The sequence below is a fragment of the Carettochelys insculpta genome, chromosome 12 (assembly GCF_033958435.1).
Source record: "Carettochelys insculpta isolate YL-2023 chromosome 12, ASM3395843v1, whole genome shotgun sequence".
NCBI classification, from domain to species: domain Eukaryota; kingdom Metazoa; phylum Chordata; order Testudines; family Carettochelyidae; genus Carettochelys; species Carettochelys insculpta.
In genome coordinates this window covers 27,463,870-28,617,302 of record NC_134148.1, presented here as the reverse complement: position 1 = coordinate 28,617,302, position 1,153,433 = coordinate 27,463,870, and the positions used below count along the sequence as shown (strand labels likewise).

Sequence of the window (1,153,433 nt, the reverse complement as noted above, 5' to 3'; positions counted from 1 at the left end):
CCAATAGGTACCATGTTCAGAACTGTTTTCAAAAACCATGCTCTGGCTGCCTTTTTTCACAGTGAGGTGAAATGATGAAACCGACATAAAGAGAAAAGAAACGTAGTTAAATATTTGTTCAATATATAACATGGGTTGCGTTGCTCAAGTCTCTTTAATCTAATTACAGCATTAATGAACGGAGCAGACACCATACATGTAATGTAGGTTTTAATAAAACATTTGCTGAAGATGGGAGTCTGTAAAAATCTCCCTCCAAGAAACAATTGAGAATATTGTAGGTAAAGGTGTGAAAAAAAATTAAAATAGCTTAAAAATGGATGAAGGAGTGTAGTAAACAAATATTAATGAAGTATTCAGCTACAGTAAACTCTTTCATTGCCAGCATTATATCATCCAGAACTCTCAAATAACTGGCATTTTAACCATAAGTAAATTTTAGTTATGTTTTCCATAAGTACAGTATAGTGAAAGTAAATACAAATAAATACAGCAAATACAGTATGTTTACAGTGTACAGTACTACTGTTGTTGGTAAATAACGTAGTTTGCACACATTTGTTTGTTTCTTAATATCTAATCTTGTTTTGTTTTAGTGTTATGCATTGCTAGGCATACCTCTCTATTAAGCAGAATATTTGAACATCCAGTAACTTCCTGGTCCCAGTGCTGCCAGATATGAAAGAGTTTACTGTATAATGATATACACAAGGGGAAACATCACATTGTATCACCAAACATTGTGATGTTGGGATATACTGTACATACCAGCCAAGGACAAAAAAAGTCCCCCAAAAGGACCTAGAAAGATAAAAAATATATGTAGAAAACTAAACAGATTCAGCCTGGAAAAAACACACTCCAGGGAAAAGTAATCCAAAACAATCCAAAGCAACCTATCATTAATACTGCAGCCACAGCAACTAAGGAATTCTCCGAGCACTTTCACATACACAGTGAACCACAACAGAACTGACCTTGTATAAGAACTTCTATGACAGGGCCCCGTGTTCTGAAAAATATAATGACCCATCACGACTAACTAGACTCTACCTCAAAAGAACAAGTATTCTCAAGTATTTTCATCTAAACCAGCTAGCTTATGAAGTCAGACCTGCTGAGACTTTTTTATTTAAATGACAGGCACCCATTGTAAATTGTTGAATTTTGCAAGTTAGAAAAAAACGGGGGGCTGGATCAATTCCCCTTAGAGTGAATGGAAGTCAACGGGGCCTGGTTCAGCTCCTAAATGAAGAGTAAGGATGTGAAGACAATGCATCACAAAATGAGCCCTTTGTGTTTTAATAATGGTAGGTCAGTCCTAATAATACTGAAAATTCACATAGTTGTAAGTGCATTGTAGTACACTTTGCAGCAGAAATGGAGCCCTAGTAACAGGAGACCTCACTAGAGCATTTGTCATTCAATTATTGCTCAGATGAATAGAGAAACCTCATTTTTTTAAAATTACTGAAATGCAAAGTAGCAAGGTTCTACTGTACTTAGCTTATATACATTTAAATCCAGTTTTATTAATTCTAAATTAAATGTGTATTAGGAGCATTAGTCTGAAGAGTTCTCCTAATCCCTTCATTCATTTTCTCATATTTTTTTCTCTGGACCTCCCTCTATTTCCAATTGTCTCTTTTCTTTGCATTTTGAAACTCTGTTGTCTTTTCTATTTCTACTTAGCCTACGTATGTGGCTTGCTCTCCTGCACCCTCTGTAAATTCTTTGAAAACATGAATTTATCCTTACAGCCTTCCTGCTAGGTAAGTATTATTTTTAAATATGGGGAAACTACAGCAAAATTTAAATGATTTGTGTCATTATCCAGTGAAAAAAACAACGTTAGATATACAAGAAAAATCATACAACCTTTCACAGCAACACAATCTCTTCTTTACAGATTAGTCTGGAAGGTCATGCAGCCTAATTTTTTAATACAGTACCTTTGACAAGACTAGCTTTGAAGCAGGGCAAACTGTAGCAATAATTTATTTGCTAAATTCTGTTCTTCCTTCTGTTCCACACATGGATTTTTATAATCTATGTGTTATTCAGAATTGTTTGCAAAATGCATACATAGACATATTTCAACCTATTGCCTGTTTCCTTACTATTTGTTTGAATGATCTCATCAACTATTTGTACAATGTACAATTGTCAGTCGTATGATATTGTCTGCTGTCCCTGGACAGATGAATTAAACTTTTATGAAGGAGAAAAAAAATGATTTTCAGTATGACAACATGAACTCTTCCTGGTATATATCTTCAGGCTAATAAATATTTGTTCAAGACTTCATAAGACTTTTGCTTTCTATGGACAATCTTGGAATTAAAAATATCACTCAGATGTTCTCGGAAAAGGACTAAGAACAGCCATCAAAGTGATCTGGGGGTTTATGAGTATTTTTGAAAGATTCATCTACCTCTCCTCTAAACTATTTTGTTCCTTTCTACCAGGGAACACATGTACAGTACAAAGGAAATTAAAATTTAATTCTGAGGATCTGGCATGTAAACCATTTACAAGCAAAAATAAAACAAAGGGAAGAGAAGTGGGAAAACTACAATCTGCGTCTGGTTCGCAGAAGCCTCTGTTCAAGTCATTTACTGAACACTGCATCTTCTCCATTACGGTATTAATGAGAAAGGAGGCAAAGCTTTTAAATGTAAACAAAGAACAGGTTGCTACTTTAGGGCTGTGTCTACACTAGCTCCCAACTTTGAGGGGAGCATGGTAAGTAGGGTGTCAGGAGATTAGTAATGAAGTGCTGCAGTGCATATGCAGCATTTCATTAAACTAATTCTCCCCCGCGGCAACTCTGAAGCGGCAAACTTCGAAGTGCTGGCTTGCACGTAGCCATGGCTAATCTGCCGGCACTTCGAAGTCCCTGGGCTACGTCGAAGTCCCTTTACTCCTCAAAATTTTTAGGAGTAAAGGGACTTTGAAGCAGCCTGGGCACTTTGGAGTACCGGAGGGTTAGCCACAGCTACACGCAAGCCAGCACTTCGAAGTTGCCACAGGGGAGTATTAGCTTAATGATCTCCTTCCACCTTACCTACCATGCTGCCTTTGAAGTTGGGAGCTAGTGTAGACACAGCCTAGGGTATTTTCAAGCATATTGCAGAGATTAATATATTAATGAAGCAGACATTAGGAATAAGAATACTAGCATACAGTACTTACATCTGGCTCAGCATGTCCACAAGCAGCAGCTTCTCTGTTACAGTTAGTTCCCAAATTACTTCAAAATATTATTTCAAAGCAGTTTTAGATTGGAATTCCCCAAATCAATTGTCAGGTTTTACACAAAACCAGTTTTTTGTACGAAAAGTAAAGTAAATTTGGCTTTACTTTCATTTATTAAAAATAAATGGTAATAAATATTATTAACTATAAGGCAATAACACTTTTGAAAAGCTATCTATTGAAGGGATTAGAAAGCAGTCCAATTAACTGTAAAATGGGGATACATACTTGGGGAAGAATATGAACAATTCCATTGTTAAGGTTATTTACTCTGTATGAAGTAATACATACCAGAAGTTAAAATAACTAATACATTCAGAACCATTAAACAACCATGAGAAACTCTCTCTACGTCAAAAACAGACTTGCCAGAAAGAAGGGGAAAATTGAAGAAATTACACAACTAGAATATGCATAAATATTAAATACATGACTAATGAATATTTTATATGCAGCAGGTAGGATAAAGCACACCTGGGCAACATTTTGCTTGGGTCCACAAACTTAACTCTAACAGCAACGAAGGGTCCTGTGGCACCTTATAGACTAACAGAAAAGTTTTGAGCATGAGCTTTCATGAGCACAGACTCACTTCTTCAGATGCTGAGACAGAAGTGAGTCTGTGCTCACGAAAGCTCATGCTCAAAACTTTTCTCTTAGTCTACAAGGTGCCACAGGACCCTTCGTTGCTATTACAGATCCAGACTAACACAGCTACCCCTCCGAAACTTAACTCTGATTCCTAACTTTACAGGAACTGGAAGAAGGTTGGATATGGAGTCCATTTCAGCCCATCCCATTCTAGACTGAGAAATATCCACAGCTGCTTTTATGTGGGCATAGGTTCTAGATATTTTGAATTTACATGGGCAAAGGAGATGTTTGCAGACAGCACGAATGAGTAAAAATAAAATTTAGTTCTGTATTATTGAACACTATCTTTAGCACAAGGTTCATCACCATGGGATGCTACTAATACCAATGCAGCATATGTTTATAAGAAACTTAATCTGCATTTATATGGACCAAATGCAGGACTTTCAATTCCATCCACAAGAACACAACACTTCAGTCAAAGTAATAACACTATTAGCTTTAAGTAGCGAGTTCTTTTCACAAGCTGCAGACATTCATAAACAGATGCTTGAGATACATCATTCATGTCAAAGGGAAAGACTTTGTCACGAATGAGGAGCTCTGGAACAGAGCAGGACAAGAACCACTTGATGTTCAAATGAAGAAAAGAAAGTGGGGTGGCTAGGGCACACTCTCGGAAAACCATCATTCAGCATAGTCCGTCAAGCTCTCAAATGCAATCTGCAAAGAAAATGCAAAAGAGGAAGACTTCAGACATCTTGGAGAAGATCTACTGAGATTGAAAAACAACAACTGGGGTACTCCTGGAGTCAGCTTGAAGTTTTGTCCTGAGACAGAATGAAGTAGAGGAGACTTGTAGATGACCTGTGCTCCACTTGGAGTACAAAGGTTTAAGAAGAAGAAGAAATGAATTTCTTATCTCAATGGGGTGAGCGACTTGAAAAAAACCACGGTCACTTAAATTCAGATTACAATCTAGACGTCATTTAGTGTTTTACCTTTGAGTAAACTTGGCTATCCGTTAGAACTGGTCCAAACATTTTCAATGGAAAATTAAACTGAAAATTTCATAGACACATTAACTTCTGGGATGTTTTTAAGCAAAAATTCCTAAGGTCCCAAGATGATTATTTGGTCAATTTAAGAGTGAAAGAGAGACTTTTGCTCCAAACAACAGATATTTAAATGAAAATTCACTTAAACACTTTCAAAAGGTTTGTTTTTCATTCTGCATCAGACAGAAAGCAAAATTTTGAAATCCTGGAAGATGTCAGTCTCCAGCTAGCTCTACTATCCATACTGTTGCCTAGAGTTCATTTCTTCACCTTCAACAATTTACTTGGCTAAAATCAGATAAATAGAACTGGGGACCTCAGAGTCCCTTAAGTACTTCTAAACATAGATATCCAATCCAATATGTAAGAAATTAACATTTGTAACTCATTGGAAGATTGACCTTCTGGAGACCTCATAGAGTGGTCTGCATTCCACTATGGATTTTTCTGTATACGTAATCCATAACACAGATTTTAGCTCAATGAGAATTTGGAAATTAGTAATCTCTATACAGTTATGGAAACTGAATTCTTGTATTTATTCTGCTTGTCCCTCCACCCCTCAGAATCACATGATATGGATTCCCTCCCTTGTGTTGGCTTGTCTCCCTAAACCCCCAGTCTCTTCTTCCTCACTATCGAATGGTAATATTCTTCTCTTTCTGCCCACTGGTATCCTAGATCCAATCTCCAGTAAGAACAGCAGAAATCTCCGCTCACTCAAAGAAAAGAAATCAGAACTGAGTTGATAAATGTCCTCTCTCTAACTGGACAAAACTAAGAATGGACTATTGCTCTTAGCCATTTCTAAGAAGTAGCCAACTTCTGCTGTCTTATTTCCTCTTTGTGCTCTGCTATCCTCATTTCTTTGCTGTTCTGTATGTGCTTTTATCTCCCAGGTTATTTTAATCATTCCAATATAAACTACTAAAACTTTTCTGGTTGCCTTTGTCAGGTCTTGCAGTCATTCCCCTTGGCTCTGTCTGATGCCCCTCTAGGCCACATTCATTGGTTATTTTGTGCGGTTAGTCTCTCTTCTATTTGTAACACCAGGAGTGTATGGGGTGTCCAGGGAGGGGTAGTACCTCTGGTGTGGGGACTTGTCATGTCTCTTTGGGGGCAGTTCATGCACCTTTGGTCCCCACCCGGCACCCAGCTCTCTCACCTGTGGCTCCAAGAAGCTGTAGAGTGCAGTGACCACACCCTGATAAACTGCTTTGACAGGCAGGCTAAACCAGGTGAGGGTAGCCGGCAGGTATGAAACCTGCAGTGAGATAGGGAATTGCCTATCCCAGCATGCAAAGGTCAGCCCCAGTGGATTGGATGGATGAGATCACCAGCAAGATCCAACAACCAGGAAGGCGGTTCTGCAACACTCTGTGGAGAGCGAAGGGCATGACAAGGCACCAAAGATGGCACGGCCATCCACTGCAGCCTAGGAAGTCCCAGCCATGACAACTTTTCCTACCACTGGAATCAGGCTTCTGAGGTTGAGAGAGTGGAACGGTCCCTGTGCTACAGCTTTTCCACTTTAAACATTCTCCAACACAGGTTCTTTGCACATTCTGACGTCATCCTTAGACACGACGGACTACCTACATTGCATACATACATTTGTAATACCTCCTATCACACAGCACCCTTAGCTGTGTTCTCACAAACTAAGGGTATGTCTACACAGCAGCCTTATTTTGTAATAAGTGCTCTTCCAAAAGTGCTTTTCCAAAATAGGTTATTTTGAAATAACACAGCATTTCGAAGTAGCACTCACCTATTTTGAAATACGGCATCTATGCCTACAGCCTATTTTGAAATAGAGCCATTGGATGCACTATGGCTCATTTTTAAATAGGCATTATTCCCTGTCTTACCAGCACCTATTTCAAAACAGCTGTTTCAAAATAGTGACAGAGATAGCCTTGTTAGTCTGTGTTCTATCAGAACAGAAGAGCAGTCATGTAGCACTTTAAAGACTAACAAAATAATTTATTAGGTGATGAGCTTTCGTGCGACAGACCCACGTCTTCAGATCATAGCCATACCAGAACAGACTCAATATATAAAGCACAGAGGTCCAAAAATTGTTATTAGAGTTGACAAATCAGAAAAATTGTTATCAAAGTTGGCAAATCAGAAAAGCAGTGGGCCGGGGGTGGGGTTGTGAGTATGTCTGAGTGTGTGTGTGAGGGGAGTTAAGAAATAGATAAAGCATCAAAGTCTGGAAGAGAGTCCTTATAACAGGTGAGGTAATTGCTGTCCCTGTTCCAACCACGTGTTAATGTTTGTCGAATTTGAATGTGAATGTTAGTCCTGAGCATTCTCTCTGCAGAAGGTTGTTAAAGTCCCTTTTCAGTAGACCACAAACTCTCAGGTCTTTAACAGAATAGCCCATTCCATTGAAGTGCTGGCTGACAGGTTTGTGTATTTGGAGATTTTTGATGTCTGTGCTATGTCCATACATTCTTGCCAAAGAGTGTTTGCAGTCTTTGATTTAGATGGTGTGTGGGCATTGTTAGCACATGATGGCATATATGACGTTAGTTGAGGAACAGGAGAATGTGCCCATGATTCTGTAATGATAAGGACTTTTTTACACACTTTGATGTTTTGTTTAACTCTCAACTCCCCCCACCCAACACACATACTGTTCCTCTGCTTTTCTGATTTGCCAACCTTGATAACAATTTTTCTGATTTGTCAACCCTGATAACAATTTTTGGCCCTCTGTGCTTTATATATTGAGTCTGTTCTGGTATGGCTATGATCTGAAGAAGTGGGTCTGTTCCACAAAAGCTCATCACCTAATAAATTATTTTGTTAGTCTTTAAAGTGCTACATGACTGCTTTTTGGTTTTGTTTGAAAATAGGTTCTATGAAGAAATAGCTATTTCAAAACAGGTACTATTCCTTGTAGAATGAGGTTGACCAATTTTGAAATAAGCCAACCACTATTTTGAAATTATTTTGAAATAGCGAGTGTTGTATAGACATTAGGATAGTTATTTCAAAATAAGGGCTCTTATTTCAAAACAACTTAGGTGTATAGATATACCTCACTGGAATAGTACTTCACTGTACTCAGATGGAAGATCTCTAGAGAAACTCTAGTGGTCCAGGAACTGACATTAGTCACCTATGGAAGCAACCCCTTCCTTTCAATTTGCTGAAAAATAAGACATTAGATGACACTAGACTATAAGTCACACAATTGTTTAGATTACATTTTAAATGGAAACCCTGACTTTTCATGGTTGCTTTAAAATTGACAGGTACTCTGGCTTTTAGTAAGTTTCTTGGCCTTTTACCCAGCTGCAGAATTGCCACAGAATTCAGCAGCAAAATGCTGCAGACAAGGTCTAAAAGTCTCCAACTAAACTAGGATTTAACACAAATGAAAAATGGTTCTGCAGGAGCCAAAATGGGTCCCAACAGTCCATTGCGGTGATGATAAAACCGTTTAAAGAGTCTCTGAATAATTGTAGAATAATCATGTTTAAACAATAGAACAGCACTCCCAAAGAGTTAGCAAGGCTTTTACCAACAGTGGGGACTCCTGTGCTTCTCCACTGAGTGTGTGGAGGGCTCCAAATTCCCTTTTAGATTAAAATACTGTTATTTTAATACTATTGGCTAAGGCAAACCCCTCCTACTGCAATCAGTGGTGATCCACCTGAGCAGAGGGTTCTGTGACAGCAGATCCCAATGCAAGTTCGGAGCAGTAGTAGCCTGTACTGATCTTCATGCAGAAGCAGACTCACCCAGCAAAAATGGACATGATCCTTAGTCTAGCATCTACAGTAAATAAGACCAAAAATAAGAAGCAAACCTAAATACAATGCCTTACATCTGTGAAATGGAGGTGATGAGTCTTACAAAGCTACAGTGTATAGCACTTGGTCCCTATTTACTTCAGCAGCTAGAGAGATACAGCATGCAGCCAGCTGGGACTTCTGCCACCTTAGGGGAAATCCCAGGATGGAATGGAGTAGATGTGTTTTGTTCTCTTATTCCCAGCCGATAAGATAGGAGGCATGTCTGGAATGCTGATCTCCAGTAATGCCAAATAGGCAGAATATATCCATGTGGGTCTTTTGCAGCCATTTGCCATTTAAAGCAGCCCTGAGGTTGCCCTAAGCTTTTCTGAAGCTTGAAATGAACCAGTGACACGGAGAATTTGGGGGTGTGGAAAATTGGCTGTGCGCTCTCCCCCAGGCTGGGACAAGCACCAATATTATTGTAGTTCTACCCCTATCATCTCCATCTAGACAGGTCTATTTAATTCAGATTCTCTTTGGAGGTTTGCCAATCCTTTAACATTTCTTCAGTGTGGGGTTTTAAGTCAATTAATCCGTTAGAACTTTTCATCTCTACCAGATTTGGAGGATTCACATTATTTCTCTTTTCCATTAGATCATCCAGCTGAAAATAAACAGCAGTGTATTGTGCTTTATTACAGACTCAGAGGTGTCTTGTGCCCAACACTATTTAAGGAAGTTAACTGAAATTTGAGAGCCTATGCATGTAATTTGGCCTTCACTCCCTTTGCCTCTCTCTCCCCTTTTAAAATACAATACAGGAATACTTTTGTGGTTCTATCTGATGAAAACTGATATAAAACAGCTTTGGTCCAATTCAGACATTTTTCTGTCAAGAGAGTTAGTGCTATGGAAAACACTGGTCAGTGGGATTGAATGTTTATGCAGGACGTCATGCAGTTTCAGTGTGCCAACTCTGCATGAGTCTACAAGGAAGTGAGCCAGACAAGTTCTAAAGCCTGCACCCTGACCCCAGTGACCTTTCAATTTTTCAAAGCATATCTAGCACCATCCTAGACACATTTGCATAGAAATTTATCCCCCTGCTCCTGGATTTTGGCAGAAGGGAACTTCACATGGAAAAGTGTTTAGTACCAATTTAATGGCCTGTCTAGTCACTGTATGCCCCCAAGCTCCTCCTTAACTCACCCACTTACAAGAAGCACTGAAATAATACTCTCCAGAATAGCCCTAATTCTTCTCAGTGTTAGTTGCTTTTGTAACAAGGGGTTTGTTTGTTGGCTTGTTTTACAAAATTAAAAAAAAAATCCTATCATAAAAACTGTAGTTGCTATAAACCAAAAGTGTCTAATCAGTCAGCATTTTCTTTTCCCAATCTTTTGTCCTCATTACATCAAGTATGCATTTGTGGTTCAGGAATCCAAACTTGTGCCATGTGTAGTCTTCACAGCACAATACCAAAAGAACAATTCAAAATTGGGTGAAGAGAGTCAGATTAACAATTTAACATTTGATTGTAGAAACAGATGACACAGAATCATAGCATACTGCAGCTGGAACAGACCTCAAGAGGTCATTAAGAACAGTTCCCTGTCCTCACAGCAGGACCAAGCACCATCTATATTATCCCTACTAGATATTTACCTAACCTGTTTTTAAATATCTCCAGTGATGGAGATTCTACAACCACCCCAGCCAATTTATTTCAGTAATTAGCCACCCTGCAGTTACAAATTTTTTCCTAATGTCCAGTCTAAACCTTTCTTGCCACAATTTAAGTCCATTGCTTCTTGTCCTATCGTCAGAGGTTAACAAGAATAATTTTTCTCCCTCCTCCTTGTAACACCCTTTCAGGTACTTAAAACTTCTATCATATCCCCTCTCAGCCTTCTCTCTTCCAAACTAAAAAAACCCAGATCCTTTAACCTTCTTTTATAAACCATATTTTCTAGACCTTTAATCATTCTAGTTGCTCTTCTTTGGACCTTCTACTACTTCTCCACACCTCTCCTAAAATGTGGGGGCCAGAAATGGACACAATATTCCCATTGAAGCCTAATCATTGCAACACAGAACTGAAGAATTACTTCTCAACCATTGCTCACAACACCACACTGTTGACTCATACACTACTTCTGGTCCACTATGTACCCTAGAACCCTTTCTGCAGTACTCCTTCCCAGGGAGTTCCTTCCCATTTGGTATGTGTGACGCTGATTTTTCCTCCCTAAGTGGAGGAACTCGCTGGTGCAAATAAACAAGTAAACAGAAAACCGACTGCTGCAGCCAGACCTCACCTACAGCAGTAGTTTTGCATGTTGTCACAGGAATGCTCCATATTCAAGCTAACTGTCACAGGAATGCTTCATATTCAAAGCTAACTGCTGCTCTCTCCTGAAACGAGCAGAATGTGTGCATATTGCACCAGAAATCCTTTCAGTCTCAGCAGTTTCATGCATCCCTTAGTGGCAGGATATGCAGAACTACACAAGGAATGGAACATGATGAACAAATAGAATGACAGGCCAGAATAAAGCGATAGGTGAAATCCACACAAGTTGGCTCAGCATGTTGGAAGTCACTAAGTGAGAGTAAGAGCTGGCAGATGCTTGTGATCAAAACATAGCCCAAGGGAGACAACTTTTACGTGCTCTGCTACAGACACCAAAAAAGGAATTACCTTTAGTTATAAATAATGCTCGATTTGCTTTTCATTTTTAACAGTTTCAGGAGCCAAATTCAAGACTCTCTCCAATTGTGAGACAAAGCCTGTGAAAGCTGTACACTTTTCAGTATCTAAGAAAAGTCTGCCAGAGGATACAATATATATTACAGACTGGAGCTATTTAAATGAACACATCTCCATCTGGACTCAACCCAGTTAATTTTCTAGGGAGAGAGAAGCATGTTTAGATAGGACCAGTGAACAAAAAACTTCAACTTAATGACAACAAGATGTACTACGTCATGCTCAAATCTCACACAGTAACATTTTGCATAGACCCAAGAGAGGCTCACCCTCTTTCACAAGTTTGATAGGCAGTCACCTATTCCTCCACAGAAGGGAAGAGGAAAAGGAGTGAGAACATTCATATGCATTCTGTTGAAAGCAGTCTATGCACTTAAACTGAAAATATTTTCTAAGTAAATCAGGAAAAATCTGTGAAGTCAAATCCCGAGAATCTTTCTAGAATTTCTTCTAGATGGTATGACAGCACTTTTACTAATCTAGAAAGTGAGACTAGTACTGCTTAGATGGCAGTGAGGGGGGCATGTTTCTACATCCTAGGCAGAATTTTCCAACTACAATTTATTTGTGACACTACAACACGTCCAGGAGCAACATACTAATGTCTTTAGGCGTGGACAAAAATCCATTAAGCTGAGGTGACCAAATTCTTTTTGTTCGTGAATGATGCTAATCCCATTCAGCCCCAAAGTAGATTTACATTTAATCCTACAGTAATACAGAATCTATTATACAGCCAGGCCTTTCTTTTGGCTAGGTGGATTACATTACTTGTCTGCAGTTACATGGAAACGTGTTACATTTGTAAGTAATATTTTCACGCTTTGCAAAATCACTTGCATGTGTGGTATTGACTGACTGACTGATCTAGAAGCATACACACAAATAAATAGGCACTGCAATTTACTAAGCAGGCCGTGGGGCATATAACTGCCTAAACTGCATGTGCAGAATAAGCAACACCTGCTTTTATGAGTACACATGCACATGTGGGAGTATATGTCAGAGGCTGAGAACTCAAGCGAGTTAAATCTCTTTGGGGTAGAAGTGGCTGTCATGTGTCTTATTTAAAAATAAATAAAACCATCAACCACACTTTTGGTGCATCAAATTTGCATGAGAGGTGCAAATTGTGCATGAAGGAGATCTCAGCACTTTGGAGATGGCTCTGGAATTCTAGTCCTAGACTAGCTGACAGCATCATTTCACATTGCTCTGTATATTGTAAAGGAATACTCCTCTGTGCAACAGATCTCTGTTGCATTTTCTTGTGCTCACTCTGCACACTGAACTCGGCAATGGCAATGAAAGCTCCATTCATATAGGACAGCCCACATAGCTACACAGTATAGAGCACTTGTGCCAGGTGCAGTGCTCCCGAGTCCCAATGATTTTGAGATGTGAAGTTAATTGCAGGAGTAGTTCAGCACCTGGGAGGATTCAGCCTGAGTGAGTCAGATGATGTTTAGTCCTACCTCCTGGAGGCAGCCTGCAAACTGAACCCCTATCCCAGCCTGGAGCAAGGAAAGGTTCCAGGACTGGTATTCCTGGCCAAGAACAGACCACCACTGGTCATTGCCTACAGCCCCCAACTCAAACCACTGCAACGAATTATTAAAGACCGACAACCTATCCTTAATCAGGATGCCACACTCCAGAAGGCCCTAGGTGACAGGCCTGTTTTTTCCTACAGACCACCTCCCAACCTTATGAGGATCCTCACCAACAGCCACTGTCTATACCCCAGGAATACCTGTCCTGGAACTTTTCCTTGCAACAAAGCCCGCTGCCTGCTTTGTTCACATACTTCTCTGGAAATAACATCACTGGACCTAACCAGGTTATTCACAGAATCACAGGCACATTCTCATGCTCCTCAACTAACATCATATATGCCATCATGTGCCAACAATGCCCAGATGCTTTGTATATTGGACAGACTTCTAATTCCCTTAGACAAAGGGTTGATGGGCACAAAACAGACATCAAATCACTCCAGATCCACAAACCAGTTACTCAACATTTTAATGGAGTGGAGCATTCTGTTAATGACTTAAGAGTATGCATGCTACTGAAAAAAAATTTTCACACCACTATTCAAAGGGAAACAGCTGAGCTGTCTTTTGTCTTTTATATTCAAATTCGGCACATTAACACGTGGTTTGAACCGGGATGGGAATTTTCTGAGTCACTATAGGGGCTCGTTTGCATACTTGGCTTAATCTAATTCTTGACCTTCCCACCACCCCTCCACTCTCTGATTTGCTCACTTTGATTATTTTTTTCTGATTTGTCCTCCTTGATTACTGTTTTTGGTTCTCTGTGCCTTAAATATTGAGTCTGTTCTGGTATGGCTATGGTCTGAAGAAGTAGGTCTGTCCCACGAATGCTTACCTAATAAATTATTTTGCTAGTCTTTAAAGTGCTACTTGACTGCTTTTTGTTTTGATAGTATATAGACTAGCACGGCTCCCTCTCTGTTACTTTTCTAGGGTATGTGGATTAGTAGGAGGAAAGTGAGTAGTCTTCCAGAAAATGCATTCTTTACCCTAAAGTAAATTGGAAGGAATTATATACTTGAGTCTGAATGCAATGAGATCTGGGACTTTTGGCTGTCCTTTTACTAGAAAAGTCCTGAACATCCCCTAGTTTGGAGCTGTGTGCTTGAGTCCAGGTTGTTGGCTCAAGACCACATATCAGTTTGAGACAGTGATCCTAACTTTCACCTCACCATATAAAATTCCATACAAGAGTCCTTCCACCTCATCATACAAAATATGTCCATGTATTTTGAGCCATCCATTTACAGGTGTTTGTAATCATTTCCTTTAACTAGCTCTCATAGACCTCTTCTACTATCTGCACATTCTGAGTTTCTATAGCAACAGTTAAATACAAGTTATACAGCACCTATTGCTAAGGTGAAGTGAAAATGTGATGAGTTTTCCTCTGTTCAGGGAATCAGTGAACAGGTTGAAGTGATTCTCAAAAGCACTCAGCATTAGTGGCTGAACCAGTTCACAAATAACCCTTGATTTGTATCTCCTTTGCAGTCAGTTTACTGCAAGTATTCCATACCCAAAATCTGAGCTACTCTTACCGGACTCATAGGTCATATGATGTTTCTGGTCCCTGCATGGATGAGCATAACTTTAGCTTTCCACTGTGAATACTTAACACTGACCATTACACATTTGAAATTCACTTTCAATGAACATTCTCCAAAGTGTATTTATAACTTAACGTTTCCATGAACATTCTTATCAATATATTGTTTCATCGCAATATTCCTGGAAAATGAACTCCAAAAGGAACAAACACTTTTTTAAAACCCCCTTTTCTCCAGATAATCTTTAAGCACATCTTTGTGGCAAATATTGCAAAATTGTACTGCAAATAAAGATGAGGAACAAAACGTCTTACTAGCATGCATCGAAATGATAAATGTTGCCAGTTGGGCACTCAAGTAGAGTAGTCCCTTGAGTTATGCGAGGGTTAGGTTCCCACGCACCCTTGCATAACACAAATTTTGCTTAAGTCCGGGGTGGCTTTTATTTCCCCAGCAGAATGCATGTTCTGCAGCCAGGGAAGTTGCAGGAGCACCTGGAGCTCCTTTTGACAGGTAAGTCCTTGGGTGTTGGGGGGCAGTTAGGGAGCGTTGAGCCTGACGGTGGGTTGGGGCTGTGGGAAGGGGCAGGGGGTTAAGCCTAGGGTGGTTAAGGGCTACAGAGGGGACAGGGAGGTGGAGTTGAGCCAGGGCCACCTGGCCCTGTGGGGGTTGAGCTGGAGCCACATGGGGGGGATGAGCCACAGTTGCACGTAGGGGAGGAGTGAGCCGGAGCCATGCAGGGGAGGTGAGCTGGAGCCATGTGCGAGGGGTGAGCTGGGCTGCAGGGGTTTGAAACGGGGCCAGGGGGCAGTTGATCAGGGCTGGGGGAGGGGCAGGATTTTGAGTTGCGCTCAACTCACGTTAATGTGCGTTTTGAGGGATTACTGTATACAAATTCCCATACTCGATACATAATCCCATGTACATAGCTGATGTATAGGGATAGATTGGAACCATCAATATTCTCAAGTAAAGTTCCCAATAATTCCCCAGTCGGTAGCCTCTATTGTTCATTCTAAAACATGTCCAGTCACATGTTTTAACCTGTGAGAAATGGTTTGCTGTACTTGTATGGTGCTAACTATCATATTCACCCTAACTTTATCCTTCCGTAGCAGAATACATTTGGTTACATGCACTGAGGCATGTACGAGTGTTCACCAGCAGAAACATGCTTCCCGCTGTGGGTGCTCTGCTAATCAGTTGGGCTGCCCCTGAATCTTTCCTGGGCAGCTGCCCAATCACTTAGAGGGAACCCTGCTAAAAACATACACAGTGCAAGTGCTCCATCAAAATGATATTTTGGTGGACAATGGGCCTGGACATGAGAGCTACAAAATTCTTGAATAAGAAAAAGCAAAAACACCATCAAGGAAAAGTAATTTTAGAAAGATGATGGCAAATTATTTTCTTCTTTGTTTTCCAAAATGCACATCTGTTATTAACACAAGCAACAAAAATAAACACATAACCTTATACTTCCAAAACATCTGCCTTCCCCCACTGCTGAGTAAACACCTACTATCCCTAGAAAACCACTTTAAAATCCACAGCAACTAGTAGGCTGGGATGGAGCTATTTCGCTGAACACAGTGCAGCTCTTTACAGCTCCAGCCATTTGGCATGGAGCAAGCAAAGCCACAAAGGAAGGGAATTAGCTATGTCAGCATCTTCACTGGTTGCATAGAGTAATGCGGTCCCTCACCCTGCCAGAAATCAGTTGTAAAAGCCTGCATGACAGCTTGGAGATAGGTAATCCTCACCTGCTGTTTCTGTCTGAAGCCAACTATACCAGTAGCTTTGCGAGCACTAACATGCAGCATCTGAGAAGCTACCTGAGAAGCTGCGAAGATGAATTCTGATTCTAAGGTTTGCGCAGTGCCTACAGGAGACCAATATGGTTTAGTTAATTGTGGCAAACTGAGTCAAAAGTGATTGTGCAACATGCTGTTCCCAGACAACATGGTAGTGACTCGTTGCAGGCCGAAATATCTGGAAGAGTCAACCACACAGGGAATGATGCTCATTTCAGTGTCTGAAGTTTAATCAATGAAATACTTCTTGGGATGAAATTAAAATCTGGATTTTTCTGATAAAACACTGTCCGTTGCACTGCAGAGTAATTCAAAAATATTTCAAAACAATCAATAGCCTGAGGTGGCGGCTAACTAAAAGCAAGGAAGATATTATTTCTAACTCTTAATCTTACCTCACACGGATTCTACCTCCTTCCACTCAGTTAGTGGCACATTGTAGAAATGGATGCTGAGGCCAGTTACTCACATCTGATATGGTTAAATTTCAAAAGAGAAAAAAAAAGACCTTTTTTCTAAGCACCTTTTGCTCATAAAAACTTAAAGATTTGTTCTTACTTGTTCATCCTAACGTCTGCCTTTATACACACTAAAACAACAAAAGATTTCTGTAACATATTATGAATAGAAATGATGAATGCCTACAGATGTCAGCCAAAATGTTTTTATTGAATCTAAAATTAACTATTTCTAAGAGTTTGGCTTTACTACAAAGATGGTGAGACAAAACCTGGGAATATCAAATTTCCTCTGTTAAAAAGCACCATTTTTTGTTCGAACTATACAAAAATGAACCTTTGATTTACTCTCTCTTTTAGTGACTGTTTTACTTGGGGGGAAGGGAAAGAGGTTTTTTATGCTATACTGCTTTGCACAGGATAGATAAAACTATGCATGCTAACTACACCATTTTGCTAAGCCACTCAGATAATTGAGTTTAATTAAATTAATGTTGTGGTTTAGTATGGCATGAAGATTTACTTTTTAGTTTGTTAGAAACATTTATTTCACAGCAAAAAAAGCAGTCCAGTAGCACTTTAAAGACTAACAAAATAATTTATTAGGTAGTGAGCTTTCATGGGACAGTCCCACTTTTTTCAGATCAGGTCTATCCCATGAAAGCTCACCACCGAATAAATTATTTTGTTAAAGTGCTACTGGACTGTCTTTTTTGTTCTGATAGTACATAGACTAACACGGCTATCTCTCTGTTATTTCACAGCAGGGGAGATGAATTTTAAAATTAGAGACATAGTTTATATTGAGTGTTTTTCAGAGATGCAGCAAAATCAGTGCAGCACAATTTAGGTGGCATAGAAAGAAAAAAATGTTAAATGATTATTTAGACAATTAAACCATTAAGGCCAAAGTCCGACTGCTGTAAGCTACAGTATTATCTCACCTCATAACTATTGACAGCCAAAATTGCTGGGAGAGATTTTTACTTTACTTGCTTTCATCTGACTCTATACACCCATTTGAATTTTTTTTTATCAGTCTTCTAGATACAGAAAACTCTTTCATATCCAGCAGCCCTGAGTCCGGGAGATTGCCAGTTATTCAAATATTCTGGATAATACAGGGGTGTATTTAGTAATGCTTAACACTAAAGAAAAAGAAGATTAGATATTAACGAACAAAACAAAAAGAAATAAACAGTAACATAGTGCACTGTAAACTCATACAGTATTTGCTGTATTTTTTATTTACTCTCACTATACTGTATTTATGGAAAACATAACTAAACCTAACTTAGTTATGGTTAAAATGCCGGTTATTTGAGAGTTCTTGATGATAGAATGGCAGTTAAGACAGAGTTTACTGTGTGTATTCAAGCCAGAACTTTCTAACAACTGCCATCTTGGACTTTTTGATTAAAATACAGTTTGCATCCTGGCCATCTCTAGATTTTATTTTCCACATAAATGAAGCCAGTTCTCCTCAATGTTAATGTTTTCCTTGTAACTTAGATTACAACACAAGTAAGAGGTAGACTTTCATATGAGTTAGCCCCAATCCAAACATTTTGAGATAACCTCCATCAATTCACCTTTGTTTCTTTTTGCTAGTTGGGGTTTCATAAAGTAGCATCTCCCAGACAGATAATGAACTGAAATTTCCCTACACTTGTCTCCCTACACCAATAAAGTAACAGAGAGGTAGCCATCTTAGTCTGTATTGCAACAAAACAAAGCAGCAGTTTTTGCCCAAGATTTGATGTATATAAACTTCAACTAGTTGTAACATGGAGTAAAATGTCTTCCAGATAACGTCTCTTCAAAATTCCTTTCACTTCCAGGCTATTTATGTGAGACTTCAGCTATGTTGTCTTTTGCTGCTGCTGCGTTAATAAAAGCATCCCCTGACCCACTAATGAACTCTGTCCCCCAAGCCATATCTACATTGGAGAGTTTTGTTGACAAAACCTGTGGATCATCCAGATTCCCAAGGTGTTCTGTAGACAGTAAATCAACAGACCACGGCACTTTTGTCAACAGCGTTCTGTCGACAAAAATATCTGTTGACAGAAAGACCGTCTCAACATTCCAGGGGTCCTTCTGTTGACAGACAGAGCTTACATGATACCATACAGCCCTGTCTGCTGTGATTCTGGCTGGCCATTTTGTCAAGAGAGCAGCTGGGCAGTCCAGTTGCCGTCTATCACCAGAGCGGATCACTCTTTCGATCCGCTTTGCAATCTGGACACAATCTGTCGACAGATTGTGGATTGTTGACGGATTGCTCTAGCATAGACATAGCTCCAGAGGAGACCTCCAAAACATATTCATGGATCAAAAATGAGCCATGAGTTTACATACCACATATATATGAAATGTGTGTTTGAGCAGTAAGTAACTAAATGCTTGCTAAGTGGAAGAGGCAAAATTAATAGAGAAAGAATTCTGTTTTCTATGTTCAGGAGTGTTTAAAATCACAAAGGCTACCAAAAATCCCTACTTTGAAACCATGCTTTTCTACTGCCATCTGATGTTTGAAGGAGAGATAAATCATCACTGTCTGCCTCTATATGTGCTCGTTTTTATTTCTGGGAAATATCTTTCTGTTTCTCAAATGCTAACTTAATAAAGAAAGGTGATGAAGCATGAAAAGAGTTTTTGCAAGCAAAATATTGCTAAATCAAACTGCAAGATCCTATTTTCTAATGTTACTCCAACTAGGCTTTTATTCTGAAGTAAAAATGGAAAAAAAACCCCCAGCCCCCAAAACTACCCCTTTGCTGCCAAAACCAAAGCCTGATGCACTTAATCACATGGCAAAAAATCCTTCCACCAAAGCCAAAAGGAAGATGTTCTGCAAATTAACATTTTACTGCACCTTATCTGTAAGCAAAACTTACTCTCTGACATTAATTGAAAGGTACTGTCAACAGTCAGACTGCTTAGGGGTTCTGCAGCGATTGCTTTTTTTATACCGTGTCCGACTGATGCCAGTGTAACAAAACAACCTGGGGTACAATTAAAAAGATATGGAGCATCTGGAAGATGCATGCATGGCTCAGAGTTGACCTACTTTACACCTAAACATTAAGCCTTGTAACTTTATGTCCTCTCTTATGACCATTACCTAAATTACTAAACACAGACAGAGGAAACATGCCTTCAACCAACATGCCTCGTCAAATGTGATTAAAAGGAAAACCTGTTAAGATTTTACAACCAAGAGCATGATTTACTTAGTGAATAGTTACAATTGTTATCTGCAATTGAACATACATGTTATATGTAACAGCCATTACCTTCAGCTATGAAAAGTGCTTTTGAGTGCCTTGATTATTGGTTGCCAAACTTGAAGGAGCTCAATTTGTAGAAGATGAATGCTCAATATTTTCTGAAATCAGGCTCTTTTAAGGCATCTCAAGCTGTGCATCCACAGGCACCAGTTTTTGAAAAATGTTGCTCCAGTTTTAGAATCTCATTGCTGTTCTGTATTGTAAATCATGTCCAAAAATTTGTAAACAAAATATGTTCTCTATTAAGTGCCTAAAATATGTTCTGCTTAGGCCAAAATAGCCAAAATCCATCTCTGGTGATGAATTTGTGTCAGTTTCAAACATAATTGTGGCGTTATAATTTGTGACCCATCAGAAGAAGCCTGGACCAGTTTACAATTTTGCATCGATCACATAAAATGTTGTGACTTTGAGTAAAGACCAACTATCAATTTTCAATGGTGGAATTTGTTTGAATCCAATGCTCAAAGCAAAACTTGAAGGGGTGTGAATCCACAAACATCACAACCACATGAATCAATCCATACATGCTTTTGAAAAGCAAAAAGTTTAACTTAGGGCCATGTGGTTTAGATTCATGCACTTTTCAATTTAGTGTAATGAATCACTTCCCCATTGAAGGCAAGGCAAGGTATTGGATGAATCATTAAATGTAACTTCAACCCAAATTCAATAAACATCCTCCACTGCTGACACTGTTGTTGAAGATGAAGGCTGTCTGATGTATAGTTATATTCATCATGCAGTCTCTCCTGAGCTTACTCTGGGATACAGTAAAACCACTATTTATGTGATTTTGATTTGTAAATTACTTGGATTAAAGTGAGTCAAAATCTTGAGTGGTGGTGAGCTGGGAACCAGACAGCAGCCTGGCTCTTGGCTCCCCTCCTCTTGCAGGAGCTGGGAGAGTGACCAGGCTCCCAGTTCCCCCCAAGTCTGGGACCTAGGAAACTGAACAGTTTCCTGTCTCCTGAAAGGAGGGGTGACAGAAGGCAGGCTACTGACTCTTTCGCAGCTCCCTGCAAGTCCTGGGTGCTGGAAAACTGACCAGCACTGCAGCACTGGTCAGTTTCCCAGCTCTCCCAACTTGCACGAAATTTGACTTATATGTGGTTGCCCAGGAATGCAACTTACCACATAAGCTCAAGTTTACTGTACAGGCTCTGAGTGGATTATGCTCATCTCACAATCAAGAATATCTAAGGGTACCTAAACACGTATCTGGAAAATTTCCAGCATGTCCTTTGTGACAATGTATATAGTCCACAAAAACAGATGAGCTCAAACCAAAATCTTTGTTGTAAACACTTTCAATTCTTGGGGGATGCAGAAAATTCAAACCCAGAAGTGCATCTGATTTTCACAGTGACTCTCTCTCTCTCTAACTGAATGAAAATCCATAATGGAACATTCCTTACTCCAGATCTAAATTTTTCACCTTGAGCCTCTTATCTAGCCTCAGTTTTATTTATCTATGAACTGAACCATACAGGTTGAACCTCTCTAATCGGGAACTCTCTCATCTGTCAACATCCATAATCAGGCATAATTTTAGTTAGCCGGACAACCACTTATCATGGCTGTGGCCACTTTTTCCATGTAAACTTTGTTTACAGCCATTAGTCCTGGCTCTCAGTGTGCTGTGCTGTTATTTAGCTATAATTTACACCTAAATGTCTTCTAAGAGCCCAGGAAGCAGTGGTAGTGTTGGTAATGTTCTTGTCAATATTGACCTCCCGTGGACTGGCAAATTCCCTCATTCGGCACTGCACAGGTCCCAAGGGTGCGTCAGCCTGCACAAAATTTTTTCAAGGGTTAACACCACATTGAACAGCCTTAACTTGTTAAATACCGATAGGATAACATGCTAAATCCAGTAATAGTTAAGCAGATCCATTGAATCAAATGAGTTGAGTTTCACTCACTTCTGTTAGGGCTGGATATAGCCTTTAAGTAATCTGAGGCGCTGCCTTTGCTCAGACAGTTATTATTCTTGTTGTGTTTGAGGTTGGGCAACATGTCAGTATATAAATAACAGGCCTGAATTATTATGGCCTTTTCTAGACTGAAGGTAAAGCAACAAAAATGCTAAGTAGCGAGTATCATCTACTGCAGTGATTTTCAACCAGTGTGCCATGGCACACTGGTGTGCCATGAGAGCTGTCCAAGTGTGTGAGGCTGCATGAGTCCTAGCTGGAGCAGGGTTCCCCACAAGCTCCTTTCAGGTGCCTCTGCAAATCCACCATGAGGGGAAATGTTGAACCTACAGGATCCCATTTGTGCCTGGAGGCAGCTAAAATGCTGCTTCCTGGCCTGAACGAGCTGGCGGGGAGCCCACCCTGGTCCCTACTGTGGCAAGAGGCAGGGTGGGAGTTGGTTGGTGTTGGGACATGGTTTAAATGCTACGTCCAGGCTCCAATGGGCTGGTGGGAAGGGGACCTGCTTTCAGTGGTTACTCGTTTATTCAACATCCCTAGCATGGCGTTGAGCACATTTTGAAAACGTGTCTGTGCTCCCTGTCTAAGATGGCCTATTCTGTGGTGGATTTGAAACTTTAACTCATTTGATCTTTGTTTAGCTTGTTGTATGCACTGCTATACTGCAAACCTCTCTAACAAGACTAACCATAGTAAATGTGACATTTATGAGCAGTTGATTCAGCTCAAAAAAAGTGGGTGTGCTGTGGAACTGTTTGCCTCATTGAAGTCTGCTGTGGTACTGAAAAGGTTGGGAACCACTGCTCTACTGTAACACTGACCTGATTTTAGCAGATGCTATGATTTTCTATCCTCTGCTTAACATCATAATCTGCAGCAAATATTGTACATAGAGGTAACATTCATCAGACATTAAATGTTACTGACAGAAAATTGATGTTCCTCAAAGGCACAACAAATATTTTTCAGCTGTAAGCTGTTTAATTAGAATAGGTTCTCCCAAGAGAAAGTACAATCATGGATTTTTCGCCTGAAGGCAAATTCCAGGATCCTGCACAGCAAAGCTCATCAAGACCAAATGAGGCACATCCTCTTAACTTTTCTGCTCACTTAGATGATTAACAGTCACACAAAGTTACTTCACTATGTTTTGGCTATTTTTCGCGTGTGTGTGTGTGTCTTTACAAAAGATATCTGTGGTCATATTAATAAAACCCAAAAATTTGCAATTTAGCTTCCTGTGTCTTTCAAATAAACCATCTTGTGAATTTCCTGGCAAGTGGATTCTTTTTTTGTTCAAAAGAAGTTTGGAGACAAAAGACTGAATCAAGAGCTTAAAAGAACATGCTTGATGTGGTTATGACAGTCCCTTCCTAGACACTTAAGGATAATGAATGCATTTTTAGGAGCAATAACTCAAGCTTTGGTTTTTAAAAGGACCGGTCATATCTTTGACAACATATTTGTACATGAATCTAGCAAAGCTCAAAATAGATTGCAACATTCAATCCTCTTTTCCCTAATTTTGCAGCTACATTGATTCTGATACAAGGTCTTACACAGAACCCAGCAAGTTAATTGCTTCTTATCCCGCTTTTCCCAATCAACGGAAGATGCAGTCTTATTTTGTCTGGGCATGACCTTCCCAGTCCACACATGTACTCTTTCTGAGCCTAATGTTGGATTACATTACCCAGTCCACTTGCCCCATTCAATGACAAGCAAAACATCTATAAACAGAGGAAATCTAACCAGAGATGTTCAATTCTGATCCAGGTTATAGCATCCCAGATTCTGAGGGTGCTTTTACCTAGGCTTTGATTCAGGCTCATCTCTACTTCTAACTAACTTCAGAGATCCCTCCCTATCATCTTGGGGCAGCTGGATGAAACATGTAGAACTGCAGAACCAAGTGTGTTCATTGTTTTGCTTTTGTCTGAAAAATATTAAACATGATGCTGGAATTGGTGCCCCTCATTCACCAGTGCAGATATATGCCATTACATAAAAACCAGATAAAACTTTGGGGTATGTGCTGTCTGCACACAGATCAAAGGAGACAGTGATGTGTAATGCTGTGTTGCTATTCTTGGGGGAATTCTGTGCCACTGCATACAGGAAGAATTCATGTTCCCTGCACCTTTCTTTGTTGCCCCACAGAAAAATAAATTCTGACAGGGAAGCAAAGAGAAGCCATAAGAACAGCCACACTCCCCTCCCCAGCAACTTTGGCACATCATTTTGGGTACCCAGAGCAGGCAGCAGAGAGGCAAACCACCCTAGGGCTGAGACACCCCCTCCGCCGAGGCCATGGCTCCACTTCTGACAGGCTCAGCTGCTAGTCCCATCTAGGCTGGTGAGGACGGGACTTCATCTTCCCTGGAAAAAAGTGTCTATGGCCAAGTCAGACTCATCCCAGGAATTTCCCCACCTGGCTTCCTCAGTTGCAGTGGGAAAGGTCACTGTGTGTGAACCTGCTCCCCAGCCACCCAACCTCCATGCACCTGGAACCTCCATTCACAAACCTCCACGTTGAGCATCATCCCTACTGCACCTAGAACACCGCCCCACCCCGCTGCTCAACTCCTTGCATCCAACCCCCAACCTGCCAAGCCTGATCCCTTGTGTCTGGAGGCCTCTCCAAACCAAGTCCCCCCATTGAGCCCCACCTCCCAGGCATCCAGACCCCAGCACTCAGTCCACCTACCACGGAGACCTATGGACTCAAATCCCTACACTGACAAGCCCTGACCCTCTGCACCTGGACCACACTGATGACCTTCCCACACTCAGACTCCCACCCCACTGAGCATCAATCAGCTGTACCCAGATCCCACACTGAACCCTCCCACCACCAAGACAACCCCTCTCCAGAGCTCCATTCACTCACACCCAGACCCCTTCTGAGAGGCCCACCCCTCATAGCTGGAATCTCTGCCCCCTCCCAAGTCCTTGGGTATCCAGATTCTTCTCCCACACACACACTTAAGGTAGGGTTGCCGACTTTGTTTGGATGCACTTCAGGAGATTTCATCACCTGACAATCTTTAATAAAAGATTAATCTTCAATTTCTAGAAACTCCAGCCCAATCCTGAGGGGCTGGTAACCCTACCCTCAAGACCCTGTGCATTCAGGACCTTCTGCATCTGGAATCCCCCATGCACACAGACTACCCCACTGCACCCAGCTTGCCCCATACATAACCTTCTCACCTCACACCTGGATCCCCCCACTCCAAGCCAATCCACACATGGATTCTGCCTGGCTGGAGCCTGCATGCCCCCACCTGAATCGGGGGCCACAGCTGGAAGTGGAACCGAGAAAATGTCCCTCTCACTTGATGTCACAAAAGGCCTCACATGGAGAAGCAGGCACGGCCCTTGGGTCAAGGCTGGCTGCAGTGTTGCCAGAGTCCATCTTTGGTGGAGAGGGCTGCAGAGTGATCTCCCACCTCCATGAAGCTGCTGTTGTGCTCTCCCCATTGCAATATTAGAGCCTTCACATTTATTAATTGACAAAAATATGCAACATTTTAAAATATTTCATGCATAATTGTTAATTTTTTTGGTCCAGAATTCCCTTCAGAGTATGATATGAACAGGAGGCTTCATAAAATCCTGAATAAATCCACTCTTTATCTCTGACTACATTAATTTCTCTCAATGTTGAATTAAGGGATGTTTTATTTTCTCTTCCCATCAGATTTTGTTTTCCTGAGTCCCACACCACCACCATTGGAATTGCACTGTCAGATATTTTTCTTTTAAGGTTATACCATCTCCCTATGTACTGAATTTTTGTTGTTAGTATGTCAAATAGCATCACCAACACTTCCACTGCTTACTGGGCTCTTAGAAGACATTTAGGGTTAAATCACAGCTAAGTAACAGCACAGAATGCTGAGAGCCAGGACTGAGGGCTGTAAATAAACTTTATGGGACCATGGGAAACTTGGCCACACCCCTGATAAGTGGACATCTGGCTAGCTAAAATCATGCTGGACCGTGGATGCCGCCAAGTCAGAGAGTGCTGGATTAGAGAAGTTCAACCTGTATTTGTATTCATCCTGGTTCATTCAAGGGGAGTTGTCAGAAGAAACACTTTCATTAATTTGAGCTTTTATTAGATCAGTGGAGATGCCCATCAAACAGCATTTCCACTTGTAACCACCAGAATGGTATTTTAAAATCTACCAGCAATCACGAGTCAACGCTACAATAGCAAATGCAAAGATTAACTGCTATAAATTAAACATTGCAATTTTCTTCAGAAACTTATCATGAGCTATCCCAATCAAAAAGCTCAATTAGTGAGAGTCAGGGTGCAACCGTGGGATCAGATTTATTCCACAGGTTGTTCTCAGTTGCAGAAAAACAGTAGAGAAAATATCCAGGATTTGAAGACTGGTGGGCCAGAGAGGTCAGGAATGCAGGCTGGGCACCACTGAAATGTGCAGTTCTGATATTCTCTGCAGATACAAGTGGCACTTGGCACAGTTTTTTGGATCTGGAAGTTTATAGCACGCTTCAATGTGCTTCTGTTGGCCAAAGTGCAGTGTGCATCAGCAGGTTCCACGCAGCAAGCTAGTGCATTGTAAATTTACACCCTGGCTTCCTATGCACTAACCGATTACCAAACCATTCATTTCATTAGCAGCGAAATAAGACAGGCTTTCCTCTTACAGGAGCAGTACTCAATAGAGGGAAAGCCGAGATCCTCCCATGACCCACCTTGGTCCGAGCTGGCAGTATGCCCTACTGTTCTTTTAGCCCATTGCCTTTCTTCGGTGAGTTTATGTCTGAGTTTCCATAAGCAGAAGAAGAAGAAGACATCCATTATGGCTTTTTGCTAGGATTTGCCAGAACATCCATAAGGCCTGTTCAAAAGAAAGCTCCCAGGATGGAGGATTCATATTTGGGGGCTTGGACCTAATGAATCTCACTGGAACTGAAATCATTGGATGGATGGCTGTCTCCCCTCCATAAATCAGTGCGTTGACTCTCCCGCATCAACATCCAACACACCTTTGAAATCAAGCACATACAGCGCACTGGGAAAACTGGCAATTAATACAGCTGTATTTATGGTTAATGTTCCCTCTACGGTTTTCCTTCCATGTGCAGATTTATTTCCATCCATGTGAGGAATAAAATTTTCTATGTGCATGCCCAGTTGCTGCAAAACCTAGCTGGGGTGCTCTTCTGACCATGGCATATATTATTATGGTCATATATTATTACAGCATCCATTGAAATATATAGATGGATGACATCAAAGGTACATAAAGATTTGCAAGAGCTGTGGGAGAACCAAATGAGCTACAGCATTAGAACCCCAGTACATGGTGGTCATCTCTAGATATCTATTACAGCTGGGGTAAGCAAACTTTTTACGTGAGGCACCAGTTTTCATCCATGCAATTATCTGGGCCACCCCCACAAACTGTTTATTATAATCCAAACTGATGGAAATTTCAGTTATGTTCATAAAAAATACCTTTTGTCCTGTGTATGAAAATAAGCACGCAGAATGTAAAAACTTCATTAACTGGTATATAAATGTGTATATGCTGACATAAAAACAGTAACATATTCCAACATTTTTAATGAGATGGATAAGCCTGAGACCCAGCAGCTGACTGTTCTGCACCCAATTAATATTTTCATGCCCCTGCTGGGAGGGCCAAACCCCCATTTTGCTCACCCCTGCATTATAGAGCTAAATATTTATGAAGCAATTATGGTTAAGCATGTCTTAATCCCTTGAAACAAGCTAGTACAGCACCGACTCCCAAAACGTGACAAAAGACCAAGTCCTCTGACACTGAAATCCCAGTCAAAGCAGTGCAAACAAACAGACTAGACACCTTTCTTCCTCCAATTAACACACTCGGTTCAAGCTAACTTTGTTGAGAGAAGACACTGTAGAGACAGAATGTGTGGTTTACTTTCAGAGCATGATGGGGATCTGCCATTACTGAAAGCTGTCCCATGACAGGAATCTTTCCATGCCAACACCACACTGAAGTGAGCGGAGTGGAGTCTTTATATACCCAATGTTACGGGGGAAGCAATTTTTCTGGGACATTCCTTATTTTGCTCATGATTTATATTGCCACCCTTCTTCTCTGGTCACTCTAAGTAGATACTAAATATCCTCTGTGGCAGGGTATCCCTGGGTCTTGCCTGGGTCCCATGCCTCTCTCTTCTTGCAGGAGGAGTTAGGCTGCACCCACCTCTGCCAGTCTAGGCCAGCTGGTCAGTCCTTTTCCCCTTTGCCATGGTCAGGGCTTCAGACCTCCTGGGAGTGGGGAGCCTGGGCACTCTCCCATTGAGCTACTCCCTGTCCCCTCTGCTGTCTTTTGTAAATATTGCTTGTTCTCCTTATCTATCTTCTCTCCTCTTAAGTCCACCTCCTCCACTTCTCCGTCTTGATCACCTCCTCCTGTACTCTCACCCCTCTGCCCTGACTGGGCTGTTCTTTATGCCCCGTCAGCACTCTGATAGTGAGATCAGCTGGCCTTAACTGATTAAGTGCCACCACTCCCCATTGCCTTCACATGGAAGCTTTACTAGCTCCTTCTGTTCTTCCCCTAGCCCAGGCTGTGTCCTGAGCTGCCTTTCACCCCTCCAGCTGGCCTGATCCTGTTACACCTCCTACAGGCTGAGCATCTCTAGTCTGCCACTCTCTGAACTGGCAACACCTGTGGTCCAGCATGATAGTAGTTATCCAGATATCCACTTATTGGGGGTGTGGCCAAGTTTCCCATGGTCCCATAAAGTTTGTCTGCAGCCAGCAGTCCTGTCTCTCAGCATTCTGTGCTGTTATTTAGCTGTAATTTACCCCTAAATGTCTTCTAAGAGCCCAGGAAGCAGTGGAAGTGGTGGTAATGCTAATAGACAATATTGACCTCCCAGGGTTCAGCAAATTCTCTGGTTTGGCACTGGTCAGGTCACCAGGGTGCTGGACTAGAGAGGTTCAACCTGTATTACAAAGAAAAATGTTGGATATGTAATACCAATATTTATCCTGAAATAGTTAAACATACAAAGCAGTTATTAAAATAATGCCATGAACAATAAAGAGAATAATATTTATAAAGCAAAACAGTTCTGATAACCGCATTTCATACAATTCTAGAACAAGTACCAAAACAAATGTTTCAAAAGGTGCGTTGAGAATATCCAACAATCTATTCTGGACATCACAAGACTATGTTTGCCCCTGAAATAAATTACAATACACTGAAGTTACAGTGTTGGGAATTAATTTGCCACTTCACATGTGGAAGATATATCTTAACGCCCAGTGAAAAAGTGAAGCCAGCTGGTACGGTAATCAGTTCAGTCATCATTTTGAGCAGTACACTTTGCCATTTCTAATGTATTTTATATCTGTACAGACCAATTACAAAGAGAGCAAGCACAACATTTTCTCCACTAAGCAGTTAAATTAATTCTCAATGTCTGAAAAAACCCTATCAGTTTCACTCCTCCTCTTTCCCACCAAAATCATGCAACAGCAGTCTGACAAATGGACATATCCACCGGGACAGTTTCCTTAGTCGCTTTATAAATTATTTCCATAACAGCATTTCAGGGTAGGTTAATGTTTGGCCAGCTCCTCTAGTTTTGAGTCAAATCTTTGAGTCAAAGCTTCTACATTCTCTCCAACAGGTTTATGATAGGCAACTATTACATCTGCATCTTATGTCAAAATATTGTAGAATAAGTCTTATGTCAAGTTTTTATACAGAGTCTACATATGTTAGGTTTTGGAATCAACTCTCAGGGGCTTCCCAATTAGAAGTTGAGCTAAAACAAGTTTGGAGTTCATTTTCAGGGTGGCTACAGAGATCCTTACATCAGCACTTACAGGGAGCCAGATACAGACTTCATAACAATCCTCCCCTACCTTCCATTTTCTATTGATGACGCTAATTCATTCTGGCCACCGCACTGCAGACATGAATATCAACAGTATTCTATGGGCTAAATGAATCCCTAGGGTAATTAAACTGAAGATTCACAATTATATCAATTTAGTTTTTTAAATAAGAACTGAAAATTAAAATCAGAGGTCCCAGGCCCTCCAATAAACTCCATGCACTCATACCTTCACAGCCACCCTTTTTTCAATGAGGTTGTGCATCACTGCTGGAACCAGCTTATTCAGAGCTTACTGCAGGATTGGGAGCCTAAGACAAGCTCTTGGAAATACCAATTTCTTCTGTAGAATCCTAGATCTGGAAGGGACCTTGAGAAGCCATCAAGTCTAGTTGCCTGCACCATTTAGATCATCCCCAACAGGTATTTATGTAACCTGCTTTTAATATCTCCAGTGATGGAAATTCCACAACCTTCCTAGGCAATTTATTCTATTGTTAACCACCCTGACAGTTCGGAAGTTTAAGCCATCTACCTGGACAGAAGCTTGAGCCTTAGACCTTCAGACAGAGTCTAAAGTTCTGCCAACCAAGCTAGCCGGGCTCTGAAAAGCTAGTAGTCCTCTGTCATTTGCTCAGGCTTGCAATGCTTTCAGATTTCCCTTTTTTAAAATTGCAAAATACAACCATTACAAATCTTTCTGTGTATAAATTTTGAGGATTAATTTATCAGCATAAATATGACAATCTATGAGCCGCGATAGGAGCCAGGCGTAGCACCGGAAGACACTGAGCAAACTTCTACTACATACAGCTCTGCCAGCGTATTTGGCCTGAGATACCCTTGCTGTTACAGTCTTGGCTATCTCTTGAGCAGAGACTGCCAAATGCACTCTGCTATGCCAAGTTTTTACTGGATTGATTGTGTGAATAAATGACTTCTTGGATGGGTCGAAATTCATTGTCACTCGTGACTTAAGCCTGGGTTTCAATTCTGGGGTCTGAAGGTGAAATGTTTGAGCACTGCCAGCTGGCCTCTAGTACAGCTTCATGCCTTGGGTTTTGAAATAAAAGGTTTGAAAATTTAAAGTTATCTAGCAATGGCTGATGTTCTTGCTCATATTAATTCCTGCAGAAAGACATGCCAGTGTTTTGGAGAGGGGCTCTTCAGCAGGTGGAGAGTTCACTAAGAGTTAAGTAGACACACAGGACACCCTGAAAAGAATACTGAAAGGCATTGTTATTTTTCATAACATCTTTAATGCCAACATTGTAGGAACTGTAAAGTCTTAATGAAGACTGATAAAAGAGCTGGAACTTAGCTGAAACATTCTGGAACAGATTCCCAACACCCTAAGTTCATAACTGCACAGTCCCAGGGTCTTGGTTCAGTAAAATGGTCTTATCTCTGGATAATCATCATTACTTTACACTTATACACTAGACTCTTACCTCCTAAATCATTTCCTCAAACCTTTTTCTTCTGCTTGTCTGTTAATGATATATTACATATCTGCCTAATTTCACTCTTTGGCAACAGGCAGCTTCTACATTCTGTATTTCCTTTAATTCAAGTTTTTAAAAAAAGAATGAGAAGTCCTGGAGCAACTTAGAGATTAATGATTTATTAGAGCATAAGCTTTTGTGTGTAAAAACCATTTCATCAGATGAACTGGCGTGGAAATACAAAGGCAGGTATATATGTAAGAAAATTACTGCAAAAGAAAGAAAGTCCATATTCTCTTGTTGATGCTAATTCACTCCTGACATCAGACCACTGACTTGAAAACTTCTTTGTTTTGCAGTAATTTTCTTACATATATACCTAACCTTTGTATTTCCACTCCAATGCATCTGACGAATTTTAGACACAAAAGCTTAAGCCCTAATAAATTCATTAGTCTCATAGGTGCTACAGGACTCCTCGCTATTTTTACAGATACTGACTAACACAGTTATCCCTGTGTGTCAATTTTTCCCCATCTAAATTAGATAATAGAACTCCTCAGTGCAGGGATCATGTCAGAATGTGTATTTCCAAAGATCCAAGCACACCTGTGCCACTACATATAAAAATCAATATGCCACCATTCATCTCAGAACCCTCACAGTGCTCATTGAACATTAACTAACTTCCAACTTCTCTATCAGGTAGCAATCTGAAAGATTGGCAACAGAGGGAGTAAAATGCCAGCCAGCTTGTCACTTTACACTTCCAGGCGCTTTGACATGTGCAATGGATGTGGGAATGAATATCATCTGTGCGACTATCATTCTGCAAGCGTAATTGATTTAAAATTGGAAGTGCTGGCTTTTAAATGGATCTGAATATTTCCTGAAGAATTTGTTCCTCCAGAACTTGCTGCATGATTTAAAAAAAATGCAACATAAGCATGAAAGTAAGCATTGACAAAGTCAGCAGTCAAATGAAAGGGGAACAATCTCATGGTTTGATCATAAGACTTTGAGCCAGAAATTCCAGATTTCTTATCCTGCTTTGATATCAAAACCCCTTATAAATTGGAGCTACTCATAACCAATCTTGCAGTGCCTGCCCTTTGGGCTGGAGCTTTACACTCTTACCTCAAGTATCAGAGGGGCAGCTGTGTTAGTCTGGATCTGCAACAGCAATGAAGGGTCCTGTGGCACCTTATAGACTAACAGAAAAGTTTTGAGCATGAGCTTTCGTGAGCACAGACTCACTGATGAAGTGAAGCATCTGATGAAGAGAGTCTGTGCTCACGAAAGCACATGCTCAAAACTTTTCTGTTAGTCTATAAGGTGCCACAGGACCCTTCGTTACTCTTACCTCAGGGAGACTTCCCCACACTACGGCCTCAAATGGGATTGCTCTTGGGGCAGCTAGCCCTTTCCACTGCTCCTGCCTGCTCGGGCAGGTATATCTTTGGGGGCTGGGAATCACACCTGCAGCTTGAAGAAAGAACAGCCATCCTGGGTCAGACCAATGGGCCATCCAGCCCAGTATCTCTTCTTCCAACAGGGGCCAGTGCTTTACAGGGAATGAACAAAACAGAGCAATTGTCAATTGTCCATTCCTTCATCCTGTCCCAGCTTCCCAGTCAATGGATTAGATGCTTCCCAGAGCACATGCAGACACACTTTTAGTTTTGGCATCTGTAATGAGATGATAATGAAATACTTTTACCTACTTTACAGGCCTTCAGTAAGGATTAATTAGTTATCTCTACAAAGTGATTTGGATTTAACAGCTACGGATTACTGTTAAAATCTTTAGAAATCAGAAATAAGCAGTATTACTCAGCAGATGTCTCTCTGCATTCTTGTTTATCCATCTTCGGAAGCACAGGTGCTTAATGTCAATATTAACTCTCAGAAAAGAGAAAAGAAACCGTCCTTCAATACAGATCTTAATCCTACCTCTGGTCCTTTCTCCATTTGGGTTGAGACGGTACAAAAGAGGCAATACACTTCTTCTGTCCATAAAGGTCTCTAGGTAATTAACAACTTCCCCCTCAAAACAAATACAGGTTGAACCTCTCCAAACCATAACTCTCTTGTCCGGCAACATCTGTAATCTGTCATGATTTTAGTTAGTTGGAAGACCACTTATCATGGGTGTGTTTCCCATGGTCCCATAAAGTTTATTTCCAGCCACCAGTCCTGGCTCTGTGTTCCACGCTCTTATTTTGCTTTAAATTCCTCCTAAATGTATTCTAAGAACCCTGCAAGTAGTGGAAGTGTTGGTAATGTGCCTGGCAATATTGACCTCCCATGGTCCAGCAAATTCTCTCATCCAGCAACAGTCAGGTCCTGAGGGTGCTGGATGAATAAGGTGCAACCTGTACCTGCATTTCTTGGGGAATTGTCCAGGATCATTATAGCACTAGGAAGACAGCCTATTTTAAAGTGCAAGGAGCCATGTGGATAGAGTGTAAAGATATATTTATTCTTCTCTGTCTATGTTCATATAGGCTACGTCTACACGTGAAGCCTACATCGAAGTAGCTTATTTCGATGTAGCAACATCGAAATAGGCTATTTCGATGAATAACGTCTACACGTCCTCCAGGGCTGGCAACGTCGACGTTCAACATCAACGTTGCGCAGCACCACATCGAAATAGGCGCTGCGAGGGAACGTCTACACGCCAAAGTAGCACACATCGAAATAATGGTGCCAGGAACAGCTGCAGACAGGGTCACAGGGCGGACTCAACAGCAAGCCGCTCCCTTAAAGGGCCCCTCCCAGCCACAGTTGCACTAGACAACACAAGATCCACAGAGCCGACAACTGGTTGCAGACCCTGTGCATGCAGCATGGATCCCCAGCTGCAGCAGCAGCAGCCAGAAGCCCTGGGCTAAGGGCTGCTGCACACGGTGACCATAGAGCCCCACAGGGGCTGGAGAGAGAGTGTCTCTCAACCCCTCAACTGATGGCCGCCATGGCGGACCCCGCTATTTCGATGTTGCAGGATGCGGATCGGCTACACGTGCCCTACTTCGATGTTCAACTTCGAAGTAGGGCGCTATTCCCATCCCCTCATGGGGTTAGCGGCTTCGACGTCTCGCCGCCTAACGTCGATGTTAACATCGAAATAGCGCCCAACATGTGTAGCCGTGACGGGCGCTATTTCGAACTTAGTGCCGCTACTTTGAAGTAGCATGCATGTGTAGACACGGCTATAGATATATATCAGAAAACCTCAATGATAAACAGATAGATAGATGCCCTACCCTCTCCCCAAAGCCAGACACCCCCAACACGCTGCTTCCACCAAATCCCTCTCCTCTCTTCCAAAACCAGGCACCTCCAGCTCCCTGCTATACCCAAACCCTGCTCCCTACCCGCCCACCCAGAGCCAGGCACCCCCACCCCTATGCTGCAACCCAACCCCCCTTGCTCCCCCAGAGCCAGACACCTTGTCCACCCTGCTCTAACTCAATGCCGGTGACTCACCAGAGCCACTGTTGCCATTCACTTCTCCCACCAAGCGGGGGGCGCATGTGCAGAGGGGCAGACGGCACTCTTGGTGCATGGCTCTGAGGAAGAGCCGCATATGATGGCTCAAAGAGTGCGCGCAGCTCAAGAGCCATGGGTTGGCCATGCCTGGCCTAATTAATTTGGGTGCCAATGACCACACCAGAGATTTTACATCACCACCAGTGTACCAATGCAGCCTCACCACTGTAAGATTTCTCATGTAGCTGCTTTGTGCCAATGGAAGAGAGTTCTCCCATCAGCATAACTATACCATCCCAATGAACGACAAGAGCTTCATGACAGAGAGAAGCTGTCTCAACAACACAGCACTGGGCACGCTACCACTTCATGCGAGTGTAAATTGTGTCACTCAGGGGTGTGGTTTTTTATGCTCCAGAGTAACACAAGTTAGCACAGAAATGGCCTTACTTCTCCTGAACCCCACCTAGCATAATACTGTGCATTGTCCAAGTGCCACCTACCAAGCCAGGCCAATTTAAAGTATAAGAATAAAAAAAGTCAGAAATAGAAATACTGTCCTCAAAACACAATTGTCTCAATGCAGTTCTAGAGAAATCCTGTCAGTTTCCATAGAATCTCACACTTCTGGATAATAATTTCATACAGTTTAACCAATATTGATTAGGAGTACAATTTTCAAAGAAGCCTATGTGACTTCGGAACCCCATGTTCAACAAGGACCTAGGAACCATGGAACTTATGCTTCTATAAAACAGTGATTCTTTGAATTTAAGACAAAAAAGCAGTAAAGTAGCACTTTAAAGACTAATAAAATAATGTATTAGGTGAACTTTTGTGGGACAGACCCACTTCTTCAGACCACAGACATACCAGAACAAACATTCATTCAAAGACTTAATATGATTTTATTTACATATGCCGTCTCACAAGGCATTTAGTAGGCAGTCCACACAGCATCTATATGTGCACGATCAAGGCATTAAGAAGCTGTTGTCAAATTCTAGAGAGACAGAGCATGCATGTATACACTCCCCTTTTAAAATTTCACCAAACAATAAATCTGATAAATTTTCCTGGTCATTTAAATAAGAATATAGACAGTTGGCACACACACTGGTAAAGTTATAAGTAAATTCTACTGGATCTAGCAGAAATGTGTACCAAACAGATTTTTATAATGATTTTGCAACTAGAGAGCTCACCTGCTCACTGCATCAGAGGGTAGCTATAGATAATTCAAAAATTAACATACTGGAGGCCTGATACTTCTGTACTTGTACCTATTACAAAGAACCAGGTTATTTTGTCAGCATGGGAACTGAATGTGTCACAGAGGTAGCAAAGTAAGGAAAAAAAAAGGCTATGAAATTTACAGATTTATTTCCTCTTCAGCACCAATAAATATGGTGATCCTCAAGGGCATTTACTTTGAAATAGAACACAGCAAAACACTTTTCTGAGGTTCCATTGCAACTTTGCTTGCAAATAACATTGAAATGGTAAGTATAAGTCAATTGATTTTTGTAAAATATTATTCATACAGTAAGTAGCACATGTCAATCTAGTTAGCTTGCCTGTATACACAAGAAACCTTAAATCAGGTCACAAGACATTTCTGTGCTCCCCCCATAGATGTGGGAGAGGAGCAGGAAAAGGAGGGGTAGAATGACAATGAGTCTGGCAGAATACTGACCATAAGGAAACTGAAATTAAAACACAAGGCAGACAGAAGTGGGAGATCTAGACCAAGAAGAAGAAGTGGGACCTGAAGAGACCTTGTAAGATAAGTGGTCTCTGAAATAGTTTAAGATATCAATGGGGAAGATATGTTTACATACGGTAGAGCTTTTGGCCCCCAGTCAGACACACTGCAAAGCCATTCACAACTTAGCATCTTCACTGATGCTGCACTCACCCATGTGCATCATTAGGACTTCTGGAAGAGCGTCCAGTGATTCTTTCCACTGCAATGTATTGAGCCTCTCTATGGCTACAGTTACACTACAGCAATCTGTTGGCAGAAGCCACTGTCGGAAAAAGTTTCCGGACAGAACTTGTGTCGACAGAGCACAGCCACACACAAAAGCCAATCGGAGGAGCACTCCGCTATGTTGACAGAGCATCCAGGCAGTCCGGCTGCTCTCTCAACAAAACAGGCACCCGGAAACACAGCAGACAGGGCTGCCCACTGTTCTGGATGTTCTGTCGAGAGAAGCCCCTCTCCCCACTCCCTGCAAGTGTCCACACAGCCTTGCTGTCAACAGACTCTGTCCACATCAGTGTTGCGCCTCGTGGCTGAGAGGCAGAACGCTGACAGCAAAAGTGCTGAATTTTGTCGACAAACTGTCAACAAAACACACTGTGTGTGGATGTGTTCCACCAGTTTTGTTGACAAAATGACCAACTGGCATAGGTTGAAAGTACCCTTAAAGTTGAATTTTGGGTGGACGCGTGGGTGGAGGAAAGAGGGTTGTTGGGTCAATGTCCAAGTAATAGACCAGGATAGCTCTGCAGACTAGCTTGAGTGCCACTTGCGAACAGACATTATAGCCATAATTTGGTTGTATTTTTAATGATTTACAGTTACATCTATTTGACAAAGGCCTGTATTTTCCTCAATATGCCAGCACAAAAACTCAGTTTATTACCTTTCACTCCATAAATATCAGCCTGTACCTGTTGCATTAGAAGAGAACCTTCACTAGTTTGACCAGGAGAAGGATCATACATGATTCAAACTTGGCCGAAGCTTTTAGCAAATTAGGATTGTCCAAAAAGCCTAATGAGAAGGTAGGTATTTCTCAATCACTTTGCTTAAATATACTCCCACTCCCACTGCACAGGAGTCAGCCACCACCATTCTCCCCAATTTCCTTTTTGTGAAATACTATCCTGCATTTGTTGCCACTATAAATAATGGTAACGACAAAAATAATTCAGTCTGATGTGGTCCAATCTCAGCTAAGTACAGTGCCCCCAGTTTTAAAAAAAAACCACCCACACTAAAATTCTGACACAATGAATAGGAGAATAGCAGCACAGACATCAAATAGCCAAAGACTAAAATATGTATATCCTTGAAAAACTAATTGCTTTTTTTTTGTGGCTCTGTGACCTAGACAAGTCAGGACGTGCTCTGTAGTCCTGATGAGCGTGTTGACAGCGGGAAGAGTGATGACTCAGAAAGTCTCCCACTTGCTCTGGTTGAGCAGGTTCTACTGTCCCATCCATCCATCAATGTGACAGCTAAAGAAATTCCTTACACATTTATCTACAGGGCACTAAGCGGGCAGAAGTCAAGGCATGTATATCCCACAAGCTGAAAGGGAAGATAACTGCAGAAGAACATTGGGTTGTTTACTTTTCTGGAGGTAAATCAGTAAAATCCCATTTGGTTCAATTGGCTATGTAAGTGAGAAAATATTCTGAAAATAAAAGCAATTTAATTACAAACGTGAAAATGAGTGTACTTTAATCATGTTCCCAGAAAAAGTCTGTCTTTATTGTATTTTGGAGAGGAAACATAAGGCCAGGAACAAGAAAAGAATGTTTAGTTTGTTTAAAAAGTGTCTCAGCATTGTGTGTTTATAAAGAAGAACACGATAAAAGGTCTTAATACAACTTGGTTTGAGAATACTGAAGGCTGAAGCTTTTAAATGAGCTTAACTGACAATAAGATTTAACTGTCTCCTCCAATTTTTCAACCCCATAAATAAAAAGATATGCCTCATTTATTTTATTGAGAGTTATGACACAAGCCTCTTTAGATACGTTTTTCTCTGAGTGGACACAGAGAGCACATGTCCCTCTCACTGGTCAGACTGCAATCTTGTTAATGTAACTGAATGTAAATATCTTTGCCCAGTTTACTAATAAAGCATCTTTATATTTAACATTTGAATATCAAATAAAGGTGACTTTTCCTTTTTGTTTATATCAGGGAAAAATACCTCTGTTATAACAAACAGGGAGGATGAATTTTAAATTTCAGCTGAAGTCAAGACTCTGAACTGGGGAGAAAGAGTTTAAGACCACAACAATAACATTTCTGCTACTTCCTTCTTTTACTTTTCCTGTTGGGGATGTATAGGATTAACCCCTTCAGTGGTATACAACAGTAAATGTTATAACAACATTTTTTTAAAAAATATACCACTGTGTATTTAATTTGCAAATTTCCTGCACCACACGAAGAATCAAAAGTGTAGGACTGGAAGAGATTCCAATAGATCTAGTCCATTCTCCGGCACTCATGGAGAACTAATAACTAGACCATCCCTAATAACAGTGTTCCCTGCAAGCTGGGCAATTGGGCAGCCAGCCAGGAGAGATTCACGTGCTGCCCAGCTGATTAGCAGAGCACCCAAAGACACCCACAGTTGGCAGCTTGTGTTTCTACTGGTGCACATATGGATGGAATAAATTAGTGGAAACACTGCCCAGTAAGTGTTTTTCTAACCTGTTCTTAAAACCAGCCAATGATGGACATTCCAAAATCTCCCTACGCATTTGTTCAGGTGCTTAACTACCTTTATAGTAAGAAAGATGTTTCCTAAAATCCAACCTAAACCACCCTTGCATCAATTAAAGCCCATTGTCCTATCAGCAGAGGTTAATGAGAACAATTTTCCTCCTCCTCCTCCTGCTAATAAACTTGTATGCAACTGAAAACTTACATCCACCCTTCAGTCTTCTCTTCTCCTGACTAAACAAACCCATTTTTTCCATCTTTCCTCACAGATCATGTCTTCTTTAAGACCAAGTGAATATGTACACAACTAAGCAGCCATGAGTCTCACAGCTCAGACAACAGACCTTAGGCTACCATGCTGATAACAGTCATGTAGACATTGTGGCATGGGCTGGAGCTCTGGCTCTTAGTCCACCCACTCCCTAGTTTTTATAGCATGTCCTCCTACTTTAAATGCAATCTTCTACAGGTCATAAATTTTAAGGACAGATGGGATCATTTCAACTCCAAAAATCTTAGGTTGGGCAAACGGGAGTCAGCTTGATATTTTGGTTCCCCCACATTTTCAAGGGTTTTCTTGCTTAAAAACAGAGGAAGAATGCAATTGCTAGAACTGCTTCTTTTTTTTTTTTAACTGAACATCTTGCTTTCCTTAATCAACATAGTTTTTTAATTAATAGAATTCTAATCCTAACAAAATCTCTCTTATTTTAATAACTTATTCATAGGGTTTGGAACTATGTTCATGTGCTTTCTTATGGAAATAGCATAAGAACATCACCAGAAATGTCAGCTCAATAGTGATTTTCTGAATTAACCTCTCTGGAATTATTACAATACATTTTAAGTATATTGCTTCCAATTTAACTCATCACAAAATACCTCATGTTCTATTTTCTGTTTTCCTCTCTAGTTTTACATCACAGAAACCAGGTATCTGAAAACAGTTTTTCCTTTGCCCTTTTGTCCAAGTAAGAATGCAGACCAAGATATCCATCATTCCCACAGGTAATGAATCATGCCTATAGCTGCAAAAGTGACATTGACTTCAATGGTAGCAGTACCAGGCCCTGTGAAAATGGTACTCCATCATTTTCCATCTCTACAATAGCTGTAATGACTTTATGAATCAAGGGACAAATGTCACATGGTAGGCCTGGATAAAGAAAAGAACCATGAATAACCCACGAACTTTAGAAGAAAAAAATCACAGTGTCAAATTTGAATCCTAGTAGCTGGTTTACAGTTCCCTAGAAATCTTTGTAAAGGAATTTTTTAAATAAGCGAGGGCATAGTTTCCACCGACACAGATGACGAAGTATAGGTGGACAGAATATAAGCTCTTCTTCAAAAAGGCAATTACTGCACCCCCTGTCCAAATTCCTCTAAAACCTAAGCCCTGCCAACCTTATTTACTGTTGTAATTTGCCCTGACAAAGGGAAATAGTAAATCAGAATAGGGTAAAGGTAACCTATTAAAATGTGCTAAGCTCTTCTGGGTGAAGCTGCAGAGAATTAAACTGATTGCTGTCCTTAAACTGAGCATTATTTTTGAAAATAAGGGTTATTATGAATTATGAATTGATAAAATATTTAAGATTAAGAACTCAGGTGATGTAAAAACATTTAGGTTAAGGAAAGGGTTTGACCAGGAAGAAGTACAATCAGAAAGTGCAGTGGCATTTGATAGACAATGTAAAGAATAGCCATCTCTGTAATAGCGCTGAAACTGTCTACTCCAGGGCACAATGCCAGCCTTGTTCTTGCTTGGCTGACCATATGGAAATTAAGCTTTCCCCTGGCCCCTGCACTTTGCTGCTGTTTTCCTAATGTTGCCTTCTGAGCCATTTAATTACATTCTGTCATAAAACTTGGGGCTCAGCCTGACAGAACAATGATCACCTAACTGCTATTGTGATCACCACTGCACTTGTATAGGCAATGGAGGTGAAAACCTTTAGACTTCAGAAGTAGGAGAAGAAATGCATTTCATCTGTCACATTACAGTGCCTCTTCTAAGCCCAAACAATTACAAATGTACAGGCCCTCTGATGCACCCATATTCACAAGACGACCCATTCATGCAAACTTTGCTGAGGCAAGTTAGGGCAAAAGGGTCAGAGGGCTATGAACTTTGATCTATGGTTTCAAATTTGGCAGGCCTTAAAAAACCTCCTGCTTCAGTAAGTTTCTTGATTAACCTAATAAGAATTACACAAGAAGCACTGTGATCTTAGCACTGCATCGGATTAGCTGCCTAGACGGTGTTCTGTGAAGCCTAAAAATCTCATCAAGAACTATAATGAGAAATAGACAATGGAAGTGTTGAAGAAAAAGGTCTCAAGTTTGTGTTTTAATTATGCAGGAAAGGATTTGAAATTAAAGTTACCTGGGAAGTTGCCTCTTTTGAACAGTCAGACTATTGTATATGTGGAAACATTTATAACATTAAGGAAAGGAAATGAAAAACTCAAAAAAGTATTTTATTATTATTCTGCAGTAGTTGAGAAAGAATTCCCCCTTCAGCCTTCTCCCAGCCAAAGCACATACAACTGATATTTACATTCATCACAAATGACACCAAGTTTCTGCTCAACATGAAATGCCTCCACAAGATTGGCTGGGCATGAAAAAATAGGTAAAACTACATTGTTAAAAGTGGTTAATTGTATCTGCATGTATATGTGAAAGAGAGAATTATCTGAATGTTTTAAATGCAAAGATTCAGCCTATTAGTTGCCATTTGGGGCCAGCTTATCAAGAATACTGTTTTGTTAAAAGGTTAGTGTGTTACAGCATTAGAATATCACATCAAATGATAGGGTTCATTTACAAGACTAATCAAATATATTTATTTGGATTATCAGGATTATCCTTTTAAAAGGGATATGTTTTGAGGGCTTCACTATGTATATAACTGGAGAACTGAGGAGCCACAGCAAAATCATTCTTTGAAAAGGTTTATTACAACAGGCATTCAATTCCATCAACTGAACATTACTCTAAAGAAAGGATTCACACACAAACAAGTGGAGCACTTTAAAGACTAACAAGATGATTTATTCAGTAATGTGCTTCAGTTCGTTCCAAAGAACTGGGTCTGTCCCATGAAAGCTCATCATGGAATAAATCATTTTGTTAGTCTTTAAAGTGCTACATTTCTGCTGCTTTGTTTTGTTGGAGTACAGACTAACATGGCTACCTCTCTGTTACTATTAAACAACAAGTGTGCGGGTTTTTTTTCCCTTTTCAGTAGGAGAGTTTCAGGCCAAGAATGAAACAATCAGTTTGGACCTCTTGCACAGTGATCTGGACAATTCATCTGACTAACCATGCTGATGAAAGGCAAAAGAGTCTCATGCAACTTACCACTTACAATGTGGAGCTTGGAGTGAGGGAAGGCGGTGGCTCTAAATGCAAGTACACTCAAAACAGTGTGAATTCTCCTGCCCACTAAGAGCCCAATAAAGCAGTAATGAAGTTAACAGGCATGATGCCAAAGAAGGCAATGGGAACAGATGCCCACCTCACGAAAAGTTTAGGGTCTGTCTATATTTAAAACACTACAGCTGATCAGCTGTACTGCTGAAGCACTTCAGCGTAGACACCACCGACACCAATGGAGGGGTTTTCCCATCAACATAAGTAACCCACCTCCTTGAGAGGTAGTATATGTCCTCTATTGATCTAGCACTATGTACATTGGGGGATTAAGTCATTATAGATATATTCTTGGAAGACATAATACCAATGAAAGTTCCTACCATAGTCCACACCTTAGTGGAGGGAATATACCTATGAATGTGAACATTTACAACAATAAAGTCTATGGCCCCAAAACTGCAAGGCAATGTGCTCTTCCAATGGGAAGCATGGATACACATCATCTTCCAGGAGGCATGCCTCAGTTTACAGGATCAGGCCCACTGAGTGCATACAGTCTAGTGCTAGTAAAAGACAGTGCACGGGCAAAGTCTTAGAATTTTTTTCAAAGGGACAGAGGATGTATACGTGAAGTCTGCACAGCACAGCCCTTACACAAACCATAGAACAGCCAGGACTACACAGCCATATTAATTATTATGCTAATCTCCAGCTATACGTGAAGACAGATCTTTACTATATTGTGTTCAGTTTTCATGCATCAGTAGCAAAATACTTCCTAGGATACAGTCCAAATTTTTTGTTCAAAATGCAGAGGTCATTCTTGGGTGACCAGAGTAGCTATGGGCTCGTTCTACTCCCACCAGACAGAGCGCTTAACTCCAGCAACACTGAGAATTACACATTTTATCTCCAAGCCTTCCTATGAAGCTGTAGTTACCAAATATTCCTATGCTACATGAAAGGACGCCTGGACTTGTTATTAACAACAGAAATTCAGTATTATTTCAAGGCTTCACACTGAAAGGTATAATATCCCCTGTAAGAAAAAGGGAATGTTACAGCTCCAGCACTGTAGTACTTGCTATCTTTTGTTCTTTGTGTTACCAAAGTAAAGAGGAGCCCTAGTCATGGACCAAAACCCCACTGGGGTAGGTGAGGTACAAACTGAATTAAAAAACAGTCCTTACTTGAGTTTACAATCTAGATAGAAGAAAAGAAATGGATGCAGATAGCCAGGATCATGATATTTTGAGGTATCTGATGAGCTCTAGTTGATATTATAGAGATGGTGTTAATGAAAACTGCAGTGTTATAAACATCACTTTGTGCATTTGGATTTCACTTTTACTGGTGGGGCCATGTCACATCTTCCCCAGACTGAGGATAATAAGAAGCACTTAACGACCATTTTGACTGTACAATAATAATCCTAAGGAGGGTCGGGAAAACACTTTGACCACACTAGTCTAACAGGGAATGGATCTGAAAAGTAGGAAGATCCTCAAAATGCAGAACCAAGGTGTCTGTGCTAATCTTCCAAAAACACAAAGGTTGGATGGGTCAAGGAATAGTCAGGAAATTTTGGGCAGGAGACGGACTGGACAAGACCAGAAGAAGCAACCTAACTTAGGGAGGTGCCATGATTTGGAAGAGGAGTCATGCAGCAGTAGGGGCAGAATTCTGGCCCCCCAGAGGATCCTAACTCCATCCCAAAGGGTTTTCTGGAGTGGTGAGGAAACAGGGAGGGAAATGTGCAAAGTAGATTATTATTTTGTACAGAGCTTTGTATTCATGATGAAGTAAAGAGAAATGAGGTGTGAAAATTCTTTTGGAAGAGTCTGTGTGATATATCCTACCCCTGCCACATGGTTCCTTAAAAGGCTAATCACCTCTGGGTATGGGAGGCGTGTGTCAAGCTCCAAGGGCATCCTGGTGATGGGGGAGGAGGTGTCGGTACTGGTTCCAGGGGATCAAGGCAAATGCGCTGTGGCTCTCCATTTCCATGAACAGGCTTAGGGTCAGTACCCAGGAACTGTGCCAGGGAAGCCAAGGAGGAGACAGTGCTAGAGCCTGCTGAGATCCAAGAGAAGCTTAAAATACTCAGTGGGGTCACCACCAGGATCTCCCTTGAGCCACAGGTATGGAGAACCCATCAGTGACAGAGGAGCATGAGTCACATTTAGCAGCAGGGTGGGTAACAGCCCTAACACAACAGCAACCTCACGATTGTCAAGATTTTTGTAGACCTCGTGGAAATGAGTGTTTTGTGGGAGGATAATGAGGTCACTTTCCAGATGTTCACAGGGAGGCTCATCCCCAAAGCCGGGGCATCAGCATGGGAGAAAGCACAAAAGTGCTTGTTCAAAAATTTAACAAGCGAGTGATGGAAACTGGCACCACAGGGTCAAAGCAGAGATGGGAAATGACCTCTCAGCAGTCAATGAAAGATGATAGATAGAGTGGGGATAGGCTGTGAAAGTGAAGACAAGTAGGTTATGCTAAATGTGATACAAAAATGGGAAGCAGTGAAGGGAAGCAGAGCCGGTGACATGGCCAAAGTGGCAGGAAAGGAAAAATCATCTTTTCAACAGCAGTCCAAACGGACCTGAAAGGATATTTAAAAAGACCAGAGAGGAAGATGATACCATGACTGAGACAAGAGTAGGAGAATCTGGATGAGAGTTTTAGCTAACTACATTGAAAGCCAAGGCTGCCTCTTCTGCAAAAGAAATATGCAAGATTTAGGCTAATATTTTGAAGTGTATTAACAGGAGTGTCATATGCAAGATGCTGAAGGTCATTTCCCTCACTCCTGATTCACAAACCTGTCAGCCAGCACTTTAAATGGAGTGAGCCATTCTGTTAACAACCTGAAAGTCTGTGTTTTACTGCAAAGAAGTTTTCACAGCTGTTTGGAAAAAGAGGCTGCTGAACTCTCTTTTATATTCAAATTTGACACATTAACACGTGGTTTCAACCAGGATGACAATTTTCTAGCTCATTATAGGGGCTCTTTTACTTACTTTGTTTTATCTAATTCTTGACTTCCCCCTGCCCTTCTGCTCTCTGATTTGCTTATCTTGATGATAATTTTTCTGATTTGTCAACTTTGATTACTAGTTTTGGTTCTCTGTGCCTTAAATAGTGAGTCTGTTCTGGTGTGGCTATGATCTGAAGAAGTGGGTCTGTCCCATGAAAGCTCATCTCCTAATAAATTATTTTGTTAGTCTTTAGAGTGCTACTGGACTGCTTTTTTGTTTTCACAGTATATAGGCTAGCACAGCTATCTCTCTGTTTCTGTGATTCTCTAACATTAGTTCTTCACTTCCAGCCACAGGGAAACCCAAGTTGGACATGTGTGGTGGTGTTTAGGGGTCCCCAAGCACTGCACCCTGTCCACAGGCAGGAGTGACTCTCACTCAGCAGGTAGAACAGGAAGTTTATTAGGTGACAGAGGCACAGTTTCTCACACAAGAGTCAGTGCAGCAATCAGAGACAGTCATTCCAACACATCCTGGGGAGAGGAGCCTGAGGGGTGCCCCTCTGGGGTGTAGCTTCCCCCCTTGCCAGGCTGGCTGCCTTCCAGCTCCCTCTCCCCCCAGCTTCTAACTGCTGCTTCCGATTCAAACCCCGCTTGGCTCCTCCCTCCTCTTTGTTCAGGGCAGAGGTTCAGGCCTCTCACATACATCCAGCCTGAGTCTCACACATGCACTCGCCCCACTCCATCACAACATGACAACCAGATGTACGCAGAAGGTGTGTGTTGTCCAAAGCAATTGATCAAAACAGGCATCAGGGCGGCCCTGGGGTGGAGGAGGATGGGGGAGAGACCAGGAGCTTGGTTTAACTATATTGAGCTGGTGGCTAGACATCCACAAGGAGATATCAGACTGGCCACGACTTCAGTTTGGACAGGAGACAGGTCTGGAGCAGACAGCTATGAGGTATCAGCACAGAGAATTAAATGTCGGTTGGCAGATGAGACTACCTCGAGGTAAGGTGTAAAAGGGGGAAGAAAAGGGGACAGGGTCAGAGCCCTGTGGAAGCCTGTCAAGGCAGGAGTCCCACCCCTTTGTGTTCTCACTAATGCATTGCCAGTTAGCACCCCCATCAATCAATCACCAGACTTGGTTTGGATTAGAAACCTGTGCTCCATTTGTGGGATCTGATTAGTGAGCGGTTCTCCAAAGTGTGCTTTACTTTGCTAGTTTCCCCAGGTCTGCATGCTCTGGGTCCCTGCAAAAATTCTGGTCAACTTTATCTGGGTTCAGGAGACTCCTCAGCCCCCTTTCTAGAGCTGGAATTATGCTTCAAATGGTCACTCCCTCAGAGCAGGGGTCACCATCAGTTCTCCTCTTTGAAACCAGATAGTGAGATAACCAGCCTTGCTGCTGAAGATGGGTATATATCAATGAAACAGACACTCTGTCTCTTTTTATGGCAGGAACTCCCATCTGCCTTCCTTGGGGCTAGGTTATAATTTAGCCAGTTGTAAATTCTTAGCCCCGTCTCTATCAAGTAGCCCATTTACCCACAATTAATCCTCGGGTTAGGTGGACCCAACAGGCAACTTTTTGCTGTTGGGGTCTGTATGAGGGTCGGAGCAGCATTTATGCTGGTCTCCTTCTCTCAGCTCAGTTGACTGGGGCAAGGGAGAGCTTTGCCTGCTCTCTCTGAAATGTTCCTGGCTCTGGGGCTTAAAGATACTTTGTCAGGACCTTCTCCCAAGCACCACTTATTCAGAGGACTACCTCACCCTCTCAATAATGTTTAATGTATATTACACATCTGTTTAAATCTTAAAAGGGCTACACCCCAAGATAGAGTGGCTGACCACAAAGCACCATTACCCTTCACAGGGAAAACTACCCTATCACAAACCCCACCAACAAAGTTGGAGGAAAGATGACAAGGATCCTCTGAAAGGCATAGTGAAGTGTGATTAGAGAAGTAAGAAGTGAAACAGGAGATGACGACGTCATGGAAGCCAAAGGAGGAAAAGATTTCAGAAAGAGAAGAAATAGCAACAGTATCAAAGGCAACCAACTTATCACAAAGGATGAGGATTGAGAACTTTGGCCAGGAAAAGATCATTAGATACTCTGGCAAGAGAGTCATTTCACAGAGGCCAAGGAGTGGAAGCTGAACTGGAAAGGGTCTTGGTTGGATCTGAAACAGAAAAACGTCAGAAAATTTCTTTAACTGTGTTCACCAAGCTAAGCCATGAAAGGAAGAAGTGATATTAAATGGTGATTGGATAAGAAAGTGGGGTCAAGAGAGGGTAATGGCAGAGACTAAAATCTGCTTATATTGTGTGAAGGAAAGAGTCAGAGAAGATTCAGAGGGGTTCAGAGTTGGCACGAGGGAAATCTGGGACAACTGGAAGAGTGAGAAGAGGACAGCAGATGACCTACGTCTGCATCTGCAACAGGAAACAAAGAAACAGTTGCAGGAGGGGAAAGGGAAGTCAAGAGGGATGCAGAAGACCACATCAAATTCCATCAGTTTCTCTGGGAAGAAACTGGTGATACACTATATGTAGACCAAAATTTTCAGACTTCAGTACTCAAAGTTCAGCAGCCAAGGTAAATGACTTACTTAAATTTTCAGAGGCATAGTCACTTGAACAGCAGGTACAGTACTCTGCACCTTTGAAAATTAGGTCATATATTAAGGTGATTATAGATTTAGATATAATTTTGAATACCAATATTTGAAAATTCTGCCCATATGTTTTTCTCTGTTAATCTGTATATTCCTTGATGATTTAAAGCCGGGGAGGAGGTGGGAAGGGAACAGCACCTCCAAGAGATATTTAGTTCACAGTAAATTGTCATTTTTAATGTGAGACAAGACATGAGACATTTAGGGAGGTGCACACAGAACAGCCGACAGCCTCGCTGGTCCCCTGGGCAAGGGGGGAACCTCTCCACACCCCTATAAGTGGTGTGACTGGGGTGCTCCCCCAACCCAGCCCCCAGTGCTTCCCAGAGCATGCCAAAATGTTACCAAAGATGGGATCTGAACATGTATCAACTCCAGACACATGGGACATATTTGTCTAATGTGGTAGCGTATAATAAACTGACTTACTGTGTTTGATCATGACTCCCTCTAGTGGTGGGCGCTATACAGCCTATTTCCTCTGAGCTAAGGGACTAGGCATGGACATCTACTTCTAGCATTCATGATCCAGAGTTTGAGCCTCACTGGTGACCACAGTGTCTGTGCTATCTGTGGCTAGTGTGTGTTACATCTGAGTTTAGTATGCTGCCAGTCTGAGGAATTCGACTGATAGCATTTACGGAGAGTTTAGCAGCTTCATGATGTTCTACCCACTACACATGTATTCTACACAGGCTGCGGCACAGACACAATCTGCTGCTTTTCCTTATAGTAAGGGAAGGTCAGCGGCTACAGCTCTCAGATTGTTGTGGGAACAATTAATGTGAGGGAAATTGTTTCAATATGATATTTACACACCCAGCAGAGTCATCCGTCACCAAACCCCCCAGTGCAGACTTGATCCCAGAGAGAAGAGGAAAATTATGAGTGCAATAAAACTGCACTGAGTCATCTCTTTACTGCAGTTTTGCAAAATCCTTCAATAATTTGCAAAATTGATTATCCCAATCTTTTAAAACAATTAAATTCTTTCTCCAAAGCAAAGACAGAGGCACAGTGTGAACTGACAGACAAACAGGAAGAGAAGAAAATGTGTCAACTTAACCCATAGCCTAACTCAGAACATTTCAGTGCTGGCAATTATGTACAGCACTTTTTTACAAAAATATATTTTTTTACATAAAACAAGTCCTTAAAAAAAACGAAGGTCCCGATTCCCACATCAGTTTCACTGAAGGGTTGGATACTACGACAATTTGATTTTAAGGCAGCATAGAGTTGTGCACAACTTTTAATAAAACTAGAAAGACAGGGAAGAAGGTGAGTGAGCCCTGCAGGTTGAAAATTTGGCAACAGTTGCGAATGAGAGAGACAGAGAGGCACTTTGCCTTTTCAAAAACCTACTTTCCAGGCCTGGCTTGCTTCTTGTAGATTGACATTTTTGCAGTAATTAAATAATCATCTGGTTTGTGATGACTCCTTTGCATGACCACTACATGATACATACATTTTACATTTTATACCTGGCCCTGCAGATTTCCAAGACCAGCATCTGATGAAGTGAGTCTGTGCTCACGAAAGCTCACGCTCAAAACTTTTTGGTTAGTCTATAAGGTGCCACAGGACCCTTCGTTGCTGTTACATTTTACAGGGGATTTTTTAAAGAATTTTTTCTAAGAAAAGGCTATGCTCAGGCAGTGGGTGACAGCTGGGGGGAGACACAATCAGGGCACTGGCCATGTGACTGTCCCCCACACGTGACCCCTCCCCACATGCCCCACCCACTCTTACCACACCTACTCCAACCTTTCTCCCAAGCTGCCTCCTACAAAATACATGCCCGGGAACTAGTGGGGGGCTGGTGCTGACAAGAGGGGTGTCCCTCCCATGCACCCACCAGCATAAGCAGATAGAAGCAGAGCAACCCCACCCCAGCCCACTCTGCTCCCTCCGCTCCCAGATGCGCTGCTCTGCTTCCTGCTGCCAGTGAGTGTGGGGCTGGGGAGGCTAGAGTGGAACGTCTCCCCACCACCACCTGCACTCACTTGCAACGGGAAGCGGAGCAATGTGGCTGGGAGCCAGCAGATGGGGGCCAGGCTGCTGAGCTTCCCACTGCTGTTGGTGAATACAGGAGGAGGGTGCAATCCCTGCTGCTGGTGCCAGGGCCCCTACTAATCCCCCAGGCTTCCCTGGGCCATGCAGATAATCCCCAAAGTATAGTACCTAGGACCGGTCTGCCCACTGGCTGCTGGCCCTTCGCCCCTTCCCTCCACACTGTTGGGGAGGAATGTGACCCTTTGTGCCCCCTGCCCTGACAGCGGTGTTATGCAATATGCAACTTCCACAAGGCAGAATATACATCTAATGAGACTGAGTGCTTGACAGATCATATTTCTCTTTAGGAAAAGATTTTTTTTCCTCTATCATTTGCATAAACAACTGATTTGAACCATGTCAAAATTTTATTGTGTCCACCATTATTTATTTGTATTCCCATAGCACTGATGAGCCTTAAATCGTGGACCAGAACCCCAGTGTACCATGTCTGTGCAGTGCATAGCACAAAGAGATGATTACTGCCCCAGAGAGATTACAGTTAAGGCATAAGAAAAGAAACAGATGGATGGGCAGACAGAAGGTGGGAGTCCAAGGAAACAATATTGGTTAGTATGAGAGACACATGGTCTCAACACAACAGCAGGCTAACCATCAAGGTTTTTGTATGCAGTAGGGAGACCATATCTCCCTGTCTCAAATACAGGGCAGGGAGATACATGTGGGAGGGGTGACTCCTCCAACCCCTGGGGAGCTGGGAAGGAGGCAGCAGCGACCAGCCCTCCCCTGGAGCCCCAGGGAAGCCACAGTTGCCAGTCTCCTTGGGAGCCACAGGGAAGTGGCTGCCCCCCCGGCACTCCCTGAACCCTGGGGAAGTGGCAGCTGCCCACACTCCCCCTGCTTCCCAGAGGCTCAGGGAAGTGACTCCTGCCATCAGCTGTTCCTGTGCAGCTGCTGGCAGAAAAGGTAGCTGGGAGCGGGGATGGCCCAAATACCACACAAGCTCCTTTTAAAAAATAAGTACGGATGCCTTTTTGGCATCCCAAATACAGGACCATCCCACCCAATACGGGACAGATGGTCACCCCGAGGCAGCATTGAAAAAGGAGTTTTTCGTGTGAAGCTGGCAAAAAAAAAAAGGCACATATAGTTTATTTGTCAGGAATGTATTTTGTAGCTAGATTTCAAAGGGGCCTTAAGCACCATTCAAAAATGGAGAAAATGGTAGAGATGGCCTTGTTCCTGATTCACATCCTACAGCCCAGTGGTTGGAGCAATCACCTGTACTGTAGAAGACCCAGGATCAAATTCTCACTCTGGAGCAGAAACTTGAATCCAGGACTTCCCCCTCTTATTGAGGGATTTACTATTGGACTGTTAACTGCGTTGTTTGATTTTGCTAAAAGCTGGGCGCTGGGAGATGTAACTCAAAGATTTTAACTGCTTAACTCTGGAGGAAGATCAACATACAAGGAATTGGGGCATGTGTTTAAAGTAAATGTGCCAACAACTTAGTTGGATTTATAATTATAAAACAACAATTATTGAGCTCAAACTGACAGCTTCCATGGCAACTACTAAAACACAGAGCAAGCTGTTAGAGAGAAATAACAGGACAGACAGACATAGGCAGGGAAATGATTTGCTGGAGAATGTGTGTGTTCTCTGACTTGTCATGCTGCACTACACCATTCTGAGAAGACCCTTAGGGAAGAACAGCAATAGGCCTGGACCTGAGTGGTTAGGCAATTTGGGGGATCTAGTCAGTTGTTTCCATTAGAATGAGAAATTGGTGATGGTATCAGGATATTTCTTTAATGCAGTTCTGTTTACTAAGAATGTACAAAACCCAATATCCCTTCACACTGGGAAGTAGTTTCTTTGCTCACAGTTTCAAGCCTCTTTCAGACAGCACTTTACCCCAAAATACTCCCCTTGTCAGCTATTTTATCAGAGACGTGCTACTACAGCTTCACTGGACCTGTCTGCACATAATTGCTCTTTCTGTGGGTTTTCCAGCACACAGGGAATGCACCACCATTCAATGCCCCCTAAGCCCTATGTTTGATATACGTCTCCAGGAAAATCCCTTTGGGATACATGATTCAGCTTCTAAGTAAAGCCTTGCCACATGGCTGTGTTCTGGATGACTCCTATTGTTTCAATTATCATATTCCATAACAAAGCTTGCTTGTCCCTTTCATTTTATGCCCCACCCCAGCTTCAGAGAGCTTTCTCCCAAGCACACCCCATAATGGGCCATTTCTTTATTACACCCATGAAATTTGCAGACACAACCATGTGCATATGAAAAATCACACAGACGAAGCTTGTATGAAGAGTCACACCAGAAGGAAGGAGGAAACAAAGAGAGAACAACAGAACAGGAGGAACCTACAGAGATTACTGGAGGAACAGCACTGTTTCAGCAAATCCCTTAATAAAAGTATCAGATTATGTTTGGTTCAAAGAAAGAGGCTCAAGTCCAAGTTAGTTATCTTTAAACAAGTAGTTGCTCCATCTCAAGCAGTAACATCTTATAATACAAATTTATTGTGGTTGAGAGCGTTTGTCATGTAGAATATCAACAGGGTCAGCCATCACTGGGGTCTATTACTGCCCAGGTTTTTAGTTCTCAGACATTTTGGCTTTCCAGATGACACACATGCATGATGCATCTACAATCATGGAAGTATCTACGTCATGCCAAGAGTCCTAGACCACTTTGATAATCAGAAATAACCCCATAACCCTCTCCACCATTCCCGGTTATAAACAAGTCTGCATAAAAAGTCTTTTCATATCTGCACAATCACATTTCAACTCCAAACACAGCTTTTCTCCCCTCTCCTTTCTCCTTTCCTTTCCCTCCTTTTATGTCAGTTGGTTAGATTGCTGGGTTCATGAGCCATAGCTGAATCTGAGCCCCCAGCCACCCAGCTCATCCCTCTGATTTCCTACTCCTTGGTCCTGTTATGGCAGCTATATGTAACTGAAGCAAGTAATATCCCTCTTCATGGGAAGTCACAGAGAAATCTCTCCCAGAAAAGTCACTGTTTCAAAACAACATGGGAATTTTGGAAAAGGAAGCCTTTCTATCACCCCCATAATTAGATAGCAAACAATGGAGTAATACACAGTAATGGCCACCCAGGGACTTGCTAGACTTCTATCCACCATAATAGGATCGATACATCATATTGTGGTCACTTGGGAGAAACTCTTTCAAGGAATGATTTCACAGTCTGTTAACAGGTGACTGGTAATTGGCACTGTACATTTCATTAATTAAGAAGATTGCTAATTCACTGACAATCACTGAATGGAATGCTATTGGCTGTTACTCAGGTTTAAATGTGCCCTTATCATGACCCAACATAGGCAGCTGTAAATTGTTGCTTGTTTGTGATGTTACAGCATACAGCCTGCAAATGTTCAACCTTGGGATATGACACGTAAGTCACCAGGTCACAAACTTACATTTCACATCATTTTCAATACGGAAGGAATTGGGAGAATGGAGTGGGAAGAAATCAGAAAAGAGGGCGTAGTGTCAGTGCTTAGCATCACTGGACATCTTTTGTCTCAAAAAACTTTTCCCATTAGTTTGCAGGTATGAGATTTGGGTGCTCAAGACCCAGTCAGTTCATTGGATAATTAAACTGCTGTCAGTGTTGACTTCTCCAAAGCCTTCAGTGTTTCTACACAACTATTTATTAATTCACATTTTCTTAACAAAAATTAAAAGTTTCCACCCAAAATTAGAACCCTTGATATATCAATCTTAAGTTAACCTTACCATATCCTGTGACCATGGGAGCAGCTACTTGGAGGAGGAACTAAGTATGTAAGAAGCAGCTCTAAGTTCTAGCTAGGGCATCATATGAGCCCCACCAGCAGGGGATGGGCCAAATCCGTACGTATTCTGAGTACCTTGGCCCAGCTCTCTCCTTCGCTTTGCCTTCCCACTTCCTGCTCTGCCTCATCCACCTTCAAGTCTCACCCAGGGAGAAGGGTCTTTGGGTGGTTTGCACTACCTAACCCAGGCACATAAGCTGCTAGGGGCCAAGAGTCTGTATTACACCAATGGTGTAAAGTCCATCATAGTTAGTCTATATTTATTTTATGTCACAAGTAATGTTTAAATGGACAATGGAAGAAAAGAATAAACCAAAGGAGAGAACCCTCGTTTGAAGTCTGTCTTTTAAGGAGTTTGTTCTTCTTGCTTAAGTAAAATTAGACCATATTTTAAAATTATTTTCTATTTTCTTTTACTGTCTTTATGTATTTCCCCCAATATGTCATATTACACAAAACCACTCATTCTTCCCAAATTTTAACCTCAAGTTTTCCCAGACTTGGCTAAGCTGAAATCCATAAATCATAAGAGTTTCCCTGGCTAAATTTGTAACAGAAATACCATTTATAATATAGTATACAGGAAACAGTAACTTGTCACAAGCTCTTCAACACTGAGTGACTCCAATGGTTAAGTTCCTTGAGCGGGAGTCAGGGATCTGGGTTTTCTGCTACTAATTTGCTGTGTGAATCTGTGCTTCAATTTCATAGAAGGGAAACAATTGCTATTTACCTATCTCAGAGGGTATTATGAAGCTTAATTCATTAGCGTATGAAAGGCACTCCGAGATACTTAAATGAAAGGTATTTATATATAAACACAAACTTCAGTATCTCCTGCTGCATGGAAGCTAGCTAGATAAATTTTGGAGTGAATAAAATGCAGCAGAGCTCACCCAACTCCTTCTACAGGATAGCTGAGGATGTGTATCAAATAAACTAGAATATCATGCTGTTAACGTTGCTTTACTTGATCATTGTTTGACTGTCAAAACAAAACTTTTTGTTATTGCAATTATAAAAAGAAAATATCATGCTAAAAAAAATAAAAGTGGTACAACTAGGACATGGTGTGTGTTCAAGAACAGGAAAGTCAAAGAAGCAGCAAAGCCTGGGATCTGACTTTCTCCAATAAGAAGCATGTTTAATATCATGGGCCTTCTAAATGTGTGAGTTTGCATAGGAAGTAAGATATGTTTTCAAAACCACTTGGGACTTTCCTACCTGATGGACTTTGTTTCAGAATCTATTGTTTTAAAACCAGTTTGCTCCTTCGGATTCTGAAATAGATTCTGAAACAAAGCCCACCAGCTAGGAAAGTCCCAAGTCCCACATCTTACTTCCTATGCAAACTCACACATTTAATAGGCCCATGATATTAAACGTGTATATTGCAGTATTAAGTAGTATAGTATATAATAGTGTAGTATATTATAGATATTAAACGTGTACTATTGTAATATCGATATTTGCCTCCAGGAAACGAATCCAGAACATAACTGTCTCCCACGTGAACCATGTGAAAACCATTTCTGAGGCTCCGTTCTTACATCCTTCTCATAAGGATTGTTTTGAGTAGGAGCACACATAGTGAGAACTAGGATGAAACCAAAGTCATCAGACTCAAGTACCAAGGCTTGAGTATTGGCCCATCATCTAGGAAATAAACTTGTAATATTTGGTGATTACCCCCACACACCACAAATAGGACATTTTGCACTTTAAATTTGATTCTTGTACATAAACATGAATGAGATTTTGAAATTTGCTTCCCATTAACATTCATTTCAGTGCCACTAAATTGCACAAATGTTTACAGAATGCAAAAGGGGTACTAGCATGGCCCAAGTTTAATTTTAAAATGTAAACATATGATCAGCCCATTTTAAAAAGTATTCTCCCACCTCTACTTTACAGCCAATAAAAGTATACGGTTTAAGTAGTATCAGAGTACACAGGTATGAAAGTTTTACTGGCTCCACTGGTTTTACCTTTTCAGTTAAGAAATAAAGACAAAGGTGCAATAACAAAACCTTCAGTGTATTTAGGTATAGCTTGGAAAGTACCATAAAATACATTCTATAGCATGCCCTCAGAGTTATGAGCACCAGTCATATGAACTGGCCAGTCAACCAGACACCATTTGGAACCCGAAGTACCGAAGCAGGAAAAAAAAAATACAGTACAGTAGGGTTAAATGTTAACTACTAAAAAAAAATGGAGAAGTTTAAAAAGTACTGATATAGTGAGGAAACTATTTCTGTGCTTGTTTCGTTTAAATTAAGGTAGTTAAAAGCAGCATTCTTCTAGGCTACATGCACACTTACATTCCTCTTTCAAAAGAGGAATGCAAATGAGGGAAATCAAAAATGCAAATGTGCACTAATTTACATATCGCATGTTTCATTTGCATAATCTCTTTTCAGAAGAGATTCTTTCAAAAGAAAAAAAGCAGTGTAGACAGGGTTGTTTCAAAAATAAACCCCATCTTTGAAAGAACCCTTCTTCCTATTTTGTTTCAGGAAGAAGGGTTCTTTTGAAAACAGGGTTTATTTTTGAAAGAGCCCCATCTACACTGATTTCTTTCTTTTGAAAGACTCTCTTCTGACAAGATTATGCAAATGAAGCATGAGATATGTAAATCAGTGCCTTATTTGCATTTTCAATTTCCCTCATTTGCATTCCTCTTTCAAAAGAAGAATACAAGTATAGACACAGCCCTTCTGTTTAGAAAAGTTTCAAAGTTGTATTAAGTCAATGTTCAGTTGTAACTTTTGAAAGAACGAGCACAATGATTTGCTTAGAGTTACGAACATTTTAGATTTAAGGAAAACATCCATTCTCAAATGATAAGTCCTACAGCACTTTAGAGACTAAGACATGTATTAGGTCATGAGCTTTCATGGGTAAAATAAGGCTACCAGGATACTAGCTAGGATTTCATGTAGCCTCTTATTTTTACAGTCTATTCTTACCCTCTCCAAACTCTAGTGGCACAATACATTTCTGTCACACCTACTCTCAATGACTGTCTGTCTTAGACCTTTTATGGAGTGGACAAATGTAAAGAGCATAAATATGTCTGTTCTAAGCAGTATGCATTGTATTGTAAACTTTGGAATCTATAGTCCTGAAGAGTCTTTTGAACCAACCTTTCTAAGCCCTGATAAAGCACCTTCAAGAGGAAAGCTTGTCTGGGAATGAGTTTGACATAGTAGATTAGTCAGCAATTAGTGTAACAAAGAGCTCTTGAAAAAACAATCCTCTAAGAGCCATATACAACAAATGCTATTGTCTGTCAGCAGTTTGATTTAAACAAAAGCCTGTTTTACGCCACTTTTTCCTTCCCCTTGAAGCAAGGAATGTTCACAGCCAACTTAATTCTTAAAAATCTAGAACACAGGAGTCACGTTCAGGATCAAAGTAGCTCTTAAAAATGCAGCCTCTGTGGCTGTGTCTACACCAGTGCATAGAAACTGTCTCTTTCATTCTTAGGAGGCCAGTTATAAATCCTGCCTGCTTACTGATGTCACCTCATGGTGAGGTCCTTGCTCTGGTTATCACCTCCACATATATTCGGTGACTTCACCAGAAGGAACTGAGGTGTGACAGAGTCCTTCCAGAGAAACAATTGGTCCACGTTGGCTAAGAAAGGACATCTGCACCCCACTTTTCCTGATATTTGCCTGCCCAGTAGCTATGCAACCTGTGAAGAAAGGCCGTTGGCCTAGTGTTGTGGAAAGGAAAGTTATAACCCCACACAGCTTCCTGACTTCACTTCTTGGGGCTCATGCCAGGTCCCGCACTGGCCTTTACATAGTGAAAGTGTAACTTCCCCTTTTCTCCTTTGCTTACTTGGGAGCAAGCAACACTTATGTTTACCTGGACTTCTGATATTGTTCATATTAAAGGAGACCCTGAGAATTCCAGAGGTGATCTCAAAGAGGTGGGAATCCTCTATCCACTAAAGGAATTCACAAATAGCAGTGCCTCCACCTGGCTGGCCCTGTATGCACTTCAAGACACACCTGGAAACCTCCAGGAATAAGCCCATTCTAATAATAATCTGTGGCTCCAACTCAAAAACCCCACTAATTGTAAATAATATACATCTAATGTACTTGAATACGGCTTAACACATTTACTAAACATAAAGAAACATGGTTTAACAGAGTAATACAAAATATCACACCTAATTTAAATCCATGCCGGGCAGTTGAATGAAAATCAATTAACAAATAAAGTACACGTTAACAAATGAAACTTATCTAGCTGGCATTTCTTGGCCACCATTTACTGTGCCTCTGAGCACACACTGCTCTGGATTCCAGAGTGCCAGACACTTGTGTGGGCGCACGTAAAGATGTGTAGCTGCAGTGGGGACAGATTTCTACGTATCAGTCCAGCCAAGGCAACAAGTTGTACAACCCCTCTGAAGACTGAATCTGGTCCAACTAATGCCGGCAGCTCTGGGTCCTGTTCACTGGGAAGACCACTTGATTCCTCCCCAGATTCACATTCAGTCTCCCTGCTCCTGCATTATTGTGGTGTTTGCGCTCCTTCCCATGCAAGAACTTTCCCAAACAGCTACTCACTGTTACATCCCTGCATGCCCCTTCATCAGCTCCAAGCACAGCAACAGAATCTCCCCTTCAGGGAAAGCTGCCATCAGCATCTGAAGCTCCCTACTTGATCAAAGCCTCAGCAGACTCGAGCTTCAAGCAGCAGCTCCTGGTACAGGAAACTCTGACCCCCCCAGCCCCCTGCAGAATAGAACCCATACCTGCTCTCTCTCCACTGAACACTTCTGGAAGAGAACAGTTTCACCCCTTTTCCCTGAGGCATCATGTGAGTTGTCTTAAGCTAGATTGGCAGCACATAGGAACTTCCTAACAAAGGTCTGAGGCTCCTGAAGTAAAGAAGGCCTATAGGAGCAAACCTAACAACAGCACAATTTATGGAATGGGGAGGGAAGGGAGAGTATACGAAGAAAAATATTAAGACTACAATTTGTAGAGAGTGGAAAAAGAGGCAGAGAAAGATGAAGTGACTGGGCCAAGGTTACACTGCAGACCCGTGGCAGCGCTGAGAATAGAGGAGACTGTGGGTGAAATCTTGGCCTGGCTAAAATCAATGGAAGTTTTGACATTGACTTCATTGGACCCAGCATTTACAGAGTGCCAAAATTTGACCTTTTGACCTCTACATGCAGTCCATATTCCGGTGATACTTTTTAAAGTCACTAATAGTCCTACTTACAACAGCTTAATTACATAGAATCATAGAATAGTAGGACTGCAAGGGACATCAAGAGGCCATCGAGTCCAGCCCCCTGCCCCAATGGCAGGACCAAGTACTTTCTAAACCATCCCTGACAGACATCTATCTAACCTGTTCTTAAATATCTCCAGAGATGGAGATTCCACAACCTCCCTTGGCAATTTATTCCACTGTTTGACCACCCTGACATTTAGGAACTTTTTCCTAATTAACCTGTTCAACCTAAACCTCCCTTGCTGCAGTTTAAGCCCATTGCCTCTTGTTCTATCCTCAGAGGCCAAGAAGAACAAGTTTTCTCCCTCCTCCTTATGACACCCTTTAAGATACCTGAAAACCACAATCATGTCTCCCCTCAATCTTCTCTTTTCCAAACTGAACAAGCCTAATTCTTTCAGCCTTTCTTCATAGGTCACATTCTCTAGACCTTCAATCATTCTTGTTGCTCTTTTCTGGACCCTCTCTAGTTTCTCCACATCTTTCTTGAACTGAGGTGCCCAGAACTGGACACAATACTCTAGCTGAGGCCTAACTAGCGCAGAGTAAAGTGGAAGAATGACTTCTCGTGTCTTGCTCACAACACACCTGTTAATGCATCCCAGAATCATGTTTGCTTTTTTTGCAACAGCATCACACTGTTGACTCATATTTAGCTTGTGGTCCACTATAACCCCCAGATCCCTTTCTGCTGTAGTCATTCCTGGACAGTCTCTCCCCATTCTGTATGTGTGAAACTGATTGTTCCTTCCCAAGTGGAGCACTTTGCATTTGTCCTTATTACATTTCATCCTGTTTACCTCAGACCATTTCTCCAATTTATCCAGATCATTTTGAATTATGACCCTAACCTCCAAAGCAGTTGCAACCCCTCACAGCTTGGTATCATCTGCAAACTTAATAAGCATACTTTCTATGCCAATATCTAAATCGTTGATGAAGATATTGAACAGAACCAGTCCTAACACAGACCCCTGCGGAACCCCACTTGTTACACTTTTCCAGCAGGATTAAGAACCATTAAAAACTACTCTCTGGGTACGGTTATCTAGCCAGTTATGCACCCACCTTATAGTCGCCTCATCTAAATTGTATTTGCCTAGGTTTTTTATAAGAATATCATGAGAGACCGTATCAAATGCTTTCCAAAAGTCTAGGTATACCACATCTACCGCTTCTCCCCTATCCATAAAGCTTGTTATCCTATCAAAGAAAGCTATCAGATTAGTTTGACATGATTTGTTCTTTACAAATCCATGCTGGCTGTTCCCTGTCACCTTACCACTTTCCAAGTGCTTGCAGATGATTTCTTTAATTACCTGCTCCATTACCTTTCCTAGCACTGAAGTTAAACTGACTGGCCTGTAGTTTCCTGGGTTATTCTTATTCCCCATTTTATAGATGGGCATTTTATATTTGCCCTTTTCCAGTCTTCTGGAATCTCTCCTGTCTCCCATGATTTTCCAAAGATGATAGATAAAGGCTCAGATATCTCCTCTATCAGCTCCTTGAGTATTCTAGGATGCATTTCACCAGGCCCTGGTGACTTGCAGACATCTAATTTTCCTAAGTGATTTTAACTTGTTCTTTTTTATTTCAACTTCTAACCCTACCCCTTTCCCACTAGCATTCACTATGTTGGGCATTCCTTCATCAGACTTCTCAGTGAAGACTGAAACAAAGAATTCATTAAGCATCTCTGCCATTTCCAAGTTCCCTGTTACTGTTTCTCCCTCCTCATTGAGCAATGGCCCTACCCTGTCCCTGGTCTTCCTCTTGTTTCTAATATATTTATAAAAAGCCTTCTTGTTTCCCTTTATGCCTGCAGCTAGTTTGAGCTCATTTTGTGCCTTAGCCCTTCTAATCTTGCTCCTGCATTCTTGTATTTGCCTATATTCATCCTTGGTAATTTGTTCTTGTTTCCATTTTTCATACGATTCCTTTTTTATTTTGAGATCATGCAAGATCTCCTGGTTAAGCCAAGGTGGTCTTTTGCCATATTTTCTACCTTTCCTATGCAGCTTGCTTTTGGGATAGCTTGCTTTTGGGCCCTTAATAATGTCCCTTTGAAAAACTGCCAACTCTCCTCAGCTGTTTGTCCCCTCAGTTTTGCTTCCCATGGGACCTCACCTATCAGCTCTCTGAGTTTACCAAAATCTGCCCTCCTGAAATCCATTATCTCTATTTTGCTCTTTTCCCTTCTACCCCTCCTTAGAATTGTGAATTCTATGATTTCATGATCACTTTCACCCAAGCTGCCTTCCACTTTCAAGTTCTCTACCAATTCCTCCCTATTTGTTAAAATTAAATCTAGAACAGCTTCCCCCCGGTAGCTTTTTCAACCTTTTGGAATAAAAAATTGTTTCCAATACAATCCAAGAACTTACTGGATAGTCTGTGCCCTGCTGTATTAGTTTCCTAACAAATATCTGGATAGTTAAAGTCCCCCACCACCACCAAATCCTGGGCCTTGCATGACTTGGGTAGTTGTTCAAAAAATCCACCTCTTCCACCTGGATAGGTGGCCTGTAGCAGACTCCTAGCAAGACATCACACTTTTACTCCTCCTTGTCTAACCCAGAGACTCTCAACACATCCATCTCCACCTCAGCCCAAGTGTGCACATTTTTAATGAATAAGACAACACCTTCCCCCTTTCTTCCCCGTCTATCCTTCCTAAGCATGCTGTACCCTTCAATACCAACATTCCAATCATGTGTATTATCCCACCAAGTTTCCGTGATGCCAACGATGTCATAGTTGTACTTATTTATTAGCACTTCCAGTTCTTCCTGCTTATTACTCATACTTCTTGCATTTGTAAAAAGGCATCTAAGATATTGATTTGATCGTCTCCCTTTTTTGCCCTGACCCTCTTTTTACTCTGACATTGTTGCCCATGCTGCCTCCCATTTCTGACCCATCTCCCAGATTTCCATGTTCTTCACTTACCTGTGGGCTTTTCTCCCCTGCCCCTGTCGAACTAGTTTAAAGCCCTCCTCACAAGGTTAGCCAGTCTGTGTCCAAATACGGTCTTTCCCCTCCTCAAAAGGTGAACACCATCTCTGCCTAGCAGTCCTTCCTGGAATATCATCCCGTGGTCAAGGAAGCCAAAGCCTTCCTGGCGACACCATCTTCAAAGCCAGGCATTCACCTCTGGGATGCACCTGTCTCTGCCTGGGCCCCTACCACTGACATAACAAATTAAGATGCAGAGCTTTACCATTCAGGTGGTGGTTGGTAGCATTAGCTGGTATTTTGTTAATCCACCGGTAACATGGCTTTGAGCAAGCTCTCAGCTGCATGGGGGAGAAGGGGTGGGATGAGCTCCTGCCTTGTGTGCCGATGAATATCAGCTCATGTGCCACTCCTGACACCTGTGCCATGGGTTGCTGATCCTTGCACTGGATCATGGTCCTTCTTGAGGTGTTTTTGTGGGAGATGGAGACTGGGCCACTGTAAAAGTTTCCACATACTCAATCCCACCCCCCAGGTTTTTGTTTTGTTTTGTTTCAATTCTGGTTTGCATTCAGATTTCAATTTGTGTCTAGATCCAGCAAATGACACAAGCAAGTAGAGAACTTTGTATGGTAAGGATTTCATTACCAAAATATTTCTGTTCTCAAACACACAACTATATCAAAAACCCAGAACAAACACATCAAAGCCTTGCTCAGAATTCTAGCTGATACAAAGCATAAACCAGGTTCACCTGAAATATTCAATAAGGTTGGTGAACCTTTTGACTTTCTCCGAGTTTTGAAATTCTAATGAAAGCCAAACCCAGGTGGACTTTTGTATGGTAAGAGATTTTCAACTGAGCTCCTCAAAACAAACAGCACACCACAGATCACCTTCAGTAAGTTCCCTCCCACTTCTCCCCACTCTACCCCATACTCCTGCATCCCATCCAAAAGGCCTGGGTTGAATGAGGCGACAAAAGTCAGAATATGTAGATAAGAAAATAAAAGACAAAACCTGAGATGGGAAAAGCTGGTTTGGAAATTTTCACACCTAGCACATAAAAATAGACTCACTGCACATGAAAATTAGGGAAGAGATTTGTTTATTTGATCTTAGAGACTCCTTTAGCTGATACATGAAACTTTGATCAAAAGATACCCAGGTGTCAGAAATATTCTTGAAGTCTGATCTTTGCATTTAGAAAAAAGAGAGAGCTAGTGGATAACCACATGCCACTACCCTAATAATTATTTTATTTGTCTTTATTCAGACTGTACTTCCCTAGCTTAATGACAAAGATATTAATGTCAACTAGCATCACTTTCTCACCATAGGCACACTTCTGCTCCTTCTGAAGCCTATGTGAATTTTTGAACTGACAAATGGGCTTAGCACCAAAGAGTTGGGAGATAGTCAAAGTTGTAAAATAAATGGCTCATATAGAAGGCTATTTTAATGCTTTAAACCAAAATTGTAACTGCTTCACCCGACCCCTTGTATCATGAACCTTCATAAACCTGAATTTCTCTCTTCTAATTATTACATTCATCTCAGGCTCCTGTTTTCATACCACTATCAGTATTTCTACAATTTCACATTTGAGTTCCTTCAGATCTCTTGGGTGAGATCTATCTAGTGCTTGTGGTTTACTACTGCTGAATGTACCATTGTGTTCCAAATGCAGTAATGAGACACTTCCTCAGATGCATCAGTTAAAAAGAATAGCTTAGGTGTGGGACTGTCTCTTCAGGTCCACTGAGAGGGGTGGGGAAAAATGGCAATTGCTCTGGGGCCCAGTGGTTCAAAGGGGCCAAGAACTCCTGGCCACTGCTCCTACTTCAGCAGCAGTGGTGGTGGCTGGAGCCCAGGTTCCTTTGAATGGCTGCCGAAGAGCCACTCTGTGCAGCTCTGAGGGCTGAAGGGGCATGCTGCAGACTGGGCAGTGCTAAGGGCTAATTGTCCTTGGTCTTGCTCCTTCCACACTTGGTCACACCCCTGTTTCACTCAGCTCCACCCTTTCCTGAGGTGTGAATCCAAACCCCTTGGCTCCCCCACCTGACCTTACCCTGGGTCATGTGGTGGCCCTAGGTCCCACTGTCTCTCTCATCCTCTGCAGGGAACACTAATGCAAAGAATTCATTTATACGCTCCACAACAGCCTTGTCTTCTATGAGTGCTCCTTTAGCACCTTTACTGTCCATAAGCCCCAATGATTCTAGTTTACTGAAATTTTTGCTGCTCGTTTGTGTCTTTTGCTAGCTGCTCTTCATTTCCTTTTTTGGCCTGCCCAGTTCTACTTCTACGCTTCACTTGCCAGATTTTATGATCCTTTCTATTGTCCTCAGCAGGATTTGACTTCCAATTTTTAAAGGATCTCTCTTATCTGCCTGTAACTGCCCCTTTTACTCAGTTGTTTAGTCTTGGTGGCCCTTTCTCGGTCATCTATGTTTTTAAATTTGGAGATATACATTTAATTCAAGTCTCTATTATGGTGTTTTTTAAAAGCTGCCATGCAGCTTGCAGGCATTTCACTCTTATGACTGTACCTTTTCATTTCCATTCAGCTAGCTCTCTCATTTTTGTATCATTCCATTTTCTGGAGTTAAATGCTACTGTGTTAGCTTCACTGGTACTTTCCGCACCCACAAAGATGTTAAATGGTCATTATTACCCAGCAGTTTAGCTGTAACTACCTCTTGGACCAGCCCCAGTGCTTCACTGACGACTGAATCAAGAACTGTCTACTCGCCTTCTGGGTTCCAGGACTACATGCTCCAAGAAGCAGTCATTAATGGTGTCTAAAAAATTAATTTCAGCATCTCATCCTGAAGTGATGTGTGCTCAGTCAATAGGGGAACACAGTAAACCCTCAATTTAATGGACTAATAAGGGAAGGGGTGTCTGTTAATGCTGGAAGTCTGTTAAATCCGAAGGGTTTACTGTATTTGCCATAGTCCCGCCCTCCAGCCAGGCTCCCCCATCCCCACCCCCACAAATAAATGCTGTGAACTCACCAGAGCTGCCACTGAAGGAGCTGCCGTGACTGGGGCCACTACGCCACTGGAGGAGTCCCTGGGGCTGCCGCTGCAGGACCTGCCACATGCTCCTCTCAGCAATGATGGGGCATGTAGTCAAGTACCTCTGGACTATATACATGCCCCACCCTTGGTGGGAGGAGCAGGTGGCAGCTCCAGTGGCTCCTTCAGCCTCTCTGGAGGTTCCAGTGGTGGCAGCAGCCCCAGTCGTGGCAACACCTCCAGCAGCTCTGATGAGTTGCAGGCATTTACTTTCTTTGGGGGCGGGGGAAGGGCGGGTGGCAGTCCACTAAATTGGGGTCCAGTGAACTGAGGGTTTATAGTACAGCAAACTCCTTCCTATCCAGCATTCTATCATCCAGAACTCTCAAATAAGCAGCATTTTAACCATAAGTAAATTTTAGTTACGTTTTCCATAAGTACAGTACAGTGAAAGTAAATACAAATAAATAGAGCAAATACAGTATAAGTTTACAGTGTACACCACTACTGTTGGTAAATAAAGTACTTGGCATACATTTTTGTTTATTTCTCAATAACTACTCTTCTTTTTCTTCAGTGTTATGCATTGCTAGGCATACCTCTCTATTATCCAGAGTATTTGAATATTCAGCAACTTCCTGGTCCCGAGGCTGCCAGTTATGAAAGAGTTTACTGTAGTTGAAATTTCCCATTATTACTGAGTTTTCTATTCTTTAACCTCTCTAATCTCCTGGAGCATTTCACAAACATTATCTTGCTCAGGTAGTCGTTAGTATATTGTACTATTATATCATTACTACTCAAGCACGGAATTTCTGTTCATAGAGATTCTATAGTACCATTTGATTTAAGACTTTTCCTATATTTGACTATGTTTCCTTTCACATACAGTATCACTCCCTCCACTATTTATTTATTTTTGCACATTATTTGCACATATCCACAGTTTTTAGCTTACGGACAACACTCCCTGCTTCTACCATTGGCAAGGGTAGGGCATTAAACTTCATAAAGCTTGGCAGCAGCAGCAGAGCCGGCGTGGGATTGAAAAACATCGGGGGTACTAGGCAGATGGGAAAACACTGGCGCATATGTGGATGGTGCTAGGTGTCTGGAGTGTGGACTGTTAAGAGAGTAACTACCCCCACCCCTTCACTTTCTAACCCTGCTTTCTCAGCTTGCTGCTGTCACCACTTGCTTTCCTTCTACCCCACTTTGATCCAGAAGGTGCAGCAAGACAGCAGGCAGAGGGGCCACCAACATCTTGCCTGATCAGCTGACTCCAGAGTAGCCCCTGGTGGCCGGCAGCTACAACTGCAGGCAATTCCTACCTCCCTGCTGGATCCGTGATTTCTCATATGGGTTGCTGGAATGCACGTCATACAAGATGTTTGACATTTCACAAGCCTGAGCTTATCTCCGGCTTATGTGTACTAAGAGACAGTGGTTTCCTCATGCCTCTGCTTCCTTCAGGGAACCCATATAGACTTGTTATAATTTGACTCAAGGAGGTCACATTGCACTTGGGTCAGACAAAAAAACTGGCAAATTGCCTTTGATTTCAGTTACAATTCTGGGAACCATCAGAAAATCCAAAAAAATACATTTCTTACAGTATCCCATGAATCGTCCTATAGAATAATGACCTCCATATTGTTGTCTATATTACTCTGCAGTCTTCTTCTCTCTTTCTCTTTTTTGGTAAATCAGTTTGAAAACATAAGAAATAAATGCCTGAGCCTTCTAGAAGAGGCATGAAGTAGAAAAGTGCATTTAGTTGGAGCACTTTCACAAGAAGCGTATGACAAATCAGTCATATCTCAGTATCAAGGAAAACGACTGATTTAAAGTAGTTTTCCCTTTGATATCAAGCGGGAATTGGAAAATGGTTATATAGGAAAGAGACTGACTCGCTTAAATCTTGTGTGACAATTCACACAATTGTCACAAAATGACTATGGTACTCTCAAAAAGTTATACGGACAAGGTTAGCAAATGGAAAACTTGAATCTGCCACACATACTCCAGAATTAAATGACGTCAGACCACTCTTGTTTGGGTTACACAGCTTCATGGATTCCAGAAGGGACCACTGTATCAGGTAGACTGATGACCATAGAACTACCCCCCAAAGTTCCTAAAGCAGAGTTTATGGGAAAAAACAAACATACAACCTTGATCTAAAACTTATCTGTGATGGAGAACCCATCATGATCCTTGGTAAATTATGTTAATCATTATTTAGAACAAACAAATTTTTTTCACTATATTTTCAGTCAATTTGCCAATCTTCAACTTCCAGATATTGGATCTATCTTCTTATATGGCATGTAGGAAAATTCTAGTCTATTTACTGATAAATTGCTGCCCACTAATATGGACAGTTCACACAAGTAATTTATAGGCATTTAAAATTAATTTCACTAAGGCTGTATCTAAAACCACAAAAACCACTTCAAAGTTGCTTACTTCGAAGCACAACTTCAAAGTAAGCAACTTCAAAGTAGAGCGTCTACACATACCTTACTTCAAAGTTAAACTTCAAAGCTGGGCACTACTCCATTCCCATCAGAAAATCCTGGGAATGGAGTAAGGACTTCAAAGTTGGGCTCCCCATTTACTTCGAAGCAAGGGAAAATGTGTGTAGACTCTGCTGGCTACTTTGATGTAGTGCCTAACTTCAAAGTTAAGTTCGAAGTTAGTTCTTAGTGTAGACCCACCCTGGCCGTGTCTACACGTGCCCCAAACTTCGAAATGGCCACGCAAATGGCCACGTCGAAGTTTACTAATGAAGTGCTGAAATGCATATCCAGCGCTTCATTAGCATGCGAGCGGCCGCGGCACTTTGAAATTGACGCGCCTCGCCGCCGCGCGTCTCATCCAGATGGGGCTCCTTTTCGAAAGGACGCCGCCTACTTCGAAGTCCCCTTATTTCAAAAAGGAGCCCCATCTGGACGAGACGCGCGGCGGCGAGGCGCGTCAATTTCGAAGTGCTGCGGCCGCCCGCATGCTAATGAAGCGCTGAATATGCATTTCAGCGCTTCATTAGTAAACTTCGACATGGCCATTTGCGTGGCCATTTCGAAGTTTGGGGCACGTGTAGACATAGCCCCTGAGTCTTTCAAGAAAAGTGGAAGGTAGTGGGTTTCCCATAACAGCATGTAACAGTCAAAATATTTTTAAATGCTCATCCAGTGAACAAGCTGAGGATATACGTGAGCTAACATAGGGGATACTCCAGTAGTGCAGGAGTAGAATTCTGAATCCCATACCTGCAATTATATCAGAACTGTAGAATACTAGAACTGGAAGGGACCTTGAGAGGTCATCGAGTCCAGTCCGCTGCCCTAATGGCAGGACCAAGCACTATCCAGATCACCCCTGATAGATGTGCATCTAACCCACTCTGAAATATCGCCAATGATGGAGATTTCACAACCCCCCTAAGCAATTTATTCCAGTGTTCAGCATAGGAGTTCATTCTCGTAAGATGAAACATTGCAGTATCATTGTCCAGTTTATCAGTAGCCTCCTGAGCTATTTCAGCCTACAGTAGGTCTCATTTCTTAATGCTTGATGGTGCATCCCATAGGTCCCCATAACCCACATTTTCAAATAACTCAAATAGGTTTCAAGACATCTATCACTGGGATTCCTGGAATAAGCCTGCAAAGGAGTGATAAATAGCCTTAAATTCCTCCATGATCTTATGAGATCTGAAAGTTGGCCTTGTATGGTCGATGCTTGTTTCCCAAGTGCTTTTTTTTTCAGTCAGTAAAGCTTTAGGATCCCTCTGTGACAGAGCTTAGCCATTGGAAAGGCAGAGAGCAGAGCCTAGACAGTAGCATAGCTAGATTCCTGTGTCACCACCTGTCATTAGTTATGGATATTCTCCTTGGAGCTGATGCATCTACACTGTATTCCAGAAAACTCAAACCGGAAGATGAACTTAGAAAAGATTTCTATGCTTACCAAAAATCCCTAAGCTTTTGAAGAGATGTTCAGCCATGAATGCCTTTCTGGTTGTGTGGCAATAGGATGTTTAAGTAAAAGAGTTCTTACTCCCTTACTTACCTCAGGCAATGAACAGCAGGTCCCAAGAACAGGGTAGGGGCCCAAACCTGAGGTAGGGAGAAAGCTTTACCATCTCCAGGAATACTCAGCCCAGCCTAACTCATATTATCCTGCAAAGCATTTAACTTGTTGTAACAGAAGAGATTCGTGCACCCTTTGCAGAAGGCAATGTCCTATCCCTAAGCAGGGATTTGGTGAGGGTCTCTCAGTTATATTCATTTTGTTCAAGCTTTAAGCATTTCAGCAAGACCAGAAGGCTTATTGTGGTGCCAGCCATCTTTCACTGGAGTCCTTTGCACTCCTAAGCACCTCATCACTTTCTGTCACCTCTCTCACCACTAAATACAGGACAAATGTCTTTGCTGAGGTGAGTGTATCACTGCATGACAAATTTAGGGTTCTAACTGCATTGACCTCTCACTTCCACCACCCATTTCCTATGATGCTCAAGCAAAAGATTCTACAGGTTGAACCTCTCTAATCCACCACCCTTGGGACCTGACTGGTGCCAGACGAGCAAATTTGCCAGACCATGGAAGGTTAATATTGTTTAGCAGGACTACCAACACTTCCACAGTTTACTGGGTTCTTAGATGACATTTAGGGTTAAATTACAGCTAAATAAGAGCACAGCACACTGAGGGCCAGGACTGATGGCTGTAAACAAACTTTATGGGACCACAGGAAACTTGGTTTCACCAAGGATAAGTGGTTATCCAGCTAACTAAAACCATGTCAGATTACAGATGTTGCTTGACAAGAGAGGGGCAGACTAGAGAGATTCAATCTGTAGTCAAAACCTGAAACATGGTTTCTGGGCTCCTCGCCATTATGTGGGAATGGCATGTCTTTGGACAACAGAGAAGGAGGGTCATCATCAAAAGGGGTAAATGCCAAAAGCTAGACTTGTAAAGTAGGCTCAGAAATACTGCAATTGTTACCATCTCACAGGGGGAGCTGAAAACAGAGTAATTGGTTATAGGTTACTCATGACAAGTAACATACAAGGCTTTAAGTAAAGATGCTTCTCAAATAATGATCAAAAGCATGAGACTCTGGAATCCAAACCACCACTCAATTGTTTTTTTTTCCAGTTTGAGTTTCCAGATCCAGCATACAGGTACAATATCGTAGACTGATTTCCTCCTTCATTCCAATTAATTCACTACTATTTTCCTGTGCTGCTTTGTCACCTGTGTTCATCAGATACTGCCTCTCTCTCTTTAATTCAATACCCACTTCCTCCATAAGGGCCAAGATGTGAGTTTAAAAATTAATACAGGCGTGCGCTCCCCTTCTGGATTTCCCAGTACATCTTGTTTTCCATGTGTTTATCTTTTGGGCCAGAATCCCTCAGTCTGCTTTGTATAGGCAGAGCCATGCAACTGTGTGGTGCCAAATCAAGATGTCACATAATAAAATCAGGATGGTCCAGCCTTATTTGTGTACCACACAGCATTAACTACATTGCCAGTGATAAATGAAGGAATCAAAATTCATATGACTAATAATAACCACATAAGAGTTACAAGAATGGAATGAAGTATTGGAAACAGAGGATGTCTAAAGTCAAAAAACCAACACTTCAGTCTTCTTAAGTGTCATATTAAACTAATAAACATGTTTCTTTAAGTTCAGCTCTAAAGTCACAATAACTCCTTGTTATATAATGCCCAGGGGAAAACCCAGCCAGTACAGGAACAAGAATGTTTACAAAGTACTCTTAAATAAAAAAGATTTTCAAAAGTAAACATCTGCAAAGCTATTGAATTATGCATGTCACAAACAGACTCTGTGATTCCAAAAGAACCCCTGGTCTAAGTTAGAACTTGGCTGGAAAAGGAATAGCTAGGTAACGCAGGTCATGTTCATAATTCTGGGTCCAAATCTGCAAACCTCAACAGTGTTTACTGCTCACGTAACTGAGCATTACTGAACATAAGTGATGTAGAATCAAGTACTTGCTAGATGTTGCTCTTACATTTCATGCAGTTAAGATCTTATACCTAAAGAGGGTGTTATGGGGCGATATTTGGACTTAAAACAAAAGATAAAATGGCACCTGATGGCAATCCTTGGGTACCAGTTCACTACTGATTCATAGACAAGAGGGTCATTTGCCTGATTCCTAACTGCCCTTTGGAAATGTCATTTACCACTTCCTGTCCTAAGCTGTTCTGTATCATTACTGAGTTCTGCATTTCACCACAAACGTTCAGTTTCAGGGGTGGGTGAAATGATCCCTCTTATTTGGAAGCTTAGCATATTGCAAGATCTTTGCTTTATAACAAAGCACTATTACTACTTTGAATTGTCCCTTGCAGTAGAGTAGAATAAGAATCATAAGAACAAATATAGTCAAAAAGATGACATTGTTAACCTTTATCAACAGAAGTTTTGTTGGAACATCTCTTCCAACAGTACCATCTGTAGACAGATGCTTCTAATGTAGATGTAGCCTCTCAGTTTACAGAACCACTTTGGTAAAGCATTCCCACGAGTGTCTTATCTAACCTGCTCTTTAATAACTGAACAGGTAATACCTCAGTCATCTCTCTTAATAAGCTCTTCAATTCCTTGCAGATGACAAGGACTCTCTAATGAGGAACAGAGTTCTTCATATGCTCCAGTTGCTGATCCCCAGCTATGTATGTTTAAAGCTACCTTGACATTTTCAAGATAAATTGCAACCGAAGACAGAACTTTGGTTGTGTGTCAATTGTCTCAGGACTGATGAAAAGGTAACTCAGTTACATTATGTTGTATTTTCTCTTTCAACATAATTAAATATAAACTGCCCATATATTTATATTATGAGATGAAGTAGGTCTACGCATCTGTCTCCAGGTCAATTATTGATTGGGAAATGGGAGCGGCAGACACAGCACCTTTGAAATGAAAGACAAGATGGAGGACTGAAAGCTGCTATGCATAATTCATTTCAGGTTACTGAGCAATCCAGAAGCCCCTTTCGCTTTAAAAAGCATTAATTCCTTGTTCAGCGCCATTAAGTCACGCTGAAAAGTATGTCAAAAGTTAAAAATATGCAGAAAACAAAAGGTAGCTCTTTGCTTTGACTATGACTTTTACACAGGAAAGAAAAATGCCTTGAGCAAAAGAAAAAAAGATTGCCCTCAATTCAGTTGATGCACGTGCATAGAATTAAATATAAAAGTGATTTGTCCCAAACTAATGCCTTGAACTCCACTGAACTGAAATCTAAAGTATGTGATGGGTTTTTGTTATGTTTTGCTAACAATTAGGACAATCTATTGATGCCCACAACTTCAAAGCCACTTATTTTAAGACACAATAGCAATCTTAAAAAATGTATACCACGTATAAACTGCATCGGGAAACATTACAACAAATCTTAAGTTTATGTTTCAAAATAATAAACTTGACAGTAGGGTTTTTTTTTCCCTGATAAATTTACTGCACTACAACTTTCAGTGATAGAAGCCTGACGTGCTTCCTAGAAATAGAGCATTAATGTTTTGGAAGTAATTAAATATTTATAGATACTGAAAAAGCGATGCCTCTAGTGTTTATATTAAGATTGCAAAATACCTGTACATAAAATTGTGCAGACTCTCAGTTTTCATATTATTTTATTTGTCCCCTTGCTCCTCACTGGTAGATATATCTGATCTCCATTTTCTAAGCTGCTATTTACCAATACAATGCTTACGTCCAATAATAGCATCAAGTAATAAAAGTAATTTGCAAAGAGGGGAAAACTTGAGGTTGTGCTTTTTGTCTTTTTAAACACAAAAAGTCAGAACTTGTCTGTCGTGGAGCACTATGTCAACTGATGAACTACAAAAATACAAACATCACAAAAATCAAAAGGTTGAACAGCATACAACTGAAAGAAGAGCAGAATTGTACTCAGAGGCTGAGTCTACACAGGAGTCCACCATCGAAAGAACAAAATCGAAAGCCAGAAATCGATATACTGGCTTTCGAAAGAACATGACCATACGGCAAAGGTGGATCGCAGTTCCAATCCACTCTTTCAAAGACCTGGTCCTGTTATTTCGAAAGAGAGCGTCCACACGCGTACGAGTGCTCTTTTGAAAGAAGGGAGGCAGAGAATCCACAGACAGGGTCGCAAGGACACCAAACCCTTCCGGGGCCTGCAGCCAGCCGCCGCCCTAAAGGCCCCCCTCCCAGTTCCCCCGCCCTGCACTAGCTGAGGCCTGTCAAGCTGCCAGGAGCAACGCGGAACCCAGCGGAGCAGCACCACGGCCGACAACACCCTGCTCCTCACAGTGCACGCAGACATTGTGGGCTCTGTTGCCCATATTGTCTGCACGGTCAACGCAGCTGCCCCCTTCCTCCTTGGGAGACAGAACAGCCCCCCTGAGAACGCGAATCCCACCCAGCCTGCACCCCTTCCCGACACCCTGGTGCCTGTGGAGCCACCCCAGCAGCACGGACTGGTGGGAGCGACTGGTTCTGGGGCAATGGGATGATGCCACTTGGCTCCAGAACTTTCACATGAGCCAGGAAACGTTCCAGGACCTGTGTCACTGGTTGGCACCTGCATTGAGGCATCAGGACACCACCATGTGGCCTGCACTCCCCCTCGAGAAGCGAGTAGCAATTGCAGTATGGAAACTGGCCACCCCGGACTCCTATTGCTCAGTGGGCCAGCAGTTTGCGGGGGAAAGACCAGCGTCTGAGCGGTGCTCATGGAGGTAAGCCAAGCCCAGGGCACATTCCCACCATGGGAAGGGGGTCCATGGGCACAGGGACCCTCGGGGGTTGCCAGCTGGTGGGGGCAGAAGGGGGTTGCCAGCTGTCAAATAAGCCCAAATCCCTCAGCCTCTCCTCCTAAGTCATGTGCTCCAGCCTCTTAATCATTTTTGTTGCCCTCTGTTGGACTTGCTCCAATTTGTCCATAGTCATTCTGTAGTGGTGGTTTGGGGTGGGGATAACTGGACTCAATACTCCCAATGTTACCGCACCAGTGCTGAACAGGGGGAAATTATCACTTCCCTTGATCTGGTGGCAGTTCTCCTATTAATGCAGCCCAATATGCTGTTAGCCTTCTTGGCAACTAAGGTACACTGACTCATATCCAGCTTCTCATTTACTGTAATCCCCGGGTACTTTTCAGCACAACTGCTGCCTAGCCAAATGGTACCCAGCCTGTAGCAGTGCTTGGGATTCTTCCATCCTAACTGTAGGATTCTGTGCTTGTCCTTGTTGAATATCCTCAGATTTCTTTTGGCCCAATGCTCCAATTTGTCTAGGTCACTCTGGACCCTATCCCTATCCTCCAGAGTATTTACCTTGTCCCTCAGTTTAGTGTCATCCATGAACGAGCTGAGGGTGCAAACCAATCCATCATCCAGATCATTAATGAACATATTGAACAAAACTGACCCCAGGTCTGATCTCTGAGGTACTCCACTCAATACCAGCTGCTAACTAGACACCGATCACTACTCACTTAACTGGACAATCTAGCCAGCTTTATATCCACCTTATAATCCATTCATCCAGGCCATACTTCTAACTTGCCAGCAAGAATACTGTAGGTGACAAACAAAAGCTTTGCTAAAGTCAAGGTACATCACAGACACTGCTTTTCCCATATTCATGGAGCCAGTTACCTCATCATAGAAGTTAATCAGATTGGTCAGGCATGACTTACCTTTTTGTGCACTTACGTTGACTGTTCCCATCACCACCTTCTCTTGCAAGTGTTCAAAGCTGATTTCTTGAGGACTTGTGTCATGATTTTTCCAGGGACTGAGCTGAGGCCTTCTGGTCTGTAGTTCCCCAGATCCTCCTCCTTCCACATTTTTAAGATGAGCACCACATTTGCCATTTTCTGATTATCTGGGACCTCCCCCCTAACTGCCAAGAGTTTTCAAAGATAATGGGCAGTGGCTCTGCAATAACATCAATCAACTCTCTCAGCACCCTCGGATGCATTACATCTGGCCCCAGGGACCTGTGCATGGCCAGCTTTTCTAAATAGTTCTCGACTGATTCCTTTGCTGCTGAAGGCTCCTCACCTCCTGCCTATACTGTGCTGCCAGTGCAGCAGTCACGGAGCTGACTTTGTCTGTGACAGCACTGACTACTTCAGCTTTTCACATCATCTCTCACTAGGTTGCCTTCGTCCTTTGGTAAGGCTCCCACACTTTCCCTGACCTTCTCCTTATTGCTAACATTCCTTTCGAACCCCTTCTTGTTATCCTTAACATCCTTTGCTAGCTGGAATTCCATTTGCACTTTGGCCTTCCTAATTATACCTCTGCATGTTTGTACAATTTTTTCTATTCCTGTCATCTGTTCAAGTGTCCACTTCTTGTAAGCTTCCTTTTTGTGTTTAGACTGACCAAAGATTTCTCTGATAAGCCAAGCTGGTCACCTGCTGTATTTGCTATTCTTTCTGTCCATTGGGATGGTTTGTTCTTGCACCCTCAACAGGGCATCCTTAAAATAGTCAATTCTCCTGTAATCCTTTCGCCCCTCATATTAGTCTCCCAAAGGATTCTACCCATCATCATTTCCCCGAGGAAGTCAAAGTCTGTTTTCTGAAGTTCACTCTCTGTATTCTGCTAATCTCCTCCCTTTTCCTGGGATCCTAACCTCAGCCATCTCATGACCACAGCTGCCACCTACTCCTAACTTCTCCTACTAATTCATCCCTCTTTGTGAGTAGCAGGTCAATGGGAGCATGACCCCTAGTTGGTTCCTCCAGCACTTGCACCATGAAATTGCCCTCAGCTTTCTTCAAAAACTACCTGGATTGTCCATTTACTGCTGCACAGTATTGCTTTCCTAGCAGTTGTCAGGGAGATTGAAGTTCCCCATGAGAACTAGGGCCTAGGATATGGAAACTTCTGTCAGATGTCCAAAAAAAGCCTCAGCTACCTCCCTCTCCTGGTTTGGTAGTCCACAGCAGATGACATTATGCATCACCCTTGTTGCTCTCACCTCCCAGCTAAACCCTAAGTTTCTCAACAGGCTTTTCTCCAGTTTCATACTAGATTGCTGAGCAATCATATATCCTATCCAACTCCTCCACTTTTTCTCCACCATCTGCCCTTCCCGAACAGTTTATACCCTTTCATGACCGTGCTCCAGTCCTGTGAGTTATCCCAGCAAGGCATGTGAGTACCTTGAATGGGCAAGGTGTGCCAATTGCACTATGGCAGTGCTGTGATTGGATGCAGAGGGAGTGCATGGCTCCCACAGTCAATGTTGTGTACAATCTGCTTGTGCCTCACTTCCTCCGCCCTTGCTTTACATGTGTGTTACTTCAGTAATACTGGCAGGAAAAAAATTACATTAATGGAAACCAGCGGAATCTGCAGCACTGTGCAGAGGCAACAGTCTCATGTACCATACATAGAACCCCAAGGAGCTGCAGGCTGCCCCCTACTGGTGCATGTCATCTTTCAGAAAAATTAAACACCCTGTAGTCCTGACGTAACTGCAATCTACATTTGTGTTCTCTGACAACGTTTCCGAAGGCAGCGCCCAGCTTAGCAGAGATAATTTTAATTGGCCCTAAGGTATCTCTCAAAAGTACTGAAATTGCTGAGGAAATGATCGTAGGGAAGAAGGTTGTTACCTCAGAAGAGTTGAGCAGTCAATGGATTGTAATAATGCTCTGTGTTTCTGACTGGTAGATGTGTTTTGTAGCTGAAAGTGACTGCATTGAGCCTGAAAATAGACCGTGTCAATGGAAGCTTTTATCAGCTGGGTAGCATAATTACCACAACTGTCTGCACTGTGTTTGCATGTGTTGGTTGAGTCTAGAAAGGGGCTGAATGCAAAGAAATAGGCTGGTTTATTGACAGTTCATATAGATTCTTTTTCATATGCTGGAAAACAAAACCATAAGGGTTGCTATTCTACAATTTATTAAAAATCAGTTATAAATGGTGAATTGATATAAACTAAATAATACAGAAAAGTAGAATGACTAAGGAGGAGTATAAACATACGGCTGGAGAATGCCAGGCAGTAATCAGTAAAGCGAAAGCACAATTGGAACTACAGCTGGCAAGGGATGTGAAGAGTAACAATAAGGGTTTCTACAGGCATGTGAACAATAAAAGGGTTATCAGAGAAGGTGTGGGGACATTACTGGATGAGGGAGGTAACCTAGTGACAGATAATGCAGGAAAAGCTGAAGTACTCAATGCTTTTTTTGCCTCAGTCTTCACAGACAAAGTCAACTTCCCAATGATGGTCCTAGATGATGCAGTATGGGAAGGTGGAGGGCAGCCGTCTGTGGGGAAGGAACAAGTTCTGAGCTATCTAGAAAAACTAGATGTGCACAAGTCCATGGGTCTGGATTTAATGCACCCCAGGGTACTGAGGGAATTGGCAGAGGTAATTGCTGAACCTTTGGCCATTATCCTTGAAGACTCTTGGAAATCGGGGGGAGATACCGGATGACTGGAAGAAGGCAAATGTAGTGCCCATCTTTAAAAAAGGAAAGAAGGACAATCCAGGGAACTATAGACCTGTCAGCCTTACCTCAATCCGTGGGAAAATAATGGAGGGAATCCTCAAGGAATCCATTTTGAAGGACTTGGAAGAGGGGAAAGTGATCAAAAGTAGCCAACATGGATTCACCAGGGGCAAGTCCTGCCTCACCAATCTGATCAGCTTCTATGACGACGTAACAAGCTCTGTGGACATGAGGAAGTCAGTGGATGTGATATACCTTGACTTCAGCAAGGCTTTTGATACGATCTCCCACAACATTCTTGTCCATAAGTTAAGGAAATATGGATTGGATCCTTGGACTATAAGATGGATAGAAAGCTGGCTTGATGGTCGGGCCCAACGGGTAGTGGTCAATGGCTCAATATCTGGATGGCGGTCTGTTTCAAGTGGAGTGCTGCAAGGCTTGGTTCTGGGGCCGGTGTTATTCAACATCTTTATTAATGACCTGGATGAGGGACTGGGTTGCACCCTCAGCAAGTTTGCAGATAACACAAAACTAGGGGGAGAGGTAGATACGTTGGAGTGTAGAGAGAGAGTCCAGAGGGACCTGGATAAATTGGAGGACTGGGCCAAAAGAAATCTGATGCGGTTCAATAAGGAGAAGTGTTGAGTCCTGCACCTGGGGCGGAAGAATCCCAAACATTGTTACAGGCTGGGGACCGACTGGTTCAGCAGCAGTACGATGGAAAGGGACCTAGGGGTTATGGTGGATGAAAGGCTGGATATGAGTAAACAGTGTGCCCTTGTAGCCAAGAAAGCTAACGGCATACTGGGGTGCATTAGGAGGTGCATTTCGAGCAGATCTAGGGAAGTAGTTATTCCTCTTTATTCAGCACTGGTGAGGCCACATCTGGAATATTGTGTCCAGTTTTGGGCCCCCCAGTATAAAAAGGATGTGGATTTGCTAGAGCAGGTTCAGAGGAGAGCGACAAAAATGATTAAGGGTCTGGAGCACAAGACCTATGAGGATAGGCTGAGGGATTTGGGCTTGTTTAGTTTACAGAAGAGAAGACTTAGAGGTGAGCAGCCTTCAACTTCCTGAAGGGGAGCTCTAAAGAGGAGGGTGAGAAATTGTTCTCAGTGGTGTCTCATGGCAGAACAAGGAGTAATGGTCAGAAGTTGAAGAGGAACAGGTGTAGGTCAGATATTAGGAAAAACTTCTTCACCAGGCACGTGGTGAAGCATTGGAATGCGTTGCCTAGAGAGGTGGTGGATTCTCCATCCCTTGAGGTTTTTAAGTCTCGGCTGGACAAGGTCCCGGCTGGGATGACTTAGTAGGGGTTGATCCTGCTTGAAGCAGGGGGCTGGACTAGATGACCTCCTGAGGTCCCTTCCAGCCCTATGATTCTGTGATTCTGTGAATGAACTATTTCCATCACAGGAACACTTAGAAATTTGTGGACTGCCTGCAAGCACAAGGCTTTTAGGATCTGACTCCTTAAGTCTTACATGTTTATGTATCAAAACGTGGAATATTTGCATTCACTCTTTATGGCATATGTGGTTTTCTCTTGTTCATATCTTTCTCTTTTAAATCTTTGGGTATGGAATATATTTCAGTACCTCCTCTTTTCAACTCAGCTGCAAAAAGGCTATGCAAGATGACTACTATGCAAGCCAATTCTCACGGATATCTGACTGGCATCAGATGTTCCAAAGAAAATAAAGCAAATCTCTTCTTTACAAAAGGGTTGTGGCAATGCCTCATAGAAGGAGACCTCCTGCAAGTGAAATATCTAATTCCCATGCAGTTTGAGTTTCCTTGTAATTGTATGTACACTCTCATAAGAACTGGGAGTTACTAGAATCATGGTGCTGAGGATCAATCCTATTTGTATAACACCAACAGCATCCTGCACACTTACTAATTCCATGATAGGACTACAAATTTAGGAAATAATTTGCCCTGAAACTGGCCTATAGAAAGTTGCTTGGAATTCAGGACACTTCACATTACGTTTTACTTTAAAGCTTTCCCTTTCCATCACTCCAGACTCTTGAGAGCAGGTGGGAGTGTGTGATCACTCTCTCCTCCTCTTGCTTATAAAGTAGTGTGGCAGGGCCAGGGCAGAGGGCCCCTTCAGAAGGAGAGAAAGGCAGCCCAAACAGGCAGAAGGATCAGCAGTGTACAAGCAGGCAATCACAAGCAGCTGGGTGGGAGTTGGCTCAGCCAAACTGGGGCCAGCTGACTCCATTACTGGCTTAATAAGAGTCCTTTAAAAACCCTCTGGAGTTGGACGGGTGGGGAGAGAGAGCAGAGGAGAAAGTTAAAGGAGATACAGAAAGCAAGAGGAGCAAAAGAGCAGAGGCCTGAGAGGGAGGCAGACCAGCCCCCACTCAGGAACAGCAGCTTGAGGGAGTCCCAGGAGGAGAGTCTGGGCTTCCGACCACAGAGACCCTTGGCAAGCCCTAACCCCTGAGAGTAAGGGGTGAAAGAGACTGAACCTGTCTGTGGTGTAGATAAGAGGGACCCTTGCCACAGTAGTCTCTTTTTTTTCAGATCTTCAAGCTGCTAACTTCCTTCTTCTTCCTCTGGCCTAACTCTTGCATAGTTCTGCCAGATGAGGAACAGCTCAATATCTATAGGTTGTGGTGCCTTTAACATCCTCTCTGGTCTGACTGATATTCACAGCACTGCTGAAGAATCTGCCCCTACATTCATCTGCCTTCTCTCCACGCTGCAAAGCATTGCCAAGAGCATGACTGATGCCCATTGGGTTGGGTGGAGCGATTTGGCAGGGAGTAGCGATACGAGAGTTTTAACATTCCAAAGCTTGTAGCAAGGGGACAACACTGCCCAAAGAGGGAGTTGTCTATGTATCAGCAGAGTCCCAATGGGCCAGGGAATTAACATAAATCATTGGCCAAAAGTTCATTTTTGTTGGATTGGGACCTTGCCTTTTCGACTGCTAACTACTGTTTTTATTCTTATACTTCAAAAACAGCATGGCATTTTTAGGTGAATCTATTCCCAGGGAAAGGCAAAATTTCCCCCTCACCACTCTGTCACTGTGTCCCTGCAGCTGGAGCTCTGTGGTCCATTCAGTTGTTGGCCTCTTGAGATTGCTATCAAAGTGGCTAGAAGGGCATTCCCATCGCATGTTTCTCAGTGTCACATTTTGGGGGTGGGGGTCATTATGCACCCAGTTGGGAGGGTGGTACTGGGGGCAGCTGCACCTGAATTTTGGGGGAAGCCCTCAAGTGTCTTTCTGTGGCAGAGAGTACTGCCCATTTAAAGGTACCCTTCAATGCACACACCAGCAGTCACAAGAGATGTCCAACCTGGTTAGGGACCTGTCTTACAGAGATGTCTCTCTTCTCATATGATTCTGACTCAATTACAATCAGTAAAGATGCTCAAGCTGACAAGCGCCTGTTCTTAAAAAGGAAAGGACAACTTATAAAGCATCAGTGAGGTAGCCAAGTTAGCCTGTATCTTCAAAAACAACAAGACGTCTTGTGGTATCTTACAGACTAACAGATATTTTGGAGCATAAGCTTTCATGGGCAAAGACGAAGCGGGTCTTTGCCCATGAAAGCCTATGCTCCAAAACATCTGTTAGTCTATAAGGTGCCACAGGACTTCTTATAATTTATAAAGCATTTCCCAAAAGCAGTTCTGAAACTCATTCACACATGGTGCAAAATAACCAGATCAGTTGACCTTTAGGGCATGCTGCATTGCTCCTCTATGCTGACTTTGGGATGATCTGAAGGAATTAGGTGTTTGCACTCCAGATGATTCTTAGATTTATGTCGTGTGGGCTGGGTTAGTTTGGACAGCTCAGCAATGATCATTTCAATATTTCCATTGAGGGTCCCAAAAAGGTGGATTTTTGCCTTAAATGTAAAGGAATACCAAAGGTTCCTAATTCCTGAGTTATCCAGTCCTTCCAATATTTTAGTCTAATTTGAAATATCATTAAGGCCTCAGTTTTGAACACACACATATGCTGAAACATGTAAATAAAACTAACCACACAAGAAAGTGTTTGCAGGCTGGGGACATAAATTTGTATTGGAACTGTAGTCTGTCTGAATTATAGATCAAAAGGTTTTCATCAAGCATTTGTCTAATCAAAATTTCCCTTACTGTTTCATCTTCCAAATAAATAAATGCTGTTAAAGCTCTGAATTTCTATTTTCATATGCTGCCAGCCTTTATGGAATCACAAATTCCTGAAAAAAAAAAAAAAAGGCCTTAGCTTTATGCTGACAATTTCTGAAGATTTGAACGTATTAGAAGTGCTTGGGATAACTTGCTGAAGCAGTACACTGGCTCATAATTTAAGGCCACAATCCTGTAAAATGTATACACAACTTCACGTGTGAGTAATTCAATCAACCTCACACACATTAAATTTAGTTGTGTGTAAAAGTGTTTGGAAAACATTTTCATCTAAGGAAAACACTGGCTCCCATCTCTGTTGATGGACAGATAGAACAGGCTAAATAGTAAAACTTTGAGTTACGCTGGGGGTTGCCTTCCTGCAACCCCCATGTAACTCAAATTTTCATGCAAGTTAGGGTGGGGTGCTGGGAACGAGGCTGCCACTTGGTTCCCAGCTCCCTGCTGCTTGCGGGACCCAGGAAACAGACCAGACTGGTGGGCTGGTCAGTTTCCTGTCTGCTTCTCCCTGCCTTCCCCCAGGCGCAGGGCTGTCAGCCTGACAATGGTGCCACTGGGGGAAAGCAGGGAGAAGGGGCTCTTAGCCTGTAGGGAGCTAGTCAGGCTAAAAGCCTTCTCACAGAGGCACCACTGTCTGGCTGACAGCTGCGCAGCTGAAGAAAGGCAGGGAGAAGAGGCCTTTAGCCTGCTTAGCTGCAAGCCGTACAGGAGCTTCTAGTTGTGCTTAACCTGCATTAAAGTGAGTTATGAGCAAATTGAAGCATCGTATTTCAAGAGTTTACTGTACAAGTGAATATTCTTTATCACCTAACATGCCTAAACTAGATAACTTTTTATCTTATTCTAGTTCACAATGGGGTATATTTCAACCAATTTACTCCAGTGTACACTTGCTCAGAATCAGGCCTTCCTTTACCTCATGGTTTACACTTCCAAAATATATTTCTCAAGTTCTACAAAAAAGTAGTGTTTGAAAGACATGAAAAATGGGAGTCAGATGTGTCAAGCTTTCAAAAACATAAAAAAGTGGGGCGGGGGAGAAAGATAACTTTTAAAATCTATTTTACATAAGTGGATCTATGATATAGAATCTACTTAACTTGATTATATAATAGGTCTCTACGAGAATTAATAAAAAAACTCAGTTTCATTTACTAAAGAATTTAAAATATATAATCTTTCAAGAATACTGAGATGGATTTCTGAATTCCCAGAGTGAACTTTTGATTGATGTACTAATGGAGCTGCAAGTTACATTTCACACCAAGTTAAACAGGTGACGTCTGCTTTTCTGCCTAATGTTCTTCAAAGCTTTTACTTGTGTGAAAATAAATCTTCACTTGGAAGGGAGGGGGGAACCCATCTGTGATCAAATAAAGTCTTCTCTCCCTAATCCTACAAATACAGCCTCCACCATTTGTAGAAGCAACCTTAGAATGAACCGTTTGGAGTTGTGAAGAATCCACACAAGAGCCCCTTCTCCCTGCTTTCCCCAATTTTCACCTCCAGTTTCCGTCTAGGACCAAGAGCCAAAAACTATAGACATACCCCATCAAAAGTCTGTTCTAACATTTCTAACCCAATTTTGCAAACCTAACATGTTTGGATAACTCAGATTTCCACTGAACCTTCTACGGTTTGCTCAGCCATCATTCTCACTGCAAAAGCGCTCTTGGGCTCAAATTCTGAGCCAGTGTCTGAACCAACAATTTAGGCTGGTTGCTCAACTAATGAGCAAGGGTGAGAATCCCACTGCTTATTCCTCCAAACAGCTGTTCCTCTTCCATGAGTCTCCACAGACTCTTCCCTGGATTCCTCCGTCTGCATAGGAGAGTGCAAAGAATCTACATAGCAGCAAGTTCTCGAGCCCCCGCCCTTCCTGCACAGATTAGGACAGGGGTCAGCAACCTGCGGCTCTGGAACCACATGTAGCTCTTTAAAGAGCCATTTGCAGCTCCGAGCACCGCTGCTGCTGACTCCTCTGACAGCTCCAGAGACTGCCACTGCTTAACAAAAGAACTAAAGACATGACTGAAATGCCTTGTGTTCATTAACTTCACATATAACATTGCTACACCCATTTCATCATGATATTATTGTCACATAGTAGTTTTCAACTGCTAACTCACAAGGTATATTTTGTACAAAGTTAATTACAGGGAGTGTGAGTACATGGGTGCATTCGGTCACAACATATTGCCTAAGAGCTTGGAACCAGGTTAGCAAAGAACCATAATTTTGGCTCTGCATCACTCACAGAGGCTCCTAGAACATGGTGTATCCTCAGGAGACCATTTACAGTAAACTCTTTCATATTCAGCAGCCCTGGGACTGGGAGGCTGATGGATATTCAAATATTCTGGATAATAGAGAGGTATACCTAGCAATGCAAAACATGATTATATATTAAGAAACTAACAAAAATGTATGCAGAGTATTTTATTTACCAACAACAACAGTATTGTACACTTGTAAACTTATATTGTATTCATTTGCGTTTACTTTGACTATACTGTACCTATGGAAAATGTAACTAAATATTTACTTATGGTTAAAATGCCAGTTACTTGTGAGTTCCAGATAATAGAATGCTGGTTAAGAGAGAGTTTACAATATGTCCCATCTATGCCGCCTGACAGTTCATAGAGCCCTTACTATAACTGAGAACCAAGCCCAATACACATTGTCCAATTTTAAAGCTCACCTCGGGCAATGAAAAACAAACAAAAAGAAAACTAAAGCAAAAATACCAAGACTCTGATTACACTGAGATGGGAATGTTTTTCTTTGTCATTTTATGAAATTTTCCTCAATTTGTGGCAACTCAGGGCACTCATAAAACGGTTGTAAATCAAGAATATGTTAAAAGCTCCGAGGAATGCTAAAATCAACATTATGAAAAACTAAATGCCCAGCAGTCACTTGTAAACTGGAAAGAGTCGCGGTCATTTAATGCATCTAATGTGAAATTGAGAGAGTGCCAAACAAGGAAGACCCCCTGCAGTCAATGAGATTTGGCAGGCTTACTGTATTAACTGTATTGTTTAAGATTCAACCATCTTTTATAGCAGCACCACCAGGTTATTATACTTTAGGTAATGTTAGCATTTCCACTCTATACCCATATTTTCCAGACTTTATAACTACCATAAAAAAATTCAGGTTGAAACTTGGCTCAATGTTTTTATGCTTTTTATTTTTAAACACTTTTTTAATGCTGGTTTGGCAAGTCTTATGTTGTACTAGTGGAAAATGAACCCATTTCAACTTTGGTTTTTCATTTCTTTTAACATTCAAATACAGCATTGATTTCAGAAGTGACATTTGAAAAGTGGCTGGCTCATATTAGATTTCAGTCTGTTTTTCCATTTAAACAAATAAGAGTCACCATAACTAAATTGTATCAAATGCTTTTGGCTTTTTACACAACTCATCTGATGTTCTCCAAAAAAGCAGACCCTCTTGATCTCATCTCATGTTTATAGACTTAAACTTTCTAAATTTCCTTCCTCCTCCCAGTTTCTTAGACTCCACAAACCAGGCCATTTTTACTGAAATACTTAAATATAGTTTTAGTGACCTAATTTTAGGTCTCTAAGGCTATGTCTACACTTGCATTCTTCTTTCCAAAGAGGTATGCAAATGAAGGAAATTGAAAATGCAAATGAGGCGCAGATTTGCCTATCTGGCACCTCATTTGCATATTCTTATTTTGAAATAGCTTCTTTCGAAAGAAGAAAATCATTGTAGACACTGCTCTTTAGAAAGTAAACCCCATCTTAGAAAGAATGTTTTTTCCCATAAAAAAAGGGAAGAAGGATTCTTTCGAAGATGAGTTTACTTTCGAAAGAGCAGTGTCTACACTGGTTTTCTTCTTTTGAAAGAAGCTATTTTGAAATAAGAATATGCAAGTGAGGTGCCAGATAGGCAAATCAGCACCTCATTTGCATTTTCAATTTCCCTCATTTGCATACTTATTTCAAAAGAAGAACGCAAGTGTAGACACAGCCTAAGTGAGACCGGAATAAAATATGTCCAACAACAAAAATTCAACAGGTGGTTAAAACTATGCTCAGCTCCCCCCAATAAAATACAGCATTTTATTATATTTCACACATTGTAGTTGTGTTTCCACAACTTGAGCAGATTACCCTGCATTAGGTTATTGTACGTCCTTTCCATTGACTGTCCAGCGATCAAGGCATATCTTCCCACCGACCCTTCAATTTATTCCTCATCTCAGCAAGACAAAAGATACTGCACTATGATTTGGAAGTTGAGTGGCAAAACAGCTGGAGATTCATGACTGTAGAGTTTACAGAACCACTAAAGAAAACTACAGCCATTCCATTTTCTTCACATCTTCCCTCCCTCTCACGCTCCATCCATGACCCCATCCACTTATAGCATGATCCCACAGAAGGGTGACTACCTGCAAATTCAGTAGGTACAGCGAGCAGTTCAAAAGGCCCATAGAGTCACCTTTAAAATGGCACACAGAGCATGAGAGAAAATATGCATTTTCCCCCTTTATTTTGGGCTTAGATGTGGTTAGCCTGAAAGACTCCACAAAGTTTTCCTGACTTTACTCTGCAGTTATGTGCTTGTATGAATAGTTTTTATCTTGCAGATCTTGAGCCATACATTTTGGTCATGTCTGTGGAATGTGTGATGTAATTGCATTAGATACACGTAATTGCAGATCTATAATCAAAAACCATAACCAAGAAGAGTCTCCTTTTTTCCCCCCAGACTTTTAGCTTCATAAGGAAATGCTCAATATAGCTTTGTAATATGATCTCTCTACAGACCACTGAAATGCACAATTCATCCTCTGAAGGGACCACTGACTACATGTTTGCTGGTGACAAATAGTGAGACTTCTATAGCACCACACTGTAGAGAATAATTATTCATGAACAGCTCCTTCAGGTTGCTGTTTCTCTTCAGCATCTCCAGGACTCATAGGAAAGGGCTTTCACAGCTGCTACTAAAGTCCAAAATGTTCAAATCCACTTAGTTTTATCTTATTGAGTTCCACAGGAAAAGCAAGCACAAAAGTACTTCCTTACCTTAGTAATGACATGGAAAAAGGTCACTAAAATGTGAAGCCACCTAAGTGCTCTAACCAATATTAAAGAGATCTGTGGTACTCACCTTCAGAGCACTGAGGGCTGCACTGGCATATTGTCAGGAGCTGTAACTAGTGTGACGAAAGCTCTATGGTCCATGCAGTGATAAGTGTGCAGAGCTTTCTATTCAGAAGGTTTCCAGAACACACAGAAACTCAAAGTATGACTTAAGAACTAAAAGGGAAGGCTCATCAATAGGAAGACTAGTAGAATTTCTCTGAAAGAAGCATCTTACGGTCTAGCTTTATCTATGAGGACACAGAGAAGATGTAGGTTGGAATATTAGGTGAATTCAGCGTTAATTCAAATTAATATTTATTAATAAATTAATCAAATTAAATCTAAGGAGGCATGAACAAACAGTAGCCGTATGTAAGTCTTAGGTGGGTCCTATGATTCGATCTCTACTTCTTCAAATTTTTATTTAACTTTTTTAAAAGGTGAACAACAAGCTTTTTTCCAAATGAACATTTTCATGGAAACTATTTGATTTCTTCCATATTTTCTGCTTCAGCAAAAATATCTAAACAAATATTTTCAGCTTTTGGAAACTGAATATGAAAATAATTAAAATATTTCACTTCTTTGAAAACTTTTCATGGAAAATACTTTCCATTTCTGACAACCTCTGCTGGAAACTAAAAAACAACCCTGACTGCCTACCTGAAGAACAAGATGCACCTACAAGATGCAAAGATGACAGATATTTCAAGTGACTGTACAAGTCTCAGACATGGACACTGAAGAGCTTTGCTTAGCAGTACCCACAGGAGCAGTCCTCAAGCCCTATGACCACAGACCCTAAACAACCCAAACACCTCACCCTCTTCCTGCACCCTTTCTACCTTCCAGACCCTCACCCTATCTCCCTTCTCCCAGACCCCACACCCCAAACCCTCCACCACCTCCCACCCAGACCCCCTCCTGTATCCTCTTCCGCCCAGACTCCCCACCCACACTCTGCTTCTGGCCCCTCCCTCCCACCCAAATCCCATCACCTCCACCTCTGACCCCTCCCTCTCAGACCCCAAATCCCCCTTCACCCATCTAGACACACCACCCCCAGCTTGCTCCTGCACCTCTGCTCCCCCAGACCACCATTCCTTTCCTATGCCCCCTCCCACCCAGAGCCCCCAATCCAGCCCAGATCACCTAGCAATCCTGCACCCTCCCACCCAACCCCTCCCCGCCACAATTCCCAGCCTGTTCCTATACTGTCCCTCCTACCCACACCCCCACAGGCCTGGCCCCCATCCAGTTGGGGACCAAATCTGTGAGATGTGGGTTTTTCTGCTTCTCACTTCTGTGGCCTCCAACTGATTTGTCTATGGGTCAGTGGTTCCTGACCCAAAAGAATTTCCTTGCCCCTGCTCTACATGGATGACTTGCAAGCAATACTCACAGGAGATGGGATTTGGAGGTTTGCTTTCTTGAAATTTGCATCCAATCCAAATGCAATGTAATGGCATAGTGGTTTGCAAAGGTATGCACAGTGGACTTAGTGGAAGCCCTTCAAATGTTCAATATAAGAATGTCATTTAGAAATGCCACTGATGTCTCATGAGCTATCAAAGAATGTACCTCCTTCAGGAAGCATAGGCTGAGCTACTTTGTATGCTATCGTGATAAAGGATGTCATCCATGGAAAACACTTGACCCTTCTTTTTGGGTCATACATGAAAAACAGACGAGAGGAATACAAAGCTCTTTCTAGACAAACAGCTAGACATCACCTGACATGCCATGTGAGAAGATGTTGCTCCCCTTTGGGAATGAATGTGGCTGAGGGACAAAACACCGATACATACACAATTTGATTCAACTGAAGCTGAGAGCCTACTTTAGATAAGAATTTAGGGTACAACCTCTGGGCCACTTTCTCTTTGGAAATTTGCATGAAAAGAGGCTCTGCCACCAAAGCCTAAGCCTTGCACGTTCTTCTTGCAGATGCTGTCACTAGAAGGCAGGAAAATGTCTAACACGGAAGAAATGGCCAAAGGCTTGAATGGAGGTCTCAGAAGAGCTGCTAAAACATGAAGAAATGAACTTTTTTTACTGGCAGGTGGAAATGAGTGACACCTTTGAAAAGCCTCGTTGCCATGAAGTTTAAAAACACAAACCTCCTGTGGATAGGTGGATGAAATGCCAAAATTGCTGCCAAGTGGACTCTCAGTGAATTAAGTGAAAGACCAGACAACTGATGGTGTAGCACAATTATAGAGTTGTGGGTTTTTTGTTTTGCACTGGGGCCATTAAGGCACCAAAAGAAAAAAAAATATAATGTGCCACATACATTCAACTCACCTGCCAGGGATGGGCATGGAAGCTCAGAGCTTCCCCCCAGAGTGCAGCGAGATAAGCATCAGCTCCTCCCTCCCCACAAGGCTGGGACACCCAAAGTCAGTAAAGACTCAACTTACCTGAGGTGCTGGAACTAGGAGTGTGGAGGATCTGCAGCACCTCTGGACTTCAAGTGATTTCCATTATACACAGGGTTTACAGTTTGCTTCAAAGGCACTCAGCATCCCCCACTATACAAATTGTTCCAGTGCCCCTGGAACTTGTTCAAGCACTGTGTCTCGAGAGAGAGGTCCCTCAAAAGGGATGAGGTGAGTGCATTGGTGCCTTGGCTGTTACCAAACTTGATGGTGGATCTGCCACTAAGATAATGGCGGTAGCAAGGGATGCAGCTGTGTCAAGGGGGCCATCAGTGCTGGGCATAGCCGTGATGACATAATCTGCAGCACAGGTAGCACAATCTCACCCACATTAACCAACTGCTCTAGTAACACTGAACTAGCCCTGAGGTACTACTCCTAGATAACGGAAAAGTTCTCAGAAAACAGGGTAGAAGTGTGAGGTGAAGGCACGCTACAGAGTTCTCACTCTAGTCATGGGTGGTGAGAAGGAACAGAGATAATGGAGTGGTGGTGCTTTTGTGCATCACGGGAGTGGGGGCTGTGGCCTCAGGACACATATGCCACCCAATTAGTACTGCTAAGCAAAGTTCTCCAGAATAAGGAATATACACACTTATGTGGAAAATGCTGCTGCAGCTTCTAAAAGGAAGCAAATTAGGATAATCTCTATATGAATTAACTTTCTACATCATAGTCTGAACATAAACAAACCTTACTCAGAGCTTCACAAAAGGCTTGCATTTAATTCATGTAGATGCACAGCCAAATCCTCTGATGATACAAACTGATGTAGCTTCAATGATTGCAATGGAGTTATGCCAATTTCCAGAAGCTGTAGGCCCAGCCCACAGCAGCTTCTGAAATGTGTTTTGAGTATTTCTACCAGTTCTTTTGCAATCCAGCACTATCACAAAAACAAGCTGCACTTTCAGCTGTGCGCCACATTGTACCAAATCTTGTCATCAGTTGTTAAGCAGTGACAAATACACACACCCTACATGACAAGGAAAAAGGCAAATTCCTTTTGAGATCTTTTCAAAGTCTACTACTACTACTATGCACACACACCACAACCACAAATACGATTATTTATTTTACTATACTTGAAGGAGAAAAGTGCAGATACATTTTCTAATGAATTGACAAACTTCATTTTGACAGCAGTTGATGGTATACAGCAAAGCCTGCCATAGTCACAAAAGCAAGAGATAAACTTTTTATGATTGACATAGTTACCTATTGTAAATGTCAACAACAATGCTTCATAGTGCATTACCCTCCGTCTTGCTATTAAATTCTCATCAGATTCTCAAATTGGATTTACCTGAACACCATATTCAGCAATATCAACGCTGATAAAGATACTATTGGATGTAATGCATCTAATCATCAGTGATCTCAATGGGAGAAGAGGGACAACTGAAAAAAGTCACTGCACTGTTCATATTTTTGCACTATATAAATACCAAAAGCAACAGCCATTAAAATTAAAAGTAGAGGATTCAAATTTGCTAATATCTGACAGGAGTAATTGCACTGAAAGAGTTTTACAATGAGCAGCCACCTTGTAGCCCATTTCTTATTGTTCCTACATTGTTAAATATTTCCAGTTACATGTATATTTTTAAGTTCACTGATACTACACAGATTCCAGAGAATCCTGTCCTCTGAGACATTCACACCTGGGCACTGGAGTGCAAAGCAGGAACTCTGGAGTTCTGCTACCAGCTCTTACACCAACTTCCCACTAGACATCAGGCCAATTACTACTTCTGCATCACAATTTCCCCATTGATGCTACGCGTATAAAACCTAGACTCTATGGCAGAGGGCATTTAATATGACAAGATTTTTTAGAAAAACAAAATTATTGTGCATAATAATTCACAACTGAGTCAAAAGAAGAAGCCATTCAGTTAAATTAGACCTTTGTTTTAAGATTCTGTTCCTTTCAATTCCAAAACAGGCTCTTATTCTACCCCTGTAACACAAGAGAGTTTGTTTCTCGGTTTCCTGTATGCTGCCTCCAAGCTACTTTCTATATACTCTGTCACTTGTTTCTCCCCTGATTGGTGTTATATTTGAAAAGGCATAGAAGACTGTTTTCTACGTCAGTGATTCTTTCCGCCCCGCAACAGCGCATATAAGTTTCTTTAGTTGTATATGTGGACTTGTTTTCACTACATTTTCCTGTGGCTAGAGTACATTTGTGATCTCAAACTAGATTATGAGTGAATCATCATGGCTACTAATTCTCTTTTCTAAATAAGATGTTCCTTTTTTCTTCCCAGGCTCTGGCTTCCTCCTCAGCTCATGACCCATTTTAGGTTGTGTCATCTCACTTTCATGTGATGTTCAATTCCAATGTTCCTGTTTAATAAATGATCCCCCTACCTTGTGAGGTTTTTTTTTCTTCCCTGATGCCTATGTTATTTTTGATTAGCTTAGCATCTTCTCATGAAGCAAGTCCTTTCACAGTACACATCAAGATAATGACTCAGCCATATGTGTATTAAAGTCTTTACCCTCAGTGACCCAATCATTCCAAACACAGAAGACTGTTCCCAGGAAGCCAGTGGTAATAACATATTTCTTCTTTTTTATTCATCTTCCTGAAAAGGGTATTGAAAGGTTTCTGAACTCTGTACAAGGTCAGTTACATTAACAGACAAGGAATTCTTCCTTTGGCCTCATTAATACGTTTCCTTCCTTTTCACCAGTTCTAACATTCTCAATTCTGTAGCTAATTAAGAGTGGAGACGTTTTCCCCAGAATATTTTCTGCAGTTTCTTTATAAATCTACTTTTCCAAGCTGCCACTTATAAAGAATGTGTCTGGAAACACTCCATTATCCTCCACTATATTTCACACCTTGATTCTTGATTATGCAAACAGTTCCCTAGTTCATCCCACTTTTCTCCCTCAGCCCTCACACATACCCCATCACAGCACTGGGTGCAAAATTCACACAGTGTTGCATGGTCAAGTCAATTACACTACATTAAATTTGGCACCAGGCCCAACAACACAGCAGGTATGGTGTGATGCAGGTGGAGATGGACCAAGGTGGCAATTGTACTGGGGCCTGGAAATACAAAAGGGTCCAGAGCTTGCAGTAGGGGCAGCAGCTGGAACCTCAGACCCTTCAAATTGCTGCTGGAGTGCCATGCAGTGCATTCAGGGCACCACTGAGGGCTGCAGGGCAAGGGAGCCATTTCTGGAGGGCGGGGCAGCTCTGTGTACTGGGATGCCATTTGCTCTTCTCCAAGTTCCCCTGATTAGCAGGGAGCAAGGGGAAAGTACACAGATTGTGAAGTACTCCTCTGCCTTCTTCCCTCACCAGCCAGGACTGAGAGGCAGGCATATAAGCTATGCACTTTCCCCTCACTCTCTGACAGTCAAGGGAATAGGAAAAAGCCGTGTCCTGGTCTGCACAGCTGCTGTCTTCCCTCCACCCCCCACCCCAAAATGGCTCCCTTGCTGCGTGGGTTGGGGGGAGCACATGCTGAGGGATGGCTGTCCCAGCCCCAGCCCTTCCACCCAAGGCCCTACTCCTTCTAGTGGTGCAGAGCAGGCCTTCTCCCACCTTGCCCCAGGGCCCTGCAAGGCTGTCAGCCCCACTGTTTGGCACTAACAGTACCAGCTAGAACTTCCCCATTGTCTGTCTTGTTCATTCAGCATGACCTCATCTAGTGTTTTCATAGGGAGTATCTATTCATTGATGTACCATGTTAAAAAGAAAATATCAACATATAAGCTTTTAAAATGAGTTTTTATGCACTGTTTATAAGTCTTCCTTAGAAATTTGAATCTGAGTTTTCCTATATGGTACATACATACTTGTCGGTGTGTTATTGTAAGGCTTTTCCAAAGAGCTTGGGGTGCAGTGTATAAGATGGAGTGTTGTCAGGGGGAACTTGCTCTTCCTCCAATCCCACACCTCTAAGCATAACGTAAAACAATAATGGGCACACATGTCTACACTCACTTTTCTTAAATGACTGGTGATTTTAGGTGCCCACCTTAACACATCTTAAAAGAACCTGGTTTTCAGGGGACATACAGATAACACATCCTGAATAATTGGACCCTTTTAGCCACCTCAGAAGTAGACACCCAAAGTACCTTGGTCACCTCTGAAAATCTATATTATTTAAGAATTCAGGTCAATGACCCTGAGGAGTAAGATTTTTTTTTTCAGACAATGCAATAACCATGAAATCGCCCATTAAATCAGAATTAATGTTTGTTTGAAAAGGTTGGGGGAGTATTGAGTATGACAAAAAGTCATCTCAACCTCAGCCATTTCACACTAGTAGGAGGGTGAAATTCTGAGATACAAATTAAGGTCATGCTGGAGGGCCTTTACCATCTATTTCAACTCTCCAAAAATGTAACAACAAGGCACAAAAAGCCTTTTGTGAAGCAAGTGAGAGCAACCATACCATCTGAGAGCGTATTCACACCTTTCCAACAGTACCAGAGATTAATGACAACTTAAGTCAGGGATGAGATCCTCACCCCTCTGCGCTGGCCCATCTTTGGCAGGTTAAAAGGGCCCCAGCCACAAAAAGGTGCTCTACAAGTTCTTGTTCTAACCACAAGGCTACGGGACAAATTGCTGCAGAGATCCCAGGCAGCATAGCTGTCCACAGAGCAGCCCAGACAGACTGCCATAACTTGGACACATTCCCAGAGCTGTCTATACGACAAAAGGAGTGACGGAGCAGCCCAGGATGAGGAAGGGACAAAGAGGAGATAAGCCACTTTAGGTCTGGGCCTTAGGCATTGCCAGTCCAGAGGAAATTGACCGGCATAGCTGTTCCAGAATAGTGACTTTGATGCAACTGCGAGTGGACTCACTGTTCTGGAATAAAATCACTTTTATTCAGGAATACGATGTGTACCTGGGGAGCTAGTCCATAACAGCAGTGTCCCTGTGTCAACAGGGCCTCTGAAGTGCAGCACAGAAACTCATCTAACAAGTAATCCAACTCTCTGCACAACTGTAGTCCAAGGAAGAACTCAGCAATTGACCTAGCAAGCTGCAGATACACATGGGGTTTGGTTGGCATAGCTGCAGTGCCTTGGGTGTGAATTTTTCACATGCCCTCAGCACTACCTGATTTAAGTGTAGACGAGGCCTGATGTTTCCAGGCCACTGTACAAGACAAATCTTAAGAAATAATCTGCGCTGCCAAATTGAGATTTTGTTGTTTATTCCATTAAACATTTGCGGTGTGATTGTCCCTGCTTCACTTCTTATGCAATTATTTTTGACATGTACAAAGTGGGTATAAAAGGGTCCCCTAGCAGATCAGTAGCACTTCCTCAACTTTGTGCCCGTAGAAGGGACAACACGAGCTTCAGAAATATTGAAATAAATCAATCAGGCTTTCTGTTTGCTAGAACCAGGCATTTACCAGTATCTCTTACCCTATGGCTGACACCAGTGATGACAACTCTATTTTGTATGAATTAACTAATAATGAATTATTTGTCATAAAAGGCTATTGACATATTGTTGGGGGCACATATAATCAAAAAATGTTTCATTTTGTATCTAAACCAAGCTTCTTTAAAAAAAAAAAAGCATCATAAGAGGTAGTTATTTAGAATTCTTCCTGGTACAGTTTAACATATTCAAACTACAAGAGAAGAAAGGATGTGAACATCAACAATTTTTCTGGAGAAAAGGCCTTGCTTAATTAAATTTATTCACAAAAAAAGATGTCAACATTTTTGTTCCTTCTGCAATTACCTCTGTTTTGGAGAAAAAAAATTAGTCAAAATTGATCTAGGATATAGTCAAGGGACAACTATTTTTTATGATTCTCCACCCCTGCCTGAAATTTCAGAAACCCACTGTAGTCAGGGGCCGTGGATCCCCAGTGTTGCCCTCCCTGAACAGTTTTTCATAGAGTGAATGCCAGAAATGAAAACGAAAGGAGGGTATTGGTGTTTGTTCTTGTCACAGCCTCCCAATTAATGTGTGACAATGTTGGAGTATCAAACAGTGCAAAAATGGGACTGGGAAAGGATTGGTAGGATGAAGCTGTACGGAGAGAATGCTGGGTGGGGTTTAAGAATGGAAGGGGTGAAGGGAGAGTACTGAGGCCTTGTCTACTTCTACCAGCACCACTGATGTATTTCAGCTTCAAAAATAGCGTAACTGAAGTTGTTGTATCCCACCATAGTATCTTGCATGTGGTAAGATCAACACAGGCTGCTCTCCCATCCACACTGCCTACTCTTCGTATCTTGGTGGAATACCAGCATTGATGGGAGCAAGCCCAGAGATCAATTTATCACGTCTGGAGTAAATGCGATCAATCAACGGCTGATGGATCAATAGCTGCAGGGTCGATCCACCATATAGTGTAGACAAGGTCTGAGAATGAAAATTAAACTATACTCACAAATAGACAAAGTCACGCCTTCTACTGAAAGGAAGAGGAGAAATGGAGACAAGGAGCTCCAAAATATGAAATATTCATTCATTTCTTTTTAAACCAGCAGACGACCAAACTTCACCAGTCACATAACATCTAAAATGATCTGCTCCATTTAAGTGATGGGTAAGGTGAAGATTTTGTCTCAGATATTTTTAGTAAAACTCACAGACAGGTCACACACAGTAAAGAAAAATTCAGACACACCTATATGATCTGTCTGTGGCTTTACTGAAATATGCATGACCAAATGGGGAGGTAGGAGGTCCCAGCTGCTGGGGCTCTGTGGATCATTCATGGACTGATGTCACCTAGGTATGTGCAAGACATGGATTCTGTGAAGTCCATGATCACCATGACAAAAATCATAGGCTGAGCTATGGGCATTTTGGATTTCCATGCCAGCTACGTAGGTGGGGTAGTTCAATGATGGATCTGAAACACTTAAAACTGGTGGGACCTTACTTGTAAAATTGAAGTTTCTGTTTTGAGGGTTTTTTTGTTTTTGTTTTTTAACTTCAGCCAAAAAGACAAAATACTTGAATATATAATGGCCAGGGCCGGATTAACCCTTCCGGGGCCTGGAGCTATTAGATTTTGTGGTGCCCCCTAGGCTCCAGGGGGGTCCAAAATGAGGGATTCAGGGTGGAGGCGGGGGGTTGTGGGGAGGTGAGGCAGGCAGTGCGGTGTGGGAGAAGGTGAGGGCTCCAACTGCGGATATGGGCTCTGAGGCAGGGCTGGGGATGAGTTGTTTGGGGTGCCAGAGGGGCCTCCAGGCTGGGACTGAGGCTTTTAGAGTGTGGAATAGGGGCTCAGGGCTGGAGGTTAAGGTGGGAGTGTGGGGGTCTGGGTGCTATAGTCGGCTCAGGCCTGGGTGTGGGGTCTAGGAAGGAGTAAGGGACTTAGGGTGTGTGTGGGGATTCAGGGCTCGGGCAGAGGGTTGGGGTGGGGGCATTCACCTGGGGCAGCTCCCTTTTTCAGGGCAAGCTGATGTCTCAGCATGAGGTGCCCTGCCCTGCACTTGCCTGCAGGCACTGCTCTCTGCAGAAACTATTTGCCACTATTCCCAGCCAATGGAAGCTGCAGAGGTGAAGCCTGTAGGCAGAGGCAGTGCAGGTAGGCAGTTGCCCTTAGCACTCATGGTGAAATGGTTCCAGCCCAGAAAGGAAGCAGCAGCACATGGAGTCACAGGGCTGGATAAGGTGGAGAGGTTTGAGCAGCTGCAGCCAAGGGCCCCAGGCTAAGGGGCCTGGCAATGAAATCTGAACTTTTGGCAGCTCAGAGACCAGCTTAACTATGTCCCAGAGGTTTGGATTTTTTACACTCCTGAGAATTTTAGCTATAACAAGGTAACTTCTCAGTGTAGATTAGCCCCCATTTCCTAGCTCTTCCCCCCAGGTATCTCTGGTATAAATTAATCCAGTCCCAGGCTTGATTCACACTTCTTCCAAAAAATCATGGCCAGGATGAAGTGTGAGGAGATACTCTCTCTGAATCCAGCACATCTATTACTGCATTTCCACAGGTGCAGGAATTTCCTGCTGCTTCCAACGAACACTCAGCCTTGCACTGTCAAACAATGTGACCAGGCCGATAATTCTCAGCCCCTATGCTCAGAGATCACTGAAGTCTAACAAACCTTTTCTGAACAAACGCTTCACTGCAGTAGACACGCGATTATCTGGCTTCCAGTGCACAGCTGGCAGCTGGCCCCACTCTACCCACCTTGGCTGGACAGTCAGCGTCTGATCCCACGGCAGCTGGCCCCTCTCCACTGATCCAGGCCAAGAGTGCCAGTTAACTGAGCAGGCTGGTTATCCGAGGGCTGGATAACACAGCTTTTACTGCATGCACTCAATAATGCCCAATATGTTACAAAAGTTTGTCTCCAACAGCTCAGCTTTGCTACATATCTGATGTTGTCATTAGTTCCATTACGTGTGTGTCCCCTATAGAAACCTCTATTACGAAGAGGGAGTGAATCATTCTCTAGACTATTCAGGAGTTGTCCCTTTTAAAGTGATATCTAATCTCTCCAACTACCAATAAAAACCCACAAATTATGCCCAAGTAATGAATTATTTCTCAGTCTGCCTCATAGCACAGGCCCCTACTACTAAATTAAATTTCCAGCATCCCTCAAATTAAAAGAGAACTAGGAACGTCAGTTTACATTTCATAATCCTTTGAGACGTTCATAATAACGAGCCATTGAGAGCCAGCCATGTAGAAATGTGTTGAGTCTTGTTTTGGCACTGTATATGATCCTGGGTATCACGAGGGGATTTTCTAAAACATCAGATAAAGCAACGTGTTCTTCTGTGCCAACTGCCCCCTTTTTAAAGTGTGTTTCTAAATTCAAACCTCTCCTTTGTCAACTGACACAAAACCCAGAAGCCCACTTCCTTGCACAGCTGTGGCCCATCATCTATCCTTCTTTGCAATTCAGCTGTTTGAGTGTAGTGTTATTAGAGACAAAAGGATGAAGACTGAGGAGTGGAGGGGGATATGGTGAGGCACTTCTCCCTCAAAAACAGGGGCAATACGGGGGTGGGTTGAGGCACCCATTATCACAGGAAGTGACCTCATGCTAAATGGGAGGCAGAAGTCAGGGGAGGCACACGTTCCCCCTTCGTCATGTTGGAGAAGGGCCACGTGCCACTCCCACATTTCCTCTGGGGGTACATGACCCACGTCACCTCACTCTGCCCCCCAAATACAGACATAGTTTGATGTCTATAGTCAGACCTCATGACCCAACAGCATCTGCAGAATACTCTAGTATCCTATGGTAAGCTCATAGCCAAACTGTTTTAAAGCTAAGGTGGGAAATGAGACAAAAGGAGTCAGGAAACATGGAGGAATGAGGGTACAGGAACCAAAATGCACTTATAAACATTCTGTATATTTTACATATAACGTGAAAAGAATCTAGACAGTTCCCCTACCACACCGCACACACCTAGCACCTCTAACATACTAACACAAATGCAAAAATACCATCACCCTCTCAGCCACCTCTGCACTCTTTAGAACAGATAGTATCCCTGTATAGTGCAGGTTGAACCTCTCTAGTCTGGCACAATGTCGTCTGGCTATATCCATAATCCAGCATGATTTTAGTTAGCTGGATGACAGCTTGTCATGGGTGTGACCAAGTTTCCTGCAGTCCTATAAAGTTTGTTTACAGCCACCAGTCCTGGCTCTCTGTGTTCTCTGCTGTTATTTAGCTGTAATTTACGTCTAAATGTCTTCTAGGAACCTATTAAGCAATGGAAGTGTTGATGACGCTGTTGGACAATATTGATCTCTGGTGGTCCAGCAAATTCTCTCATTCGGCACCAGGAAGGTCCCAAGAGTGCCAAACTAGAGAGGTTCAACCTGTATTCATAAATGACTCATGCACAGGGCTGTTAGTAAAATGAACTCATAGTAAATGAATGAGAACAAAATTCTGAATTAAGATGTTGAGAATATAAATTATATTTCATAAAACCACTAAATACATAACTATAGATATGTGCAGCTCCCATGAAATATTAGACAACACTTTAAAAGCTGCAGTCTAGGGTACATCACAAATGGCTCCAAAACTGTTAGGAAAATATATTGCAGGGGAAGAATGTTTCCTCAGCAGTAGGGAGTAGAGTCAATAGTCTCTAATAATGCTCTGGGTTTTCAATTGCTACATACATTTTGCGGCTCTGGACAGGATTGCCTAAAGCCTGTAGACAGACCACGTAAGTGGCCACTTTTATTGGCTGGTTAGCATAATTAGTGCAACTCTCTGCTCTGTGGTTTCTTCTGCTGGAAGTTGGGTAAGGTTTTTGTCGAGTTACATAATGGGAGGACAATTGCTTTTACAATGAGCTGCTTTTCAAGAGCAATTCAGATTATACACTAAATTTCACTTTCTAAAAATATGACAGTATGAAAATGACAATGAGGCATGCAACATCTTTAACATGTAAACAGGAACCAAGAGTAATTGTAAATCATTTATGCAACAAGACTTGAACAACACTGGTACAGTATTCCAGGACAACTCCAAGACCAGGGTCTGAGATTCTAGTTAAATACCAAAAGTAAAGTTTTAACATATATTTTCCCTCTGCAACTTATGGACTACTTGGTTTTCCTTTGTTATATTTAGGCCAAGATTTTCAAAGACCGATGTGATTTCATGTATGTCACTTGTAGGTATTCACCACTTCTGACTTCAAGATGTCTCAAGTTTTGACCCCAAAATTGGAAGCACACAAAAATCACTAGGCACTTTTCAAAAGGTTGTTTTAAAATGTTAATCAATTAGCCTTTTGCTTTGCTTGTTTTGGCCTTCATAGGAATCTCTTTTTTTACATTTCCTATTAATTTTTATTGGCAGAAAAGGAACTTTTTTCAAATATTTCTTTACACATAATTTTAACTTATACTATCTGAGCATTGCGTACCTTTGATCTATTGCTATGCTACTCTATATTTCCCAGTTATTGGGTAGAAAGGCTCTGGATCCCTAAGATTCTGTGGCTCAATCATTTTGGCTGACCATGATGGATGGGACCAGGGAACACTTTAAAGGGTATGTCAGAGGATGGTCCTTCAGAAAATTAGTTGTTTTGTTGGAGTAGATCCCACTGCAGAAAACAGAACCAAGACGGACAGAGGTTTTGCAGCAGAAGTCTTGGTCCTAGTGATCCGAATTAAGACCAGGACTGATCAAAAGTCTTCTCTTATGAACGACCCTCCAGACTTCTGCAACTCTTGTTAAGAAAAATGTTAACAACAAGTGAATGATAGTAAAAGCATAGGGAGAGAAAAGCCCTGAGCTGTGGAATGCAGGTGGGAGGAAGAACGAAAGGGACCATGAACTAACAGGGAGCCAAACTTGCCCATAAAGTCCAGCAGCAGAAGTGGGTGGGCAGCAGGGCGAAGCAATCAGAGGGAGCTGGAATCTGCTCTCCAGCCCAGCTCACCAGCCCTCCCTTCCAAAGGGTCTGACCCTGTCTTTGTCTCCCCTGTCTATTCTCCCTTCGTGCCCTCCCTGCTCAGGAAATGTGGTCTTGTGGTTAAGGGTCTTGATTATTATCCAGGATGTATGACTTCTGTTCCCAGTTCTACCACAGACTTCCTGTCACCGGTGCCATTTCAGGGGCCAGTAGCCACACGTACCAGGATGCTGCCTGATCTTCTTCCCATTCCCCTGACCCTCAGGGAGCGTGGAAAATGTATGCCGCTTGTGCGCATGCCTTTCACTCCTGTCCAGTGACAGGAGGGGGCAGAGGAGTAATTCATGCAATCTATGTACCTTCCCCTCGCTCCCTGACAGTCAGGGGAATGGGAAGAAGAACAAGCACCATCCCAGTATTCACTGCTGCTGCACTCCCTCCCACCCCCTTCTGAAATGGTGCCCTTGCTTCCTATGTAACCTTGGACAAGTCAGTTTCCCTCTGCGCTTCATCATCAGTAATAAACACTTCCCTGCCTACTGCAGTGTTGTGACATCAACTTCCCAGATGCTTGGGAAGCATATAAATACTGTGATGATGGAGAATCTTACATGTTCCTGCATAAACAGAAGATTTGACTCACTGAGGCTTTGTTTGGCTGCTGTAGTCTCAGTCCAACCAAGTAGGATACTCTTCTGGTGTGCTGCAAGTGGTCTGCCAAAGGAACAAGCTACCTCCCAATCAGAGTTCCTTGTTCTACTCCCAAGGCAGCTTCAGCTGTAACTATGCCCCTCCCACTATCTCTGAGCTCCAGGGGTGGGAGACCTGAAGCCCAAGATGTTAGAAACCTGGATTCTGCATCTCAGCTGTGGAGAAATCTGCTCCTTGCAGAGCAAGACAAGGAAAGTTGCAGAAGGATCTGCCAGTAAATTGGAAGTATTATGGAAATAAATTTTGTATTTACTTGTAAAATTGGAGGTATGCCCACCCCTGAGGTGGTAGGTAAACATATCTGTATATGAACTGTGGGGCTTGGCTCCATTTTGTTATTTAGAGAGAGACAAAAGTATGTGAGTATAACCCTTCTGTCAGGTAGAGACAGCAGCAGTCAGGCCCAGGCTCAGTATCTAGGGGTTTTCCGTCCATCCTTCCACCAGGGCTGTAACCTAAGAAATTCACATACCACTCGTGGGCCCCTCTGAGGTGCAATGCTTCCCCACTCTCAAGCACAGAGTCTGAGTGTAGAAAAGTAAGTTTTAATAAAAAAGGGAGGGAAGTAACTGGAGAATAACTGATAACCAGACCCGAAGAAGTAGGTCTGTCCCATGAAAGCTCGCAATCTAATAAATAATATTGTTCGTCTTTACAGTGCTACAGAACTGCATTTTTTGATTTGTGAAGAAACAGACCAACATGGCTTCCTCTCCAAGATTGCCATTTGAGATCTGTTAAGCACAGTCTTTTTTGTATTCCCACAACAATTAGAGATGTACCAATTAGCATTAACACAGTTTGTGACCCAACACCACCCAAGATGATTACAAGGAGCAAAATAACAGTCCATCAGCTGACTAACAAAGTTAGCAAAGCAGGAGCAAACTGTATTTACACAGTGATGCCCCAGGTTTCTCTCCCATCCCAGCTAGCTGTAGCGGAAGTATTGCTTCCGCTCTTGCTTACATGAGACATGTCAGGGACAAATTTTATTTAAAAAAAGGACCTCTGGGGAAAAACACTCAAGTGCACCTGGGACCACGTTGAGATTTTTAACTCTTCCTCTGAAGAGAGAAATGTGCCACCCACTATCAACCTGAAATAGGGTTTAAAAATACTCTGGTCAATGAAGCTAATTTCCTTCCTGTGTTTCTCTTCAGTCTGAACTTGAAAGCTCCTGATGAACAATCGCTTCTCTGCTCCCAGCCCCTCATGGGGACTGGGGAGAGTTCCATGAGGCTCCAGACTTTCCAACGCTTACATGAAGCCACTAGAGATTATGAGACAATAGCTAGACTCCGCAAAGCCACAGCAACAGCACCATCTTTCAGTTACCTCAGTGCTCAGCAATATCAGCATTTGATTGAAGCTAGCTGAAGTTGGCTGAAGCTGAATGCAGGAAAATTTGAAATGATGCTGGCATGATGCACCACCATCTTTCCTCTTTGATTCTCAAGATACCTCAGGGTTCTTAGCGATTCCTTATGGTAATTAGATAACCACATAGTTGTAACTCCCAGCATGCCTTCTTCCAACTATGACAGGTCAGGAAACAAAGCTCCATCCTATAAGTTTTGGACCTTACCAGAGTGACCATGCATGTGCAGCTTCTAGGCTTGATTATTGCGAGTAACTCTCCAACTCTAACAAAACTCTAGCTTGTTCTGAATGGTGTGGCCTGCCTATTTAGCAAACAGGTAACCAAGGGCTCCATGCCCTATGTTGAAAGCTTTCCACTGAAGATTAGAACTGAAACTTGAATTCAATTCAATCCTCAAAGCCTTCAATAGGCTTGTCTTAAACCACCTGCAAGACGGCCCCTCCTCCCAAAACAATAGTGACCCTTGATAGCTACATTCTTCAGGAACAATCAAGCTGTCAGCCACAAGGCTGATATCCCAAGCATGGGAAACAGCACTTTCTCAGCAGTTAGTCTACATCTGTGGCTTTTATTTTTGCAAGGGATTAGAATGGACCATGAATTTCGTTGCCTTCTGAACAAAAAACTAAAACTAATTTCTTAATTTTAGCTTTCCTTTTTTGAAAAATATCCTATAAACAAGGGGTAGGAGAGAGAGAACAAGAAACTCCAATTTTTACAACTGAGAAATAAAAAAGCAGTCAAGTAGCACTTTAAAGACTAACAAAATAATTTATTAGGTGAGCTTTTGTGGGACAGACCCGCTTCTTCACACCATAGCCAGACCAGAACAGACTCAATATTTAAGACATAGAGAACCAAAAATATTGAGTCTGTTCTGGTCTGGCTATGGTGTGAAGAAGTGGGTCTGTCCCATGAAAGCTCACCTAATAAATTATTTTGTTAGTCTTTAAAGTGCTACTTTACTGCTTTTTTGTTTTGCTAGTATATAGACTAGCACGATTGTCTCTCTGTTACTTCACAACTGAGAATGTGAGAGGTACATACATACCACAGAGATGCGTGCTAAAGGGAGATCAATCTCAGCATATACAATACTTTCCTGTTAGAAGATGTACATTGGAGCCCAGCCTGCTAATTATGTGTCTGCCAAACAAAGTGAAAGTAAGTAGTTATTACAAACAGACCCTAATCAGACTTCATTCACAGTTGAGACCCTTACTATCCTTAAGAGGCAGCTTTACCATTTGAGCCAAATTGGACGTTCCTTTTAAGCAAGCCAGCGCTGGAACAGGAACTAAGCTAAAGTTATTTGAGACTACATATCCAATTCACTTCTATCACACTATGCAAGCAAATATTTTTTAGATCAACCATTCCACCACTGCTGTAGCTAATGATTTCATCTGTCTGGAAATAATAAATCTATCACAAGCCAGAATGTAGCAATTCCACAATCGCCTTAGGGGACACACATACTCCTTGTACAACAGCACGTGACTCCAGTTGTGAGTCTGATTAAATTAGTATGGAAAAATCTTCTCAACTGAAACTAATATTCCCATAACATTGAAGATTTGGACACATCAACCACAAGTGTATTAGAACCAATGAAATGCCATCTTCTTTGGTACATCACGATGAATCAGACCTTTCTGGTAGGGTGAATGAAAAAGAGTTTTTAAAATGACTTTTTTTTTTAATTTAAATTGGATTTTGACACAAATTCAATATATTTTTCTCTTATAAAAAGAATCTAATTAAAACTGCACTAAATTATGACAATGTATGTTAGGCCTAATCTCACTAGAATCTAATACTAAATTTAAAAAAATAATTTTAAACAATACCTTTGCTTCCAAAGTTTCAAGGGAAGTCAAACCACATCCCAGCCACTGGCACTACCTGGGCTTAGCCAAGGGGTGGAGAAGGCCATGCAGGCGGCACTATCTGAGGCCAGCCTGGGTGCAGGAGAGCTGCACAGGCAGTGCTTCCTGGGGCTAGTCTGGAAAGGCAAGGCTGACAGCTGCTCTCCAGGACCAGGCTGGAGTGGCAGGGGTCATACAGTGGTCAGCAGCTGTTCCCTAGGGGTCCCAGTAGCAGCTCACTGTGGCACTTGCTGCCTCCTTGTGGTCATGGGTGACTACAACTGTCACAACTATTGCACCTCTCCGTTTTCCGTTTGATATAAAACAATCTTATTCCACACACATCCCATAGAATCAGAGAATAGTAGGACTGGAAGGGACCTCGAGAGGCCATCGAGTCCAGCACAGTCCAGTCCTGGCACAACCAAACCCTGACCTTGCTTTAAAGTTATGGTACAAGGAAACTTGGTACCAAACTTGGTAGTCCTAGCTCTCATAGTACAGGAGGAGTTCTTGAACAAATGGACTTACAAATGGATGGATGGATGGACAGACAGATGTGCATTTCTAAAACATAGATAGGTTTCTCATTTGAAATGAAGACTTCGGAGGTGAAGTAAAAACCCCACATTGTAACTAGACCTGGAAATATAATATTTCGATTAGACATGGACTGCTGTTCACAGCCATAGTAGAGCAATTTCCCTAAATGCCAGACACAAAGGATGTGATTTTGAAAAACTCCAAATGGTTTAGGAGCCTGACAATTAGTTCTGTCTAAGCCTTGATCATAGGGCACTGCACCAAGCAAGCTATGAAGAGGCACACTGCAGTTAAAGAGTTATTAGGATTCACATGCAGAGTGAATAATAAAACATGAAGTTCAAACTCTTCTTCCATCACTATAGTATTTCCAAATCTTTATTCAGGCCACCAGTAGCAAAAGGGCAATTCAGTCCAAATCCATTGCTAGTAGCTTCCTCAGCCTTGGATATTCTATTATAATTAAATACATCTCTGAATTGATTTCAAGATCAGTTTCACAAAGTATAACAAGTTTCAACTCCTGTATCTTAGTAAATCTGTCAACCTGAGTATACTATACTTTTCCCTGTAGATGCAACTTCATAATGATGGCTGCCATAAATTAATTGTTCCTCTAATAAAGACCAAGTTAGTGCAATAAAACACGAAAAAGGTCGCAAATGATTTTTTTCATTTCTTATCAACCTGGACTATAATCCCTGTCACTTGGTAAAAGTGTAGACTCTTCAAAAATAATTGTTCCAGGACCAATTTAAAAGCTCTGCACGACCCTAATTTGATCTTCTTTCTCCCAATTAGGTGAAACATACTAAACCAAATGACTATTTCAAGACAACTTTGACAGCAGTGACTTAAAAACATCTTTCTAAAGCTATAAAGAAGGTCTTGGATACCCGAAGCAACATTTTAAAATCAAAGAACAAAATGTTTGAATTTCACAGGTTTTATCCAGAAAACAGCCCTGTGAACAATTGTTCAAATAAATGCGTATTGTCCTGCACTGCTCTGCATAATTACAAGTTATAATTTATTTCATACACTGGAAGCATTTACCATAAAGTAATCACCTTTATGGGAACAAATCTATAATATCTAATTATTTCCCTTTTGTAATTTCGTTAGATTAAATCTCCAAGACTGCTTCATTATTTGTAATTTTGGAGGCTGAATCTTCAGGGTCATTACAGACCTGCAACAATATTAACCTCACAGATGAGCTCACACAGGACCTACAAATAGAGATGTATTTGATGATATTCTAACAATTAGTCCAAGGTCTGAATGGCATAGAGCCTCATTGTTAAATAGTATCCTGTGCCCCTTTTTCTCTTTTGGTTTAAAATAAAGCTTTGTGGTATAGGAATTGTTCATGAAAAAAGTTAAGCAACTGATGATAAAAATCAATATTTCATTTATGATGCATGTAATTCTTCAGTAGCTAATGCCTTAATGGAAGGAAATGAATCACACCAGGGAAGTCTAAAGTCAAATGATGTAATACACAGATTTTTTTTTTAAAGTAAGGTAATCATAGAATGCATTTGGGTGAATATGCCATATTGTGAATATACACATTGAAGACAAAGTTGTGCCCAGTCACTCCATGGCTATGTCTACACGTGCACCCAACTTCGAAATAGCTTATTTCGATGTTGCGACATCGAAATAGGCTATTTCGATGAATAACGTCTACACGTCCTCCAGGGCTGGCAACGTCGATGTTCAACTTCGACGTTGCTCAGCCCAACATCGAAATAGGCACAGCGAGGGAACGTCTACACGCCAAAGTAGCACACATCGAAATAAGGGAGCCAGGCACAGCTGCAGACGGTCACGGGGCGGACTCAACAGCAAGTCGCTCCCTTAAAGGGCCCCTCCCAGACACACTTTCATTAAACAGTGCAAGATACACAGAGCCAACAACTAGTTGCAGACCCTGTATATGCAGCACGGACCCCCAGCTGCAGCAGCAGCAGCCAGAAGCCCTGGGCTAAGGGCTGCTGCCCACGGTGACCACAGAGCCCCGCAAGGGCTGGAGAGAGAGTCTCTCTCAACCCCCCAGCTGATGGCCGCCATGGAGGACCCCGCTATTTCGATGTTGCGGGACGCGGATCGTCTACACGTCCCTACTTCGATGTTGAACGTCGAAGTAGGGCGCTATTTTCATCCGCTCATGGGGTTAGCGACTTCGACGTCTCGCCGCCTAACGTCGATTTCAACTTCGAAATAGCGCCCAACACGTGTAGACGTGACGGGCGCTATTTCGAAGTTACTGCCGCTACTTCGAAGTAGCGTGCACGTGTAGACGCAGCCCATGGGAGTACAGAATAGTGAAGATTCACCTTTGGGAGCAGCCCTTGCAGCCAAGAGCCACTATGGAATTTTATATATAAAAATGTGATATTTGTGTAAAATTCTGTAGACAAGACTTTGGGGTGCAAGGAAGAGTAGAGATTAATCTTGCAGTAGGTGCTAACTTCTGGGTGGGATGCCTCGCATACTCTACCTCTTCAAACTGCATCCAGCAGCCAGCCAAGTACAATAGGGTTTTACACACTGTACCACTGGGAAAAGAGACATCAGCTACATTCATCCTAGACTCCCCAAGGCTCACAGAAGCAACCTGCCTCCACACAATGCTCCCTGATGGGGCTGTGCTATGCAATAGCTTGCACCTGAGGGCACATTCAAGCTCTCATATTTCTGAAATATATTCCTTCAAAAGTGCTTGTTCATATTGTTAACTAAGTGCCAGTTTATCAAAATGGTGGGAGTGGGCAGCAGAAGCAGCACACACTATGCTGAGATTGCCGTACGTTACATCTACAGGCGTGGCTTTTGCCTCTGCTCCTCGCTTCTAAAAAGAGGTTGTTTGGAAGTTACTACTTCTTTTTTACCGTAAGTTGACACACTTTCAGTTACCTACTCACTTTGCATAGTTTTGATCCAGCTACCGTTTACTGAGAACATTTTCTATGTCCAAGTTTGTTTATTTTCCACTAGGGTTTTTAAAACTTTTGAGTACAAACTAGCACCCACAGAAATCAACAGAGAGGGAGCCGTGCTAGTCTATATACTATCAAAACAAAAAGCAGTCAAGTAGCACTTTAAAGACTAGCAAAATAATTTATTAGGTGAGCTTTCGTGGGTCTGTCCCATGAAAGCTCACCTAAGAAATTATTTTGCTAGTCTTTAAAGTGCTACTTGACTGCTTTTTGTTTTGATAGAAATCAACAGAAAGAATTGAATGGTTAGTGAGTGACAGCAGTAATGGGGATGGCCTGGGTGGATTCACCAACACTTGTAATAGTCAGTAAGGATATCTGCTGATGCAGAAAAAATTCTGGCCAATTTGCAAGTTTCACAGTTGACGACAGGGAGGGACAGCAGTCCCACTGATTAAGGTGCCAAGAAGCAGGTTCCTTGGTTTCCAAAACAGATTGCCAGGTCAGGAATGCAACCTCTATTTGCATTTGTTAAGGATCACTAATGATTTATTTGGCTACATGGAGCTCTTAGTGTGCTAAAGCTCTATCTGAATTTTGTTACTGTATCATGCAGTTTGTGGGGTACATTGAACAAAAACAATAGAAAAAAAAATCAGTACCATTTTCCAAACCGTGTCTCTTTACAAATCTAGAAGATCAATTTCAAACACATTAGCTATTAGCACTTAATGACAAAACTTATAATCAAATCCTTGGTTTATTTTCATAGTTTTCTGTTCTTGCTTTTATTACTTAAGGCACTAACAAATATTTCCTCTTTCTTTGTGTGTGTGTGCATTTTTGTTTCTAGTCTTTCATGCTGTTGTCAGTATGGTTGTAGCATAGCTTGCAACTTTTTAAGTGAAGATTTATAGCAATTCCTTTTGGCTTCAATCAAAGTACTTAAAATTGCCCAGGGGTTAAAAGGGCCTGTCAGACAAAACGGCCCTGACATGTTTATACTACAACCCACTGTGGCATATTGGTTTTTGACATTAGAATGATATACAGGATTATCTGCCAGCTGATGTTCTTGCAGTGGTATCAATCTTACCATGGAAAATATACGTCAAAGAACTTGGACAATAGACTGACTCAGCTCTTTTGAAATTGGCCAGCTAAAAAAAGAGTTTGGCAGGTGATGACTACTATTCTTTCACATTACATCAATAAGATACCTTGAACGTTCCAACCACTGTAAAGGTTCTTTTTCGTATGTTTAATTACACTATTTTTATATTTGAACAAATCTTCAGAAAACTCCAAGCAGTGTTAATTAGAATTAAAAAAAAAAAAGGCAAGTGATTTGCTTTATATTAGCCATACTAAATTAGCTAGAAATTTAGAAAGTGCATTTATCATATGGGGATGTCATTATTCCTCATAAACAAAACCATACACGTTGTGCTTATTACATACCATTTGGACTTTGGAAACATTATAAAGGATCACAGTTGGAACCACTGGATAATGCAAAGCTGACCTTTCTGGACAGTGCAATTGAATTGGGAAACTAAACTACAGTATACATTGCCTAAATATTATTAAAAGGAATTAAAAGCCATTTTCATTACAGATTTTTCCAAAGAAAAGTTTAGCTAGGAATTCAATATACCCACACTGACACAGGAGATAGCAAAAGGAAATCTGCATGCTCACAAAACCTTCACCTTGACTGCCTTTTTTTCTACCAGTAAAGTCCAGGGACACAATTCAGAGTTTTCAGCCATAAATTTGTGATTTCATAGCATGTTGGAGGGGTTTGTGGAGATAGTACCTGATGGCTACTACTTCTCTAAACAAACTTTAACACAGTATCAGAAACAAACAAACTTCTCTCTCCCTCCCCGGCACTCTGGCAATGTACTACTATGATCTGCAGAAATGCTCTAGTTAAGTTCAGACATGGAATATTTTCATAAACACATTTCCATTATCTTCAGATCACGGCAACTAAAGGGGAAGGAAAAATCGAAACCTAAAAAGCCAGCTAGATGATGCAATCGGCAATGCTTTAGAATGTTGTCTGAAAGCAGTTATAAAAATAACAGTCCTCAAAGCAGAGATATTTGTCAGTTTTCACTTCATTATTATGATTTCAAAAAGGAAACTACTTTACAAATCATCATTGTGGTAGGGCAGTAGCTTCTCACAGAAACTCTTTAACCTATGTTAATTGCAGACTACCTAGTTGAAGTGTTTGAAACGCTCTGCTTCCAACTTGCCTCCAGAAATGTACATTCAGCTCTAGCTTAGGTCAAAAGTGGGAGGTTTGGTGGGTTCAATGCTGTGCTCAAATGTCTTTTGGACACTATTTTTCATTCTAGTCCAACTTAGCTGCCTTTTCTCAAGAAAGGATCTTGATTGGAATAATGTTGCCTGCAGCTAATGACAGTTTAATTTGCATGAGATTAGTTTAGAAGTCATTGATTTCAAACTGAGTTGGGGTTCTTTTTGTTGTATGTTGCTTTTTGGGAGGGTGGGCTTTTGAACACTAAGTGTGCATCTACACTACAAGATAAATTCAGATTTATTTATATCAATTTTCTAATTCTAGAATTTATAACTTCGATTTTGACCATCCTCACTTCCCACGTGCTCCTCACAAATTCGAGTCACTGCTGCCACACGCAAATTGGCTAACATCGACTGTTGCAGTAGTGCATTGTGGGAAGCTATCCCACAGTTCCCTCATCCCCATAGCATTCTGGGTATCCTCACTAGTCTTGATGTCATCGTCTTCCATTGCATTTTCCTCATTCCCCTCCTGATCCCTGAAAATACGCCAATCCCTGGAAATAATGCAGGGACCCTCAAAGTTAGAAGAAAGAGGATAGAAAAGTCTAGGAAAAGAGAATTTTTGGTTTTTTTCCCCACATTACATTGCCAACATGGGTGCAACAACTATATTCAACTGGCCATCCACTTGTCCCACTTCCTATCATTGCATGCATGTGATCTCTGAAAATAACACAAAGGCCTGAACTGTTTTTGACAGTGAGAAGAAAGAGGATAGAACAGTGTAAGAAACAAAAATTTTGGTTTCCCGACACATTATACAGATATTGCCAACATGAGTCCACTGAGTGTCCCACCTCCCATCACTGCATGGATGTGATCCCTGAAAGTAATATAGGGGCCAGGACTATATTTGAAAGTGAGAAGAAAGAAGATACAAAAAGTGTAGGAAGAAAGAAGTTTTGGTTTCCCCCTTCACTATATTGGTGTTGGGGAAAGTCTTTGGCTTCCCGGTGCACTATAAAGCTTCCATGCAATGACTGTGTTCTCAGTTGGCCATCCACTGAGTGTCCCACCTCCCACCATTGCATTGATGTAATCCCTGAAAATAATACAGGGGCCCAGACTGTATTCGTGAGAAGAAAGAGGATACAAAAGCTGGATGAAAAAGAAGAAATAAGTCAAGCTAAGGGCCCAACTGATATGGTCCTTTCATGGGCAATCAGCCCCCCACCATCTCATGAGGACTTCCCGCCGGCAGCAGCAAGTCCCGTTTTGGTCTTTTCACAAGCGGGCAGCAAAGGTGCATGTGTTTCTTAGCCACCATGGTAGACTTTTCTCTGGAAGCAGCAAGGCCCAGTATGGGCAAAGGAGGGGATCAGTGTGTTGGGGGCCAGTTGAAGTGGTTCTCCCTCACACCAGCAGCAAAACCTCGAATTTCTTAGCCGCCTGGGGAGACTTTTCCTGGCAGCAGCAAGCCCCTTCGCTGCCTGGGTAAACTTGTCCTTGGCATCAGCAAGCCCCTTGGCTGCCAGGAGAGACTTTTCCCCAGTGGCAGCAATGTCCTGTGTGGGCAAAGGGGGGGGATGTTCAGTGGGGGGCCAGTTGAGGTGGTCCTTCCCCACAGCAGCAACAAAGCCCCCAGTACCTTAACCACTGGTGGAGACTTCCCCACAGCAGCAGCAAGTCTCCCTACAGTGGTTAAGACACTGGGGGCTTTGCTGCCACTGTAGGGAGACAGCAAAACCCAGAATACCTAAGCTGCTGGGGGAGACTTCCCCACGATATCTTTCCCACCCTTGGAGCCCTAAACGTGCAACTGGCAGCATGGTCAGCACTGAGCGGCAGGCACATCCTTTTATTGGGTTGGGTTGGGGGGCTACCCATCAATGTGGCTGAGTGCGGGAAAGACCCAGACTGTGTGGCACCTGTGGGGGAGGGATGGGGGTTTGCACACAAATGTAAACTGTGGAGAAGTTTCTTGGCATGTTATGCAAGCACAACCCCCAGCAGAGCCTTGTTGACATGTGGTACAGTGGGACATGGGCTGGTGCCAGCCAGCACAGAGGAAAATAAGTATACTGATAGAGCTGTGAACTCCCTGCAAGGCTATTTGAATGGACAGATGTGCTCACAGGACTAAGACAGACAGACAGACATTTCTCAGGCTCTCATACAAATAGGAGCCCATAGCTAGAGGCTCGTTGCTCCTACTTGGAAATTCACAGTCTTCCTGTTACTGGACAGCAGTGGCCACAGCAGAGCAATGAGAAGGACATTATGGGTTACACATGGGACACCTCTGGAGGCTAATAAATTTGCTTCTAAGACGTGACGCTTCCACACTTGTCTTTAATCAAACTTCTGAATTTGAGCTTGATGCTATACCCATCAGGTGACTGCGATTTTGTAATCTCAAGATTAACGCACCCTAAATCAAGCTAATGGTATTTGCAGTGAAGACAGTCATGTGGTAAAATCAAGCTAACAGAATTAATCTCATGGTGTAGACACAGCCTAAGTGTTCACATTTTCAGCTACTTCCTTACAACAGTGTCTCCCAATTTTATTTGGCTCCAGAACCTTTTAAACTTGAAATAATTTTGTGGGACCTCTAACAGTCTTATATCTGGCTTAGCTCCACTCAGCCCCAAATCTGCCCCCCCACCCACATCCAAAGGATTAACTTGCCTCAGCCCCAAACTGGGCCCTGGAATTAACCCATTCTCGCAAACAGGCCCCCGGCCTAACCCCACATGAACAAACTCTGACCAAGTTAGCTCCTCCCGTTACCTCACCCACCATGGCGGACAAACCTACCTTAGCCACCACTGCTGTTCCAACTCTAGTACTGAAGGCCCAATTTCATTGGCTGCCCTATGACAACGTGAGAAACCAGTCGCAGGCAATGAAAGGTGAGTGAGGACAACACTGGAACTGCAGGACCTGTCTGGCTCCCCTTTTGGAGAGCCATTGGCTCCCCTTGCTCCGCCCCTATTGCATGCATGCCAGCTACTTTGCGAGTGAGGGAGACTCTGCGCTCCCTGCCACCATTGAAATAATGGAACTAAATTCAGTTGGTTTAACGTCCAGATCCCTCTCACCACCCCATCAGCCATTAAACCAATTAAATCTAGTTTTACTCTTTTATTGGCAGCAGGGCAGTGAGCCTCAGAGGAGTCAGTGGCAGCAGCGTCCCAAGATGCAAAAGACTCATTGGAGCCGCATGCAGTTCCGGAGCTGTAGGTTGCTGCTCCTGATCATTTTCCCTCAGAACCCTTATTTTCATTTCTTGGAACCCTGGGGTTCCACAGAACTCTATTTGGGAAACACTACCTCAGACGCATGACGACTAAAAACTTACTTTTGACAAAACAAAAACCCAGTTTCTGACATAATCTTATGTCCCCAGGATCTGGATCATAAAAGAAGACATCAAGTCTCATGATACAATACAACAGCAAGATTCAGCAGCACTGAAGAAGACATATAACTAAAATCTCCATGAAAGAGATGGTATGTTTCCTTAGTTTTCTGTAATGTAAAATTAAGTAACTTTAGCATTTTTGCTCTTTGTGATGGGAAAATGTACAATGCCTCTTTCAAAAACCATTTCCTCTTGGAACTCAGTTTAAACTAGAATTCAGACCAAAATCCATTCATACCAAAGCGGTGACAAGTTAGAAAATTTTTCTTTTAGGATAGCCAGCTCTCCAAGATCACTCATCAACTTAGAGACCATATTGCTGAAAGCATTTGCAAAAGAATATAACTCAGAAATTGTGAAACTGACTCCAAGACACACTAATATTGCATTTCTTTAAGCTTTACACCTCATAAAGTATAGTGAGTAGTTTAAAGATTGTTATTACAACTTATAGCAAAGTTTCCCAAACTTAATAGTGTGCATTGCAACTTTATATTAAAATGGTCTCAGACTCTGACTCACACACATTTTTGTGATTCCACAATATTCCTGACATAACCACAGCGCTTGCCTACATGGAAAACACTTTATTATGGAAATAACTTCATATGTTTCTAAATGGTTTTTAAAGCCATGTACCTTCTGAACATAAACACTGAAGAGACAGAATCATTTGGGCAAGCAAGCAAGTCTCCACCAATATGCACTCCATGGATGTCTAAATAATCCATGCAACTCTTTGTCACAAACCTTTCTTGAAAGTGAATGAGGATAGGGTTTGTTCTGCTAACATCATAGAGTACAGGTTGGACCTCTCTTGTCCAGCACCCACAGGACTGGACCAGTGCTGAATGAGAGAATTTGCTGGCCCATGGGGAGGTCAATATTGTCTAGCAGTTTACCAATGCTTCCACTGTTCACTGAGCTATTAGAAGACATTTAGAAGTAAATTACAGCTAAATAGCGGTACAGAACTGAGATCCAGGACTGGTGGCTGGAAACAAAGTTTATGGGACCGGGGGAAATTTGACCACACCCGTGATAAGTGGTCATCCACCTAACTAAACTCATGCCAGATTACAGATTTTGCTGGACAAGAGTGTGTGCCAAGACTAGAGAGGTTCAACCTGTAATATCCTCTGCACACAGCCCTCTACTGTATGTTGAATAAGGGGTCAAATATTGTAATCCAGTGTGTTCCCAAGCTTTTCCAGGGCTGTGTCTGCACTACAAAAATAAATTCAAAAGGTGCTTACTTCAAAGTACAACTTTGAAGTAAACAACTTTGAAGTTGAGCAGCTACGCACACCCTATTTCAAAGTTAAACTTCAAAGTAGGGCACTACTCCGTTCCTGAGAATGAAGTAAGGACTTCAAAGTTGGGCTCTCTACTTTAAAGTTAATTTTGAAGGGAAAATGTGTGTAGACCCTCTTTTGAAGTTAACTTCAAAGTTAGTTCCTAGTGTAGACTCACCTCAGGTGAACCAAACACTGATGGCTGAGGGCTTGTCAAGAGCTTGGTTTCCTAATAAAAAAACTCCACAGTTCTAAGTAAAACAAGATTTAGAAGCAGCAGCAAGTGAATGAAGTAAGTTGAAAGGAAGGCAAAAGAAGGATCAGATTTGTGCAGTTTCACAGTTGTCTTATTATCAGAGAGGTAGCCGTGTTAGTCTGTAGCTTCAAGAACAACAAGAAGTCTTGTGGCACTTTATAGACTAACAGGTATTTTGGAGCATAAGCTTTCATGGCCAAAAACCCGCTTGCATCTGAAGTGAGTCTTTGCCCACGAAAGCTTATGCACCAAAATATCTGTTAGTTTAAGAGGTGCCACAAGACTTCGAGATGTCTTATTGCTGCCCAAGCAAAGAGTTTGAGAAGATCTAAAGAAGGTCAAAATCTCCCAAGTCACCACAGACTTCATTTTGTTCCTGTTTAGTGGGTAATCTATCGCAAATGATACAAAAGTGAAAGTGAAGGAAAAAGGAAAGAAATTTAGTTTAAACAGCATCCTATTTACAAGGCGTAATACACTTTCTTTAAAAAAAATGGGGGAAGGGGCATTAGAGGAACCTCTACACACAACAGCTTTTAAGCAAAGAGCTCTCAATACTTGACCATAAAACAAATTCTGGGGAGCAAAACAGCACAGCAGCAAATGAGGTTTCCCAGTGTGCCTGAAAAACTTCTCCATCACCTGACATCTCAAATCTCACTCATTGGGTGTGAACTCATAGATTAGCAAGCTTCCTCATCCTCAGACATTCCTAAGGGTACGTCTACACTACAGGGAAAATTGAGCCTGTCATGGTCGATGTTCCAGAGTACAATTTAGTGCACCATGTTGGGACACACTAAATTGAACTTATAGGGTGCTTCCATCAACTGTGGTACTCCTGTTCCCTGTTAGGAGTAAGGGAGGTTGATGGGAGTACAGGCTCCCATCAACCTCCTTTACTGAAGTCAGTGCTGAAGCCTGAATTAAAGTATGTTTATTCTCCCTACGTAATTAATATAGCTGGTATTGTGCATCTTAACTCGACCTTCCACTGTAGCGTAGATCTGCCCTTAGTTTATCTCATTCATTCTGAGTAAATCTAACAAGGTTGTAAAATGTTTTTACTCAGCCACTGGAAGAGACAAATAATATTTGTAGGTTTGGTCAAAAAATGCGTTGTACAGACACCAGAAGAGCAAGGAGATATTGGTCCTTTTGCAAAAGGGAAGTTCCTTTGTACTGCCAGAACATTCCAGACTAGCGTGGCTACATATGTATGTGAGAAGCAACTTCTGAATGATGAAATGTTAAAGATGGCAGTTCTCGGATGTTGTGGAAAATCTCACTTTTGAGCAGGTTGAGCACTTTGCTGGAAGATACACGTTCAGTCTCTCTCTACCCGATATTGAAGCTGCAAAAAAACTTGATTACCAGTTGCAGCATAAATCAGACATCCCACAGTGTGTACAGGATGAGACAGGTTTTTGGTACGGACACCAATAACTTGGCTGGGCAATAAAAGGTAAACTATGTGTGGGCATATTTTAGTATCTTAGTAGTCTTAACTTCCACCAGGATTGTCTTAGCTTCCCTCTCAGAAGCAGGAGAAGAGAGCATTCAGTCTTCTTTAAAAGACTAAGGGAAGGTTTGCACTATAGCAGAAGGTCCAAGTAAGGTACTCATTCTAGCTACATTAATTATGTAGCTGTAGTTGCTTTCCTTTTATGCACAAGGCTTGTTATGGTATTAACAAAAGCTATCAGTTTGGTTTGACATAATTTTTTCTCAACAAATCTATGCTCTTACCTATCACCTTGTTATCTTCCAGATGTTTGCTGATGGATTTCTTAATTATTTGTTCCATCACCCTTCTTGGCACTGTAATTAAGCTGAGGGCTCTGTAACTTCCTGGGTTGTCCTTATTTCCCTTTTTACACATTGACAATATATTTACCCTTTTCCAGTCTCCTGGAATCTCTCCTGACTTCTGTGACTTTTCTGAATGGGGTGCTCTGATACATACTGATACATGGTGTAGGAAGCTGTGTTCACGTTGCCCCACTGCACCATGCATGGCTACAGTCCATGCAATTAAGGGTCTCAGATGCATAAACAAACAAGCTGAATCTCTTCCTGATTATTCCAAGGTTCGTTGCTCATTGCAATGTGTGCAATGCAAATGAAAGGAATGGCTGGCTGAGATTCAGAACCCTGGAGTCTAAGTTTTCAACGGAACTGTTAAACCGAGATTGCCATTCAAATGGTTTATCATAACATATTTAAGTCGGTTTGAAATCCCCACAGAAAGCAAGAACTGGAGAGGAGAGACATTTTAGGCCAACAATATGACAAACCACCTTAAGTACCTGCTATGGGGGGTTTAAAAGTAACTTAGGCATTTGGCATGCACCCCTCTCCTCCCTGCTCCAGTCTTGTTTCCAGCTTATTAAAACGTCCGGGAAAAAACCTAAGTCTGGGTGCCAGGAGCTACTAACTGCCTCCAGAAATACTTAGCCCTGCTGGTATAGGAAAGGAAAGGACAAAAGAAAGGGCCAGGGTTTCATTAAATTAGCAATTGAGAATTTAGGCCCCAAATACACTTACATAATAAGCTACACAGCAGAAATGTAGCACTTTAAAGATGAACAAAATTATTATTTACAGTGCTACATTTCTGCTGTTTTGTTTTGTTGGCGTACAGATGAACACAGCTACCGCTTTGTTACTATTACATAATAAGCTGTATTTTCACTAGATGGCTGTTTATGAAGCATCTCATAATAGCAATATCATTTTAAAGTTGTATTACATGATAAGGTTGTCAGGGATAGCAGAAGACTGGACTCAGTAACCTGGGAGGGCTCTTCCAAAGCTAGGTTCCTAAGCAATTAAAAAAACCCACCATGCTATAAGCAAAAGTTAGAAAAAGAACTCTTCCCTCAAACAATCCCCTGATTATTTGTAACACTGAATGAGGAAAGGAAGGGGAGAGTTTTGTTAAAGAGTTTACAGTGATATAATTTTAAATAAATAAGGCAGTTAAATGATATACATTGTTGGGTTAGTATTGTCTGTCCCACCCACCCATCTCTCCCACCTCCCAAAAATTCCCATAGCTTTGGCCCCTCCGTTTTTGTAAACTCCTCATTTCAGGCACAAGACAAGCTACTCAACATAGTTCGCTTAGGATTAATGTGGGAAATTTACAGCTCACCTAGCCAGAAAGATAAGAACTTTACAGGCTGCTTTGTGTTAGGGCTGTGTGGACAAAGATTCATTTTCTGCTCTTGGATTCACTCACCCTCAGTGCATGGAAATCTGCCTTGTCTTTCAAAATCTGAAACCCCCTGGGAATGCCATTCAGTGTGAAACAAGAAGAGGCTGCAGCGAAGAAGTGCTCTAGCTGTTTGATAAGAATCATAAGCGACGTAATATTTTGATGGTTTGGTGGGGCCTTGATATTTGGGAAAAAGACAAGCAACATTATTTGCAGAGAGTCCATCTGTTCTTTAAAATGCCATACGGCTCCCTTCCTAATAAATACCATGAATAGAAGCATAAGACATTATGTTCTCTCTCTAACTAGCCTCATGCTGGATGTTCAATCCAAGGGAACATTAAGTGCTACAGTCGCCTTGTTCCATTGCTGTACTTCCCTCATAAAGATGCAGTATGCTCTATGATGTGAGGATTGTATTAGCAGCATTGAGTTCTAAACCTGTGACTTGAACGAGTCACTGAACTAATGTGTCAGCAGTCTCCAAGCTATCACAGACTTGATTGGGAAATGTGGGTGGAATTGCACATGCAGGGCTGCTGAGGGGGCAATGGACCCAGTGATTTAAAAGGGCCCAGGGCAGCAGCCAGAGCCCCAGCACCACCCCTTCCATCTGAGGCCCTACTTTTCCAGGGGGGTCTGGAGCTAAGCTGTCCCCTCATTTCCCAGAGCCCAGCACAGTCTGTCTCCAGACATGTGGGTGTGTTATTGGCTAGTCACCTCTTCCAGAGCTGGGATACTATTTTTGTGCAAAGATTTGAGATGGGGTTTTGTCTGCCCAACACAGCAGCACGTGCCTACTGTTTTTCAGGATGTGCCACATCAGCCACAACAGCAACTCAGAGGCTTCAGGAGGGCAGCAAGAAAAGAACCAGAAATGGTGTGAAGATGCATCAGAAGCCAACGCTAAAGCACGCTCTGGAAATTCATAATTCGTTCAGTTCTGAAAGCATGTGGTTGTAGCATTTAGTTTGGATGACCTGCTTTATGGAAAAGCAAAGCAAGCAGCTATTGAGCCCAACTCTTCTGGGGGCTTTGTATTTCATACAAGCTTTGCAATTCAGAAATCAGACCTCTCCTCTCCAGCAGAGGGAACAGAGATGAGGAAAACAATTCCTCTCCAGGATTACTCCACTAAATGCAGTAATGGCAGATGAAGCAACCTACCCTGATCATAGGAAGGGAGTAAAATAAGCAAGCGAACGCATTGCCTTCCCAAAACCACCCACGCTCTAACCGGCCAGACCTGTGATGATGCTGCTTGGCTCCCCAGCCACCGGGGATGGCTAGGGCCATGGTGCAGCTTCCTGGTAACCTGGGGTGAGGCTAATGAACTTCAGCTTTTTCTGCGGCTTAGGGGTGGCCACTGCTATAGGAGCTTGGCTTAGCTCAGTTCCATGGGGGAAAAGGGTGAGGTTGCAAAAGAGGCAGAGCCAGTGTTCCCTATACACTGAGGTTTGGGCAGCCACCCAGGAGAGATTCACGTGCTGGCCAGCTGATTTGCAGACCACCTGCAGCTGGCAATGTGTTTCTATTGGTGGTGCACATCTGAACATGCCTCAGTGCACATAACATTTATTCCACATATGTAGAGAACAAATTAAAGGGAACACTTGATGGGACCTCAGGCAGAAGGGGCGGGGCAGGGCTGGCTCTTGCCCTCCTCAGCTGGGCATACACCCATGACCCTGGTGACCTCCTCAAGAGATTGGAATACTGAAAATTTGTAAAACCATTTCTAAATAGTATTGCAGCATATGAACTCAAGCACTTGCATATGAAATTAGAGTCCTCTGGAATACCTGAAGCTCCTATTTGCTTGACATGCATAGACTACATGCTTTGTGCAATGATTTTCTCACATAGCACAGAATGCTTATCTTTGCCTTCATTCATGAGTCCACCCTTTGGAAATTCTTCTCTCTGTTCTCTTTAGGTTCTTATTCCACATCCACCACTGTGGTACTGGAGTACAAATTTTTCCAAATGGATGCAAGTTTTCAATACACTATGAGCACAAATGTGTTACCAGAATGTCTTTCACCATTAACAATCATAATTTATAGACAAGTTTCCCTTTGTTTTATTGCTCCCATACCAGTGACCCAAATCAACAGTGATTGGGTTCAAAGCTGAAGAAATTGATTAAAAACCCTCAAACAATGTTCCCTAGACTTAAGTTAGAATCATTTTTATTCAGTTAAAATGTATATACAAGCAGCTCAGGTATTTCCTTATAGTTCTCCTTGATAAGGCAATATGTGTTATTCCAGAGTTCTGGATTTGGATCCAATGGAATTGGTTTGGCATGCCACAAACCCTGGAATACCAATGCAGCACAGCCCCTCCTTCGTCAGATTTTGGAGCTGTGTCACCACACACACTCAGCACACTCTTTAACTGGTCACACTTTGCATAAAAGTCAATGGCTCTTCAAGTGGCATTTTTTTTGAGTTTGAATTACAGAGAAGCCGGGAAATATTTTAATAAGTAATCCACTTCTCACTCCACCCAAAAACAGATGGTATAAAATTCCATTGACAAGCTGTGTGAAGGAAAAGCTTCAGAAAAAGTGGTATTTGAAAGCAATAAGAGTCCTAACAGAGTCATAAACAAAGGCCAAACCGTGAGCTCACCAGAAGTGCAAAAATCCCACTGATTTCAGTGGGACCAGGATTTGGCTCAAAGTCATGAAAGCAGAGTCAAATTTAAGACCTGTAGTTTGATTATGCCACAGCTGGGGTAGTGGTTCACATGTGGGTGTTGACTTTTTTTTAGTGCATGATTCAAGAAGCTTTAATACTAAGAAACTGGTAATAAAGAATTAATACCTTAAGTTATTTTTTCACGAGAAGCTGAAAATATGCATTAAGTGTAGAAATACATTAAAATACATTTTTTACAATTCTAATAAAAATAGAATTATGATAAAACTTACAGGTTGTATGAAAATCTCATACGGGGCAGTTATATGTAATCCAGCTATATGTAATCCATCTAAGTGCTGTAGGCTGTAAAATGGAAGCTGTGTAATTACCCACAATTCTCCCCAGGGCCTAGTTTAGTCGACACAATAGCAAAAAATTAATAATTTTCATTTATCCATCACCATTCTTCTGAGGAGCTTTAAGCACATTAGTAACAATCATTAATTTAGCCATGAGAGGCAGGAAAATCTCATCTCACTTTTACCGGGTATGATTTTCAGAGATTGTGCCAGGGTGCAGTCACAGAAGACTTCTGGGGGTGTTCCCCAGTGGGCTGATAATGCCACTGACATCCACCTCCTAGCTCTCTGGGGCACTCTACCACCCTGTCCTGCTGAGCCAGACCTTCTGGTCTCCCCTAGATAAGGCACAGAGTTGAGGTTACCATCCCCTTGCAGACGAGTGCAAACACTGATTAACCACAGCTCTTGGAGGATGAAGCTCTATGGCACAGCACCTGGCAAATCAATATCCAAAAGGGATCAAAACACCAAATTAATCCATCTCCCTCTGTGCAAAAGATTTGCACAGAAGAGCTCATCAGGTAAGCCCCTCTCTATCAATGAAAAGGAGATACGCACCGCAGCAGTCCACCCCAGGTAATCACTATTTACACTGGGCTTGATTATAGACAAAAGATTTTTATGAAGCAAAACAGTAGGATTTAAGTGATTATAAGTAAAAAAGGCAGATCAAAGTGAGTTGAATTAGAATAAAGGAAAAACACATAGTTCGTTCTATTCCACTAAGAATATAGTTAAATGTGAGTTCTTACCCTAAAAAACCATTCAGGTGAAAGCTTATATCAGGGAGCCTCAGAGGGTGAGAAGGTGGGTGTCAGTGCCCTGATCAGCACACTGGGAATCATTTCAAGGGGCCTTCTGTGGATGCACCATGTCACAATGGTGCAGTGAGCAGGTTGATGTGCACAGCTGGTTGCTTAGGATGCCATTAGCAATTTTAAGTGCCTTCTAAGTGTGGTGACTGGAGAACAAAGTGCTTACTTTTTTTGCCATTTGCTTACTCTAGGTAAAGGAAATAGAAGTGGGGGCGGGGAACAGCAAAATGAATGAGCGTGAGGTCCAAAAGAAACTGGAACTTTACAGGAACCAAGCAGCTGAAAAAGAGGAAGAACATGAACAGACTTCAAACTCTCTCAGACAAAGAGTTAATGGGCACAAAACAGACATCAAAACATTCCTGATCCACAAACCAGTTAGTCTACATTTTAATGGAGTGGGCCATTCTGTTAATGACTTAAGAGTTTGTGTCTTATCGAAGAAGAATTTTCAGTCTGCTTTAGAAAGAGAAGCTGCTGAACGCACTTTTATATTCAAATTCGACACATTAACAGGTGGTTTGAACTGGGATGCAAATTTTCTGGGACATTATAGGGGCTCTTTGGCATACTTGGCTTAATCTAATTCTTGACTCCCCTCCCCCCCACTCTCGGATTTGCTCACCTTGATAATTTTTCTGATTTGTCAACTTTGATTACTGTTTTTGGTTCTCTGTGCCTTAAATATTGAGTCTGTTCTGGTATGGCTATGGTGTGAAGAAGTGGGTCTGTCTCACGAAGGCTCACCTAATAAATTATTTTGTTAGTCTTTAAAGTGCTACTTGACTGCTTTTTTGTTATAAAAGACAAATGGAATTAAAACAGCTTGTGATGGAAGCTCAGAGACTTGCAAGAGGCATTTTGTCCAAAGCATCTCTGAATTATTCATATTTATATTCATAACTCATTTTCCATAAAGCATGAGGGGGTCTGTCACAGAGATGTTAAGCATTTGTAATTTCTATTGATTTTTGTGGGACTATTCAGTGCTCAACACTTCTGAGAGTCTTGTCATCAGTTTGTCTGCCAAGCTTAAAGGTACCTGTGTCAAGGCTCAAGCACAACACTGAAAGATTCAGGCACCTAAAAACTACTCAACAGTTTGGAAAATTTGGGGCTAGAAGACTGGTACAAGGTATTACAGGAAGGCAGTGGCAGAGTCTAGAATCTCAGAAACTCATTCTCAGTACTATGCTTCAGCCACGAGATCATCCTTCCCCCTTCCACTCCCAATTGTCATGCAGACATTTAAAAAGTGCTGATTTTGTACTATAATGCACTTCGTGGCAAAGCTGATCAAAAACATCTGAACTATTAAAATGTCATGCTGTGGTTACTGACATATCCACAATAGAACTGCAATTTTAAGAGGACACTTTTTATTCACTAACTATTATTTTATTCACTTCCAATGATGCTAGAGTTCTCAAGTGGACTAGTCATGTTCCTTAGGGAGCTGTATCATATCACTGACATGAACACATTAAAAAGATTATTAAAGTCAAATGCACAAAACAGGGATGAAATGCCAGAACTAAAATAGTCCGTGTAATCTTAATTTGGCCTCCTTGTGCACACACATTATGAAAGAAATGTGATCATAGAAGCATGGACTGGAAAGGACCCTGAGAGGTCATCTAGTTCTGTTGCCCACACTCAGTGGCAGGACTACATATTATCTGGACCACAAACTATTCTTCCTCCTTCCTCCACACAGGAGACTTGTCTCATCCAGTGCACAAGCGGGATGCAGCTCACTCAATGAACAGCTATTTAACCATGTTTTCGCTCCTCTTTGTTCAGCAGGTGATGTCTGTCTTATTTAGCATAGAAATCAGCTGCTAAAATCAAAGATATCCACTGAGCATGTGCAAAGGCTTACAATAGCTTGGCCAAATCTGGGCAGATTTTCACAGGGTCAACAAAAGGCACATTCTTGCCACAAAGGCCACCCGTCTTGCCAAATTTCAAGTCCCAGCTCCAAAGCATGGGATTGTGAAAGCTTGTGAAAGAAAACATCGCCAGAATGTTTTAACATGGGCCAAACAATATATTTTCTCTATCCTCTTTCTTAGAAACAGTTGCACTGTTTTAGATGAAATTTTCCAAAATCATTCACTGATCACAGGAGGGCATGACATGTCCATGAAGGTGGCACTAATACACTGGGGCTACACAAAGAGACACTCTTTCCCAGGGTCAGGGTCAGAGGTAGGTCAGCTGTATTATAAATTTACAAAGGGCCTTTTGCCAAATGCCTTTAGTTTCTGTTAAGCTGTTTTCAAGAGATTTGAGGTTTCAGGCCAAGTTTTATTTATCTTGTATTCAGTAATTATGGTATTAAAATTAACTACTATATGTAGCATTGAAAGACCGCAACTTTACCAGTATTACTTTGTTGCCAACCAGGCATACATTTATCACTGGGGGTCTTCCAGAGGTACATCAACTAATTTTTATATGTGTGTGTCTGCCTACTGTTAGAACAGACTAAATGAAATGCACTATTTAAGGCTGTACAAACTAAAATTTCAGAGACTTGTTTATACCGCTCTGTATACTATACACTGAAACGTCAGTACAATATTTATATTCCAGTCAATGTATTTTATAACTATATGGTGTAAATGAGAAAGTACACAATTATTCAGTGATAGCATGCTGTGTCAGTTTTATTTCTCTGATATTGTAAGTAAGGAGTTTTTAAGTGAGGTGCAATTTGTGATACACAAGACAAATCAGACTTTTGACAGGGGCACAACAGTCTGGAAAAGTAGAAAGCCACTGGTCTAGTTCATGCAGTTGTAATATCCCACTACTCAAAAGGCATGCTGTGTGTGACAGACATCTTCTGCTTTGACCCTGAACTTGCAAATCATGTCATGTGGGTGGGGTCCTGCACCTGTATGATGTGATTGGAAGGTTAGCTACAGGCAGAATTAATTCTCTTTGTGCACATGGATGAATTTTATGTCCATAAGATGAGTGTTATGGATGAAAAAGAATAATGCCAATGTGCTACAAAAATACAGATCTGGATTTTTAAATCAGACCTGCATAATCCAGGCAAATAGACAAGCCAGGTCTGCACTACAGAACAAATTCAAATTAAGCTATGCAATTCCAGCTACGTTAATTGCAAAAGCTGGAGCAGATGTACCTTGATTTGAACTTTGATGCTGTCCCCACAGCAGGAGGTTGATGGGAGAAACACTTCTTTTGACTTCCCCTACTTGTGACTCTGAGAACCTGAGTTGATGGGAGTGGCCCTCAATGTTTGATGTAGTGTGTCCCTAGTAGATGTGCTAAATAGAACCCTTGGAAGATCAACCTCCGTAGAGTTGATCTTTGGGTAAGTGAAAACGTGCCCACAGAATGAGGTTGTTCACCCTACTGACAGCAGCGCAGTGAAAGAAACTAGACCTCCTGGTGCCCTAGGGCAGTCGAATGAAGCCAGAACAGATGAGTACTCTCTTCATGGAAGAGTCATTAGGAACTGCAGGCCATCATTGGAGAAAATAGCCTCGCCCCTGCCTTTTGGCATTCAAGTTGTAGACACACAAATTGATGCACTCAAAGTTACTTTTCAAAAGTCAAGCCAATAAGGTCCCAGTTGTCAAAGACTCTAAGCAACCAAAACTCCAGGTGAAATCAGTGGGAGCAGCACACGCTCCATACCTCTGAGAAGCTGATCATTGGTTGATTTTCACCTTCAGAGCATGACAGAAGCATTAATTAATCCATACAACAGCCCCTTGAAAGTCATACAAAATTTGCACATAAGGGGAAATAGAATTGGATTTGAATTTTTGATGAATTCCCCCATTACGATCACTCCGTATGTGATATAACAAGCAGTTTCTCTTGGATTTGAACTTCAACCTGACGCCTGATACTAATTATCTTTAGAGAAGTAATGTGCTAGTAAACACAACTACACCTATTTTGCAAAGATAGAGTATTCATTTATAGGGGCACATTCATTAAAAAAAGCCATTAATTTTTGACATTTCACAACACCATTGACAGAACTGACTACATGGCTAGCTAAAAACTAGTAGTATTTCAGTGTTTTATCTAAATCCCTATTTTTCAACTCTTGGGGGAACTTGTTTTCCTGTGCTAATAATAGCCTCTGCAGCAAGAGTGCTTCTCTACAGAGAAGGTTGAGTGTATGTTAAGAAAAGAAAAGGAAAGGCAGAACTGAAGGTTGCCTGTTTCAATATGTGACCCTTCACATTCTGAAACTCCTTTAAATACAACTTCCAGCATGTATTTGTAGTCATTTTAGTAGAAAAATCCATTATTTAATGCACAGAGCATTGTTTCCAAATCACAACTATGGTATGTAATCACTTCTCTCTTTTTATAAGCAGTTGCTCAGCAGGTGATTATTAGAAACAAAGTCAGAAACAGAAAATTACATTGGAAAGTACAGTTAAAACATGGCTTTATTATCCAAAAGCCAGATGAGAGGGATGCAGATATAACAGAGGTACCTGCAAAAACACTTTGCAAGTGTATAAAAAAACTAATTATATTTCTCATTTTATTTTCCTAAGTCTTTTTTCTCTTTTCTATTTAAAGTGCTCCTATTAAAGTCAACCCCAAATCCATCGATGTCTTGGGGAGCGTGGTTAGTCCCTCCTCCCATGTTTTTCTTTTAAATCCACAGACTAAAACCCAGCTGGGCTCACTGTTTGCTGATTGCCACAGAGGAGATCAACAGCATTTATTTCTGTCACAGCTGTAGGTAATGATAGGTGCTAGGGCCCACTGCTGCTACCTGAGAAACCGAACTGGACTGAATATAGGCCTGTACATGGGGCAGGAGGAACAAGGGGTTCGAACATCTCCCAATGGGCTGCTCCGCCCCTTCCCCACCTCACCTTGACCCCTGGCTGGGGATTACCAGGGCAGAGAGCAGCAGCAGTGGATCCCAATGACCTTCGTTCCCCACACCTCCCCATTCACCACACTGCAGTCCACTGCTGCCTCCTGGCCCACTGATCCCCACCAGGAGGCCAAGGCAGAGAGCCGCATGGTGAGTGCTGGGGTGGGTGGAGGAGGCGATTCCCTGCACATGCTGCCCACTGCCTGGCCTCTGCCCCAGGTAGTTCTCCTGGGGCCGAGCTGGGTCGGGAGGGCAGGATCTTTGGAATGAGCTGGGGTAGATTCTTTAGGCAAGTGGGATGGAGGGGGCACAAAGCCATCCCATCCATAGGATGAGGTACGGCAACTGTCCCACACTTTTGGGGGCCCCACACGTCAGGGGCATGCAAGGGAATTGCGGGGGGGTGGGGAGTGCATCTGCAGAAGCATGAGCCCTGCACAAGCCCTTCCCCTGCATTCTTCTGTCTTCTCCCCACCCCAGAAATTCCTGTGTACAGGCCTGGGACAGAAACACACCCCAACACCCAAGCACCAGTCCCTAGCTGTAAGAATGTACGAGGGACTTAAAAGCCCTCAAGACGAATGGCCTCACAAGCTGGTAAGAGTCACCATGGATATTTTACCCTTGCCCTGAGAGGAAATCAGACTTCTATCATCAGTGCATTCTCAGTTCTAAACCCGAGGACTGACAAGGATCAAAGAAACCTGTAGGATCTAAGTGTAGCTACAAACAGGCTATGTGCCCTTTAAATAACCTTTCCCAAAACAAAAAAGAGGCTTGAGGTAGAAGTAATTGTACACTGTGAATACCCACAAGTGGTCTCTTGTGTCTAATCACTACACCTTTATCTGTGGTATATATATTGCCTTTCTAAAAAGCAGGTTTAAAAATATTTCTCAACCAATATATTTTTGTTGGTCTAGTGAGCTGTGAGGGACATTGCTTTCTCCCTGGCCAGTTTATCTGTGTGTGCACATGGCCTAGTATCACAGTTTGGTGACTCAGTTAATTTAATCCAATCAGATTACTGTACGTAAATAATGTAAAGAGGTCAACAGGGCATGTAGGGGAAAGAAAAGCAGAAGGTGAGAGGTTATGACTGATTTACTAGCCCTGCTCCTCCAATGTGACATTTTCACTGGGAGTAGCACAGAGATGGAGGTGGGCAGCAGGACCACAGAAGGGGAAAAGTCTCATGATATGGGTAATGGAGAGTGGAAGAGGTATAGAGTGCCCTGGGGATAACAAGTTGACCAGGGTATATTTCACGGGCAGAACTATTATTAACAGAAATGGATATTATAACAACATTTGAATGAAAGTCTTGCTTAAGGTACTGGTTCCAATGGTTTTCAGCTTAAATTCAGTCCACTGGAAGAGGGCAAGCGCAGTTTAGCTATGTTCAATTACGGAGACTCTCAGTCTCCCTCAGTTCCGAACCCTCTCCACAAAGCTCATCTTTCCATGGCCTATCCTAACTGAATCAGTATCCCTTCCTTAGCAGCTAGTACCTCTATCTGCCATCCAGGATTGCCTCTCAGTCCCTCTTTCTCAGCCTCTGTTTTAGAATACAGGTCAGACATCCCCCACAATTAAATATCCTTTCCATTCTTAACATCTGCTCCATGCTCCCTTTTTGGCTTTGGATTCTTCCTCACCCCCGACTCCCGTCTGTCATTTTCTTCTCCCGCTCCTGTCACTCTAACAGCTGTCTTCTCTGTCTTCTGATGCTCTATGACTGATGCTACCCTCACTTGCCCGTTACACTCACTCTTCTTTTGGCATGGTTCAGCTCATTTGATTGCTTAGTTTGGGTACAACTACCATTCCCGCACCCTAGATCCTTCCCTCTCCCCCCTCAGAAAAAGATAAAGTCAGCCATTAAAAACAGCTCTAAAAACAATAAAAGGGTTTGGTAGGTCCTGTCCCCAAACATTTCAAGATAGTTCAATATTACAAGGTTTAAAATGTCTGGAAACCTATTGCTAGCATAGTGAATCACATTGCACAGGAGTTACTCAATATTCTACTAGCTTCTTACTCTCTACTAATTTCTAATTTTAGTGCATGAACAGGGTGCATGTGTTTAATAAATCATTAGTTCATACTTAAGATAATGTACAGTTTTAGTTATTAAATAATTAAGTACATCTATGCAGCCTGAGCTGCATAATGTGAATGTGAGGGAGAATTCCTCCCAGTACAGTCTTAAAATCATTATTTCCAGAAGGATGTGCTACACGCTATGTGCACTGAATGGTGCATTTGAATAAAGCAGCCTTTAATAAGCCATGCAGGAGACTCATTTATTGCAAGTATGGCTGTTATCAGGATCACTGTGTGCTTCAGAGTGGGCAGACATCTGTTACATCTGTATTTCAGTGAAAACCCCCAAGGGAATGTACTGCAGTTTGGCGCTGCATCTGAGTGTTATAATGTCAAATAGGGAGAACGTAACATAGCAGGATGTCCAGGGACATGGAAAGACAATCTAAAGGACTGCCCTAGTTTCTGTTAAAAATGGGTCAAAAGAGCCAGTGTAATCAAAGTCTGGCAAGGCATACTAATTAATGACAGAATGTCTTACACATGCTTTGACTGGAAGAAATGCATATACTACCTGATTAATGCTATCCACAAGGACTGTTTTTAGATATTTAATACTGAAAATGAAAATGCAGACCTCTTGTCATTGAAAATGATCTGTCTCATTTTTACTAAGCTACCAGGTGAATTTCTAGTTAAATCAATAATTAATGGAGACATACATTCCAAGAAATGATTTAACATTCATTACTGCATGGCGTCTGCTGAATTAATATACAAATATATTACCTTATGAATCTAAAGGCTTTTACGTGCAGTTGATTACAGGTCACAACATATTTTCTTATGGTACCAAACCAACAACGATATTCCAGATAAGGACAAATTTTAAAATGGATTGAAGATCACAGCAGGATAACTTTTATTTCTACAAGCAAAATTCTCCTATATAAAGTGTGGGTTCCTGCTACATACAATATGAATGCATGGCCTTGACATCAGCTTTCTCGAGAAATTGAGAAAGGTTATAGAGTAGTATAAAAGCAGAAAACTACTGTTATATCACCAAGATAAAACTAGTTCAGCTTTATCACACAATACCTTTGTGGTTTTAAATTGAGAAAGTTATCAGAAAAGGCAAACATGTGGGAAGAACTGAATACAAGCTGTGAAAGGAAAATACTAAAAAAAAAATTACCTGTTAAATGCATTCTGCAGACACAGTCAAATCAAGGAGTCATGCAAATTCCTTTTAAACAAATACAAGTAGCAAGTGAATATATATTTTGCATCCTAAATGGTCTAATGTATATAGACTGTTTAATCTTTAAATTAATAATTTCTGTCAATCAGTAAGGGTACAGACTGAATGGTATGACCTCTCCCTCCATTAACAAATGCTCACCCATGAGTTGCAAATTATGCATTTACTATGCAGAAAGGCTATGAGTTTACTAGGCCCCTCTTGCACTGGTAAGGATTGCAGAGAAAATGATTGTGTTAATTTATTTTCTGTATGGATTCATCCCTCATTTTCTAGTGCAAGCAGTTCCCATTAATGGAAATTTACTACAATGTTGCTAATAACAGTTTTGTAACATACAATTCAGCAAATTTAAAAGCTAGGAAGTGAGTTGTTCTACAAATTGCTTTCCCAATTATGACTAAATTGCACACAGCAATACAAACAGAAGACATCTATTGTCCATTTTTAAAAAGGGGAGGTGAAAAAAACATTTTTGTATAACCTTTTCCCAACTGGATAACTTTATCACGTAAGGAATAATCTCCTGTCTCAGCAAAATTCCTGTGGTCAACACAACTGTTGATCGTGTTTTATGAATAGAAGTGAAGAGATGGTGCTCTATGCAGTATCAGGGGAGCTGACAGACTTGCCCTTCTCCTGGGTAAAGTGGAAGAAGGCAGCCCACCATGCTGCTCCACCTCTCCCCTCAGTCAGCCTCAGCAAGCCCTTAGACCTTTCTGGAGTGCCGTGCAGAAATTCAAAAAGCAATTTAAAGCTCCTGCCACAACAGCAATGACGAATTTTGAATTGCTGGGCCCCTGCGCTGTTGTCCCCTTCGATACCTTCCTACCGTCCTTTCAGCAGGCCTGTGTACTATGTGTGTATTTTAAAGTGCTTGCTGAAAGGTATATGTCTTGACATTACTGTCAGAAAATGACATACCGTTAGATTTGCTAATGTTGGTGCCGTTAATTCATATTCCACTAACATTAAAGCACATTGTTTTTCAAAGTATTATTCTTATAATAATAAATGTTTGCTAGTTGAATATTAAAATATTCTGTAGTTTCCACAATTTACAATGACATCCAACAAGAAATTTTGTAAACTTATCGGTTTAGTAAACGAACCCACATGAAAATTCTTTGGCTAAATCAAAGGTACCTAGAGATTTGATAAACCCAGTTTAGATTTGCATTTACTTTTATATCTTTCAACTAAAACACAGTGTCCACAACTTTCTAGTAGACTTTTAGCTTGCGTTGATTTTGGTCCAATGCGTGTGTACATACACACACACACACACACACACACACACACACACTCTCTCTCTCTCTCTCTCTCTCTCTCTCTCTCTCTCACTGAACTGCATAATAAGACATACATTAGTTGTACAGGTTACCAAAAGGAGGGTTGAATTATGGTATTATTTGATGAGAAAATTCTACATTTGAGGAGGGAACAGGGAAACGTTTTAAGCCAGTGGATTTTGCTGAATTAGTGGTAGCTTTTTAAAATTCCCTTAACACATTGAATAAATCCTGGGACAGCAGGATATGTAAGACAGAATGCCACTTAAGTGTGATAAATATGCATTTCACATGGCTTTTAATTGGTCACAGAGACACACATTATGGGTTATACATACATCAATATCTACCTATTGATATTTACATTAAGATATGAATTAACAACGTGCAGTCCTTATTGAAATTCATACACTTCTTTAACACATATTCTCAAATTTTATTTAAAACAGGTAGAATATATGCACATTTTTGGCAGCAGCATTAAGACTGGAGTATTTTGTTCTCTGAGGTATCACAACAGGACAGAAAATATTGAGGTCACAAGCACAATGGAGAGATATAGTTAAATGTGCACGTAATTCATTGTAGTGCTCTCTTTCATTTAATAGTGGCTAAGGCCCCCCAAAGAGGTCAAACAACCTAGTACAGCCATGAACTAGAGACCTAGGTCTTAACTGAGGAAATAAAGTCTCCAGTGTTCAGATCCAGAAGTCCAACATTCAGTGCCTTCCCCTGACAATTTATCCAGGGGCATTGTGCTGCACACAAATCTATTTAGCAATAAAATATCTTGGCTGATGTTACTGGGATTTTTTCAAAATAAACCCATTAGGCTGCACTACGTCCTACTTGCACCTCAGCACAACCACGTCTCTCCAGTGCAATACAGAAAAGTAGCAAATCCACAATTCTTTGTGTGCATTTCCCATTTGCACACCTTGGCCATTCCAAAAGCTAGATGCAGAAACTGTTCCCTGACCCCAGATTACAAAAGAAAAGTTTCTGCTCTGACAAACACATGTAACACATGTTAATATTAATGGCAACTTCACACGTGCATTCAAGAAATATATTTAACCCTGTAAGAAAGGCTTCCATCCAGAGCAGATTGCATTCAAAACCTAAACTAAAACAGGACATGACACAAAACACAAATGCCTACAAATAGTGCCCTCATAACAAACCCTGGTGAGCTTGAAACAAGTAAAGGTAAACAGTGTAATAAACATTCACTGATACAGACCCAAGCCAGTTAATTAGAGACTAAAAGATATTGTTTTAGCATGGCTGTTCAGCAACTTGTGTACCATAGGGAGTGAGGGAAAGGGGCTACATTCAACATGGCTTCACACACCTGCAAAATCTGCAGTGGCAAGTGACCCTCACCTGAAGGTTAGAGATATGGCTTCTCTGGAGCTGGCAGCAGGCTGAGAGGAAGTGCAAGTAACAGGAAGAGACAGAGCACAGCAGTTCAAGCACCATTAGGAGACATGGAAAGTTAAAGAGCAAAGGGCTCAGCCATAGCCAATTTTCCCATGAGAAATAGAGCAGATTGGCTGGAACTGCTGCTGTTATCACAGGAGCAAAATGGGGAGTTGTACAGAACAGGGCTCAGATATAGGAGCAGCACAAGCAGAAGGGAGCGGGTGAAAGAGTCCTGCCTTGCAAAGAGCTGAAGGTGAGGATATATTATTAATACTAATTGTTTAGAGGACAGGTTTCTTTCAGGGGCAGAAATGATTGGGGGATGGGTCAGGCATAAGAGATTTTCCTTGGTGGCAGAGACCTGATGTATATGGAAAAACAGAGTTGGTTTATTGGCGAGTAGTTGTGCCAATGTAAATTAATTACACATGAATTTAAGGCATCATGTTTCCTCTTGGGTGACTAAGGTGCTGGTGAAAATATTCAAGCCCTGCTCATAATTCTGCCTTCAAACCATCTGAAGAGAAAGCGAGCGAACTGTGCCACATGAAAAGAAGGGAACCTACCCCCACAGACCTGTATCTCATTCCCTGTCCTGGTAGCGATATTTCTCAGTTGCTGAGACATAAAGGAAGGGGAGGTAGAGATATCTGACGCTAAGACTGGGTTCTAGGACCTGAAACCTTGATGCACCGAACAAACACACACAACCTGCCATGCTGAATAATACAATGTAAAATCTTTTTTAAAATAGAAGTTTAAAAAGTAATCTACAGATATTGAATCCTCTCAAAAGTTTGTGTGTATTCAAATCAGGGAGCAGGAGCAAACATCCGGAACTGAGTTTACCTTGATATTTTTAATGTATTTTCACCACTCAAATACATTTTTATATTTCCTGTGCTTCAATATACTGGCTTATTTTGCTCCCTGTTGTAGTAATATTTGGATTCTGTTTGGACTTTGCTACATTTGCTCTGGGTTGTGCAGTTGGTCTTGTTTGAATATGTTTCCTTTGAATAATAGATGCTAAGTGATGCTTCAGTACAATGTTTGTGAAATTTCAAACCTGCTCTTCAAGGAGAAATGGATTAAATAAAAATAATGTATAAAATAAAAAGCAGCGAGGGCACAGCCTTAAGAAAATGTCGAAATTTCCACATAAAATATTGAAATTGCGAGAACTCAAGTTCTAAAATAAAATCCTGTGTCTTATGATTAAATCATGACATCTCATCATCTTGCTACTACAATAGTCTAGATGCCTTTCCCTAAAAGCCAGCCAGCCTCAGGGGAGCTGTTTTGCTAATATGTCTCAATAGAATGGAGTCTATTCACAATTGCCGTTAATTTTACTTACCTCATTTTCTTGGTATCTCAAGGAGTTTTATAATGGCTGGAATTTTGGTGATTTTTAACACAGGTTTTAAAAGACATCGGCCTGGATGGAGAGAAGAAAAATGCTGCTGTTTCTCTGCATGTCTGAAACCTATTTTTGAGCACCCTGCCATTTTGCTGGTGCAGCTACAACTGCTTCTCCCATAGGCTAAATTTCTCAAGCCTCATATGGCAATTGGGTATAAAACATTAATCTGCTACAGTAATGCAAGATTTATATGGGATGGTGTCAAAGAACAATAAAGGCAATCAGCTGGCGCTTTATCTGTTGGAAGTGACATCGGACAAGACAGACCTGGGTGTTCTGGCTGATCTCAGGGTGACTATGAGTTGCCAGGGTGATGAGGCAGTGAAAAAGGATTATATAATTTTAGGATCAGGCAAGACATTTCCAGTTGAGATAGGGAAGTGTCAGTACCTTTATGCAAGGCACTAATGGAACCTCATCTAGAATACTGTGTGCACGTCTGGTCCCCCCAGATTAAGAAAGATCAATTCAAATTGGAACCGGTGCAGAGAAGGGGGACTAGGATGACCAGAACAATGGAAAACCTGCCTTATGAGAGGCTGCTCAAAAAAATTGGCTTGCTTAGTAACAGAGAGAGAGCCGTGCTAGTCCATACACTACCAAAACAAAAAAGCAGTCCAGTAGCACTTTAAAGGCTAACTAAATAATTTATTAGGTGATGAGCTTTTGTGGGACAGACCCACTTCTTCAGACAAGATACTACATGTAATCTGAAGAAGTGGGTCTGTCCCACGAAAGCTCATCACCTAATAAATCATGTTGTTAGTCTTTAAAGTGCTACTGGACTGCTTTTTTGTTTAGGCTTGCTTAGCCTAACCAAATTAAACCCCCACCCCCACAACACATGCACCAGGGAGAGAAAGGAATTATTTATATTAAGCATCAATGTAAATGGAAGAACAAATGGATATAAAGTGGCCATCAACAGGCTGAGACTTGATGTTAGATGAAGATTTCTAACCATGAGAGGAGTGAAGTTCTGGAACAATCTTCCAAAGGGAGGGAAAAAAACCACACTCTAAGACCGAGGTTGAAAAGTTTAGGGATGGGATGCAGGGCCAGTGACAGACTTTGCCAGGCCCCAGGCAGTGGGGGTGGGAGCATTAGCCCCAGGCAATGGGGGTGGGAGCATTAGCCCCAGAAGGGGAAGAACCTCAGGCAGAAGGGACAGAGTTAGCCTCCCACAACCAGGGTTAGGGGTTAGCCCCTTCCTAACTATCCCCAGTGCTGCCTGGATCATGCCACATGAGGCTCCAGTGGCAATTTAAAGAATGGGAGTTCCAGCCTCTTCTGTAACCTGGGTAGTAGCAGTGGAGACCTGGAGCCCAGGCCCTGTTAATTGCTTGCCCCGGGGCAGCTGCCTCCTTGCCCCCCTGCCACCTTCGGCAGCCCAGAGGGTATGAAGATACTGTCTACAATGGCTTGTAGCTGATCTGCAAGTATTAGCAGCAACTATCTGGGGATGGGACACTACCTGGGAAAGTATCGGAGGGGGAGCCGTGTTAGTCTGGATCTGTAACAGCAACGAAGGGTCCTGTGGCACCTTATAGACTAACAGAAAAGTTTTGAGCATGAGCTTTCGTGAGCACAGACTCACTTCATCAGATGCTGGTCTTGGAAATCTGCAGGGCTAGGTATAAATAAGCCAGAGCAAGGGTGGGGATAACAAGGTTAGCTCAGTCAGCAAGGGTGAGGCTTACTACCAGCAGTTGATCTGGAGGTGTGAACACCAAGGGAGGGGAAGCTGCTTCTGTATTTAGCCAGCCATTCGCAGTCTTTGTTTAAGCCTGAGCTGAGGGCGTCGAATTTGCAGATGAATTGTAGCTCAGAAATTTCTCTTTGGAGTCTGGTCCTGAAATTTCTTTGCTGTAGGATAGCTACTTTTAAATCTGCTACTGTGTGGCCTGGGAGATTGAAGTGCTCTCCTGCAGGTTTTTGTATATTGCCATTTCTGATATCTGATTTGTGTGTATTTATTCTTTTACGTAGAGACTGTCCAGTTTGTCCGATGTATACAGCAGAGGGGCATTGCTGGCACATTATGGCATAGATTATATTTGTAGATGTGCAGCTGAATGAACCCACGATGGTGTGGCTGATCTGGTTAGGTCCTGTAATGGTGTTGCTGGTGTAGATATGTGGGCAGAGCTGGCAACGAGGTTTGTTGCATGGATTGGTCCCTGAGTTAGAGTGACTGTGGTCCGGTGTATAGTTGCTGGTTAGGATTTGCTTCAGGTTGGCAGGCTGTCTGTGGGCAAGGACTGGTCTGCCTCCCAAGGCCTGTGAAAGTGGGGGGATCATTGTCCAGGATGGGTTGTAAAGGCTCAGATACTACAGAGAATTCCCCCTCAGGTGTCTCACTGGTGGCACGCCCTGAGGGAGGTAATACCCTAAAACTGACATAGCTACAGCTACACTGTTTCAATGGCTTGAAAGTTAGAAATGGGAAGCAGAAAAGTGGTTTTAGTTTTAGACTCATTGCCTACACCAGAGTCCTGTATTTCACACTTTCCAAGTTCACCTTGTTTAACCATAGTTCCAACCCTGAATACTCTCCTTTTCCTTTGCAAATATTTATTTATTTACTTCTAGGGCTATAAGGACAATTTTAAAAAATGCAAACCTCAGCAACCCCAAAGCAATACTATATATTGCAAATACTGTAAATCCAAGTCAACCCATGTTTAAAAACCAAACACAAAACCCATAGTCTTAACAGTGCAAAAGAACAGAGCACAGAAAAACACACAAAACTAGCAAACAACTCTTACATCTCAGAGCTCACTTTAAACAAGCATTCAGAACCCTAAGACTGTGTCTACACATGCCACTTTCTCTGAAAGTGGCATGCTAATCAACAGCCCAAAATATGCTAATGAGGCATGAATGCAAATCCCCTGCGCCTCATTAGCATAAGGCACGTGATTTGGAGTCCGGAAGACGCTCTTCCGGACTCCAAAATGCCGTGTAGAAGCGCAGCCCCCAGAGGGTCTTCCAGAAGGAAGTCCTCCTTCTGGAAGCCCTTTCTTCCCAAAAATTTTCTCCTCTGCTCTCCCACCCACTGAGAGTACTCTCTATTATCCGGAATATTTGACTATCCATCAACCTCCCAGTCCTGTGGATGCTGGATAGCGAAGAGTTTACTGTATACCTAGAGTTTTGTTGCAAATTCTCATTCAAACAGCATCCATGGAGCCTGACAAAACATGCAGCCTTCTTGCCTTCACTATATGTCTACATTACAGTGATCTGTGGACAGAAGTTACTGTCGGAAGAGATCTTCTGACAAAACTGCTGTGGACAGATCACGTCCACACACAGACAGGGTCTCATGGATGGCAAGCCCTTCTGGGAGACCCAGCCAGGCGCGCCTTTAAAGAGACATGCTCCCACGCACGTTCCCCACACATGCTGAGGCTTGCCGACTTCCTCGAGGGACAGCATAACTGGTGCAGGGCTCACATGCTTTCTGTGACAGTTTGCTCTTTCCAGTTAGCATGGAGCCAGAGCAGCCCCCAGGTTTGCGCTGAACCCACTCCCTGTTGCTTGATCTGCTGACCACCCTGATTGCATCCATCCTCCACCTTCTCTGGGGGGATGCACCTGCCACCAGGATGAAGAAGCATGCCCTTGGTGCCCCAGGGTCCCACCTGACACCCCCCCTCCCAGGTGATCAGATGGGTCTGGAGGCACACCACCAATTCCAACTGGTTGGATCACCTGGTCGTGAGCAGTGAGATGACCTGCAGTGACTCCAGAACTTCCGCGTGAGGAAGGACACCTTCCTGGAGATCTGCAGCACCTGGCTCGCCCCTTCTCCCCCGCAGACAGGACACCTGGACGTGGCCTGCCATCCTCCTGGAGAAGTGGGTCGCCATTGCCCCTGGAAGCTCACCACCCCGGACAGCTACTGCTCCATCAGGAACTAGTTCAGCGTGAGGAGCTCCATCATCGGGGCTGTCCTCATGCTGGTAAGGCATGCTCAGTTTTCAGGCCCTGCACATGGCGGGGAGGGGGTTACACCCAAGGGGGACCCTTGGGGAGCAGGAGTTGGGGGTGTGAGGAGTCAGGCTGGGAAGGGAGGAAGCCCCGTCCCCAGGGGACCATGCTGTCCCAGCCTCACATAGATCTGCTGCTGGGGGGGGCAGCTTCTTGAGGGGGGTCACCCGGAGTGCTTGGGTGGGAGGAGGGGGTTAGGAGGGGGCAGGGAAGCCCTCATGTGTGTGTTTGGTCTCCGCCTTGTGCAAGTAGTGATGGCCAACAGCACCATCCTGCTCCAGAGGTTCATCTGCATCACAGACCTGGATGTGACTGTGACCAACTTCACCAGTCTGGGGTTCCCAAACTGCTTTGGCCCAATCAATGGGACCCACATCCCCATCCATGCTCCAGATCACAGCATGGTCCAGTACATAAACAGCAACAGGGTTTACTCCATCGTGCTGCAGGCCCTGGTTGACTACTGGGGATGGTTCCTTGATGTTTATGTCGGGTGGTCGGGCTGGCCATTTGCACGTGAAAAGCTCATGTGTTCCGCAACTCCAGCCTGTGCTGGAGCATGAGGCAGGCACCTATGTCCCCTGTTGGGAGCTGGCAGTGGGGGACATGCAGATGCCACCCTCCATCATGGGGGACACCACCTACTCCCCCATGCCCTGGCTCATGAGGCCTATACTGGCCACCTGGATCCCACTTGGGACCTCTTAACACTCACTTCAACCGGGCATGGAACCAGGCAGAGTGTGCCTTCGGCCATCTGAAGGCACAGTTTAGGTGCCTCCTCACCCAAACAAATGCACAGAGTTCTGTCGACATTTTTAGTGAGGATGCTCCAAGAGATTTGTTAACAGAACCTTCTAGTGCAGAAGTGGCCTATGTGTGCAAAGATAAGCCATTTACTGGAGAATGAAGTCCTTAGTATGTATGTAATTAAGAAAATGTCTATTTTACAGCAGGACTGCTGCCCTGCAGGCTGCGTATTAAAGATGCCTGTATTGCCCAGCTGGTGGCTCAGTAGGCTTCTTTTTATGAACTCTAAGTTAGACTTTAGCCTTTCTGTAAATGTAGTATTTACCTTATGCTAACCACCTCCCAGCAATGATAAATGCACTGCATACAAAAACAAATACAATTGTGTATCCCTGAGAATAAAACAGCTACAGTCCTCTTTGCTGCAGCATCTGCCAAACCTGATAGCAATTGCAAGAAGGTAGTCACTATTTGTTTTTGTAATGTGAAAATAATGATCCTGGTAAATTTAAGAGACAATTCAAGTGTGCCTGGACAAAAGCCTGAATGAGGAAATGTTCTGGAATTAAATCCTTGGATACTATTTATTTATCTGTCTTGCAGTAGGCATGGTATCACTCCGAATGCTACGTCTTTGGCTCTTTGAAAAAAAAAAATAGAAACACACAAAATGTTTCCTAAATCTAAAGCTGTGAACAGCCTTCCAGTCTGAGAAAATAAGTTGCCATTTATCAGCCACACATTTGCATGTAAATATTTTCCATACAAGAGATAGTCACATACTATGGCTTGCTATAACCTTTTAGAAATCTACAGCTTATAATCAGTCACATCATTAGAATGGCAGTAAGAGTTCCATTGTGGACAATTTTTTTAAAAATCTCTGATTAAATCCTCCAAACTGGATTACATAAAGGGTCCTTCTCATTAAGAAAGACATATATGCCAGTGAACCAGACTTGCCATCATCACAAGAGCAGTTGTTTAGACAGGAATATGAAAACTTTTGCACACACAGAAAAAAAAATGTATTCTTCCCCCTTTTCCAAGTGGCAGCAAGTTTTGGGTTTCTGAACGTTATTTTCACATTGGAGGGAACATTGGCAACATAGTCAGATATTTACCTAGTACAACAAACACCAGTTCTGTTTTCTTGAACAGAAGTGACTACAAGTTGCACATCCACGTGCATTCTTGCAGAGGTCTCGGTTGAGGCTTTGCTACCCTGGTACCCAAAAGTGGCTGTTTTGGACCTGTATCACTTTGATATCTCCTAGAGACTCACTGCTTCAAATACATTGTTTCTTGTTCCAGTTCAGTCCCAGGGTTTTCACAGCTGAACACTGTTCACTCTAGGAACATACGGCCTTGAAAAGTGAGCATAGGAAGGAGCCCTCCTTTGTTGCTGCTTTGTAATACAAAGGCACCTAAGAAAAGGCCTGAGCGCTTAGACAAAAGGTGCTTTACCCCCAAAATATCCTGCCACCAGCTATCTGGGTGCAGGGAATTTCATCTTCAGTCTTTACACATCAGCTCATAGCCTGTATAGCATTACCACCTTAACCATATTAGCACAGGGCTCAACCTGAATACACTCACTGCTCTGAGTTCTAGAACACTCACTGCAGTGAATGTTTCACCCAGCTGTGACTGCAGCAATGTTTTGTGGGGGAGAGGTCCCACCTAAGAGTCTCATGAATTTTTCATTTCTGCATTCCCACTCAGGTTTGCCCTTATCCAAAATGGCCACCATGCATAGCAAAATGGCTATTACATCCCATTGGCCTTTGCAGGTGAAAAGCAGGCTGCCCCAGCAAAGATAGATGCCATTTCCCATTGTTTTTGGTAGTGCCGATACCATGCTCCCCTGGGACAAGACAGTAGCTGCTCAATAGGCTGCAGGGCCAGGCCTGGGATAGGACAACATGGAGGTACAGTGACTGCAACTGTGAGTCAGGAGAGAGAGATGATGTTTTAGGGAACTATAGTGGAAGCTGAGGTGCCAAGGGAAAAGGAGGAACAAGCAGTTGACTGGGGGCAGTATAATGTGTAACAGGCAGAGAGGAGAATGTGATCCACAGGAAGCTGGAGGGAAATGGAAGGAGTGACTCTGAGAATGTAGGTGGGCCAATTATCTATTTTGTCATGGGGGTGGGGGGGGCAACCTGGCAGGTCCACACACCAGAGCATAAGAGGGGGTAAGTAGAGTCCTGAGCAGGAATGCTACATTTAAGTTTGAATTTGGGCCAAAGATGGCAACACACAAATGCACATTGAAGGTCTGCAGCTTCCCACTGAAGGCCAAAAACAGGGTGAAAAAATGTGGCGTTTTAATCTCAAGATGTAAGCCAATTTCTTGATTTTGGGGAGTCAGCTATGAACATCTGGGATTAGCAGTACAGCCATCTCTGCATCTAGTATCCGATTATGAGATCAGTCTTGCCTTCTGCAACTTAATTTCACTGTGATTATAAAGTGTTGGTATTATACCACTTTCCTTACAACTGAATATTGTAAAATAAACAATGGGGACGAGTATTTCAAAGTGTGAAGAACAAAGGCTCTTAACAGTAGGGTCTCAACATTCGCCAACGTTCCGTGTTTAGAAATGTTCATTTTTTTGCCAATACGGGGGCCCCCAGGCCAGTGGCAGCTGCCGGCGCTCCTGCCCAGGGCCCTGGGGGGAGAAGCGGCTGTCTGCGCTCCTGCCCAGGGCCCTGGGGGAAAAGGCCACTTGGCCGTTCGCAAATAATTGAATTCGCAAACATTAAGTTCACGAATCGTGAGACCCTACTGTACTTTGTGCATTCCTAAATGATAAGCATAAGCATCCAATGTATGCATAGCACATTAATTGCTTATGCAGGCAAACAGCCAGCTAGGCACCTAGTTGCCTATGTGAGACCTGATTTGCAAACATTCATAGGTTATTTGCACACAAATTTGGGAAACAGTAGCATGCATGCATTTGCACATGCCCAATTCTGAATATCTTATCATTACTTATAGACCCATTTCACAGAGGTTTAAAATGTACCACCAGTTACGATTTGGGGGATATATTTTTGAAATTGTACTGAAAAGATCTTAAAATACTGTAAATATGCAATGAAGTTCGTATATCTGTCTAACTGGTAGCGAGCAAGGCTACTAGTTTTATATTTTTAAAAAACATGAATTGTCACAAACAGTTCTTCTATGCTGTGTAGGAGTCAATTATTGTCAAACCACCTGTTCTACACAAACATCAAAACCAGCAGGACTGAAATTTAAACTAAACCAAAACATTCAAGTGAATGATGAATTTTGGTGATGACCTTGCTACTCCTTACGGTACTACCTTTCAAAGGCCTGTAAGTGCTTTCGACTTGTTCATCTTTTGCAGTCCATGTTCGAGACTTTCAGAAGTTCCTGTTTTAATGTTTAGGATATGAGCACAAGAGGCTCCAGATAAGCTAGTAATTTTCAGCGTTTTCTTTTCGCACCTTCCTTGCATCTCACAGGTAACACAGTGACTGCTTCGTTTGCCACCTCATCATTAGATGGCAGTGTGGCAGCACATATCATTGATGAATGATTGCTGTACAGTCCCATATCATTGTGCCCGTTCAATTCAGTGCCCATCAGATGATGGTATTTGTAGGCACTCAGAGTTTAAAAAAATTTATCTGTCTGTGAAATCCCATTCATATTGATTTGGTTTTGCGTTCTTAAGATCTTAAGAATTCCAGTTGACTGGAATTCCCAATCTGGGCAATCACCGATATAGAATTATTCCTTCTAAGGGCACTCTACCAAAAGACATTTTAAATGTTTGGGGTTTTTTTTTTTTTTTTGAAGAAAAACTTCTGATGTTTTCTTTGCAGTATTGCACAGCAAATAAGTGTAGCCCGTCAGTACCATGCAACTGCTCCACTCACCCCGGAAATTTGATCTTCCTAGGCTTAGATTCAGGTAAATAGATTTCAAGGCTGAAATTTAAATTATCAGTGAGTTACAACACATTGACAAGTGGGGAAATGGTAATTCACAAACCTTAGACCTGAGGGGCCTCATTCTCTTTCCATCTACCCTGGTGTAATTCACTCAATCAGAGGAGTTGCTGCTGTATAAATTAATAATAATAATCAAACCTGTTGTTTCTCTTCACAGTCTACAACAAAGTCCTGCAACATACACGTGAAAAGGGTTTTCTGAAACTAAGTAGAATAACTAAAGTATTCCAGTGCCTCAGCTGATGTGGGTTGGCCTAGCTCCGTTGCTGAAGAAACTGATGGTGCCATCATATAAAGCTCAGTCCAGTGCACCACCAATTGCTCGCTAGACAGGAGCAGCAGCTCAGGCTGGTAGTTCTGTTCACTTAAAATAAATTGAAAAATTAGTTTAATATTTCTGCACAAACACTCCCTCCTCACAATACCCATTTTTTAAGCTTTAGAAACAAAAGTTGCAAGTACTGTGGTCGAGAGAAGCATAGTGTGAGGGGAGTGTCTTCAGCCTCCTAATTTGTCAGGCTGAGTTCAGAAGCCTTCATCTCAATTCCTGTGGAAAGTGTTCTGATGTATCAGCACCGAAGCATTTATAAAAAAACTTGTTGGAAAAAAGATTGTACTTCAGTTTGCAGATTTATGAATCTCTCTCTAGGGTGCTTGGTCCTACCAAGCGGGCAGGGGACTGGACTCGATGACCTCCCGAGGTCCCTTCCAGTTCTATGAGATGTGTATCTCCATATTATTTTTTAACTGCAATAGATTTGGTGATTTTTTTGTTTCGACTTACGTATTTCTCATATTTTTTTTCCTTTAAACAAGTGTTTTCAGTACCAGAAAAGTAGGTTTCAACTAAGCAACAGCTGGATTGAAACTCTGGGAAATCTTTATGTTTTTGTCTCTGTTTGGTCTGATTGCTAGCCAGATCATTTCCTGCAGAGGAAAGTCTTATGTCACAAGGTCACCAACTATGATATCTATTTATTTTACAGAAGTGTTAGAAACTACAAAAGTGAAATAAAAGGTTCTCTCATCTTAGACTAATTGAATAAATCTTTAAATTTCTTGCGTACAGATTATGTGGCCAAGTTCTTTAACTACAGACATACTCCTTCAAATTCAAATTGTGTTTTAAAACTTCCCTAGCTTGGCATATGTGAAGCGTCCCCCTCACGTGAGGGGGACCCCAAAGAGACAGCGAAGCAAATGGATCTATAGATAGCAAAAAGGTTCCCTCCCCTCTTTTCAGTAACTTTACTCAGAAAGAAGGGAATAAAAACTACCTAAAGTAGCAGAAACTGAAAACACGGGCCCTTTGGGTAAATCAGCTTTTAATGAAAGCATGTGGAAAAGCTAGGATTTCCAGCTCCTATGCTCTAGACTATAAGAAAAATATCCAACAACTTGTCTTTGTAAAGAATTCATGGCTCCATACATACAGACAGCCATTTATCAGCCACATGATATTGGAAAATACAGTCTATAACTGTTAGCGCCTAAAACACAGGCTTTTAAGTTTTCAGTCCCGGCCCCTGTTGGCCTCTGGCCAACAGAATGTCCTGGAGCTCAGTATTATCAAATCCCAGGCCCTATTTCAATTATGACATGTTCGAAAACTAGGACAAAGAATGGTTTGATTCACCCTCATCCCACTGACCCTGATGGAAACTGTAATTTGCATTCACACTCACCAGCAAGGGCTGCAGCAGGTGCACTCAGCGGGGCATTCATCTTGGAGAAGGCTTGGTGATATTTGTGCTTCTTTATCCTTGGGTATTCTGAAAGGGGGAGAAAAAAATCAAAACACTGATAACTTACAGCTAGTTCTCCACTGGAACCTCCATTTTCGTTATCCGCTTTTTCGTGCTTGGATGTGCCCTTTTGAAGAAAAGTTTTTTGGAAGAGATCTTCCAGAAGAACTTCTTTCAAAGGAGTGCTGTAGTGTAGAGATAGCCTCCGTGTCCAACTAGTGTGAAGTCAGAAGACAGAAGAACAGATATTATGGGCAATCCCACCTGAGACACTCCTACATGTCATGTAATGTTAACACACCCTAACCCAGGATGCTCAAACTAGGGGCATTGCGGGTGTGGAAGTGGCTTGAAGTGGTTTCCATCACTTTCAGCATTTGCAGCTCTTTTCAGTGGGCTGTTAGCCCTGCTACATAATTTGCTCAAATGCCACTGCCTAAACCAGCAAAGTATGGCAGAACTCAACAACAATATTGGGGAAAGCAAAGTTAAATGTGACACAAGACAGTTATTAATTGTTTGCATAAGGAACAAAGCATTCAACATGAAGCTGAAAATTAGAAAATAATACCTTCTGCAGGAGTCTTCAGTTGTACTCTAACCACCAAATTTTACAGGCATTATTTTTAAAAGTAATTGCTGAAGGTAATGTCATAAGTTAGTTCTTTTTGTGTTAGCTTTCTTTTACTTAGCACAGGTTTGTCTGTTCTTAATATATTTTTATCCTTCCTCCTCTGAGTTTTAACAACTAAGAAGTTATGTACCTTAAATCTCTGCTTCCTTTCTACAGGTTTACACCATTGTAACTCACTTTAAGTCAATAGAGACCACCAACATAAAACCAGTGTGCAGGACAGAAAATAAAGCCATACAAACTTACATACAACTCTGGCTGACTAGGTTTATATGGCTGCTACATAAGAAGGACTAGACACAGAGGCTGTGTCTGCACTAGCTCCCAACTTCGAAGGGAGCATGGTAAGTAGGGTGTTGGGAGATTACTAATCGAGTGCTGCGGTGCATATGCAGCACTTCATTAATCTAATTCTCTCCCATGGCAACTTCAAAGCAGCAAACTTCAGAGCGCTGGCTTGCATGTAGCTGCAGCTAACCCGCCGGTACTTCGAAGTCCCTTCCCTTTACTCCTCAAAATTTTGAGGAGTAAAGGGATTTTGAAGTAGCCTGGGCACTTCGAAGTACCGGCGGGTTAGCTGCAGCTACATGCAAGCCAGCGCTTCAAAGTTTGCTGCTTCAAAGTTGCCATGGGCGAGAATTAGATTAATGAAGTGCTGCATATGCACCGCAGTGCTTCATTAGTAATCTCCCAACACCCTACTTACCATGCTCCCTTGAAGTTGGGAGCTCGTGTAGACACAGATAGAGCGTTCTATAATGCACTGTACATGTGTGTTTTTTCCTCTCTCTTCTCTCTGCATAACTATACATCAACAAGCACTGTGTTTCTACAAGTCTGGCAGTGGCATCCTGCAATGCTCCCATTACAGCCAACAGGATAGGTATTTTGGAGGGCGTTTCACCCTAAGTAGAATACTGAAAGGAAAATATGAGTATTAAAGAAAAGTATAAATATATGAGTTTGAATACAGAGTGCAATTAATTCTCATTGGTTACTTTTACACTACAGCAATTTGTCGACAGAAGTTACTGTTGGAAGAGATCTTCTGGCAAAATGTCTGTTGACGGATCACATCCACACACGAAAGTGGATTGAAAAAGCAATCCACTCTGTCATCAGAGTGACCAGACTACCTGGCCACGCTCTCAACAGAACGACTGACTGGAAGCTCAGCAAACAGGACTGCCCAGTGAACCGGAAGCCCTCCCTACAAGAAGGCCCCTGGAGAGTATATGCAGCTGTTTTGTAGGCAGAAAACTGTCAACAAAGGCATTATACCTGAACGCAGAGGGCACAACACTGCCAGCTAAAGTGCCGAGTTTTATCCACAGACTGTTGACACAATGTATTTTTTTTTTGCTTTTCTGACAAAAGCCCGGTTTTGTCAGAAACACCCTTTCATGTAGATGTAGCTATTATGTTTAAATTATATATCAGTTAAAAGATTTAAGAAGCAATATGAATCATTTGAAAACTAACTGATGCCAAATTTTAGGTTGCTTGTGCAACTGTACTTCTGCCAAGCTCATCTGCCCTCCTCCCCACTTTCCTTTTACTCAAGACAAGGATCCTGTAGAATAACCTAAACGTGGTCATCTAATCATGATGCATACATAAGGGAGCTAAGATTACAATTTAGCAGCTAGCATTTCCTAACTGTCCAGTGCTTGACTTTGCAACAGAAACAGTCCTATGTTGGAGGGGTGGGTTGTATTTAATACCCTATTTAAAAAGAAAAAGTAATCCTATGCAACTGTTCCAGACCTTACATCATATACCATCATCAACCCTGAGCCTTCAGCACTCCAAAACAGACCTCTGCCATTTGAGCTACAAGACTAACTGCATAGTAAAACATGAGAGCTACCAGCTGACCAGTCAACCACACCACTCATTTGGAACCAGAAACACACAGCCAACGGTAGAAACAAAATAGCAAATAAACTATTGAAAATAAAGGAAAAGCAGCATTTTCTTCTTCAATAATAAAGTTTCAAAGCTGCATCAAATCAATGCTCTACTGTAGACTTTTGAAAGAACAACCACAATGTTTTGTTCTCAGTTATGAACAACCTCCATTCCCAAGGTGTTCATAGCAGAGGTCTCTTCTATATTAGTAGGAGCAGAAGCAAGCTGTTATGCCGGAGCTAGGGATAAGCCATTCGGATCAGGTTGTGGGTCTGGGGAACGATTGAGTAGATGCTCAAAGTGGGTGTTTGGGGGTACTACTGCTTTCGCCTCAACCAGCTGACTACTGCTACCAGTTCCCAGGCATTGCCAGTGAAGCATGCTGCTGTTGCTGATTTGACCTTGCCAGGTGCCTGACCTTTTAACAACTGGTTCATTTATTTTGGCATGCTGCCAGTATCTTCTTGTGGAACAGAAATGACAAAAGGGAAATTGTGGCTTTCAACTGCTTACATTTCAGAAAAAAACAAAACAAAACAAAACAACCAAAAACTTGTGCAGAATTTCAATGGCCAAAGAAAAAGGCACTTCCCTAGTCTAAGGACTTTGCCCATGCTAATTTAAAAGGCCAGCTGCACACAATGAAGGTGGAATGGAAAGTGCCAGGCAGCTTAAATACAGGGGGTCACCATCCGCTCCTGCTGTAACTGAGTTACCCCTTAAAAAATCCAGTGTTACCTCATCCTCCTGTGTAAAAAGGGCAGGTGCCAAAACAGCAGTTGTTAAGAGAGGGAACACCAGTTTCTTTGTTCAAGCCTGATCTTTATCATTAAAAGATGGACAGATAAGATATCCCATGGGAAGTATAACAATGGCAGTCTTATTTCTCGCTAGACTTGTGGGCCCAGCATCTCATTCTTTTATGCAGCACACCAATTTTTAGGCAACTGGGCAACCCTCTGACATGTGACCCTGTTATCACAAAGCGAATGCTCATGCTCAAAAACCAAAAAGCAAATCAACTAACCGCAGACATATGATATCAATCCCTCACCACATATATAAAAACATCTCATTTCCCAAACAGTTGGTCCCAATTACGTCGGTTAATCGGAGCTTTACTGTACATGCACCAAAATAGGATATACAGATCCAGCAGACTGCAACATTAAAATTGGTTGGTTGGTTGGTTACATGAGGTATTTTGTCCAAAGTATCTCAGAGATGTGCATATTTATATACACAAGCAATTTACATAAACAGTGGGGGGGACTATCATAATATGTGCATCTGGGGGTGCTACACAAGTCTCTGCTCTTCCACCCATTGTATGGAAGATACAAGGAAACGTTTGACCTTGAACTCTCTTTCCCAGGCTCCCCCTACAGCCATCCATAGCAGGGCCAGGCACTAGCTGGCCCATACCTCTCTCAAGATAGATATATTCTTTTATCCTCCTCATGGATTGTTTGCAAATGCAGTTTTCAACTTCAGCTTAAAAAGCTGACCTGCAAGGTCAGCCTTGCACCTCAGATCAGGTCAGGGTCCACAAAACAAGGGACTCAAATGTAGTGGGCACCTTTTTTTAAATTTACTTCTCGAGAGGGTTCTTTTATCAAGGCTAACACACTGACCAGCAAATGAACTGTAAAGACCATAGTGATAGCTCAGGCAGCAAAGAGTCATCATCATCATAGCTCAGCTCTGACAAGTGTACAGGGGCTTCCCATGAGATTCTGAATAGGCGTCGGATATTGTATGCTGCCCACCACCAGGCCTGGCAATGGAGCGGGGTGGGAGGGATAACAAAGGCAGTAGGTGCCCCAGGGCCAAGCGATAAATGTGTTAGAAAAGATATGACACAGTTACCAGGCTTCTTCAATGTTTCTTTAAAGAAAGGTCACTTGTCTATTCATGAAGAATCTGGGCACTTCGAATAAGGTAAATTGGAAATGCTACCAGGTATGAACAAAACCAATACACATCTCTGAACTGCTGATGACTAGAAATCCTTATACAGCTTTGGGCTAGCTTGTCCTATTTGGTGGTAAAGCAGGTGCTTTTAGGTGTCTACTCTTCTTCACAGTAAATCGCACATACCCATCAACCCTCAGGTAACCTCAACTAGTATAGAATCCTGCAGCACGCCTCTTCAGCCACACAGACTGCTGCAAACACATCAAAGATGTCCTTTACAGCCTACATGGTTTTCTGATAGAATATCAAGTCAAGCTCCAGGGCTCAGTTGCCTGGACTCAGCATATCTAAAAGACCACCTAAAGCTCTGGGATAAAAATAGTGGTCAACTCTACCCTGCTACAGTGGAACACAGCCCCCACCAAGGTAATGCCCCTCTGTGCAGGAGACAGCTCCTCCTCTCATTGGCTCAGGGGATGTGCAATGTGACCCACGGGCCAGATGCAGTTCCAGGGTTAGCCCCTGGTGAGCCACTAGATCCTTAATTTCACTGTGTGTCTACAGGTACCACCTCTTGCAGCTCTTACTGGGCATGGTGTGCTGTTTCTTGCCAGTGGGAGCTGTAGGATGCAGTGCTCTGGCCCATGCCACTTCCTGCAGCTCCTATTGGCCGGGTGTGACAAACCACAGGCAACAAGAGTTATGAGCAGAGCTATTTGTCAATGCACAGGTAAATAAAGCATCTGGCAGCCTGTCAGGGACCAACCCTGGTGAACCACAGCCAGCTTGTGGGCTGCTTATTGCCCACCCGGTCCCAGAGCACAAAACAAACTCCCACAGAGCATGAGAACCTCACCACATCCTGCTCAAATTGTGAAGCACATTTATTTGACTCACGTTCTCTAACACATGCACATCACAATATGAACATTTAAAAAAAAAACTGACCAGAACACACCTGCTTCTCTCCTGGTCTAAAAACTACTCAGACCCTTACGTGGGTCCACCACCTCATGCAGTTTATTGTTACCAAGGGAGTTCCACCCCCTACATCACAAACTGCTCCTGCAACAAGCAGGAAAGAGCAACTTCTCTCTCCCCTCTGCTTACTTCTTGCTGTTCCACTTCCTTCCTGTGCCTATTTGTGGGCTCTGCCTGATGGCTTAATTAGCCTTTCTGCCCTGCCCCACCCCATCCATAAATTAGGCACAGCTCTTCTTAGTCATTTCCATTCTGCCTTGCATGACAGGCACTGCTGTGAATAGCGTGCTGACTCAGCTTTTCCTGCCTAGCAGTGTTACAACAAACAAAACAAAGTATGACATTTCACAGGCATCCCCCCAAGAAGACGATGAGCAAAAAAATAAGCACTGACCACACACAACGTTAGTCATTTCACTTAATTGTAGGGAAGTCTCTCAAAAACTACAGCAGTAAGGAAGCATTGAAGACTTGAATAGAATAAATCCTGGGTGAACAAGACTCAGAGTTTTGGTCTGAACAAATGTGTTTACCAGAATCTCAAAACCAGTTGTGGCTCTTCCTACTCACCAGAGCTATTCACAGAAGCTCACCCCTCTTTTCAGTCCTAGGTCTGCATCACCTTTCCCATCCCTGCGAAGCTATTAGTTGGTGCACTATCCCTGGACCCCAAATGGGGCTCCTTCATGCCCTGGATCCTCCACCCCATTCTCTTACTATGGCCCTATGAGTTCCATATCTCATTCAGTAGTCAAGGCACACGCTACCTCCGGTCTCCCATTTTCAATCACTTCAATGCGTCGTGTTATCTGAAGTGCAGCAAATACCAGAGCACACCAGATTTCAAAGCTTGGACCCCATGCTCTAACAGCATCAGCTTGGTCCATCATCTCTTCTTTAAAGATGAAAGACCTAAGCATAGGTGAAGATAGGCAGGGCAGTTGTGGAAACACTAGTGGGAGCTCAGAAGAGGGTGGCACCAGAAGTGGAAAAATGGTTCATTTCACTATATTTTTGAAAGAGAAAACAAGCGAGCATAATAATTTGCACCTAAGTTTTATGAGAACAAAACAGTATTTGTGGTCAAGCTTCTTGGTTTATATTGTAATAGCAAACAGTGACACCCCAACCCCCGTCAGACTCTAAGGTGATCGATTCTGCAGAGACAAACCTCCAGACTTTATTGGCCAGCTCTACCAAGTGAAAACTCAGTGCAGATTTTTTGCAGCTGTTTTAAATCCTCAAAACCAAGGCTCATGTTGCAAATGAACAAACATTTAAGTGCATGGTGGTGTAAAGAGCTAAGACCAATGTATATTTATAACAAACAATAGCCCTTTTGGCAATAGAAATCTTCCATGTAATGTTTTGCCTTTATTATTCAACAGTGTGGGCTCCAGTTTCCCTGCTAGTAGACGGATTCTTCATTTCACCTACATTTCCTCAACTACAGTGAATTCCTTCACATCTGGCATGCTATCCCAGAACCCTCAAATAACTGGCATTTTAACCATATGTAAATTTTAGTCACATTTTCATAAGTACAGTATAGTGAAAGTAAATAAAAGGTACAGTAAATGCAATAATTGTTGGTAAATAAAGTAATCTGCATGCATTTTTGTTTGTTTCTTAATACCTAATCTTATTTTTCTTTAATCTTATACATTGATAGGTATACCTCTCTATAATCCAGAATATTTGAACATTCAGCGACCTCCTAGTCCCGGGGCTGACAGATATGAAAGAGTTTACTGTACTTGCTAAAGCAGTGAACCAGACTGAACTGATTTACACTGTTACTGAGAGGCTGCATATATTAACCACCCAAACAGATGAGTGCTTTAACACTTACAAATCACCATAAGAGAAAAATAGAGGTAGAGGAGTTCATTCATGTGTTCCTCATTTAGATATGCTGATACCTTATCAGCTCAATACAGACTACACAGATGTACAGAGGAGCAGAATTTAAGCACAAACTATCTACATTTGAGCAGTATTTTGTGGCCGCAGCTGTAGCATTAAACAGAGATTTCAGAAGCACTTAAGTAGAGTACACCAAAAATTCCAAATGACACAAACCTACCACACATGAAAACACAAGTCTCAATGCCTCAATTAAAAAAAAATACACACATGCCAGGAAAAAGGATCAAAACAAGCAGGTCCCGCTCAATCCAGTGTAGGAAGAGAGAGATTGATTTAGGGTATATTATATGCATTATTTAATAGGAAAGTATCTGTGGAAAGATGACATGAGAAATACTGCTCAATCCACATTTTGCTGCATGTCACACATTACGTGGACAAGGTGGATGAGGTACTGTCTTTTACTGGACCAACTTCATTGCGAGACAATCTTTCAGGCTTACACAGAGCTCTACTTCTGCATAAAACATAATACAGTTCAGTTCATATGAGCAAATGCCATTTGTTTTGCATTTCAAGAGACTTTTGTCTTGCTTTCTTGAATAAAGCAGGGTGAAGATTTTTTTTCCAGAAGCCCAAGTAAACAAAAAATTTGGCTCCTTTCAAGATAACACTCTAGGAAACAGGAGGTTGAGGTCTGACTACTGCATGGCATGCAGTTTGCTTGTGCAGGCACAGAGGATCTTGGCAAACTCATTCATCTTTACCTATAAACAGAAGTATGAATTAAGAACAAGATGCTTATCTACAATATATACTCTTATCTGACTGGTTGAGGGCAAACATATTTTCATCTCAGCATCAGACTTACCGCACCTTTCATGCTCAAACATTTCCCTTTTACTGTTAGCAGACTTCAGAAATTGTGTGAGTGAACAGGCCACTGGTTGAAATTGGAGTGCATGCACGCTGCAGATCCAGTGCAGAGGAGCTCGGTCCACTCTCCTATATTCCCAAATCAGCCCTTCTCTATCTGTTTTTTTTCCTTCAGCAAGGCATGAGTTTATGATAAGGACCTCACATCTCTGCATATTCTCAGAACAGAGAAAACCCCATTGACAGCTAACAGGATGCAATGATTGGTAGTTTGCTAGTAGCAGGGTAACCATGCACCGGGGCACGAGCTCATTCTCATTGAACAAGTCATCCTTGATTTTGAGGCACAGTGTTTCTTTGTTTGGGGCCAGAGTCTGATACCTTTGCTCACAATGAATGGTACATTAATCCACTCGTTCGTCTCACTGAAGCCAGTCTACTTGTGGAACAACCCACCAATAAGCCACGGCAGGGCTATATATGAAGGAAACTCACCTCCGGAATCACTGAATGCCTCTAGCAAATGGGTGTGGTACTGAATCCTTTGCCCATTCCAGGTGTCCCCTATTATCTTGCTGACCTCACTTGGAGGGCTCAGCCCTCCAGCCAAGTCCCTAAGTCAAAAATGGATCCCTTACAGGGTAATCAAGTCTAAAACAGAAAAAAACAAGTCTCCCAGTTTCAAACTGGACCTGGCCCCTCCTTCCTGAAGGTGCCTTCTCTCTTCAGCTCCTGTAGACTGCCCTGTAGCTCTTCCTGCTCAAGGTGTCTGCCCTCATTAAGGTCTTCAGCCACATCTCTGAGCCCTATAAAGCCCTATACACTTTTAACACCAACAGACACAGGTTGCCAACACCAGGGATTGAACCTGAGATAATAGGGGCTAAAGTCCTCTGCACTACCACATGAGCTAAAAGCCACCTCACTCTTGACCAAGGCTGCAGAGCAGAGACTTCACTCACTCTAGCATGTGGTCTCTAGCAATCATGCACTATAGGCTTCTAAAGGAAGATTGAGCCCTTCTCAAAACTTAGGCCACGGTGCCAGTGGAGGCACAAAGGCCAAACCCATTATTCTAGATGCCAACCAAGAGATCCTACAAAGCAAAGACAACAGCCACATACTGGTTCCTTTAACTACGATTGCAGTCCCTGGGCTTCTTGCTACCTGATCCCATTATCTCAGAGTTAAAATTCTTAGTTCCTCTTGCTCCCAGGCCCATTAAATGCAGCCAGTCAAGTATGTACTCCTTTCCTCACCTCTTTAGTCCCAGCGAGCAAGTGAACTGCTGTGACTCTGCAGATCCTATTGTAAGTGCCTGCTGGGCTCCCACTGACTGCTTCCATGAGGCCTATCTAGGCAGGTTGGGCGGGGCGGGGGGGGGGGCCTGTCCTCTGCTCTTTCCTGCAGTGGGTGCAGTAGGACCATGGGGTCTCCAACAGGAGGACACAGGCTGCAGAGTGCAAGGGGCAGCAAGTTGTGCATTTTGCTCTCGCTCCCTCACAGGGATAGGAAGAGGAACAACAAATGGTTGGGAGTGAGGAAGGGATATGGGCGGGGATTCAAGTGTGTGTACAGGGGAGCAAGAGCAGGGTACAGGACACCATCATGGGGTGTCAGGATCTGACCCTTAAAGAGAGAAGAATATTCACGGCTTGCCCCCAAGTGTATCAGAGAAAGTAAGTAAAGACATCAGAGAGTGTTTGACTTGCATCAGTAAAGCTTGTTCCATAAGGATAGCAACCATTTTATAAAAGGCAGCTTTTTAGTTTAAATAGACCAGAACTCTAGGGGATGTGACCAGAGGTCACTTCTCTACCCCTTTGCCTTAGGGCTAGTCTGCCCAAATGGTGTGTATACTGTAGCTATATCTGCTAAACTAGTAACTAAACTGGTACAAAAAATAATTTGTACAACCAGCCCTTTACGACTTACGGAGTGGTATTAAGAAATTCCAGAGGAAATGTGGAGAACAACAGAGATCTAGAATTGAAAGCTCTAAACAAGAAGGAAAGCAAGTAGTTTCATGTTTCCTAATACAATTTGGAGTATTTTTAAGTATTTCAAACAGCATTTAGTGACGTTTGTAGGACCTAGTTAAACGGGAAAGCATTTATTTTACACTGGCCAGATACATTGTGTGCAATGCTCAATGTGTACCAGTGGGATAGTCTTTCATTTAAAATGGAGATTTCTTCAGCGTTCACAATTTCCCCACCCTGTATTTCCATGCCTGTGCTTTCTCAAAGGGGAAAGATGGGTAGGAAATGGTCCCTATAAAAATCAAAACATGGGGTGTGTACTTGATATAAGACAACTAGTCGGTGCCTACTGGGATAGTTTTTGGGAGTTACTTCTGGTTGAACCTCTCTAGTCAGGCACTCTCTCATCTGGTAACACCTGTGGTTCGGCATGATTTTAGTTGTCTGGATGTCCACTCAAGGCAATCAGCTAATGCTGAACTTAAGACAGGGGTCACTATACCTGTCTGGATATGTCTGTCCGACCTACTGCATTTGTTCTGGTGAGTACACACACACAGAATCAGCGCGGGCTTCTTCTTGGGTTTATTTTGGGGGCTTTTAGTTCCATTGTCTATGTGCTTGTGATTTTTGGTAGATGACATTTCCATTTTAATAAATATATAATCCAGAGCAAACTATTGTCCTATGATAATGTACTCATATTCTTCACAATGATATTATTACGATACAGGCCCATACACAGAAATTTTTTGGGGGGTGCTTTATTTTGTAAATGTCAACCACCACCACCCCATCACCACAGCGGGCCCTGCCCTTCTCCCCCAACCCCCAGCTCTTTAGCTGGGCCTGCCTCTGCCCAGAGCCCCTCCAGCCAGCCTGGCCCTGCCCCTCTCCCCCAGCATGCAGGCTGTCGGCAGCCACACCCATACTTAAAAAGGACACTTTTGTTTATTATTAAAGCCAATGTAAATAATTTTCACTAGGGGAGGGAAGACCAACTGCTGTGCCTCTTTCTCTTTCATTGCTAAAGGCAGCAAACATCTTCATGAACTTGCTCAGTGTAAAACTATTACAAGAGTAAAATGGATTTATTTGAGTGGTGGTCCACTTTGAGGGTGGGGCTCTTGGGTGCTATCAGTTCCCAAGAGCTGAGTTGGTTTAGCATCTGTGATACTCTGCTGGGGAGCTGTGACCCCAATTCCGTGCCTTTGCTGGGGGAAACCAGAGCTTCTGACCCAGCAGAACCAGGTGGTAGGGTGCCCCAGAGGGCACATGGGCAAGCTCAGGGGTATTATCAGCCCACCAGGTGACAACCTCAAGGAGATCTCTCTGATCCAATCCATCACATGCCTCTTGTGCAATCTAGAGAAAAACATCCAGGGCCTTTTGGAGAAACATGGGGTCCTCAATCTCAGTTGTCTTGCCTAGAGAAAGGGGAGATTTCGCAAAATGATTGCTAGTTGTAAAACAATAGTATATGTGCCAAGTTGTTGTTTTGTCTTGATTTAACTGGTCAGTGTCAACCTGCTGAAAACAGAGCAGGGTGACAGTGCAGGGCTTGCTTTGTATATGCAAGTTTTTTACAATATGTGCATTATCACATCACCAAACTCCACTTTTCACCTGATGTAGACATAACTCTGGAGGGTGCTGAGCTCCAAGGCAGGTAAATGGAATGAGGCTGCTCAGAGGGCCTTATTCCTCACCCCCAATGAGCACATTTTCCATACACTAAAAGCAATCTTTTAGCGGGATGGATGCCAATGGGCTGGTAGCAAGGGATGCACTCAATAGGAACAGGATGTCAGGGACTCCTGCTTTTCCTTCTGACTCCTCACAGTGACCCTCAGGGTTAAAAACTACCTGCCCTTAGCATGAATGAATCTTGTCTGTGCTTGTGGTGGATCAGCTCCCTGAAATCAGAGCCTCTGGCAGCAGAAGCTGTGCCTTCCCACAGTCTGAGGACTTTGCCTTCTCGGTACAAGAAGCAACAGGTACCCACTAACGCCCACACGCTAACCACATTTCCTGCAGTGTCTTTCCCCTTATCCACTGAGTACTCACAAAATTAACAGGTGTGCTAGTCTTTGAGGAACAGAACATCAGCTAGTCATACCCAGCCTTTCGCTGAACGCTGCTGCACTAAGATATTTACAGCGAAAACAGAAATATTGAATGTTCCAGGGCAGGAGCTCCCCCCACAAGTGTTGGCAGGATCTCAGCAACCATCAACGACTGGATCCCCTCTTCCTCTCTCCCCAGCTCCTCCTGCCCACTGGTGCCCCCTTCGTCCCAAAATCTCCTGCCTGCCATGAGCAGCAGTTCCATTCTGCACAGGAGGTGCTGAAGAGGAGGGGGACAGATCTGGGTTGGGGCCTCAGGAGAGAGGCAGGGGGATGGAGTCTGAGGCTGAACACCCCAAGGGAAAGGAGGAAGCTGACACCAGTGAACGAAGGTTATAAAAAAAAATACCTGAGAATCAGGAGCTCATGAGTGAGGATACTGGAAACAAACGGTTAGGCATTAAAACAGTTGTACATTTAGTCTGAAAAGTTGAGCAAGTTAACCTACTGTCTATGTGTGTGTGTGTCACCCAAAGTCCTCATCTGATTTTCGACCAACCTGGGTTGATATTTCACTTTTGTGAGTTCAAATGCACAATCTCTGCTTCCGCCCTCAGTGCGGAATGACAGAGCATCGTCTTTGCCTTCTAGAAATACCACCAAAATTCATTGGTTTTACTTATAATTCCTTGAGGGTTTTTTTTGTCCTACAGCATGTGCCTTTCCTTTTAAGTTCACCATCTTTGCATTGGCATTTGATTTAGTATATAAGCGGACACCAACTGCTTTAGCTTACAATGCTTAGTTTACATCCCAATAGAGAGATGCTTGTTTTTTACCTTCTGTCTGGGGGAAACAATCTAAGACCAGTCATGACTTACTTTCCACTTACATGCTAAAGAACATAATTTGCTGCCACAGCTACACAACTCCTTGACCAATACAAGTACATATATTTCACATTAATACTGATGACCAGTATAACACTGGTTTTCATTTGGGCCCTCACATGATGTTCTTTGGTGAACCAAGATGCACACACCAGAATCAGGTGACTCCTATAGTCCCACACCCTGCCTTGTGAGACGGCATTAAGAGGTTCTCGGGTCCGATACCTTCATAATTCCTGGCTGCCAATGATGTCAGCAGATTGTTTTTTGCAGTTTCAATCCCTGACATTTTTTTCCTCTCTCTGCTAATTGGTAATTTGTTCCAGGGTTCTCTCTTACACCAGCCTCACTCTTCTTCCCCCCTTCTCTTGCCTTTCCTGCTCCCTTGCTACATCCCACCTCCTACCATTCCTACATACTCAACTCTTCCTCCTAAAAATAAAGAGATGCATAAAAGAAGTCAAACCAACACAATATGCCCATCACTACCCTGTTTACTTATCATACCTGTTAGTGGTGCCTTTTCCTCCATACTTTGATTCTTGGAGGGGGGCAGTATCTTTTTAAATGGCATGTGGCAAAGAGCTATATCTTGTATGTACACAACACCTAACGTAATGATACCCCAATCCTGATCAGGGTTTTTAGTGTTAGAGCAACATTAGTTAATACCATTATGAAGTTGAACTAGAAACCTGGTAGATAATGCAATTGCAGTGAGCTGAAGTTCTATAAGGGATCAAAATCAAGGAAAAGTTTTGCCAGGTAAATTTAGTCTTCTCCTGCTTCACTGAATAACTAATTTTCTTTTCAGGGAGATTCAACCATACAGATGTAGGCTTGGTTTTCATTTAGACATGGTTCATTAGCAGCTCCCAAGATGTAGCACTATTACAGGTGTCAAGCTCTGTCAATGAGATCTTCTTATGCAATCCTTCACAATTATTAATGCAAAACCTCCCAACACGCTGGGAAATAATTGGCATTGATCGCTGACACGACCAACAGCCAAACACATTATAAGAGTGTAGAGAGAACTTTGTGCTTTTCATTTCATTCACCCATCTTCTGAATAACGTTTTACTTCTTTAACAATAAATAGCAGGACTGCATGAACAATCTGCGTGGTGGGGATGCTGAGCACCATTGAACCAAACTGTCATCGCTGTGTATAATGGAAACCCCTTTAAGACAGCATGTGCCCCAGCACCCCAGCACTACTAGTTCCAACAGCTCTGATGAACAGTAATATCGGCAATTAAACATATGAAATCATATTTCTCTACAAGCAGAACTGCACCTCCCACTGTTACACAGGCAACAAGTATCTGTGTAGTGAACTGTGCTACTCAACATTGCAATTATTGAAACCCAGGTTAAGTTATAGATAGGGATACGAACAATCCAGGTAAATACTTGAGTTACAGGGGTTTATCACTATATCAAAGTTATTTTCTCCCTCTGCCTGAGTATGTACCATGGTTTAGTATTCAGGTGGCAGCTCAGTCGCATCCCATGCTGATTTAAAACCTTCATTATAATTGCTAATGATTACTCATGAAAGAGAGACTATTATACGTAAAAACTGCAATCAGGGCTAATCTATTCACCTATCCATTTTCTACTGATACATTTTCTAAACAAAGCTCTGCCTGAATTACTCATAATTAGCTTCTATTCTTATATTTTAATTATTATCGTCCCCCACCACTACTGTCCTCAAACAGAGTATTCTAGATATACTCAGACTTTTTTTTTCCCAGAGGCTTGGATTGCATTTTTATGCTATGAGTGAGTGAAAACTTGACACTGTACAATTCAGTTTTTAAAATAAAACATACGTATTGTCAAATACTAATTGCCAAAGCACAGACTCAAAAAGTGAATAGCTTAAAACAAGACATAGTCCTCCAAATACAGAAGTGGTCTACATCAGTTTTTTTCCACTTTTTTTTTTTTTATAAAGTTACCTCTTTTTCCAAACAAAAATTACAAATACCCCCAGATTTCTCTTACTTACCCCAAAGGTACACATACCACTGGCTGAGGTTTTGAAACACATGCAATTCAACCTTTCCAGATTACCATATCCTTTTCAGATTTGTTTTGCATACCACCAAGTTACACCTCAATTAAAAACTAGTTACTTACAAAAACATGCAAAAATATCACAGAAGGTTACTGATGAAAACTTGCTGACTTTCTGCCATTAAATAAGTGAACTGGAATAGAAATAGTGCACTTACTTTTCAGCATAATGCATATGAAGCAGTAGAAACAAGTCGTTGTCTGAATGACCTTCTAGATTATACTGGCTTTACTAGTGGTTTTTAATGTAGCTTGTTGTAAAACTGGGCAAATATCTAAATGAGTTGATGTGCCCCCTGGAAGACCTTGGTGTAAACTGAAGGGTAGATGTACCCCTGGTTGTGAAACACTGGTCTATATGCAGAACACATGGAAGTCCTACAGTACTAAACAGGAGATTGCTTTAAAAAAATAAGTAAAATTAAAGCAGGCTACCTACATACCCAAGCAGCAGAGGGCTCGGTAACGGTGATCCTTAGAGATTCTAGTGCCTATTAGCACACTGCTGTCATTTACTCTAAAAGGTGGAATGTAATATCTCATTGGGCAACTAATGACTCAAAGATTATGAATATTCTTGTGTGATGTATGTTTAGTAAACACACAAAGGACTTCATGGGTATATGCTGGAGAGTTAGGAATAAAATGTTTTAAAACCAGGAATATCAGAAGGAATTTGTAAATAGGATTCCTCCAGTCAAAGAGAAGAGGACTCCATCTCAAACGAGGCGTGGCCAAATTCAGTGGGCTATTATTCCGTATTGGAGGTTGCAGGACGAAATCATCTGCATCATAAAAATCACCAGTAGGTGATGCAGCATGGAGTCTGTGACTGTGTCTACATTGCATGTTTTTTCAACTATACTTATTTCAACCTTGGGAGGTTGGAAAGCATAAAGCTGAAAAATTGCATTCACACAATCAGAGCATTGTAAAAAGGAGCACTCTCATTTACGGCCACCATTCACAGCCACCGCATTGCAAAAGGAACATTCACACAAATAGCAGTGCTTTGTTCACATACGCTCATCATTTTCAACCTTAAGGGGTTGACGAAAGCTATTTGCAAAGCTAAAGTTATTATTTCAAGGGAAAAGACCTCCTATCTTGGCTTTTGTGCATGGCAGTGTGAATGCTCCATTTTTTTTTTTTCAGAAAAATGCCCCCCCCCCGCAAAAAAAAAAGGCACATGTAAACAAGCCCTATGCCAGACAGCATGTCATCTCTGCCCAGCAGGGACAATGAAATTAATCTAAGACACATTTCAGAAGAATACCTTTCAAAGGTTGACTGGACTGTAAAGAGGGAGCAAACCCCTAAGTTTATCCCCGCCTAAGGAGTTAAGAAAGCCCTGTGCTTCAAGCTTCAAGTATTGGGCTCTGGCCTGGTCAGTCATGCTGGAAAAGAGACAAAGTGAGAAACACTTCTTTGGACAAGACACTAATTTGTTAAAGCAGGTTTTAGCCTTAGAAAGGTATTATTGCTTTGGTTGGCTTATAACTTAATCTGTACTCCTTACCCTTGGTATCACTTATACCTATGCCTTGTTTAATAAACTTGTTTTTCTTTTACTGGAAACATTTCAGTACAATGGTCGAAATAAGAAAGTGTGTCAAACCCCAGTTTAATTAATGAGCTGCAGCCTATCGTCTCTTTAAAGGAGCAGTGAATTTGACAACTATAGGTATTGAGTTGTAGGGCTGGACACTACAGAGATACAATTTTGGGGAGGGTGTTGGGGTCACTTTGCAAAACAACAGGCAATCAACCAATCCTCCCGCCCCCAACACACTGGGTGAAGGTAGCCCAGGTTACCTGTATGCTTGTATGCTGTGTATTGGAGTCAGTGTTGTGTGCCCCAGCAGGACAGCATTTAGGACACCTCGAGTTGGGCAGGGCAAGCAGTGACAACCCCTTACTTGCCTGAAGTGAACCTCAAAGCATCAGAGTAATTGAAAAGCATTTGCACTTATTTGTAGAAACCATCACATTTAAGAATCTCTTCAAAACCTGTTGGGTTGCTGTAGATAATACACCCACCTCTCTTGAATGGGACAAGCTCTGCGCATTCTTGTGTTCTTTAGGTACCTGACTGGACACGCCAGGTTACCTATTTTAAAAAAAGCATGCATAAAAGACCTCCAAAATCTCATCTCAGAATACAAAACCAACCACACCATTTTACTTTCAAACACCCCTCACCCCCAACAAATCCTTCCCATTTGGTGGGTACTTTAACCTCCCATAGATATTTGGTTATGTGTATTGCTTAGAAATAACCCTCTAGAAAAATTCACATTTTTGTAAAGTGCAATTCAGGTAGGAATTAGCTAAGAGGAAAGAGTTGGAGATTAATCCTAACCATTCTATGCCCAACTTCCTACATAAGACATTAAGGCTATGTCTACACGTGAAGCCTACATCGAAGTAGCTTATTTAGATGTAGTGACATCGAAATAGGCTATTTCGATGAATAATATCTACACGTCCTCCAGGGCTGGCAACGTCGACGTTCAACATCGACGTTGCGCAGCACCACATCGAAATAGGCACAGCGAGGGAACGTCGACACGCCAAAGTAGCACACATCGAAATAAGGGTGCCAGGCACAGCTGCAGACAGGGTTACAGGGCGGACTCAACAGCAAGCCACTCCCTTAAAGGACCCCTCCCAGACACAGTTGCACTAAGCAACACAAGATCCACAGAGCCGACAACTGGTTGCAGACCCTGTGCATGCAGCATGGATCCCCAGCTGCCACAGCAGCAGCCAGAAGCCCTGGGCTAAGGGCTGCTGCACACGATGACCATAGAGCCCCGCAGGGGCTGGAGAGAGAGCGTCTCTCAACCCCTCAGCTGATGGCCGCCATGGTGGACCCCGCTATTTCGATGTTGCGGGACGCGGATCGGCTACACGTGCCCTACTTCGATGTTCAACTTCGAAGTAGGGCGCTATTCCCATCCCCTCATGGGGTTAGCGGCTTCGACGTCTCGCCGCCTAACGTCGATGTTAACATCGAAATAGCGCCCAACACATGTAGCCGTGACGGGTGCTATTTCGAAGTTAGTGCCGCTACTTCGAAGTAGCGTGCACGTGTAGACATGGCTTAAGTGAAGTCTGACAACAATGGTTCTCCTGTTATCTGACGTTGGATTTACGGACAAGCTAGACCTTAATGAGCCACTGCCTAAAATCATAGAGCTTATAGATGGCACCAGCAAATTGGTAGAGCCAATGCAATTCTCTCCAGTGCATTCAGTAGACTTCAGATCAGGGCCATGGTCACCAGGAGTCCTTCACAGCAGGGCTTACAGCATTTACACATTCCTTCAGTCATCAGTAAATCTCTAATCACCCTCGGAGTAATCCAAAGCAAGCACACACAGAAGGGCTGGACAGTGCAGACACTCACACCACAATCGTTCATTCATTTCAAAAGCTCTGAATGTTCATCCTGGGCAGACAAGAGAGCAGAGTTCCTGAATCACAGGAGTCTGATACTTGAAGGACAGAACTGGAAGCAGCTATAGTTCATTGGGGTGACCACATCCACAGCTAATGTGGGACTTGACTTACATGCTTTTACATCACAAGTACCTCTGGCTTCCCAGCAAGTTTTGTAAATTGTGAGCCCAGAAAGGAAAGCTGCTTAAAGATGATTAAAAGCTGCTGTGTGGTATAGTTGTAGCCCTGCTGGTAAGCACTGTGAACCACTTCCCTCTCTTGCTCTAAAACTTGCAAGCTCTCACAGATTAGGCCACAGGTGTTTCTAGGTATCATCAATCCTTGGCTATTTCTTTCCCAGGACACAAGTGTACATTTTTTTTCAAAACAATGGCTCACATATCCCTCATTTTGACCACAGTGTGCCATCAAAGTACCTAAACTGAGCTCTAGATCCTCAGGCTTCGCCAGCCTTGTGCATTGTACAACCGAGGGGAGGCAGGAGTGGCATCAGGGCTAGCCTTTACAGCTGCCTGATCCCAGAGTCAGACAGGTTAAATCCAAGGTGCAACTTCAGCAGCCTCAATGCTGATCTAATTTGTGCCCCCCCCGCAACAGACCTCAAGCATTTAGCTGAAGATTAAGGGTATGCTGGTTTCTCACTCTGCCTACAACCATGAGGAAGATGACATACGAGGAGAATCCACAGGGAGCAGGTAACACTAGTTATGTTACATGTCTCCAGTGATCCTTGATCAGGCAAAGAACTGTGTAATTTCACATCTGTAAGCGTTTATATTTTACTTTTGAATTCAGGCAGCCTTGCATTCCAGATGAAATTAACTCTCAGATATATAAGTTTAAGGTAACATGTTTAATCATAGTACGCTATTGCATTCAGAATCCAGAAGTTCAGCACATGATACGAGTCTTTATTTTTAATCTTATGATCCAGGTATTTAGAACGTTGCCAGTAATTCATTTAAGTCTGAACATGACCACACCATATATTTGGTGAAGTACAAAACCCTCAACACTATCCCCTCTAAGAAGTGAGATCCCCTTGTAAAGATAACCCAGAAACTGGTGAACAAATCTGTATTTCCAGCCATCTGGGCAGTAACCTTCTCCAGTTCGAGCCAGTCCCTCCCCATATCCTACACAGGTGTTCTCCTCAGCTTCTGGAAGGGAAGAAGTTGGTAACTGCTTCATATCCCTTGGGGTATTGCAAGCAAAGAAATTCCACGCTGTTGTCTTTTATCCCTGCTCCAAAAACATGACCTGACTTGTACAAGACTTAAGTATGATTGACATCTCTGGTCAAAACATAGCTGTCTTATAATTGAATTAATGCTCGTACGAGCCTCTTTTGAGAGCTCTCGTGAAATCAAATTAAAAATCATCAGTAATAGTAATACAGATTCTTGGTGGGCTCAGAGGGGGCCAACCTTCACAGCAAATACATAGGATAGAAGCTTTCCTTACATACACAGCCCGAATGGTAAAAATATAACAATGTCACCTTGGAAATTAAGAACGTAAAAGTTGTTCTTGATACCGTGATATTGCCTTGATGTCTGATGCATCTCCAGTACTAGGGACGAGCACACCCCCAAATGTTTTGATGTTTGGAAAAGTCTCTATACAACCCTTCAGAAATCTCCAAATCTACTCCTTCTCCCTTCCAAGCTAAAATGAGGAAATGAGGTTAATTTATCCTGTACCTACAGAAGGGGAGGGATGGGGATCCTCTTCTGTGCATAGATATCACATGGGTTGGGAGGGGCAGGATGGGGAGCATCAGACATGCACAAGAAACTGGGCTATGCGCCTGTGGGGAGGGCCAGAGAGACATACCTTATCCCCAGTAGATCCAGTAGGAACTCAGCAAAGGGTAACAGACTCTTGCTGTGGTGCCTCTTCAGGGATCCCCTAAGCACCATGCCACCCCCATATCTATGGGTCCTTGAAGCAGCAAGTGCAAGGCACCTATGGAGCTATACGCGCAAGGGACAGCACAAAGGCACAAGGCATCAGTGTGGATAGCCCTAGCTTCATACAGTCCCTAAATACTCAGGAGGTTCGGAGCCACAGTCACTGTTTCTTACTTGGGAGGAAGAAAAGACCTTCCAAATTCACAGGGAGCTCCAGAAGGTTCACCTATCTATGAAAAGTATCCTCCTTCCACAAGCTTCAACACATTCTCCCCCCACCTCACTCTTCACCATCCCAAATCCCACAAACTAATCCTCAACTTCCTCCAGGAATAATCCCACTTTAGACCAAGGGACTTTCACCTCACTTTCATTCATTTTTTTTCTCCTGAGCCCCGCAGCACCCCCTGTTTCATCTTCAGAAGGGCCTTTTTCTCTGCCTTTGTTGATAGCACAAAGGGAGCATTGCAGAATCGCAGCAGGGCTGGCAGTTTCTGCCAGGCCAAGGCCAGCTACTATTTTTTACACACAAGTTCCAATGTTTCTCTGGCTCTAGTAGCAGAAAAGCTCTTGCATCTAAAGGACCTGAAGGCAGCAATCAGCAAGTGAAACTCCACCAGATCTGCTGAGACTTTGCAATGGATTTTACAAACAGTCTCAGATACTCAGCTACATGTTTGTATGGGGCAGTTTACCTGAAAATGATACCAGATCAGTATAGCCATGTGACTCCCTAGCTGCGTCTACACGTGCACGCTACTTCGAAGGAGCAGCACCAACTTCGAAATAGCGCCCGTCGCGTCTACACGCGTCGGGCACTATTTCGAAGTTAACTTCGACGTTAGGCGGCGAGACGTCGAAGTCGCTAACCTCATGAGGAGATAGGAATAGTGCCCTACTTCGACGTTCAACGTCGAAGTAGGAACCGTGTAGACGATCCGCGTCCCGCAACGTCGAAATTGCTGGGTCCTCCATGGCGGCCATCAGCTGGGGGGTTGAGAGATGCTCTCTCTCCAGCCCCTGCGGGGCTCTATGGTCACCGTGGGCAGCAGCCCTTAGCCCAGGGCTTCTGGCTGCTGCTGCGGCAGCTGGGGATCTATGCTGCAGGCACAGGGTCTGCAACCAGTTGTCAGCTCTGTGTATCTTGTGTTGTTTAGTGCAACTGTGTCTGGGAGGGGCCCTTTAAGGGAGCGGCTGGCTGTTGAGTCCGCCCTGTGACCCTGTCTGCAGCTGTGCCTGGCATCCCTATTTCGATGTGTGCTACTTTGACGTGTAGACGTTCCCTCGCTGCACCTATTTCGATGTTGGGCTGAGCAACGTCGAAGTTGAACATCGATGTTGCTGGCCCTGGAGGACGTGTAGACGTTATTCATCGAAATAGTCTATTTCGATGTCGCAACATCGAAATAAGCTATTCCGATGTTGGCTGCACGTGTAGACGTAGCCCCTGTGTAGATAGAAGAGGCATAGCCAAGGGTGGGCTGTGCCCCACCCACTTAATAAGGTCCACACACACACACCCACTTCCAGTCCTGGCTCTTTACTTTCACCCAAACACAGGGTTTGCCCCTTCGGCCCAGTGCTCCAGACAGGGCTGGGGAGAGGAGTTGGAGGCATGTAAGCCCCGATGCCCTGAGCCTAGTTCCCAGCATGAGTGCCAGATGGGCAGGGGAACCCCCTGATTCTGCTTTGCAGTTGGACACCAGAGCTGGGGCAAGCCTGGTGCCCTGACCTCACTACCCCCCGGGAGGCAGAGAGGGCCATCCCAGACTACACTCCCCACTAGGAGCACTAGGCCAGGCAGACAGAGCAGGGCAAGCACCAGCCGGGAACGGGGCAGGCCCCACTTCCTGGATCCAACGCCACTCAGAGCACCAAGAGCGGGGAATAGAGCAGGACAAGCCCCCACACACTGATGTTGCTCCATGCTGGGAGCACCAAGCAGGCAGAGCAGGGCAAGCTCCCAATCTCCCTCCCTAGCAGCAGTGCCCCGTGCAGAAAAACGGGGCAAGCCCCAAGTGCCGGGTTTGGAGTGCAAGACAAATATTTATTGGCCCCTCAGGCCAGTGTATCTTTCCCTCCCTTCCCCATGGCCTGCTTGTGGGAGAGGTAAGGGGAAGGAGTGGCCTCATCCTTGCCCACCCATAGAAATTCAGGGTGTACTCATTTGTCCCATCCTGGCTAGGTCACAGGTAAGACACGCTTATTTGGAATTGCAGAACTCTTTATTCAGTTTAATCTACGTCTGTTTGAACTTACAAGTTAGTATTTAGGCTTTGTGCAATAAGGAGTCTTTTCCTGCCAAATAATTGACCCTTATTAACAGGATTAGGTACAAAATTATTTGTTAGTTGCTGATATTTTCATCAATAATCAATGTGAAGCTCTAATGCCAGCATTGACTGCCTCACAGAGGTGTAAAACATAAGCATGCTGTGCTTCTTTCTATTACTTCCCATTGGCATTTTCATTTTGGGTTCAGCAAGACAAGCAAATGACCCATTTATGCTGCAGTTGGAGCATCAGTGTAGAGCAAGACAATCCTAAAGAGAATGAGAATTTGAACGAGAAGATACTGTTAATTGGCATTGATGGGTCCATTGATAACCCACCAACATTAACAAACACTATCCAAACTTGCCAGTTGTGCCATTCAGTTGGCCTTGCCAGAATATTGTGTGATACCCATTTTTAATAATTGGCTTGGATGTTTCCCTAAAGTATTTTAAAGCTATTGATGAGCCAGTTATTTCTATAAGCTAACAATAAAAGCAGCACATGTTTTGCCTTGCAGAACTTTTACATATGACTGCTGTGAAAACTAAGGCTGTTATAGTCGCACAAAATACCTGCAACAAAATTCTACATATGAATAAATTTAGCCTATAGTACATCTGACAAGTACTGATTATGACATGATCTTCAGTGTACTGACACTTCTGGGTGGAAAGATAAGTTGGCACAAATACAGGGTTCTCTGCAGTTGGTGCCCGTGTATGCCAAAACATGCTTCAAAAATCAAGCAGTGAGTTGGAAATCTTAATAAGAGATTCCAAGGTTCCTACTTCTCTTACACTACAGGGGATAGTTGTAAAGTTTCATTGCAAACAAAAATTTTGTCTTGCAAACACAGGGCTATATAACAAGAAATGGATTATCTTATTTGCTACCTTTGGTCAAGCGATTTGTCAGATTTAAAAGGCTCTTCTTCCCATCAGAGGGTAAAGCAGATTTGTTAACCAAAGCCTATTCATCTGTGGGAAAAATAAGATAGCTCTGGGCTGCATTTGTTACCATTACATCAGAGGGTTTTTTTTTTTGTTTTGCGTTTGTTTGATTGGTCAGGGTTATTGGTTTGTTTGTGTTTTAAGTATTCTCAATCACTACTTTTCCTATGAATATGAAAAAGGTGGTTTAATTTTTGTGAATTTCTTTTAATTCTTTATTGAGTAAAAGTGTAGTTAGTAGGATAAATGTAATGCATATGCAAATGCTCAAGTTGCAAGCTTATCTGCAGCTTTATTTTTATTTTTTCACATGGTGACTGTAGCATAAACATTATATATTCAGTGCACCAGCAACACGATCAAAAAACCAAAAGTAAACTGAATTGTGAGAGATGTAAAATAGTTCTTACCTAAATTTGTATAACCACATGCCCTTTGCATCTTCAGCTTTTATCCATTATAAAGCTGGTTAGTGATAATATAAACTAAATCATACAAATAGCTCCATTGTATCTTGTACCCAGCTCTTATTTACAGAGGCTGCCAACAATTCACAATTTTTAGATGACTCACTCGAGTACCTATTTGATATGCATAATGTAAACTACACAGTACTTTTAAAGCACAGTTGATAAACTAATTGCCATAATCTCAGTGATGGGCCACGCACATACTAAAGTATACGTGAGTCAAAGTATACATGCCAATCAACATAATAAACTGTTTAACTGAAAGAAAAAGAGTAAACCCCACATAGTAAGCATAGATGAAGAAATAAGTTTTCATCCTTCAAACCTCTGCAAGCAAAATTGCAGCCATGCTACAAACACCTGATAATGACCTGGGTAGTTGTACGTGTGCCACTCCCTCAACTAGATAGAATTAGAATTGCATGAATGTGTGTCATAGGCCTTATGCTGTGAATGACTATGAATTTGGAGCAGGAAAAGATTAATTCTGTTTCCATCCATTGCTCCGTAGCACTTAATGGCAGTGGCATGGGGTATATAGGCAAAACTGCTATTTCTGATGAAAATGTATCAGCTTTTGGTGGAAGATTTTTTTAAATACTTTTTAAATGTATTTTTAATATTTTTTTAAATGCTTAAACTACTTCGACTTGATAGGAAGTTCGATGGAAAGTTTAACCCAATTCCTGCTAGGAATTCTTATAGTGATTTTATCACGGCTGACTTACACACCTTTTTTCTGTCTTCCAGCCCTTGTTCAATTTTATGTTGAATGCTGTATATCTCATAATCCTGCTGTTATCACAGCTGTTGTATGCTTTATTTTTGATGACTTAGACAGATGTCCCAAAATTGCCCTAGCTCCCCTCCAGCCTTTTCAATTGCATTATACAATCAATTAAACTTCCCTGACCCTATTTCTCTCTAGATAAAATTCAGACGTTGACACTTCAAGAAGCAAATCATGTGTGTGAATTGGTTCTAATGACAGCTATAGTCATATGCAAATGGCATATTACCAGGCATTAAAACATCCAGGAGCACTCGCTTGATGGATGCAGTCAAGAAAAATTAACTTGAAAACGCATACTCCAGATATGTCCCACATTATGTAATGCAATTAAAAGGAGGCAAAGGGAAACTCACACGAGAAACTCTCTCCTGCCGTGCCTATTTATTTCCCATCATCTGTTATTATTGTTGAGAATCTTCATGTTGTATCCCAATTAAGCAAATCTTTCAGAATTAATAAGGGTTTGCCTTCTTTATCCTCACATCTTTAATGTTCGGGACTGAAAACACTGGCACCTCATGCTGTACACGAATGTGTGTCATTAGCATAATAATAGTAAAATGTGCTTGCCAACAAATGATTACAAGTGAAAGCTTTATTGCAAGGGTGTCTTGTTTGGAGAATGTAGTCCAGTTCGACGGAATGACAATAGTTGTAAGCCACTGATACCGAACATATCTATTAAAATGACAATGTATTGCATTTTCAGAGCACGAAACCATTGTTTAGAATACAGATTATTTTGCCACTGTTTGGTGGCCTCAAATAATGGACATTTTAAAATGCTCATTTTCTTCAACTTTCTTGACCAAGTAATCTGCATCAATTTCCAGGCCACTGGAAACAGGGCTAAGGTTCAAATTTTCAGAAGTCTCTGTGACCAAATTACCAAAATTCCAAGTCCTTCTTGAGACTAACTCGGTGGTGGACAACCTGCAGAGCATGAGCTACATGCAATCGATCGGGGTTCTATGTATGGCCCACAAGACATTTTGTTTACCATTGTCCGCATGCAGGGTTGCTGGATTCTGAGGGTTCTCATCCCCATATTTTTTTTCCCCTACAAGAAGTATGAAAGTGGCATGCACATAAAGCAAAGGCATGTAAAGTGAGATGCATGCTGACTGAAACTGTAAGTCACGTGATCCTTCTGCATCAAATCAAAGTGCTGGTACAGTTCAATTGGTATCCCACCCACATCCCCAATTCTAGGTACACAAGTGCAGTTAGGAAAACTAGTGTATCACAGCAGACCATGGTTATGGCAACTTTGCAGCCCACTGAGATGAAGGAGGGACACTCAAATGGCCCACTCACTGTCCTAGGTTGCCCATTGTTGCCCTAACTTTTAAGTCGCTTGTGGAGAAACTCAAATTTATGCACTATGTTCTAATTCCTGAAGTCTTCACAAAAGTTCAGAACTAAAATCGCATTTTCTGCATCTCAAATAACCATATGCTCTTCTGCTTCATAAGCCAGAGAAACTGGAATTTACCTGTGAAAAAAGTCTCCATTTTATTCCTACCTTAGACGCCCACTGAACGACGAACCAGGTGACCTGACCTAGCAATCATAGACTGAAAGTCTAAAGCAAAAGACTACTGCATACTGCCAGAATATCAGATTAAATCTGGGGATCCCCTCTGCCCGCATCAGCCACCCACCAAAAATATACACGTGTGATGCTTTCAGAGAGGATCATCAAGCATGCTGGAGAAGCTGTTAGTTTTGCAGCCATTATTGATATCACACGTTAGTTTTCTCTTTTCTGTATTGTATCAGCCAAATATTAACTTGTGTCCAGTGTTTTCTCTATTTTTTCATCCATAGGTGGAATAAATTTTGTTGTGTGCACCAAGGCATGTGTGGACGTGCACCACCTGCAAAAACACATGCTGCCGGCTGGGGGCGGCCATGGGTACTCCACTAATCAGCTGGGTGGCACCTGAAATTCTTCTGGGAGGCACCCACGCGCTTAACCTACAAGGAATATTGCTTGCATCTTAGTTAAGTGAAGTATAGTAAAGCCATTTGGCTTGTAAACCTCTCAGGAAACCCTACTATTGTGTTATTTATATTATAGCTGGCCTGTTGGTAATACAGCAATTGAACTGGAAGTTCCACAGATATTTCTTCAGGTTTTCCCTGCTTTTTGGGAAATGTATCTTGTATAATATAGACAGAGGCTATTTTAAATTCAAGCCCATTCTTTGTGTTTAGTCAAGTAGAAGTGCCACTGACTGGACCTAATACAAAGTTATGCCTGAAGTCTAAGTAACCTCTTGAAGTTGAATGATTATTCAGTCAGAAAATAAAGCTTCAGTCACATGTAGAGGACAAATTGGAAGGCAATGGCAGACATGAACTATAAGATAGTTTAAGTGAATGCTGTGCGCTCTTTGGTTGACTGTACTGTATCTTTTTGAGGGGGGTAAGGTGCAGTGTGTGATTATTTGACAGAAATGGTTTCTGCAGGCTTGCTGACACTGAAATGGTGGTTAATTTAAAAAAAGACCATGACCAGTAACATCCATCTGTATCGGAGGGGTAGCCGTGTTAGTCTGGATCTGTAACAGCAACAAAGGGTCCTGTGGCACCTTATAGACGAACAGAAAAGTTTTGAGCATGAGCTTTTGTGAGCACAGATTCACTTCATCAGATGCTGGTCATGGAAATCATGCTGGAAATTTCCATGACCAGCATCTGAAGAAGTGAGTTAACTCACGAAAGCTCATGCTCAAAACTTTTCTGTTAGTCTATAAGGTGCCACAGGACCCTTCGTTGCTGTTATCCATCTGTATAAAATTCAGCATTGTTAAATGACCCAAGATTCCCTGTACCACGGGCAGGATTATTACAATAAAGAATACAACCAAATAGAATAAGATGTTTGGGAAAAATCTTGCCTAGTACACCTGTATCAAACAGCATATCCACAACATGGGCAAATGATGGCATTAGTTTAGGTCACGGAGAGGTAGTTATGATAGTCTGTATCTTCACAAAGCCAAAAAGCAGTCTTGTAGCCCTTTAAAGACTAACAAAATAATTTATTAGGGGAGGAGCTTTTGTGTGACAGACCCACTTCTTCAAAAAGTTTCCTTCAGGCAAGGTGCATGAGATGCATGGAAACAAATATTTAAATGAAATACAAAACAGCATCCCTTTCCCATCAAGTGACAGCCGTTTAGATGTGCATTCAGTCCAAATTTTATCCTACTCCTGTTTGCTGTTTATTGTTCGTGGCAAGAACATGGAGTCCTAGATGAAGACAGACATAACCAAACAGGCACTGACAAATTACACTTGCTTTCTTTTCTTATATGAGTAAAATTTGTTTAGGAAGGTCAGCAATAATACCAAAATGATTCCGGTTAGGGTTTGTCTTCACTATTGGCTAAAATTGGCGCCAGAGAGATTCATGCAGCAGTATTGTTTTAGTGGGTCCATAAGTCAATGTTGACATATTGTGGAGTAGATCCTCTGCAAATTGACATTACAGTGATTTAAGTTACATAACTTAATTAGCATAACTTAGATCAACTCACACCAGGCTTTAGATTCCCTGGTGCTCACTTCAACCCTAATGCACCCTAGCGCTTGAGCACATATGTGTAACATCTTAGTCCCCTCACACTCAGACAGGTCTAAGTCTATTTAAGAAGCTCTTTCTACAGTAGCCTGAGTAGGCTATGTCTCGATTGTAGAGAACTGTTGGCAAAAGATCACAAATGAGTTGTGATGGGAGGGGCTTTTCTGACACTTGGCCCATCCACACCAGGTGTCCCTGAATGAGGTGTGCAGGGATGCTAACAGAACACTCCCGACCAGCAGATCTTTGCTGACAGATCTTCAGTCCGGACGCATGCTCTGTCGACAAAACTTCTGCAAAGTTTTGTAGACAGAAGCCTGAAGTCTAGACATAGCCATAGAGTCCAACTTAATCTGCCTTAGGCATTGCTCCTGATTTTGGTCATTAATGTTTATATAATTAATTCTAAATGTAAACTAGGAACAGAAATCCCATTTGTTTATTCCATTGAAATATTTGCAGTTTTTAAGACTTTTTTAATTTTTATTTCAGTAAGCTTCCAAAGGCTCACTTTGGGCCAAAATGTCCTCCTGTGCTCTCTGAGAGCAAGGAATAGCTGAAAAAACCCTTTGTGCTTGCAAATAGCGGAGACTAAAATAGAGCTACTTTGGGGCTGCTCTAAACTTATGATAGGTTTGAACATTTCATGTTACATGAATAAAGAATGAGTAAAGGTCATTCATTATGAACATTAGAATGGCTTATTACAGATTATAACTTCAACCCTTAGTATCACCCTGTTATCGCAATTCCCTTGAATTTGCATCGATAAAAACTCAAGAAGAAAAAAACCAAAAACATCACAAGAAACTAAGAGAGGTTGAGTCTTCATTTGATAAGCATATTAAAATCTCAGCCAGATTCAGAAATTGAAGTAAATAATTCCTTTAACTTTAGAAGTGGAGAAAACAGCCCACAACTCTCTGGCTATGTCTACACTAGAGAGTTTTGTCAACATAACCCGCAAAATGTCCACATTCCCAAGGCATTCTGTCAATAGTTAATCAACAGAACACAGCACTTCTGTTGACAGCCTTCTGCTGCTCCCCCGTGAGGCAAAATGCCTCTGTTGATAGGTTCTGTCAGCAGAAAGCTGGTATGACTGTTCCAGGGGGGCCCCCTCTGTCAAGAGACAGGGCTTCCAAGACACCAGTCAGCCCTATCTGCTGTGCTTGCAGTTGGCCATTTTGCTGATAGAGCAGCCAGGCAGTCTGGCCACTCTGTCGACAGAATGGATCGCTCACGCCATCCGCTTGGCAGTCTGGCCACGATCTGTCAACAGAAGTTTTGTCAGAAGATACCCTCCAACAGAAAGTTCTGTTGACAGATTGCTCTAGTGTAGACTTCCTTGTACGAGCACAGCTTACAATCTACGTAGTATATTGTAAAAACTCAAGTGAAAGAGTTCATATAACATTAAACGCAGAAATAGTTAAATTTATCACGTGTTTATTTTATCATTCACTCAAATACCTTAGCTGCTGGGGGACACTTCCCCCCAGCAGCAGCCAGCCCCTCCACAATCTTTCCCACCCTTGGAGCCCTAACCATGCACGAGCCAGGACACAGTGCTGCCTGGCAGCATGGTCAGCTCCGAATGGCAGGCATGTCCTTTTTGGGTCGGGGCTACCCACATAATGTGCTGAGTGTGGGGGAAAAACTCCGCCTGTGGTGGGGGTGGTTCGCACACAAATGTAAACTGCTGAGAAGTTTCTTGCCCTCTTATGCAAGCACCATCTCCACAACAACCTTACTGCCGCATGCTGCGGTGAGGCAGCAGCTGACACCAGACAGCACAGAAAACAATTCCAAGTGTAGAGGCAGAACCACGAACTCCCTGCTGGGGCTATTTGTAATGGAGAGATGCACTCACAGCGCTAACAGCAAGTAAAGAAAGACATTTCTTAGGCTCTCGTACAAACATGATCCCACAGCCACAGGCTTCCTGGTCCTGATTTGACATTCATGGCCTTCCTGTTACCTAATTCCTGGACAAGTGAAGAGCAGCAGCCAGAGTGGAGCATTGAAGAGGATTGTAGATGACATACGGGCAACCTCTGGAGGCTAAGAAATTTGTTTTTAAGAAGTGAAGCTTCCACACTGGCCTTTGATGGAACTTTTGAATTCGAGCTTGACGCTATACCCATCAGGTACCAATCATATTTTGATATCAACATTAGTGCTCCCTAAATCAAGCTAATGGTATTTACAGCGAAGACAGTCACGTGATAATATTGAACTAACTACCTTACATTTGAACTTATTTTGTAGTGTAGATGCAGCCTGAGTGTCCAATTCTATTCTTATGCCACAAACAGGTATTCTGAGTGTTTGGAAAAAATTAAGAATGGGCATCTTCTCTGGTGTTAACATTTTATTTCTAGCCATATGCTTTTTTATATTATTGCTTTCCACCTTTACGAGAATTGGCTGAACTTAAACTTGTGCATGTCAAACAAATGGTGTAGTTGCTACTATCTTTTTCGCTATCCTGTGCAGGGAGGTGGGATAGTACAAAAACATAAGGCAAGAACATTTAACACATTTTCAGGTTGCTAGAGATAATGATGCCTCAGTAAACTTCATACTCTATGCAGCTTTACTTTGTCAGTAAGCAAAATCAGGATGAATGGATGATTGAGCAAATGGAAATTTAACTCCATCTTCCGTCTTTGTTCTTCTACCTTAATTTCCATAATTTAAGTATTCTTCAGCACTCGGTCAAATGATAGTTGAAGTGCCCCGTAATAAGAGAAAGACTCCTGTCTCTCAGGTTTCTCTGAAATTGCTGCCTATTTAGTTATTACCAAAGAAGGGATAACACTAAAAATATTTTTTTTTTCAAAAGCACTCAGCATTGTCTAATCTCTGCTAATTGAAATCAATGGAAATGTAAATGAGAACAGTGCAGAGCCAGGCAAAATATGGCCCATGGGTTGGACCCAGCCTGCCAAGCTGCTGGATCTGGCCTGCAGGTACAGCAGGAGCCTTATTCTGTCTCCCTGCCTGCGTCACGTCCTCACGCAGCTCCAAAAAGCAGCAGTGGGGCCACGTTTGCCTGAACAGCTATAAGCTGGGGGAGTGGGGAGGGTGGATGGAGAGAAGAGAGACTTTGTGCACAACTCCACCCCCAGCACATTCTTGCAACTTATATTGGCCAGTTTCCAGCCAATGGGAGCTGCCTGTTTAAAGAATGCATGGCAAGCAAAGTAATGCTTTCCCCTCCTGCTCTCGAACTCACAGCTGTTCAGATGCTTATGGCCCCATACCCAGTTGTTCTGAGTGGCAGGCCAGGGTGCAACAGGCAGGGAGCCTGGCTGAGGAAGCTGCTGGGCTGCTGCCCAGAAGTCACCCAAGCAACTATCTCCTGGCTGGAGCCTGCCTCTGGCCCCTGTCGCCCCTCTACTCCAAGTCACAGCCCCTTCCTTTACCCAAACTCCCTCCCAGATGATCCCACGTCCCCTCTTGCACTCCAGCCCCTTAACCCAAGCTCCCTTCTACACCCAGCTTCCATCCCAGACCCTGGACCTCCTCCATCAATGCCATGGAAGAGTGCGGCCCTTGACCACTTACCAAATTCTTGGAGTGGCCTCTCCTCAGAAATGATTACCCACCCCTGCTCTAGAGGCATGCAATTTTGGGTGGGGTCTAAAGTACAGTTATATAACATAGTATCAACAAAATTTATCTTCAGCCACAGATCCTGACTGAGGTAGATTTTCATTTTTTCAGGATAAACATTTGCCCTCAGTCCCCATCCATCCCTTGCTTGACTTTAGTCATTGACTTCCTTACTGACTGCACCTTAGGGTACATCTAGACTACTCAGAGAGCACCTAGATCAGGTTCAGCCTTCTGGGGTTTGATTTCATGTGCCTAGTGCTGCTGCATGAAATCTAACTATCAGAGTCAACTCCTCCTTCTCGCAATGAGAAGAGAGATAAATGGGAGAGTTTCTCCCATCAACCTCCCTTGGTGAGGATGGCCAGATAAGTCGATTGTAGCTGGAATTGCCTATCTGCGACTGACTTAAAGGTAGAGTGTAGACCTGCCCTTGAAGTTTAGGCTGCTATGGTTCTCTTCTATGTCCTATTTCTTCTAAACCAGAGAAAGTAGACCTAAGAATCACAGCTCAGCTACAAGAATAACACAGCTAAAGTCAATGTAGTTTAGGTTGAATTTCTGAGGCATTACAACTGCAAGAGGCTGACAGAAGAAACCCTCCCATCAACTTCCCTTACGCCTCACAACCTGGTGGAATACTGGGAGTTGACAGAGATGCCATCAGCAGTCAATTTATCGGGTCCTTACTAGACCTTTTAAATCAAACCCTGGGAGATCAATCTCCAGGTAAGTGAAGCAAGCCCTAAGAGAAATACCACTTATGAGGCAATACTGCATTTTTCATTCCCCCCGCCCCCGCCCACAGTCCTACTGGGTATGTTCCAGCTGGAGGCCAGCTATAAAGTCTTGTGGAGCAGCTCAGTCCAGACTGACTGCCAGTGGAGAAAGAGGTGCTGGAGGAACTCCTGAAAAAGAAACTGAGGTCAGCCTGAATTGTGGATGTCAGCCATTGAGGTACAGCTGGAGAAGCCCCGCCACCTGTTCGTTTCCAGGATTTGTTGCTTCTCCTTCAGTTGATAAAAGGGTCTCCCATTTTTCTGGTAGACTCTACCCACCAATCCCAGTCACCAAATAAGCTGAAACCTGTTTTATTACTACTACTTTTATAACTTTCATAAATAAAGTTAATTTTTAAAATTAGAATTACTGCTATGAAGCTGACTGGCCTAAGATTCAACTTACTTATTCTGTGCCTTGAATCCCATAAAGCCTGACTTATGTCTACTAAACTTTACTCTCCTGCGTCAAAAAACATCTCCTGTCCAATCCAATTTTACACCCAAGAATGACAGCCCAAAACAAAACAAACCCCCCAGTCCTCCTGCTACTTTCATTCTACTGAGTGGTAGGTGTTTGACAGAAACTAGAAAAAAAATTCAGGACCCTTCATTTGATTCAGGCAATTTCATGATGAAAGTGTAACATGAGACTTTAAAACTGTTAACCATCTCTATTTATGTAGACATAAGTAGTATGAAACTCCATATATCTTCTAGTTGACATCAAATTTGATGATGTGAAGAATTACCTTTGTGGGATATCAGAAGAGTTACACCCAGAGCACAAGTAAGAGACTACTCTCATTTCCTGGCCTCTATCAGATGGCATAGTTCAAGGTTAACAAAAGGTTAATACCAATCACATGATGAGGTCAGTATCCAGCAGATCTAGTAGCTAATATTACAGGGGCCTCAACAATTGTAAGACTCAGATGTAATGTAATAGTTAGATTATTCAGACAACTTCACATGGCTGGGTGTTTTTAAAAGATTCCATGAGGATTCCAAATGTAACATCTTAAAGAAAGCTGAAATGACACAAATGCCTCAAAGATGTATTGTCATTTTGTGTTCAGCACAGTAAGCACAAGTTAGAACAAGTCCATTCCATTATTGTTCCATGTTTTCACACCCTTGTGGAAATGAGTGTACTGCTATGGGATGTGTTTTGCTTTTGTTTCTGGAAAGTGCTAGGATAATTCTGTGATTTGTGCATTTGAAAGAGATACTTAAGATACTTTCAAGTTCTGATCATGGCTATCACCATGTCTTAACCTCTGTCATACACAAATATTGGCTCTGGGGGCTTAATTCACAAGAACTAACCATACAGTATTTATGTAAACTATAACACCAATCCCTATACAGTAGGGTCCTCACATTTGCAAATTTTTCGTGAGGGGCCACCGCTTCCCTGTGGCTCTGGGCAGGAGCGCTGGCAGCTGCCACCTGGCTGGGGCTCTGGGCAGGAACCCCAGCAGCCTGGCTCCAGGCGGGGAGCGCCAGTGGCTGCCATATTCACGAAATTCAATGTTCGCGAGGGTTCTCAACATGGAACCCTCGCAAATGTTGAGACCCGACTGTACTCAGATGAGTTAATAATTGGTTTTATTCATAAGCAGCACATTTATATTAGTACTATAGGATTATTTGCAAATATCCCTTCTCTGTCACTAAACAAAGAATTTTCTGGTTGCTCAGAGCCTTTCAAAATCTAATCTCAGCATATTCCTGCCTTCAGCCCAAGCAGGAAAATACCCCAAAACACAAATGACTGGGACTTTGAAACTGACAAAGAGAATTGTGAAGAACGCCTCCACCCCAAACACTGAAACCCTTTGACTCATTTCCCTCCATCCCACACATTCCTTCTCCTGTTTCCTCCATCCTTGTCTTTCCCTCCCTTCAAGCCAGCACGGCTCTTGTCCACAGAAGAAAATGTGTTGTAACTGTTTTATGACCAGCTTTACAATCAATTCTCTATGGCCAACTGTACAGTTCCAAAGCATCCATTCCATCTATTGCAGCATTCTCCCAAGAGTTTTCTTTACACTGCACTGTGCTCTGCTGACCTTTCCGAAATTCTCAAGACCTGTCTTCAGGCTCAAGTTGCCCAGCTAAAGCTGTTATATGGATGTGCTGGGTTTTTGCAGCATAACAACAGCAGTACATTTCAGGTGCCCTAATCCCTTGGAATGCCTTTATTACTCAGACGAATCAGAGCAAAAATAAGTCAGGCCAAATATTTTAGATTTGTGTGCCTAAGGTTAGATGCTTAAATCTTGTTTAGCTATCTAAGATAGTGGTCTGTTTTACCAAAGGCACTGAACACCTGCATCCTATGTTTACTTTTTGGGTATTTTGCATGCTTAGCAGCTCTCAAATAAGAGCCTGTTATTTAAGGTACAAAAGTGGATATAAGCTCTTAACTTTAGGAACCCTACTATGATTTTTAGCTCTTAAGACTTAGCTGTACAGTTTTCATACAGTTTTAACTCTATTGGTTTGAAACCAAAATTGATAAAAGAAACATAATTCCCTAGCATGCCACTTGGTTTAGAAGTGCTTGTACCTATACCTCTTATTCTCAGAAATTTGCATTATTGTGGTGTGATGACCCCTTAATTAGATTGCATAGCTTTAACTTTGATATGAAAAAATGCTAACTGAAATAGTTAAATTGACACAAATACTGTGTGTGGAACAGACCTGTATGTAGAAAAGCTCAGTAAAAACCTTTTGTTACCCAAATCAAGGCTCCAATCTTCAAATAAGCTCTATGAAGGGAGGCACATGGACTGAGATTTCCACGAACACTTGAAACCTAAATGCTTTCTATTCTCATCATTGTAACAAACATAGCTAACCATTCACTATAAAGGGAAGTTCAGGATTGTTTTATGTGATGGGCATGTTAGTTCAGCTCTTAGCTAACTAAAAGTCCTCCCTGGAGGGCAAACACCACCAGTTTTTAGTGTAGAAATTGAATCACAGTAGCACTGTAACAGTATAATAAAGTTTGGCACATGAAAGCACAAGATGTCTGGTAGTTTGGAGCATGTGCCATAAACTCACTTTAGAAATCACTTCTTAGTGCAACATATATTATACCCACTTTAATCATATTAGTGCACCATAATTAGCACTACCAAGAAAAAATAACCCAGATCTGCAAACCTTATTCAAGAGAAGCAGAATTTCCATTGCACAGTATCAGAACCAAGCAGCCTGACAGCTCACACAAAAGCCTAAAGGATATGCCTTTATTTCTGACCCTAATTTAATGAAAACTGACTGTAGTTCAAAGTATTTGGGAATAATATTTCAGCCATTTCCCAGCTGAACCTCTACCTTGATTATTTTTGTTTCACATTCTTCAATAAACCAGGTGCTTTTCTTCACCCCACACTTCCAATACCAGTGGAATCATCATTTGACAAATATTTTTCACACACACAATATTATACATAGCAGGGATCAGCAACCCCCAGCATGGTTGCCAAGAGTGGCACGTGAGCCTATCTTCATTGGCATGCGAGGGAGCCTGGCCCCTCCTCCCCCATGCAGGCGGGAGCTTGCTCAAAGCCAGGCCACCTGTGGATTAACAAAAGACCAGCTAATGTTACCAATCACCACATAAATGGTAAAGCTCTGCATCTTTATTTATTTATTAATGAAGCTGTTGTAGGTGGGACTATTAGTGACTTTAAAAAATATCACCGGCACTCGGACTGTACATAGAGGTCAAAAGGTCAAATTTTGGATCTCCGCCTCAGAAAGGTTGCTGACCCTGATATATAGTATACCTACGGATCCACTTTGCATCTAGGTGACCTGTGCACCTGCATTTCCACAGCTTGAATGTCAATTGGTACGTGAACACAATGGAATGTGTCCATTCTTACCAAATGCTTGCAAGTCTAATGATTAATTCCATCATCTCTAATGGAAGTGATTGTATTTGTGGAGCGTACCTACAGTTCAACAGGAGGGCAGACATGAAAGTGTGCATTGAGATATAACAGAGTTCTTATGTTACTGAAGTGTTTATAATGTCAGAACAGAGAAAATACAAAGGTGTGCTCTCAAGGTTTTGTTGCATAAATTGCAGCTAAGGTCACTTTTTTCAGGGATAAGAGAACGTTTCTTTCCACTTCCTGTGCATTCAATTTTCCCACTATAAACAACTTTTGACAACACTACATTTATGTGCAGCTATGAATAGGACCAGATCTTCACATTCTTTTTGCTTCATGCACAAACACACAGGCAAAACAACCCTCATGTATTGTGTCTGAAAACTCTGAATAAACTTGGCTCTCAATTCTTCTGTTTAAGTGTAGGTCAATCTCAGAAATCACTTAAAGCTATAATTCTATTATGGAATTAAGTGATTTGAGTTTTGTCTTCTAAATATTACCTATAGGAGGGCAGAAAATAAATGTTTCAAATTGGAACTAAAATAACCTATCAATTAATACTCTGAGGTCTCAAAAACAAAATAATTTCCCAATCACCTAGTTTAATTTTGTACCTTGATTATGTGGTCCACTCTCATGGAGAAGCATAGGGCAGCTCTTCTGAGCTTCAGCGATACTTATTAAACATCAGACACTGGCTGTATGTAATTCTTATTTATGGTTGTGGCATGTATTTTATTTGCTAGAAGAAAGGCTAAGTTTTATTTAATGAATTTTCTACCTCAGAATGATAACAGAATGATAATTTTTTACCTCACAATGAGTTTGACAATCTCTTGCTGAAGTTCACATAATACGCAATTAATTATAAACATGTGAAGGTAGGGGAGAGAATTAGCGTAGAAAGAGAAATATCAAAATAGCTTGAAGGTTCAATTCAACTAAGCAAAATTTTGACACTTACCTGAACATTATGAAAACTATGTGAAATGGAAGATCTGGAGTGGAAGGATCAAAAGAGCATGCTTTCTTGCAAGATCACTCGCATATCTTGTGTCTATTCAAGTGGAAATACCAGGAGAAAAAAAAAGTTACTCTTCAGAATTTGACATTTCTGCTCTCAGTCAGTGCCAAATTAAAAGTGCAGAGTAATGCACAAATGGAAAATAATATTTTGGAAGGTCAAAAAAATTCTGGGGCACATTCTCTAGTAAGTCAGGTTAGGCCACTGGGTAATTTTTGTCCATCTGAGACCTATATATTTTTCCTTGTCTTCATGCATGTGTAGACTTATACATGCCCCATCTTGATATGAATCAGAGATCCATCATGGAACAAAAGCCTTGTATGGCCCAATATAGTAGAATATTCCTAATTTGGTAACTATTTTCAAATTAAAAAAGCAATGAACTGCATGTTCTAGAATTTCTACATGTTTGTAGCAATTCATACCAGTAAAGCTGAAGAAAAAAATAACAGCTGAGACAACAAAAAAAACATTTTTTCACAGGTTTATGAAAAGACATGGTAACTTTTCATCTTGAATTTTGCATGACTAAAGGTACTCATTTTTGCATAAGGAAAACAAGTTTGCCATGAAAAACTGCTTTTCTTCTGAAAATGCCAAAAATTCCTAACATGGCAATTTAATAAAAAAATATAAAGATTTTTCCTGAAAGGCACAATTCTTTCATTGTCATGACAATCTTTGTCTTTTAGGGTAATGAAAGGCTACATCTATAAGGATCATTTTCCTGTAGATGGGACCTGGAAAAGTGTTCAGATGTATACACATGTACATACGTTTCAACTGTGAACAGTGGCAACATGAAAACTAGTAACTTTGCACAGCTCTCTAACCATTAGTTTATGCAGAGATTTTTTTGTGCTGGTACCTGCCAGCACTGACTACTGGCACCTCAGCAGCCCCAGTCCTAGGATTGGCTGAGAGGAGAGGTGGGGAAGGGAGCTGTCTGAGTACTCGCACCTCTAATTTTACAGAAAAGGCATTGACTTCATGCATTTATATTGTTTAATAAATTTAAATACCATTCCACCTAAAATGCAAACTATTGTGAATGATGCATTGCAGCAGTCAGGTTTTGAACAATGTTTGCCATGAACACTCAAAGTTTTCATGGTGCGGACACTAATTTAATGAAACAAAGGCCGTGTCTACACTAGCCCCAAACTTCGAAATGGCCATGTAAATGGGCATTTCGAAGTTTACTAATGAAGCGCTGAAATACATATTCAGCGCCTCATTAGCATGCGGGCGGCCGTGACACGTCAAAATTGACGCAGCTTGCCACCGCGCAGCTCTTCCCGACGGGGCTCCTTTTTGGAAGGACCCCACCTACTTTGAAGTCCCCTTACTCCCATGAGCAGATGGGAATAAGGGGACTTCAAAGTAGGCGGGGTCCTTTCGAAAAGGAGCCCCGTCGGGACGAGTCGCGCGGCAGCGAGCTGCGTCAATTTTGAAGTGGCGCAGCCGCCCGCATGCTAATGAGGTGCTGAATATGTATTTCAGCGCTTCATTAGTAAACTTCGAAATGCCCATTTACATGGCCATTTCGAAGCTTGGGGCTAGTGTAGACATAGCCAAACTCTGCAGAAGCAAAGAGAAAACATAGCCTTAAGCATTATATTATGCGATTCTATATGCTGCTCTTTGTTAAGCAAGCATGATGCCCATCTCCTAGAGCTCCCATTTCCTGCAACAGTTCAGCAGTGTCTCCCTAAACAGCACACAGAAAGGCATATAAGGGTTTCAGTGAAGCTGTACACAATTAAACTGGTAAATATTTCGCATGCTATTCTAGTGCCTGCAGGAGACCAAGCTTTCTGTGGCACTAACTTACTCTCCATAACCAAGGGAAATTATGCAGTTTCAGTCTTCAGATGGCATATTTAATATGGGCTCCCAAAACATTTCAAGTGTTTTTTAAAAAAAGTCAAAGTTAGGAAAGGAACAGTTCAGCCTTGCAATAAAAGTAACATTTATGGCCCAAATGCAACATTGATTTTTCAGCAGAACTCCTCATTGCTTTCTACAGGGACTTCTGCTTAAAACTTGATGAAACAATATGACCTTACAACAGCCACATTATGAAGTGATACCTGTTGAGGGGCTTAATCCTGCTTCCACTGATTTCAGTGACAAAATTCCCATTGATATCAACAGCACAAGATGATGCCTCAGGGCTTCCATGCAGCAGAACTTTTAGGCAGGTACTTGACTTCAAGCATGAAAATAAATGACACTATTTGTGGTTGAAGTTTAACATGGACTTAAGCATTTTGATAGATAGGTACCTGAATTAACTGGTGTTAATTTAGAATAGCGATCCATGGGTTTATTGAATCAAAGAGGAGAGAAGATTAATCAATGATGTGCTAACTTTGTTTCTGAATGTGTTATGCTTTGGATTAAATAACAATTTTACACAGAAAATGGCAAGTGCTTTTTTCTACCTACCTTAATGGATAATAGTTGAAATTTTAAAATATTTAATTAAAAAATAGAATTGGAATGCCAAATTTTGAAAAATCCTACAGAGATTTGGCCTACTAAAGACAAATACATACCTCTGTGGGAATGTGCAGGTGTAAATTACCCATCAGAGGGCTCCACAATTTTCCCCGAATGAGAACACACACACACACAAAACTGAAAACAAAGTCCCACAAAACCAACCAAACACAAGTGCAGCCTCTGTAGTAGGTTTGATTTTTTTTAAATGTATATTTCCATTACATAAGGATGAAGGAGTTCAAAGAGTCATACGTAGTTAATCCTGAGAACGTCAAGCCCTAAGTGTAATGTTTTGCTCAATAGCAAAAAAGAGAAACAAGATGAACACTAATTTCTTATAATTGTCCTATAAAAGTCTCCAAAAATAGGAGTCATTAAAATTTTATACATGATGTGAGAGATTTTGTCTGTTCAGCACAAAGACTTATATTAGTACAAGCAAGTGGATTTTGTACAGTTATTAGAATAACTATGTGATATGACATTCCATATTCTTTTTGAAAACATGCTTATTATATAAATGTTGTAACTGAGGCATGTTTTGTGTTAGATGTGGGATATCATTGGAAAGGTTGGGATTCATGTAGACTGTAGATTTATATTATCCATGTGTTCATGCTGGGTTGCAGGCACCATGGCTAACCTGGTGAAAGCACCTGCCTTGGAAACAGCAGATCCTGGGTTCAACTCCCAGGAGTGCTTCTCTTCACTCTTGTGTGGGCCTTCACAGTCGATGCTGCAAATGGTGATCCCAAACGGAACTACAAAGGCTGTGATCCATAGTCTATGTAGACTGATGGATGCCTACTACATGCTGGGTAAAGCCTACCACTGTCCCTTCAAGCACAACAAGGAAAACACCCAAACAGTCCTGATGGCCTGTTAGCAATAGACTGTAGAAGAGCTTAGTTCTCCTGTGAACCTCTGCATCAGCCTGTGAAGAATGGCTTCAGGAGTCCTAAAGAGATATGTAACCATATCACGTGACACTGGAATTCTGGACTTCCTCATGGAGAGGTGAGGAATCAAAGAAAGATTTCTTGCCTTATAGGATTTCTATTTAACACGTGAAAGAAATCATCATCTTCAGCTAGCTTTACCTCTTCTCCCCAAAGTGATAGCTGAGAACACCTGGAAACCAAAGAACTAACTGAAGGGTTAGGAGGAACAGAACTGTTAGACCCATGCTAAGGCTGACCTGTGAAGGACTTTACCTGAAATGATATCTAGGGTAAGAAATTATTTGTAACCAGTTTTTAATGGTTGTAACTTAGATTGTATGTTTTGTATTATTTTCTTAGTACTTTGCTTTGTTCTGTTTGCCATCTCCGACAGCTCAGAATGCATCTTTTCAGAGTTAATGAACATAACTCAGTTTACATAATTGCTAACTGGGAGGGGTGAGAGGCTGTGTGTACCGCCCTTCACAGCGTGGAAAGAGGTAAACTTAATTTAACTTCCAGTTTGTACCTCACAGTGTGTGTATGACGCAAGAGGGAGGGAGGGCGGGAGGGCGTATATCTGGGTACTAGAATCCTTAAGCTGAATCCTCCCAGCACTGATCTCCATGTCTGTACCTGTACCCAAGTGAGGCCTTACCTGTGGGTTTTAGTGGAGGAGGCTGGAAAATTTGGCTCAGAAAGACCAGGCAAAAGGAGACCCAGGCTGACAGAGAAGGAGGCAGCTCCATAGCATCTAAGCACCTCTGGTGACATCTCAGGGGTCCCGACCCATTGAAATCTACTTGTATTAAAGTAGCACCTGAAGTCCCCAGTCAAACAATGAATCCCATGGTATGTCTACACTGGAGCCAAGAGTGAGCCTTCCAGCACAGGTAGACAGACTCAGACTAGTGTCAGCAGAGCCAGAATGCAAAAACTAGCAGTGTGGACATGGAAATTTTCATCCCCAAAGGTGAAACTTTGTGAACATTTGAGTAACTTAAAAAAGGTGTTATTACAGAAGTGGTCTGCAACCTGAAGTACAGATAAATTATTATGGTGCTAGTTACAATAGTGATTTCTGGTGACTGTGGTTCAGACAGTTAGGTCTGCTGGTTTCTGCAAGGCTGGCAGTGATTGCAGGACTTCAGTTAAAGAGCAGGAGAACTTCAAATTGCCCCCATCACCTTCAAAATGCGGGAAAGGTTAGTGTTCAACTCTGAAAGACCTTTAGAATGTTACCTGACAGTGTGTCTTAATTAGATGATCTCTGTAAAGTGCTTTAAATATCAACTGCTTGCTTCTACCTGACAATATGATGCTCCTCAGGAAACTCAGGTGTTATACTGACAATACAGACCTGGTGTCTTTTAAAGCCATAACTAAATTCTTCTGTGTAGATCACTTGCATAGCTTTTGTTTGAAGGAAAGGAATAGGGTAGGTCTAAACAGCATTAGATTACCACACATATTGCATTATTCTGTTTTCTTTTTTCCATAAAGGAATATATTTATGTTCAAACATCTAATCTGTGGAGACAGATTGTGGAATGAATCTACTATTCATTCGGCACAGTAAAACAGTGCAATTCCTAATCCTATGTAGCTGAGCAATTAACCAATACAATGTTGCAGGGGGAGACCACAAAACAATGCTTGATTATTAAAATCACTGCCACTAACAGATACTTCAGTTTTATAACATTTTATATAGAAATACTGATAACCCCCCAGTGTTCCCAGGGGAGTAGTGGATTTTGTGGTTTAAAATACTGTTTAACCCACTGTTTAGAGGATTCTTTTTTCTACAAAAGCCAAAAGCAGTAGAGAGAGGCACCCTTTTACTGCTCCATTGTTGTTTAGATAACTGCACTGCAGCAATGGAGTCCTCAGACTTCAATTAACTCTTGATAAAGGAACTTTCACTTGATGGGGTGAGAGGAGAAGGACATAACATTTCACTGACTGCACAGGCAGCAACAATGAAAATGAAGGGTAGAAATCCATTGTGTAGAAAATGAATGAATGTTCTTCCTCATCAAAAAAAAAAAAAAATCAGACAGTACTGACTTCAGCTTCCATAATTCCGCTAGCTGGATTTCCAAGAGAACATGGGCATAAGAAAAGCAGGATGAATGCAAGTGCAATTAAGCCAAATTCAGAGAGAAAAAAACACAGCAGCTAATATTAACAGAAGATATATGTCCTTGCTTAATAGTCTGAGGTGCAGAAGAGGTGCCTATACTTGTAAGGTCTGTCTGCACTCCATATTCTGCTGAGAAATCAGTCCACATTTGGAAGCTAGGGAAAGCTTCTACCAAAACCCAATTTACAGTCTATTCTTAATCCTTGTTTTATTAGGCGTTCATCAGATTAAGTACTACAATCCTGGATAAGTATATATTTGAGGATGCTTTGATAGTTATTTGTTAGTCTTTTATATCCATTTATCTCCATCTGAACTTGTTAGAATCATAAAGCATCTGGGAAAGACACATGAATTGCTCTGTAAAAATGCAACATACTTAATGAACTTGCCAGAAAGCTCCTTTAATAACCTAAAAGGTCTTCAAAATTAACTGGATTACAGGTAACCAAATACAATACTATTGTCCAGCCACCAGGCTTTTCTTTCAATATCCGCTGGACTGAAATGCCCTTTAAAAATACAGTCCAGCCAGGTTAAAAATATGAGTTTTAAACCTCCCGCCCTCATAAACCTGTGAAACCTCAAAACCCCCAGTACTCACAAATATGGGGTAAAATTTGTACTTGTCTCCTCTGACCATATACAGCTTGGCAACTTTACTACTTGTCTACAGTATTACACAGGACATACGATTGCGAACAGATGGCTTAGGGTCCAATAACATACATCATAATAGTGAACAACCTAACACTTCATTTTTAACTCTATCCTGAGAAATCTCAGGCAAAATATGAGGCAAATGGATCTGAGGATGATTTAAGTTAATATTTTTTGAAGATGCCCTGGTCAGCCCTTTCAGATTTTACCAGAATTAAATTACTTTTGTGACAATCCCACAAGATGAGCCAGAGATTGCTTGTTGAAGTCTCATACAACTTCTCTTTTCTTTTCTCTTTTGTTTCATGCACATTTAATTTGAGGGAACATGTGAGCAATTCCACCATCCCTTCCAGAAGGCAGAGTTTCCTTAAATTCCACTTCATCTGAGACCAGGAAGGTCTGCACACGGCCAGCCTCAAAAATATACTGACAGATTAAGTTTTTGAATATCAGAAAATCCCAGAGCAAAATTATTCTGATTGGCAATGGTGGGGCCCATTTCACAATTCAGAAGAGCTGATCACTGAATGTTAGTGGTTTGGTGGTTTTATTTTATTTATTTATTTTTTTGAGACGTTAGCTATTTGCAGTGCCATGCCACCAGTGTTTGTAATCTCTGTATTCTTGAAGATGCTAACAGATTTGTGTAAACACCCTCTATCCCATAAGTACAGAAAACCTTCGATTTACTAGACAAATGGGGGAGAAGAGGTGTCCATTAATGTCTAAAGTCCATTATATCCAAATGGCTCTACTGTATGACAATGCACTGAGCTTCCCTGCCCACCACTTGCTCCTGTTCTCTGCCCCATTCTTCCTCTCACACCACCAAATCCTCCTTCCAATTACCAGGAGAAGAGCTGAATGCCAGCCTGGCTCCTTCCACCTCCCGCAGCTCTCAGTGCTGCGGCTTCTCCAGCCCCTGGTTCTGAGCCACCCGCGTGAAGGTAGAGCATGGTCACCCCCAGCCTGCCAGCAGGCAGCAACCTCCGACACCATGGCTGCTGCTTGGCGCCATTCCAGGCAGCATCAGCCCAGCACCAACATGCTCCATGCACACAGAACTGGGGGAGGAGAGCTCCTCTGCCCCACCACAGCCTCGCCCACCCCCAGCTCCTCTGGGCCCAGTGGCCCCAGTCACTGCAGTGGTCCCTCCAGCCCCAGCCACTCCGACAGCTCCTCCAGCGGCTCTGTTGAGTCCCTGGCATTTATTTGATGGGGGCGGGGGTTGGGGGAGCTGGTAGACAATGTCTGTTATTTCCAAAGTCCATTATATCAGGGTCTGTTAAATTGAGGGTTTATTGTAAAGCAAACAAAACCACAGCTTGAAATGTACTGTGAACTGCAGAGAGAAAAACCTAAAGGAGAGAAGATAAAATAGAACATCTAAAGGCATAACCGGATACAAAGACAGCGTAGCTCAGCAACCTCAACCTTCCCAGGAAGTTCTAGTGTGCACCTACCTGTACTGCTGAAAACAATCATAGTCGGTGTGGGAGGCAGTTGCAGTTCTCTTACAACTTGCTTGTTCGACACAATAGTGTAACAGCTGTTGGTTATACAATTTCTGCATATCAGTTTTGCTGGAGGAATCCACTAAATGATCCCCTCACACCCCACCCCATCTCTATTTTCAATGAAAAAGCTGAGCTGGTTCTTTGCTTTCCTAATCTGCGTTTATACTCCAATTGAATGTCATGCCAGCAGCAGTGGTGCTGGGAGTGTATGAAGATGCTCCATAATTGCAGGTGTATTTTGGAAATTGCCCCCTCACTCGTGGTTAAATTGAAATTGCAAGGTGAATACTGACGATCTAATGGCAGCAAAGCAAATGGCAAAAAGATTGATTTTGCATCGTAGAACTATTGAACCTATTAGTATTATTAGAGTTGCATTTGTGAGCAGGGCTCTGCTTTGAGTCCACAAGTGTTGCTAAGCAATGGAAAGAGGGGGAGGGGGAGAAAGTGCAACAGAGAGTCTGACTTTAGGAGTGTAAGAATAAGTGGAAGAGAATACTAATGCTCCTACACGGTCTCATTTGCACTGAATGTTAAAAAGCATGAAATATTTCCCATCTACCTTCCAAACTGCGCACAGCCTGTGCAAAGACTGCTAAATTGTGCTGCTATGTCTAAATCAATGCACATCCTGCAAGGACGAAGCAGTGCTGCATCCTGGAGCACTGGCAAAAGCAATGAGGCATCAGGACTGTTCACATCAGACTCTGGACTAGAAAGGTAAGGGCTAGAGAAACTATTTTAACTCTCTCACTATATAGTCTATACGGATGTAGAAAACAGGCACTTTTAGGTTGGTTATTTTGCGCTGTAAAAAACAAAAAATCTCAGATGCCTGTCATAGCAACCTTTTTAAAATTCTAATTTTATCCTGGCATTTATAATATTTTCGTTAGTATAGCAGACAAGGTACATAAATACAGTACCTTTAATTGGCTTAACATGTCTCATCTGTCTGCTTCTCATCAACAGAATTTTTTTGTTCTGGTGTTATTAGAATCACCACCTGTCATGAACGTCCTTACACATTTTTATGGCTATAAACAAATAAATTGCTTTTACAGGTATAATGTCAAGGCTTACACAAAATATTTGTTGCCTTGTTCAGTTAGACGTCTCAGGCAATTCTAGTATGCTTATTTGAAAAGCATACATTGCTAGGACTGTAAAATGAATTCCGTGTTTCTTTTTTTCCTCATGGAGTTTGGATTTTTTTTTATAACTGCTATTCTGCTGGGCTTATATTTTTAGCACTCTGAATTATAAGCCGTACGTTGGGGCATTTGGAGCCTCCCAGGTCATTTCAGAGCAACCACTCTGACTTTTTAAACATTTGCTAATAGCTCATCTGGAAAGAGAATGACATTATCTCAAAGCAGAAGATGTGTTTAAAGTGTGAACTACTAGCATTCCCTAGCCTAGGGATGAACCAGCTTTTCACAATTACAAATAGGTGAAATTTTGAAGGCCCTCCCCATACAAGACTATATATATACACACATATAGTGGTATATAAAAATCACTTCTTCAGCATCATAATATTGTTTTCTGCCAACATGTCATTCATTTCCCGACTCTGACAGATAAATGACATATGATAGTGCGTAAGTCTCATCTGTTTCCGTGTAAAATTGTCCTATATGCTTTTTTGTATTTCAATCCTTATTTAGAAATAATTCTCTCAAAAAAATAACCCACACATATTATGCCACTCTAAGCCACATATCAAAGAGAATATGCTACAAGCTAGTCACTAAAGCTTGACAAAATGAAGTGCTGAGAGCTAAAAGTTCCACTAGCCTATTACATGAAGCAGGTCAACTGGCAAACTCTGTATCTCAGTATCCCACCACTTGGCACTTTCTTTTTGCCACTGAACGGACACACGGTCAAACCATTCAAGAAATTATGCAGGAGTGGCAATACAAATAGGTAGGAAAAGTAGCACTGAAAAACCTCCCATAAGATAACCCTATTATCGGTTTTGCATAACAAATTTATTGAAATGGAAAGCAAATGTGTGTTGTCAAAAGTATATGTTGTTACACTTTTCATTACTTAATTGACCTATTTGTTCATTTCTTTTGTATTAATAAAAGGAAAAAATTCTTTCCTATCGGCAATAGCAGCAGTTAGTGTAGGACGATGATAATTTCCTCTTTTTTCCTATGCCGAGAGCCAACATAACTAGACAGGAAGAGCATAGCAGAAGCTGCTGTATTTTAAATCACAGAATTGAAAAGCATGGCTTGCTGAAGCTTCATCTCACCTAGGAATGACTTACATCACCACCAGGTGAACTCACCTATTTTGGAATTATGTTATTTCATACCGATAATTTGGAGAAAACCCACCATAATTTATAGCTTGCTTTTTTATTAGGACTTGGGTGTTCGTACGAACAATTTCAAAGAGCTGTGGGGATGCAATAGTTACAAGATATCTAAATACATAGTAATTCACGTATGCCACTGCTTCTCAAATGGCGTTCCACAGAACCCAAGTGTTTCGTGAAGTGAAAATAAGGGTTCTGCAAGAAGATTCCATTACAATAACTAACTATGGCTCCCTGCCCCACTGCCACTGAAACAGTAGAACTAAATGTAATTGGTTTAATGTCCAGCAGGGCAGGACAGTGGGAGGGATCTGGCTGTTAAACCAACTGAATTTAGTTCCATTTTTTCAGAAACAGCAGGGCAGGGAGCCACACAGAGCCCCTCGCTAACTCTACTAGCCAAGTGGCCACACCTCTCTGGTGGGTGTGGCTCAGCTCACACCCACCAGTTGAACAACTCCATGCCAGCCTTCCTTCTGCTGCGTGCATGTGGCCATGTAGGCTCCCCAGCCAGCACTAGACTTGGGTTAGTCCTGAGGGCCAGTTTAGGGCTGAGGAGGGTTAATCCCGGGGGATGGGGAGGCAGGTTTGAGCTGGGAGAGGTTAAGCCTGGAGACAGAAGGGCAGGTTTGGGGCTGAGAGGGGTTAAGCCTGGGGATGGAGGGGCGGGTTTGCAGGATGCGGGGGGTAAAACTTGGTGAGAGGGGGCAGAGGTGGGTAAAGCCTGGAAATGCGAGGTGGGCTTGGGGGCCGAGGGGGATAGAGCCTGGGAATGGGTTTCCACAGAATTCTTTCACATTTAAAAGGGTTCTGTTGCCAATAAAATGGGGAAACACTGACACAGTCTATTTGAATTTTAAGTTGTCTGCAGACACTTTCAAATATTGTTAATTAACCCTGATTTGCTGTAGCTATTTTTGTCTAATTGGATCCAATCTTAAATTTGCCACAATCCACTGAAGTCAATGGAAAGACCCTCATTGATGCCAATGGGTGTTGGGGTCAGGACTCTCCATCACCTTAGAGTTACAATATAACATACCCTAGAACAGTGTTACTTAAACTATATTCCATGGAACAGTGGTGTTCCAAGAACAACTCCCACATGTGCCACGAGCGTCTGACACTTTGATGTCATACATTGACAGTCTATGTTTTCTGTTATTAAAACCAGATACAATATTACTTCTTCATTGTTATGATACCCGATTATTTTGGTTTTGCTGTATATGTTGCTGTTTGGTGGGGGTTTTTTTTTTTGGTCTAACAACAATTGAAGAAAATTATCATAGATGTTCCACATTAAAAAATATTATTGTTTGGCCTTCTGTGATCTCAAAAAGTTTAAGAAACACTTCCGTAGAGCAGACACAAAATGACATCTGGCAGGGGACTGGACTCTGTGACCTCATAGGGTCCTTTCCAGTTTTAATATTCCATGAGCCTATATATGCTCCTCCTCTCCCTCCTGCCAGAAAATAACAAGCTGAGTACACACTGCTTCATAGGCAGCAACTTTGGGCATGTGGCACATCATCTGTCGCAGAAACACCAGAAAGCAGACTTAAGGCAAGTTGGGCCAGTGCCAACTCAGTCAAGAGTTTTTTCTCCCTGACAAGACTGTCAATAAATGGACAGATGGCATCTGATGTGCTGGCAGGCTAGTTCGATTAACAGTCAAATATGTGAAATGATTTCAGATGCATAGTATTCTACGTTGGATCTTATCCTGCAGTTCCCTAAGAGAAATAAAACCTGGCATTCAGTAGATACTGTATTTTACAAGAGAGGTAGATGGAACAATTTGCTTGGGAATATTAAGCCTGCCTTCATGAATACAATCTGACTCTGTTAAATTTACCAGACTGACTTGTTCATAATTTAAATTTCATGCCGTTTGGGGTAGAGGAGTAGAAATGATACAGGTTGCACCTCTGTTAACCAAGACACTTTCATCTGGCCAGAGAGCCCTGGTAGCTGGGACTCAATGAGCAGGAGGGCTGGCAGTGCGTGCCTGCTGGGGTGGCCCCAGTTCCCACCTCTGCTGCAGTGGTCCAGCTCTGAGACCCACCATGGCCCCATCTCTGAGCACCACTACAAATGACACTGTGGCCCCAGCTCCTAGCTCCACCATGGCCCCATCTTTGAGCGCCACTACAAATGCCACTGTGGCCCCAGTTCCCAGACACACCACAGCTCTGGCTCCTAGCTCTGCCATGGGTGTCACTGCAACCCCAACTACCTGTCACAGTGGCCGCTGCGGTGGTGCTGGGAACAAGGATTGTGGCAGCGCTGGGAGCTGGGGCTATAGTGGAAGTTGCGGTGGGGCTGGGAGCTGGCCCTGGGATAGCCTGGCTGGGGCCAGCAGAAGGGTGGCGGACTGGGCCAGAAGTAGGGCCTGCAGCACTGGTGAAGTGCCACCCCTGGTCTGATAAAGTCCCTCATTAAGGGCTGGTCTGGTCCCAAGGGTGCCGAACCAGAGTTCCAGCCTGTACTAAAATGTAGGTCAGTTGACAGTACATGCTGCTCCTCCACATGCCATCAACCTCAAGAATATATTTAAAGGTGAGCTACAAGGATGGACTATTATGGGAGCTGATCAGCCCAGGCATTCACATTTACATACCTGGTTTTACACCACAGTGATCGCCTCTGAAGATGTCCCCCCATACCATTTTGCTCACGCAAGCAACCATTTGGGTGACCAGTGGCTCAGAGTACAGGGGTGGGTTGTGTCTGAGAAATGAGTGTAGATTTTATACACAGATACAAGTTCACTGCATATGTAAAAATTGAGACCAACTTAAGGCTAGCTGAAAATATGGCCCAAGAGCAAATACTAAACTTGAATACTGATTCTCCTTACTCCTTTTACTCTGGCACCACACCAGAATCAAGAGGAACACAATCAGCAGTTGATTTGGCATGTCTTTACTGGACCTACTAACTCGACTCCCAGTGAATCGCTCCCCACAGCACTAATCTTTTGGTAAGTGTAGACAAGGCCATAGTGAAATTACTTCCCTGCCTTGTGCGCATAGTGAATGCACACCAGATCCTCAGCTGCTCTACCGCAATAGAGCAACTGGCTCTTTAGGTCAAGATTGCTATGCATGACTGGGAACCACTTGTCAAGCCCCAAAAGGGACCCATCAAAAAAGTGAAATTGGTGCCAAACATGCATAGAAGAGAGATATTCAACCTTTTACAGTCCAAGAATCAAAGAAAGATCAAAAAGGAAGACAGACATGCAACAAAGCAATTACAAGGTCAGAAGGCAAATCAGCAGAACACGGGAGGTGTTATCATGAACACAGATTTGGCTCCCATTTCTCATACAGTTAACCCCATTTGTCTTAGTTACTACTAATGATCAGCAGTTGTAAAATATGTTTTCTAGTGGGGGTGCTGTGAGCCTTTGAATCCAGCCACAAACTCTTGCAGAAAAGAGATGAAACAGAAATTTGGAGTCATGCTCTGTTTTGGCATAGCTAAATCAATGTTTAAGGTTTGAAAACTAGAAGAAAATGTTATTAGAAACTGCCTTAGCCCTTTTATGTTAAAACATAATGAATGAGAAGAGTTCATAGGAATGAAGAAAAATACACTTCATGGAATTCTCATTTTAAAAAATTACTTTAAAAAAACTGTAACAATCCCCTTTTTAAGAAATCCAGAATAAAAAGTAACTTAATAAAAACACTTTTTGAGAAATACAATAATTTATATAAAGTACTTTTACTGCCAAAAAATTAATTAAGGACTCAAACACCAGGTAAATCTGCTACTATCTCTTGAAAATATAGGTTTTTATTATTTATGAACAAGAGCCCTTATTTCTCTGAATCTTGCAATACTCTGACAACCAGCAAATCTTATGTAGTTTGCAGCTTTCCCAATGAAGGCAATGGATCAAAATACAGCCTATTTTGAAAAAGCAAAGGGACTAAAAATGTGTTCAGGCAGCGAAACCCATAGATAGGGAATAACTGCATGCTTTTCTATGGTCATCTGACCTACATTTCCAGACCAATTCCTCCTTTGCTACACACAGTTCAGGTCAATGTGAAAAACTATTTAGCAAACAAAATAAAGACAACACTTTTTGGCTATAGTTCTAATAGTGTAGGTATTTTTTTTAATAACTGCATATGGCTTTCAGAGGATTTTAAATAACCTCAATTACACGATTAAAAATAACAATATATGCTCTTGATTTAATTTTGAGGCATACCTTTTTTCCATATTCTTTAACAGTCATAGAATAAAGATGCCATTGTAATGCACAGTGTGTAGAACTAAGTTTCTGATAATCAACCATAATCGGACTTTTCAGATTTCTTTGTCATTAAGGACTTGGCAGTAATTTTGCATTAACATGGTATTTTACATAACATCTGCCATTTTGCACACATGTGTATAAATATACATGTATATCTACATATCGACATGTACTAAGCAAACGATAGTTGGAATTGATATGATAGCTTGAACTTCTCTTGCATACATGTGTGATTAAATTTAATCTGTTTCTGTCTAGACAGGTAAGGTGGTGTCCTATTCAATAGTATTTAATAGCAGGGAGATGTGTTTCTTGTGCATGATGTCATGTCTAGTAACGCAGATTAATTAACTGATGTCAGCATTCATTAGGCAGTGTCTCTGTCCTTAGGCTCTGGTTGTACGCTAACTTATCTCTTAGTGGTAAATTGCCACAGGATTGAAGAATCTGTGTAAAGAAGGATGATGTATTTCAATTTTATCAAGTATTGCACCATTGACAAGCTTTGCTCTGTTTTCATTTCCTGAAAACCAGATAGCTATATGTGGCTAAAAGAGGAATAATAAACCATGAAGAGATTTTATTTTGTGGGACCATGAGCTGGGACTTGCACGGAAACATTCCCCCTAAGATGCCACCTTGACCCAGACATATATAAGTGGGACTTTCTCCTGCAGTTATTTTAGGCATCTATAACGACAATGTCCCCCGATGGACTGCAGCTTCTGCCAGGTCTGAAAAGGAGAGTCCAAGGCCTACAAGAAGTTCACTCCAAAGCTGATGATGCTTATGGGGATGGGTCTGAAAGGCTATGCTAGACACAGGGTTTGTGCAGGCACTCACCAGCCTGAGAGTGATAGAAGGGGAGATCTGACTACAATGTATCCATTAGAGAATTCCTAATAATAAGTGGTGAGGGAGTAAATGAGAGAGGGGTTGGCCCCCAATCTCATCTACACTGTCATCCTCAGCTGAGACTCGCCAGGCTTTCGAGACTTACTGCATGGAGCCAACCTCTGGATACCTTCTACCTGGACAGCCCTACAGTGCAATCCCGTCAGAGACAGTGACAGAGGTCAAAGAAGGAGAACCCCTTGGAAATGAGGAGAGGACTCCGATGAGTGTGGTGCCTAAACTCTGCCTCTAAACCCCTTGGTAGCCCCCATCTGACTTCCCATGAGACCAGTGGCATGACCCACCACTAAGGCTGTGTCTACACTATACACAAATCTCGAAAGGAGGAACGTCAAAAATCTAAATCAAGACAAGAGATTTCGAAATAACGGGGCCACACACATAAAGCGGATCACCGTACCAGTCTGCTGCTTCAAAAGAGCCCCCTGGTCATTCGAAAGGGAGTGTCCACACAGCAACAGGAGCCCTTTCGAAAGAGTGGGCCAGGAAACACCACACACAGGGGTCACATGGCCGACACGCCCTTCCAGGTTCCACAGCAAGCGGCTCCCTTAAAGGGCCCCTCCCAAAAACACACCCACCCTGCGCACACAGAGCACTGCAGAGCAGCAGACAGCACTGCGGGAACCGTGCTCTGGGAAAGTCACTGAGCATAGAGCACCAGCAGCTGCCCAAGGCCGCCGCCTCCACTGACACTGGGGCCCAGATGGCCATGGTCATCCTGGACATGGTGGAAGCCCTGTGGTCCACAAACCCCACCAACAGAGTCCTGCAGGCCCTGCCCCCAGGGCAACCACTGCACCCCATTCCCTGTCCCCTACAGTGCCTTTGGAGCCACGCCAGCAGCCCAGTCCGGTGGGAGAGGCTGGTACTGGGCCAGTGGTATGATGAGCAGTGGCTCCAGAACTTCCAAATGTCAAGGCAGACATTCATGGAGCTGTGCCAGGGGCTCACACCCGCCCTGCAGCATGTCGACACCCACACGCAGCCTGCACTCCTGGTTGACAAATGCGTGGGGACTGTACTGTGGAAGCTGGCCACCCCAGACAGCCACTGTTCGGCGGGACACCAATTTGGGGTGGAGCCATCCTCCTGAAGATAAGCCAGGCTGGGGCCCTGCATCCACCCCAGAAAGGGGAGAAGAGGCCCCTGAGCAGGGGGGCCTTGCAGGGGAGGAGGCTGGGGTGGCCTTGCAGGGGAGGGGCATGGAAGGCCATGGGGCTCCCTGACACACAGGCCCACTTGTCAATGCCCCCTCCACAGGTGGTCCAGGTGATCAACTGCTTGATCCTGCAAAGGGCTGTCCACCTCGGGGATCTGGATGATGCCATGGTGGGATTCACGGCCATCAGGTTTCCCAACTGCTTCAGTGCCCTCGTTGGCACCCATATAGCAATCCACACCCCAGACCACAGTGTGGGCCACGACATGAACTGCAAAACAGGTACCACTCGGTGGTGCTGCAAGCCCTCGTTGATGCTCGGCGCCAGTTCAGCAACATCTGCGTGGGCTGGTCTGGGCAAATTATTTTGTTAGTCTTTGAAGTGCTACTGGACTGCCCTTTCGTTTTGATAGAATGTAGACTAACACAGCTATCTCTCTGTTATTGGGCAAGCCCATGGCACCAGGGGAGTCTGGAACTCCTGGCTGGGGTGCTGCATGGAGGACGGTATGTGCATCCATACCTGGAAGCTCCCCATGGGGGACACCATGATGCCATCATGCATAGTGGCGTACCCACTGCAGTCATGGCCAATGCACCCCTCCATAGGGCACACCACCGCCAGTCAAGATGCTTTTAATCACCGCCTCAATCACACCCACAATACTGTGGAGCAGGCCTTCAGGCACCTAAAGGGGCAGTTCCAATGTCTCAGTGCATGGCTGGACATCAGCCTGCCCAACGTCCCCTGGGTGGTCGCAGCCTGTTGTGCTCTGCACAATATAGTGGAGGGCAACTACGAGCGTTTTGTGCAGGGGTGGGCTGTGGATGGTGGCCCTGGGTATGAGCAGCTGCCTGTGGCTCTGTGCCACCAGGAACACAAGGGTGGGGTTAGGGTCCAGAAGGCCCTCTGGGAGGCCTTCGACCAGGAGCCTCACTGACCCTCCTGCTGGCACTCCCTGGCCCACACCCACCCTGCATCACAGCCCCCCATGCACCCACCCTGCATCATGGCCCACATACACAAGGGACACCAGAGTGCGCAACACACCGGCTTACTGAACATCACTCTACCAACACATAAATATACCGCATATGAACAAAAAGTAGTGTGGGGTCATCATAAGTGGGAGATAGATACAGGGGCGAATCGGGGAGAACTATGTACAAAGGGGTGGGGGCATGCCCCTGTGGATAGGGCCATGGGCACAGATGGGCCTAGTCCTCCATGTGGATGGAGGGGCGGGACCCTTGGCAGGTGTGGGGGCCCCGTCACCCCAGGTGCAGGGGCCTCATGGAGGCTGGGATGGGGTTGGGACTACGGGGACGTAGGTGTGGGCAGGGGTTGGGGGCACGACCCTGGCAGAGGGGCTGGGTGGGGCAGCGGGTGGCAGGGTGTTGCGGGGGCTGGGGGAGCAGGCTCCCCCTGGCCTGCTCTGGCAATGAGCCAGCGGCCCAGTGAGACCTGAGCAGCCAGGCAGAGTGTGGCTGGGATAAGGGCGGTGAGTTTGGGGCAGCAGGGGTAGGGACGGGAGTGGCAGCAGGAGAAGGGGGTGGGGCAGGAAGGGGGCAAGATGCCAGAGAGCCATGCCCACCTCCTCCCAGACCGCCCTCTGCCAGGCCCTGTCCTCCTGCTCCATCTGGAGCCAATCCTGGAAGACAGCCATCGAGAGGTTCAGACCCAGCTGGTCATCCCCCAGTGTGCTAGGACCGTTATCATGAGCGAGGCGCAAGACATCCCTACAGCCCACCACATGGGCCAAGAGAAGACCCTGGCTTAAGTCCTGTCCTAAAATCATAGAACAATAGAGCTGGAAGAGACCTAAAAAAGCCATTGAGTCCATCCCCCTGCTCTAAGCAGCCCAAACCCATCAGATCAGCCCAGCCAGGGCTTTGTCGAGGTGAGACTTAAACACCTCCAGGGATGGAGACTCCACTAATTCCCTGGGTAGACCATTCCAATGCTTCACCATCCTCCTAGTGAAAAAGTTTTTCCTAATGTTCAACCTAATGTTCCCAACCGCAACTTGAGACCATTGTTCCAAGTTCTGCCATCCGTGACCACTGTGAACATTTGAAAAAAAGTCAGGAATCTCAAGTTGGGTTCGGAAAAAAAATCAATAGCCATTCCTGAAGTACTGGTTCCATTTCCCTAACAAAAATTCCAAAAAGGATAAATATTTATTTAAAAAAAAAGTGGGGAGGGGAGCTGCCAGTAGGAGATGGATACTTCCGACTTGAGACATTCCATGTGACAGTTGCTTATTCAAAAAGATCTTGTAATAATATTGCCATCTACTTCTTATGCTAGATAAAATTATCACAATATGTTATTTGTGGAGGAGATACTGTATACTTTACAAAACTATTATCGGAGATTATGCATGGGTAAACGTACGGTCTCTGTGCATGTGTGGCCATATGTACTTACAGGATTTAGTTGCAGACAATAGAGGCACTTCTGTACTGGTACAATATTGAAGCCGAGAGATGTGTTCTGGACCAAAGTTTTCCCTGACAAAGCTGTTTTAATGCAAAATTAAAACATTTAGTAGACTCCTGTTTCTGTTCATGCGCTTTGCATCTCTTCCTATGATCTCTACAATATTTTCATTTTCTAAAGCCATCTAATTCAAAGTCCCGCTGCAGGCAGTGGAAAGGATTCCAGCACTTTTTGGGGAATAGGGCTAGGACATTAAGTCACCTTGGGCAATCTGGTTAGGGGCAGCCCTGTGTTTTCACTTCAACCACCAGAGAAGATGCAGCCACTTCTACAGCAGATTGTGGAGCACCTTTGCACAGGACAGCAACATTACATAAACTGTGCATGACCAACAGTGAAATGTGTGTGTCATCTTGTTATCTTTCAAAATGTGTAAAGAGATTTATTAAAAGATCCTCTTGAAAATTAGTATCTGAAAACCACAAAAGATATAAGCACGATTGTTGGATGTGTGACTGACTGTCATACTCTTGTGGATTTGAAGCTAGCTGATAGAGTCAACAAGTCTGACATCGTGCTGTGTTCCATCAATGTGTACAGCTTCTTGCAAGTCTGGTTGTATTGGAATGTAGCAGTGGACCTGGGAACAATGGATACCAGAAAAGAGCTTGAAGGAGAGAGAAGCGAGAGCTTGGAGATGCAGACAGTTCAGGAAGCCTAAATACAGAGGATAGCATTTTTAAAATTATGATCTCATAAATGCCTCATCCGACTTGCCTTTGAGGGAAAAACAAATCTATTCTGGAATAAGAGCATGTGTAAATGCTGAAAGCATTTAGTTTGGTCAAAACTGGGGAGGGCACTGAATTGGCTTTACTGACAAACTTCAAAGAAAGCAAAACTTCCCCTTTACACCAGTGAAAGTGATCAGACTCAACAAAAATCTAATCTCACTCTACCAAGTCCTGTAAAATAAATCAGGAAATTCACAAAGCCATGGTATCAGTGTTTCATATTAGCTCCTACTATGAAGTGAGCCCAAGCTCCTTGGATGGTGTCAACTTACCATGTTTTGTTTGAGCTTTTTTTTAAAATGTGAAGCCACTTGTGGAGTCACAAGATTACATGCTTTACACTATTTTGCTGAAATAATACGTGAATGAAGCTTCAAGGTTCTGTGGTACTTGAATTATGTTAATCTTATCATCCTGTATTTTAAGGATCATGTTAGCCACATTGTACAATTAAGCTTCAAGAGAATTAGACTTTAAGCTCCCACTGTTGTAAAGAATTGTAATTATTGAAGTATTTAAAAAAAAACAACAAAACAGCTCCTAAAAGCATTAAGAAAAAATATGCCATTGTTGTTTTACATTAGGATATTCTTAAATTGCAAATTCATGTGGTTCTTGAGCTAGAGTTGAAACAAGACATGAACAGCTTCTGAACCAAAGAGCAGTTTTGTCCTGGATTCAATTTTAAACTAAACCTTTCTACCCACCTCCCAGTCTTAGTGTACCAGGAGAGGCAGGCATGTGTTATATAGAGCTACAAAATCCACTTTTGAATAATGAAAGTTTTGGAAAGTATTGCCAAGTTAACAAAAGTTAACCTCGTTTTTTACCCTCCCAGTTACCCACCACACATGTCCACAAAGAGATTTCACCATACAGTGTGTATTGAAATGGAAAGCATGGTGCTAGGTATAAACTCTAGATGGGAGGGAATATAGAGATATGGAGTGTTCTAATCCTGATTTGTATTAAGTATTTTGGACAATCTGTGCAGCTACCCCATGTTGCAGGGGACAAAATCCTGCGAATATGCACACAGAGAACAGCACCAGAACCACCTGGGGCAATGCGCTATCACCTAGAGAACTGGCTAGAGTTGACACAGTAACTGCAGCTACCTCCATTGCTGAGTTTTAGCCATATTGTGTAGCACAAACCATGTTTACATTTGATTATACAGGTTGAACCTCACAAAACCAGCATTCTCTGGTCTGGCATATTATTAGACCAGAGACACTAAGTTGGGAGGCTAGAAGGAGCAGGGCCAGCCACCCTGGGCAGGGGAACCTGGTGGGGCTGTCCCCACCCATCCAGAGGTAATACCCATCCAGGGCCAGAGCTGGGTCCAGGGACATGGATCACATCCAGCACCCTGGCTGGGGCTGGAGTCAGCCTCCATGTCTGCAGCTAGCACGCAAGTGTGACCGGGCTGATATCAGCCCAGTAGGGACTTTGATTTGGACGAGAAGAAAGGGGGGCCCAGAGCAGCGGGGGGGGGGGGCAAAAGTGGAGCCAGCAGCATGGACAGGGAGCAGACTGGGTGGCGGGGGGCTGAGGATGTCCCTTAGTCTGGCAAATTTCCTCATTCAGGACCAGTCAGGTTTCAAGAGTGCCGCACATGGGAGGTGAAACCTGCACCACTAACACCATTAAAAATTGTAGTTTGAATAGCAATTTGGTGTAGCAGTTCCCATATCTGTAAATTAATAAAAGTGCCTCCGCAACATATCAGAACCACACCCTGCTCTGAATCCATTTTTACCCAAATAAGTTACAACTCCTATTCCATTCAGATGAGCAGAATAATTAAGACGTTTGTATTAAAACTAGCAAGAACACAATACGTGATATGCAGTTTCATTAAAAACTCAGATCATGTTTATTGCTTGAGATTTAAAAGTCAGATGAAAAGCATAGTTTTGACATTTCAATGTGGAAAAAAATGTAGGTTTAGCTGTGTATTTCAGTTTCAATTTTGGAACTTAACTTAAAACGCAGGTGTGAAATTCCACAGTGCAATATCCACCCAGCTAGAAACATAAAAAAGAAACTGCATGAACACCCAGGGAAAGAAAACAGTTTAGCAAAGTTTTGTGGATTAACTGGGTTCTACTATGTTGGACTGCCCATGACTACCCCTACAGCGTGTTTTATTTAGTCTCAAACTGTTGCTCACTAACTCATCAAGTTGACTATTTTCTCAGCCAAGTATTTCGGGTTTGTGTGTACATGAAAGTTATTCCAAAATGAGGGCTGCATGTGAATTCCAGAAAAGTCCTCCATGAGGGCTAGTTCATACTCTCCTGAACATTGATACAAATATTTCTGGAGAGAATTTCTTCAAGCATTTTTTGGGGGAGGGGGAGGTTGTGGGATCCCTTTGCTCTGCAGAGAACTCCATCTTGTGAGGTCTTTGTTTCAAAAGAAATTATAGATGTTGAGGCTAAACTAGATGTTGACCAATACAGTCACTATAGACATGACCTTCCTGAATGGAGGACAATATACACCTTAAAACAAGACCTATTAATTAGAGTATATTTTTCCTCTTAGCCATTTGACCATGCTAGCTCAAAGGACAGTAAAAAAAGCTCTGGGGTTTAAAGGAGGAAAAAGCAACAAACTAGAGCGCACAGCTCAAAGGAAAACAGTATTTGTTCAGGTATGAATGTATTCATAACTAACCTTTGAACTTGAATGTGAGAGCCAAATTTTCAACTGTGCTTCTCAGGTGGTGCAGCCTGGGGTAGCTGTAAGTCATTTCTGCATGTCTGAAATTCTGAGCTGTGCTGAGGAGTCTGCCAAACCTCTGGCATAAATTAGAGCAGCCTCATGGACTGCTCCAACTTATGATGTGAGTTGGTAGGTCCTCTGAACAGAGGCAGCTTTGACTTCTAGTAGCTTTCCACAATTACATATGGGCCTGTCTATACTGTGCCTAGTCCTTTCAAGAAACTAAACTCATCATCCTGGCCAACAATGGCTCTAAACATATTCATAAGCTATAATTTTCTTGATAACAGTTATTCTTTTCAAGGTGGCCAAAGCAGGAATCACTAATGTCTACTGTATTTTTCTTATTGCACAGACTCCCAAATCAGAGAACTCACGTAGAGACTGTGCTTTTTACGTGTTTTTCTTTCAGCAGCTTCCCACCCTATTAAAAGTACTCTGCAGACACCCAGTATCTGAACAAGAGGAAGCATCGCATCATGAATTTTTATACCACTCAGCCCTGCATCAATGTTGGTTAATTATAAATCATAGGCCTTGTCTACACTAGCCCCAAACTTCGAAATGGCCACATGGCCATTTCGAGGTCTACTAATGAAGCTCTGAAAAACATATTCAGCGCCTCATTAGCATGCGGGCGGCCACGGCACTTCGAAATTGACGCAGCTCACCGCCACGTGGCTCTTCCCGACAGGGCTCCTTTTCGAAAGGACCCCGCCTACTTCGAAGTGCCGCAGCCACCCGCATGCTAATGAGGTGCTGAATATGTATTTCAGTGCTTCATTAGTAAACTTCGAAATGGCCATTTATATGGCCATTTCGAAGTTTGGGGCTAGTGTAGACATAGCCATAGTGTGAAAATCCCTTGTATGGCTGCCTGTGCCTAAGAGTAAAGATATTAAAACATATATCCAGTATAATCTTTAGAAATATATCCAGCTATGACAGCTATTACACTGCAGGAAAAAAAATTCTGTTTTCACTTTCAATGGAGATTGGATGAGGGTGATTCAAAAATGTTTATTATCTCAAAAGATACAGAAAACACACTGGGGGAAGTGAAATCTAACAAAACAAACTCATGTCACGGAGGACAGCTGTGCAAAATAAAATTAGCAACGCTTTCATTGGTCAGTGCACATGCTGAAATAGCTAAAGAACCTGGACAGGAATAATTATACTTTTGGTGCAAGACCTCAGACTTTGCTTAGCTGTAGAGAACTCTACAGTTCAGTCCTTCACTCAGTTCCTACAACCAAGTGTCACTTAGTACCATTTATCCCTTCAAACCTGGGGATACGCTACACTGCTGCATCTACACTACAGTCCCCTTTCCGAGGAGGAATGCAAATGAGGGAGAACAAAAATGTAAATGAAGTGCTGATTTACAAATCTCACACTTCATTTGCATGATCTTGTGCAATCGCTTTTCTGGAACAGACTTTTCCGAAAGCGAAAACAGCAGTGTAGATGGGGCTCCTTCAGGGAAAACCCGGTTTTTTGAAAGACCCCTTCTTCCTATTTTCTTTCAGAAAGCAGGGTTCTTTCAAAAACGAGATTTTTCTCCAAAGGAACCCCATCTACACTGCTGCTTTTGCTTTTGGGAAAGTCTCTTCCGGAAACACAATCCTGCAAGATTATGTAAATAAAGTGTGATATTTGTAAATCAGCACTTCATCTGCATTTTTGATCTCCCTCATCTGCACTCCTCCTCTGAAAGGGGACTGTAGCATGGACATGCACAGTATGTAAAAAGGTTTCATTGCTTGTAGGACTTTTCTCTAGGGGGTGTGGGGTATTAAGTGTATACTTAAATCTATACAGTAACTAAGGCATCCTGGGCCTGATTATGGCCTTCAGATGCCCTAACCCAGGGGCCCTAACCCTGCAGCCAAAACAGTATAAAGAGACATGTTTTTCAAATTCGGTTACAAAAATCAATATGTCAAGAGCCACAAGGCATGTGAATACAAGACAGTCCTTAATAAATCACAGCAAACCATGCGTTTGGTAACCCCTATTTTCAGAACAGTGCACACACAATGGTTTGTATAAATTAGAAACCTAAATTTATTTTCACCCCCCATTCACAGGCTCAACCCCTCTATGCCCCCAAACCCAGGATTAACCTGCCTCAGTAATGAGTTCCTCTAGCTGTACGCACCCTGCCACTGCTCCTCCCCAGCCCACCTCCTTCACAGTGGGGCAACACAGCTCCAGCCAGGGCAGATTTGGCCACCCCCTCCTTCGTAGCACAGCTGTGCGGCTCCGGCAGGGGTAGACTCAGCAGCCCCTTCCTGCAGCTCTTCTGCTCACTCCCTCCACCTGCAGCACAGGTGGCTTCCTGCCCTGCCATGCTTAAATAATGGAACTAAATGTGATGGGTTTAACAGCTAGATCCCTCCCACCACCCTGCTGGCCATTAAGCCAATTAAATTTACTTGCATTATTTCAGCACAGTGGGGCAGGGAGCCACAAGAGAAATCAATGGTGGAAGCTCCTGGAGCCACAAATGACTCATTAAAGAGCCGCAGGTTGCAAGACCCCAGGCCTAATCTATGTCAAGCGTAAGAGGCCCTGTGCCATTTAAAAAAAAATTATTTTCACAGAAAAGACATTGAATATGTCAACAGGAAAGCTTGATGTTCTCAAAGGAGAATGATAAGATATCATTTTTTACATCATGAATAAATGAAAGAAGTTTGATTAATTTTGTTAGGGAAATACTAAGTTTATCTAGACACTATATATTTGCAAATGTTGATGCAGATTTAGTTTGCGGTATGATTTTGATAACTTTTGAAATGAAGTCCGTTTTTCTTTTTAGAGGCTCCTCGTATGGCAAGTCCCTGAACTTGCTTATGTTTTAATCTGGAATTGAAGGCATCTACCGAGTCATTCATTTATCAACCAGAGACATTGTTTAGAAATGATAATGAAGTCACTAAAAATATATACATATAAAATGGCAAATAGGCTAAAATTAAATTTCTAGCCTATTTTATCTTGCTTGTGTAGCGGAAATGTATCCCTTACTGGGTTTGGTCTTTCTATGCAGTATTGATTTAAAAATGTGTTTCGCTTCAGTCAACACAAACGGCATTTCAAGCAAGCTTGTTCCTTTAACAGATTGTCTGAAGTAGAGTCTAGGGTGTAGCGTTATTACTTTTCTTTTTTTTTTTTAATCATTCACAGCCAATAGATTTCCTCTGTTCTCACAGGAGATAGAACAGCAATCTCTTAAGTCCAGCAGAATTGATTACCTACCTATTTAGTTTACTCAGGCTCCATGCAGAATGACTCCCTTAACCACCTAGTCTTTACAACAAGGTTTTCTTTTGAAAAGGTGCAGAGAGTTTGTTTCCATATGCTCATGATTCTGCAATACTGCTGCTCTTACAAACTAGCAAATGAATGCCTCCAGCTAGCAGTAACATTTCTATCAATGTAACAGCCCAGCCCACAGGGAGCTAATTTACTGAAACTGGTTAAGTGCTAAACAAACATCATCTAGAGAGATTAATTGGCTGTTAAAGTTTGATTGCTTTGCAATCCCTTGGTGATGGTTTGAAAATGAAAAAGTGATCTTTTGTCATTACGTAAATACCTTAAGGTACAGCCTACGCATGGGCTTTGTGTACTTTTTCTAAAAAAACACAGCAAGTCTTTTCTTGACCTATTTATTTAGACTGAAATGTAGTGATATTCATTATGGACTACATTTTCCTGCAGTTTATTTAGGAGTAAAGTCTTCCCAGCCTGCAATTAATCCAAATTCAAATACATTTATGCCAATCATACAAACAATTTGCTGTAGACAGGTTTCCATTTGACCACTTCCCAAAGTCTGAAGTAAAGATCCCAGTTACCCTCCTTATAAATACTTTGAAACAGGCACACCAACTCATGGAAGCTTTTCTCTCCATGCAAGTTCCTTGACATAGCTGTGATAATTAAAGTACTAGAGAGAATTTGTAGCTGCTTAGTGACCTATTCAGCTCACCCTTTCCACACCAAACACCATCTCCATTCTAGATGCAGGTAGCATGTTCTGATCCCAGCCATCCTGCAGCATGCCAGGAGACCTGGTGTAGAAGCTCTGAAGGACTATTCCCTTCCTAATGTGGGAAGACCTGGAAAGCTTCTCATACAACACTATTATCTCCCTCTTGAACAGAAAGCTTAAAATTTGACCTCTTAAGGCTGCACCAGAGTTTGTTTACACCATGCTAGAAATGAACTGAGTGGAATTGATCCACTGGGCATCTATTTCTTGCATCACTGAAGACTCAATAAAATCAATCTCCAAACATGCTCCCGTTGAGGCTAGTACTCCAGCAAAATGAGAAGAGTGGGTGGTATTGATGGGAGAGCAGCCCTCCCCGAATCTGGAAGACACCACAGTGTGTATGTCAACTTCATTTACTCAGTTGGTACAGCTGAAGTAGACAGACAGTAAAGGTAAGTGTGGATGATGCCTACCCAGCTCTACCATCCCCCACCCCACCACGAACAAATTAACTGAAGGAAATATAAGCATCAAGCAGTCTCCTGTTTTTTACTGAATATATCTTAGTACCATTGGAGTGATAGGTACGAAACAACTTTCACTTTTTTATTTTCTTTTTCAAAGAGTGACAAAGAACAGCAAATGAGAATGCTACAATACATAAGCAGTCCTGTACACCTGTGACAATAACCAGGGTCACTAATAGGCCACGCTTTAGAATCTTGTGATCCATGGGTTTAAGGAGTGGAACATACTGGAAGAAAAGTAATATAGAGCACCAAGAGATCAATTTAGAAGGACATTTCCACAGGTTTTAATGATGCACTTTTAAAAAAAAGAAAATCTCTCCTTCAAGAGATTAGATTACACTCGTTCCGCATGATAATAGGGGAAATCCAGTTTGATCCATTCAGCTAGCACCAATACAAAAAATGATTTCAATGAATTGAGAAACTAAAGGAAATCCTCTATCTGGCTGACCACTAGTGTTCACTGTAAGCTGAGCTCTTGCGCAGCTACCCAGGAGAGAATCAGACGTTGCCAAGCTGATTAGCAGAGTGCCTACACAGTGACAACAGCCAGCAGCAGGTGTTTCTACTGGTGGTGCACATCATAAAAATTATTCCATACCATTGAGTTTAAATCCTAAAGTGAAAGATGCCCTCTCTCGTGCTAGGGCAGATCCCCAATATACTCAGCAAAGGCATTAACCCCTCTCTTGGTGCCATCAACCTCAATCCACTGCACCTGCATGGCTTGTCAAACTGGAAAGTGGGCAGGACCTTAAAAAGGAAGATCTCTGCTCAGAGCAGGGTGGCAGAACAGAACTATAACTTAGAGCTCACTGGCCTCTATGAGCTGGGGTTGTTGACTGGGGCATCACTTCAGAGCTCGGTGTCCCAATTCCTCAAGAAAATGGAAAGCTGGTACTTTTCCTCCTCTTTGGCTTCCCAAGGTCTAGGACACTGCTTGTTGTGCTTTATAGGAGCATCTTGACTTTTTGTTGGACTACTTCAAGTTGGTCTTCCTTGGGAAGTTAAACAGCATAGTTGGAGAGCCATGTTCAAGGCAGACTCAGGCAGGAATAGCACCCTCCCACTTTCCAAAGAGGCACAAAAAAGCTATAGCCTACTATGCCTCCTTCTAATTGACATTAGTACTTGACACTTTGATGGGGTGCCAGGAACTGAGAAACAAGAATAAGAGACACAGTTTCTTGTCTAAAAATGTGCAGATACAGCAACTATATATTAAAGGTGGGAATTCTTTTCAGTGATCCAATCAATTTTCCACAAAAGCAAATGAAGAATTCCCATATAATGAATAGCTATGAAAATAGAGCCAGTATAACACAGCACCCAGTCTTACGAGAAGAAATTAGGATAAGGCCTTTTTGAAGCTTCAATCACACTTCTAATATATATATATATACACATACATACACTCACACACGCAGTTTAAGAGATTCCTGAGGTCTAGGATGTGACTAACATATAATGTCTTCATTTACATGTGTCAAGTAACATGCTGGAAAACTTTGGATTATGCTGTTTGATGTGATTTCTCTGGAAAGTCTTAGAGTGTTTTCAAATGTTTAAGTGAATTTTAATAAACCGAATGAGAAAATATTTTTAAAAAATAGTTTGATTAACTCTTTCGTTGGTGCCGTGTCAGTAAATCCCATTGGCAGGCTTCAAAGAAAAAACCAGCATGGATCCCCCAGTTTATTGAAACTTAAAGATTAAAAACTTTTGAAAGGAGATTTTACAAAGTACTATATAGGGAGTTTTGCAGGATAAGTCCCATGGCTCTTAGTAGAAGCCAAACAAGCTAAATTTGTAAGTACTCCCTTGAAAATGCTTACAATTTTGTAAAGCAGTTAACCAAATGTTATATTACTTTCATTCTGAAAGTGCAAACTGTCATGAAAAAAACAGCACACAGGGTCAGATTCAGGAAACAAATCAGAACCCTAAATGAGCCTTACAAGCTGGAAAGAGGCATTAGTGTGAGCTCCTGGGATCAGTGTTAGAACCTGAGCATTTATTTATGTCCTGTAATTGTCTCTGACAATGCTGTAGAACACAAGAGTTTCAAGGCTAGAGATCAATGAAAAACGCACAGCAAATAATGAGGCCTTCTCCATTGCAATTAGATACAGGAGATGCAGTTCATTTAAATTCCTGCTTGTAAATTGCAAGATGCAATTCACATAAGCTACTATAAATAGGAAGAAAGGCTTAACAGCAGACAATCAGACAACACACATAAAGGGAAAGAGCCTAGAACATGCTGTCCAGGAAAGACACATTTTCAAATGAACATAAATGTTTGCAAAAAAAGCTGAACTTCTCACACATAGTTGCAATAAGGAAGGCAGAGAGCTACATTTCCTGAGACCCATTGTGTATATTAAAAAAGTGTTGGCTTCTCATTATCTGCTGGTTACATTTCAGAGCACAGTGTGACCCTACTCAGCATATCTGACAGGAAATGGCCACTGTTAAAGAGATACAGGGGAGATCCATGCGACTGATACCCAATACTTAAGAGGAAGGAAACACTTCTATTGTTTCCCCTTAATTTTTTTAAAATTAAGCAATGGCATTTAGGCACAGGAGAGACGAAAGGAATAGAACCTTAATGGGAGAGAATTTGGCCATGGTGAGAAAAGCAAGCAAGCGTAGCTATACTTGTTTTTAAAATGATCCACCTGTATTCACCAATGGTTGTACTTTACAACTATTGTCTACTTAACGCTCAATTTCCAAAAATTCTTAAGCTCCATATATATAGCTGTGTAGTCAGTGGCTTCAATACCATCTGGCCACCAAATTAATTCTTTAGATGAATGGGATAAATGTTACCAATTTTTTTTTTATCCTCATGATAGCCAAACTTCTACCTGCGGGGACCCCAAAATACAATGCTTTTCTTGTAAGACCATAGTCCAAGAATCCTTTATTGTATTCCTACAGTGGCAGCTTGCTGAGCTGACCTGCTGCTGTGTTGAGGCCTGCCATTGGACATCAAAGCAGGGGGGTGGGGGAGGGTGGAAGCTCATTTGGACCACTGTAAGGTAAGGTTTTATATCTGTTTTGGGCATTTGAGTCCTCTTTTGCAAATTATATATGCCAAAAAAATGAGGAGCCAAATTCATACTGAGTTCATGGCATGCAGCTCTGCAAATCTGGGCAGGGAGCCACTGTGAGATGTCCTTCCATTTCCAGCTTCGCATTAAACTCCACACTGTGATTCAGGGCTGCAGTGGGGAGCGAGCTCTCTCCCCAAGCCCTAAAGCTGCTGGAGCTGGCAGATAGGAGACCTTCCCCTCCAGCCCCAGCACTGAGCTGCTAGGGCTGAGGGAAAGAGAACATTGCCAGAGGAAAGGGGGCCTTCTTTGCTCTCCCCAGCAGGGAGCCATCCAGGTAAGACCAAGCCCCTCCCCAGCCCAGAGCATCCTCCTGCAATCCACGCCCTCATCCCTGGCACCATCCCAAAGTCCACGTCCCCAACCCAGAGCCCCTCCTACTCCTGCACTCAACCCTTTGCCCTAGCCTGAGCCCCTGTCCACACTCAGAACCGCTTGGCCCCACTACTGCCACAAGAATTTTGCTATCGGTATAAACATAAGGGTGATGTGTTACACATTGGTGCATATAATAAGATATATTCAGCTCAGGAGTGAAAATAAATGAGAAGAAACACAGGCCATCACCTATTTTCATGTATCAGCTGTGCACCTTATTACCAAAGTGGAGGCGGGGAGTTTTCTTCCACAGGTGTGTAAACTACATGATGAATAGACTAGCGGCAGCGTTATGTGCAAAGTTATTGTTCTTGCATGTTGGAAAATGAATTCAATCGCTTTCCATAAAGTAGCCACATCTTTTAGTGCTGCACTACTGGGCCAGCTATGGAAGCCTGTTATACAGTGGATTTGTATACAAAGTTTGCAGCTTGTATGGTGTCCCAGACCTTTGCATGGAACACAAATGCTGACCTATGCTGCCAAAATATCCACAAATCAGCCTGTACAGAGATTTGGTAGTGAGAGCACGACTATAATAAAAACAAACGAGATCTACGCATCTGACAAAGTGGGTCTTTGGCCACAAAAGCTTATGCTCCAATGAATCTGGTAGTCTGTAAGGTGCTGTTTTTGCAAATAAACACTAATGCAGCTACCCCTTTGACTGTAATATTGCATTGAGCATTTCTGATAACTGATCAAGACTCACTGAAAAATCTTCTCCATCGTTAAGTAAAAATGTTTTTAAGTGCCAGTGCTACAAACTCTCCTTGAACCTAAACACAAAAGCAGTCATGTTGCACTTTAAAGACTAACAAAATAATTTATTAGGTGATGAGCTTTCATGGGACAGAATCAAACTGCTTGTGTGTGTGTGTGTGTGTGTGTGTATGCGCGCGCATGCGTGAGACTACAGACTAACATGGATACCCTTCTGAGATTCTCTTCTCCAGCTTCATCAGCAATCAAGTTTTTGTAAAGCCTACCTAATGTGATCACTCCATCAGCACTTCAGATGTTACCAATCCTGACTGGGGCATTTAAATGCTACAATACAAATTATGTCACCCCTCCATGCCCCGAACTTATGCATCCCTATTGTGGTAATTGGAGGCATGGTATATATAAATGTGTCAGTGAGTTGGCATATTTGATATTAAAGACTGAAACTGTATTTTCTTGACCATCTACCCCATATCTATGTGACTGCAGTTGTATAAAATCATTGCTTTGTATTTTCTCATGCATTACGAAAGGTCCATATTGACAACTGACTGGTGGAATCTCCGATGCTAATTTTAGATATAGTCTTTCAGACCCCAATCATGCAATTATGTGTTACGTTCTGAGCTCTTCTATAAGAAAGTCCCACCTCCAAGGTTTGACTTCAAGAGGAAATTAAGTTCATAAAACATAAGGCAACATTTGAAAAGTTCCTCTGGATAAACACTGCAGGATCCGGAGGAGCTTGAGTTTGTACTGTGTTACCAAACACCATAGAAAATAAGAAGCAGCATTCATCATTTATCAAAAAACTGTCCTGGGCAGTATTTTGCAAGACACATAATACAGTCTTCAGGAATTAATAAAGGAAAAGGAATGAGTTTTTCCAAATTAAACTTAAAAAAAGGGAAAGTATGTCCATTCAGTTCTCATCTATTACATCAGCAGCCCCAACTCTCACCAGATTTTCAATATAAGAGCATTGATCTTGTTCACACTCATGGGGACAAGCACAGAAAGTTTTAAAAGCACCAGTTTCATTCATTCAAACACTGTCAATAACATACCCCTTGAAGGAATGAGCTCCTCTCCCTCTGTGCCAACTACAAGTCTAGGCAATGCTTATTTTATCTGAATCACCTCACCTATCCTGAAGAGAGCATTCAAGGAACCTGACATTTGTAATTAAAATGTATTCAAGCATTTCCATCAACATTTCAGAAGCTTTCCAGAAATAACCTTGATAGTGTCTGTTATGTTTCTGTTGAACGCTCTTAGATGTAAGAGATTGGCCCTTAGAGCACCAACAGAGCAGGAATCGCTAATCAAATATTTCATGCCAGACAGAAGGTATTCATCTCTTACCACATCCTAAGCACTATAGCATTTATTGTAGTTACTCCAGAAACAGCTGTAGTACATTTGACACTATATTTATGAAGCATGTTGGAAGCACAGAAAGCAATAATGCTGGCGTCTGGGTAATTGATCTTTGCTTTTATTATCTTGTTTTCACTAGACAGCTGTAAATGACTGACTCTGATATTGTACTTAGCATAATGTCTAATTTATTCACATTGATTCTACTGAATATTGCAACACTTCTAGTGTGTCACTCTGAAGCATTCAAGAGCCTGTATTCTTTGTCCTGGGTACATTTCGGCTGCCTACAAACATTTTCATGGGTTAAAAAAAAAAAAAAGCACAAACACCACACCCCTATCCAACTCTCCAGCCGTTGATTAATGAGATTGTAAGGTCTACAACTGCTGTTGAATTTAATATGAGCACCTGAAGTGATTGCTGTGATTTCTTCAAGGAGATGAGTAGCATTTAAATGTACTCAACATTAAATACATCTTATCAGACTGTTTGATGAAAACCAGGGCCTTGCCAGGCCATTTCCCCTAACTACTTTACTAAGTTCAAAATTCGGTTCCTTTTTAAAGAACAATACAGGACTTTCACTCAAATGATTCAGTTTATGGAAAAAAAAATATTCTGTGGCTCTTAGACCACCATTGTATTACTGAAGGATGTATATAGTGTTCCTATAAAAAATCCAGATCGTCAAATACAATTTGGTACAAAACCAACATGAATATGAGCTGGATCTTTTTAAAAAAAATTGAAAACATTGCAAAACTGTTGTTTCTCTAGTTGCCATCCACCAAAATCTAAGACAGTCAAGGTTTTAAAAGGCCATTTGCCTAAAAAAGTAATTAACCTTTTGATAGACAAGATAGATGAGGTAAAAAAAATATTTTATTGGACCAGCTTCTGTCAGAGACAAGCTTTCAAGCTTAGAGAGCTTTTTTTCCAGGTGTGGGAAACTTAACATTTTGGTGCAATATAAAATGCACTTTGTGAATATCATTATTGTACAATCTCTTGTCTTGACTACAGTGACTGTGTAGCTCTGAAATGTGTCTCTCAGCAGAAGTTGATCCAATAATAAAAAATATATTACCTCATATACCCTTTTTTTCCTCCTAAAAAGTACTCTATCCCAAGCACAATAGCCTTGATTCATCACTGCAATAGTCCAGTTTTATATCAGATGTAATGCTCAGAGTGTAATTCTTACCACCTATTTTTGGCTGATCTCTTGAAGGGTTCAAGAAGATACAACTATGTTAACCTGCTGTAAACAGAACTCATTCATTTCCCATATTTGACACACTGAATGTTAAAAATCTCAAACAAGGTTTGTGCTGTATATTTGATTAAAGTTCCAAAGTGCTTTTGATTTTTCATACTGTTTCATGGATACATTCAAGGGCTTCCCCTCAACCCAAATATGAACTTTACTGGAGTATAAACAGATGTAAAAATCTGTGATGAAAGATTCCCCCCCCCCACAGTAATGCCAGCATCTTACCAACAACAATCAACTTTTAATATTTAAGCTGAGATTTTCCCCTTCAGCGCCAAGCACAAGGACACAGATGTTGATATAGTCAATGAAACAGGCATCTGGCACAAAAGTAAGCCATTAGAGAACACTGGCAATTTACACCCGCCTCCCTTTTGCATTCCCCTTCACTTCTCCCATCCTATCTTCACCCAAACAGTTTCACTCTCCTGGTGTAGATCTGGATTCTTATGCTCTCAGGAGATTCAAAAAATGCATATTCAAGGACATAAAAAAGAAAATATACACCTGGGACCTCACCCAAAACCTGTTGAAGTCAATGGGGTTCTTTCAGTGGGCTCTGATCACATCTATGGTGATATTAAATTTGGAGGACGGCAACCAGAAGGCACTCCCTGAAGTTAGACTGCCCAGGGATATTCATTGCTAAAGGAGAACATGTTGAAGAGGGCAGAACGCAGATCAGAAAATACTAAGTATGGATATGCTGAGGGCAGATCACAGATGAAGTTACTTTCACCCTGTTCAAGGCTAAGCACCATTTGAAGCATTATTCTAGCCCCAATCCAACAGTGAAAAAGAATAAAGCTGTTTTAAAAATAGATTTGTCATGACAAAATGGAACCCAGTTAGTGAGCGTTTTTCCAGCTTGAAGAAATGTTATTCATTAAAATGGGTCAAGTCACCCAATAGGTGACATATGTCTGAAAGTGTGTGATATACTGTCACAAATAGCCCTGTGTGCAATTTAAGGGAAAATTAAATAAAGCCTGGCAGGTCTCCCAAGTGTAGCCAGTTTTAAAACCAAGTAACATTTAGTCTGCTTAGTTTTAACAAGGGATATGAATGGTTTTAAAATCAGTGTTTGTCTTGCTGGGTTTGGGAATTGGGCTTAGAAGCAAATTTTTTCTCTGCTTCTGAATAATAATGGTGCATGATTGCTCAGCTCCTCCCTGGGAAATAATGCATCCAAATGGCCTATTTGTTCAATTATGTCTGATCATCATTTTTAAATTTTTAATATTGGCAAAAAACAAAAAAACATTCTTCTTGGGAGTTTGCATGATGCTATTGCTCCACTGCCATCTAAACACCATCACTTTCCAGAGCAGTTTGCTCTGATATTGCAAAGAGGATTGGTGGCAGCACAGAATGTGCAGAAGAGAGAGCAGTGAAAGGGTTAATGTTTACATCTTAAGCACCTTCAATCAGCATAAGTCACAGAACTTCAGAGGTCTACTTTTGTTTGCATTAGTACTTGCATTTTTAACATGTGGCAGAAGTGCCTAAAGGCCCAGAGTGGTTGCTTATATATGCTTTGTGTAATTGAAAAACAAAAAAAGCAGAGTGAACAAAATGAGGAAGAGTTACTTTTGTTGGCTGGGACTAAATGAAAGGATACATTACTGATTTTAAAAATAAGAAAAATCTCTAAGCTGTGGTTTTTGTAGCAACAGGAGGCTTCAAAAGCAAGATTTGGTTCAGGAGAAGAATCCAGAACATCAGCTGATAATTCAGTCATCTGCAAAACAGGGCTGGAATCCTGTGAGAAGAAGCTTCAACAAGATTTCTCATATTTCACATTATAAAAAGTCTCTTTGCTTTTCAGGGAACTAGACACAGACCCCATAAAATGAGGAAAAGAGAAGAGTTAGCCAAACTCAAAGGTAAAAAGAGTTGAATGCAAGCATTTGTGAAAATCTAGCTTTAGAACCAAAAGAACATCTTTCCATTAATATTTGCTTCAATAAAAGAGTAATTCACTTAACTTGTTGTCAAACCCTGTGTGTTCCCATTCCAAGGCTACTCTAGGGAATGAGTTTATTGGCAGGCATATTAGCAGGAACAGTGAATTTTAATAAAAAATTAGAAGACATATGACCTTCATGTTTAATCAGACTTAAATAAATGTTCTGTTCAGATACAACCAATGGGCTGCTTGCAAAAGATACACACTCAAGATTTACCTGCAAACAATTGGAAAATTTCAAACAAATAAGTTGAAAGAAAATAGTTTACAACCAACTTACAATCTGTGATTCCAGAAAGAGGCTAAGCAATAAATAAATTCTTGAGTCATTATTTCCTCTGGTCTTGTAATTTTATCCATTTTCTTCTTTCATTTGTCTGAGGCATTAATTTTTCACAACCACAAAGAAAAAGCAATTTGTACAATTATGAGAGCAATATTCTTTCTTCAAGATTCCAGCTTCTGTGGCTCTGTCATAGAACCACAGAGCTGGAAGGGTCATCGAGTCCAGCCACGTGCTTCAAGCAGGATCAAACCCAACTAAGTCATCCCAGACATGACTATGTCAAGCCAGGACTTAAAAACCTCTAGGGATGAAGATTCCACCACCTCTCTAGGCAATGCATTCCAGCGCTTCACCACCCTCCTGGTAAAGTAGTTTTTCCTGATATCCAGCCTACTCCTCTCCTTCTGTAACTTCAGACAATTAATCCTTGTTCTGCTGTCTGTCACCACGGAGAACAGTTTCTCCCCATCCTTTTTAGAGCTCCCCTCCAGGAAGTTGAAGGCTGCTATTAAATCACCTCTCAGTCTTCCGCAAACTAAATAACCCCAAATCCCTCAGCCTCGCCTCATACATCATGGGCTCCAGCCCCTTAATCATTTTTGTTGCCCTCCACTGCACCTGCTCCAACACATCCACATCCTTTCTATACGGGGAGGGGGAGGGGGCCAAAACTGGACGCAATACTCCAGATATGGCCTCACCAGTGTTGAACAGAGGGGAACAATCACTTGTCTAGATCTGCTCATAATGTTCCTTTAGTGCACCGCAATATGACAGTTGCCTTCTTGGCTACAAGGGCACACTGTTTTCCCATATCCAGACTTTCATCCACAATAAATCCCTAGGTCCCTTTCTGCTGTACTGCTGCTTTGCCAGTTGGTCCCCAGCCTATAACAATACTTGGGATTCTTCCATCCCGTGTGCAGGAATCTGCACTTTTTCACAGAATCACAGAATCATTGGGCTGGCAGGGACCTCAGCAGGTCATCTAGTCCAGACCCCTGCTTCAAGCAGGATCAACCCCACTAAGTCATCACAGCCATCTAATGTGGCTCTTGTTGAACCACATTAGATTTCTTCTGGCCCAATCCTCCAATTTATCCAGGTCACTCTGGATCCAGTCTCTACCCTCCAATGTATCTATCTGTCCCCCTACTTTGGTGTCATCTGCAAACTTGCTGAGGGTGCAATCCAGTCCCTCATCCAGGTCATTAATAAAGATGTTGAACAACACCAACCCCAGAACTGAGCCCTGGAACACTGCACTTGAAACCAACTGCCATCCAGATACTGAGCCATTGATCGCTACCCGTTGAGCCTGACTGACAAGCCAGCTTTCTGTCTATCTTATAGTCCATGTATCCAATCCATACTTCCTTAACTTTACAGGCAAGAAATGTTGTGGGAGACTGGATCAAAAGCTTTACTAAACTCAAGCTATATTACATCCACTGACTTCCCCATGTCCACAGAGCCTGTTACCTCATCAGTTGGGCCTGACTTGCCCTTGACGAATCCATGTTGACTACCTTTGATCTCTTTCCCCTCTTCCAAGTGCTCCAAAATGGATTCCTTGAGGATCCCTTCCATTATTTTCCCAGGTACTGAAGTAAGGCTGACCAGGCTATAGTTCCCTGAATTGTCCTTCTTTCCTCTCTTTTTTTTTTTTTTTTTTTAAAGATGGGCACTACCTTTGACTTTTTCCAATCATCCTGAATCAATCCTGATCTCCAAGAGCCTTCAAAGATAATGGCCAAAGGCTCGGCAATGGTGTCTGCCAATTCCCTTAGTACCCTTGGGTGCATTAAATCCAGACCCATGGATCAGTGTACATCTAGTTTTTCTAAGCAGCTCTTAACTTGCTCCTTCCCTACCAAAGGCTGCTCTCCACCTTCCCATATTGTATTGTCTAGCTCTGGAGTGTGGGAGCTGTCCTGGTCCATGAAGATTGAGGCAGAAAAAGCACTGAGTACTTCAGCTTTTCTTACATCATCCATCACTAGGTTACCTCTCTCATCCAGTAACAGCCCCACACCTTCCCTGATAACCCTCTTATTGTTAGCATGCCTGTAGAAACCCTTCTTGTTACCCTTCACATCCCTTGCCAGCTGCGGTTCCAATTGTGCCTTTGCTGTCCTGATTACTGCCCAGCATTTTCCAGCTGTATATTTATATTCCTCCTTAGTCATCTGTCCAAGTTTCCACTTCTTATATGCATCCTTGCTGAGTTTAAGCGGATCAAGGATTTCGCTGTTAACCCAAGCTGGTTGCCTACCATATTTGCATTTCTTTCTACGTAGCAGTATGGTTTGGTCCTGTGCCTTCAGTAGGAATTCTTTAAAATTTTGCCAATTTTCCTGAACTCTTTTCCCCTTCATCTTCATTTCCCAAGGGATCCTGCCCATCAGTTCTCTCAGGGAGTTGAAGTCTGCTCTTTGGAATCAAGGGTCGGTATTGCACAGCTCACTTTTCTTCCTTTTGTAAGGATCCTGAAATCTACCATCTTCTGATCACTGCAGCCCAGGTTGCCACCCACTTCTATTTCTCCCACTAGTTCTTCCCTGTTTGTGAGCAGCAAGTCAAGCTGTGCACTGCCCCGGTCAGTTCTATCAGCACTTGTACCAGGAAGTTATCCCCAACATTCAAAAACTTCCTGAATTGTCTGTGTGCTGCTGTATTGGTCTCCCAACAAAAGTCTGGATGATTAAAGTTTCCCATGAGAACCAGGGCCTGTGATTTGGAAGCTTCTCTCATCTGTCTGAAGAAATCCTTATCTACCTCATCTCCTTGATCTGGCGGTCTATAGCAGACACCAACTACAGCATCATCTCCGTTGCTTCCACCCCTAAGCTTAACCCAAAGACACTCAGACTGGCTTTTCTCCCTTCTTATACTGGAGCTCTGAGCAATCATAATGCTCCCTTACATAGCGCACAACTCCTTCTCCTTTTCTCTCCTGCCTGTCCTTCCTAAACAGTTTATACCCTTCCGTGACCGTGCTCCAGTTATGCGAGTCATCCTACCAAGTCTCCATTATTCCAATTACTTCATACTATTTAGACTGTGCCAGGGCCTCTAGTTCCTCTTGTTTGTTTCCCAGGCTTCTTGCATTTGTGTACAATCAAAGCAAGTCAAATCAGCATGCCATTATGAATGTTCCTCCCCAGCTATCTGCTGAGCAGACAGTAGGAATGTCTTTGCAGAGTAAACTAATGCTAGAGATAAAAAGAAAAGAAAAGAAAAGAAACGTTCTCATGTTGCAGTAACAAAAGAATCCTAGTCTTCAAAATGATAAATCTCTCATGCTAGAGACCAGTGTGCATGCCTTCTAAGTCTCCAGCCAGTAATTCTATTGAAGTCAATGGAATGACAGGAGGTTCATAAACACGTGTACATGTGCAGGTCTGGGCCTAACTCTTGGGCACATTGTGTGTGGTTGCAGAGAGGAGCTCTTAAGTCTCTTCCTTTCCCACCTCAACCACTGGCCCAGGTAGTACTGGAGTCCCTGAGTGATGTGGCTAGACTCCCCGCTCCCTGAGCAGCTACCCTGTGGATCAAGAGTTGTGGCCTTACATCCGCTAGAGTTCCCCAAAGAACAAGTTATTCCATACTTTTCCCCATCCAAAAACCAAAGTAAAATCAACCACCAGTTTACAACAGTGTCCTCAGCATACAACACACCCTTCATAGTCTGCTTGCTGTGCTGTTGGCGGATAATTGAGATGGGATGGATCATGGTTTTTAAGTTGCATTGGACAAAATATAGCTATTGTATCTAGGGGATCTGAGTTCTCATGGCCAGGCATGCAGTTTTCAGCCAAAACGCCAGGTTGAAAAGGGACCCTGGTGGCTCCAATTGGCACAACCACCTAGGCCATTACAAGTCTGGTTGGCAATGCAGCAGTGGGAGAGGGGGCAGGGCTAAGACAGTCTCCTTACCTGCCTGGCTCTGCACAGCTCCCAGAAACCTCCACCAGCCTCTTCAGCCCCCACGCACATGTGCTGCCTCCACCCCAAGCACCAGCTCTGCAGCTCCCACTGGCTGGGAATCATGACCAATGGATGCTGCTGTGGTGGCATCTGAAAGCGCAAGGCCAACACAGGGCCTCCCTGACCACCCATGCATCTACGGGCCACAGGGATTCGGCAGCCACTTCCTGGGAGCCACAGTAAGTGCCACTGGACCTGTATCCCCACACATACTCCCTTCTCAGACTAGAGCTCCTCACCCCAAGCCCCTCATCTCCCCTAATCCCACACTACCAGCCCCAGACTAGGGCAAGTAGTCAGGAGGGCAGGAGGATGATCAATGGAGGGGCGGTTATAGCAGTTTTATGTAATTAGAAAGATGGCAACCAAAATTATGTAGGCAACCCCAAGCAGCCTTACAGTGACACAACTCAAAAAAGCATTCTCTTGTAAAAATTAAAAATGCTTTACTTGCATGTACCAATAGGACATTTTCTCATCCAGACAAGACCAGGCTGGGCTATACCTGAACTTGATTAAGCTTTCTCTGATCAGATTTCTTCTGTGTAGCACATATGATGCCCGTAAATCAAGTGTCAGCTGTGGCCAGGGCCATACGTGTTGGTAACAACTGAAACACAGAGCTGGAAACCCAACCAGCTCACCTTTACATCCCTTTTGTTTAAAATAGGTATGGGTCATATCAGACTGTATTTAGTTAATTTAGGCTATGAGATACTTCTAAGCTGGTCTATGCATTATTCACTTGTAATGCCTCTATTCTGTGCTACAGTAAACTCTCTCATATCTGGCAGCCCTGAGACTGGGAGGTTGCTTCTTTTTTAAATTGGAGATATGCCTCTCCTAGAACTGGAAGAGACCCTGGGAGGTCAGCTAGTCCAGTCCCCTGCTCTCTTGGCAGGACAAAGCACCATTTGTGACATCTATTTGCCCCAGTCCCTAAATGGGCTCCTTATGGATGGAACTCACAACCCTGGGTTTAGCAATGCTCAAACCACTGAGCTATCCCTCCCCACCAAAAAAAAAAAAGGCCCCTTCAAGGACTGAGATCACAGCCCTGGGTTTAGCAGGCCCATGTGCAAACCACTGACCTATCCCTCCCTCCAAAAAATAAATATGGGGATATGCATCTCATAGAACTGGAAGGGATGTCAGGAGGTCATTGAGTACAGTCCCTACCCCTCTTAGCAGGACCAAGCACCTTCCCTTTTCTTTTTTTTTTTTTTTTCTTCCTCCAATCTATTTGCCCCAGATCCTAAATGGCCCCCTCAAGGATTGAGCTCATAACCCTGGGTTTAGGCAAGCCAATGCTCAAACCACTGAGCTATACCTCCCCAAAAAAGGGTCTTTCAGGAACTGAACTCACAGCCCTGGGTTTAGCAGACCACTGCTCAAACTACTGAGTTATTCTTCTCCTTTTTTTGCATATTGCTGGATATTCATTTATTCTGGATAATAGAGAGGCATACCTAGCAACGCAGAACACTAAAAAAAAAAAAAAAGATTAGATATGAAGAAACTGTGTGCAGAGTATTTTATTTACCAACAACAGTAGCATTATACAATGTAAACTTGTACTATATTTGCTATATTTGTTTGTATTTACTTTCACTATACTGTACTCATGGAAAACCTAACTAAAATTTACTTATGGTTAAAATGCCAGTTATTTGAGAGCTGTGGATGATAGAATGCCAGAGGTGAAAGAGTTTGCTGTATAAAGGAATCTGGGAGTTTTGCTAGATAACTGAAAATATTTGTTCTGAAATTTTTAACTTAGGCACGGGAACCAACCCACTCCCCAGTCCATTCAGGAGGGCTATCAAGATTACATGAGCCACAGAGGACTATCACAACACAAAGGACTGTTGGCTGGCCCTATGGCACATTGGAAATGCTACATGCAATGGATTCATGGACTCGGAGGCAAAAATGTAGAAGATAGAAAAAGAGGGTCCCAAGCAAATCCTTCATCTCTGTTATTTGAACTCTTAGGCTACATCTACACTGCCATGGAAGATTGACCCACTCAGGGTCCATCCTCTGGGATTCAATTTTGCTCATCTAGTTTGGACGCACAAACTCAAGCTCTCAGGGATTGCAGTGGACCTTCCACTGTAAAGGCAGACAAGTTAGACAAGCGCAGATACATCAGTTTTAGCTACACAATTGGCAGAGCTAAAACTGCATATCCATGGTTGACTTTCTATGTCTAGTTCAGACATAGCCTTAGGGACAGAGGCACTACACTAAAGAAAAGATTCAGGGCAGATCGAAGGGAAAGAGATTTTGAACAGAGAGATTACCATGTCAGTGATTACCATGTCACCTTTAGGAACCACTAATGGTAACATTTGTGTGTATAGTGTTTTCTTTAATCTGTAAATAATTCATATATATTTCCTAGTTAATAAATATTTAGTTTATTACAGGATTGGCTCTTGGTATTGTCCTTGGTGTACACTCTAGAATACTAATTGATCTGAAGTAAGAGACCTGCGTCTTGGAACTGGAATCAACATGAATATGTTAAAAATTTTGGTACCGTTTGTCACTAAATCCAGCTTTCCTGGGTAGCAAGATAGACTGGAGAGCCTAACACAGACGTGAGCAAAATAGAGCTACTACCACAACCACTGCAGCAACAGCCAGAGCCCCAAACCCATTAAATCACCACCAAAACCCCAGGTGGCACTGCATTGCAGAAGGCCTGGCTTTGGGAGGCTAACCCCCAGCCCAGTCCCTTCCACCCAAGGCCCCTGCATTCCAGGTCCCAGAGATGGGCACGCCCCCCTCTTTTGCCCAGGGGCCTGCAATTGGCAGCTCTGTTAATACTTAAAATGATTATTTAAACACAACTGAAGGAGCTACCATATATTTGAGGGAGTTTGTCTGTGATTGAGCCTGTCTGTCTGTTCCTCCATTCACAAACTTTTCCTAAATTGTAAGAATTGGGACTGCCAAATTTGATATGCAGCTTCCTCTTATTACAAGTTAAAGCAAGGTAACAGTTTGGTTGTGCCACGACAATGGGAGGTGTATGGAATGAGACTGTTTTTCATAACTCCGAAAGGGAGGGGGCTGGGAGCAGGGACTGTTAGACAGCGTAACGACCATCGGTGACAGCAAAGGGACAGAAATGAGGACCAGGGGAGTTAAAACCCTTTGGGTCAGCAGGGGTAGGGGTGGAGGTAATCTTACCACCTGCCAACCAGGTAGCATGGCACCTGCTGCAGCCAGCCCCAGGGAGCCACTGTCAGGGGCATGCAGAACTCGACTCCAGCATCCCCCAGCCCCTTGTCCTGAGCCCCTCTCCAGCCCCCAACCTTGAGTCCTTCTCTGCTCCCCCACCCACAACCCCTTACTCTGAGCCTTCCACATCCCTAAGGCCCAGCTCCCCACCCTCATACACACACTCCCAGCCCTGTGCCCGGAAGGACCTGAGCAACACCAGGTAAGTTTTCTAGTGGTAATACACATCGGTCAATGAGAACTGTACACAGGATAAAATTCAATGTCTACATGCAGGGTATCATTCCTGGCCTGCAATTGGTTGGTTATTCATTGCTATGTTGAAGATTAAGGAACAAAGAGGGAAAACGGAAGAGCCCTCAATTTTTGTGAAGGTTATTACATGGCACTGCATTGCAGTGGAAAAGCAAAGTTTAAAAATGAGTCAAAAGATGAGAAAAGCAGACGAATATTTAGCAAAGAGTGGATTTCAAAACATTTTACTCATGGGATAGGGACCCTGTAGGGTCCAGGGCAGCCCAGGGTTGTTGGTGGGGCACCCAGCCTGCTCTGCTCTCCCACCCCCTAGCCATGTCACTTGGGACAGGAGGTTTGGGGAGGAGGTGGGACTACCTCCGTCCCCGCAACCCTGCACTCACTGGCAGCGGTAGGAAGTGGAGCGATGTGTCTGAGAGCCAACAGAATGGGCAGGTTGAGCCAGGTCATTCTGCATACCCCCACTGCTGGTGAGTGCATGGCAGCCTGACCCCCGCTGCAGGCCCCCTGCTCGTCTCCCAGGCCACATTGCTCAGGGGCAGGGCCTAGAGCAGATGTGGAGGATGTCCTGCCCCTCCTCCCAGCTTTCCCCCTTACCCCAGGATGGGTCTATGTGTGCTTACATTTCGAAGGAAGTATGGCAGTATTCAAAGAATCCAACCAAACTGGCATTCTGAGAGCACAAATGCATCCACATATAACAGCGTGTCTGCTGAAGTCAGAAAACTGCCTGAGATGATTGCTCAAATGCAAAAAAACCAAAGTTTCCTCCACAAAATTATCCACAGCCCAAAATGCAATTACAAGAACTAGCCATATTACTGCACAAAAAATCACCACAAACAGCAAAGAGTTCTCTGAGGGAGACTTTCTTGAGGACTGTTCGGTTGACTCTACTGTGATATTCTGCTCAGCCAAAAAAATGCAGCTTGAAAACATTTTGTCGTCTGGTGAAAGGTTTAGAAGAAATCTTGGAGAACCTGGACCAACCATTGAATAGCAATGTAAATGATTTCTCATACTTCGCACTCGCAATCTGAAGTTGTGATGTTAAAGATCAAGTCCAATTTTTGTTTTTCATTCAAGAATTACCACATATTTGAGATCACAAAAGAATTGGCATCAATGCAGACAATGAAGCATCTGACTGCTGGAGAAGGCCTACCTGAGGCAGTAAATAAGTCTCAAAGTTGGGATTGGAGTGGAAGAAATTGTTGAGTGTGGCCATTTACAGCCCTAATTGGTCAGGCAAAAATGTTAGATTGTTGAAGAGAAAACAAAAGCCAAGTGACAGAAAGAAACCCAAAGCAGAAATTTTTTTCTACACTTTATTATTCACCAAGAGATCCTCTCTGAAGCATTCTGGAATTTAGCAATGTAGAGGATACAGTCACAAAACTGATTAAAAAACAAAAGCGGTAAACCACAGACAATTTGTCTCTCTGCTGGAGAAGCCTTAGTCAGGAGCTCAGGGATGTTCAGTAGAATATAAGTGTTAGATGGATTAGTTTGTGGAAAGCTCTGAAAAGCACGTGGGATCTGAGAGCAGACTGATTTGGTTTTGCAAAATGAAAGGAAAAGATGCGTCACAGACCCCTCTATTATTTATGAATATTGGCTTATGAATATGCCTACCTCAAAGACGCTTTTCCCAGGTGATAACTACCTTGTAGCATTGCTGCCTGTTGCAGCCAGAAGGACACCTTGTTAATGCCCATCAGAGACTTTTCTTCTTCACGCTGAGTGACTTTCATTTCTTTTATACTTAATTTAGTAATGAATGTAAGTTGTAAATAAAAGTTCAGTGTTAGTGTTATTACTACAACTTGTAGAGGTGTTCACAAACCAGTTTTCAGTATAAACTGCCTTCTAAGATAAGCTTTGGATAATTATGTATTCAGTTCATTGTTAAGTGCAATTACTTTGTTGTGTACAGAACACAATGGAGTCTTTTTACAATAGTGGGTGAAATGATTTCATTAACATAGTAGAAATAGATTCCCTGTGATGACTTACCAAAATTTGTGGAGTGGCTTCCCCCAACCCCAACCCCAACAAAAACTATGGCCCACCCCTGACCTAAGGGGACTGTCTAGGAATTCATAGTAAGACTCTTACAGGGATCCAGAAATTCACATTTGTGACTGACTGGATGAAATCTAATTGTAGAACACTGCCAGTTGGGGGTGTCGGCCCTGTTTGTGACAGTCTGCTCAGGGTCCTGAGCGACTCCAGATAGCATGACACCCTGTGTTATAATCAGCACCATAACAAGGGTGAGGTGAGTGAGCAGGGCTGAGGGGGCTCAGGGTGCCATTTGGGGAGCCCAAGGAGTTCCTGCCGCCTGAGTCCATGCCCGCCATGGCTGCCTCCTCCAGGACTCCAACGACAAGGCTGCTCCGAGTCATGAGGCTGCGTGGCAGATCCCAGGGAGGAGAGGGGAGCAGGGCCTAGCGGGGGGCAGGCAGCAGACGCAGTGTAGCCCAAGCCCCACACTTGCTCACAGCCTGTGCCAGGCAGCCACACGTTGCCCAGCTGTGTGCTGGCCCTCACCCGCCACCCCCCCAGCACAGTGTGCAGGAATGGCCCAGCCTCCCAAATGGCTGCCAGAAATCCCTTGTGGGGGCAAGATGCCACCCAGCACGGCTGCAGCTGGCAGCCTCCGTGCACCTCACAGGTAACCACATTCAAGTGGCCGCTAACGGCCTGTTCCCCCCAGGACAGGGGTTGGCAATCTGCAGCTCTGGGCTGCATGAGGCTCCTTAAGGAGCCACTTGCGGCTCTGAGTACTGCTGATGATGATTCCACTTGCAGCTCTGGAGGCTACCACTGCATAAACAAAGCCCACAGGTGAAACAGGCTTTAGGGTTTGTTTTGTTTAAACAGCAGCAGCCTCCAGAGCTGCAAGTGGAGTCAGCGGAGGCAAGGAGCCCTGGAAGAGGAAGCCGGCAGGACAGGGAGATGCCCGTGCTGCACATGGTGGAACTCCAAGGCTGCAGGAGACCTGTGGGGAGGGGTGACTGAGCCTGCCTGCCAGAGCCACACCGAGATGGAGGCAGCAGGAGGGAGCTGTGGGGGCAAAGGAGCAGGGTGCAGAGTTTCTCATCTCAGGCGGTAAATCCTGGGGATACAGGGGTCAGTCTGGGGCTGATCAGGGTTAAACCTGGGGTTGGGGGCAGGTTTGGGGGATGGGTGGGGGGTAAACCTTGGGGATAGGAGGGCAGATTTGGGGAGTGCAGCAGGTAAAGCCTGGAGCTGGGGGAAATAACCTTCTAGCTGATCACTGTGCGTACACTGTTCTTAAAATAGGGGTGACAAAAAAGTCCGGTTTGACATTATTTATTTTGGCCTGTCTCATATTCACATGCACTGCGGCTCTTGAAGTATTGATTTTTGTAACTGAATTGGAAAAAATGGCTCTTTGGCTATTTTGGTTGCAGACCCCTGCCCCAGGGAGTGTGGGGCAGCAGTAAATGCACCCAGCCTGGCTGCCAGTGGGTCAGGAGCCCTACAGGTCTTCTCCCTTGCACCCACACTGGACATGGAAGGTGTGGGGAGGGAAGCCCAGGCAGGGCAGCACCACAGCAGTGGAAAGCTGGTGGGTGTAGAAAGTGAAGGCCAGAAGGGACAGGAGGCCATTACCTTCCCCCACTTGGCCCACCAGAGGCCAGACCCTGCGGTGCAAACGTGCAAAATCCTCCCAGCACCCCGGCCTTCCCTGTCAGCTGAGCACTTGGGCATCTCCTGGGAGAGATTCAGGTACCACCCAACTGCACCTCTGCACATGCCTCTGTGCACAGCACCCACACCCTGTCCTTGTGCACAGCACCACCCATGCTCCCTGTCCCTGCCCCTGCACACAGCGCCACCTCCACGCACCCTGCCCTGAACACAGAGCTACAACATGCACCAGGCCCCTGCAAACAGCACCACCCACCCTCCCTTCCCATGCGCACAGCACCACTTACACTCCCTGATCATACACACGGCACTACCAGAAATACCCTGCCCAGAGCAACACTCCCAAACACTCTTCCCTGTGCACAGCGTCACACGCCCACTGCCCCAGGCACAGTACCACACGCACCCCCGTCCCTGCACAGAGCCACTGCCACCAGCACACCTTGTACATAGCATTAGCAGTGCTTGCACACACACACACACAGACACACACAGACACACACACACCCCTGTCCAGATACACAGCACCACCTGCACACCCTGCTCCTGCACACTGCCCCACCTTCACATACCCTCTACCTGCACACACAAGGCCACCAGCACTTACACACACTTAAGTCTTGGTACAGCACCTCTGCCATTTACACCCTGCCTGTACACACTTCACTATCTCCACACACCCTCTTCTGACACACAACAGCATCAGCTACACACACGTGCATACTGCCCATCATACACACCCTTTTTTTACCTGCACACTGACACTGCTTACACACAGCACTACCAGCACCTCCTCACACACCCTTGGCCCCACACACCACACCACCTGCCACATTACTATTTTGGCTCTGCACCCAATGCCATCAGCAGACCCACCCACCCACCCCCTGCCATCTCATGCTTCCTGCACAGCCCTGCCGCAACCCACTGCAAGCAGACGGTAGGGGCGCAGGCCCCGCTGAGGTAGGAGAGGAGGGGGCATGGCAGGCCCACTACACATCCCTCCCCTCTCCCTGCCAGCAAGCCTAGGGGGAGCCAGATACAGCCACCACTAGGCAGTGTATTATTACGTCCCCTTCTTGTACAAAAAACTACTATGCATATATGAGGGGGTGCAATTATGTATTCTTGCCTCAGGTGCAAAATTAAGTAGTTATGGCTCAGCTTACAATTACAACTGAACAGAGTCAAACTCTTTAATAATATATACACCGGACTTCTGATTTTAGCTGTTGACTAATAAACACCAAAAAATAGCAGTTTTTCAGCTAACTCTCTGCAAAACACAGCATGTGGTTATTTGCTTCTGAGTTTCTCTCTACGTGGAGCAGTTAATGCAGGCAAGTGCTCGGGGGGCGTGATTTCTAAATTTCATTGATGTTGCACATTAAATGGTCTGTACAGTATAGACCCTGCTGGTGTGCTCTGAAGTTTCCCTAACGCGCTTTAACACAGGCCTGTTTACTACATCATTACAGCTAAAAGCACACTGAGAAACATTAAAATCGATCACTCGTTACAGTACATGCAAAGAGGAAGCCCAACGCTCTCTAGATTGCACCACAAGTGTTAGCAGTAAAACTCAAAAATTGCTAAAAATAAACCACAAAAGAACAAAAATGAGCAACAGAAATCCTGTTTACATACCACCTTTCATCCTGAAGGGATCTAGGTGGGGATGTGTTGATTTGTGCAAGTGGACACATTGTGGCAGTTGGACCAAGTGATGCGCACAATCTCTGCCATCTCATACAGCCAATGAAACCATTACACTCTAGTGAATCTGCATGCCCAAGTGGTGAATTGCCTGAATAACCCCTAATTTTACAGTGGTCTAGAGTGCTCGGCATGTCACAGGGATATTCCATATTGTTGTGGTATACAAAGGTATAATTTATAATATCAACATGGCTGTTAACTTGAGATGTGGCCAATAAACCTCAAAGTCCTGTGGTGATGCTCTGAACCACCGCTCTTTCTGCTGCTTGACACTGACTCAGACAGATATTCTAGAAGATTCCAGGACTACCAAAGGGTTTTGACAAACTTACTTTGCCACTTCTAACCAGTAGCATACGCTATTCATAGCCTTTCCAGAAGAAAGCGAAGTGCAAGACTTCAATCAGACATGCTTCGATAATCTCAGGGAACTGCAAGTGTGCAGCCTCTAGTCAGGAGACAAAGGGATGTAAGTCCTTGTCCAGCTTAGGACCTAAGAGGGAATTCCATGAGCAGACCACAGAAGGAGTCAGACGTGCAGTTACCTTGAAAGCTGACTCATTATCCTCATTTAAACCCTGCCTTAGCAACTAATTTTGGCTTGTCTGTGTGTGTATCTCCATTATAATTTGTCTACACAGAGCTCTAGTCCACACCAGATGGGTATCAGTTTTAGCATTCCCTCCGTGGCTGTCTGACCTGTCTTTGGAAACAACATTGTATGCAGGTTCATGCAAACCAATACAGGGCTGTGACCCTGACAGCATCACATGGCAAAAAGGTCAGGAGTTCAATGGCACCTGGTAGTAGGGGTCAGCTAGCCTGAGCAGTTCAGTGCATTCCCAACTGCCTAATGTGTACCTAAAAGGTGTCATTTAAAGTTTTGACAGACTACTAATTTGCTGGTCGTGAATAGTGTGCTGCACATACAATGCACAAAGTCAAAATTACAGACATAGAATCATACCATGCTAGGACTGGGAGGGACCTTGAGAGTCATCGAGTCCAGGCCCCTGCCCTCATGGCAGGCCCAAGTACTGTCAAGACCATGCCTGATAGACATCTATCTAACCTGTTCTTAAATGTCTCCAAAAGGTGGAGATTCCACAACCTCCCTAGGCAATTTATCCCAGTATTTCACCACCCTGACAGTTAGGAACCTTTTCCTAATGTCCAACCTAAACCTCCCTTGCTGCAAAACAAAAAAGCAGCCCCGGAGCATTTTAAAGACTAACAAAATAATTTATTAGGTGATGAGCTTTCATGGGACAGACCCACTTCTTCAGACCAGAGCCAGACCAGAACACAATATTTAAGGCACAGAGAACCAAAAAATAGTAATCACGGTTGACAAATCAGAAAAATATTTCCAAGGTGAGCAAATCAGAGAGCAGATGGGCGGAAGAGGGCGGGGGAGTCAAGAATTAGGTTAAGTCAAGTATGCATAAGAGCCCCTATAATGACCTAGAAAATTTCCATCCCAGTTCAAAACACGTGTTAATGTGTTGAATTGAATATAAAAGAGTTCAGCAGCCTCTCTTTCCCAACTGTTGTGAAAATTCCTCTTCAGAAAGACACAGACTTTCAGGTCATTAACAGAACGGCCCACTCCATTAAAGTGCTGACTGACAGCTTTGTGAATCAGGAGTATTTGTGTGTCTGTTTTATGCCCATTAATTTTTTGTTGAACAGAGTTTGAAGTCTGTTCAATATACAAAGCACCTGGGCATTGTTGGCACATAACGGCATATATGCTGTTAGCCGAGGAACGTCAGAATGTGCCCATAATTCTGTGAATAACCTGGTTAGGTCCAGTGATGGTATCTCCAGAATAGATACATGCACTAAGTTGGCAACAGGTCTTGTTGCAAGGAAAAGTTCCAGGACCAGTGTTCCTATGGTATAGACCTTGGTTGTCGGTGAGAATCCTCATAAGGTCATAAAGGCTCACATCCCTCTGTCTGATCTGCCTTGTTTTTAACTCTTTTGATAGGTCCTGTTGACACTGGGCCATTTCCACCTTGCTGAATACACTTTCTCAGCTCTGGCCCTCCCTTTTGCTGGGACCCCACTCTTTAAATACCCCTCTGAAACCACCCCCCCACCCCCACACTCATGCGTCTGATGAAGCGGGTCTTTGCCCATGAAAGCTTATGCTCCAAAATATCTGTTAATCTAGAAGGTGCCACAAGACTTCTTGTTCTCGAAGCTACAGACTAACATGGCTATCTCTCCGATACTCATAAGGTTGGGAGGTTGTCTATAGGAGAGAACAGGCCTGTCACTGAGGGCCTTCTGGAGTGTGGCACCCTGATTAAAGATGGGTTGTAGGTCTTTAATAATGCGTTGCAGTGGTTTGAGTTGGAAGCTGTAGGTAATGACCAGTAGTGTTCTGTTCTTGGCTTTTTTGCGGCCTATCTTGGAGTAGCTGGTCTCCGGGTATTTGTCTGGCCCTGTCGATTTGATGTTTTTTTAATCCTGGTGGGTAATTCAGGTTTATGAATATTTAGTACAGATCTTGTAGTTTTTGGTCTCTGTCAATCAGATCAGAGCAAATGCAATTGTACGAAAGGGTTTGACTGTAAACAATGGATCTAGTTGTGTGTGCAAGATGGAAGCTAGAAGGGTGTAGGTAAGTACAGTGATCAGTGGGTTTTAAGCCCATTGCTTCCTGTTCCATCCTCAGAGGCCAACCAGAACAAATTTTCTCTCTCCTCCTCATGACATCCTTTCAGATATCTGAAAACTGCAATCATGTCCCCCCTCAGTCTTCTCTTTTCCAAACTAAACAAGCCCAATTCTTTCAGCTTTTCTTCATAGGTCATATTTTCTAGACCTTTGATCATACTTGTGGAGAAATTGGAAAGGGTCCAGAAAAGAGCAACATCTTTCTTGAAATGCGGTGTCCAGAGCTGGACACAATACTCCAACTGAGGCCTAAGTAGCGCAGAGAAGAGCGCAAGAATGACTTCTCGTGTCTTGCTCAAAACGCACCTGTTAATGCATCCCAGAATCATGTTTGCTTTTTTTTCCCCAACAGCACCACACTGTTGACTCATACTCAGCTTGTGGTCCACTATAACCCCTAGATCCCTTTTTGCCATACTCCTTCCTAGACATATTGGAAATTGCTGTCAATGTATGTTTGCCAGGCAGGGCTAGAGTTACAGCATATTAAGGAGAAAAACAAGCAAACCACCACTACTTATAGCGTTAATAAATGAGCAAAGCTTTTTTGAACCAGTGTGGCCAGCAGTGCAGGACTCATTTCTGCAGAGATAGATTCTGAATTAATTTCCTATGACAGCCTCAGCATCTAGAGCAGCAGTCTCGAACTCCTGGCCCAGGACTGTGCAATCTAGCCAGGGTCTCCTGGCAGGACACAGTGGGGCCTATTATCAGCCCCCAAGTTCCCATTCCTACCATTGGCCTGCCCTCTCCACCCCCCCAGGGCACCCCATCCCCAAGCAAATGGCTTTCGGGATCACCGGGGGTGGAGGTTGCAGGGGATGGTGACACTGTGTGGCAATGGCAGTCATGCATATGCCCCATGGCTGCAGGACTGGCTCACAGGCTGGGAGCTTGATACCTCTGGTCTGGAGCAAATAACATTGTGCTCTATCCTACCGGCATTTTTCATCCCACAGGACACTGCATGTAAAACTTGAAAAGTCTGATCTTTTTAACCCTCTAGTCTCCTGTCTCTGCAAATATCCTGCGACACATTTCAGCACTACTGTATTTCATGCAGTACATTGTCAGAGGATCAGGCCAGATAACATGGATATGGGGGGTCCCACTGCAGAAAACGCTTTACATCTGTCAACATTCGAGCCATTTAAGTACGTGTCATTATGCCTAATTTATTTAGCCAAGGAGAAAAGTTGCATATACCACTGTAGGGAGAATATTCCAAGCCACATACAAGCATTTTACTTGTGGAAGCTTGTCAGGCTTGCAAAGTGTGCGCAGAGTTTAATTACACAAACATGCAAACAGAAGTTTTTTACATTATATCTTAAGGCCTAGAACTGTAACTCTGCTCATTTGATTTTTCCAGTTGTTCTGTGTTCAAGTCCCAAGCAGCATAGCCTTTCACAAATTCTGCTGTGTGTTCAAACGAAAGCAGAGGAGAAGAGTCTACCCACAAAGAGTGCTGCCGGATTTGCCTTTCTTGAACTGTTGTATTTATGACTGAATTTTAATATCAGCCAAACTGGAAGTTGAGACTCAAGGAAGGGAGCAGGAAGCTGAAGGTCAAAGTTCAAATATGGCTGCTGAGTCATTTGGTTGCTTTCTGATTAATATAATACTTGGCTCTTTTCATCATAGACAGCCCCCCCGAAGCACTTTGCTACTAGTCGGTAAAGTTTAATTCCTCTGTGGCTAAAAATCAACCATCTCTGGGATGGAATAGGGCAGCAGCACTTTATACCAACACTTCATAATGCAGAGCAAGATGTGAATACTATATGCAGCTGAACTCCCAGGGGAATTTTAGTAGAAAGAATATAGCTACTCAAATATGGTTGAGACTCTTGGGCTAATTTAATGCCTTCACTCTAGACGAGAATGTCATGAGATTTTAAATGAACAGACTTATTAAGACTCTGGTTTCATCTGTAAAATGCCAGCAAAAACAATCCCCATTACATAAGCTGATATATGAGCTAGGTCTACACAGCAAAGTTATTTCGAAATAACAGCTGTTCTTTCAAAATAACTATCCCAGCATCTATACAATGCAACTGCTATTTCAAAATCATTTTGAATAATAAATTAATAAATGCATTCAAAAATAATTTAATATTTAATAAATAATTTTGAAATAGTGGTAGCCTTATTTTGAAATTGGTAAACCTCATTCTACGAGGAATAGTGCCTATTTTGAAGTAACTATTTCGAAACAGGTGCTGTTAAGACAGGGAATAGAGCCTATTTCAAAATAAACCACAGTACATGCAATGGCTCTCTTTCAAAATAGAGCGTCTACACACAGAACCTATTTTGAAATAGCTAAGTACTATTTCGAAATGCATTTTTGTGTGTAGCAGCATTATTTCAAGATAAGCTGTATCCTCATTAGCCTCCGTTGAATTGCCTCATTACCATGCCACCCCCGACAGGAGGTGATATGTGTAGAAGCAGCTTATGTCTCCACAGTCTCCAAACTCTCCTTCCGGCAAGGGCTACAGCCTATCCCTGCAGCCCCACATCCTAGTGCCCATTTCCTGTCTTCACCAACCCAACTCAGCTCACTCCACCCCAGCTGGGCTCCCTCACCCTGCCTCCCCAACATGTAGGGTTCTCATCTGAGCTTGGCTTGCTTAATACGTGGGACTGCATTTCTCCTCACCCAACCCCTGCTGCCCCACAGACTTGGGGCCGGCATCACCACTCACCCAAACATGCCTGCTCTGCAATGTGGCTGGCTGTTGCTGCTTCCCTGAACCCTTCCTCTCCACCACGTGGCTGGCATTGCCATCCCAGTTTCCCCCTCCCCATCACAGGGCTGGCTTTGCTGCTCACCCCTTCCTCACCAACCCCACACCACATATTCCTCTGTGCTCTGTTAGGGATGCAGATGACACTTTTTTGGCAAAAATGGGCTTTTTTCCCCATTTACAGTTGGGGAGACCAAGTGAGACAAGCACCCATGTGTGCCAAAAAAATCCAGGACTGAGCTCAAAAGGGACTGTTCCAGCCAAAGCAGGATGTAGGGTCACCCTATCCAAATACAAAGGGAGTTTAAAACACATGACTGTTTGTGCAGATGAATGCTGAAACAAGAGAAGGGCTAAGCGCCGTCCTGGACATTTTTATTAATTTTGCTTTGCACTTAGTTCAGCCGAGAGTTGTGGTTTGATTTGTTCCACAGGATGAAACATCAAAATGTGACTCTACAGGTAATAAATATGCATCAAGTCTGAGGAAAGAAGTTTGGGGCATTTTGCTTGTGTTTTCTTTCTTCCTTGTCCCAGTCATACATCTTCCTCAAGTTTAAACAAAAGACTAAGTGTTACAGCAAGAGCAGGAGAAAGGTAGAGGAGGGAAACATTACAATATACGTAAACATCTGAAATTTTAGCTTCCTGTGTTAAAGGTATGAGTGGTCCCAGAAGAAGAATTTCTCCTTTCCAAACTTTTTGCAGTAGTGACAAAGCAGATAAACAGAGATTGCTAGCGACAAGCATATTTCCTCCACAGCCTCTTGAGACCTCAAACCTCACTTCTTAATTACCAACCAATTAGTGAAACTAGAAAAGAGTCAGAGAGAGGAATTAGACCCCTGATGTAGATTTGAGAGCACCCTACCTAAATAAATGTTTCTTCACTTAGGAAACAATTAGGCAGTCCTGCCAATCAACCTGGTCTATTCCCACTGCAAAGATTACTTCCAGCAACAATTGTTTTAAAACTTTAGAGCAGGCACTCTTCTTCACAGACGTCTCAAATTCACCAGATACAAGGGATTTTCTTTTTCCTGCCCACCACTGTATTCCCTAACTTCCTTAAATGGTCTCTCCAAGCTGACTCTCCTGTCCTCACCTACAGTAAAGAGAGTTGCCAAAACTTTACAGGAAGTGACACATTCCCTCCATTGTCCCATATATTTAAGCATCTATATATTACAATGGACAGATAATATTTGATGTCAAGTGGAAGAAGACAGCTCAGGGTGTGCAGGCACAGGGACAGGGCGAAGGGGGCAATTGCCCCAGGCCCAGCAATTCAAAAGGGTCTGGGCCTTTCATCCTTGTAGTGGCTGGCCACAGAAGAACCCTAGGCCCTTTAAATTGCCACCAGAGCACCACACAGAATGCCCTGGGTAGCTCTGAGTGCTGCTGGGAGGGGGGTAGGCAAGGAACGCTGCAGGCAGTGCTGCGGGCTGGCTGCCCAAGCTCCACCCCTTCTGCCTAAGGCCCTGCCCCTTCCAGGAGAATGGAGATGGCCCCACCCTCACCTTGCCCAGGGAGCCAGCAATTCTATCAGCTTCCCTGGGGCAGAGGGTGGAAAATGCTTCAAGAATCCCCCTGCAGAAGAGTCTCCTCGTGTCAGTTTGTCAGGGGTGGAGGGATGTGACCCATGCCAAAAATAGGAGTGCATGAGCTCCCCACAAATCCTAGGGGGATCAGCAGGAAGCCATCTAAAAATGGACACCATGCCACAGCACTGCAGAGACCTGATGAGAGGGGATCATCACCACTGATTTCAGGATGGGATCCTGTTTACCCAGGGAAGTGGAGAAGACCACAATTGGAAAAACATTGTTCCAAATATTAAAAAAAAACAACAAAAAAACAGGGGAAAACAGTACATTTACTTTGCTTCATCATAAATTGAAATAAATGCTTTTCTGGATCATTTTCCTGAGGATGCCATCAAGGTCCCCTTCTGGGGTAATTCTATATTACATGTGAGCACAGTTTAGACAACCACTAACTCAGGGTTTGCACCTAGAGCTCAGCTGGGCAGACTATCATAAGAATGCTGCCAGAATTATGAGAGACCTCAGGGGGGTGTCTAGTACAACATCCTTCCCAAAGCATGACCAATCCCAGTGAAATCATTCCACCCAAAGCTTTAATGAAGCCTCACCTTAAAAACCCCTAAGGATGGAGATTCCACCAGCACCTTACGCAACCCATTCCAGTGCCTCACCATCTCTCTAGTGAAACAGTTTTTCCTAATATCCAACCTAAACCCCCCGCCACTGCAACTTGAGACCACTGTTCCTTGTTCTGTCATCTGCCACCACTGAGAATAACCTAGCTCCATCCTCTTGGGATCCCCCCCAGCTTTCAGGTAGTTGAAGGCTGCTATCAAATCACCACTCTCATACGTCCTGTTCTCTCAACCTCACTTCATAAGTCATGTGCTCCAGCCCCCTAATCATTTTTGTTGTCATCTCTCCAGTTTGTCCACTCCTTTTCTGTAGTGTGTGGTTGGGGACAGGATTCAATACTCAGGATGTGGCCTCAGTGCCACATAGAGGGGAATAATGACTTCCCTCGATCTGCTGGCAATGCTCCTACCAATGCAGCTAAGCAAGCATTAGCTTTCTTGGCAACAAAGACACATTGACTCATATCCAGCTTCTCGTCTCCTGTAATCCCCAGGTCCTTTTCTGCAGGGCTGCTGCTTAGCCAGTCAGTCACAGACTGTAGCAGAGCGTGGAATTCTTCCATCCTAAAAGTAGGAGTCAGCACTTGTCCTTGTTGAACTTCATTGGATTTCTTTTGGCCCAATCCTCCAATTTGCCTAGATCACTCTGAACCCCATCCTTACACCTTCCAGCCTACCTACCTCTCCCCTCAGCCTACTGTCATTTGCAAACTTGCTGAGGGTGCAATCAATCCTATCATCCAAATCATCAATGATGACTTGGAACAAAACCAGACTCAGGACCAACCCCTGGGGCACTCCACTTGATATTAGGTGCCAACAAGACATTGGGCCATTGACCCCCAACAATCTACCCAGCTTTCTATACACCTTATAATCCATTCATCCAAGCCATACAACTTTAACTTACTGGCAAGAATATTGTGAGAGACTATCAAAAAAAACTTTGCTAAACTCAAGCAATACTACTTCCATTGCTTTCCCCACATCCACAGAGCCACTTATCTCATCATAGAAGGCAATGTACAGAAAGTACAAGCGCTCATCAACATTGTTTGATCTTAAGTGGATACTGCCACTACGCTTCCAGACAAGTGATTTATGACTTTCAGACATGGAATTTGCAACTCCTTACAAGTTCCCATCTGCAAGAGCATATATGTCACTTTTGAAAAAGGCCACAGAACAGGTTCCTGATAAACTGTGATAGAATTAAAGGCCTTCAGTCACCTCATAGTCTATAGAGTATCTGCTTCACTATTTCAATGCCTTCTTTGCACTGAAATACTCAGTTACAGTCTCCAATACAAACACACTGTGGTGTGGACTGATTTCCAGAGCACCTACATCTCCCATTGACATGCCTCTGAAAACCAGGTTTCTTTTTTTTTCTTTCTTTCTTTCTTTCTTTCTTTCTCTTTCTTTCTTTTTTTTTGAGCAATTCTTGTTACCTGAAACATGTATTTCAATTCAAGTTAAATTTCTGCATCCCCCACAATTCAACTGTGTTTCACAATATGGTCACCTACTTTCAGATATCTGCCCTTCTAGACCTAGTCTACCCTCTTGGGTTTAACATGAGGATTCTAGCTAGGGAGGAAGATCATGGCGAGCCAATGCCTCACTGCAGATCCATGATATTTCTTAAGCATCCTCAACAGACCCACTGACGGGGTGGGGGGCAGGGCGCGAGAAAAGGGGGTAGTTTCCCTATGGGCCAGTGATTCAAAAGCACCTGGGGCTCCTAGCTGCCACTACCGCAGGAGTGGCAGAGGCCAGAGCCCCAGGCCCTTTAAATCACTGCTAGAGTGCTGCAGGTTCTCAGGGCTGGCCAGAGGCAGTGGGAAGAGGACTGTTGGCAAGAATGCAGAGACACCCCTTCCAGGACCTTGCCTTTGAGCCTGGCAAGTCTGTCAGTACCTCTAGCCCCAGATAAGGCCTCAATTTTTTAATCTAGATTGCTTTGCATCCTTCTTTCCCCACAATTTTTAAATTATGATATCCTGCCTGTAGTACATCTCTACTTTCCCCTGCAAAAAAAGTTGATAAAGTAAAGTCTCGGTTGGGCTGGCTGTTCGGTATGCACAAAAACAGTTGTGAACTCTAAAAGCTTCATACAATTCAGCACTTCACAAAATGCAGCATTGAGCCAACATTTGCACCTGAAATGCTTTATCACCTCTTTGCTTAGTAGCTTAGAATTTGCTATTGCCATGTTTTAGAAGGGTTTGGCATCCATCCACAGAAGAGAATGGATGCTGTGTGAACAGAGACAAAGATTTAAGAGTATTTGGGGATTGTGTTGCTCAGACTTACAAAGCATATCCCTTTTCAAAAGGGATTTAGGAGCCAAAATCCAATTGACGTGCAATAGGATTTAGGTGCTTAAGTGCTTTATATTCTTTTTGAACATATTTGGCCTTGCAATGCCAACTGCTACAATACTTGGATAATTTTAAAAACTTGGCCTAAGTGACTAGCCATAAATTGGAAATAATAAATAGTTGAAATGGAGGCTGTTGACAGAATTGCCAAATCCCTGGCCCCAGACAAGTTATGGGAATACTTATCAGCCCTAGAAGGGGCGGTGCTTCTGGCAGAATGGAAAGGACTGGGGTTAGCCTCCTATAGCAAGCATTTCAGCTCTGCATGACCTGCTCTATCCACTGTAGCAGCATCAATGCCCAAGAGCCCTGGCCCTCTTAAAAGTGCAAAGCCCTGGGGCAGTTGCTGTTTCTCCCCTTTTTGTCCCCCCCTCACCCCTATCAGTGGCACTGGCTGAAATGAACAGTTTACAAGACACCTTCTGGTAAAAATCTGGATTAAAATATGTTTGCAGGAACTAGTCAGGAAATGTAAGGTATATTAATAGAATTCAAGCTCTGTTTGCAGAGACACCTCAATTTGCAGTGAACTATTCACCAAGCTCTAGCCCTGGGCATCATATTATCTTTGATTGGAAGCTGACCGAAGTGTAAGCCAAGTCTCCTTGAATCACAGAGGACCCGCACACCATCTATAATAAAACAGCATCCCAACAGTCACAAGTTCCCAGTCACAGCCCACTTCAAAGCCAAGAATTTTTATTTTAAAGAACTACAATTGGCACGATATTTTCCTGCTAGGCATAAACTTTAACAGCAAAGCTCAAATACTCTTTTAGTTTGTATATGCTCAAGGCCAATGCTGCTCCCAAGTTATGCCAGGACAGAAGCTTCTAATAACCTCAGTGTTTAACTAGATTTAGGCTATTTCCTGAATATCCATCTAAGCCCAAGCCGGCAGGCCTGTGTCTGAATGTAATAGAGCCATCACCTTGGCAAGTCCTATATTGAATCAGCAGTGGAAGCCCATCATCCCAAGTCAATCTCAGAATTTTTTGACATTGATTAATACCACCTCCTCATCCACAGACACAGTTCCCCCTCCTCCCCGCCCACCAAGATATTGTCCAATCTCTCTTTCCAAGATCACTTGAGTTTTTCTAGTCACCATATTTCATTCCACATTAAGACCTGGAGCTTCAAGCCATGCCCTTCTGATTGACAAACTAGGCAAGACGATATTGTAGGCATAAAAATCAAGAGGTCAAAATTACTAAGTATCATCTTAAAAGCAGAACTGCAACAGATCAATTATATCTCCCAGATTTTGTCAACAAGGGATTGAAAAGAACAGAGGCATCAAACAGTTCATTGGGTGCCTGGTTAACTCCTGGTTAACACATCAACTGGGCACACTAGCAAAGTAGAATCAGACAAAAACCAAAAGTAAGTTAAACTTTATTTTTACTATAAATTACCCCCCCCCGCCTCCTTAATTATATTAATCAAGATCACATAAAAAAGTGGTTCCCTTTTTCCAACAGCACCAAAACGACAAGCCGTACTCCCTAAGGCTTTCTACATGCTACATGGTGGATAGATGCTGCAGCGATCAAGCCACCAGATGATTTATTGTCTCTGTTGCAGAAGCGATAAATCGATCTCCAAGTGCACTCCTGTCCATGCCTCTACTCAGTCTTGCTCATTCTCCAACTGTAACATTTTCATTTAAGCCTAACTGATACAAAGAAGAAAACAAACAGAGTGCTAGTTCAGAACATAAATCTGTGCTTCTTGACTTCAGACAGTAAATATAACAGCCTGGCTATTTGCTCCAGTCTGTTCCTATATCAGATTATCATTATTAACCACCACCATTCTGCTCTTACTTAAGACTTATCTGAAGAGCTCAGCATTGTTTGAAAACAATTCTAAAAGGTACACAGTACCCCTGGGATGTACAGTATGTGAATGTTACCTCTACTTAGGGTGATCAGATCAGGGCTACCAAAAGAATTGCCAGGTGAGAGGGGGGGCAGGTACAGGCTCCCAGAAAATGTAGGGCCTCATGTAGAAGGGGCAGGGTTGGGCTGGCAGCTAGCCTCCCTCAGGTAACCCTTCAGAGCAACCCAGCTTGTACCACCCGGGGTTGCAATAGTGATTTAAAGGACCCAGAGCCCCAGGGAAGCTACCCTTCTCATGCCCCACCCCTACCCGACCCCTACCAGCAGCTCAGGACCAGAGTGCAAGTGTGATAAACCTCGACAGTGTGTTTGGGGGGGAGGGGGTAGTAAATAGGAGCCTAAATAAGACAACGTCCCAAATATCAGGACTGGCCCTATAAAATTTGGAACATCTGGTCATTCCTTCTCTAGTTTACAGAGGATCAATTAAGCCAGAAATATGTTAAAGTGAAACTCACTCCTGTGCAGATGGCCAGCCCAAGTGACTCAGTGGAATTCAAATGGGGCATTGGCTCAGAACTGGTCTTCTGTACTGGGTTGAAATGCCCATAATTCAGCCAACTATGCTTTAACACAGGCATTGAAGTACTGTCTTCATGGTTTATACTATTATGGATAAAGTATACATTACATAGGTACAGAAGTATTGGCAGCTTCTATTGAATGCAACAAAATCTGCTGTATATAAAAAAACACAGATCTGGAAAGGATATTTTATATTGATGTAGCAAATTTCAGCCCATAGAAACCCAAAGCACCTCATAAATTATGGGTCCCTTCCTGTGACATGCTGAGTCCCTTCCATCCTCCACTGAGCTCGTCAAATGAGTCTCAGGGAAAAACAAAAAGCAAAATAGTACTCTGAAGACTGCACCTGAGCCACACAAACAGAAAGCACAAAAATGTAGCCACCTCCCAGGTAGTAAGAACTATAGCAAATAACATAGTAGGAAGGAATATAACTTGAATTTGGGTCACTTTTGGCAAATTGTTTCAGTGGGAAAAAAAACTGGAAGCTTCAAGACAGTTTGACTTTTCCAAAATGGAAGGTGTCAACATATTATTTTGGAAATTCTTATCTTCATGGAATTTCCTTCAATTTTGCAGTAGAAACTTACGTTAAGAAGCTAAAAATGCCAAAATGAAATTTTAAAATAAATTATTTCACGCTAAATGAAGTGTTTTGGGAAACACAAGATAAACTTGATATTGGCTTTCACCAAAAAAATCTGATACATTTTTGTTTCTAATCAAACCAAAAGTATTTTTCCCCTAGTGCAGCCACCGAATGACAAAACAAAAGAGAAGATAGAAAATCAAGCAGTCCTGACCACTATTACAGATCACACTGCATTAACAGTGGGAGGCAACTGGTACATTTGGTTAAAGACCCTTACAAAAAGTTTGAGATGTAGCCATGTTAGTCTGTTGCAGCAAAACGAGTCTGGTGGTACCTTAAAGACTAAGGTATAAGTTTCTTTAAGATGGCACTGGACTCTTTGTTCTTACAAAAAAGTCATCAAGGGATCTTTAAATCTACAGAAAACGTTCATTATTCACTCTGCTAACAAGCGTTAGGCTGGTTTAACTCCAGACAGCTTCAATCAGTGAGGGCAAAAAAAAAAAAAGGTCCTCTCTTTTCAGAGAACTTATATTGACCAGACACCAAGGCCTGGTTAAATGTCAGGAAAAAATCTCAAACGCAATTGGTAGCCCAGTTGGTGGAACACAGTGTATTCAATCATACTTCATATAATGTCAGTGCAATTGCTTCATGAAAATAGCAATAACAAAAATAGTGAAAAGCATAAAAATGCTTTAAAATAAATGAATGTGTCCTAAATCTTCCGTAAAAGTATTAAAGGTCAAAACCAACCTTTAGAAGGTTGAATTTTGCTATAGTTCTCAGTCACATAGAAGAATACCACTCAAGTCAGTTGCAGAATTATTATTAAGCAGGAAAAAAACAGGTTTGTCTCATTTGCTACAAATCCAAAATCTTGATAGAAAGGCGGAAAACTCACCCTGGGTAAAGCATTAGATCATGTATTCAGAGTGCAAATCATCTGCTTAGGACATAAATTTTATGTTCACTGCAACCACATTGTACTATCCGCCAAAGCTAAACTGAAGCTCGAATTTCAGAAGGAAAATGCCTAGTAGAGAACACATTTATTTAAACCTGAAAGATGAAAATGTGTTTTAATACTAGCTATTGAATTTTATGTGATAAAACACAGGGCTTCCTGAACAGCCAAAAAGTAAATACAGAAAATCAACTGACTGTAGATGGTTGATGAAGTGTGGCACAGTCCATTTGTGTCATGTCATACTGATACTCTTCATAACTGATCGGATATCAAGTTAGCACACTCTGCCACACTCATGTGCATAACCCACTACTGCAATTTGTCTCTATTAGATCAAACAGGTAACTTGATGCTCAACAGCTATACAAAGCGACGTGTCAAAAATGATATCTAACGATATGAAAGGTAAGTAAATATTTGTTTTTTGAAGCATCTAGAAACCTTACTTATGGTCCAGGACCCTATTGTGCTAAGTGGAGCTACAGCCAACATTTAGGTACCAGACTTGTTATTCCCTGAACAGAAGAGTGTGCTATCGTGTAATTGCAGCACTAAAGGCAAGAGTATTTTAGACAGTGAAAAATGTGCAAGTTTTTATGCTTCTTTTATTGTTATTAAAAGAAGCACAGTTACCTTGGCAACTGCTAAATCACATGAGATTTGTTAAAGAAACCCAAATGTTACTTATACTTGCACATTTGCAATCAATTTAAGTAAACCCATTGTGTGGGGTTTTTTTTCAATCTGACTTTTTCGCCCAAGAGCCTACAACTTTCAACCATTTCTCTAAATGGTCATTGGGGCTGTATTTTTCAATGCAGGAGGCACCTGGATTTATGCCCATAAAATCTGCACATTCAGCTACTGTGCATCCAGATCTGGTGTTTAAATGTACGATTAAGGTAGCTGCCTTAGAAAACTTTGGCATTACTCATTTCTCCTTTTTTCAAAAAAAGCTGTAAATTTTTAAGGGAAAGAATTGTATATGGAGGTGTAAGGGAAGAGCCAGCAAATGAGCCAATGGGAAGCAGACTGTGCGTATGTTTGTTTTGTTTCTATTTTTCAAGCAATATTTTGCCTCTGCTCATGGACTGATGCTGGCAGCATCCACTAACCAAAGTACACAACCAACAAATCTCTGTATTTGTGTTGAGAAATCCTCGTGAAACTCATAGGCATTATGAAAAAAAAAGAGAGATATTGTCAATGCATTCAATTTTCAAAGTTCAGAAGCAGACCCTGATTAAGAGCTATAAGCATTTCCCTCCTAGGCCCCTTCTGTTCAACTTGAGCTCAACTCATGGCCTGATGAAAAAACAAAGCAGTCCTGTAGCTCCTTAAAGACTAACAAATTTATTTATTAGGTAATGAGCTTTCATGGGTAAACCCACATATTTATTTCAAGACTGCCATCTATGTGCTAGAATGGACAGGTAAAAAGCTTGATAGACAGATATTTTAGATATTCAATCTAAAATATTTCATCCTGATTTCATTAGATAAATTAATGGATGATATGTCCATCAATGGCTATCAGTCAATAAGCCAAGATATTCAGGGATGCAACCCTATACTCTGGCAGTCCCTAACCTCCAAATGCCAGAACCTGAGACTGGACTACAGGTGACAGAGCTCTCAAAAATCACTCTTGTCTTTTCATTGCCTTTGAAGCATCTGGCACAAGTAACTGCTGGAATACAGGATACTAGGCTAGATGGACCATCGGTCTGACCTTGTATGAATGTTTTTATCCTTAAATTGTTACTGCCTGTTTACAAGTGCACAGGTGAATGACTATGAGGCTATGTCTAAACTGCTGGCTTCTGTCAGGAGCCTGGAGGTCACCCAACAGAAGTCTGACACATCAGGAGTGTTCTGCCAACATCCTGCTCATCCTCATTCCACAAGGAAGAAGGGATGTCTTGACAGAGGGGGTTTTTCTAGCATTTGGCCCCATGGGAATGGGCAAAATGTCCGGAAAGCCTCTCCTGACAGAACTGTTGACAGAAGATATGCAAATTGCACAACACATTTGCATATTTTTGCCAACAGTTCTCAGGAATCTAGACATAGCCTGAGTCAGCTGAGACTTGCACCTTTAACTATGAATTTGTTTCCTTTTATATTTTTAGCTGAAACCCTTAAGGATGCTTTAAACTTTAACATAGATGTTATGGGGCTGTATTTTACACATTGACATTCAATTTTAACTATAGCAGTTGAAGGCCTTTTCACTGCATTTGTTTCTTTAGGGCTTTTTGTGATCCTGCAACATATCACTTGTAACAAGTGAAGGAAATTCCAGGGCAGGATTCATCTCCTAGATCAGAAACGGCCAGTCATCCTAGACAATACTGACCTCCCGTGATTTGGCAAATTCTCTTATTCGGCACAATTCAGGTCCTGAGGGTGCCAGACTAGAGAGGTTCAGCCTGTAGTAACAAACTCTTGCTCTTGTCTAAGAGTACTGAACTGGTTTGCTCCAGACAGTCTCATAAGGAAGGAGACGATTTGATAAGGCTAAAGCATGTCATTGCCTACCGAGCAGCATCCGCACCACTGTCTACTCGGAGGCTTAGGACATACAGTGAGAATAGCTTGTCACTCGTTATTTGAACAAATCTGGCTTATTAAAATGTCTGCTGGAGGAAATCATATTCCAGCTATAGCATCAGAGTAACTCCAATTATGCTGATGTTTTGGGGTCAAGACTGTGTGGCTAGATGGCTGTCATTTCACCTTCACAATGCACTGTACAGTGAAAGAGTGTAAGTTACAAACACAAAGGCTATGCCTACACTAGCCCCCTTCTTTGAAGCGGGCATGGTAATCAGCCTGATCGGAGAATACTAATGAAGTGCTGTGATGAATATGCAGCACTTCATTGGGCTAATTCTCCTCACAGCAAATTCAGCGTCAAACTTCGAAGTGCCAGCTTGCTGTGTAGCCATGGGTACTTCAAAGTGCCTCTACTCCCCCACAGTTTTGGGAGTAATGGCACTTCAAAGTAGCACGGGCATTTCAAAGTGCCCACGGCTACACAGGTTGCCAGCACTTCGAAGTCTGACACTTCCAATTTGCTGCAGGGAGAATTAGCCTAACAATGTGCTGCATATTCATCACAGCACTTCATTAGTATTCTCCCATCAGGCTGATTACCATGCCCCCTTCAAAGAATGGGGCTAGTGTTGGCATAACCAAAATGACTCATTTACACCATCCCAAAAGGCTACCTGTTACAAGACAGCACTAATTGGAAAAGACTGAGCCCAGGTATTACAAATCTGACATGCTTTTTTTGAGGGGGGGGAGAGGGGGCCTCTGTGTTAATTTTTCATGTCAACCTCAAGTTCTATTAAGCTAGTTATGTTTATACTCATTGCACAGGATACCAAAAATAACCCCGGGCAATCATATTTGTTTACAGGAACTAATAAATAGGTTCAATGTCTGTTCTACTTGACCTCCAAGCTTCCGTGCACTTGACCACCACCTCCAGCATGTGCCAAGTTGCACTTTGGTTTACATTACATGAGGATGAATCTATTGTCTCCATCTTATGGGATAAAAGAGTTTTATCTTAACCCCCACAGAAAAAAGTATTTTATTCTTTGTCTATTAGTGTTGCCTCTCCAAAGAAAGGGAGTAGGTTAAAGAGAAGTTCCCTCCCACGCAATCTGACTTCACAGAAGTACTGTGCAATGCGTAACGTACTGCATTTCCACTTCTAAAATTGCGTTTATATCAAAATCTCTTTTCTCTGTGCCCTATCAACGGGCTACACATCAGCATCTCAATTTCCTTCAAGTGCTGTGACTTCTTTTGATTTGGAGGACATCACTAGATGCTGTCATTCACCACAGCTGTCCCATCCATAGGACGGCTTGGGAGAAGGCCCAACCCCTGCTGCCAGTGCAAGGCCCCCCATTAGTCCTGCAGGCAGCATTATTTTCAGGAGGGGGCTTTGAGAGAAAGGTAGCATGGGGATGAGGAGGAAGTGGAACAGAAGTAGAGGTTTGAGGGGTAGGGCTGGAGCGGGGGTTGTCCTGAGCTCCACATCTCCCCTAGGGATGGCCCTGGTTTTCCTGTGTAAGCACCTCATAGTAAAACTGGCCAGCCAGCACTCTCAGCAGGGTACCCCAAAAACAGCAAAATCCATTTAACACACACCGTTCTACATTTAATATATAATTTCTATTGGTTTACAAAGGAACTTATCAACCTTAACTCACAAGATGAGAGTAGAATTTGTCTGGCAGAACAGAAGATTCTTCATCAGGAAGCAGAATAAAATTTCACCTTGTGCTTTGAACACATGCAAAGACTGTAAAACATTTTGCCTATTCTGGCTATTTTACAATACTGAACTGAGATGGTCTGTTGTCTAATTACCTCTCTAGTTCTACTTCAGATGACACTAGAATCAGAGGTGGAAAAAGTACCTTGAAATTACTTGAGTAAAAGTGCAGATGCTTTCACTTCTGGGTACTGGAGTACAATCAAGACATGGTGTGTGTGTGTGTGTGTGTTTACTCAAGTAGTTTTCCAGGAACTGTGGTGACTTGTACATAAGTATGCCCTCTACCAAGCAGCTGTACTTTTACTCAAGTAACTTTTTGGGTACTTTTTCCACCTCTGAGAAGAGCGACAGGGTAATATTACCAACCAGGAACAAAACAATTGCAAATTGAGAGAACATTTTAGGGTTTTCTAAATAGTTTCTGCAGCCAATAACCACAAAGCATTTTCTGAATAGTTTTGGTAAACTCTGGACATCATGAGATGAATGATTCATCATAGCAAGAGTCCTTTCATGTCTCTTTGTAGAGAAGATCTACTAGACAGTACATATAAATAGATCTTCTAGGATCAGTGGAGAAGAGACTGTAAGTTCACCCTTCCCCTCCATGCAACATGCTGAGCCTCTCATGAACCATGACTTTTGCATCCTTCACACAAAAAGCCAGTAGTTATTTGGCAACATGTGCATTTAGAAGAGGGAAGTTTTAAGTACAAAGAGGCAGATCATAAGAACTGGATGGACCAGGAGACTGGCAATCAGATGCAAACATTTTCACATTTAGCTAATTTATATGAAACTCGCTCTCATCAGAAGCGATCCCAAGTCAATATCGGACTGGGACTGAATGGAGACTGGGAGTGGCTAGCTCACTGCAAAAGGTACGTTTTCCTTCCTTTGGTATTCACACTTTCCCATCAACCATTTGGAATGGGTCACATTCACCCTGACTGAATTGACCTCATGAGCACTGGTATGGTACATAGTAATACAAACACACCCACTTCTGCATCTCTCTCTCTTGCCATCCGCATCTGCCAAACAGAAGCTTCCACTCCATGTATCTGACAAAGCCTATGCCCAAATAAATGTGTTAGTCTCTAAGGTGACACAGGACTCCTTTTCACAGCTGACTGATATTCAGTAACTTACGTGAAATGCATTGGTACTGTCAGTCCAGTTTCCCAATTCACAGGTATCCATATCACACATGCTAATCTCAGTTGTCACCCTTGCTGGCTGTCTCAGCAATGAAGTCAAGGGCAGAAAGGATACGGAGACTGAACTAACTTCTCAGACATAGAATGTATTTGTCCCAGATGAAAGCTGAGATGCAACATGGAACTTTTCATGAGCACTGAAATATATTTAAGGAAAAAAAAAAGAGGACCAGAAAGAAACTGGGACTTTTGCTCCCAGATACAGAATATTAATACAGATTTCACGCAGGCACTTACTTTGAACTCTACTAAGCATGTAAAATGTGCGTCTCACATACAGTTACTCTATTTCAATCCTCTTTGAAAATTTGCCAGACATAGAGCCTGTTCCCTGCAGCGTATGCAGTCATTGGGTTATTAACTGCTGCTTGGAATCTAGAAATAGGCAGAGAGGTTACCTGGTGACAAGTGGTGTGATTGTTTAGAGCCAATTGTCTGGTTCTTTGCAAATGTACTCAGCCAAACAGAGTTGAGAGCTTCAAAGTCTGTGAGACTGTAGATGAATTGAAGTGGTAGGACAGGATGCTTCTACCCAACATTCAGAGAGCTGGAGTATTTATATGAATTCACAATCTGCATGTAAACCTTGAAAATGAGCTTTGCCACTTTCTAAATTCAAGTATTTGCTAAACTTGCTATAGGAGTCCAATGTCTTCCAGCTATCTCAGCATTCTCCCAGAGCACTGTTTCTAAGGCACTTGTTCAGTCATTTTACTATTTTGTTTAGTCCATTTGTATTATCAACAGGGTTTTCTTGAAAAAGATTTAATACCTTTGGATTCTATCAAATTACAGGGTGTGTAGGAGTCAAGTTGATTCACACTAGTCTAGATTGGGAATAGGAAGATAAGCACTCTGTTTAAAATATGGAACCCCAGAGGCACTGAAGCCATGTACTAGGGAGAGTGAAATCTCTGTTCTTCAGCTTTGTTCTGAGAGCAAGCTGGTCTTTAGCTCAGGGGATAGAGCACAGGGCTTTACTCCCTACAGTCACAGGTTTACTCCCTTCTGCTACCAACCCCAGGTCAGTTGGTGTTGCAGATACATCAGAAGTAATTGAGAAACTATGCAGAATAATCAGATCTCAGTGTGACTTATGTTCTAGCTTTCTAAATGAGGAACTCTGTCTGAGGCTCCCAGAAACTGAGGTTAGGCAATCACTATTACATAGGATTTGTAATAATAATCCCACCAAGCAACAGGTTATATGAACCCTTCCTCCTCGGACATATCTAACCTTTAACTCAGTGGTTCCCTGCTGTTTCATTTTGGGGATCCATTGTAAGAGAAATATAATCATGAATCACCTTCCAGGCTCCCTGCTTTCCTCGGGCTCAGAGACCAATAAAAGCAAGTGCTCTGCAAACTGGAACGTAGACTGTCTGTCTAAACAATAGGGCTATGGTTACACTACAGCGATCTGTCAACAGAAGTCACTGTTGGAAGAGATTTCCCGACAAGACTTTGGTCAAAAGAGTGCAGCCACACAAAAAAGCCAATTGTAAGTGTGCTCCACTCTGTTGACAGAGTGGCCACACTGCCAGGCCAGTCTCCCCACAAAACAGGCGCCTTGGAACGCAGCAGGCAGGGCTGTCCATTGTTCTGGATGTCGCATCTGCCGAGAGAAGTCCCCCCAGAGCATCCACACAGCTTTTTTGTCGACAGAATCTGCTGACGGCACCACTATGCCTTATGGCTGAAAGGCAGAATGCTACTGGAGAAACTACTGAGTTTTATCAACAAACTGTCGACTGTTGTGTGTTGATGTTCCACTGGCTTTGTCAGCAAAACTCACTAGTGTAACCGTAGCCTAGTAGTAAATGTTTTCGGCTACAATGGTAACTCACCCACAGTTTGGTCGTAGGGTGACCCTGTTTCCCTATGTGAAATATGGGACACACGGTAAAATTGCTTGGAGTTAAGCGAGTTCAATGGCAATCCATTAGAACTATGGAATACAAACATTCAATATAACATTAAGCTGACTGAGCACCTTTTAAACAATATACCTCATTATAACAAAAATAGGTAAAAATTAAAAAAAATACCTACAATTATGCCTCGATTACTCCACACAAGAGATACCTTTCCTGGACACTACACAAATCAAGGATGGCCTGATCAGTACCACACTGTACTACAAACCCACTGATCACTGTACTTACCTACACCCTTCTAGCTTCCATCCTGCACACGTAACTAGATCCATTGTTTACAGTCAAGCCCTTACGTACAATCACATTTGCTCTGATCCAACTGACAGAGACCAAAAACTACAAGATCTCTACCAAAGATTCATAAACTTGAATTACGCACCAGGAAAAATAAAAAAACAAATCAACAGGGCCAGACGAATACCCAGAGACCAGCTACTCCAAGAAAGGCCCAAAAAAGCCAAGAACAGAACACCACTGGTCATCACCTATAGCCCTCAACTCAAACCACTGCAACAAATTATTAAAGACCTACAACCTATCCTTAATCAGGATGCCACACTCCAGAAGGCCCTAGGTGATATGCCTGTTCTCTCCTACAGACAACCTCCCAACCATATGAGGATTCTCACCAATAGCCACAGTCTATACTGCAGGAACACCAGTCCTGGGACCTTTCCTTGCAACAAAGCCTGCTGCCAAGTTTGTCCATAAATCTATTCTGGCAATACCATCTCTGGACCTAACCAGGTTACTCGCAGAATCACAGGCACGTTCTCATGTTCCTCAACTAACATCATATATGTCATCATGTGCCAGCAATGCCCAGATGCTTTGTATATTGGACAGACTTCAAACTCTCTCAGACAGAGTTAATGGGCACAAAACAGACATCAAAACATTCCTGATCCACAAACCAGTTAGTCTACATTTTAATGGAGTGGGCCATTCTGTTAATGACTTCAGAGTTTGCGACTTATTGAAGAAGAATTTTCAGTCTGCTTTGGAAAGAGAAACTGCTGAACTCTCTTTCATATTCAAATTTGACACATTAACATGTGGTTTGAACCAGGATGCAAATTTTCTGGGACATTATAGGGGCTCTTTGGCATACTTGGCTTAATTTAATTCTTGACTCCCTCCCCCCATCCCCTCCGTTCTCTGATTTGGTCACCTTGATAATTTTTTCCTAATTTGTCAACCTTGATTACTGTTTTTGGTTCTCTGTGCCTTAAATATTGAGTCTGTTCTGGTCTGGCTATAGTCTGAAGAAGTGGGTCTGTCCCACGAAAGCTCACCTAATAAATTATTTTGTTAGTCTTTAAAGTGCTACTTGACTGCTTTTTTGTTTTGATACCTACAGTTAGGTGATTATTGCTCTACAGAAGTGCCTGCCTTGTCCTCATCTTGCTGGACTCCAGAGTGTGGGCTGCTAGTGTCTGGGCTGGTAGTGAGACAGAGAGGTGCAGGAACCAGATCAAGGGGCTGAAGGAATGTGGGGAAAGACTGGGGTATGTGAGTGAGCAGCTGGAAAAACAGGGCTGGGTGTGTGAGCAGCAGGGCAGGAGTCTGGAGAGGATGCTGGGAGAAGGGAAGAGCCCTGGGGCTGGGTTCAGGAACAATGTAAGCCATTTGATATTTTTGTAGCAGTATAAAAACACAATGAAACCTACAAGGCTAATTTTACACCACCACCACCATCCCCCATTGAAATTTAACTGGTGTCAATGGATTTACAACAGATAAATTATTATGGTCCTTCTCCACCACACCCCCGCAGTCCTGGCCTAGCTAGCACCCCCATTCCCCAGGGCAGAGCCAGATTGAAGGGCTGCAGCCTACTGATTCAAATACCACTTCCCATACCAATGTTAAAACTGGATGGAAATCATGTATCTGGAAATCCAATTCTAACGAACTGTTTAAAGAACCTGCCCACCTCCTCCAGCCTTTTCAGCCAGCTCTTTAAACACACAGCATCATCATCATCATCATCATCATCCACCATGGGTTCAGCACCATTGGAGTATGATGCCTCTCTCACTATTTCCTTCCATCTTTCCCTTTCCAGTGCAGAGTGGCTTAGTTTCTGTACACTAGCTCCACATCATAAACAGAGAGACCCTGCTGTTTAAAGACCTGTCTGTTTAAAATTCAGGTCCCTGCTTTGCAACATAGAGGACAATTAATCTGTTTTTTACAAAAAGCTAGGACGCTCTACAGGGAGCCTAAAAAGTGATAGTTCTGGCTAAAATGAGAAGGATGGTCACCTTATTTAGTATGCAATAATATTAGAATGTAATCTGTGGTGTGCTAGGGAAAACTATCAGACTAGGAGAAACATTTCTGGTCAAACACTGCCTTGCATCATGGTGAAATGAAGTGTCTGATTTTTTTAATCTCATATATTTTTCTAACCTACTGCCGGAATGGTCATTTTTTCCATTACAAAACTTCAGACATTCCAGTTTTACCATCCAGACCTTGATTTCTTAAGATTAGGGTGGATATTTGATTTAACTATTCCTTGGCACACAGTGGTACACTGCTTCCATATAGCACAACAGACTACATCTCTCTGAAGTCTCTGCAATTGTCAGTTCATCTCCAACATATGGTGTGATGCTTTTAATTAGATTGGTCACCATTTTTACCTAACCATAAAAAGCACAGGATTTGACGGGAACCTGAAGAGGTCTTCTTATGTAATCCCCTGCTCTCCAGACTAACTATCCCACCAGTAATATTTATTTCCAACCACAAAATATTACGGTGCAATGAGTCCACATTTGCCCTTCCTCAATGACCCAATTCAACCCATCTGACAGAATCTTAATTCGCACATTAATTATATTATTCCACTGGGCTGAGGGTACAAATTATGGGACCACAGGTCTCAGAAGAAAAAGTCAATTGATAGAGTTCAAACCTTGCTAATCTCTTGTGCTCTTCTTTCCTATTCTCTCTCCTCTCCACAACATCCTCAAAACTGAAAAGATAATCAGAAAAACTGTCTTATAACTACTTTTCTACCCATTTTTTCAATTAAAGTTCTTGACACCTTTTTTACCAACTTCACTTTAAAGGCCCCAATCCCTCACCACCAAGTAAATAAGGAGCACTTTGCAAACAAAGCATTCTGATCAACTCTAACATGAAGACATAAAGTCAATGCCCAATGTCTATTATTTTTTAAAACCTTTAGTATACATTATGAAGACAAGAAGTGAGAGTGAAAAACTGTCACAGAAAACTGCTCTGGTCAATACTACAACAGAAACAGAACAATAGATAGCGCAGGGAGAGAATTTTCAGAGTTTTGGTTCTAGAGTGAAAATAGGTCATATATGTTTAGGCAGATATAAAAACAAACAAAATTATATACAGAAAAACACCTATCGAGTAAAATAACAAACACAATAGCTATACAAATGTAAATTAATCAAATCTAGAAAAAAATCACTTAGCAACACTTAAAAAAACTGTTGGACACAGAGGCTACGTCTACACGTGCACCCAACTTCGAAATAGCTTATTTCGATGTTGCGACATCGAAATAGGCTATTTCGATGAATAACGTCTACACGTCCTCCAGGGCTGGCAACGTCGATGTTCAACTTCGAAATAGCGCCCAACACGTGTAGACGTGATGGGCACTATTTCGAAGTTACTGCCGCTACTTCGAAGTAGCGTGCACGTGTAGACGCAGCTAGAGTGAGAAATAAAGCCCATTTTTCTTTTACTTTTTTCCAAAATTTCAGATATATAATGTGGTGTAATGGATAATAAACATAAGAAATATATAAACCCAAAACATTTACGTGGCTATCAAAAATAATTTTCTGCAAGATTTTTACTAAAGTTAGGAGGAATATAAGACTGCAGTTCTCCTACAAGAATACCAAGTGAAAAATATTCAGTCCTTCTAAAGTTTCCTAATAATATCCCCTCTCAGATTTTAGGCTCAACAATGTTACAAAATTTAACCTGAACTTTCACAAACTGTCATCAATCATAGGCCTAATTTAAAATATATATATATATATAGTGCAATTGAGAAGTGTGCTTTTTGGCCAAATGCATCTTGTCATTTATCATAGCTCCTTGTTCTTAATAGGTTCTGGGTACATAGACCTATTTCACATGGGCCCCTTAGAAAATTTTATAACTATTTTCAGTCATTTTCACTGAACCATCATTGCACTGGTTTGTGATACAGCTTTAAGAGCAGGATTACAAAAAGCACTTTCCCAGAATCTCTATACTAAAACCTACAGAATAACTTAAATGGGCCTCTTATGAGGTGAATTCTCCCATGCAGTCTATTGAAATATTCTGGCTGGCTGAGTCAGGGCCTCCACATACAATGAGCTATTAACTGCAGCTTATCCCCTGAATTCTCCCACCAACCCATCACAGCAGTGATTAGGCAAAACCTTACTGATTGTCCTAGTATTAGCAATAGATGTACTAGCAGGGATTCCACTTTTGTTCAAAACAAGTGGAAAAAGTTTTTACTTTCTAAAGTACTTCACTGCATATAGGCTTCTGAACATGTAATTTTGCTCTTTTAAAGACAGAAACAAAGTGTTTTCTTTAGCTATTAAGATTTTATAGTTTGCCATTTTCTTTCAATTTCTGCTTTGATGGTTTTGTTGTTTTCATTCTTATTCATCAGCAACATGTTTTACATGCACATGAAGCAATGCGCTGTTAGAGGTGTTCATGAGACAGACACACAAGACAGAGTGGTGCAGATAGACACCTGCCATATGTACTATTCCAGCTTTGGTCACTATTTGCTATTTTGTTAATCCATGTGATTTCAAAATTACTAACTTTAACAAGTGTTTCAGAAGGAACAGAAAGATTTTGCAATCTAGGTAATCAAAGAGAACTTCTAATCTGGCCAACGCTTCATTCTGACAACTCTTTCCACTCCCTCATCCCAATCATTTTCTCGTCCTTGACAGCCCTTATTTTATGATAGGGTTGCTATTTAATCCTTGGATGAATTTCATGCCAAATCTATATCCAAGTACCTGTATTTAAGTACTCTAGGCACCAATCCATACCACAAATAATGCCTCCACCCTGATTTTGCTCTCATTTGCAGTGGTATAAATGAGGAATAAGTCCAAGAAGGTCAGTGGAATTAACCTAGTTAAGATACAGGGATGTGGGCTTACTACATGGAAATTCAAGGTATGCTACAATTCACCCCAAACCTCTGGCATAGTACTCCAGAATAAAAGGTTTGAATATTACACCGCATGTGAAAAGTAGAGCTGGGAAATGCAAGCGGATGAAGAAATGCCAAGGGAAACAGTGGAATTTGCTATAAATTTTGAAGTGCAAATGTGAAGGGAAATCCTCCTCTGCAATATACATTCAAATGCAAGGCATCTGAAAGCCAAAAGAAATCTGACACCTTTTCTTCTCTTTTCACTTTGTCTCTCATTCCCCTCCCCGCCCCCAACCACCACCACCACCACCACCACTGGGAGGTGAGCTTGTTTGATTCCCCTGGGGCCTAGAATCTGCTCTGAGAAGAGTGGGTTTCTTTCTCCCTCTTGGTCTTACTGCAGCTCGTCCTCAGTTTTGTGTTGGTCTATCAATTGTGTTTTTGTAAAGGCTGCAACCTTTTCTTGGTGAATTAGGAAGGTGTGAAAAGTTGGTTTCACCATCTTAAGCTACATACAGGGCTCAAGTTTTCCATTAAAACGGGAGGGAGATGGAGGATTATTCTGGTCAGCAAGGGCAGTTCTGTCTCTACGTTGGGCTCTCAAGGCTAACAAATGGTTCCATAGTAACAGAGAAGTAGCTGTGTTAGTCTGTACTCCGACAAACCAAAGCAGCAGCAATGTAGCACTTCAGTGTTCCCTCTAATTGCTCTCTCCCCGGGGAGCACAAAATGCAGGGTAGGTGGCTGAAATTTCAGAAGTGGGGGCACAGCACGATCAGTTGCTGGGTCACAGACTTTTTCCCATGTATACATGACACTGCCATCAAATTGTTACTCCCTACCAGTGCTGTTGTTGTTGTCTAAGAAAAGTGGGGTGCTGGTACTCAGCTGGCTTCCTGCCCTTCACCTTCAGCCAATCCCGTGGCTGGGGCTGCTGAGGTCCCAGTACTCAGTACCGCCAAGAACCAGAACAAAAAAGCACTGCTGCCTACTTCCCAATTCCAAACCAGTGACCTAGACATCTAATCCTGTTTCTTTCTTAGCTCTGCACTGAGCAGGCCTTTTTAAAGAAGACATTTTAAATTGTAATCTGTTATATCCATCTATTCAGACAGAACAGTTACAAGAAAACGTCATTCCTACATCAAAAGGAATTGTGGCATTCCTATTCTCGGCCATGAGCTGTACAGAAAGGCTCTTGGGAATTACGGCTATTATAGGATATCCAGCTCTCAGGCCACTGACACAGGCTACCAGATCGTGGACTAATCTTGCTATAGGCTGACTAATTAACCAAGTGAACCAGGAAGGGGAGTATAAGCACCTCCTTTCCTCAGTTTGTTCCCATAAAGGATTGACCCCAAGGAAATAGTAAGCTAGGATCTTGAAAAACAATGACTAAGTCAAATCCTGCACTCACTGAGGTCAATTCAAATTGAATTGAAGGATCAATGATACAATTTAAAATCAAAATCCAATAAATAAGCATTGCATATGAGCATTGAACTAAGGAGTCATGGTTATCTTGGCATGGAATAACTCAAGATTTTCAATGGGGTTAGGAAAGGAATGATTGTGTTGCTTTATTTTCCATCTTCTGGCCAGAAACAGGACTAATAGCAGCACAGCAGCCCAAGCATTTGGCGAACTCATTTAATTACAACATTTATATCATTCTCAAATTAGATTATGTTCAAGCACTCACTCTTCATCTGGTAACTTAAATTAAAAATAGTTAAACAAATTTGCACTGCTGAATGAACAACATTGGATTGAGCATACACACACTTGTCAAGTCACTGGAGAATTAGTACTCTGAATTTTAGTATCTGACTGTTCTGGAAGGACAAAGATTTCTGTACCTACAGCAGAGCATAAGAAAGAAACTAGAGTCCTTTTCTACATGATGGTGGAATTAAAGGCAGAAAACCTCCAGTTTTAACTTGAGAATCAGATAGAGGCCTGAAAGTTGATGATCTTTCTAGCATGACACTGATATAGAGATAAATTCTGGGCTGGATCTCTAGTTATTGTCTGGGTTTCTGACAGGAGGGACTAGACCAGAGTCCTTCTAATTTAGTAGTGCAGAGGAAGATCATATATGACTTACATTAGAGTTTTCTCCCTTCTTCCCATCAAATATAGTGCACAATTTTTACTTGTTAAAAGGAGTGGAAGGATCAAACCAATTATAGTTCTGCTCATCCAGGCTTCACATCAGCTGAGCTCTCTATATTATTCATTTTTAAATGCACTATTTGAGCAGGGAAACTTTGTGTGTGTCAAGTAGTAACCCAGGCGTGGACTGTGATACTTCCTTCATTTCGATTGGGTTCTTCAGCTCCAGCTGACTAAGTGGGCTACAACTGGCTTAGTGGAGCATCTTTTCTTTTGATTTGCTTTCATTTCCCAAGCAATCAGAAATTGATTTATTTTTGTGGTTAATGATTCTTACAATCCAACAAACAGCCTGGCTCTTTCAACTCAGACCTTTAAATCTACATTTCTTCATTCAGTCAGACATGCTGGAAGTAATAATGGAATTTAAGGAAGTTTTTCATAGCAATTGAGTTTGAAGTGTTTTCCTTTGCATGTTGTATCTCCCTGTGGTCCCTGGAGTAACAAAGGACAGAAAAAACCCAAACTATTACAGTAATATGTGTTGAGTATCTTTCACAGCAAGAAATGCAGTTAATTCTTTTGAAAAAATGTTAAAAAGCCATTCAGGAACATTTAACATTTTCCTCAAACCCTTGTGTTTGCATGCATGGTTTTGTCTCTGAATTTGAGGTTTTTAAATAATTAAAAGAAAAAGTAACAATGAATATTCATGTCTTTTAGTACAATCAATAATACCTATTTAATATGAGATCTCATCTAGCCACCTTTACCAACTGTAAACAAAAATCCCAGTCTAGGGATAGATTCAGATACAACATAATTATTTTGTTTCCAACAGGGTTGCCAACCCACAAAAATTTCATTTATGGACAAAATGGGAAAAAATTTACAGACAGGTAAATTTTTTTACGGACATAATTCATCCAGTCATAGGACTCATTATTTTCTTCATCACAATCCATTCTTCTCATAGATTTTGACATTGTAAACTTTAACAGTAAACAATATTAAATTACACAAATTGCCAATGTGCTGATGCTAACTTGGTAGGATAATGTAGATAACATCACGTGAATCATGTTATTCAAGTTATGGCTCCTCAAGCATTGAGTTAAACAAACAATTAAAATGTCCAATTTCCGGTGCTCTGCAGTAAAATGGCTGAAGCAGCACAGAAGAACTTTAATTGCTATAAAATAATTCAATAATTGCTTTTTTAAATTTTCTTTTATTGCACTTTTACAAAATTTATGGACACCTAATTTTTTTTTTTACACAGACTTTATGGACATGTCCATTTTCAGCTAATTTACTGATAGTTGGTGATCCTGGTCTTCAATCTGTTCCCCACTAGAAAAGCATAAAAATTACTGTGAGTTTACATTAATATCTTTCACAATAACTTTGGAACCTCAGATTCTCTACCTCTAAAGAGTTCTGTTACCCCATATTTTTAAAACACTAAGGTCCTGAGATATGCGTATACAAGTGTAGAAATATACTGCACATACTGCAGTCATCTCTAGGAGGCTGTATAATGGTAGCAGTAATTAATACACTACATAAAGGACAGGAAATTAATACTGTATCCAATTCAAATTACAAATGTCCTTGTTCATTTTGTTTTGTGGGGGGGGATTTATTTAGGCACACAGTCATTATCTATTCTAGAATATATGCCAAGATAAAAAGAGTTAGCACCACTACTTCTGGGGGGGAAAATCTGATGCAATCTTTAATCACCACTATCCCAATATTTCACCTCCTATAAAAGCAACTTTTGCAGCAGCATTGTCCCTTAACATGATGTTTCAGGACTGAAAAAGAGGCAAGCACCATTTAAGTTATTGCCACTACTTCCTGCTGGATTTATCACTGGAAATTTCCTATCCAAGAATTGAGTTAGATCTAACATATGGCTAGACTGTTGTAAGTGGCTTTTCAGTCCATTAAATATAAACAAGTGGGTTTTTATCCATTTTCACAAAATCACCTCTTTTCCTTTTCTGTCCTACTGAGCTGCAATTATCATAAGTATCAAAACAAAAAAGCAGTGCAGTAGCACTGTAAAGACTAACAAAATAATTTATTAGGTGATGAGCTTTCGTGGGACAGACCCACTTCTTCAGATCTCTGTTACTATTTATCATAAGTATTCACTTAAGACTCTGTTCATTTCTTCCTTCATAGCCTTTCACCCATCTTATGTGTATGTATAGATATTTGGTAGCATGCAGTGCCTCATTCTCATACAGTATGAAGGTGCACATGATCAGTGGGAGGAAACAATATGTCTAATCTTCCTGTTGCTGAGCCTTGCCTTCACAGTTTGTCTCTTGTGGGGGGTGTCTCTCATTTTCCCTCCGTGTGGATGCCTGGTACTTTTTCATACTGAACACCATACAGTTGGGCAACTGGATTCTGGGTTCTGTGTTGCTGCCTTTCATTTTATTCTTGCACCTCAGTGCTGTGCTAGAGGTAGGAAGCCCAGATTTCAGCCACTCCCGATCTTAGAGAGTCTTTGTATATCTGCTTCATATCCTTTTCAAAATGTCTACATTGGAGAAGAAGCACTTACCTCTCACCCTTGATTATGAACCTCAAATGACAGCCTTTAACCTTGGCACTAACCGCTCCTCCTCCTCTCTCATTTCACCTCCCTGCTGCCTACACTGCAGTGAATAATGCTTCCCCCCCACCCCCCACCTTTTTTTTTTTTTTTAATTTCAGTGAATTAATGCAAGCCAGTTCACATTCTGGAAATTCCCACAGAATTCTACTGGGAGGAGCAGTTAGTTTTCTGTAGCAGTTTCCAGATTAACTGCAACAATTAAGGGAAAAGAAAGTTGTCATATTTACACAGCAGCATGTACCGTTAGGAGCAGAATTCGTTCCAGCTCAAACAGAGAGCACAAATTATACTTTCTTCCTTTTTAGAAGGCCCAAACTTGGTTTCATGCCAACTGACAGTGTTGGTAATTAATATAAAGGTTCCCTGGGGTCTTTTAACATCCTTTCTTAGCTCTTGATGGCTTGGACAGACACAACCTGTGTTCTCTTTAACTATCAACATAACTAAAGGGGAGGGGGGAGAATTTAAACACAGCACTGGGTTTTCTTTAAACTCTCTAATGAGCTGTAGATAAAGTAGAGAAGCTTTTACAGAGGGTTTTAAGAAACACTCACCTCCACCAATTGTTCTCCCAAGAGCAAAGCACTTCTGTCTCTTCATAGACATATGAATTCTAAGAACAGCTTTTACAAAGTCCAAGAGCACTGTTTATGTCAAAATGGCATCACATCAGAGATGTATGGTATATGACCACTTTTACCCCATCATCAGCTTGGTGCAGTTTGCTCTGTTTCTATTCATATGTAAATTTAGAGAAAAGATCTTTTATCTGTTTAATTTTTGTTTTAAATCAGATGACATCTCAGCTGCTCATTGATAATTCAGAATTAGTAGCCCATGCAAATAGCATGCCCATTTGCCATTTCACGTGGACCAAGTCACTCCTAACAGGGGGAGGGGTGAGAGGAAAGAATTGAGCTATTGATTACAGCATGGGACTGGAAAATATTTTTGGCACTGATTTGCTTTGTGATATTGGGCAAGTCACTTAATCTCTCTGTGGTTCAGTTTCCACTTGCTCTAAATGGGAAAATAATCACACACTTTGGCTAAGAGTTTAGGACTCCCTGATGAATGGTGCTATGTAAATATACCATGTTATTAAAGAATGTGGCTAAATTTATTTGCAGCTTCAATTTGATAGGATCGTATACAATCATCAAACATCCAGTGTGGAAACAAGAGCTCTTTGGAGTTTTTGATCACATTTTAAACCCTATGTTTAAAGGAAAGTTAAGCACACAAAAGTTAGGAAATGGGTCGATTAAGATTGCCTGCATGTTCTCAACGTGACCTTGTGTGTGTGCATTGTGATATACTCTGATAGCACAGTCACATATGATTTTTTCCCATACAAAACCTTCCCTGACTCTTCAATTAACTTCACATAGTTGAACATACCTCGATTTGGGCCTAAAAGTTTAGCTACCAAGACTGAGAGTACGTAATGAGAGTTTGCACAAAGGCCATAGTTACAAGTTACATAGTTACAAGTGCAGGATCCAGCTGGTGCATTGAGGGTGATCATGTCCTTACCTGGTCCATAGAGTGCAATCGAAAAAACAAACATAACTTTGCCTTCCCTGCAAGAGATGGACAGCCTACACCTTGTGAATTAACACTGTGCTACATTATGTTTGACTGTGCCATTCTGTATAAAATGTAATGGAGTACAACAGTTTACATTCCAAGCCATATTTTTTATCAGAATCTGAATGCTCAGTTTAGAACAGTTTTTCAAAAGATAAAGGAAAATAAGTACACTAGATCATCTCATTTTCAGGAGGGGTGAGTGAACTGGCTCAGGTATGGCAAGAACTGACTCCACACTTGAACCGTAGCTTCGAGGTTTGAATTTTCAGTTATTTTTTCTCCCTACTGTGTTCTCGATCTGAACGTCTTGGTTTGGGCTGGGATCAAAAGCAGAGCATCAAAACATGAAAATATAGTACAGTATATAAACCAATTTCTGTTCTTATAACTACAGGTGTAAGTGAAGCTAGTCCTTGGAATTTCTTCACATTATACATTTACGTAGTTCCATAGGCATGCTAGGTGCCGCACAGAAAAATTAAAGGCAGGCTCTCCCATCAGAAAAGGCCAGTCATGCAACCAATTAAGCAGGTGAGTAACTTCACTTCCTTGAATTCTCTCACTGATGATAGCAGGACTATTCATGCATTTAAAGTTATTGTTCTGTTTGATGGTTGCAGGATCAGGGTCTATAATTCAGACACTATGGCTTACACTTTAATAATAAATTACTTATGATTTTGGTGCCTAACTTAAGACATCATTTTAAAAGCTCTGATTTTCAGAAATGATGAGTTCTCTGAAAATCAGGCCACTTTAAGACATCTTAAGATGGGTACCCTAACATCCAGGCACCCAATAGCAGTAGCCACTTTTGAAAACAGAAGCCAATGAAACACATGAGAGCATCTAATGGGAATTAAGGGAAAGCAAGGATGAAGATTAAGTGCAAGATCATGAGGTTCTTTAGATTATGTTGTCCTCATGGGCTACAGTTACACGACAGCACTCTGTCAACAGAAATCACTGTTGGAAGAGATTTCCTGAGAAAACTTCTGTTGACAGAGTACGGCTACACACAAAAGCCATTCGGAAGAGCACTCCACTCTGTCGACAGAGAGGCTGGACTGCCTGACTGCTCCCTCCACAAAACAGGCACCCAGAAGCACAACACACAAGACTGCCCATTGTTCTGGATGCCCTGTCTGTCGAGAGAAGCCCCCGCCCAGAACGTCCACACAGCTTTTTTGTCGACAGCAGCGTTATGCCTCACGGCTGAGAGGCAGAAGGTTCTTGGTGAAAGTGCCAGGTTTTGTTGACCAACTGTTGACAAAATGCATTTTGTGTGGGAACGCTTCACTAGTTTTGTCGACAAAACCAGGGTTTTGCCAGCAAAGCTTGCTAATGTAACGGTAGCCCTGGTGCTTTTCTTAGAGTTTAGGTGTTGAATCTAAAGAGAAGAATTTGGAGTCGGTGACGCAGACACACATGCAGAACCAAACACACTTCAAAAACACTCTGTTCAGACTGATTTTCCAGTTTTCACAGAAAAATAAAATAAGCACTAACTTCAGCTAGAGCTTTGCTTGCTTAGATAGTGCAAGATCAAATACTACAATTGCAGCCAGCATTTCTATGGTAAAACACGAAAGTATGTTCTAATTAATTTTCCATATATCCTATACTATAAAACGCTAACTGTGAATTCAGCTTAATATTTTTAATATGACTTCACATAGGGGGTTGGCTTGGAAAAGATTTGACATCATACCTAAACTATTCATCCTACATCTGCTAATTGAAAGAAGTTGCCAAAAATCAGAGCCATATTATAGCAGTATAAGTATTTCTCTAACCAATTAAGGATAAAGGTGAAAAGAAGCTGCCATTTTCAACAGAGTTTAATTATACAAATGAACTTTAATATAAAAAAGCCTCCCTGAGACACTAATGAAGACAGAAACACTGGCTGATAATGTACGCAGAGTTGTTGTAGTCACATTGGTCTCAGCATGAGAGCAACCAGGAGGATGAGGTAATATCTTTTATTGCACTACCTTCTGCTGGCGAGAGGGAAACTTTCAAGCTTACAAAGAGACTTGAGGAAGATCTCTGGAAGTGTGAACTTTTATCTCCTCACCAACAGAAGTTCGGCCTATAACAGATGTTATGTAATAATGTGGTAACTTAGCAGGGAGATCAAATGAAGTAAGTGATAACCACAGATGTCTGTTGCATCCAAAATTTGGATTTAGATGGGAAAAAGGCACACCAGAGCAGATTGCACTGGGATCTGCCAGTACAGACTGCTGCACCTCCATGGACCCCATTGACTTCAAAGGGATTTTGCAGAGGCACAGCCGTCAGTCCACGAGGAGCACTCATTGTCACATTCACCCAAGATGCATGATTAGAGTACACAGTGCAAACCATAAGGAACCTGATGCTGATAAAATGTATTTCTAAAATGGAGATGTTTATGCAACAACTAAAAACTCATAATGAAGAAAGCACAGAATTATAATACGACAGTGTCTTCTTTTGTAACTATTTCATTTACTGGGAAAAGGAAACAAATTAAAACCATATTGCAATGGAAGGTCTGTAGAAATTAATCACTTTTGCTGTGAATATTTGGTGGTGGTCATAGCCAGAATTTTCAGCAGAACATCGGTTCTGCTACAGATTGCCTCAGTATGGCGTTTGCAGGATTAAACCAGGAGTGTTTCCTTCACACAACCCAACGTCTCTGTATTTGTCTTAATAAGAAGTAAAAGTCAGATATTGCCGAGCTACTGCTGGAGTCCCACTGACCAAACAGCATCCCCTTTGGCATTCGTTTCCATTTCTAAACGTGCGTGGCTTTGCTCTAAACACAAGACACTCAGATGACTGTAGCTGTGCCAGAACATCAACTTTTTTTCCTAATTAAGAATTTAGATGGAATTAGTTAAAGTGTTACAATTTTGCAGATCTTCTCAGTGAAACCTTAATTTCTTTTCTATTTTCAAAGTTAGGAAGCTAAGGAATATTGCCATATAGTGTGATCAAATGCAAAAAGGAATGATCTAAGTGGAAATGTTGGGTAGGGAAGAAACAAGCACTGATGCAGTAGGGTTGAATTCACCTAATGCAGAGGACAATATAAGGCCTGGGCACCACTTATATCCAATTTGAGGTCTTCAGTGCTGGTCTTCTGCACAGAATTAAATCTTCCCCAGAACCTTCAGGCTCTTGCAGACTCCAAATCATAGCACAGATTAGGTTTTGGGGGTTTACGTGAAAAATATTTACCATTCCTTTTGTCTGCTTTTGTTCACTACGGGGCAGTTAGGCCTATTGTGAAAATGGCATAATGAGAGTTGCAGCTGATGCAGAAAAAAATACTGTTGATGCATGTCAGCCAGATGTTGTCCTCAAGGGATGATGTTTATTATAAAGTAAAATATATCAACGTAAGCAGAAAAGGTAACGGAAACCTCCCCAGCTCAGAGTTCCATTCAGTCCTGAGTGTGAAGCCCAAGCTTCCTACACACACACTTAAAAGCAGCCAATTAATAGCCCTTCCCTAGAGCAAATCCATCTTAACCCCTTCTTCTCTGGAGCCACAAAAGCACCCCCTGACCCAGCAACGCAGGCCTGTGCCAACCACATACCGTGATCAAATCCTATCATGTATACTCAATTTTTATTGTTTCTTTCTGCTGTTTTAAGTAGTAACAGTATTTCTTCCTAACATGCCTTATAAAACATGAAAAAAAAAATCAACTCTCTCGATCCAGCCAAATAAGTCTACAGGAATATTTTTAAAAATAGTAAATGAAACCAGATATTCTAGCAGGAATAAGAAAAAGGTAACTCTAATGACTTTTACAGTCCTGAGATTGCAGGGCCAGAATATTTGATGGTTTTCTGGGGAGTGTCATGTCACATTCCATAATCCCATAATTCTTTCAGTGCACACTGGATGAAATTTTTTCCCTGGTCCAGCCAGGAATTAATATTTTACTTATAGCTTATACTAGTTCGGAAATGGCCCAAGTTTCTGGTAAGGTTTTTACGACAACACAAGCAAGTGTTGAAGACTCTTCCAAGCTCCAGTTTATTTATTTTGCGGGTTAGAATCAAATGTACAGAGACTAGAGTTTGCATGATTTGGGTGAGGAGATAGCCTTTATAAAATACATCAGCTTTTTAAAGCTCCCAGATCAAATTAGTGCTGAATCCAAAACAAGCCACTCTAGACTCCAAAGAATAGAATTTGTTGGATCTCTACGTATCAAATCGCCAGTTCAACTCCCTCATCTGAAACCACATAATTGGTTAATAACAACCTATGAAGTTTTGGATTATAATAAGTAGGCTTCTTTCTTGACAAGGTACAGGTTGAACCTCTCTAATCCAGAACTTGGTTATGTGGTAACATCCATAATCCAGCATGATTTAGTTATCCAGGTGACCACTTATCATGGGTATGGCCAATTTTCTCATCACCACTCTTGGTTCTATGCTGTTATTTAGCTGTAATTTACCATGGAAATTAGTTGTGGAAGCGTTGGTAATGTTACTGGACAATATTGACCTCACGTGGTTTGGTAAATTCTCTTGTTCAGCTCTCGTGAGATCCCAAGGGTGCTGGACTAGAGAGGTTCAACCTATGTAATGGATTATCCAAGGATTATACACTTTTCCTAATTAAAAATGTAGTAAATAGCTGCAATTTCCTGGCTTAGTCCCATATATGTATATCAAGGAGCAAACAAAATTTTGAGGCTGAATAATATGGACAGGAGAAACCTGAGTAGTCAGTTATATCTGTTCTGGGTACTCCTTCTTGTAGGCATCTGGCACTTTACATGTTATGGGACACTACGAATAGCCTTGGGGGAAGAGGGAGCAAGAGGGCAACTGTTCCAGGCCCTGTTGATTCCAAAGAGCCTGGGATGCCTGGCTGCTGCCACTGCAGCAGCAGCAGTGGCTGGAACCCCAGACCCTTTAAAGTGCCACTGGAGCCCTGCATGATGCGGCAGCACTGAGGGCTGCCTGCAGAAGACATGGTGTACGTGGGCAGCTTGGAGGGCTGCCTGGGTGAGGTTAAACCTCAGCTCTGCCCCTTCTGACCAAGCCTCCCCTCCCCCCATCCAGGGCACAGCCACTGCCCCCCCACCTTGGCCAGGGTCCATAGTCTGTCAGCCCCACTAGATGTAGCTGTGAAGTGACTAGTGGGTAAGAACCTCTGTCCAGGAAGACCTTGATGACTTAATGCAAAGTTAAAAAGAGAGAGAGAGATGATAAACCCTCCAAAAACTTGAACACCATCCTTTCACAGTTAGGCTGACAGCAAGACATAGCCTGAGAGTGCTTCTCACAGGCTGGACACGGGCATATGTATCACTTGAGATATTTCTGTTGCTGTTCATTAGCAGCACTTATAGTTTTAATTAACAGCAGCAAGCTCAGCACAGAGAAGCCTGATAAATTTAAATAATTGAATTTTGAACCAGCTACGTGGGTTGGTTATGTGGTGTCTGCCTGTGGGGGAAAAAAAAGAGGCAGATTTATTGCAGAAGTCTACTAGAAAAGTTTTGTGCTTTACTAACGAGCTAGAGAGATAAGATCCTGATCTTAAGGCCAAAAATTCTGAGCTTTTCAGATCAAGTGCAACTGACGAGAGTCTTCTCTTATGGTAATTCATGGCCAGAACATTAACACCAGAGCAGGGATCTTACTCAGATTTTGGAACAAGTGTGCTATAAGACAGAACTGAGAAGGACATAAGATTTGATTAACTTATTTGACGGAGTCACAGCTCTGGAAACTGAACTGTTGTATATATCATTAAGTACAGCAATGGCAAGGGAAGTTTTAGTCAGGCTGCTCTCTTAGCCGGTCTCTGTTCTCCCCTCAAGGAACCACCTGTAGCAGTAAGCAAGTAACAGATGAGAGGCTGATTGTCAGAGATACTGAGCACATTCAACTTCCATTAGCTTTATCTGGACTTAAGAGTTGCCATCATTCTGAAAGACAGCACTCGGGCTGCCTAACCTCTCATGTTTGATTTATAGATTTTAAATTGTTTTAAGACTGTATAAAGGACAAGGAATAAGAAAAAACAAAACTTCTACTGTAGATATCAAACATGTACAAACTATGGGAAAAATATACCCTTTTACTGTAACAGGATGACTTTCTTACAAGTTTGGAAAAATACAAATTTCACACAAGGCATCAGTCACGTTAAGAAAGCGCTTTGTGTTTCAGAGGTAGCATGAATAAATTATTACATGCAGTTGCTATGGTAGCTACTAATTTGTTATTGAATAATAGAGTTACTTGTGTTTAAATAGCTATAAAACTTGCCCTCAGAGCAATGTTAGAAAGATAGCCTATTGTCATTCCCCTTTTTAAAATTAATATGTATTTCAGCTAAAAATAGCGCATTCAATCTTGTGTCCATCTTTCTTGAGGTTACATGTCCTCCGGCGGTCATCAAGCAAAGCATCGCAAAAAAAGAAGAGGCTTATTTAAAAAAAAAAAAAAAAGAGAGAGAGAGAGATACACACCATGCTGTCCCTGAACAGAAGGCTACCACAAATGCTTTAATCTTGCACATGTTCATTTTGATTATCATCATTCTACCACAAGAGATTTTAAAACAAAATTTAACTGGTCTATATGAATCATGAGAACAAAACAACAAAATAGCAGTCAAATATGGGAACTCCTGCCAAACTATCGCAGTTCTAATTAAGCCCAAACAATACAACATATGAAAGAAAGGCACACAATTATAATTCACTGACCTTTCTAATTTTTGGAACTTTTGCTTCATGGTTGAACAAGACAGTCATAGATTAAACTTATTTCAACCACACACACAAATCCTGTAAAGTTGTTTCATTCAGTACTTGAACAGAAAAACCACAAAACTGAAAAAAGTTTTCATCAAATTTAATGAATTCAAAAGAACCTAATTCTAAACCAATGACAATCTTAGAGTCAAACAATGAAGTAAAGCATCTAGAATTCTCTTTAACCTGGTTTGATGTGAAGGCTTTATTTTGTGATCATTTTATTGCATAAACCGGGATGAATAATGGAATTTAGAAAGAGAACTCCTACTGAGGCAGGCTTCATTGACATCTGACTGGTAGTCGAAAAGCCTGCAGAGAGGGTCCAAAGCAAAGCATCACAGCCTCCCAGCAGGTCATTAAGGCATTAGCCAATTAGCAAGCAGGGCTACTGAGTGACATTGTTCACAGCAGAGCAAACATAATTGATTTTTATTTCAACAGGCAAGAGAACCTCCTTACTAAAGAGCTTTAGCATAATTTCTTATTTAGGAGAGGTTTAAAGAGATTTGTGTTGGAGTATTTAATTCCAAACCCTGGGACAGTCTCTGGCAATGTGTATAAATTAAGGGACAGTTGACTTCACTCATTGATATTCAAAATAGAAACTCACTGTTGCTCAAAAGTAGCATGAAGTTTTCTGAGTGATGGCATCCAACACCAGCTGTGCGGGGGCACAGATCTTGTACTCTCACAACTTTTATATAGTTTACATAGCTATTAGCAAGCTGGATTCCAGTTTTAGGGCTACTTTCCTATGCATTTTAACATACTATACACTGTATAAACAACTACTCCTTAAAAGCATCAGGCAGATGGTATTACTCCCTAAAGGCTTTAGCACAATTAATCTCCCTCTTTCTGATTTCACTGTCTATCAATTGGTTATTTTCAGTCTTACTGTATATTAGCACCACTTGGTGGGAATGCTTCTCAGTGACAGCAAGCCTGCAGCAATGAACTCCGAGAATGAATAATAGCATCAGCCATCCCAATTCTCAGTATGTTAAGAGCATCTGCCACCACGTCATTAGACTATCCTTTTTAAGGAAGCCTCATTTCCCTTTACATAAGATGTGAACGCTTTTTCCACTGCAGCTTGGAAAAAGGCTAAAGGAACATGGAGAGATGCGACAACTACTAGTGTCTTTACAAGCACAACATCCAAGTTAAACATGCCATTAAAAATAAGTGTTAATAAAATTTACAAAACAGGATACTATTTTGTACAAGGCCTTTTCTGTACTGTTTGTATGCATGGCGCACAGGAGAACGAATACAGGGGAAATTCTATAAAATTGTAACTTCTCATGACCCAAAGCAATGCAACAAAATTTTTCATTGGAAGTACTTGCATGTTATTCTTCATGTAGTACATATACTGTAGACTTGGCAAATATATGTATTGCACACAGCTCAGGCAGGCAACTGAATCAATCCTTTTAAAAAAAATTCTCAGCTGCAGAGGCTGCTATCCAAGGATTGAACATTATGTAGCAGGATGATATCTAAGGCATCTGTTTCTAATATCCAGACTTTTCCCATCATGTTTGAGACATAGTTTCATTATTTTCACCTTGCTTTCGTTCTTCACCAAAACCTCAGGGCATTTTTGCAATAGAACGTGTTACGTTGATGTACAACCACAATAATTACTGCAGTAGCCAGGGGCAGTGGGTTTTCAGAAATATTAGTGGTGTCCAGAAGGTCAAGAGACTGCACCGCACCCCTACTCAAACATCCACTTCACAGCTACCCACGTAAAGACTCCGAAAGGCAGTTTGGGTGGGGGAGGGGTGCAGGGTCTGGGAGGGAGTTGCGTGCAGTTTTCAGGCTGTGGGCTGAAGCAGGGGATTGAGGTGCAGTGAGGGGAATGTGCAGGTTCTGCGAGGGATCTCGGGTGCAGGACGGAGCCTGAGATGCAAGCTTTGCAATGCAGTCTGGGCACGGACTCTGGCCTGGGCTAAGGAGGCTGGGTGCAAGCTCTGGGAAGAAGTTTGAGGGCAGGATGGGAAAGTGAGGGGAGAGGCTGCAGGCTCTGGCAGGAGTGGGGTGCAAAGGGGAAATGGGAAGAGTGGATGAGGATACCATGCTTACCCAGGGACATATCTCTCTGGCACTGATTCAGGGGATGGCGGGGTAATGGTCTCTAGATGTGGCCATCCCACGCACTCTCGTGTGACCATCACTCTCCCCCTCCCCCACATCCCACCGCTGTTCCTGCTTCCCCCAGGCAGCTGCTGCTACTACCACCAGCAGAGCAGCAGGGGTCAAGCAGCTTCCAGCTGCTTGCTCCCCACAGCTGCTGACGTGTGCCTGGTTGTGGATGGCAGGAGGGGAAGGCAAGGCATCCACGCACCGCTCCAGCTGCTGGACCAACACATGGCACAGAGACACTGTGGAAATTAAGACCCTGTTGCTAAGAAATGGACCCCTACGTATTTTCAGGTCTGGTCTTGTCTTTTTGTAATTGAAAGTGCTTTAGGTTTATACAGTTTAATCAATGGTTAGAAAATTTTGATCCGTATTACTACTAAGACCAGAGGACTACATGAGAGAGGGTTTCCCTTCCCCACCAGTATTCATCCGTTCCAGACCAGTATTTCCTCAAAGTATATTTGGCAGAACAATGGTGTTCCCTGAACAACTTGCAGATGTGCCGTGAACATTTGGAAAAATAATTCAAAGTTTTACAATAAAATAACCATTTTTCAATGACAGAGGTAATGGAAAATACTGAAAATTTTATTTCTACATCTCACGGGAGAGGTAGTAGTCTGGCAACCCCGCAAGGTATACATGGCTCTTCCTTTTTTTTTTTTAATCTGACAACAATTTTTTGAAGAACATTTTCGTAGTTGTTCCATATAAAAACAAAATTATTGTTATTCCTAGGTCTCAAGAAGTTTAAGAAACATTGTTCTAGGCCAGGGGTGGCCAACCAGTAAGAGACTAAGAACCAAAATAGCTCTGGATAGAGTGCAAAGACCCTGTATTATATAGTTTTATTTATTTATATATTATAGAGATAGATTAAAATATATATATATATAATGCACGGCTCAATGCCCTCCCCCAGAGCCAGATACTACCAGGCACCCATGCTCTAACCCAGTGCCCTTCCCCAGCACCGCACTCTAATCCAATCTCCCTCACCCAGAGCAGGTGTCCCCAGCCTTCCCTCTTGTAACCCATTGCCCTCCCCTTCCCACAGAGCCAGGCACTCCCAGACCCCCTGGTCTAACCCAATGTACTCACCCCATGAACCAGGCACTCACCTCAGCCCTAACCCAGAGCCAGGGACCCCCACACCCCTCCCCAATCTAACCCAATGCCTGGTTCTTGCATGGCTGTAGTGGCAGCTCCAGTACTTCTGCCTCCAGGCACTGGGGCACATGCACAGAGTGGCATTGAGCAGTCCAGCTGCACAGCTCTGAGGAGGAGCTGCATTTCATTGAGCAAAGAGCCGCATGCAGCTTGAGAGCCACAGGCCGGCCACCCCTGTTCTAGACGGTTTGTGCCCCTTGTGCTTCCTCTCCCACATATAGCCTCACCAACAACTGGCAAGAATGTCGTACAGAAGCAATGAGATTTAAGCAAACCAAGAAGAATTTTTTGGACCACATGTATTCACATAATTATCTTCATAAATTGTTTGCACTACCATGGCAACTTGGAGTCATCTTGGACCATCACTCCACTGTACTACGGGCTGTACCAAGAGAACAGAAAGAGAAAGTCCCTGCCCAAAGTGCTTACAATCAGCTGCCTGATTCTAAGGGTTGTTCTCATCCAATCAGAATTTTACCTGGTAACTAGCACATCCATTAGTTTCCAGACCAAGAATTGTTTGGCACATACTGAATACATTCATGAAAATTCCTACTGGCTCCCAGACAGTTTGTGAACAGAAAAGAGGTACAAGTCTGATGAATTATTCATTATGATATATTTTACCATCTCTAATTATCACACATGAATTACTGATAATTGCCAGTGACATCTGACAGCTGAAAAACATATATCTGTCCTCCCCTGCTTATACATCTTAATTTTTCCTCCTTCAGCAACTGTTTCTCAAATTAACTCTGCCAGGTGGTTTAGGATTGGGCCTGTGTGAAAAATGCTATTCAAAATAAAGTTGTGCTGTGTCATGTAGTACCTGAAGAGCTCACCTTTATGAATTATATAAAAGATAGTCCCCCACACCGAGAACTAAATCAGTAAGAATACTAGTTCTAGCTATAGCACCACAAGACTCTATCTTCTGAAATTAATGTCTCTTTTCAGCTAGGAGTTCTCTAATGAAAACCACATTTCTATATAAGCATCTAACAAGAACATCTGAAGGCCTTACTTAACATTGGAAGAGAACAGCATAACCCTGTATGGCTTTTAAAACTAACTACTTTCAGGTGCAAAGAGAATGGAACTTTAGTGCTGGACAGCACTGCTTCCAACATAAAGTTTGGATGCCTTTGTTCCTGAGAGTGTAAGGTTTCGCTCAGTTTTACAACTGCAGATTTGTGTTGCATCACACCCTATAACAGATCACCAATGGGCTTAGTTTTACTGTTTTATTTTATTGACTGAATGTTTTATTCAAGCTAATATACACCATGGTGGTAGGCAATAACATCTCAATTACACCAGCAGTACTCTTCCTTTCTTGTAAATGGCCAGCTCTGATCTTCCCTTTATTATATCCACATGCTAATGTGGCAAAGGAAGAGGAGAGAAGGGGGGAAAAAAGCCAAACCTGAAACAGTTCTTTTAAAGTGCTAAAATAGGAAAATTCCTCTTCTAAGTAATTTGGAAAGTTAAATAAAAGCTTTCCAGAACACCATATTTATTTATAGTGTGGGCAAACAACCAAATCACAAGATAATTGTGTAGAAATGGGTGCGGGCCATAAAATTCAAATCTAGACATAAACTTCAAAGTTTGACAAGAGTTGGATCTGGTAATTTGCTTCTGACCCATTTTATGTTGCATCCCCCTGTTGAAAAGTAAGTTTAGGTCAGTAATATGATCACTATGCAAACAAATAACTGGCAACCATTGCTGATCCATTGCTGATTCTGCTATGAGTCGTTAAGTTCCTTGGACACTACAGCTTATTTTACTGAGAAAGAATGCTGGACATGACAGAGTTGGGATTTTTTGGCATTTCCTTAAAAAAAAAGAGCTATTTCATCTTTAGTTTTCACCAGGACAGCCATGACAAAATGAGAAGACGGGTTGTTGTTTCTCATCTCATCTGAAGGATGCCAGCTCTAATGATATAGCACTACAGCATCAATACTGGGTGTGAGCTCAAGTTCTGCCAAAGCACTTGATGGTAAAATAGGACTTTTTGGCCCAGTAAAAAGAATGCCACAGACTCAGACCTATAGATGCTGCATGCACCGAGTCTCTCCAACTAGCAGACACACTCAGTTATCGTAAATCAAATCCTTCCAAGACACGTTAATTTGCAAGGGTTTTTTTTTATAGCAGTCACCAGCAGAATATTCAGGATCCTGCAGTACATTTATAGTTTGATCGTCAAAACCACCATGTGAAGTATAATAGTATTATTATTCCACCTACACAGATGGGCTGTGTCTACACTTGCATTCCTCTTTCCAAAGAGGCATGAAAATGAGGGAAATTGGATACGCAAATAAAGTGCATATTTACATATTTGGCACCTCATTCGCATATTGTCTTTTAAAAGAAGAAAAGCTGCATAGATGCCGCTCTTTTGAAAGTAAACCCCATCTTCAAAAGAACCCTTCTTCCCTTTTTTATGGGAAGAAGGGTCCTTTCGAAGATGAGGTTTACTTTAGAAAAAGCCACATCTACACTGCTTTCTTCTTTTGAAAGAATATGCAAATGAAAGCATTCGATTTGTAAATCTGCACCTCATTTGCATTTTCCCTCATTTGCATGCCTCTTTCAAAAGAGGAATGCAAGTGTAGACATTGCCACGGGGAGCTAAGGCATAATTCTGGTAACACTTCATAGTGAAATTTATGAATTCTTTAATATGGCCAAATCATATATACTCTATAGCACAGCTTTCTAACATGTACTTTGGTCATAGAGTAGGAAATTCAATCACATAATTATTCTGTTACTTATAACTAAGAACTCAAATAGCCATTACTTTAATCACTGAAGAATGAATTTGTGAAGAGTCATGAGGTATTCACACTGCCATCTGAATGTGACAATAGAAAGAAAGCAGAACTACAGGTTGAACCTCTCTTGTCTGGCACCCTTGGGACCTCACTGGAGCCAAACAAGAGAATTTGCTGGACCACGGGATGTCAATATTGTCCAGGAGCATTATGAACACTTCCACTGCTTCCTGGACTCTTAGAAGACATTTAGGGATAAATTACAGGTGAATAACAGCACAGAACACTGAGAGCCAGGACTGGTGACTATAAACAAACTTTATGGGACCACAGGAAACTTGGCTACACCTATGAGAAGTGGTCATCCAGCTAACTTAAATCTTCCTGGATGAGAGAGTGCCAGACTAGAGAGTCTCAACCTGTACCTTTTTATAATGATATAAAGGACAAACATATTAACAGGACTATCCCAGATCTTCAAAGGGCAAAAACTATAAACAGATCTCAAACTTCTCAGTGTTGCCACCACTGTAGGTCATTCCCATCCACAGTTGGATATGCTTCTTGGCATTTGTTAGACAACTGAAAGTGTATCTGGGTTTCTCATGACCACAGTTATACAGAAGGCAGTTATTTGAAACAAACAAACAAAAAACCCCACAAAAAACAAAACAAAACAAAAACAAAACCACCCTGGCACATGCATCAGAAGCCATTTTATCTGGAACTTGTGAAACATGTTTTCCAATTATAAGATACGTAGGGCATGATGTCCCTTTTATACACTCCAGTCAATAGAGTTATATTGATGCAAGAGGATAAATCGAACTTAAAGCCCAATTCTGCAATATACAGGAGTCTTCTGTAAGGAGCTAAATGGCTTCAGCTTCCATTGCTAGTTACAGGAATCAGCAGGACTGCTTCCATCTTGCTGAATAAGTGTATTGCATGATCTTTCAGCTTGGCATTTTGAGGGTTGATGTTTAAGCAGAGCAGGAAAATTCTGAAATTTGGTGGTAGTTCAGTTTTGAGATGCTCTGCAATGCCCCAAAGGGATTCATCTTTGACATACCATTAGAACTAGACTGGAAACAAAGCTTTGCAAGATTTTTGAATTGCAAATGAACACCAAAGAGAAACTGGTGATGTATCGGTATCTTCATTAACATATACTACGGGGAAGCAAGCAGAACACATCTTTAAATCCTTTGACTTTACTGAAGGGCCTTGTCTATTCCTAAGGGGATTTTGACATTGGCAGGGTCCTTTCAAAAAGGACCCCTGTGTAGATGAGCCACCAGCCGAACCGTGGCACTCTCAAAGTGCCGCAGCCGGCAGCATGCTAATGAGGTGCTGAATAGTCATTTCAGAGCCTCATTAGTATTCTTCGATTTGGCCACTAGCATGGCCATTTCGAAGTTTTTTGTAAGTGTAGACACAGACAAGAATTAAAGAACTAGGGGGAAATACTGAGGCTATGTCTAAACTAGAGCAATTTGTCAGCGGAAGTTTATGTTGGGAGAAATCTTGCAACAAAATTTCTGTTGACAGATCGCATTCAGACCTCAGGGAGGAGTGAAAGGGCCATCCACTCTGTCGACAGAGAGGAGCCAGATGGCCCTGACACTCTATCAGCAAAACACCCACCAGGAACCACAGCAGTCAGGGTTGCACAGTGTCCTGGAGGCCTTTTCCACCAACAGAAGGCCCCCCAGAACATCCAGACTAGCGTTTTGTTGACAGACATCCATCAACAATGGCATTCTTCCTTGTGGTGAGCAGGGTATGGCAGTCGACAAAAGTGCTGCATTCTGTTGACAGAACACACTTGGCAATCTGGATGCTCTGTGGATTTTATCGACAAAACGGCTGTTTTGATAACAAAACCCTTAAATCAAGATAGAGCCTGAATGTCTTGTAAGAGTGCTGCACATACAGTCTTGAAAATTTTTGGAAATACACAGCTTGAACATATTGGAGGCAGGCTGCTTACTGAGTTAGATTAAAAACCTTGCACAGCAGCTATAAATTGATAAATCATTTAAACTTAGCCACAACTTTTGAAATAGCAAAACACTCTGAATTACTCAAATAACAGCTAAATAAACTTGGAAAACCTGAAAGTAGTTTAAAAAGTGGAAATTGAAACTTGAATGTTAAAAATCATAACCTCTGAGGCAAGGGGAGAAAGCCCTCAGGTGAAGAAAGCCAAATTTCAAACTACATACACAATGTATGGAAAATATCATACCCTAAGAGATGATGAATGTTCAGTCTGAGATGCACAGTGCCATAAATGCATGAAATATGAGCACTTTACCATTGTTTGCACTAAAGCAGTCAGGCAGTTGACTCTCATTACAGGCAATCACAAGTCATTGTTTCTGGGATGTGTCATCTGTGATGACAGACCTTACATAGCATAATAAATTGAACAGTCATGGCAAGATTATGCACTTCAAAATTACTGCAGGCGCTGACTGATGTCATTCATCTCAGAAGGAATTTACAATTATCTTCAACCCCTCCCAGAAAGAAAGTCACTTGACGTGGAAGTACTCTGAGCTGCATGGGCCCGATCACCTTAGAAAAGCTTACAAAGATAAAAGCCAGGCATTCAGAGTTCATGTAATCAAAAGGACCATAGACCGACGATCTTCTCAGCTGCATTGTGGCAGCTATAATGGACCTAATGGGAATTGTGGAAGAACTGGTGGTGAGAATTTTTAAAAAAGACAATGAAACAGTCCTTGGGGGAAAGAAAAAAAAGAAAAGAAACCACCTTGTCAACGGGATTTTCTGCCCAAAGATCAAAAAAGGAACAGTATTCCCCAAGCTGGCTGCCTCAAGTGGATTCTGGCAAATTTTAAGCCAAAGAAAGGGCTAAACTGATTATATTTATTACACCCTTTGAGAGATTTTGCTTTTGAAGATTACAAAACATTCAGCTGCATAGGTAAAGAAACAAAAATGACATTGGGTCTTTGATGGGTGATATCCTGATACATTTATTAGATCTATGTATCTTCAACAGAAGATCAGAGCAAACTCTACTCATCATCATCATCATCATCATCAACAGCCCTGGGCTCAGCACCCATTGGTGTCTGATACTTCTCTCGCTATTTCCTTCCATCTTTCCCGTCCAATGTGAAGTGGCTTTGTTTGTGTAAATTAGCTCCACACCAATCTACTATATCACCTACTCATTCCCTGTGGGGTCTGCCTCCTCTATTCAAACCATCCATCTACAAATGGCAGAAGGGCGGGGGGGAAGAGATGATTTGCCAAGGATTCCAAACCAACCACAGCCCATCTCTCCAACTAATGGACAGCCATATCACCAAACTGTGACATGTTTAGGTTGCATATTAGAAATCGAGTATGTTCCAGAGTTACTTAACAGACTGATACATGTTGAACTTCAAAGATAGCACGGTACTGTAAATACTGTAGGAATGTGAACCTAAAAGGGGGAGATGTAATAGAATGCTAAATAATTATACTCTTCAGCCAGTAGGTGGCAGAATGTGTAAAACATCTTAATTACACGAAATTCAGACACACCTGGCAGATCATTAAAGGGTGGTGCAATGAATACCTCTGGTGTATAAGCAAGCTCTGTAGTCAATCCACATCTGGTAAGAAAAACACGACATATAGTAGAAGGGAAAAGTGGTTTTGACATCTTTCCAAGGAAGACTTAATAGGAAATTTTAAGATTAGAGACTGGAATTTAAGAAGGTGTTTGAATTAAATTGTCAGAGAAATTAGGGAAGATTAAAGCTTTATTGAAGAGAAACTTTAAACATTTTAGTGCAGAGAGAGAAAACTGAATTCACACTGAGCTAATAGAATAAAATCATTTCATCCCCACTTGAAATTTTACTAGATTCAATAATCAAACAACTGTTTCTGATTCAGTAAAAATCCAGATTTAGCAAGACCACCACATATTGTAATCAGAAGATATAATTTACTACCTTTCTGCATATCAAAGAACTTCTGTTTTAAAGAAAATTGAATCCTCCCAAGAAAAATTAGCTGAAGTCATCTGATGCAGTGGATCTTACCCACAAAAGCTCATCACCTAATAAAATCGTTAGCCTTTACGGTGCTACAGAACTGCTTTTTTTTTTTTTTTTTTGTAAATTTAAGCATTTAAAAATGCTTCCATTAAAATATGAATAAAAAACCTACAAGGAGTCCTGTAGCACTTTAAAGTCTCATGGTTTTATTAGGGCACAAGACTAACACAGACTTTGAATAGTGTAATACCACAACATGTACAACTCCTCGCTTGGGCCATACAAAGATGTTTTCTTAGCAAGATACGTGCCAAATCTTCTAAGATGTTCTGGACAGAAGTCTCTCCACTCATGCCAATGAATTATATAAGCTGAAGGTAGAGGTTTATATATAGACACACCTTTCTGAGTCATGAACAAAAGTCACAAATTTGATATCCATCAGATTTATTGCTCATTGATAGAAAGAAAAAAAGCTATAATTCTTAAGGGCTCCTAGTACATATTAAATTGTTTTTAAATTGTTGTTAAACCCCATAGTTTTATTTCTGAACTATGGAAATTATTGTACAGTGCTGCTATGACTTACATCATAACCACAATATTAAACTAGTTTTAGTTGTCTTCCCATGACACATGGCAAATATAAAATATTAACAACTGAAAAGTGCCCCATGCCAAATTTTGGTGTCTGAACATTTTTCCCAACTGTTTGACTCTGTCTGTAAAAATACCACTGATCTTTTATTTCTCAGTCCAGCACACTCAAATATACTTCAGCACTATCCTACCTGAAAAAATCTTTACTGTACACTGCCTTTTGTAAATAACAAATTATAAGAAATTCCTTGGAAAGCTTCAGTACACATTTTAAAGTAATCTTCTACAAACGGTATGATTTGTGCACAAAAAAGCCTTTGTTAATATTCCTCGTTAGAAGGTGACTGCTGCGTGTGAGCTTCATGACACAAATCTACTATTAAACAATAAAGGCAACAGTACAAGTTCACTGATTCCTGTCTTTTGCCAAAAGGACTCTATTGGCATAGATTCTTTGTTTGTCCAACCTCCACAAAAGAGACACTTCAAGATTCCACACACCCCATTGAAGTATACCCAGGGTGGAGGAGTACAAAACCTATATTTCTCTAACCATTTTCTCTCAAGAAGTCAATGTAAAAGCTCTTGTTGACTTCATTTTACGGGATTAGTCCTTATATGCACAGTGGACCTGACTCTTCTCTGCAAATGGTATATCAACTTATTTTGATGAGACTTCAGATTTATGCTGGTGTGAGATGAGAATTAGGTCCACTGTTTCCAGGCTACAGGGTCAAATTCTGCCTTTGTGTAAATGGGATGCTGTTGATTACAAATCAATGGAGATGGATCCATTTACATGAAGGCTAAATTTGGCCATTTAAATTGTCAAGGAAAGTGGTGTTACCGAAAGGAATTTCAAGGTTACAACGTTAAACTGAAACAGCAAAGGGGAGGGGGACATACAGTGGGAAGAACTTCCAAAAGAAAACAAAAGCTAGAGCATCACCTGTTAAAGATTGTTATGTAAAACCCCCTTTGCTAGGAGAACATTGGTTAAAATGTACATAGGTCAGCAGTGAACAGATAAGCCAAACCCTCTGCAGCTGGATGTGTGTATTTGGCTACATCCCACAGAAGCTGCCTTCTCTTCTGTTAGAACTGAAGCGCTACTGACTGCGATTGTGAGAGCAATATAGAGCTACATAAATACATTAATAAACAAACCAGATGCGAGAGATGCATACGTAATGCCCTTTGAGAGAAATCTGGGTATGCATCTTCAGTACATTTAATAGCTTTCTAGTAGCTGAGATGGTGCAAGAGTAAGGGTATTTTTTTACATTTGTTATGGATGAAGATGATGGGGGGCACCATCTTCTTGCTTTGGGATGGTGTTATCGTTCCTCTTCAATGCCACATTGCTAACACGGTCTTGCACCAGAGAATGACCAGCCAAACCCCTATTCATTCCAGAGTTTTGGGACCATTTAGCTCACCTGCTCCTTCCATGTGACTATTTTCATAGCTGGGGAACAGATATGTTCTCAGAAATCCTGATGAAGGCTTACTGCCATAGTCCTGAGGCCCCTCCCAACAGATCTACAAACAGCAGCAAACAGGGTGGAAGGGAAGTAATGGGAAGGGGAAGGACCAGGTTTTGCAGCCTCTTTCAGCTCCAGGGGCAGATCAGAACAAAGTTTAAGCAAGCTTTCAGCCCCTCAGCAGCACTTTGTTTCACATTCCAGATTAGCCAAACTGATCACTTCTTCCTCCCGTCTTCTTTCCCTGCCTTTTCTGAGGGAGGCAGTTAATTCTTGTGCTTGGTTCTCCGCTCTTGAGGATGATTGTCCCTTTTGGAATGGTTTGCCTAAAACCTTGGCAAAAATGGGGAGAAAAGCCCCTTGTTTGAATAAACTGATAAGATAACAATTAGAAGGCTAGGAAGGATATAATGGGGTCCAGTATTTAGAGTTCTGGACAGGGAGTCATGAGACACAGGGTGTAGTCCCAGCTCTGCCACTGGCCTACCATTTGGCCTTGGTCAAGTCACTTCGTCTCTGTGCCTCAGGTTCTACACTTACCTTCCTTTGGGCAATGTTCATGATTTCTCCCCCTCACACATACACCAAGCCTGGAGCGGGCATCTAGGAGAACAATTACACTAGACCTAAACCTGCCACGTGGACCCCACAAGGAGCTATAAAGAGAAAAGACTCCCAGCTCTGCCCTTGCTTCCCTCTGCAACAGGAAATGCACTTCCCCCACCACAGAGATATGCAAGGTTCATTTTGGATTGAACACAAGCTATTTGAAAAAAAAATTCTAATAAGCACCAAGCCAGTACTGCTGTTATTAATATTATTCACACGTCAGATGAAGTAGGCAGAAAAACACCAGTGTAGATAAGAGAGCTTAGAAATAGACCATATGAATAGCAAGAGCAGTGAGTTTCATAAAAGCTCTTTGCTCCCCCAAAGCAAGGCTTGTCATGCTACATTCAAAATATTTCTCCATGCACATCTTGGGAGCAATCCTGGGCCCAGTGAAGTCAGTGGGAGTTATGCCAGTGATTCAACAGGGCCCAGATTTCACCTTTTACTTTTAACTACCAGCTGCTAGTAAAAGGGGAATTACATTATTGCCATTCTTGGATTTAACAATCAGGTACAAAATTTCGAAAAATATATCACTGGGAGAGCCCATTCTATTCCGCTGATATCCAAGTAGTTCACAACTTTCTAGAATTAGTTATTTTAAACTGTAGATTTTCTGTATTCTAGGAAAGATTTTACTAAGTTTGGGTCCTACTAGTGACAAGAAGATAACAAAAGCCTACTGGGAAATATTTGAGTGAAAGGCCCCAGAGCTCTGAAAGAAAATGACCATCCAGCTGGAGGACCCTATGCCATTTGTTCAGCTCACCCAAGTCTTCTTACCCTGAAGCAAGAGCTTTACCCCTTGAGGCCCTGATTTTCCTCCAAGTGTAATCAGTGGGCTTATTTCCATAGTGCAGGATAACTTTTTTAAAAAGAGACCGATTACTTGCAATGGTTAAAAACAAGGCTTTTTTTCTGGTGGTATGAACTAGAATAGAGTCCTGGCACCCTTTTTTCCATTAGAACACCAGAAAAATTTCACCACCAGTCCCGCAGCAGCATGGGGATCAGGGAAGGAGCCCCCAGCCGGTCCCGCAGCAGTGCAAGAAGTGGGGCAAGAGCCCCCCCACAGCAGCACGGGGACCAGGGCATTAAATTTAAACATCCTAACCCCTGTGAGGAATATTAGGCTTGAGTTCTGGCACCTTCTTTTCCTAGAAGAAAAGCACTGGTTAAGAAGATAAAACTGGCATGTAATATATATTACATCTTCCTGCATGATCCCACCTCAAAGTTAAATTCTTCTGTTAACAGGGTGCTTTTAAATATCTGTTTTATCTAGAGAATCCGTCTATGTATCTATGAGATAAAGAGATGAGAGTGTATTAAGAAACAACTCGCACACTTCACTACTTAAGCCAACACGTTAAAAAATCCATCTGCTACTGGTATAAGTTATGAACAGTATTACTTAAGTCATGTGTCTGTTAACACATTCTTTAGCAGAAGTATAATTGGCTGAATTATTCTACAGATACCTAGCTGACTTGACTGGGATATTTCTATTTCTATCTCCGATTAGCTTCCATTGGCGTTCTTAGTGTCTTTATCAACTCTGTACATTAAAGGGGTCCAGATATATGTTAGGATTCTGCCATAGCATCATGTGAGATTTTGAGGAGCTTCATTTTGTCATTGGTTTATAGCACGAAAAATATTTCATTTCCATGTCAAGATGTTATGAATCCTAGCAGAGCTGCTGTAACAGTCAACAATGCCAAACCTTCTCTTACAAATGCCCCACCAGGGAAGAAACACTCATGTAGCACTGCTATAAGCGCTCCCTAGAATGGATAGTTAGGAAATCCCTGCTCCTAATGAATAATAGAAGCATAGAATACTAGGACTGGAAGGGACCTCAAGACGCCATCGAGTCCAGCCCCCTGCCCCAATGGCAGGACCAAGGACTGTCTAAACCATCCCTGATAGACATCTATCTAACCTGTTCTTAAATATCTCCAGCGAGGGAGATTCCACAACCTCCCTTGGCAATTTATTCCACTGTTTGACCACCCTGACAGTTAGGAACTTTTTCCTAATGTCCAACCTAAACCTCCCTTGCTGCAGTTTAAGTCCATTGCCTCTTGTTCTATCCTCAGAGGCCAAAAAGAACAAGTTTTCTCCCTCCTCATGACACCCTTTTAGATACCTAAACCACAAACCATGCATGCAAGATGACTTGAGAAGTCTAGTTTCCCAGAACCCACAGGTAACTATCTATCGGCGAGAGCAACTACACAACCTGCAAGGCAGAAGTCTAGATACAGTGTACCTCTCATGCCAGCAGTTAAGACTGGTTTTCAGAGCAGTCATTTGACACACTACTGAGAAGTAACTCCTTCATTAATTAAGCTTGTGCACTAGCCCTATTCACAGAGCAGAAGACTGAAAAAGGTACCCCTGGGGGCTACCCAAGGAATCAGAATGAGGAAACTCAACTCAACTTTAGGTTTAGCTTCAAGGTGCAATCTGCTCAGCGTTTTAGTGCCAGCAGCTCCCCACATGACCCTGCACTAATGGAAAAGCTCACAGCTGTCTACACATGACGGCATGCAGTTTTCAGCCATAGTTGATCCTTTCTGACTCTAACGTTGGTGGCTGCTTCCTTTCTGAATGTGACAATTGGTGTCAGCTATGGGTAAGCTCAGGTTTATCTTCTCCTCCTGGCTATGAGTTTTAGCCTTCCCCTACCCTCATGCTTGTTCTCCATTCTCACTTGCCCCCAGCTCCGGTTTCCATCACAAGCCTCCTATTTTTAACCCCAGCATGCCACCCACGCTCTTTGCCCAGCCAGCCCTAGTCTCCCATTTCTTTTTGGTTGTTTGAACTCCAACAGGGCCAGAGGCTGTCTACGGAAGCCAAAGATGCCCAGGGACTGTCTTCTAGACTTTTCCTGAAAGACACCAAATTGACAGGTTGCAACAACTCTGCCACTCTTAAGCTTCAGATGGCAACTCATTTGTGTCTAAAAGGTTAGCTTGCTTTAACCTGTATAAACTTCTATACCTTTTCCCCAGTTAATACACTTTTGGATGGCTTATGACAGGACTGGCCACAGGCATTGTTTCTGGCATAGGACCTAGAGCACAATTGACCTGCAGTAAGTGACTGGTCTTTTAGGATTGGAAGCAACCCTGAATGTAGTGCAATTGGTTCAAATTACCATTTATTATTAAGTCCAATTTGTCTGGGTGGCAAGAGAGATTGGAGGGTGTAAGGAGACTGACTCCCTGGGAAGACTGTTCTAGTGATCCAGGAGTTCACATGTGTTACTGAGCTGGGGAAATCGAGTTCTAGAACACAAACCTATGTGGGGTGTTAGCCCAGTTTTCCCCTTCTGCCCCAAGGTAGATATTCCTGGCCCTGAGCCACTTTAGACAGCGCGACAACCTGAATCACATTAGCTGAAGTTTTTGAAACAAAAAACATCAGCCAAAGGAAGACATGGGGAATGGATATTTTCCTTCAAAACAGTTAGACTTTGAAAATACAACTGAAGACAGTCTGACGATAAGAAGTGCTGAGTAACAATATTAGGCAGTGCTGTCAACAACATATTTGTTGCCGGTCTTTCCCCACAGAGCCTAAGAAAGAAGAACTGATGGCTCTTCCACTGTGGTGCACCAGATGGGCTTTTCTGAGTAACTGCCCTATTCTTGTTTACTCAAGAGAGATTTCCCTACTAGTGAGATTTCATTTCATGCCAGTGCTTCAGAAGTGTAAATGGCTACTTAAGAGTCAAGTAACCTGACCCACAGGAAATTGGGGAAGGTAGGTTATTACAAGCAGCTTCCTCCGTGTAATCTCTAGGTAGATGGATGCTCCCAGAAATTGAGGTAGAAATTGCAAGTGTATTAGTCCCATGGCTAAATACGAATCACGATAAAGCATTTATTTATCTGGCCAAGTCATAGCATAAGTGCAAATTCAAATGCAAGACAGTCACTTTGACTTTGACAAAGAGTGATATGGAGAAACGCCAAAGTAATAAGAGGTACAGGGAGAACACAAGTCTTTTGCCAAAGAGAGAAGATTAGAAGAGTCTGTATACTTTTGTCGACAAAAATCAGGGAGTGTCTACATACAAAATTCATTTTGTCAACAGTCTCAACAAAACAGAGCACTTTCCCCTACAGTGTTACCCCTCTCTGCATTGAAGAATAATGCTTCTGTCGACAGAGAACTGTTGACAAAAGTGCACTGTAGACACTCCAGGGCCCTTCTGTCAACAGGTAGGGCTTCCAGTTCACTGGGCAGCCCTTTTTGCAGAGCTTCTTGTCAGCCATTCTGTCAAGAGATATCCTGGTAGTTGGCTGCTCTCTGTCGACAGGGACAATGAGAAGTCTTGTGGCACCTTATAGGCTAGCAGATATTTTGGAGCATAAGCTTTCACGGGCAAAGACTTTGTAGACAGAATGGATTGCTCTTTTCATCTGCTTTTATGCGCAGATGCAATCTGTCGACAGAAGTTTTGCCGGCAGATCTTTTCCGGCAGTGACTTCTGTCAACAGATTGCTGTAGTGTAGACTCAGCCTTAGTGACCTCTTCCAAAAGAACAATTCAAGATTCCTTTTGTTAGTGTTCATTCACTGCACTGCTTCATTGTCTTACCTCCCATTTATCATAGAATCATAGGGCTGGAAGGGACCTCAGGAGGTCATCTAGTCCAGCTCCCTACTTCAAGCAGGATCAACCCCAACTAAGTCATCCCAGCCAGGACCTTATCAAGCCGGGACTTAAAAACCTCAAGGGATGGAGAATCCACCACCTAGATTAAATATATATTTTTTTTTACATATTTTTCTTCATGGACCAGAACAATACAATGCATTCCCCACACCCAGAGCCTGCTGTGCCTGAAGATCAAAGCAGTTGTTTCCAACAAGCAGCGGAATTTTGGCCTAATCATATAGTTACAGCCAACTGTTGCTCTGCAGATTGCCTCAGTTCAAAATTTTGAAATAAATAATGAATATATATTACAGCATCTTTGCAACTCTTACTTCCAGTGGTTTCAATTTGAACATGAAGATTCAGAGCAGCTCAGTCTGTTGTAGTTCTGCATCCTGCAGAGATAAGCAAGGCTGAAGCACTAATATTGTGATATTTCCCTAATAAGGGGAGAGACATTTCCATTCAATGAGGTGTTATGATAACATTCTTACATCCTGTTGACCCTTAAAAAATGCTTCTCCTACAAATCTGGTTTCTATGTCCTTTACATTGGTGATAGCCCATGAGATACAGATTTCAAAAGTGGCTTTGGATTTTAAAATTTATCAACTGGCATACCTGTGGATCTTAAGTCAGGAAGGCAGTTTTTGTTCATTCAGTTTCCCTGAGCAACTTCTGCTTTAGTGAACCATGTATGGTAGCAAGAGATATTTTTGGTCAATCCCTTCTTTCCATTTTCTTCTTTTGATGGTAGAAGACAGAAGTCTACTTTATTGCAGTTACTATGAGATGAGTATAACTCTTACATTGGTGTTGACCAAGTAGGAATGGTACAAGAATAATCATATAAATAGTATGTCTATAATAACTTGCATGTGGTGTATTGCTCAGACCCCATCATATGGTACACCCCCACCTAATAGAGAGGTATTTCTAAAGTTGCTTTAAAAATTTCTTGTTTATATATTTAGCAAGCAATTATCATTATTTCATTTTTTCCTTCAAGAACAAACTAAGCCATACCTCAAAACAACCCTTTTCAAACAAAAAGCAGATGGAGAGAATAGTGGTAACATTGATAAAGTGATATTATGGATGCTACAAACCTGGAAGTCCTGGACACAGCAGGAACCACGAGCATTGAAGCCATGATTCTGGAAGCCCAGCTTTGCTGGACAGGGCACGTCATACGAATGGAGGAGTCAAGAATCCCTAAGCAACTCCTCTATGGTGAACTCTCCCAGGGCAAAAGGAATCAAGGTGGGCCTTGCAAGAGATATAAATACTATGTGAAGGCCAATATTGCTCATGCTGGTTTAAAACCAGATCAGCTAGAGCAGCATGCAAAAGACTGAACAGGCTGGAATGCTCTCATACGACACACGTATGACAACTTTGAAGAGCAGCAACACATATGTCTCATTGATGCTCATAACAGGAAGAAAGCAACAGCAGCAGCCACACCCACAGAGCCAGCACAATTCCTTTGCCCCTACTGGGAACACCCAGGCCATTCAAAGCTTGGACTCCCCAGCCACATGCAAGTCCACAACCAATGAGCCTGTGCCAGCTCAAGACATCATTGCCGGACATGACGGACTACCTATATTATGGATGCTACTGACATACAGAATAGGAAAAATGCTACAGAAAAGGAAGAAAAAGACAACTTCAGGTGAGTATAGTGGAATGGAAAAGGTAGACGAAAACATAATAGCCATACTGGGTCACACCAAAGATCCTTCCAGACCAATATCCTATTTTCCAACAGTGGCCAATGCCAGATGCCCCAGTGGAAGTGAACAGAACAAGTAGTCATTAAGGGATGCCTCTCCTGTCATCCATTTCCAGCCTCTGACAAACAGAGGGAAGGGACACCATTCCTAGCCATCCTAGCTAATAAGTATTGATGGGCGTAACCTCCATGAATTTATCTAGTTCTTTTTTAACCCTTTTTGAAGTCCTGGTCTTCACAACATCCTCTGGCAAGGAGTTCCACAGGCCTGCAATGCACTGTGTGAAGAAACACTTCCTTTTGTTAGTTTTAAACTTGCTACCTATTAATTTCATTTGTTGACCCACCTAGTTCTTAAGGGAACAAATGAATAGCTTTTCCTTATTCACTTTTTCCCATTCCTGTCATGATTTTATAAACCTCTATCACATCCCACCTTAGTCTCCTCTTATCTCAACGGAAAAGCCCCAGTCTTTCTAATCTTTCTTAATCGTTTTATTGCTCTTTTCTGAACCTTTTCCAATGCCAAGATATCTTTTTTGAGATGAGGCGACCACATCTGTACTCGGTGTTCAAGATGTGGGCATGCCATGGATTTCTACAGAGGCAAAATAATCCGTCTTATTCTCTATTTCCTTTTTAATGGTTGCTAACAATCCACTGCTTACTCCCATCTGGACTTGTCAGTGTTTCCTAACCTAACCACAATTAGCCCAAATTTTCAGACGTAGACACCTAAATAGTCTGATTTTCAGGAGGTGCTGAGCAGTGGTCCACCTATTTTTCCAAGCCATGCACAGAATAAATTTTGTTATGTGCACCAATGTATGTGTGTATGTGCACCACCTTTAGAAACAGGCAACCAGCTGTGGGTGTGCTGCTAATCAGCTGGGTAGCATTTGAATCTCTCCTGTGCAGCTGCCCAAGAGCTCAGCTGAGAGGGAACACTGGTGTTGAGCATTGTCAATACAATAGGTGCTCCCAGATCAAGGGAACTGCGGGTACTTAGTGTAGCTTTAAGGTTTTTCATGTTTTCTTTACCAAGTAGCCATTAACAAGAATAATTCTCCTGATTTTAAAAAAAAAATAAAATAGACTACACTGATTTGCATGTGTCCAAAATACCTCCAATACCATTGTAAACTGTGGTTTTTCTGGACCACTGCTGCAGAACGATATATACGTGTCATTGGACAGCAAGCCCACAGACTCTTCAGAACTACTGTATTACAAAACAGACAGAAGTGTGTACATATGTCAGAGTGAGGTGCCCCGATTAAAGTGCAGTGCCTGTGACATGAACTTATGCAGCCTGTATATTAGCCACACAAGGAACAAAAGGCACTGGAAACACAACCTGAGGTGACAAAGGGATTTCATAGCAGCAGCAGCAGCAAATACAGTATGTTGAGAGATACTGCCACAATCCAAAGCACAGAAATCTACTTCAAAGCCCCATCATTTCACATGAATTAACAGACTGATGGAGTTTCCTGACCTATTTCATGCTCGTACTGTACAATAAGATCTCAGATTTCATGTCAGGTTGGACTTTTATATTCACCTGAACTGATGAAATGGATTGAAAATCCATGGCTCATTGGCTACGTCTACACATGAAGCCTACATCGAAGTAGCCTATTTTGATGTCGCCACATCGAAATAGGCTATTTCGATGAATAACGTCTACACATCCTCCAGGGCTGGCAACGTCGATGTTCAACATCGACGTTGCGCAGCACCACATCGAAATAGGCGCTGCGAGGGAACGTCTACACGCCAAAGTAGCACACATCGAAATAAGGGTGCCAGGCACAGCTGCAGACAGGGTCACAGGGCGGACTCAACAGCAAGCCGCTCCCTTAAAGGGCCCCTCCCAGAAACAGTTGCACTAAACAACACAAGATCCACAGAGCCGACAACTGGTTGCAGACCCTGTGCATGCAGCATGGATCCCCAGCTGCAGCAGCAGCAGCCAGAAGCCCTGGGCTAAGGGCTGCTGCCCACGGTGACCATAGAGCCCCGCAGGGGCTGGAGAGAGAGCGTCTCTCAACCCCTCAGCTGATGGCCGCCATGGCGGACCCCACTATTTCGATGTTGCGGGACGCACAACGACTACACGGTCCCTACTTCGACGTTGAACGTCGAAGTAGGGCACTATTCTCATCCCCTCATGGGGTTAGCGGCTTCGACGTCTCGCCGCCTAACATCGATGTTAACATCGAAATAGCGCCCAACACGTGTAGCCGTGACGGGCGCTATTTCGAAGTTAGTGCCGCTACTTTGAAGTAGCATGCACGTGTAGACACGGCTATTGTGACACTCAGAGAATGTTTAAGAGGTGTGGCCCTCCCCTCTGACCCACCGGTAGCTTATAAGTAATGAAACTACACTGCATTTATAATTTAATTTTGAGCTTTATTTTTCAGCCATAGATTTGAAAAAATGTTCTTCTGTTTTACTGGTGAAAGAATGCTCCTGTAGCCCGCTGGCACAATTATAAAAGTTACCTTTATGTTTCATTACTAATAGCTATTGAATTAACTCTAATTCTGTAAGAATGCTTGCAAGATTTATTCAGGCTGGTAGGTTACCCAGTAGTTTTAACATGAAACTACAAAGGCGTGAGAGAATACATATATGTTGGATGTGCATCAAAAAGGAAAACCTGAGGGATCGATACACTTTCCTCCTATTGAGCATTCAGATCCATAGCCAAAGACACGTGTGTCTACATGTAATTCATTTCCTATGTAAATCTGCTTTTAGAGCTAGGCCTATACTGTTACAGTGATAATAGCCACAAATGATCCACAACCCACACTGACGCACAACTATGGACACTGGAGCCTCCCATGCTGCTTTCTTGGTACCCATTTCTGGGGAAAAGGCAGCCTAATTTTTTTTGTCAATTGCCAACATAGAATTCTACACCCCAAATGTTAATCAGTGTACCGTGGGCATCCATCACAATTGTTCACACACTAATAAGCTCTTTTTACCTCAGTAGTAGCTTGGAGCTAGAAACCAAGTGGACTTTAGTGATCTGATTGGCTGGACAGTAGTACAAGAAAACAGGAAAAATCTGGGACATTCAGAAGTCCTTTCCAATGGTTGGATTGGTGTTGAATCTTGAGAGTAAAATAGTGGTCCCTGAGAAAGGCTCCTTTACTCCTTTACTTCCGGCTACATCCAGGAATTAGCTCTACCAATCTTCTGAGATTTCACTCCATCAGTCAGTCTTGTTCCCCAGGACTAAAGCTCTCTGCTTTGTAGCCTGGCCCTCTGTCCAGATCACGATGGTTTTCCCCTTTAGAGGCGAGGGTTGCACACCCCAGAAAGTCGTTTGGGACCCACAGTTTCCGGCAGTCTTCCCTTTCCATGCCCCTTGACAGCAGTGCTGCTCAGTGGCTGGTTGGGGAACCCAAGTCTGCCCTCTACACTTGGTTCCAACCCAGTGTCCCTACAGTCATGATCTGCACAGTCCCAAATCTTGCTGGAGTTTCCCTTTCTATTTCCTGCCTTGCTTGCGCTCACCCTGAAAGTGACTGCTGTTTCCCTGCCAGCAGCCCCTCCCCTCAGTTTTATACAAGCCCCTCCTTCTCCTGTCCTGATGAACCTCATCTCTAATTAGGCCTTGCTCCCTGGCTCCTCCTGCAGGTGCAGCCTAGAAGGCTAAATGGCTAGGGTGAGCAGATGTCCTTTGCTGAAAAGGGACTCTCACATTTAACCTTTTGCTCTTAAAAATGGCCACATTGTCCCTTATTTTCTGTCTCCCCAGTGTGGCCTGCTGCCAGCCAAATTCCTGCCTGCCAGTTGGCTGCCTGTCAGCAATGAGTGGCAGGGACCGGTGGCCAACAAAGTGGCTGGGTATGCAAGGCTGGAGGCAGGGCAAAGCTGCAGCCTGCAGGGCTGGGCACTTCCCCTGCTAGTTCATCAGCCCCCACTAAAGACGCTGGCTGTGCTCTGCCGCAGCGGGTGAGAATGGGCAGGTACCTGGGAGTGGCCAGTTGTGTTGCCTCTGCTGCCCACCCAGTGGGCCTCCCTCACTTTCTTCTCCCAACTTTGCCCCTTCACTCCTCCTGCCTGCCCCCGCCCACTGCCCCTCCAGAGCTCCTCTGGGGGGCACTGTCCAGCTCCCAGCGCTGTGCAGAGACCCAGCCCCTGGTCAGAGAGCTCAGCTCTCCAACGCCCAGGAAGGCAGGTTCTTTCCTTTTCCCTCTGCTTCTTGCTGGGCAGCACCCTGGGAAAGGTCAAGACCATCTGGCCTGGTGCATTGGCCTGGAGGAGTAGAGCCCTGCATGTGCCAAAGCCCCACATAGTGCTGGCACAGGCAAGCCTCTGCCCTTCCGCTAAGCTCTGGAGTGGCGAGGGGAAGTGATTTCCAGCCTGTTTGCACTCTAACTCCATAGCATCCACAGCAGCCCTCTTCCCCTCCAGGTCCTGTGCCCAGAGAACATGGGACTGCTCTGACCCCCGGCACCATCCCCTGCTCTTTTGCTGGGTGTGCTGAAGCCCCTGCAGCCAGGTACTCTGGTGCACAATGCATTCTTGTGGCTTACCCCTTTCTTGCCCCTGCTGTAGTTGGGGAACCAGAAGTGGCCTGGCTGTGACAGTGGCCAGTAGCATCCTGGAGGCGTCAGCTGCCTTTCAACACCATGGGAAGGCAGGGACCACTGCTTCTGATCCCAGGAGCTGAGGGAGAAGGGCTGGCAGAGGGGCTGGAAAAGCTTAGCAAAAGTGTGGGCCAGGTCACCATTCCTTCCCCTTCTCCTGCTCCCCTGTGGCTGGATGCAGCTCCCATCCCTCCCATTTCACAGACGGCCAAAAGGCTGCTGCTGGCCACATGCTGGTATAAACCCTGGCAGAAATCCAGAGAATGAAGCATGTGACTCTACTGATCCCCATCCATGCATTGCTTCAGGCATGGTGCCAGCTACCAGGAGATGCAGTTCCATCCCAGGGGTCCAGCTAGTCATGGAGGGTGGAGCACTCCTGGCAGGGAGGATTGGGTTGGACACCCCACCACGTGCAGGAATTGTAGATCACCTCTCCCCGGGTGACCTCTAAGCCTTTAAGAGAAGACGGTAAATTTAAAAAAAAAAAAAAATCCAACAATGGAGTATTTCTCTCAAACAGGGAAACAGGCAACTTGAAATGAATTTGCACATTTGTACTGCATATTCTGATTGAGTGACATTGAACTTGCTTGAACAGGAGTAATTATAGTACATGTCCAGTAGGAAAATAGGACATAGGAAATTATGGTCACCAGAGCACCTTAACCCCTTTACAGCTTCTGTGGAATGAACATCTTTTACAGCCCCTGTAAAGGCAAAGGCAAAAGTCCTTTTGACCTCAGTGGATCCTTCATTTCAGGCTTAGCATTTGGACAGGTACATAAAGAATGCACCCAGGGTTATTTAATTCTCTCTGAAAAGGTAGGGGTTGGACAATCTTATAAAAATGACTCATGATGAAGGCCAAGGAGACCTTAGAGACTGCATTTGTTTAAGTATTTTTCATCTTTTTGTTAAAAAGGATGAATTTTATGAAATATGTTATTCAGTGAGTGGCTATTTGAACATACTTCTCTCTAAGGAAAGCCCACAGATTCTCTCCATTACTATCACTTCAATTTGCCACTAATCATTTGTTCACTATTGATTAGTGTTACCATATAAAAAAAGGACACTATTGAGAGGGAGTGTATCTACCAAGTCAAGTATTAATGTTTTATAGTATATATAGTACATTAATACGTTAGTTGGTATTTACTGATACACTCCCTTTCTGCGATGTCCTCTTTTTTAAAGGTCATATATGGCAATCCTACCATTCATAAGCTTTCATTGGTCCCCTGGCATTCTTATTTTTCTCAAGTGACTGATTCTCAGCTACACAGAGATCTTTGACAATAGACATTTAAACATGCTGGTGGATCTAGAGGAGAGGTGGAGTAAGTGTTCTGTGCTGCGGGGAACTGCAAAGAGATTGGCCAGCTGAGGGCAGGGCTCTGGATGTTTCTGGCCGCCATTCATATGTAAGGTTCCCAGGCCAATGCTGGGCATGTGTGGCCCTCCCCTCCTGCTTTGGCTTCCATCCCTCACAGCTAGAGACAAAATCATTCCATCCCCCGTGGCCCTCAGCCCCCATGTCAGACAGCTGGGGGCCATGAGGCAAGAACCCATCCCTGGTGGGCCCAAGCCAACACCCACAGCACCAGAGCAGCAAGGTCACAGCATATCCAGGAGCCAGGCCCAAAGCTTGGGCAGCAGAGCAGCATGGCCCTACAGATCCAGCAGCTGGGCAGCACTGTCCCCGCTGCCCCCGCCAGCCCCTGGAATCCAGCAGCTGGGCAGCATTGTGGCCACTCCTGGGCCTGAGACATTCCCCCCCCAACACTCAGCCTCTGACATCCATCACACCTGTATACCCTGCCCTGAGCTCTCCTACAGCTCCCAAAAACTTACTCATTCCTGCACCCCTGCACCTTGTGCTCGGAGTCCTCCCGGCTCCCAACCTCCTGAACCCCTCCTATCCCCACCCCCTGCCTTGAGCCCCTCAGACCCCAGTCCCACTCCCCTGCCCTAAGCTCCCCCAAACACTGCAACCCCCTGCCGTGATCCCCCATACCTGCACAGCCTGCCCTGAGCTGCCCCGCACCTCCCAAAAATGTGCCCACTCCTGCATCCCGCCCACTGACTCCCACAGCCCTCACCTCCTCAGACCTCAATCCCAGTCTCCCGCCCTGAGCTCCCCACACCCTGCCGTAAGGCCCCAGCAGTGCAGAATGTGTGGTTTGGACAAGTACTGTTGTATCATAACCCTTTCCAACCCTATGCCCTGCTCCATCCCCCACCTTCCCCCTCCCCATCCATGCAGATTTCACTACAACAGTAACAGTAAGAAATTTAAGTTACTCTCACCCCTGTATACAAGTACTGTGCAAAACCATTCTTTCACAAATATTCATAGCTGCCCTTCCTGCCGAGATCCTTGCAAGCAGAGTTTGATCAAAATCTAGCCCTTCGAGAGGTTCATAGAAATCTATGGCCATAGAATTTCAACCTGAAAAGCAAATCAGGATTGGAAACACATTCCAGACAGATCCATATTAAAGGCATGACTGATAATGCTAGTTTCCAGTATTTACTCAGATTGCCCCCAGAAGATTTTTAACCTGTTATTTTTTCCCCTCATTTGGAGTCTGTGGTTTATGGCAATTAAGAACCATTGAGAAATAATTAAGGAAAGAGGGGAGTCAACAAATGTGATTGTCCTTCAAGTGCTGGGAAAGGATCTGTGACAAACCCTTAGCTAACCCGCCTGCATGCAAACAAAAACAGATTTTGAGGACATACAAATACACATGCAGAAGCCAGCGGAGAGAGGCCTCTGGATAACTGAACACTACTATTGGTTTCTGTAGCTCTGAATATGACCTAGCATTCTTTTATTGGCCTGTGGTGTTGCAGCCCAGCCACAAAGCTTTACGAGTTATGTTGACTGAGCAATTTTCAGGATACTGTTGGCTGCCAACAGCGGTGCTCAGCCTGCCAGCGGTTGGCCAGACAAAGCAGTTTCAGAGTCCCCCATCTGGTAGTTGAACTCTACATGCAATATGCGTATTTCCATGGCCAAGGCTCAAAGTGGGACCTTTGTGATGCAGTGGCGATGTTGCTACCAGCTAAGTCAAAAGTGAGCCAAGCCAGGCAGCACAGTGCCAAGCCTTTCTCCCCAGAAAGCGACTCTGCACGTGAGGGTAACACTGACAGTGGTAAGAATAACAGCTCTAAAAGAAGTAGCTATCCATGGCCTCTTTAAAATGTAGCCCTGAAAATTTACCCAGACAGAGGAAACCCACACCACAGACTTGGCAATGCTGCTGGTGCTTTTTTTGCCCTTAAGAGTGAGTGTGAGTACTAAAATCTTGTTGCTCAAATTCGATACATTAACATTTGGTCTCAATAGAGGCAGCAATTATTGCACACATTACAAGCACTGTTTCCCTTTCTTTGGCATACGTAATGATCTCAGGCAAGACTATTCGTATCCCCCCCCCGACCCTCCCCTTCATTTCCATGTATCTGATTTGCCAGTTTTTATTTAATTTTTTTTGGACCTTTGTGCTATATACCTGTCAGTCTTTACTGGAAATGCTATTGATCTGAAGAAGTGGGTCTGTCCCATGAAAGTTCATCACCTAAAATTATGTTGTTAGTCTTTAAAGTGCTGCATGACTGTTGGTTTGTTTTGAAAAAACAAGGTTCATAGAATCATAGAGCTGGAAGGGACCTCAGGAGACCCTTGAGTCCAGCCCCCTGCTGTAAGCAGGATCAACCCCAACTAAGTCATGCCAGCCAGGACTTTGTCAAGCTGGGACTTAAAAACCTCTAGGGATGGAGATTCCACCACCTCTCTTGGTAACGCCATCACTTCTCTCGGTAACACATTCCAGTGCTTCACCACCTTCCTGATGAAGTAGTTCTTCCTAATATCCAACCTGCTTCTCTCCTTCAGACCATTGCTCCTTGTTCTGCCATCTGTCACCACTCAGAACAGTTTCTCCCCATACTCTTTAGAGCTCCCCTTCAGGAAGTTGGAGGCTGCTATTAAATCACCTGTCAGTCTTCTCTTCTGCAAACTAAGCAAGACTAAATCCCTCAGCCTCTCCTTATAGATCATGTGCCCCAGCCCCTTAATCATTTTTGTTGCCCTCTGCTGAACCTGCTCCAGCACATCCACATCCTTTCTGTACTGGGGGAGAGGGGGGCAAAACTGGATGCAATACTCCACATATGGCCTCAACACTGCCGAATAGAGGGGAATGACAACTTCTCTAGATCTGCTCAAAATCCTCCTCCTAATGCACCCTAATATGCCATTAGCCTTCTTGGCTACAAGGGCACACTCTTTACTCAGATCCAGCCTTTCATCAACTATAATCCCTAGGTCCTTTTCCACTGTACTACTGCTTAGCCAGTCGGTCCCTAGCCTCTAACAATGCTTGGGATTCTTCCATCCCAAGTGCAGGACTCTACACTTCTCCTTGTTGAACCACATCAGATTTCTTTTGGCCCAGTCCTCCAGTTTATCCAGGTCACTCTGGATCCTATCTCTACCCCTCAATGTATCTATCTGTCCCCCTAGTTTGGCATCATCTGCAAACTTGCTGAGGGTGCAATCCAGTCCCTCATCCAGGTCATCAATTAAGATGTTGAAAAACACCAGCCCCAGAACCAAGCCTTGGGGTACTCCATTGAAACCGACCACCATCCAGATATTGAGCCACTGACAACTACCCGTTGGGCCTGACTGTCAAGCCAGCTTACTATCCATCATACAGTCCATGTATCCAATCCATACTTCCTTAACTTATGGGCAAGAATGTTGTGGGAAACTGAATCAAAAGCTTTGCTGAAGTCAAGGTATGTCACATCTGCTGACTTCCCCATGTCCACAGAAGTTAATCAGATTGGTCAGGCCCAATTTGCCTTTGATGAATCCATGTTGACTACTTTTGATCTCTTTCCCCTCTTCCAAGTGCTCCAAAATGGATTCCTTGAGGATCCCCTCCATTATTTTCCCAAGGATTGAGGTAAGGCTGACAGGTCTATAGTTCCCTGGATAGTCCTTCTTTCCTTTTTTAAAGATTGGCACTACATTTGACTTTTTCCAATCATCTGGGATCTCTTCCAATCTCTATGAGTCTTCAAAATAATGGCCAAAGGCTCAGCAATGACATCTGCCAATTCCCTCAGTAACCTTGGGCACATTAAATCCAGACCCGTGGATTTGTGTGCATCTAGTATTTCTAAGCAGCTCTGAACTCCTTCCTTCCCCACCAAGGGCTGCCCTTCACCTTCCAATACTGCCTCGTCTAGCACTGTAGTGTGGGGACTGTCCTAGTCCGCGAAGACTGAGGCAAAAAACACATTGAGTTTTTCTTACATCATCTGTCATTAGGTTACCTCTCTCATCCAGTAATGGCCCCCACACCTTCCCTGATAACCCTCTTATTTTTAACATGCCTGTAGAAACCCTTCTTGTTACCCTTCACATCCCTTGCCAGCTACAGTTCCAATTGTGCTTTTGCTTTCCTGATTACTGCCTGGCATTCTCCAGCTGTATATTTATACTCCTCAGTCAACTGTCCACATTTCCACTTCTTATATGCATCCTTTTTGAGTTTAAGCTGACCAAGGATTTTCCTGTTAACCCAAGCTAGTTGCCTACCATATTTGCATTTCATACTATGCAGCAGGATGGTTTGGTCCTGTGCCTTCAGTAGGAATTCTTTAAAATATTGCCAGTTTTCCTGAACTCTTTTCCCCTTCATCTTCATTTCCCAAGGGATTCTGCCCATCAGTACTTTCAGGGAGTCAAAGTCTGCTCTTTTGGAATCAAGGGTCAGTATTTCACAGCTCACCTTTCTTCCTGTTGTCAGGATCCTGAAATCTACCATCTCATGTTTGCTGCAGCCCAGGTTGCCACCCACTTCTATTTCTCCTACTAGTTCTTCCCTGTTTGTGAGCCGCAGGTCAAGTTGCACATGGCCCCTGGTTGGTTTCATCAGCACTTGTACCAAGAAGTTATCCCCAACATTCTCCAAAAACTTCCTGGATTGTCAGTGTACTGCTGTATTGGTCTCCCAACAAATGTCTGGATGACTAAAATCTCCCGTGAGAACCAGGGCCTGTCATTTGGAAGCTTCTCTTAATTGTCTGATGAAATCCTCATCTATTTCATCTCCCTGATCTCACCTGTCCCTATAGCAGACACCATCTACAACATCACCTATGTTGCTTCGGCCTCTAAGCTAACCCAGAGACACTCAACTGGCTTTTCTCCCTCTTTATACTGGAGCTCTGGGCAAACATACAGCTCCCTCACATAGAGCAAAACTCCTCCTCCTTTTCTCCCCTGCCTGTCCATCCAAAGCAGTTTTTTGTCATAACAACAACCCTTTGCTATATTGAAATGACTGGTTATTACCAAAGTTTTGTGTTTAAATCGTCCACTAAGCCTAAGAATAGCAAGAGACTTCCATATGTCTGCTGCTGGTTTGAATCCAGCCCAAGTCCACAACAGCACAAGGGAGGCTGTTCAAGGACTTACATGGAACCAGTTCCTGTTAAACAGCTTACCACATGACAAATGTGAGTGTCTCCTGCCTTACAGGCTGTCATCCCAACAACTGCACCAGTCCTTGCACTGGCCCAAACTTGCATCTGTTGCACACTTGTTATTGTGATGTTACTTTTATTAGGGTAAACAGGAGCCTGAAATTGTAGCTCAGGAAGCTGGAGTTGCATATGCTTTTATGCTAACAAAATGGATTCAGCATTTTTAAAAACTTTATATTATGTTTATTATTTTCCATTTCTCCTTTTTTACAACCTAGTTTCACATGCATTCAGGACAATGCAGGCTGAGAGGTATTTACAGTAGGTACCAGAACTTAATTCAAACAAAAATGCTTCATGGCTTTCCAGTATTCTGGAGGCTGATTTCCACATATTCCTTATGGACTGGACTAGATGCTTCTCTGGTAGGAAACTGAAATTGCTTTTAAATCCAAATTCAGACTATTACCACCACCAAAATGATCACAAGAACCACAATGCAGTGCCTGCTTTATATCCGAAAACCCTACTCCTGCTCTTCCCCCCCGACCCAGAAAAAAAATTCTCATTCCCTTCGTTTTGTATCAGTTCTTGCATTCTAGTTTTGGTCTTTACAACAAACTGAAAGTCCATATAATTCTTTCAGAGGTTAACATTGAAATGGGGACCTTTCCTAGTCATTGTCAGGTGGCTCAAGCATCTATGGATACACTTTGCCCCTAGCATGTATTTTAGCCTTAGCTGCAGTGTCTAATAATTGGTACTGCTTCTCTGTCAGACAGCATGCTCAAGCAAGATGCACAGATTTCTTATCTGGGCTAGATCTCTTCCCAAGAGCTTATTATCCTTACATTCAGAACACGTTAGAAATTATATGTAAATTGCACACATGCACCCACACACACACCGGCCTGATTTAGAAGAAAAGAATTATAGATCTTCTGATTTCTCTCTTGAATTCCATATCTTTCAAGTCAATGACTGCATTATTTCCTTTAGACAACTCATTATGGACACATTCCACCTGGATACAAAAATCAGATGGCAACAGCACAGGTATAATTATACAGAAACTTTGTCCTCACTAATCAGGATAATGATGTGTACAGACGTGGTCACATACTATTGGAAGACAATGTTGAAGGCTTCAGCTGCATACAATAGCAGTCTTTGACACTACTGTATGCTGAAACCCTCTTTGATCTTCAGGGTCTCCTTCAAAGAGGATGACAGCCTGAGGTCTAAACACATCCACAGAGGCAAGTCATTAGCAGCTTCAGCGTCTGAAGGACTAGATTATCACCATCCAGCAGCTCAGTTACAGATCAAAATTTAACTCTTTCCCACCCTGACTTCTTTGCACAAGTTATTCTTTAACAGATAACTTATTTGCTGAATAAAATAAAATTTCACAGGTGCTGTTTACTCCAGCACAGAGAATCCATTTCCTTACTGAATAAAAGACAGGTTTATCAGGCCAATATTTGCACAATCGTTAACTTCAAGGGAGGCTCTCTTACCGTGAGACAGTAGACCTGCAGTACCTTTTTACTCTCCCATTCTCAGCACTCTAGGAGCACTTTGTCCTTAGTGCAGCCAGCAGCTGTCATACCAGGTACAAAAGCGACGATGGGCAACCTTGGTCAGTGCATGGGCTGAAGGAGTGTCTCTCCTTCATCTCAGTGGGAAGCAAGACTGTCATAACCAAGACAGTATCCTGGGTAAGGGTATTGTTGCAAATTATGCTTGTGTACCTAGAATTTGTGGTGTGTGCCAGCTGAACCATAGCAGCGCTTTGATTGGCTCTATGGGGAGCATATGGCTTTCACAGCCCGTGTTGCATGCAATCAGCATGCACCTCACTTCACATGCCCTTTGGCGTGTGAGTGTGACAGAGAGAAAGAGACTTGAGTAATACCAGTAGAGGAAAAACCCTGCACAGACAGAAACCAGCAGAATCCTGCAGGGAGGCAGCAGGAAACAAAATGTATGGCAGACCTCTCACAGAACCTTGATGGGCTGCATGCAGCCTGAAGGCCACAGGTTGCCCACCACTGGAAACTTTGTACAATTTTATTCTATCTGCTAGAGCTGTGTAAGGAATCAATCTCACCAAACTAGCAAAATGAGGAGTGGTATCACTAAAATTTATATTTATTCTAATCCCTAATGAGTCACAGGATGGTGAGTATCCAACTTCTAATGCTTCTCCTCATTAATAGCTGCAGGTCTAAGAAGACCTGCCAAGCCCAAATAGTTTCAGATGGAACAACAAATTCCAAGTATCAGAAAAACAACAAGAAGTCCTATGGCACCTTATAGACTAACGGATATTTTGGATAATAAGCTTTTGTGGGCAAAGACCCGCTTCAGCAGATGTGAGCATGAAAGCTTATGCTCCAAAATATGTCAGTCTATAAGGTGACACAGGACTTGTTTTTGAAGATACAGACTAACACGGCTACCTCTCTGATAAGTATCAGAAAGATTGTACAGATTTCTTAATCATAAGAAAAGTGAAAAATAAAGTGGCTAGTATACTACTGACAGAGGCAGCACTTGTTTCTTCATCTTAAATGATCAAATGATTTAAATATGCATGCACGGTCTGTGTATACACTCATCCCTCGCTATACGAGCACAGTGGGTTCCCAACTTTCTGCTTGGAGGTGAAAATTCATAAGAGGGACACCAAATTGCCATTTAAATACATGTAAAAGTCTCTGATTGGTTCCAAGTGCTCCTAATTCGGCAAAGGAGTGGCAGCACGTGGCGCTGCTTTTGAAAGGTAAGTGAACCTTGGCTTGGTGGGGGGCTGTGGAGGGTTAAAGTCTGGGGGCAGTTTGGGGCCATGAGCAGGAGGGAGGGTTAAAACCTGCCTTACAGGCTGTCATTCCAACAACTGCGCCAGTCCTTGCACTGGCCCAAACTTGCATCTGTTGCACACTTGGCAGCTCCGGTGGAGGAGGTGAAGGTTTGTTCCTCCAGGCTGCAGGAGTGGTACCTGTAGGGGGTGCAGCAGACTGGGGGGGGTTCGGAACCTGGCTGGGGGGGGTGCTGGGAGTGGCTGGCTGGGTCGGTGGGGGGGTGCACAGGGAGCTGTAGGCAGGGGAGTTGTTGGGAGTGGGCGTGGGGAGTTGCCACAGGGGGAGTGTTGGGAGTGGGCCGGGCCGGGACTTCAAGCGTCCCCGCAGCTGGCTCATATAAGTGGGGAAAGTTCACTCATTTTGTGAATTAAGTGTGTGAGTCCCTCATTTTAGCAAGTACTCGTAAGTAAAGTACTCATTAAAGGAGGGATGAGTGTATATGCACATATTATTTAGATTACCTGAATTCTCAGGATCCACACATACTCTTGAATTATTCCATCGTTACTAGCTGACTTATCCAGCATTGCCTAGTTCAGGTCTAGGTCTGGGGGCAGAGTCTGGGTCTAGGGACAGGGAGGGTGCACTCCGCCCGATGGCCTTTCCCTGGGACCAGGCTGAGAGTGGGAGTGGGGGGTGAAGCACTACATACCTTGCCTGCTGCCTTCTCCTGGAGCTGAAGCCTCCCCTGCCAGCTGCTCCCCAGAGTTGCAGGGGCCACCCACCATGACTGTTGGCTTCTCCTGGGGCCAGCCTGGGACAGGGCCATGATGGCCACCCACTGGCACTCCCTGGAGCCATCTCAGGACAGTGAGTCCGCGTGGTGGCTGGTAGCTGCCCCCTGTAGTCATGCATGAGTATAACTGTCTCTGCTCCCACAACCCCTCTCTTTCCATTGGATAGGAAACAATCATATTTCATGCACATTCCACTATCCTGGCACAACCAAACCTGACTTGGCTTTAAGTTGTGATAAGAGGAAGCTGCGTACCAAATTTAGTGGTCATAGCTCTTATTGTTTAGGAAGAGTTCTTGAACAAATGAACTCACAGACAGATGGGCGTTTCTAAAATATATATATTCACATTTTCTATTTGATACTATGCCTCCACCACAAGATTTAATTAAAAATTTCATCATCATCTTAATGGGACAAACAGATTGATGAAAAAATGGTTCTCTTCATTCACCTCTGATGTGACCCTGAACGTGTGTTTTTGCACAGAGCTAGGGTTTCAGCTATGAAATACCTACTGTACCTAAACTCACACAATTGCTTAGTTGTGGCTACCATACAGGAGTGGTTCTTTTGTTAACATGGCTATGTATGCGTTGCATCATATGCAGCGTTGCATAGTATGGTGGAAGTGGGCTGTGAAGCTACAGGCTTCCTAGCACTGTGAATATTGAAACCACCAGTGGATTTGTGTCACTTTCTTTCTAGGTCAGAGGTGCTACATTCTGCCTTAAGAGACTAGCAAAAAGGGGGGGGAAATCAAGACGTAAAAGAGAACAAGAAAAGTTGCCCAAAAACTTTAAAAAAAAGAAGAAAGATACATAAAAATCTGCCTCTTTTACATTAGAAATTCAAGTTTCATGGGAAATTGTGATGACTGGACAACTACAGAAATTATGACACCACAAAGTGAAAATGGAGCAGTTGTGAGGGGGAATCTCTTTGTTTCACTTTTTTTAAAATTTGATTTCCTTTGTTAACACCTGTTTGGTTCCAGTGCCCAACAAACTAAGGAGAAGAGGCCAGGGTATAACCTACCAGACATGTTTTGTTTTGACATCTCTGAAATCCCCAAGGTGTAATTCCCCAGCATAAACAGGGAAGACCAAAGCAAACAGAGAAACATTGCTAAAAACAGCTTTCAGCCAGCTGTACATTATCTTAAAAGAGTAGAGAACAGAAGCCAAATTTTAAGTTTCCTTTGCGGGGCACATTCTAGCTATTTTTGCTGCAACTCAGTTAAGGATTTCCTCCATATAATAAGACCTGGAAACATGCTGCTATGATAATGTTTATTAGTTCTGAATTAAAATAGCAATAGGGAGATTTCAACTACATTGCTCTAGTCCTCAGCCTGAGTGTGTTGAAGAACTAAGTCTGAAATCTTATTTTCTTGTAAAAAAATACATATTAGCTATAACTAGAATAAAGACCTCTATATTGGCTAATAATACAGCTAGCAGGTTTCCATGCTAGCATATCAGTAAAACTTTGAATTTATGCATTACTGAATCCATCCACTTAGAAACCCTACTGAACAGTGCAGGTTTAATTCTACCTAGGTTTCTACCTCTAATCCTATTTCAGTGACCATAAATTCCTGTCACAATCTGGATCCGTACTCTGGTAAATAATCCAATGTATTCTGTGTTCCAGGATCGATATAGGCAAATGACCTTGCATGTCTAATGCAAATCGGCATGGGTTTATGGAAAATAGACCCGGCCAAACTAACCTGATTTTTAATGAGGTTACTAGTGTGGTTAATAGGGCAATTGTGTGATACAATGAATATTTACAACCACAATATATTTTACTTCAAAAACAGAATATTGAGTTCACATGGAGAACATTAAACCAGTGGTCTCCAACCTTTTTAAGCCCAAGATCACTTTCTGAATTTGAGTTTAATTCAGGATCTGCCTCAAATGCCGATACCCTTGGCCCTTTCTCCATTCCTGGCCCTACCCCCATCCCTTCTGAGGCCGTGATCTGCTCACTCCATCCCCTCCCCCTCTCCCACCCTCATTCACTTTCACCAACCTGGGTCAGAGAGTGAGGTGCAGGCTCTGGTCTTGGGCTAAGGGGATCGGAGTGTGGGAAGGGCTCCAGGGTGAACCTGAGGCAGGAAGCTGGAAGGCAGGAGGGGGTTCAGGATGCAGGCTCTAGGAGGGAGTTTGGGTGCAGAAGGGGCTCAGGGTTGGGGCAGGGATTCAGGATGCAGTTCTGGGTGCGCTCTGCTACCCTCAGGTGGCTACTGGGCAGTGGCACAATGGGGCTAAGACAGATTAACCCCCACCCTGGCCCCACACCACTCCCAAAAACAGCAGGCATGTCTACTAATGGTTCCTGGGGTGGGGGGCATATGCAGGTGGCTCCAGGCACTGTCCCTGTGCATAGGCACCGCCCCCACACCTCCCATTGGATCTGGTTCCCTGTGCCTAGCCAATGGGAGCTGTGGGGTGGTGCTTCCAGAGAAGGGTCCTACAGGGATTGCTTCTTGGTCCTAATTAGCTGTTCATGACATTCAAGCTCTGGGAGAGGAGCGGGGGACGCGGGGGCAGAGCACAAATCAGTGAATTTGTGGCACTCCAAAAGTGCTGGGAGTGAAGGGGAAGAGTAGGAATTGCAGGGCTGCAGTGCCTCAGTGTGTGAACCAGAGGAAAAGGGGGGCAGAGACGAGATGCCTGGGCCTCAGGTGGATCCACAGTGGATGGCGGGGTGCTCACCATTGGAATCAGATGGCCCACTGAGACAAAAGAAGGGCCACTCAGGTGGCCCACTCACTAGTCTTGGTTGCCCATTGCTGCCAGGCACAATTTAGAGCTGCTGTTGTCCCTCTCCTTTCGCTCCTCAGGTCCTTTACTGAACCCAGCACAGCCAGACCCTCTGGAGAGTATCTTCAGGTACATCTGTGCCTTCCCAGATGTGCATTTGTGTAGCCAGCAATCTAACTGTGTTTTTGCACATGCTAACATGGATTTTACTGACAAACTGGTAATTAAGCCCACTTTTGAGTACTTCTGCAGTATTTGGCCCCGCTATGGAGCCATTGCAACAGAGTGCTGAACATTCTCAAGTGCCAACAAAAATCAGTGACAGCTGAGCATGCTTGGCAACTTGTTGAATCAGGACCCACTTCTGTCTAGGGGGATGGATCAGAGAGCTCAAACCTGTACTTTGTGTTCAGAGGATTTGGAACCTGAAATAAAGAATTTGGAGGGTCATCCTCTATCAGAAATACCATAGGATGAAGAAAATCAGGCAGATTGAACTTGTTTATTATATCCTGGGAAGCAGTCTATCTCCATTTCCTCTCTGAAGGTTTTTATATCTGTCCCCTATTTTTCCTTAGAAAATGCCCTGGCTGAATGCACCAGCCTGATTGGGTGAAGACCATTCTGATTCCCAACAAGGACACACTGACTATTCAAGCACATATTCCCAACAATATTCCTCAATGGATTATATTCTTCAGCCCTTCTTATGTCAGATATGGAGTTGTGTCAGGGAAAAGAACCGGGAAGTCCCTTTCAAAACAAGATTGACAGTCTGCACAAGATCTTTTTTATTTGTAGTGTGCTATTCCCCAGGACCGGCAAGGTTGCCCCATTGATCACATAAGATCTCTGTAAATCTCCATCTTGACCTACTGCTGCTTTGATGGAGGGGGCTCTCTGCGTTAATTCCACAGGCTTCTCTGAGCCTAGCATTCCCTTCTGATGTCCTTTCTGCTTCCTAACACCTTCCTCGTTGTTGAAACCCAGCCTGCCTCTCCCACATGAGCTGCAATTTTCAGAACACCGTCCCTATTGCTATGGCTGCTGGTTTCTCTGTGGAGGACAAGAATCCCAGAAATTGATGCAACTTCACTGCACAGTCAGAGCAAACAACATTTAAACAGAAAAAAAAAATCACAGCTCTCCTCTGCAGGAAAGATTGCTAGATTATGTACAATTAAATAAAGGAGAGCTTTCTGCTTTGTGGTGTTCATCTTGACTTTGCAATGGAGCTGGGTCAAAGGCTGCTGCAACCTGCTCAGAAATTAATGTCTGTAGCAATGCAACATTGCTATGAAGAGGTAATTCCACAAGGTAAGCAGCAAAAACAGTTTCTGTCCATCCTGACAGTGTTTGGGGGAACAAAAGTTGCTCAGGGGATGGGTGAGGGAGACCTGATTCAGATTCAGCCAACCCTCCTCCACAAATTATTGAGCAGAAGCAATGGAGCCAGATGTTCAGAGGTCAGGTGGGATGAAAAGACCAGGGAAGTTGAGGCCATTCATCATCAACTCAGCCGTTTGCAGTGACCATCTCTTAAACTTTTTCTAGCGTCTATACTGAAGAAATCTGGCATTTTAAGAACCAGTCCTGGAGGGCAACCAGCATGGCATGCACAAAAGCACACAATTCTTAAGCTGATTCAATCACAAAGGGTTTCATTCTCTAGCATGGACACTCACTTAAAGTACAGCTCTCCATCTCGAATATGTTAAAAGAAAAATTGTGGTTTCATACAGACAGTAACATCCCAGTCAATATACACCCTCAGTCAAGATGTGCCCACCTTGGCAGGTAAAGCTTTGAGTCTGTCTGGTCAGTGCTATTAACGATATCATTTCAGAGCCTCCTCCTCTACCACCACTGGCCCTCTTTCCTCTGGGGAGGGTAGGAGGTGGAAAGGAGGCGTAGGAAACCCAAGCATTTTCATGCAATGGCTAATTGCCAGCATTTCCAGACTTCTCTCAGCCAGACTCCACTGGATGATTACACAACATTCATAACATGCAAGAGCAGGAGTTGAAAAAGTTCAGTTTAGCAGAATTTCACACCATGTCAGAGCCCTATTTGCAGCTTAGAGGATGAATTTACCAAAGCTTTGCTGCTATAACTCGGAGTGTCAGTGAACAGATTCTCTGACACCTGCTGCTCTTTGAATCTTATGCCATATTGCAGCATAATGTGTTCTAAAAATAAACTTCATACAACCAGGCAGGTTTCCACTTTGCAGAAGATAATGCAGTTTAGCACCCTTTTTTCCCCAGCACTGTTTTGGGACACCTGTCCTCCCTGATCTGCCCCTCCTGGATTAACACCTAGAATTTTTAAAGGAGGTTTCCGAACAGTAATAAAAAAAAGAAGTTGAAATAGTTCCATGACATCAGCTTCATTGCATATCATGCCATCAACAGCTATATATGCCAATGTATACAATTGCTTCCAAACTGCACCCCCACACATAAAATATATAAGAAGTTGGGAATATTTTCAGATTTGGATGCAAGGAATCTTTGTCTAAGGAGGGAAATATATCCAAAGTCTGAATTACACCAGTATGTTTGAATGTCTATTTGAAGACCGAGAACCAGCTAGAGGAAGCTGATGACAGCCCCACAAGCTAATTCAATTTTTCTTTATACATGTCACTCATTACCCAAGAAAAGAAATTAGCCTGCTGTTTCCCTCTCTAATCAAGACCCATTTTTGTATTATGCATTTAAATGTAATTAAGTGATGCCCTATTCTTTTTATAGGCAACCAGCCACAATTAATGTTACAGGTTTATTCTAAATAGTAATTAGATTTTTTTATAAAGAGACATAGCCTTTAAAAGCTAACTTGCACTTCAAGCCCTGCTCTCTGTCTCCAACTCAGCTGAGCTTACGCTGTAAGAATACTGCAGGGTTTCAGTCATAAGACAAAAATCTGTCAAATCTCTGTCAGTCATGCACAAATCCTTTCAGAAAATATAAGACTATGGTACACAGCCAGTGAACATTTTCTGGTTTTAGGGAACCCAGCAGTTGTTACATTCTGACATCCACGATCAATGTCTTTACAAGATCTATTGATGTAATTTCAAAAATAACTAACGGTGTAGGTGCATCCAACTCCTGCCGCAAAGAAAGTAGCACCCCCAATAAAAACATAATTCTAGTGTAGCCAGTAAAATTATTATTATTAATCATGCCCCTTCTTGGAAATTAAAGTAAAAAATCAAAGATTTTCCACACTGAACAACATCCTGCTCCTGCTTGCAAATGAGCTAGCATGTCTAAATAAACATCCAGAATACTAAACTGTAAAAATGTAAACCTCATGCAAATTGAAAGAAATAAGAGGACTGGTAAAAAAATAAAACAAACACTCTCCCCCGACTATAACCAAATGCTCTTCCATAATGTCTTTGTTATGATGTTCAAGATACAACAAGCAGCAGTAAAAAAAAACAGCATTGGAGTGGCTGACTGAGTCAATTCATAAAGCACTGAGTTTCAGAGTATATGGAGGCTGCTGAATATCTTCCCCTTATCACAAAATGGGGAAGTTAACAAGAGGGTGTACAGCAACATAACTTGCTGGGAGGAATAAAAGGACTCCTGAAGTTGCACATGCAAATTCTGATTTTGGACTCAACTTGCATGGGTAGCATCACAGGATGGTTTGTATATGTAAACTATTGCATAGAAGATGGTAATATTTAGTCCAAAGGTTTCAAGATTTACAAATACTTAATATTTGGGGTATCAATTGCCAGTTTTCTTCTTCACCCAATGGTAGGTGGTTTCAGCTCAAACCATCAAAAACCTCACACTTTACTTTTATCAAAACAAAAAGCAGTCAAGTAGCACTTTAAAGACTAGCAAAATAGTTTATTAGGTGAGCTTTCGTGGGACAGACCCACTTCTTCAGACCCTGGTCTGGCTGTGGTCTGAAGAAGTGGGTCTGTCCCACGAAAGCTCACCTAATAAACTATTTTGCTAGTCTTTAAAGTGCTACTTGACTGCTTTTTGTTTTGATAGTGTATAGACTAGCACAGCTTCCTCCCTGTTACTTTACTTTTATATTGACCAACATACAACATTTTCCATGAACCTAGACTGAAATAGTTTTCAGTATCATATTACGTATGTTACACACACACACACACACACACACACACACACACACACATTCCTATTATCAACAATCTTCATGAAAATTAGAGAGGCCTGAAGAGAAGCTGAAGAGAAAGGGAAACAAAGCAAACCACAAAAGTTTCCCTACATCTGAGTTTCCTTAAACTGCCTTCAAGTTTTGTAGAAAATGCAGTCTACATATGGAAACATCTTAATGGGTACATTACAACAACACGCGCCAATCAATCTTCATTTACACCCTTGCCTATAACAAAGATACATGGCAATCTGAACAAACAGGAAGCAGTTCCTTCAAGAATTCCCCTACTGTGCTCACAGTATTCATCACATCAATTTTACATCTAAGAACATTCTCATGTCCCATTTTAGAGAGACTACGAATTAAATTCAAAGGTCAATTTCACTTGTACCTAAAATTTATGAGTGCATGTTTATATCTGAATTAAACATTTTTATCCAAGTACTCTAAATTCAATAAAAGAGCAACAATGACCAATCTCCGACAATCTAGAACTTCTGAACGTGCTGTAGCCAAAAATCTACATATTACCAAGCCATCTTTCCATTGAAGCAGAAGTCTATGAATTTTATAACTTAAGATCTGACCATGCTATTGATTCATATTACAGCACTGAACAAGCCACTTTTCTCTATGCCTCAATATACCTGTGTATAAAATAGGGATAATATTGTCCTATCTCACAGGAGAGGCTTAAATAGTTAAAACTAATCTTTGCACGGCCCTGTGAGGTCCAGATGAAAGGAGCTGTATAAAGTATTCTAAAATATATATAGACAACAAAAAACAGGCTAAAAGTGTGAAAATTCTTCTGTGAGCCTCACATACAGAGTATGCTGCAAGCTGAAACACGTTTAGAGCTGATGTCATTATGGCTTAGGAAATATCCTCCTTCAGTTAAATGATACACATTGGGGTAGCCTGGATGCATGGATTTTGAAAGCAAATATGTATACTCAGGGTGCTTCTTTTCATACCGTATGATATTGTAGCACTTGGTTTTTATACAGTCCTCTTACCAAGGGCATTGTGACAGTTGTAGAATGGCAAAACAAAGTAAAAATACAGAGGTGTAGCAATTTTACGAACACTGTAAGTGACCTGGTCAGTGAGGTAAAGTTATTGCACGTAAGGGGGTTAAAAGACCTCCCTGTATGAATATTAGCTTATTAGGTGGTCTGTTGCCAGGAAGACGACACTGGTCCCTGAAAAGGGCACGTCAGAGCTCACCTGCAAGACGATGAGTAAAACTATCTGCTTTGAACATCTTCCACCTTGTCTCCAACAAGTTGCAAGCCTTGCTCTGCCAAGGCTGTGAACTTTATGTACCGCAGGGCTATTCACAGTTAAATAGTGGTTTGGCCTTAAGAAAGGAAAAGTGGTCAAAAGGACTAAGCAGCCCCTGAGAAAGAATGGTTTACGGTCTAGGAACGGGCTATGCCAGACCAATTACAGAGGTCTCAGGAGGGTCTATACCTACCTAAAAGGGAGAGTCACAAGACCCAAAGTTTTTTTCCCTTTTAAAAATCATCTGAAAATGTATATTCTAAATTCAGTTGCTGTCTACAATTTCCTAGACAACTACACTAAGCACAGAATTAGCCATTTTTTATTATATCTTCAGTCTACTGGATACAACTATACCTGGAAAAAAGCAGGCATAAGAGGCTGCTGACAAAGTGGGGGGTTTTGCCAGCAGAACCACATTTACATAGTCTTTTTTGTGCTGGCGGCAGCATCTGCCGGTGAGCAAATGAGTGACCATTTGCATTTTTGAGCCCACCTATTTTCATATTCCTGCTGGCGGGTCAGGTCAGTGTAACCTTACCCTGTGGATACGGTTACACTAGAGAGTTTTGCCTACGAAACCACGGTTTTGTTGACAAAACTGGCAGAACGTCCACATGCAAAATGTATTTTGTCAACAGTTTATTGACAAAACTCAGCACTTTTGCTGGCAGTATTCTGCCTCTCAGCCATGAGGCATAATGCTACTGTTGACAGATTCCATCAACAGAGAAGCTCTGTGGATGCTCTGAGGATCCTTTTCTCAACAGACAGGGCATCCAGAACAATGGGCAGCCCTGTCTGCTGTGCTGCCGGGTGCCTGTTTTGTCAAGAGACCAGCCAGGCAGTCTGACCGCTCTGTCGACAGAGACGAACACGCTTCCAATTGGCATTTGTGTGGCTGCACTCTATCAACAGAAGTTTTGTTGGGAAATCTCTTCCAACAGTGACTTCTGTCTACAAAGAGCTGTAGTCTATGAGAAGTTGTTACAAATCATTGTTTCTCATTCCAGTTCTCTTTTCGGGTGAAGTCTTCTCAGCCCATAACTTTTCTTTTTGACTTGGGTCCAACAGCTCATCTCTATCTCTTTTGTAAAGGTTTTTTGTTTCAAGGTACTTTCCCTAGTCTTTTTCCACAGGGGTAGGGGGCATGAGACAAATACCAAACTCAGGATGGATTCCAGCACTAGATGGTATGGTTACCTCTGTTTGTAGGCCCAGTGATAGTTTATGCTTACAGAAAAAACACAAGACTGTTCACAGATTGCTGTCTTGAGCACTGAGCTATTAAATTCCTCAAGCATCGCTAACTGAATTTATGAGAAGACCAAGATTAACAAACAGGTTTACATTCTACATTTCTAATTTCACATACAATAGAATATATATGTTCAGGGGTCACAAGATTTTGAATGATAGGTTACTTGCCCTGTTTTGCATAAAGTATATTTGAGATATGCATATTCAAAAACATATTTCCATAAAAATGAGATGCAGTGTTACAAGAGGACTAAAGCTTGAGCCCTGTTACCATAGTAAAGGGGGCACAAAACCAAATCTTGAGCCCCCACCATCTTGGGTAGGGACGATCACCTTGGGCAGTGGGGCTCAGACTTTGTCTTTGGTCCCAGGACTTTGGTTTCAGTGCTGGGTGGTGGGGCTCAGGCTTTGGCTTCAGGACCAGTAAATCTAATGCGAGCCTGGTGAGCCCCATTAAAATGTGGTTGCAACCCATTCTGGAGGTCCCAACCCACAGTTTTAGAATCAGTGTTCCTTATGTCTCACTAGCCAGAACATGAAGAGGCAACTCTAGTGTGTGGCGCACACAGGACTATAGGTACATGTGGCCATCAAAAAATCTCAGCAGGGAAGGACAGAATAAGCTATTTGTTTTTACAAAATAGGGATGACTAACTCCTGAGTGGTGAAGCAGAGCCAACCCTAAGTTATGCAAGATCCTCCTCAAGGAGTGAAGAGAAATGTTTTATTCAGTGCCTTGTACTGTGTGCTATATTTAAACCAAAAGCATCTCTGTGCATTTTAAAAAATGTTATCTCTTGGTTCTGTGTTGCAGCTGCAATAGCCTCTATTTACACTGATTCAGAAATTCGGATCTACAAAGGCCGATAGGTACTATTGTACACCACCCATCTAACAAGTAACTCATTCAGGAGACCGCAAAAGGCAGAAGAGCAGCACATCCTTCTAACTGAGTACGCCTGAAATGCTGCTCTTTACTCAGTTCAGATTGTTGCTTAAGATAAGAACCACAGGATTACCAGAAGCAAGTGTGCCATTGCATTCTCCAGTTTCAGACAGTGTTAAATGATCAAAGATTTCGCAGTACGTTCTCTCACCAGAAAAAAAAAAATCCAGATTGGTCACTTGGTTTACTTTACTGATAGCTAACAGCAAGGCTGCTTAAAAGAGCTACTTTACTATAATACCTCTTGCAAAGAAGATGGAATTCTCTACTGTGAGCCTTTGGTTTTTCCATGGGTCCCACAGCCAAATAAAGTTGTTTAATTTGCATAGAAATACCAATTGCACAGTTAAGTTTAAATTTCATTTTCAAAATACATTTCAAATCTATTGTACTGGGGCTTGCATCTTTCCTTATGTAACAGGCTGACTAAGAACATATTGCCATTTTGGATGTATTGTTTTTTTGTTGTTTGGTATCTTTCAGGAGGACTTAAATGGAAAAGAAAAAATATCACACAACATTATTCTGGTGTGTCGGAACTTGCATCTATTATGATATCTGGACACTTGGGGTTAGAAATACAGTATTGGAGTATTGTGAAGGAAGCAAGGAAGTTAAAAAGAGAGAGAACAAGAAAATTTGCTTCACTGCTGCAGAAACAGCTGCCATTTTGTGTGCAGGTGCAGGCTGCAACACAGAGGAGAGACCACCATCTCTCTCTCTCTCTATGAGAATTTACCATGGATTAAGAGATTAAACCAAAACAAAGGTCACTCTCACAGAAAGTCGACGATTGCTCTTATATAGCGAAACAGAATACTTGGAATCAAATTTACTGATAAGCTTTCAAAGCGAGAGCTTATGGGCCAGACAGTGAGGTGAGGTAAATCATCATAGCGCCATTCACATTAATGGAATTACAGTGCTGTACATCAGCTGAGGATCTTGTCCACAGTATTTCTAGAACAGGCTTGATAAATTTTTACCCTTTCCCATGCAAAAAAAATTACAGAAGTGAACTGTCTAAATGGGTCTATGTCTCATTTGGCTTACATCTCAGGATATTTAAATCTATTCAGCAGCGTATTCTAGGTTATCCAAACCTGTTCAGTGGTGTAATCATTATTACAAAATTAATAAACCATAAAAACCATAGGAAAAATTCTGGGTGTACCTCTTGACCAGTGGTCAGCAGCCTGCAGGCCATATGTGGTTCATCGGATTTCTATGAGTGGCCACCAAACATTTTGTTTACTGTTGCCTATGGGCAGGGTTGCCAGACTCCATGTGTGTCTGTAGAAGTAGTCTTCCTCGCCCAGTTATCAGTATTACTTAAGAGACATGCACGTAAAGCAAGGTACACAAAGAGAGGTACATGCTCATTTCATGCAACATGAAATGCGAGAGCCATGTGCTCCCTCTGCATTCAGTCAAAGCCCTGCTACATTTCTATCACCACACCCTACAAAGTCTAGGTACGCAAACACAGTTACGAAAAGTACGCTATTGAAGGAGACTATATTGGTTATAACAACGCACTGAGATGAAGGAGGAACACTCATGTGGCCCACTCACCAGCCTAGATTGCCCATCACTGCTCTTGACCCTTCATTAAGTCCTCACCTTCCCAAACAAAAGCTTTGCAGCTCTGAATTCCTGGTTGTCTCATGTAGTAAGCATGTGTGTCAAATGAGGATTGGTAGCATGATGTAAGTCTTAAAGTGCCACATTTTTATTATTTTTAAACAAGCTAGTACTAAATTGCAGCTTTTTTAATAAGTTCCCCTTCTAACAAAAAGCAAACAAAAAAAACCCCAAAGCCACACCCAAACAAACCACCATACACGAATATATCACAGGCAACAGTAACAATAAGCCCACTCAAGTGCTCCTTTTGATTCAAAAAAAATCCATGTCTTACAAACAGGCTCAGTTTGAGTTTCCACAGGAAATATTAACCTTCAGCAATGGGAGCAAAGGCTCATGTCACCTGTCCCCCACCCCCAAACAAGCTTGTTACTTATTGAAGATCTTGAGGTGATCAAGTATTGGAAAACTGATTGGTTTTCCACAAACCAGAGTTCAGTGCTGGACTGGCTGCAAATACCACCATCATGAGGAAAATAACCTCCATCCCTGAGCAATAAAGAAACTGGGAACTGAATTGCTCTCCAGTTGTAGCACCCACAATGACCATTACACATAACTTTGGATGTGGGAAGAATGAGGACCTATACAGCAGATATCCCCTATTTCCCTCGTCATCCCCCGGCCACCCCTGCTACACTAAACTCTGCATGACACAGGGTGCAAAATATTTACATAGCCCTCCCACCTCTATCCTGCTGTCCTTTCTAATGCAATGGGCCTGCTGAGAGGGGAGCCTGTACAGCTATGGAGACAGCCACAGGATTGATGACAACTGTAACCAGATTATCCAATGCCAGTGATTACTTGGAAAAGGTCAAGTATTCTGTACTTGATATTACTACCCTAAGAAAAAGTCTGCCCGGTGTCGGACAAATATCACATCATCCTTACTCGGCACCAAGGAACCAGAAATAACCAAACACAAAAGCAGAGAAACAGAAAGAGAGGAGGAGGAAACAGCCATGAAGGAAAATGTCCTGTGGCTTTGATCTTGGGTGGAAGAGACAGAATAGCATTGCCCCCAGCTTTCTGTACTCTTCCTCTAATCCACCACTAGCCTGGCACGATTTACAAGGCAACTGTTTCATTCTAGAGCTTCTGGGACCATCATAAACCAAAGTGCTGTCTCTGTACTCAGGATATGCACTTCATAGATGATGCATGAATCAATCAAGATGATGGAAGGCTGGGTAGCTCAGGTGGCTGCTAACAGAGTAAGAAACCTCTCAGCTGCGGGTGGCTCATTCCAATCTGGCCCATCTTGGTAGCCACTGATGAAGAGCATTTTGTGCCTCAAAAGCAGGTCTCTGTCACCAAAAGAAGAAGGTCTAATAAAAGATCTCACCCCGTCCACATGGTCTGCCTGCGGAACTAACATGTCTTTTACAAGCCATCATGTTCACACCATCTTTGTTATTCAGGGGGCAAACTATGACCTACAGGCCACATCTGGCCCTTCAGCCATTTTAGTCTGGCCCTCAAGATCCCTCTGGGGAGCATGGTTTGGGGCTTGCCTTGCTCAGCACATGCCATGGCTCTGCGCAGCTCCTGGAAGCAGCAGAATGCCCCCTTCTGGTCAGTTCCTATACATCAGGGCAGCCAGAGGGCTCCATATGCTGCCCCCATCCCAAGCACTACTCATGCCGCTCCCATTGGCTAGGAACCAAAGCCAATGGGAGCTGCAGGGTTAGTGCCTGCAGACTGGGGGAGTGGGGCAGTGCACAGTGCTGCCTGGCCACACCTCCTTAAAATGAGACGGGGACATGCTGTAGAGTCTGGAAGCCACTTGAAGAGGTAAATGCAGCCCAGAGCTTGTACTCCTGAGGACCCCCATGCCCCAGCTCTGATGCACCTCCTGCCTTTTGAACACCTCAGTCCCAACCAGAGGCCTTTCCTGTTACCCAGCCTGTTCATTCCCGGCCCCATTCCAGACTCCCCTCCCTGATGCTCCAACCCACTGCCCCAGGCCAGAGCCCCTTCCCATATGCCGAATTCCTCATTCTTGGCTCCACCCCCAATCTCTCACACCCAGCCAGAGCCTTCATCCCCTTTCACTTCCCATCCCCATTTTTGTGAGAATTTGTGGCCCTCCTTACAGTTTCTATACCCTGATGTGACCCTCAGCCCAAAACATTTGCCCACCCCTTGTTTAGATGGTAAGCTCTTGAAGATGTGAAAAATCCACACCCCTCAGCAACATAGTTATACTGACCCACTCCCTTGTGTAGACAGCACTATGCTGGCATCAAAGCTTCTTTCATTAACATAATTACCGCCTTGTGGGGAGATGGATTAAATTACAGCACAGGGAAGCCGTGTCTACACGTGCACGCTACTTCGAAGTAGCGGCACTAACTTCGAAATAGCGCCCGTCGCGGCTACACGCGTCGGGCGCTATTTCGAAGTTAACTTCGATGTTAAGCGGCGAGACGTCGAACTCGCTAACCCCATGAGGGGATAGGAATAGCGCCCTACTTCGAGGTTCAACGTAGAAGTAGGGACCGTGTAGTCGTTGCGCGTCCCGCAACGTCGAAATTGCCAGGTCCTCCATGGCAGCCATCAGCTGAGGGGTTGAGAGACGCTCTCTCCAGCCCCTCAGCTCCATGGTGGCCGCATGGAGCGGCCCCTTAAAGGTCCCCTCCCCCTCCCTTCCTGCGCAGGAAGCTGAGGGATCGTGCAGGCGGCAGCCCACACACGCGGCCAGCTTGCACCTCCCTCAGCCACCCACCCAGCTGCGATGGCTGCCCAGCAGCCCCCCCAGTGCCCCCAGGGGACCCCCCCCCAAGGGGAGCCAGGGCAGCCAGCCCAGCCAGAAGGGCAGCCAGGCTGGCAAGCGGCAGCGGGGCCCCTCCTGGACGGACGCCGAGCTGCGGGACCTGCTGGGGCTCTGGAGTGAGGAGGAGGTGCTCCAGGTAATGGGGAGCAAGAGGCAGAACGCAGATGCGTTCGCTCGGCTGGCCGACGGCCTGGCTGCCCGGGGTCACCCTGCCCGCACTCCTGATCACGTCAGGAGTAAGGTGAAGGAGCTGCGGCAGGGTTGCTCCCGGGCCAGGGATGCGGCCAGCCGATCTGGGGCCGCCCCCGTCACTTGCCCCTTTTACAGGGAGCTCAGGGAGATCCTGGGCCCCCAGCACACCTCCTCCCCTCCGGCCACCCTTGACACCTCGGCCGACGAGCCCCAGCAGGCCCTGCAGCCGGAGTCCGCCCCGGAGGTAAGCCCCGCACCCCGGGGGCCCCCCCTGGAGCCCACCCCCAGGACATCGCGGCAGGAGGAGGAGGAGGAGGAGGGGGGCTCCTCCTCTGCAGAATCTGGGCTGCAGATCCTCCTCCTGCCATCCCGGAGCAGCAGCAGGGCCTCCGCCCCCCAGGGATCTCCGGACCGTGGGAGCGGACCGACAGGTAGGTAACCCCCTCTGGTGTACACCCCTGGGCTTGAGGGGCGGGGGTAAGAGATATGTGTCCAGGGCCCCCCACATGCTCACATGGCCATGGCCCCAAGGACAGCAGGGCCATGGCCCTCACACCACTGCATCAGCCCCTGCCCCCCCGCACCCCGCACGACAGTGTCATGCCCCATCCCCGGGCCAGGGGGGAGCGGAACCTCGAGGGGCCCCCGGGAGGAGGGGGTGGGACACCCCGCAGCAGCAGCATGTGATGGAGTGGGGGGAATGCAAAAGGGAGACTCAGGCTACATATGAGCAACAAGAGCCGAATAGCTCCCAGGGGCAAAGGAGGATCCTGGGGCTACAGCTGGCAGGTGACACCTCTGCCCTGAACAAAGAGGAGGGAGGAGCCGAGCTGGCTTGGAACTGGGGGGGAGGGCGGGGGCCACAGGTAGAGGCTAGGGGAAGGGAGAGCTGGAAGGCAGCCAGCCTGAGGAGGGGGAAAGCTGCATCCCAGAGGGGCCCCCCCTTGGGGTCTTCTCCCCACGATGGGTTGGAAGGACTGTCTCTTCCAACAGCTGGTGCTGTCACTCCTGGGAGAAACTGGGCATCTGTGGCCTAAGAAACCTCTCCTGCTGTCAGACCCTGCGGAGTGAAGTGAGAGTCGCTCCCACCAGGGGACGGGGTGCAGGGCAGGGGGACCCCTGAACCCCATCCATCACAGCAGCATCTCCCGGGGACGGGGATGGGGAACCTGCAGCACAGGGCTGGGGGGACAAAGGCCACGGCTCGGGGCCCACACTAACGCCTCTCTCCATTCTTCTTCCCCCGCTCCTCTCCTGTGTCCCGCACCTGCACTATCAGAAGGACCAGAAGAGAGCGCCGGCGAGGCCTCAGTCGTCCCGGAGAGCGCTCCGGGACCATCGCTCCAGGCCAGCCCCTCGGCCGAGGACCGACCGGCCCCACGGCGGGCTAGACGGCGGACCCCGCACCACCACCACCCGATGGCGACGGACCCCCAGCTGCTGGCCATCCACCGACAGCAGCTGGAGGTCGCGGAGCAGCAGCTGAAGCTGCAGGAGCGGGCGCTGGCCTGGCGCCAGGAGGCATGGGGGGCCTACATGGAGACTTTCAACCGCCTGGTGGAACTACCTGGCCCCCCATGCCGCGCCGGCCGCCGCAGCGTCCACCCTGCCTGCTCCACCAGCCCCACCACTAGCTGCTCTGCCCGTCGCCGTCCCGTCCGCCGTCGCCCCGCCACCCACCGCCGAGGGCCGGAGCGCCGAGGGACCCCTGGAGCCACCTGAGACTCGCTGGGCATCCTATCTTCCAGTCCAGCCCGCCCCCAGCCAGCCCCGGACAGGGCTGGGACCGCGGCGGGGCTCCCGGCCGGCCACGCCCAGTGCCGGGCTATAGGGGCGAGGGGCCCGGGATGTGGCCCCCCCCTTGTATATAGTTTAAAGTTCTTATTTGGTGTCCCCCGTTTGCCCCGTCCCCCCCATGTAAATAGTTCTCCCCTTTATCCTCCCTGGTTTCTTTTTATTATTGAGGACACTTGTTTGTTAGTATTGTTTTATTTTTGTACATATTAGTTTGTTTCCACGTTTGTATACAGTTTGTTCTTGTTTCATATATTTACAGTTAAAAAAAAAGTTCTGAAAGAAAAAGAAGTTTAAGTTCAGCCACAAGTGCGTGCTGTCATTTGTCCAGGAAAAGTGGGAGGGGGGTGCGGTGGGGTGCTCCATGGTGTGGGCGTTGGGGCAGGAGTGTGGTGGAGGAAGGGGCGGGCAGTGGGGGGCCTGGGCAGAGTTCACCCCGCGGCCTCATTATTGAAGTGGGCCCGCAGGGGCTCCCGGACCCGGGTCCCTTTGGGGTCCTCCTGCCGACTGGGGGCAGCAGGTGGCTGGACGTCTGCCCTGCCGGCCTCCACAGCCCAGCCCTGGAAAAAGGTGTCCCCCTTGCTCTCCACCAAATTGTGCAGGGCACAGCAGGCACCCACAATCTGGGGGATGTTGTGGGGGCCCGCATCCAGGCGGGTCAGGAGACATCTCCAGCGTCCTTTCAGGCGGCCAAATGAGCGCTCCACCACCTGGCGCGCATGGTTCAGGCGCTCGTTGAAGCGCTCCTGGCTAGCGGAGAGATGGCCCGTGTACGGGTGCATGAGCCACAGCCGGAGGGGGTATGCCGCATCTGCGATGACGCAGAAGGGCATGGTGGTGTCCCCCAGAGGGATCTCCCGCTGGGGAATGTAGGTCCCCGCCTCCAGCCGGTGGCACAGGCCCGAGTTCCGGAAAACCCGGGCGTCGTGGGTGCTGCCAGGCCAGCCCACATAAATGTCCTGGAAACGTCCCCGGCTGTCCACCAAGGCCTGGAGGACGACAGAATGGTAGCCCCTGTGATTCAGGTATCGTCCTCCACTGTGATGCGGGGCACAGATGGGGATGTGAGTCCCATCCAGAGCCCCGAAGCAGTTGGGGAAGCCCAGGGTGGCAAAGGCCGCGATGGTGGCATCTGGGTCCCCCAGCCTCACAAGCCTGTGCAGGAGCATGGCGTTGATGGCACGCACAACCTGCAGAGAAAGCACATGGGACAGCACCAATGAGGGGTGAGCAGGGTGTGCGTGGCCCTGCCCTGCCCTGCCCTCCTCTGCCCTCCCCTGCCCTGGCCTCCCCTCCCCTCCCCTCCCCTGCCCTCCTGTGCCCGGGCCCCCCTCCCCTGCCCTGCCCTCCCCCCGTGGGTTCTCTTACCTCCATGAGGACAGCCCCGACGGTGGCCTTGCCGACACCAAACTGCTGTCCCACGGATCGGTAGCTGTCGGGAGTAGCCAGCTTCCAGACAGCGATGACGACCCGTTTCTGCACTGTGAGGGCACGCCGCATGGCCGTGTCCTGGTGCCTGAGTGCGGGGGTGAGCCACTGGCACAGCTCCATAAATGTGTGCCGGCTCATCCTGAAGTTCCTGAGCCAGCGGTCGTCGTCCCACTCCCCAAGCACCAGCCGCTCCCACCAGTCGGTGCTGGTGGGGTAGCTCCACAGCCGCCGGCGTGTGAGGCGGGGGGGGGCGGGCGGGGTGCTTCAGGGTTAGGGGTTGAGCCCTGCTGCCCTGGGGGCAGCTCCTCCTCCAGTGTAGCAAGGAGGTCCTCAGCTGCCTCCCGCATGGCATGGAGCAGGGTAAGCCCTGCTCCTGCCGGGAGGGCTGGGTGGATCTCTGGCTGCTGCTGCTGCTGCTGCTGCTGGGGGTCCATGACTGCAGCGCCCGGGGTCTGTGTGCCTATGGCTCCTCAAACCGCGTGCTGTGCAGGCTGAGTGTGTCTGGGAGGGGCCCTTTAAGGGAGCGGCTAGCTGTTGCCCCGGAAGCGCTAGTCCGCCCTGTGACCCTGTCTGCACCTGTGCCTGGCATCCCTATTTCGATGTGTGCTACTTTGGCGTGTAGACGTTCCCTTGCTGCGCCAAAGTCGATGTTGGGCTGCGCAACGTTAAAGTTGAACATCGACGTTGCCGGCCCTGGAGGACGTGTAGACGCTATTCATCGAAATAGGCTACTTCGAAATTAGCTACTTCGATGTAGCGTGCACGTGTAGACATAGCTGGAGAAACTCTTCTGTCCATGGAGTGTGTGTTAAAAGAAATAATACCAACAGCAGACATGAGTGTTGTCCAGAAGGATGTTGGTGAATTTGAATTCAGGATCTCAGAGGAAAGTTCCTGTTTTTAGGCGCTTAAATTTGTGCCAGAAGACAACCAATAGTCATAATATTTGGGCATTTGACCCCACAGTCTTTTGAACCTCCATCGTATTTTGGCTGCCTGAGCTTCTCTGCCTTAAAGGAAGAATCAATAAGAATCTTCAGCCCGGAATGGAGCACTTACAAATCCATCACATCAGGATTTCTTGAGCTTTCTCTTTCTTCCCTCACTCATGCCATAACCTTCACTAGAAAAGCATAGAAGCTAAAAGCCTACTCTGCTTTTAACCTCACAGATTCTATAGATGTGGTACAATTAATTGTATGGCACTTCAAAGAAGCAGACTGCTATGTTAGAGCTTATTATGATGACCTGCCTCTAGCACAGAAATAAGCACATGGATATCTTTAAAAAAATGTTTTTAGTGTTCATGTTCTGAGTTCTCTAAGATTAACAGTGAACCTTGGCTATAGGATGGTTCAAAGCATTTAGAAAAATGGATGTCATTTTCTATTGACTTCAGTAGACTTTTAGTGCTACAGAACCTTATTGATTTCCCCTTTGCTACTTTCTATGGGGTATTTTCATAAGGGTCTCCCCTACAAACTCCATTTTTACCTTGAATTACTGCCTCAGGCTTGAGGACATAACTATTCTCAACCTCATCTAACCCCCTCCCTTACATAAAAAAGATAAGAGTAAAAAAACTTTCATAATTAGATGCAACAATCAAAATGTATTTATGCTCAAGAAGTTTCCTTTGCTGACATGCCTGCCTGTAGGGAGTACAGTTAGTTACATCTCTAGTTTGGGGGGGGAAAAAAACCTTGACGATGTCCTTGGAATGAATGCTTTCATTCTTTTCAATGAGAATATATTCTAACTATTACCTGAATGTCAGTATCTCTCTCACCTACAAAGAGCTGTGCTGTACCTGAGGGAAGTGGGGGTGAAGTTTACAAGGCTATTTCCAGTCTAGGGCTCCCTATAGTCTGGTGTCACAGTGGTCTATCACCATACAAAACCTGGCCCACTATCCAGGTCACTGTTCAGTCCATTCCCCACATGTGGGCTACCAGACGAGTCTATAAAATAGAAGACTCAAGATCTAATGGCTTTCAAGTCTGTCGCCTAGTCTCTATCTGGCACTCTTCATTCTTAAATTCTTTTTCTCTTGACATCTATGCTTCCCTTCTTGGTCTCAGAGACAGGCAGGGGATCTTTCCACCCCATCCGTTAAGACCCAGCCCCAAGACCCTCCTTGGGCAGCTAAGGACTGTTCTTTCAATCTCTCCACATTTTTCTTAAGCTTGCTCCTATCATTTTCAAGAAAGATGTGGAAAAATTGGAGAAGGTCCAGAGAAGAGCAACAAGAATAATTAAAGGACTAGAGAACATGAGCTAGGAGGGAAGACAAAGAATTGGGCTTGATTAGTTCAGAAAAGAGAAGACATGATAGCGGTTTGCAAATACGTAAAGAGTGTTATAAGGAGGAGGGAGAAAAATGGTTCTCCTTGACTTCTGAGGATAGGACAAGAAGAAATGGACTTAAATTGCAGCAAGGGAGGTTTAGCTTGGGCATTAGGAACATGTTTCTGTCAGGGTGGTTAAACATGTGATTAATTGCCTAAGGATGTTGTGCAATCTCCATCACTGGAGATATATAACAGCACGTTAGATAAACACCTATTGGATGGTCTAGAGACTCTGGACTGTGCTTGGTCCTGCCATGAGGGCAGGGGCCTCGACTTGATGACCTCTTGAGGTCATTTCCACTTCTACTGTCCTACAATTACCATGGTCAATGTGTGTTCACAAGATCTGTAGGCTCTGCTCCCCTCCCCTTCACACTGGTGTTATTCACAACTTCTCCTGGGGCATTTCCTAAAAGGGCAGCCTCAGCTCTTCCCTTCAGCAGGGGGACTGTACAGGTCGCAGTTTTCTTTGCCCCGTGCCTAAGACAGTGAGTATCTCTTTCCTTTGAATAAGAGCTCACCTCTTAGCCACTCTTGCCTCAGAGGAGTCAATACTACCCTATCAGAAGTTCCTCCTTAGCTTTTTCCCTGGAGATGGGGCTCAAGTCTCAGGGCTAGTGCCTGCAGCTTAGTCAGTTGCAAAGGCTCTTGCCAGCTCCAATCTAGAAAGTTCTGAGCAGACCAGCCTTCTCCCGTCAGGGTCTGGCTGTAGTAGGGAGGAAGCAGCCTTTATGTTGAGCCCTTCCTCCCAGCTCATCCCTGGGTGGCTGGAAGAGAAAGAGGAGCTTTGCTCTGCCTTGTCTGCAAGGTTTCAGGCCCTTTAAAAGGTAAAGTCTACAGATTCCTTACTAATCATCATCCATTCCAGGGTACTTACATCTTTAAGGGTAGGTCTACAAAGCAAGATTATTCCAGGGTTATTATTCCAAAATAATGTGTCTGCACTATAGGGAAGCCCCAGAATAAGTAAAATTTATTCTGAAATAGTGTGTCTATACACTATAGAGCCTCTTTTGGATTATAGCCCCTGGAAGCACTGCTCTCAGGGGCTCTAATCCAAAACACCCTGTCCACACAGCAGAATTGTTTCACAATAAACTATTCCAGAAGAGTTCATTTCGAAAGCACCCCTATCTCCTGTCTATATATCCCCTATTCCAAAGTATCTATTTCGGAATAGGCACTATTCTTTGAACAATGAGGTTCACCAAGTTCAAAATAAGCTGTCTGCTATTTTGAAATAGCAGTTGTGTCACGTAGACACTCGCAAAGTTATTTCAAAACAACAGCCATTATTTTGAAATAATTTTGCTGCATAGACATACCTAAGCGTTTGGAAGGGTTCAATCAGTGAATGTAAAGGATAGCCTGATCAATGGATGCTGCCGTCCTTGATGGCAAACTACCCTCTTGCACTGACTCAAACGTTTTTAACCACAGAATCCACAGGGCAAGAAAGAAAGACACTTGGGCTATGGCTACACTATAGTTGCTAGACAAATACAACCCGAACGAGCAACCCCATGGCTAAACACCCTGCTCAAAATAGCAGCACTACTTCGAGCACATTATTCTGGTTCCAGTACCCTTCATCATACTAGAGGTAGTGGAAACTTCAAAATGGACACTTATTTCGAACTTCAGTGCCATATGGACTGCTACAAATTTGAAATAAGTTACAACATCTTTGCAGTGCAAATTGCAAAAATTATTTTGAGTTGCAGCTACAGGGCTTCCTAATACATTAAAGTGACTTTTCAAATGTTTTTAATTCAATGATTCAGAAAAGAATATTTCCCTACTACCATTTGGAAACAGCATTCAAATTTCTTTGGAATGATTCAGTGCTTCTGTGCCCTTTCAGATTTTTATTAACAATTAAAAAGAGGATTCATTTAAGGAGAGAAAGCGAAATGAATAGATACTCTACAAATTTTTAAAAGAAAAAAAAAAAACTCTTTCGAAAGGAACAGCACAAGAGACAACTGGAATCTATAGGAGTCTTTCTGCTGAATTCAATGGGCCTTAGATCAGCTCCAAACAGCAATATTTTCCTCGATGCTCACTCTATCCTTAAAGGGGCTAATGGATACACAATGGCATTGCATGACTAAGGCTCTCTCTAGAGAAAAAATTCATTTTCTTAACATCTCCCACCACTGCTGCTATTGGCGTCTCTCTACTAGGTGGTGCAATTAGCAAACCCGCTACCAATGCTTTTACAGATGTGCTATGTAAGCCAGGCAATCTATGCTACTTACTCTTACCAGTAGCAGCTTCTGTACAAGTTTTAAGGAACAAAGCCAAATGCCTGCAAAGCCAGAGATGACCACGGAAGGATATTTTCCACTTTATGAAATAACAGCATAAATGAAAGTGGTCCTTAGTTGTACTCCCCCTTCTTTATTGTGCATGCTTGAGCCATTTGGACAGAACAATTAAGGGTTCCACCTGTATATTCATTCACAGAATATCCACAAATAACTGTCAAGTCCACACATGGTAAAAACAGCTGAATCTGATCTAAACTGTAGCTTCTAACATGGCTAGCATCAGTAGGACTGCCCCTACTAAGGTGAATCCCAATTAAAATGTTGTCTAGTTTAGATGCAGCCCACTCCAGCAACCGGGGGGAATGATGCATCTGAACTGCTGCCGTAGACTGATCACAGACATTTTATCACCCTTTAGCCATGTCTACACGTGCATGCTACTTCGAAGGCTCTATGGTCACTGTGTGCTGCAGCCCTTAGCCCAAGGCTTCTGGCTGCTGCTGCTGCAGCTGGGGATCCATGCTGCATGCATAGGGTCTGCAACCAGTTGTCGGCTCTGTGAATCTTGTGTTGTTTAGTGCAAGTGTGTCTGGGAGGGGCCCTTTAAGGGAGCGGCTTGCTGTTGAGTCCGCCCTGTGACCCTGTCTGCAGCTGTGCCTGGCACCCTTATTTCAATGTGTGCTACTTTGGCGTGTAGACGTTCCCTTGCAGCGCCTATTTCGATGTGGTGCTGTGCAACGTCGATGTTGAACGTCGACGTTGCCAGCCCTGGAGGACGTGTAGACGTTATTCATCAAAATAGCCTATTTCGATGTCGCTACATCGAAATAAGCTACTTCGATGTAGGCTTCACGTGTAGACGTAGCTTTTCAGAACAAGTTTTCATGATGTGATAAAAGTGCCTGAGCCCTCTCTACACTTAGCAGCAGTGAAGCTGCACTATTGATGGCAATTGCTGAAATAGAGGTGTTAAGTTTTCCAGTGTAGACAACATTTAGGACCTGCAGGTCTCAAGGGACTAAATGTGTCCATGAAATAACAGAAGATGGCCAAAGTCAGTATTCTTTAGCCTGTACTCTGTTGAGCTAGTCCAGAGACAAGGCATGTATTGGGCACCGCCCAACTGCCAGAAAGACATGGAGTGTTCAACAGCTCCCAGTAGCACACAGCACCTTTCAGGGCTGAGTCCATAGGAAGAAAGCTACCATAAAGCAGCAGAGTCATACTAAAAAAACCCCAACCTCTATCTCCTCGGAAAATTCACATTTGCCTTCCAGGAAGTTCAAATTTAGCAACACTGCTGTACGTACAACCTAAAGAAGAGTAAGGAAAAAAGGCCAGGGGAGGATGCAGGGAGAATGAGAAAGAAAACCATGGGGGAAGATGGGTTACAGAACAAGAGAAGATAAACTGAAGGAAATAGAAATAGAAAGATGATTAGGGGAAAAAGAAAATTCTGAAATGTTTAGAAAACTTTGGCCACTCTCTCTCCCACTTCAAAGATATTAAACAAATATCTGGCACCTTCCAACGGTCTGTGTTCCCACGAGCAAGTTTTTGGTAGGCTTCATCTGAACACTGTGCTCCAGGGAAAAGTAAAACTTCACTCCTACAAGCACATAGAAGAATCATTCTTTGTTTCTTTCTCAAACCCTCCTCCAACAGCCAGAATTGTTCAGGGAACATAGCCCCTCAGACTATCACGGTTCTTCTTGAATCCCTCCATACTCTAAGCAGATGTATTTGCAATCTCTCCGAAGATAGAAGTAATCGCTCGTGTATTTTCTCTCTTACATGTAAATATTGTAATTTGCTTTTATGGTTCTCAGTCTCTGTAACTGATGAGTATACCTTATAGATTAACTAAATAATGTTCTAACTGTTTTCATGGAGCAAGGCAATTATTTTTAAGCCCTGCTAGGAGGAATAATAGCTCACTGCACTGAGCCAGCTGTAAAAGGTCTGGCAATGCTCGGGGAAAGCCCAGGCTGAAGTATTCTAAAGCTTAATGATATGTTATGCAGAAAAAAAATGTATTTGTAAGGAAATATCATTAAAATAAGTAAGAGTTTTCTTTTAAACACAAGTCCCAAAAGGGGGAAGAAAAAAAAACACTACATAGTAAAATGCTTGTAAAGGAAAAAACATCAAACTTTACCAGTTTTCAAAAGGATTTCAGAGCTTGTATATCTTGTAAAGAACAAGCCAAGTTCTGGAGAGAAATACCAGCTGGCCTTACAAGACCTTTTTGTTCTGGAAGACACAGTGAAAAAGGTTTAACAGATGCCATTGTTTAAATAAATAAATAAATAAATAAATAAATAAAAGGACATTCAGCTTCAGTATGATTATGATTCTTCAGACTGTAAAATACAGTTGGGAAAATCTCCTCATTTGAAACCTGTAGGGTAGTGACTTCTATTAATAGTACAGAAGCATGTTCTGCCATTGGAATACTAATTTCATATGCCTTCCAATTCCAGCTCTTTAATTTAAAAAAGAAATGCCATTTCAATTTTCAATGTTTTTGATCATTTTTATTTTGTGGACAACCCTTCCTGGAAATATATCCCAGTGAGAATTGTTAAGAATCCTATTTTGCATTTAGCAACCACCTGCCCTGAAGTGACATCTCTTTCCCACCAGCAAGGTATTGGCACGCAATTTATAACGTTAAGTTACCTGCATTAATTGGCCCTCTCCAGTGTCATGAGCAAAAGAAATGAACACCTCCAATAAATGGCCTCAGAGAGAACATCATCTTCTTTTCAGAAGCAAGCTGAAATGTTGTGGATTACATTGCTCATAAGGCATGCACTGTATATTCTACAGACAACAGCCGTGTCTACACATACACGCTACTTCAAAGTAGCGGCACTAACTTCGAAATAGCGCCCGTCACGGCTACACGCGTCGGGCGCTATTTCGAAGTTAACTTCGACGTTAGGCGGCGAGACGTCGAAGTCGCTAACCCCATGAGGGGATAGGAATAGCGCCTTACTTCGAGGTTCAACGTCGAAGTAAGAACCGTGTAGTTGTTGCGCGTCCCGCAACGTCGAAATTGCCGGGTCCTCCATGGCGGCCATCGGCTGAGGGGTTGAGAGACGCTCTCTCCAGCCCCTCAGCTCAATGGTGGCCTCATGGAGCGGCCCCTTAAAGGTCCCCTCCCCCTCCCTTCCTGTGCAGGAAGCTGAGGGAACATGCAGGCGGCAGCCCACACACGCGGCCAGCCTGCACGTCCCTCAGCCAGCACAGCCACCCACCCAGCTGCGATGGCTGCCCGGCAGCCCACGCAGCGCCCCCAGGGGACCCCCCCCAAGGGGAGCCAGGGCAGCCAGCCCAGCCAGGCGGGCAGCCAGGCTGGCAAGCGGCAGCGGGGCCCCTCCTGGATGGAGGCCGAGCTGCGGGACCTGCTGGGGCTCTGGAGCAAGGAGGAGGTGCTCCAGGTAATGGGGAGCAAGAGGCGGAACGCGGATGAGTTCGCTCAGCTGGCCAATGGCCTGGCTGCCCGGGGTCACCCTGCCCGCACTCCTGATCACGTCAGGAGTAAGGTGAAGGAGCTGCGGCAGGGTTACTCCTGGACCCGGGATGCGGCCAGCCGATCTGGGGCCGCCCCCATCACTTGCCCCTTTTACAGGGAGCTCAGGGAGATCCTGGGCCACCAGCACACCTCCTCCCCTCTGGCCACCCTTGATACTTCGGCCGACGAGCCCCAGCAGGCCCTGCAGCCGGAGTCCACCCCGGAGGTAAGCCCCGCACCCCGGGGGCCCCCCCTGGAGCCCACCCCCGGGACATCGTGGCAGGAGGAGGAGGAGGAGGAGGAGGGGGGCTCCTCCTCTGCAGAATCCGGGCTGCAGATCCTCCTCCTGCCATCCCGGAGCAGCAGCCGGGCCTCCGCCCCCTGGGGATCTCCATACCGTGGGAGTGGACCGACAGGTATGTACCCCCCTCTCGTGTACACCCCTGGGCTTGAGGGGTGGGGGGTAATAGATATGTGTCCAGGGCCCCCCACATGCTCACATGGCCATGGCCCCAAGGACAGCAGGGCCATGGCCCTCACATCACTGCATCAGCCCCTGCCCCCCTCCACCCCGCACGACAGTGCCATGCCCCATCCCCAGGGCAGGGGGGAGCAGAACCTCAAGGGGCCCCCGGGAGGAGAGGGTGGGACACCCCGCAGCAGCAGCAGCAGCAGCAGCAGCAGCAGCATGTGATGGAGTCGGGGGAGTGCAAAAGGGAGACTCAGGCTACATATGAGCAACAAAAGCCGAATAGCTCCCAGGGGCAAAGGAGGATCCTGGGGCTACAGCTGGCAGGTGACACCTCTGCCCTGAACAAAGAGGAGGGAGGAGCTGAGCTGGCTTGGAATTGGGGGGCGAGGGCGGGGGGCACAGGTAGAGGCTAGGGGAAGGGAGAGCTGGAAGGCAGCCAGCCTGAGGAGGGGGAAAGCTGCATCCCAGAGGGGCACCCCTTGGGGTCTTCTCCCCATGACGGGTTGGAAGGACTGTCTCTTCCGACAGCTGGTGCTGTCACTCCTGGGAGAAACTGGGCATCTGTGGCCTAAGAAACCTCTCCTGCTGTCAGACCCTGCGGAGTGAAGTGAGAGTCGCTCCCACCAGGGGACAGGGTGCAGGGCAGGGGGACCCCTGAACCCCATCCATCACAGCAGCATCTCCCGGGGACGGGGATGGGGAACCTGCAGCACAGGGCTGGGGGGACAAAGGCCACGGCTCGGGGCCCACACTAACACCTCTCTCCATTCTTCTTCCCCCCGTCCTCTCCTGTGTCCTGCACCTGCACCATCAGAAGGACCGGAAGAGAGCGCCGGCGAGGCATCAGTGGTCCCGGAGAGCCCTCCGGGACCATCGCTCCAGGCCAGCCCCTCGGCCGAGGACCGCCAGCCCCACGGCGGGCTAGACGGCGGACCCCGCACCACCAACAGCCGACGGCGACAGACCCCCAGCTGTTGGCCATCCACCGACGGCAGTTGGAGGTCGCGGAGCAGCAGCTGCAGGAGCGGGCGCTGGCCTGGCGCCAAGAGGCATGGGGGGCCTACATGGAGACTTTCAACCGCCTGGTGCACTACCTGGCCCCACATGCCGCGCCGGCCACCGCAGCGCCCGCCGTGCCTGCTCCACCAGCCGCACCACCAGCTGCTCTGCCCGTCGCCGTCCCGTCCGCCATCGCCCCGCCACCCACCGCCGAGGGCCGGAGCGCCGAGGGACCCCTGGAGCCAGCTGAGACTCGCCGGGCATATCTTCCGGTCCGGCCCGCCCCCAGCCAGCCCCGGACAGGGCTGCGGCCACGGCGGGGCTCCCAGCAGCCCAAGCCCAGTGCCGGACTGTAGGGGCGAGGGGCCCGGGATGTGGCCCCCCCCTTGTATATAGTTTCCACTTATTATTTTGTGCCCCCCGTTTGCCCCATCCCCCCCCATGTAAATAGTTCTCCCCTTTATCCTCCCTGGTTTTCTTTTTATTAATGAGGACACTTTTTTATTACTATTGCTTTATTTGTACATATTACTTTGGTTCCACATGTTGTATATAGTTTGTTCTTGTTTTATATATTTATAGTTAAAAAAAAAATTCTCAAAGAAAAAGCAGTTTAAGTTCAGCCACAAGTGCGTGCTGTCATTTGTCCAGGAAAAGCGGGAGGGGGGTGCGGTGGGGTGCTATATGGTGTGGGCGTTGGGGCAGGAGTGTGGTGGAGGAAGGGGCGGGCAGTGGGGGGCCTGGCAGAGTTCACCCCACGGCCTCATCATCGAAGTGGGCCCACAGGGCCTCCCAGACCCGGGTCCCTTCGGCGTCCACCTGCCAACTGGGGGCAGCGGGTGGCTACACGTCGGCCCTGCTGGCCTCCACAGCCCAGGCCTGGAAAAAGGCCTCCCCCTTGCTCTCCACCAAACTGTGCAGGGCGCAGCAGGCACCGACAATCAGGGGGATGTTGTTGGGGCCTGCATCCAGGCGGGTCAGGAGACATCTCCAGCGTCCTTTCAGGCGGCCAAATGAGCGCTCCACCACCTGGCACGCGTGGTTCAGGCGCTCGTTGAAGCGCTCCTGGCTAGCGGAGAGATGGTCCGTGTACGGGTGCATGAGCAGAGGGGCATGGTGGTGTCCCCCAGAGGGATCTCCCACTGGGGGATGTAGGTCCCCGCCTCCAGCCGGCGGCACAGGCCCAAGTTCCGGAAAACCCGGGCGTCATGGGTGCTGCCAGGCCAGCCCACATAAATGTCCTGCAAACGTCCCCGGCTGTTCACCAAGGCCTGGAAGACGACAGAATGGTAGCCCTTGCGATTCAGGTATCGTCCTCCACTGTGATGCGGGGTGCAGATGGGGATGAGAGTCCCATCCAGAGCCCCGAAGCAATTGGGGAAGCCCAGGGTGGCAAAGGCCACGATGGTGGCATCTGGGTCCCCCAGCCTGACGAGCCTGTGCAGGAGCATGGCGTTGATGGCATGCACAACCTGCAGAGAAAGCACATGGGACAGCACCAATGAGGGGTGAGCAGGGTGTGCGTGGCCCTGCCCTCCCCTGCCCTGCCCTGCCCTCCCCCTCCCTCCCCTCCCCTGCCCTCCTCTGCCTGGGCCCCCCTCCCCTGCCCTGCCCTCCCCCCGTGGGTTCTCTTACCTCCATGAGGAGAGCCCCGATGGTGGCCTTGCCGACACCAAACTGCTGTCCCACGGATCGGTAGCTGTCGGGAGTGGCCAGCTTCCAGGCAGCGATGCCGACCCGTTTCTGCACTGTGAGGGCACACCGCATGGCGGTGTCCTGGTGCCTGAATGTGGGGGTGAGCCACTGGCACAGCTCCATAAATGTCTGCCAGCTCATTCTGAAGTTCCTGAGCCAGCGGTCGTCGTCCCACTCCCCAAGCACCAGCCGCTCCCACCAGTCGGTGCTGGTGGGGTAGCTCCACAGCCGCCGGCGTGTGAGGCGGGGGGGAGGGGTGCGGGGTCCTGCAGGGTTGGGGGTTGAGCCCTGCTGCCCTGGGGGCAGCTCCTCCTCCGGTGTAGCAAGGAGGTGCTCAGCTTCCTCCCGCATGGCATGGAGCAGGGCAAGCCCTGCTCCTGCCGGGAGGGCTGGGTGGATCTCTGGCTGCTGCTGCTGCTGCTGCTGCTGCTGCTGCTGCTGCTGGGGGTCCATGACTGCGTCGCCCGGGGTCTGTGTGCCTATGGCTCCTCAGACCGCGTGCTGTGCAGGCTGAGTGTGTCTGGGAGGGGCCCTTTAAGGGAGCGGCTAGCTGTTGCCCCGGAAGCGCTAGTCCGCCCTGTGACCCTGTCTGCACCTGTGCCTGGCATCCCTATTTCGATGTGTGCTACTTTGGCGTGTAGACGTTCCCTCGCTGCGCCTATTTCGATGTTGGGCTGCGCAACGTCAAAGTTGAACATCGACGTTGCCAGCCCTGGAGGACGTGTAGACGTTATTCATCGAAATAGCCTATTTCGATGTCGCTACATCGAAATAAGCTATTTCAATGTAGGCTTCACGTGTAGACGTAGCCAATGTGTGTACAGGAACTCTGTAGTTTGTATAGCTCTGGCATTTTCAGAAGAGTCTGGGGGTACTAGGTGCCTCAATATTCACCTAAGACTCAATAAGAGTTATGTGGATATTCCCAAGCCCGGCTTTTTAAAAATCACAGCCTTACATTTTTATAGGAAACCATCAGGCAGCAATTGCATAGAGCTTCTTTTGTATTTCACATGTGATTCGGGTCACATAAGCAATGTTTCAGCTCTAAGTGACCTTTCATAAAATGAAAATCAATTCTGACTAGGGATTTGTATTTCAAGTATCTTATTTTTAAATGGTCAATTAAATAAATTAGTCTTTGTACTGTTATATCTCAATAGTGCTTTGATGCCTCAGCCAGTGATTGAAGGCCATGTTGTACTAGGCAACATACAAATGAATGAAACAAAAACAGTAGCAGCTTTAAAAGGTTCAGTCTAGATTATGACAAAATGCACCAGATATTACTTAGATTGTAAATCTTTTGGGGGCAGGGACCATCTTTTTGATCTGTGTTTGTACAGCACCTTGCACAATAAGGGTGTAGTTTAGGACTGGAACATCCAGGCACCACCATAATACATATAGTACACAGATTGAACAGACAAATGGGAATGAAGTGGAACTAGGGAGAAGTTACCAGTAAAGCTGGATAGGTTTGCATAAGTAAATAATTCCATTGATCAGAGTACTGGGTATCTGTTACTTGGGATTTAGTCAAATAAGTAAGAATTAACTGTTAGTGGGATTTTCTTCAGCTTCTTTCCCCCTCAGACAAACACTTGTCAAATCAGCACAACACCAGGAAAGAGCCACTCAGTGGGTGGTGATTCTCCTCCAATCCTACCATCAAAGAATGAAGCAAAGCATGGGCGGACACAACTTTTCTCTATCAGTCTACCAGAAGATTTCCCTGGCATTGCTCAGGTCCTTAACTCAGTTAAGTTTTTGGGTTTTTTTTTTGTTTTTTTTAAAATAAAAGGAAAATATACCTGCTTTATTTAAATGACTGTATTTTTCAAAATTAATGTTATGTTTATTAAATTAATTTTTAGTTTGTGTTAAAAAAGGATTGCTAAAATGCATCCATTTAATGTTTTTAGTACATTTTAATGGCAATTCCATCAAATGTATTTTTTCTTCAGCCCTACAAACTCTTATCATTGACTATGTTTTAACAAACAAGGGCTATAGTCAATTTGGTTTCCAATAACATTTTCTTTTAGTTTTCAAACCTTAAGCATTGATTTAGCTGTGCCAAAATAGAGCATTACTCCAATTTCTCTTTTTGATTTCTTTTCTGTAAGGGTTATTAAGAAGCAGTCTTCCAGGTTCATCTATTCTTTTGGCTCCTCTCATGTCACTCTCATCAGTCACTCAGTTACAACAATTTTGAAGACAGAACTTGATTTGGTGATTCTAGTGTAGACATAGCCCATCAGAAAAGAGACAGTTTTGTTGACTTGGTCAGGCACCAGGAGGAAGGTGCCCACAGAAGGGCTGTAGCTCCAGAAGTGGAAGAAAACCCCTGTTGCCACTGCCATCAGGGTCCCCTGGCAGGAACCCATAGTAGAAGTTGGGCCAGGGTTCCCCGCAACCCTCCCCGTACCACTACAAAGGCAACTCCCAAGAGGAGAAGCTGAGACCAAGGAGGGGTTTCACTCACCTATCATAAAGGTGGCTCAGTAAGCTGTGACCCTTGCCTCCAGAAAGGAAGAGAGGCTATGCTGAGGGTCACAGTGAGTCTCTGAGGCAAGTCCTAACCACCTAGAACCCTGGGACCCCCGAGGTAAAGCTGGCACTCTGAGATGGTAAGTAAAAGTATCGTCAACATGTACATATGATACATTTTTAACCTATATTCAATGGAAGGGATGACACTGTCATCTTCTGTTCATTTTCCATTTTTTTCCTGTTTGTGGAATTGTATTCCATCTTATGTTTCATGCTACTTCACGATCAGTATTAACATACATTTGCACAAGAACGACAACACATTTTCAGCATAACATTTCTGTCCCCTGTTGAAACAAAAATCAGTTTTTAACTTCCAAAGCAGTAATATTTCTTTAAAATGGATTCAGATGGAAGTGCAGTATCTTACAAATTAATAAGCCAAAGAAATTTAAGATCAGCACTGACCAGGTCTGCAAGTCATGCACTGAAACTTTTTTGAATGCAACTTGGCTTCAACCTAGCTTTGAATAACATCTGTGGAAAGTCTAACATAGATGTCAGTGGGAACTGCAGAGATCAAGAGGGTGAAATTTCACAAAATAAAGGGTTCAAAATTCAATAATAATTTTAACCCTATAGTATATTTAACAGAGAAACCAATGTGGTATAAATAGTACTTTGCTCCACACTATCTTGCAGCTGTGAAGACACAATGGAAAGCAGTTCAGAATATTATCAATCAGTTCTGGGCCATTTAATTACAATATATACCATACACTAGAAAAAAGTGTCTATCAAGTTGACATTCTGAATTTAGGAGTCTCATTCATGATACACAGGGACTACGCTATCTCAGAGCATGTTAGTGGTAGAGTGCAAGAATTTATTGATTACACAGTCAGTATCTATAGACATATTCCAAATGACAAACTACATGCGATATAGCACTGATGCCTCCAAATTACTTATTGTAATTCTCTGATATTGGGTACTTAAGAAAATGTGTGCTACTGATCTAGTGAAGCAAGTGCATAGACCATGACCAGTTAGTTACACCAGCGTCACAGAGATCAGAATCCATCCAACTGTATTTAAATTGTAAGAAACTAAAGAGAAGGATATAATACCAATCCAACACAATTCACTCACAGGCAAGAGTCTGACAGCCCTATAATTACTTTCATCAAACACAAATGACAGTGTCTCTTTGTTCCATTTTTTGTCATTTCAGAATCTTGCCTACCATTTGCATTCTCCGTTCTTTTTTACAGAATGGAGTTCTGTGACATGAGTTCAGTGAACTGAAGTACCTCTGATTATAGGTACATCCCCATTTCCAAGGGCAGCCTGAGCACTTTGCCTACCTGGTCTGCCTCTAAAAAGAGTTGCCATTTGAATGCTGTTAGCTACAAAACCAGTCTCCAGAAAACTATATCTAAAGGCCAGAAGCTTGTGCCCCTGTGCATGTGGTGTGCCACCCATTCTGCCAGTCGTCCCATTGATTTCTGGGCCTAATGTGTTATTGCCTTAAGCACTGTCTCTGAGAACCCTGTTTTTGTGATTCACAGTTTCCAGGTGATTTCAGTATGAATACTGGTGGAGCAAGCGGCGATTCAGCATGGAGCCAGGTTATCAGAATCTGGCCATTAGTATTTACATATACTTAGTTCAAGACAGTGGGACGTCATTCCCAATAGTGTTAGAAGTACTCTGATGAATCTCTTGAAAATTTAGTCCTTCACTTCCTTCTTCCAATTTCCAGCCTGTCAGCAGGCAGAGATGTTTCATACTTATAGATACCCAGGTGGTCAAATGGTTTGCCAGGCCCACCTACATTTAGACCTCAATAGGATTTTTTTAAAATATGTAGAAAGGTGCTAGATTGCAGAAAGATTTTGTATATTTCCCTTACTTCTTATTTAAAAAAAATCATGCCCAACTTACATGGGACAATGCAGCAGTGCATTCTGAGTAACCTACCCTCACCCCGTAGCCTGTAGCCTTCTTACCACCCACCTATTGGTACATAAATTGCTGTCACTTACACACAGTGTGAGTTCAGAGAAATAGGATTTGTCTTTCCATCAAATAGCATGTTAGGGTGGCAACCCAAAGCCTATTAAAATCTATTGGAGTCCTTCTATCAATTCTAATGAGCTTTTGATCAGGACCTAGTTCATCCAGAATCTGATAATCCAAGAAAATAAACAGCTTGAGGATAAATATTTACTTATGTCCTGGCCCATAACTTCCTAATACAGTAGTCCCTCAAGTTATGCGAGGGTTGGGTTCCCATGAACCCTCACATAACTTGAATTTCGTGTAAGTTGCGGGGGCGGCTTTTTTCCCCAGCAGAGTGCACATTCTGCAGCCAGGGAAGCAGCTGGAGTACCTGGAGCTCCTTATGAAAGGTAAGTCCTGGAGGTTAGGGACAGTTGGGGAGGGTTAAGACTGGCAGTGGGTGGGGCCATGAGAGTGGGGTGTGGGGGGTAAGCCTGGCATGGGTTAGGGCTTCAGGGGGGCAGTGGGGTGGACTTGAGCTGGAGCCGTGCACGGGTGGTGGTGAGCCGGGGTGAGTGGGATTTTGAGTTGCACTTAACTTGTGTTAATGCGAGTTGAGTGCAACTTGAAATTGCACATTTCACAGGATTACTGTAGTTCCAGTGGATGGTGAGGCCTTACATAAAATATCAACTCTACATGTGAACTTAGAAAATTTATACAATAGAAATCAAGTGCAGGTTGAACATCTCTAGTCCAGCACTCTCTCATCTGGCAACATCCATTTAGTTGGCTGGATAGTTATTTATCATGGATTTGACCAAGTTTCCCGTGGTCCCATAAAGTTTGTTTACAGCCACCAGTCTTGGCTCTCGGTGTTCTGTGCTGTTATTTAGCTGTAAGCTACCCCTAAATGTCTTCAAAGGGCCCTGTAAACTGTGGAAGCATTGGTAATGTTTCTAGACAATATTCACCTCCCATGGTCCAGCATATTCTCTCATTCAGCACTGGTCAGGTCCCAAGGGTGCCAAACTAGAGAGGTTCAACCTGCACATTAATGCAGACTTAAGAACATTTTCAATCAGTCTTTCACCTGTAGTGTATGTCTGAACCCCCATGCTACTGCTGGCATCATGTTCCCGCAAGCTGTTATATCAAGGTACATACCAACAACTAAAATGCCACCACACATAAAACTAGGGGTGCGCGTGCACGCACGCACACACGCACACACACAAAGACATAAATTAAACATATATGCTGGCACTTCAAGTCCCCTGATCCTTCTTTAGAACATAAAAGCCAACAGTCAACTGGGAGAGGTGAAGATAACTATTAAGGACCAATTCTAATTTATCTTACACTGACTTTATGCAAATATAATTCCATTAGTGTCAATGGAGTTACTCCTAGTATGCATATGCTGTCATACATTAAACCAGAATCAGGCCCTAAAATCTGTAAATTTAGACCTGACAGTGATGATGGTGGCATTCTTAACCTTTAGGTAAACATCAGTTCCTGCATGACAGTTGGGCAGGCATTTTTCCCTTCTGTTACATATTACCAGCCTGAGTAACTAGTGATATAGCAATACTCAACTGACCCAATGATTCCTAACACTTAATTTCAATGGTCGCCTAAGGAGGTAAGCTGTTTCCTTTCCAGCATGAATGCACACATAATCATACTAGCTAGATAGTTCTGTGTATGCTTAACATACATGTGCCAGCTAATAGTGTAATTAGTAGTTACTCTGTGTTTATCATAGTAATGGTGTGTCAATACTATAGAACTGTCAAAATAAGGTTTCTACATGTCCTACTGAAAACTTAATATTTTCATCAAATTTTAATACGATGAATGCCATATCTCTATTGCACCAAAATAAGCAATTTATGCTGCATTTGGGTCTTCTGTATCATATTAGCCTCTTAGATTATTTATTCACCTATAAAAGCTATTACCAATGACAGCTTCAAGTTCAAAACTGAATTGAACAGAATAAATTAATTTTCTTTATGTTCAGCCCTGAAATAAACTGTGAGAGGTTTATTCACCCATTAGAAAGGTTTACAAAAGGGAGGGGAAATCTGCTGTATCAAATTAGTTATACTAGACATTCTTTCTTCAAGGAAACGGAAGGGATCATTGCATCGGTTCAATTTTTGGATGTGATCTTGTTAATATGAAGGAGTAATAAACAAAATTAACAGAAATGAGTGAAGTAGAAATCTATAAAAATACCCAGTTTATTTACACTGTGCATTAAATTCATCATTTCATGTGAAAGGGCAGTTATTGCCACTGTAAGGTTTCCCTAGTTCACTTTCAGATAAAAATAAAGAGGGCTGCATTTAGCAGCTTTGTAGACTTTTTTCCCCTTCTGACAGCTTTCAAGTGGCAGCATATTATTTGGTTGCTGCTACATACAAAGTGTCTTAATTAAAGGTTGTCTAAAAAAACAGAACATTTTCACAACCACATCTGCCATTAACTCTTCTGACATTCCAGTGGCATTAAGCACCAGAAAATTCTTTGCCGATTCAATAGAATTCCACTCTTCATGCACACTGTATTTAGAGCAATGGTTACAAATTTAAACAGCATGTTTGCAATTGGAAAGCATAATTATTATTGGAGGTACTGCAGCCTGTTCTACTAAAGCAGCAAAATGGCTATGCTGCTCCTTAGAGACCCACAGTGTGTTCCTATCACAGACTGTAATTTACTCCATTCCTTTACGATTCATTATTTTCGACTAAATTCTGGCTCTGCCATGAAAGCTGAACAAAGAACAGCATGTTGTGCTGCAGCAGGCACTACAGTTGACCTCTCTCTTACTCCCTTGCTTCGTATACTACACTAGAGGCAAAAGCTTGGCCCCATTTTAGTCAATGGCATAACTCTCACTGATTTCAGTAAGGTCAGAATTTCATCACAATTCTATACGCAGTGGAAGGTAGGTAATATCCCCTGGAATGAGGGTTCAGAAATGCTGCTCAGTACATTGTGCAACACAGGCTCTTCCTAGTCAATAATTCTTCCCACCAATTTGCCCCTTTTGCAAAGGAAGAGTATGTAGAAGCTTCACTAAATGACCACTGTAAACAACAAGCAGTGTAAAAAGAGGGACTCATGCCGATGACCAAAGGTGAAAGCATGCAGGTGCGCCCTGCTGTGCAGCTCCAGCAAGAGCCGACTGAGCTCCAGCAAAAGCCGGCTGAGCTCCAGCAAAAGCCAGCAGGGAGCCATTTAAACAGCTGGCAGGGTCCCAGGTTGCAATAGGACAGTGCCTGTAAGAAATTTTAATTTACTTTCACCCCAGCCCTGACTCACCTGCACAAACAGGCAAGCTGAGCTACAATTTTGCCCCATATTAGCAGTTGGCTGGAGTCACTACCTGTAATTCTGTACTTCTATTGCTTTGAAACACCATTGAATTGAAAATAACCACACTAGAAAAGTGGTATCCTATATAATGAGCCATTCATTTTTAAATGGACAGTCTGCTTAAAATGATGCCACACCGTAATGTCTAAAAATACCAGAAAGGCGTGCTAGCGTATGAACTTGCTGGTAAGAGTGTTACATGAGCAGATCAGATATGGACAAAAGCAATGAAGCTGAGCAGATCTGAGGCACAACAAAAACGAGAGATTGCTCTTCTCTCCTGGTGCTCTCACATAAAGAGGCAGCTGACACGGAAAACGATTAAGATGATTGAAAAAGTGGTGGCATGACTTATGGTGGCATTATGAAAGGTGGGGTAAAAGGAGAAACATTAATGTGAAATTTATTGAAACTGTTCAGACTAGAAAGAGTTAAAATGCTGACCAGTATCTCCTTTTTATGCTGTCCTGTGATTTTAAGAAAGGAATAACTCAACTAAATTAATAGCAGGCACATTTAAAACTACAAAGGAAACACTGCTTCATGCTGCCTGCAGAATTTACTGCTACCAAGTCAAGTACCATGGCTTACTAATTACGATCAGCCGCATTTGCAGTTGTGCAGACTAAAATGAAGGTAATTATATTTCATGTTTTAAGAGAAAGAGTTGACTCCTCCATAAAGCCAGAAATGGAATATTCCTGTTTACAGAGCTGCACAGGTTTCTAGATACATTATGAGGATTCACCTTTCTTTGAAGCATCAGGTATAGGTCAGTGCCAGATACTTAATGCAGTAGGTCAATTATCTGAGATACTGTTGTAAATGTTACATCCATAAGATGCTTGTATGGCAATAAGTTAATATAAATACAACATTTAAAGCATTTTATTGTTTTGTGTTATTTAGGAGTATTCTTTAGATTGCAGACCTGACAGTGCAGGCCGTGTCCCTCCGCGCTGCACACCCCCCACCCCCAAGCATCCAGCGCAACATGGTCGGTTGCTGCTGTAATGCACATATACCATAACAACAGTTCCTGATGATGAATATCGTACTGTTACTTCACGTGCAGTCCTTTCAACGTCACCCAGACTGCTAGGGTCATACCAACATTCTAACAAGAATAGCAGAATCAGCTTACTGGTTTATTTCAGTGTATTTGTGCTTCCAAAAGTTGGAGGATTCTGAAAGTTTGTTGACTAATGAGGAATTAAAATTTGATGTTAAAGCCTTATCAAAGCTTTAATTCACAGAAGGTCAAACTAACTCCTGGGAGAAGTTCCCTCTAATTTCTACATTCATATGCAGAATAAATTTTGTTATGTGTATCAAGGCATGTGCAGATTTACATCACCCGTAGAAACACATGCTGCCAGCTGTGGACACGCTGCTAATCAGTTAGGTGGTATTTGAATCTTGCCTGGGTGGGCTCTCAAGTACTCAGTTTACAGCGAATACTGCCCCTGGGAAAAAGCCAGTTTCCTGAGTAAAATGCATTATGGTATGATTTTGATCTCAAAATTTAGCTTAAGTGGCTCAAAGTCCCCTTACTTGCCCTCTACTCAGGACTTCGTGTCAAGAACAGGGGTAAAATGTAAAGGAAACCAAGGCAAGAAGTGAATGGGCCAGAAAAGAAGGTATGAAGACAATTAAGGCAAAAAAACTGTAAAATTGCACCTGTGTGTTTCTATTTAAGAATTATGTATTCCAAATGCCTTATTAACATAATTTAGGGCAATAGCTTATGCAAACCATTTGACCTGATCCTCTTGGTTGAAAGTTATTACATTAACAGAGCATATGGGTGAAACCCTGCCCCTTCAAAATCAACAACAGTTCTTCAGTTGACTTCAGTGAAGTCAGGATTTCACCCTCTTTTGTAAAAGATGGATCAGTGGGAGGGGGAGGGCATTACAACTGAATGCATTGCTTTTGAAAAAGATGGGGCGGCTGGAGAAATACCTGTACCTCTGAGTTTCCTTGCTCTGTTATTAATGTTTTTCAGTTGTTTTCAATTAAGATAAATGTCTGAAACACAATGGCATTATGTTTGAACTCCTTTCTGTCCAATATAAGTGGATTTTAAACAGGAAGCTGACAGTCCTTTTGAATGTGGAACTTTGTATTAGAACCAAATGCAGCTCTTAATCTCATTTGGTACATATACTGAAGTAATTATTGCTTTATGAAGCCTTTTAAAAGATTTATATACTCCATCAAATTATACTTATATGGCTACTGCTCTCTTGTAGAATTCATAATAAAACAGAAAAAAGCTTCAACTTCTTACAACTGTTTTATTTCTTTTTATCATAAAAAAAGCTGTTAAGTGAAGTCATTTTCTCCATTGTGGTTTAAGGCTGCAGCAGTTCTAATAGGTCTATCAAAATACACTTTCCTTGCCAAAGAAAACCTTACAAACTGTTTCACTACAATTGAATTTCACCTAATTTTTCTGACCTGTTCCCTAGTCATACAGTGACCACCCCTGAACTTTGAAAGAAAAAACAACAATTTCATACTAGTACAGGTTGCACTTCTCTCCAGCACTTTCTCATCCATCATCATCTGCAATCCGACATAATTTCAGTTAGCCAGAACCACTTATCATGGTGTGGTCAAGTTTCCCCTGGTCCCATAAAGTTTGTTTACAGCCACCAGTCCTGGCCCTCAGTGTTGTGTGCTGTTATTTAGCTGTAATTTAGCTCTAGATGTCTTCTAGGAGCCTAGTAAGCAGTGAAATTGCTAAGGCAGCTAAACAATATTGCCTTTCAGTGGTCTGCCAAAGTCTCTTGTTCCGCACGGGTCAAATCCCAAGGGTGGTGGATTAGAGAGGTGCACCCTGTACTCAGAACTGTGGATCAGATTGTGGTACTGTAACTTATGCTGAGAAACATGTTTACTTCAGGGGAACCAGTCATGGAATAATATGATTTTCAACGTGAGTGAGAATAACCAAATCTGGCCTTCTAAGGATAAACATTTTGTGTGATTAGAAGGAAGAGTTCTCTCAAAGGAATTCCGATATACTTATTTTTGCTTAGGCATAAAATATATCTGTGTTGCAGATTATTACCACAGATGCAGTCACAACAAAGACGTTCAGTATGAATAGTTAGTCAAATGCTGAATATCTAGCTAACTAAATGTATTTAATAATAAACTATGGTGTCTTCAGAAAAATAAAGTGAATCATGAGTATTAAAGAGGAAAAAGGCATAATAATAGGATCTGCTGAAGAGATAAAACTGATGGTACATTGTTTGAATTACTGATTTCTGTCCAACTAATTTATGATAGGGCTATACTATTACAGTAGCTCAACTAAGATCGTAACCCTGCTGTGCAAAATGATGTGCAAACATATGGAGAGGCTCCCACACACACACATACAAAAATACAAAATAAAACATACAAGCTAGAAGGTCAGAGAAAAGATGTATTAAACACCATCATTTGACAGACAGGAAGCTGAGGCCCTGAGAAATTAAGAGACTTGTCTGAGGCCACAGAAGTTATCTGTGGCACAGCTGATAACTGAAACCAGATTTTTTTTTTTTAAGTCACAAAACCGTCTTATGTTAGTTCTTCCCCTGGGTGTTTAGCATGCGTATGCCTGGCTTAAATTTAGCTGTAGACAGACGGGGCTCTAAAACAGTTAAGTCAGGATGGGAAGGGATAAACAGTGATAGAGCAATGGCTGACCAACCACATTAGAGACCTTTTTTGCCAACAAAGTTTGAAACTGTCCAGGTTGAACCTACCTATTCCAGTACCCTCGGGACCTGACTGGTGCCAAATGAGAGAATCTGCCAGACCAAGGGAGATCAACATTGTCTAGCAGCATTAGTAACACTTCCTCTGAAATGAATGTGGAAGAAGGGTTCTTTTGAAAATGGGGTTTTCCCCCCCCAAAGGAACCCCATCTTCACAGCTGTTTTTACTTCCAGAAAAGCCTCTTCCAGAAGCGCAATCATGTGACAATATGCAAATGAGTCATGAGATATATAAATCTGCACTTCATTTGCATTTTTATTTCACTCATTTGCATTCCCCTTCTGAAAGGGGAGTGCTGGGTAGATGTGGCCTAAGAGAAGGAATATGAAAGGAAGCTATTTCCGAGAAAATAACTCAGGTTGCAGGGTGTTAATTTGGTAGTGTAACAAAAAAGGCTGAGACAGCAAATATTTTTTACTTTCCTCAGTTTAGTAGAAACTCTCCTGGGACCACGAGGACAAAGTTTCCAACAGACAAAAGAGAAGAAATTCCCCTTTCTTTTCCTGGTGTTTTTTGTTTGAGACCCTTGGTAAGGTTTCTGGAAAGAAGGGAGTTACCAACTTCTTTGTCTCATTTCCTATCTGTCATTACCATTTGTTACCCAACAAACCTTCTCACTTCCACTCTTACATTTTAATTCATACTCCTCACTTGTGCCTCAAGGAGCAGGGCTCAGTGAAAGGAAATAACAGCAGCACCAAAGATCCAACTAGCAGCACGAGGTGTAATGGAAGAGAAATGTCAATGCTGACAAATTCTGAACTGGGGAAGGATAAGAGACCCTCAGGAAGGTTGTAAGGAAAATGGTGTATTTGTAAGAGACCATTTCTGCTGCTATATTTGTGTCACTGTATAGGCCTTCTGTGGAATTATTCCGAGGGTACATCTTTTTGAGAGTCATTCACTCTCTCCCCAGTAGGTACCTCTCCCCCATGAAACACTTTTCAGATATGGACCAGACAGATTCTGTTTTGACAGACTGTGCAGGGATGTGTTCAAATCTACCCTTCTGGGTCCCCACAGGAAGGGACTAATACAAAAACATAACAAAGCTCACTGTGACGTAGCCAGTACAGAAGCTCCCATTTGCCTTGCACAGGAAATGTTTGAATGTCCCACATGGGAGGTTTGGCAAAGGACCTTCTTTTGGACCCAAGGAAGGTCACATTCACAGATATCCAGTGTTCCTAAGAGGAAGAGTGTAGGAGACACACCCTTTCCATTTTGGGGTTGGGGGGGAACAAATTATCTGGGCACAGCCTCTAGGAAGGGAGCCTAGAGAGTGCAGAACACCAACAGAGGAGACCTTCAACAAAACAAAAGCACTCCTGTTCTTCCTGTTAAATTCTCATTGTGCCAGTTCACTTTCATCAGAATTTACAGCTCTGGAGAAGTGGGTCTGTCCCACAAAAGCTCATCCATCACCTAATAAATTATTTTGTTAGTCTTTAAAGTCTCTTGTTTTGTGATAATACAGACTAACACAGCTGCCTCTCTGTGACTATTCAGATGAGACCTTTTACACCTTGGATAAACGGATACTTCCTGGGAGCAGTAGAGCTTTCACTCAGACCTAAATTCTGCCACCCTTATACATACTGATTACTGCCGTACTCCTCCAATAGTCCCATTGAGATTGGAGGAATAACTCAAGGCACAAGGTGCTACTTAGTGCAATGATGGTGGAATCTGATCTCTGTGTAGTTCAATGCGGTAACTGATGAGCAAAGCATTCTTCTGGGAAAAAGGGCACTCTGTCTTATATACTATTTTTTCTCGGTAATGAACAGGAATTAAGCTTGCTTCTTTTGGCATCACAGCACGCTCTTACATTGGTGAGTGAACTTATCATCTAGGGGGGATGTCCTACTGAAGTTCAGCCCAGGCCCGTCCATGGAGGGAGACAAGGAAAACTGCATCGTGGCCCAGTGAGCTCAGCTGCAGGTGGGAGTTCCAGGCACCTTTTAAACACTGTGGGAGCATCACTATACTGCTCCACACAGCTTTTGAAGGTGCGGTGGTGGGGAGTCAGCACCATGCCCTGGGCGGTGCCAAGGACTGACAGTCCTGGGCCCTGCCTTTTTTTTTTTTTTTTTTGCAGCCTCCTTGCCCCACATGTCACTTGATAGGTAGGAAACCAGCTAAGATCCTTACATACTGAGACAAAAGGATTTTCTTGCCTTCTTATCACACACTCATTTAAAAAAAATCTTTCATTAAATAATCCACATATGGAATAGTTTGACTAAAGCTAAAGCAACACAAGGTCCTCAAGTTCACTAAAGCACCTGTTCAGAATTATCCCTCTCAGTAATGAAGTGTGAACATAGAAACGACATTAAACTGGTCTCTGCATGTAAATGACAAATCTGTTTTGTGGTATTATTTTTTGATCTCCAATACTCAGTTCAATGTTTAAGTGACTGAGGGTATTGACAGATAAATCTTGTTTATTCTAAAATGGTCTTTTACTCAGAGAAGGGTGAGGAGGATGCCCAACTATCTGCAAACTATATATCAGGGATGCTTGTTCACTTCCAGGAGGTATATATCAGCCTTCACCTAGTACAGGTTAGAAGGACACCTTTATTACAGGAATAGTAGCTTCCCACAATCCTTTATCATTCCACCCCTCAAGGCACAATGATATTTTTTCCTTTATGAATGTTGCAGGGTGAGCGTGCGTTAGGCTTCTGGGGCCTCTCAAAGGGTGCTCCACCCAGCTAGCGTATAGTGTGTGTTCCAAAGGCCCTGGGCCAATAACCTCACCTGGTCTCTGTGAGGCAGTCCAGCTTAGCAACCATAGTCAATAAAATCATCGGGGAGGGAGGCCTAGCAGACCGAGGCTCTGTCTACACTATGAGATAATATTGATTTTAACTCATTTCACCCAATTTTACCAAGTGCCTGTCTTCACTGTAAATTCCATTAGCTCAATGTATGGGGCTCTAAAATTGACATAATATCGATCTCATAATATCACAGTAACCTGATGGGGGGTAGCAGTCAGTTTGAATTTAAAATTCCGAATGAAGGGTAGTGATAAAGCGCCATGTCTTTAAATCGAATACATTAGCCTCCATAGATGTCCCATATGTCCCACAGTTCTCTGCTCTGGCATCTTCCATCTCCACTGCTCTCAGGTGCAGCAGAATTGAGCAACAGAAATACCATTTCAATTTGGCACCTGGAAGCCTGGGGCTCATAAGAGGCTGAAAAAATCTTCTTTTTCTTTGCTATTAGCACCACTGTGGTTCTGTGTATACTTCTGCTAGCTGCCTTTTTTTTTTTTTTTTTTTTTGCGCTGCCTGGCACCAGCTTTTGCCCGCCACCCTGCCCCCACACCATGTGGCAGCTAGGCTGTGAGTGGGGGTCATGCTTGTATGATAGGATGAGAAACTTCTTTTCAGCCATTGACATGTTGTCTTGCCTCCCCGCCATATTCCTTCCCTTCCCTTCCCTCCCCGAGAGGCGCCACACATTCTGGAATTTTCCCTTGCACATATCACGTGACAGCTAGTCTTTGGGTGGGGGGTGCGTGCTTGGACAAGACATTTGTTTTCAGCCACTTACATTTTGTCTTAAGCGCCACATCCTCTCCCTTCCCTCCCCCCTTCGGCACCACGTGGTCTGGAACTTTCCGGAACCCAGCCACATCACATGGCTTGACCCCAAACCAACGAAAGGACATGCTGAGCAAGGCGTCAGGTGGCTTGCGCATGGTGAGGGTCCTGTCACTAGCCAGGGAAAGTCTCACTGGGCGGTCACGATTTTCGGGCAACACAAGAAAATACTTTGCCACTCGAGTGGCTGTCCTTGCAGAGGAAATTCTCGTATAGGCTTTATCCAAAGGCCAATGGCTTATCTATATTCAGAGGTCCTTAAGCCGCCCAGGGGAAGTCTCCCTTGGCAGACACAATTTTGGGGGCCGGCTACAGCTGGGGGTCTTTTAGCCACCCTGAGCTGTGACTGTTTCAATGACTCATTGCAGTTTCAGTGTCGCACCTGTGTCTACTTAAAAAATTTCTTATTCTAAGGGTCTTCTTTTCCAGTAGGTCTATATCTTTGCCAGGTCCAAACCTAGATCCAAGCCTGGACATGCTGTTAATAGGGGCAGGTGGTGGGTCTCCTTGGGCCATCACAATTTTTGGGTGCTGGCTGTAGTCTGGGGTCTTTTAGATGTCTGGAGGAAGTCTCCATTGGTGGCCATGATATTCAGGGGCTGGCAGCTGCCCAAGGAAAGTTTCTGGTGGCTGATATAGTGGGGGGGGGTGGCAGGGACAGTGGAGCATCAAACATTCAGAGGCAGGGGCTAGAACCAGACTTGCCCCCCAATGGATCATCGTTAAAAGATTTAAACTGTGCTCATTCCAATGTGGCAGCTGTCTCTCAGGCTCCCACTCCATAATTAACCCCTCATTCCCCCTTGCCCGTAGGCATAGCAAGTGAAGTTGATCGGGCTAACATTCATCAGCGTAACATCCAGGGGTATTAGTGGTACCTTTCTAGATTATAGATTGGGTGCAAGGGTTCTGCGATGGTTGCAAGGATGAAAATCCTTGTTCTGAGGGTCAGGCCCCACCTGGAAAAAGGGATGTTTGTTTAACGCAGCAGGGGAGTGAGGGAAATGAAATGTAGGAAGATGTTGTCAGATACCCACATCCACTTGCAGGTCATTTTTCCCCCCCATGCTGCACCAATGAAAACAGCCAGAACGCTACGGGGCTCAGGGAACTGTGGGATAGGTTCCCATAATACACTGCTGCAGCAGTCAATTTAAGCTACTTGTGTGTGGGCACCAGGGCAAGGCAGTGGGAGGGGATTCTGGGTCCATGTCCTAGAAAGGCATGGCCAAGGGCAGAAGATGTGGGGCCAAGGGCAGGAAGTCCTTAGTGCTGCCCAGACCACAGCACTGGGCGTCCTTCCAGCCACATGCAGTGGCACTGCAGCAGCACATCAAAGGGGCCCACAGTTCCAGGGGAAAGAGTCCTGAAGCTGAGTTACAAGAAAGCAACACACTGTAAAGGGTTGGCTGTGACAGGTGCTGTAATGTTCCATCTTGATATATCCATGCTAATTATTTTATCATTTAGTTCAACTGCTGCTACCTATTACTGAAAACTACAAGCAGATAACTACATTTTACGTCAGTCACCTGAGCAAAAGAGTGCAATACAATCATATTCCTTAGCTTCACAGGGCAGGTTAGCTGACTCTAATTTGAAATAATCAGTGCACTTGTTTTGAAATATGCCCTTGGACTCAAGAGATAAAAGCACAAAAGGATTCCTGGCAACAGTTAATAAGATAAGTATTTATTTAGCTATAACATTAAAGTCTAATTTGTTTTAAACCACAGATTCTCTGAAAGCTCTCTCCCTCTTTTTAACTAATCCAATTGAAGTTTTCTATATGTAATTAAGAATATAGCAGGGGAGGAGCAGGTTCTCCTTTTAAAATTAAATGTGGAGGTTAACTAAGCACTGGCTCACTTTCAGGTCTATGTTCCTCATTGTACTTACCTCCCAAGTACTCTCAGTAATCTGCACAAAATGTATGTCTAACACAAAACATTCACTTGCTATCATGTATTGTTCATCAATTCATAATGAAGGAGAAATTGCCCAATACTAACTCAGCCGATACCATAGTAACCATCAATCTAACTTTATTTCATAGGTTCTGGTTTCCAAAACTGCAAGATAACTGTGTTCAGGGTGAAGTTGGAAGAACATAGGCCTGGTCTCACAGGGGGAATAAACTCCAATTACAACTCACAGCGCAACACCTCAATCTAATCAAAACAAAAAAGCAGCCCAGTAGCACTTTAAAGACTAACAGAATAATTTATTAGGTGATGGGCTTTCATGGGACAGACCCAATAAATTATTCTGTTAGTCTTTAAAGTGCTACTGGACAGCTTTTTTGTTTTGATAGTATATAGACTAGCACAGCATTCCCTCTGTTATTAATCTAGTCAGCAGAACTGCTATTTACTTTGAAGGAAGAGGCACAGCTTGAAAGTGGGGCAGGGGTAAACTGCACAGCTGGGATGACCAGCATCTTCTTGTTCCTTCATACACTAGAGCAGGGATTCTCAAAGTTCACTGTCCTGCAACCAGGCAGGAAGCAGGCAACTGAACTGCAGCCCAATGATTCTCAAGGGGCCAGGACTCCTGGATACGACTACTGTGGTGGCCGCAGCACGAAGAGCCCCAGCCCTTCAAATCATTGCCAGAGCTCCAAGCAACTCTAAGGGCTGGGGGACTCTTGGAGGTGCTGAGGCCTGACTGCTTATGGCCCCACCCCTTTTGGGAGCATCAAGCCAGGCTTCACACACACGCATCCTGCCCAGGCATGGCTGTGTGCTCCCCTGCCTGCAATCCTATTCTCACAACAAAAATTACAATATGTTCCCCACCCCAGGGGAGGGGATGGAAGCCTAACCCTGACGCCTCAGGCGGGGAGATGGGGCAAAGCCTAAGGGCTTCAACCCACCATGGAGGGCCTGTAACCCAAGTCTTGCCACCAAAAGCTGAAGCCAAATCCAGCCCCCTTACTGTGCAGGCCTGAAGCAAGCTGAATGGCAGCTCTGGTGACCACATTAAAAGGGGGTTGCAACCCACAGTTTGAAAACTGAGTGTTAAAGCTGCAGGGGAGTAGATCTAACATATGCTGCACCAGCAGAGGAAGGGATTGATAAGAGATCCAATCCACCATGCCCCTCACTTGCTCCTCAAATGCCACAGCATGCCGCCTTGTGGCAGTGATGGGAAGGATTCGATTGGTGCATAAGGAGCTCAGTGGGACTGATGGCCTCACCGAGTCCCTGAGCAAGGCAGGGTGAGGAGTCCTGCTTCTTGCCCCCAGAAGAGGTGAGTCTGGGACTAGACCATGTGCGCCCACTCCATAGCCCCTCAGGGCTGACCGGGCCATACCACGTGTCCCTCTGGCAGCAATTTAAAGGGCCTCTGCTCTGGCCACTGCCATTGCTGCAGTAATGGCAGCCAGTAACCCGGGCACTTTTGTAGCACCAGGCCCCGGGCAATTGCTTCCTTTGCCCAGCCCACCCCACCCCACCCCATCAGTGGGCCCAGAGGAGCCAAAACTACCTTAGTCAGATGTCTGCCAGTGCGGAGCTCCCCTGGCATATTAAATCCACTTTGTATCAGTTACTTGGCACAAAATGGATTTAGCAGCTTAGAAATTTGCCCCTGGAGTAGGCTGCATTAAAGCAGCCAAACTGGTTGGTGAAGTCAGGACAAATCCCTCTGTATAGATGAGACCTAGAAAGACTTCATTCAACTGAGGACAAACTACTTTTTAAAACCCCACGGAGATTCAGATTCTGACCTCCATATACAGAACAGGGTCATTCTCTCATCAGATTTATGTTCACAAAAATCTGATGCATGCTTGCCTGTGAAGATTACGTTTCCCACACAGATTTTTTTTTATAAACCAGCTATTTTGTTTTTATACACATTCTATATGGCCAAGTATAAAATATACAGCTGCAACGAGACATAAAACTTTCCCTTTGCCTCTCTGCTTCTACCTCATTTCTCTTTTGCATAATTAACATGTTAGGTAAATCAAATATTTTCTCCCAGCAGAGAGAGAGAGAGAGAGAGTGAGAGTATGTGTGTACACACACAGATTTAGGTGATACTGTGAATTCACAACCATATTGTACCCAAAGATTTCAACTGCATTCACAGTACATTACTAAAGGGAGTAGTTTTTCAGAGGTGCTGAGCTTCCTCAGACCTCGAACAGTGTAGTTGGGGGCTCTATTCTTCTCAAAAATCAGGCCCAAAATAGCAAAAGCATTTTCTCTTCCTCTCTAATTTCTAGAGTCTATTCTCCCCACCCCCCATCCCCACACCCTTGAATCACAATTCTCTGTCTGGAAAATGAATGAAAAACCAAACAAAGTTTAAAATCTGTACAGTTTTTATTCCTGTTTACTTCCCTTGCAGGTTTTTCTCATACAAGCTGCAATGTAGTTGCTGATCCTTTAAGTGAACTGGTTTTATTTCCCCTTAGCTCTAGTAAACCAAGAAGCTTTTACCTAAGGCTGTATTGATCAATACTTTTGAGTAACTTCCCATGTTGTAATTCCTTTTACTAGCCCTATGCTGACAGACATTTCCTTTATTATCGTATGGTATTGTCTCAGATGCTTACCTAGGACTTTTGTTGCTATGCTAAATATCTCCCCTTTTTGGTTTCTAAACAAAATCTCCTTGTTTCCTGCTTGGGACACATAGCTACTTCTCCAAAATGTTTTTCATGAACAGAGTCTTTCCCCTACATCAAACACCCTGTTTCTCACTACTTAAAGTATTATTTCAGAAGTAATTTTCTGAACTGCTGTTACCAGGTCACCCAGGTGATTTTAAGCATGTGGCTTTCTTAAGCACCAGATCTTAATGGTCTACAACTTCCTTCCCCATAGTTATGGAGATACACATCTCATAGAGCTAGAAGGGACCTCAGGAGGTCATGTCATTTTCTCTGTCTCTTCTCTTTTTCTCCCTGGTGTTATGTGCTGCTTTCGATTCCAATTTCTAGTGTTTTTCTGTGTTGTTCATATAATACAGCAAAACAAGAGGAAACCTCCACCTCATGAGTGCTCACATTTCAGTCTTATCTCAAAAGTTTGTCTGTGTATATGAATTACATTTCCAGCTTCTAGCAGAACATTTAAAAGGACTACATAGCAATCTGTGACTCAGACAGCTTCTCACACCTTCCCCTTAAATTACCTCCACCTTGTTCTGCCCAGACAGGCAACAAAACCTCTCAAATAGACAGCTTGAAATAAAATCTTTACAATCAGGCATACCTGGTAAGGGGAGGGTTTTCCCAGTGCTCCTCCACAGGTTGGAGAGAGAAACAAACACTTCCATCTCATGTACCCCAACTTGGGAAAAGCCTGCAGGCAACTAATCCTCTTCCTGCCAGGGTCTACCTTGTTATGGTGGAAGAGGAAGGTCAAATGTTTCATTCCTTCCCAGAAGTTACCCTGGGAAATGGAAGCCCTGCTGCCCTACACTACAGGACTCCTAGGCCCTGAAGAAAACAGTAGCAGAGGAATTTCCAGATACCAGCTGTTATGCCACAGATGCACAGAGTTTAAGGCCAGAATGGGCTCTTGATAACCCAATATTACCTCCTGCATATCACAAGCCATTAATTTGCATCCAGTTATCCCAATCTTGAGTCCAATAACTTGCATTTGGCTAACATGTCTTCCAGGAAGGCATCTGGTCTGGATTTTAAGCCATCAAGAGATGGAGAACCCACCACTGCCAATGGTATTTTATTCTCATGGCTAATTGTCTTCACCAGTGGCAATTGGTGAGGGGGATGGAACCAGCCATGTGCCCCTGTCCTGCCCCGCTCTGTCCTCTCCCTTCACTTCTGGTGAGTGCAGTGGCAGCTCTAGGACCACAGTTCTCCATGGGAGGGGTGGGTCTGCCCCTGCACTCAACAGAAGCAGAATCACACGGTGCTGATGTTGAGTCCGGGGGTGGGGGCAGACAATGGGGGGTGCCTGTGACCCCCTGTGCACCCCTCACACATCGCCTCTGATCCTCACTGTTAAAAATTTGTCCCCTAAAGTTTCCAGCCATTAGTTCTTGATATGTGTCCCTGACAGATTAAAAAGCCCTTTAATAACCCATATTTTCTCCTGCAAGGTTCTTCATACAGTAATCCAGTCACTGCTCACATCTTTTTGATGAGCTAAAGAGATAGAGCTCTTTAAGTCTCTCACTAGAAGGCATTTTCTCCAGTTTTTGCATCATTTGTATGTGTGGCTTTTCTCCGCCCTGTCTCCAGTTTTTCAACATCCATTTAAAAATCTGGACACCACAACTGAATGCAGTATTCCAGTAGCAGTCTCACCACTGCCATTTACAGAAATGCAATAATCTCCCTGTTCCTACTAACTACCCTCCCGTTTAGATATCCAAGGTGCTCATTAGCTCCTTTTACCATGGCAAGGCACGAAGCTCTCAAGTGGAGTTGCTTATGCAGTATGACCTTTAAATCATTTTCAGATTCACCGCCTTCCAGGAAACAGATCCCCATTTTATAGGTATGGCTCATGTCAAGGTTCTTCCCTGCTCTGTAACTTAGAGCGCAGAAAGTGGAGGCCTGCAAAAGACTTTAAAATACCCTGCTACTAAAGGTGTCTGTTTAAAAATACCCCAAGGTCACAGATTCCCTAACGTTGCATGGTACATTGCTATCACCCAAATGCAAAAACTCCTTTGAGCACCCAGGATGATGCATTTGGAAATTTCCTCTTTTGGGGTACCAGCAAGCTCTTTAAACTGCCCTCTGGAGAGAGCTTGGGGGAAAAAAAAAACACACCCTATAAAATCTTTAATGCTGACCTTGCAGTCTTTGGCTACGTCTATACTAGAGAGTGTTGTCAACAAAACTGCCGTAGCATCCACATTTCAAAGACATTCCATCAACAGTAATCGAAAGAACACAGCCCTTCCATCAACAGCATTCTGCCATTCTCAACAGAATCTGTTGACAGAAAGCAAATGTGGATACTCTGGGGAGACCTTTTGTCAACAGACAAGTTCTCCACAGCATCAGCCAGTTGGCCCAGGAAGATGCCCTGTCCACAGCAATCACAGCTACATACGCTCTGTCTCTAGCCAGTCTTAAAGCCACAGGGAGCCCTGAAAACCCTGGGGCAGGAAGTGGAGAGCAGGGAAGCAGCCCAGCATCATGCTTCTGAGCACTGTGCTCAAAAGCCGCTCCCTCCTGCTCTTCCAAGCTATGGCGAGCCAGCCTGCATGCCAGGCACCAAGCCAGCCACCACACAACCCTATAGGGCCCTCTAGGGAGCCACCACAGGGTTCTCAGGAGTCCCACAGCCACTCCCTGGGCACAAAATACCAGGCCCTGTGTCAAGGGTGTCCTCAACCTGTGAGGATTCTACACTGATAACTACTGATTGAGATGCCAGTTAGCCAGTTCTTAATCCATTGCATGCATACTATGATATTGTACAGAGTTAATTTTTTTTTAAATCAGAATGTCATGCAGTACTAAATCTTACAAAAGTTTAAATGTATTATACCTATGCAGCTAAGCTTTTTCAAACAAGTTTGCAACCTCAAAGAACGAATTCTGGTTTAACAAAACCTAATTTTGCATAAAGCAATGTGGACTGGAATTAATTATATTCCTATCCTTTAATTCTTTAACAGTTGAAACCAGTATTTTAACCACATTCTATCGTTCTGTTCAGGACTGATGACAGGCTTAATGATTCATAGTTACCTGCATGCTCTTGAATATCAGTACAACGATATCATTCTTTCCAGTCTTCTGGAATTTCCCTGGTAATCCAAGACTTACTAAAAATTAACAGCAGGTAGGCTAGAGATCTCCTCATTCAGGATCCTTGGGTACAAATTATCTACTTCTGCTGATTTAAATATGTTTTTTCCCTAGCAGATGTCATCCCAAACTCTTCTCTTCCCTAATAGACTAGAAAGTACTTTATCATTTCCAATGACATGAGTCCATCATCCTGCTTCTTCCTAATACAGCACAGAAATATTTATTGACCACTTCTGTGGGTTCTGCATCGTTACACAAGAACCACTTCCTCCGTCTCTCTCAGCATCTGCCTCTTTGATTCCCTCAAAGTTCTGTGTTGGCCACAGAACTCCTGGAATAGGGTTGCATGGTCCCCTATGACTTCCCCTCTGGCCTTAAAAGGCCAGTATGTTCCAGGATAGAATTATTTTAAAGAAATTTTAAAATTAACTTTAATGTCATTAGTAGAAAAGAAGAAAAATCAACCGTATAGTTATGTGAATTCAACAACTGAATATTATTTAGCTATTGTAAACAATCCTATAACAATGGAAAAACTATTCCAGGCATGTATAAAAATAGAAAATTGTTAATATACCAAAATGGGTCAATAAGGAATGAGAACTACAAAGTAGCTGGCTTGACCATATGATTGTACAAATTGGCATATCAGACTTACCATGAAATGGCCTGTACTCCTCAACCCTGGGTAATTTTCATGTAGGAATGCAGAAAGGTTAATCCACAGCAAGAACATATATGGACGAATGATTGGGAGGCATGAGGTAAGCATGTACACACTGTTTTCCTCATGTGAATCCTGCCTGCATACACATCGTTGTTCAGACCAGAAACAGAAAGAGGAAGATGAAACTCCAGGGCAAAGAACAAGAACATAATTTCCACATCTGTGCCAGGGACTAAAGACAGTGAAAGGAACTGAACAGATAAATAATCTTAAAGTGTGTAAGTGGGAGAGAGAGCTGAGCGATGCTGCAGAAGTTGCAAGTCATAGATGTTTCTTCTATAACAATTGAAAAATCCATTATAATGTGGCAAAATCAAAATTTAAGATATTTTAGCAAGACCAAAACACTATTTTAACTACTTGGGCAAGAAGGGGTAAGCAAGTAAAGAGGGACTGACAAAACAGTAGTTACCATAGTGAAAAATAAAGTGAAAGTCTTGGGTTAGATCTGCTTCTCCACAAGGTCCAGATAAGCAGTCTTCACCAGTCCAGATTGCTGTGTTTCACTGCATGTGAACAGAGAAGTAGATAAAAGCAGAAAGAGGACGACCATGAATACAGCACATATGGTAAAATTACTCGTATTCAAGCAAGTTCAATGGCAATCAAAATATGCAGCGTAAATGTTCAAATTCACATCAAGTTGACTGATGCTCTGTTAAAAGAGGATGCAGTAAGGTCTCCGAATATGTGATCCTGCTCTTATGCGGCTGACCCCCATTCCTACAGTAAACCCAGGAAATGCACGATTTCCAGTTGCATTTAACGCACTCCCCACCTGGCCCTGGCTCAAACCCCCTAGCTCTACACAGCCCCAGCTCAACCCTCACTTCAGCTCCGCCCACCACCCATGCTTAGCTCCTGCTCACCCCCATCCCTGCTTCTGGTTCTAGCTCACCACCCTTCACATGTGGCTCCAGCTCAAACCCCCTGTGGCCCAGCTCTTCTTCCTAGTGACACACATACCCATACACCTCTCTCATAGGGATAGAGTGAGTGACCAATACAACCCTCCTTGCCAAGAGCTTGCCATCCTCCATGCTTAGCTGGGCCCCTGCAACAGACCTAAATCTCCAGGTACCTGGCAATACATGGGTCACATGCTCCCCTCCCCCCCCCCTTTTTTTTTTGTGCCAGTGTTCCCACCATCATGTGGCCAGTGGCAGCCTTTTGGCACTGAGGGGTATGCAAAGGATAGGAGCTGCTTCCAGTCACACGGAAGGATGAGGAGGTTGGGAGGGGACAAATTGGCACCTGTCTTTGCTGACTCTAGCTGACTGGAAACAGCACAGATTCACCAAATTGTCAACCCCTTGGAACAGAGCTGCACTGTTAGTTTACTTTATTAGAGTTATGGCCAACACTCAGAGGACATGGGGTAAAATTGTGGCTCTTTTGAGGTCAATGACAACTTTCTCACTGACTTCAGTGAAGCCAGGATTTCACCTTTTATACTGTGGGATCACAGCCAACTGCTCTGGCATTCTAGCCATCTGGCCTTGCACGTTACCCACTACAAGCCAGCTGTGGCCTATGATGGACTGTGGGATCAAAGGCTGTGGAAAGGGCTTACAGTTTTACTACTACAGTTTTAGTAGTAGGAGACAAAAAGAGTTCTGTATGACTTACTACCTAAATAAAAGACATGAGTCTATGAATGCCAAGATAATGCATTTTTTTTATCCAGCGTTTGTGATTTTAATGCTGTCCCATCTGACATCTTAATTTCTATGCCACAAAACCACCAAAACAAATGTTCTACAGGCAAATTAAAAAATAGCACAAATCCACTTACTCAACCTGCAAATAACACAACAGAAAAAACATTGCTCATATTGGGTGACATTACTTATGATTCTTCAGAAATATAAATAACTGGCCTTGGTAAATTTCAGGTGTTACTACGAAGTGTGTCTAAAGCAATCCTGCAGTGACTGGTATTTCTTCTAATACCACGTAACTGCTTTGCTACTGGAATTCAGTGGTATGCAATTCAATCTGCTGCTAACAAGGAGAAATAGTAACACAGGAAGCAAGTTCCCAGAGACATACAACTCAAAATACTATGTGTTATTGCCTCTGTTGTCAGCCCAGCTGCTACATATTCATTAGTGTACCTATTTCACTACCTTCAGGATACCTTCAGGGAGGTTATTGCTAGATAGTACAGCCTAATAATACTTGCAAGTTCTAGTGCTTCACATAACAGCATAATGCTCTGCACTTCTATGATACACTCCAAACTAGGATTTCAAGTTCTTTTAAACTATGACTTAATTTTGCCTCACAATCTCTTTAGTATTGCCAATTTACTAGTAGGGACACTGAGGCAAAAACTGAGTTATTCAAAGTTACACAGGGCTCCTGCCCCAGGCTGCAAGCAGAAAGTTCTCCTCATACTTTACCCTGTATATGAACAACAAGACCATTTACGTTTTTTTTTCTCTATAATATGAGGTTCTCAGAAATATTTCAAGATACCTTGAGTTACTATCCTTTGGACCCTTTGCACCAATGATTCAAAAGTGCAGTGTGGTTCTTGCGGTGCAAGGCTTACTCCAGGACTGGCTAGTATCCCAGGAGTACAGGCAGGAGGGATCCTCATTGCACTTCAGAAATACCACACTAGTTAATATATATGTTAGTTTTGTTTTATTGCAACAAAAAACAAGAATTTGCATTGGCTTATTCACTGGAAGCAGCTGTCTCAGTGCCTGACTGTTAAGGAACAGGTTCTGTTTTCAGTTACATCAGTGTAGAGCTAAAACAAGTCAAGTAATTTTTTTAATGGATTGATGCTGGCTTTACACCTGTGTAATTGAGCTCCACTACGACCCAATGGGCCTGATTCTTCTGTTATTTCAACTAGTTATCAATCCACATTACTACACTGACGTCAGTGGAGTTCCTCCTGATGTACATCAGCCTGAGAGCAAAATCAGCCCAGTTTGTCTACAGGGAAAACCAAAGCACATACCTGTAAAACACAAAAGGTCAATTGCTTTCCAACTTCCATGTAAATTGGGAATGACACTATCCAAGAGTGAAAAACTAGTGTAAGTGAGAGGAGATGCAGAGCTCTAGAGTCATATAATGACTTGTTTATACAGCAGAGACTGAATCAAATTAATCCCTGGTGTTACTCCATTAGCTTCAGGGGGATTGCACCAGGAATATATTGGTCTTACTATGTGCTTCTTTTTAAAATGTTAGTTCTGACAGTTGTCACATTTGTTTGTTGACATCAACTAAATGTTTCAGCTTTTTTCCAATCGTATAATTTCAATTACATCAGTTCTATCAGCCTGAGACATTGCAAGTATCAAGTCTTCCTGAGGCTCCTGCCTAGCCTCATGAAATGGATAATAAATAATTCTTTGATTAGGCAGTCTTCATTAAACAAATCAGCATTCCAACTTGTCAGTTAACTACCTTGCAAGTCTGCGAGTGTTCATGAGTTAGGTATTTATGGAAAATTGGCACTTAAGTATTAAATTGATATTAACTACAGATTTGTGCATAGTAATACAGTAATCATAACTTGAAGTATTCACTTTAGAGCTGAAGCTCATCAGGGCCTGAATCAGTGCTCCCTCTATTTTTTTTTTCCATCAAGGGGTGGAATAAATATTGTTGTGTGCAGCAAGGCATGTGCAGATGTGTACCAGCAATAGAAACACATGCTGCCAGCCATGGGTGGCTGTGAGTGCTCTGCTAGTCAGCTGAGCAGCACCTGAATCTCTCCTGGGTGGTCACCCAAACACTCAGCTTACAGAGAACACTGGCCTGAATCCCAGACTGTCAGTGAGGAGCCCACATTGCAGCCCAGGTTGGGTGCAGAGCCAAAGGGACTTCCAAGCCACTGGCCTTGTCCCCCAACTACAGTAAGTTACAGTAACAGTGAATAACTTATATGGTACCATTTACAGTCGTACTCGATGTGATGGAGTGGGGGGGGGTGCATGTGTGAGTCAGGCTGGATGTCCGAGGCAAACAGCAGCTCCCAGTGGCTAAGGATGACCCTGGGGCTACAACTGGCAGATAACACCTCTGCCTAAACAAAGAGCAGGGAGGAGCTGAGCTGGGGTTTTTGAATCGGGGGCGGCAGTTAGAGGCGAGGAGAAGGGAGAGCTGGAAGGCAGCCAGCCTGAGGAGGGGAAAGCTACACCCCAGAGGGGCACCCCTCGGGGTCTTCTCCCCAGGACAGGTTGGAAGGACTGTCTCTGGCTGCTATGCTGTTGCTTCTGTGAGAAACTGGACATCTGTTGCCTAATAAACCTGCTGTTGTACCTGGTGAGTGAGAGTCACTCCTGCCAGCGGGCGGGGTGCAGTGCAGGGGGACCCCTGAACCCCATCACACTGGTGTCAGAAGTGGGATGCACTGCACCCACGGATGAGCTCCCAGCAGTGGCTGACTGAGCACCAGAGAAGGAAGGAGTCTCACAAGAGCCAGAGGGGGAACAGAGCCATTCCTGCAGCTGCTGCTGGTGAGTGGATACCCCGGGAAATAGCGGGGAGATGGATTATACCCGACTCCTGAAGGCAGAGCTAGCAGGGCTGTGCAGAGAGAGGGGCCTGACCGTGGGGAAGGCGACCAAGGCCCAGCTGATTGCACAGCTGGAAGAGAATGACCGATCCGGGGGGGCAGAGCCTGTCCCGGCAGAAAGTGGCCGGTCAGCCTCGGGAAGCATTTCGGATTCTCCGACAGGAGCAGGGGCTCGACGCCGTCCGACAGACGCGGTGCCCACCAGGTCGCGCTCAGCTAGCGGTGGTCCATCGCGGGCAGAGTCCCCCGCCGCAGAGCTGAGACGGCTGGAACTCGAGGTGAAATTAAAGGAACTGGAGCACCAGGAACGGGAAAGAGAGCGTGAGCGCCAGGAACGAGAAAGAGAGCGTGAGCTTGAGCGCCAGGAACGAGAAAGAGAGCGTGAGCACGAGTGCCAGCTACAAGAGAGACAGCGGGAGGAGAGAGAGCGAGAGCGGGAGCATGAGCGAACCATGGCAGAGGCGAGACGCCAAGAGGCCCCAGCTGCGGTAAGCGGGGAGAGGGCCAGACGGCTCGGGGTGGCCAGTCACTTGGAGACGCGTGTGCTGGCCCAGTGTCAGGACACAGGGGACATGGACGAGTTCCTTACCGCCTTCGAGCGAGCCTGTGAGTTGCATGAGGTTCCCCCAGATGAGTGGCTCCGGCACCTCACCCCCTTGCTAGGCCGGAAGGGCGCAGCAGTGCTCAGCCAGCTGGTGGGGCTGCAGCCTGGGGACTATGAACGGTTCAAACAGGCCCTGCTGCATAAGTTCGGGCTGACTCCGGAGATGTACAAGAAGAAGTTCCAGGAGGCGCAGAAGAGGCCAGAGGAAACCCACGTAGATACAACCGCCCGCCTGAAGCAATACTACCAGAAGTGGGCATTCGGAATGGGAGTCCAGTCCGTAGAGGACCTGATCGAGCTGGCGGTTGTGGAGCGATTCTACGAGATGTGCGCACCTGACCTGAGGGTGTGGCTCGTGGACCGGAAGCCAGGGGACTCACATGATGCAGGGAAACTGGCAGATGACTTCACAAACAGCCGGGCCAGGTTTGAAAGTGAGCCCCACAAGGAGAGGGAGTCTCGGAGAGAGAGGGAGTCCCGGAGGGAGAGGGAGTCCTGGAGAAACCGAGAATCTCAGAGAGACCGGTCCCTAACTGTACGACAGAGGGGACCACCTCTTGGGCAAGCCCAGGAAAGAGGGGCCAGCCACCCACCCCCCAGAGAGCCAAACAGAGCCCGGACAGAGCAGCCGGCCCGAGGGACACAACCAGACCCAGGCTGTTACCGCTGTGGGCGAAAGGGGCATAGAGCAGCCCAGTGCCCCAGGCTCCCAGACAGGTTGAGCAGGCCGGGGGGTCATGGAGTCAACTGGGTGGGGTCCCAGAAGTCAGAGGGGCTGGCGGCCAAGGCGGGTGGTGCTGACAAGGGGCACTCAGATTGGGCCGAATCCGCCCCACAGACCAGCTCCTCAGGGGGACCAAAGGCTCAGAGGCCAGTTTACAGAGTGGGGGCAGCGCTACCTCTGTGGAGCAAGTGTCTCAAACACCTCGAGGTAGATGGGAAAAAGGTCACGGGGTTCTGGGACACAGGCGCTGACGTGACGCTGGCCCGACCCGGGGTGGTGGCACCGGGCTGCATGATACCCGATTCCCACCTGACGATAACAGGAATTGATGGGACCCCTTTCAAGGTGCCCATGGCCAGGGTGCACCTGAAATGGGGGAAGAAGGAAGGCCCCAAGGAAGTGGGCGTGCACAGCCATTTGCCGGCAGATGTACTGATGGGGGCTGACCTGGAGAACTGGCAAGGTGAACGCCCTCGTGCCCTGGTCCTGACCCGTAGCCAAAGAAAACGAGGGGTGCGCTCCCCAGATTCAGGGGTACAGGCCCAGCCAAAGCCACAGGGGCCAACCCTGAGAGAAAGGGGGCTCCCAAAAACCAGATCTCACAGGCCAGGGATGCTGGAGCCAGGCAGGGATGGGGAAGTAGCCTCCGCTCCTGCCCGAGCGGAAGAATTCCAGGCAGAGCAGCAGAGAGACCCCTCCTTGCAGAAGCTGAGGGAACTGGCCAGTCTCAGCCCAGCTCCGCAGCTGGGGGAGGGCTGCAGGGAGAGATTCCTGTGGGAAAAGGGATTCCTGTACCGGGAATGGGCTCCCAGACGCAAAGCGGAGCCATGGAAGGTCCAGAGGCAACTGGTGGTTCCCCAAAAGTACCGGCGCAGGCTGCTGTACCTAGCTCATGATGTCCCGCTCGCAGGACACCAGGGGATCCACCGCACCAGGAGAAGGTTGTTACAGAACTTTTTCTGGCCAGGGATCTTTGCAGCTGTCCGTCTGTATTGCCTGTCCTGCGATCCCTGCCAGAGGGTGGGGAAGAGCCGGGACAAGGGGAAAGCTGCCCTGCGGCCACTGCCCATCATAGAGGAGCCTTTCCAGAAAGTGGCTATAGACATAGTGGGCCCCTTCAGCAAGGCAACGCGTTCGGGGAAGAAATATATTTTGGTAGTGGTAGATTTTGCCACGCGATACCCAGAAGCAGTGGCCTTGACCTCTATCGACGCTGACACCGTGGCAGATGCACTGCTGTCCATTTTCAGCAGAGTGGGGTTCCCCAAGGAGGTCCTCACAGATCAGGGGTCCAACTTCATGTCGGCCCTACTGCAAAGCTTGTGGGACAAGTGTGGGGTCCGGCACACCTGGGCCACAGCCTACCACCCGCAGACCAATGGGCTGGTGGAGAGGTTCAATGGGACTCTGAAGCAGATGCTGAGAACCTTCATGAATCAATACCCCCATGACTGGGACAAGTACTTACCCCACCTGCTGTTTGCATACAGGGAGGTGCCCCAGGAATCCACGGGGTTCTCCCCGTTTGAGCTGCTGTATGGAAGGAGGGTACGGGGACCCTTGGACTTGCTCAGAGAAGAGTGGGAGGGGACGGCCTCCCCTGAAGGGGAGTCAGTGGTACAGTATGTACTGACCTTCCGGGAAAAACTCACCGAGCTCATGGGCCTGGCCAGGGAGAACCTCTCCATGGCCCAAAGGAAGCAAAAGGTCTGGTATGACCGTAACGCCAGGGCCCGAGCCTATGCCACCGGGGATCAAGTGATGGTCCTTATACCTGTGCGGCGGAACAAGCTGCAAGCGGCCTGGGATGGGCCCTTCAAGGTCGTCAAACAGCTAAATGACGTGAATTATGTGGTGGAACTGTCGAACCGGGCCCACCGCCACCGGGTCTATCATGTGAACATGATGAAACCTTACTGGGACAGGCAGAACTTGGTGCTGGCCGTGTGCAGACACTGGGAGGGGCAGGGGGAAGATCCCTTGGTGGATTTACTCACAAGGACTGGAGCCGGCTCCTTGCTGGAGTCTATTCCCCTCTCAGACCAGCTGACCCCTGCCCAGCAGACGGAGATCAAGGAGGTGCTGCATTCGCATCAACAGCTGTTCTCGGACAGACCCGGACGCACTGACCTGGCTGTCCACCGAATAGAGACAGGCACCCACGCCCCTATCAAGTGTGTGCCATTCAGAGCCACAGGGAGGACGGCTCAGGACATAGAGCGGGAGGTTGAAGACATGCTGGCTCTGGGGGTGATCCAACCCTCGTCCAGCCCCTGGGCCTCTCCCGTGGTGTTAGTCCCTAAAAAAGATGGGTCTGTTCGGTTTTGTGTGGACTATCGCAAGCTTAACGCCATCACTGTCTCGGACGCCTACCCCATGCCCAGGCCTGATGACCTTTTAGACAAGCTGGGGGGAGCCCGTTACCTCACCACCATAGACCTCACCAAGGGGTACTGGCAAGTGCCATTAGACCAAGATGCCCGGCTGAAGTCGGCTTTCATCACTCCTGTGGGGCTCTACGAGTTCTTGGTCCTGCCCTTCGGCCTCAAGGGGGCACCCGCTACCTTCCAGCGTCTGGTGGACCAGCTACTGAAGGGAATGGAGAGCTTTGCCCTGGCTTACATGGACGACATTTGCATCTTCAGCCAGACGTGGGAGGACCATGTGTCCCAGGTCAAGCAGGTGCTGGACCGACTCCAGAAGGCTGGTCTGACTATCAAGGCAGGGAAGTGCAAGGTGGGAATGGCTGAGGTGACCTACCTGGGCCACAAGGTGGGCAGCGGCTGCTTAAAGCCAGAGCCAGCTAAAGTGGAGGCTGTCAGAGATTGGCCAACACCCCAGACTAAGAAGCAGGTCCAGGCCTTCATTGGGATGGCGGGGTACTACCGGAGGTTTGTGCCCCACTTTAGCTCCATCGCAGCCCCCCTCACGGAGCTGTGTAAAAAGGGAAAGCCTGACAAGGTGGTTTGGACCGAGCAGTGCCAAGAGGCCCTCTGCGCGCTGAAGGAGGCTCTGGTCAGGGCCCCAGTGCTGGCAAATCCAGACTTCAACAAGCCCTTCCTGGTGTTCACCGATGCCTCGGACGTGGGGCTGGGGGCGGTGCTAATGCAGGTGACTGACAAAGGGGAGAAACACCCCATCGTGTACCTGAGTAAGAAGCTGCTGCCCCAGGAGCAGAACTACGCGGCCATAGAGAAGGAATGTCTGGCCATGGTGTGGGCGCTGGGGAAGCTGCAGCCGTACCTGTTTGGACGGCGTTTCACCGTGTACACCGATCACTCACCCCTGACCTGGCTGCATCACATGAAAGGGGCCAACGCCAAGCTCCTGCGGTGGAGTCTGCTCCTGCAGGACTACGACATGGAGGTGGTCCACGTCAAGGGGAACAACAACACCATAGCCGATGCCCTGTCACGCAGGGAGGGCCCCGAACTTCCCCAGGTCACTGGCTAAGTGACCCCGCTCAGTGCGGTCTGGAAGGGGGGAGAGATGTGATGGAGTGGGGGGGGTGCATGTGTGAGTCAGGCTGGATGTCCGAGGCAAACAGCAGCTCCCAGTGGCTAAGGATGACCCTGGGGCTACAACTGGCAGGTAACACCTCTGCCTAAACAAAGAGCAGGGAGGAGCTGAGCTGGGGTTTTTGAATCGGGGGCGGCAGTTAGAGGCGAGGAGAAGGGAGAGCTGGAAGGCAGCCAGCCTGAGGAGGGGAAAGCTACACCCCAGAGGGGCACCCCTCGGGGTCTTCCCCCCAGGACAGGTTGGAAGGACTGTCTCTGGCTGCTATGCTGTTGCTTCTGTGAGAAACTGGACATCTGTTGCCTAATAAACCTGCTGTTGTACCTGGTGAGTGAGAGTCACTCCTGCCAGCGGACGGGGTGCAGTGCAGGGGGACCCCTGAACCCCATCACACTCCCATTAAACTCAGGGTGCCTTGTCATTGACTTCAAAAGATTTGACACAAAGTTGTGTCTCTTTAATAGAATGTAGATGAGCAATACCAGGCAAATCCAGAGCCACTGTCTGTGTCAGAGGAAGGAGTTGCTGGATATGGAGGGGTTAAGCATGAGTACACTGTGTGGTGCAGAGCCCAAATCAACAGCTCAGACATACTTTCTAGACCTACATTCAGAAGACACAATGGGTGTGTGGTTGGCATGGCTGAGGGACTTTGGGCTGGGACTCCACAGAGTCATTCTGTAACCAGGAACATGCGTCTCTCCTGAATCTGTCTAATATCGCACCTGGAAATTAAAATACAAATAATAGTGAGAAATAGTCATAAAATTTAGGTTTCTAATGACCTAAATTGTGTCCTGGCAGGAGAGGGTATAAATTCTATAGAAATCAGTGGAAACTGTGCCAATTATGACTCTTGGTTTTGTTTTTGTTTTTTTGTTACGTATTTCATATAGATTATTTTTTCCCACACAAACCATATACAGGATATGCTGCACTACTTCTATGCTACCTTAAGAGAAAACAAGTAAAATCAATATGAACCATATAATCTAAACATGTATTTGTGTCCTGGCTTTGTAATTAACAGCTTGTCTTCTTCAAATAAAAACTTCCAGTACTTCAACATTAAGAACCAGCATGGAAAAGAAAAAAATGAGTTTGGCTAGTTTCATGTCTTTTTGCTCTCTATTTAGACAAGTAATAGCTGGCATTTAAAAAAAAAATGATTTTACCAACACTTACTTTTTAACATATACTAGCACCTGTTTATACTTTGGGCAAGGTCGGGGAGACTTTTGAAAAGGCAAAAATACATGAATACAGATGCACATTAAGAAAGAAGATCTCAAACAATACTAACACTAAATGTAACTTTAAAAGACTCTTTAAAAAAAGCTGTTGATGACAGAGATTTAATTAAAATGTAATTAGTTATACATCCTCCTTTGAAATGAACAGGCATATTACAGCCTCCAACTACAGTGAATTTCCTTTAACATTCTTACTCGCCTCTGCCAGTGAAAAGACGTCTTTACAATAAGGCTATGTCTACACTAGAAAGTTTTGTTGACAACACAAAACCCGCATAGCATCCACCTTACCCAGGCATTTTGTCAATCGTAAATCGACAGAACGTAGCATTTCTGTCGACCATGTTCTGCCATTCCACTATTAGGCAGAACGCCCTCTGTTGATAGACCTCTGTTGACAGAAAACCAATCTGGACTTTCCGTGGGGCCTTCTGGCGACAGAAAAGGCCTCCAGGGCACCAGGCAGCTGCCCCAGAGGATGCCCTGGCCACAGCAATCCTTGCTCTATGGTCCCTGCCTCTGGCCATTCTTAAAACTACAGGGAGCCCTGGAAACCCTGTGGCAGGAAGCTGGCTGCGTGGGAGCAGCAGGGCTACAGACTGCAGTCCCCCAGACCATCGCAGCCATGCCTTTTCATTGAGTGCACACAGACAGCAGACCACTAGACAACCTGCAACTCCCCGGGGCCCTCTGAGGACAGCTGGAGGAGTCCCAGGAGCCACCCCGGGCAACAAAACGTCAGTCCTGCCTCCTGGACTGGGCCTGACGGCCACGACCTGCTGGACACATGGGGTGAGGAACAGCCTCTCCTCGACCCCAAAGTCAAAAGGATGGACACCCCTGTGTATGCCCGGCTGGCCACCACGCTGGCAGCATGGGGCCAGCTCATGGGGCAGGTGCAGGCCAAAGTCAAAGAGCTTCAGCAGGGCTACACCCAGACCCGCAACGCCAGGTGGAGTTCAAGGACTGGACCTGTCACTACCCTTACCACAAGGAGCTACACAATCTCCTGGAGGTGAATGACACTGCCCCACCAACCTCCCCCACCCGGCTCCCCACAGCTGGTGGAGGAAGACCAGGATCATCCCGGGACCCAACCCCTGCTGCAGCCAGAGGCAGACACGAGGTCTGAGGCCAACAGCAGCATCCTGGACTCTGGGCCCTCCAGCCAGACCACCTCCAGGGCACCCCTGGAGCTGTTCGAGGGCCCCCTCTGGTAAAGATCCCATACCTCACACACCCCAGGGCATGGGAGGTGGGCACAGATGGGAGCGTGCTGTGAGGGTCACCAGGCTGGCTCAGGTGGGACCTTGCACTGTGATCCCAGCACATGGAACCGTGTGCAAGGCAGTGTGTCCCACCCAGACACAGCAGGGCCTGGTCGTCAATCCACTGCCAGCCCCACAGGAGCCCAGATGAGCCCTAGGCCCAGGGGAGAGGGAGCCCACCAGCCCCTGCCATGCGTGGAAGTAGGCTAGCCACACTGGTGCCTACCTGACCCCGGACACACAGAGGAGCGTGGCTCCCGGCACACAGAAATGCCCGCAGAGAGTCAGCACCTGCTCACACAGATGGTGCCATGAGCCACATGTGTTTGTGAGAGCCCCGGGGAGGGCCTCACCCACCACCCATGTGGGGACCACTCGACGGCTGAACCACCCCCCCTTTGGCTGCTGGCCCATTGAGTGGGGAGGGAAGGGCTGCAACAGTCAGCCCAGTTCCAGAGGCATCATGGAGTCCCTGTGCAGCAGGGCCCACTGTGCACACATGACTGTGCTCCCAGGACAGCCCTATCCTGTGGCCCTGGCGGGTGTTGGTTGTTGCACAAGGTGAGGGGCAGGGCCTTCGCGGCTGTGTTGCATGACTAAGTCACCGTCTCCTCCCCTTGTCTTCCTTACAGCTGGATCCTCACCAAGCGAGGGCCGAGCCAGCCCCACCCCGGCACTGGAGCATGCCAATCCCAAGGCAGCACCAGGGTGAACCAGCACCCCACCACCGAGAGGATGAGGGCCCATGGCCAGAGGGACCATCTCCGGGCAAAGGACAACATCTAGAAGGCCCACACTGCTGTCCTCTGGAGGCTGCCTGACCTCCTCAAGCAGTAGCTGTGGGACAACTGGAAGGGGCAGTTGCGATACCAGGAATGGTGGTTGCAGGCCTGGGACTAATTGATGTCCCACTGTGATGATGCCACTGGCATCTGGAGGAACCTGTTGGCCCAGCCACCTGCAGCTGCTACCCTGCTTCCCTACCACCACCATTCCCCCTGCCCTTGTCGCTGCCGGCCATCCTCTAAGCCGTCCTCGAGTTTTGGCAGTGGATGAGGGCCATGCCTGGCCCCTGCCATGCCCATCTCTCCTCTGTTCCCCAGGCCTCCCTGCTGACCCTGCCAACCCAGACCCCGCTGCAGCTCCACTGCCTCTCTACCTCCCCATGTTCCTGGCCCCAGCCCAGCTCCAACGGGAGCCACGAACCTGCAGCAGGAGGGGATCCCAAGGACAATGATGCTTGGGGTTCCACTCCCGGGCAGGGCTGTGCCTCCCCCGACATCCTCCATGGATTGCTACCTCCACCACCTGTCCCAAGCCCTTCCACTGTATATAGTTCACTGTTTTAGCATTTCATACAAATTTTTTTTACAATGTTTATTTTCAAATAGTTTTTCCTGGGTCAATTAAAAAAGTTGTTTGCTTTCCACCCCCACATCCCTGTTTATTGGGTGAGGGAGCAAACAGAAGCATTGTGGAGGAGACAGGGTAAGGCTGTGGGCATGAGGCCCCCACTGGGGCTGCCCTGGAGAGGGCCATTGGGGGCCGTTGGAGAAACTTCCCCTCAGGGCCTCACAGATCCACAGCCCATCTCAATAGCCCTGGTGGATCAGAGCTGCACCCTGTTGCTCATAGCTATGGCCGGTGTCCACCCCCGCCACCCTGGGAGGAAGGCCTCCCCCTTGAAACCTTCCCCTCCTCTTCCACAATGTTGTGGAGGGCACAACATGCCACCACAATTCGGGGGATGTTGTGCTCCCCCACATCCAGGCGCATGAGGAGGCACATGAACCATGCCTTCAGGCAACCGAAGGTGCACACAGCCTGCATCCAGGCACAGGTCAGGTGGGCACTGAAGAGTCCTTGGTTCAGGTCCAGCTGCCCAAAGCAGGTCTTCACAAGCCAGGGCAGGAGAGGATCAATGCACAGTGGCACGTGCATGTACCTGACCGCCAACTCCCAGTGAGGGATGAAGGGGCCCACCTCTATCCTCCGACACAGTCCGGAGTTGCACACCACCTCGCCTAGCCCAACCCCCCAACACAAACAGAGAGGAACTGTCCCTAGTGGCCGATGATGGAGAAATATCCTTTTTGGTTAATGAACTTAGCCATGCTGTGGTCTGGTGCATGGATGGGGATGTGGGTCCCATCGATATCCCCAAAGTAGCTGGGGAACCCCAGGGAGGCGATTCCACGATTCCAGCCACAACCATGTCCATGTCTGCCAGATGGATGGCCCTCCACAGCAGGATGGTGTTGATAGCCATCACAACCTGCAAGGGGAGAGGACCGAACACACACATCAGGGACTGTGGGAGGGAAATCCTGCCCCGGGAGACTCCCCTACCCTATCTTGCTCCCTCCCCACAGAGCTCTCTGGGAGCCCCCCACCATGAAGGTGCCCTCTGGGAGCAGAGCTGTGGGATGGCACTGCCCCCTGGGGACAGAGCTTCCACCCCACCCCAACCTCTGCACCTCTGACCCTGCCTCCCAAGTGTCCCCCCTTTGGCTGAATGGTCCCCTCCCTCTGTGCAGGGCCTGCAGGTCGAGAGTGCCTTATCTTCACGAGGAGGGACCCAACAGTGGACTTCCCACACCAAACTGGTTTCCTACTGTGTGGTAGCTGTCGGGGGTGGCAAGCTTCCAGAGGGTGGTGGCAACCTGATTCTCCACAGGGATGGCCGGCCGCAGCCTGGTGTCCTGTCTCCAGAGGCAGTGGCAATACAGGCACAGAGCTCCAGGAACATGGCCGTCTGCAGGTGGAAGTTCTGGAGTCACTGCTGGTCATCCCACTGACCCATGATGAGCTGGACCCACCAGTCAGAACCAGGGCTGTGCTTCCAGACCCACCTGAGCACCTGGGGGTGGTGAGCACAGGGTGAGCCTGTGCAGCAGCAAAGACATGCTCCGGGGTCACCATCCCTGGGAAGGAGGCGGAGGATGGCCATGATGAGGTTCAGCAGAAGCTGGAGCACCCCTGGGTGCAACCAGTGGAAGCCCAGGAGCTGCTCTGGCCCCATGGCTATTTGCAAAGTGCTATCTCCATCAGAAAGCATGTGAGCCCTGCTGCAGCAGCTGTGCTCTTCCTCATGGAGGTAGGCATGCCTCAGCACGGGCAGGAAACGGGTGTTGGGAGGGTGGGTCTTTAAGGGTGAATCTTGCCAGGGCTCCCAGAAGGGCTTGCCGGACATGTGACCCTGTCTGCAGCATTCTGGGGGAAGTTCTGTCAAGAGGGCAGCCGGGGACTCTGGTCACTCTCTGTCGACAGAGCAGATTAAAAGAGTGATCCACTTTCATGTCCAGATGCAAATGTCAACAAAAGTTTTGTCAGAAGATATCTTCCAACAGCAACTTCTGTCAACAGAGCACGCTAGTGTAGAAAAAGGCTCAGGGCTTGTCTACACTTGCCCCCAACTTCGAAGGGGGCTTGTTAATCAGGGTGATTACGCAGCACTTCATTAGACTAATTCTCCCATGCGGCAACTTCAAAGTGTCAAACTTTGAAGCCCTGGCATGTATGTAGCCACAGCCACGTCAAAGTGCTGTGCTACTTTGAAGTGCTTTTACTCCCCAAAATTTGGGGGCAAGTGTAGACCCAGCCTAAGCGTCCTAAAGGTAAGATAATTCTATGTAAAATTTTACCATCGAAGTGAACATAAAACAAATTCTTGACACAATAGTACAAAACCCTACCATTATATTTAGGATGTTTTAAGCTACATAGGTGGTTGTGTCTGTATACAAGGAAATAATTAATAAAAATAAATGACTGCATCTATTACAGATAAATACTGCATACAGCAGAATTCATCAACTTGCTGTTTTTAATATCAGAACTCTAACATAGGTTACTGACTTACAACTCAACTGCCCTTCTTTAATTTTCATTTACATGGTTCTGAATTTGACATACAGGTACTCATGTTACGTGTGGTTATGCATATGTGCACAAACTGCTGGCCCTGTCCACTAGATAGCTGTCTTCATGCCTGATGACCTATGGATGCTCCACTGGCAGGCTTTTGCAGGGAACTTGGAAAGATTATTCCAATTCCACATGAAACTATTGCCTAAGTGGAAGCCACAGAAATCCCTGTTAGATATCTAAGCAGAATTGGGCATTCCATGGCTGTCGAGGTCCATCAAGGGAAGGAGTGCCCAATCCAATGGTCATATAAGGCTCCTAGGAAAAACATAAGGTGATGTTGCACTGAACATATATTTAATGGTGGGCAGGCCATTCTTTGTATGACTGAATGATGGATATCTGGGGAAAATAAAAACCTGAACCAGTCTCTTCTGTTGCTCAACCAGGGGGAAGATGAAATGTGTCGTTAGGCCGGAAGATCAAGAATGGTCAAAAATGTGGTTCAACAATACAATGGAAATATACCCTGAGATATTAAACAAAAGACCTCACTTTGAGGTATCTTTATACTTGTACTGATTTTGTCCTGTGGCAGCTGTTTCCTCATCTGACGTCAAGTTCTATCGGTAGAGCAGCCACACGGCAGCTGTTGGGTACCTAGCATAGGTGGGCAGAACAGGCATAGACAGTAGAGTGGCATGGAAAACGAGGCTCCTGCTGCGTGTAGCAGTGTGCCTCCCTTTTGAAGAGAGCTGTTCGCTTCCGGATTCCAGTGTAAACCTCCTTTTCTTTTTAACAGGTTGTCAGGCTGCAGAGAGCTGTCCTAGAACAGCAGCACTCATAAAGTTGAAGAAACATTCTGCTGGATTGGGCTGTTAATTCAGTTTACCCACTTTTAGTGTGGAAAATTGCACTTTTGTGTCTTTAAAACAGGGGGAGAGATAGCTCAGTGGTTTGAGCACTGGCCTGCCAAACCCAGGGTTGTGAGCTCAGTCCTTGAGGAGAATATTTAAGGATTGGGGCAAATAGGTGCTAAATATGGTGCTTGGCCCTGCCACCAGGGCAGGGGACTGGACAAGCTAACCTCCCAAGGTCCCTTCCAGTTCTAGGAGATGTGTGTTTCCAATTACCTACATAAAATGTTAAAATTTCTCAACTAAAAAGTGGTTTAACAATTTTACATGACTGATCTTACAATAAATGACACAGCTGGGATAAGAAACACAAGATGTTTGTTAGGTTTCAAATATACCATCTCTACTAGTGAAGAGATTAATTTTCCAAATAGTTTTAAATATTTCTTGTGCCCTCAATTTTCCAACAAGCATGACCAATTGAACAAATCTGACGTGATTCAGCATGAGCATTCACCAGTTTCACTCACAATCCTTGTAATCAAGCATGCAAAGTTACAAAAATTGGGGTTTATGGCACGCACACTGTAAGACGTTAATTACAGCAGTGGCCCATGCGAAAGCCCCGCTGTCTGCCAGAAAGCTTTTCATATTAAAAGATGCAGCATGAGACAATCATCAGAGCCACAGCAATGTCACCTCTTCCCAAACCAAACCACAGATTTGAGAACCAAAGGCATGCCACACTGTCCCTATAAACAACAGATGGTAATTATACGGCCGATGCTTCTACCCTAACAACTTCACTTCTAATGTCAGGCCTCAAATCTGAAATCCTTATTCATGTAAGTTGTCCCATTGAATTCAATAGCACCCGCCATTAGAGGAAAGATTATTAGATCAGATTCTAATATTCTTCTCAATGTACTTAGACATTAACACTACCATGATAAAACAAATCAGAAAAAATTAAATCAAAAAGCATTGCAGTGGAGTTATCTCTACGATCGCAAAAATTCTGAGCTCAGCATGCCTTGCTATGTGCTTCATGCAACTCCTCGGCCTACACATATGTACATTCTTATGAGATATTTCTGAGATCTACCAGTGTGTGTGTCTGATACTGCTTTGCTTTCACACCCAGAAGTCCCCTGGAAGCCAGTGGGAGTCTCAAGTGTGTAAAGAATGCATGTCCAGGCAGAACTGATAGTCTGTTGTACCCCAGAATCCAGGAGGGCTGAAATTCTATTTGGAGATGAGTATTTGAAAAAAACATTGACTGTTAGCAGTGGGCAATGATATGTTTATTTTTACTACAGTGGTAAACTTAATGCATATTAATAATAGATAGCTGATTAATTAAATATATTAGTAAAATATTTTAAGCTTACACTTCATCACTTCCATCTCAGGATATGAGAGCACTACAAACATCAAGCCTTTAAGCGGTACTACATCCCTGTGAAAGACTGGGCCATTAGTCCTATTTTACCAACAGCAATACTGAAGCGTAAGTTAAATGAATTACCCAAAAGCTCACAGTGAATCAGTGGCCCAGGCACTAGTAACTACAAGTCCTGCATTTCAGGCTATGTCTACACTAGACGTAGCAGTCAACAGCCAATACGTGAGTTTTAGCTACACCAGTTGCATAGCTAAAAACAACTTTTCATCCACTGAGTTCCATGGCTGTCTTCACAGAAAAAGGTCAATGGGAGCACTCCTCCCCTCAACCTTACTTAATCCTCGCAGCTCGTGAGGAGTTACGGAGTCAATATTGACCACGGAAAGTGCCACTTCATGCATGCATGAAACGGTGTCCTGGAAGATCAAACCTGAGCAGGACGATCTTCCACAGTAATGTAGATGTAACCTCAGACCCTTGTTCAACCTCCTAAAGTGATAATGATTTATTTGCCCTTTTCAAATAGTGGAAATATTATCAAAATGTAATGGAAATTTTCATGACTCACTCATAAAAAGATCATATTTTAGCTGATTTTTTTTTGAGACAAATGTAGCTTCTGTGGCTTGGATTAGCTGTCAAAATACAAAGACCCCTAACAACTAAATATAAACTCCATGTAGGCACAAATTAAATCTAGCATTTCTACCATCAGCTCAGACTCAAAATCACCACCCTTAGTATGGGTAAAAATGAAAGAAGTAAAAAGACAAAGGGAAAAACTAAAGGACAAGAGGGTCTATTTACTCATTTGTGGCCCATAGATTTATACAGGCAATTGCTATTTATGCTAATCTAAGTGGGCCATGTTATTCCCACCCCCCTTGGCTGGCAAAAGAGGCCTTTTTACAGTAAAGTGCTTTTGCCTCTTTGCCATATTGTAATTTTATCAGAGACTGTAAGGCAGTGATGGTAAATATAAAAATCTCTATTTTTTCTCAATTTAAATCTAACCAAGCCACTTTTCCTGGTACAGTACATTATTACAGAGCACTATAAAACTCCTCAGACAGCAGATCAATCAGACCTGCAGCAGTAAAGTTACAGGATACATTAAGTAAGACTTGTATTGAGCTGATTTGTTTTCTCACCAGTAATTACACCATTTCCTCGGTAGCAGCAACATGTAACAGTAACTCACAAAAACATTCTGGAAACAAATATGATCATAGAATCGTGGGCTCTTGAGAGGTCAGGGAATCCAGTCCTCTGCACCCACAGCAGGACCAGGCACCATCTAGACAAAGGGTGGGCAATAATTTTGATGGGGGTGAGAATTTAGTAAGTGGTCAAGGGCCACGCTCCTCTGTGGTATTAATGGAGGATGTGTAGGGTCTGGGATGGGGGCTGGGTGCAGGAGGAAGCTCAGGCTAGAGGACTGGGGGACCAGAGGGAATGTGGGGTCTGGGAGAGAGCTTGGATGAAGGAGGGGGTTGTGACCTAGGGCAGGGGTTTGGGATACAGGAGGGAGATGCAGAGTCTGGGAGGGAATTGTGACCTAGGAGGGGGTTCAGAGGTTTGGGTTGTGATCTAGGGGAGGAAGGAGTTGTGACCTCGGGCAGAGGTACTGGGGGAGCAGAGCGTTAGCTGGGAAGGGAGAAGGTGGTGTTCCAGGTGTAGGCTCTGGCTGGGAGATGCTTACCTTAGGTGGTTCCCAGCCACCAGTGCAATGAGACCCTCCGGCTGGCTCCCTGCCTGCTGATACCACTCTAAGTGGGGGTGTGGGCAGCACAGAAAGCCCACCCCCACCCGCCAGGGGTATGCGGCAAGTAGAAAGAGCATGGCCCAGGCAGCCAACCACTTTGAGTGGTGTGGCAGGACACAGCAAGCAAGGAGCCTGCCCAAGGCTCCTGCCAGGCAGTGGGACAGTGGTGGGTGAGATCCATCTGCTGACCATATTTTGTCTGATCTAGACCATCCATGACAGGTGTTTGTCTGACCTGCTCTTAAAAATCTGCAGTGATAGAGATTGTTATCTGCACACACACTGGATCAGGGTTAATATGCAAACACCATTTTATATGCCATAGTGCAATTTATTAAAAAGCTCAAATTCTGATCCAATAAGAATAATGCCATTGAATTCAGGGCACCAAAATTCAAAGGTTACAAGTAGCTTCCAAGGTCCTGATCCCGTACTGTGATCCAGATTGCCCACGAAGTTAGTTCCAATCCACTGGACTCCAATCAAAATAATTACACAATACAGGGTGGAGTGTACATTGTTCTCACAAAACTGCAGACACAAACCCCATATTTGCATGTACAAATCTTGTCTGAAACATGTAATATATATATATATATAGCACATTCTATATACTACACTGATTAAAATGTGAACTTTTGTGCAGAACAAAAGAATATAGCTTGTTTCACAAAAATTATGTGCCCCTAACCTTTGTACTTTTAAATTAAATTTAATAATTAGATTCTGATTATCCTATATATAGACAACTTTGAATACCTCATAGAAATAATGGATATTAAGCAATAAAAGACAATAAATCCCTTTATAGGTTTCAAAGGGATTTTATTAACATAAATTTCCAAAAATCACTCTACTATCCATATTTTACTGTACTCATATGAGATTTTCAAGCAGTCATCCGTCTATGATGACACACATGGATGTACATGTATATAGATAACGGCATGCTTGGGCATGTATTATTGTAGACTTTAGAGGTAATAAAGCGATCTACCTGCACTGAAGAGCGGCTTTTGGGTCATCGCTCCTGGAATGGGGGGGACCTCTGTCTTGACTTCAAAGTGATTTGAGGGCACCCAGCACCTTCAAGAAAGTACTTCACAGCTTGAAGGTTTGGGCCTTTTGTCAGATGCCAGCTGGAATACAATAAACTTGTGAATCAGCAGTTCAAAACATTTGATCTTCTGAAGCATCACAAGGAACTTTAACTGCTTTGGAGTTAAATTTCTCTTTGTTGCCTAATTAGAGCCTCTCTGTTAGAAGGACAATGAGCACAGGAAACACTGATAGGCAGAAGTAGTGTGAATAATCACTTTTTTTCTATTTCAAAGTGACCACAGAAATACAATGCAGGAGTGTAGGCAACTGGAAGATGAGTGGTGGGGGATTACCCTCCACTCCCCACTGCCCCAAATAGGAATTGCATTAATAAATAAATAAAAGTGAGTTTGGAACCAAGACTCCTTTAACTCTCTTTATTCTAAGTGGACAGATTTAAGAGATACAAAATTACTCATTAAAGTAATACTCAACCCCTATTGATGTATAGTTCATGCTAGTATGTCCCCCCCGTGCCCTCCGCATAATACTAGGGCATGGACCACTTCCCAATTAATTAAACAGCAAAGCACTCATAGATTTCAGTGTGAGCAGCAACAACCTTGGTTAGCATTTCACATCCCAAAACAGAGTTTATTGAAGAAATAACCAGGGAAAAATAAAATAAAAGGAATTCCAACTTACAATTCAATGTATATACATTTTATACAGGTTTTTTGCTGTTATCTTTAGACTTTGCTGATAAGTTTCATTTCAAGTTATTGGAAAAAATTATAGAGTAAATTCAGATTAAAATTATCACTATCTGGGAACAAAAGAATATAGTAGAAAGATTTATTTCCTAATAAGCCTGCTCTAGCTTTGAGGTGTGATTTATGAATTCTAGGGGGCAAAAGCTCTGGATAGAGGAAAGAGTAGGATTTCATGTAAGCACATTTTTCCTGTTTTCAAACTAATTCTGTGTGTTCACTCCATGTACATTACTAAAAACACAGAAAGGAATATGCACAGAATCCTTAATTTCTCTCTGGTTTCAACCAACAAACTGAAACTGACAAAATACATTTCATTTTCCCTAGACATCCAAGATTCAGCCCTGCAACCTACCTAGGCACATAGCCCTTACTTTCACAGCTACCTCTTGACAACCTCAGCAGAACCACTTGTCTGAGCAAGGCCTTGAAACCTGGCACACAAGGCTGAGCACCAATCACTTGCTCTGCAAGACAAATATTGACATCTATTTCCAAGTACTCGATTAAAAAATGAGCTTGGGTTGCTTTATGAATTGATAGATCTGTGTACCAAACATAGGGTCACAGTCTAATTTATTATGTGTGGGCGCTATTTCACCCCACAGGACAAATTCCTCTGGCAAATTGTCTCTCTTGGGACAAATTCTGTTTTGATTTATATATAGCTCCTGAAATATCATTGAATTAACTCAGTCATAAATCAGTACAGAATTTGGCCTATTGTGTCTGGTAGTCCACAGGTCATCTGCATGTCATTCTCTGCCTAATCTTTGCTAACATACAGTGGGGTTACAAAAAGCAGTGGATGTGTTTTTGGGCACATAAACTAACAAGGATCAGCATATAATAGGGTGACCAAGTTACATGTGTTACCACTCCAAGAGCCAGCCTCCACTTGTGGGTGATGCTCATAACCTGTACACAGTCATGGGGAAGGGATTGTAGAACTGCTTCAGATGCAGTCTGCAGAGGATTCCAATGCAGGAAGCAGAAAAGCTGCTGCCTCTGCCTCTCCTGCTGCTGTCAACACCCACATTTGGGAGACAGCTCAAAAATGGCACTCCAGATCCTTCTTTGGCTAAATGAGGATAATCCAGACCAGTCACTCCAAAATACACTGAATGGGGAAGAGAAATCAACACACGCTGTCACTGTAGATGCTGTGGGCCTTGCAAAGGAGCATGATCCCTGTTCAAAATCACAGACAGAACGTGATCATGTACTTCTCCAGACCCTTGAAATATCACAAGGAAGCCAAAAAGGGGACCTCAGCCATAGACATGTGAGTTCACTTGTTTTATCCTCAATACATTGGATGAAGAAAATTACAAAATAAATCCTGCAAGACAGAATATTATGTGGAGTTTTGTTTCATAATTACTTATTTCATTAAGGTTGGAAAATTACTGAGACTGGTCAGGCATTTTCACACTTTCTGGCTCCCATTCAGTACCACACACAGGGCTGAAACATGGTGGAAAAGATTTTTAAATCCAAACAGCAAACTGACTGTTTTAAATGTTTCTATTACACTTTCTGAAACCTGTCACTGAGAAATCCTGCTCTGTTGGCCTAAATGTTCTCACAGCAATCCTTTCAAGTCTGCACTTTAAAAAAGATTTAGAGTATTTGAGGAAATATATTGGGCAGGAGGTGACTGAAATAATCTACATCCCCAAATCCTTCTCCCTGGTCATTGATTTTCACCTTAGCATAATTATCCCACAGAAAAAAATAAAATAGTGTTAAAAAAAACCCCACAACGTAACAATCAAACACTTCACAGACAATATAGGCTGCATACATCAGGAGAGTTTTGGAATAAAGAGATACTTATGTAAAATAGTAATTCAAGCATATAGTATGTTACAGGTTTTTCGCTATCCTGCTACACAGATGCTCTCGCCTAGTTTAAAACAAACATTTAAAATGTAGCCATGTCTGCTATATAAATAAAACAGGCTCAAACATGGTACATATGCACCAAGTTCAGTCAAACAGTTTGGATTTAATGAATACAAAACTACTGCAACCTTTGGAGGTCTGGCTTGCATGTTTTTTTTCACAAGTTTGCATTGTTAAAAGTCAGTAAACTTTACAAAGCAATAAACTGTTTATCCAAACAAGCATGTCAACACCAAATAGCCTGCACCACAGTCAGAAAATACCAAGAAGCAATTTCAGGAGGTTAGGCAAAAAATATTGATTGAAAATCCTTGTTCTACTCAAGAAAATATTTAGGGTCTGATCCTGCAAATATTGAAACTACTCTCAGGAGTAACAGATGGCAGGACATAGCCTGTTATCAATGCATCACAACAAAGGAGTCTCTCACGTTAGATTAGCAAATAAAAGTAAACTTTACCATGTAAATAATTTGCATTTCCATGATTTTTTCTAAATACAGCAGTTATTCTGAAATTATAAATATTTTTATTAATTTAAAAATTTATATTTGAAGGGACACTTTTTTCCTACTTTGGTGGATAATCTACTGTCTAAAAAGATCAATCAGCTTTCTTCTTAAATTCCTCATGCTGCCTATTTTTCAATGGAAAGATTATTCTGGAAGCCTTCACAAAGTAAAGATTTCCAGTAACATTAATATGACATGATAAAAACTTTTGTTTGATTACAAATGGGGGGAAGGAATCCAAGTCCAATCTCTATTCATGCCCAATCAAATCACCACACAAGCTATTTTTGTCTGTAATATTTTATTTTATTTATATAGAAATACTTAAAAAAACATGAAGTAGCACCATTACTTAAGTTTTACCTTTATTATGTAGAACTTTAAATGTCAGAAAAATAAAACTCTTGATACAATTTCAAATCTTGTCTCAGCAAATATAATATTAGTATTTGACCATGAGGTTAAAGGCCCTTTATCATAAAATAAAATATACTTTTTTTTTAAACTTTGCTCAGTAAAGTACATTTAAGCTCAAGTAACGTCACCTACATATACATAAACAAGTGGTAAACAAATGTATTAAAATAGAAATACTAAAACTATAGTGGTGCAACAGAATTTTTTGTAATTTCCACTGAATTCTATTTATACAAATGTTAGAAAGCTTCAACAGTTCCTTTTGACATGTTTATACATTTCCATTTTTGTAATAATATAGAATAAAATATGCTTTATATCACTGAATAGAAAATATGCTGGGTGAAGCAGATTTAAAAGACATTTTTCTGAACCTATAAAATCTCCATCCCAACAGAATACTGTTCAAAGCATTACACATTTTATGGTTTGTAATTCCGTCCACAATTGTGTGATATTAAAATAATACAGTGTTCTTTGCCATAAGGCCATACTAAAATAAAAAAGATTTAACCCAGCTACAAAAAGTTCACTGAACTTAAATTAAAATACTTGTAAACATCTTTGCAATATGAAATATAATTTTTCAAGTCAAAAAAGAATAAAATACTTCAATCTGTATTAATGCAATTTATCTTTAAAACCTTTAAACGTTTTTTAATATATATAAGAGATATGTTACAGTTTCTTTTTTTACTTTGATAAAGCTGCAGTATCATGGTTTTCACAGGAACTTCTTGCCCTTTCAAGAACATTCAAAAAAGTATCCACTCATAGATTTAATTAGTTTCTTATAAGCGTTCTAGGAACTACCAGCACGTTTTACTAACAGTCCACACACCATCATGATCATCATCATAAGCATTTCCTACCTTAAAATAAAAATAAAAAAAAAAAAGTCTTGGAAGCTTCGTAATAAAGTACAGTGTAAAAACTAGTCTAGCACTAGAATGCAGTCGTTCGTTATTATTTATAGCATGCATCAGATGTTACAAATATCCCCCTAACCCACCCTAGGCTACAGTACGCTCAATGCAAAATTCATCCTGCAAGGGAGGTCCCCCTTCAAATGTGCGGATACTGCAGCTTTAAATGCTCCCGGGGCACCAGGCAGGCCAGAAGGGGGCTCTGCCTCTGGGACTTGTTGTGTTTTATGAAAATATACGGATGGCCTGAGTAACTGCGCTGTGGCAGACGGGACACTGGGGCTCCGTCTTCTCGCAGATGCGGTTGGCGCACTCCATGCAGAAGAGGTTGTGGCCGCAGGGGACCAGGGCCGCGATCACTTCGCTCTCGAAGCAGACGGAGCAGTCGCGGCTGCCTTTCCGCCGCATGCCGGAGGAAGAGCAGGAGGAGCTGGAGGAAGAGCTGGACGAGGAGGAGGAGGAGGCCGAGGAGTCGGAGGGCAGCCCCGGCAGGTGCGAGCCCAGCCCGTTGCCGTAGAGCGGGTAGGAGGCGGAAGAGATCAAGCGCCCCCCACCGCCGCCGCCAGGGTCGCTGCGCACACGCCGGGCCAGGGGATGCTCCGCTCCGCCCCCGCTGCCGGGCAGGGGCGGGGAGAGGCGGGCCGGGGGCGGGGCGGTGCAGCCCCGCCTCTGCGTGCTCCCCAGCGGCAGCGCCAGGCCGGCGGTGGAGGCAGCGGCCGGGCCGCGCTCGAAGTGGGACCAGAGCAGGGGGGCGCCGGGCGGCGGGGCGGGGGCCAGCTCGAAGGCGGGCGGGGGGGAGTCGAAGGGCAGCTCGGCGCAGCAGTCCGGGGAGGACAGCGCCTCGCCGCCGTAGGCGCTGCTGCTGCTGGTGGTGGCGGCCGTGTGGCTGAAGCTGAGGGCCGGGCTGGGCGGGCTGTAGTCGGCCAGGCGGCTTCCCCCGAAGTAGGAGTCGGTGGAGGCGCTGCCCAGCGAGCTGGAGCTGTCGTTGCGGTAGCTGCAGAAGGGCTTGCGGGCCGGGCTGGGGGTGATGCTGGGCGGGGTGGGCTTGCTCCACAGGCTGCCCGGGCCCTGCAGCTCGAAGCCCACGTCCGTGCCGTTGGCGTGGAAGTCGTTCTCGTCCGTGAGCTCCACGATGCCCCCCGTGCGCATGGCGATGTGCGCCTCGATCTCCTCCCGGGCGCGGTCCACGTTCTCCGGCATGCCCGTCACCTCGAACACCGGCTCCTTGTCTCGGCTCGGGGTGACGATGTACGTGTGCGTCTGCTGCTGGATGCGCTTGATCGTGGCCCCCTTGGGCCCCACCACCAGCCCCACCACCCGGTAAGGCACCCGCACTTGGATGGTGGTCTGGCCGGGCAGGTTCGGGGGCCCCGGCACGGTGCCGTTGAGCGCCGTGTTCTTGTTCCGGGAGGCTCGGATCATGGAGAAGTGCTCCGCCGCCGAGATGATCTCCCGGCGAGCCATGGCCACGTCTTCCTTTCTGCCCGTCACAACAAAGAGCGGCTCCTCCCCGCGGACCGGGGTCTTGATGTAGGTGTTGGTCTTCGCCCGCAGCGCTTTGATCTTGCACCCTGGGAAGGAGGGGGAGGCAGCGGGGAAAGAGAGAAAAGTAGGTGCCAGGCCCGTCTGGGGGAGGACAAACCGCCCCATGCGCCTGGCGAGGCAGGGCATTGTCTCGGCAAGCCCGGCCCCGGCACCACCCCCCACCCCCTCGCTAACACTGCAGCTGGCCCACATGTTTGCAGCGCCGCCGGCCACAGCGCTACAACGTGCCATTCGCGGGAACAAAAACAACTCACGCGCCAGCAGAAATCAGCAGCCCCTCCCCCCGAGAAAAAATCACGCTCCTGGGGGACTGGGGGGGCGGGTTATGATGCGCCCCGGAAGGTAGGAAGTAGCAGCTGCACCGAAGGAGCCACCGTCCCCAATGCGGATGCTTCTTTGCAATCCGACTGTGCAGCTTCCCCCCGCCTCCAGCTGTTCCTTTTCCACAGTCCGTGATTTCTAAAGGGGGGGGGGGAGGGAGGGCGCCAAGGCGCCGCTGTTTTTTCCGATTTTTTTCTGTCCGCGAGGTTTCTCGGTGGCGCCGGGAGAGCGGGCCGCTTTCGTGTGGCTGGGAGGCGAAAGTGCCCCTGGAAATGGATGCGATACTGGTCCCTGGAAGCACCACGTCTCCTGCACTTTCTTTGTCTGGGGGTGGGAACCTAGTCCTGGCCCTAGCGCGAGGCAGCTTTCCCGGGGAGGGCCAGTGTCGCACCTCAGCCCCAGAGCGGCCAGCGATGGGGAGCCGGGGGAGGGGGGGGTAGCTCTGTCACACACACCCCCAGCCCGTTACCCACCTTGCCTGCCCACGATCTCGGCGACGTGCTCGGAGCTGGGCACGGGGACGCATTCGGTCATGTTCACGCTCTTCTTCCGAGGCTCGTTGTCGTAGATGGAGCTCGTCTCGTCGGTATCCAGCCCCAGCAAGGAGAGCTGATCCAGGGCTATCTGAAGGGCTCTTTGGTCATCCAGGGTCTCTCCCCCTCCACCGCCTCCTCCGCCGCCGCCGCTCCCGTTCCTCTCCATGTCTGCAAAAAGCGAGCTGGGCATCGTCCCCGTGTGTGTTCCACCCTCCTCCTCCTCCGGCGCTCGGTTCAGTAGTAAGAGATCAGACACAAAGGAAAGCCCAAGGCAGATGGCCAGCAGGAGCGGAGGGAAGGCGAGTGCTGGAGACCGGGGCTGTTGCCTTTTGCTTGTATATTTTGTATCTTTCTTTTTTCCCAGTGCAAATCCGGTTTATAAGATGTTTTCGGCACCCCCCCACGGCTCCCCCCAGGGGTTTTTTTGGGGGGTGGGGTGGGGGGGGAAGAACAGCGAGCGGAGCTCCGATGATTCCCCCCCTTGAGTTCCTGGCTGGCCACAATGCCAAGCGATGGCAGCGTTTCTTTAAGGAGCCCCTCCCAGCCTCCACTCCACTCACTCAGCGTTTTTCTTCTTCTCCCCTCCTCGGTCTGACCTAGTGCTGCAGCCAGACAGCACTGGAGGGGAGGGGGGAATGAGGGAGCCGCCGCGTAAGCGGCAGGAGCTGACAGCACAATGCTACTGACACTATCGCTGTGTGAGGCGATTGGACAGGCACAGTGCAGAGGGGCCGGCATTAGGCAGGCTGACCCACTCCCTTTTCTTCCCCCTCCCCGCCAGGCAAACTCCTCTCTTTGTTGTCTAATGCAGAACAATAAAGCCTCTAGACACTGGCTTGTAGGTATCAACCTCGCATGCATCACTTTCCCCCCGTTTCCTTTTCCCGTGTGTTAACTGCTTTTATTAAGGAGCCCGACTCGATTTTTAATCGATTGGACAAAAGGCTGGAGGTCAATTAACCTAATGGACTATCTCCCCCCACCGACCCTCCGGAGGGGAGCCCGCCTTTTTTCTTGGCTTCGGGTCATAAATCACTAAGTTCGAGGGGCTCCCTGGCGGGGGTGGGTTCCTGTCCAGCAGCCGGTTGCGTGCATTGCACGGGGTGAGTTCACGGGGCCTGGAGCAGAAAGCACCGTCTTTCACACTCAGCAGTGCCGGGGGGACTCGGGGCCAGAGGGGTGTGACAGCAAACTGTGAAAGCCAGCGCATAAGGGGAACAATGCAATGATCCCGCTCACGGCGCGCTGGCGGCTAACCACCCAGCAGAATCCTACCGTAATGCAACCAGAGGAAAGACAAAAGGGCGATTTTGCACCGCGTAGGATATACATTGCATCGCTCACCAAGGCTTAGCGGCACAGCCCCAGTGCACCGGCACCGCCCGGCAGAAATCTCCCATTGCCACCGAGCTGCAGCCCAGATTCCCAGGTAGGGCTGATTTGCCGGCCCTTCCCGCACAAAGCACGGCCGGTAGCGTGCGCCGCAGACAGGACCAGCTCCTCCTTGCAAGGGCTGGCTTTGCGCCTGCGCCCCCGAGCTTGCCTGGCGCTGCTCCGCCATGCGCACTGGCCAGCCACGCTGGGGTTAGGGTCGAGCCGACTCCTCTGCTCCCTGCAGAGCGCGCGAGCCGGCGCCACGGGAAGAGCTGTGCGCGCGGGGCGGCTTGTCCCGCTCTGCTGCTGGTACGCGGCGCCGCTCACCGCGATCCCCAGGCTGGGAGCTAGGCACCTCCCGCGAGATTCCCCCGAACGCGGGCGCAGCTCCAGCCGTGAGAGCCCCGCCTTCAGGGAGGGATCCCAGCGGCTTAGGGAGGCTCGATGTTGGAGGCAGAGCACCCACTGCTTCCCCCCGAAAAGAGCTGGAGCACCCACCAGCCGGACTCCCCAGGGCGTGGGCGAGGCACCCCATTGCATGGGGTAAATAGTGCTTATAGGGCAGCCCCTCTGCTGAGATGAGCCCCCGTGGAGAAGCACACATCCTCATCACCCAGCCCAAGCCCCTGGGGATCCCTCCTCCAGTCACAATCCTAAGGAGGGAGTTCCCCATCGCACACCGCCTTCCTAGGACACCTGCTGCAGCAAGAGCCCCCCCACCGGGCCTGTGGGGTGGGGCTGATTTTGGGAGGGCAAAGAGCTGGCCACCATGACCCTGCCTGAGCTGCAAAGCTGGCTGCTTTGCACATTAGTGAGGTTCTATCAGACACTTGTTCCAAGTAGGATTTTTAAAAGCATTTACTGGTAGCGACTGACAGGTGACAGAGGGAAGGAATTCACCACCGTCAGTAACAGTTTCCTGAGGAGGAGGGTATTACTGCCCAAAGCCACGTGCCTTATGGAAGGGAAAGGGCTGCAACATTTGCAGTAAGATAGCTCCTACGAGGAGGCATGTGGCGCGCACAGATCTCACCCAGGAATTTGCTGCAGTGCTTGTCAAGGACATCGTCCCTGGCCCAATGATTTGGATCATACCCTTTGGAACAGAGCAACACAAACCCAAAAGCCCTGCTTGTACAGCAGTTCAAAGAAATAGCTGCTTCTCTAAGACCTCATCCCTGCCTGTTCTAACAAACTCATGGAGCTTGTGCATCTCACACACTATGGAGACTATTGTTATATAAATGTCAGGGGGTATTGTATGAGACACAAATAAAGCCAGGCCTTCCTCATCAATCATCCTTCTATTTGTTCTCTATCAGGCAGGAACGAAGCCAAATATTTAGGGTCTACAATGTTACTAGTAAATATTTATGAAGCGTGTTGGCCTTGTAACTTTAACACATTTATTTAATAGAATGAAATTGGAAGGAAAACATCAAACATGGCAAAATGCAAATAGGTATAATAATGCTGGAAAGGCAAATTGTGTCTGACTGCCCCTTGGACAATGCTCATTTGGCATTCCTATGCACATTCACATTCTCTCTTTCATTGTCTTCGTGTTTGGTTTGATGCTTTGTGTCAAGTCCTGCCCTGTGGCCCAACCATGACTAGTCATCAAAGCACCATATCCTCCTCATGCCTGTACCTTGATGAAGGTATCTGATGAAGTGGGTCTTACCCACAATGTCTTATTACCTAATAAATAAAAGTTGGTCTTTAAGTTGCTACAGGACTGATTGCTTAGTTCCTGTACCTTGTTAGGCTGCAAGATTTGGTGGTAGATGATCAGAAAATGTATTGCTGGTCTCAAAAAAATGCCACCATTCACTTATTTATTTTTATCCTTCACTTTTTTCAAAATATATCTATAGGCACCCACATTTGCTCACTCAGTTTCCTTGCCAGCTGTCATGCACCACAAGACTGGCTTTTTTCTTTAGGGAAATTGACTAGTAATTGTTTTCCAGTGTCGAGTTTGATAGGGACAGATGTGTGAGCAGAGTGTCTGTTTAGCCAGCTGCCTGTACAAATAAGTGTAACAAGTCACAGGTAATTGTTTACACCTAGTGTTTATTGCAAATTGCTGTCATTTCCTCAGGATGTTTGCATGTTTTATAGCAAAGCTCCAATGGGCTGTTTTCTAGCAAGAACATACTTTCAAGAGGAACCTTCTTCACTGCCTGTCCCTTTTCCATGGCCTGATTGATTAACAATCCATTTTATTGACAACAATAGCATATAGTGATCAGGATCCAGGACCTTTCATTGGGTTTCATGGCATGCTAGAAACATTCCGATTTAAGAGATTGCTTATTTTACACATTTGCTATTCACTTTCTATAGAAACCACGATGGGTTCTATAGGGAAAAATACATAAAGACATTTCTTACGAATTTGCCTCCAGGTTCCATAAACTTCTTAGCTCTTTCAGAATTGGACATCTTTTTCAATATTGTGAAATAAATCAGATGATCCAGATATTTGATAGTAATGGCAAATTCAAACAATACTTCACTCTTCTGTAGGGATCTTTACCCAAGGAGCTCAAAGAGCCTTACACAGATGGTAGATCAATATCTCTGTGAGGTGGGGAAGTATTATCTCTATTTTATTGATAGCAAAACTGAAACACAGAGACAAAATGATACTTCACTAGGGGGAATAGTGGTATATGTAAGGGAATGGGACAGCAGACAGTTCAAAAGACTGACTTGGTATTAGTAGTGAAATCTTGCAGTTCTGTTCCTTTTCCTTTACTTTTAAGGTTTCACTTAGTAGCTTAAGTGTAAGGCTCACTCACGAAAAAAATACTCCATTCATGCCCAGGATAAAGCTCATTCTTTGTATTGTTGTCTGATTTCTTTCATCATTCTCATTTAATTCTAGCATTTCTTCAAGGATGGGCTCAGCCTGCTCTCTGACAAGGCTTCTGCCCAAAGGTGAGAGAGACATGCTTTGTTACGGTTCTTCCCTGTCCAATGTAACAGGGAAAAGAGAAACACATTATTTGCTCAAGGCTTATCTGCCCCCTCTAAGGGTCAAACTAGTGTTTGAAATGGCTTTAGTTATGTATTTATTTATTTTAATCCTTAACACACAAACTCTAATTCAGGTGTAGTTCAGCCTTTTCTGCAGAATGAGCTTGATACATCTAGTGCAGGGCCTTTTCTGGGGACTATGGCTACGTCTACACGTGCCCCAAACTTCGAAATGGCCATGCAAATGGCCATTTCGAAGTTTACTAATGAAGCGCTGAAATGCATATTCAGCACTTCATTAGCATACGGGCGGCAGCCGCGCTTCGAAATTGACGCTCCTTGCCGCCGCGCGGCGCGTCCAGACAGGGCTCCTTTTCGAAAGGATGCTGCCTACTTCGAAGTCCCCTTATTCCCATGGGAATATGCATTTCAGCGCTTCATTAGTAAACTTCGAAATGGCCATTTGGATGGCCATTTCGAAGTTTGGGGCACGTGTAGACGTAGCCATAGTCCCCAGAAAATCAGATGATCCAGATATCATGGATCCCATGGGAATAAGGGGACTTCGAAGTAGGCAGCATCCTTTCGAAAAGGAGCCCCATCTGGACGCGCCACGCGGCGGCAAGGAGCGTCAATTTTGAAGCGCGGCTGCTGCCTGCATGCTAATGAAGCGCTGAATATGCATTTCAGCGCTTCATTAGTAAACTTCGAAATGGCCATTTGCATGGCCATTTCGAAGTTTGGGGCACGTGTAGACACAGCCTATATGAGCTGGTATTTCTCACCTGCTATGAATCTCAGGGAAGGATCAGGGATCTTGGTCACTATTCCATTTATACTGTTCTGGGAGACATCTGAGAGTAAACTAGGAGAGGAAAAAAATTGCACTGATGTGAACTAGAACAGGGCATACACAGAGGCTGTGTCTCTCGAAAGACTTTGTTGAAAGAAGGGGGCTCTTTTGAAAGATTCAGCAGAGGGTCCACACACAAAAAGCATTCATTCGAAAGCAAATTGAAAGAATGTGGCACTCCTTTCAAAAGTGCTCTTCCTTTCTGCTTTCAGGAAGAACACCTTCTTTCAAAAGGTTCTTTCAAAAGAAAATGTGTCCAGATGCTCCATGAGCCCTTTTCTCAAAAGGGCAGCTCTCATGGCACCTGATTTTTCTATGCCTGGCCTGTTCTTTTGAAAGAGCCGGGGGCTGTGCGGATGCTCACTCTTTTGATCCACTTTTTTGTGCGCGGATGCACTCTTTTGAAAAAAAGTTCTTTTGGAAGATCTCTGTAGTGTAGATGTAGCCAGAGAAAGTGGAGAGACTGGACATTGTTCTGTGGAATCTGGAATTCACATGGCCATGTGCTTGTATGGCAGTGACCACAACACGTAAGATTAATGAGAATCCTCATTCTTCAATGAATGCAAGAAACAGTGCAGGGTTAACTCTGTCACTTAAAATAATCCAAGATGCTAAATTAAAATATTTTCATGTGCATAGCTTGTTTTAGTCCATAACATTCTAAAGCACTTTAAAAGTCTATTCATGCAGAATTACTGGAAAATATCTACCCTTGGGTAAACACAGCAATCAACCAGTTTACAGGAGAAGCTGCTGTTTGGTTACACACACTGCTGAGCAAAGAGTAGGAAGGGTGGGTACCAGAATGTCATTCTCTGTGCTTTTAGTTAGCTTCACTTTGATTCCATTTCCCATTTGTAAGCTGAATTAGTACTTGATTTCTCCAACTGTTTAGCTTGTCTAGGGAGATGGTAAACTCTTTGAAGCAGCAGTTTTCTCTTGCTATGTATATGTATGTCAGGGATTTTTTTATCCCTTGGGCATTATCATCCCCGTGGGTCAAGGGAAACAAGCCTTTGGCCATTAAACATCAATGCAGGTACAGGTAGAATCTAAAGATACATAGGCTGCCATTTAGCAGCCCCCTGCAACGGTCACTCTGTGTCAGTTTGTTTCCCCAGCAACTTGAACTCATGAATAATTCATAATCATGGATTTGAATTCCGGGCCCCTGATTGGACACAGGTGGGCAGTTTCTGGAAACTTCCCAGCCCGGAGGACCTGTTTGAAAACAGGTGTTCAGAACTTTCAGTGTAGTAATCAGGTTATGAATATTTATGAATCTGTTCTATAAATTCAGGTGCCACCCACCATTCGGTGGCCCTGGGAGTTAGCTATCATAATAGCTGCTGCCGCATAGGGGAGCACTGGTTGCTATGGCAACGTCCGCTGACCCTTAGGCCAGCTCAAAACAGAGCAAAGAGCTAAAATCACAGCCGCGTCTGCCCTTTAGGGGGCACCACCCAAAGCTGAAAAATCACTGCGGCACCTGCCCTCAGGCGCCGCCCAGAGCTGAAAAATCACTGCGGCACCTGCCCTCAGGCGGTGCCACAGCTGAAATCACTACAGCGCGCCTGCCCTTTAGGTGGTGCTAACTGGGAGCTGAGGGACACTGGAGCCCCAGGTCACCTCAGGAGCCTATCGTGGCAGAAGCGGTGCCAACGCCCCAGCGCACCCGAGCTGCGCATTGTGTCGGGGAGTGGTAAGCGGGCCCCTTAGCCAAGTCACTGGGTGGCAAACTGGCCCCCACTTTGGTGGGGGTACTGCATACCCGGTGACGCAACTAGGGGCCCGCCACCACTACACACCGGACGTGACTACTACCGGACTGGACCTCAACTCACCTGATTGGATTCACATACCGGACAAGACACGTAATCTTATCTTAACACACACAAACATCTTAATATACTTCCACCTGGGACATCGGGACCCCCAGTGTGGGAGTAGGGGTCGCACCCCTACTGTGGGCTTCCCCGGCGGGGGAGGCACAGCACCCGAGGGCTTGACCCCTAGGGCCGGGCCTGAAAGCCCAGGCTGGTTTTTCCACTTGTACAAACGAAAGCACATTTAATTAATAATTAGTGTTCATTGGTTAAGTATAGTGGATTTTAGTGTTCTAATTGTTGTTTATAATAGTCTTAGCAATAAGGTGAAGGTTCAACCTCCCTTACCCTCTTGCCCATCCTTTTATATATATATTGCAGGTGCAGGTGCAGCCTCCCTGCCTCCCCATTGTTGCTTACCTCACGTGGCCTGTGGTAGAGCAAGCTGCCTCCCAGGACCCTATTTAGTTGAGCCTATTGGGAGTAGCAGGGGGCCTCCCAAAAGAGGAACAGCCTCAACCGCCTCCTAGGCTCCAACCCTTTTGGGGCAGGTTAGCACCCTGCCCCCGGTAGGAGGTGAGGCCTAGCAACCTCACCCCTCCTCTTAAAGGAAGCAATGGGGATTTAAATACCCATTCCTAAATACACTCACCTATATTTATTAACCTAACCCATTTTGCCTTCTGGAATAATAAAATCTTAAAACACCAGCCAAGGAACAACATGGAAACAATGTTAATTGTAAGTTAAAGTTACTGATAGAACTGTTGAAGTTACTAATAGAACTTTAGTAATAGTTAGCTTTTAAGTATTAATATTGTTACAATCTAATTTGTGTTACCCAATAAAGATACTAGTTACTTTGTTTTTGTTTTAGTGGGTTTGTCCCACGAAAGCTTACCTAATAAACCATTTTGCTAGTCTTTAAAGTGCTACTTGACTGCTTTTTGTTTTGATAGTGTATAGACTAGCAGGGCTTCCTCTTTGTTACTGTTTTTTAAACGTAACCCTTGTCCTGGTCTCGGTGTCTCTGCTAGCCACTTCTTTCCAGGAGGCCATAGTGGGGACCGGAACGTATCGGGGTGGCACCCTCCTATCTTGGGGCTGCAGCAGGGTTCTGGTTCGGGTCCTGGGATCCGCATACAGGGGGTTCACGCACCTCCTTGTTCAGGGACTCATTTAAATATTTAAATACCTGTCCATCAAGAGAGTCCCATCAATGTACAGCACAATGGATCCTTGATTTTATCTGAGTACTCCTATAAATACAAATAATTCATAGCATTAGGATCTATGGACCATTCAAAATAGGCAGGACCTAGGTTTTAAAAAGTCTTATCTTAAAGAGAACAATACTGTATCTCAATGCAGGCATGCTAACCACTAAGTGCTTCAAGTGTGAGATATACACCTCTGAACCATGCTCTCAGGCTACATGTATGTTAAGACAACACTACATGTATATTGTATTTTTTGCTAAGGCAATTACTATAAGAGTCTTTTTGCAATAATCTTATAAATTAATATCCTTGGCACCTTGGGTTAGATTGTCAGTCAATTTAGGAGTTCAGTTTTGTTCATAATTGGTTTATGCAGTTCTGTAACACACACAAAGGATCTTCTAACACTTAGCAATCTGTTGTCAAACAAGTTGTACCATTTCTTAAAATATGTAATGGTATACATAGCAGGATTATTACTCAACACCATATTAACCTATATTTTGTGACAGTGACATCACAGAGTATTATTGGGTCAGAATGAATTTTAGTGATGTTTAACTTCACACTATGATAGTTCTAGATATTTACAAACAGCTCATCCCAGAATCTAACCAACTGCAACTGTAAACTTTATCAAGTAATTTATCCACAAGTTATTCTTAGTGTTCCAAACACTTTGCATTGTGGTTTGTGTAATGATTTTTCCAACTATATTGTTGTGGAAATGAATGATAAGAAAGCACCTAGAAGAGTAGCAACTGTTTCAGTTTTGTGAATTACCTATTGAAATAATTAATTTTCCTTTAATTTTCAGAACTCTTTGTCCAAATTAAAACAAACCTCTAGGACAATTTCTGAAAAAAAATCCATAAATTGTAGCATGATGGTGGGCTGATAATGGTTACACTACTCCTATATTATCAGTTTGAAATCAAATTTTACAAAATAGAGCTATGTCCATCACTTTCCTATTGCTGTAGATATGTTACTTATAAATGTTACAGGTTAACAGTTTTCCTGCATGGATTTGGTTTCAGAAGATTGAAACTGAGACACACGCTTTAAAAAACAATCATGGACTATATTTTCCTATATACAGTAAACTCTTTCATAGTCAGTGTTCTATTATCCAGAACTCTCAAGTAACTGGCATTTTAACCATAAGAAAATTTTAGTTATGTTCTCTGTAAGTACAGTACCGTGAAAGTAAATACAAATAAATACAGCAAATATGGTATAAATTTACAGTGTATAATACTACTGTTGTTGGTAAATAAAGTACTCTGCATACATTGCTATTTGTTTCTTAATATCTAATCTTGTTTTTCTTTAGTGTTATGCATTGCTAGGTATACCTCTGTATTATCCAGGATATTAAATGTCTGGCAACGTCCCAGTCCCAGGGCTGCTGGACATGAAAGAGTTTACTGTATGAATTTTTCCATTATATGGCTGAGAGCAATGACCAGGGTTTTGTAATTCCCTTGTAAACTTAGTTTTGGTAAATATGATTATACATGAAAATAAATGAAAGCCAGCTCTCAAAGTTTTAATACACTTTTATTAGAGCACATGAGAAAGCAACCCAGGTTGTCAGCTTACTTTAAACTCTCTCCAAGTTTTAAAAGGCCTCCATCATTTAGCATTTTCCTCGTTTTTCACTTTGTTCATTGTAGTTTAAGCAGAAGAACATAATAAATTAACGCATAGTAAATTTAAGTACAGGAAACTGCAACAATAATATTGGCAAGCGGCTAAAAATTAGAGGAAAAATCCCCTCTGCCGCTCTTTGTATATTGCCTGTTTTGGGGCCCATTACTGCAGACCCTTAGCTCTGTGTGTGATCCCATTGAAATCAATGGCAAAGCTCACGTATATCAGGCCTGCAGGATCAGGCACTTAGCTTCCAAGTTCCTTGGGTCAAAAATCTACTTCATTCTTGGGACTCAAAAACCTCTGAATGACAGTTGGCGAAGGGGTTCAGAGAGGTTAGAGAAATCTCACGAGTCTTGTGTGCATTCCAGTGCTCCAAAAAATGTTATGCAAGGTCTCAAAGCTGGTGTTACACTGATCATTAATATTGTTTTGAAAGGTATATACAGCTGCTGTGTAAGGAAGTATGCATACAGAGAGCTTGGAAATATGATTTTAGTCTTTTGCTAATTATTAGTCACCAGCAAAGGTGGAAAAAAAAGTTTTTCTCCAAACAGGGAAAGCAAAGCAGACTCCTTGGAATTCTGTACTTCAAAGGCAAAAATGGGATTTCAAAGAGCCTGGATTTAAAATGCTGAAATGAACTCTGAAGCTGTGTCTACACAACAGCCTAACCTTGAAATAGGCTATTTCAGCATGTGGCACTGTCTAAACAGTACCACATGCCAAAATAAAGCGCTATTTTGAGGTATCCCTGTACTCCAATGCCAGAATAGCACACCCATTATCTCAAGCTGTTTTGAAACAACAGGCACATTTCTTCGATGTGGGTAGCTTTTCAGGATACTACTGTATCCCAAGATAGTGCCCTCTGTGTAGACATAGCCTAAGTGGCATAAACATCTTTAGATTGAAGGGTTAATCCATTAGTTACATTTAGCCCCTAGAAAGCATGTTATGAATTTGTTTTATATATGAGCTTCAGTTTGCAACATCCTTTCTAGCTCCTAAATATGGAATTTGATAAACTTATTCTTGTTTTCACTTTAAACATACCTCATTGCCATTAAGCAAAGTGCTGGTCCTAAGCTGACTCTTACCAGCTGGTATAAATAGTGTTCCTTTGGGAACTGCTGTTGTGTGATTAAGGGGATGGGCAAGGAATGCTCAGAGTAGGTTTTGGAGTTGGCAGGTGCCTTTCAGTAATTGCACAGGGGGAGCGAGGCTTGTGTGTGTTGCCAGAGGTTGTTGGTTTTAGGACGCTGAACAGCAAGCACAGACAAGGTTCCGTAATAGTAAGGGAAGCTAGTGGTGAGGCACATAACAACCCTGGATACCTTCCTCCCCTGGAGAATGTCACAATTCTAAGACCCTGCTCTTCTATTGGGTGCTCCCAGTGAGGGTCCCTGTGCCCTTAGGAAGTCCTGGGGCTCTCCAAAAACATGCAACTGTCTACACTAGCCTCTCCCAATGTAGGATGTGGGTCCAAATCTGTAGAGCACCTAGTATACTGTCAGGCACACTACAGTAAGGGAAGACAGATTTTGCTTTAATCGGGGAAAAATAGTCTTTGCGTTTTTATGCAGAGCTTGGTCTTCTTCCTCAATTTTAATCTCTGGAATTGTAAGGCACAATTATGGTGATACCACATACAAAAGCCTTTGCTTTCTTTCCTCCCCACCACTGAATTTCTGCTTAGAGTGTAAGCTCATGCTAGCAAAAAACATCTCTTTCTTAAAATCTTTGTACAACGCCCAGTACTTCAGACATACTACACTACTACAAATAGTAACAGGATGCTGTGATAGGGAACCCAGATTCAGTAGTGTCCTTATAGCACCTAGTTCTTGCTATAGTAGTGCTCTTTTGGTAGAAGTTCAGTCATATATAAATGGGCAGGGATTATGTTATTAGTAAATCCTGGACATCATCAATTTTGGTGTCCACACACAAAAAATGTTTATAAAAGCCTAAGTAATGCAGTGCCATTCTTTCTTATGTTAGCATAACATCCCTCAATTATGCATTGAGCTTCCCTTTACTGGGACTCATCCATCCTGACACTTCTCCAGGTCTGAAGTATATCTGGGCCTGACCTCACATATCTGTGCAGCTCTGAGTTTAAGAGTGCTTAAAATCTCGATCTAGGTCAGACTACTAGGTATAGGCACATGTTCGTTCTGAAGAAATATACACTTCTTTTGCAAAACAAAATGCCCCAAAGCATTGATAGCAGCAAGAATATCACTGGAGTTAAGCAGGCTGCTCGGGGGAATGAAGCCATTAATAATTTATCCTTGGCTAGTAGAAAACTGAACATTCTAGCTGGGTAATTGAAAAGCAATGTTTTGCCTGTGTAAAGAGCCCCCTGTATCAGTAACTCTTCCTGCACTGGATGATTTGCTTTAATTTTGCTTAAATAACTGAAAAAAGAAACTGGCATGACAGAAGGTTTGCACATCTAAAATGGGGCATGTACAATACATCTCTCTCTCTCTCTCTGATGCAGCATGCGTTTACATAACACTGACATTACTGTCCCAGCAGATGCTGGAAAGTTTGGCATGACACAGATGCTACTGTCTTCACAAATCTGTATTTTTGGTAAAATTTTCGTACCACAGACACTACTGTCCCTACAGTTCTGCATCTGCTGGAGAATTATTGTTCTGCACAATCTTTTACCCTAGCAGATGTTGAAAGACTGCAATTTCTGTCACCACATATCCACATCTTCAAGGAATTAAATTGCCATGAACACTACCATTCCTGCTGATAACAAAAGCCATGCACTAGTTATCGGGATGAAATAAAATGAGCCAATGAAACAACAATGCAGAGAACCAAGAAATCCAATATCAAATCAGCTGGATCATTGAAATCAATGGCTCTATCCTTCCCAGTATTTCAGGGGAAAATAAATAATGATTTTAACTGAATGTCTGAAAGTTTTTAAAAGTGAACATTTATTCTGAAAAACATGAAAGGAACAAATGTCTGAAGCCTTTTTATGTACCAGATACTGGTACCTTAATTTACACTAATGAAAATTAGGGTAACAGATACAACAAAGCAGTAGAAATATAAGCTGTCCATCACTATTATGTTAACTTTAACCCTGCAGGTACACATCACCTGTGGTAAAACAACAAGAAGTCCTGTGGCACCTTATAGACTAACAGATACAGATAAGGTGCCACGGGACTTCTTGTTGATTTTGAAGATACAAACTAACTCTACCTCTCTGATCCTTATCCCCTGTGCTAGTTCATTTCCACCTTTCCTTTGACTAGATGCTTTCAATTGTTTAGGGAGATGCAGAGATTTAGTCAGGGACGTAATATTTAGATCCAGACTCACAAGCATGCTTGTGTCTTTCACACATATCCATTTTGAGGGGATAAATACAAACTGTGCTTCCTTTCAGGATTTTACACGCTTAAGGTGGTCTGATACTTTCCCACACATCTCAATAGAGATTAAAGCACAGCAAAAATAACATAGCTAAAGGAAAGGAAAAGAAGGAAATAAAAAAACATTAAATAATTAAAGATTATTTTGAGGAAATGATATTGACCTGTGGGCCCCGGTTATATTTTCTGTTATGTTTTAAAGCATTTTAAAGCTTGTTGGAATTGTCAGATGATTTGAGTAGATCTGTTATAATTTTTAATTCCAACAACAAGGAACAGCTGCCATCGAGATTTGTGCAATATGGCAAATCCAAAACAACTAAAGGCAGCCACTAAGGCCTTGTCTACACTTACTGACAACGTCAATCTACTTCAGCTACGTAAATACCTACTTACCACAGGATCTTGTGTGCGGTTAGGTCAAGGGGGGCTGTTCTCCCATCAACACTAGTTAGTCTTCTGACCTTGGTGGAGTACTGACATTGACAGAGGAGCACACTCAGAGATCAATTTGTCATGTCTACGGCAGACACGATAAATTGACAGCTTGTGGCTTGATTGCTGCAGCCTCAGTGTAGGCCTGGTGTAGGCCTGACAGGTGACTCTGAAAATGGCATTGAAGGCAAAATCACAATTAATCTGCATCCCAAGGGACTATGTTGATAACCATAGGACATACAAGAATTCCACTGGGGAAGGATGCAACGGGCTTTGGCTATATCTGACTTATACCTTAGATTTGTTGTTGGTTGTCCTTAGAAACCCAAACCACAAATACATAACGGGTAGCCTTCAGAGGCAGGCCACAGACCCACATGCTCAGATATGATATCTTCACCCTAGTTTATCTACTGTTAAATTTTACTGCAGTAACTGAGGGCAAAATAACCACTGTACCAAAAGCCAAGCCAATCACAACCACAACCCCCATTCAATCTGCAGAACCATGAAATCAGAAACAACCCCTTAAGCAGGCAACAGAGCACTGACCAACACCCCCTTGAAAGCATGATATTTCAGGAACAACATGCTGTTCTCAGTGGCTGGTCTTGTCTCTACATAAGGTTTCCCGCTATGGTTACAGACAGGCCAGGACAGGACAGAACTCATCCTCGCTAAAGATTTTAAACTTCCCTTCCCCTCCTCCCCAGGTTAGGTTACTTAATATCCCTGAAGTTTTCACTTGCACAGGAATGGCAGATACATGAGCAGCTGCCTTAAGCTGAACCAGAGAGAGCTCAAAGAAGAGCCACAAGAATGACTGAAAGATTAGAAAACATGCTTGATAGTCTCTAGTTTAACAACAAGGCAGTTAAGGGGTGACTTGATTACAGTATATAACTATCTTCACATGGGGAACAAATATCTAAAAATGTGGTTTTCAATCAAACAGTGAAAAGTATACTACAATCCTATGGCTGGAAGCTGAACATAGACAGATTTAGACTGGAAATAAGATGTACATTTTTAATGGTGAGAGTTATTAGTTATTGGATTACTTTATCCAGATTGGTGGATTCTCTATCACTGAGTACTTTTAAATCAAGACTGGGTATTTTTTTACAAGACCTCTTCTGGGAATTATTTGGGGGTGGGAGGTCAATGGGCTGTGTTATACAAGAGATCAGATTAGATAATCATGATCCTTTCTGGCCTCAGAATATGAGAATCTATGAAGAAGAGACAAATCCCTCCTTCAGAGCTCTTCAGAGTTATGTTAATTCTATTTCTTGGGAGGCCGCAGAGCTCATCCCTCCCATTCCCTACTTTCACTACAGTCTGTGCCACTGAGGCTTGAAGTCAATGCAGGCACAACCACAAGTGTTCCAAGAGTAGTCTATTCCACTGAAGAAACTAGAGCTGTGCTGGTACTGTGATTCACAGTTGAGAGACACACCTTCCCCCCATCCATCTACCTCTCTGCTACCTTGCCGCCTTTGCTCACACATATATTAAAAGGGAAAACAATTGGAGAGAAACCGGGAAGAGACTGATTAAAAGCAGAAGCATCAGACAGCCTGACTCCTCAGTCATTCATGGTGGGCAACATTTACATAAACAGCCCATTTGGATTCAATGAGATTGTCTGTGAGAGTGAAAGTACTACTCAGCACAAGTAACAACTGCAGAATCAGGCCCTGAATAAACAAGCAGGAATGATAAAACAACCCAAAACAAAACAGGGACAACCGCAAATGAATCAGAGTGAACACAAGCCCTGGATCAGGGAGCCCCAAATGAGAGACTGCTCCCATGCGCCCCAATTAAAACACTAGTCAAACCTGTCTTCTTGCTTCAGGGAACACATAATATACCAATAAAAGAATCCCCCACACCCAAAAAGAATTCCACACCCAAAAAATAAAAAACATCTAGCAACAACCAAGAGAGACACAAGTAGGGCAGTAATGCAGACTAAATGAACTGGAACAGTGGTTTTGATGTTAGTCAGGCAAGGGTAGGGGTCCAATAAGAGAGAAAGAGAAACATGTTCATAGGAGACCCTGTAACCTCTCAGAGAGGAGAGAAAATGTTATGTCTGTTTCTGTCTGATGAGAGGGGGAAACACCAACAACTTTATAGATGTTGCTGTAGGTAAGTAACAGTACTAGGGGTGAGAAAGTGATGGATTTGACCACAAGGGCCTGCTTTACAACAGATGCTCTTTTCTTTTCTTTCATTATAAAGCACAGTCTCTGTCTCTCTCTGTTTCTCGCTCTCCCTTACAAGTGTGCGCATGCACACACACACACAAAATCAGATTTCCAGTATCTGTATGTTCCCATTTCCTGAAAGCTGTTGCTGCAATTCTCAACACTGCTTCTGCAAGACAGAACAATTCTAAGTTTATATATCATTAAAACAATGTATTTATTTATGAAAAGTTGGCCTCCCCAAAATAAAGCTACTGTCTGGTTAAAAAGCAAATCCAATCATTCTATTAATGTATAAATTTGAACTCTGAGGGCTCACACCGGTTGAAATGGTTTAAAATATTTCCAGTTAGGTTTGTCCACAAGCTTCAAAAGGAAAAATCAAAATATGCCTCTCGAAGTGATGTGATGTTAACTTGCATGAGATCAGGGACTGAATTCAAAGCTAAGATGTTTTTGAGATCAGACACTAAAAAAAAAAAAATCACAGAATCTTTATAAATCACCTCAAACTTTAAACATTTGGCATTACTGACTTACAAGTATCCTTGAAAAAGCACCTGCTGGCAATTATTAATATAAATTATTTCTGTATATGGATGCACAGAAACACACATGTAGGTGAAATAAAATTGATATTACCTTAAGAGCAGGCTTTATGTTTACATTTTTGTACAATACTTGAATCAGAATTTATTCCTGTGTATGTGGCTTCCATACATTATAACAAAATACATATATCTTAATGGAAACAATTTTAAATGGAAACTTACAGAAAAAATAATAGGGACCAGGCAGGAAAAGTAATACCTGTTATTGGGCCAATTTCTATTGGCAAGAGAAACTGAGCTCTTAAAACTCTAAGAAAGTTCAAAAGCTTGTCTCACACAGAAATTGATTCAACGAGATATTACTTCACCCACCTTGTCTCTAATATCATGGGACCAACATGGCTTCAATAACAATGCATAGAATGATAGTAGTTTATTCCAAAGCTATTTCTCAAGTAAGGCAGTCTTCTTTTTCATTAGTGGATCAGTGGACCACATAATTTAGAGTTTAAAATCCTTTTTTAGTTGTGGTGAATTAATGTGCTTAACAACAGAAAGTTGGCCACAGGGCTCAGCGCTTAGTGGAGGAAAAAAAATGTGCCTACAAGTGTGCTGGGAACAGCAGGGAGTATAAAGCCCACTAAGACTATGCAATAATGTATGGAATAGGAAATGGCAGGCGGGAGGGGGCCAGCACATGGAAACAATTATTCTCATGGCACATTCTACTCTACATGTGGTGGATGGAACACTGTTATTTGCTGCTCAATTTATTGCTGTTCCAAGGAGCACTGCATCTATGTCTTTGTCCTCTGACCCTTAAAAGGCGAGATCATGTGGGCATTTCTGCTGCTAAAGAACCCCTAGCAGAAAAGCAGCCAAGCAGGCTGTCTTGCTGATAGCCAGGAGGTGCTGGTGGATAGGGAGGATAAATATGGATGCCAAAGCCCTTTGACACAATTTTCACCATCTCCACCCTCAAATTTTGACTTTGCATTGCCAGGCCATCTCCTCTGGCCTCTGGGCAGCTGCAGTGGCTCACAGATTTGCAGGGCATATTGTGACACAATAGTGGCCCCTTGAAAGCCTATCAGTATTGGAGATGAGAGTTTCTTTTCCAGACTGAAATCCTCTCCCTTCATCTAAATGGTCTCAGGGGGTAGATGTGTTAGTTTGCAGCTTCACAAACAAGCAATCCTGAAGCACCTTAGTGACTAAAACATTTATCAGGTCATGAGCTTTTGTGGGTAAGACCCACTTCCACAGATGATTGAAGTAGGAAAAAATAGAATCCAGAGTTTATATAACAGGGAGGGAAGTGGTGGGTGTGGGGAAGGGTTACCTGTCGCTAGTAGGACCAGTTGAGGAAGCAAATTAGGTAGGATGTGGCCCAATCCCACCTTTGATATTCACAGGAATGGAACACATCCTAGTTAATTTGCTTCATCAACTGATCCTACCAGTGACAGGTAACCCTCCCCCACCCCATACTCTCCACTGACCCATTACTGAGCAGAGACTGCGGATCAAACTGCCTCGTGATAGTTTTAAAGTTGCAAGCTAGGGATTAAATCAGATCTCAATGTGACAATTCACAGCACCAACTCATCATCTAAAATGTATATATGAAGAACTTGTACAAAAATATATACAGTGTATCCCTGTGCTCACACACAAATAAACAAGGATTAACAAAATGTAATAAGACAGTATTAAAAATCAACTCAGCACTTTGCAAAAGTTGATTTCCAGTTATGAAATTCTGATGCAAAAACACCCATATATTTTAACTGTTATTATTCTACTAGCGCTATGCAAACTATCCAGAGCATTTAGTATTTTAATTTAATCTTACCATTATTATTATTCACCCAATTTTCAGACCTTAGTGAGTAACTCCCAATGGTATATTAATGTCTGATTTTTTTAAAAATTAAATATCTGCAAAATAATTTCTTTCATTATCCACACAGCTCTTACATGATACAAAGGTATTCCTTCTGGCAAATACCAGACTAACTAGGCTGCGGTCTTCAGATGTGTTTTGCCAATGGCTGACACCCAGAAGCAGACGCTCTGCTCTCTCTTCAATATGTGCACTACAAATAGTATTTTAGTTGGGTTTCCAAATCATGAAAGCCAGAATGGGCTTATGAGTCAGTTCAGAAGTTGATGTACAAAGCAATCCATTCACAAGCTGAAAAGCTGAAGAATTTGGTGGGAAAAGGATGCAGTGTGTGATTGTGAAAAATTGCTATTAGTGGGGGGAGATGGGGGAAGAGAATGAGCATTTATTTCTTGTGCCTAGCTGTGTCAGTATACAGTTGTATTAAGGAGTTATTCAGATGAGACATCTTGCAACTATAACATTACCTGGAATAGGGCATGGTTCCATTCAAAAACTCCACCAAGAGAGGATGCTCTTCTTGGAAAGCTTTCTTCAGTGGAGGATAGTTTACAGCATCTTTAAATTATTGTGAACCTTAGCTGAGTTCTCTTTCTGTGAAAGGGAAAAGAAAAGCTTCTTGTTTATTGTGTTGCAGGGATTCTATTTCAAGTGTGCTCATGTATACAGTAAAATATTTGTTTGTTTGTTTTTTTCCATTGCCAACCCTACAAATGGAGGCTGGGATCCAAATGACCAATAACATTATTTCCTCCTTGTGAATCACACCAATTAAATGTTTTGTCAGCCCTAAGATACTGGTGTGCAACTCACGCTCAGTGTAACCTGCACAACCTCATTGCACAGCAACTGGAATTCAGTAAACTTTCTGATGCACAAGGAATCTCTCTCTCTCTCTCTGCTACATCAGCTGTAAACAGCAGTAAAACATTTTACTCACTAAAGCAAGCCAGTACTACTCCGACCACACAGGAATAGCAGGTCTGCTGAGTAAGAAAGTACGATTTTTACACAGTCACTTTTCCAAGAAGAACCCCATTTGAACATTTTTGTCTCTCTTCTCTCTCTGAGAAGTCTGTAAAATACACAAATGAAAGACTGATTCAGAAAGGCCAGGGTGTTTTTCACTGTCCAAAGGCCAAGTGCCAAGGCCCTTCTGGGGCATGCAGAAAGTCTAGTCATTGTATCTTATTCAAGAAAAAAGCCATCTGTCAACAAACTAATCACTGGATGGATTCAGCAACAACTGGCAATAAAAAGCCAATACGAATGGGCAGATGAGCCTTCAGTCAGATGCCAATGGCAGAAAACACCAATCCCCCTGCACAGCATGGCATTTGGATCCAGCCATTTGTGTCTAAAGGGGGAAGGAGAGCAGTGACAATGCAAAATGATCTTGTAACAATGACCTTTTAAATCAATCAATATGATCATGGAGAGAAGAGCCCAAGCCAAAGTCCTACAGCCAAACATCTCCTGCATCCTTCATAAACGGCAGAGGAAAGCATGAGCGCATGTTCTACCAAATGCTATTTAGGAGTGGAGGAAGCTCTGCCCTTTTTTAATTTAAACCCTGGCGGATACAGACAATTTGACATTTATCCCTTGCTGACAGCAGCCTTAATTAGACTCCTGTTGTTTGGGGGATTTCTCTTCTGAGTGGCTAATTAACGACAGCGTCCAGTGCCCGTCAGAAGGGCAGCACCAGTTTCATTACTTTCTTCCCTTATTCCCATCTGCCCTCAATGGGAGCTCTCTCTCTCTCTCTCTCTCTCTCTCACACACACACACACACACACACACACACTTATCAACTTCCTTGACTGAAAAGAAAAATTAACTTTATTGCCACTACTCCAAATCCCTAGTACTCTGACCATGGCAATGAAGGATATACCCCATGGATGATTACATGTTTTGCATGTGTGTAGTTTCATCACAACCCCTGGGCAGTACTCCAGCCTCTGCTTGATAAATATAATTGTAAGATGTAGAAACAGGATTAGCAGGGACCTCAAGAGGTCATCAGTGCAGGGGGCTGGGCTAGAAGCAGGACTAAGGTTATGTTTATGTCAGAGTAGGGATTTGAGAGCAATACCCTGACATCAGTCTGCTGGTGGTCAATTTAGCAGATCTAATGAAGACTCACCAAATCAAGCACAGATCACTCTGCAGTTGACTCTGGTACTTTACCCCGACAAGAAGAGTAAGGTAAGCCAACCAGAAAGTTTCTCCTGTTGATTCTCCACAACATAGACCCTGAAGCAAGTAGACCTAAAGTACGTTCATTCCACCTACCTTATTCACATAGTTGGAGTTGCATTCCTTAGGTTGACTTTCTGCAGTAGTGTAGACATAGGCTCAGTATTTGTCAACCCTGTTCTTAAAAACTTCTAGTGATAGAGACTCCACATACTCCCTAGGTAATTTGTTCCAATATTTTACTATCCTTATAGTTGGGAAGTGTTTCCTAATGTCCAACTCAAGTCTCCCTTGTTGCAATTTAAGCTCCTGTTGATTATTACTTGTATTACAGTAGCACCTAAGGCTTCAACCAAGATTAGGGCTCGATGGTGCTGGCATGGAACAAATAAACCATAAGAAACCCTCCCTGCCTCAAAAATTTTACAATCAAAACAGATAAAACAAACGGTTAGAGAAAGGAAATAGCATTACTAGATTTTACCAATGGGAAACTGAAGCAGGGAATGATTAAGGCCCTGATCCAGCAAAGCCCTGAAGCACAGGCTTGAAGTTAAAATGGAGCTTACAAGCATGCTTAAGAGCTTTATTGAATCAGAACTAAGATCACACAGGAAGACTGTAGCAGAGCTGGGAATTGAACCCAGCTCCTTTGCCCTAGTCCAGCGCTCTAATCACAAGACCATCCTCTCTGCTGAAAGAGAATGTTTTATAAAAGCCTCCAAAGTGCACTTTCACCAAGCTATTCTCCCCACAGACACATAAGACAGATAGTACTTTGTTAAGTAAATCCCTCAGTAAGAGAGAAAATGTGTGTGCAGTCATTTCATTTCCTGATCTTGGCTTTATATTTGCAGGTGCAAGATGACTTCAGTCATTTGAATTCTGCACCGACTCTGCTTTCCTAGCGGTAGAAATATTGAACACTGCTGAGCGAATCAGGGTTATTCAGAATGCCGGAGCATGCCATGTTAAATATACAATACACCCCAATTTCAGCCTCATTTAAAGAAGAGAAGATTCAGCCTTGCACTAATTGAAATCAACCTGAAGTTGTCAGAGCTTTTTGGAGAGCTAAAATCATAATTGCATTCCTAAAGGCAGCACCTTGTGTAAAAATAAATGTACTTGAGCATTCTGAAGGCTTCATTAATGCAGCAACTGATTGGTCCTTGAAGAGTGCTGTAGATATTTGTCATTCAGCATGGAATCAGGTCAGCAGCTAAAATTAACCACCCACCTCTCCCCTGTACAGCATGCGGAATCACTGCTTGTGGTACTGCTCAGCTTGGGGCCTCCCCAGAATGGGTTTGTTCTTACTGTGAGCCTAAATTATGGATTATCAATTACTCTTGACTCAACACCAATTGTTCCTATTGTGTTAGGATTGAGACTCACAGTCCCTTTGACTCCAGTCTGCATTGATTGGTTCTTGGGCAGCCTGCCATTGCTGTTTGCTGCCTCCTACCCCAACCCTTGTTAATCTGCCTAAGCAAGGCCTGAAAGCCCTACAAAAAGGATAATTTCTCTTCATTAGTGTGATTATGCCTGCATGAATTTGATAACATATGGAATATTATCATAAAGCAGCCCATTTCTCCAATTCATTTTCTTCTTTATGAAGATGATGAAATGTACTGCAAGTATATTGGGCACAACAAAACAGGAGATTCTACTGTATCGTTAATTTTGTATTTAGTTGATCAAATGCAAATAGCTTCTCTGTCCACGTTCGCATGTCCCAATAGTACTGTGCTAATACATTAAAAAACTGCTGACACTCACTCTCCTTCATTTCCTTCAGTCTATTATGGATCTGATTTGTAATGCAAGCCACTTGCCTCGGATGAGATTTTAATGATCAACAGAACTAGCAGATACAGTGTGAGGGAAAAAACCAAGAAGGGCAATAACTGTCTAGTCAACCTAATCAGTGCCACCATCTGACTAAGCCTGAACATGAAAGATAATCGTTTTGACTATGGATTACATACTTCCAAAAATGTGCTTTATATCTCCCTGACTTCCTGCCTATTATAAAAAAGCAGATAACATGAGTCTGCTGGTGTGAGCTGTTTCCGTGCTACCCCTGAAAGACCATGTTGCTTGGGAATGTTGTGGACTGATGTGTAGTTCCAGCTACCCTGGAGATATATTAATTAGTGGGCATGTGTTTCCATTTAATAAGCTGTGCATGCCCTCTACTGGTGCATGAGTGAATTTTTAAAACAGAATTCTCATTGTACACATCTCAATTATTTTATAACTCACTAAAACAGGTAAGAAACAACTCTTTAGTGCATGGTGTCTATTGCTTTCTCTGACTGCAGCACATAATCACTAGTAAATTATTTTACTGACTCCACTTTGGTCCAAGTGAGTTGTTTTGTCATTATTTGCTATTAGTAGTATGTTTTTAAGCTTGGTCACATATGCCATTATTGCTTAGGTTTTATTTAGAGATTTTATATTTAAAACAGTAACAGAGAGGTAGCCTAACCTCTCTAACAAAACAAAACAAAACAGCAGTCATGTCGGACTTTAAAGACTAATAAAATAATGTATTAGGTGATGAGCTATCATGGGACAGACCCACAAAAGAAATATAGATCTGAAGAAGTGAGTCTGTCCTACGAAAGCTCATTAGCTAATACATTTTTTTTTAGTCTTTAAAGTGCTTTAGGATTGCTGTTTTGTTTCATTTAAAACAGGTCATGGTGATTACAAGTTGCATGCATCCTCAAGAGATTTTCTGTATGCACTGTTCCTTTAAGAGGTGCATGGCATGGAGGAGCAGAGAAGAGCCACAAACAAGCCTTGTGCTATAGACTCACAGGCTGAACCGCTCCCAAGTCTTCAGCTATTGCAGGACTTCAAGAAAAGGCCTCGGCTTTCATGGGTTAATCTGTTATAAGAAGTTTCATTAGCTACTGGCAAATCTGCCTGAATTACCAGTAACAACAATGCAGCAAACCACTTTTATCAACAGTTTGCTCCTTAACTTGCTTCCACCACTGATCCCAGCAAAGATGATTAGGAAGCATAAATACCGTCCTATAATCATAAATATGACAATATAACCTTGGACCCATTTCTCAGACCTCTACAAACATTTTCATCTACTTAGATTGTTAAAAAAAATAAAAGCCTATAACTTAATAGGAAATATTTAATTTTAAACAGGAAACCTAGATGAGAACATAGTGAATCCCACCGGCCTACCTCTTTGAAAAAATAGTTTCATGCCTCATCAGGAGAAATAAACACAGAGGGGGTGGTTGAGTCCAGGCCTGGAGAATTGGGCTGGTGTCAACTGAGTGGTTCATAGAAGGTGCACAAAATCATTGGTCCAATTGCCACCTGCAAAAATGGAGAGAATGGGTTAACCATAGCCTATCAAAGGGAACCTCCAAACTGAGAGTAAGGGAAGGCTGGTCAGCCCAAGGCAAATTAGATGTTGCATGAATTTTAAAAATTTTCTCCTGCAGCATTAGAGCAGCAGAGCACAGAGGACTGATGCATTGAGCTGCTCCAGTGAGGCCTGGGTTATATGAGGAAATGTTTATTTAGCTTTGCATAAAGAAGTCCCATATTGTGTATTACTATTCTAAAACATAGTTACTTCCTGCCCCTGCAGAAGCTACTGCATCAGTGTCTGCCTACAGGCTAGAATACAACTCGCCCACAGAGGAAACTGTCAAAAAGTCATTCAGTAATAAAAAAGTACCATCTTTAGGCTTCCTTTCCATGGTGGCCTTGGCTAGACAAGGAGAATAGGTCACGTCCAAAAATGTATCAGTGAGAGCAATTTTAAACATGACTGCACCTACTGTAAAAGAGTTCCCGTTATTTTTTCCATCCATGGGCAGAACACATTTTATTAGGTGTACCAAGGCATGTGCAGCACAAGTAGAAACACTTGCTGCTGGCTGCAGGTGCGCTGCCAATCAGCTGGGCAGCACCTGAATCTCTCCTGGGTGGCCACCCAAGTGCTCAGCTTACAGGGAACACTGAGGCAGCTGCATTGTGATGCCACTCAGAAAGCACTGGTTGGTCACGATCAGCCCTGGAGCAGAGAGAAAGGAGGATAGGAGCAGCTGTGACAAGCTGACTCATTCTGAGAAGTGCTGAAATGTATCAATACTAGGGACAAAGGCACACTTCAAATGGCATTCACTAACTCATATTAACTAGCACGTTTTCAAACATGACCTCCTAGAATAGACAAGGCCTGGGTATAGCCAGGGCAAAGTGTAATTTAACCACTATGTCCATGGAGCATTTTTTTTTTTTTTTGCACATACCCATTCTCTTTTCAGCTACTTGCTGCTGATGGAGGCATGTAACTGGAGGGATAGCATAAGGGACCTACTAGCATTAAACCAAAAGCGATTCCTCTACCTGCCTATTTTGACTCCTTTGCAGCAATGATTGAAGTAGAAGGACTGTTTACAAACCACATCTTGTTAGGCTTCTCCATTCTGGCAGTGCGCCCTGCTGACAGTGCCTTCTCTATCTCCCCAGTGTGGGTATTTGACTTGGGTGTGAGGGCAGGGCACAACTTCTGGCACCAATGCCTGCCCCTAAGCTTCCTGACTGGCGTGCAAATGAGGATCAGACATAGGCAAGGGCTGAGCTCCAACTCCCCCACTCACCCATTGACCAAATCAGGGGAATGAGGGAGCTGATTAATTACAGCAAACCACCAGGCCCTCTTTGCATTCCTGGGCACACAGCAATGGTTTTTGCTACTGAAAGCTGCCTTGTCCGATGGGCCCTGTGTCAAGGTTTGCAAGTCTGCTGGGAAGGTAACCCTAAGATCTTATGGGGGCAGGAAGGAATTTTTCCTTCCAGGGAAGATTATCAAGATGTCGTGTTTCCCAGAGCATCCCAGAGGCCCAAGAGCAGAGGACAGTAAAGATAAGAGAGACCACCTTAAAAACTGTCACGGGGATAATACATGTCAAGTATTGTTGCAACTTGTGGCTGGTTTCCACTGTTGGCAAGATGCTTCCTGGTCAGCTCCTGAGGTAAACCTGAGCAGCAGGCCCAGGCACGCCTGTAGGGAAGAGGAGGCCTTCAGTCTCCACTGAATCCCCTGCCCTTCTTTGCAAGGAGTGAGAATGGGAGTGAGGATGGGGAGCTGAGTCCAGAGGTGCTGGAACTCAGGATGCTGGAAGCACTGCAGCACCCCGGGACTTGAAGTGGTTTCAGTTATATCCGAGGTTTACAGTTTGGTTCAATGCATCTCAGCATCGCCCCCCCATCCCCCCGTAGAAATTGTTTGAGCACCCCAGCGGAGTCTGCAGTGTGCAGAATTGTGAATTGTGACCTTTCAGGAAAAGAGACAACCTTCACTCCTCCCCTTCTCTCCACCCAACTGACGGCCAGCAGTCTGGAGAGTGGGGGTTACTCTCCCACGCTCATGAAACCAGTTTCTAAAGCAGGCTCTTGGTGTGTGTCTGTGCTGTCTTGTCCTGCTCAAACACTGTTTTTTATTCTCTTAGTCTAAACAGGAGGAGAACTTCACATCCTGTGAACAGCTCTGGCTCAGCGAGTAGTTTCAAGTCTGAACGCCTGAGCCTGAGCTCAGTATGAACCTAGCACTCAAGAGAACCGAGGTAACCCTCTCTACACAAGTCAACAGCAAATCGGAACACATATTGCAGGCATAAAGCTTGACGTGTAAAAATAACGCTCCTACTATTTAAAGATCAGACTGCATAAAGCGACTGTATGGTACTTATTAATGGTGACAGATGGAGAACCACGGAGAAAAAAAAATCTTTATATCCACCTAGCAGCTGTGAGCTGAGCAGTAGGAGTTGCCTGTTTATCTCCTCACTCTTGTTCTGGTATCGCATCTAGGAGAGTGAAAGTAGTTTGGAATCCATGCCCATTCACTTATATTAGTATTGGTATTATACTAATAACCTGGTCCAACCAGTTTTGAGGCCTCATTGTGATAAGCATTGTATGTGCACATAGTATGAACAGGCCTGCCAATGGGGCAGGAGTGGGGGCAAAAGGGGCAGTTGCCCTGGGGCTCCCAGCCATCACTATTTTTACTGTAGCAGTAGCACCAGACCCTTTTAATTGCTGCTGGAGCACTGTGCCAGGCACTCAGCACAACTCTGAGGGCTGAGAAGGGGGGCACCTATGGGGCAGAGCAGCACTGAGGGCTGGCTGCCCTGGCCTCCCCCTTCTGCCCAATGCCCACTCCTTCCGGGGGTATGGAGCTGAGGCCCCCACACAACTTGCTTCTGGGCTGTCAGGCCCGCTGAGTACAAGACAGTCCCTTCCCTGGTGCATTTACAATGTAAATAGACCAGAGCACCCTCCAAGTCTTGGGCTTCCGTATGCTACTATCCACTAGCATGCCAATTAATGCCCAGGTAGGTGCAAACTTGTGACATGAAAACTCGTCTGTTGGGAGCCAGAGTTTACAGCTAGTGAGCAGCCCTCAGCCAGGGGCTCTTTTAGGCCACGTCTGGCTATTTGCAGAGCATGAAATAGTTAAAAAGATGAATAATGAAGAACGCTTTGAATAGTCTGAGGAAAATAAGTCCAGTTCATCTTGCATAATGCTTCTCGTAGCATGTTTAGGTATCTCTAGCCTCTGGGAGTCAAATTTTCCACTTCAATATTAGGATGATCGTTGGCCTGACTATTGAGCAATAGGGAAATAGTTTTCCCGTTTGTGCCAGCTGTTTGTTCATCAAGAGAGCACAGACTTGTTGACAACACTGATGAGTCTGTTATAGTGGGATGCAGCCCTAAGCCTTGTGGGGACACCTGCTGGGTGGGACTGGGATCAGGCTAGTGAGGCAACAGAGTATAAAAAGAAAGTGAGAGGAATACGGCAGGGGGGACTGATGTGGTCTTCTGTGCTGGGCTCAGTGAAAGAGGCATTTAGGAAACTTCAGCAAGAAGACTTGCAGGATGCGCAGGCTTCTAACGTAGGACTAGCTGGGAGAGAGACTGACGTCTACACTGCAGGTTTTTTCAGAAATTACCTAGCCACTCTAACGCCTAAATAAGTTATTTCTGAAAAGAACATTGAGACTGCAAAAGCATTTGGAAATTGCATGTTCACACGAGAGAGCCCAATTTCGAAATAAGAGCATTATGGCATGCCTCCCTGGAGGCCGATTAAGTCATAGTTACCTCTGCTTAGTCCACACTGAGTAAATTTCAGAATTGAAAGGGGGAGGGGGTTTGTCAAAAGTCAGTCTTTTTGGTGGAGTTACTACAGTCTTCCCCTGCCCTATGAGGGTAATTCGTTCCTGAAAAACTCCTCTTAGGGCCAATTCTTGTAAGTAAAAAATGTAATTACCATTAATTTCAATGGGAAAAAATTTTATGCGTTCCTGAGCCCCAAAATTTACACCCATTTACACTAAAACAACAACAAGTCTCATTAAAATGAACACAGTTACTTCAATAGTTAACATTAGTTATCATAACACAACCTAACAAGGCATTTTCCCTTCATTAATTACTCTACAATATGTCTGTTTACCTGCAGAGACGGGAACAGAAATCGAAGAGTGCCTGGGAGTGGGGTATAAAGCTGGGTAGCTGCCTGCGGCTGCAGAAGCAGGGCTGGTGCAAGGGGGCAGGTAGGGCAGAGGAGGGCACGGGGAGGCAGCGCGGCCTGAGCACAGTTAAGTGCTCCCCACAGTTAAGTGGGGAGGGGGCAGTGTCAGGGGATGGCCGCGCAGGGAGCTAGGCAGGCACAGGAGGCCCCCAATTGGCAAGGGGCGATGCCTCACTCGTGCAGGGCTGCATGGCGAAGAGGCCCTGCCAGCAGCAGCCAAGGCGCTAAATGCAAAGGAACACCGCAGGCGGCAAGTGGCACCCGAGACACAACTGTGCAGGGCGGGCAGTGGCGGCCCCCTAGCCACCAGGGGAGCGAGCAGCAGGGGCGGGGCTGGGATGGGCTGTGCGGCCAGCAGCCACGTCTCACGGGAGCACCAGGGAGCCCGTGGCCACTGGCTGAGCCAGGGCACGCCACTGCTGCAGAGCCGAGGCGGAGATCCAGACCAGCCACAGGTAAAGGCTGGGCCAGGGGCTTTGGGAAACCACCGCTGGGCGCTGCGGAGAGACGCGCCGGGTGGGACGCAGCTGCGGGCAGCCGTTGCTTGGAGCCACAGCCTTTCTCCCGCTGCAGTGCATCCGTGTCCCACTGAGGCGCATGAAATTGAAATCGGTCCTCATAAATTTGAGGAAATGCCTTGTAAGACGAGATAGGGGTTTTAAATCAAACTCCTTGTAAACTTGAATTCTCATAACCCGAATGGCTGTATCTCGGGGTATGACTACATTTCAAGTTAAATGTCCTGTTCTTTCAGAATAACAAGCTTTGCAGTGTGAATGCAAGGGGATATTTTTTCCCCAGAAAAAAGGGGTTTTCCTGCAAAGAAAAAAAATAACCCAATGTAGACAAGCCTCATGTGTGGTAAGTAGGAAAGGAATAGGAGGAGAGCCACCAGTTGAGCAAGTTTGTTATTCAGAACTCCAGAAGAGGGAAGTCTGCTGCTCTTTGCAGATTACATTCTCTGCCCTTCATGCAATATTTGCATGAAAGCAGGTTGACTTACGTGCTCTTGTGCTCCTGCTGCCTGAGGGCCATATGCAACATGGTCACAATCAAAGCAACCAGCTGAGAGTGACAGACAGATGGTAATTATGGATAGCCAGACTTGTTCCAAAAGCTCAAGTTTGGCTCAGTGTGGATGCTCATTCAATCTTGGAGAGAAGCCTGTGGAATTTCTCTCTCTTATCCAGCGGCATGGTACCTCCAGCTTTCAGTGTAAGTTTCCAGTTCCTTCCCGCTCATCTCTGTGTACACCAGGATCCTGCTCTGTCTCCTCTGAGCTGCAGTGCTGCCACACTATGTTATGGTTCATAATGCATATTGGGATAGCGCTAGTGAGGGCACAGTGCCTTATGTGTACCAATAATACCAAGCTCCAGATTACATTGGAAATATCTGGATATGGAAACATCATGGACCCAACACTGTATCTTTCCAAGCTGGTGAATGAGAGACCAATTGGTAGACCAGCCTGTCCTCGAACTCAGGATACATTTACACTACCACAGAAAACAGACATAAGATATGCAACTCCAGATACGTGAACAGTTTAGCTGGAGTCTCCGTAGCTTAGAGCATTACCGTAGGGTCTACACTGTGAGGGGTCAATGAGAGAAAGTCTCCCATTGATTTCCCATACTATTCTCATCCAGAGTAGAGTAATAGGGTGAACCAGAGAGTGATCTGCAGTTGATTTAGCAGGTCTTCACTAGACCTGCCAAATTGACTGCTGGCAGATCAGTCTCAGAACATTGATCCCCAGCGTAGAGTAGATGTAGCCTCAAAAGGAGCTAAGCTTGGGCGGGGGAAGATCAACTACTTGAAGAACAGGTGAGCAGGTAAATGACAGCTGGTAGCAGAGAGCTGGGTGGACTGTAGGGAGGATGGCTGAAGCCTAGTGAGGAAAAAAAAATTGAACCAATCCTGAGCCTGATCCATCAGAGTCCTCTCCAAAAGTCAGAGAGAGACTATGGTCAAGCTGGTTATTCTATGATGGTATTTTCAGACCTACATATCAGCTTTACAAATGAAGAATGCAAACAGCAGGGTCAGATGAGGTAAAAAACAAAGATCCTGTTTTCAGTAAGTATCCCTAATAATAAAGCTCAGGGCAGAAAATGACACCAAAGCAGAAAGGAATGTTTTGCTGAGTTTTCCATGGGCTGTCAGCAGCTCTCTAAATAGTTCAGCAAAGCCATAAAACCACAGTCCAAGATGAATACAAGCAAGAAAGGTTCAGCACAAAAGTCCAAAAAGGGCATCCCTGAGTGGCGATGGCTCTCTAAGTCGTCAAGTGTCTGAAGGATTCATATCTGATTTTAAGTATCCAGTAGTTGGGGATGCAGAGATCAAGGGGGCAGACATGGGGAGGAAGCAAAGTCTGGGCTTTGTGTCAACCAGGCAAGATGCACATAGGGACAGGAAAAGGAAACCACAAGGCTCTGCAATAACTCTGGAATTATTAGTGGGGAAGATGAGCCAGCTTAGATGAAGTAAGTGACCCTAAACTTTGTTGTGTTTTTTATTTGGTTTTTTTTATTTATTTATTTACTTTTGAAAAAAATCAGACGTGGTTGAGTTTCAGAAAGATTCCAGCTCTTCCTTCCCCACACTCCTCTTCCTGTACTTTTGGCACATTCTGGTTTTGGCTGGATCTGGATGAAAAACTGCCAACATCTCTGTCCTCACAGAACTTCAGGACCTAACAAGAGGAGGAGGAATCAGGACTCTCAGGACAGCGTGTTTCCAGCTTTGTTTTACAGACTCCAGGGTGCTGCTGAAAACCCTGAGATATTGGAAATTTGCTCATTGATTGCTAAGAGGAGACAAATTGTAAGCACAAAGGGAAGAGGATGTAAGAAAACAATGGTCTAACTGGTGTTGCTAGAGAGGATACTGGCTTCCTGTTGGCAATGGTCAGGGTTAGTTCCTGAGGGAAAGCAAGCCTGGCTGGTGCTGGTAGGAATGGCTGAAAACTGAAAATAGGGAAGTCACAGCTTGCTTGCACAGGACAGAGATGATAATATGGCTTCTGAGGAAACTGGTCACCGGGCTGTAGTTCCGGGCAGCTCCATCCAGAGGAAGCTTGGAAGTGCATGCTGAGACAGAAAGAGAAGAGATAAGGAATTTGGGACATGACTGATGAGTGAGAATGGCTGCAATGCCCAATATTGGCTCAAGCAACTTTCAAGTGCCACCAGTTTTTGATCTGGATGCTATGAAATCACACAGTGAAAGGACCACCGTGTTATATTTGCTCCCTCACCCTACCTACCCAAACTAGGGGGAAAACCCAGAGGACATTGCTGGGTTTTATCTAGTTCATTTTAAGATGCACATTTTCTCCCCTAAATTTCCATGACAAGAGCAGCACCAGAACAGGTTCATGGCGAGACAGAATTTCAACAAGTGATGGTGACCACGGCATGAGCAGGGATAAGCCATCCAAGCATGAGCTAGGTGTCACAGAAGTGCAGTTCTTTGCTTCGGACAATGGCAGTGGAGTGATAAGGGACGTATAACCAAGACACCAGATACAAAGGCACTTATAAAGGAGAAGCCACACTAAATTTAAGACAGCAGCAAAACGTCATTTAGTTTTGTCCACACCCTTCCCCATCATCATCAAAGGAAAACTGTATGTCTACAGGAAAAAGTCAACTTCAGACATACTGTGCCTGACCTAAACGTCATCGAGTCAATAGAATGACAGGAACCCATTTCCGAAAGTGTTGGATTATGCCCATTATCGAGGAGTTCGATAAAATCAGTGCAGCAAGAAGGAGCATTGAAACAGCAGCCAAGACAGGATTTAAGAGAGTCAGAAACATCTGAAAGGCAACCCAGAAACACCACAATTCCACCAAGAAAAAATTTATATTACAACTGTAGGTCCGACTGTTACTGGGAAGATCTTGTGTGCAATCTGGCTCTAGAGACTACAATTCCTGTGAAGCTTTGGGAAGAAAAGAGAAGGAAAGTGGGGCTTTTTGGCAAGGCTGGGGGAGGAAGATGGTGGGCTCCCTGTTTTTGGAGAGTTAAGGCTGATCCAACAGCCTTAACTACTTCTGGGCAGATGTGGCGTTTTCTCTCAGCCAGCAACTGCTCTGGGGAGCTACAGCCTGCTAATGACAGACCCTGCAGGGAAGGAACTTTATCTGTGTCTGTTGAAGTGCTGCAGAGGCCAGCTCCAGCTCAGAGGGGCTGGTCAGCTTGTTGCCCTGCCTTGCCTGGACTGATACACAGAACCCTCGCCAGACTTTCTACAATCCAGTGGAACTACAGCTGCGCGCCAACACAAGGAAGTAACTGTAACTTTGATAACTAAAGTGTGCACACTCTGGGGTTAGAGAACTGAAGGCAGCACACACACTAGTTATCTGTTTCATTTATTTTTATGTACACTGTTAATTGATTTTATTCATGTTTAGTCTGTAACCCTGTTTCCTTACATTGTTAAGTAAAGTTGTGTGTTAATTCTAATTCGGTCTATTGGGTATATACTATTTATAATTGCTGTTTGGCAGTAAACTCAGATTCCAACTGCAATAAGTTTCCTGGAGGTTTCCAAAGGCACACTATTAAGAGTGTACAGGTGCCCATCAGGCAGAGGCACCACCATTTAACAGACCTTTAGAAATCAGGGGTGGAAAGGGAATTGCCAACTATCCAACATGACCACTGCGTCACTTGGGATCTCCTTTAATATTAAGCCCATTAGGCGCGAAGGTGCACAAGTGAATGCTGCCTGCTCCCGAGTAACCAAGGGAGGAAAGAAAAGGAGTTACACGATCCTGCTGCAAAAAGCTTTAACATCCACAAGACCAGTTGTGTCAGTGAGTATTTTCAGGGAGCCTTTAGCTGACAGGCAAACTGGCTGTTCTGATTGTGAGTATATATGCAACTGTGGCACAACCTGTGAGGGGAATGTGGAAGCTCAATGGGCCTCACTTTATTTAACCTCCTTGCTCCGCTCCTTCCTCCTCCACCCCAAAGACAAAAATATCCAGCTGTTTCTTTGACAAAGACAGAACCCCACGAGCAGAACCATGGAATGTTCACTGAAAGGCAAACTCCCCTCCCTGATTTCACCCTTTTCCAAACCCCATGCCACTTCCTTTCTCTTGCCCAGGTCTCTGATTCACAACAGTGGTTCATTGGGCAACTTTTGCACCTGGTGGTCAGTAAGTGCCCTTCACTGTGGTGTAAAACCCAGACCATGTCACTAAGAATAATTTCAGCCACTACATTCTTGCAGTCTCTCCAGAATCCAAGGGTCAGCTCTACTGTTTAAGACAATGACATTGGGGTTATATGGCTTGTGTGGAGCTGAGCAAGTTTAGTTTATGTTGCAGTAAACATTCCAGGAGATGCTGGATGCTTGTCCAGAGTAGATGTCTGCCACCTGTGCAGATATAAGTGCACCTACATCAGTGGTAACCAGTGTTCCCTGTAAGCTGAGTGCTTGGGCTGCTGCCTGAGAGAGAGTCAGGTGATGCCCAGTGGATTAGCAAAGTGCCCACCGACACTCATAGCATGCAGCATGTGTTTCTACTGGTGGTGCACGTCCACACATGCCTTGCTCCACATAACAAAATTTATTCTGCCCATGGGTGTTAAAAATTAGAGGGAAGAGTGGTGGTAAGGCCGATAGAAACAATTTTCTGAAGTTTCCCAGGACAGACAGGAGACACAGGGAGAGGCACATGAGGGAATCAGGGAGTAAGGATGGGTGTGGTCTCATTACTTGGAAGATAAGAAAATTCTCAGGGCAATTAGACAAGGAGCAGATGCAGAGACTCCTGGGCTGTTTTGGGTATGTGCAGCTTCTTCGTCTTTGCTTTCTTTTTCCCATGGTAGCGCAGCTCACATATCAGTGTCATTCTGACATCCAAATTTTGTCCTGATATTATTTTGTTATTGTATCTCAGCTCCAGACTCGCCCTGACAAGCTCTTAAAACTTTATGACAATTCTAAGTGCTCATAAAGCAATTGGTGAAACAAAGCGGAACCTACCACACAGAGCGATCTGAAGAGTAGCTACAAGGCTTTCTGGAACTATGTTTTCCTCCACAGTTAAAAATCTTGGCCCTTTAGAATGGATTTCTTTTGTTCCCATAAGCATCCATTTAAAATATTTGCTTAGAAAAACCCTCCAAGTCACATTTTTTGCCACTGGATTGGGGGGTGCGGGGGAGAGAGGGACAAGAAACTTCCCAAATTGTAGTTATTTAAAGCACTGATAGACTTCATAGACTTACAGAATTTGCTGACCTAGCTCCTGCACATCTCAGTCCACAGAGCCTTACTCTCTTCCTTAGTAGGCTCATAGCTTCTGGCTGAGTTACTGAAGTTCTCAAATCCTCATCTAAAGACCTTAGGTTACAGCAAATCCAGCTAAATAAGCAATTGACCCATGTTGACACTGCACAGGAAGGTGAATTTCCCCTCCTTCGTCACAGCATCTGTGCCAATCTGACCTGGAGGAAAATTCTTTGCCAACCTCAGAAACAGTGATGGGTTGGATGCTGAGCCTGAGGGCAAGTCCCACTAGGCAGGCACATGGGAAATGATTCTCTGTAGTAACTCAGAGCCCTCCCCATCTGGTGTCCCGTCACTGGCTGTTGGAGATATTTGCTAATAGCAGTCACAGAGGGGTTACATGCTGTTGTAGGCAGTCTGATCCTACCATCCCCCATAAACGTCTCAGTCTCATTCTTAAAACAAGTTAGGTGGTTCACCTGAAGGGCTTTCCTTGGAAGGTTGTTCTAGAACTTCACTCCTCTGATGGTAAGAAGCCTCTCATTTTGAGCCAACAAATTCCATAGCCATTTGTTCTTGTGCCATCGCAAGCCCTTAACTTAAATAACTCCTCTCCCTCCCTGGTGTTCATTCTGATGATGTATTTATAAAGAGCAAGGATAGTATCACCTCATGCTTTTTTTTCAATGCTATTCAAACTTAGCTCCTTAAGCTCCCTCTTATCTGTTAGACTGGTCAGAGGAATGGAGAATGTAGTAGATCTTCAATGCACCTATTCTAGTTTAAATTCATTTTCCATAAACATGGAGACCAGAACTGGACACAGTGATTGAAAAGCTCTGGGACTGTCAGTGTTTTAATAAAATATGTTTACAATGGAAATGTCAGCTCAGTTCCCACTACTTACTAATGCCACTTTCATCAAATCTCTAGGAGCATGGAACTCTTCTTATTTCTTCTTTGGTTTTACAAAAATCTCTTCATAACACCAGGCATGCAGCTAGCAAGAGACTGTAAAAAGGGAACACAGAAATATCCAGATTAAGCTACACTTACGGTGAGCTATGGCAATACATGGTTCATAATAAATGAATGTGAACAAGCCCCTCAGAGTGCAATGTGAAAGCATCTGAATATGCCAAAGTACTACCTAAGTAGAAATAAATCCAGAATGAGTAGAACTAAAAGAGAGCTCATGGAGAGCTATTGAGTGGTACAGGAAGGGTGGGATTCTTCTTTCAAAATATCCAATATTCAGCACGTGAAAAAATTAATAACCAATCGTCAGGCTCCAGCAGAGAAACAAGCTGACATCTCATCAGAAAACAAGAAGATGGCAATGACTACAATACAATTCTAGGATATACAACTCAAATCTAGAACTCAAAACCTGGAAGATATTTGGCATGATTTGGGGGATAAAAACCAGCTAAAGACTATATGGTAACAGGGAACAATTTTGGAACACCACTGTGCATTTCTCACACTTGGGATTTTTAAAAAGGTGTGGATGTTTTGTAAAGGAAGTGTGATATTTTGATAAATTATACAGGAGGTATTGTGTTCATTATGTTAGATGCCATCTAACAACTCAGTTACATCTCAATGGAGATATAAAAACACTCTCTAGAACAGCAGTCAACAACTCCCAACATGGGTGCCAGGAGTGGCACATGAGCCAATTTTCACTGGCACGTGAGGTGGCAGCTCAGCTCTTCCTCTCCTCCCCCATGCAGCCAGGAGCTTGCTCACAGTCAGGCCGCCTGTGGGTTAACAAAAGACCGGGTAATGCTACCAACCACCACCTGAACAATAAAGCTCTGCATCTTCACTTATTAATTAATGATGATGATGTAAGTAGGACTATTAGTGACCTTAAAAAGTATCACTGGCACTTGGACAGTACAGAGAGGTCAAAAGGTCAAATTTCAGCACCCCACCTCAAACTGTTGATGACCCCTGACCTGGATGATGGGATTGATTGCGCTCTCAGCAAGTTCATGGGTGACACTAGACTGAGGGGAGAGGTATATAGACTGGATGGTAAGGATAGGGTCCAGAGCAACCTAGACAATTTGAAGGATTGGGCCAAAGAAATCTGATGGGGTTCAACACAGACAAGTACAGAGTCCTGCACTCAGGATGGAAGAACCCCACAGACTGCTACATGCTGGGGACAAACTGCGTAAGCAGCAGTGCTGCAGAAAAGGACCTGGAGATTACAGTGGACAAAAAGCTAGATATGAGACAAAAGTGTGTCCTTGTTGCCAAGAAGGCTAGTGGCATATTGCTCTGAATTCACAGGAGCATTGCCAACAGGCTGAAGAAAGTGATTATTTCCTTCTATTTGGCACTGGTGAGGCCACATCTGGAGTATTGGGGCACCCACTACAGAAGGGATGTGGACAAATTGGAGAGTCCAGCAGAGGACAACAAAAATGATTCAGGGGCCGGGGCACACAGCTTATGAGGAGAGGCTGAAAGAAATGGGTTTATTTAGTCTGCAGAAGAGAAGACTGAGGGTATATTTGACAGCAGTCTTCCACTACATGCAGGAGGTTTCCAAAGAAGGTGGAGCTGGGCTGTTCTTAGTGGTAACAGATAACAGAACAAGAACAAACGGTCTCAAGTTACCGTGGGGGAGATCTAAGTTAGATATTGGGAAAAACTGTTTCACTAGGAGAGTGGGGAAGTGCAGGAATGTGTTGCTTAGTGAGGTGTTGGAAGATCCTTCTATAGAGATTTTTAAGACCAGGCTTGACAAAGCTCTGTCTGGAATGATTTAATTGGGGTTGGTCCTGCTTCAAGCAGAGGGTTGGACTGAATAGCCTCATGAGGTCTCTTCCAACCCTAATCTTCTTTGGTTCTATGAATCTTCACCTTCAGGTCACTCCAGAGGGTGCAGCTGCACAGGCTGGAGTCAGTAGAAGGGCAAAGCATGTTTATAAACACATTTTCAGCATTCCTGTGTATACATGTTAAAATAATTTTCTATGCCCCAGTCTTAACTCCAGGTAACAGGAAAAAGAGGAAAAGTAAGAAGAAGGGGGGGAAAAAAAACCCTGAAATCTAGTACTGCATCCTGCCAACAGAAGAAAAGTAATGAATAACCACCACACAGGGCATTTCTCCACCCTGGTTAAACAGAATCAGAACCACAGGTCTTCACAAGGTGGTTCAAGAAAAGAGCTAAAGAGTAAACAAAGGATGCTTTGTTCAGACCAGGAGAAACAAATATTCATCAGTTCACAGAGTTTTAAGCAGTACCTGCCTTCACTTTCCCTTCTCCTCCTTACTTACTGCAGACTGGGCAAATTCAAGCCCAAGCACCTCCTCTTCTTTTTGTCTAGCTTTCCTTTGCCTTCTCTTTATATCTCTGCTCTAACAGGCATCTAAGTTAATTCCCTTCCCTGTCTACAGTAGTTTATGGAGTAGGTACACCAATCACAAGTGTATATATTATGGCCCTTTGTACTTCTCCCTCTGCCCAAGAACATTAAAAAGGCACTGCTCCTAAGGAGCATGTGCAATTTACAGTCCAAACCATCTGGGAGCTTGGTGAGCCAAGTCATCACCCGGAAAACTTTGAAAAATTAATGTCAGGACTGTATTTTAAGCAGCATATCTTTTAATCCTGTTGGCTGATATTTTTCTGAGCATCCCTGAAAAATTCTATTAAAGAGTGAGCTGTGACATGGCCCATTTAGGAGGACTGGCTACCTTTTGAAGAAGTTGTGGAAGAGAGATTTGAAAACCAGGTTTCTGTTGGGAAGCTAGTTTCAGCCTTCACCAGGGCGTATATATCACTACTCCATAAATGTTAATTTTTGGTCACAAATGATGCAGAATAAGTCACTGCTAATACGTAAGTTTTTTTAATGGTAAAGAGCATACAACTTTGAAGACTTAACCCATAAACAGATGTTAGATTATTTTTCCCCATGAAGAGCATAATGAATACATAGAATGGCTTTCCAGACATGCTTGTTAAGGGAAAGTCATTGCATTCATGTCTGCTAAAATAAGGGCCAGGATGGGGAGACAGACCAAAGATAAATATACTGAGGTGCCATGTTCATTATGTAAGAAGTCATCTAGCAACTTGATAGCCTTTAAAACGTAGAGCACTCTCCCCAAAGTGGTATCTAATGTATTTTTGAAGGTGGATTCCTGAATCTCAAATAATGCTCAGAGTAAGGTGAGCTCACGTTTCAAAAATATGTCTTGTCTTTCTCCCAAACATTGGGAAGACAGTGACCATACAATATAAGCTATAAATGAGGGCTCTCCTAAATGGTACTGATTTTCAGGTATTTATTAGAATTTTATAGACATACTACAGTGGAATTGTTTATGGCATTTAAGCACCCTGAGTTTTAATAAAGGATACATCAAAGCATCCACAGCAGCCGTTGGACACTTGTTGTTATAAATCAAACGCAGTAATAATTAATTAATATGCGGAGTGCCTTGCAGTCACTCCACAAATTCTTTGTTGCTGTAATGATTTCTGCTAGTGCATTTAAGCCGTGACCTAACAATTACGCTCTAGTGGTCTGAGAGCATAGTTTATATCTATGCAGATTGAATTTTAAGGACTCCTTGAACACAGGCCATAATAAGACAAATATGTAATGCAACTAACAACCCACCAGGGAGCTGAATTCAGGCCACTAACATGTCGGCCAACTATGTAGATGAAGCAAGACTTCAGAAGATACACGACTAATTCCCTAAGTGCTAAACCTCTCTGTCATCCTAATGTATTTCAGTAAGAAATTGAATAAACTTTTGGGCCACTGGCTTAATGACATATACATCTAGGAAAGAAATAGTTAATTGACATAACAGATAATGGAGAATATTTCAGCAACCTTCCTCGAATACAACGGCTGGTAGGCCTTTGACAGCAGCAGCTGCAGGCTGGCTCGCAGTCTGATCCCTCGCTCAGCTGTCACATTACATACTGGGAGACAAGGAACCTCTGCTAGCCTAACAGCTGTCTCATTTAATGGATTGCCCAGTTCACTGCTTCCAGACATCATCCATTTTTTCCTACTTAAATCCTCGTTGCACACTTCAGTGTGGTTTCTCATTAAAACCACCCTTGGGTGTATAAAGAAACCGTCAAATTCCGGAGTATCTCAGCGCCGGCTCAAAAGAACATCATTTTGTTCTGCACCTCAGATTTGAAATGAGATAACCTTATTGGTGATCTTCACAGATCACAATTCCGTGAAAGCTGCTATGATTTGATAACAAGCTTCACGTTCATTTCTAAATGGTAAATGTGCACAAGGAAAAGAGCCCTGACGGACGGACACTGCAGATAGCAATCTTCCTGCCCCTAATTTTGCTTTCTTCAGTGGAAACACAAAAACCTGTGGATGAGTGATGAAACACAAAACTAAGTAAACGCCTATGCATAAGAATGAAGCTCTTATCTTCATAATCTTCTAACCGTGCTAGGAGCTGGGTAAACAAAGCCAAGGTTAGAATTCTGCTCTGGCTAACAATAGAAGCATGTGGTGCTTTTCATAGGATGAATGCCAGTTTCTTGCTGCAGGTGCACTTGTGGTGTGGCCACAGGAGGAAAGCAATAACTGACATCCTTTTCTATTCCATTCACAGTCAAAAGAGTGTTTGTAATTTAGTAGTTGTCTCGCTGAAGCTCAGCACATATGGTAGCTGTTGTCGGGCAAAGAGAAAAACAGTACAGCACTTAAGCACGAAAGATGTTGCAGCCTGCAAATTAACTCTGCACTTTAAGTGGGCTCCAGCCCAGTTTCATTCTTATTTAAATTGCTGCATTCACACTTGGGATGTGAACACAAACCCACATTTCCTTAATATCACAATTTCCTGTTTTCTTTCACCTTTTGTTCCCTCCTTATTATTGGAGAAATCTGACATACAAACTTCCACATCAACCGCCTAACAAATGAAAAAGATTAAAAGTAAAACTAGCTAGAGAATATGTAGGGAGCCAAACACAAACTACAGTTTGGTTATTTTTCCAGAGCTGTCTTCCTTTCTCCTCCAAATGCGGCATTCCAAAAAGCTTTCATTTTTACCCTTACCCTTTGTTGCACAAGTGGAACAAACAAAAATGGCAGAAATCCTGTCATATGGTAGGGAAGGTGAAAGGGGAGTATAATATTGAATGGAAATGTCTGCATTCATTAGGAAAAATCTCACTCAGTTTGCTTTATACTAATTTTAGAGGGGACAATTACAAAAATTTCCTTAAGAATATGAAAAGAATGTTTAATACATCAAAGACCAGATAAAGGCATTCTGAGCAAGGGGGTAGGCTGTGAAAATGATGCTGACATGAATAGTGAACATCAAAGATTGCTAATCCAGATGAAGTTCTGGTTTTGGGGAACAGCTAGAGTTACCATATTTGACCTTTCAATAAAGAGGACACCCCGAGAGGGAGCGTATCTGTATCAGTAGCTACGAACTCATGTAATATTAATGTACTATATATACTATCAAACATTAATACAACAGGAGCTGGTAGTTACCGATACAGATACACTTCCTCTCAGGAGTGTCCTTTTTTATGCACGATAACCCTAGATACAGCAGAACAAATTATCAGATCAATTTAGTGCACACAGGCTCAGAAAAAAAAAACAATTGAACCTACTGTTCTTTGATTTATCCTCTCCCCCTGTTCTTGAGATCCTCAGGTGGTATGATTGAGCAGTGGCTGAAATGAGGTAAGTGGAGGAAAAAAAGAAACAGAAAGGGGAAAAAGGACAAGATGAAATGTTTGGCTTTGGGTTTCATTACATCCTCATGCTCAGAGCCGGTTTATGAAAAGGTTAATGAAATCACACTCCTCGATAGTGATTTATGGCTTGAGACTGAAAGCCAGGCAGAACTGGGCAACTGCGTTTCACCTTTAAGGAAAACTCTGGTGTTATGAGTTTATGCGTACCCAGCCTTACTAGCTCACAGGCCCAAGTTAATCAATGTGCACTCAATGCACTTACACAGAATCCCCCATCTTAGGGAATCCTGCTCAGATTTGGGTGGATGGCATCACAAATTGGTACATGTGACTGCAATGCTTCTCAGATTTGGCCTGGCTGTCCCCCGCAACCTGCCCACAACACAGGGTGACCAGACTAAATTGGAGTGAATGCATTATGACCCTGGTGTACAGGTTCACAGTGCTACTCAGGTTTGGCCTGACAGCTGTCCATCAGAAGATACCAGTGTGGGGATTCAGAGGAGGGTGTAGGTGCACCAGCTGTATGACCCTCCCCTGCCCCTCCCTGCCCAAGCCTTACTCATGCCCCTCCCCCTCCCGCCCCTTCTGGTGGAAGCCCCGCACTGCTTTCAGTAGGTGCAGGACAGTCCCCTGCTGTCCCCTGGAGCAGTGCTAGGCAGAAAGCTTGTGCTGCTCTCAGGTTGCACTGCTCTAGGGGAGGGGTGGGATTGCCCCCACACTCATCGGCAGCAGTGTGAGTGCAAGGGGTGGTGCCAATGCTGGGGGTGCATGTGACCCCCTGTGCCCTCCGCTGCATCACCTGTGTCCATCATAATGGCAAGAGTGGGCACATTAGGCAGTTTCACCATTACACCGTTGGCATACATACAGGCATCCGCTTACAACATTTATTCAATTTTTGCCCATTTTCACTTGGAACAGGAACTAGCTCAGGGGTGCACAAAGTGGGGGAGGCAACATTTTGCAAGGGGGACACACCTCAATTGGCTCCTCCATCCCCAACCCCGCGGCTTCCGCTGCCTCAACAGCCTTCTGCTTTCTCACCTGCAACCTCCGCCACTGCCATAACCAAGGAGACACCCCTTCTCCCCGTCGCTGGGCCAATCAGAATGTTCAGAGGCCCTGAGTCAAGTGGCGGGCAGGGCCAAGCTGGCAAGTTTCTGGATTGGGTAAAGTGGCCGATTGGTCCCTGCAGCCCTCATCAGGTGGGCCCCCGGGAGTCTCCCAAGATTCCAGTGTGGCGTGAGTGCCGCCTTTACACAGAAATATAGAAAAATAATTGCAACCTTCACCTAATCTTTACACCTTAGATTATGAATAATCTAACTACAGTGTTGCAAGAGGTATTTTTCAAGTCCACAGAGGTAAAAATTAATAATTCAGTTAGCACCAAATCATCTGCTATTAAAATGCTGGGAGTGCCAGGCTGCCTTCAGGCTGGTACCACGGCCACTCATCAACATGATGCAGCCGCGAGTCCCCCACATGTTCAGAGGCCCTGAGTCAAGTGGCGGGCAGGGCCAAGCTGGCAAGTTTCTGGATTGGGTAAAGTGGCCGATTGGTCCCCGCAGCCCTCATCAGGTGGGCCCCCGGGAGTCTCCCAAGATTCCGGTGTGGCGTGAGTGCCGCCTTTACACAGAAATATAGAAAAATAATTGCAACCTTCACCTAATCTTTACACCTTAGATTATGAATAATCTAACTACAGTGTTGCAAGAGGTATTTTTCAAGTCCACAGAGGTAAAAATTAATAATTCAGTTAGCACCAAATCATCTGCTATTAAAATGCTGGGAGTGCCAGGCTGCCTTCAGGCTGGTACCACGGCCACTCATCAACATGATGCAGCCGCGAGTCCCCCACATACCTTTCTGGGGTCCTCCCCTCAAGCATCTCTCCCTCTTTGGACAGCCCCCTACCTGAGCATCCCATCCCCTTCCTGAGCACCTCCCCACCAGCATCATTTCCTGTGGTCCTCCCACAGGTTTGGGGGGAGCCAAAAAGGTGGGGCCGAGGACCAAAAATTTGTTTACCCCTGAACTAGATCATGTTAATCAACTTAAAGGGATAGGTGAAATCTAGTTAAAAGCAGTAAAAGTAGTTATAAACCCTACACCTGCTGACGTCTCTTTCTGCCAAGTGGTAGTGTCTTACGATCACGTTTTCCTATTTTTGAAAATTTTTTCTCTTCCTGGTTGCATGTGAAAAGCCTCTACAAACAACACAGGAAACTGAATATTCAGGGGAAACAGTGAAACTGACTATACATAAACTGCTGTCAAATGCACAAAGTGCCCTGAAAACGGAAGAGGAAAAAAAAATGTTTTTTTCCTCTAATCTTTCAGTTATAGGTATTCTCAGTTGTTGTAACAATGGGAGGAAAAACATTTTCAGGCATCGGAGGGGTAGCCGTGTTAGTCTGGATCTGTAACAGCAACAAAGGGTCCTGTGGCACCTTATAGACTAACAGAAAAGTTTTGAGCATGAGCTTGCGTGAGCACAGACTGATGAAGTGAGTCTGTGCTCACGAAAGCTCATGCTCAAAACTTTTCTGTTAGTCTATAAGGTGCCACAGGACCCTTCGTTGCTGTTACATTTTCAGACAGGAGCATAAGATGCTCTGATACTTATGCTAATCAGACCCCTAAAGGCAGGTCAGAAAATAGACAACTATGCAGACATTTCTAAATTGATGTTGCCCCTTTAAGCATTTGTTGATATAATCCCAGTACAAGCGAGAGACAGTTTGGGGAATCGATCTATGTATAATTTATGACTTCTAGTTGAAGCTGTTTTTATGAAATTTTTACCCTGGGGAATGCCTCTACTATGGGGAATCCTCCATTGGGTAACAGAGACTGCACCAGGTGTCTACCACCAGAGAAGGGACCAGGCAATAGGGAGTTCTTAACCTGAACGACTGTGCTCTGACTGAATAATGAGTATACTAAAAAGATTGCCTAAACAAGGAAACCAGCTCAACCAAATTTCTTTGGATGGGCCTGCTGAAGTGCACCATGAAAAATCCCCAGCAGCAGAACAAACAAACTAGGTGTTGCTAGGGGGACATATAAATTGGAGGGATTCACAAAGCAAGATAGAAAGCTTTGGGCAGGAGAGAGGTAGAGGCAGGCATACTTTGTCGTAGGGGGTCTTGTTTAACTGTGGCACCAGCCCAGGTGACAGAAAGCTAGTTGGCCCTAGAAAGGCTCCATGGTTCTGAGTAACTACCATGAGCTGTGAGGGAAGAATCCAGAACATCCCAGAGGACTCTACACAAGCCCAAGGAACTCTCCAGAATGGTGAGAAACCTGTGGTGGGAAACACATAGAAGCACGTCTTTTATTGTGTGGATCTGTGTATTCCTCATGCTATCTCAGTAAAGTGTTTAGAATCGTGTGCAAAGGCTTTCACTATCACAGCACCCTTGAAGAGTTCAACTAAACTGAGTGCACATGGTTGGTGTTCTGAGAGAGGATGTATTTAAGCTGTAGAGAGCCTGCAGGGCAGTCCTTGGGACTAGATGAGAGTGGGACTGTGTTGTCCCAGCTCTCAGGAGGAGGTTGTAGACAGAGGTTCTGGAGCCTGGGAGCATGCCTACAGAACCCAAGCTTGAAGCAGTGCCTGGGCTTTGTTCAGATGCAAGAGTTGCATAGGCTCAAAGGAGGGCAGCTCAAAACACAAATGCCTAGGAAATGTCCAGTCAGAAAGGAAGCTCTACTGGGGCTTTGAATGTGCAAAGAATGATTTCAGCTAATATTCCAGAGGCCAATTCCATCTCAAGTGTAACTCTGTTAACTTAGCTGACAAAGTTACACAAGGATTAATATGGGCCCTCAAGCATAAGGCATCTGCAAGGATATGACAGGGCCATATCCAAAGGGTAAAATATAAGCACAATTTAAAATAAGCAAAGAGAAGGAGCCAGAGGGGAAGCATTTTTTTTGTTGCAACCCAGTAATTGGCTGTGCACAAAACTCAATTCTTAAGGCTCTCAAAAATCATTCATCCCCTCAACTGCTCACTTGGGGTTTACAGATGTCTGAGCCACATTAAATGTTCTGGAGTGCAATGTGGAGGTGTGTGGGAAGGAAGTGAATACACATCATTATAGAGATCTGAAATGAACCATTTTCAAGAGACAAAAATGGAAGATAAGTTATTTTAAATGAGAAAATTGTGTTGTGTTTTGTTGTAAATCCATTTTTCAGTTAACATGGAAATCTGCTTTAGCTATGAACGCAGGGCACTTAAAGATGCAGAAGGTAAATGGATATGTTTTGAGTACTTTGCTAGGATAGAGATTTAAAAGGTGAATCCAAATGGAAAATATTTTTCCCATGATGTTTCAGACCCTGCTGATGAATCTATTTAGATCATAGAATTAAAAAAAAACATGTTAGAAGGCAGCAAGAATAAGTAAACCATATGGGTTAAGCACATGGTGCACAAGTTAGACTGTTAAATGAGACTGCACACCTCTCTCATTACTAAAGTCTTAAAATGTTGCCTCAAGTAGTTAAAAATAAATAAATTGCATGGCTGTCTAACAATTTCAAACAAGCATGTTGTAGCTGCATGCTGTATCTCTGTAGGTTTTATTAGTATAGCAAGGAGTCTACTGTTGTGATTTACAGTCTGTAGAAAAGATGATGTCATTGTAATGTGAACAAGGTCAGAGTCCCCAAAGACATATTACCCTGACAATAGGATGAGATCATACCATATACTTGTCTGCTCCAAGGGAAAATAGTCAAGCAGCCCTAAATGTAAAAACTGTGCTGAGTATTAGTCAGAATCCATAGAGGCAGCATTTAGTCTAATGTAATACAGTAGAGTGCTGTAGATTTCTTTCTGCGCTTCACCCATCAAATAGCTTGTTCAGCAAGGGCCCAATCCAACTACCACTGTCAACGAGAAAAGTCTTACCAAGGGAGACTTACCAAGGAGCTAGTTCAGAGCCTGAGGATCTGTCACAGGACACACTTAAAAACAGCAAGAAGTCCTCTGACACACTCAGCACACCACAGTATGGGGCCCCTGATGCAGAGAAACACATTTTTAATATATGCAATTTAAAGATGTGAACTCAAAATTATACAACCTTTACAAATGCACCACATCTCTTAAATGCTGTAAAGAAGGAAGGTTTTCTCTGGCGAGTCTTTTAAGTTATGAGAGTTTTGTTTTCCCAGCAGTTCACATGTAGTTAAATTATGTTTACTTTTCTTAAAGCATCCCGAAGACAACGTTTAGTAGATCTAATGTTTACAGTGAATGTTGTGATGTGTATGGAACAGTATTACAGAGTTTAATGAAGAATAATAACCTCTCTACACACTATTTAAACCTTACTGCAGAATTTTATAGAAATGTATGTCATTGCAATAAAATTATATAGGCTAGTTAAAAAAAAAATCAAACCTACAGAAAGTATAAAATGATTTACAAAATTCAGGTCAAGTCCTCAGCTGACACAATTTAGCATAACTCCATTAATTTAAATGGTGCTACAGTGTTAACTATATATTAACTGTAGAGACTTCAACAAAGCTATGTGGTATTTACACCAGCTAATGAAATAAGGTCATAGGGATTTTTAATGTTGCTGAAGGGTTTCTTTAAAAAGTAATTTCTATTTGTTTAATTCCCATAAATTCTACAGTTCTCTTCTATAAAGGGGAATAAGATGGATTTTTTGTTGTTGAAAAGGAAAAACTGTCAGTACACAGCAGGAGATGTACTAATCACCGTAATCAAGAGTGAGCCAGCAAGTTTATTAATGAACTCATTCACAGATTAAAACTGAGTGCTTAAAAACAAAGCTTATAACATTTGCATGTACTATCCAAAAGATTTTCTATATTCCTTGGAAATGGTATACGTGAAATTATGTGAGACCAAGACAAAAAAGCTAAACAAACAAATTTCCAAAGTGAAAGCAAAGACCTACATAGTGTGCCTAAGAAAGAATTACAATTGTGTTTCCGCATAAGACGAGTAGCTTCCTGGATGTGGGTGTTTCATTTAAACTTTGAAGAGGACATCAAAACACATTTACATGAATATAGATCATTGCTTCCGCTGGGAGATTGAAATGTATCCTACAGCTGTGGGAAAGGATTTTCTCACTTCTCTAAACATCCGTCCTTCAGAAAAATAATTAGTAACTTATATTATCATCTTGTTTACATACCATGACCCTAATGCATCCCAATCTAAGAGGGAAACAGTCTCACTGGTACATGGCAGTTAGTTTCAGCTGGCTGGACCAGGTCAAGGCTTCCCAAATCATATGTTATAAAGTGCATTGAATATACATCACGTAAGGTATCACTGGAAAACTGTTAACACATGGATCATTAATATTCTTGCATGGTATATGCATTTCAAATGCTCACAGAACATCCCAAGTATGAAAGAAATATGGTATTAGAATGTGTTTACCAGACAAGTCTGGGAAGTGAATAAGCAGAATTCTCTCAGGCAAAGGATAGGCCAATGCCTTCAGCCAAAGCGCAGAGCCAATTAGCTATCACGTATCAAGTGGTCATTCATTTGCACCAGGGAGACTGGATCCCTTGGTAGCTAGGTAGTCTAGTGGCTAGATCAGAATAGGTGGGCAGAAGTGGGGGGCACTGGCTCTCCATTCCTTGTGCTCCTGGCCTCTGAACTCTAAACCATGCCCTACCTATTATTTAAGTTTGGGGAATGGCTCAAAAATAGTCCAGATTCCCGTTAGTTGGGGTCTCTCAGTAAGCTGTCCCTTTTTCCCCACAGGAGTAGGGTGGGGGCTGACATAATCCTGTGGCTGATGAGCAGACAGACTGAGGTTCCTCCACTGAACCTCCTCCTGTCTCCCTGCTTGTCAGCCCCAAACTGAGCCAGGCACCTTGCTTTTCTCCTCCCTCCAGGCGTGGCACTGGTTGCAGGTAAAGCTGGCTTGGGGCTACATGGGCCAAGAGATTTTCTGTAAGACCTGAAATACTGGGCCCTCCTTCCTTCACCCCCTCACAAGGAGGCACTGGGGTTATCTAGCAAGGTGTAACCAAAAGGCTGGAGGATGCCAGAGTGTGGCTGGAGTATGACAAGCAGGTTGCTGGAATCAGAGTTACTAATCCAGGGTTGCTTACCATACAGACATTCAGTGCATGCTTATATGCTGGCTGGGATATCTTGACAAGGGAGATACAGAATCAGAGCAGTTTAAAGGACCTGGGGTTACAATGGAGGCAGTGACACAATCCTCACAGGTTTGGCTTGCTCCCGAGAACCTGCCATTGGTCTATCTGAACCAGGATTTGCACAAAGACTTACACTGTAAGCTTTGGTGAAACCATTTGAAATCATTTTCAAGTGTGGAGGCTTTGAGGGAACCTCAAAAGAAAGGTAACTATCTTATTAGTCACTGTTTATTTCAGATGTGGCAGATAGGCCAAAGGAAGTTTAAAGTGAATGAAAGTGAAGCAATCACTAAGCTGGGGCTGGCTAGGTTAGAGAATGACAGGCTGAAAGATTAGCATGAACATCAGAAGTGGTTAGCTGAGCACAAAGGGGAAGCAGCCTTCTGATGGACCTTGGTTCTACAAGAGAAGGCAACCACAGAAAGAAGAGAGGCAATATACCCTGCACCATGTCCAAACTTTTATTGCGACGAGATCAAAAGCTGCTAAACAGGACTGCATCACTGACAAGCCATTATACAGAGTCATGCAATCTTTTGAACACTTGGTTGACCAGCCTCTGTAAAAATGACTCCTGCATTAACTAACCCAAAAAGTGTAACATTTTTAATTCATCCATATCTGCAATAAAAGCAGAATTTTTCTGTGCAGCAAAATCCAAAGGAATCCAACAACAACCTTCCACAAGGTCAAACATGCCAAGATATTTAGCCTTGCTGAAGGTATCAGTCATATGATCAGTTCTGGACATAGTATAAACATCTGGCACACTGATAGCATTGAGTTATACTCCACATAAAATCGTATTGTTATCTTTCTTAGGGACTAATACAATGAGTGATGTCCCAGAGCTGCTGGAATCTTTAATTACCTTCAAGTTCAGCATGTTCAGTATTTTGGTACAGATTTGCTCTTGCACTGTGCTCATGGTACAATAAGCTTAGATGGGTACAGGCTGAAGACCCGCAGTGTCAGTTTTATGAGTGATCACATAGGCCTTCCCTGTGTTGCTGGAGAAGACGGGTCTACAGCTCTTCAGTATACACCGAATCCCTGTCTTTCCAGTCTGTTCTGTGTTAATAGTTGGCATACCTTAATGCCTTCAAGGGTAAGTCATCTTGGCATACAGCCATCAAATCTATGAGGGGGGGATGAATTCATTTCCCCTTCAGCACAATGAATCATGTTTATCATTGCGTCTCTGTGATGAGCTTAAAGTTTGTTGGTACATACAAGCTGTGGAGTGGCATAACTGTGAGGCCTTTGGAACTCTTGGTACAGTCGGCTCTTCTATCATTTCAAAGGTTACCTCCCATGAGCTTTGTTTTTTTTTCCCACAGAGATGTGTACCAATTCCCCTACTTCCAAAGAGCGTTCATGAGTTTGTTGGTCATATCATGCCTTTATTTGGAATGGCTGTTCTCAAGATCAATTGGAGCCACCATCATCTTCTCCTTTGCCTCTTGCATGAACCTTTCTACATATTCCAGTTCTGCCTCAGTGGCCCTTTTTCAGGCGTCTCTGATTAGATTCAGGGGTCCCCTCATTTTCCTGTTGTACAAAAACATCAAACAGCAAATGCAGTAGATTCTTGGGGGCACTTCCTTACATGCCAATAGCTGGGTAACATTTCACCCCAAGCTGAGTCTTGCCTGCTGACAGACATCACCGGCATTGATTTTAGTGGCCTATTAAACCTCTCTGCCAGACCATTTGTCTCTGTGTAATGCAAGTCAGCTTTTAGTTGCTCAGGTCACACAAATTTCCGTAACTCACTCGATAGGTAAGAGAAGAAGTTTGACCCACAATCAGGTAAAATCTTGTTAAAGAAATCAACTCTGCTAGAAATACTGAAAAGGGTACAGAATCAACTTCTATGATATACCAACCAGTTGCTCAAAGTATCTAGTGGCAAAATCCCCTACCACTAATATATATTTTTCCTGTTTGGATAGCACAAGGCGTATGGCCCACAGTGCCCATTGTTATCCTATAAAATACCTCTCATCTCACAGGCAAGAAGGGTAGAAGGATTTTAGCGGGGTGGGTTCTGCAGGTCTTTTCCTCTTCTGACACATGCCACAAGAGGTGCAAGATTCTCACATTATTCTGTCTCCTTGGCTAGAGCAAATTCTTCTTGAACTTGTCAGGGGATCCCTGTGCTTCCCAAGTGACCAACAAAAGGGCTGGTGTGGGGTAGCAACATTTTAACTCCCCATAATGCTGAACAGGCACAACTAGCTGTTTTTGTGTTGCCCAGGGCTTTGGTATTTCCCTGGTTGCCAATCTAAGCAACTTTCCTGCCTGTTCAAAAAAACAAACAAACAAACAAACATTTCCCTATTTCCCTTTCTAGAGTTCTCTAAAGAAAAATCCCAAGGTTACTTTCGAGCATGGGGAAACTTACTGTCTGTTCATTTGGAAAACGCTATCACCAAACAACCTGAGCAGCCTCTCCAGTCACAAAGGAAAATTCTATTCCCTTTGGTTTGGTAAACTTGCTACCTTCCTCTGCTAGGAAAGAGTTAACTTTGCCCCTCCAACACCTGAAAGTTCTTTGCTTTCTCTTGCAGAGCTGGGGTTGGGTTGGAAGTTGGGAAACCCTCCCCACAACACACACTATGGCATTTTGTCTGTTTAGTTCTCTCCCGTAAGATCACACAACATTCTCTATCAACAATCATTCTGCACCAGAGTGGCCATAGGAATATTTTCAAGCATACTGACTTTCAAAATTCCCTCCAGACCCTCCCATTCCATATATATATTAGCCAAAGCTACAGTGATTTCATATAGTCCCAGTGCTAGGAGTTCTGCTTTCTCACCAGAAATCACGCCCGACTGCTAAACCATACTTCCCCATTGCTTCGTCAGCTTCGACAAATTAATTTGTCCACACCCACCTCATAGGTCAGACCTCATGAAATTCAGCTGCAGGTGTCTTTGGGACCTAGGATAAGGAGAGCTGTGTGAATTTGGGCTGGAGGGGTGTGGGCTTAGCTTCTTTGATCTAGAAGTAATTAATTATTCTTCAGATGTTCAGGGAACTGCAGATGAAAGGCTTTCTTGGATTGTTCTCCTGCAAGGGATGCTATTCCCCAGCAAAGATCAATTCTAGGCAGGAGACTGTGGGGATTTCCAATTGTTATCTTCCTTCCTAAGGGAAAAAAATGGGACTCTCCTGTAACACTGGGCTTCTGCCCTCTCCTCTGTAGCTTTCAGTCACCGGATGCTTTAGGTTCATCCCACAATGGCATAGCTTATCCAATTTTTTTTTCCAGAACAGCTGCTACAGAAATGCTCCTGTGCAAAAAAGGCAAACAACTGATCATAATTCTCTGACATCTTTGCCTGGACCCATTTTGTCTTTGTGCAGCCTATATACATACTCTCTCTGACTCATTCTCTCATGCATATTGAGATCTCTACATTTCATTCTATATACTCCAGTGGTAATTTGAAACCTTTGCATTAAAGCCCTTTTAAACTCAGCACATTGCAAAGACTGATCAACTGGCTTTTCATTAAAATACATTCAGTGCTTTACCAGACAGCTTTCCAATCAGTGAGGGGACTTTCTTGTCATGTGGAATTTTATGCAACTTGCACAGCCTTCCATAAGAAGTGAAATATTCTTTGCTAGAGCCTGTCTCTGGTGTGGAGGGGATAGTTTCTCCCAGTTGCATATTCCTTTTGGGAGGGAATAGCTGGTGTCTATGGAATTTGTCAATGTTGCTCCATCTTGGTTCGTTTATATCACCTTTCCTTTGATTTTTCTGACTTCCTTTTCTTCCAGTGCCAAGACTCATCAGTGGGCTCCCTCATCAGGGCTTACTGCATAAGCCTCAGTTGAACTACCAAGCTGTATGGAAATGCTGGTTCAATTTATTAGACCATTGTCATGTTCTGAGATGCAAGGCAGACTTTTTAAGATTCTGTCACTGTCCGCCCTATGACTCTGAGTGCCTTAAATTGCTCTGTTGCTGTATCTGCCTTGTCTAGATGTCCTCGACAACATACAAGCAGGAACTGAGTGTCCAAGTGGTAATAAACAACCCTGGACTAGCAGCTCTGATTCCAGCAGCCTGCTTGTTATACTCTAGCCACTCTTGGGTATCTACCAGCTTTTTGGTTACACTGGGCAAGAGGATCCCAGTTCTTGAATTTCCCTGAACCACATGGTCTGTAACTGGGATGCTGAAATTTAGGGAGCTGGGCAGTGTTCCCTCTATTTTTTTTCTCCATCCATGGCCTAAATAAATTTTGTTATGTGCAACAAGGCATGTGTGGATGTGCACCACTTGTAGAAATACATGCTGCTGGTTGTGGGTGCTCTCTGCTAATCAGATGGGTGGCACCTGAATCTCTCCTGAGTGGCTGCCCAAGTGCTCAGCTTACAGGGAACACAGGTGCTGAGGATTAACAGCACTCCCTGCAATGAAGTAGTAATAACAAACACATACCTGGTTTCCTCTTTCAGTACCCACAGCATCCCTGCTCTGAAATGTCCAGTTCTTTCCTGGACTAGTCAAAGGAACAATAAGGTTCATTTGCTTCCCTTAAAAAAATCACTGATCATCATTTTAACTTGAGTTGTTGTTTCAATTCAAACCACAACATTAGGTTGGCTTAGATTACAAAAAGGATTCTGATAAAGTGTAGGTATAAAGGATAGAGTCAAAAATGACTAGAAGCAAATCAAAGTGAAAAATGTGTTCTCGAGGTTAAGACGTAACAAAACCACAGTTTTGGTCCAAGGTAAGATTTTTACCAAAATGGCTGACCACCTTGCTGGGCTTTTTTCTTGGACAGATGGTAAGTTAAAGCAGCCCTTACAAGGAGGTCAAAGCCTCCTTAGCACAGATCCCAGGATCCGATCAGTTCCCTGCTACAAACCCAGGCAGGAGAGCCCCACCCCAGTGTGCACTAGACCCCGCCCAAGCCTCCTAGCGGGGAGTGGCTGGCAAGGAAGGGCGAGACCAAGGACAAGGTACAAGTGAGTGAAACAAAGTAATTATTTTATTAAACTAACTATCAAAACAACAAGCTAACCTTACTTAAAACCCTTAATAATAACTATAAACTTTCTAGATATATTGTTGAAGTGATGATTCCTGAATGCAGTTATAAGATTTTTATTGAACCTGAAGGCAAAAATTAATTTGTTATTGAGGAGGGAAAGGTATAAAGGGTTAGAAGTTTAAGATCCCTGCTGCCAACTTATACAGGCAGAGTGAGGGGTGCTATCCACCGCTCCTGACCGGGGGCAGGGCGCTACACCTGCCCCAAAATATAAACCCGGGAGCGGTCAAGGTTGTCTCCCCTATTTGTGGGAGGCCTTCTGTTTCCCCCTGTGGGCTTTATTTATGAGTTGCTCCTGGGAGGCCTTAGCTCTCCTCCAGGAAGCACTGTGTTGGCAGCCTGTGGGAGGTGAGGAGGGTGAGCCTTCACTCAGAATTATATATAAATGGAGGAATATATAGGTAAAACAGGGTGAGGGTTAATACGTTCCTAAATATTAATAAATACTTCAATATGTACTATAACGACAACACTAATAATATAAATAATTAACAATTAACAATTAAATGTGCTGTATTTGAATACCCTGGGCTCTCAGGCCCGGCCCTGAGGGTCAGGCCCTCGGGTACTGCGCTGACCCCATCAGGCTGGCACACTGTAGGGGCGCGACCCCTACTCCCCCTTTGGGGGCCCCGATGTCCTAGGTGTGTGTGTGGAGTGTCAGTCCAGGTAAGTTTACGTGTCTCGATGTTTGTGGTCCAATCCAGTAGAATGAGTCGTGTCCAGGTAGAGTGGAAAAGCCGGTAGTCGAGATGGCAGCACCGGTGAGGTGGGCGCGGAGGTGTTAAAGATGGCGGCCTGTGGGTTTGGCAGCCAGGAGCGCAGTACCCGCCTGACGGCGGGCGAGTTTGACACCTAGCTGCCACCCCGCAGAGACCGCTTGCTGCAGCTTGGGAGAGGGGCTGCTGCTTGAGGTCACAGGCGTCGCTCAAGTCCAGTCAGCGCCGCAGGTGTAGTGGCAGCACTGAAGTGATTTAGCTCAAAGATGGTGATTTCAGCTGATCTTTGCCGCTCTGGGCTGGCCTAAGGGCTCGGCAGATGCCGCAGATGCAGCCACGCCTCCCTATGTGGAGTAGCAGAAGCGAGTCTGTGTCCTCCAGGGCCACAGAATGGCCTGAGGCACCTGCTTTTATGCAGGGAGTCCATGCATAATTAAATGAATATTCATGATTGTACCTGCAGTTCTCAATTAGGTCCTCTGGGGCTTGGAAGGTGCTAGAAGTTCTCACCTCCACCCAATCAGAGGCCTAGAATTCAAACACCTAATCATGAATAATTCATGAGTTCATGATACCAGGGGAGCTAACTGATAAAAAGTGACCGTTGGTAATGCTGCCAAACGGCAGCCTATGAGACTTTGGATTTTTCATGTGCCTGCACTGATTTTTCATAGCCAAAGGCGTGTATTCCCTGGCCCACGGGGACGATAATGTCCTTAGATGTTATAAAATCATAACACACCTCTTGGGTTAAGATCACCTGTGGGTTATGTCTACATTAAAGTGTTTTGTTGACAAAACCTGCAGAGCATCCAGATTAGCAAGCACGTTCTGTTGATAGTAAGTTGACAGAACACAATGCTTTTGTCAACAGCCACACCTTGCTCACCATGAGGAAGAACACCACTGTTGACAGAGATATGTTGACAAAATGCCAGTCTGGACATTCCAGGGGGCCTTCTGGCAACAGAAAAGGCCTCCAGAGCACTGTGCAACCACCTGCTGTGGTTCAAGGTGGCCATTTTGCCGATAGAGCAGCTGGGCAGTCTGACTGCTCTCTGTCAACAGAGCAGATCGCTCTTTCAATTTGCCCTCTGGTCTGGATGGGATCTGTCAACAGAAGTTTTGTAACAAGATATCTTCCAACACAAACTTCTGCCACCAGATCCCTGTAATCTAGACATAGCCACAAAGTCCAAAATGCTCAGTTTCTTTGTCAACTTAGGTAAACAATAACCTAGGCAGGGGAGAATTGTCTCTCTTTTATAGTCCAATGAACCTTTGAAATGGATGCTTCTGAAGACGCCCTCTCAACCTCACATTCATTGAAGCTGTGTGGAAGGAGACGTGGAGTCTCATGTTGAAGGAAGTTCTATGCTGGTTATTTCCCCACTGTTGTTTGATAAAATGCAAATTGATCCATCCTTGCCTTCTCTGATGCAAATGAATGCCACTTGACATGTGATTGCTAATTGACTCTGATGACACTTGGCTGGAGGCTTTGGCCTGTCCTCTGTCTGGGAGAGGCTTGTTTACCTATTTCTCAGGCTTGTCTAGTAATCACATTGCAGTGTCATATGTTCTTCAAATCTGTACAACCCTGTGAGTGTTTGCTACAGATACACCTTCAAGATTAGTAACAACCAGTGTGTTAATAGTTTTCCGATGGTACTTTACATAAGTCTGAGACATATCTGATGCAGTTAATGACTTATGGTGCTCTGATATGGTCCAGTCAGCTGAAACCAGCTACCAGATACCATCAAAACAAAAAAGCAGTCAAGTAGCACTTTAAAGACTAACAAAATAATTTATTAGGTGAGCTTTTGTGGGACAGACCCACTTCTTCAGACCATAGCCAGACCAGAACAGACTCAATATTTAAGGCACAGAGAACCAAAAATAGTAATCAAGGTTGACAAATCAGAAAAAAATATGATCAAGGTGAGCAAATCAGAGAGTAGAGGGGAGGGGGGGCTCTTTTGCATACTTGGCTTAATCTAATTCTTGGCTCCCTCCCCCGCCCCTCTACTCTCTGATTTGCTCACCTTGATAAGTTTTTTTCTGATTTGTCAACCTTGATTACTATTTTTGGTTCTCTGTGCCTTAAATATTGAGTCTGTTCTGGTCTGGCTATGGTCTGAAGAAGTGGGTCTGTCCCACAAAAGCTCACCTAATAAATTGTTTTGTTAGTCTTTAAAGTGTTACTTTACCGCTTTTTTGTTTTGATAGTATATAGACTAGCATGGCTTTCTCTCTGTTACTATTACCAGATACCAGTGAGCCCTGATTCTCTTGCACTGAGAGGCTGTCAAGAGTCAAATATACATTATTAAAATCATAGCTAAGCCAACCCATCTGTTATCTATTTCTAACTCCTCCCACCTCTCCTAATGCCCAATCTTTAGAATCAAGACCAAGAGTTATGATACTTATTGCGAAATCTTTGACTGTATAAAGAATGTATATAGCCAAATCATTGTAATGACACATTCGGATCATAAAGTCATTTTAAATTGAGGTTTCAGCCCTTTTTTCTGCCTTGTGCCCAGTCTCCTCATTTATTTCATTCCCACACAACAGCACAGCCAACACAGGTTCCAAAGCCAGGTCATTCCAATTCAGATTACTATATCATTGCACTAATAAAGTTCATGTAGTGAGGTGAGAGACTTTTCCCTCAAATATGCCACCTCTGAATATCTCTTCATTTATCCACCAGGAGGTTGTAATCTTGCCTACAGAAGTCATTCTTTTAGAGGAAGCAAAAAGCATCATGAATGGAAACTCACAGTTTTCGATTCGTTTTGTTTGTGAACAAAACAGGACATTTACCTTCCTTGGAGAAAAGGGGGATGGGCACAATGCTACCAAATCCACAGACCTCAGAAGAGTCACTTAGACAATGTGGTATGCTGAAGAGCTATGCTGCTTAAAGCATCTGTAACTCCTGACAGGATGTTGCAATATAACTTTGAGTAGTTGGCATACAAAAATCCTCCCAGCTCTTGGAATTGGTATTGTAAAATCCACAAGTCATTCATTTCACTTCCCACAAATATGCATTTTGCTCTTTAATAATAATACACACTCACAAAACTTCAATGTTCAAAGAGAAATTTGCAAAGGACAGGGAGAAGGATATAGACATTTTGGCAGCAAAGGGCATTTCTGGGGCATCCTCCTTTATTCTGTGCATTCTGGTAAATTGGAAAAGGAAAAAAGCATGCTCTTGAGAATTATTATGAGCCAAGGATAAAAGTTACCACAGGGAGAGATGGTTTGGCAGCATCTAAAGAGTAGGAGGAAATATATAAGTAGCTGGGAAATCCCCACCACCTTTGACCTGAAACACTAAGAATATATGAGATATCCAATACATTTTTTTTAAAACAGATCAAGAGACAGATGATTTCTTCCACCCACAAAACATATCATCCCCCTCCCTGCCCACTCGCCTGCTAACTCCAAGTAATAGTTAATAATGGACAATAATACAAAAGTCCCTTAATGTAGCTCAGAATTCATGGAAGAATGTTCTCCCTTTTGGGACATAATCAAAAGCTAAAGGGATCACCTCTGTTATGACCAAGAATAGAAATCATTATTCCACAAATCCTTTTCAGCATACTCCCATCAGACACTCCAAAATGCCATTTGTGATTGCCAAGGGACCTTTGAGCTTAGATCAAGACCAATTTTTTCTTCCTGCTTTGATGCAAGCCATAATGTCTTCCAATACACTTACATTTAGTTGTAAAACTTTCTACACTAAAGTTTCACAAAAAACGAGCAGTCCAAGAGCACCTTAAAGACTAACAATTTTATTTATTAGGTAATGAGCTTTTATCAGTAAGACCCTCTTCATCAGAAGTGCATCTGCTGAAGTGGTCTTACCCATGAAAGCTCATTACCTAATAAATGAAATTGTTAATCTTTAAGGTGCTACAGGGCTGCTTGTTATTTGTGACACTGCAGATTAACAAAGCTACCTACCCCTCTGAAACAAAAGTTGTCTGTCTATACAACTCTTTGGCTATGTCTACACTAGCCCAAAACTTTGAAATGGCCATGCAAATGGCCATTTCGAAGTTTACTAATGAAGCGCTGAAATACATATTCAGCGCCTCATTAGAATGCCAGCAGCTGCGGCACTTCAAAATTGACTCGGCTCGCTGCCATGCGGCTTGTCCAGATGGGGCTCCTTTTCTAAAGGACCCCAGCAACTTCAAAATCCTCTTATTCCTAACAGCATATAGGAATAAGGAGATTTCGAAGTTGCCAGGGTCCTTTCGAAAAGGAGCCCCATCTGGACAAGCCGCGTACCAGCGAGCCACGTCAATCTTGAAGTGCCGCGGCTGCTGGCATTCTAATGAGGCGCTGAATATGTATTTCAGCGCTTCATCAGTAAACTTCAAAATGGCCATTTGCATGGCCATTTCAAAGTTTTGGGCTAGTGTAGACATGGCCTTTTAGTTGCAATTAATGCTGCATCCATAGAGCTTTTTTTCTAAAAGAAGGTGAAATTAAAAGAAAAAAATGAAATTTTGTCCTCTTATTGCTCATTTATGATGAAAAACAATGCACTGAAATATTTTTTAAACATTTTGATTTGTTGTTAATGTTTGAAATACCAAACATACCAGTCATCACTTCCTTCTCCTTTGTAGTAAGACTTTGCCTCCTGGATGTCATCACGCAGGGCTATACTCTCAAACATCTATCTCTCTGAGGCCTGGTCTATGTTACCCTCTCCGTAGACCTAAGTTATGTAACTTCAGCCATGTGAACAACTAGGTCTACTTAGAACGGTGTCTTCATCTGACAAAGCGGGTCTTCGCCCATGAAAGCTTACGCTCCAAAATATCTGTTAGTCTATAAGGTGCCACAGGACTTCTTGTTGTCTTCACCACAGTAAGTTGACAGCTGACACTTTCCCATTAACTCCAGATACTCTCCTCCTTTTGGTGGAGTACCTCAGTTGATGGTTGAGGGCTCCGTGGTCGACTTATCGCATCTATACTATATGCATTAAATCAACCCCCTCTGGACTGATCACTGACTGTTGATTCAGCAGTGAAGACATACCTTGAGTGACAAAGGAACGCTGACTCATGCAAATCAGCAAAAGGTAGGAGAGCTGCATTTCACTTGCTAATATAATGAAATGTCCCTTTTTATGTCTCCCAAATACCTTGTCAAAGTCCTCCAGCAAAGTCAAGATCTTTTCACATAAAACCACAGGCACTACACAGTGGTTTTGGGTTTTTTCATTTTTTTTTGGAGAGGTGCTGGAAAAAAAAATTAAAAAGTCTTTATCCATCATAAAACACTACTGGAGAACAAAACCAATACTTCTGAGCCCACCATCACTTGCAGTGGTGTAACTCAGGATAAATCCAATGCAAAACCAGTGTGAAAGACCAATATTTTCTTCTCTGTTGTCCACTGTCAATATTTTAGCTCAAGATTTATTACTAGCCTCCAGCCCTTTAGTTTCAGATCATCCAAATATAAAGACACATCTGTAGAGTAGAAAATAAGAGACTCGTTTTGTACTTGTTAAAGAAAGATATGAGGGCTATAAACAGCGTTTCCTAATAATTCCACAAGCTTCTTATTTTAAATGTCAGGTAAGGATTTTGCAGCATGTATTTCAGATTTGTCAAACATACAGTGGCTATCCTACAGAGTGTAAATTTAAAAAAAAAAAGATTAATTGTAATAAAGTTGCAATAAGACACTATACCATAAACTCCAGTACTGTCAACCACAAGCGTTTAAAAAATAAGAGTCAGGCCCCCAAAATAAGGAGACAAATACGGTGATCCTTTTACATGCCCTCTGGGTATTACCCTTTTGGAATACACTCGGGTCTTTTCCTCAAGCTTCTCTTTGCAATCCTGAGGGCTGAAAATATCCTTTAAAAACATGAAATCATCTGACTCCAGCAGCTGGACCATCAAGAAAAACACCAAATACCGTGAGTTGTCTGACAAAATTAAGAAAATTGGCAGCTTTGAAATTTGCTTCCCTCTTTCATAACTGATTTGCTGTTTACAGGAGTTACCAAACTATGAGAAATGTTTCTACTCTCCGAAAGGATAGGTTTTAGCTATAGCAAGACATAGCATAGTGAGCTACATCACAGGTTACCTGTGTACTCATAAACTGAGCACAAAAAGAGTTTAACATATTAGAGGCCAGATCCTCATTTGGTATAAAGCAGAATGCTCCACTGAAGTCTCATCACACCAGTTTGTTAGCTGAGGGCCTGACCCTAGAATTCATGCTGTAGATATTAAAATTACTGGCAAGAACGGTGAGTTGTGATGCAAAAAAAAGTTGTCTTCCACAAGGGAAGGAACACATGGGCACTTGTGTCATGCTAATCTCATGCTCAATCATATGGCTAAATGCAAATAAGAGCTACTATTAACATAGGGATTATGTCTACACTAACATTCCTCTTTTGAAAGAGGCATGCAAATGAGGGAACTTGAAAATGCAAATGAGGTGCAGATTTACATATCTGGTACCTCATTTCCTTATCCTTTCAAAAGAAGAAAAGCAGTGTCGATGCAGCTCTGTCAAAAGTAATCCCCATCTTTGAAAGAACCCTTTTTCCTATTTTCTGTAATTTTTTTTAAAGGAAGAAAGGTTCTTTCAAAGATGGGTTTTACTTTTGAAAGAGCTGCATCTACACTGCTTTTCTTCATTCAAAAGAATATGCAAATGAGGTACCAGATATGTAAATCTGTGCCTCATTTGTATTTTCGATTTCCTTCATTTGCATGCCTCTTTCAAAAGAGGAATGCTAGTGCAGACACAGCCCGGCTAGGGAGGTAACCCTGAGTTTCTGCTAACAATTTCAGTGCAGTCTGTTGATATTTTGTTATCTTTCTCGCCTGCCCCTACCCCAGTGCAAAAAAACCCAGTAGATCTGTTAATAGATCAATAGTAAGTGAACCTACCACAAAACACGATCTTTACACCGTGTTGAGAGATAAAACTGTTTCCAAGTTCTTCAATCAAGTTATGACTGGATACATCATGTTTTACTTTGGCCAGCTTAGTCTGTCACCTACAGGCTTTAGAGGAAAGGCTAAATCCACTCCATCATTTTGGCAGCTGACAATTCTTTCATCTCTGTAGTTCCTCAGCTCTCCTCTGCCAATTGCAAGTGGAGCACTTTCTCTCTGGCTTGGATTGTGGTATACAGTATAGATCTCAAGCACAACTGACTGCTAGCCGGGAATGTTCATGCAGCTCTGAAGTTGCTGCAGTTCCCCTGTTCTACAGGCCTGGTCTTCACTGGCCCAGAAGCCTCATGGCCTTCTTGGAATACAGCAAAACTCTATTATGAATTTGTTCGGGGGCCCAGACTGTTTTGCTGAGAAACCTACAACAAGCACCAGAAGGACAGGATAGTTACCAAGCTCCCTTCATGGAGTTCCCTACCCATCATTCCCTCTAGAAAGAGGGTTCTGGAGTCAGGGTTCTGCAGGTGAAAACTCCCAACCTCACAGAACCCATGGACCCACGCGGAGGGACCCATTTCACAGATCCATGTAGCTACTAGGAGTCTTTTACAATGGACAGCTCCTGTTCTTTAGGCCCCTCTGTCCCCCAGTCTCCAGCAGCACAGTCCAACAGGAGCCCTGGTCTCACTGTCTGGGTTTTTGCAGAGGGGCTTGCCCTCTGCGTAATTTTGATGTAGCTCAGCTGTATCAAACATCCCTGCAGAGAGAGCTGAGTGCCTCCTGATTCCTGGTCTGCCCCTTCCCATTGTGTTATAGGAGCCATAATCCCAAAGAATTCCAGTGGAGGGGCTTCTGTGAAATCTAAAGGAGTGGGAAGAAGACTTGCAGAGGTGAAGGGCAGGTAGTTTCCTTTCACACCAGTGTGAAAATATCAAACCATAGAAGAGATGCTCTGAGCCCAGAGAATTATATTCTGCCTCCTAAATTCCACCACACAGTTTCAATAGAGTACCATAACCTTCTCTATTTCAAACACGTGCTGCATTATTTTGCACCCTCTGTACATTTCACTCAAGAGTGGCTGCATTTGCACTCGGTAATCCCTATTATGTAATTTACCTACAGAGACCCCTTGGAATAAAAGCACCAAACAAGTGCAATATATAGTATTTTTCCATTGCATTTTTACAGACAAATATTTCAGAGCTACCCATTTTTCAGCAGCCAGTCACATTATTCCCCGTTCCTAACACCTGAGTACAATAGGAAGGAACTGGATGTGAGTTTAATCTGTAAAGATTAATTACAAGTAACCTAAGATATCCATATTGAATGAGTGCAGTATTACCAGTGAGAAGACTTGGGTTCAGAACAAGATTAGCTTTCAATCCCCAAACAGTGATGGCTGCCCTTGTCATGAACATGCTGTGCTTAGACTCCAGGGAACATGCAGCTTCATCTGTCATGTACGTACTCCTTCTGTCAGCCAGTCCATGAAGCAATGCCAACTTTTCCTTCTGAAGAGTCAGCCACCTGACTTCCTAAAGGTAAGTGCTGCTGAGACAAGACACACGGAGAATTAGGTGAACAACGTGCTGAGTAATATGCCCATAGCTGGTTACATGATTGGTTCTGGAGATATCTATCTATATCAATGAACCAAAAATTAGCCCGTGGAGTTAGATGGCTAAATCACTTCACTTTAAGGATCATGCAAAAGAAAAATCAAGCAAACACTGTAGAGACAGCCAGAACACATTAATCTGTGATAACTTTATTCATGTCAGGCAAATTATCATTGTTTCTGATCAGATATCACAATCCCTGTCCCTCAGTGACTGATTTTATCTTTTCATCTTGAATCATTCAGACTATTTCACTAAATTTTGAAGTTCTGACTTCCTGCTAATTGTCCTGTCCTTCTGGTCCTTGTAGGTGTCTCAGGAGAAAGTCTAATTAGTATCCATTCATTAAGGATACTGCAACCCAGAGACCCGTTTCAAGTGGCACATTTTTACCTCTGTTTTCAAATGATTTTATGTCCACTTGGGCAAAGAGGGACTAATATCTGAGAAGAACAAAGTTGCAATTTGACCAAACAGTACTGTGTCAATAGATCCAACGTTTACAAGAATAGTTTTTTTTAAAATCTCAGAAATTCCCAAGCACGTGTGGGACCATACAGAGTACTCCTTAAGCTTTATTCATGGAATAGTAAAATCATAGGAGTGGAAGGAACCTCATAAGCTCATCTAGTCCAGTGGTTCTGAGCCAGGGGTAAGTCAACTCCTCTAGATATTTGCCTGGTTTTAGAACAACCTATATACAAACACTGGTGAAGTCAGTACAAACTAAAATTTCACAAGAACAAAGACTTGTTTATACCACTCTATATACAATATAATGAAATGTAAGTACAACGGTTATATTCCAATTGATGTATTTTATAATTATATGGTAAAAATGAGAAAGGAAGCAATTTTTCAGTACTGAGTGTGCTGAGACACATTTATGCTTTGATGTTTGATTTGGTAAGCAAGTAGTTTTAAGTGAGGTGAAACTTAGAAACAAAGAACGCTAGAACTGAAAGGGGCCCCGAGACACCAAGTCCAGTCCCCTATACTCACAGCAGGACCAACCACTGTCTTGACCAGGGATGTCCAATGGGTGGCCTCCGGGCCAGAATCCAGCCCACAGAGCCTTTTTCTCCAGCCTGCAGAGCTGGCAGTGGCGCCGTTTTTAAAAGGCTGGCTGCCACATGGCCGGCTGCCACAGGACCTGGCAGCTGGAGTGTGGGGCCCAGGGCAGAGCCTTAGTGGCCAGAGAGCAAAGCTGCCACCAGCCCCGGGGGCAGAGCCCTGTTTGAGGCACAGGGTCCACAGCAGAGCTCCGGCAGCAGAGCGTGGAGCCGGCCTCGCACACGGATCTCCTGGGTAAATTAATCCTGGATTTGGAGGGGACTGCGAGGGGGTTAAGCCTGGGAACAGGTGAGAGACAGTTTGGGGCTGCAGGGGGGGTCTAAGGCTAGGGGCAGTTTGGGGCTGTGGGGGTGTTTAAGGCTGTGGACAATTTGGGGCTGTTTGAAGCTGTGGTGGGGGGAAGGGTCTAAGCCTTGGGGTGGGGGTTGGTTTGGTGCTGTGAGGGGTTTAAGCCTGGGGAGGACATGGTTTGGGGCTATTTTGTGTTCAGTCCCCAGAACATGTAAAAAATTGCTATGTGGCCCCCAGTGAAAAAAAGGTTGGACACCTCTGGTCTAGACTATCCCTGATAGGTATCTGTCTAACCTGCTCTTAAGTATCTCCAGTGATGGAGAATCCACAACCTCCCTAGGCCAATTATACAAGTGTTTAACCACCCTGACAGGAAGTTTTTCCTAATGTCCAGCTTAAACCTCCCTTGGGGTATGCAAGACATATCAGACTCTTGAAAGTGTGCCATAGGTTAGAAGGGTTGAGAGCTACTAATCTAATTCCCTGTACTCTGGCAGGACTAAGTATTACCTAGTATTCGTTCTCTCTATGCCACTGCCAGCCTCCCTTTAGTAGGAACAGTGCTTATGCTGGCCTCTGACAGCAGCCCATTCCATTAGGTACACCTCCCTTAATGCCAATGGTGCATTATTTTCTTTCAAGAACACCCAGAAATGCTTCTCTGTAGGGAGTCTAACCCACACAATTCCCCAGACACCTTGGCACAAGATTAAAAATAAAGAGAAAAATCATAGGCAAAGGCAGCAGAATGAAGCTTAGCTAGAGTAAATCTATGGCAAACAGAGATAGTAGCTGAGGCCTGACTGCAAATGCAATCCAACAGTTAAAGGAGCTGGAAAAAATAAAACCCAGCCCATACATCTGAGACAGTTTCTCTTGTTTGTCAGCAGCATTATGCTGTCACCTTCTGGTCAGGTTCTGCATTTCAGCCACATCAGGTGCTTCGCCAGCCATAATTAATGCCTCATTGAGTAACCAGAGACCTGCCTATACCGTTCTCCAGGACAATGTGTACAAAACTCTTTCACTGGTATGTTGTGTATCCCCTCACCTAGTCATTCTGACCTCAGGACACAATTACAGTTGTAGTTCCAAGTGAAAACATATTGATCAGGTTCATTAACCATTGTTGATTTCCTCACACACACACACACACCCCCACACACCCCTCTCTCTCTCATAGAACTGGAAGAGACCTCAGGAGGTCATTGAGTCCAGTCCCCTGCCCCCTTGGCAGAATCAAGTACCATCCTTGAACTTGCGTATATGGTCACTCTACAGAATATATACAACTTACAGTGGAATTTCACATCGGAACATATGCTAAGTGCTGCTATAATAGGCCACTGGCTTTCAAGCTAGTAATAATTTTGTCATATCTTTTTCTAAAATACTGTAAATTGCTTCCTGCATGGACATCTTATTAAAATGAAGGCGCTGAAATTCTCTTTTCAGAGACTTACAAAGGTGTTTGTTTTGTTTTTTTTGAAGTTCAAGGTAAATTTCAGAATCAAAAATCCATGTCCAATAGCATGACAGAGGAGAGATTAGTACACACAAACATTACACAAGCAAAACAGGAAGCAACGCACTCAGTAAGTCCTGTCTGATTCTGAGGTTTTCTATTACAGCAACAGAATTACAGAACATTCCAGGGTAGTTTACATAGGTCTAAGTCATTTGGAGAGGCAGTGAAACATGAGTGATTCACTACATGATTTAATTTGTTATTACAGTACAAAGGGCCATATGAAAAATTCTGGAAGAGCTCTCCACAGATGGGGAAAATGGGCACTGAATTGGGGATGATGACCAATTTGCTTTCCATTTTTAGTTCCACTTAAGGATCTGCATATTTCAGATATACTTTGTGCCCATCTCACAAAAAGCAGCATAATGTTACTGACAAAGGAGAATTTGGCCATTGCAGATTTAGGAAACACGAGGTTTTTGTTTTTTTTTTTTAAAAAAAAAGGGTCTATAGATTCTTTTGACAAAACTCCATTTTTGCTTTTTGTTAAGATTGTTATTTGTTGTTTACCCTTTAATATGATGAGCTTTTCTGGAGAAATCTACCTAGAAATATCACTGGAGATAACGAGACATCCCAATGTCATAAGGGTGAAGGACAATATGGTTATTAGAAATGCCAACAGAAAACACTACTGATTTTTCTTTTCTTCTATTCAGTATCTGTAACTCTTACAAAGATATGCCGTTCCTATATAAATATCTCTGTAAAGAGTAATACAAAGGTTAAGGGGTCAGCTCCCTGAAGAAATGAGGCGGGAGAAGGCTAAAGAGTGGTGGAGGGGGGAAGCTTCTGTAGAAAAACAGCATCTGTTGAAGCAGTGAGCTTCTTGCCAAACAGCCCAAACCACACCATTTCATGGCGTCTGTTTTTCTCTCCTCTTGTTCGTCAGGGTTTGAGAGATTTTTATAATCGTGAAGTGATACAGCTGTAACAGCGCAATAATCCCAGCTTGGCTCTCTCAATAGCAGGAGCATGCCAATCAATACTAACTACAGAAATTGTTTTCACCAAGCTGGATTTTTCTCCCATTCTCTTCAGTAAACACAAACCAGCCCCAAACACAAATAAAAGCAAGTGTTCACAATATTGTAGACACTGAAAAACAGCCTAGTAGAACTGAGCTACTTTATAGGGAATTGGGCCACCAGTCAAGGAAACAATCTAAGCAGAACAGCACTCAAGCATGTGTTTAAATATGCACTTAAGTGCAACTGAAATCAAATGGGTTTAAAAGCACAAACTTAAACACATACTTCCACTGGTTCCTGAATCAGAGCCATAATGGCTAAATAAGTCAGATGAACTTTTGAATTTGCTGACGACAATAACAAGCTCCCTCATAATGCAGTTATGGAACAAATTACATAAACTAGTAAAGACAGAAACTAACAACAAACAGTTGTATACATTATTATTATCTATGCACATTCACGCAGGCTTTAAAATAAATAAAATTTGGATGTGCATTCTCTTTCCTCCCCAAACTCCTTTGAAGTCAGTTCTGCAGAAAACTCCCATTAAGTGAGCCTTAGGGCTGAATAACTGGCATCAACTCTTCATTAAAACATCGTTCTGCCTAGTGATAGTGTAAAATATGAACAGATATTTTGACAGGCATCAGTCATAAAGCTGGTGTGCAACCAGCAAATGCCAAGATGCCTGCTGAATCAAATTACAAGCAAAATAAAATCAGTTCAAACAAGAACAAATGCTCTTTATTTCCCCCTCATTTTAACATAATTAAAAACTGATAGAGAGGGGGAGGGAGGAAAACACGACGGAAAAATACACCAGTATAAAAATAAAAATGTTGGCTCAATCATACTTTACTATAATGCTTCTGTGGCACAGGGACCATGTTTGTTTTGAAGTAATTTTTTTAACTACGAAAACCAAGTATGCTGCCAGTGAAAAGCCCTGTTATGTATGAAGGTACATATATATATCTCCAGGTCAAATAACTTTTTGATTCATACTCAAAGTTTCGGTTACACTAAGGTTAAGTTTACAGTGGAGTAGAACATTCCATTGTCAGCTCTGGCCCTCCCTCTTACTGGGACACCACTCTTTAAACACCTCTCTGAAACCACACAGCCCCCACCCTACTTATGCATCTGATGAAGCGGGTCTTTGCCCATGAAAGCTTATGCTCCAAAATATCTACTAGTCTGTAAGGTGCCACAAGACTTCTTGTTGTTCTCGAAGCTACAGACTAACATGGCTACCTCTCTGATAACATTCCATTGGTAGCTCAACAAGGATAGACCATTACCACCTTGAAAGTTTATGCAGATATTTGACCTCCAGAATCATATATTTCAGAGAGATTTCCATTCCCCTGTGTAACGGGGTTCAAGGGTCCTCAAGCTCTGCCTCAGGCGCATCCTTGGACTATCATGAAAGGACAGAGTGACCAACACTGCCATCCTCAAGCAAGCTGGAATCCCAACCATGCACACCCTCCTCAGGCAGCGTCGGCTCCGCTGGCTTGGGCACGTCCACAGGATGAATGATGGAAGGATTCCAAAAGACATCCTGTGTGGTGAGCTAGCCTCTGGCAAAAGACCTCCCGGACGCCCCCAGTTGCGCTACAAAGATGTCTGCAACAGAGACCTCAGAGAGGTAGACATCGAGCTGGACAACTGGGAAGAACTAGCAGACAACCACAGCAGGTGGAGGCAGGGGTTACACAAGGGCCTTCAGAAGGGCGAGATGAAGATCAGACAGCTAGCAGAAGAGAAGCGAGCGCACAGAAAGCACAATAAGGACTTGCCAGACACCCACTACATCTGCAAGAGATGCAACAAGGACTGTCACTCTCGTGTGGGTCTTCATAGTCACAATAGACGCTGTAAATGAAGTCCTCAATTGAAACTTTAAAGGGCGCGATCCATAGTCTATGCAGACTGAAGGATGCCTACTACTACTACTACTACTAAGCTCTGCACTCCATCCACAGCCAGAAGTGACTTTCACTCAGCAGGTGGAAGAGAAGGCTTATTAGGCAATGGAAATTCAGCATGGTCAGCCCAGCAACCAGAAGTTTTCTGTCTGATCCATGTTGCGGGGAGGAGACCCCCCAGAGGGAACCTCAGGCCTGGAGTCCTTGGCTTGGGCCCAGCCTGCCTTTGTTCCTCTCCAGCCTACCCCCCTCCCCCCAAACACTAACTGCCCATTTCTAATTCAAAACCAGCTGGGCTCCTCCCCGCTCTTTGTTCAGGGACAGAGGCGTTACCTGACGGCTTAGGTTACAGCCAGTAGGCTGTTATCTACAGCCTATGTGAGTTGCTTAGCCTCTCTCTCTCTCTCTCTCACACACACACACCCTCCCCACTACATCACACCCTGGATTTTACATATCAAAGGGGATGATAATTGATTGAGTGCTCTTGTAAGTATGCTGTGAATGCATGTTCAATAGTAGGTAATGAATAAATACTAATGATATTTTGCATCAGAGGGGTAGCCAACTTAGTCTGCATCTTCAAAAGCAACAAGAAGTCCTGGGACATCTTACAGACTAACAGATATTTTGGAGCATATGCTTTTGTGGGCAAAGACCCACTTGGTCAGATGCATGAGTTGGGGTGTTCCAGAGGTGGGTTTAAATACATGGGCTTATGAAAAGGAGGGAATCCCAGTCAAGAGGAGGGCCAGAGTTAAAGAGGTCTGTTCAGTCACAGAGAATGTGGCCCATTATCAGCAGTTCGTGTGGAGTTGTGAACATCAAGAGAAGAGAAATTAAGTCAATTCAGTCAGGGAGGATGTGGTCCATTATCAGTGGCTAATGTGGAGGTGTGAACAACAAGAATGGAGAAACTGCTTTTGTAATTGCCCAGCCACTCCCAGTCACTGTTCAGTCACTGGTTGACAGTGCCAAATTTGCTCTGCAGTTCCTCTTTGGAGTCTATTCTTCAAGTTTTTTTTTGTTGTAGGATGGCTACTTTTAAATCTGTTACTGAAGCTGCGTCTACACTTGCACGCTACTTCGAAGTAGCGGCACCAACTTCGAAATAGCGCCCGTCGCGTCTACACGTGTCGGGCGCTATTTCGAAGTTAACTTCGACGTTAGGCGGCGAGACGTCGAAGTCGCTAACCTCATGAGGAGATAGGAATAGCGCCCTACTTCGACGTTCAACGTCGAAGTAGGGACCGTGTAGACGATCCACGTCCCGCAACGTCGAAATTGCTGGGTCCTCCATGGCGGCCATCAGCTGGGGGGTTGAGAGATGCTCTCTCTCCAGCCCCTGCGGGACTCTATGGTCACCGTGGACAGCAGCCCTTAGCCCAGGGCTTCTGGCTGCTTCTGCGGCAGCTGGGGATCTATGCTGCAGACACAGGGTCTGCAACCAGTTGTCAGCTCTGTGTATCTTGTGTTGTTTAGTGCAACTGTGTCTGGGAGGGCCCTTTAAAGGAGCGGCTTGCTGTTGAGTCCGCCCTGTGACCCTGTCTGCAGCTGTGCCTGGCATCCCTATTTCGATGTGTGCTAGTTTGACGTGTAGACGTTCCCTCGCTGCGCCTATTTCGATGTTGGGCTGAGCAACGTTGAAGTTCAACATCGACGTTGCTGGCCTGGAGGACGTGTAGACGTTATTCATCGAAATAGACTATTTCGATGTCGCAACATCGAAATAAGCTATTTCGATGTTGGCTGCACGTGTAGACGTAGCCTGAGTGTCCAGGGAGACAAGTGTTCTCCTCCAGGTTTTTGTATGTTACCATTGCTGATGTCAGATTTGCATCCATTCATTCTTTTATGTAGAGACTGCCCAGTTTCGCCAATGTATATTGCAGTGGGGTATTGCTCGCACATGATAGCCTATATTATATTAGTAGGTGTGCAGGTGAAAAAGCCCCTGATGGTGTGGTTGAATTAGCTAGATCCTGTAATATCGCTGGTGTAGATATGTGAGCAGAGTTGGCACCAAGGTTTGTTGCAGAGATTGGTTCTGAATTTAGAGTTACTGTGGTGTGGTCTATACTTGCTGGTGAAAATTCATTTAAGGTTGGCGGGCTCTCTGTAGGCAAGGACTGGCCTGCCTCCCAATATTTTGCACTTCTATTGTATTGTACTTTCCATGAAAGACTCGCAAAACACTTTGCAAATACTGATGAATTATGGCTCAACACTCATCTCAGGTTCAGTGACTGAATGGTTTTGAGGGGGGGGGGGGGCGCCTTTGGTTTTTAATCATTATTTAACAGAAGGGGAAACAAAGGCCCAGAGAGATTAAGCTATTTTCCAGGGTCACACAATGAGGCGAGAGCCTGGAATCCAAATCTCAATTCCCTAGCCTAACTACTAGATCAGGAGTCGGCAACCACAATAACAAGAAAAGGCTTTTTTTTTTTTTTCCTTTCATTTGGTAAAAAAAACTCAATAATTCAAGAGACGCAATGCATGTGAATATGAGCTGGTCCTTAATAAATAACATCAAACCATACTTTCTGTAACCCATATTTTAAGGGCAGCACAAACCCAATTATTTGTGATGTGATACGTGTTTACTGTAGGACATTCACCATTTATTGAAAACAGGACGGCGGTGTTTTTGACTTTGCAATTATAGCGTAGGGAGCCACAAAGAACTCCTTAAAGAGCCTCACACGGCTCTGGAGCCGCACGTTGGAAACCTCTGCACTAGAGTGTGCTTTTTCTCATTCCAACTAGGCCCATGTTTCTTAACAGTAAGGATGGTTTCATAACTTATTTGAGTAATGTCTGAACCCACTTGCGGCTAAGCCTGACCCCAAACCAAGCCCGGAACATTTGATGGTAGGAAATTAAATCAGCTCATTCCCACCTTCCCCGCACTTCCACTTTGGCCTCTAAAGCAAACAAGAGAATGACACAAGACAGACTCACAGTATTTTTAACCAGGTCACAGTGAGAAATTGGTGGGCATCTCATGAAAATGCGTAATCTCGATGTTTCATGTTCCTAGTATTTTGCCTGAAAATGGCTTTGGTTCTGTTCCCAGCTCTGGCACCCAATCATTCTGAGAGAGACTGTGGGCAGTTACCCAATTGTGCCTCCATTTTCTTTTCTGCCAGATGATACTTTCCTGCCACGAAGCATAATTCATTAAGGTTTCTATAGCACTTTGATGAAAGCAGCTGCTTGCATATACACAAGTGCCAATCTACAGGTCAGATTTTCCTTCTGCACAAAAACGTGCAAGAGGAACAAATTAATGCTTGAATTCCATGGCTCCGGTGGGGATGTGGAAGCCATGTAACCTACTCAGCCCAATTCTCACCAGCCTGGGACTGAGGAACATACGGGAGTGTGGCTCACAAAGACAGCAAAGGTTGAAGCCCTGCAGAGAACAGCAGCCTCCATTTTAATGATCTCAGGCAGATGCTGGCTTCTTGCTTCCATGCCACTCACCCTTTTCACATGATAGGACAGCATGGTAGGTCCAGGAGCAGCCAAGCACTTAACTCGCTGCTCCCTTTAAATTTGATTAGGGCTGACAGAACACCACCAGTAACATTAACCTTCCCTCCAGCATTAACTCTGCGCTTTTTTCAACAGACCAAGCTTTCACGGGAGATGGGGGAAATCCTACTGCTTAGTGTGCATCACCTACTCCAATCCCCATCCTCATCCACTTTTTCTACATGCCCCAGGAGACAGCTCAGACGTTTTGACAAAATGGGAAGGTGCCTGAAGGTGCTCAACTTCATCCTCCAGCCTGTGCACCTGCTGCGCCTTGCTCTGTATATTGGTTACTTTCCGTCATGCATTATCAGGGAGGAGCACATGCTTTTATACACATTGCAGCACATTCAGAAGACATCTGAACTTTTGGATGCTTAGCTAAACCCAACCTGCACATCTGAGGCTCGCCCCACACCAGCCAATGTTTGGAGTCCACACACTCTGAAAACCTATCTGTGCTATCAAAGTAAAAACTTGATTAAGAAGAGAGTCCCAAATCAACTATATTCAATGTGGGTATTCAAGCCGCAAATTTGTTTTGTTCGGTATACGGCCCAATGTTTCTTTCTTCTTATTGGGTTCCACTATAGACCTTCTGGATGAGTGAGGTGCTCAATTTCTCGCTGCATGCTTACAAACATAATATACCATCCTCTAGTCTGAAAAAAGGGGAGTTAGTCCCCAAGAATGAGGGAATTTGATAGTTTTTTAACCAGGGCTATTTTTAAAATTCCACATTTTGGTGAAATAGTCTGCTTCTTGCCCACATCTCACTTCCCTGCCTACCCTGCTGTAAAGCACGGTCAAATTCCTAATGCAGAAAAACAAGGTGCAGGAAAGAGACCATACTGCCCAACATGTCTGCCATCCTTGGCGTACTCTTAACCTACTGTTCTTGTCTGTAACTGGCAGTGAAGTTTGCCACAGGTGGGAGTTTCTCTGTGGAGAGAGACATTAATCTACTATATCATTAGTGCTTGAGAAAGGGAAAATTTTCCTAAACTAGGAAGATAAAAAGAGGACCCTACAGATAACCATGATAAAGGATTTAATTACCACTGAATGTGATTTGTTTTCTCCAAGTAAATCTAACTCTTATTCCTGCTTGTTTCACATCTAGATGAAAAATAATTTGAGGTATCAGGTTTGCTAGTCAGTGAATGGTTATCGCTCTGCGAAAGGTTATAACTACACAGCTATATGCATGCTTGACGTATTTTTCGCACACTGAGAGGCAGATCCTCCGCTGGTTCAAGCTGTCATGGCTTCACAGATGCCTATGGAGCCGTGCCAATTTCCATCAGCTGAGGATCTGCCACTAAAAATAAAAATGCATGGAAAAGCAAAGACTGGGAAATACAATTTAAAAGCTGCTGGTGTTTATTTTAATCAAACACTACATTTAGCAATAAAGCTGGGAATGGAGGATCAGAAGATTTAATGGCTGAGGTCTCCCAATTAAATTTCACCATGGTTTGCTTCATCAGCAAGTTATTTGTCATGCTTAGCAGAGAGTTTCCAAAACTCTGTCATATTGTCATGTGCATGTACCAAGCAGGGAAAAACTGCTCCATGAAGTTGCTTTTGGAATAAAACAAAGAAGTGTGGTTTGCAAGTCATGCTTCATAGGCATTCAGATTCTCCTCCTGCCAAGGTCTGTTACTAGGGAAAGCAGATCCTATGTAAAGTTGCAAAAGTGTTTCCAGCTTACATATTCTTCATTCAGTTACTGATTTCAACAAGTTTTATTTCAAAATGTTTAGATTGAGCAGGTGTCCAAGAAAGCAACTCCATCTCATTCATTTACAAACAGGCTATATGGAAGCCTTTTGCACCCTCCTCATGCTAAGTATATTTTAGATGTAATTTGAAGCCAGACCATGGCAAATATATGAAAATTACAGCAAAATAGAATATTTATTTTTAAAGTCTCAACCTGTTTTTTCAAACTTAGTAGCTCAGATGTATTTAAATAGTCCAGATTTCCCACCTGAAGAGCTGCTGAACGTGGGCAAAAGGAGAGTTTTCCCCAGGCCTCTTTCATATAGGCAGTGCTCAAAAGACAAGTAATTTATGGTTCAGCTTTCTAGAGAGGCAGTGCTGTGGCACCTTAGGCTATGTCTACAAAATAGCATTATTTCGGAATTAGCTATTCCAGAAGAGAATTTGTGGAATAGCTTATTCTGAAGCAGCCCAGCTATACACAAAATGCATTTTGAAATAGAACTCAGCAATTTCAAAATAGAGCACCCAGACACAATAGAGCCTATTTTGAAACAGAGCCATTGGACACACTATATCTTATTTCGAAATAGCCCCTGCTCCTTATCTATACACCCCCTAGTTCGAAATATGTATTTCAAAATAACCACTATTCCTCGTAGAATGAGGTTTACTGTGGGTGCTTTTGTCAACTAGAAGAGGTACCACTCTGTGGTGCTCCAGACCCTCAGACACCAAAGCGCAGTTCATGGACATCTGCATGGCCTGGTTGGGCTGGGCCCGTAATGGCAGGGTGTTTGGCCTGAGCGCAGGATGCAGTTAGGAACCTACATCCTCCCATGGGAGCTCCTGATCAGGGACATGACCATGCCCCACAGCTTTGTGGCCAATGCTGACTACCCCCTGCAGCTGTGGCTCATACAGCCCTGTAGAGGACAAACGGATCTGAACCAGGACCTTTTTAACACCCACCTGAATCAGGCCCAGAACACAGTGGAGCAGGCATTTGGGTGAGTGAAGGGGTGCTTTCAGTGCCTCCTGACAAGGCTGGAGGTTGGCTTTCACAATGCTCCAGTTATGGTGAGGCATGCTGCACTCTCCACAATATTGTGGAGAGACAGGATGAGGTCCTTGTGCAGGGGTGGGCTGCTGAGGCCAGCTGTGGCTATGAGCAGCCAGCTGCTACTCCCTGCCACCAGGTTCACCAGAATGGGGTGTGGGTCAGGGAGGCCCTCTAGGAGGCCATTGACCCTCTCCCAGGCACCCTCCACAATGACCCCCCACACCCACTCCTGACTGCTCCCCCTCCAAGCACAAGGAACATGGGGGTAGTTGGAAATAAACTGTTTAACTGCATCTTGAAACTTATTTAAACTACAAACTATACAAGGGGGTATATACAAGGGAGAATAGAGGGGAACTATGTACAACGTGGTGGGTGGAACGGGGCAATGAACTTGGAGGGGGGGGGTCCTCGGGAGGGGGGTGGGGGGTCTTCATCTTCCATGGGGGTGGAGGGCCGTGAGCCGCACCAGGCACAGGAGTCCCTACCACCCCGGGTCCAGGGTCTGCGTCAGGGCTGGGCCTTAGGCTTGGGGCGGGGGGGTGGTGGTGAAGAAAGGGCAGGGGGGCATGGGCAGCTGCTTCTGCATGGCCCACTCTGGCCATAATCAACTGAGCTAGTTCCACCAGGGCAGCTGGCAGGAGGTCATCCAGGATCAGGGCAGCAAGGTCAGAGGCTGTGGGGGTGCTTTGCATGGGAGCAGGAAGCTGGGACAGGCGGGTGGTCATGGCCCAGGTGAGGTTGTCTAGGGTGCCTGCCACCTGATTCCAGGCTGCCTACTCCAATGCCAGTCACTCCTGCATGATGCTGGTCTGCTCCTGCCAAGCAGCCATGCGGGTGATGGCTTCCTCCTCATAGTGGTACTGGCACGCATCCTGCTGGGACCATGTAACCAGACAGAGTCCCCCCTTTTTGCTCTACTCCACTTGTCTCGCCTAGGTTCTTCAGAGCACCACAGGGTTAAAAGAAACAGCTCAGCCCTGGAATGCCCAGGAGTGTAGATGTGCTTATTTCAGACACAGTCTTTTGATGCTCTGGAGCAAAACTGCGACACAACAACCTTGAATGGGCCGAAACCAGACAACAAAAGACAAATGGGCTAACAGACAGTCGGGGCCTCCGGCTGCCCTTGGCTAGTACCATCAGTTGATCTGCCTACACAAATGTCCCAGACGAGGAAAACTCTGACCCATAAAGAAAGAATGCCCTTAAATTATCTTCCCCTCACAGGCGTGAACTAGATCCTTGAACTCCCTGTGAAAACTAGTGTCACGAGACCATCTTATTCAATTGGCATCTTTTGAGATAAGGAAGAGCATACGTGACCCAATGGGTATAAAGTAGGGCCTGGCAGCCCCCTCTAACTGAGCTCCAATTACCTCTACCTGCCGGTCAGGAGGGTCTTTGCCTCCCGAGGTCCCAGGGGATGCCCTTTCCTCATATCGTTTCTTCCCGAGGGATTGAGTGAAAACGCTGGTCACACCACATTGGGTAATGCAGGGGTGAGAATAAGACCTGTTAAGTGCATTGCTTTTGCTTCTGTGCACGTTCAGTTATAGATCTATGAATTGTTCTATGCTAGCTATTGGTAACCAAAGAAGGGAAGTATAAACCTTGTAATCTTGTAACCATAAGAGTTAAGTTCCTTAGTCAATAAATAAGTAACTGGTTAAGTTTTTAATCTGACTCTTCCTGTTATTGTGCAAACTGAACACAAAACAAAGAACTCAGCTGCTTTTCAGCTGTTTTAGCCTGGTCACTGGTGAGGTGTACTGAGAGCTGAGCGCTGAGTCGTGCTGCCTCCACGGAGCAGACTCTTGGGGCACCCATCAGCCTCCCTGGCTGCCCACTGTGAAGGGACTTTGTCCTAGCAGTTGAAGACTCGGGTGTTAAAACCTTGGGGCATCTGTCAGCCACCACTGGCTGCCCGCTGCGAAGGGACTGTCTGTCCTAGCAGTTAAAGACTCGGATGAAGTGAGGGCACACATGGTATCTCACCCCAACAATCGGCTAACAGACCCGGCATAGGTGCAACTGGTGGGGGTGCCCCAGCACCCTCGCCAGCTGCAATGGGCTGCCCTGGCCTGTGGCCGGCCCCCAGATGGTGGAGCTCTGGAGACAGAAGGGGACAACGGACGACCCATCAGTACTGCAACCCGGCATGCATTTTCTTTCAAAAGAGTTTTTTGAAAGGGGTGCTCTTCCTGAAACAGGAATGGAAGAGCAATTTCAAAAGGTGGGCTGTGTTCTTTCAAAACTCCTTTTGAAAGAACACATTTTGTGTGTAGATGCTCAGCTGGGTATTTCAAAAGGGCCACTTCTTTCTAAATTTATGTTGAAAGAACTTGTTAATATAGATGCAGCCTTAGAAACTAATGAATTTATTAGGTCATGAACATTTGTGTTACTTCCACACATCTAAAGAAGTGGGGTTCACCCACAAAAGCTAATGATATAATAGATTTGTTAGTTTCAAAGGAGCCACAGGACTGCTTGTTCTTTTCGAAATTACAGACTAACATGGCTACGTCTCTGAGACATCTAGAGAAGATAAGGTTTCATCTGCTTGAATGAAGTTTCAGTAAAATCTGAAGGTGAAACAAGATACTTCTTTGATGAAAGCAAAGAGATAGTAAAGAAAAAGGGTAACTATTTCAGTATAAGATAAAGAGTAAGTATGCACTTGTGAAACAAGTAACAAATTTGCCTGTACCCAAGGGAGCAGTATAAATAACTTCTGACTTCTCTAATTGCCACTCAGCATATTTGCATGGAAATTCCAGGTGAGTGCTAAGGGACTAGTGCTCAGTAGTAGTGTACTAAAAACATGGGGACAGTCTGCGAAGAAAAAAACCTTGACAACTATGTATTTATGGTTGTTTGAAGCGGAACACATCCTGCCCCCTTCTTCACTACGGGTGCGTCTACACTAGCTGGCTTCTTCAAAGTAGCTGGCACAATGTCGAAATAGCATGCATCGCGCCTACACACGCCGTGCACTATTTTGACGTTGAAATCGACATTAGGCGAAATTGCTGTTATTATCCAAAGATGGGATAGCGCCCTACTTCGATGTTCAACATCGAAGTAGGGTGTGTGTAGACGATCCACGTCCCACTACTTCGAAATAGTGGGGTCCGCCATGGTGGCAATCAGCTGAGGGGTTGAGACGTGCTGTCCAGACCCTGTGGGGCTCTACAGTCGCTGCGTGCAGCAGTCCTTAAAGCACCACGTACCCAGATTTCCTGTGGCAGGAAGCTGAAAGCGTGCAGGCAGCAGCACACACACGTGCTAGCCCTGCATGCTTTCCAGAGGCCCCGATCCGCACATCCACCAGCCGAGGCATCGAACCAGCACCCAGAGCGCCCCCAGGGCTCCCCCCCCAAGGGGACCCAGGCACCCCCAGCAGCCAAACAGGTCCAAAAAGCAGCAGGGCCCCTCCTGGTCGGAGGCCGAGCTCCGAGACCTGGTGGGGCTCTGGGGTGAGGAGGAGGTGCTCCATGTGATGGGGAGCAAGCAGCGGAACGCAGAAACATTTGCCCGACTGGCTGAGAGCCTCGCTGCCCGGGGTCACCCTGCCCGCACTCCGGATCATGTCTGGAGCAAGGTGAAGGAGTTGCAGCAGGGTTATGCCCTGGCCTGGGACTTGGCCAGCCAGTCTGGGGCCACGCTGCCACTTGCCCCTATTACAGGGAGCTCAGGGCCATCCTGGGCCCCCAGGACACCTCCTCCCCCCAGGCCACATTGGACACCGCAGCTGAGGAGTCCCAGCAGGCCTTGGAGCTGGAGTCTGGCCTGGAGGCCAGCCCCCAAACCCGGGATCCACCCCTTGGGATGGCAGAGGAGGGATCCAGCAGTGAGGAGGGGGGCTCCTCATAGACCTCCCCTCCCAGAGCAGCAGCTGGGCGTCCATCCAGCAGGGTTCCCCTGACCGTGGCAGTGGACAGTCAGGTACATACCCCACAGAGCACACACCCCTGGGCCACAGGCACCAGACACGACTGGGAGCCCCACACACTCCCAGCGGACCCCAACCTACAACTGCCCAGCCATAGCACGGTCCCAAGACGGCAGCATGGCCATCAGTGCCCATCGGCACCCACACCCATGGACAGCACTGTGCCCTAACCCTGGGGGCAGGGGAACCACGCAATGGGAACACCCAACAGGGACACCACACCCACCGATGGGGACGGAGACCCAGCACCCAAGGGGGGATGGGGGAATGGGACACAGGCCAGGGCACAGTACTAACAGCTTTCCCCTCCCTCTCCGCAGCTGCACCATCCGAGGCCCCAGGCAGCCAGGCACCCTCCGTGGTCCCTGAGAGCCCGCCGGAGGTCAGGCACTGCCAGAGCCTAGGGGCACCTCCAAGGCCAGCAGGACGGGCACACCACCCCCAGACCCAGGAGATGGCTCCTGTGGACCCCCAGCTCCTGGTGGCGTGCGGAGGTGGCCGAGGAGAGGCTCTGCTTCGACCGGGAGGTGTCCACCCAGTGCTGGGTGGCATGGCAGGAATTCATGGGTGTCTTCTGGGACATAGCTGGGTCAATCCAGGAGGCTGTCACCCGGCTCCCGCCCCCTGCTGCCCCACTTGCCACCCTCCCCTCCACTCCACCCGATGCCACCCCCGCTGCCCCACCTTCTGTGCCGCCTGCCAGCCCCTCAGCACCAGAGCCCACTGGGGCTGAAGACCGACTGGAGGAGGCATCCTGGCCGTACCTGACCATTCTCCCAGCCCCCAGCTGGCCATGCTAGGCACCGCGGACAAGGGGAGGGGACCGGGACCCCTAGCCACACCGGGGGTCGCGCCCCTCTACACTCACCCCCGATTGAGGGGCTAATGGCCAAGCCATCCGCTGGTCCCCCATTTGTATATAGTTGCCCCCCTTGTATATAGTTGTCCTTCTTTGTATATAGGTTCCAGTTTTTGTTGTGCACATAGGAGAGTTTACCAGTTTTCAATAATCCACAGTTTTATTTTCCAAAGAACCTGAGACATGTTGGGGGGATGGTGTGCGGGCAGTGGGTGCGGTGTGCAAGCGGTGGGGGCGGTGTGTGGGAGGCCCTCCAGGGAAGGCCAGGGAGGTGCTCAGGGGTCTCCCTGATCAAAAGGGGCCTGCAGGGCCTCACGGACCCGTACCCACTCGTGGTGGGCCTGGCGACTGGGTGCAGCGGCCGGCTGGGGGAAGCCCGTGCCAGCGTCGACTGCCCACCCCTGGACGAAGGCCTCCCCCTTGCTCTCAACAATGTTGGGGAACGTGCAGCATGCGCCCACAACCTGGGGGATGTTCCAGAGGCCGATGTCCAGGCGGGCAAGGAGGCACCGCCAGCAGCTGTTCAGGCAGTCGAAGGTCCTCTCCACCACCTGGCGGGTGTGGTTCAGTTGGGTGTTGAACTGCTCCTGGCTGGTGGTGAGGTGGCTGGTGTAGGGGTGCATGAGCCAGGGCTGGAGGGGGTAGGCCGTGTCTGCCAAAGGGCAGAGGGGCACGGTGGTGTCCCCCAGAGAGATCTCCTTCTGGGGGATGCAGGTCCCTGCCTCCAGCCAGCAGCACAGGCCCGGGTTCCTAAAAATGCGGGTGTCATGTACAGCCGGGCCAGCCCATGTAGACATCCTGGAAGTGACCCCGACTGTCCACCATGGCCTGCAGAACCACAGAGCGGTAGAGCCCCTCCAGTTGATGTATCTTCCCTCGCTGTGGTCCAGAGTGCGAATGGGGATGGGGGTCTCATCCAGGGCCCTGAAGCAGTTCGGGAACCCCATGGCAGCAAATCCAGTGACAGCTGTGTCCAGGTCCCTGACTCGGACGACCCTTTGGAGCAGCATGGCGTTGAGCGCACGGACCACCTGTAGGGAGGAAACACAAGGGCCCATGAGGGTATGCAGCATGCCCCAGGCCCCCGTCCCAGGCACCTCCCCAGGCACCCCCCCGCCCAGCCCCTCCCTCCCCAGCCACACACCCAGGCCCCCCTCTGGCCCCCCAGTAGGTGCGTGCCCAGGCCTCCTTACCTCCATGACAACCGCCCCGACCGTGGCCTTTCCCACTCCCAACTGGTGTCCCACGGAGCGGTAGCTGTCTGGAGTGGCCAGCTTCCAGACAGCTATTGCGACCCTCTTCTCGATGGGGAGGGCGTGCCGCATCCGTGTGTCCTGGTGCCTCAGTGTGGGAGTGAGCCACTGGCAGAGCTCCAGGAAGGTCTGCCGCCACATGCGGAAGTTCCACAGCCACATATCGTCGTTCTACTCCCCCATAACCAGCTGCTTCCACCACTTGGAGCTGGTGGGGTAGCTCCAGAGTCGGCGGAGCACCTGGCAGGGGAGGAACAGGGGAGCCCAGTGGTCGGGGCATCTCCATCTGCCCCGTGGGAGGGCCCCCCTGCCAGGAGCTGCTGGGTGGCCTCCCGTGCAGCACCTAGCAGGGCGCTTGCTCCCTGGGTGACTACCTGGAAGGCTTCCAGGTGCTGCTGCTGCTGCTGGGTGTCCATATCTGCTGTGACTTGGTCTGCGAGAGTGTGGCTAGCGCTCTGCAGACCTCGTGCTGTGCAGGCTGGGTGTGTCTGGGAGGGGCCCTTTAAAGGAGCGGTTTGCTGTTGCCCCATAAGGGCTAGTCCAGCCTGTGACCTGGTCCGTGGGCTTTCCTGGCTCCTTATTTCAAGGGGGAGCACTTGTGTGTGTGGACACTCCGCATTTCCTTCTGGGGTGGCTCCTTTCCATGTCCCCCATTGCTACTTCAATGTTGAATGTCGACGGCAGCAGCCCCAGAGGATGTGTGGATGATATGCATCGAAGTAGCCTATTTCAATGTTTTTACTTTGAAATAAGCTACTTCAATGTAGTGTCCTAGTGTAGACGTAGCCTGTGTGTAGTAAAGTTCTAAAAATAGTTGGCAGTAGACTCTAATGGACTTAGCCCTCTTCAGCTTTATTAAATATCAACAGCCGACCAAGGATACTTATCTGGATCATTCAGCCCTAATTCCTCCTGAATACACACCACTTACCTCCTCTTTGTTGCACAGTACTGAGCACTTGAGAACCAAAGGAGCGGATAGTTTATGTGGTATGTTTTTCCTCCTTTTTTCCATTGCATGCAACTGGAAGTTATTATGTCCACTGAAAAAATTCTTTTCACATCACTTTAGTTCTGGCCCACATTACAGCCTTTTGACAGCCATACAAACGCAAGAATCAAAGAGCACAACATCTTGCATACTTTCTGAAGGGGATTCACCTTCAGTTGATTCAAAAGCAACAGGTTCAGTGCGTTTGAAATATTTTCTACTCAAAGGCTAAGAGGGCAGAAATTCTTTATCTGTGCGTGTACATATGTGAGTGAGAGTATTCACATTCAAGCTAGCGCAGGTTGAGCCTCTCTAATCCGGAACACACTCATCTGACAACATCTGTAAACCAGAATGATTTTAGTTAGCCAGATGACCACTTTATGGACCCGTGGTCATCAGCTGTCAGTGCCCCCTGCCTCTCGTCCCCAGGTTTAAACCCCTCTCAACCCCCTGCTCCCCGACCTCACACAGGAGTTCTGTGCTGCTGCTGCTGATCCCCACTGCTCCTTTGCTAGGCTGCTGCCGCCTCCTTCTCTGCCTGACTCCCCCCTGCATTCCTACTCGCTTCCCCCACCTGCAGAGGGGCAGTTCCCTGCCCCGCTGCACTGAAATGGGACTCCATTTAATTGGTTTAAGGGCGGGATCCCTCCTGCCGGCCTTTAAACCAATTAAATTGAGTTCCGTTTCAGCACCGCAGGGCAGGGACTGGAAGCCAGGGGAGGAGTCAGGCACCAGCGTTAGGAGACACAAATGGCTCAGAGCCGCCCAGCTGGCAACCTTTATCAAATCTAATTGTGACCCATGTTCCGGCTGCAACCCATAGGCTGGGAATCCCTGTGTAGACAATATTGACCTCCTGTGGTCTGGCAAAATCTCTCATCTGGCAATGGTGAGGTCCTGAGGGTTCCAGGTTCAAGAGGTTGAATCTGTTGTTAGTTCACAGACCCCTCACCTGCCTAAACTTAATGACTTGAGATTCTTGATGGATATATGCTGGGGGGTAGCAGAAAATAAGACAAAGCAGAGTTTTGTCTGGCCACTGTCAGACAATATTAGGCTTCTGAACAGCGATGGGAATATTTTGCTTGGGAACTGAAGTAGTTTGTAAATCCAACAGAGCTGAAAGTTCAGATTAATAGAATATTTATCATGTTCGACTCTAGGCAATTTGGTACATTGGTGCACCAGCCTGATACCTCCAGAAAGCAGAATCTAAAGCCAAATTAAATCACCAATTAAAATGATCTTGGTGATCAGCATAAACAGCAGTTATTTAAGACAGGTTGAATCTTTTTTGATGTTTACACAGTGCTTAGCACAACAGAGTCCTGATCCAGGACAGGCTGCTACTTGTTCTCTTAATACAAATAAAGGTTAACAATTACAGTTGAGATTCTTATCATAGTAAGGGTAACAGGTACAGCTGGATGTATTTGAGCATAGCTGTGAGGACGTTCACACAATAATACCAACCCAGTGGTATTAGTTCCACACTTTCACATTAGTTCAAAATGTGTTTGTAATTTTTGGAGAGAGGAACAGGTGACATTGACAAGTCTGTCACACTGTACTGATCACAACTGGTAATGTTACATTAATTAAACCGAGAAATCTGATTTTGACTCTTTAAAAAACCCAATTTTTAAAAATTAAATCCTACTTTATGATTGTTTCCCTGTCAGAGGCCGTATCTACACTACAAGAACAACTCTGAAGTTGCTTACTTCTAAGTAACAGACTTCGAAGTTGAGCGTCGGCACACACTACTTCAAAGTTACACTTCAAAGTAGAGCACTACTCCATTCCAAGGAATGGAGTAAGGACTTCAAAGTAAGGGAGCCCAGCTTTGAAGTTAACTTCGAAGTAAGGGGAAATGTGTGTAAACTCTCTTGCTGGCTACTTTGAAATAGCGCCTAACTTCGAAGTTAACTTTCATATTAGTTCCTGGTGTAGATGCACCCAGAGTGGGTTAGCCTGAACCTATAATTTAAGAATTTTTATTAACTTATCTGCAACACAGGCTTATGAACTGTGCAACTTTACTACAAAAAAAAAGTGCTGGTGAACTATGACTATTTGCAAACGTATATGAATGAGTTTCTGTTCACATAAATATTTGGTGAGTAGCTGTTCTTTGTACAAACAGTAATTCACATGACTAACTGGGGTATCCATACACAAAAGGAGTATTCACTTTTTCCTACTTGCTATACCTCTCTCCTCTTTTTGAAGAGTTTAAATAATCCAGGCTAGGAACAGGACGAGTACCATATGATTTAGCCAACAACTTACACACCGTGAACCACACAGAGTGAACAGTTCATGAACATTGCATACACTGAAATTTGTAGTTATGGCAAATACTTGGACAATAAATACGGGGACAGAAATTAGAATCAGTTTGTAACAGAGTAAGGAAGAGAAGAAAACTGCTAAATTCATTGCCTAATTTATTTCCTGTAGATAATTGGACTTAATCTAGTTGTGATTACATTAGGTAAATAAGAAAGAAAAGTTTAAGCAATAACTTGCAATTTTAGGATGGCAGCTGGAGGACAGTATTTAAAATTGAGAGAGCAATCCATTGAATTTCTTGATACGCCTCATTCAACTAAATTATACAAACTGAAGTCTCTATATAAAGGTTGGAAAGGCTCAAGTTTATTAAACCAAAGCCATGGACAAATTACAGCACATAAGAAACCCTGTGTAAAACTGCAAGTCGAAAATGACATTTTGAATCTGCTGTACAGAAAATAATCCACCAGCACTTAGCTGAGTTAGCGTAAAACCGACAGTAGAGGAAGTTACTTATTTCTACTGAGAGTTCGTTGCTTCTCAGCATGCTCCACAATTTTTTCTTCTACATAAAGTCCTTTTCGTTTTCTCACTGCATTCATGTACTTGCGGGCCTGGTTCTCAGAGTCTGCCTTCTCCCCGAAGTGCAAATATTCCTCCTCAGTAGTTGGTACCCAGAATGGGTCACTTGGAATTACCTGAAAACAGAAAATCGTCGTAAGATATAAATTCATTTTTAAAATAGTAGGTTAGTGGCTTTCAAGTAACTTTTTGCATTCTAAATGGCCACATTTTCAGAAGCAAATATCTGGGGGTGGGGGTAGGCATGGCTTCCTAGTGGCCTTCCTATTTGAGATAACTGGGATTAAGTTGATTTAATATGTTCAATGAGTGAAGTACATGCTTCTTGTAATTTTTATTATTTTTATATTTATATCTATATCTATATATGCACACATGCATGCATGCAGAGTTTTGGCAAAACTATCATAGATGCATTAAAATCTACATAAAAAACCCATCCTAAGTCCCAAAAGCTACTTCAGATTTTGAATTTTGTTGGATTTGCCCCATCTTCGATTTTCCCGGTGTTCAGCGTCACTGAAGGTAACACTCATTTACATGTCTCAAATTCCTCAGTCCCTGCACAAAACCTCAGTCAAATCGGCAAGAGTTCATGGCAAGGCCTGGGGAGAGATGAAATCCTCATTCCTGGAGCTAAAGCTTGCCATTGGAGCTGACCTTGTACCAGAAGTGGGTCATAATGTCTGTGGGCTTTGTGAAGCCTCCTCTACAGGACGCTTTAGATGGTGGATCCACAGAGTCACAGATTAAACTGATACCTTTATCTCTGCCTCTGACCAGAACCACAACAATTTCTGCATCATCATGGAAAGAGTGGCAGGGGTTTAGAGTCTCCTTGCATACTCTCCTTGAAACCTTCCCCACTTAACCCTGGGAGACACTTTTGCTCATATAACGATACATAGTATGCATAATTAACAATCTGGTCAATGGTCGATAGCTAAACTTAACTATATACTTTGTTATAAAGATTCTCTGTACTCTTGGATAGCACTACACCAGACTGAAAATGTTCCAGTGTGTTTCCTTACACAGTATAAAAAAAGACATCCACAACCCACAGATAGTAACATTAAGCACTGTTAATATTATGAATTTAAAAGCTTAATAGGCAAATTTTCACTTCTATTAGGTCATAACAAATGGAATGTTTCATATGTGATGAAATAAGTAATATTAGTTCTTACAATATGAATTCATATTTAAAAAAATTACAGATAAAAATTGAATGGATAAGTTAACCCGCTATGACTATGTCTACACAGCAACATTATTTCAAAATAATGCTGGTACACACAAAATTCTTTTCCAAATACCACTCAGCCATCTTGAAATAGAGTGTCTACAAACAATAGAACCTATTTTGAAATACAGCCACTGAAGGCTTTATAGCTTATTTCAAAAAAGGCTTTACACAGCCCCACAGCTATTCCAAAAAAGGCACTATTCTTCATGGAATGAGATTTACCGTTTCGAAATAAAATGACTGCTAATCCGAAATTATTTCAAAATAGCAGTGCACTCTGTAGATGTTCACAAAGTTATTTCGAATAACATATGTTATTTTGAAATAAGTTTGCTGGGTAGACATTTCCAACCCACCCAATCCCCCCAAAAAAGCCAACCACAGCCTGGGTCTGTAGGGATTAGATTCACAAGGGGAACTCATGGACCAACACCCAACTTTTAGGCACTGCTGTCATTCACAAAACCATGGCTCAGCTGCTGTATAATGCTGCAGGACTGTAAAATCTCTGCATGTCCAACTTGCCACTGCTGAAGTTCCTAAGGTGCTACAAATTTGGTTGCTGGGCATAGGCATAGACACTTAAAGGCTTGACACTGCCCAGCAGCTTGGCATCTAAATCACACCTAAGCCCCAGGAGGAGTCACAACCTATGTTTCCCTTGCCTATGTTACCTTTGGGTCCTGATCTGGGATGAACGTTCTGAGCTAAACCCACCTTCTGCCAAAGTAGTTAGGGAATCCTCCTGGGGAGAGGCAGAACAAGTTCAAGTCCCTGTGGCAAGTCTGGGAGAGTGGGGATTCAAACCAAGCTTCTCATCTCCTGGGTGAATGATTTAACCACTAGGATAAATGTTATGGTCATCACTTTTTGATTTTCAAGGACTGATCCAGATTAGGTATCTAACTCCAGGAGAGGTATCAGTGATGAATCCTCAGTGAAGCTAGGTGTCTCCCTCCCTGAAGCTAGGCAAGGCCTCAATTTGAGATGCAGGGCTGTGGCAGACCACATCTTTGTCCTTCCCTTGTCTTACTGGCTCGCTCAAACAACTTCCTGTTCAATGTGCTGGCTTTTGTGACTCCTTTTTGGATGCCTAACTCTCCACATATTATAGAGGATGTGGAACTTGGGGCTGTATATTCCATCAGACTGGCAGAGTGCCTAAAAGTGAGGTGTTGCTAAACTGAGTGTTGTAGTGTCTAAGTCCTCCTTGTGAGTCACTCTGCAGGGCTCCACTAGCCGAAAGCAAGTACAAACTTTTTGATACGCCCTTAGGTTCCAGAAAGAGAGAGAGAGAAATAGCCATGATAAACAGTTGACAGCAGAGTGTGTGTTCCAGTTATAGAGACACAGAGAGCTGTCAAGGTTCCAAATGATTTATCCTGATGAAAAGAAAATGTTGACTTGTAGGCTATGTCTACACTTGCAATCGATTGTTCAGGAGTGTTTAACACCCCCAACCCCTCACTGCCAATGACAAAGTCTTGCCATGGCAAGTTCAAGTGTGACTGCTGCTTTGTTGGCAGCAGTGCTCTCCAGCAGATAAAGTGAAAGCTTCTCACGGGATGGGGGTGGAGGGAAGAAGTATTTTATCGGCAAAAGTGCCAACCAACAGCATTCACGCATGTTCTTTAGTGGCAAGGCTGTGTTGACAGCTTCTTTGCTAAAAGCTGCATAGCATATACATAACCTTATACTTGATGGTCAGATCCAGTATTGTTGAGTTTTTGGAGGTCCAAAAAGCAAAGCAAAAAACACCTGATAAAATGGTGGTCTGGTCGCCTGTGGGTGTTTTGCTGTTGGACTCTTGGTATTCTTAAAAATGCCTTCTACACAGAGTCATTAAAGATCTTTTCTTGGCATAGACATACAAAGGGGGGTGCCACCCTCAAAGCAAAATAGGGATGCTGGTTCCAACTGCTTCTTTAAACATAAAGAACATGTTTGGACAGGAAATTGAAGAAAGCTGGACTCCCCTAGACTGAAGTCATGAAGAAATCTTTATTGGGGGAAAAAAATCACATGATTTATCTTAAATACAGCTACCTGTAATATGTATTTATTTCTAGTCTATAAATGTTTTACTTTATAGGGTTGTATGTACATGTAAAACATTAAATTGAAGATTACAATTATCTCCTTCATTTATGTTTATAATAGAACTTTTGACTGGGAACTGTGCAACTCTAAAGGTGGACAAGTAAGCAATATCTTGTAATAGGTAACAGTTCTTTTCCACTCTATGACTATGCAATTTTACATAAATCATGACCTGAATATGAATACTTAAATCAGCAACATTGTGCTTCTATGTGTGAATCAGAGAGCGAGATCCAGGTACATTCAAGACTGAATACCGGCAAGTACTACTCAGATTACTGGGTTTGAAAAGACAGAGACCTGTTTTGTAATAGGTATTTTTTGAGATGTTTTTCTCATGTCCATTCCACATTAGGTATACATGCTTGCCACAGGCATCGGTACCAGAAGTTTTTCTCTCAGCAGTTCTCACATAGGAGAGTGGCTCTGGCACCCTCTGGAGTAGCGCCTGCATGTCATAGTTTATGGAGTACTGCCAGCTCCCTCTCCCCTGAGTTCCTTCTTGCCAAAACCTCCAACTGTGGGAAAAGGAGGGTGAATTGTGTAATGGACATGAGCAATACATCTCTAAGCATACCAGTTACAGAACAAGTAATTGTCTTTTCCTCTTTTAGTGCTTGCTCATGTCCATTCCACGTTAGGTGACTCCAAGCAGTATTAGTGGAGATGGGTGCCAGTTTTCCGTCATGTAGATTGCAACATAGCTCTGCTGAACCCACCATTGTCTCTGGCCACCTGAGTGATGGCAATAACCACACATGATGGAACCATGTTGCAGCTTTACACATGTCCTAGACTGCGGTATGTGCCAGGAAGGCCTCCGAAGATGACTGACTCTAGTCAAATGGGCTTGGACAATGAATGGCCATAGGACCTTTGCCAGTTTGTATCAAGTCCTTATGCAACAGGTGACCCAAATGGAAGTAATCTGTGAGGAAACCGGGAGGCCCTTCCTCCCATCTGATAAAGCATTAAAAATGATTTGTGGAAGGGCTTGGTATGCTCCAAGTAAAAAAAAAAAACAACGCCCTCTAGACATCAAGCAAATGCAAACAACTCTCCTCTGCCGTCTGGTGTGGTTTGGGACAGAACACAGACAGGAATACAAGGAAGGAAGATGGACTGAGGTCACAGCTGGACATTGTCCTTATAAAGACTATGTAAGGAAGTTCAAAGGTCAAGGCCTTTATCTCTGAGACTTGTCTTGACAATGTCCCTGCTACTAGGAAAGTGACCTTCCAGGACAAATGGGATAGGGAGCAGGATCAGAGCAAGGGTGGGCCCATGAAAATGGAGAGGATCAGGTTAAGATTCCACAGTGGAATATGGAAGGGGAAATCATATATGTTGGTAAAACCTCCTTAGGTCCCTCAGGAATCTGTCATATCATAAGAAAACATTGTATGATTCTGGACCAGCTGGTGGAATGTGGAGATGGCCGCAAAGTGCATTCTGATGGAAAAATGAGCTAGACCCTGGTTCCTAAGCTGCAGTACACAGTCTAAGACAGACTGCACAAAAGAATACCAGAGAGATGCTGGGATCTGATTGTCCATTTGGTCAGGTAGATCAGTCTTGTGGATGGCTTTTCTCTTTCTAGGAGAACTTGCTGGACTTCCTTTGAGCAGCTGTGCTCCTCAAGGTCCAACCATGGTGCATCCACACTGAGATCCAGAGACTGAAGGTTGGTGTGTAGAAGCCTGTAGCAATATGGTCCTGTAACAGCAGGTCTGTATGGTTGGGAATGGGCTAGGCACATGACAGCATGCAATTACCACCATGTTCACGAGAGTGCTGAGCCAGTGATGAAGCCAAATGAGGGTGATCACGATAACCCATGCTTTGTCTCTCTTGATCTTCACTAGGACCCATCTGATGAGACGAATCAATGGGACCATGTACATCAGACCCTTGGCCCATGAGAGGTGGAAAGTATCAGAGTGCAAGCCTTTGCCTAGGCCCTACCTTGTGGCAAACAGTTCTACTGGGGAGTTCCAACCCTCTGGATGATGATGCAAGTTCTCTCTGGGTGGAATGGTCACTTGCGGTGAGAGAAGTCCCCTTGAGGTAATCTGTCAGAGGATTCCTGACACCAGGGAGCTACCAACTTCCAAAGTGTGCTCCCCCTTGCCTGTTGATGTAGAACATCCAAAATGTGCTGTCCAACAGGACTCTCACCACCTTGCCAGCAAGAAGACCCAACAGGCCATGTGAACTGCTTTGAGTTCCTTGACATTTATGTATAATATCTCCTCCTTTGGGGGGGCCCACCCAAATAATCCAGATCTTTCTGAGGTGTGTGCCCCAGCCAAGGTCTGAACTATCTGACAGCAGCTTGAGGGAGAGAGCAGGATTGTCAAATGGGACTGCTTCCAGGACCTTCTCTGGATTGGTCCACCACTGCAATGATGTGAGTACTGCTGAAGGAATGGTTACAATCTTTACCAGGTGGTCTCTGTCATGGCTGGAGAGGTCACATGTGAAGCCTGGCACAACAGACCATGTAAGTACATGCTGCCATGTGCTCCAGCATACGCATACATATTCCTGTGGTCTCCAAAGAAAACCTGGAAATCTCCACAATGAGGTCCATCAGGACCTGGAAACTGTCTAGCATCAGGAATGGTGTTGTGTGGTCAAGTTGTGTGCCTCCCTGATGAATTCTATCCTTTGAACTGTGAAAAGATGCACTTTTTATCTTTGACCAATGGCCCCAAGGAGTGCCACATGGCTTGCAGGACCTTGAAAATGCACTGGACCTATTATTTGGAACTGCCCTTGACCAGCTAGTTGTCAAGGTTTGGGTAAATATGTATAAACCAGTGCCTGAGATAAGCCATGAGTACTGCCATATCCTGGGTAAACATTCTTGGTTCTGTAGCCAAGCCAAAGGGAAGGACTGTAAATTGATAATGGGCCAAACCTCATTATAAAACTAAGAAAGTCTGTTCCCCAGGAAGATGCATGTTTCAGGCTGAGGGTGGCATACCAATGTCTGAGATCCAGGGAGGGAATAATGGAGGAAAAAAAAAGACACCATGTAAACCTTTAGTTCTTCATCAGTAACTACACTAACTGTACAAGGATGAAAGTTTCTATGAAGCAATGCTTCTAAAAGCAGTGACTGTTTCGTGAACTGTTAGTGCCAACAAACAGGAACTGAGGAGGCAAGGGTGGCACCCTTTATTCTGTGCCAGACTGTTGCCAATTGGACTGGTCCTATAGCTGTAGCCTTATGGACATGGCTAAGGGAAAAAACTTCTGGCGCTCATGCATGTGGTGAACACACACATCTAATGTGGAATGGACATGAGCTATCAGAAAATTTGAGTTAGTATGATGCCATCATCAGCTGAGATTCTGGAACTTTGTACACTGAATTAGTTCGCAATAATAAATACTGATTTGATTTTACTACTGTCAGTGACTATCGTAATGAATTAAGAAGTTATAGATGTAAACGTGACTGTTTTAAGGATCCACTTTAGGATTATTCTTACTTAGTAAACTTTATCAGAGTTATAAGGAATAGTTCTAACTCACAGAGTGTTCATCAAATCCTAAGCTTACACAACTGCACGTGTAATCAAATCTGGGAAATGGACCTTGGTGAATTGATGTTTGGGTAATTAACCAAACTTCTATGGGGCCTTAGTCCTGAAATTCAACTTTTCTTTTCCATTAGTGGACTATTACCTATAAAGGAACCTAAAAGCAACTGGAATTAATAAGGCATTGAGGAACTTATAGTTACAATTAACAAGGTGGCCTTGCCACAGTGTTAGATATGAATACTGAATGCTAAATTTGACTACTAAGTGTCAATTTAGAGTGGTAAATTTCTAATAATCAATGCTCTTCATTAATTTCTATTAGGAGTAATAAAATGCATTATATAAAAGACAAAGGTAATCCGAAATATGTTTCTATAATTAAATGCCAAGAATTAATGAGACCAATAGCATAGGTAAATATCAATTGTGTTTTACGTATTATTGTCCTCACAATAGTCAAGGATAATATTTTAATTATTTTTGAAGTAGAGGCTAGAGCTGGCTGTCTTAGCACTCTCTGGCTATGTCTGCACAGCAAAATAATACATTCTGGATTAGCTATTCTGAAATAGTTTATTTCCAAACAACACAGCTACACACAACAATGCATTTTGAAATAGCACCCAGCTATTTTCAAATGGCATGTCCTGACACATAGTGCCTATTTCGAAATATTACCACTGAAAGCCATTACAGCTTAATTCGAAATACCGCTATTCCATGTTTTAACAGTGCCTATTTCAAAATAGCTGTTTCAAAATAGGCTTTATTCCTCCTGCAATGAGATTTACTAAACTTGAAATAACGCACCTGCTAATTTGAACTTATTTCGAAATACCATGTGTGTAGTGTAGTTGCTTGCAAAGAGTTTTTCGAAATAACATCTGTTATTTCAGAATAACTTTGCTGTGTAGACGTACCCAAAGATTTCCAGTTTTAATTATCTTTACCCTTAAATCTGGAATTTTGAAGAGTATGCGTTTTGCAAGGAGTCCTACTGGGTATATTGCACTAGACCCTGTTTTCAACTGCTGTATGATAATTTTAAGACAAGGAGGGCCATTTAGAACTATTTCGACAGAACAAAAATACAGTTAGGAGATACTGACTTTAAACTGGCAAAACAGAAAGAAAAATTCCCCCAAACTACATAGCCTTTTATAAACTATTACTTTAAAACCCTGCATTTGAGACAGCATAGTTTTTTGCTGTCATATTTGCAAATTATGAAATTGTGTAATTTTAAAGAAATTATACTGCACTGTAAATTATGCAGTATGTGTTTCATAATGATGTTACAGTGATTAAAGCTGGAGATGCTTAAGTGAAGACCAAGTGCACTGTAGGTTCAATCTTGCAAAGTGCTAAACGCTTGGATCCTGAGTCATCAAAGTGCTGAAGCACGTGCTTAAAATTAGCCATGTGCGTAACCCCAGTGAAATAAATGGGGCTACTCGTACACAAAGTTAAGCCCAAGAACTCCTAATTCTGTTGATGGAAATGGAACATGTTTATTGTAGGGTGGCAGAGGACCAAGGAAGAAATCGGTGCACTATAACATATTAATATAAAAATTAGCTTCCCAAATGGGACTAGAAAATTTAATACGAAAATTTGTGATTGACCACAGGGACATATGTGAAAATAACCTACATCTGCACATTTCTATTGTCTCTGGTACGTCTGATTAACCAAGGATCACGAGCTCATGATGCATAACAATTCTGACATTTTCAACAAGGACTCAGGCCCTCATAACCTATAAAGCACAAAGATGTTCTCTTGCTTATTTTACAAGTATGGGAATTAGGTTGAACCAAGAACTTCCAAAAAAATTTAGAATAATGTAGAGTCTGGCCACTTTCAGAGCACATTGCTAATTGCTCCAATTCTCTGAAGCTTCCCCATCACACCAGGAAGACGAACACTGGCACACATACACAGGAAGTATGCCTCAAGACAAGCCTGTGATAACCAAGGAAGGGCTATGTCAGAACACTCTACAGAGTCTATTAGAAACCTCATTATATAGAGCTAACTTAATTGGGAAATGTTTAGATACTGCCTTAATGGGTGCTTAAGAAAAAACTAAGACGGACAAATTTTCCCATTAGTGTAGGAAGAAGTTTTTCCACTAATGTTAACAAAAATTTTATGCCTGGATGCCTCTTCTGTTGAAAGAATGGATGATATGGACTTCACCAACATTTCTAGCTCTCAGCTAAGTAGGCTGTCTGGAAACATGCTCAAGGAAAACTAACTACATTGTGGAAGCAGCTAACAATAGGTTACAAAGAGGCCTGGCTAGCCTGGGCATGTTAGATAATATCATAGTAAACTCCAGCAAAGAGGAAGATACAATTAGAAAGAATCTGCTGGGGTTCAGAAAACAAATTGTAAATGTGCTTTGGGAATCCATCAAACCAGCCACAGCAATATAACCTTAACATTGTGTGCAGAGCTATTGTGTGAGGCATAAGAGAAAACTCACATTGCCCATCTGTGAAATATTCTTGAATCAGGGGGGTGAAGACAAGAGCCGAGGAGGGAGATCACAGAGCTACAGACAGCTAGAAATAAAAGGGACCTCAGGAGGTCATCAAGTCCATTCTGCTGCAGTCACGGCACCAAGTGCCATCAAGATCATCCCTGACAGATGTTTGTGTAACCTGCTCTTAAATATCTTCAATAATGGAGATTCCACAACCTTCCTAGGCAATTTATTCCAGTGCTTAACTACTCTGACACTTAGGCTACATCTACACTTGCCCCCTTCCTTGAAGGGGCCATGGTAAGCAGGGTGATGGGAAATTACTAATGAAGTGCTGTGATGCATGTGAAGCACTTCATTGGGCAAATTCTCCCCCATGGCAACTTCAAAGTGTCAAACTTCAAAGTGCTGGCATCCCAAGCAGTAAGGACACTTGGAAGTGCCTGCGACTACATGGCTGCCCGCACTTCAAAGTTTGACACTTTGAAGTTGCTGCAGGGGAGAATTTGCCTAATGAAGTGCTGCACGTGCATCACAGCACTTCATTAGTAATCTCCCACCACCTTGATTATCATGCCCCCTTTGAAGAAGGGGGCAAGCGTAGACATAGCCTTTGGAAGTTTTTTCCTAATGTCCCACATAAACACCCCATGGTGCAATTTAAGCCCATTGCTTCTTGCCTTAGAATTAGAGGCTCAGGAGAATTATTTTTCACCTTCCTCTTTGTAACACCTTTTCAGATAATTAAAAGCTGTTATGTCCCTCCCAGTCTTCTATTTTCCAAACTAAACAAACCCAGTTCTTTCACTATTCCTGTATAGATTATGTTTTTCACACATCTAATTATCTGTCTTGCTCTCCTCTGAACCATTTCCAATTTCTCCACATCTTTCCTGAAATGTGGTGCTCAGAGCTGAATACAGTACTCCAGCTGCAGACTAAATCAGCAGAGTAGAGCGGAAGAATTACTTCTCATGACTTGCTTACAACAATCTTGTTAATACATCCCAGAACGAGGTTTGCTTCCCCCCTCCCACCAAAAGTGTCATACTGTTGGCTCATAGTTAGGACCCCTAGACCAATTTCGGCAGTACTCCTTCTTAGACAGTCCATTTCCTATTTTGTATGTGTGAAACTGATTGTTCTTTCCTAAGTTGGGTACTTTGCATTTGTCCTTATTGAATTTCATCCTATTTACCTCAGACCATTTCTCCAGTTTGTCCAGATAATTTTGAATTATCACAGAATCATAGGGCTGGAAGGGACCTCAGTAGGTCATCTAGTCCAGCCCCCTGCTTCAAGCAGGATCAACCCCCACTAAGTCATCACAGCCAGGACCTTGTCCAGCCGGGACTTAAAAACCTCAAGGGATGGAGAATCCTATAATCTTATACTTGGAAGTACTGGCAACCCCTCCCAAGTTAGTATCATCTGCAAACTTTATAAGCATGCTCTCTATGCCAGTATTTAAATTGTTGATGAAGATATTGAATAGAACTGGCCCCAAAACTGATCCCTGCAGAACCACACTTTTTACGTCCTTCTAGAATGACTGTGAACCATTGATAACCATTCTCCGAGGATGGTTATCTAACCAGTTATTCACCCACCTTATAGTAGCCCCACTTATGTTGCACTTCCCTAGTTTACAGATAAGAAGGTAATGCAAGACTGTATCAAATGCTTTAGTAAGTCTATATATTGTATCTACCATTTTCCCCTTATTAACTAGGCTTGTTATCCTATCAAAGAAAGCTATCAGGTTGGTTTGACACAATACGTTCTTTACAAACCATGCTGTTACTTATCACTCTTTTATCTTCCAGATGTTTGCAGATGGATTCTTTTATTATTTATTCCATTACATTTCCTAGCAAACAAGTTATGGTGACTGGTCTGTAGTTTCCTGGATTGTCCTTATATCCTTTTTTATAAATAGGTACTATGCTTGCCCTTTTCCAGTTTTCTGGAATCTCTCCCATGTTCCATGACTTTTCAAAGATTATAGCTAATGGCTGAGATACCATCTCAAACAGCTCCTTGAGTATTCTAGGATGCATTTCATCAGGCTCTGGTGATCAAGACATCTAACTCTTCTAAGTAAGTTTTAACTTGCTCTTTTCCTAGTTTAACTTCAGACCCTACCTCATTTTCTCCAGCATATTCACTACTGCAGGCGTGTATCAGAGGGTTAGTCTGTAACTGCAAAAGCACTGAGAAGACTTGTGGCACATTATAGACTAACAGATTTATTGGAGCATGAGCATAAGCATTAACTCCAATAAACCTGTTAGTCTATAAGGTGCCACAGGACTTCTCATTGTTTTTACTGTAGGCCTCCAATCACCAACAACTTTCTTGGTGAAAGCCAAAACGAAGTCATTAAGTACTTCTGCCATTTCTACATTTTCTGTCATTGTTTTTTCTTCTTCATTGAGCAGTGGATCTATCCTCTCCTTGGTCTTCCTCCTGCTTCTAATGTATTTGTAGAATGTTTTGTTACCCTTTATGTCTCTAGCTAGATTGAGCTTGTTTTGTAGTTTCACCTTACTAATTTTTCTCCTATTTGTATATATTCATCCTTTGTACTTTCACATATTTTCCACTTTTTGGAGGGCTCCTTTTTGATTTTTAGATCATTCAAGATCTCCTGGTTAAGTCAGGGTAGTCTCTTGCCATACTTCCTATCTTTTTTCACACAACTGAAGAGTGTGTTCTTGCTTCCTTAATAATGTCTCTCTGAAAAACTGTCAACTGTTTTTCTTCTTAGTCTTGCTTCCCATGGGACCTTACCTACCAGCTCCCGGAGTTCGCTAAACTCTGCCTTCTTGAGATCCATTGTCTTCACTTTGAGGTTCTTGCTTCTACCATTCCTTAGAATCATCAACTCTTTCATTTCATAATCACTTTCCCCCAAGCTGCCTTCCACTCTCAAATTCTCAACACATTTCTCCCTATTTGTTAAAATCAAATCTAGACTAGCATCTGCCCAGAAGCTTTTTCCACCTTCTGAAATAAAAAAAAAAAAGCTTCCAATACATTCCAAGAACTCGTTGGATAATCTGTGCTTTGTTTTGTTATTTTCCCAACAGATGTTTGGATAGCCCAAGTCCCCCGACACCACCAAGTCCTGAATCAAGATACAATATCTGTTTCTTAGTCACAGTCAGCCAATGGATTGAAGGAAATGAATATACCAGCTGGTGACCATCATGATCCATACCCTGTTTACAGAGTGCAGGCAGACACAAGGATGAAATATTTCCCTATGATACTATAAAGGAGTTGTCATCAGTTTCCTTTCATTGAGGAGCTGTCAGAACACTGGGCTTAGGTGCCATGGGAGCAGTGCTGAGCAAATTTTTGGTTTTTGAAATATTATTTGTATACTTGGGGGCCACATAGGAAAAACCCATTGGTGTCTATGTGACTGAAATAGAATATTTGTCTAAATAAAACCCTAAATGATTCATTACATTCTCGATAGAACAATCCTTTTGGGATAATCTTAGCTGCTTAACAGAAAGCAGTTAATGTTGATTTTGGAGGAAAAGAAGACATCCACATGTTATTTATTCAATGCTCCTAGTGATTTTCACTAAAAATTCCCTTTTAAAGTTTCCCAATACTTTTGCTTCACTGCAAAACTTCAAAATATAAGATAAAATTGTAACTTATAATAAATGTGAGAACTGAAATGCCAAACTATACTGCACATATATATTAAATATGACAGTTTAACACTTGCTTTTTGCAACAGAAAACTATATTGTATTCTCAGACCAACTCCCTGACGAAACAGAATTAGGAATACACTGCCTTAAAACAATAAAATGTTATGGTTAAAAAATATTAACCTAACAACCTTTATTGTGCCCCATTTTCTACGTCCATCTCCACTCAGGGATTGAAAATGCATATCAGAGGCTATGTGAAACTTGTCTAAGACAAGTTATTCATGCAGTAGTTCTAATACTGTCTATAGGACATTGCTGCAAGGCACTATAACATAAAATCTGGAAAGAAATACACATTGTAATTGCAAATGTAAACTTTGATTTTTTTTTAACCTCTTTGATTAAGGTTTTCTGGCCACTATGGAATAAATGTTTTTGAAATAAAAGCAAGAAATACAGAAATATAATTTAAAATGCCACTGAAGAGGATGCAATTTGACAGAATTACAAACACAAACATTTTCATTTATTTATGCAACTAAGAGTTCTCATTAGTGTATATGAGCTGGTTTTTAGTGCAGCACGACCCAACCACTAGATAACAATCTGCTTGATGTTCAAAGCAAGTAGTAAGGAGGACAATGCCAATCCACAGCTATGCAAATATCATCTCAGAGAGGAAAATGGCTAAGCCTCTAAAGGGCACAAGCTATAACTGGAAGATATTTTTAAATAGATTTGCAAAGCTAATTAAAAATTGTAGCTTTTAAAAGTATATTTTGATACAATATTTGGGCGAAAGATCATTAAAACATAATCTACTTCATTATAGGTGAAGTATTTTTTCTAAATGCATCAATAGAAAACATGATAAAATGAACAGCACACTTTTGCTGAAACACATTTTGAGAAAGGTATCCATTATGTGCAAAGCAATCTGTTTACAAGGGAAGGATGTTTATTCTGCATTTAATAATTATTTCACTGATCTACTATATATATAGCCTTTGGAATTTATATTTTCTTTCTGTTTAAGGTTAGAATTCAATCAAGTCACTACTAAAATTCCATTATGAATAACATCAATGAAAACAGACTGAAAATTGAGACAGAATAATGGCTCACCTCTTGTGTTCATCAACTCACTTGTAAAAGTACAAACCAGTTGAAGGTTCACGTTGGACCTCTAAAACCAGCACTTTCTGGTCCAGCAACATCCCTGATCTGAAAAGGGATGTTGCTGGACTAGACAGCTGGGCAGGAGGGTACAGCCTGAGTCCTCTAGCAGCTCTGGGGGCACTGCAGCCAGCATCCTTTATAGCCCCATGGGGAGGGCAACTGCAGTGGAGCCCTCCTCCCATCAACAATGCCATGAGTGGGGCAGCCATGCGGGACTGGGGCCAGTGTCCCCCTTCTCTGTCAGGCTGCATTCCTGGTGCTCCATGGCTGGGCGGCTGTCACTCCCACAGCCAGGGAGGAGCCCCCACAGGCCTGCAGTCTACAGCTTTCATCCCTGGGGTCCCCTGCCTCTGCTGGGAAGTTGCAGCCCCCAGGCACTGGGCCACCACTGCAGGGCAGGAGCCCCCCCCGTCCAGTTCCCTGCTGTGGGGCACCAGCCAGAAGTAGCAAGGCTTAATCCTGCATTCCCCATGTGCTTCCTGTGGAGGAGAAGCCTCTGGATCCCATGGGGCAGAGTCAGGGCCAGATTAACCTGTGGGCCTGGGGCCCAAACAGTTATGTGGGCCTTTTGGGGGGCAGTGGAGCATGGCACAGGACCGAGAGGCAGGCCCTTCTAAAGAGCAGAACCATTTACTTGTAACTATATATATATAATTTTTTAAACATATTATTAGTTATAAAAATATAGTCTGGCTTTTTTCATGGGTGCTCAGTAAACAATGCTATTTTGAATGTTTGGGCATAGGTCTGATTACCACTGAACTCACTGAAGTCTGAGCAATTTTACCATGTGTCCAGTACCTGGCATATGGAAATATGGTCACCCTATTCATCCTGTCTGACAATGGCAGAACTCTGAATTTTCTTGACCAGGTACACTGGTACTTTATGCAGCTGACTTTACTGTCAGAGTACCAGCAGCAAGAGCACTAATGGGCAGTGAGCTGTATTGGCCCACGGTTGTCAGGCGTCAGAAATAACCCAGGCCTAGCTGCACCAGTCTGGGGCTAGGTCTCTTCCCGGTGCCCTACTGCACATATCCCGAGCTTCCCACAGCCTCCATGTGCACCGCTCTCAAGCATCTCTGCCTGTTCTGGGAAGCAGGCGACTACCCCCTGCAGCACTGCACAGTGCTCTCTTGCTGGCTACTGTTGGCTACAAGGGAGTGGCACTGGGGGTGCAGGGAGATCCAGGATCAAGCAACTGCTGCATCTGAGGAGGGAGATGACTGGTCCCCCCACCCCCAGGAGGCAACTCCAAGTTGCAGGGGGTTGGCAGCCTTATCCTGGATGGACCTGCTGAGCAGAAGCCTGGGGAAGACCTGAGCTCACTGCTGCTGGTAGAGAGAAGACTGGGGGGAATCCTCTCTGGACCCCGGCTCCAGCTCTTTGAGATCCTGCCTGATATAGCCCAAATTTCTCATCTCCAGGCCAGCCCCAAGCCCCACACCTCATCCTGCACCCCACCCAGAGCCACACCCCAACCTCCTGGACCCAAACTTCTCTCAGAGCCTGTAACTCACCACCCCTTCTGCAACCCAGCCCTCTACCTCAGCACAGAGTCTGCGCTCCGAACTCCCTCCCATGCTCATATTCCCTTCCAGAGCCTTACATATTTGTGTCAGGGGACAGGATTTGAACTCACTCTGGGCACCAACAAAAATTATACAAACCTCATCCTCCTGGGCTTTAAAAATCTATGACACTCTTAATGCCCCCATGATTCCACACAGATTTCAAGACCAAAAAGAAACATTATAACCATCCAGTCTGAACTGCTGAATAACAAAGGCCATAGAATTAATCCCAGTGAAACCTTTATCCAGCTCAGTTACTCACGAGAGAACTAGAATGAGTGTAATCCTGGTTCCCGAGAAATCTGGCTACTGATTTCAATGGTGCCAGGATTTCATCTGATGTTTTTTAGAAAGGGATCCAATCTGGAGCTAAAGAACCCAAATCACAGACTATTTTCCATGTTTTTGGTAAGCTGTTTCAACAACTAATTACTTTGTTAAAATTTTGAACCTTATTTTCAGTTTGAATTTTTTAAATTCAGCCTCAGACACTGGATCTTTTATAGTACTCATCAGGCATCTTGTTCCCGTGTATGTATTACCGGACAATGGTAGTTTCAATACAAAATTGAAGAATGCCTTCTTCCCTGCCCTATTATACCTTATTTATCCCCACAGTGCTGTTGGGGCTCTGTGACTCAATGTTTTGCAACTCTAACAGTACATAGTGGGAAACAGATGTCAATTCCTTTTCTGCTTGGAAAAGCCGACTGCTGGTGAGTGGCTGATCCCTACATGACTAGCAAAGCCAGTCCTGTTTCTCTGATACCCATAGTGATATTCCTAGTGATGACTGTGTAGGAGGAACCCAGGTGTAATCAAATCCCTCATGGACTGCAAACTGGTCCCTCACAGACGGCAAACTGGAAATAAAGACTGAATTCTCAACAAGTGGGTGGACTGGGCACTGCCCTAGAAAATGTACTATTAGGAGAAACTCTACATTTGCATGGACATTGACTGCAAGAGCGCATGGATCTTTTCCTATCTCTACATTTCTGGAAATGAGTCCCGAATTACCAAAATTCCCTTCACACGGCAATGAAGATCACTGGGATGTCGAATGCATACTGCTATTTTTGAAACTTTAAGAATATCATTTCTGCTGGAAAGGACTAATCTGAGTATTAGCTAAAAATAGGGCTGTGTCTACACTAGCTCCCTATTTCGAAGGGAGCATGGTAAGTAGGGTGTTGGGAGTTTATTAATGAAATGCTGCAGTGCATATGCAGCATTAAGCAAATTGCCCCCTTCCCCCCTTTACTTTGAAGTCCTTTTACTTCGTTTACTCCTGAGGAGTAAAGGGACTTCAAAGTACCCCAGACACTTCGAAGTACCAGCAGGTGAGCTGCGGCTAGATGCAAGCCGGCACTTTGAAGTTTAACACTTCGAAGTTGCTGCCGGGGGGTGGGGGTAGGGGAAGGGAATTTGCTTAATGAAATGCTGCATATGCATTTCAGCGCTTCATTAATAAACTCCCAACACCCTACTTACCACTCTCCCTTTGAAGTAGGGAGCTGGTGTAGACACACCCTAGCACTAATAAAAGATATATCCAATGGCCAGTGATGGGACACTGATGGGGAGAACTCTGAGTTACTACACAGAATGCTGGCTGGTGGCTCATGTCCACATGCTCAGAATCCAAATGATTACCGTATTCCCGCCTGGAAAGGAATTTTCCCCCAGGTCAGACTGGCAGAGGCCCAGGGTTTCTTTGCGCCTTCTTTTACACTACAGGTGTCACAGAGTGTAGGGGTCACCAGGCCCTGCACCCATCTGCAGGCAGGAGTGACTCTCAGCAAGTAGAACAGAAGTTTGTTAGTCAATAGGGACACAGTGTAGTACAGACTTGTCAGTACAGCAACCAGAAACAGTCAATACAATGGGGGCCCTGAGTTGGGGGTCTTACCCCCTACTCCCTCATCTCTTTCCCCCAGTCCAGGCTAACTGTCTTCCAACTGCCTAGTGCCCATTCAAACCAGCCACGCCCCACTCCCTTCTTTGTTCTATTTCCTGGGAAACAAAGATGTCCCTGATAGCTCACTTTACCACTGTGAACTGATGCCACCTAGTGAAACTTTGGGAAATTGCAATGAACTACAGGGTATCAGGAAACACGTGCAACCTAATCAGAGGAATAACATCCCCATACACCCCTACTTTGTCATAACAGGTCAAATGCAAATTTAAACTGGGGTAGCATGAGGATTATCTGGAACTGGAAGTATTTAAACTATGATCTGAAGACTTCAGTAACTCAGCCATGGGTTAGGGGTCTATTACAGGAGTGGGTTGGTGAGGTTCTGTTGCCTGCAACTTGCAGGAAGTCAGACTAGATGATTACGACGGTCTTTTCTGACCTTAAAGTCTATGAGTCTATAGCAATAGGTTTTAAATGGGGACTAAGGGAAAAGATAAATCCTATTAAAATCTCAACATTAGGATACAGAGCACATTTTATCCTTATAAAGCCTAGAACTTAACATGCTGAAGCATATTACTCTTTGAAAGTAATGCAAGAAAAAGGTGAATAAGTATTTGGTCACAGTCATTAAAGATCTTGCACTCTGTGGTGTTACACAAAGACCCCTGGTTGGGGATGAGCAAAAGTGGCAAAGAGGTAAAATCAGGATGTAAAAGATCCTCCACATTCCTAGGCACCAGTTGACTCAGAATATATTGCAGTTCTTTATTCTTGTTTCGTCACTGTGAACATAGAGTAAATTTGGAGAGTAGTCACTTATCGGGCTCTCCCCACCCCATTTTTCTTTTAAAGAGGACTCTAATATTAGTGAAGAGATTTCTTTGTTCTCAGTGGCATACAATGCAACTTCTATTTTGTTCTAGTTAAAGTTCCACTCCTCACTATGGCATTTGATGAATGGGCCTAAAACACAAGTTTATACACTAGGGCATGGGACAGTTACTATTTGGCAAGTGGTTACCCAATTTTATTCCCAGCCAAAAATAGTATGAATTAACGTTACAGTAAACTTTAACCTTTCAATTTTTCTATACTTTGTGTCCTACATTTTTCATCCTTTAAATTGCACTAACACTAGCTTTTTGGATCAGATATTTCTGTTTGGATTTCTTTCACTTTTGGAAGGAGGAAATAATGTAAGAAGACCAAGAAACTTAGTTCACCTGTAACTAAGAGGATCCTTCACAGCCAAAACAGAAACGATTTAATGGGAACATGAAAAAATGCTCAGGTTAAATATGTAGCACTTTAAAGCTGCTGAACCCAATTTTCTTCAAATGTGGATTCTTCTTTGCTGTTTTAATCTTGATGAAGACTACAGAAGAAGTCAGGGTTGAAGTTTTTGTTGTCTTTGCATATCTTTTAACAATGGCAGACAAACATCAGAGCATATTCAGAAAGTATTTCCTCTTCACTTACAACTCAAAAATAGAATGGACTTTGCTCAAGTTTTCCAAAAATAACTTTGGACCAGCTCAAAGCTTGGAAAATAATTTCAAAGGAGTTTGCTTGAGAAATTATGGGGAACCAAGATGGAATGTACTGACATGGAGTCAGGCCAGATGGCTACAAGGAAGTAACAGAAAGTAGGCATCTTAGCCCCCAATTAAACAAGTCACCATTTCTGTGGTAACCAAGCAAAGTCTACCTCAGGTTAATTAAGACACCTGGAAGCAATCAAGAACCTGCTCGGCCGGTTTAGACAGCTAGGACTGATTGGGACACTGACTGGGAGGTTAAAACTCTCTCCTTTCCTCAATTTAATGGTGTGCCAGAGTGGTGATACGAGGATGTCCTGCTGCAGAGCAGGAGCTATAGAGATGCTGTCAGGAACCCTGAAGTCACAGAAGCCGGGGCAGGGAGAACAGCTCCTACAGCCCCCAGAAGTCCCAGGAATACAGGCAATATGCGGGGGTTGCACAGGGAACTACATGCACCACCGTTTCACCTCCTCCACACCCCCCATGAGCATCGCACTGCTTTCGATAAGTACAGAGGCAATCTCAGCCCTCTCCTGCAGTGGCATAGCCTGAAAGCACTACTCCTAGGTTGCACCCCACCAAGGGTGGGGGGTGGGGACTGCCCCCGCACCCATTGGAAGTGGCGCAGCACTTCTGCGGGAAGAGGCAGGCATGGGCGGAGCAGAGGCTGGTGGGTGGGGCATGGGTGGAGCAGGGTCACTTGGCCAGTGCCCCCTTGCATTCCCAGCACTGGTCACATCTGCTGAGGAAGGAAAACCCCTGCTAACAGGGAGAGACTGAATTAAAAATCTAGTCTGTTGCCTCCATATCTTGCAAGGCCACAACAGACTAAGATTTCCACCCCCAATGCCAAAGATGAGAGTGGCTAAATCAGACTATGCTTTGCCCCTGAAGTAAAGGGGCTAGACTGACAGCTGTAGTGAGCCACTGAGGTGAGCAATTGAGTGGGAGTTACTGGTTTCCCCCGACAGGGAGAGAGCATGCTTAAACCTACTGCTACCCAAGTGCAGGACCCACTATGTGAAATTAGGAGCTTCATCACAGTATGTACGAGAAATAGTGTGCGTGTTTGTTAGGTACAAATTGTAAATTAACTGCATCTGTATAAAATGTGAAGATGGGCAAAGCATAGCTTATATATGACAGTTATAAATTCTTAAATGAATGTATAGGTTAAACCTCCCAAAACTGGAATTCTCTTGTCTGGCAACATCCATCATCTGGAAGCACCACAAATGTTACTGGACCAGAGACACTTCAGGTTGGGAGGTCAGTAAGGGGAGCCAGGTCACCTCAGGCAGGGGAGCCCAGTGGGGCTTGCATCTCTGGTCAGTGGTGACAGCTGGCTTCTCTGGGGCCAGGGCTGCAGCTGGTGCCCACGGAGTCAGGATCATGCAGGCAGCCTGGCCAGGGCTACACAGGCACCCATAGTGCCGGGACCATTCTAGCAGCCTGGCCAGGTCTGCACCAAACTCCCATGAACTGGGGGCTGCGCCAGCAACCTGGCCGGTCCAGATCCAGCCTCTGAACTGGGGCCAGGCTGTGTCTGGCACCCTGGCCAGAGCTAGAGCTGGCCTCTGCATGGCCCAGGGCATGCTGGTGGCTCTGGGGCTATGCTGGCAGATCAGTCAAGGTGGAGCTGGCACCCACGTGGCCAGAGCTGTGGCCAGGGTTGGGGCCGCAGCCAGAGTAGGGGCCATATCCTGCATGAGGCTGGAACCAGCCTTTGCAGCTGGCAGCCAAACGTGGCCAGGCTGGTGTAGACCCAGGAGGGGCCAAGGTCCAGCAGGAGGTAAGGGGTTACCAGGGCTGAAGGTGAGGGGGAGGAGGAGAAGAGGAACAGGCAGCAGATTGCATGGCTGGAGCAGGGCACCTCCCTCGCCTGGTAAATTCCCTTCCCCTAGTCAGGTCCTGAGGGTGCCAGATGAAGGGGGTGCAACATGTACTCTGCTTTTGTATTTATATATTTGTTTATTTATTGGCTCTATGAAGAGCTGCAAAAACATCAAATGGAGTGCAAAGGCCAAAGGAAGAAAAAAAAGATTGACATTATACAGACTGATGAAAAAGCTCAAAAGGAAAAAAAAAGAACATCATAACAACTTTCACATGCAGCACGTAACAAGTATCCTCATTCAGATCTTATATTCCCTGCCTAACTGTCCCTCATTTTATTGCTTCAGGATTTGTCAAGAGCGCTTTCCTGTGATACATGGAGAACGTCTATAAATTGCTGACACAGTGAAGGACTATGACTCTCTAATTCAGACGTATGGTTTCACAATAGCAGCAGTGCTGATCCAGTCTTGGATTGATACAGTGGAGGCTTCAGATGTGGATAAGTCAGAAACAATATCTATCACTGAGACACTGTAGGATATGCCCCCATTAGATGCCAGAAAGTGATCTTCCAATTCAGGAGACTAAGGAGGCGAGAGCTATCTTTGTTTTTTTACACAGAACTATAACAAATAAATGCTGCCTTCTTAATGCACTCAGAAACTTGAGGTGTCTGGTCAGCAGATCAGAAACAGGGCTTCCTGGCAGAGGATCAAAAACAAACAGCAAGGACTGAGAGCTGTAAGAAAGTATTACATAGAAAGATGGAGTCCCCTTAAGGCCTGGCTGAAAAGTTTGCACACAGCTGTGGAGAGTAGGACAGGAAACTCTGAGATAGAAGCTTAGGACCTGTTCCAAGAGAAATATAGAGTTTGGGACCCTGAAAAACATTCCAGAGCCTCACTGTAGAAACTGGAAAGCTACTGGAAAATTTCATTTCCTGAGAAGCTCTTCTCTGGTGGTAACTGAACCTGAAAGGGGAGGGCAAACAGTCTAGGTCAAACAGCCTGCAAATGAATACTGGCAAATGTTTGCTTCTCCACCCAAGAGACATGAAGCCAAGAGATGTCTGTGTGTCAGACGGTGCCCTCCTGGTATCTGTAGTGGGCCACACCAGAGTGGCAAAGACCATTGTTAAGGAGACAGAGCTTCATTCTGTACAAAAAGGAGAAAGCTGTGGAACTCTCCTATAAGTATCACAAGCAACTGAATCTTGGAGATTTTGTTAGACGATAGTGACACACTGATGTCCAACTGGAAATCTCAGCCATAGATGGGGAACCATTTAAAGGAATGTGAAAAATCATCAAGTAGAATAACCAGGGGCAAGAACCTATTTCTGATCTTCTTTCTTAACTCTCTCCAGATCTTCTCCCTGACTAAAGTCACAAGGCAGTAATTCATGGATTCATAAATAACAGTTTTAGGAACTCAATTCTTTCTGTGAACTCCAACTAGTAAGAATGAAAAGGACAAGAGCTAGAAAAGAGAGCAGCACCTATGATACACTAAATTGTGCATACCATAGAAATACCTATAAATAAAAGTTCCAAAAAAGATAGACTGACCTCTCCAGTTACTTAAAACAATCAAAAAACCTCCAAAACCTCCACATTCCATAAGATGCTTCCTGTATGTTTTCATCTGCTTGCTAAGGTTTTAAATAACTAAATCTGTGACACATTTTGAATGGTATCAGTCAAATATCAGTTCCCATTTGTTCCAATTATTTGGAAAAAGTAAAGGTTTTGGTTCAACATTGTTTTGTTTAAAATTGCCTCACTTTGTATTGCTGCAGATATGGAATGGGTTAACATAAAACTATAACAAGTTCTGAACCAAAGAATTATATATAGTACAACATTTGCTTATCAAGTCTATTACATGTACTTTCATACAAGTATCTGAAGAGAGAGACTGTACAAATAGTTTGCTGACTTCAATAACTTAGTTGGAAAATGTATGTAATTTTATTTCTGCCAGTGCCATCTACTCAAACTGGGTCACAAAGATAATTTATTTCAATTCTAAAACCAACTTTCAAAAGTCTCTACCAACCAAAGTAGTACTTTGATCCATGATATTTAATTCTCTTTCAATGGCTGGAAACATTTTACTTTTTTATGATAGTTTTTCCTCACCAAGCCAAAGACCAAAAGTGACACTTTGTAGTATTCTGTAGCTGGAGGATTTTCATTTTAACATCTTCAGAGGGGACAGACTTTTTTTTAATTTCTAAAATTCTCCTAGAAGTCAACCAGGATTAATATCTGCATAGATCCTGCAGCACCTTCTGGTTATGACAGGCACTTGAGGTAACTGATCACTAGCACTCTGAAAAAGTGGTTAGAAACCTAGAACAGGACCTAGCAGTCTATGGGATTTGTACCTAAAAGGCACAAATCAGTACCTTCAGCCTCAAAACTTACATCAACACAATGATATTTTTATATGATCTCTTACTACGGCTACAAGTGATGCATGCTTTTGGTGGTAGCAACAGTGGGAAATATTTTTCTGCTCCTTTGATTTCTCTTCACAACTTTTATTTTATGCAACATGCTGACATATTCCCAAAGCAAGGGGGCGGGGGGAGATACCATAAAATCTTGGCAGGTTACAGGGTGTCAGAAAATGATTAGACTGTTTGGCAATTCACCAGGATATGTTTAAAAGCCAACTTGGCAAGATATTTAAAATTTAAAATGTGTTCTTCAGTTCCAGAATTGCCCTATCATAAAACTGCAGTAACTGAAGTAGGGCATACAATTGCTTGTGTTTAAAGTACCAGATTAAGAACAGCCCCAGTTTCTTAATTCTGTGTTACTCATAATATTAAAGTCTTTGCAGGTAGTATTGAATTCTGATTCTGCACTTTGACACAGGAGTCAGTGACATCATCGTGTGTGCAAAATAAAGCATATGCCTAAGTATGCATTCGTGATGGGTTTCTGTTACTTTCATGCAAAAGTGGAATTGGGATATATTTGGCTGACTATTGTTACTCATGAACCTGTTTTTAGTTCCTTTGATGGGTCTTTTGTGCATTTTTAATATTCACTATTGGTCCCTTGGAACAAAAAACTGAAAATGAAAGCCCTCCCTGTCTTCCGTATATCAATATCAACTACCTGAATGACAGGAACAGAGTGGCACGTCTCTGAACTGATTTCATTTTTTAAAAAGTTTCACCACTCCCATTTCTCCCTACTCAGAGGCATCATTTTCATCTCCCTATTTTTAGGTTTTTTTTAAGTACCAAAGACAGACACCATTTCCTTTCCATGGGAAAGAGCCTTGAAAACATCCCCACCAATCCTGGCTTGGAATTATCCAAATCTATTTCTTCTGCTTTCTAGTATCTAAATATATGTTGATTACTGCCTTGTAACCACTGACACAGCAATAATGTCTACAAAAGCTTGCTGATCAAGAACGTTGACCAATAATATAATTGTCCTATGAGAAGTAATCTTTTAATTGCCACATTTTGTCATAATTGCAACTCATATTTGAAGCAAGTTACCAAAGAACCCACATGAAAACAGTGGCAGATCAACTCCAGGGAAAACAGGTTGTGAAAGAGTTATTTTGTTATCCCAAACACTTCTTTTACTTTTCAAAACAAACCAACTATCCAAACAGGATAGAAATATTTATTTCTAAAGAGCATAAAAGCTACTTTTTTCTCTTTATTTTGAATAGAATGAATCAGACTAAAACGTAATCTTTCCCCCCTATTTTTTCTGCTACATCGACAGGAAATAGACCACCAAAACAGATGGAATGAACAGATCTCTTACCTCCCAGTGGCTGAACACCAGCTGCGGACTGGCCAGGCCACTTGTTCTCTTCCTGATTTCATCTGCAAACCCAAAGCTTTCTGCTACTGGCAGCACTGCCTTAATAATAAACACATCAGTCCCCTCTTTCATCTCCTCTTGTAATACTCGGCCTTCTCTTTTGGATAAAACAGCATATACACGACCTGAAAAGACATAAGCCTTATTAGCTTAGTGAGCATTTCACATTCTTTGCTTTAAGGCAAATATGTAATTATTTATTTAGGAAAGCTAAGTACTATAGATGGGATATACTTTCTATGACTCAGTCTCTTTCCTGTAAGACTGTGGACAAATTAATTAAAATCACACAAAACATACAGTAAGCAGAAGTTGCAAATCCGTAGAAAAGGTTGAACCTCTCTCATCCAGCACCCTTGGGGACCTTATTGGTGCCAGATGAGATAACTTGCTGGATGACAGGAGGTCAATATGGTCCAGCAGCATTACCAACACTTTCACTGCTTACTGGACTCTTAGACAACATTTAGGGGTAAATTAGAGCTAAACAATACCACAGAACACGGAGCCACGACTGGCGGTGTGAAACTTTATGGGACCATGGGAAACTTGGCCACACCCATAATAAGTGGATATCTGGCTAACTAAAATCAGGCCGGTTCACAAATGTTGCTGTATTAGAGAGGTTCATCATGTATGTACATGTTTAATAAATTACTACTACCACTTAGTTTTTAAACTGTGTACATTTTATGACAACACTACATATATTTCTCAAAGACACACTGTAGTAAAGTAAGAATTTGCATAAATATACATTAAACTTGAATGTTTTAAATCATATAAACTGAAAAGAACATGTCAATGTGCCATCAGACCTATTTTTAAAGTAGAAGATTTACCCAGCGTTGCTCAGGTCCTTAGATCAATTATTTATTTTTTTTAGAAAACGTACATGCTTCATTTAAATAATTGTTCTGGGGTGGGCTGGTGAGGAGGGATTCAGTATGCAGGCAGCCCTGGGAGAGAGGACAATCCCAGCCCTCTCTCACTGCAACACCTTGAAGCCAGGTGGGAAGCACTTCTCTATGGTCACTTCAGCCCCAGTGGGCACAGGCAGGGGGAGGGATGCATATCCCCTGGCTGGGCAGATCCAGGTTTGTCTGCCCTCTGAGCGCAACAGCCAGAATGAGGAATGCAGCAAACTGTGCACTTCTCTCTCACGTCCTGATGAAGGGAAACAGCCAGCAATGTCCCCATACAAAAGTGAGGGTATGGGGGGGAGGGGGAGGGAGAAGCTTCATATCCCTGCCCTACATAAATGACACCTGGGGAGCCTGGGAGGCTCAGGGCTCGAACACACTCGGAGGGCCAGTCAGTCAGCCGTTCTCACTTGCCAGATGATTCTGTCGCTTTTCTATGGTTTTATGAGAAGCACTCTCATTCCAGGCACAACCCTTTTTTTTTGGCACAACTAAACCTTTACCATGCTTTAAACGATGGTAAGAGAAAGCTGGACACTGAATTTGGTGGGCCTAGATCTTACCCTTTAGGAATTCTTCAACAAACAGACAAACAAAGACAAACTCCTCCAGATATATAGTAGGTATCCCCATAGTCAGTCTCATCTATTCTCACAGGCTGTTCAAACATTCTGCATACACACAAATGTGGGCATGTAAGAAGCAATGCTTATAAAGTGAAATTAAGTCCTCTAAGGCCAATGAATGGGGCCTTCTGTGGAGAACTTTGCAGAGACTGTGAAGTGGTGGAATCTAACCCAGAGAAAGGCCATACAACTTCAGTGGATGGGAACAATGGCTGGGAACTCTGGATGGGAACAATGGCTAGTGCATATTTCCATCCTCACTGCTAGCAGCTCTTCTCTACCACCTCCAGTGAATATTCTGCTCTTGCCAGGACATCACTGAGCCCCTCATGTAGCCCTTCGCATGTGGAAGAATGTCACCATTGCTGTGTATGTCATCGTCTTGTTGTTTACAAAATTTGAAATAACGTGTTTAGATCCAAAATTATGAAGTCAGACACACAGGTCACAGTATTTTCAAAGACAAACATATGGGGTATGTCCTGCATGTATAAGATTTGTTGATATAAGCTAAACAATTTCAAGCCTAAGGAAACCCTGAGAGAGCCTAGGGAATTGTGAAACACCAAAGGTTGTATTTTTATAAAGTTCACAACTGCTGATTTAGTGTATCCATGTGCATTACTTTAAAACACACACACACACACACACACACACACAGTATAAGAGCATTATCAAGGGCACTGGAAATATCATAGTAATGTACAGAATTTATTAAAACCAATTGATAAAGCAAGTAAATTTCAAATTAGATTATAAGATATTAATATTATATTTTAAAATATTTGTTTTATTCCTTACGTTTCCAAGAGAGCCCTCAAACCTTGCATATACATACACAAGATATTATCATCACCACTTTTTAAAAAGGAAGTAGTGCGTCAAACCTACCGGAGAGGAACATGTTGAGCTATATTATAGGCCAAGTGCTACTGAAGTCTGTTTTCCCCAAACATACAAACTAGAAGAAATTTATTTTTTCAGCTCACTAAACTTTTTTCAATTATATGTATTTCATTCAAGTAGTTTGGATTGTTGTTCCTGCAGAAATATTATGAGGATCTAATTCTAAAAAGTATAACTGTTCTTTAGGATAAATTCTGAAATCCTCCCCTCCTTCTCCTTTTGGACTATACTGGATGGAGAATTTCGGTGGATGAGGGAGTTGGGATCTTGCAAACCATCAGGGCTTGTCTGTACATACTCTGAATGCTGCAGGACCTTGCTCTTGAAGGGAGCAGGGGTAAACTGAATTGGCAGAAGAGGTGCTGAGAGTAGGCTAGACTAGTACTGTGCAAGGTTTTATCCAACAGATTAAAGTACTGGCCATAGACAGTCCTGTCACAGCTCCATGCCTACCTGCCGGCTGATTTCTAACTTGTGCTAACACTGGTTGTGCATGTGCTTTTACATGTGCTGGAGGCACTTTTTAAAATCTCAATACCTGAAAAGGAAATTTATTTTGAACTCATAACAATACCTCAAAAGTAGAGCAATATTGTGATGCTACAACATACAAAAGGCTTGAATAAGGTGTTTATGCATCTGCTCTTAATGAAGTTCAACTCTTTAAAAATAAAGATACAAGAAAGTTCTAATATTTTTTTCATAGTTGTATGTACATTAAAGATGAAATTAACAGGAAATTGACTATTCAGACTCTAGGAAGTAAATAGATTTGCATCCCATATACCTATATTTATATGTGAGCTAGAGCTGTAAAGAATGGTACCACTTATTAAAAGGAACTGGTCTGTCAGACCTACTGGAGAGGAACATGTTTATGTTATCAGTAGAACAGTGCTATGGTAAAAGGGACTTGATCAAAATTTTACTCACATCAGCAAAATCTGAGATAAAAACTTACCAGAAGAGAAAGATCAACAACCTACATGAGAAATTCCTTACCTGATCATTTTCTTGCAGTTAGCAGCTTCTCTCTGAATTCATGAATAATGGGCTAATGCCCCCTCTCCCACCTGTGGAATTCAGAAGTGGTCCAATGTTGTAGCTGGAGGCTCGGAGACTAAGCTCTGCCCTTCAGCACAGGCCACCAGAAGAGTTTTTCCACAGCTGTAGAAATACTTCAGCAGCCAATTACCATTAAGACAACTTGATATAAAGTATTAAATTAACCTCTCCCTTTTGATGAAAACTTCAATTTATATTCTGGTCACCGAATTTGGAGAGCAGCTGCTAAAAAGAAAATGATCAGGTAAGAAATTCTCATTTTGTTGCACATCATCTCTCCTAATTCATTCCTGATAGGAAGTAGTGAGAAGTGGATCCCAGAAGTAAGGAGGGGAAGGATAAGCAGAGTTTAATGCTTATAGTAGAAAAACAGACAGGAATGGAAGTTCGCCCCATATAAGCAAGTGCTTTAGAAACTAAGGAGTTATTTGGGAACCAATCCAGTAGCAGCTTCCTGCCAAAGGATGCCTCTAGAGAGGAATGGAAACACTGTGCAAATCTTTCTCAGACGAGGCTCACACACTTTTCCCCTCACTCTCTCTCTCTGGACTTCTGTGAATGTTTTTCCAGATGCAGAGCACACCAACTGCTGCAGGATTTTGACATCTTGCCTGGAGCAAACTTGAGACCCAAAGGCATTGGCAATTTGGATGCAATGAAAGGTAGAGGGTACAACTGGCATATGTAATCCATATGCTTGAGATATCTTTAGAATTCTAGGAACACAACTTTCCAAAGGTCAGAACAAAATAAGAGAAGTTTTCCCCAGCAAACTTGAATTGAAATTATATAAATAACCATTTCCTCATGAGAGAAACAGGGTGATTCTTGCATAGCTATGGCAGCTAACTGCAAAATTGGCCTTTTGGAGATGAAGGTGACTGGAAAGGACAGCCATAGGCTTGCCTAATTTGTCACTGTGATTAAATTTGGCAACTGATACTCAAAAGAAGGATCCAATGCACTTGTCTACCAATTGTTGGTATGGCTGATATCCATGTTTCTAAGGTGCTTCGCTGTAGGAGTCAAGCAGATTGTCTGCAGAAACTCTACTGTAGCTGAAATCACTACAGAACTTTGGGATTATAATAATATCTGCATCACAACAGCATTCAGAGGTCAGTGACCCACTGTGGGCATAACTCACTCACCGTAATGCTTCCTCACATAAGAAATATGGTTTTTTTAGATTTAAGACAGGTATTTGCAGGACAACTATGCCATGCCTGAATGGGAACAGAGAAGTCGTCCAGCAGATCCAGGTGGCTAAAATCATCACACCTACTTACCCTCTCCAAGGGAAGAGGGAGATTCCAAGTTGCAACTGTGTGAAAATGAATAAAAATACATCTTACAGCAAAATGGTGAAGAGAAACTGAGCTACAAACTTGACTGCCTGAGGCAGAAAATCTGATGGTCTGAGCAGAAAGGCAAAGCTTAGTCCTGATCTGGGGTCACCAGCAAAACACTGGATGGCCTCTGAATTCTCCACAGGTGGGGAGCATTAGTCCATTAGTAATGAATGAGGAAAGAAGCCGTACAACTGAAAGGGAGCAATGTCAACAGGAAGCACCAGTTACATAAACACTGAGCATACGATGCTCAGAAGGTTCATAATGTATTTGCAGTTTTTCAAAGAAAGAACTGTTAAAAAGAAAAAAACACCACCAAAAAAAAAAACAAAAATAAAGGAGGGGGTGAATATAGAAGGAGTTTTGTAGTGAACGACCCAGCAGAATCAGATATTGAATATACACTACAAGGTACCAGAAAGGAGCAGGTGCTTGCAGAAAAGCTTGAAGGTGTTTGTGGGATCCAGGTATCCAATTCAAAATGAAGTGCCATTCAATAAGGTATGTAAACTTACAACATATTTTTTGCCCCTTCTCCCCATTTTTATAATGGCTTCCCTGTCAAAAACAGCAGGCTTTTACAGCAAAATAGCTAATGGGTGTAAAATCCTTGTGGAAACATGGTGTAACTAGCTTTAACCACACTGTGCCTCAGCTAGGTCAATGCAATATTACCCATTCGGGTTTGACCTAGCCTAGACACATTATGTAAAATCTGGCTACACCTTGTCTGCAGTTGGATTTTAGAGTGAAATAGCTAATGTATATGAGTTATCACACTGTAAAAAACCCAGCTTTTTGGCAGTGAAAACAAAGCTTGAAGTAGTAATAAATAACATTGAATTTATAATTTCAGAATTGGTGTATTTACTTAAAATCTAAAGTAGTCAGAGAAAAAGTAGGTTTTGAAAGGTTGCAGAAGCAGTAATCAGTAATATACACAAAACATCCAGGACTACACAAAAAATATAAAATTGCTCTTACATATGTCAGGAATAGTTTTATCTCAATTTTAAAACTCACCCACTCTTTTCTCCAACTTTCCCATTTTTCTTAATCGCATTATTAGCCATTTCAGCTCATTTTGGCCAATTTCCATAATCTAGCACTCAGCTAACATAGATAAAATGGACACTGAGGAGAAACACTAGCAGAAGGTGGTCAGGAACGAAGTGGAGGATGCCATAGAGTGAATGACAGGAAGATCTAAATCACCAGCAGTCACCAATTCCCCACTCTCACCACATGCTGCCTTCAAATGCAGAAGGAGCTTGCACAGAGCAGGGTGCACTACTGGGCAGGTGGATGCATCTCAGCATCCAACAGGCCTATACTGGTTCTGTTGTACAGGGTACTTTAGCAGAGGAAGATGGATGCTAAAGTTACCTGTTTATGTTGGTAAGTATCCCTTGATTTGATGTAAGGTCTGTTAAATTACTTTATTAGAAATGAAAGTGATATTTCATATACTTTCTTATAGAGAGAAACACTTTTATGTCAAGCTTGTTGTGTGCATGAGACCTATTCCAGGCTTCTGGATCTCATACAGCCTCTTGCACCACACAAAAGGATGAAACATTTACAAAGTACTACCTAAATCCAAAACATCTCTCTTCAGTAACTACTCAATCTCACGCTTTGTTGAGGAAATGAGTTTCTTGTTTTTTGTAACTGCTACCAACCTATATCTATTTACAACTGTAGCTCTATTATAAAGTGCCATGTGTGGGATAAAGTTGTGAGCAGTAGTTTGTACTAAGTCAAAATAAATACATTCGTGGCTTTGGGGGCAACGGAAAGTTAGTTTAAATATAGCCTTAATTTACTGGGCCAAATTCATTGCATAAGTAAGCGTACGCTACGTCCACGGAAATCTCTGGCTCAAAATCAGAAGTGACAAATAGTGGTGAAAGTAGACTATAAATGAGTTGAAGTATAAGTAGTAAGGTAATATATATTACACAGGTTTGGCAACGTGGTTTTACAAAATGAAAAACAGAGGCTAGGGGGAAAAATGAAGGTTAATTTAAGTAGAGAAAACTACAGATTGAACCTCTCTAAACCCAAACACTCTCATCCAGCAAACTTGGTAATCTGGCATGATTTTAGTTAGCTGGATGACCACTTATGGGTGTGGCTAAGTTTTCTGTAGTCCTGTGAAGTTTGTTTTCAGACACCAGTCCTGGCTCTCAGTGTTCCAGACTGTCATTGAGCTGTAATTTGCCCTTAAATGTCTTCTAAGAGCCCAGTAAGCAGTGGAAGAGTTGGTAATGTGCTAGAAAATATTGACCTCTCATTGTCCAGCAAATTCTCTCATCTGGCACTGGTCATGTCCTGAGGGTGCCAGATAAGAGAGGTTCAACCCGTACTGCCTGGATGTTAAGAAAGGCTTAGGATTCCCCTTTTATCCTATTTTCCTGTTATCATACCTGAATATACCACAGACTGTTTTAACTTCTTAAATCAATGGGGACCTGGGACATACAACCAAGAGTTTGCTCCTGCTTTAACAACGAGGACAGATTTCCTTTCAAATCCTCTGAAGTATGATTTTGGCTTTACATACAGGGCTCAATGCCTCTTGGATACCACAAAATCATAAATGTTTAAGCTGTGAAACAGTATTTTAATACCTGTGTGTCTATTAAAGGTGCAATTTAATTCTTGTCAGATAATGAATGCTTTTACTTCTTGTCTCCAGAAGCATATTATAGCCCTATTTCTATTTGATGCAAATGCATAAAGATCCTTTGTTATTTTTCAGTATGATATCACTATTAGAGAATCAGAGATTCATGGTAGCCATCAACTGGGCAATTATAAAATATTATTGGTAAAACATTTAATAAGCTAAACTTTCTGATGAAGACTAATGCATAACACTAAGCGATTTAACATTTAGCAATGAAATTATTTATACAGATTACACAGTCTTTCTTACCTAGAACTTCTGAAGTGGCCATTATTTCACATGTGTACATGGCTGCCATAAGTCTCTGCGGTTTCACTTGTAATGCATAACGACAAGCTTCCTTCATTGTGGCAATCAGTTGTCCAGAGAAAGGGCCATAACAATCTGCAAGCAAAGCTTCTCCCCTACGTTTACTTGATTTCTCAGATGAAGTTGGACTACCTTGACCACCACCTTCAAGGTCTTTATTTTCGCTGGATGATTCAGTGGTATAATTACTTGATAGAGAACTGATTTTGTCTTCATTTTTTGTCTGTTCTGTACCATCCAGTTCCTCTGAATCCTGCCTGTGAACTGACATGTGTTCTTCTGCTTTACTCATGTCCCATTTTTCCATTATAAAGCAGACACCCATGAGAGGTTCTTCACACATCGGACCTGAAAGTGTAGCCAACTGAAATCCACTTATTATGCTGTTGTCAAAATCTCGATGTTTGTTCATGTCTCTAATAGTCTTATCAAGGCACTGCCATACAGATTTTTTGTAGCCTTCAAATTTATTTAACAAAATATTAGGCCCACATTTTCTTGGGCCAAATGACCATATCTGATCAACTGCATTTCTCCACTTTCTTCCTTGAAGATTTTGCTCTAATTTTTGTTTAAACTCCAGGATCTTATCAAGAGTCTTCTGATTAATTTCATGTGTTTTTTTATCCTCATTCAAAGATGAATTGAACTGCTCCATAGTACGAATTAAATCACTGTTTTGTTCAAGGAGTTGAGTGACTTCTTCTGGAAGTGGCATGGCTCTTACACTGAGAATGGCATATTTATTTGGTGTAGACATTGTTATGAGGCCATCACAATCAACCTGAACTCCTTCAGGGATTTTATTCTGGTCTTCTTTAGCCTGGTGTATGACCGCAACCTTCTGCTGTTTTCCTATTTCCTCATTCACCATGTCAACTTTTGGGGGTCTTGTTATTGTCTCCCTGAATGGGATAATTGGTTCTGATACACTAATTTGTATCTTTGCAAACCTATAAAATTGTAAAAATATTAGTAAACAAGCTTCTTAAAATAATGCTTGACACTGTAAAGCATGTATCCATTAATAAACTAAAGGGTGGGGGAAAAGATTGCCTCTGGCTACAGCAGAGTTAGTGTAAAAGCACATCCTCAATGGGAGTGTCTGTAGGCACTGTGCTGCAGAAAGAAAGCATGGCCACCGTGATACCTTTTGAAAGAGCACAGTATCGGGAAAGCTTAATTAGCTCTTTTGGAGAGGTGGGAGGCTATGTCCCTGTGCCATTTTGGGAGGTGATTACCATTGTACTAATTAGCTTTGCTGCCTGCATGTAAGGACTACGATTAGGAAATATAAGGCTTCTTAGCCATGCACCCTTCTCACAGACCCATAAACGAGATCATAATCTAGTCCAAAGCATATTGCCTAAAGCACTGTTCTGATGCTGAAAGTCAGTAATCTCTTCTATGCTTATTTGTTTGGTATCCAAAAATCCCTGAACTAATAATACATCTCAAGTGAAAAAAAACATATTATACAGTAGTTCTACATGGAAAACATCAGAAAGCAAATAAATTATTTTAAGAGTCCTTCCTGGATAAGATGACACTATACACAATTGTCAGACAAAACACAAAATGTAACAATATGAAATAATTAAAATAAAACTGACAAACCACAGAAAAAATACGAAACCATAACACAGCCAGAATGCCAATCACCTATTCCCATGTGTCATAAAATAGGAATCTAAACGTTTAAAAAGTGAAAGGTTGTTAAAGAGGATTCTAAGAATCAAAATACAATAAAAATACCACCAAGGTGTTGGTGAAACCCTTTATCAGACTACCTGAAAAAAAGGCAAGCTTTTGATCATGGCCTTCATCAGGACATAGAAAAACAGACTACCAAGGGCAGGGATATAGTGGATCAGGGTGTTGATTCATACTTCATAATTAAAATCTATCGATAATATTAATTGACTTTTTTCAAACAGGTATCAAAACAAAGAAAGAAATCATCTGAATGCAACAGCTCAGCTTCCATCTGCCCATTACACTGTTTCTGTTCTCTGCTACTCAGCATCTGAGCAATCTTTATACAAGTAATTATTTTAGGGAAAGAGATTGAAGGTATGGTCTGAAAAGGACTTATGAATTGATGAGATGTGCTACATACAGCTCAAAAATGCTTTTGGAAACAAAAGATAAACAGAACATAGAATGGCACAGCAGGACACAACTAGTTTGAGGTAAAGAAATTACAGCAATATCAAACATGTCCATAAGGCATTTATAAGCATGATTACTGAAGTGCCACTATATTGCTCACCACCAAAACAATAAGGCATTTCTTTTAGATGTAGCCACCCTTATTTAATTTTCTTGAAGTGAATATTCTGTCGGAAGACCTTCACCTCTTTTCAATCTTGGATGTTTGTAGCACTTTTAGAAGGTACAAACAAAAAATGCCCATCATGTCAGAAGCATCCTGTGACTCAAACTGACACTTGCAATTTTCTTAGACATGAAATTACAATTCAATTATTACAATTTTATGAAACTATTAAGAAATACTATGTACTTAATATTAAACAAGATAACAAAAGAATAACGTATTAGATGATATGCAAGATTTAAAAGGAGCAATGGGTCACAATTTGCCTGGGCATAAATGCACTTTGGTGGGATTAGTATTAATGCTTTCAGGACCAGTAAAAACTTTTCTAAGCCTTGATTCTAGTTCACTGACCAGGAAAAAACAAACAAACAAACAAAAAAAAAATTCTACACCAAACTCCCAGATCCACCAAATCTCTGCATCCAGTCATAATCCCCTAATGACCAGTACCCAATAATCATATTGAAAGTTAAGGTGAAGCTCTGACCTATAGAAGTCATACCAAGAGAGAAGCATTGAAGTTATATTATCATTTTGACCACCTTGAGTGACAGCTGACTCCTCCATTTTATTATCTGTGGATTATATGAATTTGGGGACTCTGATACAGCTTAAGCATTGTGATGGAGTGGGGGGAGTGCATGTGTGAGTCAGGCTGGATGTCTGAGGCAAGCAGCAGCTCCCAGTGGCTAAGGATGACCCTGGGGCTACAACTGGCAGGTAACACCTCTGCCTGAACAAAGAGCAGGGAGGAGCTGAGAGGGGTTTGAATCGGGGGTGGCAGTTAGAGGCTAGGAAAAGGGAGAGCTGGAAGGCAGCCAGCCTGAGGAGGGGGAAGCTACACCCCAGAGGGGCACCCCTCGGGGTCTTCTCCCCAGGACAGGTTGGAAGGACTGTCTCTGGCTGCTATGCTGTTGCTTCTGTGAGAAACTGGACATCTGTTGCCTAATAAACCTGCTGTTGTACCTGCTGAGTGAGAGTCTCTCCTGCCAGCGGACGGGGTGCAGTGCAGGGGGACCCCTGAACCCCATCACAAGCATATCCAAGCTTAAACATATCCAGGCTTTGAGGACAGAGAGAATTATCGTTAATGAATATTGGCTCTGTTTCCATTTAACCAGCAATGGTGGTTTGTTAATATTTTTTAAATTAGGTCTTGTTCTGAGCTTTTATGTATGGTGCAGCTCTTCACACTGGAATGTACTTCGAAACAGATTGTTGCCAAAACTAAGAACTCCACACAGTGAGGATCTCTTAGGGAAAAAAAACTCTGATGAGGATTGTGTTTGAGTTTGCTTCGCATCTGAGCATGAATAGAAAGTGGCAGAATGGCTGCTCCAGTTGACCCTGAAATGCAGCATAGCATCACTGAGACAATCACAACTAAATTCAGTATTTTTAGCTGCAGTCTAAGGACTGCACCCCTATTGCCCCTACAAGGTGATAATGCCTTTGGTTAAGTCACTTGAACATATTCCAAGCCTAGAAAACACTGGATGCGGTGGCATGAGGCAAATGCTATCACAGGAGAGGGGACAATTTTTATATTCCCCTAGTAAGGATTGAGAGCACACAGCTAAACATCACCCTCAAATATGTAGGAGGTTTATATAGGTTCATTAGAAGGGTAGAAAGAATTCCTGATTTAGGTTTAATGAAAAACAAGTTGCAGAGAGTTAGCGTGCAGTAGCAGAGCAGAGGGTCCCAAGTCTCCCTCACCTGACGCTCTTACTGTGCCCTCCCCTCAAGCTCCCCATTTATCTTTCTATCCTCACCCTATCCCAAATCCCACTCCCCTGGAGTCCTCTCCTCCATCATCTAAGACTATGTCTACACTATGACATGAATTCAATTTTATCAAATTCAATCTTCATTCCTCTCCCAGAAAGAATTCAAAAGTTTAATTATTTTTCCTCAGTCTCTGGCTTTGTCTACACTCCTAAAATTAGAGCAGAGCCACAGCAGTGCTTTAAAGTGAAAATGTGGCAGCACAGGAGTGCAGAGAGAAAGCTCTCCCAGTACTCTATATAAACTGCCTCCAACAGGGAAATGGCCAACAGTGCTCAGAATCCACTTACACTGGTGCTTTACAGGTACATCAAATTTCAAAGCCATCAGAGTAACCATTTAAATTCAGCTAAACAGGAAAGAAAATAAAAGTGTATAATAAAAAGAAAAAAAGGGAACAATAGAAAAAGAAAAAACCTTGGATTTCAAAAAATTAGGCTCCTGAATATATATTTTAGCACTTTTACGTAAGTGGCTTGGTTTTCAAACATGCAGACCTCTTACGGGTCTCCATGAGAGCTCAGCATCTCTGAAAATTAGTACTCTTTTTATCTGGGTTCCTAATTTTGTTTTCCAGATTTGAAAAAACTGACTAATACTGTTGAATTACAGCATCCTTGAAGAAGATTCTGTTTTATTAGACTCAGTCATTCAGAACTTCCTTCAATGTCCAAACCTCCTACCCTCTTTTCTGTGTGTTCCAATACACATAGGTCAATTTCCTTTTAGATCCACAGTTTTTGCAATCGATACCTAGACTAAGGTTTTAAAAGTGACTAAATGATTTAGGACCCTAACACCCATTTTCAAAACATACACAAGTACTCAGGAGTATCACTTAAGATTAATGGGACTTATCCTAAATTCTCCTAGTTGTACAGTAGCGATTTTCTTGAGGAAATTGTTTCCAGAGCTAGAATAACATAGATTAAAAACAGACAAGATATCCTAGAAAAGGAAGATACAGGGCACACCTCCCTTATCTGGCATGCTCAGGACCTGACTGGTCCCAAACAAAAGAATTTGCTTGGTAAGGCAAAGTGCAGGGTTCTGGCCCCAGTCCACACTCCCAGGGGCTGTCAAAGGTCTTCAGCCAGCCCCTATCCCCACCATTCCCCTGGGCAGGTGGGGGATCCAGCTCCCAGTGCTGCAGGGCATGCGGCAGCTTCAGCTCCCAGACTTGCACTGCTGGAGGGCTCCAATTTCCGGCCCCATAGCAGCATCCCATCCCTGCTACTGCAGTATAAGCAGGTGCTCAGGCTCCCCTAGCTGCAGCGGGGCAAGGAGGATCTCCAGCTCAGGCCCACAGCAGCTTTTCAGCCCCCACTGCCATTGGGCAGGTGGGGCCTCCAACTCCTGTCCCTGAAGCAGTCTCCTGACCCCCACTGCTGTGGGGCAGTTGGGGACTCAACTCTAGCCTAAGGGCTCTGGTTCCCAGACCTGTGGCAGCATCCCTGCCCCCACTGCTGCTCAGGAACTCTGGTTCCCAGACCTGCAGCAGCCTCCCATCCCACAGTTGCAAGGGAGGCAGAGGCTCTGGCTACCAGCCCTACTGGGTCTCTTGCACCTGTTGGCTAGTCTCTTGTCTGGCTATATCTGTGGTCATGGCGGACGACAGATATTGCCAGACGAGAGCGTACCGGATTTGAGAGGTATAACCTTTACTGCAAAACTGTAGCAGAAACCAGTCAAGATAATTTTTGCTCCTTTCAACATACCTGCGTGATGCGGTAGAAAGGGAAAGTACTGTAACTCTTATATTTTACAACTTTATAATTTAAATCTTTAAACTTCACATCAGCACCTTGAGGTTGGAAAAATCTCTGTTTTACAAATTAAATATGCTGTGAAATAGAAAATCAGTTTGGAAATATTAACTTAAGTCTACCAAATCGTGTATAAAAAAGTAAAACACTTGCACGTAACTGACTGCTAGACTAAGGGCTTATAGCTATAAGGCTCCGAAATATTAGAAAGAATAAAATGAGTGGAAAGAGTTAAAGGTATTAAATTGTTTTGATGCTGAAACTTTCACCCTAAAGCTTATTTTCCATCTGCTCTGCATATTAATTTTGATTATGTAATAAGAAAGAGAAATTAACACAAAGAAAATCCAAAACAAAGAGGGATTATTTTTCTTTAGTGTTACTGTCTATACGTTTTTTATTAGCACCGTAGCCATTAATAATAATGGGAATTACCTTCCTGCTACATTGAAGGTTGCATGAATGTTTCTATGCTGACTTTTTTTAGTCAATCATTCATAAAAATTTTATATATTTCTAGTTAAAGTTCTTCCAGGCTTTCTTTCTTCTCAAAAGTTTATTTTCTTCTTCTTCATACTCCACATATCCTTCAGTAGAAGAGTCATGTTTAACACAGGAATAAGTAAAACCTTTCCCCATCATAAAAAAATGCATACAACTTTTCTATCCCTAGCTATTTTGGCTGTTCAGAATGTTGAAATCTAGACCATTAACAGTCCTCATTGAAGGCCCCTTTGGGTGATGTGAAAAGTGCATATTGAATCATACTTACATTTAACATACAATTCAAGCTATATAATAGAGAGTAACAGTAAAAATTTGTATCTATTACCTAATTTTACAACTATGGGCCATCCAACTTCTATAAAAGTTGAATGGAAATGGGCTTTAATAGGAATCAGAATAGAGTAACACAGACTCACTTCATGAGCTGCATCCTAAGGCAGATCGTGTGGCTGGTTTAAAAGAAAAGGAAGAGTAAGTATGTGGGTGCTGACACATTATCAACAAAACACACCTTAGGCCTTGTATGCACTGGCAGTGGCATATAGCGATGTGTAGATACATGTCCCAATGGAAAAAAAGGCTGTGTCCACACTGCAGTACGCAGCCACTGGCAGCAGTGAAAACGCAGGAGGAGAGAGTGGGAAACAGTTCTGGCTGCAGGAAACTGCTGGAGACTTTTCCTGCTGCCTTCTCTCAGCTCATCCCATCTCTCCATGGCCTGAGTCTTTTACTGCAGCAGGCAAAGGCCCTATCATGTTGCTGCTGGAACTTTTCCCTGCGGTGGGAAAAGACTCAGACAACGGGATGCTACGCTGCTGTAACTAGCAGCACAGATGTGGAAGCAGGGAGTGGGCATGCAGAGAGCCATGTAGGGCTTATATCCTAAAGTTCTGGCATGCCTTTACTCTATTTCCCTGAGCAGCCTTCTACACTGGTTTTATACCCATGGTAGGGGATCTGTGCTATGTATGTACACTACACATATCATAAGAGTAGACACAGATCTCATGTAACACACCAGCCTTAAAGAGCAGCCTGCAGGCCTCAGACAGCAAGAGTGGAAACTTCCATTCCTGTAGTACAGGAAAGTTCCCATCCCTGCGTTACAGCCCATTACAGGCTTAAACTGTGCAAACAAACACCAGATAGATATATCAGTGCTGACACCTGCATCTGAGTTGGGAATCAGCACACAGGGCAGTCTTGGCTTCAGCCTCATGAGAACGCTAAAAGTGGCATTGAGCCAGAGTGCACACACCCAGTAAACAGCAAACCAATAAAAACTTGGGAAACTCCACCCCTGGCTGAGTTCCACTGGGGACTTCCAGCCTCAGAGGTGCCCCGGACTCCTGGAGACACATCTGCCATGGCCCTGATGTGAGGCACTTTGGGACTGGGACTCCGCATGGCAGAAAGGGACATAAACATTCCAAAGCGCCTCTTATCCGGTTGAATACGTTGTCCTGTTCTGCTCTTTGCTTGCTAATGTGTACTTTGTGAACATGTAGTAATTTGACATAGTGAAGCTTAATAAAGTACATTATCCCTAACTGTTTCTGTGTTGAAGTGAATCCAACAATCCTGTCCATCCTTGTCCCTCTGAGTTGACAACAGAGAGAACAGAACTTACAATAGAAAAAGTCAATTAATGTAAAACAGGCAAGAATAGAGAATTAGAGTAAAGAAGCAGATGAAGAAATAAGAAAATATTATAAGATTCTAAAGATACATATCTAAGACTGGAGAAAGTTCTGTGAAATACTGTATATGAGAAACGGCCCAAGTTACAATAATTTAAAACGCACTCATGAACAAGGGAGCAGAGTTAAGGGTATATTTGCATCCCCAGCTTTGTTTTGTCTTGACTTTAGGGAACTGAACTGTGAAACCTCACCATTTTCCTAACAATTTGTTTTTCAGTAGAGAATGTATGCTACAATTCTAAATAAAACTAAGAAACTATTGCAATTTATGACTTCTATAGCGAGATAACCTGCCAAAAAGGTGTTTAAGCCATGCATGAGCAGGAAGTCAGTGGCATTTTCAGCAGCAAACAATTTTATAGCTATTAAAATTTATAGTTATGATCCAACAGTAGTGCAAAAGGCTTGACTGAGAAGGCTACAACCTCCCCAGAAAAATAAATCACAGTTAACTGGCTGAGAAATACCATACTAAGGCCCTGAACTCGAAATATTTCTTTTTTCCCCTTCTAACCTTTCTTTCAAGTCATCCAAGCAACGCTGGAGATGGACTTCTCCTGCTGTAACTAACACATGCTCTCCTGTCTCTTGGATTAAAACTTGGACACATGGATCAGCTTGGTTTAAAAGCTTCATTCCTCTGACCAGCTGAGGCATTTCACCTGGGAAGATAGAAATAAAACACTATTAATAAATTACTACTGCAGAAAAAGCATTTGTATCAGATACAGGATACTTTTTAAGATTGTGCCAGCACACTACATACATAATCAGGATTATGAGAAGATTAGATTTTTTTAAATCAGTAAATGCTGGGAGCTTGATTTCTTTGTATGCATTCAAATCAAATGAAAAATTTACAAATAGAAAAAATAAGAAAAACACTGCTTGAAAACTTTTAGTTTAAGGATATTTACTTTGTATATGTTGACAGTGTGTTTTAATTATTTTAAAGCTTTAACATTTAAACTCAACATTTGCTGTCATTAAAAGATTATAGTCTGACCCACCTATAAATTCATGCGCCTGTGAAAATTTACATAAAAATAGAAAAACCCTTAAAAATAAAAACCAATATCTGTTAAAATAAAAAAAATTGATTACTACAAAGCCATGAGTAGCAACACTTCAATACTCTGAACTCAGTCCTGAGGGCCTAACATATCACTGTCTCTGAATTAAATGAAAACTGATCAAGAATCTCAGGCTCTGGCCCCTTAGTTGTACTGAATGTCAACAGAATATACAATGCTAAATAGGCAAATTTTTACTTTTCAAAATAAAGTAACCACCACTACAGTAAACTCTCAATATGCACGAGTTAAGCGCAAGTTGCAACCCTTCCCCAGCTCCCCGCTTCAGCCCCCAGCTCCTCCAACTGGGCAGACAGACAGCAGCAGCTGCACAGCTTCTCCTCAGCTTTCCCCAGCTCCACTCTGGGAGCAAGGAAACTGGCCAGGGCTGGTGCACTGGTCAGTTTCCTGACTCCTGCAAGCCCAGGGGAGCCAGGAACGCAGAGGCAGCCTGGTTCCTGGCTTGCCCCAACTTGCGTGAAATTTAATTTATACGAGGGCATGCAGGAGCACAACTCTCACACAATTCGGAGGTCTGTGGTATTTGTTTAAATTAGCTTTTAGTAAACCATTTTTACACCTACTGCACATATACTCAAAAATGATTTGCAAAGGGCCACTTGCAAACCTGTATGATGAGATGAAAAGTACTCAACAGGTATAAATAAAATTCTACAATCATCAGCTTCAAGTTAGAAGTTCTAGCTGCAAAGAACTCAGCTGACTCAAAGTCAGCTAGAAGTTTTGTCCCAAGACAAGAGTGAAGTGGAAGAGACTTATAGATGACTTCTGCTCTACTTGGAGTCCAAGGGTGTAGTAGTAGTAGTAGGAGTATCATCATCACTAATATCCAAACAGAAATATTTCCAAAGTACTACTGAAAGGGTACTGAATGAAGCACAGAATAGATTTAAATAAATAAATGGGAAAACTGAGAGCTACCATGCAGTGATAATCAAAAAAGGGAAAACTCCCTAAACTATGAGCTTTTCTTTATTGCGTATGAAATACATAACATATTTACAAAGAGGAAGATGCTTCAAGAACAGAACAGTCTTAAAATTAATGGAAAAATTAGGGAGCAACTCTCCAGGGCGATGTCTACACTAGAGAGAGTTTTGACAACAGACGGGGCCTTCTGTAGACATATCTCCGGGAGTGTCTACACACATAAAGTGTTCTGTTGACAGACTCAAGAGAACTCTGCATTTGTCTCGACAGTGTTATCCTTCGAAAATTTGAAGAACAACACTCTGTTGACAGAAGTGTCTACACCACACTTTTGTCAACAGAGCGGGCTTCTGGTTCACTGGGAAGCCCTGTTTGCAGAGCTTCCAGTCAGCCATTCTGTTGACAGAGAGCATGGTAGTCTGGCTGCTCTCTGTTGACAGAGCGGATTGCTCTGCTGGTCTGTTTTTGCGTGTAGAGGCACCCTGTTGACACAACTCTTTCGACAGACATCACTGTTGACAGATGCTTCTAGTGTAGACGTAGCCCAGATGAGTGAGATATGGTAGGTTTATGTTGCAGTTGTGTGGAGAACTTTTTAAAATCAGTATTTCATGTGTGTCAGATTTTCATAATGTAAATAATATAATTTGAAAGCTTTAATTCCTTTTCTCACTTGACACACAAGGCAGAGAATACACATTGACTTTCTAGGATCAAATGCTCATATTCCAAGGAAGAGTTTTACACAGTTTGTTGTTTGCTCCCAGAGACTATTAAAATAAATATATGACTTTGCTCATTTATGCTAAACTCACAAATGTACAAGACAATAAGCAAAAATGGGAAAAATGGAGGGGGAGTTTCTTCAGACCATATGGCTTATGAGTGCATGTTTTTGTTCAACTGTCGTCTTCTGCAGCAAGTCCTCAGGAACAGCTTTGCAGGTGGGCTTGTTTTGAGAGTTGATGGAAATTGTACTTGAAGATTCTGACAATGTGCAGGACATGCACCCAGTGCAAACATTTACAGGGACTGCTACCAATACTTATATTTCTTATTAACATTAATTTTCTACAAATTAAAAACAGATGCTTTTTCAGAGCAGATTGAAAGGAAACTTCTTTCTAAAGGCATCTGAGTGGTAACTACTAGATTGCGTTACTGAAATTAATCCAAACGTCTTCCTATCAAAACCACTTTACAGTGCCACAATCACATTTACTTAATGTTTTCAATTAGGTAAGAGCTTTAAACAAGATAAAGTCTTAATGTGTTAGTGTATATGGATTAACTACTCTAGACCTATCCCTAAATTCAGTGGATCTAAAGTTTCAATCCAGAACATTTCCAAAAATATTTGAACAACTGCAGGAGGCATGAGATCTGCCAGGAAGGCCAAGACAATTGCTGGGGCCATGGGCAAGTTGAGGGGAAGGTTAGCTTCGTGCACGTAAAAGGGGTGGGGCCTTGGGCAGAAGGGGTCGGGGCTGGGAGGAGTCAGCCCTTAGCACCCCCTGAAGCATGCATGCCCCCCATCTCAGAGCTACCAGGAGTGCTCTGCATGGTGCGCTGACAGCAATTTAAAGGGCCCCAGGCTTTGGCCTCCACTGCTGCTGAGATAGCAGCACTAGCCAGGAGCCTAGGACCCTTCTGAATAGCCAGATCCTAGGGCAACTGCCCTCTTTGCTCCCTTCCCTCTCCCATCAGAGGGCCTGAGATATGCGGATCAATCACCACTAATGCCCTTTTTTCCGATGACTGCAGAGGCATTAACTGGCTGTTTCACAGTGTATGGGCCCTTAGAATATGTGCTAACCATATATACTGAACTATTTGTTCAATCTTGTATTTAACTCTGATCCTTCTCAGTTTTGTTGAGGAAAATAATGTTGACATACAAAAGTCACCCAAGACTGTTTACACGCGTTCCTTTTGTTGACAGTTTGTCTCTATATCTCTAGCTCCCCCATCAACACCGGGACATCATCTGTTGCTAGGCACTGTGGGAACATGGACAGAGCATGGGGCAGCTCGAGACTGTGAAAATGTTCCATTAGAAACTGCTTTGTATAGGAGCTTCCAGCATCCTTTCACTCTGTTTTACCACCTGACAGTCTCTGCTGTGCATTCATGAGGTCGTGAGGACCTCACACAACTATAATGCACTCATCAAAATTAATGGAATGTGGAGAACTTTCGAATTTGTTTCTATTCATTTTGTTAATGTGGGGTGGGACACATTTCTTACTGCAGTGGAGAAAAGTTTTGCAGAAAAGTGCTCTGCTAAAAAGATTAACGCTATATCGACACTTGCATTCCTCTTTCGGAAGAGGAAGGCAAATGAGGCACTGATTTACATACCTTGCACTTCATTTGCATAATCTCTGTTCAGAAGACATTCTTTCCATAGGAAAAAAGCAATGTAGACATGGCTCTTTTTTGTTCCTAACTGAATGAAGCACAAGATATGTAAATCAGTGCCTCATTTGCATTTTTGATTTCCCTTATTTGCATTCCTCTTTTGAAAGAGGAATGTAAGTGTAGACATAGCCTTAATCTTTTTGGCACAGCACTTCTCTGCAAAACTTTTCTCCCCTGCAGTAAGAAACATGTCTCATCCCACATTAATAAAATAAATAACAAATTCTTCTTAAGTTCTAAAGTTCTCCACAGTCCATTAATTTTGATGAGTGCATGAAGCTATAGAAGTAAAGTACATTTGTCTTGTTCTGTGCACTGTATTTTCAATATGTAAACACAGGTTGAAGCTCATGAACTGTAAGGGTTTTAGTTGGATTTTAATTCTTTAGGTATCATTCTCCACGCCCCACCACCCCGCCTTTTATCCCTTCATTTATTTTGGGGTACATTTGTTTGAAGTCTTTTAGCTTAACTTTAGCTTGATAATCAAAATTTTTAATGCATTAGTAGTTACATTTATCCTATTATCAAAGTGCTTGATTTGGATTTCCAGTAACAAGTGTAAATTTAATTTAAAAGGCATACAACAGACTTCTGAAAAGATTTTTGTTCTAATTCCATAGAAACTAGAGGAATTTGATGAATATTCCTTTTTGTCTACATCTACACTAAAGGGTTTTGGTTGACAAAACTCAGAGTGTCTACATACAAAATGTGTTTTGTTGACAGCCTGTTGACAAAACTCGGCACTTCCACCAACAGCTTTCTGCCTCTCCACAATGAGGAATAATACCTTTGTCAACAATTTCTGTAGATAAAAAAGCCATGCAGGTGCCCTGGGAGGCCCTCTGTTGATAGCCAAGGCTTCCAGTTCACCAGGCAGCCCTGTTTGCTGAGCTTCTGGTTGTCTGTTCTGACAAGAGAGCAGCTAGACAGTCTGGCAACTCTGTTGACAGGGTGGATTGCTCTTTTGATCCACATTTGTGTATGGATATGATCTGTCAACTGAAGTTTTTCTGGAAGATCTCTTCCAACAGTAACTTCTATCGACAGATCACTGTAGTGTTGATAAAGCTTTTTGAATATACTATAATTGTGACTAAAAGGGATATTTTAAAAAGACAAGCCCAGTGTCTCACAGTTTTAATGCTGTTTTAAAAAAACTGTTAGTCATAACATGTCATGATTATGAGCAATCCTCTAAAAACTTACACAGATGACAACAAGAAGTCCTGTAGCACCTTACAGACTAACAGATTTATTGGAACATAAGCTTTTGTGGGCAAAGGCCCACATCATCAGATGCATTAGAGTGGAGATTCCAGAGACAGGTCTAATTATACAGGCTCATGAAAAGAAGGGAGTACCCATCAAGAAGAAGGCCAAAGTTGATGAGACCTATTCAGTCAGGGAGGATGTGGCCCTCTTCCAGCAGCTGATGTGGAGGTGTGAACACCAAAAGAGGAGAAACTGCTTTTGTAGTTGGCCAGCCATTCCCTGTCTTTGTTCAATCTTTGATTGATGGTGTCAAATTTGCAAATAAACTGTAGCTCTGCGCCTTCTCTTTGGAGTTTGTTTTTGAAGTTTTTTTTGTTGCAGGATGGCTACTTTTAAATCTGCTTTTCTTGACCAAAATGACTTTGTCAGCTCTGGCCTTCCTCTTGATTAATACTCCTTTCTTTTCATGAGCCTGTATAATTACACCTGCCTCTGGAATCTCCACTCCAATGCATCTGATGAAGTGGGCTTTTACCCATGAAAGCTTATGCTCGAAAAATTTTGTTAGTCTGTAAGATGCCGCAGAACTTCTTGTTGTTTTTACAGATAAAGACTATCACGGCTAACCCTCTGATATTTATGTAGATGAGTAGTTAATGGAATGAAAAGCCTTGTAAAAAGTTATTTTCTCCTCAAATGTACAATAATTGCAGTTTGATAGAGACTCTACTGTTCAGAAGTACCTTAGAGATAGAGAGAAGGTCTTCCCTTCCAAGAAAGCTTCTGGCAATATGTATGCACAGGTAATACAAGCATATGATTGCTTTTTTTAATCATTTATTACAGCCATTTCCAGAAATGTATCTCAATATCAATGCCTCTTCTAGGATTCGGCCTCAAAGTCCACCATTGCAAAACTTTACTTACAAAGCAATCCTTTAAAATAAATTTCACTTATGACGCAGAACAACTGAACTCTTACTTGGATGCTTTGGTTCAACAGCAACTCGCACAATAGGGGTGGCTTCAAAGTTCAGAGGTGTAAATGGTGGGCAGGCTGGTGAAGTTGATAAAGTTGCTGACTTCAGTATGAACTCTTGCAAACCTCCTATTCCTATAAGTACAAAACCAGAAGCTTGCATAAATAAAAAGGAAAAAGTTAACATAATAAATATTAGATACAGAGTAAGAAAGGTAGGTTTTTAAACATAGTGATACTTGCTAGAAAAAGGATGAGAACTTTTCCCTCTAATACGCCATTTTTATCCTTCAATATAAAGTTATTCTGTGATGGTTTGGTTTTGCAGAATGAAATATTTAAAGTAACTTGAAACTGTGTCACAACATCTCAGGCTAAAACACCGAAGCCTGTTGGAGAGGATGTATGGAATTTGCGCAACATTTAGGCCATGTCTACACTTGGCCAAAACTTTGAAATGGCCATGCTAATGGCCGAATTGGAGAATACTAATGAGGTGCTCAAATGAATATTCAGCGCCTCATTAGCATGCTGCTGACCACAGTACTTCAAAAGAGCCGAGTTTTGCTCACACGTGGTTCGGCTACATGGGGGGTCCTTTTTGAAATGACCCTGCAAGGCTACGTCTACACGTGAAGCCTACATCAAAGTAGCCTATTTTGATGTGGCGACATCGAAATAGGCTATTTCTATGAATAGCGTCTATACGTCCTCCAGGGCCGGCAACGTCGATGTTCAACTTCGACGTTGCACAGCCCAACATCGAAATAGGCGCAGCAAGGGAACGTCTACACGCCCAAGTAGCACACATCGAAATAGGGATGCCAGGCACAGCTGCAGACAGGGTCACCGGGCGGACTAGCGCTTCCGGGGCAACAGCAAGCCGCTCCCTTAAAGGGTCCCTCCCAGACACGCTCAGCCTGCACAGCACGCGGTCTGAGGAGCCATAGGCACACAGACCCTGGGCGACACAGTCATGGACCCCCAGCAGCAGCAGCAGCAGCAGCAGCTAGAGGTCCACCCAGCCCTCCCGGCAGGAGCAGGGCTTGCCCTGCTCCGTGCCATGCGGGAGGCAGCTGAGCACCTCCTTGCCCCAGAGGAGGAGATGTCCCCAGGGCAGCAGGGCTCAACCCCTACCCCTGCAGCAGCCCGCCCCCCCCCCCCACCCCGCCTCACACGCCGGCGGCTGTGAAGCTACCCCACCAGCACCGACCGGTGGGAGCGGCTGGTGCTTGGGGAGTGGGACAACGACCGCTGGCTCAGGAACTTCAGGATGAGCCGGCAGACATTTCTGGAGCTGTGCCAGTGGCTCACCCCCGCACTCAGGCACCAGGACACGGCCATGCGGCGTGCCCTCACAGTGCAGAAACGGGTCGGCATTGCTGTCTGGAAGCTGGCCACTCCAGACAGCTACCGATCCGTGGCCCAGCAGTTTGGTGTCGGCAAGGCCACCGTCAGGGCTGTCTTCATGGAGGTAAGCGAACCCACGGGGGGAGGGCAGGGCAGGGGGCCAGGGCAGGGCCATGCACACCCTGCTCACCCCTCATTGGTGCTGTCCCATGTGCTTTCTCTGCAGGTTGTGCGTGCCATCAACGCCATGCTCCTGCACAGGCTCGTGAGGCTGGGGGACCCAGATGCCACCATCGCGGCCTTTGCCACCCTGGGCTTCCCCAACTGCTTCGGGGCTCTGGATGGGACTCACATCCCCATCCGCACCCCGCATCACAGTGGAGGACGATACCTGAATCGAAAGGGCTACCATTCTGTCGTCCTCCAGGCCTTGGTGGACAGCCGGGGACGTTTCCAGGACATTTATGTGGGCTGGCCTGGCAGCACCCACGACGCCCGGGTTTTCCGGAACTTGGGCCTGTGCCGCCGGCTGGAGGCGGGGACCTACATCCCCCAGCGGGAGATCCCTCTGGGGGACACCACCATGCCCTTCTGCGTCATCGCAAATGCGGCCTACCCCCTCCGGCCGTGGCTCATGCACCCCTACACGGGCCATCTCTCTGCTAGCCAGGAGCGCTTCAACGAGCGCCTGAACCACGCGCGCCAGGTGGTGGAGCGCTCATTTGGCCGCCTGAAGGGACGCTGGAGATGTCTCCTGACCCGCCTGAATGCAGGCCCCAACAACATCCCCCAGATTGTGGGTGCCTGCTGCGCCCTGCACAATTTGGTCAAGAGCAAGGGGGAGACCTTTTTCCAGGGCTGGGCTGCGGAGGCCGGCAGGGCACATGTCCAGCCACCTGCTGCCCCCAGTCGGCAGGTGGACCCCGAGGGGACCCAGGTCCGGGAGGCCCTGCGGGCCCACTTTGATGAACAGGCCGCGGGGTGAACTCTGCCCAGGCCCCCTACTGCCCGCCCCTTCCTCCCCCACACTCCTGCCCCAACGCCTACACCATGGAGCACCCCACCGCACCCGCCTCCCACTTGTCCTGGACAAATGACAGCACGCACTTGTGGCTGAACGTAAACTTTTTTTTTTTCTTTCCGAACCTTTTTTTTTTAACTGTAAATAAATATTTGAACCACAAACCAAAAACTATGTACAAACATTGAACAAAAGCAATATGCACAAAAATAAAACAATACAAAGAAACAACTGTCCGCAATAATAAAAAGAAAACCAGGGAGGATAAAGGGGAGAACTATTTACATGGGGGAGACGGGGCAAACTGGGGGCCGAAAACAACAGGGTCCAACTATATACAAGGGGGGGGTGCCACGTCCCGGGCCCCTCACCCCTATAGCCCGGCACCGGGCGTTGGCGGCCGGGAGCCCTGCCACGGTCGCAGCTTGGTCCGTGGCTGGGTGGGAGCGGGCTGGACTGGAAGGTACGGTGGCCGGCGAGTGTCAGGTGGCTCCAGGGGTCCCTCGGCGCTCCGGCCCTCGCCGGTGGGTGGCGGGGCGACGGCGGACGGGACGGCAACGGGCGGACCAGCTGGTGGTGGGGCTGCAGGAGCAGGCAGGGCGGGCAATGTTGCGGCCGGCGCGGCATGGGGGCCAGGTAGTCCACCAAGCGGTTAAATGTCTCCATGTAGGCCCCCCATGCCTCCTGGCGCCAGGCCAGCGCCCGCTCCTGCAGCTGGAGGTGCTGCTCCGCGACCTCCACCTGCCAACGGTGGATGGCCAGCAGCTGGGGGTCCATCGCCGTCGGCGGTTGGTGGCGCGGGGTCCGCCGTCTAGCCCGCCATGGGGCCGGTCGGTCCTCGGCCAAGGGGCTGCCCTGGAGCGATGGTCCCGCAGGGTTCTCCGGGATGACTGACGCCTCGCCGGTGCTCTCTTCCGGTCCTTCTGATGGTGCAGGTGCAGGACACAGGAGAGGAGGGGAGGAAGAAGAATGGAGAGAGGCGTTAGTGTGGGCCCTGAGCCGTGGCCTTTGTCCCCCCAGCCCTGTGCTGCAGGTTCCCCATCCCCGTCCCCGGGAGATGCTGCTGTGATGGATGGGGTTCAGGGGTCCCCCTGCCCTGCACCCCGTCCCCTGGTGGGAGCGACTCTCACTTCACCCCGCAGGGTCTGACAGCAGGAGAGGTTTCTTAGGCCACAGATGCCCAGTTTCTGCCAGGAGTGACAGCACCAGCTGTCGGAAGAGACAGTCCTTCCAACCCATCCTGGGAAGAAGACCCCAAGGGGTGCCCCTCGGGGATGCAGCTTTCCCCCTCCTCAAGCTGGCCGCCTTCCAGCTCTCCCTTCCCCTAGCCTCTACTTGTGGGCCCCGCCCTCGCCCCCCAATTCCAAGCCAGCTCGGCTCCTCCCTCCTGTTTGTTCAGGGCAGAGGTGTCACCTGCCAGCTGTAGCCCCAGGATCCTCCTTTGCCCCTGGGAGCTATTCGGCTCTTGTTGCTCATATGTAGCCTGAGTCTCCCTTTGGCACTCCCCCCACTCCATCACATGCTGCTGCTGCAGGGTGTCCCACCCCCTCCTCCCAGGGGCCCCTCGAGTTTCCGCTCCCCCCTGGCCCGGAGATGGGGCATGGCACTGTCATGCGGGGTGGGGGCGGGCAGGGGCTGATGGATGCAGTGCTGTGAGGGCCATGGCCCTGGTGTCCTTGGGGCCATGGCCATGTGAGCATGTGGGGGGCCCTGGACACATATCTCTTACCCCCACCCCTCAAGCCCAGGGGTGTCCACCAGAGGGGGGTACCTACCTGTCGGTCCGCTCCCACGGTCTGGAGATCCCTGGGGGGCGGAGGCCCTGCTGCTGCTCCGGGATGGCAGGAGGAGGATCTGCAGCCCAGATTCTGCGGAGGAGGAGCCCCCCTCCTCCTCCTCCTCCTCCTCCTCCTGCCGCGATGTCCCAGGGGTGGCCTCCGGGGGGGGGCCCCCGGGGTGCGGGGCTTGCCTCCGGGGCGGACTCCGTCTGCAGGGCCTGCTGCGGCTCGTTGGCCGAGGTGTCAAGGGTGGCCGGAGGGGAGGAGGTGTGCCGGGAGCCCAGGATGTCCCTGAGCTCCCTGTAAAAGGGGCAAGTGACGGGTGCGGCCCCAGATCGGCTGGCCGCTTCCCGGGCCCGGGAGTAACCCTGCCGCAGCTCCTTGACCTTACTTCTGACGTGGTCAGGAGTGTGGGCAGGGTTACCCCGGGCAGCCAGGCCGTCAGCCAGCCAAGCGAACGCATCCGCGTTCCGCCTCTTGCTCCCCATTACCTGGAGCACCTCCTCCTCGCTCCAGAGCCCCAGCAGGTCCCGCAGCTCGGCCTCCGTCCAGAAGGGGCCCCGCTGCTGCTTGCCAGCCTGGCTGCCCTGGCTCCCCTTGGGGGGGTCCCCTGGGGGCACTGGGGGGGCTGCCGGCCAGCCATCGCAGCTGTGTGGGGCTGAGGGTGGTGCAGGCTGGCCGCGTGTGCAGGCTGCAGCCTGCACGTTCCCTCAGCTTCCTGCAGAGGAATATTCATTTCAGTGCCTTATTAGTATTCTCCGATTTGGCCATTAGCATGGCTATTTTGAAGTTTTCTCCTAGTGTAGACATAGCCATTGTGATAAAAGAAAAGAAACAGTAAAACTACAGAAGATGCAAATGAATAACATAGCACTGGTATAACAACCATTTTACATATTTAGTCTTGATTGCCAGGAGCACAAATTAACAAGCAGTCCAGGTACAGTATAACTGCTTCATGCCTACTGCCTTCAAATTATCAAGCAAAACCCTTGGCATATTGAGATATTGTCTACAACTCACTGGTTATAGCTGTAACAGTGACAATTTGACTTAAGTTTAAAAGCAGAAAAGACAAATAAAGGTTATATAGCTAAATAAAAATGGTTTTATGTGTTTTCTCTCAATGACAACAAATGCTCATGTTTTTAAATTAGAAACATCTCTGAAGGAAGCACAGTGTACATTAATCATGCACCTACCCGTAATAACTAAGGATTTCAGAGCAAATCTCTTGAAGTTCTAAATTTTAAGCAAGTATAAGCATACTGAATTTGATTGAGTAGGATGAGCACATGCTTCTCTTTAGAGCAGACCAGCAATGAAGCATGATCCCAGCAATACTTTTCTTGAGTCACAACACACGTACAGACATATATGTTTAATTGGTCTGATAGACATGAGGACAAGCCCAGAACAGGTTGGTTTTCACCCACACATTACCTCAAAGGCCTGCACAAGGGGGCTACTGCATCCATTAAAAAACAACCTTTCACAGAGTCAACATTTACACCATTAAGCTATTGCTACAGCTCAGAAGATTTCATTTTTTGCTCAACTGGATACACTAACTAGAAAGGTCACTATGTGGGGACAACCTGTCTCCGATTAACTGGTAGTAATAAAATATCCAAAACTTTAAAAATAGAACAGCAGATGCGATAAAGGAAAAATTTCTTCATAAACACACCCTGCATCTGATTATCTAATATTCCCTCTACTCTTTTCCATCCATGTGCATTTATTTTCCATCCACGTGTGGAATACATTTTTTTATGTGCACTGAGGCATGTGTGAATGTGCACTACCAGGAGAAGAAAAAACTAGCTGTGGGCTATCAGCTAATGAGGGAGCATGGCTATGACCTGCATACACTTCATCTCTTTGTTCAAGTATCATGATATCTGAAAAAAAAAACAAATATTGCATCTTCATCATCACCAGATACTGAGTCAACAGATGGTCAGTTTATTCTGAGCCTCTTTGGTTGATAAAGAAATTCAGTAACCCCTCGATTTTGCAGACCCTGGGAACAATGGATGTCTGCAAGCCCCCCGTTGTTCCCAAAGTCTGCTGAGGTCTGTAAAACCCTAAATCCCACCTCCCACCCACCAAAAAAGTAAGGCAACTTACCTGAGCTGCTGGAGCTGCTGCTGCGGCTGGAGGGTCCTCGCTTTCAGCCATCGTAGTCCACCATGGCTGAACCTTCCACCACATCCTGAACTGCCGCCACCACCACCAGAGCCCACCATGCACTCCTCTAACCAGGGTTGGGATGTGTCAGCACTCATGTATGTGCCCCACCCCTGGACAGAGAAGTACATGGTGGCTCCAGCAGCAGTGGCGGCTCCTCAAGGCTGCAACAGAGTCTCCAGCTGCTGCTGCGGCAGAATACCTTCAGCCACAGCGGTGCTCCAACCTGCGATGGGCTGCCTTCAATCGTGGCAGCAGGGTACCTCCAGCTGCGGCAGCACTCCAAGCCACAGCAGTATTTCAACTGTCGTCATTGTCTCCAGCTGCAGCAGGGCTCCAAGCAGTGGCAGCTCTGGCTCCAGCAGCAGTGGCTCCAGTGAATTGCTGGCGTGGTTTTTTTGCGTGGTGTTTTTTTTTTTTGTGGCGCGTGGGGGGACTGGGGATGGGAGAGCCTGGCAGGGTTGGGTGGGTGCTACAGTGAAAGTAAACCCTCGGATTTAACAGACTTTCAGGTTTCGCAGGTACCTTCCCGCTCTGTTAGCCTGTTAAATCAAGGGTTTGCTTAATGACGCACAGGGAAGTGAGCTGGTTTTTTTCCCCACAGCATGATGTAAACCAGAGGAATCAAGTTACCAAATCTGTTGTTCCATATCAAATCTATCCTCTTTGTTGATTCACAAGGGTATATAAAAAAAAATCAGGTATAAAACTCACGAGGCACAGAGTGTAAGTGTATTCTATTGACATCTGGCAACGCAGTCAAAACCTGTCAGTGTTTACATCAAAATCCCAGTCTGAAAGAGGTTTATAGCTTTGCATGCTACATTACATCATGAAGCAATTACAAGAGCCAACTCCCAACCTAGATGTGAGTTTCAATTTATGCAGTGTGGTCAATTTTAATGTAAATCTGTGCAACACCTATAAAGATAGAAGGGCTTCAGTTGTTCTGAATATCCATCAGATTTCAATAATATTTTGCTGATTTCCATATTACATTTATGTGCACCAATAAAGTGATAATGAAAACATTATTTTCTGTGCATAATATTTTACTACATCAAAATTTTGTGAAGTATATTAGTAATCCCAATTTACCACGATAGAATGCAAATAAAAGGATGATAGTAGTTACCATTTAAACAACTGCAAAGTCTATAAAGACATCTTTTCATTTCAGATATTCTAAACAATACTCAATATATTAACCACTTTCTTCTTGGACTACTATTCATATTACGGATACATTGCAACTACTTCAGAGTTATGTTGGTAGCTGGCTTTCTATTGTACAACTATTTTTGTTCAGCACGTAACATTAAAAAAGGCCCTTTTCTCCTCATAATTGTTTTCTGTGATGTGCTCATCTTGCAGAGGAACATTATAGGGCACCAAAGGGAAGACAATTTGACATGAAAAGGATAAATTGAGAGATAAGAATTTGAAAAACTATTGGTATTTCCCTTTAAAAATGTTCGCTAAATTATTTTAAATAGTCAGCTCATCATAATGAGGAATTATGCCTTTAAGAAGTTTTCTGGTAAATTTTTAAATTATTTTGTATGTTTCTCTAACCACTCTAGCCAGCAAGGTCAGGACTCTGCAGGACAAGTATGTGTCACTTGGATCATTGGCCTTACAGGTTCCACAGAAACAGAGAAAAGCTCCAATTCCATCACTTTTGGACATCATATAAACTTCGCAAAAAAAATCTGCAGATGGATTTTCCATATATTCATATATATTGTCTAACAGCACTCTACATTTTGATAGGTCCTTAAGAATAAAAGTTTAACTTTGTGAAGTTATATATTCTTGAAACCACATAACATTTTTCAATTAGATTATTGTGACACTTCTTGACTTTATTTCCTAGCGGAAAGCAAGGGCTCAAATTCCAGTTTTGATGGTAAAGAGTCCTATTCAGCAAATAGTTCTCACCATCCCATCTTTTCTCCTGTACATAGGCCCAGCGATGTTAAAAGAGCTGCAGCAGGGAGTAAGGATATACATGGCAACATTTCTATCATCTGGTCCCAGAGTTGGAGAAGTGTACTCACAGATCGGGCAGGAAGTGTTCAAATAGAAGGTTATGTGAGGGCACCAAGGCTATGTCTACATTAGAGCGATCTGTTTGCAGAAGTTACTATTGGAAGATCTCTTCTGACAAAGCTTCCGTTGACAGAAGTGCCAAGCGGAATGAAAGAGCGATCTGCTCTGTTGACAGAACAGCCAGACTGCCCAGCCACTCTCTCAACAGAACAGCCAACCAGAAGCACAGCAGATAGGGCTGCCTGGTGTCCCAGAAGCCCTGTCTGTCAACAGAGGGCCCCCTGGAATGTCCAGATTGGCTCTCTGTCTACAGAGTCATTCTGCCTTATGGGGAAATGGCAGAACGATGTCAACAGAACTGCAGGGTTCTGTCTATTTACTGTTAACAGAATGTCTGGGGAATGTGGACACTCCGCATGGGCTTTGTCGATGGTAAGTGACATCAGTGTAAATTGTGACCTATCCTGGCCTTTTTACTAGAGATTTGCACTAGTGGCACTAAACTGGTGGCTACCACTAGCTGCTGCAATTGGGAAAAGGCTACTGAGTAAGTCTCAGAACATAAAAAAAGGGTAGACAACAGTGCAAACGGAATATCATTATATTTACCACACACAACACTCTTAAGAATGCACCTGCACAAAAATGAGAAAAAATGTGTAAATAACCCAATTTCTTATGCAAAATAAGACATAATGGTGTCTTTTGAAATATACTGTACCTTAGATGTCATCTCTGATATTACAGAGAAATGTTGATTCTAATTTATGAATACTATATGTCAAAACGGTTATTGAGATATTTTATTAATATAGTGTTTTAGTTTAATTTAGGTAGCTAGGGAAATATAAACAGGAAACGAACAAATGGCTTAAGACAAGCCACTTCTGAGGAAACACTTCAGAGTTAAGACTCTTGGAAATACAAGTTATGAAAAGAATGATGGCATACAGGTTTGACCTCCTGGTCTGGCACCCTCAGAACTTGACCTGTCTCGAACAAAGGAATTTACTGGACCAGGGGAGGTCGTCAGCCAGCCCACCTCACCCCAGCAGGCCACCTCTCCCTGTCACCAGCTCTGCTTCTGTCCTGGCTGGACGCCCGGCCTCCATCCCCCACTACCTCCAGCCCCAGCCAGTCCCCCTACCACCAGGTCAGTGTGGCTTTCACCAGCCCCATGTCGAGCACTGTCCCCTGCCAAGCTGCCACCAGCCTGCAGAGGTCGCCTCTGGGGCCAGACCACAGAGATTGCTGGACAATAGAGTCCCAGTTTTGGGAGATGCAACCTGTATTTAAAAAGGAAAATAGCATTATCATCATTGCATGAGTTGGGGGTGGAACTAGACTGACACACATGAAACCCTGCTGTGGGAATCTAAAGAAATTAGGTCTACCTAGGTTACCATCCAAGAACAGTAAGCATGTAGGTAAAATACACAGGCATGTTAAAATCTCTTCTAAAATCCTTCTTTAAACGCTTTGTTCCACCTGAATGGCGAACAACTCTGTGTTGAAAAGACTATCACCACTGTATACCACTGATCCCAAATGAACAAAGAACTGCAAATGTACAAATCCAGTTGGACCTGCAGAGCAAGAATTGTTTATACATGGGGTATTTTAGCACAAGATCTAAGAGTTATTATACGTTGTTTGTATTACGGCAGTGTTAGGAGCCTCAGTTATGGACAAAGCATTCCCACTCAGTGTGTAAGAATCACAGAATCCTCAGAAACTGGAAGGCCTCGAGAACTCATCAAGTTCAGTCCCCTGCGCCCATAGCAAGACCAAGCACCATCTAGATCATCCCTCAGAGATTTTTATTTAACTTTCTCTTAAATATCACCAATTATGCAGATTCCACAACCTGCCAAGACAATTTATTACAACACTTAACCACCCTGAGAGTTAGAAAGCTTTTCCTAATATCCAACCTAAATCTCTCTCACTGTAAATTAAACCCATTGATTGTTGTCCTATCATTAGAGGTTAAGAATAATTCCTCTACCTCTTCAGAATAATAATGCCTCCTAATTCTTAAAAATAATTCTTCTACCTCTTCCTTGTAACACAATTTTATGGTACTTCAAAGCAGTTATCATGTACGCTCTCAGGCTTCTCTTTTCCAAACTAAACAAAGCCAGTTCTTTCAGATCCCCCTCACAGCAGAGGCAGGATTGTAGGGACTGTGTGGGGGAGTATCCCCCCTGGCAAAAAACAAACAAAACAAAAACAAAATCCTGTTTTCTTCAAAAATCATCAGTGGAAAACTAAACAGGTTTTTCAACCAACTGAACTCAGAAGGCAGACAATGCTATAAAGTGAACTGTCCAGAAAATAGGAAAGAGAGAGTGTTACAAGAGAGGATACAAACTAAGCTTGCTTTCTTTTTGGATTGAGTTATCTTGATTTTCAAGCAGATACGCTTTTATGTGGATTAAAACAAAAAAGCAGTCAAGAAGCACTTTAAAGACTAACAAAATAACTTATTAGGTGAGCTTTCATGGGACAGACCCACTTCTTCAGACCACAGCCAGACCAGAACAGACTCAATATTTAAGGCATAGAGAACTAAAAACAGTAATCAAGGTTGACAAATTAGAAAAAATTATCAAGGTGAGCAAATCAGAGAGCGGGAGGGCGGGGGTCAAGAATTAGATGAAGCCAAGTATGCAAAAGAGTCCCTATAGTGTCCCAGAAAATTTGCATCCCGGTTCAAACTACGTGTTAATATGTCAAATTTGAATATGAAAGAGAGTTCAGCAGTTTCTCTTTCCAAAGCAGACTGAAAATTCTTCTTCAATAAGACGCAAACTCTTAAGTCATTAACAGAGTGGCCCACTCCATTAAAATGTAGACTAACTGGTTTGTGGATCAGGAGTGTTTTGATGACTCTTTTGTGCCATTAACTCTTTGTCTGAGAGGGTTTGAAGTCTGTCCAATATACAAAGCATCTGGGCATTGTTGGCACATGATGGCATATATGATGTTAGTTGAGGAACATGAGAACGTGCCCATGATTCTGTGAATAACCTGGTTAGGTCCAGTGATAGTATTACCAGAATGGATATGTGGACAAAGCTGGCAGCGGGCTTTGTTGCAAGGAAAAGTTCCAGGACTAGTGTTCCTACAAAACAGACTGTGGTTGTCGGTGAGAATACTCATAAGGTTGGGAGGTTGTCTGTAGGAGAGAGCAGGCCTGTCATCTAGGGCCTTCTGAAGTGTGGCATCCTGATTAAGGATAGGTTGTAGGTCTTTAATAATGCGTTGCAGTGGTTTGAGTTGGGGGCTGTAGGTAATGACCAGTGGTGTTCTGTTCTTGGCTTCTTTGGGCCTATCTTGGAGTAGCTGGTCTCTGGGTATTCATCTGGCCCTGTCAATTTGTTTTGTCATTTCTCCTGGTGGGTAATTCAGGTTTATGAATATTTGGTAAAGATCTTGTAGTTTTTGGTCTCTGTCAGTAGGATCAGAGCAAATGCGATTGTACCTAAGGGCTTGGCTGTAGACAATGGATCTAGTTATGTGTGCAGGATGGAAGCTAGAAGCGTGTAGCTAAGTATAGCGATCATTGGGTTTTCGGTAGAGTGTGGTACCGATTAGGCCATCCTTGATTTGTACTGTAGTGTCCAGGAAATGCATCTCTTGCATGGAGTAATCGAGGCATAAGTTGATGGTGGGGTGCAGATTGTTAAAGTCTCTGCAGAATTCTTCTAGAGACTCTATACCATGGGTACAAACCATAAAGATGTCATCAATGTATCTTAAGCAGAGGAGGGGTAATAGGGCATTAGAGCTGAGGAATCGTTGTTCCAGGTCAGCCATAAATATATTAGCATATTGTGGGGCCATGTGGGTGCCCATAAAGTTCCACTAATCTGGAGGTATAAATTGTCCCCAAATCAGAAATAATTGTGGGTGACAACAAAGTTACAGAGGTCAGACACCAGATTGGCTGTGGTGACATCAGGGATGGTATTCCTGCTTGCTTGTAACCCATCTTCGTGTGGAATATTAGTGTACAGAGCCTCTACATCCATGGTGGCAAGGATGGTGTTGTCAGGAACTTTTCCGATGTTTTGTAATTTCCTCAGGAAGTCAGTGGTATCTCAGAGATAGCTGGAAGTATTGGTGGCATAAGGTTTGAGGAGGGAGTCCATGTAACTGGATAGTCCGGTGGTAAGGGTGCCAATAACCTGAAATGATAGGTCGTCCAGGGTTCTCAGGTTTGTGGATTTTGGGAAGTAAATAGAATAATCCAGGATGGGGCTCAGATGGTGTGTCTGAGTTAATAAGGTCCAGAGTCGAACCAGGGAGTTCCTTAAGTAGCAGCTGTAATTTCTTTTGGAATCCCAAAGTGGGATCAGAGAAGAGAGGTTTCTAAAATTTCGTGTTGGAGAGTGGTCTGGCAGCCTCCAGTTCATAGTCTGACTTATTCGTGATGACAACAGCACCCCCTTTGTAAGATGGTTTGATTGTAATGTCTGGGTTATTTTTGAGACTCTGGACAGCGTAGCGTTCAGCATAGTTGAGATTGTGTCTCATTTGGCATTGTTTGTGTATAATGTCAGTCTGAGCACAGTTGCGGAAGCATTCTACATAGAAATCCAGACTTTCACTATGGCCATCGGGGGAGTCCACATAGAGTTCTTCTTCTTTTGGTGTTGGTCGGGGGGAGGGGGGTCGAGAGAGTCGGACTGGTGTTCATAGTATGTGGATTGTATTCTTCATATGTAATATGTAAATACAACGTCATTTTTACATAAGCTACGTTCACATTATTTTGGCAAACTGTTCACATGGTCCTGAGGAAAACATGAATTAGAGATATTAATTTCTCTCTAGTGGTTATCAGCCTGAGAATCCAAAAGAAAAACTGGATTAACATAACTGCCTCAGTACACAGGTCACCTAAAGGTTAAGGAAAATGCAGCAAGCCCAATCACTTGTTCATTGAAAACAAGTCTAAACAAATCACTAGCAAATGTGCAATAGCAAGCAAACCTGCACCGATCAGAATAGATTAGATTAATTAAGGTCCTCCCTATTGCTAGCACATTGTAACTATTTGTATTAGTAACTATGAGCAACAAAGCAATGGCATGAGTAGCTGCATCTCTGGTGTTTTGGGCAAAGTCTGAAAAAAAATCATTAAGTCACATGGTTACCAATAAATACAAAAATACCAAGATATGATGGGTGAAATTTTCAAGTAGTCTAGGAGGCTTAGGACATATCTTCATTTGCTTGTTGATTCTGAATTTAGCTGTCACCCATCACATTTTACACAAAATAATTGTGACCTTTAAAGGTAAAGTACACCTTTTCAACAGAAATCTACTATAAAGATCTGGACATATGACAGATCTATTACAGGATACAGTTAATTAGTTCCTCTTGAGGAACAAAGAATAAGTATGCTCCTAGATGCAAAGAAAAAATGCAGCAAAGCAGAACACTATTAGAAAAATATTTCAATCAGATAAGGAAGACATTTACTTTGCTGTGTGAAAACCAAACAAAACATAATGAGGGCTGTTTAAATTTTAACCTCTATCACACTGTTATTAGTCTCTGCACATCAGTTCTGAGGATCTGTATCTACTCTCAGGGATGATATCACCACTTAAGGATCCTTGACTGCTTTGGAATGGAAACCTGTCATGTTTTGGGCTAACACTTTAGGTGAACTGAGTAAAACAAAGAGCTGATGGAATAAGCTTCAAAATGAAATGCTGTCTTCAGTCAAATCTATCACTTCTTATCAATGCTGTTTGTTTAGAAAGATTAAGGCCCTGTGACACACAAAGCCTTGAGACTGAAATGCTCCAGGCATGCCACTCTGATCAGTGAAGGAAGACTAATACTTGGTTCATCTAAATGGAGACAGGATAAGATTTTCTGTAAATGCACAAAATCTTAAAACCTTAAAAGTAGTATTTTATACCTCATTTTGACGGTTTAAAAATAAAGGCTTTTACAACTCTAAGTACAGTGAACAAAGACCAAAGTATTATTTTCTAAACTAAACTCTAAGCGATCCACTTGTAAAGAAACATTTTATAAAAAGTTATTATTAGACACATCCATGATTACAACTGTCAGCAGGAGATTTACAATGCAAGCAAATCAAAGTTGCAAAACTCCAGGAAGTTCCTAACATCTTTTCAAAGCAGACATTATATTCACCAGTAAGTAAATACATGTAGTACTAGTTAGCCAGTAGTGCTAATATCAGCTATTATTCACATTTTTGATGTAATATCTTTATGAGTCTTCCCCTGTAAATACCCTCGACTCTACCTCATTATTTTCCGTTAAATCGCTTCTTAAAAAGTCTCCTTTGTTTAATATATAAAATAAATTTGCCAATCTCATAGATAGCAAGCTCTTTGCAGCAGAGGTCCAGATCATGACTCCATGATCACACCATTAATATATAATAAATAGTCAGATGATTACTGATGATATAATGTGGTATTCTGAAAATGCGATTCACAAAAAGCAGTAGATCCTGGCCTACAAAGCAGAAGAGAAGATTGTTTCTTTTACTCTGGCCAAGGTCTTGCCTCCTATCGTTTTGAAGAACAGGATATCCTCCAAAGTCCCACTGCTCAAGGATTACAGTGCAAGACCAGTATTGCCACTATTTTCTAGACATAAAGCAACAACTACATCAACACAGGCCACTTCAATACATTTAATTTACAACCATTTTACAGTAAACTCTCAATTTTACAGACCCTGATTTAACAGACTTCAGGAACAATGGACAATGTAAAACTTCAGGCCCTGTAAAAGCCCAAATCCCCCTCAACCCACACCCACAAAAGTAAGGGACTTACCCATATGCCACAGCTGAACACTCCATGGACGCCTGGACTGCCACTGAAGCCACCATGTGTTCCTCCCACTGGGGCAGGGAGTGTGCGTGGGCAGATGGCACTCGCATACAAACCCCACCTGATGGAAGGAGCGTGTGGCAGCAGCTCTTCCAGCCGCATGCAGCAGGAAAGCTCCAGCCACATGCTGGCAGGGTCCAAGCACCAGCAGGGAAGTTCCAGCTGCAGCGGTGGGGTTGGCACTTCCAGCCACGGGAGGCTCCTCCCCTGGTGGCAGTGGCTCCTTTGGTGAGTCCCGGGCATTTGGGGGGATAGGTGCGACAGGGGCTGAGGGAGCCTGGCCGTGGCGGAGTAAACCCTCAATTTAACAGACTTCCAGCTGTAACGGGCACCCTTCTCCCATTAGTGTGTTAAATCAAGTGTTTAAGGTACCTATTTTCTTTAACTTCCATGATGATGATCATAGGGGAGGAACTCCACTGTCATTTTAAGAAGAGACATTTTTCTAGGCAGAAGAATGCTTTTTGTAAGAGAAAAGAATTTGGTTTAAGAAACTGTCTCTCATATTCCAGGTATCTCAAAGTAGTTTACACAGCAGGGAGTTAAATAATGTTAAGTGAAGAGACTTTACGCAGGTCAAATAGTTATTACTACAGCATGTCCTCAGATTCAGCGTGGACTCCAGAGAAGCCAATAAATCCAATAATTGGACATCTGAGGAGAGAATTTATCCCTTTTACATTAGAATCTGTTTTACTAAGATGGCTGTGAGAAGCTGGGAATATATGCTAGTCAAGACACAATGGCAATCTTGTAAAGATTTCATTAATCTTTTCCCCAGCATGCACAACTCCACACCTATTTGTGATTGTCTGGGGCATCTGTCTTATTCATCATGATCATATGACCCCTGCAGCAACTTCAGCAATTGCTAAAGTTGAAAAGTAATACTAGGAAATTATTTGTGTATCCATAGCTGTTTTCAGCGTAACTGCTTTGTTATTTCGGGGGGAAGGGTGCGGCGCCATGGAAGGTAACCACATTACCTTTTTCTCATTAATTTTATTTATCACAGCAGGAAAAATGTAGAGCCCACATTATGTATACAAAACCAGTTCTCTTAAAATCGCCACATATCACAGCTTCAGAAACCTTCGCCTTAAAGTCTTTCAAGGAAAGATCTACAGAGGCTGGCAAGCAGAAACTGGATTTCAGTCTCTCACTCTGGAGAAGCTTAAAGTCAGCAATTCCCTATTGGTAGACCATACCGTACCAGCAGGTCATAGAAAGGTAGGGTTACCATATTTGATCTTTCTAAAAAGAGGACACCCCTGAGATGGAGTGTATCTGTATCAGTATCTACCAACTCATGTTGTATTAATGCACTATATAGAACATTTTAATGCAATGTGAGTTGGTACATACCGATACAGATGTACTCCCTCTCAGAAGTGTTCCTTTTTTAAAATGATAAGCCTAAGAAAGGTTGTAGGGGTGTTGCAACATGGGTCATCTTACTAAAAAGTTTAGAAACCACTGTTCTAAGCCATGCAAAGGACACCCAGGATTGAACTATATTTGAGACATTGACCATATTTCCTTCTGGGAAGGAAGAAGAGAACTATCAACTAAGACATGAAGGATGTGATACTATGATGGTGCATTACATGCAGAAACCAAATGCAGTTGCATGAAATACTTTGATTTGTATTGAAATAATGAAAAATAAGGCATAAAATGTACGAAGACAGACACAAGTTTTTAGGAAAAATTTGACAGTTGAAAATAAAGATGTACATATCCTTTTTAAAGAGCTGTGTAGGTTATCGATAAAAATAAGAGCTTTTAAGATGGATTATAGGCAGAGCTAGTGTCACCAGAAATTAAGATTCACTAATAATTTACATAAGACCTTTTATCAGTTGTTCGTAACTTTGACAAACTAACACTCCAGCTCAAGTTTTTCATTTTGGGTGTCTGCTTCAGCCTGAATTTTTTGCTGGAAATTTCAACACATTTTGGTGGCGTCTACATACTACACATTACAAAAAAAAACAGTTATGTGGCATTTTTAAAGACTAACAAAATAATGTATTAGGTGGTAAGTTTTTGTGGAACAGAACAACTTCTTCAGATCTGGAATCACTTAATCACCTGGTAGCTCATCCCCTAATAAATTATTTTGTTAGTCTTTAAAGTGCTACATGACTGCTTTTTGTTTGTGAAGACACAGACTAACATAGCTACCTCTTTGTGACTATATTACACATCATCATTCTGATAACTAGTGTAACCTGCTTTAAGTGCAATTCAGGAGATGAAGCAGTTAAAACTACTGCAGCTGCATATATATGGCAATAAATAGTAAGCCCACTGCAGTGATGTTTTTTTGTAATGTGACCGCACACTCACTATAAAATAGGTTGAGGGCCTAACAAATCACTTAGTATGAAAGTTTAATTCTTACTAGGAAAGCTGTCCATCAAACTAATATTTCTAGCAATATATATGGAATGTGTTTAACACCATCTGAAGCATTTTAATACTAACAGCTCTTTGAAACATAAACCAAATTTAGGTATGATTACTGAGTAAATCATTTAAATATGACATGACAGGAACACAGCTGAACTTGAACAAAAATGTCTATCAGAATTTCAGAGACAGTTTAGTGTGCTTGCTACTACAAACAACTGAGATGTAGCAAAATTAGTTTCAATTCAATAATCCTGAAATCACTTTGAAATCTTGAACTGTTATCTGTCATTTCACAGTGCTTGAGGGAAACCACGGAACTAACCACACAGATGTTCCATTTGAATTGATAAAATACAAATAAAGGAAATAACTCTGCCTAAAAGACACCTAAGATACAAATGAAGAAATCTTGCCATAAAACTGTGTAGCTGTTCAACATTCTGACTGACAAGATAATCATTTTTTGATTTCAGCATGGTAGCAGTATTTTTCTAAGGGTGTCACACTGACAGCACTGGAAATTGCTGAGAAGCTTCCTTAAACTTCTGCGCTATTGGTTCAGGGCTCATACACAGAACTCTTAGGGCTGATGCAAGAGTAATTCAATCAAAAAGGTTCCTTTTCGTGACCCATATTTTGAGACCATCAAAGATTACAGTTACAATGCAGACACCTACCCACTACTATTTGAACAGAGAACATTAACTGGCTGTTGACACTTCACAAGACTGCTCTACAGAAATTGTCAGATGTAAACATTAATACTCTTCAAACTGCAGTTATGAAAATTTAAGTTTATCCAACCCACAAAAATAAACAGCGAATGAACTAATTTTCCAACACAGGACTGGTGATAACCACAAAAAGAGATGAATATGATGCAAGCCCAGAGATATTTCCACAAAACCATGATTATACTTGGCCTACACACAAGTTATATAAAGAACAATTTTTCTGTGTATATTTGGCTGATGTTTGTCCTTTTCAGCTGTAGCTCTGGGTAATTTCTTCCAAACTGGCAAAACAATCTAGTTCTGCAGCCTTGAACCTGTGTATTTATGATTTCTTAAAGCTAGAAGTTTTTAACATGTTTTATCCTGATCTTTTATTTACATGAGTAAGCCTGATAACAAGAAATCAAGAACGAAAAAAAAATGGTAAAAACATTGCCTACCACTAATCTGAAATTAATCCTTAGCCTGCAATTACTGAAATTATCGAAGATGGAAAATAAGGCAAAAAGAAGCCCTAGAAATGTGAGGCTGTGTCCCCTCAAAGTTAGTCTTTTAAATACTAAAAACTCAAACTGTCTGTCATTAATATATTTATTTGCCTGATACAAATATTGTTGTTTTTCAACTATCCCACAGTCATATGGTAATGAGCACAAAGGTTCCTTCTGTATATAGTCAATAATTGCATCTAATGTTGAGAAATTAAATACTTCAAGTATGCATTCTCAGTCTCCAGATTTAGCCACAAATTTTGAGGCTCCTACAAAATTACAGTAGAAATGCTACAGAGCAAAAGCACTGTGTAGGGAACCTACTCCATCCACTCATTATATCTTAAAGAACTACACAACATGACAGCATTTTCTGCCAGCCCATGTTGGGAAGGCTATTGCAGGTGCGTGTGGAGAGTAGAAAACCTTTTACAAGTGCACTCTAACTCCGTAATTCTCTAAACACTAAAATGCATGTATGACATAATACAAGGAGCAGGCTGTGGCTGCAATTCTAATCCATGTAGTACAGTAATTCCTCAATTTACACGGAGGTTGCATCCACGTAAATCAAATTTTATGTAAATTGTGGGGAGGGGTGGGGTGGTGAGGTTGGGGAGATCCCTGGAACTCCCCTGGCTGGGGGGGAGCAGGCAGCTAGGGGAAGTGGAGGGGAACAGACACATGGCCTCTGGCTTCTCCCAGCTGGGGGGCACACAGCTGCTTGCAAGGTGGTTTTTCCCAGCTGGGAGAAACTGCACTGCAAGCAGCCGTGTGCTCACCAGTCTCTTCCAGCTGGGGCAAGTGTTTCGATTTGCACTTAACTCACGTTAACGCGAGTTAAGTGCAAATTGAAATTGCGCTTCTTGAGGGTTTACTGTAATCATTGTGGAAATACAGTGTGCTACACCCATTGGTGAGGAAGAAAGATTCAGTTCCTGACATACTTGTGCCAAACAAAATCATTTCATTTGGTTTCTGGTACATGAGACAAGAATTTCAATGTAAAAAGCACACATTTACAACTCTATGATGTGTTTATTCCCAGTCTGTCAAGTTTGATTTTCAATACCATATCTGTACCCACAGATTTTGCTTATAACCTCTAATCATGGAGCATCAACCTTTCACAGCTAAGTTACTGAACCATCTGTATCATATGGATCATTGTCTGTTCTGTAGAAAACTCTGCTATGCATTATTTTTCCAAGTAAAAGTTCTCTGATAAAGCGGAAATTGAATCAACTTTTTAGCTCCCCCCCGACCCCGGCCATTAGATACAGTGACAGAAAAGGTGTTAAGATGTTTCCACTACAATTGTGCTTTCTGTGCTAACAGGAGCATGCACATGTTTCTAAAAATGACTTCCAAAGAAATTTTATGACATTATAGTGGCCTGAAATATTTTTCTTGTTATTGCTGCTGCTTTGAAGAATGATTACTATTTTTCTGCATTAGAAATTCAAGTCCCATCTAGACTAGAAGAATCTAAGATGTCTGGAGAGCTTGTGAGAATCGCCACACAAAGTAAACAAGTGAAAGCTGAGCTAGTTGGTGGGAAGACATTTTTAGTCATATTACAACTCTTTTTGGGGGTTGTTCACATCTATTTCATTCCAAAAGCTAATGAACCCTATGTATAAACAAAGCTTCCATTAAAGATCCAACTTCATCAATCTTCAGTTAAAAAGCTGGGAGCTCAAAAACAAAACAAAAAAAACACCCAACAACAAAAACCTCTCTCCTACTTGCCAAAGGTTGTCTAAGAAAACTAGGCAAGACCAGATTGTATATTCATTACTTTTTAAGGTGAAAAAGGAAGGAGAAAAAAAAATCAGACATTTTTAAATAAACTTTTCATAGCCATTTCATACAGCATATGAAACAAAACAAAACGAACAGAAAAACAAAGAAATTACTTTAATATTACAAATTTTTTGCTCACCACCTTCAACATCTCCCACTGCCATAGGGAAAGCCAAGTGGCAATAAAGACACAGATTTCTTTAGATCTGGAAATAACAGATAAATTCAGATCTTACATGAATTTGACAAATAGAGACGGACCGCTGGTTTTTTAATGAACCTGAAAGGGGTAGGAGAGAGAGGAAGGAAGGAAGTTTCTGGTCCAAAATTTGTGAATTAGAGAAAAAAAAAAAGGCATCGGCATTATCTGCCTTGTTTGTTTATGTACAGACAAAAACATGTAAAGGCCAAGAACAAAAGTGTTAGCTAAAAAATGGCTTATTAGAAAAATGATCTCTTTCAATATTAAATATTTATGCAAACAGCGCTGCCATAATATCCACGTCTGTCAAACTAAATGGCTGCAAGACAGAGAGACTAACTGAAAACCCAAACATTGCAAAATCATACGAGTTAGATCAGGGTGCACCAAGTGGGGGGATGTGCCTCCTTGAGGAGGGGGTGAAATTTGTAAGGGGGGGGGCACAGTGTGGTCAGGTCACTCCCCTCCCCCTACGTTGCAGCATCTGTTGCCTTCCCCACAGCCACTCTGCTCCTGTTACACTGTGGAGAGCTGTTTCCTTTCCCCCCCCGCACCCTCAAAGCAGCTGCTCACATTTAGGTCTCTCCCCCAAGAGGAGGGTGTGGCCTTGATGCAGGACAGTAGCTTGATTAATGACCCTCGTGAAGGGAAGTGAGGCAGGGCAGGGGAGGCTGAGTGTTTAGGTCAGGAGTCAGCCACCTGCAGCTCTTTAAGGAATCACTTATGGCTCTGGGCTCTACCATCGCTGACTCTTCCTGCAGCTTCTTACCCTGCCATGCTGAAATAATGAAACTAAATTTAATTGGTTGAACAGCCGGCAGGGTGGCAGGAAGGATCCGGCCATGAAACCAATTAAATTTAGTTCAATTATTTCAGCGTGCCAGGGCAGGAAACCGCCTGTGTTGCAGGTGGGGAAGTGAGTAGGAGGGCTGAGGGGAGGGGCAGCCAAGTCTTCCCCTGCTGGAGCTGCACAGCCCCACTGAGAAGGGGGCAGCAGAGGAGCAGTGGCAGGGAGATCGCAGCCGAGTCTGCCCCTGGTAGTGCCACGCAGGCCTGCTGAGAAAGAGGTGGGGGAAGGGGAGCAGCAGCAGAGCACACATGTGCAGCTGGAGGAACTCATCAGTTGAGGCAAGTTAATCTTGGGTTTGGGGCTGAGAGGGGTTAAGCATTGGGATGGGAGGATGCAGTTTTGAGGAGGAGAGGGGTTAAGCATTGGGATGGGGGGTGAAACAAACGAACAGTCTAACTGCTACAGATCATTATGAGCACCCCGTTCTTAAAACAGGGCTTACAAAAAGTATGGTTTGCCATCACTTATTAAGGACTGTCTCGTGTTCACATGTTTTGCAGCTCTTTGAATGTGAAAAATGGCTCTTCTCACTATTTTGGTTGCAGACCCCTGGTTTAGGCAAACTCTGGCAGAGTTTCACACAACTTGCCCCATGCCTTACAAAAGGCTCTGCTTGCAGCTACCAGCAGGAGAAGCTGCGGGACAGTGAGGTTAGAGAAGCAGGATGGCCTCACACACTAAACAGGAAGGCCTGCTGCTCTCTCCCTGCTCTCACCAGGCAGGGCCAACAGAAAAAGTGAGTCTCCATTCAGCGGTGTGCTGAGATTTCCCAAGTGCTGGTTTTGGGCTCAAGCTCCACTGGGAGCTTTGCTTTACAAATGCTAATTCTATTTTATGACATAACCAAAAACAACAAGAAGTCCTGTGGCACCATATAGTCTTTGCCCACAAAAGCTGATGCTCCAAAATATCTGTTGGTCTATAAGGTGCCACAGGACTTCTTGTTGTTTTTGAACATACAGACTAACACGGCTACCTCTCTGATACTTTTCTATTTTATGGGTCACGTTCAGATTTAATTCCTTGAGGCACTCTGGGCTGGGCTTGCTTCAAAGCTTCTGAGAGTTTAACATAAAGAACGGAACATATTTTGTTTAAAGTTTTACTGCTGCTGAGAATCCCTTACAGCAAGAAGCACTGTAAGTTACAAAACTAGCACATACTATCAACCTCCTTCTGTTTAGTGCTAGGGTCAGAGAAATGTTCCTGGGGGCCCAATTGATAAAAAAGTAAATTTATAAAATTTTTCGCTGGTCTCTTTTCCTTGAATGAACTAAAAATAAAATCCAAGCTTTTCAAAAGAGCAAGTGGCATTCAGAAAGCTAATTTATCCACTGCCCCCTTCCTTGCCTCTCCCTACTGGCACTGTTGCTTAGGCGGAGCAACATGTTGCTTCCAGGAGTCCGTCACTCAATTCCATGCTGTCCAGCGGGTGAGGGAGCCCTACTAATTTTAGGGACAAAAAGTGGGGCCTGATGTAAAAAGTTTGCTTACCCCTGAGTTAGACAAATAACTACTGAGTGGGAATAGTAACAGAGAGAAAGCCGTGCTAGTCTATATACCATCAAAACAAAAAAGCAGCAAAGTAGCACTTTAAAGACTAACAAAATAATTTATTAGGTGAGCTTTTGTGGGACAGATCCGCTTCTTCGCTATGGTCTGTAGAAGTGGGTCTGTCCCATGAAAGCTCACCTAATGAATTATTTTGTTGAAGTGCCACTTTACTGGGTGAAATTCAACCCTGATATAAACTCACTGGCTTCACTAAAGATGTGCCACAATGCATTTTTTCTAGAACTCCTTTCAGTTTAGATTTTTTTAAAGAGAACTTATCCCTGGGTCTTTTGTGAACTATCAATTCCTCCAGCTCTTCCCTTTGATGTTCCTGAAATTTATTAATATCTTTCTATTAATATAGTGATCATACTGAAGTTTGCTTTTTGGCTTTAAAGATATTAAAAAGGAAATTGGTTAACAGGAACCCAAAAGACCTGTTTATCTATTCAAGCTTTTCTTACCAGCAGAGACCAGAAGTTAAGTCCCTTTCCGTCCCTTACCCTCACTTCTGTTATTTTAAACACCAAAGTCTCATAGTAAATGATACTGGAGTCAGAAGGATTTGCTAGGGCCACTGAGAAAATAAAGTTCAATAATTGTTTTTCTGCAAATATTGTGAAGGAATGGAAAATTATTACTACCTAACACTCATGCCCTATTTTCATTTCTATATGGACTCATGCAATTTTTTTAAAAAGCCACAGTGCTGCAGGCATGCTGTAGGCAAGTAATAAGTGTAAGAATACAGTAACATACTGAAGAGATCCTAGATACTACAGTGCACTAAACTTTCAATTTTTAATCAAAATAGTTCCTACAAGTGAAAAATCTCACTAATTTCAGTTCAAATATTAATAATCTGAAAGGACTTCTCTTACAGTTAGACAAGAGTAAATACAGCTTAGCTATCCGCAGAGCACTGGGAAGGATTGCCATTTTCCTCGTTTTTACCTTGAGCACTATGCGAATTTCGATACTCTTTTCTTAATTTGTAGATTATAAAAGACAAGTAGCATCTGTTACTTGCCAGATGTTGATTATAAATGCTGTTAAAATTAATGAGGCCTTCAGGCAGTGAGCAAAGAAATTCTGGTAATCTACAGGAGTCTTGGAGGTTTTGTCTTGTTTGCTTAAAAAGGAATAGAGGAACATATTGCTACAAATTCTGCCATTAGGGAAACAGGGAATCTTTGAGACTTAAAATTAGCTAACTCCTACTTAAAATATAGCTGGAAAGGTAGGAAAGGTAGGAAGACAAAATAAACAAGGTAATTCAAAAACTTGTTAGTCTCTGTTCCAACATGGTAGATTTCAAGATTGTCTAGATTATGGGTCCAAATTCAGCTGAGTCACATCAATTGTTAAACATTCTTTGTAGATTGTAAGTCACATTCCCTTCAAAAAAATGAGATGACTGCAAAAACAGAATAGTCAGCTTCTTATACATTTTGAACATTATAAAGATGCATATACATTATCATATCTGTCTAATATCCCATGGAAAATGCCTTATTGACCATTTATTCTGTTATCTTTCAAGACATGAAAGGACAGCATAGACATCTCAGGAATGGAGGTTGTTCTCATCTCTGAACCATTCTCTAACTGAACAAGAGGTTACAGACTTCAGCCATGGAGTTGGGGGTAAAAGCAATGCCAGGGGAAGAAGGGAAGGAGGATGTCAGGGTTCTGAGTAGGGGAGGAATCAGGGCTGGTTGTGCCCAATTGACCAGTAAACCTGAATGCTGAGGGGCTCCAGCAGCAGGGCTCAGGGTTCCAGCCCCACATCCTCACTCAAAGTGTTACTGTCAGGGGAGGGGTGGTACAGCTCTGGTCCCAGCTCCTGTCCCAGTGTGCAGCTTCATTATCTGCTTCAGTCCTGCAAGTAGTGATCAGGCGCCCCATGGCTGCATTCCCAGCTTCAGGGGAGGACAGGGTAGTGCTGGGACTCTTGGCTTTTGTTAGAGGTGGCGAAAACATAGGCTGAAAGCAGAAATGCTCCTCTCTTAGCTAAAACCCCAAGCCCTGGCGGTCCCCTGTAGGGATGAAGCTGACACCAGAGCCATAGGGCTGACACTGGGAGCAGAGCTGTGGTGCTAAAGCCCCAAGCCCCAGTGATCCCCACATTCTAAAGCACTGAGACTCAGTGCTCCTGAGGGACAGAAGCCACAAGCCTCTGCCTCCATCCAGAACCCCAGTGCCCACCCCAATCTCCTGTGGCTGAATCTTAGAGATGTGGCATCCCCATGGGGCTGAAACCCAGAGCCCCAGCATTCTCCCCTGCGTCCCAGTGCTCTAGAAGGTCAGAAGTACTGAGACTCCCTCCCCCACCCGCTCTGCGCAGAGTCCTGCCCTCCTTCCTATGGAGGCAGCCCCAATCTGCTTCCCCCACCTCCCCATGTCTGAAGCCCTGAGCCCCCAAGGTAAAGCCCATAGGTAATAAAGTATTTGCTGGGCTTTTAATTTCTTTTCTTTGATCTGCACTGCTGCCTGGTTAATTACTTCCGGTTGCATCCAGTTGACCAGTAAATCTGGAACACTTGTGTTCATATCTTCAAAGCTTATCATTATTCCCGCTGCCTAACATTTTCTTTTACAGGCCAACTTCCTCCAAGTTACAGTTGTTTACAAATGATTTCAGAGTGCTTACTTTGTTGCACTAGGAACTGTGTCTGAATATGTTCAAAAGTACCATTAGTAATGGATAGCACCAACGTACATCCTACAGAAATTAGTGTTTGTTTATGATCAAAATAATGAAAGCAAGATGAAAATCAAACAGATAAAAAGATTAAAAAGGTTTTAAAATAAGTCATTTGTACCCTCTGTCAATATCATGAAGAATCAGCAATGAGGAGAAATATTCTAACAAATAATATTCCACCATTCTAACTTCTTTGGTACAGACAGAGCTTTTGACATCATGTCAACAGAGGTCTTAAAATGGGATATGAATAATGCCTTAAATATACAAGATAGGTGAGGTAACCTTAATTTCCTAACGTCACATTTCAAAAAGTATCTTCTGTGTTTCAGAAGCACTTTGTGATAGCATGTGAATCCATTTAAATGGAATATCTAAAAACTTAATTTATATTCCTATTTCCAGGGGCTGAGGAAAAATTGTCTAGAATGCACCTGTCCCATGATTCTTAACGTCCTTCTGAATGTCTAATGTGTTGAGGAAGACAGCTAGAGCGCGCTAGGTATCCCCTCTTTAATTTCCCTCATAACACTGAATAAGCCATCGTTAATAAAGCTTTCTTACGCTCACTGCTTGTCTTGTCTCCATCCACCACTCACCCAGCAAACACGTTTTACTCCCGGAACACACTTTTCGAGGGGCTTGGCAGTTTTAAAGTCTGATAGCTCACAGTTAATGGTATTCCAGAATCCAATGCTATTAAACAGTATCTCTATTTCCCAGCTTCTCAGATAAAGAATGGTAAAATCACATGAAATAATAGCTGCAAAAGCAATTGGTCAGTGGGCCAGTTAATATCTTATCCAGAACAATAAGATGGTCTACTTATAATTTTTCAGGGACCAGAAAGATTTGATCCTCAGTATCACCCGGTCCGTGAATATTGTTCCACACTTGAAAGACTTACATACTTGCAGACACTGAATAAAGAAGATGTGGGACGAGAAAAGAGTAACTGTAGCTGAGTGCAGCTGAGAAACAAAGACAGATATGATGTCTATAGCCAACATAGATGTACTTGTAAAGAGTAATAAGAAAAGGAAATTACAATTATTACAAAAGAAAACCTAGAGGGCAAGAAAGCCAACAGGAAGAAGCAACAGCAACACCTTTAACAATCAGTCCACTGTATAACTATTTAGGAGACTGCCTTTCCTTTTATTCCAGCAGCATGTGGAGTAAACTCATGATAATGGAAAAAAACTAATTTCTCTCAGTGTCTCCCTGACACCAACGGCCCTTCAGAAACTAGGCTAGTCTAGCTAATATTCTGCTGACTAAACAAATTGCTTCACAAGCACAGGATCACATATCAGCCACAAGCAACAACAGTGGCTGGGCTGCCTCTTCCAGACAAAGTAAAACCCTAACACTCAGAACGTCAGCTGCTTTTCTGAACAACAGAAATCTGATCATTTACTAATGCTAGATATGAGCTTAATATATTGTGCAGGAGTAAAACTCACGCACCTTACATGTCCACAAAAATGGTTCACGTGGTATTCGATTACTTTAAAGTCTATCAGTTGTGAAGAACGGTCTGTAACATAATACCACATCTCCCCTTTGGGATATAACAAGTTCCCTTTTAAAAAAGGCTTCAAAAAGAAGGAGGAATCACCAAACAATTAGTTTCTTGTAGAAAATCTTGGAAAAGTTTCTTAGACTTCAGGGATATTTAACTATCAATTCAAATGCATCTTTGGGGTCTGGTTTTGAATGGGTCTGTTAACTGAAGGTACAATGTTCTCAGAATTATGTCCAGGAATATAAGTTACCTGATTTTTGGACGCAGTAATTTGTCATCAGACCACATCATTTGTCCTTATAATTGGTTGTACCCACTAACTGGTTAAAAAGGAGAAGACAATTTTTAACACTCTATCCTTGGATTTTATGTCAATATTATTTCCTTAGTAAGAATCAGACTTAGATTTATATTAATCTTTTGAAGGATTTGAAATTATTTATCCAACAAAAGTCAACTCAAAAATTTAACATCACAATTTATTAATAAAAATCTCAAAATATTGCACTTCCATAGCACTTTTCAAGTGAGTATCTCAAACAGCAGTGCTCACTAAATTAGTACTTAGAAGTATCAGAATAGTAAATAATACTGTAGCTCACCTTTTATTTACACCAGAAATGGCCAAGTTTCACCTGACTTCATTTCTAATAGTAAAGAAAAGATTACTAATAAAAGCTTTGCTTAGGCACCAATACATTAATAACATTGGAGAGTTTGAAAATATTACCCAAGTTTGGAGTGCAGGATTTTTTTAAAAGTACACAGGGGTGGCTCAATTTTGCTCCCACAGAAGTCATCAGGGAACAGAATTAGAACACCAAGTGCTTTTGAGAAACTCACTTTTCAAATCTATCATTAGGAAGACAGGAATCTCACTAACCCTGAAGGAAAGCTTTCTCTTTAAAAAAAATCTCTAGCCTGTTCCTTTATAGCATTACAGGATTATTCCTGAGTTCCCATTATCTCTCAACTTCTGATTCAGGCTAGAATCGAAAGCTGACAGTACACAAAATTCACAGTTAAATTGCTTGAACAATTTACACTAACAATAAATCCAAGCACCATAACACAGAAAAACCAAAGAAGTGCCCCACAAGTTATAGTCCTTAACTCCTATAGCAGAACTACAGCCTTAATGAGACTTGAAGCCCTTCATTTTGAAGTCACTTGTTTGAATTACATCCAGATCCATAGCACATCACAACAGAGAGAAGTAGACTGAGTGAGAAAGGACTGCATGTATTTAAATTTATATTATACAGAGAGAGAAAAGCTCGTATGGTTGGTGCCAGATACCTTTGCCAAAAATGTAAAATAAAATCAAATTAAAAGTAAAGCCAGCAGCTGTTCCTCCTCTTAGGCCAAAAAGCCAAAAATACAATCTTCCTACCAAACCTTAGACTTTATGTCCTTTCTTGCCTAAAAGCTTGTGTAAAGAGAGAGGTCTTCATTAAAAAAAGAAATTCCTTTACCTTTAACAAACATAAATAAATAAAACATTATTTGTCAAGTATATTAATGTAATTTGCTGTTTCCAGTTTCATTTCCATGGAACCAAAATAGTTAATTTCAACTTTGTTTACACTTGGCTGTTAGTTATATTATTTGGGCTCTGGCTTCTACAGCAAAATGTTTCAACTAAAACCATTTTTGTTTGGATTTCGTTTTCATTTCATGAAAACATTTCTATTAGCTTTTGTAATTTCTTCTTCTTTAATAGCACACCCACACAAAGTCTAAATCTGGGGTCTAAGCTGTCTGATGGTGTCCCTTTAACATTGCCGATTTTTGCAGTGTTCCACAGAGTTTGACATCACTTGATATTCCTAAATATAGCTCTGCCTTAACTCCCCCCACAGTTCACAAACCAGACAAAGCCAACTTTATGACTCACACACTTCTTCAGGCCAAAACAACCCTCAAAAACACTTTTGCAATTTACCATGCCGCATGAAACAAAATGGAAATCTCAGCAAAATACTTCAAAAATATATAATTAAATGTAGCCTTTTATCTAAACCTTTTGACTTATACCTTACACTTCTAACAAACAGGATTCTCAATCATCTCACCTCTGTGCTCGCAAACATCAGGATTAGCTGCAGAAAGGAACCCAAAATGAGTAGCAAATATATTATTTTGTTTTCTGTTGCAGCTCCTTCAGCAAATGTTAGAAATGGTGGTAAGAGAGGATAATGAAAATTATGAAGAAGTAAGCAAAGCAATAAATGGCTTTTGTGGTTAGTTAAAATGCTGAAGTAGACAGAGGCATTATGCAACCACATTACAACAATGTCCCACATATGAATGCTAAACCTATTACCCAAGATAAACATTTAAAAAAAAACACATTTTTTCACATGAGGGTCTGAAAGCATGTATGATGCTTCTCTATCAGTTACAATGGCTAAGGTAGGAACTCTTACAGAAGAATTTAAAAGGATTCAAGGGAATGACCCTTATCAATTAGTAGTTTAAAATACATAAATATTTTAAGTGGAGAAAGTATTCAAATTTGCTAAGGTGTAATTGGCTCAAAATGATTTCATACTATATCTCATTAACATGCAGTAACTTGAGGGCAGAAGAGAGGCCAATATGTGAAGGGGAGGAGAGGAGGAGTCTAAAGACGAAGATTTGGTTACATCTTAGAGAGATGTAGAGACCACAGGCTATTTGAATTGATCAATTCCAGGGTCTAATCAAAGGAATTCTTCACTCTGAATTCTGTCTTTTCATTCCCATGTCTTACTAAACATCTCTGCTGACAAGCATTAAATAAGTATGCGGTTTCTCTCTCTGGGTTATTCAGTGTAGCAGGGAAATAAACCTAAAAAATAATGAACTAAGCCAGGATTTCTAATATAGTAGATATTTACATGTTACAGCCACTTATTATATATCACCTGATGATTTTTTCAATGAAAGTTAAGGCTATACTTCCTCTTATAGAAATTGAGCCATATGTGCTAAGGAACAAATGCAGCAGCAGTAGCTGATTACAAAGGTAATCTGCAGTCTAAAGATGTCACCATCTGATTAAAATAAAAAGAACTTCTAAAATATGTCTAGAAAAAGTTGCATTTTTTATAATCTGCTAAATGTAGAGCGGAAGAGGAATTCTAGTTTTCAAGAATTTTCTTTCTGCAACATTAACATATTTATGATAAATAAAGTAGATTTATGGTGTCCTATTTCGATGACATAAAGGACAACAAGAAAACATTCTACAATCATATTATATGCAAGAGGAAGACTAAGGACAGGGTAGGTCCACTCCCTCAAAGAAGGAGGGAAAAACAATAACAACAAATGTGCAAATGGCAGAAGTTCTTAATGCCTTCTTTGTTTTGGTTTTTACCAGGAAGGTTGGTGGCAACTGAATACCTAGCAAAATGAAAGCGATTTCCCATTTCCTATTTAACTTTTGAAACTATATCATTTTCTCCACGGTGAAAGCTGAAGAAAATGAGATAGGTTTAGAAGTTAAAATAGGAAATGAACAAGTTAAAATTACTTAGAAAAGTTAGATGTTGTCAAGTCACTAGGGCTAGATGAAATGCATCCAAGAGTACTCAAGGAGCTGACTGAGGTGGTATCTGAGCCATTACCTATTATCTTGGAAAAGTCATGGAAGACTGGAGAGATTCCAGAAGACTGCAAAAGGGCAAACACAGTACCCCTCTATAAAAAGAGAAGTAAGGACAACCCAGGAAACCACACTCAGCTTAACATCTGTGCCAGGAAAGATAATGGGGCAAATAATTAAGGGATCTATTTAAAAACAACTGGAAGACAGGAGCTGGTAAGTAACAGCATGGATCTGTAAAGAACAAATCATGTCAAACCAATCTGATAGCTTTCTGCATAGAACCTCCATCTTTGGATATATTTAAAGAGCAGGTTAGACAAATATCTGTCAGGGATGGTGGTCTAGATGGTGTTTGGTCCTGCCATGGATGCTTGAGACTGGACTTGACAACATCTCAAGGTTCCTGCCATTTCAGGCATTCTATGATTCAGTTTCATGTCTCTCGAAGCTATCTTTTTAAGATGCATAGGTCCAAATTCATTCCATTGTTTGGATCCACTGAGTTCAACCACAGTACACCAGAGCTGAGTTTCGTCATTAATTTAAAATTCAGAAATGTGCCTTTATTCCATGTACCGCTTTCATATCGTAGCTCCAACCTAATCATCCGTCAGTAAGGGTTTGGAATAACCATCACTATTATATAACAAGCTGAATTTAGATGGCTAGTTTAAAATTAAAATAAAAAGGAAAACATATGTACTCGTACAATTTTTTATTCAATTAAATTTTAAAAAGCCATTATTAAACACTCACATATTGGTATTAAAGCACAATTTAACCTGCTGCATATGAAATGGATACAATAACTTTATCATTTTAACTGGTTTGTTCTATTTTATTCAAAAAACACTGGAACTCTCGATGCGTGTGTTTTTTTCTCCAAATGTGCCACTCTCACTGAAAAAAATGAAGGTTAATGACTCAAGTGCAGTAGGGTTGAGTTAAAATCATTATGTTCACCTGGATGTCAGATACACATGAATCTACTATGGGAGGATGCACATGTATGTAAAGGGGAGGTGGGTACAACAGAGAGTGGTTACTGTGGAATATGGTTGGGCAAATACTTCAAATATTCTGCAAATATTTTTCATTTGAAAAACTAGATTTCCTGTGGTCATACTTCTTGTGTGTTCATTTTCCAGGCTACTTCTGCCAAATGGGTTTGTAAGCAGAAATATTCACAGAAACAGCAAACACACAAAAATATTCACTGAAAAAAGATTTTACACCTATCCAGGCAAGCAGCTAAACTGAAAACATGCATAAGATTGAAAATCAGCTCTTCTGGAAAGAAACAATACTATTTGTCCAATTAAAACTAAAACAGCATAGCTTGAATCTCACAAATTGGATACTGCATTTAACCCTGTTTGCTAACAACCTATTAAGAATAATTTATAGAAAATACTGAGCAAATAGGTCCTGATTCAGCAACGTACTTGTGATAACCTAATTTTAAGACATAAATAATTGCATCAAGGCTTCAAATATCCCATTACACACTCCACATATCCCTTGCTCTTCAAAACTTCCCTGCAAAGACCTTCAACTTATACTGAAGCAGGAACAAAACCATGATCATTACTACTACAACAGCTTCCTCCTCCCCTGTCTAGCATGGTCGGGACCTGACTGGCCCCAGACAAGAGAATTTGCCAGACAAGGGAAGGTTCCCTGCTATGGCCCCCATGCTACCCCCACCCCACCTCCCACCACTGGGCTGGCTCCCTTACCTCTGCCCTGGGGCTGCCAGGAGAAGCTGGCTCATTCCCACGCTGGGACTGCTCCATGGGGCTGCAGGGAAAGACAGCTCCGGCCCCAGCCTGACAGTGGAAAGCCAGCTCCAGGCCCATGGGGCTGCTGGTGGACTGAAGCTCCAGACCTGAGTGCCTGCCCTCCCACAGGGGTTGTTGGGGTTACGTGGGCACCGCTGCAGCCCCTCTGCCCAGGGCTGCCAGAGGATGCAGGCTGCACCCTCTTGCCCAGCTCTCTGGTCCAGTAACATCCTTCATCCTACTGGACAAGGAATGTTGCAGGACCAGAGAACTCAGGATTTAGGAGTTTCAACCTGTACTACTACTGTTTAAACACCTGGATCTTATTTTGTATCTATATCTGGCATATCTATAGACTGTTTAGATTTTGAATAAGAGTAGACATTTAGTCCTAAGTAACAAAGGAAAAGTCCAGAAATACTTCTTCAGACAGCTCTAAGGAAGTTTTTTAAGGCAAATATTCACAGCAAAATACCTCTGCAAAGGAAACTGTCCAGCTTCGTAGGTTATTTTAAAAGAAGGAAAACAATCCTAATGCCTCTCTCCCAGGAAGACCCAGCTATCTAACTTAGAGGGGAATCCTTATTAAATCAGTTATATGCATCTGTGCTCAAAACTGAACATTGTACACTAGTTCCTCAGATTACACATGCTTAACCTGCTTACTCTAGGGCCTGAAAATCCAAGTTCCTCACCAAATTGAGGTCTCCCAATTCATCATGCAATATTTCTCAGCTGTACCAGCAGGCAGGACATAGTTACATATGAGCTTCTAGCTGATGCCCTTGAATCCAGAGCTGAAATAAGTGAGGTTCATTAATCACAGATAAATGCACTGCAGCTATATAGTCCTGCAAGTTTCAAATTTCTAAGATAAGTCAGATGGAAACCTTCAGAACTACATCACAAGCATGTTGTAAACACATGGCTATATAGCAAACTATCATTTATTGGACAGACGTACTAACATTTCACTCCAAGAAAAACCAAGTGATATTATTGAATCCAGAATACTAATAATATTTCACATGCATATTTAGGATACAATTTTCATACGCTCTAAGGAGTATGCCTTTAAATGACTCTTTGGCATGGAACAGTTTGAAATAGCAAAGTAGTTTAAATCCAGTCAAGACTGCATTGTATTGAGCCTCTTCTCTACATGCAGGATGGCTTCAATTAGCATTTTTTTGCTTTAACAGGAGTTACAGTCATTTCTAGGCAGACAACTCTGTAAACTACTCTATTTTCACTGTCAAAATTATTGAAATCAGTGACAATGACTTCTATAATACATGTGAGCATTTAGAATACATAATCAGCATAAAATTAGTTGCCTAGGCTCAGAAGAAATTTTAAATACAAGGCAACAAGCACTGTTTACTTCTGCTCAAATATTAATGATGATTTCCTTCAATTACTAAAAACCATGAGTCATCATGGGAATTTCAATGTTTAAGAGATCCGCTGCTAACTATATGGACTTTTGAGAGCCACTACAAAAAACCATCTAAATTTACATCCTGTATTTGTAACTGACTGGCCAAGTAATCTGAACATTCTCAGGATAGCTTTGGTAAGGTTTTGTTTAAACTCACTTTCTTACACTATTCTCCCATCTTTACTGTATGGTGTTTGTCAAAACCAATTTTCCCTGGGGATTCTTCCAAAAGCTGCATTTGAGCTTGTAAACAAAAAAAACCTTATGTAGTAATTTATTTTGTTTTTCAGTAGTGACCCATCGTCTTTAAAATAAGTACTTCTGAACCCGACTTTAATTTAATTAAACTAGCCAATGACTAAAGGTACATATTAAATGATTAAAATAGTTAATTATAATGAGGTTTCCACGGGCATGTCTTCACTCTGAGGAAGATCAGTGCTCCCTTGGTCAATCTTCCAGAGTTCAATTTAGTGCACCAGATATGGATGCACTAAATCAAACTCACATGACACCCCAGTTGGTGCTGATATTCCTGCCCCTCACAAGGAATAAGGGAAGTTGACAGGAGAGAACTCAGAGTAGAAACAGTGTAGGCACCCAAATTAAGTTACGCCAACTTCGTCTACATAACTAATGTAGCAGGAGTTGCATACCTTAATTCAACTTTCTCCTTTAATGTAGGCCTGCCCGATGTGTATTTTAGGGAAAGTATATGAAGAAGCTAAACCAAGGACTACACAAGCATACATCTGAAAAAAAAAAACAAAATTAGCCAGTTTCTGTTCCTTTGTTTTTGTAGTCTGTAGCTTGCTTCTGTATTTTCTCACTATTAACTACGTCTATTAAGTCATGATGGAAAAATATGCCACATAATACCTTCCTGCTTTTGGTCAAGTACAAAGATATGGAATTTCTGTTTACTTTTTAATGCTCTTCTTCGTAACTAGGATTAACCCAGGATTCAAAATAAAGTTTTAAGACTGCACAGGCTCACATTGTTTTAACGCTGTTCACCAAGTAACTACCAGATATATTTTTTTCTTAAATACACCCACCACTGCTACCATTGGATGCAGCTTTCCCACTGACAACAAGGGAAGAAGCAGAAATGGAAACAGAGATGCACACATTGTCCGTGTTCATTCAAGTGTGTTTGTGCTTGCCCAGGTAATTTAGTGCTGGTCAGAGCAGGCCTAGACAATACAATGACGCCAACAGCTAGAATCATTCTGTATACATGCCCTAAGGTCTTGGTGTGGACCAGACACAGCAAATTATGATAGTCAAAGATAGGAATGACCTGCTAGATTACCTACCTCATCTTTTGCAACACAGATTAATGCCTAAATCAACTGCCACCATTTGGCAGATACCCTTCCAGCCTTGAAGTTTCAGTAGAAAATTATTCAGCTAGTCATCCTAATTTTTTCTTGCATGTAAAATATATTGAACAGGAATCAGATATAACTTATATCATAATGCAACGGAATGAAGGAAGTGCTTTAAAGAAAACTATAATAATTCATGCCATTCTAAACAAATTCAAAAATGAAATAATCTGTACGTCTCAAGGAAGAATTTTACATACCGCTTTAGAAACTAAGGGTGGGATTTTCAAAACACTGAGCACTGGCCCAACTATGCTTTCACCAAAGTCAATTATAATACTCCCATTTGATTTCAATGGAAACAGAGTTAGGCAAATGCTGAATACTTTTGAAAAAAAATCTTATCATAAGTTTCTTGTACTATTTTCACTTTATGCTAGTGATAGTCATACTCCTCATGCTCTTGTGCTATAGGATATGCACTAGTTTTAGAATTCAGTGCTGTGGAAAAATAAGATGCATATTATATACACTTCGTGTACAGATGATCTCCCGTTTTGTATTTGAGGATACTTGTTATTTAATTTTCAGACTGAGAAGTAAAGTCAACAATAGTATGCTTAGCATTAGCCAAAGGAAATTACTATCATATAAAGGAAAAGACCACAAATATATAAAACATATAAAAACCACTCACTCTCACCCAATCAGGCAGTAAATAGCAAAAGGCTTTGATATATTTTGTAACAGTTAGAACCAAAGAACTAGACCTATAATCAACACAGGTATTGAAATTTCAAGGGCTTTTTTGACTATCAGGAGTCTGAGAAATATAAAGGCCCAAATCTCTAAACCTCCTCTTGCTGCTGCAAGGAAGGCAGAGGGAGCATCTGCTACTCTAACCTCTCCTAAGTCTAATTTTTGGGTCCTCCTCTCCACTGTAATAGCTACAGTGTCGGTCTCTGCTGCCAGCTTTCTTAAGCAGCAATAGTATGAAATTGAGCTGACTCTTGTTAGTTTCAGTGCTGCCCAGATGCACATAAATAACGACAGTGAACAGTGGCAAGCCCAGACAGTTTTCACTATGCTGCTGTTAGGAAAAGCTCAGAGCTGTGGAGCACTGGAGCTGTCTGCACACAGATTCCACCTGGCTCATGTATGAAAGGTTACCTATATCTATATATCTCTGTGTGTGTGTGTGTGTGTGTGTGTGTGTGTGTGTGTGTGTGTTAAAATGAAAGCTCAAGTTCCTCTCTGATGTTTTATATTCAAGTATTATGTCAACATTAGGTACAACCTCAAGGCTAAAAAAGCACTTGTTTCTTCATTTTGCTGTCGAGACGATAAAATAAAACCCTTTGAAATTAGGTTATCAATACAATAACATGTGGCACTGGCGGAAGCAAATGGATAATTGCTTGGAAGTATACATTTAATAAGTGATAAGCATAATTGTATTTCTAATTGCACTGGATACCAGTTTATTAGCAATGCACTATGCTACAATGCCCAATAGGCAACAAGTACTTGTTGAAACTATCAGCAACCAAAGAACAATAATAATTGAAAAATGACCAAGGACTCTGCACTTGAAATATACAACTGAGACAAATAATGACATTAATATAAAGTACTGGGAAGACGCCAATCTGGATTAAAAAATGTGTTTATAATTATGCCTTTGGTTCAAAATAGTGATGCAAACACATTGCGATTTGACAACTTAGTGTTTCATGACATTTATAAAACACTCATGTAGGAGGCTAACAGACACAGAAAGATACTAGATACCCCTAATAACTAACAGGGATACAGCCCATTCAAAACCAAATTTTACTCAGTTATGTATCTTTAACCTAGTAATATTGTTAATGTTATACACTACTTCAAAATACTGTGCTTCTTGTTTTTGTAATCAGCACGAACCTACTAGCAAAATCGCCAACATTATAGAAATAAAGACAAAGGTTCCAGTTTTCTTTGTTTCATTTACTGTTTTCGCCTCCCTTCAATAACTTTCTTGAGAAAGAGTGCCCTCATGTGTTCATTAATCTAGCCTGAGTCAAGATACTCCATTCAGCCAGAATCACTTCAAGCTGGCTACTTTTTACAATCACATTACCAATTCAGAGTGCAAAATTCGCCTACCAAATGTTTGCACCGAAATAAAAGGATAGTGTAACAGCAAGGCTGTTCCTAGGGCTTTCAGAGAAGGTAGTAATGCTTGCTTATTGGCACTGATCCTGGAAAGCCTTTCTGGACCTTTAAAATGGCATCACTGCTTGCAGATGCTCTTTGCTCTAAGCAGAAGCTACTAATGAAAAGCTCCCAAATCATTAGAAAAAATCCAAAAGGGATAAAATGCTCATTAGACACCCTGCGGCGAACACAGCCATATTACTCTATCTCACTCCGAGTACCGCCTATAACATCATGTACAATAAAACCAACCATCCAGTAAAGTAAATCTATAATTACTGAAACTCCAGATTTCTTAGTAATTCACAATTCTAAATGGCTTTTAATTCCAGAGTTTAAAATGCTTTACAAAACAACTATGTCTTGCAACAGTCACCTGAGAGAAGCAAGGATGAGTATGCTTTACATGTGGAAACTGAGGCACAGAAAGATCAAATGACTTGCCACGGAAAGTCTGTGGCAGAACTGGAAATAGAAGTGACTTCTAACGCTCTGCTTTTAATAGGATTCCCTGCCCCCACCCCGTAATACCAATTTAAAGAATAAACTGTTAGGTTTTCAGAACATTTCGAAAAAAAATCACACACCCATATGAAAGAATCAGAAAATCACCTGGCCTGTTATGAGTGTCCAAAACACAACTTTGTTCAGTAACAAGTCACACTATTGTAGCAGCAAGCAATAGTTTCTCTCTTAAACTCACCCAGCAACATATCATCCTATATTAATAAACAACAACAGGCAGGGCCAGAAATCATCCAGTGGTGAAAAAAATCAGGCAAGATACTCAAAAGTGGTGGGATATTCTCAAAGATGAAGTAGAGAACTCAACATACGTAGATAACCATCCTCTGTTTTTGTTGAGATGGTGACCACAGCTCTAGGCAAGATGGCCACCATCTCTTTGGCTATGGTTACATGACCCAAACTGCCAGCAGCAGTATGCAAATAGGCAGTCTTGAAAATGCCAATAGCCACTGATTTACAAAGTCACTTGCTGGCAGAGGTTGCTGCCAGCAGAAAAAAAAAGCAGTGTAAATGTGGTTCTGCCAGCAAAACCCCCACTTTGTCGGCTGCCTCTTACACACCTGGAAAAAATCAGACATAAGAGGTGGCGACAAAGGGCGAGGTTCGCTGGCAGAACCACGTTTACACTGTTTTTTCTCTAATGGTGTGCATCTATGCAAACGAATGCCCATTTGCCATTTTGAGACCACCCATTTGCATACTGCTGCTGGCAATTCGGGTCAGTGTAACCATAGCCGTTGCAAATAATGCTGGATGTGACCACAGACATCAGTTAGTTGCCTCGGGAGCTCCATAGCATTTCTGAAGGCTTTGATTCCTAAAACTAATGTTTGTATCATCTTCCCCAATAAGAGGCAAAACAACAAAGGAGTGCAAAAGTTATGTAATTATGCTCTGGGACTCCAACTGGACTACTGGGTACATGAAAAGGCACAAAAGGACAATCTACAATTCCTGTAAATTAGCAAATTCGGTAATGGCATTTTCCTAAAGGTGTGTTTTGTTTCTACCCTAATGTATAATCCAACTGGAATATAGTCCAGGGACCATGGATCTCCTTTATTACTCTGAGGAAAGAGTTGACAATATATTGCTTTCCGAAGGTGTGAGTTAGATACCAATACACTACTATGCACAAAGTGCCAACCATAAACAGCTTGAAAAAAATTAACTGATACCTACTAGCCCAACTCTAACAATCAGGATGAAAAAAAATCAAAAGTATGAGCAGCCTCATCTAAGTCCCAGTTTGATTCCTCCTGTAATTTAAAAGACATATTCTGTATTGTTTCCTGTGTTCTGTATTTACAGTAATATTATCATTATATTATCATAATGTACAGAGTCTCAAGCTGCATTAACTTTTCAGCAAACATGCTGCTTCTTGCAGCTGGAATGAAAAAATAGCATAGCTATCCTCTCCACATGCTGTCTCTCAAAAAGAGAGGGACCTCTTTTGTATACTGATTACCACACCCAAGCCCACCAACACAAGGAAGTGGCAGTGGCCAGAGTCCCAGGCCCTTTTAATCTGAGTATGACACAGGGCTCTCTGGGGCTGGCAGGACCAGAACAGTGCATTCTGGGTGCACTAAGGGCTGGCTGCACCCACCACTGGCTCCTTCTGCCCAAGGCCCCGTACACTGCAGGAGTGTGGAGCCAGCTCCCTCACCCCACCATGCTCAGGGGCCAGTCAAGTCTGTTGGCCCTCTGACCAGACCACAGGACCACCATAAAATGGTCAAGTATGGTGCGGAGTCAGATGATACTTCCATATAAGATGTGGTAATAGGTGTATGAGTTCTCAGAGTGCGAGAAGGGCACAGCAAAACCCTCTTGTGTTTGCAAATGCCCCAAATGCCACAAGACGATTAAATAAAAATACACTTTCTAGAATAGTTAGCTTCATAGCCATTCTATGACAACACATGGTAAAATAACTGTTAATATTCAAGACACCACACTGAATCAGGATGTTTCCTGGGTAATTGTTTTTCTTTTTTAAAAATCATTATTCTCCAGTCTAATTTATTCCACACTTATCTCAAGTAAAAGATGTCTTGGCATCATATTTTAAAAAGAGAGTTACTGTTTACACAGTTACTATCCAGTTGACATTAGCTCATGATTCTCAAATTAAACTTTTTGCATTTCTAAAGGCTTAGTTTTCTAGTAAGATTTCTGGTGTGTTGTTTTTTTCTTTTTGGTGTTTTGGGGGTCGGGGGGTGGGGAGAGATATTTCAAAATCTGCTTTCATTTTACATCGGAACAAAAACGAGACCTGTCAAAATGTTTCAGAAACACATGAAAGCCTTCCACCTCAGAAAGGTAGCATTATGGCTGTGGTACTCACCTAGGACATGAGAAACCCCAGGTTCAAGTCTCTGCTTTGACTCAAATGTGCCAAGGCCTTCTCTCTCTGCCTATTGTTGGGGTAGGGGTGCGATGAGGGTGGTGAACAGACTGATGATGTGATGTAAAACACTCTTCCCATTCCACTAATATCTCAGGAGAATGTTAAAGTTAAACCTTTTCATATCTATATAATTTGAATTCATGAATTTTAAAAGAGCTGACTGAGGCACTGTAGGACTGTTTTCATTGATCTTCAACAGTGGGCAAGCTCCAGAAGACTGGAAGAAAACTAGTGTTGTGAAAATATTTAAAAAGGATAAACAGAATGACCCAGGTAATTGCAGACCTATGAGTCTGACATCAGTTCTGGATAAGAAAATGGAGCAGCTGTTAGGGGACTAGATTCATGAAGAACTAAAGGAGGGTAATGCAATTAATGTCAATCAACGAGGCCTTATGGAATATAGATCCTGCTAAACTAAGCAGGTTTTTTTTAAATGAGCCTACAAGTTTGGCTGATAAAACTTTTTTGTAACGCTGTTGTAATATACTGAGCCAATTCAGAAACTGTGTGATTTGATATTGCAGAACATTTTGATTAAAAAAATAAAACCATAGAAAATGAATAAGGATCAGTTCTTGGTGTTGCAATATTTAAGATTTAAATCAATGACCTGGAAGAAAATATAAAATTCTCAGCAATACAATTAGCAGATGATACAAGAATTAAGGGAGAGAGAAAAAGTGAAGATAGATCAATAAAACAGCACAATCTAGATCTCTTGGCAAACTAGGCACAAGCAAATAATATGTTTTAGTATGGCTAAATGTAAATGTATACATTCATAACAAATGCATACATCCAGAACAAATGATGCAGGCCATATTTATAAGATAGGGAACTCTATCCTAGAAAGCAGTGGCTTGGATGTAGATAACCAGTTGAATGTGAACTCCCAGTGTGACTCTGTAGCCTAAAGGGCTAATGCTATCCTTTGATGAATAAACAGCAATATTTCAAGTGGTAGTAGAGAAGTTATTTCACCTCTGTATTTGGCATTGATGTGGCTGCTGTTAGGACCCTGTTTCTAGAGTCTACAATTCAAGTGGTATATTGACAAACTGCAGAGGAATCAGAGAAGAGTCATGTGAATGATTAAAGAATTAGAAAATATACATAATAGTTACAGACTCAAGCTCATTCTATCCATTTTAACAAAGAGCAGGCTATGGGCTAACCTCATTATAGTCTACACATACTTACCTAGGGAACAGAGAAAAATATAACACGATACAATGGCTGGAAGCTGACACTAGACAAATTGGCTAAGCTTACACTAGCAAGTTTTGCCAACAAAACTCATGGAGTGTACACATACAAAAGTTTTGTTGACAGTTTGTCAACAAAACTCAGCACTTTTGCTGGCAACATTCTGCCTCTCAGCCATGACACGGCTGTCAACAGTTTCTGTTGACAAAAAGCTGTGTGGATGTGCTGAGGGGCATTCTCGACCAACAGGGCATACAGAACAATGGGCAGCCCTGATCTGCTCCCAGGTGCCTGTTTGGTTGAGAGAGCAGCTGGGCAGTCCGGCTGCTCTGTTGAAAGAACGGAACACTCTTTTGATCCGCTTTTAGTGTATGGCTGCACTCTGTCGACAGAAGCTTTGTCAGGAAGTCTCTTCTGCTGACAGAGCACTGTAGTGTAACTGTACCCATTTGGACCAGAATAAGGTGTCATATTTTTTTTTAAAGTAAACTTTTTAATCATGGAAAAAAATTATCAAGAGGTATGGCTGATTCTCCATTCTAAGCAAATTTTAAAATCAAACTGAGTAAAAGATATGCTCTAAGACTTATTTTTGGGGAAGTCCCCTGACCTGTGTTATACAGAAAAATCAAACAAATTGTTCCTTCTTGCATGGGAATCTAGGAACTTCCCTCTGTATTCCATGTTGGACCAGAGAAACCTTCCTGACATAAATTTAGTTGAGACCAAGTTTCTTCAAAGAGTTCTAATGTCAACAAACTGACATTTTTGGATAAAAATGTTTTATCAAAAATTCCTGACCATCTTTAACTGCAAAGACCCCTATGCAGAATGACAGCACTGAATCCGTCCCCAAACATGCATTTGGGTGTTTGAAAATTGTTTCTCTTGTCCAAAAAAACAAAAAAAAACATTGTTTTTTTAAACAAGAAGTCACTTTTCTGAATGGAATTCATCCTTCATAGATGAAAGCCCCTACGGGACAGGAGGAATTTTAATGAACTCACTAAATTCATGCAAACAAATGATGCCAGTGTAAATGACAGAACTGTGATAGTAAACAACATTAAGAGCCCTGTGTAGACACAAAATTTGTATCTGCATCAGGCTGGCTGACGGGCAAGGGGGCGTAAGGGGGAAGACAGCTGTGGCTGAATATGCCTTAGTTACCTAAACCCTCTCTAATTATTTTGCAAGACAGGTAGGCACCACCACTGGAAGAATGGGAAAGTGTTAATAAATATCAATTTTAAAATAAAACAAATTATTTAAGCTAAATATGAAAAAAATGTTAAGTTTTATAGGATGACAAGAGATGCAGTCAACTTTTAGGGCCAAAGGAGATAGATAAAGTTAAAACCAAAAGTGGCCTCAATCTGCCTCCAACTGGGTGAATGAGCATGTCAGCTTTCTATACAAAACTCAGTATCAGGTGCAAGACATAGGGAATTGTTAAATAATTTCTAATTCCACAACCCATAAAATTTCAGCATTTTTCAAAGGTTCACCTTATTCAAGCCTCAAACATGTTTAAATGGCATTAAAAAGAAGTCTGCTAAGATGATGCAGAAATGGACTTTTCAGAACAACTATGCATAAACAGAGGCCACCCCTTCTAGATGTAATACTGCAAGGTCAAAGACCCAGAAAGGAGCTTTGCTTACAAGTAATTGTTTGTCACATACCTCTTTTCTCCCATTTTACAAGAGACAGAGATGATTAACAATGGTAATTACTCAACCTACCAGAAAGGAAAATATCAATCAAAGATAAGTACCAGATATCACCTTCCTGTCTGAGAACTTCCAAAGTAAGAAGTAAGTCCATTAAATCTCTCTCAATAAGCAGCATGTCTTAAAGGGAAAGGTAAGAATGTAACATAAGGAAAACAACTTTAATTAACAGTTATCAGTAAAAAATTGTCCTTTGTTTTACAGCTCTCCCATTCTATCAGAGACAGTTGTGACTGACAAGCAACGTAGCAAGCACTGCACCAAAGAAGGTAGACAAACTATAATGTGCCACGTAAAACATTTTCCAGCTAAATGAAGTTCTTGGAAGTGACAGATTGCACTGGTAAAGCTGGATAAATCCAAATCCAGAAGACAAAGTAGCCACCTTGTCAATTTGAATGACTCATGCCCCAAATAAAGAAGTTATTCTCCTGCCAACTTGACATTTTACAAATTTAGAATGGGGCTGTTTGACCAAGTCACATGTCTACATATACTTAAAATAATCTTAGAGGTGCCTGTAGCTGCAACAATCAAAATATAATGTTTTAACTCCCTGACATTGTGGGTGAGATAAAACTTAAGGGAGTGCTTTAAGTACAAGTGATATGAACAGCTTTTTCCTGAGAAAAAGGTTTAGAGCACTAAGAAAGCAAGTCAAAAATTTTGCTAAGTGGAAATAAGAATTAACCTTTAGAAGAAATTTCCGGGAAGTGGAAAACACATACTACAATGATAACCAGAAGGCATATGGGCAGTCAAATAAAAACTTCCCTGCCCTATAAAAATTAGGGGTAAGGAAGAGAGGTAATCAAGAAATATCTTAGGAAAAATTGCTATAACAAACGGGGGGTACTGTACCTTAAAACCTCTTATACTGAATAAGACTGTTTATAAGTGACTGATTCAGAATCCAAACCACCCTGTTGCTTGTTCATAAAACAATATTTTGAAAAATAGGAGGTTTTTTTGTTTGTTTGTTTGTTTTTTAAATAGTGCCTTAGAATGCTGGTCAAGGTTTTTTCTCAGCCAAAGGTGAATGTTTTCATACTTCAGTACAATGACTTCCCACATTTTCAGCCAACTGTCTCAAATGCATACGTCCTACAACTGCCTTGAAAGCATGTGCATTCTAATGCAGTGATAATTCCTAAGTGAATTTTTCCACTTCTTTTCCAAAGACTTTGTCCATTTAAGAGACTACAGGTAGGATCTTAATATCTAACTGCTGGCATAGAGCCTCTTCTGGAAATACAGGCCAGGGGAGAAAGCTGAAAAGCAGTTAACTGATTACAGTAGCACTCACTTGACAGACAAAAGAAATTTCACACTCTTAACATTTGTTGGTGAAAACCAAAAACAGAAAGGATCAATCATTAGTGCATATAAATCTCCATTTCTGTCTACATAGTATATTAGTGCACATCAGCATTTTCTAACTAACTGGCTGCACAGATCCTGCTGACATACAAGGTTCTTTACTGCAGACTGAGGTAGTCCTTTTTGAAACAAGCAATCATCAATATGTCTGGGAACTTTTAGTCCACATCATCAGCAGGAGCCAAAGGGTTCAACACATTAGCATACACAAAAATTTATACTTTATCTGGTACATGCTAACCCACTGTAAGACAAGCCCACAGAGTCTACAAGCCAAATGCTTTTGTGATCACATAAAAAACATTCCACACGAGAAAACAAAGCTCCTGACAGACAAGCAGTTCAGAACGATCACATGCTTATCCATGAGACCTCAGGAACATCTTTATTTGCTCTGTTAGATGTAATTAACTTCTTAATCAGAAACTGTGCAAAAATTCCATTAACTCATCCAGTAGATTTGTGAGAAATGAAATTGCAAATTGCAGATTCTGAGACAGATAAATAGATAATAAATACATGGAAACAGGCATACTGTTTAAGAGTTGGTAAGGAAAGGTCTATTCAAGGCATCCTTCAGTCTGCGTAGACTATGGATCGCACCCTTTGTAACTTGAACAACTTTCCTGACAGCAAGGTTGTAATACAAATTAACAAAACCAAAGTGGACTCTCACTCTTTATATCCTTTAACTTCTATATTCTAACATACAAAATGTTACCTGCCTCTTGAAATTCCCTGTAGCACTTACGGATATTAGGGAAGGATTGAGAATGGTATTTCACTCCTAACCAATCTCTTTGAATTGTGTAGTAACCCATAATCTGAATGCATGTTTGCCTTTCTAGTACAAGTTCCTTGAAGTTCCAGGAAGAAGTTTCTACACATGACACACATCAGTTCCAAACTTCTCAGTTTCTTAAACACTTACAAAAAGATTAATTTGTCAAAGAAAAGTTAGCTGAATACAATGACCAAGATTAATTTATCAAGGAAAATGTAGTTGAATACAATGACCAATAGCTGAACACTGTCCACATCTTCATTTAGATAATCTTCGCATCAAACAATTTATTTGGCCATTACATTTGATTAGAAATGAAAAGGGAATGCAAGACTGTTCATCAGGACCTGGCAGAAATTCTGACTTTTTAGAGCTTGTTATATACAACCTAGAACAGAAAAAGTAATAACTACATAGTTTAATTTTAAAAAGAGAAACAGACTATCACAATTAACTGCTTATTCCATATGGCAATAATTTAATTACTGAGGTAAAAATCAGCTTCCTTAATTTACTAGATAATTTACAAGTAATTTCCTTATATGGCTGGAGAGAAAGCACTTATGCATCCTTTGAAGCCGAAAGTAAATTGGCTTTGAAACAGAAATGACTGTTACTAACTGCAGTCATAAAAGCCTAGCACTAGCAATTATTACAAGTTCCCTTTTATATGGAAGATACTGCATTCACTCACTGAAAAGTCAGAAGAGGTGTTTGCTGAAACTATATAAATTAACAATGTACCTTAATGGGAAGAGAAAATAAACGAACTAGAAGACAGATAGGGTTCTTAACTGTTCTGAAAATGCTTAAAATGACATCAGATTATTAATGATGCTTCAGTTTGTATGTTCCAGATAGTTATTAATGCAAACCCATTTGTAAGTATATCCAGAGATCAGATTCAAGTGTGCTAAAAGTGTGAAATAATAAATATGTTACCTAACAGCTTTATTTGCTTTAGTGCCAAGTCTGATCTTCTCTTACCGAAGAATAATTTTGCTCATAAAATCTAAACCAAACTTGTGCCACTATTAGGGATGTTTCATATTTCAGAAAGGATCTACATTTAATTAAAAAACTGCATCTCCACATTTTCATTATACGAAAGGTGAACTCAATAAAGCTCCACCATTTTGAAAGATTCTTTTTGTTCCAGAAATACTCCTTTTTAAAAAATATAATTAAGAATTTTCTGGAAACAGCAGACTTTCAGACCTGCAAACCCTTCTAAGGGTGTCTATTGCACAGAGATAAACAGCTATGACAGTTATAATCAACTGTTTTTTATGGGTCAGATCAACAACGAGAGCTGTTTTTGTTCTTTTAAATAATTCATAGTCATTCTGTTAACTCTCTGAAATATTAAAAGCATACAATGTGCATATCCACTAATTTTTAAAACAACAAGAGGATAACTAACCATATTCAAACTACACTAAACCCTTGACATATGCTGCTTCAAGTTGCGCATAACTCACTTTAATGTGATTTAAGCACAACTTGATGCTGCTCTGCAGCCCCTTCTCCCTGCCTTCTCCCAGCTGCACAGCTGCCAGCCCGACAGACGTGCTGCTGGGGGAAGGCAGGGGAAGGCTTTCAGTTTTCTCCTGCCAACAAACAGCGACTACACAGGATTGCTTACAGCAGCACAAGTCTAGCAGTACAGCTGTGCCATTGTAAAGCTGATAGTGTAGACATAGCCTTGCATTCCCCAGCTGCTGAGGATCTAGCCAGTAGGCACATACAGAATGATAAAAATATGATAGTTAGTGGTTAGCATGTTTACATGCCTATATTAGTGGAATCCACCCTTGAGCCAGTATATAACCGCCTCTCATTTTTAAAAATGAACACACTACAGTACAAAAAGTTGGAGCAGAAGTTATTTCTTTTAGCACCTGACCCTATATATATAGATAGATATAGATATATATACAGAGAGAGAGAGAGAGAGAGAGAGAGAGAGAGAGAGAGAGAGAGTGAGAGTGAGAGAGAGAGTTCCCTCCCAGCTCCCCTTTTCTAAAACCTGGCAACATTTAACAGTCACAGTAACATAAACATCTGGGAGTCTTTAGGTTAGCATGAGAGAGGTAAATTTATGAAAGAATTCCTATTAGCAGAAACCATGGCTTCAACTTTCTCTCATTCTTTGAGCTCCGTTTTTTCTCTCTGTCCACTGAAAGGCCACGTTTATACTTATCGGTAACGTCAACGGCTGCTACACAATTTAGATACGTCAATTGCTTACCTAAAATCAATTTTGCAGCTGTCAACATTGGTCCTTGCCCTCACTGCAGAACGTCACTGGGAGCGTTACTCCCGCCAACATTCTTTAATCTTTGCAGCTTGCAAGGAGTTCCTGGTTCGACATTGATCCCGGAATGCACCATTTCATGCATGCATGAAACGTCACCCTGGAAGATCGAACTTCAGCTTTTGATCTGTCGTGGCTAATATAGACTTAGCCTGAGTCTTTGCTCCCAAAAGCAATCTGAAGAGCAGTCAGTGCACACTGGCCTTCATTTTGTCTTCAGCTCTGAAGAGTCAGGTTTTTTTTTTTGAGAAACATGGTATGTAACATAAGCTACCTCAATCTAAGTTTGCATACAGGAAATTATGCTTTATTCAAATGCACTGGATGTGTGTATTTCAAAATAATGTGTTTCATACCAACGTATTAAAAATATGCTATTCTTAACTATATATGATGCATGGGCATCGTGCAGATTTTGGTAAAAAGACACTTGTATCATATACCATGAACTGTAAGACATAATTACTTGAATTATTTGAATAATTATTTGAATAATTATTTGAATTATTATTTGAATTATTATTATTATTTGAATGGAATAAAGGTAAATTAACTCTATAAACAGATTTCAGCAAAGAACAAAAATTACATTGAACAGGATTAGCTAATATCTTCTACAAATGATGGATTTCAGCAATCACTTACTAGAGAAATCAGAGATGAAGGTAATGTTCCAATAAGGAATGGAACAACATTACTGCCTTTTTAGGATCAGTAGGGTATATTTATTCCTTGAAATGCATGTTTAGTTGAAACAGTTAACACACCATTTTATACTGCTACCATAGTATCTACAGAACATAAGAAAATTACTAACACTATACTAAAAGGTCCTCAAAATACATAACATTAACAAGTATGGTCAAAAATGAAGTTTATTGGTATTCATTAATTTCTCAACTCTGTCAAAAGATTAATATCATATTGTGTCTGAAAATGTTTCTGCAGCTGTTACTATTCACTTTAAAAGAGAATGACTTAGAAACATCTGGAACTGATTCAAGTTTCCATGACAGGTCTAAAGATTTGAAAACTTAAGTTAATTTCCTGCAGATTTTATGAGGAGTTAGCAAACATCTATTTTTAGAAATACACATGTGCTTTTACAAAAAGCTGATGTATATTAAGAGATCATTAGTCACTTCTAAGTTCACCACATTTTATCATAGTTAGATTAATACTGGCTGGTATTAAATGCTAGATCATCAACAGTTTTTTTTCTAAAGCACAGGCTATTTCAATACCAAATCAGTTCAAGACCTTCTATCTTCCGCAGCTAAGGTCAAATGTGAGTGTCATGGGCCACTTGTTCATTCTCAAGCCCTGGGTTAATAACTGTTACCTGGGGGATGCAAGAGGGGGAAGCAACCACTACGGATAACTCTCATTATTAAAGGAGGGGAACATCTTTATGAGGATTCTTGCTCTCAAAATTTTACAGAGGGTAAGAAGGATTTATTAAGGGATTTGGTTTCCTGAGTGGTACCAGTGACCTGATAGCAGAGTCATTCCAGAGATGAGCTGGTTCAGTATCTGTTGTGCCACAGTGGGGTGGTAACCCCAGTTCTGTGCCGTGGGAGGAGCCCAGAGTTTTTGGCCCAACAGGACGAGGGATGGAAAGCCCCAGACGGCAGGAAGTTTGGCTCAATGGCTTGATCAATACATCGGGTGACAGTCGCAAGGGGACTTCTATAATCCAACCCGTCACAATGAGAAGTACCATATTTACTGGATTTTGTGAGTCACAGAAAGTGAACTTTGTACGTTTTATACAAAATTCATTCACCACAATCATTAATTGTTCAAGCTAGCCATGGTATATTTATCTATTTTTGAGACCAAATTTTACATTTAGAATTTATAAATTACACACTTATACATCATATGTGGGGCCCTACCAAATTCACATCTATGCAAAACATGTTGCTGACCATGAAATCTGGTGTTCTTGCATGAAATCTGGCCTTTTGTGCGCCTTTACCCTATACCATACAAATTTCAGAAGAGAAACCAGCTTTTTCAAATTGTGGATCCTGACCCCAAAAGGGAGTTGCAGGAGGCTCACAAGGTTATTTTAGGAGGGCACAGGATTGCCACCCTTACTTCTGTGGTGCCTTCAGAACAGGGAAGCTGGAGAGCACTGGTTATAATGTTGGCCAGGTGCCCGGCTCTGAAGCCAGCACCCCACCAGCACCAGTGCAGAAGTAATGGTAGAGATACCATAAATGTCACCCTTACTTCTGTACTGCTATTTTCAGTGCTAGACATAGGGAGAGTGAAAGCTGTTGACTAAGGTCCCTGCTGCGGGAGGTAGCTCTGCATTCAGAGCTGGACTCTTATCCAGCAGCAACTTCTCTTCCAGCTGCTCAGGTCTGAAGGCAGTGCTGCTGCCAAGAGCCACACAGAGGTAAGGGTAGCAGTGGCGCAACCTCCTTCCCACCCACAGTAACCTTGCAACCCCCCAAACAACTCCTTTTTGAGTCAGTGCACCTACAATTACATCACTAAACTTCAGATTTAAATATTCAAAATCATGAAATGTCCCATTTTAAAAATTCTATGACCATAAAATTGACCATAATGGACCATGAATTTGGTAGGGCCCGAATCATAAGGGTATTTTTATAAACTGTTTTTTATTTTTCTTTAAGCTTTCTATCACAATATGACCTTTCATATTTTACCAATGCTGATTAACATGAGAATGGCAAAATAATGAAAAGTTAGTTGATTCAATACTACTACATAACAGTTTAAACATGAAAGTGCTCTATTAACAACTTTGTTTTAAAAATATAGTGCTTTAGTAATATATAGATGAGGGACCATACCAGGTTGCTATCTGTTATATTCATAATATGTAAAGTTTAAAATATATAAATTAATGAAAAATATAGAAAGTGTTAAGTTTTATTATCATGCATGCAAATTTTGAAGAAAAGCTACAAACAAAATTTAAATTAAGGCAAGGGTCAAAAGAACATAATGCTGTTTTGAGGTAAAAACATAATTAATAAAAGAAAGAAGTAGCAGGAAATGGTGAGTGACTCAAGCAGCAAAGCAAAATGTTCAGTACTGAACCTTCAGTATGGAGCAGAACAAAAAGATTAAGGTGATTTATTTATCCTCCAAAAAAACTTAAGCATGGGGAAAAATGTGAGACTTGTTGCAGGCATAAGAATGTCTCTTAATTATCACTGGTCTGAGATGAGGATTTGGAAAAGAGTATTGGTCATGAAAGAATCTGTATTGCTCTAAAGTATTTGTGGTCTTTGCAGGCTCAGAAAATCAACATTAAAATCTCAATTATTTCCAAATACCATTTTGAAAAATTACCCTGGCTCCTACCTCCTCAAAAAGGTAAATTATGATGTAATTTTAGCCAACAGACAATACAATATACATGTAAGGACCTTTGGGCAGAGATATGGAATTTTATAATTTTATACAAAACCTAACACAATGAACACCAGTCCTGATAAGGGCTTCTCATGCTACTAAAGCACGACACAAAGAGTAAGAATACCACCACAATGTATCCACACTGCAAGAAAACCGGGATTGTAAGTGTTCCACTACTAGGAAGCATTTCTAATCCTTGCAGTTCATAGAACACTGGATCCTAATATTGCTGTTAGTCACACCTACTGCAGAAGCTTTCCTGGCAGTGGTCCAGAACTGAATATAAGCAGGGACTCAGACCAGTTTAAAATTTAAATTGCTGAGCTGTCCCAACTAATGCATTCTTCCACATCCTGATTGAAGAGTCACAAATATTCCAATTAAAATGGCCTAGTCCTTTTTCATGTTCAATTCACTTCGTCTATTAAGTCAAAAGTTTTAAATTAATATTTATTTCTTACTGACTTTAATCTCGTCTGAAGGATTTTGACAACTTGTATATACTGAACAACCTCAGGATTCAAGGTATAAAGAACTGAACCATTAACACAGTCCTACCTAGAACATTGCCTGAAGGCACTTCTTCTAGATCTTCCAGTTCTCTTCCCATCAGCAAATAGAGATTCTCTAATGTACAGCAAGCCATGTGAGGTATTGATGGAAGATCGTCTGCAGCAGCACAACCTGATGGTAACTAGGCACATAGAAAAAAAAATGTTGAATATTTATCCTTAAGTAACCGCTATCAACTTTGTTCTGAAGTGAATCTAGAAGTCAAGAACTGAAAAATACATACTCATAGCATTTTAGTCTCACAAGGTTATCTGATAAAATTATTTTATTCACACTCATTTGTAAATCAAAATTGTGGGGAAATAAGAGTTCAAACACAAGCCATGAACAGTTACTGTTAGAAAGACATAGCAGCAAGAGCACAGTGTAATTTGTAAATTTTCAGAGGACATTTATCTCAGAACCTTTTTCATTTTATGGGTAAAACAAATATTTTCATAATAAATTAGCTTTTATGAACACAGCTCCAATACCAAAAGCCAAAAGTTAATACAAGTAATTAATTAGTAAATTTCTATGCCTTCTACATCCCTCACCATGTCCAAGAAAAAGATTTTCTTCCTAATCGTTTTCTTGAAACCTTCCAGTGGTCTAGATATTGGAGTCAGTAGTGCAGACTGTACTCAAAACTATTCTGGCCATGTTAACTCTGAACATACATAATAAGATTGTTGTCTCAACACAGTCAGCTGAAACTTCAAGAAGTATCAAAGAATGTCTTCACAACAACATAGTTGAAACACATGCCTTCAAACAAGATATTCGAATATAAGGAGATAGAGGGTTTGAAAGAGTCTGGACTGAAATAGAAGATCTGGAAGAAGAAAGTTACCAAAAAGGAAAAGTTTCAATCTTTAATCTTCTGTGTCACTTCAGACAGTATTTATGAAATAGAAGGGAAGGAAAAATGTCAAAAATGCATTGCAAGATGATCAGTCTGACCACCATGCCCACAGTAAGCAAATTTTGAAATGACCTTTAATTTTGGTTGTCTAACTTCAGACACGCAAAGCTTATGTTTTCTAAGTCCAATGCACTACAGTTCCAACTTTAACTAAAATCAGTACGAGTTTCAAAAGTTCAGCATTTGGGCAAATTAAGCCATAGCTGTCCAGAGCCAGAAAACAAAAATCAGATGTAACTTTTGAAAATTCAGGCTTGGTTCTGTAATGCATTAAAGATCGACATGAGCTCAAGCAGTTACATTAAATATCAAAAGATGTATCTACTTTCTCTGTTCTAGAAGTGACCACTAACTGAGGAGACTGATCTCAAAAATTTTATAATTTCTTTTCAACTAATGCTGTAAGCGTCTCAGAAGAATTATTTTGTCCATTTAGGTAAAACAGACTTGGCAGAGCCCTTATTCGGAATGAATATACTCTGACATCCACAGTCTTGAACCCTTCTAAGATAAATCACGTCCTAGTAATGTACAAACAGTGCAATCTGCCTTCCTAAGTATTATTCAGGACAAAACATGGTAAAAGGCATCCTCATGCCTGGAATACAAAGAAATAACTTTTGGTGAGAGAGTGGAAGGATCCCGGCACTGCCTTATTCAAAGTAAAAAATAAGGCTACAGCGCAGGAATTAAAGTTCATTAACTTGTCTGGCTGAGCAGACATCTATTACAAACAAAACTCGGACAAGTCAACTGAGTTCTCCAGAGTTTCAAAGCCTTTCTTACTGCTTTCTAAGAACATGTTAGCATGCTCCCTATTAGGTGATGGGGTAGAGCTAATGAGCAAATTGGGTGACAGAAAATGGGAGCACAGTTTGGTTTTAAAGGTGGAAAGCTGGAAAGAATAAAAGAAAGAAAATGCAAAGTGTGAGAGAGACTTCTCTCACTCCCTCCTAGTGAGCATCTTGTCACTGAAAGCAGATCTCAGCAATGATGATCTGAAAGCTATTCGTACCTACCTCAATGACCGCTTAGTCAGCTGTACATTATGAGATTTCCAAGACCAGAATGTTTGAGAGAGATGGAGGAACAGAATGGGGAAGCATTTTTATTTCTTTGGTCTTCAGTATCAGCTGATTGACATATTGTATACTCCACCCAGAGGGTGCCAGAACTAGGGTTCAATATACAAAGGTATATATATCTCACAGAGCTTGAAGGGACCACAAGAGGTCTTGGAATACAGTATCCTGCACTCACAGCAGGAACTATCACCATCCCTGACAGATTTTTTTCCCCAAATCCAATCTGCCCCAGACCTCCTCAAGGACTGAACTCACAACCCCGAAGCTGCCATAGAAAGGGTATGACATCTGCAAATAGCTTTTAGTGTACTCAGACCATCTTCTGTAAAGGAATATGAAGTTATCTGAAAAATCAGAATTTTTCTATCATACACACAAAGTTAATTATTGTAATAATTGCATATTTACTTTGAAAATAGGGGAAGTAAACAACAGATAAAAATCTGACTCAAGAAAAAATTGTAACAGATGAAAAACAACTACAGAACTAAAATATCCTTTTGAAATACCAGACATTTGGCCAAAATTGAGGATAATGTGATCCTCTTAAAAGATACCTTAGATGGCTGAGATGGCAGTGAGGTGTACTATAATGGATGACACTACCAGGTTGCTCACATGTTTTAAGGGCAACAGATACTCCAGAATAAGTGGTATGGAAGCCTGAAGTGGAATTTTGTGATTTTTTGTACACCAGCGGGTGAAACTCATCCCGTTGGCTGGATAAGTGGCCCCAGTAGATGATTTCCTGCTGCAAAATAAAACCTCTCAAAGGCTCTGAACACAAGAGCTCTATCAAGTTTATAACCATGAAACTTCCAGGCTGTGAGATGGAGAGACTGGATGTGTGGGTGGTAACAACTTTGATCCTGTGTGATCAGGTTGGGGTAGAGACAGAACAATACAGGCATCAACTGACAGTTCTAGAAGCATAGTGTATCAGCGGTGGCAGGGCCATACTGGGGTCAGCAGGATTAACTTCTTTTTGTCTCTGCAGATCTTGAGCAGCCCCTTGCATACAAGTGGGACTGGTGAAAAGGCACACGAGGGAAGCCTCCACAGCAGAAATGCATTTGAGATCATTGAGGCTGTGTTTCTTGAAGGAGAACACTGGACACTTTCTGTTGCTCTGGGTGCCAAACACAGCTAACTCAGGAAACCCCCTCCTCCGGAAGGTGGAATGTATTACATCCAGATGGACGGACTACCTGTTACTCTGGAATGATCTGCTAAGGTGGCCTGCTACTTCATTCTTCATGCCAGGGAGATAGGACACCTCCAGGTTAATGCAGTGGGCTGTGCAAAACTTCCCTAACTGAAAAGCATAACAAGCAGAGTGAAGCCTGTTCTTCCCTGATGTAAAACATGGTTGTGGCATTGATCCTCATCATTTCCATACTGAAAACCACTGGAAGGTCAGGACTGGAGAGCAAGTCATCCTGCTTTGAGTTCTCAGATATTGATATGAAAAGAAAGCTCATCCGGTGACGAAAGGCCTGGTGTTCAGAGGTCTCCCAGATACGACCCTCAACTCAGAGCTGACACATCCATTACAAAGGACAAGGAGAGATAGGGGCTGTCAAAGTGTACTCTTCCACACAGTACCAAGGTTAAGCCACCAATAGAGGGTCTGGAGTACTTCCTCTGGCACTATGGACTCTGGGTCCAGTCTACTGCATCCTGGGCAATACACCGAAACAAGCCAGGTTTGCAAAGGGGAGGAGAGTGGGTATTATAAGACCCACAGGAACAACAATCTCAAAGGTTTAACCAGTTAACTATTTAAACAGGATTTTACATCCCTACTTACAGCCCACAGGCCATTTACCACTCAAGTAGTCTCACAATCCGGCCCGGGAGTCCTAGCCATACCCGTGCTCCTAGTCCCACCCCTTCCTGCCACTGTTCTGCCCTTTCCACCCATTGCACCCCTTGTCCCGAGGATCAGGCTTCAGGGACTTACCAAGAGACAAAGGTCTGGTGTGGAGTAACAGCGGGGGTCAGGCCCCACTGCACTCACCCCAGTGGCAGGAGCCATGAGGAAGCGAAGTAAGTGTGCTCACCAAGTGCATTCCCACTGCCCATGGTGAGTGCTAGGGGAACCGCTGCTCTTCCCCTCAAGCTCTCAGGTGTCCTCCCTGTCAGTGCCTGGGGGCCTTTGCACTGGCTCTTGTTAGGGGAGCAGCTGCCTGGTCAGCTGTTGGGGCTGTCACCATGATTGTTTCAGCCACACCCTGGACTGACTGTTCCTGAGGTGCCATTGTTTCTGATCCCTGATGGAGCAGGCAATCTTTAACCCACTGGAGGGCTCAGGTTTCAGAAATCACCAATAAGCCCTGGGCCTGATGATAAGTCCAAAAAGGCCAGTGAGCCTGTAGTTGCCAATGTGGAGGCGATGCCACCAATTCCTCACTTCTGCACCTATGTGATCCGCACCCATTACTGTGGATTAAAAGGAGTCTGTCCCCAACTGACACGACGATAGCAGGCCCAACCTGTATTGCACATGGGACAGGTGTCGGGAATCCAAAGTTGGGGACGGGTGCTACTCTGTCAGGGCCAGAGATCTAGTCTGATGTCTAGATAGAGCCAGGGAGCCACGGACAGGAGGTCTCAGACTTCATTCGTACCTCCAGCTCCACCATTCGTACATCCAGATCACCATTCGTAAGTCCAGATCACCCCTCCACGCATGCCCAAGCTCACCTCCCCCGGGGGGGGGGGTGGCGGCTCCAGCCACATGCCTAGGGCTCCCCTCCAACCCCTGGAGACCTGGCTCCAACCTCCGTGACCCAAACCCCCCGCACACCCAGGCCCCAACCCCTCATCCTGTGTAGCCCCAGATCATGCTTAGCATGCGCAGGGCTCTAACCTTCCCCCCTCCGCTCAAGTACCCTACCCCGGGGCACCCTGTTCAACCCCTCCTCCATCTGGCTGAACCCCGCCCCCAGTGGCCCCAGCTCACTCCCCCTCATGGAGCTCCAACTTCAACCCATGCTTGGGGCACCAGCTCCCAGCTCCCCTCCACTCAACCACCCCGCCCTGGTGCAACCCCATTCAACCCCCCTGCCCGGCTCAACGCCTCCCTGCTGTGGCGGCGCCAGATCACCATCAGCCCCGAGCCTGGGACTCTGGCTGTCAGTGCCAGTGGCATGCGCAGGGGCTCTATCCCCCGTGACAGCTCAACCCACCCCCACCCCAGTTCACCCCTGTTCAATCCTCCCTCCACCCAGCTCAGCCCTCCCGTCCCCCACTGACTCCGCTGGCATGCACTGGGCAGTCCGCCGCCAGCACACATGGGGCTTCAGCAGTCAGCCACTGCAGGTGCATGAGGCTCTACCCCCCTAACTAATCCCCTGCCCTGGTTCACCTCTTTCAATCCCCCCAGTTCCCCCCGGCCCCAGCTCACACTCCCTGGCACTTGGGGCTCAGGCTTCGACCTGTGCCCAGGGCTCCCAACCCCCGGCACACGAGGTTCCAGCTCCAACCCCCCTACTCACTACCCCCCACAGCACCGGCTCCAACCCCCTGGCTGTGCTCAACCCCCGTCCCAACCCCCTGCTGCCTGGGTCCGACCCCCTGCATGCCCCAGCTTAACTGAACCCCCCCCACCACCCCTGCTGCCCTAACTCCCCCCCACCCCCAGCTTAACCCCCTACACCCTCCCAGGGCCCCAACCCAAGCCCTCCCTGACTTAAACGAAATTCAAGGTATGCGACGGTTGCATGGAATGCAACCTTTGCGTACCTTGAGGGATTACAGTATAAGGGTATTTCCAACGTACGACCAAACCGAGTTACGACCAGGTGTTCGGAACATAACCCATTCGTAAGTCAGGGACTACCTGTATCAAGCCTGGGTGTCAGTGCCTCGGTGACGCTGAGTGCACGAGGCACCAAGCAGAACACAACAACTTTCAGATACAAGCCAACTGAATGAAAAAAGTCACATAGGGTAGTACAAGTCACATGAAAAATAAGTAACTGATAAACATAATACTTAGATTTTTACTCTTAAAAACAGGATACACACCATACAAAACCCTCTATTTGACAAACCCCGATGTAATGGACTTTGGAAATAACAGACGCTGTCAGCCAGCCCTCCTGTCCCTCCCCTAAATAAATGCAGGAGACGCACCAGAGCTGCCACTGAGGCTGGAGGAGCTGCTGGGACCCCAGAAGAGCCAGGGGAACCCTGTGGCAAGGTGCAGGAGCTCTCCTCCTGCCAGCCCCATGTGCATGGAGCATGTTGGCACCCAGTTGCCGCAGCCTGCAATGGTGCTGAGCAGCAGCCATGGTATTAGAGGCTTCTGCCCACTGTCAGGCTGAGGGTGGCCACACTCTACCTTTGCATGGGCAGCTCAGAGCCAGGGGCTGGAGGAGGTGCAGGGCTCAAAGCTGCAGGAAGTGGAAGGAGCCAGGTCAGCATTCAGCTCCTCTCCTGGTGACTAGGGAATGGAAGTGCGAAGGGAAGAATGGGGCAGGAGGTTTGAAGGGAAAGCAGGGCAGAGCACAGGCATGAGTGATGGGCAGGGAAGGTCACTGCATCATCACAAAGTATAACCATTTGGATATAACAGACTTTTGGCATTAATGGACACCCCTTCCCCTGTAAGTCCATTAAATCAAGGGTTTACTGATCAAGGGTTTGCTAAATTTCCACTCAAAGTTGCAATGCAGGTGAGAATCCTAGCTCCTTCTTTTACAATCTATGATTAGGCATATAATGCTTCATTTTGTTATAAGAAAAAATAAAAAAACTAAGTAACATTTTGGCAAAGTTTCTTAAGTTAAAACAAAAAGCAGTCAAGTAGCACTTTAAAGACTAGCAAAAGAGTTTATTAAACTGTTTTGCTAGTCTTTAAAGTGCTACTTGATTGCTTTTTGTTTTGATAGTGTATAGACTAGCATGGCTTCCTCTCTGTTTCTTAAGTTACTTTGACATTTCTGGAAAAAAAAAAAAGTTACCCAAAATAATTATGGTGAACAGCATATTATTATGGTGAACAGCATCTGAAAAGCTATTGTAAGTTATCAATGCTGTGAAATAATCCCAAACTACGTTAACATTTTACAATCATCTCATACCTTGTTTAGAGATTCGGCAGGATCATATTTCGGTGCCAGAACAAAGATCTTTTGCCCTCTTCGCACCACACCACTGAACACTCTAGCAAAAGCAATGAAAGACTCCTTGTTGTCTGATTCTTGTTTTATAGTTTTTAAGGTCATGATCTCTGTTTGTCTAGTGAGCTCTTGCTCATCACCTGGTCAAAGTTAAAGAATAAAAAAGTTTAAAAAACAGCTTTTATGACTCAAGATTCAGGTCTTAGCCACACTTGTACTGGTATAGCTTTTTGGTTGGAGCCAGATTTTTCCATCAAAATATTTTTAACAGCACTGCCCTTATAGAGGACAGCATTACACTGGGATTAAGGTGCCTTACACTGACATAGCTTGTTTCCCTTCCCACACAGGACTAGCTCTGCAGCTATGAAGCACTTTTATACTGACGTAACTGCACCCATATCACGAGGTTGTACTGGGCTTTAAGACCCACAACGTGTGCGCAGACGAGCCCTTAGACAAACCCACAGAGCCGAATGTCCCTCTGAATTGTAGGGATGGTGTGTTGAATAGAGTATTATGGAATGAGAGGGAAGTGTTGGAACAAATAGCCAATCAAATTAGTAAAACCGATTGACTAATTTGATTGGCTATTTGCTCCAATGCTTTCCTTTGCTTCCTTCATATTTTCTTCACCTCACCTACCCTCCATCTGGCCTAGAGGCTTTCCTCTTCCCCTTCCTCACTCTTCATCCCTACCCTCATATCCAGCTCCCTTGTCTTCCCTCTAGCAGCTAATCCCACTTCACTAAACCACACCTAGAAAATTTAAATAACCCAACAAAAATCTGTGGCACTAATTTAGGATCTGCAAACCATCACACTATTTGCACATTCTATGCTTTTCCTGACTTGTAAATTTAGACTCTAAGCTCTTCAGGGAGGTACTCTCTTCTTATTCTTTATTTGTACAGTACATGAACAGCATAATCAGGTCCTGTTCTCAGATGACCCATAAGCACTACTGTAATAAAAGCAAAGTACTTCCACAGGAGAAAACTGAATGACAAAAGATAATCCTCAGAACCACTGTACCTTTTGGCTCACCAATCTTCACAGTCAGTTCAGATTCATTTCCAGAAAGGATCTGTTCTGGTAGCTCTTGCATTTGACTAGCAATCATTTTTTCCGCATGTCTTCGTCGTGCAAGTTCACGTCTTTGAGCAATTTCTTCTGGTGTTAAAGGTCTACAGATAATTTAAAATTATTAAAATTTGGAAACACCATCAATTTTCCAAAAAAACCCATAAACTACAGTGTGTCTGAGACAGGCAAAACTTAAAATAAAAAAAAAAAAAATCAACCAACCTTTATTAGTAAACATTTCAAGCAGTTTTAAAAGCAGTTATAAAATATCCCACTCTTCTACTACATGCAGGAGAAATCTATTATACTACATTTCTGCTGATACTTGGGTAAAAACAAAACCACCGTATGCATAATTGTTGTGAAAATTATTCTTTGGTGAATAGTGACTTAGGAACAGTCACGATAACTAGGATCACAAGTAACAGTTATAGATAGGAATAAAATGAAGCATGAATTTTTAGAAAAATTTTACCACACTAACTTTGAACAAATAGTTTAAAAAAGAAGAATCTAACCAACTATCAGTAAATACATTCATTTTCTAAGCCATGACTGGAAACGATCTAGAGTGGAGAAAATATTGAGTTTGGTTCACCTGCCCTCTAGGCTAGCAAGTATCTACCCTAAATAGCATGCAAAACCATCTACTTTCATGAGCTGAACAGGAAAGAGTGGAGGGAAGAGCATCACAAAAATTCCTAACACACACTTGGAGTGAAATCCTGGCTTTATTGAAGTGAATGGCAATTTTGCCACTGACATCAATGCAACCAGGATTGTACTTCCTGTATTTACATTTCCTTCATACACCAGTTCACTGGATACTGCAGTTTAGACTCATGTGAAATAATTCCACCCAAAATAACTGCATTGTGTGTGTCTTGGGGAGCAAGAGAATTACATTAAAAACAGCCAAAGAAAATTTTAATATTCTGGCACTTCTTCTCATTAGCCCACAGTCCCCCTTTCCTGAAAGAAAAACAAAAACAACGAAGATTATATTACAAATAAAAAACAAATGTACGAAGTCACAAGCAGAATGACCTGGAGGGTGGAGATCTCCCTATATTTAAAGAACTTAAGCAAGCTCTGACAAAAGTTGATTATTTTCCTCAGCAAACACCTTCCAAAAGGTAATACAGGTATATTTTTTTCTAAATACAAAGTTTCCTCAGAGATTTTTTTATTCCATGTCAATGGCTTATTTTAAAGTTACTTTAAAGTACCTGCATTTTTCAAAATCTGACCATAAATAAAAGCTATGATATAAGACACTCAAATATGTGGTGCCATATAACCATATGAATTTTGGACACACAATTTCTGTCCAATCTCAGTCACTCCCAGAATGTTTTCCATTAGCTTCCTCTCTGTAATGTCTCACCAGTCAGCTATGTATACCCTGTGATCTCTTCCCCAGCCATCATTTGCAAATAAAAGGCTTCTGTGTGAACTCCTTCCAGGGTGGAACTCTTCAATTCATCAGGATAGAACCAGTTCTATTTCCATTGTACAAGCAGAGTTACAGGGTGAGTGGTCCCAGAATCATAGTTTTGTGTTGGAAGAGACCTCAGGAGGTTATCTTGTCCAAGCCTCTAGTCAAAGCAGGACCAACCCAACTAAATCATTCCAGCCAGATTTCTTGTGATACTTCATTCTTCTTTGTAATTTCTCACAAGGGCATCCTCAAGTTATAGGTTTTGATTTCTGCATCTCTTTCAGGGTGGAACCCACAGTTCTATGAGTCTCCAACTGGATCCTGGCTGAGATAACTGTGTTAACAGGGTTAGCTCTGCTGTAGTTGGTAACTGTCAGGTTCTTCTCTCTGGAAGCTAGTAACCAGTGGTGAATTAAAGTGATTCAAAATAGCTCCTTCCCAACAAATATACTGGCCATCTGCTCAGAGGCTCATGATAAACAAAGAAAAGAGTGAGGACACAAAAGATCTACATATTTGGGTTCCACTCAAAACTCAAAAGCAGTAAAGTAGCACTTTAAAGACTAACAAAATAATTTATGAGGTGATCTTTTGTGGGATAGACCCACTTCTTCAGACCATAGCCATACTAGAACAGACTCAATATTTAAGGCACGGAGAACCAAAAATAGTAATCAAGGTGGACAAATCAGAAAAATATTATCAAGGTGAGCAAATCAGAGAGTAGAGGGGCAGAAGGTGGGGGTGGGAAAGTCATGATTTACATTAAGCCAAGTATGCAAACGAGCACCTATAATGACCCAGAAAATTCCCATGCTGGTTCAAATCTCATGTTAATGTGTCGAATTTGAAAATAAAAGAGAGTTCAGCAGCCTCTCTCAAGAGTGTTGTGAAAATTCCTCTTCAGTAAGATGCAAACTTAAGTCATTAACACAATGGCCCACTCCACTAAAACTCTGGCTGACTGGTTTGTGGATCAGGAGTGTTTTTATGTCTGTTTTGTGCCCATTAACTCTTTGCCTAAGAGAATTTGAAGTATGTCCAATATACAAAGCATCTGGGCATTGTTGGCACACGATGGCATATATGATGTTAGCTGAGGAAAATGAGAATGTGCCTGTGATTCTGTGAATAACCTGGTTAGGTCCAGTGATGGTATCTCCAGAATAGATACGTGGACAAAGCTGGCAGTGGGCTTTGTTGCAAGGAAAAGTTCCAGGACTAGTGTTCCTGCAAAATAGACTGGGGTTGTGGGTGAGAATCCTCATAAGGTTGGGAGGTTGTCTGTAGGAGAGAACAGGCCTGCCACCTAGGGCCTTCTGGAGTGTGGCATCCTGATTAAGGATAGGCTGTAGGTCTTTAATAATGCATTGCAGTGGTTTGAGTTGGGGGCTGTAGGTAATGACCAGTGGTGTTCTGTTCTTGGCTTCTTTGGGCCTATCTTGGAGTAGCTGGTCTCTGGGTATTCATCTGGCCCTGTCAATTTGTTTTGTCATTTCTCCTGGTGGGTAATTCAGGTTTATGAATATTTGGTAAAGATCTTGTAGTTTTTGGTCTCTGTCAGTAGGATCAGAGCAAATGCGATTGTACCTAAGGGCTTGGCTGAAGACAATGGATCTAGTTACGTGTGCAGGATGGAAGCTAGAAGCGTGTAGCTAAGTATAGTGATCAGTGGGTTTTTGGTAGAGTGTGGTACCGATTAGGCCATCCTTGATTTGTACTGTAGTGTCCAGGAAATGTCTCTCTTGCGTGGAGTAATCGAGGCATAAGTTGATGGTGGGGTGCAGATTGTTAAAGTCTCTGCAGAATTCTTCTAGAAACTCTATACCATGGGTACAAATCATAAAGATGTCATCAATGTATCTTAAGTAGAGGAGGGGTAATAGGAGATGAGAGCTGAGGAATCGTTCCAGGTCAGCCATAAATACATTAACATATTGTGGGGCCATGCGGGTATCCACACAGTTCCACTAATCTGGAGGCATGAATTGTCCCCAAATCGGAAATAATTGTGGGCGATGACAAAGTTAGAGAGGTCAGGCACCAGATTGACTGTGGTGACATCAGGGATAGTATTCCTGATTGCTTGTAATCCGTCTTCATGTGGAATATTAGTGTACAGAGCCTCTACATCCATGGTGACAAGGATGGTGTTGTCAGAAGCTTTACCAATGTTTTGGAATTTCCTCAGGAAGTCAGTGGTATCTCGGAGACAGCTGGGAGTATTGGTGGCATAGGGTTTGAGGAGGGAGTCCACATAACTGGATAGTCCGGTGGTCAGGGTGCCAATACCCGAAAAGATAGGGCATCCAGAGTTCCCAGGTTTGTGGATTTTGGGAAGTAAACAGAATAATCTGAGATGGGGATCAGATGGTATGTCTGAGTGAATAAGGTCCCAAGTAGCAGCAGGGAGTTCCTTAAGTAGTTGTAATTTCTTTTGGAATTCCAAAGTGGGATCAGAGGAGAAAGGTCTGTAAAATGTAGTGTTGGAGAGTTGTCTGGCTGCCTCCTGTTCATAGGCTGACTTATTTATGATGACAACAGCACCCCCTTTGTCAGCTGGTTTGACTATAATTTCTGGGTTATTTCTGAGACTCTGGACAGCATAGCATTCAGCATAGTTGAAATTGTATCTCATTTGGCATTGTTTGCGTTTAATGTCAGTCTGAGCACAGGTGCAGAAGCACTGTATGTCGAAATCCAGACTTTCACTACGACCATCGGGGGCGTCCACAGAGAGTTCTTCTTCTTTTGTTGTTGGTAGGGGGGTCGAGAGAGTCAGACTGTTGTTCATAGGTGTGTTGGAAAAATTCCTTTAAACTTAGGTGAGCCCAGCTATCTGAGATACGCCACTCTAACGGTCTCAGCACCACATCCCTGAGCTGAAGCAAGGTAGAGAACGGTTCCTGTACAGGGAGAGACAGGCTGCCCCCTTCCTCTGAGCAGCCGCTGATTGGCCTCTACCTCCTCTATTCTCATGTCAGGGTTTTTTAAGGAATTAGTGTTCATCTGATTTAGGACCCAACCCCGGGGGGGGAAAAAAAAAAGTCAGCCAGGGCAGGCAAGTAGATAGGTACATAGCTTTTTACCAATGAACAGCTCACCCTCTGTCCTGTTATAGATTGCTGGTACTTTCCCTGGAGGTCTCTTATCTCTATTATTGTTTCATTTCCTCCTTATTTTCAGCTTACAGCTTTCGTTGATTTAATTCCATGAAGTCAGACCAAAAACTATCAAACCTAAGTGGAGGTACACATTATGCACACCAAACACTACTGAACTACCTCACCCTCCATGTTACATTACATTAAATTCAAAGTCCTCCTCACATAATTTTGCCTCCACCTGGATCTCTGCCTTTATTTCCTCTTAGTCTTTACATCTTCAAATCCTATTGCCTTTCTTTGCTCTTTTCTTCTTCCTTTGAGATTTGTAGCTTTTATACTGAGGCCCCATGGGCCAGTAAAATTATCCCTTTTCTCATCTACTAATTATCTTTCCTCTTCTTTATGGCTTCTGATACTATTTCCAATATTGTTCTCATAAATCATTCCCTTTCCTCAGCTATTGAGATGCATCTTGTCTTGGTTTTCCCCAAGACAAATCTCTTTAGGGCACTTTGTAAACAAGTTTGTAAACCTGTACATTTATGAAGTTATGTAAATGGATTTTAATATTACCATCATCTGAAAACCAGGCCTTTCAGGTATGGTGGTGAATGGCTTTGAAATTTAATGCTGTAGAATACAGAGCTCTTAACATGTTTTCAACTGTCATAGCTGATGCTGATAAAAATAACTACCACACAGAAGATGTGCAATTCTTTCTAAGAGAATACATAGCTCAACAGCTAACACTCCCAGAGAAATCCACTTTGTTGTCCCCATCTTTAATTTTGAACTTAAGCTCATAACTGATGTCACCATCTCAGTCAAATGGTAAACTTAAGGAATTTTACACTTCAATAGATATTTACAACTTTAATTACATTGTAAAAATGTTCCCCTAAAATTCAGATTAATGAAATAATGTTATTGGTGATAAAGCTTATATATTTAAGACTCATTTACTCCTTATCTGTAGGATGTTAAATAATGATTATGATAATTATTATTTATTAGAAATATACCCAATCATAATGGTGCAAAGAGGAGAGAAACTGGTTGTCAATGCTGGTGATAAAGAGAAAAAACATAAAGAATGGACAAATCAAAGGGGTGGACTATCTGCTGTTAAATACCCTCTTACATTTCAATTTTGGAAACAAATAATATCTAATAAAGATTTAACGAGCAACACCCATGCACAATTCTCTTAATGTTCTGGCTTCAAGCCTGCATCATGAAGAATGAATTCAAAGCAATAACAGTACTTAATCAAAATGTGTCACAACAAATCTTGATATCACACATGTCCCTAACTAATTTTGTTTTGCTTGGCTAATATCTTAGGAGTTACTGGTAGAATTTAGCTAGTGAGACCTCCAGTTTAGAAAAGCACTTAAGCATGTGCTAAGTCACAATCCCTATTCAGGACAGCAGGTGCTTAAATCATTACTTCAATTAAGTGATGTCCTGGATAGAGAAAGACCTAAATATGCACTGTAGGCTCCAATTCAACAAGTGTTTAGAGCATTTTCGTATGCTTTATCGGTCTGGTGAGAAACAGAAAGCGAGAAGAGAGAACTTCATAAAAGCAATTGAGAAAGGAGTATTCCCATATGGGACCCACAAGAAGTCTTGTGGCACCTTATAGACTAACAGATATTTTGGAGCATAAGCTTTCATGGGGAAAGACCCGCTTCATCAGATGCATGAGTGGGGGGTGGTTTCAGAGGGGTATTTAGAGTGGGGTGCCGGTAAGAGGTAGGATCAGAGCTGACAAGGTCTATCCAGCAAGGTGGAAATGGCCCAGTATCAACAGCACTTTTGAAAAGAGGAAAAAACAAGTCAGATCAGACAGGGGGATGTGACAAAGGCTCACATCCCCCTGTCTGATCTGACTTGTTTTTAACTCTTTTGAACAGTGCTGTTGATACTGGGCCATTTCCACCTTGCTGGATAGACCTTGTCAGCTCCGACCCTCCCTCTTACCGGGACCCCACTCTTTAAATACCCCTCTGAACGCCCCCCGTGCATCTGATGAAGCAGGTCTTTGCCTACGAAAGCTTATGCTCCAAAATATCTGTTAGTCTATAAGGTGCCACAAGACTTCTTGTTGTTTTCGAAGCTACAGACTAACAGGGCTACCTCTCTGATACTTGTTCCCGTATGGGGGCAGCTTAGAAGAAAATTTTCCCTTCTTCCCGTCTATGTAGAGATCATACGACAAATAAATCCAATTTATTGCCCCCATACGATATCTGAATTTCCAAGCTGATGACTGTTGTCTGCTTAACTAAACATGTACTATTAAGGATTTTTGAACTTTCCTAGATATTTACAACTTCAACTATATTTTGAAGATTTTTGTTTATATCTAATCTCCTCTGGGTATGTACACAAAAAATTGATTTGATCCAAGAACAAGATGTCACCTTCATAAGCACAATCCTGGAGCAGAGCTATATTACAGACTTCAAGAGAAGAATGAAACCTAATGGGCCACTAACAACACTCCCCGAAATATCTGGGTTTCTTTGGAGGTCTTCCAAAAGAACTGCAACGCCCAGCAATATTTAGTTTATGGAGAGGTCATCAGATTACAGAGATGACGTGGCATTAGTAATTCATTATTCTACCTCAGGAATTAAGAGGTCCTCATAATTGATTAAACAATATTATATTCCATCAGATGTAATATATTTTCAAGTGCATAATTTACAAAAAAATGACTCTACTCTTGTGCTCTAAAAGGCAGAGCACTGTTAAATTCTACAAGTCATATTGTTTTCTAATGGAAGTGGACCTTTTTCTGGTTTCAAGAAGTTCATGTTTTTAACTCTTAAACAGAAAATATATGTAAGATACATAAATTCTTTGGTGCTTTTAACCATATTCAGTTAGCAAACCATTTTGATATTGGACAATGTGGAGTGCAATCACATCCAAATTGTGTATTTCTTATACTGTAGCTTTTAAGTCAAAATGATAAGAAATTCCTATAAATAAATTTGTCATTTTCTGCTTGTGGATTTTTCTGCATAAAGTTTTATTTGCCATTCTTTCTCTATCATCCTGAAGAAATACCCTAAGTAGGCACAGCTTTAGCTAAACAAAAAAAAGAGAAGCATAACTGATCGAAGAACATTTCTTCTGAACTAAAATTTCTACATAGTGTTGTTATATAGCATAAAAAATGGACAGAGATTTGAGTCCCTCTGAAAACATGTAACAAATTTTATGAAAAACGCCTTAATAATAATAACCTCAGCACAAAGTAAGAATCACAATATGCAAATATTTATCAGCATGGTTCTGTTTTTAAGTTTCTCCAGAATGTCATGGGAAGAGGATTTAAGCAGTCACATTTTCCAAGACAGAGCAGTTAATATTAAAAAAAAGTAATATAGCACTTTAAGGACTAACAAAATAATTTATTAGGTGATGAGCTTTTGTGGGGCAGACCCACGTTTTCAGATATGGACACAGTGCTGTAGTGGAAATAGTGCTGAAAGTGAATTGGCATGAGTTTCATAACAGAGAGATACAAACAACAAAAAACGAAAGGAAATCTGACAAATCAGATACATAGGACACCAGGGTGGGGGGCCAAGGATAAGGAGGAGAAGGGAGAGAAAATTACTTACTGCAATTGTCAATTAAGTGACTTATCTGAGATCATTACGAATACCAAAGATGGGGAAGCTGCCTTTGTAATGCTTCAGGTAATTGCAATCTTTATTGAGGTGAAGGTGCAAAGTATCGAATTTGAGCATAAACTCTAGTTCAGATGTTTCCCTTTGTAATCTGGTATTAAAGTCTCTTCCTCTTAAGACGCATATTCTCAGGTCTCTAACAGTCTGGCCCACTCCACTGAAATGCTCACTGACAGGTTTACATGTATTCAGATTCCTAATGTCTGCTTTGCGTCCATTCATTCTTTGGTGAAGTGATTGTCCAATATACATAGCAGAGGGGCGTTGCTGGCACATGATGGCATATATAACTCTGGTTCAGGTACAGGAGCACGAGTCCCTGAACCTGTCAGTGACATGGTTAGAACCTCTCCTCCTCCCCACCGTTTGCCCCCCCCGCCCGCCCCAAAAAAGGTCATCACTTAATAAATTATTTGGTTAGTCTTTTAAGTGCTACATGACTGCTTTTTTGTTTTGTTAGGATACACACTAACTTGTCTCTCTCTCTGTTACCGGTTAATAATATATACAGAACAGTCAGTTTGTCTGAAAAGATGAAACCAAAAACAGAGGGATGATAAAACAGAAGTAAACAATGCAGATTAGTTTGTAGTTTCCTTTCTTTCCCTTTGCCTTATTTTATGCTCCTCTTTTTCTGGTCAGTTTAAAATAAAGCAATGGTCCAACTGGAAATCAAGAAACAATCACTTGATGCTGATCTTCCCGCTTGTTAACCCCTAATACCACTGCTGGCCCCTGCTGCCCATGCTCTGCCCAGGTAATCTCAACCATCTATAGGATGGCTGGGGGTGACCACCACCAGGCCCCAAAATATGTGGGACCTGGGGCAGCCGCCCCACCTCATTCTATGGATCGGTTGGCTCTGTGTGCACCACTGTTAGCATGTGAGTCCCTGCAAACTGGGAAGTGTGTCCATATGCTTTTCCCCAAGCCTCACCCCTACTGTGCCCATCCTGCCTCTTCCTACACCTGCTCTGCCTGCTCCCTCACAATGCACCACTACTGTCAAGCCCCATCCCCTTGAGAGATAAGACCTTTGCGATTACCAAGGCAGTGAGGCGGGGAGTGGTCTGACATGAGCAGTAACAGTGATCAGCTCCCCTGGAGTGACCATGGTAGCAGGAGCCACAGGGAAGCAGAGTGCTGCAGCAGCTTCTGCTCCGCTGACATCTTCCAGACAGAGCCTAGTCACTGTACTTCACCACTCAGCATACACTTCCACCTGGGCCACAGTGACGAGATGTCAACGACACAGAGCTAGCAACCAGAAGTCTCTCACCCTGCTGTGCTGCTAGTGGTTGTGCCACCAGTGGTTGTGCCAGGGGCTGTGGGGCAGAGGGGTAAATCACTTGGGGTGGCAGGCAGGGCTCGGGGACATGCAGCGATAGGAAGCGTGTAGGCCACAGACAGAGCCAGGAGACATATGGAGAGGAGAACAAGCAGAAAACTCCACCTCCCTCCAAGTCCTGCTAGAGGCTCACTAGAAGGATTTGAGGATTGGTACTGGCTCTAAGATAAATTGAGTCTGAGACCCTGGCTCTAAGGTCAGATCACGCCATGCAACACAAATCACTTACTGCACTCCTCAAGGAGAGAGTTCTTCAGGTCTAATGCATAAGAAATCTCTTCTGCTCATCAAGAGAGTCCTTTTCAGGTCAATTAGGATAAATTTAAGAAGCAATTATTGGTGTTTAGAAAAAAGAAGATTCTGAGATCAAAAGGAATGCTACAAATAAAAGATGTGTGGATAGCTATTTAGAAATCTACTTTTTCTATTTAAGATGTAACAGGTAGAAAAACACAAAGGAATAAGGCACATTGTACAGAGATAGCTGTAACTGAAAAGATCTATGAGAAAGAAAAGGAGGAGAAAGAGGACTGGATGTAATACTAAAGGCTCGACATCAAGCTATTATGATGCAGAGAAAAGATAATAGGCCAATATGGCTGCACAAGGAGCTTTTTAGTGACCTAAAACCAAAAGGGGACAGATAAAGGAAATGGAAGGAGAAGCATGTAATCAAGGAAGTTTACACAGGAATAGCAAAAGCATGTAGTAAGGACAAAATCCAGAAAGCCAAAGCAGAGAACAAGTTACAGCTTACAAGAAATATCAGAGACAACAGGATGGATGTCTTCAAAATACATCAGACAAAAAAAGAAAGATCAAATATGTTATGGGTCTCCTGTTCAATGGAGGTGAGCTGGTATTAGAACAGACTTGAGCAACAGTTTTTGTTGGGGAGCTACTCCAAGATTTTGACAAGCGGTCAAGGGCCAAACTTTTATATTGAAGGGGTGCAGTGTCTAGGATGGGCGTTGGATGCAGAACGGAACTTGGGGTAAGGGACTGAGATGCAGGAGAGGACTTGGAGTCTCAAAGGGAGTTGTGACCTGGGGCAGGGTATTGGGTGCGGGATCAGGGAGGGATAGGGGTGCAGGAGAGGATTCTGGCCTGGAGGAAGAGTTGCAGGTGTTTGAGTAGGTGCTGGGAGGGAGTTGTGACCTGGGGCAGATTGCTTATGTGCATTCCAGCAGGTGACTCACAAGCAATTTACCTGGAGGAGAGGTTGTTGAACATCACCAGCCTGCTGCCCAAAGAACCACTCTACCAAACACTGTGTCATCAAATGCCTGTTGGGTGATGGCATAATGGGAGGTGAAGGTGTGAATGACTAAGTCACTGCCCTGCAAACTGTTCTGAATGGGGATTTGTGGGAGGTATGCCACTGAGGATGCCTGTGCTCTGGCGGAGTGAGCTGTCAGAGCCAAAACTGAGAGCTTGGGCAGATGACAGCAGATCCTGATGCAGACCATGATCCACAATGATGCACACTTTGATGATATGACATTATTCTTTAAGCTATTGTAATAAAGAACTATGGTGGTTTACAAAATGGCTTTGTGCATACATGAGGTTTTGGGCAGAAAGCCGATAGGAAAGTGTCCTGGTTTACACATAAGTTAGGTATATTTTCCTGAGAACAGCAGGACAATGACACAGACTACCTCTGGAGTTTGTGGAAGCTCCTTCACTGGATGTTTTCAAAAGGAAAATAGCCATCTGTCTTGGATGGTTTAGACACAATATACCTTGCATCCTGGCAGGAGACTAGACTAGATAGCTCTTGAGGTCCCTTCTAACACTATGATTATAACTGGGAGCACAGTGACATGTCTGTTATGTAAGCTAGACTACACCCAAATAGATAGATATTGCCATTTACGGAAATTTACCTAACTTTCTTCAACTGATAAATGCTTTCCATCTAAGTAAATGGTTACAGTATTTTTTTAAAAAATTGTAATAGAGTCTTTTCTCAGGTTAACTTCCCCATAAAAAGTGTAAAGATTCTTTTTCTCTCCTGTAAAAATAAAATATGTCTGAGACCAAAAAAAGCATCTGACATAATAGAAGTTTTTATCTGCATGAGTTTGGGATGATGAAAACAAGAATGAATTATACAAGACGTGCCAAACACCTGCTAACAAAATTTGTACATTGCACTATGAAAAACTTAAAACCTCTCAAATGTGACCTAAAATAACTTTCCAGAATATGACAGTTTAAAAGCACGACATCTATCTCAAAATATTCCAGGAATACACGTGTTGCATGCCAATAGAAAAAAATGGGAAATGTATGCTACCGAAAGTATGAAGTTATCACTTATACCCCTGCAGAGACTTGACATATCAGCTTTTATAACGGTTCATGATCAAATACTTACCTCTTTAGAACTTGGACCAATGTAATCTATGGCATGTCTGTCATCATGGGAGAATCAATAATTCCAAATCTGAGACAGGTTGGTGAGAAAGAAGCAATTTTATGGCTTTTTTTAAAAAAAAATTGTAATTGTCTGATGCTACATAAGGCTGTAGTATACCCAAATAAATCTCAGAAGACGAAAAGAATGGTATGAGATGGTCATAAGTGTGGTGCCATAAATATACAATAGATACAAGTGAATGCAACCACACACACATCACCACACCTTAAAAAACATTGACAAAATTTCCTTTGGATAAATTAATCTTCAAATTTATAGGAAAAACAGAAGAACGTGTACTTTAAGGTATAGTGTTATGTAAGGCAGCTATGATTCCAATTGTAAAAGGAAGAACTAGAAGATAAATTGTATAAACTGCGTTAAATTAATTTTACTCCTAGTCTGACATGTAATCCATTAAATTAGGGTTGTTGTTTAGCCAGTAAATTTAGCCTTGATTTTATTCTGGCTTTTCTCAATGTCAATTTCCACATGACTAGTCATTCCAAGCACAATTATTAAAATTATATTTAAAAATAACACTGTCATATAAATTTTATAAATGTTACAGCATAAGGAAGCAGAACGCAAACACAAGATTAACTCACATCGGGTTACAGATCTATAAACATACTTATGATCATTTATATTTTGATTTTAAGGCCTACATTCTCCCCAGTTGGCAAAATCAAGGTGAGGTGAAAGCAAATTTTAACTACTGGGTTACCCACGTAGACAACCTTGGACTTCCAACACTCACAGAAGAGGGATTTGCAGCTAAATGGAGTGGTCAGGAAAAGAGAACCAAAATTTGCCAGGAAAGACTGAAAGAAGGAACTAGAGAAGGATGAGGAGTCTTTGGTGCCAGTCCCACCAATCACAGAGAAGCTTCATGACACATGGTGCTCAGCCAGTGCAAGAAGCATTACTTTCTTATTAGGGATCACTGTCATGATGTCACTGACTCATCTGTGGTTACATACAAATGCCACTGCAAGTTAAAGAGAAGTCATGAAAAACCTAATGTTGTAATGTGCACAACCAATACCAAGCATTCACTGAATTACTATCAGGTAGGTTTTCACTTGCAAATCCATCAGACTTCTTGGGGAAAGCAAGTTTCCCACTGCTTTGTTTGCTCTACTGGAAGATGCTCAGCAGCAATCTGCTGACTTCCAGCTGCAGTGTTTGTGAAGTGCAGCTGAGAAAAAAAAAAAAAAAATCAACCTCCCCCTCTTCAACTTCTGCTTTTCGATCACCTTTCAGGCTCTTCAGATTCTCTTTTCCTCCTCTCTGGACGTCAGTGTTGTGGCAAGAAGAATTCAATGCTAGAAGCGAGACACTGCACTACAGTAGTCAGGGTAGGTATTAAAACTGAATAAAACAAAAACTCACATACTTCAGGTTAAAATAGTTATGATATTTCAAAATATATTTAGGGTCTATTAAAAACTTTTAAACATATTCTAGTAAGGAACCACTAACCTTGCCCAACATATTAATCAAAAACGAGTAAATATTAGATTTAATGGGATTTATAAGGTTACCTATATAGAAATAATAGGTAGTCAGACATATCCTTAAAGTTTCAAAGGCACTTATGACTTGCTTAACTTTTCCGTCTGATTAAAATTTGACGTGTTTGACCTCAGCCTCAAAAGGGTTTTTGTTTTTTAAAATTTAAGCAATATTTAGGAATAATTCACTACACACAGAACTCAAACACTAACAAACTATTTTTTAAAATGTTTTGGGTTTCCATATATCTGAAAGTTAATGATTAATAAATTAAGATATTAAAATTAGTTCTAAGTTGTCTGAAAAGCATTAAGTGAAGCATATTGGCTGTTTGTTCATTAATAGTTTATAAGGAAAGTTTTGGTTTCTTAAGTCTCAACCTCTCTCCACTTCTTTTTTTGTTTTTTTTTTCAACTTTCAAAAAACAAGAACATCAACACTATGTTCACTAGTTTTCTGCGTTTCTCCTGAAGGAGTTGCTGAAATACCTCTGAAGAAGCAAACCTCTCACGTCTTTACGATAAGGGACTCCCTAAAAGTCTTCCTTTCTCCATAACATGGAAAAGTAGTAGAGGAACAATGAGGCGCTATATTTTCTGATTACATTTTGAAATTTAATTGTACAGCATAAACTTTTAGGTAATAAAAAAGTACTCGTATTTCCTTTCTGGAGCTTGAAACACCCTACCACACCCTACCAGACACCTGGTGAATGGGGAACTACAAAATCGGGACAAAGAACGACAGCCTCAATCCAATTTATGGCTGCCTTGTAGAACTGGTCAAAATAATTTGACAATGCCAAAACATTCCTGACGAAATTTTCATCAAAACCAATAGATTTCCATTAAAGGTGTCTCAGACCCAGGATGGAATTTCTGGTGAGAGATAAAGAGAAAGAGAAAAACAGACACTCCATGTACACCGCTCTCCCGCCCCACCCCACCCCGCCCTGCCCCACCCCACCCCTCTTGAAAGCCAGGGCACTCAAAGGGACTCACTTGAAACATGTGACACTCATGGTCAAGTCACTGCTCCAAAACAGGAATAGCAGGGACTTGAACCAGCATCCCAAGTGAGTGCTCTTACCATCACGCTACTGGCTATTTGGCCAGATCTGAAGCTCTCTGTTTGTTTGTTGTTGTTTTTTTAATAAAGATCTTGTGTTTTCACTTCCCATCAGAACAAAAAGTTGAAAATCTTCAATGTATTTCCTGAAAAGGAATTTTTTTTCTGGCCAGCCTTACCGCTTTGTGATACTCAGGCAAGAGATGAACCAGAATGCTGCACGAAAGGTGAATCTCTAGGTTACTTAAAGCTGGCACAATCATCTCTCAGAACCCACTTTTACAAAAAATACAAGATTAGCATGCTTTGTTTTCTGGATGTTCCTTGACAACACAATAGCCCCTATGAAACTATTTCTAGGGAAGTTCTTCCCTAAAATAACCCTCTAACTCTGTTTCCATTCAACTCCACCAAAGACTGGCTGATCCACTAGGGAACCTGGGCAATGTCTTGGTGAAAAATCTAGTCCAGCTTCCGGGAAAGAGGGTTCTGGCATTTCAACTAGAGTGTGTGCGTGGGACTGGATCTTTACTATTTGTGATTAACTATTAGATATGGTCATTTGAAATGGCACTCCCTTAAGATATACATGTAATCGTAACTGTTGTCCTTTGTTCCTTCTACTTACACATCTTTACCAAAGGATTTTTTTCTCTCCAGCAGTAGCTGTTTGCTGTAGCAGCTGGTTCTGCACAGTGCTCAGAAATTGAACTGATTGGGCCTGGACTTATATATAGCTGATAAAAGGGTTGTAGATACACACAAAAACTGTAAGATGAAACTTTCTCCATCAGGAGCTATGCTTTATTTCATATTATTGTACAACAGAGAAGATGCACAGGGGTCCATGCAAAGTTGCTGATGGCTAAAATCTTTGACAGCAGAAAGCATATCCGACACAAACTCACAAAAGAAAGGAAACAAAATGTTAAATCACCTAGCTATGTTCCTCCTTCTCCCTCACTTACAGACACACAACACCTTTCTCATAACTACTGTAAACTATAGCCCATGCACTGCTAACTTAACTCTGTCCCCCAAGGGTTACCAGAAGTTCATCACCTCCTTTTACCCTCTCTGCCTGTCTTAGTTATTTATACGGCCCATTTTATCATAGATTCTAAGCCAGTGGCTCCCAGTATTTTCAGTAACACAGAACACTTCAATGAGACAGACAATTCCATGGCACACCCACTTTTTTCAACTGAATCCATTGTTCATGAACGTCACATTTACTGTGGTTACACTCTTACTAGAGAGGTTTGCAACAAAACAGTACACACAACAAGGTAAACAAAGATCAAATGCATTAATGTTTCAAATCCCCCACAGAATACACCATCTTAGACAGAGAGTGCAGACACATTTTCAAAATCTCCTCAATGCTATGCTAGTGATGTTGAGTAAATGAGTAACCACTGGAGGTTGCTCCAGAACGCAGGATTTCCTCCCCTCCAGCCAACTGGAATTAGAATGCAGCATTTAAACTGGGTCCCAACTCCATCTACAGGCTCCCACTCTCCTTCCCCCTTGCCATAGCAGCGAATGGGGACATGCTCCCTGCCTGCTCATTTGGGCCAAGCAGCAGCTTTTTAGCTGCCTCCTAGCACACAGGGAGTCATGCAGGGTTGGCATTTTCTCTCACAGTGGCTCTGTAAAGGGACTCCATGGGGGGAAATGACAAACCCCACACCAGCTGGGACTCAGGAAACCTTGCTGCTTGAGCCCCAGCTGGCATGGGGTCCTCAATTGCCTTTTCTCCCCGCTCCCCGTGGTGACTGTGCAAAGAGACACAGTGAGGGGAAACTGACTAAATTTCACAGAACACTTGAACAGTTCTCACAGCACATCAGCATCTTGCGGGACACTGGCTGAAAACCACTGTTCTACTCGTATCCCTTCTACATCCATGTGAGATAGGGAAGTGCAATTGTCCCCATATTACAGATGGGGAAAAAGAGACTGATTTGTCAAAAGTCACCAAGGAAGTCTATGATGGAACTGAGACTTGGGAGAGTACTCTAACCACTGGACCAGTTCTTCCTTTGCTGTGCATACTCCTGTGCTGTAGTATGCTCTCCCAACAACGTTCAGTCAGAGTTACTGAATTAGAATGAACAATGACTAAAAAATTACCCTAAACCCAAATAGTAAAACAAAAATCAGAGAGTAGTTAGTTGCACAGATTTACTCAAGATGTTCCTCTCAACTTCTGAGTTGACAGAAAAAATATTTTAAAAGATTTCAGTCAATGAAAATTAGGACTAACATGGACAAATTTCAAAAACAACCAAATCATAAGATACTGCATTAATAATTTTTGAAGAAAAACAAACAAAAATTGAAGAGAAAATTGAAAGGCCATGAAAATTAGTGTGAAATTTCATGCCAATTGGCCATCTACTTTTAGAAGGTAAAAAGGATTTTTGCCCCATTTTATGATCTTTTAAAATAAGCAATCCTAACAATGTAGTTACCAGGCACCTCCCTAATTTCAGAGATGTATAGTTCCTTTAGCAAATGTCTGGAGATATCTTCCCTACGCACTCATAGACAGCTAAAGAGGCTAAAATGCACTTTAACAATCAAGTCTGAGGGCACTATGTCCTCAATTCATCTCTTCCAGTTGTTTAAATTCCATGAAGTCATGGCTACAAGCAAAATCCTATCTGTCAAACTAAGTAGGAACCTGCCATCTATAAAATCTATAAACCCAAGGAAATTCCATGAAGTCCTGTGAGCTAATGGCATAAAGAGTGCTTCATGATTATACTCTCCATGATTAAATCCAACTCATACAGGCTTTTCTGCCCAGTCATTGAAAGACATCCTTTATACAAAACTCTCAAGGGTAGATTCTGTTAACTGAAATTTAACTCATACATGATCAAATTGTCTTTTAACTTCACAATGTATTTGTCAGTCTAAATCTAAATACGGAGAGTCCAAAAATATACAACGCTCTAATCCTAACCATGAATTAGTACCCCCAAAACTGACTTTATGTTCAGCAACATCTTAAAAAGCTGACTTTATAAGAGCAATTTCCATTCATAGTAATTTAGAACACAGTAATAAAAACATATTTTTCTACACTTGCTACAGATGACCAGAAATTCTAGACAGCTCGTAGAAGATATGAATGTGATATAGCAATAAAATAAACAAAAATAATTACAATTGATATTTCAGACAACATAAAACCTGAGATCTTATAAAGATGAGGCAAAAAGAAAGGTGAATTGAACAATTTTTCCATGTTGTTTAGTACAGCAATTATCATTAAATTTAATTTCATGATATATACTTCAAAACTCATTAACCAGCTATGAAGTGCTAGTATGTGTCATATCTGAACTATGATTTAGCATGTAAGAAAAACTATAAATGTGTGATTGTGACCCTAGGACCCTTAATGCAATCTGGTAGATGGCCCATCATGCTGTAAATCATAGCAGGCCAGACACCCTTGTTGTTTCCAACATACTGTTGTCAGAATATATAGCTAGAAGTTGTCGTGTAAGCTATCACACATAAATTAATGGAACAGTGGTTCCAAAAATCATGAGGTACATACAGATTAGGTACAAAGAGTTATGTGAGTGTGCTGGAAATACATTTTTAAAATTGGTTTCGGAAGCAGGGCATACATCAAGCCTGACCAAGTCCAGACAAAGGAATGTAGCTTTACCTGTTTGGTCAATCTGATTACAGGCAACTAACAAGATAAGTACATTTAAATATGAGGTAAACAAAATTAACAAGTGGCAGAGGATAATGCTTAGTAAGCATGCTGGATGACAGAGTCGCTATCCCAGGACAACATCTTAGCTCTTGAAGCAGAGACAATGGGTTTTGGATAATGTAAATGGAACAACAAGGCATTTAAGTTATCAATCACCTAAAGTTCAAAAAGACCAGAATTATTAGAATCTGTGACAGGTACATCCTCCCACCTTGTAGGCTAACACCTCCGAGAAATGACTACAGGTGAGGAATTGCCTAAGGCCAAGATTGTAATATGCCAAATTTTAGACATTAGACGGCACACTTTATTTGTTTTGCTTGTAAACATACCTGTTCTTTAATGTCTTTATTGAATTTATTCTTGTTTAAGATAAAACCCTCTCACTGATGTGCATTATTGTGAACTGTGACTCTTCTGCTAACCTAGCAGGCTAGAGTGTACACTGTCTCTTTAGAGCAGAGATTCCCAACCCATGAGTCAGGACCTAAACAAGGGTCTCCAGGTAGGGAAGTCCAAGTCACAAGTGGCTTCTAAGGAACCATTTGTGGCACCCATCACTGCTCACTCCTCCTGCTCCCAGTCCCTGCCATGCCACGCTGAAATAAAACTCAATTTAATTGGTTTAATGGCCAGCAGGGGGGATCTGTTCATTAAACCAATTAAATTGAGCCCCATTTCAGTGCAGCAGGGCAGAGAACTGCCTGCACTGCAGGTGGGGAAAGGTATTAGGAGGACTGGGGGGAGCAACACAGAGGAGGTGGCAGCCCCCCAGCAAAGAAGCAGCAGCAGCAGTGCACAGAGCTCGTGTGAGGTAGGTGGTGGGGGTGGTTTGAAGCTGAGAGGGCTTTAAGTCTGGAGGAGGACTGGGTGCACATCCCCACCCCTCCCAGTTTTGATTTGCCTTGCGTCAAAGTCTTACTGAATTGTCAGAATGGCTCCCTGTCTCAAAATCATTAGAAATTGCTGCTTTAGAGATTGCACAAACTTAATTTCTGTGATTGTCACCCAGAGGAAAAGATGTCTCTGGGAGAGTCAGGTTTGCTGACTGCTACCTGCAAAGCCAGGTTTACACTCGCAGATCCTTGAGGAGAGTGCTGATAGAGCAGACAAACCAATGTGGCAGAGAAAGAACATGATTCTAGATGTTCTAAACCCAAAAACCCAAAGCTCGCTGTGATACATTTGTAGGATGCTATAAGTTATCACTTTCTAATCTCAATTACGTAGTACCAAAAAAGAGAGACAAATTTCACTCACGAAAACAAACTGTACATACAATCTACTTTTTAGCTGGACTCAAATATAGCATGTATCCACACAAATTAAGAATTCATTTCAAAGCAAAACACATTTAAAAGATTTTGTCCCTTTTCTGAGACTATATTTTACTTCGTTAAACACATAAGTGTCACACCCAAATATTGGCCTATACTTCTGACAGGATGATCAACTAAAACATCACTGTTCACTGCTATAGATTATACATTACAGAAACTTTTAAAATAAAAAGCAGTCAAGTAGCACTTTACAGACTAGCAAAATAATTTACTAGGTGAGCTTTCGTGGGGCAGACCCACTTCTTCAGACCAGTTGGTCTCAGAAGGGAGTCTGTCCCACAAAAGCTCACCTAATAAATTATTTTTCTATTTTTTAAAATGCTGCTTGACTGTTTTTTATTTTGATAGCATGTAGGCTCGCATGGCTCCCTCTAAGAAACTTTTAAATGCAAGTGTCAGTTTACCTGTAAGAAGATGGTGAGTTTTCACCAAGTTTAGAGGTTTATAAATGTTCACTTATTTTGATTAAATGCATTTGCAATGTTCAAGTGTAGCAAATTGTAACTGTTCATACTTCTTTAAATATAATCTTTAGGGGAAAATCAGACAGGAAAATGAGTGAACTAAGAGTTTAAGTATACACCAACCTGTTGGTTTAAGATATGCAAACAAGTGGCAAGCAGAAAAAGAGGCAATCATCATGCAAAAAGCCTAACATTATTGTTGCATTAAGGCTATAAAACCAAGCAGCCAGAAAACCAGGAAATTTCAAGTTAATGATCTCCCAACACAACCATTCTTCTATTACATATATATTCAGTGTTTTCTATTCTTCTTAAATTATTAAATGTAAAGATGAAAAATTATATTGTGCTTATTTTTACACACATGGGGAGGGGGAGAGAGAGATAAAACAAAGACTGTGTTCAATGTGGCCAAGTTAAGACCGGTGCAACAACTTGCTAGAACTGCTTGATCTGACTTCTTGATCTCACACTTACTGCTGCCACACAGATATCTTTGCTGTTAGATGTGTATACAGAACAGAGTGACTGGTGTAATTAAAAAACACACTTCAAATCGATGCAAAATTATATTTTTTTTAAAGGACCATACTTTGCTTTACTTAGGCAGTTTCTTCTCTTTACAAATGACATCACACACTTTTGTGGATTGCTCAGGAATTGTTTAGTTTTAAACTCAAATACAAAAGAATTTATAACTGGCTAAGTCTCTGACTTCCATAATGAGATCCAGCTTTTACATTAGATCAGTTATTTCAGTGTGAAATTAATGGAACTGTCTAATCACTAAATCTTTATGGCTTTGATAATGAATAGAGAACTCTTAGCAAAAACAAAAGGTGTAATTTAACAACATTCAATTACCAACCAAGTTAAACACTTTAATTGGCTAGTTAAAGCTGTCTATTGAAATACTTCTGATGTGAATATGAAAACATGAGGCACCAAGTCTTTTAAATCTATTTAAAATGTGTGTGTGGGGGGAAGACAATTGTTTTTTTTTTTTTTTAAAAAAACTTAATAATCATGAAAATGTCTAAAGTCTTCCAGGAAGAAGTCAATTACAACTAACACCTGCTTTCGATGGAAGCTCTAAAAATTGAACATTTGATGAAATAATCGAGATACCAAAAAAGATTGGATCAGAGGGTTTCTGCAGCAGTAATTCATTACCTTACAACTGCTGCCAGATAGATGCAGATTTCTCCAGAAGGTTTATAGCAGCAGCTTATTCAGCAGATACATTGTTTGAGGTTTTTCAAAAACTATGCATTTATGTTTCAAAATACCTATCAGAGTGCAAAAGCATAAACCATTTGTGACTACCTGTCTTCAACTAATAGCAGCAGAATTTATTCAAACAAAGAGAAAATGTGGTAAACATTAAAATTTTGCAATTATATTTTACACATAAGTGCCATGTGCACAAACTACACTCATGAATAGTTTCATGATACAAATCATTCATTAAAAGGCAGATAGTCTTGTTTTGGAAACATGACTTTAAAAATACATATCTTAAACAATAAAAAGTAGGATACAAGGGTCTACAAATACCTGAAACATGTAAATCACTGACAGGGCAGATGAATGGTTAAGGAAAATAAAACAGACAAAAAGAAAAGATAGGCCGAATACCTATGGAAAACGGAGGTGGGAGAGTAACAATAAATTGTAATGGGCTGTGGTAAATGACAGGGAAGAAGAACATAGATACCAGCATCTGAGGAATCCATTAGCTTTGCAAAGTCAGTATCTCACACAGCCTGAGGACTCACAATTATTACCATGTACTTTTGGCCAGAAACCTGAAATTAAAACTAGCTTATTAATATCTTGGCCTCCTGTATTCAGCCTGCAAAAAACCAGACAGCACTTATCAAAAACGCCCTCATTCCATTAACAGGTTTTGATCCTTCTGTGAAAGAAGGAACGGTGACTCTTCTTTTTCATGATTGTACTCAGATATTGGACTAGTAAAAATGGCTCTGCAGGGAGAAAATATTTCAAGTTTTACCATACACAGTATGTAAACTGTGTTTATAAATCAGGGTGAGAAAGATGTCAGCTCATGGAATGGAAGATAAAATAGTCACAAAATTAATTTTAATTAAAAGTTAAGACTTAGAGTAAGATAAAAGTTGGTAAATTACATCAGACATGAAAAAACATGCTTTTTGTTTTAAACTGTCATTTTTTACATATTTTTGACCAATAAGATCAGTGTTACTCTATACTGAAATCCAAACTATTATCACGTATTACAGTCTTTGTAACAGATGAAATAACTGAACAGCACCATCTAGTGTTAAAATTCATTATCCGTAAATCCAATGCATCATTTCCCATCTGTGAATGACTACTCAAATTGACACAATCTAAAAGGAAAATACTTCATAAGCATAATACCCAAAATGTAAAGCTAACAGGTGAGCCATAGCTCTCTGTACACATCACCAACCCATAATGCATTTAAAATGTAGTCAAACATATCATCTCAAACTTGTTGACTTCTCTACCTTTGAAAATGCATCTGTCTTAAGGAAATGTATCTGTGTGTTACAAAGAAAAGATTCTATATTGCTTTCATCTAGAGGTGATTTTGCAGTTTCATCAACGATTTAGATATTGGCATAGAAAGTACGCTTATTACGTTTGCAGATGACAGCAAGCTGGGACGGGTTGCAACTGCTTTGGAGGATAGGGTCATAATTCAAAATGATCTGGATAAATTGGAGAAATGGTCTGAGGTAAACAGGATGAAGTTTAATAAGGACAAATGCAAAGTGATCCACTTGGGAAGGAACAATCAGTTTCACACATACAGAATGGGGAGAGACTGTCTAGGAATGACTACAGCAGAAAGGGATCTAGGGGTTATAGTGGACCACAAGCTAAATATGAGTCAATAGTGTGATGCTGTTGCAAAAAAAACAAACATATTTCTGGGATGTATAACAGGTGTGTTGTGAACAAGACACGAGAAGTCATTCTTCCACTCTACTCTGCACTGGTTAGGCCTCAGCTGGAGTATTGTGTCCAGGTCCGGGCACCGCAGTTCAAGAAAGATGTGGAGAAATTAGAGGGCCCAGAAAACAGCAACAAGAATTATTTAAAGGTCTAGAGAATGTGACGTATGAAGAAAGGCTGAAAGAATTGGGCTTGTTTACTTTGGAAAAGAGAAGACTGGCGGGCGGGGGGGGGGGGGACATGATAGCCGTTTTCAGGTATCAAAAAGGGTGTCATAAGGAGGAGGGAGAAAACTTGTTCTTTTTGGCCTCTGAGGATAGAACAAGAGGCAATGGACTTAAACTGCAGGAAGGGAGGTTTAGGTTGGACATTAGGAAAAAGTTCCTAACTGCTAGGGTGATCAAACGTTGGAATAAATTGCCAAGGGAGGCTGTGGAATCTCCATTGCTGGAGATATTTAAGAACAGGTTAGACCGATGTCTATCAGGGATGGTTTAGACAGTACTAGGTCCTGCCATTTGGGCAGGGGGCTGGACTAGATGGCTTCTCGAGGTCCCTTCCAGTTCTAGTATTCTATTCTAAGCATCTGAGTTGCTGAAAAATCAACTGTGTGATTGGTTTAAATGTAACTGTACTAATTGGTATTCTCACAATTAAAAACATTATTTCAACCAATAGGGGAACACTTTAACCTCCTTGGACATTCAGTAATGGATTTAATAGTAGCCATTCTTCTACAAAAGAGTTTTACCACAAAATTACACAGGGAGACATCTGAATTGGAATTTGCAAGTTAGACAGTGTAAATTAGGCCTTAACAGAATTCTCAACTATCTTATCCTATTACAAGGGCAATTTTTCCACCTTTAATATTCACAGGAATGGCACACATCCTACTTAAATTTATTTGCTTCATCAATTGGTCCTACTAGTGACAAATAATGTTTTTATTTTTCTCCATCCTTCCCTGAACCTCCCTGCTACATAAACCCAGGATTCTAATTGTCTGCTCCAATAATCTGAGGAAGTGGGTCCTACCTACAAAAGCTCAAGACCTAATAAATGTATTAGTCTTTAAGGTGCTACATGACTGCTTGTCATACTTGAAACCAAGTATAAGATTCCCTCTTCCTCTGGACTCTATTATATGTAATCTTTTTTTGTATAACAACCAGGTAACTATATTAAATCGATAACTATATTTAGACTAAGCCTGAATGGAATATATGAAAATGATCAAAGGACTATTACTATAAATGTAACATTTCTACATCTCACAGGTCATGTCTACACTTAAGAAAAACTTCGAAATGGCCATGCTAATGGCCAATTCCAAGAATACTAATGAGGCACTGAAATGAATATTCAGCACCTCATTAGCATACTGCCAGCCATGGCAATTCAAAAGTGCCACATTTCGCTCACACGTGGCTCTTCTACATGGGGGTCCTGTTCGAAAGGACCCTGAAAACACTGAAATCCCCTTATTCCTATTAGCTGATAAGGGGATTTCGATGTTTACAGGGGCCTTCCAAAAAGGACCCCCATGTAGACTAGCCACACGTGAGCAACATGCAGAACTTTCGAAGTGCCACGGCTGGCAGCATGCTAATGAGGCACTCAATATTCATTTCAGCACCTCATTAGTATTCTTCGATTTGGCCATTAGCATGGCCTCTTCAAAGTTTCTCTTAACTGTAGACGTAGCCACAATGTTAGAAATGCAAAACACGTTTAGGAATAGTAAACTATTATAAACTGAAGATTTTAGGGCATTCTTCAAACATAAATAGGACAAGAGAAAATTTGTTTCTTTAATTCACTGCTGTTCTACCTAAACTTTAATAATGAATAGGGCAAAAAGCGAAAATGGAGAGATTGTAAATGAGAAAACCAGGTACCGAATTCTTTAGGAGTGTTTAAAAATGAACATGTGGACAAAAGACAGATATTTCATTACAGAATACCAATCTATGGTCATGCAATTTTGGCCAAAACATACACAAATGCAGATTAAAATAATCTTCAAACAGGAAAATATACCATAAAGCATTCACAAAATATATAAAAAGATGCACAATGTTTTTTAGAAGACCCTGTAAGATCAAGATATAAAGAAAGGAAACTTTATGAGATTTAACATCAGTGAGTTGTCTATGTGAAAAAAAAACTATAGAAATAGTAGTTCTAATTTTCATATATTAAACATAGCAATAAGCCATACTAACCTTAATCAGTAAGCAGTCATCTGCACGTGAAGACTGAGGGTACGTTTACACTTACTGGGAGACTGACCCATTCAAGATCGATCTCCCGGAGTTCAATTTTGCACGTCTAGTAAAGATGCACGAAATTGATCGCTCTGGGGTCCACAGTCAATTTCCTGTACTTCTGATCTAGTGAGGTGTAAGGGAGGTCGACGGGAGAAACGCTTCTGTCAACCTCCATCAATGAGGACAGACCTTACAGTTGACTGCAGATACATCAATTCTAGCTGTGCAATTGTCATAGCTAGAATTGTGTATCTGCAGCCTACTGTAAGGTCTAATGCAGATCAAGCTTAAGTGAAACAATAATAGGCCAAGATCTAAGAGACGGCAGTTATGTTCTTCACTGCTTTTCCACATCTATATTCACTCAGTGTAAGCAGTGGTCCTAGTATTCACAATCATAGTGCTATGCAGAGGCTACTTAAGAGCGTTGTAAGCTATTTAAAATGCCATAGAAATTTACAGAGATCAAAGATTACGAAGAATCCCATTATTATGCACTTCTCAAGGAAATATATACCCTCTTAATAGAATCTGATAAATTATTTGAGACTGTTTCATCTAAAGCATTCCACTATCACAATGAAAGGGTGTCACAGAAACATGTTATCCAACAGTGATATTTGAAAAACAATAAGCAACATATGTATCAGGATTGGGTTCTGAGTAATAATGTTGTTTTCCAAAAAGTAAGAACACGTTTTGGATTTTTGACAAAATGTTTACATTAATCTTCAACATGAATACCAATTTTTCAAAATGAAACATGAAGCAGACGAGCATGTCTTCCATTTTTATTTGGTGATCCTTCTCCTTGCTAGAAGGACTTGACAGTATTTCAGAGAAGAATACTGAATAACTTTCTTTCTTCAAAAGGAATCTGTGCAATTTTTCACTATAACTTAGTTACACTGGAGTGACTGAACCTTAGCTGGAGGTATCTAGTTATCAAAATGGATAAAGTCCAAATGACACATTTTTCTTACCTTGGTTTGTTGTATGGTAACATTTTAGTATCAACTGCAAACATTTTGGAAACAAAGACAATGACTGGTGCTGTGTCATCACTGCTGCATTTCATGAACACTAAACAAATGTGAAAGGAAATTGTGATGTAATTTTCCAAAACTGTGGATACAAGATGTCTATTTTTTTCATGCTTTATACATACCATTATGTTTTACTGCTATTTTGTACAGAATACGTAAAGGGTAAATTAGCAGCAGCTGGGAACATTGACTTAGCATTAATATTTGATAAGTTTGCTTATGCCTTCAACTCTGTTTCACAACATGAAATCAGGAGAGCATATTTGTGAAAATGAAAACTCTCTGTAATGGATGACAAATTACAAAAATTTCAACAACATAAAAATCTTAGATTAGATTGAAAAGAAAAGAACCATTTAACACTGGAACACTGAACCATCTAGCCAACTGTATAAAGTTCTTTTCTCTTTTTTTCAAAAGCACATCAACAGTTCAACGAGTAGCAGTAAATGACCTGGATGTCAGTGTGTGCATGAATGTTCACTGATTTTAAAAGGGGATTCAGCAAACATGGAGCTCCTTGAAGGTTCCTGGACATAAAAACCCAACAGGTGGGCTGGGTCTACACAGACAGCTTCTATCGACAGAACAGCCCTTTCGGCAATAAAACTCACCAAGCGTCTGCACAGCTAAAGTGCTCTGTTGAGAGTTTGTTGACAAAACTCAGCTGTTCAGTTGACAGTGTTATCCCTGTTCCTCCTCAGGAATAGCCCCTCTGTCAACAGTGTTTTGTTGACAAAGCGCCCATGTAGACAGTTCTATCAACAGAGAGGTCTTTCAGTTCCCCAGGCAGCCCTTTTTGCAGAGCTTCTGGTCAGCTGTTCTATCAAAAGAGGGCAGAGGAGTGTGGGTGGTCTCTATCAACAGAACGGATTGCTTTTTTGATCTGCTTCTATGCATAGATGCATTCCGTCAACAGAGGTACTGCCAAGGTTTCTCAGTCGACAGTGACTTCTGCCGACAGAGGCTGCCTGGGTAGATTTAGCTGAGGTGTTTTTTGTTATTTTCCTCTTCTCAAATTGTATACTTAAGAGTATTGTAAAATGAGCTCCATGATACACAACTACCTTTACATCTAATTTTGTACTTCACTGAGTACATTTTGAGTATTTACATTTTTTTCCTTAACTGGCAAAAACCAATGTCAAATGATAAGAAATTTCTCTTGCAACTCTTTTTATAAATATAGAAAACTTATTCTTCTCTTGACTCAACACAATCTGAAAATATCCTGCAAATTATTTCACCAAACAATCTACAGAAATCTTATTATGAGGCAATAAGACTAAAATATCAAGGAACATAATTGTATTATATTTTCATAACTGAGAACAATCAAAAGACACCATGAAGAGATTTCCTCTGATTAACTTTTATGGAGATCAACATATTTGATTGTTTAGCTTCATTAAGCAACAGGTTAAAAACCTGACACTCGTCGAGAAAACAAATCCAAAGGACTGTCAATTGGACAATAATGAGCTCAATTCACATAGATTTTTTGAAGATCTCTTAAACAATATTACTGCTGTAGGAATCAAGTTATGTAAATATTTAGGTAATATTCAGATATATACTTTAACAGCTATTGGCACTTTAAATGTGTATCTTTCCTCTATTGTTAAGTTCTACTGGAATATTTCTAAAACAGAACAGAGGAGCTTTTTTATAACATTGTATTTCAATTACGTTCTGTAATAAATATGGGCCCAATGGAAACAGAACTTTTCATACAAACCAAAAATGTGTGGTTTCCTATTTGATCACATCCTTTCTTACAGAAATCTGAAAAATATTATTACAGTTTCTTCAGAGTATCCAGGATGTAGGGAAAAATAAGATCTTAAAAACATACTGAACAATAAAACAAGACACCTAATATTCTAGCACATAATCAAAGATAAAAATCTGGTGAAATACAGCATAATGCTCTAAATGACAGCAGCAAAAGCAGAGGCTTTCCTGATAACCATGACTGAAAGACAGACATGGTGAGTGAATCAAAAAGGTAGTGGTGGGGGGGAAACCCTGATGGTATTTCACATTGCTGAGAAACATTTACTTACCCTTTTTGAGTTCCTGAGTTTCTGGAGGCAGAGAATCAAAAGTTCTAGCTCCAACACACATCAACTTTTCTACCCTCTCAACAGTAATATCAAGAGGGCTAGGGAGTTTATCACATACCATAGCTAAAGTATATTGTTAAGAATGTTCAGAAATCATACATATGATTCTTTATTAACAAAAATTAAATATATGCATCAGATACTGTATTTATCAAACTTGTTACCACTTGTATGCATCAACTGCCAATGTAGTTATCCTTCAAAGAAAACTTTTTAAACTACATACCTATGATCAAATAGCTACCAAACAGAAGCTCATTGTAAGTAAGCATGTTAACCAGTAAGCTTCACCCCAAACTAATGAGTCTTACCAGTTATGGTTAACCAGAAGGGGCTGGAGTTAATTGAACAGGATTTTACATCTGTAATTGTAAGCTCATCTGACCTCAAATACTTTAGAAAAATCACATTAACATATGCCTTATAGGAACACTAAGATGGTAGAAAACAGATATTAATTACTCAAATGTAAATGAATATTAAAACAGAGAAAATAAAAACAACAAAGTAGTCCTGTGGCACCTTACAGACTAACACATTTTTGGAGCATCAGCTTTTGTGGGCAAAGATTTCATCAGATGCATAAAACCCATAAAGTATTCGTTCACATGTTTCATGTCATGCATCTGACAAAGTGGGTCTTTTCCCACAAAAGCTTATGCTCCAAAAATCTGTTAGTCTATAAGGTGCCACTGGACTTTTTTTCACAATGTTTTTCACAATACAGACTAAACACAGCTACCCCTCTGATACTTGTCACCATGCAAGAGAAAATAAGTTCACCACTATACTTATGTGGATAATATAAACTCCTTTAAGCATAAATCTCAATCACCATGTAAATAAGGGAAACAGACTGAAAACATTAAGACTTTTTTAAATTTATTAGGACTGTATCAGCAAACAGACTAGAAAGAAACAAAACCACTTCTAATTACCACAAAATAAATCTGATACTGAGCATAACCCTGATGAGAAGTTGAATCAACAACAGAAGATGTGCAGGGAAAGATGAAAACCCATGTATTTAGAAAGCCCATGCTCGTATGCCTCACTACCTACCCCCAACAGAGCACAGTAACAATTAATGAAAATTTTACATGGATATAGTCATGGGACAAAGGGACTTGACAAAAATGCAGCTTATTAGGAAAAAAATAACAGGACAAGAAAGAATTAAGAGGGTATTGAATTGATACAGTAAACTAAATTATTAAACTAATGGGAATTTATTGCTACGGTCAGACATCTCCCCTTTGCAACAGGATAAATTGCAGAAACAAGTTCTAGGAAGACTGGAGCAGCTTTTGACATCAGCAAGTCCTCCCAGGATCAGAAAACAAAAATGTTTAACTTGCAAACTTGGCTAAACATTATCCCTTACTAAAAAAAATGGGAGCTTTTAAAATATAAACTACAGCTTGATTAACTTATTAGCTTCTCTTCAAATAAATTATTAACAACTGTTTGAATGTAAAAGAGGCATATAATAAATTCTCTATTTTCTACTGTGCAGTTATTCTGGTACACATCATATTCCATGTTGTGATATATGCAGGAAAACTATCTGCCCCAGTTAAAGAGTGAAAAACAGTACATCTTTTCTCCATGAATAGTGACAGAGAGATAGCCATGTTAGTCTGTATTCTATCAAAACAAAAAAGCAGTCGTGTAGCACTTTAAAGACCAAGAAAATAATTTATTAGGTAATGAGCTTTTGTGGGACAGACCCACTTCTTCAGATCACAGCCATACCAAAGAAAACCTATGAAGAACAGCTATCTTGGAAGGAGGGGATGGGAGAATTAGTTAAAAAGAAAAAGATGTTGAAGACTAGATACATACTTGATACTTTAAAAACATTTTACATAAATTATACAAAAACACATAAGTAATCACCATTAGAACTCTCTGAACTGCTGATAAACCACCAAACAGCTTTTTCCTTAAGGATACAGAGGACTGCCTGGGATATGGGTAACCACTGACTGCAAATGGCATTGAGATGAACTTTAGGATCTGAATGACGTGACTCACGTGCACCAATTTTCAGTCCCAGAGAGGTGACAATTTTATCTATTTTCTCTTTGTCTCTATGAGAGAAAAAAAAACAGCAGCCAAATGATATGGAACTAGCATCTACAGTATTTGATTGTGATAATCAGAACATTTAAAGCACCTTCATCTCTACACACAGCATGTGAAAAGGATTCAAAGAGAACCTTGGGACTTCTCCTACCTTTTCATAACAGCTTCATATAGACTCCATATGTTGTCCAACACCAATTGCACAAACAGAGGTTTCTTTCCTTTTAACTAGAAGAACACACACAATGTTTAGGGGTATGAATACACATTACATAACCAATAGCTTAGCACTGATCAGTTTCAAAATAAATAGGTCTGCATGATTAAAAAACCAACCTCCACAAGTACTGTTTAAAACTATTCATATGAAACGAAATCTGTTATTAACCTAGCTGTATATAAAGTATGGTAATTCAACATCCCTAATCAAATTTAGATGGAGTAAATTACTGGGCAATATACCAACAAAAATGTCAAAAGACATGTTTAATCTTTAATAAGAGAGACTGATCAAGCCTGTCCAGAGTCTGGTTACCAGCTACACTCTAAGTATTAATTCTCTCTTTTCTTCAGACAGAACAAAAGCTGTATACTAAATGAAGCGGGTGAAAAACTTCTCTGCTCTCCCAAGTTTAACAGTGGAAATGCTTCACACAAGAGAACTGAATATTCTTGGCCTCAGTTGTCCAAGAGGCTAAAAACTCATATTCACTCCATGAAGCAAAGGAGATGTATAAGGCAAGAATCTCAAGTCTGGGAGGGTACGTTTATGATGCTCTCCTGGAGCAAAATCATTCTAAAGTTGGAAGAACCTACAGATAGCACAAAACCATCAAAGTGGCTTTTCTATAACTTTTCTCTTGCACTAACTCTCATCTTTTGTCATAGAGGTATTGGCTAGCATCTTTTTTACCTTGATGTCTGTATGCTAGTATGCCTTGTACATTGGGCATGGAAATGAGGCACGCAGGTGGCATTATGCTGGTTTTAATATACCTGAGGATTCCCGTGTGCAAGAGGAATCTCTCCAACAGTCAGATTTACCTCCTATCTCCTGAGGCAAAAAACTGCCCCCCATGAATGAGAGGCTATCAACTCAATCTGTGCAATATCAGTTAAAAGCTATATTGAGATCAGAATTTTCCAGCCATACTTTGAGGAACAGAATTAAGAGAGATCAAGGTACAGATTGAATAACGTATTACCAACAAAGTTCAAAGGGCCAAAAAGGAGCTTCAAAATAACATGTAACCCAACAATATTACCTGGTCACCCTTCATTATCTTCTTTGCCTTTGTATTTAGATAATAATCTCCCCACAGGGTCTTCAAAAGCACTGCATGTTTGATTCCAATCTTTTGGCTATACAGTTTTGCAAAATGCTCAATGCTAAAAAGAAAGGAAAATCTGTCTTCATACAAATATGTAAGCACAACATTACACTTACCAATGTAAGAACTTGTGCGATATCAAAGACGACCTGCATTCTTATTTACCTCCATAGTTTCTACTTTTTTTTCTTTAGTACAGGATACTTAATTTTAAAAATAATACTAACAGCAATATAAATTTTTATTAGTTTGTACATTTTCTAAACTGAAGGCCAATTTGAAGTGTGAACCTATATTTTACCTAAAGTGACTGATATTCATATAAGGTCATTGCAACACAACAGTACACAACATAAAACTTATTAGGTAAGTAATTTCAAGTTAATTCTGTGTGGAGGATCATGTTACATTTTTTAACAAGATTCTTGTCCAGAAATGCAAAGTTAAAACCTAAAGTGGGACTAGGATTATGATTTACCACTGATTATATATACACACAAAACAAGAATGCCTACCACAGGTCCCCATGACTTTTTGATTGTTTATAAACTACAAATATAACAAATCTACTAGCTGTTGTAACTACTCCAAAAATTTCTGTGAACTCCCACAAACATCAATACCAAGGGAAAAATAAAGAATTAAATAAAGCCCTTAACACCTTCCTCATGATTCCTCACTCCAACAGCAAGGGAGAACAAATGGGTTTTACAGTGGACACTGAAAACAACAAATGCAGGCTATTTCATACCAAGAGAAGGGAGTGAGTTCTAAAGCTACCTTGCTGAGAACACTACCAGCAATACCCTCTCTTTTATACTGTGAGGTTTTCAACTTGACTTCCTCTGCTCATCACGACTGCAGTACTATCAAAAGGAAATAGAGTCACACTTTCAGATGGGTAGGTCTAAAGATGTTAGACATAAATGGCTTAACTCCCACCCCAAAATCAAACAATAGCTACTGCAGATCATAAATCATCTGAATAACATACTCACAGGAATATCTGCGTAAACCTTGTTAAGCTGTGTCAGCCATAAAATGAAAACATCTGTCTTTAAGTACAGATTTCATTATCATACATTCTTCAATATTGCTGTTGGCACTTTTTATAGAATATGCTTCCCAATTTTTAGAATACATGCTATTATTATTGCGCTGTTTGACCATTCAAAAAGTACATGCATGGAAAAAGACAAAAGCAAAGCATTTAACATTTTATGAAATAAAGCTTTTTTACCTGACACTTATGGCAAGTTTTTCCTGGTATTTATATAACTTATTTATCCAGTATATTCACACAAGAAGCATATATCTATTTTGAGTCTAATAAATCTTGCTAATTGTCTTCTAAATTAATTCACTTTACACAAAAAAAAATCTTTCCAATCAAAAATTCTCTTTAAACATTAAGGCTGTGTCTACATTACCACCTTCCTTCGAAGGAAGGATGGTAATGAGGCTGTTCGGAGTTTACTAACGAATTTTGAGTAAGGGGACTTCAAAGATGCCCCAGCACTTTGAAGTACCAGTGGGTGAGCCGCGGCTAGACGCATGCCGGTACTTCGAAGTTTAAAACTTCGGCGTTGCCGGGGGCGGGGGGGGCGGAATTTGCTTAATGCACGGCAGCACTTCATTAGTAAACTCCAAACAGCCTCATTACCATCCTTCCTTCAAAGGAAGGATGGTAATGTAGACACAGCCTAAGAAGGAACAGAGAAATAATCACTGTAAAACCTTTCACTTCTATATTGTAGTTTGCATATTACCCCTTGTCAAGAGTGCAAATAAAAGTGAGATTTTTATACAGTGAGGAGACACAGACAGATGTATATATGTGTAGAAAATGAGGGCAATGCTATTTACACCACATAGTATCTGATTAACTTTCAAACACGAAGGTGGCCATCTAGGACTTGACACTCCTGAGGAAAGACACTAATAACCTGTCCAATCAGCAACATATAAGTTATGCCTCTGAAAAAATTTCAAAAATATACTTTCTTCAGAAGCTTATGCCATGGCTTTGGAAAAGAAAAACCTTGAGAATTTGTTGAACACTGGTGACTGCTGTACCGAGACTTATTACAGTCTTTCAACATCTGGACTTACGAGAAACACAGATGTGTCAGCCTCAGTACCGGATCAGGCAAATACTATCTAATGACTTCATTTACTCTACCACGAAAACATGGAATCCTCCTTTGGAATGGTACCACAAAACATTACAATGTGCCTTCTTCATTAAGCAAATGCTTCATTGATCCACATTTCAGCAGATGGTCATGCTGGCAGCCTCAACAGATCCTCCTGAGATTAATTAAGAAAAATGTTCCTTTTTTCATCAAACTGAATTTCTACCACAGCCATCACTAACCCAGATCATACCTGCTACTTTAAAAAAGGAAAGGAAAGGAAAAAAACAATGGTCCTTTGGACCAAACAGCTTTCATCCAACTATAGCAAAAACATGAAAGCTTTTTTTTGACGACACAAACGAAAACACAGAATAGGCAGCAATTCATCAGGAAACCACTAGAAACAAGAGCATTACTGTTCTGTTTAAGATGTAGAAAGTTTTAGGTTTTAGAGAACAGAATAACAGAAGCTAAACTATTACTTATACGTAGATTCACAGAAGCAAAGCTGACTTAAGTCAAATGAGATTCTAACATGAGATTCATGAACTCCCGAAGTGCTCCCTTGACTGAAATACTATCCTGTACATGGAGAAACAATTCACAAAGAATTTCAAGTCTTAAAACAGAAGTTATTTATCAAATTAACCTGTGGGAAATCTTAACACTGAATTGTACTATCATTTGTCAATCAACTTGAGAGTATTTTTAAACTCACTACCTGAATACAGTAAGAAACAGCTATTTGGTCTAGCGCATCAATGTATCACACTCACAAATGAGCATTGGTCATAGCTTGAAGTTTAAACAAAACTAAATCTGCTTGTGATTATTTAAGGTTTCAGTCTTTCACAAGCCCCATATCCCGAAGCTCTGAGCACCCTATCTGATATGTAGGACACACAAGAACAAGCCCATATCATACCAAGTAAACAATGAAGTAAATAGAGACCAAAATAACTCTTCTCCCTATCCCACCACACTTAATCACCAGCCATGTGACCAATAAAGCTTAAAAACCCATCAAAATATCTACTAGACAGAAATGTTACTTTGTTACAGCTACATACCAAATAGTAAATAATTTGAAACAAAACAAAACCAAAACCCTATACATAAAGCCAGTATCTCAGAAAAAAATATTTGAACGTTCATTATGCATTGCAGCTCTAATCAGTGCTATTTTCAACTATTTTCATTTCAGTGTAGCCTTAAAAATTTCCACATAAATGATTGTTATGAACACTTTCCCATCATGTCAAGTAAACTTCGGTTCTACAACATTCTCTGTGTCTATGACTTAATAAAAATATAGTCACACACATAATCATGTTTACTTATCAATTCTCAAACTGGAACCTGAAATCTGATTTTTTTATCTTAAAAATTCTCTCTGCTCAATTCTTGCTAATATTACAACCACTTAAGCTATATATTGTTTAATTACTTTGGCATAAAAACAGATGTCTTATCAGGGGCTCAGTTAATAATCACAGATTATTTTGAGAACTTCTGAAAAAAGATACATAAATACTGAAGTACAAGGTTATTATGCCTAAGTTATTTTCCTCAGTCTACTGACTAGAGTATTGCTATTATCAAAGCCCATATAAACCCCTGAAAAGCCCAAGGAATTAGACTTTCACATGACACATTTATTGTTAATCTGTTTCCTTTAACTTTTTCAGATTTCTAACATAACAGCTACAGTCAGGAAAACTGAAGCCCGTAAAAACCAGAAACACGTTTAACACCATGGAAGCCAACGGACTGAACAAATACTTGCTAGAATTTGTCCTAATAGATGCCTATATCATAAATATTGTTTAAGGCCAGCAGAGTTCCGTCTAATTTTTTTCATCCATGGGCAGAATAAATTTCATTATGTGCACCAAGACATATGCGGATGTGTACCACCAGTAGAAATATATGCTGCTGACTGTGGGTGCTCTGCTAATCAGCTGGGCAGCACCTGAACCTCTCTTGGACTGCTGCCCAAGTGCCCAGCTTACAGGGAACACTGAAGACTAGTAGTGTTTCAATTGGCTCCCAAACAACACAGGTTTGCTAATTATCAGTCTAGGATTTTTCTTGACATGAGAAAGATACATTTCCTTTTAAATGATAGCAGTAATAAAAGTATATTTTTCACAGAGAGATAAACAATTATTGATCGAAAAATTATTGTGAAATCAAACAAAGCAGCTGAAAAATAATCTCAAAACAAAAAAGCAGTCAAGTAGCACTTTAAAGACTAGCAAAATAATTTATTAGGCGAGCTTCTGTGGGACAGACCCAACTTCTTCAGACCATAGCCATACCAGAACAGACTCAATATTTAACATTTAATATTTAAATCTCTGTGTCTTAAATACTGAGTCTGTTCTGGTATGGCTATGGTCTGTAGAAGTGGGTCTGTCCCACAAAAGCTCACCTAAATATTTTGTTAGTCTTTAAAGTGCTACTTGATTGCTTTTTTGTTTTGATAGTATATAGACTAGCACAGCTCCCTCTCTGATACTGAAAAATAATGTGATTTATAATTAAAGCTTGATATAATAGTTTTATACAAAATACTTAAATTTGATTGCATCTATCATCATGCAGTTAGTGCATCTATCATCATGCAGTTACTGCTAGGATCATGTCACTATTCTGTAAAGTGACAGACAAATCTCTCACTTCCAACGGCTATCCACTCATCTTTGATTAGATTGTAAAAATATGTTAAGAAAGAATCTAGTTCTCCCAACTCCAAAGATTATAATTAATTTCATTTTGAACCTAAATTGCATTGCAATTGCTGTTTAACTAAATTTTTCCAGGTTGAAAGAGTCAGACTAGTCAGAGAGAAAAGCCATAGCACCAGGATGCTGGCATTAAATACCAGAACTGCAATACTACTATTAAAACAGTTATTTACATTGAACGGTGAATGCTAAGAAGGACATGGTCAAGCTGAAAAGAATGAACAAATTCATCACTGTGTGGCTAGCACAACCTTAGATTATTGAGAAGTGAAAACTTCTTAAAATCTAATTTCTTTTGCTTCATCTATGCAGATTGCACCTTCTAAAATTATCACTCTCTGGTCCAGCAACATCTCTCGTCCAGTAAGACCAGGGATGTTCCTGGACCAGAGAGCAAGGCAGGAGGGCAAGCTGAAACCCATATCCTCAGGCAGCCCTGGGGGTCTGGAGCCTGCGTCCCCCCAGCAACCCTGTGAGGGCGAAGAGCTGCGCAAGGCATGGCTCAAATTCCAGTGGCAGTCCTGTAGGGCCAGACCTAGAGCCCCATTCTGGGAAGCCCTACAGAGCCGGAGCTGCAACCATATCTCAGGCAACTCCATTGGGCTGGAGCTAGGGCTGAGACTAGGAGCAGCTGCAGGGGCTGAAGCCAGAGCTGGCTTTTCCTGGCAGTCGCATTGGAACAGGGGCAGCTGCACAGGGCTGAAGCCTCATCCCCGTCAGCCCTGTGGGGCAGGAACCAAAGCCATCATGCCCCAGTAATCCCATCAACATAGGCAGGAGCCCCAGCAGCAGCCTAGGACAGGGCACCTAAAAAGTGCCAGAAAGGTGAGCGTCCTCATGAGATAGTGGATGGGGGTTGGCAGCTTGGGGGCCAGTGACAAGAAACCTCCCCGGACTGGCAAATTCTCTTGCTTGGGACCTGTTTGGGACCAGTAAAGTCCTGATCATGCTGGAACAGGGAGGTGCAACTTATATTATTAGTTTTTATCTTGTATGTTATTCTGAGTAAATAATTAAACTAACACAGTCAATTTTGCTTTCTGATTCTTATGCAGTGGCATAAAGCTGTGCATTTGGATTACAAACTTCACAGGGAAATAGGTAAATCCAAATAAAAGACCATACTTAACAGTTTTTTTTAAATAAACTGATTAAACATTAATTTTGTCAACTCATCAAAAATATAGAATTAGAACCTACATTAACAGACTGTATCCCTGTCAGAATCTAGGTACACAGTAAAGACAAAGACAAGCACTCCACCTTGTGGTAAACAATCAAAATGTTTACAAAACTTTATTATGAAGCATCTATCCATTCTGAAAAAAAGCTAAAAACAGGTACTTAATATAAGAAGGAAATACATTTTAAAAATATATATCCTTGAGAAGACACTATAAAATACAGACTTCTGTGTTTTCTATAGCTGTTTTATGCTTGATTTCATGTAATACCCTTGTCATCACTATATAACTGATGTGCAAGTATCATGTTGAAATATAATAGAAACTTCATAGATGATTACAAGAAAACTAAGTGTGCTTGCAAAACACGGAAGACAGCATCTAAACATCATTGTACAGTAGTAGCGCAAATTATGTGAGGGTTGGATTCCCATGCACCCTCGCATAACTCGAATTTCGTGTAAGTCAGGGGAGGTGCAGCTTTTTTCCCCCTGTGGAATGCATGTTCTGAAGCCGGGGAAGCAGCAGAAGCGCCTGGAGCTACTTTTAAAAGGTAAGTCCTGGGATGGTGGGGGCAGGTGGGGAGAGTTAATCCTGGTGGTCGGTTGAGGCCCTGGGAGGGGGGCAGAGGGGTTAAGCCTGGTGGGGTTAGGGCTGTAGGTAGGGCAAGAGGAGTGGAGCTGAGCCAGGGCCACATGGCCCTGCAGGGGGATTGAGCTGGAGCCACATGTGGGGGGGATGGGGAAGCCGGAGCCCCACGCAGGGTGGGGGGAGCTGCATGCATGGGGGCGGGGGGGGCGGGGCGGTCACTGAGCCAGAACCACTGGGAGCTGGATTTTGAGTTGCACTTAACTCATGTTAATGTGAATTAAGCGCAACTCGAAATCACGCATTTGGAGGGATTACTGTATAAGAAAATATTTTTGAAAGAACATAAAATCCTCAGAACTGTAACTGTCAAGAATGAATATACTGATTTCAAGGACATTATTCAAAACTTTGAGAAAAAGCGACTATTCAACTTTCACATCCAATTAAATGTACAGAAAAATGCAAAATAACTACCTCTAAAATATAACTAAGCCAATCCAAATAATTTTTCCAGCTACTTTAGTATTAAATGTTAATGACACTTTAATGAAATCCTAGATTTATGTACTTACCCGAAGCCCCAACCATCAATCGCACTGGCAAATACCACATTTCCCTGGTCTGGTGAGAAATAAAGGTGCGAATCATCAGTATCTTCCAAGCCAGCACTCCAGTCATAAACTTGATCTCCATGTACAGAATTGGAAATCCCTTGAGTGTCTGCTTCTTTCTCAGCTCTTTCTTCTAGGACTTTAGAGGTGAAAAGAGTTCCAGTGATTGCATTAACCTAGGGAAGCATAAGTAAGACCACAGACAAGTATAGTTTGTGCTCTAAAACACTATGACCAACCTATGTACTGTAATTATCTAATCATACCATTATTGCTTGAAAACCCAAAGGCAACTTGCTTAAGCTTAACAAAATGCTTAATATAGAGACATTGTGGATGAAATCCTGGCCCCTGTGAAGTCATTTGGAGTTGACCCATTGACTTCAATGGGTACAGGATTCTACCATCTGTCTGAAATACTTTACAATACCTAGTACTAATTAATTAGTACGTAGTATTAATGGGATTTAGTTCTCAGATTAAAAACAGAAAAAACAAACAAACAAAAACCTATCCTTTTTCACAATGAGAAAATAAGTAGAATAAATAAAAACAGAAAGGACTATATGACATTTAGGGAAAAAACAGCTAACTCAATTTATAATTAAATATTTAAAGATGACTATTTAACAATGTTATAGGTGGATTAAATCAAGTAGGCAGTATTTCTGACATCAAACATTTACTGTTATTTCAAGAACTCAAACAATTTATAGTAAACAGGAGCTTTAAAAAATTATTGCAGATTGAAACTCTTTTGCCTGGCACTCTCTCGTCCAGCAACATCCAATGTCTGGCAGGACAATGGATGATGCTGGAAAAGAGAGCACCTGGACCAGAGAGCACTCCAACTGTGTGGGGCACAGCGGAGCCCTGCTGGTGGCAGTGAGCGACACTGGCAGCCTGCTCTGGGGAGCCCTAAGGGCAGCCACAAAAGCCAGGATGGGGAGCTCTACTAATTGGAGCTGGCTGGGGCTGGGGCTGGGGTTGGGAGCCACGCCCCCCCAGAGGAAAGCCAGTGAGAAAGCCAGGCTGCAGCACAGAACCCCGCCAGCAGCGGCGGGGTCCCCTGCTGGAGGAGGGGAGCCCTGCAGCTCCATGGTGGGGAAGTAGCTGGGGCAGGGGGCCCCAGCAACAGCCCTGCAGTCCTGGGGACCCTGGCACCAAGGGAGCCCAACAGCCACTGGGACCCGATCCAGGACTAGGAAAACCCCAAGGAGCGACATGGTGGGGAGGCAGCTTGGGCATGGAGCACTGCCAGCAGCCCCACAGCTTTGGGGACAGCAGCTGGGGGGGGTACCCTAAAGGAGTGGACCCCCACTCCAGGCAGGCTGGGGGCTTGACCCTCCCTTTGTCCAGCAAATCCCTTCAACTGGGACCTCATGTCCCAAGGGTGCCAGATGACAGAGGTAAAACCTCAGAGGGGTAGCCATGTTAGTCTGGATCTGTAACAGCAACAAAGGGTCCTGTGGCACCTTACAGACTAACAGAAAAGTTTTGAGCATGAGCTTTCGTGAGCACAGACTGTGATGAAGTGAGTCTGTGCTCACGAAAGCTCATGCTCAAAACTTTTCTGTTAGTCTATAAGGTGCCACAGGACCCTTCGTTGCTGTTAGAGGTAAAACCTGTGTATCTATCAAATCTCTGAAATATACAATTAACGTGAGAATGCCTCCTGCTGGATTGTAGAAAAGAATTCAATATTCTTTTCCCACACTGTATACATTACAAATGCCCAGAAAGGTGAAGAATAGATATTAAATAACCATAAGTTTCCATAAAAAGGTTTAATTAAAATAGACACAACAATGCAGGATTTATCGGAGGGTACTGGATATCTCAGCCTACATTTAGTATTGCTTCTAGTCCACATAAAAAGATTAGAAAGTGGCAGCAGCCCTCAATTAGAGCACTGACAAAAAGGGGGAAAAAAAAACCCCTGCAAAATGCATTGTCCTAATGTTGCTCTGAAAAGAGTCATACCTGTTCTAAGATATTCTTAAGGTGTGAATATGCTTCCTGAGGAGTTAGCTTGAGTTCCACTATCAAACGATCAATTTTATTAATCACCAAGACTGGACGGATATTTTCTAGCCATGCCTGTCGCAAAACTGCTTGAGTCTAGCAGGGAAAATGACATGTTAACATAAGCATGGAACAGTTAAGAAGGAAATCCATAACATCACAAAATAAATACAGTGTTAAAGAGAGCCACTAACTACAGAATCATAATTAACTACATTACTGATTTCTGGTTCTAAATATGTCTATGAATTGTATCTCAAAATAAATGAAGTTAGTTGTTACAGAATTGTGGTGTAAAAAGAATTTTCATAGCAATACAGATTTCCACAATATTTCTTACAAAACCTTATCACAAAGGATAAATATACTAGATATGTTCATTTATTCTTGGATAATATTGCTCTTTAAATAAAAAAAATCATAAGCTTAAAAAACCCTCTATACCCCCTCCAGGTTGGCAATGGAACGTTAGTACAAAGAAGACACACTGGCTACATCTACACTAGCCCAAATCTTCGAAATGGCCATGCAAATACATGTTCAGTGCCTCAGGCCGGGGTTCTTCAAAACTGCCTCTTTTCGCTGCTGTGCAGCTCGTCCAGATGGGGCTCCTTTTCAAAAGAGCCCCAGGAACTTCGAAATCCTCTTACTCCTATGAGCAGATACGAATAAGAGGATTTCGAAGTTGTGCAACATTATTTCAACCACGTTATTTCATGAACCCATTCTATGATTAATCTCTCAATCACTCTGCAGTAATCAGACCTCATATGCAATACACGGTGTATTGAAAAAGCTTGGCACTTCACAAATCTTCTGGCCATTGGTTGCATGTCTATGTATGTACCATTTTTCTCTATTCTCTCATTATCAGTTTTTTTAAAGTATCACCTGTGGACAGACTCCTTCCACTGCATCTACCACTATGATACACCCATCGCAGAGTCGGACAGCAGTTGATACTTCTGAAGAGAAATCCACATGCCCTGGGGAATCTATTAGATTAATGAGATACTCCTGATCACCTGGAATTAAACAACAATTTATTTTTAAATATAGAAAAGTGACCATTATAAAAATGTCTATGTCCATCACTTAGCTATAGATATTAATATCAGCAAAGGCACCAGAAGCCTCACTGTCAAAGATATTTAGACAATTTAATAATGTAGATAAGCACTTCTGAAAATTCCACTATGTGCCTAATCAGGTTGGCTAAGATTCCTGCTTAGATGCTTTTGTAAATCACAATGGCTGTGTCTACACTTACATACCTCTTTCGAAAGAGGAATGAAAATGAGGAAAATTGAAAATACAAATGATGTGCTGATTTACATATCAAAGATTGTGCAAATGAAGCATGACATATGTAAATCAGTGCCTCATTTGCATTTTCAATTTCTCTCATTTGTATTCCTCTTTTGAAAGAGGAATGCAGGTGTAGGTACAGCCAATAGGTGCTCTTCTGTCTCTTTAGGCACTAATAAATAGTTGGCCCTAGGTGGCTTAGTAGAAAAGCATACCAATTTTGGAATACCAACAGCCAAAACACTGGAGAATCATATTAAAATTTAAAAGACACTAAAAATAGCTCATCTTGAAAGTCAGTCCTTTAAATTTTGAAAGATAAATTATTGAAGTATCATGTAAGGTGGAAGATATATTGTTCTAAACAATTTTCATAATCTGTTTCTTTATCCCACATGTATCTGTAGATTATCAAAAGGGGAAGAAGTTTTTAAATCTATTGTCATCATTTGTTCATTTTTGCACTGCACTCATCTTAGAAATGACAATATAGTCTGGTCAGTTTTAATTTCTAACTTTCCTGTATAGTCACAAAGTTAAAATGTTGTGTCTGCAAACCCTGGAGGGGAGTATCTCTACAACGACGATAATAATAGTTGAAAAAAGTTTTCCTCAACCTTAAAAAAAAAACACATTTACATGATGCTTTTAAATTTCTTAAAAACAAAGAACAAAAAAGTTAGATTTTGGTCATTCACTCTTGAAAGATGCCCTTTAAAACACATACCTGAACATTAAGCAGCTTCAAAACCTATACACCCAATTTTTATTTTAGATATAGTAATATAATTAGTAAAGTCTGAAAGAAAACATATATAAAATATAATGCTTTCACCTCCTTAAACTGGGACTCTCTCATCTGGCAACATCCCTTGTCTGGCAGGACTGCAGATGTTCCCAGGCCAGAGAGCTCCAGTCACTGGGACTCAGGAAACAGAGAGGCTAGCAGCCCAGCTCTGCCATGGTGGCCTCAGCTCCGAGCCCTTCCACAGCTGCTATGGGGGCCTCAGCTCCCAGCCTTGCTGAGGCAGCCACACTGGTACTGGGAGCACAGTCACTGCACACCACATTGGAGGGGGGGAGCTGGGGCTGGAGTTGGTGGCAGGGTGGCCTGCAAGGGCCAGAAGTGGAGCCGGAGGGCAAGCTCAGGCTGGCAGCAGGAGACCACCCATTGTCCAACAAATTCCCTTGTTCAGCATCAGTTTGGTCCCAAGGATGCCAGACCATGGAGATCCAAGATGTGGAATATTATAATCAAACAGCAGTATTCATTTCTAGCATACCTACCAGGTAGAAAAACCAAATAAAAGATTAATGCCATGTAATCTGACCCCAACTACACAACTGCCCTGGAACTCATGATCCTGACTCTGGTACCATACAGGAGCCCTGGACCCTGAAGCCCACTGTCCCAGTGGCCTTTAGCACACATCTATGGCCCAGCTGTGTGCTAAATGGGGTGCATGAAGCTCACTGTCACAATCAAATGATTAAAAAGGCCAACCAGCGGTTTAGGTAAGTAGGCAACCTGCTGGAACCAAATGTGCCTAGATCTGAAATGACAGAGACAATAAAGGCCTCTGGAACCATGAAGTCTGCTTTATTCAGAGAAATAGCTTCATGAATGTTAGGTGTGAAGAAATAAAGCAATATCCGGAAGGGAGAGCAAGACTAGACCATGGGCAAAGGCATTAGTCCTGCCTGGGCTGGGACGCGTCAGTGGTCACACACCAACATACATGGAAATGTATTTTAATTTTCATGGTTATTGATGAATAATTGCATCCATCTTTTAAAGATGCATAATCTAATCACAAGTGAGCTAATTCCCCAACACCTTAGCCATACTGTTAAACTGAAATCAGGAAGATGAAAAAAGTATAACCACATTCTAGAATTACTCTGGTTGCCATTCAAAAGTAAGTAAATGCAACAGTGTCTCACTTTCCCCAGAAAAGCTACCTTATGTTACAGACACACCAGCAAATACTTCATGGAAGCACTGAAAGCTAGGTTAAAACTGCTCCCTAATAAAAGAGGAAATTGATGGGGAGAATCCAGCATTTCTATTTGCAAAACATCAAAAATATTAATGAAAAAGATGTATGCAGTTTTTTAAAGAGGAAAACACACCTAACCAAGTCTACGTTACAGAAGCAACAAAAGACTTAATCTTTTAAAAGAGTTAAAAAGCTAAAAAAAAAGCTAAAAAGACAGTGAAAAGAATAAGCAAGGCAATTCTATTCACTCAAACTTAGCAATTATTTCTAGTACTTGCACACACCACAGTACCCTCAACCACTTTATAATCACCATACAACTAAAACAGAAAAGCTTACAATGGTTGCTAGTCCCTAGATGTTTATTTTATCTCTTAGATCTGTTACATGAGCCTAGCAGAATCCATTGTGCTCAACAGCTCTGACACTTGAGGTGACAAAAGGGACAAGAACAAAGGACATTCAGACAAATTTAGCTCTTCCACTCTGACAACTAACAATGTGGCAAACTCACATCCTGACATAAGAGTATAACAGTATCCAATTAGTTATGTGTGCAATTATTACAGATTCTATCAGGTGTACTTAGAGAAGTGGTCAAAGGAAGATGGTATTCATTGATGGCATTGTTTTAGAGCCAAAGACTCAAAAAACAAAAGAACATTTGGACTTACAGTAAAAAGATACCAAAACCAAAATATACTGGAAACAAATGTGGAAGACAATGAACAGCTGATCATCCTACAATGTAGTATATTTAAAAAAAATACAAAACACACTTTTATTTAATAATTCTTCCAACATGCTTACAAAGGCCAGCTTTAACAAATGGCACACCTTACTTTTTCACCCCCATCATCATTTTCCATTCCAGGACATGCATCTAGATGCAGGAGGATCTAACTTTGAAATTAAGCACTACATCAAAGTAGCCAGCAGAGAGTCTACACATATTTTCCTTTACTTCGAAGTAGGGAGCCCAACTTCAATGTTCTTACTCCATTCCCAGGAATGGAGTAGTGCTCTACTTCGAAGTTTAACTTTGAAGTAGGGTGTGTGTAAACAATCTACTTCGAAGTTGCTTACTCTGAAGTTGTACTTCAAAGTAAGCAACTTCGAAGTTATTTTTTATTGTAGACTGCCCAGGAGACATAAAAGGAAAATAATGTAGCTATAATGAACTATATTTAAAAGCAGCATGCAGATGTTGAAGAAAACTTCAGTTATTAGCAAAATCAGAGCAATAGCACATAGTTGGATCTCATACAATTATGTTTCCAATGCTCTTAAGAGTCAGCTGTTTAAAAATGTATTTGTAATAAGATGTTAATAGCCCACAAAGCTAGTTTCAAATATATTTGAACTTAATAGTCCAGGTGCCTGAGACCCAGCAACACCCATGGTATAGACCCCTGAATATGGTTGGAGTGCCAGCATCGGCTCCCCAGGCCTCACAGGCTAGATTCAGGTAAGCCACAGGCCAGATATGGCCCATGGACTCTGGCGGTGAGAGGAGGAAGTTGCTCTTTGTGCCACCACTTTCCTCCCAGCACATGGCTGGGAGAATACAGTGAAGCTCTTTTCTAGAGATTTCCTGCCCCCCACATGCAAATCATGTCCAACAGGAGCAGCAGGAGGCAATGCCTAGGAGCCAAGTGTGCCCCATAGAGCAGGATGCCAGGTAAGTGCTCAACACCAATCCCCCTCATGCACCATCATCCATTTTACACACCCTCCCAGACTCCTCATCATTACTCCCCACAAATAGTGTCAATACAGTGCATAAAGGATTTATCTTATGACACATCACACATGTACAGTACTCTACATTAGTTTGTACATGTAAAAGCTTTAGTAACAGACTTTGTTTACCCTTTATAAGGTAAACACCCCTAGTCTGGAAAATTCCATAATCTGATATATGCTTGAATTTCTTCAATCCTTTAACCTTGGGAAACAGCCTATTAACAATTTGGGCCTAAACTTTGGTGAGTAATTTCTTCTATACCAATAGATATAGGCATACCTTTTAACTATTCTCCCCTCCGTCCCCCCAAAAAGTGAATATAGCAGCGTCATTTACTCAGAATAGGTGAACATTAACTACATTTAGTGAAATATAATCTAAGTATCCAATAAGGAAAAATTCTATATGTCCATCAATACTCATGTAGCATTTGCCTAGGACCAGTGTATCAAAAAGTTAATTGCTCTAAATTGTGGCCAAGTTTGTGAAAAACTGATGTTATTTCTGAGTTTGGGAATCTTAGATGAATAAAAAGGTCCATTAAAAACTATTTCTGTGCATATGATGAAAATTTATTCAATTTTGGGGACAGAGACTGAATCATCCACGCCACTGCCCAATAAAATAAAAAACAGCATGAAAACTGAACTTCCAACCATCCACAGAACATTTACAGTAGAGGTAGACACTTCCCAAATACTGTTCCAATCAACTCACTTCCACTATATATGACTGAAAGGACAGTTCAGTTCCGTACAATTCTCCTTGGAGAAAAGACACCAATTTTAAAGCAGATTTTAGTGACGAAGTAGTTTTCAACACACACATTTATCTGTTCACATACACTGGCTTTGTTTGCATGAAGGGCTGTTAAAAATATGCTCCTTTCAACCAGTGTTTCCTGTAATCTTTTCCATGAGTGGACATTTTTCCATCTGTATGCTGAAAAAAATTTGTGTGCACCAAGGTGTCTGCAATGTGTACCACCAATAGAAACATGTAACTTAGCTATGGGCACTCTAATCAGATGGACAGCATGTGACTCTCTCTTTGAGTGGCCACACAAGCGTCCAGCTTACAGGGAACGCTGCTTTGAACCACAATTCATTTGGAAGACATACTTGAAGATGAAGAAATATAACGTAAACAATGGCCATATGATGTTTTCACCCAAACATCTACATCTGGTTCATTTCCGCCTTGATCCTGCAAAGACTTTCCCACATCCTGAACTTTAAGCACATGTGGGTCCCACTGAATTTATAAATGCATGTGCATCTGTTTTTTAATTATAATGACTAAAAACACAAGGCTGAAAACGTGAATCTCTGCAGAACCAAGGCATAAAAGTCAGAAATTCTGTGGAGTTAACTGTAGAAAAAAAATTTGAAAGTGACAATTAATAGAAGGAAAAGCAAAGCAAAAAAATCATAATAGTCTGTACCCTTTTGCGTAGCATCATTACTTTACCTTTTTCAAAATGAAGTGATATAGCACTCGATTTCATAGTAATTCCTCTGATCTGTTCATCTTCTCTACTGTCTAGGTATCTCAGCTACAAGAGACCACAAAGAGGTGGAAAAATTTGCATCATTTTCCCAACCTGTATTTCCCAAACGTATTTTCCCAACCTGTTCTTTTGCATATTTAAAGGAAGACAATTTGTAGAAAGTCTTAAAAATGATATTGATTTATGATATTAGATTATAACTGTACCTTTCCTGCCAATCGACTGGAGATTATTCCATTGCTAGATATCAGACAATCAGCTAGAGTGGTTTTGCCTGCAAAGGAATATAAGTGACCTTATTTTAACACAAACACATGAACATATTATCAAATTTGATACTCCTACAAGCTAGTAGCAGTCAACATTCATACAGGTTTCTTTAAAAATAATTAAAAACAAGTTATGATTATTCAACATCACCTATGTCTGCTTCTCACAAGATATGTCTCTCTTCTGCTCCACACACAAAAAAACCAAACAAACAAAAAAAACCTGATCATAACTCCTCTTTAAGACATGAAAACATAGATTAAGCATTAACAACCTCCTAAATCAATAAACATTATTTCAAATTACTTCCACTTAATCAAAATATTTATTTCATTATCCAGCACAATCTAGTTAAAAATAACGTAAAAACCACTAGATACTAATCATTTACTAAAATATACTGCCGATTCAACATTACAAACAATTAGAAAACATTGATTTCTAGCTACTTTACATGATCAACATTTAAAGCTGTACGTTTTCATAGAATCATAGAAGAGTAGGACTGGAAGGGACCTCGAGAGGCCATCGAGTCCGGCCCCCTGCCCTCATGGCAGGACCAAGCACTTTCTAGACCATCCCTGAAAGCCATCTTTATGTAGAGGCAGCAGGAAAAGACAACTTAAGTGAGGGATGAAAGCAAGACAGGTAAAGCAGGGAAGGTGAATTCACAGTTGTCATCTTAACTAGCCATATCCAGCTTTGAAACAGTTAAGTTGTGCATATGAGCTCTCAAGTAACCTTAACTAGCTTTAAACAGTTCTTCATTTTCTGAAACATATAATGTACTGCGTGCATGCACACGCACAACTTAGTTCTAGGTACACGTGTTTTGATTACACTCATCCCTCACTATATGAGTGCAATTGGCCCCCAAATTTCTGCTCGTAGGAGAAAACTCATCACAGTGACATTAAATTCCCATTAAAATACATGTAAAAGTCTCTAATTTGTTCCAAGTGCTTGTAACTTGACATAGACCAGTTGAGTTTAGGTACTTTTCTGATATATTTGAATAGTTTGGCACCAGAAATAGGATGCAGTGTGTGTATGTAGAGCAGAGATTCTCAACCTACGGGTCGGGACCCAAACATGGGTCCCATTAGATTTGTTAAAGGTCGCCAGCTGGGCAGTTTCCAGCTGCATGTGGCTGTTAAAGAAGCCATTTGCAGTTTCTTAATACTGCTGCCTCAGGCAGATATCTATCAATAGCAATAGCTGCTGGAGATGGCAGCTATCTCTATCACTAGGGATAGCCATTACTTTATGTGTAGGTGCTGAAACCTTAACACTTGAGTTAATTGCTGGGAGCAGGAGGGCTGGGGGAACCACCCAGTGAAGAGGCTGCAGGAGGAGGAGGAGTGTCAAAGGCTGGGGCTGTTGAAGGATGCGGGGTAGGGGGCCGGGTCTAGGGCTGCAGGGAGAGTCTAATGCTGGGAGTGGTTTGGGGCTGGAGGCAGTTTGGGACCTTGGGGAGGTGGGTTTAAAACCTGAATGAGGGTGAGGTCTGCGGAGCAGGAGGGTGGGGGATCAAACACAATAAACCCTCAAGTTATCCAGGGGTTGTTCCTGCAACCTCTGCATAACTCAAATCTTCCTGCAAGGGGAGGGGAGCCAGGAACCACCAAGGCTGGTCAGTTTCCTGGCTTCCAGAGTGGCAGGAGCTGAGTACCAGGGGCAGGCTGGTTCCAGTCTCCCCATGGCTTGCGGGCTGGGAAGCTGATCAGTTTTTGGCTGGTCAGTTTGACTTTCCTGCCATTGCAGGGGAAGGAACCAGGCTAAGCGCCTTCTCCCTCTCCTCCCCCAGCTGAAGGGCTGTCAGACAGCTGCATGTCTGAGGGAAGGGAGGGAGAAGGCTCCATCTGCAGAGCTTCAGGTCTCCCCACCCACAGCTAGGGAATCAGTGGCTTGAGCTGAGCCAGCCACAGGGCTGCAGGTCTCCCCGCTCCCTGGACAGGGACTCTGCTCATATAAGCAGGGGAAGTTCACTCATATAGTGAATAAAGGTAGTTATTTATGTTCCTCATTTTAGCGAATACTCGTCAGTAAAGAATTCGTAAAACAAGGGATGAGTGTATTTCTATTACAATGTGGCTTGGGAAGGGAGGGGTTTTTTTTAATATAGTCTAGCCCTCTCATTTTAAAGCTACATATTGCAGCAATCATCCCAACCCCACTAATGCCACCCAACCACTCCATAAAAATAGAAAGCAAGGTACTTTTCAGGTTTCACACATGTTGATTCCCCTGACGGAACAGATGTCACTTGACTACATTACAGTTTCCTTTCCTTTTCATTTTTTCCCCCAAATACTATGGATGAGCGCAGGTTTGACAAATAATACCACTGCCCACTACTGCAGAGTGCAGCTAAGCAACTTATACCCCCTTCCTTAGGGATCCATGGTTCATCACACAGTAGATACAAACTCCACTAAAAATAAAGATACAGCCAGAGTTCCACAGCCTGCTATTCAAGTAAGGGGTGAAGGTATATGAAAAGCATATCACCCAACAATGATTGCCAGTCCATTACTGTCTACTTTAGAGGTTATGTTACCTGCTACTCCCACCAACATCACAAGACACAGATGGCAGGGGTGCCTTCTAGGAGCACTTCTAACTATCAGCGGCTCTGTGTCGTGGGTCAACTCAATAAACTGAACCCATTCATTTATACATATGAGAAATCAATGCCCTGAAACATTTACTTTCAGCAAATGACAGAAATATCCCTTATTTAATCCAAACACATAACAACATAACCCTAAAACACTGATCACAGCAAAAAGTCCATCTTACCATGGTCCACATGAGCTAATATGCAGATATTCCTGATACTGGCAGGCTTTTTCTGGAGGTCAATCATTTTCTTCAAACTAGTGAGAACCATGATGACTTATTTCTGTGAATAAGGAAAAAGTATTATATACGAGCATCATGACTCAAGAAACATCTGAATTTTTAAATGCATACACACAAGCATTTTTAGTTTAGTTTATATATAAATATCAACTAAACCTTCACTGTTCACAGGCAGTATATAGGTAGCTAATAAATAATGTTTCTATAGCATCGTTTACTCCAAATCAGAGACCAAAGAGATTTACAAATAAAAGGAAAATGTTCCATTTCTGACACACAGTGGAAATCTGTCCATTTAAACTGGGCAGAATCACACGCACAATTTAAAAGGATGCTGCAACTTTACAAGCCACCACTCTTTAAAAATAGGTAAAACAATTCCTATGGTGACTACAACTGCCTTGCAATTGTCTTTTTTTTTCCCCCCCAATGTGTTTTTATGTCTGACAGTACTCTGCATCTATAAATACACTTAACTGTTTCCTCAGACAGCTGATCTTGCAAACAAGAAATAAGTGGGTCACTTTACTTGCACCAGTGACAGCAGGGAGGTGACTCAGGAGTACAGTGACACCTGCTCTGGAGATAGTAAAATGGGATCGTCAAAAGTTTCATCATGTGGGTATTCCAGTGCGACAAATGAGAGAAAAAAAAAACAAAGAGAAGTCCTGTGGCACCTTGTAGACTAACAAATTTTTGGAGCATAAGCTTTTGTCGGCAAAGACATCTGATGAAGTGGGTCTTTGCCCATGCAAGCTAATACTACAATAATCTGTTAGTATATAAAGATGCCAGAGGACTCCTTGATATTTTTACAGATACAGACTAACATGGCTAACCCTCCGATACTTGTCTTCATGCAAAGCAACGGAGAGAAAAGCATTTTGAAAAACAGGATCGTAAAAACCCCAACGACTGTGAAGGGTTTTGCGGGGAGCACGTGTGTAGGCTCCAGATTCACTTTATGTCTAGTTAATTGCAGTTCACGTTAATGGTTCCCCTTTCATGTAACTCTCTCTGTCGACAAGAGCAACTTAAGAGCCAGGTAGACACCAAACTGCACGGCAGAATCTGTGTGGGGGACGCCAACTCTTACTGCACATAGCCGCGCCCGCCCAGCTCAAGAATCACAACGCCCTCGGCCCGCGTCTGGGTGGGGAGAAGAAGGATGAAGACCCGAGGGGACCCGTGAGGCCGGTCCGGCTGCATCTCCACCCCCATTTGCCCCGGAGATGACCTCAGCCCATTGTGAGATCATTGGGAGGCCCTGCAGTTCCCTCTCTTGGGGCAGTGGACACAGGCCGAGCCCGACGGGTCACTCACCCCGCAAAGTTCCCCCCCTCGCTTCTCCTGACAGCAACCAACTACCCACGCCCGGAAGTCACTAACACCACGCGCACCGTCCTCTCTCCACCCCCCTTTTGACGTTCTACGGAGGCCGGGAGAGGGCTGTTGTAGGGAGGCGGTTGCCAGGGCGACGGGTCGCTTCCCTGGTTACCGTAGCTCTCAGGGGAGAGAGAGGAGAGCCGGGCACCTGGCGGCACAGGAAGGATGAAGGAGCAGCGGTGCCTGTGCGAGATATGTACCTGCGGGTAAGAAGCCAAGGGGACCCCCGAGAGCGGCCCCTTCCCCGTGGTCCCTAGCCTGGTCCAACTGGGAGACTTAACTTCTCCACAGGGACCCTGTCCCGGGGGCCAAACCGCTTCCCAGGGAACCTGAATCCTCGCCACTCTCCTGACGTCTGCTGCCTGGGGAGCAGGCCCCATAGCCCCCGGGCCAGAAGCCGAACACCCCCCACCCCTGCCGTGACAGGACCCGAATTTCCTCCGCCCCGGGACCGTCCATGCCCCAACATGGACTTTCCGGGATCCAGAGCCTCCTGCCCCCGCATAGGCACTGGAGCTAGGGGAGCTGCTGCACTCCTTGGCTGACTTGGTTGGGGGCGAGCCTGCCTGAAGCAGGGGGCTGGACTCGATGACCTGCTGAGGTCCCTTCCAGCCCTAGGATTCTATGATACTGCAGGGGGTTTACAGCGTGGTTTAGTGGCTCTCAGAGCTCCTTCTGTAGGCATTGTTCCAGCCCCCTTGTGGCCCGACACCCGAGCGAGCAAATCCCACCAGATCCTCTAACTGTCCACAGAACTCAACTTTTTGGAACCAAACTGTCCTGAGACCACAGACCAATTCCCTATGTCCTAGAGTCAAACCTCACCGACCAACAGCTTTTCCCTGTCTTAACAGGAACTTTCCTTCCACTCCTCAAATCACCAGGTTGTGGGGTCTGAACCTTTGGGGCCCAAAAACCATTTTTCCTAAGTAGCCCAAACTGGTTCTACTTCCCATCAAACACTCTGACCCTGCTCAAATGCATTTCATTGTGATCTTATCTAAAAGTATATGTATTTTACCACCACCTCATCCACACCTGGGGTGTGAAAGTTCCCTAAATTTTTGAATGTAGATCCAGCCAAAAAGAAAAAAAAATGTACACAACGTTGGTTTATTAGGGATTAGCCAGGTTACATACTGCTAGTCAAACACCCATGTGTGTCTGCTCTCAGCATATCCTAGTACACCCTTGTTCCTAAGGCTCCAGGGGAAACAAGGAATCTCAGAACCAGTTATGCCAGTTCTGACTCTGCCCAGGAAGATTTCTGAAGCCCAGAAGAGAATGCCTTATAGCTGTTTCATGGTATCTTACTGGCAGAGTTGGCATAAAGGGGACAAAATAAACAACTATGAATCCCTGCCCCTGGCTTTTGTTTGAAGCTCTGTGAACTGTAACCACATTTTACAGCACTACACTACCCTTATCACCTGATTAATTATGGAGAAGTTAAAATAGGTTTTTTTAAAAGTGAGTCTGTTTCTTTAGAAAAGGGAATAAAGAGAGAAGTTATCTGTGTTATTTTTAAGTCTCTTTGAAATAGTGTTCTGAAAAAGGAAAAGAGTGTAGATTTTTAATTGTAGAAGTGAAGTTACACTCTTAGGCTTTGCCTAGAATAAAAACGATGTTTTAAATTGTTAATTCTCTTTTTTAAATAAAAACCCCTCTTTATGACTGGGTTGTAAGGTTAGATTGTGCCTTAAAGCAAAGCCTGCATTAATGTGTTTGCAGATGGGAGCAATTTTGGCTAACTGATTCAGAAATCTTCCTGGGTAGAAAGCACAGCCACAGCAGCTCTTCATCCTTTTCCATAAATGCAGTATACTAATACTGACTCTGCTCACAGCCTGCTCTGCTCACTATGATGGAGTGGAGCTTTGTCATTGTCTTACTTTTAACCATCCCTTTTGGAAGAGGTGCAGTTCATCATTGTCCTACAGCATGTCTGAGCCAGAGAAGCTGGTACAAAAGGGTAGGTTAGGAAAAAGACTTCTTACAAGGAATGCTACCCCCACCCCTCCGAAGGTAGTATTCTTGAAGGCAATATTACCTACCTCAGAACACTTCAAAATCATGATCCAGATTTCAAGAAAAATCTTACGGTTGGCTTAAAACTTATGAAATTTAAAAATAATAAACTTGAGGGGTATTTTCATTTGCATTCAGTATTGAAATTCTTACATTGGTTTACATTGTCATGAGAGCTAAAAAGCTAATAAAAAAGAAAGCGAGCTAAGGTTTTCATATAATCATATACACTCTGTATCTGGTACTTTAAGAAATACATTATGTATCCTCAGACTTGTGAAATAAAACTATAACTGTTGGCACCCCCTTGTACAGGAGGCACACAACTAGCTTTTCCAACTCTCCACCATTGTTCCCACATACAAAAGACTCTGCAGGTTCTAGGGTAGGACAAATAGGTCAGGCCAGATTAATTGGGGGGTGGAGGCAAGGGATCATCACAGCACCAGGGCATTAAAAGACACTAGTCTGTGTCCTATCAGTGACCACTGTATTACAGTACTAAATTAGCCTTCCCCTAACAGCTGCTCAATAGCAGAGACAGAAGTTCCCTGTCCTCTGTCCCTGTATAGGCAATTCTGTTCATTTCTTCACAAGCCACATTTTGGTTGACCCAGAGTGAAAAACAGAAGAGGACCTGTGTCAGGCTACTTGCCTGCTCTTGCTCTGCCTCCTAGCTGTAATCTGTCCCACAGAGTTTTATCTCTGGGATTAATCATGAGATAGTGAACTGATCGTTTCCATGAAAAGAAATCAGAGGTATGCCATCTAGCATCAAACATAAAGATGGTGTGATACGACTTTGTTCAGGAGGGAAAAATAGCACCCCAAGTGAAAAAAAAACCCTCTAAATTCAAAGATGAGACATTATATAATAAGAATAAATATTAATAAGGTAAAATACACACAAAATACTTGGGTTCAAATACACTGCTGAAGGTTTTGTGTCAATAAAATCACAAGAGATTATTGTTTTAGGCAATTAATTGTATTTGTTTTGGCATTAGCCCTACAGCGTTTCTGTTTTTTATGGGAAAAGTAGTTGCTTGGCAGTGTTACCTGGGCAGTGAGATACACACAAGAATATTGGGATGTATTGCACAAGTTTTCTTTAGCAATCCACTTGAGTCTTAGTTCTGAATTACTTCAGGTACATTTGTAGTTCATTCTGACTGTTAAAACATGGGGAATAATTCTACTAGCTATAGTTAGGGCCAAGGAATAATCATGTCCACCACTTCAACAAATGTCAGCCAGAAAGTGTTCATCTCAGACCAGACAGTGCAGTTAAGACTATTATCCATACTGAATAGCAAAGACTCATGAATAATTCCTTTTAACTCATGTAATAAAGTCTCGGGCCTTTATATCCTGAGGTTCTAGGTTTAACCCCCACTGCCAACAATACAGTCAGTGGTATGGTGTACACATGGTGGCCCATATATGAAATTGAGTTTGGGTGGTAAAGCTTTGAAGTTCAAGAAGAGTTTCCCTTCCCTACACGTCACTGTAGTGCTCAGTCAGGCTGGTCAGGTGAGTAAGTATTAATCATTCTAGCTAAGGGCTGTATGATCTGGCCCTTATTTATTATATATTCATATTAGTATGAGTATTCTAGGAGTATACACTAGATCCGGGATGAACACATTTTTTACACCAGGCCCTACTTTTCAACCCTGCAGTTAGCAAGGCCCTCCCCCCAGCTTGTCTAATGTCATCCAAACCAATGGAAATTTCAGTTACTGCATATAAAAAAAAAACTCTTTCAGCATGTGTAAGAAAATATGTATGTAGAATGTAAAAACTTTATTAATCAGTGTATAAAGGTGAATACACAGACTTAAAAACATTAACATATTTCAACATTTTAATGAGATGGATGAGCTTGAGACCCAACAACCAATTGTTTTGCACCCCTGACCTTATGAAATTTCACTCCCTCACCCACAAGGGATCCCACACCCCACTTCGCGCACACCTGCCCTAGACCTACCTCCCAGGTCCAAAGTGATATTTTCTGAGCCTGGACCAGGTATCAACTACCAACTCTTTTTGGGATCTATCCATAAGAAGAAGCAAACATTTTTATTTACGTCTTTACCTTGTGTTGCAAACATGCTACAGTAATACTAAAGAAAAGGTACTCCTGTTGTGAATAGAGCCAGGATTCAGATTTCTTGCTTGATATGAAAGTCTAAGTCTAAACCAATGGGAAGATGGGGCTTTTGAAACCAGAGGTCCCTTTGAAAGGCCCGTCTACACACGTAGCATATGTTTCAAAAGCAGCGCTTTGGAATCACGCATGGATACCACTATGCCAAGGAGGTGCTGCATGGTCATGGCAGCACCTCATTAGCATCTTCCAAAATCCTTCATTAACGTGCCCCCTTTGAAAGGAGGGAGCTGGTGTAGACCTTGCTTAACAACCAGCAAGAACAGGATGTGACTTTTGCTCTCCAGGAGCAGAGAATAGCCCTGCAGTAATTATAGGACCTCTCAGAGTATAGCTAAGAGTAACATCTGTTTATAGACAAGAAAGGTGCCCATATGCAACGGTTTAGTCCTTTACTTATGTTAATTTTGGTATATAAAAATACAGAACTATTTACTAAAGTTAGTCCTTCAGTCAGTTTCCCAATCCTTCCACACTCCCCTCGTGTTTGTTGTAATTTCCTGAAGGAGAAAATTTCTCGAGAAATTGTACTAAGAGGTGAAAAGAAGTTTGAATGAAATATGAGATACTTAATGCTCAATTCTTAATACATCTAAATGCTTGCAAACTCAACAGAAAATTAAGGATGGCGTTAGGGAGTACTAGAGCAATACGGGAAGACAACGTTTAGTCTTTGCTAGGCAGCTCCTCCTCTGACAGAAAAGGAAAAGGAAAGGTTTATCAAATGGGATGCCACAGGACAGCTCATAAGAAAATGGAATAAGTCAGACAGTCCCCAGGAGCTCTTCATGCAGCAGGTAAAAGGAGAATTTAAATATATTTGTATATATATATAAATAAAATAATCAGAACAATTAAAATAGACATTCTAGTAGTTAAAAAGAGAACAGACTGGTCTCCAGTATTGTGAGTTGTGCCCTATGGGAGGATCCCTGCAGCCAAGCAAAGCCTGACTGATTTTATGAGGGCTGTGCTCAGGCATAAACGTAAGTGCAGAATTCCTCACAGGACTGGGGCATAAATAGCCTTCACACATACTGGCTATGTCTACACGTGCACGCTACATCAAAGTAGCTAATTTCGAAGTAGCAACATCGAAATAGGCTATTTCGATGAATAGCGTCTACACATCCTCCAGGGCCGGCAACGTCGATGTTCAACTTCGACATTGCACAGCCCAACATCGAAATAGGCGCAGCGAGGGAACATCCGCACACCAAAGTAGCACACATCGAAATAGGGATGCCAGGCACAGCTGCAGACAGGGTCACAGGGCGAACTAGCGCTTCCGGGGCAACAGCTAGCCGCTCCCTTAAAGGGCCCCTCCCAGACACACGCAGCCTGCACAGCACGTGGTCTGAGGAGCCATAGGCACACAGACCCTGGGCGACACAGTCATGGACCCCCAGCAGCAGCAGCAGCAGCAGCAGCAGCCAGAGGTCCACCCAGCCCTCCCGGCAGGAGCAGGGCTTGCCCTGCTCCGTGCCATGCGGGAGGCAGCTGAGCACCTCCTTGGTACACCAGAGGAGGAGCTGCCCCCAGGGCAGCAGGGCTCAACCCCTAACCCTGCAGCACCCCGCCCCCGCCCCCCGCCTCACACGCCAGCGGCTGGTGCTTGGGGAGCGGGACGACGACCACTGGCTCAGGAACTTCAGGATGGGCTGGCAGACATTTCTGGAGCTGTGCCAGTGGCTCACCCCCGCACTCAGGCACCAGGACACCGCCATGCGGCGTGCCCTCACAGTGCAGAAACGGGTCGGCATCGCTGTCTGGAAGCTGGCCACTCCCGACAGCTACCGATCCGTGGGGCAGCAGTTTGGTGTCAGCAAGGCCACCGTCGGGGCTGTCCTCATGGAGGTAAGAGAACCCATGGGGGGAGGGCAGGGGTGGGGAGGGGGGCCCGGGCACAGGAGGGCAGGGCAGGGCAGGGCCACGCACACCCTGCTCACCCCTCATTGGTGCTGTCCCCTGTGCTTTCTCTGCAGGTTGTGCGTGCCATCAACGCCATGCTCCTGCACAGGCTCGTGAGGCTGGGGGACCCAGATGCCACCATCGCGGCCTTTGCCACCCTGGGCTTCCCCAACTGCTTCGGGGCTCTGGATGGGACTCACATCCCCATCCGCGCCCCGCATCACAGTGGAGGACGATACCTGAATCGCAAGGGCTACCATTCTGTCATCCTCCAGGCCTTGGTGGACAGCTGGGGATGTTTCCAGGACATTTATGTGGGCTGGCCTGGCAGCACCCACGACGCCTGGGTTTTCCGGAACTCGGGCCTGTGCCGCCAGCTGGAGGCGGGGACCTACATCCCCCAGCGGGAGATCCCTCTGGGGGACACCACCATGCCCTTCTGCTTCATCGCAGATGCGGCATACCCCCTCCGGCTGTGGCTCATGCACCCCTACACGGGCCATCTCTCCGCCAGCCAGGAGTGCTTCAACGAGCGCCTGAACCATGCGCGCCAGGTGGTGGAGCGCTCATTTGGCTGCCTGAAGGGACGCTGGAGATGTCTCCTGACCTACCTGGATGCGGGCCCCAACAACATCCCCCAGATTGTGGGTGCCTGCTGCGCCCTGCACAATTTGGTAGAGAGCAAGGGGGAGACCTTTTTCCAGGGCTGGGCTGCGGAGGCCGGCAGGGCAGACGTCCAGCCACCTGCTGCCCCCAGTCGGCAGGTGGACCCCGAAGGGACCCGGGTCCGGGAGGCCCTGTGGGCCCACTTCAATGATGAGGCCGCGGGGTGAACTCTGCCCAGGCCCCCCACTGCCCGCCCCTTCCTCCACCACACTCCTGCCCCAACGCCCACACCATGGAGCACCCCACCGCACCCCCCTCCCACTTTTCCTGGACAAATGACAGCACACTGCTTGTGGCTGAACTTAAACTTTTTTTTGTTTCCGAACCTTTTTTTTAAACTGAAAATATAGGAACCAAGAACAAAGTATGTACAAACATGTTGAAAAAAATAATATGTACAAAAATAAAACAATACAAAGAAACAAGTGTACTCAATAATAAAAAGAAAACCAGGGAGGATAAAGGGGAGAACTATTTACATGGGGGGGATGGGGCAAACGGGGGGCAACAAAGACGAGGGTCCAACTATATACAAGGGCGGGGGCCACGTCCCGGGCCCCTCGCCCCTATAGCCCGGCACTGGGCGTGGGTGGCCGGGAGCCCCACCGCGGTCGCAGCCCTGTCCGGGGCTGGCTGGGGGCGGGCCGGACCGGAAGGTACGATGGCCGGCGAGTCTCAGTTGGCTCCAGGGGTCCCTCGGCGCTCCGGCCCTCGGCAGTGGGTGGCGGGGCGACGGCGGACGGGATGGCGACGGGCGGAGCAGCTGGTGGTGGGGCTGGTGGAGCAGGCAGAGCGGGCGATGCGGCGGCCGGCGCGGCATGGGGGGGCCAGGTAGTCCACCAAGTGGTTAAATGTGTCCATGTAGGCCCCCCATGCCTCCTGGCGCCAGGCCAGCGCCCGCTCCTGCAGCTGCAGCTCCGCGACCTCCAGCTGCCGACGGTGGATGGCCAGCAGCTGGGGGTCTGTCGCTGTCGGCTGGTGGTGGTGCGGGGTCCGCCGTCTAGCCCGCTGTGGGGCCGGTCGGTCCTCGGCCAAGGGGCTGGCCTGGAGCGAGGGTCCCGGAGGGCTCTCCGGGACGACTGAGGCCTCGCCAGTGCTCTCTTCCGGTCCTTCTGATGGTGCAGGTGCAGGACACAGGAGAGGAGGGGGGGAAGAAGAATGGAGACAGGCGTTAGTGTGGGCCCCGAGCCGTGGCCTTTGTCCCCCCAGCCCTGTGCTGCAGGTTCCCCATCCCCATCCCCGGGAGATGCTGCTGTGATGGATGGGGTTCAGGGGTCCCCCTGCCCTGCACCCCGTCCCCTGGTGGGAGCGACTCTCACTTCACCCCGCAGGGTCTGACAGCAGGAGAGGTTTCTTAGGCCACAGATGCCCAGTTTCTGCCAGGAGTGACAGCACCAGCTGTCGGAAGAGACAGTCCTTCCAACCCGTCATGGGGAGAAGACCCGAAGGGGGGCCCCTCTGGGATGCAGCTTTCCCCCTCCTCAGGCTGGCTGCCTTCCAGCTCTCCCTTCCCCTAGCTGCTGCCTGTGGCCCCCACCCTCCCCTCCCAATTCCAAGCCAGCTCGGCTCCTCCCTCCTCTTTGTTCAAGGCAGAGGTGTCACCTGCCAGCTGTAGCCCCAGGATCCTCTTTTGCCCCTGGGAGCTATTTGGCTCTTGTTGCTCATATGTAGCCTGAGTCTCCCTTTTGCACTCCCCCCACTCCATCACATGCTGCTGCTGCGGGGTGTCTCACCCCCTCCTCCCGGGGGCCCCTCAAGGTTCCGCTCCCCCCTGGCCCAGGGATGGGGCATGGCACTGTCATGCGGGGTGGGGGGGGGCAGGGGCTGATGCAGTGCTGTGAGGGCCATGGCCCTGCTGTCCTTGGGGCCATGGCCATGTGAGCATGTGGGGGGCCCTGGACACATATCTCTTACCCCCGCCCCTCAAGCCCAGGGGTGTACACCAGAGGGGGGTACCTACCTGTTGGTCTGCTCCCACGGTCCGGAGATCCCCGGGGGGCGGAGGCCCTGCTGCTGCTCCGGGATGGCAGGAGGAGGATCTGCAGCCTGGATTCTGCAGAGGAGGAGCCCCCCTCCTCCTCCTCCTCGTGCCACGATGTCCCGGGGGTGGTCTCTGGGGGGGGCCCCCGGGGTGCGGGGCTTACCTCCGGGGCGGACTCCGGCTGCAGGGCCTGCTGGGGCTCGTCGGCCGAGGTGTCAAGGGTGGCCGGAGGGGAGGAGGTGTGCCGGGGGCCCAGGATGTCCCTGAGCTCCCTGTAAAAGGGGCAAGTGACGGGGGCGGCCCCAGACGTGGTCAGGAGTGCGGGCAGGGTGACCCCGGGCAGCCAGGCTGTCGGCCAGCCGAGCGAATGCATCCGCATTCCGCCTCTTGCTCCCCATTACCTGGAGCACCTCCTCCTCGCTCCAGAGCCCCAGCAGGTCCCGCAGCTCGCCCTCCGTCCAGGAGGGGCCCCGCTGCCGCTTGCCAGCCTGGCTGCCCTTCTGGCTGGGCTGTGAGCCCTGGCTCCCCTTGGGGGGGGGTCCCCTGGGGGCGCTGCCGGGCAGCCATCGCAGCTGGGTGGGGGGCTGAGGGAGGTGCAGGCTGGCCGCGTGCGTAGGCTGCCGCCTGCACAATCCCTCAGCTTCCTGCACAGGAAGGGAGGGGGAGGGGACCTTTAAGGGGCCGCTCCATGCGGCCACCATGGAGCTGAGGGGCTGGAGAGAGCGTCTCTCAACCCCTCAGCTGATGGCCGCCATGGAGGACCCGGCAATTTCGACGTTGCAGGACGCGCAACGACTACATGGTCCCTACTTCGACGTTCAACATCGAAGTAGGGCGCTATTCCTATCCCCTCATGGGGTTAGCGACTTCGACGTCTTGCCGCCTAATGTCGAAGTTAACTTCGAAATAGCGCCCGACGCGTGTAGCCGCGACGGGCGCTATTATGAAGTTAGTGCCGCTACTTCGAAGTAGCGTGCACGTGTAGACACGGCTACTGTAAATTATGCACTCTTTTAATGAGAGCTGTTCTTGTGGGCAGGGGAAGGACAGCACATGGCCCTCCCACACCCTGGCTACTTCTAAGACTAGGAGACAGACATCATGTCTGCTTCCAAACCTGGGAGCTGTGCAGCACAGTGGCTAGTAGGGAGCCTGCCAGGCGAACTGTGTGGTGCAGTGGCATTACCCACCAGAGAGTCAACAGCCCAGTCAGTAGTGCTACCCAGAGATGCCAGGATCCCTTTTTGAATGGGTATTCCAATCTAAAACCAGACACCAAGGCGCCCTGATCTTCTAGTGTACATGTAACTGCCATCAGGTGGGCTTGAATCTGGGACCCCTGGAGCTTGGTGCATGAGCCTCTACAGTCTGAGCTAAAAGCCAGCTGCCTCTCAGCTAAGACTGTAGAGGACACTCATTTTTTCTTGCTGTAAGGGGTCTAGGTGCCATGACATGTGACAGTGAACCACACCCAGTAGGTGTGTGGGGGTTATATACACAACCACTAATTGTCCCTCAAAGGATAGTCTGCAAGCTGAACCACCAGAAAAAACAAATATTTTCTCCTTCTTACACAATCTCCCATTCATTGGCTTCTGATGACTGACCCCATGACATGTCACATGATTGACTGCTTGGTTCCCTACCAGATGGATGAATGAAGAGTCCCCTTCTGTCAGTCAGACAATGGCTACACTGCACTCAAAACACAAAATAAGATATGCAAATTGTGCCGTGCAAATTGCATATCCTATTTCGAGTTTATTTTGAAATGGGCTACTTCAGCATTTGGCACTGTCTACACAGTGCCAGATGTCAAAATCCTGCACTATTTCAAGGCATCCCTTACTCCTCCTGCAATGAGGTGTACAGGGATGCTAGAATAATGGGCATGTTTCATAGATGTGGAGTAGCTATTTCGGGGTACCATGGTATCTTGACATAGTTCTGCTGTGTAGACATAGCCCCAGTTAGTTAAGTCAAAACAGGGGATTTTCATACTCCAGTTTCTCCTCCTCCTCATATGTCCTCATATTGACAGGCTTTGACAATGACATTTCAGAACTAACTAAAAAAATGGGAAGCATATACTCCTCAGATTATCTAGCTCTTTAGCTCAGGCATTCTGGGTGAATGCCTATACTGATGTGGTCCCAAAACAGAAAAATTGCACTTGCAGCCGTCTTTTCATTAAGATTTAGGACTTTAATTGCTTTCAGATAGAGCCTTGCAGTGTGTAAAATGATGAAGGGAAAGAAGAAAAGGTGACAAGGATGACTTACCTGTGATATAACAATCTAACCAAACACAACTGATTGTCTAGAAGAACTGGAGGCAAATGCATGCAGGAAAGGAGGTTAGATTTCTTCTGACTGTGCAGGCATTAGCTTTGTTTTGTTTAAACCTCAAGATGGATTTGTCAGTTATCCAAAACCATGAAATACATGGTCTGAGTCTGATTCCCATTTACACTAAGGCCCCCTTAATGCTGCCATTTACTCTCACTTGACGTCCTCTTTGCACTGCCAAGACAGGGTAAAGAAGCCTCAGTGTAACTGAGAATCAGGCCTTGCATGTTTTTTTGTTTTATGTCTTTTGTATTTAGTAATCTGTATGTGCTATTCTCCTACCGTTACTCTCATTGATTTGTACCTAACTCCTGAACAGTCCCATTGAACTCTCTGTAACTGTTTGTATTTATGCAATATTCAATATGAGTTAACAATTTTGACTCATCAGAAGCAGTGAAGTCTTTTACAGTCATGCATGATTATTTTTTACTAGAGATGCTTTGGCTCTCTGGACAAAAATAAAATGGCATTGACATTTTGATCATTCAAACACTGATGGAATCCATTTAAATTATCTCATGATAATCTTTGGGGGGTTTTTGGGAAGAAAAGATTATTCTAACAGATGTCTCTGCTTGTAGCAAGTATGTTACTGCAGGAGGTATAACAGTTGCAATGATAGTGTGGGAGATATTTGAGGTGTGCTCCCTATAGACAACATTACTTGGAAGAATTTCCTTTCAATTTCTTATACAGGCGCCATCAGTGCCCTCACATATACACAAAGATTTATGATACTGGTGGACAACCTTCCCTCATGACGGAATACACTGAAAAATATCCCCAGTATGGCAATGTCCCTCCACCCCAGAGTCTTAAGCCAAAGGAGGAATACCGAGCACATCATGGAAGAATGGAAGGAATCACTACATTTAAGTAAATATTTGAAGCAATGTGTTTTGGAGCTAATGTTATTTTATAGTGGCCTCATTTTTCATTTAGTGAGAACAGCTCAGTTTATTTCAGTCATTTTCCATTTTGAAATAATTTCATTATTCATTGTCTCCAGTGGTATATATGCATGAAGTTTGAGTATAAACTGGCACCTGTCAATTGTGTCAGAGTTAGCAGGTGAGATGCAAAGGAAAAAAAAAAACCTCTTTCTGTCATTTTTTTCTTTGGGGATTCATTTTTAATTTCTAAAGACAATCTAAAAAGGTTTTGGGGGAGAATTTCTGTTTGTTTTATATATTAGAAATCCATGTCTCACCAAACTTGGTTAACACCACTGATGGCTGGAGAACTACTATTGTATGTATGAGATACTAAGGAAATGAAAATTGAGTTAAACAGGTTGAAAAAGTGATGCCAACACCAACACCTTACTAAGTACAAAGAGTACACCATATATCAGAGACCAAGTGTCTGTTGAATGGTTGTTTTCTCACTTTTGTTTGTGTAATGTTGATGATGCTGATCTTAAATCAGCAATTATGTTCCAAGTGTTAACATTTTAGTCATTCCACAAATGATATGATTTAGTTTTTGCTAAGTTTCTATACAGTAAACCCTTGAGAAGCGCAATTTCAATTTGCACTTAACTCGCATTAACATGAGTGAAGTGCATATCTAAACCACCACCCCCATCCAGCCTCTGGCTCTGCCAGCTGGGAAAGCCCAGCAAGCACACAGCTGCTTGCAGTGCAGTTTCTCCCAGCTAGGAGAAACCACAGCACAAGCAGCTGTGTGCCCCTCCCCCTGGCTGGGAGAAGCTGGGGGCCATGGGGCTGCCCCCCACTTCTTCCAGCTGCCCACTTCCCTAGACAACCTCCCCCAGTTTATGCAAAATTCGATTTACATGGAGGTTGCCCAGGATTCAACCTCCACATAAAGCGAGGAATTCCTGTATATGGAAAAATATTACAGTTTTCTCAATCAGCAAAAAGTAGCAAAGTGAAGCAGTTCTGCATGGTTCTCCTTTTCAGGTCTGATTATCTTCCATATGATGTTGTAAATCGACCTTTTCGGGTTCAAGAAGAGTATAAACCAAAACCTGGAGAGATTGATCTTGGAACTACATACAGAAGAGATTATAATCCTCATAAAATACAACCAGTGACATTAGTAAGGCCTTTAGAAAGAAAACACATTAAAGGAGGAAAATTAGACACCATACCAACCTATCAAGGTAATAACATGCCATTTTTAAAGAGACAAAATAGCCAAAATGATGATATATTCTAACATAAGAACGGCCATAATGGGTCAGACCAAAGGTCCATCCAGCCCAGTATCCTGTCTGCCGACAGTGGCCAGTACCAGGTGCCCCAGAGGAGGTGAACCGAAGACAATGATCAAGCGATTTGTCTCCTGCCATCTGTCTCCAGCCTTTGACTAAAGGCTAGGGGCACCATACTTTACCCTTGGCTAATAGCCATTTATGGACCTAACTTCCAAACATTTATCAAGCTCTTTTTTAAACTCAGTTAGAGTGCTGGCCTTCACAGCCTCCTCCGGCAAGGTGTTCCACAGGTTGACTGTGCGCTGTGTGAAGAAAAATTTTCTTTTATTAGTTTTGAACCTACTACCCATTAATTTCATTTGGTGTCCCCTAGTTCTTATATTATGGTAACAAGTAAATAACGTTTCAATATTCACTTTCTCCACACCATTCATGACTTTATATACCTCTATCATATCGCCCCTCAATCTCCTCTTTTCTAGACTGAAAAGTCCCAGTCTCTCTAGCCTCTCCTCATATGGGACCCTTTCCAAACCCTGAATCATTTTAGTTGCCCTTTTCTGAACATTTTCTAATGCCAATATATCTTTTTTGAGGTGAGGAGACCACATCTGCACGCAGTACTCAATATGTGGGCGTACCATAGTTTTATACAGGGGAAGTATGATATCCTTCGTCTTATTTTCTGTTCCTTTTTTAATAATTCCTAACATCCTATTTGCTTTACTGACTGCCGCTGCACACTGCGTGGATGTTTTCAGAGAACTATCCACTATAATTCCAAGATCCCTTTCCTGATCTGTTGTACTAAATTTGCCCCCATCACATGGTATGTATAATTGGGCTTATTTTTCCCAATGTGCATTACCTTACGCTTACCCACACTAAATTTCATTTGCCATTTTGCTGCCCAATCACTCAGTTTGCTGAGATCTTTTTGAAGTTCTTCACAATCTACTTTGGTTTTGACTATCCTGAACAGCTTGGTATCATCTGCAAACTTTGCCACCTCACTGCTTACCCCTTTCTGAACTGCCATATTGAAGTTGAGGTTTGAATTCTTAACTTTTGTCTCTCCTTCTCTGACTCAGTAGGTCACAGCAGTAAAGAGAAAATGTCCTATAGATTCTATTAAGTGTTAACATTAACAGGCTCTGAAATAAAAGCCCACTCCAGGTTTTCACAGCTGGAACTAGGGCAGCTGTTAGACTGTGGCAGAAATATAGGAAACCAACTAAAGGAGAAGGAAACTTTGGGGTCTTATGTTAGTTATAATCCAAGCACATCTTCAAGATAAATGTGGAGAAAATATTAACTCCCTTGGTAAGAAAGATTATAAACAGTATCAAATAGAAACATGTTAGTATTATTATGGACACTGTATCAAGAGTTTTGCTTTCACTGCTGGACTTATCTTAACTGTTGGGTATCATTAATATTTAACAGTGCTTTTTGAAGTGCCATTATTTGTGGTGGGCACTTTCTGAATCCAGTTTTTAGAATGGGGCTGGAGCTGGATGGGAGGACAATACACCTTATTTTAAGACCATCACCATCTTCATTTTCAGGTCGCAGGATACCTTAGCTTCTTTGTGGTGAAGTTCCAATTACTGTATTTTGACGTAGACTGACAAAGCAAACTTGATTTCAGATTCATTTTTACTGTATACTTGGTAGATCATTCTGTTTAAGGTCTATCTCAACAAGATGATCCTCTGTTAGTCATCAATGAAACAATTTCTAAACAGCTTGCTTGCAGAATATCCTGGCAGGTCACCTTGGTATACAAGCAATCTTTTTACATATGAGCTGTTATACTTAATAAATTCATTGTCGCACTTCTGCTCTGCAATCCAGATTAAAAATATCTGAATGTAGATTATTAGCACTGCCTTCATGAAAGGCAAGTGATGCTCTGATGGTGAAGACCAAGGCTACTGGGCCAGAACAGAGAGACCTGAAGTAGTGAAGATCAGGCCAGGCCCCTCAGAGTAGGAAGTTAAAAGAACTGGGGTAGAGTAGATAGAAGTAAAGAGTGCAAAGTGGCAAATGTAATGATAGTAGAAAGAACTGGGCAGCATTAGTTTATGTGGGAAGAACTTCTCTGACTACAATTCTATTTTTGATCAGCTTCTGACCATTTAAGGTTTAAGATGTCACCAGCATCTCTATTTAAAGTTACAGTCCACAATTCATTTTGTTTATATGTATTTCATCCACAGTCCTGAGATAACATCTAAAGTTTCGCAGATATAGCATATATAAAGATATTTGTGTTCAAACAGAAATCAAATATGTACATATAAAATATTCCTTTTTTTCTAAAAGTAATTATCATTATGTGATAGTAGGTGGCATTTTATTGCGTGTTTGCTGTATTCCCATTGCAGCAGGTAAACAGAACTCCTAAATCTACTAGTAAAAACAGAATTATCTTTGTTATTCAAACAACTCTGTTGATCAAAGGGGCCGGTGGAGAAGAAATTACGTTCTTTTAATATGGAACAGCCACCAAGCAATACTAAACCTATAATCTTTCTTTCTATCATTAAATATTGTTTGTGTCTTAAAGATGACTATAGATCATGGGAAGTTCAAAGAAGGGAGCCAAGTAAATTAGAACACATCTATCATCCTCCTACAGAAAAGTTTGGGAATTCTACTACATTTCAAGATGACTTTGTTTTTAGGGAGCTGAATCCCAGACAAAGTTTTAAGCCTCCAAGTGTGGCCAGGCTTTCAGATGTACCTTTTGATGGTGTTACTAATCATCGCAGTTCTTACATTGCTCATCAACTGGAACCAAAATTTGTAAGACCAAAGGAAGAGTACAAGCCAACTAGCCAACCCTTTGAAGACCTCACAACCCATAGGAATGATTTTAAAGGGCTACTTGGAGAGTTTACAAAAAGCTGTAAGCCTGAATATACTAAAGTTGGGTCTAATGCTCACTTTGATGGAAGCACTGAATTCCGGGATCGTTTTCAACCATGGCCAGTATCCTTGCCTGAGGCTCGCAAAGTGAGAGAGTATGTTCCACCTTCAGGTATTATGGATTTTAACTCCACAAGCCATCTGGATTATGTTCCGCATGTGATCTGTCCTGTTGCCCCCGTAAGACCAGTTTCTTATGGAAGAAAAAGTAATATCCCTTTTCAGGGGAACACCACAATGAAGGAAGACTTTCAAGCTTGGGACAGCTGTCGGCAAGAAATTATTAGGAGACATCAGGAAATTCCAAAAGCTACTGGAAAATTTGATGGATTGACCACATTCAAGTCTCATTATATACCCCATGAGATAATTCCAGTTCAGAGTTTCAAACCTCTACGTGTTGTAGTCCCTACTTTAACTCCTTTTGCAGCTGAAACCATGTATCGTACAGAGTACACACCAAAGAAACAAGAGATCTGTCCAGCAAATTATCCATCTCCTCCAAGATATGTCTTTGTAAACACAGATTCTCGTGGTCACAAGTTTTTCCGCAGAGTTATTCCAGAAATCAATACATTTTCCCAGCCAAATGGTAATCATATTCCAAAAGAAGTAGCTGTTGCTTCATAACTTTTAATTTTAATAATTTACACATTTTTAAAACTGTTTAGAACCCTACAGCTTAATTTTTTTCTGGGCTAAGCTCAATGGCTGTGTCTACACGTGCCACTTCTTCCAGAAGCAACATGGTAATGAGCCATCCAGAAGATGCTAATGAGGCACAGATGTAAATTTCCCATGCCTCATTAGCACATGGGCACATAGTTTGGAGTCTGGAAGAAGCTCTTCCAGACTCCAAAATACACATGCAAATGCGCAGCCTGCAGGGGTCTTCTTGAAGGAACCCCTCCTTCCAGAATCCCCCTCTTCCTGAGGAAGAAGGGGCTTCCAGACAGATGGTTTCCTTCTGGAAGATCCCCATGGGCTGCACACCTGGTATGTGTATTTTGGAGTCCGGAAGAGCTTCTTACAGACTCTGAACCACATGCCCATATGCTAATGGATGTGAGAAATTTACATCAGTGCCTCATTACCATCTTCTGGATGGCTCATTACCATGCCGCTTCCAGAAGAACTGGCATGTGTTGACACAGCCAGTGAAAGATGGCAAGAACAAGTAACTTTAAAATTGTTAAATCACTTGATTATAGCTTTTTTTTAAAGAAATGGAACTATTTTTATTACAAGATTGATGAAGATTAGGTGGCCTTTGTTAATAAGATACGTCTGAACATTTTGTGTACAATCTGTTCTTGCTAATTGTGTATCTTACAATTATCTTGTGTTTCGATTTTCCCTCTTTTCTAACCCAAGAACCTACTGTGTCTATTTAAATGAGATTATAACTTGCAGGAAATCATTTTGGAATATGCATGTATACCATAGCAATTATGTGCCTTAATTGTAACTTGAGGCCTATTTAATTCTCACTATGCAGCAAATGAAACTATAATAATCTAAGTACCTAAAAGGATATTACAAGGAAGAGGAAGAAAAAAATATTCTCCTTAGCCTCTGACAATAGGACAAGAAGCAATTGGCTTGAATTGCAGCAAGGAAGCTTTAGATTGAACATTAGGAAAAATTTCCTGTCAGTGTGGTTAAGTACTCAAATAAATTGTAGAATCTCCATCACTGAGATATTTAAGAACAGGTAGATAAATACAGGTGATACAGATGGTGCTTGGTCCTGTCATGAGCACAAGGAACTGGACTTGATGACCTTTTGAGGTCCCTTCCAGTTCTAGTATTCTGTGGTTCTATGAAATGAGTAAACCCTGCCCATGCTACTTTTGAAACATTTTAACATGACTTCTGTGACCAGTGTGGAAAAGGATTTTTTCCCCTGGAAATGCTGATACCCAAACTGTATTACAAATTAACCTCCCATGTAACCTATAACATGATCACAAAATGGAGTTCAGCAAATAAATATCTTTTTAATGCTAGTCCAGGACAGCATGTTAGGCTGTTTCTAATCGTCTTTAACTTTGCTATTATTAGCACAGTTTCAGCCTATTATTGGCCAAAGTCTAAAGATGTGATTCTGCTCCAAGAGGCATATTGACCATGAAATAAAAATTATCTGCTAACTTTTCCACACAAATGTAATTGCAGATTTTTTCTGCTACACAAAACGGCTGATTTAACTTTGTTCCTTAGTTTCCTAGATGAAGAATTTTAACGTTGTTTCAGATACGTAGATGGAATAAATGGTTTATTTAAATAACATGTATGCACAGAGAACATGGTAAGTGCCATTTCAAAATACTCTTATCTCAGTAACAGACAAGAGGTACAGGATTTACAGTGACCCCTTCCGATATTTATGTTTTCTTATCGCTTTCAGTATTAGTAGCAAATAAATCTATTATCTTTTACTCATTACTATAGGAAAGCCATGTTAGTTTTGCTGCATCACGTATTTGCATGTATACCAAATCACCAATAGAAGGACTAAAATCAAGTACAGTAAGATGTTGAAAGCAGGAACAGAATCACTTGAGCTCCAATCAGACCAGGCAGAAAAAGAAACTCGGACTGCTGGAAATGCTTGTTTATAACTGTTACATGAGGCACCTGCTATTCTGACAAGAATGGTTGCTTTTAGATGGTCTTGATTCTCTTTGTGCTATATTAGTTTGGTTTATACTAACTGAAAAATAATCAGGTACACTAAGTTTTTGAAAACAGTTTACGTGTTTCCCCTGTTTTTAAAGAAGTTTTTTGAGTTGGATTTTTTCATTACATGTTTAGGACAAGACTGTACAGACCCTAACACCGCTCCCCTTTTGGCATCAACAGCCAACCTGGCATCGTTCCCATAGGATCCAGGCACTGTGAGCTCCTGGAGCTGTCTCTACCCATTTATTTGTCTACGATACCATGCACCCACCTCTCTGGCACTGCACAAGTGGACCTCACAAAAGCTGGTTTGCCACTCAGCTTGTGGCTGTTTGGGTTATCCCCAAGAAGCTATTCACCGTTTATCTAATACTTGCCAAATGCAATATCACTGAAATCAAACAGGCAGGCTAGTAAAATGATACAGCTATTTAACAGTGAGACTAATTAACCAGTGGTATGATTTACCATCACTTGGAATCTTTAAATACAGAGTGAGGCAGTAGATAGGACATATTGTCTTCTGACACACACAGATCAATCACCATTTGCCTGGCAGGATCCAGAAATCCCTGAGTGAAATGCTGTGGACTGCATAATGCAGGAGGCCAGACTAGGTGATCACAGTGATTCCTTCTGGCCTTAACTTCTGGGAATCTGTGCAATCAAAGCTTTAAAAGGAGACAACCTATGAGGGCTACTTACAGTGACAGGTAGCCAGAAAGCTCATGGAGATTTGGGGATTAAGGAGAAACATTACCTTGGACCAACTGTGTGTTTGGTCTGGGTTTCTCCAGTCATTCACTGTAAGTGGAAAATGGGCTAAAAGTGTATACTCTTGGAATCAGCTTCTCTTACTAAGGGGGCATTCAACATGGCTTCCCCCCCCCACAACTTCATGGCTGTGATGGCAGGGTACACCCATGGCAATGACTGTGCCAGCACAGCTCACTGCAAAATTCAGCTGTGGTCATATACACACATACCATAAACCCCCAGTTGATGCTGGTCCTGGGAGGTGCTCTTTGAATGGATGCAAACTTACAGAGACCTCTCTGCAGAACTGGATGTTACACAAACTTTTCAAAACACTTAAATTAACTTAAGCTCCACTAAAAACAGAAAAATTGTAATTAACCATCCACCTTGGGTTTGTCCAAATACAATTGCACAGATCATATCCAATAAGAAAAATCTCACCATTATTTTCAGTGTCACCACGTTCTAATTTAATGACAAGTCAATGGAGAGATTTAGTGAAACCATGAAAAACTCAAGAATGGGAAATGGGAGTGTTAAAAGGCTGTGAGTTTGCAAACCCAGGTTTGTCAATATGCAGACTGCGAGCCAAATCCCAACTGCCACTGTTGAACAGACTCTGAAATCTTTTTATGTATTTATCATCTTCATTATTGTTTATTATTTTCTCTGGTGTCTGGCTTTTCACTATAACTTGATCAAGAAATGTGGACCATGATAAAAAATAATTGACCACCCCGATGCTAACTGTGCTTCTGTTTGGAGACAGAGTCCAACTGCTTTGCCCCAGGCAGCAGGTTAGTCACCTATGGAGTGCACAAGGCACAAGGGAGAGATGGAGGAGAAGAGTGAGAAAGGGTAGGGCCTAAGGGCACAGGTGGTGTAAGGATACTTGGTTTCCAGTCGTTAGAAAGCTGGCCTTACTATCTATGCCTTTCTGATGTTGCTATTGGAAATACTGGCGATGATGCTTCTAGGAATAACATGAAAACACAAGAGCCCCACCATGCTGCAGGTAGTGTTATAAAGTGCAATTGATATAAAGCACAACTGTAAAGCTGTGTCTACACTAGCCAAAAACTTCGAAATGGCCATGCAAATGGCCATTTCGAAGTTTACTAATGAAGTGCTGAAATACACATTCAGCGCCTCATTAGCATGCGGGTGGCCGCGGCACTTCGAAATTGACGTGGCTCGCCGCTGCAGGGCTTGTCCAGACGGGGCTCCTTTTCGGAAGGACACAGGCTACTTTGAAGTCCCCTTATTCCCATCTGCTCATAGCAATAAGGGGACTTCGAAGTAGCTGGGTTCCTTTCAAAAAGGAGCCCCATCTGGACGAGCCCTGCGGCAGCAAGCCACATCAATTTCGAAGTGCCGCGGCCACCCGCACGCGAATGAGGCGCTGAATATGTATTTCAGCACTTCATTAGTAAACTTCAAAATGGCCATCTGCATGGCCATTTCAAAGTTTTTGGCTAGTGTAGACGTAGCCCAACAGATGTTTTCAAGTTTTCAGGTCAATTCTTCTCTATATGAAGTGGGTATTAAAAATATCAGAAGAAACAGGGTGGAATACTAATGTTCTCAGTGAAATATCCTTCTTGATGCTTAAAAATCAGGATTTTATACTGCTTCAATATTCAAAGATGCAAAAGTTTGAACATGACTGAAACATGTTCAGTCACAAGTCTAAAAGACAATTTATATACCATTCCATCAAAATGATCCATATAATGGTTATGCAGAATTCATTACGTCTGAAGGCTAGTCATAAAATGAGCTGGTTGGTGGCACAGAAAGGATACTGTAAAATAGAATTCCATGTACTGTATTTCATTATTAACATCTAGGGTTATGCCATGCGTGGCCTTTGGGCAAGGTGAGCAAGGTGGCTGCCTGGGGCCCCGTGCCCACATCCACCACCCACCAGCTGTGCCCGGCTGACAGCGTGCAACCTTGTGTCCTGCAAACTCTTTGGCCAGGCCTGGGTTACTCTTTAAACTCCATTTCTTCAGCAGAGCAGAAGGGCTCTACTCCACATTTGCATGCAACTCAGATTCTGGAACTGATTCAGTGCTCAGTGCAATTTACAGCAGCCTCAGGTTTGTTCTAGTAATGCACACCCATCTCCTGTGACGTCCAAGAGGCTATTTCAGGTGCTGTAACTGCTAGCACAGAGCAGTACTCCAGCTCTGTCCTCCCCTCTGCCTCCAAATTGTTTCATGTGCCAGGAGTTACAAGGTGTGAATGAGAGAAAGAGTGTGAGTGTATTATAGAGCTGTTCAGAAGAATTTTTTGGGTATTGGAAGGGTCTCTATCTACGTAAGCCAGTTTAAGTCTGCATCACATATCTAGAGCCATGCCAGGCAGCATTAGTGGGGCTGAAGATCTGGTCCAGAAATCAGCAAAATGAGAAGTACTGGGTGTTTTAAATTAAAAATAGGGAGGAAACAGGAAACCGTAACACTGGTGACAGTTACAAAGCTTCTGTGGAAATGACCTTAATAAACAACGTCTGTATAATAATGCAGTTGAATAATTAACAGAGTTTATTTCAGAAATATCAATGAAAGATAAATGTTAGCCAGCGTTGATTATTGGAGTAGCAGTAAAAATAACCAGGAGGAATGTCATGCCAATTGCAGTAAGAAGCCTTTACAGCACTGCCTCCAAATAGCATGCATGGTACACTGAAGATAAAATAAAAGCAACAAAGGAGTGTTACATGTTAACATTTACAAACTTTAAATACAGTGAAAAACCATGAATAAGAAATTTTGGTAATAAGAAAAATATATGTCCCAACATCTTTATTACACACTGTACAAAAATATTGCACTTTTAAATCAGACAATAAATATATACAAAAGTATTTTACAATTGTTTTCTTTTAATTTAAAAATTGTTTAAACAACCAAGACCCAATATTGATTAAAAAGGTATGGATCAGGAATATTCTTCCTTTGCAGTCAGCTAGGACACAAATGACCACTTCAAACACTTTCTGTACAGTAGTGCTAGTCTAATTTTCAGTTATACAAACTCATGATGTAGGAGTACCATTTCTAAAATTGTTTTTACAGCATACCTACTCATCACAATTCAATGCAGCCTAGTAATCTACTAACACAGGATCCAATTCAAGATATGCATTCAGGCTTCCAATTTGTGCACTAGCTGGAATCTGCAAAAGTCATCTTCAGCGTTGCACAGGCTTGTCTGGGGTAAAGCCAAATGTTTAGACCTATTAGGCATATAACTTGCAATCCAGAAAAGATTTATTTAAGGATCTTATGATCAGAATTTATTAGCGTGCGCACGCGTACACACACACACACATTCTCTCTCTCTCTCTCTTGACTGGATAATGGTCATGATGAAAAATCAACTTGAATGAAATTGATTTCTCATCTTCACATTTAACAACTCTTCCCTCTTCTTCCCGTGTCTGGAAAAATATAAAATATTGTTTGAAGGGGTAGAGTTGGACAGGCACACCTGGCCACTTATTGGCTTTAGTTCCCCATTTGATTATGTGCACGAATATTTCATTCATCAATATTTCATTCACAGCTCTTATAAGAATGTCTTGAGTTTAATTTAAAATCAGTAGAAAAGATTAATCATGCCACAACTTTGATCATATTCCAGTGAGAATGAATAGGAGCAAAGGAAAACACCTCATCCATTTAAAACCAGATCCACTGCTGTTTTGAAAATCGTAACAACATCTATAATGAAAACACACATAAATATAGGAATGAAAAATTAAATGTACTGCGGTGTATCCTGCCGACAGCTAAACTTAATAAAATTGCCCTGTGAGATTGACCCCTACTCATAATTTAAGCTCAGGCTGTTTATAAAAATGTAGTCACTGCCAAAAATTTTATAGCTACAAGCCACCAGTCCTATAAATTTAAACATCCTATTAAATTTGCTAACACAATGAAAATAAAAAGGGAGGTCAGTTGCTGCATTCCAAAATTCTTCAAAGGATTTTGTGACTTAGGTTTTCTCATAAGTAAAGGGAAATAAGCATTATCTGGTCCCTTTTAGATAATGTTATTTTTCCCCAATAAAATTGTACTCTAATGACCTGTGAAGTTTTACAAATGATGTGCCATGATATTCTCCTCTTAATCCAGACACAAAAATGTTTAAAACATTAAAATTTCCATTGCAGTAAAGTGGACAATATAAGCTTCCAGCAAAATTTCCTCTCAAGCACATCAGCTTACAATGCCATTTTCATCAATCCCAGGTATTCATTTAACTGTTATGCCTTCTGTCTTATTTACACAAGCATATTCTTTGAACAGTCTAGATTTAATGAACCTGTTTTCTTAGTTCTTCCCTGCAGCATCATGACTTTTCCAAAGAAGAACTACATTTCTTGACATGACTGACAACACCTTTGTTTGTAGAGGTCTATTAAGCATAACTTTAGCTGTTTTACAAATGTACAGTAGTGAGTTGTATCCTTGCCTTCGCCTTCTGAAAAATATATTTAAACATGAAGAGGCTTTATAATGAAGGAGGAATAAATACTAAAACTAATCATTGTAGTTTCACAAAAACAAGGTTTGATAGTAACAGTTGTTATACTAGTATTTCATCTCTAAAAACAGGAGTTCAAATGCTGTCATAAATAAAGTGACAGGTGATCTCATTCTATCCACTTATCTATTGTCCATTTCACAAAACTACCCCACAATTTGGTGAAATCAGCAATGTGCACAGAGACTCATAAATGATTTTTACTGGCATGACTGCATAGGGAAATCTGTATATGACTAACCCATAACATGTCAATTCTAACAGGTGCTTCTAATTTTTAAATACCAAAGTGATCCAGAACTGGAGAAAAGTATAGTAGAGATAATGAAATGTTTGTTGGAGAAAATAACTTTACCAATGATGTGCAATCAGACGCATGCAAAATCATTTCGGGTACAAGTTTGGAGTTGTTCTCTAAATCTAACTACTACAAACAATGACTATGCTCAGATATAAATAAATGTTTACGTACTGCCACAGGAAGTGACATTGCAATGTTGCCAAGTCATTGGTCTCTTCCTCCACCCACAGTACTGATCAGCCACAGGTTTATTACTCTTCCTGTGTACACAGTTTACTCGTCGTGACTGGAATCCACTTCCACAGTCTGCACTGCAAGGCCTCCATGGACCTGTCCACCAATAAACATTGCACAGATCTGAAGAACAATTTCTTCTGACAGCTGATCTATGGAGAAAAAACACAATATAGGATTTACTTCTGTGCTAAATGCTTCTTAGCTCAGAGTTATTTCTTATACAAAGTCATCACAAAAGGAAATATGTCCCAGTTTGTTTTAAATACTGCTCCTTTACCTTGGGCCAGAAGAAATGTAGTATTTATGCAAAACATTGACATGAAAATTATTGGTAGAAAACAAAGCCTATTTTCAAGTAAATTCTTCATTTCCAGGTTGAATGCTACAAATGCTTCATACATAATCGCTTTCTTCAATATAGAATAGTATCTTCCCACTTCTCATACATATTTACCTTCTGAGACGAAACCCTGAGCTCTTCAAATAAGGAGAAGTTTTGACATTTAATTTATGGGAAAAAGATTTCAGCTCGAATATTTAGTGAAAAGTCTTACAAGTGCTCACAACTGAGAAAGTCAAGGTAAGTGAGGTTATTTCTTTTACTGGGAGAAGCTTGTGTCTCTCTCCAACAGAAATTGGTCCAATAAAAGATACAGAATATTTTGATACCCATTTTTCTCTCTCTAAGACCTGGTCTACACCACTAAGAGTTGATCTAGGTCAGTGATGGGCAACCTAGCCTAGTAAGTGGGCCACATGAGTGGCCAACCTTAATCACAATGGCCGTTTCTACACAGGCCACTTTCCTCGAAAGTGGCATGGTAATACACAGCCCGAAATACGCTAATGAGGCGTGGATGCAAATTCCCCTTGCCTCATTAGCATACGGTCACATCATTTGGAGTCTGGAAGACCCTTCTTCCAGCCTCCACAATGCAGTGAAGAAGCGCAGCCCCCGATGAGCTTCCAGAAGGAAGTCCTTCTTCCGGAGGCCCCTTCTTCCTGAAAATTTTTGGGAAGAAGGGGCCTCCAGAAGACTGGAAGACCCCCTGGGAGCCATGCTTCTGAACGGCGTTTTGGAGCCCAGAAGAACGGTCTTCCTGACTCCAAATCACGTGACCGTATGCTAATGAGGCGTGGGGAATTTGCATCCACGCCTCACTAGCATATTTCAGGCCGTGTATTACCATGCCATTTTCGAAGAAAGTGGCTTATGTAGAAATGGCCAATGGGTCACAAGATTGTCATAACCAAGACAGTCTTCTGGGATAGGGTAATTTTGTTAACTGCGTTTGCATACCCAGAATTTGTGGGGTATGGCAACGCTTTCTTTGGACACAGATGGAGCACACTGCCCTCCCAGTCAGTGTTGTGTACAATTCGCACACACCTTACTTTATATGCCCTTGTTTTATGTGTGTGTCACTTTAGTAATAATGGGAGGAAAAAACTGTATGATTGGAAATCAGCAAAATCTGGCTACCCTGCCACAGGCAACGATAAACAAAATATCTTATGGGCAAAACATAGAACGCTAATGGGCCGCAGGTTGCCCACCACTGATCTAAGTTATGCAATTTCAGCTCCATAAATAAAGCAGCTGAAATCAACATACTTTGATCTACTTGCCATAGTATCTTCACTGTGGTGAGGCGATGGCAGATGCTTTCCTGTTGACTCCACCTTTTCCTGTTAACTCCACCTACACTTCCCATTCTGGTGCAGTACTGGAGATGATGGGAGAGTGCTCAGTGGTATATTTATTGTGTATAGATGCAATAAAATCAACTCCTGCCGGATAGATTGCTGCCCATCAATCCAGCAGGTAGTGTAAGCATGCGCTAAAAATCCCAGGATCAATATGGCTACAACTACACTACATAGCAAAATTTAGGAACACTTTTATCAGACAAATATTCAGAGTTGGGTCTAACTAATCTACAAACCTTGATTACAAATGTGTATGTGCTGATTACATGATCTTCCTATGCTTTGCCTTATCTGTTCATCTGGACATTTGATGCCATGTGGGATAAACTTTTCCCCCCACAGGTCAATTTAAGTCAGTCATTAATATTGGGCAAATTGTTCTATTAATTTTTGAAAGTATACCACCTTTATGTAGGCCAGGATTCAGTAAAACATTTAAGCACATGCCAAAAATATCCCACATAGAGCTACACAATCTTCTAGAATTAAGATGTTGTTGTGATGCCAAAACTGTAATTTTCCTTTAACCAGGATTTACTTAGAAGCTAAAAAGAAAACAAAAGAATGCCTAGGAAGGACATGGCTGTGGAGAACACATCATCAGTATTATAACCTCTTCTTTATTCAATGTTCTGTTTCTTAGCCTAAATGTAAAAGGGTGGACAGCTTTGGCATCATACGCTCAGAGGAAGCATACTGTGTGCTTCTGAAGCGCCTTATTTTAGTTCTCTCAAAATTGATCTATATGCTACATACTATGATGCCCAAAAGAGTGCCGTAATTTTACAAAACACAGTATTCAGTACAGTACTCAGAGGCTGTGTCTACACTACCACCTTCCCTCGAAGGAAGGATGGTAATTAGGGTGTTGGGAGTTTACTAATGAAGTGCTTTAAAACTTTGAAGTTGCCGTTGGGGGGGGAATGTTTTGCTTAATGAAGTGCTGCTCCCTATGCATGGCAGCACTTCATTAGTAAACTCCCAACATCTTAATTACCATCCTTACTTCTAAGGAAGGTGGTAGTGTAGACAAGTCCTGATTGGTATTACCTGGAGAGGCCCAGTTTAACAATGGTAAGAGAACTATGGCAGGCCTCTATTAAAAGGTAGACTTATTTAATTTTAATGTTTTACTGGACCCAAAATACAGTTGGATATTAAAAAGTAAAAATCTGTTACCCACAATATATGCATGGTACAGAGAAAAAATTCCCGTTTCCCAATGGTCTGTTTTGTCATTAAGTGGTCGTAAGTCAAAGACACACATTGTGCCCATGTTAGTCCATTTAGGAATCAAACAGTGTAAAAGGAAGTGACATTCCTGTTCTAGAGTAAGGCAGAACTTGAATTTTATTGTGGTGTCTGACACGCTGTTCTCCTACCCTGTCTTTCAGCAGGGGAGAGGTTCAGTGCAAGGATTAGAAGGATTCAGAAATAGCAAAGGATGGTGTTTTATTTCTGAGTTTTTTCAGTATCACTTACAATTAACAGTGATAGTCAATCCAAGTGATGCCTGAAAAGAAAGTCACAATCTCTAAGATAAAATTAAGCACCTTGGTTCCATATTATCTTTCCATGTCTCCTTCCTGGCCATCATCCTTAAATTTTTTTTGACCCTGACTCCTACCCTGGACTAATGTTGTCCTTTGTGTGATTAATGTTATTTAGGCGCATGGTTTGAACATGGGACCAGGAATCAAGACTGCATGGTTCTATTCCTGGCTTTGGAAAGTCAGCTAACTTCTCTGGGCCTTGAGTTTATCCAGTATGCAGCATTGGAATAATAATATCACTTATTTCCTGGGGGACTGGCTTAATTCCATGTTTATAAAAGGGCTCTGAGATATTGGATGGAAGACACTTTAAAGTAAAAAGCATTATCTAGATCAGTGTTTCTTAAACTTTTTGAGACTACAGAACACCGAACAATAATATTTTTAATGCAGAACACCTATGGAAATTTTCTTTAAAAAAATGGTTGTCAAACCCCATCCCCTCCCCGAAACACATATACCAAAACCAAAATGAAGTAATTTAACCAGGTGTCATAGCAATGAAGAAGTAACATTGTATCTGGTTGTGATAACAGAACATATAGACCATCAGTGTATGATATCAAAAAAGCATCAGATTCTCGCAGCTCCCTTGCGAGTTGTTCATAGAGTACCAGAGTTCCACAAAACACCCTTTAAGAAACACTGACCTAAAGCATCCAACTTGCCACGACAATTTCTGTACTGACTGAAACTTCATACCTCTTTCTTTCATCACAATAAGAGTCTGGAAGGAAGGATCCATTGCGATGTTGACATATAACATGACGGTGCTGTAAACCCACAGATGGGCCCACACAGTGACCAGAACACTAGAGAAATAAATATTTAAAAATATCTTTACAGAAAAAGATATTCTTTATGTAGGTGTGCATCAAACAGAACATATCTGCTTATTTTTATATCACAGGTCATGGTCCATTAAAACATTATTTCTTTGCCTATACCAAAAAAAGGACAAGAGACATTTAATATGGATTTAAACAGGTCACAAATTCATTAATAGAGGTCTGGAACTCGCTGGCAAACAAAAGTGTACAGTGCAGGTAACCCCTTGTTTATTCTGTTAATACTCCGGGGGGATTTACCAGCTGTCCCTTTTTCCACTCAGATCCCTCCAGCAAATCCATTGCCAGAAACTTACCATCCAGCCCCTGTGTAGGACCCACTGTTCATGCAGTTTTGGCTGAAGCTCTGGGATCCTTTGAATTCCAGTGGCAGAGCTGTGCCATTGCTGTGTGTAGCTGGGAGGTGGGGGCGGGAGCTGGCTTTGTGTGATTTGCCACACCCATTCAAATCTAGGCCTGCCCCTTTTGTGACATAGAGCACTCCCACCTTGCCACTGGGCACGGCTCTGCTCTCAGCGATGCTGGTTCCAGCACAAGTGAACTAAAAGCAATGTACCAGTACTGGTGAGGGAGGGAGGGAAAGAAAACAACCCCAGGCTGCTGAGCAGTGCTCATGTTAGGATTTCAAAGCATATGTTTTGTTTTCTGTGCAGGACTCACTTGTCAGCTAAAATTTACATATGCCCTGCTCACATCTCCACAAAATACCTTTTCTTTGCCTGATAAAGTTAACTTTCTACACGTAGCAAAATAGAGGGGCAAGACTTTTCAAAACCACTGTCGGAAACCTCACAATAACTTACCCCACTGGGACTTTTTCATTTTGGCTATATACAAGCCCTAATGCCAATTAAAGCCTTCTATATAACGCCACAAAACAAATATTAACTATTGTTATATGAAAAAATACCTATGAAGATTTCAGCAGTTAGAGGACTACAAAGCATAGACATCAGAAATTTAAATATCGCAATGTGGTGGCACAACTGTGAGTTTCCAGTCAGGATTTTCAGATGGTATATTACCTGTCCCCATGACTGAGTTATCCACTCTGTACACGAATGAACTGTGCAAGTTTTCTTCCTCAGTGGGCTATCTTTGCTGACACAGGCATCTGGTGACAATCTCAAGGTAGTGCCATTCGCTTTTGTTTGTTGACAAGTTACTTGTCGTTGGCGAAATCCATTACCACAAGAAGCAGAGCACTCAGACCATGGACTAGTCACCCAACTGAGGTAAGATAAATGGACAAAAATATGAAAATAATGCAAACACAGCAGTATCTCACAGCAACTTCTCCAAAAATAAAAACTACAGGAACTAGCCATAATAGTTGCAAGTTTGCCTAAAGTCATTTCCTTAATCTGAGAAAAATATGAGCCAGTATTATGACTTTCCAAGCAATAGTTCTCCTGAGCCATGACTAATAAGGATGATTTTCAGAAGACAACCTTTTAAGAAGTAGTTATGGACTTTATGAAGAAACTACTGGGTGGATTTCTTTGGCCTATGTTATCCTGGAGGTCAGGCTACAAGACTACTCATAGAAGGGACCATCATGTTCATCTAGTCTAACCTCCTGCACATTTCAGGCCACAGGACCTTACCCACCCACTCGTGTAATATGCCCCTTACCTGTGGCTGAGTTACTGAAGACCTTAGACCACAGTTCAAAGATTTCAAGTTACAGAGGATCCACTGTTGACCATAATGATCCCATTTAGCTTTAAAAATCTATGACTCTAAGGCTGCGTCTACACGTGCACGCTACTTCGAAGTAGCGGCAGTAACTTCGAAATAGCGCCCGTCACGTCTACACGTGTTGGGCGCTATTTCGAAGTTGAAATCGACGTTAGGCGGCGAGACGTCGAAGTCGCTAACCCCATGAGCGGATGGGAATAGCGCCCTACTTCGACGTTCAACATCGAAGTAGGGACGTGTAGACGATCCGCGTCCCGCAACATCGAAATAGCGGGGTCCTCCATGGCGGCCATCAGCTGGGGGGTTGAGAGATACTCTCTCTCCAGCCCTTGCGGGGCTCTGTGGTCACCGTGGGCAGCAGCCCTTAGCCCAGGGCTTCTGGCTGCTGCTGCTGCAGCTGGGGATCCGTGCTGCATATACAGGGTCTGCAACTAGTTGTTGGCTCTGTGTATCTTGCACTGTTTAATGAAAGTGTGTCTGGGAGGGGCCCTTTAAGGGAGCGGCTTGCTGTTGAGTCCGCCCCGTGACCCTGTCTGCAGCTGTGCCTGGCTCCCTTATTTCGATGTGTGCTACTTTGGCGTGTAGACGTTCCCTCGCTGTGCCTATTTCGATGTTGGGCTGAGCAACGTCGAAGTTGAACATCGACGTTGCCAGCCCGGGAGGACGTGTAGACGTTATTCATCGAAATAGCCTATTTCGATGTCACAACATCGAAATAAGCTATTTCGAAGTTGGGTGCACGTGTAGACGTAGCCTAAGAGATTCTTTCAGAACTGACAACACACACTCTGTTTCATAGCTTACATTCTACAACAACATGTAGTGAGCCAAATGTAATTAATGTAACAGGTGCCACAGGTCACCAAAATTTGTTAGTAAACAGCCTGGCTGCATGTACAATAGCAAGTTCTTTTGAAAGATTTTCAAAAGAAGGTGGCTCTTTCAAAAGATCCTGCAGAGTGTCTACACACAAAAAGCTTTCTTTCAAAAGTAAATCAAAAGAATGTGGCTCTCCTTTTGAAAGTGCTCTTCCACTCCTGTTTCAGGAGGAGCGCCTTCCTTCGAAAGAGAAAGTGTGTAGATGCTCTGCAGGGCCCTTCTTTTGAAAAAGTGGTCCTCAGGGCACCTGATTTTTCAGTCCCTGGCCTGTTGCTTCAAAAGAGTGGAGGCTGTTTGGACACTCTTTCAAAAGACCAGACCACTCTTTTGATCCACTTTTTTTGTGTGTGGAAGCAGTCTTTCGGAAGTTCTTTCAGAAGAGATCTTCCAGAAGGGTTTCTTTCAAAAGATCTCTGTGGTGTAGACATTGTCCTTGTTATGTAAAGGACTGACCTGAACATTTTTCTAGTAATGATATATTGGATAATTTAGTGTTTATTTGAGCACCTGGGAACAACAGGCACAACAGAAGAAGCAAGATGTAGTTCATTTCATTCTATTTAATAATTTTCTAAATCCATCCTAAAAATAGGGCTTGGGGCATTACTTTTAAGCGTAATTGTGATAACAGGAGGGATGTGCTATACTCATCAGCAATGATCTTGCTCCTTTGTAGTTGAGTAGTTTACCCACTCAGGATGGATTACTGCATTTAAAAGTAGGACACCTGTTTTTTTGTCCATTTCATCTTTCTTTCAAACCACGTACAAATTTCATTTAATTCTTTCATTTTTGTACACAATTACAGTATTTGTATAATAGGTCAGTATGTCCCCAGGTCAGCAAGGACTTAGTACATTCTAAGTCCCAGCATGAGCTTCAAGGTAAGCAAATTCTGAAATGTTTTGCTATGTCAGTACCTATGATTGAATTCCACATACGAATATGAGTCAGCCTGGGAGTGGCCCAGTGGCTAAACAGTAATGCACAGGAGGTGGAGGGTCCAATGCTTTCTACTTTCCCTCCCTGATCAGTGACCATACTGGAAGCAACAGGAAAAAAGGGAGTTTGTGACAGTCACTAGCAGCTCCAGCTAGGCCCATTTCTTAGCTATCAGGAGACCCTCTTTGAGTAGGAGACATGGGTTCTGTTATTAAAGAAAATGTTTTTATTAAGGGAATACACTCAGATAATTTCATTCTTCTCTGTCCCACAAAAGCTCATCACCTAATAAATCATTTTGTTAGTCTTGCAAGTGCTGCATGCCAGCTGTTCAATTTTGTTACAATACCAACTAACAGGGCTATACATTTTGTTACTATATAAAATGCCAGTGTAAATAGAGAAAAATTTAAGCACAGTAGATATGGAAATAAACATTACAATTCATGCAGTCTAATGCAAAATTCTAATTAACTACATGTATATTAATAAAATATTTGAAAATTCTAACAAATCTATGCAAAATACACAGTAGAAGTAAGACAGTAAGCTAAAGCAACATAATGAATACTTTAGGTCAGAGAGAACTTAGTTATTAGTATATTTTGTTATATGAGTTAACTGCAAGAGTTTTGATGTAATTACTCTGGGACCAGTTTAATACAGTTTGCCAACGTGAGTTCCAGAATTCATCAAGTGTTTGGAATTCTGCACAGATGTGCATAATTACCCAAGGTATTGGCATTACTCTCTCCTTTCTTTCACTTGAGTTGACTGGCCTGACTTTAGAAAAAAAACAACAAAAAACAAAAACAAAAAACGAAAGAAAATAACCTTGCAGTGGAGCCCAGACCTCTCAAACTCTTTCATATTATTATTTCTATTTTAGTGTTTTTCCATTGGCAGAAAATCTGTTTGTTATGGGACAGCCTGACTCACAATTCAGAGTGATCTGTTTTTTGGCTCAAATATTGAAATAGAAATAACTTTCTTCTTATATTTATTAGTTGCTATGTTTTTATAGGGGTGTGTGTGTGTATATATATATATATATATATATATATATATATATATATATATACACACACACACACACACACACACACACGCACATAACACAAAATTTAGAACATACTGGCAATTGTAAGTTAAGGACAAATCACTTCCCTTCCACAATTTTCCAATGACCAGCAACTCCAACACACATGCATGACTTTTCCCTCCCTCTGCATCAACCCTGTTCTGCTAGCCAGGGTGTAACAATAGTCCATGGCAAGCTCTGCTGTCTAGCACCACAATTGATGCTAACCACACTCTAACTTTGTTGTTTGGACGTGCAAAGTCCAAGATTCAGGGTCCTGTGCAAGTGCGCACAGAGGAGAAAGCACGCTTTGCACCACTCTTTTCCAAACAACGTTTAAAACCAAGTAGAGCTAGACACAGACTACTTCACAAGCAGATTAGCCAGTCCCAGTGAGTGGCCCCACTCCACTTGGAAACTGGAGGAAATTTTGGGAAAGCTTGAAGTTAATCTGGGACAGGATGCATAGCCAAACCATATCTAAAAGTAATATCGCAAGTGTGCTGCTACTGCAGCTCTTTCATTTATTACCATTAACACATCCTTAGCAAATAATAAGCAGTCCTGTGGCACCTTAAAGAACAAGAAGTGGATCTTACCCACGAAAGCTAATAAATTTGTAAGTCTTTAAGGTGCTATGGGACTGTTTGTTATTTGTGAAGCTACAGACTAACATGGCTACCTCTCTGAGACTACTTCCTAAGCAAGTATGTTTTACCAGGCTTTTACCATCCAATCCACAAATATAAATCAGTTGCATTTTAAGAATTCATTTTGGCCTTAAAAATGATTGCAGGGGGACCCCTCTGCTAGATACTTTGAAATTTCAAGCTCTGCTATGCTGTTTCAATATCAACTTGCTTAAAATTCTGACTGAATGCCACGCCATCTGTAGAAGAATTAGAATTCCTGTAATTGCTGATGGTCGCTCTTCATGTCTCCCTTGACATGGGACCCATCCTGGGTATATTTCAGAGTCACAGGAGAACAAACAGAAACAATTTCAAGGGTTTGTGAGCATATTTTAAAGGGAAATATTAATACAAATCAAAACACAAAAGGAGCGGGTTTACCTGGCAGGGCAGTCATGCTTGTTGCAGGATTGATAACTAACCACTGGCTTCTGATGGTCTTCACAAAATGATTCATTCACTTTTTGTTTTTCTGAATTTACACACTGCAGCCTTCTGAAGTAGGTTCCTAAATTCCCACAGGTGACAGAGCAAGGACTCCATTCAGCATATTCCCATTTATAGTCTTTTTCAATAAGAGAAGAAATGGAAATGAAAACTAGTGTGAAAAACCATTACAGATAGTATTTGAGCAGAAAATGTATTGTATACTGCAGTTGCCATTAGACTGATAGCTACCACATTTATGAGGGAAAAAATCTTAGTTGCTGTCAAACACATTAGATCGAATTCTGCCTTCAGGCATGCACATGAACCTCCCTAGGAAATCAGTGGGATCACCATAAGTGAAGAAGCACAGAAACTCTCACAGTAGGAAATTATGAACTTCTTTAAAGACTTCCATAGCACTTTTCATAAAGTGAGCATTAAAAAAAGGAAGCTGGACATATTGCTCTCCACATTTCTTGCTGTTCTGTAAAGAGCCTATTCTGTATAGATCTTATAATTACTCCAGACCTCTTGTATAATTTCAAGATTTAAGAGACTCTTGCCTGGTATAAACTACAGAAAATGCATCTAATGCATAAATAATTAGCCACTAAAGCAAGGTGAAACAGGATATTTAAAAAAACACATTACATTAAAGACTGATCATCTCCAACAATTATAGTCGTTACATTTGGTCACAATTCCAAATGATTTTCTTTCCACGGTTTTTGACACACCGTAAAAGATGAATTACTATGTAACGTTGACAGATTTTTATGTGACTACAGGACTCACATTTTTCTGAAATAATATAATTAAGGAAAACTGATAGCTACCAGCTGTGTCCACAGTCTCTATCCTACAGCACACACTGAATTCTTTAATAACAACAGAGAGAAAGCCGTGCTAGTCTATATACCATCAAAACAAAAAAGCAGTCCAGTAGCACTTTAAAGACTAACAAAATAATTTATTAGGTGATGAGCTTTTGTGGGACAGACCCACTTCTTCAGATCATAGCCATGTTCTAGTATGGCTATGGTCTGAAGAAGTCGGTCTGTCCCACGAAAGCTCATCACCTAATAAATTATTTTTTAGTCTTTAACATGCTACTGGACTGCTTTTTTGTTTTGATTCTTTAACTTATTGTTTTTCAGTGTTTCCTAATTACTTCTGAATTTCTTAATACCAAAGGTCTTTTCACAAAGCAGATATGGTTAAATTTACTAACTGCAGCTGTGATGGAGAGATTGTATTGTTTGTTTAACTACGATGACATCATGCAGCATTTCCTACCGTACAAAAAACACCAAAGAAGTCTTTGCAATTTTTAAAATGTTTGGGTATATAAATGAACAATCTACATGTGCAATTCTCAGAATCAAAACTCATGACTGGGAAAAAATTCCCAGTAGAAATACTGACCAATATCAATATGAACAAGCAAAATGCAGCAGACAGAAGTCTGTAGATGCCATATAATTAGCTAGATACATAGGCAAAATTCTACTACCTTCAATAACATACACATTAAAGGAGTGAGGACAGGATATGACCCTCACTTGTAATGTTTTCCCATAGTTTTAATGAAATAATTCTTAGCTTTACTGGTCATCAATAGGCAATATTTTGACAATGTGAGTAAAATTGCTACGTTGTCATAACCAGATAATGTGGGTTCTGATCCTGCAAGACGTTACATAAGTTAGTCCTCATTCACTATCTAGTGACAGTCATTGGAACTACTCATCCTTATCCAAGTAAAAGGCTGCAGGATCACACATGATATCTTCTATTGGACTTTTGTTCATAAACAGTAAGCCAAAACATATCTGTAATATATGAGCAAGGCCCTTTGTTTTTGACTTTTGTATTGTTTAAAATTCCCCAGGTACATATCAATGTTTATAATAATATTAGAACAGGTGAAAATCAGTGCAAATTCCTTTAGGATTCTCCTGATACTGACTTATTGGGTGAGAATTTCAAAAATGTCTAAGGGAGGCAGGGGTCCAACCCCCAAACTTTCAGTGTGACTTGGGTACCTAGCTTTCTTCCGCACTTCTCAGAATCACACTCCCTACTCTTTTTATTTTTTTACAGTACAAATGAATTACAGGCACACTTAAAACTTATGCATGTCACCGTAAAGTGTTTGTGGAGGAGATCTACTCTACTGTAAGTGTGTATGTAAGTCTCTCTCAGGCACCAGTCCTACAATACTAAGGTGACCATCTGTCCCATTTTTGCCATGACTCTCCCTTTTTTTAGCTCCCCGGAGAAGGTCCCAACTATAAAAAAAAAACCCATAGGCTAATTGTCCCATATGTTTTAAAGCAGAGACCTGAATTTTAAAGAGACAGCTCTTTAAGCAGCACGGGCTGTCTGTTTAAGGTGCTAGCTGCAAAAGCTGGAGGAGGTGGGAGGGCTCTTTAAACAAATTCAGTTAGAGTTGGATTTCCAGGTAAGTGATTTCCATCAAGTTTTAGCATTTGTTTGGGAAGGAGTATTTGAACCAGTAGACTGCAGCCCTTATCTTAATCCAACCCTGCCATGGGGAATTGAGGAGCTAGCTAGGCCACGACTGCAAAGAGGGCAGGGGGAAGAAGGGGTGGCTCAAAGGCAGCAACTAGGAAACTAACAGGCACCATAACACATCTGTTGTAAATCCACTGACTTCAGTGAAATTTAAATGGTATGTGTGTGTGTTAAAACTGGCCTAGTAGGTTTCACTAGCTACGTGTACACTGGGACACTGTGTCGAAATAGCTTATTTCAACATAGCGAAATTGAAATAAGCTATTTCGATGTGTAGCGTCCCCACATCCTCCAGGGCTGGTGCTGTTGACGTTCGACATCAACGTAGGAAAGTGCTGCATTGAAATGGGCCCTGCGGGGGAGTGCCTACACACAAAAGCAGCCCCAATCAAAATAAGGGGGCTATGAAAGCCTGCAGACAGGGTCACAGGGTGGACTAGCCCTTCTGGGGCAACAGCAAGCCACCCCCTTAAAGGGCAGCCTGCACAGCACGAGGGCTGCAGAGCTGACAGGTTGCAGACCCCGTGCATGCAGCACAGACCCCCAGCTGCAGCAGCAGCTGCAGCAGCCAGAAGCCCTCAGGGCCATATCTAAGGCAGAGGCCGCCCTGCTCGGCGCTGCGGAGGAGGCCACCCAGGACCTCCTGGAAGACGAGCTCTCCTCCTCGGGGGATGAAGGAGCCACCCCAGAACACAATGGGGCCCTCCTGGCCCCGCCCCCCAACCGGGTGCACCACTGGCTATGGAGGTACCCCACCAGCATGGAGTGGTGGGAGCACCTGATTCTCGAGGAGTGGAACGATGGACCACTGGCTCCAGAATTTCCAGATGAACCAGCAGACATTCCTTGAGCTCTGCCAGTGGCTCACCCCTGCCCCGCGGCACCAGGATACCCCTGTGTGGTGTGCCCTCACTGTCAAGAAATGGGTCGGCATTGCTGTCTAGAAGCTGGCCACTCCGGACAGCTACCAATCCATAGGACAGCAGTTTGGTGTGGGCAAGGCCACCATTGGGGCTGTCATCATGAAGGTAAGTAGGCCCAGGAGGCAACCATGGGGGTGGGGGGACCCTGGGGAGGGGGAACTCCGGGGGGCATGGGGAAGCCCAGGGACAGCTCGGGGGGACAGGCACATCCTACACATCCCTCAGAGGTGCTCATGTCCTCCCCCTGCAGGTGGTCCGCATGCTGAATGCTCTGCTGCTCCACAGGCTCATGTGCCTCAGGGACCTGGATGCGGCCATCGTGGGGTTTGCCAGCATGGGCTTCTCCAACTGCTTCGGGGCACTGGATAGAACCCACATCCCCATTTATGCCCCGGAGCACAGCGGAGGATGCTTCCTGAACAGGAAGGGCTACCACTCGGTGGTCCTCCAGGCCATGGTGGACAGCCGGGGACGCTTCCAGGACATATATGTTGGCTGGCCTAGCAGCACCCACAACACCCGCGTTTTTAGGAACTCAGGCCTGTGCTGCCGACTGGAGGCGGAGACCTACGTTCCCCAGAGGGAGATCTCTCTGGGGGACACCACCGTGCCCCTCTGCCTCATGGCAGATGCTGCCTACCCCCTCCAGCCATGACTTATGCGCCCCTACACAGGCCACCTCAGTGCCAGACAGGAGGGGTTCAACACCCGTCTGAACCAAGCGCACCAGGTGATTGAGAGGACTTTCGGCCGCCTCAAAGGCTGCTGGAGGTGCCTCCTCACCCGCCTGGATGTGGGGCTCCCCAGCATCCCCCACACTGTGGGCGCATGCTGTGCACTCCACAACATGGTGGAGAGCAAGGGGGAGGCCTTCGTGTAGGGCTGGGCTGTGGAGGCTGGCACGGCCCATCCCCAGCCAGCTACTGCCCCAAGCCACCAAGCTGACCATGAGGGGATCCAGGTCCGGGAGGCCCTGCAGGCCCATTTCGACCAGGCTGTGGGGTGAACACCGGCAGGGCCATCCCAGTGGGCCACTGACTGCCCCCCTAACACACACAACACACTACTGCCCCCACATCCACACTATTGCACCCTGAGAGCACACGACACACATTTTTGTTTTAAAAATAAACCTGAACATTATTGAAACCAACAAAACGACGAATATTTTTAAACAGGAAGGGGGAACTATGTACATTGGCTGGGGGGAACAGCTACTAAAGGCGGGTTAGGACACGACAACTATGTATAATGAGGGGGGGCACTATGTACAAAGGACGGGGGCCTGGAGGGCCCAGTCCTTGGACCCCTTCCCTACTGGTCAGCGCCTGGTGTTGGGGGGGCATGACCCACACCTGGGCCGGAGGCCCTGTCGAGGCCGGAAGGACCAGCAGGTATGGCCAGACCTGCTCTGAGCCCCATGGTCCTCCTCCTTGGCAGGCTCCAGGGCAGGTGGAGGGCGGCTGGAGCAGCGGTGGGCGGCATCCGCTTGGCGATCTGCTCCAAGGTCCCAGCAATCTGCTCGAACGTCTGCATGAAGGACTCCCAGGCCTCCTGGTGCCAGTCCAGCACCCGCTCCTGCAAGTGGAGCCAGCGCCCCTCCACTTGCAGGTGGTGCTCTGACACCTCCACCTGGCGCTGGAGAGTGGTGAGGACCTGGGGGTCAGCGGATGCCCACAGCTCTGGGCATCTGGCGGTGGCAGGCTTTTCCCAGGGCCAGTCCTTGCTCTGTCGCCTGGCTTCCATGGCGCCATGTCCCGGGCAGGCTGTCCGGCACGAAGGATGTGGAGCCCGCACTGTAGTGGCCCTCAGATGGTGTGGCTGTGGAAAAGAGCGGGGAGAGTGAAGACATCCATTAGTCTGGGCCCTGACCTGTGGCCCATGCCCCCCACCCCTCTGCTGCTGGGTCCCTGTCCCTTGTCCCCTAGGATGATGGGTCTGGTGTCCCCGTGGATGACCCCCTTCAGGGGTTCTGCTTCCCCCTAACTCCAGGGATGGGGCATGGTGTTGTCTTGGGGGGAAGGTGGTGATGGGCTCTGGGGGCCATGCCACTGCTGTCCTAGGGCTGTGGTCTGGCTGGGCAATGGTGGGCCGGGGTCAGCTGGGTTTGTGGGGGACCCTGGTCATGTCCCTTGCCCCCGCCCCTTAACCCGGGGGCGTGCTCCCGGGGTACATACCTGACAGTCTGCTCCCATGGTCAGGAGACACCCGTTGGGTGGACGCCCTGCTGGAGCTGTGGGAAGGGAGGTCAATCAGGAGCCCCCCGTCACTGGAGACCTCCTCCTCCTCCACTGTCCCGGGGTGGGCTCCTTTGGGGTCCAGGGCTAGCCTCCAGGCTGCACGCCAGCTCCAGGACCTGCTGGGGCTCCTCAGCCAAGGTGTCAAGGGTGGCTGGGGGGGGGAGGTGTACTGGGGGCCAGGATCTCCCTGAGCTCCCTGTAAAAGGGGCAAGTGGCGGGGGTGGCCCCAGACTGGCTGGCCGTGTCCAGGGCCTGGGAGTAACCCTGCTGCAGCTCCTTGACTTTAGTCCTGACATGGTCAAGACTGCAGACAGGGCGACCCCGGGTGACCAGGCCCTCGGACAGCCAGGCAAACGTGTCTGCATTCTGCCACTTGCTCTCCATTACCTGGAGCATCTCCTCCTCACCCCAAAGCCCCAGCAGGTCCCGGATCTTGGCGTCCGCCTCTCCCCCCGTCAGCTGGATGGCTGGGAGCCCTGGGTCCCCCTGGGGGGTGTGCCCTGGGGGCACTCAGGGGCTGGCTGGCTGCCATGGGTGCTGGATCAGGGCATCTGAAGGGGGTGCATGTGTCTGTACTGCTGACTGCATACACTCAGCTTCCTGCAACAGGAAATCCAGGGGCGTGGAGCTTTAAGGGCTGGTGCATGCAGTGACCATAAAGCCCCACAGGGGCTGGACAGAGCGTCTCTCAACCCCTCAGCTGATGGCCGCTGTGGAGGACCCCGCTCTTTTGATGTAGCAGGATGCGGATTGTCTACATATGCCCTACTTTGAGACTGGACATCGAAGCAGGGCGCTATTCCCATCTTCTGATGGAGATAGCAATTTTGACGTCTTGCTGCCTTACGTTGATTTTAACTTTGAAATAGTGCACGATGCGTGTAGATGGGCTGCGCCCTATTTTGAAGTTGAGGGCTGACTATTTCAAAATAGCTGGCTAGTGTACACACAGCTACTGTCTTTTTATACTGCTGTAAAAATATCCAATGGCTTACATTGTTCCAGAACCCAGCCCCAGGGCTCCTCCCTGCCTCCCGTCCAGATCCTCCCCACATCCCTGACTTCTGCCTTCCTGAACACACACCCAGCTATGATTTTCAGCAACTCACTCACATACCCCAGCCCTCCCCCACATTCCCCCAGCCCACTGCCCTGGCTCCTGCACCTCTCTCTCTCTCTCTCTCACTACCAGCCCTCAGATTAGCAGCCCACGCTCTGGAGGACAGCAAGATGACAACAAGGCAGGCACTTCCATGGACCAATAATCAGTTAATTGTAGGTATATATTTTTAATTTTTACTTATTTTTGTATTAATAATGCAGTATATCATTTAAATGGGTGCGCAGTCAACTTAACGTTCTATTGAATGTTTTGTACTACATAACGAATGGATTGCCATTGCACTTGCTTAACTCCAAGCAATTTTACCATAGTCACCCTATAAAATGTGTAGCATGCTGAAGCTAGTGGGGCTCTCACAGGCACATATCACTATGCAGGATCAGAGCCTTACTAGCAACCCTTAAAAATTTGAAGTAGGTTTGGATAATTAACCACACTTTGGTCTAGGTATGACCTAGTAACTACAGAGTGGTATAGTAATACAGCAAATACTGAGCAAATACCCTATCTATTAAAGGTAAACTGACAAATTTAAGAACAATCACTGTAATAGACTTAAGGTCATTATAATAATAGCAAGAGATGAATATTATAATTGATACATTCTCAAACATATTCTCAATCATCTAATAGCTACAATCTTTATCCAAAGACAGTTTTGTGAGTCAGACTGCACTGTCAAGATTCCACTATATAGGACTTGTTGAAGCAGATCTTTGAGTACAATCAGCCTGATTTCATCTCTGCGTGAACTATCAAGTCGCTGAATTGAGTAGCATTATCTTAGCTTCTTGATGACATAGTATAAAATAAGTGAATAAAATCAGAATTCACATAAAATTCAAGGCCTTGATCCTGTATTTATGCACTTGTGTAACTTAGACTGAAATGAGACTACTCATACCTATAAAGTTGATTATATACCTTAGTGTTTACAAAAGAGGATATGTAACACTTTATATGTAAAAATAAGCAATAGAGCAAAGAAGTTCACAAAACGCAAGGGATAAATATTATTAAAAATAAGTATTTGTCACAGAATTTTCAACAAACCTTCCTTCTTGACATTTACCCAAACAGACAATGGCTTTATGCTTGTTGAAGTTTGACATCTGTATTGTCCAGCAATTTGACCTGACACGGTGTTCACCTCCAGTATTCGTCCTCCAATTAGGGCTCTATAAACCAGGTCTTTAACTTCCTCAACAGGACGATTTCTGAAGAACCACCGAATCATGTTTCTGTGATTAGAATGCACTGGACAACCTAGAAACCAATGGCATTTTAGAACCTTTTTTAAGCTTCATGAATATATATGTCATATACGTATATACTGCCATATCTATATTTTCTATGTGTATATAGGTGTATGGAAGCTTCCCTCAGTGCAGGTAAAGAGAGAGGCATGTATTATTTACTGACATCCGAAGTAAGGCAAAACTAGTCTCAAATGCTCCCAGGTGAGCTAGCTTCCATTTAAGCTGAAGTGGAGGCTCTTTTGTGTCTTTGCCACAACTTCTTACCACTTTGAGAGTTTATAATGTTCTTTAGGAATCAGTGGTGATATCCTGACTCCATTGATGTTGATGGTAAACTCACACTGACTTTGTCAGAGTCAGGATTTCACTCCAAGACTATGAACAATGTTTAAATGTGGCTTCTTCTTTTTACGACATACATGGTTGATAGAGGTTGATACAGACCACTTCGTAGCAACAGACAACGGAAACAGGAATTTTAGTTTAGATGGAGAATTCAAAATCAAGGCTGCAGTGCTTGTGGATCTCACATTTATCATGGCAGCTCAAAGAGAAACTTTACTATTCAGTCCAGTGATGATGCATTTAGAGAGGCCATGTGATACATAGTTACCATTTTAAAATTGTTTAAAATATATATACTATATAAATTATATAAAAATTACTCTCCAGCTTTTCTTATTTTGTCCCTCTTCAGTAAAAATCTGGAGAAGACAACAGCATGTTCTGATGACTGATAAATCAGAGTTCTGACTAGTCAAGGCAGAAAAGATAACGACCCGTAGGAAAAAAGGAGGAACCCTAATTATTTCAAGAGGAACGTGGTGAATGCCTCAGAATGAGTAAATTTGGCTGAAAACAATAAATCAGGTTAGCATGCAAGCATGATATATGGGCACACCTATATTTACATGAAGGTCCTATGCAAAATACCAAGATGGTAGTGGGCAACTAAGAATGAACAAAATAAAATTGCTCATATGTCTGTTATATCTTTATTGCTCCTCCTCCAGCTTTATTTCTGTAGTTTTACATTTTAAGATAAGTCTTGAACTACTATTGCCTTTGCTTGTTAGCTAATACATTTTTAACAGCAGATAATACTTGTAACCAACCAGGCTCGGGTTCCCCAGAAACAAGGCTGCACCCAGAAGGCGAGTGCTATATTGGTTTATTGAAAGCGTGACACCCGTGACAGGAGCCCCGGAAACGCCGCAGTCACCAGTGGGGGAAAACCCGATGTGTCGGAGCTTCGCTCGGGGGACAGGCTCTGTAACAGGCCTCCTAACGCTAACTAATAAAGCTTAAACTCATTTACATAAGATTGCTTAAAACTGCCTATGCATTACTCTTACTATCTCTTGTGGCCTACTGCCAGCATAGCCGTGAAGTTTTGGCAAGCGTATTTTGTTTTGCAGCTGTTGTTTTGCAGCTTTTCACCTTGCACAGACTGGCCTGTTTGGAATTCTGAGGATTCACAGAGGGGTCGGACTGCACTCTCGACCGTTACAATGTCTTCTCGCACCCTACACTACTGAAGGACATAACACAGTATGCTTGCTTGTTCTATCACAATGCACCGCAGCTGTACACCACATGTATAGTGTGATGACTAGAGAGAATTTTGGGACATCCTCCAGTTCCTGAGTGACACTATTTCTCTGAAGATAAAATAGATGTTCCTATGAGTTTACTCTTTGTGGTGGGGCCATCCTAACAATGTCCTTTCTATTTTAATACAATTATTACTTACAAAACTTTTAATTCTGAGAAGAACGAAGCCAAAGCAACATACCTATCCTTAATACATCACCACGTATCACAGTAATATTTGTGCCGATTCCAGATGCCATCATGACACGCTTCCTCCTCCTACCTTTTGCTGAGTCCATGTTAGTCTCTCGAAACTTTTTCTCTGGAAAACAATGCATTATAATACTCGATCAAAAGATATTCACAAGGATGATTTTGATCAAATTATTCAATGTTCTATTTATGAGACTGAAGAACAACAATATTTTGGAACTCTTTAAGATCATCATCTTGTACATTAATGTACTGAAACACAAAAACATCTCTCATTCTTTTAGAGGGTCTTTCTAGAGTAACATTTGTAGCTGACCCTCATTTAAAATTTCATCTTTTAACAAAACAACCCTCTTATCCTTCTGGTACAATAAAAGTTTTACATAAACTTTGGCCTTCTTTATTGTTTCTCATGAAAACGTCATTTATCATGCCATTATCAGACATTCATATACAGCAGTTTTTAAAAGCCCTCTCACTGGAGTCAGCTTGACCTCTTGGTTTCTGCTGATGGGAATATGGCATTGCTAAAATAATAAAAAGAAATCATCTTAGAAATCTACTCTGCAGTGCAAAGGTTGGATAATATGGCTGGAATCACATGCCTGTCACTATAGTAACATCTTCTTTTTCACATTAGTGCCAGAATAACTGCCAAAACCATGGTCAATCTATCAGTAACACATAGTTCTTACCACTTTGTCCAAGTTTATTTTTAATGAATGCACATTTAATACAGGATCCTGCCTCCTTCTGTGGTTTAGGTCTTTTATTGCTTTTTTATTACTTTTTCAGGCTTGCTCCCATTAATTGAACTCTTCTGTATTTTTTATTATGCAAATAACAAAGGACCTTCTGATGCATTTGTGTGCATGGGTGGTGTCTACAGCCAGCTTAAGGCCTGACTACAGCTAGCCTTGGACTGACACAAAGAGGAGACAGGGTCCATTCTTTGCTGCCTCTCCTCAGCAGAGTCCAGCCACATCTTCAGTACTTCTCAGGGGTGGTTGGTTTGTACAATTTTTGGTGGTGCCCAGAATGATTCCAAGTCCCCCACAACTACTTTGTAAGTTGATATATATATATATATATATATATATATATATATATATTTTAAAATAACTGGAACCAGTCCCTCTCCCCCTCCCCGCCCCAGTACACAACCCCAGGGCTCCATATACTCAGGTCACTTCTCCAAATGGGCTGTGCTGGGCATCAGCACCTGTGTTCTCCTCCCTTTCCTTGCACAGCCCCTGGGCTGCTTGAGATGAAGGAGCAGCCATCCAGTGTATGAGTGAGCACCAATGGCAGCGGCTTTGTGCCTCCCCGTGGCTCAGTCTCCCCAGGTGGTTGCAGGAGTTAGGGCTGCAGAAGGTACAAGGGGTAGGAGTGAAGGGACCCAGTGCAGAGTGCAAAGGAACACAGGGGCACAGAAGGGGAGTGCAGGCATTAGAGGAAAAGGGAGGGAGATGCAGGGATTGGGAGAAGGGTTGTGTGGGGAGCCTATGGGGAACCAGGGGCAATGTGGGACAAGATGACCAAAGGGACCAGGGGCACTAACATGCAAATTTGCCCAGTGTGCCATTTTCCCTAAGGCCAGACCTGTGCAAGACACTCATCCTAGAAGCCCCCTCAGGCAGCTGGTCAGGTGCAAAGTCTATTTTCACTTCCTGCTGTGTCAGTGGGAGGAAGGGGTTGGGTGAGGGGAGCTGCCAATCGTGTCGCATTCTCCTCCCTCCTGCCACACGGGTGGAGAAGCCAGGGATCACGTGCTGCGAGCCTACTGCCTCAGGCACTGACCACGAGTAGGTCCTTCACAGCTCTGCCTGAAGCAGCTTTCAAACGCTGAGGCTAGGTCTACACTGCAGGTTATTCCACCCCCCGCCCCCCGCCGTTACTTATTGTGACATCCCAAGGTTGAAACAAATAAAGTTGAAAAATCGTATTTATGCAGCCACAGCCTTGCAAAACTGGGAATTCTCATTTCTAGCCGCAGTTCACAGGCACAGCCCTGCAAAAGGAGCCTTCACGTGAGCCAGTAATAGCTGGGCTTTGCTCACACACATTCCTTTTTGACGTTGAGGAAGGGGGGTCAGCAAAAGTTGTTTGCAGAGCTGGAGTAATGATTTCAAGGGAAAAGCCCTCTTATCTTCAATTATTCTGCTTGGCTGTGTGAACACTTCGGGGGAGAGGGAAGTCATAAAAAAGGATTTTTCTCTGACAAAATCCCCCAATGTAGACAAAGCCCTGCAAGACCTGGGTTTCTGAACATTTGCTGGAGCTGAGCATCAAATCATGAATATTCGTGGAGCTGGGGAACTGGCAACCCACATAACTCACAGCCTATGGTCCTTGTACTCCATGAATGTGAAGATTACATACATTTTATGCTTCCACATAACTTGCCAGAGGGTGTAGAGCTACTGCCTTATCTACAATGCTTTGTGGGGCTCTGATCATTCATGGCCCCCAGAATAGCCAATTCTTCAAGTCCTGACTTTGACAAAACTTCCTCCCCATTAAATTGGTGGGAATTTTGCCTGAGCATAGAGTAAAATTTTTGCAGGATTTGGCCCCTATTACTTACTTCAGATTCATTTATATTGACGTGAGGAGACCAGGACAAAAAATAAAGTTCAGGCTCTCATGAGCAGTCCTGTGATACACATCTGGCTCCTTTGCTTCAGCCAGGAAGGTTGAAGCCATTAGTTATCCTCGTGACGCTCTTGTGGTATGCTCCACAACGTCACTCTTACATAGAGACTCATATCTCTCTGGCCCAGTTTTTTACATGAAGAAAAAGCCCACCACCACGTGTAAGCCACCCAATATCCGTGTGCTTAACAATGTGGGTTTGTAGCAGAATTCAGCATGCTTAGCTAGCACACAGTGCTTGGGGAGTTACTTTTTACAGATGGAAGATTGATTCACTGTAGATGCTTACGGGGTTGGTAAGGTTGAGCTGTGGGATTTGACATGACTAGTTTATTAATAGCAGAGTTGATTAACCAGCCATTTTAGTTTTTTGTTTTCAGCATCTTACCTCTTACTAGGTACATACAGATATTCAGGGTAGGCTGCCCATCTTCTGTAATTTTTACTTTTCACTTGTGTATATTTTACTGTTCTCAGAGATTAGAAGTATAACTCACAGTAGGGTTAGTGGGTTGTTCTGCCCCCTCCCTTTTTTTTTTCGTAAACCATGCCCTCTGTCTATATGTGAGAGCATCACACACTCTTTATCAGGATTTATCTCCTAAAAAGTACCAACAAAGTTCTGTAAGACCCAGGTCTTCTGCTTAAAAGCTTTGGCCTATTTTCCAGAAGATGGCATAGTTGTTAACTGGCAAGTGGCTGGAGCACCAAGGAAGAGGCATGAGAACTCAAATTCCCTGTGCTCAAAGTCAGCATTAACAGACAGCACAGAAGGAAAAATATATTTCAAAGGGCCAAATTCCATCAGGAAATTCCAAACCCATGTCAATTAGAAGAGTAAGTATTTCTCCAAACACACTTCATCCGTTCTAAGAACACCACTGTATGACCAAAATGGTTTGTCATTGCTTATGAATGATGAACTTTGATTTACACTTACCAAATAAGCGAAGGACAGATGTGGCTGCTGCTTTCCCAAGAGCACTGGTTGCTGTGCAAGTATATGATCCTGCATTTTCAAATGAAACATTCCACAGAAATAAGGACCCATTCAAAAGCAAGAAAGAATTGTTTCGTAGAGATTCTTTCTTCTTAAGCCAAGTTACATTCAGGAGGGGAGCACCTTAAAAAGACAAACGATAACAATGCTGATCACCTCACAAAAAGTCTTCATTTTCATCTCTTAGGGTTTCATGCCACTGTCCATCACTGTAGTATCTGAGTGCATTGAGTTGTAATGTAATTTTTTCAGACAGCATATTCTAAAACAGTAGCAGTCTTAACGTAATAAGCACATTTTTGCAATCACAACAAAATATCTTCCAATAGCTAGTTCTCCTTTATAACACTCAGTTTTAGTTGTACTTCAGCACAAAGCAGTGATAAAAGGTTAAGGGAAGCTAACAGAAGAGCTTTACAAAAGATGGTTAACCCTCAGAAAGTAGCAAGTTAAGAGCCTATTTTGCGCAAACCAACGTTCAAGTGATTTATCTCACTAGCTGCCGGAAACTGTTCAGATGAAAAAGGACAACTCATGTAAAGGTTTGCAGCATCAGGCCATTTCAAACTGCGCTCTTTATCCAAACAAAATAAACCTACACAATTCTTGAAACAGAAGCAGAGAAAGACAGATTAATTTGGAGGCATAGTTGACATTTGGGAGGGCAGGAAATATGCACACATTTGCCTAGGAGGCTGGAGAACAGATGGGAGGGGTGTCAATGGGCACCAAGAGTACAAGGGCTGTTCCATATAACAGCATGAGTAGGGGTAGCCCAGGGAACAGTGTCACACACAACACTCTTATTTGTTGTGCTGCAGAAGACTAACTGTATTCTAGCTGCTCTTTAATTAAAATTGTCATTTTTTCCTATTATAACCATTAACTTCCCAAAATTCACTCTTATCTGGTACTTGACATCCCAAGTGTGAAAATATTATTTCTTTTCTTTTCTATTTGTCAGTCAAACAGCATGATCAGTGCTGGATACTTTCTAAAGTTGCTCTTATCCCTGAGCATCTGCCTTTAAATTGAAAATTTGCAAGCCACTAATGCAAGCACATTAAAAGCACTTTATTACCAGCCCTGCATGCCAGCTGTCAGATCAATGGCATTCTTCTCCAGTGAAATCACTCTGTCATATCAGACACAATGGCCCACATGTAAGGGACACTCTGCATGATGCACGTGAAGAAGTTAAATTGTCTTCTGTACAGTGTTTTCTTGTCTAAAAACACTTCTCATTGGCCATGTAAGGATATTATAATGGGTGGATCTGCCTGATTATGTGGGACATTTGGAAATATTAAATGTTAATTCAGTCCCCTTTCTTCACAGGTCATTGTGTGGTATTGCCTTACAGATTATGTCTTCATGATGTGAAATCGTCCTTTAACAATTCAATCACTGGATTACTACTTTCAATGCACACCTCACATTTTTCCTTCAGTATAATAGAAACCAGACATATTTTTTGGATTCAGCTGTTTCACTGGAGGAAAATGTTCCTCACATCAGTTTGTCTAGAAAGCCATCAGAAAGAAACATCCTACCATAGCATCAAAGATTTACACTACACAATCTAGCAACTAATAAGTGGCTTTAGGTTCACAGGTTTGTATTTCACTGAACAAAGTGACATAAAATAAGCTATGGTCTGTAGATTTCACAAGTGTCCAAAATCAGAAAACATCCTTCAATTTGTCCAGAAGAGGCTTTACACCATCTTGAGAAATCCTGCTGGACTCATGAAGAGCTCTTGTTTTAATTAAGTCTTTTGTAATTAACTTAAACTTTTTGGCTGACATGAGTCCTTCTCAGATAGTAATGGGTCTATTTACATCACAGATTGACTCACTATGCCTTATGGGACACCGCTTTAAATGCAGCAAACTGCTTTAAACACAGTACACACACACACACACACGCACGAGTCCAAAATGAACCCAACTTCTGGGATTTAGCTGTATTCTTAACTTAAATAAAATATAAACCATAAAGCACAGGCTTTTGAACTTCTTTCAAAGTTCTCTTGTTCCTAGGGCAGGGGCAGTCTGTTATTTTTAATGACAATAACAATAATGATAATAAGTAAATAATATGAATTTATGCTCCGTTTAAAAGGATCTGGCAGTCTGGCTTTGGCCTGAGGTCTGCCTTCTGCCTAACCCCTCCTAGGGCTTCTCCCTGTGAAGTCACTCTGTCCCTGCTCCTCATTCCTTCTGATCCCCTTTGGGTACCTCTACACAGGAGGTGGCAGTCTACAGCAGTGAGGCTAAGAGCCAGGTTGACAGACTTGTGCTGTGGGGGCTTAGGTACTGTGCTAAAAATAGCTTTGTATTTGTTGAGGCTTGAGTTTTGAAGCTGGGGTGAGGGGAAAAGGTTGAGAGACAAAGCCACAACAGCTAGGCTGTGTCTACACTTGGCCAAAGTTTCGAAAGGGCTACACTAATGGCCAAATCGGAGGATATTAATGAGGTACTGAAATGAATATTCAGCCCCTCCTTAGCATGGCTGCGGCACTTCCAAAGTGCCGCATTTCAATCATGCGCGGCTCGTCCACATGTGGCCCTTTTCTAAAGGGCCCTGCAAACGTCAAAATCCCCTTATTCCTATCGGCTGATTTCGACGTTTGGGAGGTCCTTTCAAAAAGGGCCCTGTGTAGGCGAGCTGCACGCGTTCGAAATGCAACGCTTTCGAAGTGCCATGGCCAGCAGTGTGCTAATGAGGCGCTGAATATTCATTTCAGGGCCTCATTAGTATTCTCCGATTTGGCCATTAGCGTGGCCCTTTTGAAATTTTGGCCAAGTGTAGACACAGCCCTAAGTCCTTAAGGAGCTGTACAGGAGCTCCCCTGGCCTGGGGTCCAGAATAAAGGAGTTTGAATCGCACTTCCTCTCCCTGCAGATTCCAAACTCCACCGCCTGTCAAACTCCCTTTTAAAGTCGGAATCATCAGCAAATAATCTTTCTGCTTCAGCAACCTCTGTGAATTTTGGCTGGGTGAAGACAAGAAAGCAGCACTGCCCACAGTGGGCCCAACTGCCCACATGAATAAAGATTGAAGAACTGATTTTTCAACCTCGGCCCCTGTAGCCAGACATGAACCCCCGCATTTGGCCTTTTCTTCTTCTCCCCCTCACTGGGAGAGACAGAGAGAGAAATAAGCAGGGGAGACAGGTAGCCTTTGATGTCCTGGGAACGCAGGTGTGCTGTCTCACCCAGCCTCTCTACTATACACAAAAACCAGACAGTGAATGGGCTAGCTAATGGCTGCCCTTCTGGCTGATCTCGGTAATTGACACGCCTTGATCACTTCCCCAGGAAGAACAGGGAACCCCGCCTATCACCTCCAAAGGTGCCCAATTGTCCACAATTCACAGGTGCAAATTGAGCCTTGCACCTTCCCTGGGAAACCTGGGGTCCAAAACATATTCCTCCCAATTGGCCACTTGAGACCAGGAAGAAGCGTACGTAACAAAAGCAGTATAAAGGGGCTTGGCAGACCACCCCCACTTTGAGTTTCAATCACCTACACCTACGGGTCAGGTCTGGAATTAACTCCCGAGACTGGGGACGCCTGGTTCGTATCTACTTCTTCCCGAGGGATTGAGAGAAAGATTCTGGGTCACACCGGATCTAGGAGGCAGGGGTAAGAATTACACCTGTATTACACTTCTTTCCTATAGGAATTGAGGGAAAAACTCTGGTTCCACCAGGTCTAAGAGGCAGGGGTGAAAATCACAGCTGCAACTTGCCTTTCTTGTGTACACATTAATTGTATTAGTTTAAGCTAGCTAGTCTGTCTAAAACTTTTCTAAAGTTAAATTGTGTTGTTTCCCCTTTAAAAACCATGAGTACTAACTTGTACTTTAATCATTTGTCTTAGTTAAATTGTTTCTATCTTTGTATAAATAAAAAGTAACTGTTAAAGCCTCTCTAAGTGTAATTTTCCTCTTGCTGCTGTACCCGAACTAAACACAAACCAAAGAACCCAGCCTGCCCTGGCTGCTTAGCGTAGCTGCTGGTGTGGCATCACCCCCTTTGCCCCACCGGACCTTTAGCTAGCACCTGGGCATCAGCTCACAGCCCCCGACATAGAAGATGGTGCTAGGGAATACACAAACTGCATGTAGCTGTTTTGCAGTTTACCCCTTGTAGAAAGCAAAATTAACCTGAAATCTGCTGTTTAGGGTCACCATGAGGGGAAAATATGCAAAAAAAAATTCTAATGTATCTTTAAAAATTTAATTTAATTTGGGACAACGAACACTAGTATGCACTGATCATGTGTGTATAGTTATTGCCTGGCATCACTGCAGTGCAGAGTTGAGTTTCTTTGAATTCCTTTACTTACTGTTCATGTCCATGCTTCAATATGTCTGGATTTTTTTTTAAGGTTAACCTTCAATTTCCTATTTCCTAGGGGATAATATTTGTATCCCAATAACGTATTTCACCCTAAATTCCTGATAAACACTCTCAGTCTTGTGTGCATGTTGTGTTTTTATCTGCAAATTGGTAATAATTAAGTGTACTTCTGATTCTGAGTGTGTTTACCTTACGCTTAGTTCAGCTGACCTCCTTGTGACCATTTTTGGGGTCCTTCCCCCAGTTTTTGCATTCATTACTCCTTTTGTTTTCCCCAATCTTCGAGCTGAAAAAGAATCCTTTTTGAGGTGGTACTGAGGGCTACTAAGCTATTTGGTTAAGGGTGGTCTAATTTACTTTTGGTTGTCTTACTAGTTGTGTTAAATGCTGAGTGGCAATAGAAGGATTATGGCCCAGCCAATGGCAGTAAAAACATTCCCTCATGGCCATGGTTCTCAGCCTGTGGGGCTGCTAGCGGCTCAGCTAGTACTCAGTTGTGGCTCATGTGATATCCTCAGCCATACAGGTAGTCTGTATAGTTTGTGAGCACTGGTGGCTCACAAAAAATACAGAGCGCTGCTTATGTGGCCTGCAGAAGTAAACAGCTTGAGAATCACTGCCTTAGAGCAAATGTACACAGTGAAGTAAAACCCATGGCTGTCCTGTGCCAATGAAGGAAAGGTTACTCACCGTAGTAACGGTGGTTCTTCGAGATGTGTCCCCGTGGGTGCTCCACATTAGGTGTCGGGCTCGCCCGGCGCCGCAGATCGGATCTTCCAAGCAGTTTCTGCCGGACCGCGCATGCGCCGGCGCGCGCCGCCCCCCCACGCACCCCCGGCCATGCGCGCGATCCGGTCCCCACCAGTTCCTTGACCAACCGCCTCGGATGCTCCTGCAAAACACTAAACAGAGATCCGGAGCAGGGAGGATGGGCGGGTAGTGGAGCACCCACGGGGACACATCTCGAAGAACCACCGTTACTACGGTGAGTAACCTTTCCTTCTTCTTCGAGTGTCCCCGTGGGTGCTCCACATTAGGTGACTACCCAGCAGTAACCCAAGATAGGAGGTGGGTAATCGGATTATGTGCAGCTTGTCCCCGAGAGGACCGCTGCCGAGAGACGGGTATCCTCTTGGAATACCCTGTGAAGGGCGTAATGTTTGGCGAAGGTGTCACAGGATGACCAGGTCGCCACTCTGCAAACGTCTTTTAGTGCAACGCCCTTGAAAAAAAAAAAGGCTGTTGATGCTGCCACCGCCCTAGTGGAATGAGCCCTGGGCGTGGCCAGTAAAGGAGTCTTTTTGAGTTTGTAGCACATTTTTATGCAAGATACGATGTGCTTAGAGATTCTCTGCGAAGAGAGACATTCTCCTTTTGATTTGGGAGCGATAGAGACTAGGAGCCTATCCGTTCTCCGGAAGGACTTGGTCCTGTCCATATAGAAAGCTAGCGCCTGCTCACGTCCAGGAGGTGTAGGCGCGCCTCTTTGTTAGAGTTATGAGGCTTTGGATAAACAAGGGTAAACAATAGGTTCGTTAGTATGAAACTCAGAAAGAAACTTTAGGAACAAAGGCTGGATGCAGCCGTATGGTTACCGCCTCCTTGGAAAAACAGCGCAGGGCGGCGTTGCCATAACTGCCTCAAGCTCGCTCACCCTGCGAGCTGACGTGATTGCGAGAAGAAAGGTCGTCTTCATCATAAGGAGGCGGAGGGAAACCGTGGCCAAAGGCTCAAACGGTGGTCCCCTTTTCGCATTAAGCACCAGGTCCAAGTTCCACAGAGGTGGAAGCGGTTTCTGAGGGGGGTATAGGCTTACCAGCCCTTTGAAGAACCTGGTAACCATGGGATGGGCGAACACCGTGTGCCCTTCCTCTTCATGTCTGAATGCCAAAATGGCGGCCAGGTGGACCTGAAACGAGGATAGCGAGAGTCCTCCTCTCTTGAGGTCCAGTAAATACTCTAATATCACAGCCATAGGCACCGAAAGGGGGCTAGCTGTTTGGTAGAACACCATGCCGTAAAGCGAGTCCATTTCTGCTTGAAGGTCTTCCTGGTGGAAGTCCTCCTGCTACTTTCTAGGACTTGCTGCACTTCCTCCGTACATGTGCTCTCTAGGGAGCTGAGCCATGGATTAACCACGTTTGTAGTCGCAGGCTTTGGGGGTGTGGATGCACTATGGACCCCCGGGCTTGCGTGAGCAGATCCCGCGCCACCGGAGGGGACATCGGTGGCCGGTCCGACATGCGCAGGAATAGGGGGAACCATTGCTGTAGATCCCACGTTGGGACTATTGGGATCATTCAGGCTCCTTCCCTCCTGGCTTTCTGCAACACTTTGTGGATGAGCACTGTGGGAGGGAAAGCGTAAAGCAGGGGGCCCCTCCATGAGATCGCGAAGGCATCCCTCAGGGACCCCCGTCCCAGTCCTGCCCTGGAGCAGAATCGTGGGCACTTCTTGTTGTGCTGAGTAGCAAACAGGGTCTATCTGGGGAAAAACCCCATGCGTGGAAAAATCGGTTGCAGCAGATCGGGACGGATCTGCCACTCGTGCGTGAGTGCGAAACGCCTGCTCAGCTGGTCTGCCTTCACATTGCGAGCGCCTGGTAAGTACGAGGCTTTCAAGGTTACATTGTTGGCGATGCAGCAGTTCCACAACCGGACTGCTTCTACACATAAGGCACGGGACCGAGCTCCTCCTTGCCGATTTATATAAAACATGGTGGAGGTATCGTCTGTACAGATCCCGACTACCTTGCCTTTCAGTTGGTCTCGAAAGTGTCTGCAGGCGTTGAACACTGCTTTGAGCTCCAGTATATTTGTGTGCAGTGACTGCTCCATAGAGGACCACAGCCCTTGCGTCACCTCTCCGCCCATGTGTGCTCCCCACCCTATGAGGGGGGCATCTGTAGTAAGAAAAACCAATACGTGTGGTTGGTGGAAGGGTACCCTTGTTAGCAGGTTCTCGGGGTTTACCCACCATTGCAGGGATTTGCGCACCTCCGTTGTGGGCGACGCCATCCTGTGAACAGTGTGTGCTGCCGGTTTGTATACGCTCGCCAGCCAATGCTGCATGCTGCGCATGTGTAACCTGGCGTTCTGTTCTACGAAACGTCGCTGCTGCCATGTGGCCCAGCGGCTGTAAGCACGTCAGAACCGGCACCATAGGGCTGAAGGTGAAGCCTTGCGCGAGGGAGCCGATGGCCCGAAAGCGAGTCTCTGGTAGATACGCCCTCGCTGTAATAGAATTTATGCGTGCCCCTACGAACTCTATGTCCTGTGTGGGGTCTGTCTTTGATTTTGTCAGATTGATAAGCAGGCCGAGCGAAGAGAACGTGCCTGCTGTGACACATATTATGCGTAGTACCTCCTCCTTCGAGGTCCCTTTGAGTAGGCAGTCATTCAGATACTGGAATATAAATACCCCCTGTCTGTGCAGGTAGGCTGACACCACTGCCAAGGTCTTGGTGAAGACTCTGGGGGCTGAGGAGAGCCCAAACGGTAGGACCTTGTAAGTTGAGGGCTGCGAACCAATCTCCATCGTCTAGTGCCGTAAGGATGGAGGCGTTTGTGATCATCCGAAAACGTTGCTTGCGCAGGTACCGGTGAGGCCTCGAAAATCTAAGATGGGCCTCCCCGTGAGGAAGTACCTCGAGTAGAACCCTCTCCCTTGCAGTTGCTCCGGCACTCTTTCCACTGCCCCTACGAGCATGAGATGGTCTACCTCCTGCTTGAGCCTCACTACATGGGAGGTCTCCTGGAGGTGGGGCCCTGGGTGGAGGTCATGGCGGTGGGAGCAACTGGGAGGGGATGGCGTACCCCGTGGCTATGATCTCCAGCACCCATTTGTCTGTGGTGATCCTTTGCCACTGGTTATAAAATGGTCGGATGATGGCCTTGAGCACTGGTTTCGTGCCCTCTGGAAGCGAGTCCATGAGGGAGGTCAACCTAATGTGGTTGTCGAAATTATGGTTCGCTAGATGCGCTGCGTAATTTGCCATTGGCAACAGTAGCGTGGAGGAGGAGTAGACCTTTCTGCCCAACAGCTCTAGCTTTTTGGCATGTTTGTCTATTCCCCCACGTTGCGACGACTCCACCACCAAAGAATTTGGTTGTGGGTGGCTGAACAGGAACTCCATGCCCTTCGTGGGCACGAAGTATTTTTTTTTTTTTTTTTTCCGCTCTTTTGTGGACAGGCGGAATAGTCGCAGGAGTCTGCCATATCATAGTGGCAGACTCCAAGATTGCGTCATCAGCGGTATTGCTATTTTGGAGGAGGCCGGAGGTCTCAGATTTTTGAGGAGCTTATGGTGTTGCTCTTGCACCTTTGCTGTCTGGAAGCCTTGCGTGAAGGCCACCCTCGTAAAACAGCTCTTGGAACTGTTTGAGATCGTCCGGAGGATGGACGCCCCCCGGGGCCGTAGCCTCATCCGGGGAGGAAAGCGAGGAACCGCTGGGGTACGTCTCTCTGGACCCTTCCGGTTCCTGCTGATGATGGTACACCCTCTCACTAGAGGTGTGCGAGGAAAATCTCGGGGTTCCATAACCAGTCCCCCCTGAGATGCTTAAGTCTCTGTCCCCGGTCGCAATTGCCCTCGGGGGTACGAGATCGTTCGTAGGGATCTTTCCCTAGTAGATTGCCGATGGTGTCTATGCCCTGCGTGGTAGGGGCAACCATGGCAGTACAAGCACTGGTCTTGGGAAGGTGACCTAGACCACTCCCTTGGTGCATACCCTTTGCGTCTGGGGGAGGGAGACCGTCGAGACCCCGGAGAGAGCGACTTTGCCTAATAGTCCAGCGGTTCAAATCCCAGGAAGGGTGGAGGTGGTCCCAGCCAGGGTGAGGCTGGTTGCAGAAATGGAGAAGGGGGCTCTGGGTAGGCCAAGGGGGGGGGGACCCCTGCCTTCTAGTTGGAGTCTGCAACATAGCGGAGGGCTGTGAGAAAGCAACTCCACAGCCCTGTGCGGAGAGGGGCTGCAATGCCTCCTCTTGTGTGCAGTCTTCCCCCTCCCTTGAGGAGGTAACTCCGCCCCTGACATACAGGGGATCCCGGCCCCGTCTGCACCGAGCTCGGCACACTCGAAGTCGGTGCCGCACGTGCGGTGTCCTTCAGTGCCGGCAGGCTGCGTGCCTGCGCGCTCTGCACCGCCGGTTTTCCGGGGGTCGGTGGTACCGGCGCTTGTTTAGCCGCCGCCCTGCCTGCGGTGCAGGGCGGCTGGCTGATTATCGAAGGGTGAGCCGCTTGCACGTGGCTCTCCATGCCGCCGCCGATCAGCTGTTGCTGCGGCTGGGGGCTGCTCGCTCCTCCCGTCCCGCTCGCTGTTGCTGCCGGCAGGGATCGGGCTGGGGAGCATACAGGGCATTCCGGCGTCCGCATCGAGCTCGGCACGCTCAAGGGCGGTGCCGCATGTGCGGTGTCCTCCAGTGCCGGCAGGCTACGTGCCTGCGCGCTCTGCACCGCCGGTTCCCCGGGGGTCAGTGCCGCTGCCCGCGGTGCCACCGGTACCGGCGCTTGTTTAGCCGCCGCCCTGCCTGCGGTGCAGGGTGGCTGGCTGATTATCGGAGGCTGAGCCGCTTCCACGTGGCTCTCCGTGCCGCCACCGATCAGCTGTTGCTGCGGCTGGGGGCTGCTCGCTCCTCCCGTCCCGCTCGCCGTTGCTGCCGGCAGGGATCGGGCTGGGGAGCATACAGGGGATTCCGGCCCCGTCCGCACCGAGCTCGGCACGCTTGAGGGCGATGCCGCATGTGCGGTGTCCTCCGGTGCCGGCAGGCTACGTGCCTGCGCGGTCTGCACCGCCGGTTCCCCGGGGGTCGGTGTCGCTGCCTGCGGTGCCGCCGGTACCGGCGTTTGCTTAGCCGCCGCCCTGCCTGTGGTGCGGGGTGGCTGGCTGAGTATTGGAGGCTGAGCCGTTTCCACGTGGCTCTCCGTGCCGCCGCCGATCAGCTGTTGCTGCGGCTGGGGGCTGCTTGCTCCTCCCGTCCCGCTCGCTGTTGCTGCCGGCAGGGATCGGGCTGGAGATACTTTCCTCCGTTTCCGCGCTGATGGAGTGAGGGAGGCAGCTTTCCTTTTAAGGGCCCCGGAGGGTCCCTCCTGCTGCGGCCGCTCCGGCGCTTCTGGCTGGAGGGCCTTATCAAGAAGCAGCATTTTTTTTTTTTTTTTTTTTTTTTAAAGCCTGAAGAGGACATTGTTGATGAGTCTTTGAGTTTTTAAGTGGGTACTTAGCACCTTCTTTGTGCCGTTTTCCCCGTCCGATGGCCTGCCTTAGCAGGAGGGCTGATAGCCCTAGCTCCTGGCCTCCGGCGCTTGTTACTGGGACTGGCTGAGCTGTCCCTCTCCTAGCTTGTTCGTTGTATTTTTTTTTTTTTTTTTAAACAAAATAACAACCGGCTAGCTTTAGTAGCCTAAGTGCCTGAAAAAACTTTAAGAAAAAACAGATAAGGTCGTTGAATACACTACTTGGCCTTAGCCTAGTTGGATTCCGTCTGCAGCCGACGGCGGTTAAGAGGAACTGGCGGGGACCGGATCGCGCGCATGGCCGGGGGCGCGCGGGGGGGTGGCGCGCGCCGGCGCATGCGCGGTCCGGCAGAAACTGCTTGGAAGATCCGATCTGCGGCGCCGGGCGAGCCCGACACCTAATGTGGAGCACCCACGGGGACACTCGAAGAAGAACTCAGGGTTAGGGGTTCAGGCTGTGGAACTGTTTCATTGCTGTGAACTTCTGGGCTCAGGCTGGAGCCCAGGCTCCAAGATTCTGCACTTTTCACATTCTGCTATGTATTTCTTATGCCACTCCGGCACAAAACAGAGACCATAGGAAGTGGGGACAGTATGGGTCACGTGGCAGGGCCAAAGCATGCTGCTGTGCTCCACAATTCAGAGCAGCCCATAGGCAGCCATGTCAGGTGGCTGTAAATTAAAGCAGCCCCAGAGTCCCTTCCCTGGCACAGCCCAGATTCCGGGAAGCATAAATGTGGCATAAAGCTTTCTGGGCTGCACCTTTGGAGGTGTGTACCCAGACATCTATAGCAGCCTGTCAGAAACTGGGTTTTATTGACCGCTGCTTTGATGTCTGGAGATAAGCATCCTACAAAGTGATTAAAAAAACAAAACCAACCAACCAAAAGGAAAATGTAAAGCAACACTTTGAACATTCCTCCTTTGCCTTCTCATGGTGTCCAGCAGCCCAGAGGACTAAATATACACAGGATGTGGTACAAGACCATGGCATAGAAATTAAGAATCGCTTTCTCCAGAAAGAAGAGTTAAGGCTTGTGTTTTACCCATTAAAAGCTCACATAAATCAGCTTTAAAAGTTGTTATAAATATTTCGGGTTCTTTGCCAAATGGAGACCAAACCAGTAATTGGACTATGTGGAGTTTTTCCCTTTTAGCAGTGACAAACTGAACAGAAACCAAAATGTTCTTTAATCCTATTTGTTTAAGTAAGATGTAAGTGGTACCTAGCCCTCTGCACAGGAGTGAATGTCAGCCTGTAAGCCTAATTCTTGTTTCCATTAAGGACCATTAACACTGGGCCTTTAAAAAAAAGCACAAATTATATTTACTCCCGTTTTATGGCCTCTTTACATTGCCAGGGTTGTGTAAAGTGTCATTGTAAGAGTATGTCTGCACTGCAGCTGGAAGCATGTTTTGCAACTCAAGCAGATGGACACATGCTAGTTCTGCTCAAGCTGGTGTGCTAAAAATACCCATGCACATGTGAGTTCTAGGGGTGGCAGCTGAGGCTGGCCACATGTGTGTACTGTTGCCTAGATACATTGGGCCCATATTCGTGCAGCTAGCCTGAATCACCACACATGCTACCCTTGGATACTCAGCTATCTTTTTCAATCAGTGGCCCTCTGGCTATTTTAAGTGATGCTGAGGGCTGGTTTGACTTCCAGCCAACCCGAGAATTAAGGGAAGAAGTAGCTTGCAGACACTAAAGAACAAACATATAGGTGTCTAACCTTCCCCAAGCAACCATAAGGTTGCAAAACACCGGGGACAATCCAATTCCCACTTATGTCCAGGGAGTTTGGTCACCACATCCTATGGCTTCAACTGAAAAAAACACATAAGCACATGATTAAATCCATCCCTATAAGGGAAAGCAAGTAAACAATTGTCATGAATGAGTGCAGGGAAGGGGTTAATCTCCTTAAGTAGCCTGAATCCCAGGTGAGCCAATGTCACAGAATCAGCCATAGAGGTGTGAGTATCAGACAAATGTACAGTTAGATGTGTTCAGGTTACCTGGTTATTTTAAATTTGGATGGATGATCTGGCTTGTACTTTGTTTTTCTTATTGACTGCTGTTTTTCTCGTTTGTGTTACTGTTTTTAACTTGGTGTTTTCCACCTGTATCTTTTAAGCTGAATCCCAGGGAAATACTTCCTCTGCATGTAACCCATGATTTCTTTTTCTCTTGTTTTGTGAATATATCACTGTTTTTTTGCAATTGCCTGTGAAGGGCTTGTCTGTGAAAAGGTCTGTGTGCGTCTGCCTTCGGACAGAAGCTAGTTATCAAATTACAGCTCGTTGTCTAAGCTCTCTCTCTCCCAAGGGAGAGTTAAGAGCTTGGGGACCTCCACAAGAAGGCGCCTGACCGTGTCTTCTTGTGGAAGTCGGGGGTGTTTTCTCAGTCGGTGGTGGCAGCCTATCCTCCCAGAGTGCAGAAATTTGTGACCTTAGGAAGTTTTAAAGTAAAGCCCATTTACAGGCAAAGTGTTTTTCTTTAAATCTCTGCGGGGCCTCAATTTCTGCATGTGGAGTGTAGGGTGGGGAGTACTTCTGGCAGTAATTAAGGCAAATAAGAAACGAATAGTACATGTTTAAGCATGTACCCTGGATCAGAAGCTGCTGTGGCAGGGCCAGGGTGAAGGAAGCCTAAACAAGCAGAAGGGCCTGCAGGGCAATCAGAGGCAGCTGGGTGGGAGATGGCTCAGCCTAATTAAAGCCAGAGGGCCCCAGTGACTGGGCCAATGAGAGTCCTTTAAAACCCTCTACAGTGGGAAGGGCAGGGAGAGAGCAGAGCAGAGCAGAGAGAGAGAGAGAGAGAGAAAGAACAGATTTGAGAGGAGCAGAGGAGAACAACAGGAACACCAGAGATCACTGAGAGAGATCAGGAGCTTCTACAAGATCCAGAGTGAAGGCCCATAACTGCAACAGCCTGGAGAAGGTACCGGGGGGAAATCGTCTGGGGAAGTGGCCCAGGGAGGAGAATTGCCATGCCAAAGACCAAGGGAGTCAGCTCCTTTCACTGGCAGCTGCACAGGGTCCCTGGGCTGGAACGCGGCACGAGTGGTTGGGGTCAGGTTCCCCCCAGACCACCCCTCGTCCCAGTGAGGGCAACAGGGCCCTTAAGGGGTCCTAATGGACTGACCAGAGGACAGAGGCCCAGGAACTGGACTGACTTTGTCAGACTGCCCAGAACCATTCACTGTAACAAAGCTGGAACAAATACTGGGTAGCATCAAGTGTGGAACAACCATGAGCTATGACAACATATCTTCAGAATTCCTGAAAAACCTTGGCCTCCATACAAGACTTTGGCTTATGGAAGTCTTAATCAGGGTCATCAGGGAAGACAGACTACTAAAGATATGGCATACTACAAACGTCATTGGTGTCTGAAAGTAAGGAATGGATCCTGTCAAGCATCAAGCTACTGTCTCACATCACTACTGTTGGTGTGACTCAAAGCACTGGAGCAACTGGTCCTGCAGAGCATGTTACCCAGCTTGGAAAGAATTTTGAGTCCTGACCATGTCGGCTTTTTCTTGACTCATGTGACCAAGTACTCACACCTGCACAATAATGGAAGATAACTTTTAGAGAAACTTGAAAACAGGCCCCATTTTCAAAGATCTAGCAGTGGCATATGATACAATAGAGCACATGGGCCTGATCGTGTAGGTATCAGGGGTCCTGCTACTCTGGGGTACAGGCGTCCCTGACCTGTTCTTCTGTGATAGGCAGTTCAGAGTCCACATGGGGAAGAAGACAAGTGCTTGGAGATAATAGGTCACCCCAGGGCTCTGTGCTTTCTCCAACCTTATTTAACCTTTACATCAATGATCTCTCAACAATGGAGTCACAGAAATTCATTTACGCAGATGACCTCTGCTGTGGTACTCAGGCTTGGATATTTCATGAGCTTGATGTCACTTTAAACCAGGATGTGGTAAAATTAACAGACTATTGTAGGACTTGTTCCTTCAAGCATCAGTAAAACAGTCTCCAGCTTGTTCCACAGTTATCATGCTAGCACAATCCAAGAACTGCATGTTCATCTGCATGGTCAGAAGGTGAAGCATGAAGTAGAACCAGTCAACCTACGTGTGACCACAACTGTACCCTGAGTTACTATGCCCCCACTGGAAGAAGACAGCGGCTAAAGTTCAGACACACAACCATCTTCTTAGAAGACTGAAAGGTTCATTATGGGGGTGCTTGTGCTCCACCTGTGCACATCTGCTCTTGCCACTTTGTATTTGGTGGTGGAGTACTGTGACCATTTAAAATTACCCTGTGTATGTTTGCTGTCACGTTGCCCATTATCAACCCCATAACCTGCCTGCAGGATTTGACCTGTCCTGTTGCCTATGGTCCCCGTTGAGCATGTTCCATACCAGGCAAGGTCTCTGTGCAGCCAACTAGTGCTGCTGTGGCCTTCGTGAGAGCCCTTTGTGCAACTGCTGCACAACACAGATGACAACGCACATTGTCAATGAATGCCAGCTGATTAGGTTCAGCAGTGACCTAGAGGAATTCCATCACACCACTGAAGATACCATTGCTTGGATAAATGACTGCACATATGCTAAATAAATTCATTAAGTTTCAGCCTTTGCATTTCTTCCCTTCCTGACAGAGATGCTTTCCTGAACTGGAGCTTGATTAGCTTTTCTTAACAACTTTTAAACAGTTTTTTAATCCTGCATGGATCTAAAATCCTCTGATATTAAAGCTTTCTGCTACAGACCTCAAGAGCTATACAACTAATTTTAAAGTTTAATCTATTTCTCTCACACCAGATTATTTTCCACCAGCACTAGAGCAGCTCTAAAATACTCAGTATGACATGGAAAGAAAAGAAAGTAGCTTTTGTTTTGTTTTGTTTTCTTTTTCCAATGAGTGGCCTTGGGACAGCAAATATTAAGGAAAATATTCCAGCTCTGGAGGGACTGTGAAACAAGTGTTTTTTAAAGTCTGTACTACAGGGTATCTTTAAAATATTCAGTGTGCAAAAACAAATTTCCTCCAATCTTGAAAGCCCTATGAATTATTGCACACTATGAAAATCTTGGCCTGCTATATGGTTGTTCTAAAACATTAGATGTTTCTTTAGAACTCCCCCTAGTCCCCAGCCATGCAGAGTCTCATAAAGCATCCTGTGTTTCCCACTCAAGGGCAAGGCAGAACGGTGCTGACACATCACTTTTTGCTGAACACTTTCTTTTCCCAAAAGTTTACTCAACTTTAGAATCTGAGCTAGCATGTCTCCTTTAAGAGGTGACAAGCCTCAGAAGGAAGCCATGTTAGCCTTTAGCTGCAAAACCAACAAGGAGTCCTTTGGCACTGTAAAGATGAAGGCTTTAGCTAAACTAGAAGCATCTGTTGACAGCCCTTTCTGTCGCAAGAGATTTTCCAACAAAACATACGTTCACAGAATGCGTCCATGTGCTAAAGAGAATCAAAAGACCGGTAGGTTCTGTCGAAAGAGTGGCCAGACTGCCCAGCTGCTCTCTCAACAAAACAGCCAACTGGAAGCACAGAAGAGAGGCCTGCCCAGTGTCCTGGAAGCCCTTACTGTCGACAGAAGGTCCCCCAGAGCATCCACACAGGTTTTGGCAATAGGATCTGTCAACAAAGGCTCTCTTCTTCATCTGGGAGAGGCAGAAGTGACAAATTTTTTTGACAGACTGTCAACCAAACTCATTTTGAAAACAAAAAAGCAGTCCAGTAGCATTTTAGAAACTAACAAAATAATTTATAAGGTGATGAGCTTTCGTGGGACAGACCCACTTCTCAGATCATAGTCATACTGGAATATATTCAATATTTAAGGCACAGAGAACCAAAAATAGTAATCAAGGTTGACAAATCAGAAAAATATTATCAAGGTGAGCAAATCAGAGAGTAGAGGTGCAGAAGGGGCCGGGGGGGTGTGTGTGTCAAGAATTAGATTAAGCCAAATATGCAAAAGAACCCCTATAATGAGCTAGAAAATTCCCATCCTGGTTCAAACCACATGTTAATGTGTCAAATTTGAATATAAAAGACAGTTCAGCAGCCTCTCTTTCCAATCTGTTGTGAAAATTCCTTTTCAGTAACACGCAGACTTTCAGGTCATTAACAGAATGGCTCACTCCATTAAAGTGCTGGCTGACAGGTTTGTGAATCAGGAGTGTTTTTATGTCTGTTTTATGCCCATTAATATTTTGCTGGCACATGATGGCACATATGATGTTAGCTGAGGAACATGAGAATGTGCCCATGATTCTGTGAATAACCTGGTTAGGTTCAGTGAAGGTATCCCCAGAATGGATAGGTGGACAAAGTTGGCAATGGGCCTTGTTGCAAGGAAAAGTTCCAGGATAGGTATTTTTGTCATATAGTTTTTGGTTGTTGGCGAAAATCCTCATAAGGTTGGGAGGTTGTCTGTAGGAGAGAACAGGCCTGTCACCTAGGGCCTTCTGGAGTGTGGCACCCTGATTAAGGATTGGTTGTCGGTCTTTAATAATGTGTTGCGGTGGTTGAGTTGGGGGCTGTAAGTAATGACCAGTGGTGTTCTGTTCTTGGCTTTTTTGGGCCTATCTTGGAGAAGCTGGTCTCTGGGTATTCGTCTGGCCTTGACGATTTGTTTTATTTCTCCTGATGGGTAATTCAGGTTTATGAATATTTGATAAAGATCTTGTAGTTTTCGGTCTCTGTCAGTAGGATCACAGCAAATGCGATTGTACCCCGCTATCAACTTATGCCTCGACTACTCCACGCAAGAGATACATTTTCTGGACACTACAGTACAAATCAAGGATGGCCTGATCAGTACCACACTCTACCAGAAACCCACTGATCGCTATACTTACCTACATGGTTTTAGCTTCCATCCTGCACACACAACTAGATCCATTGTTTACAGTCAAGCCCTTCTGGACTGCTCTTTTGTTTTCATAGTATATAGACTAGCATGGCTATCTCTCTGTTACAAACTTATTTTGTGTGTGGAGGTGTGGCGAGTTTTATTGACATAACTCTCTAGTGCAGCCATAGCCTCAGAGATTTACTTATGTTTTACCACTGAAAGCTTAAGCCCAGATAAATCAGTTAGGACTGTCTACACTAGAGGGTTTTTTCCCAACAAAACAGGTATTTAGTCGACAAAACCCATGGAGAGTCCACACTTTGTTGTGTTGACAGTGTGTGGAATTGACTAAAATAGAGCATGAAATTGGTAGGGCCCTCCTTATTCCGAATGGCTGTTCTGATATCATCAAAGTCACACATTCAGCTGCCTCTACATTCTCTAGTCTGTTCTACAACATCTCCCACATTATCCTTGCAACTGTTATATCTCCTGCACTATCATACTTGATACAAGCAGAAACAACATCCATTAGAATAATCTTTTCTTCCCAAAGGACTCTGAAGATTTTCATCAATTAAATTCCAATGGATTCCATTAGTGTTGATCAAAATGTCATGACATTTTATTTTTGTCAAAGAGAGCCAAAGCATCTCTTCTAAAAAGTAATCATGCATGACTGCAAAAGACGCAGCTATTTCTCATGAGTCAAAATTAACACATAGTGAATATCCATAACATACGAATAGTTAATGTAAAGTTCAATGGGACTATTCAGAGTTAGGTACGAATCAATAAGACTAATTGTAAGAGAATGGTGATTACAGATCATGAAATACAAAAGATATAAGCCAAAAGACCATGCAAGGCTTGGATCTCTTTTACACTGAGGCTTCTTTACCCTGCCCTGGCAGTGCAAAGAGGACATCAAAGCCGTGTCTACACGTGCACGCTACTTTGAAGTAGCGGCACTAACTTCGAAATAGCGCCCGTCACGGCTACACGTGTTGGGCGCTATTTCGATGTTAACATCGACGTTAAGCGGCGAGACGTCGAAGCCGCTAACCCCATGAGGGGATAGGAATAGCGCCCTATTTGAACATCGAAGTAGGGACTGTGTAGTCGTTGCGCGTCCCGCAACATCGAAATTGCGGGGTCCTCCATGGCAGCCATCAGCTGAGGGGTTGAGAGACGCTCTCTCTCCAGCCCCTGCGGGGCTCTATGGTCACTGTGTGCAGCAGCCCTTAGCCCAGGGCTTCTGGCTGCTGCTGCTGCAGCTGGGGATCCATGCTGCATGCACAGGGTCTGCAACCAGTTGTCGGCTCTGTGGATCTTGTGTTGTTTAGTGCAACTGTATCTGGGAGGGGCCCTTTAAGGGAGCGGCTTGCTGTTGAGTCTGCCCTGTGACCCTGTCTGCAGCTGTGCCTGGCACCCTTATTTTGATGTGTGCTACTGTGGCGTGTAGACGTTCCCTCGCAGCGCCTATTTCAATGTGGTGCTGCGCAACATCTATGTTGAACGTTGACGTTGCCAGCCCTGGAGGACGTGTAGACATCATTCATCGAAATAAGCTATTTCGATGTAGCGTTCACGTGTAGACGTAGCCCAAGTGAGAGTAAATGGCAGCATTAACGAGGCCTTAGTGTAAATGGGAATCAGACTCACAGCATGTATTTCATGGTTTTGGGTAACTGACAAATCCCTCGAGGTTCAAATGAAATGGCAATCCAAATATTATCATTAACAGACTATCTTTCTAGAAATGATTACAAACAACGTAAGTTTCAGGAGAGTGGAGAATGAAACCTGAATTCTAAAAATATATTGAGGACCATCAATCAAAGGGTTTAGAACTGACTAGTGAAATACGATACTTATAATTTGGCTGAGAAATATTTTAGTCCCTGATTTGTGTTTGTTATTTACAAATGTCTTTACCTACACTTCATCATCATCTTTTATACCAGACTTATTGATCTTTTAATATACTTTGAAGTGCATGTGTTTCTGACTCATGAATGATTGATGTCTACTCTCACGTGGGTTATGATTTCTTCCTTCCATGCGCAATACTGCTGACTTATTGCTCAGATTACATATAAACAGAGAACTCTCAATAAACACCATTTGGGCCAGGTCCTCAGCTGTTATAGACCAGAGTAGCTCTGTAGATTTTAACAGACCTATGCTGACTTATTCTTGCCAAAATGCTGCATATAATTTATTTTCTCATGCTAGCTAGTTTCACCCTTGAGATCCAGCCAGAGTACGTCCTCCCCTAGAATAAGATTGATCATGAGAAAAACAATAAGAAGTCCTTTGGCACCTTCTGGACTAACAGCTATTTTGGAGCACAAGCTTTCGTGGGCAAAAACCCACTTCGTCAGATGCAAAAATCTCCTCCTGGAGATTTTAAAGCACATGGGCTATGACTACACTAGAGAGTTTTGTCAACAAAACTTGTGGCACACCCACACTAAAAATGTGTTCTGTCGGCTGTGCGTTGACACAACTCCACCCTTTTGTCAACAGTCCCACTGCCTCTCCACCACGAGGCAGAACGCTTTTATCAACAGATTCTATTGACAAAAAAACAAGTGGAAGCTCCATCCCCAGCAATCACAGCTCTATGCTCTCCGCCTCCGGCCGCTCTTAAAGCTGCAGGGAGCCCCGGAAACCCCAGGGCAGGAAGCTGAAAGTGTGAGAGCAGCAGAGCCACATGCTGTCTATACCCCACCCCTCCCAGCCACTCCCAAACTAGGAACTCGGGGTGGAGACTGCCTGCGGAACCCCTGGCCTCGCACAGGATCTGCCAGAGGGGTCGCAGGACCCACCCTGGGGGTCAAAGAAGGAGGGCCAGACGAAAACAGGATCCAAGCTGCAAAATCTCCTGGGCCTCTGAGTTCACTGCACTAGACCCCTCGGCTAAGAGGCGAAATGCCCCAGGGTACACACACCTGGCTGCAGCCCTGGCGGAGCACAGACACCCTACCCACACACTGGAGCAGGTGCAGGTCAAAGGGAAAGAGCTCTGCCAGGGGTATGTCCAGGTATGGGACATGCAGTGCAGGCTGGGGGCAGGGACCGCCACCTGCCCCTACTGTACAGAGCTATACCAGCTCCTGGGAGAAGGGCAAGGACGGCACCCCCAGCCAATGGGCCATTGATATGACTGAGGAGGCTCCCCCACACTGCAGCTGGAGCTGGAGAAGCTAGGAACTCTGCTGGAGCCCCAAGTGGAGCCAGAGTCTGACGCTGCGTCCAGCCAGGGGACCTGGTCTTTGTCCTGGACTCAGGCCCCTCCAGCGAGGTGACCACCAGGATGTCTCCGGACCTCTTCAGAGGACCGTCAGGTGTGTATCCCATGGGTCACACACCCCAGGCTGTGGGGGGCGGGCATGGATGGGCTGTGCTACGAGCCTCGCCAGGCTGGCTCAGGTGGTCCCCCCATACTGTGGTCCGAGCACATGCAACCATGTACAAAGCAGCGTGTCCCTCCCAGACCAAGCAGGCAGCCCCAGGCCCGGGCGCCAGCCCACTGCCTGTCCCACAGGGGGCTGCATGGGCCCCGGGAGGCGGGTGCCTGCCCCTGCCCATGCCCCTGCCATAGCTGGGAGTGGGCCAGCCACATGGACAACAGCCCAACCCCAGACACAGTACCAGTTGTTTTGCACAATTGGTTCTATTTTCAAAGGTAAGAGGTTTTGTTTTTCCACCCCTGTGTCCCTCATTACTGGGCAGGGGTTGGGGAGGGATGAGTGGTGAAGGGCGGGGTCGTGGTGGGGAGGGTGTAAGGCTGCGGGCCCAAGGCCCTCATGGGGAGGGGGCCCTCTGGGGACAGTGACTGGGGGCGGCAGGAGAAGTTCTCCTATAGGGCCTCCCAGATCCACAGGGGGGAACTACACCCAGCTGTTCGTAGGGTAGGTGGCAGCCCCCCGTGACGCATCTGCACCTACACATCCCCAATGGCCAGCAGGGGATGTAGATTCTCACCTCTATCTTCCAGCACAGGCCAGAGTTGCAAAACATATGGGTGTTGTGTGTCTGGCCCAACAACCCAACATAAATGTTCAGATTCTGTCCCCAGTGGTCGACCAGGGCCTGTAGCATGATGGAGTAGTACCCATCGTGGTTTATCAAATGAGCCACGCTGTAGTCTGGGGCATGGATGGGGATGTGGGGCCTGTCGATGGAGCTGAAGCACTTGGGGAACTCCAGGTGAAGCCAGCCAAAAGCACATCCAGGTCTGCAAGCTGGACAACCCTCAGGAGCAGGAAGGTGTTGACAACTGTCACTATGTATACGGGGCGGAGACCGAGCACACACCTGAAGGAGTGAGGGAGGTTGTCCCTGGGTCCCAGTGGGCTCTTCTATCCCCTCCTATCCTCCTTCCCTCCCAGATTCTCTGGGTGCCCCCTGGGGGAGCACCCCCTAGCAGTGGGTCTATGTGAGAGTGGGATAGCATGGTCCTCTGGGGACAGGTCTATCCCCTCAACCCCACACTCACACACCTGACCCTGCTCCCCGAGGGTCCCCCTTGGGCAGAACCTTCCCTGCTCCCATCTTCATGCAGGGCCTGCAGCCTGAGTGTGCTTTATTAGCATGATGATAGCTCTGACAGCAGATCTCCCCATGCTGAACTGGTTCCTGATGGAACAGTAGCTTTCCAGGGTGGAACGCTTCCATAGGGCGAGGGAGACCTGCTTCTCTGGGGATGGTGGGCCACATCCAGGTATCCTGCCTCTGGAGAGGGGGGATGAGCCATGTGCAAAGCCCCAGGAAGGCGTCCTTCCTTATATGGAAATTGCGGAGCCATTGCTGGTCATCCCACTACCCCATGACCAGATGATCCCACCAGTTGAAAGTAAGGGTGTGCCTCCAGACCTGCCTGAGCACACGGGGGGGTGGGTATGGGTGGGACCCTGGAGCATCGAGAGTGTGCTCCTTAATCCTAATGGCAGGTGTCCCCCTCCAGAAGAGGTGGAAGATGGCCGTGATCAGCAGCTTGAGCAACTGCGAGTGGGTTCAGCACAAACCAGGGTCTGCTCTGGCTCCATGGCTAACTGAAAAGAGCAAACTCTGTCACAGAAAGCATGTGAGCCCTGAAGTAGCTACGCAGTCCTTCGAGGAGGTAGGCAAGCCTTAGCAAGGGCAGGGAACATGGGTGGGATGAGTCCCTTTACGGGTGCGGCTGGCTGGGTCTCCCAGAAGGCCTTGCCATCCACGCGACCCTATCTGACATGGTTCCAGGGTCTGTTTTGTCGAAAGAGCAGCTGGCTGTGTGGCCACTCTCCATTGGCCAAGTGGATTGCTTTTTCGATCCGCTTTTGTGTGTGGACATGATCTGTTGACAGGGGTTTTGTGGAGAAATCTCTTCCAATGGTAACGTCTGTCAACAGATCGCTCTAGTGTAGACACAGCCCTTGCAATTCTTTAAGAGGAAAATACTATGTCTTGGTAACTTACCTCGGGGAAGTTGCCTGAATATTGCTTGTCCAACAAACACAGATCTATGGTAGGGTTAAACTTTATTTCTGAGATACACAAAATAGAAAACCCAACAATGCGAATGCATAACTTTTCACCATGAGTCTATACAAAGGCAAGAGAAGTAAGATTAAGAGCTCCCCCCTCCCTTCTTTAAGCTAATAAGGAATAGAAACATTTTGTCTTCTATTCCTGTTACTACATGTGAAATTTTAGCAAAACACCAGAGCGCTTCCCCATCCACAGACTTTCGAAATTCACTATTAATTTGTATCAAGAAGTACAAAAGGGAAACTAAACATGAATGTTTCTCAAGTCCAAGGATTTTATAGATTTTTTTATGAAGTGAAAAACAAAATATGAAGGACAGAGTACATCATTAAAAGCTTATTTAGTGCAGGCAAATTTAAAGGAGAGAGGGAAGATCAAATTGTTAGCTTTATCTGCAATGATTTCAACTGTGTAAAATTGCTTATCTGATTCTGATGGGTAAACAATTGGTTCATATCTGTTTAATGTCTGTAAATAAGAGAACTACTAACAAGCTAACAGTGGGTCAATATTTTGTATCATTAACGGGATTTTAACAGTATAGCAGTATATGCAGAGCAGCAAAATTATGTTCAGTGCTGTACAAAATATAGATTAAAATGCAGCCTCTTACTTTGAGACGGTTCTAATACAAAATAAGTCAGCAGGTGCAATAAAATGTATGGAATGTTTACAATTTAAACACAGCAGTTTTCCTTTCTATTTTCTCACCAGAAGATGGCACACAGTACACAGTCTATACATACTGGTTCATTTTCCCCCTCATTCGCTCCACACCACTCTACTCAATTTCAGCTCAGAACTTTCTGTCTTTTAGAACAGACTCTGATAGGTTTAGTTTATTTTCTGTAATAACGACAAAAAATCCTTCTGCAAATATAATAAATGTCATCCAGTAGCAATTTGGAGTAAATGCTATTGATATTTATACCACATGTGTTGATTGAAAAGTAGTTGGCTAAAACAATGGAATATGAATTTTTCCAGAATGTTATGAATATTTCCTAACATATATGGCTTACGTCCTCTAAAATGAGTTTGTTACAATTAGAGGGAAATACTCTTATAAATTGAAAGGAAGACAGAAATCTATACTATTAGCTTCAACAAATTAGTAGAAATAATTTTCATAGCCCTTGCCCTCATAGTCTGTTACTTATTAGAATAAACGCTTTACATGATATAACTCCATTTTTGCAATTTTAAACTGATGATTAGAGTGTGAGAGAAAGTCTTTTAGAGAGAGAGAAAATCAAATTAATCAGTGAGACATGAAACATATGTTCTTCTGGAACATTAAAAATGTAATATTAAACTTCTTTGTTTGATGGTGTTAACGGATACTCACATTGCTCCAGGTAACACAGTCTAATAAGCTAGTATCCCAAAGTATTTTGTTCAGGGTAAAAGCATTATTTTGTAGTCTTGTTGGCTATGAGTCATTCAATTAAAGAGTATACTGTAGAGCCACTAGCTGGCCACAAGGTGATGCTAGAAAGTTCATCCTTCCTTTACATCTTCAGCTCTCAGCATGCTCTCTCAGTATGGGAAGCTGCTCCTAGTCTCCACTCTTTGCACTGGTGAACAAGCCACTAAGGCATCAATTTTGTACAGATCCATAACAGTATTTTCCGTATGTTGCAGCAAGACAATTGCTATGTGTGCAGTCACATGGATGGTACTGCCAAGGAGAGGCAAGTGTGTGCACGGTGAGACAGAGATTACAAAAGTACAGTATGTGAAGAATGTGCCAGAGAGAAATCCCTGGGTTGCACAGCTGTAACTGAGAGTAGAATCTGGTTCCACAAAAAAACACCAAAGCCAAGAAAATGTGTAGTCATTTAAAAATTCTGCCAAGAACCTGGCACTACTTCAATATGCCATAGTGTGCACTCTATCCTTCACACATACATCCTTTTTTGTGGGGTGGGGAACATGGCAAACATCTAAACGGGCCACAGGCAATCATATTCACTTAACATGCATTAGAGTTGCATGAATAAGGTCAGCAGGCCTTGCTGAGCACTCCTCCGCATATCTTGCTGAGCCTTGTCTGGTAATATTTAATACGCAGAAAGAGGCAGGCTAGTGGTCACAGAAAAGAAGTCATTGCAGCTGACCTTCACCTACTTAAGAAAAGGGACAATAGTGGAAACCTCACCCCACAAACTAACCAGAGTCTCCTGGACACTAAAAGAAAAAGTCTACCTTCTAATCAACATTATCGGTAGATACAGATGATGAGAAACAATTGGTGAACCCATAAATACCACAGACCTACATCTGATATTCCTTCAAATGCATTTCTTGGGGGAGGAATAAATAAATAAAAACAAGAACATGTGCTTATCACTTTTCATCCTCAAGTCACAGAACCACTTTCAAAGACGGGAAACTATCAACACCCCCAGTTTACAGGTGTAGTAATTCAGACACAGATTTATCCTACAACAAGTGAATGGCAGAATCAGGTATAAACCCAGGTCTCCTGGCTGGCAGTCCACTTGTACAGGTTCCACCTCACAAAACCGGCAATCTCTGGTCCAGCAAGCTTTGTGATCCATTAAGACCGCTGATGTTACAGAACCAGAGAGCCCTTGGCCATGGGGATGTTCTGCTTGTGATGTCCCGCTCGTGATGTCCCATGGCCAGGGCTGACGCCAGTGCCCCAGGGCTGGGGTCAGGGTCATGTTGGCAGTCCATGTGGACATGGCTGAACCCAGTGTCCTGGAGCCAGTGCCCAAGCTGGCAGCCTGGCTGTGGCTGGAACCAGCCTCCATAGGACCAGAAGCTGGGGCTGCAGTCAGCAGCCCAGTCGCATCTAGGATGAGGCCAGAGCAGGCCAGGCTGGAGGTAAGGGGGCAGTAGGGGCTCAAGTTGTTTGGAGTGGGGTGTCAGAGGGCCAGTGGGGCACAGAGCTGCCAGCAGGGAGGGGCAGCAGATTGAGGGAGGGACAGCAGATTGCAGGAGGGGTAGGGAGACCTCCTTTCATCCAGCAAATTGCCTTGTTCAGGTGCCGAGGGTACCAGACGAGGAAGGTGCAACCTGTAATCACGAAACTATGAAAATTCTACATGAAGTGTCAAAAATATTCAACATGTTTTATTTATAACATGAGCTTCAGTTGAACCATTGACAAATGGAACAGGAAAAATGCACTCAATAACATAACTGAGTACACTGCATGTCCTTTTCCTGCCTATCTGGACTAAACAAGTGATGGACAACCTAGACTAATGAGTGGGCCACAGAGTGGCCCGCCTTCATCTCAGTGGGCTGCAAAACTGTCATAACCAAGAATGTCACCTGAGATAAGGCAGTTTGCTAACTGTGCTTGTATACCTAGAATTTGCAGGGTGTGCCAGCTGAACCATAGCTGTGCTTTGATTGGATTCACAGGAAGTGCATGGCTTTCACAGTCATGTCATGTGCCCTTGGTTTATGTGCGTGTCACTTTAGAGTCATAGAACACTAGAACCGAAAGGGACCTCAAGAGCCATTGAGTCCAGTTCCCTGCCCTCCTGGCAGGACCAAACACCACCTAGACCATCCCCGAAAGGTGTCTGTCTAACCTGCTCTTAAATATCTCACACAATGGAGATTCCACAACCACCCTGGGTAACTTATTCCAGTGTTCAACCACCCTGACAGTTATGAAGTTTTTCTTAATGTGTAATCTAAACCTCCCTTGGTGCAATTTAAGACCATTGCTCCTTGTCCTCTCCTCACAGGCCAAGGAGAACAATTTTTCTCCCTCCACCTTGTAACCCTCTTTGAGGCATTTGAAAACAGCTATCACGTCCCCTCTAAGTCTTCTCTTTTCTAAACTAACAAGCCCATTTCTTTCAGTCCTGCCTCATAGCTCATATTTTCTAGACCTTTAATCATTCTTGTTGCTCTTCTCTGGACCATCTCCAATTTCTCCTATCTTTCTTGAAATGTGGTGCCCAGAACTGGACACTATACTCCAACTGAGGCCTAATGAGCACTGAGTAGAGCAGAAGAACGACTTCTCATGTCTTGTTCACAACACTCCCGTTAATGCATCCCAGAATCATGTCTACCTTTTTTGCAACAGCATCACACTGTTGACTCATATTTAGCTTGTGGTGACCCCTAAATCCCTTTCCACAGTACTCCTTCCGAGACAATCGCTTCCCATTCTACATGTAGGAAGCTGTTTCTTTCTTCCCAAGTGGAGTACTTTGCATTTGTCCTGATTAAACTTCACCCTTTTTTCCTTAGACCATTTCTCCAGTTTGTCAAGATCATTCTGAATTATGAACTATCCTTCAAGTACAGGTACTCTCTATGCCAATATCAAAATCATTGATGAAGACACTGAATAGAACTGGTCCCAAAACAGATCCCTGCAGAACCCCACTGGTTATGCCCTTCCAGCATGACTGCAAATTATTAATAACTACTCTCTGAATACAGTTTATCCAGTCAGTTGTGCATCCACCTTATAATGGCACCATCTAAGTTGTATGTGCTTAGTTTATTGATAAGAAGATGATGTGAGAGCTTGTCAGATGCCTTAGTAATACTGGCTGGGAAAAAAAAATACACGCAGATGGAAACCAGCAGAATCTGGCAACCTTGTGGGATAATAGTAAACAAAATATCTCATGGGCCACACATAGATCTCCAATGGGCCACAGGTTGCCCACCACTGGATTAAGCAGTTTGGAAACTGCAATTTTAGTCAAAAATTGCTTATTCTTCAGTGAAGCCTCAGTTCAATACTGCACTTAGGACATGCTCAACTTTAAGCACATGATATAATCCCACATGAGCAAAGTTATGCACATACATAAGTATCTGGAGGTTCCAGATTTAATTGTGCTGTCCTTATAGAGTACAGAAATATAGTCAATTCTTTTCCAATGCATATTTTTTTGGGATCAAGCATTAAAGTGTTCTGCATTTTCACTAAAGTTTGAAAAAAATCTGTAAACAAGGCATTACTAACTTTTCTCACAAAAAACAAAAATCTCATTTTTCCTATAAAGCACATTCTGGCAGGTTTGTTCCTCTCTTATAATAAAACAGATTAACAAGGCTTTTTAACTCTCTGCTATTGGAGCAATTCAGTGATGTACAACATTCGATTAATGAAAGGAAGACAAAAACAAGTGTCCTTACCTCATTTCTAAACTAATTTTTCTGCCATTAGTTTGATGGATGTTTTAAAAAGTGCAAAATACATTTCTACAAATAACTTCTACTTCTCAGGAATCACAGGAAATAAAGCAATAAGATAAATCATTTGAAGTCAACAGTGGTGTAATGTTTTAGCATAATTAGACCCTGCCCACTAGCAAACACAACTGTAAAGTCTAGAAATTAAAACCCTCCTGGGTGGCTATTAATTGATATTTAGATTATTAATGCTTACCCATCCTAACAAAATTAATACTAACAGTGTGACTTGAACTCTCCTGAATCTGAGATGCAAGTCAGTGGTACAAAGTATTGCCAAATATGGCTGGAAAATATTTCTTCCCCAAAGCAATAGCCTTAGTTTGAAAAGTGCATAACAGAAGCATTTGCCCCAATATCCGTCAGTCTGGCACCACTATTATTTAAAAGTATTTGTAGAACTATTTAAATTCATATACTTCTATCACTATTTTGGTCTAATGTCAACATCTTTCTTCTGGACAACTGCAAATACAGTTTCCCAAAAGCAATAAGAATGGAGCTGGCACACTGACTTACCTAATAATTTATTTTCAACCATCTGTAACTTTTGTTGTTTCCAAGTACTAGTGCAAACTCATCAGGAATGTGCTAACTGAACATTCACCTATGTTCGTGATTAAACAAGACACCAAATGTTGACCCAGGCTTTATTAAAATAATAATACTATTATCATGGTGAATTAACTTTTAAGGTGATTAGTTTAAAGAATGTGACAAAGAGATTAACACATTATGTATCAACCTTGCCTGCACAAACTGAGATATATAGAAGTAAGATGAGACACTGAATTACCTAATATACGTAGTTTCTTCACACTCGAATTGCTACTCCAGAAGTGCTGAACTAAAGAAACTCTACATATTTTTGTGACCCAGCATTCAAGGAGCCTCATGCTCTTTGTCTGTTTCCCAAAATTACAAAATGCTGGTTGCAATAGGTAAACTTATTTTCCCATCAAGTTTCAAGTTCTGCAGGAGTGAGCCTGGAGATTTTATTTGCAGTTCTTTATGGCCTAGACACCTGAGCATTTCCTATGAAGGCAAGAGACTACAATGGTGCAGCAAATTTTCTAATAAGCAGGTTAGCTGGCTGTGGAGCCAATACTTAAGATGGTCATCTGCTTTGGTGGTCCTCAGAGAAAGAGAAAGAGAGAAAACATCTGTCCTTCTCTAAGGCTAGAGCCACACTACAGTGGAAAATTGACCCACTGAGGGTCTATCTTCTGGGGTTTCATTTTGTGCATGTATGAAAAGACTCTCCCGGAGTTGACTTCGACTTCTGTACACAAGAATGGCTATACTGGGTTAGACCAAAAGTCCATCTAGCCCAGTATCCTGTCTTCTGACAGAGACCAATGCCTGATGCCCCAGAGGGGTGAACAGAACATGTAATCACAAAAGTAATCCCTCACCTGACATCCATTTCCATCCTCTGACAGAGGCTAGTGACACCATTCCTATCTACCTTGCCTAATATCCATTGATGGACCTAATCTCCATCAATTTATCTAGTTGTTTTTTGAACCCTTTTAAAGTCTTGGTCTTTACAACCTCTTCTGGCAAGGAATTCCACAGGCTTACTATGCACTGTGTGAAGAAAAACTTCCTCTTGTTAGTTTTAAACCTACTACCTGTTAATACAAGTCTCTGGAGTACATCCTTCATTAGGATGGGTCAGCAACCCTTCCAGGCTCTGTTCACAGTGAGAGGCAAGGAATAAGGAAGACGGATGGGAGAAATGCTCCCGTTGACCTTCCACCATGATGAGGACAGACACGGCAGTCAAATATGGATAAATCAATTTTTACTACACAACTGGCGTAGCTAAAATTGGGTATTGGTACTTGATCTCTATGTCTAATATAGACATAGCCTAAGAGAAAAGGGATACACAGAGCAAAGCTGACATACTAAAAAAAAAGGTATGCTACCAGTAACAACCTTCTTTTTTTTGAGAGACAGAGAACAAGGCAAGCTTCTTTTTCCAACACTAAAAGGAATTTCAACCATGTTCTTGCTTACCTTTCACGGGACATTTAATTGTAATGTTTGCTCCAATTCTTGCCACTATCACGCCTCCAACAGTTACCGAAAGATTACTAACTTCCAGATTTGTGACATTTATTCCAAGGGACAAAATGACAGGAGCCTCTTCAAAAGAAAAGGAAAAGAACTGTCATTTTAAAACATATGAATTTGAAATTTAATGTGCTTCATAAATCTTGTATTTTAAATGATCATGTAAGCAGAAATAAGTTTGAAATCAAACATACAGATAAGTAGGATGAATCAGCTAACTTGACTCATGGCTGGTGTGGCTTTTGTTGCAATACAATTTAAGAGTAATCAGAAGTCTTTATTTCTAGTTACTATGTCAATCAAATTCAATCCACATTTAGGAGGGGAGGATGGGTCTTAGTGCTAGACAAAGAAATGACTCTCATACTACAACAGATGCCATGATCAATCTTACCTGCATACAAGAGCAAAGAAGTTGCCCTATCAGAATCAAAGTCATTGACCACCACACATCCATACAGGCCAAGTTCCTTTTGGGTAGGATTGAGAATCTGTACTTTTCCAGTGCCATCCAAAATCACTCTAAATAACAGTTAAGGAGAAAAAGAAGTTTATTCATGGAGGAACAAATTATGTGCCCAGCTCACATATTTCATCTCTAAATCAAGTCTCCCCTTAATAATATAGGAGTAAGAACCTTCCAAACAAGGACACACAGCAGCCCAATAGAATTCACTCAAGTCAATCGAGTAGAGAACCCTCCATGCCTGCAATGTGCCTCCTTCCCCCATGATGGCAAGGAGAAGCAACAAAAGAATGTGTGCAGAGACAGATCCTCCAAGTCATCTTTTCCTCTCAAACAGCAACGTGGAGCTGCAGGAGATGGACATGCAGGAGATTGGCAGCATCTGCATATTCTCACCAAATACATCCTCCTCACTGTGCAGCAGAACAACACTGGTTGCTCTGCCAGGAGATCTCCCAGACCTACTGGGAAATGGGCAGGATTTGACCTTAAATGAACAAGCTTATGTGGGACAGTCATAACAAAAATGAGCAATTTAATGCGGACCCCACAGATAGCACTGCTTTTCATCTCAGATCAGCAGTTTTGGAAACCACAGTGCAAGGTGACTGGGGTATAACTTATGGAAAGTCTTAGGACTGGTAAGTGGTGGGATCGCAGGCTCTCAGCAGGGGGAGGAAATAAGAATCAGGGATTTACATGTTTAAGGGCTACCTGATTTTTTGTACTGATATAGTTTTAAATTATTTTTCCCCTTAGCAATAAAGCTGCAGCCTTTCCACAAGTACCGTATGCCATCTGAACCCCTTTCCTAATACGTCAGTGGCAAGGTACATGACCTAAAGCCATGTGGGAATAGTTTCAAAATGCCAACCTGATGTATTTATACTTTTCCCTTGTCAGATTTACCAGCAGCAAGTAACTTTAGCTACAATGAGCTTTTGTGGGAATGAACTGCTCCAGAATCTGAAGAAGTGGGCCTTTCCCATGAAAGATCATTACCTAATAAATAAAATTGTTAGTCTTTAAGGTGCTACAGGACTGCTTGCTTTGTTTTGTGAAGATACAGACTACCATAGCTATCCCTCTGAGACTATTTAGTTACAACGTGCACCACAGCACACATAAATAAATTGTTGATCGGACATCCTACTTGACTGGCTAAACTTACAAAAATAAAGCTATATTATGTGGGAAACATAAAAGCATGTTAAAAGAAAATCCTGCTTCGTGTATGGGATAAAATCACTTATCTCGCAAATTAATACATCTAGGCTATGTCTACAAGTCAATGTCAACAAAACCCGCAGAGAATCCACATTAAAAATGCGTTCGGTCTACATACTGTTGACAGAAATTGGCACTTTTGTCAACAGCCTTCTGCCTCTCCCCCCATGAGGCAGAATGTCTTTCTCAACAGAATCTGTAGACAAAAAAGCCATATGGACACTCCGAAGGTGGGGGTGGGGCCTCCATCGACACACAGGGCTAATAGGTCACTGGGCAGCCCTGTCTGCTGTGCTTCTGGCTGGCTGTTCAGTCAAGAGAGCCGCTGGGCAGCCTGGCAGCTCTCAGTGCTATGTGCTTTCATGTGTGGCCATGATCTGTTGATTGAAGTTTTGTTGGAAGATAGCTTCCGACTGTAACTTCTGTCTACAGATCACTGTAGTGTAGACATAACCATAGAGCACAACGTCCATACCAACGACATATTTTGCAGACACATTAGTGTATGTCCCATACATTTCTGAATATATATATTATTTTCTTATTACAAAAAGAGTGGAATTGAGACCGAGTTGCTAGTGACACTGTAAAATAGTACGAATTTCTCTGTGAGAAAGGGCAATTTATATTGTACACATTCGAAATAAAAATACATATCAACAAAACATATGCTAACAATGAAAACATTAGTTGCGACAAATAAATATGAAATTACAAATGTCCCATGAACTAAAAAATAATTGGCAGGGGCATCACACTCCAAAAACGTTTTCATTCTTCATTAAAAAAAAAAAAAGAACTTATTTTTGGCATCTCTGCTTTAATTGATAGCCCCACAGAACTGTATTTTTCTTGGCAGTGGGGTAAACCAGTTAAGTATGTTGAGGAATATCCAAAAATTCCTTTATCATTTCAGAATAATTTCTTTATTATTCAAAGGTTAGATATAATTCCAACAGGCTAAACCATAAAGCTAATACTAATATTATCAGGTAAGTTCCTCAGTTACCAACAGTGGAATAAAGTATTTGCTCAAAACTGAACAAATATATGAGAATACACTTTGCTCTACCTTCTCTCCAACTATATTTCTAAACTGTGGTTGTAGTGTACATCTTGTTAAATTTTGGCATTCGATTACCTTTAATAAAAAAGATTCAGAGGTAATGAAGGTTTAAAAATTACAAGGATTTTGTTTTTTTCTAAATCAATATTATGTTTTACAAATTCTGCACAGTGTGTGCATCTAAAAATCATTATCTTTTCGTGAAAGCAAGCTTTTCAGAGACGTCTCCTATCTATAAAATGGTGAATAATACTAGAACAGATAACATTTCTAGAACTGGAAGTAACTTTTTATGGATGTGGTATAGGATCATATGACTGTAAGGGACCTCAAGAGGCCATCTAGTCCAGGCCCCTGCTCTCATGGGAGGAGGAAGTATTCTTTAGACCATTCCTTATAGGTATATTTGTATAACCAGTTCTTAAAAATCTCCAATGACAGAAATTCCACCACTTCCCTGGGCAATTTAATCCAGCACGTAACTACCCTGACAGCTAGGAAGTCTTTCCTAATGTTCAGTGGCTTAGCTCTTGCCACAGTTTAAGCCCGCTGCTTCTTGTCTTATTTGTAGTAATTAAGGAGATTTAGGAGAACATTTTTTCTTCCTCTGTCCTGTAACTGAAACAAGCCCAATTTCCCCCAGTTATCCCTCATAGGTCATTTTTTTAAAGACATTTAATCATTTTTGTTGCTCTTCTCTGGATTTTCTCCAATTTCTCCCCATCTTTCCTGAAATGGGCGTGCAGAACTGGACACAATACTCCACCAGCTGAAGTTAATCAACACTGAGTAGAGCAGAAGAACTACTTCTGATGTCTTACTTACAACACTCATCCAAACACATTGCTTTATGTGCAGCAGTGTTAAACTGCTGACTCTTATTTAGCTAGCGATCCACCATGACTTGCAGATCCCTTCCTGCAATTCTCCTGCCCAGGCAGTTATTTTCCATGTTGTATGTGTGTAACTGAGTGTTCTTTCCTAAGTGGAGCATGTTGCTTTTTCTTTATTGAATTTCATCATATTTACTTCAGATGATTTCTCCAGTTTGCCCAGCTCTCCTTGACTTTTAATCCTATCCTCCAGAACACTTATAGCCTCTTCCAGCTTGGTATCACCCACAAATGGTATTAGCGTACTTTCTATACCATTATCTAAATCACTGATGAAGATATTGAGCAAAACTGGGTCCATGGATATTTGCTTTATATCTGTGGGTATTCACATCTGCAGCTCATTTTTGCAGATACAAATGTGGCTACAAATGTATTTAGAACAATACAAATTTGTGGATATCCACTTTATATCCCCAGGTATCCCCCATTTGTGTATGTTAATGTGCACAGCTGTGGCTCACTTTTGCGGATACAGATATGGATGCAAAATTTTGTATCCATGAGGGGCTCTACTGATCTCTTGTGGGATTCCACTGATAGGCCCTTCCAGTTTGACTGTGAACCACTGATCACTAAGCTACTCTACTCTATGGTTTATCAAAATGTGCTCACACTCCTCCCAATGACATTTACTGTAATATACATCTATTCATTCACCAATGCATATAAGCTACTTTAGACAGAATGTACAAAACATATAGGCTATAGCTGCCCAGAGGGTTTTTCCAGCAAAACTGGACTTCTGTCAGAAAAAAACATGGAGAATCTATACACAAAATGCGCTTTGTCAACAGTCTGCCAACTAACTTTGGCACATTCACCAGCAGCGTTATACTTCTCCCCATTCAGGTATAATGTTCTTGGGCATTTTTGTTGACAGGCAGGGCTTCCGGTTCACCAGTCAGCCCCGTTTGCAGAGCTTCCAGTCAGCCGTTCTGTCGAGAGAGAGCTGGGCAGTCCAGCTGCTCTCTGTCGACAGAGTGGATTGCTCTTTTGATATGATTGTATGTGTAGCTGCAGTCTGTTGACAGAAATTTTACTGGGAAATCCCTCCCAACAGTCCCTTCTGACAACAGATGCTTCTTATGCATATGTAGCCATAAAATACATTCTCCTTTGTCACATAAAAACCAATCCATATATCAATGGATTAAATGTGTGCTTTTCCTTTAATGTTCCTTTAATTTGTGGGACAATCTGAGACACATTTCACATTTCACATTTCTAACAAAGAGGTGAAAAGCAGAGCTCATATTTACTTCATTTTCACAATAGTTTTTTAACTTTACATAGAAAAGTAGATTTGAATATTTGCTAATAACATAACAAAAGTCATATAAAACCCAAAGAACCCCTATTTACTTACTTCTCAGAGGATTTTAATGCTTCACCATCTTTTGTCCACGTATATTTAGGCTTACTAATGTCTGTAGTTTCACACAGTAAATTAACAGTACTAGTACTCTTAGTCAGAAAAACTCTGTTTCCAATTTGTACAGTTATCGTTTTATTAAAGGAAATTCTGGGAACTTGTTTTTGCCATATAATACCAGGTCTCTTTTGATTGAACATCAGCTTGTCTAGAGTTTTTGTGTTGAAACGTTCAGAGATGTTTGGTGATTTATCAGTGAGTTTTGAAGCTAACTTTTCTCCACGCAAGCCTTTCAGTTTTTCAGCAGTAAGTGTCAGTGGTGCAGATAATTCAGCAACTAACTGATATATGACTTGGGATGCCAAATCATCACTGATCTCTCCAGTTTCAATGAACTGACTCACGTTCCTTATTAGCTCTTCAAACTGTATAGTATCCATGCTGTAAGCACCTTGAAGAACTGCTGCCTCCAGACGTTTGCTCTTGAACTCATGTGAGTTGTACTCTTCTGCTGAATTACTCACATGGGTTCCAAAATTTCTCAGGAAAGGTTGATCATTAACTTGTCCATCACCCAGATACAGCTCATTCTTTTTACTCCACAATTGCCACATTTTGCTCATTTTATGCCATTTGGCTCCAAAACTGTTGGCTTCATTGTGATCTGTACCACTGTTCTCATTTGCATGTTTTCTAAAAGCTGGAGGTTCTATTAGCCGATTGTCGGTGCCAATAAGTTTGAGAACAAAGGTATCGTGCACAGAGCCTGCAATACACCTGTACACGCCGATATCTACGGCTCCAAGGCTATGTATTTTCAATGATCCTGATTTAGTGATGCCAAGTCTTTTAGAGTTTTGTAGATGTTGCCCATCTTTTTCCCATTGGATAAGTGACTTCTGAAACCTTCGTACTGGGCACTTAATTACGACGGATGTTTTTGGAAGTAGATAGGCTCGGCTTCCAATGGTAAAATTAATGCGTTTCTCTTGCCGTGTCTGTATGTAGACTCGGTGGATACTGACAATCTGAGGTCCCTGGGCAGCATGTTTTTCTGTAAGCTTGGGTTTAATGCCTTGTTTAATCTCTGAAACAGCAATCAAGAGTTGAAAAAGACTGAATCACAGGCACTCCCCCTAACAAATTCTGTCTTTCCAAGAATGCTGGTCATCACATTTTCTCTGACATAGTTCAGGTCAGCTCACAACATGCCGACTTTTTATCTGTGTCACATAAATACAAACAGGAACAATGCTATGGTCAGTTTTCTGGCCCTGATTTAGGTATTCTTTTAGTTCTCTCTAAATTTCCTGGAGCTCTTTTCATATCAATGTGAAGGCACTTATATCTGTATAGAGGAGAATACTCGGAAGAAGGGAAAGAAAGCAGAAGGATAGGCATGCTACGTCTGTTATTCTTATTGCTCCCAGCTGAAAGGGCAAGAAAGGGAGTAAAATGAACAAAGCAAATAAAAGGTGGAATGTCACGTCACTTTTCCCACATTTGGGCATAGCTACAGCAACCGGAGAGAACCTGAATAACACAAAGTCCATTAGAAAAGCAGGATTCTTCTTCCTAAGGCTGTTAGACTTGCTGGCTGGCTGATTTTACTGATTGGCAGGCAGAGTGAGATCAAGTTGACAGTAGCCCAGGAGGTGAGAACAGAAGTCAATGAACATGCAGTGAGGGAACAGAGAAGGCCATGCTACTATCAGTGAACTGGTGGTCATTTTTTGGCGGGTGGGGGTGGGGGGACAAGCTTTCTTCACAGAGTTCTGTGGTTGGCAGGGGTCAGGAAAACAAGAAGGAAGGAGAGAAAGGGAGAAAACAGTCAGATCCTTGACAGGGCCGGTAAGTGAGAAGGTGCCTGCTAAGAACTTGAAGAGAAAACTGAGCAGAGCTTCATGCAGGAAGGTGCAGAAGTAGAATGATGAGCATGGTAAGACCCTTCCTGCATTTTAGCAGAGGAATTAGAAACCCACAAGATTTTTGGAGAGCTGCCTCCATGACAAGAGCCAAAGATAGGCCTTCCCAGCAGTAGCTGGAAAGATGCTGGGACACAGTGTGAAAATGACTGCAGTATTTCAGATACCATTTTGTTGACTCACAGAACAAGACAGAAGGACAATAGAAGCATATGCCTTGGCTATTCACTTTGTGCCAGGTGAAACTGGCCAGCCATGGGAGTTAGAAAACTCCCTAGATAAGTGCTAAATAACACTCGGTTTTTCCTGTTCACCCTGACAGAGAACAAAACCCAGCAAGCTGCAGAATGACTTGAATGAGTCAGAGAAATAGACAAATTAATAACACAATCAGGCACGTGGTTGAATCTAAAATCATTACTACTCTACCATTGGGTGAGAACATAAATAAAATGATAAACCTTGATAGCAAGTCATTGCAAAGGTGGAGTGCTTCAGATATTATATACATATGCTTTGGATATGTTGTAAAGGAAGAATACATTTCATGCTTATAAAACAGAAGAGTTATTGTCCATGTTTTAACTAATGAATTCTGAACAATATGAACACCATGGGTTCATAATTACATAGCTCTTAAATAAGTTTTGTTGTCCAGATACATGATTTTCTTCACTGACAATTTTATATTGTATTAAAAAAATATTAGAGACACAGAGCTAAGATAATTAAAATGCTGTCCTGTTTTCAATAAGTAATGGTCTCAAAAATGTTGCATTAATGAAAATGTTTCAATATTAAATATTTAATTTCCAAAACCCGCATACACATGCAATAAGCTATAATTTTATACTTACAAAATATTTTGTGCTATGTTTAAAATATTTATTCCAATACAGAATTAAATCTAATGTACATTTATAAACCTATTCAAGTCCAACTTATCCATTTCACCTGTTTTAACGAAAGATTATACCAACTCTTCTTAATGCAGCAGCAGAGGGTGTGTGTACACACACATACTATTGGCAGGGTTACAAGTGAGACAGCATTCAGTTTTGCGGACTGCAGGACAATGGGACTTTTTGAATTGCTGACAGCATCACAATTTGCAGTTTCGGAAGAGATGGTTTTTCTGAGAAGGCTTTCCTGGAAGCTAAACCTGCTGAATACATTACCCTGCACCAGTTCCCCAGAGGCTGATCATCTACTGGTGTAACATGGTGTCCAACAGATGTCCATGGTGTCTGTTGTCTCCAACAGAGCTCCACACATTTTAGTCAACTAGAGATCTGGCTATTTCCCAGGACCTAGGAAGCCAGCAATATTTCTGACTGGACTGCGCCTTCATAAAGTAAAGATCATGACAAGAGACTGTGTCTAGGTAGTCAGGTTTAGACTAACAAGCCCTACCACCATAAGCAGCTAGTAAAACTTAAGGACTCAATTGTGCCCTGAAGACTGAGTCCTGACAAAGTGGCATTGAAGAAAGCCACTTGGTGACAGACTGTGCATGGTGAACTATCCCTTTGAACAGTACAGCTTGTAGCCATGCCATGTTCCTGTCTCCCACCCACTCCCTTTGGAGTGAGGTGAGCAGAACCCTGGATGTAGTAGGAGGAAGCAGTCTCTGCACAGTCCTCTGAATCCCAGGGTTGCTACTGTCCTTTGCCCTTGGAATAACAAGTAAAGTGGTAATGTCGAGTGTGCCCCTCTCTCAGCCCCACTGTACTCATATAAATGCCAGGCAGACTCCCCCGATTCCAGGCTAATGAATTTAAACCCCGCCCCCAAACCCAGAACATTTGGGAACTTGACAGGAGAGGCTGGTCACCAGTTCTCTTTCATCTTTTGGTCTGCGCTCCATTGCCTGCTCTGCTAACTACTGTATGTCGTCACGTGCTGCTCCCTTCTCACTACAATGAAAGTTGACAATGTTACTTTAATATCACTCTCCACTAAGCAATTTGCAGACCACATTGCCATTCAACCATCCACAATAAGTTACATTCAGCAAGATATGCAGCTCAAAATATTTTATTAAACCTTATGCCAAGGACATTCCTGAAAGTCCACGGGGTTTTATTTAAGTGGTGTTTTTAACCTCAGGATTTTGGCATGTTAATCTGAAATGAAGTCCAGGGAAAGAAGTTTCATATTATGTATGAATCAGTAATTACTCTATTATTTTGTTTTGTGAATAACCATTTATACAATGCTAGAAAAACATAATGAAGTAGCTATTTCTGGACAAGACCATTAACTGGATCAAAATCAAAAAGCCCACCTGTTTTATCAGGTATTTACAGATTGGTGTGATGCAAAACTTCTAATTCTTTCAAACCCAGGATGAATGCTTTTAACTGAACAGTTGTTGTGTTGAGTACAGTTTTATTAACTTGTATCTGACATTAGGCTACTCATAAAAGCCTTTTTTTCAAAAACATAAACGTATATCCTCCATTCTACACGAAGAAAAGCAGACACCTACACTGAGGGAATGGTGGCACACGCACTCACCATAGCTGTATTTAAAAGAGACATCTAACTGGTGATTTCACATGTGCTGCTAGTGCAATTACAGTCATTGTGAGAAGATCATGCTCAAAATTTAACACCTGCATTTTTGCAGGAACACGTCTAGAAATAATCATCCAGTTACAGTATTGTTTTTAAAAATGGTGCCTACTCCTGCTATGGCTGCGTCCTCTAAGTGCTTTGTGTTTCCCTTTCGCTTATGCACTTACAGGAATTACTTCTGCAACCGCCACTGGAATGGGAGTTTTGTAACTGTTAACAGCACCTATCAGAGTGTAGCAACTAGCATGTTAAGAAAACACACTGAAGAGATACACAGTGGGCCCAGTTCTTATTTACATTAAGGCCCCTTTTCATTGCTTTGGCAGTATAAATGGGATCTATGGAAGTATGAAAATAATTTATACCCAATCAAAGCCACCTTTATGTTCTCAGAATTACATAGCGGGTAGATTAGAAACCAGGCCAAAACATTTCAGTAACAGTGAGACCACAATGTCCCTTAGCACGTATTCAAAAATTACATTTAAAAAAATTGAACTGGACCCATTGGACCACTGGTTTAGGCTGAGAAGATACACATTTCATAAAATTAAAGCGATCTTACACGTGTTCGCCCTCTGATCACAATGCCTATGTGATCAGTAACTATGAAATGTAGCAAAGACAGATAAATGAATTAATTTAGCAGCACGTACACAAGTTTTAGTTGATTATGACAAATCATCTAGGCACTATGTAAAGTAACATACTTACTGTTACAGTCATTCACGTGACAGGACCTTACAAGTGAGGAAGTAGGGAGACTGCTACACATTGATATATTTAATGTGACATTTTGGCCCTTTGCTGTTAGCTTTTGGCAGGCAAGTTTCCTTCTTTGGATTCCAACTCCACAGCTTAGAGAGCACTGCAGAAAGAAGGATATAGTCAGAGTGAACCTTGTGTCCTGTCTCATGCATGCTACTTTTAATGTGATTTTTTAATGGATGCAGTTTCACATGGATCCCTCTGCTACCCAAACCTCCAAGGGCTCTCCAGACTTAAGTAAATACGAATGTAAAGAGGCTAACTTTTTCCACCAAACACCTCAGAAACAACAAAAGGAAAATGAGAGGACTTCTCATTATCCTACTGAGGGTGTAGTGCAGAATGAGACAGACATATAATTTAGCAAGCTCTAAATTGATTGGGCTGAGTCTCCGAAGTCACTGAGCATGTTCATTCTGCATATGGGCAGGCTTTTTAACTATAACCTTTAACTATGCTTAGGCCTTTTAGTGGATTTTTTTGGGAGGAAACTGGGACCTTGGAAAAAATGAGAGGGTGAAAATAGCATCGGTACAGTATTTTGCCTTTCAGAAATTCAAGATGGGACTAAAGCTGAGTGATTGTAATTTCAAGATGCTTCAACCAGGTGCAACCAGACTGAAAAAGGAACAGGAAGCATCAGGGCCTCTTGTTTCTCATGAGCGCAGAAAGGGGATGGGCTTAGTTGGGTCTATTTTTTGTGGCTGGGTGCACCGGGCTCTGTTTTCTGGAACATTTTACCATCTTTCTCCCCAGAACTTCAAGAACTGTGTTGGACAGGTAGCCCCCTTTGCCTGTTTGCATTCCCCATGGAGCCCATGTAACCTGCACCCAAGGTCCCATGTAGTGGGACTGGGATCATTTACTGAGAGAAAGAATGAGTCTTCTCTACAGCCTTAACTGAGAGCGCCACCTGGCTTTTAGTTCAAACAGTAAAGGCTCCTGCATTAAACTCAAGAGGTCCCTGGTTCGAATCTGCCTGTGGGTGGTTACACCCACACTACATACTGTTATGATTATCTGGTAGCCTCCCAGCTAAATATCCCTTGAGTTCCCTTTATATTAGCAGGTCTGGTGAGCTCCATTCTGGGCCACTCACCTTGGACCATTCTCCTACAACTAGCTGAGGTGGACAATCAACTTTGGCGCACAATTTATGAGCAGACAATCTAGGCTCCTGGCAGATCTCATCAGAGAGTTTCAGAAAGCTTCCATCTGTCAACAACTGCTTGCAGTGAATTTTGCGACTCTGAGTCCCTCCGCCACAGGTACGGGAGCACTAAGACACAGATAAGAATGCGGAAATCTTAGCTGCACACACACCAGTCCTCAGTCATTTATACTATTATTTTATACAGGCTTACCTAAAGCAGCCATCACCAAGTTCTCTTCGAACACTTTACTAGTTAAGATTAAACAGTGAGCAGGCTTTTTCTAAAACCCTGGTAGCCCTAATTTAGCTAATGGGCCAGGAGCCAGGAAAATGCAACTAGTGAGCACAGTGCCAGACAACTCCACTGCAAGGAGTTAGTGGAAAGCCTAGAAAAAGACATGTACTTTATAAGGGGAATTGACCAAGTCAAGGCTCAAGTGCACATATGGTGTGAGGGGAGGAAGTGTCACCTTTGGGAGAGATAAGTTAAGCACTGCTTCCAAATGAAGCTTCTCTCACTTGTGGAGTATGGGGAGAGAGGTTAACTGGACTAGTTGGTATCTAAGCCATTCAGGACTCCTGAGGTGTTCACTAGCACCTTGAATTTCACTCAGAAGGGAACTGATAGCCAGCAAAGGGAAACTAAAAGTGTAATAAGTCTGATGTCCAGCTGAACTCATTTTATAATAACAAACTTTGCCATTTTCCCACTTTTGATATTCACAGAAATAAGACACATCCAACTTGATTTGCTTCATTAACTGGTCCCCCTTCACTCCCCCGCCCTCCAATTCCCTACTATACAAACCACGGATTCTGTTTTTCCACTCCAAATCCATCTGATGACATGGGTTTTACCCACAAAAGTTCGTGACCTAATAAGTCTCTAAGGCACCACTGGACTGCTTGTTATTTGTGAAGTTACAGACTAACTTGGCTACCCCACTGAAAGCCTGTAGTGACATTCCAGGTTACTCCAATTAAAGCAGATGGGGTAACTAATCTGAAGAAAAATGCCTACAACTAAACAATGTCCACAGTCTGCTGTACCTGTTGCCATTCTTCAGCATACCAAGCAGGTGGGCAGTCAATCTGGTTACAGGCTTGTAAGGCATGAGGCTTTTCAGCTTTGCAGTCTTCGTTAGCAAGAATGAATCCCTCGGGTTGCTGGCACGACACAGTTCTTGTCTGTATCCCAACTCCGCAAGTAGCAGAACATTGTCTCCAGGGGCCAGTTTCCCACCTGTGCCAAAAAACACATTGGGGAAAAAATCCACTCTGATTAAACAATGCACAAGAATAGTGCATCGTGGCGGGATTACCCAGACACAAATTATACCCATGTAGTGCAAAACAAGGTAGAAACGTAAACATATTTATATTAGAAGAGTCTGGCTATCACCTACATTTGCCATTATGGAACTAAACAAATTACATTAATAAGCTTGAATGTAACAAAGTTATCTATATTGCTTCCCATAAATACTATAAAGTAATAAAGAGCTAATTCAAAAAAAATGTATGTGTTTATATTTAGAACATTCCTCATAAGATAATCAGCCCCCTGTTAGCTTCATGCCAACATTCATAAGATTTAAGAGGATTTTTCTTATATCTATTAATTTTTTATTACATTTATATACATTTTCTATCAAACTTTCTGCTCCTGTTAACTTTTAAGCACATGTATTTCAGGAGAAAGTTTCTATACACACACTTTGCTTTGGCTTTGACCTTCTTCTCTAAACCATAATTTTCTCATTGAATGCAATATTCTAAGTTTTTGATAGCTTAATTACATTTTACAAGTGAAAGGGGGCATCAGAGTTTCCTTCACAAAATTTATATCACTTTCTGAACTAAGGATATACCCTTTGACTCTATGCAATTAGTATTTAACCCTGGGCTCTTGGGAAAAGGAATTTTTCCAGCGGGTTATATGCTGGGTCTACTGAAGAGCTTCATAGTCAAGTGATTTTCACACAGACCCCTGCATTGTGAAGCTAAACAATTGCACCACAAAAAAGCAGCCATGTAGCACTTTAAAGACTAACAAAATAATCATGTTAGTCTGTATTCTATCAAGACAAAAAAGTGCTATGACTGCTTATTTGTTTTGATAGAATACAGACAAACACGACTATCTCTCTGTGATTAATTATACCACAGTATCTTCAGATGATGTATTTATTAAATCCTGTCTTGCCTTTCTGAGGAGACTGTACTTTTCATATACAAAAATAAGAAAAATAATCCAACCCACAGATCTACTTTAGGAATAAACAGTAAATAAGAAAAGGTGCCACCTGAGTAGATTTTACATGCATACAGTATTTTCAAGAAATGACAGTCTTTTTTTTTCTTTCCTCATTATTCCCTCAGCAGACTAACTCTGATTAGTTAAAGAAATTAAACTACGTATTATATGGTTCTGAAAACATCATTCCACAACAGGAGTATAACATTTAATCAAAAAGATGATTTCATTTGGGTTTTAAATTTCTGCAAATGAAAAGGTTAAACAGTCAGTCCTTGTAAGTCAGGATGTAGCTGGTTTCAAGAAAAGTAGAACACTGTCTTTGAAAAAATATTGTTTTTTCACACAAAAATGAAGAGTAATTTATTTGGTAATGTAGTATTATGCTTGTGAATTGTGCTCTTTTCACTGAAAAAATATTGCTTTTCCACTTGGGGCTGTCATCTGAAGATATTGATTTGTTTCACAGATGAATCTTGACATTTTTATCAAGCAGAATAAAACAAAAACAACACGTCTATTGACAGAAATAGTGAAACTGCATTTAAAAAAAAAATCACAGGCCCCGATCCTGCAATCTGATCTTTGTCTGGGAAAGTCAGTAAACAATGTAGAGTTATCTAAGCCATATGAACCTCTTCTTTTCCACCATGTAATTTAATTATTAAAGCATACCTTGGTGGGCACAGTTTCATGTTGCAAGTGCGAGTCATTGCTGGTGGTCGCATGGTACTGTCACACAAGGTATCGTTAACAGCTTGTTTTGTCTGCACATGCAGACACACTGCAATAGCTTCTTGTGTCCCTGGATTTAAAAATAAAATCACATGTGAGATACTCCGGGGACAAAGCAGCAATTTTTTGCCTTCTCTTCCCCCATCCCTCACAATTTCCATATGAACTAATTAGGGATGCCAAAACTAGACTGCAAATTTAATATTAACAACTTGACTCATTAACACACTGGAAATATTTTAGAATATATTTGAAACTCAGAAGACATTTTGCAATTAAAAAGAGCATTAAAATGCAACATTTCTGGGATTTCCTACTGACAGCCACCAATGCCCCAAGTTTGGATATTTTTCTAGATTCAAATCAGGTGTTCAAATGGATACAAATAAACAATAGTAATAAGGTCCCAGTTTTTATTTGCGCCCCTCGAAAAATCAATGGAAAATTGTTTGTAGCGATTTTGTCTTTCTTTCCATAACACCAAGAAACCAAGACACCATATTTGGCACTCTGATGACCTGATTTTGGAAAGCCCCTTCTATTTAATAGTGCTGCTCTAAGGCCTGGTCTACACCAGGGAACAAGTTTATCCCAGATATGGTATTCTAGCTATGCCACTAGCGTAACTAGAAATGACATATTAGGATTGACTTTCTTCTCTGCAGTAGATTAGGGCTCTTCAGGCTCACACCAATGTGCCTTACTCCACACGATAGCATGGAGTACCAGGGTCAATAGCTGAGCCCAGAAAAATCAATTTTGTCCTGTCTTCACATACTCAGCAAAATCGACCCCCAGAAGATCATGGCACATCAAGCCCCCCATGATTATAGACAGAAGGCAATTACAGTTATTTGGTTGGCTATCAACGTATAACACATTTCTTTTCAGAGAGCTTGACTCACCCTGCAGAAGCAGGATGCAGTTTTATTCCTACTGATTTCAATGGGATTTCAAACAGCTGAGAATTTGAGAAGATAAAAATAGCATACATCTTTCTAAAATGTGGCCAAGAAAATGGCTGACTGAGCAGATAGAGATGGTCAGCTCCTCAGCTGATGGACACAGGTGTAGCTCCATTAAAGCCAATGAATCCTCAGCTTTAAGAATCTATGCCCAGTGCATACAGCATGCCCTTACACAGGTTCTTCCTCAGTTTCTCTCCAAAGTGCAGTTATACACATAGTTATGCTGAGACATGAAAGAATATTAATAATTAAACTTTTATCAGTCAAAAAAATGATGTAATGCAAGTCTGGTTTAGATCAACACAACTTGGTGAGTACTTGTCAATTAATGAGGTTTACTGTTTGTTTTAAAATTGCATAGTATATTCTGTTTCATATTTTACATAATTCTGCAAGGCAGTATGATGACCTCCATTTGAAAATCCTATTCACTCAATGGAGAAAGGCACATACAGGACACAAAACTTAGTAAGATGCTTTGAAAATTTTCGGTATCTATGCATTAAAAACAACAGCCATTATCATTAACCTGTTGAATAGAATGGCATTGAAATGCACTCTAATATGCACTTTTGTTGTGAACATACAAAAATGACAAATATAATACACAACAGCTAACATAGTCACAGTTTAAAGAATCTGCTTCCTCCTTTCTAAATTTACTTTCCCTCCAAAAGACCTCCTAGGGCTACAAATGTGTTTTCTGTGGTAGATTATACTCTTTGTCTGACATGTAAAAGCTTGAAAGGTTGCTAATATGTTTATATTTCTAACTGGAATTCTTGTTATTTATGTATGGTACATTAAAATATCACACATTTTTTCTGTTTTATCTTATGACCACCAGACAAATGTTCTTATAAATAATCTTGCTTGTAGGTAAATTTGTACATGATTGTTTTTTTGACACCTATTGGTTATTTAACAGTCCATATGATACAGCTATCTCCATTAAATAGTTTTGGAAAACTTTCAGCCTCAGGTTAGTTCTGCACAACTTTCATGTAAGAACCGTCTTTTTCTTTCCTAGAGAGAGCGACAAATGTTTTTATAATGTGCTCTCAAATGCTTCCATCTGCCACTATCATCTGAAACTTTGCACTTGTACAGCCACTGGCCATCATAATGGTACACTAAAGACCAAATGAACCGCATCATGCACTTGAGGCAAAACACTTATTTTTCTTCACTATTATAATTTAGTAGCAGGTACACAGCATTTAAGGTTACTCCAATAACAGTTCCTGCAATTGTCTCTCTGTCAAGAGAAAAAAAATTTATTCTTTAACACTGACAATTCCTATCACAAGCCAATACTGCCCTATCAATTGTCTTGGTACAGTCCACCATATTTATTCTTTCAAGACCAAGGCTGCAATCCTTCATTATGATAACACAGGTACCAATTTAACAATTTCAAGCATAATACGAATCATACACGTAGGTGGAGTGGCTGTATCCAACACCATGGATTCTAGCTTTCTTTTGGGCTTTTCCTGGTAACCATCTTAATTCCTTTTGGGGCTGATGCTCATTCCAGGCAGCCTTTACTGTGTAATTGCTTTGACTATTTCTGCACAGTGCTGAGTTTTTACTGAAAAGGAGCACTGGCGTTGTGCATAATTGACCGACTGGTCACTTGTATTAAATAAAAGTAATCAAGTGTTGAAAATGGTGTTGTAACACATACCTCTACTGAAACCTTCTTATATTCTTTACATCAAATGTCCTCGTAAGATGATCCAAGGGTGAAAATACAAATTCAAAGCAAATCACTGCACATGATGAATGTTATAGAACTTTAAGGTTCTATCCCAGAGACTAAAAACCAGGAAACCATGGTTACTACAGAACCTCCTGAATGACTGAATAAATACACCATCAGAAGAAACAGCCATTTTGGTTTCCTTCAGTTTCCCTGAATAAGAAATATATTGCTTGTAAGGTACAATTCTGAAACAAAGATCCAGATGTACAGATTCACTGAGGTAGAGCTGTGGAAGAGGTTATCAGACAAGCTCTCAAACATACATTCATTGTTCATCCAGTTGCTAGGCCCATGCCCGCACTGGGGATAGCATTAAGGGTTCGTTTTCGGCTTCAAGTGTTTGTTCGTTGTAGCTCCACACACATGGCTTCTCAGTTGTTATTTTAGGTCAAATTTTACCCATAGAATTGACTTAAAATAAATCTCTTTTAAAGTCAAAACGGATAACCCTATTGTTTAACTATGGGTTATGCTGGGTAGTATTTTCTGCACTTCTCACACAGAGAGGGTGACATGATATGAGATTTGTACACTAAGCCCTCTGCAAATCAGCAGTGCATATTACAATTTGCGGTGAGTATATCAATGAAAAACAAGAAGTGCCACACCTTTTAAGTTTTTGGCTGTGACACGCCACCTTGGTTTGGGGTTAGCGTATGAGATGTTTTTCATTTAACTCATCACAGAGCCACAAGCTGCTACTCCACGTGGTTTAAGAAAATAAAAGCTACCATATGTTTTAGTGTTGTAAGTTACAACAGACCAGATATTCTAAAAGTTTGTAAGGCAGATTTATTTTTCAGATATATGATACTTTCCAATAAACAGTTACACCCTTCTGAAATGCTTCAAGAGATTGTTCTTAATTATAAATTTGTTTGTGACTACAAATTAATATTGGTTTATAATGTGAATCAGTGACAAACTTCTTATATTATGGGGTTAGGGATGCCTCTTGCAAAACCAGAAAAGTGATAAAATCTTCAGGTAAATACATTGTCATGTATGTGATGCTCTTGCCAACACAGCAGAACATTGTAATTACCCTACTAATCAGAGAGACTGAATATTTTCCATTTTAACCCTGCACACAACCCTCACAAACTCAAATTTTTTCATAACTTTTTACTGTGGAAAGAAATATACAGTGCATAAAGTTGTGTTAAAAGATCAACATGTTTACAAAATGAAAACTTTATGATTTTCCCTTTCTAGAGTTAAAACAACCAGTGAGTACAGGAGATGCTAAATGTAAGTGCTGGAAGGATAGTCTCTTCTTTCTCAACCTTACACCTAGAAAAGGAAAAAAAACTTAATTCAGATTACTCTTGTCTTGCATCTTAAAAAGAAATCATCCCTTTAAAACCTGGTCAATTAAAATGAGTTAGAAGAAATTTCATATATTATACATGGTTGAGTCTCTCTGCCAGATTTTACATATATATAGTCATATTTTCCTCTGTTAATGGACAGACTGCAAATTGTTCACGCAAGAGTCAGCAGTTTTTTTTAAAAAGTACTCTCAGTGACGCCAACAGGAGCAGTCATGGGAATAACTGCTCACCAACATGAATAACAGAGTGTCCCCAGCTCTCATCACTTTACTGTGAGCCCTGTAATACTTGGTGCTTTTCTTAAAGCACCAATACCTGGAATCCTCTGATTGTGCAAGAGTCTCATGTTTCATAAAATAATGCATTTCTAGCTCTCAGGATTGCTGAGAAAAGCTTGCACAAATGTAACCTACATGCATGCTAAAGTCTCAAAACCCAGGAAGAATAAAAAAAGATTTCTACATTAATTTTTTTAACATGTTATGATTTTGAACCAATCTCATGATTCTGGGGCACTTGACTCCAGATATTCAGTTGTTACACGGCTGGCAAAGAGATTCAAAGTCTGTTCTTCCATGTTTCTCTCTCTCTCCGGTTACTGTGTGAAAGGTTCACACAGCTTAAGCAGAAAGAGTGAAATCAACAATACAAAAAGGGCTACCAAAAGTACACACAATGAAAGTGTAGAGGTATTTCTCCAGTTTATTTCACCATTCTTACACATTAGGTAAAACAATTTCATAGACAAGCTGGATTCTTAAGCTGATGGCATCTTTTAAAGGGAGCATTTATTTAAATACGGTCCTTTTTTTTTTGTACAAACAAGCTTCTGTAAACCCTTCAACAAAAAGAACATTTCCCACAATTTAAAATAAAATCCAGTGAAAACAGTTGATAAACACACATTCTCCTTTCATCTCTGAAACCCAAATATTGCAGCGCTTGGAACCTTAAAATGAAAGTGCTCGTTACGGAAAGTGAGAAAGAGTTGATGCATTCTCATTGTCCAAGTAGAAAGAATGCGAATAAGTATTCAGAGCATTCTTAGTGACAAATAGAGTGGTCTGGCAACTTCTATAATCAAAAGTATAAGTAGATAAATTTGTTTTTTAAATTAGATTGTATAATTTTGAAATAGAGTCTGCTAAGAATACTGGATCTTTATTAACTAATTGATATAAACACTGAAGAAATACTGCACATTTAAAACAAAAATAATCAGGTAAATTACAAATACTGGCATTAATTCTTGCAGACAGTATCATGCATACACCCCCTTTGCTTGCATCAGAGACAAGGTTCTTCAAACAGCAAAAGAACAGTGCAAAAACAAAACACAAAATAAAAACCAAGCTTACACTTTCTTTGGACAAATGAGACAAAACCTTGAGTTCCCAACTCAATTTTAGTCAATCAAAAGCATAAATACAGTAAAAGCTCTGTTATCTAGCATGCTGGGAAAATGGGGAGTGCTGCTCAATTGAATATCCTGGTTAATGAAGAGTTATATTTTACCAGTGGAATATCAATTCTCAAATAATTAGAATAGAATAAAATGAATAAATTATAGAATAATATACAGGTACTCACCAATTCAGTAGCAATACTGCACTGCAGAGTGGTTGGTTTCTTGAGGCAATTAGGCATATACAGATGAAGTTTTCTATGCAGTAGTTTATCTTAGGACATTACATATCATTCTGGGCAGTGCACGGAGTACACCCAGATCAATAAAAATGCACATAACACTAAAACTATGCTAAACATAATGTAATATCTTTATAATCATTCAGAAGACCTGTCAGGATCTTGAAGTGCTTTGGGGTCATCTTTATCAACATCAATTGTCATTGCAGGTGTAAAAGGTATAGGAAATAAGCTTAATCTGTAATGACCCTCTGACATCCTGGAACCTGCTATTTTGAAAAAAATCTCTGATATTAGCTAGCTTACTTGTTTTCTGCCTCTTACATAAAAGTAGAGGGCAGAGCATGTCACTGCATACCATGTTGGGCCATATACTAGTCCCAACTACTAAAGTGATGATTTATGTTGGGAGATATCAGAAATGCAAGTTAATTGAGCTTTCTGGTTAATTGAATGCCGGATAACAGAGGTTTTGCTCTAAAGCAATGGGAGATGCCCTGATTAACGACACATATAAGCAACATCCTCAGGTTTTGAGCCATGATTTATGTAGTGTGTGGATTTCCTTCAGGAATAATGGGAAATATAGAAGATAGTTCAAATTCTTGGGAAGGTCTCTCTCACTGGGCAACTTTAAAATGGTGCCGGCTTCACAATTAATTAGCATGGAAGAACTACTACTTGCATTAATGGAAAGACTGATGACAGAAGTGATATTTATGATGAGAGATAATATAGCTAATGGTTACAAGGCACTAACTTTTATGGCACCCAAAATGCTACTGCATCATGGGCCAGCCATAAGGGTTTATAAAGATACAGCGCAGAAAAATCATACAGAGTAACTGACGATTTCTTGGAAAACTAGGCTACATCTACACTAGTGAGTTTTTTCGAAAAAAACCAGGACTCTTTCGAAAAATCCCATGGAGCATCTACACACAAAATGTGTTCTTTTGATAGTAAATCGGAAGAATGCTGCTCTTTTTCCAGTGACTCTCTTCCTCTCCCAGATGAGGATGAGAGCCTTTCTCCAAAAGATTCTCTCAGAAAAAAGCATGTGTAGATGCCCTGAGGGCTCTTTTTTTTTTCTCCTTCCAAATAGCAGTCCTCATGGCACAGAATTTTCGATCCCTGGCCTGTTCTTTCAAAAGGGCAGGGGCTATGTGGATGCTCTCTTTTAAAAGAGCAGATTGAGTTTTTCAATCTTCCTTTTTGTGTGCAGACGCACTCTTTCGAAACAAGTTTTTTTGGAAGAGATCTCCTGGAAGAACTTCTTTCGAAAGATCACTGTAGTGTAGATATAGACTTACTGTATAGGAGCTTTAGTCATAGACCAGGACACATTGCATTAGATGCTGTAACAAGAAGCCAAAAGATGGTCTGTTCCCCAGAGTTCACTTAGCTTAACAAAATAAAAAGCGAAGAGAATTGCAGACAGGTCTTTCTTCATATTTCTAATAAAACTAATGCTACTGATGCATTTTCATCTGTTTTTAGGAGCGGGGTTGAGAGAGTTTACATTAAAACATTGTGCGACATGAGGATTTGGGGGGAAGGTACAATAAAGATGCATATTCAGTGCTTGCTGAATTAGTATACAACGGTGTTTCTTAAACTTTTTGAGACCATGGAACACCAAACAATAATATTTTTATGCAGAACACCTATGAAAATTTTCTTTAAAAAACTGTCAGACAAATAACCCCCCAGACAGCAACATATACAGCAAAACCAAAATGAAACCATTTAATCAGGTATAATAGCAATGAAAAAGTAATGTTGTATCTGGTCTTAATGACAGAAAATATATGCTATCTGTGTATGATATCAAAAAAGTGTCAGGTGCTCGCAGCACACCTACACCAGTGTTCTGTGGAAACTTGTTTAAGAAACAATGGTATACAACATAGTGAAAATACAGTCTGCAGCTTGCCTAAACTTAGCAGATTGCCTCTAGATCAGGGAAAAGCTGGCACTGAAAAACTGAGGGAAAACCTCCAAGGCTATAGAAATCCTCAGGAATGTACTTTAAAAGCCTACGAAAGATACATGCAAATTAGAGACCAAGAAGTTTCCTTATTTTACATTACATTTGAATATTCCTAACTTAAAATGTCATATTTCTTTCCTTATAACTAAAAAGTTCATCTTACTGAAATGAGATATGGATTTAAAATGGAGCTGAAATTGATGAGGTCCTTTGACCAATGGAAAAAATGAAATAATGAGACCAGAGTTAGCACACTGCAATAAGTTTGCATCAGAAGTCTAACTTCTTAAAATAATGCACCCACAGATAATTTTTAGTCTGCTTGAAAGTGTTTGCCAAGGCAGCTCAATGAACAGCATAGCACTGATAAGAGGGCAAACTCACAACTATCTGACTAGAGTAACAGCAAGAGTATGGCTGAAGCTGTTTTTGATTAAATAGTCTCAGGCTAAGTTTACCCTATGAGATAAATTCAGATTTAAGACAGTTAGCTCGATATTACAAGAAGTCTGTCTTCATTGTAAACACCATTAGCTCAGTTTAGGGAGCACTAATATCAATATCATAATACTGTTAGAACTGGCTGGCTGTAGCATCAAGTTCAAATTTAAAAGTTCGAATTAAGACCAGTGTGGAAGCTCCGTGTCTTAAAATCAAATTTATTAGCCTCCAGAGGTGTCCTGTATGTATCCCACAATACCCCACAGTACTCTGCTCCGGCTGCTGCTCTCCAGGTGTGCAGGAATTAGGTCAAAACAAAACAAAACAGAAGAACCCAACAAGCAGTACAGTGGCACCTTAAAAGCTAACTATTTTGTTTAGTAGGTAATGAGTTTTTGTGTGTGTTGTTTTGTTGTGAACAGCAGATAGTGATATTCACCATCAAAACAGCAAACAAATAATAGACACACAAGCCATGTCTTCTTGGGGCTAAGCTCCTGTGATGCCCAACGAAACAAACATGGGCTGGCAGAAAGCACCTTGCATGATCAGACACACTGTCATTATTAGAGAACAACAAGAAGTCCTGTGGCACCTTATGGACTAACAGATATTTTAGAGCATAAGCTTTCATGGTCAAAGACCTGCTTCATCAGATGCACTGCCCATGAAAGTTTATGCTCCAAAATATCTGTTAGTCTATAAGATGTCACAGGACTTCTTGCTGTTCTCAAAGATACAGACTAACATGGCTACCTCTGTGATACTTGTCATTATTAGGGATCAATGTCATCAGTAAAACAAGGAGATACAATAATAAGGGAGGCTTTTATATTGGTTACTTACCATCATTCTGACAATGATCTGGGTACCTTTCTCAACTTCTTCTGTCTTTAAACTTCCAGAAGGTGAACACTATAAAGGAGGCTACTTTCTATGAGCTCTAGATTGGCTATTCACTTCCCAACTGCTGCTGCTCAGCCCTTTTCTACTTATTACATTTCTTCTGTGGGTACAATTGTCTTCACTTCCCATTGATGTCATCATTCCTGTCACATACAGGTGTGTTCACGATTCCACTGCTTCCACTTCACACATCACAACTCACTTCTATGGTCAGTTCCAAAGTACCGTATATAGTAGCAACACTAGCAACGTTGTCTAGCAATATGTACTTCAGATGGCTGAAAGACGAGATTACATCCAAAGGAGGTATATGCCCAACTCACCAGAGAGAGAAGGATATCACAGATTTCCTACAGAGGGATATGCTGTACCAAATATTGAACAATATCCTATTTGACCTCCATCCCAGCCATTTGTGGACAGGCATTTCCCTGCACTATCCTATAATACATTTACACTACCATAAGAAATGGCAGCATTTTGCACATAGTGAATAGTTAATACGAAAATTTTCATTCAGAAATGGCACCCTTAAATTTATAGGAGAAAAAGGAACATCTAGGCATACATGTCAATAATTTGTTATACATATTTTCATTTATCTAAACCCATAAACTGGCTAGTAGCTGAAGAGATTCCTTGTAACTTATCTTTTGGTAATACAAGACTAACTGCTGCATCAGTTTTGAAAGAAAATTTTTGTAACTTGGTTGACTGAACATAACCCAGTTTCTCATTCAAAGATTTATATAAAGAAAACCAATTTTATCTCCATTACCACCTTGGAAGCAAGGGACATTTAGACTCTATTATCAATGGTAAAAAGAATTAACCCAAGTTAAAAATTCAGATTTTGCTATTAAACACCAATGTAATAATTTGGAACAACATCAAACAGTTACTGAGAATGTCAAATTTAACACAATAATTAAATATGTTTAAACTACCTCCAACACATGTGGCTGAACATGGAGTAAAACCAATGTATTCCCAATCATAAATCAAACTGCTATCTTCCATACGTGAAAATTCTGGGGCGAATGGGATAGGATCACTGTTGCAGGACGCCTGGTGACATGTTCGTTCCATTGCTGGTTTGGGGTCTTCACATTCCTCATCAGGCAGATCCATTTCAGTTTGAGTAAATGTAAGAAGAACACGGCATTTCACCTCTCGCACCTGAGTGCCATGGCCACAAGTAGTACTGCATGGAGACCACGGTCCTGGAATAAACCTGCAAATAATCATAGTGCATAACTTAAAAGAAAACTGAAGGAGAAATTTGTTCTTGATATGTGTGTGCGTGTGCCCAGGTATGTGGAGAGTTAAAATATTGCTACAAAAAGTCAATGTTATATAACAATGCACATATGACCAACATGCTAACAAAGCATATGATGAATATTATGGGTTATACTGAGATACAGTTAAAGAGTGGACCCAAATCCTTTACACCTTTTTCCCTTACCCACAATTCCACATAACTCATCAAAAAGAAAAGAAAAGCTTGCAGGGGAGAAGAAAAGTCATACATATCAATGCAAAGCGACACATCTTTTTGAGAAAAATGACAGTATCTAAAGGTAGCTCAAAACTTCTGTAATACTCTGAAGGACAAGCTGGATATATAGGTCTACAAATCAAGGGTCAGAAGCTCTCAAGGCATGCGGTGTCATACATCTGCCAACAGCACATCTGCACTCTACATCTCCAAGAGGGTCTATCACAGGACATGATTGTAATGACATTTAATAGACCAAGTGAAAGGTACTTTTCCAAATGTAGTTAACTCCAGTGTAGAATATTAGAAGATGCCATTTAGATTCCATCCTGTAAGAGGCTCAGCACTGATGAAGTGATTAACTTGCTTTACGGAATATCTATCGCTTCTATCAGTGTATCTTTATGCTCCTGATGAACTATAATTAAATCTTACTGTAGACATCTCCTTAATATGTGGACTATGGGTCAGCAACCCCCAGCACGGGTGCCAAGAGTGGCATACAAGCTGATTTTTTTTTTGGCACAAAAGGTGGGAGTTCAGCCCCACCCCTCCTTTCCCATGCTGCCAAGAGATTACTCAATGCCATGCTGCCTATGGATTAACAAAAGACCAGCTAATGCTCCCAACCAACACCTAAACAATAACGCTCTGCATCTTAATTTATTTATTAATGAAACTCTTGTAAGTAGGACTATTAGTGACTTTAAAAATTATCACTGGCACTTGGACCCTGCATAGAGGTCAAAAGGTCAAATTTCAGCACTCTGCCTTGGAAAGGTTGCTGACCCCTGGAGTAGAGTTTAAAAATGTGTAACCTTCCTCTAACAGGGTCGCCCTACTCTCGAGTGTCCCTCTGCAGCCAGTCCCTGTGGAACTCTGTGCAGTCTTGACTGCTGCCTTCTGAGTCCTGAGGGGCGGGGTGGGGGGAGGGACAGGGAGGATCTGACACACCCTGTCCAGGGTGCTGTCAGCTCCTTCCCCAGGTTTGTGGCCAGTCTTCAGCCACTGAGCCTGGGTCTTGCTCAGGTCAAAGCTCAGCACTCACTCAGAGCTGTCCAAGTGTGGCTGGCTCCCAGGCAGCATAGGCACCTGCCTGGGTCAAGCTCCTGAATGGAACTGCTTGGCCCTAGCCCAGCAGCTTCTTTTATATTGGCCCGGTGGGCCCTGATTGGCTGCCACTGAGACAGCTGCTCCATCCTCCCTGGAGGACCTTTTGTTTGCTCCACACTGGGTGTGGCAAGGCCTCTGGCCTCCTCTAGAGCGCATCTGGGATTTGTCCACCCCATTACACTTCCATGAATTCAGGGGCCATTACCATGTCAGATACTAACGTTCAAAATTAGGCTTCTACCATAGGGCTGAATTCCACACGTCATCTTGGGTAGATTTGTGAATCAAATACATAATTGCATAGTATCAGACAGGAAGCCATGTTAGTCTGTATCTTCAAAAACAACAAAGTCCTGTGGCACCTCATGCATCTGATGAAGCGGGTCTTTGCCCATGAAAGCTTATGCTTCAAAATTTCTTAGTCTACAAGGTGCCACAGGACTTCTTATAATTGCATAGATCATTTCTAAAAGGTCTGAAACACTTGGTGAATGAAATTTACAGACTTGCTAAAAAATTTCCAACTGGAGTGGATCTACATGAAATAGTAAGGGGAAATAAAAACATGTTTTTATCAGCTCCTAAAATACAAGAAAAGGACATCTGTTTAGGAACCAAATTAGACATCTATTTCCTCCAAAATATTTCCTCCTCTTTCTTCAATTTAAAAAAATCCATTACTCTGTTGCAGAGAAATATTATTTTTAATATTTAAAAGGCAGTTATACAGGAATGAGACAAAACCATTATTTTGACCTCTGTTTTTTCTCTAAGTGCAAACAACATTTACACAGCATGGCTAATATTGGTGCCTCAGCTCGGATTGCTGCTAAATTTGAAAAGTTTGTGGCCAGATTACTATATCAAGACAACTGCCTTCTGCCACTGCAGAGAGAAGCAAGAGCAACAGATAACACAGTAGTTACCCTGCAGATATATTCTCACTAAGCCTTGGGGCTACTGTCCAAGGAGTATCTGTTGTGGAAAAGAAGGAAGAGTGACACCTTCCTCTTCTCTCAAGAGCACTGGCTAATGAAAGTTACGAAGAAGACATTCACCCCAGAGGAGCTGCTGCTGAACATTCTCCACAAATCCTGCCCCAAAAGGATTTACATAGTTATCAGGATTTGCCTTTATTTTAAGTTAACTTGAGTAGTACCACCCCAAACTTTGGCCTGATCCTTAGGATGCTAGGTGCATGTGGAAAGGTGCTGAGCATCATGACCACCTATTGAAGTCAACAGGAATGGAAGGTAAAAGAGCAGTTCTGTAGCACTTGAAAGACTAACAATCGTATGTATTAGGTGATGAGCTTTCATGGGACAGACCCACTTCTTCAGATCTGGAGAATAACTGATAACCGAGGGAAAAAAAGAATGTATTAAAAAAAAACTGGATACAAAAAAAAAAGAAAGAAAAAAAGACTTCACAAACCAAGTAGATAGTTAGGTGTGGGGGTGGGGGAAGAGAGAGGAAGAGACAGAGAGAAAAACATCTGCAAGTGTCTCCTAAGTTGAGAGGGATGCCTGCCATCACTGCAAACATCAAAGATGGAGAAATTGTCCCTGTAATGCATAAGATAATTGTGATCTTTGTTGAGTCCAGGATGATAGGTATCAAACTTGAAATGAATTCCAATTCAGATGTCTCCCTTTATAATCTGGTGTTTAAACCCCTTTGTTTTAAAAAAGGCACCATTAAGTTGCCAAAAGCGTGCCCTACCAAGTTGAAATGCTCACTTACCGGTTTATAGTAACAGAGAGGGAGCTGTGCTAGTCTATATACTATCAAAACAAAAAGCAGTCAAGCAGCACTTCAAAGACTAGCAAAATAATTTATTAAATATTTATTTTGCTAGTCTTTAAAGTGCTACTTGACTGCTTTTTGTTTTTACCAGTTTATGTGTATTCAGATTCCTGATGTCTGATTTGTGTCCATTCATTCTTCGGTGAAGTGATTGTCCAGTTTGTCCGAGGTACATGGCAGAGGGGCATTGCTAGCAGATGATGGGTTAGTGGAAGTGCAGGAATATGAGCCCCTGATCATGTGACTGACATGGTTAGGTCTACTGATGATGTCTCTAGTGTAAATATGGGGACAGAATTGGCAACGGGGTTTGTTGCAACAAGAAAATCCAGGATTAGTATCTCTGTGGTATGGTGCGTGGTTGCTAGTGAGAATTTTCTTGGGGTTGGGTGGTTGTCTGTAGTCAAAAAAAAGGCCTCTCGCCTGGGACCTGTGAGATGAAGCATCATATTTCAGTATGGATTGTAGATTGTCAATAATGCACTGGAATGGTTTAAATTGAGGGCTACAAGCGATGACAAGCAGTGTTCTGTTATTAACCCTCTCGGGCCTATCCTATCTCTCCGATGAATGGAAAGTGTTCAGTCTATCACAGTTTTGACAATATTTGAAGTGCACTAATATAATCTTCTACATTGGAAGAGTATTTCCAGAAACCAACTACAGGTGCTCATATACTGCAGTGACAGGAAACAGGAAACGCCATACCGGCACTGATTAGCTGTCCTTCCAGCCCAGTAACTTGTCTCTGACAGCAGCCAGATGCTTTTGAATGAGAAACCCTGCAGCACACAGCAATGGGAAAACCTGCTAACAAAGTACTTCATTTCCACTCCAACTCATCAGATGAAATGGGTTTTACTTCTGAATAAATCTGTTAGTCTCTGAGATGCCACAGGACTGCTCAATGGCTAGGTTAAGGACCAAAGAGAGCCATATAAAATATTTAGACATTTATGTAAAAATGTTCTCAATCCTCCTAAACAATAAGCATGGAGCTAACTTCAAATAGGTCACAGTTGTTGCTTGAAATCAGCATGTCTGTAACATGCTCACAGTCAAACATGCTACGCACTTTGTTGGATCAGGGCAACTGCACACAATATTTGACAAAATTCTCATGTTCTCTTTCATAAAAAGAACCATATCTGGATAATATTTCATATACACAGAATTTACAAAGAAACTCAGAATATTCTAAGTGATTATTCCTTCCCTTACACTGGGTCTATATTGTATTTGAGGGATTCTTCTTGAATATTAGCACCTGAGCTTTCAGAACAAAGTTCAAGCAGAACAAATTAAAACATGAGTTTTAAAATCCTCCCTCGTCATTTGCTAATCCAAATCACATGATGGGTACAGTTAATTAAGACAACCCCAAATAGCTAAAATTAAGTAAAAGGTAATGGAGCTTATGGAGACTACTACTACAAAATGCACGCATGTAGCACTGGGCAGCACATACAGCTCTGGAAAGAAGACAATACTCTAACTAAATCATGAATATGGATCAGGTGCTAATTTTGCATTAATTAGCTAAATTCACAGGCTGAAGAAGGAATTATGGCCTTCAGTGTTCGACTAAGCTGTAAAATGCAATAAGGTACCAGCATCAGGGGGCATATATTTTTCATTGGCTACGTCTACACGTGAAGCCTACTTCGAAGTAGCTTATTTCGATGAATAACGTCTACACGTCCTCCAGGGCTGGCAACGTCGATGTTCAACTTCGACGTTGGGCAGCACCACATCGAAATAGGCACAGCGAGGGAACGTCTACATGCCAAAGTAGCACACATCGAAATAAGGGTGCCAGGCACAGCTGCAGACAGGGTCACAGGGCGGACTCAACAGCAAGCCACTCCCTTAAAGGGCCCCTCCCAGACACAGTTGCTCTAAACAACACAAGATCCACAGAGCCGACAACTGGTTGCAGACCCTGTGCAGGCAGCATGGATCCCCAGCTGCGGCAGCAGCAGCCAGAAGCCCTGGGCTAAGGGCTGCTGCACACGATGACCATAGAGCCCTGCAGGGGCTGGAGAGAGAGCGTCTCTCAACCCCTCAGCTGATGGCCGCCATGGCAGACCCCGCAATTTCGATGTTGCGGGACGCGCAACGACTACACGGTCCCTACTTCGACGTTGAACGTCGAAGTAGGGCGCTATTCCTATCCCCTCATGGGGTTAGCGGCTTTGACGTCTCGCCGCCTAACGTCGATGTTAACTTCGAAATAGCGCCCGACACGTGTAGCCGTGACGGGCACTATTTCGAAGTTAGTGCCGCTACTTCGAAGTAGCGTGCACGTGTACACACAGCTATTGTGTGTCATGTGCAGCATATTGAGCTTGAGAAGTCTCCACTACAGTCAATGTCAACTTTGTCTTTGACTTTACTGGAAACAGGGAACTCAGCTTGAGTTAAGTTTGGGATTCCCTATGTCTGTGGGGAGAGGACAGGGCTCCCCTGTGGCTGGATCCCTGCTTTCTTAGGGACCGAATGTGTGTGGCTGGGGTGGGGCTCCCCACTTCCTTCTGGTGTGCATGTGTATGTGTGGCTCGGCTCCCCCTTTACCTCTTGGGGTGAGTGTATGCACACCTGCTTTAAAAATGCATCCATTATTAACTAATGGGTGTGGTAATCTTTACGATCTGAAGAGAAACCAGAGTTTATTATTATCATTATTATTATTATTATCATTATTAACTAAAGGGTGTGGTGCCAGGGTGGCACACATCTGAACAAACACACATGACCTCCGTATTGGTGCACAAGACAAAATTTACTCCACTCATGGATGAAATATCTTACAGGGAACAGCGCCCTACAGCCCAACCCCCTGCCTCCTGAAACTCCTCCACATAACTCATTCCTCTGTCCTGCACTCCCTTCACTCCACCCAACAATTACATTTTTTAAAGGCACTGTTTTACCAGACAGTCCACAGGGGTATAGGTTGTGAGAGTATACCACCTGCAGGTAACTTGTTACTTTGACACCTGCTTATGAATAAATACAAAGGATTGGAAGGAGGTTCCAATCCTAGTGCTTCTCTAAAGATTTGAGAGTATAAACATCACCTGATGACATTCACTGAAGGTACGCAAGCTTGAGAGACTCTGCTACCCTCAGAAATATTAAAAAGTAAACAGGAGCTAAGACTAGTTATCAGTTGGAAGAAAAGGATAGTATAGGGGACACACAGCTATAAAATGCCTGGCTGCGCAGGGCAAAGATCTGTAGTTTCTGCACAGTAACCAGTAAAAAGTTGTTCCAGGAAAGTGCAGAATGGAACTAAATGGAAAAATAGATGCTCCAGCCCCACCTTGGGGTACTGTCAATCTGTCCCCTTTCCCAGAATTGGGGAGTTGGAAAAAATAGAAAATTCTAAAGTATAATGTAAGCAATGTTTGTGGTGTGACAGCATGTTTATTCACAGCAGGGAAAGATCCCAGCAAGTGGTCATTCTTCAGTTCTCCTGCTCTTACAGCACTCCTAGGTGACAGAGCAAACAATTGCCAGCCCCGGGGTGGGGAAGGAGAGAGAAGAGTGTAGAGAAAGAAAAAGTAGCTTTTCAATCAGTATGGCTAGGGGGAGAGGCATGGGGCTGCTGCCCCCGTCCCAAGAACTAATGTCCAAGGTTTGCAGAAGCATCCAAACATTTGGGTTCTTATCTGAGTAGACTCTCCAAAACACTGGTCCATCACTCAACCATCTCTATAAAATGCAGAGCCACAAATTTTATCCTGTTGAGAGATTACATATTGGACAAAATACATGACCAGCTTCCTGTGGAGAGGCTTCAAGGAAGTCTGAAATACATATACTTAAAAAGGGAACAAATGGGGGATTTTTTTTTAAAAAAATGCAACGAACAGGAAACTCTGAGGACTTCACCACGTTTCAGTTTTGGTAAATGCAATTATATTCAAATCTAGAGAACAATCATTTTGGATGATCTCATGTTGCAAACAAAACATACCAGCTTTCAAAAGCATTCTAAAATTATCCTCTACTTCTCCAAGTTATTAAAAGAAAAGGTGGGGAGGTGTCTATTTCTTTAACATATTATTAAAAGAAAAGGCTGCAAAATCTTGCTGAAGCCTTGCTGTGAATCCTACTGTAACTAAGAAGGCTCCAGGGAGGAACATTAAAAATAATGATGGGTATCAACTGTCATCACATTCCACAACTAAAAGCTCAAAAGGTCAAACCTACATTTTTCTTGGCCTTGGTTTACCAGCAGTCATTTTTAAATTTTCCTAATAATAATAATAAAAAGGCTTTTGAACATTCACCCTCTATGTAAATTCAGGATTCCAGCAGTGGTAGACCACAGCAGCAGAGGTATTTGTCTTCCTGGTTTGGCACATCCCGTTTGTGGGGTTTGAAAACACAGCTGCATTTATTTCCTTATTCATTATCAACTACAATATTGCCTGAAGACACAAAAAACAGCTATAATAAAAGGATAAACTAAGTGCTGAGAGTTCATGTCGCAATTTTAGTTTGGACGACAAAAGAATAAATAATGTTAAAAGTGGCAATGTACCAAGGAAATTGTGAACACTTTGCTAGCCAGAGGTGGGCTAGACCTTGTCATACTGTGTCACATATAAACTACAAAAGCTAAGTTAAACATACTCTAAAGCAGGAGGGAAAGATAGGTTACTCACCATAGTAACGGTGGTTCTTCGAGATGTGTCCCCGTGGGTGCTCCACAATAGGTGTCGGGCTCGCCCGGCGCCGCAGATCGGATCTTCCAAGCAGTTTCTGCCGGACCGCGCATGCGCCGGCGCACGCCGCTCCCTTGCGCGATCCGGTCCCCGCCAGTTCCTTGACCAACCGCCTCGGATGCTCCTGCAAAACACTAAACAGAGATCCGAAGCGGGGAGGATGGGCGGGTGGTGGAGCACCCACGGGTACACATCTCGAAGAACCACCGTTACTACAGTGAGTAACCTTTCTTTCTTCTTCGAGTGTCCCCGTGGGTGCTCCACAATAGGTGACTACCCAGCAGTAACCCAAGATAGGAGGTGGGTAATCGGATTATGTGCAGCTTGTCCCCGAGAGGACTGCTGTCAAGAGATGGCTATCCTCTTGGAATACCCTGTGAAGGGCGTAATGTTTGGCGAAGGTGTCATAGGATGACCAGGTCGCTGCTCTGCAAATGTCTTTTAGCGCAACGCCCTTGAAAAAGGCTGTTGATGCTGCCACCACCCTAGTGGAATGAGCCCTGGGCGTGGCCAGTAAAGGAGTCTTTTTGAGTTCGTAGCACATTTTTATGCAGGATACGATGTGCTTCGAGATTCTCTGCGAAGAAAGACCTTCTCCTTTCGATTTGGGAGCGAGAGAGACTAGGAGTCTATCCGTCTTCCGGAAGGACTTGGTCCTGTCTATATAGAAGGCTAGCGCCCTCCTCACGTCCAGGAGGTGTAGGCGCGCCTCTTTGTTAGAGTTATGAGGCTTTGGATAAAACGAGGGTAAAACAATAGGTTCGTTAATGTGAAACTCAGAAGAAACCTTGGGAACAAAGGCTGGATGCAGCCGTATGGTTACCGCCTCTTGGAAAAAACAGTGCAGGGTGGCGTTGCCATAACTGCCGCAAGCTCGCTCACCCTGCGAGCTGACGTAATTGCGAGAAGAAAGGTCGTCTTTATCGTAAGGAGGCGGAGGGAAACCGTGGCCAAGGGCTCGAACGGTGGTCCCGTTAGCACGTTAAGCACCAGGTCCAAGTTCCACGAAGGTGGAAGCGGTTTCCGAGGCGGGTATAGGTTTACCAACCCTTTGAGGAACCTGGTAACCATAGGATGGGCGAACACCGTGTGCCCTTCCTCCTCGTGTCTGAACGCCGAAATGTCGGCAAGGTGGACCTTTAACGAGGATAGTGAGAGTCCTCCTCTCTTGAGGTCCAGTAAATACTCTAATATTACAGGTATAGGCACCGAAAGGGGGGGCAGCTGTTTGGTAGAACACCATGCCGTGAAGCGAGTCCATTTCTGCTTGTAGGCCTTCCTGGTGGAAGTCCTCCTGCTACTTTTTAGGACTTGCTGCACTTCCTCCGTGTATGTGCTCTCTAAGGAGCTGAGCCATGGATTAACCACGCTTGTAGTCGCAGGCCTTGGGGGTGCGGATGCACTATGGACCCCTGGGCTTGCGTGAGCAGATCCGGTGCCACCGGAAGGGGCATCGGTGGACGGTCCGACATGCGCAGGAGTAGGGGGAACCATTGCTGTCGATCCCACGTTGGGACTATCAGGATCATTCGGGCTCCTTCCCTCCTGGCTTTCTGCAAGACTTTGTGGATTAGCACTGTGGGAGGAAAAGCGTAAAGCAGGGGGCCCCTCCACGAGATCGCGAATGTGTCCCCCAGGGACCCCCGTCCCAGTCCTGCCCTGGAGCAGAATCGTGGGCACTTCTTGTTGTGTTGAGTGGCAAACAGGTCTATCTGGGGAAAACCCCATGCGTGGAAAATCGGTCGTAGCAGATCGGGACGGATCTGCCACTCGTGCGTGAGTGCAAAATGCCTGCTCAGCTGGTCTGCCTTCACATTGTGAGTGTCTGGTAAGTACGAGGCTTTCAAGATTGTATTGTTGGCGATGCACCAGTTCCATAACCGGACTGCTTCCGCACATAAGGCACGGGACCGAGCTCCTCCTTGCCGGTTTATATAAAACATGGTGGAGGTATTGTCTGTACTGATCCCGACAACTTTGCCTTGCATATGGTCTCGAAAGTGTCTGCAGGCGTTGAACACTGCTCTGAGCTCCAGTATATTTATGTGCAGTGACTGCTCCGTGGAGGACCACAGCCCTTGAGTCACCTCTTCGCCCATGTGTGCTCCCCACCCTATGAGGGAGGCATCTGTAGTAAGAAAAACCGATATTTGTGGTTGGTGGAAGGGTACCCCTGTTAGCAAGTTCTTGGGGTTTACCCACCATTGCAGGGATTTGCGCACCTCTGCTGTGGGCGACACCACCCTGTGAACGGTGTGTGCTGCCGGTTTGTATACGCTCGCCAGCCAGTGCTGCATGCTGCGCATGTGTAACCTGGCGTTCTGTACTACGAACGTCGCCACTGCCATGTGGCCCAGCAGCTGTAAGCACGTCAGGACCGGCACCGTAGGGCTGAAGGTGATGACCTGCACGAGGGAGCCGATGGCCCGGAAGCGAGTCTCTGGTAGATATACTCTCGCTGTAATAGAATTTATGCGTGCCCCTATGAACTTTATGTCCTGTGTGGGGTCTATCTTTGATTTTGCCAGATTGATAACCAGGCCGAGCGAAGAGAACGTGCCTGCTGTGACGCGTATCATGCATAGTACCTCCTCCTTCGAGGCCCCTTTGAGTAGGCAGTCGTCCAGATACGGGAATATAAATACCCCGTCTGTGCAGGTAGGCTGACACCACTGCCAAGGTCTTGGTGAAGACTCTGGGGGCCGAGGAGAGGCCAAACGGTAGTACCTTGTATTGAAAATGTTCTTTGCCTACCATGAACCGGAGGAATCGCCGGTGAGCCGGATGGATAGTTATGTGAAAATACGCGTCTTGCAAATCGAGGGCTGCAAACCAATCTCCATCGTCCAGTGCCGTAAGGATGGAGGCGATTGTGATCATCCGAAAACGTTGCTTGCGCAGGTACCGGTTGAGGCCTCGAAGATTTAAGATGGCCCTCCAGCCTCCTGTCTTTTTCTCCGTGAGGAAGTACCTCGAGTAGAACCCTTTTCCTTGCAGTTGCTCTGGCACTCGTTCCACTGCCCCTATGAGCATGAGATGGTCTACCTCCTGCTTGAGCCTCGCTACGTGGGAGGCCTCCTGGAGGTGGGGCCTGGGTGGAGGTCGTGGCGGTGGGAGCGACTGGAAGGGAATGGCGTACCCCGTGGCTATGATCTCCAACACCCATTTGTCTGTGGTGATCCTTTGCCACTGGTCGTAGAATGGTCGGAGGCGATGGTGGAATAGCCGTTTCGGATGACCTTGTGCGATGGTAGTGATGGCGCAGCCCTGGATCTGTGTGTCAAACTTGTGGCCTTTGGCCCTGCCCCGAGGACGCACGGCTCTGTTGTGAACATCGCCTGGGAGTTCTGTACTGCTGGTGCTGTTGATGTCGCCCTTGCTCGTAACCCCTGTGGTACTGGGGACGCTGTTGCTGGTACTGGTACCATCTCTGTTGAGGGTAGTACTTTTTCTTTCTGTATGGAGGGGTGTAAATCCCCAGGGTCCTAAGTGTGGCTCTTGAATCTTTACTGGAATGAAGGACTGAGTCAGTTGATTCAGCAAACAGCTTCTGCGAGTCGAAGGGAAGATCGACTATCTTTGCCTGCAGATCCCTCGGTATACCCGAAGTCTGGAGCCAGGACTCCCTTCGCATCACCACTGCCGTAGCTGTGGAACGTGCTGCTGTGTCCGCAACATCCAGGGCGATCTGAACTCCCGTCCTCGAGGCCGCGTAGCCTTCTTGCACGATGGCCTTGAGCACCGCTTTCTTGTCCTCTGGAAGCGAGTCCATGAGGGAGGTTAACCTAGTGTAGTTGTCGAAATTATGGTTCGCTAAATGCGCTGCGTAATTTGCCATTCGCAACAGTAGAGTGGAGGAGGAGTAGACCTTTCTGCCGAACAGCTCTAGCTTCTTGGCATCTTTGTCTGTTCCCCCTGTCTTGAATTGAGATGTCTTTGATCTTTGTTGCGACGACTCCACCACCAAGGAATTTGGTTGTGGGTGGCTGAACAGGAACTCCATGCCCTTCGCCGGCACGAAGTATTTCTTATCCGCTCTCTTGTGGACAGGCGGAATAGTCGCAGGGGTCTGCCATATCGTAGTGGCGGACTCCAAGATTGCGTCATCAAGCGGTATTGCTATTTTGGAGGAGGCCGGAGGTCTCAGATTTTTGAGGAGCTTATGGTGTTTCTCTTGCACCTCAGCTGTCTGGATGCCTTGCGTGAAGGCCACCCTCTTAAACAGCTCTTGAAACTGTTTGAGATCGTCCGGAGGATGGACGTTCCCCGGGGCCGTAGCCTCGTCCGGGGAGGAGAGCGAGGAACCACTGGGGTACGCCTCTCTGGACCCTTCCAGTTCCTGTTGGTGATGGTACACCCTCTCGCTAGAGGCTTGCGAGGGAAAATCTCGGGGTTCCATAACCAGTCCCCCCTGAGATACTTGAGTCTCTGTCCCCGTTCGCGATTGCCCTCGGGGATACGAGATCGTCTGTGGGGATCTTTCCCTGGTAGATTGCCGGTGGTGTCTATGCCCCGCGTGATAGGGGCGACCATGGCAGTATAGGCACTGTTCTTGGGAAGGTGACCTAGACCACTCCCTTGGTGCATACCCTCTGCGTCTGGGGGAGCGAGATTGTCGAGAGATCTGGGACACTGGAGAGAGCGATTTTGGATAGTATTCCAGCGGCTCAAACCCCAGAAAGGGTGAAGGTGATCCCAGCCAGGGCGAGGCTGGTTGTAAAAATGGCGACGGGGGCTCCGGGTAGGCTAGGGGGGACCCCTGCCTTCTGGTTGGAGTCTGCAGCATAAGCGGAGGTCTGAAAGAAAGCAACTCTGGAGCCCTGTCTGGAGAGGGGCTGTGGTGCCTCGTTTTGTGTGCAGCCTTCCCCCTCCCTTGGGGAGGTAACTCCGCCCCCTGACATGTAGGGGATCTCGGCCCCGACCGCGCCGTGATCGGCACGCTCATGGGTGGTGCCGCACGGGCGGTGTCCTCCGGTGCCTGCAGGCTGCGTGCCTGCGTGCTCTGCACCGCCGGTTCCCCGGGGGTCGGTGCCGCTGCTTGCGGTGCCGCCGGTACCGGCACTTGTTTAGCCGCTGCCCTGCCTGCGGTGCAGGGCGGCTGTTTGATTATCGGAGGCTGAGCCACCTCCACGTGGCTCTCCGTGCCGCCGCCGATCAGCTGTTGCTGCGGCTGGGGGCTGCGTGCTCCTCCCGTCCCGCTCGCTGTTGCTGCCGGCAGGGATTGGGCTGGGGAGGCTTTCCTCCGTTTTTGTGCTGATGGGGTGAGGGAGGCGGCTTTCCTTTTATGGGCCCCGGAGGGTCCCTCCTGCTGCGGCCACTCCGGCACGTCTGGCTGGAGGGCCTTGTCGAAGAGCAGCATTTTAAGCCGCATCTCCCTGTCCTTCCTTGCTCTGGCTGTTAGTTTTGCACAGAAGGAGCATTTCTGCGTGACATGGGACTCCCCCAGGCACCTTATGCAGAGACTGTGCCCATCAGACGCTGGCATTGCCTCTCGGCAGGACTCACATTTCTTAAATCCTGAAGAGGACATTGTTGGTGAGTCTTCCAGTTGTTAATGGGTACTTAGCACCTTCTCTGTGCTGTTTTTCCCCTTCTCCGATAGCCTGCCGCGGCAGGAGGGCTGATGGCCCTAGGCTCCTGGCCTCCGGTGTTCCGCTTGTTACTGGGACTGGACTGAATGCCGTCCCGCTTGTTGTTTTTTTTTTTTTTTTGAAAAATAACAACTGGCTAACTTGCAGTAGCCTAAGAACTTGAAAACTTTAAAGAAAAAACAGTTAAAACCATTGAATACGCTAACTTGGCCTTAGCCTAGTTCGGATTCCGTCTGCAGCCGACAGCGGTTAAGAGGAACTGGCTGGGACCGGATCGCGCACGTGGCCAGGAGCGCGCAAGGGAGCGGCGTGCGCCGGCGCATGCGCGGTCCGGCAGAAACTGCTTGGAAGATCTGATCTGCGGCGCCGGGCGAGCCCAACACCTATTGTGGAGCACCCACGGGGCACTCGAAGAAGAATTAATTGTTACCATTCACTGTGGGGGAAATAGCAACCGTGTGTTACAGTTTTAATTTAGACCCAATGCTTTGACTCCCAAAACCTTATTCCAGCTGGAAAGGGCCAGATCACACAGGATAAAAGATTCAAAAGGTGCTGCAAAAATTGTCATGATTGTAAAGTACTGTTCATGTGACTGAAGGGCAAACTGAAAGGACGAAGGCAGAATCATTCTATTTTGCTCGAAAACAGAAGCCTCAGTTGCCAGTCTCGAGGACGGTGATTAATTTCAATCCATATGTTTCTGCTATAATGTACATGCAGTACTCTCATGCAAATAGGGAGGCTAGCTGGGAAGCGGCCTACTCCAGTCATATACTTTTGTTCAAGATCAGCTTCACATATAGACCTATTTAATGACTTTTGAGCTCCTCTTACCTACCAGCCTCCTCAGAAGAATAGGGCAAGAACAGGTCTAGCATCCTAGTAGCGATAAGAGAAAACTGCACCAACATAAGAAGGTAAATGGGGGAGCTGTGTGGGATATAAGACCTTGGTCTCCGGAGACCACAGAATAGCACTGTATAAACGACACCATGGAAATTAGTATAGTCCAGGGGTTTCATGGAATCACTAGTGATGAGAGGCTGAAGGGCCTGTTTGGATCCAGGTCCAAATATGTTTGCTCTGATGATGTTCTGATGACGGATCCTTGGGGGTGAGGCAGGGTACACTGATTGACAGTTGAACAAGGGTTAGGTCTGCAAGATGGGAAAAAAGACTGTGCTCAGAAGGGAGGACCAAAACTAGGAGAATGAGGATACACGGAACACCTAGCTATATGCATAGTGTCTTTGAATGTGGGGCATCTGGGAGGAAAGGCATCTGTACCGTAATTCAGCCATACTGAGGTATGTATCTGTTGTGGTTGTAAGTTTAGAATAAAACCCATTACAAAGTTTCTGGTTCTGCTGCTGTTTCAGCATATTCAGATCTCTAAGCTGAGTTGACCTGTTCTCACTAATTTGTTCTTTGCTTCTTCTGTAGAGATATCACTGTGAGAACCCTAAGAGCCTGGAGAGTGCATTAGTTCCCACCAGCATACCCCACCACACCTCTAGAGATGATTTCACATCTGTCCATTCCCAGATGCAGGTACTCAACATAAAGAGGCTTATTCAGCTAGCATTATTGCTCTGAACAATCATAGTAATGGAGAGGTATCCATGTTAGTCTGTACTCCAAAAAACAAAACAGCAGAAATGTAGCACTTTAAAGACTAACAAAATGATTTATTTGGTGATGAGCTCTCATGGGACAGACCCATTTCTTCAGATCAATCTCATTTCCAATACAGACTGACATTTGTAAGTACAGAGGACCAAAAAGAAAAAAAAATGCAATAAAAACCAACAAATCAAATAGGATTGAAGGAAGAGGGTGAGCTCACATTCAGACATGACCTCTGCATTCACGGCCACCAATTTAGAGGGCAGAGTAGCCACTCATAAGTAATCAACACTTGGCCATAGTCACCAGTCAATGAAAAATGTCCAGCAGCAGTTAATATAATAGCTTGTACTAACACCTGTTTGGCACAAGGTGTCCTTTGTAAGCCAGTGCAGGTATCAAATACTTAGTCTTGTTGGCACTTGTTAATATGTATGAGCCAAAACAGAGAATAGCTAAGTTGCAGGAGAAAAATAAAAAGTCAGGTTCCTACATTCTCCTCTCAGGTGTAGTAGTGTAAACGTTCTCTCATCTGAGTAACTTCAGATTTACATAATTAGAATTAAGAGGTGAATTTGGACCAAACACTACACGTTACAGTGAATGCTTTGGAAACCCATGTAAACACATGCTGCAGTTAAAATATATGGCAGAGACAAGCATCACCCAAAGTTATTCTACACCCAGGTGATTCTATGAATGTTCATTGCATCAGAAATATGAGCTGGACCAGAGGGGTATGAATAGAGCTGAACTCAGGGGAATGCCAGTTATTGAGAGCAAAACTACTTCTCAGCCCTAGAGTCAAAGTCGTGGTAGGTTTTGAATGGCTTTGATAAATCTAATTAACTCCCCTCAAATCACTGGCATGGTTGGTACTATTTGGATGGGGTGGGGAAGGATCAAGGAGGTATGTCCCTTTCCAGCAACATGCTCTTCTCCAGCTCCAACACCACCATTACACTGTCGAGTGGAAGGGAATGGTTAGCTTAAAGCAGTCTACACTGGCTTACATCAGATGAGGACTGTCTGACCCACTGGAGAAATCCTTAACAGCTCTCAAGACTATCTTAAGGTCCCCTCTGTTGAGGCACAGCAAGCCATCAATCTGACCCATATATTCTATGCCACACAGGAGAGCTGTTCCAAAAGCTAGGCTGTCAAGATATAAAACTAGGAATAATAATCCACAACGTAGCACAGTCCCAAAGCGCATCAAATATCAAGTTGATCTTCAGGAAAACAGGCTTTGCAAATGACCTATAACATTTTTTCCCACCCAGGAAGGGGAACTTACATTGGTTCTTCTGATGCTGTTCTGATCTCTTCTATTTCTTGTGCTTGTTTGAACCAGGGTAGTTTAGCTTCCACAGGACCTTTTTCTGGTAGGGGTGAAAAGCATAATTCTTTCCATCAAATCTGAAGCATTAAATACACATTGCTTTATTCACTTCATCACATTACTTTCTACATAGTACATTGAATAAGGATAGGTCCAAAACAAAAGCCCAGATGAAAAATTCCTCTTCCAAATTCTAGAGAAATGTGCAATTGAATTTGTCTGCAGGTCCATTTCTGCTATTGAAATGAGTAACAGTTGAAGTATTAGCTGTTAATTTTTGTGACTGACAACTGTCTTATCACTATTCATTAAAGGCATGTCTAAACTAGAGAGATCTGTTGACAGAAGTTACTGTCGGAACATACCTTCTGACAAAATTTCTGTCGACAGATAGCAGGCACACACAAAAGCAAATCACTTTATTGATTGGCTCTGTGTCGACCGAGCGAAACAAATGGCAAACTGGAAGCATAACAGACAGGGCTGCCTGGTGATCCAGAAGCCCTACCTGTTGACAGAAGGCCCCCTGGAGCATCCACACAGCTTTTTTGTTGACAAATTCTCTCAAGAAAGCCATTCTGTCCTGTCAGGGAGAAGTCTGTCAACAAAAGTGCCACACGCTGTTGATTTACTGTCAACCAAACACATTTTTAGTGTGTCTGCTTCATGAGTTTTGTCCACAAAACCAGGTTTTTTGTCAACAAAGCTCTCAGTGGAGCCATAGTTGAAGTGTTTACGTGATATTTCATTTGATTTGTCTGCACCTACCTGGGCACAAATACAAGCATTCTGCTTGGCTCATTAAGAGATGAGAAAGCTGCAGCAACAACAAATTTGGCACTGCTTTGTTTTATGAATAACTTCAGGCATCTTGACTCACTTTATTGTAACTATCTATGGAAAGGAAGAACTTAAATAGGAAAATAAAGAAGTCTTTATGGCAAACAATGTGATTTACCACAATTTTTTTTTAAATTCCAATGAAACTGAACAAAATGCTTAACTAATCTGCAATTTTCAGCATACACAGAAAACATCTTAGAATTCTTTATAGAGTAACGTTTAAAATTCAAATAAGAAAACTGTTCTCCTTTTGCACTTGGCCTTGTAATATTCATTTATTATTTGAACAATGGATGAGATAGGCAGCACTACAAATCTTTTATTCCATAATAAAATTTCCTCTGTATTATTATGGCATTGTTATTGAACCCTGACTTCCAGGAACACCAGTAATTCAATATCCATGTCCATTCAATCTTTGTCTTCTTTTCTGAGTCTCCCAAAAATGCTGCTGGCTAGTGAAGCTATTTTTGAGGTGGACACCTAAATCTGTAATAGACTGCCAGTGCCAACTCCCCTAATATGGTTAGAAGAATTGCCAAAGGTGTAACACCTTTCAGTCATTATGCAGCTAGGCTGGATTCAAACCAAAGACTTCCACATGAAACACTCTGGCTACGTCTAAACAAGAGAGTTTTGTCAACAAAATGCCAGTGCCCACATTACAAATGCATTCTATCGACAGCAAATCAGAAGAACGTTGCACTTCTGTCGACAGCATTCTGCTGTTCCCCCATGAGGCAAAATGCCTCTCTCAGTGGAGATCTGTTGACAGAAAGCCAGTGTGGATGCTCTGGGGGAGCGTTCTGTTGACAGATAAGTCCTCCGTGGTGTTGGCCACCTGGCCTGTGGGGACGCCTTGTCCACATCACAGGCCTCCTGCTCCGGCCGAAGCCTCAGAAACCTTGTGGCAGGAAGCTGACAGCAACACTTTACTCTTCACCACACTGCACAGCCACACTTGTCAGCTGGTTCCGCTGAGGTGGCGGAGAGCCAGTCACAATGTAATCCCCCAGGCACTTCCAGTGACCAGCTAGAGGGGTCCCAGGAGCATCCCCGGGGCACAAAACACAAGCCCCCGTCCTGGATAGGGCCCAAGATACAGGACCTCCTGCCAACACACCCTCCTGTACCCCTTGGCCAAGAAGAGGAACACCCCGGCATACGCCTGTCTAACCACCAACCTGGTGACACGGAGCCACCCCACCTGTATCATGGAGCAGGTGTGGGTGAAGGTGAAGGACCGGCTTCAGAAGTACACCCGGGCCTGTGACACATTGTGCAGGACCAGCCATCTCTCCCTATTACTCGGAGCTCCACCAGCTCCTGTGGGACGATGACATCTCCCACCTGACTGCCACTGTGGACATGGTTCAGGAACTCACCACCCGGCCAGAAGCTGAGGAGAGGTGGAGCACACTGGAACTCAATTCCTGCCAGAGCTGGATACAAGGTGCAGGGCCAGTGGCAGCACCCTGGTGATCACCCTTGACTTGGGCCTCTCCAGCCAGGCCACCTCACGGGCATTGCCGGATATGTTCGAGGAACCCTCCAGCACCCCACGTCATACAGCATGGAGGATGGGTGCAGATGGGGTGTGCTGTAAGTCTCACCAGGCCAGCTCAGGCAGGATCTTGAGCTGCAAGCCCAGCACGTGGAACCATATTCAAGGCAGCGTTGCCCATGCACTTCCAGAAGGCAGCCCCCAGGCACAGACTCCAGCCTGCTGCCAGCCTCACAGGAGGCTGGACGTGCTCCAGGCCCTTGGAGATGGGGGCTTGCCAGCCTCTGCCACCCACAGAAGCAGGCTAGCCACACGGGCAATAGCCTGACCCCAGACACACCATGGAGTGTTGCTCCCAATATGCAGGCATACCCGCAGGCGAGAGTCAGCACCAACTCCTGTGGACAGCACCGCGAGCTGCATGTGTGTGTGTGTGTGTGGGGGGGGCCTTTTGTGGTTGGACACCTTCCTTGGTCACTAACCTGTCAAGTTGGTGAGGGGACCACAATGGTCAGCCTTGTCCCAGGGGCACTGTGAGGTTCCCAGGCAGCAGGGCCCACTGCGAAGGACATACTTGCCTATGTTCCTGGGACATCCCCAGCCTGTGGCCCAGGAGGTGTTGATTGCTGCCCTCAGTGTGAGGCACGGCCTTAAAGGCTGCATTGCATCAATGACTCACCATCTCTCCTCCCTGTCTTCCTTACAGGTGGACCCACTCTGAGTAAGGGCTGAGCCAGCCCCACCTCACCTCCAGGGCCAGCCAGCACGGAGGCAGGACTGGAATGAACTGGCACCCTGCCTGACTGGCAAGAGGGCAGGACCATGGCTGGAGGGGCCTTCACTGCGTGGAACAGACTTCCAGAGGGCTCACACAGACTTCATGGAGTGGTGGCTGCAGGACCGGGAGTGGCAAGCACTGGCAGGGGACCAACAGCTGTCCTGCTTTGACACTGCCACGGGTGTCTGGCAGGACTGGCTGCTGCCCCTGCCACCATCGCTTCCCCTGCCTTCCTGCCCCACAGGCCATCACACAGGCCATCGTGGACTTGTTTCAGTGGGCGATGGCCAGGGCTGCCCTCCCTGCTCCCCAGGCCACCCCCCTGCTGCTGACACAGACCTCAACACAGCCCCACCGCTTCCATATCTCCCCATGCTCCTGCCCCATTGGGGACCCTGAACATAGGGTGGGAGAGGTTCCCAAGGCTCATGCTGCTCTGGGTCCTGGTCCCCCAACCACTCCCAAGCCCTCCCACTGTATATAGTTACCCTTTATTGCACTTAATCTGTAAACAGTTTTTTTTATGATGAGGTTTATTTGATACACATCTATCTTTGTTTGAGTAAAGTGTTATTTGTTCACCACCCCTGTGTCGCTCTTTATTGGGAAGAGGTTGGAAAGTGGGGAGGGGGCAAAGAGAGGGGTTGTGGTGGGGATTGGGTAGGGCTGCAGGCCCTGGGTCCCCCCACTGGGGATGCCCTGGGGAGGATCCTTGGGAGAAGGTCTCCCTTGGGGCCTCTTTCATCTGCAAGCCATCCTTGTGGGCTTGATGGATGGGACCTGCGCCTGGCTGCTTGAAGGCCCCCCCACGTCAGAAGGAAGGTCTCCCCCTTCCCAGCACAGCTCACCACCACCACTTGGGGAATGCTGTGCTCCCCACATTCAGGCAGGTGAGGAGACACCTAAAGCATGCCTTGAGGTGGCCAAAGGCACACACGGCCTGCATCCATGCCCAGCTGAGCTAGGCATTAAAGAATTCCTGCCTGATGTATGGTGTCATAAGCCAGGGCATGAGGGTGTAGGCAGCATCCCCCACAATGCAGAGCTGCATGGTCACGTCCCCAACCACCCAGCGGGGGATGTAGCTGCCCACCTCCATCCTCTGGAACAGGGCAGAGTTGGAACACTGAGGCACCATGTGCCCGGCCTGATCACCCATGTACAGATCAAGGAGCTGTCCATGGTGGTCCACCAGGGCCTGCAGCACTATGGAGTAGTATCCTTTTCTGTTGATACAGTTGGCCGCGCTGTGATCCTGGCCATGGATGGGGATGTGGGTCCCACCAATTGCCCTGAAGCAGTGAGGGAACCCCAGTGCAGTGAATCTGGCCCTGACCATCTCCACATCTGCGAGGTGGACAATCCTCTGCAGCAAGATGGTATTGATGGCCGTCACAACCTGCAGCAGGAGGAGAACACACACATCAGGGACTGAGGGAGGGAGTGCCCTGCCCCCACCCAAGCCCTCCACCCAAACCTCCATGGGATTCCCCCCGTAAGAAGCTGACCCCTGGGAGTAGGTCTGTGCGAGGGTGGGATGGTATTGTCCTGCAGGGATGGGGTTTCCCCACCAATCCCACCCCTCACATCCCTGACCCCACTTCCCAAGTGTCCCCCTTGGGCAGGAAACCCCACTCCCCCCATGCAGGGCCTGAAGCTTGAGAGTGCCTTGCCTGCAAGAGGACGGCCCCGATGGTGACTTTCTCCAAGCTGAACTGGTTCCTGATGGAGTGGTAGCTGTCGGGGGTGGCAAGCTTCCACAGACTGATGGCAACCTACTTCTCCACAGGGATGCAGGCCACAGCCAGGTGTCCTTTCTTTGGAGGGCAGGGGCAAACCAGGCGCAGAGCTCCAGAAAGGTGTCCTTCCACGTTTGGAAGTTCTGGAGCCTCTGCTGGTCATCCCACTGCCCCATGATAAGCCAGTCCCACCAGTCAGCACTGGTGCAGTGCCTCCCATCCCACCTGGTCACTTGGGGGGTGGAGAACAGGTGGGTTCATGTGGCAGCAGGGGTGTGCTCCTCGATGGTGATGTCTGGCTCGTCCTCCCTGGGGAGGAGGATGGCTGTGAGGAGGTTCTGCAGAAGCTGAAGCACCTCTGTGTGGGGCCATGCAAACCCGAGGGCTGCTCTGGCACCATGTCTAACTGGAAAGCCCTGTGTCTCTCTCAGCAAACATGTGAGCCCTGCACTAGCTATGCCGTCCCTCGAGGAGGTAGGCAAGGCTCAGAATGGACAGGGAATGGGCGTGGATAGGATGCCCTTCAAAGGCGCACCTCACCAGGGCTCCCAGAAGGGCTTGCCAACCATGCAACCCTATCTGACGGTGTTCTGGGGGCTGTTCTGTAGTGAGAGCAGGCAGTCTGGCTGCTCTCTGTCATCAGAGTGGGTTGACAGAGCGATCCACTTTCATATGTGGCCACAATCTGTCAACACAAGTTTTGTCAGAAGATATCTTGATTGTCTGTGTCAGTGTATCTCAACCAGGTCCCCAGCAGAGGTTTAGGGGGAGGGGAGGATGTCTCAAGAAGGGCCACCATAAAGGGGAGGAGGAAGCAGCGCAATTACCCATGGCCACAGAAAGCTAGTTTACATGTTTCAAACTTATGCTCCAAGGGAGGCTGGAGCCTCACACCTCATGGGGCTGGAGGTAGGTGGTTACTTTTTTTTTTTTAAGTTCATAGGGGGCAGCCAGCACAAAATGTTTGAAAACCACTGGCCTAAGCTAAGCTATGTTTATTTAAACTCTTTTTGGACCATGCAAATACACACTGCATTCATGCCAAGTTCTTCTCCTTGCAGGTCCCCTAAAGTTCCATACTTTTTCAGTTACAATTTTGCTGCAAGGCTTCGAGAATTCTATTGTATTCATCCCTTGATGGTTTTGCCTAAGTAACTCCTTCAAAACTCAAAACATCCTGGTCCACTGACTTACCTGTGGGTTTTAATAATGCTTCACTATATTTACTTTTCATTTTATTATGCAAAACTGCCTCTTGAGTTATACACAGCCCCCAAAAGATTTTCACATAAATATGAAAAGAACGAAAATACTTCCAACCCTAACGTTCAAGGTCCAGGACTAGGATGTGGACACAGATGCTAACCTATGTATCTAGGCACCTACCTGTTGTACTTAAGATAGAAGAATAGAATAGGAAACATCACTTTTATGTCCTCTCATACCTCTTGCTATTCATTTCTTCTTGTTTCCCTATGGCATCTCACCTACCTTTCATCATTCCTCAATTAATTTTTAAAGGGTATTTGTTGCTAACCCATGTCATTAAGCATTAAATACTACTTAAAGAATAGTGGGAAGAAAGAGGAGAGGGAAATCAGCATTGACATTATTTAAGGGTTTTCTCTGTTGCATGCAGAATTCTGTAGCACTAGCTTTAGACACAGACTTTTTATGTGTCATACAAAATGTGTGAGCTTGTCATACAGCTTCCTGAAGTCACAGATCCTGTGACTTCTGCAGCAGCCACTGAAGCTGACCCTGGGGGCCATCTGAGCCGCTCACGTAGACCCTGGGTCAGTCATACCGGCTGCTGCCGGGGCAGTCTCAGACCACCATACTCTCCCTCAACCTGCAGTGTTTGGGCATGGCAGGCGGCTGAGGCACAGAAGAAGGTGAGGGCTCAGGGGGTGATTGCCTCGGGGGGCAGCTCTCTGGAAGTGACAATATCCCCCTCCCTCAGTTTCCAGATTGAGGTAGCTCTGCGCATTGCCCCTGACTGCAGGCACTGCTCCAGCCTCTCCCATTAGCCATGGTTCCAAGCCTACGGGAGCTGCAAAGCCAGCGCTCAGGGCAGAGGCAGTGTGTGGAACTCTGTGGCCCTGGCTCTGCCTGGAGGCTGAGGAAGAGGGATGCTGCCATTTCTAAGAAGATGTATAGCTAGGGAGGGAGCCTGCCAGCCTCACTAACCATCCTTCCTCCAATTCCCGTGGAGGTATCAGGCCATGTGTGCTGTCCAATGCCAGCACCCCCAGCACACACCCCCACCCCGGGCCACCCCACTAGCACCTATGGCACCCCTTGAAATGCACGCCCCCCCCAGCACTTACGGAGCTCCCTCAGGCCATTCCCACTCCCAAGATTCAGTCAGGGTATATAGTACATGTTGTGAATTTTTATTTACTGCCTGTGACCTGCCCATGCCATTTACTAAAACCACCTGTAACTAAAATGTAACTTTAACTATGAGCTCTATGAACAGATTGCTTTTGTCATTTAATATGATATTAACCCTAATGTACTGCTCCCACTCTTCCCCTATTTAACTTATCTATTTTAATTTAGAGAACTTGTTATTTCCATTACAAGATATGTTACAGTAAACTCTTTCATATCCGGCAACCCATGGACTGGGAGGTTGCCTGATATTCATATATTCTGGATAATAGAGAGGTGTACATATCAATGCATAACACTAAACAAGATGAGATATCAAGAAAAACAAAAATGTGTGCAGAATACTTTATTTACCAACAAGAGTAGTATTATACACTGTAAATTTATACTGCATTTGCTGTATTTATTTATATTTACTTTCCCCATACTGTACCTAAGGAAAACGTAACCAAAATTTTCTTATGGTTAAAATTCCAGTTATTTGAGAGCGCCACATGATAGAATGTTAGATATGACAGAGTTTACTGTAACAACAAAAATATCACTCAGATAACTTTCCTATCACCAATGGCAACAGTAGTTCTTTTTGCCAACACTAGAACAAGTCTGGACAAATTTCAGCTATCAGCACCTCAGGGGGAGGTGACCAGGGATCCTTTACTTCTGCTAACAAAATGCAGAACAGTAACACCAAGATAAAGTTCCAGTTACCTCTTGGCTTGCAGCATGGTACTGGCACAATGCACTCTTCCTTTATGTGTAGCTTAAGTTGTGGATTACAGCCCCCAACATGCTGACCACGATGGTCAATACACAATACCACTCGGTAACGTAAGCCTCGGCCACAGGTCACTGTGCACTAAGGGAGACAAAATAATCTTATTCCATAGAGTCTTTTAAAATAGTTTTAACATTGCCATTCATAAATATTAATTTGGAAGCTGTAAGTCCTTACCCAAAGCCCACTGAAGTAAAGTGGAGTCTCTCCCTTGACTTCAGTGAGTGTGGCATGAAGCCTTAGGTGAAAACTTTTAAGTGAAAATGGTAATAGCTTTTCCATCAGATTTCAAATAAACATTAAATCTAGCCATGCTTTGGAAAGTGACTAAAGTACAGTAATGATGTTTAGTGATGGACAAACCTTTAGAGGCTTGGGAGGGAGGGTATTTTCCTGGTTTCTGCAAAGTTTATCTGAACAGCTACAGTCTATAATGGAACTGAGACTCTGCTGTGAATAAGCTTTCATTCAGTTTAAACCTATAACCACTGAACATGTTGTGAAAGAAAAATAAAAACATTAGAATGTTTCTCTAACTTCATTGCAATGATCTTATTTGGATGAACTCAGGAAACACAGGCATGCTACCTGTTCATTTCAGATAACCAGAGCCACGATAAGATAGCTTTATAGTCCTCTTACTATAGTGAAACAGAAGTATGCATGGAAAATTATCCATACAGATACCTCTCAATCCCAAAAGAGCCACACTTTTAGCAAATTATCTGCTGTGAAGGATTACATCTATCAAAAAGTGGGAGAAAAAAAGTCCTGATTTTTATACTTTGATTTTTTGCTATAATTCTTCCTCCATGAAAAGTTGCAAGCACAGCTCTACAGGTACAAAAACTGTACATGCATTTTACTCCAAAAAGATATCTTGCATCATGAACTGTAGGCTAAATCAGGTTGACAAATATGTACAGGTTGAACCTCTCTCGTTGAGAACCCACAGGACCTGACCAGTTTTGGATGAGAGAATTTGAGGCCTACAGGAGGTCAATATGGTCCATCACATTACCAACACTTCTACCTGGGCTCTTAGAAGACTTGGGCTCTTAGACAATTAGGGGTAACTTACAGCTAAATAACAGCACAGAACACAGAGAGCCACGATTGGTGGCTGTAAACAACCTTTATAGGACCATGGGAAATTTTACCACCTCCAAGATAAGTGGTTGTCTGGGTAACTAAAATCATGTCAGATTATGGATGTTGCCAGATGAGAGCATTCCATATTAGAGAAGTTTAACCTGTACTGCTAAGTGCTACAAAATATGCCTGCAATTATTTTTGCCCATAATTATATGATTGCACAAAATTAGAGGCTGCCTTTCAAATATAGGTACAAATATTTTTTCCATTTACCTGAGACCATTCCATAGCTACCCACTTAGGACAATCAAACAGATTACAGGTTTGCATGACCTTGGGCTTGGGGGCATACATGCATTTCCATTCTTCTACTTGTAGTATCTCTCCATGTATGGTCTCCTCTACACAAACAAAGCTCCTCCTCTGAATTCCACCTCCGCAGGAAACAGAACATGCAGTCCAAGGATTGTGTTCCCAGCTAGGAGGGAAAAAAACCAACCCAACCCTAAATATGTTAAAAATAATACCTTCTATAAAGATAGCAAAATACTGAACCCAGTCTTCCTTCCATTGAGGTGAACGGAAATCTTGCCACCAACTTCAAAAAGGAAGTAAAAGCAGGTCTGTTTTCTGACATTTATACAAAAATTTATAGAGCATCTGAAACCTATTGTGCCTCTGTTTCAGTCTTCCAGTGCAATACTGTATGTGCCAACTAAGTGCTTGAGGCTGTATAAAAATAAAAGACAGGCCCTGCTCTGAAAAGCTTGCAGGGCTAGAGATAGACACATGGAAGACTGAACTCACTGTGACATCTGAAGTGGGGATAACAGTAAAGTTAAAATTTCTCACTGTCTTTATCTCATACACAAAACACAATATGCATATTTAGAAATTAACTCTTTCACTGAAGACAGTAAACAAATATTGACATATTCAAGGACGTCCCTGATATGTAATATGTAACTGAGAATGATTGGCTTAAGGCCTTTATCTTTCACTCTTCCTTTGGTTCTCTCACAGCCCTACTCAATCCCTCATTGCCTTCCTCCTGCCTGCTCCCCCTCCCATGCACAAAGAAACCTGGGGAAACAGTTAGGCCCTACACCTGGTCTCAAAGCCCATCACATCTTGGCTTTGGAAAATCAAGGCAGGAAGTGAGTAAGAAGATTTTCCTATGGTCAATCTAAAACCTTCATATGTTACAACTGCAGTGGCTCAGAAAAGAACGGTGAGAAAAATGACATCATAGGCTCAGCAAGTACAGCAATATCCGAACTAAATCAATTCATCAAGAGGAACATAGGTTTTATAGAGGAAGTCATAATATCAGAGTAGATGGAGCAGAAGCCTATAAATCAAAGGCAGACATCAGTAAGTACTACCTACGCCCTACCATACAGAAGGTAACTCAAGAAGACTTCTTTTTTTAAATAATTCATTAAACTGTCTACAAGAAGCATATCAATCATGCTCAAGCACTATAACACAGAGTCAATTTTAAACATACAAAACCTCCTTTGAACTTTAAATATAGGCTATATCCCCAAAAGCAGGCAGCTGAATGACTACTCATTTCACATTACCTGACAAAAAAGCATTTAAAAAGTCCCAGCTATACTTTTCATTAATTTACTTAAACAAATGGCCAGTGTGAAAATCAACTCATTTTCTCTGCAAATATCAGGAGCTCAAGTGCAATTAGCTGTTCAATGAGTTAGCAGCTCATAGATTCATATCCACAAAGCTGACTGTACTAGATGTAATACTACTCTTAGAAGTGTTTATAGCATGAAGTTTTATAGTTGTTTTTCTTTATCTCATCAGTTTCAAACACACTCCAGTTCCCATATTCCCACGAGCATTTTCAAGATGGAGTGAGGTCCAGGGCTACTGGGGGGAGGAGGGGAAGTGCTGTGGGCAAGCAGTCAAGGAGATACTTTCCAGAACCCGCAACTGTCAAGGGATCCTCAACAGTCCAACAAGTCTGAGATATATGGAGGCATTCCAAAAACCTTAACAGAAAATTTTTATCCTGGGAAATTTTTCTGTTTATTTCAAAGATCTCCATCTGTAGAAATATTTCAGTAGGACGTTTACAGCTGCAGCCGCAAGAGAACTCTTTCAAGAGCCTGCCGTGTGCATCACAACTTTCCCACAACTTCCTCATTTGAATGAGAAAATGGTGGTGAATACCACCGGACTGAAAAACAGCCCTGCACGTGGCCTTTGTGTTACTTGGGAGGTGATTGCTGCTCAAGCAGAGGGAGCCAGTAAAACTTTGTGGAAGAGCATCTACGGCACTTTGTTTTATGCCTGTTAGGTGTGAACAGCCATGCTCAGCACATGCTCAGCTCAAGTAAAAAAGAGAATTAACATGGAACATCTGCACTGACTTTACAGCCAATAAGCACAGGGTGCACATATGCTACAATTGCTGCATTATTTAGCTCGTGACTCGGCCAGATTCACCAGCTGGTGCAAAAATGTGCAAAATGGCCAGGTGTTTCCACCACTGCATTTCTTGTTCTGTTATGGAAGGGCAGCTTTACTCTCTCACTGTGGCTCTTTAAGAGTGTGCCCAGGGAAGGCTACAGCAGCAATATGATGAATCTGCCTGCCTTGTTCTGACCCCTTTCTTAGTGAATACCACTAACTTTTGGGTATGGGCTGGCTGCTTGTTCCTCTCTGAGTGGTTGCCTTAAGCCAATAAAATCAACACAACCTCCTGGTTAGCTGTCACACATGGGGACCAGGCCAGTGTCTGCTGGCCCAGACTTGAGTTCCTAATGCTTGAAATGAGAGCAGTTGTCCATGACTTCATCCTCCTTCAGCATGGGCAGTGTGGTGCAGGCTCTATAGGCTCAGTACAGCAGAGAAAGGAAACTAAACCTTAATTCCAACGCCTTTCCTTACTGAGGCACTGGGAACACAAAGGACTGACGTAAAGAAACTATGTTGCGATCAACACAGAGACATCTGCAGAGTCTGGCAGCAGAAAGAAAAGAGGAAAGGGGAAAAGATAGGAGAAGGATAATTGCAAAACTCCAGTACTAAGCCACAGGAGAAAACGTCTCCACCTATCTGACAAAGCCAAAAAAACATCAGAGAGCAGCATATCGTCAGCTGTGTAAATTGTCAAATCAATGGAGCTAGGACGATTTATACCAGCTGATGGAACCCTAGGAGTTCGACTCAGCCAAGACACTCTGCAAGTTCATTCTTCTGCCACCATATCTCTATTTATTCAGAAACATGTATTTTTAATTTTAGTTTTCAATTAAACATCTGGCCAGATCCTAAGATGGTGCAAGTCTGCTCACCTCCAGTAAGTACATGGATTTAAACCAGCTGCAAATCTGAACCAGTATTTCAAAATTAAAACCCCATCTTCTTTATAAAAGAATCCAGAACTTTTCAGATGAGCTCTAAATTAATTTTCAGAGCACCTCAACTGAAAAATATTATCAAACCAATTCAGTAATAAAGCAGCACAGAAAATTCCATATCTGCAAAGTACTAAAGCAGTGTGTGTATGAGCAAACAGCATGTACGAATAAACTCCCAAAAGAACAGAAAAGCAAAAATATTTTATAAGGCAAAGAATCCTTTCCCAGAGTAGCACATTATATGAATAGTTACGTTGAATGCATACATTTTTATTAATCAAACCAAAATATAGCTTCAGAAAAATGAATGGATAAACATTTGCATTTTGGAGCAAATTTTGCCACGCTATGACTTCTGCACTAAGTGGGTATGCCCTTAGCATGTTTTTTATTGCAGTAACAGAGGGATCAATCCGGCAAGCATTTACAAATGTGAAACACTTCGGAATAGCCCCCTTCAAGTCACTCTCTTATTTGCTCTCTAATGCATAACTTGGAAGATCAACTACTACAGCAGTAGACAAAGACAATAGATAATGCTCTCAGTTTATAAAATGATTTGTCTTTGCATTTAAATATTAAATTTCCTGTGGAAATCTCAGCCTAATGCTGACCTACATGTTCCAGTCCCCATACATACCGAGGAAGAGGCTGGAAATGATCATAGGGCATGATTTCTTTAAATCCATCACTGTCAATAAAATAAACACAACATTATTATTTCTCATATCCTAGAAGTTATTTGCCCTACATGTTATGTACAATCATATTTAAAAGTGCACAGATCCCACCATAAGATCAGAAAATGAGAGACTAATGACAAGATCTTCCCACGGAACAAGATGACCTGTAATGCACCCATCATTTCTGAAGATGCTGGAAGCAGTTTATCATCTCCTTAATTAACGCCACAAAAACGGAAAAAGCTCAAAAGGACATGCATGATAATTTAACAGTTCTAGTAATCCTCTTAAGTGTGACTCCTCCCCCAGGTTGTCCCATCTCCCTTGGATGCACAGTCATTTCTTGACAAAGAAATGGACACCGTGGACAAATCCATAATGAAGGCATCCGTGGACAGTGCATGTCGCTGAAAAAATACACGATAAGGGTTCAATCTATGGTGGTTCCTAGCACTCCCTGGAAGATGCTCAGCACTCATCAGCTGCTGACTTGAATTACAGAAGTTGCTCAGCACCTAGCAGGAGTCGGCTCTGGGGTTAAGGAAAGCACATTCCCTAAGTCTACAAGAAGTGAAATATGACATTATTCCACCCCACCCCCCATTCCCTGGTCTGTCTCTGTACGGAAAATTTCTATAGCAAGAGCTCACAATTTCAACTTTTTTACCCCTTTTACTCTCATCTCAGTAATGTTATATTCTACAGCTTTCTCAGGTAAACTACTAAGGTCTTGCCATTCTGCTTGTCAAGTGGCATTTTAGAGGAGAACTTTTTGAAGTCTGTACATTTACGCTTAGTGAAGTTCGCCATCAATGATTATGTTTAGCATGAATGAAAGGAAATGGACAGTTTAGTTATAGGAAATGAACTCCATTGAGAGTGTTTCCTCCTCTTTTTATGTATAATGCTCATCCACACAGATGGCATATTAATGTGAGGTTCTGAAACTTGACACTATGAAGTTATTTTAAGATATTGCAGCACAGCCAGGAAACCTCACCAGGCAATCCAAAAGTAAGTTAGTTTTAAATACCACTGTGCAATTCAGTACACTCTATGTATACTGTAATCCTTATAATTTGGCAATAATATTGAGAATTATTTGCAGCAGAAATACCTTTACTTTGAATTTGTTTTTTCTCCTGACTATCTTGGAATGTTAAAGAAAATGTCAACAAACTTTAAATATTTTGTCACCAATTGTGGAGTGAAAATGAATTAAATTTTATGGTACACAGATGGACAAACCTGGATAAACCATGTGTGAGAACCATACGCTGAATGAGGAACAGAGCTGCCTTTAATGAGAAATCCCAAATGACATAAGACACCAGTGATAAGTCCAAAAGCAGATGTATAATCCTTCATATTCATGTCTTCCGACAAAATGTATGCACTATTGCCACAGGGTAGGCCTGCACCATAAATCGGGAGGCACAAGTTCAGACTGTATAGATATAGCCAAGCTAGCTTTGATTAAGGTGGCTTGCTAAAATAATGATATTGTTGAAGTGGTCCAGACGAGCCACGTGAGTACAATTTCACCTAGGACCCTCAGTGCATATTTGGGGTGGCTAACCCATTCTCTTGTCTTTGCCGCAGCCACCATACTGCTATGTTTGGTGAGCTAGATCAACGCAAGGAAGCTTGAGTATTTCTACATGTGCTGTTCTAATGGCAGGGCAGACATACCCATAGTGCTCTCCAAGAAATCTGCAGCAGAGGTAGGCCACGAACAAAAACAAATGGACTTTTGATATCCTCTGTAAATCAAAAATTGTCATTCTATTGTATAAGAGGAAGAAAGTGTTATAAGTCTGCTTGTATTGGTGCCAATGGCAAAACTTTCTTTAATCTCTTGAACAATTGCGATAAAGCAGTCCTGAAGGTGGAAGTGTGTCAAAAGTCAAATAAACATGGGTTACTTATTCTCTAGTAACTAAAAATACCACCTCACCTCTGCGGTATGTCATACAAACCTAGAAGGACAGGGATCCATGTTGCATTCCTTTAGTTTAGGCTTTGGTTTTTTATTTTCTGGGTAGTAGTGACAGTAGTGATCAGGAACAACACGCTTCAAACGAATATCCACACATTCAGCGGAGTTAAGCTGATAACCTAACATGGGAGCAAAAGATGAACGCGCTCATGCTTGTGATGAAAGGTGAATGGCTTTCTTTTCTCACATACTGAACTACACACCCAATTAAATACTGTGATCTTTGTGTTTTTCTTTTAAATAAGGAAACACTGTACTCGTACAGAAGGGTTTACTAAATGCACTGCTAAGAGGTATGCTAGGTGGGAGGAAAAATACTTAAAACAGAAATCCAGAAGAATTGATGAGGTCCAAAGACATTGTTAAGTTAAACTGAAGGAAACTGAGAAATATATTTTAGAACATTCCTATTTAAAGAGCCAAGAAAAGAAAATCTGAAGTAACAACTTGGTGCAAATAACTGGGTAAAAGAACTGGTTAACAGAAAAGATCTAAGTTTAATATACCACTAAGTCACTTTCTTGGCTCAGAAAAAAGGGACTTATTCACGGGACTTGTCTTTGAGTGAAATAGGGAAGACAAGAAGGATGTTCTGGTATGTGCTAAAAAAAGAAAAAGGAAGAAACCATAAAAACAAATATCCAAATGGAGTCAATAAACTAATGGCATAACTGTGTCTACTGAAAACACTAAAGTATCATATATCAATAGCTTCCCTTATGTGGCTCTTGGCCGATCCAAAGTGTCAGCATGCATGACAGTGATAACCATAAAGAAAAACTAAGCAGTTCCTGCACCTTGGGCATGCCTGTGCCAGTTCTTGTGAGCATCCAGCCGACCCAGAAGAATTACAATTTGCAAACAAAATTCATTCAGGTTTTTAAAACTTTCCTGTTGATCTGTATTTGATTGTATTTTACAAGTCATTCCCAAACCACATCTCTCCTCTCAGCTCCCTCAAGCCCCTCTCTCCCGCACACAAAGACTACAGAACTGAATATGGAGTGATCCAACTGAGCAATGATTTATTTGTGATGCAGCTGTTTCTAATTTTTTGTTGTGTGGGACTTTTTTTTTTTTATCTGAAATGTCTTAGTCATTTTAATGCTGGTGAAAGAGCTCAGACAGCATCTGGAGACCAAATCTCCTATAAGAAGCTAGACAGCAGCCGTGCAAATTTCCTCAGTAACATCCCGTTCTCAACACTGTTCTTAACTGGGGTCAGTGTGTAGCTCAGTCTCCAGGCTCATTTATTTATTGGCCCTTCTCTCAGAACAACCAACAGGAACACCAAGCTTTACTGGTAAAGAGGCTGATGTCCTAAAAAGGATATCCATCCACAAGGAACTGCACTAAAGCCATTAGCCAATTTCAGGGAGAATAAGCAGCTACCAGCTGGTAATAATTTTCAAGATAACACTGTCTTAGATTGAATTTGAGCCATAAACCTAGAAGATAAGGTGTTCATTGAGCTATCCAGTGTTTGCTATGCTTGCAATAAAAATTATTGCACTCTTCCTTCCCTGTGAGGAACATAAGGGAAAAACACTTAAGTCTTGTAATTCTACTTCGTTGACGATACCCTTACATAGGATTACCATTCAGATTTCCAGTGAGATTTACATCTCAGAGAGTCAAAAATCTTGAGTGATAAAGGAGTTCCCAACCCAGCATCCCATGGTTCTGGGTAACGACATAGGACCTAGGAATAGTAATTGTGAGAGCATATTATTTCCATTTTTCTGGTGGAGAAACTGAAGCATAAGGCAATGTTGTGTGACTGGTCTGAGACTGCTGAGAAGAGAACCTGGTCGTCCAGACTCTTCACTGGTATTTTAATCACTTGACAAGGCTCTCTTATTCTTTTTTAAAACCCTCCCCAGCATTTTATATAATTATTTAGACTATTTTGTTTTTTTTTTTAGGTTGACATGAGCAATACCAGGACATTTGCTAAACGAATGAGTGAAAAACCATTAATCCCTGTGTCAGATGAATCTGCACTGGAATAAAGCAGAAAGCAAATATAACACCTATATCTTTGTCATCTACTTCCCCAACCACCACCTCTGCGTAAAGGGAAGATAGACTGTCAAGTGCAGGGCTGAGGCAAGAGAGTGGTGTGGTGGAACAGAGCTCACTTTTCTAATCCCCTAGGGCAATACACCTGGGCTACGTCTACACGTGAAGCCTACATCGAAGTAGCCTATTTCGATGTGGCGACATCGAAATAGGCTATTTCGATGAATAACGTCTACACGTCCTCCAGGGCTGGCAACGTCGATGTTGAACATCGACGTTGCGCAGCACCACATCGAAATAGGCGCAGCGAGGGAACGTCTACACGCCAAAGTAGCACACATCGAAATAAGGGTGCCAGGCACAGCTGCAGACAGGGTCACAGGGCGGACTCAACAGCAAGCCGCTCCCTTAAAGGGCCCCTCCCAGACACAGTTGCACTAAACAACACAAGATACACAGAGCTGACAACTGGTTGCAGACCCTGTGCCTGCAGCATAGATCCCCAGCTGCCGCAGAAGCAGCCAGAAGCCCTGGGCTAAGGGCTGCTGCCCACGGTGACCATAGAGCCCCGCAGGGGCTGGAGAGAGAGCATCTCTCAACCCCCCAGCTGATGGCCGCCATGGAGGACCCAGCAATTTCGACGTTGCGGGACGCGGATCGTCTACACGGTCCCTACTTCGACGTTGAACGTCGAAGTAGGGCGCTATTCCGATCCCCTCATGAGGTTAGTGACTTCGACGTCTCGCCGCCTAACGTCGAAGTTAACTTCAAAATAGCGCCTGACTCGTGTAGCCGCGACGGGCGCTATTTCGAAGTTGGTGCCGCTACTTCGAAGTAGCGTGCACGTGTAGACACAGCTCTGGTTGTGCAAACTCTGGAGCAGCAGTGGGAATTGGAGTAGGCCCTCCGCTCTCCGACTTTCACTAGGACCAATCAGCTAAGGTTCAGATTGCCCTAGAGGAGTCACTTCAGCTATCACTGTATACCACATCAGCAGGTAGTGGAGAATCAGGGCACAACAAATAGAACTGTATCAAATAAAACAGTGAATAAGTTTTAAAAGTGGTTCTTAAACACTGGCATTTCTTTTATGTCACTCCATTTCTATCCCTTACTCTTTCCTCATTCCCAGCTTTGTCAGTGTCGCTGATGTTCTCTTCCAAGTGGCTTCACGAGCAATTCTGATATTATCTTGCACGCTCAACTGTTTTTTTTTGTGCCATACATGTCTCATGATGCCAAAGATTATGAATTTCACCTCTTTTAAACACTTCACGTACCCACAAGTCTCATACTTTTGATACAGCAAAAATACTGCCCATGTGCTCACAACCTGACCTCTAGCTATGCAGAGGAGCAAGTTAGTTTGTCAAAAATCCTATCTTTGGACATTTCACTTGATCCAATACCATGCACCAAGTCTACAAATTTTGCCTCATTGTCCACCTACCTCATCTCATTTTTTTTTCACTCCACTGACTTTTCTATCTATTAGTGCTACTCTAATATTCTCACTCTAACATTTGAATCCTATAATCAGAAATTCCTCCTTCCCCACTTCTATCTCAATTTCCATCTTCGCATTTGATCTCTTTGTCCATCTTCCTGCAGTTTTGATACAGCAATCCATTCCTTCTCACTTCTAGTCCCTTGTCATTTTAACACCCGTCACTTTAGTTTTCTGAACCTCTTTCTCATAAAGTAATTCATTTTCTGCATATGTGCATTCAATTGCATGTAAAACAATAAAATACAACAAATATGTTTATAGTAACTGAACTGCTGCTATTACCTTGTACTCAGTCACTTATTTATCTGAGCAATGCAAAAGGCAGCATGCATTTAATTGATCTAAAAAACAACACTGCATGAAAGCTATTCATAATCCACAGTAGTAAACACTCCTGAGGCACAGACATTACTTACCTCCTCCACATGTTACAGTACATGGGAAGAACTCTGTCTGTCTCCACTGATGACTTATGGGTTGATAGTAAAAGAACTGAACCACACTGTCTTTTGGGGAAGTATACCTGGTCTAAAGAGATTTCCATTACAACACATTTGTATATTGTATGCCAATATTCATGACATTTCACAACATATCTTGTATGTAATAATAATGCAGAAAGTTTTATAGCAATAAGCAGAAAACCACACAGAAATCTGGAGCAATACAAACAGAAGTTTCTAATAATCAAACATTTGTATGCTGCCTTTTTCAAATTATTCTCCTGTAATTATGTAACAGTGCTGAGAAGACCCTCTGGTGATTTTTCTTCCCGTGCTGGCAAAGCTCCTGGATGCACCCTGCTGCTTTATAGCACTTTAAGCTACATTTTCAAAATTCAGTAGGGGATAAATGGGGCAAGAATTTGAACTGAGTACGGCTATGCAGATTCATGTTCAGATAAGATCTGGATCAAATTAGAAGTGAACAGAATATCTGAAGTGTAAAATACTGTGCCTCAGTTTATTTCTAAAAACCATGCAAAACAAAATGCCTCCATCAAAACAGAGTTATGACGTACAATCATTTGTCTGCAGTGTTGTTGTAGACATATTGGTCCCAGGATCTAAGAGAGACCTGCAGAAGAGTTCTGTGGTGCCTGAAAGCCTGTCTCTTTCATAAAACAGAAGTTGATCTCACAAAGGATCCTAGCTTGCAGGATCATTTGCCATTTTCAATGGAAAAAAAAACTATATCTGCCCAGCAACAGAGAGGAAGCCGTGCTAGTCTATACACTATCAAAACAAAAAGCAGTCAAGTAGCACTTTAAAGACTAGCAAAATAGTTTATTAGGTGAGCTTTCGTGGGACAGACCCTCTTCTTCAGACCATAGCCAGACCAGAACCTATGGTCTCAAGAAGTGGGTCTGTCCCACAAAAGCTCACCTAATAAACTATTTTGCTAGTCTTTAAAGTGCTACTTGACTGCTTTTTGTTTTGATATATCTGCCCAGGGATACAGACTAATTTTGATATTTTGTGCATTTTTAAAAGCTGTGTACAGTCAGTCAATCTATAACCTGCACACACCAAGAACTTATGATAAAATCATCTGACTGGAAGAGACCTGCACTCATACTTAATAATGAGGTTTGCTCAGTAATTGCATGGCAAACTCCAAAGGCTGCATCTATGCTCAATAAAAGAGCACAGCATGATGATAGGGCTACATCTAGATTACAGGGATTTGCCGACAAAAGTTTTCATTGGAAGACATAGTCTGACAAAACGTCTGTTGACAGATCGTGGCCAAAGTGCCAAGCAGATTGCAAGAGCACAGACCACCCAGCTACCCTATCAGCAAAACGGGCAACTGGAAGCACAGCAAAGAGGGCTGCCCAGTGTCCCAGAAGCCCTGTTTGTTGACAAAGGGCCCCCCAGAACATCCAGACCGCCTTTCTGTCAACAGATCTCTGTCAACAGAGGCATTATTCCTCATGGGGTACAGATGTCAGCAAAGATGTTGCGTTCTGTTGACTGTCAACAGTATGTCTTGGGAATCCGGACACTCCATGGGTTTTGTCATCAAAACAGCCATTTTGCCAACAAAACCCCCTAGTGTAGACATAGGTTAGCTGCCCTGAGTTACCTGACTTGGATTTGTGGAGCTCGGGGTGTAGGGCTATAAAATGGCACAAGGTGAGAGCTCACAGATCTACACTGCAATTTTTAGCCCAAGCTCTGTAAGCTCAAACCATCTGATCCAAGCTATGAATATTGCTGCTGTGGTTTTTCACTGCAGTGTAAACATAAGCCTAAGGGAAACTTGGAGTGCTGCTGAAAATGGGGATGGTGATTCAGAACATAGCAATCTTCCCCTTGATTCAATACTAAACCCATGCTATATTATTTTGTCAGGGAGCACTGTAACATTATCCTTTGAAGGAAATTTAAACCAGAGATCTTGGCTGCTTCAGTCATTAACAATCACATGGTGCTTTTCATTACAGTAAAGTTGTTAGCCTCAGAGTCTGTCCAAATTTCATTTTGGCTAGTTATATTCTGCCCACCTAAACTACCTCAGCAGCTTTAATTAGCCAGAATTTCTCGGCCCATTTGTGCCCAAACTCTGTTGCGGTGTTGCTGTATGTTGCAATCAACTTCCACTTCCTACACTAAAGTAGGTGAAAGGAATTTTATACATAATTTGTAATGTCCTTTGGTATCTTTGACATGAAACGTGTCCTATAAATGTAAGACACTACTTATAAATTAAAACACGACAGGCCCCAGTCATTTGCTTTAGCTACTGAATGCTCTTCTAGGACTGCATTAGAAAGGTCAGAATCTGGGCCCATATGCACACAGGACTATTATCTACATAATCTTCACAAAGAAATAAAAGCATCAAGTGAATAAGAGGCAGGCTTTACCATCAATGATGACAGTTAAATTAGCCATACTAAATAGGCTCCACTCTTATTTGAAAAGCTTTAAAAAAATCACAATTTCCTTCTGCAGTGAAGGACAGAACGCAGGGAAATTTCACTGCAAGGACCCTGATTGTAGAGGTGGCTTTCCTTGCATGATCTACCAAAGACAGAGTTAAACAATTGTCAAAGCATGGGAAAAGGCAGATCTTTCATATCTGCTTGATTATAAATGATTCCTGGGGAAAATAGTGTAATTTTTATGTTGGTGGATAGTTTAATGTAAACTGTTTTTTCCAGCAGTACATATGCCATTGTCACTACAGCATAAAAATTACAGCAATAATATGAAAACAAAAAAGCAGTCCAGTACCATTTTAAAGATTAACAAAATAATTTATTAGGTGATGAGCTTTCATGGGACAGACACACTTCTTCAGATAATAACTAGAAGTCACAAATGAAGTGTATGAAAGCTTAGTAATTTTGTTTTTCTCTGGGGAGTTACATGCTATGCGTGTATAACTTTTGGCATGTTCTTCAAATAAACCATTATTTTTAATCCCAGAAAGGCATTTCATTCTTTAAATATATTACCCAAAAGGGGACATAAAATTTCCAGGAAACCAATTAGCAATGTAACTTAAACATTAACTTAAAATTATTTGAGAGGGTAGTGAAAAAAAACAACTCAGAAAAAAATAAACATCTTACATTGTATCTTAAATTTGGAATGTTTTAATAATTAGGAAGACCAGATGAGTGAGGCAGTATCTTTTATTAACTGCACCCACCTTGTCTCTCTATTATTCTAGGACAAACGTGGCTAGAACTACAATGCCTATTATCAATAATTAGGGTTATTTACTTTACAGTTAAGCCAACCTAAACAAATATAAAGCTCAAATGTCCAGTAACACAAAATGGGTAATTAAAATCAGAGTTCATACAAGATAAGAGCTCATAGATTTGAACATATCAAATAAGAATGTACAAATAATATGTGCAGAAATATTCATGTAGTACATTTATCACAATCTTCGTATTCCCTTGCTTAAACCAATATTTAAAATAAGTCACTCTTTAACCCAATGCACAAATACACATTGAATGTTCTTTACATTTAGGTTCTGTAGTAAAAACTTTGCCAACAACTCTTAAAAATGTAGTCTTTAATCTCCTGTTTTGCACCTACCTGAACTTGTAAATCTAATGATCTCTCCTTTATTTTTCATCCCAATATACTTCAGATATATTGGCAGACAGAGCTCACAGCATGCCTGAACACATTGTCCTACCTTGATAATGAAATCTGCTCCCAGAGGTCCTTGAATCTTTATAGTTTCTCTATCTGAACCCTTCTGAAATTCAACAGTGGTGTTTTCTACAACAAATATTCCAGGGACATTAAAGCTGTGTTCTCCCTGGTCTCCCTGCAGTGTCTTTGACTCAATAACTAAGAAAGAAAACATATAATTGATTCAGTTAAATAGAGTATATTTTTATTGTCAAGTACATCAGAAAGCAAATTGCACAAATCATGTTTTGCAAAAAGTAGCAGGGCATGTACATAGAAAAAGTGCATGAGCAGAGAATGCTATTAACTTTTGTGTTGTAAAATGATGCACACTTTCATGAACTAGCTTGAATTTGCATGAATTTGGAATAATGTGTCCACTCATAAAATCTATTGCAAAACAGCACTAGGCTATTTTGAAACGGAACGTCAACACTTCTCGGACACTGCAACGGATTTAAGACCACCTGGAAGCACTTCTAGCAGGGCATCAGATCGGCACTTGCTTCCCGTGGCTGCTGCTTGAGACTATCTGAGGCTGGTACTTAAAGGTACTCCCCAGACAGCCGTTTCTCAGGTTTCCCTGCTCACTTGCCCACCTCCCTGAGGGACAATAAAGCATTGTCACCATGTGCTCTGGGTTGCCCTCCCTCAGGACACCACAACACTCCCTGCCATGGAGATGGAGCTTGCCCCGGCTGGTCTCCACCGCCTCCTGCTCCTGTCCTGGACTGTGGAGTACTTGCTCCCAGCTGACTCCCAGGTCCTATTTCCAGGACCAGAATCTGAAGAAGTGAGTTAACTCACGAAAGCTCATGCTCTAAACTTTTCTGTTAGTCTATAAGGTGCCACAGGACCCTTCGTTGCTGCTACAGATCCAGACTAACACGGCTACCCCTCTGATACCAGGTCCTGCAGTAACCCATCCCTATGCCCATGTGGCAGACCCTCCTCAGGCAGCTGTGAGAGCTGATCTACCAGCCTGAGGACTGGAGCCCATGCCCTGCCACATCTGGACGCCCGTGCAGACTGATGGGATGTCATCCTGGAGTGCTGGGCAGTACACCATGTGTGCAGACAAGCTCAAGGAGATCAGACAGGAGGAATTAAGGGATCTCAGTCACTTCTGCTTGCTGGCTTCTTTAAAATCACTTTGGATTAATGGCCTCTCATTTTAATCTGTCCAAATGGTCAGCTTCTCTCTTCTATCCCCCAGAATTTTAAAGGACAAGGCAATTATTTTGCAATAAAGAAAAGTTTGTTTTTTAAAGAAATATACATAGAATAATTAATGTGATAAAACACATTTTGTCACATTTTTGGAATGTCTGTTTTTTTTCTTTGGTGACCTAAGTTTACTGGTAAAAATAGACCCTCAACCTCGTGTCTTGTCAAAAGCTTTCTGTCCACTTATGACTGAGCAGTAGTAGTCGCCATAGGAGAGGGCAAACTGGTGGACAATGAGGCTGCGTCTACACTACAGCTCCCTTTCAAAAGGACAGCTTTCGAAACTGAATGTCCACACAGGCAAACAGGGAGCGAAGGTTCGACCCACCCTTTTGAATGGCCCCCACCGCCCTTTCGAAAGAGAGCCTCCACATGTCCCATGGTGCTCTTCCAAAACTACAGGGGCAGGAAGTGCTGCAGGCAGGGTCGTCCACAGCTACCTCCTACCATCCCTTTAAAGGGCCCTCCACCCCAAGCCTCGGCCTGCACACACTGAGGGCTAGATCCCTGTCCCCAGGCACGCAGGGAGAATGGGTGGAGGAGGAACCTGCACCCCCACGGACCCCAAGCAGCTCCTTCTGCCCTGCAATCAAGGCTGGGGCCAGTGCACTGGCCACCATGCACCAGTGGCTCCAGGTGGCCACCCTACTAGCCACCCTTCTAGAAGCCATCCTCAGGGTGCAACATCCCCACCCGGTCCCCCGGGTCATCTGCTGCTTGTGGGGCTTCCCCACAAGCAGCAACTGGTGGGACCAGCTGGTGCAGGAGGACTAGGGCAACAACCGGTGGCTACAGAACTTCAGGATGACCAAGAGGACATTCCTGGAGCTGTGTCACTGGCTATCCTCCAGCACCATGACACTCGCCTGAGGCCAGCACTCCCGCTCCAGAAAAGGGTGGCAACCGCCCTCTGGAAACTGGCCACCTCAGACAGTCATCGATCTGTCGGCCACCAGTTCAGGGTGGGCAGAGCCAGCATCAGGGCTGTCCTCAACGAAGTAAGCCATGCCTGTGTCACACCCCCACCACAAGCAGAGGCCAGGGGGCAGAGTGCACCCTGGCAAGGGGCACCATTGGAAACTGGGGGGGGGCAGCCCTCCTGCCAGGAACAGGGCAGGGGTGGGGATGGGGCCAGGGAGGCATGCAGTGGACGGGGCCCCAGGGAGGCTTGCTCTGCAGGCCACACCCCACCCCACACTCGAGTGTGGCCCCGCACACCCTGCAGGTATCATCCAGGCTATCAACAAGGTGTTCCTGAGGCAGCTGATCCATGTCGGGGACCTGGATGATGCCACCAAGGGCTTCATTGAGTTGGGATTCCCAAACTGCTTCAGGGCACTGGAAGGCACACACATCGCCATCCGGGGCCCAGAGCACAGCTCCGGGGCCCATGTAAATCACAAGGGCTACCACTCCGTGGCCCTGCAGGTGCTCGTCAACGCCAACGGTCGCTTCCAGGACATATGCGTAGGCTGGTTCGTCCACACCCACGACACCAGGGTGTTCCGGAACTCAGGACTGGGCCACTACATGGTTGAGGAGATCTTCATCCCCCAGCGGGAGCTCTCCGTCAGGGACGCCACAATGCCACCCTGCATCATGGTGGACACGGCCTACCACGTGGCGGATGCGGCTGATGAGGCCATACACAAGGCACAGCCGAGGCAGCACATTTTTAATGAGCCGCTCAACCGGGCCCACAATACATTTGAGCAGGCATTCGGCCACTTGAAGGGGCACTTTGGATGCCTCCACACCAGGCTGGAGGCGGGCCTCCACAGCATCCTGGCAGTGGCTGGGGACTGCTGCACCTTGCACACCCTCATGGAAGCAAAGCAAAAGCTGTGCAGGGATGGGACGCCGAGGCGGGGTGCAGGTACAAACAGCCCCCTCCCACCCTGTGCCGCCAGGCCTACCAGGACGCAGTACAGGTACAGGAGGCCCTGTGCCAGGCCTTTGAGTGGGGGCCACAGTGACTCCCCCACCCTGCACACATACACACACCCCACCACCCCTATCCCCACAGATGCACAGGGGACACAGGGTTAAACACAACAATAAATAGTTTACTGGAACGTAACTAACTGCCTCTGCATGATCAAAGGAACTATGTACAGGCGGGAGGGGGAACAGCTAATGGGGAGCTGTGGGGAACTATGTACAGGCGGGAGGGGGAACAGCTAATGGGGGACGGGGGGAACTATCTACAGGGGGAAGGGGAAACAGCTAACAAGGGGGTGGGGGGAACTACATACAGGGGCATAGTGGCCCTGAGCAGGCACCCTGCAAGCCCCAGGTGTCTGGGGTTGAAGCGGCAGGACTTTAACCCTCGAGGGGGGTTGATGGCCTGGATCCCTATCGTTCGCACCCGCCCCTTCTCTCCCAAATCTGGGGGGGCCTGTCGGAGCTGGGCCGGGGCTGGCTGCACGGGGAGATAGGGACACAACTGGGGCAAGGTCCCTGCGGCCTCGCCAGGGTCAGCATAGGGGGAGTAGGGGGCGAAGCCTCCACCTGGCTGCCCTGGCCAGCAACATACAGGCCAACTGTATGAGGGCAGCCGGGGGCAGGGAGGTTGGGAACAGGGCAGTGTGGGCAGTGGTTTTCTGCAGGGAGTGGGGTTGGAGGAGGGACTGAGACGGGGGGAGCCTGACGGGGGACTGGGGTGGGGGGGCGTTAGTGGGAGGAGAGGCGGCGGGGCAGTGGGGATGTTGGAGGGGGAGAAGCAGTGGGGCGGCCAGGTGATGGGGTGAAGGGGGATGGTGGGGTGGAGGCAAGAGGGGCAGGGGCAGGAGTAGGTCTCAAGGGGGTGGCGGCCGGGCCAGGCAGCCAACCACAACCTGGGCCAGGGCGTGCCGGTTCTCTGCAACCCAGTCCCAGGCCTGCCACTCCATGGTGAGCCACTCCCGCAGCACACTGGTGAGGTCCCGCAGGGCAGTGGTGTGGGCAGCATCCCACGCTGCCTTCTCCACACCCTGGTGGCGCTGGCAGATGGCCTGACACTGGCCCCGTGCAGTCCCTGCCTGGGGTCCGGGCTGCTCCCCATCGCCCTCGGTGGGGAGGCTTGTCTGGCTGCTGGAGCTGTAGAGACAGATGGGGTGAGGGGAATGGGCCATTAGTTCCAGACACTGTCCCCCTTGTCCCCGTCCCACCCACCTGTCTTGGGGGCACTGCGATGCCCACACCCCAGGGTTCCCTCAGTGGGTGCCGTGGGCACAGGCTACCCCCTACTTCCTCCACTGCCAGCCGGCCCATGGTGCCATCTCAGCCGCGTGGTGCTGAGTGCCACACATTGGCCCCCTGAGGCCCAGGGAGCATAGCTGTCCAGAGTCCCCAGGCACTGGGGCTGGCGGCCTGTGGCCACCCTGGGCGGAACCCAGCACCCCCTCCCCAGACCCCGGGGCAGCTGGCATGCATGCCACCAACCTGTGGATCTCTCCAGGAAGTCGAGCGAGCTGTGGGCGGATGGGGTCTGGCTGGATGGCCCGAACAGGATGTTGATGATGAGAGATATGGACAGGATACAATTCTGCTCCCATTGAAGTGGTTTGAGTTTAGCCATTTACTTTGAAAGGAGCAGGAGCAGGCCCCTAATTCCTAATCCCATTACTGAAATAAGATCCAAGGATGCTAAATGACTCTCCAAGACTGCAAAGGAAAGCTGAAATTATGCTACAACTGTCTTAAAACACAGGGTTATATTAAATTGGATGTAAAAGAGTTAGTCTAAAGTACTGGCAATTTTACAGGCTGTGAAATTTTGATGGCTCTTTAGACACAAGGCAGAAAAGTGTTGCCATTTGGTGCAATAAATTCTGTACTGTATCATACAATAAAACTTTTCATTACTGTACTTATTGTACTCATTATTTAAAGTTACTGTTTTGCTCATGCTTATCCCGATCATGTGACCAACCTTATCTCAGAGGAATTTCCTGAAGAAGCCAAAGTTCTAAAACTAAGCAAGGAGTTGACTTACAGTCTAGTTGTAAATTTCAATTTAATTTCTGTGGCACTGATGCTCTTGGACTATTAACATTACAGAATTACACTAGGTCACAAATAAAAGTAATGGAAATGGCTATTGGATACGCTTTTTCATGTCACAGATGCAGTGCTGAAGTGGTCTCTGTCAATTTTTGAAAACTTTTTAGAAAGTAATTACTTGTATCCCTTACCAGAAAAAGGAGACATACAGTTGTCATTTTAGAAGAAGCAGCTATTTCCTTGAACAACTTCAGGTGTAAAACTGCAAAAAACTGTATCATATGCTTGGTAAAGAATGTCTTCTACTCTTCTAATAGGTAGAAAAGTGAGAGGATTCTGTACATGCGTTGAGAGAAATTTCAATAAAAGAAATTCCTCCAAAAGATATTTCAATATGGTCATGGGTTGAAGCCAAAAACAATTTTTGAGAGCCATCAAAAAGTAATCAGAAATTAAAATGCCCCATTTTCTAAGTAGTTACAAATGATCAGGTCAGAAATAACCATAAAGACAGGAACAAATTTTTATAGCACTTAACTCTTATTTTAGTTTCTCCCTCATGTCTTCTCTCTTCAATTATTTTGAGTATTTTTCCTATGATTTCATATAAGACTTTTGTACCACAGACTTCAGAGACCCTGGCACAATTTGGGGTTTATTTTTGCCATGAAAAAGACAAAAAAACTATTTATGGGCAGTGGTGACTTTTCTATTTTTCAGGAACTGAGTACGTAGTTAAAAACAGAGAAATTCATTAAGGGAAATTGCTGAGCACTGGCAGATTCAGGTCTAGTCAATGAGAACTGCAGGTGTTTAGGACCTGTTAGAAGCTGGCTCTATGAGAGTATGAAAAAAGAGACACCAGTGTATTAGTGATGGGTGAGACTTGAAGTTCAATCCATTCAGAGAGCTGAGCCAAACCCGTATCTTAACATTTCCAATCTCTAAGCTTTTCTTAATAAACTAATTAAACAAAAATAAAAAAAAAACTGAGAAAACTGGCTAGAAACTGTCAATATGAAAATATAGTCGGTCAAATACATCCTTGGTGCAATGCCAGCAAGCATAATTAAAGTCTACAGAAGTACACCAGGGAGTAATTTAATGTGTTTAAGAATTTGTAAAATCCATCTGTGCAGAGACAGTCTCCATTTCAGGGGGAGAGCTATGCTGAATTTAGAAGCAGCTACTCAGATTTTCCAAGGAAACGTGTCACTCAGTAAGATGACAAACTGTTCCACAGCACAGTAGATAACCTTTGCTGCAATATATTCCCACTCGGCCTAAGCCACTGCCTGTTGTCATAAGCTTCCCATGCAGAACAAAATTGACCCATTCACAGGTAACATGATACAATTACTTCTGAAAATACAGGGATACGTCACGGAGGAATTTTTTTTTCCTGCAGGCTACCATCTAGGCATCTGGAAATATCTACAAATAATCTTCCTAGGTGCTTCAGCAAATGTCTCTGAAAAAATATTTAAAATAACCATACGTTTACCATTCACATCTAGAGAGATTTGAGTATGGATATAATGTTATTACCCACACAGAACTGGATCGTGAACCACTTATTCTTACTAGGAAACAGGAAACTGAACAAGTGTTCTCACTGATTTCAGTACAGTAACTAGCTGCTAGCTAAGCAGAGTTTACAGGCTGGCCCACAGGGAAACATAGGAAAAGAGTTCACCAAATATTTCCCCAGAATTCAGAACTCCAAATCCTGTGCTCCAGCAGATGTGGGAGTCTTACCTCCAGAGCAGGGGTAGGCAACCAAAATGGCAAGAAGACCTATGTTTAATTCGTTAAAAAGCTCAATAATTCAAGAGCTGCAATGCATGTGAATACGAGGAAGTACTTAATAAATAGCATCAAACCACACTTTTTTGTACCCCCTATTTAAAGAACAGCGTGCACAAAGGCAATGCCTACACTACAGCAATCTGTTGACAGAAGTTATTGCCAGAAGAAATATCTTCCAGCAAAACTTCTGTCAACAGATCATGTACACACACAAAAGCAGACCAAAACAGCAATCCACTCTGTCGACAGAAAACAGCCAGACTGCCTGACTGCTCTCTTGACAGAACTGCCAACTGTAAGCCCTGAAGCCCTGTCTGTCAACAAAGGGCCCCCAGAGTGTCTACATGGCTTTTTTTGTCAACAGAAAACCGTCAACAAAGGTGTTACTCCTGAATGCGGAGAGGCACAATGCTGCTGGCAGATGTGCTAGGTTTTGCTGGCAGTCTGTCGACAAAGTGCATTTTGCTTGTAGATGCTCCGCTGGTTTTTCCAACAAAAGCCTAGTTTTGTTGGAAAAAAAAATCTCTTGTAGACATAGCCACAATGATTAGTAATGCAGCACATGTTTACTGCAGGACATTCACAAACATTTTACATATTCTATTTTCTCATACTTTACACATATGTGTTTGTACCACTAACTTCCTGACTTTTGCTCCTGAACCCACTTTGATTATGCCAATTTTACTGCATGTTTAATTTCAGTTTTCTTTCTTAAAATGTGTGCTGCCCATCACAGCAGGAATGCTGCAGGTTTCCTTTTCCTTTTCAAAGTCAAGACTTTATTAAGTAACATGATCAAAACACAGATGCAGTATCATATCCCACAATGCACTGCACATATTAAACAAGAAGTTATCCAATGTTTCGAGATCACATATAGTTTAACATTTAGATAGGAGTTGTTCATTGTTGGGCTTTTTTACGTTTACCATTTATCAAAAGAAACTCATGAGGGTTTTTTCTTTTCCTTTCCAATTATAGCATTGGGAGCCACAAACAAGTCCTTAAGAAGCCACATGTGGCTCTGGAGCTGCAGGTTGCAGACCCCCACTCCAGAGCTTGCTCCCCAACCCTGACCAATGGAAGCTTTTCAGTGGCTGGCATGCCTGCACATGTACTTGCTAGAGAGTTCCAACTTCAGAGCAGAGGGCGTAGAAGACCTGGAGGGACTCCTATGGGTTTCTCTTTTGATAACACCCAGAAGAAAGCAGACCACGTTTATACAACCTAAAATTAGGGATGAGTTAATCTGTTCTGTATCAGAGGGGTAGCTGTGTTAGTCTGTATCTGCCAGAACAATGACAAGTCCTGTGGTACCTTGTAGTCTAACAGATTTATTGGAGCATAAGCTTTAGTGGGTAAAAACCCACTTCATCAGATGCATCTGACACAGTGGGTCTTTGGCCACAAAAGCTTATGCTCCAATAAGTCTGTTAGTTTATAAGGTGCCACAGAACTTCCCACAGTTCAATCTGTTCTGGTGCCTTAAAGGGCTTAACAGTTATGCTGAGGACCTCGGGCTGTGTTATCTTATGCGGTTTTCCCCTTCGCAGTGTAGAACCACTCTTTTCAGAGGGGAATTTGTGGGGCTAGCTATGGCTGAGGTATCTCAGAAAAATGGATCTCTACAGTTTTGGAGGAAAGCTACCGCCCCTTGGGCTCAGCAGCATAGGAGCCAGTTGTTCCCAACAGCACGACAGGGGCTTGGGACATTAATGAGTAAGCCCTGTGCGGATCTCCCATCTTAGGCATAGATATGGGGGTGGGGTGAAATATGTGAATTAAATGCGAGGAAATCCCTTGCCCAATGTAAGAACCTTCCTCAAGTTTCCTCTCCCATACATAGATTATTCTCACACAGGGGAAAATAGGCCCCTGGAATAAAAGCAGCTGATCTTTTCTAGTTATGCACTGTGTTGCAACCCTTAATAAAGAGGCATATTTTAATGGAATCTTTGCATTACCATATATCATTGTATTTCCCTGTATTATCCCGTATATTGTAATATGAGCTTTGTACCGCTTTGTATCTAACTCCATATTGTACCTAACACTCCATTTTGAGGGATATGCTCTTCTGGATTAGCCTGTAAACCTTGTGCTGTCTCTGTGTGGGTGTGTGTGACATCAACCTGCAGATATGAATGTGGATGCTTAGAGAGTTACCCTCTGGAGCCCACCTGCCCGGACGACAAAGACTTGGAAGCTGAAGAACAATGAAAACTGAACTGTACACCGGTGCCCCAGCTGGAGAGGAAGATTAAGTCTCATCTGTAGGTGATGAGTCACACAGAAACCTGGGGCCATAGGAAAGGATCAAACCCATCTGCCATTGACTGGTGATTCTTTGTGCCTGGGGCAGTGGGACAGAACCAGGACTGTGGACTCAAAGCTATAAGAGATGTGTGCACCACCAACGGGTTGGGTTCCTCTTTCTCATCTTGTCAACATCAGAGCATTGATCCGGATCAACAGAAGCTGGCTGCAGACTCACCTCTAACTGATCTGGCCAATAGATTAGAATGAGCAACCTTTGGTAAGTATAAGCAACCACAAGACAGAGAGAGTGAGTGAGTGTGTGGGTGGGCGTGTGTGCCTCTCAGTAAACTATGTATATTATATTCACATAATATAATAGTACTGCATTATCAATAAGCACATTGTTCTTGCCTTGTCCCTCTATAAAGATCCTGTGTGCTTCTTATAAGCAAAATAACTGCATATTATTTCTTTTAATACTGGCCAAGAACAAAAACAAGTATTTGTATGTATGATTAAATGCTTAATAGCTCAATTAATGCATGTAGGATTAACTAAATCTGCATAAGGAGGAACAGATGCACCATCTTTCAGCTTCTTCTAACTAAACTCATGCTCCTAAAGTTCATGAACTCAGTTATCTAGCATTAGCCACTTGTGAAAATATTAGCTTCTGGTTTTCCTGTTTTTTCTGCAGGAGGCTTATTTACAGAGGATTCTCTTTCTTTTGTTTCTAAAGTTCTTTAAACAACTATTAGAAAAACCACAAATTTAAAACAAAACAAAAACATAGTTTCATAAACCAGTTAGGTACAAAGTGGCAATGATGTCATCTGTTTCATCATTCACAAACTTCAGTCACTAAAATAGGGGGTCAGCAACCAAAACAGCAACAAGACCTATTTTTTTTTCAAATCCAGTTGCAAAATCTATACTTCAAGAGCCACAATGCATGTTAATATGAGACAGCCCTTAATAAATAACATCAAACTGTACTTTTTGTCACCCATATTTTAAGAACAATGCACACCCAATGATTTGTACCAGTCAAAAAGTTGTTACCCCCACCTCCAGGCTCTGCCCACCTCAGCCCCATTGCTAAGATTTATCCCCCCATCCTGCACACTCACCCCCTACTCCCAGCCTTAAAGCCTCTCAGCCCCAAACCTGCCCACCTCCCCATCCCCAGGATTAACCTGCCTTCCCCAACTCTCCGGTGGGCTTAGCACTTCCCCCAAATGCAATGTGGGAGGCTCCCTGCCCTGCCAGCTTTCCCTTGCAGGGCTCTCTGCCCTGCTGCAGCTTTCTTCTCTGGGGCTCCCTGCTGTGGCTGACTGCTCAGCGGCTCCAGAGGCTGTCTCTACTTAAACAAAAAAACTAAATTCAGTTTGGTTTAATGGCAGGCAACTGAATTTAGTGTTTTTTGTTTAAGTAGCAGCAGCCTCCAGAGCTGCAAGAGGAGTCAGCGGCAGCAGTTCTCGAAGCCGCAAGTGGCTTCTTAAAGAGTCGCATGTGGTGCTGGAGCTGCAGGTTGCTGATGCCTGCACTAAAAAGTGACACCATGAAAACTGTAAACTCCTGGGGACAGGGACTAAGGTTTCTTATGTGTTAGCAGAAAGACTAGTATAATGGAGCCCTCTCCTGACTGCTCAATAAATAGTCATACATCTTACACTGTCCACAAAATGAACAAAAAAGTAGATCCTTTCCAACATACTTGGATTTTGTCAGAAAATTCATTTTCTGGAACACTGTTTTCCTCATAATTATCTACTTACGACATGAAAGACCAAATTTTAGTCTATGAATCACCGTGACAGCTATGCTTCTCTGGGGCTTGGTCTATACTAGATTTGATAATCAACTATAGATATGCAGTTCTGGCTACGGCAATTCAAGCTAATGACATTTAATGTTCTTTAAAAAAAACACCAATGACATTGTCTTAGAACAAACACATTGATAAATGGAGACAAAATGTTTCATTCTTAGCATCTACACTTGTCACAGCAATAAAAGTCCTTTTTATTATTATGATTCAGACTAACAGCCCCCTAAAATATTTTAATTTCACTAATAAAATATTGTTTGAACTATTGAGTTAAAAAGTTGTCTCTGAGGATGTTCAGATTTCCCATTTAAATGACAACTTCTATATGGAAAAACTGCTTGTTGGTAAAAAATGAACTCTAAGTAATAACCACAAATGTAACCAAAAACCAGCTGGAAAACATTTGGAAATAAATACTTCCCAAAGGCACCAAACTCTTGATGAAAAGTGGGAAAAATACACAAAAATTTCACCCATCTAATACCTGGAGAGGAAGTACCACCCATCTGCATCAGCTGTTTGGGGAACCTGTCAAGGCCTATGGTGAAAGGGACAGTTACAGTTTCTTCTGGCTTCCAATGCTCCTCCATCCTGCCTTCAACTCCAAAAACAGAATCTTTGTTGGGAAGTGCTGATCAGATATCCAAACCGCTACTCATTTCACATAGACCCAGGAACCCATTTTGGGGCATTATCGGATTTTTCTGGATTTGAGCTGGTGGCTGTGGCTGTGGCTGCAAGAACAGTGGTCTTTCTCCGTCCATATCTCAAAGATTCATAAGTCGTGCATCCCTCCTCTCTCTGGTGTATAGAAGTGTCACTGATCTAAATAAAGCCCACTCAGTCATCCACTGAACATAATTCTGATGGAAGTATTTCCAGGTCCCATGAACAATGTATTTTATTTTAAATACTCTTTACAAGAATTTTTGTACAGTTCAGCATTATAAAGAAACCACAACTACACATATATTCATACCATTGAATTTTTTTTTAAACAGGCCTTTTTGAAAACATACCAAATTCAACATACAATTAATGTTCTGTACAAGCAGTTTGGGTTGAAAATTAAAAAAAATGGGAAGAGGAATCAAGGCCTTGATCTTGCCAAAACATTTGAAGTTTGGATGTACTTAGATAAAAAGGTCTGGTTTTATTCTATTAATAATATATAAAGCTGGTCATACCAAGGTGTGCTGGTCCTTTCAGTGTAAGTCTCACACTGCGGCTCCCATGAGGTATAGCAATCACAATTTCTTCCCCTAGGAAAATTAAGAAACTGTTTTAGGAATTATCTTGCACCAGGGAACTATCACATCATGTAACTAGACTGAAAACCGTTAAATGTGTCTCAGAAAATATTTAACAGGTTCTGCAATTTTTATTAAAATAATAATATTATTTTATTAACTATAATACTTGAAGTCTGTTTGCTAAGATGTGCAGCTATTAAGACCTACATATGGACTTGTAAATCCTTTTTACTATTTTCTACTAACAAAAAGCAACTAAAATGTCAGTAGTATACTATGTTCATATTTATGACGAGTTGTCCTAGCTTTATATTCTAATCACTGGATGGACTTAAGGGATTTGCTAAGCAGTGTTTCTCCTTGCAAACCCATCCACCACTCCAACTGTACAGTTTCATTTTGCCCACACCTCATTTCTGAGAGCAGGTCACAACTTTAATAAGTGGTAGGATTTACAGGAAATCAATCATAAAAACATAACTCTAACCCATAACCAATCACAGAACAGTTAGGAACAAATTATAACAAGGTCTCCTTGTACTTTGCAATATAAGATCATTCCTTCCGAGAATTTTCTCAAGTTAAAACTATAAACCAAACCAGCATCAAGAAGGATATGCCAACCAAAAATGCTGAAATACCCCTTAACAATGATCAGACTTAACACATGCATGGATGGTTTTATCTGTAGATCTCAGGTGCTTTCCAAAGGTGGGTAAGTACTGCCTTAATTTTATAGATGGACCACCTGTGACTTACCTAAGGTCCAATGGCAAATCAGTGGAGAAGCCAGCAGACCCTGACATCTATTTTGCCCCAATGGCTTCCTCAAGGATGGAACTCACAACGCTGGGTTTAGCAGGACTATGCTCAAACCACGGAGCCATCCCTCCCCCTTTTATTTGGAGATACATAACTCCTAGAACTGGAAGGGACCTCAGGAGGTCATCAAATCCACTCACTTGCCCTCTTGGCAGGACCAAGCACCATCCCTTGGGTCTAATGATTGTGGATATGGATCTTCTCTAATTCATCATGTGCCACAACCTCAGGACGGGGAGATCCAACATGCAAAATGGATCAGCACTGCCCTGAGTTCTAAATACCCCCAGGCTGGGTCTACACCTGCCCCCAACTTTGAAGGGGGCATGGTAATCAGGGTGATGGGAGATTACAGCATATATACATAGAGCATGCTGTGTAGCTGCAGGCTCTTTGAAGTCCCCGCACTACTTCCAAGCGCCTTTAACACCTCAAAATTTGAGAGAGTAAATGCACATCCCATTTGCCCACATCCTTCCCATAATGGGGGACCCAAAACTGGACACACTACTTCAAATGTGGCTTCACCAGTGCCAAAGAGAGAGGAATAATCACCTTCCTTGATCTGCTGGTAATGCTTCTATTAATGCAGGCCAATATTCCTTCTTGGCAACAGGGGTACTGGACGGAAATAGTGAGAGAGGCATCAGACACCAACGGGCGCTGAGCCCACGGTTATTGATGATGATGATGAACAGGGGTACAGTGTTGCCTCATGACCAATTTCTCATCCACTCTAATTCCAAGGTTCTTTTCTGCAGAACTGCTGTTTAGCCAGTCGGTCCCCAAACTGCAGCAGAGCTTGGGTTCTTTAGACCTTTAAATGCGTTCACTGTTTATTGAAAATAATCAGGAGTGTTTTCTTCAGTTTGCAATTATAGTGTCTGGAGCCACAAAGAAGTCCTTAAAAAGCTGTGTGTGGCTCTGGAGTCACAGGTTGCAGACCCCTGATCTAGCCAGCTTCCCATTCACCGTACAGTCTATTCATCTAGTTCAAACTTCTTCAACATGGTGGCAAAAAATACTGTGGAAAAACCACATTCCAAAATTTGCTAAAATCAAGGTATATCATGTTTACTGCATTCTCAATATCCACAGGGCTAATTATCTCATCATACAAGGCAATTAGGTTGGTTAGGCATAACTTGCCCTTCATGAATACATGCTGACTGTTCTTTATCACCTTACTCTCCTCCAAGTATTTTGAGAAAGATTCCTTGAGGTCCTACTCTCCTAGACTCCAGTTCAATTCACATTAGCCTCCCAGGGATCATGCCCATCAGTTCCTCAAGAAAGTCAAAGTCTTCTTTTCTGAAGTCCAGGGTCCATACTCCATTGTTCTACTTTCTTCCTTTTGTCAGAATCCTCAACTTGACCACCATATGGTCACTGCTGCGCAGATTGCCACCTTCTTCTACTTCCTCTATCAATTCTTCTGTATGAGCAGCAGGTCAAGAGGAGAATGAAACCAAGTTGGTTCCTCCAGCACTTGCAACAGGAAATTGTCCTCAACACTCTCCAATAACTTTTTGGATTGTCCGTGTACTTCTGTATTGTTCTCCCAGCAGATTAAAGTTCCCCATGAGAACCAGGGCCTGTGATCTACCCTACCCTCCAGTCTACCTCCCTCTTTCCCTAACTTGGTTAAATGTCCAAAAAAGCCTCCTCCACACCTCATGCTCCTGGTCTATAGCCAAGGCAACTATGACACCTCCCTTGCTGCTCTCACATCTAATCTGAACCCAAAGTCTCTCAGCAGGCTTTTCTCCAGTTTTATACTGGATCACTGAATGATCCTACTGCTCTCTTACATACAATGCATAGATACAACCATTTTCTCCCACATATGTCCTTCCTAAACAGTTTATATCCATCCATGACAATGCTCCAGTCACATGAGTTACTCAAGTCCATTTTGCCAATTACATGATAGTTCCTTGATTGTGACAATACCTCCAATACTCCCATTTTGTTTCCCAGGCTTCACGCCTTTGTGTACAGGCACCTAACATGATTAGCCAATTGCCTTACTTTCTTAGTACAAATCAGGTGACTTCTCTTGTTCCACCCTTCCCCTTGTGTTTCCTCCTGATATACTACTTACACACTTGCTGCAGGGCTTAAGTCACCACCACATAGCAAACCTAGTTTAAAGCCTTCCCTATTGCAAAGGTCCCTGTCTTCATTATGTGGATTCCATCTCTTCCTTGCACTTCCTCTTCTTGGAGCAACATCCCATGGTTGAAGTATCCAAAGCTCTCTCTCTGACACCCTCTGTGCAACCCCTCATTTACCTCTACAATTCCATGGTCACTACCTGGACAAGAAGACAACTTGCACCTCAAATTCTTTTATCCTTTTTCCCAGAGCCACACAGTCTGCAGCCACCCATGCAAGGTCACTGCTGGCAATATCATTGGCGTCCATGTGGAGAAGCAAGAAAGGATAGCAGTTTGATAGCGTGATCAGTCTTGATAGACACTCCATCACATCCGGAATTCAATCTCCAGGCAAGCACCACACATTTCGACTTTCTCTGTCTGGAGGGCATTAGACAACTCCATCCCCCTTACAAGAGAATCCCCAAGCACCACCACCTTCCTCCTCCCCTTGGGAATGGTGGTCATGGAACCCTCACCCCTAGGGCAATGCCTCCCATGCCTTCCAGTTAAAAGGTTCTCTTTCCATAAGGTCTTCATTTTCTCTGATGCAATGCTGGGTTGAAAGTTGGATGTTTCATTCTTTAACTCTATCTTCCAATATGAAGACGAACTTGCATATCATACAGACAATATCACTTTTACTCTCTCCGACAAACAGGTCACATCTTTTGCAGGTCAGAATAGTTGATTGCTCACTATCAATTTTGTCTTCCTTCTAAGATCCTCTTCAAATGTTCTATTTATTGATCACAGAAGCCCAAAAGGCAAACCTTCCCACCCCACCCCCCAGGAAAAATCCAAATAAAAAAAAAACCCTCTGTGGGAAACCCCCTTCAGGTGAACTCCCTCTTTTTCCTATGTGTTCTCCACTCATTTGGGTTGCAACTGGCTGCTTTTTTTTCCTTTTAATAAGGCTGTTGGTTTGAAGCAGCTAGCCTAGATCAAAGCTTTTCCTTCAATCAACCACTCAAGGCCCACTTAGAAGAAAGCAATCCTAATTTACACTTTTTAAACAAACAACCACATAGTCAGACAGTCTCTGTAACTAGCTCCAGTCAAACAAACACCCATAGGAACAGGAAAAGCCTCAAATCCAATTAACTGATTCCATAGATAAGTCTATCCTCACGTTACTTGTTTCAGGTTGAACCTCTCTAATTTCATCCAGCAATGTTCATAATCCGGTATGATTTAAATTAGTTGGATAGCAATTTACCTTGGGTGTGGCCAAGCTTCCCATGGTTCCATAAAGTTGGTTTACAGACAACTGTCCTGGCTCACGGTGTTCTGTGTTATTTAGCTGTAATTTACCTCTAAATGTCTTTTGAGAGCCCCGCAAACAGTGGAAGTGTTGGCAATGTGCTAGACAATATTGACTTCCAGTGTTCCAGCATATTCTCTCATCTGGCACCTATCAGTTCCTGAGGTGCCAGATAAGAGAGATTCAACCTGTAGTTTGATCTGGTAGATTTCACTGTTGTGGGCTCAAGAAAATATTAATAATTTATTAACTGAAGTTCAGTGATATGCTGCTTCAGAAATATTCAAACAGAATTTTGAGAATATCTGAGTTACTATTTTTAACAAAAAATAGTTGATTTTTTTCCCTTTCCATGTTAAACAAGGCCTTTTAACAAGAGAGGGTACATTATCGGCTTCTGGTTTACTACTTCTGAGCATTAAAGTATGAAATGCTGCCAAATGCTCAGGCTACTTCAAGAAAACACTGCAATTACTTTGTTCTGAAGTAATCACCTTCTTACGTTTCAGTTTTAGAATTTCCAACCTTTAGGAAGGTTTTCTTTTTTTAAATATAACAATTTATTTTGGACTTAATGAAATATGACCATTATTAATTTCATATATAAGTATTCCATCAGAGTGCAAAATACTACAGTCAAAACCATAATACAGCTAAGGACTCCTGGAAAACACATGAACTACTCAGCCAATTAATATCTCTTTACTTGTTGGTTCTTCATGGTCTGAATTTCATTCAGTAGCCAAAAAGTAATGAATGACTATACTTATAAATGCAATGAAATAACTGCTGAATTCAAGAGTCAGCACTAAGATAATAAAAACAATAAACAATAATAAATACCCTCCAGCATTAAAGACAAGACGGATTTCTAGGGCCCTGTCTTACCCGACTTAATAAACAACAGTGTTTCGGACAGGTAGCCGTGTTAGTCTGTATCTTCAAGAAGAACAAGACACTCAGGCATCTGACAAAGCAGGTCTTTGCCCACAAAAGCTTATGCTCCAAAGTATCTGTTAGTCTATAAGATGCCACAGGACTTCTTGTTGTACCACTGTTTGTAAGCCAAAAAGACCATAGCCAGGGCCCACAGCCTCGATTAAGGGCTTCATCCTGGGAAGCACTGAACACACTGAGCCATTGGTTTCAGAGATAATTTGGGCCCCTCCTGTGAAGTGCCGCAAAATCATGAATTCATAGGGTTGTGTGGTGGGGGTGACTGTGCCTCTATTCTTTAAGGTGGACAAGTTATGATTGACGGCTGACACTGGCCCTTGGGAGAACAGGCCAGTACAGTTGTGATTGGTCAGCTGATCCTAACTGGTGTTCAAAAGAGGGTCTGGTGGAAGGGGCGAGAAAGGACAATACCTAGTTAGCCAGAGACTTATTAAATCACAATGTGAGAAAACAAAGAGGGGGAAGGTCACAGGTGTCTGAGCCACACAGGAGAGAGAAGCAGCACACAAGAGCCGCCAGGAGTTACTTGGTGAGGGACGGAGCTGGAAGCAGAACGGTAACTGAGCTGCTGGTGAGGAGCTTGAAGGAAAACTGTTGGTAAAATCTGACTAAAGCTAGGGCCCCTGATGTGCAAGAGACATGGGCAGTGGACCTAAGGTAAAGACCAAGATTCAGGTTGGTCACAAGATACCAACTCTGGAAGCAAGGGGCAGGAAGACAGATCCCATGACCACAGACAGGACTCCCAGCAAGGGAAGAGGTCTGTGGGATTGGAACAATGCAGGATGAGGAAGCTGAAGCCTTGAGTGAAGGACAGTGGGAAGATGACAGTCAGTCTTAGTCAGGGAAGTCTAAAGCATGGAGTCCTGGAACAGGAGTAAAGGAAATTGAAAATAAGGGCTGCCTTCGATTCTGGGGCCTTCCTGGTGATGTCTTTCGAGAAAGAACAGGAAAAAGGGTTTCTGTACTGGAGCTACTGGAAGTCAATTTCACTAAACGGTTTGCGGGGAGTATTACACTGGTGTATGGAAGTAAATTATGCCCAGAGATGGGCTTTGTACCAGACACAAAGAAATGATGTTCCTTTGTGTGGGCCATGGAAAGGGGAAACAGGCACACTTCTCATGCTGCAGCCTGAGGTAGGTGCTCCAGGGGAGGCCACACTATGACTTCCGCCATTCTTCCCCCACCTCACTAGTCCAGTTCAATCTGAGCAGTCTTGAAAACTGCAATATCATAGTCCTTCAGCAGAACCCCTGACACATTCCACACTCATGGGAATGTTCCCCGGTGTGGCCCAAAGTTGCTAAGTTTGCTATCATGCTGTTTGGTAAGGCTGGCACCACAATAGGAGTCTGCTTGCTTCCTGAGAGATGAAAGGGCATGCACAACAACGTGTCTGGACCAGCCTGGTCACGACTATTGCTCAGAACAATATTTCCACACAGCTCCCAAAGAAAAAAACTGAAAGGGTCCGACAATGGGTTTATACCCAACTTAGTGCCTGATCCATGGTTGAGGCTCTTGGCACCACAGTAATATTGTTAACAAGTGTGGGATGAGCAGACAAGCAAAGAGGATGGCACAACTGAGGACTCCTCATACTATGGGAATCCTTAGCTCCTGCGGCCTCTAGGGGAGCTTTATATCAGAGCAAAGAGGACATAGCATGAGCCAGGAACTGACTCTAAATCAATAAGTCTTTGGTTCTCATTACAAACTATATATGCTACATGCTTACTGGAACCCAGTTCCTTGTATTTCCAAAGTGGTGCCATTTCCATTAAATCAACAGGACACACACTGTTAAAAGCATTCAAATGCCTATAAACCTTTAAGAGAAAGTGACTCCTCCAGGTTCTGTATTTAGAGATTATAAATTTTTTTTTTTTTTTTACTATTTTTGCTTCTTTGACAATTGATTGCTAGCTTTTATCTGTCAATGAAAATCAAATGAGCCAAAAATCACAACACTATTATGCACAAAAAGAAATGCTTGACATTAGGTCACCATCATTCCCACTTAAACCAAGACTCACATGATCGGCACATTGCATCTCCCTCCTAAGGCTGCTTATTTTATAGACTTCTGTTTTTTTAAAAAAGTAATCTTACTGTCATGGAGTAATATTCTATGGCGTGTCCCAGCTCAAGGACTGCCCACTATCCCCTGTCAAATAGAGAAACACACACAAAATTCAGATACACATAATAAATCTGGCACTCGCTTTTCAGCACATTTGATCACTTCAATTTTAAATGATAATTTTAGATGACCATGTGGGAGCTGGGACACTGGATTTCAGAGAGGGCTTCAGCAAGAGTAAGACCACACTTGGATTCCCGAGACTTAAAGTGGGGGAGACATATTCCTGAGCCACCTCTGAGACTGTTATGTGACTATTAGTTAGAACTTAAAACACACCCTTATCTTTAGCAACTTCCAAAACATGTGTGACTGAACAATATAGTCTCCCCTGTCTAATTATAAAGCAGGGTTGCAAAAGGCTCCTAAGAACATTCATGCTTTCCTGAAATGCATCTCAAAGTTGCATAAAACACCCTTATTGCAAACTTTAAGACTGGGGCGCAGAGTGCATGGCATGACACAGAGCAGTAAAACTGCTCCATTTAAGTTGGTCCAGCCCAATATCGTCATAAGTTAAGTACACTGTGAGTGGAAAAGTGGGCTGGCTAAAGGCTTTAACATAGTAAATTTAAAATGCAACAGCTATTTGGCACTAATTCCTTATGTGGACACTTGCATTCCACACGAAAAACGTCTTTGTGCCATTTAACCTAGTAAAATTTTAAACAGCAAAAATGCCCCTGAATACAGAATGAGCATGTCCACATGGGGAATTCATGAATAGCTACCGAACTTGAGAATCATAACCTGGCTTTTCATGCTTATTTTCTGTTCAGATGAACCTAAATATTGAAACGTTCATGGCAAGTTTTATAAAGTAAGAAGAATAATGAATCATTATGGAGATAAAAAAAAAACAGCTGAGACAGACAGGAGCCACTCAACATGATGAAATTTCTGCTGCCACTTTTTCTAAACTAAGCAGAATCCCCAGAGATGTCTGGGAGTAGGGAACAGGGCAAAATTAGACATATCACTGGATAACATCAATATTTAGGAAGGCTGTTATATTTACGCAGCCCGCTACAGGAAGCTAAAGTATTGCAGCTTTAGGGTACTTGTTTGAATCAAACATACATGACTGGTTTAAGGCAGAAGCCCTAGATGATTCTCATGCTGCCTCTGGACAGTGATTAGACTGTTGAATAGTTGCTGAAATTATTACAAATGGTTTTTGCTCTAAAGGACACTATATAAATGAGACTTCATAACTCCTATGGAAGCTCTAATGGCACTGGCTAGGATTCCACATCAAGTAAGGCATGAAGCATGAGCAAGACTGGAGCAGGTTATCAATTGTACATTGGAGAATACTGAATATTTTTGCAATCTCTCCTCTTTCACATACGTATAACCTTTTACTTTTACATAGCATTTTGCAATAATTAGGTAACTATTAATTCCATTTTTATAGATGGGGAAACCAAGACTGAGAGAGGTTAAGATACTTGCTGCAAGTCACTGGAAGAGAGAGAAATAAATCCCAGGTGTCTTGACTCCCAGTTCCTGCATTTAAGTCTGAGCGAAATAAATATCAAAGGTTTATGTCTTCAGTCTTTGCCCAGTCAGAACCTGATAAATTTAACAAATAAAAGCATTGTGGGTGTTTGTTTTATGACACCCAAACAATTCTGGTAGCTTGATTGAGGCCTTTGAGTGCTAACTGTATTGACAATAAATAACGGAAGAAGATAGTGCAAGGGAAATATTACATCTCTGCGCGTTCATGGTTAATACCACTTATAGAAGAAATAGTGGAAGGAAAATATTACATCTCTGTACATGCATGGGTAACACCACTTGGGACCTTGGTATGGTATGTCAGGGCACCATTATCTTAACCAAAATCAAAACCAAAGATGAGTGGGAAAATGGCCCCTTTATATGACAAGATTTAATCTAGTTGCCCTAACCTAAATCAACAGTTGTGTAAATTTCTTACCAGCTCCCATTCCAATACAATGAACTAGCCCCCAATGTTTTCCTAACAACTTTGCCTTGATACAAGCTGTTGCTGGGTGTTCTCCAACTTATCAATCCTGACTCTCAACCCTGTATTCTAAGTGATGCTGAAGCTTGGTTCACACTTTATTTTGCCGGGGCAGTGAGGCCTTTAGATTAGTAGCACAAGTTACATGATGCCTTGTACACAGCTCTGATTCTGATTCTTACAACTTGAGTACATGGTGTGTTTACAGAGGCAAGCTGGACAAATACAGAAATGTTTGCTTCTGCTCCTCTGACTTACTTTCTAGATGATATCGTGATCAGTTTACTCATGTGAGTAATGCCACTGACTTACGTAGCACTATTCACGAGTAACAGAGATGATTTGGCCCTTTAGTTCAATTCGAACAATGTATCAGATGGGCAGCTCTTAATTCAAGGACAGGTTATCAGTATTCTTTTTTACTGCTATTTTAAAATGTTTGATAATCACCAATCAGTGAAGTATTATCAATGATGCAGGAATAAAGACCATTGGTCTGAGGGGCAATGAGCTGTCTCATTATTATCCTATGATGCAGCCTTCACTCTGAGATGATTAATTATGATTAATATTTAAAGCTGATCTTCAAACAGAGAATACAGCATAAATCACAGTCAAAACTTAAAACTGGGGATCTACGTAGCATTCTTGCTATCTTGTATTCTGTGGCAAGTAACGAGTTTTGCTTATGAGCTCAGGCTCTGAGCCTGCAATGAACTCCTCACAGGCACATCCTCACACCAACGGTGAATTTAATTGGAACGCCATTGCCTAAGACTACAAATTCAATTACTTATTATATACTAAACTACTGCACATTTGAAAACTCTCCTGAGTTTGAGATCAAGTTTTGTTTTAGGTCTATCAGAAGTATCATCAGCCTCTTTTAAAGGGAATTTTAGCTTAGAGTAAGACTTTTTTCCAGTTAAAATTTGGAACAGAACAACTCAGTCTGTCACTTAAATCAACAAAACTCTCCCACTGATATTTATGAATAAAGACATACAATTAGCAGCCCATCAGGCAAATGGAGCTCAGGGAAATGAAATGTACAATACACACAGCTGGACAGTCAATGGCCATAAACCAAAGCTTTTCTACCCAAGCCAAGACAGATCAGGAAAGCAAGAAAGTATTGTAAATCCTAGTGTAATTCCAAACCAACCAACCAACTGAACTCCTATGACAAGAAAGTAGTAAGCCATTCTTCCTATAGCTGGTGAGAAAAGACTAGATAGATTCCACTCTGTCAAGTTACAAGATCATTCCCCATTTGGGGAAGGAATAAAGAAGAGAAGAAAATATCTCATGCATTTCACACAAAGAACAAGCCTTATACTCAAAGGCTATGGCCACACAGCCACCTTATTTCAAGATAACAGCTGTTACTTCAAAATATCTGTGCTGTCCTCTGTATTATGAACACTTTATTTCAAAATAAATTCCAAGTAGCGGGTGGGTTATTCTGAAATTGATAAGCCTCACTGCAGGAGGAATAGTGCCTATTTCACAAATAACTATTTTGAAATAGTTGCTGTTAAGACATGGGATATGCTTATTTCAAAATAGCCATTTCAAAATACAGTAAATCCTTGAGTAACCCCGCATAACTCAAATTCTTGCACAAGTCAAGGGGAGCTGGGAACCGGGCTCCTTGGGTTTGCAGGAGTCTGGAAAACTGACCAGCTCACCAGAGCTGGTCAGTTTCCTGGCTCCCAGCTTGGTAAGGAGCTGGGAACAAGGGGGCAGCCTGGTTCCAGTCTCCTAAACACTTGGGGGACCCAGGAAACTGACGAGCTCATGACTGGTCAGTTTCCTGGGTCCTGCCAGTGCAGGGGAGACAGGAACCAGGCTGCCACTTGGTCCCCAGTTCCCCACCTCTTGTGGGAACCGGGACGCTGACCAGCCATCAGCAGCGAAGAAAGGGGAGACAAGCACTGCTGCTGGGGTCTGGGCTAGGAGCCCAGCTGCTTCCCTAAAGTGGGGTGGTGGGGAGTTAGTCAGCAGAGGCATGTTCATGTGGCCTCTGTACCGCTTGCACGCCCCTCTGCCGACAGCGTAATCTTGTAATTAGCCATGCGAGTTTGCAAATGAGGAACCATTTGCAATTTCTAGAAACTTCCTTTGCATAGCACTGCCGGCAGCAGTGCTGTGCTAAGTGCCCATGTAGATGTGGCCTAGGAGTACAGAAGAAATAGACTGTCTGTTCTCAATTCCATAGCCCAGCCAACCTCCTGGCCTGAAGCTCCTAGAAGCAGCACTTCTGAGCTACATACTAAAGCTCTCGGGGTGGTGGTGTATGCACAAAGAAGGGGATCAGCACCAGGAATTGTGATGGGTGAACCACACCACGAAAACCAAAGAATTCTCTGCTGGACTTCGTATCAGACGGGTAGCCGTGTTAGTCTGTATCCGCAAAAACAATGAGAAGTCCTCAACCTCTGGCACCTTATAAACCAACAGATTTATTGGCACATGAGCTTTTGTGGGCAAAGACCACTTTGTCAGATGCATGGGAATGCATGGGAGTGCTGGGCATGTGCAACCTGCAATTTGTCAATAGCTTATAAATTTGATAATTGGGCAGGTTTTCACATGGGTGGCAAAAGGAATCCCTTATGTAAAGGCAGTCTCTGTGACTCATCTAAAGTGCTTCCTTCAAAGCATGGAAGAACTAGAGTATTTCAAAGACAACTGGGATGGAAAATTTCAGCCCTAACGGTCAAGCCTGGAAAAGTTATAAGCAACTGGAAATATCGTTTTGTAATGGAAGCATCAGGCAGCTTCAATAATACACAGTGACTTCCAGTCCTACCTATATTATAGTCAAATTTAAATTAGTTTTGTGATTAAATAAATTCTGTTTGGGGATAAAACTGTAAAGTGACAATAAGTAACCAACAGTAAATTGTATGCTGGCAGTAAGAAATAAGAAAATTAAATTATTATACTTTGCAGCTACAATCTTTTGTATGAAGTATTTAGTGAAGAAATGACAACAATTAAAAATCCAAAGCTATCAAATAATTTTAATGAATTGAATAAGGGCAGATTTCATTAGCTTCCCATATCAAATTCCATTTCCTGCTAAGGTCAGACCCAGAATCTTTCATTCTCTATTGCCTTCAGAACTGGAACACTTTCTCATCATCTTTTGCCAGTCACTCAGAAGGAAGGGGGAAAAAAAGAGCCCCAATCCTTCATACTTTCCACATGCACAACTATGCATAGAGGACGAACCATATGCAGCCCAGGGTAGTCTATTTCCCAACGGCATGGTACATTTTACAACCAATTACACTTTCTCTTCGAATGTTTAGTCAAACATTTATTTATTTATTTAATATTTAATAATATGCATGTAAAATATTTAATATTTTGTTTACCAGTAAGACAGAATCAGACTTATTTTGCATAAATTTAGATTATTTTGTCTTTCAAATATAATTAAAAATTCTTGGGAAAATGGAAAAAAATTAAAATGATCATTTCATATTTGCAAAACTGTATATTTTCTTTCAGTGTTGTTCAACCTTATGACCCAAGTAAAACATTCCCTGTTAAAGAGATAAAACAAAATAATGAGACCATTTATGGGTAGCCATTTGTTATCAACATCTCAATTTTTAATAAAAATATGTCCAACATATCTAGACACTTTTCTTTAAATTTTAATACCAAACCTTTTTTCAAAATGTCATATAAATATTGTCTCTGGATAAATGTTTCCTTTCTCCATAAAAAATCTTTTGGCTCTCAGTCTCTCTCCAAACCATAAATTTGCTTCACTGTATAATGGAAGTCACATCTCATTCACGAGCTTGCATGCTCTCTCTTCCAGCGTGCCAATGTTGTGTATCTCAACACTAATGTAATAACATTCCAAGACACAAACATGCTTTTGGCAAAGATTTTGAAAGGCTGTACTTATAAGGTATGCCTTTACTGATACACTATCACAAAAAAAAAACCATGGCTTTATTTCCACATTTCATTCACACAGAGGATAATTATATGGAATCACTTCCATATGGTATGTGAACAATCAAAGCCAAAAAACATTTTACGTCTGCTAGTATCACAGCAGTAATGCTAAGGCAAAAATGATCTGTATGTATATTGTATTGCTTACGTGTCCGATATACAGTATTTATTTTTATAACCAAATCTACCACAATAGAATATAGAACTTAGGAGAGATAAAACTCAGTCAAATCAAATCCTGCTCAAGAAACTCTCACAGCAGAATGGAGAAAACAATTAGCCATGAGTCTAATCCCAAGCTGTCATAGACAATGGAGGAGTCTTTCCATTGACCTCATAAGGACTTTAGATAAGCCCCCTTCCCACTGCAAGGTCTCAAGTACCGAACTAACATTTACATGGATTATTTGCGAACTTCCTTGCCACTACAGTTCCAGAAAAACCTGGAGCTCTGCTATTTATGAGCTCTTTCTATTATTAGTAATAAATATACCCTGAACCTCCACTTCAGTTGTCACTCAGTGGACACATTCTTCAGTCTGCTAATTAGGTGGCATGAAGTGCATATGAACCACGTGGGTTCTACCCCTAAACAATTTTCCCCTCATAGTGGAATCTCTGTTGGTTTAAATGTGGTGTAGCCACTTTCTACACCAGCTGCTGTCCATCACTGGTACAAGAGAAGGAGATAATGGAGAGTCAGGCAAGTTGTGCAGTTTCATGTTGTGCAGAAGCTGAAGTGGGAAGGGGCAGAGTGGAAAAGAGATCCACCACACCAGATGTCCCTTACAGAGCTTATGCCAGCAGCATAAAATAGAGTAACCCTCCCCACCCCTGACACACACACACACACACCACTCTGAATTCCACTAAGGCTAAGAGCCTGGGGGTCAGGAAGCTGCAGCCTATGCCTTCTGGCTGCCATTACTCTCTATATTGGAGCTGTGCTTAGATGCAGCGCACAACCAAAAATAAACTTTACTTGGAAATGTTGAGACAATTTCTATTCTCAGTTACATCCATTGCAACCCCCCATGGAAGTGAACGGAGTTGGAGAGGTACACCTGACAACAATGTTTGGCCATGCACAATATTTGAGGACACCTGAAATGTCCTGTTTTGATTACATAATACATTTGGGTTTGTAGTAATTACAATTTTTCTTTCTGCTAATGAAATAGAATCTGCTCAGTTTACAGTCTAATGAAATGAGCATTCAGCACAATGAGCAGTGTGTAGAATGAACAGTCAAATGAGCATACACACCATCTAAACTGCTCTAAACTTTAATTATGAACATGATGAACAATGAAATATGCCTCTGTCACTGTTTCACTACTGAGTCAAGTTAGCATTATCAACACCAGTGTAGGTCAAATAAATTGCATGCCTTTACCTTCTAGAAAAGAATTTCATTACCCTAAAAAGTATTAAAACAGAGGATGTAATACTTTAAAAAATCTGCCTTTTTAAAATGTTGCATTAGCTATAAATAATGGTTAGATAACATGAAACATAAATCTTAGTATAGGAAGAACCCTGACATGACATTTTACAGTCCAGGCCATGTTACCACAATGTACTATAATGTGCATCACCAAGACAACTTGTAATGTATTTCAAATTATACTTACATTTAAGTAAAAGGCAATTGACAAGATATGACATGGAAATGGCATGAAAATATTTAGTGATACCGCAACATATGCTGTTATGTACAACTCTTTCCGAATTTAATTAATAGTAAGCGGTTTGCAGGCTGAATCACAATGATTAACCCAAAAGTGTTACAATTGGTGCAGCCCTCCAAGGTGGGCAATTACTCTACTCTTGATCATTGCTATATCATCTATTCATACTTGCTTTGATCGCTCTGATTTCCGAGATGCTAGCCCTAGGTAGCTGTGCAAATGAATATGAAGTCAATAGGGCTCAATTCCACTGCACTGCACAAGATTTATCCACATTGTGAATCCAGGAACATTTGGGAGGAAAAAAGGTCCAGGCAGCTGCCACTCACCAACCATGAGCAAGCAGGAAAGGAGAAGGCAAAGAGGGAGTTGTGAGGATTGGAGAGAATGCAAAGCCACAACTTCATGGATCCAAGCACCTTCTAGCAGAGCTGGTTGAACTGGAGAAGAAAAATAGGACTGAGGAGAAAGCCTCAGAGGGTTACCCTTCAATCACGAATTCTCTCTGCAGCTCTGCCTGCAGGGAAATGCTACATGCTGTCCCATACTCTAGTCTAACCCAAATGGCCCAATTCTGCCACCTTCTCACTTTGAACTCATGTAGAGCGTTGCTCATGTCCACAGAAGTACTCAGAGAACAATGTACCTCTCATCATGACGAAAGGTGACAGACCTTGCTGCAAAGTGTACAGATTGATGCAAACACATAACAATTAGAAGACACAGTCTTACTCCTAGTTCTTTAAACCTTGTATATTCTGCACCATGCAAGTAGTTAACATGCCTCAGAAACACAACTTGGAAGCTTAAAAAAGAACAGTTAGCTTAAAACCAAGGCATTTTAAATCACTTGCAACAATTTCCATCAGACCATCCACAAGATGTTTTCCATGATTTGAAAATGTTGTTGATTGCATATGTTGCAACAAGGGGATAACCCTGTAAAACAAGATGGACAGCCTGAGGGTTATTCATGATCGAATAAGTTGAATTGTTCTTTTTTCTTAAAAAAAAAAAAAAAAAGAGGAGGAAAAAAGCATTTCTCAAATTCTTTCATAGCTATTTTCTAATATGTGGTATCCCTCATGGAATTTCAGTAAACTAATTTAGCACATACTTTACACTAAGTACCTCTGAATAATTGCAAATAAGTGCATAGTGAAAAGATCAGACTCTCCAATAGGCCTGTGTTAATATACAAGCAGAAAACACATTCAAAGATAAATCAATATAGGATCAATTTGTAACCTACTTTTTTCTGGAGAAACATGTGCCTTAGCCTGTCCTCTCACAAGCCTGCATGTTGAACCATCTCCTGCACAGATTCCACAGTTGTCTTCCTTGGCATTACTCCCAAGTTGTCGATCACAGCCTACTACCTGCCAACATCAACACCATAGTCAGAAGGAGGGCAAAGCTATAGTACACATGCTCAGGTTTCTGGAATTTTACTTCTTATGTTATCCTTTTGATTTTATGAGCTGGCCTCTTTATTTCAAATCATATCTTGCTTTTCAAATTTAAGCTATGTAGGGCCTTAAAAACAATTTCCATGATTTTTAATGATGAGCTAAAACAATCAAACATGTTGAAATATCCAAGCAATGAAATACAGGACTCACATTATTTTTCCTAATGTATAAAATAAGGTGTAATTCATTACAACATACAAGGTGTCAGCTGTTATTTTATTTAGGATTTACCTTTCGTCACCTGCTAACTTCAGTCTCAGAGCAGAAGAGCATTTAAACCACAAAAGCTAAATATTAAAGAAGCACATTGATTTTATATCCATAGTTAAAAAAACTTGGTAGTTTTCATGAGCTAATATCTTGGTTATTCAGAATTTAATTGATATGGGCCCAGACTACTGGATAAAGTTTTTCTTCCTATTAGTTAGTTTACATCTGCTATTTTGAGTTTAGAAAATTCAAATCCAAAGGATTTGAATTCTATTTTATTTGAATTTACTTTGTGTGGCACTGTCTCCAAACTCAACTTCTTAATGCTGACATAAATTCTAAGTATGGAAAAAAATCTTTGGAAGAGCAAAGCAGTAAACAGGTTCTTTGAAAAAAAAAGCTAAATAAAAACCCCACAACTTGTGAGGCAAATAGATACTATATCTGTCTCTTTATTTGAATCAGTTTCTTCATAAGACATATTGTGGGTACGAGGGAAAGCAGTTGAAGAGCAGTCCACAGAATTGATCAACAATTTCTATTTGCTGAAAGGGAAATCAACTTTTTGTCCCACTTATTTTTACCTGACATTTTGCACCAAGATAATGTGCACGTCATACCAAATATTAAGTAACACTTGAAGGACGCTTTGCAACCTCAAGTCTGCCTTGTATGACAAGCTGCACTAAGCAAGTAACCCCCAGAGGTTCTGTTAATCCATTATGGAAAAACATTCTTTACAAGCCGAAGTGACAATCAATGAAAAATGCTGTGAACACAACTAACAGCCAAGGTAAAACTGTGAAATTGGCCCATACCATATAAAAATGCAAGAAAATGGCAAGGTTATCTGTCAAGAAATGGCACGTGCTTTGCTTAGAGAATTAGGGATGGAGTCATTACATAAAAGACTGAGTCCTACAATTTCTGTATAGGCCAAAGATCCATAGTCACAGAAGACCCAAATCATGCAAACAGGTTCTACAAACTTTGGGTGCTGCCACACCTCCTGGTTTTAAGTGGTTTCTATCATATGTATATGATTTACACTTTGCTTCAATAGCTCCCAGCACCTCCCACTGCACAAACTGTTCCAAGACCTCTGGGGGCAGATCCATAGCCTGACATGTTTTTACACGTCTCATAGAAGTGGAAGGGACCTCAGGAGGTCATCGAGTCCATTCCCCTGCCCTTTTGGCAAGACCAAGCACCATCCCTTTTTTTATGCTCCACATGTATGATTTTGCGCCCATCTGTGCTACACTGTAGAGAGGTACAAGCAATACGTACATTCTGCTGGGTAGGTCAGAACTCCGTAATGCGTTACAAAACTTGCTGAGTGGCAGAAATCTAAAGGGCGCAACAAAGGAACTTCTTGTGCTAGCCAGCTTCTCCCTCACCTCACCCCACCAACAGAGCTGATTAGAGGAATGGTAGGCTCATGGCTGGATCCTGAGTGTTGAGGGGACACAGTGGTTGCCTCAACACAAATTTGGACCCCTGGATTTTTGCTTGGATAGAAAGTACAAAGATCTTTGAGATTCTGGTATCTCAGCTGTGGTTTATTGCTCAAACCAAACAGGTCAGCTTGGCATTGCTATATAGCAAATGAGCAGCTGCAGAATCAATATTTACTTACTTTTGATGATTAAAAAACAAGATATAAGCGGGAAGGAGCGATAAGGAAAAGGGGGAGGAAGCATTGTGAAAAGAGGAGAAAGGAGGAGGGAAGTGTATGGCGTTGCAGACTTTTCATTACACATTAACTCAGTGTTTTGCTGTTAACAAAGAAACAATCAATCAGTGTTTCAGCTTTGTTATTCCTGTCCTTAGGAAACTTATCAGCCTCTTCTGATCTTGCAGACCCATACTCCGGGGGTGCAAAGGAATCCGCCATGTCCAGCTTCTCTCCCTTTTTCCCTGCAGTGCTGTGCAAGGGGACCCTGCAAGACATAAGGGAACCCGAAGCACTCTGGGAGTTGTAGTTCCTTGGCCAGCCCTGCCTAGAGAGCTGGCCCTGGTGCAGGGAAGGGACTATATTTCCCAGAATGCCTTTGACTGCTTTCAACAGAAAAGGGAGGGAATGAATTTTCTGGAATACTGTTTTTCATTTACGATATTACAGCAAGATCCCAGAAGGTAATTTCTATAAAATGTTTATAACTGTATAAATCTTTAGCATAACAAAATCATTTTACCAGTCACTATTTCCATTCAAATTTTTCATTAACCTCTCTTACGCACACTCATTCCATGACTATTATGAACTCTTTTATGTTTTTAAAAAAGGTGGTCCACATTTACAAAAAAAGCACCACCATTCCCTGAAATTCCTGCATACAAGCCTGTCTCAAATCATCTACAACTTAAAGGAAGCAGCTCCAGACCTGGAACAAAACCACAGGAAGGCCAGAAGGCTTCTCAGAGTTCCTGGACTAGATTCTGTCCTCAGATAGTATCGGGGGTAGCTGTGTTAGTGTGGATCTGTAACAGCAACGACGGGTCCTGTGGCACCTTATAGACTAACAGAAAAGTTTTGAGCATGAGCTTTCGTCAGCACAGACTCACTTCATCAGATGCTGGTCTTGGAAATCTGCAGGGCCAGGTTTAAATAAGCCAGAGCAAGGGTGCGGATAACAAGGTTAGCTCAGTCAGCAAGGGTGAGGCTTACTACCAGCAGTTGATCTGGAGGTGTGAACACCAAGGGAGGGGAAACTGCATCTGTATTTAGCCAGCCATTCGCAGTCTTTGTTTAAGCCTGAGCTGAGGGTGTTGAATTTTCAGATGAATTGTAGCTCAGAAATTTCTCTTTGGAGTCCGGTCCTGAAATTTCTTTGCTGTAGGACAGCTACTTTTAAATCTGCTACTGTGTGGCCTGGGAGACTGAAGTGCTCTCCTACGGGTTTTTGTATTTTGCCATTTCTGATATCTGATTTGTGTGTGTTTATTCTTTTACGTAGAGACTGTCCAGTTTGTCCAATGTATATAGCAGAGGGGCATTGCTGGCACATGATGGCATAAATTATATTGGTAGATGTGCAGCTGAATGAACCCACGATGGTGTGGCTGATCTGGTTAGGTCCTGTAGTGGTGTTGCTGGTGTAGATATGTGGGCAGAGCTGGCAACGAGGCACACACAAATCAGATATCAGAAATGGCAATATGCCACACAGTAGCAGACTTAACAGTAGCTATGCTACAGCAAAGAAATTTCAGGACCAGACTCCAAAGAGAAATTTCTGAGCTACAATTCTGAGCTACAATTCATCTGAAAATTCAACACCCTCAGCTCAGGCTTAAACAAAGACTGCGAATGGCTGGCTAAATACAAAAGCAGCTTCCCCTCCCTTGGTGTTCACACCTCCAGATCAACTGCTGGTAGTAAGCCTCACCCTTGCTGACTGAGCTAACCTTGTTATCCCCACCCTTGCTCTGGCTTATTTATACCTGGCCCTGCAGATTTCCAAGACCAGCATCTGATGAAGTGAGTCTGTGCTACCAAAAGCTCATGCTCAAAACTTTTCTGTTAGTCTATAAGGTGCCACAGGACCCTTCGTTGCTGTCCTCAAATAGTGGCTTTTAGTCCTCCTGAGACAAAGAACAGTTCCCCTGAAGTCAGCAGCCAAATTCCACCCGTTCCCAGGAATCAGGATTTTCCTCACTGGCTTCAACAGAAGATGTGTACAATTAACTGAGTTCTGAATTTGGATAGTGAATAGCAAAACTAGAGGTCAGTATGAAGGGCTCAGTAATAATCCTCTTTAGGGCAATGGGAGATTTATGATTAGTTTCAGAGAAAACTGAACTGGTTCCAGAAAAACAAAACAAAAAGCAAATCCTGAGCTGATCTGCAACTACAAAATGTTTATGACCACAACAGAGTATGCATGGAGCTTAACAGACTGCAATTTAGGGGACAACTTTTCCACCAATGAAGGCATTTTCGTTACCATTCACGGAACGTATGCTTGTAGGTACACAGGAAACTGACAAGCAGAAAGAGGGTTATGAACATGCAGAGCAAACAACGCGGAGTTCCAAATGCCTGCACTTCTGGCTCTGATCTTTGATTTCCTCATTAACTGTTTAAGAAACAAAACTTGTGAATTCTTCACCCAATGTCAGATTGTTCCGAATTGGTTTTCTCTAATTTGGACACTATTTTGTATACTATGATATCAAGATAGAAAGAAAAACCTATTTTAGTTTTACTAGAAAGGTGCTTACTTAGAAGGAAATAGCTTTTAATACTGTAATAAGAACTGCCGCAGAATAGTACACTTACAAGAGGAAACTTTGCTTTTTCTGCAAGTATAAAGGCCTATGGTATGTGCTGATCTGAGAGGTTTCAACCAAGTATTCATTTAAAAAAGAAGTTAAGTGCCATCCCTGAGCAATCAAGCAAAGGTCTGTGAGACAGTGCAGAACAGTATATGCAACATTTCCAACAAACAGCTTAACACATAAACAGTTGTAGAAAAAAGACAGTGCTGTCCGCATACTTCAGGACTGGGTTAGGGGTTTAAAAGTTATCACTTTAAGAACATATTTTCAGCTTTGTACTGAGGCAGGGGTAGTTATTTGTTGTTATTATCAGTTTGAGCTGCTGTACATTCCTAAGGATGTGACCCAAGCAGGCAGAGTACTTGCAGGATTAGCCCCTTAACATCCAACATGACATAATAAACAGTGCATAGATGAGCTATTATGTACAGCATTGGATAGTATGCAAATAAACTCATAGTGCATATGACAACAACAACAACAAAAATACAACTGTGCAAACCCAAGTCGGTAATGAGTCCAGCACTGGATGCAGTGAGATAACAGTTTCAGCCCAGCTGGAACGTTTGGGATACCTGCAATGGTTGATAGCCCTCCACTATATTAAAGAACCCTCAGCCAACTGCTTCATGAGGTGGCATTTGTGTCAGCCATTAAAGAGAATATGTATATTCACCAATAGTGCATTAGGGATGGATGTTAGTAAATAAACCACAAAATAGAAGTGTGGTTTAGGCACCAAATGAGCAAAGCAGATGCTTAATTTTAAGCACTTAAATAATCCCACTGGCTGCAATGGGTCTGCTCACATGTTTAAAGCATATATGTACACATTTTGCTGGACTGAGAACTTGAATATGGCATACACAATAGGTCAATGTTTGTGAACTTGGATGCCTCTTACAGCTATATTTTGACACCTACATAGAGCTGACCTGACTTGCACAGTTGCTGAGCACAAACTAATACCACAGAAGCTGCAGGTTGCTTGGCATCTTTGAAAACCAGGCCACTCTTACTTGAGTGAATAAAAATGTATTTTGGACCCTAACTTTAGACACCCAGGTTTGAAAATGTTGGCCAAGGGTTTTATTGAAAAATAGTTAAAAAATCTCTAATTGCAGATAAAACATTGAAAACTGTTAGCGTTATATTTTGTTTCAGGAGAGAAATTCATGGTGGAATGCAGCAATATGTAATAATCAATTACCTTCCTCAGCTTGACGTGCCATGTCAGCCAGCCAGAAAGGTCTGAAGATTTTAATGATTAAGGCATTCGTTAGGACTAATCTACCCCATATTGTTGGCTATTTACACAGCAAAGGGATCAACTATAAATGTTATAGGCAGACTGGGAGAACATCTGTAGGCTTTCAGGGCATATTGAGAAATAATTATATTAGGTTATTTTAACATAGATTGCATAACTGAAGCAAGCAACAATATAAGCCATATAATGTAAGAATAGGGACCATATTGTTATAAAAGAACCATTAAGATAAAATTATAAAAAGCAATAAAAATACTATAATGACTAGATTGTAGGTAAATTCCCACAAACAGATAAATTGAACTGGTATATTTTCCTAGAACCAGTGGCATATAAAATGGGATATCACATAAAGGGAAATTTAAAACAAAGAGGGGTTTGAGAAATGGGTGCACAATGTATCAAATAAAGTTTTTACAATACCTGAACTGATTGGGCACCTGCAAATTTGGATAGATTGCAATTATTTTCAGAAAATATTTCAATCAGAAGATATTTTAGGCCTGGATCTGAACAAATTGTTTGTTACTATACTCTCAAATAAAAAGGCACATGAAAAATATGCAGAGGGCCCAATTTTCTGTTGGTGTAAATAGAGAGAATGGCACATGCTTATGCTAACTGTGAATAGCACCACTAGCTTTTCCAAGATTTAATATAAGCTGAAAATAACTGCGTTCCTGTTATTTGAGAAGATACAGCTCAGGCATACTGTATTTTCTGTGGCAATACTGTAAATATTTCAACCGAGTTCTTGAGGCAAGCCAGTGTATAAAATACAGTAATACAAATGTAGGAGAAAGATGAAAAGGTTATATTAGAATTGACTCTGTAACTTCATAAATATTTCACAACTGTGAATCCAGAAATCACTCAGAAGTTTCAAGACGGGTTTCAATGGTCCTTATTCCTCCCACTTTTCTTTTAACTGATAAAGTAGATTTAAATGAAAAACATGAGCGTAGGATACTTAATTTTTATTTGTGCAGGGTAGCATACAGTCTGCCAAATTCAAAAATCTTAATTTTTTACAAACAGATGCTTAGATTTAACTAGTGCCCTCTTATGTTTTTAAAAAAAAAAAAAAAGGAGGCAGTACTCAGCCAGTTCCCTAGCCCCCATCCCACCCAGCCAACCCTGCAGCTGAGGCTGCCAAGGTGCTGGTACTCAGTACTGAATTTAACTATAATGAGAAAATGGACAGGTCTGGGAAGCAATAAAATTACCGATGAAGGTCCCAGTCCTACAAGGAGACCCATTCTGGTGGACCCCCTATGTACATGTTAAGCTTGCTTTTAGTCAACAGGGCTCCATTCAGGCACTTGGGTTTGCCCATGCAGAACTCAGTGCAGGATCAGGTTCCATGCTTTAAATCTTTGGGTGTTTGAGAGGTTGTCATAGCTGCATTTCTTCAAATTGCTTACTCTTATTTTTCCCCACCAGCTTCCTACTCCCCCAAATACAGAGTCACCCTGTTTACTTGAAAATATGGATCACAGGCATTCGAGAGATCTGGATATGTACATTCCATGGAGCACTGGAATTAAAATAGACTAATCCATTCTGAGTTTGTTTTATGTCCGTGTTGTCTTATACTAAGCCCTTGGCACAGGGACAACTTGATTTTTCAGAACACTTCACAACTGAAGACATTATATACAATAAAGAATAATTATTACCCTGAACTTTCTTTGATGTTGTATAGTGCCCTAATTTAATAGATCTGCCCGTTAATTATTCATATACTGCTTCATTAAAAAAATGACACTCTCATTCATTGTGCTTCCCAATAGTCTACATTCAACTGGACCAGAAGCCATGAAGGTCAGTGAGTATTACTTTTCTTAGCATGATGATTTTAATACAACACAACAGAAAACGAATTCAGACTTCTCTTGCAACACAATTATCATGCTAGTCACTACAGATATATACATTCTGTAATCAAATTTCAGTCTGCTCCCTGTAGGTTAGCACCACTGAGTTTCAAATTGCCATGTTAATTTTGAAAACTGAATAAAGGTAGGCACCCATGCAAAATTCTGGTACGGAAACAAAAAACAGTAACATAAAAATGTACGTGAAAATGCAGCGAAAATCCCCTAATTTAATTAAACAACAACAGAAACAAAATAAACAACCAACAGTTAGTTCAGGGAAAAGTCTTGGCTTCCTTTCCATTGACCCATAAAGGTTGAAATACAAAAGATACACCACATTTCTGCTGTGTAAGAAGACAGACCAGAGGCAGGCTGGTAGGGGATAGCCTAGCAGTGCATGAGCTGGGGGAATGCAAGAGATTCTCCTGGGGACTTGTGAAGAACATGGGAATTTGCTGATCCCACAGAATTCTCTGCCACAACAGCACAAGTGGAATAAAACCAGAGAGTGGTTTTGCGGGGCAGGATTAAAATAACAGTCCGCCTGCTCTGCAAACAACATGAATGCCAAGGCCATCAGGCACCACACTCCAGTCACCCAGCTCTGAAGGCAGGGCTGCTGCCAGCAGCAGCGCAGCCATAAGGGATTACCTCAGATTAGAACTAATGGAGGGGAGGAGGGGCATTCTGTGAATGGTAAAGGAGGGTGCAACAGGAAGTTTGCGTACTCTTGGGATAATACACAATTCTCTTTCAAATGAGCTCTGGTAAAGTTCTGTACCTGGAACCATGACAAAAGGTGTTTTGTTTGAGATCATAAACAAATCTTTAGGGTGTAGGAATAAACCTTCTCTGATGGCAGGTATCCCGCAACTGTCTCTTTGCTTTTTCCTGTGAAATAGCTAGTACGGGACACTTCTGGTGAAAGAATGCTGTATCTGCTGAATCCCGGCTCTGATCTGGGATGGCAAGTCCCATGTTCCTATTTTGGGAACTGAAAGGGAGGCAGGTCAATGGATCTACCCACACTATGACTCCATCATGCCACAAAATCTCGCAGAAGGTGGTGATCACAAAGAGCATAGCTGCTGCTTTACCTTTTCAGCTACTGCCAGGTTGTCCCAGCACAGTTTCCTCATCCAAAGTATTTTTAACTGAGGTTTGCATGGAGGAAGCCAAGATAGGACATCTAATTTTCTAACTTCAGCCTTACAATGGTAGGAATTAAAAATGACCTCAGAAAAATAGCTACATATTGCAATCAGTATGCAAGAGAAAACATTTCCTCGGGAGTTTCTGGCAGAAATCTACCCTTCAAGCACTGAATGGGCTGAAAAGGGTCACAATGTTTCTTTCACATCTGTAGTTTAAAAAAAGGAGTATGGTAAATCCCTGAAAAAAACTCATAAAAAAGAAAAACAAAAGTTACATTCTGAATTTATGTACACATATGCTCATTTGCATAGCTCTTATTCCATAAACATGAGTTACCTACCACACTTTCTTCTGCCTTGTTTGCATGACAACAAAATCACATGACAAGAAGATGTTAAGGATTTTAGCCTCTATATAACAGACAGCGAATTTTAAATATGGTCACGGGAATGCCTTTTTATGACCATATAAGCAAGATCATAAAATCCATCATGGGAAATTTACGCTGCATCTTATGCTAACATTTCCCATGTATCTTTGCCCTGTTGTAAATTGCAGAGACTATGATGTAAAGCATGTCTCTTCATTTTCAACATAACCCACATGCAACCTTCTGAATTGTGATAGAACCTGCTGATAGTCTATTTCTAAAATGGGTGAAAGAAAAGTCAAGTGGAGCACAGAAAAAAAGCTCACAAAGCTCCTTCTCCACACTCAGCCTCAACTCAACTCAGTCACACATAAAAAGATGGACAGATAACAGGACCTGCATATTTAACCATTTTCTGCCATGGCTAACAGCAAATCACCTTCACCCTTGCTATTCCTAGCTTGAATGGCTCATTGGTTGCCATTGGGGCTGGACTGAAATTAGCAGCAGTGGGAAATGTTAAGAAAATGTTGCCAATGTCAATGTGGCCTGTCTCTAATTTATAGGACAAGGGGACTGGGGGCTGAGGAGCAAAGAAGTGAAGGGGAGAAAAATGAGAGTTGAGACTTGGGGAACAGGAGCATAACAGGGGTTCACCATCAATAAACAGAGATACCCAAATCCCCTGTCCTCAATACAGAGCTAAGGAACGTTAAGCAATGAAGAAAACAGAAGAAAAAGAAATGCAATACCAAATAGCCACTGCATATAAAGGGGTTCCACAAAAGATTTCCCACATATTTTGCAATATTTTATATATGAAGGCAAGAAGCTAAAGAACATGTTCTGGAACTGTAAATCCACTTCCAACAAATAAAACACAGTGTTTAAAAAAAAAAGTCAATTTTTATGAAAGAATGTATGAAAGTACAATGTGCACTTTTGAGACTACAGGACCACCCGCTATTGGAACAAGTGCCCCTTGTTACACGCAACTGTTTCCAGTTCAAAAATATTGGTTTGGGCCCAATGTAGCTAATCTGCAAGAATGTTGTTAAGTAAGTAAGTAAGTAAATAAACAAACTTACAGAATCAGATTACTCTATCACCCGCTTTTCTGACTGCGTGAATATACTTTTATGAATGCAAATTTGGCTTAGAGACACTTGCATGTGATTGAGGGCAGGTCGACACTAGAACTTAAAGTCAATCCTAGACATGCAATTCCAACTACGGCAATTGTGTAGCTGGAATCAATGTATCTACAATCGACTCATCTGGCCATCCTCAGTGAGGGCAGTTGATGGGAGAAGTGCCCCCACAAGATTGAGGAGTACATGGGTTGACTGCTGACCCCTAATTGTTCAAGTGTGTGTGTCCCCACTAGGCACAAGAAATCAAACCCCAGAAGATCTGCTCTGACTGGGCAGATCTTCCAGTAAGTGTAGATGTATCCAATGATCTCAAGTCAGAAAGATACTTAACTTACGCACCTGAATTGTGCCACTGAAGGAAATATCAACCACTCATATGTTTAAGTACCTCACTGAACTGAGACATACAAGCGCATTTGTGCAAACCTCACAGCAAAACATAACCTGGCAAACCAAGTACTACAATTCTCTCAGATAAGAGTGTGGATAAGAGAAATTAGAGATCAGAGGGAATCTACTATATATTTGACAGTATAAAGAAAGAAGGGATAAGGTCGTAAGACAAAGTTCCTACAGGCAATATTCCAGAATTAGCAACTTTTGTTTGGCAAACAAAATGTCCAACAAAAGGTTACAGTTTCTGGCAAATATAAGAAGTTACTAGGCACAACATTTAAATATGGGCTTCTGAAATGCCTTATTAACATCTCAAAGTTCCTTCACAGTAAGATCCTTGTCATGCTGAAACAAAGGTGTCTGGGTCTGATGTACTGCATTATACATATGCTCCAGGGGAAGATCACATTGCAAGCTATCTTAGCACAAAGCAACCTGAAATCAATTCTTCCCATCAGTAATTTGTTTTAAGTTGAACTGCTAAGAGAATGGGAGAGGATGGGGAAGTGGACTTAGGCCTTTTCATTATTATTATTCTTTCTACAGCATAAGGAAGACCTGAAAAGTTTTAGAGCCATAATGAGAAGTCTAGCTTCTCTACAATCTACTTATGTCTAGGAGGATTGAAAAACCATTGGCATCACAAAGGCTAAGAGCAACTTTATTTATTTTTGTTATCAATGAAGTACTATGAGCAATTAATATTTTGGGAAAATAATATTTTTGGTGAAACCTTAACACTACTTCCCTTTCAGTTACAGTAGCAGAATAATAATATATCTTCAGTCCCTTCTGTATACAGGAGTCTCTGACTGTTACTGGAAAGATCTTGTGTGCTGCAATCTGGCTCTAGAGACTACAACTCCCATGAGGCTTTGGGAGAAGGAAAACAAAGTGGGGCTTTTTGGCAAAGCTGTGAGAAGAAGATGGTGGTCTCCCTGTTTTTGGGCTGGTCAGCTTGTTGCCTTGCCTTGCCTTGCCTGGACTCATACACAGAACCCTCACCAACCTGTCTGCAATCCAGTGGAACAGCCGCCATGCACCCATGCAAGCAATTAACTGTACATTGATGACGGAAGAGCGTACACTCTGAGGTGGGAGACCTGATGCTAGTTACTTAAGTTTCATTTATTTGTGTGTACACTGTTAATTGACTTTATGTTTCGTATGTAACCCTGTTTCCTTAAGTTGTTAAGTGAAGGTGTGTGTTAATTCTAACTCACTGTATTGGATATATACTATTTATAATTGCTGCTTGGGCACTAAACCCAGATTGTAACTGGAATAAATTTCCTGGAGGTTTCCAACGGCACACCATTAAGAATGTACTGGGGTGAGTCAGGTGGACACACGGCCATTTTACAGACCTTTAGAAATCAGGGGTGGAAAGGGGATTCCCAACTATCCAACATGACCACTGGGACACTCAGGATCTTCTTTAATATTGAACCCATCAGGCGCACAGGCTCACAAGTGAGTGCTGCCTGCTCCCGAGTAACCCAGGGAAGAAAGAGAAGAGGTTATATATCCATAATCTGATTCCAATCAAATCCTCCAGCAAACCCAGTGAAGAACAGACTGGAGATTTTTCATATTTTAAGGTTAAAAATGAGAAAGAAAAAATGACTAAAATAAATAATACCAAAATATTTTCTGTGCTCCTTTAGATATGATAAGAAAGCAAACCAAGAAACAAGCCCTTTTTTCAAAATATTCCTTGACAGTTATATCTAAAATTGAAGTCCATTTTCTGGGGGCAATTTACTGCAAAACTTAGATGGAATAAAGTGTCATTCACATTATTTTTCTCACAGAAGATACCTATCTCAGGAAGCGTAAACGTTTCTCAATCAGTAACTTCTTGCAGACCTTGGATAAGCCCTCAATGCAGACAGTTGCACAGTAACAAACAGACTCAGAGTGCAAGTACACATAATACCTCAGACTAGTACTCTGAAGAAATATCGTTTGGAATGAAGGTGATCAGGTTCAGATCGGATGACTAATTCCATCTGATTTTAAGAATTAAGGAAAGAAAACAGGCAGGACAGACTTGACAGCTTACGATTACCATACGTAAGAAATCAAATAAAGAAACATTTACATCCAGGGTCAGAATGTGTTTTATCATCATCATCATCATCTTCATGTGGCAAGTGTGAAAGGTGCCTACCTGACACATCACAAAGTAGTGACATACCCAGAGCAGAACGAATATGGCAGAAGTTGATGGCAGGCCACATGACAGCTAAATTTATACCATATGCTGCAAAATATTGCACAGTAACTGTCTTTCTTTGGACCACAGACCGGCTGACACTTGATGAAAATTTCAGCTGAAGGCATATATCTGTTTTGATCAGCTTGTGACAAAACTGCCCTGGTTTATACTTTCAGAATCCAATCTTTCAACAGATGCACATACATGCTTCCCAAATCATTGTTTCAGGTTAGGGAGATTATCAGTTCCAGGTGGTGAAATGAATAAGGAGTCCATTTTGCATTTGGCAGACAGAATAGGGCTTCACGAGTTAGAACAAAAAACAAACCACATGCACAAAAATTGAACTGAAGGGTTGGCCCTGATACAGATATTGTCACTGGTTAAATGCTGCCCACATGTTTCTGACATGCAAGGTTTTTTTTAAAACCTCCCTGCCCACAGACCTCCCGCACCCAGATAGACACAGCAGGAACACATTATCAGGAGAAATAAGGTAGGAATTGTGCTGCTGTGCTCATGTATAGAGACAAGCTAAATATCAGAAGTGTGAAAATCTCCCAGGCAGACAGACCGTTGACTCATTCCTGTTTAACATAAGAGCTCCAGATATTTTCTTTGATAACAGGACCGAGGCAGCGGCAAACTAAGATGTGATTGAATGGTTTGTCTGAGGTGAGCCTCAAGCAGCCCCCAAAATAACTTAATGGTTTGCCCAAGAAGCTTTTCACTGCATTCTCCTCAGATTTCTCTCTCCCAGAAGCACCAAACCTCTCTTATGCCGAGGAAAGTTTTCTGGTTTCATATTTTGTTTGGGAAAAGGGCTTAATTTAGTCTGAATCTTTCCATTAAGTGAAGTACATAGAGTGAATGAGAATTTAAGAAGGACGACTGTAACTGATTTAATGCTAAAGTACTATACTAAGGAGAGAAATTATTCTCGGATCTGGGTCGAATGATAGAATTAGTGAACCATACTAAACCTACTAAGAATATGAAAACAGATGGAAGTGAAATCATACTTATGTTAACAAGGCAAAGATCTTATTAGAAAACTTGCCAAAATTTTAAGACACTAAATGAGCAAAAACAGCAATAGCTGGAGAGGAGAATCAAGCAGGCCAATCTCCTCATACTAGTTTTTTGGTGCTCCCAGGCACAAAAGCAAAGGTCTCTGCATCAGCAGTGTGACATGTTTATTTAGATGAGTTCACTGTAAAAACATTTGCCAAAGTATTTGCAGTCTATGCCAAGTATATGTCAGGACTCAACAGACTAATCTTGTAGCAACAACTGTGGAGAATCACAACTTGTGCTGTCTCTCTCCAGAACAGCTGTTGACTACGCAACCACATTTTGCAGGGAAGATTAAATATCAATGTGTTTATTTTTCCTGCTTAAGCAGAAGTATTGAGAAACATTTGTGTCAGCTTCTGAGGAAGTCTCTAAATGTTACTTTTTAAGTACAGTGACCAAAAATACTCTACTCCCGACTTTTATAACAACTGATATGATGACAATAAATGCAATGTATGGTTTGGATCTTCCTGGTCCAGCACGCTGAGAACCTAACTGGCCCCAAATGAGGGAGTTTGCTCAACCAAAGGAGGTCAAGTGGGGCTTCTCTGCTAATGGACTCTGGGCTCTCCCAGGGTCCATCGGCAAACCCAACCACACTCTGATTCAATAACATTCATGGGCCTGCCAGACAACGGATGTTGCCAAACCAGGGTGTCCTGGACCAGAGAGCTTCAATCTGTACTATCATTCAACGTGATTTAAGATGTAAGAAGTCATTATAGCAATTAGGCACACTTATTCAATAAGCAAGTTCAAATACTAACAAACCAAGAGCTATATGTTAATAAATCCTTCCAACTATTCATGTAATACCTCACCAATGGTAGAATATATTTTGATTTTTATTCCATCTAAGGAGCAAAACCTCATATTGAATTGTGCCATCCCAAAATGATTTGAGCAGCAAGAGCAGGTTAAAGAAGGAATCTGATATTTATGCACAAGTATCTTGGCAATAAGGAGTAACTAATAAGGAACAGAGAAAAAGTGTCTAATGCTTTATGGAGTTTGGATGAAATTACGAATCACTAGACCCAAACCCATAAGCCATGGCACAGAACACACTACAGCAGTCCCTCAAGTTATGCGAGGGTTGGGTTCCCATGCACCCTTGCATAACTTGAATTTCGCATAAGTCGGCTAGGCAGTTTTTATTCCTGGTGTAACACATGTTCTGCAGCTGGGGAAGGAGCAGGAGCACCTGGAGCTCCTTTTGAAAGGTAAGTCCTGGGGCTGGGGGTGGTTGGGGAGGGTTAAGCCTGGCAGTGGGTTGGGGCTGTGGGAGGGAGGTGGGGGTGCTTAAGCCTGCGGTGAGTTAGGGCTGCAGGGGGGGCAGGGGTGGAGTTGAGCCAGGGCCATGCTGGGGATGAAGCGGGTCCACATGCGGGGGGGGTGGGGGGTGCGTGTTGAGCTGGGGCCACGTGCAGGGGGTGGAGTTGAGTCAGAGCTGGGGGGCGGTGTTGAGCCAGCACCATGTGAGGGGTGGGGCATGAGCCAAGGCCATGCCGAGGGGGTGAGCTAGAGCCAGACGCAGGGTGGGGGGTGAGCTGGAGCCAGACGCAGGGTGGGGGTAAACTGGGCCTGGTGGGGGGTTGAACCAGCTGGGGGAGGGGTTGAGCCAGGGCCATGTGGAAGGTGGGGGGTTTGAACCAGGGCCAGGGGGAGCAGGATTCGGAGTTGCATTTAACTCGCGTTAATGCAAGTTAAGCACAACTCGAAACTGCGCATTTCGAGAGTTTACTGTACCGGTTGAACTTCTCCAATCTGGAACTCTCTACTACAGCAATATCAATAGTCTGGCACAATTTTAATTAGCTAGGTGACCACTTACCATGGGTGTGGCTAAATTTCCCACAGTCTCATAAAATTTGTTTACAGCCACCAGCCCTGGCTCTCAGTGTTCTGTGGTGTTATTTAGCTGTAATTTACTCTTCTAAGAGCCCAGTCAGCAGCAAAAGTGATGGTAGCACTGCTAGACAATACTGACCTCCCGATGTCCAACAAATTCTCTTGTTCGGCACCGGTCAGGTCCTGAGGGTGCTGGATTAGATAGGTTCAACCTGTAATGTTCTAAGCACCTATTTTTTAGAGCCTTGCAAACCTGTGGCTATCCAGAGCTCATTTTTGCAACTACATACGTGGATGCATTTACCAATTTTATATCCATGCAGGGCTCTACTTATTTTTCCCCAACAGCTGTGGCCACACTTGGCCAAAACTTCAAAATGGCCGTGCTAATGGTCACATGGAGGAATACGAATGAGGCGCTGTACAGGTGGGCAGTTCTTTCAAAAAGCTGAGAGCAATAAGGGGATTTCAAAATGTGTGATGTCCTTTCGAAAAGGACCCCCATGGAGCTGCAAGTTTGAAAGAGGCACTTTTGGAGCCTGGCAGCATGCTAATGAGGCGGTGAATATTCAGTTCAGCGCCTCATTAGTATTCTTCTATTTGGCCATTAGTGTGGCCATTTTGAAGTTTTGGCCAAGTGTGGCCACAGCCCAGATGTTGTGTGACGCTGAAAAATCTTTACACTTACATGAGTAGAAACAACAGTGAAAGGAGGCCCAAAAAAGAAGACTTCTTGGGTCTTTTCATTATCGTTAGCTATGTAAAAGGGCTCCCCCGCATGTCTCAGGAATTAAGCTAGCATTACTATTTGTGCTGTTTCTAATAAGTGAACACACAGCTAACGGTACTGTGTGTCTGCCATGCAGAGCACAGGAGCACCTCAGTACTAGAAAGAGATACTCAGGAGAAACCTGTGTTAAATATACATTTTAAATCATTCTCTACAAGTTCAAATACTGGCAGACTGGATTCAAACTTTTCAGATATACAGAGTCCTGCGCGTCTGTGCATATCTGCTTCATATCAGCAGCTATCTATGGATGCGGATATCGTTGGCCCATTTCTGCAGATAGTGGATCGAATGCAGCTACAACTACATAGGGCTCTAGTCACTGGTGGTTGGAGTCCCATGTCATCCAGCTCAGGCAAACTGTGGGCTGGCAGCCAGTGGCTGGGCAGTGAAGTCACATCCACATTGCCTGGAAGATCAATCCACTCAGGCTCAATCTTCCATTCTTCAATTTCACACGTCTGGTAGGGACGTGCAAAGTCAACCTATTAGGGGGTCGGCTGTTGACCCTGTACTCCTCTCTATCACAAGGTGAAAGGGAGGTCAGTGGGAGAAACTCTCCTCAGTAAGGACGGCCAGGTAAGTCAATTGCCGATAAGTCAATTCTAGCTATGCAATTGCCATAGTTAGAGTTGTGTATCAGCAATTGACTTACCTGCCTAGTGTAGACCAAGCCAGAGTCAGGGCTGTCAAGCGCCCACTTGCCACTCTGTTTTCTGTCCAGCAGCTTGGGCAGCACCAGCATCCCCACTATGGCCTGGCCTGGCAGCACTGGCCATATTCCCAGTGCTGGGCCTGGCCCCAAGCTGTCGGCTCCTGGGCAGCAGGACTCACCTCTGGCCACAGGGACTGGAGAAGGTGGAGTTCCAGTGTCCCATCCCACCACCCCACTGTGATGCAACAAACACTGCTGTTGCCATGTTCTGTCACTTGCAACCCCCTGGGAGCAGCAGAGGAGGTTTGTGAACCCCTGGGAATGGCAATGTCCCTTACTCTCTGTCCGTACCCCCATGCTGCCACTTAGCCCCAGTCCCCATCCTCATGCTGCCTCTTCCTTACAAGATCCCACCCTTGTTCATTTCCAGCCGCCACCATTGCTGCCGTTTGGAAGACAGCTTTCTGCTGTGTGTGCGGATGTTGATGTAGATATAGGCAAAAGCTGGCTAGCAGACTGCGGGTTGGATGTCAGGTGACACTAGCAGATGCGGATCAGATGCAGATCCTTGTTTTTTATATCCATGCAGGACTCTACAAATAGGCAACCTCCAGGCAGCATACTTGTTGGAAGGGTTAGGACATTATAGTAGACGCTGGCAATCCTATGGTATTCTTCATAAGGATCCCAGTATCCTGATGAAACACACACTGCTGGGCTGCTTGCAGTGCTATATCCCATATGCCAGTCACTCTGCACCCCAAGAGCAATGACTGTCTTTAAATGTGATACTCTGTGAAGCACTATGCCAGACTCCAAGGTGAAAGCTGCTCTAAATGCTAGAGATACCATTACAAAAAATCCATATTTGCCAATTGCTACCGCAGTTACCATAGTAATCTCCTATTTTAAAGATAAAGGGAAATGGGGCAGTATCAGATACCACTGTGTGGTTGTTTTGGCAAATGCTGACTCTTTAGTGGGAGCACTGTGGTTGTTTTTCTATTTCAGAGGCAGCAGATGTATTATGTGTTGGTGTGACTGGTACCAGGAGTATGAAATAGATAAAAGTCACAGAAAACCGACAGTAAGGCCCACATTACACATTAGGGTTGATGTAGTCTTTTGCCAATGGTCTTAAAGTTTCCCTTTTAATAGAACTATGACACTCATTAAGCCATGTCATGAATTTATAAGTCACGCATATTTTACACATTTAATAGAGCAATAGCCACTTGCAGAGAAACCGAGTCTAATTGCAATACCATATTCATGCTACATAAAATGTCTTCTGTACATAAAATGAAGGACATAATATCCCTTTATCAATTGGAAGCTGACAAGCCTCAAATATGAGGGTTTTTTTTACAGTTATTATCTAGAGAATAACTGGAATTATATCATCTTATCCTCCTGTTCCACCTTCTTCTCCTTCCAGCAGGCCAGAAGGAGCAAAGGGAGGAGTAGGAGGGTTACACACCCGGATGCGTATGAGCTGGCTAAAACAAATGCTGATAAAAGAGATGTTTCAGTAAAGAGGGAAGTTTTGGTAAGTTATGACCTCCCCTCCCCTGATGGTGCATATCCATATAGATTGTCGATGTAGCACAAAGTGCTATAGCCCTGTTGGATGGCTTGCTATTTTACGACATGCGCATAACAGTAGCCAGATGGACTGTGTACATAGGGGTGACCAGGAGACTGTGCCTGCTGTTCCAGGCCTAGCTCTGGAGATCCATGCCGTCATCACCCTCAGGCTCCAGCACGACCAGCATGTTTCACCTGGATGTGGAATTGAAGACCACACAAAAGCTTCATTGGTTCTACAAGCAGTGGATTACCTGCTGGCTAATACAGACCAAAATTTCACTCTGATGCAGTGAGTCCAACCCAGTACTACAGTCACTCCAATGTTACTCTTGCTCCTAATCTATGGAACACTCACTGGGCTAGACCCTGACAGTCAGGCATTGGCATACTCTTCCAGGCAAACCACAGCAGCTGTGTTAAGCAGGAACTTGGTCTCTGACAGCCTCGCACATGGCTTTTGGTGCTGTGAGTAAAGCCCTCTTGGTGCCAGGTCTCCTACTATGGCATTTCTGTCCATAAGCAAGTGCTCTGTATCTTACTATACGGAAGCATCTCTGTGTGAAAGCCTTCCCACAATAACACTTGGTGCATAGACTAGGAATGCTTCCCTAGGAATAAATAACAGGGGTAATACACATGCGATCCCAATCCTGGAGTCACAGGAGCCAACAGCAAGCCTGTTATTGCTTCACTGGGGACAAGCATAAGGCCTTAATGAAATACAAGACCAAGTGAAGACGACACCCCTTCATAACAAGTATTATTTCATCTAAACTCTTCAGATATCACAGTGATAGTCACATTAGAGAATAGCAGAATAGCAAGTTTTGCTAGACTACACAGATAATAGTTGGCTAGATGACTGAGAATCAAGTTCTGAATAGGGGTTATATTAACTTATAGAATATTAATGGGCATGGCAGCTAGGTGCTTAAGGACAAACGTAGAAGACCAAACTGTCTACGGTGGGCTATGTTTAAGAACAACTTTTAGTGCCTAAAGAAATGCTGGTAGCCATATTCAAGCCATATTCCTATCTAAAACTCAAAGATAAGAACAGAACAAAACTATTTTAATACACAAAACTCAAACAAATATACCTTCCATCATGCCCTAAAATGCTATAATAAAAGGAAAAAAAAGTCATCAAAGGATACTTTAGACAGACAATAACAACATACCTGACATATTCCACTGATACACATATCCAAGGATTCAGTATTACAGCGAGTACCATCTAGTACTTTTGGGGCAAGCTCCACAACCAGTTGTTTCCCCAAAGCCTGACACTTTAGGGCACATGGTGCACTGGGATCATTATACACAGGAAGCCACTCATAAAAATGTCCTTGGTATTTGACATCATTATAGGCTGAACACTGTTGTGCTCTGAAGTCACCAACATCAGAAGGGCAATCCTAAAAACAAACCAAAGAAAATCATCTTAAAAAATAAATCATGCCTTACTTGTGACAATAGCATCTGATGAATTATATAGAAACTACCCTTATTTGCTTGAAGAAGGATTGGCCTAACCCAGGGGTCACCAACCAAAATAGCAAGAAGAGCCATTTTTTCCAATTCAATAAAAAAATCAATAATTCAAGAGCCTCAATGCATGTGAATACGAGACAGTCCTTAACAAATAACATCAAACCACAATCTTTTGTAACTTCCATTTAAAGAACAGCACACAATCAATGATTTGTAATGTGGCACATATTTACTGCAGGGCATTCACAAGCTTTTTATGTATTCTATTTCCTCACACTTTATATGTGTGTTTGTACCACTGTCTTCCTGACTTTCACTGCCAAAACTCCTCACTCTCTCTGGGAGATGCTAGAAGGAGTTATCCAACATTTTGAGAATATATATCTTTTTGGCTCTTTAGATATGAGTTATTCATTAGGGGGCTTTTAGATTTTCACCATTTATTAAAGATAATCAGGAAGCTGGGCTTTTTGTTTGTTTTTGTTTTACTTGACAATTATAGCATCAGGACCCACAAAGAAGTCCTTAAAGAGCTGCATGCAGCTCTGCAGCCACAGGTTGCAGACAGCCCATATTATAGGTCCTATTTTAAGGATTAAACCATGTATTTTGCTTAACCTTCTATTTGCTGTAAAAGCATGTGACCCCCAACAACTGGCACAAGGTCATATCCCCAATCATATCTGGGTTTTTTTTTTTGTTTTGTTTTGTTTTTTTTTTTTACGATTGGTTGTACAGTAAATAAATGGTGGGGGTGTTAAAATTGGGTTCTGTACTAAAATTTTGCTGTAAACGTATGTCCATATTTGAATCACTAGGGCCGTGTCTACACTAGCCCCAAACTTCGAAATGGCCATGCAAATGGCCATTTCGAAGTTACTAATGAAGCGCTGAAATACATATTCAGCACCTCATTAGCATGCGGGTGGCTGCTGCACTTCAAAATTGATGCGGCTTGTTCAGACGGAGCTCCTTTTTGAAAGGACCCTGGCTACTTCAAAGTCCGCTTATTCCTATCTGCTCATAGGAATAAGGGGACTTCGAAGTAGGCAGGTGCCTTTCGAAAAGGAGCCCCGTCTGAACGAGCCGCGCGGCGGCGAGCCACGTCAATTTCGAAGTGCCGCAGCTGCCCGCATGCTAATGAGGCGCTGAATATGTATTTCAGCGCTTCATTAGTAAACTTCAAAAGATAAATCCTACAACATAAGATAAGATAAATCCTAAGGTAAATCCTACAACATATTTAATACTTTATACTTCCATAGCTCATTTCATATTAGGATCTGTGTTTTGCAATAATTTGATAAATTTCATACATTCCCTATAAGGTATGGCATGCTAGTTCCATTTACCAACAGAGAAAGGGAAATACAGAGAAGCAGAGTTGCTTGCCCTCTTTCACGCAGGTAGCAAGTGACAGTCAGGAGTACAGCCCAGAACTTTTGACTCCTAGACCTATAATCTGATACAAAGACATGCTCTTTTTCATAAGAAAATAGTTTTAAAAATTAAACAAACCTCAAGTTTGTCATTACTGATTTTGTAATTTAAGTCTTGTTTAGCAAACTCAATTTCTTTGTTCCCCAAACATTTAAGTAAACAATTTTAGTTTAGCACATGTAAGCATTTAACCCAAACTACAGTGGTGGCAGCGAATGCAAATGGGTTATTAATGTGAAAAGAACTTTGGGAAGGATCTGACAAAAGAATTACTGTGTCAAGCAATCTCTCACTAAAGACTCAATTTAAAACTATGTTCAATGTCAAAAAGTCTATATGCTAGTCTGAACACATATGCTTCCAGGAATTCCACCCACACTTATATACCATATGTGCAAATGAGTCCAACAAAGTTTTATTTTCATTGGATATAAAAATGAAAGACTGTGACATGCAAACCAAATTCAAGGAACTTGTTACTAAGTGTCAGCTAGCACTGCTGCACCTGAACAATGCATCAATGCCATTCAGACTGATGGATTTAAATCCTCTCTGGAAAATGCTAACACATTTATGACCACGTTTCACAGCACTGGCTACAGACTGGAGTAGCTGGAAGAGAGATTTAGATGAGGCAGGGAAGAGTTCCATGCAGCTTCTCGGTCACTTTTAAAGGCATCCTCTCACCGCCACCTCCACCACACGCATAGAGCAGGACAAGCTGCAGAGAAGCCACTGCATTAGCCTACACCCTGTTTCAATGCTCTACCTTGTTTATTGTGGCTTGGGTACAAAGTAATGATCAAATTATGTTACTAAGTTTTTTGTACAACATGTAAAATTATTAAAACAATAAGCATTATTGTTTCAGCCAGGTGTGCAGAGTTTTATCCAAACACCTTCTGTAAATCAATGGGACCCATGCAATGAAACCCCAGCCAATTCTTTGAAACTTCATCCAATGTTAATTCCTAATGGTGAAAATCAATCAAAATGAGGTAACTACATTGCATTATTATTGTATTTAACACAGAAAAAAAATCCACTGGGCAGTTATGAGAAAATACACAGTGAGTGGAAAAGAGAAGTTACTTAACCATTACTACAAGGAGTCCTCTGGCATTTTGAAGACTATTCCTTAACTTTTCCTTAAAGATTTATTAGAACATAAGCTGTCATGGATAAAACCCACTTCATCTGATGCCTTACACCCCGCCCCCCACAAAAAAAGAAGGGTGATACTTATCAAGCATAGGTCACTTCAGCCAGGATGGATGTGGGTTACTTCCACGGGAAAGTCTACATATCCAGAGAGGAGGAACTGCCTTTGTAGTGAGATAACCATTCTGAATCTTTATTTAGTCCTAATAAAATCACATTAAATTTGCAAATGAATCGCAATTTTTCCATTTCTTTCTGTAGTTTGAAGTCTTTTTGTAGAAGCATGGCTCCTTTAATCCACTGCTGAGTGTCCAGGGAAGTTAAATTCTGGTTTATAAATGCTTATGAATGTTCCGTTCCTGATGTCTGATTTGTGTCCATTTATCTTTTGGCACACTGAGTGCCTGTGTCAGCCAATATACGTGGCAGAGGGGCACTGCTGGCACATGATGGCATACATCATGTTAGTATACGTGCTGGTGGATGATGGTGTGGCTTATGTGATTAATTCCTGTTTAGGTGTCACTTGTAGAGATATGTGGACAGAGCTGGCAATGGGGTTTTCTACAAGGATAGGTTCCTTAGCTAGTTGGGTGCATGTGGCAGCTGGTGAATATTTGCTTCAGGTTGGGAGGTTGTGAAAAAACATATTGACAGAGCCGGACAAATACCCAGAAGTCACCTAATTCAGGACAGGTCCAGCAGACCACTGGTTATCACCTACCACCCAGAGTTATCTGGTTATCTGGCTTTCTCTTACCTTCCACAGAAGAGAACATAAAAAGCAGAACGGTACCAACAGAATCTCAATTTTTTATGGGCACTTGATGGTTATCTTCCATCACAATAAAGGGAGTTGCAGCCAGACGATAAGAATAACTTTTAGAAGTTAATTCTGGGTAAGGCTAGAAGTTACCTGTCAGACTACAGAGCAGTGACACTCAACCCCAAGCAGCTGTAGAATCTCCTTTCCATCACACAGAAGCAGACAGCCATCCACAAAATAACTAGGGAGTGATATCATTACACAGGATTGTGACATGATAGTGTTACCACCCATTATCACTGGGTGCTAATGCAATGTCAGGACATAAACATCACAATGACAAGGCATCATTCACTGGTTTTTCTGTAACTCCTACCAGCTCATTACTACAGAACAGCTACTTTTTCCTCCCACTTGTTGCTTGAAGGGAGAAAGATTTCCCCTCCCTGCCTCCATTCTCTCTTGGCTACTTGGAGGGACATGAAAGGATTAAGCAGCTCTGGTTTCTTTGCTCACTCCACCTTCCTCACATTTCAGCTTTATTCCAACTCAGGGACTCAGCAAGCACCTGCTGAGTGACCCCCAAAGCACTGCATTTTTATTATTTACTATTTGTATTACAACAGCAGTTACAAACGAACCAAGATCAGGGTCCTGCTGTGTTATGCACAGCATAAATCATATGGATGGAACAGAATTTATAATCTAAACCAAAAAGACAGACAATAGGTGGGAAGAAATAGATGTAAGTGGATGCAAGCTGAGTGAACAATATGATAATTGGTGAAAAATATGATGATTTGCAAATAATAGTTTCAATTTTAGGGGCAGCGGGGTTAGACAACCAGAAAAGAAAGGTGATGTGATGTGAACAGAAAAAGGTTCAGAAAGCAGGCAGGAAAGGTGTTTGGGGGTCACCAGGCCCTGCACCCCATCTGCAGTCAGGAGGGACTCTCACTCAGGCGGGAGAACAGAAGGTTTACCTGTTGACAAGGACACAGCATGATACAAACTTGTCAGTACAGCAGCCAGAAACAGTCCAATATATATTGGAGAGAGGAGGTCCCATGGATGGGAGGTCCCCAAAACCAGGACCTTACCTCTTTTGTTCCTCTCCAGCCTCAAGACTAACTACCTCGAACTGCTCAGCTTCCCATTCAAAACAGCCAGGCTCCACCTAATCACTTTGTTTGTTTCCTGGGGAACAAAGGTGTCACCTGGTTGCCTAAGTTACAAAGAACAGGGACTTCCATTGCTGACATGGTGCCCATGACCGCCCCCCCCCAACACCACTTCATCGCAAAAGGTAGCCTGAAGTGAGATAAACGTACAGACATACACAAGTAGTAAGCAACATACGGCCTGAGCGCCACAGGTTCATTGTGATGGGTGCATCTGCAACATGTTTAGTACAGCTAAAATAAAGGTTAGTGATATAGGCGCACAGGTGAGAGATATACAGATAGAACTAGTATTGCACTACAACTATTAATATGTCAACCAAGAAACTCATAGTGAGGTACAATGAGATTAACATTACTTAGCCCCTGTTCTACACTACAAGGGTTATTTTGAAAAAATGGGTTGTCTGTGCACACTAGACAACCCATTATTTTGAAATGACTGGGAATTATTTTGAAATAATGTCGTCCTGGCTTTGAGAGGGGTAAGCACCTTTTTTGAAATAATTATTTTGAAAGAACACTAGTGTGCATGAGCAGGAGCTGTTATTTCAAAGTAATTGGCCTCCAGGGATCTGGCACAGCTGCAGATCTGACCACTCTAGGCACTCCTCCAGCCAACTCTACTGCTCACCCCCTTGCAGAGCCTTAAAGGAGCCAGCCACAGGCAGAAGGGTTGGCTGGACATGAAGCCCTGAGCTGCAATGCAGGATAGACAGAAGGAGCCATGAGCCAGGCCAGAGCTTCAAGGGAGCCCCAGTGGTTGACAGCACTGCTGGAGCTGCTCCCATTGTGTGTATTGCCCCAGGACATAGGCAAGCACTGTCAGCGCAGAGATCCTGGATCTCATAGGGCTCTGGAGGGAAAGAGAGCATGCCCCAGGATCTGTGCACCAGACTGCTGCCAGCTTGGTGAAGGGGCACACATGGAACCTGGAGCAAGACCAGCTCAAAATCAAGGTTTTGCACTAGGGCTACCACAAGGCCCAGGAGTTCAGCTGCTCTGGAGCAGCGCCCACAGGTGCTGCTATTCAAAGCAGCTGGATGCTATCATGGGGGAGAGAGGAGTATGTCACTACCCACTCCCACTCACCCCCACCCTGCAGTCATGGAGTCCAGCCGGGACATGCCTGATGTCACCCTTTAGGTGCTTGAGGATGGCAATGGAGAGGAAGAGGAGTAGGAGGAGGCCAGCAACACCACTGTGCCCGACAGCCAAGAGATCCTGCTAACCCTGGAGCCAGTCCCCCCCCTCCCAGAATGTCCCCCAGGAAGAACCCTTCAGGTGAGTTAGAAACCTTTCCATATCGCCTAGGGGGAAGACATCAGGCAGTGGGCACATACCCCTTGTGGCCCATGCAACCTGGGGGTCACAGAACAACCCGGTCACCTGTCTGCACATGGCCACCAGTCTGGAGCAATCAGTTCCAGGATACCCCCCAACGGAGACCCTGCAGAGGCCTGCTGTATTCTGATCTCCACGGTACAGCACCTTTCCATGAGAAGCCACCACTAAGTTGTCTGGGGTCAACAACACACACAGCAGTGCCGCTCATGGACCAGGCTCAGGCCTGCACTCAGGCAGCAAGCACTCCCAACATAGCATGGTGCTGCAGGCAAAATGGATGTTGTTCAGGGGAACTTGCCAGTGGTGAGTGGGAGGCAGAGGAGGAGAACCTGGTGACCTTCCCCCATAGGAAGCAGCATTTGGGGGTCCCAGGGGGAAACGCTCCCAGGATGACCTACTCCGGGAGCAGACAGCCTGCCCATGGACTGTCATGGAGGGCCTGAACAAGGAGCAAGCAGAGAGCCGAGCAGACTGGAAGCACCACCAGGCCCTCTGGGACCACCTGATGTGCCAGCAGGACACCATGGCCACAACAGTGGAGCACCCGATGTCCTGTATGGGGCAGGCCACTGACCATGTCCCCACTTCCTTCCAGTCTTCTCCTCCACTTGTTCACAGGGGCAACTGTGACCTCACAACAAAGGGCAGCAAGATCTCCCCAGGCAGCTGGAAGCAGGCAGCACTTGCAGCCCCATCCCTGAGTTCCCCTCCCACATTCTACATTCCTGTCACCTTCTGTCTGCAGTTGTGTCTCCCCCAAAAAACACTCCAGTTTGTTCCAGAAAGTATTCTTTGTTTGTCCTGCAAAGGAGGGGGAGATGGTGGGAAGAGAGGGCAGGGGAAGGGTGGTGGTGGGGTGGGGGATGAAAAGCACACAAAGCAAAGCAGGGGCTCCTTGTGGAGAGGTGCATGGAGAGAGTCTCAGAAGTGATCCTGCAGAAAAATGTCCTTCAAGGCATTTCTGATGAACCCAGCCCCTTGATGTACTCTGTGCATGGCACCAGTTTCTGACTGCTCATAGACCTTGGCCAGGTATTCTACCTTAGCCCTCCATGCTAGCAGGAAAGCGTCTCCCTTGTTCTCACAAACTGTGGAGCACACAACGGTGATGTTATGCTTACTGACTTCTAGGTGGGTGAGGAGACACCAGAACCTCCCCTTCAGACGGCTGAACATGCATTCCACTTCCATGTGGCACATGCTCAGCCTGGCACTGAAGTCCTCCTTGCTGGGGTTCAGGCTGTGGTCCATGAGGGCCTGCAGCACCATGGAGAAGTAGCTCTTGTGTTTGATATAGTCCATGGCCTGGTGGGTGGGGGCCAGAATTGGGATGTGCATGCCACCCAGGGCACCTCTGCAGCTGGGGAAGCCCATGGCGGCAAAGCCATCCATGATGGTGTTCACATTTCCCAGAGTGATAACTGTGTGCTGCAGCATCTGGCTGATGATATGGACAACCTGCAGGAACAAAACCCTGATGGTGGATTTCCCCATGTAAATTGGTTCGCAACAGAGTGGTAACTGTCTGGCATGACAAGCTGCCAGAGGGCTATGATGGTGTGCTTCTGCCTGGGGATGGTGGGTCTCATGTGGGTGTCCTGTTGCCTGAGGGCAGGGGTGAGCCACTTGCAGAGCTCCTGGAAAGTGGCTTTCATCATGCAGAAGTTCTGCAGCCACTGCTGATCATCCCATCCTTGCAGGATAACATGGTCATGCCACCAGAAGCAGCACTCCATGGTTTGCAGGGGACTGAGGATACTGTCGGGCAGCAGGAGCATGAGGGCCAGGGTGAGGGATTCCAGCTGGCCCTCATCATCAGTCCATTGGAGCAACATGTGGGTGACTTGGAGGAAATGTGCCATGAGATGTGGCTCGAAGACTATGAGCTTAGCAGTGGTTTAGAGCCACTCCAGCTCCATGCTGCAAGTTCTGTGACATCCACAAGATCAGCCAGAGCACAAGGCTGCATGTGCCCAGTCCATCCCCTTTATGTCCCCAGAGCAGAAAGGCAGTGGTCAGGTGACTCATGAGACAGCCCTGCAGAGCAGCGTCTCTGGTCAAGCAGCCACGGGAAGTACCCACCCTCTTGCCCTCCTTGGAGTGTCTCTGGCGGCTCCAATCCAAAATAGACTCTACTGTGTGTGGATGCGCTATTTTAGAATAAGTTTTGCTTATTCCAGGGCTTCACTGTAGTTTGGCTGCATTATTCCAGAATAGTTTATTTTGGAAAAACTCTGGAATAAGCTACTCTTCAATAACTCTGTAGTGTAGACATGCCCTAATTAGTGATTAATATGTGAAAGCTGAGATGATTGGAATGTACTATATTCTGAATAGGTGTAAGAATGATCTATAAATAATGAAAGTTCATATTGGAGTATGTGTTGGCAAATTTCTGTTACTATATCATGTTATTTCTGATGCATGGAGAGACACTACTGAAAATTAAAGTGATGTTATGGCACATAAGATCAAGAAATTTATGCAGACATGGCCCAGATTACTTGTTCTGTGAATAGGACTCTAAGATCTTGTCTTTAACAGTTCTACAAACTGCACATCATAGCATTAGAATTTAACAGCACAGATGAAAATGGAAATAAAAAACTGGGCTTAAGAAAGATTGAAAATCTCACTGGGTAACACATAATGAATAGCCTATATAGTTTATTTCTCTGAAGTATCCATTAAAAAGTTTGACACACACATACATTTTAAAAGAATCAAATAATTGATATCAGAGTTATGATTTTAAAAAAAGGAAAGCAGGTATATAATGTAGATTAATAATCCATTCACTTATTTTGTTCAAACTCATTTTCTCATTGAAATATCATTAACATTATTCTGGGACCTCCGGATTGTGCCTGAGTTTTGTGAACTTACAACTATTTTATTAGAAATCCAGATGAAACCAATTTTCCAGTAAAATGATTCTTGTTCTTTTCATTAAAATCACATACATATTAAATTGTGCTTCATTTGTACTCCTCAATATAGATTTTAGTGGTGCAATGTATCATGTAGCAAAATTACATTTGCAGACAATCAGTTTTATGCAGTATATTAACTGAATTTCTCATGTGGTTAACAATAACACCTACGAATACAGAAAGAAGCTGGTATAAAATCCCAATTTTCAAACAGATATGTTACTCATATAAGAAGTATTCTTTTAAAAATAATGATATTGGTATAACAATTCATTTTACACAGAGTCAGGATGGATTGCTTCAATCTGGATCAGATGTATGCTGGAGGGCTGCACTAAAGGTAAAATAAGGACTGGAGTTGAGGTTTGATTTCAGTGAGGCCAAAATTCCACGAGCTCTTTTCTTAAGATTTCAGCACAAACGAGTGGTAATCTCAAAACAGCAACTCTTCTCAGAAGTTTTCCATTTATGCTGAAAGCTCAGGAGAACAGCAGCCCTTGAGAGATTCTGGTCACATCTGAAATGAAATTGGAAACTAGGAACCTTCCAGACAGGATGGCTCAGAACCAGAACTGTAAAGGCAGGATCAGACTTTAAAATCAGACCCTGAATTTGCAAAATATCCATAGGGATTCAGGTTCAAGGTTCCAGTTTGGAGCCAACTGTTATTTTACAATATAAAGTACAAACACTATTAATTTCAGTTGGACGAGGAACTCATCCAAATCTCTAATGAGTTCAACTTTATAAACACGGATGTTAATTTTCTAAATCTTTTAATAGCATCTTCCTTTAAATACTGAGCTCAAACTTTGTGATTGCTTAAGCTTTCGATAATGCAGCCCTCTGTTTATTTCATAAAGGTGAGCACAACTGGGTCTTAAATGTTTCTTCCCTTTTTCTATATGCTATGTGTGTATTTATTCTATTGTCACTTTTGTAAGATGAGTCACAGATTTTATGTTTAATTATTTTTATATAAGTGGGTAAGGAGCATTACTGTACAGCAGCTCAAATGAGCCAAGGCATTATTTCTACATAAACTATACAGGATTTATTCAGATAAGAAATGCACCAAATGTATAATTTATGTACAGTAAACCCCCAAATACCCCTGAAATACACAGATGCATGAGTTGTGCATGTCTTGGGTTAACACAACTGTCACTCCTGACAGAGGCTGCAGACTGACCCTTGTTGCCCCGACATGAGTGGTTTCTCTGCCCCGGGAGTGGCAGAGAGCCAGGAGCCAGGCTGTTGCCTGGTTCCTGGCTCCCTGCAACCCAAGTGTAACTCCCCAAGTTACCTGAAAATTCAACTTTCACAGGGTTGCTAAGTATGCAACCTCTGCGTAAGTCAGGGACCTACTGTAGTGGCTTGTTTATTGTAGAGCATGACTGCTTCTTGTACTTGCTGGATGCATTTTGTTTATGACCCTTTAAGCTGCATTTGTACATGCCATTTCAGTGTTTGGGTCATGGCCGTTGTATAGGAGCACGGATATTACCCTTTTACTCTTGAAAGCATTCACTGGGCTTGACTTTAACGGTTTCCAGTAGCTTCTGTCAGCAGACACTTGGGTTTCTGGCCCCAGTGGTGAAAAGATAAGCCCAAGATGGGGTGCATGGTGTCAAAACAATTTAAGGTGCCTATCTGCGCCATTTTGCATGGCTCTACTAGTGACCAGAGAATTGGGAGCCCAGAGCCCTTACATTCCACTGAAGATACCGGCCATAGGAACTTGACTGGAAGATCTTTTGAGTCCCTGATTGAGCTGGGTGCATTAAGACAGAAAGAGAAGTAGGAAGTTACTTGTGCAACAAGCGGAATCCAGCTTCCACTGACACAGACTCTGCTATCTGCAACCTGACTCCTGCTTCATCCTGTTTCCTGACTTTGACCCATCCTGGTTCCAGCTCTCAGCTTTGTTCTGTCCCCGAACTCTGTCACCTTGGTGACTGACTGCTCTGGTGCAAACACAAGGCTGGAATGATTCAGCTCTCTGGAGCTGGAGGGATTCAACATATCTCCTCTGTAGTGGTCAATATCAAGCCTCAGATAATTGTCCTTTACTGTTGCTGGCTGCTTAGGCTGGCAGAGATGCAAACACCTGCTCTTTACTAGATAAAATACCACTGCCAGTCTCACTGGTTAAGGAGTTCTTGTGTGAAAAAAGCTGTCCCTTCCTCAGAATCAGTGGTCTTGAATCAAGTTCATAACAATAAAACACAAATGGGAACCTTTTAAAATAATAAAATTACACATTTCTGTCTTAATTTTTAGTCACCTTCTCTCCTCTCTTGAATGGATTTACTTTGGGAGGTAAATCATGGTACGAGATGGCTGCTTGTCATTAAACCAACCCATAACAATTTACAGTACATTTATCCATACACTTTTATTGAGAGGGATCACAAAGCGCTTCACTAACTACAAACCAAAGAAATTCAGCAACTTCTGTGAACAAAAATGTGACAGCTGTTTAACAGCACAACCAACAAGATAATTGATCTTAATAGATACGTGTGCAGAAGCACACATAAACTTTCCACATGTAAATATCACAGTTATGAGAACAGCATACTCACATGTCTATTCAGATACTCATTTACTGAGACTGCTTACACAACTGTGGGAACTGTGCATGAAATAGACAAGCAATTCTTATACTATAAATAAGAAAATGTGGGCCTGACAGTGCAGAGGAAATACTGGCAGTAATTACTCAATTTAAAATTTCAAAAGGGAAGTGGGATTAGCATCCTTACTCTTGTGAAGAGTGCCCCAGGGTCTTCCATGACTACAAGTGGCCTAGAACTTGGCTCTGTGTCTCATTCAAAAAATGACTCCTCCAGGAAAGGCTCTAGCTAATGTAGGATGAAAACAGATTAGCCTAACAATTCACATAAAACATTCTCATTGTTAGTTGGAACTAAAATTCCAAAAGAAAATGTCCATTCAAGAAATGTAAATTCAAAACCCAATGGTGTTAGACAATGAGTCAAATCTTTACTACTGGGCAATAATACAGAATGGGAAAATAATTATCAAACAAGAATTAGAGAGTTAATGAAACTTTATGTATTATTTGATTTGAAGAAGTAAGAAAAGTAAAACTAAATTACAGGGCAGACTCACGTTATTGCTGCAGGATTTGTATCGAATATTCCGACCTTCACAATTCCTGAAAAACACAAGGTCTTTGACTAAAAGTAATAGTTAAAAGCAGCATGTTTTTCAACTAGTTTTTCTCTTGAAAACTGACATTTTATTGCTACAGCTCTTATGTAATCTGTCCCCAAAATACGAGGTTTAAACATAAACCTCACCATAAGGCTTGAGAACTGAATAGGTCACATTGCTGTCCACCCTATGATACATTGCTTACCTTTTCCTGTCAGGTATCATTTATATTATGATCCTTACCTACTGCAAAATTTACAAACAACAAATTTACTTTGTGAGAAAGTTTCACATTATTCCTTATGCCCCATTCTAAGTCAAACTCAATGGATTTGAATAGAATTTCTTCTGATTATTCCTGGGAGAATTCTGGGTCACTGTGCATGCGCAGAATTCATGTTCTCCACAGATTTCTTTGCTGCGCTGCAGAAAAATTACTCCTTATAGTGAAGCAAAGGGATGCCACGAAAGCAGTCATGTGTTCCTCCCTGAAAGCTCTGTTCAGGTGCTTGGAGCAGCAAGTAGAGACATAAATCTCTCAGGGTGGGAGAGGGACTGAGCAGTCTTGTGTGTGAGTGATAGAGAAATACTCTATCCCTTCTGCCCACTATTATGGCATGCTCGGCATTCAGGGGCAGAGCTTTGGGATGTTTCTGAGGAGGTAGGCATAGTATAGGCTCTGTCCCCTCACCCACAGGAAAATGTAGCAACCAGCTTGCTGAGTGAATTGTTCTCATTGTCTTTGTGAATTCAGCCAGGTGTATAAAACAGGTGTGAATGTTTTAAGAGTCCTTTACATTGCCAAAATGGTGTGAAGAACAGTATGTCCTTACTAATTCTTAAGGTTCTTTTGTGATTATAAGTGATCTGAATTTTGGGACTGACAAAAAAAAAATCCCCTAGTAAAATGAGTTCCATGAACTATTTGATACCTTTCTGGAGATGGTCAACAGGAAACAAATTGTGAGTTTGATACCCCAACACTCACTTGCTCTTCAGCAGCCTATGAATGAACACTGAGCACGACTGAATATATCTGTTGACTAATAACTAGAAATTAAAGGTCAAACCTAGCCATATTACTATTAGAAAAAGGGGATTTGGGGATTTTCTCCAATGCACTGCATTCAAATTCTCTATCCATTGTATTGTAGTTTAAATAAGTTACCGAAATAACTGAAATAAGCACCATAGTCCAGGCAGACCTGAGGGCTGACTGCCTTTGACCCTCCTCTTTTGTTCTGGGCCCTGGAGCTGAGCACGCCCCCCACCCCCTTTGCTCCAGGACCAGGGGTGGTTGTCAGTGTCACTGCTGTAACCTATTTGTATTTATACATGTGTCAGTAGAGGATTACATACCACTGATAAAGGGCTAGGTTTACTATCCATACACAGACAGAACTCAGTCATAAGCAGTCCCACTAGCCAGAACTTGTGATGGAATAAGGTACTACCTATCATGAGGGCTACGTCTACACTAGCCCCAAACTTCGAAATGGCCACGCAAATGGCCATTTCGAAGTTTACTAATGAAGTTCTGAAATGCATATTCAGCACTTCATTAGCATGCATGCGGCCACGGCACTTCGAAATTGACGTGCCTTGCCACCGCACAGCTCATCCCGATGGGGCTCCTTTTTGAAAGGACCCCGCCTACTTCGAAGTCGGCGGGGTCCTTTCGAAAAGGAGCCCCATTGGGAAGAGCCGCGTGGCAGCGAGGTGCGTCAATTTCGAAGTGCTGCAGCCGCCTGCATGCTAATGAAGTGCTGAATATGCATTTCAGCGCTTAATTAGTAAACTTCGAAATGGCCATTTGCGTGGCCATTTCGAAGTTTGGGGCTAGTGTAGACATGGCCGAGGACAGGTGGCCCAATCTAGCCCTAAATAGATACCTCCACATTCAGATTTTAAATGACTTGACAGGTAGTTAGCTAAAATTAACATTATTTCTAAAAATTAGAATAGTTTTATTACTGATAAAGAATTGCCTTCAGTGCAGAAAATGAGTGAACCTAAATATTTGCATATCGTGTACTGAATTAACTTCCCTTTGCATTATTTCAATTTTTTTTTAATTAGAAAAATATCCAATAAAATGTATATGGAACTGCAAAAATGCAAATATAAAAGGACTAGTCAGTGGAGGCTGGAGCAAGAGCAAAGCCAGCTGTGCTGAAGAGGAACACCCCAGCTCAACACAGCAATGATTTGTTGCCTCCAGTTCCCAAGCTTACGCAGGGATGATGTGTGTTAATTATGTTTTCAGCATACAAAAATGTGAAAATATGGTTTCCCAGTGTGTGTTTCCCGGACATAACAATAATTAAAAAAAAAAATCACAAAAAAACTGGACACTATAAATTTGTCACAGTATAGGAAACGTGTTTTTTTCCCTCACAGGGGAATATATTACAAATATTAATGAAAACTGCCTGGAATTTATATTGCAACTATTTATTGTACTCATTCCACAGTTACTAACATAGTAATAGAGTACTGTGGCTCTCTTCTGCAAATATTAGTACACTTAAAGATCCCTGTGCAAAAATACACATTGAGAAACAGGAAGTGTTTTAAAAATGGTCAGCTTTAGCCATGTATTGCTGGGACTTGACTGGCGTATCACATTACAAGCTATAATTAAGAGAGATTGACTTTCTAGCTATTATAGCATATATTGTGCAATCATAACAAAATGGGTACTTAAATACCATGGCTAAAGATTCTGAACAATGTAATCAGCAGGAGTTTAATTTAAAAAAAGCAATTATGGACTGAATGGTGGAACCCTTCAGCAAGAAATCCTTCCTTATAATAAAAGGCCCACAAAGGACCACAAGGACAAGATCTATAACTAATCCATCTTTACCCTTCTAGGATTATTGAACTGAAACAGTTAACAGTCAAATACTTGTGTCTCATTTTGTGGATTATTTTTTTCAATTGTTTTGTTTAACAGACTTTTCATAGACAGCAGTTTTCTTTCCAGCCTCCATCCAGGCTCATCTCTGAGAATTGTATGAGCTTCCTGGGCTGGACAGTTCTGGGGGTAAGCAGCTCTTCTGTCACAGCTGTGGAATGTGATATTAGCAGGGTGGGTAAAATCAATTTAAAAATTTGGTTTCTTTTTAAAAATTCATTGTAATAATATATTGTTTAAAACAATACACCTATTTAAATCAATAGATTAATTAGATTAGAGTAATTAAAATCAATGTTAAGGTCTAATCTATTAAAATCATTTAAACTAAATAAAAGAATGCTATTAAGCAGTACAGATTCAACCTCTCTAGTCTGGTATCCTCGGGACCTGACTGATACTGAAGGAGAGACTTTGCTCAACCATGGGAGGTCAATATTGTGTAGCAGCATTACCAACACTTCCACTGCTCACTGGTCTCTATGAAGACATTTAGGGGTCAATTAAAGCTAAATAGCATCCCAGAACACTGAGAGCCAGGACGGGCAGCTGTAAACAAACTTTATGGTACCGTGGGAAATTTGGGCACACCCTTGATAAGTGGTCATCCATGTAACTAAACTTATGACACATTATTGATGTTGCTGGATGAGATAGTGCAGGACTGCAGAGTTTGAACCTGTACATGTTTGCTACCAAGTTTTAAAGAAAGTCAAATCCCTGAATGGTGGAACTGGCTAAGCACGAGAAATCAGACTTTGTTCATGTACCAAACTAACTTTTGACAGCAGTAGATTCTTCAGAAGGTGCAGAGCCAATATTGTCTTCAGTTAATTCAACTAGTTCAGTTCAATGACTGACTAATTCAAAATATAAAAAGCAATTGGAAGCTGTCAAAGTAGGAAAGTGTGTTTTCTTCTTCCAATCTGTAAATAAAGGCAAGGTCTGAAAAGGAGAGATATACTGATTTCAGATTCTTGGAGGACATGGAGACCAGAAACAGTCAATTCAACTCATTAACTAGAGAATGAGATATAGATAGTTCCTCTGTTCAATATATGAGTTTGTTTTAAATTTAAAATATTTCAAAACCATTTTTCTTATATATGCAATACTTTAAAGATAGCTTAAAACACATTAGGCTATGGTTACATTACAACTATCTGTTGACAGAAGGCACTGTTGGGTGAGTCTTCCTGAAAAAATCTCTGTTGACAGACTGTATGTACACACGAAAGCAAACTGGGAGAGTGCTCCACTGTGTCAACAGAGCAGCCAGATTGCCTGGCTGCTCTCTCGACAAAACAGGCACCCAGAAGCACAACAGCAGACAGGGCTGGCCATTGTTGTGGATAGCCTGTCTGTCGAGAGAGGCCCCCCTTGGGGCATTTTCACAGCTGTTTTGTCTACAGAAATCTGCGGATAGCAGCCTTATGCCTCGAAGTTTTGAGACAGAACACTGCTGGCAGAAGTGCTGGGTTTTATTGACACACAGTCAACAAAACACATTTTGTATATAAACACTCCATGAGTTTTGTCAACAAACCCCCTGTTCTACTGACAAAAATCTCTAGTGTAATAAACTCTCTAGTAGCCATTAAAGTGCTATTTTGGGGGTGTTTTATAATTATATTCAAATTCCCATCCAAACACAGAAGAACCCAAATCACAAAGAAAAAAATTAATATCCCTCTAGTAAATAGCAAACGCATCATTCACCATTCAAAAATCTGCATAAATATAAATTACGTAATTGGGGATATATTTATATATACAGTGAAATGCCAAAGTTTCACGCAAGTCAAGATGGAGAGCCAGGAACTAGGCTGCCACTTGGTTCCCAACTCCCTGCCACTTGCGGGACCTGGGAAACTGACCAACTGCACAGCTGGGAGAAGGCAGGGAGAAGAGGCTCTTAGCCTGCCTAGCTGCCTGCAGATGCCGGCAGCTAGGCAGGCTGACAGCCACAGAGCAGCTTCAAGTTGTGCTTAACTCTCATTAAAGCGAGTTACGCAGAACTTGAGGCCATGTATTTTGGGGGTTTACTGTACATATACTCACAAACATAGAAAGAGAGGTTTAGTGAAGGTTTCCTGCTTTCAGATTTAAATGATTAAAATCAGTGATTTAAAATGCTTTGATATAAACCAATCCACCCTGCTTAGTATGCATTCCACAGACATCTCCTTCACCGTGCAGTCTGATCGCACAATGTTAAACTCTGGTGGGAGCTATCCAGAAACTACTGGGGACAGGCTGTTCTCCAGCAGTCTGAGCTCGGAAAAAAATTGTACTTGAAGTCTTTGTTCACTATAGTTCTTTACAATGTATAGACAGAGACAGGGATTTGAAGATAGTGTGATGAAGAGCTGCTCTTCAGTCATACAGGGTAGAGACAAGAGATACTACAGCTGTTAGCATGGGGTGGATAGACCGAGACCCCTTCCCCAGCCCTCCCTCACCCGCTACAATCACATGGGAGGATGGGGGGGAATTTGGAGCCCACCACCACTATTAAATTGAGCAAAGCCCTCACTATTATTCATCTCCAGTAACTAGGGATGGGAGAGCCTCATCTCCACACATCCCCCAACTGCACAAAAAGCTCTCCCTAGCAGGAGGTAGCAGCTCATGGGAGCTACCCCTGTCTATGGGGCTACTGTGACTTTGGAAGCCTTCATCGCCCCAGCAGGGCAAAAAGAACAGGAGCCACAAAGGATGGAAGCAGCATGACACCGCTTGTGCATGTGGAATGAGTTATTTTTATTATACTGCAGTCACAGGCAATCTTCCCCTTCCACACTGGGCAAAGGTATGCTTGCATATCCCTTATCCTTCCAGAGTGGAGTTTTCTGAGTTTTTGATAGTGAGTCATTTCAGCTATTTAAGCCTCCAATCTAGGACAACATCCCTGTTCAGCAAAGCAGTTAATCATGGTACGTAAAGTATTTACCTGACTACCCCTAAGGATTTATAAAAACACGCTGGATTTTATACACATACACAGTCATTTGTCCACAGGGAGAATACAGCATTACTTCCCAACACAGCATGGAAACAGAGGGAATCAGGACATAGCTGATGAGGAATAGAACCATAGCTTGTAGGAATGGGACTAACCTGCCATTTAAACATCTCCTTAGAGAATATGATGCTCCCCCTCCACAAGTCCGTGAGCAATCACTCCATGCTCCCCAGGCATCCCAGGCCTCCTCTTTATCTTCATCAGAATGTGCAAGTCTGGAGGTCTGTTAAATACAAAAATAAAACAAAGTAACTGAATTTGCTTGGAGTATTTAACATTCTTTTGCTGATTATTTACCCTTGGTAGCTTACTGCTCTGCTGCAAGGCTACGAGTTCCATTTTCAAAGATTTATGTTTAAGTTCAAGTTAACATTTTTATGAAAAGGATATGATAGTTATTGTGACAGGGTGAGGTCACAGAAGACTCCTTGGGGGTTCCCCGGTGTGCTGATCAGGCCACTGACACATGCCTCCTTGCTCTCTGGGGCTCCCAACCACACTGTCCTGCTGAGCTAGATCGTCTGGTTTCCCCCAGCCAAGTCACAAAGTTGAGGTTACCAGCTACTTTGCAGAGCAATACAGACACTGATTAAGCACAGTTCTGGGAAGGTACAGTTCTTGGGCACAGAACCTTGGAAATTAAATCCCAGAAGGGATCAAAACCCCAAATAAATTTGCCCTTTTTGTGCAAAAGGTTTGTATACTTGTAGCCCTCCCCAGGTAAGAACAATTTACACTGGGCTTGATTTTTAATGAAAGGGTTTTTATGAAGCAAAACAGTAACATTTAAGTGATAATAAGAAAACAGGCAAATCAAAGTGAGTTACCAAATTAAACACATGAAAATGCATAGCTAGTTCTAGTCCTCTAAATATCCAGTTACTTGTGAGTTCTCATCCTAAACCGCTGCCTCTAGATAAGGTGAAAGCTTCAAGTCAGAAAAGAGATTATCCAGACCAGGGTCTCCAGTAAAATATATAGCACTTCTGTTTCTCCATAGGGTGTGTCAGGCAATTTCCCAGGTTGTCTGAAGACAAAGGCGGAGGAACCACAGGGCCCTCCCTATACGTTTCCCCCGTGGAAGGAATTCCATTGTATAACAGTATACTCCAGGATGGGAATTGTCACATGAGTGAATCACTTGTCCCCGTCCTGTCCTTTTTGGCAACTAGCCATTGCCTACTTGCTAGTCAGAATGCAGATAGCAAAGTTCTTCAGGTGTGGAGTGCCCCCTCCCCATTGTCAGTTAAGCACTGCTAAACCTGACAAGCCATACTCTCAGAATAGGCTAGCCATACTTCCTGTTGAGGTCTACACAGAGACAGACATTTGGAACACAAATATGTAGGCAGTACTTGTAACTTCAACTACAAACATGATACAGGCACAAAAGCAGGATTTACAGAATCAGCAGGTTGTAACACCAAAAATGCCAGGGGTTGTAAAGCAGCTTTTGTTCAAGGCATTGCTGAGTTATGCATATGTATATTTATAACCCATTTTCCATAAAGCATGGAGGTGGGGGGGTTTGTCACAGTTACAGTGAGAAAAGAAACAGACTATATGAACATGAGGTTTTCTCAATGCCTCAAGCCTGGTGTCAAAACAGATACTGCAGGCTGGGGAACCCCCAGCCTGCAGTCTAAATCTGGACCCTGCAGCTCAGTACTCCCCTCCATACCATCTGGCCTGCAGTGGTGTGGAGGGTTTGGAGCTCCATGTCTCATGGGCTGGATTAGGTAACGGGAAAGGGGAGGGGAAGTAGCAGTGGTCTCAGCAGCACTGCCCGAAGCCTTCATACCGCTGCTCTGATTGGCTATAGTCCCAATACTCAAATGCCATACCAGGAATGTGGTGGTCTCATAGTCACTGGGGATGAACAATAGTGGGGGCTTTGCCTCATTTAGTAGTGGTGGTGGTCTCGTAGTTTCAGGGCAGGCTATGCTTTATACCCTTTTCACACACCCTATGGAGAAACAGAAGTGCTATCTATTTTACTGGAGACCCTGGTCCGGATAATCTCTTTTCTGACTTGAAGCTTTCGCCTTATCTAGAGGCAGTGGTTTAGGATGAGAACTCACAAGTAACTGGATTCTTAGAGGAATAGAACTAGCTATGCATTTTCATGTGTTTAATTTGGTAACTCACTTTGACTTGCCTGTACACCCTTAAAGTATACCCTCCAGATGACAAGACTGGCTCCTTGCATCTCTCCCAAAGAGTGGGGCCCCACCATTCAGCCACTCTTGGGCTGGATCTCTGGCGGACCCTTTGTTTACTGAACAAGTCTGAATGCCCAGCAAATTGTTTCTAGGAAAGAAGGGGAAGATCTGAGAGGCAGGTTAGGTCCTGTGACTAAGGCACTGAACTGGGACTCAGGAAAGCTGTGATACATACTTCTATTGTCCTTTGGCAAGTCACTTACGTTCTGTGCCTCAGTTCCTTCTCTGTAAACTGGAGATAACAATACTTCCTTTGTACCACCTATTACATGTCCTGCAAAATTTTGGCGGTGGGGGGAGGGTGGGCAGGGCAGGGACTGTCTCTGATTAAGTTATAAGCATAAAAAATATCCCTTAATTCAGTCAGCTGGGGCCTCTGGAACCTACTCTAATGCAAACAGAACTGTAATAATTCATTATAAATAATATATAACAATAGTAGCAACTAGTAACAATAACCAACAGTAAAAAGGAAGTAGTCCAAAGTAAAAAAGCTGCCATATTCATTAACTGAGTAACAGTGTTTCAGTATGAACAGCTTCTTTAAGTAGAGACAAGGTGCTAAGAAGTCTCTGGAGGAATTATGGAAGATGATATAAGGTACAAAGAGAAAACCAGTACACCTTGCTTATCATTCAAAATTTCAAGTACAGCCTCTCCGCTGCATATTAAATAACCCCAAGTTGGAGCTGCTGGTAAGTGAATTTAAACCACGATTAACAACAATTATTCATATAGCCTTGAATTCAGCAGATGAACACATTGTATTGTGTCCTAGTAGTTTACACAAATTATAATCCCTGAACAAGACATTTCTTTCCAACAGACTGTCAAAAAACTATCAGCCTGCACATTAGTCCAGCTGGTGTTGAAAGGATCTTAAACTGTTTTCACTGGCAAACCAACAGTACTTTGACTTTTGCATAAGCTCCTGCTTGCATTCCAATTTGGTTACTTTGAGCAATTTCTCTGAGATACAATTATAAAGGCCTCATCTTACCAATATTCATTTCTTATAAATACAAAGACACCTCAAGAACTAGTGATTAGCCACAGTTTTCACTGAGGTCCCAGGAAGCTGCAGAGGCTCAACAGCCCTTTCTGATTGGACCAAGTGAAGGTTCCATGGTTTTGTTGAAAATGGCCATGGCACGGCAAAGACCAAGTAGCTTTTTGTCATTCAGATGAGTGTTGATAAATATATAGAAACATTTCTGTTACTGTGGTGTGGCGGGACAAGAGTGGGCTCTGCTGTGGGACACTTTTCAAAAGGAAATGAGGCAGAGTGAGATTCTGAGCATTTTCAGGACTGTATGAAAGATCCACATTTTTCATAAGTGCAGTGACCAATCCCCAAATAAGAAAATTGGAGAGAAAAAAGTAGAAGAGAAGAAGAAATTATAACAGCAGCAAAATAAAACACCTATGGAGATCAGGAACTAGGGCAGCCTGTGTAAGAACTGTCTTTTTAATCACACTCTTGTATGAGCTTAGATACCACTGTGTTTCTTTCTATATATCTTCTTGAGGTACCTTCATGGTCTTCATTACTAGGGGACCTCATCAGGGAGTCTCATGAGCATTTGCTGTTACACCCCAGCACTGCAAACTTGGTGGTGAATCAAGTCTTGAGGTTTACAACCAAATCGTGGTTGCTCTGAAGTCACTGGGAATTCTTCCAGTAACTTTTAACAGAGGACAAAGTCTAAAGACTTAAAAAGTAATTTTAAAGCTATTTGAAAACTGAACTACTTAATTAGAAAGCCTGAGCCTCCTCTCACTGACTTCAACAGGAACAGAGTAGACTTCACCACAACAAACTTTGATCCCTACGAAAAATGAGTAAAATTATGTTCTTCCCTATCCCCTGCTTTATAAAACATGCTGCTTTTCCATTTCACGTAATTATCCAAAATCCCAAAAAAGCAATATTTTGGAATATAGCACTTCCTTAATCCAAAGAGGACACAGTTAAAATGCAATACAATCAGAATTAAGAGCTAACAGTATCCTGTTTGAAAGAACTGTGGCTATGTTCATTATTCTAGATCCAATGTATGTTTCTTGATGAAGAAATGGAAAAATTTTCTCAATTTTCTCAAGCATTCCTCTCTCTTTTCAGTACATCTTTAATAGCTGTTCTAGTTACAGCCTATTTTTATTTTTAATTTTCATATTTTATATGTATTTTATTTTTATCCTTCTGTGTTTGAAATTAAAAAAAAAAAACAAAAAAACCTTTTTCTGGGAGGGGGAAAAATATGCACTGTGCAGATCTTCAGCAACCAAAAGGCAAATGATAGTGAATCTGTGGTTGCTAGATGCATTTACATGATTGGACTGCTATCCTAAGGAAATCAGAACTTTTATTTAAAAAAAAAAACAAAAAAAAACCCCTTATACCATGAACAACGGTATCCATAGGGTGCACATGGAATGAGAACACCACAATCAGCTGATTTCTATGTGCTACAAAGCTAAAGCTTGGCTATAAACTACTGTAAACTCATAATCTGAATATATTACTACAGTCACTAACGATATATTGTGGATAAAAAACAAAATAAAACAAATTGTTTCCCTAAGATGATACAAAACGTGAACTGGCATCTGTCTCAGTAAAATTACAGACTGACCAAACACAAAGCATTCATCACAGTTTTATGGAAACAATCATATATACCCAGTCAGTTATCTAACCAGAAGATCATTTCAACCAATTAACCCACAGCTGTAAGATCCCTGTACTAGAAACTAAGTACCTGACTCAGAGTGTGAAGAGGTACTGCCAGAGAAGACCCTTTGGAAATGTTCCCCAGTGCACTGATTATACCATTGAAACCTCCTTCTTGCTGTCTGTGGCTCCCCACCACACTATCCTTGTGGGCCAGATCCCAGTCAAGGCATAAAGTTGAAGAGAGCAATGCAGACACTGATTTACTTCAGCTCTGAGAAGATGCAGCTCTGGGGCACAGCACCCAGGAAATCAACCCCCAAACAGGATCAGAACCACAAATAAATCCATTTCTCTCTGTGCAAAAGCTTTGAACAGGGAAGGCTCACCAGGTAAGGCCCCTTTATCAATGAAAGGGGGTGGTGCCCCCTGCGGTAATAATTACTTATACAGGTCTTGATTATAAACAAAAGAGGTTTTATTATATAGAAACAGTAGGATTTAAATAGTTATAAGTGAAAACAGATCAAATTAAGTTACTAACATGAAGTGAAAAGAAAATGCATAGCTAGTTCTATATTCCCTATGAGAATACTGATTCGTGCCCTGAAGAGCTGTTCTCACATCATGTAAAATCTTCAGAATCAGAGGTTCTCTTTCTCTCATTTGGGTCAAGAACCTTTCATAGTTTTCTTTTTCTTTCTTTCTTAGGGTGTGTCAGGAAGATTCCAAAGCAGGTTGAAGACAAAAAACTCAGCTAAGAAAGACTTCCCCATAGGGTAGGAAACCTCTCTTCTAACCCCCACATCCAATGGAAAAACACCAGCTCAAATGGCTTTCGGTAGCAGGTGATATGGTCACATGTCTTTTTAGCACCAACCACCTTCTAGACTTACAAGGCTGTTTACAAGACATTTAGCTGAACACACAGGTGGTAGGGTTCTGAGCGCAAGAATAAATGGCTCTCATTAGAACATTTATAACTATGAACAGACTTATATTTAACATTTCTAACTTCCCACAGAAGAATTATATATGTATCAAATAGAATATACAGATCCAACAGATTGTAACATTAAAATTGGTAGGTTACATGAGGTATTTTGTCCAAATCATCTCTAAGTTATGCATGCATAGATATTGTCATAAGCCAATTTTCATAAAGATTCGGGGAGGGGCAACAAACAGAGCTCTAAAAAGTCAGTGGAGATACATCCTTTGATTTCAGTCGGCATAAAATTAAGCCTCAAATAGCTAAATAGAAAGATACCACCTTTTCAAAAGGTGGTGAGAACCCTAGTCAATAATTCGTTCATTCATTCTCTCTCTCTCTCTCTCTCTCCAAAACAAAAAAGGCAATCCTGCAGCACCTTAAAGACTAACAGTATGATTTATTAGGTGGTGAGCTTTCACAGGACAGACCCACTTCTTCAGATCTGGAGAATCCTGACAAACTGAGATGAAGAGAATTTAAAAGAAAGGTAGAAAAAAATGAAATAAAAACTGATGAATCAGAAGGAAGCTGGAAAGAGGGAAGAAAAAAGTTTCTGCAAGTGTCTCATAAATTAAGTGGGCTGCCTGAGGTCAATTGTTATGGTGTAAAAAAGAGAAAAATAGTATCATTTACACTGGCCCCACAAACTCCTCTTAAATCAGAGCCATGCTGGTATGATTCACTCCATTACAAGCCCTGTGAAAGGTGAATCAAAACAGAAAATCCAGGGACTTCTACGCCAAAAGGGACAAAAATCCACCAAGCTACTTTTTAAAACAGCACCATATCAGCAATAATCCATTTGTTAGAGATCAGTTCTGTCAAAAAAAGATTATCAGCCTGACAAAATTGAAAGTAATTCTGAAATACAAAATTTAAAGAGTCTAGTAAATGTCTAATCTCTTACATGTAATTAACATTACGTTACTTTACCTCTGCCTCACTGATCTTTTTCTCTCACTGCTATTGTAATGAATTATTATTGAACTAAGCAGCGTTCTAGATACCCAAGAAGCAAAAATTTAACAAGCTTGCCTTAAACCAATAAATCTAAGGACAATTAAATGAATTATTTAGAAACTTCAATAAAGGTAATCAGAGTGATTACAAAAACAAGCATTTCAAATCTTAAGGTATAATCCTAGCCTCAAAAGGACAAGTAGTTTTCAGAAAAATAAAAGAACAAACCAATCACCAATTTTATTATACAAAACATGAACTGAGTCATCCCATTTAAGCAATAATAATCTGAAGGATTTGGTTTAAACATTTCAGTTAGGAACTTCCTTACCTGCTTATTCCCAACAGTTAGTTAAAGAGTAAGAAACACTTACTGTAAACTTCTAATATATGCAGGCTAACTTGTTCCAGAAACAATAGAGCCTTATTTTTCTGAGATCCCTGTGGAATTTCAGAATTGGCATTGGATTTATTTTAATATAAGAAGCAAGGCCACTGTTGAAATGCATGAATCTACTGACTTCAGATATGGATAGAGATCACTTTAATACTATTAAAGAGAGAAATGCTACGAGGAACCATCATAATAGGAAACTAACTTCACAGCTATAGACTGGACAATAAATGCTTCTAATTCTGGTAAGGCCCAGTTATCCCTGAATGCGATAGGCAGTAGTTTTCCCTTCTCTAATCATCTCCTGCATGATGACATTTTAGGCTTGGTTTTGATGAGAAAAGAAAACATAGTACTTAGTCCTGCCTGGCGTACAGGGGACTGGACGAGATCACCTCTCAAGATCCCTTCCAGTCCTGCAATCTATGGTTCCATGACATCACAGAAGAGCTGGCCCTAAGAAATAACCTTGGATCAAGTGATCATGAGTTGATTCACTTTAAATTAAACAGAACAATAACCAAAACTAGACTGACAATTACTTTTCTTTTAATTTCAAAAGACTTTGGTAAAGTACAGGAACTACTTAAAAGAAGTCAACTGGAATGAAAGGCACAAGGGTTTAAATGGAGAGGAGGCTTACAGGTTCTTTAAATCAACCATTTAAAAAAACAATCTGCATTCTGAGCAAGATGAAACAACTTGTCATGAGGTTCTGGAATAATGACTCAATAGCAGTTATTTTTGAGAGCAGTTATTTTTGAGAGAAAGTTGGACAAAATGGTAAATAGTGTTGTATGACAGAACTGCATGATGGTAGGGGGCAAGACTGTTGGGATTAGTGATAGTAAGGGGCATGATTCAGCAACTTTGGGTCCATTCCAGTCAATGTCTTACATCCCTGAAAGCTCATTCTTCAAGGCTTCAGATGGTCACTTGCAGGGCTCAGAAAGATATTATGCGTTGGGGCTTTTTTGATTTTTTTTTCCTCCACTAACCACTAGAGATGGCACACTGGACAGGATGGGCCAGTGCTCTGAGGTGGCACCAAGCATTCCAGTCTCTCCTGGGCTTAACTGACCAGCTCTCACTCACATCCTCAGGCTTTAATTGTTTGCTATAGGTGGGGCTTGGAAATAACTTTCTGCCAGGTCAAATTGGCAGTGACCTGGGATATGAGCAGTGCAGGGTTATATTTCTCTGCAGCATGGGACACAAGTCACTTGCCGTCTTATCTGAGAATATCTCACTTAGGCTACGTCTACACGTGCACGCTACATCGAAATGAATAACGTCTACACGTCCTCCAGGGCTGGCAACGTCCATGTTCAACTTCGACGTTGGGCAGCACCACATCGAAATAGGCGCTGCGAGGGAACGTCTACACGCCAAAGTAGCACACATCGAAATAAGGGTGCCAGGAACAGCTGCAGACAGGGTCACAGGGCGGACTCAACAGCAAGCCGCTCCCTTAAAGGGTCCCTCCCAGACACAGTTGCACTAAACAACACACGATCCACAGAGCCGACAACTGGTTGCAGACCCTGTGCATGCAGCATGGATCCCCAGCTGCAGCAGCAGCAGCCAGAAGCCCTGGGCTAAGGGCTGCTGCACACGGTGACCATAGAGCCCCGCAGGGGCTGAAGAGAGGGCGTCTCTCAACCCCTCAGCTGATGGCCGCCATGGCGGACCCCGCTATTTCGATGTTGCGGGATGCAGATCGGCAACACGCGCCCTACTTCGACGTTCAACTTCGAAGTAGGGTGCTATTCCCACCCCCTCATGGGGTTAGCAACTTCGACTTCTCGCCGCCTAATGTCGATTTCAACTTCGAAATAGTGCCCAACACGTGTAGCCATGATGGGCGCTATTTCGAAGTTGGTGCCGCTACTTCGGAGTAGCGTGCACGTGTAGACGCGGCCTTAGTCAAGTCCTTGCCACTTCAGATGCATAGATGCATCTCAGTCTCTCTGATTCTCTGCCAGTAGCATATTATAGTTTAGATTCCTCTGAGCTGAAATACTCAGACCCTTTGCACTGGGACGGATTGTTTTATTTTTTCAAAGAATTGGTTATAGATGAAGTGCAAATGCTGATGAAATCTTTGAAAAACAACTATTGTATATAAGCAGGTGTGACTTGTTTTCAAACACATTGCACAGGTTTTTGAAGTAAAATGCTGTTAAATGTAATGAATGTATCCTAGTCTGGATTTTCTATAAAATACATTGGGAATGGGTACAATCCCATGTGGACGAGCTGGACTAAATGCAAGAGTGATGGCATTGGATACAACTGCCATCAAACGATATATAAAGAATAACCAATTTACCTTAGTTTTACTCGTAATTGTATTTGTTGCCCTTTTCAGTTACTGTGTCTGGATTTGCAACAGCCTCAGTCATGTTATTCAATCTCTCTTTCGTTCTCTCACCGACACACTTATACATACACATAAGACTTCATCATTTAATTAAAAACATCAAAAGGAAAATCACACTAAACCGTCATTACCAAAGAGCGTTAGAATCACGTCTTTAACTCCCAGAAGCATGAAAACTCAGAGTTCAGAAGCAAAGTATGTATAAGGTCCCTATGCACAATATAGCTCTTCTGTACCCAATTTTAATTAGTTAGCTCTTGATTTAATTCCTATGAGCTTTGAAGGTCTTTTTTTATTTAAGTCAGCTTTGGTAATCTTTTTTCTTTCTTATGTTTGAATTGGGTACCTCAGTGCAGACAAACATGATATATCAAGTTTATGAAAGCTGACAGCTAGTAAATCAATATTATTTTGCTAGTAAATTACCAGGCTAGTTCAAGCAGCTTTTAACTCTTTCCCATGGGGCATATGATTTGAATGGGCTGAAGTTTAAGTCAACACTGTGGGCACTGATTTAGCTGGTGATTATGAAAAAGGCTTTGTTGGCGCAAACCTGAGCTTTGATCATCCTAGTAGTTGGAATTTTTGAATTAGTTACAGTTCTGGACAATAGTTTTATCTAAGCCATTTAGTAACAATTGTGCATTGTTTAGGGGGTGTAGATGAAATTCTGTCTGTTAGTATGATGTAACTGGCTTTAACACAAATAGTGAAGTTGTGACTAAGTTAAATGTTGTCACTGAAGTGTCCAAAGAAGCCAGTTATTTTGAGAGAGAGAGAGAGAGACAGGCTTGACTTGTCTTTGGTAATCACGAGGTTCTTCACTTTTTTGGTTCCTTTGTAATAGGACAAAAGCATCATTTGTCTTTAGGTGAGGTAATTATACATTCTCATTTAACCTATAGATTTTTAAATTACACACTTCTTATGTTCCTTTTGTCTTTCATTTGTTTTGGGGCCCAATCTGTTTATGTGATATCCTGAAAGATGCTGAGCACGTTTTCTTCTCATTGAGCCACAAAGCTGAAGGACAAAAGGATCACCAGATCATCTCGTGCAACCTTCTCTATATCTAGACCACCAATACCACCCACGATCCACACACTAAACAGCTGAAATTTAGGCATAAGGGACTGGTGACGGGCGGGGGGGAGCGGGGTTAGATGGCAGAGGTACGTCCACATGGCCTCTGCACTGCTGGCACCCCCTCTGCCGAGAGCGAAATCTCATGTGGCTATGCTAATTAGCCAGACGAGGGTGCAAATGGACCTCCATTTGCAAATTTCTAGAACCATTATTGCATAGCTATGCTGGCAGCAGTGCTGTGCTAAAGGGCCATGTAGACATGGCCAAAGTGAGTAAGCACAGCAGAAGAAGGTCCTTGCAAAAGCAAACAAAAGCCCAATGTCTCCAGGGCTGAGAATAAGCATAAAACAAAGTGATATTGTACTGTAGAGTGTTATCCCCAGTAGTCATTATAGCTGCACAGACATATATTACAGTGTCAAACACAAAGCTGTAATGTGGCAGAAAAATTGCTATCTGTCCAAACTTTTGTTTAGCTATTGTGAAGAATGAAATAATTGTATTAATTTGGTTATGCAGACTTCACAGGAGATACTGTGCCAAAGAACGAAGGTCAGTTTATGGAGTTTTAGTATTATTCAGACATCCATTACATAAGACTTGGATATGTGAATATTTAGCATTCAGTGGTACAAAGATTCCACTTTTTAACACAAGTGCCTGGGTACATTAAATGTTTGTTTTTTCACAATTTTTAGACCTAACTGAATTTTAACCATACACATACATACAAGTACAACAAATTTATTCTCCGCCTCCAGTTCTGTTTCTGAACAGTTTTACATATCTGAACAGGTGCAACAGATAGAAAGTGTTGCAACGCAAATTAAAATAAACTAGAGAGACAAGAGGCCAGATTCATCTGCTGGGCCCTGAGAAAGATGTAAGGTGCCCCAAACTCCCAGTCCACCAGGAGCACAAGAACCACTGGGGATATCTCAAAATTGGACAGGACTGGTCTGGAAAAAGGAAAGGACAGATCAGCCAGAACTACCATCCTTTGCCAACTTGCACTTAACAACCCCTGCTGTATGAATGCACCAGGGAGCAGCTGGACCAAGTGCTGCAAGATGGAACTAGAGGTCCTGCTCCAGAACAAGCTGAGCCCTCAGAGAGCGAGAAGATGGTTATAGTTATGGGCAGTGCTTTTTGCAAAAAAACAGGAGCTGGTACTGAGCCATGTCCGCAGGCCCACTGCTGGGGATCCCATGGCTGGGGCTTCCTGTGGGACTTTGTGCTCCAGCAGCTCCGAGCTGCAGGGTTGGCAAGGTCCCCCCCACCACACGGCTGTTGTTCCTATGACTAGGGCTGCCAGCAGGGTGTTTGGGACTCTGGTTCCCAGTCTGTGCTGCTGTGACCTTGGCAGGGGATACAGCTCCTGGCCCCTGCTGCTGAGGGCAAGCAAGGGCTCTGGCTCCAAGGCCCATTCTGGTGCATGGCACATGGGCTCTGGCTCGCAGCCCGACAGCAGCCTCTCAGCCCCTGCACTGCTGGGGGACAAGCAGGCAGCTGGGAGCCAGCTGTGGAGTTAAGCCCCACCAGCAGCCCCAGCCACGGGATCCCTGGTGTGGAGGAAAGAAGTGAGGACACTGATGCAGAGGTGCCAGTACACGGTACTGGCATGTACTGCCCCCCGCCCCCAAAGCCTATGGGGCATGTACATTACAACAGGGAGATGGGGTGAGAGAGAAATAGATTGAGCTGGGAATTCGGGGTGGCTCTTTGATTAGGGTGATCACATTGCCCTATGACATATATAGGATACAGGCCTCCACGTATGGCGGTCTGTTGTTCCATGTCAGGGCTCCTCAGCAATGGAGCCAGCTGCCCCACAATGAGGCACAAGGGATGCAAACTCCACAACCTCCCAGCAGGCGTGCACCAGCGAATGAAGGGGGAGCTGTCTCCGCGGAATGCTAGGGAATGGGGCAGCCGCCCAGTGGAGGAGCTCCCTGGCTGCAGGGATTGCCACCTTGAGACACCAGGTGCCAGGGAATAGGATCCCCACCAAATATGGGACAGTTTGCCAATTTTCTTAAAAAAAGTCTGGACACCTGTGAGACAGCTTAAATGCAGAACTGTCCTGGGAAACACGGGATGGATAGTGCCCCTGTCTTTGATACTGGAACTTTGGGGTATGTTGCCATGTGAGTGGTTCAGAGATAGTGTTAGGGGAGACCATGTTCAGATCCACCACTTTGTGTACCTTTGCGATTGGATCTGGGGAAATCGTGTGTGCATGACAGTGGTGCGGAAGGTCTGAAACTGTTTAAATAGGTTATATTGGTGGGGCTAACAGATGTCTGCAGCTGGGCTTTTGGGCTGCAACCCTGGTGCTGTGTCACATGTTCCTGCCTTGTTTTTTTCCTTCCCCCATTTGGAAAAACTGGTTTCAGCACCTTCTCATAAATTGAGGGAGTGGTAAATTAAAGAAGAGGGCAGGTCACTGATGCAGAGCAATCTGGACTACGTGGTAAAATGATTGCAAGCAAACGCTGTGGTTATGTCTTCACTAGATGCATTTGGCTATAGAAGTTACTGTCGGAAGAGATGTTCTGACAAAACTTCTGTCCACAGATTGTGTCTACACATAAAAGCAGATTGAACTTTTGACCTATCCGTTGACAAAAGGGATCCTGGAACATCTACATGGTTTTTTTATCAACAGTTTCTGTTGACAAAATGCATTTTGTGTGTAGATGCTCCATGAGCTTTATCGACAAAGCCCCAGTTTTGTCTACAAAACTCTCTACTGTAGACGTAGCTTATATGTTTTAATGTAGTGAAATGTAATATGCATCTAGGAACAAAGACCTCCAACCTGGGAAGCAGTGACTGAAAAAGATTTGGGGGTTATGGTAGCTAACTGCCTGCAAATGAGCCCCCCATGTGAGACTGTGGCTAAAACAATGAACGCAACCCTTGGATGCATACACAGTACTTGAGCAGGAGAAAAGAGGTTATTTTATCTCTGTGCTCAGCACTGGTGTGATCATTGCTAGAATACTGGGTTCAGTTCTCATGCCCACAATTCAAAAGGGATATTAATACACTGCACAGGTTTCAGAGAAAGGCCGTAAGAATATTTAATTGATCAAAAGAAACGTGCCTCACAATGAGAGACTTCCAGATCGCAATATGTTTAACTTAAGAAAGAGAACATAAATGGGTGAACTGCTTACAGTCTCTAGCACTTTTTCAATCTAGCAAAGAAAGATAGAACAGGATCCAATGGCCAAAAGTTGAAGCTAGACAAATTTAGACAGGAAATAAAGTGTAAAGCTATTAACAGTGAGAGTAATTAACCTTTGTAACAATTTACCAAGAGTTGTGGTGGATTCTCCATCACTGATAATTTTTAAATTAAGTGTGGATACTTTCTATTTTAGCAAAGTTCTGTGGCCTGTGTTATGCAAGAGGTCAGCCTAGATTACCACAACTGTTCCTTCTTGCATTGGAATCTAAAAATTTCTAGAAACAAATTCACTGCAACTTCTTGGCAGCCCCCACATGTGAGGCTGCTATGGAACCTGAATGAATTTTAAAGATGCCTTTGTCCAGGGGAACTGGTCTTCAATGGGACAAGGCTCATGAGCAAAGAATAGTTAAGGGAGTAAGAGCTCATATACATGGAAAAATTGACACTCATAGCTGTAATTATGGCAGTATAACTCTTTACAAGGACTTTCTCAGGATTGAGAGTAGCTTTTTTTGGTTTCACTTTATGTCTCTGTGGACATTGTTTAAACTGAAAAATGCATTCTAAATCATCATCATCATCAACAATTGTGGGCTCAGCGCCCATTGGTGTCTGATGTCTCCCTCACTATTTCCTTCCATCTTTCCCTGTCCAGTGCAGAGTGGCTTAGTTTCTGTAGACTGGCTCCACACCAATCTACTATATCTTCTATCCATTCTCTGTGGGGTCTGCTTCTCCCATTTCAACCATCCATTATGCTGAATACCAGGGTCTTGATTCTTCATTTGTCATTCATTCTACAAATATGCCTGAATAGCATCCCAAAGAGTAATTACACCACTCTTCCTATTCTGGACAATTATATTGGTATGGCTATGTCAGTAATCCCCTCCGCTCCATTGACAAGCTCTAAGAGTTTATAAATTGAAGCCTTTTGACAAATTGAATGAAATTCATCCCACTTCAGAAAACCCATCTGAGGGTATTAGAAAAATTTAAACCTCATTAAACTTCTAAATTATGGCCACAAGTACTACATAAGGTCTGGTGCTGGTCCTCTGAACTGGAATAAATTTAATCCCTTGTCAGTATTTTGAATAGAGATTAAACCATTTCATTTCAGTTATTTTTTCACTCTGACAACCCCTTAATATTAACTCTATCCCAACTTTCAGGGTCTTCCAAATTAGAAGGGCATTTTGGCATTCAGTAACTTTTATACATAGCACAGCATGCTGCAGTTTCTTTTGGTTGCACTTAGGATGCCTCCAAACAGAGGTAGCTCAAGAAATTATGGCACTGCAGAAAAAATACGCTTCCTGAGTTGCTTCTATGATGTGATTCTCAGATTCTTCTTTCCAGACACTCTACTGTATGGGAAAGATATCAAATTGTATTGTTGAGTGTCTCCATGAGCAGAGCGGGTGTTTGGAAGAATCAACAATTTCTTATGGATAATTGGTAGAAAAGCTGGTTGGTTGTAAAACCACATCTTTTTTGGGCTGTTATATCTATAGCATCTCAAAAGTCTATAGTTGAAATGTCTCCGTGCTAAGAGTACACAGAAACTATTTGATCTTATATGTTAAATACAATTTAAATAAGGTGTAAAATGTAGATTACATATTTAAAAGGAATCTTTTGATTTATTGAAGTAACTAAAAAGATGAACAGTCAAAATAAGTCAGAGTATCTTATGAAATCCTGGATGCATTGAAATTAATGACCCAACCCCAATTTGACTTGAGTAGGGTTAGGATTTTTCATCCCATATGCTTAGTAGTAGGCATCCTTCAGTCTGCATAGACTATGGATCACGCCCTTTAAAGTTTCAATTGAGGACTTCATTTACAGCGTCTATTGTGACTATGAAGACCTACACGAGAGTGACAGTCCTTGCTGCATCTCTTGCAGATGTACTGGGTGTCTGGCAAGTCCTTATTGTGCTTTCTGTGCGCTCACTTCTCCTCTGCTAGCTGTCTGATCTTCATCTCACCCTTCTGAAGACCCTTGTGTAACCCCTGCCTCCATCTGCTGCGGTCGTCTGCTAGTTCTTCCCAGTTGTCCAGCTCGAAGTCTACCTCTCTGAGGTCTCTGTTGCAGACATCTTTGTAGCGCAACTGGGGGCGTCTGGGAGGTCTTTTACCAGAGGCTAGCTCACCATACAGGATGTCTTTTGGAATCCTTCCATCACTCATCCTGTGGACGTGGCCAAGCCAGCGGAGTTGACGCCGCCTGAGGAGGGTGTGCATAGTTGGGATTCCAGCTTGCTCGAGGACGGCGGTGTTGGTCACTCTGTCCTTCCATGATATTCCAAGGATGCGCCTGAGGCAGCGCAAGTGGAAGACGTTCAGCCTCTTTTCCTGGCGGGCATACAGGGTCCAAGTCTCGCTGCCATAAAGGAGGGTGCTGAGGATGCAGGCTCTGTAGACTTGCATTTTGGTGTGAGTGTACAGCTTGCTGTTATTCCACACTCTCTTGCTGAGTCTGGACAGAGTTGTGGCCGCTTTTCCGATCCTCCTGAGCTAAATAGGAGGATCGGAAAAGCGGCCCATATGCTTATATTTTGTGCAACTGTTCATGCATTATACTGAACTGTTTGCTAATTTAATCAATATGTGACCTTATTTTACCTCTTGATAACAAAGGGTTAAGGTTTTTGTTTCTTGTTTTGCTTGTTTTACTTTAAGAGGGTTGCACCCAGAATTACAAGCTACTGAAGAGGAAAAAAGGGATGGAGAAATTACCACTTTATATAAATTACAAACAATATACTTGGAAATAATTTCACCCACTTTAAACTGACAACATTTTTTGCTACCAATTGTAAGTAAACCATTTCAACATTACTTACACTAACTTTGTGTACACTTACTAATAACTCCGTCTTTCAGGTTCTGAAATTGTGGATTATGAAAATTCAGGTGCAGAGCAGCATAGTCCTGAACTGGATGTAGGAAAAGGACATTTATAAGAACATAAGAACATAAGAACGGCCATACTGGGTCAGACCAAAGGTCCATCGAGCCCAGCATCCCATCTGCCGACGGTGGCCAATGCCAGGTGCCCCAGAGAAGGAGAACAGAAGACAATGATCAAGTGATTTATCTCCTGTCATCCATCTCCTGCCCTTGTACTGAAGGCTAGGGCACCATACTTTATCCCTGGCTAATAGCCATTTATGGACCTAACCTGCAAAAATTTATCAAGCTCTTTTTTAAAAATATCAACTCAGTGAAGCACAGTATCAGCCAAGGGGAAGCACCAGAACTAAATGAGCTGCAGAAAGCAAGGATGGCTCAGCCAAGCTCCACAGGAAAGTACAGGTAGGGCTCCACATAGCAGGGAGCCCTTTACTGCTCAGTCCTGCGGCACACAGACATTTTGCAGCAGCTTTGATTGAAAATTAGGATTTTGTGGAATTAAATATGCATATGAATCACACACTCAGGATAGTATTCACATTTTGATATTAAATAGAAGGCAAACCTCTGTACTGGAATGCTTTTAACGTTGTATTGTGCCATAGTTTTCACTTGTCAATCTGCTGAAGAATTTCATATTGACAAAATAGAACTATGCCATAAGAGCTGCCAGAAAAAGAGGGCTGTTTGGGCACCTACTCCTGCGATACTTGAGGATTTTGGTATCCAGAAAGGAATGAAAAGTAGTTTGGTTGTCTGGCATCTTGGAATCTGCCCAGGCCTTTGGCAAAGATGAGTGTCTGCATCCCACCTTTCCTTCCTGTGAGCAGCAACAGAAGGAGCTGGAATCTGTAGGCATGCAGTACAGGTTGAAACTCATTAGTCTAGCACCCTTGAGACCTGAATGGTGCCAAACCAGACAATCTGAAAGACCACAGGAGGTCAATACTGTCTAACAGCATTACCAACACTTCCACTACTTACTGGGCTCTTAGAAGACCTGTAGCGGCAAACTAGAGCTTTAAAACAACACAACACAGAGTCAGGATTGCCGGCTGTAAACCAACTTCACGGGACTGCAGGACACTTGGGCACACCCATAATAAGTGGACATCAGACTAGCGAAAATCATGACAGACCACGGATGTGGCCAGACCAGAAAGGTTCAGCTTGTGCTTGGATGCCCGGTTCCAACACCAGCAACCTGTGACAACAGAGAAATGCAACTGCCTCTCACCCAAATATATATCACTGTGCCCAACAACAATGGGTAACACGTTATCTGCGCGTTTCTGATAAAATGATCAGCTGTGAAGAAGTTAATAAAATATTGACATTTAAATCAGTGTCAGCAGGTTTATGAGTTGCACAGGGGTCGGCAATCCCCGGCATGCATGCCACTGTAAGCACACGAGCCAATTTAGAGTGGCACACAGCGGCAGCGGCTCTGGCCCCACCCCTCCTCCCCCAAGCAACATGGGAGAGAATGGGAACATGGGGCCAGAGCTCTGCCATGGTGCAGGGCTGGGGCCAGAGACCTCCTTCCTGCCCAGAGCCCCTCTCTCCTCCTAGCCTCCCGGAGCCCCTTCTGCAAGGCTGGGGACAGAGCCTCCTTCCCTGCCCCCCCAGCCTCCTCTGCAGGAGGGAGGGCAGAGTCCCACTGCAGCACAGGGCCAGGAACTGAGCCTGTGATGCAGTGCAGGGTGGGGGCCAGACCCTACCTTTTCCCCTGGAGCCCCAGTGCAAGGCCAGGGCCAGAGTGCAGGGCCCCCACCACGACATGGGGCCAGAGTGCAGAACTGCAGCATGTGGTTTGGGCCAGGGCTGGAGGCCTTCCCTGGAGCACCAGCTGGGGTGCAGATATAGGGCTGGATTCTGCCTTTCTTGTCCCCGACCACCCTCTGCAGGGCAGAGCCAGAGCCCCTCTCCCCTCCCAAGCCTCCTCTACAGCGCTGCAGCTGGAGCCATGCTGCGGAGTCCCTCACTGCAAGCCTAGGGCTGCAGCCCCCTCCCTGGAGCCACCTCCACAGCATGGGGCTGGGGCTGGAATCCTCATCGTGCTGTAAGTAGGACTATTAGTGACTTTAAAAAGTATCACTGGCAGTCGGGCTGTACATAGAGGTCAGAAAGTCAAATTTCAGCACTCTGCCTCAGAAAAGTTGCTGACCCTTGACTTGGCAGAAAGGAAGACATGGTATACTTCAAACAGGTTTATATTAACTAATGAGCTTAAAAACTTGTACATTATTTGTTGCAGTGTGACCAGAATCACCCCTGTATTCACACCGTATGCACTAATAATCACTGTGCAAAATATGACTTAGTAACATTTAAAATGAAAAGCATACAGCTCATCAACTGTGTGATGCACGGACCAAATGAGTATCAAGAGTTATTAAGAAAGTGAAATTATGACTATAATGTGTTTGTCAGGCAAGCCTGGGGATGAGACAAAGACAAAGGACAAGCTTAAGGCTTTGCCAGGTGTCACCAAAGCTCATTGTCATGTGGCCAGTCTTTGGCAAAGCAGGGGGCATGATGTGAATTTTGTCAAGCAACATGCAGTCTCTTTCACCACTGCATGCTCCTTCCTAAGAGGTGGAATGAACTTTATGTAGGGGTAATCCTTAGGAAAATGTATTCAAAAGTTGACTGTACTATAAAAGTAACGTTGCAGGGCAGGCGGAGACACAACCTGTCATTGTTATGGATTGAATCCCAGATGAAACAGGCAGAGACTTTTTGTTCTGCAATTGTACAGCATCTAGCTGAAAGGGGACTTGGTTCATGACTGAGGCTCCCAGACTACACTAATATAAATTATAATTAGTATTAATAATTACATTTGATAGATTAAACCTTTGACTAAGAGGAATTAAAATTTTAAAGGATTTTAAACAGTATGTTATTTTTGGAAATAACGATTACATAAGAACATAAGAACATAAGAATGGCCATACTGGGTCAGACCAAAGGTCCATCCAGCCCAGCATCCCATCTGCCGATGGTGGCCAATGCCAGGTGCCCCAGAGAAGGAGAACAGAAGACAATGATCAAGTGATTTATCTCCTGCCATCCATCTCCTGCCCTTGTTCTGAAGGCTAGGGCACCATACTTTATCCCTGGCTAATAGCCATTTATGGACCTAACCTGCAAAAATTTATCAAGCTCTTTTTTAAACCCTAATAGAGTCCTGGCCTTCACAGCCTCCTCGGGCAAGGAGTTCCACAGGTTGACTGTGCAATGTGTGAAGAAAAATTTCCTTTTATTAGTTTTGAACCTACTACCCATCAATTTCATTTGGTGTCCCCTAGTTCTTGTATTATGGGAAAAGGTAAATAATTTTTCTATATTCACTTTCTCCACACCATTCATGATTTTATATACCTCTATCATATCGCTCCTCAATCGCCTCTTTTCCAAACTGAAAAGTCCCAGTCTCTCTAGCCTCTCCCCATATGGGACCCGTTCCAAGCCCCTAATCATCTTAGTCGCCCTTTTCTGAACCTTTTCTAATGCCAATATATCTTTTTTGAGGTGAGGAGACCACATCTGCACGCAGTACTCAAGATGTGGGCGTACCATAGTTTTATATAGGGGAAGTATGATATCTTTTGTCTTATTATCGATCCCTTTTTTAATAATTCCTAACATCCTATTTGCCTTATTAACTGCCGCTGCACACTGCGTGGATGTCTTCAGAGAACTATCCACTATAACTCCAAGATCCCTTTCCTGATCTGTCGTAGCTAAATTTGACCCCATCATGTAGTATGTGTAATTTGGGTTATTTTTTCCAACATGCATTACCTTACACTTACCCACATTAAATTTCATTTGCCATTTCGCTGCCCAATCACTCAGTTTGCTGAGATGTTTTTGTAGTTCTTCACAATCCCTTTTGGTTTTGACTGTCCTGAACAACTTGATGTCATCTGCAAACTTTGCCACCTCACTGCTTACCTCATTTTCTAGATCATTGATGAACAAGTTGAACAGGATCGGTCCCAGGACTGACCCCTGGGGAATACCACTAGTTACCCGCCTCCATTGTGAAAATTTACCATTTATTCCCACCCTTTGTTTTCTGTCTTTTAACCAATTCCCGATCCATGAAAGGATCTTTCCTCCTATCCCATGACCACCTAATTTACATAAAAGCCTTTGGTGTGGGACCGTGTCAAAGGCTTTCTGGAAATCTAGGTATATTATGTCCACTGGGTGCCCCTTGTCCGCATGTTTATTAACCCCTTCAAAGAATTCTAATAGATTAGTTAGACACGACTTCCCTCTGCAGAAACCATGCTGACTTTTGCCCAACAATTCGTGCTCTTCTACGTGCCTTGCAATTTTATTCTTTACTAGTGTTTCTACTAATTTGCCTGGTACTGATGTTAAACTTATCGGTCTATAATTGCCAGGGTCTCCTCTAGAGCCTTTTTTAAATATTGGTGTTATATTGGCCGTCTTCCAGTCATTTGGTACCAAAGTGGATTTAAAGGATAGGTTACAAACCACTGTTAATAACGCCGCAATTTCACATTTGAGTTCTTTCAGAACCCTTGGGTGAATGCCGTCCGGTCCTGGAGACTTGTTACTATTCAGCTTATCAATTAACTCCAAAACCTCCTCTAATGTCACTTCAATCTGAGTGAGTTCCTCAGATTTGTCACCTAAAAAGGCTGGCTCAGATTTAGGAACCTCTGTAACATCCTCAGCCGTGAAGACTGAAGCAAAGAAATAATTTAATCGCTCCGCAATGGCACTGTCTTCCTTGATCGCTCCTTTTATATCTTTATCGTCCAAGGGCCCCACTGCTTTTTTAGCGGGCTTCCTGCTTCTAATGTATTTAAAAAAACATTTTACTATCATTTTTTGAATTTTTGGCTAGCTGTTCCTCAAAATCTTTTTTGGCTTTTCTTACTACATTATGACACTTAATTTGGGAGTGTTTATGTTCCTTTCTATTTTCCTCACTAGGATTTGACTTCCACTTTTTAAAAGCTGCCCTTTTCTCTCTCACTGCCTTTTTAACATGGCCGTTTAGCCATGGTGGTTCTTTGTTAGGTCTCTTACTGTGTTTTTTTATTTGGGGTACACATTTAAGTTGGGCCTCTAGTATGGTGTCTTTAAACAGTTTCCATGCAGCTTCCAGGGATTTTAGTTTAATTACTAATAGTTTAATTTAATAGTTTAATTTAGTTTAATTACTCTACCTTTTAGTTTCTGTTTAACTAGCTTCCTCATTTTAGTGTAATTCCCCTTTTTGAAATTAAATAAATTACACCTTCACAATTTAAAAACGCTCACTTACATATTACAACATACAGATTCAAATTTTTTAAAAATAGTTTTCCTGGCTTGAGTTGCTGTCTGCCAAATTTCAGCTTGATGCAAAAAACTTTACGGCTAAATTCCAAACCCATGAATATGGGAATGTACAGGGAAAACAGGAGCACAAGAATAAGCTGTTGTAGAACTAGCAGTTACAGAAAAGACTTCTCCACACATTTTGCTTATTCCTAATCTGGGAAACTCTGTTAGTCCAATCTTGACTCTGTCTAATGCAGACATTTTTTATTGAGACAAATTATTCTGATAGTTTGATTACTCATGTTTATAACACATCATTCAACGAGACTTTCAACTTCACGTTTGTAACCTAAGTAGAGATTTCACCCATGTCTCCTGACTCACCCAGGTATTTAATACTATATTTAGAACTTTTACTAGGAATATTCTGTGAAAGTAATGCAAGGAAGATCTTAGAACAAACAACAAATATTCCTGGCTATTGAACAAATCTGTCAATCATTGGAAAAACTTAAAGCCAAATTGTTAGATCAGAACAATTTTAAGAATTTATTTCTCCTTTTCAAAAAGGTAGAAAATAACCAAATTCAGATAACAGAAAATCCACTACAGATTTCAAAACAATCATGTATTTCACAGCAGTTCTGCCCTAATTTTTGGTGGCAACTATTTAACTGTGTGAAACTTTTGTTAATTAATAAACTATAAAGTAATTTTATTTTTCCCCTCATCTTAGAAATGGTTTGAGTGTATTTTATATTCCTCAAAGTGAATCTAAGATTTAAGAGCCCCATTTTGCTGACATATATACCAATATGAGTCCAGAGTAATTCTACCAATTTTCATGCAGTTTGCATTGATGTAAGAAAGAACAGAAGTTGACACTTTAACTGCAGGCTGTCCTATGAGTAACGGGCAATGTGGTATGACTGATTTGGAATCTAAACACAGTTTTAAGGATTCTCTTATTAACCCCATTTGGCAGCAACATATGTCTTAGGGCTAAATGCACTCCTAGAACAAGAATGCTCCATTCACTGCCTTCACTGGACTTGCTGCCACACAGTCAGGTGTAGATTTGGGCCCTCCTGTGAAAGGTACGCTTTCCATAATGGCACTCTGACTCCAGGGGATTGTGAGCTTTTATCAGTTGTTAAATGTGCAAGAGTGACAAATGATTTACAGTCAAGGAAACACAAATTGCTTCTGTCTGTGCTGATGACCCTGATACTGCCACATCTACTGCTCAAAGGGACAAGTTGGATGAGGTCATCTTTTATTGGCCACCATCTGTTAGTTAGAGTTAGAGAGAGAGAGTAGCTTTTGAGTCTCTCTCACAAAAAAAAAAAAAAATTCAGTAAAAATATTACTTACTCACCTCATCTCTGTAACATTCTGGAACTAATACAGCTGCAACATTGCATATCTAATGCTTGAAAGATGTACCTTTTATATAAACTGCCAGTACCAATCTATACTCAAAGCTGTGCCTCCATTTTGTCTCCATCCTTCTTTAGATTTCCACACACATCTACCTCAGAGCACAGCCCCTCACCCCAGAGTTTTGGAGGAACATGCAATTTAATTCATGTAGTTTAAAAGCAAAACTTACCTGTCTTTGGCAAATTTTTTAGATGAGAAAAGTCAAAAATGTAAAGGTATGACAAAAAAAAAAATCAATATTCTTGGTGTACTGATTTGTGATGGCAACGGTTGGTTGCAATGGGGAGATTTGTTGAAAAAAATTGCAGAATTAAGCCCTACATTCAAAGCTTAGTTTTACAGAATAGCCTTGTTATTTGGGATTTTTAAGTATATCACATTCTTATATGAGCAGTTGTAGCAGGCCTACACTGCCTACTGCTGTAGACAGTTACACATCCAACAGAAGGGAAAATGTCACCTCGGAAAAAGAGTGAGTGAGTTTTAATTTGCAAGAATCATTCAGAGAAGCCATTCAGGCTCTTGTGCCAAAAGAACCACCAAGACTTGGTCCACCTGTGGCAAGAAGGAATGAAGGAAGCAACAGCCAATCAGGATCTACCAGATGAAATAAAAAGGCTTGCTTGCTTCTCCTATGCAGGACTGCTGGGTGGTGCTCAGGCAGGAGAGTAGGACAAAGCACCAAGCCCTGGGACAGTGCCTGACAAACTGACTGCACTTTCTATTAAACTGCACAACAAACTGTTAATTTTGTTGTGACATTAAAAGGTCAGGCAGCCATTTTATTGTTGACTTTCAACTGCTACAGGGGTAGTTAAGAGCAAGCAGCATGAGACTTCTTGTGGCTGGTGCTCTGTGTGATTTATATATTTCTTCTGTTATTTCTTTCTGTTTTATTGCTTCAAATAAAATGCTGTCTAGTGTAACTTACTCGCTATCTAGAGAATTATATTTTCCTTTATTGATTTCCTAGCTCCTAACTTAAAAAATACGTATCATGGGAAAACTTGCACACGAATCTCAGGGTTTGTTTCAATTCCCAATTAAGTTATTAACAAAACTCCCACCAATTTTAATTGAAGCAGCATAAAGGCCAAATTACATATTTTATGTAATACAATATATTCTTGTTACTGAAATAAGTTAGAAAGTAAGCTAGTTTATAGGATTTTGTGTCTAGCATCCTGTTTTTATTCCCTGAGCATAACAATTTATAGCTCCAATTATGCATAATTGTGGAAGAGAGATTATTTTATCTTGAATCTTCTTTATCTATACTTTATTCCAGAGCTCTACACACACAGAGACACTTAATTACAGCATCTTGAATAATGGTCCAGGGTAACAACTAGGAATAAGGAATTTTAGCTTACGCTACCTCCACCCATCTCAGTGGCACTGTTTCCTGTTATCAATCCAGTATGTTACAGTTACTATATTAGCTGCCTGGCAATATTGTCCTAAGTTCTGTAGTCTGAAACCTCCATTAACAGATGCTAAATACAACACTTAGGATTTTTCTTCTAGGTATTCCAAAAGCCCATAAAATGAGTGGTCAGTTTTTCCAATTTCTAAAGAATTTTTCCAAGGTTTGAATGGGCAACATATAAAAATACTAAAAGTGCTCTTGGCAGGCTATTCATTTGGACTGAATTCTTTCTGCCAAGCCAACTAATGAATTGCTTATTCCACGATAGGGCTTCCGTATGAGCTTTCTAGTGCAATGGTGAGAGTTTCTATTTATGTAGCACTGATTATGCCCTGGTTGCCAATATGTGAAGATTGGGATTTTTTCCTCTTCCCCACACCCCTCGCTTTGTTAAAAGGGACATTAGTATTATGGCTTTGATGTGTTTGGGACAAACCTTCCAGCAAACCTCCCAAATGCTGTAGCTAAACTTTATACTTTGCTAAACTAAATTAATTTAAAACAGAAATAAGAGTTGGCAACACATTTCTGAGTGGCAAATTGCACCTGGTCCAAAGTCTATTGCAGCCAATGGAAAGTCTCTCATTGGCTTTAGAGGACTTTGCATTAGGTCCTAGAAGAAAAGTTGAAATTTGTGCTCTACTTGACATATAACCAGAGATTTATATTTCATTCCATATTTGTGGTCCTAGATGAAGGTCAAAGCACAGAGGAAAACCCCGTTTAATTGTTCCCCCACACTATAGTTCCTTTGCCACTTCCATATGTATGAGGCTCCTCCTATGAAGTAAAAACCATCCAATATCTAAATTTAAGTCTAAAACTATACCTCCTCTCCATACACCAAAAAGGAAAGCAACACTACTCAGTCAACTGCTTTATTTGCATCAAGAGAAAGAATCAATTACTGGTTGATGCAGTTCAAGGTATGCCTTAGATTACCAAGGTAAGCCTTAGATTACCAAGGTAAACCTTAGATTATCAAGGACTGCCTTAGATTATTAACGACTGCACTCCAATAATAAAGCCCAGTTGACAATTAGCCAATCTATGTTTCATCTCAAACCTCAATTTCATATATATTTGCAAAGATCTTCACATCCATGTTGAAAAACGGGATTGACACATAATTAAGAAGGAAATTTCTATGGTTAATTGGTGACTGGAAACGCCACAGTCAAAGACTGATTGATATGCTTCTAAGAAACTTAAAAGAAAATGTAGTTACAGGTATTGTCCCATACAGGAAGGCTGACTCATTGCCATGGTGCCTCCTTTGGTTAGTCTGGGAATTAGCTCTGACCATTGAGTGCACAACTTGTGGAGATCAGGAGAGATCCCAGATAATTGATAAAAGGGAAATGTAGTGCCCATCTTTACAAAACGAAAGAAGGACAATCCAGGTAATTATAGAACAGTCAAACCAGTCCCTGGAAAAATCATGGAGGGGGTCCTCCACGAATCCATTTTGGAGCATGTGGAAGAGGGGAAGTGATCAAAAGTAGTCAACATGTAATCATCAGGGCAAGTCATGCCTGACCAATCTGATTAGCTTCTAAGATGAGGTAACTGGCTCTGTGGGCATTGGGTAGTCAATGGATGTTATGTACCTTGACTTTAGCAAAGATTTTGATACAGTCTCCCACATCATTGTTGCCCATAAATTAAGGAAGTATGGGTTGGATACATGGACTGTAAGATGGATAGAAGCTGGCTTGATGGATGGGCCCAATGGGTAATGGTCAATGGTTCAATGTCTGGTTGGCAGTCGGTTTCAAATGGCATGCCCCAAGGATCAGTTTCAGGGCTAGTACTGTTCAACATCTTTATTAATGACCTGCATGAGGGGATGAACTGCACCCTCAGGAAATTTGCAGATCACACTAAGCTAGGGGGCCAGGTACATACACTGGAGGGCAAGGACAGGGTCCAGAGTGACCAAGACAAATTGGAGGATTGGGACAAAAGAAATCTGATGCAGTTCAACAAGGAGAAGTGCAGAGTCCTGCACTTGTGATGGAAGAATCCCAACCATTGTTACAGGTGGGGACCGACTGGCTAAGTAGCATTTCAGCAGAAAAGGACCTGGGGATCCCAGTGGATGAGAGGCTGGATATGAGTCAACAATGTGCCCTTGTAGCCAAAAAGGCTAACGACATATTGGGGTGCATTACGAGCATTCCAGCAGATCTAGAGAAATTATTATTCCCCTCTACTTGGCACTGGGGAGGCCACATCTGAAGTACTGCATCTAGTTCTGGGCCCCCGAGTATAGAAAGAATGTGGACATATTTGCAGCAGGCTCAGTGGAGGGCAACAAAAATGATAAAAGGGCTGGAGCACCTGACCTACGAGGAGAAGTTGAGAGATTTGGGCTTATTTAGTTTGCGGAAGAGAAGACCCAGGGGCGATTTGATAGCACCCTTTAACTTCCTGAAAGGGGGCTCTAAAGAGGATGGAGTGAGACTGTCCTCAGTGGTGACAGATGGCAGAACAAGGAGCAATGGTCTGAAGTTACAGAGGGAGAGGTGTTGGTTGGATATTAGGAAAAACTATTTCACCAGGAGGGTGGTGAAGCACTGGAACATGTTACTGAGACAGGTGGTGGAATCACCATCCCTAGAGGTTTTTAAGTCCCGGCTTGACGTACGCATGGCTGGGATGATTTAGTTGGGGTTGATCCTGATGTAGGCAGGGGGCTGGACTAGATGACCTCCCGCGGTCCCTTCCAGCCCTAGAATTCTATGATTCTTGCTCTGCTCTACTTGTCTCCACCATTTGGCTTGGTCTGTTTTGTCCACTTCAGACTACTGGCCTCCAGCAGTGCCCACTATTTCATTGTCTCCCACCTTCTAGGGGCATCAGCAGTCTCAGTCCATACACCCACCTGAGTGGCCAACTGCAGCCCCATTCACTGGGCCACTTCCCTGTGAGCCTTCCACCTTTTCAGTCCTTGTATTGAGATCACAGCTTGGCAGCATCAGCCTAGCTCATTCCAATCCTGGGACCCAGCTCCTTCCCTTTCGCTGGTGAGAGTGAGAAAGAGTTCCTCCCAGAGGGTGCCTGTGCAAACCCAGCCATCTTTTAACCCTTCTTTAATCTTTTAACCCATCTTTAATCCTGCCAGAGTGAGGAAGCCAACTCACTACACTCCAGTTTTAAGCTAACAAAAGACTTCTCCACTATTCCAACAGACAGGAAAGCTCTTTCAGTTCTTCTTTTTCAACATGACCAAAATAAGTTGGATCTGCTTGTATTTTATCATCATCATCATGAATTAGGTGCAATTTTATTTTCATGTCTTGAAAACCTGCCCAATGGCCTTTGGATACACATAATCATTTCAATTTTTTAAAATTCTTTCTTATACTCCTTTTCTTCAGAAAGATTTCCCACAAAGATAATAGGCTTGAATTAGACTATTCATTCTATTGAACACAACAGGTAAGCAATTTACCAAAGTTCACCTATTGTCATCACAATATTGCCTAATCTTTTATATCCCAAAACATCTCTCCTCCTTCTAAGCTTCCAGGTGCATATCTTTTCATTACAAATAAAGCTCAGCATTTCATTCCACAACAAGATGATAATCATTTCAATTACATTTACACTCCTGCATAACATGGAGACCAACATCCACAATTTTTCTCTTTATAGTGTTATGGCGATTCAAACAATTTTTTTCTCTTATATACAAAGCCACATAACACACATATCTACAAGAAAATATCTCTGTAATAATAACATTGTATCTTATTCAGTTACACTTAAAGAAGAGACTTATCTTTTATCACGGAAGAGAGATAACATGAAAGTGAGAAAAATAATACTTGGCTTATGTTCTTGATTTATTTTGTGTCTCCAGCACAGTAAGAGCAGAATCCATATAAGAATAATTGATAAATAAATAAAATCTTTTATTTCTTCCCTGTTTTGTCTCCCATGTGCTCATATTGATAACAACTTAAGATTTTTTCTATTCTTCCAATCCAACATAGTAAGCCAATAGAAATAAATGAAGCATTTTTCTCCCCTATCCAGGGAATGCTTTAAGTAGTAACTTCAAACTTTATCAGCTAGCCATATTGTAAATTTATTGCCTGACCTGGAGGGTATGAGGGAAGAGGCTACCCTGGCTATGAACATATTCTGGGATGTCAAGAACAGCTTTCGTTTCCTCTGACATTTTCAAAAATTTGGACAATCTATAGTGACTATAATAGTAAAATTGTGCCAGATACTCGAGTACAAATTGAATGCCCAAATCCTTAAGCTTTTTTCCCTTCTCTCTCTTCTTTCTCCTTTTTTTTTTTTTTTTTTTTTTTTTACTTCCCCCCTGTAGCAGCATGGGAATAAACTCTTACTCTGAGTTCCTGCACTGCAGTCAGGAAAAACCACTTAATGTTTTCCATTATATTGTACAGAATCCATCTCATGTTAGCCGTAGGAATGTTTCCCTTATCCTAATATTTTACCATTTTAATTACATCTGCACAAGTTCTATAACTCAGGGTGGATTTGGCTATAAGTTTCAATGAGTCTGTTCCAGGAGCAGTATTTACTTTTTGGTGGAAAAATCCCCTTTAGCAAATTATTAAATGGAAGGATGTGATTATCCCATCTCCCATCTGCTTATCCAGCCCTCTGTAAATGATCAGCAGCATCTGCCATACGATCAGACAGTCTTAAACTCAGTGGTCCTTTTACTCAGCTAGGTGAAAGAGATCTTGCCAGGTTGCTACATTTCTAACCCATTCTTTATTTTAAGTAGTCCATTCCTTGACAACGACATATTTCAGACACTCTTCTCTGTACTGTTTTGTAACTTGCTCTACACAATGTTTATACTCTGTTTGCATAATGTGCAGACTCCTTTGTATCATCCTCCTCACCTCTTCCAGCCTGAGCAGGGAGCAAGATGCTGCCTTCTCTTCAGATTACATACCTCTGTTTTCCCACTCCTGCCACAACACCCCTGGTAGATGATTTCCCCAGGGTTCATAATGGAGTCATACTATTTGGGTTAGTGGATAAAATGTAGTGACTCTGGTGGGACAGCTGAGACTCCAGTATCCAAACTTACAATGAATCAAGTCACTACCATCTGGATCACATGTCCCATCCCTCCTCCCTCCCTCCCTCCCTCCCCCACCCGCCCCTGCCAAACTCCATCACGTGCCTCATTTAATATAGAGGTCTGGATTCTGTGCTGCACCTCGTAGGAGGGGAAATACAGATGGCGGAGCAGAAGGAAAGTAATGAGAGCAGAGTGAGCTTTCTATCCCCTTTGCCCCATCCGGATTCTGCACTGTGGCAAAGGTCAAAATGTCCCCTGGTATAAGTTATAGCATCCCCAGTGACTGCTCTAACTTACAGTAGCTTCCTCAGTGCTGTGTGTCTATGGGTTTTACTGCAGCCCAGAACCTCTCCAGCGCTCAATACCTCAAGCATACCCTCTCTTGCCTACGATACTCCTCATATGCTGTTGAAAGAGGTAAGCCAAGTGCTACCCCTCACAGTTCTTATGTCAAATGAATTCTCCTGAACCCCAGACATCTTTAGAGTCCCTATGCACAGAAGTGTGTGAAGGCGTGAATGCAAGGCAGAGTAAGTCTTGTAGTTTTTAATCTTTTTTGTGTGTGTTAGTGATCTCATTCAATCAAGATTGTTGATCTCCCTGTAGCTAATCACTGTCTATCTTAGTTATTATATATAGATATATATATATATATATATATATATATATATAGCTAACAGTGTTGCAAGTGCAATTTTACCCATCTGTATCCTAACCAAGAGTTCACAAATACAGGAACAAAATTCATAGGATTCCAATAAATGGTTTTAAAAATAAAACTCTGAAAACATGACCAGGAAATAACCTACTTTTTGTAATTTTGCTAAAGTTATAGAATTGCAAGACAATCTATTCACAGGCAATCACATGTTTTTTCTAAGTCTAGTTCTCCCTAGAGAAAAAGTACTATATAATAAGGAAGCAAAGCTCTTTTATAGTCTTGGCTAAATTCAAGAATGTTTTCAATTTAAGAGTGTTCATAATCTCATAAAAACTGAAATAATTATTGCATTATTTGTCTATACAAGTAAGACATCTAAAAATATGTTCTCTGGACAGTTTTCTGAACGTGACCTACAATATGATAAACAACACTGTATGCTTGTGCCACATTTATATGAACATCCTATCCTGTAATTAAAGACAGATTTCAAGTGTGTCTGTTTGACTCGGGGGGGAATATATAAATATCTCTAAGTCGGAGATGTTCCAAGGAAAAGTAAGTTTCTGAGGACATAAGGCCCCTCAGACAGGCAATGAATAGTATCACCAAATAAAATACACTTCCTAAGTTAGCAGTAAAACTTCTTATGGTTTTAAAAAAGCCTCCCTAAATTTATAGCTACCAAAAAGCTTTTCGTAAACAGAATGACAAAGACACAAAATGGCATAGCAAGGTCCAGCCAAATTAACCTTGGTTGTAGTACAAAAATACCATATTTTGAGTTTTTATAGCAACTTCCAAAGCTAAGACTAGAAATGTGCTTAAATCACTCATAAATTAAAATCACATGCACTCCTGTAAAATGGGATTAATTTCATGGAGTCATGGATTTTAAGACCAGAAGAGACTATTATGTCCTCCAGTCTGACCTTCTGTAACATACTTAGGTTGGCCCTTACCTTGCACAGCTACACCTTTTCATAGTGAGTTCATAGATTTGGAAACCAGAAGAGATCACTGTGACCATCTTGTCTGATTCCTAGTAGGGGTTCTCAAAATTCCTTGCATTGCGACCCACTTCTGACAAGAAAAAATACTACCTAGGAGGGGGATCAAAGCCTGAGCCCACCCGAGTCCCACTGTCAGGGACCTGTAACCTGAGTCCCAACACACAAGGTTGAAACCCTCAGGTTTTGGCTTGAGGCAGTTGGGCTCAGCCTTTGGCTTCAGCCCTAGGTGCCAGCCAGTATAAACCAGCCCTGGTCACCCCTTTAAAATGGCGTTGCAAACTGCTCTAAGGCCTAACAGTTTGAGAACCACTGCTATATAGCACAGACCATTTAATATAAATTTCTATTGTACTGAGACTAATACAGGAATAAGTAGAATATCAATCAATTTTTCTTGGAAAAAAATTAGACAGCATTTTTCTTCACTAAGATAAAAGGCATGACTTTAGATTATGTTACCTAACTTTTTCTAACTAATACGTTCTAAAACTCTAGTGTTGACCAAGGGAGTTGTAGTTTAGCACATCAGTGGGTTAGGATAAAGCCTACATGGATCACATAGGATGATACTGTGTATCTGCTTCTGAAAAGACATACAAGTTATTTTTTATTTGTTTGCTTGGGTTTTTTTTCTGTTCTCAATTTTGGAGAGTAAATGTGTCTGGATAACAACTCAAGGATAAGAGCATATCAGTTTGCGTTAAAGCATGGTTCAACGAGAGCAGCACAACCACCACCTAATGAAATACTTACTCTATTGCAACAACTTCAGACATAACACTAACTTAACACAAGGGATTATAATCAATCCAATCAACTTCCTGAATCCAACATGGCAGTAAAACCCACTTAATCAGAAAGCAATGTAATGGGATGCCTGGCTAATTGGAATGCATGCTGTGGAATCCTAATAGCTCTTTTTATCTTAGAAGACAAATTTTATGCTTAACTGGCATAGGTTTGCTTAATTATTCACTCGTAGTCAAATCCTGCAATCCTCTCTCAGTCCTTCAATAGAAGTTTGGACTAAAGACTTAAGAATTTGGCTCTCAGCACAGCTGTAGCATTTTGTAGTGGACTCAGATTCAAACATCAGAAGGAACCATTGTGATCACCTTGTCTGATTCAAGAATAGCACTGATCAGAGAACTTCCTAGAGCAAAAATCTTTTAGAAAAACATTCAAACGTGATTTAAAAATTGAGAGTGACAGGAAATCCACAACTCCTAGCAAACTGCTCCAATGGTAAATTAGTATATTTCTGTTAAAAATACACAACTTACTCCCAGTCTGAATTTGTCTAGCTTCAACTTCTGGCCATTGGATCCTGTCATACTTTTTTCTACTAGACTGAACTGCCCATTATTAAATATTAGCTCCCTTTGTAAGATACATGTTGTCTATAAATCCAGTCCTATTAACCTTCCCTCTATTAAGGAAAAATAGATTGAGCTCTTCGAATCTACCACTATCAGGTATATTTTCTAATCCTTTATTCATTCTTGTGGCTCTTCTCTGAACCCCTTCCAATTCATCAACATCTTTCTTGAACTGTGCACACCAAAGCTGAGCACAATATTCTGGCAACAGTCACACCAGTGCTAAGTACAGAGTAAAATAACCTCTGTGCTCTTACTTGAGAATCTCATTTATGCATGTTAGGATCACATTAGTTTTTCTGGTCTCCATGTCGTGTCGGGAGTTTATGTTCAGCTGGTTATACACCACAATGCTACAATCTTTTTCAAAGTCATTGCTTCCCAGGATGGAGCCCCCATCTTGTGAGTAAGGCCTATATTCTTATTTCCTGGATGTATACATTTGCATTTAGCCATATTAAAACACTTCGTTTGCTTCCACCTAGTTTACCAAATGATCCACCTTACGCTGAATTAGTGACCTATACTTTTCAGTACTGACCAATCCCACAACTGTATGCATCAGGGCTGACAGCCACTGTGGATCCTGGGGCAAGGTGGGGGGGGTGCTGGTTGAATGCCCTGGAAGTGGTGAGGCCAAAGGCATAAGAGGAGGGGCTTAGAGCAGTTAGCCCTTAGCACCACCCTGACCACAGTGCTGCCCACACAAACACACAGCTGTGCGGAGCAGTGCTGCTGTGGCAGTTCAAAGGGGCATGAAGCTCAGGCCACCACTGCTGCCAAAGTACCAGTGGCAGCGGCCAGAGCTCTGGGCCCCTCTGAAATATCGGGCCCCTGTGGAACTTCCCCTTTTGTTCCTTCCAGCTTCCTCCAACCCCCAGTCAAGGTGCCTGAGTGTGTGTCATCTACAAAGTTCACCAGTGATTATTTTATGCATGTTCCAGATCATTGAACACAGGGTTAACCATCTTAGAGCCAAGAACCAATCTTTGAGGTAAACGTACCTAGTCAACGAGTATTCCTCACTTACAAATACATTTTAAGACTTCTCAGTTATCCAGCTTTTGATCCATTTAATATGTGCCATGCTCATTTTATGTTACTTGGGTTCTTTTGCATTAAAATTTCAAGCCGTATGAAGTCAAACACCTTTCAGAAGTCTAACTTTATGATGTTAATACTATTACCTTCATCAACCCCATTTGTAATCTCATCAAAAACAGATATTAAAGTATCAGTTTTTCATAAACCCATATCTTTCAGATTACATTGGCCCCCTTTTGTTCTTTATTAATCAAATCCTTCAACTGACTCTCCATTATCTTTTCTGGACCTGACGTGAGGCACACAGTCACCCCATGTCATCTTTGTTTAAAGTGGTACAATAGCTTTCTTCTAGTCTTCTGGAAATTTTGCAGGGTTCCAAAACTTACAGAATATCAACTTTAATGGTCCAATGATCACCGGATAATTTTCTGAAACTGTTGAATGAAAAGTTATCTGAACTATCTGATTTTAAAATGTCTAACATTAGTATTTTCTATTTAACATTCTGCAGAGATATTAGTGCAATACAAAAAGTGGTACCACCATATGACAGCACTCTCTCATTTCTTTTTTACCCAAATGCAGAACAAGGTCTTAATTTAACATCTTCATATTCTGCATTATTGTTGATAATTCTGCCATTACCATCTAGTTCAGACTAATACCATTATCAGGAATGTTTTTTTGTCTCTTAATTTTTTAAAAACTCCTTCTTATTGTCCTCAATTCTGCTGATTGGAGATTTCAATTCATGCCCCTTTGCTTCCCTTCTCAATTTCCACAATTCCTTACTTCAAATATGTATTCTTTACGGACAGCTTCCCCTTTCTTCCATTTCCTATAGTTATTTTTTATAGTGTTCACTTCTCCCCTAACCAAGGTCAATTTTTTAACCAGTGCAAGCCTTCTTCTTTGACTGTAGCTTTAGGGCATCTAAATAAGATGTTCTTAAATATTTTCAATAATAATTCACATTTTTCTGATTAAATTATTCCTCCCAGCTGATTTGGCTCACAATTGTTTTCAGCTTTGTGGAACTGGCCCTATTAAAGCTCCAAGGATATCTATTACTTGTCTGGATTTTATTTTGCTTGCACCTTATAAAAGGGATAAGTCATGCTAATTTGTCCCTAACCTACTACTATTTTTTAATTCCGTGATCAGTTCCTCATTATCTGTTAAAACATGCTCTTATAAAAGAATGCCCAATGCTGTCTCAACACTTTCTGAATTAGGAAATTCCCACGTACAATGTTTAGAAATTCCAAGCCTGTTTTTGTTATGGGAGCATGAGACCTCCACCACATGCACTCAAAGTGAAGCCATCCCCATAAGGATGCATAAGGAGAGGGTCCCCCTTTTCCCTTTTGATTTATTGGTCTGTAGCAGACACCAACTACTACCCCATCTTAGGACAGGGGTGAGCGAACTTTTTATGTCAGACCCCACTTTTTATCCCTGCAATTAGCAGGGCCCCCCACCCAACCTGCCTAATATAATTCAAACCAATGGAAATTTCAATTATGTTAATTAAAAAAAAAACACTTCTCAGCACATGTAAGAAAAAACATGGGAAGAATGTAAAATCTTTATTAATTGGTATATAACTGTAAATATACATACATAAAAACAGTAATATTTCATTTTTAATGAGATGGATGAGCCTGAGACCCAGAAGCCAATAAATGCTGCACCCTCCCTTATGAAATGTCATGCCCCCTCAAAGGGGCCCACCCCCCACTTTCAGGACACTTATCCATAAGCATTCGTGCAGAATAAAACAATCAATAATGGTGTACTTGTAATTTCCACCCATGTGGACCCACTAATAACTTGTTTTCTTCCTGCTGGTTGCTAATCAGAGCAGCCTGATGAGAATACAGTGTTAGATAATCCAGAATCTCCCCTCGAGTTGCCATCCTCAAGAGTGGGAAATTGTAATATTTCAAATTGCCTGTCCCAAAGAATTATGCCTTAGGCAGCAGCCTGATCATTTCAGGGCCATAAAAATGTTAGTTTGCCATACAGATGACAGGAACAGGGTTTGATGTGCTTGGGTTCTGGTCTGACTAGGGTGCATGTACTATGATTACATATAAAAAAAAGTAATAAACAGCCGAGAAAGCTGTTAACCAATGTGATTATCACACCTGAGAGACTGATCTATTACCTTCCTTGAAACATAGGACGTAGGGTGAGCAAACCTATGCAGTACTTCCATTCCTCTACATAACTTCCACTGAAGGGGACTCTCACTTATCTGGCACACTTGGCTACCCGTGGAAGGCAGTGAATGAGATGCTGTAATGTTAATACAGGACACAAAACTAGGGGGAGAGGTAGATACATTGGAGGGTAGAGAGAGAATCCAGAGGGACCTGGATAAATTGGAGGAGTGGGCCAAAATAAATCTGATGCAGTTCAATAAGGAGAAGTGTAGAGTCCTGCACCTGGGGCGGAAGAATCCCAAACATTGTTACAGGCTGGGGACCGACTGGCTCAGCAGCAGTACGATGGAAAGGGACCTAGGGGTTATGGTGGATGAAAGGCTGGATATGAGTAAACAGTGTGCCCTTGTAGCCAAGAAAGCTAATGGCATACTGGGGTGCATTAGGAGGAGCATTTCAAGCAGATCTAGGGAAGTAGTTATTCCTCTTTATTCGGCACTGGTGAGGCCACATCTGGAATATTGTGTCCAGTTTTGGGCCCCCCAGTATAAAAAGGATGTGGATTTGCTAAAGCAGGTTCAGCGAAGGGCAACAAAAATGATTAAGGGGCTGGAACACAAGACCTATGATGATAGGCTGAGGGATTTGGGCTTGTTTAGTTTACAGAAGAGAAGACTTAGAGGTGATTTAATAGCAGCCTTCAACTTCCTGAAGGGGAGCTCTAAAGAGGAGGGTGAGAAATTGTTCTCAGTGGTGTCAGATGGCAGAACAAGGAGTAATGGTCAGGAGTTGAAGAGGGAAAGGTGTAGGTTAGCTATTAGGAAAAACTTCTTTGCCAGGAGGGTGGTGAAGCATTGGAATGCGTTGCCTAGAGAGATGGTGGATTCTCCATCCCTTGAGGTTTTTAAGTCCCAGCTGGACAAGGTCCTGGCTTGGATGACTTAGCAGGGGTTGATCCTGCTTGAAGCAGGGGGCTGGACTAGATGACCTCCTAAGGTCCCTTCCAGCCCTATGATTCTGTGAATACAAGTCTTTTTAAATAAAATGGTGAAGGTGAAAGACTGCATCGGGGTAAATAGCAAAGTAGGGTGCATAAAGTGAAGATAGAACAAAACAGACAACACAAAAGCATCAGCTGGACTCCATTCTTCCACTAATACACAGAAGTGTCAGGCAGAATAACTGGGAAGAATGGTTAACATACAATGCATCATATCCAATGAAGCTGAGCAAGAGAAAAATATCTGTGTCAGGTACATATATGGCCAATGAAGACAAAATGAGGTGCTAAGGTGACAGGGATGGTTTCTATAAAGGAAAAGAGTGCACACTTCCCAGGATGATATTCTGTAGTTTATTGTTTTTCTTTTAAAGCTCTAGTCTGAAAAAAAATGGGACAGAACAGCAAAATTCTATAGTGAGATGATCACCATACAGTAGCAGCAATAGAGAGTTACCATGAATATCAGATTAAGTAAGGATCTGGAGAAACTAGGGTATCTCTGAGCTAAAACTAAAACCAATGCTACATCAGGCTGCTTTCCAACCATGCAGAACAAAAAGGGTCAAATCCTGTGCTCAGGTGGGTGTAGGTCTCCAAGACCGAAGAGCAAATTACATGCATGCATATGAAGAATGGATTTAGCTCTTGGGGTCCCCCATTAAGATTTTAATTTTATTGTTGCATTGTCAAGGGATCCACCCTCTAAGCTCTTTCAAAAGGGAAGCTCCCCAGATTGCATGTGGAGAGAAGAAAAACCAAAAGAGTAAAGGGGAGGTTTTAGTCTAACTTTTGCCCACCAATCCAGGTAGCAGTGCTGGCTAATTGGAACTGACAGCCAAAAGGAACTTTGATATCTTTACCAATCTACAATGTGAAGATTTACTTCTATTTTCTCCACTATCTTGGGCCATTTCTGCTTCCTTAAAGTCTTAGACAACCTTAAGACAACCTCAGAGTTACCAATTTTGGTTGGCTGTATTCCTGAAAATATCATCACTTGACATACTCTTATTCCTAGAGACTCCAGACAAACCTCAAGGGTTGGCAACTGGAATAAATGTAGTTCAGTTCCTCTTTTCGCAAATTTGCTGCCCCTCTGCTATGGTGAGCCGCTAGAGCTACTGTTCTGTAAGAGAGCTGCAGGAAGCCTCGGATGCCACCTTTCTGCCCCAGTTACTTACAGTGCTGCATGAGCGATATATTTCATGCTGTTGCTCAGCAAAAATCTTCCACATTCATCTTACTGGAGAAGGCAATGGAAGAAGGAGAGGCTTAGTCCACACTCCATGTTCAAGCCCAGAAACTGGAAAGTGGGAATCATTTCAGAACAGGCTAGTTATTCTGGAGTAGTTTATTCCAGAGTTGTCATTCCAAAATAAGATATTCCAGAATAATGTGTCTGCACTACAGGGAAGTCCCGGAATGAGCAAAACTAATTCCAAAATAGTGTTTCTACACACAACACTAGTGCTTTCAGGATCTCTAATCCGAAATAACACGTCCACACAGCCAAATTATTTCAGAATAAACTATTCTGAAATACCTTATTTTGAAATAGCCTTTACACCGTGGTTGTGGCTACACTGCCCCTCCCTTTTGGAAGGGGCATGCAAATGCAGCTGATCAGAAATGCAAACGAGGCATGGATTTACATATCTCAAGCCTCATGTGCATACTCACGTGGGTTCTCAATTCTGGCAAAGCTTATTTTGAAAGTCAAAACAGCTATGTAGGCGGGGTTCATTTGAAAGGAAACTCTGCTTTTGAAAGCACCCTTCTTCTTAATTTTTTTCAGGAAGAAGGGTGCTTTCGAAAGTGGCGTTTCCTTTCAAATGAACCCTGTTCACATGGCTGTTTTGGCTTTCCAAATTAGCTCTACCAGAATCAAAATCCCACACAAGTATGCAAATGAGGCATGAGATATTTAAATCCATGACTCATTTACATTTCCAATAGGCCACATTTGCATGCCCCTTCCAAAAGGGAGCAGCAGTGTAGCCAGAGCCCCTGCCCACACAGCCTCTAGTCCAAAATAACTATTTTGGAATAGGTGCTATTCCTCATACAATGGGGTTCACCAAATTTAAAATATGTTGTCATGAAGAGGCTCGCAAAGTTATTTTGAAATAATGACCCTTATTTCAAAACAACTTTGCTGCGCAGACATACCCTAATTTTCAAACAGAGCCACAGACCATTTCAGTACTGAGTCCAGGCCCACTCTTGCCTCGGAATAAGCCTCCAGCTGAGACCAAGAATTGACTTTGAAAAGCCATGTGATCCCCACAGTCATACAGGGACTCTAACATTCTGATCAATACACTTGCACAAATCCCAGTGATCCTCTTAGAACAGTTCTTACAGTGTGGGGAGAAAAGCTGCTCAGTTATTCAAAACCACAAAGCAAAGGTATCCTTTCACACCACGTATTATCTTCCATCAATTTAATTTTGCTCTGAGCCCCCTTTCCATGAATAAGGAAATGGAAGCATGATTTCTTTCAGAGAGTGTTGTGGTCTCAGCCAGGTTTGTGCCTCTCACAATTATATGTGAAACATAATGACAGATTACAGGAAATAAGCATACGGACAGGGTGATTTATAAACTTATTTAAACAATGTAACTTTTATCAGTTGTGTTACATTAATCACAAATACATGAACAATTATTTTCTTGTATATGATACTCACAAGAGTGATCAGGACAGGATTTGCTGACAACACATTTTAAAAAGTGAATAATACATTGCACTTGCTTTCTGGGCAGTTTAATGGTTTCATACTGATAAGAAAATCATGTGCTTTCAGCAAGCAGCCAAGAGTGAACACAGAATCAAAGAACACTTGGTTTTGTGTCATGATGGAAAACAGTTCTTTTCAAACAAACAATGAGACAGAAGACAAAGGTAACTGCATAGCGCTAGTGTACTCATAAAGCCTTACAATGTCTAAGGCTTTGGTACTGCACAGAATTCCAATTGAAAATTAGCCCCATGCAGTATCGATAAAACACACACATTAAATGGATTAAGAACTGGCTAGCTGTCAGGTCTCAAAAAGCAGCTGGCAATAAGGAATCTTTGAACATGGGCGGAGGTGGCATTTCTAGTGGGGTTCTACAGGTATCAGTACGAGGCTCAACATTACTAAAATAGTTTCATTAATGATCTGAAAGTAAGTATGAAATCAACGTGAATAAAATTTGCAGATCACACAAAAATTGGTGAAGTGCCAAATAATGAGGTCCAGGCAGCCATACAGAGCATATGGCTCACTCAGTAAGTTTGGCCCATCAAAATACACTTTGTTTGAATGCAGCCAAATGCAAAATTATATATCTAGGAAACAGGAATGCATGGCATACCTACAGAATGATGGGCCACATACTAGTAAATAGTAACTCTGATAACAATTTTGGGGGACCAAGCAAACAAGCCACTAAAGAGGTTCTCCCTTTGTTAAGCTGTAGCCAAAAAAAAAGACTAATGAGATACTTGGCTGAATAAAACAGGGAGTACTGATTATCAGTAGGGAGTTGATTTTAACTCTGTGTGCAGCATTGGTGAGACATGCTGGAATACTCCATGTGGCTCTGGTACCCAGAGTTTAAAAAGAACATTAAAAAACTGGAGAAGGTGATAAAAAGATCCACAAAAATAATTCAAAGACTGGAGCAAATGCCTTATGGTGAAAGATGTAAAGAACTCAACCTGTTTCTTTTATCAAAAAGAAAACAGAAGGGTGACTTGATTATTGCATGTAATCTTCAGGGGGAGAACATACCAAGTATTTAAAGGCTCTTTACTCTAGCAGGTAAAGGCAGAAGATGCATCAGTGGCTGAAAGGTGAAGTCAGAAAAGTTCAAAAGTAGAAATAACACACTTTTTTTTTTTTTTTTTTAAACAGGGAGGATGATTAATCACTGGAACTTACTACCAAGGGAAGTGGCAGATTCCCCACCACTTTTTGTCTTCAGCTCAAGACTGGAAGCCTTTCTGAAAGATATGCTTTAGCCAAACCCAAGTTATTTGGCTTAATATAGGGTAACTCAGCAAAACATAATGATATAAAAGAGGTCAGACCAGATGATCTAATGTCCTCTTCTGTCTTTAACCTTTATGAATCTATGCAAATTGGGGGATATTAAGGCTAATGTGACTATTTAAGGTAATTCCAGAGAGAGAGATGATAAACCACTTGGGCAAACAGCTACTTAGGCAAATAGCTTAGGAATAGCAAAAAAAAAAAAGAATACAAGTATACTTGTTTTGCCGCTACATAGTGTGTGTAAACAGATACAAAGCTTCTCATTAAACGAATGTTACTCAGGTTGAAAAATCAAGGTCTCAAAAGTTAGGAAAAGCTAGAATGCAATTTGCACAGTCCCTATACAGTATGTAAATTTAATGAAAGGGAGAGAGAGGATATTCCATATTATCATTAGCGCTGTGAAATGGTAATCAAGTACTTCTGAGGTGTGCTATCCATCATTCATACAAGTACCAAAATGAAACACAGTGGGCTAACATTCCAGAGTGGCACTGCACTAACTCTGTCATCTGAGGCATTCAAAATTAATTGGCAACCTGAATGTCCTGCTGTCTGGGACCATAACAGCAAACTGTGCATTTAAAATGGTGAATGAAATAGAATGCATGGTTTGGTGCACATATAATTGCACCCAAGAGGTGTTATGCTTTCCTAGTTTTACATGCCCTGGTGGGAGAGAGATACACCTGAAGGAATTGGGCGTGGAAGAGCTCAGAGTGTCATCCAAAGCAGCAGCACTGACTCTGCTGTGTTACTCCACTGCATAGACTCTATGTCAAACCTTTGAAAGTTGAAGGTTGGTGGAAGTGAAGGGGCAGAACACAGGGAATTGCTAGTGTATGTGGAATGCTCTCTATTGGAGCTGGGCGAGAGCTGACTGAAGCAGGACTGCAGAATACAACAGGCAGAAGGGAGAACAAAGCCAGAAGAAGCCAGGGTGGCAAATTAGTTTCACAATGTTTTACGTTTCCAAGCCATGAATTTTGATGATGAAAAAAAAATTGGGTTAATCTGGAAGGAATCAGGGGAGGGAATTCATGAATTCCAGAAGAATCTCAAAATATTAATTCATCATCTAAGGCTAAGTCTACACTAGGCAAAGTAAGTCAACTGCAGATATGCAATACTAGTTATGTCAATTGTGAAGCTGGAATCGACGTATCTGTGCTTGTCTTACCTGGCCATGCTTACTGAAGAAGGTTGACAGGAGAGTTTCTCCCACTGATCTCCCTTGCTCCTCATGTCTCGCAAGGAGTATAGGGGTTGACTGCAACCCCCGAGAGGTCAATTTTTCGCATCCTTACCAGACACATGAAATCAAATCCCTGAGCAGGTCAATATTCCTGGTTAGCACAGACATAAACTAAGTTTACAGCATTCACAACTGTCACTTTATCTCAAGAAAGCCAGAGGAGGCCAGGAAAAGAGCAAACCAAGGGAACAAAAATTATTGGGGCAGTGGTTTCTATAACAAGAGAGATTCCCAAAGGCTTGTTGTATTTGGAAACCAGAATACAGAAGATTACAGTATTATGTCTCCGTGCTGCTCTCTGAAAGGATGACCACAAGAATGTTTTCCACCTTCCTACAAAAAAGACTATCCCAGTTTAGCCTGCTTGTTATTTACTGGCCTACCATCCATCAAAGAAGCTGGAGAGAGAATTGCATGGTCCCAAATCATAACCCAATGTGACAATACTAATATGAGGGAGGGTCTATCATAACAACTATTGGAAGATTGGAAGGATGGAACTCCATGGTATAGGTCTCCATGTATTCAGGTAGTCTGGAGCAGATAAGTACCCAAATTAAAGCTCTCAAGTGCTGATTTAGCATATGGACACCCACTTCCATGGAAGCAGTGGTTGCATAGGACCTCTGAAAATCAGGACCTAAACACCTCCTGTTTGCCATCCAAAAACTGAGGCTCACACCATTAGAAAACATTTGTGAAAATGTCTAATCCTTTCTCTACTCTCTTGCAATAAGTAAGTTACCAAAATAAACACACCGCTGCTCTGAATCATGTCGTATTCACATATGGGAAAAAATCTCTTAAGATAAGTGAGTTTTCAGTATGATACAGATAGTTTTCCAGCACGCTACTTATACAGAGACCCCAATCTTCCCTCGGAACTTCAAAGTGCTTCAGCCATACACCCCAAAAAAGGTAGAACAAAATTAAAGAGACTTTGGCTTTTTTTAAAAAGGCGAGAAAAGAGCTCTATTTAACAGAGCAGTAGAGGGCACTAAAGCACAGAAAAGCCCAAGTGTCATTCTGGAGAAAAGGATCTCGCAATATCACACTCACCGAGCACGCTCTAATGGTTAGAACACAGGATTCAGATTCAGGAGACCTGGATTCAAGTTCTACTCATAGCAAATACTGAGTCACTGTGGATAAATCATTTAGTCTTCCCAGGACTCAGTCCCCCCCACCCCCCGCCACAGGAAATGCAATTAAATTAGATTTACTCTAGCTAGCTCACAAGGGCTTTTCCAGTCTTACCAAACTAAGGCCGGATTTTCAGAGATGCCAAGTGTCTGCATCTTCCACTTTAGTCAATGGATGCTGAGGATGCACAACATTTCTATCAGGTTCATATATAATAACATAAAAATGGCCATACCGGGTCAGACCAAAGATCCACCTAACCCAGTATTCTACCTTCTGACAGTGGTCAAGGTCAGATGCTTCAGTGGGAGTGCACAGAACAGTTAATCATTACTGAGCCATCTCCTGTCACCCATTTCCAGCTTCTGGCAGCCAAAATTTGGCGACACGTTCTCTGCCCATACTGGCTAATATTTGAGAATCCTTGAGAAACATTTTGTGAGACCCAGAGAGGATGATTCTATTTAAATATTAAGTGATGTTACTAAAATAATGCTCCTTTGAACTAAGGCGAGATTGTTATTCTATATTAATCCTGGCAAGGATTAGACCAGTGTTTCTCAACTTTTTTTTTTTTTTTTTTATAAAGTACCACCAATTCAGAAACACAGTCCTAATGTAATCTGAGATCTTGAAACAAGTGCCATTCAATCTTTCTAGATTATCGTACCCTTTTCAGGAGCCAGATTTGTTTTGCATGCCACCAAGTTATACCTCACTTAAAAATTATTTACCAAAACATGCAAAAATATCATAGAAAACTACTATTGAAAATTTGCTGACTTTCTACCATCTCATTATCAAATAAATGAATTGGAATAGAAATATTGTACTTACATTTCAGCATAAGGCATATGAAGCAGTAGAAAACAAGTCATTGTCTGAATGAACTATTAGATTGTACTGACTTCACTAGGGTTTTTATGTAGCCTGTTCTAAAACTAGGCAAATATCCCCATGAGTTGATGTACCCTGTGGAAGACCTCAGTGTACCCTCCAGGGTGCATGTACCCCGGTTTGAGAAACACTGGTTTAGACTACTTTCACATGGGAAGCTTTGACCTCTGAAACTTCAAATAGCAAGTCATGCCACAAAGTCTCCAGAGAGCCTTCTATTCAGAAATATCGCATAACCCCAGATCTTACAGAGGTGCACAAATCTGATTTATGTTTGTTACTGATGACTCCAAGTAAGCGGTTGCTATGAAAATTTGTTACACACATAGAAGAAACCAGTCCAGGGAAGGAAAGTACTTCCTGTTGTACTGAGGCATTTTCACTAGCCAGCGCCATTCAAAATAGGGACCATCCCCCCAAGCCTCCCAAAAGGAGACTTTGCAAGTGACTCACTAGAAAGATAGCTAAATTTGCTCTGTGACATCCATGTCTAACTTCAGCCTCAGGTGACGGATAACTTTTGTAGTCCTTGAAGCCATAGCACTTGACACAGTTGAGCCGCGTCTACACGTGCCAGCTACTTCGAAGTAGTCGTGCCAACTTCGAAATAGCGCCCGCCACGTCTACATGTGGTGAGCGCTATTTTGAAGTTGACATCGATGTAAGGCAGCGAGACGTCGAAGTCGCTATCCTCATGAGGAGATGGGAATAGCGCCCTACTTCGACACTGAACGTTGAAGTAGGGCACGTGTAGCCAATCCGCATCCCGCAACATCGAAATAGCGGGGTCCGCCATGGCGGCCATCAGCTGAGGGGTTGAGAGACGCTCTCTCCAGCCCCTGAGATCTATGGTCCCCACGTGCAGCGGCCCCTTAAAGCTCCCTGCCCCCTGCCTTCCTGTGCAGGAAGCTGAGAGAGCGTGCAGGTGGCAGCACAGCCACACGGCCAGCCTGCACGCCTCCCTGCAGCCCAGAGACACCCCCACCCGCTGCGATGGCCACCCGTCAGCCCCCCAAGCGCCCCCAGGGCACGCCCCCCTAAGGGGAGCCAGAGCTTTCAGCCTGGCAGCCAGCCCTGGAAGAGGCAGCGGGGCCCCTCCTGGATGGAGGCTGAGATCCGGGACCTGCTGGGGCTCTGGAGCGAGGAAGAGGTGCTCCAGGTAATGGGGAGCAAGAGGCGGAACGCGGATGCGTTCACTCGGCTGGCCAAGGGCCTGGCCGCCCGGGGTCACCCTGCCCGCACTCCTGACCACATCAGGAGTAAGGTCAAGGAGCTGCGGCAGGGTTACGCCCAGGCCCGGGATGCAGCCAGCCGATCTGGGACCGCCCCTGCCACTTGCCCCTTTTACAGGGAGCTCAGGGAAATCCTGGGCCCTCGGCACACCTCCTCCCCGCCAGCCACTCTTGACACCTCGGCCGACGAGCCCCAGCAGGCCCTGGAGGTGGAGTCTGTCCCGGAGGCAAGCCCCGCACCCCAGGGGCCCCCCCAGGCGCCCGCCCTGGGATGCCGGAAGAGGAGGAGGAGGGGGAATCCTCCTCCAGCGACGGGGGGCTCCACATCGCGCTGCCGTCCCGGAGCTCCAGCAGGTCGTCCGCCCACAGGGTGTCCCCCGACCATGGGAGCAGACTGTCAGGTATGTACCCACCCCTAGTGCACACCCCTGCGGTTGAGGGGTGGGGAAAACAGACGTGACCAGGGCCCTCCACATGCCCAGATGACCATGGCCCCAAGGACAGCAGTGGCATGCCCCTCAGAAGAGTGCATCAGCCCCTGCCCCCCCAGCAGGTCAGTGCCATGCCCCATCCCTGGGGATGGGGAGAGCGGAACCTAGGGGGTGGGACACCCATCAGCAGCAGCAGCATCTCCCAGGGACAGGGATGGGGAACCAGCAGCAGAGGGGTGGGGGCACAAGGGCCATGGCTCGGGGGGCCACACTAAAGGCTGTCTCGACTCTTCTTCCCCCCCATGTTCCGCAACTGCATCATCGGAGGGCCCGGAGAGCGCCGGCGAGGTGTCAGTGGGCCCGGAGAGCCCACCGGGGCCATCCCTGCAGGCCAGCCCCTCGGCGGAGCACCGACCAGCCCCAGGGCAGGGCCGACGGCAGACCCAGCACCACCACCGGATGGCGACGGACCCCCAGCTGCTGGCAACCCTCCGGCGGCAACTGGAGGTCTCAGAGCAGCGCCTGTGGGTGGACGAGAGGCGCCCCCAACTGCAGGAGCGGGCACTGGCCTGGCGCCAGGAGGCATGGGGGGCCTTTATGCGCACTTTTGAGTGCATCACGGACTAGCTGGCCCCCCATGCCGTGCCAGCCGCCGCTCTGCCTGCCCTGCCTGCTCCACCCACCGTCCCACTGCCATCCGCCACCGACGGGCCTTCCACCGAGGGGGACCTGGGGCCTGCTGACACCCACCGGCTGTATCTGCCGGTTCACCTGGCCCCCAGCCAGCCTCGGCCAGGGCTGAGGCTGAGGCAAGGGTCACACCCGCCAACCCCCAGCGCTGGACATTAGGGGGTGCGGGGCCCAGAACGTGGCCCCCCCTCCCCCTTTGTACATATCCCCATTATTTTGTATATAGTTTGTATTAGACCCCTGTTATGATACCTGCCCCCCCATGTAAATAGTTCTCCCCTTCCTTGTGTTCCACTGTTTGTTTATCATAGAATATATAATATATTTGTAGTAATAATATAATAAGAGAATTCACCGTTTTGTGGTTTCATGAACAACAGGTCTATTTTTATTTGCAAGAAAAGTGGGGACGGTGTGCTCTTGGGTGCTCTGTGGTGTGGGCGTAGGGGCAGGGAGTGTTGTGGAGGATGGGGGGGGTGCAGTGGGGGGCCTGCCGGCGTTCACCCTGTGGCCTGGTCGAAATCGGCCCGCAGGGCCTCCCAGACCCGGGTCCCCTCCAGGTCCACCTGGCGACTGGGGGAAGTGGGTGGCTGCATGTCAGCCCTGCCAGCCTCCACAGCCCAGCCCTGAAAGAATGCCTCCCCTTGCTCTCCACCAGGTTGTGGAGTGCGCTGCACGCGCCCACAATCTGGGGGATGTTGGTGGGGCCCGCATCAAGGCGGGTGAGGAGACACCTCCAGCACCCTTTGAGGTGGCCAAATGTGCGCTCAACCACCTGGCGTGCATGGTTCAGGAGCGTGTTAAAGCACTCCTGGCTGGCTGTGAGATGGCCGTGTAAGGGTGCATGAGCCAGGGCCAGAGGGGGTACGCCGCGTCTGCAATGATGCAGAGGGGCATCGTGGTGTCCCCGACAGGGATCTCCTGCTGGGGGATGTAGGTCCCCGCCTGCAGCTGGCGGCACAGGGCCAAATTCCTGAATACCCGGGCGTCATGGGTGCTGCCAGGCCAGCCAACATAAATGTCCAGGAAGCGGCCCCGGCTGTCCACCAAGGCCTAGAGGACCACCGAATGGTAGCCTTTCCTGTTCAGGAAGCATCCTCCGCTGTGCTCCGGAGCTCAGATGGGGATATGGGTCCCATCCAGAGCCCCGAGGCAATTTGGGAAGCCCAGGGTGGCAAACCCCAAGATGGCAGCATCCAGGTCCCCAAGCTGCACGAGCCTGTGGAGGAGCAGGGCGTTGATGGCGCGGACGACCTGCAGGGGAAGGACATGGGAGAGCACCAGTGAGGGGTGTGCAGGGTGTGTCTGGCCCTCCACCCCCAGGGCTCCCCTCCCTTCCCCTCCCCTCCCCTCCCAGGGCTCCCCTCCACCCCCAGGGATGCCTCACCCTCCCCATGGGTCCTCTTACCTCCATGAGGACAGCCCCGACGGTGGCCTTGCCGATGCCAAACTGCTGGCCCATGGATTGGTAGCTGTCTGGAGTGGCCAGCTTCCAGACAGCGATGCCGACCTGTTTCTCCGCGCTGAGGGCACACCGCATGGCAGTGTCCTGGCGCCTCAGTGCAGGGGTGAGCCACTGGCAGAGCTCCAGGAATGTCTGCCGGCTCATACGAAAGTTCTGGAGCCAGCGGTCGTCGTCCCACTCGCCGAGCACCAGCTGCTCCCACCAGTCGGTGCTCGTGGGGTAGATCCACAGCCAGCGGCGTGTGCGGGGGGGAAGGGGGGCTGAGGACAGCAGGGTCTGGGGTTGCTTCCTCCTCCCTGGGGGCAGCTCCTCTTCTGTGACTAAAAGGTGATCAGCTGCCTCCTGCGTGGCATTGAGCAGGGTGAGCACTGCTCCTGAAGGGGCGGCTGGGTGGACCTCTGGCTGCTGCTGCTGCTGGGGGTCCATAACTGCTTCGCCGAGGTGTGCATGCCTATGGCTCTGCAGACCGTGTGCTGTGCAGGCTGAGTGTGTCTGGGAGGGGCCCTTTAAGGGAGCGGCTAGCTGTTGCCCCAGAAGTGCTCGTCCGCCCTGTGACCCTGTCTGCAGCTGCTCCTGGCACCCTTATTTCGATGTGTGCTGCTTTGGCGTGTAGACGTTCCCCTGCAGCGCCTACTTCAATGTGGTGCTGCCCAACGACGGCACCAGCCCTGGAGGAGGTGTAGATGTTATTCATCGAGTCGCTACATGGAAATAAGCTATTTCAATGTAGCATTCATGTGTAGACGTAGCTTTGGAGTGTTTATGCAAACAGCGTATTTCTGAGTGCATATGTATGAACTGAGTGCATCACAACTGCCTTGCTGAATGAGAAACTGTTTATTATTTTAACTCCATGTTACATAGGGATTCTTCTGCTACATTCATATTGTGCCTGTGAAACGCCTGGCTAAGAAAGCCTCCACCACTACTATCTGTGATTACACCATGAGCTACAAATCAATCAATTCTTTATTGCTGCTGAAGCACAGAGTCAGTTTCTGATAGCCGACAACGATTCTGCTCATCTGAGGTGGTTAGGGGAAGACAAATATATCAGGGAGGGTGAAACACACATTCACATTTCACATGTTGTATTTCATGTTGTATTTCATACACAAGGTATCCCGAATCATCATGTTATGAAAGATACTGATAATTAAAGGGCTCAAACAGCTACAGACATATAAAGGGATCAGAGTAGCCAAAAGCAGCACTACAGAGTTGAGCTTCATGGTTCCAAAATTATTTCCCTATTCCTTTCTCCTATCCCAGATCTCTACCTGCTTCCTAGATCTTGTGTTTGTTTCCTTTCTTGAGTCACAGTGGCTTTCAACCATTGCCTTCTAGAATACTTTGTGTAAACTGAATGTTGATAGTGCCTTTGATGACCTGGAGAGTTGAATCCATGTGTAGCAAATCCTCTTGCTGAAGGACATGTTATATTTGTTTCAGCACATGCATGTCAGCAGAACCCAAGAGCTGAACAATGTTCCTGGGGTACTATAAACACGAGGTAAAGGAAGTCAGAGCTTTGCAGAAGAGTTATTGCTCACTGGACAGATTTAAGAGCCCAAAAGTGAAATCGTCTAGAGGCCAGATTATTGAAAGCATCATTTGCAAATATGGAAAGAACCTTTCTATTCTTCAGTACAAAGACTATCACCCTGTGGAGGGGAGGTGGATTTACTCCTGAACACTGTTTTATGAACTTCTGTTGCTCCCATTAAGACAACGGCAAAACTCCCATTAGCCTTAGCTGGAAAATGCAAATCCATTGTGTATGTGCACATTACACATGGAGGTCCCCAGATTTAGTGGACCCAATGTGATTCCATTTTCACAGGGATGGATTTGCAGACTCATTGAAGAATCCAATCTCCCTGTGAAGATCTCAGAGGTGTCTCTGGGTCAGCATGTTTGTTCCTCATCTACACTATAATTTACAACTACATTAGTTAACGTGTTAACTCAGGAATAAAAATTGTAGTATAGAAGAGCTGTAACTGAATACTTCTTGGTTTTCTACTGTTAGGGCTTAAAGTTCTGAGATCCCACAATCCAGAAGATACAAGGAGAAGGTCCACTTGTGTAGCTGCAACCTTTATGCCAGTTTGATGTCACTTTTCTAAGGAAGGTAACATTACAATTTCTCTTCATGAAGATGGCCAATAGGAACAACAGGACCTGAGATGGATTTACATTTAGTGTAGAAAGAAACACGTGTTTGTTTCTCTTCATGATGAACTCTCAGGTGCATGCCACATTGGCTATCCACCTGAGAATTAAACCTGAGCAGAATCAAATTTCCTTTTGTCTGAACTACAATATTTAATCCTGTTAGCAAACACTATTTAAATACAATTAGATGTTTTAGTCTACACTACTGCACAAGGTCATCCGACATATTCCTGAAAACCCATAGGCTGTGGCCACACTACCCCTCCCTTTGGGAAGAGGCATGTTAATGGGGCAGTTTGGAAGATGCTTATGAGGAGCTGACATGATATGAAGCACCTCATTAGCATAATGGCAGCTGCGCATGATTCAAAAGTGCCACTTTCGGAATTCACATTGCCCATGTAGACAGGGGCCTTTCGAAAGGACCTCCTGACTTCAAAAGCCCCTTCTTCCTAAACCCAAATTGGAAGAAGGGGCTTTCGAAGTCAGAGGTCCTTTCAAAAGGCCCCCGTCTACACAGGCAGTGTGCGTTCCAAATGAGGCACTCCCAAATAGCGTGCGGCTACCATTATGCTAATGAGTCACTGCATATTCATGGAAGCGCCTCATTAGCATCTTCTGAACTGCCCCATTAATATGCCCCTTCTGAAAGGGAAGGGTAGTGTAGCCACAGCCACAGAGTAACAAGAAAAAACAAAACACAAACCTTGCAAAGACTGGGAAATGGGTGAGGCTTCACACACAGCCAAATGACTTTTGCAAACAACTGAAGAATCCTTTGTTCAAACAACTTCAGCTCCCACACCCACTCTCCCACTTCAGAAACTGACCTCAGCCTCAGATCAAAACTTGTAACTTTCAGGCTGATCTGGGCTTCATTTGTTTGTGTACTTGTGTAGGGCCAAGGGTGTGTATGAAATAGATCTTGAATACAAAGCGAAAATATGGCTTTACACTGAAATTCATTTGCAATTTAGCTACAAAGAGGCAATTGCCTTCCCATAATCAACAAAGCTTAGCCCTGTGACAACGAACATAATTCATTGACTACTGTCCAAAGAAACGAAGGGTCCTGTGGCACCTTACAGACTAACGGAAAAGTTTTGAGCATGAGCTTTCATGAGCACAGACTCACTTCATTAGATGCTGCTATAAACATGCAGCATCTGATGAAGTGAGTCTGTGCTCTCGAAAGCTCATGCTCAAAACTTTTCTGTTAGTCTATAAGGTGCCACAGGACCCTTTGTTGCTGTTACAGATCCAGGCTAACACGGCTACCCCTCTGATACTTGTCCAAAGAAAGAAATTAAAGAATGTTGATGCAGCTAATTACCAGCTTTTGAATCAAATCTTAAAACCTCAAAACTAGTACTTTACTTGAATTCTTGATATATCAGCATCTGCCTGAGTACCAAGTAATATAACCTTGTTGAGAAACTATCTCTGCAAGTAACAATCACAAGTGTCACTCTACTGACAAGAGAATAAAAGAAAACAATAACCATTTAGCAAGGACAAATCATCCTCCAGTCTAACCAGGTGAAGGGAGATTTTCAGATTACTACTAGGCTACTACACATGTCCCTGAACGACGTAAATTACACTGACATAATACAGGTGTGGACAGCACTATATTGGCGGGAGAACTTCACCTGACAACAGAGCTACTGCTGGATTAGTAGTGCCGACAGAAAAGTTTGCTCCCATTGGCATAGAGTTGGCTACACCATAGATCCTACAGCTATGTCACTGTAAGCTCTAGGTGTAGATGTAGCCTTAGTGTATATGAATGGATGCAAGTTTTAGCCATTTATGGTAACCCATCAACCAAAGCTGTTGAGTGCAAACCTTCCACAAGACAAAACACCAGAGGTGGAGATATGAGATGAAAATAACAAACTGGGTTATTTCATTTCTGAGATGTCAAATCATGTTTCTTCCAGAAGCTTGTTTAAAAACAGTGCCCAAAAAAAATTGATCTGGGTTATGTTCCTCATGATTTTTGGCAAAAAAACAGTGCTTCTCTACATTAAGTAGCCAACAATGAATGAAAGTAAATCACCAAGTTAAAGAAAAAAGCTCTCTCTATGTATTTTGAAACAGTATACAGCATATTTAGTCCCTTGCCCATAAAAAGAAGAAATCACTTGTGTTTCTCAGTTGATTTAGTGTCTTCACGTGGGTTTAAGATAGGTTTGTTTAGATTAGACCTGCTGCTGAAGACCAGGTTTGTGGTACTTACAGGAAATATACAGGGCAAAACTATACCCAGCCCTTCTGCAAAGAGGAGGAAGGATCCAAGGAGCACAGGGGGGCAATATAACAACAAGCTTTGTGTGGTGGGAGCAGAACTACTCAAAGCTAGCACTGATGCTGAGGCAGACAAGAACAAGTGTCACCCCCTCTTCAGTGGCTGTGCTCTGACTGCCTACCCCATAACACAATGCCTTCCACTAGGCAAGTGACTCCACCTACAACAACAGACAGCCATATTTTCATGTGACACTCATCTGCCAAATAGGGGAAACAAACTAGTTATTATCTTTGATATGCACATCAAATACAATTATTTTACACATCTGAGCCTTCTTCCGATGTGGGGAAAGGTATTTCTTGCTGAATATGGAATAAACAAAAGTTATCTAGTGTCTACAGAAGAGAAGCAGGAGTGTCTGGGGTCTGAATAAATCACAGAAGGCAAGTGCCTGCTGGGGTCCTACTGTCTACCTAGGGTTAGGGGGCACATAAGAATCTGAAGCCTCAAGGGAGGTGGGAGGACAAAGAAGGGAAGGGAAGGAGTGAAGTAGACAGTTTTGTCACTGACTTCAACAGGAGCAGAATCTGTGCCCTCGAAATGAGCAGATGGAAGCACTTGTCTACAGGCTTTAGGAGCAGGTGTGAAGCATCATTTCAGACAGCAACAAAAATCCATAATTAAACACCATGTAAAAAGTTCATTACTGTGCAAACAAAAGAACAGGGTTTAAGCATTTAAAATGTACCTTCTTAAATACAATTTTTTTTCAGAAATTCTTTCACTAACTTGCCCCCATAACTATATTAAACTCTAGATTATGAACTCTTAATTCAACAGAAAATGTTACAAAGTTTCCACTCATTTTAAATACCTGTTTGGAAGAAAAGCTGTAATTGAGAAAAGATCATTTAAAAAGACTACTTTATTCCTAGAGTTAAATAAAGTGAAATTTTATAAGCAGGGCAACTTAATAAAAATCATCAGTGCAATAGAAATATAATTGATATGGCAGAGATGCCTAACACAGAGACGCCTAACAGCATAAGCTAAGGATTTGTGAGGCTGGACTAAATTTGGTGAGACAAACTTCAAGGTGAGAAAACAAAAGAGCCCACAATGTCTATGATTTGGTTATGAAGCAGCAATGCAGAAGCTACTAAAACAGTTTTTCCTCTGACCTATTGAATTACATGCTAATGTGTCACTTCTAATTTAGTCACAGAGATACACATAGAGAAAAGATTTATTAAAGAAAAATAAACATTATATACACACATGAACATTCATTCTAACTAAACGGCATTTCAAGCAGAAACTCTGCTCCAGCTATATACTGCATCGTCAGGAAGACAGTAAAGCACGGATGAAAGGAACAATCAGGAAAAGGTCTGATTCTACACATATAACAATACTATCATGAACATGAAAAATCCTAGCCATGGTAATAAACCAAGCCCTGGTATTCATTCTAGAAATTTAAAAGCACCTTGTGTATTATGGGAATGATTTGCAGGCAGGCATGTATACACAATTATTCGGCAAGCAGCATAGTTTTCCCTTAGCATTAACCTCAGTGCTGTCATGCATAATGGCTACGTCTACACTATGTTCTTCCAATTTAATATTGGGAAAACGCATTTTTTGTGTAGATGCTCTGCGGGATTTTTTGAAAGAGCCCTAGCTTTTTCAAAAACACTCACTAAAGCAGACCTACCCAATGAGAAAGCAGTTATACCGGGCATCTGGCATACAGATTAAGTGGGGAAAAACCCCAACACACTTTATCATCATTATCTCTATATGGTGGTTCCTGAAAGCCCCAGCTCCTGGATTCATGCTAATGCATCAGTCTGAGCTTTCATTTAAAAATACAGTTATGTTTCTAGTCCCCATGAGCTATAGAAAAAAGTTTCAAAACACCGAGAAAAAAACCCCCAAATTAGTATTTTTTAGAATCTCATGGATTTGGGATACAGGAAGAATTGGCCTGTGAATTTTGAGGTAAAAAATGCCACACTGTCGCTTCATTTTCAAGCAAGACAGACTGGGGCTGCATGGGCGTGGGTGAGAACATATATATCAGAAGCTACACAAGTATCTAGCTAGACAGACCAACAGAACCTGTGCAATGCATAAAGTAGCCACTGAGCTGGTATGTGGCTTGATTTAATACTGGAAACAACCCATAGGCTGGGAAGTATGTTAAAGAGTTAATGATGTAGGCAAGCAACAGACACGCTGACTCCTCTGTCTCTTCCGAGTAATAGCCAAGAAAATATTTAACAAGTGTCTGTGGTCCTTACTCCTGCACAACCCTACAGCAACCATCCAGAGGATGCTATGCTACCCTAAAGGGACGATAAAACCAAATTACTCCAGTGCAGTTTCCGCACATAGAAATCGATGGGATTATTTGTATGAGTAAAGAGAGGCAAGATTAGGTACTCAGGCCAGTTTTTGCTCAAAAGAAAGCGAATACAATGGACCATTTGACACCATGCTAGGGAGTTTACCGGCAATACCTGTTATAGCCTGTACTAAAAGGTAAAAGACGCCTTCACAAATTACAGTCTGTCATGCTCATTTAAACAGCTATTCAACCAATGCTTATCTCTGCATTTGGCAGCAGCCTGCAGCTCCTTTTACTTGGAACCAACCGTTGTGGTTTATCATAATTCTGCTTAGGCACTTCATAAAAAGATGCTTTTGGAACCAGCAGACTGTATAGCTCTACTTGAAACATTATGCGGCTGTCTAAACAAGCTGTAATGTCTCATTAATGCATCCATTTTCACTTCTAATGCCAATGGGCCCAGTCCAAATAAAATAATGACTATCGCCACTTTGACCTTCTACAGTGTCTTCCATACAAACTTCCCCAAGCACTTACTCACCCTCACAACCCCCTGGAAAGTAGGTATGTGTCATTTACCTCATCGACTAAAACTGAGGGACAATGAGCTACATACTGTTCCCAGGAATACTGCGAGACTTCACTGATTAATAGTAAGACTTCTACTGGCATCTTTCCTTTGGAATAAATGACATACTCTATAACAGAGCAAGTTTGTGACAGAGCTAGGAATATAATTATAGAGTTTAGATTCTTTGAATTTTAGTGTAAGTAACTGATGAGCCTTTTTATGATGGTAATTTTTTAAAAAATAGAATGGATATTTCTGAAGAACTAGATTTGGGGTTAAATTTTTTCAAAATCATCTAAAATTAAAAAAAAATTAAAAAAAATTCCTATGATTTTAAATAGCAACTAAATATTTTTAAGTGTCTGAACCTTAAAAAAGTAGAAAGGAAAAAAGCCAAAGTGCCAGACCCACAGTAGGCCAAGTTTCATTTCTGACTATGCTTTTGCAGCCAAGTGAAAATGTCAAGGGAAAAAAATAGGGTTTATAAATGGAAAATCTGGTCAGCTATTCAATGTAACGAAAAGGTGAAGAATATTTCACTCCTTTAAGCATGTTAGCAGTAGAGGAAACAGTATTAAAACAATTTTAAAGTGTTAATGTTAACAAAAAGTAATAAAGATGAAAATACAACAAGAAGGGCTGATCCCGTGATAGTCAATGAAAATTTTTGAGATACTTCCTTGCAGATGTCATCTGGACAATTCTCTGAATATTATCAGCACCCAAGGCATAACAGTCAAGTTCAAATGAACAAAATGCAAATCTAACAACAGCTCTTGCTTAAGCAAACCTTTCACTGAAGTCACTGGAAATTTTGTTTGAATCAGGATTGACAGAATTATCCGTCTCCCAGAACAGCGCCCTATTTACTTAGCTTGCTCCTTAAAGTTCATAAAATCAATGAAGGTATCAATGCAGAGGCAGATCTACAGACTTTTACTTGTGCACGTCAGGAATATTATAACCTCCCTCAGCATAAATGCAGCCTATTTTTCTATTTGTCATCTTCCCTTTAAAATGAAGAAAAATATCACACTTTTCACTAATAAATAAGAGGAAAAACTTGTGCTATCAAGACCGCCATCTCTGACTCATTATAAAGCATTAGCACTCTAGTCTCATCTTTTTTGGCTTAATATGACCAGAAGTCAGCCCTGGAAGTCACAAACCACCCAATAAATTAGCATTTTATGTATTTTATATACTACTAAGTTACCAGAAATCTACAAAATTTGGGCTAGAACATTTGCATAAAATAGAACTATGTTTTATATTAAGGATATTTGCAAAACTAGCTCAAAGATAAATTGATCTAGCAGGCAATAGCTTATTTTTGGAAAGCTATCTTCATATGTTATTGTAGACTACAATATTGTGGCCTTGTCGGTCTCAGGCTATTAGAGAGACAAGGTAAGAAGAGGTAATATAGTTTATTAAACCAGCTTTTGTTGGTGAGAGTGTCAAGCTTTTGATCTGAAGAAGAGCTCTCTGTAAGCCTGAAAATGTGGCTCTTTTACCAACAAAAGCTGGTCCAACAAAATATTACCTCACCCAACCTTGTCTCTCTAAATTGTAGTGCAGCCACATTGCAACATCTTACATAACCTTATCAGTGCTGATACCAAGCACGAGCCAACATTTAATACCTAAACCAGCAACAGACTAGGGCACCAGTGTCTGTGCATAAATGAACCCTCCACATGCAAATGTTTTTTTGAACCTCCTTCACGGAAACTGGTTAGCTATGACACTGTCCTATCCCGTCTCATTCCCATCCATCATGACTCACCACCTCTATAGGAAATGTTCAGAGATACCAATACTATTTTAGTCAAAAAACAGTAACTTATAAGGAACTTTTTGCCCTTGAATGCAGCCCACTCTTAATTATTGCAGCATGGGTACTGAAACACAGCAGAAGTACTGGTTGGGACAGCTCAGTTTGGATTTCAAGCCCTAGAAAAAGGGCATAACACTTTTTAATTAACAAAGAAAATGCCAGGGGTAATAATGTAATAAACAGAAATGATGGATGTTTCCACATTATACGGTAGTGAAACAATTTGCTTTTACCATAAAAGGAGCTTTGCCTTCAGTTCATATAAAGAATTTGTATGTAGCCTTATTCTCAAATACACTGTAGTCAGTATCAAATTCCCTGCAATCACAGATGAGTCAAAGGAAAAATGTCCAGAACCATGGGTCAACAGACGACTGATTAGGCATCAAACCCATAGGCTGTTCTGTAGCCAGTTTAGCAGCCAGCAGTTTAAGATTAACCAAAAGATGAAATCAGTGCCAAGTCTGTACTGCAATTGGTTGCTCCATTACGCATAAGGAATGCTTTTACTTCAGAATTTTGTACAGCAAAATGCAATATAGGGGTAATAGTAATTACGAATTGATAAATTTTACTTTTAAAGTCATGATAATAATATCAGTAATCAGATGTCAGAAAAAGATTTTTCTTCACAGATTTCAAATCTCTTTTAAAACATGGACTAGCAAAACAAAAGCACTAGAAAAATCTAATATCAAATGGAGGTTTTCAATAATGTTCCATGGTTTGCTGTCTCTGTTAAACCTACTGTTATATATAAAAGCAAAGTGGTAATGAAACAGGGAAAAAAGTTTCCTCAGAGTGTCCTAGTGATCCAATATAATCTACCTAGCCTTGCCTACCAGCAGGGCTACCAAAAAGGGTTATGTGAAAAGGAAGAACACATTGCCAAGTAATTTGCACTGTTTGTACCATAAAGATAACCACAAACTTTCTACGCACACAGTTTGACTTTTTTGTCCATCTTGTTGAAGAAATGTATAGTGGTATACTGGTGTCTATCTTTGTCTAAATGGGAACTGGTAGCCAAGTGGGAAGCTATTATATGATACCTTTAGCAAGCGTGTGTCTATTAGTATATGTAAAATGAAACAAATATCTTTATTTTTAATATGACTGTGTGTCAGACACAGAACAAGTATAAATTCTTCTCAAAAAGAGAAGACCTAAAGAGAAAACTGTTCTGCTACGAAATAAACTCAATTACCCACCCCATTTCCCTCAAATACAAGCATATACCCTCATATATTTGTTAACGTACGATTTAATTAGCATTCCAAAAAGCATTTATTTAATAAACCATTTTCATGTTGCTTTTTCACTGAACTGTCTCTTTTCAATTGAAACGCTGGGGACTGTAGCAGCTTCCATTCACCACTAACCTAGGGTGATTTTGAACCAGTGAGTTTGAGGTACAAGACTCAACACCTATCATTAATCACTGGGACCAGCTTTCCCTCTAATTTTTTTTCCATCTGTGAGCAGAATAAATTTTGTGATGTTCAACAAGGCATGTGCAGATGTGCGCCACCAATAGAAACACATGCTGCTGACTTTGGGCACTCTGCTAAACAGCTGGGCGGCACCTGAATCTCTCCTGGGCAGCCACCCATGCGCTTAGCTTTCAGGAGACACTGGTTAGGACCATTCCGTATCCTGGGAGAAAATTTTTAAAAGAACTTCAACACCTCTTAGGGGGGAAAATAACAACCCGCACTTAAAAAAAAAACAAACATAAAATTAAATATATATTTTGTGACTTAATTAGGATATGCGCGCGTAACTCTTCAAGTTTGAGGGAAACCCATCTTGATGTGTTTTTGTTCAATGTTTTATTACTGGTGAACTAAGACAGAGGTTTCCAAAGTCTCATTCTGCGGACTGTTTTAGAACAGAAACAGCACTCTGGGATCACCTTCCTTCCAATCTGCGTTGGAGCATGCCTTGCCCATTGTGGTGTGTTACAAAACAAAGGAATGTACTCTGCAGTTCTTAATCAAGCAAAACTCTAACTTCAAAGGATGTTTTGGTCAATTAAAGGTGGTAGAATTTTGGCCCAAAGTTTGAGAAATGTAGCATGCCCCATGGTATAGAAGAGGCAGTCTCCCTAATCTTAAAGGAAGACCTGCCACACTCTGCACATTTAAATCCTGTCTGTGTTACTCCTCTTTTCAGTACCTGCTTAAACAGAAACTTAGATAAAGGAATTCCATCTGCATGTAGCAAGAATTTAATCTCCACTCAGTGCAAGTGGATGTAACTGGATACAGTATGAAGTGCACAGAAAGCAAGTGTTTCCAGGTCTGTTTTGGGTGATCTCTGTCTCCCTCCCTCTCCTACGTCCTCCTACATTGCCCCCAGACAGAAGAAAACATGTTTCCACAGAACCCATAAGTAGTCTAGTGCAAACTTTGGGAGAAGGGGACCAGACCTGTAATAAACGAAAAATAAATGATTATGAATGCCGGAATAAAAAATGATTTGAACTCACAGTTCTCCCATAAATTACATATGTGGCTTTAAGTATTCAATTGAAGAAAGTGAGTGGCTGCACCATAGATTAACTGAAATTTCAGTGCAACCTTAGAATCACAGAATCATAGAACAATTGAACTGGAAGGGACCTGAAGAGGTCACTGAGTCCAGTTCCCTGCCCTCTTGGCAGGACCAAACACCATCTAGATCATCCCCAATAGCTGTCTATCTAACCTACTCTTAAATATCTCCAGTGACGGAGATTCCACAACCTCCCTGGGTAACTTATTTCAGTGTTTAACCACCCTGACAGTTACGAAGTTTTTCCTAATGTCTAATCTAAATCTCCCTTGCTTTTTGCTCCTTGTCCTATCCTCAGAGGCCATGGAGAACAATTTGTCTCCCTCTTCCTTGTACCCCTCTTTGAGGTACCTGATAACTGCTATCATGTCCCCTCTGAATCTTCTCTTTTCTAAACTAAACAATTCCAGTTCTTTCAGTCTTCCATTATAGCTCATGTTCTCGAGACCTTTATCATTCTCACTGCTCTTCTCTGGACCTTTTCTAATTTTTCCATATCCTTCTTGAAATGTGGTGCCCCAAACTGGACACAATACTCCAATCGAGGCCATCCTGAAGGTTCATCATATTAAAGCATATTGCAAAAGCCAGTATAGATGGTACAACGGCATGAGTACGAATGGGGACAGCTGCACACGAAAGGAGAAGTTACAACATTCTTCCCAATAAAGATGGGACTCTTGGCACTACCAACCTCTGGACATCCAGGAGCAAAGAAGGGACTAACGGGAATCCAATATTGCAAACTCTATTAAGCATACTAAATGAGAACCATTTTCTCAATATGTAAACTTGCAACACACTAGGTCATTGTAAAACCTACTCTGCATATATGCTCCTGTTGATATACTGAAACCAATGGTTTAGAATCTGGAAAGTTTTCTCTGCTTCAAAGGAACCAATTATTTTCTTCTAAATACTGAAAGCATTGCACTATATTGCTTATCTAAATTCTTTCATAAATTCAAACATTAGCCCTGGCACAATCACAACATTTATGTTTAAGGCACTGTTCAGTGTCACAGCCTGTTCTTTCTGTTATTTCAGTAACTCTGTCTCAATGAAAACTGACCTAATGCTCTCTCAGTCCTTGGTGAATAACTAAATTGCTTTCTAAGTCTGCACTAGAAAACAATTTACTGATAAGGTAAGCCCTCAAAAAGAGCATCACTTTTTTTTTTATTATTTTAAGCCACATGTAATATGAACTGTCTTTGCTGTTCAAAAAGTCAAGACAAAGCTAATTTTCCAAAACAATGCAAAAAGATTTCCAACTTAAATGTAGACAGAATATCTGTGAGGGATTCATCAAGGTACAACAGGCACAAAAGTTGGGTTTGTTTGTTTGTTTGTTTAGAGCCTACTAAAGAAATATTTCATTTAAAAAAGGAATCATGAGAAATTAAATTTGATACACCCACAACATTTACAACTCGAGCACTGCAGCATTGTGTGAATGCAAGAGAGACTCACTACAGGTTGAATCTGGCAAACTCCATAATCTGTCATGATTATAGTTAGCTGGACAACCACTTATCATGGGAGTGGCCAAATTTCCCGTGGGTCCCATAAAGTTTGTTTATACCCACCAGTCCTTGCTCTCAGTATTCTGTCCTGTAATTTAGCTTTAATTTATCCCAAAATGCCATTTAAGAGCCCAGTAAGCAGTGGAAGTATTGGTAATGTGCTAGAAAATATCGACCTTCCATGTTGTCTTGGGCCTCCCAGGTTTCCATCGTCCTTCAGGCAGCCAGTAAAGCGCTCTCTTTACAGTGGTGCCTGCCTACCTTCCCATCAAGTGCCCTATCCATCTCCAGCATCTTCTCATGATGATAGCAGTCACATTCTCCTGGTGGCATCACAAGAGTAGGTCATGGTTGAAGATTATTTTCGGCCAAAAGATGTGAAGTATCTTGTGAAGGCCAGTGGTGAGAAAGAATGAGAGTTTAGCAAGGTTGCACGCTGTCATCCTCCAGCACTCTTAGCCAGATAGTAGTGTTGATATGACACAGCTCTGGTACAGCTTAAGCTTAGTGTGGACACTGTACTGTCTAGATCTCCATACATTGTTCATGCTTCTAAGGACATCCCTGGACTTGCTTAGTCTACTCTGGATGTCGTTCTTGGTGCCTCCTTCATGGTGGATGCTGCTGCCTAAGTATATAAAGATGTCTGTGCTGGGTCAGTCTGCATCATCTATCTTGACTGGTGCTGGTGAATCTATGTTGAGAGTCATACTCTCTGTGGTTTTTTGGTTAACTCTTAGTCCAACCTGGCATCCAAAGGCACATGGGCACTGTGGTCTTTTCCTGCATGTGCTGATTAGTGTGGGAAAGCAAAGCAAGGTCATCCACAAAGTCCAGATCTTCCAGTGTAGAAAAATGTGTCCATCTGATATCCCTTGACACATCTGCTATTGTTCTCCGCATCACCCTGTCAATCACCGCGTTGAAAAGTACTGCAGACATGACACATCCCTGTATGAACCCAGTCTTGACTTCAAAAGACAGATCATAGTATCCCACGCTGCATGTGAAGTCGGTAAAAAAAACTCTTGATGAGCTGGACCACTTGTAGAGGGATTCTGTAGGCTCCCAGAGTGCGCCAAAGGCTCTCTCTGTGTATGCTGTCAAAAACCTTCTCAGAGTCTACAAAATGTATGTACAACTGTCTCTGCCACTCTGCGCACTGCTCTATGATGTTTCTCAGGGTCTCACGGTGAAAATCTGATCTATACGTCCCCTTCCCTTGTGAAATCCAGCTTGTTCATTTCTCAGAGACTTGTCAACAGCATCTGAGATCCGCTGGATGATGACCTTGGCTAGGATCTTGCTGGGTACGGATAGAAGGGTGATCCCACACCAATTACTGCAGTCACTGAGTGCTCCTTTCTTAGGAATCTTGACGATGACACCTCTGGTCCAGTCCTTGGGTATTTATTGTCCTCCCCAAATTCCTGTAACAGTGGTTGGAGAATGGTGGCTCCAAGCTGTGGGTCTGCTTTAAACAGCTCCATGTTCAGGTTGTCAAGTCCTGCTGCTTTTCTGTTTTTCAGGATTTTGATGGCTGCACTGATTTCTTCCCTCTCTGATGGATCAATGTTAATATCAAGGTCCTCGTCAGACTCCTGGATGTCCACTTCTTCTTCAGGTGGTGGTCTATTCAGGACTTCTCTGAAATGTTCTGTCCAGTGTGCTTTTTGCTCTCTCTCTGTTGTCAATAACTGTTCTTGTTTGTTCTTGATGGGGGCACTTGTACTGCCATGATATCTGGCATAAACAAGTTTGGTGACTGTACACATTTCCTTGCTCCCCTCAATTAGTTGCATCATCAGCTTTTCGCAAGGTCTTCCATGAAAGCTCACTTGTCTGCCCTCAGTAGCTTTTTCACTTTTTGGTTTGCCTCTCTGTAATTCTGTTTGTATATTTCTTGAATTCTGGCTGATTTAGCAACTACCAGTCTCTTCTTTATGTCCCATCTCTCTTTGATGGTCTTCCATGTATTGGGTTTGATACACTACTTCCTCTTCTTCCTATCCTTGAAACCCAGACAAGCCTCGCTGCTCTTTGAGTAGACTGATGGAATCTGTTCCCATACCGTGGTGATTTTACCTGTGATACGGGTAGATACATCATCCCTTAAATCTTGCAAAGCTTAGAATCAGTTCCTCAGTTGAATGGTAAAGGCAGTCTTCATGGTGACATCTTGTATTTTTCAACATTGAAGCATCTTTGTATGGGTGTCTTAATGCCTGTTCTTCACAGCTTGAGTTTCACAAGTGTCATCACCAGGTGGTGATCTGCTCCTCTCCTCACTTTCACATCTTCCAAGCAACATCTTCATGTACCATTGATCATCAGATGGGTGATCTGGTTCTTTTTAATTTTAAATTACACTTTCCACTCTGCAGAATATTTTCCTTCCATGCTTTCGCTTTAGTTTTTAAATGCATTTATGATTTCAGCTCAGAAACCTGAACAGAAGCATAGATGCAATGCCTCTGCACCAAGAACCGCCTGAGCATCAGTTTCACTTTAATGGAGGAACTGTACATCTCTCTTCATTGGAGCATTAAGCAGCAGGGAATGCAAATCTGTGCAAAACTCTCTCCAAGAGCACAGTGGAAGACAATGGGTCAAGCTAGCTTTGTCCACATTCCTGGTGAGGGCAGTTGGTTGCCACCTGAGCTGCACTGAGGGAGTTCTGGCCACACCTCTTTTTATAACTCTTAAGAAAAGCATCTCTCTCCATAAGGCCTCCTTCTCCCCCAGAGTAGCTCAGGCTTCAAAGCTATAACTGAGTCCTAAACCTCACACATACTGAGCCTCAAATTTTCTCTGATAATACAATTCATGTACAACTACACCAAAGTCTCAACAAAAGAAACCACAACATACACCATGATATCATATCCTTATGCAAAAGTCTAACAAATAGGTCATCATGCCTTGGGGCCAGATGCAATCCAGTTAAGTCAATTAAAAGAATCCCACAGTGAATTTTGTCCCAGTAAAACCAATGGGAGTTTGGTGACTGACTTCAGGAGAGCCAGGACTGCATCCCTATTGACTTCCAGGGATTTGGATCAGATCCTTAATACACAGAAGGCGCAAAGCCAAGACAAAAGGAATGAATGATGTACACGTTTCAATATCAATGTTTTAACAATGCTCCCTGTTGACTTGGCAATGAACACATAATGAGCTGGACAACTTGGCCTCAGTACATGGTCACCGTGGATCAAAAAAATCTGGCACCATGGAGAACTGCTCTTTCAAAAAAAAAGCGTCCCCAGAGCATCTACACATGTTTTTTTTTCCTGAAAAAATCTTTCTGAAAAAGGTGCTCCTCCTCATCCAGGAGTGGAAGAGGGCCACAGGAAAAAGTGCATGTTCTTCCAATTTAATATCAAAAAAATGCATTTCGTGTGTAGCTACACCACAGGATTTTTCGAAAGAGCCTTTGCTTTTTCAAAGAAACCTTGCCATTGTAGACATAGCCATTGTGATTTATCTAGCTTTTGTGTCTGTCGTATGAACCAAAGCCTGTGCCACTAAACAAGAAAGCAAAATACTAGCTTGCCATGTAAACTTGCATGAGTGATCAGAGATTTACCAATCACGCACCTTTGGAAGCACATTCCATATGAGTCATAGCAGAAACCAGGTATGTAACACCTTTTTTCATTACACACTAAAACAAATGGTTTTGCGCAGTTTTTCACATGAGAAGAATCTACTCTCTAGGCAATACTTAAAAACAGCAGGAATCATCTTATTTGAAGACACACAATCCTATAAAATTTCAATACATTTGCCAAATCAACTTAAATAGTATTTGGAAGCATTTCTGTTATTGTTCTTTGGCAAAAAATCTGCTGGAGATGTATTCAATGTATTCTTCGCTATATATTACCTTTGGTATGTTAGTTTAGTGGAAAGAATTTTACTTTAAACAAAATGTTAATAATTATAAGGATAACAAGATAAACTGTACTAACAAGGGAACATAAGCAGTACATAGAGTACTTATCACCCACAGCATGCCAGGAATGCTCCTAAAACTAGGTTTTTGTGTGTATTTTTTAACTTTTAATTTTATGTGCATTCCAAAACCAAGATTTTTTCAAGAGGCATTTAATCCATAAACCAATGGGTAATGCAACTAAATGGTCCCAGTATAACCATCACTGAAAACTTTTTAAATGACCGTTTCTTCATAAAGTAGTAGCTAATTAATTCATACACCATAAAATATGAAATGTTGTTGCAAGTTGAGGGAAAAATATCTGGATTATTCTTTAGAGTGTGTGCTTTATTTAACATGACTATTTTCATTCTGTTCAAACAATTCCGACAATCCATTTTTTTCAAAACAGGAGAGGTACCCTATTTATGTTTCAGTGTAAGTGATAACTAGCAATTATGTTTTATTTTTAAATGCACCTATCCCTAACTAACCCTGCAAATATTCCACCTTACAATATAACTACTACATCACCGCAAGTAAGAAGCAGAAAAGTGGGCCACGTAATATTCCAATATTGCGTATCTTGGAAGTCGTGGGCCCAACGGCGGAATGAGTGGGGCCTACAGCACTCAGCCCTCGGCATTACCTGGATCATGGTGCTGCCTCCCACATCACTTTCCTAAAAGCAGACATAACGGCGCAGTGGCACGGCCGCAGCAATTCAAGGGGGTTTGGAGCTCCAGCTGCCATTGCTACTTGGGCAGCAGCTGGAGCTCCAAACCCCTTTGAAATGCTGGGCCCGGTGGGGGGAAAATGCCCCCTCTGTCCCCATCTGCAGGACTGATAAGAAAGCTGGCTTAACTCACCAGCCTCATTTGGTTTCACCTCCTGGGGGCAGCAAGGCAGCCTTTGTATTTGAGTCACACTACCATAATCCAGAGACAAGAACACCCAGACCCACCCTGCTCTAACAATATCTTCCCCCGGTGCCAGGCACCCCGTCCCCCCACAGACTGCTGGCGACTCACCAGAGCCACTGATGCTGCTGGACCACCAGAGCTACACAAACCATGCAAGGGCTAGAGCCGCACAAGGCAAGTCATGCCAGGGCCACGGCTGTCCGAGCCACAGAGCTGTGCAACTCTGGGCTGGAGCTGCAGGAGCTGCAGTGAGGCAAGAGCTGTGGGAGGAGCCGCCACCACGCACTTGACCAGCCAAGTGGTGAGGCACACGCCTGGAGCAGTCAGAGGGCTCTCCATGTGTGCAGCTCTATGGAGCCACATTTCACCAGACCATGGTGTCCAGTTCACCAGATGTGGCGAGTGGCAAGTATATTGGACACCACAGCATTGGTGGATTTTTCCTCAAGCGTTTAAAGGGATATTATATTACATTCCTCAATGCCATTTTAAGAGCTTTCCAAATACACACATATTATTATCCACATCTAACACAGAACACTATACAACCTAACTAAAAGTTGTGGGCATTCTATCCCAGACTCTCAAACTGCAAGGGAATAGTGTGTTGAATAGCATACCCTGGAAGGGCAATTCATTAACTAAGCAGTTTATAAATTCAGGCACACAATTGGCTTTTGCACTATATTATAGAATTTACTACTAATTTACAGTTAGCACTAGGTAAGTTGTGGTTCTATATCTGGTTCGTTATGATTACTAAATTCTAACCAAGAATCAAGAACATCTTTCATTTTCAATCTGAAACTACTCTTCTAAGCAAGCCCGCAATATTAGTAATAAAACAAAATAAAGTTGATTCATATAGTAAATAGCCTCAGAAGGGTATATATGTAAGTCTGAAGCATCATGAATAATAGGCAGTCCTGTGGCACTTTAGAGACTAATAAATTTGTTAGGTAATGAGCTTTAATGGGTAAAATCCTCTTCCTCAGATCTAAACAAAACAAAAAAGCAGTCCTGTAGCACTTTAAAAACTAACAAAATAATTTATTAAGTGATGAGCTTTCGTGGGCCAGATCCACCTCCTTAGATCTGTGGGTTTTACTCACGAAAACTCAAGACCTAATATATTTGTTAATCTCTACAACATCTCAGGACTGATTGTTATTTTCTTCATAAGATTTAACTTAATCTATATAACCTAATGCTGTTCAGAGAACATTGGCACCAGTGCAGTGATCTGTCTGTGTAAGGAACACAGGATCAGACCCCTACAATGCAAAACCGAAAAGAAACATGCAATGAGTCTGTCTTGCTTTTAAAAAACATCCCAGTTCCTCGGCCCCTTATGCATCCACTTCCACTACTGTCTGTCTTTTCCTCTACCCAGTCCACTTCAGTTTGTACTTAACAAAAAGCTACATAAGGCTCAGGAATACATTATTTAAGCCAAAAGCCACGTGGAAGTGCCTTGTAGTTAGTTGACATGTTTTTCCTTAAAATAATGTTATATTTCAGGCAGAAATGTTGTTTTTCTAAATGCACCTCATTTATAATCTGTAAGGAAGTTAAAATTATTCTGAGCAATAGAACAACTGGCTTGCAAAGATGGAAGAATATCTTACCTGAGCTGATTGAAAGACCTAGTAACATATGACTGAAAGGTTCCTGAATCTTGTTAATTTCACAGCCACTCATCACGGAATAGCAGTGATGAAACCGACCAGAATTGTTAACTTGACATAAAAAAGTTCACTTTTTTTGGCTTTTTGTCCCAGTTTTTGTGGACAAATTTCCAAAACTTTAAAAATTTTCATGAAGTTGAAGTAATGCTCCCTGGACAGCTATACACTTCTATTCCTAAATCCTGTCAACACCTCTGGAAATTTTGCCCAAAGCCTCATAATTTTTAGGGCTCATATGTCACACAGGAACTACGTCAATCAATGGCCAATGCACTGCCAGACTAAGGCATAAGATAAGTAAACTACAGGTTAAGGCTTCACAGTATGAGGGACCTCTACAAAAGAAAAAAGGAGACACAAGCAAAAGAAGATTCTTTCTAAATATAGACATTTTCATTTAAATATGACAAAAAATGGAAACATCAGATTACATAAATACCATTGCTTCTCCTTTATCCTTCACCAATTTTTTATTATTGACATGTGGAAAGGCAGAGCAGAAAAAAAATAATAATTGCACTTGTAAAATTAGTATTTCTATGAATACCTCTATCATCCTCCAAAGAGAGGTTTTTGTTCATCAGCAGCTACTGGCAAAATTCTAACTGTGCCTCCATAACATATTTAATTATTTATTTACTTAATCTCACTGTCTAAATAAATAAATAAATAAAAGGAGGAAGAGGAGGGACTGGGAGGTCAGAGACAACAGTGTCATGAAGCAATCCTGGCAAACATACTCCTATGAGACTTGTCCTAGGGGCGACTTCATGTATAGCATCCTCCTCATCTGATAGTAGCTAGAAGGCCACCACCTTTTGTTTACAGTCTAGCATGCTTAGTCCTACAGTGCCTTCAATTTGTTTTTCTTGGGTTTTCTTCAAGAGTTAGTGTGTTCTTTCTTCTTTTGTGCAATTGTGTATTTCACTGTGTGCACCCCACTTTCTGTTTCATGCACTAGCCATGCTTATGACTTGTGTCAAGTGGATCTTGATGAGGCTACATCTGCGTTGGCTTCTCTTCATTAGCTTTGGGAATCTTCACTGTATTTTAGCAGTACGGCAAAAGAAAAATTCCCAATGACTCAGTGCTTCATAGCTAAAACTAAATTAGAATATACATTTGCAAATATATTTTATATATCATCTGGATAAATTTTTGTATTTATTCCTTTGAAAACAAGAGTTATTTTCCATTTTGATAAGTAAATATAGGATTTTGTATATATCTCCTTTCTTGTTTTCCTGTGAGAATACAAAGTTTCATGTTTAGATATTCACATGCTTTCTGTGAAAATAATAAAGTCATTTTTATGGTATGGGCCTCTTATACATGATGTAACTTGGAGCCTCAGAATGTCATAACCCTGCCCTGCAAACCAGGGCCTGGAAATACATGATCCATTTTCAACTCCCTCCTCCTCTGCTGTAACCACCTAAGATCTGTCCTTATGTTCTCCCTACTCTTGTAAGATCATAAGTATAACTGTACGGTCTCAGATCAATGGCTTACCCTTTTTTTACAATAGTGGCCTGCTAGAGCCAGATGCTGCACAGGGAAGGAACACAGCCAAGGCCACTATTGTGCAATCCATTCTCTAGCATCCAATCCTAGCTTCTGGTAGTCAGCTGTGGAGGGACACTCAGAGAATTGGGTGGTGTCTCTGACCATCTTGGCCATAAACTGATAGGATTCTGTTTTTGTACTGTTATACTTTTGGCCTTTTCAACCATGTCTCCTATCAACTAGCTCCAAATGTTGACTATGCATCACATGACTGTCGTTCCCAAGGTTGCTCCTCGAGCTGCTCCCAGAATGCAGCTGCAAAAGTCTTCTCTCTCCAGTGACATCTCACTTCTCAGGCTCCATCTACTGGCTTTCTGCTATACCAAATTCAAGTTTCTTGTCCTCATCTACAATGCTTTGCCTAGCAATACATAATATGAAAACAATAACAACTATGTGAGGAATAATCCAAATGGTCCATATTAGAAAAAATCAAAAGATATAAATTTTTATTTATAACTCAGCCAAGTATAACATCTGAATAATGCAGATATCAAAGGAGTGCAAACAGAGAATTCACCTAACAGTTCATTTCTATTTTACTGTTTTCATTATACATTGAGCCAAATTCTTAACTGATTTTTGCAGACGCTTCTCAAGTGATATTTCTAACTCTGAATTTTGCCTTGTTACTCTTGTCTAGCATGGCTAATTAAAGTTTGGAGATTAGAAAGGCAAAAGGTTAACTAAATCTTAAGCAGAACAATATAGGTATTTTGTTTTCTCAGTTTTGAAAGCAGGGTTCCATACTGCAGAAGTCTAGAAAGCCAGATTCCTGGATGCTTGATGTTTCAGTAAAAACTTATCGTTGAGAGATTGTACCAACCTGAAAATTTTCAAAGGTAGCAACGTAAGTTGTTCCGGATCAATTCATAAAATCTGCTTGTAACACTTTGTTCTTGAAAGAAAAAAAATAAAAAGAAAAGAAATCCTGACATACCTTAAGCTTACTGTAAAGATAAAATTCTGGATATAAAATCAAAATGACTTCATTGAGTACATTGTCAAGTTCCAAAAGAATACTAGATGGAAGTTTATACAACATGAGGCACCTGCCAAAATGAAAGCAAAAACCTAGCAAATTATATTTCAGATACCTTGACATTGCGTATGGTCAGTTTCACTGTCCTTTCCTATGCTGTAGGCTGAAATCTTGAATACCAATCTTATTAAACTACAACTCTGAATTTATCCACTATATGTAACATTCCAGATGTTGTACCAGCTGGGAACAGGCCCTTAGGCCATCTTTAGTTGATCTCTTAGTCACTTTCCAGCTTTTGCCAGGCATTCTTCCAAAAATATGAGGGAAAGTGTTTAAAAACAGATGTCAGAATTAATGTTTTTTTTCTTCTTAGTGGTAGGAAATACAGAAAGCTTGCACCCCACACTTTTTTATGAAATATGAATGTTGTCAACAACCCTAAGTTAATTTTAAATTAAATCATAACACAGTAAACTTAATTCTGACAGTGCTTTTTTGACAACTGGCCAGTCTCCATCAGTCTGTTCTTTGAAAATATTACACTGTCATTTGGATTTTTTCATTTAGTTGGAGAAAACCTCTGATGTCACCAATGCACAAAAAGGAGTTTACATCCTTCATGCTAAAAAAAAAGTACAAAATTTAAAATGTGATTCACTATAAATTTTAAGAGAATGCTTAAATAACCATGCACTATTAAACAGTCTTGTGCATTGCTGTATTGCATGTAAAAGAAAGCATGATGGGCATAATCATACAAAATGAGTTATTTTAGCTTTCGTTCACTGCAGCATAAATGGAAGGTGCTTGGTTTCTCCCAGGAGATGGCTGTTATCATCTGGATTGGGTCTGATAGGAGTTTAGCCATGTACTTCAAAAGAAATGAATTTAGAACTACATCCTGATCCATGAAGCATTCATCCATGTTGTGTAACTTACGTGAGTAGTCCCACTGATGTCGATGGGACAATCACATGAATTAAGTTATATGTGTGCATAAAAGTATTTTCAGGATCGGGTCACAGGCTGTAAGGTTTTAGGGTCAGGGACCACGTGTTCTATATGCTCTACATAGGTTGCATCCTCCCACGGAAGTAACTTCAAAGTTAACTTCAAAGTTAGGCACTGCTTCGAAGTAGCCAGCAGAGAGTCTACACACATTTTCCCTTACTTCAGAGTAAGCAACTTCGAAATTGAGCATCTACCCACACCGTACTTCGAAGTTAAAACTTCAAAGTAGGCCACTACTTCATTCCCGGAAATAGAGTAAGGACTTCAAAGTTGGGCTCTCTACTCCAAATTAACTTCGAAATAAGCAACTTCAAAGTTATTTTTGTAGTGTAGACACAGCCGTAAAGTCTTAACAACATTCTGTCCACACTCACTAAAGTACTAACAAACATATGAAGAATGAATCTTTTGACAAATTTGATCAAAACCTTTGTGCTACCTTTAAATTTTCCTTGCTGCATGTTTTAGAAGATTTAGGATCTAGGATTCCCTGCTTTGGGACAACTTTTACACAGTCTCTGAACTGTCTTTTGCAGTGCACCTGAAAATTGGACCCAGTCCTTCAAACAGTACTGCCACCATTCTAATAGCCGGTAACTGGACTGCCCTCCCCTTACCAGACCCTGGCCCTACTCCACTGCTTGCCCCACACCCCAAGGACCAGTTCTGTCACTCACTCACTAGCATAGTCAAGGTCACTTTGCCCATTACCTGCAGACCACACAGGGCCATGCATCACTGTGAACCTCACAAGCAACCTGGTGCCACAGACAGCAGCGGGTGCTGTCATTGCACTGCACCCTTCCTCTTGCTGAAGTTGCCACTTTTTCTACAGATCCAAAAAAACAAAAAACAATCAGGACATTGGGGTTGTCACATGGTATCCAGACACCAAACCCGCTCTGGGTGAAAAAGTGTGTGTGGCAACCCTACTTTTAAACTAGTTCTGGGCTGTAGTCTACTAAAAGCAAGTCAACTTTCACTCATTCCCTTCCCCTCATATTCATTAAAACACAGGGCTGAAAATATGAGGAAAAAAGAATATTTTCTAGCCTTAATCTTAATGCAGCAGAAATGAATGAACACTAACTGGCAGATTCATGCAAGAAGGATTTTAAATTTACCAGGGGAAACAAACTGTCTTTTCAAATTGGAATGATCAAAAGTGAGGGGTGCCTTTTGAACTATTCCAAAAAGTAAAATTAGGTCTTTAGAACCCAATTCTGTTATGTACACTCACCTAGAATTTACCTTTTATGGTAAGTACAACCACCTCCCCACCCACCAAATCAACAGGTAAGCAAAACTGGGGCTTCAGAATATTTACTCATAAGAGAACACATTTTGTATTTAATATCATCATCCAAGGATAGGTCTATACAGCAATTATTTCAAAATAACTATCCTAGCGTTGACACAACGCAATCTCTATTTCAAAAGAATTTCAAAATAGCCGTTGGCTTACTTTGAAATAGGTAAACCTCCTTCTACGAGGAACAGCACCTATTTTGGAATAGCTATTTCAAAATAGGTGCTGTTAAGATAGAGACTAAAGGCTATTTTGAAATAGGCCATAGTGCGTCCAATGGCTCTATTTCAAAATAGAGTTTATTGCCGTGTCCACACTAGCAAGTTCCTTTGAAATATTTTTCAAAAGAAGGGGCTCTTTCTAAATATCCAGCAGAGTGTCTACACACAAAAAGCGTCCTTTCAAAAGTAAATCAAAAGAACATGATGTCTCTTCCTAAAGCGCTCTTCCCCTCCCGGATCAGGAAGAACACCTCCTGTTAAGACTCTTTCAAAAGAAAACACGTGTAGACACGCCATGGGCCGCTCTTTCGAAAGAGAGGTTCTCCATCGTGCCGGACAGCTGGCATGCAGAGACGCCATGACTAGTGCAAGCAGAGCTCTATGCTCCCTTCATCCAGCCACTCATAAAGATGCAGGGACCCAGAAACTCCATGGCAGGAAGCTAAGAGCATGCTGGAAACAGCAAAGGCACAAGCCTGCAGCAGCATGCCCTCCTGCCAGCTCTCCACCACATCAAGCCAGCCCACAACCCGTAGGGCCAGCAACCAGGAGCCCTGTGCCCCCCAGGGACTCCCTACCAATCCAGAAGAGGGCTCCTAGGCACCAAAATGCAGGCCCCATCATGGTCTGAGCCAGGGCTGTGGGACTTCCTCGGCCTCTGGGGGGATGAGGAGATTCTGCTCTAGACCACCAGCAGGTGCTGGAATGCCTCTGCCTTTCCCCAGATGGCCACCAGCCTGACCACCCAGGGACACCCCTTCTGCAACCCAGGCCAAGTAAGGTCTAAGGTGAAGAAGCTGTGGCAGGCCTATGTGAGAGCCAGGGACACAGACAGCCACTCAGGGGCAGTGCTCACCAGCTACCCCCACTACAAGGAATTCAACAGACTCCTCGGGGCCAAGGACATAGCCCCCCTCCCTCCTTGTCACGGTGCCAGACACTGCAGGGCCTGAGCCAGAGCCCCAGCTGGAGACGGAAGAGCTGCCAGGACCCTCGTGCCAGACCAACCCCCAGGATCAGAAGCCAGAGTGGAAGGGACCTGCAGACAGAACTTTGGTCTTTGCCCTCCCATTGGGGTTGTTCAGCCTGGCACCCTTGATCAGGGCCTCCCCTGAGTTCTTTGAAGGACCCTCTGGTAGGCACCCAGCACAATGCACATCTTGGGGTGTGGGGAGAGGGCAGCTGCCTCCACCACAGTTGGCAGCAGGCCAGCCACATGGTCACCAGCCCCAGTCCAGACACACCTCGGACAGTCACTCCTCCCAGCCCACAGAGGTGGCCATGCGCAGCATTCAATACCCACTCCCAAGGACAGCACCACCAGCCGCACACCCGGGGAGGGGGTGGAGGGTGCCAGATCATGTCCAGCACATGCCCCTCCATGCAGGGACCCCTCAGTGCCCAGGATCCCCCAGTGCCGATGGGCCATCAGACAGGGGAGCAAGGGGGATTCCCACCAGGGGTAGGAGGCACAGCCCTTGGGGCTAGGCCACAGGACTGATTGGTCATCTCTCTCTCCACTTGCGTCCCTACAGTTCTGCCCTCCAAGGGCTGGGCAAGCCTTGTCCAGGAGCTCGGGAGCCCTGCAGCAGCTGCTGAGGAGGCCGGGGCATCGCCACCTTCAGTGCCCAGGCAGGCCTATGCCTGGAGGCCAGGTTGCTGTAGGCAGAATGAGAAAGCTGCCATGTACATGGCCGCCCTCCACCAGCAGAACATGTTACTCTGGGACTCGCTGGCACTGGAGTAGGTCAATGTGGCCTGGCAGCAGGAGGCTTGGGGTGAGGTGGCAGAGGCCCTTCACACCCACACCAAGGCCATCACTAACTGGCTGCTCCAGCCTCCTGCCACCGCCCCCCGCACGCCATCCCTTCTTCTGCCTCTCCCACCACCCCTGCCCTCACTGCCTTGTTCCTACCCAACCTCACCACAGCCACCATGCAGGAACTCACTGACTGGCTTGTGGCCAGGATGGGCCCTGCCAAGCCAGCACCCCTGTCCCCCGTACCCCCTGCTGAGCCAGAGGCTGTTGCACCCCTCCCATGCCCCTACCTCCCCAGAGCTGGGGTGGTGCGGGCTCCCACAGCTGCCATGGCTCACAGCCCCCACAACCCTGCAGAGGACTAGGCCCCCCAACTCTGTCCCAGAACCCCGCAATGTATATAATTCCCCCCTCATTCCCCACTGTATATAGTTACTTGCACAGTTTATCTTTTCACACAATTCATACATTTCATTAAACAGTTTATTTTTTCACCACTTCTGTGTCCCTTGTGGGAGAAGCAGCAAGGGGCGGATGGGCAGGGGGGTTGTGGTGGAGGGTCAGTGGGTGCCCGAGTGAAGGCCTTGCAGAGGGCCTCCCTGACCACACCTCATCCCAATGGGCCAGGTGACACGGGATAATGGCCAGCTGCTCATAGCCAGAGCCAGCCTCAGCAGCTCACCTCTGCATAAAAAGCTCATGCTTACCCTCCACAACACTGGGGGGCATTATGCCCCCACAATGGTGAGCACATTATGGAGGCCAACCTCCAGCAAGGTTAGGAGGCACCTAAACCGGCCCTTTAGAAGCTCAAACGCTCGCTCCACAAGGTTGCAGACCTGTTTGAGGTGGGTTCTAAAAAAGTCCTTGCTTGGGTCTGTGTGAATGATATACGGCTGCATGAGCCATGGGTGGAGGGGGCAGGGAGCATTAGCCACCATGCAGAGGGGCATGCAGACAACCCAGACCAGGAGCTCCCGTGGGGGAATGTAGGTCCCCCTCCTCCATCCTTCATCCAAGCCACAAGGTCCTGAACATCCAGGCATCATGGTTCCAGCCCGACCAATCCATGATGCCTGGATGTTCAAGACTTTAGGGCTCAGGTCCTATTTGGTTTCAGGAAGAAGGGGCTTTCAAAGTCAGGAGGTCCTTTTGAAAGGCCCCCGTCTACATGCGTGGCATGCTTTCCGAAAGTGGCACTTTTGAATCGCACGTGGCTGTCATATTGATGTCGGCAGCTCGTTAGCATCTTCTGAACTGCCTCATTAACATGCCCCTCCAAAAGAAGGGGGCAAGTGTAGACACAGCCCAAGAGGCCAAATTAGAAAAAAAAAAGCCTTTAAGTCAGTGCATCCTATTACAAATACTGACATATATTTTAAGTATCTAATTTTTGCACAGTAAGCAATTATGTGAAGCAAATCTATTTTTGTAGGTGGCGTAACAACAAGAGATATTTTGTTACAGTGCCTTATACTGAAGTTTGAAGAGCTGTCTAAAGGATGATATTGGTTACAACAGCTTACTACATCCAAAATTATCAAAATTAAAAAAAAAAACACTCAGAAGAACTTCGCTGCACAGGGTATGTAAAATTATGAACATTTTTATTAGAGATCAAACAGAGTCCTGCAGAGAGGCCCATTTTGCTGAGACTTCATGCTGCACTGTGGCATACCATTACAAATAATGATGTAGCAAATCATTAAAATGAAAATGATCAAAACAGTAATTCCATGATTTGTGCGATTAGGCACTCTCTCTGTGTTTGGTCACTTGCATGTTAATTCAGAAAATTCTACTATTGTTAATGACTCTGTCCCTCACCGGTGCAACTCAGTGAGGTTTTTCTGTGTGACGTGTTTTTCCTACAGCTTTTTGCATTACATCAGATCTGAAAATATTATAGCTAAGGGTCTTTCCCTGAAGAGTAATGAAGCAACAAGGGTGTTCATGTTCTCTACTATTTATTCAAATTTCCATTAACTGCTTAACAAGGCATTTTGAAAATATTTCTGCCGGGGCACCCATAACTCCACAGTGCCTGATCCTCACCCCACTGAAGTTAGTGGCAAAACTCAGGCAGACTTTAAGGACTGGGAGGTTTGGATCAAAGCCTAAAACAGCAAGCTAAGTGAAACCTATAGATTTCTTACTATACTGGTAACCATCTCCTGCAGGCTAATCTGAAAGCTAAAAAAAATGCCACATATCAGACTTCAGCAAAGTTTTACTGTTGAGCTTAATTGGTCTCAAATTATTTTGCCTGTCTTTCATAAACTGGGAAATCAGTTACCTGTCCTCCAACCCACCCCAAGGATGTCCCCCATTACAACCTCTGCAGTGGGAACAGTCAATTGTAGTATATTTCAGAGCTCAGGAAGAGGCCTTTTGACTCACTCTCTCTGGGCAGCTGTCAAACAACAGGTAAGGGTTCTAAACACCACATATCAGGAGAGCTGTTTCAAATTGAAAGATTTGCTCATAAAGCTGTGAGCATTTTAGCATTTATGGAATTATGAGGAAAGACAGCCTTAAATCATATTGTAACTGGATCACGGGCTGCATGCACAACATATTATTACAGTATTAATAGGTAACACCACAGCGTCTGAGAGCTGGTAAATAAAGAATACAATCCTCTTTTTACTGCTCTATTAAAAACACTTCAGTATTTAATGTTATAAAGCCTAGTGCAGTTTGTGGTTCACATTAAGAGATTTAAAAGACTCAGAATGCCTTTTAGTCTAACGTTGACTTGTATCACAATGTGATACATGGTAAATGTTGAATAATAATAAACACTGATGTCAACAACTACTAAAATGAATCCAGTAAGGAAAAGATCCACTCAGATATCTATGTTTAGTATTTTGGCTAATTCCAACAAAGTCTTTAACTAGCGTATGTAATCCTCCTTGAGGCCAAACAACTTTTGAAGACTTTGAGCTAGTGTAAATAAAACAGAATTACTTGCAATGTTGATAAATATTTTTAAAACAATGTGGACTAAAATAAAATGTTTTAAGTCGCAAAACTATAATGTGTTAGCTGGAATTAAAAGGTCTGTCCCATAGCTGGTTCATTATACAAGTAGTAAAATGCAATCTATGTTTTTCATGACTGAGAAAAAACAGCCAAAAATAAACCTGTGCAAGTTGTTGCTAGAAAATATATTTGTACAGGTTGAACCTCTTCAGTCTGACACACTCTGCCCCAGCAACATCTGTGGTCCACCATTATTTTAGTTAGCTGGAAAACCACTTATCATGGGTGCGGCCAAGTTTCCTGCAATTCCATAAAATTTGTTTACAGCTACCAGTCCTGGGTCTCAGTGTTCTGTGCTGCTATTTAGCTCTAATTTAGCCTAAATGTGGTTTGGTAAGTTCTCTGGTTTGACACCAGTCAGTCCCAAGGGTGCTAGACTAGAGAGGTTTAACCTGTACTACTTTAGTAATACAATTGAATTAATAAGTTGACTATAGGCAGATAAAGCCCGCTATCTGCTTATGCCGAAGAAGGACAAGACACACTTGATATGGATTTTAATCAGGTTGTATTTTATTATACAGAAGTCTGGGACTTCCCAGCAGATAAAGTGCACAGTGCAGGCAAATCCATGTTTATTCATATAATTATATGACTACCTGGGGCTTCCATCAGCCCTGCCTCACTTCCCATCCATGTTCTTGAGCTGACCCATGATTTATCATCCACTCCCTCATACGAGGGGTAAGTAGCCTATAAGAATAGAGCTGGGGGAAAGACTGGCACCCTCTCATATCAATCCCCCATATCAGTCCCCACCTTCCTCCCCTCTTCTGTTCCTTTCTCCAGCACCTCTTTTTAAGTTCCTTACTATGCTATTCTTCTGGTCACTACATACCTTTCCTGTGGAGTATCTGCTTTGGATATCCACCACAATGAAACAACAACCATTAGCTTGGCTGCCTCCCTCCAAGTCACAACAGGCTCCCAAGAGATCTGCCAATGGCATATTCTGTTGCTGCCTGTACAAGTGAAAGCCACATTATTTCAAAAGAATCTGTCATTCCCTGCAGAGTGCCAGGAATGCCCACGACCAGATAAAACCAGAACACTCACTCTGCAAAAGGCAATTTCAGTGGCAAACATTCTAGATCCTGCAACTGTGGCACATGCTGGGAAGACAAAACAGGCATTAAGGTTTAAACATAGTACCACAAATGCCCTCACTAACTTCATGACCCTAAGATCTGGAAGTTTGGAGTTTGATAACTTATTCCACTGCCACGTAGGCACACCAGAAGCATGCCCTATTGTTAGCTAGCTGAGGTCTCCAAATAACCACAGCTGCTAAAATGGGAAAATTTAAGAAAGTTACCTTGCACATAAGTCCATGTGCCATCCAAGTGACAGGCCATTCCTGAGAACACTGCCCGCCCTGAAAAAACACCCCCAATACCTGTACCACCTGAAGCATCCAAATGTTTTTTTTAAACCTTGTAATAACTTCTCTAAACGTGATGCTTCTGCAGTATAGTTTGAACCTCTATAGTCTGACTCTCTCTGGTCCAGCAACATATGTGATCTGCACGATTTTAGTTAGCCGAACATCTGCTTATCATGGGCATAGCTGTCTCCTGTGGTCCAACAAAGTTTGTTTGCAGCCACCAGTCATGGCTCTCCATGTCCTGTGTTTTTATTTAGCTGTAATTTACCCTTAAATGTCTTCTAAGAACCCAGTAAGAAGTGGGAGGCTGCATCTACAGAGGCAGTTTCTGTCGACAGAACAGCCCTTTTGGCAACAAAACTCACCAAGAATCTACACAGCTAAAGTGGTCTGTCGAGAGTTTGTCAACAAAACTGAGCTGTTCAGTTGGCAGTGTTATCCCTGTTCCCAATCAGAAATAGCGCTTTTGTCAACAATATTTTGTTGACAGAGTGCCCATGTAGACAGTTCTGTTGACAGAAAGGGCTTCTGGTTCGGTGGGCAGCCCTGTTTGCAGAGTTGCCGGTCAGCTGTTCTGTTGAATCTGTCAACAGAGGTACAGCCGAGATTTCTCTATCTACAACGATTTCTGTTGACAGATGCTGCCCTAGGAGAGGTAGCCGAAGTGTTGAGAATACTGCTAGACAATACTGACTTCCTGTAGTTTGGCAAATTCTCTGGCTCAGCAGTGGTCAGGTCCACAGAATGCTGGATTAAAGAGGCTCAATCTGTTCCTGAAGCATCTTGTTTTCTTAATTGGAAGCATCCCTGTTGTGCTGTACTTCAATGAACTCTTTGTGATAGATGAAAGTAGGGGTGTTTCAGAGCAAGAAATATCTTTAACTGACTCCAGCCTTTTTAGATCCTTAATTTAGAAAGCAAAAGCTAAACCTTTATCAATGTCAACATTCTTGGATAAGTAGCTGAGCCAACTGAGAGATGTGTGTGGAAAAGTACTAATTACCATGTACAAATCTGAAAATAATGCTTCTGTGTAACGCCAAAGAGGGTTTAACAATTTTTACATTTCACTCTTCATTTTTCTCCAGTCAAAGATGTCATATAAAAGGTCTGGTATATACATTGCTAATTTAAATCAGATGTTTAATTTATTACCACAGAAAAATAAATGGAGGGATTTATTTTCATGTGCACAATCTTCTAGTAGCTCTTAGAAAATTAACACACTAATCTAAAAATACCACAAGGAATTCAAAAACAATTTGCGAGTTATAAATAGAAAGCCTCAAAACTGGAAAAGTAAATGAAGTGGATTAAAAAAAGAATGAAACTTTTACAGCAAACACAGAGGAGGAGGGAGAGAGAAGTGGAAACACAAGAGATGAAGGTTTCTGTCCTGCTGCAAACTCTACTTATGAGAACAGTCCTTACACATGCACACTCATATCCTTGGATCAGCGTGAGCCCTGCAGCTTCCCTTCTCCTGTACTCATGTCTTTCAGTAAGACTACTTGCACGAACAGGGAATCTGTAAGATCAATCCATAGGAGAGAGGCCCATGCATGAAAATACACCACACACAAAACAAACATATGTCAACAAAAATTAGATATCAAATACAAGCCAGAAATTAAAAAAAAAAGTGTGGAAAACATAATTAACAAGGAAAATACTAAAATGGACAAAAAGATCCAAAAATAATAGATTTTAATCCTCAGATTGTGTTCATCCTATTAAAAACAAGGTACACTATTTCTCACAATCTGTATAAAATGCCTTAAGTAAAAAGCTTCGTCTCATCTTAAGGCCTGACCCTGTTCCCGCTCAAGTTAATGACCCGCTTTCGAATTGCATACTGCCTGTTGTTGACAGGGGGTCTTTCTAAAGGACCCCTCAGTCTTCGAAAGCCCCCTTTTCCCAACACCAGATAGGAAGAAGGGGCTTTCAGAGAATGGGAGGTCATTTTGAAAGGCCCATCAACACGGGCAGCACACAATTCAAAAGTGACCCTTTTGAATCACTGTATCCTCCATTATGCTAATGAGGCACGGCATATTTATGGCAGCAACTCATGACCATCTGCTGACCTTGCTCATTATCATGCCCTTTCCAATAGGAAGGGGCTAGTGTAGACACAGCTTTAGAGAATAGGGAAACTTTGCCCTTGCGCCGTCCTTCTCAGACAAGCCCTTTCTGGGAAGCACCTTGAGAAAGTTAATACAGGAGCTGCTCTGGTTGCTTCATGGTGTAGGGAACCTCCACTATTGGCTGAGCAGACAGGATTATTTCAACCACAATATGAACAAGTTTCTGACCCAAAACTGACATCAGTGGGAACAGCATCAAACTTTTAGTTGCTGTTTGTGGAAGGTATGTAATTAACCAAACCTTAAATAGCATAGTTTATAAATGGTTGGCTATATTTTCAAGCAGGCAGAGGATGTCTCTTAACAAATTACATTATAATCTTCAAACATCATGTTAAGGCACTGATCTTGCAAAGGGGCCAATTCAGAGGTCCACTGGCTGTTGCACCTAAGGTTCCACATGCACAGATCTCTTTCCAAGCTCAGGCTACAACTACACTGACTATGGAAGATTGAACCTGAGTGAAACAGTGCATTCAGGGGCCAATGTCAACCTCGGAACACCTTGTGAGCTGCGAGGATTAAGGAAGGTCGATGGGAGCTGTGAAGACAGGCATGGTAGTTGACGTCTGAAAAGTTGATTTTAGGTATGGCACCTGGAATACCTAAAACTTTGTATCAGCAATTGACCTTCCAGGTGAGTATAGACACAGCCTCAGATTTCTTCAGCAATAGTAGATTGGGAATCCCTCTCCCCTGTGACTGTCCGACTCCCTTTAACTTAACTACCCGCACCTGTGAGATTTACAATTAATAACAATTGAAAACTATGCTTAAAAATTAACAGCAATATTATCAAATTTTTAAGAGAATCACAGTTGAATTCTGCCAGCCTGAGGTAACATGAAAAAAACTGAACCAAGAAAAGCATCTATCCACTAGAAGTGGCAATTATAGTATAAATGGTGAACTACAAAACCCTTGAACCTAAACATTTTAGTCAGAGCTTAAGGAGTCACCAACCCACAGTCCACTTTGCCAAAAAAACTAGCATTTGCTAAAAGACTATTTAGCTCAATCCATCATGCAAAAATATACTATTGCTGCTGCTTTAATACTGAAGTATAAGCTAGTTACCGACTACCCACAATTGGTTAACTGAAATGCAGCCAATCAGTTAGTCTAAACAAATGTAAACACATCTAAAATTACAAACATGGCTACAGTGCTTAATTTACAGTATATCAATTCATGAGACATAATCTGCCTGTAACTGTAAGTGATTTTCATTAGTGTTTTCATTGCTGTCTCCCATCCCCAATTCCTGACTCCCCAAATCAAAAACACATGTCAGATGATTAAGGAACTAAATTTTGTTATTCAAATAGTTAAATGGTTTTCTTTAAATTCACAAAACTGCTCATGACATACAAAGAGAAAACAAACGTAAAATGACAGAATAAATGACAGGGAAAAGAGAAGTCAACATAAATGAGCTCCTAATATCATCCGAAGTTAAATTCCACAGTGAAACACCTATTCATGCACATATCTTTACACTGCTTTACCAATGTAATTTTATGCATACTGCGTGCAGATGTGGTCTCCTCACCTCAAAAAAGATATACTGGCATTAGAAAAGGTTCAGAAAAGGGCGACTAAGATGATTAGGGGCTTGGAACGGGTCCCATATGGGGAGAGGCTAGAGAGACTGGGACTTTTCAGTTTGGAAAAGAGGCGATTGAGGGGCGATATGATAGAGGTACATAAAATCATGAATGGTGTGGAGAAAGTGAATATAGAAAAATTATTTACCTTTTCCCATAATACAAGAACTAGGGGACACCAAATGAAATTGATGGGTAGTAGCTTCAAAACTAATAAAAGGAAATTTTTCTTCACACAGCGCACAGTCAACCTGTGGAACTCCTTGCCCGAGGAGGCTGTGAAGGCCAGGACTCTATTAGGGTTTAAAAAAGAGCTTGATAAATTTTTGCAGGTTAGGTCCATAAATGGCTATTAGCCAGGGATAAAGTATGGTGCCCTAGCCTTCAGAACAAGGGCAGGAGATGGATGGCAGGAGATAAATCACTTGATCATTGTCTTCTGTTCTCCTTCTCTGGGGCACCTGGCATTGGCCACCGTCGGCAGATGGGATGCTGGGCTGGATGGACCTTTGGTCTGACCCAGTATGGCCATTCTTATGTTCTTATGGCTCCTCAGACTTCACAGGGAGTTGAATAATGTGCCAAAAGCCACACGGAAGAAAAATTTCTGGATAAAAGCCCCATAAACCCAATTATACCTCTGAGATACAGGGAAGAAATTTTCATGTCTGGACAGACAACGTAAACTCCCTCATAAATTTCCACCACAACTTCAGCAACCATTATGCAGCCACGAAACCTTCTCTGGAATGCTGCCACGCCACACCAGCATCAATTTCCTGGGCACCACAATCAGCTTCACCAATGAGAGCCCACAGACAACCACACATAAGAAACCCACAGATCACCACACCTATCACCAAAGAGCCAGTGACCACTGCTAACAAGCCAACAGACATGTTATCTACAGCCAGGCACTCAAAGACCACAGAATATGCTCTGAGAAGACAGTCCAGAATATACACTCTAGGCTCTCAAAACTGCCTTCACCAGACAAGGATACTCCACCAGAGAAGTACATTGCATCACAGAATGAGCCACACGAATACCTTGAGAGAACCGGCTTCAATACAGAGATAAAACCCCTTCCAACCACACCCCTACTTCTCATCTACTAACCCAAACTGGAACTCATGCCAGGTATCAAGGAACTGAAACCTATACTCTGTAGGAACTCCATCCTGAAAGAAATATTTACTGAACCTCTCACCTTCAACCAAAACCCCACCTTCATCAGACGCATGCAGAGGTAAACAGGGTAGGTATTGCGAGGGGGGCACCAGCTACGTGCCCCTTCTCCACCTTCTCCCCACCCCTACTCCTCTCATACCTCACCCCTCCCTCTCCCACTTCTGCTCCACCCATGCCTCACCTTCCGTGCCTCCATCTGCCACTTCCGGTGCTTGTGGAGCCATCCTCCCTTGGAGCTGTGCAGCCTAGGAGTATGCCGCTGTCATGCTGCACCACTTTGGCGAAGGCCCCCACACTCACTGGAAGCATTGACAGTGAGTCCCCTGTACACCCCACCCCCATGCGCTGCCTATGGATGCAAGCACTGTACAGACCAGAACACATCAACTCAAAGCAGCAGCAGATCCTTCCAGAACAGATGCAAACTTACAGACGTATCTTCACTGCAACTATGATCAACACCCAAAACCAGATGGGAAGAAGGGCCTTTTAAAATCAGGTGGGTCATTTCAAAAGGCCCCCAGCTACATGGGCGGTGTGTGTTTCAAAGCCAGCAGTTTTGAAGCATGTGTGGCTGCCATTATGCTAATGAGGAACTGCATATTCATGACAGCACCTTATTAGCATATTCCAAAGTGTCACATTACCATAGCCCTTCTGAAAGGAGGGGCTAGTGTGGCCACGGCCAAGGGGTCTAAATGGGCCACTTCACCTTGAAATGTGTGTTGACTATTCATGCTAACCAGTCTGTTTAGCTGTGACATGTTGAGTAAGTTTTCCAGACCTGAAGAGGAGATCTGCGTAAGCTCAAAAGTTCGTCTCTCCCACCAAAAGAAGTTAGTCCAATAAAAATATCACCTCCTCCACCTCATCCCTCTAATATCTGGGGATGGACACAGCTACAAAAAACACTGTGTACAGTATATATTGCATGTTACACAGTAAAAACAAAATATATTGATAATTGCCCATGGATGCATTAGAAGTGAAGAGCCTGGCAAATGAGATTTTACATCAGTTTGTTAAATTTCACATTAAGGCCAAAAGTATGTTTGAAAACATGCACTTATGTACCATAAACACAGAAGTGCAGCCCTTGGTTTCACTGAAGAGAATGACAGTCCAGCTGAGAGAGAACCCAATTTCAGTTATGCTTCTTGAACAAGCTATGGTCACTGAGGTAGATTCTGATCTTGGTTACACCAGTGAAAAGTCAAAACAATTCTAATGAAGGTTTTCAAATGTTACCCCATTGCAAATAAGATCTAGCTTGTGGTTTTCTGTGCTTTACTAAAACTATATCTTAAGAGCACTGCGCTATTACATGAACCTTTGCTTAATACAGTAAAAGCTGTGTTATTCAGTACTTTCTCATCAAGAATGCTCTACTGACTGGCATTTCTGGTAACTCCCTACATAAATCTTCAGCCTGGTGACTGGGACTAATATACCGCCCAACACATTATGCAACTGCACATTCTGTACTGTCCTTTTATGCAAAAGAGGCAGAACATAATAAGCAAGCTGAAATCAGGAATTTATTTAAACAAAATGTTTCCAGGACATGTCATAGGGTGATTACAGATTCTGCCCAATCTCCTACACCTTCTGCATGTACAGTGATGACTGATGTTGGTAATGATGACCCTGAGGCACTGCAAGATCCTGAAGTGCCTTCTGAATTACCAAAGGTTAAATTATGTTCAGTATAGTGTTAGGTGTATGTGCATTTTTAGTGAATTGGCTGTATGCCATGCACTGTCCATAAGGATGTGCAGTGTCATAAACAACTTACAGTCCAGAGGACTTTACCTGTATGCACTTAAGTGCTTCAAGAAATCAATACATGCAACAGTGCAGCACTACTACTACTGGATTAGTGAGTACCTGTCTAGTATTGTATACTTGATTTATTTTATGTATTCTAACTAGGGATTTAAGAAGTTAAATGGTTCCCTTTAAACATTAGGCTTACTAGCATGCATACCCAGTAATTGGTCAACCAGACCCTCCACCCTGAAGCAGCTCCCTCCACCTCCAGGATGTGATGGGTCCACTCAGCAGGACCCTAGTTATGGCGTGGCAAGCCAGAACAGCCCCCTGTCTGCAACTCTTTGAGGTTAATCCATTAAATTATAATTGTAACTGTTTAACCAGTATACTATTTTAATTGGATTTTACATCCTTTATTCTATGGGTAAAATATAACTCTTAATTACCCAGAATATTTGATTAGTTCACACTCCCCATTCTCCCAAAATGCTGAGTAACAAAGCTTTTACTATATCTACTTAGAATAAAAGGAGCTCAGATATTCATCTCCTGATATCCTTGATGTTCTGGGTTGCATGGGCTTTTTGTGCCATTTTTAAAATAGCCTTCTGAAAGTTTTATTTTAGAAAACAGCCAAGATGTGGGTCCTCTTGGAGGACCAGCAGACAGACGCATTTCAGTTTCTCTAAAAAAAATTCAGTCTCCCTAGTTTGACCTGCACCCAATGGCAGATTTCCCCTCCTGGCAAATCCAGAAAAAGACTAGATATTACCATAGTTACACCAATTAATACACTGCAACATACACTGGAAACACACACACTGGCCCCCATCACTTCTGAAGCATCCAAGCACACGCTGAACTGTCGACGTGCAGATTTCCATTATATTAATTTCTTGCTGGCTGATTTCTCGAAAAGCTAATATTTACCACCTTTTCTGCTCAAAGTTTTTAAAGATGTGTTTAGAAACAATGTTTTCTTGCCAAGATTTGACAGTTTAGCTTCTCAGCTGATGCCAAATTCATGACTCTCTTGTTAGGAGTTTAAGATGACATATGTGAAACTCAGAAGATGCAAGATCCACAAAAGACAACGCCTTTTCTCACTTAACAAGGGAAGATATCCTCTTTATTCAAAATCCGTCCTCTCCAGCCAATCAAAGCGGAAAGGTGCTTCAAACAGTTTTTGACCAACAAGTTCCCACTGCTGCCTTTGTTGGTGGTCTGTCATATGGAATAGTTTTAATTCTTGGAAGCAGTACCTCAAGTGTCAAAATAGAAGAACACTGTTTCTTCATTTCATTTAAGAAAACTTTTCATTTAAGAAAACTTTCCAGTACTACTAGTATTTTGGAAAATATATATTTCCTTGTAGTAGATTAAAAGTTGAGAATCCCAAAATAAAAACATACAAAGTAAATTATGGCAAAATACACTTAGCATCTCAAAATGGGACATACTTGTTTTGAAAAAGCTAAGATTCAGAATGAGGAGGAGGAAGTGAAGTTTTCTTTCTGGTCTGGCATGTCTCAGGGCAAGCAAAATCTTTGACCGCATACCAAAATTTATTTCATACTATGTTACATTTAAACAACATTGACTCAATAAAATTTTATAATTGTAGTACACAATTTATCCATGCAAGATGTAGCTTATTTAACATTTCAGGTGCTATTATAAAATGCATCCTCCTACATTTGAGCAAGTTGGTCCTTTCAGGGAACCCTTAAATGTACCTGTTTTAATTTACTGTCTACATTTTCGCTTGAAGAAAAGAGAAAATATTATAGAAACTGTGTTACTGACAATCATAAACTTTTCTAACTGTGCACAGGCAGGCCATTATAAAGTTTCTTCTGCAATCATAGATTTCCTTAGAAAAAACATTTGATCAAATATATTTAACGGTGATCATAGAAGCCAGCTAACAAATGTACTTCATCCGCCAGTAATTCCTTAGTATACTTATTCAGCTACCCAACTTGTGAAAGGTTTAGCATAATCTTTTAGAAAAATTTAAGCACACTCTTGCCAGACCAAACCAGAACAAAACGTACTATGTTGCATACCCATATGCAGTTCTGTCTGACCAGAACAGAGCACAATGTGTTCCCATTAATACTTGCTTTAAGCTTGTCTTTTAAGATAGCAAATGCTATTGAATACTTAAGTAACAGTTTTATTTTACCAAGATTACTTACTAACAATGGAATGAATGGTCCAGATTAAACTGGCTCACTGCTTGAAAAATATCACACACAACAGCCAAAGAAAACTTCTTTTAAACATTCCTGTGTTTGGAGAACATAAGGAAACTGATCTTGGATCATGACAATGATGCTAAAACAACTGATTGCTGAACTCTGTATTTTCTAAGCATTAAACCTGAATGTAAAATAAATACAGCTCAAGATACAGACTATTTCATAGACAGTTGGGACTGATGGGAAACAGCTCTCCTGAGGTCTGCCAACAATGCAAACAATATCAGGAATGTGACCAAACTAATCATGGTTCAGATCCTATGCTAGTATATTTCTATTGACTGATGTTGATTTATATCAGCTGAGGATCTAGTCAAGAGAATACAGAAAGTTACCTTATGAAGAGTTTCATATTCTCCTTTAGAGTTTCTACCATTCCAGAGAGAAATATGGAGAATTAGTTCATTCAAGTTTTCAGCTTTACCAACAGGTATCGATAACGTGCATGTGTTTCATGGGAATGATGCAAGGAGCTCCTGGCCCTCAGAGACCGAGTGCGTGCTTTGGAGGCCAGGGTGGCTGAACTGGAGGAGCTAAGGAAGGCAGAGGTGTTTGTGGATGAGACTTTCCGGGACATAGTAGGGCTGTCCCACCTCCAATCTGACAGTCCTGAGGCTGTTACGGAGGATGAAAGGCTCAGGGAAGGAGAGCAGTCAAGGGGAGCAGAGGGAAACCATCCCGTAGTTGGGACCCTCCTTCCAGAGGGTGATGTTGTATCCTCTCGTGCCGAGGATACTTCTCCGGGGGAGGGAGCGCCAGCTGTTAGGAAGAAGCAGGTTTTAGTAGTGGGGGATTCGATCATTAGAAATATAGATAGTTGGGTTTGTGATGACCGGGAGAACCGTATGGTGACTTGCCTGCCTGGTGCGAAGGTTGCGGATCTCTCGAGGCATCTAGACAGACTTATGGGCAGTGCTGGGGAGGAGCCGGTCGTCGTGGTACATGTTGGTACCAATGACATAGGGAAGGGTAGAAGAGATGTTCTGGAGGCCAAATTTAGGTTACTAGGAAAGAGACTGAAATCCAGAACATCTTTGGTGGCATTCTCTGAAATGCTTCCAGTTCCACGCGCAGGGCCAGATAGACAGGCAGAACTTCAGAGTCTCAATGCGTGGATGAGACGATGGTGTAGGGAAGAGGGGTTTAGATTTATTAGGAACTGGGGACACTTTTGGGGTAGGGGGAGCCTATACAGGAAGGATGGGCTCCACCTAAATCAAGGTGGATCCAGACTGCTGGCATTAAACATTAAAAAGGACATAGAGCAGTTTTTAAACTAAGAGGTGGGGGAAAGCCGATTGGTGCGGGGGAGCACCTGGATCGGACGGAGACTTCTCTTACACGAGGCTCCATAGACAGGGATTCCCTAGAAGTTAGTCAGATAGGGAACGTGGGAAATAATATATGGGCAAGATCAGATGTAAAACAATCGTGCATAAAAAAATCCACCGTGTCTGTGAAAGGCGGACATATAAATAGTGGTAGTTTTCTAACATGCTTTTACACTAATGCTAGGAGTCTGTCTAATAAGATGGGTGAACTGGAGTACCTCATATCAAAGGAGGAAGTTGACATAATAGGCATCTCAGAAACATGGTGGAATGAGGACAATCAGTGGGACACTATCATACCGGGATATAAATTATATCGGAAAGACAGAACAGGTCGTGCGGGTGGCGGAGTGGTACTATATGTGAAGGATAATATAGAATCAAATGAAGTAAAAATCCTAAAGGAATCAAAATGTTCCATAGAATCATTATGGATAACAATTCATTTCTCTAATATGAATATGGCATTAGGAATATATTACCGACCACCTAACCAGGACAGTGATAGTGATGCTGAAATGTTAAGGGAGATTAGAGAGGCTATCAAAATAAAAAACACAGTAATAATAGGAGATTTCAATTATCCCCATATTGATTGGGTGCATGTCACCTCAGGACGGGATTCAGAGATTAAATTTCTTGATGCCTTAAATGACTGCTTCTTGGAGCAGCTAGTACAGGAACCCACAAGGGGAGAGTCGGTTCTCGATCTAGTCTTGACTGGAACGCAGGATCTGGTCCAAGAGGTAACTGTTACTGGACCGCTTGGAAATAGTGACCACAATATAATAACTTTTAATATTCCTGTGTTGGGAAGAACACCGCAGCGGTCAAACACTCTGGCATTTAATTTCAAAAAGGGGAATTACACTAAAATGAGGAAGCTAGTTAAACAGAAACTAAAAGGTAGAGTAATTAAACTAAAATCCCTGGAAGCTGCATGGAAACTGTTTAAAGACACCATACTAGAGGCCCAACTTAAATGTATACCCCAAATAAAAAAACACAGTAAGAGACCTAACAAAGAACCACCATGGCTAAACAGCCATGTTAAAAAGGCAGTGAGAGAGAAAAGGGCAGCTTTTAAAAAGTGGAAGTCAAATCCTAGTGAGGAAAATAGAAAGGAACATAAACACTCCCAAATTAACTGTCATAATGTAGTAAGAAAAGCCAAAAAAGAGTTTGAGGAACAGCTAGCCAAAAATTCAAAAAACAATAGTAAAATGTTTTTTAAATACATTAGAAGCAGGAAGCCTGCTAAAAAAGCAGTGGGGCCCTTGGATGATAAAGATATAAAAGGAGCGATCAAGGAAGACAGTGCCATTGCGGAGCGATTAAATGATTTCTTTGCTTCAGTCTTCACGGCTGAAGATGTTACAGAGGTTCCTAAATCTGAGCCAGCCTTTTTAGGCGACAAATCTGAGGAACTCACTCAGATTGAAGTGACATTAGAGGAGGTTTTGGAATTAATTGATAAGCTGAATAGTAACAAGTCTCCAGGACCAGATGGCATTCACCCAAGGGTTCTGAAAGAACTCAAATGTGAAATTGCGGAGTTATTAACAGTGGTTTGTAACCTATCCTTTAAATCCACTTTGGTACCAAATGACTGGAAGACGGCCAATATAACACCAATATTTAAAAAAGGCTCTAGAGGAGATCCTGGCAATTATAGACCGATAAGTTTAACATCAGTACCAGGTAAATTAGTAGAAACACTAGTAAAGAGTAAAATTGCAAGGCACATAGAAGAGCACGAATTGTTGGGCAAAAGTCAGCATGGTTTCTGCAGAGGGAAGTCGTGTCTGTCTAATCTATTAGAATTCTTTGAAGGGGTTAATAAACATGCGGACAAGGGGCACCCAGTGGACATAATATACCTAGATTTCCAGAAAGCCTTTGACACGGTCCCACACCAAAGGCTTTTATGTAAATTAGGTGGTCATGGGATAGGAGGAAAGGTCCTTTCATGGATCGGAAATTGGTTAAAAGACAGAAAACAAAGGGTTGGAATAAATGGTAAATTTTCACAATGGAGGGGGGTAACTAGTGGTGTTCCCCAGGGCTCAGTCCTGGGACCGATCCTGTTCAACTTGTTCATCAATGATCTAGAAAATGAGGTAAGCAGTGAGGTGGCAAAGTTTGCAGATGACACCAAGTTGTTCAGGACAGTCAAAAGCAAAAGGGATTGTGAAGAACTACAAGGAGATCTCAGCAAACTGAGTGATTGGGCAGCAAAATGGCAAATGAAATTTAATGTGGGTAAGTGTAAGGTAATGCATGTTGGAAAAAATAACCCAAATTACACGTACTACATGATGGGGTCAAATTTAGCTACGACAGATCAGGAAAGGGATCTTGGAGTTATAGTGGATAGTTCTCTGAAGACATCCACGCAGTGTGCAGCGGCAGTTAGTAAGGCAAATAGGATGTTAGGAATTATTAAAAAAGGGATCGATAATAAGACAAAAGATATCATACTTCCCCTATATAAAACTATGGTACGCCCACATCTCGAGTACTGCGTGCAGATGTGGTCTCCTCACCTCAAAAAAGATATATTGGCATTAGAAAAGGTTCAGAAAAGGGCGACTAAGATGATTAGGGGCTTGGAACGGGTCCCATATGGGGAGAGGCTAGAGAGACTGGGACTTTTCAGTTTGGAAAAGAGGCGATTGAGGGGCGATATGATAGAGGTATATAAAATCATGAATGGTGTGGAGAAAGTGAATATAGAAAAATTATTTACCTTTTCCCATAATACAAGAACTAGGGGACACCAAATGAAATTGATGGGTAGTAGGTTCAAAACTAATAAAAGGAAATTTTTCTTCACACAGCGCACAGTCAACCTGTGGAACTCCTTGCCCGAGGAGGCTGTGAAGGCCAGGACTCTATTAGGGTTTAAAAAAGAGCTTGATAAATTTTTGCAGGTCAGGTCCATAAATGGCTATTAGCCAGGGATAAAGTATGGTGCCCTAGCCTTCATAACAAGGGCAGGAGATGGATGGCAGGAGATAAATCACTTGTCTTCTGTTCTCCTTCTCTGGGGCACCTGGCATTGGCCACCGTCGGCAGATGGGATGCTGGGCTTGATGGACCTTTGGTCTGACCCAGTATGGCCATTCTTATGTTCTTATGTTCTTATGTTCTTATCTACTTTTTATCCCACACTTACACCTTCACAAGAGGTATTAAAAGTAGCTTTAATTATTATAATTTCTTCTATCACCTACTAACTCAATGGAAGAATTTTCCCAATTATGAAAGAGTTAATTCATTCACAGGAGACTTAGTCACAGAAATATAGCAATTACTAATTGCATTCAACAGTCTGATAGTAGATTAAAAACATCTCATAGAACTGAAGTCCCACTCTAAAAGTAATAGTACTTTTTTTAAAAATTACTTTTGAGTTCTTCATTTATAGAGCTACTGTTTTAATGGTTCCAGGAATTCAAAGTTATTTTTTCAGTATGACTAATTCTCATTCCTTGGGAGGTGCTGTTAAGTAGCGCAGCATCAGACTAACTCTGAAAACAAGCTCTTTTCCTGCAAGCAAGCTCCAAGATTACATGATGTCTGTAGAAGATCTACTCAGGTTGTTCACATGCAGGATTTGATCCAGACCACATTGAAATGAATAGGAATCTTTCCACCACCACCAACAGGCCTCGTAACAGGCATTTTCAGAAATGAGCTATGGTATTCACCATATACTGTATTTGGATTTATTGTCTTCTTCTCTAAATATTGCTCCATTCAATGGACACTGTTTTGATCAAAAGTGCATAGTCTTTATTGAATTTTTTACAAGTTTGTCATTAAATTCAGCTGGTGCTGCAGCTGTGTTTTACTATTCTGTAAGTTATTACTTTCCCAGGTGTTTAGTCCAAGGGATATCACATCTAAGTACCTTCTCTATAGATCAGTCAAAAGCCTCCAGGAAAACAGAAGTATTAATTACTATACACATATTTCAACAGTATTCAAATAATTTACAGTAGTTCAGCAGGTTCTCTTTTCCTAAAATAATTTTCTTTTCTCTTCCTTAACAGGTACGCAGTTTTAGGTAAGAAGAAGCTACAAAGGTCACCTCAGTCTTTGCCATTAGAGTCAGCAGTTAAACACCACAACATTTCTTCAAAACAGATACTGTGAGGAGATCACCCTTCACAATAAAAATGGCAACTAATTGCAGCCATCATGCCCCGACCTGAGGGCAAAAACTGTTCTTCTTTCACTTTACACGCATTATTTCTCAAGAACCTTCCTACTTCACGCACTGTGTGTGTCCACAAATGCAACTCAGACAGTTTTGATGTGGAATTCAATGGGCTTCTGGAACATATCGTGTTATGAGTAAATTTCCACACTATGCCACACACTTCCCAGATTTACCTTAGATCTTTTGCCAAGATTAACGTGGTTTCTTTCATGTTACTTTCTGTACATTTATATCTATAGTCCATGTTTAGCATAAATTAATCTATAGAGTCTGGAGCAAGCATAACTGTTTTTAATTAAGATACAAAGTGTGTTAATTTCCAGAAAGTTTGTTACTTTGTTATGATATTCACTGTTTTTGTTTCTTGGCACATCACTTTGAAAACATGCTGGATCACTGACTTCTAAATAAATTAGAAACACAAAATATCATGTAGCAATCAAACAATTTATAAAGGTAGAATACTTCACATTCCAGTGTAATTCAGCCCATAATGTTAATTCAATTTTTGGTCACTTGGAATAGGAAAATATAAACTGCATTCACTAATCCTTCTCTATAAAAACAGACTTTCTGAATAATAAATATTTCTGATTTCTTTTTAAAGTGACTTATGAACAGTAGCAGTAACTTATAAGTGGCTGAGCTCAGGACCAGGAGTCAAGAACTTCTGAGTTTTAATGTTGGCTCTATAATTGACTGAATAGCGTTCGAATAATTGAGAAATTTATCACGAACAAGATTCCCCCACAAAAAGATCATATAGAATATAATTAAATATGTTATGATTTCTGTAAGTTTTAAAAATATGTCAAAGGATATCTTCCTTAACGAAAATTTATACCTGCTACAGAACTCTAAGATAATCCAAATGAGCTACATAAAGGATATAAATTGTTATTACCTGAATATATTTTAAAGTATTTAAAATATAAAACAAACTTAAAATATAAAAATATCCTCTGAACATTACAGAGTCCCTCTCTATAAAACTCTATACAGTGTTTCCACTGGTGTTACTTTATTATTTCTACAATTAACTGATGTAATTTTACTTCTTGTTTAATGTGTTATCATTTGAATCAATGTACTTCAACCTGACGTACAATCCAAAAGCAATACAAAATAAATGACTGATTTGCTCCACGGGGACGTTCAAAAATTCTTAGTGTCTCACTGGGGTGAATATGACAAAGCTCTATTGTTTTTACACACAGCATACTGACCTGATCATCATAGCGGTAAGTGAGGTATTGATCTCCTGTTGTATCTTCAAGAAAACTCCCCTGTGGAGAAAGTGCAAACTCACGCAAGAAGTAAGCACCTTGCGGCTCTTCTGCTCTTATCTGTAAGAGATAAAAAGAGGTCATTTTTATGGTTTTGGGTGACAAGTGCCAAAAATTTCAACACTACATGCACACAATTGTATGCACAATTATGATGACCACATGCCTGCGTATGAGCAAATTATGTGACGTATTTTATGCACAATTTTGTGTGCTGGGTTTTAAACATCTGGTCTGGAGCATATGTGATGAGAATGTTACAATCAGGTGGACAGCTGATACCAACTTGATTTAAGACTATTAACTTGAAATGGAAGGACTAATTACAGGTTAAGCAACCTTAGTAATCTATAAACAAGAGACATTCAACATACAACAGTGTATAACTTTTCAAAAACATTCTGCCAATTTGAACACTAATCCTCTGGACTGAATGGGAGAAAGCCATAACCCTTTGCAAAGAGGCTCAAGTCTGAAAGCTCTGTCATAACCATGCAGTGACCACATCACGGGCAAAGTGGTCTGGAGAACCTTACATTGCTACTGATTGCCCTGTACCACTAAAGGGCGAGTGGGAGGAAGCTCCTCGCCCTGCATATGGTGTGGTGTTTGCAGCGGATTTACTGGAGGGACAGGGATGGAAAGGAGGGAAGAGCTGGTAAAAGCTACCCAAGTAATTATGGAATCAACATGGGGGTTACCTGCACTATACACTGTTAGCTGTCAGCTAGTCCAATACATCTATTCATAAAGGTGCAGCCTGACTAAACCCATGTCAATGTCTCCTGTCCGTCCATCAATATTGGCAGACAGGGATTTCCATGAACCCATTCTGCAATGAAGAGGGGATGACAGTTGCCTGGGTGATAAACCATGTCACATAGGAAGGGCACTAAGTTAATTTAATTATTTTAAATTGAGGAATCATATAATTAGAAATTGTTTGTAAAAAGCGTATCTTGACTAGGGACAATGACAGCAATTTAAAAGTGTGTTAGCAAACAGGATTTTAGACAGGGTTTCACAACTCAGAACAAAACAGGGTTATGTAGGTGTTAACTGTTCAAAGTCAATTCAGGGCTCCCCCTAAAGTTCATCACACAAACAAGTACTCTCTTCAGTAACTCTTATGTCAAGCCAGCTAGTTTTGTCAAGCCACAAATTCTCTTGTGCTGGGTCCAATATGCCCACAGCAGTATCAACCATAAACATTGTTAGCATAACCCCGATCCCAAATCTTTAGAAGTAGTTGGGAGATTTTTCCACTTATTTCAATGGGCTATGGATCAGGCCATAGATAAGAGTCTAGAAATAAATGAGAAGAATATGGTCTAGTGACATGAACAAGGTATCAGTGGCAAATAATAGTGGTTTTGGATAAATTACTTAACATTTCTACCTACATTTTCCCAGGTTTAAATTGTGAATAATATTCACTGATCTATTTACAACAGTTTTGTAAAAGTTAATTTACATTTATACAATACTTTGAAAGTGAACAATGCTAAGTGTTGATGTTATAAATTGCTAACATTTTGGAAAGAGTTGCTCAGCTCCTGGATAAAAAAGAATCCAAAATATTCCACCACAGTTCTCAGAAAAAGTTCTATAACATACTGTTGCTTAATTTCCCATAAACAAGTCTGCCACAAGGATATTCAGTGATTAACTTGTGTTCCCCATCTTTAAAAGGTAAATATTTAAAGTACAAAGCATTCAGACATATATCATTAAGCTTTGAATACATAAGATGCCAACATCTGAAGCTGAAATAACAATTTAATAAGTGTTAGAAGAGAAATTCAAATACGTTTCACATGCACATTTATTTAAGTGTCAAAAACTAATGAGCAGTTAGCCACTGGGTGAAATACAAGACTACTTGCTAGATTAAGACAAGTAAACTTTGGCCACAATCATGGAAAATTTCAACACAAAAAAAAGAGATGAATGTTTTAGAAACTTACATTAAGGGATTATAATGGAAATTTGTTTGCTGAGCAATATTGGGTGCTATTAAATATCAAATAGAATTGAAGGACAGCAATATATAGTAGCGATTTGGGTCAATAATAATAATAATAATAGTAACAATAATAATAGAATCTAACATGACCCAGTTGTCATTGCAAACCAGTGCTGAGATCCATTGACTGAACTTTATTTTTAAAAAAATCATTAATACTTTTCAAAAGGATTTCAAGAAAGTCTCAACAAATCTACTAGCTAATCAAAAATAAAAAAGTTCATAAAAATAATCTAAATTTGGAAATCTTTTTCAGCCAGATTTACAAACAACTTTTGAACAGCCTTAATGTGCGTTCGTTCATTTCTTCACTTTATTTGTTGGAACACAGTATATCCAGGTTCATTCCATGGTCCATTTTTCCATGTGGGATCTTTCAGGATTCTTTTTATTACTATAAATGCTTTGCTTAGATAGTCATTCAAATTTCAGGACTCTATGAGAGTTCCCGACATTTTTAGTCAATGGCGTCAATTTTAATGGCTTCACTAGTCTGCAATAAATTTACTACTTAAATGAAAGTTGAAGATTTAAAATGCCTCTCCTTTCAGAAAACTATTACATATCACCCTGGTGTTTTAAGTCCACTTAACAGACAGTGTAATACTACTAGCTTCTAGTTAAATATGTCAGATGGATTATAAATGTGTTTAAGATTTAGAACAGTCATTTTAAACCAGATTTTATGCTGTTCTTAAACGTTATTGGGATGACGTGTAAATATGGTAGGTGAAAATCTAGGTAGTCAAGCTTAATAAAAATAGTAATTGCATAAAATATTTTTTTTAAATTTGAACAAATGTCAGATTGACATTAAAAGCAGATAATATGGACCAGACATAAGTCAAGAAGACTTAAAGGCAGGAAAGAAACAGGCAAACATGAATGTGAAAACTAAAAAGCAGTCCAGTAGCACTTTAAAGACTAACAGAATAATTTACTAGGTGATGAGGTTTCATGGGACAGACCCACTTCTTCAGACCATAGCCATACCAGAACAGACTCAATATTTAAGGAACAGAGAACGAAAAATAGTAATCAAGGTTGACAAATCAGAAAATATTATCAAGGTGAGAAAATCAGAGAGCAGAGGGGCAGAAGTGTGGGGGGAGGTCAAGAATAAGATTAAGCCAACTATGCAAGAGAGACCCTATAATTACCTAAAACATGCCCCTGGGCACTACGAGGCTTTTCTTGTACTAGACAAGAAATTTATAAAGCACATTTCCACTCCCTACAAAAAAGAAAAGAGAATAAATTTTCTAAATTACTTCGTATCTCAGGATACTACAACTACAACAGCTCAATTAACAATATTGTTAATGTTTCCAGCTACCAACTCAGCCCAGCAGAAGAGTCTCTCTTATCCCGGGGTCTTTCCTTCCGCCCCACTTCCTCCACGAACTTAATACAATTCTGTGGTGACCCTGAAGCCTTCTTTCGCCGCCTCCATCTAAAGAAGTTCTTCCAACACACCTATGAACAACAGTCTGACTCTCTCAACACCCTCACCAACAACAAAAGAAGAACAACTCTATGTAGACTCCCCCTTATGGTCGTAGTGAAAGTCTGGATTTCTACGTACAATGCTTCCGCAACTGTGCTCAGGCTGACATTATACGCAAACAATACCAAATGAGACACAATCTCAACTATGCTGAATGCTATGCTGTCTGGAGTCTCAAAAATAACCCAGACATTATAATCAAACCAGCTGACAAAGGGGGTGCTGTTTTAATCACGAATAAGTTTGACTATGAACAGGATGCAGCCAGACAGCTCTCCAATACAAAATTTTACAGACTTCTCTCCATTGATGCCACTTTAGAGTTCCAAAAGAAATTATGATGACTACTTAAGGACCTTATTCACTCGGACACACCATCTGAACCCCAACCTGGATTATTCTATTTACTTCCCAAAATCCACAAACCTGGAAACCCCAGACGCCCTATCATTTCGGGTATTGGCACCCTTACCACTGGACTATCCAGTTACATGGACTTCCTCCTCAAACCATATGCCACCAACACTCCCAGCTATCTCCAAGATACCACTGACTTCCTGAGGAAATTACAAAACACTGGAAAAGTTCCTGAAAACACCATCCTTGCCACCATGGATGTAGAGGCTCTGTACACTAATATTCCACACAAAAATGGATTACAAGTGATCAGGAATACCATCCCTGATATCACCACAGCCAATCTGGTGTTTGACCTCTGTAACTTTGTTCTCACTCACAATTATTGCGAATTTGGGGGAAATTCATACCTCCAGATTAGTGGAACTGTATGGGCACCCGCATGGCCCCACAATATGTTAATATATTTATGGCTGACCTGGAACAACAATTCCTCAGCTCTCGTCCCCTATTACCCTTCCTCTACTTTTGATACATTGACGACATCTTTATGATTTCGACCCATGGTATAGAGACTCTAGAAGAATTCCACAGAGACTTTAACAATCTGCACTCCACCATCAACTTATGCCTCAACGACTCCACATGAGAAATACATTTCCTGGACACTACAGTACAAATCAAGGATGGCCTGAGCAGTACCACAATGTACCAGAAACTCATCGATCGCTATACTTACCTACACGCTTCTAGCTTCCATCCTGCACACATAACTAGATCCATTGTTTACAGTCAAGCCCTTAGGTACAATCACATTGCTCTGATCCTACTGACAGAGACCAAAAACTACAAGATCCTTACCAATATTCATAAACCTGAATTACTCACCAGGAGAAATAAAAAAACAAATCAACAGGGCCCGACGAATACCCAGAGACCAGCTACTTCAAGATAGGCCCAAAAAAACCAAGAACAGAATACCACTGGTCATCACTTATAGCCCCCAACTCAAACCACTGCAATGCATTATTAAAGACCTACAGCCTATCCTTAATCAGGATGCCACACTCCAGAAGGCCCTAGGTGACAGGCCTGTTCTCTCCTACAGACAATCTCCCAACCTTATGAGCATTCTCACCCGCAACCACAGTCTGTACCGCAGGAACACCAGTCCTGGAACTTTTCCTTGCAACAAAGCCCGTTGCCAGCTTTGTCCACATATCTATTCTGGAGATACCATCACTGGACCTAATCAAATTATTTACAGAATCACGGGCACATTCTCATGCTCCTCTACTAACATCATATATGCCATCATGTGCCAACAGTGGCCAGATGCTTTGTATATTGGACAGACTTCTAACTCTCTTAGACAAAGAATTAATGGGCACAAAACAAACATAAAAACACTCCTAATCCACAAACCAGTCAGCCAGCATTTTAATGGAGTGGGCCATTCTGTTAATGACCTGAAGGTTTGTGTCTTACTGAAGAGGAATTTTCACACTACTTTGGAAAGAGAAGCTGCTGAACTCTCTTTTATATTCAAATTCGACCCATTAAACACATGGTTTGAACCGGTATGGGAATTATTTTAGGTCATTATACGGGCTCTTCTCCACACTTGGTTTAATCTACTTCTTGACTCTCCCCCCGGCAACCCCGACACTCTATTCTCTGATTTGCTCACCTTGATAATATTTTTCTGATTTGTCAACCTTGATTACTATTTTTGGTTCTCTGTTCCTTAAATATTGAGTCTGTTCTGGTATGGCTCTGATCTGAAGAAGTGGGTCTGTCCCACGAAAGCTAATTATTCTGTTAGTCTTTAAAGTGCTACTGGACTGCTTTTTTGTTTTGATAGTATATAGACTAGCACGGCTTTCTCTCTGTTACTATGAATTTGAAAAATTTCCCAGATAACTGCTAGCTAGAGACCAAACGGTGGTCTCTCTTGCACTCCTGTTCCATTCCATCCAACCAGTGAAGTCCAGGCCAGACATGGCAAGATCATTTAGTTCATACTTCTGACTGCTGGGATTGGAAAGATGGATTTCTATTAAGGTGCTCATGTTCCTGAACCAGCCTGATATCAGCCTGCAGTCAGTGCATACTTGCTCAAATTGAACTTCCCCAGCTCCCTGACTGCAGGAAGGGAACACTCTCCTCATTTTCATCCCCTTTCCCCTTCTTCCCTAAACCATTTGACCAGTGAAGGAACAAATTATTCTCACTCTTCCTTATTTCTTACTATGGGAAAGGATAAAATCAACTGCTAACACCCAAATCGCCATTCTTGCAATTCTCCAAGGGTATGTCTACACAGCAGTTTTATTCCTGAATAAGCTATTGTGGAAGAGCAGCATTATTCCTGATGCACTACAGCTTATTTTGAAATAGGGACTGTGTAGATAGGGAATATAGCCTATTTTGAAAGATCTATTTCAAAATATGCAATATTCCTCATACCAATTTCAAAATAAGGCACTGTTGCAAAATTATTTTAAAATAGTGATTGTGTTGTGTATTCGCTCACATAGTTATTTCAAAAGAGAAGCTGCTATTCTGAAGTAACTCTGCTGTGTAGACATACCCCCAAAAGACTGCTTCTATTTCTACTGTAGAGCAAGAGAAACATAAATACTTATTTCAGATTTCCTTGCTACCCACAGGGTTCTGAGCAGCAGCTGTAAAGCCACTTATGGATACATCTACGTTACTGCAATCCTTTGAAAAAAGTTCTTTGGGAAGATCTCTACCGAAAAATTTCTTTCAAAAGAGCACGTTCACACACAAAAAAGCAGATAGAAAAAACTGACCCGGCCTTTCAAAAGAGAGCATCCACACAGCTCCAGCTCTTTTGAAAGAATGGGCCAGGGATTAAAAAATTCAGAGCTGTGAGGGCTGCTCTTTCAAAAAAGGGCCCATAGCGTGTCTATATACAGTTTTTTCCAAAAGAATTTTCCAGAAAAAAGGCGCTCTTCCTCATATGGAAGAGGAAGACGGTCAGCAGAAAAAATTGTGCATTCTTCCGATTTCATATTGAAATAACGTATTTTGTTTAGACACTCCATGGGATTTTTCGAAAGATCCCTGGCTTGTTCAAAAAAACTCAGTAGTGTAGACGTAGCCTATCTGCTATAGGGTTTTCCATAGCTTCTACAGTAACAAATGCTAAATGCTTTCCAGTTTAATTAGATCTACATAGACCCCAATAGACTGCATAGAACCTTCCAGAATCTGGTTCATTTCACTCTGTGGCTGTCTGGAAAAGCTCTGAAGCAACAGAATTGTCTGTCTGCAGACTCAGTTAGATGGCGCCACAGCAGTTCTATGCAGAAGGCCTTCTTTGCAAGCATAAAAGCTAGAAACCTAATTTTTTTTTAAGTAAAGGCTTAAATTATGCAAAAACTGATCTCAGGAGATGTTTTCTCCTTAATTTGCAAGGGAAAGTCTATTACAAACCCTTGGCCAGTAGATTTTTTAAATATTGAATTAACAAATCAATTTTTAAGAGTTCCTGAAAACTACAGCTCACGTTCACACATGAAATCTTTCAGATAATGGTCTTTCCTCATTGTGCAAGTATTTTAGGTATGTGAAAACCCTAAGACAGAATACAAGTTGAAACTCTCTAATTCAGAATTCTCACTTCTGGCAACATCCATTATCCAGCATGAATTTAGATAGCCAGATGATCACTTACGGGTGTGGCCAAGTTTCCTGTGGTCCCACAAAGTTTGTTTACAGACACCTTTCCTGGCTCTCAGTGCTCAGTGCTGTTGGTTAGCTGTAATTTACTCCAAATGTCTTATGTGAGTCCACTATGCAATGGAAGTGTTGGTAATGTGCAAGACAATAGTGACCTCTCATGGTCCAGCAAATTTTCTCATCCAGCATTAGTCACGTCCCAAGGGTGCCAGACAAGAGAGGTTCAACCTGTATGTAAATCTGCCCATTTTATTGGCTTCATATTCATAAAAAGTCTGATTTTAACATTCACTCTGGATATGTAAAGTGACTTCCTCCAAATGTGTTCACCAAGCCTAGTTCAAACCCCATTCGTTCCTTACTGCTTCGACTCCCTCCCTCTGATTATTTTCTCTATTCACTTTTCCTCCTATTCAGGTTTCATAATCAATACCCAACTGATACACAACAAATTGAGAATGGTGGATTCTACCTAACACTAAATGTTACAGAACTCTTAGATAAATATTAGTCTTCAGCAGTGTATTAGACACTATGGCTGTCTCTACATTAGCTCCCAACTTCGAAGGGAGCATGGTAAGTAGGGTTTGAGGAAATTATTAATGAAGTGCTGCAGTGCACATGCAGCACTTCATTAAGCTAATTCTCCCCTGCAGCAACTTCGAAGTGGCAAATTTCGAAGTGCTGGCTTGCACATAGCCGTGGCTAACCCGCTGGTACTTCAAAGTTCCCAGGCGACTTCAAAGTCCCTTTACTGAGGCATCTGATGAAGCGGGTCTTTTCCCACAAAAGCTTATGCTCCAAAATATCTGTTAGTCTATAAGGTGACACAAGACTTCTTGTTATTTTTGAAGATACAAACTAACTCGGCTACCTCTCTGATACGATAAATCAGTTATTCCACATCTAAGACAACATTGTATGTTAGTCAACAATAAGTAGGAAAACATGTACTCTCCTCAAAACAAACCGTACCACATAATGATGAAAAGATAATAAGAAAATCAAACTGATTTTATAAATGCCAGAGATAAAATACTATATATTTTCCTGAAGCTTCTTAAATGCTTAAAAACAAAGGCCAATTTGCAGACAGAAGGCCAGATTCTCCCAAACTTGCTCAGGAATTTACACCTCTCTGCCTCAGCTAAAATTTTGTACCATCTTTGTAATTTAAGTTTCATTTAGTTTAAAACTAAGTGTCATGTAATTTAATTTCAATTTAACAACATTCATCTGATGAAGTGGGTCTTTGCCCAGGAAAGCTTATGCCCCGATACATCTTTTAGTCTAGAAGGTGCCACAGGATTTCTCGTTGTTTTTGTGGATACATACTAACACAGCTACGCATCCGATACTTCTAATTTAAGTTTGCTGTTTGACATTTATAACTAATTTATTTGGGATGGTTACAACAAACAACTTGTTTGTGATTGAAGTTAGAGATGTTATGGGTAGGGAGCTGCAAAATATTTCTTAGACTAGAAAGGAGTTACTAGCTTCAAAAGTTCGGGAAACCAATATACCATATAAACAATTACACGGGTTACAATATTTTCCAAGAACAGACCAGTTCAAAAGTAGCAGCAGGTTTTCAGAGAGGCCCTGTCATTTACCTAATTTATATTTGGGTTGACTGAAGCACAAGGAAACCAAGTGACTTGCCAAAAAATCTGAGTCAATCAGTGGTTCAGGCAGCATTAGAGCCAAGTTACTCCCGGTTCCCAATACCTTGCTTTAACCAGGTCACAAATTCAAAGGACTACCATATCAAATATTGTATATGTTGATCATGTAACATTCAGTCACTTACACACAATAGAGAGAGTATACTTAAGAAAAAAAAAAGAAAGCAAAAGGATAGGATCACCAATATTTACCCTTCTCTTAACTTTATGCACAGTAACACCCACCTGAGTCTAACAAGGAACTGGTGTTTGGTGTTCCAAGTGAAGGTTAAAAAAGCACCAAAATCTATGCCATAAAAGAAAAATCCTTCCCATCCCTCTCTTGTCAATAAAGTTTAATCCTCTACATGTGAGGGCAAAAGACACACAGCCTATTTAGTCTATTAGTAAAGTAGCAAGGCCCCAGCCAGCAAAATTCTTATGTGTACAAATAAGTAATTTGATGAATCACAGCCTCATACACTAGAAAATGTGTAATAGGAAATAACCCTTCATTATTATCAAGGAAAAAGACTGGATGTACTACAAAGTCTTCTTCCATCTCTAATTCTACGATGAAACAACAATCTAAGAGAAGGCAGTAAATTCCCTCTGACTTGATGAGTCTTGTACTGGCAGGGGCTGGAAAGAGTAACTTGGAAGAAAATTGCAAAGAAGGAGGAAGAAAGAGTCTCCAAAATGAATCCAAACATTTTGTTTTAAACAAAGAATGAACAAACAGATGGCAAATAGAAAAGAATTGGAATCACATTCTTATTGACTTGCAAATACATGTTTGTTAGATTACTATGCACTGCAAGTCCAACCATAAGTGTTCACCTTTTGATTTGACTCTTCCAGTCGGTTAAACTGTTGTATCATACGATTTATGCCCTAGGGAAGAAATATACCAGCTAACGAGCAGCTAATTTTAATGCATTTTCAAGGGATCTGTAACAAAAACGTTGGGTGGGTTACACTGCAAGACTTCAGTCACAAATCATCCAGTTGTGAGATTTCAGATAAATAAAGAAAAATCACATGAAAAGGTCTATAATTCCACAACATTTCTATAGTTAATAACTATGATGAAAAGATATCAATGAAGAATGACTAAGACTAGCTATTTATCATGACCAGTATTTTCAAAAATAGTCTTGTGATGAGGTCATGTCTCTTAAGGATAGTGGGACCTAATGGTCATTCATCCCATCAGATAGCCTGGCCATTTTAGTGGTTGAAAAGTATGACTGTATTGTCTATATAGGAAGCTGTCTCTCAAGAGACCCTGGAAGAGAGGAAGCAGTCCTAGGAGTGAGAAGGGTTCAGAAGGAAAGCCTGACACTGTTTCTTTGATAACCTGAGACCAGGAGCCATCTAGTGAGGGGAGAGCAAAGTTCTCCTCACCCAACCAACTAGAAGATAAGCTGGAAGAAGGGGACCAAGACAAAGGCTGCCTCCTCTCACATAGCAGGATAGACACCAGGAAACATCAGCAGAGAAGGGCTGGCCATGTGAGCACCCTGTAGTCTATTTAAGGAAAGGGATCAGCAGAAGGGAAAAGGCGGATTAACCCATAACTCAGGTCCAGGGAGCAGAGCTAAAGGCTCCTGCTTAAGAAGGAACAGAGGATTGGATTAACAGAACCAAGCTCCAGAGAAAAGAGATGGGGAAAGGTGTCTGTTTAAAGAGCGAACAAGAGACTAAATCAATATAGCCCAACCCCAAAAAGGAGAGCTGCAGACTTGTGCTTAAGGAAAGACTGAAGAGAAATAACCCAGAGATGGTATTAGGAGTGGTTCCAGAAATAGAGATTGTTCACAAAAGCAGGAAAGAGCAATCTCCTGACAGAAGAAGACAGAGACCAACAGTTGGATGTAGCTGGAAATGACAAATGTCCCCAGATGTATTGTCATGAACCCCTCCTTATATTATATTTATGGCTCTTGATAAGCAATAGACCATTGGAAAAGGGGTGCTGTTTGATTTAAAAGGTCTGTCTAGACTTGTTTATAACCTGGATGAACAGAAGTGAGGCAGTGCTTACCAGTGACACCACACCGGACTGCAACTCTACTACAGGGTTCCTAAACTTAGACCTCTCCGTCCACATTTAGGTGCCTATGTAACTGAGCTCATTTTTCCATGAGAGCTGCCAGCTGCACTGACCTCATGAAAACAAGGCCACATATATAAAATATTGAATAATATTCAATTAATAGTTAAGACTTTGAAACTTCGCTTTACAAACATCCACTACAATTAATATTTACACGTCTGTTTCTGTAAAATATTCATGGAGCAGTCTTGCTCAGCAGCTGGCTGCAACAACAGAGGCCAAGCATTTTTATTTCAAAAAAATAAAATTAAACCATTTCAGTTTTTAGTCATAAAAACCATAGTCATGGTAAGAGGTGTGGACAACAGTACTCCAGTTTGTGACTCTCTAATCCCCCTTCTTAGTGCTCACTCGCTCTTCACTGAAAGCAGGATTTCATATCTCCCAGGTTCAAGCGGGAGCTCTAACGGTTTTCCCTAGTCAGCTAACTCCTATTCTGGGCACCCACAGTTCAAATGTAAATAAAATGTGCCCTGAGGAAACATCCCAGTGGTTCTCAAAGGTCATGTGTAGGTATCTGAAAGACTATTGAGGGGTCCATCCGGTTTTGAAAGAAGAGGGAGGCACCATTAGTGAGCAACTCATCTAGCAATAGATGGATACTATTTCTGAGAATGTATCTATAAACCAGTCCTACAGCCAGATCCATGTTTGTGAGACGGCAACACTTTAAACAAGTTCTGATTCTCTGATTCAGTTGGATCCAAAGCCCATTCAAGCTAATGGGAGCTCTTTCATTGCCTTGAATGGGCTGTAGACCAGAACCAGAGAGCACAAAAAGTAGGTCTTGGAGTGGATTTTTCCATGGCCCTAGGTTTGCTTAATTCAGGCCAAAACTGAAAAAGAGAAAGCTAATCCAAAGCATTTTTTAAAAAATACGGTGCTGTCATTTTTTCAGGCTCTTTTTAAAGCCTGTTTTTTTCCAAAACTCATGTCAATTAAATATAAATATATTTCCTTTGGCAGAATGTTTGCTGCAGGCTGTAGATCAAATAAATTTGAACTTTTTTCCTGTTCCTTTTAAAATTTATCCTAGTGATTAAGCATTTGGATATTTACCAACAACTAATTGTATTTTCTCTTGATACAGTTTGGCTAAGAGAGTTAACTTTTCACTGAAATGCTTCAGTAGTGCTTAGCCAAAAGACTATTTAGTTTCAAACTCCAGTTTAACTCTCAACTCCATTTCACTTTTCCAAATGAAATGAATTCTAGAATGTTATGTTTGTTTCCCTCAAATGAGCTGCTTCTGAACATTGTGAGAGGCAGAGTCTACTTCTTCTTCACAAGACTGGAGTGAAATGTAGTGTGACCATATTTCCCTAAACTGGAAATTGAATACATGGGTGTGGCCCAAGTCGCCTGATGTTACCACTCCCCTCATCCTTCCATTCCTCTGCACCTGCGAATGGGTCAAACAGCAGACAAGGGGAAAGAGAAATGGATATGGGCTGGAATTAGGGCAGCAAAAGTGGGTGTGAGTGTTCAAGTGTGAGTACTCTCAAGCTTGGATCCAAGAGTTGAAGTTATCGAAGCTATGATCCATTATTATTGTATGATGCCTGTTTTGGGGCTGGCATAGCAGAGGAACAGGAACTAGGCTCTGGTTAGTGGGAAGAATCAAGGACACTCCAGAGAGCACCCCTGGGAAAGTGAGGGGAGGCTGAGATACAAGGCCACTATTTCAGATGTTGACGGGGTGGGCAACTCCCACCTGGTAGTATGAAACTCAGGGAGGCAGATGACCCTATACTGCCCTCCTTAGGAGGCAAGGTTGTGACAGAAATGAACTACTGGAGACAGACTTGGAAGGGAAAGAAGTTAGATTGGGGTGGGATGGAATGGGATGGCATGGGATGTGCTAGGGACTGGAGAAGACACCAGGGACCGGCCTCAAAGGGCAGTAGGTGGGAAGGGGACTCCAGGGACTGCTCAGAGGATCATCTCACTTTTGATGCCTCAACTTAAAGTGGATGCTGCAGGAACAAGTCAGGAACTTACCATTCAGACTGTAGGGTAGGGCTCCGGGTTCTAGCCATAGACAACTTTGAATTAGGTCCCTTACTGCACTGCACTCTGACTGAGCTACAGAGTGACATGTGATATTCCATTGCTCCCTGAATGGAGGTGCAGGGCATAACAGAGACACAGACAGGAGAGACTCCTGTACCCCCTCCCTCAAGCATTACTTCTAGCCTCATCCAAGGTTCCTCCACACCCTGTAGGGAACAGCTCTCCAAGTTTTTGGCAAAGCTGAGAATTTGTCCCATTTGCTTCTGACAACTGATTGCCAAGAGTAAACAGGACAAATACATAAGTTTTGCCCAAACACTCAGGATGTCAGGGACAGGGCTTAACAAGGGGATGTCCCGGGAAAATCATAATGCTTATATTTAAACCACCTGCATAAGGGGCATCAGTTGATTCTGTTCTCACTGAAGTCAACTACAAAGTTCCCTTTGACTTCACTGGTGCAAAATCAGTGTTTAAATATAGGCATTGTATTTTCAAGAGTACAATACTACATAAAATAAACTGTTCTTTTATTGCTATAATTACTAATGGTTACCCAATACATTTCAATTTTAGATAGATATAAACAAAGATGAAAATAATGGAGTAATACACAGATACTAGGGGCATCAGAGGTGATGCCACATTCCCAGGCATGAAGTGGTTTTCGTAATTCACAGGATTTACAGTTCAAGTCAGTGGCTCTTTGGACCCTCACTGTACAAAGTGTTCGAGTGTCTCTGGAGTAATCTCCAAGGGAAAAGCTGACCCTACAGCAGATCACTTCATATCAGCATTCAAATCAATGACTGGGAATCAGATTCCTCTCTTAAAAACTCCGATGCATATCTGTAGTGCCTCAGTTTCAAATGTAAAATGGGAATAGCAATATTTTACCTCAATTCAAAAGTGCTTTCACCACTAAGATATCCAAAAAGTATATTTTTCCAGGAACTAGAGCACAGAATATCATCTTCCATAGAAGTCACTTGACTAATCTGTCATATAATTTTGTGTAACCTCCACACAGAAGAAAATCATGCCATGTGCAAATCTTTTTCAAATATTGTATGGTGAAAATAGTGAAGCACAAGATTTTGAATGAAAAAGGGAGAGGGAAGAGAAGTTTCACATATCATTGTATTTTCTTGCTAAACTTCCTTTAGATTAAGTTTAGGCTTTTGCAAAGTCTTGGATGAAAATTCTCTCAGTGGAAAGCACTTCAACTCTTAAAACAGTAAAAGGGAAGCAATCCCTTGTAAAAAGTCTGGAAATGAGACTGAAAATACTACTTCATTAAAACCCATGTATTTCTTTTTTTTTTGAAAAAAAGCCTTGTGAGAGAGACATAGACAGAGGTAACTGTAGTCTTCTGAAGAGGTCACCCCTCCCCATCCCCACACCATATGTTCAGCCCCCTTTCCAAACAGACACCACCTTTTCATTATTTATTTAGTAACCTAATAATTGGCAAAATTCTTCTCATAAATCAAACCCCCTTCAGTATTATTAACAGCATGTTCTCCTGGAATCTATTTCTCTCTTACTCAATGATATTTTCTAAGGGTCTTAAGAGTCTGTACAAAAAATATAATGGGATATTTTGTCAGTGACTTTAGAAGAATAAATCGGGATAATCTATATTATTTGTGAAATTGCCCTTTAATGTCTAACATTATACACTGAAGGAATTTCTTCTTACCACATTGGCAAACTGCCACAAGTTGAACAGACTAATTTCTAGAAAACATAAACAGCCAATCTTGCTTGTTTATCTCTGGGCACATGGCTGCAGTGCATTTGGTGACATTCTGTAGGAGGCTGTAAGTATACCTGTCGAACAGCAGATTTATTTTTGCAAGGCAAGGAAGGAAAGCAGCTATAGTTATATAGAATTACTATCAGACATAGCTGAATTATAAAATCCTATGAACGAATACTTGTGCTGGAATGAATACAGCACATTAAAAGAGCAGAACAAAACAATCTGGTGGGAATCTCTAGTGGTAAAATTAATCTTGAGCAATCCCATCATTTTCTAGCTGTCTGAGGTATGCTTCTGCACCACCACCAAATAAGCTGTAGGTAACTTCTCCAGTGCACTGAAGAGAGGAGAAAATGTAAAGCCACATATGTGCCTAAATAACTAAAATATTTGCTAGCACTGGGAAATCAACTAAAAACAAACGTCACGGGTGTTGCATGAGCGACTTTACTCCATAATCCTGGACTCAGATGTACACAAGTGAACTCTTGCACTTGTAACTGCCAGCAGGCAGAACCTATCCTGGAACCTCTGGAACTTAGTGCATTAGTCTTTATCACATGAGCTAAAAGCCAGCTGGCTGTTGGGGAGACTCAGTCTCTCCCTCTAAGTGGTCTAAACACCACTACATGGGACAGTTGACCACATCCAGTAGGTATGCGGGTTACCCCTTTGATTTCACTGGAGTTTGGAGTGGTCATAGAGACTCACCCACATAGGAGTGATTGCAGGATCAAGGCTTTAACTATCATCATAACAATATGTCTGCCCGTGGGTATAAATATTCCAAAAATTATAAAAAAAAGGAAGAGCAATTGTGTATGTACATTTTAAAGGTCCTAGCACAAGTCTGCGCATTGTAGAAGTCACTAATTACCAACAGATGTACTATTCCCTGATGAGAGATAACAGAACACACGCAAAAAAGAACATTATCTAGCTCTTAAATACTGCTATTCATCAGTAGAACTCAAATCACTTAACAGAAGTGTCATTCTTGAGACTACCTATTGTAAAATGAGGATATAGTCTGGCTAAAGGTGACATGGGAAACCTGACTCAATTTCCTTATATTTTTAAATTAAATTACAACCTTAATGTAATTAATGTTATGTTAGTGTAAATTATTTGTATTTAATTTCCTTTGGAGTTTTTTTTTCCTCTAATAGTGATATAATCTGAATTGACATAGCAAGATGCTTTTCATATACTTAGGTTGAAATTGTGCCTGAGGGCACTGAAATTCTCATCCACAAGCTGTGCAAGCAAAAATTCCATAGCATTAGCTGCCAAACACCTGCTATGTCGACTGGAGAATCCAGATTTTTAAGAGGATTCCTGTTGTACAATGAAAGAACAGAAGGAAAAGGGTGAGGCTGGGGAATGGCATTCCAACCGTAGCACTTACAGAACAAAAAGTCCTGCCACCATGGCTATGTCTACACTAGCCAAAAACTTCGAAATGGCCATGCAAATGGCCATTTCAAAGTTTACTAATGAAGTGCTGAAATACATATTCAGTGCCTCATTAGCATGTGGGTGGCAGCGGTGCTTCGAAATTGACGCAGCTTGCTGCCGCGCAGCTCATCTCAGTGGGCCTCCTTTTCGAAAGGACCCCAGCTACTTCGAAGTCCCCTTATTCCCATCTGCTCATAGGAATAAGGGAACATTGAAGTAGGCGGGGTCCTTTCAAAAAGGAGCCCCGTCTGGATGAGCCGCGCGGCGGCGAGCCGCATCAATTTCAAAGCACCACGGCCGCCCGCATGCTAATGAGGCGCTGAATGTGTATTTCAGCGCTTCATTAGTAAACTTTGAAATGGCCATTTGCATGGCCATTTCGAAGTTTTTGGCTAGTGTAGACATGGCCCATGAGACAACACAGAGCTAGGTAATTCACATTTTCATAAGTTCAAGTATAGATGGCAGGGGTTGGGGGATGGCATGTATTCCAGCCCCACCAGAAGACCAGCCAGAGGTGCTACTCAGTTTTAACCAGACTACACAGGCAGTGTTGTCACTAACAATTAGATGCTGTATGTCACTTACTCAATGTGTACAGTCATACCCCAAGGTATGCCCACTCGGGTTATGAGAATTCGAGTTTACAAGGAGTTTCGTTTAATACCCCTCCTTCGTCTTACGAGGCATATCTTCAAATTTACGAGGATACGCTGCTGTGGCTGGTCTGGATCTCCGCCTCGGCGCTGCAGCAGTAGTGCACCCCGGCCCGGCCAGCGGCTGCGGGCTCCCAGATGCTCCTGCAAGACACGGATGCTGGGCGCACAGCCCATCCCATCCCCGCCCCTGCCGCTCACCCCCTGGGCAGCTAGGGGGCCACTGCTACCTGCCCTGCACAGCTGTGCCTTGGGCACCGCTCACGGCATTCCGTCGCATTTAGCACCTTGGCCGCCGCTGGTGGGGCCTCTCCGCCAAGCAGCCCCACATGAGCGAGGCATTGCCTCTTGCCAGGCAGGGGCCCCCTGTACCTGCCTAGCTCCCCGCGCGGCCAGCCCCTGGCACCGCCCCCTCACCACTTAACCTAAGCTGCACTCAGGCCAGGCTGCCTGCTCTGCCCTGCCCGCCCCTTTGCACCAGCCCCGCTTCTGCAGCCATGGGCAGCTACCCAGCTTTGTGCCCCTGTCCCAGGGGCTCTTCGATTTCCGTTCCCCTCGCAGCCCTGTCTCTGTACCTGGGACAGCCCCCCAGCTCTAGGCCGCACTACTGGGAGGACTTTTTTGATCTCCGTGCCTCTCCTGAACTCCCGCTTCCTACTGCGGCCCAGCCACCACATCCTGGTGATGATGCAAAACAAGGCAGCGGTGGCTTCCTGGCAGATCTCCCTCCCCATTTCTTGTACTGTAATTAATGAAGGAAAAATGCCTTGTTAGGTTGTATTTGGAGAGGAAGATGATGTCTGTATCTGTGCAAGTTTTTTCATGAGCTTGAGGGATTTCCACTCATTATGACTAAATGTAGTTTCTGGCATGGTGACAAGTATCAGAGAGGTAGCTGTGTTAGTCTGTAGCTTCGAGAACAACAAGAAGTTACCTGTTAGTCTCTAAGGTGCCACAAGACTTGTTGTTCTCAAAGCTACAGACTAACACGACTACCTCTCTGATACTTGTTAGGTTTTGTAATGATAACTAATGTTAACTATAAGTAATTGTGCTCACTTTAATGGGATTTGGTGTCGTTTTAGCATAAATGGGTGTAAGTTTTGGGGCTCAGGAATGCATAAAATTTTTTCCCATTGAAATTAATGGTAATTGCGTTTTCGACTTATGAGAATTCACCCTAAGAGGGGTTTTTCAGGAACGAATTACCCTCATAAAGCAGGGAAAGATGGTATTTGAAGAAGTGCATAAGTAGCACAACTACAATGGAATAATTGAGTGGTGGGAGAGAGGGCTGTGGTCTATATATACTAACATATTAGTGCCACTTTAGGATTCTCTACAGCCAACCTATGGATGCTGCTGCAGGAAAATCCTTCCAACAACTATGAATACAGCACACATACACGTACTTGGAATTGACATGAGCAAGCACTCAAAGTTTTGGTCAAGCCATGCCAGCTCACAACTGGACCCAAAGAATATTTTTCTGACATACATGGAAAGGTGACCAAGTCTGCAAGGCTAAACAGTGAAGGAAGTGAAGACAATCTAAAGAATCTTGTTCTGGTTCATGGACTTTCACCAGGAACAAACATATGCAGATTGGACTAAGTACAGGCTAGTAAGCATAGATTCACACACTGAAAATCAGGCCCCAGTGGAGACACTGGGAATTTTCCATTGATGTCAAAGGGGGCAGAATTTCACAAAAGGGACCATTATGACTCATGCACAACACATGGAATTTCACCAAGTTATTCATGCATTGATCCCTTAATTTCACTCTAGTGTTCCATTTAAAAAGACATCACATCTTGACTGAAAGATTTCCATGTAACAGAGGACCTATCACATCCCTAGAGTTCTTGTTTTGATGGTTAATTACTTTATTTGTTGAAAATGGTCACCTCATTTCTATGGATTTTGTTCAGCCTTTCACGCTTACTATGCCTTCGTCTGCTACATTTAAAAGTGGCTGTAATCAGAAATCTCTTCCTTTTGTACGTACCTCTAGACCACAATCAAGGCACCTTGTAATCTCCTCTTTGTTAAGCTAAACAGCTTAAATAATATGGCTCTCCATCCTATTTATTCTGGCAGATATGCTGTCTTTCCAGGTAGAAAGTGTAGTCAGAAATGTCCCAGTTCACTTCATCCTAACTCACAGGCAGTTCAAAGAACGAGGACCTCCAACACAAACGGGACAGACTCAATCTTCCCCTCTGTTCTATCACCTCTAATAATTATTTCTGTTTTAATAAGAATCCCTTTGTTCTTGTCCATCTGTCTGTCTCTCTGTTGTACCCCTGTCAATAAGTATCTTATAGGAATTATGGTGTGAGCAGCCTAGCACACTGACTCAATCAGCCACCTTTTCACAACAAAAGAAGCAGTTAGCTGGTCCTGCTCTGTTGCAGGAATGTTGGTTTAAGACTAGTAATGAGGCATGTGAGGTGAATGCCTCCCACCCGTGCATCCTTCACTCAGGCACACCTGTTTCAGCATGATTTTAAGACATTTCTCAAAAATAAACCCTGTGCACAACACACAATCCACTATCCATCCAACCCCACTATAGATCTCAAAAGCATATTTACAAATACTCTACTTACTAGCCTTTTTTGGACAGTGCTGATTCAAAGGAACTCTGGCAAACCAGGACACTTTAGACTAACCTTTTTTACACTAGGTGATGATTGTATGATGTTTATAATTTTGTCCATTACCTCATCATTATCTACTCTATCTACTGACAACAAAATAATCCCCAACTAATCTCTTTCTCCTAAAATTTATCTTTTTGGCCCACTGATCAGATATTGACCTTCTCCTCTGCAAAAACACTTTCCCATTATTCCACTTCTTACCCTCCATCTTCAAGGTTTTGCAGTACCCCTCTTGGCCTGTATCGCCAATCTCCCCTCAGGGTATGTCTACACTTGGGAATAAAGTTGCATTTATTAAAGTCAACTTTTTAACACTAGATTTTATAAAGTTGAAGTTGAGTGTCTAAGAATGCTCACAAAGTCAGCTTAGTGTGTCCCCATCAGATCATCTAAATTCAACTGTGGCAGCAGTGCATTGCGGGCACCTGTCCCACAGCTCCTGCAGAGCCACTGCATTTTAGGATTATGTGTCAGTGTCCTGTGGGAAAAAAAAGTCACTGCGAGTGGTTCTGGGTTTCTGGTGTCATCATCTCAGAATGTATTTCCCTCACTTTCTACTTCCTGCTGAAAAGAAATGGACAAAGAAATGTTTGTGCCACTGTTACATTGACTGCCACCCACCATCACAAAGTATAACATGGATCCGGAGATGCTTCAATATTTGGCATAGTGTTTTGTGATGAATTTCCACACTGCAATGCAGTATATTCTGAATGTCATGCCCCTGGAGTATCAGTGGCTTGATGTGGGGAACACTGACAGACATCGAGATCTGGAGAATAGCACCACCAAATTGACTGCAGCACTGGAGTCACTGTACACTGTGGAGTGCAGGTTTTGGACCCACAAACCCAGCTCAGACTGGTGGGATCGCATTGCTCTGCAGTCATGGGATGATCAGCAGTGGCTGCAAAACTTCTGCCCTGAAGTGCAGTGATACCAGAATGAGACCTGCTCTGACAGTTCAGAAGCATGTGACAATTGCTCTGTGGAAGTTTACAATGCCAGACAGCTACTAGTCAGTGGGAAATCAATTTAGAGTGGGCAAATCGACAGTGGGGGCTGTTGTCATCCAGGTAGCCAAGGCGATCACCAAGCTTCTCCTGTGAAAGACAGTGACTCTAGGGAACACGCAGGACATAGCGGACGGATTTGTTGTCATGGGGTTCCCTAACTGCAGTGGGGCCACAGAAGGAACGCACATTCCCATCCTGGCATCGGACCACCAGGCCTCAGAGTGCATTAACCACAAGGAGTATTTCTCTCTGGTGTTGCAGGTGTTGATGGATCATAAAGGTAATTTCACCAGCATCAACGTGGGATGGTCAGGAAGGTTGCGTGATGTGCGAACCTTTAGGAATTCTGGTCTATTTAGAAGGCTCCAGAGTGTCACTTTCTTCCCAGACCAGAAAATCTACACTGGGGCTTCAAAATGCCCATAGTGATTCTTGGTGACCCTGCTTAACCCTGTTCTGTTGGCTCATGAAGCCATACACAGGCAGCCTGGACCCACTAAGGAGCTCTTCAACTACCGGCTGAGCGGGTACAGAATGGTGGTAGAATGTGCCTTTAGCCATTTAAAAACCAGATTCAGGTACCTTCTGACCTGCTTAGACCTCAGTGAAGAAAACATTAGCCTTGTCATTGGGGCCTGCTGTATTCTTCAAAACATTTGTACAGCAAAGGGGGAGAATTTCATGCCAGCATGTGGGGCAGAAGCAGATCTGGCTAGTAATTATCAGCAACTGGACACAAGGGCCAACAGGAAAGTACAAAAAGAGGCAATGAAAATCAGGGATGCCTTTCAAACCAAGTTTATGAAGGGTCATGCATCTCATGCCATTAATTAGCATTTGCCCTCCATTCCCAAACCCATGCTGTTTCCTTACCCTTCCTGAAACTGCCTCCAAATGCACGACAACCCTGACCACCATACCCAAACCCAAACCATGGACCCTGAGGCATGTTAACTAATAAACAAGACTTTCTTTTTCCAACCTTAATGTTTTTATTTCAGGGGGCCGATGGCAGAGTGGTGGGCAGAGGGAAAACAAAAGGATAATAAACTCATGGTTCCTAATAAGCTAGCCTTCTGCTGGTGGGTGATATTCCGGGAGTAGAGTGCAGGGACCTCCACGACTGCCCCCTCAATCTGGGGCCCCATCAAGATGAGGGGGCAGAATGTGTGAAGGAAGGAGGTATGCAAAGGGGGGCACAGATTGGACGGGGGATGCAGAGCTCCAAGCAGGGGAGGGAACTGATCATGTGGAAAGAGGTCTGAAATGTGGGGGCCTGGAGCTGCCGAGGGATACAGAGCCCTGACCACTGGAGGAGAATGAACGTGGAAAGGGTGGCATGTAATGGAGTGCCTGGAGTGACCAGGAGACAGAGATCCCCGACCAGGTGAGGGGAATGAATACAGATATGGTGGCATATAATGGGGCATGTACTGCATAGGAGGTGTAGACTTCGTATAGTTTGATTTTTGAAACATTGCTTCCATGATCTCTGCCTGCCTGTTCATTATTGACAAAACTGAAGCATGCATTTTTCATCTGATTGTCCACTATGCTTTTCCTCCACTCTCTCAGCTCCTCTTTTTCCTTTCTTGCCACTTCAAAATAATCTGCCATCGTTTCTTGACATTACGTCTCCGTCTTCTGCATTTGGGACAACCTCATTTTGGGGGGACTGGGGCCTCTACTCCTCTTAATCCTGGTTGCAAGGTCATTTCCTGCATAAAAAAATGTTGAAATATTAAGGGCGCTGTCAATAGCAACATTTTTACCATTACTCAGAACAATGAGCATGCTGACTGACTGAACAGCTGTCTGTCTCTATGGAAGAATATATTGCAACTGCAAGGTCATTCTGTAGACTCTTAGGGCTGAAGAATGCATGATTCCAAGTTGAACGATTTAAGCTCCTCTGAGTTGACATTTACCTTGAACACAATGGTAAGCCATCTTAGGTTCATGGGAAAAAATAATGTGGAAGCACTCCTTCTGCCATTTGGATGGGGCATGCCACTGAGTGGTGGTGGTTTTAAAGCAGGCTGCTCCAGGATTTTAAAAATAATTGAAAGTTACTGCAGGCATGCGTGTGAAACAGGGCAGGGTCCAATCACCTACCAGCCTGGAGGGAAGGGGTGGAGGGGGGGCTGCTGTGTGTCCAATCACCTACCAGCCCAGGAGGAGTAAGGGCTGCCACGTGGACTTCTTAAAGCAGCACCTGGCTATTAACGGAGGCCAGCTACACCAACATTTAAAAATCATTGAAAGTCTTGGAGGTACGCATGTGAAACAGGGAAAGCTCTAATTGCCTGCCAGCCCAGGGTGAGGGGAGGGCTGCTGCATGGGCTTCTTACAGCAGTGCCTGGATTTTAAAGCCATGCCATGATTCAAAAGCCCATCAGGCTGCATGAGTTTCCCTCTGCACTGGATGGGTCACAAGCAAAAAATCAGTAGTGACTGATGAAACTTTCCAAGTGTTCTAAGTTGCCAAAGAGACATCAGCCTCCTTAGAACAAGAAAAAGGGATAAGGAAAGATTACTCATTATGTCCAGGTACAATGCTGGAAAATCTGCAAGAATGCTCTGTGATTCCATGATTCCAGATTACTTACTGGTGGCTTGGCATGGAGAGGTGTCTTACTGTGGAAGCAGGAACAAGTCGGCTCTTCCCAAAAATCTCATGAGGAGAATTCAAAAATGCCTGTCCTGGACCTTCAGTGAGACGTCCAAATAGGATCAGCACTCCATCACCAGAACTATTAACAAGCTGTTCTAAGGGAAACAGGCATAGACCCTCCTCGGCTATGACTGCACCATTCTATTATCAGTAGGAAAAAAAGCATACTCACCAGAAGGGACAAGTATCAGAGGGGTAGCCAAGTTAGTCTATCTTCAAAAACAAGAAGAAGTCTGTGTGGTATCTTACAGACATAGATATTTTGGAGCATAAAACTTTTGTGGGAAGAGACCCAAGTGGGCAAAGACCCATGCTCCAAAATATCAGTTAGTCTATAAGGTGCCACAGGACTTCTTGTTGTTTTCACCAGAAGTGCCCTCTCCAGCATCCCGATTTGGTTCTGAAGCCTCCTCCTGACACTAGGGGATGGGCTCCAAGTCCAGAAACAGCTCCTGGCTTGCAGGATTGGCTTCTGCACTCGACTGCACCCTGCTGTCAGCCACATCTTCCTCGTCCAACAAATCAGACCCTGCTTCATCATCCCACTAAGCAACATATGCTGAGGAGTCCATGCATCTTCTGGGGGAAGAAGTTGTGTCTGTCCCCAGACAGCATGAAGCTCATCATAATATCACCATTTCTGGGAAGATGCCCCAGACCAACCATTCACTTCTTTGCACTTTTGGTAGTTTTGGCTCAGCTCCTTGATTTTAATGCAGCACTGCTGAGTGTCCCTGATGTACGCTTTCTGAACCATGCCTTGCAATATTCTCACATTAATAATGACATTTCTTTTACTGTCTTTGAGCTGAATGAAGATAGCTTCTTCCCCTCCATACTGCTGAGGTCCAGGATCTCCTGATGGTGCCATGCTGCGGCTCTTTTGCGACCCTGGGAATTCAGGGCTACTAGGTGTTCTGCAAAGGTGTGCTACTGACATCAGAGGGTAATAAAATCAATTTTAATAACACTGCCGTTTGCACTAGTATAGATCGACATTGTAAAATTGACTTTTAGGAGTTACTCCCAATGAATTTGGCATTACAAAAGCCAATCTTAGAGCCCCTTAAAATCAGTCTATTTAGTGCTGTGATGAAGACTGATGGTTTATAAAACAGACCTAAGACCCTTAAATTTGATTTAATTTCTTAGTGTAGACCTGACCTCAGTCCCTTTCCTGCCAGTTATGCCATTTTCAGTATCCAATTTCATTCCCTTCTACAGTTTGTTTCCATTCCCCTACCACGCTGCCCCATACTACACACAGATGATCTCAACTCCATATTTTCACCCACTCCTGAAAAAAATCCCCCCTAAAGACTCACTTCTGCATAGCCAAGTAACACTTGGACACATCAAACACCTTCTCTCCATGTTCACAAAAGATTAAGTAAGTTTTAAAATAAGCTACATTAACACTCTCCTCTGTATTTCCCAAAGCAACTTTTCTTCTCTGCATCTTTCACTCGGTATATGTCTCCGCTAGATGCTGTTTTTAATCTGTGTGTCTTTTTCACACCACAAACATTGGCAAGATTTAACTAAAAGTTGCTCGGGAAAATGTTTGCTTTTGTTCATATGAATGGACACTACAGCAAACATAAATAGTGACCAAAATACACTCCTTATGGCAGGAAAAAATGGGCCATACGTCAAACAAAAAGGGATACTGGAATCTGCACATAAAGACTAGAGAGAATACAGATGACCACAGTTGTGTGTGCAAAATGTGCAAAAGCCTTAAAAAAAATCCCAAATCTGACACCTTGAAACGATTTATATTTCCAGATATGAAAGGGGAGCTACCATCACTCCTATGCCTGTTTCTGGTCACACCCAATCATCTAGAATTAGGTTACAATAATTAATGCAAACAGGCCCAGTGATGGGGGGAGTGTCAAAGGGGGAAGTTGCTCCCCAGGCCCAGTCTTTCAAAGGGGCCCAGAGCTCCAGCTGCTGCTACTGACAATGAAGTGGCAGCTGGAGCTCCAGGCCCCTTTGAACTGCAGTGGCAGCACAGCTCTGGCTGTGCACAGCTTGGAGGGGAGAGGGGCAGTGCTGCAGTCCCAGCGGTGCTGAGGGCTCAACGCCTTAAGCCCTACCCCTTCCACTACTGTCCCCACTCCTTCCAGGGTGCAGCACTGGGACCCCCTCCCTCCTTGCCTCAGGTCAAGTGGTGGCTCTCAGCAGGGCTGAATACTTACGGTTAATATCAAGCCAATAAGTAGGCAAGTGTGTAATATCTGTGCAAAAAGAACTTCAGTGGAAGGTATTGTAATCATCTGTTAACTGACATTAATTAGCAGTAATGGTCATTAGCTTAATGGGCTGTTGATTTTTCTTCTCTCAACGTATGCAAGAACTCAAAGAAGAGGAATTGGTCCACGTGCTGGCAACTTAGGACATTCAGAATTAGCATGTTCTCCATTCTAGGTCCCTATCACACGGATTTGTTGGAAAGTACTGTAACATACCGGGGGCTAACACTTCTTCGGCTAAGACTCAAAAGTCTGACCAAGGGGACTCAGAGATCCAGAAGGAGCGAATGCTTCCAAGAACGAAATTGATCTGACAAACCCAGCACAGAAATATAGGAGGAAATCACAGTCAGAATGGAGGGAAGGGGGCTCTTACAGGAAAAAGCTAAAGATGGTCATGGGATCTCTATTGGAAATAGTGAGTAAACAGACCTTGGGAGTGAATACGAAGCATTAGAGTGCTGAGAGGTGATATATAAAATGGAAGATTTCCATTGATTCAACAAAATGACTGCTGGAATGATAATCAGAGTGATCTGAATGTAACTATCACACCACTCATCTTCTGTAGCCAGCAATAAACGTTTAATAACTAATTGATTCTAAATATGATGTTCAGGTGACTACAGACAGACAGCCATAAGGCACTGAATGTGATGAATAAGGAAGGAAGGAAACTGGAGAACCCATTAATGTGCCTGTGTCTTCTTTTAATATATAATGCATTGTACAAAGAACTGTCCTGTGTCTCAGTACCAGGGAAAATGGTAAAGGCCACAACAGAATATGGCAGAGACCCTATTGTTGTCTGTATCAGAGGGATAACTGAGTAAGTCTGTATCTTCAAAAACAACAAGAAGTCATGTGGCACCTTGTAGACTAACAAACTAACTTCTAGACTAACAGATATTTTGGAGCATAAGCTTTTTATTGTCTATATTATACTGAGGTCCTCTTTGCTGTTTTGTAGTGTATAGAGAGCACGATACTGATTAAAACTCATGCCCACAAATGAAATTGATGTGCCAGCTCATATTTAGTTTTATCATATTTGTTTGGTACTTATGGGTCTAGAGAGTAGGCACTATTCTTCTTGCAACAAATCAATGCCTACATTTATGATATCCATTGAACACTGATGAAAATTTAGCTGCAAAAACTACATCCAAATAACCTTTGGCTGACTTTTCACATCCCAATTGATTTTCCATAGAATAAAAGAGGAAGTGTTTCCACCTCTGTCTTAAGTTGAATTCCCCACCTTCATCTCAGAATACGCTATGGGTTATTCATTAGGATGAAGAACATCACACAAGGAAATCTGAGCAGCTCAGAGCAATGTGGCCCCTCAACCTTTCTAAGCACCTATGCTGCTTTAATTGCCAATGCCTGTATTAGAACAGATATGGTGATCTTATATTTTAACTCTGTAAGTGTTTGGGTATTTAGAAATTATATCATAAGCTACATCTGCAGAGGCTGACCAACAGTAACTGCTTGTGGCAAAATGCAATGTTAGGCGTCCTCAGTTAAGATCTTAGAAAGAATACTGAAAAAATAACCCTCAGATTATGTTACTTACTAATCAGCCAAACACGTTTTAATCCAATTCAAAGAGCCAATGTAGGGCAAATTGCCTCAGTATCTACCCAGCATGATAGAATCCTTGGAAATTGGTTACTATGTCTACAATATGATTTGGCAACACATACAACCTGCATGTTGAGGGAACTGAAGACTTTCCTGTTGCTGAATATCTTCTCATCCTGCATGGGTGTTTAGAAGCAGAAGTGTATGTACAATGGATAGCTCCCAGGACAGCTGACTTGAAATGTGTCATAAGAAATGCATTGTTTTTCCTTAATATTGTCCTTTTACAGGACTGGTAACACGATTTTACTTCTTCAGACAAGCACAGTGAACTTAATCATGGCATGACAGATGGCTAGTAAGATAAATTGTCTCTAGTGTCCTTTTATAGAAGGTTTTCAGGCTGCTGCAGGTTTCAGTACAGCAAGGTACTTACGTGCTCGCCTAATTTTAAGTACGCAAGTAGTCCTGTTGACATCAGTTGGATTACTGACATGCTGAAAGGTATACACATGCTTGAGTATCTTGCTGAATTTAAGCTTCCTGAATACAGTCTCAAATCACCTTTGCTTATATCACTACAGTTAAGGTACTACTAGGCTGACTTTCTCCATGTCCTTATTACTGCTGGAACACATCAAATTGCTCTCTTGGTGATATCTGTCCTTCAGTAGGGTAGAAAAATGCCTCTTTTAGACATCATCCCTTCTGTCACATTCTCAGGTGTTTCAACTACATTGAGATCCTAACTGTGCTTCTCAGAGGTAGCAGCTAGCAGGTAGATGACTGTTCTGTTCAAAAGCAGTTTCATATAAAGAAGCTAACTGTTTAACCATTTCTTTCATCCCACTAAAGCAGTGCATATAATTTTGATTTGCCCACCTTAATTTTGCATTTTGGTAAGATTTTGTATACATCTCCATGCATGTATCTGTGCTGCAAACAGACACCCTCAGCTGAAGCCCAGAGACCCTGACTGTGCTTCAATGTCTACATTGCAACTGACCAGCCCTGCAAGCCCAAGTCAGCAGACATGGGCCAAATACCGAAATGGAATTGCAGCACAGACCTACCTTACATGATAATGCACACCCTTCCAACTGCCTTTACAATGCCTGGTATCTTAAGAGAGCAGGGACATTGGGAATTGTGCACATCTGTGAATACGCACAGGATACCTAACCAATAGCATATGAAGGGCTATTCTTGTGTCTTCTATAGAGCCTCTTGCTTAGGCTTGCACATAACATGAAACAGAACTGTTGATAGAATAGTTTAATACAAAAGGTTCACCAAAAAGCACTTTTATATCCACCCCATTCCAACAAGATACACTAGTCTGTCGAGTTAGGCGAGGGTTGCATTCTCACGCACCCTTGTAAAACTTGAATTTTGTGTAAGTCAGGGTGTGGCTTTTTTCCCCAGCAGAACGTACATTCTGCAGCCAGGGAAGCAGCAGGAACACCTGGAGCTACTTTTGAAATGTAAGTCCTGGGCTTGTGGGAGGGGGCAACTGGGGAGGTTTAAGTCTGGCGGTGGGTTGTGGCCATGGGAAAGGGGCCAGCTGGTTATGCCTGAGCTGGATTAGGGCTGTGAGGGGCAGGGAGGTGGAGTTGAGCTGGAGCCGTGTGGCCCTACAGGGGGTTTGAATGAGGGCCGGGGGGGTTCAACTGGGGCCGCACAAAGGTGGGGAGCTGGGGCAGGGATGGTGAGCCAGAGCTGCACACTGGAGTGATGGGCCAGAGCCAGAGCTGCGCACCAGAGTGGTGAGCCGGAGCCATGTACAGGTGATCTGAACGAGGGTCAGGCAGGGGGTGGAGGGGTTGAGCCAGGGCCAGGAGGAGTGGGATTTTGAGTTAACATGAGTTAAGTGTAATTCAAAATCACACATTTCAAGGGTTCGCTGTACTTAAGAATTCTTCCTTAGTATGCTTGGCTCTACCAGGGGCAAATAACCTACCCAGGATTTACTTATCTATAGTCAGTTCTTGGTTTACTAACACAAGCTAAATTTAACTATGAAACCAGAAACATAGGAGCTCAAGTCTGAAGTTCTAGTGTGGCTCCAGATTCTTGTGGTTGTTTATCATTTAGCCTTCTTATACTTTTAAAATCCCAGAATGTATCCAAAAGTGATGGATCATGAAAAAATTTGGAACCAAATTCTTCCCTACTGTAGCCAGACATGAACCCCCCATTTAGCCTTTTCTTCTTCTCCCCCCCCCCCCCCCACTGGGAGAGACAGAGAGAGAAATAAGCAGGGGAGACAGGTAGCCTTTGATGTCCTGGGAACGCAGGTGTGCTGTCTCACCCAGCCTCTCTACTATACACAAAAACCAGACAGTGAATGGGCTAGCTAATGGCCGCCCTTCTGGCTGATCTCGGTGATTGACACGCCTGATCACTTCCCCAGGAAGAATGGGGAACCCCTGCCCATCACCTCCAAAGGTGCCCAATTGTCCACAATTCACAGGTGCAAATTGAGCCTTGCACCTTCCCTGGGAAACCTGGGGTTCAAAAACATTCCTCCCGATTGGCCAATGGAGACCAGGAAGAAGCCCACATGACAAAAGGGGTATAAAGGGGCTTGGCAGCCCACCCCCCTTTGAGTTTCAATCACCTACACCTGCTGGCCAGGTCTGGAATTAACTCCCGAGACTGGGGATGCCTGGTTCGTATCTACTTCTTCCCAAGGGATTGAGAAAAAGATTCTGGGTCACACCAGATCTAGGAGGCAGGGGTAAGAATTACACCTGTATTACACTTCTTTCCTATAGGAATTGAGGGAAAGACTCTGGCTCCACCAGGTCTAAGAGGCAGGGGTGAAAATCACACCTGCCACATGCCTTTCTTGTGTACACATTAATTGTATTAGTGTAAGCTAGTTAGTTTGTCTAAAACTTTTCTTAAATTAAATTGTGTTGTTTCCCCTTTAAAAACCACGAGTACTAACTTGTACTTTAATCATTTGTCTTAGTTAAATTGTTTCTATCTTTGTATCAATAAAAAGTCACTGTTAAAGCCTCTCTAAGTGTAATTTTCCTCGTGCCGCTGTACCCGAACTAAACACAAACCAAAGAACCCAGCCTGCCCTGGCTGCTTAGTGTAGCTGCTGGTGTGGCATCACCCCCTTTTGCCCCACCAGACCCTTAGCTGGCACCTGGGCATCGGCTCACACCTGCACCACTGATTAATTTAATCCTATCTCAAATCTCACATAGGAGGAGCTCACATCACCAGAAGTGTTTGAAGCTACAACTAGTACAGCGTAATCAAGTATTCTTTCAAATAAGACTGAAGAATTTTATGCCACCAAATGTTCATTTTGATCCTATTCCGCATAAAACTCTATGATGCTCTACATCTTTAGTTACCTTACTAGTAAAAAGGCTATAAAATACTCTTACTTTCTTAGTCAAATCCTGATGGATTTAATGATATAGGTAATCCTGTTGATGTCACTGGGATTACGTAAACAGTGTAGCACCAATCATACTCTGAATAAAGTAAGCACATTACATGCAATCCAAACATACACACTTCCTGAGATCTAGTGACTCAAACAGCAGCCAAATGTAAATCTCAACCTACATCTTCTTCCAAACTTTGGCTGTACCTAGGATCATCAATGCTGGACCTCTCTGTCCATATCACCCAGAGAGCAAGGGATGGCGGGGGATGGGAGAGGGCAGGGGCCCAAGGCCTCTCTCCCACAGTCCCACACATTTGGTCCCCTCCCCTTGCAGGTCATGATAGACATCAATAGCATCCTGCTGAGGATGGTTGTCTGCCTTGCAGACCTAGACACTGTAATTGCCAGATTTGCTACCTTGGCGTTCCTCAACTGCTTCACAGAAATCAACGGGACCCACATCCCTATTGGTGTCCCAGACCACAGCACAGACCAGTTCATCATTGGAAGGGATGCCTCTCTTTTGTGCTGCAAGCCCTGGTTGACCACCAGGGGTGGTTCCTTGACATTTATGTCAGGTGATCGGGCCAAATACATGATGTGTGGGTGTTCCACTACTCTGGCCTGTGCTGGAGGATGGAGGCGGGCACCTACATGCCATGCTGGGAGCTGCCATCAGGCACATGCACATGACACTGTGCATGGTGAGAGACACAGTCTACTCCCTCATGCCTGAGCTCATGAGGCCATACGCTGGTCACCCAGAACCAACACAGGACCTCTTTAACACCCACCTAACCTAGGCATGGAACTGAGTTAAGTGTGCCTTCGACCACTTCAAGGCACGTTTTAGGTCCCTCATGACCTGGCTGGACATGGGTGAGCACAATGTCCCCAAAGTAATGGCTGCATGTTGTGCACTCCACAACCTTGTGGAGTGCAAGGGGAAAGCCTTCCTTACAGGGTGGGAGGCTGCCACAAGCAACACCTATGAACACCCAAGCACATGTCCAGTCAAGACCACAGGGATGGGGTGCAAATCTGGGAGGCCCTATGGGAGAGCTTCTCCAACAGCTCCCAATGACTCTCCTCAGGACACCCCTATAGGGGCCTCAGGCCCACAGCCCTCCTCAACTCCACCACAACCCCTCCCTTTGCTCATTCACCCTTCCCCAACCCCTCCCCAATAAAGAGTAATGCAGGGGTGGTGAAGAAACTAAATTTTTACTTTAACATCAGAACACATGTGAAAAGTAAACATTGTGATACAAAACTATTTACAGTGTGCAATGATACAGTACTATATATAGCGGGGGCGTGGAATAAGGGGTGGGTGGTATTGGATGGGGGAATTGAGGCATCATTTGGGCTACTACCCCACAAGGGAGCAGGAATCCAAGTGGCATAAGCCTTGGGATCCCCTCCGGCTGCACATTCAGGGTCCCTGTCAGGGCTGGGAGCACAGAAAGATTCATAGGTTTTGAGGCTGTGGCAGGGTTAGGCTCTGAAAGGGGACCAGGGGTGGGGGCCTAGGTTGCAGGGAGAGTGGGCATAGCAGAAGTAGCCTGGGGAACAGGGAACCTGGCCCTGCCATTGCCACTGCATCATGCCTAGGGTCAGGGCAGAGGGGATGGGGTGGCAGTGTGGCTGGCTCACTTCCAGCCATGGCAGAGGCTGGTGGGCCACTTCTCTCCCAGGGCTTGGGGCTCATCCAGCCTCACTAGAGGCTGGCAGTGGGCTGGCATCCGTGCCTTGGCACTGCCTGCTGGATCCAGGTGGGACATGCTGCCTTGCACATAGTTGCACATGCTGGGACCACACTGTAAGGTCCCGCCCAAGCCAACCTGGCAAGTTTTGCAGCACACTCCATCTGCACCTGTCCCCCATGTCCTGGGGTGTGTGACATGCAGGGTACTTACCATCGGGTCCCTTGAAGAGGTCCAGGGATACTCTGTTTGTGGCTGGTGTCAAGGTGCCTGAGTCCAGGGCGATCACCAGTGTGCCCTCTCTGGCCTTGGACCACGTATCCAGCTCCAGCTCTGGCTGGGTCCCATGCTGCTCCTCCTCTTCCTCAGGCTCTGGTGGAGCACAGGAGCAGGTTGCATATCCTGCCCCTGAACTCCAGCAACAGTCCTGGGCCTGGATGTTCCCCCACCGGAGCCCCTTCATCTTCATCTGCGCCTGCCCCATGGTGCGGGTGGGGTGTCCCCGGTCCCCAAGGGCGGTGGCCAGCCAGTCATACACCAGCGTGTTGCACCTCCTTACCAAGGGGTCCAATAGGATCTCCTCCTCGGCTGAGGAAGTCCTTTATCTCTGGCCCAGTCCATGAAGGGGCCCAGAATTGTGTTTGGGGGGGGGCTCCTGGAACCCCTCCAGCAGCCCCCTAATGGGCCCCAGGTGCTCACGAGGTGGCAGCTGGCTCGCCATCACAAGGAGCAGCAGGAGGGTGTGGCTGTGGGAGAGACAGTGAGGAGCAGTGTGCTGCAGGGCTGCCTGCACACTTCCCACTTCATGCCATGTGGTTTCCAGGGCTCCCTGAGCCTTTAAGACAGTCCAGAGGCAAGGAGCATAGAACTGTGATTGCTGTGGACAGGTCATCCCCAGCCGCCAGCACCTGGAGGACTTATCTGTTGACAGAAGCCGCCCCCCGCCCCCCACCCCCCGACCAACCCCTGAGAATCCACACTGACTTTCTGTCAACAGATTCTGTGGAGAAAGGCCTTCTGCCTCATGGGAGGCAGAACTCTGTCAACGGAAGTGCCACGTTCTGTCAATTTACTGTCGACAGAATGCATTTGCAGTGTGGATGTTCCAAGAGTTTTGTTGACAAAACTCTGTAGTGTGGACATAGTCTTAATTCCCTCTGTCCAGAGATACAATCCAATCCATTTTATCCTGCATGGAGACTACAAAACCCAACTGCTACTCTGGCTCAGCACAATTACACTGCACTTTCACAGATGTTCAAACATCTGACCACCAACGTCTCAGAAGAGTTCTGCACCTACATGGAGGGTCCTGAAATCTGCCACCTATTGCAGAATGGTTTTGAATATCAGCTGAGCAGGATTTGTCCCTTACTCCTGATTTCTCTCTTCTCTTAAGGTTCCTACATCTATCTATTTTCCTTATCTTTTATTTTATCCCAGGTTTAATGATGACAGCAGGAACATTCATTACTTAGTGTTCTATAAAATAACACAGCAAATTCAAAAAACAGAAGGCTAAAATGGAAATTTACTCACCAATATAAAATTATTCCCTGAATAAAAAGGAGCTGAATACTTTAGAAGGAAGTATGAAGCAGTAATAAAATTTCCAAGTCTCTGCAACAGTCACAGCCCTGTGCTGAGATAACCTAATAAAGTTTCTAAATCCCAATATAAGGCAAAACCATTCATCATCACAACACACGAACAAGGAAACGTCTCAGCTTGCTTAAAAGCAACTGAGTTGACCAAACTAGTCACTTGCGCTATGCAGATTAATGAACATTTTATGTATACTGGGGAATACTACGTTCCTAAGTTCCTGGAGCCTCAGTCCCAGTCCAAAAAGACATTCTTAACTAACAAGTTTCATTCCCCTGTTTCCCAGATAAGCAGCTTACAGGGAGCTTTATTTTCACCCCATTGATACATATGAAATTTACATGCAAGACTCCCACTTGCATTAAGGTACGCTGCACATCTAAATCCTCGATGAAGCTACGGGTTGAAAGAAAACTTCGCTATACCTAACAAATATTTACTTAATCTCCTATTAATATTTTTCCTCTGGTGAACATGTAAAACACAGGCAATCTTGTACCATTACTTGGATTGTTATTTGGGAAATAATAGAAGTGATGGTGGCACCACTTCTTTAAAAAAAAAAAAAAATCTAAGAAACCCAATCCAATCCATGTTCAGTTCTGAAAAGTTTTAAAGAAATTAATGTTGATGGAATAAGCCCCCCTCTGTAAAGCTCTTTTTATAAATTTCCTTTAGTTAAAGATAACAACATATTGGATTTAAGTCCATATATAACATATTAAATACTTTTTGCCACAGAGGATCTATTCATAGACATTTGTATTTGCAACATATGCAGCAAATTATGCTATTAGACACTTAATCCTAATAAAGCTTAAATTTCATTCCTAACAATAAAGCTTACACAAAGCTTGCTATGCTTGAAATAGGAGTCTAGAACTAACCTATAAAAAGAAGTTTTAGGTAACTAAAATGGCAACATTAATTAGATGTTAGGGATGTAAAATTAGCTGGGAGAATTCTACCTGTTATGATTGAAAATCAACAATAATCGTGCATAAAAGTTATATTAATTACATATTATTTTTAAAAGTATATCATTTCCCTATCTTTTAATTCAAAGCCCTCTGCTGGAACATCCAAAGAAAAGAAAGTATGCAACAGAAAGGGGTGAAATTCCCATGGGTGCAATGGGGTTCACATATGGCTGTATGAGCCACTAGGGCCCCAGTTCACCTTCCATATGGCAGCACAAAGCAGAACCATCCGACAGAGGGACTCCATAAATCCCGCACACCTTGAAGTAGCTAAGCACTGTGCTAGTCCCTTACAGAGCAGTGGAGGGCAGTAAAACGTCTACTGCAATTACAAAAATCCACTGATCTTAACTCTCCGTGGAAGAGGTACGAAAGCATTGCAGCTGCCATGGCAACCCAAGAATGGTGCAGTGGCCACAGACAGGCGGTGCCCCAATCTTATTTTTGGTTGAAGGAACAGATTTCAACCCACTAGCCTCCAGACATTTCATCACATATAGCTTGTGCGGGTTCTAGGCAGACAAACTAAAGTCATCCTAGCTGAAGAAAATGCTGGAAAACATATTCAAAGAGGCAGTGAACTATTTATACAAAACCGCAAGATTATGCCTCAATTCCAAAAATGACTGTGTCTACCATTATCTTTACACATGCACATACTCTCCCTGAATTCATTAGAGCTACATTTCGGCATAAAATTATTTATGCCCGTAAAGTATCGGAGGGGTAGCCATGTTAGTCTGGATCTGTAACAGCAACGAAGGGTCCTGTGGCACCTTGTAGACTAACAGAAAAGTTTTGAGCATGAGCTTTTGTGAGCACAGACTCACTTCATCAGATGCTGGTCTTGGAAATCATTTCCAAGACCAGCATCTGATGAAGTGAGTCCGTGCTCACGAAAGCTCATGCTCAAAACTTTTCTGTTAGTCTATAAGGTGCCACAGGACCTTTCGTTTCTGTTATGCCCGTAAGTGATTGCAGGATCAGGACCTTCCACTGTACTTTTAAATGTGTATTAAAGGGTACTAGAATATCACAGAAGCACTTCATTTTCCTGCTGCGTCTTAAATAAAAAAATAAATTTGATGAACAGAGCTGAAAAATATTGATACAGCTGATGCCTCTGCAGAGACTATTAGAGGTCTGTGAAAGCAGGATCCGTGATAATCTGTCATGCTCCTATGTGTTTGGAGTGCATTCTAAATTTTTAAAGTGACAATTTTCTACCTAAGGATTAAATATATAATATTCCTCTTAAAGTGTGCCTACTCTAACCAGTTCCTAATATATTTTACTGAAATTTAATAAAATTGCTATAAAACTTTATCTGGAGTAAAGAGATTTTTTTCTCCCCACTCGTACAAGTGCACCGTAAGAGCTTATTTTAATTCAATATTCAAGTTTAGCAAGCAGGCCCATCTTCTTGCAAAATCTGTCGTTCCTCACTATGAAGCCACAAATCAGAACAAATATTCGAGCTGCCTGGAGCATGAAACTTCTTTTCAATCCCATTTTTTAGCAGCAGTTGTTTAAACATGCCAGAACATCAGATTGTGTCCACTTTCTCCATGCAGACTAATTGCAGAGTGTAAACCCAGAACCACATTTATATTGTTCTTGCACAGCAATCTTGAAAATTAACTGCAGATAAGACTCCATCATTCAAATGCCCACACTGGATATGAATATAATTGCTCTAAATTCAGGTGAATGCTGTGCATGATTCTTTGTTGTTTTGTATACTTTGAGAAGAATATAACAGAGGCTTCGGTACTGAGTCAGTAACCGATGTTACAGTGAGAGTGAGCACAAAGAGAAGTATTATCCCTTTGTTACGCACTTCAGCGATGAGCTCAGTCTTCAAATCTGACACAACTCTTCAAAGGAAGACTCAGTTTTTAAATGCTCAGTTTTTGAATTTTTTTTTTTTTTTGGTCTCCACACAGTCAGCAAACAAACACTCTCTTTCTCTTCCCCCCAGATCCCCAGTGATTTACTGGATGCAAGTAATTTTTGAAATATTAGAATTAAATGTAAAGAGTTAGGTACTAAATATCTTTGAGGGTCTGGGCCTTTAGGACTTACAACCCTGTGACTGAAGCCAGATTCTCAAAGATTTAGGTACATAATGCCTGGGCGTTATATGCCTACATACCTTTGAGGATATTGTTAAAACCTGGCAAAGGATTGTAAGCCCTTTTTGGGAAGCTGTACTACACTTATTCATGATTTATCAGCTACTTCCAAGAGGAAAATCGGGTGATTTGTAAAGCTAGTCAGTAATTGTTGGTAGATGTCCACTTAGCTCAAAGACACCGACTCAGAGCTCCCACTGAGTTAGCAAGTTAATATCAGAACGTAGCTAGGTGAGTATAAGTGGCAGGAGGGGCTCACTGCCTAAAGTGCATGCCTATCAGAGATACCACACCCTCACTCAGGTTGGCTAAAACCTCCCCTCCCTCTTGCACTGCTGCAGTTACATTTTATTCTTAGCAAGCAAGCTCAATGAGAGCTACTTCAGGTCTGTCTCCTCAAGAAGAAGTCACATACCTACAGCTATAGATGTACTTACGTACAAAACATAGATGTATTTACAGTCAGGTGGGAGAGCTGCAAAGAGGAGGGTGGTGCCTGTGGCAGTCTGGTTCCCACTTAGACAGCCTTTAGCAGGAATAAGGAAGAGTTTCTAGGACCAGAGAAACTCTGGCACAAAGCCCCTGAGTCATAGGAAGAGACAGATTTGGGATGTGGAATTTGTATTTCCAGTTTTATGTGGAAGAAATAAAGTTGAAGAGTTGCCAAAGGGGGCCTGGATCAGATTCTGTGAATGGTATCTATCTTCCTGGGCTGGAGAGACGGGTCAGCAATTCATAGTCCTCAACTTAATTGTCCTCAATTTATGGACAGTTTAATTGAGGTTTGATTGTATCAATAACTGAACAGTCAAATGCATTGGCTACTTCCATTTTCCAAAGTTACAAGCCTGCTTCCTAACTTCCAGCAGCATTCCATATGGAGAGCATGTGGATCCAAGATAGTGGGAGAAACGTGCAGGTGGGGTGGGGTGAACTTTAGAGGAGAAACAGTGCTCAGAATGATAAATAGGGAAGTGACTAATGGCAAGAAGGTGAGGTTAGTAGGATGAACAGGGGCCGGGGGGGTGGAAGCAAGTTAATGGGAATAAAGAGGTAGCAGTCTATGGATGTACACAGTGCTGTGGGTTGTAACAGCAAGTAGTATATTGCCCGTGCACTAAATATCTTCAGCATATTATCGCAGTCCATGAAAACGTTTAGGCCGTGTCTGCGCTAGCAAGTTCTTTCAGAAAATCATCCACATGCCAAATGTGCTCTTTCAATCTGAAATTGAATGAAGTTCTCTTCCAGAAGTCCTCTTCAACTCCCAGACCAGGAAGAGCACCTCCTTTTGAAAATTTCTTTTGAAAAAAAGCACATGCAGCAGATGCTCCACAGGCCTTTTTTGGGGGGGGCTGTTCTTTTTTTTAAAGCAATCTTCACAGAGCCAGATTTTTCGACCCCTGGCCTGTTCTTCTGAAAGAGCGGGGGCTGTGTGGATGTTCTTGATCAAAAGAGCAGATCAATCTTTCAATCTGACTTTTTGTGTGTGGATGCGCTCTTCTGAAAGATCATCTTTCAAAAGATCACTGTAGTATAGATGTGGCCATAATGCCCTGATGCCAATGTCACTTATGGGTAGATCAAGAGGAGGTGCATAGCAACCAAAGGATTTAGACTAGTGTAAAACATACAAAGTTTAGATTTGCTCTAGCTACTAAATCCTTTTCCAGTGTTGGATTACAGCTTTAGTCTAGATAAGGTGGCTGCAACCTGCTGCTCCAGAGCCATATGCAGCTCTTTAAGGACTTCTTTGTGACTCTCGACATTATAATTGCAAAGTTTTAAAAAAAAACCAACTTCCTGATTATTTTCACTGAATGGTGAACATCTAAAACGCAAAAATGAACAACTCAGATCTAAATAGCAAATGATATGTGATCTCGAAATGTTGGATAACTCTACCTAGCATCCTCCAGAGAGAGAGAGAGAAGGTTGAGTAGTGGAAGTCAGGAAGTCAGTGGTACAAACACACATGTAAAGCATGAGGAAATAGAATATGTAAAAATTTTGTGAACATCCTCAAGTAAACATGTATCACATTACAGATCATTGTGTATGTGTTGTTCTTAAAATAAGGGTAACAAAAAGTATGGTTTGATTTTATGTATTAAAGATAATTTTTGTATTCACATGCATTGCAGCTCTTGAATTATTGAAGTTTTTTACCAAATTGGAAAAAATGGCTCTTCTTGCTATTTTGGTTGTCGATCCCTAGTCTAGATCACAATGATCACAGAATCACGACTCAAAGGGACCTCAGGAGGTCATCTAATCCAGTCTCCTGCACTCATTGCAGGGTTAAACCATGAACATTATCTAGACCATCCCTGATAAATGTTTGTCTAACCTGTTCCTAAAATAATATGCACAGTTTCTATAATACTGAAAATTCTCTAAAAGGATTGATTTTTCTATACAATTACTACTAAATTCTAGGGGCCAGATTATACCCCTACACTTCAAATCACACTGAGATCTCTTTAACAAACAGCACCATAGAAATTAAAGGCAGTACTCAGCATAAGGTACTACTAAACTTGAGTAAGGATGCAAGTATCTATTTAACAACTACCTTTGATTCTTCTGATGAGGGCATGCAAATTATTAATTATGAAAAAATATGCAAAAATATTTTATGCAAGAATAATCTCTTATTTTATTCATTGTTGAATTCCACAATCAAAATAATACTGAGCTATTATGGAGACAGACTTATAAAAATCAAAAACTCCCTTTGAAACACACGCTTTCCCGTAAAAGCGGCTTGCAAAATGCAAAACACGGTCAACATTCCAGCACAATGATGTCAACTTTCATATGCACGGACAAAATGCTATATGTAGAATTCAACTCTATATCAAGCTTTCTTCTTTAAGATGGGCTTGTGTTTTCTTCTTTACTTACCTCAGAAGAAATGCACTGGACAGTGGAGAATACACCCTCATAAAGAGTTCAAAAGAATCTTTTAAATCTAGTTTTCATGGCACAAAGCCATATACATTTTTTAAAATGAATTTCCATGTTCTGCTTCAATTCTTTTGAAAAATAGCGTACATGCACTAAGGACTATTTCTGATGTTTCCCTCTTCAGTAATTCAGGGAAATCCCTGCCAAAAGAGATGGTCTGGAACACCTGATAAAATGCTCCTCAATGACACACAATAAAAAGTGACTGCAGAAAATGGGAATTGCTTCAAATTTTGTAAGGGTTATAGGCAATACGCAAATTATCTTTCTGAGGATCTTTTTTTTTCCCCAAAAGGAATAAACAGTGCCAATTTCTAAGAAAACTAACAGCTGTGGAAACAGCTTTAAATGTCATCTCTCCTTTGTAGTAAGATGAAGAAAAGATAAAAATGATTCACCCCATGCAAGAAGAGAGGCTATCATAGCCAACTAGTTAACACGAATGACATTCAGCTTACATTTGCTTCTAATGACAAAGCCTTCCTCAGGAAAATCTCCCACCGATATCTCTGGCAAAGTTCTCACTCACTTCACTGGCAGTTTTGCCTTTGTGCAGAATTCATAGTACAGTCCTACTGAACTAAAAATCCTGGACTTCATAAATTTAAATCCCAGACCTGGAACTGACCTGGATCTCTGGAGTTTATGCCTGCACATACCCCCTCTGAAGCATATGGGCTTTGTAAACATGCATCTGATTCCAGGATCTGGATGTATGCAGCCAGGCCTTTAGTCCTCACACAGGCGAAACAGCTGGTGAAGTAAACGAATGAGAATTTTGCCAAGAAAATGAACGATCAGGTCCTTTTTCACCACTCCTACATTACAGTCAAAGAGAGCAGGACTTTGTGCTCTCTCTTCCCTGATGGAGTACTCCAACAGGGAAGAAAGAGCACTAGCATTACAACTTGAAATAAGAAGCAATGTTGGGTTAAAATTCTTCTCCCTTTTTTGCAATTTTTAAAAAAAGAATGGATAATAAATTATGGCTCGCTCACAAAATTCTAAAGTCTGCCATAAAAATTAGCATTTGTGTTATAACATTTCACAGGTGCCCACCGAGGATGAAATTCTCCCCTGGGCAGAGGGTCATACCAAGACTATGCAAAGCATAGTGGTTACTTATGTAAATGGGCTTAACTGAGCCCTTAGCAATATACAGGTCCTGTGCCAGCTCTCGCCAAAGGGGTATGTCACCTCTGAAAGTTTATTTTTTTGACTACATCTGTTATCCTTACAGAAACTCTGGGACTTAAATATATACGTTACTTTTAGCCTACACTGGTTCAGGATACAACCAGTCATATTTCCTATTACATATTAATCATGTTTCCATGAAGCAACTTAGACCCATCAAATATGGATACATTTTCACATTGAAAGGACTGTTACTTAAAACTATGTAAAGATTGAAAACATTGTGATTTAAAAAGGTGATGTTAACAGGATATTTGAAAGACCCATGGGACTCACAAAATGAAGTAAAATATGTTTTCCTACTCATTTAATTGCTTACTAATTATCAAGCTATTCCCATAGGGTGAGTAATGCATCTGAAGTCTAACATTTGGCATTAAAAATACATTTATAGCTTCCTCTTAGCAAAAGACAAACAGCTACACAGTACAAAACCATACATTAAGATGGCTTTCTGCATTTTTTGTTATGGTGTTAAACCAACCTACTCTATTCTAAATCTCAAAGATGTGGGAAGGGAAACAAAAGTCTGAGTACCTGATATCACATCGAAGTTAAGCAAAACATGCAGTCGTGCACAGAAGGAGTCTGGAATATGCTCATCTTGCTCACAGGACTGATCACATGGTGAAAGCGGACATTATGCAAGACTTATTTAGTAAAATATCAGTTGCCATTACTCTGCCGCGGTCCCTCAGCAGCAAGAAAATATTAGTGTGGGCCTGACAGACAACCACAGCAATCAATCAATCAGCATAGCCTGTCTCTCTGCAAACCTAAAGAAAGGTCTATAGAGTTTCTGAGTTGAACAGTAAGAGAAAAAAGATACAAAACTATAAATAAAGAGTTGCTTGTAAATCAAAAAATCTGGTACAAACCAGCAATGAAACTCTGGAGCCCAATTTTAAACAAAAAAATTAAACTTTCGACTCCTTCAAGAGCAAAAGCTTCATAGTCTGTACATTCAGACAGAAAACGCAGCCATTAACCACATCAGGAATTTCACTGGCTCCACTGAAACATATCACATCATCTGCAAGGGTTACAGTATCAGACCACTTTTGAGTAAAGTACAATTAGAGCCCACCCAAACGGTGCACTGACTTCTGGTATTTATTTGAACCTATAGTTCTAATGGATGGAAATTACAGGGTACTACTACTATAGTAAGTGTCCAGAACCCATAAAACTCATACAGAACATATCTTTGGTAGACTCTCGCTCTCTTGCCTTTTGAACAAGTGTTGATGAGGTCAGCTGAAAAAGCAGCAATACGTGAAACATACCCTAAGTGCTCCAGTTAGAACAACGTTGCCCTATGAGCAGCCCATACGAAGGACAGTACTACATAACTTGCTGATCTCAGACAGCAGCCATGTCAGTCAGAGCGGTTATAGTTTAAGATTATATGGGAGAGGGGTTTGAGTCTCCAAATGAATGAGGGCTTCAAGACCTTTAATAAAAAGAAACTCACCCCAAGTCAGGGAGCCAAATTCTATTTTAAAGCAGGACATTATCTGCATCAGATTTTTTGCATCAAGTCCTGAGATAGAAGGTTGCGGCAAGGGGGAAAGGGATACGGAATCCCTGAGGGAGTGTCTCCCTGGGCCTGCTCTGGAGCAATACTGGTGGCACTTTCTGTTGACTCGGGTTGCAAACAGGTCTATGCACAGCTGACCCCACAGCTGGAACACATGATTGAGGGCCCCTGTGTTGATTTCCCACTTGTGGTGATCGCTGAAAAAGCGACTGAGGGCATCTGTGGTCATGTTCAGTACCCATGGAGCTGTGTAGCCATCAGAGTAATGTGGAACTGAAGGCACCAAGTCCCAAGTTTGCCCTGAAGGTTGATATAATACATGCAGGTGGTGTTGTCTGTGAGGACGTTGACTGACCTGCATGCACATTGCTGTTGGAATGCCAGCAGGCACAGCAGACCACTCTTAAGTTCCAGGAGGTTTATGTGGAGCACTCGGTGAAGGACCATTTGCCCCGGACCATGCAAGAACCCAAATGGGCCCCTCCATCCCATAAGAGAGGCATAAGTAGTAAGGGTAACAGAAGCAGGGAGGCAGGCGGAATGGCACCCCAGTGAGAATGTTGTCTGGATATGTCCACCGCTGAAGGGAGGTGAGAACATACAATGGTATGCCCACAGTTTTGGACAGTGGGTCGCTGGCCAGGGCACAGGACATGGCCAGCCATGACTGAAGGCACCACATGTGAAGCCTGGCCAGCTTGACTATATACGTGGTAGCTGCTATGTGACCCAGTAGCTTGAGGCAAACACACACCATGATGGTGAAAGACAGTCACACCACCAGGATGAGTTTGCACAGGGCCTAGAATCTTTGAAGCAAGAGAGCAGCCCTGGCAGTGGTAGTGTTTATGTGAGCCCTGATGAAATCTAGGGACTTCATGGGTTGAAGTGTGGACTTCTTGTAGTTCATGTGGAAGCCCAGGCTTAGCAGGAGGTCTGTGGTGACAGCCAGCATGCGAAGTGCCTCTGGAAATGATGGCTCTTTTATGAGACAATCGTCCAGATGGGAGAAGATGATGGCCCCATGATGGCACAGGTTGGCGGTCCCAACTATAGGAGACTTGGAGAACACCCTGTGCATGGTGAAGAGACCAAACAGGAGGACCCAGGACTAATAATGGTGGGATCCCACCGTATCGAAGGAAACACCTGTGCACCAGATGGATTGTGATGTGGAAGTAGGCATCTTGTAGGTCAAGAGTTGACAGCCAGTGATTTCTGTCCAGTGCAAAAATAATGGTCATGAAAGTCATCATTTTGAACTGTCAACAGAAAATGTATTTGTCGAGCCTCCTGAGGTCGAGGATGGGCCTCCACTCCCTCTTTTTCTTTTGGGTTAGGAAGTACGTGGAATAAACCCTCCTCCCCCAAAACTCCATGGGGACCAACTTAATGGCACCCAGATGGAGGAGGTGCTGTACCTCTTGCTCAAGGAGATGCTAGTGAGAAGGGTCCCTGAAGAGGTAAGGGTAAGAAGGGTGGGTAGGGAGGGTAGAGGCAAACAGGATAGAGTACCCCCAGGCAACCAGCTCCAGGACCCACTTGTCCAAGGTAATGGCGGCCCAGTGGTGGGAAAAAAGGGTGGAGGCAGTGGTGGAACAGATGGCACCCAATTGTGCAACGGGTGGAGCAGAAAGATCTCTCGGGCTCTGGACCACACCCTCAAAGCTGCTTCTTACGTTGTTGAGGGTGGAACACCCTGGGCTGTTGATGCTGTTGCCAAGAGGTCTTTGCCACTGGGATCTGTGCTGTTGGCAAGGTTTGAAACATTGCAGTTGCTGCTGGAACTGCTCCCATGGTCTCTGATTGGAAGGGTACCAGGACCTGTTGAATGTTGGGGGTAATACACCCCCAGTGTATGCAGTGTAGATAATCCTTCACAGAGTAAAGGACCTTATCCATCTTCTCCACAAACCGATGAATTCTTTCAAAAGGAACGTCCTCCACCTTCTGCTGCAGATCTTGGAGACCCCCAAGGGCTGGAGCCATAATGTGCACCTCATGACTATGGTGGAGTCCGTGACCCTGGCCACCGTGTCGTTCACATCCATTGTGGACTGACATGTCATGCGGGCAATGATGTGCCCTTCGTGAATTACATTTATGAGAACTGGGAGTTGCTGCTCAGGTAGAGTGGAGTTTGGAGTAGTTAAGGTGGTCATAGTTTTTAAGGTCATAGTAGTTAAGGTGGTCACAGTCGGCCAGCATGGCTGCATAGTTTGCCACCCACAGGAGCAACGTGCTGGAGTAATAAACTTTGTGCCCCGTGATGTCCCACTTCTTCCTCTTTTTGTCATGAGTGGAATGAATGGATTTGGTTCTATTGCAGACAGCTTACACCACTAACGAATTTGGGTACAGATGAGTAAACAGAAATTCTGCACCCTTAGAGGACACAAAGTACTGTTTGCCAGCCCTCTTGTTAGTGGGAGGAGTAGATGCTGGTGTCTGCCAGGTGACATTGGTAGTGTCCATAATGGCCTCCTCCATGGGCAGTGCAATCCTGGAGAAGGAAGCTGCAGGGTGTGGAGAAGTCTGTATTGTTTAACCAGCACCTCCTGCAGATCCTTTTCCTGGGCCTGGGCCACTGCCTAAATAGCTCCTGGAAAGTCCATAAGTCATTCACAGGGGGAAGCAAAACCAAAAGCACGGCATCCTCCTGTGAAGACGAGGAGTGGTGTGGCACCGATCTAGCCTCAACCTCCAAAAGGGAATCCTCAGCCCCAGAAGTGTTGCAATGGTGGATACATCGCCAATGGAGTGGGCTTTGGTGACATGGGGCAGCCCCTGAACACCATGGGCAGTGCTGGATGAGCAAGGGAGCAGGGCAACCTCGCCTGTCAAGGTGAACGCTGAGTAACTGGTTCTTGAGGGTGCAGGTAGTGGTGTGCAAACCACGGTGGAGGTGGCTGCATGTAAGCCATGGTTGGCGACATGTCCTCCCAGTTGGAGTGCACGGGACTGGAACGCTGTGATGAGATGACACTCCTGAAGTTGGATTCACCCCTTCCCTCCCAAGCTAGGTGGTTTGGCTCCTGAGCTATGCGAGAACCCCAAACGTCTAGACAAACACAGGGATGTAGGCAGCACTGGAGACACGGTACAGTGAGCTGGGCAGTGCTGGTGCTGTGTGTATTCTTGGTGATGAGTCTTCACAGTGCTGCTTAGATGCTGTGCTGCGCTCCTGTGCTGGAAGGTTCGGCAAAGCAGTGTCTCCGTGCCAATTCGGTGCCTTCTCTGGTGCCGTGCAAGACTCGGGCAGTGCCTCGGCCCTGGACTTGCACAACACCCAGTCCAGTGCCTTGTACAAGCAGCGTGAAGACTTGGAATGGTGCCACTTGCACTCTGGGTCCGGCACCAACAGCGAGGTTTTGGTTTAGGAGGACCTCATGCGCCCAGGGCTAGAGGCAGCCAAAGCAGATAGCGCTGGCAAGGTCAGAGGCCCTGAATATTGGTGGCTCAGTTCAATGTGTGCCGGCTTCAGTGGTGCTGGCTTTGACTTGCTTTTCACACAGCCCATGAAGACGGAACTGGAGGCCAGGAATGTGCCAGAGAAGGCCCCGCTTTCAAGGACTGGGTGCTGACTGAGGTAGAGGGACGTGCGGAGTCTGTACCTTTGTCTCCCATGCCAGTTTCATGGCAGAAGGCTGCTCCGGGACTGGTGGGACTTTTCATACAGACCAGTCTTGAGACTGTTGGCTTGCTCCTTCCTAGCCCTCACTGTGAGGCTGGAGCAATGGGTGCAGGATTGGGTTTGGTGGCCCTAACCCAGGCACTTGATGCAGGAGGCTTGGCCATCAGAGGTTGGCATAGCTTTTCTGCACATTATACATCACTTAAATCCCAGGGAGCCCAGCATGGCAATGATGCAGCAACAAATTCTAACACTAACTAAACTCATCTAAAACTTCTGTTGTTGTTAGAACATCTAACAGGAGACACAACTTGAAGAATGCTAAACTAACAAACTAAATTCTTTTTTTGTCTTTCAGAGAGAGAGAGAGAGAGAGAGAGAGATCAAAACCCCGTCTGCAGCTGAGGATAGTAGAGAAGCAGCTGAGGACCCTGCACCACACGCACATGCCAGATAGCATGAGAAGGCATTACTGCAGGTGTGCGGCGCAGGAAACCATGACTAGAGAAGAATCTCCGAGTGCCAGCGTAAGGATACACCAACACCCAGAGTGGACCATCCACACTGACACTACTTGAAGGACATTTATTACCAAATGAAGGAATACCCTACCTTAGTCCTCTATCACATGGAAGTGCAGGTATGTCAGCTATCAGCCTCATTTTACTTTGACTTACGTAATAAATGTACAGATCATCTACCTAAAACTCTCTAAAGTTTGCCATGGCCCAGGCAGCCAACCATTGTAGGTCACCTGACATACACAGCAGATACCGCACGCATCAGTACAAGCAGTCTGCATATACTGACAGGATAATGAATGCCATAAATCTTAAGCAACCGAGGTTTTTGACAAACCTACTGACAAAAGAAAAAACATTGTACAAACCAAGAAATAGGACATTTCTCCAAATAAACAAATGCTTCACTTAGATCTATAAAATTTCATTAATAAACAATGGAGATCTCCCCCTGTGACAGTCATGACAACATTAACCATACAGCAGCAATCTAGTAATTACATCCCTAAGTGCATTTTTAACAATGTTTCACATTTCAATCAAGTTGACTTGTGTTCACTGTTTTTCTAGCGGATCCAGAAGCATGACAAACTGACAATTCCTGGAAACCACATTACTCAAAACAGACTGGGAATACTATTTTCATTTTCTTTCCATAATTATGTTAAATCTAATAAATATAAATCAGACACAGAAATAACACCATTCCAAAACAATATTTTATATAACATGGATGTCTGGAAGTGATATTTCATTCCAAATTTTCCTTTTGTGCACATGTAACATTTGCGCAAGCAATTTTCAAGCACTAGCCAATACCCACTCACATTGGAAGCCTATTTTTCAGATTTAAGAGTAAAATTAACACAAGTAGCTGGGGTCTCAATTAAAAAATGATTTAGGCTCTTAAAGCCAGATTTTCAGAGTATTTAGTTGCCTATGGATGCAGATATGTTTTTTTGAAAATCACAGTAGGTACATACGTAGATTAAGTGCCTTACTCCTATTTAATACCTAGGAATCAAGCTCATAAAGTAAAATTTACAAGAGTGCCTAAGCAGGTAAAGTGCATAACAGTAGGTCTAAATTGTTGCACATTAGTTTTGTGGATCCTCTGCACAAACGAGAATTTCATTTGTATATGGATAGTTGTACACATGTGATAAGTTGATCTGAACAACATACACAAGGTTCACAGGATTCTAATGCATTACTGCACATCTGTGGTATGAGACAACATTGAAAACAAATAGAGACACAAATAGAACTGTAGTTTCAATTTTATAAGCTTTTGATATCCATTCATAATATAAGTACACAGCAAATCTTACAAAAAGAGAAACAGAAAGAATACTCTTACCCCTAAACTGATGAAGCTGTAATACCTCTTTTGGTACACATCCACACAACAAGGATATGTCTACACTAGAAATGCTACAGTGGCACAACTGCAGTGTTGCAGCTGCACTGCTAGATTGGAATCACTTACTAAAGAGATGGAAAGGGTTCTTCCATTTTTGTAATACACCTAAATTTCTGAGAGTGGGACGGGGCAGTTACCTTGCAGTTGAGAAACAAGGGTTAAACCCAGACTTGGAAGAGGGCTCAGACTGTGGAGCCCACAGCTATGGCATGTATCAGTCTACTTTGTCTAAGGGTTGTATAAATGGAGGCTCCTGGAGGGGAGAAAGAAGACTCTTGCTCCAGTTGTGTTGCAGGAGAGACCTAGCTGCCAGAGAAGCTACAGAGGCTTCCTGAGAAAGAGTAATTCTTGGGAAAGGTAAGCATGCAGAGCTGGGAAGCTCTGGCTTGATCCCACTCTCAGCGTGCAGGGCCTGAGACATAGGGTCCCCTTGCCAAATATGGAACATTGGGAATGACCCTCATCCCAGCCAAAACGGCATGGAAGGTCACCCTATCTGGGGCTCCAGGAACAGGGCTGCTGCCCCACCAGCAAAGCTCCTAATTTCCCCGAGCTGTGGGTGGCAGTCCGCACCACGACACCGGTCCAGCTCCCAACTGCCCCAGCTGGGGGAAGCCAGGCATCTCCGACTCCAACCCCACGGCGGCCACAGTTCACCATCCACCTTGCTCAAACCCCCCATGGCTCTGGCTCCAGCCACTCCCTGCCTCCAGTGGCCCCATTCCAACCCTCCCTCGACTCTGGCTCCCACTCCAACCTCTGTGGCCTGGCTCCAATCCTGACTCCCACTCCAAGCCCCACAGCCCCAGACCCTGCTCCAACCCCCCACCACCCAGGTCCCAGATCCAACCCCACTGAAGCCCCAGTTCACCCCTCTGCGGCTCCAGCCCCAACCCCCGAGGCCCCATTCAACCCCCCAGGCTCCCACTTCAACCCCCACAGTCCCAGCTCAGCTCCAGCCCCCACTGATGGAAGCAAGGTGGTAGCTGAGCTGCTGTGTGGTCTGGCTCCCAGCTCCCCCAGGTGGAGGAAGCCGATGAACCACTATAAAATACGGGACAATTAGCTCCTTTTGCAAAATAAATTGGGATGCAGAATGGCACCCAAAATACGGGGCTGTGCCTGTTGAAAACAGGATGGATGGTCACTCTACTGAGACAAGCCCAGAGTGTACTAGGGCTGGAAGGTGAGCATGGAGAACAACTGATGACCTCATTTATAAATAGCCCATAACACATTTGTAGACTGTTGTCAGGCTTCCTTCAGCCTCCTTTTCTCAAGGCTGAACATGCCCAATTTTTTTTTAAATTTTCCTTACATGTCATGTTTTCTAACTACTTCATCATTGTTTTTATTGTTGTCTGGATTCATACTAATTTGTCCACATCCTTCCTAAAAAACAGAGCCAAAAATTGGACCCTATAGTCCACCCTCTCCAGCACCAAACAGAATAGGAAAATGACCTCCAATTTCTTACATACAACACTCCTGTTTATTCACCCCAGAACTGTATTAACCTTTTTCACCACTGTAACACACTGTTGACTTATATTCAGTTTGGGATCCACTGTCATCTCCAAATCCTCTTCGGATGCATTAGCAAAGTACTACTTAGTCCCTATTTTGTAGGTGTTTCCTGTCCAAGTGAGATACTTTGCACTTACATTTATTGAACTTCATCTTGTTGATTTCAAACCAAATTCTGCAATTTATCAAGATCATTTCAAATTCTAATCCAGTCCTACAAAGGGTTTACAACTCCTTCCATCTTCGTTATCACCTGCATATTTTATAAGCATTGAACTCCACTTATTTATCCAAATCATTAATGAAAATATTGACTAATATCAGTCCCAGGACTGGCCCCTGTGGGACCCCACAAGCTATGCCCTCCCAGCATGACAGTAAACCATTGACAGCTCTTCCAAAAAATATTAAAGCAAATCACTTCATTTACACTGGTGACAACCCAGACCCTTGGTCATCTTACAACGCTGGATTTAGTCTATTATAGATTAGCATAAATTTGAACAAAATGAGTATGTTTCCACACTGTGACTTGAGTCATAGATTCAAATTCATACAGAAATATTCTGGCAATCTGGTTCTTTTACATGGTAATTGAACGGCAGCAGCAGTTCAAATGCTATGAATATTAGTTGAGCAACCACTATTAGTTATAAATTTACTAAAGGAATGTACCTAAGATTCTTGGTAAGGCTGTCATTGAATAACAAGTTTGTCAATGAGAGTAGAAGCATCAACCTAAAGTATATTTTGCAGAGTCTCAAGTGCTGTCTGTCCAAAGGAGTGGGGAGGGCAGAGGTTTATCTTCAAAACATTCAGAATGAATTCTATAAGTACCTAGGTCAATGGCAAAACTCCTATTGATTTCAGTGGGGGCAGGATTTTATCCATAGTGTCTTAAACCTACACAGAAACAGTTTAGTTGTTGTAGCTTTAGACTCAGGATTTGCAAATCTCATCATGATATTTTGCATGAAGATTATTGAGTGGGTTAAGCATTCTGACTCTTGTATGGTACGTGGATCAAAATCTACTTCCTGAACATTAGTATACAATACACCCAGTTACTGTAAAACAGTATTCCAAGAGTTTTCCATGAAGATGATCTCCAAGTTCACTATGTCATATAATGGACATCAGATTTTTGGACTTGCAACGTCAACCCAACTTTAAAGACATTTACTCCGTTGGTAGTTTTTGGCAGAATCAATGTGAGCAAGATAATGCTTTCAGCATGTACACCTTCTGAATCAAGAATATTACAGATTAGAAAAAGGAACAGAACACATGTAGGGATTGCAGAAACATAAGTCAAGGAAGGCAGTAAGCAACACTAGTTCCAATTATATGTGACCTATGAAACACACTTTTCCAAATTAAGCCTGCTTTTAATATGCTTTCAATGTCCAGACAAGACGCATTTCTTGTTATTCTATCATTAGATATTAGCAATTCCATTCCTCAGAAGATAAAGGAACAGATTCAGAGAGGGCTCATCTAGTATAATTCCTAGATCACAGCATTGTATCTGTGCTTTGAAAATTATACAGAATAACAATGTACAATATGAAACCTGGGTGTCAAAATATTGATGTAAATAAACATTTTGTCTACTTAAATTTGCTATGGTTCATTATTAAGACTACAAAATCATATACTTCATGCAAAGTGTAACAGTGTGTACAAAAACTATGTTAACTAAATGGTATGATGTGATATTAATCAGGAGATGGATCCCATGATGAAAGGAAGAGGCTATCTCCATTACCATCATGCAGAATCAACTCTCCTTAAGAAATAAACATAAAAACAACAAAACTGCATTTCAGTACTTCTGTCTATGATGCATATTGATTTTGAAACTACTTGTCTTTTTAGGATCCATATCTGCAATACATCCTTTGGACCACTGCCATCTAGCAACACAAAGGAGCATCTCATTTTTGTGCTAGAACACTGCATGCTCAGAAATATATAAAGGGAGTGTTAAAACCAGTCCAGGTCAAGTGTGAGCTTACAGAAAGATTTAGTGAATGACCACAAATTCAAGTACTGTACTGATTCTGGGACAATGAGAGTGCAGAAGTCATTATAGATACAGACTCATCATCCTAAATCCTTGATTGATTTAATGACATTTCTGCTTTTTCACGTAAAATGGCTAAAGAAAGCTTTACAGGCCTGCTCCTACTCCGATTTACACCAGTTTCATACTTGTGTAGCTTCACTAAGTTCATCAGAGTCACACAAGGCTTAATAAGTCAGCCCTAAGTATAAAAAATACCCAAAATGTAAGGTTTAGCATACGAATAATCAGTTGATTATTTCTCTGGTCTCAAAAGGTCAAATGTGTGCTGCAACCTTCCAGCACAACATACATTCCTTCATTAGGACCCCACTGCAAAGTTTTCATTAGTAAAGTATTTACTGGATTATCCTATGTAGGTGGAGTCAATGCCAGTAATATTGTCTGTCATAAATCTGCACATGAAAACTAGCCTGGCTGCAACTTGAGACAGAAACTGAAAACCTATGGAATGCAATTCCAGAGTCACAACCTATCTAACTGTGTATGCAGTGCTCATCACCATGGCATCTAAGAATCAGAGTGAACTTCCATAACCCAAGTTAACTAGCTTCTTTCCCCACAATAGCTACTTCCTTCTGATAAGTCATGCTGCATTTTTCTTTGCATCCTATTCATGCCACATTTCCAACAGATTCTTTTAACCTGGTCATTATTTGATTTGGTACCTGCCTCAACCAGGATAAAATTAATCAATTACACACAAGTGGCATGACACAGATATGTGGCCTTGCCCAGCATCCAACTGTTTCAAATTGATGAGCTCTAAACAAGCATTTTAATAGACAAAAACCAGCACAACCGTAAGTTATTGTTCAATATGAAAAGAGAATGGCTGCACATGGCCCATAGAATATGGCCTGAGCAAGCAATTAAATAAAGATTGGATATTAGAAGCCAGAAATGTAGTGTTAAATAACATAAAATAGATTTAACTCCACTGAAAGTATGATAAAACAACTATCACTTAGGAATTCAAATAGTTTTCTGCAAGCTTGGGGTAAGTATCCATGCCTTATACTGCCCACAATCATATATTCAGATATTAAAAAGGAGGGTCAGGATCAAAATTTGACCTGGATTAAAATGTTCATGAAGCTACTCACAACATACAATTGATTACTTCAATGTGTTCTTTAAAAGAGAGAGGGAGAAGTGAAGCAATGCCAAAACCATTGTGGGGATGAGGGAACTATGCCAATATGCCTTCAGTTCTACAGTGAAGGAAAAAAAAACTGTAAGACTTAGGTTTTCTCCATGATCACAAGATTCATAGCCCAAGATTTAGATAAGACATCTGTCTTTACCATGGACATTGATTCAGAAGCTGTCTGCTCTGATGCTTTTGGTGATCCAAGCCGTAGACATGGAAGGCACAGCAGCCCCTATGCTCCTTGAAGCTCTTGGCAACCAGGCTCCTGTGGCAGATGGACACTAGCAGTACTCGCAGGCTTGTGTCTGAGGGGTTTTCAGCATGTGGTTCAGACATATGGCTTGCTCCACTATCAGTAATAATTTAAACTTGATGTCTTGATTTTTTTCAAGATCTACTTTTAAAGAAGTTCTAAATTTTATATGTGCTAGGGAAATCAGTTATCTCCCAAACAACCAGGATACCAAGGATGCCTGTCACTGACCAGGACAGCTTACCATTAGGAAAGACATCTCCGAAAGCCCTAAAACAGGGGTGGGCAAATACTGGCCCGCAGGTCAGACCTAGTCTGCCAGGCTTAGTCCCTGGCAGGTCCCCATGTCTATATTTACCTGTGGCTCTGCAGGTATTGGGTGACTGGAGGTTTGGTTGGCTGCAGATCACTGTTTCTGGCCAATGGGAGCAGTGGGAAGCAGCATCTTGGTCTGCACTGCATCCCGCCTCTCCCATTGGCTGTGAACAGCGTTCCACAGCCAACGAGAGCTGTTTTTGCCCAATACCTGAGGAGGCACAGGTAAATATAGCAGTGATGACCCGCCAGGCACTAACCCTGGAAGGCTGCCACATTTTTATTGCTTCTACCCACCCCGCCCTAGAATCCTGACATACTGCAGATCAAACTCCAGAACAATCCCATTAAGAGGGTTTAAAAAAAAAAGAGGAGGGGAACAGTCCCAATTAAGCCCAACGCTATCCATCTTAAAACTAAGTTGTGAAGAGAACAGGCATGCTCTGTGCTCCGACTTAGGCTGAAGGCAGTTGACGACGAACTGATGGCAGCTTGCCCACATATATCTTCATTACTGGGAACAAAGATGTGTTGGATGCATGTGCAGGGAACACAGGTACTGTAACCAAATATTTCTGAACAAACTTGAAGTAAAAAGTCTGAAGCAGAGCACCCACAGGGACACTCCTTGAAGAAGACCTTCATTGCATAATCCCATTCATAACTGTACCAAGCTCTGGGCTTTGCTACGCTGCAGCCACACAACTTCGGTGCTGTATCTCTGTCACTGTGACATCATCGTGCAAATATTTGTTTCAGCAATAGACGGGGTTTTTCCATCAGGGTAGTTAATCCACCAATTTGAGAGATGGTAGCTTGGCTGATGGAATAATTCCTCTACCAATCTAATGGTGTCTCTACTGAGGCTTAGGTTGACAACTACCAGGAAGTGACTTTCTTTGCACCCCTGAGAGACCTAGCTAAAACAAGCTAAGTTCTGTGTGTATAACAGGCCTTTTTAATTTTATTATTAACTGGGCTGTCCAGCCCACTACTCCTATTGAATTCGATTGTAAAGACCTGTGTTTGTAAACAAGACAATGAGTCTTTGATCAGTGACTGTGGCCCCTCAGTACTACTGCAATAGAAATAAACAATAACAAACAACAAAACATTATCTATGGCTGTCCAATTCATAATAATTGTTTTACCAGGTATTTATTTTAAAAGTTTCACCACAGTATGATCTTCAGAGACTGGTAAAATATCGTTTCTGCAATGTGTCAAACTCTTCTCTCTTCTTCTAGTGATTGCTTGATTTGTGGGGATTTAAAACTTCAAAGAGCACTTCAAACTTACTGCACTATTAGTGCAGAGAATGACATACTGTGATGACATCTACGTTGTATGGAAGCACTCCATAATTTTTAAAACTACTCATTTCTTGGAACTGATTAGACTTATGTGTCAGGCAATAGATCAGCTGGCAGTCAAGACTTTTCTCCGAGGATCATGAATGCACGAAGGATCTGGATCCAAAGCCCATTCTGAAGTCAGTAGAAAGACTTCCACTGACTTGTATGGGTTTTGGCTCTAGCTGTCCATGTACTTATATGGCCCTCATCACCATGGTAACTGAACACTCTCTTGTTCTTCACTCTCCTGAGGGCAAGAGTTCACTGCATCACCTTGAAGCAGACCAGCCATTTGACACCTAGCAAGAGCACGAAACCCACGTTGTAAAGGCAGGTAGGATCTTACTAGCAAAAAGGAAAATACTGATTTCCTGCATTGATTCCTTTTATACTAATTTCAGAAATGGAAAGTTTTGTTCTTGACATCACTGGCTGGGGCACGCAGTTGCCCGAGCAATTTTCTGTTTAAAATACTGAATGGAAGTGTCTAAAATGTGCAACAAAGCAATGTCCTGTAGTTAACACAGCCACACAATCGTCACCTACCTGGAGATGGGTAGAGATGACAACGGCAAGCCAAGTGATCTCCCAGAGCAGCCCTCTGGCTTTGAGGCTGGCCATCCTCCTGTCCCCTGGCTCTGCTGAGAGGAGGTTTCCATTAGAATTAAACAAACTCAAATACCTCCAGCCAGAGTCAAAATGACTAAAACAAATTGGGCAAGGGCAGGGAACTTGGCTTTGGAAGAGAAGCAACCTAAACACCCGAGGTTTGTGCTAGCCAGCAGAGCAGACTCACAGCTTACACCATAGGCGCAGCCGGCAGGGTGAGGTAGTTCCAAAATGGGAAATAAATACCTTTAGAGAAGCTGGCAATGGAGTGTTGAGCTTGTTTCTCTCCTGCCTGAGAGTTAATTTATCAAATCAGCAACCCCTCCCAGCCCAATTGGCAGAGAAAGGGAGTTCTGATGAGCTCTTTTCTTCAGCATCCTGACCCACTCAGAACCCAGGGCCTAGCCCAGGGACTCGGCCATTTGTTTACCCCCTTTCCGAACGGGCTAGCTCTGTACCACTCACAGGCAAGTGATCAAGAGAGGGGAAAACAGACCCCTCAGTTTAGTAGGGCTCCCCCAGTTGGATGGCTACATCCAGCATCCTGCCACCTTTACTGACAACTTCCATTTAACCCTTGCACAGGAAACCTGTCACAAAGCCACTTTTTTTTTTTTCAAACTGACCTTCAATGTAAATCCCTCTTTTCGGCCCTGTTTAGCCGGAGGGGGATACACAGCCCTTACCAAAGGGATAGCATCCAACAGGCTGCTGGGGGCTCCCCTCCTGCCCCCTCCTCTTCCCAGGGACACCGGGCAATGACCCAAAGGGCGCTCAGCACAAACCCCTTCCCCCGCCCCGGCTCCTTTGTAAAGAGCCCAAAGGGCCCCTCCAAGGAGCCAGCTGGGAGTGCACCTGACCCCCCGCCCTCCTGGTGCTCCGAGGCTAGAGCCGGCGGCTCCCCTCCCCGCAGCTCCCAGGGAGGCCGGGCGCCTTTGCCAGCCCCCGTTTTAATCAAGCACAAGAGGATTTCTCCCCCACCCCCCCAATCCGATGCCCCCGTTATGGCTCCTGCCTGTGCCGGACCCCTGCGGGCCGGGCCGGACTCGCGGGGTGACAGGCGCGTCCCCCCTCGGCTTTACCCGCGGGGGAGCTGCAGGGGGCGCCTGCTGGCCAGGGACGCGCCCTGCCCGCTCCGGGGTCGCCCCGTCCGGGCTGGGGAAGGAGCCGCGGCGGGAGGGGGCGCGGGAGCCCCGGGCCCGCTCCCCAGGCGCCGTGAGGCGGCGGGGCCCCTTCTCCGCCCTCTCCTGCGGCGCCGCCCGGCCGGGTGCTCTGGTCACCCGGGCGCTTCCCGCCCGGAGCGGGGCTGGCCTCAGGCGCCGTCGCGACCTCACCCACCTGGTGAGGGGCTGCTCGGGCGACGAGTGCAGCGGCAGGCGGCTCTTCCCGCGGCCCCCGGGCTACAGCATCCCGCCCGCCCCGCGCCTGCGGCCCCTCCCTCGCCAGGCCCCAGCCCACCGCCGCCCCCTGCGGGGCCAGCCGCGCCGCCACCTGCCGCCCGCAGCCCCGCTAGGTCGGGATCCCGGTCTGCGGCGCCTCCGCACCTGGCAGCGCCTCCGCGGCAACTCCCCGGGGTGCCGCCTCCCAGCTTCCTGCAGCACAGCGCAGCAACCCACCTCGGCGCCCCCACCTCCAGCCCCGGGCCGGCGCAGCTCGGGCAGGTAGTGACCCAGCGGCGCTGCTCTGGAAAGCTTTCCGCCAGCGGGCGAAAGCCGCCTCCCGAGCCCACGTGCTTCCCCCAGGGGCCTGCAGCTCTTCTCCCCGAGGTAAGTTCACCAGCAAGCGAATGCGGAGCGATTCCCCACCCGCAGCCAGCCGGCTCACTTGTCAGCGGAGTTGCAAGTGTCCGTGCACAGCAAAGACCCCTTCAGGCTCTCTCCTGCTGTAAAAGTAACCGGGGTGCCCCAAGCAGGACTTCGGGCACATTTCGTCCCCCTCCTTGGCCTTGATGAGCTACAACACTGTGCAAATCCTTTCGCCCTTGCACTGTAGTCTCCCCCTCGGGGGGCAAAGGAAACCTCCGGTTACATCGCATCCGAGACAGGACTGCTTTATCTGTGCCACTGAAATTAAAGATGCACGCCAGCGAACTAACGGTGAAGGATGACAGGCTTGTTCAAATCCGTTGCGTTAGAAACTTTTTCAGTTTGTTTAGACTCCTCGAAAGCAAGCTAGAAATTTCTCTTCCATAGTTAGGACCGGAGCGCCCTCTAGCGAAGCGGATAGATAGACAAGAGAAGCAAAGAGAAGATGTCTCAGACAGGTAGCGATGTTAATCTGGATCTTCAAAAACAAGTCCTGTGGTACCTTATAGACTAACAGGTATTTTGGAGCCTAAGCTTTCGTGAGCAAAGACCCCCTTCGTCAGATGCATCTGACGAAGGGAGTCTTTGCCCACAAAAGCTTATGATCCAAAAGAGAAGATGGAAGTTAAGGTGAGTGAAGGGTCAGACAGAGGGACCTTCTCAAACACAAGCTATCCTATCTTCTCCAGTGAGAATTGTGTTGCACTTTACTGACTGTGTACAAATAACTTTGTGGGATCCCAGCTTATTTGTGGCTCAGTCCTTCCCTTATCAAAGGTGCTCAGTTAGCACGTAAAGAGAAATCTTGTCTAAATGTCAGCTCTGCAAACTCAGGCTACATCTACAATACAACATAAATTTGATTTTTAACCTCATCCTTATGCATGCAAATATAAGTGTCCACAAACCTCCTTGAAATTTGAGCCATCATTTTTTCATGTTCAGTTTCCGCGTCCCCATTCCCCTTTGCAAGTTTGACAGCCTGAGCAGTGCATTGTGGGTCCCTATCCCACAGTGCCTTATCCTTAGTTGCTACTGGGTGTTTCATGTTAGGATCCCAGAATGCAAAGCACTGTCTCAGAATTCAGAGCACTCAGTAACAGAATTCAGCCCTGCCCCAAACCCAACCAGGTTCCCTGTGTTGTGAGTCCTCTACAGACATTGGAATAGTAGTGGGCAGCTGTGCTGTTAGCCCTGTCCACGCCCATCCAGTTCTGTCAGCTGCACATCCACTGCAGATGTTGGCGCAGCAACAGGCAGCTGTGCCTTCAGCCCTCTCCCAAACCTACCCAAGTTCTCTGTGCCACGCGTCCTCTGCAGACATTGGAGTAATGGTGGGCACTTGTGCTGTCAGCCCTGTTGATCCCTGCCTGGTTCTGTCAGCCACGCATCCGGACCTTTATATTTGCAGGCCTAGCCGCTGCAGAATTCAAGTTCAAATTCTAATACAATTTAAAAAATTGAGGGCTTCCTGTGACCTTCCTGCACACCTGATGGAGAGCAGCAGAAAAGGAAAAAGCTGTACATGGACGGTCACCATGTAGCTTTGTGGGATATGTACGGGACACTGCTGGAAGCTAATAATTTGAATTAAAAACATGGCGGTTCCACACTAGCCTTTATTCGAAATCTTAAATTCAAAATTGACGCTATACCCATACAGTAATATCGACATTTTGTTATCAGTATTAGGGTTCACTAATTCAAGCTAATGGTATTTACAGTGAAGATAGTGATGTTTTAAGAAGTTTTGTCAGACAATATCTTCTGATAGTAACTTCTGTCGACATATCTCTGTGGTATAGATGTAGCACTAAAGTAAATAAAAGACAGTTACCTGTTCTGTAACTGCTGTTCTTCGAGATATGTTGCTCGTGTACATTCCAAGTTGGGTGTGTGCATGTGCACGTGCACACCCAGTTGCTGGAAGCTTTTTGCCTTGACTGGTAGCCATGGGGTTGGTGCGGCACTCCCTTGAGAGGCACCGATATGCACCGCCTGATACCGTCCGCGCCCCCCACTCAGTTCCTTCTCGCTGTGCTGCTGGTTCTTGGGCACTGGACTTGCCCTCAATGCCAGAGGCATTTTGGGGGGTACAAGGACTTCTACAGATAACGGTGCTGGGTCCTTCTCCGTCTATGAAACAGAGCAATCGGGGATCATGGATGGGACACTGGCACCAACCCCTATGCTCACGTCAACGCCAGCACCAACAGCATATTCGGTGCCGAGTGCTTTGGTGCTGACCCAACACAGTGTGGACCAGTTTCAGGTGCCTTATACTCCAGCACCAGCACCATCCTTGGTGTGCATAACATTAGTGCCAACTCTGATGGCCCCGCTATAGTCATTGGCTTCTGAATCAGTGTCGGAGTTGGACTCCTTCTACTCGAGCTCTGGACAGAGCGGGAGCTTGAGAAGGTTGCACCGTAACTGTCACAGGCACCATAGTTGTCTTTCGGATGATATGGGTTGGCCACCAGCTTCGCAGGCAACTCAGCAGTGGCCCTTCTGGATCATGTGGGCATTTCACAAGGCACAGGGCCCGGCCACTGCAGTGCTTTTAACGGTGCTGGGGGCCCCACCAGTCCCACGCTCATCACCATCAACGGAACTGGGCACCCCACCACTGGAACAAAGACAGGAAGCAGTGGTCATCGTGGAGTCACCTGTTCCTTCCTCATCAGCGTCGATCTCAGCACCGTCATCGGCATGTTGCAGCGGAACTGGACCCCTTCGGTGTCGGTGCATCTGTAATCGTACGTCCAGTGCCAATGGGGCAGGCACCAGCCCTGAAATTGGCACTGGCTCAAGTGCAGGGAGCAGTAATGGTGCCGTCTGTGCCTCCCATGGCAGGGTTTTTGGGACAGCCAGTGTCTATGCCAGCTCTGCCTATGGTGTCCCCCGGTTTGCCCATAATTTCCATGGGGGGCCACGTGCCTGAACAGGTCACTACCGCCCTTCCCCTCCAAATTAAGGAATAAGGGCTATCATCTTCTTCCTCCCTGGAAGAGGCAGTGGCAGGCTCTTCAGCCTCACCTGTACTGGAAGATGGCAGGGCTTTTCAACAGCTCCTTAGGAGAGTAGCCCAAAACTTGGCGGTGCAAGCAGAGGAGGTCTGGGATGAAATGGACCCTGTCATGGACATTTTGTCCTCTGCAGGCTCCATGAGGGTGGCTCTGCCCATAGTCAAAACAATTGCCACTACAGCTAAAACAGTGTGGCAGACCCCTGCTTCTGCCTTTCCTACGGCCCATGGGAATGAGATACAGTACTTTGTCCCATCCCAAGGCAATGAACATTTGTTCATGCACTCCCCACCTGACTCCCTGGTAGTGGACACTGCTAACCAAAGAGAGTGCCAAGCATTCCAGTGTCCCTCCCCAAAAAATAGAGAAGCTAAATGCTTGGACCTCTATGAGAGGAAAGTCTATTCAACAGGAGGGTTGCAATTAAGACTTGCTAACCAGCAGGCTGTGGTTAGCAGGTATGCCTACAATACAGTCAGCACCCTGTCTCAGTTCTCTGAAATGGTGCCACCCGAAGCCAAGCAGAAATTCACAGCCATGGTGAAGGAGAACAAACTGATCTCAAGGGCAGCCCTGCAGGCAGGATTGGATGCTGCACAAGGGTTATGGCCTCCAGAGTGGTAATGCGCAGGGGGGCTTGGTTTCAGGTTTCCGGCCTGCCTCATGAGGTCCAGCAGATGATCCAGGATGTCCCCCTTGATGGCTCTATCCTATTTTCAGATAAGACAGATAAAAGGCTGCATAGTCTGAAGACCCTAGGGCCACCCTCTGCTCCTTGGGCCTGCATACACCTGCCAACCAACGCAGGCATTTTAACCCCCGTCCTCAGCAAAGACAGTTTCCGCAGCCACAAAGGGATGGCAGTAGAAGGCAGAACAAGACAGGCAGGCACCATTCAGGCCAACAACCTCAGGGCCACCAGAAGGGCTCACAGGAACCCAAGCCGCAGTTTTGATGGCACAGTTAGGAGCGTCAAGTCCATCTCACCCACTCCTGCATCCCAAATTTTTTCGTTCCACCTATCCCCCCTTACCATATGTGATGCAGCATCACCACAGACCAGTGGGTCCGGCGTATGGTAGAGAGGGGGTATGCCATTCGGTTCTCTTCCTACCCTGCTTCCCAAGCCCCTTCCCTGTCCCTCTTCAGGGCCCCTCTCACAAGATCCTGTTACGGCAGGAATTGCAATCCCTCCTGGGTTCTGGCACCATAGAAGTTCTTCCCATGTTCAGGGGACAGGGGTTTTATTCCCGGTATTTCCTGATTCCAAAACCAAAGGGGACTTGAGACCCATCCTAGACCTAAGAGGCCTCAATGAGCTTGTGAAAAAGATAAAATTTTGTATGATATCCCTGGGTCTCACACTCCCGATGCTGGAGCAGGTGGACTGGTTTTCAAGTCTCGACTTACAGGACATATATTTCCATATTTCAGTCTACCCTCCTCACAGGACGTTTTTCAGGTTTATGGCAGATGGAAATCATTACAAGTTCACAGTCCTGCCTTTCCATCTGTCTGTGGCCCCAAGGGTCTTCACCAAATGCATGGCAGTAGTAGCAGTGCACCTACGAAGGCAAGGGGTGCAGCTGTTCCCGTACCTGGATGACTGGCTAGTCAAGGGTCGTTCCAGGGAGCAGGTGATTCAGCATGCACAGTTGATCCATCAAAGCTTTTAAAGCCTCAGTCTCTTGATCAGCAAGGCAAAGTCAGTGCTGGTCCTATCTCAATAAATAGAGTTTGTAGCGGCACAACTGGACACCAGGTGTGCCAGGGTGTTCCTGCCAGATGACACGTTCAGGTTCATGGGGGCCATCATCTGAGACATTCTGGCAGTTCCCACCATGATGGCCAGGTGCTGCCTGTGTTTGCTGGGTCACATGGCAGCATGCACCTTCATGGTACAGCACACCCCTTAAAGGATGCACCCTGTACAGTTATGGCTGTCATTGGTGTATTGCCCTGTAAGGGACAGTTTAGACTTGGTGGTTATGGTGCTGATGCGGATTTTGTCGACGCTGTTCTGGTGGTTAGACGGGAGGGTGGTCCTCACAGGAGTCCCCTTTGACCCTCAGCAGCCCTCACTTTCCCTAGTAACAGATGCTTCGGACTGGGGGTGGAGAGCGCGCTTGGGTCATCTACGAACCCAGGCTCATTGGAGTGTGTCAGACCTTTGGCTCCACATAAATGTGAGGGAGCTCAGGGCCATCAAACTAACGTGTGATTTTCAAGGCCAGTCTGGCAGGATATTGTGTGTCAATCAGTACAGACATGACATCAATATACTATATCAACAAATGGGGGTGGACGCTCCTCTCCCCGTGTCATGAGGCCATAATGCTTTGGGATTCCTGCAAACAGCACGACATCATGCCGCAGGCCCTTTACCTGCCAGGTGTGCTCAATTCACTGGCGGACCAACTCAGCAGGTCCTTTATGGATCACGTGTGGTCTCTCCAGCCAGAGGTCGTTCATTCTATTTTCCGTCTGCATGTGTATTTGGAGTCTGGAAGAGCTTCTTCTGGACTCCAGATCACATGCCCACATCCTAATGAGGCATGGGAAATTTACATCCTTGCCTCATTAGCCTCTTCCGGACAGCTCATAACCATGCTGCTTACGGAAGAAGTGGCACATGTAGACACAGCCATTGACCACAATAGTACATACTGGTAGTATTTGATGGATTAGTGCAGTCTCCTACAGGTATTTTGTGGACAATAAATCTATTATAATTAATATTTAATAGACATGCTCCTGACCCAAATCACACAAATGGCATGATTTTTTTGCCATTGCATTCCACTCTACCATTTTTATTGTTTTTGACTGTTGAATTAAACTGTAGATTCTTGTAAAGTGCCACAAAACCCCATGAAACAACAATATACTGGGAACATATACTGCAATAGTGATCATGTACAGCACAAATTTTAATTGTTATCCACATTGAGTATGTGGGGTTTAGATGTACTCTTTGTAGTGGGAAACAAGTCTGATATTCTTGTAGACTCCAAAGTTCATGTGCACAATTTATTAAACTGTTGTCAGTAGTTATGTTTTTCATTATACATATTCTTTCCCTTTTTTTGCTGGACTGTAAAATACATATAATTTAAATTAATATTAAACATGGCAATTGCAAAGCCCTAGATCATAAAACTGTGAAATATGAGTATTTATGTTTATTTAATTGAACTATTGCAGTTATGATCCAGTCCAGCTGTGCAGCTGGCATGGTTGGTCCCACAAGGAAGTTGATTGGAACTACGATAGCATTATTCTTTATTTATTTTGAGTTAGCGTAAGACCATGGGCCTTTGTTACCGATCCCAGCAATGAAACACCTTCTCAGATCCAGATTTAGGCATGATTTTAACTACTGAATTTTCCAAATGTGACTGAACATTGCAAACAGGACAGACATGGAGAAAAGAGGTGTTCGTGGAGCATAGACAAAGGTAAAATCAAAGAGAGAAAAAAATCTGATTTTAGCCAGTCACTGGTGTTTACATTAGCTCAGTTTAAGTGAGTTGCAATGGTCAAAATTAAGCCCTTAGCTACATGCTAGCAGAGGCTGTGCAAGCCTAAAAAGGAAAATTAAAAATTTTGTGTCGCTGTCATCATCATACTCAAGGGCAGGAGCAAACTATCACTCTCATTGAGATATATCCACCCATTCATGACACTGGTCTTTGAAAGCATGCTCAGTTGAGTCAATCAGAGGTTCATGGGGTCTGTTTTCTTTACATAAGGCAAGTCTACACTAGAGTGAGGGCATGTTTGGCAAAGCTACAAGTCTGAGTTCCACTAAAACAGTGCAGAACAGCTTTTGGCTCATAAGTCAGAATTAAGTTTAATGAGTTCCAAAAGGCAAGTGTCCTGCAGACACTTTGTGACTGTAACTGCGGAAACTAAATGTTGGCTGAGAGCCCTAAGTTGTCAATAGGAGCTACACCTGATTGACTAGCAAAAATAAAATATTTAGTTTCATGTAACCAACATCACAAGCATTTCACAACTTGTCCTGGATATTGTATTGTACTGTTCTGGTGTATGCTATTAAATGACGAGCTCTTTGAGGCAGGGATTATACACTGTCAGACCTCACAAGTGTACAATGCTATGTAAGGATCAAATTCTTAGCTAGTGTAAGTGGGTGCAGTTTACGTATGGTTGTATAGGTTTGATCATCAGGAACTGTGGAAGGCATTGTGTTCCACATTGCCCCTTATCCAGTGCTATTAGTATATGGTCAGAATATCAGGTTGGAAGCAGTGTCTTTGTTTGACATTTTAGCTTATGGTTAAATTTATATAATATTAACTCCTGCAATGAATGCAAATGCTCGTTGTTTCAATTATTTTAATAAAAAATTATCCCTCTTTCCTGATCATATTCCTTTCAGCCTCAACTGAAAACACTTGACTCATATGCATATTTATGATCTTGCACAGTATTAGCAGATGTCTGAAATGTCACTACTTTCTGCTCCAAAATAAACACAACTTGATTCAGAAGGCATACATTTATTTTTGTTGTGCTTTAATGGTAAAAATTCCATTTGGAGCTCAATTTTTAACACATTTACATGATTGTTTATGTGGTTTTGTGACAAAGCTTTTTACAGAGGGATTGAAGTGGTTATTGTGTGCCTAATTTAAAATTGTGTAAACATGCACAGATGAAGATCTGTATGCAGATAAGTCAAAGAGAAAGTATATTGCCAAGACAAAGTATGTAATGTTTACTTATTCATAATGTCTGTATTCCTTAACCATTTTGTTTCAAACATTGCAAAACAAATGCATCCAAGAACATGCCACGTTTGAATTTCTGAGTCCTTGTGTTTTTCATTGTTTGTCCTTCTGCAAATGTGTGTCTGATCTCTTTCCCCAAAGTTTCGCTGAGGTTACCTGCAGTTCTCATGAATAAGGTGTTCTGGGGTACATCAGTGCCACACAAGGCAGGCAGTTTATAGTAAATAAACCAGCCCAGGAGCTCAGGGCTGGTTAAAAGCCAGTGTCATTAAAAGCCATGGACAGCAGCAGAAGAACAAAACTCTATATTACTTACTTTTTCTCCCTGAAACTCTACAAAAAGGATGACAGGAAGGGCATGAACGGCATAGTAGTTTTACTTGTCCTGCCACCATGCAAATTACTGAAATGCCTATGGAAGAGAGAGGGGGAAATAAAGAGTGACCCAGAGGGGAGAGTATCAGAAAAACGGAGTGATTGAGGAGCAGAAAGAGGGATAATGAAGGAGAGGGAAGGAATGACTGAGAGGTCACTGGGACCTATGAAGAAAGAAAAGCAAGGTGAATAGAAGAGGTTTAGTAGCAGAGTACTTAAAAATTCTGGACATTCAGACTGTGAGGATATCAAATACAGCTGGCAGGGAAAGAACTGTGTATGTTTTCCAAAATATTTGTCAACATTTTTCTTTGATAGCTATTTTTCTACCAGCTCTATTATCCTACATACTGGGACTTCCTCTGCCTTATAACCTGGGCCATTTTTTCCTCAACGTGAAAACACAGATTCAGTTATGACCTGTTATCCTGGAATGAATCCATAATATTGTTGTTTAAGTCAATATCATTATAAATCTGGAGTAACTGAGAGCAGAATTTCAGTCCACTTTCTCATTCCAAATGGGGATCTCATACGGATATCAACGTGTGTTCCTGACAAATGTGAGGGGGGCGGGGTTGAAGCATAAGGAAGTACATGGCCTTCCAGACTGTGATCATGTGGCTAGAATTATTCTGTATTTGTAAATGAGAGCAGAATAATCTAATACATCAGTAAGCAAAGAATATGACACTAAATCCGGGGTGGGTGGGGGGAGACATCAATGACAAAACACTGCCATTGCATACATACCTATTTCATATCTTGTCAGAGAAACATCAATTGTTTATGTTTACACTTTGCTCATAAATAGATAAAATTAGTGCTAAAATTGTAATTCAAAAATTAAAAATCTTCAAAATATAAAACATTTGGGGATGGGAAAATGTACACAAGAATAACTGAGTGTATAAAGTTGAAGTATAATGTGCAACAACTCAAGAGTACAAAATAACCTTTGAAAGCTATTTTAAAATAACCCCCTTTAAATGTTTTAGTACTTTTTCAGTTCAAAACTTCTTTTCCTGAGTGCTTAAAATCTTTTAGTAAAAATATGTGGTGATTTACCTGACACTGAGCCAGCAATTCTGCAGCATAATGGAACAGAACCAACTAGGATGCAAATAAAAAGATTTTACAAATAGTTTACGTAATATGTCTGTTTCTTTGTTTTGTGATGACCATTGTGAAGCGAGGAGTGTTCTGAACCCATTTTATGGGCCACAAAACTCTAGTCTGGTATTTGACTGTGCTATACACTGCTTTTTTAATTTCTTTTGCTCTAATTTCCTGGTGGGAGACTCTTGACTTTCTCAAGGAGTTTCCATCTCCCATCCAGTTATTATTAGTAATACATTAGCAGAACTATTATCAAGCTGTCAGGTCTCACAATCCCACTTCAGTGAGGTTCTGTAGACAGACAGAGGCAATTGAGGGCTAATGCCTGAGCCAGAAGCGTTAGAATGTTTACAAGTGGTTTGAGGCTCTCCCGTCCATAAACGATTGTAAAGAAAAAAATGTTTATTCATACAATAAACTCTTTCATATCTGGCAGCCCCAGGACCTTGAGGTTGCTGGGTAGTCAAATATTCTTGATAATAGAGAGGTATGCCTAGTAATGCATAACACTAAAGAAAAACAAGATTAGCTATTAAGAAACAAAAAAAATGGATGCAGACTACTTTGTGTACCAACAACAGTAGCACTGTACACTGTAAACTTATACGGTATTGTATTTGCTGTATTTATTTGTATTTACTTTCACTATATTGTACTTCTGGAAAACATAACTAAAATTTACTTTTGGTTAAAATCCTGGTTATTAGAATTCCCGATGATTGAATGCTGGATATGAAAGAGTTTACTATGCATTCAAATACATACAGTTAATATCACTCGTCTTTTAATATAAGAAAATAGTGGTGTATAACCTTTTTTTAACTGTTATAGTATGATATATATACATATATATATATATACACACATATATATATGTGTATATATATATACATATATGCGATATATGGAGGCTGTCCATTGTCCTGTTTTTTATCCAAAAGATGATATTAAGAGCCTAGACTGCAACCCTGAATACAGGTGGTTAGGACAGAAAATAAGCAGCTCTCGATTTCCATTACCCACCCATAATGTATCTTTCACTGTCTTCTATTCCTGCATGGTGGGTCAGATGAAAACTACAATAGATAAAACTGCCTACTTTTGAACCCTCTCATAGCACTTTCTGTTTGATCTATTACAGAAGTATTGGGAAGCAAAGTGAAGATTCTCAGAATAGCAGATTTTTTGTTTTTTTCTACATTTATTCCAAATGCATAAGATTATATTGTAACAGCTGGATTGTACATGCATCCCTCAAACATCATCATGATGTATGTCCTCTTAAGGACACAGAGGATTCAGAGGCAAAGTTGACCCTCACATGTATTTATGTAGTTTTCCAAAGACACCTGATCAAATTTAAGTCATCCTCAAGAGTTTTCTTGTGTCAATCTTTCTTGGTAAATAATAACAACATTTAAGAAAGAAATGATAATTTGCAGGAAAGAGGAAGTTCCTGTAATTTTTACAGGGATAGCCAGATGATCATACATCACCATAATATAGTTGCATGAACTGTTTGCCACTTCAAATACAATCTTAGGCATTTGGGTTTTATAGCTGTTATTTAACCATATTAAGAATAGAATAAACCCGGAGTCACCCATTCTTCTATTACTCCATCTACGGTATGTAATTCTTACTAGTTTTCTCATATATATTGGATATGATTAGCTAGCCAGCCTCTCGCTCCAGGGATTGTGTTTTAGGTTGTTTTATTTAGTGCCTACCAGCTTGTAAAGTGGCTGCCATGAATAAATTATAAATGAAGAATGCAACATATAATTGGCCTCCATAAATTTACTAAAACCCTCACTTTTCATTCAAGGCATTTTAAGACCTCAGAGCTCAAGTTGTGCATTTAGGCTGCATGATGCAGACCACTTATACATTGTAACCTGTAGGATGGGGCTTCATTCAGGTGCACATAAGGGGCTGGAATGTCCTGGGCATGTAGTTTCAGGGTGAATAACATGGGGAGAGTGCAAGTCACATTCTGCACAGTGGCCACCTGCAACACTGCTGATAGGAAGAGCAGAGATTGCGTTACCAACTCTGTGAACACTCAGGCCCAGATCCACAAAGGCATTTAGACTCAAAAGTCAGGACCGTAAATACCCCTATATATCTGAGTCTAGGAGTAAAATCCTGGCCCTACTAAAGACTATGAAGTTTTGCCATTGACTTCAGTGTACTCAGTTTTTCAGCCTAGCTGCCAAAAAGGAGGCCGCATCAGAACATAGTTGTGACAGCTTCTCCCCAGCACAGTACCTGATCAGCAGCAGAGCCGATTAGGGGCAAAACAGAAAGTCTGCTACACGCTATTCAAAATAGCTTCATGGGCCAACACAGCTGAAAGTGCCACCATCACAAATCAGCTTTGCCTTCCAAAATTATCAATCCACAAATTGACAACCCCAACAAATTTCCTTATGAAAGGGACATTACAAAAATAAAATATTAAAAATCAATTTTATCAAACCTATAATTAATAGAATTGTTTTCACAATGTCTCCAATTAAAGTGAGAACATTTTTATTTGGATGTTAAAAAAAAATCTTCCCAACTATCTGTATCTTAAATCTTGCACAGTTTGGTGCCTAAGACTCAGAATCTGACCTGAAAGCTAATGATGGCCATAAACAATGAAAAAGCCTAGCTTTATTTAGACTGGTAAGTGAAAATAAACGTTTAAATAAAAGTGAACAGAAGGTAAAGCACCAACCCAAGAGGGGAAGTGAGATTTGAATGAGTGTTTCCTTTGTAACAATATGAACACAGCAGCGCTTACCACAGCAAGCAGTCCCGTAGCATCTTAAAGACTAATCATTTTATTTGTTAGGTAATGAGCTGTCGTGGGTAAGAGCCACTTAAGTTTTAATGAACGGTGTGTCAGGGCTCAAGCAATTCCGGGCCTGGGTTGTGCACTGCCAACCCTGGAAGGAGGGTCTCAGCCCAGGCACAAATTAAGCCCCTGACCGCTGCTATGGGTAACATAAGGAAAACCGGTTCTCCTAATACGAGCTTTTAACGCAGTCCCCTTACGATGCTGAACTGAAACTCAAGAGCTAACAGCGGTACCCCCTGGGTACCCCCACTCCTACCCGGGGGCGTCTCTTCTCCCCTGCTCCACTAGGGCTACGTCTCCAGCGCTAATCGCCTACGGGACCGTGGCGTCTGCGCTGCTGAAATCCAAACCCCACGCCTAGCAGGAGCCCCGAGCCGGAATCCCTTCGCCGCCTCCTGCAGGCAGCAGCTCTAGCCCTTTAAATTACCGCCAGTGCCGGAAGGGCCCGGGAACGCCAGCTGGTGGCTATTTATACTCGGGCTGGAGCCGCGGGAGCTGGACTGTGTCTTTTTGCACCGGGAAAGGCCGCAGCGCCCAGGGGGCGGGCGAGCGACGGGATTTCACGGCTCGGTTGTGCTGCGGACCTGCAAAGGGGCGTTGCCTTCCTGCCATGGATGTAACGGGGGCCTGAAGGTGCCTCCCCCTACCGAGGTGGTGCGAGCAGCGGTGGGCCCTGAGGATCGAGCCCGTAGCGACGCTGCCATGGCCACGGCGGTGTCCTCCACGCCGGGCGGCAGCGGGCGAGCTCTCAGCCGCTCGGCCGCCTTCTCCCCGCTCAGCCCGACCCGGCTCAGCCGCCTGCAGGAGAAGGAGGAGCTGCAGCAACTCAATGACCGCCTGGCCGCCTACATCGACCGCGTGCGGGCCCTGGAGGCCGACAAGTCCGCGCTGGAGCTGCGGCTGGCGGAGCAGGAGGAAGGGAGCAGCCGGGAGCTGGGCAACGTGCGGCTCCGCTACGAGACCGAGCTGGCCGATGCTCGCAAGGCGCTGGACTGCATCGCGATCGAGCGGGCCACGCTGCAGGTGGAGCTGGGGAAGCTCAGCGAGGAGCACAGGCAGCTGCACGCCAGGTCGGTGTCTCCTCTGCGCCAGCCGCGCTGCGAGAGGCTGCTCCTCCTGGCCTGGCCCCTGTCACATGGCAGGGGGAGTAGCCGCTGGCTCCGGCGGCTCCGGCTACCGCAGCGCCCCCCGCCCGCCCCCCCCTTTCTGTCTCCTTGGCCCTCCTCCCCGATGGTGTCCTGCCTCCGCCTCTCTTCCAGTAGCTCCGAGCCACTCCGCATTCCCCGACCGTCTCCGCACCCAGAAGGGGCGGTATTAGGTTCCCCCGGGACCAAGCGCTCACCCCCAGTGACGGGCACATCCGATTCGTCGCCCGGAGCTAATGCACATACCAGGGGAAATCGCTCCCTGCTCAACAAATGACAGACGCTCCCTCCAGGAGAGGAAGGAGCCCGGCTTGAATGGGTTACCCATAAGGGGTCGGGGGGATGCCGGGCCAAACTGACTGGAGTTGCATCTTAGTGGCACGTTAGGGTTGGCTTGCGAACCTGGCTCTAGTACAGGCGGAACCTTTCTGATCCGGAACTCTCTCGGCAGGCCGAGGGGTGTTGGGAGCAGCTGGGGTTGTGGTGTCTCGGGGTAAGCTGCAGGCGGGGGTGCGTTGGGAGTGGAACAGGCCAGGCAGGGAAGTGGTGGGAGTGGGTTGGGCCAAGGTGGGGGGAGCTCAGCAACAGGGAGCAGGCACTGGTGGGGGAGGATCGAGCTGGCTGGATCCTCCCTGCCACGTGTTATGTCGTCTTCCTCACATGGGCATCAGCGAGCCCCCAGCCGGGGTAGCAGCAGCAGCAGCCCACAGGCACTGGGCAGGTAGTGCAGACCGCCAAGTGTGATGGCAGGTGGGCAGACTGAGCAGCTTCTGCCCCCTCATTCTGCATGAAGTAAAGGTCTGGGATACTTGGGTCCCTGGATTACTTTAGTTAATCTAAATGGTGTATGAACCATGATTTGGTCACTGGCATCCAAGGGAGCACGACTCCTTACATCACCTCAGGGAAGACCACCCTGTCAGAAAATACCCTGTTGCCTTGTGGGTAGGTTCAGGAGATCCAAAGGCTATGGGAGTAAACCCAAACAGAAAATCGGGAATGGAGACCCTAAGGTGGTTAGGAGGGAGGATTTGTCAAACCTGCTTTCTGGCATCTCCTTGTAGTCCCCTCAGTTCCAAATGTACTGACTTCTGTCTTTCCTTTGGATCCAACTGGGGTGACTGAGGGGGGGGATCGTGCCACATCTGCCCTCCTCATTGGATGCATGGGGATAGATCAAAAAGTAGATGTAAATGATGTACCCACCAAAAATGAAATAATCAATAAACTTGCCTCTGGCTTGGTAGCTGGAACATGTGGACCATGTATCTAGGACTTGTATCTGCCTATAATCGTATGACTACTGACTCAATATGCAAAACAGCAGTCCATAGATCAATAAATAAACAAACGGAATGTCGACATCGCTGCTTTCCTGGAAACCAGGCTGGCAGATACTGGGTCAGGGAAAGAAACCCACTATGCTTTCTTCTGGAAGGGCTTAAGTTCAGAGGACCACCACCTCTGTGGAGTTGGATTTGCTGTTCAGAATAATCTGCTGAAATCTATCAATATGCCGACAGCTGAATCAGAATGTATTAAATCCCTGAAGCTCTGCACCTAGACTGGATATGTCAACATCATCGATATTTATGCACCCACGTTGGCATCATGCGCTGAAGACAAGAACTGCTTTTATTATAATCTTCAGTAAGTTATTGACTCCTTTCCAACTGGCAAACTACTGTACATCCTTGGCAACTTCAATGTTAGAGTTGGATGCAACCATCGCTCCTGGCCCGTCTGCCTCAGTCATCACGATGTGGGGAAAATGAATGAAAATGGTCAAAGACTTCTCAAATTCAGGTCTCAGAATCAGTTCTGCATCACTAATATCTTCTTTAATGTGAAAGAGTGTCCCACGGTTTCATAGCACTACACCAGATCTGGTCACTGCCATCAACTTGACCTTGTACTGGTATGCAGGAAACACCTCAATGCTGTCAAAATTACATGCACATCACAGTGCAGATTGTGACACTGATAATTCCTTGGTCATCATCAGAGTGAAAATTGTCCCAAACAAACTCTATATGACAAAGGAATGCAATAAGCCAAAAATCAACCTCTACCAGAGATGCACTGAAATGCTATGTCTTCATAGATGATCTCACTCACAAAATGGAATACAAACCAACCAGCAAACCATTTGATGAAACATGGTTCATGCTGAGAGATGCAGTATACAAATATTCCAAATCTGCCTTTGGAGCATGTAAATTCTTTTACAAAGACTAGATCAATGAAAATGCTAACATTTTAGGTTCTTTTTCAGGTGTGCCTTGTGTTTTTCCTCAAGAAGAGGCCTTTCTCCAAACACACGAGATCAACTTGAACACTCAAGATCTGCTCTTCAGAGAGAATCCAGGCGGTGTGTGAACAAGTATTGGGCCAATCTATGTTTTAATATTCAAAAGGCATCTGATTTGAGTGACCCAAAAACTATGTATGATTGACAAAAGCATGTGGACCAAACATTACCAAAGTTGCCCCAATGAAGCTTTTAAATGGACAGGGGATCACAGACAAAAAGCTGCAGGTGTCCAGATGGGTGGAACACTGCTCAAGTTTGTATTCCCATGAGCATACAATACAACCTCATCCAAACTCTTCCAGAAGAGTCTGAGCTAGATGAAGAGCTTATGGTGGAGGAACTTTATCAAGCTCTTGATGCTCTCTCCAGTGGAATAGCACCAGGAAATGACAGAATTCCAGCTACAGTCCTGAAGGTAAACAAGTCTGTGTTTATTCCCCTTCCTCTAAGATTTGCTCCTAAAATGTTGAAGAGCAGGAAGCTCACTTAAGTGGGTCTGTCCCACGGAAGCGCAACTAATTTTTTTAGTCTTGAAAGTGCTACTTGACTGCTTTTTTTGAACCTATTAAAACAAGGGTGACTACAACTACAGAGACATCTCATTACTGAGCATCACAGGCAAGGCATTTGCCTGTCATTCTCAAACACTTGCAGACAGTGTGGCTTCAGGGCTGGCAGGTTAACAGTGGACATGATTTTTTCACTTTGACACCAACAGGAAAAATGCAGCAAACAAGGAAAGCTGTTGTTCACAGCATTTGTGGACTTAACAAAGGCATTTGACACAGTCGTCAGATCGGGACTATACAGAGGATTAACCAAGATTGGCTCCCCACCGACCCTACTCAAGTTCATAACATCCTTTCACAAAAACATGAAGGCCACAGTGCAACATGATGGATCTACATCAAAACCATTTGCGATGAACAGCAGAATCAAACAAGCGTGTGTTCTTGCTCCTATCTTCTTCGGCATGTCCTTCTCAGTTGTACTAAATTGCATTTCTAAACTCAGGCAGTGATGTATTTCTCCGCACAAGTTTAGATGGCTCTCTACAACCTGACAAGACTCAGGGCCAAAACTAAGGTCAAGACAGTCCTCATCAGGGAACTCCTCTTCACGGATGATGCAGCTCTCCACTGCTCAAAATGAAGACACATGGCAGTAACTGATGGATTCTCTATCCACAACCTGCAGGTTGTTTTCCCGTGACATAAGTGTGTTGTATTCACTCAAGGTATACTTCAGTGACCCAATGTCATTCTGGATAACAGCCCATTAGATGTGGTTCAACAATTCTGTTACCTTGGACCTAATGTCCCCACAAACCTATGCATGGACAAAGAACTGACCATCAAAATTGGGAAAGCAGCTATAACTTTTGTCAGATTTATGAAACGAGCATGGAACAATCCTAAACTGATAGAGAAAAGAAAGATACTAATCTACCAGGCATGTGTATTGAGTATCCTGCTATGTGGTTCTGAGGCAGGGACCACCTACTCAAACCAGGAGAAAAAAATTGAACCGCTTCTATCTTTGCTGCCTCCACAGAATTATGAACATCAACTGGCAAGATAAAGTTTCAAATGCATATGTCCTGTCAATATCTGAGATACCTAGCCTCATAGTGATCCTCAACAGCAGAAGACTATGATGGCTTGGTTATGTGAGAAGAATGGGTGACCAGTGTCTTCCCAAATAAGTCCTCTTTGGTGAATTGTTATGTGAGTTGAGAACAAGAGGAAGACCAAAGCTAAGATACAAGGATATGCAAAAAGTCATAAAATTCAACGTGGATCCAAAATCTTGGGACTCAACATCATCCGATCAAAATACCTGGTGGCGATTGCTACAACAGGACACATCATCCTTTGATAGTATATGCGCAAACCATGCAAAAGAACGTCATCTTAGAAGGAAGAACTCTAAGACTTGAGAATTCGGAAATAGACTGAAATGCAGTTATTGCAATCAACCATGCAAATCCAGTATTGGATGGATAAGCCACAAGACAAGCTGCAGACTCACACTGCCCATAGATCCTCACCACTGCTGCTAACCACTGTCTCTTGAGACAAAAAAGGGCCATAGTGGCCAAGTTTCCTGTAGTCCCATAAAGTTTGTTTACACACACCAGTCCTGGTTTTCCATGTTCTGTGCTGTTTGTTTAGCTGTAATCTACCCCTAAATGTCTAAGATCTAAGAGTCCAGTAAGCAGCGGAAATGTTGGTAATGTAGGACACCAGGAAATCAGTATTTTCTACAAGTTCTCTCATCTGACACTCCTGAGGGTGCTGAACAAGGTAAGTTCACCCTGTAATTCTTACAGGCATGTAAGGGCTCAGCTGTTGAGTGGGTCTCTACAGTATTCCTATTGCAAACCTGTACCATAGCTTTTTGTCCTCTCTTTGGAATAAAGCCTATGGGTGTTCCTAGACTGGAGCAAATACTTTCTCTACTTGGCTACTTTCTGCTGCTTAAAACTTTTGGACTTGTGTTGCATGCTTGGTTTTGGTTCAGAAGTTGAAGCTTCCTAAAAACATCCTCTCTCTCTTTGTGATTGGAGAGCAAGGAGAGGGCTGGTGCCAGTTCTGAGGCGTCATTTTTATTTCCCTTTTTCTCCAATTACTTTGTGGTTTAACTCTGCAGGCTTTATTTATAGAACCCTAGATTTGGCTGATGTGTAATCCTGTGAATTGGTGGGGTTTTTTTTTCTGCTTTCTAGGCTCATGAAAAGACTAGCTTTACAGCTTCTTGAAAATGGTGGTGTTCACATATGCTGTACATTTAGCTAAGGTTACCATATTTGACCTCTCAAAAAGAGGGGAGGACACTCTTGAGAGGGAGTGTATCTATATTGGTATAAACCAACTCCATATTGTATTAATGTACTATATATACACACTATAACACTAATAGCACGTGAGTTGGTAGATACTGATACAGCTATACTCCCATGCAGGTGGGGGTGTGTGGTTTGTTTGTGTGTGGTTTTTTGTTTTGTTTTTGTTTTTTAAATATGGTAACCTTAATTTAGCAAAAGATATGAGATTGAAGTCCTACTACTTAGAGGTGCTTTCTTCTGTGCAATTTAACTGCAAGTGTCCTAGGTGACATGTAACACCCTTATCTTGTCGCTAGCATGAAATTGACATACTCTTTTTAAATAGCTTAGAATTCTTATGAGAGTGACTAGTATCCAACACTCTTCCTGGAGGCAAAAACCATTACTCTTTCAACTTGCTTTGCTACAGAGTGTTCAATACAATTCTTTTAGGCTACAGTTACAGTACAGCAATCTGTCAGCAGAAGTCATTGCCGCAAGAGATTTCCCAACAAAACTTCTGTCAGAGTGCGGCTACACACAAGCTGATTGGAAGAGGAATCTGCTGTGTCCACAGAGTGGCTGCCCTGCCCAGCTGCTCTCTTGCCAAAACAAGCACCCAGAAGCACAGCAAACAGGGCTACCCATTGTTCTGGATGCCCGGTCTGTCAAGAGAAGCAAAGCCCACCCCCTCCACCCCACCCCATGAGCATCCACAGAGGGTGGCGTGTGTGTTTTCTCCCATCAACAAGTGGAATGCTGCAGGTACAAGTGTTGAGTTTTGTCACCAATCTGTCAACAAAACGCATTTTGTGTGTGGACATTTGACCAGTTTTGTCAGCAAAACTCACTAGTGTAACCATAGCCTTAAAGTATAAAGAAGTGAGATGCAAGAGCGTATCTGGAGGAATAGTCATAACTTAAGAGCTAGTCACAGGATGTGTGAAAAGAGTGACTGGAATAGCCTTGCCAGCGGATTCATAATCTCTTCACGTTTGTAGAAGGATGAGAGCAGGAAGGTTCTAGGTGTGGCTAGTTTTAGAAGTATAATTCTGAATGTCCAAATCATGGTTCCACCTCAACTGTGATCTACAGTGTGGCTTTAGAAGTAATCTAATCAGTGGGTTTTAGATATCTGCCAATCTGAAAAACTGTGTGTGTGTGTGTGTGTGTGTGTGTGTGTGTGTTTCTTTAGTGAGAAACTAGCTCTGAAGACGGGTTTAAGCTTTTCTAGCCAATGTGAGATCCACACTGGCTAGGACCATAGAGAAATAAAAATAATTTTGTGCCTTGGGGATGGTGTCCATCACTCCTAGTAGTGGTATTGGCTTGGTGGATGGCTAATTAGTGAAATGGCATATACTGTTCTAAAAGCCAGGATAGAAAAATTATTCAACAGCCATGTTAAGGAGCAATGTTTAATTTGGTTTTAAAAGGGTAATACAGACTTGTAGAGGGCAGAAATATAGAAGCACAGGTTCACAAAGAGAAAGTGTCCAAACTCAAACTTGTGGATCAAAAATTCCACACTAATAGAAACAGATGACCTACAGTGTCTGTCCTCTTGTTCATAACTATACAAAGAGTAAATGTTTGAATTGTGTAGCAACTCTTGGTTGGGGAACCAATAACTATACGTTCGTACTGAGCAATAATTACACTGTACTTTGGGACAGGGGAGAGAGGACAAACTTGGTGACCAACTAGGAAACATATCCATTGTGACAGTTCTCCCACTGTCCAGATGACTGACCTCGGCACAAGAAAATAAAGGGTTTGTTCCCTGGAATCTCAAACTTGAGCAGAGTATTATTTGACAGTCGGGAACATGAATTCCCAGTGTCGGTTTTAAGAAATTCATGTCTGTAGCTGTTTGAGGCCAGAAACATTCCAGTGCCTCTGAATGACTCCTGTGCTAAGCAGGAGGCCTCCTTAGGGCTTGGTCAAAACCACATAGTGCTAGGGAAGGAAGCGACTATTGCTTGGAGAAGGTGGAGGTCATACCATACTTTGCAATGTATACAGGGCTCCACCAAACAGCCTACTGTGTCCTGTTTTCTCCCCACCCTGCCCCCTACACACAAAGAAATCATCTTTCCAGAATCCTCTCCTGGATGCCAGGTCAGATCTCCCTCAGAGAATAAAGTGGATGAGCCTGGCGGCACATCCAGTCCTGAGGCAGAGGCCTAGTGGCCCTCCTGGACCATTTTCCTGGCTCATGTGGTCTTTCTGCTCCATGTAACTGCTCTGAGCCCTATGCTTCTTTCCTATTGAGTGTGCTCAAGAGATTGCCTTTAGGGTTGTGCCCTACACTAATCAATGCCAAGATGGTGGCCTTTTAGGGCCAAAACTCCTTCTCTTTCATGGGTGGCTCCATTACAAGGTGCTGGCACTTGATTAGCGGATGGTGCTGGAAATGTTTCCTAGGCTGTTGGAACTACTTTAACTGGGATTTGGCTAAAGTTTGAGGCAACAGCTACACATTCATAATGCTAGTGTCTGGTTAATTCAGTCAGAGTGCCAGAGCCAAGTAAGATGCAAATCACATGCCTGGTGCTGACTGAAATTCCCCTGCTGTTCTGGCACTGTTTAGACCTGAGCTTGATGCTTACCAGAGAAGTAAGCCACCTAGTCCAGAGGAAGATGTGAAAGAAAAGTTTTGAGGGTCACATTTGAAGGTTAAATTACTAGTGCCCCCCTCATACTCTCAGCTGGTGAGACAAGATTGTTGGTATTTTTACTACTACTGGTGCGTCATGGGGGTTCTTCCCCTGCCCCCAGCTGGCAGATCTTACATGTTGAAGATCTGTGTCCTAGCTACTTGGAAAAAAACTTTCTCACCCACCTCACAAGAACTGCTGCAAGAGCTTCTAGCCGTTTGTTCAGAAAACACTCCATGAGAGACTTTATCTGTGACTATTCTGAGTTTGGGGGCGGGGTGGCCAAGTGGGTACTGGAAGAGCATGTACAGAATGACCTGGTAACAAGTGTCTAATGAAATAATACAGCTGCTAATATCTCCATGCAGTTCTGTTTTTGTTTTTTGGTGTAGTTTAGTTTATTCTTCTAGGGTGAATGGTGAGGTATACTCCAGTGTTAATCATCTTCTTTTAATAAATAAAAATAAATGGCTGTCTGTGGTAGAAACTATAAGAATGTAAGCAAGATTAAAGCAGTCATTCCCTCCATACCTGCTATAAATGTTTATCAATGTAAAACTTTCACTTACAGGAATTCTAAAAAAGAGGCGGACTTAAACCTGGCACAGGCTCGTGTAAGAGACCTTGATGCTCAGCTGAACTCCAAGGAAGCTGACTTAGCAACAGCCTTGAGTGGGAAAAGAAGTTTGGAGAGTGACCTTCAAGAGTTAAAGGATCAAATAGTCACTGTAAGACTAATGTTGCATACAATCTGCTTTATTTTATGGCTGGTGATACTGAAGTTCAACTACAATGATTTCCCTCACTGGACTTCTTTGTTGCTGTTTTTAATATTCATTTTTTCCCCAAAAGGTTTATAAACTCTTGAAGTTTCTTGTACTTAAGTACAAGATTTGGAGAGGACTTGTTGTTTTCATCAAAATTCCACATGTCCTGGTCTCTCTCTTCCCCCGACCCCTGACCAAAACACACTGTGGGAAGCATTTTTCACTGCTTGTAATTCTGCTTCATAATATGATTTAACAGATTATAAAAATGTGGTCTTCTAGTTTGGCTTAATAAAATTGACACTTTTCATCTCCTCTGTATGGACAGGACCAACCTTTGCTCTTTACATGCTAGTTAAAGCCTGTGTAACCTCCCCTGAAATGGAAATGCTTGGGAGGGGAAAAATGTCTTCCTGTTCACCTAGATTAAAGGCTTTTCTTGGTAGATCTTTAAGTGCTTTACCTTTCCTTTTTAAGGGAAATCTTCAACTCATTTGATTTAACTTAGATTTTTATTAAAGGATCCTCCTGCAAAGATTGCCTGAGAAGTTTTGGATTTAGAATTCTATTCAATCTTGAATTCTTCAGGGGTTGGAAGAGATTAATAGAACACTACAGTTTGAGGCCTGTTGGTTGGTGGCCCAGCTCATACCTAAGAGGACAAAAGTGGCAGTTGCCCTGGGGCCCAGTGATTTTTAAAAGGGCACCAGGCTCTGAGCACTACTTCAGCAGTGCAAAGGTGCAGGCCATTTAAATCGGTGTTTCTTAAACCATGTTCTGCAGAACACCAGTGTTAACAACTCACGTGTGTGCTATGAACTGTTGGAAAAAATAATTCAGTTTTACAATAAATAGCTGTTTTATGATGATGATAGTAATGGAAAATACTGAAACATAATTAAAGTTCTAAATCTTGTGAAAGGTGTAGCAGTCTGGCAACACAGCAAGGTTGACTAACATTGTGCTAGCTTCCCCACTCTGATCGTCTATCTGTATGGCAACAAAGCAACTAGCAGCAATGTGCAGCGCATGTGCCAAGCCAGCGTGGTGACTATGCTGTGAGCTGCTGGATGTCGGACAACATGCATGCAATTTATTGAATAGTTTCCCCTAACATGCATAAATAGCGTACAGTACATTTCTTCTTTAAAAAACTCAGAAATGAGTGAAAATCCTACTGCTGAGGAACCAGTGCCATCAAGTGAAGTGAATTTTCATCGGTATTTGGCATAAATATTATTGTTTTGGTGTTCACTGTTTCTACAACTTTGAGATTCCAGATCTAAATCACAACCAGAGCCTGGGCAGCACTGAGGGCTAGTTGCTCTAGCCCTGCCCCTTCAGGGGACCCAGAGCTGAGCTGTCACCCACATGCACGTAGACTTCCCTGGGCCTTGGGCACTATCACTAGCTGTGGGTCTGACGTAAGCATCTCACTAGAATGGGTTAATATGCTGCCATGAAATATAAACATCTTGGCCTAAATGTAAGAATTATACTTGCAGGATATAACTGAGTTTTAGACAACAAAGACAGTTTGCGTTTATTGGAGCTACCTATTTGATTTCAGGCCTCTGGATTTTCTTGATTCACAGATTAAGAGGCTTGGATCATTTAGTGTTGTGGTTTGTGGAGGGGGTTGGTGAGGTGGATGACAATGATCTTGTGCAATTAACTGTTCCTTGGCAAGGGAAGAAAGCAATAGTTCCACAACTTAGCTGGTCAGTGACTGAGGAGGCTTCTGTACACCTAGCTGGTTCAGTACCATGGCTTACTCTGGAGAGCCAATCTCTTTTGAGGTAGAAAACTGCCCTGTTTAAGCTTCATGGGACGGAATGGGAAGTGTCTTCAGTGTAAAGAACCCTACAGTATTCTGAACCTTCTTGATGTATAAACTAATAGTGAACTAAATCAGATTCATTTCCTTAAAATTGTTGACTGTAGAAGTAATTGAAATCTAATGTATTGTAACTTTTGCTGTAATATAAAAGTCACTTTTCTTGCACTCTGATTTACCCCAAAAATCTTTCCTTTCCTAGCTTAAGTTGACATTGGAAGATACCAAAAAGCATCTCCATGGTGAAATGTTGAAGAGAGTAGACCTGGAAAACCAAATGAAAACTCTCCAAGAACAAATGACATTCCAGAAGCACCTTCATGAAGATGTATGTCTAAGTAAAGTTTAGCAGGGGTTTCCTAGATGCCATTGCCCTGGATCTCCTTACAAAAGTAATGTTAAAATGCACTTGATTCCTAAAAAGGTAACTAACTGAATCAAGCTTTATGACCCTCCTGCCAGTCAGCAAAAGCCACCTGGGTCAGTAAAGTCCAGGATGTGCATAAATTCAGGTACCATCAATTGTCATTATAGTTGCATGTCAATCCTTTCTCATCACACCTTAATTTACATCCAGTAGAGTTATTGTATTATGCCAGTGTAAATCAGACTCATGATGTTCAAATTGCTCTTCTAATACACGCGGGAAAGGTGTGTGTTTAATCCAGCTACCTGCTGGACCAGGGGTGGGTGATAATATTTGATAGGGTGGAGAGGCTGACTTCAAAGGTTCAGTATGTGGCCAAAGGCTGCACTTTCCTCTAGAGGGAGTGTGGGATCACAACTGGAGGTTGGATGCAGAAAGGAGCTCTGTGTTAGGGGACTGGGTACAGGACAGAGTGTGGGGTCTGAGAGGGAGTTTGGTTGAAGGAGGGGTTGTGACCTGGGGTGGGGTATTGATGCAAGAGAGGATTCTGACTTGGGAGAGGGTGAAGTGTCTGGGAGGGAGCTGACACATAAGGGATGGGGAACAAGCGGGCAGAGGGTTTGGCTGTTGACCTGGGACAGGGGATAGGAGTGCATGGCCCAGGAGAGGGGTCTGGCTGCAGAATGCAGCAGAAGATTCTGGCTGAGGACAGGGGTTTAGGAGTGCATGCAGGGTGTAGTAAAGAATTGTGGTGCAGTAATGACCAGGCTTCAGCTGCAAGGTGATTATCTACACAGCTCTCAGGCAGCCAATGGAAGCTGAGAAATTGTGCTGTGCTGCTCCTCCCCCAGCAAGCTCTTTCAGCTCCCTTTGGCCAGGCTTGCATGCTATCCCTTATTACTGAAATCTCTCAGTCCCTATAGGTAGGAAACTATCCAACGGATGTCTGTCTTTTGCTGGGTATGGGGGAAGTAGCCAGCACACTCCCACCCCATCCTCAGCTATAGGAGCTGGCTGTGAGCCAGATTAAAAGGCTTGGCAGGCTGAATCTTACCTGCCCCTGCACAGGAGTATGAGATTGCAGAAAGCCGAAAGTAAATAAGCACCTGGAAGCCCTTACAATTTTGACTGTTTTATCTTTCTCTGTCAGATTACACTGGCTAAGATGATTTAAAGACCTAATACTACTTAGGTTTTATTTTGTGGTTTGTTTGTTTTTAGTTTGTTTTTAAATTAGACACCCAACTTCATAGTGAGAACACAAATTCTTGATTCTAAGCAATTTCTTCATGTAGCTTTCTCTTTATAAAAAAAAATTCTCTATACTATACAATTAACTGAATTTAGAATCCATTTAGCTGTAGAATTGAGCTTCTTAGGATGAAATTTTCAAAAATGTGTAAGTACCCTTTTAAAGCTAAAATCCCACTGAATTTCAAATAGACAATGTTGGAGGGAGACACTTCTGGTTTAATGTTTTTTAAATATCTATTCTAGCTAGACTGATAACTAGGGAAAGGTGTTGACAGTATAATCTGACAGACAGGGACATACTTTCAGTTAATGAGAAATCCATACCTCGGAGATTGTAAGACTGAAAAGTAATAGGGGAAGGGGAGAAAATAACCTGAGCATTGTCAGATGAACTTGATCTAATGGGCCTTTCCATCTCTAAGACAGTGTCTACACTAGCCAAAAACTTCAAAATGGCCATGCAAATAGCCCTTTTGAAGTTTACTAATGAAGCACTGAAATACGTATTCAGCACCTCATTAGCATGCGGGCAACCGTGGCACTTCGAAATTAACATGGCTCATCCAGACGGGGCTCCTTTTCAAAAGGACCCCGGTGACTTCGGAGTCCCCTTGTTTCTATGAGCAGATGGGAATAAGGGGACTTCAAAGTAGCTGGGGTCCTTCCGAAAAGGAGCCCCATCTGGACAAGCCACGCAGCGGTGAGCCATATCAATTTCGAAGTGCCGCGGCCACCCACATGCTAATGAGGCGCTGAATATGTATTTCAGTGCTTCATTAGTAAACTTTGAAATGGCCATTTGCATGGCCATTTTGAAGTTTTTGGCTAGTATAGACATAGCCTTTATCTCCTGTGATTCCAAAAACAAATTACCAGGTACTTTTACCATAAACATCTGCTTTACAGAGAGCAACCAACTTGCTACTTGGGTTTATTGTTAACTGAGTGTACGCAACTGCTTTAAGCTAAATTATGGCATCTCACTTGACCTTTAAATGATATACTTCTCCTCCTAGGAGCTCAAGGAAACAAAAAGATTCCATGAGAGCAGGATAGCAGAAATAGAATCTGGCCGTCAGAGGGAATTTGAGAGCAAACTTTCAGATGCTTTGCAAGGACTCAGAAAAGAGCACGAAGAACAAATTCAAGAATACAAAGATGAATTGGAACGCACCTTCAGTGCCAAAGTGAGTCTTCAAAAAATGGAAATCAAATGAGTAAACTGTCATGCTTTCTGCATCCTCCTATGACAAGGCTGACAATTCCTTAAACTAGCTGGGTAATGTATGTGGCACTGAGATTGGTCCATCCTCTTAAAGTTGAGTCCCATGAAACTGAAGACTTGTTATAAATCATTTAACCTTTGAACAATCTAAGATCTGCCTGTTGAAGTGACTGTCTGCTGTCACTTAATTGCGTCCAGTAAAATTGGTTGAGATGCATAAATAGATGTTATCCTCCATAACAGAAGTAGTTGGGAATGTTTTAAAGTTATAATTCAAACTACAGTTCTTGAGACAATGTCTGAACTAACTCCTCCACCATTCTTGAGCAAGGTCCACCACCATCTCACATGCACAGAACAAAAACAGTCCTATCCAGCTTGTTTGTCTTTGCACATCGCTTTTCAGTCTGCTGAGAAGCAGAAATTGAAAGCCCAGAACTTTGAAGAAGCAAGAGCTAGTAGTTATATTAGATGGACTAGAGCCATTAATTCAGTTTGAAATTGTAACTGAATGTAGAGCATGTTTGTGATGTAACTGTATTGAAATAAGAACTTAGCATTTTTTTTTTTTTTAAATCCAATTTAAATTTTTTTTTAAATTGAAATCCTAGCCCTAGTACCACTAGTGAACTTCAGTTTCTTCTCTCATGGCTTCATTTCTGTGCTTCTAGAAGCCTAAGAGGAACTATTCACTAGTTCGGGCCGTTGGGGAGCGCTAAGTTAGGGTTATGATTTTGAATTATGTCACTGGAAGCAATATTATAGTTTTCTAGTTTATATAAAACTGTTTTTTCAGATACTTTGCATCTTAATTCAAACTAATTAAATCTGGTCTCTGTAAATTCGTGGCTTTGTATTAAGTGTCACCAGAGTCCTAATCCAGTTATTAACAGATACTTTTTCATAGATGGAGAACGCCCAACTTTCTGCTGCAAAAAATAGTGACTTTGCTAATGCTGCTCGGGAAGAGCTGATGGAAACAAAGATGAGAGTTGACACTCTGACGTCCCAGCTTAATCATTATCAAAACCAGGTAGCGATTGGCATACTTGAAATGAGATAATTGGGTTTCTTCCTTTAGTGATGCTTGTATTATCTACACATCTGCATTTCCTCCCCTTGCCCCAAAATTGCTCTAGTGACTGAGCTCTGTTGTTGACATCTCTTATTCAGAGTGCTCACTGATAACTAAACCTCTTCATTACATCTAAGAACTCTGCACTGGAGAACAGAATAAGAGAGTTGCAGGAGATGCTGGACTATGACCGTGAGATGCATCGAAGGCATATGGCTGAAAAAGAGAAAGAAATGGCACAAACACGGCGCCAGATGCAAGCACAGTTGGAAGAATATGAGCATCTACTAGATGTGAAACTAGCTCTTGACCTGGAGATAAATGCCTACAGAAAGATGCTGGAAGGAGAAGAACAGAGGTAGATACAATCTAGAGCTATACAGGAAGACTTTCTTCCAACGTACCTTAATGCTATAAGTCTAGGTGATGAGTGGGAGGGGAGAAATATGACGTTACTCTTGCTTCTAGTTAGCTACTGGGAGAATTCATTGACTACTGGCCTTGATACATAAAATACTGACATATAAAGGCCATCTTTAGAAGAGATTGCATATACTGAACAATAAAATGCATTGAGGATACACACAAATTCAAGCAAACAGCATTAGTATCATTATAAAGTGTCAAAATGGCAGCTAAGGGATTCAAACTTTTCTATAGGGCTAACATTACTATTTAATGTCTCCATGCTTTAAGTCCCTTGAAACAACAACTTCCTATAGAGACAGAGAGAGCTGTTAGTTCTGTATTCTATCAGAATAAAAACGCAGTCATGTCGCATTTTAAAGACTAACAAAATAACTTATTATTTGATGAGCTTTTGTGGGACAGATCCACTTCTTCCGATCAGAGTCTTACCAGAACAGACTCAATTATATAAAGCACAGAGGTCCAAAAGTTATCAGGGTTGAGAAATGCTCGCAGGAATCTTAGTTTACGCAGTGTCCATGGAAAAGAGAAGTTCAAGAGCTGAGGGATGGTGGGGAGGAAGGAGGTGGTAGGAATTTCATCGCTTGTTCTGAACTGTTCTTGGAAAGCAGGCCATAATATGTCCCAAAATGGTCACTGGGAGAGTCCTTGACTTGAGACAAAATACCACATAAGGCTTCAACTAAGCAGGTGTGGCCAGAGGGGAAGCTATGCTAGGTCTGGGCACAATGGGGTTGGGCAGTGGACTGACATTCTCCATAAATTACATTCCTAACATGGTTGCTTGGCTCTTCCTAGGCTAAAATTGTCATCTAGTCCATCTTCCCAAAGTGTTGCAACCCAGGCAACAACCAGCCATGGCCGTCGCTTTTTACATGGGAAAAAGAGAAAACTGAAAGAATCCCAAAAGGGAGAGCACAGCGTCAGCTTTAAGATTGTTCAGCATGCATCATGCTCGGGAAGCGTGTCCATAGAAGAAATTGACACAGAAGGGAATTTTGTCAAGCTTAAAAACAACTCATCTGAGGTACCACTTTTTTCCTCTGGTGTTAATGGCTGATAGCCCATCAGTCTCCTCCTCCTCTTTTCCCCACTGACACAACCAATATCCACATATCAGACAACTTTTTTATCTTGTCTATTCATAGTCTAAAAATATGTAATTCCATGGTGTCCTCAGAGGTTTCTGATCACTCCACTAGCTATTTCTGTGCTGGGAAGTTAGATACAAATCAGTCAAGACCAGTATCCCTGTACTCAACCGACATGTGTTAAGGGTTTGTCTGTCAGCTTCTGATTGTGACCCACCTTTTCATAGCCAAGTGGACTGGACACTATTTGTACTACTGTTCTAGCTGTGGAAAATAGAGGGGCATAAGATTATTATTTTGTTGGGTATCTTTTTGCACAGTGGCTGAGTGTGCTGGCACAAGAGTCTTGGCCTGTGAGTTTTTTAGCTCCTGAAGCTACATTTATGCCACATACCTCCTTTCATGGAGTAGGCTTCCTATCTGCTTTGGGTTGGGATGGACAGGATATAATGTACACAAATATATCCCTTAAACAGGAAAATATTCACAGATTTAAGGAATGATTCAGCAAATAAGTGACTTGGTCCTGGTCCCCAAAATGACAGAGCCAGATACAGGAAGAAAATGCAGTACTACAATGGTACCTTTTTGCTCTCAGACAGAGGGTCTCTCTTGATGCTTAGTTTTTAAGATGGCAACTGAACTATAGAAAAGCTCTCCTATCCAAGTGTGTCTGCACTCATAACAGGCTTGTTTGACTGCAGTGTATGAACAATAACAGTTCTCACTTGAACACCAAACAACAACTCCAGCACTGGAGAGAGGTTAAGATTCCCAGACCATGCATCGTGGTCTTGACTCTTACCTTTAGAATGGTTCTAAAGTTCTCTACTGAAGTGGCTGGAATCTCCTCTTTGCCTTCTTGACTGGGACTGTTACGCTATGTCTACACTGCAGCAGAATTTTAGACTAAACTATTCCAGAAGAGCTAATCTGAAATAATTTATTTTAAAATAACTAACTGTTACACACCATGTGCTTTGAAATAACACTCAACTATTTTGAAATAGACTCTGTTTCTGGATGCTCTAGTTCAAAATAAAACCTTTTGAATGCATTAGTTATTTCAAAATAGCCCTTATTGCCTGTCTAAACATCCCCTATTTCAAAATAGGCACCATGCCTCTTAGAGTGAGGCTTACCAAATTTGAACTAAGCTGCCTGTTGTTTCAAAATGATCGTTTGCATTATGTAGATGCTTGTAACGTTATTTCAGAATCGTGGCTGTTTCTTCAAAATAACTTTAGTGTGTAGAGACACCCCAAAGACCTTCTGAACTAATGAGTAACTTGAAACTAAAATGTACAATGACTTACAGAATGCATTCTCAAATGCAAGCTCATGATCCCCAGCCCAAGGGGGGTACATGAGTGTCAGGTCCCTCCTATTCCTAACTCGGAAGAGTCATATTAGGCAATCGACCTCTCCAATCACTCAGTCTAACCCTAGCTGAGAACACAGACTGAAAAGTATGAAGCAGCTTGAGAGTTCCGGCATCCTTCAGCATAAAGCAATATATGGTCACTTTGTCATTGGAGACTATTACCTAGTCTGACTTGATTAAAGTGTAATACTTACTAATCGGTCACTGAAAGCTGCTTGCAGCAGTGATCAGGAACATCTTGGGTAATCTATATAATTTCTGGCAGAATCTTCAGTGCTAGCATGGAACACAGTGTTAAATTGAATTTATACTTTAAATGACTCATCTCCAAAGGAAATAGTACCTTTTACAAGCCAGAGGGCTGGTCTACACTAGCACCCTCTTTTGAAGGTGGCATGTAAATGAGCCTGCTTGGTGAATAGCAATGAGAAACTGTGCTGCATATGCAGCACATCATCCGTATAATTCTAATTTTGTAAGTAAGGGAACTTTGAAGTTGTGTGGGCACTTGGAAGTGCTTGCAGCTACGCAGCTTGACGGCACTTCAAAGTTTGTGCAGTAAGAATTATGCTAATGAGGTGCTGCATATGCAGCACAGCACTTAATTGACATTCACTGAGTGGGCTCATTTACAAGCCCCCTTTGAAGGAGGGGGCTAGTGTAGACGAGCCCAGAGTGTAGGAAATGCCAAGTGGCCTAGACTAACAAAGGGCGATAGCATGCTGGTGTGATCTCTTTAGGATGTCCCTCTAGTTACGAACTTGTGATGGTATCTTGCCTTCCTAACTCTCTGTAGGATCAATCTCTTAATGGATGGGTACTAAGACGGCGACTTGGAAGCTTGCCTGAAATAATATACAGGTTCCCTGCTCGGTTTGTCCTTCAGGCAGGCCATGTAGTTATGGTAAGTAACTTAATACTGCCTTGCCCAGCAAGTAATTCTTCATTACTTTAAAAGTCCTCTTATTGCCATCCTAATAAGAAAGCAAGCATACGTGGTGTCTATGGTGGGGAAACAATTTGGCAAGACTGACAGATGGCAAGACCCCTAATCCTCAGTGTAACTCTAAGAATAAAGTGATTTTGAGCATATTTTAATAGTTGAGGCCTGGACCTAACCATAGAGGTGTGACCTCACCTATGCTTGTCGAAGTGGGGCTTATTCTGAGCCTAAGTTAGTTTCTTGTGTTACAAGCTAAGAATGGGCACGAGGAACATCGATGCCATGTGGCTTGATTTCTATCCTGTGCAATTCTTTCTCTTGGCAAGGGCTGTGGAGGCTCTTCATTTTTGCGGGAGGGTAACAGACCACAGTGGCAGTTGTAGAGCTGCCCCGTGGCCTAGAAAGAGCTGTTCAATAAAGTCTTCTCCTGATCTCCTTGCTCAAGGGCAGCTGAAGCAGCACAGGCCATTTGCCTGGTAATGAACTTGAATCTGAGCCTTGCTCTGTATGGTGTGGCTGCTTTGGCTCTGTTTCCCAAAAATTGTTAGTGGTTCAGCTGCTCCAGTGGTAGCAGTGTTGACCCCATGCTGCCACCAGCTTGTTATAGTCCATATTTGTCAGGCCTACTCCAAACAAGTGTAACCAGGCTTAAGCACTATCTTCCAAAGCTTGATCAGAACCGATCTAGCTGCCCTGCACAAAACCCCTGTAGGTAAACTTGCATAGATAAGACACTACTGAACACTAAACAGACCTGCCAGCCTTAGATCAATGGCTCTAAAAGTCTGTTGCAGGGAGAGTTGTTAAACCACACATACAAACCCTCCATTCAGAGAGGAGAGTGTGCCACTTGCAGCTCTTCCTGCTGCACTTCTTCCATGCTGCTACTCTGACGGGAGGACAGTGTTCTGCCACCTACAAACCTTCTGTTAGCATCTGAGTTTAACTCCCTGCAAGTTTCCAGTGTAAACACTCCAAACTGGACTTGGCCTTTCAGTGTTTCAATACTGGTCTGATTGGTTTAAAATGATGATTTTAAAGCTCATGAGTTACATATCTCCCCTTTCTCCTCTCTCAAGATCTGGGGTGCTGATGCTGGTGTAAACCAGAGCCCTAGTGATCTGGTTTGGAAATCCCAGAAGTCATGGGGAACTGGGGATAACATTAGTGTTGTACTTATCAATGCTGATGGAGAGGTAAGTGAAGCAATAACCTGTTGCACCTCTTCTAGTCTTCAACTTGCTTAGAGAACAAACTTAAGCTTATTTTTCCTTGGGGTGGGGGGACGGGGAACCACTTATTGCAGGAGACTGCAGAGCGGAAGATCATTCATGTACCCAGAGGAGAAGGTGGCAGTGAATTGGAAGAAGAGTTTGATGAAGAAGAAATAACAGGGAGCGAAATGGAGTTTCGTCGTCGGGTGAGCATCTTTATTCAGAACGTACTAGCAATAAACGTTGCTTTCTTTTGTAGTAAAAAGTACTAAAAATCTGCCCCCAAAATATTATCCATAGCCTACAATCTTGCCATTTTTCTCCCTGATATGTCAGACCAAAAGAAGAAAAAAGAAATGTTGTTTGGTGTCATGATTGTTTCCTGTGACCATCTCAAAATAGGTGAGACCGCAGTGAGCATCCTTCTTGTGCACTCTGAAACAGCGTACTTGTTTTCTTGCAGAAACGCTTTGCTTCATCATAGTGCTGCAGCCTCTTGCTTGTGTGTAGTCTCTGCATGGCTTTGCACGTGAGCTGACATCAGTGCTTCACATCTGATCTGGGAGCACAAGGTTGTAGTAGCCAAGTGGAATGTTGGCTAAGACTCTGACCAGTGAAAAATACTCAATCAGTATATTAATTATTAACTGAAGGTACTATTAGCAGTGTCTTTACTGTGCATGAGCAGGAGCAAATTCACAAGCTAGCTGTAGTATAAGACAGGAAGGACAATGTTTCTACCAATGTTGTGCATGTAGCTTATTGCAACTAGGTGTCTTGTGTACTGTAACCAGTTATCTTCCATTGCTTTCACAACTGAGAAGGGGAGAAAGCAGAAAAGGGAATGGGAAGTGATTATTTTTTTGCCTTCATTTTGAATACCAGATCAGGCTGTCCCCTTGATAGTGTCTCCTCATGGCAACATCAATCTGGACTTTAGAAGGAAAGTATATTTCCACTGTAATGTACAAAAAGTACCCGAATAGGAGCCCAAATCACTGTGAAAAAGAGTGCTAGCTTTCAGAAGCATCTATGGAATAATGGCCTATCCACAGCCTATAGATGCCTAATTACAGCATAATCCTCACCTACTAGAGTCTACTTTCCCCACTGGGATTGGAGAACAGATGCAGGTCATACTGTCAGAGTAAGCCCATTTAAATATCTGAAGCGTGTTCTAGCTTCAACTTAACTGTTTCTTGGCCATTTTAAAGGTCATGTTTCCCATGAAGATACCCCCCCCCCGCCCCCGAATGTGGCTTGAGTAGCAGATTACAAACTAATGTGTAGTGAATGTGATAAAGCTTAATTGGTGTACTTGATGTGTTGGCCACGTAAATTAAAAGTGGATTCTAAACTAAAGTTTTTGGTAGCAAGACTTAATTATTGCATCACTTATGCCCAGCTGCGAAATAAGTTTTACAGCAGAGCTGCCAATAGGGGTGGGAGCCAAGGGACAGCTTTTCTGGGACCTGGAAACTTTTAAAATGGCCTGGGGCTCCCAGCAGCAGCCAGAGGCCTGGGCTCTTTAAATTATCACTGGAGCCCTGGTTCTCATAGACTTGGCAACATGGAAGGGCTGTCTGCACAAGGCTAGCCCCCACCCCTTCTTCCTGAGGTCCTGCCCTTTAGGAACTTGGAGTCTTCTGCCACCATCATCTCGTCAAAGGGCCTTGCAGTTCCATAGGCAGCCCTGACCTCAGTGTTGACCATGGAAGTGCTGACATCAGTAGACTATACTCTAAGTCCTGCTTTTATACTAGCTGTGTTGAGAGCGATACCTAGATCAGATACCTAACTTCGGAGTTCTTAACTTCCCCAAAAGTCACCAAGTAGAGTAAAATTGGTCTCTCTTTTGAGCTTCATTTTCTGCTACATGGATGTACTTACAGGGCTCTGTCTGCAGCCATTTCTCGTGGGCGTCTACAGTCTTTCATGCTATAAAACCATTAGCTAGACTAAACCATTTTTTTTGCCTCAAGTCACACACATGGGCTAGGGGAGTTTCCAGATGGAATGAACCAGTTGTCCCTTGTTCAGTATACATCCAGGTGCCTTTAAGGGAGGAATACCATGCATCTAGATAACTACAATACTGAGCTCTTGGAAGAGTGTCTGTCTTCCTGATGCTAGCTGGTGACAACCTTACAGTGCAGAACCAAGGTTCAGAACTTTCTAAAATATATATATCAGGTTCTCAACTTTTTAAAAATCACATGCCCCTCAGCTCTTATCTTGGAACTCCCCTAACAAAAAAATGTAGAATCTGCTTTTTGAATAACTGACCTTTGAGCCTGCTCTCTAACTGCATAGGCACTACTCTTTAAGCACATTTAATTAACAGCAAAGATTTCAGGGCTGTATTGCTCAATTTCAGCATCAGAATGCTAGTGGGCATTGTGATCCCATTCCGATGACCACAATTGCTCACTGAAATTTGACCCAGCTTCCCTTCTGCTATGGAGGAGAAACAGCTGAACCAAATTTCAATGAGAGCATTAAAAGACGTATGAGGGCTTATTCTGTCTCTCCATCTTCCAGTTGAGACCCATTGGTGTAAATAATGACCTGTCCTCAGAGAAACTGTGGACATTGGCTAGTCTGAAGATAACTAGTTATGAGAGACATGTTTCATTCAGCAAGTTCATAACATTTAATATGGGGGGGGGGGGTGCGCACAGATGCATGTGATAACATGTCTCTCGTAACTAGTGTCTTGGGTGTTGTCCATTTAAGAACACAAGAACACTGAAGTCCTCTAATTTCAGTAAGACCAGACAGGTTGATCAGCTTGAGACCAAAAGACCCATTACCTTCCATGCTTGACTTGTGGTGTCATGTTGGTGAGCTCCTGAATAGGAACTGGAGATTAATGTATGCATCTTTATTTGCGTTTGTCTGACGAATGGCAAGTGTGTAATTCTGCATTCCGAAGCTAGCTGGAAGATGCTATTTACACTTTATATTAACTGTTATGAACTCTCTGAATGAAACTAGATTGAGACAGCATGCCTAGTCTTAAAATCATTAAACTAAAATGACACCCTATCCTAGCAAAGTAGGCTACAATTTCCTGAACCTATGTGGACTCGACATCTCTTACTGTTGTTCCTATATGAACTAGCAACTTCATGCCCATTCACAATCCCTGAATTCACTTAATTAACGTTCAGCTGAGAAATTAATGAAACCAACTTTCTGGGAAAATGTTTCCGGTTTTTTTCCAACTTAGTTCTAGTTGTGAAACTCAGCTCCCATTCTTTAATTGAGCATCCAATACACAACTCTTAAACTGACAGCTTTGCTTTCATTAGGTTCACTTCAGGCTGAGGGAAGGAAAACTCATCCTCCTGTCTGCTGCAGTCCATTTTGAATCTAGTATTAGGATGAGCCACAAAAAATGTACATCACTAACCTATTGATAAAGGCACTGTGGCCAAAATGGCACTAAAGCTCTTAAAATCGGTTGAAATCCAAATATTGCACATACTAAAGCTCTCTAATCTTGAATTAAAATATCAATACCCACCTTTGTTAGCAGCCTAAAACAAACTTAAGCCATTACTGTCTGCATTAAAAGTTCATGATACTCAATCTCTTTTCTACTGTCTGTTAACAAAACATCAAGTTCTGCTAGAAAAGATATCATGAGAGCTGTAAGATCCCATTGTATTACTAGAGGGAGTGGGGAGAAACAGAAGGGTAACCAAGAACTATGTATGAATCCTCACGTATTGGTGCAATGTGCAGGTGAAAAGACTGTGCACTGTAGTTCTAATAACTAGGCCATTTCTTTTACAATTCTTTCCTATTGCTTCTGCCCTGCGCCATGTTAGTTACCTTTCTAAAGCATGATTTTGCATGCAAGGTGACAAGCTTTGAATTCATTAGGCTGTCTTGCTTGCCTTGAGCATTTTGCAATCCACACGTCGCTCCTGTGGCATGGTTTGAACTTTCCTCAATACAGAAATCTAATCTTCTAAATGGTTCTTCTCTAGAACAAAGATTCACATTGTATATGCCAAATAGTTCATTGGGCTTAACCTACTCAATTTCTCTTTGTAGTGTGTCCAGCAAAATGAAGATCCTAGCTGTTGTATCATGTAACTAAACCACGGTAGTGACTACCTAAAAACACACAAACCAAAGTAAAGCTTCAGAATGCGTGAATTTTCAGCAGCTTCTGGAATATATGAATCTTGGACTTTTTTCTTATCAGATCAGCTTTGAAAAAAGCATCTGTCAGAATGTGAAACTTCCTATCTGATGCTGGGCCTTTTCTTCAATGAAACTAGAGCAGTGTTTTTCCTTTTTCAAAGTCTCTTTCCATGGCAAATATAAGTATTGTTTATTCATCCATGACTACTTGTCCTAAAGGACAGTGCATTAAGTTTACAGTAACCTACTCCTAGACACATCTCATCCTAGCAAAGGATGACAAATGCTTGCATATTTAATGGCCTCAGCTTTCTGAACTTGTAATTCAAAATGTTTTGTTCTGAAAAGTAGACTTGGAAGAAGCTGTTTCAAGCCTGACTTTAAATGAAAAAAAAAAAAAGTGGACCAAATATTACATTGATGTACACCTTGTGTGGTTCCACTGAATTGAAAGTCAAAGTTGGCTGTTATCCTCATTTCAAACACCCCAGTACTCTGTGTTTTGGACTTTGATACTAAAGTACAGACAACTGGTCTAATCAAAATGATATGATCTACTAATGTAAAGTTTTAAAATGAGCAAGCTATTTGTAAAACATGTATTTTTTAACTTGTAGTTAAATAAACTATTGTACTGTTTCTCTAGACTTGTACCTGTTAACTTAAAATCTCTTCTGTATTTATTAGTGTACATAATTTAAAGTGTTTATAACTCTGGGATGGGTAGCTTTGCATTATAAATGTGAACTTAGTCAGATAGTGACATAGTAATCTTGGTACCTTACACTGTGGTTAAATGCTTAATTAACAAAATATTTATGGGGACAGAACTCATTTAATTGAACAGTTTGGTATACCTGGCAATCATTGGAGTATGTGATTGCTAAGTCTTTATCTTTTTAAGAGAGTTCATGTGTCTATTAAGCATGTGAAATAGGGATGTTCACTGTACCCTGTAAATATTTCTGTACACAGTTGAGGCGAGGACAACTTATATTCTGTCAAATAACTAGATAGGTTCCCTATTACCACTGAGTTCAAGTGGATGTACAACAAACATTGTAACAAGGTACAGCTAAAAGAACTAACATACAGCAGCTGGTCATGGATAGCCACTACAGTTCATCACTGTAGCTTTATTTTTTATTACTAAATTGTAAGTGGCTATACTGCAAAGTGGGAGATAAACTACATACGTTTTCCTTGCTGAAAATGTTAGCTGGTAATACAGCCCCATCTAAGCACTGGAGCAGCTTTTGGCATTCTTTGTGACCTTGCCAAAAGTTTCTCTAGTATGTGGTATGTCTGTCTGAACTTTTTTTAAGATCTGGTACATGTTAGGACCATAATTTTTAATGCAAAGCTCTTGCTGGAATGCTTTGAGTTGCCCATCAATTAATTATAGCATTTTAAGACACTGGACACTTAGCTGGTGAGTGAATTTGGGCTTTCATATTTTAGCAGACAACTTTTTTTGTTGCACCTTGTCACTTTTTAGATCTGTTTATGATCTTGCTGTGTTTATGATCTTGGGCAATTAAACTTTTTACTATTAAAGATATTTTCCATGCACATTATCATTCTCTGGATTTAATGTTTAAATGTTAAACTAAGTTTAGCAAAGTGAGCATTAGAAAAATCTAGCTTGTGAATTGTAATTGTAGCTAAGAAACGTAGGCTAAAAGAGCCAGGACATCTCCTTTCCCTTATTAAGCAGAAAAGAGAAGTTTACAATAGACTAATCTGCATTAGAAACTATCACACACTAGTCACATTAGTAGGCTTTTCTTCCTGCATAAAGCTGAAATTGCTATGAAGATAGGGTTTTTAGATATCTAACGGGAACAACCACTATACTGAGCTATGGGTATTTCAGGTCAGAATGCCAGAGTTTGCAATTCAACCATTGCAGGTTTTATAATGTGAACTATGTACAAACTGCTAGTCCATTTTATTTTCAAATAGCTAGACTTCTAGAAATCACCTTAAACATAAAACCACCCATTTTCTGTAAAATGTATTTCACTAAAAGTCCAATCAGCATTGCTTTAATATATATACATTCCAAATTAAAGGTTCCAGCCATTCCAGTCCTACTGTAGTTAACGCTAATTGTAAGTAACTTAGAGCAGACACTTCCCAATAACTCCAGCCATCAGTAAAGGAAAGGTATGAATGGAAAGAACAGATTTTCATGTTAAATTTATATTGCTATTAACAAAGCACCCCTTTTGGTTAATTTTATTATCTGTGGGAGAGACTGTAGTCGTGAGGACAAGGGCTCATGCTTAATATGAACAAATGAGGACTTTGCCCTCTCTTTAGAAGAAATGTTGAAGGAAAGTCGGTTCTCATGTCTCTACATTCCTGATTTCAACACGCATCACAGGAGAGACAAACTGTCCCTTTTGTAGGGATAGTTTTGACTCTAACGCTCTCCATCCCTTGTTTCCCACTAGGGTGAGGACTTTATCTCCATAACCTTTTTTTTCAAACTGTAGGTCCATCCTGTGTCCGCTGAGCCTACCCCTCTTCCTTCTGTATGACTGTCTTGCCTGAGGACTGGTGGGCTATGTAAATTTTTAGTTGCTGGTGGTATTGTGCACTGAGAACAGAGTAGTGCCAGTGAAGGGCTGGGTGAATAAATGACAATGCAGTCACCAGCATGGGAAGCTTACAAGTGTAATGTAAAAGGCAAGGGGGAAAAGTCATGGAACAGCTAGATGAACAGGCTCACCCCTGCTTGTAATTCTCGGTTCCAGCCCCAGTCTGTCCCCAGACAGAGTTGGTCTATGTGTATGCAGCTCTTGTGGTGGAGTTCTAGAGGGCTGCCCGAGCAGCTGTGAACTGTATGAAAAACAGGAGGCAACACACTTACTGCTGATGTGCAATGGAGAACTCCATTTGGCCTCTCACAAGAGTGGCTGTTCCTACTCTGACTGCTCATGCTGATGTCTTTTCCTCTGTCTTATGCTTTCAAGAATTTGGGTGTTTCAGAGGTTGGTAGCTCAGTATCTAAGGGTACTCAGGCTCTGTCTCTACAGACCCTTTTTCTGCCCTACAGCTTTTAAATGTCTTTAAGTTCTTCATTTGCAAATTGTTACCTTGAAATCATAGGAGCTTCAAACTGGGCCCCTCAAGTGAGGGGCAAAATAAGTTCTTTGCTAACCCCTGCAGGGACCATCTCCCTTTAATTCTGCTGAGGTCCAGTAGCCAAATCCCTTCCCCTGAATGTGGTGTAGCTGCACGGACCACATGTGTAGACTGTTTTGGCAGGTCAGTCTGGTCTCATAGCTTCTATGACTGTGCAAGATGCAGTCTGTCTGGCAGTTGCAGGCTGGCTTTGGGATCAATCTCATAAGAGCTTAAAAATGCAAGTGTTAGTCACAACTTACTGTATAGTTTAATGTTTTTTGGTAAGCCAGTCTAGCTTAACATAAAATAGCAGCCCTGTTTGAGGTGGCCACTGATCTGTTCTGCTCCTTACTGTCCCTGTGGTACAAGGCAATCAAAAGGTTGCTTAATGTGATTTCTCAAGCATAACACCTGTGGGGTGGGGGTAAAATCAGCTCCTACTTCCCACAGTGGGTCCTAGGACACTCAATACTCCTACAAGCAACTGCAGCAATCCTACTCCATAGGCTTTTTGGCTGGGTCAAGTCTGGGGCAATTAGGATACTAAAGTCAAACTATTCTGAAAGTACTGGGTCCTGCACTGACAGCTCTTCTGCTATATGAGGGGCAAACACAACTTGTACTGATTATAGGCAAAAGTAATAAACCCTTGATGTGTTTTAATAATAGCTCTGCTGGAGCCCTTTTGGGGAAGCTATGCCTACTCACCCTTGGGTAGACTTCCTTGGTTGCTTATATTTCAGACAACTTGTGGCCAGAGGGAAGAGAATAGCCTGTGTCAAGTTTCTAGACTAGGATTACCATATTTGAACTCTCAAAAGAGAACATGCTCCCTCTCAGGGGCATCTCTGTCAGACTCTAACAACTCATATTTGTGTGTAAATATACTGTAACAGAGGGGTGACCAACCAGTTAGAGACTAAGAACCAAAATAGGTGTGGCTGGAGTATAAAGAGCAATATATTATTTGATATATAGAAAGCTTATATAGCTATATTTATAGAGACAAAATATTTATGGCTCAGTACCCACCCGCCCCCCCCTTTAAAGCCAGGCACCCTAGTCATCTTGCTCTAAACCAGACCCACTCTCCACCCTCAGAGCCAAGCACCTCCTGCAATATTTTGCTGTCAGTTTAGGAAGCTGCTTTTTGCTAGCTCAGTTTGAGCACAGCCTGGCTTTTTTCACCCCCTAGTCTCAGCCTGTGGAGTGTTGCTGGTGGTGGTCTGTTCCTGCACAAGTTTCTGTTCCTAGCTGACCACAGTCAGCCACAGGAGGCTATTCATTCTCTGGTCTAGAAGCAGGTTAGCTTATCCCTAGGCAGAGGCAGAAAAAGCACCCAAAGTTACTTGACTAAGTACAGCTGCTTTGGGGGAGGTGTACTTAAGTACAAGTCACCAGTGTCTCTTTGGAAAAATACTTGCAAATGTACACGTGCATCAAATCTTGATTGTACTTGTCCAGAAGTGAAAGCAGCTGCATTTCTACTTAAGTACTTTTTCCACCTCTGTCCCAAAGTATCACTGGAAGGCTTTAAGCCTTTAAAATATGCATTTTCCTAGTGAAATAAGATCACTTACCTTTGGTGAGGAATGGGGGTGTTACATATAATAAAACATAGCTGTAGGAATTAACATAGTACAATGTGAAACAGAATTAATTTTGCTGGGAACTCTCCACACAGTGAGGAACTGGACAAGGAGTAGTGCTAGTGGCGATACTGTAGCTGACATGGAATAATAATGTAACGTTCACTTATGCTGCTGCAGATTAGGACAGGGCTGATGGGAGCCCAGTTTAAAGCTCCTGTGACTTCAAGGTACTGACAATGCAAATGAAGAGCTTAGAATAGTTTAAAAGCCGGGCTTGTGGGGGAAAGAGAAAAGGATCTGCAGAGACAGACAGGGCCTGAGTGCCTAAGTACTGGGGAAGGCCCCCTGCTTAAGCCTGGTACCAATTTGCATGAATCAAATGCTAAGTTTAGGTCGGACAGCATGTAGACTCATTTTCAATGATTTCTCTCTTCCAAACCTAGTTAGGGCTGCAGTGGTAGTATACATGGTAAAAGAATACTGGCAGCTGGTGATCTAGTCAAAAGAATGCAAGTGGATAACCGGATTTCATAGTGAAAGAAGGGAGGTGCAGGCTCCTGGCTGGACTTGATGCCCTAGAGGGAGGCTAAGAGAGCTAAGGTACAAGTTCAGCCCTGAGTTGTACCACCTAAAGTTGAGCTAAGTTGCCTGATTTGAAAGTACATTGTTCTCTGCTGGTGACTTCTTTAGCCATTGCTGTTTAATTTAAGTTTTGCTCTTGGTCTTAACTATGCATCAAACAGGCTTTACCTCCATTGCAGAAATAGGCTAAGTCACTGTCCCTGCCTTGATTTGTTGTTCTTAAGCTCTAGAACTTGCATCCACACATTCTCTGTACTCATCCTCCCTTCCCTTTAAAACAATCAATTAGCAGTGTTATTTCAACTTGCTATAAGCCAGGCTTTAGCAATACTCTCTTCCCTGTTCATCTCAATTTATCGGCTACAGCTTGACCCTAGCCAACATGACCAATTTGCACTGAGCTCAAATAAATATGAAGAGAGGGACTGCATTTTGCCCCTCGTCAGGAAAAGATATTAGCAAGTATTATGAAGGAAGGTGTGTAAGCTACATTTTTATGATTCTGTTTTAAGTGAGACCACAATGTTCCTAAGGCAGCAGCTGACAATTCCAGGAATGAGTCCTGACCATTCATTTTGCACACTAGGAATAACACCCTCTGAAAACTGGAAAGTGTTCTTGCACAACATAAACAGTGCTTGAAAACAAATGCCAATGTGTAAGCAGCAGTCTTTACACTTTCCCCACAGTAATATTTATTAAATATGGTCAGTAAATTAGAGGAATATTCAGTTTTAAAACTTTGTACTTAGTACAACATCATGCTAGCCTTTTGTCAACATACAATGTGAAACACAGATTAGGTTGTTCACAGTAAATTACATTGTGGTGGATGAAAGGCTGACATCCATAACTCTTAAGAACTGGTTACAGTTAGCTTTACTCAGTATTTTTTAAAATAGTCTTTGATGGTAAAATCATTGCAGCCACAGGATTATTAAAAAGGTTCCACGTATAGAAAGAGCAAGGGAATGCATTTTGGAGCAACTGTGAGATACCAGTAAACATTCAGCCAGTAATCTTCCAGGCACAAAGCAAAAAAAGTGGAGGCTGGGTTTTCTGCATTTTTGCATAGCCAAGGAAGGGCTGTGTTGTTGGGGGCTTTTGATATACAAACTAAAGGAATACAAAATAAATACATTTAAAAAAGATGCATACAAAAAGTCAGTCGGTCAAATAGCAAGGCTTTCACAGAATGCCACACTGATAAAACAATTGTGACTCCATTTCAATCATGAAATTATGTTCACAGTTTGAATTAGGTGTTCACTGAGGCAAAGGCACCATCACTTCAACATAATTAATAGGGAAGAAGCCAGACTCGCCGTGTAACATCCCTTCGTACCAATTCTCATCAATTTGATTGGTCAGAGTAATGATGTCCCCTTCCTTAAACCCAAGCTCGCCTTCGTTTTCTGGCTCAAAGTCATATAGAGCGTGGCAGCAGGGCTGATCCATGTGCACTGAAGAACCTGCCCCAGTGACAAAAGAAAATATTTAATAACTGCACTTGCCTATTGAGCATGAAAGCTCTAGGAGACAAACTTAGCCATGCTGTAGACAGCACTGGGTCTATACATGTGGTTACTGTTAGTTTTCCACCCCTTCTACCTACAAGTCTGCTCCTGCCATCTAGTGTTATGTACAGCACAGAGGATGATGAGTTGCACGGAGGGTAGTTCTCTTCTTTTCCTTAAAAGCAGATACATTTTTATTGCCCTTTGAATTCTCTTGGGAAACCAGAATCACTTTAACATGTGGTGCGGTTGTGGATTCTATTACCATCTGTTGGGGGAAGGAGGTTTAAGAGTTTTGTTTTTTAAATAGGTGAGTGGATGGGCTGGATGGCAAACAGCTGAACACACATCAGTTCAATCTCTAAGAGCTGGGCTGCATGGAATTTGCTAGCAGACGGGAGCACTATGCACCAGAACTATGAAGGACAGTTTGAAGAGCTAGTCCCACAAACATATATACATGAGAATAGTGCAGCTGAAATCAGTAGGACCACTCATGTGCAAGTGTTTTCAGGACCTGGCTCTTAATTGCCGAATGGGGAAATGAGGGTCTATCCTCTTTGCCACATGGAAATTACAGCTACACTAGCCCCTTCCTTTCAGAAGGTGCATGGTAATGAGCGAGGTTGGAAGATGCTAATGCAGCACTGCCATGAATATGTAACACCTCATTAGCATCTTCCAACCTCACTCATTACCATGCCCCTTCCGAAAGGAAGGATCGAGTGTAGACATGGCTGAAGAGAGACAATTACCTCTAAGTTGTATTTACAGATCTCTGGTGTGTTCTTGTGTTCTGCCCTGTACCTTAACCAGATCAACAGTTAAATTAGCAACAGCAGTGCCTTTTAAATTTTTAAACTATTTTTGGATGATGATGAAGTGCAGCCCTCCTTCACACAATATCTGACTTCCTTTGTGATTTTAGTATATTGTGATTGGCTTGGTTACACTCTAAGATGTTCACTTCAAACCTTTTTTGTGTAAAATACTGGTGGTATTTACATAAATACTAAAACCAGTACTTAAACTTCTGAGGGAAATGTCAACATGGATAATTAGTGGATGATAATTACATGGGTGATAAAGTACAAGAGATTTTCAATGCTAGCCAAAGTGACTACTTTTCAAATGCAACCTTTTCAGTGTAGGCACTCTCATCTATGGAAGGTTATCATAAATTCATGCTAGCTGGGGATATGTGAATAATATTATTATTAGTCATTCATTCAACCTATGAATAGTACATTATTCTAACAGCATTACTCAGCTATTTGTATTCTAGATATCAGTTCTGTGGGCAGAGGGCTTACCCTTAGGTTCAGCTGAGGTTCATTTTTTCTGTGACATTAATTAAAAAAAAATTACCTACTTTACTAAAGAAAAATCCAGTGATTTTGAATAAGTCTATTAACAAAGGAAAAAAGGGTTCCTGCTACCTCCTGCTAATATACAGTAGCAAAGTGCATTATATAAAGAAAGAGAACTTTTCAATTCTCTCTAATACATACAGCAAAACATCCAATGAGGATCTTAAATATTAAATTATTCTATCCTTTTTGCTCAAAATCTTCACTATTCTAATCTTCTCTGGCTCTCCAAATTGCCTAGCATGTTAATTGTGCAATGAGATTGAAGACTAATTTCTATCTGGAATAGTCTGTACATTCTGTTAAATATTGCAGTACACGTGCAGCTTTTCAAAAGCAATAAAGTGGTTAAAAATTCCATGTCACTAATTTTTTTAAAATCTGCTAATCACAGCACTATTATTATAAACAGAAGAAAGGAAGCCATAACAAGTAGCTGCTCGCACTTTCTAGAAACAAGAAGCAGAAAGAGCATCTTGAGCAAGCAAAAGTACTCAACCCAGTAAATATTAACAGACAGAAAGCCGTGATAGTCCATATACTATCAAAACAAAAAAGCAGTAAAGTAGCACTTTAAAGACTAACAAATTAATGTATTAGGTGAGCTTTCATGGGACAGACCTACTTCTTCAGACCATAGCCATACCAGAACAGACTCAATATCTAAGGCACAGAGAACCAAAAATAGTAATCAAGGTTGACAAATCAGAAAAAAATGATCAAGGTGAGCAAATCAGAGAGTAGAGGGGGAGAGTCAAGAATTAGATTAAGCCAAGTATGCAAAAGAGCCCCTATAACGACCCAGAAAATTCCCATCCTGGTTCAAACCACGTGTTAATGTGTTGAATTTGAATATAAGAGAATTCAGCAGCCTCCCTTTCAAGACTGTTGTGAAAATTCCTCTTCAGTAAGATGCAAATTTTTAAGTCATTAACAGAATGGCTCACTCCATTAAAATGCTGGCTAACAGGTTTGTGGATCAGGAGTGTTTTTATGTCTGTTTTGTGCCCACTAACTCTTTGTCTAAGAGAGTTTGAAGTCTGTCCAATATACAAAGCATCTGGGCATTGTTGGCACATGATGGCATATATGATGTTAGTTGTGGAACATGAGAATGTGCCCGCAGCAACGAAGGGTCCTGTGGCACCTTATAGACTAACAGAAAAGTTTTGAGCATGAGCTTTCGTGAGCACAGACTCACTTCTTCAGATGCCCACACAGATGTGAGTCTGTGCTCACAAAAGCTCATGCTCAAAACTTTTCTGTTAGTTTATAAGGTGCCATAGGACCCTTTGTTGCTGTTACAGATCCAGACTAACACGGCTACCCCTCCGATACTTGAGAATGTGCCCGTGACTAACCTGGTTAGGTCCAGTGATGGTATCTCCAGAATAGATATGTGGACAAAGCTGGCAGCGGGCTTTGTTGCAAGGAAAAGTTCCAGGACTGGTGTTCCTGTGGTGTGGTTGTAGGTGAGAATCCTCGTAAGGTTGGGAGGTTGTCTGTAGGAGAGAACGGGCCTGTCACCTAGGGCCTTCTGGAGTGTGGCATCCTGATTAAAGATAGGTTGTAGGTCTTTAATAATGTGTTGCAGTGATTTGAGTTGGGGGCTGTAAGTAATATTCATAAACCTGAATTACCCACCAGGAGAAATAAAAAAAAAACAAATGGACAGAGCCAGACAAATATCCAGAGACCAGCTACTCCAAGATAGGGCCAAGAACAGAACACCACTGGTCATTACCTACAGCCCCCAACTCAAACCACTGCAATGCATTATTAAAGACCTACAACCTATCCTTAATCAGGGTGCCACACTCCAGAAGGCCCTAGGTGACAGGCCTGTTCTCTCCATCACTGGACCTAACCAGGTTATTCACAGAATCATGGGAACATTCTCATGTTCCTCAACTAAATCATATATGCCATCATGTGCCAACAATGCCCAGATGCTTTGTATATTGGACAGACTTCAAACTCTCTTAGACAAAGAGTTAATGGGCACAAAACAGACATCAAAACACTCCTGATCCACAAACCTGTTAGCCAGCATTTTAATGGAGTGAGCCATTCTGTTAATGATTTAAAAGTTTGCGTCTTACTGAAGAGGAATTTTCACAACGGTCGTAAAAGAGGGGCTGCTGAACTGTCTTTTATATTCAAATTTGACACATTAACATGTGGTTTGAACCAGGATGGGAATTTTCTGGGTCACTATAGGGGCTCTTTTGCATACTTGGCTTAATCTAATTCTTGACTACCCCCTGCCACTTCTGCCCCTCTACTCTCTGATTTGCTCACCTTGATAATTTTTTTCTGATTTGTCAACCTTGATTACTATTTTTCATTCTCTGTGCCTTAAATATTGAGTCTGTTCTGGTATGGCTATGGTCTGAAGAAGTAGGTCTGTCCCACGAAAGCTTATCACCTAATAAATTACTTTGTTAGTCCTTAAAGTGTTACTTCACTGCTTTTTTGTTTTAACCCAGTACATGCTTCTCTTATATTGGTGGATGTGCACTAGCAAGGGTGTTTAAAGCAATAATGACAAAAATAGGGGTGCAATGTTATCTTCTTTTGTAGCCCTAAGATTTCAATATTATGCTTTGTGGATGGATTCTCTATCCCTTCCCAGACTATCTGCAATCCTCAAGTAATATAAAAAGGTAATAAACACAAACAAAATGGCCACAGGGAATTCCCTTCGCCAAAGGTGCTGCCCTTAGATGCTGTAGAGAAGATGGACTGCTTTTATACCATTTCCTTCACAGCCTTGCACTGGGAGCTGTAATGGGGTGGGCATGGGGTGTGGCCAGAAGTGGAGCTAGCCACCTCACCAGGCCCCTGCATGTGGGGCGGGGGAGGGGGTGCTCCAAACCCGTGGAAGGGGTGGGGCCTTGGGTGGAAAAAGACAGAGCTGGGCTCACCCCCCCCCCAGGACTCCAGCAGCAATGTAAGGGGCCCCAGAGTAGCTGTCCTCTCTTTTTCCCCCTCCCTCCCACTGTCATCAGGCCTGGGCCAGAATGTGCTGAGCACTGGCTGTTCCCACAGTGGGAAATCAGGCAGCTCCTGTGTCTGGTGGTCATTTAAAGCTACTTTTGTAGCCTCTGTCTGACCTGGTGTGCTAATCCCAGTTCAGATGCAGGACAGGATCTGGGCCATAGTCTTCCACAGGAATTGGGTGAGCAGTTTTAAAAATAGAGCATTTTCAAACAGCAGTTTCCTCAGCGTACAACTGGGAAGCTGTAAATGCTCATATGAAGTTCCAACTGAAGAAGCCTCTCTGAATAACTGAAAACATTAGTTTTCACCAGCTGTTCTGACCAGGGCGTGACAGACAACATGCACTGGAGCAACCAGTTTATTTCTGACAGCAAGATGTGTGATGTTGCATTGATAATACAGAGTGCAGACTGTATGTTTTGAATGCTTGAGCCTTTCAGGATCATAACTACACAGTATAGTGCATTGGTTTTGTTTTCTTAGAGGAATAAAAGGGTTGAGAGTCAGGAAGGAGCTTTTTGCCTTTTGGGCTGCAAGTGTCTGAGGGGCAGGGTGGGGCCAGAACATCTCAGGCAACACCAAAGGCTCTTCAAGTAATGGGCACAGCTATTCCAGAACCTAGTATCAGTCAAGGGCCACGTCTACACTAGCCCCAAACTTCGAAATGGCCATGCAAATGGCTATTTTGTAGTTTACTAATGAAGCACTGAAATGCATATTCAGTGCCTCATTAGCATGCGGGAGGCCGCGGTGCTTTGAAATTGACGTGGCTCGTCCCGACAGGGCTCCTTTGCGAAAGGACCCCGCCTACTTCGAAGTCCCCTTATTCCCATCTGCTCATAGGAATAAGGGGACTTCGAAGTAGGCAGGGTCCTTTCGCAAAGGAACCCCATCGGGACAAGACGCGTCAATTTCAAAGCGCTGCGGCCGCCCGCATGCTAATGAGGCACTGTATATGCATTTCAGTGCTTCATTAGTAAACTTCAAAATGGCCATTTGCTTGGCCATTTCGAAGTTTGGGGCTAGTGTAGAGGTAGCCATGGTCTTTATTTGAGTAAAGCCACTGCTGCTAATGAACTGCATCTGGTGTCACTGCGGTCCTGTCCAACAAAACAAAGCTTCCCTGCAGAACAAAACAGAGGCTGTACTGGTTGCCAGTCTTAAACCATGTAACTTAAGAACCCAAAGAGGCCACATGGCTCCATCCCTCTCCATAGTGCGAACAAGCAGAAGGCTGTTGCAGAGATTTAAGAGGCTAAAAAACTGCAGCACTGTTTCTGTTAATTTACTGTACCATGCCTGCCTCTTTAATTGTAGCTGAAGCAAGATGCCCTACTGCAGTTGCTGAGTAAAACTGACCAGCCATGGATTTAGATGGTAAGCCCTAGGGGAAGCAACTGGCTTTTTATGCTACACTTGTCTAGCACCTTACGCAAAGGGGTCCTAGTGGCTGACTAGGCTCCCTGATGCTATGATAATGCAAACAATGAATCATACACGAGCATACTGAAAGTCTCAGAAGGGTAGCCATATTAGTCTGTCGCTTCACAAACAAACTGTCCTGTAACACCTTAGAGACTAACACATTTATTACATCATGAGCTTTTGTGGATAAAATGGCATTATGAATTCAAAGGCAGATTGAATTTATAGTGAAAGAACACAGAAAAAGTATTGTAAAGACCAAGGCTGCGTGTACTTTTGGGACTGTACTAGCTGATGCCACATGACCATCCAAAAATGCCTTTTTTCCTCAAAAGAAACTTCCGGTAGGTGTCGCTCCTCTATTTGCATCACACTGTAGCTCACATACGGTAACAGAAAAGAAATATACAGTAAAGAAAGAATCCCATCTAGATGTGCCTGAGGAAAGGATTAGTTTTGCCCTTTCTTACAGCCTGGTTCTGCAAACCCTCAGGCTCGTAGGTTAACTTCACTCCCATGAGTTAGTCCCTTTAAATTCAAACATAGGACAGCCAACCAGAACTCCTTTCCTTTGATGAGCAAAATGAATGAAAGAAAGGCAAGATGTGGCTCTGCACTTCAACTGTTTCATAATGAGCCAGATGATACTCTCAGTTTCTACTGATTAATTAGGACATGAGTGAATTAGAACAAAACATAGTTTTGTCCTCTGCAGTTCATCAGTACAGCAGTTTAATCATCCAGGACTCCCCTTCCCCACACCCAACAGGGTTTCTCAGGAGCTGATCCTGCAGTGTGTTTGCACATCAGTTATTTCGCTCCTGTAAGTCATCCTACTGAACTAGGAACCCACAAAAGGAAAATACTGCCCCTGTGCCAAAGAGTTCAGTGTACAAGCCATAATATGGTGAAATATGAAACAAATAATTCCAATCCACAAGCAAAGGACTAAGCCAGTGACGGGGAACCAAGGCTAGTGAGTGGGCTGCAAGACTGAAATCAGGCATGTTCACTAACCATGACCCCAAGAATGAGATTAAATACGTTGCCTTTGATTCTCCCTTTTTATCATGCCTTTTTCAAAACAAAGTGATCCCTTATTAGGGGCAAATTAAATTTCCGGCAAAAGTAACAAAGAAGCAGAGGGAGCACACGGCGCTCACAACGTTGTGTGCAATCAGCATGCACCTTACACATGGCCTTGCTTTCAATCAGTGGTTCTCAAACTTCTTGGCTTGTGGATCACACCACTCAGTGCAAACTCTCCTTGGACCATCAGCCACTTGCTTATAGAATCATGGAATCCTAGGGCTGGAAGGGACCTCAGGAGGTCATCGAGTTGAGTTCCCCTGCCCAGCGCAAACATTGAGTCCAGCCCCTGCCCTAAGTAAAGCATCCCAGCCAGGACTTTGCCAAGCTGGGACTTAAAAACCTCTAGGGCTGGAGATTCCACCACCTCTCTTGGTAAGGCATTCCACTGCTTCACCACCCTCCTGGTGAAATAGTTTTTTCTAATATCCAACCTACTCCCGTCCTGTAACTTCAGACCATTGCTCCTTGTTCGGCCATCTGTCACTACTGAAAGCAGCCCCTTTCCATGCTCTTTAGAGGTCCCCGTCAGGAAGTTGAAGGCTGTTCTCAAATTGCCCCTCAGTCTTCTCTTCTGCAAACTAAATAAGCCCAAATCACTCAAGCTTGCCTCATAGTCCTGTGCTCCAGCCCCTTAATCAGTTTCATTGCCCTCCGCTGAACCCATCCCTGTCAGCCATCACCCAGGACCCCAGCATGTGAGGCGGGGGAAGAAAGGAACAGAAGGGGGTGCACATCCTGCATTCAGAGGCCACATGGGGCTCACCACTGTACTAGACTACAATAACTGATACACTCACTTGGCAAGAAGTCCCCATTGATTTCAATGGCTATATTTGAGTAAGGGGCTTATTTAAAAGAGTTCAGGCTCTAGTCCAAAGGGACCAGAGAGATGCCCCACATACATTTGGACAGGGTTCGCAGGGGTGGGCAGAGAAGGTAAGTGTGAAAATGTTCATTTCCATAGCAAGCAGCAGAAGGTTTCTAGGACTGAGGAGAAAATGCTGAATGTGCTGTCAAGCTTCCCCATCTCCGACCATCTAAAACACTTGGCACCATTTTGCATAAACTGTCAGAACTGTATTGTCTAAATCATATACACTAGAAGTCACATCTGTTCCATTATCCCAGCCAGTGGAGCAAGCCAATGGGAAGCAAGCTTATTATTCAGCAGTCCTACTGCATGCTGGTCTTCCTGAGAAAGAAGCTCAGCTCCCTGAGGCACACTCCCTCCAGCTGCGCTCTTCAGGAGGGTGCATCTCTGCAGCATCCCCTGCCACAGGCCTATGACTCAGTGTCAGTGCTTGGCCCTTAGCAAGGACAGGCATTTTAGGTCAGCAGGCTCAAGTAATGCAGCATTTGTGATTTCAGTCTCTTTAAAGATCCTTCCTTGGAAACAAAAATAAATGAGAGCTGGCAGCTCTGCCAGCTAACTGACCAATCCAGAACACAGAGAGGTAGCCGTGCTAGTCTGTACTCCAGCAAAAGAAAGCAGCGGAAATGTAGCACTTAAAAGACTAACAAAATGATTTATTCGGGGGTAAGCTTTCGTGGGAAAGTTTATCTGCGAATAAATCATTTTGTTAGTCTTTTAAGTGCTACATTTCCGCTGCTTTGTTTAATCCACAACATGTGAGTATCATGCAAGGGACAACAGCTGTCTGGCTAGCTGTCCACAGTATCTCATAACATGTTTCAGGCAGGGCTGGATTAACACAGGGGCTTTAGGGACTGCAGTCCAGGACCTCAGGGCAAGTGGCGGGAGCTTGTGGGCTAGATGCAACCTACTGCTCCTTTCCACCTGGGCCACAGGCTGGATGCTGGTCCCCAAGCTGCACCCTCCCCATCCCTATGGGGCTGTAGCCACAAGCACCAGCTCACCAGTATGCCCTGCAGCTCCTAGGCAAAGGGCATTCAGGGAATCTCTGCGTGCGGCCTCTGCCTCCAGCACCAGTGCTGCAGACCCAATTAGCTGGGAACTGTGGCCAATAGGAGCTGCGGGGATGGTGCCTCTGGCACCTGCAGGCATAGGCAGCGTGCTCCATGTAGAGCAGCCGAGCACCTCTCTAGTGATTGGACACACCAGCCACCTTTGGTAGTTGAACAGTGTGAAACCAGGGCAGGCAGGGATCCTGCCTTAGTCTTGCTGTGCTGCCAACTGGAATACCTAAGGTAAGCACCTCCCCACAGAGTCAGCACCCTGCACCCCAACTCCATTCCTCAGCCCTAGCCTCACCCAGGATCCACCTTCCCCAGCTAGAGCTTTGCTTCACTCCCCACCCCAATCTCCAGCCCTGAGCTGCACTCAAAGCCCCCAGCAACCCCACAAAAGTCTAAGAGCCCTGGGCCCACTGAAAAGTTAATCCAGCCCTGCTTACAGCTGCATAACAAAGCCATAAGGAGCAGCAATGCCCCTTGGGAGCGAAAGACAATTCAACAGTCAAGCTTCTTGACTGATATTGACTAATACAGCTATAGCCTCAAGCAGAACTAAGCTCTGCTCAACACATCTCTGGGCCACAGAAAAATCTGGGCCACAGAAAAGGCCTCAAGGCCTTTCTAACTTGCACTGGCTGGAATGTTCCTCACTCCTGTTTGCTCTAGTGAAAGTCTGTCTACATGGGCCATGAGGCATGGTCCCAGCCTGGTGTAGATGTCTCTCTCTTCTAGCTGGGAGCAGGAAGTACAGCCCTATAGTTCCATCTTCCTTCACTTCCAATTCTCCTTTTTTTCTCTCTCAGTTTCTCCCACAACTGGAAAAGGTGACTAAAACTAGTATAAAATAGCCCAGAGAATAAATGGGTCTGAGTTAACGGCCAAGTCCTAATTCTCAAGCTAAGTGAAGGATGGGATTATTGCTTCTTCTGGGCTTCCCTTTCTGATCCTGGCTATGGAAAATTTGCTGGTCGCTTCTCACTCTCTTCCTTATTATTGTTGTCTTTTGTGTCTCACTATTTGCCTTTGCATACAGCTCAGTAAGGATATAAGAGACAGAGGAAGAAGGGCCTTTGATCAGTGAGATGAGAAATAAAGGGTCTGATCCAACATTTATATTAATTGTTTCACATTTCCACTGACCAGAGCCAAGAATAATGATATTATGTACCTTGAAGAGACTTTCAAAAAAGTTAATATTTTTTTTCCATTCGGTAAGCATCTATATGCATGACAGATAGCTATACCTATTAACGCATGTCTTCCCTGCACAGCCTAAGTTTTGCACATTTTATCAATCTGGCTTTGTGGCACCAGAAGCAGTTAGTTGCTAATGAAATAAGTTGTGTTCATATTGGATTATCTGCATTACACCCAAAGTTTTACACTTTAATGGTTTTAAAAGTTAATGAAAACATAAAGACAACCATTTTCAAATGTGAGTGGCTAACTGTAGGTGTAGGCTGCCTAGCTGTACAGATAACTAATAGTTATCTAATAGTTTACTAATAGGTTTACCACTAGCATTATGAGAGCAACACTTCAGCTCCAGTACTTATAATTTTTCTGTAAAAATGCATACATCGACATGCTGATTCCATAATCATGGGCTCACCTGATGTTTTTATTGAAGAGCTATATGAAATCCCATTGTGTTGCTGATTATCGCTGATTTCCAGAGTCGAAGTTATTACAGGTTTTGGCTTGAATTCACGCTTAGGACGCCTAGATGCTCCATTGATTCTGAAACACAGAGAAAGATTGGCCAGAGGTTTAATTCAGGAAGACAGCAGGATCTACAGAGCTTCTGGTTGGACTCAATGCTTTAACAACTGGAGGGCAGATGGTCTAAAGGAGGGGTGGGGAACTTCCCACCCACAGGCCAGATCTCGCCCTCTGCTTAACTTCCTCTGACCTCTGGCAAGAATTTGTGCCACAAGCCAAAAAGAATGAGCACTGGTGCCCTGAGCCTGTTTCCACTATGGGCAGGGCCAGATTAAAAAAGGGGCTTTAGGGGCTACAGCCCAGGTCACCAGGATAAAAAGATCTCAGGGCTCTCAGAAGCTCAATTCTTTTTGCAAAGCCCCCTTAGCCAGGGTCCTGGGCTGCAGCCACTAAAGCCCCTGTATGTTATCTGGTTCTAGTGAGAGGATTCCCCACCCTGCTATCCCCATCTGTTGGGGTCGAGCTGTATCCCCACACTGACCTTACCTGCACCCACCATCCTACCTCAAGCCACCCTGAAGCCTAGGGGCTCCCACAAAATCTAATAGCCCTGTGCTTCCAGAAGAGTCAATCCATCTCCGACTACAGGAAAGTTGAGTGAGGCTGGTTTGTTAGTTAGCAGGTAAGTTGAATGACATTTTGTGGATTGTTTTGTTTTGTTTTGTTTTTGTGGGGGATGTTTTGCTCTTTCTTTGTTTGCGACCAGGTGAGTTGCGTGAGGGTGGTTTTTTTGGCTTTTGTGTGGGCCCCCGACTCATTTTTCTGTAGGTTAATGGCCCTGAGAGAAAAACATTCCCCATCCCTGGTTTGAAACGTTTTTGTTTTGTTTTTTGCAATTTATTCCCCTAGATCTGCCTGACTCCAGTGCAATATTTCAGAGTCCTGGCTCATCTCCAGCTTTTTAGGTGTGTTGACCAGGGTAAACAGCCTTCCCTTCAGCAGTGCTGAGCTCCCACAGCTAACATTCAGTTCAGTGGATGCTCTGGGTGTTAGGCACTCCTGGAACTCAGGCTAGAAACGATGTGTAGAAACACAGCCAATAAGTCAATGATGAGTCAGATCATTTAGAAGGCAGATGCTTATTGGGTCTAACTCTGAAAGCATAAAGAATAACTACTAGTGATAACTGTTTTTCTTTTTGCTCAATTAAGTATCACACACCGTCTCTATGGCCAATCAACACATCACCTACAGCACAACTAGAACTGTGCTCCTAGCCACCTGGCAACTTCTTGATGCATTGTAGAGCTTTATGGTTTACACCACTCAGCTCCATGAATGCATCAGGTGTTTTTAACAAAGTGTCCAAAAATGTGGCTCAACAATGTGCAGCCACGTCTGTTTGTATGCACAAGACATACAAATGTTGTGTCCATACAGAACACACAAGGGCAAATAGAGACGCTCCCGATTAATTCCAGTATATGCAAGTGTGCTGTTTGGCATGAACACAAAAGGATGTATCCATAAGTTTCGTGATCAGATTTCATTATATGGGAGGGCAGGCAGGGTCTACAATGCTTCAAGATCTACAATGCTTCAAGAAGTCACAATTAGCAAGAGCTTAAGGTGATTAAGTCCACAAGGTACAGACTTTAACAAATGAGCACAGATATAAATACATGCCTCTCGGAAGTATCTGTGAGATGCCACTGCTTCTGAGGTGCGATTCCATGTCTCCAGGCACTCCTGAAATGCTAGCTACAAATGATGTTGAGAATTCTCTGATCAGGTTTATTCTTACCGGTTTTGCAGTATGTTCTGCAGTTCCTCCAGAATTTCTGTGGACTGTTTATGGTAGTCTAGGGCTGCTTCTATAAATACTGCCAACTGGCTAACTTGCTCTACCTGAAGTATAAAATAGAAAATGACTTTAAAGAAGTCAGCGTGCCCATTCTGGAGTTAACTATAAGCGTAGTAAACAGCCAATAATAAACCCAGTTGAACACACTGAAACTAAACCAGGTATCTCACAAGATCCTGGGATCTTACAGGGTCATATTTCTATACAGTAAGGATTTGACATGGCCTGCAGTGAACTCCATGTGGGCAGAGAGCCATGTGACTGCATAGAGTCCGAGTGGGGTTTGTTGCAGGGACAGGACCTTAATACAAGACGTATTTTTGCAACTTACTCAAATGAAGTAACTTGATCACATACATTTATATTTGCCCCTAGTTTAACTGGGAGAGATCCTGAAACAGACGAGGACAAGATCCCGTATCAGGTAACAATAGTTTTCAGTGAGGTCTGGCTAAGAGAAGTGACACCATATCTTATTACACAACCCATTAATGTTGTATTTGAATTTCATTAGTCCACCAACTGGAGTCCTGAGAAGGTCCAGACTTAACTCACTAGGTGGCAGCATTTATAAACTGATAAATAAAACATGAGTTATCTGCTCAGATTTTAAAACTGCAGCTAATGGTGCCAGAATCAGCATATTGAAATGGAGGAGGGAGAAGGGAAACACCGTTCCCTCCCACACTCCCAAAAATATTTTTTTTAAATGGTAAAAATACTCTGTCCCACAGCACAAACATGTCAATCCAAGAATAGCACTGATAAAGTATCAGAGAGGTAGCCAGTTAGTCTGTGTCTTCGAGAACAAGTCGTCCTGTGGCACCTTGTAGACTAACAGTTATTTTGGAGCATAAGCTTTCGTGGGCAAAGACCCACTTCATCAGCTGACGAAGTGGGTCTTTGCCCACAAAAGCTTATGCTCCAAAATAACGGATAAAGTAGTGGCTATTTTTTTTCATCTCTCTCTTTTCAAAAATACATTACATTTACATGAGCCCTGACAAAGTGAAATGCAACGTATCACCTGGCTCTCAGACCTCCACTGCAGCTGATGAGGAGAAGGCATCTGGAGAGAGTTGTTAAGATCAAATCACTGGTTTGTGTTGATTTTATGCAATATTTTATCTGCTTTCTCCTACTCTGTGTTTACTGAAAACTCAGCTAGAAATCTAATGAAGCAAAACACTGCTGCACAATATGCATAGTTTAAATACACAGGGCCAGATCCTCAGCTGGTGTAAAGTGATGTAGCTCCACTGAAGTCAAGAGACCAACACCAGCTGAGGACCTGGCACAATTTTTTTTTTCATTTCATGAGCCTTCACATATGTGTTTCCATCAGCAGTGCTGAAAGCCGCCATGGGGCAAGGTGGTGGTGGTGGGGGCTCTGCCCCCAGAAGTGGCGGGTCCCCGAGCTGTTAGGGTGGGACCAAGAATGCTCTGTTCTGGGCACTTCCCTGACCGCAGGCCCCCCATATTGCCGTGCACAGGCAGAGCAGCATTGCCACAGCATTTCAAAGGGGCCTGGACCATCGGCTGCCACCACTGCCAAAACACCAGCAGCAGCAGCCAGCACTCTGGGTCCCACTGAAACACCAGGCCTGGGGGCAACTGCCCCCTTTGCCACTCCACTCTCCACCCATTGGCAGGCCTGGTTTCAATACATATCTAGATATTCCTGCCTGTCTTTCCCACTGTGGTTTGAATGCATGGCTGATTTAAATGACTACAGCTGCTGGATGAACTTAGACACGCACTCGGTGATGTTCGTGAAGACTGAGGAAATTCTGACACTGAGTAAAGCTGGATGAACAAATCTTGTGCAGGGCACATGCTTAGGGCTGGGGAAATGGCATCCTTCCTTCCAAATCAGCAGCAAGATACTCAGGAGCAGCTTAGGTGATCCTAACAGCTCTCCAGTGCATGCCCCTCTGCCTAGTTTTGAGCACAAGGGCCATGACCTTGCCAATTTCCTCCCTCCTACAAACTTTCCACATATGATGCTACAACACTGCCCTAGCGTGTGCTGATCCATAGCAGTGCAGGGCTGTGGAGTCCCCTTAAAGGACACAGCAGTACTTCCCTTTCTGAGCCACAGAACCTGAGGAATTTCTCTTCTTTTCAGTCCTGGCACACCTGGAAAGGAGAGGTGATGACTTATCCCATCACAGGTCCAAGCTCTCCCTTCTGCAGACAAACTTACGTCATTTTCTAAAAAGTTGAACATGCTTCTTTCTGCCAGCTCCTTTGATTCTTCAAATTTTTCTACTGCTTGTTTAACTTCTTCATCTGGGATCTTCCCTAAACGCTTCTTTTTATAGTCATAATCCAAACGCCGGCCTTCTAGCTTCTTCAGATGATGCTAAATGAGACAATTTGATCCCATTAGATCAGATGGAGACAAAACCAAAACAAGCGTGTTGTGATTGTCAGTGGGTTTTGGTTATGGATGCAATTATATTTATTCGTAGATGAACCATAAGATTGCAGAAATGTCAGGAAGCACCATTTATGAACATTGACACCTGGCTGCCTTGACTTGTTCTCCAAGGCATCCACCCCATGAATTTTGCTAAGCAAGCAAAAGCTGCAGATGGTTTAAATTAGGAGCAGGATCTAGTTGAAATGTGCCTTTCCATTACAGTTTGGAGATCATTCAGTTCTAGCTGCTGTGTTATTTGCAGTGTGACAGCTAAATTTAAAAGCGCTATTTTCTCCTCCTAATACAGGAGTGAACTCCAACTAACCCCTTCATTCATCAATTCTTTGTCCGGTATTAATCTGACCAGGGAAGGCTCCTGAAAGGGGCAGGGCCTCGGGTGGAAGAGGTGAGGCAGGGCTATCTGGAGTGGGCCGCCTGGTGCTCTGGTGGCTATTTAAAGGACCCAGGACTCCAGATGCTGCCACTGCCACACTAGCAGCAGCCAGGGAGCCTGGGGTCTATTGAATCTGCTGCCTCCCATACCCCCGTTGGCAGGCCTGAAACTGATATTCCTAGATGAGCAAATTGCACAAAGCTTTCCTGCCACCCAAACTCCTGTACTTGGCAGACTCCCAAAACAGAGTGAGGGAAACTGCACCAGGTGCTCATGAAAACATAGTTAAATGTTTTCCCCTCTTTTCATCAGTTTAGGACAATAACAACTGAGAACAGTCGCTCAGCACATGAGAAATCTGTAGCCACTGCGAGATTACCATCTCTCGTCTCTTTAATTTGTGAATAGGTTTCAAAATCCATTTTGTATAAAGTTAACTGTAATTTCCATTTCTGTGTTTCACCAGGGTTTTAACTTCTATGTTACCCAAGTCTACAGGAATTCGGAGGCTCTGATTTAAACTCAGCCTGACTTTTGGGCAGTTATTTTATCATCAGTAAAAGCACTGAAAAACATTCTTCTAAAGGCTTAAAATTTAAGTCGCCCAGTTTTGTAGTTATTGTCACAATGGTTCATGTTATTTGTCATGCTGCTCCTAGGCACATATGACACTACACTGCTATTGCCCTAAACAGCCTATATTAGTAGTCTCATCTGACTCCTTTTCAGAGCTATCACCAACAGAGCAGAGTCAGAGGCAGGCAATTCAATAATAGAATAAACCAGGCAACTCAAAATCAACCAGAATAAATTCAAATAATTGGCACGCACCATAAAACAATTAATGTTTTATTAAAATAAGCAACAGAAAATATGAATATTCCTTTTCTCTACTGTCCATTGTTGTATTCAACTTTATTATACTATAAACAGACTAAAACAGGTAGCCATGAGCTATATATCCTGATACTTGTTTTGAGCAGATTTCATCACCAATTTCACAGGGGAGTTCTGCTTAAAATGTGAGGGCGTAATATGCTGTGTAAAAAATTCCTGCAGATTTACTAGAGTGGCCAAACCTCCTGGTGTCACCAGGAGCCTCTCAGAACTGGAATCTATTTTCCAAAGGCAACTGAAGCCAACCCAGAAGATTTTAGGGCACTAAACATCTGGTGGTGCAGGAAGGCTAAGGCAGGTTCCCCGCCTGCCCTGCCCCCATGCCATTCCCAAAAACAGCTGGCATGTCCCTGCACATGCTCCCTGCACAGCTCCCATTAGCCTGGAACTGCAGCCAATGGGAGCTTCAGGGCAGTGCCTGAGGGAAGGGAAGCGTGCACAGCTCCCACCCCCTATGTGGGGCCTGCCAGCTGCTTGCAGTTGTGTGGGGACTGGGGATCCACATCCTCACACCCGGCCCCAGCCATGAGCCCCCTCCTGGAGCCACCACCTCGCACTTTCTCCTACATCCCGAGCTCCTTTCCCCAGCCCTGAGCTGCCTCTGCATCCAAACGCTCTCCCAGAGCCCATATCCACTCCTGCACACCAACCCCTTACACCAGACTCAGGCCAGGGCCCCCTCCCATGCTCTAAACCCCTTGGCTTCACCCCTGAGCCCACACCCCATCCCGCATCTCGAGCCCCCTGTCCAAGCCTAGTCAAAGTGACTAAGAGAGGGAGCAGAGCAGGTGACAGAGAGAGCAGGGATGGAGTGACTGTGGCAGGGCCTCCAGGAATGGACGGGGCAGGGGAAGAGCAAGGATGTTTCAGTTTGTGCGACTCGTCTGTTGGCAATCCTAGTTACTTTTCTAATGACCTTTTCTATATTCATAGGTTTTCAGTGTCATGACTCATACAGCTAATTTTCAACCTCTGAAACTCACCCCAATCTCTTTTAAGTCTTTGTCCTGGAGTAACTGCAGAGGATCAATGAAGTTTTGCTTGACATTAATATCGAAAGAGTCCTTCACCTCTGCCATCTGCTTCATGCTTTCACCAGCATCCATCAGTGCAATGCCTACAGGGAAGAACGTGATGTTTATACAAAGTAGACAGCACTTTATGTGAAAGCAGAAGACAATTTTTGTTAGACAATTCTTTAAAAATGTTGGTTTCAGGCCCTTTAAAATGTAGAATACAAGACTACACTCCTGCCTTCTCTTCCTAGTCCCCCCCAACTAGAAAGAAATTTGTCCCAGTGTTTTCCATTGTCGTCTACTACCCCTTCAAGAAAATTATGGTTGGCTTGCATTATTGTCTTGCTTCTTGGATTATTCAAAATGGGACAGGCAGTTCCTTCTGCAGCTGCTTCTCCAGTTGGAAGGCCCAGGAGCAACTCGTATAACAGTCATAGGGTAACTGTGGTGGGTATTCCCCCTCTGTGGTCACTTAAGGGTCTCACTTAGGGTTTCCAATTCCTACCTGCCCTCTCTCTTGGGTGGGAGACCTGCCTCCCTTTCCCTCCTCTCAGAGGGATTGAAGGCTGTACTGCTGTCTGCTATACTCTGTGATACCGTCTGCGTAAAGGCCACTTTGCTTTCTCTGAGAGCTATGAAAAGTGTACTGCCAGCTGTTACAAGTTACCACATGGATCTTTCTGAGCAAGCACATTTATTCTTCAAGTAAAAACATCAGAGAAAAAAACATTAAAACAAGAAAAGTGTCTTTAAACACATGCTAAAAGCTTACCACAGGTAACCCATCAGTCTTATGCCGGCCTTAGTCTTTCCAACCCTCTCAGAGGGTTGGAGCGTCCTTTTGCCAAGAAGGTGCTGTCCATTTGTTGGAGCAGAAAGAAGGACCAGAGCTGGTTTAAATGCAGCTTTTTTATACCAAAACACTTTGGTTTGATGGTCTCTGGAAAACTCAGTATATGTAAGCCATCCCCAAGGGTGGTGCCTCTCTGGACCAGTATACAACTAAGGTGAGTCACTCAAATCATCCCCCTCCACCCCACATACACATTGTCTTTAGGTCCTGCTGCAGCTAAATGCAACCCTCCCCCCAGAGTCACATGGAATCCCTGGCCCACAGGTACACATACACCATTTATAACCAAACATACCATGCATGGTTGCAAAACGTTTCACAATTAGTACCTACAAGTCTAAGAACTCGTGTTCTCAGGACATCAGATGTGCACACAGAACAACATGAAGACAATAAGCAATTTTTTTTACGTTTTACAAGGTGGAAACCAAAATAGCTAATCTGAGTACAAAGTGCCCAAAAATATTAATATCTGTTATCCACACAAATGTAATTGTACAATATCTCAGATGCCCCACAATTACTTTTCATTTGTCCCAGGTTTTGGCCAAAGCTGCTATTAAAAAATTAAAAGCATTATAGCATAATAAAGCCTAAGCATGCAGTAGTGTAGATGATTATTTGTTAAGCAAACAGAACAAGTTCAGATATGCCGATGCAAAACATTGTTTGACATTTCTTCCCCCCCCCCCCCGCCCCATCTTGGTTCCAATTCATATCCCCATGGCATCTGCAAATACACAAACATACCCAGCTCATGCCTGGTATTGCTCCACCTCACTCATTCCTAAGGATAAATAAACCCAAGGAGAATAACCGTGTCCTCCACTATGTGTTGCACAGGCTGGAAGTCTAAGCTGCTCTTGAGTCCTAGGTCTTCAGTGCCTACCTTGCTGTTGCTCTTTCAGCAAGCAAGCCGGCTTATGCAACACTACAAATACAATCTTACACAATGCAACATCAGCTTGGGCATCAGTAGCTAAGTGGTCACAGAGCACAACAGAGACGGGCTGCCTCCTGTCAGTTCCAGTGCCGAACCCCATCCAAGCCTACAGCAGCCCTCATTACAAGGAAAATCCTTCAGAGCCCCGTATTCCTAGACTGGCAAACACGCCATCCCTTTGTCATACATGTGCACACTGCTCACATGTGGAAGTTGTGAGAGGATGGAGCATGCTCAGTTGTTCTGTGGGGATGGTGGATATACAGAAGCGGGGGGCCCTTTTCAGGTCAGAGGCCACTAACCCATAGATAATAGGGGGTCATGGGCTCATACATTTTGTGGCCTCTCTTGGTTCTGGAGCTGGCGTGTGGACGGAATGAGGGGTTCAGTGTGGGAGGGGGCTGCCTAGAAGTGGGCTTGGGGTGCGGAGTCTGGGTGGGAGAAAGGGTGCAGTAGTGGGTTGGGAAATGGGGTCCGCGGGAGGTAGTACAGGAGCAGGCTGGGAATGTGAGGTCTGGATGGTAGGAGGGTTTGGGGTGCTGGGTCTGGAAGGCAGGGGCCAGAGGTCTGGGAATGAATGGGCAGGAGCTGGGTGGGGTTGGGGAGTTATGGTGGAAGGGTGCAGGAAGGGGGTGGGAGTGGGGGTCTGGATGCGAGGGGGCACAGGAGCAGTCCAGGGGCTTGGGTTTGGGCAATGGGGCTGCACTTACCTGAGCAGCGCACCTGGCTCTGCACCCTCTCCCCCCAGCTCCCAGGCACCGCCCTCCAGCCAATCAGAGCAGTGTGAGGAAGCCTCCAGGCAGCACTGCCAAGGTGGCTGTTGCTTCCCCTCCCCTGGCTGGGGGAACAGCTGTGAGCAGCACCAGCACCGTGCCAAGCTGCTTCCTGCCCCCTGATCCCTCAGCAGAGCTTGGGGCTCTGCACCACCAACCCCACTGCAAGCCAGATGCTATGGAATGGACCCCCAAGCCTCAGGGTCTGGATCCAGACAAGCCACGGCCCAGGTACTGATCACAGGCTGACAATTTACCACCTCTGATGTACAGACTTGTTCGTCAAGTCTCTGAACATGGGCAAACCGCAATTTTTCAGTGCCTGGTAACTTGGTCAAATTTGGATTGGATTTCCAAGAGTCACAACCCTGCCACAAAGGCCACTCCCACTACCGAAGTCCAGGCTCCTGTGCCAAAGACAAGGGCCTCCCAGCATCTCACAGAAATGGGTGCAACAATTTTTTTTACCATGCTCAGAACACGCTTTTCCCCAGCTTCGTTCTCAGAAATGACTGAGCTCTTTTTGGCTGAAAGTTCACAAAAGTCAGCCAGAGGCAGACACTGGGCATGAAAAATTTCAGCCCAAATGGCTGAAATCTGGAAATGTTACAAGTAACTGAACACAGAGTCTTGTAACGGGAATTATCAGGCAGCCTTCATGATAGGCTTTAGTACCAGTCTTACCCATATGAATAAAAAAAAATGCTTAATGTTGCCATATATTTATGTTAGGCATGTAGGCTTCCATATTCTAAGCAATAATAATATATGTACAGGTTGAACCTCTACAGTCCAGCACTCTCCCATCTGGCAACATCTGCAACGTGGCATGATTTTAGTTGGCCAGATGACCTCTTACCATGGGTGTGGCCAAGTTTCCAGTGGTCCCATAAAGTTTGTTTCCAGCCACCAGCCCTGGCTCTCAGTGTTCTGTGCTGTTATTTAGCTGTAATTTACCCTTATATGTCATCTAAGAGCCCAGTAAGTAGTGGAAATGTTGGCAATGCTGCTACACGATATTGACCTGCCATAATCTGGCAAATTCTCTCATTCGGCACCGGTAAGCACCCAAGAGTGCTGGACTAGGGAGATTCAGATTGTAGCATTATTCCATGTACAACATATGCTGAGACATTCACAGGGGAGCTATGAAACTCACCAAATGTAGAATCCTCCCCAAGTTCTCTGCCATACCGAAGCATACAATCCCCCAATAGCCCTTCTGTCTGAGGATATCCTGTCGTTTTAACTTGTCCTCTGATCTTCGACATAGTGTTCAGCATTCCCAACTTGGCTCTGTATGCTTAGAAGTATTATAAATCATATGAAAGAGCATTTATTTACAGCATGATTTTCTGTAATTGATACAGACAACTCTCCAATACCACATTCTACAAGCCACTATTCCATGATCCCACTGAGGAATACACAAAGAAACTGCAGCATTTGCTCAAAACCGTCCCTATAAAAACACAGGAACTGATCTACACAGACACACTTCTTGAACCCAAACCAGGTTTATTCTACCTTCTATACAAGATCCATAAACCTGGGAATCCCAGATGCCCCATCATCTCAGGCATTGGTGCCCTCACCACAGGATTGTCTGGATATGTGGATGTTCCTTTTAGACCCTATGCTACCCCCTATACTTTCTTTGAGATACCACCGACTTCCTCCGGAAACTACACTTCTTTGGTGACCTTCCTGAAAACACCATCCTGGCCACCCTGGATGTAGAGGCCCTTTACACCAATATCCTGCATGAAGATGGACTCCAAGCTGATAGGAACATTATCCCTGATGAGACTGAGGAACAAATGGTGGCGGAACTTTGTCCTCACCCACAACTATTTCAGATTTGAGAACAATTTATACCTTCAAATCAGTGGCACTGCTATGGGCACCTGCATGGCCCCACAGTATGCCAACATTTTTATGGCTGACTTGGAACAACGCTTCCTCAGTTCTTGTCCCCTAGTGCCCCTCCTCTACCCGCGCTATATTGATGACATCTTCATCATCTGGACCCATGGGAAGGAGGCTCTTGAAGAGTTCCACTGTGATTTCAACCCCGCCATCAACCTTAGGCTGGACCAGTCCACACAAGAGATCCACATCCTGGACACCACTGTGCAGATAAATGATGGTCACATAAATACCACCTTATACTGAAAACCCATGGACCGCTATGCTTATCTACACGCCTCCAGCTTCCATCTAGAGCACACTACATGATCCATTGTATATAGCCAGGCACTAAGGTACAACCGCATTTGCTCTGATCCATGAGATGGAGACAAACATCTTCAAGACCTTTACCAAGCTTTCCTCAAACTACAACACGCACCTAAGGAAGTAAAGAAACAGATTGACAGAGATAGACGGGTACCCAGAAGCCACCTGCTACAAGACAGGCCTCACAAGGAAAACAAGAGAACACCACTGGCCATCACATACAGCCCCCAGCTAAAGCCTCTCCAACACATCATCAGGGATCTGCAACCCATCATGGACAATGATCCTTCACTCTCACAGACCTTGGGAGGCAGGCCTGTCCTTGCCTACAGACAGCCTGCCAACCTTAAACAAATTCTCACCAGCAACTATAGACCACAACACAGTAACTCTAAACCTGGGACCAATCCCTGCAACAAACCTTGCTGCCAACTCTGCTCACATATCTACACCAGCAATATAATCACAGGACCTAACATCAACCATACCACCGGGGGCTCCTTTACCTGCACATCTATTAACATAATAGATGCCCTCATGTGCCAGCAATGCCCCACTGCAATTTACATTGGCCAAACTGGACAAGCTCTACTTAAAAGAATAAATGGACATAAATCAGACATCAGGAACAGCAACATACACGAACTTGTAGGTGAACATTTCAATCTCACCTCAGTAACAGATTTAAAAGTAGCAGTCCTACAACAAAAAAAAATCAAAAATAAAATGGAGAGAGAAGTCTCTGAGCTGCAATTCATTTTCAAATTTGACTCCATCAACCAAGGATTAAACAGAGACTGGGAGTGGCTGTCCCCTTACAAAAGCAGTTTCTCTGCTATGGAAGTTCACACCTCCACATTAGAATCTGGCAGTGGGCCATCCCCCCCCGACTGATTTGACTTGTTTTTTCTCCTCTCTTGGTGTATACTACTGCTAATGAGCCATTTCCACCCTGACTGAATAGACCTTGCCAGCTCTGGCCCTCCCTTTTATTGGGACCCCACTCTTTAAATACTCCTCTGAAACACTCCCCGCCCCCATGCATCTGATTAAGCGGGTCCCTGCCCATGAAAGCTTATGCTCCAAAATATCTGTTAGTCTATAAGGTGCCACAGGACTTGTTGTTCTTGAAGATACAGACTAACACGGCTACCTCTCTGATACTTGTAATTGATACAGTACTTCAAATTGTTTGTGCAAATAATTTCAGTGGGTGATTGTTGGGCTGTGGATTCATTAGCATTTTGTTGTAGGAATTCAACAATCAACATTGGAGACAGGTTTTTGTATGGGTCATATGATACTGTTGTGTTCCCTGATTGGATAAGCTTAGCTGTAACAGGTTTAGGGCATGAATAATTGCATTTAAGAGTTCAATCATCACCAATAGTCGATTTATACCAATGTTCATAATTTCCATGAAGATTCAAGCCAGAATTTTTAGAGAAAGCAAAACACAAAAGGCATATGAATGTAGCCAAAGTCAACTTTCATGGTTTTATTCGCATTAACATTTGGAGGACTACTTTCCACTGGAAAATCTCCCCAGCTCCGCATGCCAAGATGCTGGGAATTAATTTTTTTTTAGAATGGCTCTAAAGTTGATTCCATCTACGTCCTGTGTAAGCAGTGTCAAAAGCAGACCTTTATTTATGAGGAGTTTTCCCTACTCCATCATTAATTTTCATCCCCCCATAGCTTCACATAACAATAATAGACTTATGCTGGTCATTCATGGCTTTACCTGGCGCCTCCCAGACAATTATTAAGCTTTAGTAAGGCCTAATCCTACACTCCTTACTCAAGGAAGCCCACTGAAGTCTTCCTCTGGCCATGGCTCTCATGCACCCAAGCTGAATGGATATCTCACTGAAGTCATTGCATCAGGACTGCAGGATCAGTCTCTGTCCTATTGTTCTAATGAAAACAACAAAGTTCTTTCCATTGAACTGAATGGAGAGCGTATCAGTCTCCTAATGCCCTGTGTCTTGATCACATTAAATCAAACCAATGACCAGCACGAATGTCCCTCCCACTTTGTTCTCACACTGAAATTTGAAATAGCCTGTAAATTAACTCTCTGATAACTGTTATGGAGGCCTAGGAGGCTCAGGGAAGGAGATTAAGTCATTCAAATAGGTAGAGAGAGATCCTTATCTTTCACGGATGTGTTTCATATTCCTTAAAAGTATTAGCAACCCACAGGAGTTCGGTACATCCCAGTGGAGGCACTGTTCAAGTTCAGCTCATGATAAACAAACATGATAAACAAACAAACTCAGTTTACCTGGATTTGGCTGAAGATACTCTGTGGATTTTGACAAAAGCTCTGCTACAGCTTTGCTGGTTACATCAATTTTCTGGAAGAGAAATGTAACAGGATATTAAATACCACAATCCTTTATCTTCTGACTAGATGCAAAATATTATTCTGGCAAACTAAGATGTTTCAATTAAAATCACTACAAAATATTGTCCACTTTAATTTCTGTAGTGCCAAAGCTTTCCATATTGATGTTGAACAGAAAGGAAGTTGGATATTGTGTTGAGTAAACCCGCTTGCCAGCATCAAAATGCAGAAAGACAATTAATGCTTCAGAGCTATTAGTCATTCTTCATTAATAACACTTCTATATTTGGAAATCTCAGTTTCCAACCCAGCCCTCTTGTCCCTACTATATCAACCATGTACCTAAAAAGCTGATTCAGGAGTTCCTACCTCACAGTCCTATGTTCTGTATACTTCAGTGCATGTGGCTGTATTGCATCTTCAGTCAATACTATCTAAGCAAGGGCTGGCAGCCCCCAGCACGCCTGCCACTTGTGACATGCAAGCCTATTTTGACTGGCATGTGGTGGGAGCTCAGCTCCACCTTTCCTCTCCCCCATGCAGAAGGGAAAGTGCCAGAGCACTGGGCTGGGGCCCCTGCTGTGGTGCATATCTGGGGTAGGAGCTGCACCATTAAGCCCCTGCTGCAGCACAGCACCAGAGTCAGAGCCCCAGCCACAGGCCCCCGCTGGAGCACAGGGCTGAGGTCAGACCCCCAGCTACAGGACCCCACTGGAGCACCGGGCCCAGCCACAGCCCCAGTCGCAGGGCCCATCCCAGAGTAGGGGGCCAGAGCCCCTACCACGGAGCCCCTGCTGGAGGGTGGGCCAATGCCCCACTGGAATTCAGGGCCAGAGTAAAGGGCCCCCAGCAGAGCATATTACAGTAAACTCTTTTTTATCTGGTATTTGAGGAAGTGGCACACTCAAATAACTGGCATAACTCACAACTGAAGCTCTGGGAAGCAGACACCAGGCGGGAGCACAGAGAAGCAGCATTATGGCTGGGGTGTGTGAATTATGAAGCCATAAATTAATTCCCTCAGGGCCGGCCTGCCCAGCACCCACCCTGCGTCCCCCTGTGTAGCCTGTGTGTGCAGCCAGAGACTCCTCTGCTCTCCTGCCCAGTGTCTGCTGCCCAGAGCAGCTCCCCAAGCAGCACGAGTCCCCCGTTGCCTTCATCAAGTGCCTCCATGCTGCCCCCACCAAAAAGGTAGGGGTGGTGGTTGAGCAGGATCTGGTACTGGAGTGTGGGGGAGGGGCTGTACTTTGTTATTGTGGGGGGCCACTGACCCCTCACCTGTGCCTCTCTGTTAACAAGAATGTTTGCATATCTGGCAACCTCCCGGTCCCAAAGCTGCTGGATATGAAAGCATTTACCGTACAAAAGGCCAGTCCTTGACTAAACACTTTACAATCTGGCTTGAGGGGGTCTTGTCTGAGAGTCAGGTATGATCTTATTTTATCCTTTTGCTTGTTCCTAATATGAAACTAGTTTACAAAATATAATGCTTATTTAATTCAATGCAATTTAACACCACTGGTCATCACCTACAGCCCTCAACTCAGACCACTGCAACGAATTATTAAAGACCTACAACCTATCCTTAATCAGGATGCCACACTCCAGAAGGCCCTGGGTGACATGCCTGTTCTCTCCTACAGACAACCTCCCAACCTCATGAGGATCCTCACTAACAGCCACAGTCTATACCCTGGGAATACCAGTCCTGGAACCTTTCCCTGCAACAAAGCCCGCTGCCAGCTTTGTCCACATATCTTCTCTGGAAATACCATCACTGGACCTAACCAGGTTACTCACAGAATCACAGGCACTTTCTCATGCTCCTCTACTAAACATCATATATGCCATCATGTGCCAACAATGCCCAGATGCTTTGTATATTGGACAGACTTCTAACTCCCTTAGACAAAGGGTCAATGGGCACAAAACAGACATCAAAAACACTCCAGATCCACAAACCAGTTAGTCAACATTTGAATGGAATGGGGCATTCTGTCAATGACCTAAAGGTATGTGTGTTACTGAAAAGGAATTATCGCACCGTTCTGGAAAGGGAAACAGCTGAACTGGCTTTTATATTCAAATTCGGCACATTAACACATGGTTTAAATCATGATGGGAACCTTCTGAGTCACTATAGGGGCTCGTCTGCATACTTGGCTCAATCTAATTCTTGACCTTCACCCGCACCCCTCCACTCTCTGATTTGCTCACCTTGATTATCTTTTTCTGATTTGTCCTCCTTGCTTACTGTTTTTGGTTCTCTGTGCCTTAAATATTGAGTCTGTTCTAGTCTGGCTATGGTCTGAAGAAGTGGGTCTGTCCCACGAAAGCTCACCTAATAAACTATTTTGCTAGTCTTTAAAGTGCTACTTGACTGCTTTTTGTTGTGACAATTTAAGGGTTATTTTCACTGCCGCTTTAGAGACATTTGCTGCACATTGGAGTTTTCCTTAGCTGGGCCTTATAGGAAAGAACTACTTTTCCTTCAAGCAGAATATAAAAGACTGGCTCAGAAGGAAACTCTACTGTTGGTAATTTAACAAGTTTTCAGAAAGACAACCCTGAAGGATAAATTATTTAGTGGGACTGGCTTGACAGCTGCTTTTGAAAATGCAAAAGCTGGACAGAAATTACTTAAATTTGAAAAGAGCTCTACAGGATTCAGAAATGTTGGTCTGCTTTTGTCATTATCCAACTCACCAATAGGTGTTCAGTCATCTGGGCTGTGATTTACCTATGTATTCTCCCCGGCAAAACAAAAGAATCAAACACAATTTCTGTAGGCAGATTTTGGCACATTGTTTGAGTTTCACTGCTGCTGATGGCAAGAAAGAGTGGGAATTGTTGCCATTCTGTATCTGCTGGGAGTCAGTATTTGCCTGGCACAAAGCGTACCTACAAAAATATACGCGGTGGCACAGTTTGACACGGCAATTAATTCTCCTTTCGTGAGCCAGAGCTGAAACTGCATCGATCCTGTAATGCTAGATGGGAACTAATAACACCTGTACATATGTAATAAGTTCCCAAAACTCATTTTTCAGAATACCTGTTCTGTGTTATTCTCTTTAGGGACTATGACTAAAGCCTTCTGTTCAGTTAATGGAGACCTTTTCTGACCCCAAATATAACTTAATGCTTCTCTTCCTATACCTATCTTCCCTCTAGTGTATAGCCTCAGAGACTGTGTTTCCAGAAGCCTGCAAGGGAAGGACCGGAACTGGCCGCAGGGAGGTTGTGGTAGTGTTTGACTTGGGAGGAGAGGGAGTGGGCAGGAACCAGATTAGAGCAGAGGATGAGGGGAGTGAATGAATGAAGCAGAGGCTGGCAACCCCCAGCATGCATGCCAAGAGTGCCATGTGAGCCAATAATCAGTGGTACGCAAGGGGTGGGAGCTCAGTCCTGCTCGTCCTCCCCACATGCAGCCACTAGCCCGGCTGCAGCCCTGCCACTCAGGGGGATGGGGGCAAGCCCCTCATCGCAGTGTGTGGCTGGGGCTGGAGCCCCCATCACAGAGCCCCTGCTGGAGTGTGGGGCTGCACCATGGGGCCTCCACCGGAGTCAGCACTTTTGTAACTGTAGGGAGAAAAACATTCAGATCCCAGCAAGAAATGGCCCTTTATACTGGATAAAACAATGCTAGGGTAACAAGAAGGCTCTTCTACCAATTGTAAGTAGGACTATTAGTGACTTTAAAAAGTATCACTGGCACTGGCACTGGGAGGGTACACAGAGGTTGAAAGGTCAAATTTTGGCACCCTGCCTCAGAAACGTTGCTGATCTCTGATGTAAAGTATACCAATATCTCTTCTCTTTTCCCCTCTGTGACTCACACTGCATTTTCTTCTTGTAAAACAGATCATTCTTTTGGAACCAAAAAAATTAAAGCTTAGATATGTTTATACATATAAAATAATGAGCTTTTGTGGGTCAGATCCAGTTCATCAGAGGAAGCGGCTCTTACCCATGAAAGCTCATGACCTAATAAATAAAACTGTTAATCTTTAAGGTGCTACAAGACTGCTTTTTTGGTGCAGCTACAGACTAACACAGAGACCCCTCTGAGATTATATAAAATAAGTGTATTTAAAACAATTTATGCAATTAATTTTTCTTAATCCACAAAATCTCAGAACAGATACGAATGTAGTTGTGTGGAGCACAGAGGGGTTGTTTGCTCCCCCTGGCCCCCACACCCCACAAAATAAAGCGTGCAAGCCTTGGGTAGATGCAGAATTCCCCTCCCCTCCAGGGCCCCTCATCGGCTGACTGAAGCTGCTTACCAGATATATAAATCAGACCATGCCTATGCAGAGGAGTTCCTAATACATGTAACAAATATATCTGACAAAAGACCCAGAATGAAGGACTGAGAACCAAAGAGCAGGAACCAAAAAACAGCTGAGTAACATTGTTTCAACTGCCCTACTGCAGTGCTTACACAGAGGGTAATTCTTAGGCATTTTTAAATTCTTACACTTCTACCATGAGTATATGTAAAAAAAATCCAACACCTTCCTGTTCCTGCAAACAAATTCAGTTCTCAGAGCCTAAATGTTGTTCCTGATAAAGTCATAGATAAAACTTTCCGGGTCAAATTCTTCTCAGTGGCTGGAGCACTGGCCTTGTAAACTCAGGGCTGAGTTCAATCACTGAAGGGGCCTTTCAAAGGTCTGGGGAAGGTTAGATGAAAGAAATAAAAATCTGTCAAAGACAGGTACTGCTGTGAGTGCAGCGGCTGGACTCAATGACCTCTCAAGGTCCCTTCCAGCTCTATGAGATACGAGTATCTCTATGTTTCAAGTGTGCAATCCCATTGAATTCAATACTTTAATGTTACTGTAAGAAGAATTTGTCCCGTATATAGACATCAATAAGGACAAAAATTGGACCTTATAAACATACTAGAAGATTTGCCCAGCATTGCTCAGATCCTTAACTCAAGTAATTTGTTTTTCTTCACTAAAATCTTTGCTCTGGGGTGGGGCTGGGGAGGAGGGGTTCAGTATGCAGGTTGCCCCAGGGAGAAAGGTGTACCCTAGCCCTCTCTTACCACAGCAGCTTAAGGACATGTGAGAAGCACCTCTCCATGGCCACTGCAGCTCCAACAGGCACAGATGGGGAAGGGGTGCATGTCCCCTGGCTAGGGCAGCTTCCAGATTCATTTGCCCCCTGTGGTCCCCAGCCAGAGTGAGGAAGGGAGCAAACTGTATACTTTCCCCACACTTCCTGACAAAGGAAACAACCAGAAAAGTTCCCATACGACCCTCCCACTCCCATAGCCTCTCTAAAGAGCAGTTGGGGAATATAAGTCTTGGGGCTGTCCTGAACAGGGGATGAGGGGGTGGAGGGTGTGCTCCCAGCCAGCCCCTTTTACCTGACTGGTGATTCTGTCTCTTTTCTATATGGTTTTGTGTGTCCCTGTACACATGGTGGGAGAAGCTTCAGGCAAATATTTTCCTTGTTTTAAATTATGATAAGAGGAAGCTGCACACCATATTTGGTGGTCCCAGCTCTTACTGTTAAAGAGGAGTCCTTGAAGAGACAGACAGACAGACTCCCTCACGCACAGACAAATTCTCTCCAACATATAGTAAATAGGGATTTTTTTTATATACTTTTTTTTTGATTCCATATTTTGTTACACTAAAGAATTAATGAAACTTTCTCTCATTACTGGCATAATCTTGAAAAGCTCACGTTGGATTCCTTACCCTTTCCATCTCCTGAAATTCGTCGTCTAGTTTTGTTCCTTCCGCTCCACTAATTTTTTCACTGAACAACTACAAAAAACAAAATAAAGTATGGTTAGTTCATGAAAGACTATATTTATATACCCTCGAGTCAAAGAAATTTATTAGAGACTGGAAAACATTAGTTGAGTGTCTGTAGCAAATACAAGAGAAACATTCCTTTCTCTTCAAGCAAAATATAATCTATAGGGAGGGGGAGCAATGCCCAGATAGGAGTTTTTAGGAAATCACTGATGCGATCTAGAAGAATAACACCATTTCTGAGGCTTGAATCATTTGCACTCTAAGAAGTCGCACTATGGGTTTCAGATATAGATGCCTACTGGCCAGATCACACTTAAATTTGTGTAAATCCAGAGTAATTCTTTCAAGTCAAGAATTGTTACTGCAATTCAGAATGAGATTAGATTCTCGCCCTGAATTCCTGTAAGCGCATTCGTAAAACTCCCATTAGCATTAATGGGCCCTATGCACGGACATTCCAATCAGATGGAAGATGTATCAACAACAGCCCAGCATAAGATATTTGTGCAATCTACTCTCTTTTATGCTATTTAAAGAAAAAAGGGGGGAGGGCACAGCTTTCAAAATTGTGCTTCTACCAGATACATCTTCACTTGCAGGATTCCAGCCAGGAAACTTGAAACATTTTAAGGTACCTGAAATGTCACCTAATCTTATAGTATGCAGGATACAACAGCCCATTAGTGTTATTTTTGGTCTTCAAAAATATTGTCAAGAGACCTGTGCTTTTAGTTCACTCAGGGGCTTTAAAAAGCCCCATCAGACATCACACAAGTCATGCATTGCTTCTTGTAATTTAAGAAGTCAGCACTGTGTTAGTAATAGGATGGAAAAAACACTAAAAGGAAGATACTCCGCTAGTGTAAACTGTCCTAGCTGAGTGTCATTTTACAGGCAGCATTCCCTCCGCTCCCAGGCTACGTCTACACTAGGGGAAAACTTCGAAATGGCCGTGCTAATGGCCAAATTGGAGAATATCAATGAAGCACTGAAATGAATATGCAGTGCCTCGTTAGCATGCTGTGCTGCGTTTCACTTGCATGCAGCTTGTCTACATGGGGGTCCTTTTTGAAAGGACCCTGCAAACATCGAAATCCCCTTATTCCTTTTGAAAAGGATTCCCGTGTAGACAAGTTGTGCGTGAGCGAAATGCGGCACTTTCGAAGTGCCATGGCTGGCAGCGTGCTAATGAGGCGCTGAATATTCATTTCAGCGCCTCATTAGTATTCTCCAATTTGGCCATTAGCATGGCCATTTCCAAGTTTTCTCCTAGCATAGACGTAGCCCCAGTGTTGCAAGCTTTTCCCTGGGCCACTTCACCAAATGACCCCTCCCAGTACCTTCCCTTCTTCCTGGTACCTGAGCTAGTCCTTCTTACTCCTCCACAGAACATTGTCTCACTCCTCATCCTTAGTTTCCTCTACCTGCTCTGTTAGGAAGCCCTTTAACTCAATGCCAGAAGATTCTTGATGGGCTGCAGGTGCTTTGATTAATCTGTTTTCTCCCTTGCTTTGGGCATACACTTGATTGGCTGCAGGGGCCTGTAGGGTTGCCAGATGTCCTCCACAAAACTACTTGACATTTACGTGTCCAGTATTGTTTGATTTTTTTAACTGGACAGAGAGCCAAAATACTGGATTGTCCAGTTCAACACCAGATGCCTGACAACCCTAGATGCCTGGTGGATTATACTGCAGCAGCCTGGTCTCAGTGGGAGGACCCTTAGCACTGGGGGGGCTTAGGTCTGCCCACTTCCCAGCATCCAAATAGTCACTCGGGTAGCAGAAACTATTTACCCAGTGGCCAGTATATTTGTTTTCCCCCAAGCTCCTGAAGCCAACTGGTCTGGGTCTGCCACACCAGCCTACAGGAAATTGGAGTCACGTAAGTTTCTAGGGGACCCAGACCAATAAAAGAAAAGCAGGAGGCTAATTTTATGGACACACACAGAATATGGGTGTAGACAGAATCCCATGGGAAAAAATGGACATGCCCAGAATCTTAGAATCATAGAATACTGGAGGTTGTGTCCAGTTCTAGAGGTCATTAAGTCCAGTCCCCAGCCCTCTTTGGCAGAGCCAAGTACCATCCAGATCATCCCCAACAGATACCTGTCCAGTCTGCTCTTCTATATCTCCGGCAATGGAAATTCCACAACCTCCCTCAGAAGCTTATTCCAGTGTTTAACCACCCTGGCAGTTGGGAATATTGTTCTGATGTCCAACCTAAACCTCCCTTCCTGCAATTTAAGCCCATTTCTCCTTGCCCTGTCCTCAGAAGTTAAGGAGAATAATTTTTCATCCTTTTCCTTGTATCACCCTTTTGGGTGCTTGAAAACTATTATCAGATCCCTTCTCAGTCTTCAATTTTCCAAACTAAATCAACCCAACCCTTTGAACCTTCTCTCACAGGACACGCCTTCTAGACCTTTAATCGTTTTTGTTACTCTTCTCTGGACCCTCTCCAATTTCTCCACATCTTTCTTGATATGTGGTGCCCAGCACTGGACACAATAGTCCATTCGAGGCCTAATCAACGGAGAGCAGAGCAGAGCAGAGCAGAACAGAATGACTTTGCATGTCTTCCACAAAACACTCTTAATGCATCCCAGAATCATGTCATTAGCCTTTTTTTTCCAATAGCTTCTCACTGTTAACTCAAATTTAGCTTGTGGTGCACTATGACCCCAGATCCCTTTCTGCAGTACTCACAGTCATTTCCCATTTTGTATGTGTGAAACTGACTGTGCCTCCCTACGTACAGTACTTTGCATTTGTCCTCATTGAACTTTATCTCCAGTTTGTCCAGAGCATTGTGAATTATGACCCTGTCCTCCAAAGCACCTGGAACCCCTCCCAGCTCAGTATTAACTGCAAACTTTATAAGCGCACCCTCTATGCCCTTATCTAAATTGTTGATAAAGGTATTGAACAGAACCAGAACTAAAACTAACCCTCTGAAGAGCCCCTCTTGCTATGCCCTTCCAGCATGACCATTAACCATTAATAACCAGTCTCAGAGGGGAAGCCGTGTTAGTCTGTAGCTTCACAAAAAACCAAGCAGCTCTGCAGCACCTTACAGATTAACAAATTGATTTATTAGGTAATAAATACTAATAACAACATGAATAAATATCCTCTGAGAAGGTTATCCAGTCAACTATGCATTCACCTTATAGGACCCTATCTAGATTGCGTTTCCTTAGTTTTTTTTTTTTCTTAAAAAGAAGGTCACATGAGGCTGTATCAAATGCTCCAACAGGAGCTATCCCTTTACTGATGATCAAGCCACAAGAGACCCATCAGAGCCTAACACTACTGTCAAGGATGCAAATATAACTGTCTTTGTAACTTGTGCAACAGTTTGTGCAGAATTTCTGTATGCTGGGGTGATTATAACTTTAATTGTAGCATTAGCAACATTTATTGTATTGGTGAATGTATGTGTGGTTACTACTTTTGGTCTTTGTGTGTTGCAAGAGACTCTTAATCGTGAAGAAAGTAATAGAAGTGACTTTCACTCTGTTAAACTGAACACTGTAGCCACCAGAGCCAAAGCCAGGGTGATATACCCTAATACAAAGTTTACTTTAAATAAAATAAAGGGCTACAGGCTTGTAAGGTGGTTGATGTTGTTGGGACTATTGCATCCGCTGGACTCTCTTCTTATGAAATAATGTGTTTTCATGGGGCCTGTGAAGTTTATATCTTCCACACCATTGGCTATACACAGAGTACTTTGAGTGATGCATTTTACATATGCAAATATTCTTCTACTTCCATATTACCTTTTCAGGTTCCATTTCTGAAACCCAGCAAAAACTGTTTTTCAGCGTTATTTTTGACTGTTGTAGTTTGACAACATTGATACCAGGATGGAAAATCTGCAGGGACAATGAGTCACTGACTGTGAGAGAATCTGTAGGCCTGCTGAGCTGCCAGGGAGTACAGAGTGCAATTAAGGAAAACCAACACACTGCAGAAGAATTAAATAATTTCTTTGCAACAATCTTCATCCAAGAGGGTCCTGGCGAGAGATTTATCCAACATCTATTATTTGCAGATGATAAAGGAGCAATTTTGCATTCAAAATTTGCTGTCTAAACTATATAAATTTGCATCCACATCTAAATATTAGAGTTACAGACACAGTCACACAAAACCATCTAAATGACCTACATTATGCTCACAACTCATTCCAGTTGCAAAAGCATTAGCCAGAGTAACAAAATATCCAGCTGTACAGCTTCAAAGTTCTGTTCACACATCAACCAGTCAGGCAATTCCTGGCTCTGCTGCATATTTCCTGTGTAAAGTTACACAGCTGCTCTGAGCCTTACTGTTTCTTTAGCTGTAAAATGGGGTTAAATACATCATTATCTCACAGAAATGCTCCTTATCCATTGCTTTGAGCCCCTCAGAGAGAAGGTGCTATCAAATATGTTATACAATTCTAGGATTGCAATTAATTTCACATTGGCTCTGGATCGGTTTTACTACCCACATTAAGAAATGTAAAATTCTTCAACCACGACGTGCTCTGGTCATGCTGAAGTTAACAGTTGTAAGAGCAGCACAACTAATCTGACTATCAAATGTCAGAGGATGCCCAATGAATTACTGCAAATGGATGTACCACGGAATGGCTATGGAGTTTAGTTATGGGACTATGTGACAAGACAAGCATCATTGTCAGGCAGTCAATATAATGACTTGGATTTAAACAGGAACCAGTTGACAGTGCACCCCTGGGATTATAAGGCTATATACCAACAGTGGCCAAAATTACTGGCCCTCTAAGCCGCACCTGATGATCTGCAGAAATTCGAGAGCGGGAGTACACCTGCTGGGGCTCAGGGCTTCTGCATTCCTGCTGAAGTCCCAGCCCTGGGACAACCCTTCCAGCTGCTAGGAAGACATAGCAAGTCCCCCACTTCAAGTCTGTTAATGTATGGGAGTGGGGCTCTGTGAGCCACACTTACATGCCAAAAGAGCTGCCTGCAGATTGCAAGCCCTGGTTTGACCACCCCTGCTATGAGCCAATCCCAGTCAAGTGCAGAACTCACTATTACAATTCACCTGGGCCTGTGACTGCAGCTATTTAGAATTATTTGTAAGAGGCAATTGCTGAGATGCAGCAGAGGGTGGGCAATTTCACTGCACAGGGCATAGGCCAACATTCAGGAGCCTAACAAACAACATGAGTCCACAGGAGGGCCTCCCTGCACATTCTTCCTCAACGGCAGGCCAGAGCTGAGAGCTATGGCTTCACTGATCATTCTGCTTGTCAAGCCAATGCAGTTCCAGATCTAAATAGGGCTGTAATCTACTCTGATGGCTAAAGAAGAGCTCCATGGTTTGCCAATGGAGTAAAATAGCTTCCCTTCAAACTTCTGTCCAACCCACTGCACCAAATCTAGCCACTCAAGCTTGGTCAGGGAGTAAAGTGACTAGAGCTTTTATTCACTTCCCACAATATTTCTCCACCCCTATGTGAAGGGAACAGACGAGGAAGGGTTCACTGCTTAGAACTTTTTCTGAAAAAAAAAGAAAATGTAGTAGGCAGAAAATGAGTGAAAAACTGTAATATTACCCAAGTTAGCAAAAACCCTCTTAGGTGATACAACACACAGGCTCGTACATTAGGGGCTTGATTGAAATCAGTGGCTGCATTTGTGCACAATATGTTGAGCCCAATTACACTCCTGCAATAAAACCCTTTTTATGATCTGTATTACTGTTCCAGTTAGTTCTTATTCATAATTGCCTACTACTACATGCTACTGAGTCAGAGTATATAACAGAGCCAGTATTCTCTCTAGCATACAAGGAAATAGTTTCTGCACAAAGAAATACTGCACTTCAATATGCATAATCCCTTCTTGGCTCCAGTCGCTTCCCAGACTCTGCCGTTCTTTTTCAAATTGAAACATTAAACACAATGTTGCAGAAGTATAAACTAAAAGCCTCTCTCTGGAATGTGCCTGACTGACAGATTCAGAGAAAATCATCAAATGGGATTCAAAAAGAAACAAAACATTGTGATGCTTTAGATAACTCCATACACACCATGTTGAAAATACACAAGACACTTCTGTAGCACAGCTTCACGCAGTACTTGGAAACGTCCATCTTCTAAAGCATTCACACCTCCAACAACCTCTGGCTTTTGCTGTGTGGAAAAACACTCATCCATAAGCTGAAAGGTACACAGGGCTCAATTCTGATCTCATACCAGTTTTACGTAAGTGCAATTTTTTCAATTTCATTAGAGTTCTGATACACATGTCCTAAATGAAGTCAGAATCAGTCCAAAGTATAGTGAACATTGATGGTTTGAAATAAAATCTCCAGCTAATTAGCTCTTTGCAGTCAACAGGACCTATCTTTCATTTTGCTTTTTAACTATAATATTTTCAACATTTTATCAGACCTATCTATGGAATTATAATCTATATTTCACAATAATCAGGTGCAGTCCATTTCCATCATCATACATACTGTAATATGAATTTTAGAAAAACTTATCTTGCAAAAATGATTTATAAGATCAGATATGCTTTTTTTTTTTTTTTAACCAAAAAAAGAAGAGCCAGTATTCAGGTGCCTCCTCGCTCCTCCTTCTAGCCAATCCTGCGGCTGGGGCTGCCAAGGTGCTGGAACTCAGTACCAGCTAGTACCAGCAGAAAAAGAAGCACTGCAGATATGCCCTCATCCAACTTCAAATTCTGCTAATGGAAATTACTGAGCATTCGAAACACCTTCTGGTAATGCTGCTTTGCCCCTTCGGTGCTCACTGCTGTGCTATGATGTACTACTGTTTGCTTTTCCACTTTCCTGGCTGTTGTATAGCGCATAGGTTAGTAGATATACTGGAAAAATAGGGCAACTGTTACTGGAGACACTCTAGAATGGTGTAAGGAGAAGACCAACCCCTATCAAACAGCTGAATCTACAATACAATTTGCCTTAAAGAGCTGTAACTGAGAATATATTAACAAGTCAAAGGAGCAGATCCTCAATGGAGCTATAACTGCGCACACCAGCTAAGGGTCTGCCTGCTCCTTGAATATCCAGACTGGTAGAAATTCAGCCCATATGTTACCAAGATTATGGTCAGAAGCTTCTATTATTTTCGAGTGGCCAGTTTAGGACAACAAAAGCCTGATTTTCTCCTGTTCCCATGTTGTGTTCTACGTTGTCTGCCATTGTAAAAATTAACAGTTTACACACACAAAAATAATGTTGTTATTTCTAAATTTGCTAGTTTCTCTATGCATCTTTCAAACATGTGCCTCAGAGCAGTGAAAATTTATTTTTGAAATTCAGGTGCCTTAACCCTCTTCACATGAAAAACAGTTAAAAAATAAAAAAAAATCCTGTGTCGCCATCAAGTTTCTTCAAATATTTCATTCTGTGTCAAGCTGTGGGCACTTTTTTCAGAAATCTTTGACTTATGTCTCTCTGTACCTTTGGGGATATGGAATTATCAGGCATAATGTAGACAAAAAATCAAAATATTTTCATGTGAAGTGATATTTCTGATACATTCAGTGATTTACTGGTGAACTTTTAAGGAATCAGCTTGTCATTTTATATCACAACTTCTTCACCTTTTTAATGCTAAGCAGCATAAGGAATGATGTAGACTTCTTGGATGATACGTTCAGAGGTAAATTTTCATTGGGATGGATGAGGATCTAGGCAAACAATTATTAAATATAATGGAATATTCCGTTTTATTTATATGTATCACAAATTAAAGGTTAGAAAGCCCAAGTTCAAAAATGTACCCTATGGCTACGTCTACACTACAGAGATCCTTTGAAGTTCTTCTGGGAGATCTCCTCTGAAAAAACTCCTTTCAAAAGAGTGCATCCACATGCAAATAAGCGAATTGAAAGATCAATCCGTTCTTTCTATTGAGAACATCCACACAGCCCCTGTTCTTTCGAAGTAATGGGTAAGGGATTAAAAATCTGGCACCATGAGGACTCCTCTTTCAAAAGAAGGGCTCCTTGGCGCATCTACACACACTTTCTTTTGAAAGAAGATGTTCTTCCTGAAAGGGAAGCGGAACAGCACTTTTGAAACGAGCACTGCATTCTTTCGATTTACTTTCAAAAGAATGCTTTCTGTGTGGAGACACTCTATGGGATGTTTTGAAAGAGCCCCCTTCTTTTGAAAAACCTTTCAAAAGAACCTTCTAGTGTGGACGCAGCCTGTGTGTCCAAAGTCCCTAAGATTTCCACAAGGGACTTGATCCTACTATCAATTAAACGAAAATTTCAAGCATATGCATTTGCAGGGGGACCCTACAAAGACTAGGCAGCTGCCACAACAATAGTATATTTCTGTTTGAGAATGAAGAATCAGCTTGTGCCCCAAGGTATTCATTGCTGCCTTTCAGTGGCTCCACCTGAAAACCCAGATCCAAAGCCCAATGAAGTTAAGTCTCCTATTTAAAGAATCCAACGGGCCTCACTTTCCAAAATACCAAATATGTCTCCTCCACTCTGAATCTGAGTGACACAAAAATGGAATCCCCCACGCAGCAAAAAAATGGAGCGGAGAGCTTGGATTTATTTCCTATCTGTGGTTCAGCCTGCCGATGCTGTATAAACACTTGACTTCTTAATTCATTAATTCTAATATGAACAGTTCACAGTAATATAAGGGAGACCACGAAAGGTCAGAGGTAAATTTAGCCCTAGAAGATTGGTTTACAACAATGAACCTTATGATGAGGAACAATGGAAAAATCTGTTTGCAATGTGACTGGTCTCCACTTGCCTGGGAAACAGGGATCTAAAGCTGTCCTGTGTGTGTGTTTCCTGCTGAGTGATATTGTGTGAGCTACTGATATGCCACTGTTAGCATAAAACATTTTTACTGATAATAGGTTGCATGTGGACCTAAATAAATCATTATTATTAAACCGACATTATGACAAGGAGCAAATCTTTCACAGCTAAGCATGATCCAAAACCTAAGGCAGTCCAGCCAGCCAATCAGCTGAGACCAACTAGAGTCAATTCCACAGCTGCCAGCATCAACAATGGTGGATTCAGTCCACCAAAGGAAAAAAAAAAAAAAAAAAAAAAAAAAGCAGCCACAAATGCAAGTACAGAAGAAACAAAGTTCAGATCTTGGAATGCTAGGTCAGTAGCTACCAAGGGCAATCAATGAACATCTTACAGCTGTTGAGCTGTAGGAGCACAGTCCTGGCAGAGAATCAGAACTGACAATTAGGTTTTCTTTAGAACGAAAGCCCAAATTTTGTGACCACCCCATGCTGGACTGACAAAATCACTATACGTGCCTGTATACGCCTGCATAATTGCACTAACGGTGAGCAGAGAGCCAAATTCTTTTTTGCAAATTTGGCGTGTCTGGCTATGTAAACTTTTACCAGAGACAATCATGGGCCATTACCATGACATTTGTCATTCAGCAAAACTCCCTAATGACATCAGTGGGGAGTTCTGCTTCCAAACCAATGGCACAGTAAGTTCCACTCCTACTCCCACAAGCAGCCCACTGGTTTCAATTCCTTAAGCAGAGTGCTATTTTTCAGCAGTCCTTCCCATTCATTTCAGCATGACTCTCGTAACTACTACTCCTGGGAGAATTCCACACTAAAAATTCAAAATTCTGCGCACAGTATTTTAAAATGTTTCACATTTTTTTGTCATAACACAATATAATTCCAGTTTCAATTATGTTGGCAGTTTGTTTCAAAATGCCTGTCAGCAAGTATGTCTGTAATGATACGGACAAGAAAAAAATTATTTAGGAAAAAAATTGACAGATCGATTCCCCACAAGGCATATTAATGCAGAATGTGGAGTAATAATTCATTTAAGCCATTATATAGAAATGCATTTCTTGTGCCCCTTCAGAAACAGTGCAAAGGCCTGGGGGAGGTCAGGATCCTGGAGGAACTGAGTGGGAAGGAAGTAATTGCTGGGAAGGAGACTGGGAGTGAATCTGTAAGGCTGTTGGGTCTGGGAGGGGAAATATGGTTATTTGTGGGTGGGGGATTGTTAGGGAGTTAGGCAGCCTCACCCATGCAGACACTGCCTGATCACTAGCCTCTCTCATTCAGTCAAGCACATCTGCCCATCACCCTGTGGCCACGCACCCTCACTCAGCCACTCCGGCCCCCATTCCCATGTGGCCCTGCACTCCACTCCCATTCAGTCCCTCCCCCTGCCCCAATCTGTCCCTCATTAGCCCTTCTGGGGTAGTCTATGACCTCACCCTTGCTAGTCCCCTGTGCCCATGACGTCCCTTCATTTCATATTCTGTGCCTCCTCACTGGACCCAGGGGCAGGGTTCTGAGAGCAACACAGCTTCTTTACCTTCCCTGTCTACAGCAGGCTGCTCCCACCCAGGGGTGCCTGACCTCTGCTCTGCTGCCTCAGCAGCCCTTGCTGAGTGAAAGGCATAACTGCAGCATCACTCTGACAGAATGTATTTTCTGCAGAGAAAAAAAAAAGAGGTGGGCTTGAATTTTATGCATGCAGAGTGGTGCAGAATTTCTTCAGGAGTAAACTACAGTAAGCTTGGGGAACTATGGGTTACAGAGTTGAGTGCTAAAATACTAGCTTTGACATTTGTTTTATCTACTGGCATAGGATAGAAGCCACATCAAACTTAAAGGAGGGAGTTCAAGAATTGAGGCTCATTAGGCTAGGAATAGAAATGAACTAGATTAGTTACATTAAGTTAGGGGTAGAAGTGCATAGTTAAAAGCAATGCTTTTTCTGGTGCCAGTTCTTGCCGGTACTAAGTACCTGCACCTCAGCAGCGGGATTGGCTTGTGGGCAGGGAGCCAGTTGAGTACCAGCTCCTCATGTTTTTACAAAAAAAAGCGCTGGTTAAAACCAAAGATTTCTTTTTGCATTTGAGAGTTATTTGTAAATAAAGTATTAGGCTATATAACTGCAGAGAGTTTTGACAAAGATAAGGAGTTGTTGTTTTTTTTTATAACAACATCAGCTGGTGTGTGAAACATGAGATGTGAGTGTCTGACTGCTTTTGAATTGTCCTAGCAGCCTTTTAATTATTTCTACTGACATAACTCTCATGTGCCCAAAACATTGAGTCCTGCTTTTGAAAATATGGACAGGACAAAAATGCACAGAAGGTCTGGAAAAATCTGGCCATGTATTTGGAGTCTGTAGGTGCTTCTGAAGTTCCAAATGGTTGAACTCACTGGGAAACAATGCACTACAGAACAGCAATAACTGCACAAGTAAATTGAAATATCCAACGTTAATGGTTTAATCAGCTGTAAAAACACCACATTGTGCTAGTCATGGCACCATAGTATATGAATATCAGTGATGACTTTTAATGAATTATTATTTATGACTCACTATGTTATATACAATAGCTGTAAAATAAATTAACGCTGAGTTTTGTTTTCTTTGGTAACAATGTTTAAAGCGTTGCTTCTGTTTCATAGCTATATTCTTTCTCGTATTTTCCACATATGTAGCTTTTTACAGAAGCTGCTGCTTTGGTCCTGGGAACATTATCGAGAGAGGATATACTGTAGCTGTGATGCCCTTTCAAGATGTTCTGTGGGAAGCTGCACACAAAGAGACTGATCCAAAGACTGATTTGAAAAGGTTTTGTGAGCACTCAGCATCTCTCGCCATCAACTCAAAGGTACCATTCCTGAATTCACTGTTTCAGTGGATACATGATGATCAAGCCACAGATGAATCCAGATGCAGTCCTTTTAAATAAATCATCCTCAGCTTAGTCTACGTTATTCTGAAGGAGGTTTTATTACCTAGGTGTCTGCTTAAACTATATGCAATGTATATATTGTAAAATGTGTTTAAAAGCTCCCTATAATCTAGCCTGTGGTGGCCAACTCATGGCCCATGGACCAGAATCCATCCCACAAGCCTGTTTATCTATCCCACGAAGCCTCTTCCCATGGTAGCAGTGCCATTATACCCAAGCCAGCCAAAGTGAGTGTGGGGTGCAGGATGTGATCTGGCTGGGGAAGGGGGTCAGCAACCTGCAGGTCTGGAGCTGTATGTGGCTCTTCAAAGGAGCCACTTGTGGCACTCTGCCCTGCCACAGCTGAAATAATGGAAGTAAACTTACTTGGACATCAGGAGGGATCTGGCTGTTACACCAATTAAATTTAGTTCCCTTATTTCAGTGCGGCAGAGCAGGGAGCTGCCTGCACTGCGGGTGGGTGAAGTGAGCAGGAAAGCGGAGGGGTGGGGCAGCCAAGTCTGCCCCTGCTGGAACAGCATAGCTGTGTTGAGAAGGGTGGGGGAGACATGGTGGCCATGGAGGAGCAGCGGCAGCGTGCGACTCTCATACCCCAAAGCAGGTTAATCCTGCAGATAGGGTGGGCAGCATCGGGGCTATTTTGTGTTCAGTACCCGGAACATGTTAAGAATTACCATGTGGCCCCCAATGCAAAAAGGTTGGCCACCCCGATCTAGTCTGTAGTATCCTTTCGGTTGGCAATTACTTACCCACAAGTGTAGACCCACCAAAGGCAATGTAAGTAAGGGTTGCACAATGAAGACCTTCGCCTCATTCCCAAACTCCTCCTCTTCTAAGGTATTCCCTTTCAAATGCCATTCTACTGAATTTTGAACACGTCATAATATTTTATCTTCACCATGCATGGAGGTACAACTGGCTTGGCAATTTGTACAGTATTCCTGGAACCGTGGGTATATCATAAGAAGAATATTATGCCTGAGCAATAAATTCTACTTCTGATATATCCTGTTTAGCTTCTGAGTTCCTTTCAGAGTAGGAAGTATTCATAAAAGAGAAGGTATTTTGAATATGAATAACAATACCTACAATTTATGAAGGAAGATCTCAAAGAACTTTACAAACATTAACTGAAGTTTCTCAGTAATGTATGTATTAAAGTCAGTTGTTTACAGAAAGGAAAACCAAGGTGAAAAGAGTTCAGCTCATAGGGTAGCAACCTGCAGCCTAACGGCCACATGCAGCCCATCAGGGTTTGTGTGTGTGGTCTGTGAGACATTATTTACTGTTGCCCATGTGCAGGGGTGCCAGATTAGGCTGGTTTATGTCTGCATGGTTATTTTTCCTACTGGTGACATGCACTTAAAGCAAGGGCACATGAAGTGACCTGCAGGTGACTGCACACAACATTGATTATGAGAGCCATGTGCTCCCTCTGCATCCAATCAAAAGATGCACAGACCACAAATTCTAGGTTCATAGGCACGGATAGCAAAACAACCATATCCCAGGAGACCATCTTGGTTATGACAAACTTGTGGCCCACTGAGATGAATGAGTTTCTGTAGTGAGGTGCAGTGGCCCCACCCTGACTCTGAGGCAGAGGAGGCCTCTCTGAAACCCTGGTGGGTGGGCTCAGAGCATCTGTGCCCTGCCCTGCCCTGCAGTGAGTGGCACCTCAGACCAGAAGTGCCAGAGGCGGGGCCCAGGGCTTATTAAAAGGCCAGCCTCTGAGCTGAGTGGAGGCTTCTGGCCGGGCTCCTGCAAGCAGAGGCCAAAAGGCCTGCACCAGCCAGACCAATTGGCCAGCAGCCCAGACCAAAGCACAGTGCCACAACCAAGCCTGCCTTTGGCCAGGTACCTGGAGTTCCTGGACCTACCTGGGCTCTCTGGCTGATGGTGTGCCCCATATGCCGAGGTCCAAACCAAGCCAATGAGCCTAGCCACTGCTGGCTACCCCAAGGGCCCAGACCTGCCTGTGCTGGTGAGTCTCCCCACTACCAGTTACCCCAAGGACTAGGACTGGCCTGAGCCTGGGAGCCTAACCACTGCCATCACCACTGAGCCCTTAGACCTGCCCAAGCCTATGGTCCTGTCTCCAGTCCATTACCCCAAGGATATGGATCCCCACTGACCAGCTCCCGGTGGAAGCTGTTCCGGGCCAGGGTGCAGTGGAGTGGAGTGGGTGGGCCTGTGCTCCCCTAACCCTATTCCCCTTGCCTCTCCTAACTCACACTGCTTTGCTTGTGTGATGGTTACCTTACCCTGTGCTAGGGCCAACCCCGATGTACTATTGGGCTAATCAGTCCTGCTAACAAGGCGCTGAGCCTTACCCTGCTGCCCTGCCCCATCCCAGGGCTTACATACTGCTGGTGGGCTCAGCCTAGCAACTCTGTGCTGCACTTTCTTGACTGCTGTCTTGCCCTGCCTCAGGGTCAAGACTTGTGGACGACATGGCCTGCTCCACCCTACTGCAGGGGCTAAGCCTGAATAAATGATTGTGGCTCCACCCATACTTATGGGCTGGGTGGGGCTTATGCACTGACTGCTTGTTTGGACTGCAGCTAGCCCTGTCCAGGGCCTGGGCACACACACTACCTGCATGCAGCCCTGTTAAAGGGGACTGAACCCCACAGAGACTGCTGTCTGCCCAGGATCAGGCAGTGCCTAGACTTTGGAGAGGTGCTGTGGCTTGCTACACCCCAGAGGGGGTGCATTCCCCTGGCCAATACCTCTGCAAGGCCATTCATGCAGCCCTCTCATTAGCCTAAATTGCCTATCACTGGTTCAGCTGATCTGCCAATAAAAAGCAGATCTGGAATTAGAACACAAGAATCCTGACTCCCAGTGTCCCATATCACCTCTCATAAGCTATTCTATTAAAGTACTTTTATGAAGTGTAAGTAAATTGTAGTTTATATGTTAGTTAAAAAAAAAGTAGTGACAGTGTAATAACTGACAGTCACAAAATTAATTACAAGAATTCCAGATTTTAAATCAGGAACCAAAATTAAAACACACACTGTGTATGCAAAGTGCAGTCTGTTGAAAAGCTGAAATTGAATAATGATGTAATACTTGTTTTCTATGATTAAGTTAATTTGACCAGCTGTTTCCTCTGTCATCTGGATTTTCAGTTTTGGAATGATGATACCTTTACTAACATCTGAGATCTTCATTGGTTTAGAGTGCTGACCTATATAATCACAGACTCTGAATAATTTCAGACTTTCAACTAGTTCCATTTTCTAAATATTTGAAAACTTTCTTTAGTTTGTTATTCCTTCTAGCTCTCATGGCTGTGGTCTTCGGAAATGCATCCCTTATCTGTGACTAATTACAATGAAACATGACATCCTCAAGTGAAACTTACAAAATGTATCTGAAATTTATGTTTTGTCCTAGGAGCTCAGTTGCAACACATAGCAGGGGAAACTAGGTATGCAACGCCTATGAAAAATACTGGGCAAGAAACCTGACTCTGTGTATAAATAGCATTGAGGTGAAACCAGAAATTACAAGTACACAATAGTCAAATAAGTCATAACTATGGCATAAAAATGAGAACAACAAAAATAACCTAAAGAGAAGGAGGAGAAGAAAAAGTAAGCAGCTATAACAGGTCACTTGTCCTTAGAAAGTATGCAATTACTTAGGAGCCATAGAATTTTTGTTAATTTTTTTAAAAACATTTGCCAGTTTTGTACCTTTGAAAACTGAAACTGCAAAGTTTGCATGGGAGAAGTATCAAAACATCAGTGTTCCTTGTCTATCTTAACACTTTGCAGATATGTCCACCTAAAATTAACAATCATTTTAAAAGTGACTAATTGAAACATTAACCAAGTCATCTGTTAACCACAGTTAAATAATGAATGAAGCCACGAAGTGAATACAAGCTTTCTACACCTAGCGCAAAAGGCAGGCTATTCTTGAATGGAATCCAGAGAATAACTTGAGATGTGTTCCTATCATTACTTCAGAGAGCAAAACAGAAAATTTATTTTAAAAAACCTGAGGAGTGTGGGGAATCGCAAAACAACTGTAATTAGGAAAAGGTCACTTTTAAAGCAATACAATATTGAGATACTGGAATAATTCAGAGAATAACCTTTGAACTCAATGTTCCTCTGTAAAGTGCAGCTGTGGAATCAAACTAAATGACAAGTAACAGGAAGAAGAGTTGTAAGGACATCACAGTGGAAAATACATTGTGCGTGAGTTGCATGCTAAGACCATATGAAGGATAATTTTAAACCAGCTATGCTGTGCTTCCACAGGTACAGCTCAGTTCATTAGCCCTGAACAAAATAAACTATCCTGGTAAAAGCAAAACTTTATCAATATAGCTACAGCCACACTCCATCAAGAGACCTTTAAAGACCCCTCCATTTCAATAATCTTATTCACACACACACATACACCCCACCATTCCATCTGGATGAATGACAGTAAATGAGAAACCCATTTGTGCTGCCCGCTATAGGCAGTTTTAACAACCATCTCTCTGCCTGGTTCCAAACTACAGTAAACTCTTTCATATCCAGCATTCTGTTATGCAGAACTCTCAAATAACTGGCATTTTAACAAAAAGTAAAATTTTAGTTATATTTTCCATAAGTACAGTATAATCAAAGTAAAAACAAATAAATACAGCAAATACAATGTTTACAGTGTACAATACCACTGTTGTTGGTAAATAAAGTACTCTGCATACATTTTTGCTTGCTTCTTTATATCTAATCTTGCTTTTCTTCAGTGTTATGCATTACGAGGTTTACCTCTCTGTTACCCAGAATACTTGAATATCTGGCAACCTTCTGGTCCTCGGGCTGCCGGACACAAAAGAGTTTACTGTACTGTGAAGAAAACCACTCCAGAGATATCTAGTCACACCAAACAAACACTTGACCACAAAGATATATGAACAAATGGGTATATATGTACCCACTATTTCATTTGTGAACTATGTCATGTGTGGAGGCCTACAAAAGAGTGTCTAACATATATTCAAAATACTAAGGATATTTGAAGAAAGACCAAAGAACAACATGTACCTTTTTTTCCCAGCAGGATAAATCTCACATTGAAAACCACCACCACAGTGGCTACAGCTACGCTTGCATTCCTCTTTCAAAAGAGGAATGCAAATGAAGCACTGATTCACATATCTCACACTTCATTTGCATAATCTCTTTTCAAAAGATTCTTTCGAAAGGAAAAAAAGCAGTGTAGACGCGGCTCTTTCAAAAATAAACCCCGTTTTCAAAAGAACGCTTATTCCTAACTTTTTTTCCTGATTTCCTTCATTTGCATGCCTCTTTTGAAAGAGAAATGCAACTACAGACATAGCCAGTATGTAGGTTGATATAAATTCTTTCCTTTGTGAAATGTTTATTGCACCTATCATAATGTGGTCCTGGTCTGTGACTGAGGCTCTTCCAAGCTACAGCAATAAAACAATAATTGTAATTGGATAGTATGCTGTAAAGCAAACCAGGTAGTACAGTGATGAGTGCAGGCTAAAACACTATATAGAACAGAATAGAATGTTGCACATATACATACAAACTAATGTAAATTTCTCCTTGGAAAAAAATGGCACAGATAAAACAAACAATTAACATGATTTACTATTAACTCATTATTATTATTATTATTATTATTATTGTTGTTGCTGCTGCAGGACTCCTATAGCAATTATTTTCTTTCTATAAAGGACTCGTTTCTTTTAGGAATATTCCATTCTTCCTGACCTAATGCTTCACAATCATTAGCATTCTTTGTCATATTAGTAGAGCTTGATCAACTAGATATTTTTCAAAGTTGGAAAGATTTCCCAGCCAATTTTCCAGCCTGTACCATTAGTGACAGCATGAGGAAAATACAAAAAAGCTTTACATGAAATTGCAGTGGTGCAAAACATTACTATGAAAGAGCAATATACTTGGTACATTGAAATAAATGGCTTAAAACTTGTATTTATTTACTATCCTCAACCTAACATGGCCTACATTTTACCTTCCATTTTGTTTATGCAACCTTCAAACAGATTTTGGCCTTATAACTTTTATTTAAAACACAATTGGCTCAATTCCCCAGCTCCTCATCCCCAGAGTTATACCATTTTGTGCCAAAATAACTCAGGGGTCAGAGCACCAGCTTACAGAAAGTCCACCATTACGACGACTGTTGCTATACAAAGGACAATTAAGTAGTCAACACAGGTTCAAAAGTGAGCAGAAGTAACAAAGGATGGCATATATGTCCAGCAGTCAGGGATGCATTCAGCGTATGCCCAAGGCAGCTTCTGGCAGCAGAGTTCTTGTGTAGCCCTAGCTACAGATTAAAGCTTTCTTTCCTGAGTGAACCCTCTAGGGAAGGCTGTTCAAACACTGCCCTTCCTCCCAGATGAAAAGAAGAAAACAATTTAAAATTCCTTTGTATCATCATAGGTGAACTGATGCCGAACAAGTGTAAATTCCTTGGGCCAAACCCTACTCTCTGCTACTAGCTGTTCAGTGGGGCTGTGGTAACTGAGACCATGATTTGGGCCAGTGGTCATGAACCTAATTAAAAGGTGGGGAGGGGCGAGGAGTCACTTCAAAATATCTCATTCTATGAGGTGCCACAGGACTTCTTGTTGTTACTGATATCATTATATTAGCTGCCACTACATTTCAATGGCAGTCAGATGAATTAACTGGTTGAGCTATAACAGTTTTTCTTGACAGTCCTATTTGCATGCTTAACCACAGTGTAGCACATAATCACAGAGCTGTCACTTTCTCAGATCTCTCAAGTATTTCTACCAAGCTTTGTAGCTTTCTGATACTTCTTTTTTTCAGTTTCAGGAATGTGAGATGGCTGCCAAGCACACTAAAGTACTGGAAAATAATTTAACCCATTTTAGATTTCACCTGTTCCATATCCCTTCCCATTCCCACTTGCCTAAATAGGCTAAATTTCTATTTACTCTCCATATTTTGATAACATGTGCATGCTTTTGTGTCTCATGATAAGATGACTATTTACCTCCTTCCCTTACAGTTCATTCTCTTCTCTTCTCTTGCACTTCCATTTCGTCTGCTCTCACTTGCCTCATATCTTGTGATTGGCTCACCCACCTGCTGTCTGTTTACTCGTCTCTTCATTTCCTCTCTCTTTTCCTTTTGTATCACTTTTCTCTCCTTACCTAAAGAGTATAACATTCAAGTTCTGGACAAAAAGGCGCTATTTCAGATCTGCTATAAATCTAGTACAGGGGTCTACACAGAGACCCATACTAGCAGTCGGAAAGAACATGCCCAGGGCGTATGGACCATTTCCCATAGCCCCTGAAATCTGCTATCATAAACCCCTCACATGAGCAGAACCCACTATGGAATAGTTTTCAGTCTGTTGTGGTTTTAAATTTAAACCCACTGAAGGTGGTTTTCCACTCATGCTAAGCAGAAAAAGTGTTGGTACAGCTGTGCTGCAAAAGCTTAAAGACAACGGAAGGAAAAGCTTGCAAAACTTTCTGTTGCACTGTAGGTCATTGACATGGCCAGTCGTAACAGAAGGTTACTTGATCATTATGTATCTATTGCTCATCATCATCACCACCCTATCTGTGTGCCAACTTCTCTGCCATACTACCCTATGACCCTATCAACACACCTTGCTGATTTCCCAGAGACTTCAGATGTTGGATAAAAGAATGGGATAGAAAGAGAAACAGGCATCTTTATTCCTATTCTGGAGTGAGCTTCAAAATTGATTCTAGAAACCATGTTTTTCCCCCTCATAGAAGAGAGTGGGTGGCTGTATCCCCTATTTCTACAGATGACTTGTTTTTAATGATTATGTTTTATTCACAAAGATTCTAAAAGCAATTGAGTATGTGCATTTTTCAAATTTAAGTTAACTGAAAAAGTTGCAATTAACTATTTCTCAGATGCGTAGAATGATGAATAAATTACTATTTAAATCTAAACTCTTTTACATATTTATTGCAGATCTGTGGGTCACTTCCACATTACATGCAGGACTAATACTGCAAATTTAGGGAGATATTCTCTTCCTCACACATGCAGGTAGAACTCAGCGATCATAATGGAGTGATGCATAAACCAAGAAAGAATAAGCTCCTTTGTTTTGATACTATTACACTGTCTTTATGAATCCTTTACTGCTTTAAATATGGTTTCTCATATTTTCATTTTGCCTATTATGGGAAAGAAGATTAACTTCTGGTTTTTTTTCTAGTCAATCTTCTTCCCTGTTTGTCTAACGAGTTTTGAATAGTCTGTATGTTTTGCAACAGACGTTGTACCAGAATCTGACACTTATGCACTTATATATGTATTTATCTGGTATAACCAGAGATGGGCTAAACCATTTTGAGCAGCCAGTATCTCAGAACACACAGATACCGTCTCTGTGTGTGTGTGGATAAGATAAGTATTGTTAGGGTATCCACACCTCATTTGCTATCTTATGATACGGACAGCAATTTTAACCACTACTTCAACTGGCCCTGGAGGGATTCAATTTACACAGACACTATCAACTTCAAAATAATAACTTTGCCTAAAAATGTTTTGTGTTGCTACAAGTACCCCAGAAGAGAGCTACCTGGAAGGGGCTGGATGATGAACGAGAAAGGACTAGCGCATTTTTCAGTTCTGTGCAGCTGACAGCTCCTTGTGTCTAGCCAAATCCCAGTTTTACCTTCACAGTCAGTTGCTCAGTAACCTCCGTTTCTGTATTTCTCACAGCAATAGGGACAGTTTTGTTTCTTTATTTTTAAACCTGACAATGAAACTGTAATTCCACAGATGGTAGCAGGAGACATCCAGGGCCATGGCAGCACCTGAAACGAATACAGCTATTTCAAAAATAACCAAATTTCAGATGGACGGTGTCCATTTATTTGACAGAGCTCCCAGTGTTCCAGTGAGCTATTTCATTTTGCCATATAGTCAAACGGTGACTTCCGAGTGCTGACATACACTCCAAGGTTGAGAGACAAGAAACACTGTTATTTTGGAGCCTAAAATTTCAGTTTACTGTTGAGTATTAGAAGCTGAAATTAATACAGCTATCTAGATGTGCCAGCCCTGTTATTTCCAAGAGCGGAAAACATGAGACAAGTATTACCAGCTATCAAACATCAGAGCCGGCCCAGCCCTCAGACAGTGTGCGTCCAGCTGCAAGGAAGACAAGGAGAAGGGCTGGTGAGTCATAGACACGACACAGACCCTCAGGCCCTACCCCCACTGTGAGTAGCAACCAACACCCACCCAGGCCAAGGGATGGGGATGTCCTGGAGCAAAACCGTGTGTGGCCTACACAGTGGGCCCTACTGCATGGGGACTCGGCAGTGCTTCTGGGCCTGTGCTGACTGCTGTACTCCCCAAGCCCCCCCGAGGAATGGGCTAGCAGCCACAGGGGGTATCCGGCCACAGAGGGCTCTCTCATTGGTGGTATGTGAGCAGGGAGCAGCCTGGCCCTCTGCAGGGCGCACTCACACAGCTGCAGCTCACAGCACTGTCTACAGGAACAGGCGCTACCTTGCACCTGTGGGCATGCTGTGCACTGGGAGCCACACTCCAATGTGTTGGTGACCTGGTGGTCAGCTCACTTCCAGCTGTGGGAGGTGCTGGCAGGGCCTCCTCCTGCTCCCCCAGGGCATGGGTCTCATCGAGCCCCCAGTGAGGCTGGCAGAAGGCTGGCACCCATGCTTGGGGCTGTTTGCTGGGTCCAGATAGCACACACTACCTTACACATGGTTCCATCTGCTGGGACCGCAGTGCGAGGTCCCGCCTGTGCCCGCCAGGCAACGCTCACAGCCCACCCTATCTGCACCCGCCTCCCATGCCCTGGGACATGTGACATGCAGGGCACTTACCAGAGGGACCCTTGCTCAGCACTGATGAAGCCTGGAAGGTGGCCTGGCAGGTGGGGACCAGCTGCAGGGTGCTGCTGCTGGCCTCTGACGCTGTGCCTGCCTCTAGCTCTAGCGGGGGTTGGGACTTGGAGGCCAGCTCCTCCTCCTACAGGGGCTCCAGCTGTGGTTGGGATCCTCCAGCACCAAGTCCATGGTGCAGGTTGGAGGTGATGTGGTCCCCCCACCCCACCCCACAGGATGTCGTGCAGCTCCTTGTAATAGGGTTGGGGGTAGGTCCTGCCCCAGAGCATCAGCCAGCATCCCAGGTCCAGAACTCTTTCACCTGCACCTGGACCTGCTTTATGCTGCGGGAGGGAAGCAGGTGCATTCTGCAAGGGCGGTGGCAATCCAGGCATAGGCGGGGGCATTACAGTGCTTCACCTTGGGGTCCCGGAGTAGCTTCTCGTTGCCCCACAGGTCCAGGAGGGCTTACACCTCAGCCCCAGTCCAGGAAGGGGCCTACTTCTTAGTTCCCCGAGGTGGCTCTGGGACCCCTCGGACTGCTCCCTCAAGGGCCCGGGCGGAGGGGCATTCAGGGTGGCTGTCTGTCTCCCATCTGCAAAGGCTCTCAAGGAAGGAGTGGCTGTGAGGGTATGGGGGACCACAGATGACACCTCTGCTGCTTCCACGCTCTGAGCTTCCAGCCACCGGGTTTCCTGGGCTCCCTGTAGCTTTAAGAAGGGCCAGAGACAGGCACCACAGAGCACTAGTTGCTGTGGACAAGGTGTTCCCTGGGGCACCTGTGCAGCACCCTGGAGGGCTTTTCTGTTGACTCAAGGCCCCCTGAAATGTCCAGACTGCATTTCTGTCAACAGAGGCGTTCTGCCTCGTGGGGAGCAGGATAAGACTGTCAACAAAAGTGCTGCATTCTCTCAATTTACTGTCCACAGAACACTCTGGGAATCTGGACACTCCCTGGGTTTTGTTGACAAAACCACCTAGTATAGACACAGCCTTACTGTCAAGAAAAAAAAAACTCCACTGCCAAGAGCATTTGGTTGATGCCTGTACAGGAGGCAGCTTTGTTATATTCACACAAGAATTGTGATGTTTGGAGACTGTTAATTAGTGATTCTATTTATGATGATGATAGTTTATTCAGCCTTCTTTCTCAACCACCAATACACCCTCTCCCTGCACCAAGGCTATAAAAATAGGCTATATGTCACATTACTTTTTTTTTTCTCCCATGCTCTGCATAGCATATGTTTATTGGCTCACCCTTCTGCTTTTCTATCAGACTAGGAGCCTGGTTTTATTATTGATTTATGCTGCCTGAAACTCAAGGTTGAAAGAATAGAAAGTCTTAGGAGACATATACTGTAGCAAACTGACCAGAGAAGAAAATGTACTTGCTATTATTTTGAGAAACAGATAATAATGGAGAGAGAGGAGAAAGAAAAGGAAGAAAGAAAAATAATGTTGCTCTTCTGCTTTCGAGAAGAGATTGGAAATAAAACTTGTAAATGCTGCTTGCTCTCAGCTTTAACATCTATCATAATGATATGCTTTGTTTACAATTATTTCTTTGATTACTCTGGCCTTACTGACTTTAAATTGCCAAAGTACTTGAACTTGTAACAACAGATTAAAACACCACCATCTTGTTGCTCACTGGAAACAGCTAGGTAGGAAGCCTATTCTATTACTATTCTATTCTATTCGGAAGCCTATTTTATTACTGTAATGCAGGGTTCAGGAAAAGATTGCATTCTCATGTCTCAATAATCTAACAAGAATAGTGAAGTCCTACAGAGTTTATTCACTTGCATGAAAACATTATCAGTAGTTATTAAAGGGACAAAACCTTTAACTCTCAGTGTGAAAAGCTTGTTTCTTAGAGTCTTACCCTGCTCTCTTTGAAGTCAATGGCAAAAACTTCTTTTAACTTCAGTTGTAGCAGGTCAGGCCCTGAAATTCTGCCAGAGAAGATTACAAGAAAAACTGATAATCTGAAGAACATGTGAAATGTTTAATGTTCATAAGAACATAAGAACAGCCATACGGAGTCAGACCATAGGTCCACCAAGCCCAGTATCCGGTCTTCCAACAGTGGCCAATGCCAGGTGCCCAAGAGGGAATGAACAGAACAGGTAATCGTAAAATGATCTATTCCCTGACGCCCATATCCAGCCTCTTGCAAACAGTGGCTAGGGACATCGTCCATGCCCATCTATTATGAAACTACTGACCATGTTTAAGAGAGTCTGTTCTACCATTTGCATCTTAAAGCAGATTAAATGTCTTTCTTATCCTGTACACTATGTGGGGCACAATACTTCCCCATCTGAACTGTATTTGTTGTAAACTATTAAGCATCCAGTAACTGTACATAGATATCTGTGGCAAGACAGCATGTTACAGCTGTGAAAGTACTGTCTTTTATTTCCTCACCATTAATATATAACAGCTTTTCCAGCTTCCTAATTATATACATCCTTTATTCTTTTTTGAAAAGCAGCACCGTGTAATTTAAATGCTAGATGTGGAATTATGTGAAAAAATATGGGTTATACACTAGGAAAAAAAAAGATCAGATGTCAACAAGCAGATTACCAATAAAGAGAACTAAGTGACTATCTCAACTGAGATGATCAGTATTAGCTAATCCAATCTATTTTGGCCACCTGAGTTACACTCTGATGAAAAAGAGTAATTTGGTATTTAAATAAAATGATATGCTTTTCCTCTGTCCTAAAACACTTTTTTAAAAATTGTCATTTATTTTACATATCAAGAAAAATACACTCACTAGGCAAAAGAACCAGCTTACTTTCAATTAAATTAGGAGAACATTGAAGTATGCAATTGTTATAGCTGTGATGGTCCCAGGATATTGAAGAGAGAGACAAAGCAGGTGAAGTGCAATAAAAGATGTTAACTCGCCCACCTTGTCTCTAACAATTGAACATACAGACATGAGGATGGCCCTGAGCCAAACCCAATCCCCTTAGGCTAGATTTTATTACTGATACTCACGTGGAGTCATATCATACATGCTAAATAATTCCACTGGAATCAATGAGGCTATTCACAAGTAATGGCCTAATTGTTACAAACCGGTCCCATAACCCATAGGAAAGTTATAATTCTGTTGTGAGTGGACCTAATCATTGGATTCCAAATGCTTCCAAGTTCATGGGTCTAGATAGAGTCTAGTCAATGATTCTAGCTCTGGACTCTCAGGCAAACACCCAAGACCCAGGCCTCATCCGAGGCCCTTCCTTGGGACAGGGAATATCTCCAGTCCAGTTTTGCTAGACCCTGAAACCAACCTCAGATTCCCACAGGCTCTCAGTCACTTATTCTCAGAGCTACAACTAGGCTTGCAAGCACTCTGGGCTCATGTGTTTGACTCATCTAACAAAATAATGCACAAAAACAAGGAACACAGGCTCCACAGAGGAATTCCTTAACCAAATGACTTTACTCTTACAGCATTCAAAGTTACAGATCTCTGAAAAAATCCAAAGTTCAGAGACGCAACCACCTCTCATCTGAGCTGACTCCTCCTGAGATTCCACAGTTCATCAGGATTTCAGGCTTCACAGAGTCCCTCTCTCAAGTCTTTATGTGCAGCGATGGTCAGCCCTATGCACAGGGGAAAGCCCACTCTGAAGCAGGGCCTCCAGCTCTGTGCCACATGCTCAAAATTTGGAGTGTCATATCTTACAGTCAGACTTGTCTTTTCTACACATTAGCTTTCAGGAGAATGGCAATCACTCCATGGGTGGGCAAAAGCTGAGATTCAAAGTTGAAATACCCAGATTGCAGCATCAATGTTGATCCTAGGTGTTGGTCCTTAAATGAGGTGTCCCCCTTTCCCAGGCAGGGCAACTGGAATGCACCATAGCAGGCTGGCCTGAAGAAGCCAGTACTCTCTACAGGATTACTTGCATGCAGCTACTGAGGCAAAACTTAATACCATAGACAAAGGAACTTTTTGTCCGTAAGAGAAAAGAAGAAGAGACTTTGGACTACACAGTATGATTTTGCATTTCTCTGTAAAGCAAGTCATTCTGCACCAGGCAGTGACATGTCCCAGTATTACTGTGCATTCCAGTCTAATCTGTCTGCTGAAGCTATTCTTCAGTGTACGCATCGTACAATAAAAACTACTTACTATTCCAAAACCTTCAAGACTTGCACAAATCTTCCTTCAAGTATCCGCACGGAGGCCTACACATGAATTTATGAATTAACAATTGAAAGTCATCACTCTTGGCAGATATCCCAAAAGGAAAAATGCTGGCTAAAGCCTCAAATCTAACAAACAAATACATACTCAGATCCACACACATTGTTCCTCTGGGATGTTGTACCGGGAGCCACTCAAAGTCTTCATGGTCATAATAAGGAAAAGAACTGAAGTCCTTCATGAACCCGGGCTGGGGGTGGGGGGAACCCAATAGCCCCGTGGTTGGGAGCCAGCATGGAGCTCTGCCAGCAGCCCTAGCCATGGAAACTTCAGCTGGGGCAATCTGAAAAAGGTGCTGGTATGCAACAGTGGCACATATGGGCCCAAAAAAAAAGCACTGGTTTTAGGGTGAAATCCTTACTCTGCAGAAAATCAACGGAAAATTCACACTGACATCAGTGGAGCTCTCCTGCCCACAAAGCAAACATCGCTTGTAGGGTGTAGATTTTTTTTTTGGCAAAAGTGCCAACAAAGAGGCCGTGGCTACACTAGCCCCTGCCTTTTGAAAGGGGGATGCTAATGAGCCACTTCAGCAGAGGCTAATGAGGCGCTGCCATGAATATGAAGCTCCTTATTAGCATAATGGCGGCTGCGCACGTTTTGAAAGTGCCACTTCCAAAGCTCATACTGCTCGTGTAGACAGGGTCCTTTCGAAAGCCCCTTCTTCCCAAAACCAAATGGGAAGAGGTGGCTTTTGAAGTCCAGCTGCCACCTAACCTTTCTAGAGGTTCAAAAGGGCCGGATAACGCTGAACCTTTTGAGATTCACCTATCAGACCTGAAGAAGTGTTTTGTGTGGCTCAAAAGCTTGCCTCTCTCACCAGCAGAAGTCAATCCAATAAAAGCTATTACCTCACCCACCTTGACACGCTAGGCATGATTATGAAGAGAAAGAAGGTGCAAAAGGTCTGAAATGCACCATGTGAACATGCAGGCAGATTATCACAGAATTTATTATGATGGATGAGACTTGAGCAAGTCAATACTAATTACATAACATGGCACTACGTTTTCCACACTTCTTTCAAATGTCTTGCTTAAGGTAGAACGAATAGCCACTTCTCTCCCTCTCTATGGGCAAGCACTGGATTTAGGAAAACAGAGCAAGGGTTATACTGAGATTTATATACTAAACTACCAGATGTTCCCAGCATTGCTGGGTCTTTAACTGAAATAATTCTTTGAAAACAAATGAAAAGTGTGCACACTTTTTTCAATTACGGTATTTTTCAATAATGAAGAAAAATGAAGGCTGAAGTGAGGGTTCGGGGGGTGTCTTAGGGCAGAAGGTTGGTGGGGGCTCAAGGTGAGAGATGGGGGTGCAGAGGTCAAGGCAGGTGAGAGGTGTAGAAGTTAAGTCTCAGGACAGGGGGCTGGAGGGTGAGGTGTGGTACTGACAGGGCCACCTGTAGCAGTGAGATTGGCGCTGCTCTGACAGCAGCTCCTCATGGGTGTCAGGGCAGCTCCTCCTGGAAGGGAGGGATCCAGGGCTGTGTACTTGTTGGATGGGGCTCTGTGACTACCTACAGCCTACAGCTGTGCCCTGGCCTGCAGCCTTTTTTTTGCGGGGGGTAGTTCCTGGAAGCAGCCCCCAGTCTGCTGCTGCCTCCCAGGTCTGCAGCTTCTCCAGGGACTCTTTTCTTAGGGTAGTGACCACCTCATCCAGAGGCCTGGTGTGGGGAGTCAGTGCTCTGCAAGCTGACCCCAGCCTCCAGTTGCAGCTTCTTTGGTGGGGTGCTCCAGAGGCTGGCCATATTCCAGCAGGCTGACCCCCTGCCTCGAGCGCCTCTTGTGACCTGCAGGCTGTCTGAGGGGGACCAGGCTCGGGGAGCTATTCCTCCCTTAGCAGGCCCCCTCCCAGGCAGCCTGCAGGCTGTTGAAGTGTGAGAGAGGCTCTGGGGACTGCCGCTCCCTCCCGTGGCCACTTTTTGGCCTACAGGCTATGGAGAGGTGAGGCTCTGGGAAATGCCCCAGTCTCCAGTGTGCTCCTCACCTCCCAGCCTGCAGGCTGTCTGGGTGGGGACGCTGGCTGTGGGGGGCTGCCCCCCAAGTGGCTCCCCACAGTGTGAAGACAGTCTGGGGTAGGGCCAGGATCCAGGGGTGGCCTTCCCCTTCCCTCCACTGCCTGCAGACTGTCTTGGGGGGCAAGTTTTGTGCAATGACCCCCCTGAGTCAACCTCCCCCGCAGTCTGCAGGCTGTCTTGGTAGGACAAGGTTCTAGGGGCTGCTCCCAGTCTCCAGCAGCCCCTCCCAAGGCCTGCAGGCTGTTTGGGGGCTGCCCCCACTCCAGCAGTCCCCTCTGTAACCTGTTGGCTCTCCACAGTGGAGGCAGGCTCTGAATTTGAGGCAAGAGAGGTACCTGCCCGGTCTTTGTGGCAGGCAAGATGGTGGAACCCCAGTTCTGCTGGCCCCTGTCTTGGTACTGCAGCTGCCCCCAGTGGCCACTCTTAGTATCACATCACTCCTGTCTTTGCCCTTCCCCTACTGTCTTCTGGAAAACAGTCTCTTCCCAGCACTTCCTGTTTTCCAGGCACAACCAAACCCTGATCTTGGTTTAAGATAGGGTAACAGGAAGCAGCATGCCAAAATTCATGGTTGTAGCTTTAATATATTAAGAGGAGTTCTTCAACAAATGTGGCACCAACAGAAAGGCACATTTTAAGATACATATATAGATATTTCTTTTTACCGGATACTCAAGCAAATACTGAAGCAAAAATGCATCTGGCAAGGACACAATTATAGATTCTAACTCTGAACTTAACCTTAAACTTTGTACTTATAAGGAGGTTATGACTTTCTTCTGGCGTCCTCTTATGTGTCCTTGAAAAAAACTGAGAAAGGCGGGTTTGGTGATATAACACAAACATCAACATTCATTGATTTCAGGGCATAGCATTCTGGTCTTCTCCCCATACACACAAGGACTCTTCATATTATCTTCATAACTCCTCCAACTCCTGCTTGACCTTGATCTCCTGGCATTTGAGAAAGCTCTCAAAAGCCAGTCTGAAGCTTGTTTCTATGGCTAGGAACAAGCCAGCATAAAGAGGTTCCTGAAGAGATTTAATTTTACCTCAAAAGTATCTAGAATAAGCAATGAATATTTAAGGCACACATATCTACATTACACATGCTGCTGGAAGGGTGACCAGATTGCTTTACCCCTAGCTGAGAGCTGGAGAAGCAAATTCGTTCATTAGAAAGAAAGGAAGTCAGGCTCAGCTATTTCTCATAGAGTGTGTGGTGTGCGGCCTTCAGGATACTGGTCAACAGGTTTAGCAACTGAGGGTTCCACTGTTGGGGAGAACAGGTGCAGAGAGTTATAGCAAGTTCAACAACTTGTTGGGTTGACCAGATTATACTGCATAAATGTATATTTCTCTGTGGCAGCTGTGGCTGGGAACTCTGGGCCCCTTCAAAATGCTGGGCCCCTTTGCAGCTGACCCCTTTGCCTCCCTCTGTTGGTGGGCCTGGGCTAGGCACAGGCTTTAATCTCGACACATTGCTTTGTAGTACCTTGCTGAACCAAGCCCTAGTGATCGGTGAGATTAAGAACAGGTGGGGCCTGGGGAATGACACAATTTAAACTAAGAATGTCATGACACATTTCTCTTGCTCTGGTCAGCAAATTTTTTGAACAAAATGAAGTTATGGAGCCTTGAGGACCCTCATGCTTGAAGGTCTTGGGGCAACTGCCCATTTTGCCCTTTTATCAGTCAACCACTGCTAGTCATGCACCAGCGTATTGCTCAGTATCTTCAACAATGCACCAGTGTACTGCTGAGTATCTTAACAATGCTACTATGGGTAGCATTAAGTGTCACATGGACAGTTCAGAGAGTTGTGATGAAATATTAACCTGCAATGTTTTTCTGCTAAAAGTAACATTAGCCAGATTTCAAATAAAAGAATAAAAATAAAAAAATGAGTTAATTAAATGTGAAATATTATACAGCATATGAATCAGAGCCCATGTGTGTAATGAGCAACTAATACTTGAAATATTTGCATCACATTGATTCTTGAATGCCACAAACTTTACTCTATTATTCATGAAAACCCACTTTCCCTGCTGTGATATTCATGAGCAGGGAGATGCCTATTTATTGGACAGCTTTCACAGAATATTTAAAAAAAATTAAAATCAGGTCTGGTCTAATAGTGGAGCTCAGCATACTTATAAAAAATATAAAAACAGGGAATGCTGGACCACATCTGGAGGACTTTGCTCACTCACTGTTTCTTATTCTGCATTATTCCTCAGGCAAATTCTAATCCCAGCATGTCTGAACCCTACAGTTGTTCCACTCCCCACCCCCACACCCCATCTTCTGGACTTCAGTGGCAGCTTTGCTGGAGTAAGACTGAATAAAAGAGAGCAAATGATTTCAACCACTGCGGAGGAGGGGTAAATTAAGTTTAATTCTGTTTTCCACAATGTCAAAGTAAATCAGGATCAATTTCTCTGCAGTCAGTGGAGTAATCCCAATGTAAATTTGGTATAACTGGGAACAGAATTCAGCCCTATTTGCTTTATGTGGTATTTTTTTGCACCAGTACAGTTCCATGGGTAGTAGCAATGGTGGGAGTACTACTGTGGACAAGATATATACATTTTGTACACAGAGCTTCTGAATTGGTTTTGACAGATTTTGAATTAATTTCATTGCTACTCTCCCAGCGCTATCCCAATGTTCCACTCAGTGACAAACAGTAAATTAATTCTGTGTGCATGAAAATTTGATAAACCGTTGACAAACTATCTGGCAACAAACTCTATTTATTGCTCTTTAAAAAAAAAAACAAAACAAATAAAACCCCCAAAAGAAGAAATAGTTATAGGTTGCCAGACACAGCAACAGCAGGGTGGGGGAGGGAGAGAGAAGAGGAGGTAATTGCCCCGGGGCCCAGCAATTCTAAAGGGCCTGGGGCTCCCAGCTGCCGCTGCTGTGGCAGTGGTGGGACCTGGAGCTCCAGGCCCTTTAAATCACCACCAGAGCACTGGGCAGCACAGTCCAAAGCCATGATGTGCTCTCCAGGTGGCTGTTAGAGACAGCAGGGGCAAGGAGTGGGGAAGGGGTCTCAAACAATCTGAACATCACTAAGGTCTGGATGTCCCAGCCTTACCCCTTCTGCCCAAGGCCCTGTCCCTTCCAGGAACACAGACCTGCACCCCCTCACACTCACCCCAGATTGACTCGGGACCCAGCAAACTGTCAACCACCATCTAGATGCCTTCAACCCTAAATAAATAGTTTATTTTCCACCATAATCTGGTATTAAAAATGTTGCTTACTCTTTCTGCATGTATTTACCGCGTGAATTTTATTAATTCCCCTGCTAATTGTTTTTCATTACCCACTATTTCGGTTGAGGTAGCAGTGATTATGTTTCTAGGTGTAATTTCCTACTCTTTGAAGAGGGGTGGCTTTAGGATTTCTGTTGCCTTTAGGGAATTGGTAAAACGTCCATCCCTTACCTAATCTCTCTGTCACCCATATTGTTACAGTACACTGTATGGACACTAATATTTTGCTGCCCTAGGTAACAACCTTCTCTGCTCGAGTGAAAGAACCAACCCTGCCTTTGAATTATCAAGGCTTCCTTGTCTGTTTTGCCTCCAAGTGCTTAAGTTCACTTTGACTTCTCTTTTAAAAATGACTGGCCTTTGTCAGAACCCACAAACAACCTTTTAGTTCAAGCATACAATGTGTGAACAATAAAGCCATGCTTCTTTCTGCTCATGTGCCCTTTACATAATTGAGTTGACCATGATGTAAATTGCTTTATAGGCAAAGATTCGGAAAGTAAAAATCTAGACGAGTGGCTCTGACAGTAGCTAATGCAACTCCCAGTGAAGTCAATGGCAGTCTCACAGCACCTCTGGCTTTAATGGGAGTTGAATGAGGCTCTCAGTGAATTGGGAAGGAACGTAGGATTGTTGCACTCAGTACAGATGCTGCCCAGATGCTAATTACAGTTCTCCTGTGTTATTTTAAAAAAGCAAAAACAAACCTCCAGACAAACATTACTGTGGCTGTTGAGGGTTCTATTCATTCCACAGCACAATTCAATAAAAAGAGAAAAGCAAAAACACAAATAAGCTTGCTATTTGCATCACTATCCCTGGTCCCACCTCAGCAGTGACTGTTTGTAACAGCTATTGAGATGAAGAACTCTCTGCTTCTTTTTGTTTAGTTTACTGCTACACCTCAAAGCAAGCCAGCAATTCAACTATCAGAACTTTACTACATGCAGTCCTGCAAGCAGAAGCATATGTATGCCTGGTTTGTGGTTCTTAAACCTTAGCATGGGTGGTTCAGACCTAGAATCACAGAACTGGAAGGCACCTCAAGAGGTCATCTAGTCCAGTCCTTTACACTCATGACAGGACCATGCGCATACAGACCATCCCTGATAGGTGTTTCTCTAACCTGTTCTTAAAAATCTCCATTGATGGAGATTCCACAACCTCCCTAGGTAATTCCAATGTTTAAGCACCCTGACAATTAGGATGTTTTTCTTAATGTCCAACCAAACCTCCCTTGCTGCAATTTGAGCCCATTGCTTCTTGTCCTATTATCAGAAGGTTAATGAGAATATTTTTTCCTCCCTGATCCTTTTAACAGCTTCTTAGTTACTTGAAAGTTGTTCTCATGTCCCCTCTCAGTCTTCTCTCTTCCAGACTACATAAACCCAACTCTTTCAATCTTCCCTCATAGGTCATGTTTTTGAGACCTTTAATAATTTTTGTTGCTCTTCTCTGGATCTTCACCCCTTTATCCACATCTTTCCTGAAACATGGTGCTCAGACATGGACACAGTATTCTAGTTCAGGCCCAATCAGCGTAGAGTAGAGAAGAACTGGTGCTTGTGTTTTGCTTCTAGCACTCCGGTTAATACATCCCAGAATGATGTTTGCTTTTCTTTGCAGTAGTGTCACACTGTTGATTAATATCTAGGTTCGGGGCCACTGTGACCTCTAGGTCCCTTTCTGCAGGACTCCTTGATAGACAGTCATTTCACATTTTGTATGCATGAAACTGATTGTGCCTTTCTAAGTGGAGTACTTTGCATTTGTCCTTATTGAATTTCATCCTGTTTATCTGGATTGCTCAGCGAGGGTTCTACTTCTTCAACTCTCTCTTAGCCTCCTTTTTGATATCCTGCTTTCGGGAAGGGTGTAAAGGGGTTCAGAAGCGAGCAGCCTGGGTATGGTGTGCTCCTACTGTGGTGTGGAACAAGCAGTGAAGGTAGGAACATTTCTTGTTTATTCCTCCATATCTGTGCAACAACAGAGGGGCAACACTCAGTCAGGCCCATAGCATGTAAGACGTAGAGAGACTGATTGTCAAACAGTGGCCTCCTTCCATGTGTGCAAAAAGTTATTGGTGTGCACACCTATGTATTAACTTGGCAACACTAACCCCTGAGCAGGAAGATAAACTATTTTAACACTGGACTATCTGGCCAGCTTTAATTCCTCCAACTGCACAGACATCTAGGCAGTGTTTGGAAATCTCCAAGCACAGACAAAGAAGGAATTGCAACGAAGACCCCTTTGAAAGGCAGCCCAGAAATGTTATGCAAGAGATCAAGAAACATTTTGACTCCTGTGTGCGTACACACAGTACTCCTTGTACTCAAAGCTTCCTACTGAAGACCAGTGAGAGAAAGGGATAAACATGCTTTGCTCGAGGGCCCAACCACAAGGTGACCATCCTTCCAATATTAGGTGGGAGGGTCCTGTATTTGGGACGCCACAAAGGCGTCCCTTCTTATTTTTCAAAAGGGACTCATTGTCCTGCATTTGGGCCGTCCCCCGCTGACCTTTTCTGCCAGCAGCTGCACAGGCACAGGTGCTGGCGGGAGTCACTTCCCTGAGCCTTGAGGAAGTGGAGGAGCATGGGCAGCTGCTGCGTCCTTGCCGCTTCCCCAGAGCTCCAGGGCAGGACTGGCAGCTTCCGCTTTCCTGGGGCTCCTGGGGACAGCCAGTGGTTGCCGCTTTCCCGGGGTTCTGGGGGCAGGGCTGGCAGCTGCTGCCTCCTTCCCGGCTCCCTGGGGCTTTGTAGATCCAGGAGGAGCCACCCCTCCCCCTGATATCTCCCTGTCCTGTATTTGGGACAGAGAAATAAGGTTGCCCTACCCAGCCGACAGATTCCAAAATAAAAATGTTTAACCACAACTGGAGAGATCATTTAAATCTAAATAACTGGAGCTCACAAAATGCTTCCAAGGATAATTTTATGGTAGATGCATTGTAGATACATAGTGAAGCCAGCAATGTGGCCTGGTACATTCTGGCCAAATAAGGTGATCAGAAAACATCTATGGAAATGATGTCCTCATTTATTAATAATCTTTCCAACTTTACGATAGCTCACAAACTGACTCACAAAGGCCACATGTACACTACGGTGATCTTTTGAAAGACGATGTTCCTGAAGATCTCTTCCACATAAAAAAGTGGATCAAAAGATCAATCTGCTCTTTCGACAGACAGCGTCCATACTGCCCCAGTCTTCCGAAAGAGCAGTCCATGGATGGAAAAAACTGGCACTATGAGGACTGCTTTATCGAAAATAGGACCCATGGGAGCATCTCCATGTGCTTTTTCTTGAAAGACGCTTTCAAAAGGAGGCGCTCTTCAATTTCAAATGGAAGGAGCACATTTTGTGTGTGGACATTCCACGTGTTCTTTCAAAAAAGGGCCTGATTTTCTGAAAGAACTTGCTAGTGTAGACACGTCCAAAGTGTTTTGAGATGTCAAAATCTTTGTGGAATAATAAATCAAACAAACAATTATAACAAAATCTGGGATACTTCCACACTCAAGTCCCATTACTAAATCAGCCCATAGTATTTGTTTTAACATAAATTTGATTCCTGACCCAGACAAAAATATTTTCAATGTCTGCTATACTTGTTTGGTATTTGACATTTTTGTGGAGGAGGAGAACAATCATACAATATTTGTCGTTGTTCTCCATTAAGACTTTAAAATGCCAATATTTTGAGTCATTCTTAGAAACAGCCTGAATGAATTTTTCTAAATGAATTCATCTAAGCACATATTGCAATTTTTATGTGTAGTGAATACTACAAAAGCAAAAAGGCAGGCAACCAGGCTTCCTGCACAGCTGTATGGCACTACTGATTAACACTCATGATAAGCTAGGTTTGAGAGTTGTAATTTTCAGACTTAAAATTAGTTCACTTTACATTAAAAAACCACAATAGAAACTGAACTTGCTTTCACATAACCTGGAATATTTAGGAGAATATTTAGAACTGTTATTCTAAGAAATGAAACCGGAATAATCTTATGTTTAACATGCCCATACTACCATTTAGCATGTTCCATCTGAGAAACTGAACATATGAAACATACTCCATTGTGTAATGCAATCACAACATATTTAGGGTTGCTGTATGAACGAATTTACAAACATACTATATGAATCAATTAAAATTAGTCTTTTTTGCTGCATCATCGCTCTTTTTGAATTGTTTGTCCACTATGACCCCTAGATTCTTTTCAGATGCATTACTTCCCAAGATACAGTCTGTGTCTTGTGTGTATGGCTTATATTTCTTGTTCCTAGTTGTATAACTTTGCATTTGGCCTATATTTAAAACTAGGGCTGTAAAGTGATTAAAAATGTATTGGGATTTAAAAATATTGTGATAAATTGTGCAATGAACTGCACAGATTAATAACAGGAAACCATTTATTTAAATATTTGGGTGTTTTCTACATTTTCAAACATATTGATTTCAATTACAACCAGAATACAAAATGTACAGTGCTCACTTTGTATTTATTTTGATTACAAATATTTGCACTATAAAAAAAAAACAAAATCACAAGAAATAGTATTTTTCAATTAACCGTATACAAGTACTGTAGTGCAATCTCTTTATCATGAAAGTTGAACTTACAAATGTAGAATTATGTACAAAAGCTGCATTCAAAAATACAATAATGTACAGCTTTAGAAACTAAAGTCCACTCAATTCTACTTGTTCAATTAATTAACAAGTTTGGATACAATTTACAGGCCATAATGCTGCCCGCTTCTTGTTCACGATGTAACCTGAAAGTGCAAATAGGTATGTAGCCGGTGCTGCAAAATGCCTATGTGCCAGATCCACTAAAGATTCACTTCTTCATCAGGCCTGCTGACAGGGTGGTAGGAAAGCAGGCAGATGCCCTGAGGCCCAGCGTTTCAAAGGGGCCTGGAACTCCAGATGCTAATACTGCAACTTTGGCAGTGGTGTGGCTGGAGCTCCAGGCCCCTTTGCAGTGCCACTGCAGTGCTGTTCTGATGTTTCATGTGGCTGTGAGAAGAGATGTCAAGATACTTCACTTTAAAAAAAGTTGGTATGGACTATACACGATCTGAAGGGATAAAAGGTTACGTTCCCCTGGAATGTGCTGTAGGAAAATATACAAACAAAAATAGAAAAGATGACTTGACTCCTAGAGTAATCAAACCAGAAGTAATTGGGGGAAAAGACTTTGAAGGCATTTCCACAAAAAATGGTACAACCAAAAACTAGGGGGCAATTACCTCATAAAATGTAGCAATGTCTGGAAGGTCAAATAGGCTGGACAGCCTGTTAAGGAGGTAGAAAGGGATCATAGCTAGAAAAAACAGCCAAGTAACTAATGACAATAAGCCAGTTTCTAAAACAGAAGGAACGTTGGGGGTACTAATTTTGCACCACTTTATACTTTCCGCCAATTAAACTTACAGGCTACGTCTACACGAGAAGCCTCTGGTCAACAGAAGTCACTGTTGGAAGGGATTTTCTGCCAAAACTTGACGACAGATTGCATCTACACATGAAAGCAGATCGAAAGAGTGATCTGCTCTGTGGATAGAGAGCAGACTGCCTGTCCCTCTCTCAACAGAATCGCTGACCAGAAGCTCTGCAACCAGGGCTGCATGGTGAACCGGAATCCCTTTCTGTTGACTAAAGGGCCCCAGATCATCTACATGGCTGTTTTGTTGACAGAACACTGTCAAGAGAGGCATTATACCTGAAAGGGGAGAGGTATAACACTGATGGCAGATGTGCCAACTTTCGTCCACAGACTGTCAACAAAGTGCATTTTGCATGTAGGCGTTCCCCAGTTTTTCCCAACAAAAGCCGAGTTTGGCCAAGAGAAACCTCTCATGTAGACGTAGCTATAGTGTATCGTCCCACAGAATTCTGTTACAAAACAGGTCTTATAATTAAGCACTGTAACCTGGTGTAACTTTGGGCATGTGAGTGAATTTCATCTTACAGAATCCTAAAAACAAAAACAAGATGCACATTTAGTCATCTTCAATTTTGTGCCCTAGAATAATGCAACAAGAAATTGAACGCATTTTCTAATGTATATATACACTTGTAACATCAACTGACAACTGTGTGCTCTTGTTGATCTACAACAGTGGTGGACAACCCACAGGCCACATGCATCCTGTATGGGGCATGAGACAATTTATTTACCACTGCCCATGCGCAGGTTTGCCAAGTTCGCCGGGTTTCTTTCCCCAAAATTTTTTCCCCACCAGTATCACTAAACTGACGCACATAAAAATCAAGGGCTGATGAAGTGAAGTGCAGGTTGACTGTACACAAGATTGACTGTGTGAGCCATGCGCTCCCTCTGTATCCAACCAAAGAACTGCTATGGTTCAATTGGCACGCACCCCCAAACTCTAGGTACACTAATGCAGTTAGCAAAATTACCCTACTCAGAGAAACCATCTTGGTTATGACAGTCTGGCTTCCCACGAAAATGAAGGAGGGCCACTCACTAGCCTAGGTTGTCTGCAATCGGGAACTTTTAGCAAATGTATTTATTTTAAGACACTGAATACATAAGAAATGTGAAACTTGAAATTCTATTTCAGGGCCTGGCGAAGAATTGACTGTGAAATCCTTAAACATTACGTCCACCACAATCTACCACCCTGAAGAAAGTCCCTAGCACCCAATCACAACATATCGATCATAACATAACAATGGCCATTCTGGGTCAGACCAAAGGTCCATCCAGCCCAGTAGCCCGTCTACTGACAGTGGCCAGTGCCAGGTGCCCCAGACGGGGTGGACCGAAGACAATGATCAAGCGATTTGTCTCCTGCCATCCATCTCCAGCCTCTGACAATCAGGAGCCAGGGACACCATTCCTACCCTTGGCTAATAGCCTTTTATGGACCTAACCTCCATGAATGTATCTAGCTCTTTCTTAAAGCAATCTAAAGATCAACACACCAACCTTGACAGGTCAATAATCATGCCAGACACACCAATAACCATAATGTTACTTAGAGCCAGGTGCTCAGATATCACACAATATGCTCCGAAGGGGGGGAGGAGGGACAGGATATGGATCTTAAAACTTAAAGCCTCCTTCATGAAACAAACACACTCCACCAAAGAAGTAGATTGCATCATGGAATGAGCCACCTAAATATCCAGGGAGAACTTGCTTCAATTCAGGAAAAAAGCCTATCACCAGCACATCCCTAATTCACATCTACCACCCGCTAATGGCACCCCTACTGGGTATCACTAAACACTTGCTATCCATACTTTAAAAAAATCTTTCCTGTACCTCTTCTTCTGGCTTTCAGTACAACTCCCAAACGCCATTATCAGAAGCAAACTCCCAAGAGACCAGGATACTCAAAGCAGCCCTGATCCTGCCAAAACAACAGATGCAAAACCTGCAGGTATCTCTCCCCTGCTATGTTAATATCCACCCACCAACACATATCTCAAGATCAATGGTTCCTACACATGCCTATCACAACACATGTGTACTTCATCCAGGGCATCATATGCCCCAACAACTATGGAGCAGAACTGGACATTCACTAAACTCTTGAATGAGCATGTACAAAAATTTAAAAAGCACTCTGTCACCCACAGATGAACATATTCACAAAGCTATCACTCCATGGCTACGTCTACACGTGAAGCCTCGATGTAGCAACATCGAAATAGGCTATTTCGATGAGTAACGTCTACACGTCCTCCAGGGCTGGCAACGTTGATGTTCAACTTCGAAGTTGCGCGGTACCACATCGAAATAGGCGCTGCGAGGGAACGTCTACATGCCAAAGTAGCACACATCGAAATAAGGGTGCCAGGCACAGCTGCAGACAGGATCACAGGGCGGACTCAACAGCAAGCCGCTCCCTTAAAGGGCCCCTCCCAGACACAGTTGCACTAAACAACACAAGGTACACAGAGCTGACAACTGGTTGCAGACCCTGTGCCTACAGCATGGATCCCCAGCTGCCGCAGCAGCAGCCAGAAGCCCTGGGCTAAGGGCTGCTGCCCACGGTGACCATAGAGCCCCGCAGGGGCTCGAGAGAGAGCGTCTCTCAACCCCTCAGCTGATGGTCGCCATGGCAGACCCTGCTATTTCGAAGTTGCGGGACGCGCAACGACTACACGGTCCCTACCTCGACGTTGAACATCGAAGTAGGGCGCTATTCCTATCCCCTCATGGGGTTAGCGACTTCGACGTCTTGCCGCCTAACGTCAAACTTAACTTCGAAATAGCGCCCGGCGCGTGTAGCCGTGACGGGCGCTATTTCGAAGTTAGTGCCGCTACTTCGAAGTAGCGTGCACGTGTAGACACGGCTCATATCTGGCATGATCCTCAAATAAAACTACTTCAAAGGACAAGCCTGGGAACTTACATTCATAACTTTGTTAGGTCCATGGTTTTGAGTGTCCAGCAGAGACACTGATTTTCTGGCCCATTACAACTTTTAACACACCCTGCTGCCTATTAACCCTCCATTGTCCTGAGACTAGAGTGGTGTTAAAGTGGCGAAAATTAAGTGAGCAATTTCCTAGGACATGTGCGAACCCTTGGTCCTAAATATTCTCTCCCAGCAGGCCTGCCAATGTGTGGGAGAGGGAACAAAAGAGCCAGTTGCCCTGGGTCACAGCATTTCAAAGGCACTCAGAGCCCTGGCCACCACCACTGCTGCAACTTTGGCAGTGGCAGTGGCTGGAGCTGCAGGCCCCTTTGAAGTGCTGTGGCAGCACTGCTCTGCTGCTCCGTGTGGCTGGGAGAGGGGGCAGGGTGGGGGAAGAAGCAGTGCCATGTTCTGGGGGCACTGAGGGATGACTGCCCTCGGCCCCACCCCTTCCATACTTGGCTTCGCCCCTTCTGGGGTGCAGGGCCAGGCCCACCTCCCACCTTGCCCTGGGGCCTGTGGTGGCTGTCAGCTTCATGGCGTCCCATCTTGTATTTAGCTTGAACATGGGTTTCTTTCTCTGAACTTGAGGAAGAGCATTGTGATAAATTTGAAAGCTTGGCCCTTTTACCAACAGGAGTTGGTCCATTAGAAGATGCTGCCTCATTGACCTTGTCTTTCTCAAAAGAGAACTAGACATTTTACTGGATTTTGATTTTCAGGCACCCTTTAAATGATGATTATGGGTAACTATTTTAATTTCATCCATGAGGTGCTTCTGTTGGGTCAATACCCTGAAGTTTCGATTTACTGGGATTTACTGTAATCCCGTTTCTGATTCCACAGCAATATGCAGGGATGCTAGAACAGTTTTTATAGTGGGGATACTGAGAGCCTTTGAACCACACCGTAAATCCTGTATATAATGGAAGACACTTGAAGCCATGGGGTGCTACAACACCTCCTGCACCACTAGTTCCAGCATCTATGGGAAAATGTAGGATTTTCAGTATAGGAAGCAGCCATTAAAGGAAATAAACTGCTAAGGGTAATCAGCTGGATAACTGCTACGGGTTGAACTTTTCTAGTTTAGTATTCTTTGGTTCAGCAACATTCGTGGTCTGGCATGATTTTAGTTAGCCCAACGTCCACTTATCATAGGTGTGGCCAAGTTTCCCTTGGTTTCATAAAGTTAGTTTATAGCCATCAGCCCTGGCGCTCATTGTTCTGTGCTGTTATTTAGCTCTAAGTTACCCTCTAAATGTCTTCCAAGAGCCCTGGAAGCAGCAGAAGTGTTGGCAATGCTGCTAAAAATATTGATAGCCTATGGCTTGGCAAATTCTCTTGTTCAGAATCAGTCAGGGCCCAAGGGTGCTGGATTAGAGAGGTTCAAGCTGTACTGTATGCAGGGTCTGAATGAACTCTCTCCTAACATCTAAGTGATGTGGAAAGACTTCAGCAACAGACTGCAATTTGCATATATTTGCCTGCTCTCATAGTTGCACAGCAGATGGAGCTGCTTTGCCAAAATGTTCAGTTTTGCCTCATTTTGGGTTACAAATCACTGTAGCATGTTGAGCATGGGGGTAATGAAAAGTTGTTATTCTGAAGTACTGTGTGAGTAAAAGCAAGCAGAACTATGTTTAACATGGCCTGGTTGACGGAGTCACCCTAAAATGAACCCCACTAGCTACAAAGGGAGAGATACCAAATCCCAGTGAAGAAGAATGTGGGTGGGGACAGGGGGTTCCCACCAGGTACTGTGGGCTCTGAACAAAGAGTCCTAGACACCATTTGAACTGCCTCGTTCAGCATTCAATGTCAGAGCTGGTTAGACTCATTTGAGCGTCCTTGTTTCCAGCTGATGTTTCCTACCTTGGGCACTCTCTGCTGTGGTGATCTTGGAACTAAACTTTAGACTTTATGTATGACCAGTGCACACAGAGATTGCACAAGCTCTGAGGTTCCCCTGCTACCTGCTCAAGTCACTGAGAGCTGAAATTGCTATCAGCTGGATTAAATGGCAGACCTTCAGCACATGATGTCATGAGGGCAGGAAGCTCTGGCAGCTCACAGAAACAGAGAACAGTGGGCAGAGAGTGTAGAAGTATTGCCTCTTAGAGGCATCGTGGGGCCGGTGTTAAGTTTTCCTGAGTGGGACTCAAGCCAGTTCTGTTTTGTCTTGGTAAGAGGAACTTCCTAGCTGTTGAACTCAGCCCTGGCTGCTGACTCCTGCACCTGGCAGAAGGTTTACACTACTAACAACCTTTAGAAGAGCAAAAACAAATATTTGGAGCAAGAAATAAATATTTTGGCTAGCAAAATCTTCCACTAGAAACTCACATTTAACTTGGGGTGCCTTCTGTGGCATTTTCCTCAAAAATTGAGCTTTCTGCCCATTTATTTTTGACTTACCTAATTCAATAGCTAGAGATTCCCAGTCATGATAACCTTGGCAACATTCCAGAGTATGTTTCCAAGCAACTGCCAGGGAGGGGAATTAGCTTTCAAGTAATCCTGGAACATCTTTAATTTGATGACAAAATGGATCACTACCCATTTTGTTCTTAGTCCCCAATATTCATCTGAACATGTGGCACCACTTCCTTACAATGACATTCATACTATATTACAAGGAACTCTTATAAAAGAGACTACAATAGCATTTGATATGAGCGCATTAGGATTAGTGACACCACAGAGAACATCAAACTAATTTATTTTGATGGTGCATTAAAATTAAGGTTTACATAAAAGTACTCCCCTTCCTCCAACTAAACCGAACACACTGAGAAAACAACCTTCAGATTCCCTCCAGTCAGTTTTGAACTGATCTTTCTTTAACTGTAAAGCTGAAAATCAACATCACTTGTGTTTCTTTGCCTGTATTTCCAAATGCATGTCATTAATTTAATAAAAAGGGGAAATGAAACACTAAGGAGAGAGGCCTGGAGATGCAGACTAGCATGAACGTAAGCTACATAATAAGCGTGGATAACTTCCATCGAGTTGCACCGTTGGAACTGATGGAGGAAGCTGGCCATAGAATGTGCGTGTTGGGTGGCAGGGATTGGCAAGAAAAAATGCCAATTTTGTGCTATTATTTTCTTCGGCTTTGCTATATGTCATCCTTTTTGCACAGCTATCTAGCTCACAAAAAAGAGAAGCTAGGAAAGTGTGGTGAGGAAAGGTTGTGAGGCAGATGCTCTCCCCATTTACAACAACTCTCTTCTAGTGACTTCTGCAGAATTTACTTTGGATTACACCACTGTAAACAACAGCAAAGTTCAACCTGTTTTCTTTTAGAAAAAGACATATCATGACGTTCTTTGGAATGGATTTCTAGACAGCAAAATGAAAATGCTAGTGCTGAAGTGGATGAAAAGTTATAGGCTTTGACTGATAATTTACTGTCGCGTGGTTTCTTTCCCTCTTTACTATCACAGAAGTCAGAATGAGAAGTGTTATATCCTCTTCTAGAGACAGAAAACAAGTGTGTACTGATGGTATGCTGTGTCTCAGGAGACAGTGAGGTCGCCTTTCAAAGTTCCACCTCTACCAACAAGAAAATAAAAGGTCAAAGTATAGAATTCTAAATGAGAGCAACAGCCTGAGACAGGTATCATATATTAAACAGATTCTGGTTAATCACTGTCTGAAGACCCTAGCTCTTAAATTTTCACTTTACAGTAAGACAACCATTTTAAAAATCAGAAATGTTAAAGGGCCAAATTCATCCCTGCTGCAATTCTGATGAAATCAGTGGAATGACACGGGCAATAAATTTGGCCCAAAGGAGATCATAACACAGTTTTATGCCAAATAGCAAATGCAACCAAAATTTAATAAAAGGGGGAAAATTAATGAGTAGCAGATTGTATCCTCTATGCAGATTTGAATCCCATTAAGGTCAGAAGTTAGAATTTCTAACAAAAGGGCACAGGATTTGGAATAAAGACAAAAGAAAGCTAATCCTGCCTCTGCCCCTGATGTGCCATATGACCTTAACAAGTCACTTCTCTTCCACATACCTTAATTGTCCCAGCTGCAACATGGGAACAATGGTACTACCTTCCTTTGTACAGCACTTTGAAATCTATGGAAGACTAAATATTATTATTTAGCATTGCTTACAATTAGAGGCTTAATATTCTATTTCATTAAGCTTCTAAAAGGAGAACAGGAAATTTTTTCCATTCCTTTTGGCTATAGGTCTCTAATCCAAACATGGGGTGCCACAGGACTTCTTGTTGTTTTAGCTGATATAGACTAACAAGGCTACCCCTCTCATACAAAGATCACTGGAACTGCCATTTATAGGAAAAAAAACCAAACAGATTTCGTATTACGTCTGGGCCTCTGTACTTATAATCATACTCTCTTCCTAATGAGGCTGATGTCACTACAATGATGACTCTTCAGGGGCTTCATTAACCTAGGTACAATATAAAAATTATAGTTTAATTGGCGTAGTACAAAAGCAGATGTTAATCTCAGAGACGCAAAGACCCGTTAGTCAGAAAGAAAGCATGTGTGTGTGTGTGTTTCACTTACACAGCTCTTGAGAATCAAGATGTTTTAAGTAACTGAAGGATATATGCTCACATCAATGCACATGAGTAACTGATACTAATATGTTTGATGATGAGAGAACAAGGCTGTATAGTGCAGAATTCGATGGAGCATGATGACACTCAACAATCCACCTTCTAATAGGGTCTGTAAAAAAATGTTACTAGAAATTGTATCTTGTGCCCACCATTTCCTAATTTTCTAAATGTGAAATCATAACACAGCTCCTGAAGTGGCTTCATGAGATCCATTTATAAGAATGGTACAGAATACGGAGTTCTCCTGTCCTAATATACGGACATGAAAATGGTACAGTAGCATCCTGAGATACGCACACTCAAGTTGTGCAAATCTTTGGTTAACATGATTCTGAGTGGCTGGGGGCTAGTGCCTGGCTCTGGGCTGCCCACCATTCACGGGAGCCAGGAAACTGACCAGTGCAGCAGTGCTGGTCAGTTTCTCCACTTCTGTCAGCGGCAGCAGCTGACAGCCTGGGAGGAAACTGTTCCAGTCAGGCTGCCATCCCTGACAGGAGCTGGGAAACTGACCCTCTCCTGTGAGCAGCGGCTCAGCCAACTTTCGTGGCTCCCCCAAGTGATGCGAAACTTGACTTATGCTGGGTTGTGCAGGAACACAACCCTCTGCATAAGTCCGGGCTCTATTGTATTAGTGTAAGAATTCTTTAACAACACAATTACAACTCAAGGCAACAATTTTATTACAAAAGGGATGAACATGAAGATATTTCCTAGCTTCTCATCTTTCTTGTATGTCTGCATGGAAGTTACAGAAAGGCCAGATTAATGAAATGCACGATAGGCAGGCAGAATATATATTTCAACTCATTCTTCATTTTAGTTTTGTTTTTAAATTTCAACTGTGTCGTGTCCTTAAACATGCTGTGATCTCTTAGTTATGTCAACAGGAACGGTGCATTTAGATAAGGCTGTGAGGGGCAGATTCTGATCTTGGTTACACTGTTTCATTGCATATGTACCAATAACTAGACTGAATCACTGAAGATTTACCTCAACGTAACTGAAAGCAGTATCTGTCCTTGTGTGTTTAAAATATGGCCCCTGACGCAAATTCTTATGCAGAGGTAGACATCTGTAACAACTAAGTAATATTTAAGATAACAGATTCAAGTAGCATTTAAATAGTGAAGCAAACTAACAATACAAAGACATTGAAAAGTGATACTGTGCTCAACTCGTCCACTTGACCTTAGTATTCCATGTTCTCCGAGGAACATACCATAACATATCACACAGGATCACATATCTGTCGTGACTCAGACAATAACCTGAGTTAAGAATGGACTGACAGCTTCAGTCTGGAGCTTCATTATGCTTGTGACACACTCCAATAAGGCAAAAGCATTTTGAAAGGGTACACAACTTAAGGGAGACAGTTCAGATGTGACCCCATTACAAAACAATTTTCTGTACTGTAATGATTTTCTGAGAATGTTTCACACACCTGCAAACCCTCCAAATTGCAGCCTGTATCCAAATTAGATTCTCAGCTTCCAGACGCAGCAACCCACCTACTGCAAGCCTTAAGAGTTCCAGTTCTAGGAAACATGAATGCATACGGATATATTATTATCATCTTACGCTAGTTCATAATCTGTAAGGAAATTGCAGTGGACACAAGTGCTTCCCTTGGAGACATGCCCTCATGTGTGGGTGTTCTGACCTGGGGATTTAAGCATCCTGGTAGCTTTAATTTTAGAGAGCAGACAGTTTTTAGAAAATGTCTGGTCTAAAAAAATAAATAAATAAATAAAAACTGGAAATAGCCTTGTACAGACATCTAATTCTGTAATCATTTGCACATCTAAAGTCCCCTTCTCTATCTGCACGTTCAGGTAAGCACGCCTCACAGTTTTCCAGTGATATAGATATTCCTATCATCTGTTTACACATGTTTAAACTGAGGCTATGTCATAGAGATAGCAGTTGACTGCTGATAACGCAATTTTAGCTACGCCAATTGCATAGCTAAAATTTACTTGTCAGCGGTCAGCTGCTAGGGCTGTCCTCACGGAAGAAGGTCAACAGGAGCATTTCTCCTCTCAACCTTCCTTAATCCTCAGCACTCACAAGGAGTTCCAGGGTTGATGATGACCCTGGAAAGTGCTATTTCGCCCATGTGCAAAACAAAACCACAGAAGATTGACCCCGTCTTCTATGGTAGCGTGGCAATAGGCTGAGACAGAGAACTTAAGCAACCTGCCTTCTATTATACAGGTAGCATGTGGAAATGCTGGGAATAGATCCCAGACTGCCTTTCAGTCTTATGATCAACTACAAGTTCTTCTTTCTTTCCTTGTCCATCTTGACTGCAACCCTTTTACTGTCCCCTAGTTGTGAATCATTGATGTTTAAAGGCTTACATACACCATTCACATAGTTTCCTACTGTTCAAATGAATATGACTTAAAGTTTAGGGAGGCTTCCCCTCACTGTCCTGAAACCACATATGCAAAAATCTGGCAAATATTTTATTAACGTGGTGGCTGTGCAGACTAAGCATTTTTATGATAAGCGTAAGGACTGTAATTCTCTCTAGCTCAGGACTTATCCCATAGTAGTTCAGCAGTTAACAGATTGCCCTCAAAATACACCTGTTTAGTTTTACCAATGGGGAGCTGAGATACAGGAGGATTATATCAGTTACTCAATGTTACACAGGAAGTCTATCACAGTGCTGGGAACTAAATCATTATCCTTCTTTGACAGGATACCAAGACTTGTGGATAGGTGTGAAGCAGCAGATGTGATTTCTTGAATTCAGTAAAGCTGTGGTACTGTTTCACTTGACCTTCTCATAAGGAAACTATGGAAAGACAGTCTAGGACTAACCTACTATATGAGGTGGGTGCACAAATCATTTGAAAACTGCACACAGAGAATAGTTATTGATAGTTCACAGTCAAGCTAGAAGGGCATATCAAATGGTGTCCCACCAGGATTCATCTGGGGTCTGGATCTATTCAATATCGTCATAAATAATTTGAAGAGTGATATAAAGAGTAAACTTACGAAGTTTGTGGATATACCAAGCTGAGAAGGCTTGCAAGCACATTAGACAACAGGATTAGAATTCCAAATGATCAAGAAAAATTGGAGAAATGCTCTGAAATAAATAGGCTGAAATTCAATAGGGACAAATTTAAAGTACTACACTAAGCCTAAGTCGCCACTATGCTGGAAGATCAACCCACTGAGGGTCAATCTTCCAGGATATGATTTTGCGCCTCAAGTATGGATTTGCAAAACTCAACCTCACAGAGGTCGCAATCGACCCCTGTACTCCTCGCGAGATGTGAAGAGTAACAGAGGTTGATGGGAGAAACTCTTCTACCGACCTTCCCCAGAAGGTACGGCCATGTTAGCTCAGTGCAGATATGTTGATTTTAGCTACGCAATTGCCATAGCTAGAATTGAATGTCTGTGGTCGAGTTAGCCTTAGGAAGAATAATTAATTGCACAAATACAAAAGGGGAAATAATTGCCTAGGAATCAGTACTGCAGAAAAGCACCAGGAGGTTACAGACAGATGTGAAAAGTAGGCTGGCACAGCATACCAGTTAGCAATGTCTGACTTTTAACTATAAGGCTGCAGGTACCAACCTGTACACAGTCAACAGCAGCAGCATTTTAATATTGTTATCCCTTCCCCATGCCCACGCTATTCTCAGCCCTGCTGGTAGGGTCTGGCTCTTTTGCCCCTCCTCACCCACAGGGCCACTAAATTGGAGGACGGCAGGGGGACAAAAGGGGCAGAAACAATAAAGCACTGCTTTGGAAGCGCAGCTGAACCCTACCATCATGACAATTGACATGAGTGGACAGGGCTGCTGACAGGGAGCAAAGCAAAAGGGGCAGCTGCTCCAGGGCCCAGCAATTTCAGAGGGACTGGCAGGCTCCCAGCCACTGCTGCCACTACCACAGCTACACCTGGGAACAGCTGGCTCCCAGCCCTGCCTCTTCTGCCTAACACCCTGCCTCTTCCACCCGAGGTCCTATATCATTATGATAGTTAAGTTACTTTCACCCTGATTATGAGGGATCACAAACTAAATGAGAGTCAGCAATCTAACACCGCTGATAAACAAGCAAATATCATTCTGGGCTGTACTAGTAGGAGTGTGGTAAGCAAGACATGAGAAATAATTCTTCCACACTGCTCAGCACTAATAAAGCTTCCTCTGGAGCACTGTGTTCAGCTCTGGGGGCATGAAGTGGCATCAGGGTCTTCAAGTATTTAAAAGATTGTTATAAAGAAGGGGATGCTAAATTGTTCTCCTTAACCTTTAAGAACAGGACAAGAAATAATGGGCTAGTATTGCAGTAAGGGAGATTTAAGCTAGACATTACGAAAATTTTCCTAACTGAAAAAGTAGTTAAATACAGATTGTGGAACCCTGGTGGTTTAAAAGAATGATGAACACCTGTTGTTCTGCAGAATCTAGATAATACTTAGTCCTGCCTTAGTGCAGGGGACGGGACTAGCTGATCTCAAGGTCCCTTTCAGTCCTACTTTTCTATGATCTCTCCAGTCCCAGTTCAGGGACTTAACCATAAGACCACACTTCCTTCCAGGTCTTTACACACTTGTAGTTAAAAAAACCATGATAGAGAAGAAATTATCATTTTCCAAGGACATTTTCTCTACTGAGAAAAACAAAATTATTTTTAAGATATACAGACAGCTACAGCGTCTCTCTGGAGCTTTTTTGCCACTGAAAAGTGATCCCTGCAAAATCTACACTAATTGCTTTATAATCATCAGTCTACAAATATCATGAAAATTAATTCCAACTACATATTATCTAATAAGTGTGGGAGAGGAAAAGAATACTGTAGATATTGCCGGGTTGAATGTCTACATCTATGTCTGTGGAAGAAAGACAACTGATTTCTTGTTATCTTGGCAGCATTATTATTAAATATTCAAAATACACAATATTCCACCATCCATAATTAAGCAATTCCAGACCAATACCACAAGACAACTGATGAAACAATCAACTTCCTTTTCTACTTAATCTTCTGCTGATTGCCTCCCAGACGGGAGCAACAAACTGCTCTCTGACATCTGGCTACGCAATATAAGAGCTTTCTGTTTACGTTCCTGATTCATCACACCTAGTTCAAATTGGTGGTGGACTCCATGTTACGAGTCAGAGGTCACTTGGCACAACTGTGAGTGATGTTCAGCCGAAGTGTCTCTCTCCATTTCAATAATGAGACTTAGGATATATTATTTGCCCCTTTTTGGTTGCTACATTCTCTGCTTCCGCTAATATTTACAAACCCTTATGAGAGATAAACGGTGGGCGAGATGATATCTTGTACTGAACCAGCGTCTGTTGGTGAAAGAGACAAGCAATTGCACTCACACAGAGATCTGCAGGTCTGGGAAATGCATTCAAAGTGTCACAGCTAGATATGAGGTGGACACTGGGTAACGCACAGGAAAGGTTTATGTACACAAGACTTTATGTAGGCAATACTGGTGTAGCCATGTTGATCCCAGGATATTATAGATACAAGATGGGTAAGATTTTATCTGTTATTTTATTCCTTTTGGTTAACATCACTTAACTGATGTTTGGGCATTCTGGTGAAATTCAGACCAGTGGGCATTCAGCCTCTCACTTGCCCTATAATTCTGAGTGAGCCAAATGTTTTTCTACTGTAACACACAGCCTGGGACAGTCACAAGTAGCACCAAACATGCAAGTCACACCCTGACTGTCTGTGTACAACAGCAGCAACTGCGACTCCAGAATCTTGCCAGCAACGCACCAGCCACACTCTCCAGTCCCTCCAAGTCTTAGTTATTTCTTGCAGTATGACACAACAAACTCCCAGTGCCAAATTTTCTCCAAAATGATGTGCTCTGTAGTGTCCAGCCCTCTCCCGGATACTACACAGAAATAAGAAAAGTTGTTTGTCCTTCTACAGACACACAAGCTCATCACAGGTTACTAATTTAACTTAGGGCTGCCAACTTTCTAACTGCACGAAACCCAACAGCTTTGCCCTATTTCTTCCCTGAGGCCTCACCCTCTACTCACCCCAGCCCCTCTCACTCCATCACTTGCTCTCCCTCACCATCACTCACTTTCACAGGACTAGGGTAGAAGGTTTGGGATGCAGAGTGGGTAAGAGCTCCTGGTGGGATTGGAGGCTCTGAGGTTTGGTGGGGATGAAGGGTTTGGGTGCAGGAGAAGGCTCAGGGCTGGGGTAGGGGACTGTGGTAGAGGAAGGGGTGGAAATGCTGGAGGGAGTTTGGGTGTGGAAGGGGGTTCTAACCTGGGGCAGGAGGTTCAAGGTGCAGGCTCCAGCTGGCAGCACTTAACTCAAGCGGCTCCCAGGCAGCAGTGAAGTGGAGCTATGGTAAGCTGCCTACGTGCCTTGCCTTTGCCCTACTCCTGGAAGCAAGTAACATGTCTGGCCCCTAGAGCATGGCACGACAAGGTGGCTCTGCACGGTGTGCTGTCTCTGAACCTGCAGGCACCACTCCCACAGTCTCTGCTGGCCTTGGTTCCCAACCAATGGGAGATACGGAGCCAGCACTTGGGATTGGGGGAAGCACGTGCAGCTTCCCTGGATCCCTCATGGCTGCAAGGACATGCCAGCTGCTTCCAGGAGCTGTGCGGACCCTGCCTTAGCCCGGATTGCCTCTGAAAGGAGTTTTAACACCCTGTTCAGCATTGCTGAGTGTAGCTGCTAGGGTCCCTTTTTGACAGGGCATTTTAGTAAAAAAAAATCAGGTGCCTGGGTACCCTAACTGAACAGAGGCAACTTCTCCCTTCCATTTAAATACAGCACTGTGTTAGTTTATAGTCAAAATAAAACAAAATGATTAACAAGAGGACACTGACAACCTATGTCAGCACTGATGTAAATTAAGTTATAACAGACTGGCACTACAGACTGGCTAATGACATCCACCTTAGTGTTATGCATATTAAAAAATAGAGAGAAAGAAAGACACATAGAAACAAATTCTTCCCTAAAGATGTAACCAGTATCTTCATTCCGACCATACTTACATGAGTAATCCTGAGTTATTCCACTTACATCAATGTAGTTAGAACAATGTCAAAGAGATCAGCCTCTGGTCTCAAAACAGGCATTGGTGACAGCAAACAGTAGAATCAACACAAGGAGGTCTTGAAAAATATTTGCTACAGATCCATTATTTAGGGAGACTTTTGTGTCATTAAGGGCATGTCAAGAGAAAAGGTCACAGGAGAATATTTCTTTTTTGTATTGTCAGTCAGTCTTTGGATACCAGTCACTAACATCTCTGTGTTTGTCAGAGAACTACTACTATCTTCAGAAGCCAATGCAAGGAATATATTTGATAAACTATTTAAGCAGAGTATTTTGAGTAGGCTGAGATATAAATGATGGTGCTGCATAACGACTTGAGCACCAACCACAAGTTTTATAATTTTTTTAAAGCCAGAAATATATTGAGAGTTCAACTGAAAGCTCCCAGTGTCGGGCACCATGGCATGTATTCTTAAAGGAGAATAAGGGCATAAAGCACTCAGATGACACTGAGTTGGGCCCAGCCCTTGGCAAATACCAGCTCATATCTCCTGTTCTGGTATTGAGCTCCAAAACAGTGTAAGTCCCAATAAGAATAATAGCTCATAATTGTTAAGATGTATTCTGGACCATCTCTGTTTTGGTTTAATAAATGGAGATACCACTCCAAACAACATTCCTACCTTATATCTGCAAATGAAATCCAGCATGAATTTGAGTTACCACCATGTAACTGTGATATGAAAAGCATTATAAAGGCATTAGCGAAAATTAACACAAATGTGTGATGGCAAAATGGTTTTTTGAGTTAAAAAAACAGGAAACAGAAGCTAGAACTGTGGTAGTACACAACTGTCAACATACAATAGGTCCCCAGCTTACACTGGTAATTCGTTCTGAAGGTCACCATGTAAGCTGAAAACCGCTTAAGTTGGAGAGGGGTTGGGGAATGGGTTGGGGCCCTGGGAGGGGGAATGAGGGTTATGCCTGTGGTAGATTAGGGCTGCATGGGGGATGGGAGGGTGAAGTTGAGCTGGGCCATGCAGGGGGTTAGACCCAGGCAGCTGGGGGTTGGAGCTGGAGCCCCGCACGTGTATGCAGGAAGCCCCGGGTGCAGGTTGAGGCCAGAGCCCCATGTATGGGGAAGGGTTGAATGGGCTGAACCACGGTGGGGGACTAGCTAGGGGGAAGGGGAGCCACATGTGCTTGCAGCAGCTCACAGCTGGAGCCCCCTCATGTGCTGGTGGCTGACAGCCCAGCATGTAGTTTGCGGGGGGGTGAGCTGGGGATGTGGGGGATTGAGCTGAGCAGAAGGGGGATTGCATGGGGGTGAACCAGGGCTGGGGTGGGTTGACCTGGCGGGGGGATAGAGCCCCTGCGCATGCCGGTGGCGGCTGACAGCTGGAGCCCCCCACTGGGGAGGTGAGCCAGGGCACATGGGGGTGGGGCAATTGGGGGAGGATTGAGCCAACGGGGGGTTTAATGGGAGTGAACCAGCATGGCCGTCAAGCGGTACCAGTCTGGGAAGGCAGGGGGCAGAGGCTCTTAGCCTGCCGAGCTGCCCACAGCTGCAGGAAGCTAAGCAGGCTGAGAGCCCAGCAGCTTCACATTGTGTGGAACTCACATTAAAACAAGTTTTGCGCAACGTGAAGCCACGTAAAGTGGGGGGTCACTGTATGAATTGGGGGTCAGCCGTGTAAGAGCGGGGTCACATACTCTGAGACCTTACTGTATCCATGTAACTAGGACCCATGTAAATTGGGGACTTACAGTACAAACTATTGATCAAACAGAAAGCTCTCTGGAAGTCACATTGTTTTAAAAAATTCAATTTGGAAATATATCAAGACACAGGAGAAAATCTATGTTTTAAATGAGGCCTGTAATAAAATTAATTATTTCTCAGAAATATCCTGCCCTCAGAACCACTGATCAACCAATGAGAGTGTTTTTGATGATGCAGTATTTCTATCTTGTGCTTTATTGGTTAAATATCTTATCAACTAGAAGAGGTATATGGGGATGTGAATGCTCCTGGCTCCAGTTTGCTTACATAGTCTGAATTTAAATTCAACCTCAATAAGATGATATATAATAAAGTGAGTTTTGCCATTCTAATTTTATTCAAGATTCTTAACTTCTCCACTACAATCCCCCCAAAAGCTATTATATACTTAAAGCCAAATTCTAACTTTACGTGGACTGTCTGAAACCAGAATTAAATCAATAGGCTTGCATGGGATACAAAGCAGGTCAGAATTTGCCACTTAGACAATGACATAGGCAAAAGTGGAAGTAATATAGCAACGAAGAGCTGAGTTCAAGTAGTAAACAAAAAGAGATTCCAATGGCTTTCTATCACTGACCATCAGCAGTTACTACCAAATAGTGGACTTGTGCTTCTAAAGTAGGTGGGAAAATACAAATAGGGCAAACCTTCAAGAAACATTTACCATGAACTCAAAAATATGGTCACATATCCCTAAGCAAGGGGATCTTTTAATACCCTGACCAAAGAAACAAGACCATATCATCCATAACTTTCTGTGAACTCCTTTAAAGCAGTAAAAACAGGCCACTTTTACTTAGAACCCTTAAAACAAAACGAAATTTATGTGATCACAATTTTTGACAAAATAACGTATTAAGTCAGATCCACGTTATTCAAGTAGTCAGTTCAGAAACTTTTGTGATGTACAAAAAACCCCCAAACTTTGTAATTAAGTTTTTTTCTCCTGAAATTCACAACTTCAATTAAAATTAAAGTATAAGAAGCTTGTACAAAGGTGATGCAGCACATTAAAAAAATGAAAAAGTGCTCTCTTTCTATTGAATTCTCTGAAATCTTCTCGTGTTTTGGTCCCAAAAGCAGCAAGTAGTTCAATGACAAATTCTGGAAGTTATATTTACAACAAATGGAGACATATACGAGCGAAATTCCAAGTTCAAGAGACTGGAACAGAGAGCTCTGCAGAACAGAATATAAAACCTGTTGTAACTGGACAAGAATCTCTTGCAACATAAAATGCAAGGGTCTCTGTATTTAATATTATGAATGCATTTGGTAAGTGTAGACTCTGATTTCATTTGCTTCTTTCTTTTGGTTTCTTGTTTTCAAGTTCTGCCCATTTTAAAATGTTCTCATTTCTTTATCACATTCCTACATGATCCTCATTCCCTTCAGTATTTTCTTGCCCTCCTCTGGGATTTTCGTCTGCTTCTGTCATCTGCCCCCATCCTCCTTTGGGAATGCTAATACAAAGATTTAATTTCATTCCCCCACCCAAGTAATACCCACCTCTTCTGTCAATGGTTATCCCTGGCATCTTTTATTCATTCCATATACAGAGAGATACTTATGCCTCCTTCATTGGCTCTTAGTCTTTATACATTTACAAATAAAAAGCCATTATGAGCAATATTCTTTTCATGCTCTATATCTGCTTCTCTTGTCATTACGATAAGTACACTCACTAAATTTAATTCTGTCATAATATTACCAGTTGGCATAATCTCTTTATTGGACTGGCTTATTGTTTGATCTCCTGTTTGTCTGTTATAAATTTGTTTGAAGTTTATGGAGTATATTTGTGAGGTGGATGGATTAGGTAGGGTTAGTCATATTAGATCACACACACATTTTAGCCATACATAAACTGCTAATTTCTCCTGTGTGGTTTCCATCTACTACTTCATCTTGCTCCATTTCACCCAACGCTAGCTGCTAAATGCATCCAAATATTGTCCTAAAACAATAGGTTGGGGGGGTTGTTTCAAACAATTTCAAAAACACAATGCAATATGCCTTCCTCAATTCCAGTCCACCTTGGACTTTCCACTTTTTTTTTTTTTTTTTTTTTTTTTTTAAAGAATCACAGGTGTCTTGAGTCACTTCATTTCATATGCTGGATTCAATCCTGAACCACAAAAAGAAATGGGAGCTTTGTCACTGACCTCAATAGATCTAAGATCAGGCTCAAGGTCATGACATGCTTTTTAAAACGTCCTGGTTATGTGCTGTTCTGTACTGAGTATAGGAAACAATGCAATAGCACATTTCAGTATACTCCTATTACCCTGTTATAGATATACAAGCACCTTAGTTTCTGTTAGCTCATTTTCTCCCACAGGACTGGACTGATTGCAAAACACTGTCACTAGCAATTTCTACACTATATGTTGCTTTTGTTGTGGTTATGTTTCTAACTTCCTCGGCTACAGGCCTTTTGTTTTCAGCATTGAGAAGGCACCATATTTAAGGTTGTACCATTTATCATAAAAGATCTTAAACTCAAGGTGTACAACAAGCTCAAACTATCTGCAAGGTAACCCTGAATGTCTTTACCCAGGGAGATCCACTTTTTGTGATGGGCATGATGAGAGTTGAGCAAAGCATTTATATACCTGTGACATTGTTTGATGCAAACATTATACAGATATGTTGAAAAGACATTAATACAAGGAAAGATAAGAACAGGAATCCCCTCCAAATATGTTTGATGTGTGTGCATTGTTCATAAACCATAAGATACTAGAACTCAAGAAAACAGAACACAACAAGAAGACAGCCCGGAAATCAGGCACTGAATCCTCATTTTCTCTATTCCCAGCAAGAACAAGCTGAGCCTCAATAGACTCAACAGGTTGCAGGTGATTTCAGTGCTGCCATTATCATTAATAATGACAAAGAGAATTACACAACCCTTGTGGCTTAGAACAAATAATTTAACCTACAAAGCTATCTGGGACTCCTCAGCCTCTTCACTGAACAGATTTCAGGTACAGAGAAACTATCAGCAAAAGTATATGTTTTTCATGTCAGCTCACCCAACACTGCAATCAATTCACCTGCCACAAGAGGGGATTTCATAACCTGGAGAAAAAAAATCAGCAGCAATAGGCTGATAGTCACATGACATAAAGAGTAGAAAATAAAGAGGAGAGAAAAGGATGGTGGTAAAAGGTGAAGCACTGGGATGGGAAGAAGAGAAGGGGCAATTCCTTGGAAGATGAGACTGGTAAAGTCCCCTACATATGGATAACAAATGACCCCTTGAAAAGGGGGGAGCTCCCTTAGAGAGTTAGTAGCCCCTAACAGACAAGGGATTGATATCCTAAAATAGAAGAGTAAAACCAAGAGAACAGGATAGTCCCCCAGGTGGACTAATTGAGGAGTAACTTGTGGAGGGATATGTGATAAAGAATAGTTTGGATGAGTGAGACCTGTGTACAGCACCTAGCACATCCATGACTGGGCAGTGCCACAAAAAGTTAACATGAGTAAAAGCAGAAGCCTGGGGAGAGAGGTAATGTCCTGGCTGTGAGGGGAAGTAAGGGAATAGTACCGCAGGCAGGGCAGATTCAAGAGGATCATGCTCCTGAGAAGCCTAGCACAGGAGTGGATAATGGGATCTATCCCAGGGTAATAAGAGTCTGACAACTCTCTCCCCGGAAGGGAGGGACTGGAGTTAACACCCCGGCTGAGTGGTAACCACCCCCAGCAGGGGCAGCTAAAGAGTAAGTGACAAGTGGGGTCCTGCCCCCTGGACGGAGAAGGGGAAGGGAGACCCCTGCGGGAAAGGGGGTAATTCCCCACAGGGTGGCAGAATGCCAGACCGCAGGGGCACTGCCACCCCCGCCCCAGGGGGTGCGTCTCTTACCTGGCTGGCTTTGTGGAACTGCTTCTTCAGCCCCGCCACCGACATCCTGTCCCCGCGGCGCTTCCCCGCACTGGGCTCTGCAGCGAACAACAGGCGGCCCGTAGCGCTGCCCAGGCCGAGCACCCGGCCAGCTGGTACCAGCCCGGCCGCGGGCTCTCTCACAAGCACCCACCGCTCTGGAACCCCACGGATGGAAACATTGCCTTCCAAACAGGCTCCACAGCTGCCAGCCCATTGGCCCCCGGAGAGGTCTATGCAAATGCCTGAGCCTGCCGATTGGCCACTGGCGAGGATTATGCAAAGAGGGGAAGTGGATGACGCCCACGCTACCCTGTTGCATGGAGACGGCAGAAGGAGGGAGCAAAGAGGTTTCAGCAGCGCGAGGCGGGCGGGAGGGAGCGAGCGTGGAGCTGCCGGAGAGGTCCCCGCCAGGCGGCTGCCAGCCCGAGAACCACGCACACAACCTCTGACTGCGGGTAGGGGCGTCGCTCCCCGGCTGTACGCTTCTCCGAGCGCCCGGCAGCCGCCGGTCCCCTCTGGCCGCCCAGCTCCGTAAGCCCCTACCTCACCAATTTCCGTTTCAGTCCCTCACCCTAATATGGGGAGAGACACGTCTCATAGCGCTGGAAGGGACCTCGGGAGGTCATCAAGTCCAGTCCCCTGCTCTCTTGGCAGGCACAAGAACCACCTCTCACGGATTTTTTTTTCACGTCCATGTGCTTCAAACCCCTAAATGGCCTTCTCGGGGGCTGAGCTCCCAACCCGAGGCTTAGGAGGCCAGTGCTCAAACCACTTTGCTTTACCTAGCTCACCTCAGCCCTAGCTAAAAGACAACCTCCCACACCTCTCCTGTCGCTCTGCTAATGCTCCCTATTACCACACCTGGGACAGCTGCTCCCAGACCAGGACCCCGATGTGCTATGTGCTGTACAAACACACACCAAAAGTGAATCCCTGCGCCTGGAACGCTTACAGTCCAAGGCCTTGGCCCCATAACCCTCCTCTGCCCCCTGTCGACCTATCCTATGAAATTCCAGTTATGCAAATAGTACAGTATAGCTGAAGTCCACAGCTCACCTCGGTGTCTGCTACATGGCTCTCATGCCAACTCCGTTGACTCTTTTGACATTGACACTCAGGGACTGATGTATTGTGTCAAAGTAGCAGCAATAAATTGATGCCTGTGGATTGATTGCTGCCACCTCTATCCATTGCATAGTTGAAACAAGCCCTTAGTATAAGACAAGAGACTGCAGAGAGAGACACAGAAAGTTTCTGGGATTAGAAGGAAATAATGGTGATGCTATTGGCCAGATGAGGGCTGTGGTCTTAACACACTCTCAGCCCAATCTTATTTTTGTCATTTTTATTTCATGTCAACTTTGTTACCCCCAGACCTGCTTACCTACCTATGTACCCTACACCCATTTCTAGGGCTGCCAATGGATGGGCCAAAGATGATTAAAAAGGCACCAGTGTTTGCACCTGCTATCACCATTACTTGTGGCAGTGACTGGTGCTCCAGGCCCTTTAAAGTGCTGCTGGAGCTCTGGGTAGCACACTCTGGATGCCCCTGAAGGGCTGGCTGGGCAAAGAGAGGAGCTAGCCACAGCTGCCTTTTCTGCATGAGGCCCTGCCCCTTCCAGGGGCACAAAGCAAAGCCCCCTCCCATCATGCCCAGGGGCCTGGCTAGTCTCTCCTCATCACTGCTTGTGTCACTCTCACAGTTGTGTTTGGCACAGAATTTTGATTGCTACAAGGTAATCGAAAAATACGAATACAGTAAAGAGAAGGCAAGGCATTTCCAGAGTGTTTTGGAACTGACTCGGTTAATAATAATGATCAAGAGCTGGGCAGCAAAACCTCACACCTGAACTCATCCAAATTTCAAACTCTGTTGTCAGGAATTTGAGCTTTGCAAACAGAGCTAGCTGTGTACTGGCCAAAAATAAAATATCTGTTCCAAATTTGGCATAATTCAAAATTCACCTCCTTAAAAATAACAGAAATTATTGGTAACACTGGAGTAATGATGCTGTCCTTTAATTTAGCAGTAGCAGTTGCGAAGGATTTATTTGGTGGGCTCTGACTCATGATCTTTGAATGCTTGGGGTAGGCAATCCTGATTGTAATACTGCCCACCTAAAGCATTCAGAAATCACGACTCAACCCCCAAAATCATGAATCTGTCTTAAAATTCATGAGATCTAAATATTATTTTTCCCAGGGAGGGGTTAGTTTGCTTTGATTGTTTGAGTCTTTAGGGGAAGCTGATGACCCTTAAAGCGTATGTATTTCACGGTGCAAATTCAACCTGAAACATACATGCTAAAGTCAGATGAAAGGATCCAGATGGCTAGTGAATGGGCCTCCTCTTGTCTTAGCCATTAGAATGGGGCAGTAACCATTCTACCCAATCCAGCCTTCTCCCCTATCACTAGCCTGTCTCCTTCCCCTCAGTTTCCCTCCTCAGCTCATCCATTTTCCTCACCCAATCACTTCCCCTGCTCTCCTGGGGTGTGTCTACATGAGCCCCTTGCTTTCAGGAGGGGCGTATTAATGAGGGAGTTCAGAAGATGCTAATGAGGCACTTCCTTGAATATGTAGCACCTCATTAGCATAATAGTGGCCATGGCAATTTGCAAGTGCTGCTTTCAAAACGCATGCTGGATATATAGCTGGGGACCTTTCAAAAGGACTCCCAAATCATCAATAGCTCCTTGTTCCCAAAACAAATGGGAAGAAGGGGGCTTTGAAGACAGGGGGGTCCTTTTGAAAGGCCGCCAGCTACATGGGCAGCACACAATTTGAAAGTGGCACTTTTGAATTGCCACAGCCACCATTGTGCTAATGAGGCGCTGCATATTCATGGCAGCATGTCATTAGCATCTTCCTAACTCCCTCATTAACATGCCCCTTCCGAAAGGAGGGGGCTTGTATAAACACACCCCTATAGTCCGCTGTCCTCAACTCAGCCCCTGTAAACACTCTTACACATTTTTGCTCTTCAAACCCGTATTCGCACAGCCTTCTCCTAATTTTAGCTTTTTATTAAGACAAAGTTACAATAACATTTTAATATACTACATATGTTAGTACACGTTGAACCTCCCTAGTTAGTTACTCTCTGATCTGACAACATCCATGGTCCTGCATGATTTTGGGTAGCCAGATGTCCACATATTATGTGGCAGATGGGCAACTTTCCACGTGGTCCCATAAAGTTTGTTTACAGGCATCAGTCCTGGCTCTCGGTATTCTGTGCTGTTATTTAGATCTAATTTACCCAGTGTGACAGAACGCTACAAGAGCTGGGTCAGTACCTTCCTGTTCCCTACCTAGGCTCAGGTAAGGCAGCCCAACAACTACTGCAGGCAGCTGGAGCTCATTAAGAATCAGTCTGCAGTAAAAAGGCTAATCAGACGCCTGTTGCCAGTTAAGGCCTTCTGGCTTGCAAGTGGGGAGAAGGAAGGAGGAAAAAAAAAAAAAGAGGAAGGGTGGGGCAGGGGCAGGGGCAGTGGCCCTGGTTAGGCCCCAAGGTTAGGAAGAGAGAAGCAGTTCATTTGGGTGCTAGAGGAAAGTGGTGGGAGAAGTGGCCCAGGAAAAGGCTGCCGTATTTAGGGCAGGGGAAAACCCCCATCAGCTGCTTCCCATCTAGGGTCTCTAAGCCAGAGCCCAAAATAGTGGGGGAGCCTGGTCTCCCCTACCCTTCCCCTGGAGAGCTGCCCTAGTGGAAGGATGAGGTATCAGAACCTTCTGAAGTGGTCTTGCACTCCCTTTCCCACCCCACGACTTGCCTATGATGAGAATGGGTTGGTAAGTGGAGACCCTTGTCTCTGGAAAGACCCAAGGCAGTGGAAGGGCCACTATGAGTCTCTCTCAGATAACTAGATCTCTTCATTTGATGCTGCCTCTGTAGCTGCCTGCTCTGTTGCGGAAGAGTTGGCCTCTCCTTTCACATTCCTCTCCCATATCACACCATGGTTGGTCAGTTGGTTTTATTCCTGCTCTTTGCAGCCTCAGTCCCCCTGCTTCCTAATATCTCCTCTTTTGAGCAGCACTGCATCTAACAGTTCTCTCTTTGCCCTTTCTATACTCCTATCGTCTACTGTCCACCCAACACCTTCTCATCAGCCTTCCTCTCTCATTTCAGTAGTTGGCTCTCCTCCTTCATAGTCTCCCACACTAATCCTTGGTAACTTCAGCTTCCATGTTGGTGATCCAGCTTTTCCCTCAGCTGCACATTTCCTTGCCCTTGGGGACCTTCATTTGACCTGCAGGCTTGCTTCCGAGGTCCAACTCCCAACAGCGTTGTTCACTTGATTTTGCCTTCATAGGGTACTGCTCTCTTTCTGTCCTCTCTGTTGTGGCAGTTTCCCATCATCCATTCCCTTTCAGCATTGCCCATTAGCCCCATTTGTCTTGTCACTCAGCCTATCACTGCTCTCTTTTCTGCCCTCAGGCCTCTCCTTCCTGCTTGTTCTTCCTTTTTCCATTGATGTGGCTGTTGAATTATTTCCTTGCTTCAGTCTCTACCATCCTTCACTCATTTGTTCCTCTCTTCTATTGGAAGATCCACTATGTCAATAGCTGGTTTTGACTGACACCCAAAATCTGCCTCCTCTGGTCCTCCTTTTATTCCACAGTGTCTCTGGTAAAATTCCTATGAGCAGGGTTCCTGCACTTCAATTTTTTTCTGTCCTTCTTCAGTTCTGATATCTTCCAAGATGAACAACTCTAATTCTCCAACTTAAATGAATCCCTGCAGTCCTAGTTGCCTTTTCATCACATTTGACTTACTCTTCAAACCCTTTCCCCATCATCCCTACACTTCTCTCTCCATACAATATCTCAGAAATTTCATCCCAAATTAAAATGACAAAATATGACATGACTTTTGCACTTCTCCTGTGGATTGCCGCCTCTTTCTACTCTACAATTTCTCCAGTTGTAGTTTGAGCCTCATTCTTCCCTGTAGGCTTCACTTCCTAGTGAAACTAAATCTCCCAAGAGGCACATGCAGTCATGTGACTCCCATAATATGACTTAGTCAGAGGGAAAACTATTTTGCATGATGGGAGATGTAGTCAAACCAGTGAGGCCAGTCCACAGAGGAGAATGGAGAAACATGTATCCAAATTATAGCTCCCATGGTGCACGATCACAAAACAAAAAAGCAGACATTTAGCACTTTAAAGACTAACAAAATAATGTATTAGGTGATGAGCTTTCATGGGACAGAGCCACCACTTCATTTCCAGATCTGGAGGTAGTGACTCTGTCCCATGAAGGTTCATGGATCTGTTTCATGAAAACTCATCACCTAAATCATTATTGGTCCTTAAAGTGTTACATGACTGCTTTTTTGTTTTGAAAATACAGACTAACGCAGCTACCTCTCTGACTATTCATGATGTACTATAGCAGCTTAATGTTGAACTGACTCAATGTCATTTTTAAACACCAAACTAAAGAATTTTGATTCAACACCAAACCAATTAGGTTCTGTTTGAAAAATTCTAAAATGAAACATTTCAACTTTTCTGAACTGAAAAGTGTCAGTACTTTAACTTTTCATCCAGATTTGGGACAAAAAAATAAACGTTGAAATACTGGAATTTTCCACAGTATGAAAATCCTGATTCCCGCCCCTCCCCCAGGCCCAACTGCCAGCATTATTAAGTAGTCTAATGTCATAAGTTTCTTCTATGAAAATAACATAAATAACTGAAAATGACTGAACTAAGGCAAGTGCTCAAGCTATCCTTGTTAATTTGAATACAAAATTAATTTGTAGATTAATTTGTATAGGTTTAAGATAAGTAATATATACCAATAAGATGCAAATAAGTGCAGGGATACAGTAAAGATTAATCTGATGTTATTATATATAACTAGTTAGGAAAGGTAATGTATATTCAGTGTGTGTACATGTGAATTTTAGTAAAAATGATCTGTTCAGTTTTGTCAGTAACAGACTGGCAACCAGCAGGGGTTTGAATATAGATCTTTCAGGGGAATGTGTTTAGAGATTTTCTTTTCTTAATTGCAAAGAGTAAAACATTAAATATTTTGGCTAAACCACGCTCACAAAAGCACTGTTTTCTTTCGATTGGTTTCAGTTCATAATGTGGGATGCAGGGTTAAAATAATTCTTGTGACAGCATATTTTATAACATAAATGCAACTTAATGTAACATTGAAATATCTTTTACCTGTAATGTTGGTGAAAGTAAATTGGATATCAGCATGCTTTGCGTGTTTTAGACATTCTTGCACCTTGCTAGGAGTTTGTGAACATTCACATGTGCCTACTTTTACAGCATGGGTAGGGTGGTTTTTTGTTTTTGTTCTTGTTTTGTTTTGTTTTTTTCTTTCGCTGTAATTTAATAGGACTTTTGAGAGTTGCCATGTTTGAACATCTGGGAATCATCACATGTCTGATCTTTGAGGCAACAGGAGAGGCCTGATAGGTCACACATGTTAAATATGGCACCATTTCATGGACTCACTGGATCACAAAAAGGAACTATCAGATTTTAAAGTTTCGTTAGGCATCATTGACTTGATCATGTTCAAGCAAGCCACACAAGCAGAAGACCTCTTTGTGACTGTGGTGGAGATTACTGGAGTTTATGAATTATTCAAAAATATGTGGATTTGGAGGAGCAAAATGTTACTGAACTGCTTTTACTATCAAATATTTACTGTAAGAATAATTTCACATTTCCCTGCTTACTGGAATTGATGATGAGATCTGTCTGCTACGAGAAAATTCTGTCATTCTTCACAACATGAAAAAAGAAGTATATTAAGTTGCTGTGCACTTGAAATAAGCCAACATATTTACCTGTGCAAATTACGTTGTTAGAGAATTTATTTTTCTTCCAGATGCTTCTCTGGCTTGAGCTATGCACAGATGTGCAAAGCAGAAATGGCATTTAGTAAACTATTAATGCCACCTTCTGGCTTCACTGAGAACTTTTTTCGAAGTCTGAAAGAAAACATAGCACCTTCACCCAATAGCTGCTGGATACCCTTCTAAGTTCATTTTAAATTATAGAATTGGTAAAATTATGTTTTGCAAATTTGTACAATAGGGTCTCAATATTCATGAACCTAAGGTTCGCAAATTCAATCATTTGTGGCCGCTTCCCCAGGGCTCCTGGACATAGAGTGCTGGCAGCCGCCTCTTCCCTGGGGCTCTGGGCAGCAGCGCTGGCAGCCACCATTTATCCCAGGTCCCTGAGCAGCAGTGCCAGCAGCCACCACTTCTCCAGGGCCCCAGGCAGGAAGTGCTGGCAGCTGGGGGCTGCCATATTCGCAAACTTCAACATTTGTGAGGGTTCTCAATGTGGAACCTTCGTGAATTTTGAGACCCTACTGTATGCCCTTTCTAGCTTGCTAGTTGAATTTCAAATGCCCCCAACATATTTACTTTCCTAAGGAAATTAGTTAGTGTAAAAATAAATGCACCTGAATTTGATTTTTTATAGTCACAGCCTGGAAAAAATGCAGTTTGTCCTTTAAAGTTACAGCTGAGGCAATACTCTGGGTGAAATCCTGGCCCAACTGACATCAATACGAGTTTTGCCACTGACTTCCATGGGGCCAAGATTCACCTCTATATTTTGAGGATTGCACTTGTACACTGAAATTGGTATTCTCAAAGGGTCTTAAAGGAGTTAGGTACCCAAATCTTATTGCAACTCAATGGGATTTCAATGCCTAGTTCCTATGGGATTTTGAAAATAATCCTGTTTTGAAGGTCCAATTCTGGAAACGGCTGAACAGTTTCTGCAAGAAACCATGGGAATTATTTTTAAATATTCACAGATTAGACCAATTTAAAGATGTTGTAGGGGCAGATTCATTGTTGCACTCTGGCTACGTTGTGTTGTAACAGGTCTATGACTGACTTGTGCTCCTAGAGCAGCTCAGTGCTGATAGCGTACCACTGAATATGACTCATTAGGCATTTGTTTTATTGATGTGAAATGAGTTGTCAAGTTAAAACAAAATCCTACCCTGCTATATATTGTACTGATGTAAAAGAAGCAGGGGGAAAAGAGCTAGGGAGCTTCTCTCACTGGGGTAAGCAGCAGATGGTCACTCAGAAGAGCATGGGGTAGATGGGCAGCTAACCTCTCCTACACATACAGACGATGGCCTGGTCTATACTAGTGAGTTAAGTCAACTGCAGATATGTGATTCTAGCTGTGCAATGGCAATCGACTTACCTTGCCGTCCTCATAGAGGGAGGTCAGGAGAGTTTCTCCTGTTGCTCTCCCTTACTTGTCGCCACAGCGAGAAGTGCAGCGGTCAACTACCTACCCTAGACAGTTTGATTTCTCTTGTCCCTATTACGCATGTGAATTGAATGCCAGAAGATCAACCCTAACTGGGTTGATCTTCCCAGAAGTGTAGACCTACCTTATGTTAACCCCTCTCAATTTCACAAATTCTTTACCCAGCTATCCTAATTGGATGATCATTTGCAGATTGTTCAAATTCCATTTAGTTTTTTCTTATTGTTATTGGATGATCAATGTTAAGCTGAGATGAAAGGAAAAATAATGTAAATGGGCTTAATCCTGCACCTGTACAAGTCAATGGGAGTTTAGCCACCTTTCTTCACACTCTCCCCCTACTTCTTTTGTATGTCGTGTGGAATGCTGTTGGATTTAGGCCTAAACTAATGGGTCATGTCACCTTAATATTACAAAATGTTAACAATTTTACATATGCCTGGTCTATGATTTATTTAAAAATATGAATAACATTGCCAGATGAGCATTAAACTGAAGGATTCAGCAAAACCAAATAAAAATGGAAAAGATTAAAAGTAGTCACTATTAGTCTATGAGCAGTGTATACTCAGATAACAACAACAAAAAAAGTGTAAGGGAAGGATTTTGCAGACAAATAAGCTGAGCTTCCACCTGAATATTTCAGTTGTGAAATATGGAAGAATCCTTATGTTGTCACTTTTGTTCTTCCCTACAGTTGTTTTTAGACTTTATCTTAAACTTAATGGGCTCTTTATCTGATGTAGATATGTAAGCAATTTTGCAGTAATTTAAAAATGCCACCAGCTTCTCCAGAATTGTCTTAGTATTTTCATGGTGGGGAGAAAGGGAGAACATGACAATCTTTCAGTCTAAATGGTAGTTCCAGATTTTTATAACAGTTTCTAAAAGTGCCTCAGTGTTTTGCAGGTGTATCAAATTGTAAATACAGCTCTGGTCTTATGGTTGTAATTAGGTGCCCATTTACCAAGCCCACATATACAAATATCCAAATTTGCTGTCGCTATTTGAGAGGCCCTTCAGAAAATTTTATTCATAATGTCTTTTATTCACATATTACAATAAAGTTCAATGGAGACTTTTTTATTCCGCATGAAATTTCTCAAGGTTCTCAAGGCTCTTAACTAGTATATGGTGCAGTAAACACAGTGCACTTTTCCTACACAGTGAGTTGAGCAAAGTTTTCCTTCAGGAAATAGGGAGAATGATGCTTTCTCTTTTTGGGTGGGGATGAGCTGAGTAGAGGGAGGGGAGAACAGAGAAAAGGAGGGAAATGGGATTGAATCTCAAGCCAAAGACCTTTTGTACTGCTGTGTGTCGTTAATTATAGTACATACCAATAGTGAGATACTAACTCCAATCTATAGGTGGCAGTGACCTTCCACGATTACATTAAGAAAAAAACCCACAAAAAGAGTGTCAAATGGTTCTGTAAAAGCAAGTTAAATCTGAAGTTTACAAACTTAAAAAAAATGCAAAATTCACTATGTGGGAAGGATACTGGATCCAATACTAATACTGTAAACCTGGATTTCATGTTTGAAGAATGCACATCAGAATTAATATCTCCTATCTCTTTTATAAAATGGAAAATTATTTATTGAATTTTTAATCTACAGAAATGATGTCATTAATAATTATACATTTACTTGCTTTGAGTTAGAACATCAAAACATGGTGTCACAATCCACAGAATGAAATACAAGTAGATTAATGGCAGGTGAAACCTCAAATGGCATTATCTCCTCATCTGCTTTTCTGAGTCTTTTTTATTTATGTATATTAACTGAAATATTTTTCCTCGTGTCTTTTCCTGATGCTCTGCTCCCACTTATTTAATGGCTTCAAATTAGGAGCAAATCACCCACATTTATTTTCAGCCCTTGCTGTCAGTAGTTATTCTAGTGGCAATAGATTAGTTTTAAGTTTTCCAGTCAAATAAAATATAAACGGAGTGTTTATAATGCTCCCAATGTAATTAGGTGGTGAAATTACGGACTTGATCCACAGTCCATTTGAAATCAGACCATCTTTCCATTGACTCCAGAGAGTTTTGGATCAAGCCTCATCTGCTAGGAACTTTTTTAGTGGGGTTGAATCTTGCTGGGGGCTATTGTTGAGTGTCTTTCTCCACCCACTACTTGGTTTTTGCTCCATGAACTCTCTCCCTGATGACTGATTGTGAAGATTTTCAAAATACAATAGTGAGGAAATCCATCTGGCTGCATGATTGTAAAATACAGTCCCTTATGAAAGATAGGTGCTTTTCAGAATTTTACTCAGTGACATAGGTACCTAAATTCCACTCTCAAATCTCACGTAGGCACTTAGGCTATGTCTAGACTGCAAGGTTTTGTCAACAAAATCTGGGGAGCATCCAGACTATGAAGCATGTTCTGCTGGCAGAATGGAGCATTTTTTTCTTTTTCAACAGCTGCATCCTGCTCACCATGAGGAAGAATGCCTCTGTCGAGAGAGATCTGTCAACCAAATATGGAGGCCTCCGGGATGCGGTGCAGGTGCCCCTGCAGCCACCATGTCCACAGCAATAAGCGCTGTGTGGTTCCTGCCTCGAGCCCTTCTTAAAGCTGCAGGAAGCTGAGAGCATGGGAGCATCTCAGCTACACGCGTCAGTCCCCCACACCCTCACAGCCGCACCTTTCCTCAAACCTTGGATGTGGCTGAGCAGCAGGGAGCCTGAGACCCACCTGGGACCTCCTGGGAGCAGTTTCAGAGGTCCCAGGATCCATCCTGAGGATCCAAAAAGCTGGAGGGCCTGGATCTCTGGGCCAAGAAGGAGATGGTACAAGTCTCCAAGGATCACCGCAGGAATGTGGATGTTCACAGCTGCATGGCTGATGCCTTTGCCTAACAGGGCCACGCCCACTGCGCCCTGGAGCAAGTTGTGGCCAAAAGTTAAAGAGCTGTGGCAGAGGTACGTAAGTGCCTGGGATGCGGCAGGATGCTTGGGGGCAGAATCTGACTGCCCTGGGTGGGGCTACTGGGGTCCTTGGGAGAAGGACATGCAGCCCATCCCTGGTGGGCCTGTCAGATGGTGGCTGTGCTTGGCTGCTCACAGACACACCCCGGCTGGCATCTGTCCCCCACCCCAGGAGGAAGACCTCCCCCTCCACGGTGCTGTGCAGGATACAGCAAGCCCCCCACAACCTGGGGGATGTTGCGCTCCCTGCATACCATTGAGGCATGTCTGCAGGCACCTGAACTGTGCCTTGAGGTGGCCAAAGGCATGGTCGGCCTGCATCCTGGTACAGTTCAGGCAGTCGTTGAATTGTTCCCTGATGAGGTCCAGCTTTCCAGTATATAGCTTCATCAGCCACAGCATGAGAGTGTAGGCCACATTCCCCATGATGCAGAGTGGCATCTGCAAATTCCCAATCACCAGCTCATGCTGGGGGATAAATGGATAAATGTACCCACCTCCAGCGTTGGGCACAGACTGGAATTATAGAACATGTGGGCATCATGTGCCTTGCTTGACCACCCAACATAAATGTCCATGAACTGTCCATGGTGGTCAACCAGAGCCTGCAGCGTCCTGGAGAAGCAGCCCTTTTTGTTGATGAACTTTGGCTGTGTGTTGCTCTGAGATGCGGATTGGGATGTGGGTCCCACTGATAAGTCTAACACAGTTTGGAAACCCCAGGGCAGTGAATCCAGCCACAACCTGGTCCAGGTCTCCCAAATGGATGACCCTCCAGAGCAGGATCAAGTTGATGGCCCTCACAACCTGAAGAGGGAGGCAAATGAACACATGTGACAGAGACAAGGGGAGGGAGTACGTGGGCCTTTGGGGGGGAAGGTGTCCCCAGCCCCCTCCTGCCCACTCCCCATGCTCTCTGGGACCCCCCCCACACCAGCCCCCCGTATAGCAAGGCTATGTGAAGGTAGGATGGCACAAATCCCCTGTGCACTGGAGGAGGTGGGTGCAGGTGTGTGGCTCCTGCCGCCAGGGCAATGGCCTCAAAGGTGATCTCAGGGTTGACCTCACTGAGGAACAGGAAGGCAGCTGCCAGAAAGTTCAGCACAAGCTGCAGCTTGTCCATGTGGAAAGTGCACAGGCAGCTCCAGCAGCATGGCACCCAGGAATCAGCTGTGTCACTTGCGAATGCAGGGCAAGCACAGGGGGCACTGTAAGAACTCTGCTGTCCCTCACAGGGATAGGCGAACTTACAGCAGGGGCAGGGAACAGCTGTCGAAGTGCGCGTCTTTGCATGGCTCTGGCACCAGCTCTCAGAAGGAGCTGATGACTTGCAACCCTGGCTGGCCACCTGGAACCACGCCATTGTACCAAGAGAGTGGCTAGGCTGCCTGGCTGCTCTGTTAACAGAGCGGATCACTCTTTCGATATCGGGACACAATCTGCCAAACAGGAGTTTTGTCGCAAGATATCTTCTGATACAACTTCTGCTGACAAAATCCTGCAGTCTAGAGATAGCCAGAGGGCCAAATTTGGAAAATATTTGTACATAAATATCAAGGTAGCTCCTCTTAGGTTTACAGAAATGCTTAAGCAGGTTTGAGTTTTAACTCTAATGTCTTGCTATGGGAGTTTGGTAGCACGTGTTGTCATTTTTGTAAACCGTACCAAATGCCTGTCTATTTTTAGGCTCCTAAACACCTTTCAAATCTGCCCTTTAAGGCTATGTCTACCCAGCAGAGCTATTTTGGAATATCTTGGTGTTCTGAAATAGTTATTTCACATCTTGCAAATGTGCCTGTTATTTCAAAATATTTTTTGAAAAAACAGGCATGCTCCTTCAGCATCTCTGTACTCCTTGTTGCAGGAGGAGTAAGGGATGATTCAAAATAGCGCATTATTTCAACATTTGGCACTGTTTAGACCATACCAAATGTCAAAATAACCTATTTTGGAATAATATTGAAATATGATAAACAATTTGCATAGCACAAATTGTGTAGCTTATTTTGAGTTTAGGGTTCCATGTAGACATAGCCTAAGTGTCTAAATCACTTTTGAAGATAGAAGTTAGGCTCTTAAATCACTTAAGTGCTTTTGGAAGTTTTTACTGAAAAGACCAAAAATGTAAAAATTACCTTCAGCTTTTAAGACTGGTGAAAGCCCATGATGGTTTTAAATGGGACTAGTGTTGGATAGCATGGGATGAGTCATTTCTGAGACATTTCTATCACCGTAACAACTGCATGAAAAATGTATGCATTGAGTCAGACTCTTCCAGGGTCATTAGAGATTATACTGTTCAATCCGTCCACACAGCAAGATCTCTGCAATGTCAATAGAGCTAAGCTGTAGATATAGAATCTGTCTTTCTCTCATTCAGTCAACTGGAGTTCTGACAGATGTAGTTCCAGCTATTAGCCATGCAGTGAGCCTCCATAAGATCTATGCATCTCTTAAGATGTTTTTGGAAAGCTTAGGTGGGAGTTAAATGATGCATAGACTTTTGCTGGCCCTCTGCACAGGGATGAATTTCAACCAACATAAGGTAAAATAGAGAGGGGCTTGCATTTCTCATACTATTGAGGTAACAGTGTTTTCTACCACTTCCACTGGTAGATTACTATAGCCAGTATCTTGAGGCTTTTCCTGATACTCAGCCTAAATTTGCCTTTTCTTAATTTCATCCAGTTACTTCTAGTTCTCCTCTCTTGCTGTGCTAAATAACATCCCTTTTATTGTTTATACCTTTCAAGTAATGTAGACTATAAAACAAAGGATTTCCTGTTTTTTTCTATAAATCGCCAGAAATGAATAATAGTTTTATCGATTCAATATGTTTACTTAAGCCCCAACCCAGCAAAGCTTTCAAGCACATGCATAGCTTTTACATACTTGAGTAGTTCAGCTGAAGTCACTGTCACATACAGGTTAGAATTAGTATTACTGTATTATTATTAATGTGCTTAGTTTACATATAATTGAAATGTGTTACTAGTAAGGGACTTATTTAAGTCTTGGTCTTACACCAACCCTTCATCATGGAGTGCCTATCCAAGAATCCCCAGGAGTACCTGAGCACCTAACAATCATTCATAGATTTTTCTCCTCATAACATCCCTGCAAAATAAGGAATAGATCTGTGCCCTAGTTCCCTATTGGGGTGGCAGCACAAACTTTGGGTGTCAAGCAATTAAATATTGTGATTAAACAGTGTTGTGAATTTCCTTAGGAACCTCCCCACATATAGCTGCTGATGCTAGATAGCAGTGTCTGAGGCTGTCATGTGATTGGATTGCAGGTGGCCTTGCTGGTCTATGAGGGTACCACTTCCCTTTGATTTTACTTTTGATTTTGAGGATTTTTTTTTCAATGCAATAAAAAAATCTTATTCAGATTAGATAAAATACCATCCATGCTGTCTTTTTTGAAGTAGCTAATTCCCAATGATGAGATATGTATTCTGTGTGTGTATCTCTGCATTAGCTGTAAAACACAGCCACTTGCAGATAACCAGCATCTGAAGAAGTGAGTTAACTCACGAAAGCTCATGCTCTAAACTTTTCTGTTAGTCTATAAGGTGCCACAGGACCCTTCGTTGCTGTTGCAGATAACGTGGCACACTTTAATAGCTGATTTTATTAGTTGTGGCAGGTGGGGGAAACAGGTAACAAAGTAGTTCTCTTCTATGAAAATAACTGCATCTTGGGGTGGCCTGCTGCTGTATAAAATGTGAAAAGAAAAATATGTAAAGTTGAGTAAATTTAAGTAATTCAACTTTCTTGGAACATAACTTAATATATTTAATTGTCTCATAGTGAATTTTTGTCACACAATGTTAATCCAAACAAGTATCTCCGACAGTGCTATTACTACATTTTATACATGGCTGCAGAATAGGACAGAAGGGGTGACATTGAATGAGATCTTTTTTTCTTTGTGTTAGTGTGTTAGGACTGAAGGAAACCCTAGTTCACCATCAATCTCAAGATGCAGACTGCCTAGGCTAATGAAAATCAGGTATGTTTTGGAACTGATACACTTACTGCATTCCTTCTGCATGCATAACTCCCAGTGAAGTGTATTAAACAGTATCAGGGTAGGAGCGACACAATCTGTAGAGAAAGCAGTGTCAAAGTTCTAGAAACCCTCCTGTACAAGACAGGAAGTATTTTGTCTGATAGATGAATTTAGCCCTAATGAATGGTTTGGCATTTAAGAGAGCATTGTAATCCAACCAAGTTTCCAATTTGTCCACAAAACAGACCCAGGCAGCATTAGTTCAGACTTTCCCACACCACCCCGCAAATATGCTTCAGCTGGGACCCAGAGGGACAGCTTAGGAAACATGAGAGCTTCATTTTCTTGGACATGCAACTCTTAATCTTTATGCTCAGGCTTCAAGCAATTGTATGTTCCTTTTACAATCCACAATATGGTGATCTGCTTATGAATGGAAAAAATCAGAGGGAACTCTGAAGAAGCATCTTGAAAATATGGCTGCTGGTCCAAGTAATTTTGATAGAATGATTGGTAAAAGATGCCAATAAAGTACCTTTTATAGGTATTAAATACATATTTATATGATTCAGGGTCAGTTTCAGAAGCGATCATTTTAAAAAGTTTCTACACAACATAAAAACTGCAACTCTCCCACCAAAGTGGTTTCAACCTTTACTGATCATTAAATTTTATATTTGTGAACGCCTTAAAAAAAAAACAAAAGTGTTGGGTCCTCACCCCTTCCCCACTGTTAAATTTTACAAACAGAAAGTTGTGTAACTAGTAGCAATGGCCCAGGGAACTCTTCTGACTTGTTATACATGAGGGAGAACCCTCAAAAGAGGACCTGCTTCAGTGTGCAGTTCCCAGCATGAACCTTCAAACTTTAGCCATTCAAAACTGTCATCAACCTCCTGTGTTTTTGTCCCCTGCTGAACCCAGGAAGTGTTAAACATGACAGGAACCCCTGCCATCCGATGGCAAAATCTTCATAGTCTGGAGGACTAAAGGCAGCGCCCGCAGTCAAGGAGTTGACTAGGATCAGGGTTTCTGTTAGATTCTTCTGATGCTTGGTTAGCTGAAAGTCGTATGCTGGTTTCCACATGGCCTCATTTTACATCATGCCCTCTCAGTGGGGAATTTTGTAGGCAGTTTGGAGACCTTGGCTAGCTTCTCTGTCAGCTCCCCCCTGTGCTCAGCAACCAGATTGGAGGTGTCTACTGGGATGTCATATGTGAGCTAGCATAGAATAACAATTGTGCTTTAAATTCATGCCTAATCTTATTTTGCAATCACCTTCATGTGTAGCCAACCTCTTAGACTTTGAAGGTTACTCCTCTTTGAAACAACCAGAACTGGCAAAATGGTGAGTTACAACTTTTCCTGTTGTTTACATTTGCCTGTAAATTGTCTTCTGCAAAGTGAAACTAACAGCGCAGCAGCCCATCTCTGTCTATTTAAATACTTATATAGTTATAGCAAAAGGTTTGGTTCTTGATGCACATTCATTTTGGGAAAAAATGTTTAGGGGATTTTAACAAGAAGGCTGTATGAAACTGCAGAGGTCATTAAGCAGTCATATATATTAGTCCCTGTTAATTGGTCTTATTACTCTCAGTGGTCAATCTTTGACAGAAAAAGGTGAGTCCAAATGCTATTGTGTGTATAAGTAACAGGAGAAAATGGGAACTTGAAAACTTAATCTGCCGTAGATCGAGGGAGCTGGTAAAGAACACAAAAGTTCAACCAGCCACAAGGGCTTAATAAAAAAGATCTGTGAATGCAAAGGTGTAGCTATCTGGACAATAGCCTGATGCTGACAAGCTGGCCAGAAAGGTCACAGAGAGGAAATTTCTTTCAGGAAGTTACATCTTTCAGGATGTAAGTTATCTGCTGCTGTTCTTTTCTGAAACTATGCCGAGAAGGCCTACCTTGTTTGGCTTTTGAGAACTGTAAATTTAGATAGGTTAAACAAACCGCCCTCTGTTTTAATTCCATTTTCTCTCTGGACAAGTTTTTTGAAACTGACTGGTAATTCTGAGGGACTCCATGTTTGTGGGCCCAATCCGAGACAGCTGAAAGAGGGCTTGATTTTAAAGGGCAGGAGCACTTTCTACAAATCAAGACTCTTGAAGCTACCTTGTATTGGGTACCCAAAAGCAGAGGCACCTAAAATCATTAGCCTCTTTTGAAAATTTTGGACTCCTGTAAAAATTCTGTTTTAGTTACAGTGAACCTCTAAGAAGAGAGGCCGAAAGGTACAGCTTTTCTGCAACATACAGCCTCTGTCAGTCTCAGTCACAGGCCTGGTTCTCATAGGAGACTTTAATCATCCAGACATTTGTTGGGAGATCAATACAGCAGCACACAGACAATCCAGGAAGTTTTTTGAGAACGTTAGGGATAACTTCTTGGTACAAGTGCTGATGGAACTGACCAGGAGCCATGCACAAAGTGACCTTCTGCTCACAAACAGGGAAGAGCTAGTGGGAGAAACAGAAGTGGGTGGCAACCTGGGCTGCAGCGATCATGAGATGGTAGATTTCAGGATCCTGATAAAATAAAGAAAGGTGAGCCATGAAATACAGACCCTGGACTCCAAAAGAGCATACTTCAACTCCCTGAGAGAACTGATGGTCAGGATACCCTGGGAAATGAAGACAAAGGGGAAGAGTGTTCAGGAGAAGTGGCAGCATTTTAAAGTATGACTGAAGGCACAGGACCAAACCATCCCGCTGCATAGTAAGAAATGCAATTATTGTAGACAACCAGCTTTGCTTAACAGGGAAATTCTTCATCAGCTTAAACTCAAAAAGGATGCATATTAGAAGCAGAAACATGGACAGTTGACTAAGGAGGAGTATAAATATATAGTTGGAGAATGCCAGGCAGTAATCAGGAGCAAACGCACAATTGGAACTGCAGCTGGCAAGGGATGTGAAGGGTAACAAGAAGGGTTTCTACAAGCATGTTAACAATAAAAGGGTTATCAGGGAAGATGTGGGGCCGTTACTGGATTAGAGAGGTAACCTAGTGGAAGATGATGTAAGAAAAGCTGAAGTACTCAATGCTTTTTTTGCCTCAGTCTTCACAGGCAAGGACAGCTCCCACAATACGGTGATAGACAATGATGTGTGGGTAGGTGGAGGGCAGCCATTGGTAGGGAAGGAACATGTTAAGAGCTACTTAGAAAAACTAGATGTACATGTATCCACAGGTCTGGATTTAATGCACCTGAGGGTACTGAAGTAATTGGCCGTGTCATTGCAGAACCTTTGGTCAATATCTTTGAAGACTCTTGGAGATTGAGAGAGATCCCAGATGACTGGTAAAAGGCAAATGTTGTGCTCATCTTTAAAAAAGGAAAGAACAATCCAGGGAACTATAGAACCAGTCAGCCTTACCTCAGTCCCTGGGAAAATAATGCAGGAGATCCTCAAGGAATCTATTTTGGGGCACATGAAAGAGGGGACAGAGATCAAGAGTAGTCAACATGGATTCACCAAGGGCAAGTTGTGCCTGACCAATCTGATTAGCTTCTATGATGAGGTAGCAGGCTCAGCAGCCCTAGGGAAGTCAGTGAATGTGATATACCTTGACCTCACCAAAGCTTTTGATCCAGGCTCCCACAACATTCTTACCCATAAATTAAGGAAGTATGGATTAGATACGTGGACTATAAGATGGATAAAAAGCTGTCTTAATGGTTGGGCCCAGCAGATAGTTGTCAATGACTCAATATCTGGATGGCAGTCGGTTTCAAGTGGAGTGCCCCAAGGCTTGGTTCTGGGACCAGTGTTGTTCAACATCTTTTATTAATGACCTGGATGAGGGACTAGATTGCACCCTAAGCAAGTCTGTGGATGACACCAAACTAGGGGGACAAGAAGATACATTGGAGAGTATAGAGATAGGATCCAGAGTGACCTGGATAAATTGGAGAATTGGGCCAAAAGAAATCTGATGCAGTTCAACAAGTAGAAGTGTAGAGTCCTTGGGACAGAAGAATACCAAGCATTGTTATAGGCTGGGGACTGACTGGCTAAGCAGCAGTACAGCGGAAAGGTACCTAGGGATTATGGTGGATGAAAGGCTGGATATGTGTCAATGGCGTGCCCTTGTAGCCAAGAAGGCTAATGGCACGTTGGGGTGCATTAGGAGGAGCATTTTGAGCAGATCTAGAGAAGTTATTTCTCTCTATTCGGCACTGGTGAGGCCACATCTGAAGTATTACGTCCAGTTTTGGTTCCCCCAGTATAGATAGGATGTGGATGTGCTGGAGCAGGTTCAGCGGAGGGCAACAAAAATGATTAAGGGGCTGGAGCACGTGACCTATGAGGAGAAGCTGAGGGATTTGGGCTTATTTAGTTTGTAGAAGAGACGACTGAGGGGTGATTTAATAGTAGCCTTCAACTTCCTGAAGGGGAGCTCTAAAGAGGGTGAAGAGAAACTGTTCTCAGGGGTGACAGATGGCAGAACAAGGAGCAATGGTCTGAAGTTACACAAGGAGAGGAGTAGGTTGGATATCAGGAAAACTACTTCACCAGGAGGGTGGTGAAGCATTGGAATGTGTTGCCTAGAGAGGTGGTGGAATCTCCATCCCTTGATGTTTTTAAGTCCCAGCTTGACAAAGTCCTGGCTGGGATGACTTAGTTGGGATTGATCCTGCTTGAAGCAGGGGGCTGGACTCGATGACCTCCTGAGGTCCCTCCCAGCCCTAGGATTCTATGATTCTATGTAGATGGAATTACTTCTCCCAAGAAGCTGTGTGACAAATGAGAAGACAAGATCGTAGAGTAGGTGACAATGGTCCATCAGTGTACAGGTTGAACCCCTCTCATCCAGAACTCTCTTGTCCAGCAACATCCAAAATCCAGCATGATTTTAGTTAGCTGGATGACCATTTATGGGTGTGGCCAAGTTTCCTGTGGTCCCATAAAGTTTGTTTCCAGCCACCAGTCCTGGCTTTCAGTGTTCTGTGATGTTATTTAGCTCTAATTTACCCCTGGTTGTCTTCTAAGAGCCCAGAAAGAAGTTGAAGTGATGGTAATGTGGGTAAGTGTAAGGTAATGCACATTGGGAAAAATAACCCCAATTATACATACAATGTGATGGGGGCAAATTTAGATACAACAGATCAGTAAAGGGATCTTGGAATTATAGTGGATAGTTCTCTGAAAACATCCATGCAGTGTGCAGCGGCAGTCAGTAAAGCAAATAGGATGTTAGGAATTATTAAAAAAGGACTAGAGAATAAGCCGAAGAATATCATACTTCCCCTATATAAAACTATGGTACACCCACATCTTGAGTACTGCGTGCAGATGTGGTCTCCTCACCTCAAAAAAGATATACTGGCATTAGAAAGAGTTCAGAAAAGGGCAACTAAAATGATTAGGGTTTGGAAAGGGTCCCATATGAGGAGAGGCTAGAGAGACTGGGACTTTTCAGTCTAGAAAAGAGGAGATTGAGGGGTGATATGATATATAAAATCATGAATGGTGTGGAGAAAGTGAATATTGAAAAGGTATTTACTTGTTCCCATAATATAAGAACTAGAGGACACCAAATGAAATTAATGGGTAGTAGGTTCAAAACTAATAAAAGAAAATTTTTCTTCACACAGCGTACAGTCAACCTGTGGAACTCCTTGCCGGAGGACGCTGTGAACGCCAGCACTCTAACTGAGTTTAAAAAAGAGCTTGATAAATTTTTGGAGGTTAGGTCCATAAATGGCTATTAGCCAAGGGTAAAGAATGGTGTCCCTAGCCTTTAGTCAAAGGATGGAGACAGATGGCAGGAGCCAAATCGCTTGATCTTTGTCTTCGGTTCACCTTCTCTGGGGCACCTGGCTTTGGCCACTGTCGGCAGGCAGGATACTGGGCTGGATGGACCTTTGGTCTGACCCAGTATGGCCATTCTTATGTTACATTCTTAATGCTGCTAGACAATATTGACCTCCTGTGGTCCAGAAAATTCTCTCGTCCAGCACCAGTCAGGTCCCCAGGATGCTGGATTAGAAAGAGTTGAAGCTCTCTATTGGAGCATGTCCCCAGTACTTAAAAAATAGACATCTGCCGTGCTCAACTTTTTCGTTCCTCATTTCCTTTGCAAAGAATGTGTTTTATATTGCTATCTAATAATTGTGGAGAATCCAAAGCCTACAAAACTGAATTAAAGACTTAGGAAACTCAATTACAGTCAATGGGATGGATTTGCAGCATGGGTCTGAAATAGTCCTTAATTACTTTTGCAACATGTCCTTTAAGAAACTGAATGGCAGCCCCATAGACTGCCAGTCATTAGTGAAGAGTCTGTTGAAACTGCTTAAAAACATGTTCAGTTCTCTTTAATTTTTCTTCCTGAGCTGAAACAACACTGAAGTCACTGGTCAAAAAAATATAAGGCAAACCACGCAGAGCAACCCAACTTTGGAATTTGAGCCAGCTCATGTGAATTTCAGGTCAACCAATGGCTAATAGCATCTCCACAGGGATTCGAAGCATTGTCTGCTAGTAAACTGAGCAGCCACAAATGTAAATTCATTCATCCATTCAAGTCATGTTGAACATTTATTGAAGCATGACTTGAATCAATATACAGAATTCTAGGCAACCTTTGGTGAAAGTTTGCTGAGCAAACTAATGAAACATGATTTAAAGTAAAATGTCAGAATCCCATTGGTACTTGCTATTGTTCCAAGTTCTACATTTTTTTAAAGGCTTGATTCAGTACAAAATTGCCCTTGTAGTACCTATGGGAGTTTTTCAGATCTCCTGACCTCCAGAATCAGAGAGGCTAATCACAGTTCCCACAGGATAATTTAAAAATGCCCTCCCTCTTTGGCATTCAGTCCTCTCTAATGTATACTGTATATCTCTGCTAAAATCACTTTCCATTAAGGGGTTGAAAATGGGATGAGCTCCAAGAACTATGATGGTCCTTCCTATAAAGCTTAGAAAACAGTATCCTCTTCTTTGATTGACTAACATGTCAATTTCTTGAATTAACCAGGAAGAACTGCACAGAATATACCAGACACACAAATGGGCCTTGCTTCTGAACTCCTTTGCAGCAATTTTATACTGGTGTAAATCAACTGACTTCCATATCCTTCCTCCTGATTTACGGAGCTACACATCTTCTGTCTCCTGCAGATGTGGCTGTTAAAACAGTATGGTTTGTTGAACTATACTGAGTTCTACATTTCTTCCTGTGTCAATTCCTGTGTAATGATAAATCGTGAACTTTTAGAATGATGCCCAGACAGATTCTGATCCTTGTTTGTTTGTTTGTTTAAGCAGATCTCCTGAATAAACTTTGACTTTAAGTTCCTTGAAAAATGTGGTAAGATGGATGTGACAGACCAACTATAGTTGTATATATCTTATAACCAAGGGCGGGGTGAAGATTTATGGAGGGGGAGGAATTCCATTCAGGCAGGTGAAGCTCCTCAACGTTAATGAGTACACCCACCAAAAACAATAGGTTGGGCAGAAATTTACAAACCAACCTGTCAGATGCTATTCTTAAGGCCCAGCACTTGGGCAACTTGCACTTGAAGGGAAATGATCTTGCATGAAGTCTTAGAAAGAACTGATCTGGGAGGAAAGATGACCCCAACCTTATACAATACGTTAGACCAATGGTGAAAATTGGGTATAAAAATAATATTAAAATATATTTTGGGGATTTTGGAACATGAGCTACAGATACATCCCAGAAAAACCCAAACCAATTGCAAAGATATTAAAGTATTTATGACAAAACGATGTTCTGAAGAAAGGATTAGCTGTTCAAATGACCATGTTAAACAAGACATGAGTAAACATAGTAAACGAACTGGTGAATTCTGAGGGCAAACATTCTGCCACACTGTATGAAACTAACTTTTGTGCCATTCCCACAATAGCACCAAATGACAGCACACAACAAACTAGAAAGCATGGGCCTGAGCTTGCCCGCTTAATATTTTCTTCTTTTTTGCTTTGTTCACAAAAAACAAACAAACAAAAAAAAACACCTTAAGAAAACAGTGGAGGAAAAGGATAATAAAATGACAAACCCCAAAATCTGTGGGGGTGGGAGAGGGACAGTTTTCTGTAAAAGGTTCCCACAAAAAACATTTTAAAATATAGAGACATTCACAGGTCCTGGAGTATTGTTTAATGTTGGCTTGTTCACCATCTCTCCGCCAGTCTCTTCTACTAAAACTCAACACCACAGAGCAGTGGCATATAAATACTGAAGCTTTATGTATAAATGCTTGCTTTCATATAAAGCTACACCATCTTAACATGTATAAAATCCATATTATTCCCCTCACCAGAGAGCAGACTTTATAGTCCGTGGTCACAATGCTCTTCAAATGAAAGAAAACAAATCTTTCTGCCCATAAGCTGGTAGTACGTAGCATATATAGTCGTATGTAATGCAAATGCTCACCTCTCCAGTTTGGAATATGTGACTCCAAATGTGGCAAACCTAGAATTCCTGCATTACACAAAAGAGGTTCTGACTTTCCTTATTCCAGATACAATATAGTGATATTTTGGACCTCTGTGGCACCCTACATCCAAGGATCTCAAACGTTTTACAAATGTTAGTGAAATAAACCTTACCACTACTTTATAGGTGTGTGTACATGTGCACAAAAAGTTGAAATAAGTGGCCTTCTTTCGAAAGAGCGGGCGGAGCATCCACACATGTAAATCCGTCTTTAGAAAGAAAAGCGAAAGAACGGAGCGCAGACTTCGAAATCTGAACCCCAATCCCGTATCAGGAAGATCGCTCTCCTTCGAAATACTAAATCAAAAGAATACACATGTAGATGCTCCACAGTCCGCTCTTTCGAAATACGGGTCTGCCATGGTGCCAGTCAGCTGGAGCACGGGGCCGCTCCACCCGGCAGCAGCGGGGCTCTATGGTCCCTGCATTGGGCTGCCTTAAAGCTGCATGCACTCAGGAAACCCGTGGCAGGAAGCTGAAAGAGTGCCAGGAGCAGCCTCCACATGTGCTCCAGCCACACGCTCCAGCGCTGCAGCATGGCCAGCAGCCAGCACCCCCCCCACCCCCGCAAGCCCCACAGCCCCACCTTCGATCCCCCGCAGGGCTCCCAGGGCTCCCGGGGAGGAAAAAAAAGGGCCCCCTCCTGGACGGAGCAGGAGCTGCGGGACCTCCTCAACCTGTGGAAGGACAAGGAGATCCTGCACCACATGGGGGTCAAGCGGCACAATGCTGCTGCATTCGGCCGCCTGGTGCAGGGCGTCCACACCAGGGGCCACCCGGAGCGTACCGCAGAGCAGGTACCCTCCAAGGTTAAGGAGCTGCGCCCGGGCTATGCCTGGGCCAGGGACCAGGCCAGATGCTCCAGGGCAGCTCCAGCAACATGCCTCTTCTACAGGGAGCTCCGGGGAATCCTGGGACCCCAGGAGAGCTCCCCACCCCCAGTGTTCCTGGACACCACTGACAAGGAGCTGCAGCCAGAGGAGGAAGAGGAGCATCCCGGACCAGGGACCCAGGAGAGCAAGGGGCCACCGAGTGGTTGAGTGAGGAGGGGGACCTCACCATCATGATCCCATCCCGCTCCTCCAGCCGGGCGACCATGAGCCGGACGTCCCCAGATGTCGCCGAGGGACCCTCCAGTACATACAGGGAGGGGTGCACACCTACTCTGCAGGGTGGGGGCAACACAACGGCTAGTAGCCCACGCACAGGACTGGTGGTCCTGGGCCGCACACAGGCCACCCCCCACATGGGATGCGGCACCCCGTGGTGGTGCACCAGCAATGCCCAGCACCCGCCCTCAGTGGACAGTGCCGCGAGCTGCACAGGGGTGGAGGACGGTCAGTGCCAGACATCACCTGGAGCCCGTACACCACAGGCCGGGAAGGGCCACCTGCAGGAGAGACCCCTGGATGCACCCCCATACTGGGTGGCCCAGCCCATGGGGGGTGGGTTGGTGCCCCCTGGGGGGTCAGTGTCCTTTGGGTGGCGGGGGTGGGTGGGCCACAGTCTGGTCCCCTCCATCCGGGGCACATTACTGACATGCTCTGCTCCTCTCCACGCAGCCGCACCATCCATGGTCCAGGGGAGCCCTGCACCATTCCTCGTCCCTGAGAGCCTGCCCACAGCCCTCAGAGGTGTCCGGACGCCACCCCAGGTAGCACGCTGTCGGGGCCGTGGCTGGAGGGCCCCTCGCTGGGCCAAGGAAGACCCAGCCAGCCAACACCAGGCTGAGGTGGCTGAGCAACACCTGTGGCTCGCCCAGGCAGACATGGAGTGGAGGACGACAGCCTGGGAAAGGCTGCTGTGCACCCTGAAGGGCATTGGCCACGCCGTCCAGGACCATACGGCCACTGTTGCCTGCCTCCTGGCTCCCCGGCTGCTCCCTCTGCTGGTCCTGCACCCTTTGCCCCCACTGAGCCTTCCCCCCCACCCCCACTGAGCCCCCACCCTCCGCCCCCACCAGGCCCACTCACTGGCAATACCTGACAGTGCTACCGTACCCTCCCCTCCCTGCTGGGGACCCCACACCTGGGAAGGCAGGGGCTCCAGGGGCTGATGGGGCTCACAGCCCACCACCCCTGCCCTGGAATGAGCGCCTCGCCCCCCTCCGAGTTAAGTTTGCCCCTGCCCCCCTCCAAGTTAGGTTCCCCCCGTACATAGTTACCAACGAAAATAGTTATATAAATGTTTCTTTATTGTTCACCACTCCATGCTATGCTTCTTGGGGGGGTGGATGTGCGGGTGCGGTGCTGATGGGGGTGGAGGTGGTGAGGACAGTGGGTGGCGGATGTGCGTGGGATGTGGGTGTGCATGCAGATCAGAGGTGGCCGTTGGCAAAGGCCTGCCTGAGGGCCTCCCGCATGCGGTGGCCATCCCGGTGGGCCTGGCAGATGGGGGCAGCGCCTGGCTGCTCATAGACAGCACTGGCTGGAGGGGCCTTCCCCAGGGACATAGGCACCCCCCTTTCCCTCCACGATGTTGTGGAGGACACAACAGGCACCCACCACCTAAGGCATGTTGAGGACCCCGACCTCCACCCGCATGAGGAGGCACCTCCACCACCCCTTTAGGCGCCCGAAGGCCCGTTCCACCACATTGTGGGTGTGGTTGAAGTGCTCATTGAATGCCTCCCAGGTGGGCTTGAGGTGTCCCGTGTATGGCCTCATAAGCCACAGCTGCAAGGGGTATGCTGCATCTGCCACTATGCAGAGCGGCATGGTGACTTCCTCCACCACTGGCATCTCCCACTGGGGGACGAAGGTGCTGGCCCCCATGCGCCGTCAGAGGCCGGAGTTCCAGAAGACCCGGGCACTGTGGGTGCAGCCGGCCCAGCCCACACAGAGGTCGGTGAACTGGCCCCTTGCGTCCACCAGGGCCTGGAGCACCACCGAATGGTGGCCCTTCCAGTTGATGTACTGCCAGTGCTGTGTGGCGGGGTGCAGATGGGGATGCGTGCGCCATTCAAAGCATTGATGCAGTTCGGAAAGCCCAGGTCCTGGAAGCCGGCAATGGTGTTGTCCAGAACCCCAG

General features: G+C 43.0%; 6 protein-coding genes and 2 long non-coding RNA genes across 24 annotated transcripts; 2 read left to right on the top strand and 6 right to left on the bottom strand.

The window, feature by feature from the left end:
* Nucleotides 1-369,918: 369,918 nt before the first annotated feature.
* LOC142019567 (uncharacterized) lies at nt 369,919-389,366 on the bottom strand. The gene is made up of 3 exons (XR_012647107.1): nt 389,060-389,366; nt 380,735-380,876; nt 369,919-370,047 (listed from the first exon to the last, which is right to left on the bottom strand). It is a non-coding gene; the product is annotated as an uncharacterized LOC142019567 (long non-coding RNA).
* On the bottom strand, nt 384,281-388,448 carry MEX3B (mex-3 RNA binding family member B). The gene is made up of 2 exons (XM_075006650.1): nt 387,653-388,448; nt 384,281-386,884 (listed from the first exon to the last, which is right to left on the bottom strand). Exons 1-2 carry the CDS (start codon nt 387,903-387,905, stop codon nt 385,539-385,541), a joined length of 1,599 nt encoding a protein of 532 aa, XP_074862751.1. The 5' UTR covers nt 387,906-388,448; the 3' UTR covers nt 384,281-385,538.
* Nucleotides 389,367-423,148: 33,782 nt separating the features above from the next.
* Nucleotides 423,149-430,193, bottom strand: LOC142019561 (uncharacterized). Its single transcript, XR_012647106.1, has 3 exons — nt 430,010-430,193; nt 428,876-428,938; nt 423,149-423,231 (listed from the first exon to the last, which is right to left on the bottom strand). It is a non-coding gene; the product is annotated as an uncharacterized LOC142019561 (long non-coding RNA).
* Nucleotides 430,194-472,188: 41,995 nt separating this feature from the next.
* EFL1 (elongation factor like GTPase 1) lies at nt 472,189-633,082 on the bottom strand. 3 transcript variants are annotated; one of them, XM_075006628.1, is made up of 21 exons: nt 633,044-633,075; nt 632,198-632,294; nt 631,658-631,760; nt 628,792-628,859; nt 628,546-628,630; nt 622,912-623,045; nt 621,979-622,116; nt 619,957-620,171; nt 612,656-612,779; nt 611,542-611,618; nt 611,259-611,395; nt 609,243-609,365; nt 607,114-607,213; nt 580,671-580,822; nt 579,597-579,775; nt 572,503-572,638; nt 520,249-520,380; nt 514,118-514,265; nt 505,439-506,451; nt 497,566-497,750; nt 472,189-472,745 (listed from the first exon to the last, which is right to left on the bottom strand). In XM_075006628.1, the coding sequence occupies exons 3-21, from the start codon at nt 631,746-631,748 to the stop codon at nt 472,557-472,559; spliced, it is 3,426 nt and encodes a 1,141-aa protein (XP_074862729.1). In that variant the 5' UTR covers nt 631,749-631,760; nt 632,198-632,294; nt 633,044-633,075; the 3' UTR covers nt 472,189-472,556. The 3 variants fall into 3 exon arrangements, with proteins under 3 accessions (XP_074862729.1, XP_074862728.1, XP_074862730.1); XM_075006627.1 differs by having other exon boundaries at nt 632,198-632,299; nt 633,044-633,064; XM_075006629.1 differs by lacking the exon at nt 632,198-632,294 and having other exon boundaries at nt 633,044-633,082.
* An 11,837-nt stretch (nt 633,083-644,919) lies between these two features.
* SAXO2 (stabilizer of axonemal microtubules 2) lies at nt 644,920-649,962 on the top strand. Its single transcript, XM_075007158.1, has 3 exons — nt 644,920-645,092; nt 646,142-646,344; nt 648,971-649,962. Exons 1-3 carry the CDS (start codon nt 644,974-644,976, stop codon nt 649,960-649,962), a joined length of 1,314 nt encoding a protein of 437 aa, XP_074863259.1. The 5' UTR covers nt 644,920-644,973.
* A 5,609-nt stretch (nt 649,963-655,571) lies between these two features.
* On the bottom strand, nt 655,572-996,413 carry ADAMTSL3 (ADAMTS like 3). 13 transcript variants are annotated; one of them, XR_012647201.1, is made up of 31 exons: nt 996,071-996,406; nt 994,184-994,275; nt 938,280-938,399; nt 842,962-843,089; nt 836,877-836,922; nt 824,598-824,834; nt 804,294-804,420; nt 787,960-788,034; nt 775,661-775,818; nt 771,910-772,021; nt 767,942-768,080; nt 765,920-765,970; nt 762,164-762,368; nt 760,729-760,876; nt 752,712-752,796; nt 735,986-736,272; nt 725,922-726,051; nt 724,040-724,232; nt 722,936-723,115; nt 721,783-721,936; nt 716,558-717,650; nt 711,931-712,058; nt 711,480-711,608; nt 681,194-681,376; nt 677,588-677,707; nt 675,587-675,799; nt 667,662-667,845; nt 663,011-663,215; nt 661,840-661,949; nt 657,809-657,967; nt 655,572-657,273 (listed from the first exon to the last, which is right to left on the bottom strand). XR_012647201.1 is itself a non-coding variant. In XM_075007101.1 (31 exons), the coding sequence occupies exons 2-31, from the start codon at nt 994,256-994,258 to the stop codon at nt 657,164-657,166; spliced, it is 5,340 nt and encodes a 1,779-aa protein (XP_074863202.1). In that variant the 5' UTR covers nt 994,259-994,278; nt 996,071-996,405; the 3' UTR covers nt 655,572-657,163. The 13 variants fall into 13 exon arrangements, 12 of the variants coding, with proteins under 12 accessions (XP_074863202.1, XP_074863201.1, XP_074863206.1 ...); XM_075007101.1 differs by having other exon boundaries at nt 657,809-658,023; nt 994,184-994,278; nt 996,071-996,405; XM_075007100.1 differs by having other exon boundaries at nt 657,809-658,023; nt 996,071-996,405.
* A 10,407-nt stretch (nt 996,414-1,006,820) lies between these two features.
* On the top strand, nt 1,006,821-1,034,429 carry LOC142019604 (lamin-B3-like). Of its 2 annotated transcripts, none has more exons than XM_075006728.1 (12): nt 1,006,821-1,009,249; nt 1,017,697-1,017,853; nt 1,019,932-1,020,057; nt 1,022,367-1,022,537; nt 1,023,483-1,023,608; nt 1,023,788-1,024,008; nt 1,024,878-1,025,106; nt 1,027,351-1,027,458; nt 1,028,577-1,028,693; nt 1,028,804-1,028,917; nt 1,029,048-1,029,113; nt 1,032,777-1,034,429. In XM_075006728.1, the coding sequence occupies exons 1-11, from the start codon at nt 1,008,882-1,008,884 to the stop codon at nt 1,029,084-1,029,086; spliced, it is 1,776 nt and encodes a 591-aa protein (XP_074862829.1). In that variant the 5' UTR covers nt 1,006,821-1,008,881; the 3' UTR covers nt 1,029,087-1,029,113; nt 1,032,777-1,034,429. The 2 variants fall into 2 exon arrangements, with proteins under 2 accessions (XP_074862829.1, XP_074862830.1); XM_075006729.1 differs by lacking the exon at nt 1,006,821-1,009,249 and adding an exon at nt 1,013,808-1,013,944.
* Nucleotides 1,034,430-1,038,866: 4,437 nt separating this feature from the next.
* SH3GL3 (SH3 domain containing GRB2 like 3, endophilin A3) lies at nt 1,038,867-1,126,793 on the bottom strand. Of its 2 annotated transcripts, none has more exons than XM_075006732.1 (9): nt 1,126,647-1,126,793; nt 1,069,656-1,069,724; nt 1,063,873-1,063,945; nt 1,060,507-1,060,650; nt 1,056,746-1,056,879; nt 1,054,253-1,054,411; nt 1,051,987-1,052,090; nt 1,050,133-1,050,260; nt 1,038,867-1,039,650 (listed from the first exon to the last, which is right to left on the bottom strand). In XM_075006732.1, exons 1-9 carry the CDS (start codon nt 1,126,689-1,126,691, stop codon nt 1,039,445-1,039,447), a joined length of 1,062 nt encoding a protein of 353 aa, XP_074862833.1. In that variant the 5' UTR covers nt 1,126,692-1,126,793; the 3' UTR covers nt 1,038,867-1,039,444. The 2 variants fall into 2 exon arrangements, with proteins under 2 accessions (XP_074862833.1, XP_074862834.1); XM_075006733.1 differs by lacking the exon at nt 1,038,867-1,039,650 and adding an exon at nt 1,042,583-1,042,617.
* Nucleotides 1,126,794-1,153,433: the final 26,640 nt, after the last annotated feature.

Bases quoted from the DNA above. Each gene is read 5' to 3' on its own strand.
- MEX3B (XM_075006650.1), bottom strand. From the start codon at position 387,905: ATGCCCAGCTCGCTTTTTGCAGACATGGAGAGGAACGGGAGCGGCGGC. The intron at 386,885-387,652 runs GTGGGTAACGGG...CCTCCTTCCCAG, and splicing joins CGAGATCGTGGGCAGGCAAG to GGTGCAAGATCAAAGCGCTG.
- LOC142019604 (XM_075006728.1), top strand. From the start codon at position 1,008,882: ATGGCCACGGCGGTGTCCTCCACGCCGGGCGGCAGCGGGCGAGCTCTC. The intron at 1,028,694-1,028,803 runs GTAAGTGAAGCA...CACTTATTGCAG, and splicing joins TTATCAATGCTGATGGAGAG to GAGACTGCAGAGCGGAAGAT. The intron at 1,028,918-1,029,047 runs GTGAGCATCTTT...CTGATATGTCAG, and splicing joins AAATGGAGTTTCGTCGTCGG to ACCAAAAGAAGAAAAAAGAA.
- ADAMTSL3 (XM_075007101.1), bottom strand. From the start codon at position 994,258: ATGGCCAGCCTCAAAGCCAGAGGGCTGCTCTGGGAGATCACTTGGCTT. The intron at 768,081-771,909 runs GTAAGTAATGTC...CTCCCATGTTAG, and splicing joins TACTGTAACATGTGGAGGAG to GTTATCAGCTTAACTCCGCT. The intron at 765,971-767,941 runs GTTTGTATGACA...TTTTATTGACAG, and splicing joins ATGGATCCCTGTCCTTCTAG to TGATGGATTTAAAGAAATCA.
- SAXO2 (XM_075007158.1), top strand. From the start codon at position 644,974: ATGACGGAATACACTGAAAAATATCCCCAGTATGGCAATGTCCCTCCA. The intron at 645,093-646,141 runs GTAAATATTTGA...TCTCCTTTTCAG, and splicing joins GAAGGAATCACTACATTTAA to GTCTGATTATCTTCCATATG. The intron at 646,345-648,970 runs GTAATAACATGC...TGTGTCTTAAAG, and splicing joins CACCATACCAACCTATCAAG to ATGACTATAGATCATGGGAA.
- SH3GL3 (XM_075006732.1), bottom strand. From the start codon at position 1,126,691: ATGTCGGTGGCGGGGCTGAAGAAGCAGTTCCACAAAGCCAGCCAG. The intron at 1,056,880-1,060,506 runs GTGAGTTTCATA...TCTTCCCTGTAG, and splicing joins TGGGGAGGATTCTACATTTG to GCATTGCACTGATGGATGCT. The intron at 1,039,651-1,050,132 runs GTGAGCCCATGA...TCACTGGGGCAG, and splicing joins CTCTTCAATAAAAACATCAG to GTTCTTCAGTGCACATGGAT.
- EFL1 (XM_075006629.1), bottom strand. From the start codon at position 631,748: ATGGTTCTCACTAGTTTGAAGAAAATGATTGACCTCCAGAAAAAGCCT. The intron at 580,823-607,113 runs GTAAGAAAAATG...AATTATCTGTAG, and splicing joins TTACCATACAACAAACCAAG to ACCTTTAACACCAGAAGAAA. The intron at 579,776-580,670 runs GTACAGTGGTTC...AACTTTGACCAG, and splicing joins GAAGATTGGTGAGCCAAAAG to GTGATGAGCAAGAGCTCACT.